The sequence below is a fragment of the Ambystoma mexicanum genome, chromosome 5q (genome assembly GCF_040938575.1).
Source record: "Ambystoma mexicanum isolate Mex_15411 chromosome 5q, UKY_AmexF1_1, whole genome shotgun sequence".
NCBI lineage: Eukaryota > Metazoa > Chordata > Amphibia > Caudata > Ambystomatidae > Ambystoma > Ambystoma mexicanum.
In genome coordinates, this window is record NC_090933.1 from 39225068 (window position 1) to 40378500 (window position 1153433).

General features: G+C 47.1%; 1 protein-coding gene across 2 annotated transcripts; it reads right to left on the reverse strand.

Moving 5' to 3' along the window:
- Positions 1-23246: 23246 nt before the first annotated feature.
- Positions 23247-957525, reverse strand: ANKS6 (ankyrin repeat and sterile alpha motif domain containing 6). 2 transcript variants are annotated; one of them, XM_069620475.1, is made up of 17 exons: positions 957073-957525; positions 837730-838235; positions 773643-773687; positions 713332-713536; positions 682826-682932; positions 608624-608772; positions 579577-579648; positions 574469-574676; positions 474238-474287; positions 446532-446735; positions 403755-403920; positions 403445-403614; positions 348815-349004; positions 337626-337693; positions 174405-174521; positions 66583-66679; positions 23247-23788 (listed from the first exon to the last, which is right to left on the reverse strand). In XM_069620475.1, the coding sequence occupies exons 1-17, from the start codon at positions 957405-957407 to the stop codon at positions 23739-23741; spliced, it is 2739 nt and encodes a 912-aa protein (XP_069476576.1). In that variant the 5' UTR covers positions 957408-957525; the 3' UTR covers positions 23247-23738. The 2 variants fall into 2 exon arrangements, with proteins under 2 accessions (XP_069476576.1, XP_069476577.1); XM_069620476.1 differs by lacking the exon at positions 579577-579648 and having other exon boundaries at positions 957073-957524.
- Positions 957526-1153433: the final 195908 nt, after the last annotated feature.

Genomic DNA, 1153433 nt, shown 5'->3' on the forward strand with positions numbered 1-1153433 from the left:
AATCCGACGAGGGAGAAGCTGAGCCGACCTACCACGACGACACCACCGGTGGAGCCCTGCAGAACCGACTCACCACTTCCCGACGAAAGAGAAGATCTCCCGGCTGGAGAGGCTTCTTCCCCTGACTGGTGGGCACAACCAGTTTACCTTTCTTCCTTCGAACCCCAGCCCGGTTTGTGGTCGAACTGCCCGTGCCAAGCACCCTGGCAGCCGGATAGCCACTCACCACTGAACCGCGAATCACCGGACCGCTCCTTGTAACTGAGAACCTCCGTGGCTGGTTTCTTCCCTGGCAGTGCAATGGACTCCTGTCTTCCTCCACGACGAGATCCTCTCTTCCCCCGGACGAAGCACCAACTTGCACCCGCTGCCAGGAACAACTGACCCCGCTGGAGCGTTCTCACCACTTTAAGGTACCGTGTCCGCCAGGCCTCCCTTTCTAAAGATTGCTACAGGGTAATAATAACCCCTTATCCTTCTGGACTGGGCTGGCCGCCTTGGCCCTCTAACTGGTCCCTTTCCTTGGTCCAACTCCTTTTTGAACCGTTCCAAGACTTTTGTGCACTGCAACTGTGTGACCTTGGACACATTTCGTTTTGATCCTCTTAAAAGCGGATCCAGCCTATTGACTCTGAATTCACAGTGCTACTTTACTTTTCTCTCTTGTGTGTTCGTGAAAAAGTGTTGGGATCTGTTTCAATTTATTCTCTGCTTTTCTCTCTCTTTTTTAAAACGAATTATTAGAGTGCCATCTACGTTAAGCGCTCACCGCTGTCTGAAAATAAGTGGGGCTTTACTTAAGACTTGTCTAATATTCTTTTAAGGGAGTGTATATCTTTTAGTGACCATGTTTTTGAATTGCTTACTATTAGTGCCTGTGTGTTTTTCTAGATGCGGTTTTAAATAAATAATTATATCTCTTTTACACCAAGCCCTGGTCAGTGTTTACTTGTTCTACTGTGTTCTCTTGACCTATTGTGAATACTCTGTATACTGCCCAACTCTTCTTGAGGGAAGTCTGACTGCTCAACCACAGCTACCAAGTGAATCTGTGTGGTACAGACTGCTATCAAGTGGGTTTACTGACAAACATCTGTAGTCCTAAATCTTTTGCAGTGGTCCGAGAGGGAACTGCACAGGTTTTTGCCTAACACTTACCTATTGCCAAAGGTCTTGAGCCCCCTGTGGGGTCCTGACCCTGTTGTGGGTGCTGTCTTGTCGACAGTCGTGGCTCCTGTTGGGCCCTGAAAAGCAATTGGATTGCTGTTAGGGCATAAGGATTCTTTGGCTGTATAGTATGGTTGCTTAATGCTCAGGTGAGGCGTTTGACAGCATAACCTGGCCACAATTTTGGGGTGTGAAAATGGCCAGGCTGGGGTGGGATAACCCAGGTTCTGGAGGTGCTGGCCCCCTTGGAGGAGGCGGCCGTGGCGTGGAGGAGATGAGGCTCATGTTGTTCATGCACGGCATTATTTGCCAGGTGGAGGCCAGTGTGAGGTGATGGTTCCCTCCTGCCCAGAGGTTGTTGGACAACGTGTCCTGGTCCCTTGTTTTGGGGGGGGCCCAGGACGTGTAGGATGCTGGTCCCCATGGTGGAGTCAAGCGTGCAGTGCCTGGGGGTGATGTGGTGCAACTGTGTTGTGGGCGGCAAGGCTAGCCAGGTAACAGTCGTGTAGCTACGTGTGGCTATCCGGCCGTATTGTGGATTCATACATAGGTGAGCAGGCAGGGGATGCCTGTTTGGAGTGGAATGGTCTTGCCCTGCTTCCCTGATGAGGGTCCTTTGCGTAAATGAGAATGTGCGGTGGCTGGGATGGCCGACCTGCGTTCGTATTTAGGGAGTGATAAGTAAATGATGGTCAGCCTATCCGTCTGTGGCAGAGTGGTGAATGAGTCCTTATAGGACAGTGAAGGATAGCGCGGGGGTGGGGAGGTCCAGGGCTTACTTTGTCTGCGTCTCTATTCTGAGGTCCGTCCGGCTCCTGATTATTGCCATAATGACGGCCCTTTTAAGTCGTTCACACAAGAATTGCCGAGTCACGCAGTGTGAGATGTGCGCATCCGTAGGGGAACAGTGTACCTGTGTATGCGAGTGCGAATGACAGGGAAAGGTGACAAAGGATGGCACATGCGCATTGCGCTGCATGTTCCCTTTGGTGGAATGTGTAGAGGCGCATGCACTAGGGGATTAGTGTCCCTCTTCGCCTGAATTGCCTGGGATTGGCGGGAGGGGCGATGTGGCTCTGGGAAGGGGGTCCGCGAGCTGGGAGTGGGTGAACCCGGAGGGGGTTGCCTGTGGGTTGAAGGTCCTGTGGAATGAGACATTGCACACAGTTGAAAAGGATTTGTGTGAAGGTGGTGTGAATGTCGATGTCAGACCCCTGTGAGCCTATGCTTGAGTGATACTCTGGTTGAGGCATGTAGTCTGGCATGGATCTGGTGTGAGCATAGTTATGCTTAGGATAGTGCCTGGTTGTGTATTGGGTTGCCTGTTGATTGTAAGTCCTGTGGACATGAGACAATGCACATAGAGGAGAATAGATTGGGTGAATGGTGGTGTAAAGGGGGGTTGTCAGGCCCCTGTGGGCCTATGCTAGAGTGAACCTCTGGCTTGGGGATGTAGTCTGGCATGGATCTGGTGTGAGCAATGTTGTGCTTAGGGTAGTGCATGGTTGCGTATGGGATGCCGGGTGGCAGTGAAACATGTCTGTCTGGGCTGAGTGGAGGTTTGTCTGTCCTTGTTGGTCCTAAGGACAGTCTCCAGAAATAGATGGAGCCATAACTGTCAGTGGCAGTAAGGGGATGGTCAAGGTCATCGAGGAAAGAGGAGGTTCCCTCTCCATGTAGGTCTTGATTGGATGTAGGCCATTACGGCCATGGTTGACCTGGAGTTTGCCGTGGGTATAGGTTTGGTCCAGAGGAATTAGAGCTACTTGGTTGGACAAACGAGGGGATGGGTTACAGAAAGACATTGAAATCATGATCCTTGTTTAGGCCATTCTTAACACATCTAAAATGGCAGATCAATCGTGCTTCCTCTTGTCTGAGTCTTTTGATTCTGTCTCCTCCTCTGGTTCCCAGCCGTACGGTTCTTAGTGCAATGAATCTTATCTGGCTCTTGTCATCCATCTGGTGATTTCTCTGCCAATGGTTGGCCAGTGGTAGTTTTGGATCCTGCGAATGAATGCTGTTCATGTGTTCCCTTATCCGGGTGCGTACTTCCCGGATGGTGCTTCCTATATAGATCTTATTACACACACAGATGAATGCATAAATTACAAATTTGCTTCTACAATTAAGGTGCTCCATGATTTTGAACGTTGGGCAGCCTGTGAATTTAGCACATTTTGTTTGGGTGGCATATTTGCACATTGAGCAGGTTCCACATTTGGTAAAGCCAAATGGCATTTGTCTGCTTAGCCAGTCCTGTGCGGAGATGTTTCTCTCAGAAAGGAAGGATGGGCTGAGTAGGTTTCTTAGTGTCAGTGCTCTGCTGAATGACATACTGGGGTGTGTTTCCAATTGAGGTTTGATATGCTCATCCATGAGGAGCAAGTCCCAATGTTTGGTTAGGATTTTGTGGATGGCATGACTATCTTTGTTGTATCTGGTTACAAATCGGATCGTGGGGTTTGTATCTTTCTTCTTGGGTTTAGGCGAGAGCAAAGTTTCTCTTTCAATGTTTATAGCTTGATTCCTGGCTAGTGTGAGGTTTTTCGGTGGAGTAGCCTCAACATTTGAATCTTTGGTCCAGTAAGTCGCATTCATCTGTGAAGAGTTTCTCAGTGTTGCAGTTCCTTCTGGCACAAATGTATTCCCCTTTAGGGATATTCTGAATAACACTTTTTCTGCGACAGCTTGTCGCATGCAGTGTTGAGGTAACCTCCGTTGGTTTGCGAAAGGTCTTGGTTATTATTTTGTTGACCTCAATAGTGATCCTTAGATCCAGAAAGTCAATTTGGTCTGTGCTGATGTGACTGGTTAGCTCAATACCATAGTTGTTTATATCCAGATATTCCACGTATTGGTCCAATTCTTCTTTGGTTCCTTTCCATATGAGGATGATGTTGTCTATAAAACGTGCCCAGTTGACAATATGGGTGGTGAACTTGTTTTCTCGCATTGCATGTTCTTGTTCATACGAGGGCATGAAGCAATTGGCTAGAGCTGGAGCATAGCTTGCTCCCATCGCGATCCCCTTGGTTTGTTTATAATATTCTCCATTAAAAATGAATATATTATTGGTTAGTGAGAATTTGAGAAAAGATTTGGTCATTTCCACTTGGTCAAGATGTGATGCTGACTCATGCTTGAGTAGGTATCCTAGGCTTGTTATGGCTAGTTCATGTTTGATTGATGTATACAGGGCCTTGACATCCAGTGTGGCCAATATGAAGTTTGGTTGCCATTTGATTTTTGATAGTATTTCCAAGGTGTGCATGGTGTCCCCGAGTTACGTTGGTATCTTGGTGACTAGCGGTTGTATCACATTATTGATGTATCTGGCTAGTGTCTCAGTTATCCCTCCTATTCCACTCATGATAGGTCTGCCCTCTGGAATAGTGTCAACGTTTTTATGAATTTTGGGCAGGAAATAGAGGGTTGGCATGACCGGGTGATCTGTTCTCAGGTACTCGTATTCCTCATCAGTTATGAGTCCTTCTGTTTGATAGTTTTTGAGGAGTTCTTGATGTTCCTTGAGGATTCTTGCCTGTGGATTTTTGTCCAATTTCCCATAGTTGCCTGGTGTTTCGAGATGGTTTTGAGGTAGTCCATTTTTTCCATGATTACAATGTTGCCACCTTTGTCAGCTTCTTTAATAATGATACTTGTCTCTTCTCGTAGGTTCTTGAGTATGGCTTGTTCTTCATTGGATAAGTTATCTTTATTGCTTGTGGTTCGGTTCCGTGTGTCTTCCAATCTATTTAGATCATTGATGACTGCTTGTTGAAAAGTATCTATATAGTTCTCTGCAAAGAGTTGCGGAGTAAATTTGGATTTATTTTTGAGTTCCGGGATTCTCATGGCCACATTCTGGATCCCGAGTTCTTGCATGCATTCTTGTTTACTTTTGGTGTTGTCTTCTAGTGCACTGAGGAGATGCATGTCGTCTAGGTCCCGAATGGTGAGTAGGCTAGGTTCTGGTACTATTTCTCGTGCTTTGTACACTGTTGTTTTGGTAGCAAAGAATTTGGTTAGTTTGAGGCGTTGTGTAAATTTGAACAGGTCAATTTGGATGTCCACGAAGTTGTTGTTGCTAGATGGTGAAAAGGAGAGTCCCTTGTTGAGTACTTTTATTTCCACATTGGTTAGTTCTTTGTGTGACAAATTCATGATTATATTTTGTTGTTCTTCTGTCCCATCTTTTTCTCAGATTGTGACCTTGTTTGTCTTTGTTACATTTCCTCTTCCAATTCTCTTGCATCTTTTGTCTGTTCTTCATCCTCTCTCTCTTCTTGTTGGGTTCCTATATTTGTTAATGGTACTGCGAAAGATACTGTTTTTTTGGGTTGTGATTTGAGACGGCTTGCTTTCTTGTGCCGTTTGATTTGTCCTAAAAAAGACAGTTTTGCTGGTTGTTTGTCTGTTGCATGTTCCTGTGGTTCCGATGTTTCTTCTGGTTCACTGTCTACTTCAGAGCTGGCCGCTGAGCTGTTGGGTGTGCTTCCTGTAGATTTAGGTCTGTCATGGTCATATTTGGCTTGATAGGTGAATACCCTGTCTTCCCTGTAATCTTCATCATCTCTGAAGAATTTATGTAGTACCTCATTTTGACTTCATCTTGATGTGTTTTCAGTATTTGGTACATTGTTTTGTAAGTTTTCTCTATGGTTGATTTCGGTGCATCATAGTCTTCAATTTCCTTCTTTAATTCCTCTAGGAGAATGACAGTTCTTGCATGTTTTCTTTTAGCGTGTTCAATCAGTAGCAGTATCATCGTTGTTGAACCTTGGACGAGGTTCTGTTCCCATTTGTCCGCTAGGTCGGAGTCAAGTGGATCATCGAAATCTGGGAAGATGAGTATTCTGAGGCCTCTGTGTTTTCTTTTGCTCCGCATATTCTTGCATTGTCGTCTTTTCCCAAAATGTGTTTATTTCTTTTCTTGATAGTTTTTCTAATCTCATGAACTTCTGTTTAAAGTCTTCTTGTGGGTTGGAGTCTCTAAAGGCATTGGCCCTTATTACAAGTCCGGCGCTGGACCATGGTGCTATTAGCACCATGGTCCATGCCGGACTCCGGCATGGTGGATGGCGGAATTACCGCCCCATTCCAAGGTGAGTGGGGCAGTAATTCCCCATTCACCATTTGCCCTTCCCCATTCCCATTTTTGCCCCATAGGGCATAATGGGAATGGGGAAAGGCGCTAAGTACGGTGCCGCAAATTGCGGCACTGTACTTAGCACCAAGGTCACTTTGCGTCATGGGTTTTAACGCCTGCAAAAAGCAGGCGTTAAAACCCGGGACCTCTTAATCAGGCATTAAGGGTTAACGCCGCCGTTAAACCCTTAACGCCTGACTTGTAATGAGGGCTATTGTCTGTAGATCCTTGTGGGGCAAAGAGTGCCCTGATATCCTCGTTTCTTGACATCATGTATTCTGCCATGTCTTCTAATTCGTGTTTCTTTTAATGGGGTAATCCCAAGAGCTGGAGTATTGGCCGTTTCCCTAATGTTGTTTGAATGAATCTGGGTTGGCTCTAGGTCTGGAAACAGCCTATGCTAGGCTCCTCTGTTGTCCGAGACTGATGAGTTGTTCTGGCATTGCACGATCACAGGGGCTCTTGGGGTTTAGCCAGTACGCCAATTTGTTGAGTAGATGAGGAAGTTTTGTCCCCTGGCTATCTTGCTTCAGTGGTTGAAATAATCATTATAACACTGTAGTTAATGCGATACAAGAGTCGCTTTATTAGTGATAGTGTTAGATTGTTTTCCATATAACATTGGTAAGCGATATTCAAAATCATGGAGCACCTTAATTGTAGAAGCAAATTTGTAATTTATGCATTAATCTGTGTGTGTAATAAGATCTATATAGGAAGCACCATCCGGGAAGTACGCACCCGGATAAGGGAACACATGAACAGCATTCATTCGCAGGATCCAAAACTACCACTGGCCAACCATTGGCAGAGGAATCACCAGATGGATGGCAAGAGCCAGATAAGATGCATTGCACTAAGAACCGTACAGCTGGAAACCAGAGGAGGAGACAGAATCAAAAGACTCAGACAAGAGGAAGCACGATTGATCTGCCATTTTAGATGTGTTAAGAATGGCCTAAACAAGGATCATGATTTCAATGTCTTTCTGTAACCCATCCCCTCGTTTGTCCAACCAAGTAGCTCTAATTCCTCTGGACCAAACCTATACCCACGGCAAACTCCAGGTCAACCATGGCCATAATGGCCTACATCCAATTTTAAGACCTACATGGACAGGGAACCTCTTCTTTCCTCGATGACCTCGACCATCCCCTTACTGCCACTGACAGTTATGGCTCCATTTATTTCTGGAGACTGTCCTTAGGACTAACAAGGGCAGAAACCTCCACTCAGCCCAGACAGACATGTTTCACTGCCACCCGGCATCCCATACGCAACCATGCACTACCCTAGGCACAACATTGCTCACACCATATCCATGCCAGACTACATCCCTAAGCCAGAGGTTCACTCTAGCATAGGCCTACAGGGGCCCGACAACCCCCCTTTACACCACCATTCACCCAATCTATTCTCCTCTATGTGCATTGTCTCATGTCCACAGGACTTACAATCAACAGGCAACCCAATACCAACCAGGCACTATCCTAAGCATAACTATGCTCACACCAGATCCATGCCAGACTACATCCCTCAACCAGAGTATCACTCCAGCATAGGCTCACAGGGGCCTGACATCGACATTCACACCACCTTCACACAAATCCTTTTCAACTGTGTGCAATGTCTCATTCCACAGGACCTTCAACCCACAGGCAACCCCCTCAGGGCTCACCCACTCCCAGCTCGCGGACCCCCTTCCCAGAGCCACATCGCCCCTCCCTCCAATCCCAGGCAATTCAGGCCAAGAGGGACACTAATCCCCTTGCACACGCGCCTCTACACATTCCTCCAAAGGGAACATGCAGCGCACTGCGCATGTGCCATCCTTCGCCACCTTCCCCTGTCATGCGCACTTGCATACACAGGTACACTGTTCCCCCTACGGATGCGCACATCTCACACTACGTGACTCGGCAATTCTTGCGTGAACGACTTAAAAGGGCCGTCATTAAGGCAATAATCAGGAGCCGGATGTACCTCAGATTAGAGACGCAGACAAGGTAAGCCCTGGAACTCCCCACCCCCGCGCTATCCTTCACTGTCCTATAAGGACTCATTCACCACTCCGCCACGGACGGATAGGCTGACCATCATTTACTTATCACTCCCTATAAGGGAACGCAGGTCGGCCATCCCAGCCACCGTGCATTCTCATTTCCGCAAAGGACCCTCATCAGGGAAGCAGGGCAACACCATTCCACTCCAAACAGGCATCCCCTGCCTGCTCACCTATGTATGAATCCACAATACGGCCGGATAGCCACACGTAGCTACACGACTGTTACCTGGCTAGCCTTGCCGCGCACAACGCAGTCGGACCACATCACCCCCAGGCACCGCACGCTTGACTCCACCATGGGGACCAGCATCCTACACGTCCTGGGCCCCCCCAAAAACAAGGGACCAGGACATGTTGTCCAACGCCCTCTGGGCAGGAGGGAACCATCACCTCACACTGGCCTCCACCTGGCAAATAATGCCATGCATGAACAACATGAGCCTCATCTCCTCGACGCCACGGCCGCCTCCTCCAAGGGGGCAGCACCTCCAGAACCTGGGTTATCCCACCCCAGCCTGGCCATTTTCACACCCCAAAATTGTGGCCAGGTTATGCTGTCAAACGCCTCACCTGAGCATTAAGAAACCATACTATACAGCCAAAGAATCCTTATACCCGAACAGCAATCCAATTGCTTTTCAGGGCCCAACAGGAGCCACGACTGTCAACAAGACAGCACCCACAACAGGACCAGGACCCCACAGGGGGCTCAAGACCTTTGACAATAGGTAAGAGGCTCTAACCCTCGCCATGCCAAGTTATGACTACCACCCCTTATCAGTTCCTTGCTAACCATACTCTGTTCTCTCTCCTCTTTCCTCCTACATTGAATGAATAATTCATTACATCAAATGTATGTGCTATGTAATTTTGAATAACGTGCTACCAATTATTTCACTTCACTTAAACACCACTATTCATGCACATTTATAACTTATGTCACAAATGTCACGAACCACATGATTTTTGAATGTTCATCAGCCTTGATAAAGACCCACGGGTCGAAACACGTGTCGGCTGACAAACAAGGCGCACAATTGCCTTTAAGTGTATATGACGCTTACCAATGTTATATGGAAAACAATCTAACACTATCACTAATAATGCGAATCTTGTATCGCATTAACTACAGTGTTATAACGATTATTTCAACCACTGAAGCAAGATAGCCAGGGGACAAAACTTCCTTATCTTATCTGTAAATGCCTTAACAAAGCACCACGATATCTTATAGAAAGATTTGCTAGAAAATCATCTACTAGACCCACGATACTAGTGAATTCCAACTGCCGCGCTTTAAACTATACACTATTGGGGGCACCAGCTTCACAGTCAAAGCAACTCAACTGTGGAACTCACTACCCGCCACACTCAGAATGGACCAAACCTTCACCAAATTCAGGAAAAATCTGATCACTTGGCTTTTAGAGAATGAGGATAAATAAACCTATAGAACCGGACCATACATGTGAATAATTGTATTATTGCTATATATAGAATGTCTGTATTTATTTACCACTGCCTACTGTATGTACATATAATACATATTTGCTAGATTAGATGTTTTTGTGATACTTTTGTAAACTGATGCAACCTATGTACCAAGCTGTATGTGTCAGGAGTATCGGGATTGATCAAGGCTTCCCTCCCTTCCTCCTCACCTGAATAGTCTGTAGAGTTGTCCTGCAGCTCCGACCTCCTTCCTGGATGTCTTCGGGTAAGTTCTTTGCTGGTCTTCTTAGCTTCCTTCTTTTGCCATAAGTAGGGGCGAGCTCCCTGGGATGCCACACTGTCGGGTAATTGGAGACCCGAACTGCGGGGACTCCCGGGAGCCGGCTCCTGAGCAGGGAAAAAGCCCAAAAGGCAGAAAAAACCCTGCAGTAGGAGTTCTGGCAGGATGGTCAGTGGAGGCGATGAGGGCTGAATAAGATCCTCCCAAGCAGAGAAGTACCTACAAATCCAGTGGTAGGTACAGGGGTAGCCTTCCAGTAGAATGAAGGTTCGCTGGAGAACGCAGAAGTAGGAGCACAACACAGAGGAAGTCAGCAGGGGCTCACATGTAAGTAAGAGGCGTGGAATAGCTCCAAGGCAAAAGAACTAAGGCGAGGAAGAGAGAGGAGGAAGAAGGGACGAAGCCGGCCAGGCTGAGGAGCCAAGCAAGGGTGGAACGGGAGAGAAGCCGAGCGAAAAGACCGGTACAAAAAGTATCGGAAGGCCAGCAACAGAGTAGGGAAACCAGGAAAGGAAAGAACACAGGGAAACAACGGAGGAACACACGGAGGGGGAAAACTCAGCGTTACCTTCGACCCGGGAGAGCAGTGAAGGTGCAACGCGAGGAACGCCGCGCTGAGCCGGCACTAAAGAACGCCGGCGGCCATCTTGGAAAATACTAGAACAGTGCTTCCAGACGGCCGTCAGACGTAGTGGGACTTGTCAATGGTGTCTCCACAGGTAAAGAAGCGCTGCCCGACAGAAGTCATGACAGTATGCCCCCCTTCTACATGGGGGGCCCCCTGGTTTGCCGGGATTCAATCTGTGAAACTTCCTAATGAGTCGATGGGCATGAATGTGACTTACTGGTTCCCATGTACGTTCTTCGATGGGTTAACCCTTCCAATGAACCAAATATTGTAGAATTCCATGATGGTAACGGGAATCTACCAGATGTGATACCTCATATTCAGCTGGTTCAGACGGAACATCATCAGACTGCCTTTTAGATCTTCTCTTAGAAGGATCCGGAAGGTAAGGTTCAAAAGAGAGGAATGGAACACAGGATGTACATGTTTAAGAGAGGGAGGTAACTGGAGGCGAAATGCAACAGGGTTCACCTTCTTATCGATCCGAAAGGGTCCGATATATCTTGGTGCGAATTTCCCTATGTGTGTCCAGCGGGGTAAGAATCTTGTGGCTAACCACACCTTATCACCTTCAGTCCAAGAGGGCGCTGCCTCCCTCTTTTTCTCGGCCCATGTCTTATAGGCATGTCGGCTAGCGTTCAAGGTCTCATTGGCTAACACATGGGTGTCTGAGTTCCTTCAGGAGATGTTCAAGAGCGGGCAATTTCGACGGATGAATCTCTGCCAACGGTAAGTGTTTCGGATGGTAACCAAATGTGCAAAAAAAAGGAGACATATTGATAGCCGAATGTCTGGTGTTATTATAAGTGAACTCAGCCATAGGGAGGAAGGCATTCCAGTCATCTTGCTTTCTGCTACAAAAACATCGGAGATATTGCTCTAGCGTGTGATTGAGCCTTTCCGTCTGCCCGTTGCTTTGTGGGTGAAACCCAGACGAAAGGGCTCGTTGAATCCCTAAATGTTTGCAAAGAGAACCCCAAAACTGGGAAGTGAATTGAGGGCCTCGATCGGACACCACGGTTTCAGGATGGCCATGAAGCTGCACTATTTCTTTCAAGAAGATCTTGGCCATCTCGGGAGCCGTAGGTAATCCCCTCAAAGGCGTGAAGTGAGCCAATTTGCTTAGAGAATCCACAGTCACCATGATGACCGTGTCCCCTTCAGAGTTAGGCAGTTCCACAATAAAGTCTGTAGAGACGTGGGTCCACGGTTGTTTGGGAGCAGGTTCCTGCTGCAGTAGGCCTAAGGGTTTGGAAGGATGGTACTTATTGGCTGCACAGAGGGCACAGGTAGCTACATAAGAATGTACATCTTGGTTCCAACCTGGCCACCAGAACAATCTGGACAAAAGATCTTTAGTGGCTCGTATGCCCTTATGTCCGGACATAGGTGAATCATGGCACCATGAAAGGGCCAGTCTTTGGTGTCTCTTGTCGGGTAGGTAAAAGGCTCGACCCTTAAAGAAGATCTTCCCTCTCGCTTCCGATTCAGCTGCTAACTCTGTCCTCATCGGTACTGTGTTGTTTAATCCGAACTTCGCGTAGAAAAGTATTGGCCACAGTCCGGATCTCTTTGCCCGCTAACAATAATTCGTGGCAAAAGTCCCCTTCATCGTCCGAACCATGACTGCGTGACAGGGCATCGGCTAAGATGTTCTGTTTGCCGGGTAGATATGTAACCTCAAAATCAAACTGAGAGAGAAAATATGCCCAACGGGCGTGTCTAGCATTGCGACATTCCATCTGTTGGAGAATGCGAAGATTACTGTGCTCGGTGAGTACAGTAAACCTATGGATAGCTCCCTGAAGGAGATGACGCCATTCTTCACAGGCATGTTTGATAGCCAACAGTTCCCTTTCGATGACGGAATAATTCCTTTCACTAGGGGACAAGGTTTTTGAATAGTACGCCACAGGATGTTCAAGTCCATCTTTGCCTTTTTGCAAGAGGGCCGCACCTATAGCTCCTCCTGAGGCATCCGTCTCTACTATGAATGGTAAGGTCTGATCATGCTGTACCAGAATGGGAGCCAAGGTAAATGCCTTTTTTAAAGCGTGGAAAGCAGAATCCGCTTCTTGTGTCCAAGTGAAGGTAACACCTTTCTTCAGTAGCGACGTGATAGGAAGGACCATTTGGAGAACCCCGGAATAAATTGGCGATAGAAATTTGCTAGTCCGAGGAAGCGTTGTACTTCTTTGACGTTTCTAGGGGCAGACCAGTGGGTGACTGCTTGTATTTTACAGGGATCCATCCAAATACCTTCTTGGGAAAGGATAAAACCTAAATAGGACACCAAGGGTGCCTTGAAAACGCACTTTTCAGGCTTTACCAAAAGCTTGTTTTCCCGCAGGCGTTCCAGCACCAGTCGAACATGTCTTCTATGTTCAGGAAGGGATGAAGAGTAAATTAAGATGTCGTCCAAATACACCACCACTGTAGAGAATAGGAGGTCGGCAAACAGTTTATCCATAAAGCGTTGGAAAATAGCGGGTGCATTTACCAAGCCAAAGGGCATAACTCGGTATTCGAAATGCGCTAGCGGGGTCCTAAATGCCGTCTTCCATTTGTCCCCCTGTCTTATACAGAGCAGGTCGTACGCACCCCTGAGATCCAATTTCGTGAAGATAGATGCACCCTGTACGGCTTCTAGTATCTCTTTGATTAGAGGCATAGGATAATGGTCTTTAATAGTAAGACGATTTAAGCCTCGATAATCGATACAAGGACGGAGTTCAGATGATCCCTTCTTCGGTATGAAGAATAGCGATGCTCCAGCAGGTGATTTGGATTCTTGGATGAGTCCATTTTGTAGATTACAATCTAGGTAATCCTTGAGAGCCTTACGCTCGGGTAACGATAGAGGAAACATCCTTTCAAAAGGGATAGATGCATTAGGTTGGATCTCGATGGCGCAGTCTTCTCTTCTGTGAGGAGGAAGGGTATGCGGCTGCTTGTCCATGAAGACTTCCAAATAATCTTGATAGTGTTCAGGTACCATATGGAGTGATGCTGTCAACAGGGAATCTCTCATGTTTAGGGAGTCAAGGGGGTGATCATTATTCAGACATTCATTGAGACAAAGGGACGACTGAAACTGTATGGTATTGTTTGACCAATCGATCATCGGATTGTGTCTGCGCAGCCAAGGGATCCCGAGTACCACCCGAAAATGTGCTGCCTTAATGATGTCACACACCATTTCTTCCTGGTGCTGAAACAATTGGACTTGAAGAGGCAGAGTCTCTTGGGTAATGGGTCCTGAGGACAAAGGTTGGCCATCCACCCCTTCCACAGGAATGGGCAGATTCTTTGGAACAATGGGCACATCGTTGTCTTGGGCCCAGGATACATCGATGAAATTCCCTGCTGCCCCACAGTCCAACATTGCTAAAGCCTCCCAGACAGTAGAGGAATCCCGGCACAGCTTAACCTGAAATACCATCAAACGATTGTCTTCTCTGGGTAGATGAGTCAAAGTGTTGGTACAGGGATTCTAACCAACTCCCCCGGACCTACCCCTGATTAGGTTCGGGGAGATTCGTTTCCCTGGCGGCACGGAGGAACCTCTGGGCAGTTACGGAGTAGATGTTTGCTAGAACCACAGTACATGCAGAGGCCCAGCTCTCTTCTTTTCTTTTCTTCGGCAGTTAAAGGTCCTCTTGTGGTACCTATTTGCATAGGTTCCTCCCCAGCAGATGAAGCCGAATGTTCCCTAGAAGGGTTCGGGGAGATAGGTAAGGGAGAGGGACGAGGACACCTTCTTTCTTGTCTTCTTTCTACCAGCCTAAATTCGATCTGAAGTGCAAGAGACACCAGTTCCTGAAACGTCTGAGGACGTGCAATGCGTGCCAGCTCATCCTTTATATCTTCATGCAAGCCGCGACGAAACAGTCTGTTGAGCAGAATCTGGCCATCCGGTGTTTGTAGCAAGCTGCATGAAGGAGGAAACATAAGTTTGTACATCATGGGGGCTCTGTCTAATGTCAAGGATTGCTTCATATGAGGCATACTGTACCTCGGGTCGGTCAAAGCGAGTCTTTAGGAGTTGTACAAACTGATCATAATCAGTAGTAGCTGGATCAGAGTGCAGGACTAGAGGTGAAGCCCATGCCAAGGCGTTCCCCGTTAAATTAGAATCTAGGAAGCCCACCTTGCCCTTGGTGGTCTCATAAGTGCGAGGGCGGAAAGTGAAATATAACCGGCAAGCATCCAAAAATTCTTTCAATGTCCTCGGATTTCCGTCATATTTCCCGCAAGGTAAGGGTAGCGGAGGAAGGTCTCCACGGGCATCATCGCGAGCTGCTACCTGTTGTCGCAGAGACTGATTTTCGGATCGAAGTGATTGCACTTCTACAGTAAGCCCCTGAATGGCTGCCACCAATTCTTGATACTGTTCGAGAGAAGCCATTGGGGTCCTTTGGCGTTGCACTCTGTCAGGAGTATCAGGATTGATCAAGGCTTCCCTCCCTTCCTCCTCAACTGAATAGTCTGTAGAGTTGTCCTGCAGCTCCGACCTCCTTCCTGGATGTCTTCGGGTAAGTTCTTTCCGGTCTTCTTAGCTTCCTTCTTTTGGCATAAGTAGGGGCGGGCTCTCTGGGATGCCATACTGTCGGGTAATTGGAGACCCGAACTGCGGGGACTCCCGGGAGCCGGCTCCTGAGCAGGGAAAAAGCCCAAAAGGCAGAAAAAACCCTGCAGTAGGAGTTCTGGCAGGATGGTCAGTGGAGGCGATGAGGGCTGAATAAGATCCTCCCAAGCAGAGAAGTACCTACGAATTCAATGGTAGGTACAGGGGTAGCCTTCCAGTAGAATGAAGGTTCGCCTGAGAACGCAGAAGTAGGAGCACAACACAGAGGAAGTCAGCAGGGGCTCACATGTAAGTAAGAGGCGTGGAATAGCTCCAAGGCAAAAGAAATAAGGCGCCTAAGAGGAGGAGAGAGGAGGAAGAAGGGACGAAGTCGGCCAGGCTGAGGAGCCAAGCAAGGGTGGAACGGGAGAGAAGCCGAGTGAAAAGACCGGTACAAGAAGTATCGGAAGGCCAGCAACAGAGCAGGGAAACCAGGAAAGGAAAGAACACAGGGAAACAACGGAGGAACACACGGACGGGGAAAACTCAGCGTTACCTTCGAGCCGGGAGAGCAGTGAAGGTGCAACGCGAGGAACGCTGCGCTGAGCCGGCACTAAAGAACGCCAGCGGCGGGGGCGTGGCTACGAGAGCCATGTAGGAGGACGCGATCTGGAGGAGCTCCCGAGATCCTGTAATGATCCGGGCGAAAAAGTGCGTAATGATGGGCCGACGACCGTTGAAAATACACATGTCGGTGTGTGAATGATTGGGCCACGCATGGTGAACTCCTGGATGGTGCAGGAAGAACGACGGCAGAGATCTGTGCGGAAAAGATAAGGGGCGCCAGAGACGAAAGACACAAAATGGCCGACCAATGCCCAGAACAAAGGAAGGAGCAGGCCGCACGGTGACCGAACGGAAGGGGCATACTGATTGCACACTTGTCATTTGTGCGAAATACAGGTCCTCTGGGTCATGTCGAATAGAACGGTGAGGCCGAAGGCGAAACAGCCCACCTTAGACGACTTCGCTAAAACGTCCCCGGGGCAAGACAATACCAAGAGCAGGGACAAGCCGCCCGCAAGCGGCATGACGATTTCGGGCGCTAACCAAGAAGTCCTAGCTGCGATTGCGGACCTAAGGGCGGCCTGGGAATCTAAACTCGAACTAGCCGTCACTGAACTGAAAACGGCACTGGACCTCAAGGTCGGATAGGTACAGGAGGACGTTAATCTACTCCGACAGGATGTCAGGGCCTTGGTGGAGCGCATGGAGTCCCTTGAGAAGGAAGTTAGCCCGAATACTGCGGATTGCGCCTCCCATAAGGCCGAATTGCATGCCCTGATACAAAGAGTGGGCAACTTGGAGAGCAGAGCGGAGGAGGCGGAAGGACGAGCCCGACGAAACAACATCCGCATCGTGGGCCTGCCGGAGGGATTGGAGGGCCAAGATCCCACGGAATTCATTGAATCCATGCTACTGCAAGAGATACCCGGAGGAGCCCTATCCCAAGGATTAGCAGTGGAAAGGGCACATAGAGCTCTAACAAGGAGGCCGCCGCCGGTGGTAGCCAAAATTCTTAATTACCGCGATCGGGAGAGGATATTGGAACACTTTCGTAAGGGAGGAACGATTACACGAGGAGCGGCAAACATTACGGCTTACCCGGACTATACCCTGTCTGTGCAGCGTAGCCGCATGAACTTTGGGACGGTAAAGCAGAGATTGAGAGAGGAGGGCCACAAATATATGTTACTGTATCCGGCAAAATTGAAAGTCATTCATAAACACAAAACTTTGTTTTTTGAGACCCCGGAGGATGCCATGGGTTGGCTCGATGCGCAAGGATGTCCCCAAGAGTCAGAAGTTCGGTCGGAGAAAGAGCACGGAAGAGATAAGTAATGCACGAAGAAGGTGCCACAATATGGCGCGGCACGTGGGACTTGAATATAGTGATTTGCGGAGGCTTCAGTAGAGAAGGTCAGACTATTGCACTAAATGTTACAAGCACTGTAGTTATTATTGAATTAACGGGAGCCTTACAGAGCGGTTCTCTTTACCCCACAACAACTTTAGTTACGTGGCCATTAGGGCGACTTCACCCTACTGAGCTCTGTGCATTGTTTGGTGCTTGCAGGGCTAGATGTGGGGGTGCTTCAGTTCCGAGAACGGAGCTGGGCAGCAGTTGGGGTGTGTGATGTTGGGGAAGGGACGGGTGGGGGGAGGGGAGGGAAGTTGGGAATTTGCCATGTACATAGTTATGGGGAGTTTGAGCTGGTACGAGAAGCTACAAGCAAAAATGGAGAGCTGTATCTGTATCACGTGGGCAAAGGGAAGTCGCTATATGGAAGGCAAGAAGACACTCATGAGCCATGGGGGACCTTAAGATCGTAACATGGAATGTCAGGGGACTGAACAGTTACTTAAAGAGAAACAAAGTCATGATGTACTTAAAAAAACAGAAGATTGATATTGCGTTGTTGCAGGAAACACATTTGACCCAGCAAAAATTGGAACTGGTGGGGAAGAAGTGGAGAGGTACTGTAGTAGGCTCTTCGTATTCTGCCTACGCTAGGGGAGTGCTGGTCTGGGTGGCACCGCACATTCCGCTCCAACTTACACAAGAGGTGGTGGACACGGAGGGGAAATTGGTCATATTAAAGGCTTTGGTAGAGAATAGAGAGGTGTGCATTATAAATACGTATGCCCCCAACCAAAACACTGCGACGTATTTTAGAACCCTGTGTACTCATCTGGGCGCGTGTTTGGGAGGAGCGGTTATCTGGGGAGGGGATTTCAACTGCGTGCTCAACCCAAAGGCAGACATATCTCATGGGAAGATTGATAGGCCCACCCCAGCGGCCAGGGTATTGCAGACATTACTAGATGACTTTGGGCTGGCGGATGTCTGGAGACTGAAACACCCTAATGAAACACAGTACTCGCACTACTCCGCTCCGCAGCACCTGCACACGAGGCTGGATTACTTTTTTGCCACGCCAGATGTGGTGATAGAGACCACCCAAATAGACTATAGAGCGAGGGTCCTGTCGGACCACTCGCCTCTGGTGCTGAGCTGGCAGTACTGCCGCCCCAGGGCGCGGATACCGACATGGCGCCTCCGGGCGGAGGCGCTCCGAGACCCAGTCTTCAGGGAAGATATCAGGGATGCAATCGCACAGTACTTTGAGGTAAACACAGGCAGCGTAGATTCAGCGTGCACGCTCTGGGAAGCCTTTAAGGTGGTATTGCGGGGTGCTGCGATTGCTAAGTCAAAAGGCCTACAGGGTAGGGTCCTAACGGAACTAGAGGAAGCGGAAGAGAAACTGGAGCGCGAAAGCAACAGGGCGGGAGGGGATGCGGGCTTGTACTCGAGTTGCAGCAGAGGTGCGCAGAGCTTTGGGAAAGGCTCTGCAACCTTAACTACAAGAAGTATGTCGAGAGGCAACATGCAGGTGGGGATAAAACTGGCCGCTTGTTGTCGTGGTTATATAATAGTGAAACCCCCAGGCCCCCGATTAGGACAATAACTAGAGAAGACGGGGAGGTGGTTGACACCCAGGAGGGAGTCAACGAGGCATTCTTGGACTATTATAGATCATTATATGAGGACAGAGGAGAGGACAATCGGGAGGAGATTAGAGAAACTCTAAAAGACATGGAGTTACCTAAGATTAGTGATGAAGAAAGGGAGGAGCTGGACGCACCGATTACCTTAGAGGAATTAGAGGAGGCGGTGAAGCAGCTGCCCACCCTGCAAGACCCCGGGCGCGGACGGATTCCCTGGCGAGTTTTACAAAACATATAAAGTGGAAGTACTCCCCCCTATGCTAGAGATGCTCAATGAGTCTTTTCAGATGGGTCGGCTACCGGAATCGCTCAGAGAAGCATTAATTGTGCCGCTCCCTAAGCCCAACAAGCCAGGGCATAGCTGCGGCTCCTATAGGCCGTTGTCAATTTTGAACCAGGATAGCAAGATCTTGACGGCGGTCCTGGCCAATAGGCTGCGGAGGGTTATTAGCAAACTGATACACCCGGACCAGACAGGGTATGTCCCCAACAGAAATATAACCCACAACCACAGGCGACTCCACGGGGTGATTGAAGAGGGAAACAGGAGCGAGGGGGAAATGGCGGTGGTGTCCCTAGATGCAGTCAAAGCTTTTGACTCAGTGAGGTGGCCATGGTTGCTGGCGGCCCTGGAAGAATACGGGATGGGGCCGGGTTATGTTAGGTGGGCAAAATTACTATACAGTGAACCACTGGCCAGAGTACGCACAGGATCGGTGATATCTGAGAGGTGGCAACTCAGTAGAGGCACCAGACAAGGGTGCCCCTGGTCCCTGATGTTATACATTCTAGCCCTGGAGCCCCTGGCAGTGTACCTCAGACAACAATATGATGTGGTCGGTATTGAGGTAGGGGGAGAGAAACACCTAATATCCTTGTATGCTGACGATTTACTACTATATTTGAAATATCCCGAAGAAAATCTTCAGTATATTCTAGAGGTTATGGAAAAGTATGCAGAACTGTCCGGCATAGCGGTAAACCCCCAAAAATCGAGCATGTTCCCATTGGGGAGCTACATAGGAGCCCCTCAGGAATGGTTGCCAGTGTTGTCCGTACCTTGGGCGGCTGATTCCTTCCGCTACCTCGGAATAGATGTGTATCATAGGGTGGAGGGGGAACACTTGCAGAACACCGAGGTGGCTGTGAAAAAAATCCGAACAAGTATGAAGTTTTGGGAGAAGCTGCCGCTGGCGATGATGGGACGGGGGGGGGGCGATGCTCAAAATGGTGGTCCTGCCCAGGCTGTTACATTTCTTCAGTAATATACCATACTTGTACCCAAAAAGTTTTTTGTCAAACTGGACAGCATGTGCAGGGACTTCCTATGGCATGGCACTCGCAATAGAGTGGTGCTATGGAAGCTACAGAACTTCCATGATAGAGGGGGCATTAAGCTGCCGAATTTTGAGGCCTATTATGTAGCTAGTCAGTTGCAATATGTAACCAAATGGCTCTCTGATGAAGTAACTCCTGAATCTAGGCTGTTTGGGCAGGACTGCACCCCGTTTTACCTAAATGAGATTATCTGGGTGCCTAGACTCGAAATGAAAGAACGCCCGGGTATGCTGTTGCTTGGGTGGAAGATGTGGCACAGAGTATGCCAACTGATGGAGAACCCGTGTCCGTGTTCCCCACAGGTGCCGCTAGTCGCCTTAGCTGGGGGAGACAACCAACTCAGAATGATAATTAGGACCTATTGGGAATTGGTTGGGCTGGTCACGTTGGGAGATGTCTGGCAAGAAGGGATTATCAAAGATTTTGAAGAACTGGGAGAAGAGACAGGTTTGCATAGAGGCCAATATGTCACGTATCTTAAGCTAGTGCAGACTATTCGTAAAACCTGGCCAGAGACTGTACTGGCGGAGGAGCCAGACGTCCTAATGGAAACAATATATGACATATCAGAAGGAGGGCACGAGATCTCTAGACTGTACGAGATGATGATGACCCGGGTGAGGAAGGATTTGACTCATTTGAGGCTGGACTGGGAAGCGGAGGTGGGGGCACAGATGACCGATGGAATGTGGGAACATGCTATAGGATACCACAAGAAGGTGTCCAGAAACGCCAGATTGCAGCAGATACAGTTATACATAATGCATAGAGCCTATATGACCCAAAAGATAATATCTAAGTTTGTAAACGCAGAAAGACAAGCATGCCCAAAATGCGATGAAGATGATGCTGATATGACACACATGTTCTGGTCTTGCCCAGTGATTGAAGCCTTTTGGGGGGAAGTGGCACGGAAACTAGCGGATAAAGGGGTCATGCTCAATATAGATACGGCCTGGGCCTGCCTGTTGGGAGGGTTTCCCAGACCACGGAATACTAAACATCTTGGGAAACTGAGGGACCCGGCATGTGTGCTTGCTAAAAGAAGGATTGCCATGGGCTGGAAGCAGAGCCACAAGTTGAGGTATGGTGGCGGGACTTGCAAAAATGGGCGGAGGCTGAAACGGTGGTGTGGCGGAAGGCATGTAGCAAGTGCGGGGAAGAAGAAGTGGGTAACCTGATGGCTTGGAGAATGTTAATAACAGGACTGTTTGGCACAGTAGTGGATTCTGCAGCTTCGGAAGGAAGCGATACCCAGCCACACGCAGCGGATACAGAACGAGAAACGCAAACAAGCTCTTGAGGGAGGGGGGATTTGGGGAGCAGTAACGTGCGTTAATTGATGTTCACGAGTCTGTTGTAAATAATGCTGCAAGTTTGGTTTGTATTGTTTATTTGTTTTCAAAATAAAATTTAAAAAAAAAGAAAAAAAAAAGAACGCCGGCGGCCATCTTGGAAAACACTAGAACGGTGCTTCCAGACGGCCGTCGGACGTGGTGGGACCTGTCAATGGCGTCTCCACAAGGTAAAGAAGCGCCGCCCGACAGAAGTCATGACAGTATGACTTCTTTCTGACTGCGCCCTGATACCTTCCGGTCTGGCGCGCTTAATAAATAAACAAACAAAACCACCACCAGAGCGCCACATACGGTACTTGTATGCACATCCATACAAAGATTTCATGTTTTTGTAGGAACAATGTAACAACATATTTTCTTTTTCACTAGGAGATTTCTCCATTATTCTCTACTGTCAATGTGCTGTAAAATCAACAGCCATAGTATGATGTAAAGGCAAACAATATCCGTTCTCCGAACGGGTTCTAGAGACAGACATGACAACACTCATCAATTGTTGAAAATCAATTATCCTTTAGGTCACTGTTTCGATTTGCTGATCGCTTGATGTGCCTTCTTGCACTTTGAAGTTAACTGCACTGAAAATGGGCGTGTGTGGCTGGCTGATCTATCCCAGAGCAGACGTTGGGGGGAGATGAGAGCATTTGTGCTGAGGCATACTGGGACCTACTGTGCTCTCTCCCCACCTGTTGCCTCAATGTGGGGTGGTGCAGTTTATTGTGGTGCAAATGTCCCAAAAACCGTGCATTCTAGGGTCGAAGACCAGTCCTTCTACGACCACATTGATGTTTCGTCAATTTCAGGTAACCGTCTCATGTGTGAAGTTGCTGGAAACTGAGGAAAGGGATGGGGTATCCAAATGTTATGTAGCCAGTACTGTCCAGAGTGTCCTAAGAGGTAAGTATGCAAAAAGTGGTGCAGATTGCTGAAACATTCTACCTTAACATTAAGACCAGCCATGTGGATAAAAAACAGACTGCACCCACGTGCATGGAGATGTTTGCAAACATGTGCGAACTTGAATGTTTGCTAGAATAACAGCAGGTAAACGTATAATACATGAAGATAGAATGGAGAATAGAGCACATAAAACAGTGAACCGTGAAGGCCCTTTTAGGATTTTTAAGGAGGCTGTATCAAAGTTTTAGAACGGTGGGCTCTAGAGAGATTACATTCTGTTTTGATAGGACAAGATTCAGCAGTCAAATGCAAAACTTTACTAACAATGTACAGATGTATATATGACACAAACCACGGTGGTGGCAGGTGCACTCTTTTCTATGTGTTTACCTTTGTAAAGAGTATTAGGTTTTAGAACATTTGAGCATGCTAATGAATTGTTTACATTTTGAGAAAATACTCGACAGAACGGAGCCACTTTCTTTGTTCACAGTTGTATTTTCTTTAACACTGAGAATCTAGGTTTGTAGGACTTTTTTGTTTAAAATCTTTTTTTATTACTTTTTTTAGAATGTTGATAATTGTTCATGATTTTCATCAACACAAATACAAGAGGCACTTAAAAGGGTTAATTATCTGATTCACACAATCTGACCGTGGTGATTGTTCCTTCGTGTACATTCAAATTTAAAACCTGGACACACCAGTGGAAAAACGCAGCAGCATACAAATCCATAGTAATTATGCATCAAAATAAAAATACATATAATCTGTGCATCAGTGTAATATTTAATTTAACGTTTACGGTTTGCATTTCCTGATAGCGATATATATTATGATGTTGTATACCTCAAAGTGTTCATAGATTGCAATTGCATGTACATTCATGCTTCTGTGTTTCGCTGCCCTCGACTGCAGCGCTGTCAAGCCTTCCTCCCCACTTCCATGTGCCTGGATCTGGACACGCCCTGTTCCGTGGCAGCACGTTCCGGTTCGCAGCAGCACTCTCCCCTGCGGTGCAGTACAGTATGGTCTGCTCCGTCCTTGCATCTGCTGCGCCTCGCCACAGTGCTGATATCTTCAGACTGGGGTCTCGCGCCGCTCGGGCCTAGTTCCTTCAGCGCCCTCCTGCAAATGGCTGCACTGGGACACTGGCGTTTAGTTTAACACTGCTTGATGGCTGGTGGGTCACTTCACACCTGGGTTCAAACACCCATCCCGCAACATTACAATGCCATCCAGATGCTGCCACCAGGCAATGCTACCTTTTATTAGAAGCGAGAACCTTTGGCTTCACCCAACCAGCAGGGGCTGCAAAGACAAACACAAATACCATTTAGCGTATCAGACAGAGAATATACACTTCAGGTTTAAATACAGGCCTCTCTACCACTCCCACCACAATAGTAACTCTGATTCCGTATACAATAGGTAATTTAAGCAATGTGCATTCGACACCAAACATATTACACATTCCCAAGTCCCATATGCATGACGGGGAAGATATACATGCCACTAATAAGTGACAGGCCAAGATCCTGTAAAAATTCTTTAATATGCGAGTCCTTTTGTCGCAATTCTTTCTTATCACAACTCGTAGTGCATTGGCCAAATTGATTTGGGTGGAAAGCACGCTAGAGTCAGTAGGCAGGTCTTTACCCAGCATTATGACAGCGGGCGACTTACTGTCCCAGGCCAGGCAAACCATAATCAGGAGTATCAATTCACCAAAATCATATCACTAGTGCTTTGTCCTTGATGGCATCACAGGAAATTAAGTCATGACAGTTGACATCACAGTGACACAACAAAAATTTCAAAAACAGATCAAAGGTACGATTCATAAAATACCATGCAGCACTAAAGCACACAGCATGATTTTGCAGTATTAAACCATACATGAACGACGTTGCTGCATCATTCTGTAGCAATGGATGCAGTCATGGTACACAAAAGCGCACATTCCAGAACCATCAGGCCAGGTGCACTGCTTTTTTATGCCAGTGCAGTGTCACATGGCCAGTTACTGCCATCTTACTGCTGTTAAAGCCGAACATGTAGGGTACAGTCATGACATGCTAAATACTGCCTCACATGACAGGCGCGGCTATAATAAGACAAGCACACCCTCATAATATATACCCAAATACTGCCATTTTATGCCGGGGTAATCCTCACACATGTATCATGTGCAAGATATTGTTTCACAAGTCATAGTGCTTTTATCAAATGTCAATTCAATTGCAGTCTCAAGCATCGAGGTTATGCCACAAGACCAGTTTCACACTTTCTAATGCACTCAGTAGACAACACCGCCTACAACCCCATTGTTACTTTTACACCAAAATACCAACAGATTTTTACATTGCGTTTTTTCATTAGCAGAACCAGTGACTTGCATATTATGAAACGAATTTTCAAGGCACCAAGCCACATACTAAATAAGCTTGAACATAGAAAACAGATCTTTTTCAAAACCTATTGTGTAAAACAAGCATGAGTCATTGTAATATTAATGCATGCGGAGACGGGCTTATGGCGGGGCGGGCGGCCGCCTGGGGAGCCCTGCCATTAGCCCCTCCGCCCCCCACAACGCCAGCTTGGTGGAGTCTTTCAAGGTCTCCCCCGAGCTGGCATGGTGGGAGAAGGGACGGCAGGCGCTCTATTGTAATGAAATGCGCTCTGCTCTCAGCACACGGTAGCAGCTGGCACCACTAGCTATGCATAACTAATGTTTATGAGCAATAACTCTTTGTTCAAACTCTGTCAAATTTGTATCTAGATCCAGATCAAACTCATTACCATTGAAAGGGCAGTGGCTACCCCGGATGCCTTGAGGTTGGGGGTATCAAGGGGTCAAAAGTGGTAAAGGATTAGATGAATGAAGGGGACTGCACATGCTACTTGTGGGCATGTCTTGCTAAGGGAAGGGGGTTCCATGTTCTGTTCTCTCCACTTAAACCAACGAACAGGATGTCAGACCTCCCTATTAAATTTGAGTACTTTTTAATTAACATTTCGACTAAATTGTGTCACAGTACTTTGTGTGATCTATTACCTCACAATGTCTACATTTCATTGGGTGTATTTAAAGGAAAAGAGGGCCCAGGGTCTTTAGAGATGTGTGTAATCTTGGTTGTGAATTGCTCCAAGATCTATTTGTCCTGGGTGACAGCCTCTGTCCTATGCAAGCAGATTGGTCTCAGGAATATACACTGTGGTTATGAGAAACTTGTGTCAGCATCAAAGCTTCAGAGTTAGATCGGAAAGGGACTTAAACATGGCTATTGAGGTGGATATACATCTGTCAACAAACCAAAGGAATAACTAAACTATGATTCAGCTGTATCTACTTTAAATTTGTTCACTGGATAATCTACACTCTGAATTTTGGTTAGGATTGTCCTGGTGGTCTCAAATAGATGTGGCGAGTTGGTGACCAGTTGAATTTTTCCATGAAGCTTGGGTAGATACTCTAATTTTGATAGGTGTTCGTAGCCACAGGTGCAGTGGCTCAAGAGCAAACCGATATCACAGTTGCTCCACCCATCGGGGGTTCAAACAAGACATCTAGAAAGGCTATTGTACATTTTTCGATCTGCTGATAATTCTGGCCCATCACTGTAAGGCCAGGTCCTGGAAGACAGGCCCTGTGCCATTGGACAGAATCACATTTCTGAAGTTGGGAAATAGGGTAAGAGAGTCACTGGGAGGCTACCCATTCTGTAATATTGACCCAAGAAGGAGTTATATGGACCTCCAGTGCCTCTCCCTGTGTCCCCATCTCTGCAGCCTGGCCTTGAGGGCATTGACACACATCAAGATTCTCTGTCTAAACACCTTTCAAACATCCCTAGCGAGGTTGCAATTTCCACTTGCAAGTGTGCAGTAACAGTAGAGAAGAGATAGATGCACATGTGTGCCGCCCACAAGTGAAGTGTTATCACAATCTCACCTTGGATTCGCGGAAAAAGAAGGAACCAACACCGGCTGGCAGGGTCCACCACTGTCATACAGACCTCATGACAGGGCGGCCTGATTCCAAGATGGAGACTGATCATTAATGATTAAGACAGCAGCAGCTGCATCATGTGGGTTGGTGGCAGGGGTTAGGAGGTAGCCCCAACCCGTAGAGGGTCATTAATCTGCACAGGTGGTTCCATTGAAACACTCATTACCTCAATCCACATTAGAACTAGAGTATTAAAGGGGACAGGGCCCATGCCAAAGTATGAGAGTCTGGAGCCGAAGAGCCAGTTTGGAAGCAAGTTAAAAGAGAACCAGAAGAGACAGTAAGGAGGCAAAGGAAGTCAATGGAGGGGGGGAAATACCAGGAGAGTGGAGGACGGTAGAAATATCATGGAGGGGGAAGGAATACTGGTCAGAGAGGGTGTAGTTTTAGTGGAAACAGAAGAAGTAGAAGTAAAGATGACACCTGAGGAGTTTCCCCGAGGGCTGCAGAGAAGAAAAAGAACACTGGACGGGAGTTAAAGGCACAGGAGAGTGGAGACAGAAGGAGAGAGAGGTCCCAGGCGGTGATCAAGCATTGGCCGGGCCGAGAGGAGTATTGAGAGGCAGTTGGCAAAACCAGAGGGACCTGAGCTGGAGAGCAGCCAAGGTACAAGCGCTAGAAACGTGTCCACTCTTGTTGAGCTGGGCCAAAGCAGAGGCAGAAAAAGAGCGAGAGAGTGATAGATAGCTAGATGGGTACTAAGAGGAAATAGACAGACACGCCAATAGAGGTTTACCAGGAGCTATGGTCCAGACTCTGGTCGGGCTCGCAAAGCCACCAAGAAAACTACTTGTCTACCAGCAGTCTAAACCAGAAGGGTTCATTGAAAATCCGAGTGAGAACAGGAAATGTCACAAGTGGAAACATTATTGAGAATGGATGTGAGAAAGCTCAGAGGACGTGCAACCTGAGAAGAGAGAGGTTTTAAACTTTGAGAGCCATGGGATCTCAGGGGATCGAAGCCCAAGGGACAGAACCAGTCTTGTAACAAGCAGGGAAACAGTACTGTGCTCACTTGACACCAGCCAAGCCTTGCCACCATGGGACTCAAGTCAGTAGTGTGTGTACCATCGCAAGTATTGCCCTTAAAGGGGCGACTATGATAAATGGCCTGAAAACAAAATCAGGAAAATGGAGAGAAAAATAGACTTCTTTGCAAGCCAAACAACCACTGACCAGGAAGGCCAATTTATGGCTGCAGCTGTTATGAGAAATAGCGGATACCTCTTGACGTTGAGAAATGTGAGTTTTCCTATATGAATAGTTTGGGTACACATTACGTTGCAGAAGACATGGTGTAACATATTTCCACCCCCTCGTTTACCCACATAATATAGGAGCCTTCCTCTTATGGTGTAATAGTAGTACCAAGGAGTAGTGGTCATCCTAAACCCTGCTTTTTCTGTCTTTTTAGTTGTCATACCACACGATGCCTGCCTCATAACTAAGTTATTTTAGTGCCTATAAGAAACAAAAGGTGTTAGGCATGTTATTATTATTCTGCTCCGAGGGTATTGATGCCACTTAAAAATATTAACCAGGTGTCACTTCACCACTCCGTGGGAGGCAATTATATTTTCTTACGAGTAGGATCCATACTTGGCTTGGGCAGAAATCATAGGTGGCACTGTTATCCGGTTATAAAGGACAACACTTAACTGAAATAGTATATATACTTTTTAAAAACTTTACCCAAAAGTGTTTGAACTATTGTAATTTGAATGTAAATGTTTGAGCTGTGTAATGATAGTGGAGTTTATGTACCGAGACGGATATTTACAATATATGAAGAACACTACATGAGGGAGATTTGTGTGTGAAAGTGTTTGTGTTTATCCTGGTGTGATCACCTTCACCTACCTGTCAATTCTTTGGCCAGATTCTGTGTTCCCTGGTGTGTTGTATAGGTCTAATATAAAAGCCAATTTCTAGGAGAAAAACTCTATGTTGCAACTGCGAGTAGATTAAAAGAGAACCACATATGTCTGGTTAGCACAACACTCACTTCCCACATAGGAGAAGCCTTTCATATAATAGGAAATCTACTCTTAACTTTTACACCCCGCTAAAGCTGCTAATAATTGGATATTCAAAGTACTTTGGTACCCTTTATTGTATTCCACATATGCAATTTGACAGAGCTACTTTACAAAAGCAGAAAGGAGGAAAAATCGCTTTCTGGAAAGAGAGATTCCAAAAATTTAACACAAAATCAATTATTGCATGGTACAAAAATAGAGACTTTTAAATAAGAATTCCAATAACAATGTCAAATAATAATCAGAAAATGAGAGATTCCAGATATTAACCATAGACCATTAGTGCATCATTGGGCTGTCCGATCCCCAAATCAATGTTTGCCATGAAGAGGGGTAAAAACCTGAGACCAGTTGGTCAATTCATTACAAGAACAAGAAAAAAACAGGTCCGACCATTACAGAACTCTTAGGTATTCCAGCAGTTAATGAACACCTCCTTTGTGTATATTGTAATATAAGCAGATACTTAAAAAATAAAAAAGGACAATATATTCTTCTTTCATGGAACATCCTGGCAGAGCAGACATTTCAGTTATTGTCAGAGCAAAAATCTAGTTGATATGGTTATTTGTCCCTGCCAATATATGAATAACTAAGAAACAGTAGTGACTCAAGACGATGGAACATCGATCCAAAAATCAGATCCAAAAGGTGATGGCACCGCTTGTTAAAAATACTAACTTTAACAAAATGAAGATGCCATTGAATGCAATATTTTAGACACGATATCGGTGGATGGATGGGGTGGGCCAATGCACATGTGTCTTAAAAATATGGAACAATACTGTATCCTAAGAGTTAAGACACAAGAAGGTCTCAATGAAAGACTGACATGAGCTTCCCAGGTATACAATAAAATCATGCTTATAAATCATTAATTCAGGACACAAATAGATAAGCCACATTTTAATAAGCCACTGAATATCAATACTGGATGACATATGTGCCTGTTAACATGGTTGGAGCACAATTTAGTAGCATCTTTTCACATAGATCTACCTATGTGGACCTAGTCGGACACAGATGCAATATAAAATACTCTCAAGATCGATGTGAACTGTGAGAAACCCAAATGTATTCTCCCTCCTACTCCCCCTGGATCCTCTTCTCAGGTGGCCAGGGAAAGGCCATGGCTTTTGGATCCAGACCCTGGAGTAGAGAAGCGAGGGAGGATCACCTGGGTGGAGGGACCTTGGAGATTGGAAGTGGGATGCCCTCAGGCGAGACATGGTATCCCATTTCCCTACTGATGACCAACCTCCCCCTCCCCTGGTTTTTATGGGCTATTGTAGAACATCTACCCACATTTCCCCACATTGTACCTTCGATAGTACTGAGACGAGGGAGAGGCGACTAAGAGTAATGAACACTAAGACCGCTTTTCACCACTTTAGCACTGGGACAAGGAAAATGCCTGCAGAGTACTTGCGGGGTTAGGCATGTCCCTTTAATGAGAGACAGGCAGACCCAATTGGGAATGCACACCTGAAACCTGCCAAGTAGTTGCAGATGTATAATGGGAGACCATTGGAAGAGAAAAGAGAACAGGGAGGCTTGTCTAAGAGAATCTAAGGGACCCTTTTCCGTAAGGAGGTAGCCTTGGTCGGACCTGAGAAAGAGCCAGGCCGCCGGCCGATATCCCCTAGGACCTGTGAAGCCCGAGACGAATAGGCCCCTGATGCTAAAACAGGTGGGCAAGCCTATGTGGCGGAGATCTAGCAGCTAGGGCTGCGTGTCAGCAAGAGAAAAAGAGGATGCCGTCCTCGAACTCGCAGAAGCAACAAAGTTGTCGTCACAGAATACAAGAACCTATACAGTGTGCAAGCGTGGCTCGCTGAGGCCAGAGCGCCGGCCAGAGAAGCCGAAAGGGAGCTGCATGAGTAGGACGCAGTTAGTGTCAGGGAGAGCACTCAAAAGCCTGGTGCTGTATGAATGAAAGCTTCAACCCAAGCGGAACTATGCACATTGAATACCCAACTGGTATGAGGAGTGTAGTACAGAAAGGAGAGAACGATCAGAGGGAGTGCACTTTTTTGCCCAAGTACTTTCCGCCTTCTTCAAAAGCAGAACAGAGAGCTAGAAGGCCAGGAATCAACCATGTTTGAGGGGCCTTGCCGAGGGAGAAAAGGACATTGAGGGGTGAAGCAAGTTAAAAGTAGATGGAAGAGAGCTATGAAGAGTAGTAGAGGCAGTGTCACTGGGAAGCGTAGAGAAAGCTGGAAGAGAGGGCAGGACATAAGAAAGAGGAAAGTAAGGAGACGTGGGAAAAAGAGCAAAGATTGCGATGAAAGAAGATAGTTGGAGAAGAGGGAAGAATAGAAGTATTGGGGAGAGAAAAAGAAAAGGATAGCAAAGAATTATCAGAGGAGTAAATTGGCTTGAAGAGGCTGAGTTGAGTGGGAGGGAGGAAAAGATTAGGTCAAGTGATGACCCAGAGATGTGGGAAGGGGGAGTAGAGAGTTTGAACAGAGAATATGATTTAAGAAGGGGAATAAAGAGAGATGTAAGATGAATCGAGGAGAGATGAAGATTGAAGTCTCCAAAGGGAACAAAAGGAGAGCTGGAGGGTAGGAGAAATGAAAGTAAAGAGGCTCGATCTTCATTGGAGGAGTTCGGTGAACCAGGAGGGCGATAAATAGTAAGAAAATTGATCATATAATGTTTGGAAAATCAAGAGAGTTGATGTTCTAAGGAACGAAAGATAGGAGAATTGGATGGAGGAGTGGAGGCAGACAATGAAGAGTGGAAGAGAATGCCTGTGCCACCACCACGACCAGTGAATCAATACATTTCGTAGAGGGGGAAGTAAGAGTAGCAGGAGTAAAAGTATTGTGTGGGGTAAGCCAGGTTTCGGTCATGCAAAGGAATTGTAAATTAAGATGGAAAAATAAGTCACAAATAGAATGGGACTTATTACAGATGGAACAGGCATTCCAAAGTACAACTGTAAGAATAGGAGTAGTAGAAGAAGGTAGGCAGGGGTAGATCAGGTCTGAGAGGGGCCGAAGGTGAGGTCGAACAGGGGGAAAAGGCAAAGGGAAGGAGATAGCTGGGATTTGAAAAGACATGGATAGAAAAAGTAGGTATAGAGACAGGGGCAGAAGACGAGTGAGGTGTTGAGTGAACTTGAACATGATTATGATTTGAGGAAACGGGGGTAGATAAAATACACAGAGCAATGAGTGAAAAGGTGCATACAGTTTGAACAGGAACAAACCTGGTGTAAATTAGCCCTTGAATTGCTAGTAGACAGATACTTTACATCTGACGACTGTATGTGGTAACAAGGAGATGCCATTAAGTCTGGTCAGCACCATATTAATCTCCCATATTGGGGCTGGCAGTTGAACAGGAGGAAACTTGAAAAGCAATCTCTTTATTAAGTTATTAACTACTGGGTTCCAGAACAAGTTCTCCTGATTACGTTTTCTTCTTGCAACTTGGTATTGCCGCCAAATGACCCCCATTCTTTGGAATGACCATCGCAGATGGCCACCTTCATCTGTTCGAGGGGGTCCTCTGAGGTCTTGGCATTCCAGTAAAGGTGTCCAGCAGCGATTCATCTAGCTAGATCAAAAAGCTGATGCCAAAATGGACCTCTGCATCCACAACGTCTGGACCTTCCTCAACTGAACCAACAGCACAAGATAAGGAAGCCTAACAAATTCAGGAACTTCTTCAGTGGTCCCGGAGTGAATTGCGATACAGCGTGTGAGTAAACATACCTGCTCCAACTCTCCCCTACCTCCAATTAGTTTAATGGGCGATACCCATGCAAGATCTGGACTAATACGATGAAGAGCTTAGTCTGTTCTTGGTCAAACTAGAATTCTCCTTTTCAGGCCGGGGTCAGCCACCTGTGCCAGGAGAAAGGCTAAGTGTGACTCCTGTCATCCTAGTTTCCCCTGAGGCACAAACAGGGAAGTGACAATGGCTGATTCGGAAGATGGTATTGCAGAGCAGGGTTGTATGAGTGCTTGTTTTGATCCTCCAAGAAGAAAAAAAAGGAAGAAGCAGGCAGGCAAGGAGAAAAACAATCCCCCTAACTGCAACTTAAACAGAAATAGATCCTCAAGGTAATTTTTGTGTTCCCTTCCCACAATTGATGAGATGATTGACTTAAACGAGATGTCTATGCCTCACCCTAAGCCAATAGCTCAAGAGTCCACATCATCTCCTGCAAACAACAACAACAAAAGAAAGTTACTAACAGGAACCAGGAAAAAATTAAGAAATGTTTTCGACCTGATAAACCATCTAAAGTATTACATGTGGAGTCAATAACAGAGGTCTCTGAGGAGCACATTCAGTTGTAGAACTTGGAGTCCTGCTCGCCTGTGTCCACAAGTTTATTAGCAACCCCACAATCCTTAGAGGATGAGGGTCACCTTGTGGAACAAGAGCAATTAAACCCACCCTGCAAAGTCATTTGATCTGGAAACCAAGAAAATAATCTATGGCACAGCCAAGGGCGGATCTAAAGATTTATTTTCAGGGGAAATAATCTGTTTTGAAAACATTTGTCAAATTAATGACCGGCTAATTCTAAACAGGTCTACTATTATATACATATTTGGTTCCATTCCTCCCTTGCAGCTTGTGTACTCAAAAGATATTGACTGGGTTGACATATTAGAGGAATTTACTGAGAAATCAGCGTTACCCTTCTCACCTATAGTGGCAGGTCTTGTCGGTGAACAACTGAATAATTTCAGGATGATGGAAATAGACTTGTATAATCTATCCACACTTGTCCCGCAGGACAAATTTGCGAAGTCTCCATTTGACGAATCTACACATTTTAAAATATCGTACCCATCCTTTACAATCAAATGCGATGTCCAGTCTAGAGGTCCGATAGGGGTCATAGGAAATGGTACTGACAGACGGTTGACCGAGGATAAAGTTGAAGCTTGGTCTTGGCTGGCTGGGACTTTATACACAGACAGTAGGCCGAAGACCTTTGTGCAACGACTTTAGCCACAAGTATATAAAGCTACTCTCATGGACCTGCTGCAGTTATAGAAATATGTTACAGCGTGGTCTAATTTCGATTGCTTTGATTTTTCGTGACGCTGATTTTAATCTATTGCAAGAGACCATGCTAACAACCACAATATACAAATATAGCTATAATGTACTAACTAAGCCTGCTAAAAGAGACTTGAAAGGGCACCCTTGTGGTGGTCTTCTGATAGACATAGATAATATTGGAGTTGCTTAAATGTATATTTGAATCCTCTAAAAACTACTAGTGATCTTATTTTAAATGATGTAGGTGTAATTTTTGTGGCATGGGTGGGTAATGGACAGCCGAATAATACTATTGTAGGAGATTTTAATTCCGATTGTGCCGCCCCGTACTATAGGGAACCTTGTAAATTTATAGAAGCTTTGAGAAAAAAATTAAATCGAAAGGAGTGAATTTTGGCTAAACCTCATGAAATCTTGGGTTATAGAACTCCTTTTGCCATTAAAGGGCACATCTAATCTATCCCCCTGGTTTTTCAATGTCTACATGGCCTCTTTGGCCCACATGATCTCTGCCTTCACCTCCAACTTTCAGTGTTATTCGGATGACACTCAGCTCTCCATCAGGCTACCCTCTGCCTCTTTCTCCTCCTTGCTCCTCCCAGACTGTCGTGTCCGCAATTCAGTCCTGGTGTGCAGCTAATGATCTCTGCCTTAATGCCAGTAAGACAGAGATCGTACTCATTGGGACCCCTGCTCCCGTTTTCCCACTTCCACTCTGGCTGACCTCCCTTGGTCCTGCATCCTCACCCACTAGTGAGGCAAAAAATCTGGGGGTCATTTTCGACTCTACTCTCGCCTTCTCTTCTCACATTTCTGACATGTCCAGAAAGTCCTACTACCAGCTGAACCTCCTCATAGGTATTCTACCTTTTCTCACCTTCCCCCAGAGGTTCACTGACTCCAGAGCCCTGGTTCTCTCCACACTGGACTACTGTAACAGTCTCTTTCTCAATCTTCCTACCTCTACTCTCTGCCCTCTTTAACTTACCCAGAACAGAACCGCAAGATTTATCCTTGGCCTCAAGCCCGGGGACCGCATCTCTCTGGCGCTGAAATCCCTCCACTGGCTCCCTGTGGCTGCAAGGATTAAGTTCAAGTCCCTCTGCATAGTTCACAAGGCTTTCCGGGGCCGGGGCCCCTACTATATACAACACTCTCTTCCTAAATACTCTCCCTCCAGAGCCCAGCACTCATCCTCCTCCAACTCTCTGCGGGTGAGCCGTTTTTCAAAACAGAGATTTGGGGATAGATCCTTATCGTCGGCAGGTGTCTCCCTCTGGAACAGCCTACCTGCCTCTCTCCGTCTTGAGCCAGCCCTTCTTAAGTTCTGGAAACTCTGCAAGACTTTTGCGCCTTCTCTTCCTCTTTCTCTCTCCCTCTCCCTCGCTAATCTCCTACTTTCTCCTGCCTTCCTCCCTCGTACTCTCCCCAATCTGCTCAGTCAGCTGACTAGTCACCTGGTGCACCTCCAGAGCCTCACAGGTCCCAGGCTCCACTGTTAGTCCTGCACTTGCCTCTGGGCCTCCGCACTCTACCTTGAATTACTGCACTCGCAATACGTTCCATGAGAGTAGCACCCACTCTGCACTTAACCCTGGCCCCTGCTGGACTGGGCGCCCCTATCCCTTTTCCCCCTCCCTCGCACTTCTGTCTGCACACTTGCACGACCTTGAATGTACTAGGCTTAGCATGTTTGTCCTGTCCTCCTCTACCTTCACTCCCTAGCTGGTTATGCCAGCACTCATAGGCGCACTGTTGACCAACCTTTTCGTCTTGTATGTTCCTCTCCCACTACCCCACCCTTTTTTCCCCCACTCTTTGTCACACACTTATACTAGTAGAAATGCCCCTGCCTAGTATACTCGTTATTACTGTTAGATCATTTGTAATCTTCAAGGCCTAAGAATGACGATATCCCCTTATTCCCTTTCCCGCTTTGAAGCACTTTACTTGTGTCTAAGCACTTTACAAATAAACAATTACAGTTACCTCAAGATGCTATTGTTACGTGGCAGCATGGAAAATTCTCTTTGTGGACTGATCACTTATCTCTCTAGGGACATTTACAATATAAGTTCATCACTATCAACTTATTCCAACTCCCTTAGTGACCATGTGGCAATTACTTTTAAAATCAACTTTACTGGCACTGGTTTTGAATGGACGCCCTCCTTAGCTGCCACCACGTCATTTAGGAATGAGCTTCGTGTTCTCTGGAACCCAGTCATTTTAGAGAAATGTAATGCATCATTGTTAATGATGTTGGAGAATAATTTATCAGCTGGTCCCAGAGGTCTATTTAATGTAGTTTATTATAATGGGATTATTTATGCTTGGCTCTTGAGATATCTAAGAAGACGTTTGCGACTATTAAAAGGGTAAATCTCACATTTAATCAAAGGATATCTCAAGCTAAAAGAGAGAAAACAGCTGGGTGGAGAAAGATTGTAAGAGAAATCATCTATGAATCAAAACAACTTTGTTCAAGCTAACATGTTTACAACAGATAAACATTTCTGTAAGAGCATGAGAAACTCACTGGATTTGGTGAACAGTAATAACATTTTATATACACTTATGGTAAAAGAACAGCTTGTTTTTGGGAAATCACTAATAACGTCCATTCTGTCCAGTTTATATATCTCTTATCAATACAATAATGGAGGACATGTGGGTTTCTCATTTTAAGTCCATATATGCTGCTATTGAAATTCCATCTCAAATATTTCCTGAAACAAATTAGCTAAATAGGAAGGTCGTTTTTCTATGGCTGATATTGTAGAAACAATACTCCAGCTTAAGGCTTCGAAGGCTTGTGGGCTGGACCATCTATCCCCTTCCACTCTTAAATCTAACCCTGCACTCTGGCCCAAGATTTTTTACATCCTATTTGAGGATATAATTGATAGAGATATCTTATCTTCTACGTGGAACCTTTCTTATATTATTCATATTTACAAGAATGGAGATGGAGGCTGTCCAGGCAAGTATCGTCCTTTTGCAATCCTGGATGCTTCTAATAAGGTTTTTGTGGCCCTTTTTCTTAAAGAGCTTGACTTCTGGGTGCGCTGGATGAATGAGTATGTGGAAAATACACATCCTCTAGGTGGATTTTAGCCAGAAGATCGCCCTTCTGGAGCCAAGGGAGGCCCTGTTGGGGTGTGGCCATTCTGAAGCTTATGCACTTTACCTATAGGATCAGAACACGCAAGTCTAGGAGCGGGCGAAACTGTCTGAAATGTTACTTTACTAGAAAAGATAAGGTGTGAATAGAATCGCTTCCCCTCCTTGATTGTAAAGAACAGCCTTTATAGTAGCATTTTGTAGCAATTTGTCCACCTCTAGCTTGAGCTGGGCCATGTGGTATGTATTGCATGTAGGTAGGGCTGGCGGCTGTGTGAGGAACTCGATGGGTCCTTCGTTTATTACTTCTAGCACCTACTTGGTTGGCGTGATCTTTTGTCACTGATGCAGGTGGTGTCTGACCCACCCTCCCACCGGGGTGCGATGTGGCAGAGGATGGTGCTTCCAGTCTAGTTTTTTTGGACGACTGGGCCCTCGTCTGTGCCGTCCCACGCCTGCCTCTCTGCGTCGTGTATCCAATGGACAGCTGGTATCTGTCGGGAGATCGCTTTGTTGACCTGGCCCATTGCGTGGAATAAGGCTCATTGTTGGAACAAAACATCGCTGATCCATCAAGAAAGGTACATCTTTCTTTGTCCGTGTCTCTCAGTGAACTGAAGGCCCTGTCTGTACAAGTGTCCGATTTAACACACTTCAGATGATTTTTAACCCTTTTTCCAAAGGGTGTGTTGGCCTTCGGATGGCATATCTAGGATCTGCACCTGCACTTCAGGGCTGAATTTGGTTGCCATCATGCATGCTTGGCCCCTGAGGACCGCTACATGAGCCATCTGCCTGACCCGGACTCTGCGGCCTCCACCGCTGAGTTAATAATGTGGTGAAATGCTGCTTCTCTGTCTCTAAAGATGGCCCTGGCCTTGTCTGAAGTTCAGCCGGAAGGCCGTCCATTAACTTGGATCTCTTGTGCCACAATTTCCTGACATATCTCGCTGTCATGGTGAGGAAACTTCCCTAATAGAGAATGATGCAGAAGTCAAAACGTTCGTGCCTATAGCTTGGAGTTTCCTGCCTTCTTTGCCAGGCGGGGCATTAGTGATTAAGTTGGATTCACAAGTTTCTTCTTGGTGCCCACAGCGATGACTGACACAAGCTGTGTGGGGCCTTGTATTTATTTCTAATCCACCCTCCCACCGGCGTAGTGGAGGGAGTGGAAAGTGGATTAGCCAGGATCTTCTCCCCTGCTTCCCATATGGTGTCTAGAAAGGGTATTTTGTTTTCTTTAATTAGCTGTTTCAACAAGGGTTGAGAAGGGTCTGAAGTATCTGCCGAGGGCAAGTGCCATGGAGGGATGTGGTCTTTGGACAAAGACTGTGGCCTGTCTTCTCCTATGTCAGAGAATTCCTCTTGTAAAATTATTTCTGGAAGTTTAATCATTACTAGACAGGGGACAGGTGAACATTAGCCACTGAGACATGTGGCAATGGCAGCGTGTGTTCATCACTGCACTCCGCTCATCACTGTGCTCCATGGGCAGGAGAGGTAGAGGATTTACTACTGTTTTTCCTGTGAATGGCAGAGTAGTCATGGACGAACTGACATTAGACAGTGATTTTCCCTCCGTCGTATTTCTCCTCCATTGTTTAGTCGTGGACAAGGGTTTCTTCATGGATGAGTAAGTAGTAATGGTCTCAGGGGTCTTTAGAAATGGCCGTGGACGAGAGTTTTTTCATATACAGCGGGTTAGCCGTGGAGGGTACTCTTCCCGTTGATGGTCATGGATGAGGGCTCCTAGAGGTAGTCGTGGATGAGGGATTTACCGTAGGTGGCAAGTTAGCCATGGATGCAGACTCCTCCCGTCGACGAAGAAGACTTTGTAGATGAAGACTATTCGTCTAACCGTAGACGATGCATCTGTCAATGGCAATTTAGCTGCAGTGATCATGCCGTGGACGCTGATATGTCCATTGTAGAGGTCCTCGTGGACGATTTGTCAGAGGATGCCTTGTATCGTGGTCGATGAGGGGGTCTTACCAGCTATTTTTTTTATGTTTTCCAAAGAGTGGATTTTTGGATGTTGTCCCCCTTTCTACTGATGAAGCTCTTTTCTCTGAAGCATGCTTCTCAGGGTCCTCCTTCCCACTGATGAAGTGCTTCTCTTTGAAGCGGTCTTCTCTTCCTGAGGGAAAAGACAGGAGCTGTTTTCTTCATCCTCAGACAAATGGCTCTTACTCTTCAGATGAAGGAGTCTCCTGTGCCTGGCCAGTAGGGCCTTCTGTGTGAAGGTTTGACAAAAGTGGCATCTTAGAAGGCCATGAGGCTAATGTGAGAAACCCAAAGGTGTTGGTCCAGGCGATGCCACAAAAATAGCTAGGCCCGACACACTGCAAAGCCATTGCGATGGGCACTCAGCTTCCAAAAAGCTTGAATACGCTTTGAAAATGGGTCTCACCAAGTCTTATGTATGAATTCAATGCTTACTTCCTGTATCCATGTACAAACTGATCTGTTCTCTTTTATTAAAAAAGAAAAAACCTTATACAGCCACTTTAACACCCTCCACACATCTTGTTCATTTTTTTTTTTATATAGCGCTAAACTCACAGAAAGGTCTCAGAGCACTAACAAACAAAGACGAAAAACATGATACATTAGAGAACACAAAAAAAAACCTTAAATCAAAAACATTCCGAGATATCAGATCATGCTTCTAACAAATAAAAAAGAGAATGGAAAAAACTAAAAATCGATTAAAGCAAACAAAGGATAGATTCACAGCTAAACTTCCACAAAGTAATGTGGGTGCTAGACGAGGTCAAGTACTAATCTTAAATTGGATGGCCCATTGGGAAGATCTTTAAGAATGCTCAAAAAAGGTGGGTGTTTACAACCACCACACCCCACCCCACAAGGACACAGTCTTTATTGTTCCGGGAGCACCCGTTGTCAATTTTAACTGAACGTAGGATCTAAAGGTCAGAGGTTCCAATGACCCCCGGCCCAGTGTTTGATCTAAGCCAGGCCAGCACTTTATTTCTAAGGGCCTCTTTAGGGACATGCCCCGTCACATTCTCAACATCTGTGATTACAAAGTTTCTTCTGGCGATGATGAAACCACTCAAAGACTTGTCCAATATCGCAGACATATGATCCTTACTAACTCGCAAGCTGTTAGAAGAACAGAGTTCTCGTTTGAAGATAATTGGGCAAACAGAATATGAAGATGCTTGAATAGGCTCATGGCTACTACAGGCAGTGTTGATGTCAAAGCTAAGGGATCAGACATCACCTTCAGCATGTTGACAGTTTAATCTTCCAGAAGATTCATCTCACTTTAAACTGACAAAACTTGTCCACAGTTCCTGAAACATTAATGTCCCTACTGACAAATGCATAGTACCCCGGTTCCAATGGATTTCAAAGATAGCCGATTGGTTTGACAGATTTGATCAGCCTTGTCCAGCCGGACCGGTAATGCACATTTTTCTAAAGAGTCAGCCCATGGACAGAAATCCGTGTTAGTACATTGATAAAGATCACGTATGATGCTTTCCTTCACACAATGCCATTGCTCATGGATGATTTGCTCAATTTGCTTGTAAACCAATCTCATATGTCCCAGGGGAGGTTGTAAAGAGTCTTCAGGGGCAGCTTTCTCCATTCTGTTCATTGGAGATTGTTAGGACATAGGGATAGATGCACCCATTGTTTCTAAAACCCTACTTGGCATAGATGAAACCATGCTCTGAACAGATTCATCATCATCATCGGAGAAGCCATCTCTCCGGTCTTGGAGAGGCTGTCTCCTCTGAGCGCTCCGTGTCAGGATTTCAGACAGCCGACTGCCCTTTGTCTGTGGAGGCATTCGAGAAGCTGGTAGAATACTATGCTCCACGGGGGCCAGAGCCCAGTATTGGGTATTTCTAGGATAGACCCCCTTTCTTGCATCTAGACATAGCAAAATACATCATTATCCACTCATAAGTGCTCTACGCCAATGCAGGTCGTGCGCGCTGGATGTCCAGGGAACAGTGCCTCAGTGATCAAGTACATTTTTCGTTTCAATGAACAGATGTTGGTGTCCGTAACTTGGCACTGGTTGCTAGGCAACAACTGGTGCCTCTGGCGACGCACCCTTTTTGCCCAAATCTCAGCAGAGAGGCCACCCGCGGAACCCCTATGATGTGCCAAGGATCATACACCACCCTCGGCGGATGGACGCTTACACGCCAAACCGTCGGTGTCAAAGCACAGACACACCCGAGGAGCTGCTCGCTGACGGGCCTCAGGGGCTACCACTCATCGCCAATGAAGTGTAGACGCATCCAAGAGGCGGCAAAGTACAATTTATTGATAGTCATATCGCTGCAGCCCCCAGCTATCCAGCACTCTTTTGATCCACCACCAATGGCTCCTTTCATGGAACCCTATCCACATCACCAATGACACAACCCTGCTCCACATTCCACCAATTCAACATTCCTAACCAGATGACGACCCCCAAAATACTACTCCTATTTTAGGCGCTATAAGGTTCATTGTTAATTTTGACTGGCCCATCTTGTGGATTAATCTGGTTAATAGTGGGGTCGGAGGAAAAGTATAAGCAAATATATACCTGACGAAGTGATCCACAGTGCATTCCCATTGCATTCCTTCTGTGGGAATCTGTAGGAGTAATTTAGGCATTTTGCATTTTCTTTTGTGGCAAATAGATCCATGTCTGGATGCCCCAACGTGTACAAATGTGGTTTAGAATGTGCACATGTAACTCCCACTCGTGGTCTGAGGGCCGATATGTGCTACTGCTTAGTGTGTCTGCTAGGCAGTTGTGTTCCCCTGGAACATGTTGGGATTGGAGCTGTATTCCCTGCGAAGGCTCCAGTCCCAGATCTTCTGTGCTAGTGTGGACAGACTGAGGGCGTGAGTGCCACCCTGTTTGTTGATGTAAAACATGGCTGTTGTACTGTCTAATGACTAGCACATTCTTCCCAATTAATTGGTGTTGGAAATCTTGTAGCACCTTGGAAATTGCTAGCAACTCTAGTGTGTTGATATGATTCATAAAAGGTTTGCGTGACCAGATGCCCTCTGCTGTTTGTTGGAGACAATGTGCTCCTTAACCTGAAAGTGATAAGTCTGTTGTGATTGTGAGGTGTGCTGGTGGATTGACAAAATGGTTTCCTTGTAACATGTTTTCTTTTGTCCAGTGTTTGTGAAACCACCACTAGATCATTCCGATTGCCCTCTTCCTGCTAACCACTCTGGCATTGGACGCATATGTAGAATTGCATATAGCACGATGAAGGTGGATGTAACCATCATGCTGAGAAGGTGCATAGCCTTTCTGACTGTTATCTGTCGACTGGCTGTATAACAAATTATTTGTTGAATAGGATTTTGGAGTCTCTCATTGGAGGGAAGGGAGTAGTTTCTTACCTGTAACTCCATTTCTGCAGCGTTGGTATCTTTCATGGATTCACGTGCTGTGAATATTTCCCAGTCGTCAGGCTGGGTAAACCTCGGTAACTTTAACTTTGCGTTTTCCTATGGAAAACTTCGACACTTTAGTGTCCTATCAACGTGCTTTTTGGGTGCTTTAGGTCCCACCAATAGGTCGCCTGGTAAAATAGACCGCCCCACGGCTTCCCTTCAGGGTTCGAACCCAGGTTTACCAGACCGGGCGGCCGGCGGACTCCTGTGAATCCATGAAAGATACCAACGCTGGAGAAATGGAGTTACAAGTAAGAAACTACTCCCTTCTTCAGCATTGGATCTTTCATGGATTTACATGCTGTGAATAGATTACATAGCAGTACAACCAATTAGTGGCAGTGTGTGACAGACAAACCAACAACCAGTACTTAATCACATACGTGAGACAACAACCCCAGCAAGTGACAAAGCACATAGAAAACAAACCCCCTGAAGCTGCGGGGCCTAATTTATTGGAAGAGGCGTTGGAGGACCGCTTGCCCCACCTGCACATCTTACACATCTTCCACATGCTGCTGCCCCAGACAGTAATGCCTGGTGAAGATATGCCGCACCACCCAGGAGGGCGCCTGGTAAATGTCCACGAGCGTATCCCAGACCACAGCGCCCCCGACGAGGCAGTGGACCTCGTAGAATGAGCCTTCGGAGCACTCCGCAAATGCTTTGCAGCTTTAGCGTGGCAAAACGAAATTGAAGAGGCACCCCATTGGGAAAGACCCTGCTTGGAGATGGCCTGCCCCTTGCTGGATGGCCCATATGCCACAAACAGTTGCTTTGATTTCCTGAAGTCTTGAGTGTGATTCAGATAAAACTTTAAGGCCCTCTTAAAGTCCAGACAACGCAGGACCCTATCTGCTGGCGTGGATGCATTATCAAATAACGAGGGTAAAGCAATAGAGGCAAGTTTATGAAATGCCGTCGGCACTTTCGGGGTAAAGTGCGGGTTAGTGGCCAGGAGAACCTTGTCCTTCAGAAACCTTAGGTAAAGCGGGTCAATGACCAGTGCTTATGAGGAACTTCAAGGAAGCCGTCGACATGGGTTCAAAAGGAGGCTTCATCAAAGCCGAAAGGACCACATTAAGGATCCACACAATGTCTTCACAGGAGGAAATGTCCGAAACAACCCTTTCAGAAAATGCTTCACTAACCGGTCCCTGAACAGAGGAGCAGCATGGCGCTTTCTCGTGAATCCAGAAATCGCCGCCAGATGCACCTTAATGGATGGCAATGATAGGCTCCCTTCCGCCAAGTGCAACAGGTATCGGAGAACCTGCGCCAGAGAAATTTTCAAAGGATCAACCCCTGGATGACCTTTACACCATTCACAGAATCTCGTCCATTTATGCCCATACGAGACATCGGTGGAAGGCGCCCTCGCTGCCTCTAAAATCCGTCGGCATTCTTGGGAGATTCCTAAATGACTGAACTCGGAGTGGTCAGGAGCCACGCCGTCAGGCTGAGAGACGCCCGATCGTGATGCCACACCCTGCCCTCGTCTTAAGACAGGAGATCAGGAACCGCTCCCAACCAAATCGGCTCTTCCACTGCCATATGCAGGAGGTCTGAGACCCACGTCTGCCTGGGCCAAAACGGAGCCACTAGAATCACTCGGCACTGGTACCTCAGAATCCACTGGATGGTCTGCCAAATGAGCGGGAATGGGGGAAAAGCATACACGAAGAGACCCGTCCATGGGAACGAAAACGCATCCCCCCAAGGACTCTTGATGAGCCCCTCTGCTGGCAAACTCCAGACACTGCTCGTTTTCCCTTGTTGCAAACAGATCCAACGGAGGATGCCCCCATTGCCCGAAGATACTCGAGACTTGCTGCTCCTTCAACCTCCACTCATGCAGCTGGCTGGCGTCCCTGCTGAGCGTGTCTGCTTGAACATTCAGCACTCCGGGCAAATGGAAAGAGACCATGCTGATTCCTTGAGCTAGAGCCCAATGCCAAACGTCCTGCGCCTCCTTTGACAGGACTCGGGAATGTGTGCCCCCCTGTTTCCTTAAATAAAACATTGCGGTGGTATTGTCCGTCAACACCCTCACCACTTATCCACGGAAGAAATGACCCAGTGCACCGCCTTCAACTCGAGCACATTGATGTGGAACATAGCCTCCACCCGCGAGCTGTCTAGGTGTGCCCCCCATCCTACCTGGGAGGCGTCTGCCACAATCGTAAACTGGAACTCCGGCTCCAGCAAGGGTAGTCCCCATACCAGATTGGTCGTGTACGCCCACCAGTGAAGGACGCCCAACAGGCTTTTGTCGACCACCAACTTGTCTGACCACAATCCTCAACTCTGCGACCATCTTTCCGCGAGGAACTCTTGCACCGGCCTCATGAAGAAGCGGTAAGTGTGCAGAAGAGGGATACATGACGCCATGGCCCCCAACAACGACATGTAACCTCGGACCAATACAGCTGTGCTCTCTTTCCACTCGCTTGCCTTGGCACGCAACTTTCACACACGCTCGTCGGAAGGCTTCACCAAATTTTGCTGGGTAAGAAACTGCGCCCCCAGAAACACCAACTCCCTGGACAGCGTCAAGAATGACTTGTCGAAGTTAACGGTGAATCCCAGCCGTTGCAAAAGCTGCATGGTCGCCACGAGAGACTCTCGTGCCCTTCCCTGCGACGACCCCCTCACCAACCAATCGTCCAGGTAGGGGTACACATGATGACCTTCCTGCCGGATGAAGGCCGCCACCGGCGCCAGACACTTCGTGAACGTCCTGGGGGACGACTTCTGGCCAAACGGGAGGACCTGAAACTGAAACTGATAAGTGTTCATCTCCTACCACAAACCGCAGGAACAAGCGGTGGCGCCGCCTGCATAGGGTTTGTGAAAATAGGCATCCTGCCGATGCAACGATTCCAGGAACTCGCCCGGCTACACCGACCGGATGACATCTTGAAGGGTGAGCAGCTTGAACTTCAGGCATTGCAGAGTCTTGTTCAATGCCCGAAGATCGAGAATAGGCCTCCACTTGCTGTTGGGCTTCTTCACCACGAAGTACCGGCAGTAAACCCCCAGGCATGCTCAGCAACCAGAACTGGTTCTATCACCCTTTTCTTCAGCATGAGTACCACCTCCTGCCGCACGAATGGAAGATGCGGCTGCAGTACATACACCGGCGAAGAGGGACCGGAGGACTAATGAACTCCAACGAGTGGCCAAGACGCACCGTGTCCAGCACCCAGCGATCTGATGTTATTTTTCTCTACTCGTCGACGTGGATGGCGACCCTGCCCCCCAGCAGATTGTCCACATGACAGTCATTGTTGAGGTTTAGCTTGCCTCCCCTTAGACACAGAGGACTGCAAACTCTTCTTTCGCTGAGCCTGGAAGTCCCAGCCTTTCTGCGCCGACTGGACAGACCGCCTATACCCCTGAGAGGAGTAGCCAGAGCGCCTGTAACCACGATCTCTGGTGGAAGCAAACCGGGCATTCCCCTAGGCTCCACAAAAAGCCTGAAAGGAGTGAAAAGAGCACCCACTCTGCAAGGAACCCAGGGATTTAGCAGTTTCCGTATCCTCCTTCATACCTTTTAGGGCTTCATCGATTTTTTCAACGAACAAGTGTTCGCCCTCACAAGGCATGTTGATGACTTTATGCTGTACCTCTGGCCGAAAGTCAGTGCACTTCAACCAGGCCTGGCGCCGAAGCACAACCCCATTGTTAATCTGTTTAAAACCTGACTGCCAGGTCCACAGCAATATTTATGCTGTGGTTGGAGGCCTCCTCCCCCTCACGCACCAACAGCATTGCTTCCTTTCGTTGTTGCTCCGGCAGGTGTTCAAGAAGTGGAGCCAGCCGATGCCACATTTCACGATCATATCTGGCCATGATCGCCAAGCAATTCGCAAGCCTTTACCATCGTAGCCCCGACCGTCAAGACCACCTTTCCAAAAGCATCCTGTTTCCTGGCCTCACTGTCCAGAGGCATAACACATTTATGCTGGCTCCTGGCCTTCCGGCTGGCAGCCGCGGACACCACAGACTCTGGTGTGGGCTGTGACACCAAACATCTAGGGGTAGACTCCAGAGCCTTGAACTTCCTTTCAAGACAACCCTTCACAGCCGGTTCTGAAAACGGGTGGTGCATTGTACGCAGGCCCTCCTGCCACATGTGGTCGAGTATCGGCACAGAGAATACCGCCTTCCTCCGTTTGCCCATATGGTCGAAGAGGAAACAGTCCTTGCGTTCCTCTTCAGGTGCCAGTCCAAACGATATACATGCTTTCGACATAGCATGGAACGCCCCAATATCATCCTGAGGCGAGAGTTGTGCCAGGCTACGGGGCTCAGTGTCGTGGATGGCGCAGGTGACCCCTTAATCGAAGACGGGACCGTAGACTGCAGTACTACCGTTGACAACGGAACAACCGTCGATGAGCTCTTTGACGGGACAACGTTCCTTGGCCTCGATTTCCCCGGAGACCCAGATTTTTAGGAAGAACCGGACCGGTGCTTCAAGGTCCCCTGGCTGGACGAAGACCTGTGATGGTCCCTGGACGACGAGTGCTTCGACGAAGACTCCTTCGGCTTCGTCAGGCCTTTGTCCAACACCGTAGATTTTTCGGGGATACTACCAGACCCCCTTGACTGGTCCGACCGACCCTGCTTGGACAACAAAGACCTACTCTTCGACTGATGAAGACTTACTGCCTTTCCCCACATCCGACGCAGGCACTGCGGCCCGATGCTTCTTCGCCAGAGGTTCTGCCGACGGCGCTCGGTGATGTTCCGCGGACTTCTCCGTTCTACCCGAAGACTGGCTGCCCCAGGCCGAACCCACCTCAAAAGCTGGGTACGTGCCCTCATTAAGCCAACATATGAGCTGTCGATTATGGTCCTTCAGGGTCTTCTGCGAAAGCCCCTGACACATTTTGCCGAGTGATGGGGTTAGAGACAGTAAAGACAGTCCATATGGCCATCTCCTTCGTACACCTTCAAACCGCAGGTAGCGCAAGGCTGAAAAAGAGACCTCTTCTGGCCTACGGACGACATCCTAGCCCATGATACCAAACGCACGTGCGAAAACACGAAGAAACACAAGGTAATCCCAACAGTTTGGAGACGGTTGAAATCTGAAGGGAAGCCGCAGGGATATTTATACCAGGCGTCCTATTGGTGAGGCCTAAAACACCCAAAAAGGACATCGATAGGACACTAAAGTGTCCAAGTTTTCCATAGGAAAACGCTAAGTTAAAATTACCGAGGTTTCCCAGCCGGACGACGGGGAAATATTCACAGCATGTGAATTCATGTCAGATCCAATGCTGGAGAATCACTGATGTGTCTCTTGTCCGAATGACCGACCCTAAGAATTGTTTTTGCTGACTGGGAATTGGGCTTGAATTCTTTCTGTTGATGGAAGATTTATAGTTATTTTTGTGTTTAGCTGACATATTTCTTGATTTTCTCCCGTTATTAACCAGCCGTCCAGATAAGGGTACACTGGAATACTTTCCCTGCGTATGTGTGCTGCCACTGCAGCTAGTACCTTTGTGAATACACGGGAGGCTGATGCAGTACCAAAAGGGAGCACCTTGAATTGATAATGCGCTTGACACTTAATCGTAGGTATTTTCGATGTGCAGGCAGCATTGAAATATGAAAGTGTGCTTCTTTCATACTCAATGTTGCCATAACGTCTCCTTTGTTGAGCAGTGGGATGACTTCTTTAAGCATCGTCCTCCTGAATTTTTGTGGCTTTACGTATGTGTTTGCTGGCCTTAGGTCTAGCAATAGGGGTTTTGCCCCGTCAAGGAAGTACACAGAATGAATACCCTTGTTTACCTCCGATGGTGAAATGGGTTCTATGGCTCCCTTTTGTAGCAGCATCTGTATTTCATCCTGTAGAATCTGCAGCTGTTCTACTGGTATCAATCTGTGCCTTGGCGGGTGATTGCGCGGTTGTTCTTGAAATTCGACGAAATACCGGTATGTCTTTTACTGTGGACAGCACCCACTTGTGTGTGTTGATCCCCTCCCATTAGTGGGCGAATTATGTTATGCGCCCCCCCCACCCCTGCTGGGGTGAAATGGGAGGGGCCCAGGAACATGGAGTCATTGTTTTGTGGAAGTGGCCGAACCTCTTGGGGTTTCACCTCTCTCTGTACTTAGGCACCTTCTAAAATGCCTTGGCAATGAGGATTGAGAGGCAGACGATTGACCTTGGTTCCCAAACCATGAGGAGAAACCTGCACCAGAGGCGCAAGTTGCTGGATCTGTAGACCAGAGTAGCCTTGGCCACGAAAATGTTGCTGGCCTAACTGTGCTCCCCTTTGCTGAAAAGGACGGTTAGAAATCTGATTCAGTGTCTTTAGCGCTTCATTGGTCGTTTTTTTTGCGGTCTCTAGGGCCTGTTCAACTGCTTTGCCAAATAGAACTTCATTTTCTTTTGGCATATTTAAAAGGGTGGCTTGAGTCTCAGTTCGAAAGCCTACGTTTAAGCCATGCATGTCTTTTTAATATTGTGCCCTCTGCAATGATTCTCACAGCAGTATCTGCTGCGTCTAGGGTGTTTTAAAGTACTGTATTAGCAGTTTGTTTCCACTAGGATAAGACCTTGGGCCTCATTACGACCGTGGCAGTAGGGGGTTAATGGGGCCGGTGGAGCTGCCGGCCCTGCTAACCCCCTACAGCCCAATTACGAGGTCTGCTTGCAGGACCCGTTTACGACGCCTGGTAAAACAAGGCGTCCATAGCGGGTTCTGCGAGCAGACCAGGATGCTAACAACGGGCCTGTTAGCATCATCCCCATTCCCATTGAGCCCTATGGGGGCTGAAATGGGAATGGGGATGTACCGGGTCCGTGTTACCTGAATGGTGAAATACCGGGCCCTCCAAGGTAGTAATGGCCCGGTATTTCCCCATTCAGGGAACCCGGACCCGGTACCCAGAATGGGGGTAGCCATGCCACAAAAAGCGGCATGGTTACCTCCAGGGTCGTAATGAGGCCCCTTAACTATTTCAGACTTTAGGGGCTCTTGGACTTTAGCAGTAGGTTCCTCTACATTGTCCCACTGAGCTCTATTAAATCTAGCCATTGAGGCTGTGTTGTTGGCAATGCGCATCTGATATGCTGCAGAGGTTGCCACCTTTTTGCCTAGGCCAATTCGTTTTTTACTCTCCTTATCAAGAGGGGCCTCAGATGTAGATAAAGGGGTGCCTGCCCTTTTTCGTTTTGTGGTGATGACTAGAGAGTCTGGTTTTAAGTGACCCCTGATAAGGAGTGGGTCGGTAGGCGCTGGTCAAAATCTTTTTTCTACTCGAGGGTTAACTGACTTGGTTGTCACTGGAAATGTCAAGGAGGGGTCTAGCAGTCTTTTTATTGACTTAAGCAGTAGATAATCTCATTTTTCTCATTGAGGAAGTCATCCACAAAATCTGTGTCCTCCTCAGACTCATGTGTGTCTATTTTAAAATAATAAGCCGCTTATTTTAAGCAGGTCATTATGTAGCAAGATCCTGTCAATAGACAAAGAGGAGATGGGGTCCTCAACAACTGGTGAGGGTACAGGGAAGTCATGTAGGTCTGTACCTGTGCTATCCTTCTCAAATTCTTCATCCTCGTCTGTGTGAAGCTCTAATGCAAGGAACTGCAGGTTCAGTTCTTGCCTTCTTATACGGTACCTCCTCTTCTAATTAAGCAATTTTATTCATGGTTACCTCAAACCTTTGTTTTGTTCAGTCCCCTGAAGAGCAATGGGGTTCTTGTGGTGATAATGTAACCTCGTCTCTTGTTATGCCCTGTTCTTGTGGTTGTTTTGTCTTCTTTAGACTATCAGACAAAGGAGAAATGGCTCGGACGGGTGTGCGTTTTTCTCTCCAACATGCATTGTTTTGGTTTAGATACAATACCCTTCGGTGCTTGGCGGTCATTGTGGACGTCGGCTTAGGGCCATGCGTCGAGGGAGAAATGCTATGAACAGGTTCCCTTCAACCGACCCGGGAGGCTCTTCTCCACTGACGATTTCTGGCCCTTCAATGGGAGCATCGAAGACGTTCCAATAGGTGAAATATATTTAGACCCTGTAACGTGTTTTTATTTGCTTAGCGTTCCTGTACAGGGCACCGACATGTTGCTGTGAACCGCTTTAGTGTGTTTAGCCTTGTCACCTGGTGAAGCCTCCATAGCAGAGCGTGACGCTTGCCGTTCAGAGCTGGGGACCGTAATGCAGCATTCTCCCTGACTATATATGTAAGTATGTTTTCCCTCCATTGGCTCTACTGTGAAGGAGGAGACCGGTAGCTGTAGTCGAGTGCGGATCAAGAAGCCGCTAGACATCCTGTGCAACGGTGGTTCTGCGGTTGTCATGCTCTGACTATGCATAATGTTGCACGACTTGTTTTCGAACTTCGAAAAGGGACGTCAACATGACGTGTCTGCAATACTACTGCAAGTGTGACGTGCATTGTGCCCATGTTCTTTCATGTGTCAAGGTCCACAGATGGTTTTGTTTCTGACATTAGGGAGCATGGAGTGTAAGAGTTCAGGAAGGCAAGGAAAGGTGTAAGTTGTCTATGTACCTTCGATTCCCAACGAGGGGAGGAAGAGTGGACGAATGTGAATCTAAGCAGATACAAAGCATCAGAAAGACTATTACGGGTATGTAATATTGGTCTTCTGAGGCTTGTGGATCTGCTTAGAATCTCACGCTTTGCATAGATTAGCAAGCAGTACATGCAGAAGGAGGTGGGTTGCTACAAGGTTCAGAGGCAAAAAGATGTCTTAACACCGCCTGTCCCACCTGAGAATCCCTCCTTGTATGTGTATCTACACAGTAATGTTGAGTGAAAGTGTGTACTGAACTCCATGTGGCTGCTTTAGAAATACCCTCTTGGGGCACATTTGCAATACAAGCTAAAGTGGCACCTGTACCTTGAGTTGAGTGTGCTCTGGGTGTGAATGCCAATGTCTTGTTGGACAACGATTAACAATGTTGAATGCAATAGACAACTCACCTTGAAATTGCTGCTTTAGAGACAGGGTCCCCTTCTCTGCCAGCAGCTAGTGAAATAATTGATTAGTCTTTATAAATGGTTTGGTTTTGTCTAAGTAGTACATTACTCCTTTCCTGATATCTAGTGTATGGAGGGCTCTTTCTCCAGAGTGTTGTGGGTTTTGAAAGAACGCTGGAAGTTCTATTGATTGACTGACATGACATTTAGAAATAAATATAGGTGAGCATTGTCAGTGTTTTCTTAAGAACACCTTGTGCCTCATTACGAGAATGGAGGTAGCCATGGAGCTATCAGCTCCATTGCCGGGTTCCTGCAATGGGGATTTACCGGGTTACTCCGACATAGGAGGACCCGGTAATTCCTCCTTGCAGGAACCCATCCCCATTCCCACTTGAGCCCCTATAGGGCCCCTATAGGGCTCAATGGGAATGGGGAGGGAGGTAATAACGGGCAGATTACATCTGGCCCGTTATTGCCTCCCTCTTCCCCTCACGGGACCTGGAAAGCACGCCTGGTTTTACCAGACATGCGATCTGGGTCCCGTGAGGGGAAGCTCGTAATTGGTGCTCCCGGAATGAAGGGGGCAGGTCCCATACCAGCCCCCTTCATTACGGGAGCGCCAGCCTTATAATGAGGCCCCTTGTCTTTAGGTATGGTTACAAACAGGTCTGCAACTGATGGTGCCTGAAATTCACTGACTCTTTATTGAGGTGATAGCTACAAGATAAGTCGTCTTGTAAGTAAGGTCTTGAAGGCTAGCTTTATGCATGTGTTCAAATGGAGGCCACATAATCTTTATTAGGACATTCAAATCCCACCCTGGAGGTGGTGTGGAAATGGGGGGGATACATTCTTTTAACCCCTTCCATGAATGCTTTCACCACAGGAACTTTCAACCAAAAAACTTTACTTTGTGAGGTAGTGTACGCTGAAAGCGCTGCCAGATCGACGTTAAGTGAATTGAACACTAGATCTGAGTCTAATAAGTACAGCAGGTAGTGGAATATATTAGAAGTTGAGCAGTCAATGGAGTTGACATTCTTTCTACACCAAAGCACATATCGCTTCCATTTATTGAATAACAGTGTCTTCTGTTTGGATTGCATGCCTCTTAAGATGTGCAGGCACCGTTCTGGTAAATTAAGGTGTCCAAACACTGACTTCAAGAGACAAGCTGCTAATCTGTGGATGGAGGGTTGTCCCTTGATGTGGAGACAACATATTGTAATGGCTTGCCAATTTGACTAGTGGGCAAAGTGACATCTTGAGTAGGTGTGGGAACAAGGCTCGTCACGCCCACAATGGAGCTAGTATGATAATCTTGAGATGTTCCTGTTGCATTTTGTGAATTATCTTGTTGGGTAGTGGTATTGGGGTGGATAAGCATATGCAAATGTCCCTGACCAATTGATCCACAGTGAGTTCCCCCCCGACTCTGTCTGGGGAAATCTGGATGCATAGGCGTGGAATTTTGAGTTGTCTTCCGTTGTCTATGTTTGGATGCCCCCATTGCCTGAAGATGTTGTTATAATGTCTGTGTTTAATTCCTATTTGTGTTCCGATGGGTGTTCCATGGTTTTGCTTAGCATGTCTGCCAGATAGTTGTGTGATCCCCTGGACCATGTTGTGACAGGAGGAATATGTTTCTTTGGCGAGACCAATTCCATATTTTCTGTGCCAGTTTGGACAGATTTAGAGAATGTGCCTCACCTTGTTGGCTGATGTAAAACATCACTGTTGTGCTTTCTGTGAGGACTAGAATGTCTTCCCATGTAGTTGGTGTTGAAATGCTGGCAATGCTTTCCACACAGCCAGTACCTCTAGGATTTTGATATGCTGTTTTGACAGAGATTGTGTCCTCATGCAATGCATGCGCTGTCTGGTGGAGATGGTGGGATCCCCATCCTGAAAGGTATGTGTCTGTTAGAGAGGCTTCTACTGCGAAGTTGAGAAAGGGCTTTCCTTTTAACAGGTTCTCCCTTGTCCACCATCGTAGTGCTTCCACTACAGCCTATGAAATGACCACTAGATCGTCCCAGTGACCGTCTGCTTGAGACAAACGTTACAAGCCACTCTTGTACTGGACGCATGCGCATCCTTGTGTGTGGCACTGGAAAGATGCAGGAAGTCCTCATTCCAAGAAGGCGCATGAATATTCGAACAGTTATCCGATGACTGGCTACGTACCAAAGAATGCGACTCAGCAGGTTTTGTCCCCTCTTGTTAGAGGGGAGGACTAGAGCATCCTCTGTTCGAATCACTGTGCTTAAGAATTGTTTAACTGGGCACAAGATTTGACTTTCTCTCATTGATTGAAAACCCCAACTGAAACTGAAGGTTGATTGTGTTTAGCTGACACATCTGTGGTGTTTCTCCTCTTATGAGCCAGTCGTCCAGATAAGTGTACTCTGGAATGGATTGCCTGCGAAAGTGGGCTGCCACTACTGCCAGAACATTTTTGAATACCTCAGGGGCTGATGCAATGCCGAAGGGTAGCACTTTGAGCTGGTAGTGAGTGGACCCTATCTTGAACCTGAGGCACTTTCTGTGTGCTGTCACCATTGAAATATGAAAGTATGCATATTTCATGTCCATTGTTGCCAAGTAGTCAACTTTCTTTAGTAAAGGAATGACTTCCTGCTGGGTTGTCATCTTGAACCTTTGAGACAAACTCAGAGAACATTGTTTCATCTTTGTTTGGAATAAGGAAGCATACCGAATAATAACCATTGTTTACCTCCAGTGGAGGGAGGAGTTCTATAGCCCCTTTTTCGAGCAGCGCTTGCACCTCTGCCTCGAGTATCTCCTGATGTTCTTTGGAAATTCGTGTTGACCTACACGGATGATTGCGTGGTAACTGGAACTCGGTGCAGTAGCCCTTTCATTCTGTTGACAACACCCACTTGTCGGTGGTGATTCCCTCCTATGTGTGGAGAAACAGGGGAAATATGGGAGGACCTTGAATGTGCGCATCATTGTTTCGTTGGGGCGGCCGTGCACTAAGTGGCTTGGCCTCTGCCCGACCTCGTCCCCTACGAAAGCCTCTTCGAAAGCTGGACTGAAAAGTAGCTGGTTGTCCTTGTCCTGTGTACCAAGATGAAGATACACTTGGTGTGAAAGGGGACTGATGTTCTGTGGAACCCTTTCCCACAAAAGGTGCAACGAGAATGGAGAGATCCTTATTGCATGAAAGGCTTGTTAGAGATTAGACCCAAGGAAAAAATAGTTTTGTCCTATCTTTTCGCCGTCTCTAAAGCATCATCCACTGCTTTCTCAAAAAGCACCTAATTTTCTATAGGCGTGTTAATCAGTGTAGGCTGAGTTTCCAGGTTGAAACCAGAATTCCTTACCTACTAATTACGTTTTATGAGAGTTCCCTCAGCTACTAAAACTTGCAGTGTCTGCTGCATCGACTGAACCAAATGATGGAATTCGCTACCTGATTGCCCTCTTGCACAGTTCTCAAAAGTTGCAAGTACAAAGGTTCTGGGACGCCGCCAACTTGCTCCTCCACCAGGTCCCATTGGGCCCTATTGTAATTGGCCATGCGGGTGGCATTATTAGCAATTCTAGTTTGATAAGCTGCAGAAGTTGCAACCTTCCTGCCCACACTGTATATCTTTTTACTTTCTTTAGCGGGTGGAGCCTCTGAAGGTTTGAGATGACACCCTAATGTATAATCGGTATGCTGGTGCTGGTTTAAACCATTTCTCTATACAAAGATTTATGGTTTTAGCTAAAGAGGGCGCAACTAAAGATGGAGTGATGCATTTATTTACAGATTGGAATATAGGTATATACTGACTCATTGTATTTTTTGTGGCCAAATATATCCACCTGGCTGTAAGAGCAAAAATAATGAAAGGTGGGGGAATTTGATTCTAACCCACTTGGCACAATTAATATGCATATAGAGAATATTGATTACCATGGTTAAGTAATTGTGTATCACATCTATCTTGTGTTGCTGCGGTCATCACACTTAACACAATCAATATACTCGGGTGTACCTAGAAAGGTTGCCCAAGGACACCATCAACCATGGATGTTGAATTCCCACCATTACTGATCTGTGTGGTACAGTTCGGTCAATCACCAAAAAGCAGAATGAGAGTCCCCAAAAACCTTAATTAGGTTGTGATGTTATACAGTATTCATACTTAACATAAGTTTATGGCAAACCAGCCAAATGCTTACCTATAGTCCTACAGTTAACAGCCCTGCACATGGCCCAATTTTATTTCTCGACCTGGCGTTCACCCAGTCTTCTACCCACCTATGTTTAAGTCACCTGCACATAGAGACATAATGGGATATCCCATAAATTATGTATTCTAGTGCACCCAAACTTCAAAAAATCAAAGTGAATGAAGGGAAATATCTCCAATATTGCTTACTTATTTCACCTGCTTGACATAATATCAATCATATCAATTGTCCTGGCATGTGTTTCGGCGACAGCGTCTAAAAAGTCATTGTCGAGAATTAATGTGCAGCACCAGACTTAGAGAAATGCGTCGAGGACTTACCTATGGACACAGAGGCCTTCTTAATTGTCGATGCAGCTGTAGTCACAGTAGCCCCGAGTTCCGCAGATGCACTTAGCATTTTCGCCAAACTGTGACTTGGGGGGGGGGGGGGCGGGAGGAGAGAAAGAGAGAGAGATTTCATGTCACTAGGGGTTGTCTCCACAGCCAACCGTAAGGCCTGCCCTTTGGAGATGGGGACGAGCATGCAGGAGGCATCTAGTTCCTGCACTGTGTCTTAGGTGTCACTCAAGGCGCTGACGCCGTAATCTTCTGAATCGGACTCCGACGCTCCGCCTGCACGGCACACCCCACCGTTCTGACCTACGATCTTTAAGAGCCTTAGGTCTAAATAGTTTGCAATACTTGCACCATGTTTCTTGGTGATCGCGTGCAAGACAATGATTACACGTTGTGTGTGTCCTTCCACGGAAACTTGCGGTGCACGATGGGCAGAATTTAAACAGTGTTTTTTCCATTATGCGAAGAGAAAATGTCAAGACAGGGAACAAAATAGTGTGATGAATCAGAGGTGATCATCCCAAAAACCCTGGCCTGCGCTCCTCATGTGGCCAGGGAAAGGCAGTCGCTACCTGATCCTGACCCATGGGGTAGTATTTTGTGGGAGGATCACATGGGAGGAGGTTCAGGTCAGGAAGAAAGGGAGAATCCTCTTAATTTCCCTAATGATCTTACAATTGTAATGTCTTACTGTGAAGTAAAAGTATCTGATCTTAAAATTACTAAGAAAATTATGGATTTCAAGTCCCATAATGCTCTTAGTACTGAGAAGAAGAGCACAGCGTTACTAAACCGAAGTGAGCGCTCTAGTTGTTCTAATGACCCACACCTTTAAAACATTGAAAGGCCCTTCAGGTGCAGGTCAGTAGAAAGCAGTGGGAGCAGCAGACGTAGAAGGAGAAAGCAGAAGTAGAAGCCGCTGCTTTATGCAGTACAGAAAGCGGGGCAGAGTTTGAGGTTTCTGTGAAATGCAGAGGACGCACAGCGGGAAGCGGTGTGAAGCCCAGCTGTCCTGACGGAGAGAGAAGCTCTCCTAGAAGCTTTCACCAGAACCCCTGGCGCTTGAAGAAGCAGAAGCAATGAGTCCCGAAGAGAAGCCAGAAAAGACCAGTGAGTTTACATGCAATGGGTGACCATGGGGCGCTCAGAGATAGACTTCTGCATCAGAATGTATGTTTTGAATACCAAACTTTTGAATGGAAGCAAGTTGGACGCGACTCTTGTATAAAGGGGAGAGGTTCAATGAAAGAACCTTTTAATCAGTATTGCCAATGCCAAGAGGGGGCAATAATTAAGCACAGAGAAGATATTATCCCAAAAGGGAGAGGTTCCGTAAGAGAAAACTATAACCTGCACTGCCAAAGCCAAAAGGGGACAATACTTAAAAGGGGATACAACTTACCTAAAGAGGGATATCTAACAAGAGGATACTGCAATCAGCATTGCCAAAGTAAGCTGGGAGTTATAATAAGACCATTTGAATGTAATAATCCTAGAGCAAGATACCCTGTCAGAGAAAGTTGTAAACTACATTGCCTACATAGGTTGTGTAAGAAGAGAAAAGAAACTGCAGGAGAAAGGTCCTCCTTGTAGAAAGGATCAAGGGGGAGACCAGTATAACCTGCATTGCCTATGGCAAAGAGACCCATAAGAGAAGCAGCGTCCTTTTGTGCAATATACATGTTGAAGAAGTTGTGAATCAAGTATTGTGGGAGTCAAGAGACTGAATTAAGAAGCAGTTGTTGATACAACTTTCCCCATTCAAGATTTCAGTGTGGAAAACCTCATCAGAGTACAAGTAGTAGTGAGAATAGTTTTTTTTTTTAATCCTGGCAGGCAAGTATACCAGGAAAGGGACAAATAGCAGTTAGTCCTGGCAGGCGAGTGGACCAGGAAGAATAGGTGTTGAAGTACGGCAATCTGATAGAAGGTTGTGGTAGAAAAGGAAGAAATAATTCCACTACTGTGTTTTGATAAACTGCTATATAATCATCCTGACAAGAGTTTTGATGAACTTTTATATAACTATCCTGACAAAGTATTGTTTATGAAGAAGAAATGTAATGTGATACAAAAGTGGTGAAACTTTTTTTTTTTTACCAACTTTATTTATTTCGGTTACAGCGATAACTATGCATTACATGGATCATTGTGGCTCCCTTTATAGTTAGTATGCAAGCAGTTTGCCCTTTAACCCCTGCCATTGGTCCCATCTCCGCCATCCTTTTAGTCTGTGATGTTCTTATGTGTAGGGGACCCGCCAGGGTTTTGGGGTCCCAAGAAGTTTGCTACCAGGCAGGATTGGAATGTTAGCACCGGGAATCGGGAGTGGTAGTCCAATACTGGCGCCCAGCAGTCAGTGAAACGATGGAGCGCCGTTTCCTTCGCCGCCGTGACCTTCTCCGCCACCAGGATCTCCCAAACCTTTATCCACCAGAACGCTAGAAGAGGACCCGTCTGAGCTTTCCATTTCCATGCCACTGTAATTTTAGCTGCTAGCATCAGGTGTGTGAGCAGTCTGGCAGATCGGCCCACTTTGGGGTAGCAGTCTGAGCTCGCCACCCCGAGCAGGATCACCTCCGGGTCCATCGGCAGTTTGCGTTGGGTGATGACGATCTGCAAGTCCTCCCTCTAGAAGGCCTGCACCACCGGGCATTCCCACCACATGTGGAAAAAGGAGCCCCGCTCGCCGCAGCGTCTCCAGCAGCCCGGGTCAATGTCAGGGTTGCAATGGTGCAGGCGAACAGGAGAATAATACCAGCGGTGACGGAGATTCAGGGCGCATTCCTTGTTTGTGATGTCGAGTTGATCCTGGACCATATCTCCACCCATGTCCGATCTTCAATGGCGTGTCCCAGGTCCGCTTCCCATCCGGACATATATGGCGGTCTGACTCTTAGCATGTCCTCCTGGAGGAGGTGGTACAGTTTGGTGATCTGACCTCTGCCTGTGCTTTCCTCTGTTGCTAGTTCGAGAGGGTGGAGGTCTCGGGTGGCTCCTTGACGGACCACTGGCTGCGAGATCCAGTGGCGGAGCTGGATGTATGTGAACCCAACTCCTTCTGTCAGCTGAAAGCGGGCTTTGCATTCCTCAAAGCTGAGTGGGTTGATGGCCTCTTAGAGTTGGGAGATGGTTCGGAGGCCTCCTTTGGTCCATCGGCTGAAGCGAGCTGCCTCCATGCCTGGCCTGAAATCTGGGTTCCCTATGACCGGGGAGAGCGGGCTCGGGTTCTTGGGCCCCTTCCTCCTGCGACGGGCCCATGCCCATGCCTCAAGTGTCGCTTTGGTGGCTGATAGCATTTGCGGGCCATGGCTTTCGGACAGGCCCCGGGATGTATAGCAGGGAGTGTAGTTTCGGCTGACATCTGAATTGCTCTATGCGGGACCATTTGGGGGGGGGGGGGGGGGTCTCTGGGTTCGCCCAGGCCGCTGCATTCGCTAGTTGAGCGGCCAGGAAGTAGTTCATCAGATCAGGGAGTCCGAGGCTGCCCCATTTTGCGGCACCAGTCATGACCCTCATAGGGATCCTGGCCCTGCGTCCCCTCAACACGAATTTCGCTAGTTTCCTCTGTAGCTGTTCCAGGGCCTGTTTTGGGGGGGGGGGGGATAAGACCGGGAGAGCCGAGCACAGGTACAGCAGTCTGGGGAGAAGGTTCATTTTCCAACCTGTGACCCGTCCCAGCAGCAAGAACTCCTGGCTGTCCCATCGTTGGAGGTCTTCCTCCAATTCCTTGAGGAGCGGTGGAAAGTTGGCATTGTAAAGCTGTTCCCAGTCTGCTGTGAGGCGTACGCCCAGGTATGCCGTTGAAGACGAGCTCCATGTTAGTGGACAGAGTGCCTGGAGGCTGTCCATAAGGGAAGCGCTCAGGTTGACGCTCAGTGCCTCCGATTTGGAGTAGTTCACCTGGAATCCGACCACTCTTTCAAACGCCTTTAGCTCCGTCAGGTTAGCGGGCAAGGAGAATTGACAATTGGTGATGGAGATCAGCACATCGTAGGCGTATAGGGAGATCTTGAATTGTTCACCGTTTATCTCTAGCCCAGTGATGATCCTGTTGTCTCGTGTCCTTTGGGCGAAGGGCTCCATGATCATAGCAAAGATCAACGGGGAGAGCGGGCAGCCTTGTCTTGTCCCGCACGAAAGCCGGATTAGGGGTGAGGTCTTCTGATTTAGGCAGAGTGATGTTTTTGGAGCCTTGTAGTTTGCTAGCACCATTTTCTGGAATATCGGGCCCAACCGGAACGCCTCCATGGTAAGGCACATGAAGTTCCAGTCCACCCTGTTGAATGCCTTGGTGGCGTCCAAGGTCAAGACCGCTAGGCCCCGACGCTCTTGGGTCGCAATTTCGATGAGATTGATCGCTTGGCGGATGTTGTCCGAGGTGCTTCTCCCTCTGATGAACCCTGCCCCTCTGATGAACCCTGCCCCTCTGATGAACCCTGCCTGGTCCTGGTCTATGATAGTTGGAAGGATTTGTGCCAATCTGTTCGCCAGTACCTTTGAGAATATGTTAGCGTCCACATTGAGCAGAGATATCGGCCTATATGAAGAGCATTCCTTTGGGTCCTTGCGGGGTTTCAAAAGCAGGATTGGTGGACTCTTGCATAGAGGGCACAATAGTGCCCGAGTCCCGAAATGAGTTAAATAGCTGTCATTGGGTGTAGCAGCATGGGGCGAAATAGTTTATAAAACCTTGGTGGGAAACCGTCTGTGCCTGGGGCCCTGGGTTTCAGGTTTTTGAGTACTTCCTCCACCTCTTCGGCTGTAATTGGGACCTCCAGAGCAGCTCTCTTCGCCTCCGAGATGTGTGTGAGCCATGCATCTGCTATATATTGTTCCTGGAGGGTCTGTGGGCGGGGGGCAGCGGTCAGGGTGTTGGTTAGATGGGCTGCTGCTACCTGTAGTTTCGCCCCTTCTAAGTATAGGGTTCTGCCTTTCGGGTCCCTTAGTGCAGTGATGTGGTTCCGTCAGCGGGTTTTGGCTAGTTTGTTCACCAGGTATTTATTGGCTTTGTTTCAGTTCACGTAATAGCTCTGCTTGGTCCGAAGCAGGGTCTGGGCTGTGTCGTCAGCATAGTGGGCTTCGACCTTCGTACGGGCTTGTCTGACCATCTTGGCGGCTTTGGGCGACCACTTCTTTTTTAGGGCAGTGTCTGCCTCCCTCATGTCCTTCTCTAGTTGGTTTCTGTTTATGGTTCTCCTCCTCGTATATGCCTCAGCCTGAGCTATCACCTCCCCTCTGATTACTGCCTTCATAGCTTTCCATCTCGTTGCTGTAGAGGTGAGGTTGGGGGGGTTTTCCTTAAAGTAGTTGCTGATTGCCCTAGTTATGGCATTGCGTACCGCCATGTCATGCAGCATTGGTTAGTATAGGGACCATCTGCGTCGCACTGGGGGGTCTGGGTGAAAGACCCTTGCAGTAAGGAGGATTCAGCGTGATCCGACAGTACCCTTGTGCCGATGTCCACATCGTCCGTGAACTGCAGGCTAGCTAGAATAAGGTCACTTCTGGATGAGGAGCGGTGGACGTGGGAGAAGAACGAATAGTCCACAGTGTCTGGGTGGAGGACCCTCCAGGTGTCCACCACGTCCAGTGTCTTGAACAAGTGACAGAGGTCCAAAGCCAGCCTGAAGTCCCTGTTGGATGGGGGGCCCGACCTGTCCAGTGAGGGGTTCGGCACCCCATTGAAGTCCCCGTCCAGGACCACCTGACCTTCGAGGAAGGGGAGAAGAGTGGCTTCCAAGGTAGAATAGAAGGCCGCCTGGCCATCGTTTGGTGCGTAGACCGCGATCAGTGTGTGGAGCTGCCCGTAGAGATCTCCCTTAACCGCCACAAATCTGCCATCTGAGCTGCGCAGGGTCTCCTTCTCTTTAAAGGGGATACCTTTCGCTAACAGAATCGCTGTGCCACCTTTTTTGCGAGGGCCAGCGGCCAGGTATTGTGTTGGGTATGCTCGGCATCGCAATCTAGTGAAGTCCTCTGCTGAGAGGTGGGTCTCCTGAAGGAACCCTACCGAGGTCTGAAGGTCCCGCAGGCGTTGGAGGATTGCCTTACGCTTCGTAGGAGAGTTCAGGCCCCCTACATTTAACGAAATGTAGCAGAGTTTGGTATGCGCTGGAGGGGAGGTTGGTGGGGCAACACTAGGGTTCAAGTGGGTGGTGGGTAATCCTCTGCTCAGGGAGGTCCCTTGATGGACCGTTGTCGGCGTGATTCAGCTGCAACAGAGTTTTAACTTTATAACCGAGAGGGCGGGGGGAGAATCCAGCCCAACCAAGGGAAGCAAAAGAACTAGGATTAACCAAACTGGCCCTTAAGTGCCTCAAGTCGGAGTGACCGTCCATCCACTCGGCAGGGGCATTGCGTGGGACGCCCGGGTGCCAAGAGTGCAGGTTCCGGCATGGAGAACAGAAGATTAGTTACTGATCGTGTGCGGTTTGAGTTTTCCCTCCTTTTGGAACTTTCTTCCAGCGGCTATGTTGGGGCTTAGGTGTTGAGCTGTGTGGTTTATCCGTCGGGGAGGTAGATGTATCTTCCTCGGGCGTTGAGGGTTCGCAACCCATAATGCTGCCTGCCTCCTCTAGGGCATGGATTACCCTCGTTTGGCCTTCAAAAGAGAACTGCAGCGAGGCCGTATAGAGCCACCGATACCAGATTTTCCATTCCTGCGGAAAGGTGGTTAGAGGTCGAAGGGCTCTACGTCGCTGAACTGTGGAAGCGGCTAGGTCCTGGAACAGTTGTATGGCGGCTCCCTGATACGTCAGGTCGCAATGCGAGCGGATCGCTGTCATGATCTCCTGTTTCGTTGAGAAAAAATGGACTCTGGTGATTACTTCAGGGCTAGCCGCCGATGGGGAATTCCTGCGGCCTCGCAGTCTGAGTGCAATCAAGTAGGAGTAGTGACTTGTCGCAGTCTGGGAGGAGAGCATGGAAGAGGTCTCCGATGTAGGCAGGAAGGGCCTGGTCCGGGATCGAGACAGGCACCCCTTTGATACGAATGTTGTTCCTGCGGGTTCTGTTTTCCAGGTCCTCCTGCTTGCACTGCATGGTTTCGGTGTTATCCCCTATCCTCTGAATTTTCTGACGCAGCTCCGCAATCTGCGCTGAGTGCTCTAGGACTTGGTCTTCCGTGTCCCCGACCCTATGCTCTACCTCCTCCACGCGGTTGTCCATGCCATCTATTTTGGTTGTGACCTCTGCCAAGCAGTTGCGAAATTCCGTTTTGATATCGGCTAGGAGGCCCTGGATATCGTCCTTTGTGGCCCACTGACCTTGGGCTCTTGTGGGCGAGGAGGGCTGGGTCGGGGTGGGGTCCGGCTGTTTGGGTTTCTCCTTCAGGTGGAATAGATTGGCTATGTCCGCTGACTTCGGGCCCTTCTGCTTAGTCATCTTGGTGTCCGGGTCATCGATTACGCAAGTGCGTAATATCCTCAGGTTGGTGTTGGGGGTAGGGCAATTCCGAGTGAGACACCTTCCCTCCCGGTCCCAGCCGGGTGCGCGTACCTCCAACGGTGTGTGTCAAGTGACTCTCCGTCAGGTTGACAGGTGCTCTCTAGGATGCAGCTCCCCCTCGCAATTCCGGGCCCGGTTGGTCCAGGCTGGGGTACCTGGTCTGTGGTGCGGTGGGGTTGTCCAGGCGGGACTTCCAGTGTTTATGTTGGCGAGGGACCACCCACATCAGGTGCGCGGTCGGGGGCTCTCCGCTAGGCAGCCGGGTGTGGCGTGAATGGGCTGGCACTATGTCTCCCCGGCCCGCAGGTGGCGTGCGAGGAGAAGAGGCCCTGAGGGGCTACTGTCTTGGGCGGAAGGGGGCACAGGAGGAGGTGGTGTCTCGGCTTCCCCCAGGTCAATATCAGGGTCCGTAGGCTGGTTGCAGGGCTAGGGTAGCTCCGAACTGTTGGAGGTTTGGCTCCGGCAGGTGCTGGGCCTGTGCTGGGGAGGTCCACAAGGTAGTCTTAAGGCCTCGCACAATAGGCAGTTTCCTGGCTGTTCTCGCCAGGATGTGTCCCACGGCTTATTGTGGGCAGGAGCACCTCATTGCGGCAGCCACCGGTGTAGAGGAGCTAGGCAGAGTCCATGCCACAGCCCAGGGTGGTGCACGCCTGGCCTGTAGGTCTGCGTGTGTGCCCTGCTCCGGGAGCACTGCTTTGTTGTGATTGGTGTCTGGTCCCAGGCAGATGGAGAGCCGGCCATGTCGCTGCAGCTTGGGTATGGAGAAGGCCCCCCCAACGTGGCAGGGCATGGAATCCGCTCCAATGGCAGGTCAGCTCGATCGCAGGGGGGGTCCAGATCGGGATCCACCCCCACCGGTAGCAGTCCTCCGGTATCCCACGTTGCACCAGCAGCAGAGTCCCAGCGGGCCGGAGCCGGGCAGCGCGGGGAGCTAGGCCCATGGCAGAACTTTCACCGGACTTCCCCTAGTGAAGCACAATCTTGTCCGCGGTGGAGAAACCCAGCTCCTCCGCCCACCGGCCCCACTGCAAAAACTGCACTGCAGGAGATCCGCAGTGACCCCGAGGTCAGGAGCGGCTTCGATGGGCTGCGGCAGCGCCGGGGCTCGGAGTCAGAGGGGCGCCCGCTGCCTCGGTGCTCAGGTTGCCGAGATCCCTCCTCACGGCGCCACGTAGTCCCCCATCTGGCTTTGTTCCGCGGGGGAGGGAGAGGCGGCAGGGGGCCTCCGGTGCAAGCCCGCCGCGGCTGGCGCAAGAGTCAGGGTGACCCCAGTAGACCGCTGCAGGGCTGTTGACGGTGAGCAGCTGCCGCAGTGGTCGGTTGTCCTACAGGGCGCTCTGCGCCAGGGCCGCCAAATGATTCAGGGCTGGGCGGCAGTGCCCACCCCCGCTCCAAGTGTGGGGGTGAATAGAGTGTGGTGGTTGTTTCCACGGCGGACCGGATGCGAAAGATGCAGTCTGCAGGTGGCCGGTGAGGCTGGGCAGAGGCTGCACTGACCAACCTCGCTCCCCCGGCTCGTTGATGCTATGTGGCCGCCATCTTGGGCATCGGAGCTCAGCACCGAGACGAACCTCGTCAGTGAAGCGGTCTTCAACTTCCCTGCTCCGATTTTCTTCCAAACTTGGCCCGCTGCTTCAGGAAACGTTCTGCTGTCTTCTTCTATGTCTCCATGTCGGGGATTATGCTTATAGAGCGGGCATATAGTCGCAAGGACCGGGCGTCCCAGAGAGCTTTCAGTGAGCTGTCCGCATTGCCGGAGCCCCAAGCCACGCCCCCAGGAATTCCAAGTGGTGTAACTTTTAACGCAAAGGACATTCACACAGAATTTTGGATTGACATATAAAGAGAGCATCATTTTATTTGGGCAAACAGAGAACTCTATTGTTTCAAGAGTGAAGAATCCTTTTTGAAGCTGGAAATCACTTTGCCAAGTAAAAGACACATTGGAACGGTTTGTTCTACCCCAAGTAGAATTTGGATAGTGAAAGGTACTTTCCTAAACCTGATTATTTGTTTGAAACATCCTGACTTGATGAAGTAGAATGTGGGGAAATAAGGGCGAGCAGTGCACCCCAGCCTCCACAATACCCTAGCACCTCAACTCCAAGACTTTCGTCACTGTTTCCAGTGATCTGGGATTTCACAAACTCCCCGTTTCCAGGGCTCAGGCAGATTACACTCTGGGTTCGAATTCCATCTACCAACAAGGAGGGGGATGTGGGGAAGAAGGGAAGGCCAGTCCCCAAGATCTGCCCTGGTGTAAGGGTGAGCAATTGCGATCCTTTAGCCTTGGGTATAAGTTAAACATTGGTGACCTTTTTGGGTATTGATATGCAGTGCTGAACAAGGGTAACAATCGTCTGGCATACCATTGACCCACATTTTGCCATACAAAGTAGGCCAACATTTCAACAATAAAAGGCAGACAATGTTAATGTGAAAAAAAGGAACCTAATGGGGACATTGATGGGGAAAGTGAGTTGCATTAGAGACCCTTACAAATATTAGACCACAAGAAAGTAAACACATGTAGTGTGTGTTGCAGCCAAAGAAAGTAAACACATGGACAGTGAAAACGAATTCGAAAATAACAAAACCATATGACTCAATAAAAAAGTTGATAATAACAGGCCTGTAAACAGATCTACTGTGCATTTCTTTAAACCCTGACTATTGTTTAAAGGGGTTTCAAGATTCTCTAGCCTCATGGGCTGATGTTAGTCTACAACTTTGCAACTACAGAAGACCTCATGCAAGGTAACACAAAACAGTTCGCTTTAGCGTTCAGAATTCCAATTTGCACCATCCCTGCAACGTGCTGCTTCTTTAAAATAAAATGAAGCTCCTTTTACAAGATCTCCACTGTTGATGGGCTATATTGACCTCAGCCCAAAGGAGAGTCATAGCATCACTTGCTGTTAACCATGTATTCTTTTCTTTTAGAATTCATTATTTTCCATTGAGTTCATCAATTCTGCCCACACGTGTTCTATTTCTCTGAAGGGGTTGCTTGGGCAAGTATACTAACTGACCTTACTTTCCTTTCCATTCCATTCAAATGATACCAGCTTTCTTGTGAGGGGTTATCCCCTAGCTTGAAACGAGTAAATGACCATTCCACTGCATCATTCTCACATCTAAAAATGGTTTAACCTCCAGTTCGGATTAAAAAGACTGGTTTTATGTTCACCTGCTTATCTCTTCTGCCATCAGTTCAAAGTTCACCCACAAAATGCACTGATGATGTACTGTTTCAATACACTGAGAAAATAAATGTGGGAATGCATGCCCTGCCATAAGGTAGCAGTCAGTGGCAATTCCTCTCTTGCTAAATCGTGGCAATTCATGCTACCAGACAGCTTGAATTCCAACTCACTGTTAGGGCAGTACACTTTAAGGAGGCATCTTCTACAGGCTTACACAGAGATTTTTAAAAATGTCTTGACATACACAGCACACAATACTCACCCTGTGAATTTGCAGGTGGCATTGTGTTGCTAGCACTGCTCTCAAAGGAAGAGTGAAAGTTGTGTATGGTTTCTTGAAGAATCTGCCGCTCGCGACCCTGAAATAAAAAGCAACAAAAAGAATAGCCAATCTCGATTAATTTGTTCAGCGTATATGAAAAAAAGGATACATTTTTTGAAGTCAATAAAAATCTTGTCAATTGCCTTGGTAAGCATGGGTGAACTTATTCAGACACATTCTCAAATCACCCACATTTCAGATGATTAGCTGAACCATTTGCATTGAAGTTCTTTCGGGATTCGGACGAGTTCAGCTTTACATTTTATGTAAGTTTGAGTTCAAAACCATTCTTGTACGCAGAGGCACATCAGACTGCTGAGCAGAGGTACCACATTGCATCAAGATTCAGTAGGAGGAGAGGTGGTGAACTGAAAATGTAATTGAGGGAATAGAAAAAATAAGTTGGATTAATTTGCCAGAGCAGTAGCCAATTAAGACAGAATTTAGCTGAAGAAGAGGTAGAAAATCAAAATTGACTTCTATTGTGGGATAGGTAAAAAAAAAAAAGATAGGTCCACTAACGGCAGAGATAATTACAGTGATGAGCTTGCATGACATACACACACATGGTTTTTCTGACTGAGGTGAAAATCCCAGAATTATTTGGACGTAGGCAGTCTATTGTTTGCAGTGATTAATTGAGTTCGGCAACTTTTTGGGCAAAGACAAAATATAAGCAAACAGCAAAAAGGAAATCAGATAATTGGAAGTAAGAAATAGATTCAGTGGCTGCAACTTGAAATGCTACTACTTGTGACGTACTCCACCTACTTAGCACATTAGGCGAGGTGTTGAGTGCATTTTTCTTTTTGCGCAATGTTTTTTATGTTAGTTACTACGTGACGGGACAAGATACAAGCAGTAGCTAAAAGAAAATCCTAGAGATAACCGGGGTCCAGACCAAGATGACCACGTAAAATACGAGCTCTGAGCTCCCCCACTCTGATGCAGAGTTAAGCTGCTGTGCCCGACCAGAAATCCATTGTTTTGCTGCATCGGCTACCCCGGGTATATGCTTGGGGGTGAAATTGCCTCCTGTGAAAGTCTGTCGTTTCCACCACGGAGAGGTCCGGGGGAGAGGTGCGTGCGGCTGAGTAGGCCATAAGCCAAGGCCTGTAGTGGGGGACCCGGCAGGGCTTCCCGATCTTTAGAAGTCAGTGCAACTGAGGTTGTGTGTGAGGGGAGCCTGCGGATCAGCCATTCGACATTGCGGGAGGCGAAGGGGAAGTTGTGGCCCCCTTTGGAGGTGCGCGGCTTGAAGCAGCGGGAGGCCTGGCTGGGCCCCCTTGTGGCTTGCGGAGAGTGGATGCAGTGTTCCGGCAACAACGGCTGGTTCCCGGTCTGCTGCTGGGGCCCGGGGCGGCAGATTAAGGAGTGGTGTTGGCCCTATATGAGGTGACATGGAGGAGACGGCGTGGGTCCCGGTTGGGCCAGGCGATCGTTGCAGGAGAGCAGAGGAGTACAGGGGGCTTCCGCAGTGCTCTGGTCCGTCGTTGCAGACTGTAGAGGGCAGTAGAGGGGAGGTGTCGGGCCTCCCTCAGTGGTGTCTTGCAGGAGGTTGGGGGGTGGGTGGTGAAGCTAGAGAGAGCAGCAGAGGTCTTGATCCGTCGTTGCTGACTGTGGCCATGGATAGTGGGGTGGCGTCGGACCCATTCCAGAGGAGAACAGTAGGTGGCTGCAGGAGACCCAGCATTTGATAGAGTGCATTGGGACTTCCTCTATGCAGTACTTTGGAAATATGGGTTTGGGCAGGTCATTCTCAATGGGATTAGGGCAATGTTTGATGAGCCAGGTGTGAGGGTGGTGGTGAACGAGAAGATTTCTCGAGGGCTAGCCACGAGGAGAAGGACGAGGCAGGGGTGCACTCTCTCACCTCTTTTGTTTGTGTTGACTTTAGAAATGTTAGTGGAGCGACTGCGGGGGGCCCTCGGGTCATGGGAATAAAGGTAGGCAAGAGGGAATTTAAACTAGGGTTATGTGCCGTTGATGTTATGCTGCTCCTGGTTCACCCGTAGGTTTGGTACCGGCAGCGATAGAGGTGATCGAGGAATATGGGGCCTTCTCGAGCTTCAAGGTTAAGCAGAAATCTGGGCTGTTTCCCTTTGAGGTGGATGCTGTGGGAGATGCGATACCCCTTCGGGATCTGGGGATGCTGTTAAGAGTTGAAGGCAATTAGGTACTTGGGGGGGTCACGATTACCAGGGATATTAAGGATTTTAGGGGGCTAATTTCACACCGTTGCTTGGGAAGTTTTATGGGGAAATGTCCGGGATGAGTGTGCAAATGATCTCCTGGATGGGGAGGCTTAATGCCCTTGAGATGAATCTCCTCCAGAGATGACTATCTGTTTTAGATGCTCCCCATACAAATTCCAGACTCCTTTTTTTTTGTGGACGTGAAGAGGAAGTTGTTGCACTTCCTATGGCAGGGGAGAAAACAGTGCATAGCTAGAAGGGTTCTGCATTTACCAAAGGAGAGAAATGGTGTGGGACTTCCCGATCTGGGCCTATTTTATAAGGCAGTGCAGCCGAGGGTCCTGGTGCAACACCTACGGGAGGAGGCGGATAAACAATGGGTTTACCTTGAAAATGTACATTTACGACTTCTAACAGTGGGGGAGTGGCTGTGGGTCCCCCGGGAGCGACATTCAGAGGTGTGTGAGAGATCACCCTATATTGGATGTTCTTTGGAGCACCTGGTGGCGGGGCTCGGGAATGTGGGAGGAACCAAGTGGCCGTCTCCGCTCAGTCATTTATGGGCCCCAGTGATATGCAACAATATCCCGTGCCCGAGTTGATTAATTGAAGGAGGATGTTTGTATTTCTGAAATGTTCATCAATGTGCCTTGAAGCAACTGTTTTTATCAAAATTTTATAAAATGTGGAATAAAAAAAATAAATCATAGAATTGCTTGGAGGCAGGATGTGCTTTCAATGGCTGTAACCGAGTGTGCCACCATTTTGTCACCAGAGAACATACCCGTAGCAGTAGCAAGCATTTAATCATATAGTTGTTGGAGCCAGGATCTATATTTAATGGCTATAACTGAGTGTATTTGTATTAATGGGAAAAGTTCTTTTAATTTACCGAAAATTAAAAAGACAGGACGAGCAGGGAAAGACTGAAATCGGCTGTGAGGTAAGTGTTTGCGTGTGTGTGTGTGTGTGTGTTGTGGGGTAATATTTGTATTGTGGAGGGGCTGGGGAGAAGGTGCGTGTGCTTCTGCATGTGTGTGTGTTTTTCTATGGGGGGTTCGTAGGGATGGTTATGGTGGGGATGTAGTGCCAGATTAAAGGGGTGTTCTGGGGTCAAACCCCAATTTCAAGGGTGAGGGTGGGTCGGTAGGGATATATTTTGAATATTAAAGGCTGCACCAAATCGCCCCCAAACAAATTGGTCTTTTTTGTGTGCGCCCTTTCATATTTGAGAATATTGCATAGAACCAAGTGTGCCCAATTTGTGATGAGACAAAATACTAGCAAAAAAAGAAATCATAGAATTGTCTGCAAGCAGGATATACATGCAGTGTTTATAACTGGGAGCAACACAATTGCCATTAACTAGGGCTAGGTTCTGAAACCTTTGGCTCTCCAGATGTTTTGGATTACAACTTGCATTAGACCCAACCAATCTAGCCAATGTTGAGGGATCATGGAAGTCGTAGTGCAAAACATCTGGAGAGCTGCAAGTTGCAGATCCCTGATCTAGTGACTTCATTACCCGTACTAGGGAGGAGAGAAACCCAGTGGCCACCTCGTGTGACATACAAATGTGTGATATCTTGTCAGTGGGAGGAGAAATAATCATCTTGACTGCACACGTTTCGAGCACGAACTCCAGACATTTGGAGCAACGCGTCCCTTGGAGACATGTAGCAAGAGGGCATTTTAGATCAGCTACTGTGTGCACAGCAGAGCTGCCAGAATTGTGTATAGTAAATTGAAGTTATCAATGCTGCATTCAGCAGCACCTCTGCACTAGAGTTAGTAGTACATGTTCAGGTACTGTAGCTAGAAGAGGCAAAAGGCCGGAAACAGCCCTGCAACCCCCAAAACCCCTTTGTGTAATGGAGATGTCGGGATTTGTGTACTGCGCAAAGGCGCAGTATTGGTAATGTTGCCATAATCGTAGTGACATTTTGAAACAATACCCTGGAATATTACTTGGAACATTTGTTGGACCTGCTAAGTGACCAATGCAATACTGTCACTGATTATTTCAACAGTCAACGCAGAGCATTAGATGTAGCATTGTTTATTCAAAGAAAGTGGCTGCTGCTGTACGATGTATGCTGCATGCTATGTCCTTTTGAGGAGGTCACAAAGTTTGTTAGTCTGCAAAGTGCACCTCTCTTTGAGGCAACTCCCGCTGGAGTACCTGTTGGAAGTCAACCAGAACAACATGACCAGGGGCCATGATTTGTCTAGCAAGGTGGCTACAGCAGTGGCTGTCGAGGGATATGCGCTCATCCTTGCATGTACGTCAATGCATAGTCTCAAGGAAGGATAACATCAAACACCTCCAGGTGTATCATTTCTCAACCTATGTTTCAAGATCAAAGTGGCTGCTTTTCAGCCACATGTGGCGGATGAGAATTCGTAGAACCGAGACGAATTAGACAGATAAAACGTACAAAGACACGCTAATGTGGTGGGTGGAAAGGAAACAATAACAGAGGTAAGAAGAAAATGAAACCACTCTGATCAACACACCACTGCAAATGGAAAGAGCATGTCTGCCTTCATTATAATATAGTAGATTCTTTGTTGCCTACACCACCTTAGACAACTTCTGTGAACTTGATTGATGATAGTGACAGGATGGATTTAAAGAGCATAGAATCAATAACACATTATAAAAACACAACACAAAGCTCTTAAGTACGCAGACCAAAGCATAAACATTGCTCTGAAAACGAACAGTATGTCTAGGCAAGTCAGACCGTATTAAACACATTTAGTATATGACGCATCTATTCATGGGGAGTAAAACTATAAGTTACTTTCTGATTACTTTCAGTAATACAAGGGTAGAAGAACCTAACAGTTGTGCAGTGACGCTCAGTTAAGGAATCACTTACCAAACCAACCCGCAAGTATACTTTCCTGAATAGTGGAACACTCATTCAAGGGACAGTAGAAACCTATAACCATATTCAGGATAACATACCACAGACCTTTTGGTGTAATATACAATTACAGTTGCTTTTCGGATCAGTGGAAAACAGAGTGAGGTAAGCAAGAATTCTTTACACTAATTTAGGATTGCACCAGGCAGACCAAGGTCAGCTACACCTACAGAACACTTTTTACAAATGGCACACAGCTATTCTGCACAGGTAACATCTTATAATGTAATATACTGTTGCTTTTCAAGTCAGTGGAACATAGACTAAGGTAAGCAATAACCCAACTTATTTTGGGATGGGCCAAGTTAGACCAGGTAAGTAAAACCCATATACATTTTAAAGGCGCTATCAGCAACTTACAGGTAGGTATAAACCCAAGACTGTTTTAGCATCTGTATAAAATAGACCAGCGAAAGCAAAACCCAATGACTCTGCCCACGTTTACGACATTTTCAAAAAGGTGTCCAGCGCGCGCGCACCTTGCGAAGCACCATTGAAGCACCACTTTGCCCGCTCGTTATCTTCTATTAAAGTTGGACTTTGGACTTTAACTATTTGCCCTGTCAATCTTGTGGTAATTGTGTATAATTACTGTTTGACCGTTTATTGGGCACTTTAAGGAACGTTAAAAGGTTATAGCGTAACCTAATATCCTCTAATATACATATTTTGTTTGTTTTAGATCATCACATTGTGTGACTCCGCCCACTTTTACCGACGTTTTCAAAAAGGCGTCCAAGCGAAGCACCATTGAAGCACCGCTTTTCCGCTTCGCCGTTGCGACAAGCGTGGCGCGGTGGGGTGCTGCGCTGCGAGCTGGTGCACGGCGGGTCCCGGATTAGTCTGTTCGAGAAACCAGTTGGTTAAGTTTCAGCAAGGTGGGTGAGGAGCAGAGAGCAGAGAGTTCTATTTTATCCCTGTGTTAATTTGTTGATCTGTTGAACTAACGGAGTGCGCCAATATGAAACGTACGTTGTACACATTACGCACAGGTATGCCACCTCCTTCTTTAGTGCAGAAAACTGAAATTGCACCTAGTATAAAACAGTCAAAGAGCCGGAATCGGTTCTTTGCCGACGATTCTTGCTGGACGCCTAAAACACAACATTCAACTGCAAAATCAGTTCAACCGACTTTGAATAACAACTCGGTTGCTGGTATTCATAGATTTTTTTCCCACCACATCTGCAAAAGCCCGATTGGAAGTGAACCTGGCTGACTCTGGTAAGCAGGAGTTTGTTGTTGGAAGTGTTATAAAAACAACAATGAGTCTCTCGATTCATTCCTCTGTATGTAATGTATCCTTGTCTGATAGCACGGTTTTGAGGGGTGAAACGATGATAAATGACATAAGGGATAGCGTTGGGGATGGACTTGAAGTGTCCGGTGATGTGGCGGTCATTGACTTGGGTTCAATGCAGACAGATTATAGCACACAAACTATTCCTGAAAAATTGTCTTTTTCACCTGAGATGTTTTCAGGTATAAGCCCATTGAGATCTTATGTGGCCTCTTCTTTTCTTGCTCCAACTCATAGGCAGACATGTGGTACTGAGAATCCTTTTCCCAATGATGGAATGAGTACTGTAGATGGATTGGCCTTGGAGGCTTTGAATACAACAATGGTTATAATTGTAAAAATATATGAGAGCCTAAATGAAAAAATTAATACTCAGAGCTCTCAGATTGCTACCATAATTACTTGGCAATCGCAATTTAAGAGTGCATACGAACATCTTGAGCGAACTGGAAAAATAAATGCTAATATTGATTTTAATGATCAAGCTACATCTCCGATGTCAATTTGTGCTAACATAAATCCCTCTGATATTGTTGGCTCCACTACTGATGTTCAATCTGCTGTTCCACATATAATGGGTGTAATAACAAGAGGTTGGTGTGGAACAGAAAAATAATACTGTTACAGTACAAAATACAACTGAAAAAATGCCTAAAAAAGCCTATGCATTTTTTTTAAAGAAAACAAAGGGGGTCTCATCTGAAACCCAATCAACCAAGGGAACAGATGTAAAATTACAAATAGATGTCGGGCTCTACAAAGCACTTTATTAAAACTCTCAAAGTGCCGTCAAAAAATGTGCATTTGGCTTCTGCTGCCGTTGGGAAAAAATATGCATTCATGGACCAGAAGCGCAAATGCAAACAGAGTTTGCAAGTTATTAACGAGAGTAATAGTGAGTCTCGATCCCTTTCCCCTTTGGGCGAACTTGTAGAAGCGATTCAAAATCATGCTGCACAAACAACTCCATTACCTGCTGTCACTGTTCCCCTGAAAGTAATCTCAGATAAATCTACAGTGGAGGTTACAGTAATTGAGAAAATGAGACGTCAGGCAATTAGAAAAGAGGTGGATTCCTATATGTCACGATTTGTTAATCTACCTCTTGTGGGTGCTCTGCATGTCAATTCCAGTGGACAGTGTGCTTCAGCTGGAATATTGACAAAAGGGTCCTCTATGACTCCAGATAAAAATCAACAGACTGCTAAGGGAGAAAGTGTAAAGGCTCCATTTCTTTCTGAAGAATGCACCAAGGCTGGTGAAATTAAATCCAATCAAATAGCATTTGAAGCCACAGAGTTACTGAAGAGGTGTAATTTGGTAAGTGAGCCTTCGGGTACATTTGGAACTCTGGGCTTACAAGATGACCAATTTGGAGGTCATGGAGCGGAAATCGCTCGCTTGTTACAATTATTATTTCCCAAAGAACAATTACAAAAGAAAAAACTGTTAACTTCGACAGTAGACATTAGGAAACCAAGGCAGGTTTCTTTTATAAAATCAAAACTACCATCAACCGACAAACATGTTATTAACCTAATACTTGGCTGTCGAGAGGCTCCTTTTCCTCAATATGTGTTAAATAGACGGAGCATATTAGAACTTTTCTCTGACATTTATAAACTGGAGGATGTAGGATCATCTGACATTGAACAAGTTGAATTTGTTAATGAAAGCAATTTGGGCTTGGTATGTTTGCGATTGCGCTCTCAGTTAGTTCGTAGCATCATTTGGTCTGCAAAGGAAGAGTTATTTGATTTGGGCTTTCTGTTGTTGTTAGGTCAGGCGCAAACAAACGAAGTACCACGATTTAGTTCTGCTTGTGCAGGAGTTCTACCAAGTGTATCAACTGAGTTTGATGCGTCAAACGGCGGGAAGCAAACTGTTGCAAAATGTGTATGCTCTTGTGAAACAAATAGTTAACTATCATTGCAGGGAATTAATCGAACAGTGAGTGGCATCTTGGAATACTTCTGGGCATCTACAACTGTTTAACAATAAAGTTTCTGAATTAGAACAGTTTGATATAATCCTGATTCTAGAGTCCTGGTTAACTAACTCGCCTGTGTGGAATGGTTACTCAATACATTTTACACCTGGTTTTAAGGGTGCGAAGGGTTGACCTATGTCTGGTCTACTCACTTTTATCAAAATCAGTCCTGGTCTAAATATTGTTTTCTCATATGCCCCCAATGCATTTATTCAGCTTACCATTTGACTCTGTACGCAATAGTTAACGCTTATTGGGATCCTAATGGGATTGAAGATTCCAATTTTCTGTATGAGATCTCCAAAATGTTGGATTATGTTGTTCTAAATCCTGAAATTGTGCATGTCATCCTGGCTGGGGATCTCAACATTCATTGTTTTGAACTTGGCACTAAAGGTATCATGGTTAACCCAAAGGAAAGGAAGAGAACAGTTCAATGGGCCCACTTGATATCCTCTCGGGCCTTGTGTATGCTTAATGGCTCCTGTACAGGAGAACTCTGCCTAATATCACATGGAAACGCGGTAATCACAGTGCAATTATTGACTATATGTATGTAGATTACAAGTTACTGACCAGAATTCAATTTTTTGGTATAAAAGATGTGTCGGTTAGTGATCACCAAATGCTCACTACACAGTGGAATGAGACAGAGCCTCCACTAACTCTTTGTCAAAAGCAATTTTCAGGTGTTGTGACAACTAATGCACAATTGAATCGCCTCAGGTGGACAGACACAAATCTTTTAAAGTTTGCTAAAGACAAACTCAGCTTTTGTCCACTCATGACATAGTGGTACTTGTTCTGATATATCTTATTATGACTGAATGCAGAAATATATTATACAAAAAAAAAACAAATAGGCAAATTAATAGCAAAGCTCATGTGTTTGACAGTCAAATTAAAAAGAAAAAGTCAGAACATCGTGCCCAAAAACGTATGGCTCTTAACCTGATTGGTGACCAAAGAACTAAAGCTATAATTAGTGCTAATACAACATACAAAAACTGGTTGCGTTCATATCGTGGGAGGTTAAATCAAAGATGGTGAACATATGCTGAATTTAATGCAAAATAAAAATACCACACAAATGTGGCTAGCATTAAATCAGATAACTACCTCCCAATTGATGACACAAGTACATAGTGTCCCTGATGCAATCTGGATCGCACATTTTACCAAAATATATGCTCATACTGTAACTAGTGTATGCCAACAAACTGTAGAAGTAAATACTCCTTTTCATCTTGATATAGTGAAGGATGACATATTGCATTTTATTAATACAATAAGCCATTCAAAATCCCCAGGTCCGGATGGCTTATCAAATAAGATATTTATGCAGAATCCGGAAATGTGGACTGAAATTTAATTTCAAATCTTTGAAAATATCAATTATACTCAAAGTATTCCGTCTACTTGGAGACATGCAATTATTGTCCCATTGTTTAAAAAAGGAGACTCACGAAAGCCCGAATGTTATAGACCAATTGCGTTGTTAGATGCCCCTAGCAAAGTTTATTGTCGCATCATTTTGCAAGAACTGAAAGAGTGGACGAGTCGTGACCTAAAACGCAACCCATTTCAATCTGGGTTTGTAAGTGGATTAGACACGGCTCGAAATATGCTTACACTTAATCTACTCAAAGCCAAATATCTTGATCAGAATCTAAAACTATATTTGGCATTTGTAGATTTTTGAATTGCATTCGACTGTAAATCGTCAATTACCTTTTGCAAAATTGAAACATTTTGGCTGCCCTGCATCTCTTCACACTGATCAAACTCTTACACTCTGATACTTCTATACAAGTGAGGTTGACACTTGATGGGCTATTATCTGCTAGAATTATAACAGAGCGTGGTTTGAAACAAGGGTGCATTCTAGCATCCACATTGTTTAACCTATTTTTGTCAGATATAGGTCATAAGTTTGAAGATACCATCTCTGATGCCCCAAAATTTGGTAATCAAAAAATGATGTGGATACTTTATGCTGATGATCTAGTTTTATTATCATTTACACCGTCAGGCCTACAAAATCTTCTAGACAAGTTGGATGAGTATGTTATACAGAACAACTTGATTATTAATCATGACAAAACTCAAATTGTCTGTTGTGATAAGGCTCGAACAACCAAACTAGTGAATAATCAACGGATCATGCAGCACAAGGTTTTATCGGTTGTTTCTGAATATAAATAGCTAGGTTTGCCTTTCACTGACACAAATAGTGATACTGTTCAAACTGCGACATTGGAAGCTAAATTGCGAACATTAATTTCACAAGCTAAGATACTGTTGTACAAATATGGTAAATTTACAACTTCTCATATTATGACTTTTTACCAACAAAAGGTTGTTCCGATAATTTCGTATGGACAAGAAACAATGATGCCTAAAGCTAGAAAATGTTGGAATTGTTTGGAAGCCAAATACTGGAAAACTGTTAGGTCTCACAAAATGTACACCTATGCCCCTTGTGCGATTTGAAGTGGGTGCCATCTCTCTTTATTCACAAGTACAATGGAAACTGATTAGTCTCTATAGAAGAACAAGTTACTCTCTTACCTGGTAACGTTCTTTCGATGGGATGGTCCGACGACGTATTCCATATCTTTGACAGGTAATCACCACAGCTGTGCTGCTTCAGAAAATTTTCAGCGTCTGCGTCCTGCGTCGATGAAGTTGATGCGCAGTCCCCGAGGACGACCTCCGACGGCCGACGTCACCCAATGTGATAAGTAGGACGCACGATGCCCGTAGCCTCATTTGTAGTTTTTTCCCCCAGAACGTGTGCCACCAGTCTTCTGCCAGTCAGACACACAAGGCCTTGCAGAAACGCAAGCTGCAATTGCATAAGAAATTCTGCAGCAGGGAAGGATAGGGGGGGAGCGATATGGAATAAGTCGACGGACCATCCCTTCAAAAGAACGTTACCAGGTAAGAGAGTAACTTGTTCTTCGAGGGGATTGGGCCCTCCGACGTATATTACATATCTTTGACAGACTCCCAAAGCAGTACCAAAGCAAGGAGGTGGGAAAAGAATTAGAACACAAATTTAGCATGCCCAATCAAATTGCAGAATAAAGGACTGCCTTGCCAAAGGCCAGATCCTGTCCTCGGATGGAATCGAGGGAGTAGTAACATACACATGTATGTACAGAAGCCCAGGTGGCTGCATCACAGATGTTACGAATAGGAACACCCCTCTGTAGGGCAGTAGATGCAGCCATACCCCTGGTAGAATGGGCCAGCAAGCCAGCCAGTGAGTTCTTACCCGCCAAGCGGTAACACTCGGAGATAGCCAAAATAATCCAACGACACAAAGTCTGTTTCGACACAGCTTGTCCTAAATGCTTTCAAGCGTAACCAATGAAGAGTTGATTGTCCACTCTGACCCGGGACATGCGTGAAATATAAAAGCTCAACGCTCTCCTAGGATCAAGCCTATGGAGCCTCTCCTCTTCCTTACCAGGATGCGGAGGAGGATAGAATGCCGGAAGAACAACCTTCTGGCCGAAATTAAATTCCGAAACCACCTTCGGAAGAAAGGAAGGACGAACTCGAAGGACAACCCTGTCCTTATGAAACACAGTGAAGGGTGGCTTAACTGAAAGTGCCTGTAACTCACTCACTCTGCGAGCGGAAGTAACCGCAACCAAAAACACAGTTTTGAGAGTTAACAGTCTCAAAGGGCAAGAATGCAAAGGCTCAAACGGAGCACCCATAAGAAACTTAAGAACAAGGTGCAAATCCCAACCGGGCACCAGAAAAGGTGACAGAGGGAACACATTAGTGAGCCCTTTCAAAAACTGAGAAATTAAAGGAATCTTAAAATAGGAACATTCTTCAGACGAGTGCTTAAATATGGACAGTGCCGCCAGGTAACATTTAATGGTACCCACTTGCAAGCCCCTGTGGGCCAAAGAATGCAAAAAAGACAGAACCATGGGAATGTCACATTCAAAAGGATCCACATTCTTAACTCTGTACCAGTCGCAGAATTTACGCCAACGGCAACGGTACAGAGACTTTGTTGCCGGCCGTCTGGCTGAGAGCAACACCTCCAACACTTCTTCAGGGAGGTCCCAATCCTTATACCTCAACCTTTCAGAAGCCAAGTGTGAAGGTTGAAGAATCTGACCTCTGGATGGAGAACCTGACCCCCCCTCCCGTGAGAGCAGATCGTCTCGGTAGGGAAGACGACGTGGAGGGCAGATGGACAAGTCGAGAAGGTCCGGGTACCACGTCCTCCGGGGCCACGCCCGAGCAATGAGGATCATCCGGGAACCGAACCTCCGTAACCTCTGCAGTACTTGCGGGATAACGGGGACTGGAGGAAACGCATACAGCAGTGGGAATGACCACTCCACCACAAACGTGTCTCCTAAGGCTCCTTTTGGTGGAAATTCCCGCGAGCAGAACCTTTCGCACTTCCGGTTGACACTGGAGGCGAGGAGATCCATTTAAGGGGTCCCCCAAAGGGCGAAGATCTCCAGGAGAATCTCCTGAGCCAGCTCCCACTCGTGAGAGATCGTGCTCGGCCTGCTCAGAGCGTCCACCGTCTCGTTGTCGTCTCCGGGCAGATGAACAGCCGAGATCGAAACTTAATGCTGGATGGCCCAGAACTCGAGCTGCATCGCCTCCCTGCACAGAGGAAGTGACCCTGCCCCCCCCATTTCCCCCTTTTTGTTGAGGTAGTGCATGGCCACTGTGTTGTCCATCAGGATCAGGACACTCTTTCCTCGCACAGTCGGCAGAAAAGCCTTCAGGGCTAGCCTGACGGCCCTCAGCTCCAACAGATTGATATGGAGTCTGGACTCCGACGGAGACCAACGACCGTTGACTGTCAACTCGTTGGCATGAGCTCCCCATCCCGTGAGGGATGCGTCTGTCACGATCGTCACCTCCAGCCAGGGAAGCCAAAACGGAGCCCCCTTCATCAGATTGCCTTCGACGGCCCACCACAGAAGGTCCTGGGCGACCGAAGGCGGCACCTGAACAGGGTCCGACATCCTGCCGGAAGATTGCGACCACTGCATCTTGAGTGCCCACTGCAAAGATCTCATCCGCAGATGAGCCTCTGGCACCAGAAGAATGCAGGATGCATTGAGGCCGAGCAACCTCAAGAACTCGAACGCCGGGAGCGTCTGCGCAAGTTGAAACTTGTGCACCATCTGCTGAATGTGAAGAGCCCTCACCTGGGGAGGAAAACACAGCCCCAGGGATGTGTCGAGCACTGCTCCAATGTACTGGAGCCGCTGTGTTGGCGTCAAATGGGACTTCTTTAAATTGAGGGAGAAGCCCAGCTTGTGAAGGGAGTGGTAGGTGACGGACAGATGATCCAGGACTTGCTCGGGAGAGCTCCACCTGATCAACCAATCGTCCAGGTAGGGGTAGATGTGAATCCCCCCCCTTTCCTGAGATGCGCTGCCACCACCACCATGAGCTTGGTGAAAACCCTCGGGGCGGAGGTCAATCCGAACAGCAGGACCCGAAACTGAAAGTGCGCGTCGTCAACCGCGAACCTCAGGTACTTCTTGTGCTTGGGATGGATCGGCACATGGAAGTAAGCGTCCTTGAGGTCGAGACACACCAACCAGTCCTGAAGTTGAAGGGCCTGGAGGACTTGAGAGAGAGTAACCATCTTGAACTTGTCCTTCCGGAGGAGTTTGTTCAAACCGCGCAAGTCCATGATGGGTCTCAATCCCCCGTCTTTCTTTGAAATAAAAAAATAAGGGGAATACCATCCCTTGTTCCTCTCCGCTACAGGCACCAGTTCTATGGCGCCTTTCTCCAGCCGGTCTTGAATTTCCTGCGCAAGGAGCGGATCCAGACTCTTCAAAGAGAGGTTCCCAGGTGGATTGTCATGAGGCCTCTGCCGAAAAGGAAGACAGTAGCCATGGGTTATGATCTCCAGAACCCACACATCTGAAGTAATGGCACGCCACTCTACAAGATGCTGCGCCAGCCTTCCCCCAACCGGCGAACCATGGGACATGGCCTCATGACTGAGTGGTAGCGGCTGCGGCGTTGCCCGAGGGCAAATAGGTAACTGCTCGAGAAGCCTTGGCACCTCGAGTACCCTGTTTTCCACCTCTGGCACTCTTACGGTGGCCTCTTTGACTGACAGCTCCTCTCGCTTTATTGAAGGACGAGTAATAGCGAAAGGAACCTCCCGTCCATTGTTGTCCCCTAGGACGAAAAGGTGGAGCTTGCCGAACTGCAGCGCCCAACGACTTCGCTGCAGCTTTGGAGGTCTGCAACCTCTCAAGGCTCTCGTCAGCCTTGCTGCCAAAAAGATGTTCACCGTCAAAGAGCATGTTGAGGAGCCGGGACTGCACATCAGGAGCGAACCCCGACTTCTGCAACCATGCAAACCTGCGTATTACGGTGCTCGCCGCCATGGACCGGCTGACACAATCTGCCATGTCCAAACCCGACTGAACGGCCTCACACATGGCATCCTTGCCATCCTGAACCATAGCAAGGAAACCATCCCGTTCTTCCCCTTTGGGAATATGTTCAGCCGCTAGTGCAACACAGTTCCACAGAGTGTGTGTGAAACGAGACAAGGCACATACGGAGTTGGCCGCCTGAAGCGCTATACCCCCTGAAGAAAACACTTTCTTCGCCCAGTCATCAAAACGTTTGTGGTCCCTATCCGGAGGGATGGTAGGATACAATGCCTGCTGTGTCGGGGCCATAGCCGCCTGCACCACCAAACTCTCCGGAGTGGGGTGCCTGGACAAGTAGCAGGGGTCGCTACTGGCTGGACGGTATTTTCACGACAAAGACTTGCCCACTGCCGGGAGACTCTCCGGAGCAGTCCAAGCCGCCGCCACCCTTCTCTGCAGAGCCATATGAAACAGCAGTACCGGGTCAGTGAGGGGACCAAGATCGAGGATGTCGGTAAGATCATCCTGAACAAACTCCCCTGGGGGAGCCGACCATCCCAAGTACTCGGTGACCCGAGAGATAAGGCGCCAGTATGAAGAATCGGCATGAGTGCCAGCTCAGGCCTACAAAACTCCACCTCCGGAGAGGTGTCCAGTCCACTGGCATCATGCAGTGACTGCCTTAGGTCATCAAATTTGCTATGGCCCGAGAGAAGCTCATCTGGCACCGTATCCGGAACCAAGCCCTCATCAGAGCCCTCATCACCCTCTGAAATGTACTCCAGGTGGTGAGAGGAAGACACCTGGGGACCAAAGCTATGCCTGACCATAGGCAGAGCCTTTCTGGGGGCTACCCCCGTGCCACGGGGCCCCTCCGACACCACCGCCTCGAAAGGCGTCGAGGGCACCGAACGAGTCGGCGCCGGGAGAATCGGCGTCGAGCAAATCAGCGTCGACGTCAGCCCCAGCGCCGCCAGCATCGGCGGCATCGACACAGGCCTCGAAGCCAGATCTCCGAGCATGTCCTTCGACGACCTAGACGCCGACGATCTCCTCGGAGGCAGAGCCTCGAGAGCGGTCGTCGACGACCTCGGCGCCACAGGCGTCGACGTCTTCCTCGAAGACTGCACAGGATCACGCGGTCTCGAGTGCGTCGAGGACCGGGACCTGGAATGGGCATGGCGAGAACAGTTACCCTTGTCCGAGCGGGACCTCTCCCGCGAACCGTGCCGGCCAACCGAGCGCGAAGGCGTGCGAGTGGTGTCTCTCGACCGATCACGACCGACCCCACTCGGAGGCGGGGACGGACCGGTGCCCTACGATTCGAGAATCGCTAACATCTTCCCGAAGGAAGCCCATTCCCCCGGTGTCGCTTGTATGGTGGAATAAGCGACCCGCCGACGGGCGGAGTCCTCGGAAGAGGACGGGGAAGGCGACCGATGCCGCCGCTTCCGGGAATGCCTCGAAGAGGCAGAGGAGTGGCGAGACCGACTCCTGGAAGGAGACCCACTGGACCTCCGAGGAGGACGCTGAGATTCGCCTCTCGAATCATCCGTCGAAAGCCCCGCAGACCTCGACTTCCAGGGCTTAGACACCCTACCTACCGACAACTTCTTCTTGCGCTCCCGCAAGGCCTTGGCCGTGAGCGACTGGCAGTCGACACAGTCGTTCGTGTCGTGGGCCTCCCCGAGGCACTAGATGCAGGCGACGTGCGAGTCCGTTACCGACATCTTGGACCCACAGTCCCCGCATTTCTTGAAGCCCAGACGCGGGGTTGAAGACGAGGTAGACATCGTCACAAACAGGCTTTTCACAAAAACTGAACAGGTTCAAAGAACCGAGAAGAATACAACAGAAACTCCAAAGAGTCGAGGCGTACCGAGATTCACGAAGCGAACACGTTCGCGGAAAAAACAGAACTGAGGCTACGGGCGTCGTGCATCCTACTTATCACATCGGGTGACGTCGGCCGTCGGAGGAGGTCCTCGGGGACGGCGCATCGACGTCATCGACGCAGGAAATTTTCCGAAGCAGCAAGCTGTGGTGATTAACTGTCAAAGATATGTAATACGTCGGAGGACCCAATCCCCTCGAAAGTGTCTTGTAGGAGCAAACACTCCAAATATTTTGTGAATAGTGGCGAATTACGTACTAACATCTTCATCTAGATTTCCTAAAGTTTGGACTAGCTTTGTTATAGAATCCTTGTGTAATGCAGACATTTCATTAGCGCTCCTTTTGTCAAATCCAACTAAGGCTAAAATGTATTTATATCGAAATGATTGGATTAATACTCGAGCACAATGTCAACTCTGTGTCGACTGCGAAGCAATGATGTTTTCTCATAAGAAATTTTGCATGATGCAATCATATTTAGTTAAATGTCCTTCAAGATATGTGAGATCTCAGATGTTGCGCATCCGATTAAATCTGTGTCTAACAAGACAGGTTTTAGCGAGAAGAAACATGATCCCTGTCGAGCGAAATGCATGTCGTCATTGTAATGGGCAAAATGAAACCCTTGAACATCTTGTAATCCGTTGTCCAGCTTTGAAATCCCTTAGGAATCTGTATTTTGGCAGACATTGTCAATTTCTAAGGTATCATTCTGGCGAAGAAATATGGAAATTGTTACTATGTTCTACAAAAACATCAATACAGATAGCATTGGTCCAGTTTGTTAATATTGCTATACAATCTGAGCTCCATTAGAGCAAATAGAGCAAAAAGAGATGTGTAATAATTGTTCTGGATTTCATGTGTTATTCTGTAGGAATTTTATGTATCCCTTGTAAGTGTATATTGGAAACTGTTAGAACTTTTTTCTTTTATTTTTTTTTTTTTTAGATCTTTAGATTACAATTGTATGAATGAAATGTAAAGTCATGAATCTGAATGTAAGACATTAAGTATTTGAAAGGTTGAATAATTCCGCCAACCAAATAAAAAATAAAAACCCAATGGTACACTTTATGAATGACTCAATGTTATTCAAAGTAGGTAAAACTAAAGGCAGACTTGGTGTAGACAGGCTATACAACAGGTCAGGGGGAGCAAGACCCAGTTGGTGAACTTACACACTAGTATTCTGGAAAAAATAGTTAAGTGAAGCCAACAGCATTATTTTTGGGAAGAGGCACAACCAATTCACAGGGGAGTAAAATAACCTCACATATACCCTTTCTGAATGGTGCAACACACATTCAAGGTAAGTAAGAACTTTTGTAACTGCTCACTCTCGGAGTTACAGTTACCAACTAACTCTTTCACAAGTAAGTACACTTTTAAACACTTGTAATATTTTACAAGGCAGAATCCTTTTCTTATCCAGTCCTTCCCTATTCTATTGCAGTAGTTCTCTCAGAGGCAGAAGAGGGACCTTAGTGGTCTAGGTGCCAGCTGTAGGCAGGGTGAGATAGGGTTCAGTTGCAGAAAAAGTCACAGTTCCTGTGGAAGACTGTTCAAACAAGTAAGAAGTTCACTTTAGAGTTAGTTAGGGACTTCTGAGAAGACACCCTTGGAGGATTCCAGCAGTGGGCCTGGGTGAACTGTATGAGAGGACTCCCAATCACAGAAAACACCCCAAATGCTTCACAGAAATCACACAGACCTAAGGTAAGTAAATACCCCAGCCAACGCCGTACCACAGAACAGAAGAAGAGTTGCAGCAGGAAGACTTCAGGATCTGCAAACAAAAACCCAGTCAATTGATTCCTCTGTCATTAAGACGGAAGACAGATTTTCGTCACTTACAAGGTCAAGCATTCTGATGAGTGGACTATTCAGACTCAATTCACGTCTCTGGAGATCCTGCAGAATGCCACCAAAGTTTCAGCTTGATTTCAAATTCGGAAGACTGTGCACCGCACACTGGCTCGAGGTCCCAGGGTATTGCACCCCGCAAGGGCATAGCACAACGTTGGATGGTTTAAAATGCAGGTCTTCTTGAGTCCAGTAGATTTCACTAGGCTCTGGGTCATCGTTTTCAGAGTCCTCAGGTCGCTTGGAAGGGAGGGTAACAGCAGGCTCTGGTTACAGAGCAGGGTCTTCAGTTGCTGGAAATTGTCTCAACTGCGTTTTCTTCATCTTCCTCTTTGGATTCAGGTCCAGTGGTCGACTACCTCTTCAGCTTCCAAGATCGGACTTTTATGCAGGAAGCCATCCAATCAAACAGACGTGCAACATTCAAACGTGGAGGGTTGTCAGTCCTTTCAGGACAGCCTACCACATCCCAGTTTGAACTGGATTCTCGAAGGCAGGCCGGAAGACAAAGGGCTTCAGAGTTTTGGACTACTCCCTCGCTTAGTGCCTTCACAGACACACTGGAGCCTGGGCAGGCTTGACCAAGGTCTTCCGCAAAAGTTAAAAATCACACAAACGAATTTCCCATCCTGTGGGGCAGGGGAAAGACCAAGAAGGGACGAGAAGCACGGAAATGGCAAAAAAGAAGACATTTGCCATTTTGGTAAAATGGGCACCCATGGGTGCCTTTACTTCAGCTGTAAAAAGGTTCACAGCCACCAGCCATGTAAGGTAAGCTTGTCCCTGTAACAGAAATTATACAGTGCTAGTGAGAAAGGGGATACATTGCATATCCTCAGCACTCCACATAAGGTGGGGTGTGCTAGTTTCACCTAACAACATGCAGAAGGGATAGAAATATCCTTACTACCGCTGGGAACTGTAGTTCTCACAAAGTTAGCCAGAGAAAGTAAAAAAGGGCAACCCTGTGACAATAAAAAGGTATATACCAAAGGTTGTCAAAGAAGATACAATTAAAAGGACACTATGAAAAGTCTGAAAAATTACACCCATAAAAATAGTAAAAGGATCTGAGTGTGCAAAAAGGTTTCCACTCTCTAAGGTATAAGGAAAAATAATCTACCAGTCCAGCAAAAAGTTGTGGGGTTCTCACAAGTGAGGTACATTTAGCTCTAAAGTTAAAACCGTACTTAACGGTTAAAATACTTTGTATCCTTATAACTTTTTCTGTAGTGGCTTTTTGGTTACATTTCCAATATCCCCAGCATGAGCTAAGTTGTGACAGCAGATATTTTTCTACTGGGTTTTACACTTTTTACTGGTAAACGTTCGTATTTACAGCAAAGGGTTATTAAAGGTTCTTGAGATCATCGTTGGAGTCAAGTTCTCTATGGAGACGAGCAGTCTGCTGACTGCCCGAGGACAACTCCTGCAACTGACTAGCACCAACTCCAGTGCAGTGAAGTCCTGGTGAAGCCCTGCTCCTCTGTCTGATCTCAAGAAGACCCTCATTATTTCTTCGAATCCTGGAGCAGTGAGTACAACCAGTATCGACCCCTGCCCATGGTTCTGTGCTTGCTGAGCCTTTGGAAGTGTCCCTGGACAAACCGGTGGACAGACCAGGGTGCCCTGGGGCTACCTCAATGCAGTCGTTGCAGTTTCCGAGTGTAAAGGTAAAATGCAAACAGCCTCCAAGCTCATCTCCCAGAACCTCAGAGCAAATAGTGAATGTATATATGTACTTTGATAATGGTTTAGTAATAATACCTATCCTGATGTTTTCACATGTTTAGAACGCATTCTAAAGGCTTATAACTAATTGTACCTTTGAGATCCTTCTCATTGGGACCCTGGCTTCCTCTTTCCCTCGGGCCACCCTCCATGGGTCCCCTGCCCCCACTTTCAGCTGCAGCTCCTCAGAGGCATTCTCCCATTCCTCACCTTCCCCCAGAAACTCAATGTCTCCAGAGCTCTGGTCCTCTCTAGGCTGGACTACTGCAACAGCCTCTTCCTTAAACTGCCTTTATCCTCCCTTCGCCCCCTTCAACTAATCTAGAATAGGACTGCAAGACTTATCCTTGGCCTCAAACCCAGGGACAGCATATCTCTAGCCCTGAAATCTCCCCACTAGCTCCCAGTTGCGAGGATCAAGTACAAGACCCTCTGCATCATCCACAAGACTTTCCGGGGCCTCAGGACCCAGACACACCAAACTCTCTCTCCCTAAATACCTCCCAGCTAGAGCCCTTAGGTCTTCTAGCTCCAACTCTCTGCATATCAGACACTTTTCCAAGCATAGAGTGGGGGTAGATCTCTATCTTACGCAGGAGCCTCCCTCTCGAATGGCCTCGCTGCCGCCCTCAGGCTTGAGCCGGATCTCCTTAAGTTCCAGAAGCTCTTCAAGACCCTCCTTTTCTCCCCCATCTCTGTTAATACCCACCTCTGCCGCAGTTGACTGGCTGCCTGGTTCCTTCTAAGTCCTACAGGGCACCAGGCCCTCCTCGTCCAGTCCACCCCCGTCCTCGTACTTAGCATGTGTACCTTACCCTCTACATTCCCTGGCACTTGGTCACCTGCCCCCCCCTTAGCACTTCACCCCCTTCTGCATTCCCGTATCCCTTGCACCTCTTGTTACTACACTTGCACTTTTTTTACTGCACGATCCGAATGAGGGTCTCATTGTAACCCTAGACCACTCTCACACCCTCCTGAGTCTAAGCCTTACCGCTCTGCTGGCCTACGTTGAGTGTCTAGTTTTCGGTCTCTTTCCTGTCCACCATAATAGGCTGACCGCTCAGAATCCAGCCCCAGGGTTGACTTTGAAAATCCATCTTTACAGTCATCAAGTAAACAGCCATTATCACAGTGTAATTTACAAAGTGGGTTGTACACAAGATAGGCAGAACTTAGAATGTAGGTTACATGTCAATATGCATCAATAAATCATCAATACATCTGGCATCTCCTGCAAAAAACTATGCGAACGACCCACCAATCTTCAGATTTGAGAGAAACCCATCACCAAATGCTGCAGACATTAAAAACTGCCGTGCACAGGTGGACGCATGGGTGACACCAAACAGACTAAAACTCAAACCTAGCAAAACAGAACTGATGCTCTATTATACTACATGTACTAACACCAGTGCAATCCCTTGGCCTGACGAGATTGTCCTTTTCCCAAATCCATCAAGCACAGTTAGGAATCTTGGAACGACAATGGACAACACCCTCACCTTTGATCGACAGCCATCCTCAAAAGCTGTATCTCCCAGCTGTGCATGCTACACCACATATTACCTTACTCAACATTCACCCACAGGGCCATGGCCATCATTTCTCTAATACTATCCAAACTAGACTATGTAAACAGCCTCCCACTCTGACTCCCAGATTACCCACTGAGGGAGCATCAAAGAGTTCAAAATGCAGCAGCAAGACTGCTGTGAAGTAAGCAATTTGAACTTAACACGCAAGCATTATGTACTCTCCAATCGCTACCCATCAAAAAATAGTTAATTTCAAAACCTTGTGCATCGCCCATCGTTCATACCATGGAGGGGGCCCTTCCTCCTTCAGAAGTAAGTTTCAACACTACACTCCTCCGAGCACACTTAGGTCCAGCAATGTTGCACTAGTACTTCAACAAGACACAGCACAAAGGATCCTCTTTCAGATCTGGCCACAAAACTGTGGAACACCCTACAAAATCTCCCTGTCTGAAAGCGAACAACCTGGCTTTCAGGAAACAGCTCAAGACTTGGCTTTTCAACCAACTACTTTGAAAGAAATTAACAATAACAGCAACGGACTAAAAACTGTGCACCAGGAATGTCTGTAATTTACTACAAGGAATTTTCAAAACTTGCGGCACTACCATTTGTGGGAAACCAATTTGATTCATGGCACCTGTGCTGCATGACACTGGTCTGAACCTTAATCTCAGTGAAATCTATAACCAAGAGCCAGGAAGTGACAACAGCCCCCTCTATGCTCCACTCTTTTCTCAACTAACTCCTCACTATTAAATCTTACATCTTTACATCTCCCATACTATTTAAGACGACCTCCAGGTCTAGTGTACTTAAATTCAGACCATGTCCATCATCTGTCAATAACGTTGCTTTCAATGTGTGCACTCCTCAATCCAGGGGCTGCCCATGTGGCTAATCTGAATGGTCGATACCAACCACAAACAGACACTTTCATATCGGATAGCAATTGGTTTGGTGTTTCCAAATGAGCACTGAGCACAAACAACAAAGGGCCCAGCGCTTATTTGGAAACACCGAACCAATTGCTATTTTGTACATGAAGTTTGGGGTACAACTTCCAGGTGTTACCAGGAGCGACAGGCTTTCTTCTTAACTGACCAACAGCACAGTGAACCTCTCCGTATTACCCTAAAAATTGTGATAGAGACTTAACATCAAAGGTTTCTACACCTGCCTTCCCGCTATCCAACTAACACACGCTGGCCACTTTGCATTACATTTTCCCCAAAGCAGTGTTATAAGAGCCAGGTCTGCAGTTATTTCCTAAATTGACGCATACCAGTAGCAGTCTGCATTGTCACTAAGATGGAGTTGCAGAGGACCAACGCCAGCGTGGGGCTAGCAACATTTGGTCTGAGGGGGCAAGTACAATTTTCTGGCCCATCGTGCAGTGGCCCAAGTCCACAATGCAGACACCCCAACTTCCAGAACTATACACAATACCCACTTCTCCCCGGCACATACTCTAGTACATATAATAGACATTATTTACATTACCTTCCTTTTATGCAACATATCTTGCCATTCTTCTTGTGGTTTTGTAGAAACATGGGCCCCAGGAAACTTCCCCCACATACCAAAAAGAGTAAATTACTGCATCAGGAAAGTATAATTTGGTGAAACGGGAAGCTGGTATTTGAGCCCAGGTTTCCTTGTGTCAAAGATTGCAATTTGACAGAAGGGCATATTCCTCCCATGCCATGTTTAGGTTTAAACGAATGTTAAAAAGGTGGAGAAGCTATAGAATTCATTGGTAGAGTTGAGCCAGGGGGGGGTCTGGCTTCACTTGAAGAGCCACACACAGCAGAATACTGACACCTGGCTTCATGCCTCGCCACCACAAAAGCCTTACTTTGCACCAGGTCTACTCACCTCTCCCCACATCTCGCCCAACAACATTAGAAACTCAGTTGGCATACAGCCTCCCCGCAGGTACGCATTATATAAATGGTTAATATTTATTTATGGAGTAACACTTTAGATTATAAACCCATATGAGTCAGGCTTTCCCTAACAGTTAAGGAAAACAATTCAAGTGATGAAAAGTGATTTGTCCAGGATCACATAATGTGTCACTTGCAGGGATTTAAGGCGCAGCTATCTGGATCGATAGTTTCAAATTTATTTAGACAGTAAATGAGAATTCATTTTCTCCTATTTCATCTTCAATATTAGAAAAAACAAAATGCTTTCAGCTAAAGATGTGATGCAAGGGTTGTACTGGTACACTGTTCAATAAACCTGGCTTTCAAAGCACCAAGTCAGATGATAAAGCAACCTGGCAAAATCTAGACGCCTCAATTCAAACATGGTCATGAAGCAAATATGCATCACTTAATCACAATAAAGAAAGGCATTAAGAGCAAGTGCAGTGGCATATAGTTTGGGCACATAACTCAGCACTCAGATCCCAGTCACTCGATCTGCTAACAGTGACAAGGTCAGTAATCTGACTTTGCCAAGAGGGGATGGGGACTCCTCTCAGCCTGGGCTGGCAAGCATAAGAGGGTGGAAGCAAGAGCCATTCCGAACCCGGAGGCGAAGGGTGGCAGTTGAGAGGGCTCCGGTTCCTGTTCCCTCCTTAACTGCCCGCATGAGTAATACCAGTACCACTGAAACTCACCCCATAGCTCCTGAAATCATTGCTGGCCAGATTCTTTCTTTGTCTTCTGGATCACCATCAGACACAGCTAAGATCTAGGCAACGCACCCACGAGACAGCAGACCACCATAGCCTTTCAGCCAACAACTTCAGCCATTCCAGGATTACTGCCAGCGTGAAGCAAGAGAACTGCAAGACCATATGAAAGAAAGCCCCAACTAGACGGTTTCTTACATTTAGCAATACGGAATTGATTGGGAATGCGCACCCTTCAGATAGTAAGATGGATCAAAGTAGCAGATCTGGCAATGATCGGAACACAACAAAGACCAATGACTTATAACTTAATTTCCTGGATCCTCACTTGGGGAAACAGGCTGTAGAGCAGTGGGGATCCACCCCCGGAAATGGATAACGCAGGGTGCCAAAACAAATATGGGGAAATGCTAAGCATCAATGAGAGGTTTGTAAACATCAATATTAGCTCTATGCTTGTTGGACAGGCATGTAAAGTGGAATTCCTGAAGTCACGTCTGGACCTACATGGTCCTTGGATCGAAGAAGCAGAAGATAAGACTGTGATAAATCAACTTCCAGGAACCAGTGGTCCAGGGATGATATCTGTTTCTAAACCATCATTCAGCCCCACACCTCTAGTACACCATTAGGGATCCAAACATATTGGAAACACAATCAAATTATAAACCTCCTTGTTCAATTTTGGTAACTGGATGGAACAGCAGGCTCATCTCCGAAAGGTTGTGGATCGTTGGTTAGTTACAACAGAGCAAAAATACAATTACCCAATAATCAAAGGGACTGTCCAGTCAGGGTTGTAAACAAATATCTACTTTATTATTATCACAACAGACAGTTCTAGCACACCACGAAATACAATCCACCCTGTATTGGAATGCAGAGGACAGTTTCAAAGAAGGAAAAGGGATGCACTCTGGATACTGACAGGAGGGTAGTCGGTATAGTAAATATTCGCAATAGTTCAAGAATACTTGGTTTCAACACAAAGGGAGCAATGGGTCATAAAATGTCACTAGAGTCCTTCGTAGAAGGACCAAGGGGACAGAACCACAATGTTCCTTGTGCTGTAGGAGTTCTTGGTGCTACAGAGTTCAAGACGGGAGACAGCTGTGGGTATCAGGCGGCAGGAAGTTCGGTGAGCGAAGCTGGATGGACGCTGCAGGCTGGCCTACATAATGGCTCGTAGTCAGGAATCATCGTCTCAGTGCTGGTCGTCGGTTCTGAAGAACTGGTCGAGGCGCCGGTAGATGCTTGTCGCACTCTTCCTAGAATCTTCACCGGGCCTGTATCGTCCTTTAAGGCAGATGGCCCAAAGCTGAGGAGATTGTTGCAGGCAGCTGCCTTGTCCTTGGTTTGGTTCAGAGACTCTCTGGCACTTCCCACCTAGGAAGCTTGCTTGCTGCATAGCCTAGGGGGGCATGCTGTGGTCTGGCTGTACCGGTTCTGGAGCTGCTGGAGGGTCCTCTAGATTCGGTATCTCCCTCTGTTCCCTGGGAGATGTTTAGGAGAGGGATCTTGCTTCTCTTTTGGAGGTCCTGGCCTTCCTTTACTGGCAGTAGATAGGCAGACTGTACCTTCAGCCAGGGTCCAATGATGAGTTATTTGTTATGTTTCTGGTGAAACCTTCAGATGATCTGGCAAAAGCCAAATGGCCAACAGGGATTGGTGAAGGCTAAGCCTACCATAATGAAGCAATCCTGGGTCCCCACCAACAATCGCCTGTATGCGTTAGGTCATAACCAGAGTGATTTGCAACAGAAAAGGTAAAGGGGTGAAAACATGTAACACTAAGTCCCACCCATCTTCCTGTCTGTTGTGGATCAAAATGCCCCTCTGGTTAATGGAGCTCTCTGTGTTCCTGATTAAAGCGGCAGGTCTCACTTGAAGCTGCAGCGAGACCAGCTTTTCTGGGTAAGTGAATCAACATACTTGTACCTTCTGAATGGGGTCTCCCTGAGTGGAGGACTTGCGTAAACACGCAGTCCCAGACATGACTTTTCACTGCCTATCGATAGTGAGGGCGGGAGTTGGCCTCAGGTTGACACAGTGCATATGAAAGTGTTTTCTCGTCTCCTTTGTAAGCCTCTGCAGCCAGGCCCCTTGTGGTGCCGGTTTGAATTAAACTCTGATTAGTATGTGAATGCTGCCACCAGATACAGGGCTCAACAGGACAGATCCATGGAGCCATTGTTAGTTAATTAGGCTGGCCATGGCAGGGGGAAGGTTTGGTCCATCCCCTTCTGAGATGACATGGTGTACTCCTTGCTGTCATATCCCAACTAAATGAAAAGGGGCTGACACATGTCTATGTGAATGTTGTGCAGTGAGCACAGGAAAATGTGTGTGGTTTAGCCTCACGCATTTTCCTGAGATTGATCTACCATCATTCAATTTCATTTAAAACATTTTTTTTTTTTTTAAACAGGCAAGCACACACCCACCGTTCGGATGGTCGAATTCCTCACAAAGACTCAGCGGTTGAGGTTCTCCCTATGTCCTCTAAAGGAACAATTGTGCGGATAGCTCAAACCCTGAGGGCTATTGAAGTCAACAATGAGGATCTGGAATGTAGATCAAGGAGTAATAACATTCATATATACGGGGTGTCTCCGATTCCTCAAGTAACACTGATAATGAGAGCTTTAATAAATTTGAATATTAGTATTCACCACCACATTGCTGTCCCCTATATTGGTTGTGCGCAGAACCAAGTAGGGTGAAGACTGCAATACCACCAAGCTATGCCATGCAGAATTCATCTAACCCCTTCAGGACATGGTTGACCGACCTTTTGTAAAGTGGAAGATGCATTCTTTAAGCCAAAGGGCATTACCATGAACTTGTAAAGTCCCTCAGGTGCTGACTGCTATCTTCTCCATGGCACTTTCTGTCTGGGATATTTGCCAATACTCTACAGTGAGATCAAAGATACTGTCAGGGGGGCCAGAGGCAAACAGGTGGCAAGCACTTGTAATATGGGTCAGGCGTGCCAGGGAGGGAGAAACCAACAAGAAAAACTATGGAAGGGGGTTCAGAGACTGACAGTTCCATATTATAGGTGGCTTCTGTGTCCTATTTGCAGATGTAAAGCCTGGCGAGGGAGACAGACACAGAAAAGCGCGAACAAAGCCAGGAAACTACACTTCCAAGAAGGCCTGCGTGCCCACTGGCCTCCCAGGACTGCTGAGAAAACACTCAGCATAACGCGCATGCGCGCGCCCGGCACAAGGCTTCCCGCTTGTGCTACAGACCGCCGGAGATAGAGCTGACGTGCAACATGGGAGTTCCTGCAGGCCGCCTTACGCGGGGCCGTTCCCCCGCCTGTGCCAACTACTGCAGGCCCCACGCAGCACGAAAGATAAGTACTCTTTGATTGGGCACACAATCACAGATTGGTGATGCAAGTGTATGACAATAAGAAAGGAATATGTGGAACCGTGCTCATTGTTAAGGGTATTTGAAACGAGTAACACAAACTGCGCCAACAAACCTTGAGTTGGGGTCACAACGTGATCGGAGCCAACTCTGGAATTTACAGTTTCATGGCAACACAAACTGAAGCCGCGTAACTTGCAATCGAGTCAGAGATTTCTCATCCAAACTCTCGATCAGCGAACGTTCTAAATCAGTGTTTGAATCTATGAACAGCAGCGTACTAGTCGTGCATGAATCCTCTTCCACATCGCAAACTCACATTGTTCTTTGGCTTGTTCTATAGCGAAGTCACTGCACCAACATGAACGTTGGACTCAGTACAAAGGGGCAAGCTGCACAGCTTCACTAAACAACCGAAGCTAAGTGCAAAACCTTGATGTAATGTTTATTGTGATTGTTAGTGAATGCCAATCAGGTGTTGCAAGTAATGGCACATGCATACTGAGCAATGTCTATGTGCATACATTAAGTAATGTTTAGAGGCAAGTAGGCAGGATCAGACTTCTGGCATTCAACCTGCTTATGGTTAACATGAAGTAATGTTACAGATGCAATCAGGTTTCTGGCATACAACCTGCTTTTATATAAGAGAATGAATGAATGCATGTGAGAGTCAGCAGAGACCATAAATCCCAGGAGGGACAGCAAAGAGTACCTTACCCACATCCCCCCTACCCATCCACAACCTCTACCTAACCCTCTACCTGTTTACCCTACAACCCCCTACCTATCCAATCCAGCAGACCCTAACCTTCTTTCCCCAGCGGGTCGTGGTGGTCTGCAGTTCTGTTAATTCCAAGTGCCAAGACCCTACGGGGAGGCAGGTGTTCGTGCTACCTCCGTGCAAGACTAAAGGGACCCGACAGGTAATGAGATACTTTACTGCAACAAGATTGTCCACCAACTCATTAGTCTGTGGAAGGGGTGAGCCTCTGTCTTGGTGACTGTATTTAGAGCTCTATAGTTCATGCAAAACACCCCATCTTTAGATTATGCTTTTGGTACCAATACCACTCGACTAGACCAAGGACTGTTAGAGGGTTCCATCATCCATAGAGCTAACATCTTGTTGAACTCAGACTTGACGTGTGATCTGATTTTATCTGACATCCTGTGACTCCTACTTTTGGTAGGCCCACTATCTCAAGTGTTAATGTCATGCTGACACCAAGGTGTCAGGCCTTGAGTTGGGAACAACAGTGGGGTGGGGGGGGGGGGGAATTGTCTCAGCAAAATGTTCACCTCACCCTGTTTCAGTATCAGTTGAGGGTTCAATTTGACACCCTCAATGGAGCTGTCTGAAGGACTGCCCTGGAACAGATCAGGGAGAGGTTCAGATTACTCTTCTTCCCTATCTAAAGCCAGGATCAGGTCTCCCATTTCAATCATAGGAACGAAATCCTTCAGTCTATTCATGTGAAACACTTTGGGAATTTGATTAGGTCTTCAAAGGTCCACTAAATAGGTAACCTTACCCAGTCTGTCAACTATCCAGTAAGGAGCAGACCATATGTCCTGTAAAGCTCTAGGCCTTATAGGGTTCCTGATCATGATTTCTCAGCCTGGGGAAACAAGAACAAGTGGAGTTTTCTGCTCATACCAATGTTTCAACAATGCTTGTCCAGCCTGCAGCTTGTCAATGACTTATACCATCAGAAGGGCCATCCTCTTCCTTAAACCAAGCACATACTTTACCCCATTGGTGGCGATAGGACAGTGGAAGACTCCCATCCTTCCTTGATTATATCTAGGGGTGCCCTGACAGGGTGGCCGAACAGAAGTTCAAAGGGGTTAAAGCCAACCCCCCTCTTGAGGTACCTCTATGTATGCAAAGAGTAAGCATGGCATCAGAAGTTCTTGCTTCCTTCTTTGGGGCTCCTTAAAGGAATAGTTCGTTCAGAAATATTATTGGCCAAAAAGATGGCCAATAATAAAACACATATCTAAAATATATATATTTTTTAAGTCCCTAGGTAAAGTTTCGAGCAAATGAAGCTCAAACTTTAAAATTGCAAGCACTAGGGGGCATCCATTTTGTGAAATGGATGCCGCCTGTGCTTGCCTTTGCGGCACTAATGAAGCAAAAGCCAGCCAGCTGTAGTAAACAAAAGCTACCACTGGGTGGCTTTTGCTTAATTGGTGCCGGTCTCAGAGGATAGGGACCAGAGACTACAGGCAGGAAAGCTGCATTTGTGCTATTTCTTTTTAAAAAGAAGCACTAGCTGCATTTTACTTTCTACGTTTTCCGGGCTGGAGGAGCCCGGAAAACTTAGAAATAAAACTGCAGCTTTTAAAACGTATCAATGTTTGCGGTAGCTACCGCAAACAAATACAACGTTGTGTTTCAAAAACACTGCAGTTTTTCCTCAGGCTCCTCCGAGGGGAGCCCGAGAGCTCCAAAGTGAAAGCCGCTGCAGGCAGAAACACAACGCGGGTATTTAGAAATGCCACAGTGTTTCTGCCTACAGCAGCTTTCACTTTGGGACTCTCGGGCTCCCCGGGTGGAGCACGAGTAGGCAGAAACACAATGTGGGTGTTTAGAAATGCCGCAGTGCTTCTCATTGCGGCAGCCTCCCGCGTGGAGTCTCCTGGACTCCCCCAACGCTGGGGGAGTGCAGGAGACTCCCAGCGAAAGCTGCCGCAGTGAAAAATACAACGTTTTTGGATTTGTAAATGCTGCAGTATTTACAAATCCAAAAACGTTATTTTGAATGCGGAAGCTTTCGCTGGGAGTCTACTGGACTCCCTCAGGGTAGGGGGAGCCCAGGAGACTCCACACAAAAGCTGCCGCTGTCAGAATAACAACGTTGTTGTATTTGTGATTGCCGTGGTTTTCCAACCACGGCAATCACAAATACAACATTATATTTTTAATTGATGCGCCTGGGCTTTTTGCCTTCATTTTACGTTTTCTGTGCTTCCCTCGGCTTGGGGAGCACAGAAAACGTAAAATGAAAGTTAAGGCAGCCTCCCCCGCTCTGCTCAGGCTGGAGTAAGCAAATGCTCCCAGTAGGGGGCTTTTGCTGCATGTTTAGTGCAGCAAGGGCAGAGCTGAGGAGGCTGCCTGCAATCACAAAATGGAGGCCCCCTAGTGTTTGCAATTTTAAAGTTTGAGCTTCATTTGCTCGAAACTTTCCATAGGGATTTAAAAAAAATATGTATTTTAGATATTTGTTTTATTATTGGCCAATAATATTTCTGAATGAACTATTCCGTTAAGGGCTCCAATCATGCTATTGAGTGCTCTGTCGAATCGCTCTTCTAGACAATTTGTGGATGGTAGGCGGATGAACATTCATAGGACATCACACACTCCTCCCACATGGCCTGCAAATACTTAAGACATGAAGTTGCTGCCTCATCAGACACAATTTATTTAGGTAAGCCAACCCTACTAAACACACCTAGTGATACTTTTGCAAATGACTTGGCAGTCACAGTTGTTAGTGGGATGATCAACTACTAAGATAAACTTGCTGCCTGGGTATGTAGGAGGATCAAGGAGACCAACCACATCAATCCCTACCCTCTCAAATGGTGTACCCACTACTGGCAGTTGTGTACCAGTGGAGGCAGAATCTTTGTTCCACTTTTGCAAGACAACTGACAAGTTGTGCAACTCTCACAGTGGCTTTCTATTTGGACCCATCTTGGGCCAGTAGAAATACATGGATAACTTCTCCTTAGTCCGCTTGGCGCCTAAATGACCTGCAAGGGGGACTTCATGTACCAACTGTAAGAGGAAGGGTCTCACATGTTGAGGGACCATCAACCTACTATGGTCTACTCCTGTGGAATCTATGCGTTCACTATAGAGTAACCCACCTTCCCAATAGATTCAGTGCTTCCCAGGGGATTCACCCCCCAATTTCGGAGCAGGCCTGTTGACCCTTACTAAACTCATTAATTACATTTTTTATACCACGCTCAATACCAGAGACTATTCTCCTAGTAAGAATGGGGGATCCCATAGACTCGATGGAGGGAAAGATGCAAAAAGAAAATCTTCCCTAATAAGTATTCTTTTGGATCTAATCTGGGATGCAAAACCAGCCAGGATAGGTTGATCTAAGCTTGGAGTGCTACAAGAAATAGTGGTCTTGCAACGCTAGATTTTGGAAATTATTATCTCGTAGTACAGGGGCATTTTCTGTCATTTTGGTTCTCTACAATTCTGGACCAACCACATGCTCCGATAGAGAGGGCGATAGCAGCCTTGGCATTGCTGAGAAATTGGTTGTGCTTGGGGACATGGTGTGTGGCCTCAATGTGGTTAACTGTACCCATCAAGCCTGGGCTAGGATTGGCTACCCAGTCAGATGAATGAGAGGTTTACTACACAATTCACATTGACTCGTGTGCCTGGGTTAGTGGTATCCTCAGAGTCTATTCACGAGTGCCATGTCTACATTAAATATATGCAACTTTGGAAATCTGTTTTCCGATTGACTTTAGAAGTACAAGCCAAAAGGGTGCACATCACAATTGGAAATCTTCCTTTATTTTAGACTGCAGAATGCTTTCAGAGATTTGTTTTCATCTTTCCCAGCACACCCCAGAACTTTCAGTTACTACATGACACTATTATAATGCAAGGGGAGAGGAACATGGTCTCTACCATGTGTAAGAAGGTCATCAGAGGGACGGTTATACATGATAATGGCATTCATACGAAATATGCTCCAACATAAATAACAGATGGACAGTGGGATTTAATGCCAGATTTAAATGAATGCATTTTAAATTGTTACATCAGATGTATTGTACACCAGTAAAACTGCACAAATTCTTCCCAGAGGTATCACATGAATGTGAACAGCACAATGCCATGCTTATCACTTGACATGGGAGTGGCCGGTAATTCTAAGTTTTTATTTTGGGTTGACATTTTCAATAACACAAGGAAGTTTTGTGACCAAAGTATACAAATCACATCATTATTTGGACAATTGGGTTAAAATGAGCAGATCTACTTCTATGCTCACAGACTGGCTGCTTAGTTAATCATTTTGCATGCAACTTAGTGGCGAAGACCTGATGGAAAGGTCCTCTTCCGACTGTTAAACATGGCTCTATGATATAGCATATTGTCTTGATATGGAAGAACTATACATTGCAACACTGGCCTCAGCTGTGAAATCTAGGGACATATGGGCACCATACAGGAACTATCTGGTGACTGCAGTCAGAGATGGAGAACCAATAGATACTGAATCAACAGGGCTCTCACCTAGCCCAAGGAGACAGACAGTGCAGAGTGGCTGTGCATCACCACTATCTGAATACTGCATTATGTTGATGAAGTTTGTGGAGGGGTGATGGACTAAGTCAGCGAGCCTATCATTTTCAGTCCGCATCAATGCATGTTGATAATCTTGATGTGCTTGATTCTACATTTACTATCTCAGTTTCTGTGAATGTATGCTGTGCTCTATTTAATAAAAATAAATATTTTTAGAAAGTACTTAACTGTTGCTCAAGCCCATTAAAACAGAATACATTTTCATCACTTGCAGTCACCAACCAACCACAAGTCCAAGAACGATCTTCCAGATGCAGCTAGATGGCTTCAAGCTCATGTCCTCCACCATGGTAAAATACTGAAGTTTCATCATCACTTCCCTCCCGGGCCCTCCACCAGCACTTGCCACTCCTCTGCCCCTCCCTCCACTGCACTTGAAGGCCCGAATGCCGCAAGGCCTAGTAGGACAATGACTGTATTTTACTGTTTTTATATTGTTATTTTCCCCTGTTCACTTCCCATTTATCATCCTGGTGGTGCTTTGAAACACTATTCATTTGTAGAAGCGCCTATCAAATGCTCAATAAATAAGTACATTGATAATGACATGTCCTCTAAGGCCCACATGGCATAAAGACAAAACTATGCTGCATGATGTTCTAGACCGTAACAAGCTACTGTTATATGGGTCGAGAGTGCATTTGGCACTGTGGAAACATTAGGCGTATATTAGTCTGATACCGTTTCCTTTCTCTGTAGATAAACTGCAAATTTTAGAGCACCGCAGAAGTAGTGTAATATCTAACTAGTACCGACGACGAGAAGTCACAAAAAGATACACAGAAAAGCGGGTTCTAAGCTCGTCATAACGTGGATTCACTTTTCAGAACCATGCAAGTCTTTGTTTATTCGCCCCTAATCGGGAATTAGGTAGCATTGGTTTTATATTTGATGACGTTACGTAATGATTTCATCACACAGTAGTGAGACAAATTCAGGGTACAGTTTGGTGTGTCTACCTATTGTGTGGGAAGGAAGAGTAATAAGAATTTATAAATCACAGACCGTAAAAGAGGCTAACATATGTACTATGGAAATAAAAATGTTTGCATCACACTTTTACAATCAAATGCTCCGATTGCCTTTATCATTTTTTTCTGACTAGTCGACTGAATAATTGTGTTATGTTAACAGATGGTAGTCTACAGAGAAGGCACATCTACCCTTCCGGTGAATGGCCAAATGGACATCATTCTTCCGGTGAGCCGCTATTTGGAGATTGACACTCCTTTCAGACATGGTTTTTGTAAAATAATAGTACAGCGTGATGAACGGCTGTATTTTAGTGTTGTCCCTCCTAGTGGTCAAGAAGATCTTTTGTCCATGAATTGCTCAGGATAAGAAGAGCAGATTCAAGTTTTACTACCCGAGTTCCCCTGATGAAGTTCTCGCAAAAATTACAGTTGTAAAGACAGAACGAAACATGTTGGGTTTGGTTACACTGTAGTGCAAACAGTGTTGTGTGTTTAAGCATTGTTGCAACTTAGAACCTAGTTGGCATAGCCAGCAGGATTTACCCAATAAGTTAAAGAAAAGAATTTAGGGAGTAATCTTTAATATTAGGTGTTCGCTTTTGTATACCCGACAGCAGTATTAAAGAGTTTTTTCTTTGATTGAAATTAGGTTGTATAGGAAGATCAATGATTTGTGTGATCTTTTTTAATTGATGTAAATGGAAGTTTGAATTGCACTTTATAAGGCATTTCTTGCACTGTAATGAATTGATGTTTTCTGTTCTTCCAAAAGTTTTTACGTGATTTTAAACAATCTGTTTTTGATTAAATAAAATTGTGACATTTTAAAAGTGTGTTTTTGATATATCTACATAGTCCTATATTCAGTAGTGGACTAAGACACGAAATCTTGTCGACCCACGGAAACCACAACATGTAGGCCAATGGGATTCCTTTAGTTTAGAAGCATACGCATGTTGTCCGATGGGGATGAATCTCATGGCCGTTAAACAAACCCCAATGTCTTTCCTTTTGTTGAAATAAAATATAACCCCACTGCAGTTTTCAGACTTTAAAGTGACAATCCCACCTAGATGACTCGAGCAGTAGACTGGCAGGCATCTCCAATACAACTCTGGCATCCCCAAAGAGTGTCCATCCTGTAGCAGCATGGTAATCGCAGGTCTTAGAAGACACAATCACATTAGGTTGACCGCGACAGATCTGCATTTGCTTCCCTTCCAAGTCTGCATCACATTCAACAGCTGAATTATTTGAAAAGCAAAGCCTTACAGATCAGAACCCTACCTGTCAGAAAAACTAATCACTCTGGGAGAATGCAGCACAAGAAATATCAAAGAAGCAGAAAACAAAAAGAGGTTCCTGAAGAATTGGCTCAAACTAAGTTCACAAAGCAAAGGTTAGATAGATCTCGCAGAACACGATATAAAACTGTAAATAAGGAAATATATAGAGCATCTAGGAAGTACAAAACAATGATCTTAAACCTGTTAAAGGCCTTTCAGATTCTGTAATGCAAGCGGTGCACTGCAAAAAGATTCGTTTTTTCATTCTCTCACCAAATTAAAATGCCCACTTGTTTTGTAATACTAGAGACTAAATCCAATCTCAAATTGATCAAATTTATCTGGACATGGATAGCAAAATAAGAAACAAGTTGATCTGAGCATCTGAATAAAATGAAAGAAAAGAAAGCTTTGAGGACAATGCAGTGAGTCTTGAACTTGATCTTTGCAGCCACAGAGAGCCAGTGGAGGGATTTCCGCACCGGAGAGATGCGGTCCCTGGGCTTGAGGCCAACGATAAGTCTTGCAGTTCTGTTCTGGATGAGTTGAAGAGGGCGCAAAGCAGAGGCAGAGAGGTTGAGAAAGAGGTTGTTGCAGTAGTCCAGCCTTGAGAGAACAGGGCTCTGGAGACAGGGAGCCGCTGGTGGAAGGTGAGAAAAGGAAGAGTACCTCTGAGGACGTGCAGCTGGTAGTTGGAATTTTTAAAGATGTCCGAAATGTGAGTGGAGAAGGAGAGAGTAGAGTCGAAGATGACCCAAGGTTTTTTGCCTTGCAGGGCCAAGGGAGGTCGGCCAGAGTGAGAGTGGGAAAGCAGGAGTCCCAATGTGAACAATCTCAGTCTTACTGGCGTTGAGGCAGAGGTTGTTTGCAGCACGCCATGACTGAATTGCGGACAGTCAGATATGAGCGAGGTAGAGGAGGTGGCCGAGGGTAGCCTGAAGGAGAGCTGCGTGTCATCTGCATAACACTGGACATTCGTCTGCATAACACTGGACATTCGAGATGAAAGTGGCAATCACACGTGTCAAGGCAGCCATGTAGACATTGAAGAACCAGGGGGTTAGGTTAGAACCCTGGGGAACGGCGCAGGTTGAAAGAGTGATAGTAGAAATAAAAGACCCACTTTCCACCTGGGATGGGCGGTCGGAAAGGAAGGCGGTTAACCACGCCAGAGCCTGACCTGTGATTCCCAGCGTGTCATTGAGACGTGCAATCAGGATGCTGTGGTTTACTGTGTCAAAGGCAGAGGCTAGGTCAAGAAGAATGAGGAGTGTTAGTGTCAAGATTGAGAGCAGGTCTTCACAGGTGTTGAGAAGAGCAGTTTTCGTGCCTCTGGATGCTCTAAAGCCAGACTGATGGTGGTGGAGGCAACCAGCAGATTCAGTGTGGAGGGTGAGCTGAGAGATAGTCAGCCTCTCCAGGAGTTTGCCCAGGAAAGGGGTGATAGAGATGGGGGGATAGTTTGCCAGAATGGAGAGGTCGGCTCAGGGTTTCTTAAGCAGAGGGTGCGCAAGGGAGTGCTTAAGAGACATTGGGAAAATTCCATTGGCAAAAGACAGATTGCAGAGATCAGCCAAGGCTGGAGCGAGAGTGTCAATGTTGTCCTTAATGGTTTTGGAAGGGCAGGGGTCCACCTGTTTGGATGAGGTCTTCATAGACCGGAATTGTCTGGCGACCTCATCAGGTGTGATGGGAGTGAGAGAAGAGAGGATAGGAGAACTGGTGGAGGGGCCAAGGGAGGCTCAAGAGGTGTTGGTGTATGATGTGGTGTGGAAGTGAGAGGAAAGGAGGTCTTGGGTTTTTGCAGCAAAGTGTGCAGTCAGGGCCGAGAAAGGCCCTGGCTGGGTGTGACAGAAGAGGAGGCTGCTGCAGGATTGGCCAGTTCCTTACAGACTTTGAAAAGTTTGGCTATGTTTGATGCAGCTGAAATGCAGGCTTGAATAAAGACTCTTTTCTTGGTGTGGGTGCAGAGTCCATATTGCCTTTGAAGGAGGCGGGAGGCTAGTTTGTTAGAGGGTCTGCCTGACACATTCCATTTCCACTCACCCAGATCAGAGTCGTACCAAGAGTTGCACTTTTTTGAAGGCCACAGTCGGACCCTCATGACAGGGGCAAGAGTATCAAGGGTGTTGGAAATAGAGAGATTGAAGTTATCGAGGGCTGTGTTAGGGTGGGAGTCAGCCGCAGGTGTCAGAGGTGGAGAGTAAGTGGTGGCAAAGGCACCCGCTGTCACTCTCTTCATGGGTCTGGTGACTTTGAATCCAAGTGGACGTGCCGGGTGTGCCGATGCAAGAGGAGAAGAGAGCTTCAAGTGTGAAGAGAGAAGAGAGTGGTCCATCCAAGAGAGAAAGGTAGTGATAGGGATAGAGAGAGGGATGTCGGTAGAGATGAGAGCATCCAAAGTGTGGCACGCTGTGTGCATGAAGCCAGAAGGTAAGAGAGGGAGAGGGAATTGCATAGGTTGCGGAACGGTCCTGAGGAGTCAGGAGAGTCCAGATGTTGAGGCCACCCAAAAGTAGGAGTTGAGAGGAGGAGAGTAGAGCGGAGTCCAGGTCCGCCCATTCTGAGAGGAAGAGATTGGACTGTCCTGGTGGCCGATAGAAGGTGGCCATAAGGAGAGAAGATTTAGGAGAGAGTGAGAGCCTGCAGACCAGGCATTCGAAGGAGGAGTAGGCCTGAGTGGGGATGATGAACACAGGTTTCCATTCTGGGAAGATCAACGCCACTCACCGTCCTGACCCTTTGTGCCTGGGCACATAGAGGATCTTGTGTCCTTCAGGGAGGAGCGTGCCAAAGCTTGTGACAGAGCTGTCCTTTAACTATGTCTCCATGATGGCGAGCATCAAGATCCATGCGTTCAAGGAAGTTGCAGATGTCAGAGCGAGAGTCAAGAGTGGCAATATGGAGCAGCTTGCCATAGTTGAAGGTCTTCCGCAGGGGGGCGCAGGGGACGGTGGACCCTCGCAACCCGCCGAAGGTGGCAAGAGAGTCAGGGATAGTGGAGGATGGCGGAGGAGCCAAGGTCGACAAGGAGCCGGGACAGTGCCTGTGCAGAGGAGGAGGAAGGCACAGCGGGCAAGGGAGCCTGTGCAGAGGAGGAGGAAGGCACAGCAGGCAAGGGAGCCTGTGCAGAGGAGGAGGAAGGCACAGAAGGCAAAGGGAGCCATTGCAGAGGAGGAGGAAGGCACATCAGGCAAGGGAGCCTGTGCAGAGGAGGAGGAAAGCACAGCAGGCAAGGGAGCCTGTTCAGGGGGAGAGGTAAGGTTTGAGAGGCAAGATAGGAGCCTGTCAAAGAGAAGAAGGTTGGGTTGAGGATCCTGAACCATGATGGTTTCATTCAGATAGACATTAATGATGACCATGGAAATACCGAAGAGGTCAAGGAGCACCTCCCAGGAGGTGCCACCATTAATGGAAGAAGAGGCGATAGGAGAGAGAAAGGCGACCATGTACCGGGTCCATCGGTTGGGTGAGGTAATGACAAAGAGGATGTCTGTGAGAGTCTCTCTGGCTGAAACCGTGACATAGGCGTCTGCAATAGGAAGGCCTGGGTTTGAGCCCAGCATGTCCTTCTTAAGTTTCTTACCGACATGTTTAGTGAAAGGAGAGGGATAGGAAATAGAGCAGCAGTTAGAGAAAATAGTAGAGGTAGTGACATAGCTAGCTGCAATGGTGAGGAGGACACTTAACAGGCTGATGTACTGAGGCACATGGGGGGTGGAAGAAAACACAGGGGGTGGGGGCAGAGGGTCTGAGGGGGGCACTGAGGACTAGGTAGGATGTGCAGGACGTTAATGCAGGATGTACTCAACATCAAACGCCGTTTGTGAAAAAGGTAGTAAGTAAAAGTTGTGAAACCAGCAAGAAGTGATTTTAAGAATTGTAATAGCAAGTATGCTGGCAAGTTTGATTTTAGCAAGGGCAGAAAAAAACAATGCTGCAAGTGCACACAGGAGAAGGAGGGATATGGAGCCGGATGCCCGTGAATACTACGGAGAGGATCCCTGGGTCGTGAACATTGTCGACCAGCGGTAAGAGGGAAGGGTAGGCCTTCCTCCCACCGGAGACTCATGGATCCGGATGGATGTGTCACAATTATTTGCCCTCTAAGGCTGGGGCTGAGGAGGGGGACTGGAAAAAGCCTTTCCAAGCTGCCTTGTGCTGCTTGCGCCTGTGTTGGCTCGGGGATCTGTTCGGTTGTTTGGACCGCTGCTCTTGGAACCCCCTGAAACCTTCTAAGAATCGACCCATGTCTGAGCGCTGTTGCGCTTGGCTATATTTGCCTTAGGGGTGGACTTGGTGAGGATCGATAAAGACTTCGCAATCTGTGAGCAATTTTTTTCTTTTCAATTCCTCGTTCATTGTTGAATGGAACAGATCGCCCCCTCAAACAGAAGGTCCAGTATACATTCTTGGACATCCGGGATGAACTTAGTCGCCCTTAGCCAAGCCGTCCTTCTCATGTCGGGAGTAATACAGAAGGCACGACCTGAGGTATCGATGTGAGCCACGTTGGACTCCATTATGTCCTGTGCCACTCTTTTGGCTTCAGCCAGCCCAGCCTTGAAGCAAGCCTGGCTTTGCACAGGGATATCAGGTAGGAAGTCAGCGATCTCCCCCCATAGCCTCTGGTTGACCGCCGCCAGCATGGCATCTGCATTGGACTGCCGCATATGGAGAGTCGCATTGGAATAGATTTTCTTTCCAACCACCTCCAGGATCTTCTCCTTGTTACCCAAGAGAGCTGAGGCTGACGGAGCCAAGGACTATTGAGGCTTAGAGTACAGTGACGCTGCCGCTATCACCGATGAGTGCGGCTGGGGGTGCGCCAACAGTAAGAGGGGGCCCCCTTCTGTTTGCCTGAACTTAGCGTTGAGAAACTGATTGGTAAACTGGGTAGAATATGGCTTCGAGCCACCCATTTTTGGCCAGCGCCACTACGTCCTTCTGCAGTGGGATTCTGGTTCTAGCCGTGGAGCGTAGCGTGAGAATACCCCTGCCTTTGGTTGTTCCACCAGTGGCTGTGGGATCCCCAAATACTCAGCCAGGCCCGCCAGCCGTTCGTGTAAGGCTTTGGCTGAAAATGGAGTGTTGGGGTCCTCCTCCTCATCTGCGTCCACGATTGTGTCTTGCTGGTCCGGTGCAGCCGGAGGAGTGCTGGTCGCAGGAAGCTGTGGCATACTGATTATCAGCACCGGAGGCTACTGTAGCAGCATGGACGGGGCTGCTGTGACTGGAACAGGCATGGGAACCCGTGCCGTAGGGACTGGCATGGGCGCCTGGGGCTGCGCTGGATCCATAGGAGCTGGACCTAAAGGTGGCGTGGTCGCGGGTGCTAGCCGCTGTACTGGAGGGAGCATGTCCCTGATCACATCCCCAACGATGGTACCCATCTATGGGGACCTCATCAGAGGTCCCGTTTTCACAGGCCAGATGATTGCTCGATAGAATAGGCATAGGTGCGGGGCCCTGAGGTTGCTGAGACATAGGTGCGCCCTGTCTCGCTGTATGGGGCGAGATACATCTGCCCTACGAAGTAGATGGGTTTGCTGTGGGCCAAGTGACAGGTGTTGACCAGTCCCACCTGGAAACTTGCTCCCCCTACCTGGTCGCCAGAGGGTGATCGTGTTGGGCAAGCTGGCATTTTGTCTGGCCGCATGCCACATGCCTGCGTCGTGGTACTTGCTGCGCTGGGCCCGGCTTCCTCCAGTACGTGGAGCGGTGGAGGTTGAGGCATACCCTGCACCTCAGGACGGGGCCTGATAGACGGAGTGCCCTCAACTGTAGAGCCGGTAGTGCTGCGTACAGGTGTCGCCTCAGACCGGTGTTGGGGCATAGCCCCTCAGTTTGAGACCCGGTAATAGAATGTTGCGGTGCCTCAGCAGCATCAGCGGCAGGATCTTGTGACTCCTCAGCCTGGTGGGCGGTAGCTGGAGCAGCCTTGGTCCCTGTGCTGGTTGTAGGACCAGTCAGGTCCCTCCTGCTAGTGCGCTTCCTGGGAAAGGAGTCGCCAGTGCGGAGGAGAACAGTGCAACTACCTTGGGCCTGGTCTTCTGCTTCACAAACGCTTTTAGATCCTCTGGAGGTGACCTTCCAAAGCGGTCCCTCCAACTGGCTAGTCTGTTCTTGGGGGTGCGCAGTGTCAGAGCGTCGCACACGGAACAGCAGCCCCAGCCGTGGTCTGGGCCAAGGCAGAGGAGGCAGAGGGTGTGGGGGTCAGACATTGGGAAGGGACCCTTACAGGCTGGATACCTGCTGATGCCCCACCGTCATCGACATGCGCAGGGGAGGAGCATGGCGCCAGAGGACAAAGCAGTACCCGACAATTGAAAAAGAAATACAAAGAAGACAAACGTACTTCTGCGGGGAAGAGCGCATGGAATTACTAGGCCGTAGGCCTAACAGAGGAGCGATGGGGAAATCGGTCCGTCCCTGTCGCTGCGGAAAAGAGGACTGGGGAGTGGCGCCAGTGGGCGGAGTCAGGGGAGCATATGCTCCCAGGGCCGCGTTCCCACGCGCATCTAAATTTAAAGGGGAAGATGATTTGTCTGGTGAAAAAGGTTCCGTCGCCCGTCCCTAGCGAGGGATGCCCATACAGTATGGAGGAAAGGGGACGGGACATAAGAGTATAATCCTTCTCTTTATAAGTCCTTAGCCTTCCAGGTAACTGGCTCCAAGACAAAATAATACAAAATCTAACCGTGTAAACTCCTTCCCTATTCTAAAGATATAACAAAGGGTTCTTTAGCGCAGTCCCAAAATCAGGTATTTACAGTCGGGCTTTTCCTTATGACATGTTTGCTTTCCCAGATAGTGGCATGTCTGATCTTTCCCTTTCGTGGCATTACTAGACCTTCTGTTGCATCAGGTTTAGGGCTCACTACTCACTCCTGGTTACTTTGTTCCGTTCTTCGCAGACCTTGGATGGAGCAGGCTTCTCCACGGGCCTGAGTGCTATGGCGCTATTGCAGGTCTTCACCTACATCTTGAGCTCTTGGTGTTAGAGTCTCTTTCCAGGCCTTCAGTTTCATATTTCTCTTCCAGGACCTCCTGAACTTCACACGTCTCTCTTCACACTGTAGGTTTTATAGGACTCTTTCCAGAGCTTCCGTACACAATGCAGCAGAGAGGTATTTCTCCCCTTACCAGGGTACTTGTAAAGCAGCCAGTAGGTTTCACACCCTCCTGCCATGTTCCAGTCCTTCCTCTTTAGCAAAAGTTGTTTCTCTTCCCAGGTCGGGTTCTCCAAAGGGATTCACATGGGGAACATCTGACTGGTTGGCCTCTCTGGCATCATCTGCCTTTGTATCAGGGTGGTCCAGACACACACTTTGGGTTCTCCTAACTCTGATCATCTGTGAGTTCATAGTCCCTTTGTATCAAGGAAGCTTTCTTGATCCCATGCTTGTCCTTTGGAATTCTCTAACTGGGCCTCTTGCATCCTCTATATAGTACTTGAAGGTCTCCCTCTCTGTATCCATACACGTTGTTCACGTGTTAATTGCAACTATGGGATTTGATTGGTTTTCAAACCATCTATGGGTTTCTAATTAACTCTGTTTTGTGATTGCTTACCTGCGAGTCTCTCCTGACTGTCCACCACTGGGTCAGGTGAAGAGGTAAATGCTGGTGTGGCGTTCAGCGGCATTTTGAAATTGCTTGGGCCTGGAGTATGCAGAGGCACTCTCTCTCTTGGTAACGTACTGAGCAGTTGGACAAGTTTTGAAGATGTTGCAAGTCAATGTTACACTTCTAGTCTCCCCCATGTTTCTAACGTGACACTCAGCAGACTCACATGTTAACATTCTACACACAGTATATGTAAAGGCTTCTCTTTTGCACAATTGCTCCAGGGATAACTCCTACTGAGAAAAAGTTTTAACACATGATTGTTTGTACCGTTCTCATGTCTAAGCTTTCCAGACTGGAGTTAGATATGCTTGATGTAGTCTGCCCAGTACTGCCTAATGTAGCTTGCCCCGTCCTACTAGGTGTAGTCTGCCCTGTTGCTGTGGAAAAACATGTCTTCCGGAGTGTAGCTTGTCTGTGGGATCCCACCTCGTCCACCCTCAGGAAGGCACATCAATTAGCAACTCGAACAACTCTGTTTCAAGCGGCTCGCTGCCCTCACATGTTATAAAAGGAAGTTCTGGGAACTACATTTCGTCAATGATGTGAACCAGATGTGGGGATCATGAGGGATGACATTATCACATCTACATTTTGACATATACAAAACTTCATTGATGCAGATTACCTATAACCCTGGATTTCCAATTTGTGAACTGCGTGGACGATAAACCCCTGCTGGGGAGGATGGTAACATACACAGACCCTAAAAACAAAGTTAGGGCTCCATCTTCAGCACACCCATCCGGAGCAAGAGGGAAGGGCTAAAATCCACTTTTAAGCCATTTCCCCGTACATAAAAGCCGGGGAGGGGAAGGAAGTTGATCGGGTAGGGACAGTTGACCAACCGTCAGAAAGAGAGGATTATATAAGTTTGGGACAGGAAGTGTGGGTGAATCGGGCACAGTCAGAGGAGGTGGACGGCGACCAACTGACCAGCATGAGGAAGGATTGTGGCGAAGCAAAATGTTTTGGAGCAGATGAGGCATTAGCTTAGGAGTGTTGGGGATTCTGTAGTGTGTTTGTGAGATATGTGGATAGAACAGGCAGTGTATGGTATGAATGTGAGAAGACTGGTACATAGTGAAAAGAGGGTGGTTAAAGAGTGGAGTGGCAGGAGTGACAGTTGGGGGAGGAGGTGCGGTAGTAGGTGGAGGAGGATTAATGGCAAGAGGAGTGGTAGTAGTGGGAGAAGTAGTAGTAGTGGAGGAGTGGCAGTAGGAGGGTTGGCAGTAGGGAGGAAGAGGAGTTGTAGTGGAAGGAGGAACAGTAGAAGAGAAGTAGTAATGGGAGAGGAGTAGTAGTAGTTGGTGCTAGGAGGGGTAAGAAGTGGAGTGGTAGGAGGGAGTAACAGTTAACACCACAGGGTGGAGTGCAGTAGAAAGGAGGAGTGAAACATCGGAGGGACAGGAAGTTGGTGGCGAGGAGCAAAAGGAGAAGCAGGTAGAGTACAAGGGAATGGTGACTGTGAACATGAGTGGAATCAGGTGAATCTTAGAGTAGAATTGGCTGAAAGCACACTACCTAAATTCCCAAGAGAACACTAAACATTTGGTGAGAGTAAGGAAAGTTAGCATGTCCCCGAGGGATAGAGAGCCTGGCTTTAGGGAAAAATATCACTAGGTGAGGATAGATATTAGACAATAGGGCTCACCAATCTCTAGCACTAACCTGCAGCTATGGATACCTGGCTAGGGAGGTCGTTTGTGGGCAGGCGAGAGGAACAGGGACTGCCATAGGCCCACAAATATTTTAATTATTTTTGAGACTCTGTTTTCTGTGCCATCAGTGACTCACTGATATATCAAATTATTTGCAGTAATGAAATCAAAACCTTTGACCACTAGATTGATGAATTTGCACATAAGAGATTTTAAAATAGCAGTAATTATATCTATTTTTGGGAAGCTTGGACAGAAGAACTTCTCCTTGCTCTGACGCTGCACCAATCTCGCATTCTCCAGACACTTGTTGGCATTGTGGCTTAGGTGTCTTACTTTTTGATACAACAGTAATTGGTAGTTAGGCGTTTGCCTGGGACACTGGCATATCAGGCTGGCAGCGTACTAAGAACTAGTCTAATAACTGGAAGAAATTAGACTTTTTTATACATGCTTTATGGAGATTGAGACTTAATATGGGATAATTGTTAGGAACATTTTCTTTTTGCTGCATTCCCTCCTTTAACATCAATTGAACCCCCAGCTCTTTTCTATGGTTCGATTCCTGTCCTGACCTTTGAAGGTAAGTAAAGCCTTTTTGCTTTACTTTTCTTGCGCAACCCATCGGTTTATGGGGCACTGGTCAAACCCTAAAGCTACCAGTGCAAGGGGATCCAGTCTTGCTTGATGGAATTCCTTATTGTTTTTAAGCTTCGCACATTAATAGTGAAAGATAGCTGGGTTACTTTGGATTCCTTTTCCTTTTAATATACATGTTTTTTACTTTCACAATAGGTGGAACACTTGCTGTGGCAACAGACATTTTCTTCTGTTTTTTTTTGTTTTTCACACGTGCATGTTTGCATTTGACCACAATGCTTTTTTTTTTTTTTTAGTACCATATACTCAAAATGGCAGTGCCACAGGTTTTGCACACTGTTCTTTGGTCATCTTGTACTTCCTGCCGTCAGAAAATACCACTTAAGGAAAGCCCTTTTCCAGGAAAAGTGACTGTGTGCATCTGGCTGGATGCCAGAGCGGGTCGGGCTTGTCCAAATCACACTCGGGCCAGGGGGACGTCTGTTGCTGGCCAGACGTGGGGCAAGAGGCTTTCCAAGACTGGGTCGCCCATGCTAGTTTGAATGGTGTAGACCCTTCCCACTGAGGTCAATGTGTGACCCTGGCTCAAATCTAGGATAAAATGAAGACTCCTGACATTATTCAGTTTGTTGCTGGAGCCTACTATGAAGAATTGTGGATGGCTGTTGAGTTCCAGCATTGCCTACAGCCAAGACCCAGTAAAGCCATCTCTATCTGGACCAATATAAAGAACCTTGGCTCTTCGAACCTTCGGCTAGTGGGAACAACTAGTCCAGATTCTTGGATGCCGATCCGGTCATATGGAGCCTTCGGAAGTGTTCCTGATCCATTGCGGCAGCTGACCAGCTCTGTCCAGGGCATATGCTGTGCATCAATTGCTGTTACGAGTTTCGTCTGGGAATTCTGCTGGTTTCCAGCTTTTGGCCCAAGAACAATCCTCCTGCAGGTGCTGCTTCCAACTCAAAGAGGGTTCTTTCAGGAGTAGTTTCTTTGTGCTCGCTATGTGATTGTCTTGCTGCCACTGGAGTGCAGTGATCGTCACTGCTACCCACTTCCATCGTGCCCTCGGGGGTCTCCTGTTGTTGTGGGGCTCAGCCTCTCAGGGTGCCATGTAGTCCAGCTCTACATCATCAGCAACTGTCTCACCGGAGTTCAGGATCGCTGCTTAGTGTGTTATGTTAGAAGACATAGTAGGAGAAAGGGGTGGCATTTCAAACTCAAGGTTTTATTCAGATAATAACAAAAGGACCTATCTTTCCGTATATCTAGAAGATTTGCCCTATCTAACTGAATTCTCACTTGGGTGCTCTTCGTCAGGCTGGTTGTCCAACTAAAGAATCAGTCCTCTGTCTAAAACTATCCTACTCTGACCCTACCACTAACCAAAGGTCTTCAGCAAACAAATGAAGCGAGGAGAAGGACTCCCTTCTCCTGGTCCCACTGGTTCAGTCTTAAGGGCTGATTTCTAAAGGTCTCTTGCAACAGTTCTGAAAAACCTTTGTAATTCCTCCCAGGCACTACTTTGGGCAGGGTTAAATGTCCAACAATTATTCTTTCTCAGCATTATATATATATATATATTCCTGTACTTTCCTACTCTTATTATCTATTGCAATAAGGGAGATCCCTTCCGTAATGTGCTTGGCTTTTGCCACGGTTTCCACAAACTCTCTGGTGAAGATTACTCCTGTAGCAATCCTGGATATCTCTGTTGTAGTTATTGTGATAAGTGAGATTACTCCTGAGGTATTCTTCACTCTTTCGCAAACCCCTACTGGGGCTCCCATTACTGCCGTTACCTTCATTCTGGTGGGGGCACGTTACCGGTTGTTCGCATGGTGTTCGTCTTGCTCCCAGCTGTGGAACGCTCTTCGAGTCGCTCTCTCTCCCCTTCCCTGCACTGAGTCAGCAGGTTTCTTGGCTTGTCTGTATTGGCGTAGTTGAAGGACCTGTGGGATATATTGACCCATTCAACAGCATTTCCCCACATCACCAATCTGCAGTTGCGCAGAAACCACAAATTGGTTGCGCTGGCTCCTGTGAGCGCCATGGCTCAAAACTGCGTTTTGCAACCACAACAAAAGTGGCTGTACCGTCCTACCAAACACACATCGTGCAGGATCGAACAAAGGGGGCACACTGAAGGAGATTGCCAGTGTGTTCCAACATAAATAAAAGGAAGAAAGTGGAAAAAGCAGCGTTGCTTGCTGCAAAAGCCAAAATCCCCATTGAAAAGAAACCCTTTAAATTCCCTCTGTTCCCTAAAACCACTGTGATTAATAAGCCCTACCAAGCCCTGTGTGTCTCACTGTGCATCAGAAAAACTAGGCATGATTCTGAATTGACAAGCCCAGTCAAACCAACTCTAAAGAAAATCAACCAGGAACTTTACTTTGACTTACATGGGAAACGCGGTAATTTTTTTTGCAAAAGTATCTAAAACTCAACTGTTCAGAGAGAGACTAACTAGCAGAGCCATGTCCGTTTCAATGCATCTGTGCTGCAGACCAACTCCAGCATTCAAGAGGATAACTATAGCTGCAAGACAGTGTGTCAAGCTGCTGGAGATGAAAAGTTGAATTTAAGAAGGAAGGCCAGCTGCAGCACGTGTAAAAAGAAAATGTCCTTTTTCAAATTAAAGAAAAACAAATGCCTGTGTTTTGGAACAGTACACTCGTGAATTAAAGCCTGCCAGTCTTTTGCAATATGAAGGGGTTTGTTGCTGGGGAGACTATATAACATGGGTTATTTTATGCAACTGGCTTGCTTTAATTGGGGATCTAAGATCAGAAATTAAAGGTTAAAACTGGAGTTGCAAGTTGAAAAACAGGTTTTCTGCTTGGAGGGGTGGCACCAAAAGGAGGGCTCTCTCAGCAGATACTGACAACCCCCTGATAATTACGGGGTTGAACAGACTTTTGTCTCTGCAATGACCCTGACAATGAAGCATCCAGGGAACAAAGTCTGAAGTGTGAAGGGGCAATATAACTTCAATCAAGGGAGAAACCCCCACCATGCTCTGAAGGAAATGACAGTTGGCAGCAGTTGAAAGACAGAAAAAAATGACCCAGGAACAAAGAGAATGCGATTTGTTCCCAAAGACTATTTAAGGAATAAACTTTAAAGACTTCTATCTTTGCAGCAAGACTTTGAAAAATTGTAAAAATGTTGCAGTTTAAAAGTGATTTTTCGTGCTTTCTTCTGAGGCATGGTAGAACTCGCTGACACCCTTGGGACAGAAAGGGCAAAGTATTGAGGATAAATCGAAAAGTATCAATGTTGCAAACATACATTTTTGTACAAACATCCATTGGGATAATTTGCATCTGTGCATAAAGTTATGGAATTTTAGGGCGAATCTTTCATGCTCAAAATTACCAAAATGTTTCAGAAGGGCGAAACAAGGTCCCACAAACTGGAGGATTGGACTGATATGTGCTGCACATAATATGTAACCTGTGTTACAAGCAAAGCAGCCAAAGACAGTTGCGCACCAAACATGGAGGAGCCCAGACTCCAGGGCCCAACAGGAGCCACTGTATCCACAGGACAAAACCTAACCAAACCAGAACCCCACAGGGGGCGCTGGACCACAACCCATAGCCTTGAGAAGGACCTACAGGTCGAAACACATGTCGGCTGACCATATGGGGACATAATAACCCCGACTGTACCTATAAAGGGCGTTTACAAACCCAACAAAACCAAATAAACAAACCTTTGTACAACCAAGCACAAAACGTAGAACCTGCGTGGAAAATATATTTTCTTGAACTTAACAAATGCAAGGTATCCAGGTTCCCTCTTTTTCTCAGTATGTAATTTGCTAAGAGATTGCAATTGTAGAAATATAGGTTTTTGGCAAAATTGATTTTTTAGGTAAAGTAATTGTGGGAGTTTTTGGACATTGTAAAAATCACCTCATAAATCTGACATCATTTCCTTGGAAATCCAACCAGTTGAGAGCAAGGCAGAGACTAGCACCACTGCCCAATCCAAGTAGTTTAGGGGCGTGCTCAGTCAGCCCTGCCCAGCCTATACTTCGATGATGTAATTATGCACTATAAATAAGGATACCTGACAAGACTCTAGACACACACACACTCTTCCTGATTTCCTGCGCTGTGTTCCTGTTCCCGTCATCTTCCAGACTCCAACTACAAGGCCAACGCATTGCTGATCCTGCTCCAGGGTCCACTGCAAAACCCAAGCAGTGCTGGTCCCATTCCCAGCACAGCCGCAAATGTAAAAAAAAAAAACACCATTAGCCTGATTCATGGAGTTATTTGCGTGAAAAACGCAGATTTGAGCGCCTTTCTGCGTAAAAATCCATATACTTCAAACAGGGATTTTCGGGCAGAAAGGCACGCAAATCTGTGTTTTTGTAACGTTCACCTTGTATCCACAGGGACGCCTCTGGACTGGTCTGGGACACCTCTGGCCTCTCTGCACCTTCCCCGGACTTTGTTCTGCCAGGAATCGGTTCTAGAAGATAATAATACGCCCATAAGAGTCTATATTGAACACTGGACACTAGAAGACGCCACCACCGACCAGAGCCGATACAGAGATGGCCAATTACAGGACCAGACGGTCCACATTGGAAGTAGCCGGGAGGCCAGAGGAAAGTGTGTTGCAGTACCCTGAGGCATTTGGTAACCCTACACACATTGTGGTATTCACCTGAAGAGTGGAAGGTTGAATAGATATAGCCTAGTCCAGTAGGCTACAGTGCATCCTGAGACTACAAGGGGCTGGGGCCGCCCTGTAAAGAGTAGAGAAACAGAGGCCAGCCCACAAACACAGAGGCTCTGAGAGAGGGAGGACAGACTCAGTGAGAGGGCGAGCAGAGACTGCATTTTACGGGGGGAGTTGACAAACTCCGGAGAGACGGAGACAGCAGTGCCCACGGCATTTGGGGCCCCCAACAGAGCACGCCAGACCTCTTTGAAACAAGCGAGAACAGGGGTTGCTACACATCTGCGAAGCACCATGATGACCAAGGCTAGTAAGGCCAAACACAAGCAGACCACACTGGAAACGTTCACGAAAGAACAACCCAACTGTTCGGAAAGACAAGGAGACCACAGACAAGGGACAGGCATCGCCACCCGAAAACATGGCAGAAACGGGGTAGCAGCAGATTCTTGGGGCCATCACGGCACTCCAAGCAATGCTCCAGGCCAAGATTGACTAAGTAGCCATTGACGTGGCACTGTCACGGCAAGATGTCCCAGCTATATCAGAATGCACCAGGAAGCTGGAGGAGCAGGTCAAAGAGAACACAGAAGTGAGGGCACAAACGACAAAGGACATTGACGTCCTCCAGCAGAACATCACATTACTTGAAGATCGGGCTGAGGAAGCGGAAGATCAGGCTCGCAGAAACAACATTAGCATTGTAGGGCTGCCTTAGGGAGCAAAAAGGTCTGACCCCACCACGTACATTGAGAACATGTTTATCCAGGAAATAGGAGTGGAAGAACTCATGCAGGGGTTCACGATAGAGAGAGCACATCGTTCACTAATGAGAAGACCACCGCCAGGCGACCCCTACAACCCTGATCCAACCGAGGCCTGTGATAGCGAAGGTACTAAATTATAAGGACTGTGAAAAGAACCTGGCCTTCTCCAGGGCAGGAGGGGAGATACAGAGGGCGTCAACGAAGATTTCAATGTACCTAGACTACACGTTTCAGGTCCAGAAGAGAAGAGCTAGTACATCACGACCAAGGCCAGGCTCAGGAAGGCGGGCCTCAAACATATGTTGCTTTACCCTGCAAGTTAAAGGTGATTATACAATGGCTAAGTTCTTTTCTTTGAGACGCCACGGAAGCACAATACTGAATGGCAGTGCACAAATACCAGACATGCCAGACCAGAGCCAACGGCTCTAGGCAAGGAGAGCAGAATGCTGTACAGCCTGTAATATTGTAAAAGGTTTATTTCCACTTATCAAATTCCAGTTATACTTCTGGAATCCACATCATTCACCGGTGTATCATCTTCCAAATGCTTGCTTGCACACCTCCCGCTAATGGCATGTGCTCAAGATATATCATCAGCTATCTAGAGCTTCAAAGTCCTCTTTTTAGGGGCTGAGTGGGTGAGGACAAGTCAACACAAAATATACAATAGCCCACAAACCAGCTTCCTTTGCCCTCTGTTTTGGTGAGATTTTTAGATGCCTATAGTCATATTCATGTTCACCCCTTGCCCATCAAAAAGGGCGAATAACCATGTATTATCAAAAAATATACATATTTTAATATTTATCAAAAACCAATCACAATGCATTTATGTAAAAACAACAGCATAATCAAACTCATTCTAACACTGATATCTACACATATACATACAACTCATATTGCGAGAATGCATACAATACAGGCTCTCCTGCGCCTGGGTGGAGAGCTGATCTAAGTATCTCTACCACTACTTTTTCTAATGATGCCCCCTTAAATTATGAGGACAAGAACATGTGCCTACACTTACAAAATGTGTTTCTAGGACCAAAAACCAATTGTGAGAAAGTGCATATCAATCAATCTCAATTGCATTTTCTGTTGGTGCTGTGTTCAGGGCACTTAATCTTTTTCATATGTTCCCATTTCTTCGTATGCCATCACACGATACTAGCCATACTTTTCATTTTCTACAAAAACAAACAAATAATCTTAAAAAACATGATTACTGCAACTTTCAGCATGACAAGTCTATCATGCCATCCTTTTCGTCTTCACCTTAATCCATTTCTAAAAAGAAGGATACATTTTATTCTAGGTTTCATCATTACCCATAACAGAGTTTTTCCTAAGAAATTCTGTTATTCCAAACACTTCCAAATAAAACACTATTACTGTGCACTTTGTGTTTTTAGATGCGTGATTTCACAATTATGAATAGATGAGAGAACGAACGGGACCTTAGTTTGAAGGTTCCAAAGAGTCACCCCAATATGGTGGACGCCGAGGCACATATATTCATTTGGAAACACTCTGGCGCCCGTACCATATGTCATCGGGTTTCACGCTTTTTAAGCATCACGTGATGAGCTTTGGGTCACACTGCTTTTTCCTCCGAGTGAGGCGACGCAGTGTGAGAGAAAGCAAGAGATCCGAAGAGAAAAAAAACGGATTTTTTCAGGTAAGACTTGATCATCGAGCGAGCGGGAGTGTGTGTCAGTCTCCACAGACTCAGACTCGGGGCATGGCAGTGTCGTATCGCTAGAGAAAGCATGTTCTCTTACACTATACACACAGACAACATAATTATTTTTCTGCCTCTAGAGTCAAGCTGGCAGCAGGGTGGTAGTTACCGACAAAGGCTTCTTTAAAACAAAAACACGGCATATTTGCAGGACCTGTGACGGTTGAGGAGTAATGATAAAGGTATTTTTTACCTACCATGTGATAAAAGCAAAATAGTAATAATTTGTGAAATCACGCATCTAAAAACACAAAGTGCACAGTAATAGTGTTTTATTTGGAAGTGTTTTGAATAACAGAATTTCTTAGGAAAAACTCTGTTATGGGTAATGATGAAACCTAGAATAAAATGTATCCTTCTGTTTAGAAATGGATTAAGATGAAGACGAAAAGGATGCCATGATAGACTTGTTATGCTGAAAGTTGCAGTAATCATGTTTTTTAAGATTTGTTTGTTTGTTTTTGGAGAAAATGAAAAGTATGGCTAGTATCGTGAGATGGCATACGAAGAAATGGGAACATATGAAAAAGATTAAGTGCCCTGAAGACAGCACCAACAGAAAATGCAATTGAGATTGATTGATATGCACTTTCTCACAATTAGTTTTGGTCCTAGAAACACATTTTGTAAGTGTAGGCACATGTTCTTGCCCTCATAATTTAAGGGGGCATCATTAGAAAAAGTAGTGGTAGAGATACTGATCAGCTCTCCACCCAGGCGCACGAGAGCCTGTATTGTATGCATTCTCACAATATGAGTTGTATGTATATGTGTAGATATCAGTGTTAGAATGAGTTTTTGATTATGCTGTTTTTACATAAATGCATTGTGATAGGTTTTTGATAAATATTAAAATATGTATATTTTTTGATAATACATGGTTATTCGCCCTTTTTGATGGTCAAGGGGTGAACATGAATATGACTATAGGCATCTAAAAATCTCACCAAAACAGAGGGCAAAGGAAGCTGATTTGTGGACTATTGTATATATTATATATTATGTGCTCCAGATATCCATTTTAAAATATAGAGGCTTTTTGCCTGTGCCAAAAGGTAAGGAATAACTGCTTCAATATCTTTAGCAATATGTTCAGTAAGGAGTGTGCAATCCAGAATCTATTTGGAACACTTTTTATCTGGAATATTACTGCAAAAGAGGATCATTAACACTTTGTCGGCTGCTTTTGTGGATGGTGAAGTCTTTGTGGATGTGTCTGTGTGGACATGGTCTTTGTAGACGTCGCAGCCCATCACAGTGACTTTTCCTCTGTCCCCTCATCTCTCCAACAAAGGTGGTGATTTTGGTCTCACAATCTGCATGGACACACCATTGGCGCCCCCTTTCCCCTATCAGATTTGACTCTCACCTCCTTCAGGCATATCTCGGCCTAACTCATTGCACCGACCCTTCTTACTATCCTCATCTACCACCAAAAGGGCACCTGCCACCTCTTCCTCACTGAACTTGACTTCTTACTCAAAACAATCCCAGAAGTCTGTGCTGTCATAATGAGTGACCACAACCTCTCCAATATGATTAAGATCCAACAGCTCCAACTTGACTCCAATCTGACAACTTACTAGACAACCTACATATCCTCTCAAACCATACCATACCTATGGTAAGTCTCAATGTCATTTCTATCTTCCACTTTGCTCTCTTCTGCTCCAGCAATTGACTGCTGTGTCTCTGACTACTCATTCATTTCACCATCCCTATTCATTCACCACTTTCCCATCACCTTCCTCTCATTTATCAACAAATGTACATTTAAACCCAACTCCATGGTACCTGACGAAGTCAACATCTTATTGCAAGCTCTCCCTTCCTCTAGTCAACCTGCCTTTATCGAATTCAATGCTAAACTGTCTACCCCCTGCCCGCTCCTTCATCCCTGCCCACATCTTCAACCATGGATCTCTCAGTCATCCAGCTGCTGTGTATAACAATGCGTTACTGCTTACTCCACCTATGCAAAGACCAATCCCACTAGTCCTCTCAAAGCCTGCAATGTCTCTCAATTTATGCTCACCGCAGATCTTGACACAGCCAAATCCTCCAATTACATTAATCTAGTTCCCTCTCTCTGCACCCTCACAAACTATCTGTCACCCTCCAGGTCATGCTTCCCCCGCCAACATCACAGCTTCTCCATTTACTCCTCTCTCTCGCTGCCAAAGACTGCCACCTACTTCTCCACTATACTCACCAAAATATGGGAGACCTTGTTCCATCTATCCCCTTCACCCACTACATCATTCTCCACCCCCCCATCTCCCCTACACTATCCGCTCTTTCTCACTTCTCCCCCACTGAACTTCTACCTATCATTCATCTGCCAACCCATTCTGTGCATCAACTGACCCCTTTGCTCACCACGCCTCTTCACCTTATTCAACCTCTCTCTTTCAATGAAAATGTTTTCCAACCTGTTAACAGCCTACCAAAGTCATACCTCTCCTCAGGGTGCTGACCCCAACAACCCCTCATTCTAGAGACCTGCCTCTCGCTTGTTCCCTACCACTCTAAAATCCTTTAGAGGGTTGTCTTCAACTACATCGTCAATTATCTCGCAGTACACTCACTTACCAATGCCTTCAAATCTGGATTCGGGCCTAAACACTCAACCAACACTGTCATGCATGTCACCAATTCTCTTACCACTGTCAACAATTCTCACCTCTCCTCTATTCTCAACCTTCTAGACCGTTTTGCACCCTTTGACACAGTGGATCATCCCTTTCTTCTTCAAACTCTCTACCCCCTTCTTTTTAAGGACACCATACACGCCAACTCACAAGCCCATTGGCCTCCAACACCTCCTCCTAGACACCTTTATGAGGGTGTTGCTCAGGGTTTCGCCCCAGGACTATTCCATTTCACCCTATAAACCTCCTCTGCCATCAAACTGCTTTCTTCCTTTGGATTTAACCATCATCTCTTTGCTGACGATACTCAGATATTCTTCTCCTTCCTCAACTTTACCGATACAATCTTTGAACACAAAAACAACTGCCTAACCGACATTCACCATTGGTTGGCTCTTTGCTGCCTCATGCTAACTCTTCAGGGATGCAAATCATCTTTCTCCCCTGCTACAACGCCAACTACACTCTGCCCTCTCCCATCTCCCATCTCCCCCCCAAACCTCCTCACCACGTCATCCCTTGGTTGAAACCTTGGGGTTCTCTTTGACAGTTATCTGACACTCTACCAGTTCATCATGCCATGAGTGCCCTGGCCAAACTCAACCCACTAGACATTAAAATGAGTCTACCACAACTTATGCACCATACAACTAAAACCTGTATCTCAGTTCTTGTGCTCAGCAAACTGGATTACTGTGTAAACTGAGGATTACTGTGTGAGCCTTCTTCTTAGACTATCCCCCCAATAAAATCCTCACCTTTGCAGCACTCTCCCATTTCAACCTGCCCAGATATCCCAGTCCCCCCCGCCCTCGACCTATCACCACCACTCTGGATGGTCATTAATGCAAAATTGCTCTCTTTAAATTCCTCTTACTAGTCTATAAATTCATCCATAGTCTTTCTCCCCACACCACTACCTTGCTGAATGTATCTCATTGTACTCCCCCCCCCCCACAGCTGCAAACTCTCAACTCCTCTTCACATACCCAGAATTGTACTGCCCCCATTTGCTTCCTCCCATCTTTGCTCTGTTTCTCTACTTGCCTAACGCCACTAGAATGCCTCTGCATGGCTATCAAAACCATATTTTCAGTGGAACGCTTCAGAACGGGGCTAACTCCACCTGTTAGCAATCGAAGGAGCCCCCCCACCCTACCTTCTATCCAAACTAACCAACCAATTCACCATTCCAGCATTTAGCCTTTAGGACTACTCTATGCATTTTGTAAATATGCAGAAACTGGCCTCAGGTTCTTAATGTTTAAAAATACTGTCATGCCCTCAGGTCCCTGGGGTTAGATTTTCTTACCACATTGCCACCCATTATAAGGCATTCAATCCAACAATGCATTTACCATCGCACCGTTCTCGGTTATTGACTATTTTGCAAGTCATATCTGTTTGAAAATAAACCATCTATACAAATAGAAGACCCCCTCCTCATAGAATGATTGATGGAAGAGGTTTTCTTCATAATCACCAACATAGTCTGGGAGAGTATTTTAGTGGACAAGCACCCAGATGGCAAAGAAGATTTTATTGGTAAATGGTGCGTAGATCGTTTGACTGTTGATGCAGTGATGGTAAAGAGGTGGTGATCGATACTGCCATCAACGTCTATGACGCTGGAGTTCTTGAAACTGGATTGCAATTCAGGGCTATTCTTTTTATCCCATTTTTGTTATTCAGTGTGCTTCAGATGCAACTTGCAGGAGCTATTCAATTAAATCATACTAAAATGAGTGCCATATACACCTCATTATGGGTCTTTTACTCCAAAACGAATGAGTTGGTGGTCGATTAGGCAATATTCAGGTCTGAAATACCAGTCATCTAGCGCATAAAAAATATAGTCACCCGGTCTCGTGATTCTATGAACGATACCACCTCTGGAGGACAATAGCTACAGATAACTATTTTCTTCACCAGTATTGGACTGTTTATACATTTACATAGGGATACAAAAGATTCTAAAATAATAGAGAATATAATGGCTGGTGCGAGAGGCATAAGAGAGATGTATCAATGTTGGGGAGGAAGGATAGCTCAGGGGCTTGGAAGCTAGACAACGCAGCGCAGGTTTGTATTAAGCGCATTATAAATGAACAATTGAAATAAATTAAAATAACGTAAAAGCTGGTGTAGCATTGCTTAACCAAATGGGGAGACTGCACTTGCGTCAGTATTCTGACAGTGGCTGGTAAAGGTATGGAATATCCTCTTGCTTTGTAGAGGCTCTGGCTGGATGTTTCGAAAGATTTTCCTTTCATTGATTTCCTCCTATAGACCTCTGTGGGAAACCCTTACTTTTTACTTTAATTTGCTTGCTGACCTGACATTTTGGAGCTAAGTAAAGCCTTATGCTTTAATTGCCTTGTGCACATTTTTATGGGGGAACTGATCATTCCCTAAGATTATCCGTACTGGGAGACGGTCTCCTTTAGTGGATTTCTCGTATTTCTAAAGCTGCAAACATCACTTTAAAGTTAACCGCAGTTGGATACTTTGAATCCTTGTAAGTTTTCCTTTTGTAACTTTGTGATTAAAAATACAATGGGCCTCATTACACGGTATGCGGTAACCATGGCGCTATTAGCGCCATGGTTGCCGCCGGTATTTTACAGTGTCCGCCTTGGTGGATGGCGGAATTACCGCCCTACTCCAAGGTGAGCGGGGGAGGTAATTCCCCATTTACAAAGGCACTTCCCCATTCCCATTTTTGCCCCTATAGGGCTCAATGGGAATGGGGAAGGCGTAATTAGCACCAAGGTCCCTTTGCGGGCCCGTTCCTTAACGGCTGCTAAAACCAGCCGTTGAGGTCGGGTCCGGCATAGGGAGCTCGTAGTAAGGCGGTAAGGGTTTACCGGTACTGGTGCCCTTACCGGTACCGGTAAACCCTTACCGCATACCGTGTAATGAGGCCCAATGTGTCCAGATGGGCTGGTCGGAGCAGATATTTTTCCTGCCATGATTTTGACTTTTTAGTCTCAGGAACTGTAGTACAGGTACCACGACCGAGCAAAACGAAATCCTGCATCCGAAAACAACCTCTGCACTACACTCGACCACACTAAGCAAAGACGTGTGTGTGGCCCCAACAGATTCCTGAACCTCGCAAGTGGTCTCTGGAAAAATGGGTGTATGGGAGGGAAAGAAAATGACGGTTTTGTTCCCCCCTACCCTCCCATAGGGATGGGCATAAAATACTGACCCTATCTCTCCCTTGCCTGTATCCGATGGGTGGTGGTCTAGTCAAGGAAACCCCCATAAACCTTTCTTAGTGTGGTCGGACAGAGGGAGGTACTAACCTGAAGTTTTCTAAACTTTTGGAATATTTAATCGTAACCACTGGCATTGCTCAATCACATAGTAAACCTACCTGTAAAGTAAATTATCAACATTGGAAGAATTGGACTTGCGTAGTGTCTATTCCAAGTCCCCCAGATCTCCCATAGTATTGGAAACGCCATCTGCCCCCAATGAGATGAATTGTATTGCAATGGTAATGAAACATCAATTATGTCAATAGCCTGTAGCATCGCAGACGCAGTAAATAAGTTTGTAAAGTTGGAAATTGTGGACTTTCTGGAAACGTTTGACATTATCTTGCTAGAAGAAACTTGGGATACCGCTGGGCTGGTCTTGGATTGATATGTAACTTTTCAAATACTTGCACAAAAACCCTCCGCAGTTTGCTATTTTGGACGTATGGCCATACTTACTAAATCAGAACTAGAATGTGAGCTGGTGGAGGTTCAAGCTTTCTGATTATGCTCAAAACTATATTAGATGATCTATTACTAAGCAACAGATTACCTCGTAACTTGGTTATTATGGGTAGTGATTTCAACTTAAGGATAGGTAATGGTCCTCCTCTTAATCTTTTTGACAACATTGAAGATATCCATTGGGGTATTGTGAATCCATCTATGCCGTATATGTGCAAATGTCCTCAAATGTTCAAATCAGTTGTATGAACTGGGCCTTAGGTCCATTAATGGCTGCATAACTAGTGACACACCAGGGAAGAACAAGTTACTCTCTTACCTGGTAATGTTCTTTCGATGGGATGGTCAGACGACGTATTCCATATCTATGACAGGTAATGTCCACAGCTGTGCTGCTTTGGAAAATTTTCGGCGTCTGCGTCCTGCGTCGATGACGTCGATGCGCCGTCCCCGAGGACCTCATGCGACGGCCGACGTCACCCGATGTGATAAGTAGGACGCACAACGCACGTAGCCTCAGTTGTAGTTTTTTCCCCCAGAACGTGTGACACCAGTTTTCTGCCAGTCAGACACACAAGGCCTTGCGGAACGCAAGCTGCAATCACATAAGAAATTCTGCAGCGGGGAAGGTAGGGAGGGAGCGATATAGAATACGTCGGAGGACCCAATCCCCTCGAAGAACAAGTTACTCTCTTACCTGGTAACGTTCTTTCGATGGGATGGTCCGACGGCGTATTCCATATCTATGACAGACTCCCAAAGCAGTACCAAGCAAGGAGGTGGGAAAAGAATTTAGAACACAAATTTAGCATGCCCAATCAAATTGCGGAATAAAGGACAGCCTTGCCAAAGGCCAGATCCTGCCCTCGGATGGAATCGAGGGAGTAGTGACGTACAAAAGTATGTACCGAAGCCCAGGTGGCTGCATCACAGATGTGACGAATAGGAACACCCCTCTGCAGGGCAGTAGACGCAGCCACACCCCTGGTACAAACGGCCCGCAAGCCAGCCGGAGGGTCCTTACCCGCCAAGTGGTAACACTCGGAGATAGCTAAAATAATCCAACGAGACAAAGTCTGTTTCGTCACAGCTTGTCCCAAACGCTTTCCAGCGTAACCAATGAAAAGTTGATCGTCCATTCTGACCCGGGACATGTGCGAAATATAAAAGCTCAACGCTCTCCTAGGATCAAGCTATGGAGCCTCTCCTCTTCCTTACCAGGATGTGGAGGAGGATAGAACGCCGGAAAAACCACCTTCTGGCTGAAATGAAATTCCGAAACCACCTTCGGAAGAAAGGAAGGACGAACTCGAAGGACAACCCTGTCCTTATGAAACACAGTGAAGGGTGGCTTAACTGAAAGTGCCTGTAACTCAATCACTCTGCAAGCGGAAGTAACCGCAACCAAAAACACAGTTTTGAGAGTTAACAGTCTCAAAGGGCAAGAATGCAAAGGCTCAAACGGAGCACCCATAAGAAACTTAAGAACAAGGTTCAAATCCCAACTGGGCACCAGAAAAGGTGACGGAGTGAACACATTAGTGACAGCCCTTTCAAAAACTGAGAAATTAAAGGAATCTTAAAATAGGAACATTCTTCAGACGAGCGCTTAAATATGGACAGCGCCGCCAGGTAACCTTTAATGGTACCCACTTGCAAGCCCCTCTGGGCCAAGGAAAGCAAAAAAGACAGAACCATGGGAATGTCTGTTAGGAAATTCAGCCTAAAGAGAGAATTCTCCCTAACATAGTGAGTCCCCCAGCAGCTTTGCTGGATTTCTGGAGTTTGTTTTTTTCTCCTGCCAAGAGTGAGACTCTTTTTCTCCCACTCTTGGACATGATTTATGGTGTTCCTTTGACTGTTGATGTGTTTTATGGGCTATGGGGTCCTTTACTCCATAGGGTCTCATGTGTTTTCACTATGTGATGTGTGTTACACAGCACCCTCCGTGCAGTGACACAGGGGTGTCATAGTGACACCCCACCATAGACTCCATACCCTGGGACTGACTACTGTCTCCCAGGGCATGTAAAGTCACCATTGGCTTTACTTGTCCCAAATTATTAACAGAAACCAGTACAAACCATCATATTGTGGACGTACTGGTCGGGGCAATTCGATTGCCCCGGGGTCTGTTAGTCGAGGGGGCACGTCTCCGTCCCTCCTGATCGAGTTTTGGCTGGTGGCAGTGGAAACTACTTTTGATATTCGACCGCGAATATATCCCTATGGGATTTTCCCATTGTTCGAGGCTACCAACTTTAATTATTTAATTCTCATAGCCTCGAACATACCGCCGGTTTATTTATTTATTAATTCGCCGGTTGGTATTTTTTGCCAGGACTCGATTCTAAAATGGCGTTTGTGTTCTCTTCTGTGACTCCAACCCAAGTCGAGCCCTTTGTTCCACTTTTTGGCAGGCTTCTCCACAGAAGCCTCCAAAGTGGTGCCACTCTGTCCAGGTACCACAGGGGGTGTGGGAGGGGGTTTAGGCACTCTGGACTGAGTTACCTTAGTAACTCAAGTCGCACTCTTGTGTGATTGGCCCAAGTGGTGAGCCGGCCGGCTCACCACTTAGCATGTTTGATTGACAGCTAGGCTGAGTGAATGGGGGTGTGCTGCATAAAAGCAGGGCTTTGGGGACTGGAACTTCAGAAGTCGCCACAGGACCTGAGAGTCCGACGAGGGAGAAGCTGATCCGACCTACCACGACGACACCACCGGTGGAGCCCTGCGGAACCGACTCACCACTTCCCGACGACAGAGGAGATCTCCCGGCTGGAGAGGCTTCTTCCCCTGACTGGTGGGCACAACCAGTTTACCTTCTCTTCGCACCCCAGACCGGCTTGTGGTCGAATTGCCCATGCCAAGCACCCCGCCAACCGGATAGCCACTTACCACAGGACCGCAAACCAAAGGACCGCTCCTTTTACCTGAGAAACTCCACTGCTGGTTTCTTCCCTGGCAGTGCAACAGACTCCTGTCTTCCTCCCCGACGAGATCCTCTCTTCCCCCGGACGAAACACTGACTTGCATCCGCTGCCAGGAACAACTGCCCCTGCTGGAGTATTCTCAACACTTTAATGGTACCGTGTCCACCAGGGCTCCCTTTCTAAAGATTGCTACAAGGTAATAATAACCCTTTAACCTTCTGGACTGGGATGGCCGCCTTGACCTCCTAACTGGTCCCTTTCTGTGGTCCAACTCCTTTTTGAACCTTTTCAAGACTCTTGTGCACTGCAACCGTGTGACCTTGGGACCCTTTTCGATTTATTCTCTGCTTTTCTCTCCCTGTTAAGACGAATTATTAGAGTGCCATCTGCGTTAAGCGCTCACCGCTGTCTGAAAATAAGTGGGGCTTTACTTAAGACTTGTCTAATATTCTTTTAAGGGAGTGTATATCTTTTAGTGACCATGTTTCTGAATTGCTTACTATTAGTGCCTGTGTGTTTTTCTAGATGTGGTTTTAAATAAATAATTCTCTCTTGTACACCAAGCTCTGGTCAGTGTTTACTTGTTCTACTGTGTTCTCTTGACCTATTGTGAATACTCTGTTATACTGCCTAACTCTTCTTGAGGGAAGTCTGACTGCTCAGCCACAGCTACCAAGTGAATCTGTGTGGTACAGACTGCTACCAAGTGGGTTTACTGCCAAACACCTGTAGTCCTAAATCTTTTGCAGTGGTCCCAGAGGGAACTGCACAGGTTTCTGCCTAACAATGTCACACTCAAAAGGATTCTTAACTCTGCACCTGTCGCAGAACTTACGCCAACGGCAACGGTACAACTTTTGTTGCCGGCCGCCTGGCCGAGAGCAACACCTCCAACACGTCTTCAGGGAGTTCCCAATCCTTATATCTCAACCTTTCAGAAGCCAAGCGTGAAGGTTGAGGAATCCAACCTCTGGATGGAGAACCTGACCCCCCCCTCCCGTGAGAGCAGATCATCTCGGTAGGGAAGACGACACGGAGGGCAGATGGACAAGTCGAGAAGGTCCGGGTAACACATCCTCCGAGCCCACACCGGAGCAATGAGGATCATCCGGGAACTGAACCTCCGTAACCTGCGCAGTACTTGCGGGATGACTGTGACTGGAGGAAACGCGTACAGCAGTGGGAACGACCACTCCACCACGAACGCGTCTCCTAAGGCTCCTTTTGGAGGAAATTCCCGCGAGCAAAACCTTTCACACTTCCAGTTGACACTGGAGGCGAAGAGATCCACTTGAGGGGTCCCCCAAAGGGCAATGATCTCCAGGAGAATCTCTTGCGTCAGCTCCCACTCGTGAGAGATCGTGCTCTGCCTGCTCAGAGCGTCCGCCGTCTCGTTGTCGTCCCCGGCCAGATGAACAGCCGAGATCGAAACTTCCTGCTGGGTGGCACAGAACTCGAGCTGCATCGCCTCCCTGCACAGAGGAAGTGACCCTGCCCTCCCCTTTTTGTTGAGGTAGTGCATGGCCACTGTGTTGTCCGTTAGGATCAGGACACTCTTTCCTCGCACAGTCGGCAGAAAAGCCTTCAGGGCTAGCCTGACAGCCCTCAGCTCCAACAGATTGATATGGAGTCTGGACTCCGACGGAGACCAACGACCGCTGACTGTTAACTCGTTGGCATGAGCTCCCCATCCTGTGAGGGATGCGTCCGTCACGATCGTCACCTCCGGCCAGGGAAGCCAAAACAGGGCCCCCTTCATCAGATTGCCTTTGACGGCCCACCACAGAAGGTCCTGGGTGACCGAGGGCGGCACCTGAACAGGGTCCGACATCCTGCCGGAAGATTGCGACCACTGCATCTTGAGTGCCCACTGCAAAGATCTCATCCGCAGACGAGCCTCTGGCACCAGAAGAATGCAGGATGCCATGAGGCCGAGCAACCTCAAGAACTCGAACGCCGGGAGCGTCTGGGCAAGTTGAAACTTGTGCACCATCTGCTGAATGTGAAGAGCCCTCACCTGGGGAGGAAAACACAGCCCCAGGTATGTGTCGAGCACTGCTCCGATGTACTGGAGCCGCTGTGTTGGCGTCAAATGGGACTTCTTTAAATTGAGGGAGAAGCCCAGCCTTTGAAGGGAGTGGCAGGTGACGGACAGATGATCCAGGACTTGCTCGGGAGAGCTCCCCCTGATCAACCAATCGTCCAGGTAGGGGTAGACGTGAATCCCCCCTTTCCTGAGATACGCTGCCACCACCACCATGAGCTTGGTGAAAACCCTCGGGCGGAGGTCAATCCGAACGGCAGGACCGAAACTGAAAGTGCGAGTCGCCAACCGCGAACCACAGGTACTTCTTGTGCTTGGGATGGATCGGCACATGGAAGTAAGCGTCCTTGAGGTCGCGAGACACCAACCAGTCCTGAAGTTGAAGGGCCTGGAGGACTTGAGAGAGAGTAACCATCTTGAACTTGTCCTTCCGGAGGAGTTTGTTCAAACCGCGCAAGTCCATGATGGGTCTCAATCCCCGTCTTTCTTCGAAATCAAAAAATAAGGGGAATACCATGCCTTGTTCCTCTCCGCTACAGGCACCAGTTCTATGGTGCCTTTCTCCAGCAGGGCTTGAATTTCCTGCGCAAGGAATGTGAGCTGGTGGAGGTTCAAGCTTTCTGCTTATGCTCAAAACTATATTAGATGAGTTGGCTGCTTGAAGCGCCATACCCCCTGAAGAAAACACTTTCTTCGCCCAGCCATCAAAACGTTTGTTGTCCCTATCCGGAGGGATGGTAGGATACGACGCCTGCTTTGCCGGGGCCGTAGCCGCCTGCACCACCAAACTCTCCGGAGTGGGGTGCCTGGACAAGTAGCAGAGGTCGCTACTGGCTGGATGGTATTTTCGTGACAAAGACTTGCCCACTGCCGGGAGACACTCCGGAGCAGTCCAAGCCGCCGCCACCCTTCTCTGCAGAGCCATATGAAACGGTCAGTGGGGGGACCAAGATCAAGGATGTCCGTGAGATCATCCTGAACAAACTCCCCTGGGGGAGCCGACCATCCCAAGTACTCGGTGATCCGAGACATAAGGCGCCGGTACGAAGAATCGGCATGAGTGTCAGGCTCCGGCCTACAAAACTTAACCTCCGTAGAGGTGTCCAGTCCACTGGCATCATGCTGTGACTGCCTCAGGTCATCAAATTGGCTATGGCCCGAGAGAAGCTAATCAGGCACCATAACCGGAACCAAGCCCTCATCAGAGCCCTCATCACCCTCTGTACTCCAGGTGGTGAGAGGAAGACACCTGGGGACCAAAGCTATGCCTGACTTTAGCCAGAGCCTTTCTAGGGGCTACCCCCGTGCCACGGGGCCCCTCCGACACCACCGCCTCGAAAGGCGTCGAGGGCGCCGAACGAGTCGGCGCCGGCGTCAAGAGAATCGGCATCGAGCGAATCGGCATCAGCCGCAGCGCCGCCAGCACCGGCGGCGTCGACACAGGCCTCGAAGCCAGGGCTCCGAGCGTGTCCTTTGACGACCTAGGCACCGACCGCGTCGACGACCCCCTCGAAAGCCGAGCCTCGAGAGAGGTCGTCGATGACCTCGGCGTCACAGGCGTCGACGTCTTCCTTGAAGACGGCACAGGATCACGCAGTCTCGAGCGCGTCGAGGAGCGGGACCTGGAACGGGCATGGCGAGAACGGTTACCCTTGTCTGAGCGGGACCTCTCCCGCGAACCGTGCCGATCACCCGAGCCCGAAGGCATGCGAGTGGTGTCTCTCGACCGATCACGACCGACCCCACTCGGAGGCGCGGACGGACCGTTGCCCTGCGATTCAAGAATTGCCAACATCTTCTTCCTGAAGGAAGCCCATTCCTCCGGTGTCGCTTGCATGGTGGGATAAGCGACCCGCCGACGGGCAGAGGAGTGGCGAGACCGACTCCTGGAAGGAGACCCACTGGACCTCCGACGATGACGCGTAGTCACCTCTCGAATCATCCGTCGAAAGCCCTGCAGACCTCGACTTCCTGGGCTTAGACACCCTACCTACTGACAACTTCTTCTTGCTCTCCCGCAAAGCCTTGGCCGTGAGCGACTGACAGTCGACACAGTCGTCCGTGTCGTGGGCTTCCCCGAGGCACCAGAGGCAGGCGTCATGCGAGTCTGTTACCGACATCTTAGAGCCACAGTCCCCGCATTTCTTGAAGCCCGGACGCGGGGTTGGAGACGAGGTAGACATCATCACGAACAGGTTTTCACAAAAAACGAACAGGTTCAAAAGAACCGAGAAGAATACAGCAAACTGCAAAGAGTCTAGGCGTACCGAGATTCACCAAGCGAACACGTTCCCGGAAAAAACGGAACTGAGGCTACGGGCGTCGTGCGTCCTACTTATCACATCGGGTGATGTCAGCCATCGGAGGAGGTCCTCGGGACGGCGCATCGACGTCATTGACGCAGGCGCCGACAATTTTCCGAAGCAGCACAGCTGTGGACATTACCTGTCATAGATATGGAATACGTCGGAGGACCCAATCGCCTCGAAACATACTTCTAAGGATCAACAAGGAAATTCCACTATAGATTATATTTGTTGCTCGCTTTCTTATTGGTCCCTGTATAAGGACTGCTTTGTAGTAGAAAATATCCTAAGTGATCATCACCTGATTGTTCTTAAAATCATTGGGCAAAAACAGCAGGGTCCTATAAACATTTTTCCACTGTGAAGGCTGGATTAGCGCTGATGATGGAGCCGCAGTAGGAGGAGCCGCGCTCAACGGGGATGGCAGCAATGAGACAGGTAATGCCTTGTACGAACCGTGTTTATTTCTTCTTTAACATCTTCTCTTCCTTCTCTGGATGCTCTTTCATCCTTCTCTGCTAACTTCTATCAACTTCTATCCTCAATACTCTTGATTCTCTTTATCCATTCTCCCCTTCATGTAAGCCACCTCAGCATTGGCTCACTTCAGCTCTTTGTTCTTTGCGTCGTTCTCTGCAGCGTGCTGAAAGCCACTTGAGGAAATCTCGTTCCCCTTTGACTTTTGTGGAAAGTCAGAAGCAGACAGACTAAACAGTCATCAGTTTTATTTGAAATAAGAAAAATGCCTCACTTTCCCAATGCTATGGGTTTCCGTACCTAACATAACTAACTAGGGTGCTCGCCGTCAGTTGTGATGTCCAAAGTAAAGTCTCACCTCTGTCCAAAACCTAGCTATACTGACCATACCACTAGTACAGAACAACTGATGTCCAGGTGAATGACTCCCTTCTCATGGGACAGCTTTCTCAGCCCGTTATTTTAGTATACAATATTCAGATAGTTGGCTATCGATTGTATTAATTCATTCAATTCACTTCTGGCTTCCCCTTTTCCTGATCTCGTTAAGACCCTTTTTACCGACATTGTTCTTCCTTCAGTTTCTCTCACTTTGCCTTTCTCAGTTAGTGTTGGATGTCTCTCTTTCTCTAATGCCTAACGTAGCTCTTCAGGTTTATAAACAATCTTATTATTGTTAAAGTGATCAATTATTTTATCACTTTGCTTTTCACTGGAGGACTATGATAAACCCAGTAATGATTCTCACTCTTATGATTTCCTAGTCTCTCACTGGGACGAGTAATCATTCTGGAAATCGTTATATTTGTGCTGATGACTTCTACGCATGTGACTATGCCACTCGTTAATTTTGCCTTTCTCACTTAGACAAGGATGAATACACCAGTTGTTATATTCGTCTCTTTTCTTTGTACAAATATGACTGTGCCATGCATTACATTTGCCTTTCTTACTGGGTCTCCCGCTCTACCTGTTAACTTCCATATAATGTGGCTGCATCACTGGGTCAGCACCTTTCTCCTTTTGTGGACTCGTTCTGGTCAGGACAGCTCTTGCACTCGGTTATCTTCCTTTTTTCCACACATTCCAGTGTGCTTCTTTGCATGTGGTATCGGCTCCGGTTCGGGTTTCCTCTCTCTCCTCAACTCGGCCTCCACTTCCTCTTCGGAACGTCCCTCGTGGAACTGGATTCAATTTCACAAGCTCTCTCTAGTTGGCTCGTAGAACAGGGCTTCTCGGGCACCTGTACTCTGCCGCTCTTCTCTAACTTGTGAAGCAGCGTTTCCCAGAGTACCCCAGCATCTCTCTACCAGCTGGTTTGAAACGTCTGTGTTTCTCTCTCTGGAGTCTGTTTCTTCCGGGCTTATGATTCGTCACACCTTCTGAATCTTTCCTCTTTCCACTCTGATTTTGACACTGCTCTTCTTGCCAAACTACACTGCCATACTAATCTTCTCGACACTCTCTCCTCCTATCCCCGTTGCTTATCCCAGGTTCTGAATTGTATTCTTTCTTCTTCTACCCCCTGATCCTTCCCTCTCCTCATCCCCCCCCGACCATGCCCCTTTTCTTGTAAAGTCACTCTTCTTCATTCATCTATCATCTCGTCGTCGTCTTCCCCTCCCTTCCCTTCCCTGTTCCTAACTCCATCCTCTTGTCTTCCTTTTACCCCCTCACTGCCACTAACATATCTGGCTTTCTTTCCAAAGCCCAGCATACAGCCGCTCCCTCTGACCCGCTTAGCTCTCGTGTTCCCAAAGTCTATCCCGGTCTTTCTTCTTATCTGGCTCTACTTTTTAATCTTTCCCTTTCCTTTTCTCACCAAACTTTGAGCATATTGTTTATTCTAATGTTTCTGCTCATGTTACCACTGCCTCCCTCATTCCTTTCCATTAGGGGTTTCGCCCTCTCCACTCCACCAAAACTGCACTTCTATTTGCTCACCACTCCAAGCGATCATCCCTCTTGGTTCTACTTGATCGGCCTGTTGCTTTCGACACTCTTGATCACACCCTGCATCTTCTAGCTTTCTTCTCTTCGTCTCTGTGCTTCTGTTCTAAATTAGTTCCACTCGTACCTTTCTAATTAATATAATATTGATATTTTATTTAATTTCTATCGCGCTCATACACAAGTGTTTCAGAGCGCGAAAAATCGCACCTACTCATTATCCTGGGCTGGCCTAAACTCCCCAATCCTTTCTCTTCTGTACAGCGTACCTCCGGGTTCAGTCCTGGGTCTCCTGATCTTCTCTCTTTACACCATTCCCTACCTCTCATTTCCTTCTTTGGTCTTTCCCATCATCTTTATGCTGACGATAAGCAGCTCTTTCTACCTCTCATTTCCTTCTTTGGTCTTTCCCATCATCTTTATGCTGACGATAAGCAGCTCTTTCTACCTCTCATTTCCTTCTTTGGTCTTTCCCCATCATCTTTTTGCTGACGATACGCAGCTCTTTCATTCTCCTCATTTTCTCAGTCTATTCACTCTATTCTTACTTGTTGCCTTATTGCTATTCAGTCTTGGATGTCGGCCCACTTCATCCATCTCAATCCCTCCAAGACAGAAGTTCTCTTCATTCCTGCCATCACTTTGCCACCTCTGTTATCTCCCCCTTCTTCTCTTCCCCTTTCTCTCTCTGCCCAGAATCTTGGTGTTGCTCTTAACTATTCCCTCTTTCTACTGTCATTGTCTGCTCTTTCCCACTGTTTCCTTTACTGCCACCAACATTCTTTTCTCTTCTCCCACTTGTTCTACTGCTCCTCTCTTCTTCTAGGCCTTCCTGCTACTCATCTCTCTCCTCTCCTTTCCGTTTATAACTCAGCTATATGGCTCCTCTTTTCTCTATCGCTTCATGACTATTGTCCCTGCTCTTGCATACATTGGCTGCCCTTTGTGTCACATTTGTTATTCAACTTTCTTTGCTTCGTCTTTAAATGTCTCCACAACGTTGTCCCTCCCCATCTTTCTTCTCTTTCTTTCTATGTCACATCCCGTTCCCATGCGCTCTCTCTTGCTCCCTCTCTCTATCTCCTTTTGCTCTGCTTTACAGCACCCCCCCCTCCACCCTCCAAACCCATTGCTTGCCTGTTAATTTGGAGTTTTCATTTTGTTTTTCATGAATTTTACCATTCATTTTATTTGTGTAAAGCGCTTTAGTGTATAGCTCTATATAAATAGAAATCTGATCAACAATCAAACCAAAGCTGACACCAGGATCTTTTCAACTCAGAGACAAAGTATTAGTTATTTTGCCATCTAGTGAAAACAAAATGTTAGTATGGTGGTGGGGGGTCATATTCAATAACCAGAGTCCTGGGACCAGTGAACCACATGGTACACGTGAGTTCACAAGGTGGAAAATATTCATGAAGTCTGTCAGAAGCTTTTACAGGATATTGAGAGGATTTCTCACAATATGCCATTAAGGCATGGGGAATGGAGGGGTTATCCCTAAAAAGGAAAGTGGGATACCATGTCTTATCTGATGATGCCTATCCAGCCCTCTGAGGGTTGCTTCCCCTCATGTGATCCCGCACGCAAAGCCATCTCCAGGGTAAGGATCAGTTAGCGACTGCCGTCCCTGGACACATGAGGAGTGGCAACCTTGGGGATAGGAGTGATGACATCATCAGATTCATCACAATAATTAGACGGCATTATTGTCCTCAGTGACAATTGGGTAGAACATATGACCCATTTACAGTAGGCTGTGGAAAACCTGGTAACCGCTGGGCTAAAGATAAACCCCAAAAAAACAGTGTTAGCAACTACACAAAGTACTTGGAATATACAGTAGGACGAGGCTAATACGGTGTCGAGTTGAAAAGCGGAAGTGATTTACAGGACACCCCTACCCTCCACGAAAAGGGCTATATGTGCCTTTTTAGGCTTCGTGGCTTACAATTGCAGGTTTATATCTCACTTCTCCTCGACAGAAGCCCCTCTAACGGATGCCCTCAAATCTCGTCATAATGGAGACCTATAACAAGATTTGAGGGCTCAGCAGGCTTTTGTATAGTTAAAGGAGACCACATCCAGACAACCAAAATTGAGATGTCGTGATTTCGCCAAACATTTTTTCATCAGACCAATGCTTCGGGTTGCAGCCTACATGCATTACTGTCACGAGAAGCCCCAGGGAATCTTCAACCCGTCTGCTTCAAAAGTAGGAAGCTTCTACCTCACGAATTAACTTACTCCACAGTGGAGAAGGAATGCAAATGGGTGGGGAGTCCTTACGATATTTGTTGGGTAGGTTATTCAGCATTTATATGGATTATGCCCCTTGACAGTGGTTGGCCGTTCATAAGTATTTGAAAAATAGGGTGCTTCGCAGGTTTCTTCCGATGTAGTCTTTTACGTTTTTGAGTTTGTACCAACTGGCGGCCTTCCAGGTTGTGGCCGACTACCTGTCCAGGGCATGTGATCGGCTAACCGGACGATTATGTGTAGGGGGGTGTGTGAAGGAGGGATTAGCACCAATGCTGGAGCCACGCTCAACAGTGTTGGCAGTGGTTGAGGGGTTAACCGGGTTGGCGGCGGCAGAGCACAAACTCAGCAATGTCACAGGTAACAAGCCAGCACCAAAGCCGACTGATTCCAACATGGCACTGATGCCTCGGCGAGGAAGCCGACACTGAAGCTACAGACCACAAACCAGACAAGAACGTCTACACCAAGGGAGCCAACAAACCCCTCAGTAGAGTCTTTGGAACAATCCCCACAGTAGAGTCGTGGGACATCATAACACAACGAGTCAGAGTGACAATATACCATGACTTACTGGACAGGAGCTGACCAGAGTAGGACCAAGGTAAACAACACAGCCACTAGGGAGGGTGTCAAGGCGGCCATACTAACAACTGAATTGGAGAATAAGGGGGGCAGAGTCTGTTATACAATAGGACGAGAAGGAGTACAGTGATGGACACGCAGGGATTGGTCTAGCCAAACTGCTGCCTCTATAGAAACAGATCAAATGGATACCTTGTGTGACAAAGACTTCCTTTGTAACAGTGGGTGTGTGTGTGTGTGGGGGGGGGGGGCGATACCGAAGACAGCTCCTTTTACAAGTGGGCCTATCCAATGGAGTAAGGAGAAGGGAGAGAAGAATAAAAGGAAATATACCCACCCTTATTATCTTTCTAGTGCGAGGCTGAAGCTGACTGCTGCTGAAGAAACAGAGTGAGCAATGTAACCAGCCTATACTACAATAATACTAATTTAAACCATTTGTTCAATCTCAACTGGAGTCCGGTCTTCTCTTATCCCACATCTAAGGTTAATTAAGGAAAATACTAGTCCAAAAAACTTAAAATGGGCATCACAAACTCCAGGTCCAGCACATGATAGAGAATAAATATTTCATACAGATCAATTCAATTGTAGCACCCGAATCACAAGACCATTTGGTGCCAACATACTTTGATGCTTTGTCATCAAATATGTCTAAGGCATTTGATGGCACCTATTCCTCTTCTAAGGGACCACTAGTAAGGGGATGGATTAACACTGATTGTACTACTGCTAAAGGTAGGTTATTAGCTTTGTTTAAAAAATAACACTACAAGATGTGACACTGCAATGGCTAGAGCTTTATATAAGAAAGCCCTGAATGGTAGGAAAACCAAACTAGATAGATTCTATTGGGAAGAACTTGTCGAGGCTGCAGTGGAAAAGAATACAAAACATTTCTGGGAGCTGGTTACAGGAGGACCAAAGTACTAGTATCCCTGATCATCTCTGGGTCAAATACTTTTCGCTGCTATACTGTCCAACGGCAGAGGTAATTAATCAGGATACTAATGACTGCTATGCAGGTGGTGAGTCAGAATGGTATGGACTTAACCAATGATTCTCCTTAGCATTTAACATCAAAGAAATCGGCAATGCCATCTATAAACCAAGACCGAACCGATGCCTTGGTCCAGATCGTACACCGGCAGACCTATTTTGTGACCAGATAGATTTGTGAGCTCCTCTTTTGACTATGGGATTTAATGCCTTTATTAGAACAAGCAAACCCCCCAAATTCAGACAATCAGCCCTGATTCATCCCATATACAAGAAAGACTTCAGAGACACTCCAGCTGCATATAGGCCTATTTCATTGCTTGACTCAGTTTTTTAAAAATATTTGGTAGAGCCTTGTTAGTGAGACTGGAGCAATATGTTCATTTCAACGGTATTTTATCCAATATTCAGCTACGGTTTCTCTCAGGTTTGGGCACATGTGAACAGACATTACATGTATATTTGATAGAATCTTACTCTCTATAAATAAAAGGGGAACTGATATACATGGCCTTTATGGACCGGAGCACTGCCTTCGACAAGGTTAACAGACCAAAACTCTGGGGCATGCTCAGGTCCCTAAACTGCCAACCTGAACTATTAAAGGAACTTGCCACTCTACATCAGGATAATCAAGCTTGTGTTAAAAGCAGCAGCAGGGACCATTGCACAACATATTTCCCAGTGAGAGCAAGGGTGCATATTGCCCCCCTGTTGTTCGCACTGTACATTAATGGACTTCATAAAACTCTACTTGAGACCAGTGCAGATGTCCCCAAAATGGGAATGTTCTCCTCCTTACACTCGCATATGCAGACAACATGATTTTGATTGCTCATACTCTGATAGCACTACAAACATTAATTACCACTTCTACTACTTTCATGAATAATTCAGATCTGAAAGTTAACGCCGATAAATTGGCAGTGATGGGTTGCCACATAGGCAATTGATCTGTTTTTGACTGATGAGAACATTATCCCACAAGATAGGAAATGTCATCATCTTGGTATACGTTTTTCATCTGACTTGTCTGGGGGGAAAGCCTTTGCTAAAAAATGAATTTGAATGAAACAACCACTGGAAGTGTGGGTGGAGGGGTGTATGCTTTATGAATAATTGTAGAGCCCAACCGCTGAATATGATCTTAAAGATTTATAATTGTAAAGTTAATGTAATAGCCATATACTGGGGCCTCATTGTGGGGATTCTTGGATCTGGCTCCCTAGCAAATAGAGAATGACCATCAAAAGACTACTGGGTCTGCCATAGGGCTGTTAAGGTATACCGGTATTCATACCACGAAGGTCTTGTTATGTTAAAAACAACCTTCAATTACTTTAGACCGGTTTATCTTCTGTTATCTCCTTTTCCTGTCAAAGGACAGTGATTTCTTGTAAAGCAACAATGCCAAGACAGCAGTGCTAGTGTATTGTAGGAATGTGAACAAAATGTGTTCACTAGAAAAGAAAACATTGCTGGGCCTTTTCAGTGACCGGGAAATACATCTGCCTATATTTTCTGCTGGTAATTGTAACTTTCGAAAATGTAGAAGCAAGCTCACAGACACATTTTCTACTTTGTATTTTAAGTGTTCTTCCAGGATTACCTATTTATAAGTAATATTTTCAAAAGTGTTGGTAATGCCATTCACCAACAGAAAGTTTAAGAAATATTTGAAACAAAGGAATCCAAGTACCACTAATTCACCATTCCTCTCTGTACATTTGTTATCTATTTTTTAAAAAAGTTAAAAGTTTGCTAAATGATGTTTTTTACTCACAATGTCTCAACATTGCTGGGTAATATTAGCAATCGGGCATCTATTCTTCTCTTTATTTTATGCAGCAACAAATGCCGTTTGGTCACCTCCCAGTGCTATTAGTATTGTTTCAAGATTGAGGCTAGTCAAGTATTCAGAAGCAGACCGCGAACCTGAGCAAAAGGTTACTGGCATGTGGTTAGCAACGTGCTAATAATAAACTGGAAATTGGTTATACCAAATTAGCAATAATTATAAACATTTATAAAACCTTAAAACATGTGTCATTTTTTACATTTTAATTAGGATGTTGCCTGACACAGGTTGGCCATGGAACATGAAAGTGGCTAAATAAACATGCAATGTAAAGTGGAACCATGCACCTTTAATTTACAAAACTTCCAAAAAAATACTCATTTATTAGTTGATACAGACATCAACCAATTTACAGTACAAATATGACAAAACGTGTTACATTTTACATACAGTTGATATGATAAGTTTCAGGAATGCTGGTTGCATTTTTCTTGACTGTGATCTTGGATGCACAATATATTCTCAGCTTTTATATTCATGAGAAGGAAGGAAAGGCAATCAGCACTGGCAAGTTGAAGGAGTCTCTGAGGTGCAGACCTGTGCTACTTTCCTTTAGGAAAATGTTATCCGATGTCACTAGACCGAGATCCAAAATGCCCTCAAGAGAATATCAAAGAGAAAATCTTGTTCAAGGAAAACCACTGGTCTGTCTCCTTACCATACCGTCTGACGAATCGCAGGAATTCATCCCTTTTCCTATGAGGGAACTGCCCCTTGTAAGGCTAGGGAGGTGAGCCGGCTCCGCAACACCCTCCCTAGGGGTCAAGGCAAGTGGGTCCCTCATCGGGAGAGACTCCCCTTTAGGGACAATGACTCCCGTTCCTGTGAGGAATTCCCTAAAATACATCCTTCCCCAGAACACCTGTTTGAATATACCTTTTGAAGATTGGTATGAAGAAAAGATCAATATGTGTTACTGTCATCAGGAAACTGTAAATGTTTCTTTAATTGAAAAAGCCTATTTACGAAGAAGAGGATATGGAGGGAAGGAGAGAATCCGACTAACAGAGAAAGAGGGAGAGGGAGAGTGAGAGAGAGAGTGGAACGAGGAACAGAGTTAGACACGCTGCGTCTTGACATCAGGAGAGCGAAGGAAAGTCGGACGTGCAGTGTCATGAAGCGTTTAGAGAAAGATGGCAAGTGGTGGTGTGACCAAAACAAGCTTGTGGTAGTCTGGGGTCCTCTAAACCACACTGACACCACTCCACACTGTAGAACGTGGAACCTAACGATATTGACAACAACAAAAAGAGAACGGACCCGAGTGAACAAAAAGCCACGCTCACATTATCCCTACAAAGAGCAGGGAAAACGGGAGACTCAGGAGCGAGACGGAAAATCGTTATGGGACCTATCCTACTTGTACCAGTGAAATCCAGGAGACTGTAACATTGAATACCGAAGGAGTGAGCGAGAATCATTGTGGGACCAATCCTATTCATCCCAGTGAAGTACCTCAGTCTTTTGGAACCAATCATACTCGTCCCAGTGGAGATAAGACGATCAGAATACTGAAAACTAAATAAGTAAAAGAGAATCATTATTGGAATACACTTTGTAATATTAGTCAAAGTCAGCTAAGAACCTCTGACAGTAGAGAGAACCACGAGGAAGAGAATCAAAGAATAAAGAACATTTATCAAAAAGAGTAGAAGCTAAACCAAGGTAAAGTATTTAACGAGTTGAATGAACTGAGTCACCAAAGACTATCTGAAAATCAAGAAGTATTGAATAAAGTTAAGCGGAAAGCAAACACCCCAGCAGAAGGGAGTCATTCGCCTGTACTTTAGTAGTTAGTAGTTTGGACGGTGAACAGATTCTGTTAAGATATCCACTGACTATGGACGAATACCGTAGTTCATTTCGTTAGGTAGGGACGCCTTATAGTATAGGGAGAGAGGCATGTTTTCCTTTGGTTAACAAAGAAGATCGTGAAATGTCTTATCTGAGTCCGTGACAATCTTCTGACACACAACATGTGCCTCAGACAAAGTCACTCTTGAATTTGTCTTGAATTGGTTAATACAAACATCTTCTATTTATAACGCTCAAAGCCGTAGTACAATGACAGGGAAAAGAAGCTACTCCAATAATGTTTTAGTCGGGTGACAGATAAATCAGTGATGGAAAAGAGAACTTCTTATTTACCGGTGCTACTGTTTACATTGATAGAAAAATTGACTGGTCCCCGAGCAGGAATCCAATGCAACATAATCCAATTTACCATATAATTGTATTTTTAAAATTCGGACCACAAAATATAGAAACATGTTTGTGTCTAGTAGGCCGTATCCAATATAGAAAAAGCAAAACAGTAAACAGAGTGAATGAGCTGCTTTTACAAACATGCTGTTACCTTAGGGGGAATTTTAAATACTTGCTCAAGACCATGATAACCGCAGTATACAGTCATCTTGACAGCAGGTTATCATACTGCTGCAAAATCAATATTGTGACATGCCTAGTCTGTCACAGTCAACCCCGAATTATGTGGCCCATTTAGAACAGGTCTATGGTGGAACTGCTGATTCTATGGCACTAGGACCCATTCCATTGCACGGCCAGACCTAGTAAGAGTGAGGGATCTAAGTGTTCTACTGTGTTTCTCTAATTTGATTACTTACCTGTGTGCACTGGTTTTAAGACAACTCCTCTTGACTCACTTAACCCCATACATGTATTGCAAGTCTTGCTTATGTTTATGCTCACTGTTGATTAACTGTCTTGAAGGTAAAGTGTAGGGGTTCTACTGAGAACCCCGAATTTTTGGATGTATATATGTGTTTGCTAGTAGCTGTGTTAGAATAGTTACCTGAAAGTTTAATTGCATAATGTGTATTTCAAAGGCCTAGTAATTAATTGCATATGTGTGTACCTCTCAGTCTAACTGGAATGATTGGGTTGCTGTGTGTGTGTGTCTTATCGTAGCCCTAGGCCACTCTCACACCCATCCCGAGTCGACGCCTTGTCGCTCTGCTACCTACCTTGATTGGGTTTGGCTACACTTCAGTGTCTTTTCCCTGTTCACCATATTAAGTTGGCCTTACCAAATCCACTCTCACCGTTGATTTTGGAAATCCAACTCAACACTGGGTATAGCTGCAATAGTGGCTGTGCCGTTTGTATAGTCTGCTGTCAAATGCACTTGGAGGAATGTGTTGGCTGCATATTGGCAATATTTGATACATGTAAGACTGCATCTAAAGACGCACTAGCAACACAATGATTGTCCAGAGTGGACTGTCCAAAGGCCAAAAAGAGGTGGTCAACTTTCCGGAATGTGGCAGTCTTGTTCATTTGGTACCTCTCCTAGCATTCAGTGTGTGTAGCACTTGTTCTACTGGCATGGAAGGTTGAAAGCAGGTTAATAACGTAATGGATTGGTTCAGATGAAACCCAATACTATTTTGGGTAGGAAATGCAGGTACGTCAACACTACTTTGGGAAATACAGTGTAGTGTGCCTTTGCTGAAAAAGTCTCTTGTATATATCAGATACATTACTCACCAAATTGTATTTTTGGTGCTTGTATCTGCATAGATTCACATGCTCTGCATAGTCCGACATCTAGTGGAAGTCGCAGAGTACTACAAGATTTGTTTTTGAAACTCGAAAACTGACGCTGACAGGGCGTGTTTAGTAATACTATCTCTAGTGCGACGTGTACTGTACCCATGGTCCTTCACGCGTCCAAGTCCCTCAGATTGTTTGTTTCTGACATGAGATTGCATGAAGTGTAGGCGTGAATACAGATGTGATAAAGCAGAAATGGTAATAACCCAGAAAACATCTATGCGCCTTCTACTCTAGTAGGGGAGGAAGGGTGGGCGCATGTGAATCTAAGGAGATACAAGCACCAGAAATACGATTACGGTTAGTAATGTATCCCTTATGGAGCTTGTGGATCAGCTTAGATCACATCCTATGCAAAGATTAGCAAGCAGTATCTGGAGAAGGAGGTGGGAAGTTAGAAGGTACGGCGGCAAAGAGATCTTTTAGGATAGCTTGTCCCACCTGTGAATCTGCTTTAGAGTGTGTGTCAATGCAAAAATGCTGTGTGAACGTATGGACAGAGGTCCATGTAGCAGCTTTGCAGATGGTGTCCAGTGGGACGTTTGCATTGAAAGCCAAAGTAGCTCCTGTACCTCTGGTAGAGTGTGTTCTAAGTGTGAAAGGTAGAACCTTCCTGGATAGGGAATAACAGAGTTGTATTAATTTGAGTATCCACCTGGAGATGGCGCTTTTTGATATGTGATCGCCTTCTCAACCAGGTGCTATGGAAACAGAGTTGGTCAGTTTTTCGTAAGGGTTTTGTTTACATAGTACAAGACCACCCTGTGTACATCAAATGTATGCAGGCTTCTTTCTGCTGATTTTGAAGGATTTTGAAAGAAGATGGGAAGTTCCATGGATTGGTTTACATGGAACTTTGAAATGAACTTGGGTGAGAACCTAGAATGTGTTCGGAGGACAACCTTGTTCTTGTGTATAATGAAAAAGGGGTCTTGTACAGATAAAGCCTGTAGCTCACTGGCTCGTTTTATGGAGGTGACAGCTACCAGCAGTTTTATAGGTAAGATGCTGTAGGCTGGATTTGTGCATAGGCTCAAAGGGTGGCCCCATGAACTTGGAGAGCACAACATTGAGGTTCCAACCCAGGCAAGGGTTGGAAATTGGCGGGTATAGCCTCTTTACCCCTTCCATGAATGCCTTAATGGCAGGAACTTTCCACCAGGACACCTGTGAAGTGGTGTAGACCGATAGGGCCACCTGATGCACCTTTAGGGAATTAAATACAAGGCCGGAGTCTAGTAAGTAAAGCATGTAGTGTAGAATGTTAGCTGGAGAACACTCTAAAGGGCTCAGTGATTGTGATGTGCCCCATATCAGAATGACTTTCCACTTACTAAAGTAGCAGTGTCTGGTGTTGGGTTTTGGTGCCTCTTTGAGGATATCCATACACCTTTGTGGAAGGTTCAAGTGGCCAAACTATGACTTCAGGAGCCAAGCTGCCAAGTTCATTGATTGTGGGTGTGGGTGGAGGGATGCCCCTTTGTGTATTGTCAACATGTTGTATGGGCACGGGAGCTTCATTGGGTTGCACATAGCCAGCTTGAGCAGCTGTGGAAACCAAGGCTGTCTCGCCTACATAGGAGCCACCAGGATCAGAGTTACTTGTTCCTGGTGCATCTTGTGCACTATATTGCGCAGAAGTGGTGTTGGGGGGGGGGGGGGGGAAGCGTAAGCATATTTACCTGACCAGTTCATCCACAGGTCATTCCCCTTGGACCCTGTTTGGGGAAACCTGGACGCAAAGTCTGGGCATTGTGCGTTTAGGTTTGTAGCGAACAAGTCTATTGGGAGGTGACCCCATAGTGAGAATATTTTGTCTAGGATATCTGTCGATTTGCCACTTGTGTTCTACGGGTAGAGGGTGCCTGCTTAGAGTGTCTGACAGAGAATTTAGTTCCCCTGGAACATGTTCAGATGTTAGAAACATGTTCCGCTTGAGTGTCCACTTTCATATTTTTTGGGATAGCTTGGACAGACTTTGAGGCTGTGTGCCCCCTTGCTTGTTCAGATAGAACATGCCTGTGGTGCTGTCTGTGAGGACCTGCACCGTTTGACCTTTGAGATGTTGCTGAAAGGCCTGAAGAGCATTGAGGACTGCCAAGAGTTCATGGAAGTTGATATGTTTTTGGGCAGTAGCGTGTGTCCACCCTCTGTGGGCTGTGTGGTGGAGGGTGGGTACCCCATCCGGCGAGTGAGAAGTCTGTAGTTAGGTTTGCTCGTGCTGGTGGAGCACGATAAGGTTTTCCTTTTAACATGTTGTCCTTGGACCACCAGCGAAGAGCCTGAACAAGGGTTAGCAAAACAACCACTAGATCGTCCCACTGTCTGCTTGCCTGAGACCACTGTTTTGCTAACCATTCCTGCATTGGACGCATGCGCAGGCGCGCATGTGGAACCAAATGAATGCATGAAGTCATCATCCCGAGCAAGCACATTGCTTTGCATACCGTTATCTGGCGACCGACCTTGTAGTGAGGTACCTGCAACAGCATGTTCTGATTCCTCTCATTTGAGGCGAAAGCCAGCTCCTCTATTGTATTTCGGATAGCCCCTAGAAATTGTATTATTTGGCTGGGGACTAGACTTGATTTCTTCTCGTTTGTGGAGAAACCCAGATTGAAGGGAAGGTTTGTGTTTTGCAGGGGAGTTGCTAGGTCTGGAAAAGACCCGGGGCTAAGCTGATGTCGGAACTGTTGGGACTGGGGGCTAGTTAGTCTTTTGGCTGTAGCTCCTGAGATTCTATCCGGGGCTACAACCAAAAAATCAGGGGCTATAGCCCCCTTAGCCCCCCCCCTAGCAACGCCCCTGGTGTTTTGCATGTTTAATTTGCAAATTTTAGGAGTTTCCCCAGGGATTAGCCAGTCGTCCAGATAAGGGTATACTGGGATGGACTTTCTGCGCAGGTGTGCCGCCACTACTGCAAGCACCTTTGTGAATACTCTTGGTGCTGAAGCGATGCCGAATAGGAGTACTTTGAACAGGTAGTGTACTCCCGCCATCCTGAAACGCAGGTATTTTCTGTGCGCAGGGTGCATTAAATATGAAAGTATGCATCTTTCATGTCCAATGTCGCCATGCAGTCTCCCCGTTTCAGGAGTGGAATCGCCTCCTGGAGCGTGGTCATGCGAAACGTTTGTGGTTTGACATATTTGTTTGCAGGGCGCAGATCTAGTACTGGGCGCATGGTAAGGTCTTCCTTTGGCACAAGGAAGTACGTTGAATAAATACCCTTGTTTACCTCCTTTGCCAGGACGATCTCCCTGGAATCCTTGTCGAGCAGTGCCTTTATTTCCTCCAGCAGTATTGTTTGTTCTTCTGCTGTCATTCTTCTTCTGTCTCGGCAGGCGGTAGGGTGGTCTTTGTAACAGATCAATGCAATAGCCACCTGCCACGGTGGACAACACTCACTTGTCCGATGTTATCACCTCCCATGAGTGGGTGAATTCAGTGATGCGGCCTCCTATTGGAGTTGCATGGGAGGGTATCTGAAACAGTCTGCCATTGTTTGGGAGGGGCTGTGCCTCTCCCCAGTGAGGTTCTGCCTCTACCTCTGCCTCTTTTATTCCCTTTTTGAAAGTTGGACGAGGAACCTTGGCCTTGTGACTGGCCCGAGGACAAGCACTGTCCTCCCGGAGAGTAGCCCGAGGAGCGTTGCACACCCTGGCCCCGAAATCTCCGAAAGTTTGGGGAACCCCGTTGAGAATAAGGTCTGGTAATTAATGGCCCAAGGGATTTAAGAGTGTCGTACTCGTCCTTGGCACTCTAGAGGTTCTGGGACGGTTTGTATTTGTTCTTCCAGCTCATCCCATTTGTGGCAACCATAACTAGGTAACAGTGTAGTATTGTTAGAAATCCTTGTTTGGTACGCTGCAGAGGAGACAAATTTTCTCCCAAAATAATATATCTTCTTGCTCTCCTTGTCTGTCGGGGCTTCTGCCGATGCCAGGGGAGTGCCTGCCCTTTTTCTAGTGGTAGTGACCACTAGGAAATCTGGTCTAAGCTGGCTCCTAATATACAAGGGGTCAGTGGGGGCGGGTCTGAATATCGTCTCTATCCTTGGGTTGACCGCCCTCGTAAGATTAGGCGTTAGTAGGGAAGGTTGGATACGTCTCTGGACTGACTGCAGGAGAGGTATAAACTGGGTAGCAGACTTCTTGTCCCCCAGGATATCTTCCACAAAGTCCTTGTGAACCTGTGTCTCCCGAGTGTCGATATTGAAATGTTGTACCGCTTTTAGTAGCAGTTTGTTGTACTGGAGTTGGTTGTCAACCGGCGAATCTCGCTCCCTCTTCCCCCTTCGGCTGACACCCACCCTGACACAGCCCTCTCCACTCTTTACTCTGCTATATCTGATACTCTTGATATCCTTGCCCCTGTCATGAGAATCCGCCTGAAGCCCAAAGCCAAATGTAACTCCTGGTTTGACTCGGATCTCGTCACCCTCAAACGCAAGTGCAGGGTGGCAGAGAGGTAATGGCGTGCTTCATGTTCATCCTCTGACAAACTGGCCTGTCGCCTGCTCCAAAGGCATTACCGGCTCTCCATTCTCACCAAAAAGAGAGCCCTTATCCAAGCCCGCATCACTGCGGCATCCTACAATTCGGCTGAACTCTAAAATCTGCAAGGAGCTGGCCAACCCTGCTGCAGTCTCTACCTCTCCTGTCCCCTCCCAGGCCCTCTGTACGGCACTGGCCTCTCACTTCATTTAAAAAACTCAGGACATCCTGTCCTCACTCTCCTCCCATCACCTCCCCCCATCTATTCCCTGCCCGTCCTCTGGCCCTTCTGCAACCACCCCTCCTCTCTCCTCCTCTGCCTTTCCCCTTTTTTCTGTTGATGAGGTTTCGAGACAAGTCCGATCTATGAAAGTCTTGTCAACACAGGTCCACCCCTGCTCCTCCAAAACTATTAAGGACCACATGGACTCCTTGGCTCCTGCCCTTGCTGACTTCTGCAATCACTCCTTCGCCTCTGGAGTCTTCCCATCCCCTCTCAAGCACTCCCTTGTGCACCCCCTTCTTAAGAAACCCTCCTCCGACCCGTCCTGCCCAGCTAACTATCGCCCTATCTCTATCACTCCTTTCCTGGGCAAGCTCCTGGAGAAACTTGCCATCTCCCAGCTTAATCTCCATGCTGAATCTGTTGGTAGCCTTCATGACCACCAGTCTGGCTTCAGAGCTGCCAGAAGCATGGAAACTGCTCTCCTGAACATCCGTGAGGACCTGCTCTCGAACCTTGACTCTAACATTCCTTGTGTTCTCATTTTGCTTGATCTCTCTTCTGCCTTTGATACTGTCAACCATACCATCCTGCTCAACCGTCTCCGTGATAACCTGGGTATCACTGGCCAGGCTCTGGCTTGGCTGACCTCTTTCCTCTCAAATCGACCCTCCCAGTTCCAACTGGGGTATTTCCTGTCTGACATCTTTTTCTCTACCTGTGGTGTCCCCCAGGGTTCCAACCTCTCTCCCTGGCTGTTCAACCAGTACCTGGCACTTCTCGCCCACCGCATCGCTGCTATCTGCCCCTACTTTCAGTGCTATGCTGATGATACCCAGCTCATTTTCAGGCTACCCTCTGCCTCCTCTTCTCCTTCCCTCATCTCTGACCGTCTTTCTGCTATCCAGGAATGGTGTGCCGCCAACGACCTCTGCCTTAATGTCAGTAAGACCGAGATTCTACTCATCGGCACACCCACTCCCTCCTTCCCTGCAGCTCTCAGGCCGGCCTCTTGGCCCTCTTCCTGCTCCTACCTGCAAGGCTAAAAACCTTGGGGTCATCTTCGACTCCACTCTCTCCTTCTAGCCTCACATTTCTGACGTTTCTAAGAAGTCACACTACCTGCTGCACCTCCTCAGAGGTATCCTTCCTTTCCTCTCATTCCCCCAGAAACTCACTGTCTCCAGAGCCCTGGTTCTCTCGAAGCTGGACTACGGTAACAGCCTCTACCTAAATCTGCCTGCCTCTACTCTCCGCCCTCTGCAACTCATCCAGAACAGGACTGCGAAACTTGTCCTTGGCCTCAAACCCCGGGACCGTATCTCTCCAGGACTGAAATCGCTACACTGGCTCCCTGTGGCTGCGAGGATTAAGTTCAAAACCCTCTGCATTGTCCACAAGGCCTTCTGGAGCCTGGGGCCAAAATACCTTCAACTCCCTTCCTAAATATCTTCCTTCTCGTGCACTTCGCTCATCTGCCTCCAACTCCCTCAGGGTCAGCCGCTTCTCTAAGCAACGAGTTGGTGGGAGATCTCTCTCTGCTGCAGGGGCCTCCCTCTGGAACAGCCTTCCTGCCTCCCTAAAACTTGGAGAACCATCTCCGGTTCCGGAAGCGCCTCAAAACCCTCCTCTTTGCTTCTGCTTTCTCTCCCCTGCTAAATCACTGAAATTGTACTAAATCAGCAACTGGGCCACTCACCTATCTCGGTCCTTGGCCCAGCCACTCTCCCCTGCACTGCCTTCCCGGCAACCCCTGCACTGCGGGACTGTCTCTGTATCCCTACAGCCCCTCTTCCCAGCACTTGTCTGCACTTATCTTGCACTTGCCACCAGCTGGCCCTTATTATTTATCTTGTTCGTTACTAACCGTGTACTGTACTTTCCACTCTCCCTTTCCCCCTTGCACTTTTCCAGTCCCCTTAACCTTGCACTTGCGCGATCTGAATGACACCTGGCCTAGTAGGATCGTTGTCTGTCTCCCTTTGTCCCCCCCTCCCTGCCTCGTCACGCCTTGAAACACTTGTGTATAGGCGCGTTACAAATGCCATGTCATACCGACTGTACCATGTAAATGTCATCATCGTCGTAAAACCGGTCTTGGCCATAGAGGTCCCCCTGAGACACTGGGTCTGCTTGGTTCTCATAATATGAGTCCTGTGAGGGGTCTTGGTATTGATAGGTGGCTTAGGATGCCGAGGCCGGAGTGCCTAGAGCAGAGGTGCTTGGCTGTGGCTCAAGCCGAGACTTCTTGGCAATGGGTGGCTCTGCTGATGGCCCTGGCTGTGAGGCATCTCCTAGAGCTGTCAGTTGGTCGGGCTGTCTTTCCATAAAGTCCACGAAACAGGACATTCTGCCTAAAATTGTATTAAATTGTTATGGAGTAAAATGGCATGAGGGTGGGAAGCCTGAAATGCCAGGGCATGGGAGGAAGTGACATCCTTAACAGGCGTGGGCTGGGAGGGAGTCTGACTGGGTGTTCTCTAGGGTTAGGGACGTCAAAACTCTATTTTTGCTGCGACCTAGCCTGAAGTAGTGAAGCACTGACGTGTTTCTTAATTATTGCTTGTATTTTCAGCGTTTTCTTAGGGGACACCAAAATACATTTCACTGCCTGTTTTTGGCACGCGAAAGGGGGGCCTTTTTATAGGCGGTGGCCGAACCGACCTCCACTTTCTGTTTTTGGGAACTGCTATAAGGCAAAAGCATGCGTAATGGCCTAGAGGACAGTGAGGAACCAGAGGCTTTATCCACGGTCACTGCATGGGCCAGTGTTCCGTCCGCCGATCCTATAGGTTTTTTGGCCAGAAAAGCTGACAGGATTTACAATGCTTTTTGGCGTGATCCCTGAGGAGACAGTGACTGCACACTCGGTGCGTGTCCTTGCACAGAAATTTACGGTGGCAGGAGGGGCCAGATTTAAATGGGGTTTTGTCCATTATATTATAAAAGGGCAGATGGCCGAAAATAGAAGAAAGGGGATGATAGAATAAACATTCTCTAAAAGAGGACAGTACAAAAGAACCTCCCTCCTCTCTCCCTACAGTAAAGGGCCAAAGCCCGAAGAGGACCCTAAAGGCTGTGTCTGGTCGTCGACCGAACAGTCCTCAATGATGTTGGTGTTCATCAGGAGCCGTCGAGTAATTGAGCAGTCGTACGGCAAGGCGAACAACAAAGGAAAGGAAGAAAGCCTACAAGTACACCTTTTTAGAGAACTCTGCATTTGCGACAGACTTCGACGGCGGAAAAAAACAATCTGAGGGACCTCGATGCGTGAAGGACCATGAGTACAGTACACGTCACACTAAGGATATTATTACTAAACACACCCTGTCGACATCCGTTTGAGTTCCAAAAACAAATCTTGTAATACTCTGCGACTTCCACTAGATGTAGGACTATGCAGAGCATCTGATCTAAGCAGATCCACAAGCTCCAGAAACCTATATATAAAATCTGCTCTGTGCATTGTCTCAAAGGGGTCAGCTTCCATGGTAGCACAGGTTTGGAGATTAGAGGCAATAGCTGAATTAAGCGTTTCACAAACTTTCACTGGCCAGTGAACAGAGGGAAGTTTGTGTGTATTGATTTAAAGTAGTAGGGAATAGCCACTAAATGGACAATGACAGATTCCTGTTGCAGACCAGACCTTGCCAATTTAAGACATGCAGTAAAATTTGGTTAGGTTCTGCCCACAACGGTTACAGCCCCATAGCTCAGCACAGTTGAATATGCCTTTCCACTTCTGGTATGTATTCCCATAAGAGGAGGAATTTGGGAGCATCAGAACATTCTTCAGAAATTCTTTAATGTCCAAATATTGAGTAATTAGAAATTATACTGTCGGGTGTTGGTGATGAGGAATCATGCCCTTCTTTATGGTCTGAAGGTACAGATGTTCCTATATGCAGGTAATGCTACAGTAAGAAAGTTCCACAAGGTCTGTGTACCAAATCCACCTGGGTTATCAAATCATCTTACATGGGGTGTAACAATGTCTGGTCCGCACCTTGGAAATTAGGGAAATCAGCATAGTAGAAACATTTCCACAACCAGGGAAATCAAAAGACGTTTCCCCCTTGGACACTAGGTGGGGATACCTGCTGCATAAATGTTAGGATTTTGATATTTCTTCGGTCACAAAGAGGTCCAGCCTCAGACAGCCCCACATCTGGAATATAACCTGCAGTGGTCATCTAGCCCCCATTCTTGGCAAATATGTTGGTCTTGGTCTGGTACATCAGCCAAGATGTTGACCACTTCAAGCAAATGTTCCGCCAGGACATTCATGTTATTTTTGATACTCAGACCTACCACTTTTGATCCTAAGCTCTTAACTGCCCATGTCATACACACTACTTTGCTTTCTGATGAGAAACATGCAAGCTGTGTTGTTGGTCAGAATTTTGACGGTGGTGCCTTTCACCATGGGCAAGGACAACTTTACTGCAAGCTGGTATCACCCCAAGTACAAGAACACTGCACCAGGAACGAGCATGCAGCTCCGCCTTCTACACACAAAGGTACTTGATCCTCCCAGGGCTAGTGAGCTCTGCCGAGATCATCCCTTGAATGCCCCTCCTGCAAACGCAGCATTTTTGATACGAAGCACCGCCTGAATCATATTGGTACACCGTGAGTAAAATCAAGCATTGTGTGCGACCCTAACATGGCCACCGCATCACCTAGCTTTCTTGGTTGCTAGGGAATCCCATCAGCTGTTCCCGAACAAGCGCCGTAAGCGCTGATTGGCCTGCCCTGCCCATAACTACCCGCCGGCAAGACCAGAAGGTGAGAGCAGGCCCGCCCACTCAAGGCCCAATCACGTAAGGCTGGAGCCTGTCTCTGCCTGTCTCGCCACGTCCAAGCCGCGAGTTGCGAACCCCTGTCCGTTTCTGTCCAGCAGCTAGCCTAACCTCGGCACATGCATACTCCCGTTTGGGCCTGAACACGTCTTATTGTGCCTACTATGTCCTACCTACAGGAGATCGCCACCTTTAGCTCACCACATGCCCTTCAGAGAGCCTGAGCAACGTTCCCTCATGGACCTACGTCTCGTGTGCACCCCTGGCGGAAGACACAGCCACCGTTCTATGGACTCATCATACATTATACTATAACGTGAGTTACACCCCCAGCGCATCCACTAAGCTTATATATTGCTACTGCGAATGATTCATCATTGTGATATTATGTATTTGGCCATATCTAACTAATCCCACTAGTAAATGTCCGACCACCTCACCATGCACCGCATATACTATGGCGATGATTGCAGCTGACAGATACAATCTGTGCATGTTAACTTGCCACCTATCTACTAAGATTGTTTATGCACTGCACTGTATTACCCATCTGCATTTTTTGCATTACGCTTGACACAACCTATGTTTAGTCTAGCCTTCTATGTCTATTTCTAGCTGTCACACCATTTATTGTTTGCCAATTGACCTCTGCCGAACGCAGCGGCCTAGCACTACTCCAACTCCTTCAGTATCCAAGCCATAGGAACGTTGTTATCATGCTACACTTTGTACTGAAATAAGTGCATTTTAGGCACAATACAGTTCCCGCAGACCTTGGCCCTAACGAATTTAGCTTACCATCACACCCCTTACGCTCCGACCCGGTGCACCTTGCAATCAGCTACTGCCGAGAAAGAGTGTGACGTGGGCCCTCCCGCCTAAAGTACCCACACCTACAATGCACACACCTTTGAGCCTCCTGCCCCTCTCCTCTATCAGAACAAGTATCACATACTTCTTGCTTTTACTACTAGCAGTTTACCAACACTACACCACTCATCATAACCACACCATGGCCCTACCTCTCAACCACTTAAACTTTGGACAACGGATTGCCACATGCAATGCCCGGCACAAAACACCCTACCTTGCACCACCCTTGAGAGAAATGGTAGACTCCGCTCAAGACTAGCTAAACTCCATGACCACTAGCTAGAACCCTTGCAACTACTAACAAAAAAATCCAACCCTAGACCGGTCATACCCCTCTCTATAATGAAACACCAGCCCACACCTACTACCACCAACCTCGCGTCCCCCAAGACCCAAACTACAACAGGCCCTAAGTCACCTAATACAGCCAAACCTTGCCTTAAGGGGGGTCTAATAAATTCTAGATATTTAGTTTCTCATGCTACAGAGATAGCAGACAACATTCACTCAGAACACCTAGACTTCCTAGCAGTCACTGAATCTTGGCTACATGCCGCGGCAGGACCCACCCTCTCACTGGCTATACCCAACGGATATACCATACTGAGATCAGACAGAGCTGATACTCGGGGTGGAGGTATTGCACTCATAGCGAGAGACAATCTACCATGCAGGCTAGTGCCATCCCCGGACATCAACTCTTGTGAGATCCTGACAGCCAAACTAAACATAAACAGTACCCAGACTCTCACTATCTACCTGATCTATAGACCTCGAGGCCCTATTGGGACATTTGAAGATGATTTATCGAATATCATCTCGAATAATCTAAAAAATTCCTCTCAAGTCTTATTACTCGGGGATTTGACCGTGGATTACAATGACCCCAAAGATACACATGCATCTAACGTGGCTAACATCCTTGCGGAACAAGGTTTTACCTAAAGAGTGCTCTTCCCTTCACATAGCAAAGGCAGAATACTGGATTGGGTAATAGACTACAACTGCAACGCTTTGATATCCTCCATATCTCCCTAGACCTGGACGGATCATTACCTCATAACCTTTACCCTAACTACTGCCAAACCCACTGTGGCACCTGTACCTCCAGCTCCTGCCATTCCTACCTGGAATAAAAAGAATATTACTCGTGACAAACTATTCCCTCTTATCCGCTATCCCTGAAAACCTGGGTCCCGAAGCTTTGGTTAAGGAATTTAACCACATCATGACCACCGCTTTAGACTCTATCGCACCACTCAAACTAAGACAAAGCACATCCAAAGCCCATCTCAATTCCTGGAACACACCATACCTAAAATCATTACGTAACAAAAAAAGGCAATGTGAGACATCCTGGCGAGCACAACCGTCTGAGGAAAACAAATCCAATCAGTGCCATCACAGCCTTATACAAAAAAGAAATCTTCCTAGCTAAACGCGAAACCTACAATGCCAGAATATCTCAAGCCAATTCTAGCATGAAGGAACTCTTTGTCATCCTCTTTGTCATCCTCAAAGAGTTAGAAGCCCCCATCCCAGTGCCAGACAACTTTATCAAGGACAAACTCTGGTGCTCCAACATACAGCAAGCTCTAACTAACAAAGTCACAACCTTACAAGCAAAAATTGCCAGGAAAAAAAGCCACACTATCCGGCAATAAGCCTACTAGCACTAACCTAGAGCAACCAAGTAACACTGCCAAGCACTCCAGATTTAAGTTCTCTAAAGTCACCATAAAAGAAACAGAAAATACTATACCATCACTTAAACCCTCCAATTGTCAAGGTGATGTATGCCCTGCTCAACTTATAAAGGACGCAGCCAGAGACCTGGCCCCCTTTATCACGAAACTCATCAACTCGTCATTTTCCACTAATATCATCCCATCCAACCTCAAGGAATCATGGGTGCTACCTTTATTGAAGAAGCAGACTCTAGACCCGCTCATACCTACTAACTACCGCCCAATTACTACAGTGCCTTTTCTTTTGAAGATCTTAGACAAAATGGCATATTCCCAAATACAAAAACACTTGGAAACGAACTCCCTACTAGGAACTAGGCAATCAGGCTTTCGACCCCAACATGGGACCGAAACAGCTCCAATAGACCTCAAGTCACAGACAGACGAACCTATGGATAAAGGGAAATCAGCCCTCCTGTTACTCCTGGATTTATCAGCCGCCTTTGACCTGGTCGACCACAGGGTCCTATGCAGCTACCTGGACTCGGCAGCACACTTCTCAACAGAAGCCATAGCGTGGATACAATTGTTCTTAAATAATAGGACGTTGAGTTTTCTCAACCACGGCAGCAGCTAACCCCATTCTCATCACATCTGGAGTGCCCCAGGGATCTTGTGTCTCACCTACCCTCTTCAATATCTTTACCAAGCCCCTTTTCGATGATTTGGACTAACTATGCAGATGACACTCAGATTCTCCTACCACTTAATGGTGATTACGATAAGGATTTGGCCTTGGTAAACAGGATATATCTCATCATTCAGGCATTGATGGCCACCCATGGTCTATGCCTGAATGATGACAAAACAGATCATCATCCTGGGCACACCTTCGACCCTTAAAAAACTTAGCCCCGAATACTCGGCCTTCAACATAGACCACAATATTATTACTGTCGCCAAGGAGGTCAAAACTCTGGGCTTCTATTTGGATTCTACTCTCTCCTTCGCCAAACAGGTCAATGCCTTGGCATACACATGCAAGCTGATTAGAGCAGGCAAAGCTTTCCTGTCACATTCGAGCTGCATTACCCTGGCCAGAGCTCTCATTTTATCCAGGCTTGACTACTGCAATGCATTGTATATAGGGGCCAACAAACAAACTATCAAAACTCTTACAAAATAATGCTCTGAGAGCAGCCCTAGGAATCGCTAAGAGAGAACATATCTCTAAGACAAGAAGAGCCAACAACTGGCTCTCCACACATGATAAAATAAAACTAAAAGCTGCCTCCTTTACCCATAAATGCCTGAATAATGCAGCACTCTGCTACCTGTCTGATAGATTCACTCTGAAGCCTGCAACAAGAATAACTAGACTCTCCAATACGAATTACCTTTGGGTCCCCAGATATAAGCTATCCAAATTCTGAGGCAGCAGCTTCCAGGTTAAGGTAGCCCTTTTGTGGAACTCACTACCACCCCCTTTAAGAACAGATCAAACCTACCAAAAAGTTTCGTCAGAGCATTTCTAGTTGGCTCAAAGACGCCGACATCTAGGCCTGACTCCAGGCCTAACTTTCATGAAACCTACCGACTCTTCTGTATATAGTCAACCACTAGTCACTGCATTGAGTGTGCCCTGCACCTATTTTACCCTGCATGAAACTAGGACGGCTCCTGGCCTATGATGCAAAATTATGTTTGTATATATCCTCTGATTTCAATGTGCCTGCATGTATATATCCTCTGATCTCAATGTGCCTGCATGTAACCAACTGGCATCTGTACCTACCTGTACTTTATATGTTGTAACCCAGCTGCGAGTATCGTAATGCCATGCGCCCGAATACCCACGGGTCTGGAGCGCAATACAAGTAATAAACAAACAAACAAGAACACTGATGTGGAAATACTGTTCTTGAGGTTTCCAATGGCCTTCACCAAATGATAGTACAAATGGACACCCCACCCTGGCGGAGATCTGTTGGGTGGATGGCTGTGGATGCTGGAAGGGGAAACCTCTGTTTAAAGTGGTGATAAATTATCACTAACAGACCCCCTTGTTGGACCATCAAATGCATCCATGATCATCCACAAACTTCAATAGTGGTGTCAGCGACAAACAGAAATGTAATCTCAGTACTATACACCATCAATTATGTCATGCTTAAGAATGCAATCTTGAAGGATCGCTTCCATGATGGTTGGAGCACAAATGCAGAGATGAAAAGGTACCTGGCATGAGGAGTTGCATGCTAGGTGTACAATTCCATACAATAAGTGCTGTTCACACTATAGAATCGCAAGATTGACAAGAGTGTAATAAAACTGAGTGTTCAACCTGGGATGAAAGTGCAGGCCGTGTTGCATAAAAAAATGTTTTACATATGGAACAGTAGTTGAAATTTACCACTTCACTAACAATGCCCGACTGATGATTATACAAGTGACATTTTAATTGGCCTCTAAGAGGAAAGATTCCTTTTGACATTAAACAAATCATGTGATGGCGCACCAGGAGTGATGGCAGTCCTAGAATCATAAGAGCCATTTTGTAAACTGAACATGACTGAGTAACCAAAGACACATATGTGAAATACCCGAAATAAGTTACAAGGACAGGGAAAATGAAAGTTAATCATTCACTAACTGCAGGTCTTAGAAAATGCAAAGAAAATTTAAGAAAGGGCATTACGGAAGACATTAAAACACTTTAAACAGACCTAAACGGAATTAAACATGAAATAATGGAGGAATTAGAGAAACTGAGTCAAACAATTAAAGTTAAGGAACAAACAATTGAAGAGCCATTGGTAACAATATCACCTACAGTCTCTTGTAGATGTTAAGCCACAAAACGTACACCTTAATGGCATCAATGCATAGGACTGTAGCTTAAGAATCAGAATTCAAATGAACAGCAAATCACTTATTTAGTAGAATTGTATGCACATTTCAGAATTCAAATGTCAAAACGGAGAGTTTGACGCGTCCGAACCTTGCAATCTAGCCTTATGAGGGTTATTCTAGTGAAAGTACACTGTGACAAACACGGGGAGTTCATCCCTTCTCCTCAAGGGAAAGCCACCCTCTTTGGCTCTAGTGAGGCAGCCCGCTATGCAATGCCTTCCCTAGCGGACAGGATAAGTGGGATCCCACTGAGGGTGACCCCCCACTTGGGAATAAGAATGCCCTTATGACAACATACACCCTCCCCATTCGTCACACTTAGACATGTTTATGTGGTATAAGGGAACAGATCAGGACCATCAGCTATAGGGTCCCTTTAAGGTGAGAGGCTTGGTTTCTGACCTGTTTTTGGCCTCACCTTTTGCCGAATGCCAAGACCAACCGGATTGTTCCTTCCATCCCAGGGAAGAATCTAAAACCAGCTAGCTACCCGCTGAGGAGAGGGAACCACAGAGGCAAGAAATGCGTGTAAACTATGAGGGTCAACAACAAAGGACCGCAGATGTGAGAGATGCCTAACGCCCATGAGGAACCACAGAGGCAAAAGATGCCCTAGCCCACGAGGGGTGAAACAAAAAAACCAGAAGGGTTGAAGAAATCTATAGCTCACAAAGGGTGAACCAAGAATCCCCAGGAGCTAGAAATGCTCATACCTGGCGAGGGACAAGCAGAGAAAAAGTCAGGGCTAAACAAGCCCATAGTCCGAGAAGGGGGAGCAGAGAATGCTACAGCCCAGGACAGGCTAAAGCGAGAGAGAGAGAGTACCAGGCTGGAGGAGCCCGCCACCTACCCTAGGCCGAAGAACTAGAGAGCCTAGGAAGGCTGAGATCAGTATTCTTGGGAGTGGATTTACCAAGCAACCCCTGACAAGTTGCACTATCCCTGGAGGCGGGATAAGACTCAGACAGAGCACAGAACCTGAGAGATGTTTTTGTGACATTGTTAGTTTGAATAAAAGGTTTACTTTGAACCTTAAGAGACCTTCTGTTGTTCTTCAAGAAATCACACCCACAAACATTCAGGGACTTAATGCATCACTAAATGGTGGTCAGATTAGAAAACCAGCCTCCACTAAATTCTATGTGACATCCTGACGTGTGAGAGAGTGTGAGAGAGAGTGTGTGTGTGAGAGAGAGAGTGTGAGAGAGAGAGAGTGTGAGTGTGTGTGTGAGAGAGAGAGAGTGTGAGTGTGTGTGTGAGAGAGAGAGTGTGAGTGTGAGAGAGTGTGAGTGTGTGTGTGTGAGAGAGAGAGAGTGAGTGTGAGAGAGTGTGAGTGTGTGTGTGTGAGAGAGAGAGTGTGAGTGTGAGTGTGAGAGAGTGTGTGTGTGAGAGAGAGAGAGAGAGAGAGAGAGAGTGTGTGTGAGAGAGAGAGAGTGAGTGTGAGAGAGAGAGTGAGTGTGAGTGTGAGAGAGAGTGTGAGTGTGAGTGTGAGAGAGAGTGTGAGAGAGAGTGTGAGTGTGAGTGTGTGTGTGTGTGTGTGTGTGTGTTTTCTCAAGGGGCCGGGAACCACTACTCACTATGTAATGTTGAGCCATAAGAGGATTCCCTGGGTCCCCACTACAACAACAGCAAGGTGCAGAGTCTGGTCAAATGCAGGCCATTGATCGAATCTGTTCTTTAAGCAAGAAGCCAAATAAAGACTACCATGCTACTACCTAATAATACATGGCTGTGCAAATTCTAAATCATTATATGTTACATCAAATTTTGCGAAGGTAAAGCTCACCTGTGAGTCCTCAGTCTAGGTGGAATGTTAATCAAGAATAAGGCAAACAATGATCAGAAAGCGGGCTTTTGCGTGAACAACACTAGCAACACAAACTCTGCTCTCAAACTTCCATATGTGTTATCACCGCACACGTCTGCCAATGGGTGAACGAAGATGGACCAGCCTCTCAGAGGTTCAGTTCGCCCCACGTTGAGTCCTACCTTGTTTACAGCAGATTTCACTCAGAATTACACACTGAGCCAGTCATGCTCCCAGTAACTCTTACACAGATGCAAACAATTAGCTATAGGGCAGTCTCTGGAGTGGAGACACCGGTCTACAGCACACAGGAGGCCTCAGGGTTAAAGTGGGTATTTGGACTACTGGAAAATCACAAAGGAGAGCAGAAGAGTGGCCAGAGGTGCAGGAAAGGTTGGAGGTGGGAAAGAACTAGAAAGAGGAGGAGAGGTTGCAAGTATGGGAAGTTGGGACGCCAGAAAGGCTGGAGGAGGTCAAGGTGCAAAAGGAGAGAGAACAACATGACGAGAGATGAAAGGCAGTAACGTGTTAGGAGTTCGAAGAGAGGAGGACTGAAGGGGAGATGAGAAGTGATATATGGACAGAGGACAAACAGAATTGGAAGGAGGAAGCAGATCAGTGGAAGACCAACGAGGGGAGGAGGAAAAGTGATATATTGAGTGGAGGAGAGAGGTTAAGTTGGAGACAAGTAGGTGTCGGAGAAAAGCGAGAGGTACGATGTCAGAGTCGAGGAAGTGGAAAAAGGATCAACAACCCTTGTGGTGGAATTGAAGAGGAAGTGAACGAGAGACTACAAACGAGGACTGTGGAAGCTCCCTTGGAGACTCAGGGAGTGGGTCAGGCAGGGCAGGACCCAATTTAAGCTCACAGTTGTGCAGGTCAGGTGAGAGAAGGAACGTTGAGGAGTTCACTGAGGATACCCCAAGGACCAGACATGAGGTTGGAGGTCAGGCCCACAGACGTGTGAGTGGCAGTCCAAAGTAAAAGAGGTCTGCGCCTTCACAGGATCGGGTTCCAGGGACAGCAAGAGATCAGAAGTACACTGGGAAATCTCAGTATCCAGCCATTGGGTACTTAGGTTACAGGACCTTTGAAGTGTTGACTTTAAGAGGTCAGCATAGATTAAAAATCCTGTTCAGGAGGGGACGTTAGAGACGGAAGAGGTTCCTGGGGAGATGCATGGCCACTATCTGCTAAAGTTGTATTGTACTCTTGACTTTTGTGTTCATTTATCAATTTCCCATGTTCAAACCCATATCGTTGTCTGGTCTTGTCCAGAGAAGGATAAATATAATCAAGAAGATGATCCTGATTTAAGTACTACATTGAATTTATCAACCAATTCTGAGGAGGTAAACAACGTCTATGCAAGAGCTGAAGAATTGCCTGCTATTGTGTGGATTGAAACCTGTATTCGCCCTCAGCCTCTTTGTAGAATGATTCAGGGTCAGTGACCTTTGCATATCCTAGCCCCTGTGCTCGTTTGGAGCTGGGGATGAGTGGGTCCTTTTCAAACTTTGGATGAAAAACAGAAGGCTGCGGTCCTAAAGTCCAATCAGCAAGGTTTGGTTAAGGTCGAGCCTGCTTTCACTAAAGCTGGCAATATAATCAATGATGTTCACACTCAAAAAAAATCAATCCAGTGGGATAACATTATCCTTAGAGTGGCTATTATTTTCAGATGATGGCTTAATTTTGAACTGCAGAAATATCCTAAAGTTATTGCATTATATTCCTGATTTACGATATATTGAATCTGAGGACATCCAAGTGGTGGAATTGGTGTCAGAGGCACGATTGGATTGTGTAATCCTTCATTTAAAATCAGGCCTAGTGAAAACAGCCCTTTTGAATTAGGGGAGCATATTTACAATAATTTGCTGCCACTAGTCCCCATCAAAGTTCAGTCTAAAAACGATGTATCAATGGAAAAGGCCCGACAGGAGGACAAAAGAGATGTAAGAAAGTGTCCAACATTTAAACCCATTGAAAGAAATCTTGGAAGTAACTAGTCAACATCTTTTGAGAGAAAGTGGCCCCTTAAGAGGGACGTTCAATTGTACAAAGCGGCAAGAAAGGAAAGTTATTGAGATACGGAATACATATAAATCACTGACCGGAAAACAAGATTGGTCATGGATTGTCGATGTGTAAGGAGCTCCCAACAACAACACAAGGTCGAAGAACAACAAAGAGATGTGTTGATTAGCTCCTGGAACACACAAGTTGTCGTGCACCTGTTTAATGATGTGGATCTAGGATTGGAGACTTAGGATATCTTGTGTCAACAGGAGACTTGGCTTCGATCTACTCCAATATGTGATGTCTTTTCTGTCCATCTGAATCCAGCTAAAAATGGAGCTCTTGGAAGACCATATTCAGGACTAATGACTGGTGAAAATAGGGCGGCAGTCTGTGTGGTAGAAACTAAGAACCCAAATACTTTTGTGCAAATCTTGGCCCTGGAAAGGGCTGAGAAGGCTACAGTGGAAGTAAAACATTTGTACTACTTAACCTGTATTGGAATTCGGCAATGTTTGAGGAAAAATCTGTTGTTGACTGTGTAATTAGCATATGTTAATCGATCTTAAAATAAAATGTTTGGATGAGCAGGGGAAACCAGCCATCAAGAGATCGCTCCATAAAACGGTGGGGCTTTAGCTGCGAGAAATGAATGAGCAGGGGTTTTATATGTAAAACGTTCTGACCAGGGGAGATCCCGCAGGAAAAGCGACCTGGTCGTGGGGGGACCAGACCGCCTATCTGGACTATTATTTTGTATCAGGTAACTTGGTTGACTCGATCAAATCACTTCTGGTGATCCCAATAGGAAACAGTGACACGGTAGGAATAGACTGAGAATTGGGTCTTGTGACGTGCACTGTATTATAGCAAAGTACAGCGTTAACCTGGTTGATGTGAATCTGGGTTTAGATTATACCTTGGGTATTGCTTGAGTTTGAGAAAAGAGGAAGGAAACGAGTGAGACCGGATTTCAAGCCTATTAATTCCTATAATAAAGATCTAGTGGAGAAAAGAAAAATCTTTCATGCAGATATAAGAAAATTAAGACAACTTCCATGGGGAAGAGAGATATTAATAAAGGAAAGGAAACAGAAACCAGAATTGGTTGATCTCATCGAAAGCCCAAAGACTGCAGCAAGATGGTGGGCAAATATTAAAGATCATCTATAAAAAAAACACACGCAATCTATGGTACTTCATCAACAATAATGGCACCCTGCAAACAGCTTTTCTATCTAATCCTATACCTGAGGACAAGACAAGTGGATCAACCATTTCACAACTCTTTTTGCCCCAATCAACCCTATAAAGAAGCAAGAACATGGTGACCCCTTGAGGAAATGGTCCTTCACATTTGAGAAGGAGGAGATCAAAAGCTTAAGTATGAAGCTAAGTGCCTCTCGGGCACCTGACCGGATGGGCTTATCAATGCTTAAGGAAGCCCTGGGTTTATGGGCTGACTTCACCTTTTTGTTATTTGAACAGGTGATGCGGGCTGGAGAGGTACCGATTTCATGGAAAACTGCACTGGTAGTACGCATATTCAAGAAGGGCGATAGGGAAGATCCCAAAAAATAGCGCCCTGTTGAATATTTTGGGTAAGATCTTTGCTTCAGTAATCTTGCAACATTTGAACAGCTGGGCAATTGGAGCAGGCCGACTTGACCCCCGTTAGTCAGGTTTTGTAAGAGGTGTGGGAGCCAACGTAAACCTTTTTCTGAAGAATTGTTAAAAATTAGAGCTATCAAAGGCGATACAAAAATCTACCTAGCATTTGTTGACCTAGAACAAGTATTTGATAGCGTCAGCAAAGAAAGGAATTGGGAGAAACTGGAAGTTTGGAAGTGCCCTCAGGAGCTCCTGGGTGCAATGAAGGTACTGTATTCATCTACTTCGATGCAGGTTAGATTATCCACAAAGGGACTTTTCTCAAAAAAGATCAGTACATATAGGGGTTTGAAACGGCCCTGCTCTATTTCATCCATACTTGTCTGATCTGTGTTAGCCCGGGGTTGGTAAATGCCTTTCCTCCCAAAATAAACAGAAGGGCTGTTCCCTGGATGCTCTATGCAGATTTGGTCATTATTGACCAAACACTCGTAAGTTTGCAGCGTAGGCTAGACCAAATCCAGGTTTATGTAAAGGAAAATGATCTGCAAATTAATGTAAAAAAAGTCTAAAATCATGACCTTGAGTTCATTAAAATGTAAACCAAAATGTTTATTCAAATGGTATCTGGGTCATGAGAGGTTGGAATGTGTAGACTCGATTGTCTATTTGGGAGTCTGATTGGACCAAAGAATAAATGAGAATCCTTGGACTTCTGCTCAAAGATCTAAAGTCAAAAGCTTAGCTGCTCAACGTTTAGCATTACATAGAAGATATTGTAAGTTTACCATCTCACCGATTCTGACCTTTTACAAACAAAAGGTCATTCCAATTTTAACCTATGGAGCGGAAGCAGCTTTAAATCTTCCCAGGCAAATTTGGGATGTGCTAGAGGGTGCCTTCTGGAGAAGAATACTTGACCTTCCAAACAGACTCTTTTGCTTCTATCAGATACAAATTGGGTTTACAATCGTTATATGCAATCATCCTTTGGAAATCATTGCCCATGTTTCAGAAGTGCGTCACGACAGGCTTTCTTTCCTTATTTGACATTCTAAGAAACCAGGACAATGAGAATTATTTATTTATTTTTTTAATTTCTTTTTATTATTTTCAACAAAAAAAAAGGCAACACATGTATAGATTGTGATCACAATAAGATGACTTAACAGCGAAAACACACCACATGACATTACAGGTAATGGTAAGTCTATCGGAGGAGGATAAATATGTGTATCGTGTGATGGTGTGGGACTTGTCCAGGCTCTCCTCGGGATTTTATACTTGTTCTTCCCATTTCCCCCATATCTTGAGGAACTTCCGGGGGCATCCCCTTGCCGTGTAGATGCGTCTTTCTAGGGAGGCACACCTGTCCAATTGGTCCACCTGTCAATACCTATCCTATTCGCAGAACCCCAGGTGCTTGCCGTTAGCCTTTTCCCCAGCCCAGTGCCACACTTAGAAATGCCCTTCCGTATTTAGTGAGGTCCATTTCCATTCCTATTCCCAGTAGTATGAGTTTGGGGTCGTGTGGGATTGGGACTCCCAGCACTCTGGAGAGGTACGACAGGCACGCTGTCCAAAATTCCTGCAAAACCCCACATTCCTAAATCATGTGGTAAAAGCTGCCCTCGGCCCTCTTGCAGCGGAGGTAGGTAGCATCGTCGTCTCCCCCCATCTGGATGTTTGTGTTCTGGCGTAGTACGATCTGTGCAGGATCCCGAGTTGCATCAGTCTGATTTTTGCGTCTATTCCAATTTCGTGTGGGGACATCAGCGCCTCCACCCATTCTTCTGTTTCCAATGCCCCCAGATCTTGCTCCCATTTCTCTCGGAGGCGTGTGAGTTCACCAGAGCCAAAAGAGCTGATCACCTGGTAGAGGGTGGATGTGACCCTGGAGGGTATTCGGTGCGGAAGAGTGTTTGTTTCTAGGGGGGAGCATGCGGGTATGTCGGCGAGGCTCTGGAATTGAGTGTTGATGGCGTGTGTGAGTTGGAGATATCTGAAGTGGTCCATAGGCCTTAGTCCATATGCTGCCTTCAGCGTTTCGAAGTCTCTTAGTTGGCCCTCGTGGATTATGTCTGCAAGTGTGGATATCCCCTTCCTCTCCCAGGTTTCAAAGTAGCCCATTCGCAGGATTTCGGGGAGATGTGCATTGTGCCATAGGGGCTGGATAAGGGTTGGTTTGTCTTCCCAGCCAATATATTTGTGTATCTCCTTCCAGATTTGGCGAATGTGCAATGTCCTCCTGGGGGCTCCTTAGGTTTCCTTTGTTGTCGTATAATATTTGTAGAGGAGGAGGGAGGCCGGTGTCTATTGTTTCAATCCGGATGTGCGGGAACATTGGGTCCCCGTGTAGCCAGTCATTTGCCACCCCTGCTTGTGCGGCCCAATAGTAAATGCGAATATCAGGCAGTTCTATACCTCCTTCCCACACCGACCTATGGAGTGTTTTGAGGGCGATGCAGGCTTGTTTCCCGTTCCATAGCAGCGTGTGTAGGGATCTGTCAATGTCTGTGAATGAGGCGGCTGGGATTGGGAGTGGGGCGTTTTGGAGGACGTATAGAAATCTCTGGAGTGCCAGTATTTTGAATAGTGCAGCCTTGCCTAACAGAGAGGAAGGGATTGCCAGTGAGAAACATCGTTTTCAAACCTATCCAGTATTGGGCGTAGGTTCAGTTTGAGGAAATCGTCTGGTGCAATGGTTATCTGTATACCCAGATAGGTGAAACCTAGTATCGAGACTGAGTATATGCAAGGGTCTGGGATCGCATCATCTCCTCCTTGAACTGGAAAGTGTACAGATTTCTGTGTGTTGACTCGCAGGCCCATGAAGTGTTGGTACTCCTCCAGGGTCTTAGTTACCACAGAGCAGGAGGTTATTGGTTTGCTCAGGTAGATCAAGAGATCATCCACATATAATGAGACATGCTCCTCGCCCCCTGTGGGCCAGGCGAATCCCGTCCATCATGCGTTTGTGTGTAGTCTGATTGCTAGGGGCTCAACTGCAAGAAGGAATAGTAAAGGCGAGAAGGGGCAGCTCTGTCTGGTCCCGCGGCCCAGCGGGAATGTTCTAGATGCCTTCCCGTTGACCCGCACAGATGCTACGGGGAGGGTGTATAGGAGTTTTATCCACGACATTAAGTTTTGCCAGAATTTCATGCGTTGCATTATATCCCATAGGGCCTCCCATCCCACCGAGTCGAAGGCCTTTTTGAAGTCGACTGCAAGCGGTTCTGGAATCTCTGCCGCTCTGTCTAAGGCCACCCGGACCCTACGGAGATTCATTCTTGTGGATTTGTCAGGCATAAAACCGCATTGGTCTGGGTGGACCAAAGAATCGATCACCCGAGCATCCTGTTGGCCAGGACACTTGCTAGTATTTTGGCTTCTCCGTTGATTAGTGATATCGGCCTGTACGAGGCGGAGTGTTCTGGGGATTTCCCTGCTTTGTGGATGACTACAATATTTGTTTTCCTGAGGTCCGGGGGAGATAGCACAGCTCTCTGCTGCGGAGGAACATGTTATGCATGTGCTTCGTTGTTGCTGCACTTAGTGGCTTCCAGATTTCTACCGGGAAGCCGTTGGGGCCTGGGGTTTTCCCCGACTGTAGCTGCGATAGTGCTTCCCCGATTTCTTCTACTGTAATCTCAGTGTCTAGTAGTTCTATTTGTGGTGTGGAAAGTTGGGGGATCTCGATCTGATGAAAGAAGCGTGGCGCACTTGGTATGGGTCCTCCGCTGGTGGAGAGTATAGTTGTTCGTAATAATCGGCGAAGGCCGCCGCGATCTCGGAGTCACCTGTTAGGATTTCCCCTTCTTGTGTTTGTGTGGCTCGTGCTTGGCCCCTGCTCTATTCTTGTCGTTCTAGCCAGGCCAGGGTCTTGCTGGCCTTCTCACCTCTTTCATATATCTGGCTTCTGGTTTGCCATTGGGCCGTTCTGGCGTTGTCTAGGGCCCGGTCCTTTAGGATTGTCTGCGCTGTCGTTAGGGCGTCTTGTGCCTCTTGGGTTCCTTCTTCCAACAGTTGCTCCTCTCGCCGGGTTACTTGGGTTTCTGCTTCTAAGATGGTCTCGTTTTGCCGCTTCCTGTGTGCAGATACCAGAGAGATTGATTCCCCTCGGAGGACAGCTTTGTATGCTTCCCATTGCACGGCTGGGCAGGCGACCCCCCCTCTAGATTTAGGTCGAAGTATTCTGACATTTTCTCTATAAGTCCTTTCATTATTTCTGGTATTCCCAGGTAATAGGCGCTTAGACGCCAGGTGGGGTCCGGTTTATGTCGTTTCCCTTTGAGTTTCCCCCAGTAGAGGGGAGTGGTCCGAGATCCCTCTCGCCAGGAATTCCGCGGATGTTAATCGATGGGTCATGTTCCTTGGGGTGAAGATATAGTTCAGCCTGGAGAGGGTTCTATGCGCGTTGGAGTAGAACGAGTAGCCCTTCTCTGAAGTGTGGATTGTCCTCCACGTATCTGATAGTCCCATTGCGTCTGCAAAGGTGGACAGCTTGGTCGGGGTGTCTGCGGTTCTGTTGCCTCTGTGCATTCTATACTGTCCAAGGTCCATGACCTCATTAAAATCTCCTCTGATTGCCCACGCGTCCCCCTGTTCCTTCAGCATGATGGATTGAAGCTCGGTGAGGAGTTCCGCCATAAGCGTGGGTGGTGCGTACACTGCAATGAGGCCCCATGTCTCTCCACACATCTCTCCTAGCACTACCACAAACCTGCCCCGAGGGTCTGATATCACTTTATTGGTTTTGAGTGGGACCAGCTTGTGTAGGAGGATCATGACTCCTCTGGAGCCTCTAGAGAACCATGCCATGTATATGTGTGGGTAGTTAGATTTCCTGAAGAAGCTGGTGGTGGTACCTATAAGGTGGGTTTCGGTGATGAATGCCACGTCCAGGGAATGCCTGTTGAGGTTTTGGAGAACCAATTTCAGTTTCATACTTGTCCCCAGACCGTTCACGTTCCAAGTTAATAGGGAGATCTATCTCGTTTTGATTACGTCTACGTGTGTCCTCCTGTGTAATGGTGCTGGAGGATGTCGTACGACTTCCATGTCTCTGCTATTTGCGGTGTGTTGTTCTGCTCGGGGTACGGGTGCCCCTTCGTGGTTTCTCTCGCTGCCTTCTCATTGTGGTGTGCTTCGCGTACAAACCTTAAAACTTTGAACAGTAAACTTAAGGTCGGCTCAGATTGAGTATGAGTGGACATGCTTGGGTCCCTGGGAGTGGTGTGCCCAGTTCCCATATTTCTGTGGCGAGGATATTTCCAGTGTAGCATGTCGCAGCTCGATGGTATGTTCGTGAGTCAGTTTCTTTAGTAACTGGAACTCCTAAACTCCCCCCATCCTGCACTCCCCCCCCAACTTGAAGTACCTGTCGCCCAAACCAATTGAACCATAAACTAAATACTGTGGGTGGTCAGAAGGACCAAGTGTCTCAACTCATGCAGTCCGTAGTCACTCTGCACTCGGGTTAGGAGGGTTGGGGGGGGGGGGGGAATAGCTTCTCCAGGCTCCTCTCCGCCCGGTTTCAAAGTTTTCTTGGATTCCTGTGGGCTGTGTTTTGTTTGGTTGGGTTCTCAGGTGTGCCTGCCTACCGTCAATATCGCATGCATCTCGTCCGTCCCCCTTGGTGGTGTCAATTGCTTGGGGGGGTAATGGGTGTCTGTCACTTCCTCGGGGCGTGTCCTTTCTTGGGCTGATGGGGTGTGGGTCTGAGAGAACCTGTGTTTCGAGCCACTCCCAGGTTTCCCGGGGGTTGTAGAACACCTGGACCACCCCTTTGTGATAGACTTTGAAGGTTGACTGGAAGAAGAGCGCGTACTTGATGTTCAGGGAGGTTAGCTTTTTCTTGACGGAGTCATACGATTGCCTGGACTTCCCGCGTATAGTCGGGGAAGAAGCCAATCCGGTTGCCGTTTGAGGTAATAGGGCCCGTTGCCCTCGCCATCTGAAGGAGTGTGTCCCGGTCTCTATAGTTCATAAATTTGGCGATCACTGTGCGTGGGGGGTCCCCCGGAAGCGGTCTGCCTGTCGGGACCCTGTGTGGTCTTTCAATAGAAAAGAATTTTGAGAGTTTTTTAGGGGCCATCAGATCTGCTAACCATTCCTCCAGGAAGAGTTCCATGGAGGGTTCCTCTTCTTTTTAGGGCAAGCCGAGAATGCAGAGGTTGTTGTGGCGGGATCTTCCCTCGCTGTCCTCGGCTCGGTGTTCCAGGATGGTGAGTTTCTTTTCCACTTGTTCCAGTTGGTCTCCCAGCTTTTTTGCCTTGTCCTCCGATTCAGATATTCTCTGTTCTGCTTCTCCTATCGTGGGGGTTAGATTCCTCAGGTCCTGTCTCAGAAATGACACCTCAGAAGCCAGGCCATCAATTTTTGCCTCCACCGAGGTCCGGGAGTTGTTTATTGCTGCCATAATGTCTGTGAGTGACAACGCCATGTCCGTATCACCGTTTCCGCACCCCTCCACCTGCTTGTTTGCCGGTCCGGGGAGCCTTGCTGGTGTGTGAGTAGTATATTTATCCATCTTGTTCTGTGTTAGCCCTCTGAGGGGTAAGTCTTTCCCCATGATTGGTACCGTTGTTTGCCTCCTCTCCTGATCTTCCCCTAGTGTTGTGTGTCTTTATTTCTCCGCTCTTCTCTGTCCCCTTCCCTCGCTTGCGTCTGGGTGGTTTCTCACATTGTTACGGGGTTGGGATTGGTGTATTGGTGTCTGCATCGATGGTCCGTTAGGAGTGTTGTAGGGTTGTTCTTGTCCTGGAGTCCTGGTTGGGGGGGGGGGTGGTTGAGTAGCAAATTCCTTTAATTGGCCTCGGGTCTGCATGGTATGTGCCGGAGGATCTGTGCCTATCTGTCCAGTGTGTCTCCCCCGTGGTCCCTGGGATGGCCACTGTCGCAATGCGCTGTGGCGACCTTTATTATTGTCCGTGGGTATGCCCGGTCCCTGGGTTTTTCCCCCGCCCAGCCTTCCCCTGACTGTCGAACGGTGGGGGCTGCCCTTCATCCAGTCACACTTTTAGGGTTCCGGCAGTCTTATGGCGGCTAGTCTTTGAATGTTCTTGCGGGCTTATGGCACCCCTGCAGTGGTGCACGCTAGGTGGGCCCCCTGTCGCTCCGTGGGGGTCCCCGACCGCCTGCTGGAGGTAGTCTTTGGATGTCAGTGGGACTGGGTACCTTGCCGCTGTTCACGGGGGCAGGCGGAGCGGGGGTGGTTCCAGGGTGCGGGGGGGAGGAAAGGGGGAGCCCCCTGCAGTTGTTGCCGGCGGGGCGGTGGTGGCGGGAGAAAGAAAGAGGTCTCTCGATACCCGGGGCCCTCTTTGCTGCCTCCGGGCCCAGGTGTTTCTGTGGGGCCCCCCTCGACCCGAGTGCGCCACCGCTCGCTCACGGCGGGCGCCAGGGAGGGGGGGACCCTGCTAGTGGCGGTGGTGTGTTGTTGGACGCAGGGGCAGGGGAGGAGGGGAGGAGATGGAGGCCGCTCAGTCTGCCGGGCCCCGGGTCCTGGCTTCGTGTGGGTCTTCAAGGCGGGCAACCCCTCAACCCGAGCGCCTGCGCACACGGTGGGCGGCGGGGAGGGGGGAGCACCGCTCGCAGTGCTGGAGTGCAGGTGGTCGCTGGAACCAGGGGGAGGCCGGGAAGGAGTCGGGGGCCCCTCAGCCTACCTGGCCTCGCGCCCAGCAGTTGTGCGGGTTGGTGGAATGGGCACCTCTCGACCCGAGCGACCCCGCCGCTCGCGCACAGCGTACACGGCGGGTGTCGGGGAGGGGGCCCTTCTTTTGCTGGCCGTGTGCCGGTTTGTTGTGGTCTCCTGCTAGGAGCAACAGTTCCCTCGGTCCTCAGGTCCTTGGCTACTGGGGCCCGGCGGCCAATTTCTTCACGCACGTTTTTTGGCCGGCATCAGAAGATTTTGTCAGGGGTGAAGGGTGGCTCAAAATACTCCGATTTTCGTGGGGGTGGACGCGGGTGCGTTCCCCTACCCAATTTTCTTTTTTTTGGTTATGTACCCTACAGGGTTCTGCAAGGATGTTGCAGGATTCAGACGGCCCAGGCGGAACGATGGAGGGTTAGACCTGCATCAGGCGCCCCCTGGTGGTCTCCCCGACAATGAGAAATTTGAGTGGCCGCTAAAAAATTGGAAGCCTGAATGTGCGGGTTGGTTAAAAAGCCTGGGAATCTCTATGGATGTTTTAATATTAAATCCTGGAGCAGCAAAAAACAAACTGTGGGACCAGGACTGAATAGATACCCAAGATAAAAGAAATAGATATAGATTGTCATTAAATCTTACTAACGAAAGGAGGGTTCAACACACTCCCGAAGAATCTATCCAAGTTTCCTTGCCCTCATTATCGTGATCAAATCTTGCGACTGCGCTTGAACCTATTACCAACTATGGAACTAATGAGTGTGCGAAAGCAGATTGCTCAAATGGAGGGGGACTGTAGATTCTGTCTAGCGACTGGAATTACTGAATCAATAAAACATCTAGTTGTGGACTGTACTGGCTTGGCGTTGCCAAGAAACACTATTTAGGTGAAATTGTTAACAATGTTGAAACTCGACAGCTGATGAATGGTGGAATATTTTTTAATGGGGGAAAAACCTGCCATGATTTTTGCAGTTATGACATTTTTGGAAAAGGTTTTTAACTTTGCAATAGTGATATTAATGCAATTTTATTTGATTTTGTCTGAGATTTAAAAACTAGATTATGTAATGTGACATGTACATGGAATTGATTAAATGTAATGTGTTTTCTTGAAAATATGAAAAGTTTGTAACAAACCAACCATAAATAAAAAATAAAAACTTACAGTTAAGTACAAGAGACATTTTGCACAACAGGTATTCATAAGTCATTATGCCCATTGTATTACGATTTATGAAGTGGCTCCTCACCACTTGCAGATTGCTGATATTGTATCATTGTGTGCATGTACTAATCATATTTGGGTTTCTTCTTTCCCTACAGACTGAAAGAGAGCTTGCAGCATACCTAATGTTTTTTTGCCCAATCTGTTGGCCTTGCAGTGCTTGCTTTTTTATAGGCTGGCTGACTGGTGGAAGGGCTCTCTATTTCCTTAGGCACTATTTGTTTGAGTTGTACCTGGCTTGATGCCCCACGCTTCCGGAAGCACTCCCCACATTGGAATCGTCCCCATTGATGTGATGCTCCACCATCTATATAATCCCACCAGGTTTACTTCTTTTATGGTCTTCTCCCCAATTCCATTCTCTCTCCAATCACAGCTCTAGTATAGCACTCTGTTACAAGGTTAGTGAATTACAAGAAAAATATTAGGAGTCGTCTGACCCTTGTGTGAAAGCAAAGGTACTTTATAACTACTATTCTCATTACTTGCCTTCCCAGCATTCAGTTCCGAAATTGCAGCCAGTATCTGCTGCCTAGATCCGTCAGTCTTAATACCCAACTCTTTCAAGTCCCCATCTGTTAGTGTGAGGAAAGCTTCCATATCAACCTAGAGGAATTAAAGACACAAAATAGTCAAAATACAGTGAATATTCACTAAGCAAGGTTTATATTCCAAATTCTTTGAAAAACTATGAATACATAATTTTATTTCTTAAAATGTGGTCACATTAACACATTAAGAATTAATCTCCCCAAATGTTTGGAGTTATGTACTAGTAGTAGTAGTAGTAGCAGCAGTAGTCATTTATATAGCGCCTTTTTGCATTATTATGGTCTCACGCGCTTGTTGGGGGAACGCCCTGGGGAACCACCGTCCATAGTATGGGAACATTCTCAGAAAAGACTTGGGGCTCATTAAGAGCATGCCGGTCGGGTAACAATGGTGCCGGTAAGCCTACCGACACCGTTGCTACCAGACCGACATACTCCGAGGCTGCGGGCGGCTGCCATCCCGCCAGCCATGCCTGACCTGGAGGGCTGGACGGCACCCGCCCGCAGACTTTCCGGGAAGCACCGGCACCGTTATTAACGGTGCCGGTGCTTCCCTCATCGCCATTCCCATTGAGTCCTATGGGACTCAAATGGGAATGGGGATTTACATTTTTCCGGCGCCTGACTTCCAGGAACACTGGGGTCATAATCCTTCGGTGTTTCCTTGGAGCCAGGCGCCAGAAAAAAACAACTCCGGCATCAGCCTGCCGGTTCTACCGGCACGGCTACCGCCGGAGTTGTAATGAGGCCCTTCGAATGCTTATTTGCATTTAGCCTATATAAGGTATTGGGTTGGCTGGCCAGGGAGCCAGTAAGCAACCCAAGCGATCAGGCATGTGGGCAGGTACTGAGGGAGGTCAGGAGAGTGCACAAGTGCAAGTGACGCTTTGTGTGTCCAGCTGGATTGCATTTTGTCGTAGGTTGTCGCTGTATTCTCATGACAGAGGTGTTGAGGCTTAATCTGCTGTAGGTAGGCAATAACACTATGTGCCCAGCTAGACAATTTTCCGCAGGTCGTCATTGCATTCCGATGCGTGCGTGTTAGGCCATGCCTGCGGCAGTTGTCCGCCGAAGTGGTGTGTTTTTAAGTACCTTGTGGCTCGGCTCAAGCTTTGTTATTGACGCCACTGTTTAATCAGGTTGTCTGTGTGAGAGAGTTCTCTAGGCACACTAGCCGGTTTGCCATAATAGGTCTTCTAAGCACCTTGAACAAGCTATCATAATGGATCTTCTAAGAGTGATAGACCAGTTGCCCTACTGTCTCTTAGGTGCGATATAGAGGTTACCCGCTAATCTTTCATTACAATTCGCTGGCAATCCTCATGCATATAAGCATGGTAGACGGGTTAAAATCATGGGTCTTCTAGGTGTAATGACAGAAGTGCGTGCGCAGGACAGGTTATTCTAATATCGGGTTCAAGTTAAGGGAAGGAGGTCTTAAGGCTTGGAATGCATGTGAGCTTGGGCCGAGATAAGCAGTTAGGCAGGCTGGCTGTGCTACAATAAGCCTCCTAAGAGGTCAAGCATGTGGAAGGGTGCCGATGAGGCCAGGAGTGTGTGCGATAGCAGTGGGTTCATTTATAAATCTATTTTATTCATGTACATATTGGTAGTTTATAGTCTGTAGTAGTATATAGTCTAGTCACAGTGGCTAACCCTCGCATTTCTAATGGGAATACATTGGATAACCCTCATCTTTCTAACTACAACACATTGGCTAACCCTCACATTTCAAGTGCAACACTTTGGCTAACCCTCACATTTCTAACTGCAACACACTGGCTAACCCTCGCATTTCTAAGTGCAACACATCGGCCACCCTCAAAGTTACTTCTAAGTGTAATACATTGGCCACCCCGCATGGGTCAAGCTTCATGTCTCCTCCAACACATTGTGTGCCGCCCCACCCCTCCCCAAAATACATCTACGTGCAACACTTTTTCTGCCACGCTAAGTACATCGGTCAGGCTATCATAGGAGGGCAGCAGGTAATCTACACAATGTTCTGATTTGAGCTTAGTAATGAAGAAGTGGCAGGGTTTTAATTGAGCACAGTAATGGCTGTGCTCACTGCCCGGGCAACCTTACTTTAGATGTTGCTGTAGGGCGCCTTGTCAGGCGTCCATGGTCGAACAGGGGCAAAAAAGGGATGGGAGCTGCCCTTTGCCTTGGGCCCTAAGACTCCATCTTAAATTGCCACTTCAGGTAATGTGGTCATATCAGGCAACCAGTGCCGCTGCTCTGGGTGGGTAGGGAGGTTAGTCGGGGAAGAAGCTGGATTGGCCATAGGCCAAGAAGGCCAAACATTTTTAAATTAAATAAAATCGGCAAGTGCAGCGCAAGGGAGATCCTACCTGGTCCTAGGCGGACGGCGAATAGCTACAAAGCTTAAGAATGTCTGCAATGGTGATCGAAAACATTACATATTTTCTAAAGCTAAGCTCTGTTCTATAAAGAGACGGGGAACATGCATAGCAATTGGCACCAAGTACTTACGGTCAAAAATATAGACATCGATAAACATAAAACCATAAAATGAATGAATGTAAAACCTCAATATTTCACATTTCTCTTATTTTCTTTAACCTCTTTATTACACTTTCAATACAGAAGTTGTAACACCATTCGATCATTTCAAGTCACATACAGAAACAAGTCATTCAAATGAAACAAAACTCCATTAAAAAAACAACTTAAGGGCATGCTCACATTTTTCTTTTATTTTAATGCAATTTCTTCAATACCTTTCCAAATTGGCCAACTACAGCTACTGTGTCATATTCTTCAACCAAACTCTATATACACATGATTCCTCCAACAAACTCTACAATGTGTGCTGCTTGGATTACACATTAGAAGCAATAAAGATTTAAACTACTTAAAAATATACTGACTTCTACATGAAAACTGGTTTTGTACGACATTATAGAGAATGCATACATAAGAATCCAAAATGCAGTAGCATTCTTGAGACTGTGTATTATATACAGCTTTTGTTAATTTTTTATGTACCGTCATCTTTATGATGTTTTTGTACATTAAGCTATCACATTAGAAGTCAGGATTAAAAGAAAGCAATAGATTGAATCAAACATTTTGTTTCACACAAACAATACAATACCATCCTTGATACCACATGCCACATCTTAAACCGTGTCCATAATTACTGACAAGTGATTTCCCCTTAAGATTTCACACCATTTTTGTTCAATCCAGGCAGTTGTTCAAAGTCTTTTTCAGTCCAAATATGTCACTAACATCAAGTTCAAATAACAGATGTTTTATAGTTTCAATCTGATCTCCCCTAGCACGCATGCCAGTCCTATACTTTCTTGGTATCTAGCACCTAATACTTCTAATGTAGGAAACTAGAAATTTAAATTTAAGAGCTATATACTCGCGCCTCACAAAGGGGCTTGGAAATTCTGCTGCATATTTTGGCAGCATATTAACTAGGAGTACTCTAGTCACGACAGTGAATAATTTTAATTACTCATCCATCCCGTCCCCTTTCCTCCATCCTTGTGGGTGATTTCACCGAACAAGACCATAGGGTGGAGCTCTGACAACCTGTCTCATATCTAGGATGGAGCAAAAGGGTTCTTTAGAACTGCGTGGTCGAACTCTGCATCTCGCCTGGAGCTGGTATACAGTGAATAATGCTTGCAGAACGCAGATGGAGTAGCCGAAGTAGCCGCCCTGCTGATGACATCCCGGGAAGCATGTCTCTGAAACTCGAGATATGGCTGTATATGCCTCCAAAATGGCGTGGGCCATCCACCGGGCGATAGAAGCTTTGGAAGCTTGGGAGCTAGGTGACGTGCCCTTAAACGTGATGAACAATGCCCCAGATTTCCTGAAGGATTTAGTCCAAGAGAGGTAGAACTTGAGGACTCTCTTGAGGTCCGAGGAATGCAAAGCCCTTTCGGCATCCGACGGCGGGTTCAGAAAGAACACAGGCAGGCAGATCAGATTCAGATGGAATGACCACCTTGCGCAGAACGTTTGGATGAGTGCGCAAGATGACCTTGTCGTTATGAAATGCGATGAAGGGCTTGCATGATGACAAAGCCTGCAGCTCGCTGACCCTGCGTGCTGAAGTTAGCGCCACCAGCAATACTGTCTTCAGTGTCACCAGCCTGATGTCCACCGAGACCATCAGCTCAAAGGGCTTGTGCTTCAAGGCCGCTAGAACCACATTAATGTCCCAGACAGGATGAGGTCTATGTACCGGCGGGAAAAGCCTGGACAACCCCTTGAAGTGGACCTTAACCACCTGGTTGGCCAAATAATAAAACATGCGGTGGGGCATTCTTGTAGGCCCCAATGGCTGCCAGATAGCTGCAGTAGGTGTCCACCTGAATGCCAGAACAAGCCAGATATGCGGAAAAGGCCAACAGGGGGGCAGGTAAGGGGGTCAAGCCCCTTTCGTGACCCCAGTGGCAAAGTCTTGGCCACTTACTCTTGTACACAGCCTGCAAAGTCCGTCTGGCCTCCTGAATGATGTGCCAGCTGTCCTCAGAGAACTGGGCATGGTGGAGTCTCAATTGGTCAGGAACCAGGCCGCTAGGGCCAGTCTGGCTGGTTCCGGGTGCTCCACTGCCCCACTCTTCTGCGTTAGGAAGCCCCTGCTGGGGATCGGAAGATAGACAGGCCGCTGGCAGCACAACTGAAACCGGACCGAAAACCACGCCTTTGAGGGTCCGCTTAGCAACGGTGGAGGAAACGCATAGCACCAGAGGCCGTGCCAGCAGAACTGGAAGGCGTGCCGCAGAGACCCCTGACCGCATCCCACCCAAGATGCAAACTGGGGGCACTTGGAATTCAGGGGAGATGCAAACAAGTCCCGCTCGTAGGTGTTGAACTCCAAGGGACTAAGCTGGTTCGCTTACGCATTGCTGTTCCCCGGGAGGCAGACTGCCGAAATCCAAATCCTTTCCGTAAGGGCCCATTCCCAGATCGCCACCGCCTCCATGCACAGGATGGGGGGGGGGGGGAACAGGTGCCACCCTGCTTGTTCAGGTAAAACATTGTGGTGGAGTTGTCGGTCCTGACCAGAACCGCAGTGTCCCTGAGGAGAGGCAGAAAAGCCTTGAGTGCCAGGCCCACAACTCGAGCAGACTGATATGCAGAAGGGACTCTGCCCTGGACCATGTGCCGTGAGCCCTCTAGAGTAGCCCTCCCACGACGAAAGGGAGGAAGCCGGCATCCCACCAGAGTGGGCTCGGGTCGGGACAAGAGGGCTCCCACTGCCACATTGCAGTCCAACAGCCACTAGTGAAGATTTGGAAGGAGGAGCGGGGGAATCTGAATCCTGTCCAACTGAGACCCCGTCTCCTGGTCCCAAATGGCCGCCAGATGGAGCTGGAGGTGCCTCACCTTGAGGCGGGCATGCTGGACCGTCAGCACACAAGACGCCATCAGTCCCAGAAGGTGTTGGAACCACCATGCCGAGGTGGTCGAGGTGTCCAGAAAATGCCCCACTGCCTTGCCTCCGCTGCACCGCCATGTCCCATCGCACTGCAAACACCACCAGATCCTGGTCGGGAGTCAGCTGCAACCTCTGCCGGTTGAGGGAGAGCCCCAGCTGGCGAAGGACCCTTGCCAGTCATTAGTAGGAGTGCACCGCTCACTTGGGCGAGCTGGCCCTGACCTCCCACTCGTCTAGAAAAGGGTATAAGTTATGGCCCTCCAGATGGAGACCAGCCACCTCATTCATCAACTTCATGAACACACGAAGGGCCGAGTTGAGGCTGAAAGGCAGCACCTTGTACGGGAAGTGGTATGACCTAAAGGTGAAGATACGCATCCTTGTGGTCTAGGAACATATCCAGAGCCTCTGTGCACAGGGACTCTGCTATGTGCGAGGGAGTAATCATCTTGAAGCGTTCAAGCATTTAAGAGATTGAGAAATGACAGGTCCAGGACTACCCTCAGGCCGTTATCTAGTCTTTCCATCGAAAAGGTTTCCCACAAAAGTTTGTTGGAAAGACCATAAACCCCTCAGGCCAGCCAGGTTGTTCTAGGGTACCGCTAAAAATCCTGGAGTAGAAGCTGGAGCCCCTACTTGACAGAGAAACCGGTTACACCACCTGCATCTTCAGAAGAGACAGGATCTCCCGTAAAAAGGGCCGGGGGCCCTATCTGACGTAGAGGAGGAGAGGATGGTAGAGGAAAATGATGTGGAAGACTGAATCCCCTGGAGACTATAGAAACCAGGGACTCTCGAAATAACACTTACAGCTGTCCTCGAAGAGAGCCAGCCGGCCCCCTGCTGGGGAGCTGTGTTCCCCACGGACCATGACATCACTGCTTTTTGGTATCTTAGGCAGAGGAGGAGGGAGGGAACGAACGAGAAAACCTCTGCGCAGTCCTCTGCTGCTTCCTCCTGTTGTTGCTGGGCAACTAGTCGGGCCTCTGCGTCCCGCAGTCTCGAAACCCCTTGAAGCTGGTGAAAGCACAGGGTTTGAAGTCGGCCCTGCCCAGAGACTGGGGCAAGGAATTCTGCCCTGGCTTAGTCAGGATGGCCAAGGGCTTGGCGGTTTCCATTGAAGTGGCCTTCTTTGTCAGTTCGCCTCTGCTGGCTGTGCCGATGTGGGAGACCGAAAACTCCATGTGGTGCTGGGCAAAAGCTCGGGCATCCGCCAGGCCGGCCTTGAAGGCGTTTGCCTCTCTAGAGGGAGGTTATGCAGAAACTCCCCGAGCTCCTGCCACATCTTCTGGTTAGCCGCGGCTAAAAGGACGTTGGCATGGGCCTGCCGCAAATACAGTCCCGAAATGGGATAGCATTGTTTGCCCAAAGACTCAAGGACCTTGTCCTCCTTGGACAGACAACTAGAGGAGTCTCCCGAAGAGGAATACGACAAAGACAATGGTTAAGAATAGAGAGAGACCAGCTACCACCAACGGAAAATGAGGCTCAGGATGGGAGGCCAGGCAGACCGGCTCCCCATCCGTCAGCATGAACCTGCTGTCCAATTCCTTGATCATCTGGGTGTTGGCCCTGGGATTCTGCCAGACCTTTCTTGCCACCTGCAGGACATCTCTCTCGAGTTGAATCCCAGAACGGCTCGTGGTGCGTTTGCCCAAAACCTCTGGACAGATCAACGTTAGAAACTTAATGAAGAAGCAGTTGTTGGTTCATCTTTCCTCATTAAGGATTTAAGTGTGAAAAGTGTGGAACAAATCTCACCACAAAGTACAAATAGTAGCGGTCAGAGCTTTTATCCTGGCAGGTGAGTAAATCAGGAATAATGCAGTTAATTGTTTCAATAGATCACAAACTTCCTTTCCGTAAGATTCACAATCTTTCTTTCACTCCCTCCAAGATTCAAGAGTGTTCACAACTTGCTTTGATTTCGTTCGGTATTCAAAATGCCTTATATCTGCTTTAACTTGCTGGTATTTCGGTCAGTATTCAAAATGCCTTATATCTGCTTTCATTCAAATAGCAATGCATGTTTCCATTTAAATCACTGTCCATTACTTGCTTTCTATGTCCGCCTGCCAGCCTGGTGTTCCGCCCCCCTCTGGTTGCAATCACCAGTCAAACTTACGGCTTCTTGCGAGGCCCTCCGACGCCATGATTTTCTGTCTTCCTGTGCGGTACTTCTGGTCTTCTTCAAGCAGCCTTCTGTGGCTCACGCTCACCCAGCAGTGCCTTCCTCTGCGACCAAGGACGCACAAAACCACTTCCCTCGGTCTTGCCATCCTCCTCCTGTACATTTGCTTCCCGCTGCATAAACTCTGACATTTCCATGGGTCTCGAGCGCTCCTCCTGCCACACCACTACACTGGAGCGGTCAGCCTGCACCCAGCAGTTTGTCAGGGTTCTACCCCAGCTGATTCCATTTCCATCTGGATTCCACCTTTTAAAGTTCTCGGCGCCATAATTATTACAAAAGGACTAGTACATGGCTGGGGTCGATAGGTGACTGCTTTAACAAAATGAAGATGGGTTATTCTAGATGTCCTCTTCTTCGTCCCAGTACCCAAATGAGGTTGATGTGTCAGGTGTCTGTTTTAATAGAATGAGGATGGGTTATTCTAGTTGTCCACTTCTTTGTCCCAGTACCCAAATGAAGTTATGTGTCAGAATTAATAAAATGAGGATGTGTTTTAGTTGTCCTTTTCTTCGTCCCAGTAGCATACTTGTTTGTTTTGGGGAATTTATTAGGGGAAGCACCGGGAAAGGGCTGACAAAAGCCTATGAGGGCTTGAGGGATGGAGGGTTTGTTGTGAAAGGGATATGGAGAATACTATGTCTCACCTAAGGATGTCCTCTCCCCACTCCTCAAATCTCCTCCACCAAGGTGATCCTCCCTCGCACATCCACCCCCAGAGCCATGATCCAAAAGCGATGGCCTTTCCCCGGCCACCTGAGTGGAGGCCACAGGGGGAAAAGAAGTGAGGACACCCTCAGGCTCCTCACAGTACCAATGATTATAGTCCTACTCTAGACATTTTGTTTTAGGGGCTTCCTTCATTCAGGGAAACGACATGGCAGATCTAAAATTGCCATTTAGCCACTTGGCCTATTTGTGAACCAACAATGGTAGCCCCCATAGTGGTTTGGTCTGGTTTAGACTAGTTGCTGGGCAGGCTACTACACTTCCTTTGAGAGTGGGCCTCGTTTACAATTTGAGGTTTACTTGATTGGCTGGCCGCCAACACCTTTGCTTTAAATCCCCTAATGTTATTGGGGGGGCCTGGGAGAAGCCAGCCCCTGTGAGTGAAGACTGATATTGGGGGAAATACTGTTCCTGAGCTCTATGCTGCTGGATATTTGGATGATGGGCAGGTCTGCTTAATGTGATGAATACTGCAGAGTCATCACAGAATTCCAGCCTAAAGTCTCCTCCCATGTGACCAGGGAAAGGCAGGCACTACCCGATCCTAACACCGGGTGTGATATTAGGCGGGAGGATCACATAGCAGGAGAAGGCTTTCTAGGGAATGAGGTGACTGTCAGGAAAGACGCAGTATTCATCCTCTTCGGAGGATAAGATTTCCCTAATGCCTATGTAATGGAATGTCGTTCCAGTAGGGCCTCCTCCCCCAGACATACCCAAAATATCCCTTTTGCTATTCCTTTTTGTGAAGCTGAAAAAGATTTATAGAAGGGACAAGGATTTAATATAACTACTTCTAGTAGTTATAATTCTACAGCGTATTATTCAAACAAAGTGGATTAAATAAAGTGAAATTTACTACGAACATAATGCTCTTAATACTGAGACGAGGAAGAGGAGTACAGAGTTATAAAAGGATCATGAGCGGTCTAGTGGTTGTAATGACCCACACCTGAGCGGAACCTTTAAACATTTAGAGGCCTTTCAGGTTTCTTTGTTTGTTTGTTTATTCATTTGATAATGTGCACCAAGACCTTGGGCAGCTGGGCGCAACAGTACAAGAAGTCTCAAAGCTTAGTTACAGTGCCGGTCACAGGCTAGTGCATACATGTGAATACAATGTATAATACAGTATATGAAACAGTACAGACATTTGCCATTCGAGGAGCATGGAAGGTATAACTGATCAGATACATGACAAGGGTCAGGCTTAACATTGCGTATATTTAGGGAACACCTACGGCAACGGCCATGGACAAACAGGTCCGGTGTATAAGTTGCAGTAGTGATGTTAAGTGCAGTGGTTGTCGGGGGTAGAGAGCTAGTCGGAGGGAGAGGTCATTCGTGCAAAGCCATTTGAGAGCATTGATTCTAAATCTGGAGTAGGGCAGGGGACGTCTGAGGTCAATTGGGAGTGTATTCCATGATTGCGCAGCTTTGACTGGGAAGCTAGTTCCTCCAGCCGTGGTCAGTTTAAATCTAGGGATTTCGAGCAAGAATGTATTGGCAGATCTCAAGGGTCGGGTTGTAGATTTCCTGGAGATTTTTTCGGATAAGTAAGGAGGTGCTAGATTTGTTAGGCATTTCGAAGTAATAGAGATAGTTTTAAGGAGGGTTCTATCCTTTATTTTTAGCCAACAGGCCTCTTTCCGGAATTTAGAGATGTGCTCTCTCTATGGGATGTTCAACGCTGCTCTTAGGGCGTTTTGCAATTTTTGGAGTTTGTCAGTGACATACTTGTTGGCTCCTGAGTACAGGGCGTTGCAATAGTCTAGTCTCGACATAAGAGCATTAGCCAGGGTGACACAGCTGGTACTGGAGAGGAATGATCTGGCAGCTCGGATTAATTTACAAGTATAAGCTGTTGTAGAGGATAGAGAACGGACATGCTTCTTCAGGGTGAGAGAAGAGTCCAGATAGAATCCTAAAGTTTTTACCTCTGGCATAACCTTAATGATATTGTTGTCAATGTTGAAGGAAGCATAGTTTGGGGTTATTTTAGAGTCAGATCCAAGGAGCAAAATCTCAGTTTTATCGTCATTCAGGCAGGGGCCATGGGTCGCCATCCATGCCTGAATGAGGAGGTATATCTTATTCACCAAGGCCAGGTCCGCTTCATAGTTGCCCGAAAGGGGTATGAGGATCTGGGTGTCATCTGCATAATTAGTGTAGGTGACGCCCAGTCTGTCCAACTTGTCAAGTAGTGGCTTGGTGAAAATGTTGTACATGGTGTGTGAGACACAGGATCCCTGTGGGACTCTGCATGTTATTTGGATGGATCAGCGCAGGTGGAAGTAGAGAAAACTCTCATAGTCCGGTTGGCTAGAAAGGATTGGATCCAGGCTATAGCTTCCCATGTGAAGTTAGCCGCGAGCCTGAGGTGGCTGCATAAAATTGCATGGTCCACCAAGTCAAAGGCTGCTGACAAGTCCAGTAGCAAAGCTGTTTTACCGCTATCCTTTAACTCCTCAATTTTTGTCTTAAGGTCTAGCAAGGCTGTTTCGGTGCCATGGAGGGGGCGGAATCCCGATTGCCGAGAACCTAGCAGATGATTAGCTTCCAGGTAGTCTTGAATTTGTAAGTAGGTTACTCTGTTAATTTTGAGTAGGAATGGCACGGTAGTGATGGGTCTGTAGTTAGTTGGGATGGATGGATCGAGGGTTTGTTTTTTGAGTAAGGGGCGGACCCAAGATTCTTTCAGGTTAGTAGGTACTGTGTTTGATTTAAAGGAGAAGTTTATGAGCTTTGAGATAAACGGGGCTAAGTCTCTGGCTGCATCCTTTATTATTTGCGCTGGGCAGCTGTCACCCATGCAGTTGGAGGGTTGACCTTTTCGGTATCAATGATTGAGATGGTTTTGAAACTGAAAGGCAGGATAGTATTGTGCTCAGTGGGCAGTGGTGTTTGTTGATCAGAGAAGGGCAGAGAGTCTTTTTTGTGGTTATTTTGAGTTGGACGGTGGAGATTTTATTTGATAGGGCATTTTGTATGTTGGTACACCATATCTTGTCCTTAGGGACAGTGTCTACTGGATGTAGGGGGGAATTCCATTTCCCAGAGGATGGAAAAAAATTCCTTAGTGTCTGATTTGGCTTTTGCGATTCTGTCGTCAAATAGATTTTTTTGGTGTTGATAATTTTTTTCTTATAGCGTTTGGACAGTTGGGCTAATTTGACTTTGTTGTTGTCGGTAGGCGAGTTGCGCCAGATAGCTTGAAGCTTTCTTTTCTGCTTTCTTAGATCCTTGAGTTGGGGTGTGAACTAGACATTCAAGTGTGCTTCCCGTTTGCCTTTGCGCAGTTTAGTTGGTGCGATGGTGTCTAGTGCCGTGGTCATAGCTTTGTTGAAGGTGTCCACTAATGTGTCTGGGTCCGTGTTGTTCTCCAGGCCATTAATAGCGGGGAGGAGGTAGTAATATCTTTTTTACTTCTAGTAGGGAGGGGGGTATCATACTGATGGTTTTAGGGCTGAGGAGATCGAGTGTGGCGGTGAAGTTGATTAAGTAGTGGTCCGTCCAAGGTTGTGGGACGATGTCGGTGATGGCAATGCTACAGTTAAATTCGGATACCCAGTTGAGGGTTCTACCTTTGACGTGGGTAGAGGAGAAGACTTTTTGGGTGAGCCCGTGGTCATTAAGTAGGGCTGTTATTGAGTGGTTATGCTTGTTGTCAGGGTCATTGTGGCAGATGTTGAAAGCGCCCATCAGCAAGGTTTGGGAATGCTTTTGCATATTATTCACTATGAGGCTAGTGAGGTCGTCTTCGAAAGTTCCTAGTGGTCCTGGGAGCCTGTAAATCAAATGGATGGTCAGTATGCGGTTATTGGATAACAGAAATTTAGCTGTGAGTATTTCACAGGATGAGCAAGTAGGTGAGGTGGCAAGCTTAATAGGCAAGATAGTTTTGGAGATAATGGCTAGGCCACCACCTTTGGCATTAGGTCTATCTACTCTGAGGATATGGTAGCTGTCAGGTACAGGTAACATCAGGGTGGGTCCTTCCGCCTCGTGGAGCGAGGTCTCTGTTATGGCAAGTAGATCCAGGCTAACCTTGCTTAGAATGTCAGCAAATTCGGTGGCATGGTCTACCATGAAGCTAGCGTTGATGAGTGAACCGGTTAATGTCAGAGTACTCTTAGGATTAGGATTGTGTGAAGGTTTGATTAAAGTGTCTATTTTTACTCGGGTGCTTCTTTGTGTAAGATTGGGCAGGCACAGGGTTTGGGATGTCTGTTTTAGTTGCCTTTGCACGCTTAGCCAGGTAGTCATAGGTAGAGAGGAGTCCAGTGGTATTGTTTATGTTATTTCTTTTAGGTTCGTAGATGCATGGTAGTCTTTGCCCTAAGTCTCATGTTTCTGTCTATGGGTGGGCTTGTGTTCGAGGTAGCAGAGGTCATGATAGTGAAGAGACCAATCGTAAGTAGGAAGGTCTGGGTATTTATATTTTTACTCATGGTAGGCAGGATAGTAGTAAGCAGTGAATACTGCGCCAACGCTATCAGTTAGTTACAGTTGGCGTTGGGTGTCCCTAAGGGGCAATGCCTAGGTTCAAGGTCGCTATGCAGTCTGAGAAAAGCGATGTACAGATGGTTGGTGCAGTTTCGGCAATGGGTTCAACTAGATTCAAGAGTCACAGTAAAGGCAAAAAATGCAATGTGCAAACATGTGGGTGGGTTCAGCAGTAGGGGTTCACCTGAATTCAAAGGTCACAATATAGGCTAAGGATGCAGTGTGCAAATAGGTAGGAGCAATTTTAGCAATAGGGTTCACCTAAGTTCAAAAATCACAGTATAGGCTAAAAATGCAATGTGCAAACAGGTAGGAGCAATTTTAGCAACAGGGTTTCACCTAAGTTCAAAAATCACAGTATAGGGTAAAGATGCAATGTGCAAACAGGTAGGAGCAATTTTAGCAACAGGGGTTCACCTAAGTTCAAAAATCACAGTATAGGCTAAAAATGCAATGTGCAAACAGGTAGGTGTAATTCCAATCACCGTTTAAACTGGGTGCAATAAGTATAAATCAAATGTAGGGTGGGTCACTTTATAGTATACCTAGGTTCAGTTTCCTTAGTATAGGCTACGGTAGTGATTGACACGGCGCAGCAGGCAATTAACAGGCTATATCAACAATAGGCATTCTATCAGGCTAGAGTGCAGGGCATTATAACAGACAATTAAGGCAGGCGGGCAACGAGATTCTGGCATTGACTCTAAATGGCAGGATAACGCATACAGTTTTTTTTTTCTCATTATAGGATCACTGAGTAGGAAGCAATGGAGACAGAAGATTATAGTACAAGGTTACTTCTGAGCAGTTTGGTATAATGTAGACATGGGTACCTGCAGATGTTGGCACCAGAACATAATGTTACCGGAAATAGTGGGAAGTGGATATGTCAGGCTGTAGCTGTTGAAATAGGCGTCACGTTTTAGTCTTTATGTTGGCCAGAGATTACTGTGAAAAGCATGGGGTGAGTATGCATCAAAGGCATTGAAGAGTGTATGTGTGGCGTTTACCAGGTCATCTGAGAGTGATTTCACAGCTCCTTGGGCAATACACATGGACCAGTAGGCAGAGGTGAAGATCGAGGAGCAGGGGTCCGCCCTGGGCCTCTGGTCACTCTCTGGACAGGCTCAGGACAGGAACAAGCCTTTGTGCTTGTGCATTTGTGCTGTCTACGGCGTGCGCCTGACGGCGCGTGATTGGTGCAAAAATAAGCAGTCTGGGCCAATCCGAACTCAGGATGGTGACAGATGGGGGTATTGGGCAGGGACACACACTTAGCTGAATAAGGTGGTGCAGACTATTCGAGAGCAGGAGAAGCAGCAGGACGACGACGCAGAAACCGGTGCTGCTTTGCAGAGCACAGGATGCCATACTGAAACATTGGCAGAGTTTCGGAATCCTTTGTAAATGCAGAGGACGCGCAGCGTGAAGCGGTGAAGAGCCCAGCTGTCTAGAGGGAGAGAGAAGCTCTCTGTGTCCTACATATCGCAAAAATATAAGCCTTTCACCGGTGCGCGTGTGGAGCAGAGTAAGCTCCATTGAAAGACTGCGTGAGCAGCATGAAGCTGACCAGAGCTGTCAAACGAAAAGATAGTCCTGACGAGCCCAGAAACAGCGAGTCAGAAGGAGACGCCAGCACATACCAGTGTGTTTGCCTGATCCGGGGACCCGGGACGCTCCAAAGTAGACCACTGTGTGAGAAGAACAAGTTACTTTCTTACCTGGTAACGTTCTTTCAATGGGATGGTCCGACGACGTATTCCATATCTATGACAGGTAATCACCACAGCTGTGCTGCTTCGGAAACTTTTTGGCGTCTGCGTCCTGCGTTGATGACGTTGATACGCTGTCCTCGAGGACCTCGGTTGAGCCGACGTCACCGGATGTTATAAGTAGGACGCACAATGCCTGTAACCTCAGTTGTCGTTTTTTCCCAGAATGTGTGGCACCAATCTTCTGCCAGTATGACCACAGAAAGCCTTGCGGAAACGTAAGCTGCAATTGCCTAAGAAATGCTGTAGCGGGGCAGGTAGGGAGGGAGCGATATGGAATACGTTGTCGGACCATCCCATCGAAAGAACGTTACCAGGTAAGAAAGTAACTTGTTCTTCAAAGGGATTGGGTCCTCCAACGTATTCCATATCTATGACAGACTCCCAAAGCAGTACCAACGTAAGGAGGAGGGAAAAGAATTTAGAATATAGACATTTAGAATGCCCAATTAAATTGCAGAGTAAAGGACCGCCTTGCCAAAGGCCAGATCCTGCCCATGGATAGAATCTAGGGAGTAGTGTCTTACAAAGGTATGGACCGAAGCCCATGTGGCTGCTTCACAGATGTTACGAATAGGAGCACCCCTCTGCAGGGCAGTAGAGGCAGCCATACCCCTAGTAGAATGGGCCCGTAAGCCTACCGGACGGTCCTTACCCACCAAGCGGTAACATTCAGAAATTGCCAAGATAATCCATCTAGACAAAGTCTGCTTAGTAACAGCTTGTCCCAAACGCCTTCCAGCGTAACCCATAAAGAGCTGATCGTCCACTCTGACCCGGGACATGCGTGAAATGTAGAAACTTAAAGCTCTCCTAGGATCCAACCTATGGAGCCTATCCTCTTCCTTACCAGGATGCGGAGTAGGATAAAATGCCGGAAGAATGACCTTCTGGCTTAAATGAAATTCTGACACCACTTTCGGAAGAAAGGAAGGACGAACCCTAAGGACAACACTGTCCTTATGAAACACTGTGAAGGGTGGCTTAAAAGAAAGTGCCTGCAACTCACTCACTCTGCGAGCGGAAGTAACCGCAACTAAAAATACAGTTTTAAGGGTCAACAGTCTCAAAGGACAAGAATGTAAAGGCTCAAATGGAGCATCCATTAGGAATTTTAGAACAAGGTTCAAATCCCAACCAGGCACCTGGAAAGGTGACGGTGTAAACACATTAGTGAGCCCTTTCAGAAACTGAGAAATGAAACTAATTTTGAAATAAGAACACTCCTCAGACGAGTGCTTAAATATGGACAGCGCCGCCAGGTAACCTTTAATGGGACCCACTTGCAGGCCCTTGTGAGCTAAGCAAAGCAAAAAAGACAAAACCACAGGAATGTCACATGAAAAAGGATCCACATTCTTAACCGTGCACCAGTCGCAGAACTTTCTCCAACGGCAACGGTACAGGGACTTTGTTGCAGGCCGTCTGGCTGAAAGCAACACCTCCATCACGTCTTCAGGGAGGTCCCAATCCTTATACCTCAACCTTTCAGAACCCAAGCGTAAAGGTTGAGGGATCTGACCTCTGGATGGAGAACCAGACCCCCCTCCCGTGAGAGCAGATCGTCTCGGTAGGGAAGACGGCGTGGAGGGCAGATGGACAAGTCGAGAAGGTCCGGGTACCACATTCTCGGGGCCCATGCCGGAGCAATGAGGATCATCCGGGAATCGAACCTCCGCAGCACTTGCGGGATGACGGGGACTGGAGGAAACGCGTACAGCAGTGGGAAGGACCACTCTACCACAAACGCGTCCCCTAAGGCTCCTCTTGAAGGAAATTCCCGCAAGCAGAACCTTTCACACTTGTTGACACTGGAGGCGAAGAGATCCACTTGTGGGGTCCCCCAAAGGGCGAAGATCTCCAGGAAAATCTCCTGAGCCAGCTCCCACTCGTGAGAGATCGCGCTCTGCCTGCTCAGAGCGTCCACCGTCTCGTTTTCGTCTGCGGCCACATGAACTGCCGAGATCTAAATTTCCTGCTGGATGGCCCAGAACCAGAGCTGCATCACCTCCCTGCACAGAGGAAGTGACCCTGCGCCCCCGTTTTTGTTGAGGTAGTGCATGGCCACTGTGTTGTCCGTTAGAATCAGGACATTCATTCCTCGCACAGTTGGCAGAAAAGCCATCAGGGCAAGCCTAACGGCCTTCAGCTCCAACAGATTTGTATGGAGTCTGGACTCTGACGGAGACCAACGACCGCGGACTGTCAACTCGTTGGCATGAGCTCCCCATCCCGTGAGGGATGCGTCCGTCACAATCGTCACCTCCAGCCAGGGTCGTCAAAATGGAGCCCCCTTCATCAGATTGCCTTCGACGGCCCACCACAAAAAGGTCCTGGGAGACCGAGGGCGGCACCTGAATGGGGTCCGACATCCTGCCGGAGGACTGTGCCCACTGCATCTTGAGAGCCCTTTGCAGAGATCGAATCCGCAACCTGGCCTCTGGCACCAGAAGAATACCGGATGCCATGAGGCCGGGCAACCTCAAGAACTCAAACGCCGGGAGCGTCTGGGCAAGTTGAAACTTGTGCACCATCTGCTGAATGTGAAGAGCCCTCACCTGGGGAGGAAAACACAGCCCCGGGGATGTGTCGAGCACTGCTCCGATGTATTGGAGCCACTGAGTTGGCGTAAAGTGGGACTTCAAGTTGAGGGAGAAGCCCAGCTTGTGAAGGGAGTGGCAGGTGACTGACAGATGATCCAGGACTTGCTCGGGAGAGTGCCTCCTGATCAACCAATCGTCCAGGAAGGGGTAGACGTGAATCCCCCCCTTTCCTGAGATACGCTGCCACCACCACCATGAGCTTGGTGAAAACCCTTGGGGCGGAGGTCAATCCGAACGGCAGGACACAGTAACCATCTTGAACTTGTCCTTCCTAAGGCGTTTGTTCAAACCATGCAAGTCCATGATGGGTCTCAATCCCCTGTCTTTCTTTAAAAATCAAAAAATAAGGGGAATACCACCCCTGGTTCCTCTCCGCTACAGGCACCAGTTCTATGGCGCCTTTCTCCAGCAGGGATTTGATTTCCTGCGCAAGGAGCGGATCCAGACTCTTCAAAGAGAGATTCCCTGGTGGATTGTCGTGAGGCCTCTGCCGGCAAGGAAGACCGTAGCCGTGGGCTATGATCTCCAGAACCCACACATCTGAAGTAATGGCACGCCATTCTACAAGATGCTGCGCCACCCTTCCCCCAACCGGCGAACCATGGGACATGGCCTCATGACTGAGCTGAAGCGGCATTGCCTGAGGGTAAAGAGGCAACTGCCCGAGCGCCCTTGCCACCTCGAGTACCTTGTTTTCCACCACTGGTACTCCTACGGTGGCCCCTTTGACTTGCAGCTCCTCTCGATCTACCAAAGGAAGAGTAGTATCGAAAGGAACCTCCCCTCCATTGCTATCCCCTAGGACAAAAAGGTGGAGGTTGGCGAACTGCAGTGCTCAACGACTTCGCTGCAGCTTTGGAGGTCTGCAACCTCTCAAGGCTCTCGTCAGCCTTGCTGCCAAAAAGATGTTTACCATCAAAAGGCATGTTGAGAAGCCGGGCTTGTACATCAGGAGCAAACCCCGACTTCCGCAACCACGCAAATCTGCGCATTACGGTGCTTGCCACCATGGACCGGCTGACACAATCGGCCATGTCCAGACCCGACTGAACGGATTCACACATGGCATCCTTGCCATCCTGAATGAGAGCAAGAAAGCCATCCCGTTCCTCCCCTTCGGGAGGATGTTCAGCCGCCAAAGAGACACAATTCCACAGAGTATGAGTGAAACGTGCTAAGGCACACACAGAGTTGGCTGCCTGTAAAGCCATACCCCCTGAAGAAAACACTTTCTTCGTCCAGCCATCAAAACGCTTGTCGTCCCTATCAGGAGGGATGGTAGGGCACGACGCCTGTTTTGCCGGGGCCGCAGCCGCCTGCACCACCTAACTCTCCGCAGTGGGGTGCATAGTCAAGTAGCTAGGGTCGCTACTGGCTGGACCGTATTTTTTCAGCAAAGACTTGCTCACTGCCGGGAGACTCTCCGGAGCAGTCCAAGCCGGTGCCACCCTTCTTTGCAAGGCATATGGAATGGCAGTACCGGGTCAGTTGGTGGACCTTGATCAAGGATATCCGTCAGGTCATCCTACAGAAAATCCACTGGTGGTGCAGACCACCCCAAGTATTCCGTCAACCTCGACATAAGGCGCCGGTACGAGGACTCAGCGTGCGTGCCAGGCTCAGGCCTACCGAACTCAACCTCCGGAGAGGTGTCCAGACCACTGGTGTTGTGCAAGGACTGACGCAGGCCTTCTAGCTGACTATGACCAGACAACAGTTTGTCAGGAATCTCTTCAGGAACCATACCTTTATCAGACCCTTCATCCACCTCAGCGATGTAATCCAGAGGCTGGAATCAATCCCTGCATGAGGGCACAGAAAAAGGCTCAAATACAGGCCTTACTGACTTCTGCAGGGCCTTTCCCGGAGTTCCTACCGGTCTCCGGGGCACCTCCGATAAAGCCTCCTCGAAAGGCGTTGAGAGAATCGGCGTCGAGCGTGGCGCCGAAGGCATCGACACAGGCTTCGAGGGCGGAGCCCCGAGCGTGTCCTTCGACAGCCTGGGCGCGGATGGCGTCGACGGCTTCCTCGGAGGTGGAGCCTCAAGAGAGTACTTCGACGGCCTTGGCGCCAAAGGCTTCGATGTCTTCTTCGAAGACCTCACAGGCTCCAACGGTCTCGAGGCCATCGAGAACCGGGACCTGGAGCGGGTATGGCTAGAGCAATCCACCTTGTCCGACCGGGACCTCGAAGGTGCCCGGTGATCGCGATGACCGTTCGAGACCGAAGACGTGTGAACGGTGTCTCTAGCACGTTACCTGCCGGCGTCTTTTGACGGCGCAGACGGAACTGAGCCCTGTGACTGAAAAATCGCCATTATGTCCTTACGAAACGAATCCCATTCCGCAGGAATGGTATGCTTGTTGGCACAAGCAACCCGCCGACGGGCGGAGTCCTTGGACGAGGAAGGCGACCGGTGATGTCGCTTCTGTGAGTGCCTCGAAGAGGCAGAGGAATGGCCAGACCCACTCCGGGACCGAGACCCCCTGGACTTACGCCGACGATGCGGAGAGTCACCCCTCGAATCGTCAGTCGAAAGCCCAGTGGATTTTGACTTCCAGAGCTTGGACACCTTACCGAAAGAAAGCTTCACTTACGCTCCAGGAAGGCCTTCGAAGTCAATGACTGGCACTCGTCACAATCGTCCGTGACATGGTCCTCACCGAGGCAGGCATTGTGCGGGTCCGTCAGCGACATCTTGGAACCGCAGTCCCGACACTTCTTGAAACCTGGCCGCGGGGTAGAAGAGGGGATGTGTCGAGCACTGCTCTGATGTACTGGAGCCGCTGGGTAGGTGTCAAATGAGACTTCTTTAAGTTGAGGGAGAAGCCTGGCTTGTGACAAGATGCTGCGCCAGCCTTCCCCCAACCGGCGAACCATGGGACATGGCCGCATGACTGAGTCGAAGCGGCTGCGGCAGTGCCTGAGGGCAAAAAGGCAACTGCTTCGGCACCTCGAGTACCTTGCTTTCCACCCGTGGTACTCTTAATTTGGCCCCTTTGACTGGCAGCTCCCCTCGATCTACCAAAGAAAAAGTATCGAAAGGAACCTCCCCTCTATTGCTGTCCCCTAAGACAAAAAGGCGGAGGTTGACGTACAGCAGCGCTCAACGACTTTGCTGCAGCTTTGGAGGTCTGCAACCTCAAGGCTCTCATCAGCCTTGCTGCCAAAAAGATGGTCACCATCAAAGGGCATGTTGAGAAGCCGGGACTGTACATCAGGAACAAATCCTGACTTCCGCAACCACGCATACCTGCGCATCACGGTGCTCACCGCCATGGACCGGCTGACACAGTCTGCCACGTCCAGACCTGACTGAACGGATTCACACATGGCATCCTTGCCATCCTGAACGAGGGCAAGAAAACCCTCCTGTTCGTCCCCTTCGGGAATATGTTCAGCCGCCAAAGATACACAATTCCACAGAGTGCGAGTGAATCTTGCCAGGGCACAAACGGAGTTGGCTGCCTTTAAAGCCATACCCCCAGATGAAAATACTTTAATCGCCCAACCGTCAAAGCGCTTGTCATCCCTATCCGGAGGGATGGTAGGGTACGCAGCCTGCTTTGCTGGGGCCGTAGCCGCCTGCACCACCAAACTCTCCGGAGTGGGGTGCATAGACAAGTAGCAGGGGTCGCCACTGGCTGAGCGGTATTTTTTCGGAAGCGTCTTATTCACTGCCGGTAGACTCTCCGGAGCAGTCCAAGCCACCGCCACCCTTCTTTATAAGGCCATATGAAATGGCAGCACCGGGTCAGTGGGTGGACCTTGGTCCAATATATCTGTCAGGTCATCCTGCAGAAAATCCATAGGTGGAGCAGACCACCCCAAACACTCAGTCACCCTCGACATGAGACGCCTGTATGAGGATTCAGCATGAGTACCAGGCTCAGGCTGGCCAAACTCCACCTCTGGAGAGGTGTCCAGACCACTGGCATCACGCAAGGATTGACGCAGGTCTTCCATCTGGCTATGATCAGACAACAGGTCATCAGGAACGTCAGGAGGTACAAACCCCTCCACATCTGACTCTTCTTCCACCTCTGAAATGTAATCCAAAGGCTGGGATAAATCCCTGGATGAAGGTACAGAAAAAGGCTCAAACACAGGCCTCACTGATTTACTCAGGGCCTTCCTCGGAGGTTCCACGGTCCACCGGGGCACCTCCGGTACAGCCTCTTCAAAAGGCGTCAAGGGTGTCGACGGAATCTGCGTCGAGCGAGGCGCCGACGGCTTCGAGGCCAGAGCCCTGAGCGTGTCCTTCGGTGGCCTCGGCGCCGATGGCGTCAACGACTTCCTCAGAACCGGAGCCTCAAGAGAGTCCCTCGACGGACATGGCGCTGATGGCGTTGATGCCTTCTTAGAAGGCCTCACAGACTCCAACGGTCTCGAGGGCGTCGAGGACCGGGACCTGGCATGGCTATGGCGATCCGATCGGGACCTTGACGATACCTGATGATCGCGCCGACCGCCCGAGCCCGAAGGCGTGCGAACGGTGGCCCTAGCGCGTTCCTTGCCAGCTTCTCTTGAAGGCGCGGATGGAACGGTGCCCTGCGATTTGGAAATCGCCATCATCTCCTTGCGAAATGCGTCCCATTCCGCCGGTGTTGAATGCTTGCTGGGAAAAGCTTCCCGTCGTCTGGAGGAGTCCTCGGACGAGGAAGTCGACCGGTGACGTCGCTTCCGAGAGTGCCTAAAAGAGGCAGAGGAATGGCGGGACCCACTCCGAGAACGAAACCCCCCCTGGACTTACGCCGACGCGGAGAGTCACCCCTCGAATCGTCGGTCGAAAACCCAGCGGATTTCGACTTACGGGGCTTGGAAACCCTACCTACAGACAACTTCTGCTCCCATAAGGCCTTCGACGTCAAGGACTGGCATTCATCGCAGTCATCAGTGGCGTGGCTCTCGCCGAGGCACCAAAGGCAGACGTCGTGCGGGTCCGTCAGGGACATCTTGGAACCACAGTCTCAACACTTCTTGAAGCCCGACCTCGGGGTAGAACAAGAAGACATATTTTCACAATATACCAAGTTACAAGAAACGATTGAACAGGAAAAGAACTGAGGCGCGCCGAGATTCCGAAGCGCACACGTTTGCGGAAAAAACGGAACTGAGGCTACGGGCGTCCTACATATAACATCCGGTGATGTCGGCGCTCGACAGAGGCCCTCGAGGGACAGCGTATCGACGTCATTGACGCAGTAGCCGAAAAATGTTCCGAAGCAGCACAGCTGTGGTGATTACTATCATAGATGTGGAATACGTCGGAGGGCACAATCCCCTCGAAAGTTCGAATCAGAGAATATTGCAACCCACATTGCCCAAGCCAAAAGGAGGCCATAAATTAAGCAAAGTGAATGCTATTTTCCAAATGAGAAATGTTGCAGAAGAATATTGTAACCCCCATTACCAAAGCCAACAAAGCAGATACAAGTTTATAAAGAAGGTTGGGGAATTATAATCTGCACTGTCAAAGCCAAACACTATCAAGGCGATTTGAAAGTGGCAATCCCAACATACGACAAAACGTGGGACAAAGCGCTAAACCATATTGCTAACAGCCAATAGGTTTTGTAAAATGGAACCAGAAATTGCAGGAGAAAGGCCCACTTTTTAGAAAGGATCAAGGAGGAATAAAGTATAACCTGCATGGTCGGTGGCAAACAAACCAATGTGAGAAACATTGTCATTGTGGAAACTTATAATTGTGGAAGAAGCCTTAAACCTGTGGTATTGCAAGTCAAAAGACTTAATGAAGAAGCAGTTGTTGGTTCATCTTTCCTCATTAAGGATTTATGTGTGAAAAGTGTGGAACAAATCTCAACATAAAGTACAAATAGTAGCGGTCAGAGCTTTTATACTGGCAGGCGAGTAAACCAGGAAAGGGACATAAAGTGGTTAGTCCACGCAGGCCAGTGGACCAAGATGATGATGATTTGAAGTACTATGAATATGGTAGAAGGTTGTTGTGGCAAAGAAGTGGCAATTGCTCTATTGTGTATTTATGAACTGTTGCATAACCATCCTGAGTAAAATGTATTTTTGTGAATGAAAGATCCTAACTAATGTGTTACTTATGAAGAAGAAAAGTGATCCGACTATCAGAGAAAGAATAATTATCTTGACTAAAACGTGTTGTGTGAAGTAGTCTTTTTGGTTTATCAAAAGAAGGTTGTGGAAACGTTAACAATTGTCTTGAAAAGTGAGAATCCTTTTGGTAAGTAAAATAGATACTTTGCCAAGTGAAGGACTTATGGAATGTAAAGAACTTTGTGTTATATCTGGAGTGAAACTTGGCTATTGAAACATTGAACTTTGGTTGGAAATATCCTGAATTGATCCAGGGGAAGGGGATTCAACCCTTGTCACAAGGATTTATCTTTATGACTCTTATGTTTGAATGTACATGTTATTTTCTGAAGATCAAATTAACCAAATTATTCCTGTACGATTTAGTTGTATGTAGAAGTGTGAGGGACAGATCATTTTGCACATTATGTTTTTTTTCCTTTAGTCGTAGTCAGTAGGGAAATCCTTGACAGGTTAGGGAAAGATAGGCGTTTCTCTCACCTTTATTATTTAATAAAATGTCTATTTGTAAGAAAATGCAACCCTCTTGTCCACCTCACATTTCTGACCCCTCACATTAGCCGCTGAAGGATTCTGGCACTGAAAGCCATTGCAGATGATTCTGAGACCCCGATCTGGCCATACAGGTGAGACTGGTGTCTCTTGCCGGACTCTGGTTTTGAAGAGCAGGGTGACCTTCCCTGGTCTTCAGAATCCTGCTGTTTGCCCTACTCATCTGGCTGGGAAAGGCCTTACACCAGGGTTTGTTTTCTGGGTTGTTTTAGCACTGCTTACCACATTTTATGGCCAGGGTCTGTCACGTTGGTTTTGCAAGTTGTCGCTGCCTGAAGAGTGTTGGAACCCCAACACTCCATCGAATCTGCTTGTCTGGAAAGGGCTTGGTAGCCACAACCACGGTCATGCTGCAGGGAACGGTTTTGCTGGTGTGCCATCCATGTTTAAATGTTTAATTGCTAGGATCTGCCATGTGCAGGTTCCTCCATCCTACTAAAGCTATCTCCGTCACAGATTCCACTTTTGGATGGTGTGTCCCCCCTCCTGTGAAGGATGGTTTCTCTTCTTTTGAGCAGTCGTCGTCTTCACTGACTCAGGGTTCAAGTCTCTGGGTGAGCGGATGCTTCATTTTGCCTTGAAAAAAGAAGCCTTTCCTGAACTGGTTTTTCTGCTTCATTGAAACAGTGTTTCAGAAACCAACACTATGTACTTATCTCTAGGCCCGTGGTGTGTGGGTTATACAGGACACTCACCCTGAGGGGTCCCCGTGGTTGTCAGGTTCTGCAGGTAAACTTTAAATGCATTTCCCTACTGGTTAACATTGTGGCTGAATCCTGCTTGGTTTCTCTGCCAATGGGGATGGTAAGTCGCAAACCCTGCAGTGGATCTCTTCTTCTGGGTCTCCACTGCTATCCACTGGGGTTGGTTGTATTCTTCTGGGTGCCTGGGTGCCACAGGCAGGCTTACAGACTTTGTTTATTTTCTATAGGGCACTTCCTTCAACTTTGAACTCCTACAAGTGATATTGGAATGTACTTTCCTGGACAGTGACATTTTTCTAGGGGGCTGAGACAGGCATGGTATCAAGAGAGACACAGACCCAAAGATGTTAGTTTCATAACCTTTATTTACTAAAGTTCTTGGGTTGGTATAATGCCTAACTGGTCCTAACACTAAAGGGATGGTTCCCTTAACTGATGGTTCTAAGGGCCGTCGAACACTTAAAGTCCAAAATAAAAATCTGTCTGTGTCTAAACCTATGCTTGACCTCACTCTTTCACAAAATGTGTTAGGTAGTCTCTTAAAAGAAAAAGATAGAGGTTCAACAGAAAATAGGAAACCAAGGTTAGTTTCAAGTGGTCCCCTCACCCGGTGCAGGTTGGTCAGTTTCACAAAAAAATGAGTTCAATCAAACAGGGCTCCTTATAAAACCTTCTCCACAAAGCCCTTGCAATGCTCTCAAATAGCTTCAATGGCTTTGGGTTCCTTGAGGTTTCCTTCCCCAAGTTTCAACGTGCTCAGGTTCCAAACACCACAAAAGACATTTAAACAGTTCCTTTTGAAGCTTCTCAGGGCTCCCTTCCACAAGCTTCAAACCTTTCAAGGCTACAAAACAATACATCTCCAACATGATTGGGCCTCTCATTGTTCCCTTCCTCAAGCTTAGGCTCCTTTTCGTTTTCAAGTACAAGTTCAACCTTTGGGGATGCACCTTTCCTTTTAAGCACAGTTCTTTCATAGACACTTCACTTGTGGGACACAATCGGAGACTTTCAAAACAGCCTGGTTCTTCACTCCTCCTAGGCATGACCACTCCGATCTGTAACTCCACACTTTATTCCTTGGTCTTCCTTCTTAAGCCTTTCACCTTGAGGTGCTTCCTGCACCCCTTATTGTTCTCCTTTTTGTCTTTTTCTTTCTTTCTTGTGCACACTTGCACCTTCCTTGCTTTCTTGTACACACTTGTACCCTCTTTTTGCTTTCTTGTGCACACTTGCACTGCCTCTCGCTTGCTTTCTCCTTTTCCGTGCCCATGACACTTTCCTTTTCCTTCCTGTGCTTCTTGCATGCTTCTCTTGTCCCTTCAGTGCTCACTTGCACCCTCCTTTTCGTGCAAGTTAATTCCACCCTTTTTCCACATCTTTTTGTCCTCCCGGTACTCATTTGCACCTTTCCTTTTCTTTGTGCTCTCTCAGCACTTCTTTAAACACTTTCCGCTTTTCACTTTAATTTTCGTGCACTCTTTTACAATCGCTTTCAGCTTCAAAACCTTTTTACTTTCTGTCGCTTGCTTTTCACTCCAAGCTGCTTTATATTCTGTGCCTGTCTCCCGCTTCGCTACAGTCACACACACGCTCCTGGGTTTCTTTCTCACTGCTTTCCCGAAACTCAACTGGCAGCGTCAGGGTGACCGGCGGTCCCTTCAGGATATACAGGGTTGAGGTCAGGGTCTTACCACCTGCCCCTCAGATACCCTTGGGGGCGGCACAGGTTGCAAGGGAACAAGCACTTTCATGGACGCAGGCAGCCTCACTCCGGCTCCCTCGTTATGCTGCAGCCCCTCACAGACACCGGGCCAGCATATCGGCACACCTTTCTCCTCCAGCTCTCTGCTCCCGTCAGTCTCTGCTCCTTAGCTCCCCGGGTCCAGACAGCATCCCCAGCTCGCTCACTCTCTTGAAAAAGACCACACCTTTTACAGTTGTGGAAACAGTCAAGTGGAGTCAGGTGTGAGTGATAATTAGTAAATGCCTGACTCTGCCCGACTATCAGTGGGACAGTTTAAGTTCTTTCTGTAGCCTGTTTCCCTTACTTTCCCCATGTTGTTTCTATGGGTAATCTTTACTGCTCCCAGTTACCTCCTTCTCCTCGTCTCAATATATGTTGGAAATGGGAAGAGGGAGATGGAATGCGTTTGGAAATACCCTATAGAAGCTGAGGGCTGTAAGGTGAAATGGGATTGGAGATTTGATAGAGTTCCTTTTATTTATTTAGGGAGTGGACATTGAACATGGGAAAATGTTTTAAACATCTTTACTTAAGGGAATGGTTGCCCCCTTGCTTATGTCTGCGGATTGATCATACAAACAGGGGTCTTGATTGTATCCCCTGCAACCTGGACATGTAGAGGATGAATGGGTCTCCAAACAAGAACTTTGCCCTCGTTTCATAAGGATCTCCTTTCTTTCTACCTCTTCGGTTATGACTGATGGAAGTGGAATCAAAGGCCAACATATCCCATGAAAGCCTCCAGGACTTTCTCTTCCTCCTCTATTTTCCCATCAGAATACTGCGTTTCGCCTGGGGTATTCCCCCTAAGACCACCCCAGGGCTCCCATACCCAGGGGATTCTCCCTTGCTCGTCCGCCCCGAAGGTTGGGATCCAAAAGTGATGGCCCTCCCTATGCCACCTGAACAGAGGATTCTCAGGGTCTGTATGGGTGAATACCACAAGGTTTCTCACAGAGGTCTGCCCTAGCGTCCCTGGAGTTCTTCACCAAGCCCTCCATTTTGTTTCACTCATGCATAGGATATACATTGTTTCACTATGGTGCTACTGCTACCCTCTTTGGTGTGTAATGTGCCCTTCTGGGCTTAGAGATTGTCTAACAAACATATCCTGGACTTTGGTTGCCCTTTTGGCTCTGCTGGATATTTGTTCCAATGTTCACTACATTTAAAGGCTACAACTGTGTTATGTGCGTGTGCATCATGTATAATACTTCATTAAGAATGTAGTAGGAAACCTGCGCTAATTTCTGTGTGGTAACCTTGTATCCTGACTGGTAATGGCTACTATGTTTACTATTGTCTAGGATCTTTTCTTAACTTACCTTTGGAAAGCCTTTATGTGTCTACAATCAGGTACAGGGCTAACATTCCGGAGGAAAGTATGGGTTATGACTTAACTGTCCATATACTGTTGTTTTTACTGACATTATGCTCTGTAGAAGTGTTCTCTGTAACCAGAATGCTTATTTTTCCCATCATGAATATTGTATGTGTGACCTTGAAAATAAAGTAAATTTAAAAGTATACCAGTGCTGTGTATTCTTTTGTGGTGTCCGTTAGGACTAATTGTACCACCCATCTAGCATTCCTCCTTCTCGAGTTACGCCTGATTACTCTGCTACATTTGCTTTAATTTTTCTTTTTTTATGTTATCTTTTTAAAATTTGTATTATTTATTTATACCGCGCGGTAGCCCGTGGTCTAGGGTCACACAATTACACACAGAGAACAACCATTAAAGACAGGACAAGCAAGGTAGCTGATTCAAAGAAAAAGGCGCGAGTAGGAGCTACTTGAACAGGAAGGTTTTCAGGAATTTCCTGAAAAGACCCAGATTTTCTTCAAGTCAAAGGGCAGGAGACAAAGAGTTCCAGTATCTTGCCCCTCCAACTGGGAATGATCTACCTCCGTCCCTTGAGTGCTTGAAACTTGGACAGCCAAGCAGAGACTGGCTTGTAGAGTGCAGGGTTCTGCGTGGGGCGTACAAAGACACCCCGGCTATTATATACTTCGGGGCTGTTCCAAGATATATCTGTGAGCAATGGTGAGGCTCTTAAAGATGATACGCTAATGCACTGGAAGTCAGTGCAGGGCCCTTCTGTGTTCTGTGATGATGCATCTTCTTGAGATCTTTTTTGTGATGCGAACCACGCCTTTCTGTATTGTTTGACATTTTCTCAAGTTGCTAGAAGATGCTCCGATCAACAGGCGAGCAACAGTGGCGCAGTTCTTTTCAGAGATAAAAGGGCGCACAGTCCTAAGTAAGCTAGTTACAAGTGCGGCACAGCTGGCTGACGTGGGCATCAGCACTAAGGGAAGATTCAATCTATACACCAAGGGTTTTTACCTGTTTCTGAACCTTGATGGAATTTTTCCCTAGATCAAAAGCTTTATAGCAGCTCAGTTTGGAGAGAGCCTGCTGAGAGCCCACCAGCAGAAGCTCTGGTCTTGTTCCCATTCAGACAGAACCAATTGTGATCATCCAAGATTCTATGTGGTTATACACTCTAGACAGGTTGTCCTGATCTTGATTGTAGTCCCCTGTTAACTTAAAGACCACCTGGGTGTTGTTGGCATAGTTGGTAAACATCAGCAGGCCTGAACTTCCCTCATCGATAATTTGCAGCAAAAATATCTGCAAATCAAGAAGGCCAGAAAACTGATTGTCTGTCATGTAGGATTTGACGGGATTTAATGAAAGTATGCAATTGTGAGGTAACAAACATATCAAGGATTTTCAGTAGAAAATTACAGTTACTAATTGGCCTGAGATTGTTGGGTTCTTTAGGGTCAAGGTGGAACAAGTTATACCTGTAACTGTTGTTCTCCAGCATGGGTCTGGCATGGATTCACATGCTCATGAATATTCCCCGTCGTCAGGCTGGGAAACCTCGGTAAAGAAAAAATCAGTATCAGTTTCGTTTCTGAAATGTCTTTTCTTAGTAGTAACCAATCATTGGTCTCTGGGTCATACTGCCCCCAGCCAATGACTGCCCTCTCCCTAAGCCCCGCCCCTGGCAGCCATCTTCAGATTTGGTAGCACGTAAAGTGGCAGTATGACCAAGTGAAGAGCCGCAGAGGGGAAGGAGGGAGGGTTCGCATGTGAATCCATGCCAGACCCATGCTGGAGAACAAAAGTTACAGGTAAGTAACTTGTTCCTTCTCCAGCATGGGGTCTGGCATGGATTCACATGCTCATGAATATAAGAATACATAGCAGTACACACATGCACAACCACAGGAGGTGGCAAGACTCAACATTAAGCATTACATAAAACTCAACATTAAGCATCTCTTACCTCCTCACCAGGCTCACCTTAAGCGAACAGGTTGCGCAGCACTGCCTGGCCGACTCTGGACTCCTCCCCGGAAACCCGGTCGACGCAGTAGAATCTCGTGAAGGTGTGCGTCGACCTCCACGTAGCAGCCCTGCAGATGTCCAGAAGGGGCACACCAGACAAGAACGCTGTGGTAGCAGCGATCGCTCTGGTCGAATGGGCTCTCGGACGGCCAGGCAACGGTCAGTTTGCCAACCGATGACAGTGCATGATGCAGCCGGAGAGCCATCTGGAAATGGAAGCCTTCGAGAGAGCCTTCCCTTGGTTCACAGGTCCAAAGTTCACAAATAGCTGTGATGTCTTCTGAAAACTCTTTGTGCAGTCCACGTAGAACTTCAGCGATCTAGCCACATCCAGCGAGTACAAAGTCCTCTTGGCCGGCGACCAAGGCGACGGGAAAAAGACTGGCAGCACCAAGGGCTCGTCGAGATGGAAGTCGACGACACCTTGGGCATGAAGGAGGGGTGCGTCCTCAGCACCACCCTCGTCTCGTGGAAAGTCAAGTATTGAGGATTGCAGGAAAGGGCCTGAATCTCTCCCACGCGTCGTGCAGAGGTGATGGCTACAAGGAACGCTGTCTTCCACGACAGAAACTTCAACAGAGCCAAATGCAAGGGCTCGAATGGCGGGCCCATGAGCCTTGTCAGCACCACGTTGAGTTCCCACGCTGGGGCCGGAGCCTTCACTGGCGGGAACGATCGGAACAGTCCTTTCATAAACTCCTTCACCAGGCGATGACACCACAGGGACGACCATCCTGCAGTTCTGGTGTATCGGGAAATCGCTGCCAGATGTATCTTGATGGAAGCGTGAGCTAGTCCAGCTTTGGCCAGCGACAGTAAGTACGGTAGCACTTGAGGGGCTGTAATCTGTAGAATCTTCTGTGCACGGCACCAGACAGAGCACCTCTTCCACTTGTGTCTGTAGCACTTGAGAGTTGAGGACGCCCTGGCTTTTGCAAGAACACCTCTGCAGTCAGCCGGGATATCGTACCCTCCAAACTCTAGTGCTGCACGAGCCAGGCCTGCAAGTTCAGCGACTCCTGGTCGTGATGAAGAATGGCGCCTCCTTCTCTGGAGAGAAGATCTGCGTCCGTCGACAGATTGAATGGTGGGGGCGCTGACAAGTCCAGAAGGTCCGGGAACCATATCTGTCTCGGCCACCTCGGTGCAACGAGGATCATCCTGCACCGGGACATCTTGAGTTGGTTGATGAGCCTGAGCAGCAACGGCGGGAACGCATACAGGAATAGGCGGTCCCAGGGGAACGAGAAAGCATCGCCCATGCCCCTCGGCTGGGGGAACCTGCTGGCGAACCTTTGGCACTTGGAGTTCGTCGCTGTCACAAACAGGTCGATTTGGGTTTTGCCCCATCGCTGGAAGAGTTGATCCACTTGATCCTGGCGTAATGCCCACTCGTGGCAAGAGCGCAGCTCCCTGCTGAGCGAGTCGGCGATGGTGTTTTTTTATCCCTGCTAGATGAAAAGGCACCAGAAACATACCCTGGACAACGGCCCAGTGCCACAGATCCTGGGCTTCCTTGGATAGGGCTGGGGATCTGGTTCCTCCCTGCTTCCGGATGTAGAACATCGTGGTGGTGTTGTCGGTGAAGATCCTCACCACCTTGCCCTTGAAGGACGGGAGGAATGACTTGAGGGCCCAGAATACTGTTCGGAGCTCCAGTATGTTGATGTGGAGCAGCCTCTCCTCCGGGAGCCACAGGCCTCTCGCGTGAAGATCTCTGGTGTGCGCTCCCCAACCCTCCAGGGAGGCATCCGTCGTCACCGTCACCTGGTATGCTGGGGTCTGAAAGTCCGTGCCCGCGGCGAGATGGGCGCGGGTGCCCCACCATCGAATTGCCTGGCGGAATACCTCATTGAGCGAGATCCTGTCCTCGAAGCTGTCTGTCGCTTGTGTCCAACGGGCGTCGAGGAACTCCTGCAAAGGACGCATCCGGAGCCTGCACAGGCGCAGCAGGTAGATGCAAGAGGACATCATCCCGAGAAGGGACTTGATGGACCTCACTCTGGCCACGTTCGTGGCCAGCAGACGCTGCACCTTGCCCAGGACGGCCTGCGTGCTTTCCTCCGACGGCGAGGCCAACTGCGCTACTGTATCGAGCTTGGCTCCCAGAAACAGTGCGACCTGCGATGGAACCAGGTGGGATTTGGGGAAGTTGATGGAGAATCCCAGGTCCGTGAGCAGCCGGACGGTCTTTGCTGTGTGTTCGACGGCGAGTTCCCTTGTCCCTGCTCGGATGAGCCAGTCGTCCAGGTAGGGGTAGACGTGGATCCCGTGCAGGCGCAGCCGCGCCGCCACTGGTGCCAGGCACTTGGTGAACACCCTGGCCGCCGACTTCAATCCGAATGGGAGAGCCTTGAACTGGTAGTGCCGCCCTTGAACTACAAACCTGAGAAACTTTCGGTGTCCTTTTAAGATGGGGATGTCAAGGTACGCATCCTCCAGATCCAACGACGCTAGGAAGTCGCCTTCCTCCAGCTGTCCCAGCACATGCTGGAGAGTGACCATCCGCAACTTCTGTGCCTTGATGTATTTGTTTAACCGACGCAAGTCCAGGATGGGACGCCAACCTCCTGTCTTCTTCCTGACGAAGTATTTTGAGTATATTCCGGAGCCCCGAAGCCTCTTTGGGACGAGCTCAATGGCTCCTTTCTTGAGCATCGCCCTCACCTCTAACAGCAGTTGAGGGGCGTGGTTTTCCTTCCTGGCCACTGGAGGAATTCGAGGGCACTTCTTTAGGAATTCCAGAGAGTGCCCATGGGCCAGGGCATCCAGCACCCAATGGTCGGTGGAGATGGACTCCCACACGCTGACGAACTTTGCCAGCCGGCCTCCCACCGGGGTGCTTCGGTGGGGGGCCACGGCTGGTTCAGTCTTGTTTGGAGGCAGCCTTGCCTCCTTGGCCTCCCTGGCGACGACGGCGAGATCCACCCGACTTGCCTCGTCCCCTGTAGGCTTCTTGCGACGAGGAACGGGCCGATTGACGGTAGGTCGCGGAGTCGCCGCCGAATCCTTTGGAGGCACCTTGCTTGCCTCCGGAGTTCCGAAAGCGCGGCCACCTTTGCTGCGGAACTCCCAAGGCCCGAGCCGTCTGTGTCGGTCTTGATGGCCTGCAGCGACTCATCCACTGTCTTTACGAACAGATTGCTCCCGTCGAAGGGCATGTCCGAAACCTTGGCTTGCACCTCCTGGTGGAAATACATCGCCTTGAGCCACCCCCGCTGGCGAAGGCAAACGCTGTTGCCCAACTGGCAGAAACCGGTGTCAGCAATGTCCGTGGCCACAGTTATGGCATGATCCAACGCCACCTCACCCTCCTCTAGGATCGCCAGGGCCTCTGCCCTCTTGTCGTCCGGGAGGAAGTCCAACAGGGGGGCGATCTTGTACCACAATTTCCTGTCGTAGGGGGCCTTAATCGTCGTCGCCACCGACGAGATGACTCGTCGTCCCATGGCGTCCAGCTTCTTTCCCTCACCGTCCGGTGGGGAAGTTGAAGATGAGGCTGATGCCCCTCCCCCCCTGCTTTCTTCTTGGCCACTGCAGAGATGACCGACTACGTGGTCGGCTGTGCCTTAAGGCACAACGGGGCGGAATCGGGGACCTGGTACTTCTTCTCGTACCAGTCCCTCTTGGCAGGTGTCGTGGACGGGTTCTTGAGAAGGGCAAGTCCCTCGTCCCAGATGTCATCCAACAACGGCACTGCGAGGATCGTCTTCCTCTTGACCTCACGCCGTTGGTAGAGGAAGCCTTCCTTCTTCTCTTCGGGGCAGAGCTGAAAAAGTTCAGATGCCTTGGCAATCATGCGTGGAAGGAGCCAATCTCGTCGGGCGGGGACGCCCGAGGGATAGGAGACGGACGGTCAGTCCCGTCGTCGTCATCCGTCCCCGTCGTGGCCGTGTCTGTTCCCGTGTCGTCCCTCGGGATCGGGGAAGGCGGCAAAGGCTGAGAAGGCTGTGAGGGCTGAAGGGGCACTGGATGAATTCTCCTCCTCTTGTTTGGAGGGCTTCCCGAAAGACCCAGATCAGCCGGGTTGTCTGTCGGGGGTAGGGGCAGTCTCGTCCTTATCTCCGTGCACAAGGCTTGGATTGCCGCTGAGTTGTCCTGCGGCTCGGGCTGCGACGGGCGTGATGGACATGACGGTTGATCCTCATCCACGGGAACTTCGTCGTCGTTGCCACCCTCGCTCTCATTGTCCCCCTCGTCGGGATTCCTCCCGTGGCACCGGGCCTCTTCCAAATTCTCGGTCAATTCCTCCTCGGAGGTTGTGTCCGTAATGGTCACGGCCCCCCCCTCTTTTTCCACCGGGGTCTTCACGGGGGTCTTCTCGGTGGGCTTAAAAGAGGATTCCCTCCGTGGAGGCCGGGAAACTCTAGACCCCGAGGTCGCCTCCACTGGGATAGCCTCCACAGGCTTCGCCAGGGCCGCAGCGACTCCCTCGATAGAGGCCTTAGCCGGGTGGATCAAGGCCTTCGCCGCCTTGGGCGCGCTTGAGGCCTGCACCTTAGGGGGAGGGTCACCGCCTCGCTCCCCCTCGGCCGGTTCCTCTGAGATCGACCGGGGCCTCTCCAGAAGCTTAGCCGGCTTCTCGGATTTCCTCTTGCCCGAGCCAGAGCGTTGGCTCGTGGTTGGAGTCGGTGAAGGCACGCCCTGCATGGCAGCCGAGGAGCCCGACCGTTCGGCGCTCCCGGTGCCCGCGGACTCGCAGTGCTTTGCCTTTTGTCGGGCCCCCGTCGCCAGAGCGCCCTCACAGGATTTAAGACCGCTCGGACTACTTCTTCTCACCTGCTGGGCTCTTGCCTTCCAGCCAGTTGGAAAGGCGGGTCTGGCGATCCCTCATCGTCCGATCCGTAATGTTAAAGCAAAACGCACAGTCCTTCTCCGTGTACGTTTTGTCCTCGTGGAGGCAGTAAAGGCATTTCGAATGCTCGTCCTCCTTGAATACATTTTGTAGGTTGTATCCAGGGCAGATCCTGAACAGTTTGCCGGGAGTCGAGCGTCCCTTATCCTGGGCCACGTTCTTCTCGTCCACGAGGTAGGCCTCAGAAACTTCTGGAATCCTCCAAGAAGCGTAACTCGATGAAAACTTCACCCTTGAGGGGCGTAGGTAAATCTGAAACGGGTCACCGTTGATCGGAAGTAGAAACGGTGGAGCTTGAGGCTCAACTAACCAAAAAGATGAGATAAATCTCTTTGAAAAAGCACAAAACGCAGTAAAAGCTCGAGAGCTATAGCACGAGGACTCCCAACACTTGAGCGTGCGGTAAAAATCTGAAGATGGCTGCCAGGGGTGGGGCTTAGGGAGAGGGCAGTCATTGGCTGGGGGGGGGGGAGTATGACCCAGAGACCAGTGATTGGTTACTACTAAGAAAGACAGATCAGAAACAAAACTGATACTGATTTTTTCTTTACCGAGGATTCCCAGCCTGACGACGGGGAATATTCATGACCATGTGAATACATGCCAGACCCCATGCTGGAGAATGGTTTTTTTCAAAAGTGGGGTATCCGTCACGGTTTTCATGGAAGCCAGAACCTGATTATTCCTAAAAGACGAGTTTACAAACCTAGTTAAGAAGGGGGCAAAAGGGTCTTTATGTGCCACAATGATCTTGGGTGGAAGGAGACTTTTGGCACAGGGGCTAGGGTGCATGGATGAAAGCATTTTTATAATTTGTGATAGAAATAGGGGCTAGCCTGAACATCGCATGTTCACTGGCCTCCCAAAGGGGTACTTCCACCGAATCATATTTGTTTATCTAAGATTGCATGTTTTATATTTTAAATCTGTCAGTATTCCCTTTAGCTTCAAAAGCCTCCTGAACTCTCAGGCAATTGTGATTGGTAGGTTGAAATGAGACTTGGGCCGCTTTAGGTTTTTTCATTGCCTTAAGAATCTCAGAGTTAGACGCATGGTTGGCTGAGTGATCAATCTGGGAGTTAATTCTTTTTTAGTATCTTCAATTAGGAGTCTATAGATTTAATCAGACTTCTTCCATGCAGTCTTGTTTTCCACCGTGGGGTACTTCAGCCATTGGGGCTCCAGGTTTTGTTTTTGCTTTTTTAATATTGTGAGTTGTGGAGTAAACCTCTTTTGATGACACAGGTTTTCTCTTTCCAACTTTGATTTACATAAGGGAACCCCTTTTGTTGGGTATAATGGGTTACAACAACTATCTTTTACAATGGTGTGCCCAACAGTGTTTTACTGTATTTCTTACAATTGCATTTTTAGTTAGTTTCAATTAATGAAAAAATGCAGTTCAGGAAACTAAATAATATAACCAATTTCATAATGTATTGGTACATTTTTTACCTTTTTCAATTTTAGGTTTTCCTTTGTATTCATACTATTGTAACGCTCACCTGATTCCCGTAGAGGCGCCGGTCTTGACTGGGCGTATACCGTATCTTCAAAGGTGATGTGTAACACACGGCTGGCTCTTTGGGCTGGACCTCTGTGCACTGTATGTCTGACTCGAAGGGTAAGATGTCTGCAGATAGAAAATATGGGATTAAGGAACTGGGTTATTGAATGTCTCTCTCTTCTTCCCTTTCTCTTCTCCTGTAGAACCCCAAAGGTTAACGCTCTCACCTTAGGTAAGTGAACGCCGTGCTCTCCATCTGCCTCTGGGCAGGGTGCTGTAACCAGTTTCTTCACTGGATAAGGGGAGCAGGCCTCTTGACTTCAGAGGACTGCTGTCCGTCGTTTACTGCACGAACGGTAAGTTTCGAGTAATTCTAATGTCTTTAAAGTCTTTAGTAATGATGTTTCTTGTTTTGCAGGGTTCCGGCGATGGCGGATGACGGGCTGAAGTGAGTTGAAGATGGAGCCCGTGTGATGAATAGAAGCGCCTGGAAGCACGTAAGTAAGCGCTTGTTGCCTGCTTCACGATGCGCTCTAACTGTCTTTTTATTTTGCAGGTACAAGTTCGGAGCGGCTGCAGGGTGCCGGAATACCCACTGGGTTGGATGTGGAAAGGAGTAATGGCACGTGAGTATTAAAGTTCCCCAATGTTTTTAAACGCACCTTGTTTTGTCTTTCAGATGCGGGATGCAGCGCCGAAGGCCTCCGGAGCGTGCGAAGACTTGGTAAGCTTTTGTCTTTCAGATGCCGGAATGTAGTGTGAAGACCTCCGGAGCGCAAGAAGAGTAGGTAAGCCTTTGTCTTTCAGATGCCGGAATGCAGCGCGAGGCGTTGGTGACAGCCGATGGACCAGGTAAGTGAAGAGCTGTCACTGAAGACCGTAATGCTAACCTGTTCTTTCTTGTCTTTATAGGTGTTGCTGAAGACTGGATTCAGGATGGTAAGCCTTTTTCCTTAGGCCCAGGATCAGATGCAGAAGACACGATGAGCGTTCTGCTGCAGAGGATGCAGAATAACGCAAAGCAAGATTCATCCATCGGGTGTGGTTTAAATAGCCTCCTGTAGTGCTTAGGTGTCTCCTTCCACAGCCACGCCTAGGTAAGAAAAGAGTTCCTGCTTTCCAGAAGAGTTCCAGTGTTCTGAACCTAGGGAGTGGCTCCTGCCCCACCCAACAGGAAAAGTAGTTCCAAACAGAAGAGGATCAGAGGCTCAACTGGCAGGCAAGTAAGCAGCATGGTCTGCTGCAGGTAAGTCCACCCAAGCATTATGAGCCCGGCGCTTCCAGCGCTGGGACTGGGCATATTTATGAGCCTGGTGCCACTGGCGCCAGGACTGGGTCCAAAAGGTCCCAATTGGGACTGGTTGGCACTCGGAACCTGGGTTATGGATCTGCTTCCAAGGGAGTTGGGAAAACCCTGACCTTTTGGAAGCAGAGATCATGACAACTATTCCTTCTCACCCTTCATTTGCCTTCTGTCAAGTTATCTCAGCTATTGTCTTGCACACGTCATTGGCTGACAAATTATTTCCAAGAAATATTCAACATCACAAAGAACATTTGGGAAAAGGACCAACAATTCAATACAAAATATCCTAGAAAACATCAATATAAACAAAACCGAGAATGTATCCCTGCCTCAGAAAGGCTAGGGGAGACACAAAGGAAACTATTGAGCAACACACAGAAAAGAGCAAGGTTCACGCCACAAGAAGCATTGTTAGTCCCTACGGTGAGGGGCAGGGCTAATGAAGACCCGAAAATGACCTGCATAACAATTTAACACCCAGAGCTAAGGGCACTGGTGAAACAATGCTGGCCTGTGGTGAAGCTAGCTTTACCAGACGAGCCACTCCCCAAAATGGCCTTAAAAAGATCTAAAAATTTGAACGAGTATTTGACGCAGGTTCAACTTCCAAGAGTACACTGTGGAACCCGAGACAGATAACAGGACACTACCCGTGCGGCAATTACACAGTCTGCAGATTTACAAGGAAAATAACATCTTTCACTGTGCAAGGCCGGCAACGGGAACTAATGCAGTTTACTAATTGTTAAGACACCCAATACCATCTAATGCATACAGTGTCGATGCAGTAAAAAATATGTTGGGCAGACCAGCAGACCAAGCATAACAGAATTGATGAACACCATTCATGCATTCGATGCAGAACACATACAGCACGCTTGGTGAAACATTACATTTCACACCATCAATCGGCATTTGATATACTGTAGTGGATTTTGGATACGGTAAAGAACTCATCCAACACCAAAAGGGCCCTCCTACAAAAGGAAGCGTGGTAGATCCACAAATTAGGGTCCCATATCACTGGTCCGAATGAGGAACTAATACCCATTCACAGAGAGCCAGCCCTCACACCAGGGGGTTGCATTTCTAAATACTGTTTTTATCCTATTGAGCAAGGGAGGGGGCAGAACTATGATAGCCAGAGAGGGGTCTGTACAGTCTTTGGAAGTTTCTGATCATAAGGGCAAAGTCCACATATTTTAAGACCAGGGGTTGGACCCCTAAAAGCAGGCTAGCTTTAGTCCTTTCACCTGGGGACTTTTGCCTATAAAAGAAGGGTTCTCCCACCACTTCTTTGAATCATCTGGACTCATCTTGAACCATACTGAAGATTTTGTTGGACTCTGTTGAGAGAGCAGTCCTTTGTAAAGTCCTCCAGTTAAGGAGTGAAGGCAGAGGTTCCAAAGGCAGAATCAAGATCTGCTCCCTAACCATCCCCAGGAACCACTCAAGGTGAACACTGCAGCTGGACCAGAAATCTGCCTCTCTACCAGCCACCCTGTGCCTAGGACTTCACTGTGCTGCAAGTCCCCTGATGTGTGCCAGCCTTCCCCCGTGTTTAGGAGCTCGAGAACAGACTGCCATTGGCCCTGGATTGGGACTCAGAACCTGGAAGCCAGAACAGTAAAGATCCCTGCTGTCGACGATGACCCGCTCCGAATCGTGATTCGAGCATGCCTTGCCGCGGAGAGATCCAGCACGACAACGCTGCCCTTTTGCATCCCTTGTTCTTTGAACCGGCGTCTGCTGTTAGACCTCATTTGCTGCCGCACCGCACTTGCCTCAGCTCGAACTGCAAATTACTGCTGCTTTGTCTTGCTCGAGTCGCTGTCCAAAATGCCAGCATCTTTATTGTCACTCCTGTGAGTTGACCTACCCGACCCTGGTGTACACTCGAACCGCAACCTCGGAGCTGTTGCATCAAACAACTCATCTGATCCTGGTAAGCAGCCGATCCCCACAGCTTGAGTAGCTGCTTCAAGACCACAGCTCCCCTTCCGTTCGGCCAAGCCTCGACAACCGCTTGCCGCTGGACCACTGTGACTGCTGCATCTGTGATCCGAACCAACACTGCGACTGATGCTGAAAAATCTTGTTCGACACTGTCGAACCCCCAAGACATTTTCAGAAGGTATTTGGCTGATATCTGCCACGCCACCCTGGTCTATCTTTCAGCAGTAGAGACGGGCTAGCACATTCTATCCCCTCTTGCAACTTGAAGAAATATCCTTTTGAACATTGTGGTATTTTGAATGCCTTTTCTCTCCTCGTCTCATCAGCCAGAGTGATGCATCTATTCCATCTGTGCAGATTCTGCATTTCTTCTACAACAGTGGATTTTTACAGTGTTTTCTAGATTTTCTAGATAGTTAGTATTGTAAATGGTGTGTCTAATTAAAGTACATTTTTTATAGAAACTTTACTGAACATTCCTTTATTTTGGACTGCAATGCTGCTGTTCGGGATGCTAATGAAACACATTCACACCTCACATGAGAGTATAGCCCTCGCTCGGCCCAGGTTACCAGAAAGGCAAAGGAGGTATATCTCTGGACCGTGCCCGTTTTACTTTTATGATTATGTTGGCTCTTGGTGTGTAGAAGTGTGAGCGCTGAGTTGGCGTATTAGCCTCTACTCATCCTTAAACTCCTGCAGGGCAGAAGTTAATTCGTCACACACAGGGGCGGGGATCACATATAAAATGCAGAACGTGTTCAGTGTTCAAGGGGAGCGTGGAGTAGTAGTGGAATGCACAGTCGTTTCATTCATCTCACCCCTGCTCAAGACCCTTATTTTTCCCAAGCAAGCATGGGCACCGCATTCAGATTTAAATCAGGGTAGGGCTATGCAGTCATCAAATGTAATATTGCTTGATAAAGGTTAACAACTCAATTCTGTAATTCAGTCATAACAGGATTACAAGATCCTGTACTAATAGCCATGGTGCATTCAGTAGTTATTTTCCTAAATTCAACTGAGCTTTTTTAAAGTAAAATAAAATCAGCTTCATAAGGTTTTAGTGCTGATTTAAGAACCTGTAAGGTTGTATTCCATTTTTCAATATAGTTTCTAAAAATGTTCCAAGTAATTTTATGATGGCAAAAAAAAATGTGTTCTATTTCTGAGATCGGTAACTTCTTAAATAGGCTATAATTCCAATAAACGTGGCTGTGGATTATTTGTTTTGTAAAAAAGTACTCACCAAATGATTCCAAAGTAGTTAAAGAAGAAGACTGTAGGAAGACAGGTCGCAAAGACAGAAAGCAGAGAGATAAAGAGAAGACACAATAGAATATTTGTTTTTAAGAAATAGGAAAATAAATGAATGAATCTGAAATTCATCGTGTGTGAAAACAAACTTACAACATCAAAAGGTTTCTATTGTAAGGACATTTTTGATTATTTTGTGCATACGCTCTGTAACCCCCATACAGCTTCAATAGTTTTGTGTAGTTGTTGGTTGGTATATATGTGTCAAGAATGAGAAATATGAGGTACAAAATTAACAAAAATGTTGGTACACACGCACCCTATAATTAAACCTTTGTGAGGTTTGGGGGGCCTTTATAATGATCAGATGCCTGAAACTATCTATTCTGTCACTGCATTTCTACCTATCTATCCTGAAATGTGATACCCCCTGCCCACCGTGCAGAGAGCTCGAGGATGCAGACAGATCTGGTTACACTCTGCAGAACATGTGTGATACCTTTGTGTGTCTTTCATAGATGTTTGGAATGCATTGTTTGCTGCATGAATTAGTGGTATGTGGTGCTGACATAAAGAAGAAAGGTCAGACGCAAGCCAGTTAAAAAATATTGCCACATTCCCATTGAGCTTCATAATCTCTTTAAAATAACTGATGCATTTCTATATCAAACCGTATTAGAAATTAGATATAAAAACGAGCCTGATGTTTGGGCACCAATTTTAAGGAAAGTATTTTCAGAAGCTATTAGACATAATAGGGTCCCCGACTCCTGGCCTAGTGTCGTAATAGTGCTGATTTACGAAATGGGAGGCAAAGATAAGCACAGCAACAGGCCAATTTCGCTACTTGACGGCATTGCAGTTACAGGATTGGGCAATCTCAAATAATCCCATCTCCCGGCTCGTTTCCAGCAAGGGAACAGCACCATAGATCAATGTTGTTGTTTGTCACTGATCTTACCAAAATACACAGTACTGAACAAAATGAGAGAGAACGCAGTCTTTGTGGATCACCAGACCACGTTCGGATGTATGCCAGTAGAGCATCATTGGCGAGTATTAACTAATAGGGGGGGGGGGTGCCTGATGACCTGCTATCTGCAATAGGTCAGTTTTATACAGACAACACAAATGTAGTGAGGTGGGCACTTGCAGGAGAAACCACTGATCAGTTTAGGGTTGACAGGGACGTGCAGCAAGGCTGTGTCTTTGCCCTGCTCCTGTTATGCATTTATATCAATGAGGTTTATCCTGAAATTGGTGGCCAAATGTTCAGAGGAAAGGTTTAATCCCCCAAGGATAGGCATCGATACCTTCCCAGTGTCGTTTTTTGCTGACGAGACAGTGCTGTTAACATCATAAATGGGAACCAAGCTTAGCCTGGAATGTTTTGTCAGCAAACGTCACCAACATGAACATGAGAAGTGGTGAAAAGTGGCAGTTTGCAGTAGTTCATAGACGGTGGCACGAGGATCGAACAAAGGGAACCACCATACAAGAAAGTCTGCTTTATGCTGCTCACGCCGAGTTTACTGACATGCCAGCATGCTCGAAGCGATACCAACTGTGCAGTAGGGAACGCGCAATTGTCAAATGCCAAGCAACTATTAGTAAACCAAACAAAAAGATTGCAAAAAAAACTCGAGCGAAGGTGGGAGCAGTGGGGCTGATTGAGTCTAGTGGCAAAGCGCGAGATAATCTTATTACATCGCAGAGCAAAATCACTAAATACCTTAAACCTTTTCTTAATCACGCTACGCCGATTGCCTGTGCACCATCTTCAATGGAGGATACACGGTCACAGGATATTGCAAGTTCATCTGGGCTGCCTCCGATTGATAATTCACTGCTGAATTTGGTTCTTGGTCTCCAAGGGGAGGCTTCTGTTCTCTCAGAGATTGTGTTGAATAATGAGTTTGATTTAGAGCTAGCACCATCAGCAGACGAGGTATTGTGCCCCGCCGATAAACTTTCATCTACACCGAACTTGGAGAGCATAGCGGCAGACGCTTATGGCTCTAGGTCACCAGACCTTCGTGAAACCTCTCCATCATTGGACTTCTCCGAGGAGGAGAAGCGAGGGGAATCAGAAAACATTATCATATTGAAAGCCTTATATACAATCTGTGCAAAATTGGCTAGAGAACGACAGACAATAAAGAAAGGTTTGGTCATACTCAGAGATTTAGTGCTAGCCTGTGCTGCTGACAGGGAAGGCCGTTGTGCCTTGGGTGAACTTAAGGTGGTTCTGACGCCTTCATCGTCTGTAATAAGTGTCGCAGACACATTGGCTTTAAAAGAGGCGGACTCAATTGAAGAAGTTGTGCCAGAAATGTCTGAAACTCAACATTGAAAATGGCACCGAAAAACAAAAGGAAGCAAATATTTAAAAAGCATCAGGAAATTGGTCGGATGAAAAAAAAATGTGTTAACAGAATGGAAAGAAAGAAAAAAGCAGCTAGAGTAACACAGGCACTAGTGCTATCAACTCCCGGAGATCTGGGATGTGTGGAGATGGACAACAGCTTTGAATTGGTCTGTACACAGCAGCAAAGAGTTTCCTGGAGGGATATGAGAATATGACACCCAAAATAGGCATAGGACAAGTGGATACCCGGTACCCGAAAGGACCATTAGACCTGATTACTAGTCTACTGACCAAGATTTATAAATTTGCGATTGCTTTCCTGGAACACCAGGGGTTGCAACTCATTTTTGAAGGTTGGGGAAGGCCTAAAACAGCTGCTGAACACAAATATTTGCCTTACAAGAAACGTGCTGGTATAAAATCTATCCATTGCTGGATTCCACGTAATAGATAGACTCATCAGGTGAAATCTAAAGGGGAGACCCTGTGCAGGACTGATCATAGGAGCCAGAAATAATTTGATTTTCAAAGAAGTCCCTGGAATATCAAAGCCCCATGTACTGGCGGAGATAGTTCAAATTAAGCTGAAGGGGGTTTGATTTACAGTTGCTGGTAATAAACATTTATAATCCCTAAGACAATTGAAATTATCGAAATGAGTACTACTATTATAAAAGATTGACCGCAGCCTACTAGAGACAGCTTATATATTGTAATGGGGGATTTGAATTATCGAAGACCTTCCCTTCCAGAGAATACCTACATAAATAGGTTTATGGTTCAGGCCATAACTCCGGACGATAACAAAAACTTTTATTATCTTGATCACTGGAATGGATTTATAGAGTTTCAAAGTTTGTATCAACTCTGCAAATCAAAGAGTACACATTTTAATATTCCTTACACCTGGAGCAATGGCTGAGTTGTCTCATGGTTAGATTATTTTTTAGTGCCCTGGGCAATTGTCACAGAGTTTAAGCTGATACCAACAGAGTGTAGTTACTATGTTATCACTAAACTAACTCTAGAATATGAACAAAATGCGAATTGTAGGGTACGTGGGAAAATTAAGTTGAACTGGGCAGATAATAAAATCAATTAGTCAACCAAGAACAAAGTTGTTTAATGCCAGATTAGTAAACCAGCTTTTAGTGGGTAGTAGTGTAACCCATGAGAATAACGGCTCCATAAATACTGCAATGCAAGAAACGCTTGATTATATGCAGGCACTTGAGAAAAAGGCAAGATATGTGGGGAAAGAAAATAAGTGTGTTTCTTATGACCCTATGATAGCGAGAAAGAAAAAATCATATAAGAAAGAAGTGTGCAGAATAAAGAGACTGAAGCTGGATGTGGCAGAGAAACTTAAAACATTGAGAAGTATGCACATGAAATATAACAATATGATTAGAGAGTATAAAACCACTGCAGCTACTTCTCAATGGTTTATCCTTCGCAGAATTCTGTGAAAAAAACTCACAAGTTTGTATGATACGTGGGTGAGTAGGACAGAAAACGGGAAGGAAATTAATCCCATATCGTCCGACACTTGGATTAACTATATAACATCATTATACAACTCTGCCACAGAGTGGGAGGGACCTTACGTAGCTGGCTATGATAATATAGAGAGCAGCATCTTTGATCATTCCATTGAGAACATTACACGATTAATAATTAACCTTAAGACATGTAAATCTGCCGGACCAGACGGGATACTAAATATAGTCATAAAAGAGGACCCAGATTTGTGGTTTAAAATATTACACCTTTTATATAAATTAATATTCTTAACGGGAGCCATACCTCAAAGTTGGAAGGACTCAATTATGATTCCTATATACAAAAAAGATCTGACGAACTACCGTCTATTAGCAATGGTTGATGCTTGCGCTTAGCTGTTTGCACAAATCCTTATGGAGAGAATTCATTCTTGGATGAAGCAACAGCAAATCTTGAAGAACCAACAGGCCGGCTTCAGAAGAGGCTTTGGTACCCCATTGAATTCATGGGCTTTGAAATATCTAGTACGAAGGGCCAAAATGAGTCAGAGCAACCCGCTGTTTGTCTGCTTTGTTGATTACAAAGCAGCATTTGATACGGTCATTAGAACTCGTTTGTGGTGGAAATTGGCAAGCTGGGGCCTTGATCTGGGAATTATTCACTTTCTAAAAAAATGATACTCTGATACAACAGTGAAAGTACATATAAATCAGGAGGGGGAAGTGACAGCATAGCCACAAACCATGGACTGAAACAGGGCTGTGACCTTGCGCCTCTCCTTTATAACCTGTATGTTCCAGATTTAGGTGAGACAATCACATTTAATTGGAAGATTGACAACCAAGCTATTGAGATAGTGGATAGTTATACGTATCTGGGCATCCCTTTGTTCCTCACAGATAATGGGGTGAGTTTGGAGCAGGTGGTGGCAAATAAGACCCTAAACAAATGCAATGCTACAAGAAACATAAAATACAAAAGGAGGATTTTCCATTGAAGGATTACCAAAAATCTACTCTAGTATTGTACCAGGGATATTATATGGGCTTGATATTTGCACTTATCAGGAAACTATGTGATTTAAAGCCTTGGAGGCTAAGATGTGGAGAAGTGTGCTGGGTCTACCCAAATGCACCACAGTTGAAGCAATATGTAGCGAACCTGGCCTTACCGCACTAAGCACTTTAAAAAAGATAAATAGCACAGTCTTTTATTTAAAAATGTAAATGGAAGAGAATAATGGGAAATCCTTGTATAGCCATTTTAATGAGATTTTTAAAGTTAGCTCGCGTAATTGTCCTATTGCTATATGGTAGAAAGAAGTTTTAAGCTTTTTAGAAAATATTGGTTATCAGACAAATATGATTAATAATATAACATTAGCAACAAAAGGAATTAAAGAGAAAGCCTATACGTGGCATAGAGATAATCATTTTGCATGGCTATCCTCGAAGAGTTTATAAAAGAGATGCGTCTTTCAGGCTTTCCCTATAAGAGATTCTTTTAGCTACTTCAATTGTATTCTTGACAGTAAAGATAATCGCTTTATTTTATTACTTCGTCTTGAGCTGGTACATACACTTTTGAGATTGTGGGCCTGGAAAAAAATGTCTTCATCCAGAACGTCGATGGAGACTGTGCAAATATGACATAGAAACCCTCAGGCATCTGTTAACCCAATGTACTGCTAATAAACATCTACTTGACAGGGGTTAGTTTCCATTGGAGACATAAAACACAGAGCAGGCGTGGGCCTTCCTTTACTCAGGCAGCAGCCCAGTCTTGAATCAAGCAATGTATTATAAATAGATGGAAGTTGAACAATTATTGATACAAATATGAGACGATATATATGAATTAGGTGAAGTTTTATGAATTTTTGAATTTGAATAGTTTTTTTGTAAGTGATGACATCTATGAATTGAATGGTTTCTATGTTATTGATGAAATTAATTTTAACATGTTTTTCTTCCTCTGATTTATAGCGTTAAAGGTTTTCTCTAATTAAATACATTTGAATAAAATGGCACCAACTATATCCTACTCTGAATAAAACTAAGACCAAGACATTGGTATTTAGGCATATGAGATCGAAGCCCTGTGAATGCTTTCTGAAAGTAGATGGTATTAGTTTTGAGAATGTACAATGTTACAACTATCTTGAAGTAAGATAAGCTGACACTGGGTCATGGTCTGCCCAAATAGAAAAAGCACAGATCATTATGGGAAAAGACAGAAGTGGTCTCAGGACATTTGAGCCATGTAGAGAGGACTGTATCCCTGCTATCAACATATGTAACGTACGGAGTGCTTCAGCCACGCTAAATATATCGGGGCTATCGGGACTTAGTATTTGCCCGAAATTGGCACACGTGGAGAACACGTTTCTGAAAACGCTCCTCATGCTCCCAACGAGTTTACCAACTGGCCCGTTGTTGATGGGGTGTGGACTGGAGCCAATTGTGTGTCAGACAGCTTTGAGGCCAGTATCTTATTGGATACGACTTTGGGGGACTCCAGAGCAGGAAAAGTATCGGGAGGCGCTTACCTACATACTTGGCATCGTAGGAGGGTGCTCACTCCCATCGGTCAAGCATGTAAGGCAACAATTAAGCGTCCTGGATCTGAGTCACCTTTGGTTGTACCTGCAGAGTTTAACCAACCACACTAAAAAGGAGGTGAAGTTGGCTGCTCGACGGATCATGTATGAAGGCCTTCCCTTGTAAGCTCTTGCCTACTCTTAAACGTAGGGTTGGGCTATTTGTTTTTGCTGACCAGGGAGCTGAGGAATACCTTGATCTTATATCTGCCATTTGCGCAAACCCTATTTATGGAGCGCAGGTGTGGTACCTTCAAGGTTGCAAAATTCACCGGTGGTTGGAAGACCTACAATTCTGAAATGTGTCCGCTATGTGATTCTGGTGTGGGGAAGATTCTACATTTCTAGTTATTTTGTAACTCATTCAAAGATTTGAGGAGACTGTATCTTCTACCATTGTTCATGAAGGCCTGTGTCAATTGTGTAACAGAAGCTTTAAAATTGTGACACTTGACTGAAAACATCAATGATGCATTATGTGTGGCAAAGTTCATCTACAGAGTATGGTCTGGTAGGAACTACCCGATTCGGCGATCAAACAAAGGTTGTTTCGTTTTATTCCTGCTTTTATCCTTATTCTTACTTACCGTTTAATGTCCATTGTATTAGCTTTTGGCCATTTTTAGCAGCAAATCGATGTACATGATGAATTTACTTTTTAGGAGTTTTTTAACTGTTATATTTTCACATTTTGGGTGTATAACATTGAACTGAATTATGTATATTGTCAGTATGTATGCCAAGGACAACTATCGAATACAGCATTATGAAACTGAAACAAGGTATCTCGTCCTCAGCACTACATTTGCATTGCCGACAACGAGATAGCTTGTCCTATTTTGCACTTCAGTTTGTGTGATCGCTGTAGCGCAGTGATCGCACAAACTATAAATCCAACCCCCGGGCTATGTGAGGAGGAAGTTCCTCCTCACAGCCCAGGGGTTGGATTTCATTCAGTTTCACATCAGAGTGCGTAATGCGTGCTGAAGTGACACTGAATGTAATTTCACTTGCCGCAGCCATTTTGGCTGTGGCGAGTGAAGGAGAACGCAGGTTTCTCAAGAGCACCAGGGATGCTTTATTTCAAGGGTGTGGGGCGGCTTAGTTTATAAGTGGCCCTCTCCCTCACAGCTTCCCCAAATGCATGCCCTTCCTGGGGGCAGAGGGGCACTGGGCCAATATTTTGTGATTTTATTTGGTGGGCGGGGCACTAGAACACCAGGGATGTGTCATATGAAAAGGGGGGCTCTCCCCCTCCTGCCCCAAATGGATGGGGCATGTTATTTTGTACTCCCTGGGGACAGATTGGCAGAGTAATCTGCCAATCGGCCCCTAGGAAGGGGCAGATGTGTTTTTACTGGGAAGTGGGGGTTAGTAGACCACCAGGGATGGCTAGTATGAAAGGGGAGAGTGGCCCTCTCCCCTCCTGCCCCAAATAGATGGGGCATGAAATATAGCGCTCCCTGGGGGCAGATTGGCAGTGCAATCTGCCACCCTGACCCTAGGAACTGGCAAACATGTTTCTACTGGGCGGTGGGGATCACTAAACCTGCATGGATGTGTTGTATGAAATGGGGAGGGGGAGTGGCTCTCTCTCCTTGCCCAAATGGATAGGGCATGTCATTTAGCCCTAACTGTCAATATGCCCCTAGGAAGGGGCACATTGTTTGTGTTACCACTGTAAAGTAGTTGGATTGGTGGTGGGGGAGTTGCCACTAGAGCACCAGAGATGTGATATTTGAAGTGGGGAGAACGGTCCTCTCACCCTCAAGCCCAAATGTGTTTTTGTTGTTTTTATTGTGCCATTATATCGTGATTTTACTGTTGGTGGGGGTGGATAAAAACAAAGTGCATTGCTGGGCGCAGATCGCTAGACCCGTGCCCAACAATGGCACTAGACATTGGTGTGGTGCTTATTTCCTCGGCACAGCATTTTGACAGAGGAAATTAGCACCATAGTAAGTATGCATTGCGTGCTCTGAAGGAATGAACATTGTGAGTACCCCCCTTTAACCAGTAGCGCAAGCACATGGAACTGTATGTCTCATGCTTGTGCAAAGCAAACGTTCATTCCTTCAGGGCATGTGATGCACACGTGCTATGGCGTTCATTTTCTTTGGCCCAATAGTCACCCTGACAGTAAAATGCAAGCAAAGCATGATACATTGATACATATATATATATATATACATACATACAGCTTTAGAAAGTTTAATTGTTTGAACTTGGGCTGGTGAGTGAAGATAGGAGCATGATAGTTTGGATTTGTTTTTGCTGGGCTGACCACAGATAATCAATGTTTTTTGTTTCGTTTATAGGTCTAGTACTGTTGAAGCTTCTCATTTGTTATTTAAGTAGAGAATCTGCTCTTTTCTACATTGTACAATATACAGGGGGGATTGTCAGTGGGGTGGGTGAGACTAGGGCTGGATTGTTGGTGGTGTACATGGAACAGAGCTCTGGCAAGACACTTTGACGGAGCACAGCTCCATCTTATACTGGCCCAATTCCTCCTCTGTGCATGGGGAAGTATTTCGGTGGGCTGGGACACAATTGCAGGGTCAGGCCACAAAATGCCCCACATGCCAGCAGAACATTGTTATTCCCCTTGGAGGGCAGTTTGGAGGTTTGGGACACCATTTTGCCAACCCCGGGAAGCAGCAATGGCCACTAGGCCATCTGGAAAAGTATGTTCCGGGTGGTGGAGATTTCCATATGCCCATTGTCCCCATCCGCATTTCCCATCAGTTTGCAGTTTACCCTTCCCTGCTGCCAGATGAATGTTATGTCCCATTTATCTGGCCCAAGGAAGGGAAAGGTTTGAAGATAGCAGCCTCAAAGTTTGGATGTGTTTTTGCTGAAGATTATTTTTTTCTTTCATTTACAATTGTGGCAGGCTGAAGCTTTCACTGGCTTATGTAAGTAGTACAAAATGTCCTTTCGTTATTGTACATTATAATTGTGGGGCGGATGTCAGTGCAGCAGGCGGGACTGTGGCTGGAGTTTCAGTGGTGTGGGCAGGAACAGGTGGTGTGCAGGTAATTGTAGAATGATGTTTGTGCCCTGAATAGAGGATGCTGGCTTCTTAGCATAAAAACAAATTACATTTTGGGAACATAATAAGGATCACCACTTTGTCAAACATGTTTGTGCTAGTAAGGCAGACGTTCTTTTCTTCTGAGCATGCAATGCACATTTGGTATGGAGCTCTTTCCCTTTATTAGAATGGCCGCCATTTGGGTCCACCCTCTCCAAGTCAAGCAGTTTTTCCAGGAAGCCTTGCCACGGTCCCCATCCCTCCCCAGAGGGAAAGCTGTAACGCACACCAGCCAGAACTCCAGGACGGTTGGGAGTCCTGGCCCCCGACCTTGGGTGCCTGTCTCCCATGTGGGTTGACCGTACCCAAACCCAGATGTTGTCCTAAGGAGCCCCGACAGGGTCCCCATCCCTTTCCGGAGGGAAATGCTGTCACGCAGCCCAGCCAGAGCTTCAGGAAGGTCGAGGCTGCTGCCACTAGCCTTGGGCACCTGTCTCCCATGTGGGTCGACCTTCCCCAAGTCTAGCAGCAGTCCCAGGTATCCCCGGTAGGGTCTCCATCCCTCTCCAGAGGGAAATGTTGTAATGCAGTCAGGCCGACAGTCCCCAATCCCACGGTGGTCCAGGGGAGCCCTGGCTGCTTCCCTGTCCCTTTACAGCTTTTCCCTCCAGGAAGGGATGGGGACACTGCCTGCGCTCCCGGAACAGCAGTTGAGATTTGGGACAGTCCGCCCAAACGGGAGACAGGTAACCAAGGCCCAAATATGTGGGTTGTCCACAAAGCCAAATCCAGTCTTCCCCAGGGCATTTGGTGTACCAGTGGTTTAGCCTTCTCCTTTTGCGCCCAGCTAAGTGCACCCACACATGTGAGGTATGTAAGGAACTCATGGTGGCAACAGTAAAGACAGACACAAGTGATTTCAGTTCAAGGGTGATAATCAAACTGTATGAATGGGTGTGAAAAACGCCTAGTATAAACCTAAAGCTAAGTGTAACGCTCACCTGACTCCCACGGAGGCGCTGGCCTGGTTCGCGCTGCTGTGACCTCTTCTAAGGTGATGCGCAGGGTTCGGAAGACGGACTAGACCGGGCCCCCAAATCTGGCTTATCTGGCTCGCAGAAGTATCCTTCTGTAGGCGAAAATAGGGGATAAACTGTCTGCGGGGTAATGCAATCGGCCTCCCACTTTCCCCTCTCACCCTCCTTGAAACCCTTCTGTGATTCCCCGTAGCGTCTCACCTTAGGGTCTGGAAGGACGAGCTCTCCATCCTGCTTCTGATGCAGGGGTGCGTTGGTATCTAGTTACTTCACTGGATTTTCGGATTGGTGAGAACCAAACTTGCTTGGCTTCCAGGTAAGTTTTTTTGATAAGAGGTTCCCCTTGTGTCCATGCATTAATGTACTAATGCTAGTGTCTTTTTCCCCATAGGGGCCGGGGTACGGAATGCCGGGGAACAGGCACCGACCCGAGATGAGAGGTGAAATCCGTGTAGAAATCAGGTAAGTCTTTAATGAGCGTTTTTTGGTAATGTCTTTTCATTCGCTCATTAACGCTGATGTCTCTTTTTTCCCCTTAGGGGCCGGGGTCCGGAAATGCCAGGATGCGGCGCGGACCCGAAATGAAGAGGGAATGAATCAACAGGTAAGTCTTAACATGGAGATTTAGCTTTCCTTATTCCCTTCTCTCTCTCACCTTTTGTTCTTGCCTTTTTCTCCCTAGGCGCTGGGGCGTGACTGCGAATCCGGATGATCGCTGAACGTGGAGGCGCCCTGTAAAGTTGAGTGGAATGCGGTGCTGCAGCGATCGACGCGATGAGCTTTTAAATAAAAGTCTTCCTTTTCAGGATTGTCGGCGAGATGTCTCCCGGATGCGGATTTAGCAGGCAAGGACTTTTCCTTCTTCTGTTCTCCTTCTCTTCCTTTGCAGGTGATCCAGGATGCTGGCAGGCGTGGCAGAAGTCAGGATGCAGGAGCAGACACGGTGAGCGTCCAGCTGCTAGATGCAGAACAACGTGAAGCACGTGTGGCTGTTCGGGTGGGGTTTAAATAGCCTTGGAAGAAGTTCCAGGTATGTATCCTTCCTCCAATCAGGTATGTATCCTCCCCCGACCACGCCCAGATGGTAAATTAGTCCCACAGGTAAAGTAGTTCCTTTCAGGCCTCAAGGAGGCCGGGATCCTGCAGCATGGTCTGCATCAGGTAAGTGCACCCAAGCACTCCCATAATGAGCATGGCCCCTATGGCGCCAGGACTGATGTCTTATGAGCCTGGCGCCATAGGCGCCAGGACACTGTCCAAAGGGCCCCTATATGGGGTTGCTGGGTCTTTCCTTGGGGACTGGATGTCCGCTTTCAGGGACGCAGGGCTTGAACCGGCTCCCCGGGAGCGGGCATCATGACACTAAGATGGGAGCAAACTACGACCATCAAATAATAATCAGGCAGTCCTAGTGGCGTCTTGTCAAATAAAAAGGGACTATACTAAAAAAAAAAAAAAAAATTGCCAATCGTTACCACTAAGTTACAAAAAGAGTGTGGGATAATGTTCACCAGAAAAGAAAGAAGTGTTCCCAAAATGATAAGTCAGGATGATATGCCTGCGGTCTCCCTTCTCCACGTTTTAAGCATGGGCAAGGCGGGACTTCTGAGCACAGCATCCTGCTGGGCCTCTCCAGCACAAGGGTCACTATTCCATTCAACGATAAAGACCTTCAAGGGCCAAGTCTCTTGTCTACAAAGTCTTGTGCCTTAGAAGGCCTGCTGGACCAAAACAACAAACAAAAGTTCCTTCAGTGATCTTGCACCTTGGGTGACTGCTCTTTGCCCCTTGGATCTTCCTCCGCCGGGCTTGAATCCTTCTTGCAACTTGGGCCTCCCTCCGTCAGGTTCACTACGGGCTTTCACTCTTAACACAATCTTCTTGAATGTATTGGATCTCACCCCTCTATTCGCAGACATCCCTCAACCGGGTTCACATTTGCCAATTTCACAGTTCACTTTGTTTTATCACATTCAGGATTAACTTTCTTAGCTTTTCCCTTAGCTTCCCTCCGTTGGGTTCACTTATTTTTATTTATTTCTACCGCGCCTGAGCCTGCAGGCATCAGGGCGCCACATGTACACGAAGAATCACATTATACGAACAAGTCACGGGTCAACATGAATCTACGGATTTTCAGGCGGGTTTTGGCTTAGATTAAGGGGGTTATCTAAACAAGTGGGTCTTGAGTTTCTTCCGGAAGGTAATGTATGAGGGCTCTAGTCTTATTTGTGGTGGAGGTTATTCCATAAGGTCGCAGCTGTGGTGCCAAAGGCTTTGCAGAGTCAGTTGGTTTTCCTGAAACTGGTGGTTACGAGGTTGCCCTGGGCTTCAGACCTGAGTGCCCATCTCGGTACATATGTAACCAGTTTCTTCTTGAGGTATGCTGGGGCTTTCCCATGGACGCACCTATGGGCTAGCGTCAGGGTTTTGAACTGTATTCTATCTCCGATAGTAAGCCACTGTAGATTTCTCCTATCTTCACTGATGTGTTCTGTTTTCCCTTTTTCCTTTGATGATTCTCACAGCCATCGTTAACACAGTTCATAAGTTTCTAAAAACAGTTCATGTTTTACTTCATATTTTTGGAAAGCGTGGTTTCGATTTCCATAGCTTTCTCTTGGCTCTTGGCATCCCTGCGTCTGGTTCACACCCGCCTTTGGCTCGCTTTCAGTATTTTCTCAGGAAGCAAGGGGGTTTCCCTTCCCCTAGCTTTTCTCTCGTCGATGGGTCAGAGACTTTCGATTGTACAAAGGATTTTTATGTGACCTTTGCAGGCCCACTCTGACCCTCACGCCACCCTCTCCTGGGGCCTTCTGGGATTTCTAGTTTCACCACAAAACAAAGGGGTCAACCAGAGTCCTTCGAATGAGCACTCCTGCAGCGCCCGACTACTCTGCAGCTGGCCCTTCTCTCGGTTTTCTCAAAAGTTCAAAACACAAGTTCTTTGTTCACATATAATGTTGCCACTTGCAACCTAGGGCTCAACACAATTCGGTTTGCTATCAGCTTTCTCTGACTCACCGACTGTCTTGAACCTGCTTGTCTGTTTCGCATCTAGAGTCAAGGACGGTACCACAGCAGCAAGTGTACCTCCCCACCTGTGTTATCCGTGTGGGAGGCCCCTGTGCACCGTGGACACCTGTCACAACACACGCCAGCTGTACTCCCCGGTCTTGTTATTGATTTATCAGAGGCTTTGCGGTTCTGAGTTTCAGGTCTCACTGCTATTCTCCTCCTCTTGAACTGCAGGTCTGGAATAGCTGTTCCCTCATGCGTTCGGCCTTGCTCATTGTGTGCTCTTGTGCTATGCCTTTTATCCCTGTGGGGAAGGTAAAGGGTCGTCAGGTGTGTGTGGTTCTGGTCGATTGCCTTACTCTGCCTGACCCTTGTGTTGGGACATGTCAGGTGAACGGCTCTGGTGTAAGTCCGTTGTCTTTCTCTGTGTAAGAAAGTGTGTGTCGGAAACGAGGGGAGGTAGTGTTTCTCTTTGTCCTACAGGGTAGGATGGGAAGACATGCATTACTTACCATAATAGCATTTCTGATGATTGTATCTGCTTAGATTCACAGGCTGTGCATATAGACCGACATCTAGTGATAACCACAGAGCATCTTTCTTTCGAGGATCGAAAGGGGATGTCGACATGGGTGTGCCTGTAACACTATCCCCAACGTGACGTGTAGTGTACCCAAAATCCCTCAGGCGTCGAGGTCCCTCCAATTGTGTTTTTTCTGCCGTGAGGTAGTCTTATAACAAACATGAGTGAGTACAGAGAGGATTAAGATGTCTATGTTCCTTCTTCTCCAAGAGGGGAGGAAGGGTGAGCGCATGTGAATCTAAGCAGATACAATCATCAGAAAGGCTATTACGGTAAGTAATGCAGGTCTTCTGATGCTTGTTAATCTGCTTAGAATCACATGCTGTGCATAGTCTAGCGAGCAGTACCCAGAGATGGTGGTAGGATGTGTGAAGGAACAGTAGCAAAGAGATGTCTTAACACTGCTCGTCCCACCTGAGAGTCAGACCTAGAGTTTGTATCTAGGCAGTAGTGTTGTGTAATGGTGTGTACAAAACTCCAGGTTGCTGCTTTACAAATGGTCTCAAGAGGAACATTTGCAATGAATGCTATGGAAGCCCCAGTGCCCAGAGTAGGATGCGCTCTAGGCTTTGAAGGGCAGATCTCTCTTGGCAAGAGTGTAGCACAGTGTGATGCAATTTACAATACATTTGGAAATGGCTGTTTTAGAGACAGGGTCCCCTTAGCTACCAGCTGCCACTGAAACGAAAAATTGGTTTGTTTTCCTTAGTGGTTCGTTTTCTCCGGATAATATATAACCACTCTCCTCACATCAAGTGTGTGGAGGCTTCTTTCTGCCATGTTAGTGGGGTTCTGGAAAAAGGTGGGTATTTCTATTGATCAGTTCACATGGAACTTTGAAATATAAGTAGGCGCAAACGTGGGCGAGTGCGCAGGAACACCTTATCCATGTGAATCATGACAAATGGGCCTTGAACTGAAAGCTCTCCTTATTGATGTAACTGCCACCGGAAGGCGGTCTTCTAAGTGAATGCTTTAAGGCTAGCCTTTATGTACAGGTTCAAAGGGAGGTCCCATTAGTCAGTACAACATTCAGGTCCCATCCGGGAGCTAGGTTGCAGATAGGGGGAGGAAGTTTCTTAACCCCCTCCATAAAAGCCTTGATCACTGACATTTTCCACCACAAAACTTTCTTTTGGGACGTGGTGTAAGCTGAAAGTGCAGCTAAGCGGACCTTTAAGGAATTGAAAATCAGGCCTCAGTCCAGTAGGTGAGTCAGGTACAGGACAATATGTGTAGGTTTGCAGTCAATAGGATTGATGCTCTTGGAATTGCACCAGATGACGAAGCGTTTCCATTTGTTGGAGTAGCAATGTCTGGTGTTAGGTTGTCATGCTTCTCTAAGTATGTCCATGCATCTTTGAGGAAGTTGGAGGTGTCCGAACTCTATGACCTCAGGAGCTAGGCTCCCAAGTTGAGAGTTTGCAGGCATGATTGAAGTGTTTGTCCCCCGTCTTGTGACAGCATATTGTATGGGCAAGGCAGCTTCTTTGCGGGTGCGACTGACATTGCCATCAGCCGAGAGAACCAGGGTTTGCGGGCCCACTTCGGGGCCACCAGAATCATTGTGAATGGTTCCTGGTGCATCTTGTGCACCATCTTGTTGAGTAGGGGAGTCGGGTGGAAAAGCATAGACACATTTCCCTGATCATCTTATGCAGAGACCGTTCCCCTTGGAGCGGTTCTGCAGGTACCTAGAGGTGTAATCTGGGCATTGCGCATTCTCCATAGTTGCGAATAAGTTGATCTCTGGGAAGTCCCAGTCTGCAAACACGTCTGAAACAATGTCTTTGTGTAACTGCCATTCGTACTCTACGGGTAGTGGTAAGTCTCTGCTGAGCATGTCCGCCAGAAGATTGAGTTCTCCTGTAACGTGTTGTGACAGGAGCATCTTGTGTTTGAGAGCCCACTACCATATGTTCTGAGACAGTTTGGATAGCCCTGGAGAGTGAGTGCATCCTTGCTTGTTCATGTAATACATGGCCGTGGTACTGTCCGTGAGGACTAGAACTGTCTTCCCCTGGAGGTCTGTTTGGAATGCCTAGAGGGCCTTGAATACAGCTAGCAGCTCCAACAGGTTTATGTGGTTGTTTGCTACCGCTGTGGACCACACGCCGTGCGCCATCCGGTGAAGTGAGCCCCCCCACCTTATCAGAGATGCGTCTGTGGTGAGAGTGGCTTCTACTGCGGGGGTGGTGAAGGTCTTCCCCTGCAAGAGGTTTTCCCTTGACCACCACTGCAGAGACTGAACGAGGGCTGCCTCATCCCATTGTCCGCTGGCCAGACACCATTGGCTCGAGAGCCACTCTTGCATGGGGTGCATGCGCAGACACGCGTGTGGGACTAGATAAATGCAGGAGGCCATCATCCCTAACAGTCGCATGGCCTTGCGTACGGTCACCTCACAATTGGCTACATAGTGAGGGATCTAGAACAGCATGTTTTGAAGCCTTTCGTTGGAGGGAAAGACGAGCCTGTCTTTGGTCCAAATGAAAGCCCCCAGAAATTGCTGAACTTGGCTGGGGTCTAGGCTGGACTTTCTCATCGTTTGAGAATCCCAGACTGAGGAGATCATCTACCGTCTTCTGGGTATTTGATAGACATGTTCCGTACAAATCCCGTGTTATTAGCCAGTCGCCAAGGTAAGGATAGACTGGAATGGACTGCCTGCGCAGGTGAGCCGCTACTACCGCCAGTACCTTCGTAAACACCCTTGGGGCTGAGGCAATGCCAAAGGGGAGAACCTTGAACTGATAGTGCTTGTTCTCGATCATGAACCTTAGGTACTTTCTGTGGGCTGGCACTATTGAAATATGAAAGTATGCATCTTTCATATCCAGTGTTGCCATGTAATCCCCATGCGTTAAGAGGGATTACTTCCTGCAATGTTGTCATTCTGAACTTTTGTGGCTTGACAAATTTGTTCGCTGGGAGCAAGTCTAACACAGGGCGCATGGTGAGATCCTTTTTGGGTACAAGGCAGTACACTGAATAAATAACCTGTTTACCTGATATATGGGGACGCATTCTATGGTGCCCTTTTCTTGAAGGGTCTACACCACTTCCAGCAGAATCTGCAGGTGTGCTGGCGAAAGGCGTCTGTCTTGGTGGATGGTCCCGAGCACTCACTGGTTTGAGGTGACACCCTCCCATGAGTGAAGAAAAGATGTTAAACATCCCCTGACCGGGGAGGCATGGGAGGGGACCCAGACTGGCGAGTCACTTGGGAGCGGAGGCCGGGGAGCCTCTTGTGGTGGAATTTCTGCCCCTGACTTTGCCTCATCATTGTTCCCTCTGCTGACATTGATTGGTGCCAGCTGCACCTTGTGCAGAGGACCACGGTGTGCCTCCTGTGCCATACTGGTTGTGTGGAGATCTTGAAAAAGACTGGCCCCGAAAGGAACAGCGAGAGATTCCTCCCCATTGCAGGTAAGGCCTAGCAGTGATCTGATTTAGAGACTTAAGAGTCTCGTGCTCTTTCTACACAGTCTCCAAGGGATCATCCACAGCCTTGCCAAACAAATTTGTGTCCTCCACTGGTTTGTTTATTAAGGAGGCCTGTCTCTCCGGCCTAAACCCTGAGTTGTTAAGCCAGACGTGCTTTTTTAGAAGGGTGCCTCGGGCCAAAGTTCGCCCAGCTGTCTCTCTGCTGCATCCAATGTATTATTCAGAATGTTGTGGGTCACCTGTTTCCCATCCGAGACAATCGCCAGCATGCATTATCGTACCGGTTGAGGGTCCTCTTGGAGGTCTTCCTGAAGCAGGTTCCACTGCACATCAGAATAACTAGCAAGAAGTGTTGAATTAGCAATTCTTGTCGAATATGCTGCCGAAGTGGTGATGCGTTTGCAAAGGGCGCACAACTCCTTGCAGTCTTTATGAGCCTCAGAGGTAGATCGTGGTACCCCAGCCCCTTTCCTGGTGTTAGTGACATCCAGGGAGTCTGGAGTGGCATGTTCTCGAATGTATAACGGTCAGAAGGAGAGTGGCGAAACAATTTTTCCACTTGAGGGTTCATAGCCCTTGTAAGGGAAGGGGACAGCAAGGAGGGTGCAAGGCGTTTGATAGAATTTCACAAGGGGATAGCCTGGCTTGTAGGAGGTTTCTCCTTCAGGATGTCCTCCACAAAGTCAGTCTCTTAGACAGCTTCCTGCGTGGCAATTTGGAAATGTTCTGCAGCCCTTTTCATGATTGCACTAAAATCCATCTGATCATCAATAGGTGATCCTTGCCTCTGTGGAGATGAGGAAGGAGGGTGCAGACAAACGGTGTCTGGGTCCGGAGTATGAGTGGGGGAAAGCCAAGGTGCTTCCTCTACAGGCTATTCTCTACCCCAATCTGGGCAAGGATCATATATGTCCTAGCCAAAGGGATAGTCATCCTGGCCATAGGGATCCTCATAGGCCTCTTCAGGTTCTACGAGTTCAAAAACATCTTCCTGTGGGATAAGACTTGAAAGCTTCTGCACTTTTGGTAAGGTAGGGCAGGTATCCTCCTCCCTAGATCTCTTTGGGGTATGACCCTTTCTGAGAAGTCCACAAACAGAGTTTATCCATATAGCTCTCAAACCTCACTCTGGTCCACAGAGATGAACGGAGGGATCAGGAAGGGGGAAAACTCTTCAGGAGGACATGAGTCCTTAGAAGCAAGGGATTTGTTAGACAGAGTTTTAGAGAGGGGCTGGGACCCATCTGAATACTCCTCTCGATGAGAGGATGTGCTCCTTGGTTTCTTCGGCGCTGAAACAACATTGTGAGACTCTCACGTAGCTCTGGTGGGTGAGGGAGATTTTGCCGTGCCTACACACGTCGTCAAGGATTTCGACACCGCCGAAACCCTTGCAGCTGATGCGCTCTTTAACGGCGCATCAGCGCCCGGGTGTCTTTTTGAAGAGACGCCCTTATGGCTGGAATGCACTGACGTATGCCGCGACTGCAGTTGCGGGGAGGACGGACAATCGTGATGATCGGTAGGCACCGCCGAAACTTTCAACGGGCCTGTTGGCGTACGCTGCTTCCTCGACGTATCAGTTGAGGGAGCCTGTCGGGTTGAATGCTTAGCCTTCGGTGGTGTGGTTCTGCCCCTGTCACCAGGGTGTGATCTCCCCATAGCAGTGCCGTCGGCATGCCTGTTGGGGCTGGGGATGGGCAACTGGTAACAGGACGGTTGCGCAGAAATGTCTATGGCCTCCATATCGGAGACATGGCTGTCGCTAGAATCGCATTGCACGCCCACTGTTTCGTTCATGTATCCTTTAGTGTCTTAGGACGGAAAAGTTAGTAGACCTTGCAGGATTGCTCGTTGTGATCACGATGGAGACACTTGTTGCACTTGCGATGTGAGTCTTTCCACGGATATTTGCCGTTACAGGACAGGCAAAATTTAAATGGAGTCCTCTCCATAGTAGAGGTAAAGGTCGGCAGCCAGACCAGAAAGAGAGGGGAACAGGAAATGCATTCTCAGAGAATCAAACCCCTGGGCCCCACTCTCCCTACTGTATAGGCCTTGTGTAGACGTCTTCTGCAAAGGGATCCACGAAGCAGCTGTCGAGATAGTAGTTGAAGATTAGACCACTGGTCGTGGAACAAAGGAATTATGAAATAGCAACATAACACTTTGGAGCTCAGCATAAGGCGACCAACTAGTTTGGTGGAAAAAAACAATCTGAGGGACCTCGATGCGCGAGGGATTTTGGTACACTACACGTCACGTTAGGGGTAGTGTTACAGGCATGCCCATGTCGACGTCCCCTTTCGATCCTCGAAAGAAAGACGCAATACTAGATTTCAGACTATATGCACAGCATGTGATTCTAAGCAGATTGACAAGTATCAGTAAAAGGTGTTACAGGGAATGGGGTACTGCGTCTCGCCCGTCGGTGTCCCACTTCCACAACCCGAAGACCCCCACCCTTCCAGGTGATTCTTCCCCACTGGTCCACCCCCAGGAACTGGATCCAATTTATTTTTAAATGTTTTTATTAGCATTTGTAAAACATTAACGATTTGCTGCTCAGTTTACTATCACTGTCACAAATTGTATAGATAAACAGATTAACAATAACAGCCAATCCTACGGTAACAACAAACGGTCTTTATTTCTAGGTTGCTCATCTAGGTGCACATGGCTGTTTCTAGGGCAGTTCAGGTATTTCGAGGGCTGTTGGGGGTTTGAGAGCAAGAGGGTGTCGTCCTATTCTACCTCATCTCTCTTTAGCCATCCCAGAAGTGGGCTCAGGTCATTCATGTGGGTTTATCATCTGATGGGTGAAACATGTCCCAAATTAGTATCTTCCAGGCTTCATATGCAGGGCTTGCATCGCCTCCTGCCTTAGAGACTCCATCGCCCCACACACTGGTTTCTGCCCCTGTCCAATGTTCTAACTCGCTGTTCCATCTGGCGTACTGTGGGCCCCCTGCCGTCTTCCACGCCATTGCAATGGCCCTTTTGGCTAGCACACATACCATGTACATAAATATAACCACATGTCTATATTTGCTTGTTCGTAGCTAGGCCCTGAGCAGGCATTCTTTCGGTGTCCATTCGTACCGCATCACCCCAGCTCGTCTGCAAGCTTGTTCTATCTTAGCCCAGAAGCGCCTTATCTTGAGACACCCCCAGAACATATGCAACATTCTCGCTCCCTCCAACTTACACCAAAGACATTTTGGGTTTGCATTTCTGTTAAACTTAGCTATTCTGCCCAGCGTCATATAGGTCCTGTACAGGACGTTTAGGTGAATTAACCTAAATCGGGCATTCCTTGACACTTCCCTGGGATACATTAGGATCCTCTCCCATTCCTTCTCCGTTAAACTGATTCCCAGGTCAGCCTCCCACCTCTGCTTTAATACTTCGCTTTTAGCGTTGGGCCCGTCTGCAAGTTGGCTATAGAGTGTGGACACCGGTTTCCAGCCATCCCCCAGGTTGTGAAGAAGTAATAGTAATGGTTCTGCCTGTGGATCTTCTGGCCATGCTTTCCATTTACTATAGCTAATGTATCTCTCCCATTGCCTCACCCTTGCCAGGTCTGCTTTGATTACACAGACATCAGAAGCAATCGGGGTGTCGGGTGAGTAAGAGTGTTCGCATCCCACCAATGTTAGTGCCCTGCTCCATACCCTCCTACCAAGCTTCACAATCATTGGGGCCTCTCTCAAGCACCTCAGCGGGACCCACAACACTTCTTTCAGGTGTGCCGGCGCTACCAATTGTTTTAACATCCCTGTTTCTGAGGTCGCTTCATCCGCAAGCAACCTAGTCACAAAGCTGAGTTGCGCTGCCAAGAGGTATTGTCAAAGGTTTCCCCCCGGCTCACCTGAGTTCTCTTCTTGTGGCGTTCTGCGGAGGACTCCTTCTCCCGGCCGGTCCGGGACTTGTATAAGTGCGCGCGAGTCGAGTCTGACTCCAGCACAAACGTTCAAAGTTCCAGGAAGTCGTGTGTTCCAGGACGTCCAGGAAGAGGATCGAAGAAAGGTAAGAGATACTGGAAACTGGGGAAAAGGGAAGAAAGAATAAGGGAGTTGGCCAGGAACTTGGAAGGGTAATGCCGAGCAGCACACACACGTCGAGACACTACCTAGAGATAGCGTTGAGACGCGCACAGGCGCGGGTGCGTGGCCCATTTATAGAACGTGCCGTGTCCGACGTACAGGCTAGTACGGAACACGGCACTGGGCACGGCCATGTTGGAAGTATCAAGGAGCACACTCTCCGTCTGGACCAGGAAGACCAGAAGGGGCTATGTCCATGGTTCATGACAGCATGCCTCCTCCGAAACCCCGTCCCCACCAGGCTTGCCAGGGTGTATGTGATGGAATCTTCTCAGCAATCGAGGGGTGTTTAGGTTGGATAGTGGTTCCCATGTTCTCTCGCTAGGAGGATAGCCTTTCCACTCGACCAGGTATTGAAGCCGACCCCGTTTGTACCTGGAGTCACATATTCTGGATACTTCATATTCCAGCTGATTGTCGACAATCACAGGACTGGGTCTGCCGGTTTTCCAGGTGGAGTGGATGTAGGGTTTGAGTAGAGAAGTGTGAAAAACTGGATGTATTCTAGTCCAGGAGTCTGGTAGCTTGAGCCGATAAGAAACAGGATTGATGATTTCTTTTATGGAAAATGGACCATAACATCGGGGGGCTAACTTGTTAGGGCGTAGATGTCATGGTAATAGTTTCGAGGACAACCAGACCTGGTCACCAATAGAATAGGAGGGTGCTGGTCTTCTTTTGGAATCAGCATATCGCTTAGTGCGAATCTGGGCCTTTCCCAATTGTTCCTTGGCTTCCTTGTGGATGTTGAGGAGAGTTTCAATCCAGGAATCAAGTGAAGGTACTGGAGTTGGATGTGGTAGAACTGAAGGTAACACGGAGGGATGAAAACCTTGACTGCAATAGAAGGGACTAACGTTGATCGCTGAGTGATCTGAATTGTTATAGGCAAATTCGGCCAAGGGTATAAGGAGGGACCAATCATCCTGTACCTTGGTTGCGAAACAACGAAGATATTGCTCCAGGGTTTGATTAACACGTTCTGTGGCCCCGTTGGTCTGTGGGTGATATCCAGATGAAAGAGCACGTTGAATCCCTAGAACACGACAGAGATGTTTCCAGAATTGTGAAATATATTGCGGTCCTCGGTCCGATATGATCTTGAAAGGGAGTCCATGAAGACGGAAAATGTGTTCTAGGAAAATTCCTGCAAGCTCTGAAGAGGAAGGAAGTTTATAGAGAGGCGTGAAATGTGCCATATGAGTAAACAAGTCTATGGTTACCATGATGGTCGTGTAACCCCGGGAAGGTGGCAATTCCACGATGAAGTCTGTAGCTATACATTCCCATGGTCTTGTTGGCAGTGTAGGTTGCAATAGAAGGCCCGCCGGTCTCTGATTGTCGTGCTTATTCTGACTGCAGACAGTACAGGTTTTGATGTACTCTTGTACCTTGCATTTCATTTCCGGCCACCAAAACTGTCTTTGTATAAAACGGAGCGTGTTGGTTACACCACGATGTCCAGAATGAAAAGTATCATGGCAGAGAGTTATTATTTTATGTTGAAGTTTCGGTGTGGGAATGACCAAGGCATTGTCCTTGAATAAGTATCCTTCCTTGATTCTTAAGTTTCAGGGATTCTTCCTAGAGACGTCCTTCCGGAGGTCAGAGCACTGGGTTTTGGCTCGAATCTCTTCCAAGAGGTTGATCGCTTGAGCTATAAAGATTGTGTTGGGAAACATTGTAGGATAGGTCCTATCTTCAGTGGTTAAATAGTCAGGACGTCGGGACAAGGCGTCCGCAATCACGTTTTGTGATCCAGGAACATGAGTGATTTGGATTTGGTACTGGGCGAAGAAGTAGGCCCAACGCGCCTGACAACTGTTCCTGCACTCCATAGATTGGAGAATTTGTAGATTTCGATGGTCCGTACGGACCTGGACTGGATATCTAGCACCCAGGAGTAAATGTCGCCATTCTGTGAAGGCTTGGCGGATTGCCAACAGCTCCTTTTCCAGGACGGAGTAATGGGTTTCGCTGGTTGTTAGGGTTCTAGAGAGGTAAGCCACTGGGTGGTCCATCTTGTCCTCAAGCACCTGTTTCAAGACTGCTCCTATGGCATGGTTGGAGGCATCCGTTTCCACTATGAAAGGGCGATCTAAGTCAGGCTGAGCCAGGACGGGGGCTTGCGTGAATCTTGTCTTCAAGCGTTCAAAAGCCTTCTCTTGCGAGGAAGACCAGATGAAGGGAACATCCTTCTTCAGCAGAGCAACGATCGGTTGGACGAGCTCAGAAAAGTTAGGAATGAACTTTCGATAAAAGTTAGCAAGTCCCAAGAAAGACTGAACCTGTTTCACCGATGTAGGAGCAGGCCAGGCCAGTATGGCCTTTACCTTTGAAGGGTCCATTCCAACTCCTTCTGGGCTGAGGATGAATCCAAGGTAATGAACTGAAGTCACGTGAAAAAGACATTTCTCAGGTTTGACCAAGAGCTTGTTTTCACAGAGCCGTTGTAGTACCGCCATGACATGTTCTTCATGTTTCAAGGGATCCTTGGAATAAATCAAAATGTCGTCTAGATAGACAATGACAAAGAGAAAAAGCATGTCAGAAAACACCCTATCCATGAAACGTTGAAAAACTGCAGGGGCATTAGCTAATCCAAAGGGCATGACTAGATATTCAAAGTGACCAAAGGGCGTTCTAAAGGCGGTCTTCCATTCGTCCCCTTCCCAGATACGGATTAAGTGATAGGCACCCCGGAGGTCCAACTTCGTGAATATTACAACGCCTCTGACAGCTTCCAGGATATCTGAAATCAGAGAGTACCGATCTTTGAGGGTGCATTGATTTAGACCACGGTAGTCGAGGCAGGGTCTGAGTTCCTTGGAATCCTTCTTAGGAACGAAGAACAATGAGGCACCTGCTGGAGATTTTGAGGGTCGTATGGTACCATTTTCCAAATTGATGTCCAGGTATTCTCGGAGGGCCTTTTTCTCAGGTTCTGAAAGGATAAACATTCTGCCAAAGGCAATTACTGCTGAGGGATCTTTCTCAATGGCACAATCTTCAGGGCTGTGAGGGGGTGAAGCCTGGACTATGGCAGTTGAAAAGACATCAGTATATCCTTGGCAGACCTCTGGGACTTGTACAATGTTGGAAACCATGAGTGAGGTTTTTTGCTCTCCTGAATGTTCAATAGCTGGTGTTAAGGAGAGATCCAGGGATAAACAGTGGGACATACAAAACTCAGAGCCCAGAAACAATGACCCTGCTGTCCAATTAATGTACGGATGTCTTTGAAGCCAGGGCATACCCAGAACCATTGGGTAATGGGCTGATTTGATGATGTCGAATGTAATCTGCTCTTGGTGGTGGTTTATGGAGAGACGGACCTCTTTTGTCTGTAGGGTTATGGGTCCTGAAGAGAGAGGTCTCCCATCAATTGCTTCTACTGGCTGTTTAATGTTCCGTGACTCATATGGTATTTTATGTCTGATAACCCAGTCTTGATCAATGAAAATTCCCATAGCTCCACAGTCCACCAGGGCCAGTATGGGATAGGTCTTGTGCTTGGAGGGCGATAGAAAGGCCTGTAGCACCACCAGGTTATTCTGTCCAGGAGAGTTCAAGGATGTGATTGATGTGGAGCAGACATCTTTCTCCCGAAACCTCGCTCCATCTAGGGCCGGGAGCTGGCGTTTCCCGAACGCCGTGGAGGGGCTAAAGGACATTCTCTAACGAGATCCTTGTCTGAGGCACAATACATACACAGGCTGGTGTGAATTCTTCTCATCCTTTCTTGTGGAGTAATTGGCCCACGAAAGGCGCCTATTTGCATTGGTTCGGAGTCGTTATCAGGGGTTGAGACAGGATCGGATTTCACAGTCGACTCCGGAGGGGTTCATTGAAAGGCAGTCTTAGCCTTTTTCCTTTCAGCCCTTCTTTCCTGGATACGAAAGTCTATTTGTAAGGCTAGATCTACCAAAGCCTGAAACGAACTGGGGCGAGCCACTCTGGCTAACTCATCCTTGATATCGTCATTTAGACCCTTGCGAAATAAGGTGAAACTCGCTTCAGGGCCCCAATCAACCTCCTTTACCAGCTGTTTGAATCTGGTAGCGAACGTTAGCATATCCTGGGATCCTTGCCGAAAATCAAGTAGGCGCTCCTGGGCGCTGAACACTTGTTCGGGGTGGTCAAACAGACTTGAGCGCCTGGATAAATGCATCATAATCGTCCAGGAGAACGTCTCCAGAGTTCACTAGGGGAGTGGCCCAAGATAACGCATTCCCTGTAAAATGGGAGATTATGAAGCCCACCTTGGCCCTGGAAGTTGAAAAATAATAGGGCTTGAATGTAAAATGCACCAAGCAGGAATCCAGAAATCCACGTAAGGATTTTGGCGAGCCATCGTATTTGTCTACCACTCCACCCAGCATCACGCTTTCCTTATTGGCAGAGTCACGTGACAGCACTAATTGTTTCAAGGCTGCGTTCTCTGCCTTTAAGTTCTGTACCTCGGTTGTTAGCTCCTGCATGCCGCGCATGAGGTCCTGGACCGCTTTCTCCATAGCGGTATCAGTGTTGATCGTTTGGCGTCTAAATCTGTCAAAGGTTTCCCCCCGGCTCACCTGAGTTCTCTTCTTGTGGCGTTCCGGGGAGGACTCCTTCTCCCGGCCGGACCGGGACTTGTATAAGTGCGCGCGAGTCGAGTCTGACTCCAGCACGAGCGTTCAAAGTTCCAGGAAGTCGCCTGTTCCAGGACGTCCAGGAAGAGGATCGAAGAAAGGTAAGAGATACTGGAAACAGGGGAAAAGGGAAGAAAGAATAAGGGAGTTGGCCAGGAACTTGGAAGGGTAACTCAGAGCAGCACACACACACGTCGAGACACTACCTAGAGATAGCGTTGAGACGCGCAGGCGTGGCCCATTTAAAGAACGTGCCGTGTCCGACGTACAGGCTAGTACGGAACACGGCACTGGGCACGGCCATGTTGGAAGTATCAAGGATCACACTCTCCATCTGGACCAGGACCAGGAAGACCAGAAGGGGCTATGTCCATGGTTCATGACAGGTATTTCTCCAGGTCAGGTAGATGGACCCCACCTGCCTTATTCAGTAGCATAAGTGTACTCAGAGATAACCAATGTCTGACCGGTCCCCATAGCAGTTCTCTCAGTATCCTTTCCAGCAAACGAAAGAAAGAGACCGGTATGTAGTAGTGCACATTTTGGAAGAAGTAAAAGGAACCTAGGTAGGGCTATCATTTTGATGATGGCCACCCTGCCCATTGTTGACAGCTGCAATTTGGACCAGAACTTAATAGACTTCCTTAGCCCCTGCACCGCCAGCACGGTGTTGCCCCCATGCATCTGTTCCGGTGTATGCCAGATATTCACTCCCAAGTATCTAAACGTGTGCAGTTTCCACCGGAGCCCAACCTTCGGGAGTTCCTCCTTTTTTTTTGCCAGTCCCACTTGTGGGAATATACACGATTTCTCTGTGCTGAAGGAGATCCCTGATATTCGCGTAAAATTCTGCAGTATTTCTAGGATCATTGGCACATTGAGGTGCGGGTCCCTCAGATATAGCAGTACATTGTCCGCGTACAATGACACAACATGGTACACCCCCTCCCACTTTAATGCCAGCATCAAAGAATTGTTTCCGGATGTATATGGCTATTGGCTCTAAACCCAAGACGTAAAGCATTGGCGTCAGTGTGCAGCCCTGTCTGGTGCCCCTCTGGATATCCAACAGTGCCGATATTGTCCTTCCAGTTTTTACCTTGGCTACCACTGCTTCATATAGTATTTTAATCCACCCAATGAAGTAGTCACCCAATCCGAGTTGGTTCAAAGCGGCGACTAGCCACTCCTAATATATGGAGTTGAACGCTTTTATGGCGTCCAAGGAGATTACTGCATATTGCTCCTGTGAGTCGGCAGTCTGCGCAATAATGTGTTGCAGCCGTCGTAGATTAATTGCCATATTCCGGCCTGGTATAAACCTGTTTTGATCTCCATATATTATAGATCCAATGACCCTCGACAACCGTTTAGCTAGTAGTCGTCAGTATTTTAATGTCATAGTTTAACATTGCAAGCAGCCTGTATGAGCCACACTCGTCTGTAGGTTTCCCAGGTTTGGGTATCGGGATCACCATTGTCTCTCTCATGCTCCTCGGCAGCACCCCAGTTTCATATGCCTCTTTAAACACCTTGTGTAGGACCGGAGCTAACTTCGGGCTGTATGCCTTATAAAACTCAGGGGGCAACCCATCACTCCCAGAGGTCTTGCTTGTGGCCAATGACTTAATCGCTTTGCTTATGTCTTCGACCGTTAATTCCCCATTCAGTGATTCCCGTTGGGTACTATCTAGTGAAGGCAGGCCTAGTTCTTCCAACGTGTCCAGGATAGGACCCTAGGGTCTCAGCATGTCATGGCAGTATAAGTGGGAATAAAAGTCTTTGAACGCATCATTGATTGCAGACTGCGATGTGCACAGTACTCCCGTTTCATCTCGAATCTCTGTGATTATATGTCTCAGATTTTCCCTCTTGTACAGCCATGACAGCAGCCTACTGGGTTTAGCCCCATCCGCGTGTGCCCTGGTGTTTTTTGTGACATAGTCGAACTTCACCAATCTTGTCCAGGCTCTGACATTTATCCCTGACTGCAGCTAGTTCCGCTTCTGCTTCTCTGGTTTTCTGGGTACCTGCCTCCAGCTGTCTGATCCTCCCCTCTTCAGCCTCTAGTTCACTCAGTGATTTTCTGATTCCCCCAGCGCTGGCAATCACTTCCCGTCTGACCGCAACTTTTAGTGCCTCCCAGACTATGTCCCAGCTCTTCACACTCCCCACATTGTTATTCTTATATTCTGTTATTTTGCTCCTAAGCCCCTCTCTAAAGGCTCCATCAGTCAAGGCGTCTGCCAGCATGTGCCACTGTGGTATAGGTGGTCTAGGACCTCTCGTCCTCCATTCCATTAAAAGTGGTGAGTGATCGGATATTGATCTACCCAAATAGTTTACTGATTCTAGCTGAGGTAGCTGCATTTTGTTTATTAGTATGTAATCTATTCTGGTGTATAGGCCATGGGGCGACGAGAAATAAGAAAACTCTTTACTGTCTGGGTGCAACTCCCTCCACACCTCCACTAGGCCCAGCTTCCCTAACACCTCATTCAGCGATGACTGGTTCAGCCTCGTCCTTTGCACCGGCATGCTAGACCCATCCAGGGCGAGGTCTCGAACACAGTTAAAATCCCCTCCCCAGATGAAGTAGCAGTCTCGATAAGAGGCCAGTTTTGCAGACAGCTTAGTTAGGTACGCCGAGGTCCCACAGTTGGGGAGATAGGAGTTAACTATGCAGACATCTATCTGTTCAATGCTCCCTCTGAGTATCAGGTATCTCCCCTCTGTATCTGCCTCCTTTGTTAACAGGCGGAACAGCATTGTGTCATTTATCCACATATATACTCCTCTTGCATATTTGGAATATGGTGCTCCATAGCCCCGTCCTCCCCAGTGTCCCATCACTTTGCCATTGCCATCAGCATTAAGGTGGGTTTCCTGTAGTAGTGCAATAGACTCTTTCTCCTCAAAAAAGATTTTATTCTGTTTCTACGTATATAAGTACCTATCCCTCTGACATTTCAAGTCAGTATTTTTATGTCAGCCGCCATCGCCCTTCAATGTGACCCAGGTACCCTTCCCCTGTTTTTCATGCATCCATCAGCCCCCCCACCCTCTTCCGCTCACATCACGCCTCGTGCCTCCCTGAGTCATGTGCCCCTCTACCTATCTTATCAGCTACTGCAAAGTCCTCATAACAATTCAAATAACAATAACAAACAAAACTTGACCAACTGCACCCCAGCAGTTGCATTGAACGGGCAACGTTCGGGTGACCCCGCTCCGTCTTGGCCCCTCTGGGTCTTCATGTGCGGGTTTTGTCCAATCAGCAACAGGCTGATCCCAGTCCTTTCGCGGGAGTGTCCCTGTGGTTCAGGCTAGGTAGTCCTGCCTCCTCTCCCGTCCATTGTAAGTTCTGAATCTTGGCTGCTGCAGTTTTATGTGTCTATGGGGACAGATCTCCAGATGTAGGTTATCTAGGCACCACAGCTCTCAATTTGGCCCCTCTCATCTGTGTCCCAGTTTAAGTCACGCTTTCACCTTCCTCTGCCATGTTTTTATTTTTCAGCCACATGGTGGCCGCAGCCGGGGTCTCCAAAAAGATTGCTCTCCATTTGTGTAGCACCTTTAGTCTGGTTGGATACATCAGCATGTATTTAAGGTTCATTTGTCTCAGCCTGGCCTTGACCGGGACAAAGGAGTTCCTTGCTCGTTGCACCGCTGGGGTGTAGTCCTGGTAGATCGCAATCATGTCATTATCTCTTCTTATTTCGCCCCCCCTCGCGCGAGTAGCGTAAAATGATCTCCCAGTCTTGAAAGTTCAAGCTCTTCGCTATTATTGGCCTGGGGTGTGTCCCCGGTGGCGGTCTTTTCTGCTGAGTCCGGTGGGCCCTCTCCACCACAAAGCCCTGTGAGAGTCGGCCAGCGCCAATCTCCTGCTCCAGTAAGGTTGCCACAAAGGTCATGGGATTGGAGCCCTCCATCCCCTTAGGCACTCCAAGGAGGCGCACGTTGTTGCGTCTAGACCGCCCTTCGGCATCCTCATCTCTCTCTTCCAAGACTTTGTTTCTCCTTTCCAGATCGTGCACTCTAGCTTGAATATCTTTCAGTTCTTCCATGGTTTCTTTATGTCCAGCTTCCGTGGCCGCCACTTGTTCCGTGAGATTATGCATGGCCTGACGCATTATTTGCATGTCTGCCTTAACTTCCTCTATTTTGGGGTCAATGAAGGAGCACAGACCAGCTATGGCCTCTAGCACTTGTTTGTCTTTGTTACTTTCCTCCCGGGTAGCTTGAGTGAGAGCCTCGTTAGCAGACTGCGGTTGTTCACGCGGCTTAGCAGCCGCAAAGGATTCCATGATTGTGGAGTTGCCTTTCTTTTTGGATGGGGACATAGACGTCAGTGACTGGTAAAAAGTTTGTGCTCCCTCCAGGCTTGTGGCTTGCACGCTACTGTTTCAGTTACTGTGTAGTTAGCCTGCCGGGTAGATATGGTCTTGTGCCTAGTGGCCACCTCCTTCTCAATTATCCGGGTTTCTCTGTGCGCCTCTGTGTAATCCCAATTAGGGCAAAGTACCTTGGTGACCATAGGTGTACCTGTATAACTTCCCTAGTCTAATGAGGGTTTATCCGTGTTAGTGGGGCCTCCCCTATGCCTCTGATTCCTTGGGCGCCGCAGTACACGCAATGACCTCATCAGTGGGCCCCTTCATTGGAAGCCTGGGTCTGCACGCACCCACTAGCACTAGCTTCCAGCTGACTTCCCTGTGCAGCGTTGTGTTTCCTTGGTTTCAATCCCACCCGACAGTGCACTTTGAAGGTAGTAAGGGTCTTTTGTGCTACTAGAGTCCACCTGCAGCAGTGGTGCAGCACTTTGTTCTAATCCTCCCCCCTCCCCCACAAGTGCGATTAAACGTGCCTGAGGTTCGTGGGCAATGTCAGTAGCGAGCACCTCAGTGTTCGTGCAATTCTGCCTCCAGTCAGCCCGCAACATGCAGCAGGTGTGCCAGAGGCACAATCACCTCAGTAGCATTAGCACCTGGTGATCCCTGGTTACAACCTGCCACTGTCTTCTGTACAACCGCCTTACTTCCCACGCTGTTATCGTGTCTTTGGGTGAGTTAGTGCCCTAATCACTGATAAATTCGGTATTCACAGCATAATTTCCTCCTTCTCGCAGTCGCCGTTTGCAGCCTCCTGTTGCACAACCATGTTGTCACGCTCTTCAGCGAGGGCCGATTATAATGTCCACCTTTTCCCTCGATGCAGGGTCTCATTGGCCACCTTCCCAGCTCTATATGTCTTTGTGTGCGATGTGGTTCCTCTGTAGCGTATCCTGCACCTCCAGTCTCGTGAGACCAGTAGAGATTTCTTGCCCAGTCGATGGGGCCCGACCTGCTCCCCTCTCTTCGGCTGTCGTGGGGCCCAAGTGCCTCCAGGCATTCCAATGCACGGCATGATCCAGGACGCTCCGAGCTTCCTACGCCCCGCAGTCGGCACCTTGCGGGGCAGTCGCGTTTCCCTCCTCACAGCTGGCTGCTCGGCACCACTGCTGGCCCGATCAGATGCAGCCCCGGCGTCGCCTTGTTGCAGACCCAATCCCTTCTCGACGCCACTGGGGGCCCTCACTTAATCCGCAGCAGAGTCTCCAGTGGGCGTTTCGCTGCGGTCTCCTGCCTTCCGCACTGCAGCTGTTACCCTCCATTTCTGTCGGCCCCCGCACCATGCACGCTCTGCGTTGCCGCTCCTCCGCAGCCCTTTTCTCCACCACTAATAGCCCACTTTCCCAGGGCTGAGTTACTGTGCACCATCTACCCGTGTCAGCCAGGTCGTGGTCCAGTACGGGCAAGTTGCGGCTTCCCTCCAGTGGTCACGGCGCTGTGCAGCGCAGAGCACAGTCCTCCCCCTCCTCAGCATTCATCTGCCGCAGCATTCCGCCATCTTGTCGCCAGAGGGGTGCTCGTTCTAAAGCGTCTTTTTTAGTCACCCAAGCACTGATTTCTTTCAGGTTTCTAGCTATTGTCTGCAGAATCGCTTATACTATCTGTAGGTGTCGATAGTTTTGCTCATTTCTTCAACAGCATTTGCAAACGGGATCAAATGGAGGATCTGTACGGGAGCTTGCTCAAACACCACTTCACGCCATGAGCTCAGGCCACACACCCTCAGACACTGGATCCAATAGCGATGGCTGTGTCCGGGCCAACTAGATGACAGCTCTCCGGGGATTAGCAAGTGAGACACCTTCAGGTTTCTCACAGGTATCTATTTCATTGGGACACCTGTGAGAACGTGGGATGGTAGGACATGTGTTTTCTCTTGTTTTTGATAACTTTTTCATACATTTCCTACTGCACTTTGTTACACAAACCTTTCATTTCCCGAATGCGACTTACATTTAGTGGCTGCTTTAGGCACTGTATGTTTTTGTAACCTGTGCATGTCACCTATCCTTCAAAAGGGCTGTGTTTGCTCTTTCAAAAAATGTATGCTTGCCATTCTTCACCACATTAGTTTTCCTTATTTTCAAATGCTAAATCCGCCTGTTTACGCCATCAGCATAAAAATCATATGTAGCATGGCTTCATTTTTGGCTCGGGGTATTGCTTGTTTTGTGAAACATTACGAAAAATGTGTGATTTCCCAACTAGTCGGGGGAATGTAGCAGTGCATTGCTTTTCTGAATATTCAAAGAAGCCATTATCAAACATGTCCAAACATGTCCAGCAAATACTTTTTTTCAGTCACTTTTCCAATTATTTCACAAACTACGCAAATGTTAGGTACATAGTTGTTTCCTGGCACTGCGCAAATAACCCCTTTCAGAAATGTATGCCTTTCTGTGTTCCCATTGAGCTCTTTTACCCTCCTCTTCCATTCCATCCAAGCATGTCCTATTAAAAGAAAAGTGATAAAATTCCCTACCTCTCACAAAACTGATGGTAACCTTATGAAAAATATGTCTTTTTGTTTCCACTCAACCTGTTCCTGAAAGCATGGAAAATGGTGAATTCAGAACTGTGAACCGTTTCTAGCTCTTACAAGAAACATAAAAAAACAGTCTTCTTTGTATATCACTGTATTGGAATTTTCTGTAAAAAAATTAATGTGCTCACCTTTTTGTTATTTTCTCACAGCACCCTACAGCAAACTAGGAAGAAAGGGGTGCAGATTTGGCTGGGATATCACTTGCAACAAAAGAATTACAAGGGATTGATTTCAGACATACCGAAATGTCCAAAAAAAGGCTCAGCACCTGGAGAGAAAACCCTCAACAGTTAAGGGGTTAAACTCCTCTCAAACCTTTGTATTCCTTTACCTATACCCACACACACTCAAACTTTGTCAAAATGTGTCCGCAAGAATGATGGATAATTTCTTCCACATAGTAACGACCTCCACTTCCGGCATTCATTGTTCTGTGTGCAGTGCAAAGGATCCAAACATGTCTTCACTAGAGCTAATCTTGATACAGAATTAGTGACAAATATTTAGTATCTCAATTTCCATAATGGACGATTCCAAAACATTTCTACACAGACTTGGTTATTGCAGACATCCTCCCACTATTTCCTTACAATTGGATAGGTAGCTAGCAGATTGTATAGATTTGTGTCAGCTTACTTAAATCTGAGGCATTGAAATGTCTGTCCAACATGACGTTTATATACTCACAACAGACGCAATACAAACAAAAAGACATAAATACCGTCTAAAAGCACGGCCGACGATTATGTGGTCTTTGCATTCGCACATTACACATCCAGTGTGCTTGGACCCTCAGGAGAAAACTCTAATAATAAGAGGCTGCTGGGGCTTATAAAGGTACTATTACATATACAGGCCGATTCATGGAATAAATGTGCGCCGAAAATCCCGGCGCAGAGGGGCCAATACGTGCGCTGCGCCGAAAATCAGCGCAAAGCGCAGGGAAACCAGCGCACGTCGATTCATGGAAGTCCGTGCGCAAGAAAAGCAGAGGACGTGCGCCGAAAAAGCGCGCGGCGCAGGCCGGCGCACAGGTCAACCAACGTCGTGCGCCACGGCCACTGCGCCATCACTCCGAGCGCAGCGCACAGCTCTAAAGTAGGCGGAACACAGGGCGGGACACTCGGAATGGGGAATAAAATGGGGCACAACACTCGGAATGGGGAAGAATGTGGGCGGCACGGGGAAAGTTCAGGAGGCAAGTGCGCGGAACGCCCACACGCTCGCATACAACACGTATTCATGGAATAGAATAGGGCAAAAAAGCGCACGCTCAAAGCAGCGCACAGGCACAAACAGGCACAAACACGACCGCCACAAGAAAGCAGGCGGTAGCGTGTCTGCGCCTGCAAGAAATGTGCGCTAAAAGGCGCGCCAACAAATAGCACCTATATACAGACATAACCAATGTACAATACTGTTGCCCTCCTGGACAAATGACGTACAAAGGGGTACCCACAAACACAGACACGCGCAGAGAGAAAAAATAAACGTGTGCGTGCATACCGGGGTGCGCGGTAAGTCCCACACGCGATATGGCAGGGAACGTGGAATCGAGGGGTGCGCGGGAAGTTGCACACGCGAAAAGGCCGGGTACGTGGATTTCAGGGGCGCGCGGTAAGTCCCACACGCGATATGGCAGGGAACGTGGAATCGAGGGGTGCGCGGGAAGTTGCACACGCGAAATGGCCGGGTACGTGGATTTCAGGGGCGCGCGGTAAGTCCCACACGCGATATGGCAGGGAACGTGGAATCGAGGGGTGCGCGGGAAGTTGCACACGCGAAATGGCCGGGTACGTGGATTTCAGGGGCGCGCGGGAAGTCCCACACGCGATATGGCAGGGAACGTGGAATCGAGGGGTGCGCGGGAAGTTGCACACGCGAAATGGCCGGGTACGTGGATTTCAGGGGCGCGCGGGAAGTCCCACACGCGATATGGCAGGGAACGTGGAATCGAGGGGTGCGCGGGAATTTGCACACGCGAAATGGCCGGGTACGTGGATTTCAGGGGCGCGCGGGAAGTCCCACACGCGATATGGCAGGGAACGTGGAATCGAGGGGTGCGCGGGAAGTTGCACACGCGATATGGCAGGGAACGTGGAATCGAGGGGTGCGCGGGAAGTTGCACACGCGAAATGGCCGGGTACGTGGATTTCAGGGGCGCGCGGGAAGTCCCACACGCGATATGGCAGGGAACGTGGATTCGAGGGGTGCGCGGGAAGTTGCACACGCGAAATGGCCGGGTACGTGGATTTCAGGGGCGCGCGGGAAGTCCCACACGCGATATGGCAGGGAACGTGGAATCGAGGGGTGCGCGGGAAGTTGCACAGGCGATATGGCAGGGAACGTGGAATCGAGGGGTGCGCGGGAAGTTGCACACGCGAAATGGCCGGGTACGTGGATTTCAGGGGCGCGCGGGAAGTCCCACACGCGATATGGCAGGGAACGTGGAATCGAGGGGTGCGCGGGAAGTTGCACACGCGAAATGGCCGGGTACGTGGATTTCAGGGGCGCGCGGGAAGTCCCACACGCGATATGGCAGGTAACGTGGAATCGAGGGGTGCGCGGGAAGTTGCACACGCGATATGGCAGGGAACGTGGATTCGAGGGGTGCGCGGGAAGTTGCACACGCGAAATGGCCGGGTACGTGGATTTCAGGGGCGCGCGGGAAGTTGCACACGCGATATGGCCGGGTACGTGGATTTCAGGGGCGCGCGGGAAGTCCCACACGCGATATGGCAGGGAACGTGGAATCGAGGGGTGCGCGTGAAGTTGCACACGCGAAATGGCCGGGTACGTGGATTCCAGGGGCGCGCGGGAAGTCCCACACGCGATATGGCAGGGAACGTGGAATCGAGGGGTGCGCGGGAAGTTGCACACGCGATTTGGCTGTGTGCTCCCAGGCATTACCTGTACACCCTCCACGGCCCCTGCAGGCAGCACACACCACAGGGAACTACCCTGCACACCTGCTCATGTCTCCCACCACCCCCACCCCCAGCACTGTGGGCAACCTGCCAGCAGGCCCCCACCCATGGGCAACCCATGTCTCCCACCACCCCCACCCCCAGCACTGTGGGCAACCTGCCAGCAGGCCCCCACCCATGGGCAACCCATGTCTCCCACCACCCCCACCCCCAGCACAGTGGGCAACCTGCCAGCAGGCCCCCACCCATGGGCAACCCATGTCTCCCACCACCCCCACCCCCAGCACTGTGGCCAACCTGCCAGCAGGCCCCCACCCATGGGCAACCCATGTCTCCCACCACCCCCACCCCCAGCACTGTGGCCAACCTGCCAGCAGGCCCCCACCCATGGGCAACCCATGTCTCCCACCACCCCCACCCCCAGCACTGTGGGCAACCTGCCAGCAGGACCCCACCCATGGGCAAGCCATGTCTCCCACCACCCCCAACCCCCCATCCACCTGGGGCACCCTCCACCAGGCCCCCACCCATGTCCCCCTGGCCCCTGGTCCTGACGATACACAATAATGGCAGTAATGACCAGCATACCCAGCACAAACACCCAGGCAAGGATTGCATGCACCCACATAGTGAATGCAATCACATGACACAACCCCAAAGGCAACTAAGCAAAAGAACACATGTCCGCCACACACACATACACAATGGGTGCAAGTCAATGTCAAAACCCATATCATGGCATGTAAGAAATCAAAGAAAAAATGACACAAGTGTAAGATAATATAAAAATGTATTAAAAAATAAAAATAAAGTAAACTCTGACAACTATCTGGGAAAGCAAATAAAAGGTCCATGTCCGGGAACAAAAATGAGAAACCAAAAAACAAAGGATAGAAAAAAGAATCGATTTTGTCCAAAGTAAACACAAGTAGAATGAAATGAAACATAAACCATTACGTCATGGTGTGACCAATATGAAAGTAAAAATAAATTATCTCACAAAAAAATAACTATATTTACAGGATTGTTCAAGGGTCCATGAGCCCAACAGCACTAATTAAACCTAATACTAACTATCTAAAAAAATATGTACAAAGAAGTGGCCATTGTCCAAGCGGTCCAAAAAAAAATTTCAAATAAAGGAAACCTAGCACTAACTAACTAAAAAACTATATACAGAGGCAGCGGGCTAGTCCTGCGGCTCACTTGGTGATGTTGGCCAGGGCATCCTCGAACTCCATGTCTATGTCCTGGAGGCGGGACTCAGTCCTGGCCCCGAGGTCTCGCAGGGACAACCCCATGTGCTCTCCAAATTCCCTGCGAGCCTCCTCGAGGCACGCAGCCCGCCTCAATGCCTGATGCATGGAGATCTCCGCCCTGGCCATGGCGAGCCGCTCCTCTTCCGCCCGCTGCCGCTCCGCATCTATCCGCTGGCCAAACTCCTCCCACACGGAACACACCGCCATGCCAGGGTTGCCCTGCCCTCCGGCCGATGCCTGCCCCTCCGATCTTGATGGCCCTGAGCCATGATGCCTCCCACGTCGAGCCCGCTGCTGCCTGCGACGCCACTGCCTCTGCCAGCACGACGGCATCCAGGCTGATGGTAACCACCGACGCCGTCGTGCACGTGCCCTGCCCGATGATGCCGGCACATCTTCCATCTGCTGGGGTCCACTTGCTGTGTCGTCCACCCCTGCTGGACCTCCGACTCCCAACTGCGGCAGGGATGGGATCCCCACCGAGCTGGCTGCATTGGTTGGGGCAGGTCCACAGGGGGCCATGGTGGCATCTGGGCCGGAAGACGGCAAGGAGAACGACTGGTGGATAGCCTGCACAGAGGAGGAGAGGGCCGTCAGATTGGCCAACACATGCAGGAACCCCCCGAACATGGCCGATCCCAATTGGGCCACGTCGGCACGGTGCACTTCGTGATGACGTGCGTGCTCCTCCCGGGAAGCACGCACGGCATCACGAATCACAGCCGTGCGCATCGCGACCCCAATCAGGACCTGCTCCACGCGGCCAGGGGTTCCCACGGCCGCAGGTGGAGGGGAGTCAGTTGACATGGACATCCCCTCTACCTGCGGACGGGCCTGGGACGGGGCATCCCTGCTGGTGCATGGTGGTGCACTCACAGGGTCAGGGACAGCGACATGCACAGGCCCCTCCACGGTGACCTGTGCTGCCTCCTGCCCCTGGCCCTGGACTGCACCACTTGCACCAGCAGGGATGCTCCCACCAGGGCCCATGTGTGCACCAGTGTCGGCCTCCTCCTCCTCTGTGCAAACCACCAACCTGGATGGCTCCTCACCGTCTCCCGCCGTAGCAGGCCCCTGTGGGGGCTCACCCACCCCTTCCGCTGCAGCCGTGGGGGCATCCCCGCCGCCTTGCTCCACAGCGCCGTCTCCGCCCTCTTCTTCACTAGCCGCTGTGTAGAGGGAGACAAAGAACACAAGCATCAGGCTACTGTACAATGGTCCCCTAGACAGGAAGCAATAGCAGATGAGCACCCCTGTCAAAGTACACTTCCATCATGTCCCTCCACAACACATGGGTCAGTGCAGGCGAAACACACACAGTAACAGGCATGGTGCATGCCATGCACATTTCCATGCATGTCCAAATGACAATTGAAACATTCAATGAAATGTAACTCACATGCATAATGGCTCATGCATATCACATGCACACACTACACCTCAGTCACATCCATCTGGCCACAATCACACCAAACACAGGCAAAACAAGGGTAAGGTGGGTGCGTCACTGAATCTGTGCATTGTCACACACATGAGTCATGCATCCATGGCATGCACAAGTCACAGACATGCAGGTCAGGCACACAGACATGGCTACCATATATGTACCTGGCATCAGCACCCATCCTCACCCCCATCCATGTCCAGGTACAGAGACTGCCATGCTCTCATGTCCCAAATCTGCATAGTGCTCCCCATGCCGCATTTCTACACATGCAACAACCATGTGGGTCACACATCACTGGTCGCACAGGCAGTACCATGATGTCCCAGCACACATACATGCATATATGGCACATGGCACACATACAGGCAAGTATCATAGAACCAGCTCACCGCAACATGCCCTGTCTCACACAGTGATGCTTGGACACTTACCGCTCAACTCCAGACGGGTCTCCCTCTCAAGGATCTGGGCGTGGAGCGCTGGGCGTACGCGTTCCAGGACCCTCTTCTGGATGGTACTCATGTGGCCCCGGCCCCCCTCCACGAGGCGCCGGGCCTTCACAAGGGTCCTGGACCTCAAGTCCTCCCAGCGCTTCTTGATCTTCAAGACGTTGCGGGTTGCCACCCCCTCCGCGTTGATGGCAACCACACAGTCGGCCCAGATCCTCTCCCGTCCTTCCTTGCTGGCGCGGGACGATCCAAAGAGGGCATCATACTGCCCCAGGACATGCTCCACCAGGACACCAACTTCGGTGGCAGTGAAGCTGGTGCCCCTCTGCCCCTCTGGCCTGGGGTTGCCACTGGTGCCAGATGTAGAAGTGCCCGACATGGCAACCCCAGAGGCAGGTGTGGGTGGGCAACTGGGTCCTGGGGCTGGGCTGTGGAGCGATGTAATCCCAGTTGGGAGTCTTCAGTTCCAGCAGGGGTGGACACAGCAACTGGACCCCTGCAGATGGCTGATGTGCAGGCACCAAATGGCAGGGCACGGTGGCAGCAGGCAGGCAGGCAGGCAGGCAGCAGCAGATAGCACGTGGGAGGCTGCTCAGGGCACTTGGGGGGCAGTAACTCGGCCTTCGGGGCAGGAGCGTGGTGTTCCGTGTGTTTTCGGGTGGCCAGCTTGATACGGAGTGATTTGGCACGTGAAATTCCTGCACGTCAGCGTGAAATCCGAGGAAAGGCCCTTAGCGCGTAAGTGCGTCAGCACGCATACGCGATTCTATTGGACCAGAGTCCCTCATCGCGTGAGCGCGTCTGACGTGATCCGCACGGGCGTTCCCCACTCAGCACGTGAAGATGGAGCACACGTGGAAATCCTGCACGTCTGAGTGTAATCGCGTGTAATTGGCCAAAAGTGCGCGTACACGCCATTGGCCTATGTACGTGTATTTCATCGCGTGTAATTGGCCAAAAGTGCGCGTACACGCCATTGGCCTATGTACGTGTATTTCATCGCGTGTAATTGGCCAAAAGTGCGCGTACACGCCATTGGCCTATGTACGTGTATTTCATCGCGTGTAATTGGCCAAAAGTGCGCGTACACGCCATTGGCCTATGTACGTGTATTTCAGGGCCGCGCGGCCCCTTACACAGGCAAGTACGTCAGCGCACCTGTATGCCTGCAGCGTGGGAATATATACACGCGATTGGAGTGGGAACTCGATTCCAGGGGTGCGAGGCTCACACGCTGCCTACTACACGCGCAAGGCATTAATTTGCGCACTTTTCAATAAACAAGCCAGATGCCAGGATGAACATACCGTTCCTAGCAGCAGTGGCAGTGGGCTACCAAAGGAGGATGAGGAGGAGAGTCAGGGCCAGAATATTCACACCCAGAACCAGCCTATTCGGGATGCCTGATGACCAGGTGTATGGGAGGTACAGGTTTCCAGCACACATCATACTGGACCTGGTCAGTGAGTGGGAGGATGACCTCACATCACCCACCCTGTGCTCCCAAGCACTCAGCCCCCTGCAGAAGGTCCTGAATGTACTGCACTTCTTGGCCACTGGATCCTTTCAGCGGACAAGTGCCATAGTGGGTGGTGTGTCACAGGCCACGCAGTCACGCTGCCTACACCAGGTCTTGAACATCATCACTGCACGGCCCTCAGTCCGCAGGCACATATATCTCCCCAGGACTCATGCAGAAAGGCGGACGTGCACCCAGGAATTCTATGGTGTGGCTCAAATCCCCAAAGTGCTTGGTGCTATTGACTGCACACATGTGGCTCTACGTCCTCCCAGGGCAACAGAGCACATCTATCGAAACCGCAAGCACTGGCATTCCATCAACGTCCAAGTTGTATGCAATGGCAAGGGAATCATCACATCAGTATATGCCAACTATCCAGGGTCCACCCACGACAGCTTCATCTACAGAATGTCTACCCTATGCCGGGACCTAGAGGCTGGCCAGCATGGAGATACATGGCTGCTTGGTGAGCATGAATGCCACTCCACATGCATGCATGTCAGATACTGGGTCATGACACAACACCACTAATGATACCCATCACCACCTCCGCAGGGGACAGTGCCTACCCTATCAGCCCCCACATGATGACCCCAATCCGGAACCCCACCACGCCACCCCAGGTAAGGTACAACACAGCCCACATTGCTACACGGGGCATAGTGGAGCGCACATTCGGAGTGCTGAAGTCACGCTTTCGCTCCCTTGACCGTTCTGGCGGGCAGCTGTTATATGCTCCCCGAATAGTGTGCAGGATCATAGTGGCAGCATGTGTCCTGCACAACGTTGCAACACGCCGGGGCCTGCCCGTGGACATGGTGGTGCCCCCACACCCACAACCACATGCACGCCCGCTGCGCATGGGAGGGGAAAGGGCACGGGGGGAGGCAGCCCGTACGCAACTGGTGGCCAACTTCTTCACCTAGGAATCACAGTGCTGGCTAGTGCACACTGCTCTGGCACATGCCATCTGACAATCAATGATGACTCTACCTGACAATGTCTGCAAATTACTTGACAATGAACTGTCAGATACACATCAGCCTGAGATTGTTAACATGGAAGTGTCAATATGTGTGCACCCCTAGCTACACATACACCAGCTATGCATCACAATGCAAAGACACAACTCCATCAATCTAAAATGCATTGCCACAGGCGATTCACTACATGACAACATTGCCATGTCACCCACTCCCTTCACAGTCCCGCCACTGAGGACACCATGTCATGGTATGTGACAGCAAACAAACTGGCCATCACAACATGACACCAGTGTCACAAATAGCAGTGCCCAAAATGGAACATAGCCGCACTTGAGCAGCTAACCGCCCTGGGCCCACTACTACACACCTGTGTAAGAGTAATTTCTATCAAATTACACACCAACCCACCCTGAAGCCCACCCAAACAAGACACATTGCATGTAATCAATGGTAGTCTCATTACCTGAATCTGCTGGTATGTCCTCACCGTCCAGGTGTACAGTGATGGCGCCATGCAAAAGTGTCAGTGCACATCTACCGACATGTAGTGTGACTCCAGAGAGTATGCCCTTGTGAAGATCTGTGTGAAATACCTGCAAAACATGAGCAACATATGTAAGTAGAGGCACATATCATACCATCATGCATAGTTAGGTGCAACAACAATGAACACTATGAATGTCTACACAGTATTGACTATGGACTGGCCAACAGCTCATGGGAGTCCAATGTCACCGTGTAATTTGCTGTCACTTGGGCACACCCTTTGCAAGCCCATGGAAAGGGAAGCAGGAGGGGTGTGGATGTCTGCTACCCAAGCATCGAAACCAAACTCAGGACAAGCCTGCATGTGCCCAGCCACAATACAGTGTATGCCCAGGTACCCACACAAGGCAACACTCTTGCAAAATAAAAATGAAAAAGAGAAAAAATGGCCATGAAAGGGCCGGCGGGGGGGGGGGGGGCCACCTATGAGGTCCGAGGACAGGATGCACGCCACAATCCACCTGTGTGGATCATGGGAAAGGAAAACACCCCATAGGCTCGTGGCCCACACGGCTACTCTGTTGTGGGAGATGAGTCGCTATGGCTCTGCCCAGACCCTGCAGCTGACTCTGGAGGTGGGGGAGCTGCCTCAGAAGATGGTGTGACAATGGGAGGCAGCCCACGCAAAGCACGAGTTTGCTCCTCCATGGCTGCAAGCAGGCGGGTCTGGTAGTTCTGGTTCTGGGTTATAATCATGCGGAGGTCCCCATGCAGTAACTCCCGGGATGACCTGACCTCCGCACGAGTTGCCTGCATCTCGGCCGAGAGCGTCCGTGTCAGACGCTCCAGCTGCTCCTCTGTCCTTCTATGGGATGAAGCCTCAAGCTCTAACAGGGTCGACCTGAGGTGACGGAGTTCTTCCCTCAGGGCTTCCCTGTGGCGCTGGGACTCCATGGAAAGTGATTCCCCCAGAGTCGCCAGTGCCGCCCGCCTGTCCATGTTGGACGCCAACATATCCTCCCTGTGTGCCTGGCAGATGGACTCTGTAGCCTGCTCCAGTCGCTCCATCAGCCTTTCTGGGGGGACAATGGAAGTGGCCACCCTATCCATGGCCTGTGCAATCATCTCGGATGATGCTGCCTGTTGGGTGGCCATACCGTAGATGGATTGCTCCCATACGGTATTGCCAGGTGGCATACGGCCACCACGTTGACGGGCACCACACCTGCCTGGGGCAAGGCGGACTGCGCCTTGCTGTGCCGGCAAGGCCTCAGGCTGCAGGACTGCATTCCCTCTCTGATCTGCAGCCCCAGGAACAGGATCAGAGATTGGGTGGTGTGGCCCTGCATCCGTAACCACCGGAGGCTGATCTGCCGACACTGACATCCCCATTGAGGCCAATGGCCTGGCTGCAGGTGGGTCGGACAGAGGAGATTCTCTCCCAAGAACACTCACCTGCGACTGCACATAGGTGTCATCCTCCGAGTCTACACCTGAATACTGCTCGGGGGAGGAACCCCCAGAGACACCCCTCGACAGCACGGCCTGCAGCACTTGTGGGTTTTCACCCACAAACACACCACGTCCCTCACTTGTGGTAGGTCGGCCCGGGTTGCCCTCCTGGGACGGCTCCACCACCACATCCCCAGCATCAACAAGTGCTTCGTCCCCTGCAAAGACATGAAAGAGAAAAATGGAAACAGGCATTAGCACCATGGCATGCAACAAGGGCTGATGAACAACATAGGCAGTAGTCCTACGACACATGTCCTACATGACTGGGAGTCCTCCTATGCATTCACCATCACTGGGTCTGTAGGGGAGGCTCAGGGCATACTATGTACTGATTGGACAGCAACGCCTGCTCACCTTGATGCCTAGCACTGCCATCACACATTGGGCGGTGATTGCCATGTCAAAGGCACATGCCATCACACACATGGCATGTGACATAGCCACCAAGTGAGGAGGGAGAGGAGGGCTACTTTTTTGGATTTCAACCACTCTGGTCCTGACATTGCATCGTCACATCAATTAGTATACATGTTGTACATGGATCTGCTAGTCCAAATTGGCAACGATGCACAGTGCCTTGTCTAGATCAACATAATGCAGTAAACATTGTGATTCCACCTCCCCAACACCTGTAACGGAATAATTTTGCATTCGTGAAGCACCGGTCAAGTAATGTTTGTAGGTGCAGCGGAGCACTGAGGGGTGGTGGGGCAGAAGGGGATGCCAGTCAACAATACTACTGGTGCTGGTGTCATTCATGTCACGCAAGTGCAGGGGTGGGTGGCACAATGAAGTGCAAGGGGGAGTGGCGGCTGGAAGTGCTGTACAAGGTAAGTAGGACTTGACGTCAAGGGCAGATGGTGTTAGGCGCAGACAAGTGCTGGGGGGGTGGCCTATAGGGGTACAGAGACAATCATGCTGTGCTGTGGGCTCGGAGGGGACAGGGGAGGTACACACTGCCTCTGGCTCGGCAAGGTCCTTTCAGATTTCTATGTGTCCTGCAGAGTTGTCACATGCCGCAGATATGTGCCCTTGGATTGGGGATCTCATCTTGGTGAGAAGGGTGAGGCGCTATTGCCTTTGGAGCATGTGGCAGGCCAGTTTGCCAGAGGATGGCCATGATGCAGGACATTCCCTCTCTGCCACCCGGCACCTGTGGTTTGGGTTCCCAAGATCCGAGTCATGCCAGGACTCTGCATTGGCATGGGGCTTCAGACAGGTGGTCATGACCGTGGCTAAGACATCCAGTGTACCTGACATGGAGTGGAGCATGGAGTGGGCCCTGTCAGGATGGGAGTGAGCCTAAGGGGGAGCTGGATGGGGGGGACATTTTGGCAGCATGAGCCTCGACTGACACACACTTCATGGGTCGGAATACAAAGAAGGTGTGTGACAGTGGTGAGGGTGGCTTTGCCTGTGGGGTGTTGAGGGTGAGCTGGGAGGAGAGGAGAATGTGATCACTCCAGGAGAGAGGAGTGCAGAGATGGACGGAGAGGGGAAAGTCAGATGAGATCAGAGCATCAAGAGTGTGCCCTGCAGAATGAGTAGGGACAGACGGGAGTCTAGAGGGTGAGAGGGAGTTGCTGAGGTCACAGAAAGGTCACGTGGGGGCGTCAACAGGCATTCAGGTGGATGCGTACCGCACCAAGGATGAGGAATTCTGTGTCTGGGGACATGAGTGAGGAGGAGAGGTGAGGACACTCAGAAAGGAAGTAGTACATTTGACCAGTTTTCCCAGACACAGTACGCACTGTTTGGAATGTCAAGGTGTGGTGGACAGTAACCTCACACAAGCCATTCCAGAGTGGAGTAGGTCTAAGTAGGTGTGACAGTGGCAGGAATACCCTCAGGGAAGCCAAGGGCACACCCCCCCTGCACAGTGGTGGCGGGCCAAGGAGAGGGTCAAGGATGCAGACAGAGCTGGCCGTCTGACATGTTTCCATGAGACCAAGGATGTCAAGGTGCATAACCTCATGTAAGTGACAGTTATCGGAGGAATGCCTGATGCAGCCGCAGTGAAAGGAGTGTAATTGTGGAGGAGGTTGACAGCCTTGTAGGACTTACGGGGAGTGCTAGAGATCAGAGGTGCCGCATGTGTAGGAGTTGGAGTGGGAGGCGGAGAAGGTTCATGGGAGGGTGCAGGGAGGCAGTGCAGGATTGATGAGGAGAGAGGAGGGGGGACAGCAGGAGAGGTAAGGAAGTTGATGAGATGTGGGTAGCATTTCTCAAGGAGATTGAGGTTGGCCTAAGGGCCTTGGACTGAGACGCTCCCATTACCATGCACATCATTAGTGGTATCTGAGGATTGGAAGGAGGCCAGGAGTACACCCCAACGGGTCCCACCTATGATGGTGGAAGAGGAGCAAGGAGAGAGGACAGGGACCATGTGAAGGGTCTATGGGACAGGCAAAGGCATGTATGAGCAGATGTCAGTGAGAGTTAGCTTAGAGTAGGCTCAGATGCACTGGTCAGCAATAGGGTGGGTCGCATTGGAGGGCAGGCTGCCCTCATTTGACTTTTGGCAAGCAGGTGTCGTGCGTAGGGCACGATGGTCTGAACTGTAGAAGTCATGGAAGATAGACCATGAAGAGCAGCATGGAGTGTGAGGGAATGGGGCTCGAAACCAGACGGTACCAAAGGACCCAGGAAGGAGGTGGATCTCAAGGCTACATCCACATTATGACTGCATGTTGGTAGGCATTTATATACAGAGGACGCATTAGCATGTGGTATCATTGCATGTCAGGCATGTGAAGATGAAACTTGAATGGCTGGGGGAAAGGAGAGGAATGGTATGTAAGACATCAGATGAATAGACAGGGGAGTATGAGCAACAATGTAGTGACAAAATTACTAATCAAGGGCAACTTCCATGGTGTTGGCCCATATGTGCACTGTTGCCAGTAGGGATAGTGCTGTGGCCAGATGGTGTTGCACTGAACATACTGGATGAGGCACATGGGTGCCACTATCAACTCTGCCACACACCCCCTTGACAGGCACCCAACATGAATGCTTCACACACACAACATGCACAGGGATGATACACACATGCATGTGCACTCACCGGATGATGCCTCGTAATCAGGGAGGTCTCCCACACCTTGGAGTTGTCCCTCGGTGACGTAGGATCCAGCTACGGACTCGTGTGGTGTGAGTTCTATTTCCTGTGCTGGGGACCCACCTCCAGTCACCAAGGTTGCGGCATGACTTGAGGCCAGCTTATCCTTTGCCCTGCGCTTAAGGTCATTCCAGCGCTTCTGGCAATCACTAGCTGTGCGCCTCACTACTCCAAGGGCACTTATTCTGTCAGCAATGGTCTGCCAGTGTGCCTGGCGTCTGGCATGTGTGGTCTTGGACCCTGCAACGATGACCATTTCCCTATCATGATCTGACACATAATGAACAAGTGCATTAAGTTCGGCGTCTGTGAAGCTTGGCTTCCTTGATGGGCCGGACTGTGCAGCCGTGTCTGGGGCATCAGCCTGTGCCGGACGTGCACTCTTCCTCTTGCGCTTGGAAGGGGGTGGGGATCCAGAGTGTCCTACGCCGCTGTGGACACTAGGGGCAGGAGCCGTGGTGGACTCTGTACTGGGTGTGTGTGATTGCCCACTCAGCATGGGAGTAGGTGCAGGCATTGGGGGTAGTGGGATGGGGTCAGGCCTGATCTGAGGTGCATGAACTAGGACCGACACAGTCTTGGCAGGGTGTATGAGAGGTGGGGTGGATTGAGCCACACCCTGGCTACGGGGGCCAGCAGATGACCTATCTGGCATAGATGCGCGTGCCCTGATGACACCAATGTGCACCGGTGCACGTACAGTGGACCTGCTGACCTGGATGTCAGCGATGGAATCACCCTCGGACAGGTCTGGTGCCACAATGGCCTGGTCCGACATGGGCTGATCAGGGTTGGTATCAGCCACATGACTCTCAACGGGGGGGGGGGGGGGGGGGGGGGCATGGGTGTCCCTGACTGTTCCTCCAGACTGGGGGGAACAGGGGCGCCCTGCAAGTCACAACCACGTCCCCTGTTGGATCCTCCACGGCCACCACGTGTGGCTCGGCCACCTTTGCCACCCTTACGGCTTGCACGCCTCCCAACCATGGCACTGATGGTATTGTGCGTATGGGAGTGGGTGTGCACAATTGTCCTGGGCAATTGGGTGTCAAAGGGGTTGGGTACCAGATGGTATTCGTACCCTAGTGCAGTGGCAAGGCTATATGACACCCCTGGGGAAAGATGACGGGTCACGCAACGCACCCCAGAAAAGTTAAGGAAAGTGCACAATACCCCTCCTAGACCACGTGTGCTGATGGAAAACCCTGCACTACGCTGTGGCATCCAGTAACACAATGAACGTATGCGTGTCACACGCGGCCTAGATTGACCTCTGAAGGGGTAGGCTACACACGGGGCAAGCACAGATGTTAGATACGTGCGTGACTCACCGTCTGCCAGGTAAAAGAGCGTGAAAAAATAGCACTTTTGGTTGGCAACACCCCCGCCAAAAGAAGAGGTGTACGCTGTCTGAGGAGACAGGACAACTGTAGAAGGGGACACTGTTTGAGGGAACAGGCCCAGGAAAACCAGTACAAGAGGAAAAAGAGAAAAGAGCTGTCAGAGGTAACAGGGAGTACGAACTGGAAACGCCGTGAAGTAAATCGCGTGTGAAACGACAAGAAGTACCGAATTCACCCACTCGCTCTCCACGAAAAGCACGTACAAGGAAATAGTGTTCAACACTACCTTTTATACAGGCCCACACGTACATCGTCACTTACGCCGTGTACGTGCTTGGCCCATTTTCACCAATCACACGCTTTGGCACTCCTGCGTGTAGGTATCTTTTCACCAATCACACGCTTTGTCACTCCTGCATGTGGATCCTTTTTCACCAATCACGCGCTTCGACACTCCAGCGTGTAGCTCACTTTTCACCAATCACACGCTTTGTCAATCCTGCATGTGGATCCTTTTTCACCAATCACGCGCTTCGACACTCCTGCGTGTCCCTCACTTTTCACCAATCACACGCTTTGACACTGCACGTGCAGGTAACTATTGACGCACATATGCTGGTGACGGGTTTTCGCGCGATGAGTGGGGGGTTTTCAGGTGCACATTCACTCCCTATCAGGCTGTCCACGCGTTCTAACACGAAAGACCACGCTCCTGGCCAGGAGGCCAAATTTAAGTCCCCAAGAACCCCGAGCACGCTCCCACCTGCCATCGGCTGCTGCCTGACTGCCTGCTGGCCACGTGCCCCACAGTGCTGGTGGGTGGGGGTGGTGGGGGCCTGGTGGAGGGTGCCCCTGGTGGATGGGGGTTGGGGGTGGTGGGAGACATGGATGGGGGCCTGATGGCAGGTGCCCCTGCACTGCTGGGGGGTGGGGGTGGTGGGAGACATGGGTGGGGGCCTGGTGGAGGGTGCCCCTGGTGGATGGGGGTGCAGGGGGACATGATCAGGTGTGCAGGGTAGTCCACTGTTTTGTGGGCTGCCTGCAGGGGCCGGGGAGGGTGTACAGGGTACACCTGTGGGGGCCCACCCAGCCTATTCGCATGTGATAATTCCCGCGGACCCCTGTGATGCACGTTCCCTGGCCTATCGCGTGTTCTACTTCACGCGTCCCCCTGTAATACACGTTCCCTGGCCCATCGCGTGTTGAACTTCCCGCTACCCCTGTAATACACGCACCCTGCCTGTTCGCGTGTGATGATTCCCGCGTACCCCTGTGATTCACGTTCCCTGGCCTATCGCGTGTTCTACTTCACGCGTCCCCCTGTAATACACGTTCCCTGGCCCATCGCGTGTTGAACTTCCCGCTACCCCTGTAATACACGCACCCTGGCTGTTCGCGTGTGATAATTCCCGCGTACCCCTGTGATGCACGTTCCCTGGCCTATCGCGTGTTCTACTTCACGCGTCCCCCTGTAATACACGTTCCCTGGCCCATCGCGTGTTGAACTTCCCGCTACCCCTGTAATACACGCACCCTGGCTGTTCGCGTGTGATGATTCCCGCGTACCCCTGTGATGCACGTTCCCTGGCCTATCGCGTGTTCTACTTCACGCGTCCCCCTGTAATACACGTTCCCTGGCCCATCGCGTGTTGAACTTCCCGCTACCCCTGTAATACACGCACCCTGCCTGTTCGCGTGTGATGATTCCCGCGTACCCCTGTGATTCACGTTCCCTGCCTAGTCGCGTGTAGTACTTCCCGCGTACTCCTGATTTGGAGATTGCCCGCTTTGCTTTCCTTGTTTGCCTGCCCTGTGAAGTGGTCCGGGGTTAGCGCAGCCCTTAGCGATGATTTAGCGCTTTTGATGGCTTTTCCGTGCGCGAGGGCGTTCTTGGGGGCGTTACTGGCGCTGCTGCAGGCTCGCTGCGATTCTCTGCGCCACGGCTGTTTTGGGAGCTTGAAATCCATGAATACGCTGTGCGCGGAAATCTGTTTTAGCGCACGTGCCTGGCGCAGACTATCGCAGGCGCACGCTGTGCGCCAGCCGCGTGCGCTACTTGTGCGCTGGATTCTATGAATTAGCCTGATAGGGTGAAACAATGTACTTTTTTTTCTTATGCAATCTTGCAATGAGTGTTTAAGGCATATTTTCTCGGGCCTGGCTATCGGGAAATTTACCGTTTTTGTTAAGGGCTGCAAGCCTACATGAAATCGGGTATCAAACATGGTCGTGCACAGAATATTATCCCAGTAGTCCATTTATTTATTGTTTAACCTTGATCCGGGTGCTTACTTTGCAGTTGTCTTTGATAGAACAGGTCTAGATGGGCAGTCAACTATTTTAGGTCACGAGTGCAAGCACAATTGTTATGTACCGATATTTAATGATGTTTTTATATGATTTTATTTTTCATATTGAAGTTGTAAATGTTTAGCTTTATTGTGGTGGGATTGTGTACTTTCAAATGTTTTGATTTTTGTCAAACAAAGCCGGCTTCCTCACAATCTCTAAAGAATACAAGCTTGCCATCCAGGAAGCCAAAGCCACTGTTTACAACGACAAAATATTTAAGGCTAATTCTGACTCCGGCAAGCCATTTACAATACTACGTGAGCTTGAAAACCCGGACCCTCACCCCTGCGCACTTTGACAGAGATGATACCTGGTGTCAGAACATACAAGATGCTCTCATTAACAAAATCAGTCTTCTCCAGTAAAAGAATCCTGGAGCAGAGCCTGGCAATTTACCCAAACCTTCTTAAGATGAATCTGCTGTGAAGGCCACTGGCACCAGCGTGCTGACAAAAGTTTAGCCTTTAACATGTTTGTTTCTGCCACCACAACTTTATCGTCCCATTCGCCACACGCCAGTCACGGTAGCATTGGGCGTAAGTCTCCTGACCTTTCGTACGGTTATTGAGTGCTTGATGCCAAGGAAGTAGGGCAATCAGCGAATGCACCGCTCTCGAGAAGGGTAGCTTACTGCTTTGTTTGCATCTACTACTGCTCCAATAAACCTTTTGGATTGGCTTAATTTACATCACATGCGTGAAGCTGCTGCCACAGCCTATCCAGCCTATCCATTCCAGTCACGGTCACTTTAAATCCTATGCATGAAGGCTGAAACGCTGTATGCAAGTAATTCAAAGTGACCGTTACTGGCATAAATAGATTGTGTACAGCAGCTTCATGCATGCGACTTACACTGCCCTTTACTGGCATGGATAGGCTGTGGCTGCAGCCTCATGAAAATGGTATAAAGTTATCCTATGTGGTGTAATGTTGGTAACATGGCATTCACATGACTATTTCAGGTGTTACCTTAGATAATCAACTGTAAATTATATGGCTTTTTACCTCATTTTTGTCCCAAATTGTGCTGCAAATGCATCATTCGAGCACAATATTTTTTTTTAAAATGAACGGGCTAATATGAGGACACATTTAGGACCCTCCACAGAAAACTAACTACCCTATGACGGTTGACCCACTAACTACCCTATGACGGTTGACCCATGAATCGTAAAGAATCTTGGAGCCACTTCAGGAGCTATCCACCCACCTGGCACCAAAAAGCTGCCTGGAACACTGTTGTTGGCCCCGAGTTGTGGAAGGTGTGGGAATCTGAGCAGGTGCTCCAATCTGAAACGGCTGACTGCGTATAGGACCAACCTCTAATAGATCCACTTATTTGAGTATGATCCCCTATGCTGGTAGGCTTTTTCCCCGATTTGGTCCAGCGTTTTGAGAATTGCTTGCTCTTTTTTGGTAATCAAGGCCTTCCTGAGGAGAAGCATCTCTTCTAGCGGGTTATCGAGCAAGCTTGCATGTCTGTCGAGTTTCAAACCTGTGCTCCGCATACCATGAGTGGTGTTTTATCACTGTGGCTCCAGCAAACGGTCAGCCTGGAGGTACTGTGGAGCCTAACACATTCATATTAACAGCATTGACAGTATGTTTACCTTCCCACATCATTTTCTAAAAGGTTGGCTTTAAGGAGTATAGCAACTCTTTGATGAGGGAATCTAGCGCACCCCTTGGTGCCCGCTATTAGTACTGTCGCATTAGCAATTCTGATGTGCTGTCTTCGGCAGTAGTAGTTAATCTGTGACCTTATTGCTGCAATGTGGACATGAGGCTAGAAATTGACTCAATATATGTGTGCAGTTGAGGTTGTGTTTTTGCAAGGGAAGACTTACTTTGGGAACTTAATTTAGGAAGACTTATCTTGCTAACTGTGCTTGTGTTGCCCATTGTTACATCGGAAAGGATCTTGTGTTTCTATTTCAACATTTGGATTCTTCTTACACTCAATGCCTAGCCCCGTTGGACCATGTTGCTTTCAATGACAGCACCGATGTTTCGCTGCGCTCTTCGGAAACACGTGCCTACAAAGTTCAGCCTGTGTTTGGACTTCCAACATGAAAGAGTCTCATGGTTACCAGGGGTCTTCCAGCATAGCCTGGCTCGACACTGGTCACTTGGGAGTAGGGGCCAACTGCAAGGATTTCCCCATGGGAACCTTTTTGGCTGCCATGGTAGACTTGGCCCTCAGCGGTCCATGGCTCAACCTTGATAACCTTCACAGAGGTTGAGGTTTCACACTGCCCACCTCGTCCTGCATTGCGTAGGCTGCCCAGCACATGACTCTGTGCTCCTTAAGTGTTTTGAGCTTCAAGAGTTTGCACGCTGGGGGCTCAGTGATCCAATCTGCTCTGCGCTCCTTTTCCCGGACGTCACTTGCGCATTTGCAGGGTCTATTTGCTCGACCTATTTCTTTCTTCTGTCCTTAAAGGGGACACCACAGGAATTAATGGGCCATCACTATGCCTGGGGTGGGGTTCTTCATGCTGGGCACACTATTGTTTTCCAAATGTGCATTTTACACTTTCATGCCAAAAAATAAAAAAAAGTAATTTCCTAACTCAGAAATGCTGCATTCACTAGTTTTAGGACTGCATCCAGTCCTTCCTCAGCAATAGAACTACAAAAGTATTCGCTCCAACCACTTCAGCCATACCTGCTACTGTCCCCCCCATGCTTTATAATATAATATATATATATATATATATATATATATATATATATATATATATATATATATATATATATATATATATAGCCTCTATTCAACGACCTAGACCATTGGGGTGTCTCCTATATCAATTACGCGGACGACACACAAATCCTGATCCACCTCACAAGCGACTACAATATAGACTCCAAACACCTAAATTACATCTTACTTAATCATACAAGCTTGGATGGCCAAACATGGACTCTGTCTTAATGACGATAAGATGGAGTTATCCTTGTAGGTACCCAAGCTAGAGTTAACAGACTAGACAAACAGTTCAATATATTCAAAATCGATGGCAATAATATCAAGGTATCGAAGGATGTAAAAACCTTAGGTATTTACATTGACTCCTCTCTCTCACTATCTAGGCAAATCAACGCAACGGCCTCTACCACGGCTTACACTTGCAAGCTTATTAACACCTGCAGGCCATTTTTGACTACAGACAATTGTATCACCTTAGCCAGGGCACTAGTCTTAATAAAACTAGACTACTGTAACTGTTAGGGAGAATTCTCTCTTTAGGCTGAATTTCCTAACCTAGTGAGTCCCCCAGCAGCTTTGCTGGATTTCTGGAGTTTGTTTTTTTCTCCTGCCAAGAGTGAGACTCTTTTTTCCCCACTCTTGGACAGGATTTATGGTGTTCCTTTGACTGTTGATGTGTTTTATGGGCTATGGGGTCCTTTACTCCATAGGGTCTTGTGTTTTTACGATTTGTGTTACACAGCACCCTCCGTGCAGTAACACAGGGGTGTCATAGTGACACCCCACCATAGACTCCATACCCTGGGACGGACTACTGTCTCCCAGGGCATGTAAAGTCACCATTGGCTTTACTAGTCCCAAATTATTAACAGAAACCAGTACAAACCATCATATTGTGGACGTACTGATCGGGGCAATTCGATTGCCCCGGGGTCTGTTAGTCGAGGGGGCACGTCTCCGTCCCCCCCTGATCGAGTTTTGGTTGGTGGCAGTGGAAACTACTTTTTATATTCGACCGCAAATATTTCCCTATGGGATTTTCCCATTGTTCGAGGCTACCAACTTTAATCATTTAATTCTCATAGCCTCGAACATACCGCTGGTTTATTTATTTAATATTAATTCGCCGGTTGGTATTTTTTGCCAGGACTCGATTCTAAAATGGCGTTTGTGTTCTCTTCTGTGACTCCAACCCAAGTCGAGCCCTTTGTTCCACTTTTTGGGGGGCTTCTCCACAGAAGCCTCCAAAAGTGGTGCCACTCTGTCTAGGTACCACAGGGGGTGTGGGAGGGGGTTTAGGCACCCTGGACTGAGTTACCTTGGTAACTCAAGTCGCACTCTTGTGTGATTGGCCCAAGTGGTGAGCCGGCCGGCTCACCACTTAGCATGTTTGATTGACAGCTAGGCTGAGAGAATGGGGGTGTGCTGCATAAAAGCAGGGCTTTGGGGACTGGAACTTCAGAAGTCGCCACAGGACCTGAGAATCCGACGAGGGAGAAGCTGAGCTGACCTACCACGACAACACCACTGGTGGAGCCCTGCGGAACCGACTCACCACTTCCCAACGACAGAAGATCTCCCGGCTGGAGAGGCTTCTTCCCCTGACTGGTGGGCACAACCAGTTTACCTTCTTCTCTTCGCACCCCAGACCGGCTTGTGGTCGAATTGCCTGTGCCAAGCACCCCGGCAACCGGATAGCCACTTACCACTGGACCGCGAATCAACGGACCGCTCCTTGTACCGGAGAAACTCTGCGGCTGGTTTCTTCCCTGGCAGTGCAACGGACTCCTGCTTCCTCCCCGACGAGATCTTCTCTTCCCCCGGATGAAGCACTGACTTGCATCCGCTGCCAGGAACAACTGCCCCCGCTGGAGTATTCTCACCACTTTAAGGTACCGTGTCCACCAGGCCTCCCTTTCTAAAGATTGCTACAAGGTAATAACCCCTTAACCTTCTGGACTGGGCTGGCCGCCTTGACCCTCTAACTGGTCTCTTTCTTTGGTCCAACTCTTTTTGAACCTTTTCAAGACTTTTGTACACTGCAACCGTGTGACCTTGGACACATTTCGTTTCGATCCTCTTAAAGCGGATCCAGCCTACTGACTCTAAAACTCACGGTGTTACTTTGCCTTCCTCTCTTGTTGTGTTCGTGAAAAAGTGTTGGGATCTGTTTCAATTTATTCTCTGCTTTTCTCTCCCTTTTTAAAACGAATTATTAGAGTGCCATCTACGTTAAGCGCTCACCGCTGTCTGAAAATAAGTGGGGGCTTTACTTAAGACTTGTCTAATATTCTTTTAAGGGAGTGCATATCTTTTAGTGACCGTGTTTTGGGATTGCTTACTATTAGTGCCTGTGTGTTTTTCTAGATGTGGTTTTAAATAAATAATTATATCTCTTTTACACCAAGCCCTGGTCAGTGTTTACTTGTTCTATTGTGTTCTCTTGACCTATTCTGAATACTCTGTATACTGCCTAACTCTTCTTGAGGGAAGTCTGACTGCTCAGCCAGAGCTACCAAGTGAATCTGTGTGGTACAGACTGCGACCAAGTGGGTTTACTGCCAAACACCTGTAGTCCTAAATCTTTTGCAGTGGTCCCAGAGGGAACTGCACAGGTTTCTGCCTAACAGTAACGCCTTGTACTTAGGCACTAATCAACACAACCTAAAAAAGCTACACATTTTTTTTTTCAGAATAACGTTCTTAGAGCAGCAACTCATTTCCCAAGATCACTCCACATCTCAGAGCTAAGACACAGTGATCACTGGCTCTCTCAATCAAAGAATCAGACTTAAAACCTCATCCCTTACCTTCAAATGCCTAAATAACCTTAGCACCTATGTACCTCTGTGACAAATTTAAACTAAACTCCTCGGTTCGACCGTTCAGATCTTCTCAAACCAACTGCCTTATCATCCCTAGGTTTAAGCTCCAAAAGGCAGGTGGCAGTAGTTTCCCGGTCCTAGCAGGCAAAAGGAACATCTTACCCCCTACCCTAAGAGCTGAACCTTCCTTCCACAAATTCAGAAACAATGTAAAAACTTGGCTAATTCGGAATGAAGACTAACATGCACCTATCCCTAGCTTGCCCCTTGAAAATGGCCTCCGCTGTGATCAATAGTCTACTCTCTGTTATGTTGAAATGCCAACCACATTCTGTACTATGCCTGTCCCATATCACATGTCAATATCATATTATATTTAATGTAAATATTGCGTCTATGCAGTTAATCATCTATGATATGTAACTGTATCTATGTTATGTAACTACAATAAATGTGCCCAGATGCCTCAGGGCTTGGTTGCGCTATATAAAACAATACAATAGTGTTTCATTTTTGTCAGACTACCACACAAATACCCTGTAATTTGTGTGCCCCTTCATTTGTGTTTTATCACAGGTTATATTTATAAAGATGCTGTATGCTTGTCAAACTGCTTAATCACAAATAAATGCTTCTTCTGTGCTAACAGCAGTTATTAGGAAAATTCAACTGTGGGCTCATAGCAGCCACATTTTGATTTTCACAACAAGGTAGAAATACCCCCACCTCCACTCTGAAAATAAGCAAGCGACCAGCCTAACCCATGCTCTGGTCAAACACATTTTATAGCTCATGCTTTTTATAAGGAATCGCAAAAAGCCATACGATTAACAACCAGTTTTTAATATACAACAGCTAAGCAACGGTTTCTCAACCTGCTGAGCTACCCTGGTAACCTACTGTAAAGTGTATCTACAGATTACTTGATGTACTAAAAATCACTGAATTAACAACAGTATTTTAGGTGTCCCAATGCCATGGATGTGATTTCAAGTGGAATTGATGTACAGTGTGGAGTTTGGAAAGAAATGGCCAGATTTTCAGACTATTATTTTGAACGTTTCCTGTGAGTGGAGTCAAAAACCCAATTCCACCCCCTCGGAAGGATGCCCCCTCCTCTAAACTCCGGCCCCACCCTGGCCCTTGTGGTATTCCCTAGGCTAGGGTGACCAGAATTTTTTTTAAAGAAACCCGGACGGGCCATCGAAATCGAAGTAGGACTAAGGTAAATACACATCTTTAGTCCTACTTCTAAGTCGCTGGCTTGTTGCGGGGGTGGGGAGGGTGTGTGCTAACATGCACACTTCTCTCATTGGAGAGCGCGCCGGGGAGGAAATGGCCCATTCGCACCAAAAGATAAAGGGACCGTAGCATAAACCACGCACAGGGTTTTTAAAATAAAAAAACTCCTGGGACCCCGGGAGATTCCCGGTCTGTCCCAGGATAATCCCCCTGTACATTTTGTTCCATTTCCACCACTGCACCCGGGGCAAAAACTTAAATACAGTGGACTCCATGTGTGTTTAGCGAATCGGGTACAGCTGTAAATACAATGTGAACGGTGTTTACTGGTATTCTATTGGCGATTAACAATGACCCTCCACCTACTCTGCCTACCATACACCCTTTCGCCGGCTGGCTCAGTCGAGCAGCATCGTCAATCTGTTTGTCTGACGCATTGATGTTTACACTGCAGCATTTTTTAGGTATGAAAAAGGCTGTGAAAATAGGGTTGGGTGTTCCGTTTCTTTTTTACCGGCAGAGGAAAATAAACAACCCAAGGAGGTTGATTTATGGGATTTTATGAGTACCTCCTGCACACGCAGAGTAGAGATAGTGAGGCGGGAACAAACCCATCAATGCCATTCTATGACAAGACTGGAGGCGAGCATTATGCTTCAATTTCTTTAATTTACTACTACTCAGCAGTTTCAACAATACCAATAAACTCAACAGAAAACACAAAAAACGTCTCAGACTTTTCTTGCTTTAGAACTACAATCCCCATAGTCTCTGTAGTCCACCTTCTCCTTGCTCAGACATGACCACTTCCTGTCCCTGAGCTCCGCCTCTTCTTTTACTGCTCTTCAAGCAGATAAGTACTATTCTAACTATCTCTCTCTATGTGTGCAATAGATGGAGGTTTGCAGATAGCATGTTACGAGAAATGAGTTTGTTTAGTAGAGAATTCACCGTGTTTGCACGTAGATGTAAAGCGGTAGAACTTTTGGAAGTTGATAGGAATATTAGCATTTCATCTCGAGCGCAGCACCAATGTGAGGCGCTGTACCGTTTTGCATGCGCGTTTAGTGACAGCCCGCTCGAGCGGGCAGGCCCCGCAGCACGCTCACCCCGTGCCTTATGCCAGGCACGACAGTGGTAGCATCACAGCGCCGCAGAGGATAACGGAGCAGAGGTGCCGACGGGCACTGGAGCACTCTGCCCCTCTCCTCCGCGGAAGAGGGAGAGCGCCGAGCTACGAAGCGCGCCGGCCCACTTCTTTGCGGAGGCGGGGCTGGCCGCGCGGGAGTTGCGGCCCCCTTCTTTGGAAAGGAGGAGATTGAGACGAAGCAGGCTTCCGCGTCGCATTGTTTACTGCGACGCGGAATGGAGCCTTTGTCTCGGAGTCGGGCCCGGCGGTGATTTCCTCCTGGGACCAAACGTATTTATCAGGCATTGCACATCGGTCCACAGTAATAAGGAGCAGCATAAGCTCCGGAAGCAAGCCCACGTCTGGGCGCCAGTGTATAAAGTTGAACAGCACTAAGAAGTGCGGGTGCCTTGCAGGCTGAAGGAGGCTAAAGCCTTGTGCAAAACTCAGTGCCCTCCTCATTTAGAGGCACGAAACGAGTAGAGGCCTATTACAGGCAGGAATAAGACATTGAGTCCGGTGCAGCCACTTATTAAAAAAAAAAGAAAAGTAAAGAGTGCAAATTTATAGTTGATTCAAGCACTGAATAGGTGAACCTGGTACATCAGGTACACAAGCTGATTCATTGAAAAGCATCAGAGGCAACTATTGAGTTAAGGGGTGTGCGAAGACACCTTGACAGGTATTACAGGCACACAGCACCCTCCCAGAATGTCGGATTTTGAGTGGAGTGAAGAGGAGCAGTCGCTTGATCTAGCGGCCAGCTTCAAGGAGGTGCTGGGAAGCTCACTCATAGATGCAGTGGCTGTAGGGGTTAAACCCCTACAAGACAGGCTAGAGTCCCTGGAAGCAATTCTACACCAGCCCATAGACGGCACCACCCGGACAGAGCGCACAACCAAAGTACCCTCAGAAGCAGGGTCTAAGGGGAGTACCAAGGCCCGGAAGAGAAAAGCCTCTTGCGACTACCAAGGCCCACTAGAAGGGGCAAAAGAAAAGGCCCCGGAGGTCGTTGACGCCTTCGCAAAGCTCTGAGAAGCATATTTGCAGCGTCAGACAGTGCCGGACCTCACGACCCCCGCTCCAGGGGAAGACGATGGAGAGGAATACCCAGGCTCGGAAGAGGGGCCAGAGTAAGGAGAGCCTCCCTCCCAGGACGAGGAAGAGTTAAGGGAGGAGGAGGAAGAAAGACCCAGCGGAGGGAAGAGAATCCGCAAAGAAAAGCACCTCGAGGAGGCAGAAGAGGATATGTTCGATCCAGACAGTATCCGAAACCCGAGGTCTTCAGACTGGCAGCCATCACCAAGGGTTGCCCAGTACATGACCAAAAGACTGACGAAAGCTCTAGACAAAGAAGTCCGACAGCGCCTTCGCGCGGAGTGTCCCAGACCAGACCTCCCGGGCAAGGTAGCCGAGACCCCGGAATTGGATCCTAAGATGCTAACTTTCGCATCAAAGTCCTGTAAGGACCCCCGCAAGGGTATCGATAGATCCTGGCGTAGCTGTCAGGAGAAGGTTCTCGATCTAGCAGGCCCACTGGCGAAAATCATGGACCTAGCGGAGAGGGCTAGAGACACGGGGGAGGAAGTGGACCCCGACGACCTGGCAGGCTGGGCGCAGAGAGCAGTATGCCTCCTTGGCAATGCGAACTGCGCCATCGCCTCAGAACGCTGGCGAGGCCTTTTGCTGAAAATAGACGCAAAGCTCAATGACCTAGCCTCTTATGAGGCTGGAGAGGCAGCACAAGGCCTCCTTTTCGGAGAAACCTTCGGCAAGGAGATGGGCCGCTTTGTCGGCACCTACACGTCGCTTGAGAAAGCACAAGCTTCGATTCGTAAGATCTTCCGAACCAAGTTTTTGCCGGAACCAGTCGCCACAGGGGTCGCTCGGCTGGTCGTAACCAGGGAGGACGAAGACCCCAGAATCCCAGAGCCCAATACTGGGAGAATAGACAACAGGACTCCTTCTTCCCGACCAGAGGGCGATTCCAGAGAGGTCGCAGAGGGAGAGGAGCAGGTCGTGGTCAAGGATTCACACAAGGTGAAAGCAGCGCATTACCCTACAATAGGGGGGGAGAACTGGTATGTTTTGGGAAAACTGGCACGCGCTTTCCAGCGATGCCTGGGTGTTACAAACGATTCTAGGTCTACATCTAGAATTCATAGAACACCCCGTGCAAGAACGCAGGCCTCACCAGCAGAGGCTAGAACGCGCAGAGCAGGCGCCGCTAGATCGCAAACTGCTACAATTGGCGAAGAAAAACTCCATAGAGGAATGCCCAGGATACCCCAGTTTCATAAGCAATATGTTCTTAGTACACAGGAAAGAGAACGTCCGACTCGTGATAAATTTGAAGGAGCTGAACAGCTGGGTAGTGTACCGACATTTCAAGATGGAACAAGTTACTTACCTGTAACGGTTGTTCTCCAGCATGGGTCTGGCATGGATTCACATGCTCATGAATATTCCCCGTCGTCAGGCTGGGAATCCTCGGTAAAGAAAAAATCAGTATCAGTTTCTTTCCGATCTGTCTTTCTTAGTAGTAATCACTTATCTCTGGGTCATACTGCCCCCAGCCAATGACTGCCCTCTCCCTAAGCCCCGCCTCTGGCAGCCATCCTCAGATTTGGTAGCATGCCAAGTGGCAGTATGACCAAGTGAAGAGCCGCAGAGGGGTAGGTGGGAGGGTTTGCATGTGAAGCCATGCCAGACCCATGCTGGAGAACAACAGTTACAGGTAAGTAGCTTGTTCCTTCTCCAGCATGGGGTCTGGCATGGATTCACATGCTCATGAATAAAAGAATACATAGCAGTATACACATGCACAACCACGGGAGGTGGCAAAGGCTCAACATTAAGCATTACATCCAAAACTCAACATTAAGCAATTCTTACCTCCTCACCAGGCTCACCTTAGGTGAACAGGTTGCGCAGCACTGCTTGGCCGACCCTGGACTCCTCCCTGAAATCCCGATCGACGCAGTAGAATCTTGTGAAGGTGTGCGTCGACCTCCACGTAGCAGCCCTGCAGATGTCCAACTGGGGCACACCAGACAGGAACGCTGTGGTAGCAGCGATTGCTCTGGTCGAATGGACTCTGACGGCCGGGGAGCGGTCGGTTTGCCAACCGGTGACCGTGCATGATGCAGCCGGAGAGCCATCTGGAAACGGAGGTCTTCGAGAGAGCCTTCCCTTGATTCACAGACCCAAAGTTCACAAACAGTTGTGACGTCTTCTGGAAACTGTTCGTGCGGTCCACGTAGAACTTCAGCGCTCTAGCTACATCCAGCGAGTGCAAAGTCCTCTCGGCCGGCGTCGAAGGCGACGGGAAGAAAACTGGTAACACCAAGGGCTCGTTGAGGTGGAAGTCCGACGGCACCTTAGGCATGAAGGAGGGGTGCGTCCTCAGCACCACCCTCGTGTCATGAAAAGTTAAGTATGGAGGCTTGCAAGATAGGGCCTGGATCTCTCCCACTCGTCGTGCGGAGGTGATGGCCACGAGGAACACTGTCTTCCATGACAGGAACTTCAAAGGCACCAAATGCATAGGCTCGAATGGGGCCCCCATGAGCCTGGTCAGCACCACATTAATCTCCCACGCCAGGGCAGGAGCCTTCACCGGCGGGAATGATCGGAACAGTCCCTTCATAAATTCCTTCACCAGACGATGAGACCACAAGGACGCCCGTCCCATAGTTCTGGTGAATCGGGAGATAGCAGCCAGATGGATCTTGATGGAGGCATGAGCCAGCCCGCCTTGGCCAGCGATAGCAAGTACAGCAGCACTTGAGGGTCCGTAATCCACAGAGGGTTAACCTTCTGTGCACGGCACCAGACAGAGAACCTCTTCCATTTATGACCGTAACACTTGAGAGTTGAGGACGCCCTGGCTTTTGCAAGAACCTCTCTGCAATCAGCCGGTATATCGTACCCTCCAAACTCTAGTGCTGCAGGAGCCAGGCCTGCAAGTTCAGCGACTGTGGGTCGTGATGGAGAATGGCGCCTCCTTCTCTGGAGAGAAGATCCACGTCCGCCAGCAGCTTGACTGGTGGGGACGTTGACAAGTCCAGAAGGTCCGGGAACCAGATCTGCCTCGGCCACGCCGGTGAGATGAGGATCATTCTGCACCTGGACTTCTTGAACCAGTTGATGAGGCGGAGCAGCAACGGCAACGGAGGGAATGCGTATAGAAACAGGCCGTCCCAGGGGAACGAGAAAGCATCGCCCATGCTCCTCGGCTGTAGGAACCTGCTGGCGAACCTCTGGCACTTGGAGTGCGTCGCTGTCGCGAACAGGTCGATCTGGGGTTTGCCCCATCGTTTGAAGAGCCGATCCACTTGATCCTGGCGCAGTTCCCACTCGTGGCACGAGCGCAGCTCCCTGCTGAGTGAGTCGGCAATGGTGTTTTTTATGCTTGCCAAGTGGAAGGGAACCAGAAACATCCCCTGGGCGACGGCCCAGTGCCACAGATCCTGGGCCTCCTTGGATAGGGCTGGGGGTCTGGTGCCCCCTCGCTTCCGTATGTAGAACATCGTGGTGGTGTTGTCGGTGAAGATCCTCACCACTTTGTCCTTGAGGGACGGAAGGAACGAACGACTTGAGAGCCCAGAACACTGCTTGGAGCTCCAGAGTGTTGATGTGGAGAGACCTCTCCTCCGGGAGCCAAAGGCCTCTTGCGTGGAGATCTCCGGTGTGGGCCCCCCAAACCTCCAGAGAGGCGTCCGTCGTCACCGTCTCCTGAAACGCTGGGGTTTGAAAGTCCGTGCCTGAAGTGAGGTTAACACTGGTGCCCCACCATAGGATCGCCCGACGGAACTCCTTGTCGAGAGGGATCCTGTCCTCGAAGCAGCCCGTCGCCTGCAACCAGCGGGTGTCGAGGAACTCCTGTAGCGGACGCATCCGAAGTCTGCAAAGGGGTACAAGATAGATGCATGAGAACATCATCCCGAGAAGCGACTTGATGGACCTCACCCTGGCCACATCCGTAGCTAACAGGCGCTGCACCTGGCCCAGGATGGTCTTGGTCCTCTCCTCTGAAGGGGAGGCCAATTGCCCCACTGTATCGAGCTTCGCTCCCAGAAACAGTGCTACTTGCGATGGAACCAGGTGGGATTTGGGGTAGTTGATGGCAAACCCCAGCTCCGTGAGGAGCCGGACGGTCCTCGCCGTGGGTTCGACGGTGAGTTCCCTTGTCCTTGCTCGGATTAGCCAGTCGTCCAGGTAGGGGGTAGACGTGGATCCCTGCAGGCGCAGCCGCGCCACCACTGGTGCCAGGCACTTGGTGAAAACCCTGGGTGCCGACTTTAATCCGAACGGTAGGGCTCTGAATTGGTAGTGGCGTCCCTGAACCACAAACCTGAGGAACTTCCTGTGCCTTCTTAGAATGGGGATGTGGAAGTAAGCATCCTCCAGGTCCAACGGCGATAGGAAGTCGCCTTCCTCCAACTGTCCCAGCACGTGCTGGAGGGTGACCATCCTGAATTTATGCGCCTTGATGTATTTGTTTAACCGACGCAGGTCCAGGATGGGGCGCCAACCGCCTGTCTTCTTTCTGACGAGGAAGTACCTTGAGTACACTCCAGAGCCCCGGAGCCTCTTGGGGACGAGCTTGATGGCACCTTTCTTGAGCATCGCCCTTACCTCCAACAGCAGTTGAGGGACGTGATTCTCCTTCCTGGCCACGGGAGGAATGCAAGGGCACTTCTTTTGGAATTCCAGCGAGTGCCCGTTGGCCAGGGTGTCCAACACCCAACGGTCGGTGGAGATGGACTCGCACACGATGACTAACTTCGTCAGCCGGCCTCCCACCGAGGTGCTTCGGTGGGGGCCCGACAACACAGCCGGGCCAGTCTTGCTTGGAGGCGGCCTTGCTGCCTTGGCGACGACGGCGGGATCCCCCTTGCTTGCTGCGACCTCTGTAGGCCTCCTGGGAAGAGGAGCGGGCCGCCTGGCGGTAAGTGGAGGAGCCACCGCTGGATCGTTTTGAGGCACCCTGTCTGCCTCCGGAGCTCCGAAAGGGCTGTCGCTGTTGAAGCACCCCTACGGCCCGCGCCGTCTCCGAGTCGGTCTTGATGGCCTATAGAGACTCGTCCACCGCCTTACCAAAAAGGTTGTTGCCGTCGAGCGGCATGTCCAACACTCTGGTCTGGACGTCCTGGTGAAAGTCTGTCGCCTTGAGCCATCCTCGTCGTCGGAGGCCAACTCTGTTGCCTAGTTGGCGAAATCCGTTATCAGCAATGTCCGTTGCCACCGTAATGGCATGATCCGACGCCACCTCGCCTTCCTGTAGAATTTCTAGGGCCTCCGCCCTCTTGTCGTCAGGTAGGAAGTCTAGCAGGGGAGCTATCTTGAACCAGAGCTCCCTGTCGTAGCGGGCCACGATCGCTAAGGCATTGGCCGCCTTAATCGTCGTCGCCGCCGACGAGATGACTCGTCGTCCCATGGAGTCCAACTTCTTGCCCTCGCTGTCCGGCGGGGAAGTGGAGTTGAAGCCGCCGCACCCACTGCCTTCTTCTTAGCCGCTGCCGAGACGACAGAGTCCGGCGTGGGCTGGGCCCTGAGGCACAAGGGGGCGGCATCGGGGACTCTGTACTTCTTCTCGTACCTGTCCCTCTTGGCGGGTGTCGTGGAAGGGTTCTTGAGGACAGCAAGCCCTTTGTCCCAGATGTCGTCGATCAAAGGCACCACGAGGACCGTCTTCCTCTTGGCCTCTTGTCGTTGGTACAGAAACCCTTCTTTTTTGTTCTTCAGGGCAGAGCTGGAAGAGCTCTGATGCCCTGGTTATCATGGCGTGGAAAGAGCCAATTTCGTTGGCTGGAGAAGCCCGGGGGCGGGGGGGGTGATGACGGGATGTCCACTGTGTCATCGCCACCGTCATCGTCCATCCCCGTCGCTGTATCCATCGCTGTATCCTCTCTAGGGGCCGGCGAGGGGGATGAGGGGTCCACAGGTCTTGCAGGCACGAAGGGCGGAGCGGGGTGGACTCTCCTCCGCTTGTTCGGAGGGCTTCCCGACGGGCCTGGTTCTGGATCCCCCGTCGGGGTCCGTGGTAATCTCGTCCTTATCTCGGTACATAAAGATTGGATTGCCAACAAAATGGCCGCCGAACTATCCTGGGGATCGGGCAATGGCTGCGGCGGACGGGATGGCCGCTCCATTGGGCCCTCTTCGTCGCCATCGTCGCTATCATCGATCACGTCAGCAGGGACCGCCCCCTGGGATCGAACCTTCTCGAACCTCTCGTTGAGGCCTATGAACCTCTCATTGAGGCCCTTCTCGGGTTCCACCAGCTCCTCCTCAGAGGCTGATTCCGAGTCTGTAATGGTCACCGCCCCCCCCTCTTTTTCCGCCGGGGACTTCACGGGGGTCTTAATGATGGGCTGGAAAGAGGATCCCCTCCGCGGTGGCAGGGATACTCTGGGCCCAGAGGCCGTCTCCACTGGCGTAGTCTCAGCCGGCTCCGCCAGGGTCACAGCGACCACTTCCATAGAGGCCTTTGCCGGCTGGATCAAAGCCCTCACCACCTTAGCTGTGTCCTGGGCCTTTGCCTTGGGGGGAGGGTCAGCGCCTCACTCCCCCTTCAAGATCGACCGGGTCCACTTCAGCAGCTTACCTGGGTTCTCGGACTTCCTCTTCCCCGAACCAGAGCGCTGGCTCGTGGTCGAGCGTGCCGGGAAGTAGCGCCCTGCCTGGCAGCCGAAGAGCCCGACCTTTCGGCGCTCCCAGTGCCCGCGGACTCGTGGTGCTTGGCCTTCTGTTGGGCCCCCGTCGCCGGGGCGCCCTCACAGGACTTAGAAGCCTGCTCAGACTTTTTCTTCGCAATCTCACCTGCTGTGCCCTTCTCCAGCCAGGCTGCGAGGTGGGAACGACGATCTTGTTTGGTCCGTTCCGAAAGGTTCTTGCAGAACGCACAGTCCTTCTCCACGTGCGTCTTGTCCTCATGAAGGCAGGAGAGTCATCGCGAATGCTCGTCCTCCTTGAAAACGTTTTGCAATCCGCATCCATGGCAACAACTGAACAGCTTGGATCCGGGCGTCAAGCTTCCCTTGTCCTGGGCCATGTCCGATGAGGTAGACCGCAGATCTTCCGGAATCCTTCAAGAAGTGTAAACTCGATGAAAACTTCACCCTTGAGGGGCGTAGAAGAATTCCGAAACGGGTCCCCGTTGTCGGAAGTAGAAACGGTGGAGCTTGAGGCTCGATTAAACCGAAAAAATTAGAAATCTCCTGAAAAAGTGCGAAAACACAGCAAAAATCTCAAGAGCTAAAGCACGAGGACTCCCAACACTTGAGCGTGCAGTAAAAATCTGAGGATGGCTGCCAGAGGCGTGGCTTAGGGAGAGGGCAGTCATTGGCTGGGGGCAGTATGACCCAGAGATCAGTGATTGGTTACTACTAAGAAAGACAGATCAGAAATGAAACTGATACTGATACTGATACTGATTTTTTCTTTACCGAGGATTCCCAGCCTGACGACGGGGAATATTCATGAGCATGTGAATCCATGCCAGAACCCATGCTGGAGAAGGAGGGCATCCACCAGCTCCGAGACTCTCTCAGAGAGAAAGATTGGCTGACGAGGCTAGATCTGAAAGATGCCTACCTGACGATTCCAGTGGCAGTAGAGTTCAGGGATTTCCTGGCTTTTCGCTGGAAAGGGCGGCTTTGGCGATTCAAGACCATGCCCTTCGGGCTTGCATCAGCTCCCTGGGCCTTCACCAAGCTGATGAAACCAGTGGCAGCGGCGATAAGGGAGAAAGGAATAAGGCTAATCATCTACCTAAACGATCTCCTGCTCCTGGCAGAAGACCAAGAGACTGTTACTCACCAAACCGGAAGGAGTACTTGATTCCGACCTGGATCGAGATGTGAGGCGAGCCGAGGAAGTCTTCAGAAAACACAGATCCCCTGATTTCAAAAGAATCAGGCTTCCTCTTAGAGAGGGGCTCTTTTTCACGACGTACCACTCTGCTATTATGTAAAACAAGACAGTAGTCTATAATGCAAAAGAGCGGAATTGCGCACACCACCAAGCTATGCTGCAAAAATACAAAAGTTGTTTTGAGTATAACGCCAACCTGGTGTGATAGGTATATACAATTATTGAACACAATAGAATCGCTGGTACCTGAGGTAGTGGAAATGAAGGCCTTGAGAGGAAGTCCCGTATCAGTTCAGTTCAGAGTTCCAAAATGAAAGATGAAAACAAAAGGATAAAATAACAAATGGGAAGGTTAGTATAGGTAGGACAACCCGAACGGCACGAGGGACGCACTAGGACCAGGTTGGTGCAAATCTGGAAAGCATTCGTACTGCACTTTAGTGGAAAATACACATCTTCACAGGATGTTACACAGTCCAAAGTAGGTGAGGTAGAAGTAAATCCTTAATTAGGTAAGGCTGGAAATAGGACTAAACTGATAGAAGACTGAATTCCGCTGGAAGCAAGGGCGCTTGCTGTAAGAAGAAAACTGAAGACTGGAATTCCGTTCTCAGCAGGAAATGGCGTGCTGAAAACCCGGCAGAAGGACAGGCTGAGCGGGGAGCTCAACAGGAGCTTGGCAGTGTAAAGGAGACTGCAAGCGGATTCAAAACCAAGGCAACCGAAATCGAAGGACAAATCCAGGAAGCAAAACAGGAGACAGAAGCCAAGGTCTGGTAACGGTAGATCGAATACAAAGCAGGATACACGGAGGGTAATCCGAATGGAACAAGCCGTAGGAAGGCTACGAAAAGGAACGCCGTAACGATCAATTAGCAGTAACGAAGCTCCCGCCGCTAACCGCTTTTAAGGAACAAGGAGGCATGGCTTCCGTGAAAGCGAGGCACATCTGGTCAGCTGACTAGCAGATCTACGTGACCCAAACAGTTTCCAAGGCAACTTGTAACGCTGCCAGAGTGAATTCCCTGATTGCGAGATACTCCGTGGGAATGATCTTTTCGGTAATGTCCTTTGTTGCTGCCGTAGCGTAACAGAGACCCTTAGATATCAGACGAAATGGGTTCAGAGCTTACTAGCGTCCTTAGGGTTCTTAGTGAACACAGAGAAATCAGATACGGAACCAGCACAGAGGCTAGATTTCCTGGGCTTCGTATTGGATACCAGGAAAGCGACGCTGGAGCTCCCAGCTCGGAAGATCCGCGATATCAAGAGAGAATTAAGAGGTTGTCTAGCAAGAGAAGTAGTTTTCCACAGAACACTGGCGAGGATAGTGGGGCTTCTAGCAGCTTCCATTCAAGCCATATTTCCAGGACCATTACACTATCGAGCTCTTCCAAGGCTAAAGATCAGGCATCTTCAGCAAGGCTTGAGGTATCATCAATCAGTTCCCTTGGACCCAGAATCCAAGACAGAGCTGGAATGGTGGTTGAAGAATATGGACGCCTGGAATGGGCGTGCCATCTTCGGAGACCGACCGGATTTAATCATAGAATCCAACGCCAGCCGGCTGGGCTGGGGGGCAAGGTGCGGAGACCTACAGACAGGAGGGAAATGGAGCGAGGAAGAGCTTCGGCTCAACATAAATTGCCTAGAGATACTAGCAGGATCGTTTGCGATCAGAGCCTTCACGAAAGGGAAGATGAGATTGTGTGTCCTATTGAAGATGGACAACATATCGGCAGTTCGATATATAAATCATCTAGGGGGTACGAAGTCCAGGATGTTAGCCGAGCTAGCGAAGGACTTCTGGCATTTTTGCCTGCAGTCAGAGACGTCAGTCACAGCAGAGTACCTTCCGGGAACACTGAATGTTGTAGCAGATTGGAACTCGTGATGCCTCACGGATTCCAGCGACTGGAGGCTGGATCCAGCAGTATTCCAGAGGATGAGCGAGAGGTGGGACCCGATCCACAAACCCCTTCGCATCTCGGTTGAACGCACAGACAGCATCTTACTACACCTGGAGGCTAGACCCGGGAGCTCTGGGGACGGACGCGTTCCTGCAGGAATGGAGCGGAGGTCCCCATTACGCTTTTCTCCCCTTTATGATGCTGAGCAGAGTGCTGGCGATGTGTCGGAGGGAGAAAGCGGAGCTGTTGGTAGTAGCACCGCTGTGGAAGTCCCAAGTGTGGTTTCCAACGCTCATGGAGCTGGCAGTAGATCAGCCGAGGATACTCCCCAGAAGGGGAGGGATTACTCACGGACCCAGCTGGGTCATATCATCCTCTGAGAGTGAGAGGGACTCTCCCACTCGTCACGTGCAGGATATCCAGAGACACTGGGCGCTGCCAGGTATTTCGCAGCAGGCTGCTCAACTCATCGCAGAATTCTGGGCTCCGTCTACGAGGAGGCGCTATGACGCGGCTCGGGCCAAGTGGTCCAGCTGGTGCAAGGGGAGAGGTGTTCATCCCATTTCTGCACCTGTAGTGATGATTCTGAATTTCTTAGCACTGTTATTACAAGATGGTAAAGCATTTTGCACTATAGGAGTATACAGGTCTGCAATATCAGCAGGACATCTGCCTATAGAGGGAGTTCCGGCAGGGGAACACCCGGCAGTGGTCAGACTCATCCGAGGAGCCAAGTTTAAAGTTCCCCCTGAACCTCGATATAAAACAGTATGGGACGTTCGAGTCGTCCTTACGCTATTGGAGAGCTGGTCCGGGAATAGATATTTATCCCTGAAACAACTGTCAGGAAAATTGGCGATGCTGCTGTGCCTAGTATCGTGCAAGCGAGTATCAGATGTTAAGTCATTGGAAGTGGATAGGTGGTCATTTGGACCGAATGGAGTAACGTTCACCATAGTGCAGAGGACTAAGATGGGTACTTCTTCAGTAAACTATCCATATTTTACGAGTACACCGAAATGGTGCGTAGCAAGCTGTGTCAAAGAGTATGAGAACAGGACAGCGGAACATAGAGCAGCGAATACCACGCAACTGCTTATAGCGCGCAGGAGGCCTTATCAGGGCGTATCCACAGCTACTATTGCCAGATGGGTGAAAGAGCTCATGCAGGCTGCAGGTATAGATGTGAGAAAGTATGGAGCGCATTCAGTAAGAGGGGCTATGGCATCTAAAGCCTTTAAATCAGGAGTATCCCTTAGAGATATTATGCTGGCAGCGGATTGGGCGAATGCTCGAACTTTTAAAGAGTTTTATTTCAAGCCGACCGAGAGTTTAGCGGTCACAGTTTTGGGAAGCTTTGAACAAGCATAATGCTCGCCTCCAGTCTAGTCGTAGAATGAAGATTACCCCTGCTAACTGCGCAGGGAGTATTAATTCTATTAAAGACTAGGAGGCGAGCATTACATTCCCACCCAAGTTATGTATTGTTGTATGATATATTTGATTGGCATATGTTAAGTGATATTATAGTGTGAGCAATACATGGACACCACCCTGATTTTTCTATTTTGCATTCTCCTAGGGGAAGAACAGAAGAATAATTGATATAGGAGACTAGCAACGGTAGTCGCCTGAAGTCAAGGAAGTTCGACATTCGGTTTGGAGTGGTTCAAGTCTTCGTCCAGTTAGCAGGACTTTGTGTGGAGTTTATGGAATGACTTTTCAGAGCGAGTAAAAGAGAGGAGAAGCTTAGGGACAGGAAGTGGTCATAGCTGAGCAAGGAGAAGGTGGACTACAGAGACTATGGGGATTGTAGTTTTAAAGCAAGAAAAGTCTGGAGACGTTTTTTTCTGTTTTCTGTTGAGTTTATTGGTTTTGTTGAAACTGCTGAGGAGAAGTAAATTAAAGAAGTTGAAGCATAATGCTCGCCTCCTACTCTTTAATAGAATTAATACTCCCTGCACAGTTAGCAGGGGTGATCTTCATTCTTTTCCATTGCGAGAAAAAACACAGTGTAATACCCCAAACCAACCACTAGATGGGGGTCTATGCTGAGCATATGAAACGAAACAGATTTAAAAGCTTCGGAAATATATTTATGCGCTCAAACTAGGAAATCCGTGGAGATCACATTTGTTTTTTAAATGTAAGATTACTATATTTTAAAAGTATAAGTCCATAAATATTGGGAATACCCAAGATAAGATTTAGCCTCTCCTTAAACATAGAAACAACATTGACACTAGACATTACATAAAGTAACACCAACATTAAAACCAACATCATATACACATTCATCCACCCTCACCTGTGTTCTTAACTTATGCCTTTGTTGATGTGTTAAATAGTATTTTCGTTTAGTTTGTACAATAATGTTGCATGTGTACTTGTTTGTACGTGGCATGTTAAGGTTAGTAATTGCTTGGTGTGAGGTGTGGTATTACAATGTTATTAATAGTTATGTTGTTGTGAGATAGTGATTTTCGCATTTGTGGGAGGGAACGTTTTGAGGTCACTGAATAGAAGGCGTAGGTTTTGTGGTCTTTCAATATTGTGATTGTGGGTATAGATTTTGAGGTTAAGGCAGTGTTTACAACCCCTCTCTTAATGACTATACAACCACTAACCCTGGAGTGGGGTAAAAGAGCCGAACCAAAAAGAAAGCTAAAGCTCTCTTAAAGGAAGGCAGAGTGGCACAGTGATCAGACTTAACCCTCACTAAGGGGGAAGCAGGATGACAAAAATGGGGAATTAGTCCACAGCACAGAAAATACAAACTGATCGACTAAAAAATATATACATTTAATATGTCACACATATATGGGGCTGATTTACTAAGCTAAATAAGTGGACTTAAGTCATTTTCTGGGTTTAAGTTTTCTTTATCCTATTTTCTTTGAGCTTAGTAAATTTAATTTGACTAAGCTTAACAAATAGTGTAAGTTAATCAGCCGCACGCATGCATATATGTATTGGGCAGATTTACTAAGCTTTTTTGTGTCAAAAAATGGCTTCAGTTCTATTTACACTATTTTTTCTTTAGCTTAATACATTTAGTCTTACTTAAGCTACTTACTTCGCTTAATAAACCAGCCCTACATAACCATCAGTTCAAATAAGTACTTGAGAAAATAATACACATTTTTATGAAGTTGGTAGGATTCAATGAGTCACTCTTTGACAATATAATATACCAAATGGAGAAAAGCATCTCCACATGGTCATTATGCTTGTGGAATACGAGAGGCCACTTGCACCTTTTCAACCAACCAGTTCCTGAATTAACCGAATTCCAAATGATCTGCCTCCAAGAGACATGGCTGATCGATCCGCCATGTTGCGAAGGATATTTGACACTCGTGAACCCGGCCATACAAAATTCTTCAGGCCGGCCTTCAGCCGGCTTGCTCACTTTGATCAAAACTGATTGGGTACTCTTGTTCAGGTTGGAATTGCCATTGCATTTCGGTGCTGGACTGCCCCTGGGCAGGACAAAGACTGATATGCAAATGGATATTTCTCATCTGTGATAGGCACAGTGAGAAAAAGCAGTGGCTGCAAACTCTCGAGTGGTTAATAACCACTGAACAGGTTATCACGCCTTGTTCTATCGAGAGAGGGGCGCCCGCTACCTTTGCAAACCAAATTTCAAGGAACCTGGGATTGGTAACCCTAGGTCTCCTGGGGGCAACCAGACGTGGTCTCCCTCTCACTGTGCTTAGAGAGGCATCAGCTTCACCTCACTGATGATCCCCAACAAGGGTGAAACACGTGTATGGGGTTGCTGGTGGTACTCTCGTTCAGGTTGGAATTGCCATTGCATTTCGGTGCTGGACTGCCCCTGGGCAGGACAAAGACTGATATGCAAATGGATATTTCCCATCTGTGAAAGGCACAGTGAGAAAAAGCAGTGGCTGCGAACTCTCAAGTGGTTAATAACCACTGAACAGGTTATCACGCCTTGTTCTACCGAGAGAGGGGCGCCCGCTACCTTTGCAAACCAAAAACGATATTTGACACTCATGAACCCGGCCATACAAAATTCTTCAGGCCGGCCTTCAGCCGGGTTGCTCACTTTGATCAAAACTGATTGGGAACGGTCCTTGATTGAAGCGGTGAATCTTAATCCATGGATTAAATATACCATTTTAAAAAGCCATGATACTAAGACTCTCGAGAGTCCACACAAGAACAAAAAATCCTGCTTAAGCCATATGGATATCATGAACACCTATTGGAATCCCATTGCCATCAATGATGAGATCTTCATAGATGCCGTTTTTCTAACAATTGACACACTAGGAGACAAATATCCAGATTTGGAGTTGATCATTTGCGGAGATATGAATATCCACCTACTAGATAATAAAGGCCAAAAAAAAGCCTTAGGCGAACTTTCGCAACGTGCACGGAGATGGGTGAATGAAACAGCTTGCTATAATCTGATACTTTGTAATGAGTCCACTAAGAATGGTCCCACATTGCTCCCGACATGGAATCGTAGAAATTCGGCAGTATCCATTGACTACATTTTTACGTCATTGCGCTTGCACCAATCAATTGCAAAAATAGAAATTATTCCATCTCAGAAAAGTGATCACAATATGGTGACAATGGAAGTAATAAATGTCTTTCAACAAAGGAAGAGGGATATTGTATTACAACTTGAAGTCAATGCAACCCTGTCGAAACTAAGAATAAGCAAGTCCCAGGGCCAGCGCATTGCCACACTTGTTCAAAAAAGTAGCCCTGGATGACGCAACAAAATTGAACTACGATTGGATCCTGGTCCCTTTTCAGAAGCCATGTTCTCTTGCAACTGTGCCACAGCACAAACATCAATACAACCAGGAATTAGCTGATAAAAAAAAATTACTTAACCATACGGACTATAAAAACGAATGATAATCCTGAAAATTTTGTAAAGATCAAGAAAGCGAAACAAACCTATAACAACTGGAAGAAATCGCACGTAATGGTGATGGCACAAAACAATGCTGAAATGATACTAGCAACATTAAAAAAATCGGAATTTAAGAGATCTATGGTTGCTGTCGAATAATAATGCTCAATATCAACAGCAGATGGTATCAAATGTTACTGAAGAAAAATGGATTGATCATTTTTCCACCCTTTATAAAGATCAACCAGCGGATGAATATCAGCAGAAATCCGTTCAAACATGGAACCTCGATTGGAAAGCTCAAGATATCATCGAATCAATTCAGCACCTGAAAGGTTCACGAGCTCCCGGTCCTGATGGCCTGTCTAATACAGCATTAAAACAAGATCCTGTTGCATGGGCAAACATGATGGTGCAGATTGTGAGTCATTAACAAATGACATCAGATCCCGTTGTCATGGAATAAGGCAACTCTGATCCCAATATTCAAACAAGGCAGACATGATGACCCAGCTAATTATAGGCCAATAGCCCTTCTGGACCCTTTAGGCAAATTATTTGCATCATTCCTCCTGAAGAACTTAAAGATTTGGGCTAAAAAACAAATCGATTAGCAATACGACAGACTGGTTGCACTGCAAACTTGAGTACTAACATTAACCTGCTGGCATTAAACCTGATAAAACATGAAGCTGTGGTAACAAAGACAGTGGTTCATGCAATCTTCGTTGATCTCACAATGGCATTTGACTCTATTAATAGACAGAAATTATGGGCTAAATTCTCAGCATGGAAGTGTCCAGCGGAAATAATAGAACCCATTAAACGTCTGTACTCAAACACATCAGTAGTAGTCAGATTGTCAAAAAATGGATTAAAATTTGCGGCAATTAAAACCTGGAATGGCTTGAAACAGGGCTGCCCATTGGCAGCCACATTATATAGCCTCTATACAGGAGACCTTGAGAAAGACAAAAGATCCCGCCCTTAACCCTCCTAAAATTAACTCGATCCCAACACCGATCTTGATTTAAGCAGACAACATTATATTAATGGACAAAACAAGTTCCGGATTGAAAATCAGTCTGCAAAGATTGGAGGATTATATGTCTCACAATGGGCTAACAGTGAATTCAAAGAAAACTAAATATATGTCTTTGACAAAACAGCAGGCCAGAAAGAAAAAGATATGCAAATTTCAGATCAACAATAAAACAGTTGAAGAAGTTTCCACCATTAAATACTTAGGAGTCCTAATTAATCAATCAAAAAAATGAATGGGCGGCTGATATAGAAGGGAAAATACACTGTCTTTAGCCCAGCAAGGCTGTCTATTGGCAAGAAAATATGGCAAATTCTCGATGAAACCAGTTATCACCTTCCATCGACAAAAGGTGATACCCATTATCACATATGGAAGCGAAGTTATGCTGAAAGCGGATAGCATAAATTGGTTCAAATTAGAAGCCATATTTTGGAGAAAATTATTGCGATTGCCAAAGAATTTCCCGATGCCACGGATAAGACACAAAATCGCTACCCAATCTCTTGCCTCCATGGTGCGTTGGAAACAATTTGATCTGCTGCGAAAAATGCTGACCGACGAAGAAACATCATCCATCCAGTTATTACAGAGTACGAAGGATTGTTTGAATAATACGCTACTGAAGCGATGGACAGAACTAAAGATAAACTTAACAAAGGAAGACATATCTCTCGATATATTATTATATCGTCCGCAGCAGGCCAAAATTAAGCTGCAAAGGAACGATTGGATGAAAACATGTGAAGAAAAATTAAAGTACAGCATGAACATTGAGGGTGGCGCTGATTTAAGATCCATCAATGAACCTCCAGTCTACCTATGGGCCTCATTATGAGGCCGGCGGTAAGGGGTTAACGGCACCCGTAAGGATGCTGGTGCCGTTAACCCCTTACCGCCGCATTCCGAGGTCCCTTAGCGGGTCCCACTAAGGCCGGCTGGTTTTACCAACCGCCCTTAGAGGGAGCCGCTAAGGGACCAGGGAGCTAATAACGGGCCCGCTATTTGCGGGCCCGTTAATAGCTCATTCCCCATTCCCACTGAGCCCTGTGGGGGCTCGAATGGGAATGGTTTTCAGAATGGGACTTACTGGGTCCTCCAAGGTTAGAATGACCCGGTAAGTCCCCATTCTGAGAGCCCGGACACGACTTTGGAGGCAGCCATGGTGCTAATAGCACCATGGCTGCCTCCAAAGTCGTAATGACCCCCTATGTCTTTTTCCAGATCCAAAAGTCCGGGACTGTTTCTTAAAGATCAGATTGAATCTAATCCCGACCCGAGAAAGACCATCTAAAATCAACCAGCTTGGAACTGTAGACAGTTATTGCCGGTTTTGTCTGGTACCAGAGGAGCCAGAAACATTATACCATCTAATCATGTCATGTACGGCACTGGCTCAGAAGTTAGCCCTATTTGGATCCCTGTTTGGAATTGAAAAGTTCCTGCTTGAACCTGCAGAAAGCGAACTGAGGAGTGGGCAGGATAAAAAAAAAACAATTTTTACCCTCACGCAATTCCTCACAAATATCTTGGACCTGGATAAAAGATAGCATAAGGATGTGAACAGGCTTTGATTCTATGGATTGGTAATATTAAGTTAGAAATGGATATATATATTTTTGGGGGAAATTGTGTAACGAGAAGAGGCACGTGATTGTATTGAATTTTTATAAAGGATGTATAATATCAGAAATGTAAAGGCAAAAAAAAATGAAGTTTATTGTATAAACTATATCATTTTAATTATAAAAAAAAAAATATATATATATATGGGATACATTACTCACCGTAATCGTATTTCTGATGCTTGTATCTGCTTAGATTCACATGCTGTGCATAGGCCGACATCTAGTGGAAGCTGCGGAGTATTACAGTTTGTTTTTCGAAAGTCGAAAATGGGCGTCGACACAGGCGTGCCAGTAATACTATCCCTAGTGTGACGTCCACTGTACCCAAGATCCCTCACGCGTGTAGGATCCTCAGATTGTATTTTTTCTGACATGAGGAAGCATGAGGAGTAGCGTGAGTACAGATAATCCAAGCAGATAGACAGAAAGGTAAGACTACAAGCAACCATGCGCCTTCTCTCGGAGGGGAGGAAGGGTGGGTCGCATGTGAATCTAAGCAGATACAAGCATCAGAAATACGATTACGGTGAGTAATGTATCCCTTCTGAGGCTTGTGGAATCTGCTTAGATCACATGCTGTGCATAGATTAGCGAGCAGTACCAGAAGAAGGAGGTGGGATGTGAGAAGGGTCATGAGCAAACAGGTGTCTTAGAACCGCTTGTCCCACTTGTGTATCTGTCTTGGAATGAGTGTCAATGCAGTAATGCTGAGTAAAAGTGTGAATAGAGCTCCAAGTAGCCGCTTTGCAAATGGTGTCGAGGGGAACATTTGCAATGAAAGCCAGAGTGGCACCAATGCCTCTAGTAGAGTGGGCCCTTGGCGTAAAAGGCAGAGTCTTTTCAGAAAGAGAGTAACACAGCTGTATACAGTTGATAATCCACTTCGAGATAGCGCCCTTAGAGACGCGATCCCCCTCTCTGCCTGTAGCTACGGAGACAAACAGTTGATCTGTTTTCCTTAGCGGTCTGGTTTTATTTACATAGTATAGGACCGCCCTACGCACATCTAGGGTGTGTAGTTTCACCTCAGCCGAGCTTTGCGGGTTCTGGAAGAAAGCCGGAAGCTCGATGGACTGGTTTACATGGAACTTGGATATGAATTTAGGTGAGAACCTAGGGTGTGTGCGTAAAACCAGTTTGTCCTTGTGGATAGTAAAGAAAGGATCCTGCACTGACAGAGCCTGAATTTCACTGACCCTTCTTATGGAGGTAATGGCTACTAAGAAGGCCGTTTTATAAGTCAGGTGTTTGAGACTACTTTTATGCATGGGTTCGAATGGGGGTCCCATGAGCTTAGCTAGCACCACGTTGAGGTCCCATCCTGGCGGTGGGTTCGAAATAGGAGGGTGAAGTCTCTTTACTCCTTCCATGAAGGCTTTAACCACTGGTACTTTCCACCACGAGACCTTGTTATGGGATGTGGTGTAAGCCGAGAGGGCTGCCAGGTGTACTTTCAGCGAGTTAAAAACCAACCCTGCATCCAGCAGGTGGAGCATGTATGTCACAACGTTGGAAGGAGTGCAATCAACCGGGTTGATTTGTTTATTCTGGCACCAGATAACGAATCTTTTCCACTTATCAAAGTAACAGTGCCTTGTATTTGGTTTCCTGGACTCTTTTAGAATGTCCATACACCTCTGTGGTAATTTGAGATGTCCAAACTCTATGACTTCAGGAGCCATGCTGCTAGGTTCATAGAGTTGGGTTCCTGATGCACTGTTTGACCCTGTTGCTGGGACAGTAGGTTGTACCAGGCTGGGAGTCTGATGGGTTCGCACACCGCCATCCTGCGTAGGTGTGGAAACCATGGTTGTCTCGCCCACATGGGAGCAACTAGGATGAGCGTCATCGATTCCTTGTTCATCTTGTACACCACCTTCCTGATGAGAGGAGTTGGTGGAAAAGCGTACGCAAACATCCCTGACCAGTTCATCCACAGGGCATTCCCTTGGGAGTCCGGCTGGGGGAACCTGGATGCAAATCCTGGGCATTGTTTGTTTTCGCTTGTGGCGAATAGGTCTATAGTGGGGAAACCCCACTGAGAGAAGAGATCTTCTACTACGTCTCTGTGAAGGACCCATTCGTGTTCTTCTGGGAGGGAGTCTCTGCTTAGAGCATCCGCTATGGAATTGAGCTCCCCTGGAACATGTTGCGATGACAGGAAGATGTTCCGTCTGAGTGCCCATATCCATATTTTCTGGGCAAGCTTGGACAGATTTGGCGAACGAGTCCCCCCTTGCTTGTTCAGATAGAACATGGCTGTCGTGCTGTCCGTCCTGATCTGCACCGACAAGTTCAGTAGATGGGGCTCGAACGCCCTTAGCGCTCGAAATACTGCCAGAAGCTCTAGCAGATTGATGTGGTTCTTGGCTACTGAGTGAGACCAGAGACCCTGAGCTGTGTGGTGGAGATGGTGAGCTCCCCACCCAGTCAGGCATGCATCTGTAGTCACCACGGCTTGTACTTCGGGATCGTAAAAGGGTTTCCCCTTTGCGAGATTCTCTCTTGTCCACCAGTGTAGGCTCTGTACGAGTGTTGGCGAAACGACCACTAGATCGTCCCAATGACCACTTGCCTGAGACCACTGTTTCGCCAACCATTCCTGCATGGGACGCATGCGCAGACGCGCGTGGGGGACCAGGTAAATGCATGACGCCATCATGCCCAGTAACCGCATAGCTTTGCGTACTGTTATCTGTTGACCTGACTGATAATGCGGAATTTGCAGAAGTATATTCCGAATTCTCTCTTCCGAAGGGAAGGTCAATCCTTTCTGAGTATCTAGGATAGCTCCTAGAAACTGTTTTGAGGTGCTTGGCACCAGACTTGACTTTTTCTCGTTGATGGAGAAGCCTAATTCGTGGAGGAGGTCGATAGTCCTCTGAATGTTTGACCTGCAAATTTCTGGGGTTTCCCCCGTTATGAGCCAGTCGTCCAGATAAGGGTACACCGGGATTGCTTCCCTGCGTAGGTGTGCAGCCACCACCGCCAGTACCTTGGTGAATACCCTTGGTGCTGAAGTTATCCCGAAGGGCAGTACCTTGAATTGGTAGTGGCGACTGTCCACCTTGAAGCGCAAGTACTTTCTGTGCGCTGGGAGCATGGAAATATGAAAATAAGCATCTTTCATATCCAAGGTTGCCATGTAATCCCCCTTTTTTAGGAGGGGGATTACCTCTTGTAGCGTGGTCATACAGAATTTTTGGGGCTTGACATACTTGTTGGCAGGCCGTAAGTCCAATACTGGGCGCATTGTCAAATCTTTCTTTGGCACAAGGAAGTAAGTTGAATAGATACCCTTGTTTACCTGGTGTCCTGGGACGAGTTCTATCGCGTCCTTTTCTAGCAGAATGGCGATCTCCTCGAGAAGGATCCTTTGATGCTCTAGGGAGTGCACTCTTTGTCGTGGAGGATGATTCCGGGGACGCTGCAGTAGTTCTATACAATATCCTGCGGATACTGTTGACAGCACCCATCTGTCTGAGGTGATCCCTTCCCAAGCCTGGGTGAAGGTGGAAATGCGTCCCCCTACTGGGGTTGCGTGGCAAGGGACCCTGAACTGAGCGTCACTGTTTTGGTGGAGGCGTGCCACCTCCCTTGTTGGGGCTGCCTCTGCCTCTTCCACGACCTCTCTTGTTACCCCTGCCGTAACTCTGGGTAGACTGCTGGTTGTTATTCCATTGTGTACCTTGTCCCTGGGCATAGTTGCCTCTTTGTGAATTTTGGCCGCGTGGGCGACGAAAATTATTGTTCCCCCTCTGGTTAGGGGGTTTGTTGGTAAGCTGGCCAAGGGATTTGAGAGTCTCATATTCATCTTTGGCATTTTTAAGTGCGTCTTCGACCGCTTTCCCAAACAATAGGTCGGGTTCCACTGGCTTGTCTATTAAAGAAGCCTGGGTTTCTGTCTTGAATCCCGACTGCCGTAACCACGCATGTCTCTTGATAACAGTACCTTCTGCTATCAATCTCCCTGCGTTGTCAGCGGCGTCGAAAGTTGCTTTTAAAATGCAACCAGACACGGCTCTCCCCTCTGCCGAGATCCGAGCCAGCTGGCCCTTTAACGGTTCTGGAGCAGAGGCAATGAGCGCCGCGACTTCTTCCCATTGATGGCAATTGTAACTAGCCAACAGGGTGGTGGAATTCGCAATCCTTGCTTGGTAGGCGGACGTTGAGGCTACCTTTCTGCCAAAGCCGTAAAGTTTTTTGCTCTCCTTGTCGGGAGGAGCTTCTGATGAAGATAAGGGCGTGCCAGCCCTCTTTCTAGTGTTGGTCACCACTAGGGAATCTGGTTTAAGATGTCCCCTTATATACAGAGGGTCAGACTGGGCTGCCCGGAAAATCTTTTCAATTCTGGGGTTGACAGCTCTGGTGAGATTAGGATTCACCAGGGAAGGATCTATTCTTCGTTGGATGGATTTGAGGATAGGGATGGTCTGAGCGACCGGTCTTCTCTCTCCTACAAACTCCTCCGCGAAGTCCCTTTCCTCCTGTACACCGTGGGTGTCGATGTGGAAGTGTTCCGCTGCTCGAGCGAGAACCTCGTTGAGGAGGGGCTGGTTATCAACTGGAGAGTCAGTAACTGGGGCTTCGCTTTGTACTGGGGAATCTACTCTGTAAATTTCCTGCTCATCTTCTCCCTCCTCCAGGTCCTCATCCTCTGCATAGTAATCTGTCCCGGTTTGTTCTTCCATAATTTCAAACTCCTGGTCCTCTTCAGGGAAAACTTGTCCCTGGTAACTGGGGAGTGGAGTAGAATATGGAGTGGAGTAAGGCTGAACCTCGAAGGGTTCAGGTATTCGACCCGGGGCTTTTTACTTAGCGGGATAGGATCGGAGGAGCCTGAGGGTGTGGCCCCTTGAGGGTTATATGAAAGAAAGTGTTCTGGGTTCTTATCATAAAAATCAGCCAAGGAAGACATCCTAGACATAACCCTGTCTATGTCTTCACTGGACCATTCCCTGGAACAGGGTATTACTTTAGCAGGTGATGATTTATGGGACTTTTCAAGGGTAGACTTGTGTTTACTTGTCTGCCTAGGGTGAGAGGATGGCTTTACAGGGGTGGAAGGCTGTGCTTTCCGCTGTTTCCCCCCCTCCCCGTGTGTGGAAAAATGTTTTCCCTGTCCCTTGGAGGCCCCAGAGACTTGTGTGCTTCGGGCGTGGGGCCTCACTGGTGTTAACCGCGGTCTCGGTATCTTGGAGCGCGGCCTGGGGGTGGAAGTCGTCTTCGTCTCCCGACGATCGAACTTCCGTTAATGTGTGTAGCGAGGCACTCTTGGCAAGAGTGGATGATTGCCTTGCGTCGTGAGGTGATCTCGATCGAGAGCGCCCAGAGGACACCGAGTCGGACCGTTCTTTTTGTGCCTCTTTCCGGGAAGTCGACGTCGTCGAGGTCCGGTTGGTCTTAGTGTGTTTAGTGTGTGTTAGGTGTGTAGCGCTTGCGTCGCCGGGGGTCTTCCCCATAGCCGCCCTGCCGGACGACCTTCCGAGGTCGGGGACCTGCGCTCGCCGGCTGTCTTTCGACGCCATAATGCCCTCGCCGTCCGAAAGTACGGCGTCGCTGCCATCGCTGAAGGCGCCCTCCGCTGCCATGGCCTCCTGCCTGGCGTGGTGGGCCCAACGCTTTGTCGAACGGTCCTTAAGTGTCTTAGGTTTAAACCTACTACACGCTCTGCAGTTCGCTTCGGGGTGATCCCTCGGCAAGCAGAGATTGCATGTGGCGTGCCTGTCGACCCAAGGGTATTTGCGATTGCAATTGGGGCAGAATTGAAAAGGGGTACCCTCCATACGCACCTTAAGGCAGCGGGCTGCTAAGTGTAGGAATATATAAAATGTAACTATATATCAAGAGTGAAGAGTATGTACCACCCCCCACTCTCCCTACTTGTAAGGGCCGAGGCCAGCGGCCTACTAGGCCCGGGCCGAGGCCAGCGGCCTTCCGAGGCCCAGATCCGTCGTGCAGCAGTCGACGGTCGATGACTTCTCCAGCCGTCGTCGAGGTTGAGGGTCGACGTTGGGGTGGGGAAGGGAATGAATAAGAATTATAATTATAATAACAGCAAAAGTATGGCTAAGGCCAGGGAACTCCGCAAGATGCTTCCGACCAGTATGGCGGAAAAAAACAATCTGAGGATCCTACACGCGTGAGGGATCTTGGGTACAGTGGACGTCACACTAGGGATAGTATTACTGGCACGCCTATGTCGACGCCCATTTTCGACTTTCGAAAAACAAACTGTAATACTCCGCAGCTTCCACTAGATGTCGGCCTATGCACAGCATGTGATCTAAGCAGATTCCACAAGCCTCAGAAATATATATATATGCCTCAAAATCTTTGTTGAATTTGTTTTGAATGTGATGCACTTGTCAGTCAAAGTATTTAAAAAAAAGAAATTAGTTCAGTGTCGTCAGCATAGCACTGAAAATTGGAGCAGAACATGGCAGTGCAGTCGGCGAGTTGCCAGGTATTGGTTGAAAAGCCAAGGCGAGAGGTTAGCCCCCTGAGGAACAAGGGAGATAGATGAAAGGAAGGACCCAAGTTTGACCTGGGAGAGTTAGAGAGGAAAGAGGTCAGCCAGGCCAGAACCTGATCGGTGATACCCAGGGTGTCACGGAGACGGTTGAGAAGGTTGGTATGGTTGACTGTGTCGAAGGCAGAAGAGAGATCGAGTAGGATGAGGGCATGTATAGAATTGAGTTTTCACAATTTAATTATGAACGTTATAATCTGCTTGTTTTTATGCAGGTGGTTGTGTATATAGCGATCTCTGTGTTTTGTTGTGTTGTCCTTGTTTGTTAGTGTGGAGTGCTAATTGATATTCTAAGAATGAATATATATTATTTATTTATTTATTTATTTGGCCTTATTTGGTTTAACACATTGAAAACCTTAAACCAATAACAACATACATACATACATTAAAAACAGAATATTCAATTTTTGCTTCTCTTAAAACAGAAAAGATATAGTGCACACACAGCACCAAATCTTCACGAGGGTTAAAGTCTTTCCTCATTCCTTATGAAATCAATGCCCCTTTTTAGATATTTCTTCAATTCTCCTAAAAATGACAATTAGCAGTATAACCAGGGCCAAATTGATGGTTATTTTCTCTCCTTTGATAAAAACCTGCCACCATGTTGTGACTTCTCTGTTTGTGGTGGATTTAGCAATTTCTCCCAGACATGTTTCTCACTCATCTCTCAGGCCTTTACATTCTAAAGTTAAATGTTTCAGTGATTCCACTGCGGTCGGGTTAGAGCAGACTTTACAGTTAATCATGCCACCTTGCTTTGCTCTCCTCTGTAGTACTTCCCCAGTGGGAAAAGTGTTCAAACGAAATCTCATTGTGACCTCAAAAACAAATTTGGAAACAGTTTCAAATATCCTGGCAGTGTATTCAGTTTCCTTGCATTGACCAGAACTCTTCATAGCTCTTGAAGGACCTTAACGCGTCTGTATCCAGTCTTTCATGTACAATGTTTGTTTTTGAAGGGTTGTTCAATAAGTCCTCCTTTGTCTTGTTTAGTTCTTTCAAGAGTGATTCACACTTCTTTTGCCATTCTTGCAGTCGTGGATCACTGTTGTCACTTAATGCCTTATTGATTGCCTCAAAACACCACAATAAGGGCTCATCATGGCATTTTCTGTAGAATGATATAATCTTCCAGTCCACAACTGCTTTTAATAACGTCAGTGTAAACTCTCTCCTTATTGATTGTATTGGCAATGAGTTTGGTAATTGCAATACCACTCGCCAGAACATACCCTCCAAGAGTGGCCAGATCTTGTGTGGTAAGCCAAATGCTGTTTCTGCTCCGTAAGCTAATATCGGAATAACTTTCATTCTGTAAAAGCTTACTAGCGGTATCAGTGAGAATCTACAGTATCTTTTTAATAAAATTTTTCCCTGAGCAGAAAGGTTTCTCACTTTTTTACACATCAGATCTTTTCTTGGTGCCTCACGTCGACTATTGTTTACACAAACTCCCAGATAGATTATGGAGTTTACTTCCGGTATTCTTTTCCCTTTAAGGAACCAACCGAAAGTCTTTTTCTTGTTGTTTTTTACTTTCGACAGGTTCAATATACGAGATTTTTCTGGGTTTATTAGTAGTCCATTTGCCTCGACATAGGTCTGTAGCGCCTCTAGCTGCCGCTGAAGTCCTATAGGCGACTGGTCTAATAAGACAAGGTCATCTGCATAAAGGAGTTTCCCTATTGGTATTCCTGCAATTTTTGGTGGGAATGCACGTATATGTTGGAAGGTTTCGTATATATCCGAGGTATATAAATAATATAGTTCTGGCGCCAATGGGCAGCCTTGCTTTAGCCCGATGGTGGTGTGTATTTGAGTTGTTGTTAACCCTGACTTAGCCAGTCTTACTCTCACAGACGTGTTGGTATACAGCTGTTTGTTGCTATACAATACTGTCAGAGGGCACTGCCATTGTGATAACTTCCGCAACAAGATTTCTCTGCTGACCATGTCGAAAGCCTTAGATAGGTCCACAAAGGCCACGTATGTTTTAGTTTTCACTGTTCTATCCTTCAGCAGGTTGATTAGGAAGATGTTAAGGGTAGTTCCTCTCCCTTTTACAAATCCTGATTGCCACGGGTCCCTTCTTCCTACCTCTGAACTCCAAGTAGATAGAGACTTCAGCAGGACAGAGGCGAAGATCTTCCCCAACACATCAAGAAGGGCTATAGGCCGATAGTTCTCTGGGTTTGTCCTTAGGCCCTTCTTGAAGATCGGGACGATCACTGCGTCCCTCCAAGAGTTAGGTACCTTCCCTACTGATGTTATTGGTTCAATTAAATGGTTCAGAAAGATCTCCCATTCTGATGGATGACTCTTTAACATCGCATTTGTGAGACCGTCCAGTCCTGGGGCCCTCGAGTTTTTATCAGCTACCTATCAGATACATTCTCCAGACAGAGCTCCTCTAGACCAACCAGATCCCCATATCTACACCAACTTGACATCCCGAAGTCCAACCTCAAAACAGCTGGAGGAAGTAGCTTCCGTGTTCTCGCAGCAAAATGCTGGAATGCTCTTCCTATGATAATCAGAGCTGATACCTCGTTTTGGTCGTTCAGAGCTAAGGTTAAAGTGTTGTTCTTAACCCAGCAATAGCGGGCTAGTTGCCCTCAGCATACTCTTTCACTCCTTAATACTGTATTATCCACATCGTCAGATCATTCTGTAACCTGGTCCTTACGGTCAACCTTGTGCTTCCTTATTGTCTTGGACCATCCTGTAATCCGGTCTCACATGCTATTTATTTTATTGTATCATCCTCTGTTGTGCAACCTTCTATAACCCTTGCTGCTCTAAAAGATGAATGCCCCCAGTTACCTCAGGGTTTGGCTGCGCTATACAAATAATCTAAACTAAGTTTCTTAATGATTTCTTCCATAGTGGAGATCGTATAATCCAATTGCATGTCCTCTTTATTTGGACATGTCTTTGATGTTACGGCTGTACTCACTTTCTGTTGTGTTTGAACATACAATTTGCACCATATTTTTGCCGATATTGGGTTCGTCATTGAAGCATATTGCGGGGCGTTTATTTCATTTATGATGCCCCAAATTTCATTGCTGTTTTTACTTTGGATTTTTCCCAACATACAAATGGAGTCCTGATTTAACATCTTTTTTATGGATACGCATCCAATTTCGATATTCCCGTTTAGCTTTCCTTATTTTCTGCGATGTCGGAATGTTTCTTGGTTTTTGTTTTTAATTAGGTTCCTTATTCTTTTCTTCAAGAGGTTTTTTTCGCTCTACAATTACTTTATCATACACATGAATTTTTGTGCTTGTTGGTTTATTGTCTTCTTCCTTCTGGATAGTTCTAAACTCTTCCAATAGTGGGAGGTAGTCAATGCTGTTTTCATCTTCTTCTCTTTGTCTTTTCTTGATCAAAGCCCTCAGGTTTAAATTAAGTTCAGGTAGATTGTCAGCTTTTATTCTTAGTCTATTTCTACCAGGATTAACTGAGACTGATAAATCGTTTCCATGGCTGATTATTTTGTTGTAACTCATGTTTTTACATGTCAACTGTAGAATGTTGTGGTCACTTGATGAAGTAGTGACTACCTCCAACTTCTCAAATTTATGTGACAGATTCAAAGAGATATTTATGTAATCCAGGATCTCTGTCGAGAAATAAGCCTCTCCAGGTTGGTCTTGCCGGGATATCCCCTTTTATTGATCGATTCAGTTCTACACAATCCCTTGAAGTTAGTGAGTTTATCCATCGCATACCTCGTTTTTGTTTGTTCGTGCTAACTGCAAATTCGCTGACTGTTGATAAGTTACCTAAATTAAGGCATGAGCAGTTTAGGTCACCCACTATTACGAACGTCGGGTCTGGTCATTGTCCCCTCTGGTCATCCATTAGTTTTGCTATATCCTCTGGGAAGTTCACGTTTGATGGTACTACCAGGTTCCAATAAACGTTAATTATCATAACTCTCTGCAAGGTGATTGAAACTTGCTCGGTCATAATCATCAGTAGCTGGATATAGGGGGTTGGATTTAGCTCATAGAGTACCTCCAATTCATATAATCCTTTATTGCTACCAGTAGACCCGATTTTGGTCTTCCCTTTTCTCCCTTTAAGGCTGGATTTATTAGCACTTGGTACCCCTCTATAGTCGGGGCATCGGACAGCCATGTTTCCTGCAAACACATAATGTGTGCCTTCATTTGTTGCAGTTCGCCTTTTCTATAAAGGTGAGTGAAATCTCTTGTGTTCCAACTCACCAACCTCCATGTCTCTTCTGTTTCTCTTTTAAATGTTATTGCTCTTGCATTTTTGCTGCTACCAATTTGGCTAGCCAATTCCATTTATCATCATCCTCTTCTGTATTTTGTTTTTTTTCCTGTGTATTCCCTGTGTTCCTTCCATTTTTATCTGTGTTGTTCCCACTCACCTGGTTTCCTTCCCACACGCCTGGTATCCTTTATTTTTCCCTTCCTATGGGTTTTGTACTCTAAGCCAGGGATTTTTTTTTTTTTTTAGAGCAAATAGTTATTTTCACTTAAGTCAAAGCCCATTGGTCTCAAGTGGGAAGCTTCTTCCAAAAGTAACTTTTTAACCAGTCTCGAGACTATGAAGTAACACGTTATTTGTTCGCTCCTCTTCTGGGAACTCCACTATGGCTATATCTTTCGATGTTATCAGTCTCAGAGCCAGGATATGGTGCAGTAATCTGATCAAGTTTGATCTATTCAAGATCAAACCATCGTTATAATGCAGCATCCTTTCCAGAATGAGGCCTTCTGGTTGTTCCGAAGTGTCCTCCCCCTCTTCATATACCTGTTTGTCATTGGAACCTTTTGATGGTCGATATCTGTTTTTCTGAATTCGACGAGTTATTCGACCAATTTCTCCTTTTTGATGTCCCTAACCTCAGTGGTGATGGGAGTTGTTTTTTTCCCACATCTTGTGTGTTCTCCTTGTTCCGATCTTCAGAATGTCTGCCTCCTTTTTCCGTATTTGGTTTTTGGATTGGACCCATTGGAATCCTTTCAGGGTCCCTTGTTTGAGCTCCTAGCTTCAGCTTTCTAGGCTGACCAGGTCCTACATTTTCTGTTAAATGTTTCCCTCTCCCTTTTTTCTTTTCATCAGTCTTAGACACTGCTACTCCGTTTTTGAGGGTAGTCCATTCTATCGGCACTGTAAGTTTAAAAAAAAATACTCTACTCTTATTAGAGTTCTCGTTGGTAGCTAATGGTCGATTCTTTGGTTTGTCGTCATTGTGCTCCCTTTGACCCAGTTGTTCAAGTTGTTTTACTTTTTTTTTTTTTTTTTTTTTTAAGTGTTTTTGATTTTCCTTGATCCCTGTCTTTGTGAAAAGGTCAAAAAAAATTTACTTTTCCAGTGTTAATGTTCGGTTCACTGTAGTTATTTTCACTTTCTTCAGCTATTGTCAATATACTTGGGGCTATAGCTTCTGAGTTTAAATCTTTTTTGTTTTTCTGTTTTTTCTGAACCATTACTGGCTTGGTTTTTCGATTGGAAATTTCTTCCTCGTTCGGTATGGGCTTTCCTGGTATAATTGATTCTAACTCCGTCGGCTCTGTACCCCTACTCGTATCCGTGTTATCGGTTTGTTGATTGCCTAAGATATGTAAGTTTTCCTCAGACGCTCCCTCCTCGTTTTCTTTGTTCTTAATTAGGGAGTCCTCTTTTGTTGACTGGATTAATGACTGTCTGTTTTCTACTTTGTTTGCCTCTCCAGAGTCTACAGTCTCTTGGGAGGCGTTGTCAATATCCCAATTCGTGTTATGTACAACCTGGCCTTCCATCTTCTTTTCCAATACTGTTGCCAATGATTCTCTCCTTTCTGCCAGACTCCTTTCTTTCCATTCCTTTATAATCGGCTCCAATATATCATGCAGTAACTCAGCGACCTTCGCGTTACTGTTATCTAGGTTGTTTTGTACTGACATAAAACCTTCCACAAAGTTTGTCTTTGAATGCAACATTGCCAATAAGGTGGTTTGATCTTGTAACTTGGCCGCTAAATCTTCATAGAGCTTCAAGAACAGCGCTAGAATTGCTGTCATTGTTGAGACCAGGAGGAATTTTTCTTCCGGGTATCCGTGTAAGTTTGGCCCTTCCATTGTTGTTTCCTTGTTGATTTCGATCAGCGTTGGTCGCTCTAAATGACTGTCTGTTTCTTGAAATGTTCCCTTAGTCAATCGTTTGCAATGCCATGTCTTTTGCGATCTTTCTTGGGTTATTTTGTGCTTCATTGATTCGATTTTTAGTTTATATTGCTTTGTCTTTGGTTGCTCTTAGGCTCTTCTCTTGAAGTTGCTCATTTTTGATGTTATCACTTGTTTGCATTGTATCCTTTCCTCATCTTCCATAGTTCTCAATGTTTCCAACAGAAAGTCATCCGGAATTTCGGGGGATACCTTATTCGCCAACCTTTGTGTTGGCTGATTCTGCAGACTGTTGGCCTGCAGTTGAATATCCATCGATGGTGTCCTGTTAAAAACAAAGCGACATGTTTTTTTTCTTTGTCCAGTTATTTGTATATGCCATTTGGGTCTGCATGATCCTGTTCTGTGGTCTTTTGTTAGGTAGCCGCATTCTTGGTACAATAGTACATTGGGAAGGGGACCCCACCATTTGCATTGTGTTGTATTTCCTCCAATTTACAGAGGTGTGACTCTCCTTGTATCACTTATCGTCTTGTGGTGATCTGTCTTCTGTCTCAAAGTGGGGAGCCCTGGCGAAATCTTTTCTAATCTGTTCTACATCCTCCTTGTCATTCGTTCTCTTAATTGGCAGTATGTCCGGGGTAGGTTCTAGTCCTTCTGGCTCAGTGGGGTTGGGGACGGCTTCCTGTTCCACAGTTTTGGTATCTTTTTGCCGGATCTCCCCCCCCCCCCCCTCTGCTTGGATATATGATTTTTTTTCTATAGTATCCTTCACAAAGTCGTCAACACATGGTTGTCAGTTACTGACTTTTGTTGCAACTCACAATCTTCTTTCTGTTCGATCTGGACCCCCATCCGTCCTAAAGGGTTCCGCGTTTGTGTGCTTGGGTTTCCCAAATGATGTTGTTCCAAGCTACACGGCTCTTTATCCTTGTTTTTTGCTGGAGGGACCTTGAAATGGTGTTTGGTCAGAGCTACTCTCTGGGACTGATTGAACGCCATGTGCAGCCTCATAATTGTCAATATAAGAAGCGGTACTAGCTCCTAAAGTTACAGTGATGCTAAATGGTTAAGTAGTAAAGCTGTCTGTGTACAGTCGGTCATGCATATTTGTGCTGCACTCGATGGGGATGCCCAGAGTTTCTGGTTTGGCTGACTATGACGGCGTGGAGCTGTCCACCAACTCCAAGTCTTCCATGTCGGCCCCCGGTCTGTCCTGTAGTATTATCTCCTGCAATGGACCTACTGGCATGAGTGTGGATCTGGCAGGGGGGCCTCAATAGCGGTTTGTTGCGTACATAACATATTTCTCTTCAAATTGACTGCTTAAATATAAAGTATGTCTGTGGGTTGATTCTACCAGCACGTTTCTTTATCCGTGTGTGAATGGTGGCTTACCTTGGTCATACGCAAACAGCAAGCTTGCTCCTTCGGCTGCATGTTACAGGGCTTGTCTACCGTCCACTGTCTCCGGACACTCCGACCACACTCTGCTATGCTTCGCTCCCAGCCCACTTTTTGAGAAGAGGCGAGCGTCGGCGTGAGCGGGGGCATGGCAGTCGGCCGGCAGAGGGAAGCGAAGATAGACTTCAGGCAGCAAGCCAGCAGCAGGTGAGGATAAACTCCTTCACCTCCGGTCCTCCCACGTCAGTCTGGCACTAGTCCAAATTTCTTTTTCACAAAGGTTGAATTCAGCAATAAACAGTGTCAGGGTACATGGCACACTACACACTCTGACCACACTCCGCTCATGTAAAAAGGTGTCCTGGTTTAAGTAGGTTATTCAAAATGAGTATGATTCCTGATTTATAGTCAGTAAGTAATTTTAGGAATAGAAATATTAAATGAGAGTTTTCTTTTGCATCTTAAAAGCTTAAATTGTCCTAGGAAAAGGAAAAATGTTTTGGCTAGGATTTGGAGGGCCAGAGCAGATGTGGCTTTTCTACAAGAAACTCATCTAATAGATGAGGACGAGATCAGCATGAAAGGTGGGAGGTATTTGTAAGTTCTCATGAACAATGATACAGTGAGAACTAGAGGTGTATGTATCCTATTCCACAAAGGAGTGAACAAAATTGTTGAGAAGGTATACGGGGATAGTGAGGGTAGGCGATTCTTGGCCGATATGTTGTTCGACGGAGGATTTTTCACCATTGGCTCAGTATACAGACCTTGTACCCCGGGAGGCAATTTTTTTTACTACCTTATCAACTTTATTTCAGAATGTAATGGGAAAGAAGGCGATTATAGTGGGCGATTTTAATTGTGTTCCAGATCATACATTGGATCGCTCGGCAACTTGCTGATACACCAATGTTAAAGCAAGCCGGAATCGTAACTGCTTTATTGATGATTTCTATCTGGCTGATATAGTGAGAATATTGAAGCCTTGAGATAGGTCTTATTCATTTTATTCCCCTGTCTTCATATATGTGGAAATGTGTTGATGTGGGCAAGGGTGGTTTTAATAGGTGGAGAATGAAGACTGAGATGTTGAAAGATAAGGGCCTGGTAGTGGTTCTGTCTACATTTATTAAAGCTTTCTTTAATGAGAATCGAGGATCTGTGGATCAGCTGGTGATTTGGGATAGCTTCAAAGCAACAATGAGGGGGGAATTAATTAGTCGCGCCTGTCATATGAGAAAAGTGTTTTGTGGAGATCGGGAACCTGGAAATTGATTTGGATGATATCCAGTTAAAATATGCACTAACAGGTAATCAGAAAAACAGGTGTGAGATGCAAAAAGCTTCAGATTCTCTGCAGGCCGTGATGAATTCTCAGATGGAGAAGGGACTTTTCTATCAGAAACTGAGATATTGAGAGAGTGGTGATACATGTGGCAGTATGTTAGCAAATAAATGTAAAGGTATTGAAGAGAGAACAGTGATAAAAGGGGTGGTAAATGATAGTGGGGCATTAGTGACAAAAAATGATGAGATCTGTGTGTGTTTCTGCACCTTTTATGAGGCTCAGTAGAGTGAATATTATTTTCCATCCGTGCAAGATTTAGATGTTTTTTTCAGTATTATTGATATTCTAAAGTTGCGCTGGAGAGTAGGTTGAGCTTGGAGGCCGAGATTACAGAATTGGAAGTTATGAAAGCTATCTCTCAACTTCAGGCTGGTAAATCGCCAGGATTAGATGGTTTGCCAGGAGAATTTTATACGACCTTCCAAGATCAGTTGTCTCTTTTTTTGTGTGACTATTTAATTTCTTTCTATGAAATGGGAACCTATGTCCGTCCATACCAGAGCTGCTCATTTCTCTTATTCCAAAGCCAAGCGGATACAGATCACACAAAGTGTGGTAATTATCACCCAATATATTTACTCAATGTAGATTTGAAACTTTTAACATACATTTTAATAAATAGGCTTGGAGTATGTATTGGTGAAATTATTCATGAGACGCAATCTGGATTTATGCAGCAGAGATTCGCGTACAATGTGAGACTTCTGGTGGACATTTTGTGGATGCGTGGAGAGGACTGCTGGAGCGGCAATGATTTCTTTGGATACAGAAAAGGCCTTTGATAGAGTATGTTGGTCTTTTTCAGAATGTACAATGAAGGAGACTTTGATTTGTAAGAAAGCGATGGGGCTTGCTTTACAAACATGTTTTTACATGGGAAAGTCCAATTGAAAACATTTTTGTAAAATCAGTCCCATGGTCTTCATACCATATGTTTCAGAAATGTATTTCAGGATACTGTTAATTTCTCATTCCCACTTATATATTGCCATTCATGAATATCCTCATATGAAACTGTGGTTTGTCAACTAAGTGTTTTTCTCTAGAGCCAACTCGCTGTTCATCTGCTCTTGGCTTTGCTTTTTATGAAGTTTAAGAATGTTATTGTTATCGAGGGCAGGGCAGTGTTTTTCTCTACAGATAGGTATGTATTACCACCATCACGTTTGTTTCCAATATAAAACATTTGTATTGCAATAACCTGATGGTACAGACAAGAGGACATGCTTTTAATGTATCTGACAATTATGCATGTCCTTTGCCTGTGACTGCATGTCATTCAGTGTGCATGTGTTCTGCATGTAAAGTATAGCCGAACCCTAACTGTAGATTGTTGCCCTAGTGGATGATAGACTATTTACCCATTCCCCCTCTCACGCTGCAATCCATGGAATACAGCCGAGTCCCACGAAAAATGCAGTAACTTACATAGTAGTCATCTCAGCGCCTGAAGACAATGCTCTACATGGTTATGTTTTGAACTAGTAATCTCTGTTAGTAATTGAATAGTCACCTAATTTGAATTACTATTTGCATGCAAAGTAATGCTCTTTTTAGTTTCCGGTTTGCACGGACTACGGTCTTCTGAAGGACCTTCCAACCAACAGCACTTCAAAGCCATAACAATGGCAGTAGGCGCTAGGCAAATATCAAATAATGTAACATAACAGATATATATATATACACATATACATATATATACATATACATATATAAGGAAAACATTATTTACTGAGTAATAATCTTTTTGGAGTTTGCATCAAACGCTGTGGATATTCTACCATATAGCAGTTGGTCGTGTGAGAAACTTGAAGGAGTCTCACTTACTAGTACCCGGGGATCTGTCATCCAGGTGGCCAGGACATGACCATCGCTATTGGACCCAGTTCCTGGGGGTGGACCAGTGGCAGAGGATCGACTGGATGGGGGGTCTTCGGGTAGTGGAAGTGCGACACACAGACGTGCGAGACTCAGTATCCCCTTTCTTATAAAACCTTTTCCCCATCCTACCCCGTAGGATATTTAGTAGCTTTACACCCTCTCCCCAACAAACACTTTCTTACACCATGACAGCCAATGGATTTACACCAGAGCCGTTTACCTGACATGTCCTAACACAAGGGTCAGGCAGAGTCAGGCAATTGAAAATAACTACACACCCGATCGGCCCTTTATTTTCCCCACAGGGATAAAAGGCAGAGCATGAGAGCACACTACGAGAAAGGCCGAACGCACAAGGAAACCACTACACCGGACCGGCAGTTCAAAGAGGAGAAAGGCTGTGAGACCTGGAGGGATGACGAAGGGGAAACTGCCACTGTTCTTTTCAACTCAGACCTGCAAAGCCTCCAAAAGGGAAATCATAAGACGGGACGTACAGCTGACGTGTGGAGCAACAGATGCCAACAGTGCAAGGGGGCCTCCCACATTGATAGCACAGGCGGGGAGGCACCCTGGCTACCGTGGTACTGTCCTTTACTCCAGAAGCAAGACAAGCCAATGGGTGAAGCACAAATGGTGAGTCGGAGAAAGCTGATAGCAAACCCAACAGTGCTGAGCCCAAGGCTGCAAGTGGCAACATTGTAGAAAAGGCAAGGAACTTGAGAACAAAGAACTGGTGTGTGTTTGAACTTTTGGGAAAGCCCAGAGAAGGGCCATCTGCAGAGTGGTCAGGTGCCGCAGGAGTGCTCATTCGAAGGACTCTCGCTGGGCCCTTTTGTTTTGCATTAAACTGCAAGTACCAGAAGGCCCTAGGAAAGGGGGCGTGAGATGTCAGGGTGCTCCTACAAGCATCACTTCAAATCCCTTGTATAATCGAAAATCTCTGACCCATGCCGAGAGAAAGCTAGGTGAAGGGAACCCAGCTTTCTGAAGAGTGTTTAAATGAAATTTTACAAGTGTGAACCTTACAGAGGGATGCAGAAAGAAAGCTAGGTGAAGGGAACCCCGCTTTCTGAGAAGATTGGGAAGGGGCGTGGCTGGAAGCCATGTGAGGTGGATGCTAGCTCCTGGAGCACCCGATATCCAAGCATTGATTTAGCTGAAAAATATGTCTAACGTTGTTTGTATGGACCACGAACAAACGTATAGATGCCTGAAGTAACAGCAAAGCCTTGTGTGCAGAAAGAAGAGCTGCAAACAAGACACATACACTTTACTGGTTGCTGGCTCCTCGAGGGGCAGAGGAGCCGACATAACAGCAACAGAAGCGCTGTTCTGGTTGTGTACCGTGCAATGTTTGCAGAGCACTGGGAAGTTTCGGTGAGGACAAAGGGCTTGCGGCCCGTGACATGGCCTAATTGCGGCAACCAAACAAAGCGAGACATTGTGCTGGGATTTACAGAACAATGCGAGGGACCAGTGCCGGGCAAGTGCTCAGCAGAGTTGCATCCCCAGATTGACTGCGGCCATCGAAGAAGAGGCGGGTGTGCGGCTGCAATTCGGAGGACCGGTGAATGCCATGTTTGGCTGGTACGGGCATCGAGGGAGGAACGCAGCGACCGAGAGCAGGAGGTAAGAAGTTGTTGGGGTGACAGGGCCTTGAATAGCAATAGCGGAGTGCCAGCTGAGACAGTGGGCTCACCCCTGCCACTTTGAGACTATATAAGGGCTCCGCCCGCATTTAAACAAGCCTGAGCCCAGTACAGTGGCAGGGCTGACACATTCATGATGCAGCTATGTGTGGGGGAGGTTGCTGGGGCTAACTAAGCGCGGGCATCAGTGGCGCTACTGCGGTGAAACAGTGGCAGCCAGGAACCAAGTTTCGACCTCCAGGCCGGGCTCTGGCTGTGGCATCAGGACTCCTAAAGAAGGGTGTCGGCAGGGGTGTATGCTTCTGGAGCGCCCCAGAACAGAGAGCCAAGGACACGCTACAGTGAGGTCCTAGAGGTGGCGGTGAAGTCGGAAGAGTGCAACAAAGTACTGGGAGAGCAGGTCCCTAGCCCCCCACCTAATCACGACGACACAGAGACAGTGGAAGCAATACTGTGCCACGCATTGGGGGCAGTGGCATGGTTGGTAGCCACCCCCCGGACAGTGGTGTATGGGACTAAGGCAGGCAAAAGCTGCAGTAGAGGTGGGGAGCATTAGTACTGAGTATAAGGGGTGACTGGAGGTGACACCGTGCCACTGCCTGGGAGTGCGCCCTGGCCCCTAACAGCCGGTGGAGCACCGACCTTGGGAGCACAGCTTTGGCAGGCAACACAGAGCACTGAGTGTGCCACTTCGCATATTCATGCCACGGTCGTTGTAAGTTAGCAGGAGCCCCTTGGACAGTACACGACCCGATACGTGGGCAACCAACCATATATAGTACAACTTCTACGGCGGAGCCTTATTGGAGGGAGACAGCGTCAAGGGACTTCCCCCGGGGCAATACACTAAGCTATAACTGAGCCACACACCCTGCGGTCATTGAGACACGTGATCTTGCAGATCCCTGCGAAAGGAAATCCCATAGAGTTCCGGAAGAGTGTGAACCGCACGGATTGCAGAAAGGAAATGTTTACTAAAGGTGGCAAAGCAAAAAGTAAGCAAACTACGCTTGAAACCTTTGCATCAGGCCAGACACCTTGGCGTGAAAAAGATGATGACAAAGCGAAGGAGTAACAGCCGACCCCAGACACCTCAGAGCCAGGTAAGCAGATCCTGGAAGCAATCGGGGTACTGCAGGCCACGTTGGAGGGCAAGATAGCCACTCTAGCAATAGATGTGGCACTGTTGCGCCAGGATGGCCGCGTAATAGCAGATTGCACGAGCAAGCTAGAAGAGCAGGTGAAGGAAAACACAGAAGTTAGGGTGCAGACAATGAAAGATGATGATGTCCTTATGCAGAAAGTTAAACTACTGGAAGACAGAGCGGAGGAAGTGGAGGGCCGAGCCCGTCGGAACAACATATGCATCATTGGCCTACCAGAAGGGATTCAGGGAGCGGTCCCTACCACTTATGTGGAAAACCTGCTGCTGCAGGAAATAGGGGCGAGCAAACTATACCAAGGATTTACAATTGAACGAGCGCACCACTCCCTTATCAGAAGGCCGCCCAGGGGCATCCCGCCTAGACCAAGGTGCTCAACTATAAAGATCGGACAAAAAAATCTGGCTTTCTCCAGAGCAGGGGGAATGATACAGAGACTCTGCAAAAATAGCAGTGTACCCTGACTATACATTTCAAGTTCAGAAGCGGAGAGCACAGTTCATCGCTACGAAAGCCAGATTACACAAAGCAGGACTTAAGTACATGCTGATATACCCAGCAAGACTAAAAGTGATCCATAATGGCAAGGCCCTCATCTTCGAATCTCCGAAGGGGACACAAGAGTGGATGGCCAGGACACAGGTGCCAGATGAACCGGAGCTCGGCCAAGAAGCAGGATACGCCGATAGAAATTGAGCTGGACGGCATCACAATATTAGAACTGCGTAGCTGAAAGTGGTGTGCAGCTCAACTTTGCCATATAAGTGGACAAGTGAATGTCATGGCTAGATATGATCAAGTTCAAACAGTGGGAGCATGACAGAGTATCGTGATCACCCGAAAGAGGGAACGCTAACGCAGACCCTATACCCCACTTAGGTAGTTATGGGGCGCTGCGTAGGGCCCGCCCATAGGGCACCAGGAAACTAGTCTTGCGACCAGGTTGAACGGAGCGGAAAAAGGGTAATCCCAGGATGCATGGCATAGTGGGACGAGTTATGTTTGAAGTGGGTTTTGTGTGTGACTGGAGGATGGGGGAGGGACAAGCCTACCAAAGTTTATGGTAGTCTGCATCAAACTCTACTGAGGCTGGCCACAGGTTGGCGGCCTCAGTAACACCTTAGGCATGTGCTATGATGGCAAACACTATTAGAATTATGACTTGGAATGTCAGTGAACTTAACAGCTATTTGAAGCGCAAAAGAGTGAGCATGTATATTCGGAAAAATAAAGTTGGGATAGCGCTATTAAAGGAAACACACTTAGATAAGCAGATACAGAAGAACCTGGAGAGGGCGTGGGGAGGAGTGATAGTGGGCTCTACGTATTCGACATATGCAAGAGGTGTCCTTATCTGGATAGCCCCCGACATACCGTTCAAAGTTTTTGACAGTGAAGACGGACAATGAGGGCACGATGGCCATGGTACACGGGCTATTAGAAAATCGCGAGGTTTGGGTTGTCAGCGCTTATGTCCCTAAGCATGACCCTACAGTGTTTTTCAGATCGCTATATGCGAGGTTGGGCCCATACAGAAGAGGCACCCTGATCTGGGGGGTAGTGGGGACTTCAACTGTACCAGGGACCCAGGTATTGACAGGTCTGACACCAAACATAGGCGGCCATCCCCCCTGCCAAGGTTTTGAACTCGCTGGTGGAACATTTTAGATTGCATTACCTGTGGAGGACTGAACATGGGGAGGAGAGGGGGTATTCCCATTACTCAGCACCACAGAGTCTATACCAGGATAGACTATAGATTTATGAGTGTGGAATGTGGATTTGAATTCTCGGAGTCACAGTACTTAGACACAATATTATCAGATCACTCACCTCTTGTGGCAAGATGGAGGGTGTCTGCCCCATGGTCGCCAATTCCCACATGGAAATTGTGGAGCGAAGTGTTACAGGATACTGCATTTGCTGAGCACGTCTGAAAATATACGGTGGAATGAGGTGAGCAAATGAGGGAGCGTGCAAAAGGTGGGTACAGTCTGGGAAGCATACAAAGTGGTTATCAGAGAGGTGATGATAGTGGAATCGGGAGGGGTACAGAAGGTCCTGATGAGGGAATTGGAGAAGACAGAGGGGAAATTGAAGAAGAGGGAAGGGGAGGCATTGACAAGCAAGGAACACCTGGATGAGATAATCGCTCTGAGACAAACAGGCCTAGCACAATGGGACAGGCGTGGGAAGTTTAGCTATGCAAAATATCTGGAGAGGAGTTATGCGCAAGGTGATAAGTAGGGTAGGACGCTGGCGTGGCTGCATTAACACAATGCCACCAGGACTCCGATTGGCTCCATCAGGAACACAGATAAGGAAGAGGGGTGCACGCAGGCGGGGATAAATGAGGTGTTCTCTGTATATTACAAGGCATTATATGCATCCCCCCCAGGGCGGCACTGAGGAAGACATACAGGATGTTCTTGCCCAGATAAATGCACCCAAACTAGATGGTCCCCAAGCGGAGTCACTAGAGACACCCATAACATCGGAAGAGGTGGTAGCTACTGTCAGATCCCTGCCGACAGGGAAAGCAACGGGTTGGATGGGCTCCCGGGCAAATTCTACAAAGCCTATGTTGAAATATTGGCGTAGTTGATGGCCAAGGTGTATAATGAGTCGTTTGAAGGTGGGATCCTGCCCGGGAGCAGGAGGGAGGCCCCGATAGTGCTGCTGCTTAAACCAGATAAGGTGAGCACGGATTGCGGATCCTATAGGCCTCTGTCCTTACTAAACCAGGATAGCAAGATCCTCACAGCTATCTTGGCTAATAGACTCCGACAGGTTATACATACGCTAATCCATCCAGATCAGGCCGGGTATGTGCCCGGGAGAAACATCTCGGAGAACCTACGACTGCTTCACCACGTGATATATAGCACTGCTGTCCGCGCCTCACTATGAGCAGTTGCCTCCCTAGATGCAACAAAGGTATTCGACTCAGTGCATTGGGACTGGTTGTATGCCACCATGACAAAAATGGGGATTGGCCCATTGTTTATGAGATGGGTGCGGCTGATATACACGAAACCAATGACTAGGGTCAAGACGGGAAGTAAATACTCGGTGGCATGGCATCTATACAGGGGCACAAGACAGGGGTGCCGACTGTCCCCGATGTTATACATCCTGGCGGCAGAGCCCATGGCAGCGTACCTGAGGCAGGAATACGGGGATGTGGGCATAGGCATTGATGGGGTGAGACACGTGATATCTATGTATGCAGAAGACGTGCTGCTGTATGTGAGGGACCCCGAGGAGAATCTGCCATACATATTGGAGGTGCTGGACAACTAGCACGTTCACAGGTATCAAAATAAACAAGAAGAAATCATGTTTGTTCCCACTGGCGGCCACCGCAATGAGGGCGATGGAGGACTTGCCGTACCTATCCCTGCCCTGGAGCAGGACCTCCTTTAGATACCTGGGTATTAACATACATCGGGATCCCTCGCATGAGCATGAAGACAACACAGTTCACACCAGGGCTGGGCTTGTAGCGTCCATGGGATTCTTGAGTAAACTCCCCCTGTCAATGATGGGGAGGGCAGCATTGTTGAAAATGGTGGCATTGCCACAACTTATGCAGTGCTTCGGGAATGTCCCCTATGACATTCCGAGACAGTTCTTCTGTGAGCTAGAGAAGTTGTGCAGGGGTTTCCTGTGGCTGGACGGGTGGAGCACAGTACCACTGAACACACTACAGAAGCCGTACGACCAGGGAGGGCTAAGGGTACCAAATTTGAAGCTATACTTTAGCGTGCCAACTACAGCATGCAGTGAAATGGATGGCCGATCCTACGATACAGGCGGCATTGCTGCAGCCCGGTCTGCGGCGCAGACACCTGCAAGACCTTTTCTGGATCACCGCTAGCGAGCAGAAAGAGTCCCTACCTGGTGAAACTGGACATCCGTATCTGGCACATGGCCTGTGAGGTCGTGGGGACGGCGGACCTGCTTTCTCCAAAGACACCAATAGTGGCGGTCCTGGAGGGCAGGGAGGGCTGCAGGGCCACGGTAGAATCAAGGTGGGAGAAGAATGGTGTGGCCACGGTGGGAGATTTGCAGAAAGAGGGAGGTGGAAAACATTTGAGGAGCTGCAAGAAGGTGCAGAGATACAAGCGGGACAGTTTTTGTTGTATAACACATTGCTGGGTGTGCTACGTAAGAGATGGCCAAATGTTGCAGAAGGGGATTTCGAGAATGAGGATATTGAGACGTTGCTCATAGTGGCAGAGGGGGGGGGGCACGCCATCTCCAGGATCTATGAGATTTTGATAGGCCACACCTCACGAATGGAACTAAAATGTAAGAATAAATGAGAACTGGAATTGGGAATGACATTTGAAGAGAAAGAATGGGGAGAAATAAAATTATATCACAAGAAGGTCCAGGAATGCCAGATTACAGCTAATACAAATGTATATAGTACAGAGAGCATACCTCACGCCTGCTGTTATCTCCACCTTTAAAGGGGCAAGTGTGTCCCAAATGCAGAGCGGAGGAGGCAGGGCTCAGGCATATGTTCTGGGGGTGCCCGGTAATGCAAGGGTTCTGGATGAAGGTAGCTGACAGAGTGGCTCTGGGAGGCATTGATTTGGATGTTCAGACACCAGAGGCCTGCATGCTGGGTTGTTATAAGAAAAGCGGGAAAGACAAATCATTGAATAGACTTAAAGACCTGATGTATATAATGACCAAGCGGAGCATAGTCATGGGGTGGAAAGATACGAGAGAACAGTGTGATTAGATGGTGGAAAGAATTGGAAAAGTGTTACACAGCAGAAACAGGCGTGTGGGAGAAGGCACTCAGAGCACAAACTGCAGAGACGGGCATAGACATACAAAGATGGATAGCGCTAACGGTGACACTGTTTGCAAACGATGGGGGGACATGGAGTGGGCGTCAAATGGAGGATGCTGATGCAAGGCAATAACTCTGCGACTGGTTAATTTGTAGGCTGGGTGGGGGGTTGTTTAGTGGTAGTAGTAGGTATTGAAGAGTTTGTGTTTCATATTATATTAGAGCCTGTTACTGTATGTGGTTGTTTATTGTTATGACTTATACAACTTAATACACATTTTTTTTTTGTTTAAAAGGATTGGCAATATTGTGGAATAAGGCAAGTGTGAACCTGACAGAAGAATGCCGAAAGAAAGCTAGGGGAAGAGCACCCACGCTTTCTGATGAGATAAAGCAAATCATGAACTGTATTAAAAATGCATTAACTGTGTTAAAGATGGCTATGTGAACCCAACAGCGGGATGCCCAGGGAAAAGCTTAGAGAGTAAAACCTGCAAGTGATAAAGCAAAGTGAATGGTGAAATTGGAAAACTTGAACCTGGTAAAAGGATGCTTGCGAATCGGGCGGAGGCATTATGTACCAGAGAACATTGTGTTGATATTCAGAGTGAAAGGCCGTATTGAACCCTGGAGAAGAAGGTGCACGTTGTAAGGAGGATAAGAGCCCGATGGAGGGAGATCCAAGGGGCGAAGAGCAATCTTCCAAAGTGCAAGTCTACAGAAGGAACTTTTGTTTGTTTGTTGTTTTGATCCAGCAGGCCTTCTAAGGCAAGAGACGTTGAAGAAGAGAGACTAGGCCCTTGAAGGTTCTGGTATCGTTGAATGGAACGTAAGCCTTGTGCTGAAGAAGCCCAGGAGTGTGCGGTGCTCACAGGTCCCGCTTGGTCCTGTGCCTAAAAACGTGAAGAAGGGAGACCCAGCCATACCATCCTGACTTATGTTGTGAACACTTCTTTCTTTTCTGGTGAACATTATCCCACACTCTTTTGTAACTTAGTGGTAAGGATTGGCTATAGTTTGTTTTAGTATAGGCCCTTTTTATTTGAGAAGACACTACTAGGACTGCCTTATTATTTGATTGTTGTAGCTTGCTCCCATTTTAGCTTTAGGCTTAGATTAGGTGTTTTTCTTATCCATGCATTCAGTTTAATAAACACCCTTTAACTGTGATCACTTGTGTCTGTCTTTACTGTTGCCACCATGAGTTCTTTACAGTCAGCAGTATTACAAGTTGTTTACTTCCAAAGTAAAAGATAAGTGATGACACAGGCTTTGCTGTCATACTAGCTCTATGTAGGTACCCATCATGCTTGTGGAGTTGATGCAGTCCAGCTCATTGTTTTCTGTGTGGTGTGACCCTTTTGTTGCATAGAGTATTGTTAGTCCTTAAAGCACTGTTTTACCATTTTGGTTCCTTTGTGCCACACAGTAAGGAGGCATGTGCGATTCTAAACAGACAAAAGCTCCAGAAAGACTATTACTAGGTAAGTAACATGTATCTTCCAAGGTTGTATACGAATTGATCGTTTTACAACTGCTCGAATGACAATTGACCTTTTCACAATTGACCGAATTGTGAAGGTCAATTGTACCATATATGTGGGGGGGAAACCCCCCACAACCCCCCACCCAACACCAAACCCCCCAAAACCCATATTATATATATATATATATATATATATATATTTATTTATTTATTTTCAGTCAATTGTGAAAAGGTCAATTGTGACCCTTTAAATTCGGTCAATTGTTCATTCGAACAATTGTAAACGACCAATTTGGGTAATACCTCTTCCAAGGCTTGTTAATCTGTTTATATTTGCACGCAAAGGCATGTATCAGTGAACCGTGAAAATCTCTGAATCCTGCTTGACCCACTTGTGAATCTGCTCTGGATTGAGTATCTAAGCAGTAGTGTTGCCGGAAGTTGTAGATAGACTACCATGTTGCGGCCTTGCAAATTGCCTCTAGTGGAACGTTAGTTAAGAACTCCAGTGTCACCCCTGTTCTCCGTTTGGAATATGCCCTTGGTGTACGGGGCACATATTTCTGTGCAATGTTGTAATATTCCTGAATGCCAACATACAGCCCATCTGGCAATGCATGTTTTACTTAGAGTGGGGCCCCCCCCTTTTGATCCGGGGCAAATCATACGAAAAATATACTTATTTTGCACAACTATTACATAACATTTCTATGATCATCAAGTGTATGTAAGCTTTTCTTTTACCTTGTTTGTGGCAATTGGAAAAAAGCTTGCAACTCTATGGACTAGTTTACATAGAACCTACAATTGAACTTAAGGGACAGACATGGTGTGTGCAGATTGCTAACTTAAAAGAAATATGTCCCAAGACATTTATGGGATCCCCGAATGCACTGTTATCAGCGAAAACTCTTTCCCTACATTTTCAATTATTATATTGATTCAGTCACTTATAATTCAAACCATCTCTTTTAATCATATAATTCATGTACATCAAATTAATTATCACACATGTATCAATGTTGATCAAGTCAACTGTTGCAGTTTTGTGATTCTTACATTTCTTCAGTAACTATCAACAGATAAAAAGCTGTTAGTGGAATTTGATGAGTTTATATTTATCCTCACATCTCTCTGAGCATTTCAGATTAATCAAAGAGATTGCTTGAATTATAAGTGACTGAATAAATATACAAATTGAACATTTAGGGAAAGAGTTTTCTCGATAAGTGCATCCAAGGATTCCCATAAACCTCATGGGACATATTTTATTCCATTTTAGCCATAAACTTCTGCGATAGCCAGTAGATCATACCCAGACGCACCAGAAATGGAGGTAATTGAAAATAAACTATTGAAAGAATGATGTGAGATAGAGTGCGAGATAGAGTGGGTCTAGCAATATAATCGGAGTACTACTTTGCCCCTTGTCAGACCATCCACCATATGGCGATTTTGCGATTTGCAAAAAAAACAATTGCAAAATTTGCCATTTCCCGCAATTGCCGCTATAAATCATTAAATGAGCGCAAAAAAAACACGTTAGCTTAGTGTGTCTTTTTTCGCGCTCATTTAATGATTTAGAGCGAACACAGCTGGCTGCTGATTGCAGCAGCTTGAGGGTTAACACCTCGCTCTACGTTGCAGGCCCAGGATTGGGGGAGGGTCACGCAGGCCTGGGAGATGCACAGCATTTGGCTGTGACCCCAGGCACCTCCAAGGCTCATTGAGTGCCCAAGCTGACAGTTGGTGAAGTTAGCCAGGTAAGCACTGGCCTGTCCACTCATCTGCCCCCAACTCAGAGCACCCAAAGAGGCCACTGGACTGTTTTCATTCCCGGCGCTCGACAGGAAAGTAAATTACAGGAAAGAAAGCATAAACTTAATGCTTCCTGACGCTCGTCTACAATTGGTATCATGCAGCCCAGCCTCAAGGCTGGTCTGCATGATACCAATTGAAGACTCTCGTAGCTGTATTAATTTCAAATTGCTTTACAATTGGTATCATGGGCTGCATGATACCAATTGTAAAGCAATTTGAAAACGAATACAGCTACGAGCGTTTCTATCATGCAGCCCAGCCTTGAGTCAAGGCTGGGCTGCATGATGCCAATTGAAGACTCTCGTAGCTGTGTTCTTTTCAAATTGCTTTACAATAATTGTAAAGCAATTTGAAACGTATACAGCTACGAGCGTTTGTATCATGCAGCCCAGCCTTGAATCAAGGCTGGGCTGTATGACACCAATTACGCACAAAATTGGGTGTTAAAATTTATGAAAGGCAAATGCCATTCGTCCTGTGCAATTTTGGTGGTTATGCAAAGTCAATTTAATGATATATGCATATTTCACCTTGATATGCTAATTTCTGATGACATCACATGCCATTGCATTTGTTAATGAGTTCCCTCCCCCACTTTAATTTGGAGGACTTGACCCCTGGTAGTGTTGTGATGTTTCATTTCTGTTTGTGGGTGTGTTTAGTCACCATGTGTGGGTGGCATAACCAAGGAATTATGACCACCCAAGAGAGTTTATTGTTTGGCTAGGTATTATGGGCTTGCAGTTACTGTCACTGCATTGCCCCTGTGTCTTGGCCTCATGGATTCCTTCCATGGAGAAGTGTAGAGTTGTTCCCCCTCTCTCCTGGGGTCATAGGACAAGCGAAAAGCAAACCTATGGGCTTCAACCAGGGTTACACTTTTGAATTCAAGCCTATCTGTTTATTTGCTTTCCACTTGTCTGCTGGAAGTAGTGGCACAGCACCATTTCCTTGGAGCTCATCAGGCTGTATCCCCCTTCCCCCACCACAATCCAAAATGTTAGGCTGTGGTGACTCGACCTGGCTGTCCTACAGAGCGCTGCCAGACAGAACACATTTTGTTCCTCACTAACAAAAGCCTTGCAATTACTTGGTTTTAGGCTAAAAAAGATGTTAAATGATATATTTTTCAACGTTAGAAAATGCCGCAAAAAACGCAGTTGGGTGCCGCAATTTTTTTCTTTTTTGTGCCACAATATTTTCCATACCATGCCGCAATTTTCTGGAGGGTCTGCCTTGTGTACTGCTATGAAGGGCTATACTACTGGACAGAGCCCGAATCTCACTGACCTTCCTTATTAATCAGATGGCAACCAAAACAGCAACATTGTACTTAAGGTGAGCGTTTGAGTATTGGCTCAAAAGGTGGTTTATAATGACCTGTGTAGAACATAGAATAAATCCACGGAGGGCATTCTTTGCTCCCATAAAGGTCATGAAATTGGTGGACAGATGTACCTTTAGAGAGTTGCAAACTATGCTTCAATGCAACAAGTACTTCAGGTAGGTAACTGTTAGGCAGAAACCTGTGCAGTTCCCTTAGGGACCACTGCAAAAGATTTAAGACTACAGGTGTTGGCAGTAAACCCACTTGGTAGCAGTCTGTACCACCCAGATTTACCTGGTAGCTGTGGCTGAGCAGTCAGACTTCCCTCAAGAAGAGTTAGGCAGTATGCAAAGTATACACAATAGGTACCCAGATACAATAATACAAGCAAACACTGACCAGAGCTTTGGTATCAAAGTATATAATTATTTATTTAAAAACACACAGTTTGAAACACTCCAGCACTCTTATTGTAAAATGTTCTAAACACAGTTACTATTGTAATATATACATCCCTTTTCCCTTATCGGATAAATCACAGTAAAACACCACTTATTTTCATACAGAGGTGAGCGCTTAACTAGATTGCACGCTGATAAGTTTGTGAGAAAAGGAGGGAAAAAGACAGAATATGGAAAGGTATACCACTCTAAGATTCAGGAACTCTGATAGCAAGGCAGAAGAGCAAAAGTCACTGGTGAGCCAAAGTCCAAAGGCTGGGCCCCCTCTTAGAGAGAGCAGAGCACAAATGCGCCCAAGATCACACAGTTACGCTAGGCTTAGAAAGTCTTGCAGAGGGTTCAAAAAGAGTTTAGAGAGGCTTAGGAAAGTTTAGCCAGGGTGTCCCAGGCTAACCCAGGTTCGAAAGCCGGGGGCTAAATCTACCCCGTACAGTCGGTAGCAAGGGAAGCCAGGCGGGACACGGTACCTTAAGTGGGAAGGATCCTCCAGCGGTGGCAGTTGTTCCCGATAGTGGGTGCAAGTTGCGTCGTCGTCCAGGGGAAGAGAAGATCTCGACTTGGAGGAAAGATGAAGGTCGTTGCACTACCAGGGAAGAAACCAGCCGCGGAGTCTTCCGGTTAAAGGTGGTACCTTTGATTCGCGGTCGTGGTAAAACGTGGTATCCCGGTTGCCGGGGTGCTTGGCACAGGCAAGGCGGCCACGAGGTACGTCGGGAAGGCGAAAATACGGTGAAACTGGTTATCCCCACCAGTCAAAGGAAGAAGACTCTCCGGCGGGAGCTGATCTCTGTCGTTGGGAAAAGTGGTGAGACCATCCAGCAGGGCTCCACCGGTGGTGGTGTCATGGCAGGTCGGCTCAGCTTCTCCCTCGTCGGATTCTTAGGTCCTGTGGCGACTTTTGAAGTTCCAGTCCCCAAAGCCCTGCTTTTATGCAGCAAACCCCCATTCACTCAGCCTAGCTGTCACTCAAACATGCTAAGTGGTGAGCCGGCCGGCTCACCACTTGGGCCAATCAGGATGGAGTGCGACTTGAGTTGCCTAGGCAACTCAGTCCAGGGTGCCTAAATTCCCCTCCACCCCTCCTAAGTACCCCAGACAGAGTGGCACCACTTTGGAGGGCTTCTGTGGAGAAGCCCGCCAAAAAGTGGAACAAAGGGCTCGACTTGGGTTGGAGTCACAGAAGAGAACACAAACGCCATTTTAGAATCAAGTTTCGGCAAACATACCAACCGGAGAATTAATATTAATTAAATAAACCGGCGGTATGTTCGAGGCTACCGTAAATAATTAAATAAAGATAGCCTAAAACAATGGGAAATCCCATAGGAAAATATTTGCGGTTGAATATAAAAAGTAGTATCCACTGCCACCAGCCAAAACTCGATCAGCGGGGACGGAGACGTGCCCCCTCGACTAACAGACCCCGGGGCAATTAATTGCCCCAGCCAGTACGTCCACAATATGATGGTTTGTACTGGTTCTGTTCAGATTTTAAGACTAGTAAAGTCAATGGTGACTTTACATGCCCTGGGGGACAGTAGTCAGTCCCAGGGTATGGAGTCTATACTGGGGGGTCACTATGACATGACACCCCTGTGTCACTGCACTGAGGGTGCTGTGTAACACACATCACAAAAACACATGAAGCCCTATGGAGTAAAAGACCCCATAGCCCATTAAACACATCTAGATTCAAAGAAACACACTCAGATCATGCCCAAGAGTGAGGGTAAAAGAGTCACTCTTGGCAGGAGAAAAAAATAAACCCCAAAAATCCAGCAAAGCTGCTGGGGGACTCACTAGGTTAGGAAATTCAGCCTAAACAGAGAATTCTCCTTAACAGTAACTAACACTGCTGTACAACGCTAAAGTAGGATAAAAGCGTGTGTTCAACCAAACGACAAACCTTTTTGCACTTGATAATTTGTCGGGTGCGTATGCCTCTGTAACGACATCTATAAAGATGTGTTGCAGCTATAAAAGGCCAAACATGTTTCAGGAGCCAGGCTGCTAAAAGTCACAGACTGTGGGTTTGGGTGATGCCCTTAAACGCCTCCCATTTGGTAGACATATTATGCACAGGTGTGGGATTTTCCCCAAAATAATTGGCTATATTTGCCTCCAGTTTCTTTTTGCAATTGAGATCCCTCAAAAGAGCTGGATAGATTAGCCACATGTTCAGCCATATGTCCACTTGGCAACTAGGTGGTCACAGAATACCAGGGTGTGGCTGGACAGTGAAAAAGCACCTGTAGCTGAATCTGATGCAAGGGCTATAATAGACCCCCAAAATAATTGATTCTGGCATACATTTTATGCACATGTGAAAAGAGTGAGATAGCTTTATCCTGTGGATGCAGCAAGCAAAAGATAACCAAGGTCAACCTCTTTAAAGAGGTGCAGTTTCACTTTGAAGGACTGTCCTGTTACTCACAGGTCACCTTCTAGGTCTACACAGAGTTGGGACAAAAAAAAAAAAAAAAAAAAAAAAAAAGAGGTCAAAGGAGCTCACCAGGATCACAGGAGCCAAGCACAAAGTGAGAAGTTTGTTCATAATATTATCAAAAACATCTTCCGTTCTTGGTTGCGTGCATCTACAGTTGCCAGAGCGGCTTTCCAATCTAACAGAGTACCAGAGATATCTACCCTCTCTACCAACTAGTTCAAAATAGATTAAGTTGCAGCACACTTAACCCCTGATAAGGCAATTTTCTGAGCAGAATCTACCTACATTGTACTACCGGAGGTAGGTTTCCTAGAGACAGGCATGCCCAAATCTGATCCCTTCATGGGGGAGTTCCATCCCTTACATTATGGGATGCCAACATGAATGGACTAAGTGTATTCGGTTGTTCTTTCCAAGCTTCACTTTGACATAGCTCAATGATGATTAATGGTGCATGAAAGAGTGAAAGGGAACTAACTGGAATATGAAACAGAAGCACCATCACCCTCCAATCACCCTTCTCCACCTTAACCGCCAACAAAAACACCATAACAAACCCCAAATCACAAGGGAACCACAAGGTACTACCTGAGGTCCAGAAAAGGGGCATGTGAGGCCCCAGGGTTGGAAATCTGGAACTCTGAATGGTGAAAGGTGCCAAAAGCCAGAGAGCACACCCTGGTGACGACCGAACCCTGATGCTGCCCTTGGCATAGAGGTTGAGACGAACATCTTTGCTGTGGATCAAGTAAAGCTCTCCCTACCATTAAAGGAGCAGCATTAGACAAAAGCCAACCATTTTAAAAAAGGGAACAGTAAAACAGTTAATGGATCTCAAATGTTATCTGACAAGATGATCCAAATTGAGAATCTGTGTACTGTAATACTGAACCACCTACTTTGCTGCACCAGTGTAGGTGAAGGCAAAGCAAAGACCATAACAGACAGTATCCTGGTTGGTCTTCCTTCCTGTCTTGAGGCTCCTGAGAAGATATGCCATTTTACAAACAAACCTAGACAAGGGTGTATGTGTAGATGTGTGGAGATAGTTCTACAGCAGGTGTACCACTTCTTCTAATTATAAGGAAGGCATAGTACCAATAGTAGACCCAGACACAATAGATGAACAAGTTACTTACCCATGGTGACGTTCTTTCGATTGGATGTACCTCCCACGTATTCCTCATCTTTGATCTTCAATATCCAGCTTCAGCTGCTTCAGAAAATACATTTCAGCAGAGGGCGCTGTGCGTTGATGCAGTTGACTCCATGTCCCTCGAGGGCCTCCATCTCAAGGATGAGTTAATCGAAGGTGTATATATAGCACGCACAGTGCTCATTGGCTTCAGTTCTGTTTTTTCGTCTCATTCTCCAGTAGAACTACCCACATAAACACGGGTTTGAACATACTAGGCTCTGAAGGAGCGAACTCTGTAATAGCATAGGAAATTACACTGCGGGTAGGTTGGGAGGGCGATGAGGAATACACGGGAGGAACGTCCACTCGAAAGAACGTGTTCTTCAAATGGATTGCATCCTCCCACATATTCCTCATCTTTGATAGCTTTCCAAAGCAGTGTTTGATTTGGTGGAGGGAGTAAGAATTTAGGCATCAATGGTTTCCATGAACAGAACGGAGGACAGCTTTTCCAAAGCTTCCATACTGATTTAGGAAGGAATCAAGGCAATAATGCTTTGGAAAGTGTGTATTGTAGATCACGTAGCTGCCTCACAAATGTTTTTAATAGGAACACCTCTTTGCAGAGCAGAAGAAGTAGCCATGTCCCTGATGGAATGGGCCCTCAAGCCTTCTTGAGGATCCTTGCCCGCCAGCCTGTAGCATTCTGAAATTTCTAGAATAATCCATCTGCTTTGTTACAGCCTGACACAGTCTGTGACCTGTATAACCTATAAATAGTTGATCATCCAGACATATTTTGGACAATCTAGAAATGTAGAAGCTTAGAGCGCTACGTGGCTCTAACCTGTGCAAACTCTCTTCCTCCTTGCCATGATGAGGTGGAGGATAGAAAGTGGGTCACAATCATTTGCCCTACATGAAAATCTGAAATGATCATAGGCAAAAATTAATTGAAGAAATGAAGGCTTAGTCCTTAGGATGACCTTGTCCTTGTACAATACTGTAAAGGGTGGTTTAGATGATAGTGCCTGCAACTCACTCACTATATGGGCTGAAGTTAGTGCTACCAACAAGATGGTCTTGAGCGTTCGTAACCTTAAGGGACATGAATAGAGTGGTTCAAATGATGCACACATAAGAAAATTTAACACCAGATTGAGGTCCCACACGGGAACCTGAAAAGGAGATGGAGAGAACACATTTTGTGAGTCCCTTCAGAAATGTTATCACCAAAGGAATCTTAAAATATGAAGTTAACTCAGACGAGCGCTTAAAGATTGATAGTGTCGCCCAACCTGAGCCCCAGATTGGCTAGTTACAGTAGAAAGGAGAACACCTCCAGTGTTTTGCATAACAAAGGGTCTACATTCTTGTCCATGCACCAGCCGCAGCAGTACAAGGACTTTGTTGCTGGCCTTCTGGCCGAAAGCAAAATCTCCATTACGTCATTCGGGAGGTCCCAATCCTTGTATCTCAGCCTTTCAGAAACCATGCGTGAAGGCTGAGTGTCTTGATTTCTGGATGGAGAACCCGACCCTCCTCTCGCGAGAGAAGGTCCTTTCTTTGTGGAAGATGCATTGGAGGGCAGATGGACATGTCCAGAAGGTCTGGGTACCACGTCCTACTGGCCAAATCTGGGGCAATTAGGATCATGTGTTTCCAAAACTTTCTCAACCTCCTGATCACTTGAGGAATGACGGGGACTGGAGGAAACGCGTACAGGAGTGGAAACTCCCAGTCCAACACGAACGCAACTCCTAATGCTCCTCATGGGGGAAATTCCCTGGAGCAGTACACTTCGCACTTCCTGTTGACACTGGTCGCGAACAGGTCCACTCAAGAGGTTCCGCAAAGAGTGAAGATCTCGTGAAGGACTTCCTGAGTTAGTTCCCACTCGTGGGAGACTCTTCTGCCTGTTCAGAGCATCTGCCGCCGTATTCTCCTCTACGGCTAGGTGAACGGCCAATAGTGAGATTCCTCCTTGAATTGCCCAGTACCAAAGATGCATTGCCTCTCTGTACAGAAGTAGTGACCCTACACCTCCTCTCGAGGTAGTAAATGGGCACTGGGTTGTCTGTCATTATCAGGACATTCTTTCCCCGAACAGATGGCAGAAAAGCCTTCAGCGCGGGTCTGATTGCTCTCAGCTCCAAAAGATTGATGTGTAGTTTGGACTCTGATCGATAACAACGACCGCTGATTGTCAGATCGTTGGCGTGGGCTCCCCACCTTGTGAGTGAGGCGTCCGTATCTACTGTTATTTCCGGCCATGGTTGCCAAAAAAGGGTTTTCCCTTCAGAATGTTGTCCTCGTAGGCCCACCAAAGGAGATCCTGTGCAACACTGCTTGCTGAAGTAGGTCTGACATGTTGCCTGAAAACTGAGACCATTGTGTCCTGAGAGCCCATTGGAGGGATCTCATTCTCAGCCAAGCCTCTGGCACCAGGAAAATGCAGGATGCCATGAGGCCGAACAACATCAAAAAAGAAAATCGAAGGCCGGGAGACGTGGGGCACTCTGAAACTTGGAAACCATTTGCAGAATGTCATGAGCCCTCACCTCGGGTGGCAAGCTCTTTCTCAAGGATGTATCCAATACAGCCCCAATGAACTGGAGCTTTTGAGATTGTGGCAAATGGGACTTCTTGTAATTGAGGGAGAAGCCCAGTCTGTGAAGAGAGTGGCAGGTGACATTGAGAAGATCCAGGACTTTTTAGGGTGAATGTGCCCTGATCAGCCAATCGTCCAGGTATGGGTAGATGTGAACCCCCCCCACTCTCTCCTAAGACTCGCTGCCACCACCGCCATCAGTTTGGTGAAAAACCTCGGGCGGAGATCAGCCTGGATGTCAGAACTCGAAACTGATAGAGAACCATCAACGGCGAACCTCAGGTACTTCCTGTGCTTGAGATGGATTGGCACATTGGCGCAGGGAGAGCAGAAAACATTTGTTGTAACAGACTGGAGGCGTTCAGGACCGGAGAAGAGGCACGCCAGTCAAGTCGCAGTGGGTGCCCTGGAGGGACCGCTGAAGGTGAATTGTGCACAGCAGGACCAGAGTAGACGCGGTTCTGTAAAGCAGCAATGGCTTCATAGGCAAGGGAAGAAAGGTTGACAGAGCTTGAAGAAACCCTTGAAGAAACCCTATATGCAATTGTGTTAGATCTAAGAGGAAAGTGAATGTTACAGAGAGACCTGATAAAAGCCTCAGGTAGTGAACCTTTTTGGGAAGAGATACCTGGCAGGAGAGTACACCAGGGGATCTGCATGAGCCAAAAGGGAGATATTCCTGGCAGAGGAGTAACCCAGGCTATCACGAGTTTCAGTTGATAGGTTTCCTGGCAGGAGAGTATGCCAGGAAACCCATTGTGAATTGGTGTGTTAAAGAGAAACATTGTCATATCAAGTTGTTGTTTAAATTGAACATTTGGACAATCTGAAGTACAAACGATTTGCCTTTTGCCATACCTCAACCAATATTGGTGAAAAGACATTTGTTTAACCATCCTGACAATGTTCCTACGCCACATTCCATGTTGTGGAAAAGACATTGGGCCTTATTGTGAGTTTGGAGGTAGCCATGCCGTTCCCAGCGGCATGGCTGCCTCCAAACTCGTGTCCGGGTCCAGGTCCCAAAAAAAGGGAATTAATGGGCCATTCCGACTTTTGCGGGCCCGGTAATTCCCTTTTCTCGGGACCCGGACCCGGTACATCCCCATTCCCATTCGAGCCCCCATAGGGCTCAATGGGATTGGAAGGATGCTAACAACGGACCGTTAATGACGGGTCCATTGTTAGCATCCTGGTCTGCTCGCGGCTGGCGGTATGTACTTCTGGACTGGCCCAGACGTGCATACCGCCACCAGCGAGCAAACTCATAATGTGGCGGCCCGGAATGAACGGTGCCGGTAACTTACCGGCACCGTTCATTCCGCGGCCGCCTGCCTCGTAATGAGGCCCATTCTGTTTTGCCATCCTGAAAAACTAGGAGAGACTTTCTCTTTGTTATATTCCAACCAGGATACTGAAAGAGACATTTGTGTTCCCATCCCAAGATAAATATAAGGTGAAAGAGACATTGTCATTGCTTTTTATAGACTATTGCTGAAACAGAACATTTCTGAACAATTTTCCTGAAACAATTCAGGGGAAGGGATCCAACTCCTGGACACAAGGTTTGTTTTGCTGAAGTTATATGTTTAGGTTTTTGAACAGTGTAGTTGAATTAAAATTGGAAGCATTTACCTTGCACCTTTTGATTGTTTATGTTAGTGTGCAGGTCAGAGATAGTTTGGACACAGGATCAGCCTGCTTAAATTTTTGTTTTATAGGAAGGGACATTCTCTTTAAGATAGGGAAGATAGGCCTTTATCCACATAGCTTTACTGTTAAAAAAATGGCTGTTGTTGAGAACATTACAACTTTGTGTCCGTCTCTCATTTCTGACCCCTCACACTATGAAGTGTGATCCCAACAAACTGGCTCGGTGACCAGAGATTCATGGGCCCAAAAACCTCTTGAGATGGCCCTGGAATAGCAAGAGTGCAAACAGCTTTCGATATTCACCAACACTCGAAAGCCCATTCTCCCTTCTGCAATGTAATGTGGCATTTGTGTAGCACCTATTCCCACTGATATGGTCTCAAAGCGCTGTAGGTGAACGCTATTGTGGCACCAAAGTCTGTGGTATGAGAGATTTGTCAGAGGAGTTTAGAATGTGTCTGTGTGTGCATTATAGCCAATACAAAGGTAGGTAGGGGTGGCCAAGACCCTGCTAAAGTCCCATGTCGAGCTGGTTTGTGGATGGGTGTTATGAGGTTATCGGGAGAGTGCGAGTCCAAGAGACTGATTATGTGTCCAGCCAGACCAAACTTTTGTCGTGGGACTTAGCTGCATACTAATAACAGAGGTGTTATGCAATGTGTCTTCAAGTGGCATATGATTGCAGGTGAGTGGCTGTGGGTGGCCATACCTAAGGCTATCTTCCATTTACATGGAGTGCGATATGTACCCAAGTTTTCTGACTGGTTTCTAGTTTTGTTGGAGTTCTGCTACTGCAAGACTATCCTCTGATGCAGCACTAGCACATTCATGGAACCAACATAAGAAATTCCACATTCCAAATCAGAGTTGCAATATAATCCTTTTTGTTGCAAACATGCAGCCCTACAGTCATATGGTAACAAAAATGTAATTAATGGCATGAATAAAAGTAACGCATTTATACCATAAAAGTATGCTGCCTATTTGGGGGCACTTTTGAGCAGCGAGCAGATGAGGACCTAAACCTCGTCTCTCTGCTGTGGCCGCTAATATCGTGTAGGAATATATCCTGATACCGGCTGCTTTTCACCGGAAATTATATTTGATACACGGTCGGAAAGGTCTTCTCCATGTAATGAACAACCCGGTGGATTGGAAAAGAGGCAAGTTCAAGTGCAAATTGGTGCGGAGCAAGGAACACCAAGAGCCGGGCGCCATTTTGCTGGGATCGCAGAACAGAGATTTAATGCACTACAATGAGTGCGCACCATCTACACTCCGGACCAGAACCCCTAAGTATTGCCGGTGACCACTTAACCTGACTAGCAGAGAGGTAAACACTGGGGGACCGCAGAGGGCGACCACCGGCTTTGTTAGAAAACCCTGCCACACAGTGGGACGACCTGCGCGGTACCTAGGGACGATGTACCCCCAGAAGACACATGGTACAGATTGGCGGAAGGGGTCGTCTGAGAGGTGACTCAGCAAAACTAAGAGGATAAGATAGCCAAACCAGAGGGAGAACCTCAGACTAGGAGCCTGCAAAATTGCTATGCAGACCGCAAAGAGGACTTAGATACTGCGCAGGGCCTGGAGCCGAGCACAGGAGGACTCAGCTCGGCAGAAACAGGCACGTGATCTCCGACTGTTTAACAGAAGGTTCCAAGAATGGATTTCTGGCGGGCGGCGGTCGAAGAGGTGACAGAGGAAATTGCACTCCGGGACCATTGTAGGCACGGAGTGGAAATGAACGGAGACAGCTACACGGCAAGACGCCCAAGAGGTAGGCCAACGTGAGGTGCAACACTGGAAGGCACTTCTTACGCGATCCCACAGGCCACAGGGTGGGCACATAATTGGACTTCCAGGGTGTGTGTGGTGGGTCGAAGGACCACAACATATGAGGAAGCAGATTGTGGAACATTCCCCAGAGAACCAAGTGGAAGGTGTGCAGCGCAATAGTGCAGCGAGTAACCCACAGCCATTGTGTGGGGACCATAGCCAAACGGGCCAACATAAAAGCCGAGGACACACGCTGAGGAATAGATTGGCACACACCGGAAGGAACAATAAAGAGATAGTGAACTAAAAGAGGCAGATGACCAGCAAGATACCAGAAAAAGCACGATAGTAAAAACACTGACCAAGAAGATAGGGGGCACGCCCACTGCAGTCTTTAAACGTCCTCTTGCACAATGGTGAAAGGCCAGCAGAAAATGGAAACGTACGTTGGCGCCAAACCCAAAACGACCAAGCAAACCCAGGACCAGCAGGTGGGGGACCCAAACACACCGACAGAGACAAGTGGTGTGACTTTGGAGAAGAGGAAGGCACTGGAAACCGGGATCCAGGAAGTAGGTGTAGATGGCGTCACTGGTGCGGGCGGACCTGGGGAAAGTGAATGACAGAGTGGCATCGGCAGAGCAGTGGATAAGTGAGTTGGTGGAAACCATGCGTAACAAAATTCAAGGCCTCGTGGGGGCAACAAAGACCCTGGAAGATAGAGCCGAGGATGGTGAGGGAAGTTCTAGAAGATGTAATATACGGCTGGTATGGGTGCCGGAACGGATGGAAGGGGACAGCACGCAACTCTTTGTGGAAAGAATAATACTGGACACACTGCAACCCTGCAGCCTCTCCAAGTTGTTTACAGTGGAGCGGGCGCATCGTGTGCCTGGTCGCCCACCACCCACGGGAGCACCACCCCGGGCCATAATCGCTAAGCTACACTACTTCAGGGACCGGGATGAGATCCTATAAGAAGCGCGGAAACTGGTGAACATACAAATAGAAAATGCACGGATCCTGATATTTCCAGACTTTACGCAAGAAGTACAGAGACAGAGACGGTCCTTTGGCTCAGTAAAACAAAAACTCCGGGAACACGGCCTGAGATACATGATGTTTTTTCCGGCAAAGTGAAAGTACTGGCAGATAACCAGTAACACTTCTTCCTTACAGCCAACGAAGCCTTGACCTGGGAGGAATCCAAGTATGGTAAGACCGAAAACCCAGGAGCACAGAGTAAAAGGGAAATCCAATTGCAATGAAGGGCAAAAGAAAGAACAGTAATACTGAAGTGACATAAGTCTAATGAAAACAAAGAAAAAAGGGAGAAGAGGGAAGAGAAGAGAAAATTTAGCAACAGACATTGAGGAACTTTTTAAGTACATGGAATATGACATCCAACCGCTGAAGGAGAGGAGGGATATTAGAGCTTACAGCCAACATTGAGGCCAAGCCCCTGACAGCGGCCCTGCAAGCCCCGCAGACACGAGCGAGACCGAAGGTTCGTACAGTCCAACCAGTATCTTTTTTCTGATGTTCAGTGACTGGGATCTGTCACAACCTAAAACAGGACTTCACTCCTGCAAGAGGAATGGGGAAGCACAGGCAATCAAAAGGGAGGAGTTTGGGGGTGGCGGTTGGAAGTGGAAATAAGAGGAGGAGACAGCGTGATTTTGTCTGTGACAAAAGACCGACAACAGATCAATGGTACGAAACATGATCAGTGTGATCAGGGTGTGACTAATGGTTTAAATATAAGGGTATCTAAGTCGGATAGTGGTGAAGCACGATTGAAAGCGAGAAGGGCAGTTATGGCAACCCCAACGGGGAGGTGGCCTCAGGGGAATGATAAACTAAAGCAGTTTAGATGTCAATAAAAATAGGAACTTGGAACATACGTGGTCTGGGCATGAGATCCAAGCTCTCCCGGGTCCTACAATTCCTATGTAGACATGGAATTCAAGTGCCACTACTACAGGAGACACACTTGATCGACACTGATCTCATGGCTCTGCAAAGGAGCTGGGGAGATATAGTGGCAGGAACATCACTCTCATACTCCACGGGGGTGCTTATCTAGGTGGACGCTAAGATACCATTGCAGTGGAAGCTACCAAGGGGGACACTGAAGGACCCACGTTTATGATACGGGGCACCTTCGAAGGGCAAAATTTATATATGGTAAACTTTTATGCCACCAACACTGATAATGAAGACTACTTCCAAAGGGTGGGTGAATTGATGGGCGGAGATAGACTGGATAGTCATACCTGGGGAGGGGATTTCAATGTTACAGACAGTAACATGGGCCTACCAACAACCCTGATCGACACGCTCCCAAAACAGAATGGAGTTGGACTTGCAGGAATTATGGAGGAGATCACAGAGGGATGACAGGAAATATTCATTCTACTCACCGGTACACGGGACACACTCTCGCTTGAACTACTTATTCACGGGGACAGAGGGCGCACAGATTTTTTCAGATTGAGTACCTGGGGAAGTTGCTCTCAGATCATGCCCCATTGGTTACGTCCTTGCAGTTGGGTCGCTGCCGCCCAGCGATACCAACTTGGAAATTTGGAATAGAGAAACTCAAAGGTAGAGCTTTCAATACAACCTTGAGGGAAGAGATTGTCTCTTTCCTGCAGAATAATGAAGACTGTGTAGATAAGGTGAGCGTCTTATGGGAAGCCCTAATGCAACAGTGAGAGGGGTGTGCATATCTAAAACGGTGGGCATTAGAAAAACTCTGTCCCGAAAACTGAAAGAGTATAATTAGAGTTTTGGAGACTGATTTGGGGATGGAAAAAATGGTGGGGCATGACCTGGCAAACGCTATTACAGTTCAAAACTCGCACCAAGAAACCCTATATAAATTTGACAGGGATTGCTATACCAAAAGAATGCATGGGGACGGCGACAAAGCGGGTTGGCTACTAGAGTGGCTGATCCGGAAAGAACATTCAAGAGGAGCAATCACACAAATCAATGATAGCAAGGGATCCAGAGTAGCCACACAACAACAGATCAATAGGGTCTTCCAAGAATATTATAGGTCATTGTAGTTGAGCGAGGGAACATACTCGGAGGAAGAGGCCTCAGATTTGCTAGAAATAGCACACATGCCCAGATTGACTGCACCCCAGAGGGAAAGATGGGAAGCACCCATGCAAGTTGAGATTGAGAGGGCATTAAAAACAATGCAGAAGGGTAAGACCCCCCGGGACAGACGGCCTCCCGGTAGAATACTACTTAAGAGTACGCCGATATATTACTTTCAATTTTAAAAAGAGTCTATGGGGAGGCCTTCACCCAGGGTATTCTTCCCGAATCGATGAGAGAAGCATAGATTACAGTTATTTTGAAACACTGAAAAGACCCTACTCACTGCGGATCGTATAGACCCATATCACTCTTAAATGTTGATTGGGGAAGATCACAGCACTGAGATTGGAGAAAAGCCTCGCCAATATCGTACATCCGGACCAATGTGGCTTTATAGGGGGGCGGAATAAATCCATGAACATCAGGAGGTTGCATTTTATAATGGCACAGGTCTGGCATTCAGAAGAAGAAATGTCCTTGATGGCATTAGATGCAACAATTGATTCAACCTTTGATTCCGTGGAGTGGGAGTGGCTGTCTAGAGTCCTGAAAGAGAGATGGGACCCCAAATACTGCAGTGGATTCAATTACTGTACGCACATCCCCAGGCAAGGGTCAACATGGGGGACTGGATATCTGTGAAATGGACGCTAGAGAGGGGTACCCGTCAAGGTTGTCCAGCATCACTGATACTGTTCGCCTTAGCATTAGAACCTCTGGCAGAATACATTAGACACTATATAAAAGAAACGGGGATTAGAGTCTGTGGTATAATGCACAATATATCACTATATGCAGATGACGCGTTAATATATGTGAGTAACCCCAGGGTGACTGTCCTGGGCATATTAGAGGTACTAGCCAACTTCAGGAAGCTATCCAGATACAGTGTGAACGAGGAAAAATCCCTGGTGTTCCCACTAGAAACAATGAAACAATGCGCACACAACCTGTGGATTCACTTCCGCAATGGGGGATTCGGTGGGAACTGGGGTCCTTCTGCTATCTGGGAATCACATTTTTTCCACAAATTAGTGGCGACTTTGAGTTTAATATGGGGAGAGCGCTACCCAGCAAAGGGGACTCCATAACATTTTGGAAACCCTTCCGCTCTCTATATAGCCCTGTGCAAAATGGTGAAATATCCCAGGTTGCTGTATTATTTTATCAACATTCCGTATACAACCAAACAAGAAAGTATTCTTTAAAATGCTAGACACCAGCATAGGGGAACTGCTCTGGGGTTTGAACAGGAGAAGGGTGGTGTTGACCACATTGCGGAAATCACACGCGGAGGGGGGGGCTCACCTTACCAGATTACGAGATATACTACTCGGCAGCCCAACTGCAGACAGTTTCCAACTGGGTGGACACACCGGAGGGAGACCTGGAACGCCTATTAAGGGATTTTCCAACACATAGGAAGTAGATCGAACTACTGTGGGACCCGATGGTAAACACGGGAAAGAGCGAGATCTACGCAGTACTAAGGGAAATCTGGAAACAGGTATTAGTGAAGTCACAGAACTTCCATTCGTACAATCCTGACCTGCCATTGAGCTTTGACCCAGTGCTAAGAGGAATATTGACTAATTTAGACTGGTCTAGATTACAGTGTAAAGGGTGCACGACACTGGGGGATCTCTCTGAAGAAGAAAAATTGCTGCCATTCCAAGAATGGGGCCAACGGTAAGACATACCCGAAGGAACTTTCTTAAGTTATGCCCGAATTGTGAAGAGTAGCTGCCCTATTGGAGGGGACCCCGGAAGAACCAGAACACAGCTACCTATTGGAGGACTGTTCTTGCGCCTTTATCTACAGATGAGAGAACAAAAGAAATTCCCAGAATTAGCCGTAAAAGCAAAATGGGACCGGGACATCAGGAAAGAACCGAAGAACAGGGGGTCAAAATATGGGAACCAACCCATAAGGAGTCCAGGGACGCCAGGTTTCGGCTCATACACTACAAATTTAACCACAGAGTGTATATGACACCATCCAGACTTCACACGATCAACCAACATCATCCACACACCGGCTCTAGATACAAAGAGGCCACAGCGGGCTTCTGGCATATGACTTGGGACTGCCCAGTGATCAGGACATTCTGCAAGGAAGTAATGAGTAGGACCAACACCTGGGCCCATAGCAAACACCCGTGTACACCCAAAACGTGTTTATGGGGGATACTACCAGGAGGAAGAAAACTAAGACTAAAAAGGAAAATAGTGGCTTTCCTACTTATACTTGCCAAACGTAGGATTGCGATTTCGTGGAAAAATCTGAGGGGCCCATCGATTCAGTTGTGGTTGAAAAATGCACATCGATGAGGGATGGCAGAGAAAGAGTTGCTCAGAGATCAGACCCTGGTAGACGCAGAAGCGGATAGTGGTATGGACTGGGGGCAAATGTTAAATGTGCTGATAAACACTCCAGACTTACGCCCGCTGTGATGGGAGACATATGGGGATGAACTTAACGAAAACCAAATGCTAGTCCCCAGTGGGAACTGGTCCAGATACAGAGGTGTTGATCTGTATTATGGTTGCCAATCTGATCACTTGCACCCGTGGCGTAAACAGGTGTAAAGACCTCTTATCCCACAACTGAGACTGGAACAATTGAAATGCATGTTGAATATTTTATGTTCACAGAATGTAATACAAAATGCTTAAGTATTCCTATAACGCTTGATATGCTGGAATATTGAATGCATTTGCAGGAATGTGCTAGTGACTGATGCTCTCACTACTTCATCAATAAACAAATTGAAATACAGTAAAAGAAAGAATGCTGCCTATTTCAATTAATTCACAGGGCAATTCAAACAAAATTATTTTGGAAAGGCAAAACTCACCTCTTGCTCCTCAAATATGGGCTGGTATTTCTCGAGTGATAATTTCTTAAGGAGGCCGGACAGTTCATCTTGATGGAAAAACAAGTATAAGAACGTTAGTTTGCTCAACATTGACCTTAAAGCGATCATGAAGAACAATTAACAAATAAACATAGGTATGCTACAGAACAAATAAATAAAGTTGATCGCTCATGAACTACAATGATTAAAGAATCCTGTATTTGGTGCATTACATTGAACACCAGGTGACAGGTAAATGATTTGAATTCACAAGAAAACGTTCCCACATAAAGACTTTTTTTTCCCACATAACAGATTCAACCCTGCGTTATGGTAAAGCCCCTCCACTGGGCATTTAGAATGGGATGGGAGTTTGATAGATATATTGACATAAGCATTATGGGGTATACAGCTATAGCTGTTCAGTGAAAAAACTTGATGCAACATTATAGCTGCTGCACACAGTCTAAAAACCATTACAATTCAACAGTTATTATAACCAAAGCAACTGTAACTTGCATCCCATTATGTAATGCTTATTGTCATGATGCAATTACAGATGGCCGCAGAATCCTAACACACACTGCACTCATCCGGCATAACCACGATGTCTGCGATTAGCGCACCAAAGCCCACTGACAAATATAAAGTGATTTTACTCACTTGTACCTATCTTCATATAGAATCTCTTCCTTTCTCTGCAGGTGCCACAACCATTTTTAACTGCTCCCTTCACTTTTTTCAACCGTTCCTGCTGTTTTTCACCCTCCACAGGATACGGACAGGGTAACTACTCTGCCAACAGTGCACATGTAGGGGACCCATCCAAGTATTGTTTTCATTTCCACAAAGCTTCAGCACTTGCACGTTTCTAGGTATGTCTGGGTGCCTGAAAATGAGGAAAAAGGATGGCCGCAGCACCGACTCCAGGGGCCACTAACACAACCAGCTGGAGGACCCAGCAGGGGACAACAGTCCCATTCCAAAAGATAATCAGGAGGAGGAACAAGTGGAAGAAATTCCAGAGACATGCTGTGGCCGCAAGTTACACTGGGTCTCCAAGAACTTCGACATCCTCCTCTTCCTCCACCTCTGCCCAGCCTAAAAACATTCTGGTTCTTGTTTAATCAACAGTCCTCTGCATTTACTCTGATCGGATCATCTGCAGGGGTGGTCGGGGGGGAGTTTAGGAGTGCCTTTCGAAGCAGCATCTAATATGTGCATGCATAGACCTGCGCCTTCCCATAAATATTTTTATAACAGCCCCAATTCTACCTCCCTCCTCCATTTTTCTTAGTGGTGGTTGTGGAAACAAATTATTAAAAAGGTTTTCTTCAGGAAACCCTTTTCTGGTGAAAAACAGAGCAATCTAATCTCTCCTTTCCACCTTACAAAGCTAAAGTGTGCTAGCTCTTATACTGCTCCCATTATTTTGCGTGGACAAGCAGAATTGTCTGTCAACAGGATGATCAAATTACATGGAATCCAAACATTATTTTTTATACCAACAATAGTGGCTCTTCAAACAGCCTCCTGGGTGTCCCTCTTCACAAACCAATGTACTGTATGCTGAAAATTACATAAAGAGAACAATCCCAGGATCAGTGAGATGTACTGCATCTTTTCAAAAAACATAATCAGGGATTGAAATACGCATCTGACTAGAGGGAGCTGAATGCAGCTCCTGGGTATTTGTCATCACTCAGTAAGCAGTCACGACCTCTGGGGAGCCAGGAGCGGTTTTATAGCATTCTACAAATGTAGCTCCCATTTGAGATTTGAACTATACCTTTGACAATTATATATGACCAGTTAGGTTTTAAAACCTTCTAGATGTGTCCTAGTGCTCATTTAGACTCCTTTGTAAACACACAGATTTCATGTCACACAGGTATGATTGTATAGCAGCAGTTGGCTTGGGGAGCCAAATGTAGCTCTTGGTGTCAAACCAACCAGGCTCTCATCGGATATAACAAAGCGCTAAATAGATCCCAGCAATGTTAAGCCATGAGCATTCATTGCATCATGGCAAATATTGGCATTTTCAACAGACAGAATATAGTAGTTGCAAAGAAATGAAGCCATATCTTTATTCACATTATGTCTGCTTTCAATTTGTCACTTGATTATCAGTTAGGTTTTAGACCAGGTTTAGGTATGGTAGACCAGGGTCTAAATGTGTCCCTTCTCATCGATAAATATTGTTTCAAAAAAGAGCCTCTACACTGGCCATTCAAGGACCTATCCACGGCCTTTGATAAAGTGGATAGGGACTTGTGGGGCTATCTATCGAAGTTCGAAATTGACCAAGATTTGCTCATATTTCCACACAGAACCTTTGTTACATATGGTTCTGCAGGAGAATGTACAACTACCTTTGTAATCAAGCAAGGAGTCCAACAGGGCTGTGTAAACTCCCCACTCCCATTTAATAGATATCTTAATGAGGTAGATTCTAATTTAAAGCTTAACACAAGCGATGTTCCCAAGTGAAATACCAACTTATCCCATGTCCCGCCTGTGCAGATGGTGAGGTGTTATTAGGAAGTTATTACGCACTTACCCTGCCTGTGCAGACATTTATCGTCTCAGAATTTCAAGGGCTCTGAGCGAATGTTTTTTTTCCCCCCCATGTTCCCACCCTCCTTGAGCGCTTTGAAACACTTGCCTGTGTATAGGCGCTTTATAAATAAACAATATCATAGCATACCACCCATTGTATTACAGATGTTATTAGACACATAGTTTAAGTTTATGAAATCTAAAATCATGGGTATTATTTTATCACAGAATGTTGGTATTCTTTTTGAAAGTGTTCTATGTGCATGGTCTACAGTATTTTATTTTGATCATCTTGACATTACATTTTCAGACTCTAAGACCTGGAAATTTCAGCTTGAGTATGTTGCAGGGAGAATGAAAAATACAACATGGGTATACTGCGTTTCTTTATATCTTTTGGTGGTCAAGCGGTAACCCCAACACAAAAGGTATATGAGTCGAAATCTAGTGGGATTGCTTTATATGGAGCAAGGGACTGGGCCATTAATAATCTGGGACAGCTTGCATTAAATTAAGAAAGTTTAAAAAAATCAATATTCGGTGTTTCTTCTTCTGCAGATGAAGAATTATTATATTGGGAAAATAATCATACCCCTATTTCTTTCAAATTTCAGCATGCTCCTGCTTGGTTATGGCTGTCTATCTAGGCAGCAATGTGACAAATCTGAATAAACACATTTTTAAGATATCTTAAGCAGAGATCAAGCACAGGATATGTTATGGTAACAATTTGTTTAAATGACTTTTCCAGATGTAGGTTTTTCGGCTGCTTATTATTTCAAACTCAGTTAATCATTAACGATTCTAAGGATTGGCATGGGACATACTCCTGAATGACCTTCAAACTTCTGCGGACAATCTGCCTCCCTAAAACATGGGGTGAGCTGTTGTAGTAGGGAGGGGATAGAGACGTATGGGACAAGTCAGCTGGATACTCAAGTGGCATGAACGGGAAGAGGTTGGGCAGGTGTGGGGAGGGGATTATTGGGACATTTGGCAGGGATGGGGCTAGACCCGGGTAGCGAAGGGGACGGAGAGGGACAGAAGGGCATTCATGTTGTTTGGTTGTTAAAAACTCAATAAAGAGATCTAAAGAAAAATCATTAGGGAATCTAAACTAATACTAAACAAGGCCCTGAAAGCTGAACAATATGTTTTGTGCCCTCAGATAATTGGGAGTGGTCAGTTAAAGAGTATTTACACCTTCAATACAGTTTAGATCCCAATGGAGAAAACGATCTAACTTCAGTATCTAACAGCTATGCCAAGAAATGTATAACCTACTACAATTTCCCCAATTGCCTTTGGCTTTAAACACTCAAGCATCGAAGAATGATAAATCTATTCTCTGTTCATGTGAGAACACATCCATAGAATCAAAAATAGATATGTTGCTATTTTGTCCTCAGATATACAATGTAAATGTTTTATATTACCTCTTATAAGATAATTGAATTTTAGACAGTTGTGTAGCATACCGTATGTGCACTTTTGATACAGGTGATGTTAATAAGAAAAACAATTCTATAGATTGACATTTTGTAAGTATTGGCTTGTCTGTGTATTTGACATTTTGCAAATTTATGGATTTGATTTGTATATATGAATTATATATTAGAAATAAACTAAATAAACTGATTGATATATATGATGCATTACTCACCGTATTCGTATTTCTGATGCTTGTATCTGATTAGATTCACATGCTGTGCACAGGCCGACATCTAGTGGAAGCTGCAGAGTATTACAGTTTGTTTTTCGAAACCGAAAAAGGGCGTCGACACAGGGCGTGCCAGTAATAGTATCCCTAGTGTGACGTCCACTGTACCCATGATCCCTCACGCGTCTACGACCCTCAGATTGTATTTCTTCTGACATGAGGTAGCATGAGGAGTAGCGTGAGTACATATAATCCAAGCAGATAGATAGAAAGGTAAGACTACAAGGATCCATGCGCCTTCTCTCAGAGGGGAGGAAGGGTGGGTCGCATGTGAATCTAAGCAGATAAAAGCATCAGAAATACGATTACGGTGAGTAATGTATCCCTTCTGAGGCTTGTGGAATCTGCTTAGATCACATGCTGTGCATAGATTAGCGGGCAGTACCTGAAGGAGGAGGTGGGATGTGAGAAGGGTCATGAGCAAATAAATGTCTTAGAACCGCTTGTCCCACTTGTGTATCTGTCTTGGAATGAATGTCAATGCAGTAGTGCTGAGTAAAAGTGTGAATAGAGCTCCAAGTAGCGGCTTTGCAAATGGTGTCAAGGGGTACATTTGCAATGAAAGCCAGAGTGGCCCCAATGTCTCTTGCAGAGTGGGCCCTAGGCGTGAAAGGCAGAGTTTTTTCAGAAAGTGAGTAACACAGCAGGATACAGTTAATAATCCACTTAGAGATGGCACCTTTAGAGACGCGATCCCCCTCACTGCCTGTAGCTACGGAGACAAACAGCTGATCTGTTTTCCTTAGCGGTCTGGTCTTGATTACATAGTAGAGGACCGCCCTACGCACATCTAGTGTGTGTAGTTTCACCTCAGCCGAGCTTTGTGGGTCTTGGAAGAAAGCCGGAAGCTCGATGGACTGGTTCACGTGGAATTTTGAAATAAACTTAGGTGAGAACCTAGGGTGTGTGCGTAAAACCAGTTTATCTTTATGGGCAGTAAAGAAGGGATCTTGCACTGACAGAGCCTGAATTTCACTGACTCTTATAGATGTAATTGCTACTAAGAAGGTGTTTGAGACTGCTTTTGTGCATGGGCTCGAATGGGGGGGCCCATGAGCTTAGATTGCACCCCGTTAAGTTCCCATCCTGGTGGCGAGTTTGAAATAGGAGGGTGAAATCTCTTTACTCCTTCCATGAAGGCTTTAACTACTGGTACTTTCCACCACAACACCTTGTTATGGGAAGTGGTTTATGCTGACAGGGCTGCCAGGTGTACCTTCAGCGAGTTAAAAACCAGTCCTGCATCCAGCAGGTGGAGCATGTATGTAACAATAGTGGAAGGAGTGCAATCAACTGGGTTGATTTGTTTATTCTGGCAACAGATAACGAATCTCTTCCATTTGTCAAAGTAGCAGTGCCTCGTGTTAGGTTTCCTAGATTCCTTTAGGATGTCCATACACCTATGTGGTAAATTGAGATGTCCGAACTCTATGACCTCAGGAGCCATGCTGCCAGGTTCATTGAGTTGGGTTGAGGATGCACTGTTTGACCTTGGTGCTGGGACAGTAGGTTGTACCAGCCCGGACGTTTGATGGGTTCGCACACCGCCAATCTGCGTAAGTCTGGGAACCACGGTTGTCTTGCCCACATGGGAGCAACTAGGACGAGCGTCATCGATTCTCTGTTCATCTTGTTGACCACCTTCCTGATTAGAGGAGCTGGTGGAAAAGCGTACGCAAACATCCCTGACCAGTTCATCCACAGAGCGTTCCCCTGGGAGTCTGGTTGGGGGAACCTGGATGCAAATCCTGGGCATTGTCTGTTTTCGCTTGTGGCAAATAGGTCTATAGTGGGGAAACCCCACAGAGAAGATATCTTCTATGACTTCTCTGTGTAGACACCATTCGTGTTCCTCTGGGAGGGGGTCTCTGCTCAGAGCATCCGCTAGGGAATTGAGATCCCCTGGAACATGTTGCAATGACAGGAAGATGTTCCGTCTGAGTGCCCATATCCAGATTTTCTGGGCAAGCTTGGACAGACTTGGCGACTGAGTCCCTCCTTGCTTGTTCAGGTAGAACATGGCTGTAATGAGGTCCGTCCGGATTTGCACTGACAGATTTAAAAGGTAGGGCTCGAACGCTTGAAGTGCTCTGAATACTGCCAGAAGCTCTAACAGGTTGATGTGATTCTTGGCCACTGAGTGCGACCAGAGACCCTGAGCTGTGTGGTGGAGATGGTGAGCTTCCCCCCCCACCCGTCAGGCATGCATCGGTTGTGACTACCGCCTGTATCTCGGGATCGTAAAAGGGTTTCCCCTTGGACAGATTCTCTCTTGTCCACCAGTGAAGGCTTTGTACAAGTGTTGGCGAAACGACCACTAGATCGTCCCACTGACCACTTGCCTGAGACCACTATTTCGCCAACCATTCCTGCATGGGACGCATGCGCAGGCGCACGTGGGGGACCAGATAAATACATGACGCCATCATGCCCAGCAAACGCATTGCTTTGCGTACCGTTATCTGGCGACCGGACTGATATTGCGGAATTTGCAGCAGTATATTCAGAATTCTTTCTTCGGAAGGAAAGGTCAACCCCTCTTGAGTGTCTAGGATAGTTCCTAGGAACTGTTTGGATGTGCTTGGCACCAGACTTGACTTTTTCTCATTCATTGAGAAGCCCAATTCGAAGAGGAGGCCGATAGTCCTTTGAATGTTTGCTCTGCAAATTACTGGGGTCTCCCCCGTGATGAGCCAGTCGTCCAGGTAAGGGTACACTGGGATTGCCTCCCTGCGTAGGTGTGCTGCCGCCACCGCCAGTACCTTAGTGAATACACTTGGAGCCGAAGCTATCCCGAAGGGCAGTACCTTGAACTGGTAGTGCCGACTGTCCACCTTGAAGCGCAAGTACTTTCTGTGCGCTGGGAACATGGAAATATGAAAATAGGCATCTTTCATGTCCAATGTTGCCATGTAATCCCCTTTTTTAGGAGGAGTAGTCATGCAAAACTTTTGGGGCTTGACATACTTGTTGGCAGGCCATAAGTCCAATACTGGGCGCATTGTCAAATCTTTTTTTGGCACAAGGAAGTAAGTTGAATAAATACCCTTGTTTACCTGGTGTCCCGGGACGAGTTCTATCGCGTCCTTTGCTAGCAGATTGACGATCTCCTCGAGGAGGATCTTCTGGTGGTCCAAGGAATGTATTTTTTGTCGTGGAGGATGGTTTCTGGGACGCTCTAACAGTTCTATGCAGTACCCTGCGGATACTGTGGACAGCACCCATCTGTCTGATGTGATCCCTTCCCAAGCTTGGGTGAAGTTGGAAATGCGTCCCCCTACTGGGGTTGCGTGAGAAGGGACCCTGAACGGAGCATCACTGTTTTGGTGGAGGCGTGCCACCTCCTCTACTGGGGCTGCGCCTCTACCTTTTCCACGTCCTCTTTTATTACCCCTGCCATAACCCTGGGTAGACTGTTGGTTATTATTGCTCCACGGTGTACCCTGCCCCTGGGAATAGTTAGATCCTCTCTGGGAATTCTGGCCGTGTGGGCGACGAAAATTGCCATTCCCTCTCTGATTAGGGGGTTTATTGGTTAGTTGGCCGAGGGATTTCAGTGTTTCATACTCGTCCTTGGCATTTTTCAGCGTGTCCTCGACCGCCTTACCAAACAGATCCGGCTCCACCGGTTTATCTAACAATGATGCTTGGGTTTCAGCTTTGAATCCATACTACCGTAACCAAGCATTTCTCTTGATAACAGTTCCTTCTGCTATCAATCTGCCGGCGTTATCCGCAGCATCAAAGGTTGCTTTTAAAATGCAACCGGACACGGCTCTTCCCTCCGCCGAAACTCATGCCAACTGGCTCTTTAAGGGTTCTGGGGCGGAGTCTATGAGTGCCGCGACTTCTTCCCACTGATGGCAGTTGTAGCTGGCCAACAGGGTGGTGGAGTTGGCAATCCTTGCCTGGTAGGCGGAAGTGGAGGCTACATCCTCTTCTTGGTCCTCATCATCCCCATAGTAGCCCTTAGCAGTTTGTTCTTCCAACATGCCCAAATCTGGATCCTCACAAAAGGATGTCTCTCCTTGATACTGAGAGTAGGGCTGTACATAGAAGGGGTCCGAAGACCATGTTAGTGTTTCAAACCGGGACTTTTTACTTGGAGGCATAGGATCCTTAGAGCCTGAGGGTGCTGACCCGTCGGGAGTATAAGAGAGAAAGTGTTCAGGGTTTTTTGCGTAAAAATCTGCCAATGATGACATCCTTGACATGACCCTGTCTATGTCTATGTCATCACTAGACCATTCTCTAGAACTGGGGATGACTCTTTCTGGAGGTTTCTCTGACTTATCCTGACTAGACTTGGTGGTCTGAGCAGGGGTATTTGTGATAGCAGAAGACTTGGACTTGTCTGTCTGTTTATGAGGAGTGGAGTGTTTTAAAGGTGTGGAAGTAGGCAGAGGTTGTTTTTCCCCCTCCCCGTGAGTGGAAGAGTGTTTTCCCTGTTTTTTCGCCCCTTCGGAGCCTTTCGACGCCTGGCATCGAGGTTCGGGGGTAGTGTCCCTATCCTTCGAGTGTGGAGGTAGGGGCTCGGGAGCCGCCATAACGCGGGCGCCGACTCCTGGAGTGCGGGGTCTGGGGATGGAAGTCAGCTTCGTCCTCTGACGATCGAACTTCCGTTACCTTGGGGAGCGAGGCACTCTTGGCAACAGTGGATGATTGCCTGGAGTCATGCGGCGATCTCGATCGAGAACGCCCAGAGGACGCTGATTTGGACGTTCTCTATGTGCCTCTTTCCGAGAACTCGACGAGTTCCGGTTAGACTTCATGCGTTTTTTAGTAGTGCTGTGGGAAGCGCTTGTGTCGCCGGGGGTCTTCCCCATAGCCGCCCTGCCGGACGACCTTCCGAGGTCGGGGACTTGCGCTCGGCTGTCTCTCGACGCCATAATGCCCTCGCCGTCCGAAAGCACAGCGTCGCTGCCATCGCTGAAGGCGCCCTCCGCTGCCATGGCCTCTTGACGCCTGGTGTGGTGGGCCCAACGCTTTATCGAACGGTCCTTAAGTGTTTTGGGTTTAAACCTACTACACGCTCTGCAGTTCGCCTCGGGGTGGTCCCTCGGCAAGCAGAGATTGCACGTGGCGTGCCTGTCGACCCAAGGGTACTTGCGGTTGTACTTGGGGCAGAATTGGAAAGGGGTACCCTCCATACGCACCTTGTGGCAGCAGGCTTGTAAGTGTAGGAATATATAAGAATGTACCTATATACCAAAAGAGTGTAGAGTATGTCCACCCCCCACTCCCCCTACTTGCAGTGCCGAGGCCAGCGGCCTTCCAAGGCCCAAATCCGTCGTGCAGTTGTCGACGGTCGAATTCTTCTCTGGGCCGGCGTCGAGTGTGGAAGTTCGGTGACTCGACGTTGGGGTGGAGAAATGGGTAAATTTAACAATATTTAGCAAAAGTATGGCTAAGGCCAGGGAACTCCGCGAAATGCTTCCGACCAGTATGGTGGAAAAAAACAATCTGAGGGTCCTAGATGCGTGAGGGATCATGGGTACAGTGGACGTCACACTAGGGATAGTATTACTGGCACGCCCTGTGTCGACGCCCTTTTGCGAATTTCGAAAAACAAACTGTAATACTCTGCAGCTTCCACTAGATTTCGGCCTGTGCACAGCATGTGATCCAAGCAGATTCCACAAGCCTCAGAAATATATATACACACACTCTTGTATGACCATTTATAACTAGCATTTTTAAAATGTCAAGTGATAACATATGCTACCGCATTTAACAATGACATTTCTTCAACTTTTGCATATATAGAGATTAATTAAACTGCACACTGTCAATTTGAATGTTTGTAAATGATACCAAGGTATATTCTTAGCATACAGAAGCACATCCTGTGACACTAAAAAGTAAAACCTAAACATCATTGAGAGTTGCAAAATACACATTATGGGGCAGATTCTCAAAGTGGCACAAGAAAAAAAAAATGCGCAGGATGCATTATTTTTTACATGCGCTACCAGGGCCGAATTAAGCTTCTAGGGGCCCGATAATTGCAAGCATCTCGGCAGCAAACATATTAGCCAGCTGAGCCATCTAACTAGTACTAGATCAAGCAGGCTACACACCACTCTCTGAAGCAGGCACTTTAACATGCAATTAGAATCTGGAATCGCTGAGCTTTCTTAGCTGCTTACGCTATGTGATTTTGAAGTTGTTCACCGTCGTCCATGTTTTGTTAGAACTTGTTACTCTTTACCAGCATCCCTTACAACACTTAACACAAGCAATAAAATAGTCTGATGAAATAGAATCTACGAAGTACATTTGAAATTACCTCCCTTGAGGCCATTGCAAACATGTGGTACTACCCTTCATAAAGAATGTATTGTTCCCCTCGGTGAAGGATGAAAGGCTGATTTATGAATATTAGGCAATGGCAGTTGTGAGAAATGTGCAAATTTAATACATTTTGTATTTGTGATAAATAAAAAAACAAAGCTGGGGACTAGTAGTGCATAAGGCGGTGCAGCTGATAGGGTAAAGTCGCACTTGACTAATGAATATGTCTCTGCAGTGCTCTTGTGTATGTAATGAAGGTGTCACCTTCACGCCATCTTTTTAGAAATCACTTCCATTCAATAGAGACATGGGTGTGAGATGTTTCAGTGGAGTGAAAGCTGCTTTTGATGTTCATAACATTTCCAAGGTACCACACCAGATGAAGTAAAAAGCAAATAAATTCTTAGATAAAAGCTTGTGCACGTTTCCAAACATTCAGGAGATTTGAAGAGGGATCACGATGACCCTTGGCAAAACACATAATGCATAATCAGAGTTGAGGTAAAGTTGGAGACGGTGCATGGGCTCAATGTATTATTCTAGGTATCAAAAGGGTTATACTAACTGGGCATATCAGCTGTTAGCACTTGGTATGTAGGCACAAACTACACACCTTCATCTGTAATGGTTCCACTGCTGGAACCACCACTGCTCTTGGATTGCTTGTGAGATGATGATGAGGAAACAGAGGATTCTGTGTGTCGGCCTTTTGAGGTGGGCGACTGTGACGGCGTAAGGGTTGGAGACGTACTCTTGGATGTTGACGAGTTTCCAGATGGTGGTCTGTTTTTCACATCCAATTTCTGTTAAAAAAGATAAAACAAAATGATAATTGCTATTATGGAGGAGAAAGAACAAGTTACTCACTGTACTGACTATTTGTAGTTCAACAGTCTGCATTTCTCAAACACAAGCACACATGTCAGATCAGTCAAAACCGTAATCAAACCCTTAAGCACAAACAGCTTTTTCCTTCACCCAGGATCCATCCCCATATGGCCTTTCCAATCCCGTTAATTAACTTTCCCTCTAAGCTGACCGCACATGTCCAATTGAAAAATGGCATGCTGAGCAAGTCCCCTAAGGGAGGGGAAATTGATGGCTTGAAGTTGAGTGCAACATCTAGTTACTCCTATATTCAAACACATCTTTCACCTATTCTAGGGAAGATTTCCAAACATAAAACACAACGTTACAGAGTTATGTGGAGCAGCCTAAGTGTCCGCTTTCTGCATAACTTCCTAATGAAGTGGCTTTCGGAAAGACAAATAAGTGGCCTTAGCTACCCCCACACAAGAAGGAAGAAACTATGTCCTCTCAAAGTTCTAGTTTGATCTACCTCCTCTTTTTAAGACCCACTTGTGCGGTGATGCTCAGTCCTCCCCACCCTGAGAGTCTGGAAGTTCTGCAACCCTTACAGATGACTTTCAGGTGGGACTGCCCTGATGCAATACCAGAACCCCATCTACATACCAAGTCTGCAAAGGGACCTAGAACAAGCACCTCTCTGTCTGACAATGGAAAACATGGCTGTGGTATTACTGATTAAGATCTGAGGTCCCTGCTAACAAACCAGTGGGTGGAAAATCTTTACTAGAGAGAGAGGGCCTTTGATTCTTCATCTAGATCTTGTCATCTGGCATCCACAGGTTCCAAATATGGAACTTCCCTGTGACATGTCCCACTTCTACAAGTAGATACGAAGTGTCTCACTTTAAAGATATTGCTGCTCCATCAAGAACTACCACTTTTATTCCTCTTTTCAGTTGACATGGTCTTGCTTATCACACAGGGTTGTGCAAGCAGTGGCAACCACACATGGCTGGGCATCCATTTCTGAATGAAATCTTTTTATTAACCAATTTTGCAAGTGACATCAAATGAACCCAATGACAGACTTCTACAATAGCTGAATAAATTATCCTATTGTACATGCCATGCAAAACATAAAAATCAACGCACCAATAAAAACTACGATAACCCTTCTCCCGTTCCACTACACACCTTACAGATATCCTGACTTTATTTAAGGTTTCAACATGAAGTATTCAAATGCAGTCGACTACTCTAGAGTACATATCAAAACAGAAATTCCTCTAGGCTCAATCAAACCATATTTTAGTAATCTCAGATTCACTACTCATTACCATCAAAAGGGCCACCTTATGCTTGCATTAAATCATCAGCAGCATAACTCAGCTTTTTGGACATCAAAAACAGCATGCTTGGGGGGGTGGGGCGCTTGTGAACCAGAACATGATTGCAGCCTTAGAGTGAAGCCCCTCAATGCGTGGTGGGCCCAGCTGAAAAGGGACTGTTGAACCGCAATAAAAAGACGAACACAGCTCCGGACGGTCGGTACATTGGACTGATTGGATTTCTTCTGCCAGAGGTGGCGGCGGTGGTGAGGATAACTGGGCGAAGCCGAAGGCTGAGGCTCTGGGAGCCACTGGGGTGCGCTCCATGTACGTGCCTCAGGCGCTGAGGAAAGAGCGGTGTGTTTACTGCGGTGTTACAGTACTGCAGGCAGCTCTCTCCTGGATACCCATTGAGGGACGGCACACCCAGAGCAGCTCCTGTGTCGCAGCTGCTGTCTTTGTTCGGGATCGGAAAGCTATGCCCACGGGAAACATAGCAGTCACTGGGAGCACTGTGTGAGGAACACCTGTGGGATCCTTCGCTGGGCTGGGAAGGGGAGATGACATTTCGGACCAAAAAGCAGCGAAAACAGGAATTGGAAGGCAACGTTGTGTCCTGTCCTGGCGAACCGCAAGTAGCCTGCCGGAGAGCCCCAAAGTGCCATGAGCGGTTGGACCGAAGAGGTGAGAGGGTGCATTACAGAGCGGAATAGCCAAGCGACTTTTCACATTCCAGTCTTCTTTCGCTTCTGGTCTGCTGCCAAGGTGGATGGTTGGATAGGTGGGGGCTTGATTCTCTCGTGAGGCTCATAATGGGAGCAGCTGCCAGATAGATACACAGAAAGACATGGCATCTAGAAAGGGGGGAAAAAAATGCGTAGTAGAGGATACTGACTTTTTTCCTCCCCCAAGTGTGCATAGTAACCTGTAGAAGCCCATACCACAGGTTCCAATTATGGCAGCGCTGGGGCGCATAGAGCAATCCATGTCGCGCCTTGAGTGAAAACTGGACCAATTGACAGAGAAAGTGGCTCAATTAGAAACACGTACTTCCACATTGGAGTCGAAGACTGCGGAGCTCGGAAGCACCCCATGGTTCAGAAACTCGGTCAAGTAAGCAGGTTGATCGATATTTCTGGAAAACACAATGCATGCATCACAACTGCACATTATTGGTCTTCCACTAGGCACAGGGGGATGATCGCATAGGTTTCTTGTCAACATGGTTCCCTGAGCAACTTGAACTTGATGTGGAAGACAACCCTATTTATGTGGACAAATGCTATAGGCTCAGAACAGCTGACTAAAAGCGAATCTATCGTCGGTAGTGGGTCCCACACTGATGGTGAGTCTGGGTAACTCCCACGACAGAGACATTATCCAGACGGAGGCAGTGGCTGAGAAAGTGGTGGAATATCAGGGCTATAGGAGCCAGCTTTTCCTGATCTCTCGCCGGCTAGAGACAGGAAAAGAAAGGCCCTTAATGCGGCAAAGAAAGTTTCGTGGAGCACGGGGTCAAAGTAGGCCTGCTCCATCCGGCCAAGCTCAGGGTCACTCTGAAGGGGAAAGAGTACCTCTTTGGGATGCAGAAGGGGCAGAGAAACTCTTGAAAACGATACCCGCTGTGAAGCCAATGGACAACAACACCGGGTGAAGGTCTTGGGCCAAGTGATTTATTTTGGTGTCACTCTTACGCTGTTTTTAATTGAGCTTGGTCTCCTCCCTATATACAATGTTGATCAGGGTTGTTTATTTCCGAGATGTTAGTGTTCTCCACTCACCTAGTGCATGCTTTTCCAGGCTTTTAAAGGTATTTGCCAGGCGTGCTCCCTCATAAGGGCTGGTACCACTGTGCTACAATTTCTTGAATATACTCTGGGCACCACTTGCTAACGGCTTTGTTCGCAAGAATTAAGACACTGGGCCTCCCCCCTCCCTTACTGAAAGTGGGCTTGCAAGGTTGTCACCTTAGAAGACTCAGTTATGCACCTTGGCTGTAGTTTTACGTTGTTGGTGCTCCCTACTTTTGGACCTTTGTAATGTGTTTTTTTACAGGATTAAAAATAAAAAAAATAGAAACATGCTTTTTCTTCAGTAATCTAAAAGGCCTAACGCTCACAACTGTGTAGAACAGGTGACATCTTTGTTATGCATATATTCACGTGGTTGAGACACAGATCCCAGATAGAGAAGCAAGTGAGTAACTCACTTCATACAGCAAATATCAGCTTTTCATCAATCAAGGCCCACATTTTAGAATACCATTCACTTAATTCAGCTGTCCAATGTTTTCCAAAGAATGCAATGAACAAGCGGATCGCTAAAAGGGACTATCAGTATAAATGTGTCGACAGCCAAGTTCCTTTCACTGGTCTCCGCAGTAGAGCGGCTGCAGGTTCTCGTGGAATCTGACATCCAGTGATTGATGCTAGCTTACAGAGAACCTCGCTCCAAAGTCTTTCTACCTTGGGGAAGTGCAACTAGATATGGATGAGTTGTGTGTGACCGCAGTCAAGTCACCACAGGCCTGTTTCACGCCGATAACATTTTTAGAGCACTGTGGGGACACAAATCCATTAATTTAACATCTTTAAGTGCTACTCTCTACACATATTCAGGTTTTGTGGGCCTTAGTTTATATGTGTCCCTATGACTTTACACTAAGCTCCTCACCCAGGCATGCCAAGCTCATGAGATGGTCCCATCACTAATTGTAGAGCATGCAACACTTAATAAAATCCTACTATTAAAGCCCTTAGAAGTGGTTGAGGAGAAAATTAGCTGTTTAAATGTCATAATGGGTCCAGTGATATGTGGTTTCTTGGTGTGATGGAACAACGAATACCTCATCTGACAATAATGTAATCTTACCTTCTCTCCCCTATACCTCCTTGCACTGCAGAAATGAATATCTTGTTCCTTAAGAACAATCACATTACATACAGCCTGATGAGGAAAAAGGATCACTCACGACTCTGGGGAATGTGTGAACACTTATTAGTAGAAAGCAGTGATAGCATGAACTCAAAAGCAACATGAGACAATGTTTCCAAGCGTCCCCTTCCCTTCGAGCCCCACCGCCCACCACTGACGTTTAGAACCCACCAGGGACCATGCTTTCCAATAATGTAAGGGCTGGTCCCAACAGTTCAAGATTGAACACTAAATGCAGACTGCTAGCAAGGAACAAAGCCTCATATCAGCCTTTGACATCAGCTGCGCTCTTTCATGTAAGCCAGTGTTATCAGTGAGGTCACCCTGTCATAGCTCAGTCAAGGTGCCCACACCCCTTAAAGATTACCATAAGCTTTGAGGTGAGCAAAAGCGTTACCAATAGGACAACTTCCGCTTTCCTGTGCCACTTTTCTTAAGAAAGCGAGAACTTAGTTCCAGCTTGCATTTGCCAAAAGGGAAATACCTGAGAAACGAGAAATGAGAAGACTAGCATTGCAACAAGCTAGGCGAGAGACTTTCATTGCAAAGACTTTGCAGTACATCCTACAATCTCTACCTCTCATAAGAAAGACTTTAGTTAAACATGGCAGGTAACAGGACACAGTTGCTATACTCCCCAGGCCTCCTCCTGCAGTGCCAGGCCTGGGGAATACAACTAAATGTAATTTAACATTTTTCCTCCACAAGCCTCAAATAAGCCATCAGTCAAGGTCTATACTATAAGCAGGAATTAAGTGAGGCCTCCAGTGAGTAGGTCCAGGAAAAACAGTTAAAGTGCATTTTTGTTGCAAACGGATAGTGTGAATTTCATCATCAGCCGTTTTCAGACCATCAGGGGCCTGTGTTTCAGAGGGAGCCAGGGGGTGTGATGGAGTGCGAAACATCCTCTAATTTCCACAGGTTGGCCAATTGGGGGCAAAGCCAATTCCCTAGGATATATAATTGAGCAGCTAGGAAAGATTTAATAATATTTGGGCTTGGCAAACCTCCCTCCCCCATGTGAGCGTGAAAGGGAGATTATACATTTAGAGACTTCAGGATTTTAATCCCTCCCAATCAATTGCAAATATATAATTCAGTAAACTAAGTAAACACTTATCAGGGACTGTGAAAGGCAGAGTCTGGAAGACATACAAAACTCTAAAAAGCATATTCCTTTTGATTGAGGTGATCACCGCACCAGCACAGAAGTGGGCAGTACCCGGCATGAGAGAAAATCAGCCTAATTCTTCGAAGATCTGGTTAATTTGCAGCATATAACAGATTCTTTATGCCTAATGACCACTACAAATATCTCATACATGGAGATGATCATAAATGGGGAGACCAGTCTAGGAGAAGCCACATGAGGAAACAATGTGAGGTCTGATGTCTATGTTTTATCAATATTAATTTTAATCCATGGGCTAGCAACTTTGGTATTTCAATCAGGGTTTCTGGGACAGAAGGGATTTGCAGAATGGCATCTACAAAGAGAGCAGCTTTGTGAACTCTCCCAGCATATTCAATCCCTCTTATTCCAGGGTTCTCTCTGACTGCTTGTGCCATCGGTTCCACTGCTAGCACAAACAGAAGATTGAATAAAATTCACCCCTACCAAGTACCTCTGTAAAAGGGAGACACACTCCGAGACCTAATTTGGAGTGTGTGGGGTCCTTTTTTCTAGTTTTAGTATAATTGTTAGTATAGCCTCTCTCATGGTTGAGATAACAAGCTCACATGCAGTTTTAATAACAGTCTCTAAATTCTTATAAAACAAGAGTTAAACAATCGAGCCCAGTGCTGTATTCAACTTAAGAATTGCTTATAGCCATTAACACCCCCTTCATCACAGGGACATATCAATATTTGTATATCTGCTAGAGAGATCTTAGGGCCATCAAGCCCATCCAAAAAGGTGATGTGTAGAATTATGTAAGACTATCCAATTTTGCCTTTTCGTCACATATTAAGAGCTACTTCCATCATCCTGCAATTGTGCAATTACTATTCACTGTCATCCTAGCTCTACGTTAGAAGGCCAACAGTTTGTTAGATTAGTTAACCAGCTCAGACAATTTCTAGTAAAGCAGTTTCTGCTTTGGCCCGCGTTTTGTGTTGCATGACTTCCATTCAATGTAACCAGTGTTCTCTGACGTGGGCCTGCCGAACAGTGGCCACTTCAAAAGGCCAACATCGAGAGTGAATTAGGGTTGAGTGCATCCACCTGCTGTGACAGGGACATGGGTATGAACCCGTCAAGGGGGCCAAAGGGCTCCTCTTAACCTGGTGTGTGCAGCCTACCAGCAATGCCAGAGCCACACCAGTAATGGAGTGTTGAAGTTGAGGGGGATCCCTGTCCCGGCTCGCTGATATGCCTGGAGCCATGTATGTGCACCAGTGCCTCTATCGCTGTGTCCTGGACAGGTGGCAAGATAGATTTTCAGAACCAGCCCTGTGGGGGGGTTCTGAGTGGCCACCCTTGTTGATCAACAAGGCAACTGACACTTTGGTCTAGCCAACCTATCAAGGTAGTGTAGTGGAGGGTGTCCAGTCAAAGGGTTGAATGCATTGTTTCGAAACAAAAGGACCGAGAAAAAACAGGTCGAATGCCTTTTTTTAAATGTATTTTTATTTTTTGGCTTCCGTATAGGGAAAAAAAGTGTTTACACCAAAAATTGGGGGTTTAGGCGGGGACCCCCTACCCCAAAAAAATAAATAAAACAGACTTTTTTTTCCGGTCCTTTTTACTCGAAACTATTGCATTCAAATCAATTGCAGTCGACCCTTTCACCTACAACCGTAGTGGAGCAGTAAGGCAAATACTTAATGAGCTATGGGGGTGGTATAATGATACAGTAAGCGATACACAGTGCACCAAATAAGATAGAATTAGAAAGAAATACAAATATATATTTATTAGGCCTTCCCAACACTCTCGACAGGTAAAGCTAAGTAACTTTCACTAAAACAATCCTATACACACACACACACAGTTGGTGTGGTCTCAACTGGAGATCACACACACTTATAAGCAGTAAAATAATCTTGGAAATAAACAGTAAAACTGTAGGTAGTAGTGTGAATGAAAAAAGATTGAAAAGCAATTTAAAAATATACCCTGCTTATTAACATAAGGCCAATATCACTACTGAAGGTCTTCACTGCTAGGTAAGCAGGTATAGTGCCCCAGAAAGTTATAGAACACGTGTTGGCAAAGCCAACAGGTAAGTAAATGTTCCACAAACCAATCGGTGAAGAGGATAACCAGGGGAGTGAAGTAAATGAGGGGTACTCCACGGATCATGACCAGCAAGGGTGAGTTAAAGAGTGGATTTTATGCCCATACAACCCCTATGGTGGGAGGAGAGATGGAAATCGTTATGCAAGCCCATACTCAGATTTTTTAAGGGACCACACCCAAGATCCTCAGAAACATTTGGGCCACTTACAACAGTCGTTGGTCCGATTAACAAGGGGTCTTGGGGCCGTGGTTGCTGTGATCTTTTTTGGCTTTGGAAATGGTCATGCTAGATGGCAGTTCTGCACTCCGTCGAAGAGGTTCTTGATGTCTTGAAGCAGGATGTCCCCACGGACAAGACAAGAGGCAAAGAACACCCAGACCAGTGGGCGTAAGGAGACTTGTGGTGATAAAGAAGCAGCTCCAGTAGGACCCCTTTCATGTTGAAGAGAAGCAGCAGCAGGCAGATGGGTCTTGGGTCACAAATGGATTATATGTGGAGTGTCCAAGTTGCAACTTGGTAAGGGGAACAGTGTACCAGAGATGCCTTGAATGAAGCTTGTCAGCCCACAGGATTGTCCCGGGACACTTTAGAAGTCTTCTGAATGCAAGATCTTCATGCAGGGGTCCGGACTAGTTGGTCCCACAAGACCATGGGTCAAAGCACAGACACGTCCTGAGATTCATGAAGAGGCAGGGCTTCTTCGGGACTGGGCTGGAGTGTGGGAGAATCAGGGTCATGAACCCGAGGAAGCAAGGACTGCTCCCGGAGGTGGGGTGAGTGAATTGGGTGCAGGGATTCCCCGTCCCTACCTCCCCTCACTCTGCTTCTCTGCTTTGCATTTGACTGCTGGTACCACTGTCCCTTTCACAAAGCCTGTCTTGTGGCCAGAGTTCTCTTTTGTCGTGATCATAACTGCACCTCCCAAAAAGTACCTGGGTGCAACCAAGATAACCCGGATTGAAACCAGTGGAATCGAATCGAGAACAAGAATGGAATGGACTGGGATTTTTCTTGTCTTGTCAAACAGAGATGAGACACCTAACATCCCCCCTACAAATCCCAGACTGACACCAGGGGAATGGTGGGGCAATTCCTCCTATGAGAGATGGCCTTTAAATCCACAAATTAGTTTTACGTTGATTTATTAAGCTGTTAAACAACTGGTTTTCCCTACTGCTATCTACCTGCCTATGGGATCCCTGCACCATAGTCCAGGCCTCTTTAGCCCCCAGAATGTGTGAGGTATCGGCCTTACCTGAGAGCCCAGACGCGGCGGGGTACGACAAAGGTTAGGCTACCTTTCCGGGTCTCCATAGGGACAAAATATACAACACCCAGTGGAGCTGTAGTTTGCGGGGGGTTCGATAGGAGGAAAAAACAGAATGCAGGAAAAAACCTCCAGGTAGAAGGTAGAAACCGTCTGCAAATGGTGATGAGCATGATGGAGCAACTTTGGAAACGCTTCCAAGGTGAGGGTTAGCTGATCCGAATTCACAGGAGAGGCAGGCAACCCCAGTAAGAATGCATAAAAGATAAATAGGAAACGGTCCGAGAAGAATGGGGCACGTGAGTAAGCCAGGGCAGGAGTACAAGAAGAAGGCAACAAAGAAGAACAAGGAATAGGGCACTGAACCTGGATAAAACTGAACTGCAAAAACAGCATCCACTCAAGGAGGCAGGAGTATTGAGAGGCAAGGATCGTCTCCACCGGCTCAGTGAAATACCAGGAATGACGTCAGTCATAGCACGTAGCTGGCGTCAACAGCATTGGCCATCTTGGGAAGAGTGATGATGCAGTGGACCATCTCTGTGGCCATCATGAAGTGGGACCCGGCAGGCACCAAGATGCCAACCACGCTGGTAAGACCCTTGAACGTAAGGAGGAAAGGCACATCAAGCCATGACAGAATGTCCACCAATATATTCTAATGAAGGGTAACCTCTGCTGTCTGGGTCTTTTTCTAATCTGGGATCGAACCCCAAATTCTGTGGCTTTCCCCGTCTAATTCCCTCAGGGATTTTCTAAATCCTCATCTCTCTTTTCAGGAGCAGACTGATTTCACCAGGGTTTCTCCACTAGTCTTCCTCCCTCACACTAACACCATCTCTCTCTCGTTCTGCCTCTATTATGCCCTCTAAATCTATCTTTGTTCTCCTCCCTTCCTACTTTACGCCTCTGTCTAGCCTCGTTTCCCCCCTCCTAATCTGTTCTCCTCTTTCTCTCAAGCTATGCTTGAGGGCTGCAAAGGGCTGGGGCTAAAGGCCTGTGTGAAGGTTGCCAGGGTAATTCTGGCCCAAAAGGGGAGGATATTGGCGGAGTGTGGGATAGATTAGGAAGCTATTGGCCCAGGTTAACAGCGGATTCCACTGCCAAGCGGGAGCAGAGAAAAGTGCCCAGACGGGAGGGATATGAAAAGACATTTCTCAGTGTGAAGAGAGGTGTTCAGGTGAGACGGAGAAGCTGAAGAAGAGAACCAAGAGACTAGAAAGGAGGGTGCAACAGTTAGAGGAGCATTTGGAGGAGAGATTTGACATATATGGATAGGGTGAAGAAATGGTATTGGGATTGAGAACGTGGTACCAATTTTGCTTTTTATATGCAAGTGTGCATGAGAAAGAGATCTAAGAGCAGCAGAGTTAAGAGGGAGTGGCGATAGGAGGGAGTGGCCCCACAATATCTAGAGGGCGAAGCTCCCACTCTAATCAGTTGCTGGTCCCACTTGCAAGATCTGGTTAACCTCACTTAAAATTGAAAAAACTTTTTTTCCTTTACCTAAAAAGAAAACCATGGGCCCCATTCCAAGTTTGGAGGTAAGGAACGGTAATTACCGGCATGGTGCACATAGCGTGTCCGAGTTGGCAATAGACCGCTAAAAGCAGCCTATTACGACTTTGCGGGCACGAGCTTTGCGCCATGCCGGTAATATACCTAGCGCCATGCCGCAAAAGGGCCCCAAAATGCCCTTACCGGCATCAAGCGCACCGTACATAGCACTACCGCCATAGAGCAAAGCGGCAATAGCGGTGACCGTACGTAGCGGTCACCACTATTAACGGTCACCGTTAAAAAGCGGAACCAGAAAAAGCGTCATCGCACAGGAACGGGAAGGAGCATGGCGGCCATCTTTAAAACCACAATCCATTGCCATCCTCACTGCACAGAACCGGGAGGCATCCAGTGAATACAGAAATCGACCATCAACTCCACCATCATGCCGAAAGAACTAAAAAAGGGAGCTGCACGACTCAGGAAGGAGCGCTTTAGCCAGGACGAGCTCCAGGTGATGGTGGACACTCTCCATGAACATGCAGACACAGTTTTTATTGGTGACATGTGGAGGGTCACGATCATAAAAAACAAAGATCTGGGAATTGGTAGCCCAAAAGGTGAGCGCCGAGGGCAACACCCCCCTGCACCACCAAGGACTGCCGAAAACAGTGGGACGACCTACGGCTGAAGGTGCGTGCCATCCTCTCGGCCAACAGAAGCCAGGTCCAGGAGACAGGAGAAGGTCCCGGTTCCCCCATCAAATTGATGCCGTGGGAGGAGACGTGTGCGGCCATGATAGGCCCAGAAGCCATAGAAGGGGTTGGCGACATGGAGTGCGGGGCAACGTCATCCGTCGATGGAGGTGAGTGTCCAAAGTCAATACGGACAATGAATTCGTTATGAAAGTCAATGCCAAGGGCTGGGCAAGGTGTCACGTCATGGTTGGCCAAACTCCCCTCCCCCCCCCACAATTGAATCATGCTGAAACAAGTGGGACCCAGGCTGATGGCAGGTGCAAGGCTGTAACCCATATGGCACATACCACACAAAGAGGACTATTCCGTGAGGCACACGGGGCTGTTGATGTGAACTCTGTGCATGTGAGCCAGCACAGTACCCAGCCAACATGAGTGACCCAGACATATGCATGCATACACCATCCAAGCATAGATCAATGTGCCGCTCACCACCCACACGGCCACAACCCACTAGAATCCCATTCTGATAACGTAGGCAGGCCCAAATGCCAACTCTCAAGACATTGCTCATGCCGTCTCTCTCTTCCACCACCACAGGCAGCGAGCATGACAGCGAGGACCAGCCAAGCAACCGGCCCAGTACCTCCAGGGGCAGAGTCAGGGACCACCGTCTACCTGCAAGCAGGAACACACCGCAAGCCACTCCGCCAGCACCGGCAAGGGCTGTGGAGGGTGAACCACCCCCACCCCTACCCCTAACCCACCCAGCACTGGCGCAGGATACATGCCCCACCGCCCACTCTGAGGAGTCCAGTGTGGCTGGGGAGAATGCAGCCACGGGCCTACTCGATGTTCTAGAGAGCCCTCCATCTATATGCGGAGCAACCGAGGTGGACAACAAAGACATCGTCCACACAATCATACCCCCAGGTGTCATACGACGACTCCAGGGAGAGTGATACCCCTGGGCTTACAGGTCAAGGAGTGCAAAATGCCAGTCCTGTATCCACTTCCCCTACTGAAACACAGGAAATGCATGCAGGCCAAATTCCGAGCGGGCCAAGCACATCTCACACATTGGCCATGGATGCAGAGCGCTCTCGCCAGCTCACAGGCCTCATTGATGAGTTCATCAGGGATAATCGGGAGTCCAGGGAGGAGTGGCGCAATGAACTACAGGCACTGGGCGAGGTAATCACAGTGAGCACGAACCGGCTATGCGAGGTCCTGGGCCGGATTGCAGATGCCCTGGAGGCAGCACCTCCCACACGACAGCCCCAGCGGGAAGACACCTTCACAAAGCTCCTCCACCCAGACCAGCCCGCTCCGTTGCTCAATGCGTACATTGCGCCGCCCCAACATGGATCCCCCTGGCTCTGGGAGCGCACCTTGACTATGCTGGCCCACACATGTGGCCTATGTTGCCCTTATGGGACTATTGTGGGGTTGTTGTGGGGGGCGGGGAGGGGGGGTGCGTTTGTGATTTGGGGGAAAGGAGGGACGGGTGTAGGTTTTGTTGTTCATGTTTGAACTTACTCATTCAATACACAGGTTGTTCATCAAAAAACTACAGCGTGGACAATAATCATTGCGCAGGGGTCATTAAATGTCTCACATTGAATGGTGTACATGTATCCCCACACCCAGTGCCCGATGTCCTGACATCCCCTCACCCTCTGCTGACTTGTGTATCAAAAATATTGTCCAATCAATGTCTGCCGTACGGCACGTCCCTCCTGTGCATCAGCACCTTGCTGCTGTCCTGCCACTTCCTCCTCCTCCCCTTCCATCATCAGGTGGTAGCAGTTCCATGTCAGGGTGCAGGGGTACGTTCCGACGGATGCACATTTTGTGCAGCATTTCACATGCCATGGGGATCTTGGACACCTTCTCATGGCTGTACATAAGTGCCCCACCCGACCGGCTGAGGCAACGAAATCGTGCATTCAACTAGCCAAAGGTCTGCTCAATCACCACACGTGTACGGGTATGGGAACGATTGTAATCCTCCCCGTGCATGATCCGTGTCTGGTGGACAGGGGTCATGAGCCACGGCTTCAAGGGATAGTTACCATCTCCTGCATGAGAGGGTTTCGAAAGTGTTTGTACACTCATGGCAGACAACTGTGCTAGTCTTACATTGCAGCAGGTAATTTCAGCCCATACACACATGTCCTTGGAAGCATTGGGCCCATTTCTGACCCCGCCATGTGTCCTGTGCAATGGGATGATGGAGGGGGTAGTATCCTCAGGAAGGGTTATGGTGTGCACTCACAACTTGTTGCACTTGCATCGTATATGCATGCAGCAGTGCTGTAGTTAAGTCATTGCTGTGTTGTATTCTGTGAGATTTGGTAGTAGGAATTGTTGGCTGTTGTCAGTCGCATGTTGGTACCACGATGTGGTATCCCTGTTAGGCTCAGTTCAACGCACTCCCAGGGCGACTGTCCTGTGTGGTGCTATGCTGGGGGCAGCAACATGGTGCATATGCAGTGCATAGTGCAGGATACCCTTATGGTGTGTGAGGGCCGCCGATGAGTGGTGCATGTATTGTTGGATGTGGCCTGGTCACCTGGTAGTCATGTGGTATTAGGTGTCGACCTTACTTCATCACTGTAGGAATCTGTAGTCATGTGCCATTTCACTGGCTCTGGGGCACAGTGTATGGTAAGGTGCTCATCGTGCACTGGCGTCAACATTTCCACCCAGCTGGAGTATGCAGGCACACACCTCTATACCCTGATGCACTGCCATGGGCCAATCAAACAACTCACCAAGCAGCCAGGCACATCGTCCAGCATGTTGCTCCATGTAGCGTGGAGTTCCGCTTGAACAAAGTCATGAGTTGATCCTGGATATCGGGCACAGCAATGTGTGATGATCGTGCTGGCGTTGCATACCATCAGCACATTGATTGAGTGGTATTGCTTGCGGTTGCAATCCACCACCTCCATGGCATGCAGCACCACCAACTCTACGTGGGTGCAGTTGAGGGCACCTATACAATTGGGCATGCCTGCCAGTGCATGGGAGGCAACTTGTGTCAAGTATCCCCTGGGGAGTCCGTGGTAGGGGTATGTAGTCCCTTGGGGGCTTGAGGAGGGCATCCAGCACTTGGTTCAGTATCCGGGAAATTAAGGTTGTGAAATGCCATGCATGTGCCCCACTGGTGCTTGTGTCAAGGAGGTGGAGCATGGACATTACCTTCTGTGGAGGGGGGACGGCGGTTCGTATTTCCGTGAGGCTCACTATGACGCCATGTATCAGGTCCACTATGGTGGTGGTGGTGTCACGGTCAAGCCAGTACAGGGTGTTGATCTGCTCTGGTGTTTGGTTGAGGGAGGTGGCTCTGATGCGGGGGATTGGGGGCTCCCGGCGTGGTAATCGTGGCTGCACTGGTGGGGCATGCTGGGCCTGTCTCACCCTCCTCCTCCTGAGTTTCCTCTGTGGTGGGGGCTGTGGTTGTTGTTGATGATGATGTTGTTGACTTGCAAGCAGGTCCTCCAGCTCCAGTTGTTCTACTACTATTGGTATCATCTTGGTGTGGGAGGGTGTGTGTTGTGTGGGTGTGCTCCTTTTTGTGTTGTGCCAGACTCCATTGCTTCCACCTGTGCTGCTTGTGCGCAACTGTGGCTCTTGGAAACACTGCTCAGGGGTATTAACACCTTCTCTGAGGTGCTGGTATTTACTCCATGCGGGTAAGGTACTTTGCGGGCTTCAGGAGGCCGTTATTTGCATGTTCGCATTGCTTGTGATCAACTCCGGTTTACGGCATGCCGCTGATTTCGGCATGGTGTGTCGTACGTGCGACACTAGACCGCTATTAACGACATTGTTAATTGCCATGCCATTAATAGCGGTCTGGCTGGTCATAATAGCCCGTCGCGGTAAGGGATGCCGGTAATCCTTTACCGGCAACGTTTTTCCTTTACCTCCAACCTTGTAATGGCCCCCCCATGTATTTTGTTGTACTGACATTGATGGCTAAATCCCTTTAATTACAAAACGTTTGGAAGAGCTGAAATTGTGTTTTTAGCTGAGAAGATGTTAAGGAAACGTGAATCGCGTCATCAGCAAATAACAAAACAGCGTATTTATCCCCAGCTAGGGATGGGGTATCTGTTAGTACAGCTAGGAGTTAATCAATTAAGCCTTTCATATCAAGCTAAAACAATATATTATCCCTGGGACGGTGGATTCTCTTTCCTCAGACCTGGAGAGATGGAGCAGGGTTGGAATATCCTGGATAGGACAAGTTCATACAGTTAAGATTAACCTCCTACCTTTCCACTTCTACATGTTTCAATCTCTTGCCATTTACATTCCAGAGAAAAGGTTAGATTAATGTAACAAAAGACATTACTCAATTTATAGCAAAACAAAATCCCCAGAGTCTCCTACAAGACACTTATGGCCTCTCGTAGAAAGGAGGTATGACACTTTTCTAAAAAAGGTAAATATTTATTGCCAGCACTAGTTAACCAGAAAGGTGATGTGTGGGTTATACATTACCACACCTCTATCGCCATTTATGGGAGAAGCTCAGAATATTCAGCTACGGAATATTCTGATTGAGACGACAGAACAGGTGGTTAGACTGCACAGACCAGTTATTTTCTGTGAGGAACAATTGATGTACAAAATCTACAAATCCCCAATTGGCTCCATCAAGGGCCACTAACAGGTCTCTTTCTGAGCTTCTCCCGTACATGGCGATAGAGGTGTGGTAATGTGTAACCCACACAGCACCTTTCTGGTTACCTAGTGTAATACACCACTTAAACCGTGTGAAGACTGTCCTGAAGAAAGTGGTACGATCCACATTACACCACTGAAACCGTAGACGGTAGTTGCTACATTTAGGAGATTAACGATTCCCTACTATCTTTTTGAGCAACTGTGAGTCCTAAACTTCCAATTGACAAACAGTAACTATATGCAGAAAGTAGGGAGTTTTTTTGTCTTCCTTTTATCACAATTGGCATTGATACAGAAAAACAATCACCAATTGGTCTTTTTAGAGAAACCCTAAGTAAGGTAAATGCAGTGAGTCTATGAGCTAATAAAATGTTGTATACCCGTAAATAGATCACGGATTATATGCCATAGGTGTTTTTTAAAAAACATTTTACACTTCCATTTATACTCATATGAATGAAAGAAAGTGGTCTAGGAGGGTCAAGGTTTAAAATTCACTTGTTGGATTAGTTGAACCTAAAAGTACTGAATTTGATAGACTTTATAAAATCCTTTTTTTTCCTTATACTGTCTACTTTTAGGTAAGCAGCACATCAGAGCTTCCTAGTATTAGTTTCTTACTAGGCAGCTTTAGATAGAAAATCGCTCTGTCCTTGTGTTTTCCTTAACAACCATTAATTCTCTATGACCAGAGAGTGACTGAGAAGTATGCTGCAGAGAAATGTATACACAGATGTGTTTTGCCTGTTTTGGCCTCAAGAACACACCAACTCTCGAAAACAGCTCAAGTGTTTTTTTTTCTCAGATTGGAGAAGGGGCTCACTAAGGGCCTTCCTTCTCTCTCATATCTAGTGCAGGCCGTTCTCTAGCACAGCATTCAATCTAGAGATTGGTAATCCCCTACTATCTAATAAGCGGTCTACCTGGCTGTGATTGCCTAAACGCAAGGACCATCTCTCTCTAGCTCCTTCTGGGAGCAATCTAGATGGTCTCTGAGCTGGGTTCCCCAATGTAGTGTAACACAAGGAGTAGTGCCGTCCCGATACTCGGGCCACACTTGGTCCTTTTCTTCAATGCCCTTGTATATCCCTCCCGATAAACATATATTCTCTCTCCCTTTGCTCTCCCTTGATCCCACTATTCTCCTCCCTCTGTCGCTCCTCTCCCCCTCAAACTCCCTATTATATCCCTCTTATGTTCCGCTCTATACTACCTACCTTCCCCCCTCGGATCTTACTCACCAATACTCTTCCCTTGTCACATTGCCACTACTCTCCATCTCCACGTTACTACTTTACCAGCCACACTATTACTCCCTCCTCACCACCCACACTTGGTCCTAGTCACCCTCCTTTCACTCAAAGAATGCTTTGTCTTGAAGTTCTATAAAACAAGAAAGAAACTGGTCAGCATTGTGCAAGAAAAAGCGGTACACATTTCCAGCAGGAAGGCACAGGTAGAAGAGGAGGAGGACAGGGGCCCTGCCAACTCCCATAACCTGCCTCTGGGGCAGGATTAGCTCTGGTGAAAACCCTGGTAGGCCACCCACCCCAGGCTGAGAGGGGTCCCCTTTCCCTCATGAAAGGGCCATGTCCCTGGCCCTGTCACAATACCAAAATATTTACAAGCATGGTCTCCCTTGTTATCTTATGCAGAATGTAACGATTACCATTGTATACACTACAAACCAAAGATTATGCAATCATTCTCGTTTTATTTATTAACTGACCCTAATTGCTTCAAGCCAGTTTGTGAAGTTGTGAGAGGGTGCAACGTGAAAATGATAATTAAGTAGTGGGTTATTTAACTGGGAAATGTAATTGTGCCAGTAAAACGGGAATATGTTGTTCCTATTTGAGGCACTTGCCCAGTAAGGGTGAGTCAAAGAAATAGTGATGTACCAAGTCTAATGTTGATTGCCACCAGGACTGGACAATTACGATTTCATTTGACCTGTTTTCATATAATGGAAGCAGATGCATTTGCACTAGTTTACAATATAACAAAATACTTTATTAGGCATTAAGTGAAACATCATACGTATAAAATATCAGAAAAAATAGTTAGGATGGGCTTCTCCACATAAGCAGCCGATCCCTCATGGTCCTCAGCACTACAACCATATTGCCATATCTACTCTACATTTTGGCTATGGTCCCTTCTTGTGAAGCCATGTAGGTATTCGTGGAAGGCCGGCCAGTTATCTCTGGGGCAGCATTTCAATGGCAACAATATAACATTAAATTCCTCCATATTATTAGCCCAAATCATGCTGGTCATCCACATCTAACAATATACCAAGTTTGGCAAACAAAATTCCCAGATTCAGCAACATATAGATTGGGGCAGCCACCTTGCCAGTTACACCAAATATGCATGAGTGGGTGCTCATCTCCAGCCTCCCCCCTGTGACGGTAGACAATGTCCAGCATATTTCCAACCCTTGGCTTATTATGTATAGCGAACGTCAGCGTTTCGTTCATTACATCTGGCACATGCAGCTTCAGTGGCTGGTTAAACAGTTTAGTTCTAGATAGGGGGTGATGCATCCTATTTAGGATTTTGAAGAACATAAATCTGAATTTTTAATTGAAGGGCACATCTTTTGTCAATGTACAAATCTTCACCCACTGTGCATCAGTGCAATCTAATCTGTTCCGTGGGAGTCTAAAAGACACAGGGGGAGGCAAATTGCCCTGCACTGACTCAAGCAGCCCTGACACCCTCCTCCAAACTACAGCCGCTTTAAGTATATACGTGAGGCACCCATGAGAGGGCGGCTCAAGCGGGAACATAGGACAGTGCGCCTTGAACGCCTCACACATGCGCCTATATTTTAGTGAAGCAGACCCACGCCCACTCTGATTTTGACTATTTCCCAGCTAGTAGGTTGTCCCTCCACAAACATATTGCCTATTGTGTAGAAGTTTGCCACCTGCCAGGGCCTACGGACCGCCCCATCAATGGTGGCACTTAGGGGCAGGTTGCTCCAGAGAGGGAATCCACCAACGTAGTGGACCATCACCCCCAAGCAGCACAGCAGCCTCCGCCAGGCCAGCAGTGTAGCGCCCAACAGATCCAGTAAACCATCCTGCTTATAGTGTTTGCTCAGCAGTAGAGTCTGCAAAATAGCTGCCCCCACTGCCTCCCTCATCACCCGGACATGCAGGGGAGGTCTGTCCCACTTCCTCAGACACCTGCAAGATGTTCCTGTGCGACCAGAAAGTATAACTCTTAATCAGGTGCCCGCAGGCCTCTAGAGGCATAAGGCTGCACTAGAGTTGACCATTTCATTCTAACTGGAACAGGTGCCCAGACAAACAGGTCTTCAAAAAATCCTTCCCGGGGACAGATTTCTTTTTAAATGTATTTTATTGCTTACCTTCATCCAAAGATTAACAAAATAAAGAACAAAGTATATACTAAATATATATACACATGTGCAAAATATTTTGATCCTTTACAATTCATTACAGTACAAAATCTTAAAATTTCATTTGAATAAAAAGAATTAGAAATTAGTACACTATAAAAATCCAATTCAAAACAGCACTTATAAAAAAAGTTAGAAAAGTTTAAAACAAAATTAATTTCAAACAATGTAGTTTGCTGCCAGTTTTCCAATTGCAAGGAACCCAAGAAACAAACCATTGCAACCAAGTCTGAGGTTACACTGACCCTTACACATCTTTCCCAAAACTAGTCAATATAGATAGAAACATGGTGTTAAAACAATTAAAATATCTAAGACAAGCCTGTTTTACCATGGCACATTAAAGTATCAAATGGTGCAAAGTTTCTGTCTGATTCTTACCAAAACTACATGCAATAATCTCTTAGAGGTATTTTCTTGTATTTTTTAATAAGATGTCTTTAGTCAAAATAGAGTTTCACCTAAATGTCAAAAATTTTCCACGGAATGCTTTACTAGAATAAATGACAAACACAGGGCGAGAACACCTAGCTTCTTGTGATCTTCAGCCAGGTGAGATAATGAGACGTAGCTGGGCATTTCCTCAAGTGTTAATTGCCAATCCCACCGGTCTAGATGCTTTTTGGTGTAATAAGGCCGGTCCATCAATTCTATCACGGCTAGACCAAATGTCGTTCAACATTTTGTCACACGTGGGAAAAAAGTTTTACAGACATACCTATTCCCAGTGCAGATTGGGTATACACAATTTCTTTCAGATCATACAACAATGTTCCTGGGGGGGCAGTCAAAATCTTACCCCAAAAAAAGGTAAACTAAGCCACAGTCCACTATACCTCAGTGAGCTCAGCCCCAATTCACAGCGTATAAATATACTCATGAAAATCTTACCCATTGTCGAGATTGGCAATTGTCTCCATCTCGCTAATTTCAACTTTAATTATTTAAGGATTTTAAGATCCTAGATAGATCAGAATTCGACCTGTGATGGACAGTCTTCTGCCCATTGTTGATTCTGAAAATGTATCACAGGCAACCACTGTTAGGCAGAAACATGTGCAGTTCCCTTAGGGACCACTGCAAACAAGTTTAAGACTACAGGTGTTAGCAGTAAACCCAATTGGTAGCAGTCTGCACCACCCAGATTTACCTGGTAGCTGTGGCTGAGCAGTCAGACTTCTCTCAAGAAGTGTTAGGCAGTATATAGAGTATACACAATAGGGCTAAAAATACAGTAGCACAAGCAAACACTGACCAGAGCTTTGGTATAAAAGTATATAATTATTTATTTAAAAACACACTTGTAAAAATACACTGGCACTAATATGTCAAGCAAGTTCAAACACAGTCACTGGAAATATATACACCTCCCCAATTAATTATTTGACAAGTCTAGGTTAAGGCACCACTTATTTAGCAAAACAGAGGTGAGCACGTAACCATAGATGGAACTCCAATAATTTGTTTAAAAAGGGAGAGAAAAGGCAGAATAGGAAAATCACACAGTACCAACACTTTTAAGAAAAAACAGCAAGTCAAGAAAGGCAGGGTCTACTGTAGAGCAAAAAGTTCATAGGCTAGGCCCGTTCTTGGAGAGAGCAAGGCGGAATGTGCCCAAGATCACACAGTGGAAATGCACTCAAAGTCTTTGCAGGAAAGTCAAAAAGTTGTTGGAACAAGATAGAAAGGTAATGTTAACAGGTCCGAGGTCACCCCAGGATACAAAGTCAAGGATTTACAGGACACCTTGGACAGTCTGTTGCAAGGCAGACCAGGCGGGACACAGTACCTGAAATGGTGAGAAAGCTCCAGCGGGGGCAGTTGTTCCTGGCAGCGGATGCAAGTCAGGACTTCGTCCAGGGGAAGAGAAGATCTTGACATGGAGGAAAGCTGGAGGTCGTTGCACTGCCAGGGAAGAAACCAGCCGCAGAGTTTCCCGGTTAAAAGGTACTACCCTTTTATTCGCGGTAGTGGTGAAGTGTGGCTATCCGGCCGCCGGGGTGCTTGGCAAGGGCAATTCGAACATGAGACGATCCAGGAAGGCGAAAAAGGCAAACTGGTTTGTCCCACCAGCTCAAAGGGAAGAAGACTCTCCTGGAAGATCTTCTCTGTCGTCGGGAAAGTGGCGAGTTTCATACAGCAGGGCTCCACCGGTGGTGTTGTCGTTGAAGATGGCTCAGCTTCTCCCCTCTTCGGATTCTTTAGGTCCTGTGGCGACTTCTGAAGTTCCAGTCCCCAAAGCCCTGCTTTTATGCAGAAAACCCCCATTCATCAGCCTAGCTGTCAATCAAACATGCTAAGTGGTGAGCCGGCCGGCTCACCACTGGGCCAATCACACAAGAGTGCGACAAGGCAACTCAGTCCAGGGTGCCTATTCCCCCCCTCCCATACATCCTGTAGACCCAGACAGAGTGCCACCACTTTTGGAGGCTTCTGTGCAGAAGCCCGCCAAAAGTGGAACAAAGGGCTCAACTTGGGTTAGGGTTTCAGAGGCGAACACAAACGCCATTTTTAAACCGAGTCCTGGCAAAAAGACCCAACCGGGGAATAAATATTAAATAAATAACCCGGCGGTATCTTTAACATTGCACCAAAAAGTGGTGCGTTTAAAATGAATGGGAAAATCCCATAGGAAATATTCTGGTGGAATATTTCGCGTGGTATCCCCTCCACCAGCCAGAAACTCGACAAGGGGGGACTGGACAGTGCCCCCTTGGAAACCAGACCCAGGGGCAATCGAATTACTCCTACCAGTACTTCCACAATGTGATGGTTTGTACTGGTTCTGTTCACAATTTAAAGACTAGTAAAGTCAGGGGCGACTTTACGTGCTCTGGGAGACAGTAGTCAGTCCCAGGGTATGGAGTCTATGTTTGGGGGTCACTATGACAACTTGTGTTACTGCACGGAGGGTGCTGTGTAACACATATACCAACAACACATGAAGCCCTATGGAGTGAGAGATCCCATAGCCCATAAAACACATTACATGGTCAAAAAACATTCTCAAATAATGCCTAAGAGTGGGAGAAAGAGAGTCTCACTCTTAGCAGGAGAAAAATGAAACCCCAAAAAATCCAGCAAAGCTGCTGGGGGACTCACTAGGTTTGGGAAATTAGCCTTTTCAGAGAATTCTCCCGAACAACCACCTCCACCATTCCAATAACGGTCACTGGTCATGCATGGTGTGCAATTAAATGGGTGAAACTTGAATCCTTGAACAGCTTTCCAACCCTCTATGAAGCTGTCCATGTCCACATAGAAAACATTTGTTCTAGTGAACGTTCAGACACAAGTGTAATTTCCTATTTTGAGGGCTTGACATTATGCTTGGAATCTCTGAACTTCTGCTAAATGTAATGTTAAAAAAAAAAGTCTGATAAGGGGGGAGTGTTTCGATTCGGAATGCATAGATGCCAAAAAATCAACTTTTCACCCATTTAAAATCAAATTCAGTAACAGATAAAAGGTCTCCTTCAAGGATTGAGAGTTGACTACTAAAATATAAAGTTAAGAAGGATTTTGTTCAAAGGAAATGGGAAGAGATGCAATTGGCCATGAGAAAAGGGGACTCAACCACTTTTTGAAAATTGGTCTGACAAGACCCTTAAAGGTGATTCCTCTATCCAGGCCTGCTTCCCCCCAGACACCTGACACAAGCACTTTGAGGATGTGTATAGAGAAGAGCAAACCTAATTTCCTCAGGGATAGCAATTAGCCACGTGGAAGGCGATCCTCTTTATTAGGAAGCTCTACATTTTACTTTCTCCTTGCAGGAGATCATAGAGGCATTAGCTACTCAAAAAGGGGCTACAGCACTAGGGCCTTACAAGATTCCGATTGACTTGTATAAAAGCGAGCCTTTGGTATGGGCCCCAGTCTTAACTCGGCTATTTAACTTGTTGATTGCATCAGCTCACATTCAAGCTTCTAGGCACGAGGCTGAGATAGTTCCTGTGTACAAATGGGGGCGAGAGAGAGCATGGGCAACCTATTGCCCTATTTCCCTATTGGTTGGGAAAAACATTTACAAAAGCCCTATTGAAAAAACGTCTACAGGAATGGATTGACTCTGGAGATCTAATCAGTCATTTGCAGGCTGGGTTTCAGACACGTAAAAGCAAAACTGACCAGGGGTTTCGGCTATTTTTAATTTAGCATAAGTATGTAGTCCTAAATAAAACTAGATTATGGGCCTCATTACAAATCGCCCGGTATGGAAACAACGGTGGCAGTAAACCCGCCGCCACCGTTGTTTCCATGCCGAGCGATCACAACTCCTGCAGGCAGAAGCCACAAACCCGCCAGGTCTGACCTGGCGGGTTTAACACCGCCCGCCTGCAGGCGGATGTGGAAACACCAGCACCATCACAAGATGGTGCCGGTGTTTCCATGATCCCCGTTCCCATTGAGTCCTATTGGACTCAATGGGAATGGGGATTAACACTATTCCGCCTCCGGAATTCCCGGGACACCAGGGTTGTAATGCCCTGGTATTTCCGGGAGTCACAGAGGTGGAATGGTAATACGAGTCCGGTGGTAACCAGGCGGTTTTACCGCCTCAGTTACCACCGGACTCGTAATGGAGGTCCTATATGTGGTTTTCGCGTTCAGCGCCATCCCACGAAGTTTACTCTGGAGGGCACCGCTCAACGCCAAGATCCCTGGCCACCTCCTAACTTTAAGCCTTCTTTACACCGAAAATGCTTTTTAAAAAAAAAATGTTTTTTTGGTTTTATACACAAACATACCACCTTACAACTATGGATCAATACAAACATTACACATTCAATTATATGACTGTTTCCTCCCCCCATGCCAACCCACGTCGCACACATCTTTCCATGCCTCTCTTCCCCAATCAGCAACTCTCCTTGCTACAGTATCATCTGTCTAAAGGTCTATTTCGAGTCCTGAGCACCCTGTTTCGAGACGGCCAGATCAGCTACTAATTGCCGCCAAGCCTCCAAACCTTCCTCCTCCAGTTCCGGATATCTACCTCTTGCTTCCTGCCACACCAGACTCTGCATTGGCCCACTTTAACAGATCCCTCCACCATACTTCCACTGCCGGTCTCGTTTGTGCTTTTCATCCCATCGCTATTCTGCGTTTTGTTAGTATGTATGATAAGTCCTTAAGTTTGCTCACATGTTTAGCTCTTTTAGGTTTTGTGAAACCTCCTAACAGGAAAGCCATAGAGCATCCCACATCCAAGGTAATATCTGCATTTGCCAGTGTTTGGGCTACATCTCCCCAAAATCTGCCAATCTCTGCGCATGCCCAGAACATATGTACCAGATCTGTATTTACCTCCCCGCACTTCGGGCATGTCTGTATGTTTGCTTGATTAAACTTGGCTATTTTGTTTGGGGTCAGCTATGCCCTGTGGGTAAGGTACAGCTGGATCTGTTGTAGTCGCGCATTCCTCAACATCTTTTTGTGGTACCCCATCGTTCTGCCCCACATCACATCCGACATCGGTTCCTCTTAATTCTGCCTCCCACTTCTGCCTCATCTGTCCCATTTCTTCCCCAACCCTTGACATCAATAGTTCATATATACGTGAGACTTCGCGTCCCCCTCCTGACACGTCATAAAATGTCTCTTATAATCTCGTCCAACTGTAGGGACGACTCGGTCTCTGGCCACCTCTGCCTGAGGTTCTTCAAGAGTCGGAAATACATGATGCGCTGCCCCCGATGCACTCCTGTGTCTCCCATCAGCTCCTCAAACTCTTTGGGCCTCCCCACTTTTAATATGTCTCCCACCGTTGCTACCCCCATGGGGTCCCAACATCTCCTCACACTCAGCCGGACGTGTTTGTCTACCCATTCCAGCACCACTACTGGTATCTGTGGGGAATACGGTGCTGCATTACCCATCACTTGACATGCCCTGTGCCACATCGTGCTCCCCAGGCGCAACAGTAGATTCTCGCGGGTCCCAGGAAGATAGCTCAGCGGCAACGTGCTCGCCTTGGAAACAAGACGACACGAAGAAACACAGGTGCCATCCCCGAGTCTGTGCTTAGAAACCTCCGGGTATTAAGCGCGTTGTAAATACGCAACTAAGACATATTCCTGTAACAGCGCCTCAATGCCCCTGGGCTGTGTGAGCACTTTAAAAATGCAAATAAATAAAATAAAAATATCACTTCATTCAAAAGGAACGGAGTGCATTCTGCACGTAGCAACCTTGATTCAGATGTCTGTCCGTCTAACAGCCATTTGGCCACAAATTGCAGCCGACTAGCCAAAAAATATACCTCAAAATTGGGCAACTTTATACCTCCTTGCTTGTATGGATTCTGGAGCTTCTGCCGTGCCACTCTACGCCTTGAATTGTGCCATATGAAGCTCCCGCATATACCATGCAATTTCCTAAAAAACCTCTTAGGTATCGCAAACGGGACATTGCGAAGTAATGCAGAAGTCTCGGCAGCACCACAATCTTCAATAAAGCTGCACGCCCCATCATGGACAATGGTAGTCTAGACCAAAATGCCATAGAGTTCTCAATCTTATTCACCCCCTTCACCGTGTTATGTATATGTTCTAACTGAGGGTTGTGGTATATATCTACCCACAGGTATCTAAATGTCACTACTTCCTACTTAAATCGGTAGCATCAGTAGCACCGGCAGCTTCTGTACAGGCTTCCCCACGTACACTCCCAGGGGGTACAGATTCTACTTCCTGGAGTTTATGGTTATACCCGACAGTGCCGCATATCGTTCCATCACGTCAAGGACATATTGTAAATTCTGCTCTGAGTACTGTAGGTATAGGAGCATATCAACTGCATACAGCGAGATCAGGTGCCTCCCTCCCTGAGGTGCTTATACCCACCTCGCCATATTCCTCCCGTAAATAAACCGCTAGTGGTTCCAGTTCTAAAATGAAGAGCATTGGCATGGGTAGCCCTGTCCCGTGCCCTTACTTAGCTGCCAATGCTGAGAAACCGTAGAGCCGTTTTGACTCTTGTATTGGCTCATTGTACAGCAGCCTCACCCATTCAATGTATATGGGCCTAATACCAATTTCTTTCAGGACCGCTAGCAGCCACGGCCATTTGACTGAATCAAATGCCTTCACTGATTCCAATGACACTACCGTCACCTCCTGTGTATCCCTCTGGGTATAATCTATTAAATGGTGTCATCTCTGCAAGTTATTAGTAATATTCCTGTGTGGGATGTATCCTGTCTGATATGGGTGTATAAGTTTACCTATGACCGGTGTAAGTCTTTGCCATGACTGCTGTAAGAATCTTCCAGTCTTGGTTCAGCAACGATAGGGGCCTGTATGAACCACATTCTGTATCCGGCTTATTTGGTTTGAGAAGTGGGATAATGTTCGACTCTCGTAGAGACCCTGACAATTTACCAGTGTCTAGAGCCTCGTTTAGCATTGCTAATAATGGGGGAAGTATTTCGGCCATATATTCTTTATAAAATTCTCTGGGGAGCCCATCCGCTCCTGGGACTTTACGGGTTGGTAGTTCTTTTATCACACGCTCTAGTTCTTCTAACGGGATAGGGACTTCTAGGCTGTCGCTTTCCTCTTTATTTGGTCTGGGAAGATTAATCTCTGTCCATGCATCTTGTATATTCACCCCCTAGTCTCCGGCAGATTCATTATAGAGGTGCCTATAATAGTCAGGGGGGTGGAGGGTGGGCCTGCCACGTAAACACCAGCAGGGCGTGATCCAACAGGATCCTAGCTTTGTACTCAGCCTGTGTAAACTCACCCAGCATTTCCTCCCCCACATACACATAATCTAACCTCGTATATAGGTTCTTCAGTGTGGTATAGTGTGAGTATACTCAGTCTTTTGGGTACATTGTTCTCCATATATCAGCTAGCTTAAATGTATGTAACAGCATGTTCAAAGCTTTGGCTGAAGGGGTCGGAAAAGCAAACTTCCAATCTGGTCCCTCTCTCGTCTGGTCCAAAGAGCAATTAAAATCACCCCCCATATCACCGCCCCATCCCTATATGGGCTAATCCTAGGATTTAAAGATCTAAAGTAAGCTGCGGTATCTTGGTTCGGGGCATACATATTAATGACCCATTTCTCTACTTTCGACCCATCCCCTAATGATTACTATCCAGCCATCTTTATCTAGATAGGTCTGGAGGATCTTGAATGGGACCGTTGGTGCTACCCAAATTAGGATGCCGAGTATGTTGAGCCCAGAGTCACCCCGCTCCATTTCCGTGCTATCGTGTCTACTTTCTTCATGGTTAAGTGGGTTTCTTGCAGAAGCGCTATATCTATTTTCTGCCGTCTCAAATATGTCATAACCCGGTTCCTTTTAAAATAGCTGTTCAAGCCTCTCACATTCCAGGTTGCTATATTAAGATCCCCCATATTCTCCAGTCTCTTCCCTTTCCATCCCTCTCCTGTCACTTCCAACCTTATTTCCCTGTGCGTCTTTGTAGGCCAAAGTCCCTTTAACTACTCCAACTCTCCTTCCTGCACCCTCCCCAACCATTCCCAACATTTGCCCAGCTCCAATACTGAATCTCAGGCATACCCCGTTACTCGCTCCTTTCTCGGCCCATTGCCGGTACTCTGAGTGCAGCAGGAGGATACTGAACTACTAGTATCCTAACTAAAATACCTAATGTGAGTTAATAGTGCGATTCCTAGCGCTGCCTATGGCTAAGATTCACCTGTGCTTTCTGCGCTTAGCAACAGTAAGAAACGCATACATTTTTCAGCTGAAGTGTCTCTGTCGAATCATTATGCATTGGCCCCCATGTCCCACGGGAGTACATTAATCACAAATTGCAGCTTCACTTATCACTTCCATCTCCCATCTGGTGTTCTTTGTCCATCGGCATGTTTTGCAAGTCCATCCATTGCTCACATCTTCTTGGGTCTCGGAGAAAACAGCACGATCTTTATGCAGGACCTTCACCGATACAGCAACATATATTTGAGATTGGCTGCGCGTAACCTCCTTTCAACAGCCCCGTAGCTCATAGTTTGTTTTTGCATCAAAAAGGTATAATATGGGTATGCTGTGATGGATGCCGATGCCCGGTTAATCGTTCCTCATTCCCGGAAGTGTTCTAGGATTCTCGCTCTGTCTTTGTAATTTAATATCTTGGCAATTATCGGTCGGGCGGGGCTCCAGGCGGTGGTCTCCTTGTTAGGACCCTGTGCGCTCCTTCAGTAAACCCCTGGGTGAGTGATCCAGCTCCTGTTTCCAGCAAAAGCATGTCTTCTACATAGTTGGTCGGGTACGAACCTTCCTCGCCTTCTGGGAGCCCAATTATCTGCACATTATTCCTTCATGCCCGACCTTCTGCTTCTGCCGCCCTGTTTTCTTTGCAAATGTTTGTATTAGCCTTCACCTCTTTCTCTGACACCCTAGTGTGTTCCGTCAGTGCTCTAACATCGTGCCTCAAGAGGTTCACATCTATACTCATTGGCCCTCATTCCGAGTAGGGCAGTAAGTATAGGCGATTACCGGCATGGCGTAAAGAGCGTTTCCGTGCTGGTACAAGACCGCAAAAATCGGCCTATTCCGACTCCGTGTGCACGCGCTTTGCGCCATGCCGGTAACGCACCTCAGCGCCATGCCGTAAAAGGGCCCCAAAAGCCCTTACCGGCAACAAGCGCACCGTACATAACACTACCGACATAGAGAACTTAGCGGTAACAGTAAATAGCGGTCACCGCTATTTACGGTCACCGTTAAAAAACGGAACCGGATAAAACGTCATCGCACAGGAACGGGAAGGAGCACGGCGGCCATCTTTAAAATCACAATCCATTGCCAGCATCTCCATACAGGACCCCTAGCCATACAGTGATCAGAGAAATAGGCTTTGGAGACCAGCATCATGCCCAAAGCATTAAAAAAGGGTGCTGCACACATAAGAAAGGAGCGCTTTACCCAGGATGAGCTCCAGGTACTGGTCGACACTCTGCACGAACATGCAGACACTGTATTCAGCAGTGATATGTGGAGGCCCACCGTTGTCAGGAAGAAAGATCTGGGCCTTGGTGGCACAGAGGGTGAGTGCTGTGGGAAACACCGCCCGCACCACCAAGGACTGCAGGAAACGTTGGGATGACCTCCGTCTCAGGGTGCGGGCCATCCTCTCGGCAAACCGAAGTCAGGCTCTGGAGACAGGAGGAGGGCCAGGTTCCCCCATCAAAATGATGCCGAGGGAGGAAACGTGTGCGGCCATGATGGGCACAGAAGCCATAGAAGGTGTTGGAGAAATGGAGTGCGGTGCAGCGTCATCCGCTGACGGAAGTGAGTGTCATGAGTCAAGACAGAACATGCATTCCTAACGTAAGTCACTGCCAAGGGCTGGGCAAGGTGTCACGTCATGGTTGGGCAACCCCCCGTCCCCTCCAATGAAATCATGCTGTAACAAGTGGGACCCAGGCCGATGTCAGGTGCAAGGCTGTAACCCATATGGCCCATACCACACAAAGAGGCCGAATCTGTGAGGCACACGGGGCAGTGATTGTAAACATTGTGAATGTGAGTCATCACAGTACTCCGCCAAAATGAGTGACCCAGACATCTGCATGCATTATTGCTCATGCCGTCTCTCTTCCCTCCCCCACAGGCAGCGAGCATGACAGCGAGGACCAGGAAAGCACCCGGGCCAGTACCTCCAGGGGCAGAGTCAGGGGCCGCCGCATACCTGCAAGCATGAAGACAACACAGGCAACACCACCTGCTCCAGCAACCCCCATGGAGGGTGCACAACCCCCACCCGCACCCCTACCCATGCCTGCAGTGCCGCTGGACACATGTCCCAAGCTGCACTGTGAGGAGTCCAGTGTGGCTGGTGAGAATGCAGCCATGTGCCTCCTCGATGTGCCAGACAGCCCCCCATCAATATCGGGAGCCAACGTGGAGGACACCATTGACATTGGCCATACCCCTGACACACCATCATACTGCCAGGTGGCACACAGCGACTCCGGGGAGAGTGAAACCCCAGGGCTCACAGGGCAAGGAGTACAACCTCTGCCTGTCCTGTATCTACTTCCCCTGCAGAATCTCTGCGAAGCCCTGCAGGCCCAATGCCAAGCCTGCCAAGCACATCGGCCATGGATGTAGTGCGCTCCCAGCATTTCACAGGCCTCATTGAGGAGTTCATCAGGGACAATCGCGAATCAAGGGTGGAGTGGCGCAATGACCTTCAGGCTCTGGGCGAGGTGATCACAGCGAACACAAACCGGCTCTGCGACGTCCTTGGCCGGATCGCAGATGCCCTGGAAGCAGCACACCCCACACCACAGCCCCAGCGGGAGGAGCCACCTTCACAAAGCTCCTCCACCCAGACCAGCCCGGTCCGTCGTTCACTGCGTACATTGCGCCGCCACTACATGGATCCTCCTGGCTCTGGGAGTGCACATTGACCATCCCGGCACACACATGTGGCCTATGTTGCCCCAATTGAACTATTGTGGGGTTGTTCTGGGGGGAGGTGGAGGGGGGTTAGGGTGTGTGTGGGAGTTGTGGGGGAGGTGAGGGGGGTGGTGGTGTAGATTTTGTTGTACACGTTAGAACTTTATCATTCAATACACCGGTTGATCATCCAAAAAAAAAAACAGAGTGGACATTGATCATTGTGCATGTGTCTTTTAATGTTCCACAGTGCATGGTGTACATGTATCCCCACACCCAGTGCCTGATGTCCTGTCATCCTTTTACCCTCAGCTGACTAGTTAGTCAGAAATATTGCCCGATCAATGATTGCCGCACGGCACGTCCCTCCTGTGCATCGGCACCGTGATGCTGTGCTGCCATTCCTTCATCCTCCCCCTCATCATCATCATCATCTGGTTGTAGCAGTTCCACGTCAGGGGGCAGTGGCACGTTCCGACGGATGCACATGTTGTGCAGCATTACACATGACATGGTGATCTTGGACACCTTCTCGTGGCTGTAGATGAGTGCCCCACCCGACCGGCTGAGGCAAAAAAATCGTGCCTTCAACAGGCCAAAGGTCTGCTCTATCACCACCCGTGTATGGGTATGGGATCTATTGTAGTCCTCCTCGTGCCTGATCTGTGGGTTGCGAACCGGGGTCATGAGCCATGGCTTCAAAGGGTAGCCAGCATCACCTGCATAAGAGTGGACTGAAGGTAAGTGTTTGTAAATTCATGGTGGAGAACTGTACTAGTCTTACATGCCAGCAGGTGATTACTGGCCAAAAACACATGTCCCAGGATGCATTCACCCCATTACTGGCCCGGCTATGTGTCCTGTGCAATGGAATGATGGGGGGGGGGTAGCTTCTTCATGATGGGTTATGGTGTGCACTCACGTCTTGTTCCATGTGCATCGTATGTGCATGCAGCAGTGTTGGACTGCATTCATTGATGTGTTGTGCGAGTTTTGGTGACGAGGGGGGGGTTGGCTGTTAGTAGCATACTCATCATTCTGCACTGATCTGTGCCATGGTGACTTGCAGCAATCCTATGGGTGTGCAGGACCAGTCACACGCTGTGGGATCCCTGTTGGACTCACTTCTATGCACTCCCAGGGATGACTGTCCTGTGTGGAGAGATGCAGGAGTCTGCGACATGGTGCTATTGCACTGCATGGTGCAGGATGCCCTTACGGTGTGTAAGGGCCGCCGATGAGTGGTGCATGTGTTGTGGTATTTGGGCAGGTTTCCTGTTAGTCATGTTGTGTTAGGTGTCGGCTCTAAATCATCACTGTGTGGTTAGGTAGTGATGTGCCGTTTCACTTGCCTTGGGGCACAGTGTTCTGTGAGGTGCACATCGTGCACTGGCGTGAACAATCCCACACAGGTGAAGTAGGCATTCCCCCCCCCCTTTCCCACCCAGGTGAAGTAGGCAGCCAACATACTCACAGCCCCATGCACTGCCATGGCCCATTCAGGTTACTCACCAACAGCCAGGCACGTCGTCCGGCATGTAGCGTGGTAGTGTGGAGTTCCGCAGGACCAAGGAGTCATGAGTATCGGGCATTGCAATGTGTGATGGCTTTACTGGCATTACACACCATCTGGACGTTGATGGAGTGGTATTGCTTGCGGTTGAGATACGGCACCTCCATGGAATGCGGGACCACCAATTCAAAGTGGTTGCAGTCGAGGGCACCTATGCAATTTGGCATGCCTGCCAGTGCATGGAAGGCAACTTTTGTATCATATATCTCCTGGGGAGTCCGGGGTAGGGATATGTAGTCCCTTGTGTGGTTGAGGAGGGCATCCAGCACTTGGTTGAGTATCCGGGAAAATATGGGCTGTGAAATGCCATGCATGTGTCCGACTGTATGCTGGTAGGTGCCTGTGGCAAGGAAGTGGAGCACAGACACTACCTTCAGTAGAGGGGGGATGGCAGTGCTGATTTCTATGAGACTCACTATATCGTCATGTATCAGGTCCACTATGGTGGTAATGGTGTCCCAGTCAAGCCGGTACAGGGTGTGGATCTGCTCTGGTGTGGCTCTGATGCGGGAGACTGGGGGCTGGCAGCGTGGTAATGGTGGCTACACCGGTAGGGCATGCTGGGCTTGTCTCACCCTCCTTCTCCTCCTGTGAATCCTCTGTGGTGGGGGCTGTGGTTGTTGTTGTAGTTGCTGCCTTGCAAGAAGGGCCTCCAGCTCCAGGAATGCTGCTACAATTGGTATCATATTGGTGTGGGAGGGGGTGTGGTGTGTGGGTGTGCTCTTTTTGTGCTGTGCCAGACTCCATTGCCTCCACCTGTGCTGATTGAGTGCACCTGTGCCTCTTGGAAACACTGCTCATGGTTCTTAACACCTTCTCGGCGATGTCGTTATTTACTCCATGCCGGTAAGGTACTTTGCGGCCTTGTGGAGGCCGTTTTTTGCATGTCCGCATTACTTGGGATCAGCTCCGGTTTACGCCATGCCACTAATTTCGGCATGGAGTGTCGGGCGCACGCCACTAGACCGCTATTTACGACCTCGTACTTTACAGCGCCGTAAATAACGGTCTGGTAGGGCAGAATAGTCCGTAACGGGAAACGATGACGTTTATCCTTTTCCGGCATCGTTTTCCCCTTACCTCCTAACTCGGAATGACCCCCATTGTGTTGATTTTGAATTCCATCATCGACTTCAGCTCTGCTATTGCCTCTAGTATTTGCTGGTCCATTCGACCCGGTGTTTCACTTTCATGTGCGTCCTGCATTGATGTTTTCATGCCGTTTGTCAGCTGATTAGGTTTGGCGAATGCATCCATCGACGACTGCTTCCCTTTGTTCTTATTTGCTTTAGATGCCATTGTAAAACCTCCTCGTTCTACAACACTCCTTTCTGCTCCAGTTCACATGGTGCAGCCACTTGGCTATCACCGTGCTGTGTTGGGGGGAGTATTTCTGCTGTAGATATAGCGGCTCTTTCTGCATTAACTTTTTTCCGGGTCTTGCCCTTTGCCCTCTCTCCGCACTGTTCCTTCAGCGTCTCCCTCCACTATTCCATGTAGTGGGGAGATTTAGTGTTGCTTTGTGCTTTGCATATTTCCAAACTAATCTCTTGTCCATGTGCTTACCGGCAGGTATTTCTAGGTCTGATGGTGGGTTCACGATATTTCTTATCCTCCCCAGTTCATCAGCCTTTGCACCATCTTTGAGCACCCATCCGTACTGCCTTTGTGATCACTGTGCGATCTGGGCTGTCTAGACCGTTCATTCTATCCTCAATTTGCTTGCACCCAACCTGTACTAACCTACTAGAGGGAGGGTCTGTGTTAAGCCCACTGTGCCAGGTTCCCCCAGTCTTATCTTGAATATCCACTCCTCCTCGCTGGTATCTTTGTGTAACCTGCCCTCCTGTGAATTGTCCACCCCTGGTGTTATTGCACGCATGCTTTAGTGGGTGTAGTATGTCTCTTCATCAGCTAGGGGCTGTATGGGTATTGTTTTCACCTGTATACCTGCAGGAATGCATACTTCTGTGTCTGTTTAGTGGTAATCACAACGCTGGTGGGCCTACTTTCAGCCTTTGGATTGTTATAGTCCTATGGTGCTCTTTCAGTGGCTAATCTGCCGCAGCTCCAGTAGCCCATGTCAGCGTCAGTCGGTCGTCTCCCTTTAGGCAAATTTCACTGCTTGTCCTCTGCTGAGTCATCTCTGGTCGGTGTGCTCCATGCTTCGGATCACTGTCGCACCATATGCTCTCCTCTGCACGTGGGTTGGGCCGATGTATTGGTCCTTTGTCCACTGTTACATGCCCCAATTCGGCTTCTGGGTTTTGCTGCACACATCCATGCAGTGCCCGTGCCTCCCTTTGAGTATACAGTGTTTTCGCCACAAGCCTGGAATCCCGCCACTGGGGCCAGCCTGCTTGTGTCATGGATCTGCTTCTCTTCCGTAATATACAAGAGTACTGTCTCTTTGTTTGGATGTCAATTACACCTTCACTGTAGTGCTAGGCCGGCACTCTGCAGTTCTGCGCTAGCCACTATGTTGCCTCGTGCAATGTCTGTTACAAAGTAATCACTGTTGTTGGAGGGATTCCGCTTCTGAGCCGCCTGGCTGTGCTGCTCATCAGCTGCTTTGAGGAGATGTTCCCGATCACGTCTATTACTATACTAATCTATGGCGATGTAAGAGTTATCGGAATCTGGGGGACTGTATTCTGAATTCTGCAATCTCATTTTCAGACAGGTGACTCCGCAGAGCTGTGTGCACGTTCATTATGCTGTCACTTCTTGCAATGTCATTTCTATCATGCTCGTCTCTTCGGTTCGCCAGTATGGCGCTGAGGGCTTTCTCGCGCTCCACAAACTTACTCACAGCCGCCGTCTTTTTTTCTTTTCGCTTTCCAATCCCTCTTTCAATGAGCGGACTCCACTCTTGTTGATTTTTAGCCAGCTCTTCTGACTGCGGTGCGGCTGTACTACGGCTCATCCCTTTGTTCTCTAGGCGCCATCTTGTTTTTCTCTGCGACCTGAACTCTTCAAACTTCACCAACTTGCAGTTTATTTCTCTTGCGGCAAATTGCAACAGACTTTCGACCACTGCATACTCCTTATGTTCAAAACTCTGTGGATACCGATTGACACTTCACAGCAGGCTCAAAATGCCTTTTTTCTTCAGAACCATCAGCGGATCTGCAGGAGCACATAGGAATCACGTCCTATTCCGTGGCCATGTAGCCACACCCCCTGAACACGCCTTCTTTACACCGAATATGAGGCAGTGGTCCATTGGAGACTTTCAGGGGAGGTAACCAAGCCCTTTACGTTGGTTAGGGGAGTCAAACAGTGTGCATAATAGCCCCCCTATTGTTCAGCATATATATCAACTGAATAATGGAGGGGGGGGGGTAAATGGAGTCTTGTTTGGACCCGCTGAGGTTAGCGCAAGATAGAATACCAGCACTATTTATTTGCTGTTGACGCTGTCCTTCTAGCAACAACTCTTGATGGGTATGAAGGCAACCCTGAACATCTTATCTAATAAATACAACGAATTGGGGCTTGAAAGTAACATCAATAAAACAGTCAATTGTTTTCAGGCTCAAATTCACAGAGTTATGAATTCAGGGTTGATACTGAGGGCCTCAATCTGAAGCAGGTGCCTTGGTAGGATTACCTCGGCATACGCTTCATGGAAAACTGACTCTGGTCTGCCCATCTTGCAAAAGCTAATGTCACCCTTGAGAACAATGTGGTGCAGCGAGGAAATATTTCTTCAAACATGGGGTGGGGGTTGCAGTTACACCAGCACTAGAAGTCTATAAACTTCAAGCAAAATCTGGATCATTACATGGTGCTGACGTATTGGGATTCATTAACACCAGGCCCTATCAATTACGGAAAATACATATATTTTTAATCTGCTTTTGATCTCACGAAGTACCCCAAATGCCCCACTCCTCATGGAGTGTGCCCCACTCCTCATGGAGTGTGATCTCAGACCAATTGGCGATGAGGTTGGTCTGAGACCAGTAATGTATTGGGTCAAGCAATGGAGCTCCCAGGGCCTCAATAAATATGGAGAGGCATTGTTACACATTATGTCCATAGAGGGAGGAAGGTCCATTCCCCAGCTTAATTATATCAAGAAATGGCTCACTGATCTGGACCTGGTTTGCCTTTGGGATAACCCTGATCACATTGACTGGGGAACCAAAGCAAAGGTGAATTAAGTAGCGATTTGCGTCTCAAGAAGGAAAATGGAGAACTTGTGCATAGTGCGATCAAGGGGGTTGCAATATCTAACTGCCAAGATAGATTTTGGCTTTGAATTATACTTGGATTATATCACCACCATACACACGAGCACTCAAAAGTGGGATTCTGTATGGAGACTTTAAAAGTGGCCAAGTTTACTTCTTCATGGAAGGGATCTATGGGTAGGGTATGCCGGATGTGTTCGACGACAGAGGAGTCCATTTTACACTTCATGCTTATATGGGAATGCTGGAAGGATCTTAAGAGTTAAATATCTCAAGCCCCTTTTTACAGCAAACTGCATTCAGACTAACACTCAGGCAATGTTATTTTGTAGATCTTCAACCAGCTTAGATGTGGTCCTTTTCGCACCTTGAAACACTTGTGTATAGGCGAGCTATAAATACCATATCATATCTTTATGTTGCAAAATGTATCTACCAAGCCTGGTTAAAAAGAAGTCTGTTAACTCGCCTTGCAAAAACGTAGACCAACAACCTTACAATGAAGGATTTAAATTGTCCTCCTCCTAGGAATTTTAACAAATTTGTACTGTGATTTGATTTGTATTGAACTTGCATATTTATAGATTTTAATGCGACTGTATTTGTCATTATTTAGGTGTGGGTAATTAAAGGATTTCAGACATAATGATAATCCTAACCTGTGATTTACCTTATGTTGATCTCAACATTTCCTATGTATTGTTTATGTGCTTTCATGGTTCTACACTGTATAAAGTGAATGTAAACTGATAACAATCAAGGATCCTTCCAGCTTTTCTTCTTAATTCCATGTATTTGAAAAAAAGACAAAAAAGGAGCAAATAATAAATAAAAATAGGCGGGCCGACTCAGAAAAAAATGTTTCCTCCACAGCCGCATTTCAAAATCCAACATGGATTTCTACAGAGGCACAAAAGAGGAAGACTCTGTAGATGTACTTTTGAAAAAAGATTGCATAGTCTGAAGGATTCTCAGGAAGGGCTAAAGCCAGGCCCCTAAACAGTATTCATGGCGCAAGTGGTAGATCCTCATTATAAGAGAATAAGGTGTCTGCTAGATCAGTCCTTTAAAAAAGCCTGAGGCCATGTTATGCACCAGATCCGCTGGAAGGACAGGCAGAGTATCAATAATGACTGGCTCCTGAGCCAGAGCAGGGGCAACAGCACCTCTTATCCTTGAGTATTTTAGCTCAAAGGTTGAGAGACTTGTCAGAGGACAGATCATCAAAGAGTCAGAGCAAATCTAACCAAGAGGAGCCAAGGCCACCAACCTCTTCTTCAGAGAGCAGTGACTAGACAAAGGAGATCAAGTAGAGCCCAGAAAAACGTTCCAACCACTAGTAGTCGTTCCAGTTCTCTGAGAGGAACCCAAACACAGTAGTACAAGAGGAAGACAAGCTGAGAGATCCCAGATTCAGTTCCACAACGAAGGAAAGACCCTCATGAGATTTCCAAAGATGCACTTCTTGCATTGAACCCAAACGAAGTTAGGAGGCAACTTGACGGTTGGACAGGGGTCTTCCTGCAGGCTTGTCTCCTGGTGGAGGCAGTACAGCAGATTTCCAGAGTGCTAACTGAGCCTAGTGGACACCCGCAAAGAGTTCCAGCCATTTGGCCAGTCGTATTGTCCTTGCAACGATGAACAGCTGGATCTGTGCCTTACAGAGAAAATTAAAAGATGCATGCTCCAACGACCAAAAACAGGTGATGGGCCTTAAGTAAGACAGGTGACTCGTTGGTCCCACCAGTCTTAGGGAGGAAGGTACTTTGCAAGGTCTTCTCTGTTGATATGAAGGTTGAGAATTGCAACACTGGTATTGGCTCAGCCAATGCTGGATTCTGCAGCAGTCCTCAGGTGTCCATTGGTCGTCGTCTTCTTCAGATCTCTTTAGTTCCAGTGGCTGACTTCATTCCTGGGTCCAGAACGTCCCCTTATAACCAGAAAATGACAGCAAGCTTTGAGTTTTTAGTTACGAGATCTGTAGTGCTTCAATGAGTCCACACAATTGTAGTATCCTCACCACTGCCACCAGTGTTAGGAGGGTTTTTAAAAAAGTGACTAGCTGAGGTAGTACTTGAAAAGGTCAACCCAGGGTTAGCAGGATTATTCGCAAACCCCAGTAAGTAGCAATGACCAAGCAGCAAGGCTGGGCTAAGGAGAACGGGGCACTGTTGTGCAGTACAGTTACCATTTAAGACTTGAGAAGGAAAAGACAAACGCAGGTAAGTTCTAAACAGAACAATAATTTATTAATAAAGCCACAGACACACTAAAACAATGCCTAACTCATACCATCTAGAAGCAAACCCAACACATAGTGACCAGTTTTTCAGAACTGAAGCTACCAACATCACAGCAAAAAGAGCTCATGCGCTATCCCACCCCAATCCTCCTTCCTTTTCGGATCCCCATAGCGCTTGGAGACCATAAAAATGGCAGTGGTGAGCTGCATAAAGCTCAATAACACAACACTTTGCAGCATTCAAACTTGGATACGGCTTACCAGAAACATCCAAGCCTGTGGATTGGGGCAAATAGTCCCCTCCTTACTTCCTGTTCACACACAAAGGAGAGCCTTCACAAAGAACCCAGCCAGGGAGCATGAAGAATGAGAGCCATCTCCCATCTGAAAAAATTGGATAGGCCATCTTGAAAAAGGGCTTCGCACACAAAGGGAGCCATTTCGAGTATATGGTCTGCTTTGGTGCATTATCAGGGCTGTGAGAGTCGCCCGGGACAATGCATCAAAATAATCAGGTCAAAAAGTTAAAACTGCCACCAGCCTGTTCTGAGGATGCTTGGAAAGTAACAAACACGCTACATAGAACAGAGAAGGGGACACAAAGTGTCCCTAGAGCACACTAGGGAAGATAGTGCTACAAGCAGTAAATCACAAAAGTCGCCACTCCTACACTGGCAGGTCTAGGGACTCGCCAGTAAACCCAAAACAGCATTGCAAAAGGTACCATAGGGATGCCTGGCAGCCCACCACATAATGTGGTGGGCTGCCTTAGTTATAGCATGGAGGTTAAAGGGGTGAAGTCTCCCGTAACTGGACACTTGTAAGAAGGACTCCGTGGTCTCAGAACGAAAGTAAATGCAGGGGGTGAGATAAAAAAAACCTCACCTTCAACGTCAATAACAAATCCCAATGAGTCCGGCAGTAGTGCTGTGAGGCAGGAAATAAGATTTGCAAATCGAAAGTCTCCCTAACAACATGGCTTTGACAAAGAATGAACAGCCAACTAAAAGGTTGTCCCCTCTACTTTACATACTATCAGGAGAACATCGGCGAACTCGGAAGGTACCAAGCCTTCCCAACTGTGAAGTGCACCTATGTGTCAATTAACTTCAGATAGAGCTTCATAATATGCAGTTTATGTTGCACAGAAAACTAAAGGTGCAGAGGGGGAAATCGGGAAATGCTGGATATTTAAAAATCATGGGCTGAGGGCACTGAACCTTTTTTTTATCATAGGTTGAGAAAGAGACCGCTCCATTTATGGCAAGAAGGAAGCCAGTAAGTGGGGTGTCTGAGGGGTGGGGTGAGGGGACGGTTAGGAGGGGTTGGAAATGGGGGCGGGAGGGGTTCTACGAAAGATAATCTACTCCTTAATCCAGGAATCATAATCCCCAAATCTCCTGGACCTACAGATCAGGCTAGAAGAAATGCTAGTACCAGCCTAGAAGCAGTAACAACTGAGGAGTAGAGAAGTTGCTTCTTGGACACTCGTTTGTTTTTGTGATGCCTTCTGTACGGCCTATAGGAAGTCCAAACACTTGTCGTGCAGCTTTCTGCCCAGTACCCATAGACGCATACGCCAACTGCACAAGCCTGATAGACAAACCCCTTACCTACGTCTAATGGCTGGCAAATAAGGAGAATTTCCAACCACTGCTTCAGAGTGACCTAAGCCCGATTCCTGGGCAGATCAGACAGGACTGCACTGGATGTCGGTTGTCCCAGTGCATCACAGACTTTGTTGGCAACGAATCAGGGGCACATACACCAAGTACTTGCCTTGAAACCAATGATATTCATATTTTATTTGTACCACGCTAGTACACAAGTGTTTCAGAGCATGATGATATGTTGCATGCAACCTTTGGTGGAGAGGGAAGTTAATGTCAAAGTTTTTAAAGCATTTTTTTAAAACAGCATGCAAAGTCTCACACACACAAAACAGTTCACATTTTCTTTGGAGTTAAACACAAAGGTACCGAAAAGAGTTGAAACCCAAAAAATGATGACAAGAAAAGCAGTTGTACTGACCCAGTACTAAGCAGGAAAAACAAACAGGCGTTCACAATGCAAGTGAGGCTATATAGAGAAGTAGGTTCCACAGCCAAGGGAGCCACAGGCAACTCGTAGCCAAGTTATTGGTACACTTTATTATTCAATACAACTAGAGATTGTGTTTCACTGAGCCTACCGAGTGTGGCTCTGGAATAGGTACAGAAATGAACAACACCCTAGATACATGGTACTGAGTTCTATCTACTCTGCCACCTAAACAAATCTGCCTTCCAGATGGCAAACAGTCCCTAGTAGTCTCTGGAGTGCCCAGCACTTCCAGACATCTTGTTGAGTCTGTGTCTTGGAATGGACTCGTCAGGATGTTCGGTTCATCCACATGAGGCAAAACACTAGTGAACCCATATAATGCTACCGGGAGCGGAGTAAAGAGTACAATGGCAACACTATATCCCTTATGGGTGTATTGAAACATAATTTTTCAATACATCATTACACAAAAACAAAAAAAGGACATTAAACAGAAAACATATCAATGTTTCTAAAAAATGAAATTTCTTATTCAGTATTTTTCCACAGCAACTATCCATCTAAATGCAACCGGCATGTTAGACTGGACGGCAAATCTATTTAAATTTCCCAGTCTTCATCAATGTCTCCACTGACTTTATTAAGCGTTCGGGAGATTTTTCTACAACCCTCTGGTTAGGGCTGTGAAATCATCTAACCTAATGGTCAAACAGTATGTCACCGAAAAGGCAGGTGTGCAATACAACTATTTATAAATCCCGAATAAATTTGGGAAAGTCTCCAGAATTCCAGGGTTTGGCGGAGGACTATAGTCCAGAGGGGGACCCTAGAAAAATAGCACAGTTCAAGTAAACACATTGCAAGGTGTCACTTGGAGTTTAAACTTAAAGAAAATGCACTATAGGATACAAAAGGACAAAGTGTGTAGGTGATCCTGCAGTTATTGTGAAAAGCCAGGTAAGCCCTAGTTCTTTTCCACAGATACCCAGAAGAAAGCAATCAACCCCATGGGACCCTCCCAGGAGGAAACCCAGAAGAAGAGATCCAGTAGGGGGTTTGAGACCCAGCAGCCCAAGGAGCAGAAGAGTAGAGGAGAATTCAGCCCCCCAATGAGGAAATGGATCTGCAGGTCCCCTTCTACCGCAACAACCACCATGCACCACAGGGACCCAGGAGGGTGGCTATCTTGAATAACCCACCAAACCAGGGCCCAGCGGGTGTCCTTAAAATGTTCCTACCTGAAAACACGGTTCCAAGAAAGCAATCGAACCCGGAAAGTAAATGCTTCTTTTTCAAGGGCAAAATGAAGGATCTGGTCACGGAGGAACTTGCACCCTAAGCCAAAGGTTAACCCAATGGGCAAAAAAAGAACAATCATCATTCACAGTGGGGCCCTTCATTCAGAAGTTGTAATCCATGACAAAAATGGCTTCATGCCCTTGGTAGACCCTGGTGGCTCAGCATGCAAACTTGGATCGCACACCAGTATAAAGGCCCCTGCAGCTGGACAATGGTGGTGGCAAACAGACTGTCCAGTCTAGCCGATGTGGTGCATTGTTGTGGTCCCAACAACCTAAGTGGCAGCAGCTTCCAAAACCGAGGTGGTAGACTCAGTGACAAAATTGCAGTAAAATGCAATAAAACAGTCCGGAAACGGTCCCAAGATCTAAGTCTGAACCAAGATGCTGAGGCGGACCAGCACCAGGACGATGAGGACCTGGGAAGGATGCCCAGCACTCAATGTAAACCAGAGTACAGGCAAGTCACAGCTGTCTCACCAGTATGGCCAGACAGGGTTTCCAAAACCGGCTACAATGGTTTTTGGGGCCAAAATCCTCTAGCAGGTAAGCAGACCTGCTCATCTTCCGAATCACAAGGCAGCACTGAGCTCAGGAACAGTGTTTCCCATGTGTATCCCTTGACTCGGAGGTGCTAGTTTCTGCCAACGGGAAATCCCATTGGGGCCAATCAGGTTGGCCACAAAAACTGCCAAACATCTAGGCCCAACACCACATGGTGTAGTGGCCCACACTGGGCCAGGAACGGGTCTAAACCAGTCCAAACCACTCTGGAGGCTGACATCTTGAGCTTGCAGAGAACACAGGTGAGCAGAACAGCAATTTAATTTTAATGCCTGCCTCATTGTTTCCCTAACAAATGAAGCCCCTAAAACTAAATGGATAACAGAAGGACTTAAAAAATCATTAGTACCCTAATGGCTGCCATAAAGGTACATGGGGTGTTGGGCCCCTTTGTAGGCAACATAATAACAGACCTTCAGTACGGAAAAAAGGGATGCATTGGCAGAGGGACTTCAGCAAGAGCCCATATGACCACCAGAATAAATGAGAAGACCCAAAAATAAAGGGGCGAGTGGCGGGGGAGTAAAAAGAGTAGTGGTGCCATACAATCAAACTGCAGAACCCAAACAAATTGAATTCTGCCCCAACGTTATGGAATTTTGGCTCAAGGATGATTAAATACCAGTCCTACATGCAGAGGGCTGATCACTCCCTCTCTAGCGCCATGATGCCTCTGGGTTTAATAACATCATCTGAGTATGAACATCCACTTTGGAAAGTGAAAAGGTCATAGAAAGATTGCAAATACTATTTATTCACTTTTTTTGCTTGTTTGGACAAACAAAGTCCATCATATTGTAAATACACATTAATGTCATGGCAACAAACTCTAAAATCTGCCAAGCATACTGGCATGTCCTTTCAATTATTAACAGTATCCTCATGTTGATCATGGTTGAGTTTCTATATTTTAAGAAATATGAAATTAGATATTTAATTTTGTAGACAGTGGAGTCATATTAAAATAATAATGTTAATGTTAGTCTGCAACAATCAAAAGGATTCATGATTTGTTTATGAGGATTACAGAATAATGTAAGTATGTATCGAACAATGAAATGCTTTACAAACAGCTGCAGGGGCTATTGTTTTGCCAATGGCTTGGTCCACCTGCACTGTTGGAATACCTGGCACCTCCACCACCATCCGACATGCTTCCTGCTGTTGAACACCTGTAATAATAAGCTTTTCCCCACTATAAATTGGTGTTGTCCAGCTCAGCTGGTTATTCTTGCAGATCTTCAGCAGCAGAGTGGCATCTCCAACACTGGGCCTCATTACAAGTTTGTCGGTACTGTAGATCCCGAACCGGCAAACTACGAGTTGTGCTTGCAGGTGTCTTTCTGCCAGCCGGGTCGGACCTGGCGGGTAGAGCGGTTACTGCGAGCACAGCATGTCGGATGCACCGGCACCATTCTGAATGGTGCCGGTGCATCCGACCTCCCCATTCCCATTTGAGCCCTATGGGTCTCAAATGGGAATGGGGAGTAAAAGTTTCTGGCCCCTGGCAATGGGGAAATACAGGGTCTGCCAGGGTTGTAATGGCCCTGCATTTCCCCATTGTCAGGGGCCAGACATTTTTTTAAGTTTGGCGGCAGCCTGATGGTTTTACCGACAAGGCTAGCGCCAAATTTGTAATGAGGCCCACTGTATACATGTATATATTTGTTATTTATATAGCGCCTTACGCCAAGGCGCTGTACACAACCAATTTTACTATACAAAAATGAGCAAGTGGTTACAATAAAATAATATAGTTTACAGTGAAGCTTACAATACAATTAAGGCAGAAGTAAGAAGGTCTTTAAGGCAGAACGGAAAGTGGGGTAAGATTGAATAGCCCAGAGGGAGAGGAAGTGCATTCCAGTAAAGAGGAGCCAAAAGATAAAAAGAACAGATACGAGAAAAAGCACAAGGGGGACGAGGAACAGTTAAAAGAAAGTGGGTTTAGGCACGAAGAGTGCGAGAGAGGACATAGAAGGGAACGGTTGAGGCAAGATGAATAGGAGCAAGTTCATAAAGAGATGTAAATACAATACAGAGAAAGTTGAATTTAAGCCGAGAGTGAAAATGTAGCCAACAGAGAGGCCAAGGAAGGGGAAATGGGAGTCACAAATAGGTATGGAATACAAGAGACGGATAGAGGAATTGAAAAAAGATTTAAGGGGAGCTAGACAGGAGGCAGGAAGTCTAAAAAGAAAAACAGAACAGTAAAATAAATGAGAGAAAATGAGGAAGAAATTAGATGCTTCGTAGCACTGAAGGTAAGCAGAGGTATTACTTTCCGGATGTTAAAAAGATGAAAGCAGAAAGAACAAGCTGTAATTGAGATATGAGCAGAGGAAAGATTAGTATCAAGATGAAGACCAAGGTTGTGGGCAGTCAGTGAAAAGGGCAGATGGGAAGTGGAAAAAAGAACAAATGGAGGGGAAACGGGAGATGGGATAGTATTGGCCGGAAAAAGAGAACTTTAGTTTTAGATGGTTTAAGAACGAGAAAATGGTCCGACATCCAAGTTCTGATTGGTGAAAGACACGCTGAAATATCGGAATGAATATAAGACGTGAAAGAAGAGAAGGATAGAAAAAGTTGGGTGTCATCCGCATAAAAGTGATGAGACAACCCAAAAGAAGAGATCATTTTAGCTACCAAGGACAGACCCTTGTGGGACACCGTGTAGAAGAGGAAAGGAATCCGAATGAACACCAACCCAGGATACCGAGTAGGTATGATTAGCAAGATAGGACTGAAACCATGAAATATGAATCAGCATCACAAACTGGAGGCTTACAGACACTAGACAAGAGGTAAGAATCACCCAGGCAGGTACCGGTCTGGACAGAGTAGACCCGCAATCCCCTTTCCTCTTTAGTGACACGGCAACCAAATGAGAGAAACTGGATTAATTTCATGGATAGCCAGTTTAAGAAAACATTTGGCAGATTCAGACTGGTGCAGCTTCATACAGGGTTTTGATGTATTGTGTTTCCAAGAAACATGGGAACTGGGACTGATCCCATTTCAGGGGCGAGAGGTATCCCAAATCAGGGCAAGTAAATGGAAAAAAGGTCGACTCTCAGGTGGTTTGACAACGTGGATCAATACTGGTCTTGATTGGCAAACGTCGTTTATAGACACTAATTCCCCAGATGTTCAGAACTTGGTGTGTGTGCGCCCAGTGGTGGTCAACCTATCTACATGTCTAATGTATACAACATAGTGATAAACGTTTGATAAATGCAGTAGAAGTGGCAAGGACATACTTAGAAACCAGGGAAGTTACAAAGGGCCCAGGCCCACGGACCATATTGGTCAGGGACCTGAACCTGCAAATAGAACCACTACCACACATGGAGGGGGTATGGGACAACCATGATGAGGTGTGAGACATTCCCCCACTCAAATCCTCCATGCTAAGGAGGGTGCACCCGCTAGCCCTTGGCTGTGCCGCTTCGCTCCTTGGCATGGAACAAAAATCATTCAATGGGCGGTTTGGGTATGATCAGCCAACCAAACCCACTTACCAGGGGTATAATGGTGCTTCACTTATGGACTACATCCTCTAATCCATGAGCATGTGGCCTTATGCAAAGGCCTTTGATGTCTTAGACAAACCAGAAAGTGATCAGAGGCCACTGCCTCTAAAACTATAGTATATGGCGACGCTAGAGAGGGCGCCTCAGTGCAATTCTAGCAACACAATTCAAACTCAAGGGCAAGCAAAGCAAAGGATCAAGTGGTCCGATCTTGATTTGCCATCCCTGAAATCTGGCATTTATGCATCAATCCTGCCCGATTTGGAGTGTCTACTGTCTATGGAATCTCTTGACGCTCAAGCACTTCCTATATATGATAGGCTAATCCTGGGCATACAACCCTACGTCACAAAGAGTTGTAAAAGTGTAAATAAATGCACCAATTAAAGAACTTGCTGGTATGAAGAGGATTATAACATAGCAAAGCTCGATATTTTAGTCTGCTTAAAGACTTGTCCGGGCATGGACAGGGCCGGCATCTAAAAGCATACTAGAGACAGTTAAGTAAAAAAAAGGAGAATGAAGTGAGGCAGGAAAAGGAGAGGGCCCAGTAAGTGTCCAATTCTGGAAGCATTAGATTGTCTTGGGAAATGGTCAGTGGGAATAAAGAAGGCGGTGGTGATGACCTGGTTGATAACATCACCCCGAGCATGTGGAGGGAACACTTCAACCCCTTATGGAACTGTAATCCCAGCGGAGCAAGAGGGCATAACATGGGAGGCCGCTTGGGGGAATCGAAACAGAGGGGGAAAACATAGGCCCGATACGGTTAGAGTTACAGGAAGTAATTAATACAATTCAATCACAAAGGTGGGGCAAAGCGCCATGACCGGATCTCATTCCCATTGACCTAGTTAAAGATGAACCAGGTCAGCGCAACGCAGATGGACACTCTATGATCCAGTGCTTAACGAGATGCCGCTCAGGGACACAATCGCAACTACAATTAGGAATTTCTTCAAAGAAAACCCTACTGCGGACACCTCTCCCGCTAACACCTGGGATGCCATGAAGGCGGTCGTACGCAAAGAATTGATAGCTCAAGGCACAGCCTTTCACAAACTTAGGCGACAAACCTGTCTGGCCCTTGAAGAAGACCTCCAAGAAGCGGAGAAGATCCATAAAGAAAAAGGATGGTCCCCAAGAACACAACGTGCCGTTCGCACGGCGCAAAAGAAGATTGAAGCCCATTACGCCGAACACACGGCACATCAACTGGCAAAAACCAAACAATTTTATCATGCAAAAAACAACAAAGCAAACAAGCTTCTGGTTGCCAAGCTGGCTAAAGCAAAACAGATCAACACGATCATTGGACTGCAGGATCCACAAGGCAGAACACAGTATGCCGAGCAGGACAAACAACGTTTAGCAGCAGATTACCCAACACAAGTAATGACCGCCCCGCCACGGGACCCCGAAGAACAGAAGGAATACCTAAAATCAGCGGCACTTCCCCAGCTACCAAGCGAGGCCGAGACTTTTTGGAAGCTCCAATTTCCAGTTAAGAGGTAGATGAGGCCATCAAATCTCTCAAATCCCGCACCCCGGGTCCTGATGGTTACTCAACCAGGTTCTATAAGGTCTTCAGGCCCCAACTGCTCACCCCACTGGTGCAACTATTCAACTCCTTTAGAGACACGGGCGTCATAACCCCCTCCGCGCAGGAGTCAATCACAGTGCTCCTACCTAAACCAGGAGGAGACCCAAGAAACCCAGTATCATACAGACCTATTACTCTACTCAATATTGATGCTACTCCAAAAACCTAGCAACACGCCCGTCTCATATCCTAACGGGCATAATCCAACCTGAGCAGAGCGGCTTTTTGAAGAATCGATCCACAGCTGACAACATCCGCAGGATCCTGGACCTGGTGGACCTGGCTTCCCGAGACTCACAGGGTATGGTGCTCATGGCTCTAGACGCGACCAAAATGTTTGACAGGGTGGATTGGACCTTCATGGAACTCACCCGGAAGGCGTTTGGATTTGGGCCGGAATTCCGCACTATGGTCTTGGCTAATTATAAATCGCAAAAAAACCTTGCTTAGAATTAATGGCAACCTCACCACCCCCATTACACTGACTTGCGGAACCAGACAGGGATGCCCGCTGTCTCCGCTCCTATTTGCCCTGATCATGGAACCATTTGCCCAACGGATTAGACGGAACAGCCTGATCAAGGGCTTCCGAGCTGGTCCCTAAACACCATAAACTAGCGCTCTACACGGACGATGTCCTCTTAACGATCACGGACCCCCGCAGCTCCCTGACACAGGCTCTAGCAGAAATACATAGTTATGGTAGAGTCACTGGATTCACTATTAACTTCAACAAGTCAACAGCACTGGGGATAGGGATTTCCCAGAGGGAGCGAGAGGACTTGATTCCTATGTGTCCAATCCAATGGAAAACAAAGACGATCACCTACCTGGGGGTCCAGGTCCCAGCCAACCCAACTGACACCTATCACGTAAACTTCCCCCGCTCTTTAAAGAGCTTGAAAAGGACCTGAAACGCTGGGCGACACAGGAAATCTCTCTAATGGGCCGGATCACAACATGTAAAATGATCTTGCTCGTGAGATTCCAGTATGCATGCTCCGCCCTCCCTGTCACGATTCCGACCCCGGCGCTCCAAAAACTGCAGAGGAAGATGTTCCAATTCATTTGGAAGGGCAAGAAGGCTAGAATCCCCAAAACCACGATGCAAGCAAACGCAAAACGGAGGCCTGGGGGTCCCGGACCTGCAGAACTCCAGATGGGAGCTCAACTGTCCTGCATTCAAGCGTGGCAAACACTCACCAATCGCCCCAGGTGAATAGAGCTGGAACAATCACGCTTGGCTCTACCCCTACGCTTTCTCCCTCATATTCCCCCAGCAACAAGGCAGCAATGGCATGGACTACTGTTGGCTACCAGACACACCGTGGCCATCTGGGACAGAACTCTGAGGCAAAAAAAGATTCCACGAGGACTTAACCCCTCATCCCTGGTGTTCCTAAACCCCGCCTTTTCACCTGGAACAGCTCCCCGGGATTTCAAAAACTGGATAGCGGGGGGCTGGAGACCTTGGGACAACTCTTCGAGGGGGGACAACCGCATTCCTTTGAACAATGCAAGGCACTCTTTCAACTGCAGGAACAAGACAGGTCCACATACCTCTGCGCCACTGGTGCTCCCACCCGCAAACACGCCAGGCAGTAAACTCGCCCCCCCACAGCCATAGAACTAACCCTCAAGGACCTACCAACCCGGGGCAGAATTTCTGTGCTATACAAACACCTCCAGAGAAACTTTCTTGTCTTCAGGACTCGATCTATGGCATAATGGGAAGCAGACTTGGGCCACCCGGTGGAAGACCAGGCCTGGGTGGACATCTGGACCCACGCTCACTCGTCTGCTTTACAAACAGAGAATGCGCCTACAAGATCTTACTGCGATGGTACTATCCCCCTCTTCGTCTCCACGGGGGTAAGATTAAATGACCTGGGAAGCTGGACATTTCAACTTGACAAATCCAGCTCAACTTTAGCAAAATATGGTGGGGCAATTTGGAGATTCTTTCTTGCTCACGGCCAGGGGCTATTACCCCTGCCCTTACCATGTATATTGCTCAAGCTAAATCTGCAGCGCTGTATGGTGCGGAGACATGGGGACATGCAGCCTGCAGTAAATTAGGTCTGGAGGAAAGGGACTTTCTCACAGGCCTGCTTGGGATGCCGCCCCCGTGCCCGGGTGCCCCCATTTATCTAGAGCTGGGCCTCAGGCCAATCAATGGTGATGTAGCCCTCAAGCCGGTTCTTTATGGGTTGAGAGTGTGGGTAACTCCAGATCTCAATGTGCACCGTGAGGCAGTCATACATATGCTGGGATCCAAGAGTGGCAGATCATTGCCATGGTTTGCCATGTCAAAAAATATCCAACAAAATGTAATTCATATGAGCATTTGCACAACCACCTGGGAATCACGGAAGGTCTCGCAGAAAAGCTAAAGAGCGACTCACAGGAGGTTGCTGAAGTGGATAAAATCAATGCATTCAGCAGGTTGGCGATGGGGAACTTCTAGCAAATTGTCTCTGGTGTTTGAAAAATATCTAGACGTGGTTAATCCTTCTCATGCATGTAATTTGTACATGAAATTCAGGTTGGGCCCACTGAACTTAGCATATCGAACAAGCAAATGAGACGCAATTAGAAACAACCTATGCCCGGTGTGGGCTTCGGGTAGGGAATCCTTAGGCCATTTCTTGTTTTTCTGCCAGGGATATTATGTGGCCAGGAACAAGTACCTAAAGACAATCTGCAATGCACAAGGCATACGCCGGACAAGCAATGTGCTAATGCTATTCCGACAATGCCAGGACATAAATATTGAATATTTCGTGGCAACCTACATTATCCATGCTTGGGCTATAATAGCAAGAGTATTGAAAGCTGGGGGTAACACAAACTAAAGCTCTAGAACAAATTCTGTCTTGTATAATGCCCAATATGACAGGAATGTAATTACCCATTACCGATGCTGTGAATTGATTTATTGCACATTATTGCTTTTTTGCACAACCCCATGGGCTAGAAGAAAACCATTTACCTTGTTATGAGCTGTCAGCAAACTTGCACATGCACTTTCCTTGTATTTTTACTGATGCTGTGAATTGACAAATTGCACTTTATTTTTTTATTATCTTGATTTAATCGCTTTAGCAATTTTTACAAGGTTGAAGAAAAAAGATGATCAAGAAAAGAAAACAATGTAGTCTTTGTAGTCTGGGTGGGCCTGAAGTGTTGTACAGGATAAGAAAAAGTTGAGTTAACTTGCTTCTCCTGGTATCCTTGTCTTTATTGAGCCGTTAGTGAATTTGCACATGCATTTTCCTTGCTCATTTGCACATTCTTCTGAGTACTAAGGCACCATCGATAGAGCCTAGAGCTGTCACCAAATCTGGCTCACTCCATTTGAGCTGTTGTGAATCGATAGAATGTGCCCCCTTACATTGTTATTTGGGAATTGTAGAGGACAACAATGGTAGTGGCGATTCACCCTTATCCTGGTATCCTCAACTGTGCCAAGCCTCTCTTCGCCTGGACTGGATTTTATGAACAGTGCTGTGATTTTGTGATGACTTGGGAAAACTGAATTTACAAATGTGTTGGTATATGTTAATCTATGTTTTATTAATGAATGTGTTTTATAGTAATTACTGCAAACGTTGAGATTTTGTGTGTTTTGGCAAATGACTAATTGTCGAATATAAGCCATATGATGATAATTGTCTCTTACACCTGCCCCGTTTTCAACAGAGAGTTCTCTAAGTCAGTGTCCCTTCTTTCCCCTTTCCTTTTTGGCACAGTGTTATACTTTGTACCAGTTCTGGGTGTCCGATACCCTTGTTATAGGTAAATCCGGTTCCAGGTCATCTCTGGGTTTAGTTTCAAAAAGATTTCAACTACGTCCTTTCCATTCTTGCCAGTAGTCACCCTTCCCTGTGGTCTCTGGTTTTTCCTTCCCCCACATTGGGGTTTCTCTTTTTCTGGCCCATCTCAAGGCTGAGTGTCTTTTGTCCCGTCTTGGGGTCACTTTGCTGTCACCCAGTCCTGGAGTCTTTTGGTTTTCAACCCGCCGTAGGGTCAATTGGCTCCCATCACATCTTGGAGTCTTCTGGTATTTTGTCGTGGAGTTGTTTCGCTCTCACTCAGTCATGGGGTATTCTGCGACCGTTCCGTCCACCTCCCGACTATCGCAAGCAATAATGTAAATTTTTGCTTCAGGTGGCGCACCTCCAGACAGGTGTGTCAGGGAGGTGCCTGGATTTCGCCCAACGTTTTCCTTTTGCATTGTTGGAGCCGATTCCCTCAAGGCTGTAGTAGTAGGTTCTCGGCGGTGGCTCTGCGACTTCTTTTGGGTTTGTAACTCCAGCGCCTTTGGGTGGAATGCCTGCGCCAGGTTTGATTGTCTGCTGAAGCTCGTCAGCCTGGTGTTCCACAGGATCCTTCGCTGTTCCAAGCACCTTGTCTGCTGTGGTCTCTTAGCAGCAAGCTGCGCCTCCCATTTATCTCTGCGGGTGTCTCTCCAGAATTCCAACAACGCGGGCGGGCGCTACCTCTCTGCTGTGTACAAAGGGAGGGCTGATGGCTTGTTCTTTGAGTCGATTGGAGTACAATGCCAGAAGTGGGTCCGAAACCACACCACCCTCAGATGCAGGTCTTGAAAACTCATTACATTTCTCAATCCCCATGTAACCTACGAACTTCTGGTATTCTTGAGACGAGAGGATAACGTATATCCCGATCTAAGTGGTCTCTAGGTTGTGGGGTCACCCCCTGTGGGATCTCACTCACCCAGTCCTCTAGGGTCTGTTAGGCTTAGCGGGCTCACCGCCCCAGTTCCAAAGATGGTGGCTCCCCCTTGGGGAGAGGTACGAATTCCATCGATTTGTCAAAAAGTATTGTAGCAACCCAAACAATGGATTTGTAATGTTTCCTATTCTAATACTGCAAAGGAAACAAAGAAGCCTTTGCACAGTGCTCACAAATAGAATGCATCTTTCACATTGTCTTGGAAATGAAATGTAATCAAAGGCGACTGCAGTACAGGAGGGAATTGTATCATGGTAATCAAAAAGCTGCGGTTTCATCACAATGAAAACACAACACAACAAATAAATGTATGGTTTTCCATTCTGCATAATCAGAAGGTTTCTGTAGGAGTTTATCACCCGGTGGGGTCTCTGAGACACAGGGAACAGCAGACAGCCTCAGTGGAAGGGGACTAGCAACTACATAGAGCCTAAACCAGCATATAATCCAAAATGAAAGATGGGCCTTATACTGCCTTGGAACAGCCATGAGAGATCACCTGACCCAATCACATGGACCAATGGAGGGCTGCTCAACTCACACCAAACAGACTTACACCCCCACCCTCTTCCTCCCACCAGTGCATACCCAAGGGGAAGAGTGATAACCCTTTATAAATGAGCCAGCCCAGCCAGGGCTCGTCAGTCAAGGGAAGTAAAGTACTTGGCTACAGAGTTACAGGTTTGGGGACAGTAGACCAGTGGAGAGCAGCAGGCCCCTGGGGGTCTTGAGCAAGGAGGGTCCACATGGCGAGAGAAGCGCCAGAGCGAAGTGCTACAGGAAGAAAGACCTGGTGACAAGTAAGATTGGAGAAGCATGGAAAAATATTACAAACCACTACAGAGATTCCCACAAGGAGAAGTATACTTGCTTGGAGAGGGAAACAAGGGGTACCATGTGGTAAGTAAGAGAGAGTAAAGCAGATGAGATTAAAGAGGGATTGGCTGGGAAGCAAGACAGAAAGCTACAGGCTTTGAAGGGAGGGGTACCAGCTGGTAAGCAAGAGGAATGTACAATGAAGAGTAAGACTACAGCAGATAAAGACAGGGCTCGCAAAATCTCCTCAACCATTAGCATAGGTGCAGAGATTTCATGAAGGGAGAGAAAGATTTGAATGTTCTTCGCCCTTAATGGCGAGTACAGGGATCTCGGAAGCCTTTATTATTCACTGCAAATCATTCCTTGCAGTAAATAGCAACTGAACATTTCATTGTGCGTGGCTGGCCTCTAGCTGGCAGCATTGCGCCAAATGTAACATTTATTAATGGTGAAATGCATCATTTAACAACAAAAAGTGCAGTTTGTTTTGTTTCATGAAAAGGTGTAGGCCTTTTAGGGGGTTGAGGGTGGGGGGGGGGGACAAGAGTAGATACATTAGCTAACTAGACCTGTAGGGCTAGTAAAAATAAGAATTTACAAGGCCTGAGAAAGGTTGTTTGAAAGGTGGCAGAGGGATATAGTGCAAGGTCGTATGGAGGACCATGGTGGGACTAGGAAGAGTAAAGGGGAGAAAGGCAGACCTGGGAATCAGCGTAGAAGAAAGAAGTGGGCATAGGAACACCTAACCATGGTGCTGTTCCCATGTTCTAAGTGTAATCCAGAATAGGCGTCCCCAACAACATGAAACCAGGGGAAAACCAAAGCAAAGCACACCACCAAAAGGGGGAAGAGGGTTCACGTGAATGAAACCATAGAATAGATCAATGGAATGAACTGCTCACTGTAAATGTTCTAAAGCAAACCCTGCCATATTAACCATGGTGTTGCAAAATTCTGTGTATTTGCCATCCAAAAGTATCCTTTGGACCTCCAAAAGCATTCTCAGAAACATATTCAGTACCCCCCGCCCCCCCGCAAAGTATAATAAAAACACTGTGCTCTCTCAAAATCAAGGGATGATTGCAGAGTCAATGTCAGTATCCTTTCAATTAAATATGCCTATTTAGGTGATCTGCTGAGCAACCACTTGGACTATGGTCCCGTTTTCCTTTTGCTGCTAGAACTCATTTCCGTGCATTCTAAAGAGAACAAGTTGGGTGTATCAAAGAAGTTTTGCAGTAGAGCTAAAACTACATACAATAAAACAGTAAGCAGATTGTTCTGCATGCTACCAGAATACAACCTTTGCAATAGGTCCATTGGGAATGACTGGGGTGCCTTGTATCTCAGGAAGTATTGGTCCAGGAGATCCATTTGCTGGACTGTGTGGCTGGCCAATTTTCTGTTCTGATATGCCAGCAGCTTTCTTCCGTTGGGCTGCAATTTGAGATAAAACATTATCTGCGCTGCCACCTGTGAGTCAGAAAACAAAGCACCATTATTTAGATGCATATATGAGCACAGAAATAATATTTTTTCATCAAAAACGCAAAGCATAAAAACATTTTTTTTAAATCACAATTTGGAAAATAAATGGAATGATAGTTCTCTACCTGAACGGTTATGTGGTTCCCCAATATGCCGGTTCATGCAAGCGACATTATTTGATCCACCTGAAGAGTGAGGCGAGTGGTTAAAGTTTCCTGAATTCGATATGTTGGTGGGGCTCCTTGTCAAGCTTGGAAATTTAACTGATATAGCTCCACGGCTGGCAGAAGTCTGTTGGGAAAGAAGATTTTTTGTGAAAACGACGCGACTATGCACACACGTAGATAATCAAATTCATCACATGTAAGCTCTATTATTTAAATCAGGCACTCCTCAGTAATCTAAGCACCAGCAATCATTGAGATTTGGTCAAAATCGTCCATAATTACACTTTTTCAGTTTTGCCTTTCTGCAACAAACTCTTCATGTCCCCAAAAAGGAAGCACGCTGAAATCGCAATAACACAGTAATCCTGATTTGTAGGATAATTTGAGAGAACTGCAGGGGAGCAAAAAAAAAAAAAGCAGCTAAAAGGCTAGATCTAGGTGTACATAAAGACTGCACACAAAATATACAGTGACTCATATTGCCATGATCCAATCCTCCGAATACAATATGTGCTCCTGTACCGATGAAAATATTTTCTCCCAGCTTCCAGCCCCTACACGCTGGTCACAAGATCATTATCTCGGGACCAGTGTGTTCAAATTCAAGATAAATAAATTGCAGCTAAATCAGCACGATCATACTCTTCTCCCTTTCATGTAACGATCCATTACTTTGATCAATTGATTTCTGCATTTTGAAAAATATTTCATATCACATAATCGACCATCTTGAAATCTACTGACATGACCTAGCACAGCAGTGCAGTTAATAGCACTGCGCAGAGCTGTGAAGCACATGTGTGTGCCAAGCAAAAGGCATGATCAAACACAGGAGATCTCAAACGAATCACTCAGTGTCCATATTCAGCCTTTAGCAAAGTATCTTGAAAATATTTTAATATAGAAACAAATTCCATAAAATAGAAAGAACTTCTGTTCATTTTTAAATATTCACTAATTTTAAGGAGGATTCTGATAGTCACACTATTATGGTGAACAGAAAGGACACTAATCCCTAGCCCAACCCTATGGACGTAGTAGAGTAGCAGAACAGTAGGTTGTAGACACAGAGGGAGTGTGTGAGTGGGCTACAGCTACCATGAGATACACAAAGAATAATACAATAATTCCAGTTAGACAGAAGAGTACACAAATATACAATCATTCATCAGGTCTTTAAGATACATACTAAGCAATGAAAACCACAGGTAAGCATTATCCCACAACTAATATCAAATAAATACATACTTTCACCATTGGGGGTTCTGCTAAAGGAACACCAACACTTTACTTTTAGAAACAGTTATGCAATTGTTAGAGTTAGAAGCAACACTTCAAATAACCGAGTAGTAAAGTGTGAAACAGAGAAAAAAAGTCAATTTCACTACCAATAAACACAGGTATGTAATTTAGATAGAACACCCACAGATGAACCTAAGGCAAGGCCCCTAGCACTTAATCTGTCCAGAACCTAATGGAAAGCAGTCTAGTGCCTAAATATCACCAGTTCCACAAGACACTCTGTTCAGGTGATTTACTATTGGAGTGTGACAATAGCTACCTCAAAGTCCTAGGCTAAAGAAAAGTGTTCCAAAGGTAAGTAAAGTATAGAAAGATTTCTCTTCCAGTCCCACCGCCTTAGGGACGTTGGGGGTCGTTAACCAGACAACCCCCTATCTTAGTTAGGCAAGGGAGAGATGGGATGAGGACTTAACGCACAGGAAACACTTTGGCGGGAAGGAGGGCATGAAGAGGTATGATAACGTACCACCTTTACTCGGATGTCTCCAGGGACGACTACAGGGGTTCCTAGATCTGTTGGGACCCCTTACCTCTGCTGTTTCTGTTCAAGGGACTTCCAGGGGTCGAGGGTGCAGAGGTCACTGTCTACATCGAGATTGTGTCCGGTTTAGTATGCGGTTCAGGCTCTGGTGAAACGGTTCTGAAGACTGCCTTGTCTGCCTTATTAGTGTGTCCCCTGCCCGCCCTCTCTCTCTCTCTCTCTCCGACTCTGGCCATCATCCACATGCCCCCTGACCAGCTTTCCCACTTCCTCTTTAAATGGTCTGATCTCACCTTCTCTCCTGTCCTCCTCCTCCAAGCTTCTCTTCCTCACCTGCCCTCCCCTTTGCACTTCTCGTTACTTCACTTGCACAATCCAAATGTTGCATGGCCTATTAGGATTGCTACTTTCTCCTACATTTTCCCCCTTCCCACTTTACCCCCCCACCTTGTTGCGCCTGGAAAAACGTGTGTATAGGTGCATTAAAAATTACCAATAAATTAATAAAAAACAACTGGATACCCTTGTATCGTGGTGATTGCATCCTATTGTGCAAGGCAACCTCAGAATATCTCCATGACACGAAGAAACAGGATTTGGTGGGAGCTATCACCATCAGGCGACAACAGACGATCTTCATAGGATAAACTAAGGAGCAGGCGCTACACAGCTTCGCTTCAGTGTAGACGGCCAACACCGCAGGATCAGACAGCTTTTTGCAAAAGCTTAAAATCCATGAAGTTCCAAGGATGCACTCGAAACTGCGATGGCTGCAGCGAGGTAGCCCCCAGGGAAGAGCTGGTCAAGCTACCGGGTGGCCCAGGGACACTTCTGAGGGCTCAGCAGGCACAGATGCTCAAGCAGGGGTTGAAGCATGAATGGGGGCCTTCTTGAGATCAGGACAGAGGAGCATGACTTCTACAGGACTTGGCTAGAGGCAACACTGGTCAGCTGCAAAGGTCATCCAGGGGTTTGCAGTGGGTTACCCTTCTTTGCCGTGGCCTTTGGTCCATGATTTGTCGAATGGCTGCAAGACTCCTCCTTTTATACAATTTACGGACAAGAGTCGCAACCAAGTCCAACAATGGTAAAGATCTGCACTGTTTAAAATATCTAGGGCTGTCCAATCACTGGACCTACATTCTGCCAAGGAACAGACACAGTGCCTCAGACGTGGACTGGGTCCAGACAGACCCATTCCCCACATCTGGCCACACACACACACAGACTGTCAGTTTGTACGGTCAAGCAGAAACCAATGGAAAAGGCCATCTTATAAGGCAATTCCAGACCACAGAGGGTAGGAAGAAAGCCAAAATACAAAATCGCCAAAGGACAGGTGAAAATATTGCAGAATAAAAAGTTATATATAACAGTAGAAAAATATCTTCTACCACCCGCCCATCCTGAACACATCGTATTTGTAACACCAAAGTTACAAAAGAAAGTTATAAAGATACAAATTATCCTAACCGCACCGGAAATTGCATCTCAATCCCCCATGCTCAACTCCACTAAGACTGAAGTTCTCTACTTCACATCCAAACAGGCTATCTCTTTCTCTCTCCCTCTGCTATTCTTCTCTCCTCACTACCTCCCCAACTCTGCTTCAGCTCGCAACCTTGTTGTAGTTTTCAATCCATCTCACAACTTCTCGCTCTTCACCTCCAGATCTGCCACTGTGCTCAGACTTAATCTCCTCAACATCAGAAAAATAAGACCTCCTCCCTTCAACATTGCTAGGGGCCTAATAACCTCCTTAGTACTCTCTCGATCCAACTACGGTACCAGTCTACATTATGGTCTTCCCAATTATGCTTTTTCACACCTCGACAAAGTCCTCAACTTTGCTGTCTGTACACTCTTCAACCTTCACCTCCAACTCACCACCCCTTTGTCAGTTAGGCTGATTATCTATGAGACAGAGGGCAGAGTATAAACTCATTCTCATCATCTTCAAAACTATACATAGACTTTCCCCACCCTATCGGCCCATCTCACTCCCCCTTCACTCTCTACGATTATCTTAAGCTCACCTCCTTGCCACCTCTAGTGCCGCTTGCGCTCCCTCTTGTTTCCACTCTCTTCATTCTCCTCGCTCCCTTACCCTGGAATGCTCTTCCTCTCTCTCTTTGCACTACTCCACTCTATATCTATTTAAATACAACCTCCAAGCTCTCCTCCTGTCTGAAGAACCACTTGTATAGCATTCCACGCCATCACATCCCCCTGTTCGCCTATCCCCCCATGCCCACATCTCTATACAGCAACCTTAGGGTGCTTATCACTCTTCCCTTCATCCTACAACTTAACCCTTCCTCCACTATCCCATTCCACTAGTTTCCACCTTTTCTGCATCATTTAGTCTTAAATCAACATCCTCTCACCCATTGTTTAATACACTGTTCCTATGCTCTGTAAATCAATGTTAACAGATTTTGAAGGCATTTCTGCACCAAAAATGCATTGTTTTCTTGTAATTTTTATCTAATGAATAAATGTGGCCAGTTCTAAAATTACAAGTAATCCACTAAGGAAGACAGTCTCTCAGTACCGATAGTCACAGGAAATGATCAGTATCCCCTTAAAGGCATAGTCTAGTAAAAAATGTTATTGTCCCTACGGGTCGGCCATGTTTTTTTAAGCCTAAGTGGCTCGATTTTAGAAAACTTTCCTATGGACCTTACCCGAGTTTTCGTCCATTAAACGCACGCGAAAACAAGCACCAGGGAGCCGCCATTTTCTGATAATCCTATCTTTTCCCCCATCGCCCTGGCTGACCTGCTTTTGCGGCACTAAATCAATTCCCCCACCCCTGAGCCTGTCGTCAGCAGACTCGTACCGCCCATTTCCCAACGCCAAAGCACGTCTCGTGTCAATATTCGCTGCGCTTCAGCTAATGACGTGTCGCCATGGAAATGGCAGGACGCCTCTTTGCTCAATAAGTATAAACAGACCGTTTCACAAGACACAGCAGCAGATTTTCGATTCCATTCCTCTCTCTGTGTTACTTTGAGTATTCTGTGACTCATTTCAGTGCTCTGGTCAGCTACCTTCGCCGCTTGTAGCCCGTGTGAACACCTGTACCATCTCAGTAAATTATTTTACTCTGTTTACCACACAATGGCTACAATAATGCCCTACATGTACGAGCCCGAGTATACCGAGGAGGAACTACTGGAAAGGGAAGCACGCGAAAACGATGGGGATTCGGACGGCAGTTGGCAGGACGAATCAACAGATGAAGAGCTTGGGCCTAGTCGAATGGACGGCGTCTCCACCTGGTGCACATGCAATCGGTGCGAGCTAATGCCAACTGAGGACAAGAACTGCTGCTGCCGAGAAAACTCGGGATGCCTGGCCTACATTTCGGAAGGCGAGCCACGACCGCAATGCATCACCGAGCTACCAGACTTCAGGGCAGCCTGCCTCACACGGGCCGTGTTGAGAATAATGATGGTGCTTATGCACGAACTTCGCGCAACTGTTCGTCCTCGTAATCCGAGTAACGAGTAAGTATACTCTGCTTGTCATGCCACTCCTATTTCATGATCTTCTACTGTATCCAAAATTACATCTACATATCATTGTAACGCATGTAAATCGTTCAATAGTGTGCATTGTCTAGATAGCATTTGTCCGTGCAGAATGCCATTAGTTACAAGAATTGTCATTGACAACAAACGTTTATTAAACTTATCTTGGTCATTTAAAAACAGTTTGTTTCATTCCTTTTCACAGGTGGTACAGGCTGGTGGCCTATCGTTCCTTTACATGGTGGCTCCACGGGAGGCTTGGACACCGCGTTCGAAGAGTGATACCCGCCTGTGCCGTTCGTGCCATTAGAGAAACGTTCCCGAGTGACAGCGATCAGTACAGGGGATTTTCTCTCGCTGTGCTGCAACTTGACTTGTATAATCTTTAAAGTCTTGTATTTTTGTGTCATGAAAATAAGATACAAAATAAAACACCACATATATTTTAACAACGTTTGTTTCGATTTTTTAAATTAATCAAGTGTGTCTCCATTCAAGGATGGACGTCAGACATCTGTGCTCCGAATGGGTGAAGGTCTGGTCGCTGTGAAGCAGGGTGGTCACTATCTATCTAAGCTAACATAACATTCTTGATAATGCATGCACTAAATAACACTTGTTCAAAGTCTTTCAGTAGGTTATGTCTCTATAAAAGTCACACATATATCTATACTAACAATTACCATTGGATTATACAGGCCTTAGGGTCTTGACCACTATAATACACCGGTTGAAGTGTGGGTCTGTGCTCACAAGAATCTCCAGTATGTGGCATTTGTTATTGATAAGCAACGATCTACTATCATTGATATAATGGCGATATACTATATATTGATATGAAGGCGGTTCGCGCCGGTGGATGCGCGCTGGCATGGGGGCTGTCAGGGGCGCGAAAGGCCAAGGTGCCAAACTACATGTGCACTTCAAAAGGTGTCCCACGCCAAGAGGCCATTGTTCACATGGTCTCCTCAGACCCCGTGTCTCCAGCCAGGCCTCCCCCCGAGGCAGGCCGCCCCCCTGCAATCCACATAAGTGTGTCTCTATTCAGCAGTCTTCCTGTGTCTTATCTGCACGCCCCAGGCCCATCCATCCCACCCCCCTGTATCAAAGGTGGTTCGCGCCGGTGGATGCGCACTGGCATGGGGGGCTGTCAGGGGCGCGAAAGGCCAAGGTGCCAAACTACATGTACACTTCAAAAGGTGTCCCACGCCAAGGGGCCATTGTTCATATGGTCTCCTCAGACCCAGTGTCTCCAGCCAGGCCTCCCCTTGAAGCAGGCCGCCCCCCTGCAATCCACATAAGTGTGTCTCCATTCAGCAGTCTTCCTGTGCCTTATCTGCACGCCCCAGGCCCATCCATCCCACCCCCCTGTATCAAAGGCGGTTCGCACCCGGGGATGAGCGCTGGTATGGGGGGCTGTCACGGGCGCAAACGGCCAAGGTGCCAAACTACATGTACACTTCAAAAGGTGTCCCACGCCAAGGGGCCATCGGTCACATGGCCTCCTCAGACCCCGTGTCTCCAGCCAGGCCTCCCCTTGAAGCAGGCCACCCCCCTAATATCACGACATACATACGTCATTCATTCACAAACACACCACAGTTTCTAATACTTTAAAAACCACTCGATATGTCTCATGAGAACATCTTCGTGCTTTGCAAGTCAACTCCTGAACGTGCTACCTAGGAACCACTGAGATCTATGCTAATCTGCTCGTCGTCGTGCTATCCGTGAACTTCTGTGACCGCTTCGAGCATACCCATCAGTGCGCTACCTGTGGCCATCCACCTTTTCTCCCGCAACATACTGCTCTGCTTGCTGAATGCAACTGTTTGTTGGTCAAGGTAAGGCCATGTATCCTGGTCATATTTCGCAGATTTTTAAATTTCTATCTATTTGCGAGTAGAGTACCCAATAGTGCTATGTTCATTGGTCTCATTGCTATTGACTTGAATTTCCATTGCTATGCTAACAACAGATCTATTTATTTTCATCTGTGTCAATTGTCATCAAATTGCATCCTTCGGGGGTCCAGTCTATGATGTAAGCATGTTTCCTTCTCGTGCAATACAGAACATCCAAGGGATGAGTCACATGTTCAGTTTTTAGTCAAATCATTTATACATTTCTGCAACTTATGCAAAAACTAAGCCGCACATAATAAACTGGTATAGTTCCTGCAACCAAAACAAACCTTGCATTGATCATTGTATGATTCATTTACTTTTGTATCAAATCTTTATTCTTGAAGATTGTATTATAATGTCGATATTTACTTTTCAGATTTATCAACAATGCCTGCCTGTTCGATTAGCGGTTGCCCTTCGAAGATCCATGCGAAATCTGAAGGCACTACAATGCATGTTTTCCCGAAAACTGTTGATCGAATAAGAGAATGGGTCAGACATTGCGGATATCCACTGGATGAGCTGGAAAGTAGAGTCCAACAAGTCTTGCAGGACAAGAGGGGTGATTGATACCGCATCTGCAGCCGGCACTTTTCCTTGGACATGTACACAACATCTTGGGTAACAAAGAAGAATAAACGGCGAACTGCACGGAAATTGCTCGAAAACGCTATTCCCACTCTATTTGTCCACATTCCGCCACCGGTGAGTCAAGTGTCCGGATTTAGCTTTAGGCCTTGCGGTAGTGTGTAGGTATCCGAACGGATTAATTGATATTGTAGGTGTTCTATCCCTTGTAATAATTTCGATATTGATATGATTGTATAGTTTTTTGAATAATGACATTTACCAATATATTCTTTTTCGATTTCATAACCCACAAACGCAATGTATATATATGGGAACAGGGAACTGTGCTGTATTGAGCATTTTACAAGTATTCTGTCGCCTTACATGGCTATTTTTAATATTGGCATTTCATTATCAATCATTAATTTACCTTTACAACTTCTTGACTATCCCTTGAATCTGAAGCAAGAACATTCTACATCCTTGACGTGGTCGCAGTTATCAAATACTTCTAGCGCATATCAGGTAATCTTACTAGGCTAATCCGCTACAGACCTGTTTTATGCATGTCAAGTAATATTTTTATTTTATCCTGTAATCATTTTACCGAATGTTTGGTTAGTGCTTTCCAATTGATATGCACCTTAGTTATCGTCCGCTGGTGTTTGTTTTCGGTTATAATTAGTGTTATCCATACTAATGCAAGTACTGTCTTTCAGGGAGATGCTGAAGCGTCCGCCACATCTACAACATTTCTAGATGTTCTTCAACAGCAGGAGGTATGGATACCGACAGCTCCATCGAGCGTCATCATCAGAGCTGGAATTCTTGCCGTTTGATTGTTCTACACAATATTTCATTCGTGGTTAGCCGTTGATATGCACTTGTGCTGTCGACCCCAGGTGTGTGTTATGTTTTCACTATAGTAATCCTCACTAATGCAAGTACTATGTTTCAGGCAGTTGATGGAGCGTCAACCCCTGCACTTGATGCAGAGCCTGACATTCAAGTAATTCCAGGGGAAGTGGAAGCGGGACCATGCGTATACGAATCGGCGCAACAGCTTTCGGAAGTGCGCACTACATTTGCAACATCCATAGATATTCTTCAGCAGCACGAGGTATGGATAATGACAGCTCCATCATGCGTGATCATATAACGTGATTACATTTGCTATACTTTCTTCCCTATTAACGCAAGTGCTGTGTTTCAGGGAGACGACGAAGCTTCCACTACAATCACAACATCCAATTTAGATGATGTAGATCTAAATAAATCGGAGAAATAAGTCGATGAAATATGATCATATTTAGATTTTCCTTGTTTCTTTTGGACAATGCATCATTTGCGGTTATCTCTTTATATGTACCTGTGCGTTCGACCACAAGTGTGTGTTATGTTTCCAATATTGAAAACCATACTAATCCAAGTACTGTGTTTCAGGGAGACGACGGAGCTTCCACCACAATCACAACATCTCATTTAGATGATGCAGATGTAAAGGAATCATTGAAATAAGTCGATGAAATGTGATCATATTTGGATTTTCCTTGATTCTTTTGGACAATGCATCATTTGTGGTTATCTCTTTATATGTACCTGTGCCGTCGACCCCAAGTGTGTGTTGTGTTTCCAATATTGAAAAGCATACTAATGCAAGTACTGTGTTTCAGGGAGATGCGGATGCCTCCTCTCCAATACAACCATTCATGGCAGTCCATGCAGAGCCAGAGGTATGGATACTGACAGTTCCATCGAAATAGATCATCACTGGTCGAATACTTGTCGTTTGATTGTTGCACACAATGTTTAAATCGTGTTTGGCTATTGAGATGTACCTGTGTGGTCGTCCTCACGTGTGTTTTATGCTAACAATATTTTGATACATAGTAATGAAAGTACTATGTTTCAGGGAGACGATGGAGCCTCATTCCGTGCTGTCTATGCGGATACAGAAAATATAGTCGTTGCAGCGCAAGAGGAAGGGAGGACATGTGGAAACGAATCGGAGCTACAGCGTGCAGATGTTGAAGGTCGAGTCAAAAAAGTTGCAAAGAAAAAAAACCAAAAAAAAGGTTAGTTACAAACAGTTCATAACTTTAAAAAAAATGTTTGTGCTGGGGACTGTTTTATGTTATTTTCCAGTCAATTCTACTACACTCCATCTTGTGTTTAAACTGAACATCCCTTTTCCAATCTCTCCTCCAGTTACCCGTGGGTGTCAGAACTATACACACACAGACAGTGAAACGAATGAGAGATGTGGCTTGCCAGACCGTGTACACTATGGAGGAACTATTAATTGAGGCGAGGCGTGTTCAGGCTCGAGATGCTCATGTCCAATGGCCAGAACATGAATTAACTGTGTTTGGAGACTACAGCAAAGTTGCATTGGACCATAGCTACAATGCGAGCGCACCACCACAAGAAGATGTTATTGAATGTATTGAAGATAGCTCTGAAGTAGTTGCAGATCAATTTACACAATCTACACCCGCCAAAAATTTGCCACCAGAAAATCTGTCGACATTGTTGTGTTCTCCCAACAATGTTGAAGTAATAGATGTCGAAATGACAGAATGAACCAGCTGCAGCATCCATAGACGCATCAGAACTTGATATCAGCGATATTACTTTCCAATGTGTTGAAATCTCCACAACGTCACAGGCCGAAACAACATTGACGCAGGATGACAGTCTAATGAAAGAGAGCAAATACATTGTATTCGACAGTTGTTTGATGGAAATTATAAGTATGCTGAAATGTGTGCATTCCATTAGAGGGAAAGTATGTGGGAAGCCATTGATTAATGTGACTCGTCAAATAAAAGGCAGTAACGTCAAAATAAATGCAGCCTGTAGATTAAATCATAGGTTCTCATGGTCTGCACAACCGATGCTGGGGAAACTGCCAGCAGGCAATCTACTGTGTGCAGCTGCATCACTTTTTAGTGGCTCCAGTTTTAGAAAGTTAGAGGCTTTCTTTCAGTTTGTGGGACTCCATTTCATTTCTAAAGCGCTGTACTACATATACCAACGTGATTATCTGTTTCCGGCCATTAGTGATGCTTGGAAAATTGAACAATTGTCTCTAGCAAGTACATTCGAAGGCAAACGATTCAGGCTAGCCGGCGATGGACAGTGCGACAGCCCTGGTGTTTCTGCCAAGTACTGCACCTACCACTTTCAGGACATGGATAGTAAGAAAATTGTGAGTTCGGTGGTAGTGCAGGTAACACAATGTACATCGTCAGTGGCCATGGAGAAACTAGGATTTATAAAATCAGTGGAATATCTACAATCAAGGGGAATGCACATCGACCTCATAGCCACGGATAGACACGTTTCAATTTCCAAGACAATGAGAGAGCAGTTCCCACATATTAAACATCAATTTGACGTATGGCATCTTGCTAAATCAATCAATAAGAAAATCTTGGCTGCAGGGAAAAAAAAAAGGTTTTGAAAGTATTTTGCAGTGGTCACATTCTATCACCAACCATCTTTGGTGGAGCTTAAAAACTTGTGAGGGGTCAGTGGAAATACTACTTGAAAAATGGCGGTCACTGATGCACCACTGTACCAACGTTCACCGCTGGACAGCAAATGAACATTTCCACCAATGTGAACATGGCCCTTTGTCCCCAGAGGAGGCACGGAAGAAGAAGTGGTTGATTCCATCTTCACCGACACACAAAGCCATTGAGAAGATTGTTTTCGACAAAACTATCAAGAGATTTGAGAGGACTGACAGAATTCTGTCACACAGGAGATTTGGAGGTGTTCCACAATATGTGCCTAAAGTACAGGCCAAAGCGCTTGCATTTTAGCTTTCGGGGCATGAAACATCGCACTCTACTAGCGGTCTTGGCCCATAACAGCAATGTCGGACGTGAACAATCTAGGACTAGGGGTAAAGTAAGGATGCCTCGCTACACTAAGGTGTTTTCAAAACGAAGTAAGCAATGGCTGATCAAACCAGTCTATGATGAAATGCAGTTCGACTTTGTGAAAGGCCTTATTGTTGCTGTGTTGGAGAAGCACAGATATGGAATTATGGACGTTTCTGTGCAGAGCAGTGATCCATTGCCACCGAACATTGCGACTGTGCCATGCGCACCCGAAGCACAGCTGATTGTGAAGTACAAATCCCGGTTTAAATAATTGCAATACGATTGTCTTTTTGTAAATAAATGTTATTGTACAGTGTACCTGTAAACCTAACCCCTACATTCACCATCATGGGTGGCGAACAAGCTGGGTGTCATCTTTGAATTCTCTCTATTCACCTCACATATGTGCATGTATATATTTTTCTCATGTCTCATCTCATGTAAATGCTGCACACTGTTAACGGAGGGGAGGCTTGCGTATTGCAAATAATAAAACAAACAAACAATAAATCTCACTTTTAACTCAACTCCTGTGGTACTTTATACTTTCCCTGACCTTCCGCAAAAAATTAAATGTGTCAATTTGGGCTGCAAAGGTCGCAGACAACGGTGAAAAAATTGGGGCACTTAGAACGCGCCAGCCAAGCGGGCCGTGGCATTTGGGAGAGAAGCCAGTTCGCATTTGCACATTGAGGCGCACTACATAGACGGATTCTAAACTTCAAGTTCTCACAGATGCCTATACTACGTGATGTTGCAAATAAAGAATGCGAAGGACAGCCCCCAGATGAGGCCCACAAGTCGCACTGGAAGTATAAGGGTCTATTGTTTTTTGACCTTGAGACAGGGACCATGCCGAAAGAACTACATTTGAAGGGAGTGTGCAATAATGTAAGAGACGAGAAGGCAGAAAATTCAGAAACTAGACCGAGTTTCATTTTAGTTCAGTATACGAAAAATCATTGTTAAGAGCACGGTCCGTTTTACAGACTGCATTACGAAGAGACACAATGGAAATTTCTAATATAATGTAAGTAAATCTTTACACGCTTTTATACCGGAATGAAGATTTAATGAATGGATGCATGAATAAATGAATGAAGAGCTAGGAAAAGCAAGTAAAACGTGTTCGTAGTGAGCACATGGGCATGCAGGTCCACTGGTCTGACCGATCTCGGTCCTTGGCCCAGCCACTTTTCCCTGCACTGCCTACCTGCACTATGGGACTGTCTGTATCCTTCAGCCCCTTCTCCCGGCATTTACCTTGCACTTGCCACAAGCTGGCCCTATTTAATTTGTATTCAACTAACCATGTACAGCCCTTCCCCATGCGCGATCAGAAAGACACCTGGCCTAGTAGGATCGTTGTCTGTCTGCCCTTGTTCCCCACCTGCCTCGTCACGCCTAGAAACACTTGAGTATAGGTGCGTTACAAATGCCATATCATATATCATATCATTCCTCACGCATGTAGACTAACTGTCGTTTATCATTGTGTGTTGGCCTCGATTTATCTTGTTACTTTTCGCATTGATTTTTAGAGACGAACATACTCCATTGAACTATCCTTGCAAGCAAATAGTTTCTGATCGGCCGTAATAAATGAAATGAGTAATATTAATGAAGTTCGGCTAGCGAGACTAATAATTTTTTTTTTTTCATAACAGGTATTTGATCCCATTCTGCCACTGCCATCTGTTTGAGACACCGGCGGATGGATTCTTCAGCAGACACCTGCAGCTTTGTGTCAACAACTGGAGCACGATCACCATATTATGGGACGATCGCCAAGGGCCCACATGCCCTTACGCTGTACTAGTGGATAGAAGCAACATATCAACCTTTACGCTGGCCTAGTGCCTACTTGATGGAACAGCCTTGTGGTTCACCGTGCTTCCAAAGTGATTCTTTTTACGAAAATGAACACCCTGTGTACCATAAAGGAACAGCGCGTGACTCAAGATGAAACGGAACAGTTATTGCGGATACAGATAAAAGAAAATAAATGGGTTTCAGAGTTCATATGGCAATTGCTGAATATTCTCTAAACATTTAATGTCAAATAAATGTACTTTACCAAATGTACCGTGTTGCTGTTTCATTTTAAAGTACAGTTTCATATTCCGAATTGTGGCGCGCTGTGTTGTGAGTTGATCTGTGTTGGTTTCCGGGTTCTGTGTGGAGTCGCGCAGAAGACGACTGGGCGCGTTTGCCTACGCAGCACAGTAACGTCACGGAGAGAGGCGGGGAATATGAATGTTTTGATAATGTCAGGCTCAGGGGCGGGGGAATTGATTTAGTGCCGCAAAAGCAGGTCAGCCAGGGCGATGGGGGAAAAGATAGGATTATCAGAAAATGGCGGCTCCCTGGTGCTTGTTTTCGCGTGCGTTTAATGGACGAAAACTTGGGTAAGGTCCATAGGAAAGTTTTCTAAAATCGAGCCACTTAGGCTTAAAAAAAACATGGCTGACCCGTAGGGACAATAACATTTTTTACTAGACCATGCCTTTAAGCGTGAGCAAAAAGGAAGCAAATTAAGTCGGAGGGCTTTATTTACCTCCAAAATGTCGGGTCAGAAAGCAAATAGAAAGTGTCCTAGAAGTCAATGGGAAGAAAGCTCCAAAAACAAAATCTTTCCTAACATCTGGTCCCCTAATATCCTCTTATTGCACCGTCTTTCCTGCTTGTTCGGTTCAAATGCCACTGGATTCTTTTTTGCTTCATCTGTAGCACATCTGCCGCCTTGCAATGAAATTCTGAATTATATCTAACACTGCAATTTCATGTTTATCACATAATCAGCAAGCATCTTGAAATCTACTGGGAGGACCAAGCTCATCACATGATAGGAAATTGAAGGCTCTTCCCTTTCCCTCTTATCGATACACTTCATCTGTACCTGTACAGCACTCTACTGCTTTCAAGCAATGTGTGTGGTCTAAAATTATTTATATTTCCTATACAGATACAAGATACAGTGACAAAGTCCTCAGCCTGGTGCTACAACCCACCAGGGTAGTGACTGGGAAAGGGGGGGGGGGTGGGTGGGAGGGGGCAATTAGGCTTAAACTCGAGATAGTGGATATTTGGCCCGGGGTTGGAGTGGGGAGTATCCCCCGATACCTGTGCCCTGTTCCCAGCACATGGCAGGAAACAGTCAACTTCCCTCACCTCGGGCCAATATCAGTGATCCAGCCCTACCTCACATTACTGGTCAGTCAGGGAAAACATTGCTTACTACTCAACTCTGAATTTTACAACACTCTGCCAGCTAAAGGAAAGGCTTCCCAGCCAACAGAATGAATTTAAGCCCCTCACCCCCAACATCCTGTGGCAGATCCAAATACCCTTTTCTAAAAATCAGTGTCCCCTTTGAAAAACTCTTTCTGCAGGTCTGGTGAAGAGAACCTGTACATTGCTACTGGGAACGATTAACCCGGCACAGCAGACGAGTTGCGTTTTCCTGAGTTGTTGGAATCGTTGATTGTGCTCTGGCCCTCCAACTGCCGCAAGTCAAACCCATAACTTTCTGGATGTGGAAGAACTAACAGAGGGAAGCATTAGCATTTTTCTGTTTGCAGGATATTGACATTTCCCACATAGAAAACTTTGGGTACATTTTCTACACTCATACATTATCACAAATCCTTTATAGAGGTTCAAATACTAACCTCCCAGAATCGCTGTCTGTAAGCCACATCTTGATTATACCACAGTACAGGGAGCTTCCCTTAGGGTCAACGGTAAGGTTTAAATCCCAGTTCAGAGTGTGGCCACATGCGCGCCCGATACAACCCAGAGTCCCCAAGCAGCTCTAGTTTAAGGAGAGCAACCAATCTAGAGCCACCCATCATTAGTACTCACAGTTGCAGAGCATTACTGAAAAGCCCACCCAAGGGAATGAGAGAACTCTGTATAAAGCCTAGTAATGTTCTTGAGACATCTCTATTGGTGCTGTTGACAGCAATCCAGTTCCCAGGCATGCTGTGTAAAACTGTGCCCAAAATATCTTCCTTGCTCTAGGTAACAAAACAATTGGGACTTAAAGTAGTTTCAGGAAATCCATCTCAAGTAACTGAAATACATAGCAAGCGCCTATGCACTCCTTAGCTTTACTGAGAAAACCAACAAATGTCTTTTTAAAGTGTTCATGTAATTGAGGATGTAGAAAAATGCCTCTTGTACTCCTTAACCTAACAGGGAAAAGAAAAACACACCCAAAGCCTGCTTACCTCATTTGCTAATATAATTGTCTTTGACTGGCGGAAAATTAAAGGATGTAAAAAGAAACGTAACCCTATCCAAAACTTTCTCTTTACAGGTGGAAACTGTGAGAAACTTGAGGGTTTTCTCAAATCTACTCCCTGGGGATCTCCTCCTCAGATGGCCAGGGAAGGGCCATTGCTTTTGGATCCCAATCCTGGGATTTGAAAGTGAGGGAGGATCACTTGGGTGGGGGATCCTTGAGGAGGGGACACCCGAATGCGAGACATGGCATTCAACCCTTCCTGATTCTGATATACTCTCCTGCCTCAATCTTCATGGGCTAATGTCAACCCTATTTGATATGGAATGGGAGGCAATCAAAGTTGTGATATGTGGGAGATGTCTATTTGCTAAGTGTGGGGTGTGATCTGCATTAAAGAGGGCACTTAAAAACGCTGAAAAGGCCATAATGGAGATTGAATGCCTCAGAGGGAGGCCCTGTAGGGAAAGAGAATGTGCTTGGCACCTTGAGGGCAAAATGTGTGGAAGGCCCAGGATCGAGGGACACCTGGATAGGGAGGGAAGGGCCCGCACTGGAAGAAAGAGATGGGGACATCCCTTAGCAAGCTCCTTTTACAATTCTGAAAATAAAAGCCCTTGATGCGTCCTTGAGAGTTGGTGTGTTCTTGATGCCTTCTGTTACCTCAGTCACTCGATAAGTCTGGACCTTTAAATATAGGGCTTGCTGGGACAACTAGCTTGTGGTTATAATTTCAACACAGTACTGTATCCATACTTGGGATCGGGTAGAGAGAAGTTCGAAATGTGTAACCGATAGCGAATGTGCATACAAAATATGCTTCTACTGGCTTGTGACTCAGAGGTTGCATAGGCCGACATCTACTGGAAGCTGTGAAGTATTGCATTTTTTTTTTCGAAACTAGAAAAGGGAAGTCGACAGGGCGGGCCAGTAATACTATCCCTAGTGTGACGTCCACTGTACCCATGATGCCTCACGCGTCGAGGTCCCTCAGATTGTTGTTTTCCGCCATTCTAGACAGACGCGTGAAGCAGAGTTCCTCTTTCGGCTTATAGCCATTTACTTATTTCAATTACCGATAGATCATTCTTTCTATCCTTTTATCACCGACCATCGAAACATCACGCCGGTGAGGACAAAGAAACAACCCATCGAAAGTCTATCGTGACGGACCGTTCGGCCTTGGAAGGCTGCCACGGGCTTTGGCCCACACAGTAGGGAGAGAGGGGGGAGGTTCATTTTAGGATGTATATGCCCCTTTTCTTACATTACTTTCGCCCAGCTGCCATATTTTATAGTTGTGGCAAGACTCTTTAAATTCTTCCCCAAGTGCAATAGAACATTTCCGTGGGTCGATAAGCATTTAGTCTGTAACTTGTGTCTCCCAAGAGACCACATCGAGGGTTTTTGTCGAGCGTGTAGGCTCGTCAAGCTCAAGACTTTAAAGGACCGATTGACAAAACACTGTGCCCACTACGCCAGGCAACTCGAGGCCATGGAGGTAGAAGGTGCTTTCAGTGATGGCAGCAATGCTGCCATCTCGGGCGGCAAGGGCGACGGGGTAGCTTCGGCTACCCAAGCGCAGGACCCCGACCCCGGAGGACAGGCCGGCGGCCCTGTTGTGGGGACAACACCCACCGGCTGAAGCGATACAATTCCAACCAGCACTAAATACACAACTCAAGGTCGAGACTTGACACACGTGTCGAACGGACTGCAGCGCACGATGCCAAGGGAAAGGTCGGCTGAGTCCCCATCTTCTGGGCACTCTCGTTCAAAATCTCTGCATGACAGGACCCAACCGTCGAAGGACTGCATGGGCGTTGTGTGCAAAAACCCCACCGAGCGCCGATCGTCCGCAGACGAGGCCTCGGCCCTACCCACTCCCAGCTCAGGTGTTAGGCCTAAACAGTCTGAAAAACACTCTTCTGGGGGCCAGGGGAGGGAGGAGTCCAAAAAGAAGTCCTCAAAGACTACCCATAGGGACAAGTCCCCTCATAGAGATAAGACCCTCATAAGTAAAAATCTCAGGAGGATAGGGCCACCCCCGATAGGGATAAACCTCAAGAGGCTAGGTCCAGAGAACCTGGGTTACCCCCTACAGATGACGACTTAGGGCTACCTTCCCAACCATTGGTTATCTCTAGTTCGGCACAATGGTCAGCAGAAGACAGACAGGGTCATGAGGAGAATGTCCTTCATGGCCAACTTCTATGAAAAAGACCCTGCCTATTTTGGGAGTTTCCACTCCACTCCCCCCACTACAGCACACTCTGGGTCACAAACCACTGCTGCTCAGCCCCCTGCTAAAAAGTCTTGTCTTGAGTTTCCAGTGCAAGGCAGAGTCAGGGACCTCTATGACCCAGACTGAGGCCATGAAAACCTCTCCATTCTAGAGGCTGCATACCCTCACTATGAGGATGATACAGCAGACCCTTACTACGAGGATGAAGATGCTGAGGTTGACCCCGAGGCCAATATGTATCCTATGGACTCACCTATTGATCAGGACCCCCCTACCACTGATTCTCCTATTGACAACCAACCCCTTCTGAACGAGGTGCTAGCCAGGGCAGCAGAGCACTTTTAAATAGAGACCCAGGAGGTATAAGAGGTTAAGGATTTTGTAGAACAAATCCTTGGGTACAAGACGACAGTTATTCCTCTCCTCAAGTCAATACAGCCGTCATTGGAGACCCCTACCTCACACAGGCTGTAAACCCCTTTATAGTGAAGCTTTTTAAACCCGCACCTCAGACCAACTGTACATTAGATGTCAGCTGAAGCCCGACTCGTTCGTCCTAACTACAACTAGGAAGAGAGCGGGCACCCCCCCTTGCTTCCTCTGAGGCCCCGCCTGACAAAGAAAGCAAGAAGCTTTACACAATGGGCAGAAAGGTCGCCTCATCCGCGGCTTACCAAACCAGAATCGCAAACAATGCAAACCTTTTGGCCAGTTACAACTGCCACAAATGGGGGGGGGGGGGAGAGTCTTGGCCTTACTGTCGTCTGCCCCGGAACAGACGTGTCAGCTAGCACAAGTGGCCGCAAAAGGCAGAGCAGTGTCAAGCTGCTTGCTTAAGAGCAACCTTGATGCCGCAGACAACGCCGGAAGGATTATTGCACAGGGTACTGTTATTAAACATCACGCGTGGCTGCTGCAATCAGGTTTTTAAACCAGAAAAGCAGGCCACCCTGATTAACATGCCTATCAAACCCAATGTGCTCTTTGGCAAGGCCGTCGAGGACGCCCTTAAGACAGCCAAAGAGGAGTATGGCACACTTAAATCTTTGGGACAACTCACCAACAAGGCATCCGGCCAGAGGGGTAATGGCAATTTTCACCGTTTTCGCGGCCAAGTTCACAACAGGGGTCCAATTACAATCAAAGCCAAAGGGCTCCCTGGGGAAATAATCAGGGTCCGTCCTCCCAGAACTATCCTAGAGGACCGCATAGATCCCAAGCTTGTGGCAGAGACAACTCCTCTCGAGGGGGTACCCCTCCACAAAAACAGTGACTATCCGATTCAGGTGCCTTCCAATGCCTCTCCAGTAGGAGAGCACATTTCCAGCATCACCCACCCATGGGAGGAAATCATCAGACAAATGGGTGCTGTCCACAGTAGCAGGCGGATACTTTAGAGAGCTCCTCCAACTACCCCAAAACCACCCCCCACAACAGAAGATCCATTCAAAGGAACACCAGCGTATTCTCCTCGAGGAAGTCGTCACACTTCTACTAAAGGACGCTATCGAAATCGTCCCAGGTAAACAAGGGTATTTATTCAACTTACTTCTGTGTGCCAAAGAAAGATCTAACCATGCGCCCAGTATTAGATTTGCGCCCTGCAAACAAATATGTGAAGCCGCAAAAGTTCTGCATGACTACGCTACAAGAGGTACTCCCTCTACTAAAAAAGGGGATTACATGGCAACAATGGATATAAAAGATGCCTATTTTCATATTTCAATGTTCCCAGCGCACAGAAGATTCTTGCGTTTCAAGATGGTGAACCAGCACTACTGATTCAAAGTGCTACCCTTCGGCATAGCATCTGCTCCAAGGGTATTCACAAAGGTACTGGTGGTGGTGGCAGCACACCTGCGCAGGGAGGCAATCCCAGTATACCCTTACCTGGACGACTGGCTCATCACAGGGGAGTCCCCCCTAGTTTACAAGCAAAACATTCAAAAGACTATTAACCTTCTCTTTCAATTGGGCTTCTCAATCAACGAGAAAAAGTCATGCTTAGTGCCAAGAACAACCAAACAGTTCCTAGGAGCTGTCTTAAACACAAGAGGGGTTGGTCTTTCCGTCAGAGGAAAGAGTCCAAAATATGTTACTGCAAATACCACATTATCAGGCCGGCGCCTGAGCATGCAACCCATGCACGAGTGGTTGGCAAAACAATGGTCTCAGGCAAGCGGTCAGGGGGATGATCTAGTGGTGTTTCGCCAAAACTGGTACAAAATCTTCGCTGGTGGACGAGAGAAAATCTACTCAGAGGGAATCTCTTCTACAATCCAGAGATACAGGCGTTTATCACAACAGACGCCTCTTTTGCTGGGTTGGGGGCCCACTACCTTCACCACACAGCTCAGGGTCTGTGGTCTTGTGCGGCAGCTCCGAACCACATCAATCTGCTAGAACTTCTGGCAGTATTCAAGGCCCTCCTGGCGTTCGAATCCCACTTAATAAACCAATCTGTGCAGGTCCTGACAGACAGCACAAAAGCAATGTTTTACATAAACAAACAGGGGGGGGCACACGTTCTCCACATCTGTCCAAACTTGCACAGTAAATTTGGAAATGGGCATTCAAACGGAAAATATTCCTATCGTCACAGCACGTTCCAGGGGAACTCAACTCTTTCGCAGACTCATTGAGCAGAGATTCCCTACCAGAGGAACACGAATGGCAACTACACGCAGAGGTTGTAGAACACCTCTTCTCTCTATGGGGTTTCCCCACAATAGACTGGTTTACTACAAGAGAAAACAAGTAATGCCCAGACCTCGTGTCCAGGTACCCCCAGCCAGGCTCCAAGGGGAACGCCCTATGGATGAACTGGTCAGGCAAGATCCACAAGGAACAGATGATGCTCATCCTAGTTGCTCCTATGTGGGCAAGACAACTCTGGTATCCACATATGCGCAAACTGGCGATGTGCGATCCCATCAAACTCCTGTGCCCGTACAACCTACTCTCCCAGCACGGGGGCCTAACAGTGCACCCTCTACATCACTCAATGAACTTGGCAGCATGGCTCCTAAAGTCATAGAGTTTGGACATCTTAACCTGCCTCAAAGATGTATGGACATCTTGAAAGAATCAAGAAAGCCTAACACTAGACACTGTTATTTTGACATGTGGAGGAGATTCGTAATTTGGTGGCAGTCCAATCAAATTACATTTTTACATACATGCTCCATTTGCTAGGTGTGGGTTAGTATTCAACTCCTTAAAGTTCCACCTGGCAGCTCTGGCAGCTTACACCACTTCCCACAGTAAGATCTTGTGGTGGAAGGAACCTGTCATCAAAGCATTCATGGAGGGAGTAAAAATACTCCACCCTCCAATCTCAAACCCACCGCCAGGATGGGATCTTAATGTTGTACTCACTAAGCTCAAGCTCATGGGCCCCACTTTCGTGCCGATGCACAAGTCTAGTCTCAATCACCTGACTTACAAGACTGCCTTCTTAGTGGCTATCACTTCCATAAGAAGAGTTAGTGAAACACAAGCATTGTCAGTGCAGGTGCGTTCTTTGTTGTACACAAAGACAAGCTGGTTTTACATACTCACCCTAGGTTCTCCCCTAAATTAATCTCCAAATTTCATGTAAACCAGTCAATTGAGCTACCGGCTTTCTTCCACGAACCCAACAGCTCAGCTGAGGTAAAACGCCACACACTGGATGTGAGGAGGGCGGTCCTCTACTATGTAGACAAGACCAGACCGCTTAGAAAGACACATCAACTGTTAGCGCCAGGCAGAGAAGGTGACCGCATTTCAAAGAATGCCATCTCTAGGTGGATAGTCAGATGTATACAACTGTGCTATTCCCCATCAAATAAGACCCTGCCTTTTAGGCACAGGGCTCGCTCCACATAAAGCACATGAGCCACCTTGGCTTTCTTTGCAAATGTCCCTTCAGACAGCATTTGCAAAGCAGCTACATGGAGCTCAATACATACCTTCACTCAGCACTATTGCATTGGCACTCACTGCAAGACATATCAAGTGGGATCAGCGGTTCTAAGACATTTGTTCGCTCATGAACCTTCTCACATCCCACCTCCTTCTTCTAACACTGCTCGCTAATCTATGCACAGCATGTGAATCTGAGCAGATTCCACAAGCCTCAGAAGGGATACATTACTCACTGTAATCGTATTTCTGACGCTTGTATCGGATTAGATTCACATGCGCCTACCTTTCCTCCCCTCGGAGAGAAGGCACATAGATGCTAGGAGCTTGTCTATTACGTATCTGCTTGGATACAACTGTACTCCCGCTACACATCATGTCAGAAAAACAAACATCTGAGGGAACTCGACGCGTGAGGGATCATGGGTACGATATATATATATATATATTTGCACAAGAAAAGGGACAGCATTGTAGTGCTAGGATGATGGTCACTACTGTGGATGGTCACCAATATATGGATTCCATTCATACAGCTTGAAAAGAATAGTGCTATAGGCCACAACTACTTCTAACAGGCTCATTGGTGAAATGTTCATGCCCCAAAACTGTTGCTCTGATTCTCTGGGATACTTATTTTAGGTTAAGGGCCTCGCTTCATTCGGGCCTGTAACTTGTGGCCCAGACCATTACCGGCCGTAGAAGCCAGCAGAACACAGGATTATTGCTAAATTATGTATGTTATATAGTATAGTAAAGTGATGACATCCCAATTCAGTTCCCTTTCAGTGGAACCTTACTTTGAAAATGTAGAAAACATTTAGAAATAAAGCTTTATAAAATATAAAAAACTTTGAACATACTGTTACACAGTACAGCTCAGTTCAGAGACTCACAGAATGGCTGCACTGCTTGGCCAGAAAGCACACTGCAACACTCAGTACCGTGGTACTTACTGAAATACATAGAAGATCGCACTCTGCCTCCTTTAGGTCAATGCCCTACCAGAACAAAATTGTTTGTATAGCAGTTGCTACAGCAACTTTGCCATGTAATTGTGCTGCAAATAGAAGGTTACCCAACTAAAATGTTACTCAGATCAGGAGGTTAAGCCCTTACAAATTTCAAGTACTATCGGCTAACCACTGGAGTCCCTTTAACGTTCGCAGACAGGGGAAGGGGTGGAGTTAGAATACACATGGTAGGCTGAGAGGGGTTCTACCATCTTGGTTTCTGCTAGGGCTCTCTACAACTTCCTGTCCTCCCCATTTCCCACAGGTCAAGGCACTTAGGGCATGATGTAAGAAGACAAAGGTCACTTGTTACAAGAGTCTGGATCAGACCCCTTACAGCAGGCATGCTTTGGACCAAGCCACTATGACATTTTTCCTGTATAAGGAGGGAAGCTCCTCCTTTTTTATTCTGGGGACTACCACAACAAGGAGGATTCACTGCACCTCTGGAGAGAATACAGCCTATTCCAAAGTCCTCTGTCAGAGAGGAATGTCAGAAGGCATTCAAGGCAGAGGCAAGCTCTGCTCCTTAACCATTCCCAGGGTACATGATCCCCAGGGTCCACTGAATATCAACCCTGAGTGCCATTTCTCATTACAATTCATTCTGCATTCTATGTTCCTTTTACAGTGGTAGGTTTTTACCGTTTGAAATTAGTTTGTTTGCAATGATTATTTTATTAAAACCACTATTTTTCTAGGACTTTGTTTTCGGATCCATTGTAATAAAGCTGTTTGTGTTGCTACTATTACCAGCTCACACACCTAATGAAGATCTAGCTTGCCCTCGGACAACGTTATCAAAAGGGGAAAGAGGTATACCTCTTGGGGTGTGCCGCTTTCGCTATTAATATTGGGCTCACTGTTGGTTTAGTAGTGGTCATTTCTTCAATGTCAGGGTATTTTTAAGTAACCTCCAAATTAAATTCCCTATCTGTAGTCCAATAGTCTACATTTTCCTGTGCAGGCCCTCTGAAGATTAAGACTGTTTTCTGCCTATTTAATGTCAGTGTACTTGCAAATTATTATTTTGTAACTCTGATTCTCTTCATCAGACTATTTAAGTCTGGTTCTTGTTTATAGAGTCATCTGCAAAAAGAACACCACTAATGTTGGTGCCTGTAATCTTTAGTGAGACCTTGTTCACTGCTGGGGTAAACTGCTATGTCAGAGACATACAGCAGGAATGTTATGTTAACATTTATAGAGCGCACGTTCGCCCAGAGGCATCATGGCGCTAAAACTGGCGAGAAGAAACTGAAAAAAAGACTAGAACAGGAGGGTTTTAAGAGAGCGACAAATGATCAGATATAGCCCGCAGGGAGAATGGAAGAAAATTCTAGGCTTTGGCAGCAGCCACTGAAAAAGCTTGACCGCCCATCCGAGACAATCTGAACTGGGGGACTTCAACCAGCAGAGCCGATTGGGAACGAAGGACACGAGATGGAACATATGGAAGAAATATGACTGGAAGATATTCTGCCTCCACCTTGTAGAAGGCACGATGAACAATGCACAATGATTTTAAAAGAATGTGCTTCTCAACCGGCAGCCAGTACAGCTGCCGAAGTAAAGGAGACATATGCCCTCCAAATGGGGGGCGAAGATAGATCTAGCTGCCGCAATTTGGAGAAGTTGGAGAAGATCCATGAGATCGCGAGGTTGACCAAGATAAAGCGAGTTGCAATAATCAATTGTGCCGAGTACAAGAGCTGCCACAATCGGGGCCTGGAAATGAACAGAGATAGGGAAGGACCTTCCGTAGAATTTTCAATTTAAAGTGGCCAGCCCTACAGACAGAGGCCACCTGATCATTCATAGAGAGCGATGAAGACATTTTTACACCCAGATTCTTTACAGAAGGGTAAGGTATGGGAAAGAACCAGAGATATTGGCCAGAAGTCAGTCGTCCAAAAAAACAAGAGGAGTAGGGTTACCGACTACCAGAACCTCTGTTTTGTCGCCGTTTAGTTTTAGCTAGTTCGCCACCATCCAAGAACCTACGGCCACTCCGAAGCCGTTCCGCAGTGTCCAAACAGTTACCTTATCTGTATGTCATCGGCGTAGGAGTAGTATCTGAAGCCATCGGACGTGATAAGGCGGAGAAGTGACCTGATATAAATATTAAATAGAATCGGGGAAAGTGCAGATCCCTGTGGAACATCGCACGACAAGAAAACCGAGTTTGAGCGATAAGGGGGAAGAGAAACAGATTGGGAGTGATCGGACAGGAAGGCCGAGAACGATGCCAGGACTTGGCCAAACAGGCCGGTCGCCGATAGAAGAGAGATCAGGGTGGGGTGCTCAACCAGGTAGAACACAGCAAAAAGATCGAATAATAACACTGCTCCGACCACACCCTGAGCCACCAGGCGGGCAAGCTCGTCCAGCACAGAAGTGAGGACAGATTCTGTACTCCTAGCAGGCCGAAAGCACGACTGGAAAGAGTCGAAGAACCAAGAAGACTCCAGAAAAGAAGAAAGCAAGCGGTATACAAGGACCCCAACACCTTCATGAGAAAGGGAAGAAGTTAGATGAGATGAAAATTTGAAAGCACTGTGGAATCTAAAGACGGTTTCTTGAGTAAAGGAATCGCAAGTACATGTTTTATAACCATCCCAAAAAGAAGCATTCACTGCCGTTGTGATAGAGGAAATAATGTCATTGGAGAGATCTTTAAGAAGACCAAAAGGAATAAAGTTGGTGGGGTGAGGCAGACTTACCCCGATGAATGGCCGCGAGAACATCATGATCAGAGAAAGCAGGGAAAGAAGACCAAGTGGAGTTGGATGCCGACAATGAATGAGGAAGGCAAGACAGAAGCCCGACCAGAGACATTACTGATATTGTGTCAAATAGCCTCAATCTTGCTATGAAAGAAACCGGACAGCGACTCACGTAGCTTCTGGGAAGGGACCGCCTGAACTAGCTTACGCAGGGGTGGAGAGAGAGTGGACCAGCTCAAACAGCACCTTGAGTTCATTTACAGCAGTCTCCACTTTAAGACTGAAAAAGGATTTCTTTGCAAAAATAATATCCTAGTGATAGGCCAACATAGTAATAATAATTTGGCATTTATATAGCGCTACGAACCCTCAGGTATATCTGAGCGCTGCTTATTATTACCCACGGTGTGTAGGTTGAAAGAAAATGTTATCCTCCAGAAAATACTTGGAACGCCAATGTCGGTCAGAGAACCAGGGATCGGATGGATGATTCTTTGGTCTACAAAGCCTGAGAGGGGCTAGCCGGTCAGCAGCCGCAGCAAAAGAGGCATCCAATGTTGTTGGAGAACAGGGGGCAGCCTGAGCCCACTGAGAATGAAGAGAGGACACTAATTCAGGGTTCGAAACCTTACCCCAACTATGCTTGTGACAAGCCGGTTTGGCCACCGGTAAGGAAGGATTGAGATGACGGATAGAAAAAGGTACCATAGCGTGATCCCACCATAGTACTGAGCTGGGGGAAGACATAGTAATGGAATGTCTAGGGGAACAGACAAAATCCAAAACATTTCCCAATTGATGGGTGGGATCAGAGACAAGCTGGGGAAGTCCAAGATCAGACATCAAAGCGAAGAAGTTTGTTACCTGACGGATATTTGATGAATTTGCAGGAAGATTAAAATCACCAACAATTAAAAGATTTGAATATTTGAGTTGGAGTTCAAGTGCAAATGTGGGACAATCCACACAAAAAGTGCCATCAGCCCCACAGGGTCGATAGACCACAAGAACAGAACATTTTTAAGGGAGTGGCTTGGAACAATACAGTTGATTTTATAGTTTGCCTTGTGCATTATGGCCACTCCACCCCCAGGATGAGCAGAGAGACGGTCAACATGAGCCAGCTCATATTTAGGGGGCAGTGCCTGAATAATAGCAAGAACAGATCAGGTTGAGAATTAGCAACCAGTTCATGGCACTCCATAGAGTGAGCTACAAGTGAGTGGGTGTTAAGGAGACAACATTGCAAGCCAGCAGCTGCAGGTAGCACTTTAATCGCATTAGAGAATGTATGGAAGCCCACAGGCCATTGAGTTTTAAGGGGGGGCTAAAGATATCCGAGACCTGTGGTCAAAAAAGGCCCTTAGTCAAAGACACACAGACTGCAGGCCATGCACGGCCTGCGCACGGGCGAGCACAGACTGGCTTGACTTGGGCATGCTGAGCCCTTGCCCGCTGCGCTCGTCCGCTAAACTTCCGTGAGTAGTCCTTTGTACCAATACACAGTGAGTAAACCTAGCTCCCCCCCAATAGGGGAGGACATGAAAGCCAGACCCCAGCACGTGTCTGAAAATACAATTATCAGGAAGCAAGGCACCTTCCTGCCGCTCCAAGCAGCGTTTACAAGGAAAAGAACACTGTTTGCAATAAAGGTGCCCAGTTACTCACCCACAAGAACTACGTGTTTAAAAGGAAATAAATAAAATGGGGTTATCAGTAGCTTTAAAAAGCAGGTCCTACCTTCCAGTTTAATAATAGGGTAACAAGAATAAACCTTGCCCGACCACAGACGGATTCGGCTAGTATTTTTTTCACCACAAATCTGACTTTTCCTGTTTCCTCATACATGTTTTTAATGATTTGGGAACACCCATCCGCGCCACTTTGGACGATAACCTGGCTCCGTTACTGGCTCAAAAGCTTGCATCAGATCAAAGAGCCTCTCTTACACTTTACACATTTACTGGTCAATCTTAAAAAGGACAAATGTTTTTTACAACATAGCTCAAAGTAGTGGGATGTCATTATTTCCCTCTACCCACTCTTCCAGTTAGATTAGTTGCACTACCCAGAGCCGCGCTGCCCTGTCTGCACTTACTCAGAGCATTGCTGCCCTGTTTTCCCCTCCCCTCTTCCTTGCTCTTCCCCACCTCCCTTTCACCTTGCATTTCTCATTCTCGAACTTGCATAATCTAAATGACCCAGCGGTATTAGCCAAATTGTTTGTTTACAATTGATTGAATGGTACATTTAACTGAATTCGGGCAGTACCATTCTATCGATTATAAAACTTACCGAACATGTGGCGCAGGGATTGCGTGTTTGTCCCCCGCTCCACATGTTCAGTATTTTTGGCCTGGAGGGATGAGGGGGGGTGGGGGGGTTGCAGGGGTGTCCCCCTATACCTCAACATAGGAGGCGGGGGGATCGGAAAAAAAAGAAAAACCTGTGTTAGAGGGACGGATCTGACGCTGCAGGGGTTCTAATGCGAGCAGATTTATTGCAGACAGTTCACTGCAAACAATTATCAGATGAACAAACAACCCCAATCCTGACATGGCCTAGTAAGATCGTTTGTCATGTTTTCCCTTGGTCTTCCCTCCCTTGTCTTGTCACGCCTAGAAACACTTGTGTACAGGCATCTTATAAATGCCTTATCATATTATATCAGATCAAGATCCATTTAATGCACACCTTCCCTTTCAAGTCAAGAAGTGTTATTAATCTGTAGGTTGGGTATCAAGGATAAAGAGCAGTTCTTTGAAATTCTCTTTAATGTTCTCTCAAATGTTCCCAGCAAACCTGCCCCCCCATCCCAATGATTTTCCCCAAATCGCCATGCAAATCTTCACGGTGTGTGGGTATTTATTTGCACATATAAGTTGCTATGTGACAGATTCAGAGGTGGAAAATCTTGCAATAGGTGCAAAGTGGGGTTGATTGGGGAGGATATGCACTGACTGCAGGTACTTGATTAGCTTAGGTAGCTGTGGGAAGGTCCTTTGCAAATTATGAATGTTGTTGTTCGCTCCAAACCTGTTACACGTTTCCTCCTCCCAATCTTCGTTACTTGAAAATCCCTTGCATGCTCTCTGCAAATCTCATACGTGCCCTGCAAGTATCCAGAAGTACCCTGCAAATTCCTTTATTAAGTGGCTATTTACATAGCTCATCCTTCTATATCAAGCAGTGAATTTGTTTTTACACTACTGGGCCCAAGAATGCATCGAAGCTTAATGTCTACTCTCACATATGCTGGAATTTTCAATTATACAATTAGGCATATCCTAATTTACAATAGAACATTCAACAGGAGGGAGCATATGCGAGACAGCTGAAAGTAGACATTTGGGTTGTAGGCATTCCTGGGGGCCAGTACCGTACATTTTCTTTCACTGCTCGATATCTAGGAACATTGTCTCAGGACAGTTAAGAATAAATTGCAGACCCTGGTTTCAAAGCTTCCGTTAGAGCAGTACTATGAATTGTGGGGTTGTAGTCTTTTAAAGTACACATAATTGTTTAGTCTTAAGCAGGCATGCAGTGGTTTTATCTTAAGTATACGAAGTAGGAGGAGGAACGATAGCTCAGGGGCAATGCGTTTGTCTTGGAAGCAAGACAACACAGCGCAACACAGGCTTGAATCCTGATCCCAAGCATAGAAACCACTCACTGGTATTAAATGCGTTATAAAAGAACAATTATAATAATTATAAGTAACACAAATTACTGATAAAGGCTATTTGGCAGAAATTACCTTGACCTTCCAGTACCAAACTAGTGTATACCCTCCTGGCCACAGACACAGATACCAACACACCAGCATACTTATCCAGAAGTCATTCTATTTCACTCAGAAGCTATAAGCCCATTGACAAAGTATCCCATAATAAACCCGTTTGAGGAAACATGGTAAACTACAGTTACAAGTAAACGCTGAAGGCCTCCCAGTCCTACCCATAAAAAAACATCCACCCAGGTCATCCAAATGGGTCACAGATATGAGGTTGCAGGAATCAAAAATGAGCGGTAATCAGAAGCTCAGGTAAAGCAGCACAACTGAACAGTAGGCACCATTTGAGGTGTGCTTAACTATCACGATATACAGTCACAAAGTCAGGGGAACCTCCATCCACAGTCAACCACATAACAGGATGTAAGTCAGGCCGAAAGCCATTGTGCCGGGGTCAACTAAGCAGACGCAGGCATGGATTGTAGAGTATTGGCGGATACCATATTTGTAGGTAATATCATTCCCCGGTCGAGGGGAGATTAGACCACTACAATGGGATGCCCTCAAAGATTACGCAAATGGCAAACCCATGTGGAAAATGCAGAGTGCAGAGCTCATGTATCATAACTAGGTTTTGGGAGAGGAGGGGGTACACTGGGCCTTTAATTCTAGCATCAGATTCTTGGTGCACCAAGTAGTTTGCAGGAGCAGTGGGATAGGCAGCGTGGTGTGCTGTGTTGTGTCTGCAAATCATCTGATGTGGTAGCTGAAGCACACCCACAATGGTATAGCTTCTGTTGGTTTGCAATCATCAAGAAGTGGTCAGAGGATATAGAAGTGAGGAAATCACTGGGAAACAGTAAAATCACAAAGCATGGTGCCTTCTCCAGCTCTGCCACACTTACCTAGTTGTCAATGGCATTTCTCCTAATATACACAAAATAAAGGCAAACCTTGGGCCTTATGCTCCTTTTATTATATATATTCATAAATATATCAAATATCTTGTAGAAATTAACACTTACACTTTACAAGCAACTTAACACTTAACCAATATACAAACAGCATCACAGAGCATACAATTCACACAAAAAATTGTAAATCTTTTCAAAACACAATTATGTAAAAAAACAAGAGGAAGGGAACACATCGCTGACCCTGTATATTCTCCCAACATTGCTTCTGCCCAGTTGTTTCTACATTGCTAGCTCATCGTCTGCTTTCATCTCATTGCGTCATTTTTAACACACTTATCATATTTGGTGCCAATGCAAAAATCAATCAGTACGATCACATAGTAGCTAGTAAATAGGACACAATGGTATTGGTATTGTTTATTTGTAAAGCGCCTATACACAAAGCAAGTGTTTCAAAGCGCTCAAGGAGGGCGGGAACAAGGGGAAAAAAGACAACAGTCATTCAGAGCCCTTGAATTCCTGAATGATACAAGTTTACACTAAGCAGAGTAAGTGCATGGCACAAGTGCATAAATACAATTAACAGTGTAGATCACAGCAAATAGGTCCGACAACGATTCTGCAGTTTTTCGCAAGTGCATTGAGGCGCGACCATGCAAGGAGGGGAGACAAGGGAAAAACAGGTAGACAATCTTCAAGGCATGGTACATTCAGATCGTGGAAGTACGCAGACAGGTGCAGGGGGTGGGGGGGGGGGGGGCAAGTGCAGGAGGGAGATGGGGCCAGTGGGACCAAGTGAGCCCAGTCAGTCAGAGCAGGGGTAAATGCTGAGAGATGCCATTCTCATGGCTCAATTGACCAATTGCAGTAACAATGAGGCAAGTGTGAGTGGAATGGCGAGGGTGCCAGGGACCTGTAGGACTCTGAGGTACACCAGGCGACCAGTCAGCAGGGTCTGAGGAAAAGGAAAGATAGAGGGATAGAGCAGGGAGAGAGGTTAGCAGGGTAGAAGGAAAGAGAAGGAAGAGGAGAAGAGGAATGTCTTAAGTAGTTTTCATAATTTAAGGAGATCTGGCTCCAGACAGAGGGCGGCAGGGAGGCTATTCCAGAGGGAGGCCCATGCAGAGGATAAAGATCTCCCTCCAAATCTCTGCTTGGAGAACCGGCTCACTTGCAGAAGGTTGGAGGTAGATGAGCGGAGGGCTCAGGAAGGATAGTGTCCATACAGAGAAGCAGTGGCCCCCCAAAGAAGAAACGTATACAAACAAGATAATATCCAATGTCTGAGGTGCGTGAGTGCCCCCCTCAGTTGTAGCCTAGAGACGTTGAGAAAGCAAAACAAGTGACAATCCATAACCATAAATATCATGAAACCTCCTGCATTTCCCTGTGTTGTGCCTCCATTTTAAAAAATTGGATTTAAGTGTGCTTGTATCCCATCTGTGCCTCCTTTTTTAAAATCGTATTTAGGTGTGCTTGTATTCCACCTGTGAACCTCCTGCATTTCTGTGTTGTGCCTCCTTTTTGACGTCTCCTAATAGGCCTCTTGGTGAGTTTAGCTAGAACTGTACTGTGCAGCCACTCCTCTTTCTTTCCTGTCCAAACATCTGCCGACCTATAGCTCTCTCCATGTCTCCTATATTCTCTCATTGCTACACTATCACCTATCCCCCTCTCTCACAAAGTGTGGTAGAAAAAGCACAAAAAAAAAAAAGACATCTTGAGTGCAAACCCTGGACTTCCCATCGCAGACACCTATGTCAGTGCTTCCTCTAGAGACGTTTTCACTGATATCCTCTTCTCTGTCCCCTCTTCAGATCTATGGACCCCCCCATCTCATCTCTACTCTCTCTGCCTCCACATGTTCTACCATTAACTGTGGCACCAAGTGGGAAGTCCTCTTGCCCGCCTTCTCATCCTCTTGCTGCTCCGTTAATGTCCATCACACTGGAACTATCCTGCTTCAGGGTCCACAACCCAACCTCCTCCTCCTCTATGACGGATCCCGCCCTCTGTCATTAACTTCCTCCCTTCTCCTGCATCTCCGGCTTCTACTCTCTCTCTCTCTCTCCCCCTCCTCTGACTGTTGCATCACGCCCCTGTACACCACCTCAGAAAATCTTCAAAGGCACAGACCTCCTCCACCTGGCAACCCTTCACGCCCGCTCAGTCAAAAAACACGCCGCTGACATATGTCACCATCTTGAAGACATTGACCTCGACATGCTCGCTCTTACCGAGACATGGTTCAATGCCAGCTCTGTCACTGCTTTTGACTCCCTCCTCCCTGAAGGCTTCAAGATAATCTCCAAGCCTCGACTTCACTGAAATGGCGGGGGGTTGCCTTAATCTTCCCTCAGTGGGTTCCTGCTTCCGTATTACCTAACCAGCTCTACTCTTCCTTTGAAACCCTGGCATGCATGTTGGTCATCCCTCCCATCTCCACCCTGACCATAACCACCATTTACCGGCCTCCAGGCGCCACCAACCTGTTCCTCTCTGAATGGGCTGACTTCTGCTCTTCCTTACTTTCATCCACATCCAACCTCCTGCTACTGGGTGACTTCACCATCCAATTGGACTCCCCAGGTGCTGTATCCATGCTCTTAACTGACCTCTGCAACTCGCTTTCCCTCTCCATTCTCCCTTCTGGGCCAACCCACTCCGCTGGACACACTCTGGATGCCTTCATGCACCCTGGCCCCTCCCCCCCCCCCCCACTAGTCACCCCTCTCTCCTGGTCGGACCATTCTCTCCTCCCACTTGAGTCCCCTTGGCCCCCTGACCGCACCCCTTAAAGTTCCACCAACCTCGATTGCTAACATTTGCATGATGAAACGAGTGTCTGTGGCTGCTGTCGCTTCCATCTTCACCCCCCCACTCTCCACCTCAGACTCCACTTCTGACTCTGCCCTCAGCATCCCCCAACTTTCCATCACCAATACTCTTGACATTATTTCCCCAGTCATGAGAATCCACCTGAAAACTGACTAAGCATAACACCTGGTACACCACCAGACCTGTGGCTCTGAAACGCAAGTGAAGGGCAGCAGAATGGAAGTGGCAAACCTCAGGCTCATCCTCCGACAAACTGGCCTGCCACCTGATCCAAAGGCAATACAGACTCTCCATCCGTGCCAAGTAAAGAGCCCACATTCAAGCACGGGTTTCCGGTATATCCAATAACATGGCTGAACTTTTCAAGATCTGCAGGGAACTAGCCAACCCCTCCACAGTGTCCTCCCCTTCTCCCCCTCAGGCCCTCTGTAATACACTGGCCTCACATTTTGCCTCCAAAACCCAGGACATCCTTACCACCCTTGCTACTCTCCCTCATAACCCATCCCACACCCCCTCACCTCCATGCCCCCCTTCCTCCTCAGTCCTCCTTCTGCCCCGTCCTACTTTAATAAGTTACCAGAGCTGTCCGCTCCATGAAGGCCTCTTCTAAGCAGGTATCCCCCTGCTCATCAAAGATAACATTGGCTCTCTTGCTCCTGCTCTCGCTGATTTCTGCAATCACTCTTTCATCACAGGATCTTCCCCCTCTTGCCTTAAGCACTTCCTTGTGTGCCCACTCCTGAAAAAACCTTAATCGGATCCTACCTGCCCTGCCAACTACCGCCATATTTCCACCCCCCTTTCCTCGGCAAACTGCTGGAGAACTTGGTTTAGACCTAACTCAACTCGCACACTGAACTTGTTGGTGGTCTCCACGACCATCAGTCTGGATTCCGAGCATCCAAAGGCACGGAAACTGCTCTTCTGAACAGCTGTGAGGAACTGCTTGCATCTCTGGACTCCAACTTCCCAGATGTCCTTATCCTTCTAGATCTCTCCTCTGCCTTTGACACAGTCAACCATTCCATCCTCAAACAAAGGCTCCACGATACACTTGGTATCTCAGAACGGGCACTGGACTGGCCGACATCCTTCCTTACTGACTGTGCACATCCTGGGCACTTTCTCCTCTCCTACTTCCCTCTCCAGCAGTGGTGTCCCCCAGGGTTCTATCCTCTCCCCCCAACATCTACCTCGCTCTGCTTGCACGCCTCATCTATTTCTCTTCCAACTTCCAGTGTTACGCAGACAACACACAGCTCTTTTTCAAACTCCCCGTCGACCCTTTTGCACCCTCCATCATCCCTGACTGCCTATCTGCCATCCAGTCCTGGTCCACCGCCGATGATCACTGCCTCAACGCCTGTAAAACAGAGAGCCTTCCCATCGGGACCCTTGCTCCCTTCTATCTCCCTCCCCCTTCCCTCTCTCCCCCTTCCTCCCTCTCTCCCCCTTCCTCCCCCTCTCCCTCCCCCTCCCCCTCCCCCCCCTCTCTCCCTCCCCCCTCTCTATTCCCCCTCTCTCTCTCCCCCTCTCTCTCTCTCCCCCTCTCTCTCTCCCTCTCTCTCTCCCCCTCTCTCTCCCCCTCTCTCTCCCCCTCTCTCTCTCCCCCTCTCTCTCTCCCCCTCTCTCTCTCCCCCTCTCTCTCACACTCAGGACATTGCCAAGAAGTCCCACCTTCAGCTATTCTTTCTCAAAGGAATTCTCCCTTTCGCCCAGAGGCTCAATGTGACCCAAGCCCTGGTTCTCTCTAGTCTTGACTATTGCAATGGCCTCCTCCTGAATCTACCATCTTTCACTTTGCAACCCCTCTAGCTAATCCAGAATAGGGAAGCAAGACTTATCCTTGGCCTTAAGCCCAGTGACCGCATCTCTCCTGCACTAAAAGTCTTCACAGGCTCCCGGTTGCTGCACGCATTAAATTTGAATCCCTCTGCATCATCCACAAGGCAGTCTGGGCCCGGGGACCACACTATCTTCAACTTTATCTTACTAAATACTCCCCCTCTACACCACTACGCTCCTCTGTCTCGAACTCTGTGGGTAAAGCGTTTTGCTAAATAGAGGGCAGGTGGTTGTTCACTTTCCTCAGAGGGCTCCCTCCTATGAAACAGCCTCTCCCTCCTGCTGCCCCTTGAACAGAATCTTCCTATATTCCGTAAACTCCTCAAGACTCTCCTCTTTACATCCTCCTTCCCTTCTTCTCTCCCCTGCTAATCCCACAGTTGCTGCAATTGGTGTCCTGGGCTCTTATGCATCCTCTGGGTCTGACCTCCCACACCCAATTGGCCCAGCTTCTGTCTCAGCACTTGCATCCTCTGGCCTGGTGGCTCGCATTTACACCCCTCGCGGCTCCAGGCTGTATAGCACTCAACATTACTAGCATTTCATCTATGGCTCACCCATGAGCTCAGAGTCCACAGCACTGACCCCCTGCCTTCTTCCTTGCTGCACTTGCACATCCCGAATACACACAAGGCATTCATCCTGTTTTCCTCTCCCCCCCCCACTGCTCTTATATATTGTGTTTTAAAGGGTATTTTAATCTATTTCCCATTCCTGCTCCCTCCCTTGCCCTGTGGGCGTTTTGAAACAGTATTTTCTCATTGTATAAGCCCCTAACAAGCAAACAATAAAATAACTAAAATAAATTGCGTTCATGAAAAAGAAAGAAGTGTTCACAAAATTATATGTTGGGATATTCAGGCCGGTGTCCTCCCTTCCCTGTGTTTTCAGCACAGCACAAGGTGGTTCATTCGAGCAAAGCACACACTCTGTCTTCTTCGGCACAAGGATACAGTTCCATTAACAGCATTCGGGCATTGTGTACCCATGTCTCTTTACTCCAAAGTCTCTTAATTCAGAGGGGCTGATGCACCAAAAGAAAAAACACAATGTTCCTTTCCTCTTATACATACTCATTCTTGTGATTCACCCTGGATCCCCCTCAGCCGGGCTCAGATCCCCCTTTTCACAATGTTCTGAAAACATTCTTTATCGAGTGTCTCACGTTTCACCCCGGATCCCCCTCAGCCGGGCTCAGATCCTTCCTCTTACACAATTAGTCTCCCTCAGCCGGGCTCAGACCAATTTCAGTTTGCATTAAACAATCAAAGACTTTCGAATGTGCACAGGGTTTAGCTTGGCCCATTGCAGGACCACTTCGATCTCCAATTTCCCTTTTCACAGTTACCAACCCATTGAATACCTAACGGAGACCTTTGAATGAGCACCCACGTGGCGTCGGACCACGGTCTACGGTATCTTTCTTGGCTTCCAAAAGTTCAGTCACTCCTCTGGTTTTCAATTATATTTGTGTCGCTCGTTACATACTTTTCACACCCAGTTCTCCTTAGATTTCTTCATAAAATGTTCCCGCTTGCCACGTTGGTGCTAACACCAGCTGGTCTGGTATCGGTCTCTCTGACTCACCGGCTGTGCTGTCTTTACTGGTGCTGCTTTGTTGTAGGAGCCAAGGACTGTACCACAAAGGCAACTGTTCTTCCCCGCCTTGGTTATCGATGCGGGAGAGCCCCGGGTACCTCTGACACACAGTGAAGGTTTATTCAGCTTTAGTCCCCAGTCATCGGTTTCTTATTTTCCAAGTATACGAAAGTAACGGTCTGAAAAGGTCAAGGGCACTTGCCTCCTTGCAAATGTCTCTGGTCTTGTGCTGCTTCCTCGTGTGCTTTGCTCAGAGTGTGCTTTCGTGCTCCGCCTTTTATCCGTGTAGGGAACTGTGATGGAAGTCAGGTTTGTGTGCAATGATCAGTAATTGCCTGACCATTGTATTGGGACATGTCAGGTATACGGCTCTGGTGTTAGTCAGTTTTCGCTCACAGTGAGCTGTCCGTGAGAAAGTGTCGGGAAAGGGGGGTGGAGGGGTTGAGTTCCCAAGTATCCTACATGGTAGGATGGGGAAAAGGTGTTACAGGGAAGGAGATACGCATCTCACCATCCAGTGTCCCACTCCCACTCCCCGAAGACCCCTCATACAGGTGATCCTCCCGCACTGGTACACCCCCAGGAACTGGATCCAAAAGTGATGAGCATGTACTGACCACCTGGATGAGATTCCCAGGGGCTAGCGGATAAGACACCTTCAGGTTTTTCACAGTGCCAGGGGGAGGAATAAAGACTAAGTATGGGGATATTATCGCTCTGTTCTCAGGTGAAATTAATTATCCTCTACTACCATTGATATCAAATACTATAGATTGTTCAGTAGCAATGGTGGAATCAGAGGCTCTTTTACTAAGCTTCTCAAATTTAAGGTTTGCCCAATTTGTATCAATTGATTCCGACCCTACTCCTGACACCATAGATCAGGGGTCAGAAATGCCAGACGAACAAGCAAATACAGTTCTGTTACGCTTCGGCAGCACTACTCTCGCCAATCTCCCTCAGCATTTACACCGGCTCACACAGTCCGGGGAAAGACATTGGTGTGGCAGCGTTAGCAGTTATTCGGTCAGCTGACACGTTCGATTACGCACAATGCGTACACCGATGCTCCGCCCCTTGCCTTCTTAACTCGGTTTCTCTCGGGGCTGCTAATTGTAGTCTACACGTACCCTTACGTGTTTAGCCCCCGTGCTAATTTCCTTCTTCAACCTTGTGAATTTGCTTCTACTTTCCAACGTGTTTTCCCTGGTTTTCGACATTGCCTTCCACTCGGTCTGCTTACGGATTGCCCTGTTGTCTTTGGTTCTACACGCTGTTACGACTCGGAACGTTTCCTGGATTGTTGGCGGCTTCCTGTTTGAAGTCGTTTTCCTACGCTCTGTAGCCTTTTTGGTTCCTTCCTCAAGGGCTGCATCGGAGCGGTCAACCCTGGCAATTTAGGGTTAACTTCCTTCAGTAAGTGTTCCTTCATTTCAAACTGTGCTCATTGCTTCCTGTGATTGTTTGTTCTTGGATAAACACTGCCTACCCTCGCTGTGAAGAAAACTACACGTTACCTTGGACAGTGTGCTGGATTTGTACTCTTATCTTACAAGTGCAGTTCAGGACGCTTTCCAGTTACATGCACCAACCCGTACCTAGCGCGTCCCTCGTGCCGTTCGGGTGTATCCTCCCTCACTAACTTCCCTGTTTATTATTTTCTCCTGTCGTTGTGTCCTTTCCAGCAGGATTTCATTTTTGCTCCTTATCCATCTCCTTCCAGGTTGTGTATTCTCTAGGGTTCAAGGGGAGTCCTTAAGTCAGTTAAGCTAGTTCCTTATTGTCTTTTGCATTGTCCTTCTAGGCTCTGTACATACTCTGCTACTCCAACCAACTTGTTATTCAGGTATTCATGAATTGTTGATTGTCCTTCAATTGCTATTCTTATCTGTACCGCGTATAACCTTTCTGTGGTTTCTTTTCAGCTGTATGTCTAGCAGTGCGTGTTTACCCCGCTCTTTTATTTGATTGATACCTCTGTCTGTCTTAGCAACACAACAGAGGGATACATCATAGAAAAGAGCCCCTTCTTGAGAAAGCCTGATTCACTGAAATCAGGGTAGCTGAGGTTAAGACTGGTTGCTCTGAGAATTCCACCACTTCTGTCTTCGAGGTCCGGTTCCAATCTTCCGATCCTTGGTGTGGTGAGTAACAAGTTCTCACAAGAAGCCATTTTATGACATAATAAAAGGTAAGATAAATGCCTATCTTGCCTTAGCCCAACAAGGATTACCCTACCGAACAAACTAAGGCTTAAGGAAAATTACCTAATATCCAAATGCATCTGTCCCTCACACTAATATACATACACCATAACAAATAAGAAAAGTCTGGCAATGTGAGCTTTGCACAATAACTCAAATTCAGAAACACAATAAACAAAAGTCATTGTGATCCAGGTAGATTCCCTCTCCCCTGGATCAATACAGGATGTTTCAAACCCAAAGTTCTGTTTCATTAGCCAAGTAAAATGCAAAGTTCCAAAATGTCCTTTGCCTTGGATAAGTGTACAAATTCAGTTTCAATAAGAGTTTGTTATCTTGAAAACAATCACAGCTTCCACAATCTTTGCTTGGTAAACCTAAAAGGTTTCTCCTTTCCGATGTTAAACCAAGTGTCAATTAAAATATTCTGCACTTTGAAAGCAAATCACTTATTATCATTTCACATTTCTTCTTCATGTGCAACGTCGCTTTGTCAGGATGGTTTCCATAACAATTCATCAAAAACACATTGGTGAAATTATCACTTCTTTTCCACCAGAACACTTTATAGTGCTTTAAATCATCTTCCCGGTCCACTCGCTTGCCAGGACTAACCTGTAATTGTCCCTTTTCTGGTGTACTCTCCTGCCAGGATAAAACTCCTACCACTACTATTTGTACTTTGTGGTGAGGTTTGTTCCAGTCTTTACAGATTTAAATACTCAATGGGGAAAGACAATCAACAACTGCTTCTTGATTCAATCGTTTAGCTTTCAACACATTTGATTCACACATTTTAACTGATTTTTGATTCAATCTCTTGACTTTAAACACACGTGGATCACAACTTATTTTATAGTTATACAGTACAAAAGGCCAGTACTTTTCATATGCATCAATTTGCCTTGGGCAATGCAGGATATACTTCTCTCCCCATTGATCCTTTATACAAGGAGGGCCTTTGTCCTGCAGTTTCAAGTGATATGCCTTCGGCTCAATTATTATGTTCTTTTGGCTTTGCTAATACTGTATATTGTCTTATTTTTTTATTCACTATCTCCCTCTTGGAAGATTACATTTACTTAGTTATTGCCCCCTCTTGGCTTTGGCAATACTGGTTATAATATTCTTCTGCTCGCTTCTATTTAATAGTTCGGTATTCAAAATTAATATTTGTACTCAGCAGTCTATTTTGGAGCACCCCAGGATTACCTCTCATAGACCAACTCACTGGTTTGTCTTTGCGGCTCCTGCGGACTCACCACTCTGCTTCCTTGCACATCGGGCCCTCGCCGACATCTGGCTCACCTATCTCTGCTCACGCTGGCTGTCACTAAAGCACCCGCTGCTCCACACACTTCGGTTCATCAAAGCGAGATGCAGGACCTGGAGAGCCTCTTTCCCTTCTGGGGTAGCCGGCCTCCACACCGCGCCCTCAGCATCTTTATGGGATTCTGACCTTCGTCGCTTGCTCTGCACAGCGTCCCTCTGCTAGCAAGGTGTCGGTACCAGCCTCTACTTTCTTCCTCTGCTCATGCTGTTCACACAGCTCCTGCTCCCACTGCTTCCACTGTGTTGCATACCTGAGTTACTGGACTAAATCCAGAACCAGAGCAAGAGACCTTCTGGGAGCCAAAGAGGATTAGGCCAATATTCACCCTATTTGAGGCCACAGGGGGAAATATAACACTGGCAGGACTTTATCCAAATAGATGGAGGCGGCAAATAGTAAGCGCCTCTAGATGGTGCTTAGTAACGGGGGTCAGGAGCTACAAAGTGTGACAAGAACATGAATGTCAGAGGATTACAAAACTGGATCAACCCCTCCCTTATTCTCCCTTTGAGTAAACCGATTACCTTGGATAAGAATGACCCTAGCCTGAACCTCCAATCATCAATCAAAGGTCTTGTAGCGTAACAGGAAATCATGGCTTCAATATAGTTATGCAATCTTGAAAAAAATACACAAGGACACAGAGCTAATTACCTAAACAGGAGCGGCGGTCGTCGGTGTTCCAAGTTTGCAAGACAATTTGTTTGAGAGCTCTGATCTTAAATAGCTGTGTCAAAGTCACCTGGACTGTAGCTATAGCGGCCAGATAGCAGCAAGTCCATCGAGGTTGCCACAAACGTCACGGCAGCAGAGGTGCCGATGACCAGGTTAGTTGTGGGATCAAAGCGCACTGCTTCGCCTCAACCTGCACCTGAAAAGTCTTTATATGTTTAAAGGTCCCGCTCAGGTGTTGGTGTTTACAACAGCTAGACCGCTCACTATGCTCTACTAACTCTGCATCCCTCTTCCTCGTCTCAGTGCTAAGAGCATTGTGGGACTTGAAGTCCATAATGCTCTTAGTGGTTTCAATCTCAAAATCTTCAACTCCGCTATAAGCCATCAAAACATTATGATCATTAGGGACATTATTTAGAGTGTTCTCCCCTTCTTCCTGGCCTGAACCTCCTCCCATGTAATCCTCCCAACTAATACCACCCCAAGGGTCAGGATCAGGTAGCGGCTGACTTTCCCTGTCCACATAAGGGGTCCAGGTCAGGGTTTCTGGGATGATCACCTCTGATTCATCACATCAGTCAAAGGGGTATTGTTCTCTAGGCCATACAATTTGGTCTTTTTCATGTGCATTTAATTATAACTCAACACTTCAATAATGTTCATTTTAAAGCCTACCATATCTGAAACGCAATCCAATATCTGAAACGCAATCCAATATCTTACAGCGAGACGATAATCATGGTTAATGGTGAATGTTTCGGATAGCAGAAGCAGGGTTTATCCAATTTTGGGATACAGCCTCAAGCTAAATAAAAAGGCGGCCAAGCAATTTCAAAGAGAAAAAAAAGATTTCTTAAAAATTAGCCACTGACCTTATACATCATATAGATCTAGGCACTAGACCTACAAAGGTGGCCATGTTCCTCTGGATCTATATCACCTGATGAGGCGAGGAGATATGGACTAGGAGGCGGGCTCGTCTGCTTCCATTCTTGACTGCTTCTGTGTAGCAGATGGGTCTGCTTTTCCTGGTTTACAGAATCCTCATTGTGCTCTGGACTGGCAGGACATAATTGCTCAGACCTGCAGGAATCCACTCTACATCACAGACTAAATCCTGCCATTTTGTTTATTCTCTGCCACCAAAGATTTCATATACTTACACTCATCTTCTCACATCTCAACTACCACTTCACACTTTAATTGCTTTTTTTTTATAGGTATTCCAACTTCTATTTCGCTCTTCATTCAATCCATATTTAATTCTGCGATTTGTCTTCTAAACTTCACTGATTGTGCACAACAACACCTCATTGGCTCTTCACTGGCTCAGTTCTGCCTTCTTTACATGGTCTTAAAATATATCCATGGTCTGTGCAGTACTCATCACTGTCCACAGATTAGTGGTAATGTCTTTGTCGATCACTTGCAATCTGACCCATCAGTCTCACTTAGCCACGTAAACTGCATATTACATTCCAAACTGTCAGTCATGCTTCAGGCCTAACTATGTGATAATGTACGGCGGAGTGATACTAAATACTTCACACCGTTTAGTGTCAATGGCTCCTTCTGATTATTTGGTGCATTGACAAACCATAAATAAATGGTAGTGCTATTTTCCTGGGGGTATTCCTACCTCAGCAAATGTTAAGGGCGCTTGCGGCTTGCAGCATTTACGAATGCAAAAATAATCAAAGAAATAAATGACACTAAATAACATTGCAGACTGGTAAAGAATACATTACCGAAGGGCTACTTACAATGTCAGAATTTCCACTGCTATTAAACGTATGCTTCCCAGGTCTCTGTGGCATTGACTGTCTGCTTGACTCAATTTGCTCTCCTTTGCTCAATCGAGATTGTTCTGAATTCCACAGTTCCAAATTAGAAGGAGGCAGAAAAGGAGGAATTACTGCTTTCAGTCTGTCATTGGGAAGCTTTGTAAGTGGAGCACCATTCCTCAGCTTGCAGAGAGAAAAAGAATAACTTATTAAGCATTCAGAAATGTAATTATTTAAAACATTGTTTTTCAATAAAACCATACATATCCAAAATCCATTTGATCAATACTAACTGTGATGAATCTGACTGAGTCATCACAGATTCCCCGGCGCTAACCTCCTCCCCGGTGGCCAGGGGATGGCAGCCCGTACCTCATCCTGGGGGCGGCTACTTGGAGAGGATCACATGGGAGGAAACAGCATCCGGGGACATGTCATGACTTCATTGGATGAGACATGGCATCCCCATTTGCCCATGAAGAAAATCCCTTGATCCACAAAACCCTAATGGCATGTTGTCATACTTCTACAACCCCCATTAGGGAAAATAGAGAAACCTTTTCCCAAAATCCTATAGTCCAAACTTCCATCCCTGGTCTAAAAATGTAAAAACTCCAAACTACCCTTTCCAATTCTAACTATCCACCTTATAGAACCCGCTCATTCAGAACTGTTGAAAGTCATTTTACAAGTAACCTGCATCAATTGATATCAATGGACTCCTTTTCCCACATTCACCAACGTACTAGGATGAGTAAGAAGAAAAGAACAATGCAGAGCAGAGGGAGCCTCAAGCTCAAAGAGGCGCTCTATTTGTTTTCAGAAATGCACCTGTGCGCAGGAAATGTAAAGCTCTAAAGCAAACTCTTAATGGCTGCTGCTTTTTGGAGAAGCCATTATACCTATTTGCTGGGCATGTGGAGCTTGGATGCACAAACCGGTGTGGCAGAGCCGAGCAGCTTGCCAGAGAGGAAGCAGAGAAATGCAGTGAGGACAGGGCACGCCGCAGGCCCGCAAGGAGCCAGGGGAAGACTCCTGGGGGTACAACAACCAAAGAAGGCAGCATTTCACCTACCGGGGACTGGATGGAAGCAGGCGTGCATAAGCAAAGCCGAGAGAGAGACCACGCGAGAGCAGTCCAGAGTGCGAAGCAGGATTGCCGCTAAGCGTGAACAGGACCGAGAATGCCAAGCAAAGCCTGTGAGTCAGCCAAGGCATAGTGGGGAGCACTGGGGCATATCAGGGACATCGTCAAGCCCAGAATTTAACAAGTCAAGCCAGAAAAACAGAGAAAATAAGGAGACTGATTAAAAGCCAAGAGGGTATATTGGAAATAAGGGCCCAGCCATTTATGAATGTAGTGTACGTAAATATGGGGAGAACCCGGGGGGCGTGGCTTAGCTGCCGATGTAGTGAGACATGCTGCCGAGGAGCTCCGGAGCGATCCTGAGAAAATCCGATAAAAACTAGCATAAATTGGTTCCAGAGGACCGCCAAAGTATCCTCACAGAGACAGGAACACCTGCTGCTCACCCGGCGAAGCCCCTGGAGGAAACCGGGCGGTGGAAAAGGAGATAGACCGTCAGAGGGGAATCGCCCTGCGAAATCAAAATGGCGGACGCGCGTGCTGTGGGAGGACCCCAGCCGCGTAATACAGAATGAACCGGTGAATCCACGAGAGAGGGACACATCACGCGCATAACAAAGAAACCAGTGCGAGGTAGACCCGAGCCTGAGTCAACCCCGCGACGTGGAAAGTGGGACGTGGAAGCGGGACGGCCCCTGACACGGTGAGGCGACATACGCAGCAGGCACAGGAAGGCCCGAACCTGAAGCGACACGCGCAACGAGGGCCTAACGAATACACCCGCCGGAAGAGTGCAATAATCCCGTAAAACACCGGGAGCAGGGCGGCAGAAGAAGCAGGGGCTACGGCACGTGGAGCGCAGCCAAGACTGGTACCGGCGACGCAGGCAGAGGGCGGCTCCCCCGCGATGCCGAACAAGAAAGCGGAGGGGAAAACCAAGCAAGTAAGCATGGAGACTTTTACGACTGCGTCCGGACACAAACTGTCGCCGTCGGCGGACAAAGCAGCAGCCGCGGATGACATGTCGCGCCCAGTGGAAGCCGCCAACGAAGGCACGATACTGGAAGCAATCGCCTCCATGAAAGAATCGCTCGATAACAAAATGGACACAGCAATCGGGGCCCTGAAAGCATCTCTCGAAAATAAACTGGATACGGTAATTGTAGATGTGGGCCTTCTCCGCCAGGACGCGAAGAACCTAACAGAAAGAGTGACGGCGACGGAACACCAGGTGCAGCAAAATACAGCGGGGGTTGTGGTAACGCAGACACAGATGTCGGAGGTACTACAGAGAATAAAGGTTCTAGAAAGGAGAGCAGAAGATGCAGAGGGGAGAGCGCGGAGGAACAACATCCGCATAATTGGAATTCCGGAAGGTGAGGAGGGCAAAGACCCCACTGAATACGTCGAGAACATGCTCCTCCAGGAGGTCGGAGTAGGTGCATTATCCCAGGGCTTTGTGGTAGAAAGGGCACACAGAGCACTGAGTGGAAGACCCCAACCGGGTGCCCCCCCGAGAGTGATGATTGCTAGGATCATGAACTACAAAGACAGGGAGAAAATACTAGCGTTCTCAAGGAAGGGGGGGGGGCAATCATCAGGAATTCTTCCAAGATCACAATGTATCCGTACTATACAGCCATGGTACAGAGGCAACAAGCACAGTTCGGCCCAACAAAAGAACGCCTCAGGACCGCGGGGTGAGATACATGCTCCTGTTCCCCGCTAAACTCAAGATAGACCAAGGCAAAACATGTTTTTTTGACTCCACTGAAGAGGCCCACAGTTGGATGGACACACAAGGCTTCCCCCAGCTGAGGCAGAAAAACGCTAATAATCCTGGAAATAGACCCCGATGAGAAGTAACAAAGGCAACCTGGAACAAGAAAATAAGCGTTACGCAAGTTAAAAGAAGCTAGCAGTAAGCATGGAGGCGCAATCGGCCCCACTTTAGCTGCATTGGCTGAGAGAGGCGGCGCCCCCGAGAAGAAAGGATGTCAGTTTTAAGGCATCACGCTGCGGCGAGTCTGCGCCCATTACAGGAGCATGGCGAGAGAAGCGGCGGAGCCCGAGCAGGGGGAGGGTGGCTGGGCGTTAGTTTTTCAGTTTTTGTTGAAGTTATGGACGTTGAACGGAGTGAATGGGCAGTACAAGGCACAAACTACGGAAGGACTGTTGCAAAGAACACTGAAATAATACAGACAATAAGCGACCGGAGCAACATGGGACAGGACCCATGTGACAGCAGCAGCCGCTGCATCAAGAGGCATAGATCCGGGACCAGGACACTGAGGGAGATGAGCACGAGAGGAATAAAGCGCACGGTGGAAGGACATGGCAGTGGGACAATGAAGCCAAGCAAACAAAGGAGATCATGGAACCGGATGAACTAACGATAGCTACCTGGAATGTGAGAGGACTCAATGCGTATGTCAAGAGACTTGGGGTTTATGCCTGGCTAAACCGGATGAAAATCAAGATAGCGATGTTACAGGAGACACACCTCACAAGAGACAGGCAGGCCAAGGTGGACAAGAAATGGGGAGGACAGATTTACAGCGCCACATATTCAAGTTACGCACGAGGTGTACTAATATGGATTGCCCGGGGGTCCCATTCCAGCTACTCAAACAGGAGACCGACACAGAGGGATGGCTGGTACTGGTGCATGGCATGCTAGAAAACAAGGAGGTATGCCTGGTTAACACCTACGCACCGAATACTGATGCAACAGACTTCTTCAGAAAGCTAGCGCCCAAGTTAGCGCAATATAGGGAGGCGACGTTCATCTGGGCCGGCAACTTCAACTGCACCTTGAATCCCCTCCTCGACAGATCTGATAATAAATACAAGAAGCCGGTGCCTCCAGCCAAAGAACTGTGTAGGATCCTGGACCAGCTACAGCTAGAAGACGTATGGAGACAGGTACATGGGGAGGGGTTATACACACTACAGCGCACCACATGGAACATTTACACGTATAGACTACATATTCGTGGGCAGGGAATCACTACAAGATATCACGGGAATCACCATTAAAGCACGCACACTCTCTGATCATGCCCCAGTAGTGGCGACATGGGCACACACCAATAGGAAAGCCCCTATCCCAACGTGGCGACTTCGAGCAGAGGCCCTGAGGGAGGGTGAGTTTGAGGAACACCTCCGCAAGGTGATCGATGATTATTTTGAGCAAAACGAGGGCAGCGTTGAGAGTGGCGCTGTATTATGGGACGCATTCAAGGTGGTTATAAGGGGAGCGGCAATAGGCAAAACAGGAGGATTGACGGGGGCGGCCATGAGGGAATTGAATGAACTCGAGAGGGTGATCGAATTGAGAGAACAACGAGCGGGATTAGAGGGGGAGGAACCTGGAGAGCTGCGGACTAAATGTATGTTGCTCTGGGAAAAACTAGGGAGGCTAAACTATGGGAGGTACCTACAGCGGTTACATGCGGAAGGGGATAAATCTAGCAGGCTTACCAGACAAGAGAATAAAAAAGATCCCATAACGGTGTTAGAAGATCACACCGGGGGCAGAGATCAGCGACCAAGGGCACATTAACGCAATGTTTGCGCGTTTTTATGAGCAACTGTACGCCCCGAATCCGGAAATAGACCCGGAGGACATAACAGATGCATTAGTAGAAATAGGGCTGCCGAGGCTGGAGGAGGAACAGGCCCAACTGCTAGATGCACCCCTCACGGTGGAAGAAATGGAGATGGTGATCGCAGAGCTTCCCACTGGCAAAACCCCGGGCCCGGATGGGCTTCCGGGGGAATTCTACAAGACGTGCAAGAGCGCCATTGCCCCGAAATTGCTTGAGACATTCCAAGACGCATACGAGACCATGCGTCTCCCGGCAAGCCTGTCGGAATCGATAATTTTCCCGATTCTCAAACCAGGGTAGCCCCCCAGGAAATGCGCCTCCTATAGGCCAATATCCCTTATTAATCAGGATGCCAAAATATTAACGGCAGTCCTAGCCAATCGCTTAAAACAGGTAATATCCACGCTGATCCACCCGGACCAAACGGGCTACGTTCCGGGAAGGAACACGTCCTGGAACCTCCGCAGACTTCACCATGCGATAAATTAAGACAAATCGACTGCAAGACGAGAGTGTAATAGTGTCTTTGGACGCTGTCAAAGCTTTCGATTCTGTGCGTTGGGAATGGCTGATGGGTGTACTCGCCCACTTTGGTATCGGGGAAGGGTACCTCCAGGTGGATCAGGTTACTATACAGGGAACCCAGAGCAAGGGTGAAAACGGGGCGATTAATTTCCGAGGAGTGGAAGATACATAGGGGAACTAAGCAGGGGTGCCCGCTATCGCCAATGTTATATATCCTGGCTCTAGAGCCATTTGCGGTATTCCTTAGAGCGGAATATAGAGACACCGGACTGGACATAGATGGGGTGGCTCCACCAAATCTCGCTATACGCGGACGATATGCTCCTATTCGTACGCGAGCCAACCACTAACCTACCCTGCCTCCTAGAGGCGATCGGGGCGTACACAAGGCTTTCGGGCATAGCGATTAATAAAGAGAAGTCCCTCCTCTTCCCCTTGGCAGGACTGAGATACGTTCCCCCTCCCCCCCATTGTTTGCCGGACCTCGGTCTGACGTGGGCACCCCGCACCTTTAAATATTTGGATATAGGGATACATCATAATACCGCTGATACCCATGCATCCAACACGCTCGTCGCTCTAGATTAAACGCAGCGGTCAATGACTTTCTGGGGGACACTACCACTGGGAATGCTGGGACGAGCAGCCCTCCTGAAAATGGTGGTGCTGCCCAGCCTACTATACTTCCTCACGAACATCCCATACAACATACCCAGGGCCTTTTTCACCAAACTAAATACAATAACGTGTTCATTCCTATTGGTGGGGGAGGGAGAAATAGGATTGCAATAAGGACCCTGTAGAAGGACTACGAAGAAGGGGGTATCAGACTACCGGACTTTGAGAAGTACTATTTAGCGGGGCAGCTGCAATTTGCAGTAAAATGGCTGGGGGACGACGGAACAATAGACACTCGCATTTTCCAACCTGCATTGAAACAGTATTACCTAAGGGAAATACTATGGCTCGATAGACCCCGGCTCAGAACCCTGCCGAACATGCTTAACATCACAGTGGACTTATGGAAAAGAGTGTGGAAACTCCAAGGGGTAAAGGATCTGCAGTCAACGCAAATCCCCCTAGCGGGTCTCCTGGGAGGGAACACAAATACATTAGCAACATACCGAGCACACTGGGAAGCTAAAGGGGTAGCACAAATTGGAGACCTGAGAAGGGAGGGAAGGTGGGCGGACTTCCACGAAATGGTAGATTAATACGAAATACATATGGGTCAATTCATCCTATATACCGGCATGCTGAGAAACATCACGGAAGATGGCCAGATTGGGAAGACCAGGACGAGGAAACGGCATTAGATGTATAGTATAACATTGCAGAGGGAACGCACACAACCTCTAGGTTGTACGAACAGCTACTGAAGGCCAAGGACCCACAGGAACAACACGAGGCAGCGTTGGGAGGAGGAGTTGGGGAGGCCCCTCAGCGATCAAGAATGGACCAGGGCCTTACGATACCCAAAAAAGGTATCCAGAAATGCAAGGTTCAGGCAGGCACAGCTATACTTAACACATAGAACGTATCTCACACCCAAGAAGATTAATAAAATCCATACAGGAGCTCAGAGCAGGTGCCCCCGCTGCTCGTCGGAAGAAGCGGACATGGTACACATGTTCTGGTCCTGCCCAGTGATACAGGAGTTCTGGGACGGGATCAGATAGCGGGAAGTGGACTTCAAATCCAGGCGGAACATCCCGAAAAGTACCTACTGGGCCTCTTCTCGAGAGGGGGTAAGCATGATTCACATCTGGCAAAGATGAAATATTTGATAAGTATACTGGCCAAGAGACGGATAGCAATGACATGGAAGTCAAAGGAGGGCCCGCGTGTGGAGGCATGGTGGTTAGACTTTCAGAAGTGGGCGCAGGCAGAGACAGTGGTGTGGACAAGAGCAGTGACAAGAGGGGAAGGTGAAACTGCGCACAAGTTGTCTGCATGGAACACACTAATACAAGACCTCTTTGGCCACCCGGAGGAAGGAAACTCTGAAGATCCCTCGGAAATAGATGATCCGTAGGTGAAATAGTAAGGCCAGCATGAAGCCCAAGAATAGAACATTGTGCGTACCAGACCTGGTGCCCGACTCCACGGGAGGTGCAGACCGAACTGATAAGGTCGCTGGGGAAACTATGAAACTATAATGGACAGACAAGATCCGCAAGAAGTGCCAATAAGCCATGTTAAAGTTGTTTGCATGTTATGTGTTTGTTGTTTAAAAAAACCCATTAAAGAAATTAAAAAAAAAAAAAATATGGGGAGAACCCAAATCGAATGATTAAACAAGGAGATATACTATACCAAATGCGGTACGTGCAACTGTGGAAGTAAAAGAGGATCCAAGCGTGAATGGAAGCCCACAGCTCCATTGCAAGGGCGTACCGTAGCGAGGAGAGGGGCAATCCCTGCCTGGTCCCTCTCGTGAGTGCAAAGGTCCAGCGTCAGTAGGCATGCATCCAGGCCTCCCATTTGTGCCCCATGAATCAGGTTGATAGTCTTCCCATTGTTGACCGATCCTTGCCTTCCCCTGATAAATCCCGCCTGGTCCCCATGTACTAGTAGCGGCATACTCCTCTCCAGTCTTGTTCCTATGACTTTTTGCCAATATCTTCACATCACCATTGAGGCGGGAAATGGGCCTAAAGGAGGAGCATCTGATGAGGTCTTTCCCTTCCTTTGGGATCACGATAATTCCTGCCGCCTTCATTGTGCGTGGGGGGGGGGGGGGGTTGGTTCACCCTCCAAGCATGCATTGAATACCTTTACTAAACATGGGGCTAGCAGGGATCTGAATAGTTTATACAATTGTATCTTTAATCCATGTTCCCCTGGGGCAGACCTCGATTTCATTCCCACGATGGCCTGCATGACTTCTGCTATGGTTATGGGGTTCTCTAGGTTTTCCGCCATCTCTTTGGGGAGCCCTGTGATTGGTAGTCTTTTCAAGAAATCTTCTAGTCGGGTCTCCTCCCCCAACCATTCTGACAAATAGAGGGATCTGTAATATTCTACAAATCGTGTAGGTATCCATCATCCTCCGTCCTAATAACGACAATGGTCCTCCTCTTTTTCTCTTCCCTCAATCTCCATGCCAGGATCCTATGAGCTTGACCCCCCCCCCCCCCCCCCTCGTGATATTTCTGTTTCAGGAACATATTTTTTTTTCCCGTATCCTGCGTCAGTATAGCTTGCAGCTGGGACTTATATCGTCAAAGGGTGAAATATATTGCCTCTGGGTACCTGCCAGTTGTATCTCCTATATTTTCCTACAGAGCTGAAACCTCCTTCTCCTGCCTTTCTCTTTTTTTCTCTCCCAGCCTATTCTCATCAGGCTCCCTCATATGGTTGCCTTGAAACCATCCCAGACAGATTGAACCTCCACCTCCCCGGTATCATTGACAAGGAAGTATTCCTTGATTCCCCTAAGCAATTCCTGTTACACCACTTTACCCTTTAGCAGGAAGTTGTTGCATCTCCAATTCCCTCAATGATTTTTTCAGCCCCCACCCCACCAACCCCGTGTCAACCAAAATTGCTACCGTATCACGATCCAACAACAGAATCGGTGTTACTTGGGAATGTAAGACCTGATCTCTTAGGGTCATGTCCAACAAGATCAAATCTGTACGCGAGAAGGAATTGTGGACCGCTGAGTAGAAAGTGTTTGGCATGTCCCCTTCCGGCACCAGGCAGAGGTAGTCACACAACCCTAGTACCTCATTAACCACTTTAAAACAATCTGAATCACTTGGGTTGGTGCTGCTCATTCGTCCCCCCCCCCCAATCCTCTTATGGTCCCTCAGCGGGGCCAACACCATGTTACAGTCCCCCACCCACTACCAATTGACCTTCAGCAAATTTAATTAATTTATCTCAGACTTTCTCCCAGAACTCGCATTGATTGCTGCACATTCGGGGACATATTGATAAATAGGGAACTTCACTCCATGCAATTGACCCATTGCGAACACACACCTCTCGTTGGGGTCTGTCAAAACTGCATCTATCAAAGCTCAGCTGGGTTGAGACCAAGACAGCAACTACCTGCCTCTTTTTTATGTCAGAAGCCATAATCACCTCCCCCACCTGCCGGGAGCGCAGTCTGGGTTCCCCTCCCATCTTCCAATGTGTTTCCTGTAGACACATCCAATCGAGCTTGGACCGCTTGAACTCACGTAACACCAAAGATTTTTTGGAGGGTGAGTTAAGGCCTGGGAAACTTCGAGAACCAATCTGCATATCACCCAGGCCAGACATCACCTTTTTTCCAGCTGAACACTATATTCCCCTCTCTCCTGAGACAAGTCCACGTTCGGGACCCTTTTAACCAGAACTCAACACCACACCATTAATTTAGAACGTTAACCTCTTGAACATAAACCCCTCTTCCCTCTCACCCCCCTCCCTCCCTCCCGCCCAGAACCATCTGTCATGATCCGACCCCGTTCCAAAAAGTCTTTCTTGTAACAGACAGTAGCGGTCTAGTCTTCCAACATGGCCGCCGCCGTTTACTATTTACGTCCACCTGATTCACAGTTTGGCGCATTGCAACCCTCTAACAGGTTATCAATGCTGTTGTGCTGAACAGTGTTCTGTTCTGCTTTGCCCTTTTTTTCTCCTTTTTTATCCGATTTCTACCTTGCTTCCTGTCCTCTCCGCGGTACGCGCCGAGACCTCCTTGCTTTCTGCACCTTTCCGCATCTCGCGCAGAGACCTCCTTGCTTTCTGCCCTTTCCGCATCTCGCGCAGAGACCTCCTTGCTTCCTGTACGTGCCACGCGGGGACTCTGTGGAGTCCTATTTGTAGTGTTGTGGTCAACCGGCTACCCTCCTAGTGAACATACTTCACGTAGTGTGTTCTGCCTATTCGGACTGTCTTCAGAACCCAGCTGTTACTTGCCTCAATAAGAGTTCTTTCTGGTGCATGCTGGATCTCGTAGTGCATCCACCGAAGTCACTTCATTACTTAACCACGCAAGTGTTTTGGATTTTACCAAGCCCTGTCATCAGCCTGAACCAACTCAAGTGTCATCCCCAGGGTTTTTTTAGCATTCGCTTTTCCCTGGTCTGGGGCGGGCTCCCCGCAATGTGGCCTTCGGGGGAGCCCGACACTATCTCTTCAAGCAGAAAGGAAAAAAAGGAAAGAAAGACACAAGCAAAGCCTGGAGAGAGAGAAGAAAGGACATTTCATCCGAAGAATCGGAGGAAGACCTTACTGAAGTTTCAGGTGAGGAGTGGGCTAGTGAGAGGGGTATTGAGCTTGTCACCAAACCTGTTGAATCTGAGAGTTTGCAACGCCCAGAGACTATTGCAAGTTTAGAACAATACCAATAACTGGTAAACGCCATACAAGGACTCACAGTAGAGGTGCAGGGCTTGAGAGCTGACAACACTGCCCTCAGGCAGCAGGTTCATCAGAGGGAGGGAGGGACACAGAGGGTATCTGCCACCCTTATCTCTACCAAGTGGCAAGTTTGATGGCAATCCACAGAAGTTAAAGGAATTTCTGGACGCATGTGTCATTTACTTCACCTTTCGTCCCAAAGCATATGAATCCGACCGAGCCAAGATCGGACTCCTCATCTCTAATTTAGTAGGCAATGCTTTGGCATGGACAACCCTGCTAGTAACCAACTCGGATCCATCCCTTAATGACTACGGCATCTTTGTGCAACAATTCCGAGGCAGTTTAGAGAGACCAGAAGTATTATATTCAACTTATTAAAGCCTCCTCTATATCAGACAAGGAACATCCGAGTGCAGAACTACATCTCATGTTTCCAGAGGGTAGTCACAGAATCAGGCTGGCCTGATACTGCACAACAGACGCTGTTTTGTAGGGGATTGATTACAAGAGGAAATAAAAGACGAACTGGCTACAGTAGCCAGACCAACGTCTTGTCAGGAACTTGTGACTGTCGTTACAGGTAGAGTTCAGATTGAGTGAAAGAAAGGCAACGAGAAGGAAACCCAGGTTCCATATGCCGTCTCTTCCTAGCCTGCCTTCACTAACCGAAAAGCCAAGAGCAGATGAACCTATGCAGATCGGGACACCAAGAGGTCCTCTTACGGCCACAGAATGAAAGAGGCGTAAAGACCTCAGACTTTGTATGTACTGTGGTTCAGACACTCATATTACGGAATTTCCCAGAAGTGCCCCATAGGAGGCAGGGAAACGACAAACCCTGACCCAGATCAGGGACACTGAAGTGGTATCCACAACCAGTCCCTGTGATGCTGCACAACCCAACACTCCAGACACGTCATGCCATCTTATGGTTTTGAAGATAGGTCTAGAATGGGAAGGCGGATTACCAGTAGAATGTCTAGACATGCTGGACTTTGGAGCAGTGGGTAATTTCGTGGACGACCAGTGGGCCCAGTTACATCAGATCCCAAGACGTCCCAAGGCTAAACTCATTCCTGTAGAAGGGGTTGATGGCACACCCTTGACCTCAGGACCCATTGTTCAAGAGACCCAAGAACTAAGAGTTGAGATGACTTTGCATTCGATTTAATACAAGCTGCTCATTTCCCAGTCATACTGGGCATCTTGTGGTTTAGGAGGCACAACCCTAGCATAGATTGGGAACTCAACACAGTTCAGTTCAATTCAAAATATTGTCTTCAGCACTGCAACAACTCGAAAGAAGGACCAAGGATTGGTATCACAGTACCTTTACCCATTCTATGTATTGGTTCCATACCAGATCCATATCGGGACTATTCAGATGTGTTTGCCGACATAAAACCAAGACAACTTCCCCCTCATCGCAGTGAAAACTGCAAGATTGAGCTGTTACCTGGGTCCACCGTTCTTTCGGTAGGATGTTTCCTTTATCTCTACCAGAGAAGGAAGCCATAAAAGAATACCTGGCAACCAAACTCCAAAACAGCTTAATCAGGGAGTCAACATCCTCGGCTTCACTTTTCTTTATCTCCAAGAAAGGAACAACATAACTGAGACCCTGTATAGATTTCCAGGGATTAAACAGCCAGAGCATCCGGGATAGGTATCCCATGACACTGATGAAAGATATTATTGAAGCGGTACATGGTGCCAAGGTGTTCACAAAGCTCCACCTCAGAGGTGCCTATCACATTCTGAGGATCCGAGAGGGTGATGAATGGAAGACGGCCTTTAGAACACTTTTAGGCCACTACGAATATAGAGTCATGCCCTTCGGATTAGTAAACGCACTGGCCCAGTTCCAAAGGTTCATGGATTAGATCTTTGCTGACTTACTCTTTTCATCAGTAGTCATCTATTCCAATGACATCCTGGTCTTCTCACATACGCTTAAAGAACACCAGCAGCATGTTAAGGCAGTGCTTCACAGACTCTGCCAAAACCAATTACTGGCTAAACCAGAGAAATGTGTGTTCGAAGTCGACATGAGTATGGACTATTAGCCCCGTAAATTGGAACTGTAGATGACAAAGTCCGACTGGCTGATTAATCGTACAGTAGGGATTGGAAATCTGAGCAGGACCCGTAAGATTAAACCCATAGACATTACTTACGTGTCAGACTGCCACAGGCATGACAAGCACGAGTATCACTCGTGCGCTGGCTTATGCCGCTGGGCTCCGCTTTTTCGGCGAATGCTCGAGCCTAATAACATTGCGAGTCGGGGGGGGGGGGTCGAAGGCAGGAGACGACCCGACGGCAAGAAATAGAAAAAGGATGAAGCACCCGGAGAGATGTACGATCACGTGATGAGGTGATCACGTGATGAGGTGATCACGTGAAGACAAGAACGAATAAAAAGCTGAGCTTCACATGGATGAAAAAAAGGCGAACAGTGACGTTAATGGAGGATCAGGAAGACTGAGGACAAGGTGTACGACTCAGATGGAAACTTGACGGCGAGCAACCTGAACTGCAGGAGGGAAGAAAGACTAAGTGATATCCCAGGTAAGATTGGAGGCGAAGTGAGCAAAAGTAGGCTGTCCTAGAATTCGGAGAGAATAAACAGACAAACAGCTAAATGAAAGAGGGCTGACCCAGTTCTCTTTTCCTCGTTGTTTTTCCCTCTCTCTAGACACAACGTGGGAGGCCACCCACTACCATACCCTTAGAGAGCTCCATACTGCCTGCCCAAGCGACACTGGGAGTTCAATTGAGAGAGGCCAATCAAGCCACCTCACCAATAAAGCCTGGGACAACTACTAGCTATTAAAAATCTGACCCTTGAGGGTAAGAATTAAAATTGCTAATGTGCATTTTTGAAAAAAAGAAAAATGCATAGCTAATTATATGCCAGGTTAAAAATGGTGTTGGAGGCGTTTCGGAAAATTGATACTGTGTTGTATCCCCCAGGTTGAGAAACTTCAACGAGAGGAAGTACTAAGAGAGTCTCAGCATAATAAAGGGACCCAGCAGAAGAATCCAAACGGGCTATCTAATCGACATCCTGATACCTGGGTTAACAAGTCCATATAGGTTAGCACATGACAATCGCGCTGAAACCATTGTCCTAGGAGTTAGGTGTAAAAAATACTCCTGGTGTACACCTTATGTTTGTATTTAGGGGTGTGCCCATTTGGACCAATAGATGCGGTGAGGATTCGTTGCCCACTGCTTTCACTTGGAGGGGTGGCCATAATCGATACCGGCCAAAGTAGAATAAAAAAAGACGAGGCGATCGTCGCAAAGGTAAAAACATAGGGTGATTTTTTTCAGAAATACTAATAAAGGAAGAGATCATGCAGTTTCATAAAATCATGATAAAAAATATTCCATCGAGAAATGTATAGATGATAAACTAATTACGTATAAACCTGAACATGTAAACCCTGTACCAAGTTATGAGAGAGATGATGTCTGAACAGATGAAAATAAGGAGTTATTGAAGTTAATCATTCTCTTCTGCTGTTACATTTAGTACAGCTTGTTGTATGTAATAATAATTACAACAGGGATGTTTTTTTAGCATTAAATCCGAATATCCTATACTTGCTTCCCACAGATATTCGTTTGGTGGTTTGACCTGAAGAAAAGGATTAAAGGGAGGTCATTTGAAGTTACATTCCCAAAAAAATCTGAAAGAAGACAGACACAAATGTACAATTCTAATGAATGTGTTACATAACCCCTGAAAAATTTCCTAGCTACAAGTTTGACAGTGAATAGGAATTAAATATGTCGGGTATGGTATGAATGTTGTATGAGAGAAGGAATGAGTGATGTGAACACAGTTTTTTTTTTTAAATGTATGGACTGGGGAATGTTTTCCTATGTGAGAGGACAGCGATCAACAGATCCTAATTGAGAAATTACCATCATGAATTGTTAAATAATTGGAGTGCTACAAAACATTGAATTTGTACAGTAGAATTGATGATATTGTTGTGAAAGAACAAGTTACTTTCTTACCTGGTAACGTTCTTTCGATGGGATGGTCCGACGACGTATTCCATATCTATGACAGGTAATCACCACAGCTGTGCTGCTTCGGAAACTTTTCCGGCGTCTGCGTCCTGCGTCGATGACTTCGATACGCCGACGTCTAGGACCTCCTCCGACGTCCGACGTCATCCGATGTGATAAGTAGGACGCACGACGCCCGTAGCCTCAGTTGTAGTTTTTTCCCCCAGAACGTGTGACATAAGTCAATTGCCAGTCAGACACAAAGCCTTGCGGAACGTGAGCTGCAATCGCAAAAGAAATTCTGCAGCGGGGAAGGCAGGGCGGGAGCGATATGGAATACGTCGTCGGACCATCCCATCGAAAGAACGTTACCAGGTAAGAAAGTAACTTGTTCTTCGAGGGGATTGGGTCCTCCGACGTATTCCATATCTATGACAGACTCCCAAAGCAGTACCAGAGCAAGGAGGAGGGAAAGAATTTATAAACAATTTTAGAATAGCCAATCAAATAGCAGAGCAAAGGACCGCCTTGCCAAAGGCCAGATCCTGCCCTCTGATGGAATCGAGGGAATAATGCCGTACAAATGTATGTACTGAAGCCCAGGTGGCTGCATCACAGATGTTGCGAATCGGAACATCCCTCTGCAGGGCAGTAGACGCAGCCATGCCCCTGGTAGAATGGGCCCGCAAGCCAGCCGGTGGGTCCTTACCCGCCAAGCGGTAACACTCCGAGATGGCCAAAACAATCCAGCGGGACAAAGTCTGTTTCGTCACAGCTTGCCCCAAACGCTTACCAGCGTAACCAATAAAGAGCTGATCGTCCACTCTGACCCGGGACACGCGTGAAACATAAAAGCTTAAAGCTCTCCTAGGATCAAGCCTATGGAGCCTCTCCTCTTCCTTACCAGGATGCGGAGGAGGATAGAATGCCGGAAGAACAACCTTCTGGGCTAAATGAAATTCCGTCACTACCTTCGGAAGAAAAGAAGGACGAACTCGAAGGACAACCCTGTCCTTGTGAAATACAGTGAAGGGTGGCTTAACTGAAAGTGCCTGTAACTCACTCACTCTGCGAGCGGAAGTAACCGCAACTAAAAACACAGTTTTCAGAGTTAACAGCCTCAAAGGGCAAGAATGCAAAGGCTCAAACGGATCACCCATAAGAAACCTAAGAACAAGGTTTAAATCCCAACCGGGCACCAGGAAAGGTGACGGAGGGAACACATTAGTGAGCCCTTTCAGAAACTGTGAAATTAAAGGGATCTTAAAGTAAGAACACTCATCAGACGAGCGCTTAAAGATGGACAGCGCTGCCAGGTAACCTTTAATGGTACCCACTTGCAAGCCCCTGTGGGCCAAAGAAAGCAAAAAGGACAGAACCATGGGGATGTCACATGCAAAAGGATCCACATTCCGAACTCTGCACCAGTCGCAGAACTTACGCCAACGGCAACGGTACAGAGACTTAGTTGCTGGCCTTCGGGCCGAAAGCAACACCTCCATCACGTCTTCAGGGAGGTCCCAATCCCTATACCTCACCCTTTCAGAAGCCAAGCGTGAAGGTTGAGGGATCTGACCTCTGGATGGAGAACCAGACCCCCCTCCCGTGAGAGCAGATCGTCTGGGTAGGGAAGACGACGTGGAGGGCAGATGGACAAGTCGAGAAGGTCCGGGTACCACGTCCTCCGAGCCCACGCCGGAGCAATGAGGATCATCCGGGAACCGAACTTCCGCAACCTCCGCAGCACTTGCGGGATGACGGGGACAGGAGGAAACGCGTACAGCAGCGGGAACGACCAATCCACCACGAACGCGTCACCTAAGGCCCCTCTTGGAGGAAATTCCCGCGAGCAGAACCTCCCGCACTTCCGGTTGACACTGGAGGCGAAGAGATCCACTTGAGGGGTCCCCCAAAGGGCGAAGATCTCCAGGAGAATCTCCTGAGCCAACTCCCACTCGTGAGAGATCGCGCTCTGCCTGCTCAGAGCGTCCGCCGTCATGTTTTCGACTCCGGCCAGATGAACTGCCGAGACCGAAACTTCCTGCTGGATGGCCCAGAACTCGAGCTGCATCGCCTCCCTGCACAGAGGAAGTGACCCCGCCCCCCCCTTTTTTGTTGAGGTAGTGCATGGCCACCGTGTTGTCCGTCCACTCTTTCCTCGCACAGTCGGCAGAAAAGCCTTCAGGGCTAGCCTGACGGCCCTCAGCTCCAACAGATTGATATGGAGTCTGGACTCCGACGGAGACCAACGACCGCTGACTGTCAGCTCGTTGGCATGAGCTCCCCATCCCGTGAGGGATGCATCCGACACGATCGTCACCTCCGGCCAGGGAAGCCAAAATGGAGCCCCCTTCATCAAGTTGCCTTCGACGGCCCACCACAGAAGGTCCCGGGCGACCGAGGGCGGCACCTGAATCGGGTCCGACATCCTGCCGGAGGACTGCGACCATTGCATCTTGAGTGCCCACTGCAAAGATCTCATGCGCAGGCGAGCCTCTGGCACCAGAAGAATGCAGGATGCCATGAGGCCGAGCAACCTCAAGAACTCGAACGCTGGGAGCGTCTGGGCATGCTGAAACTTGTGCACCATCTGCTGAATGTGAAGAGCCCTCACCTGGGGAGGAAAACACTGCCCCAGGGAAGTGTCGAGCACTGCTCCGATGTACTGGAGCCTCTGCGTTGGCGTCAAATGGGACTTCTTTAAATTGAGGGAGAAGCCCAGCCTGTGGAGGGAGTGGCAGGTGACGGACAGATGATCCAGGACTTGCTCGGGAGAGCTCCCCCTGATCAACCAATCATCCAGGTAGGGGTAGACGTGAATCCCCCCTTGCCTGAGATGCGCTGCCACCACCACCATGAGCTTGGTGAAAACCCTCGGGGCGGAGGTCAATCCGAACGGCAGGACCCGAAACTGAAAGTGCGAGTCGCCAACCGCGAACCTCAGGTACTTCTTGTGCTTGGGATGGATCGGCACATGGAAGTAAGCATCCTTGAGGTCGAGTGACACCAACCAGTCCTGAAGCTGAAGGGCCTGGAGGACTTGAGAGAGAGTAACCATCTTGAACTTGTCCTTCCTGAGGAGTTTGTTCAAACCGCGCAAGTCCATGATGGGTCTCAATCCCCCGTCTTTCTTGGAAATCAAAAAATAAGGGGAATACCATCCCTTGTTCCTCTCCGCTACAGGCACCAGTTCTATAGCGCCTTTCTCCAGCAGGGCTTGAATTTCCTGCGCAAGGAGCGGATCCGGACACTTCAAAGAGAGGTTCCCCGGTGGATTGTCGCGAGGCCTGTGCCGAAAGGGAAGACAGTAGCCGTGGGCTATGATCTCCAGAACCCACACATCTGAAGTAATGGCTTGCCACTCTACAAGATGCTGCGCCAGCCTTCCCCCAACCGGCGAACCATGGGACATGGCCTCATGACTGAGTAGGAGCGGCTGCTGCGTTACCCGAGGGCAAAGAGGTAACTGCCCGAGCGGCCTTGGCACCACGGGTACCCTGTCGTCCACCTCTGGTACCCCTGCGTTGGCCTCTTTGACTGCCAGCTCCTCTCGCTCTACTGAAGGATGAGTAATAGCGAAAGGAACCACCCCTCCACTGCTGTCCCCTAGGACGAAAATGCGGAGGTTGGCGAACTGCAGCGCCCAACGACTTCGCTGCAGCTTTTGAGGTCTGCAACCTCTCAAGGCTCTCGTCAGCCTTGCTGCCAAAAAGGTGTTCACCATCAAAGGGCATGTTGAGGAGCCGGGACTGCACATCAGGAGCAAACCCCGACTTCCGCAACCACGCAAACCTGCGTATCACGGTGCTCGCCGCCATGGACCTACTGACGCAATCAGCCAAGTCCAGACCCGACTGAACGGACTCACACATGGCATCCTTACCATCCTGGACCATAGCAAGGAAACCCTCCCGTTCAACCCCTTCGGGAATATGTTCAGCCGCTAACGCAACACAGTTTCACAGAGTGTGCGTGAAACGTGACAAGGCACAAATGGAGTTGGCCGCCTGAAGCGCCATACCACCAGAAGAAAACACTTTCTTCGCCCAGCCATCAAAACGTTTGTCGTCCCTATCAGGAGGGATGGTAGGGTACGACGCCTGCTTTGCCGGGGCCGTGGCCGCCTGCACCACCAAACTATCCGGAGTGGGGTGCCTGGTCAAGTAGCAGGGGTCGCTACTGGCTGGACGGTATTTACGCGACAAGGATCTGCCCACCGCCGGGAGACTCTCCGGAGCAGTCCAAGCCGCCGCCACCCTTCTCTGTAAAGCCATATGGAACGGCAGTACCGGGTCAGTTGGGGGACCAACATCAAGGATGTCCGTCAGATCATCCTGCACAAACTCCCCTGGGGGAGCAGACCATCCCAAATACTCAGACACCCTAGCCATAAGGCGCCGGTACGAGGAATCGGCATGGGAGCCAGGCTCAGGCCTACAAAAGTCCACCTCCGGGGAGGTGTCCAGTCCACTGGCATCATGCAGTGACTGCCTCAAATCGTCAAACTGACTATGGCCCGAGACAATTTCATCAGGCACCAGACTAGGAACCAGGCCATCCGAATCCTCATCCGCCTCCGAAATAAATTCCAGGTGGCGAAAAGGCACCCGAGAGTGCTTGCTCTTAACCAGAGCCTTCCTAGGGGGTACACCCGTGACACGGGGCACCTCCGACACGAAAGGCGTCGATGGCGTCGAGCGAATCGGCGCCGACGCCGAGAAAACCGGCAACGGCGCCGAGAGGATCGGCGTCGACGTTGAGGAAATCGGCGTCGACGTCAGATGCAGCGCCTCCAGTATCGGCGGTGTCGACACAGCCCTCGAGGCCGGAGCCCCGAGCGTGTCCCTCGACGACCTGAACGTCGACGGCCTCGACGACGTCCTCGAAGCCGGAGCCTCGAGAAAGCCTGTCGACGCCCTCGACGCCTCAGACGTCGACGTCTTCCTCGAAGACTTCACAGGAGCACACGGTCTCGAACGCGTCGAGGACCGGGACCTGGAACGGGTACGGCGAGAACGAGCCTCCTTGTCCGAACGGGACCGCTCCCGTGACTCGTGCCGACCACTCTTGCGAGCGGCGTCTCTCGACCTCACACGGCCGACCCCACTCGGGGGCGCGGACGGCTGAGTACCCTGCGACTCAAGAATCGCCAACATTTTCTTCCCGAAGGAAGCCCATTCCTCCGGCGTCGCACGGCTGGTGGGGTAACCGACGTGCCGGGCAGAATCCTCGGAAGAGGACCTGGAAGGCGACCGGTGACGGCGCTTCCGAGAATGCCTCGAAGAGGCTGAGGAGTGGCGAGACCCACTCCTAGAAGAAGACCGACGAGACTTCCGACGATGACGCGGAGAGACACCCCTCGAATCATCCGTCGAAAGCCCCGCCGACTTCGACTTCCGGGGCTTGGACACCCGACCTACCGACAACTTCTTCTTACGTTCGCGTAAGGCTTTGGACGTGAGCGACAGGCAGTCAACACAGTCATCCGTGTCGTGGGCCTCCCCGAGGCACCAGAGGCAGGCGTCGTGCGAGTCAGTCACCGACATCTTGGACCCACACTCCCCGCACTTCTTAAAGCCCGGACGCGGGGTTGAAGACGAAGTGGAAGACATCGTCCGAAATTCACAAACGAACAGGTTCGAAGAACCAGAAAGAACAGAACTCCAAAGAGACGAGGCTTAGAACCGAGAAACACGAAGCAACACGTTCGCGGAAAAAACGGAACTGAGGCTACAGGCGTCGTGCGTCCTACTTATCACATCGGATGACGTCGGACGTCGGAGGAGGTCCTAGACGTCGGCGTATCGACGTCATCGACGCAGGACGCAGACGCCGGAAAAGTTTCCGAAGCAGCACAGCTGTGGTGATTACCTGTCATAGATATGGAATACGTCGGAGGACCCAATCCCCTCGAATGTGTGTTTCTTAGATATTATGTATAAAGATTCTAGATTATTGTAGATGTGAAATATTTGTACACATATTTGATACATAAAATAAATAAATAACATTTTTTTTTATACAAATCCAAGACATATGTTATAATTTAATGAGGGTGAATTGCATACACAAAAGATAAGAAAACCCAAATGGTACTGGGGAAGCAAGTGACCCTGTGAACTTTGTGTATTGTTATTGTTTTTCGGTAGAGGGCTGATCATACGAGGTGGACATAAATATTACCTCTAGTCTCCCAGGAGTTGGTTCTGAAGTCGACCCAGTGCCATATTTGGGATTTATACTTTCTGCTGGCCAACTACGCACAGTGGCCTGCACCCAGTTCTGTCAAAGATATACAGATTTCTAGGCCTCTCAAATTTCAACAGGAAATTCATACCAAGATTCTCAGACATTGTCCTTCCAATAACCGGCCGACTCAAAAAAGGGGTAAAGTTTGTTTGGGACCAAGTGGCTGATGAGGCATTCAATCCTCTTTAAAAGTTCCATACTCAGACAACCTGACCAAACACTCCCATTCATTGTGGAAACAGATGCTTCGGGAGAAGCAATCAGAGCCGCCTTGCTCCAAGAAGAAAGATGATGGACTAAAGCACCCAATCGCCTACTTTTCTCGGACTCTAAACACCAGAGAGGGAAACCATTCGGTGCTGGAGAGAGAACTCCTGGACATTCGACAGGCTTGTGAGGAATGGAGACATTTGCTCCAAGGAGCCTCTTATCCCTTCCAGGTGCATACAGACCACAGAGACCTTCGAGTCATGCAACAGATGGAGTTCAGGAATTCCCGACATGCCAGATCCCGCCAGCAAATTCCAAAACCTGGGCCTCCCACTGCAGCCCTTGAAATGCCCCCCCCCCCGTGGGGGGGGGTGCAATCACTGGGTCCATGGCTCACTGGTGACTCCCTCCGCTGCTCCCTCCCCGTCCAGGCTTCTTGTGCGATCAGTGGGAAGGGGCGTGGAGGGCCTCCCGACTGCCGAGGGAGACGGGGGAGTGGGCCTACAGGCCCCACTGCTCCGTTGCTCCTCTCTCCTCACTAACCAGCACTGCCTCCACGGAGGGGACGAGGTGCCGCCCAGGGCTGCGCTGCACTACAGCGCGATGACTATAGATCTTCAGGCCAAGGGGGAGGTTGGGCTGGCGCCTGGGACATGTGGGTGTCCGTGTCCCTCATCAACACAGCATGCTCCTGGCCTCTCAGCCCTGGAGGGCTATCGGATCCTTTTCTGTGAGGGAGCGAGGGCTGGCTCCTCCACTCCATGGCCAGAGCTCAGCCTCGGCTACCCCTGCTCATGCAGTTTTCGCGTGGGGCCTTGAGGTGGCTTGCATCTGCTGGGAGCCCCGCCTCCTCTACACAGTGACGTATCTCTGCTGTTATAAGGGATGCAGCCTCCGGTGTTTCTCCAACATACTGCTCCGAGGCTCTGCTAAGGTTGGGGGGGGGGGGTTGGTATGTCTCTCCGGGGGCTTTTAGGGGGGCTCAACTGCCTTTTTCAGCCCCGGAGGTCGGGACCGACGTAGATGCTTCAGTTCATCTTTGCGACCCCTGGTGGCCTCCCCATTTACATATTTAAGAGCTGACAAGGACATATTTACACATCTCTGGTTGCATCTATTTCTATAACTCTCTCAGTACAGCCATCCCTAAAGCTTCCAAAATCTTTAATCATTTGTGTACCATCTGATGTGTATCTAGACACTCTACAAAAATGCTCATGTTTTTCCTAAAGAGCCTTCAGAGGCATAACGCACATTCACTTAGGTGGCACAAGCAAAATGGCCAGGTGCAGGACTCTAAAAATACATTGGTTGTCACTTTGATTCTGTTCAGGGAGGAAGAAGCAACCAACAAGTGCAAAGGCTGGAGTGTGGCGCAGCCAAAGGTAAATTAAATAGCTGCCACCCACCTATTTCTAAACACATATTCAGGGTGAGAAAACTCACTGAGAAAAAAAATAGGGTGCACCTAGTGCACAACTGCCGTGCTATATCGGTTACCAACAGTACATGAGAAATGATTTGTAGCTGCAGGGGGATCTTTGAAGCGGTGTCTCTGAAAGCAAAATAAAAGCCTACAATCGAAAGCAGCCAACACACAATTAAGGGGATTAATCAAGTTAGCAAAAAAAAAGTCAAACATGGAATTCTGGACTAAAACTGCCTATCCAATAGAACACCGCACTCTTGCTGGGTTATTGTCCCAATACAGAGAGGAGATATATGCCTCTTTTTTTTTTTAATCGGTGTACAATGCCATTCGCAGATCAGCTTCCCCATTGGCGTGGTCTCTTGCGACTGATCCTAGCCTAACAGTTCCACCTCCTCCCCATCTAGGTGAAAGATGCATTTCTTTACCCAGAGGTGTTGTGTGTTATCCATTAACCAGGATCAGCCACAGCAGCACAAAAATTCTGTTCTCGGAGTAGCAATCAAGCAGCTTGTGCCTCCTTCCCTGCTGCCGCTGAGCAGTTTCTACTGGACTTCAGAGTCCACCCTCCATGTTGGGAGCTCACAGACATGGTGTGTGCTGCTCTCTAGTACCCGCACCTTTGTCCAATAACTCAACCGGATCCAAGGTAATCAAAAAACCCCTCTTGTCCAACTATAAAAGCTGCATTTTGAGACGGATTTGTTAATGGTTTTCTCACTGTGAAAGAGAAACTGCTTCCTAAGCAAAAGAGGCTCCTCCTATTTACATCTCCCATAAAGGATATCTGATTTTACCCTTTATCGGGAAGATGGGAATTTTGGGTCAACAAAAGTAGCAAGTGGCTGCCACTGCCTCACGGAGTTTCCCTGATAAACAATTGCCCTTGTCCCATAACCTACACTTTTCGGGTTAACGCTTGGACTCAAGGGTCTTTAAAAACACTAACTAAATTTTTGAAAAATAGTAAGCCACTTTATTTTGAAGAACGTAAGCAGTGCTTCCGACCTTTATTAAAGCAAACTATTCTGGTACTCTAGTATCTGAGATTAATTATCCAGTAATTGAAAACCGAGGTAGTAAGAACACCACAAAGTTTGAGGATGTGATTCTTTAAACGACCCAATCCAGAAGAATCTCAGCGCTATACAAGATCTTGGACGCAACCTGTGGCACTCCACACAAATACACAATGAACTCAGAAGGAGACCATAGTACCACTTTAGGTGACATAATGGGATACTATATAGGCAAGCAACACCAAAATACCATACATCTGTACACAAGTAAGAGTATTTGAACAAAATAGGTTGAGGTATTTAACTCCAATCTAACCTCATATCTACCCTATGGCTCCAACTCTCTGCAGGGGATGACTCATGGGAGCAGCAAACTGGTCCGCCTTTGGTGTGACGGCAGTTTTCTGAGAATGTTGTTACTAACACTAAATTGCGTATCAAAAGTGATCTTCCTATGGACCCTATAGTTGTAATCTTGGGTGATTTTTATTATCAGGGTTTCAATCTAGACTGGTGACCTTTTTCTTCTAGCGACCATCCCCCCCTGTCTTTTTCTGAGAGGTTGTCTGGGATTTGTGTGCCCTGGTTGTACACAAGATGTAAAATAATTTACATAAATACATTTGTACACTGGCAAAAACCAAGGCAACTTTCACTGGTGTAATTAAAAAAATATTTGTCAGGCACTCATCACGTCCAATGTCTAGGAATGTATTGCTTTCTTGACGACTGGGATTCTTGTTTCGCCTGAATGGCACACCGAATTGGTCTATTACCATTTGTTCGCAGCTGAAAATACTGAACATGAGTAGCAGGGGTGTCACCCGCTCCCCATGTTCGGTATTATGGATTTCAGGGGTTGCAGGGGTGTCCACTGCTTCCTTGACATTGGAAGCAGGGGGCACAAAATAAAAAGGGACCCTGCGGCTTTAGATCCGACCCGTGTTAGAGGAGCGGAACTGATGCCACAGGGGTATAGGAGAAGCGGTGGTAGCCAGAGAAAAGGTAAGTAGGGGGCGGGGGGCTTGGCGGTTTGGTCTATGGCCAAATTTGGTTTGTTTTAACGAAGTACAAACCGAATTGTGGCAAAATCGACTACGGTCAATTCTGCCGCGATTGTTTGTACTTCGCTAAAACAACCCAAATCCGGGATTCTTAACTCTTGGATATAGATGCTCGTTATTCCATGGAGGATGCGGGGTGGGAGGGGGCAAGATATGACAGAACAACTTGGGCCTCACAGAGCCTCCCCAAACACGAGGCTCAGCTATCTACGGGGGTCTGCAGCCATCTTTTTTGAAGCAGGTAGGCCTTGGTGGAGCGCGATGCTCGCAGGGTGCTTTTCCTGATTTCAATTTCAGAGCTCACTGCCATTTTTCTTACTGATCTTCCCCCATCTTGCGATCAGTGTGAGTGTGCTTCGGGGGGGGGGGGGGCTTTGATTTTACTATGATTGGCCATACTTTGTGCACTTTTACCATCTTCCAACATGGTCGCCCGATGACTGTCCTCCTCAGCCCTACCTGATGTAGCCTCATGATGCAGTGTGATTGGCCAGTAAGATGGAGTAACAGGCCAATTATGAAGCCAGCAGGCGAATGCCACCGCCCTCACCAAGGCCCCACTCCAAAGGCTCCTGTCCGGGCCTAGCTGGACCGGATGCCCCCCCCCCCCCTTTTTCCTTCCCCAACGCAGCACATCTTGATGAAGTCACCTGGTCTTGAGGGCTGACTGTGACCCCTCACGCCTGGCCCACAAGAACTTCAGGCACCCCTGAAGATTTACTTGTGAGTAGAAAGCTCACCCAATTCTGATTTCCTGTGACTTTACATCTGCAGCCACCTTTCATTTTTGGTGTGCCTAGTGTGCCTCTCCCTGCCTCCGCTCTCACCCTCCTCCTCTCCTACTGTGTTTCTCTTGCACTTATTTTGCTGTTCGTCTTACCCTACCCCACCCTCCCCTCTTCCCTTCCCTTCTTCATGTATAGCTTTAGCATTCTTGAAACAACCGTCAGGCACGTACAATAATGATGTCATATTGTTACAGTTTGTATTACTCCTTGTCCTATGTTGTATCGCTAAACGTATAGCACTTGCCCATTCTATATGTTCCAATGCCTATTAAGAATGTACATTTTGTGTTTAACTACTCACCCTCCCTGCGTTGGAGCGCTTAGAAAACACTTGTTAAGGGTATAGGCGCTATATAAATGACCAATAAATAAATGAAGTCTTTTTTGCCACCAATTTTCCTTACCAATTTGGAACACTGCCAAGAATTCACAACCATTTAATGTGTTTACAATGAATTATCTCCTGATAGGTCTCCTCTATACTCTTGAGTGTGTGCCATTTTTACTTTTGCTTTTTGCTAATGTGCAATTGCCAATTGCAGTGTTTATATTGCTAATTGATTAAAAAACTTAACATGTTGCATAATAAAAGAACCCTGGTCCTTAATTCTTTCCCTCACCCAAACCTTCTACTTGAGTCACTTACCACCGACATCCCCATTTTTATGCTGGGGGACTTTAGCGTTCCCAAGCACTCCACAGCCAACCACCTTGATTTTACAATCCTCCTACCCAATCACTCCCTCCACAACCAACCTACCCACTCAGATGGGAGCTCTTGATCTGGTCTTTCTCTCTACTTTGCTCTCATTCTCCGTCCTCTCTATTGACCCCTCTCCCTCTGATTATTCTATTATTCACTTTAACATCTCAGTCTCTCAGCCCTCTATTGCTCCTCTCCACAATGACCCAAAGGAAATTTAAGTAGGGCCCTCCTACACTTATCTTGGTGATGTGAAGATCGCTCTCCTATTCAGGCCTACCACATTCATTGTGCTTTTTATGACTTCCACTAAGCACTTATGATTCCCCTTGACCATTACTATCCCGTATGCACAGACAATCCTTACTGCCCCCGTACTCAGTCATGGATCACCTCCGAGATCCTAACCCTCATAAGTCACCATCTATGATGCTGGGTGAAATAATGGACCCCCACCTTACTCCTCACCTACAAATAATACCTTGCTGCCCTTACCTCTGCAATAGAGTCTGCCAAATCCAACTTCACCAATTTAATCGCATACCCTCACAGTCACCCACGCAAACTTTCATCTACTCTGCAAGCTTTGCTCTCACCGCGCAAACCAATATCCATTGCCTCCCTCCATCTCTATAATGACCTTGCTCACTACTTTTCCTCTAAAATCTCTTTAATTTGTGACACGCTCACTGCCCTTACACTGCCCACCACCTCCAACCCTTAACCCTTCTACTCTCAACTACTTCTTCGCTACATCTCCTATGGAATTTGCACCCATCCTTTGCGGTGCCAAATAATTTTAAAGTCCCGTCAACCTGCTAGTCAAATGGTCAAAGACCTTGTCTCAATCACCTGTCCTTACTTCTCTGAGCTCTTCAGCATCTTCATAGTTTCTGAACTCTTCCCCGTCTGTCAGATCTGCATCTTTCCTACCCCTTTCAACTATGCTCTCTGAGACCCCAAACTTCCCACAGAACTATCACCCAGTATCCCTCCTCCCCATTATTCAAATATTCTTGAGCACGTGGTTTGTACACAGATCAGTTAAACCCTTAAGTATATTTTCCTTGGAGAACCACTCAATCTGGATTCTGTAACAAGAACTTGCCACGACACAGAACTCCCGTATTATTCCAACTTTCTCTCCAATGCTCATCACTCCAAAATCTTCTATACTCACACTTTTAGACCCCTCGGCCCTCTTTAGCACTGCTGACCACTCAAGCGCACTCCATAGGATTTTAGGATTCACAAATCTGTACTTGCCTGGATTGCCTCCTATCTGGAAGAATTCTCTTTTATACCTTGAACATCTGCTCTTCACCCTCTATGCCTATGCCCTTGGAAGACTGCACTCATTTGTTGGCTTTAACTATCACCTCTTTGCCGACAGTCAAATCATTTTCTCCTTTAACCTAGCCATCTCGAAAACTTATTATAAACAGTCTAAGTGTAATCCTTCACCAGATGACTGTCAATTGCCTCATGCCAGCGATTTACTTGTGACCTATCCACACAACACTTTATAAGAATTTGATAGTAGTTGACACAGATAGATTAGCATACCACTTTCAAAAATTACATTTGAAACCTAAAAATAAAATCTGACTTACCATGGTTGTTAGTAATTCATCATCCTTCTCCAATCTTGTGTTGCCAATGCCTGATGAACATAAAAATGTATATCCAAATATTAGAGGTTCAATTTGGTTTAGGATCTCCTTTAATGTATTAACATTCCATGCTCTTAACACTGTCATTATAAAGAGATTGATAGACAGGACAGCAGGGTAAAAAACAGATGCCTGGCCCATCGAGTCTGTTCTATGCTTTGCCTAAGGTGATACTTGGTGATTTTCCTTAGATTCTAGTTTTAGTCCAGTAGTGTTTTTATTAATTTTGACATTGCACACGTATATAATAACAATATGCCAAAAATAAAATGTCCTCATAATAAAAGGGTGATATATTATTTTGAAAAATTGCATGTGCTCTGTGAATCCCATCAAACTCCCAATCTCTGCTATTCAATATTCTTGTACCCTATCCAAATAGCCCTCTCAAAAACCACTAGCCACTGCTCTTCAGATATCCAATCATCTTAATTTTGTCTAACCAATGCATCATTTTCATTTACTCCAGTGCTCCCTTGCCGCTTCCTCTTTGAACCACTCGGGAATAAATATTAGAGTCCCGGCTAGTCACAGTCTTCCAGGAGAGACTGAGGAGAGCAGTGCTGGCGTCTTGGTGTTTGGTGTGCAGCGTTGGAAATATCCGCTGTGTACACCTTGAACAATTTGAAGAGGGTTGGTCTGAAAAACCTTTTCCCAGCGCAGAGTCCCAGTGGGTTCCAGTCTTCCAGTCTTCCAGTCTCCTGGGACCTGGGAACAGAATAAATCTGGTGAGGCGCTGACAATACTCAGACTTGCAGTAAAGGAACACGCTGAGGAGTGTAATAATGGCGACGAGACACGACAGGAGCGTGGGACGCCCAAACACAAGCTTGAAGTCAAGTGCGATGGATTATGGTTCTCAAGAGTGTGTCTTCAATAAGCCAGGAAACAGCGACTTACCCGATACAAACATGCATGAAGAAACACACGACAAACAGGCCACTAGACATCCAAGTTCGCTGGTAAAAACTCCAGCTGACAGAACCGTCACTCGATCTGGAAGTAGCCACGAAGGTGAACGAGAGGCCGCCGATGACGCTGACGCAGAAGCACTAAAAGACACAGAAGCAGCCAAAGGCGTGGCCATATCGGTGAGAGTGAAAACTGAGTACCCCGGGGAACAAGCTGTATTGGGGATCGGAGACCAAAACAATGTGACTGAAGTAGGGAAGGTGGTATTATCCCCCATTAATGGAAATAACGAGAAGCAAGTAAAAAAAATGCCATAGTAATGGAAAGTGCCAAAGTTTTGCCTTGGACAGACAAGGTCTGTATATAAACAACGCAGTTCTTGAAAGTAAAATCGGGAACTCAGACCCCTTTCAGAACGGAGTTAAACGACGCGGGAGGAAGTATGTCGGAGACAACATATAAAGAGCGAACATCATTCACAGTCGTTTTATACAATTTAACAGATGCAGAGCATTTGGAGGCAGACCCAGTGTCCTGTACACCGACCAAAGAGAGCCCTTTAAAAACGGGTCAAAAGGCAGACGAGGAACAGGGGACTCCTGATTGTGCCACAGACACAAAAAAAAAACGGAAGAATTTAAACCCACAGAAGCATTCGAGAACCGACCCAGCAAGGAAAGTTCAAACCAATATAACTGGTAGGGTTTTACCAAACGGGAAAGGTGGCAGCGAACTAAAGGAACAGAGCAGTGCCCCAAAATCTAACAACACTGAGTCAGTAGGTACACGAAAAGGAGATACTGACGTGTAAAAAAGTGAATGAGAGAAATGTAGAATGACGGGCCCGTTTGTTCCACGCCTGTAGCCGTCACGGGGAATCCATCCAAGGGAAATGCAAAAACACATGCACAAGGTCGAATTGAATGTCAGTTCCATGAAGAGCTGAAGGAATTAGAACGAAGAAACAAATTCATCCAACAAATGGAAAGGAAAAGTTGCCAGAATGAAACATTAAGTGTAAATATGGAACGTCATACAAAGCAGACCCCAAAATGAATTAAGCTCAATAACAAATAGTGTCAACTTAAGCTAATAAGAGGTGAACTGACAGTCTGAGAACAAAGAGCGGGCTCAGGAAAACCAAACAGAAAAACAAAGACCTGAACAAAGAGGTGAACAACAGGCCAGTCCAAATCAAAGAAAACGTGAAAACGACATCACAGCGGACGTCAGAAGTGCCAGTAAACCGCTTTCGATGGCAGCAGGGGTTCAGATCCACAATAATGTAATGGCTGCCACAACGATCTCAGTGGCACCTTTTACCAAATGATATGAAAGCATTAACGGAGTGTGAAAGACAACTCGACTCTACTCGCCAGGATTCACTCAAAGCTAATCTATGTAGAATCATTTACACAACAGTTGCAAGGAAGACTGAACCAGGAAGTGGAAAACTCGAAAACTTGGCAAAGAAGATTAGGGGAATTAGCAGGAAGTAGACATAACGATAACTTGTTGACGATGGAGACTCTCTTGGACTCACTGAAATGGATTCGAAAACAAACTGAAAGAAATGAAGAAGAAAGATTACTATGGAATAAAATCAGAAGAGAAGAGATGGTAGACGACTCCTTAAAAGTTGTACTGAGAAAATTGGGTAAAGATGCCACAACGACATACAAGCTACAAGTGAAGGAAACTCAAGCTAGCCCCACTGAACAAAATTCCTTAATTATTCCAGCACAAGGCGAAGAACTACGGGATTCAGAAGCCAGTGTACAGCCTGATGGTGTCCATGTAATATTTCAAAAAACAGAAGGAGGTGCGGTATTACAAGGAACAAGGAAAATAAAGCAGGGAGGAATGATAATACCTCATGAAACGCCTCGCTCGGTAGTCGTTGGAACCAAAGTTCAAAAAGAAAAGGCAAAGAACATGAAAGGGTATCCAAAATCAAAAGCCACAGGCTCACAAGCTTTCCTGAGAAACATTTAAGTACCTCCAAGGGTAAAAAAAAAAAAAAAAAACACAAGACTAATCAGTGGTGAAGTCCAAGGTGCAGATTGATGAACAAAAAAACCTGATTGACCTATTGGAACACAGACTCTACAGTAGAATGCATTTCGCATGTCTAGCTCGAGGATGACGATGGCGACCTAATTGATGATGCTTCCTTTTACATAGAAGAGATCACAAAAGTACACAAGGGCCCTGAAATACCGGTGCAAAGTAATGGTACACTGGAGAAAGGGCAACAAGTGGAAATAAATGGGAACATGCCAATCGGAAGGGTAGAATTAAAGGATTCGAGAGGAGTGACCTTTGAGCAGTAGACCTTGCCCTCCGCATTTCTTACATTAGCTGATAAAAGGGTGAAAAGTGGTGCCCACAAAAGTATCTGTGACAAAAAAGGAATCCACTGCTAAGACCCGAAGAGAGAACAAAACAAGTTCTAAGGAACCCAAAATAAAAACCATAATAACTGAACCCAAGCACACAAAAATAAGTAAAGGAGGAAAAGAAATGAACCTGGGAGACCACCAAAAAAACTAGTGCTTGAAAGCATCTTTAAAGAAAAAAAAAAAGAGATTGACCTAAACAGAGTGAATATAAATAATGAGGCTATTGCACTCGGGTGAGGGGTTGGGGAGAGGAGACTCTGAAGACAGCAAGATAGTTGATTATGTCAGTGAAGATTGGGTCTATCAGGTTGTCCTGCATCTAAGATCAGAAAGAATTGCAGAAAATATTGAACTGAAAAAGAAAGACCTGATGAAGAAAGGATACAACATCAGAAATTATGAGGTAACAGAGTGATTGGGTCAAGCACGCAACAAAAAATAGCAGAAAAGAAAAGCGGAATGAGGAAGGGAAGGAAACTTGATTGAGGCGAAAATAACGTTCTCAATAACAATTGACAATCCAAGATCATCAGTAAATGAACAGGAACGTGACTGAAGGAGATAAAAAAGGAGCAAATGGAGGAAAATTGGGATTGGATAGCAAGAGCGCTTGTAGGGGAGGACAAGAAATAGGTGACCAAATACAAAGACGCAGGAACTAATACTTTATTAACATGGAACACAAGAGGATTCAAGCACTTGTTCAATAACCCCTTGGTCGCGATAAAGGAGGCAGATATCATCTGCCTCCAGGAAACCTGGCTCCAGACGTGTCCAGCATGTGAGGGTTTTGATCTTAGAATAAACCCTGCAATTAAAAGGGACAATGGAAAACCTTATGCTGGGTTATTAACAATGGTCAAAAACAATAATAACCTGTCAATAATTAGCAATGGGAACCCGAATCAGTACATACAGTGCTCAATACTCAAAAGAAGATACCTTAATAAATGAGAACCTCAATATTCTAGTTAACATATATTGGAACCCAATAAAAATCAAAACAAAATGGCTAATTGAATGCATAGGGGCAACTCATTGACGATGTGCAAAACCGTGAGCTGAAACCCCCAATACTGGTCTGTGGTGACCCTAACATCAAATTACTAACAGAGTGGATGGCCAAAAACTCGACAGATGGGACACCAACACTCAATGACGTCCAATATGAACGAATGGTCAAACTTAATGGAATCTCAAAACTTCTTTCTATTCAATGGTCAGACCAAAGGAGACAACCCAGGGAAGCATACCTGGACAAATGGAATCCTGAAATCAACACTGGACTATATATATATATATATATGTGTGTCAGGAAACCACCTACACAGAATTAAGCGATTGGACGTCTTGGAAAGTCAAAACAACTATCACAAACCTCTTAGCGACATGGACCGCAACGTTAGGAAAGATTCAAAGAACTGAAGCTTGCGAATTGAAAATCAACCAAGGCTGTAATTGCCTAAAAATAAGGCAGTGTGACGTGGGACAACTTAAAAAGAACTATACAAAGCAGGATGAGGATCAAAGTGAAAACAATGATTACAAACCCCTGCTGGCTGCTTACCGATTTGCAAGAACCGGCATGAAATGTCCTCTTTGCCCAAAATATGCCTACATCCAAACGGTAGTGGAAAAAAGTAAACAGCTGAGAAGATACATAAAAGTGTGGAGAAAAGAAAAGTCAAACACTGTCGGAAACAGAAATTGATAAAGGTGTAATGACTAAAACAACACCATAAGAATTGGCTAAAGTTCTTTAAAAAACAAAGAGACCAAGAGTAAGGAGAAGCAATGCTAAAGGCAATGAAAGATAAGACCACAAAAGAATCCTGGGATCTAATAAATGGCATAACTCTACACCAACAGAGTCGATTGAGTAACGCAATACCCGAGGCAAAGTGGATTGAACACTTCACTCAGCTCTTCGAAACTAATGAAAGGGCGGAAAAAAAACAAAGATTTGAGGCGAGAAACAAACTGGAATCTTTACCGACTTTTGGTGTCACAAGTTCAGGGAATCGTCCCCATCTACTAAATCATAAACATCAAAGTGATCAGATCACCCAACAGGCGAAAAGATCGCATAGGAAAGCGTTAAGAGCTGCACATAAATTGCCTTTTGATGAATAAGTGAGAACATGCCGGAGATTAAAATGCCAATATAGAAATTAGTCCCGGGCAAGAAGGGCAATATGATGGTGAAGTTTTTCTGCACTCCGCAAATAATAAAAACTCTGCACAATTAGGGTCCCTACTCAAGAATGTGTCTAGTCCACCTCAGGCCAGTCTCCAACTATGTGGTGTTTCTGACGCACAGTGGTTAGCACATTTTTTACATCTATACGCAGATGCAAAGTATGCTAACCATCCCTACGCAAAATCGCCCAAAGTACATTGGGACATGGATTGTTCCCCTGAAACACTCGAAGAGTTTATAAGGAAATCATCTTCTCGAGCCACGGGGCCTGACAGACTAAATAATTATATGTGTAAACAAGATCCAACCAGATGGGCAAACATACTGAATAATGTTTTCCAACAAATTATTCTGACAAAAAGCATACCAACATCCTGGACATGATCAATTTTAGTTCTGATATTTAAAAAAGAAGATAGGGCATCTCCGGCTAGCTACCGTCCGATAGATTTGCTCGATGCACCAGGAAAGCTGTTTGCGCGTCTGGTCCTGAGAGATTTCACAAAATGGACACAAGAATATAATCGACGAGATCCGTGTCAAACGTGATTTGTGGCTGGCTTGGGAACTACAGTCAACCTATTGACACCTAATACTCTCTAAAGGCCCAGGCACAATCAACAAGACAACCTTTGTATTTTGGTTTTGTTGACTTACATTCGGCTTTTGATTCTGTCTCTACCATTAAATTAATGGAGAAGTTGAAGTTGGCCAAGTGTCCTGATACATTGTGCAACATCATACATGCCTTACACTCGATGACTACCATCAAAGTACGTTTGTCCATACTGGGTCTGTTATCTTCAACAATATCGAGTTTTAGGGGGCTGAAGCAGGGATGTATCCTTGCTTCAGCCCTCTAACTTCTTCATCCACTATGTGTTTATGGCCTTCTCTCAAGTTGAGGCCGATGCACCAAGGATGAATGGTTTAACCATCAAAGCCCTATGGTACGCTAACAACCTGCTTTTGGTTTCAAAAACTCTGGACAGGTTTACAAAAACTACTGTCGGCATTAAGTGCATATTTGGATAAAAATGAATTGATTATTAACTTGAATAAGACACAGATTGTTATCCATGCACCGAGGTTTTCAAAAAGATAATTATTTGAATGGCAAGTTAACAAGAAGAGAGTAGAAGTGGTGCCTACATATCTTTATCTAGGCATTCCTTTTGATGGTAATCCCTCAGTGAGATCGCACTCCAGGGCGCAAGAGCATAAGACCGCCACTGCAATTTCTCAGACAAGGTTAATCTTCAACAGATTTGGTACATTTACTATTAGACCCGCCATCATTTTTTGGCAACAAAAAGTTCTGCCGACTTTACTATATGGCCTAGAAACAACAACTATAGTAAAACCTATTGATCTACATAAATTAGAGGCCAAATTTTGGAGAGGTGTGTTATATCTGCCTCTGTGTACCTGGGCCGTGGTTACAGTTTGAATTGGGCTCGACGTCCTTGAATGCTGAATATCACTGGAGACTTTGTGCCTTATTCCGTAAGTGTCTGACCTATATTAGAACTGATAACCTACTAACAATACTATTAGTCTACATGTTGTCCTCGGAACATACCTTTGCTAAGAAGTGGATTTCGTATGTATATAGAATTTTGGCCAAAGCAGATATTAGTCTGGAGACTCTTCTTGGTAATCCAAAAAGAACTAAAATCAAATTATTTAGGTGTGATTGGATTGAGACTAAAAGTGAATGCCTTGAGTACAAAGACTTTCAGGTCCTGATTTAACATAAAAAACTTAATGAACTTGCACCATACCTGAATGAAGCACCAACCCCTCATTCAAGAGCGGCTATTTTACGCTTGCATTTTAATTTATTTTTAACGCGCAACATACTGTCCAGAAGAAAGTTAATGAATCCAAATGAGAATTTTTGCAGATTTTGTGAAAAATGTGAGCATAAAGAGACTTTGGAACACATTCTAACTCCTTGTCCTGCGCTTAATAACTTAAGAATCAAACATTTTTGGAAACATATGCCATACTTTGGTGCAATACATCCGGAAGTTCGATGGTCAATATTATTGTTTACTAAATCCACAAGCATTCACATTGCAATGTATAACTTCTTATCTGCCCTGCATTTAGAAATTGGGCATCTTCATGAGTGGATTGAGAAAAAAAATCAAATGTAGCATAGGAAAATCTTTTAAAGTTGTGGTATGTTTTAATAATGCAATTTTGTGGGGGTGAGACCTTGAGGTTATGGTACCATGCAATTGAAGAATTAATAAGTTGACTTAGTTTGTGATTATAATTTTTTTTTTTTTGTTTGTTATGGGTATAACTTTTATTTGAATCATTTATAAGAAAAGATTATGTTGACGTTTATGTGATAATTTTCTCTGGTACTTGGAAGTCTTTTGTCTCCCTCATTTCCATTTTGTCATATTTTTTATTCCTTTTTATCTTATGTACTGTGTTTTATGTATCGTTTATATTTTGTAAAGCAATGTGTAATTTTGTAATTGAAATTGTTGTTTATATTGAAAAAGTTGAATTATTTCAACTATATTCAATAAAAGATTTTTTTTAAAAACTGGAATCACAAACTGACTAAAAATTAATCCAGCACAAAATTGGAAAGTTAAAATCATCAGCTGCAGCAGGACCAGACGGTATATCGGCCATAATGTTAAAAGAAAATCCAGCAGTATGTACTGATTTCCTTATATCTTGCTGATATTCCAGAGAAAACAAGGGATGACAAACTAACTCCACCAATATTAAATAACGTGAAGATATCAACAATAGTTTATGCCGACGATTTGGCAGTCCTTGACCAAACAGAGATAGGACTACAAAGACGACTGAAAAGAATACAAACCTATATGGAGAAAAATGACCTGAAAATAAACAGCAGTAAAACAGAAATACTGGCATTTAGGAGCAAACGGTATAACACACAAAGAAAATGTACGTGGGAACTAGGAGATCAGCTGGAAACAAGAATCAAAAACTTGCCAATCCAGTTCAATACAAACGAAAAGGAGGAAATCTGGCAAAGTGAACTAGAGAACAAAGTCATGGCATTAGCCGCACAAGGTGCGATCGTGCATGCATGGTACGGAAAATTTACTATGGTACCACTAACACAGTTTTACATTCAAAACGCAGTGCCCTGTCTCACTTATGGAGGTTAAGGTATTATTAATCTAGACTGGAGAATTTGGCCCAGAATTGAGAGTAAGTTCTGGAAAATATTCCTGAAACTGCTGGAGAGTTTACCAATAGTGGCGATAAGAACGGAACTGCAACTGCAATCACTGAATTCGGTGATAATGTGGAAATCATTAAACTTACTAAGAAAGATAATGGAAGAAAAGCCAGCACCACACTACGCCTTCTTAAAGGAAAGTGGAAGTGGGAAAGGAGCTTGCCTGGTAAATGAATGGAAAACAAAATGCATCGAATATCTAAAGTGGCTAAAATCATCAGTTGATTGTTTAATAGCAAACCCGGATAAAGTGAAGGAGAATTTAATACACTTAGATTGGATAACACAAGATGAAAAACAATCATATAAAAGCCTAACGGAAGGTGCAAGTGATCAAAGGAAATGGAATGAAATTCCAAAGTACCTTCAGCAATTCCCAAGTAAATTTCACAGAGACACATTACTCTGAATTAGATTAAACATCTATCAAACAAATGGATACCTGTGGAGAACAGGACAAAGGGGGTCAAATGAAGGGAAATTTCAGATGTGCTGCAAAGACAAGCAAATTGAGTCAGTTAAACATCGATTGCTGTCCTGTGAAGCCTTGACAGAACCGAGAACTCTGCTTCTGGGAAAATACGTCAGTAACAGTATAACTGAAACAGCACAAAACTGGAAAACGTGTTTATCGGGTGCCGTGTGCTGGTATTCGTTTTTTAGATGAAGTAATGGAAAAAGATGGTAGTTGATGGGGTGTAAAGGAACTGGTGACAATAAGACGAGTTCAACATTGTAAGGGGGGAGGGAAATTGTGAGATTAATTTAATGTTTTATGTAGGAAATTAAGTCTACATGTGTTAAAAGTTTGCATGAACTAAAATGGCACAATATAAAATAAAATATTAAGAGGTTTACCACACCCATTTTCCATGGACATGCGATGTCCCTTTTCCATATATTTTGTTACCCAACTAGTGGGGACCATGCTGCAAAATATCTACATGGCTTGTCTTCTCGAATGTCATAACTGAGGAGTTTGATCACCTTAATATTCTAATATTCTATATAGTCTTGCAGTCAAACGTTTATTCCTGGTTTCTCCTACCCAACTAAAAGCACACAATAGCTTGCCTGGCAGGAGCATATTCTTAGCTAGGAAATTCCAAGCCATTATCAACCCAGGGTCTGAACATAAGCAGTAGGCAGGATAAACCAGTATCCTGGATCTTATGTCTCATAATCTCCTTACTCATGTCTTCCCAGAAAGGTGTCCCTTGTCACAGAATCATCAAACATGCAAGTAAGGAATGCAATTCCCTGCTACCCCAGCCAAACTATGTTTGATCTACCTGTATGACATCTGTGTAATCTCTCCATAGTGGAGTACCATATGTGTAGTAATTCATAATTGTATTAAGCAATTATTGCTTTGCACACACATGGAGGAGTTATGCTGCCTTTCAGTCATCTATGGAGTATAGCCATTCCAAGTTGTGACAAAGTCACATTGAGATGGCCTCATTTAGGACTTCGAGGGGCTCCGAGGACCAGGGATGCCCACTTGGAATCCCCAGAACCCTGCCTCTGAACATAGGCTATACTGCGTTAAGGTCATTCCACAGTTTTCCCAAAAGCGACACCCTTTCATTAGCGTTCTTACACCCCCAGGTGGATTTGCCATACACATTGTGTCCTTTCTGTACCTCCTTGTTCCACCTGAGAGAAAGATCACATCCCTGAACCCTGGAGCTTAATGTCACCCGCCATGACGATTATAGAAAGGGTTTTGCATAATGAGTTGTCCCTACACGAACACCATCCTGCATGGCATCCCCAGTACAGACTATTGATTTACTAAGCATGCATGAGCCTTTACTATTACAATTAGTGAGATAATGTAGCTGCACATGGGGAGTACTGTCTTGCTAGTCAGAGACAAGACTCTTCCCTAAGCGAAAACATGTTGACTGGGCAGCATCCAATGGATCCCCTGAGCAGCTGCATGGAGCCAGAGATACATTGTGAAGTTATCACTCTGTGCAACACTCACACAACTTCCAACTGAGTAGAAAACGATTGATAACCCTCTAGAACTTGGATTAACTACCCAGCATGAAATTATTACCAGAGACACTTGAGGAACAAAAATAGAAAGCCAGAGAACAGCTGGGGAGGAAACAAAGGAATAACCCATCAAAATAGTTCTAAAAGGCAACGCTAAAAAAGAACATCGGTCCCTCCAGATGTTTCACAGGAAGTGCTGCAGAACCGGAAGCAGCAGTAAGTGAGAGGTAGACCCTCTGACGAATCTGGAAAATTCGGCCCTAGTCCCCAGAGGGCAGCCATCCTTTGAGGCTAGGAGAGGGAGTCTGCTAAGCAAGACCCTCAATAGGGCTCTGGGCAAGTGGAACCTCGCCAGGAGTGACTCCTCCCTTGGGGACAAGGACTCCAATTCCAAAAAGGAACTCCCATTCCAAACCACCGTCTCTGCCTATATATCGATGTTGGAAAGACGTTCACATCTCCTGTTTCCACTTTTATCAACAAAGAGAGAGCAGACTGTGAATGGAGGATAGACTGTTACGGAGAGAGACCACTATGCAGGTGCAAGCCTCTGTAGCAATGACGTGCAGAAGAGGCTGAGCCACAACGAGCTGTGGAGCCAGCAGTGGCGTGAACAAAGCAATATTCGCTAGCTGGAGGCTGGACGGCAGGTGCTTGGACCGAGCAAAAGGCTCCAGTCAGGAGAAGGGACACGACGGGAAGACAACCGTCTTCTCTGGTGACAAGATCAGAGAAGAGCATTAGCGGGCCTGCTGCCCAGCAATTGACATCGAGACCAGAGAGAAGAAAGGTGCCCGGGTACGTAGTTCCACCTGGCAAGCACCTGTGAGGCTGATAGAAGTACAGACTGAGAAACAGACACTATCGACTTGTGGATGTCAGTGAGGCCGATAACTGTTGATTTCCAGCAATACCAAAACTGATGCAGGTACAAGAAACAAGAGAATGGAACAGGCAGGTGGCCCCACTAAAGCAGAGTGAAAGATACGAACCCTGTATGTCACGGCTGGAAATAGCCACCAAAATCACAAGAACCAAAGAGAAGCTAATGGGTACTGTGAGAAACCTGATGGTTCTCTCCCAAACAGACCTCGGAAACCCCTTATTCAGGTGGCTAGGGAAGGGCTAACATTCTCAGACCCAAACCTGAGCATCACACGAGCAAGAGAAGATCACCTGGATAGGGGAGCCCGGGGTTGTGCTCAGGGAAATACCACAGATGAGACGTGGTATGGCACAAGCCAGGGAGAAGGTGAGGAGGGCGAACTCTCCAAGACCTTTATAGGTTAAGATACCTCTGCCTCGCTTCCTCCATTTAAAATGCTCCTGCCCAGATCCAACAAACCCTCTGTACATAAACAATCCCCTAAGGTCGTAAACCCGGTTGCACCCAAATACTATATATCCCAGAATCCCGGTTTCCCTGGTCTCCTCTCAAAAATTCCCCATCCTTCGACTCCAAGTCCCTCTGATAATTAATTCCCGAACACCCAGTCTACCCTGACATAACACTACCATTCCCATAATCCCCTTTGTTCACTTCACAATCCCAGTTTTCCCCGCTTTCTTTACAAAACCTACTCTTCCGAGATCACCACAAGCCCTAATACAAGGGTTATCATTCCATGAAACACCTCTTTCCCTTTTGACACTGTAGGATACCTGGAAACTCTGCCACCATCTTTTTCCAACCCAAACACTTGTTTACATTATGACAAACAACAGACAAATAGGAAACCTGTTGACCTGACATGTCCCAACACAAGAGTCAGGCAGAGTCAGGCAATTGACCTAAATTAAACACACCGAATGGCCCTTTTCTTTCCCCACAGAGATAAAAGGTGGAGAAAGAGAGCGCAGTATGAGCAAGGCAGACCGCACGACAAACCAGCTATCCAGAGCTGGCAGTTCAAGTGGAGGAGAAAGGCAGCAAACATTGAGAGGCTGACAAGGAGAGACACAAACTTGCCCTTTTTGACAAAATCCTGCGAAACCTCAGAAGAAGGAATCGTAAGACCGAGGACAATAGCCCAAGTATGTTGCAGAAGATGTCAACGGTACAAGCAGCATATCGACGCTGACAGGCCGGAGCGAGGGAGACTCCTGCTACTGTGTTACCAGCCTTGACTCCAGCTAAGAGGAAAGCCAAGCGGTTCAACACAGCCGGGTGAGTCGAAGGGAGAATCGTAAACAATCTGGCTGTGGTGAATGAAAGTCGCAAAGTGGCAAAGTGAGAGAAGTTCAAGGAACTGTAAAATTGTAAAGGGGAGACCAGCTGCAGAAAGGGACTGGCAGCAGTTTGGTGTTGCTCCACGAAACTCTGGTCGATCCCCATCTGAGTAAAACTACAGACACCATAAGGCCATAGGAGAGACGCCAAGATAGGTCAAAGTGGTCATACAGGAGGTCAAGCAAAATCCCCGTACAGGTGAAAGCTTTTGACCTAAGAACTATAAAGAAAGCAAGGGAAGTGAATCCCGCCACATGACAAAGCAAAGGAAGTGAAACCCATAAACTTTGAAAGTAAATATGAATGTGAAGTTGGCAAGAGTGAACCCGGAAGCACTCACTGCAAGCGAGATAGACCTCCCCAATATACCAGAGTGCACCCCAATTGAAAGAAACAGTGATGGAGCGGATTGCACACAAAATAACCTCTACAATGTATAATGAGATCAGTTCGTTTGCCACAAAGGAGCTCACAGAACTTAAAGAGGAATGGGAAAGGGATGTGGGCCCAATACTAACAGAGGACTGGACTGTGGCCCTCCTGTACCCTTGAGAGTCAGCAATTACGGCCAGAATCAGGCTGATTCAGCTAAAAATTCTACAAAGGGTTTACTACCCCAGAGAGGCCTTGCACCAATGGGGAAGAGCGACGGACCCCAACTGTCTACGATATCATCTGAGAGGAACCTTCTTCCATGTCCTGTGGGAATGTCCGCAGATACAAAGATTCTGCCAAAAATGCTGCAATAGACTGTCAACAGTGATTGGCTGCGAGATACAGAGGGACCCCAAACTTCTAATACTGGGAATGGACTCGGATATAGAGTTATTGAGATATGAAAAACATATGTTCGCAACAGCCACAGGCTTTGCAAAAAGAAATATAGCTCAATTGTGGGGCTCAGCTACATCACCACAGTATGAGAAATGGGTAACGGATGTAGACATGTGTGTGCCAATGGAAACAAGAGTATATACCACAAGGGGGTGCCCGGAGAAAGCAGCCAAGATATGGCAGAAATGGGAAGACCTCTGAAGGGGGGCAGAGAGGACCCATAGAGACACTGAATGCCGCATGGAGAACTGATATAAGCGATCGAAATGATCCTAAGGACCATTAGATGTAATAACTCTACAATATATGCAAAGAAGAGTCAGATGCCAAGAAGCAGCGTATACCTGTCCGTTTAAATGTAGTAATTAAGTGTTATTTGTTTCTTTTGTTTTGCCTACTTGTTTTGTTTGTATCTATAAAACAATACAAATATTTCATGAAAAAAAGAGTGAACCCGGAAGAGGGATGCTGAAGAGAAGGGGGCAAAGTCTAAAGCCCCAAGAAACAGTGTTTTGACAAGGATGAACCCAGCCGAGGGATGTCCACTGGACTGTTTAAAAAGACATTAAGATTTGTGAACAAAGGAAAAGCCATAGTGAACCCGGTGGAGGGAGGCTGAAAGCAAAGAGGGGTATGCACCGGGAGTGGGGGACCTAGGGGTGAATCCATCACCCGAGAAATACGCAGAACAGAACTCTGTTTGTTATTCTTGGTAAAACCTATCAGACCCTCGGGACCAGGAAACCACAACCACGAAAGGCCTCGATAGCGATAAGAACTGTTTTAATATCCAAGCCTGGAAGAGGGCGATACAGGGGGTGAAAAGTATTCACCCAATCCCACGAGGAACAAGAGTCAGCACCCGGAAAAGGGGGAGCCAGGGGTTAAGAATCCTCACCCTAAGTAAAACCAGGAAACAAACTTTTATTTTGTTGAAGAACTTTTGTTTTGCTGTCTGAATATGTCAGGCCCTCGAAGGCAAGAGACTTTAAGGAGAAAATAAACTTGGCCATCGACAACCCTGATAGCTGCAAGTGGAACAGTCGTCTTGTGCTGGGGAAGCTCCAGACTGTACTGTGCACCAAGATCCCACCTTACCCCGTGCTTAAAACATGGTTATGGGAGAACGAAGCTACCGCATCCTGACATATATGTGAACACTTATTTCCTTTCTTGAGAACTATGCCACACCCTTTTTGTATTAGTTGTAAGGTTGGGCAATAGGTTTCTTAGCACAGGCTCTTTAATTTGACACAACGCCAGTACTAGGAATGCCTTATTTCCATTTGATGGTCGATGCTTGCTCCCATTTTAGATTTAGGTTTAGATTAGGCATTTTTCCACCCTGCATACAGTTTAACAAACATCCTTGAACTGTGATGTTATGTTATGTTTATTATTTATAACGCGCGCGAGCCCCAGAGGTATCAGGGTGCAACAGTTACAAGACAATGCAAAGCTTAGTTACAGGGGGTCAAAAGTATAAACAATTACAGAGCAGGATAAGCTGCCATTTACAGATATTACAGGCATTATGTACAATGTTATAGTTATCCCCCGCGGGGTAGCATTTGTTAAGTCATGAAGTGAGGTACAATTCTGACAATGGCAGAATTTAAAGATATTTACAACTATTTACAAATATTACACGGAACACTCGGTGTGGGTTGCAAACATATGATGGGCATAGTTAGTTACAATTCAGTTGATATCCTGTGAGTTAATGTTAATTGGCTTTCAGCCACAGGATGGTGTTGGTTCTAAAGTTAAGATAGGACTGGTCTATTCTCAGTGTAGGAGGCAGGGAGTTCCATAGTTTAGCCGCTTTAACAGGGAAACTATTACCTCCAATCGTGGATAGTTTAAATTTAGGGATATACAAGCGGTCCCCGTTTGCTGATCTTGTGGGTCTTGAGGATGTCTGTTTGTGGAATCTCTCAGACAGGTAAATAGGGGCGGCGGTGTTAAGAAATTTATGGGTAAGCGACAACGTTTTTAGGAGGATTTTGTCGTTGGTTCGGAGCTAGTTATTCTGTCGTCTACTCTTAGATATGGTTTCTTTTGGAAATGCCCAATGCCGCTCTGAGGGCATTGTTTTGTAGGGTTTGGATTCTTCTAATAGTGGATTTGTTGGAACCTATGTATATGCAGTAGATGATGCTAGCGTGTTGACCTGTTTGTAGAATGAGAGGGTGGAATCGAGATAAAAAACCTTACCTCCTGTGCTACCTTAATGCGGTTGCCGTCGATTATGAATGAGGAGTAGTCAGGTCCCAGTTTTTTTTAAAGTTAGTACGGATACTCAGGATGATGAGTTCTGTTTTATCATCATTCAGGCATAGACCATGCGTGGCCATCCATGCCTGGATGATGATGTACACTCTGTTCACCAAGGCCAAATCCTTGTCATAATCCCCTGAAAGTGGGAGGAGGATCTGGGTATCATCTGCATAGTTAGTGTAGGTGATACCAAGATGGTCCAGATCATCGAAAAGGGGCTTGGTAAATAATTTGTACAATGTGGGCGAGACGCATGATCCCTGCAAGTGATTGGTATGGGGTCTGCAGCTGCAGAGGGCGAGAAGACCTTCATAGTTCTGCCACTTAGGAAAGATCAAATCCAAGTTATAACGTCCTTAGAAAAGTGTGCTGCTGTGTCGAGATGGTTACATAATATTGTGTGATCCACCAGATGGAACGCATCACTTGTGTCTGTCTTTACTGTTGCCACCTTGAGTTCCTTATAGTACACAGCCCCGCGAATACAGAGTGGAAGCGATAAAAACACTATACGCCAAGGCTGGAGTAGCAGACAAGGCTATTAAAGATAGACGTACATAGGTCCTACAGGAAAATAGAGAGAAAGGAAGATGAATGCTCTGCAGCAAGGCTAGCAAAGTGCATAAAGCCAAGGGAACCTATAATACCCAAGCAGGCAGACACCATTATTTAAATATGGTGACAAAGAAACCCCCAACCAAAGAGCCACAGGACTTTGGGGAGTCCCGGTACCACAAAGGTGGGAGATGGAGAAGTGTCCTTTTGAGTAATCCTGGAGAGGTTTGGAAATGAAAAGAAAAAAAAAATCAACAATTATATTCATCAAGGGGATGGTGAAACCCATACAGAAGATAATTATAATTTGTATCAAGAGACTATACGAAGATGGCGACAACTATACCATTATAGGAACTTTTGAGTCTGAAAGCAAGTCAATTACAGAAGCCCATACGAAGGGTGGTGTGCAAGCCCCCCCTTTTTCCTTTTAGTTAGGCGTTTTCTAAGGTGGTAGGGCCAGTTAGCGGTTTGGGATACGCACAGAAGACTTTTTACTTTGGGCTTGACGTGCACCCTTAGCTGTTTGGGGCCAGGAGGACCCAGGGTCCAAACCCCTGCTCAGACAGCAGGTAAGTATGCAGCAACATGTGTTTACTCCCTCTGTACCCACAGGCCATCCCCACCATCATCAGGCAATGGCAACATGAACTTCTCCGGTGCTGGGGTGAGGACAGGTGCTCCGTGGCCCACCCTCTTCCAAGTCCCCTGTGAGGTCCTATTGCCCCCTTCCAAACCACCTGACCCCTGCATCTTTCTTACCCCTCATTATGTCCTCCCACCACCCCTGCTTGCCAGCTCTCTTCGTCCCTTCTCCCTTATCCTTTCTGCCACCCCCCCACTCCCCTACACCTCTTTCACTACAGGAATTGCTCGATTCACTATTGTCTCACCAACACCAACCTGTTGCCAATGCTTGGATTTGACTTTATGGACACTGACTTGGTGTTTCACCTTTTCAACTCTCATGCTGGAGCTCCCCGGGATCTTGCACTCAGGGTGACTCTGAATCATGCTGTGCCTTTCTTGATTACATGCTTGCATTCTCTGTTCTCTGCAACATTATGTGTTTTACTGACCTCTGCAACTGTATTCATTCTCCCATCTGCTTCTCTGCTCTTTTTCACTGTTTATTCTCTGTTCTCTTCTCTCCCTTCTCCCTCCCTTTCTTTTCTATGTACTTATTCTATTAGAATTGTCCCTTGACCTAGTATGATACCAACGTTTGCCTCCTCTCCCCTTCCATACTTGTTTTCACCACCCCCCCTTCCAGCACTATCTGAAATGTCACCAGGCCTAGTACGATAGTCGCTTGTTTTGTTCCTCTCCCTCCTTCTCATCCCTTCTCCCCTCTTGTAAAATTCCAGCTCTACCAGAAATGTCATCAGGCTTAGTACGGTAGTCACCTGTCTGTTTCCCATGCACGCCAGACCGAGTACGATAGTTAATTTCACATTCTTGTTGTTCATGGCCAGTAAGAATGTCATGGTATTTTTCCCTTATTTCCTCCGTTGCCGTGAAGTGCTTTGAAACACATTGTGTACAGGCGCTTTATAAATAAACCATCATATCATATATCATATCATAGCGATGGAGCTAGTTAGGCATTTTGTTTTTATTAAAATAAACGCCTTTAACTATGACCCAATGTAGCTTCAAGTACTTTGGGACGATTCACAGGAGCTCCTCACTTCTCCCCACCGGGTTAGCCCTTCCCTGTGAGGCTAGGGAGGGGAGCCCACTATGCAACATTTCCCCTAGGGGTGGCGGCAAGCGGGACCTCACAGGGAGAGACTCGCCTTCTGGAGAGAACTACTCCCGTTCCATCACGTAACCCCCTAAATCCTGCAATGAAAAGTCCCCCCATATCACCAGAACTTCTTGTTAACCATCCTACACCGTTACTTTATTGTAACATCATTGAAAACCAACAACAGAAAGTCAAATATACTGAGAAGTGTATGAAAAACATGAAGAGCACTCAGTGGTTGAAAGCCAACCATCAGAGACAAAGAAGATCAAACAAATAAGAACAAACGCTCAAAGGACAGACAAAGGACTACAGAGCTAAGCTGGGAGGACCCAACACTTCCTCATTAAAAAGAAGGGCAGGACCAACATGCAATCTTGGTGAAGCCTGGGAAGTTCGAACCTGGGAAGAGAGAAAAGCCAGGAGACTCCGGGAGGTCCTCGGTCGAGAGGACACAAGCAACCAAGAAGAGAGGAACGGAGCAGGCAGAAGGCCTACCTGTGTCCCTGTGAAGCAGCAGGTGGTGGTGGTGTGTCCCAAACAAGGTGGACCAGCCAGTCCTTTAACTATGCTGAGACAGCAGGAGAACAGGCTCCACACAGAGCCATGCAGAAAAGAACATAGAAACGTGGACCGCTTTTGTTGTAGCAAAGCCTGACCCCACAAGAAGAACCAGTGATGCCAACCCAACTAAGAAGAGGTAACAGAACGGCCGGACACCTGGGAGGGGAGAAGGGCTGGAGAAACATATGAAAGCAAGTAACGAGTACACCGGGACTCATCATACTTGTCCCAATGGCTGCAAATTCCTCAGAATAATTGAAAAGTTCAAAAGGCACTCCTCACACTCGTCCTAGTGGTTGGGAATACCTTAAAGCAAGGGAAGAACACAGAGGGACTGGACTGCTCATGCTCGTCCCAGTATTTGTGAATATAATCAAGAAAGCGAAAAATACAAAGGCAGTCCTTATACTCGCCCCAGTGTTTGTGAGTATAGTAAAGAAAGAATATAAAGGGACTCCTTGTACTCATTCCAGTGGTTGGGAATACTCTAAAGAAAGTGGGGAATGTAGAGCTAATCAGTGCACTCACCTTATCAAATGTGAAGGTCACAAAAAGTGTAAAGGACACTTGGAAGCACGACTAGCCAATCCAAGTAAAAGCTGATATTTCAGCTAAGTGTAGGAAATAATAAAGGGACACTGCAAGATTCCAAAAGGAACAGTGGCCAAGACCCAATCTTGGTAAACCAAAGAACAGTATTTAAAGAACAAAAGGGGAGGTTGGCCCCCAGGGGGCGCACGGATGAACATCTTCACTGTGTAAGCTCCGCACCCGCGGGTCCGTGAAGCGAATTGAACCCCCCCTGCCTGACCCCACCCCCCCCGGAAATAAGAACGAGCGGAAAGCTGTGTGAAGCATGCCCCCACCCATAGGAGAAATACCGATCAAAATCGGAGGAGGGAAAGGCACGCAACCACCAGCCGAAGTTTTGGGCCAAACCAGGACACACGTGTGCAGAGGAAACCCCGGCGAGATTACGCACTCCCCAGCAGGCCAAGTAAGAAGGACGAGCGATCCTCGGCCCGAGGACCCAGAGAGCACCTGACCGGACCCACACAGCACACAGGAGATCACCAAAGCAGCCCCGCCCCCCCGACAGAGAGGAATGAACACCCCCGCAGTAGGACCCAGTGCCTGCGCGGATCAGAGAGCACCTCCCGGTAACACGCACGTAGCACCAGTCCCCGGCCTCTCGCAGGCGGCGGACCCCGCGGGACAATAAAACAGAAAGCAGCGGGCCCCGCAAGCGAGTCCCCACCGCTGCGCCGGCAGCCCAGAGGACCCCAGCACAGCGTTCCCCGCGGGCGGCCTGTCGGTTGCCGCAGCGGGCGCGGCTCCCATGCGGGCAGCTGACGGAGGAGCACAGGCCGCGAGGGGGCCTGGAAAACACACACAGTGTCATTGAAACACCACAGACGCAACAGGGAAGACCCCGCCAGGCAAGAGGACCATATGGTACCCAGGCAAGTGCACCCCACCACACCCGGCATCCAAAAAACACGAGGGAACCGAGCCAGCCAGGGGAATCAGCACGGAACACACAAAGCTGCCCCCCAGACTCCAAAGAAAAGCATTCACAAAGAGAGTAGACCCCCCCCAAACACCAATCCACCAACCCATTGGTAGTAAGGTCTGAAAAAGAGTGAAAGAGGCTCAGACCCCTGCACATCCAAGTAAAAAACCACAGAAAAGGAAAATTAAACACAACAGCCCAGCAGCCCTACACACTGCGCTGCTTCAACGTGGTTAATGCGCAATAAACACAGGATACAGCCCAAATGAAGTATGGCCACCCAAGAGTAACCCATTGACGAGAAGTAAAGCAGGCCACAAGCCCCTACGTGAAGTGAAAGGGAAACAACTACCTGAGACATACAACACCAACAAAGCAACCCCCCCACCCCCAACTATCCGCTTCCCAGACAGAGTGCAAAGCCATCCTAAGGAGCCCATATAACTCCCAACAAAACACTCTCCGCAGGGTGCCACTAACCACACTAACCATCAAGTGAAGAGAGAACCCACCTCAAAGCCAACAGAGGTAACCATCACATTGAGGGTTGGGCCCCCGAAATAGGGGCGTGTGCCTCCTCAGTCGAAGCAACACAAAGAGTACAAACAACAGCCACCCAAGAAGCGAAGTACTAGCAAAATATTCCCCTTGCCTTATACACCTCAGATAAAGTGAAAGACGCTCAAGGAGACCCATGTAATACCCTCCAATTACTCGCCAGCAAAGTGCTGAGGGCCACCATATCTGACCCAAATCAAACCAAAACCGAAGGCACAATCGACCGCACTGAGAGTTGGGCCCCCGGAACAGGGGCGTGTGCCTCCTCAGCGGTAACTACCCAATATGAACGCTAAAGAGAAACTCACCAGATACGCCTACGCTTCACCCCCACAGACCCTAGGCACCGAGGATATATTGAAAATGGATAAATCCGAAACAGGCGCTGCCGCCACAAAGGGTGACATTGCCGCACTACTAAGTGAGATCAAGAACATGGGAGCTAACCTGGGTGGCAAAATAGATGAGATAACTTTAGAATTGACAACATTGAGCAAAGGCTTGAAGGGGTAGAGAACAATCAAACCTCCATAGATACCCTCAAATGGACCTGAGAATAAGAAAACGAGAAAAGAGAGGAAGAATTCAGACTAAAAATGGACAATTTAGAAAACCGTGAAAGAAAGAACAACCTGCGCTTCTTCGGGATCCCGGAACAAGAGGGTGAAACGGAGGGAGACCTCAAGAAAAACAATCCATGACATTATCAAAATCCTGACGGACGATGGAGATATTGATGAATCTAAGACAGAAAGGGTACACAGGGCCGGAGCGGCGCTCGGTAGTCCAAGGTCAGTCCTCGCCAGATTTCATAGGTACCAAGACAGAACCAGGATCCTAGAGAAAGCCAGGTCTGGAGGTACACAGATTACCATCTTCGAAGACCTATCCTCACTCACTCTAGCCCTGAGATGCTTATGTAGCCCACTCACGAAATGGCTTAAAGACCAAGGTACTCGATAAAGATGGGGATACCCCCTTCTCCCTCACATTTGAACATGGAAGTAGAAGAATACACCTGAAAACCGAAGAGGAGATCCGAGAATGCATTACAGAACTCATGGGACCAACCCCAAAGGATGCAGATCGAGAAGAACTGGAGCAAGGGAGAACGCGATGGGAACTCCAGGGACCAAGGAGAAAGAGTGAAGGGATCCAGGAAATACAGACGTGGCAAAAACACTCCAGACAATGACAAATGAAAGATTGCCTCGATGGTCAGAATCTAACAGAGGAGACATTGAGAGACCTGACTTGAGAGGCCAACGACGATGGTGCGGACCAAAGCGCCAAAACCCACTGACACGAGGCCAGAAGCATCTGAAAGGACACCTTCCGGAAGGAGGAGCGAAATGACAAGCTGGAGTCCGGCTAAGAAGAGCCTGTGCCAAGTCATATCCTTTTACAAAAGTTAACGTTGTGTTTAATATAAAAAGGGGGGGATCGGAAGGGGGCTCACACTGTTAAAGCGATTGGTGGTAAAACTTGGACCATGCAGTAACGGTGGTCTGACACTGAATTGACAGTTCTTACCCAATCCAAACCAGACGCCACCAACCAAGGATGAAAAACAAGGACAAGAGGGGGAAAAGGAGGGACAGGGGGGTGGGTAGGGGAAGAGGGGAGAGGTACAAAAAGTAGCAAGAAAAGGGACAGGGAGGGAGGGCTAAAAAGTTAAAATTTAAGACAAACATACCGAACAACAGAGTCGCAGATCGTTGGCAACTAGAGATAAAAGAGAGGGCTTCAAGAACAGACAAGGGACAAACACCAATGGCTAATATAGACGTCACAATCGACAGGCCAGCCTCCATCAGAATTGGAACACAGAACGTCAAAGGAATTAACTGTCCCACCAAGAGATCGCTAATCATCAGAGAATTCAAAAGATCCAAGTTAGATATACTTTTCTTACAAGAAATGAGATACATAAGAGGAGAAGAACGAAAGGTTCTGTATGCCAAATTGGGAACTGAATACTGGGGCGCCGGCCCACTCAGAAAAGCTGGTGTAGGCATACTAGTAAGTAAAGGATTCAAAATGGAAGTACTAAAAACATGGACAGATGTAAGTGGTAGAGCACTTATGCTAGTGTGCAAGATACGAGACTCCACTATTACACTCGCCACTATATACGCACCCAATACTGGTCAGTCCAAGTTCCTCCAACAAACAATCTCCGAAGTCATGATCGAAGCAGAAGGTGAAGTGATTTTAGGGGGCGACTTCAACATTTGGGCGGACCCGTCACTTGACAAACTGGTAACCCCCATGCTGACAACCCAAACGAGGCTGGTGGCACAGAAGTGGTAGAGATGATGAACACATACAAACTCAGATGCATGGCGCCACATGAACCCCTAGCGGCCAGGGTTCACTTTCTATTCTGCACCACACGCCACATACACCAGGATTGATTATGTGTACCTCTCAACAGGACTAATGCATGTGATGTCAATGTCAGAGATAACCCCCATAACTTGGTCGGACCACGACATGGTCACAGTTACTCTCACACAGATAGCGCTACTCCACAGGAGCACGAAATGGCGCAACAATGAAACACTCTGGAAGGATCCTGTGTTCCGCGACCAACTGGAGAAAGACATCAGTGAATACTTTGAATGGAATAACACAGGTGAAGTCTCAAAACAAACGGTATGGGAAGCAGGCAAGGCTACATGGAGAGGCATACCAATGAGACAAGGAGCCGTGAAGAAAAGAGAACGAACCCTGATAGAAAACAAGCTCAGAAATGAAAGAACACAATTGGACTGATAAGCACAATCCACAGACATCGAGAGAGGAAAAAGAATAGCTGAGGCGAACGAGAACAGAGGAATTGCGCCAGCTGGAGATAAGTCAAGTCGTTCGCAAACTTCAATTTCTGAAGCTCAAACATTACGAGAAAGGAGATAAGGCAGACGCGCTACTGGCTGCCAGACTAAGAGCTCAGCGAGCAGAAAGATGGGTATCAGCCATAGAAAATGAAACAGACTTGTATGCAAAACTTCCCGGCAACATTCCTGAGGCCTTCGCCAACTTTTATGAGAAACTATAAACATCCCAAGCCACACCAGATGAGGAAGTCATCAACGAATATATGAACAAGATAACTATGCCTAGAATAACCCAAGAAATAGATGAGGCACTCGAATCCTCCATCACAGACAAAGAAATGGAAGACGCCATCAAAAGACTCCCGACTGGGAAAGCCCCCGGAAACGATGGCTACACTGCAGGATTCTACAAAACCTTTCTTGGTCCCCCTCCTCCCATTCATGGTCGAACTCTTCAACCACATTCTCCAAACCGGCACCGCACCCAAATCCTTCTCCAAGGCACTCATCACAGTCTTTCCGAAAGAAGGCAAAGACCCCAGGCAGTGCGTGCCTTATTACCCTATTTCCTTCCTTAATATTGACACCAAGATATACACACGCGTCCTCACAGCAAGACTCGAAACGCACATGCCCTCCATAATCCACACGGATCAAGTCGGATTCATCCTAGGTAGACAAGGGGCTGACTCCACTCCACCCGCAAGACTCTCCATCTGATACACAAGGCCAAGAAAATGCCCAACACACCTGCAATGCTCTCAATCGACGCGGAAAAAGTCAAATGGCCCTTCCTGGAAGCAACACTAAAGAAAATAGGACTTGGCCCGATTCTCCGGAGAGGAATAAAAGCAGTATACACCTCGCCCGAGCATCTGTAACAGTGAACTCACAGTACTCCCGATGGTTCCCACTGACAAGAGGTATGAGGCAAGGATGCCCGCTCTCGGCAATACTGTTCGCACTGTCCCTGGAACCCCTAGCACAGATTCTTAGAGCAGACGAAAGAGTGGAGAGTTTATGTGTACAGAGAAGGGAATACAAACTGGCCCTGTACGCAGATGATATCCTACTTCACGTCCAGAACCCCTTGACATGAATACCACATGCCATACAGCTCATTGAGGAATACGGCTCGCTATCGGGCTTCAAAAGCAACAGAACCAAGTCCATCTTCTTTCCGCTACAAGAGCCCACCCCACATCAGTTATCAGAATTCACCCAATTAGACCTCACTATTGGAGGGCCAACGCTCCGCTACTTGGGCATCAATCTCATGAGAAACATTGCCAATCTATATGAAGTCAACTTCCCGCATCTCTTATCCGCACTCCAGGCCGACCTAGCGCGATGGCAACCCCTCACGATCTCATGGATGGGCCGCCTCAAAGCCATCAAGATGGTTAGTCTCCCACGCTTCCTGTACCCATTCCAAGTCCTCCCAATAAAGATCCCGGAAGACTTTTTCAAACAAATGTAAAACGCAATAATCAGATTCCTGTGGGTGGGGAAAAAGTCTAGAATACCATACAAAACTCTCATAGTACCCAAAGAACTAGGCAGAGTCGGCCTCCCAGACAAAGAGCGATACTACCAGGTGGTCCAGCTAGGAGTCCTCGTCCCCCACGTAAGAGACGGAAATGACTTACAATGGGTACAACTGGACAATGACAACCTGACCCCAGCGACACTCTCAGAATGGCTGTGGGTCCCACGACTAAAGCTCACGCGGAAATTGCGTGAACAACCCATCCTGGGGACGATATGGGAAATATGGAAAAAGGGCAAAGCGATGACAGGCATAACAACCTGGACACCCCTCCCTCCCCCCCCCCCCCGAGCCACCTGTGGGCTCCAGGAATCAGGGAGGAAATCCCTGAGCCCGCCAGTTACCAAACCTGGTTTGACGCTGGGCTTGAAAGAGTTGGACAACTATGGAGGGACGACAAATTCATAGCAATTTCCGAACTACAGGAGGCCCTCCAACTGCACCCAATACCGGTATTCCTCTACCTGTGTCTAAAAGGTGTCCTATCCAAAAAGGAATGGCACTCCAAAATACGCAGAGAACTAACCACATTTGAGAAAATTCTTGACAAGACCACCACGAACAAAGGTCTTATATCATGCATGTACAGGGCCCTGATCAACAAAAACCAAGACTCCCCCTCAAACCTCAGAAACAAGTGGGAAAAAGACTTTAAAAGAAAATTTGAGCAACACGCCTGGATATGATATGTGAAACACCATCCAAAATATCAATCGCCGCACAATACAAGCTCCACGCAATAAAGCTACTTCATAGATGGCAATATGACCCGCACAGACTTTCCAAAATGTATCAGACCAACAGCCCAAAATGCTAGAGAGGATGTGGAATGGATGCCGACTATTGGCACATGTGGTGGGAGTGCCCCAAAGTATGCATATATTGGAATGAGGTGCTGGGATAGGTCAAACAGATAGAGTCGAGATGACTGCAACACCCCTTCTGACCCTATTCGGACTAGAAGAAGATAAAGACGAGCTGGTCAGGACAAAAGGACTAGCATCACCGCTATTACTGGCAGCGAGAGCAGGTCTAGTCATCAAATGGAAATCCCCACACCTCCCAACGAAAAGGGAATGGATAAATATTGCAATAAATATATATACGATGGATAAAATTACAGCAATACTCCAAGGAAAAGCTGCATGCAATAAAGAATTATGGTGCGACTTTGCTGCCCTCCATGTCCCAAACCCAAGATAACAGTGAACCAAAGACCCTGAGATTAAACCTAGCCACATAATGGAGGAAAGCCTGTACACCACACATCCTCCGCAGATACTGGAAACAGCCGCAAACCACAGAAAGACACGAGCAAAGAAAGATCATAGCCCCAACCAAAATGAACTATGTACCTCAGCCAACGATCTGCACAGATATAACCGACTGTTTAGGGGGAAGGGGGGAAGGAAAGGGAAACAGTAACGAATTTGGGTAGGGAAAAGTTAATACTGACAGTTGTATAGCTTTGTTGAAACATTTTTATTGAAACGAGGTGATATCAAAATGACAACAAAGGTTTACTTGTTTTCCGTTACTTGTATGTATTAAAATCAATAAAATCCAAATTGAAAAAAAAACAAAAGGGGACAACCAGGAGGTCGAAAAGTGCCCTAGAGGAACTGGTTCAGCGAATATCTAAGAACTATTTGAGGATAATATACTGAGGCTCGAGAAGCATGTCCAGGAGAAGGAAGTAATTCTCCTGGAGTTTTCTTTGATGTTTTATTGAATAGTGGTAGGGTCAGTACAGGGCAGTTTTTGGTAAGAGGACGGCTATTGATTAAGTCTACATTCCTGGCGACGAGCACCTTAGTTAGTTTATGTTAAATATGGCAACAGGGATAGGCAGGCCTGTACTAGATTATTTTTTTAAAATCAAACATTGTGAGAATGCCACCATTATGTCTGCCTCCTGCTTCTGACCTGCCACACCTTCATGTTCACCAAAACCCACAAAGTTGGGCAGGATCTAGGGGAGACCAGCCTGAGAGAACAGAGAAATGTAACAGCTCATTGATGGCTATATCTCAAGGCAACAGCATAGACCCCATCTAGAAAAAGAGAGAAAGCTTAAAGCCTACAGAGGACTATATTGTGTAAACCATGGTAGAGGTAGGATCTAGAGAAGGAAGCACACCTTATGACTATGTGAGGGCTGCATCCCAGAGACTGTTGGGCACCAGAGCACACAAGAGAACTGAAGTGCTTGCTAAAGGACCCCACTACTGACCAAAAGAAACTGGCCCAGGAGGAGCACTTGTAGGTGGTAGGTACAATGACACAGTCTGATAAAAACCTTAAGCAAATATTTGCTTAAGGTTTTTATCAGACTATCAGGTAATAAAAAAATCACGGCAAAAATGCTGTGGTTTGACCCGGTAAAAGTTTACCTCATTATACCATTTAAGGGAGTGGGGGTTGCAGGGGTGTCCCCCGCTCCCCTTAAATGGTATAATGGGTCCGGGGTTGCGGGTGTGTCCCCCGCATCCTTTACATGATCGTGGTGCAAAAACCACAGCATTTTTGCCGCAATATCTTGTATTCACGGCCATTTTTGCTGCGATTTTAAGACATGGAACCATATTTGCTGGCAGAGACTTAAATATATAGATGTTGAGCCAGGGGTGGCCAGAGCACACCTGCTAGAGGACGACAATATATGAGCCTACCACATACCTTAACGGAAGGGGCTAGAATTACCTCCCAGTAGGAGAGGAGGGCTGGCTGCAACACCTCTAATATTGTACACTAGATTAAGGAACCAGGGGAAATGATTACAATAATTAAGACCTGGAGACACTTTCAGCTATACCCAAGTATAACCTTTACTGTTTACAGTGTGATTCCACTAGAACTTATAGTAGAGGTTATGCAACACGAATGATGACACTGTTAATAAAGATGTAGTTAAAGCTATGAATGTTAGCTATGAAGCTCACGAGTTGTAACTGGAGTACCTGTCCACTGATGCCACACTCCAGACCACATCAAACCAGAAAAGGCTGTCGCACAGCAATCCCTGAAGTGGCAGTTTAGATAGTTCAGCATCTCGTATGCAACGGGTGGGAAATGGAAAAGGAGCTTAATCTGTGAGATGAGTTTGTTATTGGCATAATAGTGCAATTGTTCAAGCAGGCTGCATGCAGGCTTTTCACACCTCCAAGGCAGAACTGAACATAATAGGACTCACAGGCGATGTTTGAACAGTAACTAGAAACCCTTTCCCTGAATTTCCAATTTCCACCATGGCCCTGATTGGAGGGCAAAACCGTGGAGCCCTATACCTGGTCCGGAGGCGTGTCTTAATTAGACCGGCTCAACCATTAAAGGCCACTGCCAGAAGTGGCAAGATTGCCTCAAATGAAAGGCCCTTTCCCAAAGATCACTTTTTTGGCTAAATCCTTTCCAACCACTTGTTTTTTTGGAGGATGTGGACTGACTACAAAGCAATAATGATACAAATAATACTGCAGATCGTGATGTCCCTACTCATAAAGAGAAAGCGCCAGTTCTTCCTTGGGACCAATTAAATGTAAACAGAACTTTGACCATTGGTTCTTGGAACAAACGGCATGAGACGACGGATGATCGAGGAGACTTGTGTTGTATGTTAATACTTTTAGCATTCTAATGTTTCAGGAAACCTGAACAGACATATCTTTTGATAATGAAGAGTTTTTCAAGTGTTTATGTTAATGCAATAGGCTCTTGATGAAACATAATGAAGAGTGGTCAGGCAATATGGGTTTCAGTGGGTTTAAATATCTCTGTAGAGCCGTTACACTCTTCTGATAGAATATTAGTAGTTACCCGCAAGTTTCCATCAACCGCACTGTTGGTCAGCCAATCATGCTGCCTGAATTGCCTCTTTATTCCTTCCCCAGTCTTTAACCGTAAGAAGTCTTTTGCTCCTATGCCTATGGATACATATCGTTTTCAATATCCGTGACCAAGTGCATTCACTTAATAGCTGTGGCACGCTATAACCCTTGAACAAAATTCAACTGCATGGCATTCAGCGACCCCCTTATTCACCCTTCTAGAAGAGGACAGGGCACTGTTTATTGTGCCTTGATTAATGCTTGATTGGTGGTGAGCAACACCACAGCCATCACTGACTTTACAACTGAACATGGATAAGAAATTCTATTTATTACAGAAACCTGGCTGACGGAGCATTGCTGCAGTATTTTTCACATATAAGTTCCTGCTGGGTATCTAATTAAACAGGTTAACAGAGGTAATCGAGGTGGAAGGGTACCAGTAATTTTCAAATCTAACATCTTGGCGTCTGATTTTGTAGCTCTTACCTAGGACGACACGTCCCAACTGTACTCTATGTCCCAGATATCCTCAAACTCGGACCAGATTAGGATTGTCCTCATGCACAGGCTCATTGGCTCTGCTAGCAATTTTCTTAGATGTCTGGTGGAAATTCTGACCTCAATCTCATTGCTTTCTAACAAACATATGTTAGGTGATTTTAATATTTGGCATGCTTGTCTGTTAGAAGGTGGTTCTGCAAAGGTATCTGTTCCTCTACTGTTATACATTGAATTAACATGGATCTTCTTGTTCTCACATTAGTGACCACTGTCTGTTCTTTCTACGAATATAGATACTTTCTCAGTCAACACTTCTCCAATATCCTGTAGGGACCATTACGCTAGGCATTTTTCATTAAAGTTCTCCCCTCCTGTTACTCTCAAAGGGCATCCCTTTACAGGGACATACCATTCAAAAAGATCTCTAGTATGAATTAAAGCTGATGACATTGCTCCGGTATTGTCTCAGAGTACTTCTGATCCTTCTGTGGATAGGTTTCAGGATCAATGCCCATCCTTTTTCCAAATGGCTCTTGATCAGGCTGCCCCACTGGTTCCAGTTAAACAGAAAAACAGGTTCTCACCCTCGTTTTTCTCAATTAATAAGGTATCTTAGGCAGTCCTACCGAAAGATAGAAATCATCTGCTGTAAGTCCAGAGTCCCCTTATCTGGCGGAAGTAAAGCCCTCTTCTTGTATATAACTGAAAATAAAGTCAAATATACCTTTCATCTTGAGCAAATCTATGTGGCCACTAACAAGCCTGCTAAACTCTTTGCCATTATTAATTTCACAAACCAGCAATGCTCATCCCAAAAAGACAAGACCTTCAGCTGACTTCGCTACGGAGTTCAATGTCTTTTTTTTCTTCAAAATATCCATAAGATCTATAATAACTCAATGGGCATCATTACACGGTAGGAAGTAACCATGCTGCTATTAGCAGCATGGCTACTCCCTTACCGCATACCATGTCCGGTTAGGCGGTATGGGGACTTACCGGGTCATTCCGACCCTGGATGACCCGCTAAGTCCCCATTCCAAATACCATTCCCCATTCCCATTTGACCCCCCTAGGGCTCAATGGGAATGGGGAAGGAGCCAATAACGGTACCGCAATTTGCGGTACCGTTATTAGCCCTGAGGTCCCTCAGTGGGTCCCGTCCTTAACGCCTGGTCAGATCAGGCGTTAAGGACGGGACCTGCTGAGGGACCTCGTTGTAGGGCACTAAGGGATTACCGGCACCGGTCACCTTACCGGTGCCGGTAATCCCTTAGCGCCTACCGTGTAATGAGGCCCAATGAGTGGGGAAGCAACACTCATTCAAAAGGGCAACTGTTGATGATGTTCTCCTATTAGAGTAGCTTAAACCCACTTGCTCCACTTCATAAATGTTTCCTGTACTTGCAGCACAAATACACTCCTGTCTTAGTTGAGTGCATTCCCAAGTTAATCTATCACTTATACAGGGAACGGGTCCGCAAGGCCTTAAATTGGCCCACATCTCCACTCTTCCAAAACAAAAAACACCTTCCTAGCACCCTGAAGAAAAGGGGGATTATTGTCTCACTGCAGTTCTCACTGGGATAGATAACATTCTTGAAAAGGTTGTGACTCAATAACTAGGTGACTGCTGAATAGCACCAAGATTTGGCGCTTCTGCAGTCAGAATTTCATCCAGGACATGGCACTGAGACCACCCATGTATCAGTATGGGGCGATCTACTTGACTACTCAGAAACAAGGCTGCGTATCTCTTTTGGTGATGCTCGACTTATCGGCCGCCTTTGACATGATGGATCATCATATCCATCTGTCCCGTCTTTCAACTTCAATGGGAACCCAACACTGAGCTTGTTTCAGAGCTTTATCTATAGGCTATTAAAATTGTCACTTTTCTTTCTGCACCTGCCTTGGTTCCTTGTGATGATTCCCCCCCCCCCCCCCCCCAAGGTTGGTCTCTGTCACCTCTTCTTTTTAACATTGATGTTTCCTCTTTTATGACCATTATTCACAAATACTATCTTCCTTTTCACTCATATGAAGATGATCTACAATTGTTCTTTAGGATTTCTAGCCCTCAGGAGAGATTTTCCTTCCTACAGGCATGTCTTTCCGAGATCAGACTTGGACTCGGCACTGAGCATTTCCAACTTAACCCATCCAAAATAGAGATTATGCTATCAGGGTCACTGTATCTCCTAAAAGATCCTTTGAGGTGTCCTCTACCTCCCACTCTATCAGGCCTTCACACTAGATATACCAACAAGGTTAAGGATTTAGATGTTGTTTTGGGACATAGAGTTGTAAGACAACAATATCAGAGGTCATCAGACCTTCCTTTTTCTGTCTTTGTATGCTAAAGCACTCTCCCTTTTCGTCTGCCCACCTCTCCTTCCTTGGTGTTTGGGACCTTGGTAAATTCCTGACTAGATTATGCCAACACACTCTGAGCAGGACTTCGCAGCAACCTATTGAACCTCCTTCAAAACAATCAAAATGCGACAGCTAGGCTGGTCTGTAAACTAGAAAAGACATCCTCTGTTTTATGTGCTACACTTTCACTGTACTGACTGTATTTCTCAGTACGTTCTTAAGATCTTATGCCTTTCAAGTGCATTCATGGCTCAGCCCTCAACTATTTATGTTCCAGAAATAAGCCTTATATGATCTCACGCACTCTCAGATCTACTAATGAAAACCTGTTCTTCATTCCTGAGTGCACTGCTAATCCAGAGCTGAAGGATGTTTTTCTGTTCTTGACCCTCGCCTCTTGAAGAATCTCCGGTTACAACTTTGATCTTCGAATACTTTGATTGCCTTCTGTAAAATACTGAAGACCTATATCTTACCATAATTCAACTTGGCCTATCCCAGGGCTGCAGACAATGATGCTTGTTGCTTATTATTTTTCCTTTCTATCTGTGCCCAAATGCAGACAATGTCTGCCTGTACTTAAGTGTGCTGCACTATACAAGAAAAACAAATTAAAGAGATAGGAATAATAACTTAATCCTGATATAACAAACTGAGTATCAGGTGATGGGTATCTCATCAGAGATGTTCTATCTTTTGTAAATGATCAATAAAATATTGCTGATCTTCCTCACAATGGGCTTGTGATAGGGGGTGATTTTAATGTGAAAATGGGCAACACCGAAGATCATGATTTGTTTGATCATTTAGAAGATAAAACATGTGGTACAGCCCCAGTCTCATTATAGGACTCAAAACAGGTCAATAATTGATTCTTACTTTCCTTATTGAGTCTGGTTTTAGCTCATTAAATGATTAAACAATCCCAGCCACACCTGACAAGATTATCAATTAATAAATCCAAATTCAAAACAATGGCTTTCAGCCTTAGGAAAACTCCCTCTAGAATAAAATATATACAGATATATATTGAATAAATAAGTTAGCCCAAAAATGTAGCTCTCTGCCTTGTTGCTGGTGCTCAAAGGCTAGGTGGGCTAGACCTAATCATAGGTTTAGCTCAGTTTCCCAAACACACAGAGGCAATGCGTACTTATGTCAAGCAAAGAAACAACATAAATGTCTGGGCACTCGTAGATAATGCTTGGTACTAAATTTTGTAATATGTAAGGCACATCACAAAATTAAAATATTGACACTGGACAATCATGGTGAACCAAAGAACAAGAATTCACTCACCCATCCGGGTTAAAAAAGCCACAAATTCTGCTCTATACTCGAACTTTTTCAGGCTATAGTACATTACAGTCATTGACTCATTTGCCGTTTTATAAAGCCAAACAGAGCGCCACATTTAGCCCCACCCATGGCAATGAGGTGATATTACCAGAGTACAATTGGCCATCAGTGCGGCCATTTTGAAAAGGGTTGTTTCCTTATATAAGTATAGTCAATCTATACCAATCTTCTAGACAAACCTGCCCCAATGTGATTTCTGCATATTATGTGGTGGACTATTTGTACAGTTTTAATTTGCAATTCAGGCAAATAGTCAACCCAAATGCGTTACCATTATGTATATGTGGCTGTGTCTGCTTGATCTAATATCACTTGCAATAACGGCAGATACCTGCTGGGCGAGTGAAAAGCGGGTTCTCAGCAGTCTCATCCATAAAATTACAAGCGTATTCGCTTTAACTGTTGTAGTATGCACGAATCATTCACATCACAGCTGTGGATTAAGCCTATACGATGTCCTACTTCATTGTTGTTATCGCACAAGCGTTTAGTACTACGTGCAAAGCATCATGGTACAGCAAGTCAGATTTTTTAAATGGCATTAAAGTTTGTAGCATGGCAAGTGCATTTTCTAAAAACGATGACAATATGTATGTGCATGGGATGATCAGATTGCTAGTGTTCGACCATATTACATAGAAAATATAATACGGTAACATGTAAAACTATTCTCTTCCACTGAAATATGTGCAAATATGCATGTGCAAAATGTAGCTTGTGTAAATTGTCTATGATTTTAAAGTAGATGGTGAAACTAGAACACTATATTTTAAATAATACACAAAACATAAGTCAATGTGTCAACAATAATTAAAATGCTAGTTCTTATGTAAAGTGCTAAATGCTGCGTATACAGGTGCTAGTGCTCTTGTCATATTATATTTTTCCTGCACCGCCGTACTCATGAGGCCCATAGTGTTTTTGTAGCAGGGGCTCTTAAAGAACCTTTCTTAAAATGGCAATCCCCATGAGGTTTCATGCTACGTAGGGGCAATGTGCACAGAATCACCAGGGCGTGATCGGATAATGGTCTAGAAGCAGCATGTCACATTTTGTAGGTATCTGGAGTACAACTTGTTGTCGCTATGATATAATATATTGCTGATAATGCATCATGCAGCGCCAAGGGAAGGGTTTATTCCTTTTTTGTGTGGAATGTAAGCATCTCCACACATCTAGCAATTTACACTGCCTGGCCTGCCCTATACACACTGCCAGCGATTTAGAGAGATTTCTTTTTACAGTTCAAGATCTATCCATCTCCACTATCAGTGCAAGATTAAAATCTCCAACCCATATCACATCATATCCTCGAGTATTTAAGCATCATCATTAGACATAATAAAAACCTGGGTAGTCTAAATTTCTGCATATTTATTTATTAACAGAATAATATAAGTACCTAGGTACTCACCCACCACCTGCAAAATGTTCCCCTTATCATTCCCCTCTACAGAATGTAGTGTTTATGTGTACATGGATACACATTGTGTTAGCGCTTTTGTACAATTCCAAATCACCACCTTAAAGGTCTCAGAGGACCTAGGCTTGTCCGAGGGATGGCGTATTGTGTCCCTGACAGAATTACCAGGCTGGCTCTGTGAAAAGAACAGATATAAAGGAGAGAGAGGGTTGAGCGGCAGGAGTGAGGCATCGGCTGGAGAATATTTGGGGGGGTGGGGGGGGCATGTTGGTCCTTTAAAGTACAGGCCCTATGTAAATGTGATGTGTTTTAAGTGTCACCAATAAGCATTCCAAAGTAAAAATATCGTATTGAGGATCCATGTGGGTCCAGCTATGTGCTCAAGTAGACCATGTAGGTAAAAAAAGTTCAGCCAGTATGTGTAAAACTAGTATGCTAAGGAGGAAAGGGTAGAGACACCATTGTTTCTATAATGTCTGCTTGATAGATTGCAGCACATTTAGATAATGCTTGAAGATTAGCCATGCAGCACATTTAGATACAATTGTGAAGTTCAATCATGGGCCACATTTAGATTGTGAAATTAACCATGCGTATCACTAGATAGAATTGTGTAGATTAGCCACATAAAAGAAGGTAGAGAGTTGCCAATGTACTAACCACCCCGCTCCTGCTTCCTCCAATACACCACCCACATAATATACACGCCCACTGGGCTCGCCAACCTATGCACAAACACACCCAACAATATTAACACATGCTTACAACAAACAACCCAGGACACTGGACCTTACCCACACGGATACAACAAGCCAGTGCACATAACCTTAAATACCAGCCATTCTACTCACAGAGACACTCCAACATAACAAATAGTCACAGTAAAACAACCTAGGCATTGGGCCTTAGCCGTCTGGAGACAAGCCAATGCATGCAACCAACCATCTGCAAGCCAAAACACACAGATGCCAGTTTCTCCTAGTTCTGGAACAATCCTATGACTCTACCCTCACTAACCAACCCAGTCCTTTTTTTGCCCAGCCACGGAAGCACCTGGAGACTGCCTTTGGGTGGTAGCAGTGCGCGGTATAAATCAACATAACATGTCTGCAGGGATAGCCGGGCACCCTGGATCTAAAAGAGCCAAATTAGATCATGAAAACCTTGATAAACTAGGTTCTAGTCACACTACCTTAATGTGTTCCCATCAGGAGTATGTAGACAAGACATTGATATATAGACAGAAAATTAAGTAACTCACAAATTCCATCAAGTCAATAGAAGGATTATTTGATGTTTACTCTAGCAAGGGGTTTGCTGTGGCATTGCTGTGAGGAATTTCGAAAAATAGAATTATACACCCGCACAGTATCAGCGACTGCTTGCTTGAAGGTCTAGTGTACCCTATATGGTATCAAATTCCCAATTATTTATACAATACTCAAGTCTAAATTGAAAGCGCTTACACCAGTTATCTAATCTATACCCCATATTTGAGGATCATTTGAAACATGGCCATCCCAAAAATGTGGACCAAGACAAACTTGTTGGATGATTGAAGATCGAGGACTGATTGCATCATCAAGCCTTTGTACATGGAGACACTACACAAACTAGCCACATAGGAGGAGAAATATCTGTGGGAGCCCCCACTGCCGATCGTGAGGGGGATGCTGGCCTTCTTGCAGTTGTGTTTCTTGCATCATAAACACATTTATGTGATGTCTAATAGCATAGTTTAATAAACGTCATTGTTTCACACTATGCCCCAGGCCCTTGACATTGCATGTCTAAACATGTAATTATGTATCACTTCAATTGCATGTTAACCTTTTGAACAGCTGCACTGTTCCAGCAGCATCATAGTTATTTACAACATTAAATACCATTGCACATCATTTCTCTATAAAAATAAACACATCCCCAATTAACGCTGGAAACCCCAATTTGTCAGCATCAGTGCCTCCCTCTGCCCACCTTGCCAACCCATAAATTCAAACTAATGGAGGCACACTTGGTGGGGGCTACTTCAGGCTCACAAGCAAACTGCCTCTCGGCAATACACAAATGTTTGCCTAGTCCCAACTCTGCCTTAATGAAATACAAAAATATTCGAAATTTCAGTGCTTGGGATACAACATTAATACATTTGGTAATGGAAAAGGTGTCTGTTACTTTGTTATGGGGCCTGGGGGACAGCTCAGGGGCAACAGGTTTTTCTTTGAAGCAAGACAATGCAGAGCAACCAAGGTTTGAATGTTCCCGCACCCGCGCTTAGAGACTGGCCTCTGATATTAAGTGCATAATAAAAGATACATTTTACTTGAAAGGCCCATGGCAATACTTGTTTGTTGATTAGTTCAGGAACTAGTGGTTCCTCATTGCTGTTAATGTTGGCTGCCATTGTGGCATTATGAGCCCGGTCTCACAATCTAAAGCCTGCACCCGATCAGTAAAGAAACTTGATTTGCCATCCAGTATTAAGCATACATTCGAAGTAAATATTATTGCATAGAGAATGCCAGGCTCAGTTCTGCTTTCACTAAATCCGGATTTCTCAACATTGGGGAATTAGGATAGCATAGCTCTCCTTTTTCTCTTGCTGCTTTCAGTAAGACCTCATCTCTAATCTTAGCAATAATTGGGCGATAAGCACAGGCCAGGAGCCCTGTACACACTTTCTATTTAGAGATACTGCGACACCCTAGAGTTGCCCAGAACTGTCAATATGAATATTTCCATGTAGAGATACATTTTATCTATGGTATGTTACAAATCTAAGGAGATTGACCTTTCCCATGGGGACAGGGTAGTGCGTCCACAGTACTATAGTGCCCCAGGGTGCGCTGAGGGAAGATCACATGTGGAAGGAATCCCTCTATTGGATTTGGAACAACCATTATCAGAGAATGTGTCATGGCCCCGCTTCGATACACTCAACCCCTTATCCAACCCTAAATCGTCCTGCCCACTCTCTAAATAGAGCTAACATGTTTTGTTTCAAGTAAGTAAGTGGGGCTTATTTTTGAAGTTGTTCGGGCAGGCAACTCATTACAATCCCTGTTAATTGCCCGGGAAAGTCATTATTTCATTTGCTGGGTTCCACCAATTGTCGCAGGTAACTGGATTTGGATGGATGTTAAGCCCTAACTATCCACAAGTAACTGTAGGAATAAAGATGACTCCAGGACTCAGCGCCAGTAAGAAACTAATCGATTGTTTTATTGCACAAAGGATTGGAAAATTAGCCCTCTAGTTAAAGATTACACGTGTTTTGGCTCGCCTGAGCCTTTGTCAAATCAGGGCTGTCATTATTGGGCAGGAATTACAACACAGTATTCACATTCATACCATTGGTAAAAATTCACACACAGAATGTTTATCACACACATGGGTTTCAAATTTCAAAACCATATTAACATAATTTCCCATGGTACGTTCATATTCCAAAAGACAGAAAAATAAGGGTTGGTGAAGGGGAGGATTAAGAGGGGTTAGAGAAACAAATCATTGTAATCATACATCAAAAATAAAATAATATAACCAAAATACAATAAAAGAGAGAAAATGTGACAATAAGAAGAGAAAACGGAGAAAAACAAAACAGGCCATTAGTTTGGTTGTTATCGGGTGTATTATTCAACACCATAAATAGTATTACATATCCAGCAAGCGTTAAATATTCAGCTTACCCGATAGTAGAATGTTACAGTCCATATGACTGTTGTCCGGTAGATAGTAAAAGGGACAGATCCCAAGACCAATAGTCTGTAATAAAACATTTTTAAATCACCGTAGGTTAGTGTAAATACACACTCACCCCTTGAATGTACCCTTGATGGCATATTGTGGCGATTCCCTTCAACCATCCATAAGACTTACTGGTAAGCCCTTCCAATACTCTATACAAAAGACATCAAGCACTCCCTACAGCTCCTATACATCTAACAATACTGGGACGAGGCGGTTGAATGGAGTAATACAGATCACCAGGGACGAGAAGCACCAGAGACGCTCTAGTGTTTGTGGGCCTGTTATAGGTGCCGAGACATTTAAAAGCTTTACCAGTCACTGAGTGAGAGAACGCTGCCTGGGGAAGTCAAGCCCTCTCAGTGTTGACCAAGGGACTGCAAGGACATCAAGCGGACTGTGGAGCCGGCAGCTTTGGGACGAAGGCAAGAGACAGAGGTCTGGAGAGGTCAGTTTTCTATACAGAAAACGTGAGGGGGAAGGAAGAAGAAACGTCCTAGCAGCAACGCCAACCTGGACGCCGCCTCATCACCACCCAAACACAGTGCAAGATCTCAGCGAAAAATGAGAGCCACAAAGGCGGTGAAAGCTGTACGGTGAAGCCAGGACACCAGGGTGCTGCCCTCTGTATTCCACGAACCGAAGGATGCCACAATACACTGGTGAGTCCAAGAGCGAGAGAGAATGGTGGGACAACAGGGCGCTTCGTCAACGCTGCCAGAAAAAGAAACGTTTATGAAGTGAATGAGAAGGAATATGAAACCCAATATTACCCAAAAAGGGTTTACCTAATAAATGCAAGAGAAAAGCAAGTTTGCATTTGTATAAAGTCAATCAGATGAATATGATAGAAAAGCAAGTTCTCAACGGTACAAATTAAATCAGGTGACGAGCCCTTGCAGGAGAATAAACCAGGCAAAAGCAACTCCACAATAGTACATAGCAAATCAGATGACAAGCCCTGGCAGGAGGGGCACCCAGGCAAAGGCAAGTTTGCAGTTATATGAAGCAAATCAGATGAAAAGAACTGGCAGGAAAGTACTCCAGGGCAAAGTCAAGTTTGCAATTGTGCAAAACAAATCTCATGAAGAAGTTCTGGCAGAAGAATACACCAGGCGAAATTCAAAGGTAAAAAAAAAAAAAAAAGAAAAATCGAACAGAGAACCTGGCAGAGGAGTACACCACGTGCCCTAGTAAGTTGGGACTTAAATCCAAGTTATTTTTTTTGTATATAAGTATTTTGTTGAACAAAGAGCCTCAAGGAAGGTTCATGCAATTAAGAATTTGAACTGTCTTGAAAAGAAAGCTGGGGAAAGGAGGTGTCCCCTGGAACTGTGACCTTTATCCATTACGAACGTTTGTGTTGGATTTATATACTTAATTTGAACGTTTGGGCACTTACCAGGCCAAAGACATTACCCTTTACATATTACAATTTTATAGAATGTGAGGGGAGGGATAGGATTTCGGACACATCACATTGTTTTGTACACTGACACTGGACAGTCATTTAGTTTTGGTCGAGGTAGGGAAATACCTCCTAGAGCCAGGACAGTGAGGCCTCAGCAAGGGTGCACTGAGGGTGCTGTGTAACACATACACAAAAACAGATGATACCCTATGGAGTAAAAAGAAAACCCCATAGCCCATGAGCACACAAAGAGTCAAAGACATACCGAAAATCATGCCTAAGAGTGGGAGAAGCGTGAACACAAAGCGCATTCCCAGGTGAATTGCCCAGTGACACTTTACCAGAAGGGATAAAGGGGCTCAGGAATGAGCATAAGATAAGAAGTCTAGGGGAAAGGAGCACAGCACTAGCATTGGAGTCTTGTATTTTGGAACAGTATTTTGGATTACTTTTTACTACCAGAGCGACTGGGAACATTTCTGTTGGTTGAAAACACAAAAAAACTCTTTCTACTTTGAAAAGAGATCATCCTTGCACAGTTGCTTTAGATTAGTGTTAGCGACAGAGGTAGGTTTTGAGACAGGGCAGTGACAGACTTTTTAGTTTTGGACTGCCTGACAGCGTCACTAATTTCCTTTGAGGTAGGGAACCCCCTCTTAGCTGTAGGGATAGAGGCATTTTCCCAATCCTTTCATAATTAATACACCCAGAAATGTGCCACCTCTGTGTCTGAGTCTTACTTCTGCACCCGTACAGGTAGTTCTTTCAGGCAGGTCCAGTATCTTCAGATTATTGTGGCATCACCTCCCTTTCAGGTCTTGCTAATTTTATTTTTTTCAAGTCTGTTTTTTGTGGAGTTAGCTCTTTCTGGATCTTAGTGCTATCCGGCAGGGGTCTGCAACCTTTGGCTCCCAGATGTGTTTGGACTACCATTCCCATGATCTCCTGACATTGACTATGCTGTACAGGCCGGATGGGAATGGTAGTCCAAACACATCTGGGAGCCAAAGGTTGCAGACCCCACTGTTCTTTACACACATGCTCACACAATGTTTCCACAAGTGCAGAAGCCGGTTTACCTTTTCGTTCATTGTCTACAATATTTTGTAGTGCCTCCAGCAGGTGTACACATTGTGTGCTATCTGCCATTGTCACTTTGTGGATTGTGTCAAGGCATCCTGTCCAGTCTGGGATTCTTACACATGCGTGCACCTTGAATGCTGTTGTGTGTGCCCATCCTTCTTGGATTGATTCTTGAGCTTCACTGTATGTTTGTTAATGTGAAGGATGGCACACGGATGAGCAAGAGCACTTTTTGTGACAGGTTCCACTAGAGTAATGAGCTGTACCTGTGGTGTCCTCGCACGTGAACCCCTACCGTAATGTATGTTTGCCAATGATTTAGGTTGTTCTCAAGACTTCACCACCTCCTTCCCTTTCTCTCTCCTCTGCTAATCCCACAGTTGCTGAGATTGGTGACCAGGGCCCTGGCCTCCCACACCCAATCACTGTCAGCCTCCGCCCGCTCCTAGCACTTGTCTTGGCACCCACTGGCCTATGCCAATGTAGGCCTGTACTTACCTATTTATTGGCAGCTGCCTTATCCCTAGAACTTCCTCAACTAGACACTAACATCTGCTGCCCACACATGAGCACGGACACTCCTAGCACTTACCCCCCCCACTCCCTTTTCCTCCTCTCCTCTCCCTGCACTTACACGTTCTGAATGCTCACAATGCTTAATAGGGCTGTCTTTATCCTTCAGTGGTTTTTTCAATCCCCTGTTCCTTCCCTGTGGGCACTTTGAAACAATTTACTTGCTGTACAAGCACCTTATAAATACACAATAAAATAAATAAAAATAAAGGCGCTGACCTGCGAATGCTGCAGGCTAGTTTAGGTTGGCTAATAGCACATTTACATAATCTCTGACTGCTGTAACCAAGTTTGCCATTATTCCATGCCATATTTCATACATGCTTACAAGGGCTTCTGTTACAAATACATATACACCTGTAACCACTATTTTACTTTACCTCTGTTGTGCACAGCCTCTTGTGGACAGACTCATATGCTCTCCTGCCACCAGTCCATTTTGTTTTCTAATACCTGCAAATGCTGAGAATTAACACTTGCCACTGACCGTAAACTCTATAATCAACACCTTTTTCCCCTTCCAGTGGTGGTAGTGTCAGCCTTCAAGGCCTCCATGGCGGGTCACTGGCCCGCCCTGCTGCGAGAATCTCTGCTGACAGTAACTGGAAACTGTGCAGATTACTTTCCCTGATGGTACCGCTCCTTATCCGCAGCTTGCACTACCTCTTACTCCTTGGTAATGTGGGAGTGAGGGGGGGCGAGTGCCAGAACTGTAGCTTTCCTGTCGGATCTGCTCACTGTGTGCGTACAGAAGCTACGCCACTAGCTGTTTGCTTTGTTCCACAGAGGCCACACCTCTACACTGTGCTAACTTGCTCTCTCTGCCAACTGCACAGCAGCTACCTAAGTTTCCTAAGAATAATTATTGCAAACTATCAGGTCCTTAAGACTAGAATAAACAGAGCTCAGAGGTACCAGATAGGATTGCCCACTTTCACCTCCACTCTTTGCCCTTGCCATGGAGTCTTTGGGTCAATGGAGGCAGAATAGAGAGGGTATTATGGCCTGAGAGTTCAGGGTCCAGTGATAAACTGCCAATGTGGGTGAATATTCTTTTTTACATGGGGACTATGGAGACCCCCCTTGATCAGGTTCCTGGAAGGGTTTTGGTTGATCTCGGGGTTCACTATTAATCTTACAAAATCAAAAGGGCTTAGAATTAGGGAGACTCCGGAAAGAGTAATAACTTAGGGATTATTTTGGCAATATCACACAGGATGCTTCATAAGCACAATATGACATGCATTACTTACCGTAAAAGCATTCTGATGGTTGTATCGGCTTAGATTCACATGCTGTGCATAGTCCGACATCCAGTGGTCACTGCGGAGTATTGCATCTTGTTTTTCGAAAGTCGAAAAGGGGACATCGATCATAGGCGTGTCTGTAATACTATCCCTATAGTGACGTGTAGTGTACCCAAAATCCCTCACGCGTCGAGGTCCCTCTGTTTGTATTTTTCTGCCATGAGGGAGCCTTATTACGTGAGTGAGTACAGAAAAGGGAGAAAGTAATAAGACGTCTATGTTCCTTCCATCCGAGCGGGTAGGAAGGGTGGGCGCATGTGAATCTAAGCAGATACAACCATCAGAAATGTTTTTACGGTAAGTAATGCATGTCTTCTGATGTTTTTTAATCTGCTTAGAATCACATGCTGTGCATAGACTAGCGAGCAGTACCCAGAGTTGGAGGTGGGTTGTGAGAAGGAACAGTAGAGAAAAGATGTCTTAGTACTGCTTGTTCCAGCTGGGAATCAGATTTAGAATGGGAATTTAGACAATAGTGTTTTGTAAAGGTGTGTATAGATCTCCAGGTTGCCGTCCTTGCAAATGGACTCCAGGGGAACATTTGCAATGAATGCTATGGATGCCCCAGTGCCTCGAGTGGAATGTGCTCTTGGCTTGAAGGGCAGTTCTCTATTAGCAAGAGTGTAACAGAGTGATGCATTGGACAATCCAACTAGATATAGTGGATTTGGAAACTGCATCTCCTTCTCTTCCTGCCGCCACCGAGACAAAGAACTGATTAGTCTTTCTCAGTGGTCTAGTCCTTGCCATATAAAACATGACCACTCTGCGCACATCAAGTGTGTGCAGGCTTTTTTCTCCCAAGTTAGATGGGTTTTGAAAGAACGTTGGTAGTTCCATAGACTGGTTGACATGGAATTTCGAAATGAACTTCGGTGCAAACCTAGGGTGTGTGCGTAGAACCACTTTATCTTTGTGAACTGTTACAAAGGGATCTAGTATAGAGAGCGCTTGTAGTTCACTCACTCTCCTAATGGAGGTGATAGCTATTAGGAAAGCAGTTAAGAGTGTGACTCTTAAGGGTTGCTTTATGCATGGGTTCAAAGGGGGAGCCCATTAGCATGGTTAGTACCACATTCAGGTCCCATCCGGGAGCTAGGTTAGATACAGGAGGGTGAATTCTTTTCACTCCTTCCATGAAGGCTTTAATAACTGGAACTTTCCACCATGACACCTTATGTTGGGACGTAGTGTATGCGGAAAGTGCAGCTAGGTGAACTTTAATAGAATTAAAGACTAATCCTGAGTCCAACAAGTGAGTCAGGTAAAGAACAATGTGTGTGGGAGAGCACTCAACGGGGTTGATTCTCTTTGACTTAAACCAGATGACGAACCGTTTCCACTTGCTAGAGTAGCAGTAACAAGTGTTCGGTTTCCTTGCCTCTCTGAGAATGTCCATGCATCTCTGTGGGAGCTGCAAATGTCCAAATTCTATGACTCCAGAAGCCAGGCTGCCAGGTTCAGGGTCTGGGCATGGGTGCAGCGTTCGGCCCCTGTCCTGTGACAGCATGTTGTACGGGCAGGGTAGTTTCACCGGAGGAGACAGTGACATCTCCATTAGACGAGCGAACCAGGGTTGTCGGGCCCACATGGGGGCCACCAGTGTCATGGTAACTGGTTCCTGGTGCACTATCTTGTTGAGAAGGGGAGTCGGAGTGGGGGGAGGTGTAGACACATTTCCCTGACCATGTTATCCAGATACCGTTCCCCTTGGAGGGGTTCTGGGGGTACCTGGAGACGTAATCTTGGCATTGGGTGTTCTCCAGATTTGCGAAGAGGTCGATCTCTGGGAAGCCCCATTCTGCAAAAACGTTGGAGACGATGTCTTCATGTAGTCGCCATTCGTACTCTGCGGGCAGAGGAAAGTCTGTGCTGAGTTCGTCTGCCAGAAGATCGAGTTCCCCTGGTACATGTTGAGATAACAGGAACATGTGTTTGAGAGCCCACTTCCAGATATTCTGGGACAGCTTGGACAGTCCTGGAGAGTGAGTGCCCCCTTGCTTGTTCAGGTAGTACATGGGTGTGGTAGTGTCTGTGAGGACCAGCACTGTTTTCCCTTGTAGGTGTGTCTGGAAAGCCTTCAGTGCTTTGAAGACCGCCAGCAGTTCCAGCAAGTTTATGTGTTTGGATGCCACACTCTGAGTCCAAACTCTGTGTGCAGTCTGATGGGATAGGTGAGCCCCCCATCCTGTGAGGGATGAGTCTGTTAGAGTGGCTTCCACTGTAGGGGTGGCAAATGGTTTCCCCAACATGAGGTTTTCCTTCGACCACCATCGCAGCGAGAGAAACAAGGCCTGCAAGACCGCCACTAGATCGTCCCATTGTCTGCTGGCCTGACACCACTGACTGTTGAGCCACTCTTGCATTGGGCGCATGCACAGGCGTGCGTGATTTACCAAATAAATACATGACGCCATCATTCCTAGCAGTCGTATGGCTTTGCGTACCGTCACTTCTCGACCGGCTACATAGTGAGGGATCTGAAACAGCATATTTTGGACCCTCTCGTTGGAGGGGAAGACGAGGCCGTCCTTTGTTCGAATTAGAGCCCCTAGGAATTGCTTGACTTGGCTGGGGTCTAGACTGGACTTCTTTTCGTTGATGGAGAAGCCCAGGTGGAACAAAAGGTCTACAGTCTTTTGGGTATTTGAGGAGCATGTTTCGAAAGAATCCCCTGTAATGAGCCAGTCGTCGAGGTAAGGGTAGACTGGAATGGACAACCCGCGCAGGTGTCTCGCTGCCACTGCCAGTACCTTCGTGAATACCCTTGGCGCTGAAGCTATGCCGAAGGGTAGCACCTTGAACTGATAGTGTTTGCCTTCTATCGTGAACCTGAGATATTTTCTGTGCGCTGGCAACATTGAAATATGAAAGTATGCATCTTTCATGTCCAGTGTTGCCATGTAATCCCCCTGTGAGAGCAGGGGGATTACCTCCTGTAAAGTCACCATACGAAATTTCTGAGGTTTTACAAATTTGTTCGCTGGGCGCAGATCTAGTACAGGGCGCATGGTTAAATCCTTTTTGGGTACAAGGAAGTACACTGAATAAATACCCTCCTTTACCTGTGATAGAGGCACGACCTCTATTGCTCCTTTTCCCAGTAGCAGTTCGACTTCCTGAAGAAGAATGCAGAGGTGTTCCGGTGAAAGGTGTCTTCCCCTTGGGGGTCTGAATGTTGGGTACCGACTGAATTCGATGCAGTAACCGTGGGCTATTGTTGACAGTACCCAGTGGTGTGTGGTAATTCCCTCCCATGCTTGTAGTAATGATGTTAACCGGCCCCCGACCGGAGATGCATGGGAGGGGACCCGAACTTTCAGGTCATTTGGTGTTGGTAGCCAGGGAGCCTCTGGGAGTGGGGCCCGACCTCTTTCCTTTCCCCGACGTTGCCCTCTCTGTGTATATTGTTAACTGGTTACCTGAGCGGAGGACCAGTTCCTTGTTGAGGGGTATTGTTGTTGGTTTTGTCGTTGGCCACGAAAAAAGCATTTGTTGCCGTAACCTCGCTTATTAGGAGGCCTTGTGATTTGGTCCAGAGTCTTCAGGATTTCGAATTCCTTCTTAGCTTTCTCCAGTGCGTCGTCAACCGCCTTGCCTAAAAGGTTTGAGTCTTCAAGGGGTTAGTTGATGAGGGACGCCTGGGTTTCTGGCTTAAAACCCGAGTTCCTGAGCCAAACATGACGCTTAAGAAGTACCGCCTGGACTAGTGACCGGCCAGCCGTTTCCACAGTATCTAGCGTGTTCTTAATAATGCTTTGGTTTACCCGAGTACCTTCTGCCACAATGGCTAACAAACGTGTTCATAAGGGCTCAGGAGCTTCTTGCAGGCCTTCGCGTAACATTCCCCATTGGGCATCAGCGTAGCTTGCCAACAAAGTATTGTTGTTGGCAATCCGTGTGGAGAAAGCCGCTAAGGATGTAATCCTCTTTCTCAAGGCGTAAAGCTTCTTCCCCTCCTTGTCTGGGGGTGCTTCGCTAGTAGATAGTGGAACCCCCGCCCTTTTACTCGTGGTAGTTACTACCAAGGAATTAGGTATGGCGTGACCCCTAATATATAGGGGGTCTGACAGCGAGGGGCTAAAAAGCTTCTCAATTCTTGGGTTGACACCTCTAACCAATGCAGTTGTGGATAAAGATGGGACTAGGTGCCTCTTGTCAGGCCATACCCCTTCTTGCCTCAGTCTAGTAGGTGGTTTTTCTTTAATTATTTTTTCCACAAAGTCTACTTCTGGAGTAATTTCCCCAAAGTCAATTTCAAAACGTGCTGCCGCCTTGCGTAGCAGTGCATTGAAAGTGGGTTGGTCATCCACAGGGGACGTGTCTCTGACCGGTGTGGTCTGAGGAGAGGACAGATCTAAAATGTCAGGGTCTGTTACGCCCCTGGAGACTGCCAGGGCTGTGATCCACCTATGTCTGGGTCTTCTTCAAAGCCCTCTACAGGGTCTTGGAGATCCTCAGCATTTAAGAACTCTTCATCTTCATGAAAATGTGGGTACTCTTCATTGAGGTCATATGTATTAATTTCCTCTTGAACTGGGTCAAAGAGTCTTGGATATTTGGCCCTAATGCATCTCTCTTGTCCCATAGCGCGGAGGATATACCCCCTTTGCCCTCTGAGAAACCTTCTCGTGGGCCGGGCAATGGGGATCTATCTTTAGGTCGTCCCTTCGACAGGGGGGCGGGGGGATCCGGCGTACCTTCTGTAGATTTCGGCGTCTCTCTGGCCTTGTGAACGGGTGTCAGCGCCTCTTTCGCCATCCGTCTGTGAGCGTCAGTGGAGACTATCCTAGCCAAGCTTTCGAGGACTAGTTTGTCGAGGGCTGGTCATGAACGGTTTTCGGCGGAACCTTTTCGCCGACAGTCGCTCTCTTACGAGGCATTTCGTCTGGCGTTTTGGTGGTAGTGCCCTTAGTTGTGGACGGCCCAGTCGCTAGTCGCGCATGCGGCTGCGGGGAGGGCTGGCGACCCTTACGGTCAGCGGAGGTTGCCGGTAGATTCGGCGTCTCCATTGGCGCTGGGGCCTTCTTCGACTTGGTCGAGGAAGGGCTGTGGGTTGTGTGTTGTGTGTTTAGTTGTACATCCCCATAAGAAGGTCGTGAGCCGAACTTTTCGGGGGCGGGAACAGATGCGGAGGAGCGGGAGCGCTCCTTAGAGAGGTCGACAACCTCCGAAGCGGAGGTAGCGTTATCACTGTCCCCCTCGTCACATTCGGCGGCGGCGGGTGAGGAATCGGCCTTCGACATAGCATAGGTTGCCCACCTTTTGACCCTGCGGTCCTTCAAAGTTTTTGGACGAAGGAGTTTACAGGCCGCACAGGTTGTGGTCGAGGGGTAAGCAGCGGTCACATCGCTTATGCTTATCCTTCCACGTGAATTTGCGTTACGAGGGCAAAATCTAAAAGGCGTCCTCTCCATAGCTGAGGATGTGATAATAAGTGATAACGACCCTGAAGGAAAGGGGGAGGGGGAAGAGAAAGGCATTCTAGAAGAAAAAAGAAATGTCCCCAACAACCCCCACTCTCCCTACTGTGTAGGCCGGGCCACGTGTTCGGCAGCACCGATAGGATCCACTGCCGTCGAAGATCTTGACTCGGCGGGGAAGTTGCTTAGCCGTCGAAGAGGGCTGGAGGCGTATGGGTTATCGATAACTGACAAAAAACGACCAAGGGTCGGATAAATGTTAATGGCAAGGTCTCTTACGAGCTCCGCATAAGGCGACCAGTATACTGGGCGGAAAAAAACAATCCGAGGGACCTCGACGCATGAGGGATTTTGGGTACACCACACGTCACTATAGGGATAGTATTACAGACATGCCTATGGTCGACGTCCCCTTTTCGACTTTCAAAAAACAAGATGCAATATTCCGCAGTGACCACTGGATGTCGGACTATGCACAGCATGTGATTCTAAGCAGATTAACAAACATCAGAAAGTACACTTATTGAAAGCCATTAAGAATTATTAAGCTATCTGTAGAATGCCGGCGGGTAAGGGAACGGGGGAGGACAGATATACAATAGGAATTTATACGAAATGCAATTTTCAGGACTGGTTGCACCGTTCTTAACCAAGCTATTCAACCACATTCTGGAAGGACGGATGGCCCGCCTTTGTATTATACAGCATTGATGCCAGTCATACACAAGGGATGGGGGTGGGGGGGGTGGCGAGACCCCAGAGACTGCACATCTTTTAGACTGATATCCCTTTTGACAGTGGATACCAAAGCTTTACCGAGGACGCGGGCATCCAGGTTCGAGATTTTCAGCCCAAAGTTGGTGAACTCTGACCAGATCGGTTTCCTCCCAGGGAGGCAGTCACATCTAGAAAGATGAACAAGTTACTTACTAACGGTAACGTTCTTTCGATTGGATGTTCCTCCCACGTATTCCTCATTTTACCATAATCATATCCCAGCTTCAGCTGCTTCGGAAAAATGTTTCAACAGGGGGTGCTGTGTTCGAGACCGCTGAGTCGATGTCCCTCGAGGGCTGCCGTCGGGCATCGACATCATCCGCTGTATAAAGGGCTCGGAGCAGCGCCCGTTACCTCAGTTCTGTTTTTACGGTGTTCGTGGTCGCATCAGTTGATCAGGCTTTAAGTCTTTAGGCTCTTAAGGAAGTTAGAATGCAACTGGCCTAAACTGTACGGAGAGGTAGGAGGATGGGAGGGTCGATGAGGAATACGTGGGAGGAACATCCAATCGAAAGAAAGTTACCGTTGGTTAACTTGTTCTTCGAATGGATTGTGTCCTCCTACGTATTCCTCATCTTATGATAGACTCCCATAGCAGTGGTAATTTTGGAGGTGAGAGTACTAGAAATTTTAATTATGGACAGAATGAAGGACAGCTTTTGCAAATAGTCCTCCTTGGTATGAAGTACAGTCCAAGCAGTAGTGCTTTACAAAGGTGTGCATTGATGACCAGGTGACCGCAGCACAAATATCCTGCACAGGGACACCCCTCTGAAGGGGCGTGGAAGTTGCCATGCCTCTAGCTGAATGAGCCCCTAAACCATCCGGAGGCTCTTTTCCTGCCAATTTATAGCACTGTGAGATGGCCAACATTATCCATCTGGAAAGAGTGTTTAGTTACTGCAAGGCCCAATTTGTGCCCAGTATATCCAACAAATAGTTGGTCACAATGTCAGAGATTTGTCAATCTGGAAATAGAAACTGAGAGCCCTTTTTGGGTCCAGTCTATATAACCTTTCCTCTTCCTTACTAGTGTGAGGTGGAGGATAAAAGGAAGGTAGAACAATCTTTTGTGACAGATGAAAATCAGACACTATTTTAGGCAAGAAAGATGGTTTGACTTTTAAAATTACCTTGTCCCTATGGAAAATGGTGTGAGGAGGCTTACAAGATAGTGCCTGCAACTCACTTACCCTGCGGGCTGATGTTATAGCCACTAACAGAATCGTCTTAAGAGTGAGCAGTCTTAATGGGCAAGAGTGTAAGGGCTCGAAAGGAGCACACATGAGACATTTTAAGACTAGATTTAAGTCCCAGGTGGGCACCTGAAAAGGTGTTGGAGGGTATACATTTGTAAACCCTTTCAAGAAATGAATGACTAAAGGCATTTTAAAATAGGACACCTCTTCCAAGGAGCGCTTAAAGATCGATAGCGCTGCCAAGTAACCTTTTATCGTACCAACTTGGAGCCCCAAATTGGCTAAGTGCAAGAGAAAAGAAAGTACTGTTGGAGTATTACAAAGAAATGGATCCACATTCTTGTTCCTGCGCCAGTCACTGAATTTATTCCAACGACACCGTTACAGGGATTTTGTTGCTGGCCTTCTGGCCGAAAGCAAAATCTCCATTACGTCATCCGGGAGGTCCCAATCCTTATATTTTAGCCTCTCAGAAACGATGCGTGAAGGCCGAGTGTCTTGACCTCTGGATGGAGAACTCGACCTTCCTCTTGCGAGCGAAGATCCTCTCTTTGTGGAAGACATGCTGGAAGGCAGATGGACATGTCCAGAAGGTCCGGGTACCACATACTCCTGGCCCAATTGGGGAAATTGGGATCATGGTTTTCCTGAACTTTCTCAACCTCCTGATTACATGAGGACTCACAGGGTTTGGAGGAAACGCATAAAGGAGTGGAAATACCCAGTCCACTATGAACGCGTCCCCTGCAGCTCCTCTCTGGGAGATTCCCTTGAGCAATGTAGTTCGCATTTCTGGTTTGTCTCGGTCGCAAACAGATCTACTTGGGAGGTTACCCAAAGGGCGAAGATCTCTTGAAGGACTTCCTGAGCTAGCTCCCATTTGTGGGAGACTGTGCTCTGCCTGCTCAGAGCGTCTGCCGCCGTGTTTAGCTCTCGGGCCAGGTGAACTGCCGATAGAGAGATTCCTTCTTGCATTGTCCAGAACCGGAGCTGCATTGCCTCTCTGCACGGTGGAAGTGATCCTACGCCTCCTCTTTTGAGGTAGTACATGGCCACTGTGTTGTCCTTCATTATCAGGACATTCTTTCCTTGTGTAGAGGGCAGAAAAGCCTTCAGAGCTAATCTGATTGCTCTCAGCTCCAAAAGGTTGATGTGTAGTTTGGACTCCGATGGAGACCAACGACCGCTGATTGTCAGATCGTTGGTGTGGGCTCCCCACCCAGTGAGTGAGGCGTTCGTCACTGCCGTTATCTCCGGCCATAGTTGGCAAAACTGCTCCCCCTTGAGGATATTCTCCTTGCAAGCCCACCATAGAAGATCTTGAGCCACTTTGGTTGGGACTTGTAGAAGATCCGACATCTCCCCCGAAAACTGGGACCATTGAGTCCTGAGGGTCCACTGAAGAGATCTCCTTAGGAAGTCGAATGCCGGTAGATGTAGGGCATTTTGAAATTTCGTTACCTTCTACAGAATGTGTGAGCTCTCTCCTCGGGAGTCGAGGCTTTCCCTGAGGAAGTATCCAGCATCGCTCCGATGAATTGGAGTTTTTGGCTTGGAATCATTTGCAACTTCTTGTAATTGAGGGAGAAGGCCAGGCTGTGTAAGAAATGGCAGGTCAAGGCCAGATGTTCCTGGGCTCGTTCGGATGAATTCGCCCTTATTAGCCAATCGTCCAGGTAAGGGTAGACGTGAATCCCCCTTCTTCTGATACTCACTGCCACCACAGCCATCAGTTTGGTGAAAACCCTCAGGGCGGAGGTTAGCCCAAATAGTAGAACTCAAAACTGATAATGAGAACCACCAATTGCGAACCTCAGGTACTTCCTGTGCTTGAGATGAATTGGCACATGAAAGTAAGCATCCTGAAGGTCCAAGGAAACCAGCCAGTCCTGAAGTTGGAGAGCCTGAAGGATCTGAGAAAGGGTTACCATCGAGAACTTGTCCTTCCTGAGGAATTTGTTCAAGCTTCTCAAGTCCAAGATGGGTCTCAATCTTCCGTCCTTTTTGGGGATGAGAAAATAGGGGGAGTACCAACCCTTGTTCCTCTCCGCCACAGGTACATGTTCTATTGCACCTTTCTCTAGCAGGGTTAAAATCTCCTGCACAAGGAGCGGGTCTGGAATCTTTACAGTGTTGGCTCCCAGTGGATGATCTTGAGGTCTTTGATGAAAAGGAAGACAGTAACCATGGGTCACTATCTCTAGTGCCCACGCATCTGATGTAATGTCCCGCCATTCGTCCAGATAATGAGTGATTCTGCCTCCCACTGGGGTTTTGTGGGTTACGACCTCAAAATGGCTTTGCAGCGGCTGCAGCAGTGGGTGAGGAGGCAGTAGCCGCTGCTGTGGCTGATCTAGCACCTCTCCCTTTTCCACCACAAAAAGGTTTTCTCTGTTGGCCTCTGTGACTGGCATGCCCTCTTCCTTTTCCAAAAGAGGAATAAAAGCGAAAAGGGTGACTCTTCCAGGAAGATGAGCCTGCGTAAGAGTGTTGTTGAGGTTGCCTTATAGCAGTGCTCAGTGACTTTGCTGTCGCATTCAAGGTCTGCAGCTTCTCCAGGCTCTCGTCTGCCTTGCTGCCAAACAACCTCAAGCCATCAAAAGGTATATTAAGTAGTCTAGACTGCACATCAGGTGCAAATCCAGATTTTCTTAGCCATGCAAATCTGCGCAAGACCGTGCTAGAAGCCATGGACCTGCTTATACTATCCGCAGTGTCCAATCCTGACTGAAGGCATTCCTCCATAGCCTCTTTACCATCCTTCACTATAGCCAGGAAACCATCCCGTTCCTCACCTTCCGGGATGCTTTCAGCCGCTGAAGACATGCAGTCCCACAGGGTTTAAGTAAATCTCACTAATGTGCAAGTGACATTAGTTGATTTCAGGGCCATGCTGCCCGAAGTAAAGGCTTTCCGTGCCCAAGCATCAACTTTTTTATCGTCCTCATCTGGTGGTATTAATGGATAAGCTAATTGCCTAGTGGAAGTTGCAGCTTGAACTACAAGGCTTTCGGGAGAGGGATGCTTGGATACACACTCTGGGTCTGATAAGGCTGGTCTATATTTTGGTACCAGTTTTTTATTTACTGCTGGAATTGAGTCAGGATTATTCCAATTTACCATTACCCTTTTTTGTAAAGCTTTATGGAATGGTAAAACAGGATCTTTTAAAGGGACCCTCACTCAGGATATCAGTCATGTCATCCTGGTCAAAATCCAGAGAAGCTGCTTTCCATCCCATAAAATAGATGAACCTTCCCATAAGATTCCTATAACTGGAATCAGCATGATCTGTAGGGCCTGGCCTCTCAAAATCCACTTCAGGAGAAGTGTCCAAGCCACTGGCATTTTGTAGGCAATCCTACAAGTCTGTTATTTTTGATTGTGGGTCCACCAGTTCTTCAGGGACCTCTTGCCCCAAATCTAACTCCAGCTGGAGTTACGTCCTCTTCAGAGGAATGTTCCTCATATATAGAAGACATGGATGTAAAGAATTCTTGTCTAGATTGACGGCGAAAAGCCTTTTCAGGCAAAGAAGGTGGAACTTGTCTAGGCATAGAAAATGGCGTCGACTTGGGCCTTGGTATTAGAGGAGGCCTCAATAAAGGCGTTAAAGGCGTCGATAGGTTATACGCTGGCTTTGACGGTGTCAAAGGAGGCTTTGATGCTGTCGAAAAAGGCTTCAATGCTGTCGAAGATACAGGTGTCGACGCCATCTTTGTAATTGGTTTCGACGCTATGGTCGTCGACAATGTCGAGTCAAGTTTTGCCTTAGACTTCGACGTCGATGCTGATTCCTTTTGCCCCGATTTGTGCACCGGAGGCTTAGACTTAGAGTGAGGCGTTGAGGAACTTTCCCGTGAAGACACTCGACTCTTTCAACCCTTGCGTGTTTGGATCTTGATTTTCCTCTGTCACTTTTAGAGTGAGTAAAGGCATGATCACCACGCGGCAACTTCGAGGGGGTCTGGGCCGCTTTCTAAAATATTTTTAACATCGAAGCCCTAAAGGCCTCCGATTTTCTTGGGGAATCGTGTTTTGAAGGGTAAGTTACTCTCCTCTCTGAAGAGGACGAGGAGGAAGAAGACCTATGATGTCACTTTCTTGACTTTTTCGTCAAAGACGAGGAAGACTTCCTCGAGCGACTTTCAGATCTTTACCTCCTTGACTCGTGACGAGATTTTCTAACGGATTCATCCGAACCCTTTCGTCTTTTCGAAGACTTATACTTGTCCTCCCCCACCGCCAGCTTACCTCTCTGTTCCCTAAGAGCCTTATTTGACATGGCCTGGCAGGACCCGCACTCCTCAACCCGATGGTCTGGGCTGAGGCACCAGAGGCAATTCCAATGGGGGTCAGTAATAGACATCTTCCTGCCACACAGACATTTGAAGATGAAGACATCGAAGATATTTTAGATGCGCCGTTCGTGACATGAAGCAGTTGCGTCGGAAAAACGGAACTGAGGTAACGGGCGCTGCTTGAGCACTTTATACAGCGGAGGTCGTCGACGCCCGACGGCAGCCCTCGAGGGACATCGACTCCGCGGTCTCGAAGACAGCGCCCCCTAGTGAAAAATGTTTCCAAAGCAGCTGAAGCTGGGATACGATGATCATAAAATGAGGAATACGTGGGAGGACACAATCCATTCGAAGAAGTATTTGACAAAAGGTATGCGCGCAGGAGACAGGCAATTGAAATTGGGGATGTATGCATATGACATTATGGAGCGCCTGCTGCGGACACCTGTGTTCTTGCACGACGACAGTGGAGACCATGCGCAAATGGTCAGGCTTTCAGATGATTCCCAAAACACTTTCAACTTAGTCACATTCCCATGGCTATGAACAAGCAGTAATTGTGGCCAGCAGACTAAATGTGCATCCCCTCATCACCTTGTACGGGCGATCCGCAGAGGCGCATATCGCATACATTTTATATCTTGGCAACAAAATCTAAGTCAGCACAAATTGTAAGGGTGTGCCCTAAAAGGTGCTATATTCTGGTCACTAGAAGCCTTCCCTATATTACAGTTAAGGGTATATAAACAGGAATATGACTACACAACAACGTAATACCAACTATGCATCAGTGATATTAAACAAAGTTGGGCTCAATCTAGTTATTTAATTTAGTTTATAAACAAAGTCATTAATAAAGCTGTTAACAGGAGCATTACCTACAGTAACAGGAGATTTACACGTATAAACAACGCTTTTGGAAGTGACTGTCTCCCTCGATAAGTTAACACACAGTGTCAGACTCGCAGAGAGTCACTGGAGTACGCGTCACTGCCTGGCTTTTCCTTCGTACTGAAAAATGAAGCCCGAGGCTGTGCAGTAGTGCACTCACTGCGCAGGCAGGGCACGTGCAGTTGTTTGTTCTCCAGCCTTGGCTGAGCACGTTCATTATGCGCAGGCGCTGAGCAGCAGCAGAAGTTGCAGAGACAGTCAGTCCACTTTAACTTTTGTAAGCAAGCTTACATGACAACTGCAGCTTGCATAAAAGCTATTATATCCCCACCACTTAAAATTGGACCTATGCCCATGATAGTGCCCCACCTCTGGGTCCACGAGTCTAAGCAATTGGTCATCTTGTTTGAGAAAAGTCACTGTTGGGCAGTGCTGCTACCAGCATGGAAGTAACAGAAGATAAGGAGCCACTCCACTTTGGGTATGCTGTGGGAGATTTGGAAGCCACAAAAAAATATGAGAAATGTTACAACATGGCCCTCCCAACTGTGAGAAACCAAAGTCTGTCTCACCCGCTAGTCCTCGGTACTTGTCATCCAGGTGGCCAGGACACGGCCATCGCTTTTGGATCCAATTCCTGGGGGTGGGCCCTTGCTTGTTGATCACCTAGGTGAGGGGGTGAGGCAACCAATAGTGAGACGCAGTATTCCCCCCTTTTTTGTTCATCTAACCAATCCTATTTTTTAGGATTCTCTGAGGTCCCAACTCCCCCACCCTCTTTTTACACAAACACTGAGCCGAGGAAGAGGGTGACTGAAAGTAACAAGATTAACTCTCATACATCATACTGGACAGGTCCCGTTAATCGAGTAAAGCAAAGTCAGGCACTTGACTTCAAGTGCATACACTTGATACCAATTAGCTCTCCTCACATGGGTAAAAGGCTAAACTTAGAGACACACTCTGAGCAAGGCGTAACATGAGTACAAGCAGCACATCCAGAGAGAAGGAAAACCTACTGGAGCAGAGTGACGGACCAAGAGACGAGAGAAGAGGGTCGAACACCCCAAGAGTTCCCTACTGGAGGTTGTTGCCTCAGACAGGCCTCGAAAGACACGACACGTGGAGAAAGCCAGATCCCACAACAGAAGGCTGCATTGTGTTTCAATGTTGCCAGCGACCCTCCCGGGTGAACGGCAGAGTTGGGGAGTCGAGGCCAAGCTTATATTACTAACCTTGACTCATGAATTGTAAATCGTAAAACCAAGAAAGAAGCGCACAAAGACGGTGAGTTGGCAAGCGACCTGAGAGACTGGGTTGTGTTAAAGATTGAAGTTGCAACATTATATCGCAGTGAAGCTGCACGTGTGTGGATGAGATTCGAAGAAAGGCAGACCTGTGAATAAACTTTGAAGTAAGGACATCCGTGAAATCAGCAATACTGAGTAACAGAGTGGTCTGGCGAAAGAAAGTAGCCCACTCGAAAGTCTCTGTGAAAGGTGCATTGTTTGTAATGGTAAAGCAAATTAACTGCAAAAGCGAAGTGCGCTAAATTAACTCCTAAAGAAGGGGAAAGTGAAAGTGGAACCTTGAACTGTTAGTCGAAGTGGTCCTGCAGAGGTCTGTAAAGAAAGTCACGCACATTCGAAAAGTCTTCAACATCCGAAAGTGGCCTGAGCCCGATTGAGGGAGACCCGAAGTATAATAAGCTTGGGGAAGAGAGCCCCCCTTGCAAATCTTGTTGAACTGTCTTCTCTGTTTTGAAGAGATATGAGCTTGATAGAGGGGCTGCCTACGGGAACTTTTTGTTGAAAGATTATTTGGAAGTCTCGAAAGAGACTAACGTGGAAGGCCAGACGGGCCTCGATCCACGTTTCTGAACTCCTTATTGTGTTGAAACCCCGAGCCAGAGTGTGTCATCCTACCTACAGAGACCGCCTTACACTGTGGGGAGGAGAGCTGGTCCGCTACATTTATTCTTTTGAACACTGATTTTTCCTTTACATACATTTCTCCTTTATACACTTTTTGTACAGGGCAGGCATTATGTTTTGTTAGCATAGGCCATTTTATTTTTATTTTGTTTATCGTTTGATAGTCAAGACAACTCCCATCTTAGTGATTGTTAAACCTTTTAGGTGATGGTCGTTGTTCTACAAAAGAAGGCTTTGTGGATCAATACAACGTTCCATCACACCAAGGACAGCCAACCCTGCCTATGCAAGTATCAGCAGTCTAGTCGTTCTACGTCCGCAACGGACGTCGGTTGCAAGTCATGTGATCCTATTAAAACACCAGCGAGGCTCTCTTCGTCGCATCGCTACTGTTAGCAGAGACGCTCCGTAAATGCGTATCTAGGGATATTACGATTCCTCTGAACTTGCTTTACTTCCTCCTCTATGCTAATATCTTTACTGTTATTTCCGCTATCTCAGAGCACCTTTGCAGCGCCAGCCGTTCTCGACCAGATTGAGTCTGCCCGTACTTCCGGGTCCTTCTGATCCAGTCGATCCTATGCTCCCCAGTCACCGATCGAGTGAACGCTCGATCCCAATCCTTTCTAATAGTGAGTTATCCCTTTCCTTACTCTGCATTGACTTTTCCCCAATACCTTTACTCACTCACATCTTGTAGGAACCTCTGGGATTTCTGGGATATCGATTCCAGGCGGATTCCATTTCCAGAGTCTCTTCATCCCATTTAACACCTTTTTTCCTGTATCGGATTTCCCGTAAAATCTTCCTCCTTTATTTCCACCTCATTTATTTTATCTCTCTCCTTTCTCATACTCACCTATCGTTCTCCTTACTCCGTAGAATCCAGGCTTCCGTACCGCAGAGAATCCACGTCAGAAGAACTCCATCCACCTGAGCGGCGTTCCTCCATATCGTTCAGGGTTTTCTTCCCCAGAGGGTTTCCCTGGGGTTCGTGCTCCTTCCCCTGCGGGTTTTTGCGGTGGGGGAGCAGGGTCCTCAGGGAGTCTCTTGTTTCCTGCCATTGCTGTTTCTGGACCGTCAAACCGACCAGGTTAGTGCCCTTTGTTGAAATACTCAAATTGAGCCTGACTTTGCTCAGAATATAAAAGTAACAGTTAGCGATGCCTGTGCGCCTCGTCGGTGACGTTGATATGGAGCAGCAAATGTAGCAGCTCATGGCAGGCATGCAATCCATGTCCTTAGAGATGCAGAATCTCAAACAAGATAATGCTCAATTAAGGCAACCGGTTTCCAGAGCGTTCTCTGAATCCCCTCCTCTAGCCCTACCCATGGGCAAATATGACGGAGACCCACACAAGTTAAAGGAATTTTTGGACAGCTGCACAGTCCAGTTCACCTTCAAATCCCGATTTTTTCCTACCGATAAGGATAAGGTAGGCTTTTTGGTCTCATCTGACGGGTCCAGCCCTTGCTTGGGCTACCCCGTTAGTCACTTCAGGCAATGCCATTTTGGAGTCTTACCAGGCATTTACCAATAGTCTTAGATCTATGTTTAGCCGGCAAGAAATCTCAGTCACCACACAGGAAAGACTCCTGGACCTTAGACAAGGCAATAAGGACCTAATGACATACATTACTCTATTCAAACAATTGTCTTCGGAAACGGGATGGCCTGATGACGGTTTACTGACTCTCTTCCGACGGGGACTCGCATAGGATCTGAAGGATAAGGTGTCAAAAGTTCCACGACCATGAAATTTGGCCGAAATGATAACCCTTACAATGCAAATAGACTATCGCCTCCAGGAGCATTCTCAAGAAAAGAGGGAAAGGGCTTTGTTTGAACCCCGGTCCAATTCCACCTTCCAACAAACCGGTCCTCACGGAAGAACCTATGCAGATCGGGTCCGTAAGGGGACCTCTCCCTGCTACTGAAAGAGAAAGATGAAAGTCTCTAGGACTCTGTATGTACTGTGGATCGGATTCTCATATATTATGGGATTTTCCGATTGTTCCTCCCCGCAGAAACAAACCTCTGCAATCGAGAAACGCCAAATCCCTACCGTAAGGGGAACCACGGTAGGAGTTCAACTTCAGGGTTCCCCTGTTAGGATCGAATCATCACTAGATCCATTAACTAACCAGCAGTCAATGGTAGTCCTTTCTCCAACTATCATCCTACCAGACAAGACATTACCGGGGATTCCTGCTTTACTGGATTGTGGAGCTGCAGGGAATTTCGTGGATGATCAATGGGCAGCAAAAAATGGTTTGGCTAGGATTTCCAAGTCTTTTACCACCCCGATTCTAGGGGTGGATGGGAACCTCTTGAGTTCAGGTCCCATTCGAGAACAGACCACTCCGTTGACCTGTCTGATTGCCTCCCACAAGGAAGTATTGGTCTTTGATTTAATCCGAGCCACCCATTTTCCGGTCATCTTAGGCCTGCCATGGTTGCGCCTTCATAATCCTTATATGAACTGGAAGGCTGGAACTTTATTTTGGGGCTCAGAATATTGTGTATCCCATTGTCTGTCTCAACACTCCGTAGGCCTACATCTTCCTTCTGAGGTTTCAGACATTCCCGCAGTTCCTTACATAGGTCAGTTAGCTCCGTAGGCCTACATCTTCCTTCTGAGGTTTCAGACATTCCCGCAGTTCCTTACACAGGTCAGTTAGAATTGATTCCCTCCAGTCACCAACGATATCTTGGAGTCTTTGCTACACCACAATTCCCTTCTCTTCCTCCACATCGAGACGATTGTCATATCAACCTTCTTCCAGATCAACCTATACCGGTTTGAAGCATGTATGTTCTTTCTCAAAGAGAGAAGAATGCCCTTTAAGAATATCTACAGGCCAATCTTCAGAACGGCTTAATAACAGAGTCCAAAATCGCCTGCTGGTGCATCGCTGTTCTTTATTCCGAAGAAAGACACAGAAGAACTTAGACCTTGCATAGATTACAGAGGTTTTAACAAAATCACTATACCAGACAAGTACCCTATGCCTTTGATAAAGGTCATCCTTGAAGCTGTTCGTGGCGCTACTCTTTACACGAAATTGGACCTTCAAGGGGCGTATCAACTTATTCGAATTGCATCAAACGATGAATGGAAGACTGCCTTCCGTACTCCCTTCGGGCACTTCCAGTAGCAAGTAATGCCCTTTGGTCTAGTTAACGCTCCTGCTGTGTTCCAGCGGTTTATGGACCATCTATTTTCGTACATTCTCCTTCATTTTGTTATCATCTATTTAGATGACAGCCTGATCTTTTCTACTAATACAGAGGATCACATCCAGCATGTCAACATCGTCCTAAACCGCTTACAAGCCAACCAACTATACTGCAAAGCGGAGAAATGTGAATTTCATAAGACTCAAATCACTTACCTCAGATTCCTACTTTCCGCTAAGGGAATTTCCATGGATCCTAAAAAGGTTTCTGATGTCTTAGATTGGCCTTCCCCGTCAATCATTAAAGAGGTCCAAAGGTTTCGGGGTTTGCAAACTTTTATCGTAAATTCATTCTTGGTTACTCAAACTATTCTATCCATCACTCGATTACTCAAGAAAGGAACAGCGTTCTCCTGGGATCCATTAGCCCAACAAGCCTTTGAAACCCTAAAGAAATTGTTTAGCTCAGCCTCTATTTTGCTCCATCCGGGTCAGTCGCGACAATTTATTGTCGAGGCAGATGCCTCCCATCAGGCTCTAGGAGCCGTTCTTCTACGAAAAACAGACCAGGGGGACGAAAGACCCGTTGCCTATTTGTCAAAGACTTTCACCCCTTCAGAAGAACATTACTCAGTGCTACAAAAGGAACTCTTGGCTATAAAGAGGGCTTTTGAAGAATGGAGGCATCTATTGTTAGGGTCACCCTTTGCCGAAATTGTTCGTACCGATCACCAAAACCTCAAAGTCTTACAACAAGCCCATACCACTAACAGCAGACAGGCGCGATGGGCTCATTTCTTTTTAACATATCGGATTGAGTTCACTTTTTTGCCGGGGAATCAAAACCTGAGAGCTGATGCTCTGTCCCGGATAAAAGACTTGTCGCAACCCGTTTCTGCTCTGAGGGAATGTTTCCCAAAGCGAGGTTTATTGCCGTCATCTCCGATTTTCTGCAACTCCTGAAGCAAGAAACCGTCAAGCATCAGTCATTGTGTGAGAAGCTAGCTCTAACTCATCACCTCGTTAAAAAGCAGGAACTGTACTTCCATGCTGACCAGGCCTTAATTCCTTCTCATTCTCTCCAAATGGAAGTAATCAGGATGTGTCATGATTCCAAGGCTGCTGGACATCGGGGCATTCAGACCACCCTTCATCTGATTAAACTGCATTTTTGGTGGCCCACAATACTATCTGATGTACGGGACTATGTCAGCGCATGCACCACATGTCTTCAGTCCAAATCCTCATGAGCCCCTCCATTCGGTCTTCTTGCTCGCATACCTATACCGGAAAGACCTTGGCAGATAATATCCACAGACTTCTTTGTGGATCTTCCACCCTTGTCACATTTTACCACTATTATGGTCACCATAGACTATTTCACAAAACTAGCACAGTTCACCCCTCTAGCCAAAATTCCAGGAGCAGCTCAGATGGCCAAAATATTAATTGCAGAGGTGTTTTCTCGTCATGGTCTACCCGAGGCCATTGTGTCAGACAGAGGGCCCCAATACACTTCACAATTTTGGAAAAGTCTGTAACATATTGGTTATTAAGAGGGCTCTTAGTTTTGGATACCATCCCCAAACCAATGGGCAAACAGAACGCCTTAATCAGACGCTGGAAGGATACCTATGCTGTTTTGTGTCTGCAGCTCAGGATGATTGGGTAGAGCTATTACCACTGGTGGAATTTGCTTACAATAATGCCAAACACTCCGCTCTCAAAGCTAGTCCCTTTTACTGCTCATATGGGTTTCATCCTTCCTTTGTTCCCAATGCTTCTCCATCCTCATCCAAATTACCCAGAGATGACTGTCTCATGGCTGATAGTCAGCTCAGCGACTGGCCCAGGTGGCCCTTCAAGCAGCACAAGACCGTGCCAAATTTTATGCTGACAAACATCGCCGTGAGATGCCCGCTTTTAATGTGGGGAACAGTGTGTGGTTGGCCTCTCGTTTTCTCCCTAAAGATTTGGTTCCCTCCAAAATTGTCCCCAAGGTTTTTTGGGCCTTTCAAGATACTGTCCCGAGTGGGAACTACAGCAGTTCGGTTAGCATTACCACCTTCTTGGTCTCGGATTCACCCAGTATTTCATCTGTCACAGTTGAAGCTTGCTGTTAAAGACCGTTTCCAACGGTCCACAAGACACAAACCTTCCCTGATAATCACCAATACAGGGACTGAATATGAGGCGGCCAAGATCTGCGACTCTCGATACCATAGGGGTTGCCTCCAATTCCTCAGACTGGAAAGGTTACTCTCCAGCGGAAAGAACTTGGGAACCTGCCTCTGGTGTCCACTCTCCTCTCCTGGTGCGACGATTCTTTCGTCTACACCCGGGAAAACCCGGGTCTCCACCCAGGAGGAGGGGGCATACTTTTACACCTTTTAGGCGATGGTCGTTGTTCTACAAAAGAAGGCTTTATGGATCAATACAACATTCCATCACACTGAGGACGGTCAACCCTGCCTATGCAAGTATCAGCAGTCTAGTCGTTCTACGTCTGCAACGGACGTCGGTTGCAAGTCATGTGATCCCGCCAAGAAACGAGCTGCCCTCTCAGCCTGGAGAAATAAACCTAACGATGCTACCAAATCCTCCTTTAAGACTATTTCCAAGGACTACAAAACAGCTATTATTTTCGCTAAAGCTAACTCCTTCAACAATAGGATTGCCAACGCCAAATCTACTACCAAAGAAATCTTCACCATCTTCAGGGAACTTGAAACTCCATCCACCTCACCATCCACCATCCAGAAAGATGAAAAATGGTGTAATGACATCCAAACCGCCATGTTTAATAAACTAAATACCCTGCAAACTAAAATTCAGGCACACCAAAAAGCTATGACCCTCCTTATAGCCAACCAGAACACTAACACCAGCAAAGAGACCAAAGCCCACTCCTGCCCGCCCTTCGGCTTCAAAGACATCACTGAATCTGAGGTCATCACGCTCTTAAAGACCATCAAACCATCTAATTGTAAAGGCGATGTATGCCCTGCACAGCTAGTCAAAGACTGCGGTCCCACCCTGGCCCCCTTCCTCACAGCCTTCATAAATGCATCCTTTCAATCTGGCCATGTTCCAACTGACCTTAAGGAAGCCTGGGTCCGTCCGCTCCTCAAAAAGCCCTCACTTGACCCATCAGTACCAGGGAACTACAGACCCATCACTACTGTCCCCTTTCTATTGAAAATTTTGGACAAAGCGGCCTACCATCAAGTCCAAAAATTCATCGAAGAGCACCGCCTTCTCGGCCTTCGACAGTCTGGTTTCAGACCTCGTCATGGGACGGAAACAGCCCTACTTGACCTAAAAAATCAAATGGATGACATTCGTGACGCAGGCAAACCAGCACTCCTGCTCCTCCTTGATCTATCAGCAGCATTCGACCTCGTTGATCACAACACACTCTGCCACCATCTCTCTATAGCAGCCAACTTCTCCCCAAAAGCATGCGCATGGATCTCCTCATTCCTACAGGAAAGGGCCATGAAAGTCTTCTCGGACTCAGCATGTGCATCTCCTAGTCACATCAAATGTGGGGTGCCCCAGGGTTCCTGCATAGCACCCACCCTCTACAACCTGTTCACACGTCCTCTCTTCAATCTCCTTGATTCTATGGGCATCTCATACACGAATTATGCGGATGACACCCAAGTACTCATCCCGCTTACAGGTGACTATGAGCTGGACAAAAACACCCTCAACTCCATCTACGCCACCATCCAAGCCTGGATGGCTGACAATTGGCTTTGTCTCAATAGCGAGAAGACCGAGCTTTTACTTATTGGGTCACCAACCATTCTAGGCAACCTTGACAAACAATACACCTCTTTTACCATCGACAACATACCGATTGCGGTATCCCAATCAGTCAAGACTCTTGGAGTCTACCTCGACTCTAATCTCACCATGGATAAGCATGTCAATGCCATAGCCTCCTCTTCAGCATACTACTCCAAACTCATCTACGCAGCAAGACCCTTCCTATCCTCACAAAATGGCCTCACTATTGCTAGGGCCATCATAGGATCTAGGTTGGACTACTGCAACGCACTCCTTGGTGGGAGCTCTGGAAAAAACATCGCCAAACTCCAGCTTGCCCAGAACAACGCCCTCAGGGCCGCTACAGGTTTTTCCAGGAAAGACCACATTTCTGACCTTAGGAGGCAGGTCCACTGGCTGCCCATTAGGCAGAGGATCATCTTTAAAATCCTCTCCCTCACCCATAAATGCCTCCATGACCTTGCTCCCCCCTACCTTGCCCAGAGAATTTCACGACCCTCCTCGGCCAGGCCCACCAGATCTGCCTACACCAACCTGATTTCTACTCCCAAAACCTGTAGAGTACGTGCGGGCGGTTCGAGCTTCTCAGCCCTAGCAGCCTCACATTGGAACGCCCTACCTTCGCTCCTCAGGGGGATTGACTCTCACCTAGCCTTCCGAAAAGCCTTAAAAACCAGGCTGTTTGTCTAAACCTTCCTGCCTTTATATCTACAGGCTCACGAACATCATTTGTAACTATGTTCCGCTCCTCTCTCTGTAACTAAGTACCTTTGTTTCCTATGTTTACACAATCTTGCTGCTTACGCCTTCATGTAATAGCGCCTCGATGTCTATGGGCTGCAGTGCGCTCTATAAATGTAAATAAATAAATAAATAAATAAATAAATAAATAAATTAAAACACCAGCGAGGCTCTCTTCGTCGCGTCGCTACTGTTAGCAGAGACGCTCCGTAAGTTCGTATCTAGGGATATTCTGATTCCTCTGAACTTGCTTTCCTACCTCCTCTATGCTAATATCTTTATTGTTATTTCCCGCTATCTCAGATCACCTTTGCAGCGCCAGCCCTTCTCGACCAGATTGAGTCTGCCTGTACTTCCGGGTCCTTCTGATCCAGTCGATCCTCTGCTCCCCAGTCACCGATCGAGTGAACGCTCGATCCCAATCCTTTAATACATTGAGTTATCCCTTTCCTTACTTTGCATTTACTTTTCCCCAATACCTTTACTCACTCACTCCCATCTTGTAGGAACCTCCGGGATTTCTGGGATATCGATTCCAGGCGGATTCCATTTCCAGGGTGTCTCTTCATCCCATTTAACGCGCTTTTTCCTGTATCGGATTTCCCGTAAGATCTTCCTCCTTTATTTCCACCTCATTTATTTTCTCTCTCTCCTTTCTCATACTCGCCTATCGTTCTCCTTACTCCATAGAATCCAGGCTTCCGTACCACAGAGAATCCACGTCAGAAGAACTCCATCCACCCGAGGGGCGTTCCTCCATATCGTTCAGGGTTTTCTTCCCCAGAGGCTTTCCCTGGGGTTCGTGCTCCTTCCCCCGCGGGTTTTTCCGTTGCGGTGGAGGAGCAGGATCCTCAGGGAGTCTCTTGCTTCCTGCCATTGCTGCTTCTGGACCGTCAAACCGACCAGGTTAGTGCCCTTTGTTGGAATATTCGAATTGAGCCTGACTTTGCTCAGAATATAAAATTAACAGTTATAGGGCAAAGTAGGAGTTTTCCAACCCCAGAGACTTCAATAAATGTTTTACAAATTGTACCTATAATGTGTCAGTCTCATACTTGTGATAGCATGCCTCCCCTACATCACAGACTCATTCATAGGCTCCACTGATGAGGGAGCACTTTCTGGAGCTCCTAAGGGTTCAAGAGAGGTTAGACGCAGGATTGGAAACATTTATGCAGCTGTGGCGGGAGGGCCAGTTTATCACAATTCACCAAGTTGAGGAATGCCTGAACATTGGAATGCTGCCTACTTTTTTTATACTTGCAGCCTAAGGGGGTGCTAACTGCTGAGAAGTGGAAGGCGGGAACCCAGCGAGGGCTTACTGTAATGGAAAGGATACTGCTCACAAAGGCTGGTTTTAGAGGGCTGATATTGCGCATCTATTCTGATTTAATCCAGTGTGATGAATCTGAACAATTCGTCCCTTCTCCCCAGAGAGGAGTCACCCACTTTTTGGCAAGGTAGGTGAACCCACTATGCAAGACCCTCCCCCTAGGGGCTGGGCAAGTGGGACCTCACTGGGAGTGACTCCCCACTTGGGGACAAGGACTCCCATTCCAGAATGGAACTTCCAGTCCAAAGCACTTTGTCTGCATATATGAAGATGGAATATACTTGTACATTCTTCTTTACTTCTCTTGGCTGAGGGCAATGCTGAACACAGCCTGAATGCCCTGATCAAAAAAGAATGACACTGTTTCAGCTATCCCTGTGTCGTGTATTAGAGGGAGGATTGTAAAACAGAGGGGAACTCCTACAGAGCAGAATAGCTGCTACAGAGCAGCGACCCTCCACAGTATTGACCTCCTGGAGGGGCGTAGCCATGTTGGGCCGCAGAGCCACTGGAAGCAACAAGGAAGAAGACGCTAACTGAACGCCTTTTGGTTGCCGTTGTTTCCAATTGAAAAGTCCAGGTCAGAACAGGAGCAGAGACGGAGAGATCGCCATTCCATCTGGTGACACAACCCCGAAGGTGCTGTGGTGGCCTGGAAGGCCGGTAATGGATGCTGAGACCAGACCGTATGAGGGTGCTCGGATCTCCAAGCTCTGCAGACGTCAGACCATGTTTGCAGGGACGCTTAGTCACAGGGAAACCAGACAAGGCTTCGGGAGCCTGAGAAACCCAACGAAAAAGATACTGCTATAAAAAGGTACAAATATCCTAAAATAACGATTGCAAAGCATATCAACGTTACGAGAGCCTGAGAAACCTGAGTGGAAAACCCCAAGAAAGGGGGCTTGAGAGAAATACAAGCATAGCAATTAATGACTGGGAAAACTATCCAGATTACAAGATTAAGCAACCCGAGTTTGCAAACTCCATACGAAAGGTGGAGGGAGAGTTAGACCAATACGGTTAATAAACGCTGAAAAAGCTATTAAGGTTACTAGAGCCTGAGAAACCAGAGAGTAAAAAACCCCTATGAAAGGGAGACAGAGAGAAGCAACAACACTTTGAATAACGGCTGGGAAGCTATCTAGGTTATGGGAGCCTGAGAAACCCAAGTGAACAAATACACTAGAAAGGGGGAAGAAAAGGGATATAAATAAAGACTTTCGGAGTAAGACTGAGAAAACCAGAGAGAAATTTGGAACTTTGAACAACCAGGGTGGACCACCGCCCTATAAATATACTAGCAGTACCACCCGGCGTTGCCCGGGTATGCACGGGGGTCTGCTATAGCCTTGTGTATGTTTTGTGTGATAATATGTTCCTATTCTTGTAAAATCAGCAATCTCCCAAAATTGCTAACACTGATAGCACAGGGCCAGACCCCACCCTGTGCAGGGCGAATGGGTGGGGTTGGTCAGATTTCACTATCACCAGTACACACCAGCCTGGTATGCCAACCTCGGGCAAAAACTGAAAGCCCACCAACTTTTGTGGGGCTGGAGCCAAACCCGAACATACAAACACACTTTCACAATATATATATATATATTGATATGTGGGAAAAGACAACATTTGTATTTTCGTAGCAACCCTCGAGGAATGGGATCATTTGCTTCAAGAAACAGATTTCATAGATAACAAGGGGAGACTGAAATCCTTAGCCTAGTATCAAGGCTGGGAAGAATATGCGGCTGTAAAAATTGACATTTGAATACTGATAACAAGGCAAGTGGAAACTGGGCCATACACAAGCCTTGCTGAGGTTAGTATATAAAGCCTCCCATGTTCCCTTTTAGTTAGATGTTTTCTAAAGTGTTTGGGCCAGTTAGTTGGACAGGATTCGGATTAAAAAGGACTTTATCGTGGACTTTAACATACATCCTTTGTTTTTGTTTTGCTAGTTAGGGAACGTCCCTCATATAAATAAAGCAAGTTAGGTGTTTTGATCTTTTTATTTTGAATAAAACCCTTGAACCATAAGACACAATCCTCCACATACTCCTTCTGGTTTGTCACACCTGGCTAAAGGGGAAAGCTCAGATGGATCACAGAGTCAATGGGGAAAAGATCAGGGCATAGAGTTGGCGGGGGAATTGTGGAAGATGCTATGCAAAAGGGTGCATAAGACTGCAACTGCCTGCCAATTTGAGTTGCATGGAATAAAATTGCTGCATAGGTGCCAGTTCGATCATGTCAAGCTCTCTAAAATGTTCTTACAAAGTCCCCTTTGTCAGAGGAAATGTGGTATTGGGGCCTCGTACTGGAATGTGTGCTGGTCCTGCTGAAAGACCCGGAGCTATTGGTAGGAAGCGCTGGGGTAGATCAGGAGGCTAGAGAACACATTTAGAGAAATTGACCCAATGTCAGTTTTATTTGGTTTGGAAAATCGGCATGACAATTGGGGTCCCTCTCCCACATATGATCCACTTTTTTATTATTGGCTGCTAATGTGTGCTTGATGATGAAATGGAAAAATGAAGTTTTGCCGACTGAGGGTGAGAGTAGGTACTTCAAGCAGGGGAATTATTCAACATGGATGATATAACCACAGAACAGGTCATCAAGCCATGCTCTTTCTGTAGAGTGGCGCCTGCTACCTTTTTTGAAAAAATATGCAAGGAACTTGGGGTTGGTCACCCCGAGTTACCTGGGGGAACCCAGACGTGGACTCCCTGCTCACTGTGCTCAGAGAGGCACAGCTGCACCTCACTGATGAGGCCCAACAAGGCTGAAAAACGTGTATGTGGTTGCTGTTGGTACTCTTGTTCAGAAGGGAATTGCCATTACATTTCGATGCTGGACTGCTCATGTGGGCGGGACAAAGACTGATATGCAAGTGCATATTTCCCCATCTGTGAAAGGTAGTGAGCAAAAAGCGATGGCTGCGAAATCTCAAAGTGGGTAAAAAACCACAGAACAGGTTATCATGCCATGTTCTTTCTGGAGAGGGGCGCCTGCTACCTTTTTTGAAAAAATTGATGATGGAACAGCTTTGGTGTATTGATCGGAGCACTGAAAGGTAATAGAGTGGGCGCTGTTTCTGCAACAATATCATTCTACGGACATGTTGGGTACTATGGGTGGTCTGATAAATATTATGGTGAAGGATGCAGAATATGTCAGTAGGCCCGAATTGGAAGGAGGAGTGCCACTGAATGTATGTGATGGAGGAATTTGCCACATAGTCGAGGTTGAGCTAATGTAGGACTTGTGTTTTTTATCATCTGGCGCTGCGCATGGCATATTCTGCATCTGGGCTGGGGCAGAAGGGGACGGGAAATGGTTTACATTTGTACTTTGGCTGTGATGTTTTCTTTTTGTACTTTTTTTTTCAGGAAATGTTAAAAAGTTTATCAAACAGATATTGGAAAAACATTGAGCGAGAAGGGAAAGTTAAAGGTTTGCTTGTATATCACAATGCACACCCTTAAGATGAACACATTGCCAAAACTGCTGAATACCTTTCAAGCTATTCCAGTTATAACCCCTGGTAGCAAGCTGATAAAGCTTCAGAGAGCTTTTGCTGAGTTTATAGGAGCTGATAAGACTCCCAGGATCTCCCAGAAGTTAATTATTACGTCTTGTAGGGCAGAAAGGATGAACGTTCTGGATACAGACAGAAATTATAAAGCATGCCAGATCACTCCTACATTGCAAATAAAAAGTGGTTTGAAATAGAGCAAGCATCCCATTAGAGCAGTTACCATCCTTGCCCCTATAGATAGCTAGTTACTGTGCTCAACGGAACCGTGTTTCAGGCAGTGGGGTTGTTTTCACAGGCGTTTGGGGATTTATCAACACTAAAGACCTTTGTCCCGTGTGGATTATGTTATGTTGATTTATACCGTGTAGCGCTACCACCCAAGGGCGGTCTCCAGGAGCTCACGCGGCTCTGCAAGAGAGGAGGGCTGGGTGTGTTAGTGGGGATAGGATAGGTTTGGAACCAGGAGGCACTGGCGACTGAGCGTTTACAGGAGGCCCTTTGTGTCGTGAACGTATGCGTAGGACTCAGTGCCTCGGGATTGTGTTTGTATTTGTGTTGGTGTTTTGTGTAGTGTTAGGGTGGGGTTGTGGTCGTGCGCACTGGTTAGTTGTAGCCATCAGGATCCAGAGTCGCGGGTTAGGTGTAGGACTATCTATTGTGTGGTTGTGCGTATTTGTGTATTGTTGATAGATTTATAGACTATGTGCCGGGGAGTTCCCTCTAGTGGTGTTTCCATACTGTCAGAGTTGGGAGGGTGCAAACATTAGATTAATCCTTGGTGTTTTTATGTGTAGTGTGACTAGCACCTAGTCATGTGTAGTGTCGTTGGTTAGAGATTTACCAGCAATGTTGTAATGAGCCTCAAAGTACCCTAACTGCACTTCACTATAGGGAGTTGTGTGCAGCTTTAAGAATACAAGAAATCCACTAAGTAAGACATAGGGGGTCATTACAAGTTTGCTGGTCCATTAATAAATGCAGGTAATAATGTATACCGGCACCATTAACAGTCTGACAAATCATTAGTGACACAGAACCCATTCGGCAGAATAACCAGCACCGTTAACACCTCATGGAATTACTGGCCCCGGTAACAAAGGCAATGGAAATACCGGCAATGCCAGAAACGTGAGTCGGTAATACCTGCACAAGTATTACCGGTATATTATGAGCATGGACTTGGCAGAATGTGAGACAACAAAACAATTGGACCTATGGAACCGGGAATAGCCTCTCAACACATTTATTTATTTCATAAATACCAATAAATGTTCAATTTCTAAAAACTTTTATTTGCATATCAAATTCATATAAAATACTAGAACATTTCCACAGACAAGTATCTACAAGTTCCACTCATACTCAATCACTCCTACCATTCGTTCAATTGGTGCTTTTTTGTATCAAAATGTTTTGACAAGTAAATATAAATGGCCTCACATATGGACGGCCTCCGACCCTAACTCCACATTACACCAAAGTCCTCCATTCGATTATCTGATGGTTCCGTCTGTGTGTTTCTAATTACACCGACATACGTCTACACGTGTTTCGGTTGTCTTTTTTCGGGACATCAACATTCATCGACCCTTTGTTCATACAACCTTCTTCAGGACAAAATTAGGGGCGTTTCCTTATTCCCATAAGCATCGAGTAGGGCGAGTATCACCACCTAAACTACAATATATAATATTAAAAACACGCTAAAATCAGTTGAACTCAGTTTCATACATTCTCTGTTAAACATAGGCTATTCCCACTGATTTGAACCACAATTAATGTGAAGGTATGATTCTCAATAGTAATCATCATGACAATGTCTAAGGGTGACACACTTGTTTAGTCCCCCATTTCCATTGTTAATTGGATTAATCCTATCTACATCTCGGTATAGTAACCACCCTTATCTAGCCCAAACGAAGATGCAAACAAACATGTTGGAACACTACTTGTGGAGCACTGTACTTACTCAACTAGATTGTGTCTCCCTTTTCTGTATCACTACAGGATATTCAAAATCCTTCCTCAAGAGGGAAGGATTAGCAGCTCAGTCAGGAGGGACCTATTAATTCTCATTGGCCCCTGGAAAGAAGGAAGAGAGCACTTTCAAAGAGGGTTTGTCAGAGTCTCTTTTGTACATATATGTAAGCCGAATCGATACTTACAACGGCTATGATCTCATAGTGCACCAATTCTTAACACGTCTTAATTCGCCAATGTGCACGTCGAACACCAATTCTTAACGAGTAGCCAAATCTCTTGGTCATTATATCATTTGACACGGTCTGTGGGCCAAAAACTGATGAAAATAGCTAAGTGCGTTTGTGTTCCTTTACATCGAACTGATCATAATTAGAGCTTTTCCCTACATCTCATGGTGACCATTCTAGTATACACCCCTACATGTACCCGAGCATTAAACATGATCTAATAAATCTAGTAGAAGCTATATTCTACTCCGTACTTTCCCACCATTTGGTTCTCTCTGGTGTTTGCAGGCGGCCATCCCCACTCACTTGCTTACCTTGCTTCTTCTTTTCTGGTCTCAACTACATGCCGTCTCGCTTTTCGACTTCATCCGGCATTGTTTACATAAGCGCAGCGCAGATTTATTTGTACTTCCGTGTTGGTCGCGATAGAAAGAGGACTGCTGTTAGTGTTCCAGTCATCACCGTAACGAATGGACTACACTTTCATTTTAGTCGCGATAAAGAACGGACTGACTTCACTAATTCATTCGTGAACATTGAGCATTTAACCCTTCTTCCTGCTTCTTGCATTAGTTGTGCATTAACATATCTCAATGTTCTGGATATAGATCATATTTCTGCATATAGAGTGAAAAGAGATTCCAGCACATTCCACATCTATTTAATGTGTTATCAAACCTCCCCATTCCACTGAAACATTCAGGCCATTTTTCACTGTATCTAAACGATATATCCATCGTAGTTCCAATTTGTGGAGCATAGTTGACATGTCCCCGCCTCTTTACGCTAATCTGATAGTCTGTAACACGAACCATCTCAGGTCGGTGTCTTTATGTTGTTTCAGACTAAAGTGGTCCACCAAGGGTTTTTCGGCCACTTTGTTCCAAATACAGCTACGGTGTTACCCTATTCGCTATCTCACATCTCTGGTTGTTTTTCCCCACATACAACAAACTGCAGGGGCATCTGATAATATAAATAGCGTTCTTAGTGCGACAGTTTGTGTGTGTTTTCATTTTCCATTTTATCGCCCCATGATTGAACTCGAGCCTGGTCTCGGTCAGTGGACAGGACACGCAGTTGCCGCATTTATGATGGCCTGTAATTGGGGGTAGACCCCATTGGTTCAATATAGTTTGTTCCGAATTCGAATCTCTACGTGTGCACTAGACGTTGTCTAAGATTTTGGTTCTTTTTAAAGGCAAACATGGGTTTCTTCGAGAGACTTCCTGCTTGTTTAATAAGATCCCAATTTCGGTTTACAATCTTTTTGATTTCATTGCTTACCGGATTAAAAGTAGTAACACACACTAATCTGTCTGGTTTCTTTTTTTCTTTCGGGCCCAAGCATTCTTCTCCGTTTCTGTTCAGAGCCCTTTTTAGATTGTTCTTTACCAACTTGCGTGGATAGCCTCTTTCTAATAGCCTTCCTTTTAGATCCTCTGCATGTTTTTTGTATTCATCCTTATCGGTACAGTTTGTCCGTATGCTTAAAAACTAACCATAAGGTAAATTCTGGCATAGCCCCACTGGGTGAAAGCTAGAGTAGTGGAGTAGTGTGTTTTTATCAGTTGTTTTCCGAAATAGGGTAGTGACAAACTGCTGATGTGACTTCTTAATGAGTAGATCTAGAAAACGTACTTGATTTTTATGCCATTCCATCGTGAATTTGATATGGTTGTCACATGTGTTTAGCCACTGATGGAATTGGTTCAATGTTTCCTCTGTGCCCCTCCATATCATAAACACATCATCAATGTATCTGTACCAAGCCCGAAGGCCTTGGCACAGATCACCTTGTTGTTTCAGATGGCTATGTTCACCCAAAATATATCTCTCTTCGTATTCCGCCATGAACAAATTTGCCACATCTGGCACAAAGGTAGCCCCCATGCCGACTCCCTTTCTTTGCTTAAAAAGGGTTTGCTTAAATAGAAAGAAGTTCTCGGTCATCGCAATCTTTGCACATTCTTGTATAAACTCAGTGGGTGGAGTATGTGGTTCTGGTCTTGTATTCAGAATTCTGCCCAACACCTCCAGACATTCTGTCTGGGGGATGGAGGTGTAGAGTGACTCTACGTCCATTGTGATTAGGATATCATCATCATCTAGTACTAGGTTCTGAGTTATTCTTATCATATTCCCCCTCCCCCCCCCCCCCCCCCCCCCCGAGTCTTTCACGTAAGATGGCATTTTGCCCACAAAAGGTTTGAGAAAAAAATTCTACATTAACAGAGAGTGGTTCCAATAATAAATCTATTGCTGCCACTATAGGCCTTCCTGGTGGGTCTGACATCCTTTTGTGAATTTTGGGCAGAATATAAAAAGCCACCTTTTTAGGGTGACTTTTTCTGAGGAAACAACCCTCTTCACTGCTTATCCATGATTCCCTTTCTGCATGGTTGGTCAGGCTTTTGATTTCCTCTTCTAGTCTAGATGTGGGATCTAGAGCTAGCTTTACGTAGGCATTTTCGTCGCTCAACTGACGTGTGCATTCTTTTTCATAATTCTCTGTAGATAGGATGACTATCCCTCCCCCCCTTGTCGGCGGGTTTGATCGTGATGTCTTTTCGATCACACAAAAGTTTCAGGGCCTCTCTTTCGTTTGAGACAGACATGGTATCAAGAGATGACACAGACAACAAACGTAACAGTTTAAAAAACCTTTATTGTAACGCCTAACTTGCCCTGTTACTATGGTGGGAATTGTCCTACCTAAAGAAACTAAGGAACGTCAATGTCTTAAAAGTTCAGAACAAAAGTCAGTCTGTGTCAAAACCTATGCTTCTCCTCACATTTAATACTTCATTGTAGTGTAGGGTTATTCAAACTCAAAATAGTGCTCAAAGTAAGAATCTGGAGCAGTCTCTAGTTCCCTTTCCCAAGTTCAGGATACATTTCCAAAGGACAATATTCTCAAGATGCAGGGGCACCCCTTCCCCAAGCTTCAAGCATTAAGTCAGAACACTATGTTCCAATAAAGCTTAGGGCTCTTCCCCAAGCTGTAAATTGTGATACACAATCAACGAAGTTTTAAAGGACTCCTGGATCTTCCCAGCCTTCATACCATAGTTTGCAATGCTGTAGATCAAAGGAGCTCAGTGGTTCCCTTCCCCAAGCTTCAAACCGTAGTTTATATTACAATAGTTAAGGAGCTCAGCGGTTCCCGCCTCCAGCCTCCGTCTGAATGAGCTGGGTCTTCCCTGGTCTAGGCACAGTTAAACGGCCTGCACAACCCCACTCATTACAGATCACACAACCAGTGGTCCCTGCCCCACTCTCTGCCACCTTGGTATTTCCTTCGAGCTCACAGGTTTGCAACCAGCCATACAAGTCTGTTTTGGTGGTCTGAAATACACCATTGGCCTTCTAACAAAGCCTTTATTCTGTTGCTTTAATGTGGGATCGCGGGTTAACATAGTTCTAACCATTCAGTATTTTTTTTCTACTTTGTTGGCTCCCCCTCAGCTGCACATACATTTTGTAAGCGTTTGAATTCCAGCAACTTAGTTTCTCTTGCTTTCTCAACTTCAAGTCTTTTCCATTAACTTCAAATCAGAGGCTTTCCGGCAATGGGTTATCTGCAACGAGCGCCCGATAGAATGTAATGCTTTAAACCTTGCATTCCTTTCAGTCAATTTCACTCAGACTTTCGATAATGTGTCGGCTGCACGTGACCACTCCCATACAAAGTCATGCCTTCGCTAGCATACGCGCACCGGGTTTCAGCACATCTCCTTGAAATGCAACGGCTGCTGCGTTCCTTTCTTTAGTTTCTCTCATCAACTGCTTTGTTGAACTTGAGGTCAGGGTCTGCTCTGGGGAACTCTCACTTCTCGGCCACACCAAAGGGACTGTTAAGCTCCACAGCTCCATTCTCTCTCGTCCTCCAGCTTCTTGGAGACATGCCTCCCTCCCCACACGGGTAACACATTACTGTGCAGTGTCCTCCAGCGTCTCAGCTCCCCGTTCTCCCCTGGTCTTCCTAGGGGCTGTGTTTGCCATCCTGCTACTGCACTCACACATGCTTCACCTCTCTTCTTCAGATTTGGGCCTCTCCTTTTATACACCTGTGCCTCTTCAAGTGGTTTCAGGTGTGCACAATTCTCCCGGTTTGCCTGTCCACAATTAGGCCAATTATTGGAACGTGCCTCACCTTCAGATCAGTAACTCTCATGCCCCCTCTTCCTCGTCCCAGTACTATAATGGCACTATTCATATGCAACCTGCATTAGTGTTGGGATGATGATCTTCGTCCCAGTACTGTCCTTTCTTTAGGGGGAGAGGTAGGATAAAAACGACAATATCCTACAAAAGCTGATAAATTATGCCATTGTCACAAAAGGGGGATACCGTCTCTTGCCCTCTGGTACTTTCCCCAATCCCCATGACCCTCCGCCCAGGTGATCCTTCCTTGCTAGTCCATCCCCAGGGTCGGGATCCAAAAGCGATGGCCCTTCCCTGGCCACCTGAACAGAAGATCCATGGAGAGCAGATGTGAGAGTACCTTCTGGTTTCTCACAGGTAATAAAGGAAGAAATATGCCGATATTACCAGCAAATAAATGCCGGAGACACCACCTCAGAGCTGCCTGTAAATGTACCCAGATGGGTGAAATGAGGCCACATATGCACCCAATCCACCCAGGTGCACCAAATACACACAGGAACAATACTTAAGGGCCTCACCCACCACAAGAACACTTCCCAATACAACCATGCTGCCACTCACTGTTGCTGCCAAGGACCTGGAGGTGCTGCATGCTGATGTGCAGCTGCTGCTGGAGCAGCAGCAGTGGCGACAGGAAGCCAGGGACAGATGGAGGATGATGGGGATTCAAGTCGTGAGGTGGTGGCATGCTGCGATTCCCCGCACAAGGGCCACACCCTGGGCCCTCAGACAGCCAGACACACACCTTGACCTCCCGAGCCTTATCCAGGATAACATTGGGCAGAGGATCGGCATCAGGAGAGCCATACCAGCGCTGTTGAAGCTGGTGTCGGTCCTGCACTTCCTGGTCACGTTCCAGCACTCTGTTAGCCAGCTGCATGGCATATCGCAGCCTGCTTTCTCCAGGGTGCTGGTGCAGGTACTGGAGGGCATCCTGCACCATGTGGGCCAGCACATCACCCTCCCAACCTTTGAGGCATAGGTAAACAACACCAAGGCCCACATTTATGTAATTGCGGGCATGCCCAAAGTGTACATTTACATAGTTAAAAGTGGTTTGAGAGCTTGTTCGGAACTGTGGGTCTTGCACTAGTGTGTGCGTGGTTTTCCTCTTTGCGTTCCCTGCCGCCTGTCAGGTGGATCTCAGAGGGACAAAGATCCAAAGGTCCCAGTGTTTGCAAGGTTGTTCTGTGTGATTGAGATCCAATAATCTGTAAATAGGCGCTGGACAGTGGTTACTTGGTATCTAATGAGTATCAATTTCCACACACGTTAGGCGTTTGCAACACTTGTTGATTTATTTTTCCATCAAAGGTTCAAACATGGGATGTCACTCTTGTGACAAGCATATTCTTTGCTTAATCTTAACATGTGTTACAGAGTATGTGATATACTTCTATTCCATTGGTGCCGACAAGTGTTTCAACCTATGAGGTCTTCCTCAAGGCTGTATATTTGTGACATGAGTGAAAAGGTGCAAAGTGGGTGGTGATGGAGGAACATTCATTGTTATTAAATGATAGCCAATAGTTGGTTGTCAGCATTTGACGGCGAGACCATAGTTGACATAAAGAGTGTTCATAGGCCCATGACATTTGTCTGGTGTGACATATTCACATATTAGCAGTACATTTGTGTGTATGGAAATTAGCCAAATCGGTTACAGTACAGTTGTATTTAAACAGTTGTCAGTCAATTTTAGTGATATTTATGCAATTGTTATTGTACCATGGGGTCAATCATAGAATGCAGCAGAGAAAAAAATATATATTTGGGGAGGTAAAAAAGACAGAAAGTTTTCTTAAGTTCCATTGTCTGTTTTTAATGAAAGATTACGTAAGCTCATGATATTGGTTGCGTGAAGCTTACCAAGTGTAGGGTTAGCATGTTCCCGGATGGTTGGAATTGTATCTCATATAGTAAGCAATGGGTGAGGGTGGTACCTAAATGGAGAGATATTTTTGTCATAAGGAATACTCCTATTTATGTGCCATGGCCACTGGGCAAGGGCCCATGTCTTCATCACCTACAGGGTTCAAATGGACCCAGTCCTAGCGCCTCTGGCACCAGGCTCAGAAAAGTGTGCTTTGCACATTTTGTGCCTAAGGCACGTGCATCAGGGCCGGGCATGGCCATAGAGGATCATTGGGGAGCATGTGCAAGAACCTCTGGGAGTGGCAAGGTGGAGCCACAAGGCGGGGCCAAAGGGAGGGGCTGGGGTCAGCCTATTTAAGGCCAACCCACCCACATACTGGCGCTTTGCGTTAGTTTGCTTTCTGTAGCATAACGCTTACCGCCGTCCTTACCTGTTTTCCCTGCTCTTCTCCTCGTCGTGCATCTTACCCGATTCCAGCTACTCCAACGCTGCACGCGCATATCACCTATCTCCTGCACTCCATAGTCTGCTGCGCATCGCATTTTACCGGACTCCAATCGCCATCGGAGTTAGAGCGCTTCTTCACCTGATCCGGACATCCAGCTATGTGGGAGCTTATCTTCCATTCTTCATCTTCGCAGAACCTCCATCCTGCAGCCGCGGACCAACCTCCGAACAGCCAGCCTCCGCTCGACGCCACCAGAATTCTCCAGCAAGAGAAAAGAGCACAGCAGGTTAGGAGTCATATAAATAACTAACTCTCGGTTGCGCCATACCTAAGCCTAGCGTTCTACATTAAAAGCCAACTTACCATCTAGTTCAAAGGCTTCATCATCCTCTGGGGAATCACTGGACACGCTCCTAACACTGCAACTTCAGGAAGCCATCTTCACACCTATACAGAAGAGAAAAGACATTGCAAGAATTACAAACTATAACCACAGCAAAAGACATTGCCACCAATTACGAACTACAATCACAGCAAAAGACATTATAATTAACAAACAATCATTGCTAAAAGACTCACCTTCTAAAGTTGTTGGTCGCAGCCGGCCTGCATCGCCACTTCCACGGGCCAGTGAAGCAACTAGGTCCACTCCAAGCGCCCCTGCTACAAGAAACAGGACGGAGAGCTCAGCATTACAAATAAACAGGTGAGCTTGCATGGGTAACCCCTTGCGCACTTCTTTCTGGCACAAAAGGGTCGAGGGGAATCACGACACCACCACACCATTCTCATTGCCTTTCATCTTCTCTCGGGGGCAATATCAGCATCCAGAGCAGTTGATTCCGCAGCAGCGGGGGGAGAGTCTCGATCCAGGGGAGCCAAGTCGAGGGAGGGCTCCAACCGTGCCCCAACGTCCTCGCAGAGACCAGGTGAGCGTAACAGTATGTCCGATTGCTAATACTTTCACAGTTAGCTTGGGTTTCTAGATCCCTCCATTGAGTGTGATTCAGATGAATTTGTAATATGGGGGCAGAGCCTGATATGCTATCAATCTTCATTAATTTGCTGTGTTCATTAGTGAACCAATGAGCTTGTGTGGCCCACTAGTGCAGTGATTATCACGTATCCAACGATCAATAATTATACTGTGAGGACGGTCCTCCATGGCGTTGTGGGGTTCCGTAGTGCGTCGATTCATTATTCCTGTGCCAAGGCATTAATGTCGGCATTAATGTCGGCTGCTCCCGTGTCGCTTGTTATTCATGCCTATATGAAGCAGAATTGGGCCAGTTTGTCGTGACCCACTGGTTGTGTGCTGCCTTGGTGAATATGGCATGGGTGCCGTGTTGGGCGTTTAGGGAATTCCACATGTGGTTTGGTACGGAATCAATTACAAGTGGGTGCTTTCCAATTGGATGCTGCGTGTCAGCGCTGTGATTCTTAGGAGTTTCATGCTTGCATGCATGGTGTCCATTAATTTTGCACTCCTGTCTCAGTGATGCTTAAAAATTCCACATGTTGCGTATTTCTCTAACGTTCCATGATTGTGGCTATGCCTAATGCTGGTCCCCGTCTTGGTGACCCGTTACAAATGCGTACAGCCGTGAACGTGAGGTGTACTGTTTAAAAACAGGCGGGGGGAGTGCCACTGGTCACTAAAATTACGTAAAGTACAATTGGGTAGCAGTATGTATCATACGATGATAAATAAGTTGAGAGAAAGAAGCGGTTACATTACACCGATTATGGGGCTCAGGGAACTCTGGTCTCTTACCTCTAGTCCTCGGGTGAGGGTCCTTGTAGTCTCTCGGTCTCGCGGTGATCTGCTTCAATGAGCGACACCGCGAGACTGCAAGCGTGCTATAGTTAAAATGTGAGGTGTCCAGCCATTGGTTCCGACCAAAAGCCATACTGATTGGTCCATGGTCAGATGTTTAGGATGAGCCAATGGCGTAGCTCGAATGCTCACCCCTCTGCACTTGGTATTCTTGGTAGCCCATTAGTGCAGTTTGGTTATGAATTAGTACCAGCCTCCTGTGAGAATTGTGGGGATGAACTGCCATAGGTTTTAAGAAATTTCGATGTGCTCCCAATAAGGCTCTCATGGTGCAATGTTGACCGCATGATGGTGTGTTCACCATAAGATTGTGAAGACATTATAAAAAAAGAAATGTGTGTCATAATACGAGTGTTGTGTATTACATTACACCCAACATGACGAATTCTAATGGGTTTAAGAATATTCAGTATACTAAGTGTCTGGCACCACTTGGTGGTAGGTCACAATTGTTAGGCAGAAACCTGTGCAGTTCCCTTAGGGACCACTGCAAAAGATTTAGGACTACAGGTGGTTGGCAGTATACCCAATTGGTAGCAGTCTGTACCACCCAGATTTACCTGGTAGCTGTGGCTGAGCAGTCAGACTTCTCTCAAGATGAGTTAGGCAGTATGCAGAGTATACACAATAGGTACAGAGACACAGTAGTACAAGCAAACACTGACCAGAGCTTTGGTGTAAAAGTATATAATTATTTATTTAAAGACACACTTGTAAATTACACTAGCACAAAAAGAGGTAAGTAAATTCAACACACAGTCACTATTACTAGATGTACATCCCTTATTCCTTATTAGACAAGTCTTAGTTAACACCACTTATTTCCAGACAGAGGTGAGCGCTTAACTAAAGATGGCACTCCAATAAGTTAAGAAAAAGGGAGGGAAAAGGCAGAAATTAGGAAAAAGCACACAACACAATACTTTAGAAGAACCCAGCAAGGCAGGAAAGTCAAGTCTACTTGTGAGCAAAAAGTTCAGAGGCCAGGCTCCCTCTTAGAGAGAACAGAGCACCAATGCGCCCAAGATCACACAGTTTAAAAGTCGAAAAGTCTTGCAGGGAGTTCAGAAAAGAACTAAGTCAGCTCAGAAAATTTCAGTTAGCCAGCCTAGGGCCAACCCAAGTGGTAAGTGGAGGCTTTAAGAGTCACCCCACACAGACCGTTGCGAGGGAGGCCAGGCGGACACAGTACCTTCAAAGTGGAGAGGATCCTCCACTTTGCGTCAGACGCAACATACGCCTGTCCCCAGATCTGGACATTTCTCCGCCAGTGGATTAGGACAATGATGAAGATGATGCAGCACCAACCAGGCCAAGGCACGTGTGCATGGAGGCCAGGGATGGGCGTATGGCTTCTCAAGAATTCATTGAAAATGTCTTCTAAGTAACCCGTTCAATATGCACTCCCCTTGCACCTTATTGCATATGATGCACACACACAATACTTTCACCAAATGAAAAAAAAATTCCACTCATTGTTTTAAGCGTAAACTGGTATGTAGTGGTAAATAAATTCAAACTACAAAATGCTGTGCCCCCCTCCGCCTCCCCACACTCCCTGCCCACCCCAAACCCCTCTCCCCATCCCCCCACCCCACACGCCCAGTCCCCAAACACCCAAAAGACCCAGTGTCAAACACAGAAGTGCACTTTTTAGGGTCTTGGTCATGGGCCCTTGGCTGGCCCAGGTGTGGCCGTTAACCGCTGGGAGCGGCACCTCGGGCTGCCCTGCTGCGAGCTGACTGGGGTGGTCACAGCTGAGGGTGGGCCTGACCCCTGAGCCCCCAAGCGCCCCAGCAGGATGTGGCAGAGGGACTCAGCCATTGCAGGCACACCCCCCCATTTCTTTCCCGGACTCTTTGCGCAAGGATGACGAGGGCAGTGGTGGTGCATCCTAGGGCCTGTGCACACCTGCAGCTTCTGGCTTGCACACACTCTAAGGAGAGACTCGTTCAGGCCATCTCAGACATTGCCAAATGCCATTCTCCCATTCCACGGATCCGCACATCTATGTTTGTTTGTTTTTATTATTTATATTGCACACCAGACCCGAGGGTATTAGGGCGCGAAGGCATAAAGAGGGTTGTTAAACTTATGTTACATTGGTACGCAGGATAAAGTACAGCTATGGTTGCAGTGCTCTGTGCATGATCAACGGGCAGAACGAAATTTATACAGAGGTAAGTATGCATTGCTGTAGGACAAATATATACAATAAATGCAATGAGGTACTGTAAAACACATATATACAATAAATGCTGTGGGTGCTAAGGAGGTTGCATGTGATGTAAGGTCCGATATCGTGTTTCTTAAACCAGTGGATAAGATTGGATCTGATCCATGTCCTGGATGTTGGGCATGGGTTGTGGAGGGGGTTATGCAGGGTCGCTGGGCTGAACAATGGTGTTGGGTAGGGAATGTGCTTGTTGTCATCCTCATCCTCATCTTCTTCCTCCTCCTCCTCCTCCTCCTGGTCAGGATACGGCGGTGGCAGGTGTTGCATCAGTGTTGTGTAGTGCACGCAAGGGATGGTGGGGCCACTGGAGATGTGGCAGTGGTGGTTGCGGCTGTCACAACAGGTGGAAGTGGTTGGCTGGGTGGTGTGGCCTTCCCACCTGTACGTGCCCGGCCAGATGATGCACCAGCCGTGCCGCTGTTGGAGGATGTTGCCTGTTGGGGCGAGATGAGCATGCAGTTAGTTTTAGTCTTTAGTGAGTCACGTCTGCGGGCTTGCATTACACTGATGCTACATTGTGTTTGTCCAGCTCCTTTCATGCGGTTTGGTTGGTTTGCTCTGATGCATGCTTCAACGTGGGTGGTGGGAGTGCACATTGACTGTTGGTGCGCCATGGTGCCTTGTTGTTGTGTGTGCGTTAAGCCTATGCTTCTTGTCCTGTCTGCTGTGACCGACATGTGTCAGACAACCGGTTCCATTACACATGTATATTTTCTCTACATGGGGATTCATTTATTTGGACACATGATTGGCATTTACATGGGGTTTGTTGTACCTCTCACCATCGCTTTGTGTCACGGCTCTGGCCTCTGCTGCCTCGACTCCCTCCATGTGCAGTATGCAGCTGCAGGTCTCCTCCCAGGGCATCAGGGTTGGGGGTGCGACCGTCCCCCCCCCTCCTGTGGCTTCAGATTCCCTCAGATGGGTAGACATGATGTTCCTCAGCCGCAGGTCGCCCCACCGCGTGGGCAGGCACGGGGCATGCGTGGGATGTGCCCCAATGCAGTGACCTAATCCGCCACCGCCTGCGATATGCACTGTTTCCAGCCTTAAATGGTACCTCTGCAGTTGCCACATCATTATATGTCAAGGCACTGAGTTCTGGCTCTGTGAAGCGCGGTTTGAGGAGCCGGACAGCTGGCAGCCAGCATTTGGCACTTCCTGGCATGTCTGCAGTGTTGTATGGAGTGGATGGCAGCAGTAACTGATTATTAATGGGTTCTGTTTTTCAAAATGGCCACTGACGAGATTCCTGTTCCGGTGATGATGCTATTTCCAATGCCAGTAATTGGCTTCGGAATTAACAGCAACATTGATTCAGGCGGTACAGGTGCTGCTATCAGTGTTTCCTGCAGATTTTTGCCTGCATTTTGAAGTATTTGCTGGTAATTACGGCATGCCGGTAGTACCGTTTCTGGCAAGTGGGGCTGGGAGGAGCACACACTGACTGACCTGGAACATGCCGGTAATTCCGGCGGTCGGTTTGTCGAAAACTCTTACCAGCACGACAAAATTACCAGCATTATTCTGGGTAACTAATAATGAGGGCCAAAGTCTCGAAGTACTGTCTATCGGACTGAACAAATTCCCCCATAAGAATTACCAAAAAGAAAAGGAGCTTTACGGAAGGCTTTACTTACCTCCAAAAAGTCAGGTCATCAAGCAAACTATAGCAAAAACATGGGGTGTACCACAGAAGTCTATGGGAGGAAAGTGGCAAAAAGGGAAGAAATAAAAACATGAGGAAAAAGCAAGTGATAAGCCCTAAAAAGACACCCTAGAATGGACTACCCATCTGGACATTCAGGAGGCAGCTAATTAAAGGCTTTCTACTTTGAAGCAATATTTGGACATTAAGGCAGATGTTAAGATCAGTTTATAGACCCCTTCGGAAAAATTCAAGTATATGGCAGACTGGGAGAATGACTTGGGGCAAGAATTCTCGGATGATTCATGGCAAAGACTCTGAGGAGGGTGTGTAAGGCCTCACACTGCATGATTATTAAAGAAGGATAATGTACAGTTTATTTACAAGGGTATCGCAATCCTGAACTACTTTTTCCGAGTAGAACCACATTATGCTGGAGGGGATGTGGGGAAGTGGAAGACCATTTTCATATGTGGTGATGGGACTGCAAAGCCCAGCCATCCTGTAAGCAGATATTACTGGCCTCCTCCTTCCTGGAGATCCCTTGTGGTTCATGGGGGGAACAGAGGTGCGCAAGGCTGTCATCTCATGTCAGGTTTGATTATTTATAACGCGCTTAATACCCAGAGGTTTCTAAGCGCGGAACCGGGGATCGAACCTGTGTTGCTCCGTGCCGTCTTGCTTCCAAGACGAGCACGTTGCCCCTGAACTATCCTTTCTGAAAGGTAGTCGGACATTCTCATAAACACACCTCAGTGGTGATCTAGGGATGGTCCTCTGTTCTCACTGTGGTCCACAAAGGTCTAGGAGAAAGCAGTCATGGAGAAGATTGCCTTCTCTTTAGAGGGATAAAGTTCCCCAGTACCAAAAGTGAGGGCCCATTTATTGCTTTTGTCCAAAAAGTATCGGGGGTTCACATCTCACTTGCTGTGCAACTATAAACTGAACTAATTGGGCGAAAGTGAACTGTCGACAGCATGAATGGTGGATCACGAGCATTGGGGAGTCAGACTTCACCGAATTATATGGGGTTAATGAATCCGTTTTGGACTTTATAGACACTGACGAATCTGAGGAGTTCATCCCCACTTGGGATTAGGGAGGTTAGCCTGCTTCACTTAACACCCACTAGGGTACATGGCAAGTGGGATCCCAATGGGTGTGACCCCCCCAACCACTAAGGGACATGAAATTCCACAAAAGGGATATTAAGTTGTTCTACCTTCCCCGCAATTGGCTATGTGGAAGCTGAGATATATAATAATCTAGAACTTTCTTTAATAACCACTGGATTGGTTTCTGACTACAGTTATCCACAATCCTTGCCTGGCACAGCAGAACAGCGGATAGCCTAGCCCTCTGGAGTGCATCAGGAAAAAGAGCCAATCCAAAGTGGAAAAAGTAAGATGCCTGCAGAGACACAGCGCGCTGGGAGCCTCCTTGTGGGAGGTGTGGCAAGGCAGAGCGAGTGTACGCCCACTGGGACATCCCCCACAAGCAGTCGTCACCACAGAGCGGTTGCAGCAACTGCTTAGTATTATAATGTAGGCTTATGAGCATTTTCTCCTAACCAGGCTTGTGGAATGATGAGGGTGTCATTGTGTGGAATGTTGAGGTTCAGGAGTTCTATTATTGACGGTTGGGCTGTTCAGTGAGCTAAGGAGTTAATGGGGTGTGGGGCTGTCCCAGTGTTTTCTCCCTTCTACGTGTCTTCCGTGTTTCTCCTACAATCCCTTACTATGTGATGAAGGAGCTGGACATGGACAATAAAGACATCATAACTTACCTTGCGTGGCGTGTAACCTCGTTACTACACTGAGCAAGGAGCCGAAAGAGCCTGGCACAGAGAAACAGAGGAGAGTGGGCACCTACAGAGAGCTGGGAGGCTGGTGTTCAGGGAAGCCACCACCAAAGTACCCCCACCACTACACGTTAGACGGACTCACTGACCATTCAGGGAGCACAGCCCAAAAGATAATGGTATGCAGTGGCTCTGAGGAGCAGAGAGGAGGGTGGCAAGGCCAAAGTAAGCAGATTATTGAGAAACCTCAAGGTACGGTGAGAACCAAGAGACCCTGAGGCAGGGTGAAAACCAAGAGACCCCAATTCTGAGAGAATACAGAGAAACCACAAGGCGGGGAGAAGACTGAGATATCACAAGGCTCTATCCCCTCTCAGTGGTTCTTCAACATCTACCTTACCCCTCTAGACCATTTGATCGCCACCTTCTCCCCTCACTTTGTGTTATGCGGATAGCACCCAGCTCTCCTTCCAACTTCCCTCTGCTGACTCCTCTTCTTCCTCTCTCATTCCTGAATGTCTGCCTGCTATTCAGGCATGGTGTGCTGCTAACGATATCTGCTTTAACACCAGTAAGACGGAGTTACTTCTCATTGGGAACCCAGCTCCCTCCTTCCCTCCTTCTCTCTGGCCGCCCTCCATGGCACCCTCCGCTCACCCTCTTATGAGGCAAAGAACTTGGTGTCCTCTTCGACTCCTCGCTCTCCTTCTCTCCTCATGTTAGGCAGAAACCTGTGCAGTTCCCTCTGGGACACTGCAAAAGATTTAGGACTACAGGTGTTTGGCAGTAAACCCACTTGGTAGCAGTTTGTACCACACAGATTCACTTGGTAGCTGTGGCTCGGCAGTCAGACTTCCCTCAAGAAGAGTTAGGCAGTATACAGAGCATTCACAATAGGTCAAGAGAACACAATAGAACAAGTAAACACTGACCAGGGCTTGGTGTAAAAGAGATATCATTATTTATTTAAAACCACATCTAGAAAAACACACAGGCACTAATAGTAAGCAATCCAAAAACACAGTCACCAGAAGATACACTCTCTTAAAAGAATATTAGACAAGTCTTAAGTAAAGCCCCCACTTATTTTCAGACAGCGGTGAGCGCTTAACGTAGATGGCACTATAATAATTAGTTTTCAAAAGGGAGAGAAAAGCAGAGAATAAATTGAAACAGATCCCAACACTTTCACGAACACAACAAGAGAGGAAGGCAAAGTAACACCGTGAGTTTTAGAGTCAGTAGGCCGGATACGCTTTAAGAGGATCGAAACGAAATGTGTCCAAGGTCACACGGTTGCAGTGCACAAAAGTCTTGAAAAGGTTCAAAAAGTGTTGGACCAAAGAAAGACCAGTTAGAGGGTCAAGGCGGCCAGCCCAGTCCAGAAGGTTAAGGGGTTATTATTACCATGTAGCAATCTTTAGAAAGGGAGGCCTGGCGGACACGGTACCTTAAAGTGGTGAGAATACTCCAGCGGGGGCAGTTGTTCATGGCAGCGGATGCAGGTCAGTGCTTCGTCCGGGGGAAGAGAAGATCTCGTCGGGGAGGAAGACAGGAGTCCATTGCACTGCCAGGAAAGAAACCAGCCGCAGAGTTTCTCAGGTACAAGGAGCGGTCCGTTGATTCGCGGTCCAGTGGCAAGTGGCTATCCGGTTGCCGGGGTGCTTGGCACGGGCAATTCGACCACAAGCCGGTCTGGGGTGCGAAGAGAAGAAGGTAAACTGGTTGTGCCCACCAGTCAGGGGAAGAAGCCTCTCCAGTCGGGATATCTTCTCTGTCGTTGGGAAGTGGTGAGTCGGTTCCGCAGGGCTCCACCGGTGGCGTCGTCATGGTAGGTCGGCTCAGCTTCTCCCTCGTCGGATTCTCAGGTCCTGTGGCGACTTCTGAAGTTCCAGTCCCCAAAGCCCACCTTTTATGCAGCATACCCCCCATTCACTCAGCCTAGCTGTCAATCAAACATGCTAAGTGATGAGCCGGCCGGCTCACCACTTGGGCCAATCACACAAGAGTGCGACTTGAGTTATCAAGGTAACTCAGTCCAGCGTGCCTAAACCCCTTCCCACACTCCCTGTGGTACCCAGACAGAGTGGCACCACTTTTGGAGGCTTCTGTGGCGAAGCCCGCCAAAAAGTGGAACAAAGGGCTCGACTTGGGTTGGAGTCACAGAAGAGAACACAAACGCCTTTTTAGAATCTAGTCCTGGCAAAAAATACCAAGCGGTGAATTAATATTAAATAAACCGGCGGTATGTTCGAGGCTCTGAGAATTAAATAAAGTTGGTAGCCTCGAACAATGGGAAAATCCCATAGGGAAATATTCGCGGTCGAAAATAAAAAGTAGTTTCCACTGCCACCAGCCAAAACTCGATCAGGGGGGACGGAGACGTGCCACCTCGACTAACAGTCCCCGGGGCAATCGAATTGCCCCGACCAGTAAGTCCACAATATGATGGTTTGTACTGGTTTCTGTTAATAATTTGGGACTAGTAAAGCCAATGGTGACTTTACATGCCCTGGGAGACAGTAGTCAGTCCCAGGGTATGGAGTCTATGGGGGGGTGTCACTATGACACCCCTGCGTTACTGCACGGAGGGTGCTGTGTAACACATAGTAAAAACACATGAGACCCTATGGAGTAAAGGACCCCATAGCCCAGAAAACACATTAACAGTCAAAGGAACACCATAAATCATGTCCAAGAGTGGGAGAAAAAGAGTCTCACTCTTGGCAGGAGAAAAAAACAAACTCCAGAAATCCAGCAAAGCTGCTGAGGGACTCATTAGGTTAGGAAATTCAGCCTAAAGAGAGAATTCTCCCTAACACCTCACATCACAGACCTTTCCAAGAAGGCCCACTTCCAGCTGCACCTCCTCAGAGGCATTCTCCCTTTCCTCACCTTCCCCCAGAAACTCATGACTCCAGAGCTCTGGTCCTCTCTAGGCTGGACTACGTCAAAAGCCTTTGCCTCAATCTGCCTAAATCCTCCTTTCGCCCCCTTCAACTAATCCAGATTAGGACTTCAAGATTTATCCTTGGCCTCAAGCCCAGGGACTGCATCTCTGTAACACTAAAATCCCTCCACTGGTTCCCGGTTGCTGCAAGGATCAAGTTCAAGACCATCTGCATCATCCTCAAGGCTTTCTAGGGCCTGGGACCCTGTTACATCCAACTCGCTCTCCCTAAATACCTCCCCTGCTAGAGCCCTTCGGTCTTCGAGCTCCAACTCTCTGCAGATCAGACGCTTTTCAAAGCGGAGAGTGGGGAGTAGATCTCTCTCTTCCGCAGGTGCCACCCTCTGTAATGGCCTCCCTGCCCCGCTCAGACTTGAGCTGGATCTCCTTAAGATCTGGAAGCTTCTCAAGACCCTCCCTTTCTCCTCCTCATTACCTCTCCCCCTCCTCTCCTAATGTCCCCCTCTGCCTCATTTTGACTGGCTGCCTTGTTCCTTCCTATTCATACAGGGGACCAGGCCCTTCTCAACCAGTCTACTGCTGCACGTGGTCTCCCCTGACCCCCCACCACCCCTCAACCTGAACTTGCCCTACTGGGCTCCCTCCCCCTGCACTAGCCTGGCTGGGCCCGCACCCTTTTTGAGTGCATTCAGCCCAGTCCCTCGCGCTTAGCATGTGGACCTTCTTTCCTCTGCACTATATGCATTCCCTGGCACTTGTCCACCTGGCCTCCCCTTAACACTCGCCTACCCATGGGCCCCGCCCCTAGCAACTGTGCACTCCCCACTCTGACTTACACTTCCTTTCACTCCTTAGCATTAGCGCATTCCGCTCTGACAGGCACCTCCTACTTTTGTCTTGTTGCACCTTTAAACACAATTTGTTGTAAATGCGCATTATAAATACAAGGCGGGGAGAATTTGGAGAAGCCGCAAGGCGGGGAGAATTCCAAGACGCCGCAAGGCAGGGAGAATTCCGAGACGCCGCAAGGCAGGGAGAATTCCGAGACGCCGCAAGGCAGGGAGAATTCCGAGACGCCGCAAGGCAGGGAGAATTCCGAAAACCGACAAGGCGGGGTGAGAACCCCAAGAGACCACAAGGCGGGGTGAGAACCCCAAGAGACCACAAGGCGGGGTGAGAACCCCAAGAGACCACAAGCGGGATGAGAACCAAGAGACCCACAAGGTAGGGTGAGAACCAAGAGACCCACAAGACAGGGTGAGAACCAAGAAGCCCACATGTGGGGACAATTCCAAGAGGCCTCAAAGAGGGGACAATACTGAGAAACCCCAAGGCGGGGAGAGCCCAATGATAGCACAAGGCAGGGGAGACAAGAATCCCCAAGATGGAGAGAATACCAAGAGACCCCAAGGAGGAGAGCGCAAGGGAAAACTCCAGAGTGGGTGAGTCATGTAAAACAGAGATGGGGGACAAGGAGACAAGCACCAAAGTAGGGAAATTAGCAATAAGTCTCTAAGTGGGAAAAGAGGACAAGACAACCTCAACATTGGGAACAAGAGATGGACAAACCACGGTGTGGTGGGGGGAGAAAGATAAATCCCTGTCTGGGAAAAGAACCAAGCCAAGAGGTACTGAAAGAACCCCAGACTAGAAGGGGAAAAAGATATTTGATAAAACCCGAATTGGGTAGGAAAGAGTATGAAAATACGCTCAGTGTATGTTTGGGACTGTGCATCAAGGTGAGGAGCCTATAGTAAAGAGAAACCAGGGTGGGGGATCAGGAACCAGCCATTGTCCCTTTATTCGGTTAATGGCCCAAAGTAAGTCTTTATTGTTGTTTATGGAAAAAGATTTTCCGAATAAACGTATTGATTGTTGTATTTGTGTTTAGCATTTGTAGTGGTTGGGACAGTACTCGGTTTAGAAAAGGATTCTGGACCGAGGACTTAATTTATCTAAGACATCCTGATGAGCACCTTTTTATGCTTTTCTTTGTAGAATAGGGCACAGAATTTTAGGCTTAGCGTTTGCTTAGGCCCTGTTTTCGTTGGAGTAAAGAACCATTCAGATAACATTTTGCCATGTCTGTCTCCTGATTCTGACCTACCACATCAATCAGGCGATTTACCTAATGCTTTCAGCCATTGCTGTCTCATGTTTTCGTTGATGACCCTTAAATAAAGCTGGAAAAAACTGGAGAGACAAGCACAGTAATCCAATTGTCAAAATGTGTGATCAAACCCAAATGCAGGAGTCCTATGTTTTTTCTCTGAATAGTTTGTCAAACCTCTCTCAAAGAACGAGAGCTCCATGCAGGACCACTTAAGTTTCCTATTTCTTGTCCACAACAGCTCTGCTACATGTCAGTAATTTCCTCACGTCCGCTCCCTACAAACTGTCATTTCTTTCTGTACTTTTTGTCTGCAGCTTTTGACAAGGCTGATCATTGCATACTTTGATAATCCCATTCCCCCCCTCTTCTATTGGTATATGTGATTGTGCTCTAATTTTTATCCTGTCTCACATTTCTATTTTGAATTTTGGGCAGGCGCTTCCTCCCCTGCCCCATTATGCTAAGGTTTCCACAGTGCTCAATCATAGGTCCCCTTCTATTTTCTCTCTATGTAATTCCAATCTGCTCCATTATCCTAGTCTCTGGTTTGAGCCGTCTACTTCTATGCCAATGATTCCAAATCTTCTGTTACTTTTCTGATCACCTTCATGTCATAATCTACGACTGTGTTTTTGCAGTAACAATCTGAATGCTTTACCACTCATCACATCTCATCTAAAACTGAAATTCCCCAGCCTTCACCACTGCTCATCCTTCTTACTCAGTATCCCTACCCATTGGGCCTCATTACAGGTCTGCCGGTGATACCGGCGGGTTGCCGCCAGACCCAAAAAAAAAATGACCGGCTCCTGGCTTGCCGGTAACACTGGGGTATTCCAACCCCGGCGGCTGGGAAGTCGGGCGCTGATAATTCTGTTACTCCCCTTTCCTATAGACTCTATGGGAATGAGGACGAGGAAGCACCGGCAATGTTAATAACGGTGCCGGTGCTTCAGTTAAGGCTTGCCTCCCATGGCCGCTGTGTCCAGCAGGGTCTGCCATGTCAGGCACAGCGGCTCCGGCAGGCAATCCCATAGTGTGGCAGTCTGAAAACAACGGTGCCGGTATGTTTACCGGCACCGTTGTTTCCCGACTGACACACTCGTAATGAAGCCCATTGTCTGCCAGCCTTACAGATGATATCCAATTCCTCCATTTGTCCACATCTCAGACAACCCTGGCTCAATATGAGCCTTTACATTCCAGGGTAACTTCTCTGCACATGCTGTGTATTGGCCTTCTGGCAAAAGGAGATTGGGCCTCATTACGAGATTGGAGGCAGCTGTACTGAGCATGGCTGCCTCCAAACTCGGGTCCTGGTTCCCTGAATGGGGAAATTCCGGGCCATTCCGACCTTGGAGGGCCCGGTATTTCCCCTTTCAGGGAACCCGGACCCAGACCTTCCCCATTCCCATTCGAGCCCCCATAGGGCTCAATGGGAATGGGGAGGGAGCCAACAATGGGCCCGTTGTTAGCTCCCTGGTCCCCTCGCAGGACCCGCTCTGGACGTCTGGTAAAACCCAACATCTAGAGCGGGTCCCACAAGGGAACCTCATAATAGGGCGGAATGGGTTTAACGGCGCCGCACCTTTACCAGCGCCGTTAAACCCATTCCGCCCGCCTCCTAATGAGGCCCATTGTGTGTAAGGGGTAGTGTTAGCTTTTCTTGTGGTGCTCTAAGACTTACAAGTGCCATGAGCTGGACAGATTTAGTTTACTTCAAGATAAGGGTCCACTGGAATATTCAGCCCGCTGTCTACCAACCCTGAGTGGGCGGTTAAAAGAAAGGGACAGTAGGGAGAAAGTTCCAGCCGCAGAGGGATGCTACCTGAGGAAGCATTCTAATTGGGGCACAACTCAAACCTCGGGTGCGGTATGGGGCTATAATTCTCCAGCACAAGAGACATGAAGCCTTCACAGAAGAGGTGGCTCTGGCCTTCCCAAATGTCTACTGGGTGACACAAATCTGAGGATGTCGTCCCTTCTGCCCTAGGGGAAAGACCTTTCCCATGGGTCCATGGTGGTGCTTCCACAGTCCAATAGTCCCCCTGTGGGTGGTGCAAAGAGGGAGGCTGACATGGGTAAGGCCTCCCCTATGGGACAGGGGACGACCATCACGAGAGAACGCATTATTACTCTGCCTTAATGTATGCAACCTCTTCTCCAATTCTAAATCCTCATTCCCCCTGCCTGGATAGAAGCAATATATTTTGTTGTCAAATCAGACTTCCTAACCTACAGGGCACACTAAAGAACAAGAAAGCACAAGGTATCGTGCATATAGCTTTAAGACTGGTATTGTGACGAAGATTATGACCCGGAGTCCAAGGATCACTCGCCAGAAGCAGAGCTAGCGGTCTAGCTACCTAATGCCAGTGATTGGCCCGAAAGCAGTAAATCAATCCCATGCATACGTTTGAAAGTGGCTCAAGCTCGAACTCAAGCGCAGCACGAGAGAAAGAGTCCTCCAAAAAGGAACAGCAGGAGCTGTGCATGGGAGCAGCTGACGCAAGCAGCAAGGGAAGCCCAGGCCGGAGGAAAGAGAATCCAAGCATGGTACATCACGAGAGGACTACTCGGGTTGCTGCCGGGTGAATTCTCTCCGCCTCTCAGGACCCAGAAAAGCGCAGACGAGGCAAAACACACAGCTGGGAAAAGGCATCAGACTGCAGAGCCACTGCAGGCTCTCCCATATGCTCAAATGCTAACAGAGCCTCCCGAAGGGACACCGCGGCCCAGGAACTGCCGTCACCTTTGAGAAGGAAGCAAATAGGAACGCAGGTTGCACAGGGGATGTTAGTGGTCTGGGGGAGAAAAGGGGTGAGCTCAGGAATTGGAAAGAGGGTCTGGGACCCTGAAGCAAAAGAGATAGTTGTATATTTGGCAGGAGAGTGAACCAAGCAGATACAACGCAACAGTGCGAGTCTGGGACCCACACCCAAGAGTAAGAGGGTCTGGGACCCTGATGAAAGAGGGTCTGGGACCCTGAAGCAAACGAGAGAGATAGTTGTATACTTGGCGAGTGAACCAAGCGGATACAACGCAACAGTGCGAGTCTGGGAACCGCACCCATATTAGAAACCAAAGTTTAAAGTAACGAGGGTCTGTGACCCAGTAAGAAAAAAAAAAAAGAGACACTTGCTTGGCAGGAGAGTGAACCAAACTGTTTAAAGTATTGCGAGTGTGGGACCCGGTGCAGGTCGCAGCCTTGCAATACTTTAAACATGAGAGGTTGAGAATAAGAGGATCAAGAACCTTAGGACCGATAAGGAATCCTACACTTGATAGCGGAACCCACCAAGCTGGTAGTTTATAGAACTGTTAAGTCCAGAAACGGTTCCTTGTGACTTAAAGATAAGAAGACATCTATGATAAAGGAGCACAACCCCAGCATGCTAATCATGTATTTTGGAACATTATTTTGCATCACTTTATTACCAGCGAAACTGGAAACTTTTCTGTTGGTTTAAAAAACAAAACACATTTTGAAGTAGGTTTTGGGACAAGACAGTGACAGACTTTTTAGTTTAGAACATTCTGACAATTTCATTAGTTTCCCTTAAGGTAGGGAACCCCCTCTACACTTTGTCCAACCCTCTTAATAAAAGTCTATATCCAAAATCATGCCACCATTGTGTCTGAGCCTTAATACTGCACTGTTACACAGGACACTGGATGAAGATGCCTTCACCTGCATGGGTGACCCCCACGAGCTAGGTGGAGGGCTGGGTGCCACTGGCCATTGCTGGCTATGGGCCACTGCTGCCTGTCAGTGGCAGAGCTGTGGAATGTTGCTACTCAGTACAGCCCTCTGACTGCCCAGCTGTGCTTGCCTGCCTTTATAAGCAGGACAACAGGCAGCAGACATCAAAGGAGCCCGCGTGGTTCATTGTTGCCTGTTGTCCTGCATTGGAGAGGTCACACTAATCAGCCAGAGTGGTGGTCTTAAGAGTAGCAGAATGCCATTGAGTCTTGGATAAGAGGAGAAATGACTGCCTGAGCACCATTGCAAGTGTCACAACAGCGCGAAGCAGGAAAATGGTGGAACTGCCTAGGGCTCATGTAGCGGGAACAGTGGAGGTGACAAGGTTGCTCTGTACACTAACCTTACATTCAAATCTCCTGGCAGGAATTCAGTGGAAGAAGCAGTACGGGCATCTAGTGTTGTAGTGTGTGTGTTTCCTGGCAAACTGGAGCTGCCCATTGACCAGGTTTATTGTTTAGTGCAAGGACTGTTCTGGGAATTTCCCCTCATTCATTCCAGTCCAAGGTGCTCACTTCAACCCCAGGCAAGAGATGCAGGGTTGAATTGGGACCGCAATTCATCACTACAAAGGGACACGCTCTAGGGCATAATTCATAATGTGCCACTGGGTCACTATCACCCACCTAATGGCCTTACTAAATGCACACTGTGGGTAAGAATTGGTTCCTACCTTTGTTCCACTAAGGGACATATCAGTAAAATGGGAAGCATGGCGAATATTTACATGTTGATGATTCAAGAGTGATTCAAGATGGGAATAATGACCTCCCTTATTTGTGGGCTAAACACCTTCCACATGTTGAATATTTATTTTATAGTATAGCACTAGCAGGTTTACTTCTCAAAGGGGATGCAGGGTGTTAATTTACCAGTATTATTTGGTAGGTGCCAACATACGGTTATACTTTCTGGAGAAGCTTCACCCAGGTGTAACCTCCTTTACCTCATCCAATCATCCCAGGACCATTATTTAACTCCTTTTTAAAGACTGCAGGTTGTAGCCATCTCCTGTACTTATTATAGCTTGCAAGTTGCCTTAAACCCAGGAATTTCTATCCTTGCTAGTATAGGGTGCGGATAGGCAGCATAGTGTTCACCACATTCAGCATAGAAGCAGTGGCCAATTGCCTGCTGGGAACAAAACAATCTGGATGTTTCTCCTTCGCACTCTTTTCCTTCCTCCTCCATAGTCTCTTGAATCTTTTTGGCTCCCCTCCACTCTTCTCTGATCGTGTATTTAAATATTTTCACTACCTTGCTTCTCCCTACCTGGACTCTCGTATCACCCTTCATTCTGTCCCATCATTCTTTTATTATCTGTGGGCCTTACCCCTCATCCCCCCATCATGCAAGGTGGTGCCCGATTTTTCTAATATTTTGCGGTTGAGGTGAACTGCTGTTCCAGTTTTGGAGATGAAAGTAGAGATGGTGTGAGAAGGCTCATAGATGACAATGAGGTTTCTCGATGAAGAGTATGGAAGAGTGTCAGGTAGGAACTGGACAGGCAGCGGAAGAGATGCGAGAGAACCTTTGGCAGGGAAGAAGAGCCCTTGTGTTTTGGTAGAGTTTATTATCAGAAAGTGTGAATCCATACAATATTAATGGCAGAGAGGATTGGAAATTTTGATAGAGCGATCAGAGGAGAATTCAGGAAAAGAGAAGAAGATTTGAGCGTTGGCGGCAAGTTGGTACGAGAACCCACAAGAGGAGATTAGTGCACTAAGAGCAGAGGTATAGAGCGTAAAGTGGAGTGGACTCAAGACAGAGACTTGTGGAACAACAACAATTAGAGGAATGAGTTGAGAGTTGTTGCTGCTGCAGAAGACAGAATTGGCTAGGTGCAAGGTACGTTATAATCCAGGCAAGGGCTCGATTGCTAATCCCAAGAAGACAGATAAAGGAGAATTTGGATAGAGGATATGTTGCAGTGCTTAGCAGAGGCGATGAAGTTGGACACATTCATAAAAGCAGTTTCCGTACACAAAGAGGGAAACAGAAACTTTCTTGTAGGGGGTCTCGAAGGTTATGGATGTCTAAGAAAGTGGTAAGATGGTTGAACACAGCCCTTTCGAGCACTTTAGAGTAATGTGGAAGGAGAGACACAGGGTGAAAGTTGGCTAGAAAGTTCGGGCCAGTCGCTTGCTTTTTTAAGAGTGGGATGACGTGGCTGTTTTGAAAACGGAGGGAAAGCAAGCGGAAGCGTAGAACAGATTGAATAGTTCCGCGAGTTGAGAGGCCACTAAACTGACAGTAGGCTTCACTGGCTGAGGAGCAAGAAGATCTGAGGGGGCACATGAAGGGTTAGCCTTCATCAGTACAGTTAGCACTTCATCAGTATTAGTGTGACCAAAGTGGGAGATAGAGGCAGAGGACGATGGTCGAGTAGGTGGGGTGTAACATGTAGGAGAAGGGAGTGTGAGGAAGGTCAGGAGAGTCTCTAATTTTGGAAATATTTGCAGCAAAGTATTTAGCTAGGTCATTAGCTGTGAGAGTGGAGTTGATAATCAGACTTAGGAGTAATGAGTGAGTTTAGGGTGCCCTGTAGCCGGCGAGGATGGTTGGAGTTAGTCAATGAGGGTTAGCTAGAATTCCCTTTTTGCTCTATCAAGAGTGGACTTGAGAGAGTTCAGGGCAGAGTAACAGAGTTGTAGGTCCTCATGCGAGTGGGTACACTATTTGTGCAGCAGCTGACGCATGTCTCTGCGGAGAGAGCGTATGAATGGTGTGACCCATGGCTGAGGATACTAAGACTTAGGGGGTGAAAGTAAGCAGTAGGAAGTTAGAGAAGGAGTCGTCATAGTAGGGACTGGAAGCTGGAGAAGGCAGTGTTGGTGGAAGAGGCATCAGGTGTGAAAGAGGATAGTGAGAAATGTAGGTCAGAGAGAAAGGACTGAATGGTAGAAGGTTTAAAATTCCCTTTAGTAATAGGCACAGCAAGTGGTGAGGAAAGAGCAGTGGAAAGGAGATGGTGGTGGAAACAATTGAGTGATCAGATATGGATGGTGTGACAGTGGTATTAGTGCTGAGGGAGAAGTGGAGATGAAAAAGAGATACAAAGTTACCCTCCCACCCCTGTGTGGGTAGGTAGGTTATGGACAGAGCGCAGAGCACGGCCACTAAGAAAAGACTGAACTTCCTTCTCCAACAATAGGATGGGGAGGGAAGGTTAAAGTCACCTACGAGAATGAGATGACAGTGAAAAGAGAATCAAGTAGTTGTGCAAGAACATTAAAAGAATGGTTTAGTGGGACCAGGAGGGCAATAGATGGAGATGTGAACCTGGTGAGCCTCCTCCACGCTCGTTCAATTGCATTTTCATTTCAATTGGGGGAGGGTGTCGAATAGCAGCCTAAGTAAAAACCACTGCTCTTCAGTCATGCAGGTTTCTTTGCATTGTAGTTGAGGGCATACATTTAACAAGATGCAAAAAAAGCCTATGTTACCATTAAAGTGAATACGGTTTATCCAGAGTATAAATACTATGTATGCAGTAGCCACTTATTTACCGTTTCAAAGTTCAGTCCCCTCATATGACAAATGTTCTTATTCTTTGTTTTTATGCTACTCTGTCTACTGATTTTTAATAATGTCTTGATTCTTTGTTTCCGATGTAAAACAATACCATGATATTTTGTACAGCTGTTCATATTAGGTTTAATTGTAGACCATTTGTACTCTGGTTTCTGTTTATGAATTCATAATAAAATCTGATAAATGATATGCAGTTTCAGACAGGGCTGCTTCATTTTATAAAATGTGACAAAAGCAAAACACAACAAGCTTCTCGTGTTGCTTCTATTCTGGTTAAGAAATAAAATTATAGGTGATCATTGGGCCAGTTGTACACATCGCTATTGTACATAATTATTTTCTGGCAATTAAAAAAAAATCAGTTCAAATTTATTAGATCAGATTTCTTCATTAACAATAAAAAACTTACAATACAAACAGCTCATATATAAACACCAAATAAAACAAATTTCCCCAGATGCTAAAAACAACCCACCCTCGACAAAACCAGTTCATAGCACATCCTCCATCCCAGACTAATTCTGGGTAGACCCCATAAAAACCACCTAAAGCATGCATTATTCTAGCACGGCGCAACAAGGCATACTTAACAATCACACAGATTATGGATGAAATCAGCATCATTGCAATCCATAATATACCACAGTGCCTCAATGCAGTGCCGAATTTTGTTCATAATAAAATAGGGTTTTAACAGTTTCTTACGTAAATCCGTAAAACACAAATGTTTTACAGACTTACGTTAAAGCCTTATTTTACTATGAACAAAACGCCAATTAAAACACCTTTACATGAACTTAGCATTGTTGTAGTCGCTGAGTGAGGGGAGAACCTGCGACCTCGAGAACTGGAGATAACCAACCCCTCCATCGATCACAGAGTCAAAGTTCTGTCCTTACTACCAATGCAGTTTTTCTTGTTTGCCTCGTTAGGTTTTTAAACGTATTTGTGTATGCAATTACCAAGTAGAAGCACACAATATCTTTGCCACCTCAAGACTGACACTCTGATGAACACTAAATGGGCGCATAGCTTACAAGTAAAACATTCAGCTCCCAAATGGACTAGCCAGAGATTCACTACTTTGAGCCCCGACACAACAAACTCAGCTTTTTCCATCTTCGAAAGTTGATCAATTCAGTACCACTAAATTAAGCAACAATACCATTTTTTATACAGTTTATAACCATAAAGAATCTTCAGTTAAGCACCATTTTAAAAAAATCCTGCTATATCCTCTGCCATTTTTTTAACTCAGGAATTGGTGATGCTGAACCTCTCTCAGGCATGAATATACTAACTTGTCACAAACCTATTTGAAAATGGCACCTGCAGTCACCCATATTTTCTCAGAAAGCATTACATGTGCAATTACTGCATGTTCAATGTATCTGCATGAGCTTCTTATACTGCTTGTACACAAACCCATCAGGTAGATAAAAAAGAATGCATATTTACCACTATCTTTGCTTTTATCTATCCAAGCTGACGGAACCTCAGAATTTCTATTGCTTGATATATCAGTGTGTGATGCAGCCCTCATCGTTGAATCTAAAGACACGTGTTCATCTATGTAAGGCACCAATCTGTTGGAGGAAAGTCCATGCCGCAAGGTTTGAGTCAACTTGAGTTTGCGAAATCGGTTAGACATTCTGTTCCACCATGACTAGAAGAAACAGCAAAAAGAGTTTCAATTTCATGTCAGTATATGCTTGCAACAAATCTAAATTATCAAAATATGCACATAAACGTAAAATGGTGGAAGGAGAACAAGATGCTAGGAATAAAATGAATGCACAGTAAAATGGCAGACTGCACTGAGTGAAAATAACATGAACTGTGTGGCTGTAAGGATGAACAAGTGTGTGTGTATGTAAGGTAATTTGTTTGCAATGCAACAGTGCATGCTGTGTAAGGGTAGTGGAGGTGGGATCAAGGCAATGACAGAGGACATCTGCTCACTAACAAAGAGCAGTGAAGAGTAAGGGGAACATTTAATGAGTGGAGAGAAAAGCGTTGGGACCTATTTGGTACTGAACACAATCAAGGGTAGAGGTGTGACCAGAGTCTGAGAAGCCTACAGCGCCAACACTGGTTTGCCCTTTTATCAGTGACAAGGGCCAGAGTCGTCAATGCACAAAAAGTGGTTCTGCAAAAGCTGTTGTCAGACAGCCGAACCCCTCCTGGCAAAGTGTTTTCTTCACATTATAATAATGCAATTTAACCTTTCTCAAAACTCACAAGTGAACACGAATGAAAAAACAGTACCTTGGTTGGTTTAAAAGTTTAAGATTATATTTTAGGGAAAAGTGGAACTGTATTCTTTAGTCCGCTTTATCACAAATATATGGCTCAGAGTTGGACAATGCCACACTGCCAAAGTAACACCAACAAACAAGCGATTACAACAAATATAGTATACGATCAAAAGATTAAGGAACAAAAATCAAAGACATATTGATATGGGTGCCAGCCAACATGCAGCGTTCAAGATATCTGTGTGATGCTCTAGCAAGAAGCTTTCGTCTGGGAATCATAGGTCTACATATGACTCAGGAGTTAAGAGAGTCATGGGAGTGAAGCATTTTGCCCCACAAAACACTTCTGGAAAACAGAGTTCAAGGGGAGGGCTTGAAAGTGGAAGTGTGTTCCATATGTGTTGTAGGGAGAATGCACTTTGGATGCCATGTCCAAAAAATAAAAATTAAAAGTAGGAAAGGGCAAAGTGGTACCCCCATCTCTGGAGTAAGGAATGTGCCAGTATACAACTGGTCAATATTTTGGAAAGACCAATGGAGCACTAAATGCCAGTAAACAAAGGTGGACGGAGTCATGGGAACACAATATTGCCAAACTCGCAGAGGGGTCAGAAAGCACCACCAGCAGTAGGAAATGGAGAATGGAGTCCTGCAGAAGTCCTATGCACAACGTAAAGAACCAAGCATACAAGGGGACCATAGTGTGATGACATTCACCCAATGACGTCACACTTTGAATGATGTTCCTTGACAAGAGGACCAAAGTATTTTTTTCCTTTTTAAAATGCTACACTAGTAGGTTTCATGGTGCAAAGAGCACATCAAAAAGGTCCCCATAATACAGTACAGTATAGTCCACTCATACAAAACTAGATATAGGCATTAATTCCTCAGCCTGGCCCTCCTATTCAACTAGATACTGCTTCACTCCTTCCTAGAAGAATAAAAAAGAGCTGAAATACCCCAAGTCCTATCAAATCTTTCCTCTGGTTCCCTTCATAGGGGGATAACAGATTTTCTATGCCGATGCTAAACTTTTTTTCAGATCTACCTTCTAGAGGTGACGACCCCACAGCCTGTTTCCACTTAGCCACTATAGTACTAGAAACCGAGAAATATATCCACCTGCATTCCTATGTGGACATTGCGCCTCAGCTCTATTCTCTGCATGGTGAGATGACCCACAACATTAATTTCTCTACCAAACAACTTACAATACTCTCTGCTAAGAGATGAACAGAGACTTTAGTTCTTGAATATGATAAAACAAATATCCCATGAGCCTTTGCGAGATGTACATCTCCAACAAAAAAATTAAGCTTTCTTAACAAGTGTTCTAGTGTGTAGTATAATCGGTACACACAAGTGCTGTATGGTGTGCAGGTTTGCTGCAAGAGGAATTGAACAATCCATTTTACACAAGCGACTACCCTTCATCCATCCTGATCCCACTTGCCTGCACCTTCGCCCTGCTTGAGCAAATTCCGCAATCTCTAAAGGCTGAAATATTCAGTCAGTCCTTGAAAATCTCTCATTTTGTGTGTACCTTCACAAAAGCTGAAAGCTGTGGGTCAAAACAAGAATCTTTATGAAGCATTAGTAAGAAACTATGCAAATGTATATCTCTAAAAACATAAAATGTATATCAGGCCTTGCCTACTGTCTCTGTTCTTAAAATAACGTTAGCATACTACTAGTATACATATCCCAACACTAACTATCACGGTTCCATGTGATAATGTCACCTGGAAAAAGTCACCTGGTAGACAACTTTTTTCTCTGACTCCTAAAGTACTTTCCCCAAATATTCTAGGAAGAGTATAATTATATATATCAAAAAATTAGTCATGGGCGCCCCTCTATGAGAACGAACACAGCAAAAATGGCCTGTTCTATGGGATAGTACCCGCTCTAGGGTCTGAAGCCACATTTTAGCTCACTGTACCTTTCACAGATGGGAAATAGCCATTTGCATATCAGTCTTTGTCCAGCCCACATGGGCAGTCCAGCACCGAAATGCTATGTGGGTACCTTCCCAAAGAACAGGCCATTTTTGCTATGTTCGTTCTCATAGGAGGAGCGCCCATGACTAATTCTTGATTTTTTGAAAGGCCTTAGGTCTAGTCACCCTAAATTTCCCAGGGTCATCCAGACGTGGACTCCCTGCTCACTGTGCTCAGAGAGGCACAGCTCCACCTCACTGATGATGCCCAACAAGGCGGAAACACGTGTATGGGGTTGCTGTTGGTACTCATGTTCAGAAGGGAATTGACCTAGCATTTCGGTGCTGGACTGCCCATGTCGGCGGGACAAAGACATATGCTAATGGATGTTTCCCATCTGTGAAAGGTACAGTGAGCTAAAATGTGGCTGCAGACTCTAGAGCAGGTACTATCCCGTAGAACAGGCCATTTTTGCTGTGTTCGTTCTCATAGAGGGGCGCCCATGACTAATTTTTGATATAATTATATATAATCAAACTCCAAACCTAGAATATTTGGGGAAAGTGTTTGATTTTATTGAGAGTGCATTTTGGGGGAAATATCACCTCTGGCGGCCATTTCCCAGGTGACATTATCACTGCATACCACTATCACTTAGGGTTTCCAGACAGAGCGGCCCAGTTAATATTGGAGGCAGAGTTGAACTGTTCCAAATGGGAATCTCTGCCGTCTAAGCCAGGACCTTCATTGTTTTCTAGTTTTATACCACATATCAGAGAAATCTCTACACAACCTACTTTGTAAATCCTAAGTAAATCCAGATGTATGATTTCTATACAAAGAATCTCATTGGGGTTAAGTTTGAACCATCAGGTGCTAAAGGGCTACCTTGTAAGGACTCATTTGGATCTATCAATCTCTGGAGATATCCAACTGATGACTACCAGAAAAGAAATGTCAAGGTCAAAAAGTGCTCGAGCACCCACGTTATACATTTTAGAGAGTTCACTTCGACTCATTCAGCTTGCTTGCTCATATGAAATCTTCAATTAGGTTGTTTTGCTTATTAAAATGCTTTTTTAAATATGAAGTGGGAGTGCCAAGAACAAGCACCGTGGCAAAACTGTACTTTTCATAAAATGTACAAGTTCAACAAAAGTTAATTCAAGGGTCCACCATCTCCATTTTTCCAGTTTTATTTTATCTAGCAAACAGCAATTATTCAGATTGAAAATCCTTTTATTCTAAGCCAATAAGAGCTCTTGCAGTTCTACTTGGAAAGATGTCCGAGTAGCCTTTACCATTATGACTTGTTTTTAGGGTACTGATTTTATACACAACAACTTGCGAAAAGTTCAACATCGCCTTCATTGCCTTAGATAGATTAGGGCTACCCAGAGCCAAGAAGAAGGCCGCAATCTCTGCAGATAACCGAACAGCCGCCACTGGTGTGGTAGAGAGCAGGAGGCAGGGTATCTGCTAATCATGTAAATTTTTATAGTCAGAGGCGTAACCAATGCAGCAAAAAGTAGCAGCGAGAATGGGACGCCCTGCCATGCAACCGTCTCTACAGCCACTGCCAGCCTTTATGCCCCAATTATTTGTTCTGCACTTGTGTCCCGATACAGACATGCACTGGCCTAAATGAGAGGGAAAGCTGATCTTGTCTAATATTACCAACCAAAACTCCCAACTCACACGTCAAATGCCTTCTAAAAAACTAAAAGCATGATCGCCAAAGATCTAATCTTGTTCTCAGGGAATTCTATAAAGAAATGGGTGTTTGAAGCCTAATGTCAGCCTGGATTAAACCGGCCTGATCTTCTCTGATAACCATTTTGGCAACTTTAGGAACCAGGTCTACTAGAATGCTCATATACACTAAATGAAATGTTTAAATGTGTAATCGGACGATAGGAGCCACAAAACCAGGCATCTCTGCCGACTTTTGAGGAGGACTACGACCCAGGTGTAATGTTTCATTCGGGAGGGCCTAAGTGCAGGAGGTGGTGTCTCATCAGTAAGGATTTTATTGCCATGCGGATACAATGGGCAGTGGATAGGGCCGAGGAAATGTGCACAAGATCACACAATACGTCTCAAACAACATGCACTCAAGAATCAAGAAACATGCACGCTAACCCTAGGATGTGCAAGGGGAACACAATACATATATGTGAAAAGGGATGAGAGGTAAACACTTAGAAGCTCCTTATAGTTACAAGATAGTCTGCAAGGTGCTCACCCACAATTCCTGTTGCGGGTACTGTCAGTTCCAAGTTCAAATACAGACCAAGAAATTACTGGGTCTGTGAGCGAACATGCTTAATGGTATTGTATAAGGTAACTTAAAGACAATACTTACGAGGATGAGAAACACCATCTGCAAAGTCAGCGAAGCCCACAAACCCTGATGATCAAACAGGGACTGAAAAGGCTATAACAGTAAAGGGAGGAAAACTTAATACATTAGACCCCTTACAAGGGACAAGTAGGACTAGTGCTTACAGAATAGTGAGGAAAACATAGGCATTCACACAGGAGCTGGACATAACAGAACACTGCACCTAACACTCAATAGGGAACAAAGAAAGGTGCAAGGGAAAACCAGGAACAGACTCCAAGAGACGGTCAAGGAAAGTGCAAAACCATCCAGGGAAGGGGGGGGAAAAGGGTACACAATCGGAATTCGTTCAATGTAGGGTGGCTAAAGGATCAAGGTTATCATGTAGAACAGGTCAAGGTCAAAGAAATAAAGAACACAAACAGGGATGCACAGGAAAAGAAAATCACTGAAAAGGGCTGACTGCAAAACAGAGGAAGACAAAGAAAATCCAGGAAGCAGAAAATACTAATAAGCACACTAGATAATGAATCCAGGAACAACACAAAATAAGGATCTAGGAGCTAGATACTAAGCATAAAAACCATGAACAAGGGAATGGTCACAAACAGGAACACTGCAACAATGACCAGCACTGGACTATAGCTAACTGAGGCTTTTAAAGCCTGCAAGTGATCCCATGCCTCTGGTGTGATGCTTGATAGCACCTGCCAGCCGCAGGTGCTCCTAATCTTCCACTCAACCGCGCCCTGCAACCAAGGGTGGAGAGGGAGCAGTGAGCAAGGCATCCTTTCTTTTTTGACAGATCACATGCAGACAGTGCCCGTTTCCTTTTCGAGCAGCTCAAACTTCAATTTTGTGTGGCGGTCCCCAGGGATCGTCATTATCCCCTTTGCTTTTTAATTTATACTTGCGTCCACTGTATGAGGACAGAGGAGGGGACAATCAGGAGGAAATTAGAGAAACACTAAAAGACATGGAATTACCTAAGATTAGTGATGAAGAAAGGGAGGAACTAGACGCACCGATTACCCTGGAGGAATTAGAGGAGGTGGTGAAACAGCTGCCCACCTGCAAGACCCCGGGTACGGACGGATTCCCGGCTGAGTTTTAGAAAACATAAAGCAGAAGTACTCCCCCCCTATGCTTAGAGATGCTCAATGAGTCTTTTGAGAAGGGTCGGCTACCGGACACGCTCAGAGAAGCACTAATCGTGCCGCTCCCCAAGCCCAACAAGCCAGGGCATTGCTGCGGCTCCTATAGGCCGTTGTCAATGTTGAACCAGGACAGCGAGATCTTGACGGCGGTCCTGGCTAATAGGCTGAGAAGGGTCATCAGTAACCTGATACACCCGGATCAGACAGGTTATGTCCCCAACAGAAATATAACCCACAACCACAGGCGACTCCACCGGGTGATTGAAGAGGGAAACAGGAGCGATGAGGAAATGGCGGTGGTGTCCCTAGATGCAGTCAAAGCTTTTGATTCAGTGAGGTGGCCATGGTTGTTGGCGGCCCTGGAAGAATACGGGATGGGGCCGTGTTATGTTAGGTGGGCGAAATTGTTGTATAGTGAACCACTGGCCAGGGTACGCACAGGATCGGTGATATCTGAAAGGTGGCAACTTAGTAGAGGCACCAGACAAGGGTGCCCCTGGTCCCCGATGTTATACATTCTGGCCCTAGAGCCCCTGGCAGTGTACCTCAGACAACAATATGACATGGTCGGTATTGAAGCAGGGGGAGAGAAACACCTAATATCCTTATATGCTGACGATTTGCTACTGTATTTGAAATATCCAGAAGAAAATCTTCAGTATATTCTAGAGGTCATGGAAAAGTATGCAGAATTGTCCGGCTTTGCGGTTAACCCCCAAAAATCGAGCATGTTCCCATTGGGGAGCTACATAGGAGCTCCTCTGGAACGGTTGCCAGTGTTGTCCGTACCTTGGGCGGCTGATTCCTTCCGCTACCTCGGAATAGATGTATATCATACTGTGGAGGAGGAACACTTGCATAACACCGAGGTGGCTGTGAAAAAAATCCGCACAAATATGAAGTTTTGGGAGAAGATGCCGCTGGCGATGATGGGACGGGGGGCGATGCGCAAAATGGTGGTCCTGCCTAGGCTGTTACATTTCTTCAGTAATATACCATACTTGATGCCCAAAAAGTTTGTTGTCACACTGAACAGCATGTGTAGGGACTTCTTGTGGCACGGCACTCGCAATAGAGTGGCGCTATGGAAGCTACAGAACTTCCATGATAGAGGGGGCATCAAGCTGCCGAACTTTGAGGCCTATTATGTAGCCAGTCAGTTGCAATATGTAACCAGATGGCTCTCTGATGAAGAAACTCCTGAATCTAGGCTGTTTGGGCAGGACTGCACCCCGTTTTACCTAAATGAGATTATCTGGGTGACTAGACTTGAAATGAAAGAACGCCCGGGTATGCTGTTGCTTGGGTGGAAGATGTGGCACAGAGTATGCCAACTGATGGAGAACCCATGCCCGTGTTCCCCACAGGTGCCACTAGTTGCCTTAGCTAGGGGAGACAACCAGCTCAGGATGATAATCAGTACCTATTGGGAATCGGTTGGGCTGGTCACATTGGGAGACATATGGCAAGAAGGGGCTATTAAAGAGTTCGAAGAACTGGGAGAAGAGACAGGCTTGCATAGAGGCCAATATGTCACGTATCGTAGGCTAGTGCAGACTATTTGCAAAACTTGGCCAGAGATTGTACTGGCGGAAGAACCAGACGTTCTAATGGGAACAATATATGATATATCAGAAGGAGGGCACGAGATCTCTAGACTGTATGAGATGGTGATGACCCGGGGGGGGGGGGAGGATTTGACTCACCTGAGGCTGGACTGGGAAGCGGAGGTGGGGGCACAGATGACCGATGGAATGTGGGAACGTGCTATAGGATACCACAAGAAAGTGTCCAGAAATGCTAGATTGCAGCAGATACAGTTATACATAACGCATAGAGCCTATATGACTCCAAAGAGAATATCTAAGTTTGCAAACGCAGGAAGACAAGCATGTCCAAAATGCGATGAGGAAGACGCAGATATGACACACATGTTCTGGTCTTGCCCAGTGATTTAAGCTTTTTGGGGAGAAGTGGCACGGAAACTAGCGGATAAAGGGGTCCCGCTCAACATAGATACAGCCTGGGCCTGCCTGTTGGGAGGGTTTCCCAGACCACGAAACACTAAACACCTTGGGAAACTGAGGGACCTGGCATATGCGCTTGCTAAAAGAAGGATAGCTATGGGCTGGAAGCAATGCCACAAGCCACGGGTAGAGGTATGGTGGCGGGACTTGCAAAAATGGGCGGAGGCTGAAACGGTGGTGTGGCAGGAGGCATGTAGCAAGTGCGGGGAAGAAGATGTGGGTAACCTGATGGCTTGGAGAATGTTAATAACAGGACTGCTTGGCACAGTAGTGGATCCTGCAGCTTCGGAAGGAAGCGATACCCAGCCACACGCAGCGGATACAGAATCAGAAATGCAAATAAGCTCTTGGGGGGGGGGGGGGGGATTTGGGGAGCAGTAATGAGTGTTAATTGATGTTCACGAGTTTATTGTAAATAACGCTGCAAGTTTGGTTTGTATTGTTTATTTGTTTTCAAAATAAAAATCTTAAAAAAATATATATATATACTTGCGTCCACTGGCTGATCTTATTTCTTCTTTCACCATATGCTTTTATACATATGCCGATGATCTGCAACTTACATTTTTATTGAAGTCACCAATTTTACATGTCACAACAAAGCATTGCTGGGTATTCAAACTCAACACCCTCTTCCCATCCTCCACCCTCCCCAGCAATAATATGCGATTCCATGCAGTGACCTCCAATTGTCTTGGCTTCAACAATAAATACAGTGATCATAATCAGCCACCGAAGCAGATGTAGGCTTGAGTTCATTTGCCCTCCGAGTGGCATTCCACCTGATCAACCATGACTGCCCATGTGCCGAGGGCTTACTGCTCTCGACTTCGGTCTCCCCTTACATGTCTCCAGTTTTACTCAGCTTTCCCCCTCAAACCTTTCACCCCTTACCAACCACATGTCAGCAGATCGGGCTGCTAGACAACAGTGAGCCCTCTAGTGCACATCCCATCCGCAGTTGCGTATCACTGGATCCCATCTGATCATTTACCAATGCCATCAACTCGACCATCAAATATATGTATCTCTCAGTTTCAGTAACCAATCATCCTTATCAGGCAGTGCCAAGCTCTTCCACTGCTGTGCCAATACCACCCTTAACATCGCTTCCCACATTCTCGGGCATCTATGGATGTCAGAATCCCTCAGGGTGTCGTACCCCCTTTCATTGCCCTGATCGCATTGACAAACTCTTCCTCGGTTATTGGAGCGTCCAACTCTGAGGTGATTTCCCTTGATAACCCCGGTATGGATAACTGTGCCAGAAAATCAACTATGTGCGACTCATCCCCATCAAATTCGGACTTTTATAAAAGCTCATACTATTGTTTGAAGGCCGCCCCAATGCTAGCAGAGCCGTATTGTGTTGACCCACTAACGGTTTTTATGGCCTTAACCATCTTTCTTTTCTGGGTTTCCCTTAATTTCCACGCCTTGTTGCCCTTATGGTAATATTTTTGTTTAAGAAATAACAGTTTCTTCTCAGTATTGTCTAAATAGCAACGCCTTTAACCTGGCTTTATAGCTCCCTTATGTTGTTGTTTGGTCTAGGGAGATCGAACCTCCGAGGGCCCGTCCAGGCTGAAGCTCTGCGATTTTCATCCTAAGGAACTCTTCCTACTCCTCCCCTCCCTCTTCCTTTGGTCACCTATCTGCATTAAAACCCCTCAGATTGTGGCCTTGAATGCATCCCATAGGGTATGCAGTCCCACCTCTGTTGTCGTTCAAATCAAAATGTTCTCATATCAGCTAGCAGCGAGCGGGCAATCTCCTTATCTTTCAAAAGGGAATCATTACATTTCCACCTCCCTTTACGCGGTAACCCCCAACCCTCTCCCACTATTATACGCATTAGGTCATGATCTGACCACGGCACCGGGTTCACACGGGAGTCCCCCACATGGCCAAACAGGCAGCTCTCTACTAGAACGCAGTCAATCCTCAAAAAAGATTCATGGACTGGCGAGTAAAATGTAAAGGGCGAGCATCGCCCGAAACCGGGAGAGTCAGAGTCCACAGAGCCCATATCCTGGTTAATCTAGTAAAAGTTCTGCTAGGGCAATACACTACCAAAAGTGTCAGCGGGTTCCTCTGAATACAACCTCTGATAAACAAATAACGGCCCTCTGGATCCCTAAGTGTTGCGTCCACCTTAAACCCCAGAATGTAAGACATTATGATCGCCACCCTTTTTTTTTTTGATGTGAACAAAGCCTGGTAGACTTACCCAATTCCTCTCCTGCAAAGACTTGGTTCTTTACCCCTCACCCAATGCGTTTCCTGAAGGAAGAGCAGGTCAAGCTTTGCACGGGGGAAAACTCTCGGGCCAAGAGCAAACTTTTCGTTGGAGCGTTAACACCTCTAGCGTTCAGGGAGCCTTCCACCAGGGCTGGCATTGAACTAGCCATTGGGATTTAGGAGACATATTTCCATGTATGCAGTAAAACTCCCGGCCCTGTCCCAAGATCTGTCAACTTCTGGCAGAAGGCCAAAGCATGAACCTTGCCAAATGAACGAAACCACTAAAAGAACGAACACAAATGCCCCCAACCAATATAACTGACCCCTCCATCCCACTCCCTATGACCCTCCCCCCAGCCCCAATATCCAATCAGTCCCAACCCTGTCCCACCTCCCCCCCCAACGTCCAGCAAGGAACTCCTCCCACAGTTGGTTCCCAACTGAGCCACAAGTAGCAAATGACACACCAGGCATCTTATTCGCCATACTGCACTCCCTGAAACCTCTTCCTACACCCCCTCACCATCCTTTTCCAAAAACCCCTGGGCCTCTACCAAGTCCCATGCAGCCAAAGGCACTAATCTCCCTTCTGTGGGACAGGTTCATGTTCCACCCGCCGAGGGTGTGTTTAGTCTCTTAAATTTCCTGGAGCCTGGGACACGTCTCCGGTTCTTCCGTTCCCCCCCTCTTCAGATCCTCCTTCACGTTTACATCAGAGTCAGGGCCTTGTTCATTGTTGTCTAGTAGCTGATTGTTTGCTCTTTGAATTTCCTCTTCCGTCACCAGTTTAAAGCTATGACCTCCATATTCGAAGGCCAGGGAGAATGGAAAACCCCAGCGGTATCTCGTCCCCTCTCTCTCTAAGCCAGTGCGTCAAGAGCGGGCACATATGGCGTCTTGCCAGCGTGAACATGGAGAGATCTTGGTAAATCGTGATCAGGGCCCCATTATAGGAGACGGAATCTACTTTCCACGCCTTCTCAAGAATTCTCTTTTCTGCAGAATAATGGAACCGGACCAAAATCAAACTCGGCCTCCTACCACCACCTCTGGCTTTGTGCGCTCTATCAATCGTAGGTTCTGCTCGAACTATATCCCTGTCCATCTCCCATTCGGTCTCGAGAAACCCACAGAACCCGATGCTCCTTCTTTCTCCATTTTCAATATCATTCAACTTGATGGCTGTGTCCTCTTCACGTCTCTCTATCTCAGAAAGCATTTTAACAAACTGTGATTCCAAGATGTCTACTCATGACTGATTGGATTCCAGCCCCTCTAATCTGCCACACTGTCCACCCGCCGATCCAACTTGTCCAGCCGATGTCCAATATCCGTTCTGATGCTCCCGATTTCCTCCAGCGATGCTGCTATATCTTCGTGGACATTGTGTTTGGGTTAGATTCCGCCATTATGGATGGGGGCACTCTATGCACCTCTGTGAAGGGAACTGTTGGGCTGGGGGGGACACTTTGTTCCTCAGTTTGCTTTCCCCCCCCACCTCACATTCCCAAGGGTTAACCCTTTACCTTCTGCAGGTGGGGATCTCCAGGCCCTGTGAATTGTCCCTGTGACACCTTCTGCCTCTTCCAAGGGGCAGAGATTCCTGACCCTTTGTTGTGTGTATGCGATAAATTAGCAAAAAGGACAATTGCGCTGAGGAGCGCCCATTTTGGAAACTTACTTCCATTACCGCAATGAAAGCCTACGTTCTCGTGGGCCCAGTAAGTAGACGTGAATTTCTGCAGCAGAGGCAAGGTCACATAATGATGCTAATTGGACCAACAGTGGAGAATAGTTGTCGTATTGCCCACTGAAGGACAAGCCAGAGGGGAGTCGGAGCATTCTGCAAGTGCAGTGATAAGGGGACAGGGAAAGAAGGCAAGGGACGAGAAGCCGGGTGTTACCACTTCTAGCTGGACATTTCCACCCTTGGCCCCTCATGCTTATTGTCTGCTCTTCGGCCGAGGGCAGTGTGGTAACCATTGAGGGGTGGGGATACCCCATAAAGAGAAGAGGTATTCCTTTAGGAAAAGCAGATAGATTTAGACCCCCGGGTGATGAAGTCTCGCTGAGAGGGAGGACGCTCCACTCCAGACACCGTTAGTACGAGTGATCTCTGTCTACCTGCTCTGGGACTAAGCAGTGTTCTACGGGCCAAGATGAAGGTGACTTCTGCAACCATTCTAACAGTGATGCTTTCTTTTCATGATCATATGTAATGTGTGTATGTATAAAGATTGAATAAAGGGCCTATATCGAGCCAATTTATAGTCATATAACCAGTGATTCACGTGTGATTTGTTTCACTATCGGAGTCCAATAACATCAGGTTCTGGGAAGGGGGGAGGGACGTAATTGCGAGGCCCCTACACGTGCCCAAAATAGCCAAAAGCAAGACTCCCCTCTGTCCTGCCCACTGGGAAGTGTGAGAAACCGGAGGGTGTTCTTCCAGTAAAATCTTGAGAATCGCTTATTCAGGTGGCTAGGACACGGGCATCGCTGTTGGCTCCAGTTCCTGGAGGTGCATTAGTGGGTGAGGATCAACTGGATGGGGGAACCCGGGGCTCTACTCGGAGGGTGCAGGGGCGGGGGCAGGGGATACCCCAGGTGAGATGCAGTATTGCGCCAGAGAAGAAGAGAAGGGCGAGAGGTCTGAGGCTTTCATGGGCTGTGTTGCATCTGCCTCCCTTCCTCCCATTCGATCTCTCTGGCCCAGATCCAACAAACCCTCCATATATAATCAATCCTCCAAGGTCCCAAACCAGGTTAAATCCAAAAAGCTTAACTCCCGGAATCTATGTTTCATCGGTCTCCATTCGAATACTCCATTATCCTTCTTTCCGTTCCTCTGAGTATCATTTGCCATATTCCCAACCTGATCAGACAAAGCACTAAAATTCCCCAAATCCCCTTTGTTGATGTCACAACCCCAGCTATTCCTGCTTATCACGCAAACCCTACCAATCCCGTCCCTCCGATAGTCATCTTCCAAAATCCCAATTTACTAGTCCAGAACACTACTGGTCCCACCATCCCCCATGTTCTGTTCTTCATCCCGGTCATTCTCGTCAATTGCACAAACCTTCCTTATCCCGTCGCGTAGGATATTTTGAGACTCCAACCCCTCCCTTTTCCGACACAAACACTTTTCACACCTAAAACAATGGACTGAAGTAAAACCTGTTTACCTGACATATCCCAACCCGAGGGTCAGGCAATTGACTCAAATCACACAAACCTGTCTGCCCTTCCTTTTCCCCACAGGGATAAAAGGTGGACCAGGAGAGTGCAGTACAAGCAAGGCGAGCATGGCAGACAACACAATGAGACTGCTACCACGAGGCAGTTCAAGAGAAGGAGAAAGGCGGCAGGAATCGAGAGGGTGGCGGGGAGAGAAGTGACCTTGCCCTTTTTGGCCCAGACCTCAAGAGCCTTCCTGGAAGAGAGCATAAGAATGCAAACAATAGCACAAGTGTCCTGCAGCAGATGTCAACGGTACATGGGTGAAACCTATGCCGATGAGCAGGAGCGAGGGAAGCGCCTGTGCCCGTTGTACCGGCCAGGACTCCAGAAAGGCAATAGCCAAGCGGTTCGACACAGCCGGTGAGTGGAGGGGGAAACCGATGAGAGCTGGGCTGCGTTGAGTGAGAATCGCATAGTGGCAAGTTTCGAACCAAAGCTGATGAACTTTGAATGAACAGTAAAAAGTATGAAGGGGAGACGAGCGGCAGAGGGAAACCGGCTTCACTTGGGTGCTAACGCCAGAGACTCTGGTTGAGCCCCATATGAGAGAAAACTACAGATACCAGAAGGCCATAGCAGGGCCAGCAGAATAGGTGAAAGCGGTCATACAGACGGTCAAGCAAAATCTGCATACAATCGAAAGACTGATCTACATGCAGTGTGAAAGAAAGGGAAGCGAATCCCACAGTGAAAGTGAACATTGAGAAACCAAAGAAATTGAATCCCGTTATAGTCAAAAGGGGTCCGAGCCCGACCGAGGGAGGGAGATCCAGGGGTGAAGCTGTCACCCAAAGTTGTTTGATAAAGGAACTTTGATACATTTTTGTTGTAATATGATTGTGAAGGGTCAGCGCCCAGAAGAGGGGGACCCAGGAGTGAACCCATCACGCAGCAAATATTGGGAACGAACGTTCATTTGTTAAAGGAACTTTTGTTTTTGTTATTTGAGCTCATCAGGCCCCGAAGGCAAGAGTCTTTCTAAGGAAACTAGACTTGGCCATTGACGATCCTGAGAACTGCCATTGGAACTGTTGTATCGTGCTAGAAAGCCAGAAACTGTACTGTGCCCCAAGCTCCCATTTTACCCCATGGTCAAAACGTGGGGAAGGGAGACCCGAGCTACTGAATCCTGACATATTATTTGACAACACTTCTTTCTTTTGTTGAGTACTATCCCACACCCATTTTTGTATTAGTTGTGAGGTTTGGCAATAGGTTTCTTAGTATAGGCCCTTTATATTTTGACACAAAGGCACTAGGACTGCCTTACTTTTTATTTGATGGTCAACGCTTGCTTCCCTCTTAGATATAGGTTTAGATTAGGCATTTTTCCAACCTGCATACAGCAGTCATTGTTCAATAAACAACCTTGAACTGTGATCACGTGCGTCTGTCTTACTTGTTGTCACCATGAGTTTCTCACAGTGGTATGGACTGAAACTACTGGAGGGGAGGTACGGACCCCATATAACTACACCAAAGCGTGGGCTACAAGCGAACAATGCTGGCTCCCCTCTACTTCCCCAGTTGGGCCCCACAGACCAGCGTCAATCAGTAGGCCCGCTGTTAAGGGAACCCTGGGGGGTTTAAATCATCGATCTCCACCAGGAAGACAGGGGGCTGGATGGTGGGTGTCTTGTCACGGCGGGGCAAGAGGAGTGGTGCTTGCCCTGTGCTACTCCACTCCAGAATAGCCGTTTGTGCTGGGTTCTTTCCCGTCAGGCCAGGTCCCTGGGTTCCTCCTGTGGAGGGGAGGTTGGGGGGGGGGGGTGCACCGTACCATGGCCCAGGATTCACAACCCACTTTCAGCTGTTGGTATGGAGTAGGGGCAAGATAGCTCCGTACATTTTAGGCCCAGCCATCCCGATTAGTCTATCCACATTGGTTCCCGCCTGCTTCTCTGCTTGGTGCAGGGCAGCATCAGGTGACCGCGCTGTTCGCTGCAATGGAGGCTATTTCCCACCTCCGGGTGAGCCGGCTGCTATATGCAGTTGTACCTGCTTTGGGCGGGTGCGTGAGCCAATGCCTGCCTCGTTTGAGCCCACGTTCTGGGGCCCTGCGGTCCTACCCCCTCCCTGGACCAGCTGTCCTTGCTTGCATTCGGTGCGGGGGGGGGGTGCTGGGGGTCACCCCGGTATCTCCCAGGCCAGCTCAGCCCAATCCTTCCTCCCGCTCACAAGCCCGCCAAAACTGGGTAGTCCAATGGAACTGCACCAGGGATCTACACTGTTGGCTGCGACGGAGGCCCGTCACAGCGACGCAACTCTGGCCTCCGTTCACCAATCCACACTAAACTTCAGCCAAGGGAGCGGGGGGGGGGGTCACCCACTGTTCTGGCTTGGCTGAATCTACATCATTGGGGTTATATTGGGGGCTCAGGACCAACAAAGACACAGTTCATCTGGAGCGATGCAGAGGAGCTACTTCATCCCTCCGCCCCCGGTGGCAAACCGTCGATATTCACAATTTTTAGGATGAATTCCCCTGCATCAGACCCTTCCTCCTAATCTGTCAGACTGGCAGCTGTATGTTAAACAATTGGCTAAAACTCAATGGTGAGAAAACTGAGATTTTGGTGGTTGGTCCTCCCAGTGCCCACTCTTTTTGACTCCCTGGTACCCTGCCCGGCTCCTAGTCTATTTGTTAAGAGTTTAGGGGTTAAGGTTCTCACCTCTAGTTCAATAGAAGCACAGATTGCATCAGTTTGTAATTCAGGGTTTTTCAAATGTAAACTTGTAAGGAAGGGACTCCCTTTTATTTAGTGCAGTTTCACTCTACTGTAGTCACTGCCTCTATTATGGGTTCTTTGGACTATTGCAATGGCATTTATCTTGGTCAACCAGTTTTTTGGTCCAACGTCTCAAGATTCTGAAAAACTGCAGCACGTCTGGCTCTCTATGCAGCCTTCTGCTTACTCTCTGCTGGCAAAGCTTCACTGGCTTCTGGTGAAAAGCTAAATAAAATGCAAAATACTTTGTATTGCACATTGCGCTTTTCATTTTTCTGAGCCTACCTTTCTTCAGTCAAAGTTGACGCCTGTTATGCTCCTTTGCGAACTTTGTGCTCAACTTCTTCAAATTTGTTGAATATTCAGAGATTCTGTAAAGCACAGGCTGGAGGGTGTTCTTTTTCAGTGTTAGCCCCCTGCACTGTGGAATTCTATTTCTGCTTACTTGCGAGAAATCTCAGACCATTTGAGTTTTCGTATAACTCTTAAGACGTTTCTATTTGGAGGTTGGATGTTTCGGAGGTACTCTTACTTCTGCCTTTTGGCTTTGGTTTGCGCTTAATAAATATAATTATATACATACACACATACCCGGACTTTGGTCCCCCAAGGGCGCTCACCTACACCGCTTTGAGACCATACCAATAGGAAAAGACGCTATACAATTGACAATTACAAAACGTGTGTTGCCAACTCTTATACATACAAATCAATCTGGATTCAATGTGGGTAGGCACAGGGGCGTAGTCAGGATTGTCTAGCAAATGGGGCCTGAAGCTGATGTAGTTGGGCCCACTGCACTGACAAAAATATCTGTAAATGCCCACACAGCGCTGCTGAGTGGGCATTTACAGATTTTGGGTGGGCCTTGCCCCTCAGGACCTACCCTGCCTACGCCTCTGGGTAGGCAGGCTGCAGATAAAATCGGAAAGGTTAACTAAAATGACAGTTCCATGTCATTTCATCAGGGGATGTTTTTTCACAGGTTTTTTTTTAACCGCAATTTTTTTAACGAAAAAACCCATCACTTTTTTTTAATAATTTTGGGGGGTCCCCCGAACCCTATTATTTCCTTTAATGTTTTATGTATCCCTAAACACCCACACCCTATAAATATAATTTTCTAACCCCCCTAAAAAATTTGATGGGTTTTTCCACAAAAGAAAATTCACAGTAAAAAAAAAACAGCGAAAAAACATCCGGCGATGAAAGGACGTTGTACCGAGTGATCATTTCTATAGGCATCTTTACAATGCTATGGGCTGGGTCCAATTTTTCTAAACCACATTTTGGCCAACTATTCAGTGAGAATTGCTCAATGATTTCCTTTTTGTGAGCTTAATTCAGGTGACCAAGGAAGGGTTGTCTCCTCTTCCCCCTATTTTTTGCTAGGGCTGTGGAAAGAATAGCTGCTAAAAGAGCCAATGAGGATATTCAGTATGGGGTTGGTTATGCTTCTAACTCTGCAGGTATCCCTGGTAACTTTTTTGAGGGAAATATTAATTTCAAGCAGAATCAGGATTTAAGACAATCTTTGAAAAAATCAGAGCTTTTGAATATTACAATCACAGAGGAAAAGGTTGCTAGACATAAAGAGGTCTTCCCCAATGTTGTGCAGCAAAGTTTTCCTTTATCTAGGGGTGAACCTCACTGGCGAGTATCTGTATGGGGTGGGCAAAGTAGGATTGTTTGGGACAATTAATCAATAACTATAGAAATGGTCAACCAGGAAAGATAACCGCGCTGAAAAGGTCTGTACTGCCCAAGTTTCTTTATCTTTTTCAAATGCTTTTAGTTAAGGTTCTGAAAGAGGCATTAGAGGATATGCAAAAAGGGTTTCTTGAGTATGTTTGGAATTGAAAGTGAACATTGGTCTACACACCACATTAATACTCAAAGGGACACGAGTGGCCCAGGGCGACCAAATATTTTTAAATATCTAGTTGTTGGTGAAATAGTGGGGCAGCGAGTTGCGCCAGACCCTATGGTCGCCCTACTGGGGTATACTAAACAAATACCTAAGGGAACGAGGAAATTGATAGGTCTCCTCTTGATTCTAGCCAAGCAAAGAGTGGCTCTGGGTTGGGGAAGTATGTTTTGCCCTAGGGTCGCTCAGTGGGCGGAGGATATTCTGTACTGTAATGATATTGAATCCAGATGGGGTGCGTTGCAAGGAAACCGCTGGGAGGGGGGTTGGAATAGGCGCATGTGGGATAAATACACCCTGTACCTCCTTAGGCAGCCAAGTGTTGGGGGGGGGTGGACCCCTCCTCGCCATAGCATGGTGTACAGGGCCCCTTGGTGCTGGGGAGGTACCTGTTGATGACTTTCCATTTCCCAAGGAAGCTGATAAGGTTTGGAGTGCCGGGCCGTGGTGAAGACGGGGTCATTGGGTCTGATCTGGGTTCTAATCTCCGGCCCAGGCCGCTAGAGAGGACTCCTGTGGGTTGATTTGATGGACTTGTTGCCTGCATCGTGGAAGGGTTTTGTTTGTCGGCAACTGTATTCTTACTGTAGCTTTGTCTTAATGTTGCTGGGTCATGTATAAGGTTGCACCTGCTTGCTAATACTGGGGGGGGAGGGGAGAGTGTGGAGGGGGGTTTGTTGTTATGATATTAAAATGCCAATAAAGAAATAAAAAATAAAAAAATATCATCATGTTGTGTAGCTTTTGTCAATGGTGTATTGGCTGGACATACACTCGGATAAGCAATGGTGTGCTTCTTTGTAGAGTCAATATACTATAAGGGGGGAAACCCAATTTTTACTACCTAGGTAGTAGCTCTACCTTTTATTGTGAGAGCAATTGTATAGAACGTTAGAGGTAGTTGGCTCATACCAACAGCTTACAGTCAACATTCATTAAATTTGCGGTGTAAGAATTACATATTTAATAATTTTTTAATAATCAATTTCATAGAAAAACACACAAGCTTAAAAAAGCGGTGGGCCTATCCCATGCATAAAACAATCGCATGCTGTCTAAAAACAGACGATTGTCGTGACACTTAGACTTAGAAGCAATCTAATAACCTATGTCTCGTTGACGGGTATTTGATTCAATGACCAATGCAGGGAACAATTGCTAACTTGCACTGTTCATGCGACCTATATTTGGATCACTATTTCGTCATTCTAGTATTTACTCTAGATGGAGAAAACTCGACATGTTTCAGTTCTCTGAACATTTAGCGGAACTTTCTTCAGGATTGGAGTCACTGTATCTGAAAGTATTACAGTAAAAAAACAACAACATTAGAGCGTGCTATTAATGCATATCTCTTGAGTTGATGGTTCTTGTTGAAAGTGTTTAATATCGAAATTGAGTGTTCTTTCTGCAGCTGTTGATATAGAACAGAAAGATATGAAAAAAGATGTAAGCTATAAATGTTTATTAGTTCTTTTTGGTAAAATAAATGTATCTGACATGGCCAGGTTAAGTTATTACATAGTCTTGTCAGGGCGAGTGGTTCTTAAAGAGGTAGATTCCTGTGTGAAGCAGGATATTGTCCTCTGGATCCATAGTTGGCTTCAAATTAAGTCTACTGGGACCTACAATTTTAATTTGCATTGATTAATTGACGTACTGTCAGAGCAGGCTGGCTATCTCCTACGTAACGCATAGGGTGAAATTAGGGGTAACGTACCTCTTTTAGAGAGGCTCTCTATCGTTGTAGAGTTAATTCGATGGAGATGATACTCTAGGTATTTTGGGTATTTACAATCCTTGTGTGTAGTTTAACTTCTCAACAAGGAGGGAGGCGCTCAGTTGTGCCTAGAAAGAATGTGAACTGTAATTACTATTTTTGGTTCAATCTCGTTATGGTTTTTATGAACATACAGCGGCTATCGTCGAAGTCGGGCTCACCTTTTAGATGACAGTTAGTAGCCTAGGCAACGAGAAATCATTTGTGGCTTTTCTTAATTCAGTCCTCTTGGTAGGGAAGGTGGGCTTGATAGCAGTATTGAGTTCTAGGGGGAACATTCAAACAACAAAATAGGGACTGTTATTTTTATTTGTGTAAGGTAGACAACCATGTTAATCAACTTATCTTGACAGAATAAGCCGCGTTTTAATTATCGATTGTTCTGAACTACGGGGAAGAGTTACCTGGCTCCATGTGTCTCTTAACTTTTTTCTGTTCGCTACGGTCGTACGGGCTGTTGAACGCTGTTTGGGTTAAGGTTGTGGTTGCCATCTTGAGTGGGAAGCGCTATATAGGACGTGTAGTCCTTTTTTTTTTATTATTGCCTAATCTGTTATGCTAATGATAGCCGGGCTCGGTTGGAACTGTATACCTTAAAAGAATGAGTAAAGAGAAAGCCAACATTCGTGTAGCTCTCTTATGATCTCTATTTTTAGTCAATTGACTCGTATTCTAAAATATAACAGATTTATTTTAGCGTGCGGCCGTGATAGAGGGAGCACATTAATTAAAGTCATCAGTAAATTAGTGAATTGATAAACTGAGTCTCCAGTGGCCAATACCTATTGATTCTACATAATCCTAGTTGGGCTATGTAACAGATACGTAGGTATTGAGACACCAAGGGAGTGGAGTGAACTAGTGGGCTCGAAGTCGAACTGTCTCCATGGGCACTTGTTAATAGGTTTTGTATGTAAGGTGTGTGACCTCTAGATGGATATAGTTTACTGATAGTGGTCCTATTAAGCGTAACTCTCCCGTTAGATTTTATACCATTCAATGGCTTCATTGAGCCCTCTTTTGTCGCTTTTGGTCTGGAAAATGAGTCTGATCTTTTTCTAGGAGTATTTTTTCCTTTTTGTGAGATCATTTCCTTTGACTGTTAAAAGGACAGTCCATTTGACATCTTCAATTGAGTGGTTATGTTCTAAGTAGTGTTTCACCATCGGTGGCATTAGGGTTTTGTTTCTTATGTAACTCCTGTGGTCTATAATTCGGGTTTTTATTTTTCGAATAGTGTTGCCTATGTAATTAAGGCCACCAGGACATGTTATCAAATATATGACGTATTCTGAATTGCAGTTGGTCAGTTGCATCTGTTTCCAGGGTGTGGTAAGGCCTATCTCGATTTCTTTAGATTTTTTGCTGAATTTACATACTGAGCATTGTCCATAAGGATAGTGACCAGTCACTGGGCTCAGCCCCCATGTTTTAGTTAGATTTTCTAACTTTGGTTGTTTGCCTCTAAATTTGCTACTGCTTACCCTGTTTCCGATAGTTGTTGATTTTCTATAAGCAAAAAGCAGACATGGAAGTTTGTTGGTAGATTGATCAAAAATCTTCCATTGCTTTCTCACTACGTTAGTGATGGATAAACTCAAGTTTGTGAATGTATTTACACTCACTATTCTTTCTTCTGTTTTTTTTTAATCTGGTCTTCAAGTAGGGATTCTCGATTGTTGTTATAAGCTCTTTTAGTTGCCTTTCTTATAAGTGTTTTTGGGTATTCTCGATCTCTGTTTTTTAGAGAGGGTGTCTGCTTTTTCGTAGGCTTCCTTGGTGCTGCTATTTCTTTTTAGACGCAAGAATTGGCCGTAGGGTAGATTATTTTTCAGGTGTTTAACATGATGACTGATAATGCATGAGGGAGTTTTTATCGGTTGTTTTATGATAGGGTCTTACTAGTAGTGTTCCTCGTTGGTGGAAGATGGTTAAGTCTAGGAAGTTAATTTCCTCTCTTTTAATCGTCATTGTGAATTGTAAATGGAGATTACGTTGGTTAAGCCATGTTACAAAACTGTTAGCCTCTTCTTTAGTATCTTAGATGACTATAATGTCGTCTATGTACCTCGCCCATGACTGTAGGTGATTTTCAAATGGATTGTTGGCGTAAATGTGTTTTTTCTCCAACAATTCGACATATAAATTTGCCACGCAAGGGGCCATGATGGCTCCCATGCCGTCCCTTCTATTTGCTGGTAGTATTGACCTTGAAATTCGAAGACGTTTTTTGTTAATGCTACTTCTAACCGTGTCAATAGACTTTCCTCAAGCGTTTCGATGGTTTCTTGTTGAGGAATATTGGTATACAAAGAGACGATGTCTAAAGTGATTAAGTACTGGGTGTTGATATAGTATGGATGGTTTTCATAACATTTAATAACCTCTTCTGTATCTTTTAGGTATGATTCCATTTTGGTGACATCATTTTTCAAATAATGATCTGCAAATTTGGAGAGTGGGTCTAAGATGGAATTAAAACCAGCTATAATAGGTTGTCCTGGCGGTTTTGTTAAGGTCTTATGTATCTTTGGTAGACAATAGAAGGTAGGGGTAGAGGGATCAGAATTAATAAGAAATTTGCTTTCTTGACTGCTTATCCATCCTCTGTCTTTAGCTTTTTCTGCTTTTAGCTCAATCATTTTTAGAAGTTATGATTTCTCAGACCAAGAACCACACAGGTCTAACAAATCCTTCACATTTTTGTCCACCAAGCCACTCCTACTCTCTGGAATCTTTGATATTTGAAAAACAATTTCTTAGAGAGCTAGAGAAACTTGAAAAGAAAAATATTCCTGTCTTTCAGAATCTTAGTCATCAAGAAATGAACACACTTAACAGCCTCTCTAAAAACGGTGACATCATAATAAAAAGAGCCGATAAAGGAGGAGGCATAGTGGTCTTAGACAAAGAAGACTACATAAATGAATGTCTAAATCAGCTCAACAATACAAAATATTATAAAAAACTACTAGAAAATCCAACCAAAGAACTTCTAAAAATGATTGAGCTAAAAGCAGAAAAAGCTAATGACAGAGGATGGATAAGCCATCAAGAAAGCGAATTCCTTATTAATTCTGATCCCTCTACCCCTACCTTCTATTTTCTACCAAAAATACATAAGACTTTAACAAAATCCCCAGGACGACCTATTGCAGCTGGTATTAATTTCATCATAGAACCACTCTCCAAATTTGCAGATTATTTGAAAAATTGTCACCAAAATGGAATCATACCTAAAAGATACAAAAGAGGTTATTAAACGTCATGAAAACCATCCATACAATATCAACACCCAGTACTTATTCACTTTAGACATCGTCTCTTTGTATACCAATATTCCTCAACAAGAAACCATCAAAACGCTTGAGGAAATTCTATTGACATGGTTAGACAAGGACCCAGTCCCTACATCCTTCATCCTCTGGTGCATAGAAGTACCATTAACAAAAAACCTTCGAATTTCAAGGTCAATACTACCAGTAAATAGAAGGGACGGCCATGGGAGCCACCATGAACCCCTAGCGTGGCAAATTTATATGTCAAATTTTTCGAGAAAAAACACATTTACGCCAACAATCCATTTGAAAATCACCTACAGTCATGGCCGAGGTACATAGACGACATTATAGTCATCTGGGGAGAGGGCGATAGAGAGCCGTCCAAGATGGCGGCCTCCCTGTGAGCTCCGTGAAGCTCCCCCGAGATCCTGAAAAATCGCAGCTATCGTGATGGTGATATTAAGCCCCGACGCCAGCAATAGTTAGATGAAGCGTTTACGAACCAAAATTTGCGATTAATCTGCTTGTTGCCCGACGCTTCGCCTCTGAAAACCAGGTGGAAAGGACCCCCCCCCCCCCTCTTGCATGCCTGAAGATGCAGCCTCTGCCTGGGCGCGGAGGGCCGGGGGCGCGGGAAGGCAGTCAGCTGGGAGGAGCCTGCCTCCCGTTTGCAACATCCAGGCGGCGCCCACTTCAAGATCAGCTCAGAGACCACTGGATGGGCCCCGCGGTCACCGCTGCATCCGGGTGAGGCCTGAGAAGAGCAAGCAACCCAACACCGGCACCAGGAAGAACGTAGAGGCAACCGGCCGTGACCCGCAGGAGCCCAGGTACGAGCGCCCTGCGCACCCCTAAGACGCATACACACGCACGGCAGGCAGACTGAACATCCCGATCTCCCCCGTGCAACAAGCAAGCAAGCGGCACAAGTCTCGAGGCTGCATCGGCCCGGAGGCCCGTTCCCTGAAAACAGGAGAGCTGCGGAGGGGGCCTCGAGGCGCGACACCATTGCACATGTCGGAGTGGACAGCGAGGAATACTCGGCAGCATGCGATACCCCCGGACTCAAGCAACGAAATATAGCGGAGAGCCCTGGTGGCCCTGAGGTTCTGAATATCCATCTGAGGCACTATATATGGACCTGAGCCCTGAAAATCACTGCCACACCGCCTCTGGGGACACAGCCGGCCCTATCCACAACAGGAATGGGGAAAACAGATAGGTCACAGAGAAAGCTGACCTTTGAAAGCTGCTCCTCCAAAACAGGGCCCCCAACAGTAGATCGCAATCCCCCACCCAGGACCCACCGCAAGACGGAGAAGTGACGCAGGACTTCGACATCAGGGAAATACTACTTGATCTTAAAGCCGGTATAGGTGGCCTGGGAAGCAAACGGGATACACTCTCCTCCAAAGTAGACCAGCTCCAACACCGGTTGGACAGGCACGCAGACCGGTTGGATACAGTCGAGCAGAGGGTCTCTGACCTTGACGATGGGGCGTCAGCCCTGACGACCAGAGTGTCCTCACTCGAGCCGCAAATGACATTGGTAATGGTCAAAAATGAGAACTTGGAAGGTCGCTCCCGGCACAATAACATAAGGATAGTCGGAGTCAGAGAGCACCATCCGACTTCCAAGATGGAGGACCACGTGGAGAAGATCTGCACTGACTTGTTTGGCCCTGAGATCCTGTCCAAGCTTTTCGTAGTCGAAAGAGCCCACAGAATTCCTAAAAGACTCATCCCGGGGGCGAACCCGCGTCCCATCATAGCTAAGCTACTAAACTATAAGGATCGAGATGCAAACCTCAGGGCCGCAAGGGACAAAGGGGACCTACTATACGAGGGAGATAAGTTACAGTTCTTCACAGACTTTTCGCAAGCAGTCCAGACACAAAGACGGTCGCTCACAGCTGTGAAACGCAGGCTGCAAGAAAACCAAATTCAATATTCGATGCTATTCCCAGCGAAACTTTGTATCCAATTCGAGGGAAAAACTCGCCTGAAGAAACAAGTGACTACCTGGATCGCGCAGGTGGCAGACCGGCCCAAAATAATGGTCTCCCACAAAGGGGACACCGACCAAGAAGAGACCCGCCATAAAGTCATTGCCGGGTGCAAAAACAAATGAAAGGCTTCCATTTTCCCTCGACGCAATACATTCATCATCGCGAAATAAAAGCGTAACAGTGGGAGGGAGCAAACCAGCTACCAGCCCCCCTTGCACAGCAATGTTGACAGTTTGGTTTATTAGAGACTGTTTGTCGTGGGCCTGTTGGGGGTTGCACACTCAAGGGAGGGATACGAGTTCAGTACGGTCGCCTTACACCCCGCACTCCCATTCCATAACAATCACGCAGCACGAAGCTGTCCGTTCAGAAACCAAGTCCTCCAGTCACTCATACGGATCAAACCATCAGTCGCAACATCCGGACCTGTCAAACATGAACTCACCAGATCTCTCTGATGACAGTGCCAACACTTAAAGTCGCCACCTGGAACATCCGTGGGGGCAACCAGCCAGCGAAAGCAAGGAGAATCTTCCAGTACCTCCGCAGACACAAAATCAACATTGCCATACTGCAGGAAACTCATCTCCTGCCACAGTCGGAACTGCACTGGGCCAAATCCTGGGGCTGTCACAGGTATTTCTCATCATACTCTTCCTATGCCAGGGGAGTTGCAATCTTAATAGATAGGAGAACAAACTTTAGTGTAATTGACTCACAGAAAGACTCTGGAGAGCTCTGCTGGTGAGGGGGATAATCACAGGAAAGGAAGTAATAATTGTGAACTCCTGTGCACCGAATACGGATAGCCCAACCAACTTTAACTGTGTGATGTCCCAACTAGGAAAGACCAATGCAGCAACCATTATATGGGGAGCGGACCTTAACACACCAATTGATCCCAGACTTGATAAATCCCACAAAACAGCGGGGAATCCGTCCAAAGCCAGCGCTCATGTTCGGGAGATCTGCCAGACATTTGGCCTATCCAACACCTAGAGGCACCACAACCAAGATGCGAAGGACTATACATTCTACTCTGCCGTCCATAACACCAGTTCCCGGATTGATTACATCTTGGCGTCCACCCACAGCCCATTCGTCTGGGTAAGGAGTCAAATTTTGCCACGCACCTTGTCCGACCACTCAATGGTCACTCTCGACGTCTCCCTAGCGAACACAGCAGTTCCCGGCCTTAACTGGAGATTCAAACCTGGCACACTTGCCGACGCAGTTTTCGCAGATGAACTGCGCAAAGAAATAATGGCCTTCATTGAGACAAATGTTGGCTCTGTTGACTCACCCGGTACCATCTGGGAAGCTCTAAAGTGCTTCGTTCGTGGCATATGCTTAGCTAAAGAAAATGGCATTCTAAAACTGATCTGCAAAGATTTATCAAACAGTGAACAACGGCTGAAGACACTAGAGCCCCAGGTCCTCACTGCTCCAAACTCGCACACCCAAGCCAAACTAAAGGAAGAACTTCTGGAGTTCAAGGAAATGGCCGACAATATGGGGGAAGGACAGAAACCAGGCGCTCTGTTAGCCCGTCTACTGTCGATGGACAGAACCCCGACTCGAGTTGAATGCGTTAAAGACGATCAAGGGCAGCGAGTGTACACTGAGGAGGAAATTGCTCTCACATTTTGGAACTTTTATCAGAAACTGTACAGTTCCACAGGTATCTCAGATCCGAAATCTATACAAGAGTATCTCGACACCCAGTTGTACTGGGTGGGGGCAGACCTGCGAGAACCACTGAACGCACCGCTGACAGAGGAGGAAATCCTGGAAGCAATAAAATCCCTTCCTAACTCGAAAGCGCCAGGCCCAGACGGGCTCATTGGAGAGTTCTACAAAGCCCACGCATCCATCCTCGCCACACTCCTACTTCACATTTACGAAGAAGCAATTGAACGTGGAAGCCTTCCCCCCACACTGCGCGAAGCCAACGTTATGGTGCTGCACAAAGCCAGCAACCCCGCAGATGACAGCGCATCTTACAGGCCGATCTCCTTAATCAACCTGGACAATAAAATCCTAGCCAAAATACTCGCATCACGGCTCCTCCCTCTCATGCCGGCTCTGGTGAATGGAGACCAAGCTGGATTCATCCCAGGATGCAGCACGACATACGGCATTAGGAGACTGTTCGGGGTCATTGAGGCCATAGATCCAACGCTACAAGCAATTGCGGTACTGCTCCATGCCGAGAAGGCGTTTGACTCTGTAGAATGGCCATTCATGATGGCAACGCTCAGGCAAATGGGCTTCGGCAATTTCTTTATCAAGTTAGTATCTCTGTTATCTAATGGCCCACGGTCATATGTCACTCTAGGAAACACTAGATCCACGAGCATATCATTAGAGCGGGGAACACGACAAGGTTGCCCACTTTCAGCCCTGATATTCGCCCTTATCATGGAACCCCTGGCATCGAGATTACGAGAAAACCACCTGCACCGAGGTCTTAAACTAGGCCCCCACAGGTTGATTGTCTCTTTACGCTGATGACGTCGTGTTGTTCATCAGTGACCCCCAAGAGAATCTTAACCCTGTGATGCGCGAAGTGATAAGATTCGCCAAATGTCAGGTCTTAAAACTAATCATTCCAAATCGGTAGTATTTCCCTGGTCTCCCAATACAAATGAATTTATTGACGATCATGGTTTTAAATGGGAGCACTCAAAGGTGCGCTATTTGGGTATTTACATGTCACGTAACCATCATGAGATCTACAAAGACAATTATGTTGCCACGTTAAACTCTCTGCAGGAACGTATACACAGGTGGAAATCGTTACCACTAACGCTATAGGGTAGAACATCCTTGACTAAAATGGTTGTTCTTCCTAAGCTTCTGTATCTATTCATAAACATCCCACTACTCCTCCCCAAATCCTTTCTCCAGAAAGTCAAGTCGGCAGTCCTGGAGCTAATATGGGCGGGTAAACCGGCTCGTGCCACGTATAACACACTAGTTCTACCGACGTCGAAGGGAGGTCTGGCGCTCCCAGATATAGAAAAATACTATTGGGCGGCCCAGGCTCACTTCCTGAGCTTCTGGTATATGACTCACTTTGTTCGCCCACACGTGCAGGAGGAACGAGCCCTGGCCTCACCCGACTTGCTAAGTTCTGTCATCATAAGTCAGATCCCAGTTCTGTACAGCACGCTCAACAGTCTTGTCTACATATGCAAATCTGGAAAAAGATGGCGGCCAAATATGGTGTGGACGTAAGATTCTCCCCTCTATTGCCTATCAGATTTATTCCCGGCATCCCCCTCACGAATGAAAAAGTATTCCTAATATGGGCTGACAAGGTTAATGTCCACTCCTTCGGAGACCTGTTCCCAGAGGGCACCTTTCTAACCCCACAAATGGCCAAAGATAGGGGCGGAAACACTTCCCTGGATGTATTCCTTTACTTTAGACTACGCCACACCTTACACAAAATATTTCCCTCATTTCCCAAACAACCCCCCACGTGGGAGTTACTGCACAACACGATTCAGGCGCAGGGGGAGGGGAGGTTAGTCTCGTTGCTATATAAATCTCTGGTGGTCGATATTGGGAAACCCAACCCTAAAACACAGGTAAAATGGGAAACTGCCATTCAGGAGACGATACCCACGGAGGATTGGTCCTATATCCTATGTCAAACTTAAAAGGTCGCACTAAACACCCGCAATAAACTAATACACTTCAATTTTGTACACCAAACTTACTATACCCCAGTTAAGAAACACAAGCTTCATCCAAAAACGTAGCTCCAATGCGATAGATGTGCTGCGACCCGTGCGGACTTCCTCCACCTAGCGTGGGACTGCCCTGGAATAAGGCGTTTCTGGAACTTGGTTCTACAAACAACTGCCGACATCATAGGCAAACAGGTGACCCCACTACCACTTGGGCCCCTACTAGGTCTCACTAAATATTTTCAACCCGCATCACGTAAATTAGCATCCCTTCTTCTGGTGCTGGCCCGAAGGAGGATCGCCATGTCATGGAGCCGAGGCCCACTACCCAAAATTGAAGACTGGAAAAAAGACATAACATACTGCCAGGATGTGGAAAGCGAATTTATAAGAACCCTACCATTGCATGCACACCCTTCCGACATCTGGGGACCATATATTGCATATCTGCTAAATAGTAATGAATCTTCTGACTCCGATTCATCTGGTACCTGGAAGGAGATTATGGAACTAAGATCCTCAACACTCGCCTGAATTTTTAAACTATCAGACTCTGATGAAGGACTGCTTTGGGCTTTTTTCATCTTGCGGGGGTGGGAGGGGAGGCGGCCTCTGAGGGGAACTCGGGATTGGGTAACGTTGTGTTTCTCTTCCTTCTATCTTCCCTTCATTTCCTCTCATGCCCCCCTCTTTTCCCTTCTTCCCTTTTCCCCTTTACAATGGTTTCGACAGAGCACCATGTTGGTGCGTTTGTAGTCAAAATTCAAAAATAAAGTTTAAAAAAAAAATAGTCATCTGGAAAGGTACTAAAGAAGAGGATAACAGTTTTGTAACATGGCTTAACCAACGTAATCGCCATTTACAATTCACGATGACGATTAAAAGAGGGTCAATTAACTTCCTAGACTTAACCATCTTCCACCAAGTAGGAACACTACTATTAAGACCCTATCATAAAACAATCAATAAGAACTCCCTCCTGCACTATCAGAGTCATTATGTTAAACACCTGAAAAACAATCTACCCTACGGCCAATTCTTGCGGCTAAAAAGAAATAGTGGCACCAAGGAAGCCTACGAAAAAGAAGCAGACACCCTCTCTAAGAAACAGAGATCGAGAATATCCCAAAAAACCTATAAGAAAGGCAGCTAAAAGAGCTTCTAACAACAATCGAGAATCCCTACTTGAAGACAAGATTAAAAAAAAAACAGAAGAAAGAATAGTGAGTGTAAATACATGCACAAACTTGAGTTTATCCATTACTAACGGTGAGAAAGCAATGGAAGATTTTTGATCAATCTACCAACAAACTTCCATGTCTGCTTTTTGCTTATAGAAAATCAACAACTATCGGAAACAGGGTAAGCAGTAGCAAATTTAGAGGCAAACAACCAGAGTTAGAAAATCTAACTAAAACATGGGGTATGAGCACAGTGACTGGTCACTATCCTTGTGGACAATGCTCAGTATGTAAATTCACCAGAAAATCTAAAGAAATCGAGATAGGCCTTACCACACCCTGGAAACAGATGCAACTGGCCAACTGCAATTCAGAATACGTCATATATATGATAACATGTCCTTGTGGCCTTAATTACATAGGCAAAATTATTCAAAAAATAAAAACCCGAATTATAGAACACAGGAGTTGCATGAGAAACAAAACCCTAATGGCACAGATGGTGAAACACTACTTAGAACATAACCACTCGAGTGAAGATGTCAAATGGACTGTCCTTTTAACAATCAAAGGAAATGATCTCACTAAAAAGAAAAAAAATACTCCTAGAAAAAGATCAAAGACTCATTTTTCAGACCAAAAGCGACAAAAGAAGACTCAATGAAGCCATCGAATGGCATGAAATCTAACGGGAGAGTTACGCTTAATAGGACCACTATCAGTAAACTATATCCATCTAGACGTCACACACCTTACGTACAAAACCTATTAACAAGTGCCCATGGAGACAGTTCGACTTCGATCCCACTAGTTCAATCCGCTCACTTGGTGTCTCAATACCTACATATCTATTACATAGCCCAACTAGGATTGTGTAGAATCAATAAGTATTGGCCACTGGAGACTCAGTTTATCAATTCACTAATTTACTGATGACTAATTAATGTGCTCCCTCTATCACCGCCGCAAGCTAAAAGAAATCTGTTGTATTTTAGAATACGAGTCAATTGACTAAAAATAGAGATCATGAGAGAGCTACACGAATGTTAGCTTTTTCTTTACTCATTCTTTCAAGGTATACAGTTCCAACCGAGCCCAGCTGTCATAAGCATAATAGATAAGACAATAATAACAAAAAAAGGACTACGTGTCCTATATAGCGCGCCCCACTCAAGATGGCGACCGCAACCTTAACCCAAACGGCGTTCAATGGCCCGTACGACCGGAGCGAACAGAAAAAAGTTAACGGAGACACATGGAGCCAGGTAACTCTTCCCCGTAATTCAGAACTCCCGATAATTATAACACGGCTTACTCTGTCAAGATAAGTTGATTAACATGGTTGTCTACCTTAGACAAACAAAAATAACAGTCCCTATTTCGTTGTTTGAATGTTCCCCCTAGAACTCAATACTGCTACCAAGCCCTCCTGCCCTACCAAGAGGACTGAATTAAGAAAAGCCACAAATGATTTCTCGTCGCCTAGGCTACTAACTGTCATCTAAAAGGTGAGGCCGACTACGACGATAGCCTCTGTATTTTTATAAAAACCATAACGAGATTGAACCAAAAATAGTAATTACTGTTGACATTCTTTCTAGGCACAACTGAGCGCCTCCCTCCTTGTTGAGAAGTTAAACTACACACAAGGATTATAAATACCCGAAATACCTAGAGTATCATCTCCATCGAATTAACTCTACAACGACAGAGAGCCTCTCTAAAAGAGGTAAGTTACCCCTAATTTTGCCCTATGCGTTACGTAGGAGATAGCCAGCCTGCTCTGACAGTATGTCAATTAATCAATGCAAATTAAAATTGCAGGTCCCTGTAGACTTACTTTGAAGCCAACTACGGACCCAGAAGACAATATCCTGCTTCACACAGGAATCTACCTCTTTAAGAACCACTTGCCCCGACAAGACTAGGTAATAACTTAACCTAGTCATGTCAGATAACTTTATTTTACCAAAAAGAACTAATAAGCATTTATAGCTTACATCTTTTTTCATATCTTTGTTCTATATTAACAGCTGCAGAAAGAACACTTAAGTTTGATATGAAACACTTTCAACAAGAACCATCAACTCAAGAGATATGCATCAATAGCACACTCTAATGTTATTGTTGGTGTTTTTTACTGTAATACTTTCAGATACAGTGACACCACTCCTGAAGAAAGTTCCCCTACATGTTCAGAGAACTGAAAGATGTCGAGTTTTCTCCATCTAGAGTAAATACTAGATTGACGAAATAGTGATCCAAATATAGGTCGCATGAACAGTGCAAGTTAGAAATTGTTCCCTGCATTGGCCATTGAATCAAATACCCGTCAACGAGACAGAGGTTATTAGATTGCTTCTAAGTCTAAGTGTCACGACAATCGTCTGTTTTTAGACAGCATGCGATTGTTTTATGCAAAGTGAATGGGATTGGCCCACCACTTTTTTAAGCTTGTGTGTTTTCCTATGAAATTGATTATTAAAAAATGAATATGTAATTCTTACAGCGCAAATTTAATGAATGTTGACTGTAAGATGTTGATATGAGCTAACTACCTCTAACGTTCTATATAGTGCTTTGGAGAGTTCCATTGGTAGTTAACTCCAGAAGCACTTTTTTTAGGCTTCGGAGGTCTCAACGACCGCTCTCCCTTTACCAGAGCGCAGTACCGTTTGGGCTGTGGGATGAACTGGTACATGGGCTTGGATTAACAACCTTCCCCTTGCCAGGGACTTGTATTCTTTATACTGCAAATATTACCCCTGTGTGTCACTACAAGAAATTCAAACATTGGTCCATGTGGGGGGTTAGGGGTGGAGTGAATTTATAGCTCATCTGTTCAAGGGAGAGTCACACAATCATTCCTATAGTGTAAAAGTGTAAACGTACATCTGGAGTACAGAAGCAAGGTAGGATGTCCAATTTAAACTGGGGCACTGGGTACTGAATGAGATGGTTAAGTAAGCTGTGATAAGCACACTTTGAGAGGCTATTTTATTATGTGCAAGTAAATAAGACCCAGATATACTCTTTTTTTATAAGGCATTGATGGTGGTTTGGAGAAGGGTGGCAATGTCCTGAAGGTCAGTGCCGAACATGGAACAAAATGATAAGCTCATAACTCTGGTATTAAGTTCTGCCAGGATTGGACATTTTAATTTGAGCTACTGGGATGCCAATGTGAGGGATTACTGGCTGTCATTGGATGAAAGGAAAGCCAGAAGTGGGTGTAGGGGAGTAATTAAATCATCTCCACTGCAATTTTATTTTTTCTGAAAACTTTAAATTCTTGGTTTCTTCGTCTATGCCTATTTACAACATTAATCTTAGCAATTAAATAAGTATGAATATGACAGCTTTCATTATTTATTGTTACTGCTTTGTGAGGGTTTACTATTCTTCATATTCGACTATTTATTATTATATGTGGTTATTAAGGTTGTCCTCTTGGTTTGGGGATTTAGTGGGTAAGCGTAAAATGTGTGCCTATAACAATTGCCGTATTGTGTAGTTGTTTAGTGGACATTCATCATACTATTCCTTATGCCTGCGTCATTATTCTTGGAATACTTATTGACATCTGTATTACATAGGCTATTGCATGTTTTCATAAAAATGAACTGCATGGAAATGAATACTATTCAAGAGTGATTAACTCATTAATAAAAATGACTAAACATTACAAATAGTAAGGATTGTTCACCAAGCTGCATTATGACATTCATTCTGTATTTTAACACATAGGCTTTATTTCCAAAAATAGGCTACAACAAAGATTTCTTATCATACCTTTAATCCTCCCTTATCATCTTGAGGCAGCAGATTGTTTAAAGATGGCTTACTTCTTGAGCGGGACAAATTTGTCTTATTCTTTTGCTTGTTCTTCTCTTTGTCTACCTGCATACAGACTGATGCCAACAATCTCACAAGTTCTGTATCTAGTGGGAAAATAAATGTGCACATTTTAGGACTATGAAAGATCCATCTTTCTCAGTTAGGAATAACCTTTCACACAGACATCCTTTCCATAGACTCATTCTTTGTAAGCTCACGGTTGCCAAGAAATAGTAAATAAAAAATGCAGTCCTTATTGGAGACAAAGTACTTTTGAAATAGTGTTTTTCCCCCCCATTACTTCAGTTGTTTCTCTGCCTTGTTACATACACATAGTTTAAAATATTTACTCTTCGCCATTAAGAAACATACAATATTTTGTCAGTTAAGCAGGACTATGGCAAGTGAATCTCCCATTACTACAAGGACTGCGTGGTAATCACCTTTACAATTTTAATTTGTAATTGTATTCCAGAGGCCCATCTCACATGGGGAGACACTAACGCTTAATCTCCTCCCCGTTTTTGCTTAAACATACTTTAATGTGTCCTAAACAGAGAGTTAAATACTTTTGAAATCATCATGCCTATCTTGATAATCTTGATGCCAATACGTCATGGCAACTACTCTTAAACACAACAAATACTAGCCTTAGAATGGCCATGATGAACTTTCTAATTCTACTCACACATTGTGGTTGCACTGTTAACTTTAAAATATCCATCAACAAACAATGTTATATCAACACGCATCCACAATAATTGTTAGTGAAATGAGTTATCGAATCTGAATGCATTTACTTTATCCAGGATAAGACTTTATTGAAAGCTCAGAGCTTTTGTGGACCTTCCAATTTGATATGAATCTGATTATATTTGAATCGGTTTTAAATTAATTTTAAAATCGAACTTTGTAATGTTGATCATGCTATGTTTATAAGTATTGTAATCATGTTATTGATGACATTGTGCTCAAATCAAATCAACCGAAGGATTGTTTAAAAAAAAAATATTGAAAAGTTGATTTTCCTTTTCAACTATCCAAAAAAAAAGGTTACAGCATTCCATATCACAAAATATCACCCAGAACACAAAGTAGAGGGCCCTGTGAGCCAATTAGCTCCCATGCGGCAATGCCAATAACTACCATTTAAACCCCTGAATCAAACAATGGCGGCAGCTCAGCCAAGCAAGAGCCAAAGAATGTAGACACCAACAACAAGTTGTTGCCCACAACCTCAAGGGTGCTGTTGGCAGAGACTCATCCAGCACCAATCGTCTCAGTTCCCACTCCATGCCTGTGCTCATCTCTCCCTTCTCGTTTTCCTGGGCCGTGGCTGGCTAATCTATGTGCCTTCCATTTCTACGCTCTCCCATGCTGTTCAGTTTTCCCACCTGTTTCACTCTTCAGAGTTTCTGTGACTACTGTCAGTTTGTGCAGACGATGCCTCATTGGAGAAACTCTGTGGCCCCTGCACAAGCAATGTTCCTCCCTACAATTTTCTTTTTCAGGAAACCTAAACGAGACAGATTTCACATGCTGTTTCTGTGGTGTTGGATGCTATGTTTTCAATTCTTTCCTCCTCTTTCTTGGATGCTAGTTTCCTTGCTACGTATGCTCACATTGTTCGGGATGGAAATAAGTATCTACATTTGACCTGGTTCCACAGGTGCAAATAGTTTTTATGTCCTGGCTGGGGAGGACGGGGAATAATGAGGGTTAATTACCCCATACTTTGCAGGCTTCATGAAATCCACTCGACTAGCACAGTCTAGTACCATTTGTGTCGGTTCTGAAATGTTTGCATTCATAAACTGCACCGTTTGTGGTTGCTGTCAAGATGGATTTTTAGAATCTGCCTTGGTGCACAGATTTTAGGAGGCCAACCTAGTTATAGTGAACAGAGGTTAGCCAGAATCAAATCAGTCAAGGCTATTTGCAGGAGTATGAGAGTGGGATCTGGGGTCCATAACTAGTCGACAAAGGGAAGCACACAATAATTCAATTTAGACAAGAATGTATAAAAATACATTATTTACTCTAGGTCTTAAACACACACAAAAATGAAAAAGTGTATATATATATATATATATATTCAGTAAAAAAAAACTTTGTTAAAGGGACGTTATGGTTCAAGTAAAACCGAACACCCCCTGAAATTCGCCAGTTATGCTAAAGTAAGCAACCATAACTCACACCACCACTGTGCACTGCTAAGACTAACAACCAGGACATCAAAGATGACATCACAAATGTCATTGATGACATCACATGTGCATTTATTTTCATAAAAAGTCTGTACAAGAGAATCTTATAGTAATGTTGATCAAAAACTGAAGGGTTATTGGAAAAAAATTTCATGAGGTACATAGTGCATTAAGTAATGCATTGATACGAATACCATTCTATTATCAGGTTCTTTTCAGTATTCTAAGCTAGTCATGTAAAAACAGGCATTGTGTGCAGCATGCATGATGGAGGTGCAATATTCATAATGTTGCCATGTTGAATACTGAAATGATAACTGCTTTCTTATTAGAGTTGTGTGTACTGTGAAACATGTAATAAGTAGCTAATAAAACCTACTTACTACATAATTGCATTATTTCAGACAAAACACAAAGAGATAACACATACAAATATGAGTATATACAGGGAAAGTGAAGTAAGCAAAAAAGCAGAAGAACTAACAGAAAGAGTTTATAATCTAACTGTTTATCTTTAAGCAGAGAAATAATTGCTCTGTTTCAAACCTGCTACTTACTTGATGTATGTGTATAACATGAAGTGACTGGACCCTTAGAAAAGTAGTGCGAGTACAATTTATAGAAATATGAGCATATATAGGGAAAGTACAGTAATAAAAAAAAACTATCAGAAAGTGCTGATAACCCTACTGATTATGTTCATGCAAAGAAAGGATTGCTGTCTTTCAAGCCTGTGTTTTTCGTCTTTGTCATTTGTGATGTCATCTTTGATGTCCTGGGTGTTAGTCTTAGCAGTGCACAGTGGTGGCGTGAGTTATGGTTGCTTAGCTTACCATAACTGGCGAATTTCAGCGGTTTTTTGGTTTTACTTGGAACCATAACATCCCTTTAACAAAGTTGTTTTTACTGAATTTCCTAGGTTTTAGTAGCACAACTTAAGCATAACGTCTCGTTAACAAAGTTTTTTTACTGGATTTCATAGGTTTTTAGTAGTGCAACGTAATAACCATAAAGTCTACGAACATCTGACTTCATTGCACACCTTCCGGAGACTGCCACATGACCATATGCTGGCGCACCGCATGATGACGTGTCTGAGAACCCGTACACACTTCACAATAAGATCTGTGCTTCGTGGACAGTGTGGAACTACATTTTCTACTGATGTAGGAACTTGCAACTTCAACATTTCCCTTGCACAGCTCCAACACCTACTCGTACTCAGCCATTAGCAATCTAGTACACAGTACACACTTTTAGCAAAACTGCTATTTATCTTAAAACGACATCAGCTAAGGCCATCAATCCTCCACAAGGGACAGCACCACTGCTGTAATGAAGGAGCATGAGAAACACTGGCACCTACCTTAGAAATGGCACACGCGCAACATTTTCCCCCACCCACCTACCCCTCCATATTACTGTTTGGTGCCTCTTCCCTCAATTCCCTCCGCAACTTTCGTTCTTAGCTCTCCTGCCAAAAAAAAGCCATCCAAAAACAAAATAAATGTTCCTCCTTCCACCTTTCACAGTTAAAAAATAGAACTAAACAAAAACCGCATAGACTCCATCTACTTTATATTTCTCAGTAAAGTACATAGACGCAATAAGATTTTCCAACATTTCCATTTGCATTTTGTATTATGCCAATGGGAATATTGTGGCGTTCATCCTCCGTTCCAGGGATTGGAACGGTGGATAAAGGGCCAGCAGGCCAAGTTATCAGCCCAATCGAACCGAGAGTGCATAACGAGGTCTCTGGATCATTACCCCCCTTCCAGCCCCTAAAATGGGGGATGAATGCCATTAGCAATCTAGATTTCCAAAGCGGTAACCCGTGCTACTAAAAAAGAGGATTTTTCGTCCTATACCGGGACGCCAAAGTCCCGGTTTAGGAAGGAAAATAATTTTCCAAGATGGCCACCATAGAAAGGGAAGGTGGGGGTTCCATACAGGGCCCCTCTTCGCTTTCCATGGCAGCCTGCAAAAGGCAGAAACGAAACCCTATGACCATATTACCACAAGCACAGTTTTCTTCCCTTTCAAATCTATCCTAATTCCGAAGAACTTTACCACAAAGCCAGTACCAGGTGGACATGGCCACTTCAATCCTATGTTTTGTCCCTTCTGGTCATGGCCAGTAGCCACATTGTCCGGATTATGACCTTATACCATGACCCCGACATTCTGTCCACTGCCCATGGCTACAGCCTACCCCTCAGTCACTGAAGCTGTACCACTATTTTTTAACTACATTATGACATTAAGAAAACACTGCCACATTTCCAACACCATACTTTCCGATCGTTGCCAATCACCCTTACGCAAATTTACTGTAAATCCACCCACCTTTTATTTTCAAAACTGTCAAAAGAATACACAAATAATTTGTCATATAAGGTGTGCACAAAATCCCTACAAATTTTGTAAACTCATTCGAAATCACGTCAGAAATATTCCAACCATCAGTATTACCCCTCACCTTCCCACACATTATTTCATAAGTTTCACAAGTGCAACGTTCAGAAAATATTATTGTCCCGAGGGTTCGACCATGTATTTTTGTACATACGTTGATCTATCGCAAACATTTCCAATGCATCCTACCTCCTTTTTCCTCTTTTAAAAACATATGAAATCTGACAGCAGGGCACGTCCATCTTGTGCTATTCTTATCCATGGCTGCATCTGCCTAAGGTAAACTGCCCTGACGTCATTAAATCATATGCTCCGCACCTGACTCTCACATAACCAACCCTAGTGATATTCAACACCTTTCTCAGTGATGCTCCTCTTCAGCGTAGCCAAATGCGCCCATAATCACCTACGTGCCATGACACACATCGACTTGCAACATAGCACATCACAATTTGAAATAATAAACCGTTTTTTAAAAGAAAACAGTAACACTTTGCAATTTGTAAAGTACTTTTATTTCACAATAAACTCTCGGAGAACATCCAACTATTCCCATATTGAATCAAATTGCAAATTTGTTTCTTCGCTCGTGACCGAAAATGTTAATCGTGAGGCACACGTTCTTTTCCCATACACAAAGTGCTCGTTTTCGATAAAGGAACCGCCTGGGTCGCACAGTGAATTCCAGGGCGTCTGCATGAACTTGGGCTTAGACCACCATGAAAGATGTTATGCTACTCCTAATCGCTAGTGCAGCGTACGGACACATGGGCTCTGCGCGATCGTCCCACAAAACAGTCACGGTGATCCAGCCGTTGATGACTACGTGCACCCGGCGAATAAAGAATCCATCACTTGGCATCTGGAATCCATGGCAATCGCAGTAAGGCAGCATGTAGCTATTTGGAAAACATAACAGAAAATACGTATCAATACCCAACCTTTATTACAATACATCTATTGATTTCTTGATTCGGCATACAGTTTAAACTAATGATTAGCACACACAGCAAACAATCTTAAAAAAGACAAAGAACGTGGAAACTGATGCACAAATCGATGTGGTCATGCATGACATTTTAAAGAAATATTAGCTTTGAACCTGGGTGAATCTAGTGATAGTCTACAAACACCGAGATTCTGCACTCCCCATAACCACAAAGAAATGACAAACACACAAAGATAGTTCAGTTACATTGCCAAAATTAATGTTCAGATAATAATAAATTAAAGCTTGTTCCGGTGTACAGTGTCAAAAGCAAACTAACATGATCTTGACTGTCTCCATTCTCTTTGTGTAACTCAGACTGCGATGCTCAATGCGCTCGCACCAAAGAATCTTCATGAACTGATTTTACATGTGCCTTACAAACGTTTGGAATGCATATCCTTATCAAATGTTCCTTATTCCAAACCTCCTCTCCCTGCATTCTTACTGAATATACCCTTTCCCTCAAGGTCAAAAAACAATTGACCCTTGTAGTTTGAGTCCCATGCGTGGGCCTTTTAGCTCGCAACCAAAAAAAACAAAGCTGGTGACCTTCACTCAGAATCCAAATACATTCTCACTTTCTAACAATATGGCTCAGCGCATTCATGAGAACTGGGACTCGTAAACACGTGCAAAGCCGCTGTTTCCATCAAACAGTGCAGGTGGCTGCCTCAGATGTCAAACTCTAAGGGGCGCCAGTGTTACTCCAATATTATTTTAAATACATTGTAACACAACATTAGTTCTTCGCCTGTACTTTACGCACATTATATTGAGGAACACCTCCAAATGTACTGTATGAACCACCTTTTTACTTCTTGCTGCCACATCCCATCCCAGCCTCATCAACCCTCACCTTCCGAGACAGTATTTGAGAAGTTTAACAAGTGCAATGTTTTGTTTTTTATATGTTTTAGCGGCGATGTCCGCAGACACTAAAACACGGATGAAAGATGGCGGGCGCATCGGAACAATCTGACGCACTTCACGCTCTTCACCATCAAATGAGCGAACGTGTCACATGTCCGTGGACATGACGCGCCCTATCAGCCAATCGTTATCTTGTCCGCGGAGCAAAGAGGGAAGTGTGACCGCGGAGCGGACAGATATCACTCATTTTTTGAGACCTACTTTTTGATCATTTAAAAAAAAAAGTACTGGACGGATTTTCACTAAATTTGCAAAAGCATGCTTTCGGGACCAAACCTCTGCTCCTGCTGCAAATTTGGTGAAAATCCGTCCAGCGGTTTGATCTTTAGCCGTGCACAAAGTTTTTCCCCCATTCACTCTATGGGTAAAAAAGAAATTTTGGGAAAACCCCCTATAACTTTGTCCCCCCTGGACCAAACCTCACCAAACTTTGCAAAAAAATTCAGAGTGGGCCATATACTTTTTTTTGCAAACTTTAGTGAGGATTCGTCCAGGGGGAGCGAAGTTATAAGCCTCCCAAAAAGTGCTCTTCCTATGGGATTAGCAACTTAACCATAACTACACGGCCACTATCGTGGCTGTGTAATTAATAAATATACATATACATATATATACATATATATATATATATACACACATATATATATACACACACACACATACATACACATACATATTTTTTACATTTATTTGCATTAAATAATTATAACTTTTGCAAAAATAATTTTAAAACTTTTCGATTATCCTCTAAAACGTGTCTCTTGAGACAGAATACTAATAGATAAAAAGAGATGACGCACCAATAATGAGCCCAGGGTTCACCCTTCCGTCCCCTCTACGGAAAGATCCCATTCGTGAATGCTACTGCAGCCCATATCAATGGGATCTTTTCCACACTTAGGAGAAGGGCCCACCAGCCTTCCGGGTCCAGTGATGGTACGTCTTTCAACAATAGTCCTAAATGGTTAGTTTTCTACAAGGTCAACCCTGGGAGCAAGTGTTTCAAGGTTTTGAGTCGTCCCTTTCCAAGCAAAAACAGCATTGACTGACTTTCGGGCTGTTTACTGGGAATCTTGATACGATTATGTAATTCCTCTGTAACAAGTTCATATATATACATTCACCATAGGTTCATAAAATACAGTGAAAGACTGAAATCAGCACAGGAGCTAAAAGTGATAGAATAAAGATGGAACCATGTCAGAAGTGATTTTCCTTAACTTCAGCTGTCCTACCAAGAATGGGGCCTTGTGCCCAAACGTCACAGGAGCCACAATGCTTCTCACCAGAATGTATCTGTAGCAGGTAAGGTACTTGTGTTGCTGATTGTTCAAAATAAGAGATGCAATCAATTTACTATGTTAGTAAAATTTGTTCTCTCTCTGATGGTACTACCTTGGTTCGACGACCAAAAGGCAGTCGACTGGATTGTGAGGTGTGGCGGATCAGAATGATGAGACTGGGGTCCACCATGTTTTAACTGTACGTTATTCAAAAGAAAGAGAAAAGGCCTAATTTACCCTAATCTAAGGGTTGCCTTAACTAAAACTAGGGTGCTCCTCATTAGGGTGGAAGTCCAAAATCAAATGTCTGTCATCAGTTCCAAATCTAACCTGTCCTGACCCTACCACTAATACTAACCCACTAAAGACCAGGAGAAGGACTCCCTTCTCCTAGGGTGAAAAGATGTCTTTCCAACTTAAGTGTTCAGTTTCAAGAGGTAGGCTTCTTAATAGCGTCTGTCTATTCTCTTCACCCGCTTCCTTCAGTTCTTTCCTAGAACTTGTCCATATCTTATTTTGTAATCCTCTTGACTTCTTTAAAGTTTCCTTCTCTGGGTATTGACCCCTATCTTCTTCTGTGTCTTGTACTGGTCAATTAATAGTCTCTCTTTCTCCTTAGGCATTATTGCTTCTTCCTCTATGAGAATAAGCCTTAGGTCTCTGGATCTCTGTACTTTTGCCTTGGCATCTGGGTGATGTACCCAAGGTTTAACTCCACCTCTCTTGCCTTTTTCACTACTAATGGGATGAGTAAGAAGAGTCCTGTAGCTATCTTCACTCTTTAAGACTTTCAGTATTACTGGAACAGATTTACTCTTCTTATAGCATTTGTTACTAATGGGCCAAGTATGAGGGTTCCAGTAGTCGCTTCACTATTCTTATAACTTCCGTTACAAGCACCTTGATGGTTTCGGTAAGGAGAAGTTTCTACCCTCTCTCCGTTCTTTGGTTGCTGCTTCCTATCAGCAAATCCTTCCAGGGATTCTTGTTCCGGACTGGGCCTCTCAGTAGGCTCACTGCCCATGGATGTTCCTCCGACAACCTCTTCTCTGCTATTCTAGTCACTCGGGAGGGGTCTTTGCAGAACCTGTTTGAAACTCCCGGGTCTCTCTCCGTGTTCGCCTAACTCCTCCCAGTTTTATGAGGTCGGACCAAGGGTTTCCCAAGTTCCAGGAGTAGTCATTTTGTTGTGTTTGAGTCTGGCTCAGCCTTACTCCATTGGGCTTCCTCGTCTCGGTGTCAGGCAACTGTTCATTCTTTCGTACTCCTTGACGTTTACTTGTCGCAGTAGTGTCTTCAGGACAAGTACTGCAGTAATACATTCAGGTGTTCTAGCTATTTCTTTGTCTCTTGGGGGAGATAAAAAATGGAGTTCCTTCTTGGAACAGGAGTCCATATCCCCAAGATGGCAGTCTCTCCATGCGAGATCCTGCTTTCCGCCACCCCTAGGAGGAATATTGAGTAGCGCGCTCTCCCCCATTCTCACAAGAAGAGGCTCCCATCTGGGGAGAAGTGACGGAATCCCACAATTCGTCACAGAGGATAACAAATACTTGTTTTCAATGTTATCCTAAGGAGGACAGGGGAGACAAATGCTTTGTGTTCCATTACCCCCCTGACTCACATTTTCCCAGATGACTTGATGGGTCATCTGTGGGTAGGGAGCATGGCGGGGGCAGAGGGGGAGGGCGGTCGCTAGAGGTTAGATTTCCTGATGTTGCTTCCAGTGAGTGGTGACCAGAAGCTGCAGATGCAGAGATTCTCCCGGTCGGGTCCAGAAGCAGAGTGGAACCCTTGGCGATGGAGAAATGCACACAGAAAACAGCAGGCGTCGAACCAGTTGCGGTTGTAGAAGTCCTTCCAGAGCAGGACCTCTGGATGCTGGGAGGCTAAAAGTCGCAGTGAAGGCGACTTATACCATAAACTGGCCGCCACCAAAGCTTCGGGGGCAAGGGCAGAACGGCAATAGTTCTGCAAGGTAGCCCACTAGAGGACACTTCTCAAGGCTCAGGATCGCTGGCTCGTCGAGACTGGTTGGTCCCACTAGTCCAAAGGTTGAAGTAACGCACAGGGCCTTTGTAGATCGGCTAGTAGAACAGGGCTTTAGCAGGCAGGACGGGGAAGGAATACCAGGCCTCTTCAAGGGTTGTCTGTAGATCTTCAGTCAGCTCTTTGTCTACAGGGGATTCTTGGATCCAATGCCGGTTTGAAGAAATGGATGCAGGAGTCCTCTTATTATCCAAAATCCAGCCTGGAAACAAGTCCAAGCCCACCAACAATTTGCACCATTCAAACAGCCAGTAGTTATCCAATCAGGGACAACTACTGAATTCACCCATTCCCCAAACCCAGACTCTCCATCACCACAGACGTTGAGTGGGACCAGACAGTCCCACCCCCTTCCTGCCACACACACACACACACACACACACACACACACACACACACACACACACACACACACACACACACACACACACACACACACCAATAGCCTGCGAAAGCAGCAATTATTAACAATCACCTTGAGTAATGGATTCAGTACTCACAATAGTTGTCTTCAGTGTGGATGAAGACCAAATTGAAGCCGCAATTGTAGATGTGTCATGAGAATACCTCCCACAAGGCGTTCAGAGGCCGGTAAAAATGGGCTCTGTGCACCTCAGGGGCAGTATCTTCGGGAAACCCTTGTGGGGAAGAAAACCTGATGAATGGAAGATCCGCATTGCTGTAGTAGTCCAGGAAGGCGTGGTGTAGCAGGCAGGATAGAACAGCGAAGCGGTGGTTTCAGGAATCAGGAGAGCCAATCCGGAGACTGTAGGTTACTGGAGCAGCACAAGGAAATTTCCAAGGAAGGTAAGTGCATGGAAAACTGGGCTGAATACCAGCTGATGCAGGATTCAGAAATAGCACGAATGACATCTCAATGCAGGTAAGTGGGGGAGACAGGGCGGAAAGGAATGGAACCGTTGCCGAAGTCCCGGGACGGGAGAAGCCGCGGAACGCAGCCTGAGAGCGTAGTGGATTGGGAGGAGCAGAGCTCCGGAGAGGAGAGTACCGTAGAGAAAACGGTAGAAAAGGAAAGAAGGAAGACGGAAAGGAGCGGAGGAGAACCGCAAGTAGGAAGGCTGGAAAAAAGGATCAGAAAAAGGTTGACCGAACAATGCGTTCAATAACAAGGCAAGGAAAAAGATGAAACGAGGATAAGAACAACAGCAATGCTTGGAAAAACAAAGGAAGTGCTGAAGCAAGGCTTGGCATGGGAGCAATCACAGTAGCGACACACTTACCCGTTCTCTGAAGGGAATGATATAGTATCGGGTAAGTGCGGCGTGATTTTGGAAGAGTCTAGACCTACACTGGAATTTCTACATAGGGAACCAAGAAGAAGCCATCTTGTTTACCACTTAAGGTATTGTAGATGGTGTTTTCTTCATTGAAACCACAAGGATTTTGGGGGAGATCTAACAGCAACATTCCCTTGTAAGTACATGGCCTTATATGGGATTTCCTGACCTGGCAGGGCAGGAAGAAGGCCAAACTACAATATGGCCAAAGAACAAGCGAAAATCATGTGGCGTGGCTATTTTAGAGCATTAGCCATATGCAGTAAATGCAAATGTGCATACTAGAAATAACAAAAACGGTAAACATATAACTGCTGCCACCAGATTGTCTTTAGGCACATATACAAGTAACCAAAAATCCCAAGTGTAAAAAAATAGTGTGAGGAGTCAGGAATGAGAGTCGGACACAAGGGGTTCAGAGTTTTGTTCAAAGACTTTTATTAAAATAAAAACCGGGAGGGAAAATGCCTCTCTATCCTTGCACTGGAGGCGTTTCCATACCTAAAAGCAAAACTAAGGGCCTGTCAATGTCAGAAAGTCCAAAGTATCACCATCCTGTACCGAAACTACTATTCTGGCCCTTAAACGCTAACAAAATAAACGCTAAGGTGAAAAGAGTAATTGCTTTGGCATTAAGTGGTTTATAAATGTTCAAAAGAAGAATGCATAACACAAAGGTTCCAGAAGTTCTTTGTTCCAGGGAGCGATTCCCTTCCCCTGGATTTGTCATCCCTCTGTTGTATGTTTAAAGAAATCAGTTCTTGGAATTTCTCTTAATCCACAATGCAACTGTTGCACAAAAACAACTTGGTTCTTCATCCTTATCTCGTTAGGGTTTCTGGTGTACTCTCCTGCCAGGGTTTCACTTCTTATTTCCTTGCTTTCACAAAGCTTTTGGCTGTTCCAGCTATATGGACTCCTTTTACTGATGTACTTCTGGTACACTGCTCAATTTAACTTTAGCAGGACTGTCCCCATGTAAACACTCTTGCACTGGCCTGGTATACTATCCTGCCAGATGTCATAGCCACTGGACAGGAACCCCAGTTCACATCCCCTAAAGGGTCCAGAAGGACCCAGTCCTGGCACCTTCGGTGCCAGGTTCATAAGAAAGTGTGCTCTGCACACTTTTTCCATTGGGCACGTGTCATTCCATCTCATCAGTGAACCACGTGTATCTGGGCCGGGCGTGGCAATAGGAATCAATGAAGATGCACGTGCAGCATCATTTAGGAGTGGCAGGGTGGAACCATCTAGCAGAGCAAGGGAGCATGGTCAGGACCAGGCTATTTAACCCTGCCCCGCCCGTAGGCCTAGGCTTCGTGTTATTCTGCCTAAGCAGCGTAACGCTCACCGCCGCCTGAGAAGCATCTTACCCATTTTTCAGTGCAACCATTTCGGGGAAGCCTCTTACCTGTCTCCCAGCAAACCATCTCAGAGAAGCATCTTACTTGTCGTCCAGCGAAACCATATCAGAGAAGCTTCTTACATGTCATCCTGTGAAACCATCACGGAGAAGTATCTTACCTGCATAGCCAGCCAAACCATCGCGGAGGCGCAACTTACCCGTTTTCTCCATCAGACCAGCTGAATCATCGCTTAAGCGTCTCTTACCGGCTCGCAGTGACTCCATCCGCGATCGACCAGAGCGCACTTACCTGGCTCGTGGAATACAACCACCGACTGCACGCTTACCTGAGCTTCAGCTAGGACACCAACTACACGGCCAGCTTCGTCGCGGTTGCAGGCATCCTTCACCCGCCGCCAGGTCCGCGCACCGCAACTCTTCTCCAATCGCCGCCAGACTATACCTGCAGGAGGAAAGAACAAATAAGGTTAGAAACCTAATTGAGACATTTGCTAGGTCACGCGGCATCATATCTAGCGCGTACCTTTGGATTCCAAGTAGTCATCTTCTTGGGAACACTTCGAAGTCCTCCACCGGTGCAACGGCTCCGCTGGGCTGCCATCACCAATAAGCGAGAAAGACATTATTAAGAGTACGAACTTAAATCATGTGACAAGACATTAATACTTATATGAACAATAATCATCACAAAGACTCCTACCTTCAAAGTGGTTCGGTCACAGCCGGCCTGGGCCACCACATATATGGACCAGTAAAACAACTGGGTCATCTTGATGAGAAGCAGGACGGAGAGCTCGCCCTAACTATATATCAGGGGCAGTACCAGCATCCAGAACAGTATACTTGGCAGCAGCTTGGGGTGAGAACCGATCCCGGGGAGCCGAATCCAGGGAGGGCTCCAACCGTGCCCCAACGTCCCCGCAGCAACCAGATAAACGTACCACCAGGACTGTCTTTTCTTGTGTGCTCTGCACACACCTTCAATTGTAAACAATTTTGTTCATGTATGCTCTACGAACATTTTCAACTGTAAATACTCTTGAGTCTGCTTTATCTAACACAGTACCTGCCTGATACACTATCCTGCCAGGGCTTCTCTTCAATAGTTGTTGCATACACTTGCAAAAACTTAGTCTCTTCTTGTTCGCTTTCCATTTTTATAAAGCGTTAAGTTTTTTCTTCTCTTTTGTTCACATGTTTTGCATTGATTTGCTTTCAGGACGTCTGCTGGTAGGCCCTGGTGTCCCCGTCTCCCTCTAGGGAACTCGCCAGCTCTTGCTGGCATTCTCTTGCCACGAGTAACCGGATGTGATCGGCTGGCTTTTCCCTCTGCTTTTCCACCCTCCATCCTCGGCCGGCACGCTCACTGCAGCTCCTGCTGGGCTCTTCGGCTTTCCACTCAGCTTCAAGTAGGACAGTGTCACCGCTCGGCACCTGCAAATGCCCACAAACCCTGTGCTGGCTCCTGGCATTCTCACAGCGTGTCTGGTCTTGCGGTCGGCTTCTCACTTCCGGCTGGATTCAAGGAGCACTAGGAATACAATGGAGGATCTGGTTGCCGCTGTGGAATGGTTGATGTATGCATGGTGACCCTGAACGTCCATGGTCTGAATTTGCTGGTGAAGCGCTGTTCGATACTGTGACGTTTAGTTGAGCTCAAAGCCACAGTGATTTTTCTCCAGGAAACACACTTACTCCCGATGTACGAAGCGCGTATGATGCATAAGGCTTTCCCCCAAGCAACAATTTGCATCTAGTGGGACAAAGACTAAAGGGGTAGGGATACTGCTGATCAGCACCTCTGTCTTTGAATTTCAGAAGCAATTCATATATAGGAACCCTGAATGGAGATTGCTAGTGCGCAAAGGAACCCTGGGAGGCCAAAATTCACATTTGTAACAGTCTATGCACAAAATGAGTGGCAGAACCAATTCTTGGCCATGTTACTTCACAAAATAGGGAGCTGGCGCGAGGGACAAGTGGTGGTGGGCGGCGATTTCAATTGTGCTATGGACCCCATGCTGGATAACACATTAGCCCCCATGAACAACAGATTCCGACAGGCCCTGGGGAAATTCTTTAGAGATCTGGATTTAAAAGAAGCCTGGCGATTTTTTCATAACTCTGAAAGAGAATACGCACTTCTCTGCATCGCACAGGGGATTCTCAAGAACAGATATGGTCCTGGTCTCGGCAACAGTAATCTCCCAAGTTACGGCAATAGAGACAGGGGTGAGATACCTCTCAAATCACGCTCTGGTGATCCTTCAGAATGAAATAACTAGACCCCGTGGCAGGTTCTGTAAACAATGGAGGCTGAACAAAGTGGTTCTTGGCGACAGAGCTCTGCTCGCCCATATGGAAAAGGTAATCAATGATATCTTCTGTGAAAATGACACTGGGGAGGGGGGTAGACTGGCGGGTGGTGTGGGATGCAGGCAAGGTGGTATTCTGAGAGGAGTTATGTCCCAAACTACTGCCTACCTTAGGGAGAGAGACCTCAGACATACAGAATTGGATGGGGAGGTGAAGGAAGCAGAGTCGCAACACAAGGCGAGGCAATCGCTCAAAACACTATGAGCCCCACAGAAAATAAGAGCGCAATTAGTGGCATGTGTGGCAGACCACTTGGCTCAGACATCGCTGCACACAAAACATACTTATTACTTTAAAGGGGGTTAAGGCCAATCTCTTCATAGCAGCAAAACTAAGGAAACAGGGCTCACAACTACATCACACAGTTAAGGGACGATACCAGTGATGTGCACTGACTGAGGACAAGTTAGCAGTAATGCAATAATTCCACGTGGGCCTGGTGAAAGGGGAGGACGTTCACCCTACTCTACAAACTACTTGTATTGAAGGGGTGAAGTCACCCAGATTTCTGATGATAGGTAGTGCCTGAAGGGGCCCCTTACAGCGGATGAAGTAGGCATTGCTATAAGCTCCTTCCCAACCAATAAGGTGCCAGTCCCAGATGGTTTTGTGAATGTTATTACAAAACCTTCAGAGGCCATTTAATACCGCCACTGACAGACCTCTTTAATAGGATCAGGGAAAGCGGGCGATTACATGACATGGGAATAGCCACCACGTCACTGATCCTAAAGACAGGGAAGGACCCGGCAGATCGCGCTAGTTATCACCCCATCTCAATGGGGATGCTAAGATCGAAGCCAAGGTCCTGGCTGGAAGACTGGCGAAGGTTTTTCTGACAATCCATGGGAACCAGTCCGGGTTCATTCTTGGGGGACATGCACAGGACAATGTCATAGATTTGGGGACCAGACTGGGGCAGAGATTTTCCATAACAGCCCTAGATGCGAGACAGGCTTTCGATAGCCTAGATTGGGAGTTTCTCAGACAAACACTGGCTGCAGTCTGGAAATCACGCGAATGGTTCTGGCCAACTTCCAAATTCATTCCACACAATTTCTGGTTAATGGGCAACTTATGACACGGGTAGAGAAAAGACCGGGAACACGCCAGGGATGCCAGTTTTCTCCTTTAATATTTGCCACGGCTATGGAACCGTTGGCAGCCCTAATTAGACAGGATATTGTGGAAGTTGAATAGAAGGATTGGATGCACAAGATTGCCTTATACGTAGACAACCTGCTGATATTTATGAGGGATATGAAACAGACAATGCAGAGAGAGTGATGATGAGATTGCGGGACTTTGCGGAAGTGTCAGGGTTAACTATTAATTACACTAAATCTAAGGCCCTTAATATAACTGATGACACTAGGACATAATAGAGTTAGGTAAAAGATACCTGTTGATCTGGGAAAACACAGGACTAGAATATCTGGGCATAACTTTAACAAGGGAATACAAGGGGCTACTTGGGGCAAACATACCCCACCCATGGAAGCAGCCGACGGAAGATATTAACAGATGGGATGCGCAACAGCTCTCATGGTTCAACCGAAAAGCGTCAAGAAAGGTGGCATTATTGCCAAGCTTGCTGTGCACACTGAGCTCTCTTCCTATTGGAATTGCAGCCCAGATGTTAAAAGGGCGGCAGGCAGAAATCCTCTCTTTCATTTGGCATAAGAAAAGACCAACGGTCCCAAGGGGGAGGGGGCACGTGTGCCCAAAGTGAAACGATACGTGCAGGCAGCCCAGCTGGCGCCAATGTTGTACTGGGCCGGAGCGGAGTTGGAGAAGGGTTGGGGTAAAATTGACCAAGCGACCACACCTATCCCATTGGGCTCACTACATGTTGTTAGAAACAAGGTTCAGGGAGCGGGAGGCCTGTTATTGTAGGCGACCAAAAACACCCTGCGGTAATGGGATCTAGCCCTACAGTGGAGGATAACAACCCTGTGTCTTGGACCTTATTGTCCAATGGGTCACAACAAGGACTTCTCCCCAGGTTGGAGCAATGGGTTCTGGGAGAGTTGAGGGCAGGGGGGGTTGTGCTCCCCTAAGATTGTTAGACTTCTACCAAAATGGAGAACTATTACTTTTTGCGGACTGTAAGGATACATTTCATGTGTGGAAAGGAGAGCGGTTTAAACCTATCCAGAGAAGACATTGGATCTCTCAGAGGGTGGTGAAAGATGCGGGCACAAGGGCACCAATGGGAATATAGCTGACTATGCAAGAGGGATTGGGAGAAATGTGTTCCTTGCGGCTTTACCGCTTATAGGATCGCGCGCAACCGGACGATACATGGACCGTTGGGAAAGCGACTTGTGTATTAACATCTCGGAGGAAGAATGGAGACTGATTTGGAACAGGGTTTATAAGGCTTCTAAATGCACAACTATTAAGTAATCGTCTTGTAAAATCTGCTACAGGTGTTATCTGACCCCGCAGTGTATACATAGGATGAATTCACAATTCTCACCTCTATGCTGCAGGAAATGTGGGGGCACGGGCGACCTCGGTAATCAGAGTTCTTTTTGAAAGAAATACTGTGGCATATAAAAGATATCATGGGGGGCGTTACCCGATTCCACAGTGATGATCTTGTTTGGTGCGATTGCAGACATATTAAATGCTGCAAGTGGGTACATGGCGACACTCATTACACACCTATTGACAGCTGCCCAAATGACATTAACCCAAAGCTGGAAAACAGAGGACCCGCTGTTGACATGATGGTGGGTCAAGGTTTGAGGCATTCTGGCCATGGAGGTGTGTGCACTACCTACCAGACGTTTTGTAAAGTCTGGTTTCCCTTTGAAGAATTTGTCAAAGGTAGGGAACAGCAGTTCCACAGACAAGGTCTGCTTAAAAGTTTTACCATTCTGTAATTTGTACGGGAAGAGTGCTGTAAGGTGCAGGGATTTAAACTGAATTGAAGTGCTCCATAGATCTGATGTTAAGCCATACTTGTTTTATTTTATTTGATGATGGTTACGGGGATAGGGGGTAATTGATTGCATATATACGAAAGTAATTGTCACTGAGGAACGCAAGTTGACAAAAGGCTCTCTAGTGCTTATTCCAAATGTATGCCTTTATCTTTGCTTTCTGGTAGCTAATGTTAAATCTACAGCGTCGAAAGGCACAGGTGATGATGTATTATAAAGGAATTTTTTAAAAAACGTCTTCGGGAGAATGACTCCCTTCTCCTGATATTCCGATAGTGTTCAAAGAAATGTTCTCTTGCAGAAAAGGTGCCAGGGGGAATGACTCCCTTCCACCGTTTTGCGGTACCACACAATCTATGCACACTCGACAATCTGGATCAGCAGAATTACTTCCTTCACCTGGTATTGATCTCTACAGTTCACAGTAAGGCCAGGGGGAAGGACTCCCATCCCCTGAGGTCTCTTTTTTTTTTAAAACAATTTTTATTACAAGATCAAACAAACAAAACCAATACAAACCAAATTTGCAGTGCAAATATCAATAATACTGTTTTCACATTGTTCATTACACAATTTTAGTCACTGCTCCCCTTATCCTACCCCCTCTTATGAGCCTATTTATTCTATTCACTTTATATCCGCACCGCGTGGTGGGGTCTCATGTTTAGTGGATTCTAACAAATCTTGTATCATTCCAAACAGTTCCGCTACCAACGATTTCCATGCCATCAGGGTTCCGACCTCTTCCTCACCCCCTATGTTACTTGCCTCCTGCCATACCATGGTCTCCGCCTCCGCCCACTTCTGCAAATCCTTCCACCACACCTCCACTCGTGGCCTATGACAATTTTTCCATCCCATGGCAATCCTCCTTTTTGCGAGCACATATGCTAAATCCTTCAATTTATTGACATGCTTAAGTTTCTGCGATCTGGGGAACCCCCCCCAGTAAGCAGGCCCAGGCTGAATCTATGACTATAGTGGCCCCCTTTTCCGCCAGTTTGCCAGCTACTTCGCTCCAGAAGTGCTCAATCACCGGGCAGGACCAGAACATATGTACCATATCAGCCCGTTCCTCGTCTCATTTGGGACATGCTTGTCTGCCAGCATTTTCAAACATCGATATCCTCAGGGGTGTCATGTATGCCCTGTGCGTAATATATAATTTTATCTGTTTTAGTCTAGCGTTTCGTGACACCTTTTTATGGTACCCCACGCAAGTTCCCACATCCCGTCCTCTATCGGGGCTCCCACCTCCGCCTCCCAGTCTAGTCTCATTTGCGTTAGTTCTTTCCCAACCTTGGACATCATCATTTCGTACAATCTAGAGATCTCATGCCCTCCTTCCGTTATATCATATATCATGTCTACGGTAACATCTGGCTCTTCTTCCAGTACCGTCTCAGGTCAAGTTGTCTTAATTTTCTGCACCATTCTGCGATATGTAATATATTGACCCACATGTAACCCCACTTCCTCTCCTAGCTCTTCAAAATGTATGATAGTCCCCTCCCGCCAAACATCTCCCATAGTTAACAACCCCACCGATTCCCAGTGGTTCCCAATTGTCATTTGTAGCTGCTTATCTCCCCCAGCCAACGCGCTTTCATTTCTGTCTTGGGCAGCCAAATCATCTCTTAAATAAAATGGGGCACAGTCTGCTCTAAACAACCTGGATTCAGGGGTCGCTTCGTCTGAGAGCCATTTAGCAATATATTGCAGTTGGCTCGCTACGTAATAGACCTCATAGTTAGGCAATTTTATTCCCCCTTTTTCATAAAAGTTCTGCAACTTCCATAGTGCCACTCTATTCCTGGTACCCTGCCACAGGAAATCCCTGCACATTATGTTCAGTCTGGTGAAGAACTTCTTGGGTATTAGGTACGGGATGTTCCCGAAATAATGCAGGAGCCTGGGTAACACCACCATCTTGAGCATTGCACCTCGCCCCATCATTGCTAGAGGCAACTTCACCCAAAATTTCACACTCTTCAATTTTGACTATGGCTACCTCGGTATTGAGCCTATGTTCTTCTTCCACCGTGTGGTACACATCTATCCCAAGGTACCGAAAAGTACCAACTGCCCAAGGAGCTTGCAGCACCGGCAACCGTCAGACAGGGATCCCCTTATAGCTACTTAGCAGGAAAATAACACATTTCTGAGGGTTCACCGCTATGCCAGACAGCACCGCATACCTTTCCATAACCTCCAGGATGTACTGGAGATTCTCCTCCGGGTAGCTCAGGTACAGCAGCAAATCATCCGCATACAAGGAGATCAAGTGTCGCTCCCCTCCCACCTCAATGCCTATGATATCGTACTGTTGTCTGAGGTATATCGCCAGAGGCTCTAAAGCTAATATGTACAGCATAGGGGACCATGAGCACCCCTGTCTGGTACCTCTGTCTAGTTGCCATCTCTCAGAAATCACTGCTCCTGTTTTGACTCTGGCCAACGGTTCACTATATAGCATCTTTGCCCCTCTTATGTATCCAGGCCCCATATCATAGCCAGCCAAGGCTGCCAGCAGCCATGGCCACTTGACAGAATCAAAGGCCTTCACAGTGTCTAGGGACACTATTGCCATTTCACCCTCATTCTTACTCCCCCATTCAACAACCCGATGGAGTCGTCTGTGATTATGAGTTATGTTCCTATTCGGGACAAAGCCTGTCTGGTCGGGGTGTATTAGTTTGCCAAGGACTCTACACAGTCTGCTTGCCAAGACAGCCGTCAATATCTTGCTGTCCTGGTTCAGCATTGACAATGGCCTATAGGAGCCACAGCTATGCCTGGGTTTATTAGGTTTGGGAAGCTGTATTTTGATAACTTCTCTTAGTGACTCTGGCAGCCGTCCCACATCAAACGCTTCATTTAGCATATCCAACATCGGAAGGGGGGGGGGGGGGGGGGGGAGTACTTCTGCTTTATACACTTTGTAAAACTCACTTGGAAACCTGTCCGCCCCCGGCGTCTTACTAGTAGGTAGCTGTCTCACCACTTCTTCTAACTCCTCCAAGGTAATCGGTGCATCTAGCTCCTCTCGTTCTTCAGCACTTAGTTAAGGCAAACCTATGTCTTCTAGTGTATCTGTTATTTCTTCAGGACTTCTTCTCTCCTCATCCCCGTATAGCTCCCTGTAGTAATTTGCAAACTCCTGATTTACCATTTACTCCCTCCTGGGTGTCAGCTACACTGCCATCTTCTCTTGTTATCGTCCTAATGGTGGGTCTGGGGATCTCACTCTTGTATAACCATGCCAAAAGCCTTCCTGTTTTATCTCCTCCCGCATTCGGTGTATATATTTTTTATAGTTCAGATTACACAGCCTATCCCATTGCTCTGCACATGTCTGTTGCAGTTTAAGTATCAACTCCATGTCTCCTTCAGTATCATCTCTCCCCTTCTGCGCCTCTTCCAATTCCCTTTCTGCTTCCTGTAGATCGGCCAGGATTCCTCCCTGCAGGCTTTTAGATTTTGCTATGGCTACGTCACGCATCACCACCTTAAAGGCTTCCTATAGCGTCCACGCTACCCGTATTCACCTCAAAGTAGTTTATGATCTCCTCCCTTATATCTTCCCTAAAAAGGGGGTCTTTAAGCGCCTCTGCCCAGAGACGCTAAGTCGGGATCCTCGCTCTTGGGGGGCAGTATTGCCAGCCAATAACTAGGGGCGAATGGTCTGACAGGACCCTCGCCTTATATTCTGCCTACACCGTCTCCATCATTATGCAACTGTCGCGGGGCAGAATAGTGTGACTACTGCCTTTCTTGGGGTTGTTTCATTCTCCACACATCTGCCAGACCAAAGTCATCTAGTAATGTCTGCAGCGCTTTTGCCGCTGGGGCAGGTCTATCAAATTTTCGATCTGATCTCCCCACCCTAGGGTTTAGTACACAGTTAAAAACCCCACCCCAGATCACTGCACTCCCCATACACATGCTAAGATTAGTACTCGGGGTTCTGAAGTATGTTGCCGTATTCTGATTGGGGGCGTAGGTGTTCACAATGCATATCTCCCTGTTCTCCACCAGTCCCCTCAGCATAACCATTCTCCCATCTGCTTCTGCAGTTTCCTGCAACAAGTGAAATAGGACATGCGGCGCCACCCAGATGAGCAATCCTCAAAGCATAGGCAGAATATGTCGAGCCCGCCACGACCCCTTTCCATTTCTTCACCACCGTTCCCAGCTTTTCCCGTGTCAGGTGAGTCTCCTGCAGCAGTGCAATATCTATCTTGTCTGCGCAGGTACAACATACCCTTGTTCCTTTTTAGATAACTATTGAGGCCCCTGACATTCCATGTAATTATTTTAAGGTCCCCCATGGATTGTTAGAGTTCTCATCTCCCCCCCACCCCATCAGTGCAGACCAGTTCCCCTTCACATTTCTGTCTATATAGGCTCTTGCCCCAGTTCAAACTTCCCCTAACTACGAACACCCAAAGCACCCCTTCCTCTCTCCCTCCCGCAACCCTTCCATTCCCCAACTTCACCCCCCCCCCCACCCAACAGTTGCCCAGCTCCATCCCTGGATCTCAGGCATCTCCGCATCTAGCACTTTCTGGCGATAGCCTCTACTCGAAGCTCAGCAGGGTGAGGTAGCCCTAATGGCTATCCTACTTCTATCTGGGGGGTAGGGTGCCTGTGTTCTGCCGCTCCTGTTTGCCACAATTCAACCACATGCTATTATCCAATTTGCCTATGTAATCAAAGCTCTATATTCCAGTCCAATGCCACTCAATAGAATCAAGGATATCCAAACCTAGCTTCCGCGCCACCCATCCCTTCTCATCTTTTAAAGTTCCTATCGAGCCTCTGCTGGGATACCTCACAGCATGACATACTAGTCCACATGAATTGCCACAGTCACTTATCTTGTTCTCCTTGGGCCCGTGCAGCATCCTGTTCCAGGCAGCCCTGTAGGTCCAGCCATGCGGCAGCCTCCTCTGGGGTGTCAAAGAAAAACATTTGACTCTTATGTAGCACTTTCAATCTCGCAGGGTACAGGAGCATATATTTGATGCCGGCCGCGCGCAGCCATCTCTTCACCGCTACATAGCTATATCTGCCTCTGGACCAGCATGGTATAATCCGGGTAAGCTGTTACGGTAGCCGAGGCTTTGTCTATCGTTCCTCCTTTCCTGAAATACTCCAAGATCTTTTCACGGTCTTTATAATTCAGAATCTTGGCAATTATTGCGCAGGGAGGTGCTCCGGGCTTCGGTTTTCTCGTGAGGGCTCTATGTGCATGCTCCACTGTGAATCCTTGTGAGAGTTTGTCAGCTCCTATTTCCTGCAGGATCATGTTCTCCACATAGTCTGTGGGGTCTTGGCCTTCTTCTCCTTCCGGCAGACCGACCACTTGAATGTTGTTCCTTCTCGCTCTCCCTTCCGCCTCCTGAGCACGGTTCTCCAGGTTGGCCACTTGCTGTTTTAGTATGTGGACTTCCTTTGCATTGTCAGTGCTGGTGGTCGTGTTAGTTTTAACAGCACTTTCCAGGCTGCTTGTTCTGTCTGCAAGCGCCCTGACATCTTGTTGTAGCAAGTTGACATCTATCCCCACCCCGTCGATCTTAGCCTCCAAGGAGGTCCGTAAGTCCGCCATTGCTATCCCCCAGGAGTTCTTTAGTTCTGTTATGGCTGCCAAGATCTGGTGGTTTTAGGTTCCAATTGGGCTTCCCATGGGCCCACTTGCGCCCACCAGCACCGATGCAGCTGGAGACTGCTGCGTCTTGGCAAACGCCTCCATCGTGGATTGCTTGCTCTTGCTTTTGATCACTCTCCCAGTCATCCTGTGACCCAGGGCAAGTGTCCCTTATTGCTTTGTACGTGGCACAGCAAGCCTGCCACTCTATTCCACCATGTTATTTGCGGGTTACTCCTGGTTTCGACTATTATTTCGGGGTACCTTCCTGGAGTCCTGTGCACTGAGCGATCTCCTCGAGTGGGTTATGTCTCGAGTGGGTTATGTCCTCCCACGTGTCAGGTAGCTTGTCTGCCTCTCTGCGCAATTTCGCTCTTTGCGCCCTCCAGCTTCCGCTCTTGGAGCGCAGCCCTTATGTTTTGCGGGCTATTTACCTTTCCCCGGTGCCTCTGGGCTTGTGTTGCCAGTCACGCCGTCGTGCCCAAGACAGTTCAGGAAGTCCTTCTCCTTTCCTCTGTCTCCCTCAATACCGCTCAGCACCCACAGCAGCGCAATCCACCCACATCAGACGCTCCACTGTGCACCTCACATGTCCAGAGGCTGCTCCAGTTAATGTTTGACCCCAGGCTCTGGATCTTCCCTGTAATGACACAAGGGATAGCTTCCCTCCGCCGTCAGAAGCGCTTCGTTTTTGATGCCTCCCTCCTAGCTTGTCTGCCGTGAGTGAGAGGGGAAAGTTCTGTAGGCAACACCGGTCTCGCTCTTTGATCTGTCTGGGTATCGTTAATATAAAGGCAGCTGGCCTCTATGCCCCGCTTTCACGGGCGCTGGTGCTGTTGCTGTGCACCAGCAGCGCTTCGTCTCAGGCGAGGATGGTAGCCCCTCCCCCCATCATCCGCACCGGAGAGACAAAGGAAATGTCTTCCAGGGGACCGCGCGGCTCCCTTGCTATGCGTGGCTTGGTGCCCAGATCTTACTTGGGCTCAGCGAGTCCTGGTTCTGTAATCCGCGCACACGGATGTCTTTATTCACTTGCCCAGGCACCCGGCCCTCATTAGCTGGGCATCCACCTCCTCTGCTAGCGCCCGGCAGCTGTCCGCTGTTCAGGCACCAAGCCGCACCTCCGCTCTTGCCCCACAGCACCGGCGCATGCACTGCATCCGTGCTTGCGTGCCGCAGGGGGCCTCTCTCCTGAGGTCCCACGCTGTTGGGGGGTGGGGCCACGCAGACCACGGTTACCGGCCCCAGTCTTCTCCTCACACGGCTATCGCGGCCACAGCTCGGGTACACCCGCCCTGTCAGTCTTCAAGGCAGCGCGACCTCACGCCAAGTCGCTGCTCTCCATTCGAACGGCGAGGATTCAATTAAATATCAGGCTACAGTGTCTCCTCATGCATCACGCATTCTGCCGCTCCAGCATCTGCGGCCGTTCGCTCATTGTTGGCCGCCATCTTAGATACACTGTATCAGGGTCGCCAAAAGTTCCAGCGTCAGTTTCCTTGTTACTCACGCGATCTGCTAAATATTCGTAGCAGTGGCAGGGCATCTATTCATACGCCCGTGTTTCCATTATTGAAGCAGGATGATCATTTCCAGCATGTGAAAATGCGGACCAATGTCGGATCACCGGAGCAGCTCCCATCAGGCACGTCTTCCTACATGGCCAGTTAGCCACACCCCCTGAGGTCTCTTTACTATATTCCAAGGGCTTTTGTTTCTTCTCCAGGAGAATGACTACCCTCAGCTTGGGTTTGAATAGCTCTTTTTCAGGTCTTTCCACTTGATGTACATTTTCCACTCTCCCTGTTGATCAAGGGACTTATCTTTGCTACTCTGACAAGGAAGTCCTCCTCAGACACCCAATGTACTTATTTTGGGGTCCCTCACCCTTTTCTGGTGGTCAGTGGGTTTATTACTGCTCCTGTGATGAGGAATTTCTCCTCGGATACTTGGTTCACTATTGTTAGTGTCCCGACTCGTTTCTGCTCGTCAGTGCGCTTATTGTTGCCACTGCAACGAGGAAGCTTCTCTCGAATGCTTGGTTCGCAATTGTTAGGGTCCCCGACCTGTCTCGGGTGGTCAGTGGTCTTATTCCGCACAGTCATTTGTTTGTTACTCCTGGGGCGAGGGAGATCCTCCTTGATGCACTCTATAGAATTCTGTTTCCACAATGGCCTTAGAGCTGCCACTGGGGTCAGTAACATTATGTTGTGTCCCCCCTCTCCACTGCCCCTGTAGCCCTACCGGGTCTCCTGTGCCTGTCTTTACCTTCTTGTGTGATGCAGCAAGTCACTGGCCCTTCCTGGGATGGGGTTCATTGTTGGCAGCTTCCTCTGCTCTTCTCGTCACGGTACAATTCTGCAGTCCTCTGCTCCTCACGGATTTGGCGTCGCTCTTGGACCCAATGGTCCACCTTGTTACGATCACAGAACGCTTTTTCGGTTCGGCCTCGCAGTTGGGTCTGTTCCCGTCGACCCACAATGGACTCTCGCAGCCTGCAGCTGGCATTCTCTACACAGCCTTTCAGCCGGACCTCACTCTCAAAACTCCCGAACCCCAGCAGGCTCCTGGCTTCCCCGCGATCATACACACTTTACTCTAGCTTCCCTTTCCTTTTTAGCCCCAGGACTTTGCCCCGTAGCAGCGTCCACACCTGTAGTCAATTCCTCCTCAGCATTCCTCATGCCTCCGGTGAGCCACCTCGTGAAGGTACTTAAGAGTTGGTTATTCTTCTTGTGTACTTCCTTGTCTCAGTAGGTTGTGTTGTGGCCAGGGCTTTAAGTGGGCAGGGGCCTGCCGGGGCTGGGCCCCGGCAGGCTCTGAAATTTCGTTTTGAGGCAGGGCCCTGCCGGGGCCCAGTAATCTCCCCTGGCAGCCCCGGCCACTACACGAAAAGGCATTTTTTTCTACAGCCTGAAGCGCTCGCTCGTTTGCGAGAGCTTCAGGCTACAGAAAAAAATGCCTTTCAGCCATAATGGTGGCGCCGCACCTGCGAGGCATCCCTTTAATCAAGAGATTCCCGTCGGCCGGCGCCACCATTATGGAAAAAACGTGAGGCCGCTGAAAGCAGAGGCCTTGCTTTCTAAATACTGGAGCTGCCGCGCATTCGCGGGAGTTTCAGTATTTAGGAAAAAGGCCTCTGCTTCCAGTGGCCTCACGTTTTCAGCCTTAATGGTGGTGCTGCCCCTCCCCAGCTGGCGAGGGGCAGCACCACCATTAAGGCTGAATAGGCAGGCGCTGTCCCCTGCCAGGCAAGCCTACACAAAATAAATGCAGAGATCAGCACCCTCTCCCCAAAGGGGAGAGGGTGCTAATCTATACGAAAGGCTGCCTGGCAGGGGTGGCAGTAGCCCATTGAGCCGGGCTCGTTAAGGGGGCGTGGCCTAACGGGCCATCAAGACCCCCGCTGTTAGGCCACGCCCCCTCGATGAGCCCCGGCTCGATTTGTAGTGCCACTTAAGGCACTGGTTGTGGCTATATCCCATGTACTACATAAATACTTGGATCTACTCTCAATGAAAGGCTCAGAGTGGAGGGGGACTAGGGAATGCTGGGGAGTGACATTGCTCAAGGGGGTGTACCCTAGTTGAACGTCCTTGTCCCCAGAGGGGAACTCTCTCCTCCTGAGGTCCTCCCACATTAAACCACCCCTAGGGGGACTATTGGGTAGTAGCTGCACCTACCTAGCCTCATGGGAAAGAGCTCCCCCATGTGGAGAAGCAACGGCACCTTGCGAATCATCACAGCACCCAATCACAAATTGCTTGTATTGGTTATAGTAGAAGTTTGTAGTGTTAAGCTTTCTTGCATCATGCAAGATGTGCATGCACCGGGATGGCAAGTCTGAAGTCACCAAACTATATCCTCAGGAGCCAAACTGAAAGGTTTGCAGTTTGCAGACTTGGATGCACTATATGCTGTTGCCTTTGTGTTAGCAGGATGTGTACTGATGTGGTCATGATCAGAGGGCAAATTTAAATGCTTACCACAGATCCCTCATGCACACACTGATGTACTTGAAATGGAAACATTTTTTATTTGATTAAATTAATTATAATTTTTACAAAAATGTACAAATTTCTTTTTCAACATCAATTCTGGCATTTCACTTTCCCTTTTGATGGCTTTGTTTCTCCTTTTAGAGAGATGTATCCAGTCTTTTGTGCACTTCAACTAGAATCGTAGATCGAATGAAGTCGCTGCTAATGTCCATGCCGTTCATTCCCCTTTCATCAGGTCCTCCCACGGGGTTCTTCATTGTAAGTCTGGAATTGTTTCATCAATGGCTCCAACCATTTTTCCATTTCCTTCCTTAAGGCCAAACAATGGAGCAGCAGGTGCTTGATGGATTCACTTTCTTTCTCTGTCCCACAGAATCTGCACAAATGTCCTTCTGATTTTCTCCATATAGCGTTGTTCTCATTAGTTGGAAGCAGGTTGAGTCATTTTTAAGAAGGTATCTCTGTACAATCTGTCGGGGAACTTTGATAGGTATCCTCGCACTTCATTTATTTTTTTGGCATTTGCTGGTAAGCTTACAGGCGGAGGCCTGGTCCAAAGTTGTGATCCAACCATAGTCTATAGGTTTTTTTCTTTACTCTATTTGGATTTGACCTTAAATCCAATTCTAAGCAGCACAGATGTTCTAATTTGGATCTGATTTTGGTTTGCCACCCAGTCAGAAATTTACTTTTTCCCCCGTCTCAAGCTCCTGATTTATAATTTGGAAAATGTTTGGACTGGATGGCGATGTAATTTTAGAAAGTAGAGCCATACTGTTCCACTCCAGAATTGCGTTTAATGACAGAAGGCTTAATTCTCTCTGTATTATTGTTATAGCTGTGGAATTCAGTAGATTGAATGCCTCATGCCAAAAAACACCTTCTAGCTTAGTCCGTAGTTTGCTTGGGATGTTGGGCATGGCTTCGCTCCACATGCAAGTGCTGGCACTACTTTTGCTTTATAAAAGTGGACCAGTGGAATCAAGGAAAAGCAGCCATACTTTCTGTCCACTAGTTTAGCTTCAGTAGCTAAAGAGTTTGTCTTCTCTAGCAGGACTTCTTGCATTGGCATTTCAATTGACCTGTTATGAAATAGGACCCCCAAATATTAAAACTTAGTCACTTCCTCAATCCCGATCTGGCCGAGGGTCAATTTCTCTGACTTTCTTCGGGTGAGTGGTTTTTCTACTGGATATAATCAAAAATGTTGCCAAAATAACTGCAACTACGCAGTTACTGAGACTTTCCCCCTACACAGTATTCCGACTCCCATTACTGCAGGGGTTGCAGAGGTATCCCCATGGTCGCAGTAATAGGAGTCGGGGTTGCGGGGGTGTCCCCTGCTTACGGTGACAGTAAGCGGATAGGAAAGAAAAAGAGAAAAAAGGACCCAGCGGCGTCAGCACCACCCCACGCAAGGGGGAGGAACCGACGCTGCAGGGGTACAAGGCAGTCGGCAGCACACAGTGCACCGCAGTTAAGATAAGTGAGGGGGTGCAGGTTGGAGGATAGCGGGCAGAGGCATGCAGGCAAAAGTGATCTATCTGATCACTATGATCTGCCCTAACTGGAGGTGACTTTTTCATTGGCGGAATTACAGGCAACGCAGTGATCACACAGAGCCCTTAGAATCAGGGTTAATTGCTGAGGTAGTTTTTGTACCACTTAAGTGGACAAAGCAAGGCGCAGTCCCATGGGTGTGGTGGACAACAGAACTGCATCATCCGCGAAGAACAAGATTGGGATACAGGATACAATCCCTTTTTTGGTAGGTCGGTACTCGCCACTAGCAGCCTCTAAATGATGGAATTAATGTACAGACAGAATAATACCGGGGCAAGAACACATCCCTGGGGAACCCCTCTGTGCACACGGAAAGGAAAGTCTTACTTCACCTGCGCTCCCACAAAGGACACTTGCTGTGTTATTGTTATACAAAAGGTGAATTGAATTTGCAATGTAATCTCTCCTTATAACCTGGGTGAATTCGCCTTCCCCAGATTTAAGCAGAATTCTGCTTCACAGTTCAAGAAAAGAAAAGAAGGAAATCCTGGTTTGCAACAAAGTTCCAACACAGTTCTGCAACTTCAACTTGTCAACAGCAAGTTCCAACACTCCAGTGATTCAACACAGAAAATCAAAGGCTCTTCCTCTTCCTTGAAAAAGTTAAAAATGTATTCTCCTTAGATAAAGAACAGTGTCTCAGTTCATCAATAGCAATAATAATGTTCTTGGTCAGACTGATATGCCACAACTGATGAGTTTTAAACAAATACAACTTCTTTATAACAGTTTTACACAGTTCTTCCTTCAGCACCACAAACATAAATTGTCTCTGTCAGGACCACTTTGCAGTACGTCAACTTCCATCTGGATTACTTCCATGCCATGCCTACTACCTCAGTTCACACCTGGTTTATTCTCATGCCAGGCCTACTTATCCAATGTTTTGCCATCTGGATATACTCTCCTGCCCAAACAGTGTTTCACAACAACAAGTGCTTTTGTGGTTAAGATCAACTAACACAAGGTTCATAACAGCTTCACCGTATTCAACAGTTTGCAGCTTCAAAATATTTAGCAATTCTTCAGGGAAAACAAGATTCGTATTGCTACTCTTCAATCCTCTTCTGTAAATAATGCTCCCCTCCTTCTGAATATCCTTTTCCAGAAGGGCATCCCGTTTGCCACTCTTGTTTCCCCACTGCACAAGTAACCAAATACTGACAAGGATAAGGTCTTATTCTGGCTCTCCTTTGGTTTTGGCAATGTGAGTTTATACCAGCTTTTACCATATGTTGGACAAAGTATGAGCAGCAAGTTTCATAATTTGTGAACCTTCCATTAGCCCACTTCTGCCATCCATTGGCAATATCTGCTAGACTGTATCTGCCTTGATTTTAGCCGCCCTTTGCTTGGGCAATGCGCGTAGGTATTAATTCTTAATAATATCACCCCATCGGGTTGCTGGGTTTTCCACAGACTCACACGTTTAAAGTTACAGTCCTTTGGTTTTCTTACATAAGGCTTTCGCTGCTTTTCAATAGTTTGGTATTCAAAATTATTTTGAGAACCAATTTCACTCATACGTGAGTGCTGCTTACTTACTGAACGTCTGCCTTGAACAAGCGAGCGGGTGCGGAGCCCTCCGGGGTCAGTACTAGCTTATGAACTTACCGGGTAAGGCATGCACTTCCGATCCCCTCGCTGCTCGCAGTACTTTGGCTTCTGTGGTTACTCACGACTCAGAAATCTGCTTCTCTTAGTCTGCCTCTGCCTGTGCCACCTGCCATTCAGCCACTGGAGACAGTCTTGAGGCCTTTGGGTGCACACCAACTAACGGAAACAGCCTCCTGGGAAGGAAAGCTTCCCTTGCTTTCGTTTCCCACTGCACAGCCTCTGCACTTTAGGTTTATGGAAACACAGACCCTCTCAGGACCGGCAGCTGATATCTGCCAAACAGTGGTCCCGGCGCCTTCTCTGTCCTCCAGTTTCTGCCTGGATTGCCTACATGATCCACGCTGCTTCTGCTTCTTGCTCTCTCTGCTCCTCTCTATGGCCTGCAACTGATGGAGCCTTTTAAGCCTCTCCGTCTCCCTCAGGTGTGGCTCATCTGAATTAACAATCTGACCACTCCTGCAACATTGCATATGTTTGGCCCTCTTCTTCGTACCAGTACTTATGGAATTAGGACTTGGAGTCCCTAATAGCACAGTAAGGTTTTCGAGTTTAATTTTTACTTTTAAACCCAAGTCTGCTCTCTATAATATTCTTTAAAGGAATATCATGAGGATTAGTCACCAGATTTGATTGAAAAGGGTAAGGCAGATCTTTTAAGCCGTTATTATTTACAGATTTCCTTTCGCTGTACCCTTGGGTGTTAGGGAGGTCTTTAGCTTTACTAGTCTCCAGGATTTTGGAAGGGTTTATATTTCTCCCCAGGCCTAGGAGTTTGTGATTGTTTTTACCTCAATTCATACGTCAGCTTGAGAAAAAAGATGGTTATTACAACAAGCCATTACATACCTTGGATTTGAGGAGACATCCTCCCTAGACGAACACAAATACTGCGTCTCATCCCACAGAGTCCTCTCATTCCCCTGGGCCTGTGCCTTTTCTCCTCCCAGGTGATCCTCCCGCAGAACACCACCCCCACGGTCAGGATCAGAAATAGCTTACCTATAATAGGGACTCTGAGGCGCTATCTGGCATTTTCTACATAGTGCTACAATTTTCCAAATTACAACGATGTTCATTGAGAGTAGGCCTAGTTCATATCTTATGATTTCCATAGGAACGGTGGTAGGTAGCACCAACCCTTTCTTCCAGAACAAACCTTCCCGCTTGGTCCAATATTTAATCCCCTTGTACTTTATAGTTTCGGCACCATAAGCGACAATCAGCATCACGTTTTGTTTGTAATAGATTATTACAGGTTTATATGAGAATTTCCCAAATGTGTGTGTATTATTCCAGCTTGTGATATTGCTGTTTGTATTTTTGTTCTTAATTCAAGATGATATGGGAGATCTGCTAAATTTTTATTTGTATTTAGCCCCAGGTAGCACTATTTGTTTACAGTCTCTACAGTGGTTTGGTAAAGCTTCCAACTGAAACTGCACTTTTTTACTTATGCTACCCAGGCATATTAGAATTCAGGTTTTGCCTAGGTTTTTGTTAAGATCATTCTTAAGAGCGTAATTTTGTAGGGCATACAGCAGATTTTGAAGGCCTCTCGCGGTTTTTGACAACAGAACCAAGTCATCAGCATATAGAAGCCAAGATAGAACAGATGAGCCCAGTTTCAGGGAATCCACAAATACAGTTTTAAGAAATTTGCCAATGTCGGCTATAAAAAAGGTTAATAGGCTTGCAGCTAGAATGCTGCCCTGCTTAAGACCCTTAGTGGTTAAGATCGATCGAGAAAGTGGGCCTTCTTGCGTTAGACAGACTTGAATAGAAGTGTTAGAGTAAAACTGTGTGATAAGAGCTCTGATATAAGTAGGGCATTTGGCTTTGTCAAGTTTGTCAAACAGAAGTTCTTGAGTTGGATTCAAAAGTAGTTTTAAAATCAAGAAAGGCCATGTATATTGTTTGTCTCCTATACTGACTTTTAGGTTTAACTAACAAAAGTGCTACTAGATCAATAGATGTGCCAAGACCAGGAACAAAGCCTGCCTGAAAGTGGTCCATAAGATGATTTCCAGTGACCCAATTTGTAAAATCCTTCAGCAGTAACTGAGCAAATATTTTCACCGGGACATCAAGCAGCGCTATTGGTCGGTAGTTCTGGGGAAGTTCTCAGTCACCCTTTTTAAAACTTGGGATGCTTATGGATTTTTGCCACATAGGAGGAATTTGTCTATTTTGTATAATATTGGAGAATAGTTGAAATAAAAGATCAGCCCTTGCATCTGGATGAGTCTTCAGCCTTATATTTGTCAATCCATCAGGGCCAGGTGCTCTCGAGACACTTCGTTTTACTATTTGGAGAAGGATATCTTCTTTATCCAAAGTTAGCGTGTCTTTTGTTTCCCACGATCCATTTAATGTAACACCATTTTTAGTGGTGGAGCAATATAGCTCCTCATAGTAATGAATCCAACTTGCTTCCTGTACAGCATTGATTTGGTAGGGAAGTAGGTTAACGTGAATAGCACTGTTTAGAGTAGCCCAAATTTGGCTGGTGTTCTTGTTCCTTACAGTCTTTAACATGTGCTCGCTATCTTTTTGTATCATAAGGGCGAGATGAGATTTACTCCAATTACGATAATTAGTTTTATAATAACTCCATGTCAAAATTGTGTTTGTGTTTAAAGCAGGGTTTTAAATAAGCAAGGGGTGCGATTTAAATAAGCTCATGATCGCAACATATATGCTATCTGATTTAGCTAGCTTGGGGTTGATGTTTAAATTATTGTTCAGAATCTGACTGTTGAAGGTGGCTAGAGACACATTGGTGCATCTGAATCTATTCCTCCCACCCGAAAGAGGTATTTTAGTTGGATAGTAATTGAACTCAGATTGTGGTAAATGCCATTCATTTCCAAGTAAAGAATAAAAGATTATGGTCACTTAGATTGTTCAATCATTTCCAAACTATCGCTTGCATTGTAAGTGTTATGTTGGACAAAAACAATCTAGAGTGGAAGCTGCAATTCCTCCTTTCTACATGGGCTTAGGAGGGATATCACCTTTTAGGGTACCATTAAGCATAATGAACTGTCTCTCTTTCGATTAGAGCAATAAGTTTCTATCAGTCTCGCTTAAACTGTTTGCAATTTAACTTGGTAAAGTTATGTTCAAATCTCCTGCAATTGCTACATGTGAAATGTTTGAATCTCCACTACTCAGATCTAGCATCTCAGATACACCTCCTAAAAATGAGTGATCAGTAATACAAACATGATTCCAATATAGGCTAAGGAGTTCAATGTCGCCACAGGGGTTTTTCAATGTAAGCAATTAAAGCACCACCCAACTTCGTATTCCTACCTATTCCTTCCAGCTCTTAACTCTTAGATCAAGGGTGTCTCTCGCCCAGGCGTCTGACGCTAAGGACAGATGAAGAAAAGCGCAATTCCTGTTTGTACCTGTTCGGACCAGGAGGACCCAGGGCCCGACCACCTGCTCAGACAGCAAGTAAGCATGCACCAACATGTGTTTACTCCGTCTGTCCCCACAGGCCGTCCCCACAGGCCTTCCCTACCCCCAATGCTCCCCCTGTGATGTTCCCTTGTGCCCCCCCCACCCTTCTCGCACACAGGTGTTGCCTGTTTGGCTTGATTCTTCTATCCTGCTCCCCCTCCAGCCTACTTCTGCAGGAGTCTGTACAGATACATTCTGGTTTCAACATCACCGTCTTGTGGCGCCAATGCTGGATTTTATTTTTATGGCCTTCATTTATTCACGGTGCGTCACCCTTTCTCAACTCTCATGCTGGACTTCCTTTGCATGTACTCATGGTGGCCCTAAGTCATGCTGTTCCCATCTTCATTTTGTATCCTAGTTTGCAACATTATGTGTTACTACTGACCTCTGCCATTGTATTAGCTCTCCCCTCTTGCTTCTCCATTCTTTTTGACTGCTTAATCTGCTCTCCTCTCTCCCTTTTCCTATCTTCTCCCCTTACTTTCTTCTATGCACTTACTCTATCAAATTGTCCCTGGTCCTAGTATGATAGCAACCTCGTCTGTCTCCTCCCCTTACTTGTTCCCCCCTCCCCCATCAACCCCCTCAAGCACTGTATGAAATGTTGTCAGGCCTAGTAAGATAGTAGCTTGTTTTGTTCCTTCTCTCCCCCTCACCTTGTGTTTTTCTCTGGCTCTACCAGAAATGTCGTCAGGCCTAGTACGGTAGTCGCCTGTCTGTTTCCATTTCCTTCCCACTCTCCCCCTCCCTTCCTTATCTATATCTTAGCTCTTGCACTATCTGAAATGTCATCAGGCCAAGTACGATAGTTAATTTCACATCCTTACTGTTCATGGCCTGTAAGAATGTAATTGTATTTTCCCTTGTTCCCTCTCTTGCCTTGAAACACAATGTGTATAGGCGCTATATAAATAAAGCATCATATCAATTGGGTGAATGCATTTGGAGATGCCCATGCATCTAAGGTGAACTGTAGTTTGGATTTCACTGCTACCAAAAGGCCTGCAGCCGGTCGACCCATGGTGCCTTTGGATGCAGGCAAGAGACAGAATGCGACCTTCCCACACTGGCGGTTCCAAGAGCCAAATTGCTTGGAACATAATTTTGTTAAATAAAAGATGTTTAAAACCTCTAGTGTTCCAAGAGGTTAAACTGTACATATGATAATTTTCTGTTTTGAATTGTTATCTCTGGAGAACTACATTTTGCTTCACAGCATCTTTGACTATGATGGATCAGCTAATTTGATTTGTTGCAATTCGTCACAAGGCCCCTGGAACTGGTAACTATCAGTAAAGGATTGTGATCACGTTCTGTCTTCATATTATGGGACTCCTTTTGTTGATTTCTATATTGGTAATTCAATTCTGGTTCTCCTTTGTCATTAATTTGAATCTGTGTGTAATCCTGCATTAGAATAAAGCCTAGCTGGAATATTTCAGTTCTTACTTGCAATAACATGTTCCTGATTACGTCAGATTGAATCCATAGTTTTACTAAACTGGTGTCATTTCCTTCTCCGAATTCAATTTTAGCTATATCGCTAGATTGTATATCTTCAACACTTTTCACATCACTGAAGAGATTAAGGATACTGGATCTTTCTAGAACGTATTGGGGGTATGGGTTGGGTCTACATTGTAGAATCAACGTATGATAATTTGTTATTGCAGTAAGCTGGATTACATTTTATTGCAAAATGTTCACTCCTCTCAGTTCATCCGTAACATGGCTTTAGTTTGACTTTGCATATACCCGAGTCAGGGGCAGCAGGTCGAGTGTTATTAGTTGGCCAAGTCACTCCCAGACTTGTCATGACTGGTTGGAAGGCGGTTAGTGCACTACAAACTCTTTAATTTGTTCCTTCTCTGCTCAAGTGTCGCAAAGTTAGGTCGATTATGCCATAATTTGAGTGTGTCCATCTCACACTCATTAAATCGATATTTGATCTTATCCTGCGTTTTAATAGGGTTGTGAGCCAGTGCAGAATCTAAACTCTCAGAAGATAACTGCTCTATTCGATTAGCTGCTTCAATGAGATCGTCTAACGGTTCGAAGCTATCTGGTTCAGATTCTGCTTGCATAGGTTCTATTATCGGTTTAGATTTTTTAACACCACTTTTACTTCTTAAAACTTTGTTTGTTTTTTTCGCCACTCTTGCATTTGATTGAAATTTCATTTTGTCGGGAGTTGTTAAAATTTGTATACATTTCCTTGAGCCTAATTGTGACCCTTTAGGGTGAGATCTTAAATTCTTTAACTTTTTTTCACTTGGACAATCTTTTTTTCTGTTTTTGAGCTTCAAAGATGCCAAAAGTGGGTTTAACACTTTTCAGTGCAGAGTCCGTTACTTCACACAGCGAGATCTGGGTGTCTGCAGTTGGTACTTGGCTTGATGTTTGAGCAGATGGATTTCAACCACCAAGAGACCAGATGTTAATCTCTTAGACAGAGGATTAGATGACGGTAAGGGTTGGTGGGGTAGACGCATCATTGACCATATGGAAGTGTTAGTCGGTACATTGTCAATTATTTGTAGTTCAGAGGTGTTAAAAATAAGTTCTTTTTAATCCCACTGAAGATTATACAATTTAACAATTCTGTTTGCAAAGTCAAATTATCTAGTGTTTTGTACAATTTGGCTAGCAACATCAGGGCAGTATTCATAGCTGTCAAGGTGAATTCTACGAGAGGGGATGCTTCTTTCTTGTATTTCCCCAGCCTCCTGGGGGTTGGATTATCATAAGAGGTTGAGAAGCATGTTGAGGAATCCAGGGAGTTCCTACATAGTATGGACGATTGGGATAAATCGAAGGAGGCGAGTGGGTGAGCTAAAGTTTGGGATGTCAAAATATGAGTGTCAAGAACTAAAACTACTTCTGTAGCAGGCTGCCCTATAACAGCATTATCTGGGGTAGATTATTCTTCTCCTACTCCAATTGTTTGAGTATGAATTTCAAATGAAGTAGGGACGCTCTCGTTCATTTCATAGAGCATAGGTTTATTAATGAACTGCTCTGCAGCATGGATTAGAGCTACAACAGTGTTTGGCTTGGGCGTGATTGATTATATGTTTACGTTTAGGTTTATTGAATTTATATAGCGCTTTAAGCCAAAGCGCTTTACAATATAACAGGTACAAAAGTGAGAGAAGCATATTTACAAACATGAACAGGTCGTTAGAACTATAAGTAGAACTATTTACAAGGAGGGGGTAGAGGAGGGGGTAGGTGAAGGGAGTTACAGTGTAGAATTTGAGGTAGGGGGAGGGTAAGTGGTGGGGGGGAGTGATCTGTGTCCTCATTGCCCTTAAGTAGTATTTGTTACCAATTTAAGGACGGAGGGGAAGGAGAGAGGATGGGGGAAAAGGGGAGGGAAAGGCGGGGGCAAGGGTGGGAGGGGAGGGGTAGGGAAGGAAGTCAGGGGGGAGTGAAGAAGATGGGCTTTCAGGGAGTGGCGGAAGGATGAGTAGGTAGGGGTGGAGCGGATGGAGAGCGGGTGGGAGTTCGTGTAGGGGGGCCAAGAGTTGGAAGGAGCGGAAGTGGGAGGAGGCACATGGGGCTGGGGGTACAGTGAGGAGGTAGAGGTTTGCTGAGTGGAGAGCGCGGGAGGGGGAGTAAAATGAGGAGGGAGGAAAGGTAGGGGGGCGCCAGGTCATGGAGAGATTTGAAGACAAGCAGAGGAATTGAAATTTCAGTTGTGAGAGGAAGGGAAGCCAGTCAAGTTGAGAGAGAGAGGAAGAGATAGAGCCTCAAGGGCTGAGGAGACAGAGTACGGATTGAGGAGTGCTAGATGGATTTTAGGGGAGTTAGGTGGGAGACAGGGAGTCCAAAGAGGAGAGAGAGGCAGTAGAAGAGGCGGGATAAAATAAGGAAGGCGATTAGGAGTTTGGAAGCATGGAATGTGAGAGAGGAGCGGATGCGTTTCCAGGTATGTTTATAGATTTTTTTATTAATTGATCAGGGGCACATATAATTACTGGTGACAAAGTACTACTTTTACCTTGCTTTCTTACAAGGGACGTCAAGGCAGAGATCTCGGCAAAATCTATAAGCAATGATTTACCTTCTATAGTGCTTAAAGTTTGTGATTTCAGTTGAGGAACATTTCCATCCTCAATCTTCTTTTCCATCGTCTTGATGTTACAAAAGTTTCTAATGTCAGTAGACCCCGATTTTGCTAGTCTACGCTTTTCATAGCTACAACGTTGAACATCGTTGAGTGCAATTCTCTGCAAGGGGTTTGTTGTAGAGATTTCTTGATCAAGACCACTTTGGTTTGATGGCATTGCTGTTTTCAAAGTGTACGAGTAGCTCACGTTAGTATTATCAAAATCTCGAGTTTCACACAGTTTAAGTGAAGCTACACAGATGATAAATTCAATCCCGTTACAAACGGTTGGCTCAAAGGCCTTGGCCCGCAGTCGCCACCTCCTATAAAATGGTAGGTCTTGCTAAATTTTGTGCCACTCACCTTAGGCAGTTAAGTTCCATTTTAGCAGATCGCTGGCTCAAAAGCGTTAAACCAGAGTCACCATCCCCCTGCCTCGAGATGATGTCTGCTCAGCAGCAAAATAATGTCAGCAAATGAAATCCCGCTATAGACAGTCAGCTCTAGGTTTCAGCCCAGAGACACTGATGGCTTTGTTGATAAAAATTCTAGACAGGATGGTTGGATCGGGCAGTTTATCAGTAGAGATCTCATATATTATGCGGTGGCTCAAAGGCCTTTGCCCGCAGTCACCAACCGCTTAACTATCAGATCAAGAACAGCACTTTAGTTTACAGGGCATTCAAGGGTGCAATTAGGAGAATAAAGCAGAGAAGAATAATTAATTTCTTTCCTATTCTTAAGAAAAGGTCAGATCGGAGGACTGGTTTGGCAGTCTCGAAAGCTCATGCTATGGAAGATCTTATTGCACTTAACTGTTCTGCCCACAGTCGCCAGCCGGCCGCTTGGAAACTGAAGATAAGCACACTGCCAAACAGATTGCTTTTAGCAATGGACAATTCAAAGGCGGAAGTTCATACCTGGAGCACACTTATTTAGTCAATGGAACGTCACAGGCTGTAGTGCGTTTTAATTGTAACCAATCCAGTGGCTGATTCAGGTAACAAGCTGATTGAAAAATCTTGAGCTGCAACCTTTGGTTTTTAGTTCACTTGTGCAGGGCAAATCGAAGTCCTTCTGAAGAAACCGCTCAGATTGGGTTAGGCGGCTTAAGGACCAATACCAGCAGAGGTCGACTTAATGAATGAACATCATGGATTAGAGGGATAATAGAAGTTAATCCAAGTGATGGGCAAAGGTAGTCTATGAATCCCTGCTTTGATATATTAAAGGCACATGAATAAAATACGAAAAAAGAAAAGGAGAGAAGTTTCAGCAATCACCTTCAAGCGATGGAGCGGGCCACTTCTGCTTCGGCGCACCAAACACTTAGCTCCTCTCTTTGCACAGGCGCTTCGCACTGTTCAGTGTATTTATGGGTGGTGCTCCTCTTTTAAGTGACAGCGGCAACAGCAATAAAAGCATCTCCCACTTGGTATCCAGGAAAAGATTGCAGCAGATTGCGTTGATCACAGACAGCCAGAGACTCCTCTTCCACACAGATTCGGTACCACACTTCACTTTTGGGTTTTGTGTAAGTTAAACGTAACTGTTCCTCATAGCCTTCTGGTTCCATTTGACCAGTGGTCAAGATCTGAGTGGGATCTACAAACTGGAGACCTTCCACAAGACCGGAAGGTGCCTAGTCTCGATGAGACAAAGCATCCGTTTTGGTGTTAAAATTCCCAGGTGTGTACGAAACCTTGAAGTTGAATCGAGAAAAGAAGTGGATCCATCTATTCTTCCTCTGATTAATGAATCGAGCAGTACTAAGGAACTCAAGGTTTTTATGATCCGTAATGACAAGAACAGGGTGTTTTGCTCTCTCTAAATGGTGCCTCCAGGTGATGAACTTCTTTTATGGCTAGTAATTTTTTGTCAAATAAGTTATAGTTCTGTTCTGCAGCAGTGAGTTTCCGGGAATGGAATGCAATGGGATGCTTAAGCTTGGATTGGGAGTCACTCTGTGACAAGATTCCCCACTGCATAATCCGATGTGTCAGCATTTACAACATAAGAGGACAGGATCTGTTTTTTTTTTATAGAACCAGCGCCATAGTGAATTTAAGCTCAGACATTCAAATGCGTCTTGAGGAGAACCATCTCCGGTTCCGGAAGCACCTCAAAACCTTCCTCTTTGCCTCCGCTTTCTCTCCCTCTCTCCCCTGCTAAAATCACTGAACCGGCACTGAATCTGCAACTGGGCCACTCACCGATCTCGGTCCTTGGCCCAGCCACTCTTCCCTGCACTGCCTACCTGCACTACGGGACTGTCTCTGTATCCTACAGCCCCTTTCTCCCGGCACTTACCTTGCACTTGCCACCAGCTGGCCCTATTATATATCTTGTATTCTACTAAACATGTACTGTGCTTTCCTTGCACTTGCCACCAGCTGGCCCTATTATTTATCTTGTACTCTACTAACCATGTACTGCATTTTCCCCTCTCCCCTTCCCCTTTTCCCAGTCCCCTCTACCCTTGCACGATCTGAATGACACCTGGCCTAGTAGGATCGTTGTCTGTCTCCCCTTGTTCCCCTCCCCCCTGCCTCGTCGCGCCTTGAAACACTTGTGTGTAGGCGCGTTACAAATGCCATATCATATCATTCTTGGGTTTGTTGATTCCATACATAGGCCTTTCCTTTTTGCAAAAGAGAGTCAAAGTTAGGAGTACTTCTGAGAATTGTGGGATAAATGCGATAAAGGTTCGCAAAATAGATTAGACAGTGGTGATCACGTCAATTCTCCTAGGATCCATTTCGACTTTGCCTGGGGAAAGATGTAGCCCACGTAGGCTACCTTCTCCTGATAGAGCACACATTTTGATGCTTTGAATTATAGGCTGTGTTTCCTTAGCGTTTCTCTGAAGTGTGTGATGTGGTCTTGCCTTGAGGATGAATAGATCAGTATATCGTCCAAATAAATCACAACGTATACATCAGGGATGTCGCAGAATATGTTGTTTAGAAAGAACTGGAAGGCAGCCGGGGCATTACACAACCCAAAGGGTATAACAAGATATTCATAATATCCCTAGTGAGCGCGAAATGCAGTTTCCCATTCGTTCCCGGCTGCTACTCTACTAAATTGTGAGCTCCCTTAGGTCCAGTTTGGTATAGACCTTGCTATGACGGGCTTGGTCGAGCAGGACTTGGATTAGGGCATCAGTCTCCGGAGAAGGGAAGTTTTCTGTGCTTCCAATCGGTCATGGGGTTGTGAACGTTGAGCCAAGGCATACCCAAGATTAAGTGAAAATGAGGAGCTGATATGGCTTCGAACTGGATTGCTTCAAGGTGCCTCTCCGTAAAGGGCAGTGTGGTGCGTGATGTGTGCAGACACTGATGGGAGCGGTCCACCAAGACTGTGTGTTCCTTCTGAAGCAATGATATTTTTTGGTTCTGGGCAAAGGAAGCATCAATGAAATTGCCTGTAACTCTGCTGTCTATCATGGCTAGACTGTTCACCCATTCCTGAGCTAGGGTAACCAGAATGATGAAATGCTGTTGGTGTTATAAGGCGTTGACTAGTGAAGGTAGCATAGGGGAGATGGTAAGTTTCTCCCTGGAAACCGCCAAGTGTGTTAGATTCCCAATTTACAGACCGGTCGTTTCATACAGCGCCATACTCGACTATCCTGGGGTTCCACAATACAAAACACAAATTCTCATTTCTTCTCCTTTACCTTTCTTCCGGCGTGACGGGTCCCTTTGTACTTCCTAGTTGCAACAGATCTGATTCCATTGGGGAGGAAGAATTGGACGCTCAGTCTACTGGATAAAGCGAATTTCCGATCTATGGGTGTCAATCACCTTTTCGTTGATTGCATTGATTAATGTATTACTTAGTGGATTTTGAGAGGCAATTATTGAAATTCTCTTTATGGGGACAACATTTGTGGTATAACAATTGGTTACCTCCCTTACCAATTCATCCAGGGGAGGGTAGTCAAGTGCACGCATAGGTTTAAACAATTTCAGGCCTTTGTTTTTCGCTTGTATTTGCTTTGAGTATTTTTTCTTGACAGCTTGAGGAGCGATTGTTACATGCTTCCTAGGCAAAGTAATTGCCTTGAAGAATTGTTTTGAAGTGGAGCCAGATGAGCTCTTGGCCAGCTTCTGATTTTTACTCAGTTTCTCCAGCGGCGTGTTCCTACTTTTAGTGGGAATACTTGCAGTGAATATTGTGAATGCTCTTTTGCCAACCACAGGATCAACCGATTGCGTCATACCAATCCAACCAATCCGAATTAGAGTATCAGCCATGATGCCCTCATAATTGACCATGTGAATGAATAGCAATGGCATTTTGGGGCCAGTTATTCTCCCAGGAGGATCGCAATCTGTTGTTGCCGTTTCATACAGATGTTCTAACTGTGTTTGGGAAGCAACAGACGCTAACATCACTTGATTTGTTTTGGAGGCTCAATGCACTCATTTAAGAACTTAGGCTTAAACCCACAGTATTTTGCCAAAGATGCATTTTATCTAAAAAGTTTGCCTGGTTGCAGAGTTTAATGTCTAAAGATTTAAATAATTTACCAGCGATTGTATTGCGAGTCATTAGTTGCAAAGTAACCTCTAGGAATTTATCGGTGGGCATTATTTGAGTGGATATGTTTACATTGTGTGTTACTGCTTCAGGTCTCCGTGGAGTTGGATGAATAAAGGAGACAACTGAGTGAGTTACTATAACTGACATCAGGAAACATCACAGGTGAGTCAGAGAGATTTTCGGGTAATGGTAGGGCCTAAATTAAAGGGACTAAATTTAGGGTCTAAATCAATCACAGGCTCGTCATTTGCAGATGACTTCATTAGGCTCGGCTGTTTTTGCTGTTGGTGGAACCATATTCAAAATCATGCTGTCTGACAGTTACCCTTGCTAGTTTCTACTGGTGCATCCATAATAGTTATCTGAGGGCACAGCTGTTTGAACGATGTTTGGCTTCAAAGATTTCAAGTGCTCCGCTCGAATGGACTCCTGAGCCCCACACATTTTCTCGTTCATCATGATATTGCCCGCGGTCAAATCCACAATTTTGGGCGTGTGCATTGGATGCACATCACTGCAAAACGCTCGAATCTCAGAGTTCTTAGTTCCACTTGGGGGCGCTTTAAATGATTTACGAGTCTTGCGCCCCAAGGGCGTTGAACATGAGTAGCTTAATGCTTTCATTCGCACTGCAGGCAACTGCACAGCTCTCTCGCTTACCGGCAATAAAGGCGGGTCCGGGCAAGGCATGCCGGTTTTTAGCGTACGGCATAGCTCTCAACTCACACGCTTTTGGCGGGTGTCACCCGCCTTGTAAAGGGCTGACTCACCCGCCAAGCCTCCTGCACGCCCATTCATTTCAATGGGCGTCTCACCCGCCAAAAACAAAATCGGGTGATTTCACCCGCCTTTGCAACAGAAATGGTTGAGAGCTATGGCGTACGGACAAGAATTTAGATTCAGCCACTGAAGCTTTGCACGTCCGTTGAAGCACCCCGTTGCCTCGACTCTGCGATGTGTGCGGCGAAGAGGCAAGAGGGACTTCCCGGTATTTCCACACAGAGAGCTGTTTTTAAAGCTTCGCCTTCAAAGTGGGCATGGCTTGTAGATGGAAAACAAAGTAAAGCCAAGTTTACGCTTCCTGTAGGCTCATATATTTTCACAGTTGATACAATTAGTGCAGGGTGGTTCCACAGCAGTAAAGCAGATTGTCAGGCAAAGAGGTACTTCCCAGTACTTCCGCTGGTGCGCGTATAGAATATGAAACCAATAGTTGCACTTTACTGTACTGTATGTACGTTTACATTCACGGAGCAGAATTTACCATAGTGACTTGGTTGGGGAGGAGTTCTGTGCCCTGGCTTGCTAGTTGGAAATAGTCTCTCTGTGTATCTAGACAACAAAGGAGGATTTCAAGTAATGTCCCCAGTGATCAAATAGCACAGGTTCAGAATTGTGAACAGCCAATGCTGTCTTTCATTAAAATAATCACAATGAGGGGCCTGAGGGGGGCTGGGCGCTGCTGAGCAGCAAGAAAGATGACAGCCTGAGTCGGAGCTCCGGTCCCAATAAAATCCTCTCTTAATATAGATCATCTTGCGCACCACAGATCCGTTTGTCATTGGTGGCCGAGTACAGCTGACATATCGGAGAGTCTGCGGTCTGTGATTCACTCGGATCCCTTCTGTGACGGCTGAGCTGGGAGCCGTTGAAGACAGAGGCAGCAGCGAGAGGGGACTGCAGCTTACCGGCACTTCCAGGCGTGCAAGTTAGCCATGCGGTGCAGCCCTTGTGCGGAGGAGGCTTTGCCAGCAACATCCATCGCTGCGAACGGTGAGCTGGGCACAGGGCTGGGGCCTATCCAGCTGATAGTGAGCAATCAAATCTGAATGCCCGTGACTGCCTGATTTGTACAGCTGGGCTGCTGACTTCACGGAAGCAGTTGATACTCCAACATTACACTCATCAGGGACTAACGAGTTCACACAGAACGGGGTCTGGTGCTGCACGGGAGTTTATCACTAGGCACAATGCAATGCCTCATTAACATCTGTGTGGGTTGGTTAGGGCCGCTCTGATGTCTCCGACTCATAGCACGTTCCCAGCCCCCGACAGCTTTTACAGATATGCCGTGTTATTCCAGGGGGTACGACATAAGTGCTGCTGATTCATTGCTGTGCTGTCACCCCATGGCTTGACCGACTACTTAGTGGAGAGGACTGGCCTGCATGTTGATACTTGGAGGGCCAAACTGGGAAGTGAACTGCATTGAAAATACACTTAAAAAAATATTTTTATTTTTGCAACCCAATACCTCGATGCCACATAGATGTAGACCCACTGGACTGTACTGAAGCTGGTACCATAGCCAACGCTGCAAGCTCGCTCTGAATATTCCCTGAGGGTAAATGCATGTCGAAAGCATCCTCCTGAGGCCTGTAACTCCATATTCGGCCAATACCCGGAGCAGGATTTAACATACTATCGTACAGATAGCGGTGTAGCAATTGACTGTTTTGCTGTGCACGCAGATGCTTTACCCTATCGTGTTTGGCCCTCTCGACTAAGGCTGTTACACAACCCCCAGCATTCTCATCTGCGATCGCAGCTAGGAATGTGAGTGAACTGACTGAGAATTGGAGGGTTGCTCAAGTAACAGACTTCACTCAATTGCATCCACCTAGCCTAAGTGGTCCTGTAATTCAGACACTTGAACCGATTGGAGTACCAGACCATAGATTACTGTTAGGGAGAATTCTCTGTTTAGGCTGAATTTCCTAACCTAGTGAGTCCCCCAGCAGCTTTGCTGGATTTTTGGGGTTTATTTTATTCTCCTGCCAAGAGTGAGACTCTTTTACCCTCACTCTTGGGCATGATTTGAGTGTGTTTCTTTGACTCCAGATGCGTTTAATGGGCTATGGGGTCTTTTACTCCATAGGGCTTCATGTGTTTGTGTGAAGTGTGTTACACAGCACCCTCAGTGCAGTAACACAGGGGTATCATAGTGACTCCCCAGTATAGACTCCATACCCTGGGACTGACTACTGTCTCCCAGGGTCTGTAAAGTCACCATTGACTTTACTAGTCTTAAATTCTGAAAAGAACCAGTACAAACCATCATATTGTGGATGTACTGGCTGGGGCAATTCGATTGCCCCGGGGTCTGTTAGTCGAGGGGGCACGTCTTCGTCCCCCCTGATCGAGTTTTGGCTGGTGGCAGTGGATACTACTTTTTATATTCAACCGCAAATATTTCTCTATGGGATTTTCCCATTGTTCGAGGCTACTATCTTTATTTATTTAATTACGATAGCCTCGAACATACTGCCGGTTTATTTAATTAATATTAATTTTCCGGTTGGTATTTTTTGCCAAAACTCGGTTCTAAAATGGCGTTTGTGTTCTCTTCTGTGACTCCAACCCAAGTCGAGCCCTTTGTTCCACTTTTTGGCGGGCTTCTCCACAGAAGCCCTCCAAAGTGGTGCTACTCTGTCTGGGGTACTTAGGAGGGATGGAGGGGGATTTAGGCACCCTGGACTGAGTTGCCTAGGCAACTCAAGTCGCACTCCGTCCTGATTGGCCCAAGTGGTGAGCCAGCTGGCTCACCACTTAGCATGTTTGAGTGACAGCTAGGCTGAGTGAATGGGGGTTTTCTGCATAAAAGCAGGGCTTTGGGGACTGGAACTTCAGAAGTCGCCACAGGACCTAAGAATCCGACGAGGTCGAAGCTGAGCCGACCTGCCACGACGACACCACCGGTGGAGCCCTGCTGGACCGTCTCACCACTTTTCCCAACGACAGAGGAGATCTCCCGCCAGAGTCTTCTAACTTTTACTGGTGGGGATAACCAGTTTCACCATCTTTTCGCCTTCCCGACGTATCTCGTGGCCGCCTTGCCTGTGCCAAGCACCCCGGCAACCGGGATACCACGTTTTACCATGACCGCGAATTAAAGGGTAGTACCTTTAACCGGAAAACTCCACGGCTGGTTTCTTCCCTGGCAGTGCAACAACCTTCATCTTTCCCCCAAGTCAAGATCTTCTCTTCCCCTGGACGACAACGACGAGACTTGCACCCGCTGCCAGGAACCACTGCCACCGCTGGAGGATCCTTCCCACTTAAGGTACCATGTCCCGCCCGGGTTCCCTTGCCACCGACTGTACGGGGTAGATTTAGCCCCCGGCTTTCGAACCTGGGTTAGCCTGGGACACCCTGGCTAAACTTTTCTGAGCCTCTCTAAACTCTTTTTCAAACTCTCTGCAAGACTTTCAAAGCCTAGTGTAACTGTGTGATCTTGGGCGCATTTGTGCTCTGCTCTCTCTAAGAGTGGGCCCAGACTATGGACCTGGGCTCACAAGTGACTTTTTGCTCTTCTGCCTTGCTAATAGTGTTCCTAAAGCTTAGAGTGGTGCATCTTCCCATATGCTGTCTTTTTCCCTCCCTTCTTCATAAACTTATTGGAGTGCCATCTATAGTTAAGCGCTCACCTCTGTCTGGAAATAAGTGGTGTTAACTAAAACTTATCTGATAAGGAATAAGGGTTGTATATATTATAATAGTAACTGTGTTTAGAGTGTTTTACAATAAGAGTGCTGGAGTGTTTCAAACAGTGTGTTTTTAAATAAATAATTATATCCTTTGATACCAAAGCTCTGGTCAGTGTTTGCTTGTATTATTGTATCTGAGTGCCTATTGTGTATACTTTGCATACGGCCTAACTCTTCTTGAGGGATGTCTGACTGCTCAGCCACAGCTACCAGGTAAATCTGGGTGGTACAGACTGCTATAAAGTGGGTTTACTGCTAACACCTGTAGTCCTAAATCTTTTGCAGTGTTCCCAAAGGGAACTGCACAGGTTTCTGCCTAACAGTTACCATCAACACCTGCAATAAGATTAAATTCATGACGAAAGGAACTGGGGGGGAAAAAAGGGGCCAATGAATTCATTTACTAACACTCCGGCAAAGGCTTCTGGACCTGAAACCCTATCGCTAATGGCGACCATAGCACAACCTCTGCAGATTCCCACGAGGACCATCTGATGAAACAATGCAAAATGGCTTCATGTCAGTAAACATGAAGCTAGATTATATTGTATCCACCATTGGCTCATTAAAATCTAAACTGGAGAAAGAGTGGCTGCATTAATGAGGCATAGACCAGAATTGGGGAGACAGAAGATAAGGTAAACAGATAGGACTGTGACATAACAAACCTGACAATCTCCCGCTCCCATTGCTCCCTGCTTGCTGACAATTATGAGATTTATCTTGAAACAATGGCAACTAAGCTACGACTATGGGCTAACCCTCCAATGTCATTATATGGGAGACTCTCCTTGCTTATAATGGTGGAAGTCCCTAAACTACTAGATTACTTCAGTAATATTCCTGTATGGGCTGGTCGAATGTTTAATAGACTTCGCTCGCTGGCAACCAAATATGTATGGGGAGTAGGTGCACCACGACTGAGATGGGAAGGACTGGACGAGCCATTTGAACAAGGAGGCCTAGCGGCGCCCGACTTTGAGCTCTATTACATTGTTCCACAAGCCCAGTAGGCTGGCCAATAGTACTTCACTGATGCCAACCCGTAACACTAGGCCCTGCAGGCACATAGCGCTGTGCCAAAACATTTGAAGTCCATTATTTTTGCTGACCAACACGAAGATGTGTGCTCGTTTGACCCAGTGCGCATGACAGTAAACACCTGGTCGAGATTGTTTAAGAGGCTAGGTGTGACGTCTCCGTATTGCGCATCTGCTCCCCAGTGGAATTGCCCAGGACTACTCCCAACATATGACAAAGACATTAAGAATACGTGTGAGAAGTGACAACCTTATGTGATTTGTTCCCTGACGGGATGTTTGGTACACTTGAGGGATTTGTGGCCAAGCTGGGTGATATCCCAATCAGATCACTTCAATACTTTAGGATGAGGGCAGCGGCTCATCACCGGTGGCCTTCATTTCCTCAGGAATCAGTTACTTGTGATCCTGTAGAAATGGCAGTTTGTAGTGTAGACCCTAGAAATCTTGGATCTAGACTGTACAAGGTGTGTCAGGCTAATCAGTTATCAGTCAATAGGGCTAAGGAGACATGGGAGAAAGACATACACAATGCAATACATGAAGAACAATGGTTGTGCTGGTGTCGCTTGATGAAAGAGGTTTCCCTAAATGTAAAGTTCCGATTAATACAGTTTAAAATACTGACTCAATTGCACTACACCCCTGCACGCATTTAAAGATTTGCGCCCACTGTTAGTAATGAGTGCATGAAATATGGTAAGGAAAATGCAGGCTCCTTCCATATGTATTAGGCTGCTCGTTTGTTTCCCAGTTTTGGCGGGGGGTTGGGGTGGGTCGCAGAAACATTATTTGCCATTACCAAAATACCTTCAGTACTTCCCCCCACTTAAATACCTGCTGGGGAACATCAGAAAGGTCAATTTAAAGGTTCGTAGGCTCTTCAATCTCAAGAAGCTAACCTCTGCTAGCCAAAGGGAGGAGGGCTACACTGCGATGGTTATATCCAGATGCAGACCGAAGGACATTTGGGGACGAGATTACCTTTCACAAGCAAATGAAGGAGAGAGAATGGCTGGACTAACCCTCTAGCACTTATAAGTGTGGGACAACTCACTGTAACCAATACTAGGTCATTCGATATTGTGACAATAAGTAGTAATTAACTGTTTGTATTTCACTATGTCGCTATCTCTCCATATTCCGATCAACACAAGACTGGTGCACCACCATCCAGAACGCTTTAGCATCTAAGATAGTTACGCTCCAATGAAAAATGTCATCTAAAAGAAGGTTATTGGCCAATAAAAATTCACTGCCACCACTCAGAGATAGAATCTTTGACAGCTCAAGTACACAATTCAAATTCACACCAGTAAGTCAAGACCAAGTGCTAGACACTCTCTTGAAACTTAAACCATCTAACTGCAAAGGAGACTGCTTCCCTGCACATTTTGTTAAGTTGTGCGCCCCCACTCTCTCACCCATCATCACTAAATTCGTTAAAGCCTCCTTCAGTACAAACACGGTCCCAGGCTGCATCACCTTCATCACCTAAGCCCGCCATCTACGTGACCCTGTGCAGCTGTCACCGTCACCGCCTCTGTTGCACCCCTGACGGCTACCTTCTGTACCCCGGACGCTCTCTGCTTCCAGGCCGCAGTTCAAGCGCAGCCCTCCCACCTCTCCATACTGTGAAGCACCGGTCGGCCCCGCCATCTGCCTGACCCGGATGCACCACTGAACCACATCACCATCTCCTCCTAAGCTCACCTTCTGTGAAAGCCCTAGCCTGATTGCCACCTCTCCTCACTGCCTGCCTGGACTTTGCACACTCCTGAAGGCAAGAGGAGCCACCAGAGTCTGCCTGCCTTCACTGCCTGCCTGGACTCTGCACATTCCTGAAGGTAAAACGTGCCACAGCTCTCCGAAGCCCACCAACTGCAGGCGTCTCTGCCCGACGACCGCCTCACCTCACCGCCTGCCAGGCTGTGCATGATGCTGAGCCGGCACACTAACACCACCCTGTTCCCCTAGCCTGCACTCCATCACTGCCCCGAAGGGCCGCCGCTCCAGTGACTTCAACAGTTACCGGAGCTCACCATCTTCAAGAGCCCTGGTGCCCCCCGCTTCCTGCCCGCCCTGGGGCTCCTTGCCTCCTGCCTGCTGGAGCCCATTTCTCACGACCTACAGCATGCCACGACTCCGCTGGACTGCTGCACAAGAAACTTTCCTTCCTCCTCCTCCCGAGGACACCGAACCTACTTCTTCAGCTGTGCTCTCCTGCCCAGCACTACACCTCTCTGCCCTGGACGCTCTGCTGATCTACTGATCTCTACAACTTCCCCTGCTACTCTCCTCTCTGCCCTGGACACTCTGCTGCTCCACTGATCTCTCTCAACTGCCCTTGATCGCCTCCTGCTACAACCCCTATCCTTGGCCCTGCATTTCTCACCCCTCCTACACCTAGCAGCTGGTCTCCAGAAGGGGGAGTTATCAAGTAACCAACAATGCCCTACGTGGTTTCAGTGATCACTGGAGGACATGGGGGGGAAGGGGGAAGAAGGGAGAGGAAGGGGGGCAGGGTTAGAAGGGAGAGGGAAGGGAAGGAGGGGTCAGGGAGGAGTGAAGCAAAAGGGCTTTCAGGTCATAGGGAGGAAGGGGCAAGGGGGGCAGGGTTAGAGCAGAGAGGGAAAGCGGGGTCAGGGGGGGAGTGAAGCAAAAGGGCTTTCAGGGAGGAGCGGAAGGATGAGTAGGTGGGGGTGGAGCAGAGAGTGGTAGGGAGTTCCAGTGTAAGGGGGCCAAGAGTTGGAAGGAGCATAAGCGTGAGGAGGCACATGGGGCTGGATGTACAGTTAGAAGGTAGAGGTCAGCAGACCGGAGAGGGCGTGAGGGAGAGTAAAATGAGAGGAGGGAGGAAAGGTAGGGGGGGCCAGGTCATGGAGAGATTTGTAGACGAGACAGAAGAATTGGAATTTCAGTTGAGAGGATGGGAAGCCCATACACCATGAAAAACATGTGCTTGGGAACTACTTTGTGTTGTCAGCCACCATGGAGGCATCCACATAGCTTGGTTCCTAGGAACCAAGCTATGCAGTCCAGTGTTTTGGGTGTGGTAGCTTAGGGACTACTTTTCCTGGACTATTTTGTTGGGGCCATTTAAACCACACCCGAGCAAGACAACACGCTTCGCGTTACTTTGCAGTTTGCAACGTGACACTCCCAGTGTCCAGCTAAACCCACGAACCTCAGAAGCAGAACCTGCAAGGAGACAAAAGGAACATCCTTAGCAGCTTCATTTTATCTGCAGGCTTCATCTTTAGCTACTCGCAGCTCCTGAGAACAGCTTCCTTGAATCTGCACGCCTCCCGGACTGAACAACCTGAAAGAGGAAGATAGAGGCAACATTAAAGAAAGCAGAAGAGACATTGCAAATTACGAACTGCTCTAAAGGCTTACCTGGCTGGTCGCTTCTCGGCTGGCACCACTCTGGAAATTCCACACGCGCTGAGGAACACCGCGACCTACAAGAAAAGAAGGAAAAAACAGGTTAGCAAATGCAAGATATTGCAGCGCTGCGCATAGCACTTACTTACCGCATCATAGCGCTCTTAATGCACCATCATTTACCAGCCAGGCTCAACCAAGCCAGTTCGCTGCGCTGAAGCTCCGCATACCTAAGGGAGAAAAAGAGACATTATTAAACAAAAAAAGGCATGAAGGATAGCAACAATACTAAAGAACAGCAATAAGACCTACCTGAACGATATCAAACGGGCCGGCGTCAGTGAAGTAACTGGACCGCACACGCCCACGAAAGACAACGCGCCCCTGCAAAGAAGGCAGGACGAAGAGCACGCCTAACTCTACCACAAGGTGAGGAGAGGGCCCCAGAGGGGCTGAAATCATATGGGGGTGGAGGGAGGATACTTACCCCGGTTGGGCAGTCTTGAACACAGTCATCCTGTATTTTCAGGCAGGACCTTCCCCGCACGTCTGGGCACCACTGAGAAGTATACCAGCAAGTAACCCAGCTGGGTGGCATCCCTGCGGATACCAGGTGAGTGTAACAGTTAGCCCATTCCCACCTTACCCTTCATCCTTTGAGACGCAACATACTTTCCCACACTTTTCCACTCACCACTGCCACTGCTGACACATAAGCATTCTAAAGAAATTGTACTTATCCTTATTTTGCAACTATGCTCTGCTATATGTAATTAGTATTTGTTATCAAAAATATGTTAATGGAACTGTTATCGAATATGTGTGAAATGTAATGCTTTCTTATACTGCAACTATTCAACCAATATGTCTAATCTACAACGTGATACCTCAGGGTTTGGGCGTATAATAAATGCAATCAATAAAAGAAAAATAAATACAAGGTTTGCCAATAACGTAACATGTCTGCTAATGTGTTAAAGTTGTTTTTTAAAATCACAATGATGTTGCATTATTGGGGCATCTTTTTTGAAATGTGCGAGATAGTTTGGTCTGCGTTTTTTCCATTTGTACCTTTCTTTTTTTTTATAACTCTGTTTATTAAGTTTTATACAAACAAACCAACGTAAACATACATAAAACTGTAAAAATCAAGGCAGCAGGGTCAAGTGACGTGTCCAGCGTAACAACAGTCTTAAGCATGTTCTTGGCAGCCCCAAACGTACACAGCCATCCAGGAAGGAGGGGGGACGGTACGGGGGGGGCTAGGGGGCTTTCAATCATCTGTCAATTTTCCCCATATCTTCTGGAACTTTTGAGGGCAGCCTCTTGCTTTATTAATACGGTGTTCCATGGACGTACATCTGCTCACCTCGTTGGACCAACGATTTAGGCACAGTACCTCTGCCGAGCCCCAAGTTGCAGCTATTAGCCGTTTCCCCACACCAAGTACTACAACCGGAAACAGTTTTTCGTACTTGGTGAATCCACTTTCCCCCCCTATATCCTCAACAATATCAACTTCGGGTCCATTGGTATTGAGGACCCCAATGTCCTAGAAACTCTATTGGTGCATTTTGACTAGAAAGTTTGGAGTACGTCACATTCCCATATAGTGTGGAAAAAGGTACCCCTCTCGCGCTTGCACCGAAGGCAAGTATCATCCACCATTCCTCCCCATTTATCTAGCATTGTTCGGGCATAATAGGACCGATGCAGCATTCTGAGTTGTATCAGCCTCAATTTCGCATCAATGCCGATCTCTCGGGAGAACATCAATGCATCCACCCATTCCTCTGGTTCCAGCCTACCCAGGTCCCCTTCCCATTTTGCTTTCAACCTAGTGAGTTCTGTAGTGCCAAAAGAGTTAAGGGCCTGGTACAATGTGGAGATAACCTTGGAGGGAATGCGGTTTGTGAGAACGTTACTTTCCAGAGGGGACCAGGGGAGCACATCAGCCAGTTTTGCAAACTGGGCTTTCATGACATGAGTTAGCTGTGTGCGTCTGAAACTCAATAGGCTGTAAAGCAAATTTTTCTTTCAGGGTGTCAAATTCTAGTAGGCGCCCTTCGTGGACGTGTGCTAATGTACATATACCCTGTCTTTCCCAGGTACCAAAGCATCCCATTTTCTGTATTTCGGGGAAATGTGCATTGTGCCATAGGGGTTGGGCTAGTGTTGGTTTCCGCTCCCAGCCGATGTGTATGTGCTTCCCTCCAAGTGCGGCGAACATGAAGTAGCAATCTTGTCATTCTCACTCCCCTTTTCCCATCCGTGTACAGAGCCTGGAGGGGTGAGATAGGATTCATAGTGGACACTTCTATACGGATATGTAGCAACGCTGCGTCGCCATGTAGCCAGTCATTCACCACTCCTGTTTGCTCTGCAAGGTAGTATGTGCGGATACATGGTAATCCTATGCCGCCCTCCCACATTGAGCGTTGTAAGAGCAATTCTAGGTTGCTTCCCTCCCTAGAGCAATGTCCGGAGGAGACTGTCAATTATTGCGAAAGTTCTGAGGGGGATAGGGAGTGGAGAATTTTGTACCACGTAAAGGAGTCTGTGGAGTGTCATAATTTTGAACAAGGCGGCCCGACCGATAAGTGAGAGCGGTAGGGTCTGCCAGTGAGAAACATCCCCAGTGAATCTATCCAGCACTGGTTGCAGATTAACCTGGTGAAAGTTATCCTGGGCCGGGCTTATACGAATGCCCAGGTACAGGAAGCCCCGGATGGAGACCGGTATGGACAGGGTTCAGGAATTGCGGCATCTCCCCCTTGAACCGGAAAGTACACGGTCTTCTGGACGTCCACCTTAAGGCCCCCAAAGTTCTGATATTCTCTGAGGATCTGGGACACGATCGGGCAAGAGATCACTGGGTTGCTGAGATAGATCACAAGATCATCCGCATAGAGCGACAGTCGGTCTTTGCCCCCTCTCTGCCAGACGAATCCTGACCATCTATCGGTTCCAAGTTTGATCGCAATTGGATCAATGACAAGAAGAAATAGCAAGGGGGAAAAGGGGCAGCCCTGCCTAGTTATGCGACCCAAAGGAAACGTCCTTGATGACCTGCCGTTCACTCTCACCGTCACTTAAGGGGATTCATAAAGGAGCTTGGTCCAGGAGATGAAACCTTGCCCAAAATTCATGCGAGTCATGATACACCATAGGGCTTCCCACCCGACAGAATCAAATGCTTTTTCGAAATGAACTGCCAATAAAGCCAGCGGGTCAAATATATCCAGAGCCCGTTCTATAGCCAATTGAAGTCTACATATGTTTATGCAGGTGGATTTATTGGGCATGAATCCACATTGGTGTGGGTGGATAAGTGATTCAATCACCCCAAGCAGTCTATTGGCTAGGATTCGTGCCAGGACTTTTGCCTCCCCATTTATCAGCGATATAGGTCTATAGGATGCGCAATATTCCAGGGGTTTCCCTGATTTAGGGATCACCATTATGCACGTTCTTCTAAGATCTAGGGGGAGTGTGCCTATTTCTTTGCTCCACAGAAACATACGTCCGGTTAGTGCGCCGCCGAGGCGTTTGCATGTTTCTACTGGAAAGCCGTTGGGCACTGAGGTCTTTCCAGTTTGGAACTGTGCTAAAGCGTCTTGCACCTCGTTCTCTGTGATTTCAGAGTCAAGTTGTTCTGCCTGCTCTGTCGAGAGTCGTGGGATGTCGATCGAATCGAGAAAGTTCGAGTGATCGGACGCAGGGTCCACAGCCAGCGAAGAGTAGAGGTGTTCATAGTAGTTGGCAAAAGCCTCAGCGATATCAGAGTCTTCCGTCAATAGTTCCCTGTATGACGCGAACCTGTCCCTTACTGTGTTCCCGTTTCTCCAGCCAGGCCAGAGTCTTGCCCGTCTTATCCCCTTTCTCATAGATCTGGCATTGGGTCGACCAGTGGGCAGCCCGAGCCATGTCGAGGGCGATATTTCGTAGGGCCTCTTGCTCAGTTTTCAAGGCCTCTTGCGAGGATGTGGTCTCAAGCTCTAGGAGTTGTTCCTCCCTTTCGGACACCCGTCTTTCTGCCTCGACTAGCTCCTGATGGTGGCGCTTGTGGTGGGCCGACACCAGGGAGATAGCTTCCCCTCGAAGGACTGTTTTATATGCCTCCCAAATTGTGATCGGGCAGTCCACGGACCACTCGTTTAGTTCAAAGTATTCGTTGGTCTTACCCTCGAGTCCTTCAGCAATCTCAGGCACTCCCAGGTAATACGTATTTAGACGCCAGATTGTGTCTGGCCTGCGATGTATATCTTTTAGGGTAATGAGCAGGGGAGAGTGGTCCGATATTCCTCTCGCTAGGAGCTTGGCAGATAAAAGTCTGTGGGATATGTTGAGCGTGATGAAGGCATAGTCAATTCTTGAAAATGACTTATATGCAGTGGAATAAAACGAAAACCCAGTATCGTTGGTGTGCAGCATCCTCCAGGTATCTAACAGCCCTGCTGCTTCCGCAAAGGTGTACAGTGTAGTTGGGGGACCAAGGACCTCTATGTGATCTGTCCTTAGCTACCTCCATACCCTCGATAAAGTCCCCTCCCAGGACCCATGCATCTGTTCGTTCTTCCAGTAACATCGATTGTACCTCTCCCAGGAATTCTTTTGTAAATGTAGGGGGGGGGGCGTATGCTGCAATGAGACCCCACTGCTCCCCCCGGATATCCCCCAGCACCATCACAAACCGGCCACGAGCGTCAGATCGTACTTTTGTGTCCTGAAAGGGTACTCGCTTATGAATAAGTATCAATGTGCCCCTTGACTCCTCGAGAACCCCCGCCCTGTACTCCTCCCCAACTAGAAGCACCTGTCGCCCAAACGTATAAAACTGAAAACTCATGCGAACCAATTCGGGGAACTCTCCTGGGGTTAGTCAGCCGTCCCTCGTCTCCACCTGGGGCCGCCCATCATTAGATTCCATCTTGCCGACCAGAGTATTTCGTGACCGGTGGGGTTTGGGAGGGGAAGAGAGCAGAGAGGGCCTCTCCTCGAATGCAGGTGTGGACTATTGATTGTTCCGTGTCCTAGTATCACTCCTCAGGTATCCCTTATTTTCCCAGGTGAGTTGTTCTCCATATTTCCTTTGCGTGGGAGTTAGCTCTCGCTGCGGATTGTCTCGGTCCCTCTCCTTCCGCAGTGTGTGGTCTCTAGAGCGTGGGGAGGATAGAACCTGTGTCTGTAACCATTCCCAGGCCTCCCGAGGGTTGTCGAATACATAGACTGCATTGTTGCATTACAGTTTGAGGGTTGCCGGGAAGAATAGTGCGTACTTGATTCTCAGAGAATCAAGTTTCCTTTTGACAGTGTCGTAGGACTGGTGTAATCGTAAAAAAAACAGCAGAGGAAGAAGGCAAAAAACAACAAGGAGAATTAGATACACTTGAAAAAAAGATGAAGGATGAATCAATAATCCCAGATTTAAAATCGGTTTTACAAAAAATGAATGAGGAAATGTCAAAATTTAAAACTTTCACTCTAGACAAAAAAATCTGGAAGTTGAAAAAAGACATCTCAAATTATAAAGAAGAAACCACGTATCCATATTTGGTACCCGGCTTTTTTCAATCATACAACAACAATCAAACAAGCTGGAAAGGACAGACCAATCCTAAACCCCAGAAGAACAAAAAGTTTGTCACTTTTTCAAATTCCTTGAATAGTAGTGACTGACACTACTACCCCGAATAACCCCCCTCAAAGGGGACAGTTTATTCAACGGCCAGGGAATCGGGGCAGGAACAGACAGTGGGGCAAGCACCCAATGCGGACCCGACAAGGGATCCCTCTGCAGCAGTGGTAAAAGCAGCCAACCCCATTTTCAACCTTAGCATGCATGTGCTATCAAAAATTGAGGAAACTGTCCTAACAAAAGGTTTATCCTTTATTCCAGTATGTAGAGCTGATGTCTTCCAGACAGAAATTGAAATGCGGAACTTTTTCCGCCTAATCAGGCTTAAATATTTCTTCGATGACAAAGACAATCCAAAAACTGTGGACGACAACTTCTCAGGGAAAAAAATCCCTCTTCTTTTACACCAATGCAATCGATGGTATCCCAGAAATGTTGGCATTTGAAAATAAAATTCTGAGAGATATGAAATATCTATGTACCAATAAAAACAGGTACAAAGAATCTCTCAAAAGCAGAACGCCTAGCCCTAAAAAACTTGGAGAACAATCACCTTTTTATTATAAAACCAGCTGACAAGGGAGGGGGCATTGTTCTATGGGATTCACTATTGTATAAAACTGAAGTTGAAAAACAACTGTTAGATACAAATGTATACAAACAAATCCACTCTGACCCAACTCCTAAAATCATGGAAGAAATAATAAGCCTTATGACACATGCACATGAAGAGGGATGGATCAACGATGAGGGAAAACTCTTTTTGATCAATACACAACCAGTGACACCGGCATTCTATTGCCTCCCCAAAATTCATAAAACCTCCACCATACACCCAGGACGCCCCATTGTGTCAGCAATAGGCTCATTACTTGAGCCCCTATCAATATATGCAGATGTTTTTTTGAGACCTTTTGTTCAGAAAATGAAGTCATTTGTACAAGATTCCACATCTATGATTAAAATCCTAGATGCATTGACTATTGAGACTGAAGATATCCTTGTCACACTTGATGTAGTTTCCTTGTACACGAACATTCCCCAGATGAAATGCACTAATGTAATGCTGGAATTGTTGGAAACTAGAGATCAAAAAAATCCTCCCTCAGCATTCATTGCATTCACCTGGCGCTCACTAAAAACGTTTTCATTTATAATAACACCTATTTCCAGCAACTTTACGCCACAAGTATGGGGCGACATTTGCTCCGGACTTAGCTAACCTATACATGGATTCCTTTGAAAATCACCATGTATATGTGCATAAGAATCCATATTTGGCAAACATCCAAGCCTGGTATCGTTACATAGACGACATCTTTATGATCTGGTGAGGTACTTGTGAAGATCTACAAGCTTTCAATATGTGGCTGAATAATCAGGAGCCAACCATCAACTTCACCTGTGAGGCAAACTGAAAAAATTGCTTTTTTAGATCTCCTTATTCATCGTATGCCAAACAAATCTATTGGCACTAGTCTTTTCAAGAAACCCACGCAAAAAAACACTTTTGCAATTTAATAGCTGCCACCCGCAAGCACTAAGAGAAAATGTGCCCTTTGGACAGTTCTTGCGTATCAGGCGCAATTGCACTGACATACAAGATTACAAATTACACAGTGACTCTCTAAAACAGGATTTGAAAGATAGAGGTTATCCATCAGACATTATAAGAAGAGCCTATAAAAAGGCTAAAAATATACAGAGAGGAGAATGCCTTCAGAAACAAACAAAAACTGCTCTCGACAAAATCACATGTGTCTCGTCTTTCACTCCCATCAGTAATGACTTGAGGAAGTCTATTCTAAAAAACTGGAAGACGATCAACACCGAATCTTTCAATATACTTCCTCCTCGCTTCGCCTTCAAAAGATTACCAAACCTAGGTGACAAACTGTTTCACACATACCCGCAAAAACGGGATGCGTTTAACACACAATACACGTTATGGGATCTCCCACCAGTCACAGGTCACTTCAGATGTGGTAAATGTGCAAATTTACAAAAGATCTAAAATCAATTGACCTCAAGGGCAAAATATGGTAGCTAAAATCTTTTACTAATTGTGCTACCAAATGGGTGATTTATTGTATAATTTGCCCATGTGGCCTCTGGTATATTGGAAAAACCAAAAGAGCCATCCGAACCAGGATAGGAGAACACCGATCCTGTATTAAAAATGGACCTGCAGATAAACCCTTGGTGGAACATTACAAAAAAATGAAACACAGCCATGATGACCTTTTTTGGTGTGTGCTACAAACTTTGGGTCCACATCCCCGTGGCGGTGATAGAGACTTGAAGCTTCGTAGACTAGAACAAAAATGGATTTATAATATGGATTCAGTAAGTAAGGGTCTCAATCTGTACATCGAATGGAACCTGTTCTTGCGTAAATAAAGTCCCAACTTCTTAGACCTATCATCTGCATAGAGACTATGCACTCATCATATTGGTAGATAATTCAATTTAATTCTGGTCAGCATCAGACCATAGGCAATCATTAAGATCGTTGCCTATCTTTAGAATGCAAAAAACACTCCTACATATGGCCATTCTGGTATATGTATTCTCCTTCTGTACATCTTTATCAGGTCATTTAGTGTAGAGTGATATGTTTTTCTCAGGTCATTCTTAATACCAATTGTTACCAAAATGTTGTATTGACACGCCAGCGACTCGCTTAATGTCAAGATAGGGTGGCCGCCCCCTTTTAAATTTAGGATAGTTTTAGCGGCGATCCCAGCCCCCTGAACAACTGGAATGTAACCATGCGGTATGCGTACACGCGACCAGCATCTGAATACTAAATCATGCGACGTCAGTGCCGAAGTAACCTTACTCACTCGCGATGAACAATTGAAACGTAATCACGTAGTATGTGCACACGTGATAAGTACCTGAATACTAAATCATGTGACGCTAACACCGACGAACGCTGAATCACTCGCGACATAGTCGCCCGAAAAATAAACAGCTTTCTCCTGTGACTACTGCTTTTTGACTACTCAAGTAAGTCGTGAAACTGGTACTCGCGCTACACGTGCTTAGACAGCCGCCCATCTTTGGTCTCTTCCCCGCAAGCAAGATGTCCCAATAGGATTTTTTGAATTTGTTTTTCCCTAGGGTTACTGAGAAACCTCTTAACACCTCGGCAGTGTACGCGGTTCTATCTCCCGCGATAGACTGTCTCTCCACCTTTGGTTCTGAATTATCAAGGACTCAAGCCCTGGGAATGCTGCTACATCCCGTTTGAAATACAGCATTGACCTGCCTGTCTTTATTATAGGTAGGCCTCTTAACTAATGAATAAACAGAATCATAAGATTAAAAGCAAATTGAGGCCAAACATTGTAAAAGGGCTATATCTGCTTTTTAATTCTAGTCAAATGCACAGAAGACCTAGGTGTTGGGTACTGGCCGGTACATATGACCTTTATAAGCAAAATAAATGGGATTGCTGACAATAGGTAGCACGGAAAGGTACAGTCTCATTCTGTAAATACCTACACAGATCTGACATACATAGGAGTTTTGAAGTCACTCAATTCCTTTTTCTCTTTTTCCCTCTTCCCCAACCCCCCCCCCCCGCCTCCCCTTCCAGATTTGGGCACAATTTGTCAAAATGCAATGATCTGTTTAAAAATGAAATGAAATTTGGTGATAAATGATGATTCCCAGATGAATTGAACTTAGTTTTCTTAAGGTTGTTTATAAATAAATTAGCAAGTTGATGCGTAAAAAGATTTTATTCTTTGGCTGTTTTAAAATATAGATCGTCACCTGTCACCTATACATGTTAGGACAATTTTTGTGAAAAAACTTTTTGGGGAAATGGTCGGTGAAATTATTTTTTATGTTTTTTTCTCAGAATTGCTGGTCAGAAATGAATATAGCTCATCTACACGACATCTAAAAAACGTCCTTATCTGGATTACAAGTGTCCTGATGAAAGCCTTAACGGATAATACACACATCTACTCTCTACCTTGAACTGTGGGGCATCAGTAGTTACTGTATAAAGGCTGGAAACAGATTTTGCTACTGTCGACACTTTTCCAAAATCGCTTGACACCTTTCTAAAGCCGCTTGGGGTTAAGAAATGTGAGAACATTCACCTACTAGTTACTAACATCACATTGTAGATATAGGATAAGTTTTCTTTTTTGATGGCATAAAATACCAGATCGTCTACTTGTTTGTATTGTTTTATATATATGCATTATTTGTATGGACATTACTTTTCATGTCCTTGTTATCATGTGCTAAAAAATAAAAAAACAATATATTTTATATTTTTTCGACCCCATTGTCTATATACATGTTTGATAAGACAATGTTCCACCTCCTTTCTGTTATAGGAACGAAGCTAATTTTACAGCCAATTACGACATTAGCAGGTAGTTTGTTGTGGGCCCTGGTTGTTTATACAGTGTCGTAGGACTGCCAGGATTGTGTAGTCATGAAAAAACCCAATGCGATTGCCATTGTATGTGATCGACCGGGTGCTCATGCCATGTGAAGAAGGGTGTCCCGATCCCTATAGTTCATAGGTTTGGCATTCATAGTGCGCAGGGGGGGAGGGGGCTCCAGGCACTGGTCTAACAGCTGGGATCCTGTGGAATCCTGTGGGATCTGTGTGCCCTTTCAACTGAGAAGAAATTGGAGAGCTTTTTAGGGGCCATGAGGTCCGATAGCCAGCTTTCCAGGAACAATTCCATGCACAGTCCTTTTTACGGAAGCCCCAGAATACAGAGGTTATTGCGGCGAGATCTCACTTTGCTATCTTCAGTTCTCGCTTCGAGTAGTGAGTTTCTTCTCAATGTTCTCCAGGCGCTCTTCTAGTTTCTTGACTGTGTCCTCGGTATCTGAGATCCGCTGTTCGGTTTCCCCCACTCGGGATGTCAGGCCATCCAATTTGACCTCCACTGATGTCCTGGACTCTCCGATGGCCGCCATGATATCCGTGAGCGACAGAGCCTGGCTTGTCTCATGAGTCGCAGCACCCGTTCTAGCCATATCTGCGGAGGTGGGGGCCTTCGCCGGGGTATTCATGGTGTATTTGTCTATTTTATTCTGGGTCGATAAATTGAGGGATTATTTTTCCTCATCCGGATCAGTCCAGTAGGCCAGTCCGGGGTCCAACACCTTTTTTCTCCCTAGGGCGATATCTGTCGCTTTGTACTTTGGTGGTGGGGAGGATAGGTATCACCCCAGTAGACACGTGGAGGGATGAGAAGAGGCCACACCAGGGTCAGAAGTGGGTTTGGTATAATCCATTCTTGTGAACAGGCGGAGAGAATTCAGGGTGTGGGGTCCACCATCAAACGCTTTATTCCAGGTGTTGGTGGGTGGTTCAATACATACATGCGCCAGTCTCGCAATAGCAGGTACTGCAAGGCCTGCCCTGACTCCCTCAGACTGGGCTCTTTAGTTCTAAGCACGTGGAGGTAGTTCCGGGGTCTCTGTTTTCCCTGCGGCGCGTTGACTCAAATCTGTGTGTTGCCAGTGTCAGTACTTTGCGGTGTCTTCCGTCAGGGCGCTGTCTATCCCCAGGCCCTCCGTTTCCCAAACCCCTCCTGTCACGCTTTGTTAACTCAAGTGCGGTTCCAAGTCACATGGGTCCCGTTCCCCCGGCCTCGGCTACGTTAGTGTTGGGGCTGGGGGTGGAGGGTGCGGGGGGTTGGCAGGTCTGTAGTCTGTGCTCTTATGCATGCGTTTTGGTGCCCCTGCAGGCAGCCACCATGCTCTGAGATTCACTTACTTGTGGGATTCGCTCAGGGCACAGTCCTGGTGCTCTCGTGGCGGTCTTCCCAAGCACAGTGCATTGTGCGTGGGTCACGTGCCAGTGTTCGCAAGTTTTTCACCCTCACAGCTCTTTTCCCTGTGCAACCAGTTCAGAAGCCAAGATTGTCCCCCATAAGTGCGCCTGCAGGGCTGCCACGGTCTGGCTACGTTCCACGGTGCAGCACTCGAGGTGTCCGATTGCAAGTCCCGCAGCGGGTAGCGCTCAGGCCCACTGCGCTAGGGAGCGATATGTTGGGCAGGATCACCGGCGTCCTAGCCACATACCCACCGGAGCTTGTAGCACAGCACCTTGGAGTACAAATTCTGCCGCCTCAAAGGCCCCACCATGTCCAGCTATTGGGCCACCTCAGGCAGTGGCCATCCAGTGCTGTGTAGTGGCGGTCACTTTCTTCACTGACTGTACCTTTCAGTGTCGCAGACGTCAGGTAGGGTGTTTGTAGGGGTCCCGCTGCTTAGCCGTTAGGTTACTCTCGTGTGCCTCCAGACCTTGTTCAGATGTGCGGCCCTGGTTGTGCCTCTCGGCGGGCCTCACACACGTTCAGCTTGCAGCAGTGAGGGGGGCCACCCAGTGTATTCCGCTTGTAAGTTGGTGGCTGTCAGGCCTGGGCCAGGGTATACAGCTCTGTTGTCTGCGCCGGGCGTACCGCTCGCTTGGGCTCCTCCTCCCATTGGTCTTCGTAGGCGTTACGCAGCCCAGAGCGCCATAGCCTTGTGGTCAGAGCCAGAGACAAAACATATCCGATTTTGCCGAACTCGCACCGGTTTCGGCCCAAACTTTGGAATTTTCCCAAAAAATAGTATATATTGCAGGATTTATGGGCAGCCCTGGCGGAGCAGCAGAGTCCTACGTCTGCATCTGTCGGCTGCTCAACAGCGCCCCCTTTTGTACCTTTCTTAAAGTCATTTTAACTTTTGGGTTTTGGTGGCTGTTTTAGTGGAAATGTTAACTTCCTGCAGAGTATTTAGTATCACCCCCGCTTGCACTATGCACTTTTTCGCATAGGACCCAGTTAATGTCAGGTGTAAACTGCTGAGGGAGGGGAGATGAGTGCAGCTTCAGCACTTTGACATTTTAAAAAGTGGTCCCCAAACGTTGCACAGCTCCAATTGTCTACTTGAATAGAGCGTAAATGCAGGGTTGGTCGTGATGGGCCAATGAATTGAGGGGCGAGTGACTCTATGCCTGGCTTGTAGCTTGCAAAATGACATGTTTACCTCGGCCCTAGGCCATCCAAGGTGTGAGGTTTTCTGCAAACTGTAGTTCTGCAATAAATAAATGTTTAAAATATACAGGTCCAATTCTAAAAGAACGCTGGCAGAGGTGGTATTCGGTAGAGGACTGTCATGTACATGGCCAAACCAGTACCTTGCAATTGGAGTCTGCAGATACACATGTGCTTTAATACAATGCTGTACGTAGTCATGCACTCGGCTCAGGAAAACACTTGAGCATGGGCAGTGTGGTTTTCATCTAGCACCATACAGTGCAAAGGTTCCCTTATTTTCTTTTTAAGTACATCACAAATGGGGGGAAAATGTATCAGGCAGACGCCCCTCAATTAGAAAGTGTGTCTCACATCAGGGCAAAGGGGGCATTGTGTGTCAGGCGGTATTACAACAGATACTGTAATTGTCTATTTTTGTAAATTGGGCGTTCCCATTGCCAAAGGGGTCTATTTAGAAAGTGTATATTTTAACTTACTAAAAAGACCCACTTTGGCAATGGGAACGCCCAATTCCCAAAAATAGATTACAAAAGGATAACAAAGGGATAGCGTTTTTGAAATGCATATTTTAACTTCAAAAGCGTTATCCCTTTGTAATCCATACTTTCTGCACCTTGTTGTTTATGTACAATAAAAGAAAGTTGTAGCTCTCATATCAGACCACAGTAATATTAGCACTCCTACTCTTCTGATACCACTTACAAAAACACATCTGTGGAGCAATGTGGATGGAATCATAGACCAGACTCTTACCGGTCACTTGTTTGCCATTCTTGTTGGGAGTATTTTTATACTGGTGTTGTAAATTGGGCGTTCCCATTGCCAAAGGGGGTCTATTTAGAAAGTGTATAATTTAACTTACTAAAAAGACCCACTTTGGCAATGGGAACGCCCAATTCCCAAAAATAGATTACAAAAGGATAACAAAGGGATAGCGTTTTTGAAATGCATATTTTAACTTCAAAAGCGTTATCCCTTTGTAATCCATACTTTCTGCACCTTGTTGTTTATGTACAATAAAAGAAAGTTGTAGCTCTCATATCAGACCACAGTAATATTAGCACTCCTACTCTTCTGATACCACTTACAAAAACACATCTGTGGAGCAATGTGGATGGAATCATAGACCAGACTCTTACCGGTCACTTGTTTGCCATTCTTGTTGGGAGTATTTTTATACTGGTGTTGCTGGGAGAAAGTTTTAGGAAATAAAAGCGTCTTGGAGCGCCATCTGTACCCATCCCTTAAAGCACCCAGAAGCCATAAGCGGGGGGAGTGTGGAGGATGAAAGCTGTGTGATGATAGACTGCAGGGCTTTTAACAAGAGCTTACATGAGTTCATTGTGTCTATAAGATAACCCAGAGCATAATACAATATGCGTGGAGGCTAGACCAGCGGCCACTTTAGAAGAACAACAAAAAGTCAAAGGTAAATGTCTCTACTTCAAATTCAGCAAAAAGTGTGTAAATCTAACAAGCAAAAGAAAACCTTGCATCCAGAGGATGATTGCCTTCCCCTTTACTGTTTCAGTGTCAGGTTTCGTCCTGGTCCCGTGCCAATTAGTTCCCTTTCTCATGGAAATAAACTTCAGAACGTGAAAATGCTTTCGCCATACCCTATTCCATAGATACAATGGCTATGGGTTACCATGGCGACTGGCGTCCAGTCCATTACGTTCTCCTCACAGTATGTTACACTGAGGGCGTGATTTCCATGGCAGCCTACATAACACTTCCGGGTTGCTGAGTTCCTCACTTCTGATTTTGTAATCAGCTGCGACTTCGCCCTGTTGTGTAACTTGCATTCTGTATTTCCATTCCTCGCCCCTGTTCCTCTCCCCGCTACTTTGTGATTCATTGTGACCCAGACTGCACTACTACAACGCAATTGCCTGACGATTTGGAACTGTTTGTCTACTCGTGCACCGAACCTGGTCTGCTATACAACGCGCCTGCCTACTGATTCGGATTGCCTGATCTCCCTTGCATTGAACCCGGTCTGCTCTACCACAACGCACTTGCCTGCCGATTAGGATTATCCGACCTGAATAACTTTTCTTCCCGTGTGATTCATCCAGCACGTTCTGCTACACGCCCACTCATCAACAAACTGGTCCCGGAAGGTGGGTTCTCCGCTCATTACGATAAGGAATACTTACCAACCACTTGGATTACTGCCTCATATCATACATTGACCAGTGAACTTACCAACAACACCCTAGTGTACACAGAAGAAAAGTGCTCAACTAGAGGCTGCCATCCTCTGCGCTGAAGCCGTTAGGCGTCCTCGTGCCGGTGGGATAGGATTGGGACTAGAGACTGCCTCATTCCGATTAGGCGTCCTCATGCCGTCGTGTTTAGTTACTAGTACACTGGGTGTCTACTTGGTACAAAAACATCATCAGGACAAGTGGTAAGTTTCCCAGTTTCCTTTGCATTCTAATGTCCTTAAATCTTCTCCTAGCTTCATGTCCTTTATTCTGTTTTCATAGATTGCATCTTTTGACCCAGTCTTGCTTTCACCCTTCTTGACCAGAGCACTCTGGGAGCCTTGTTCAACTCTGGTCAGTGTTTAGTTGGCTATTTCCTCATACTTGGCATAGTATTGTTTGACTCCCAGTCTAAGCTGTTCATCTTGTTTCTTTGCAGACCCTGGTCGTTCGTGGGGTGTTCCTTATCTTTCGAATAATTGATCCCTCTGTATTTACTTTGTGTGTTCAGAGGGTTCCATTTGTAGAAAGAATTCTATGGCTACGCTACGTGTCCAAGTTTGGTTCCATCGTTACAGATTGAGAGATCTGACATTCAGGTAGAATATTAAAAATGTTCTGATCAAACAGTGGTTCTTTAAGAGTGTATAAATGTCTCTTTCCTATAACACTTTGCTAAAGATAATGAAACTTATCCTTTCAAGCAATGTTGTTTTTAAGGATGGTAAAAGTCTCTCTTCTATACAGCAATGTATTAAAGAAGGTCTCCTGTTGTACTCCCTTGCCAGTAATTCCTTCTGGGCTCGGTTGGTCACCTGGTGTGGTCTCCTGCCAGGTATCTTTCCCCCAAAGGCTTACAACCTGATGCACTTCTTTCACCAGGTCTTCAAACTTTTCTTTATTTTTCAGTTCTCTTCCTCTTTAAGTATAACACAGGCGTGCTCCTTCACGGTTTATCCTTTATTGGCTCCAGGTATTATTTGTTCCAACCTCAACCATATAGGCATCTCATCTCATTTCTTTATTCTTGATTTTGGCATAACTACACCATAAAAGGAATACACACTGCAAAAATACAATACAATAATAGGAAGAGTATTAACATCAAGATAAAACATCAAAAGCAAAGGATACCAAATCCACAATTATACAAATTGCATCACCCCAAGACATAAAATTACACAAAAAAAAAACTTTTCCTAAAGGCAAAGTAAAACAAATAGCTAAAATCGCCATTATATCTTCCCGGGTGGCACAACATTTCAAGCATTAGAGCAATTCAAGCACCATGTAGTAGGATCTTACATTTAAGCGTAGCCAAATTGGATTGAGCCAATGGGAGTTCTCCCTTGTGTAGGCAGGGTAAAAGCAAAATAAATGCATTTCATCCTCAGTCGTAGCTAAACAGCACGGGCACAGAGATGACTTACTCTCGCCTCAGTTACGTTTGTAATATGCTATTGGCAGAACACCAAGTCGGAATTTAGCATATATAATTGTATCATTTGGGTATAGGTGCCAGCTATCTCGTGCGGTCCATCATACCCCATACCCAATGCTGCAAGTCATGACATGATTTTTATACTAAGAGCCAAATTTGGTGGGGCTTGCCCAAAGATCTGCAAGCCCAATATTGGGAATCATCTCTTTCACGCGCTTGAACCACAGCAGCTGCTTGCTTCCCTCCAAACATAAGACCCCCCCCTCCAACCCTTCCCTGTATAATAAAAGGGCATCGAAGTTCCACATCCTCAGCCAGTACAATACTGGTTGGAGCATGATGGTATGTTTGATCTGGGTTAGTCCCACTTCCGAAACCACTGGAATAGAAGGCGCACTTAAGGGTAGGCACAGTGGGCCTCATTACGGCCATGGCGCTCCCGAAATGAAGGGTGCCGGTACGGGACCAGCACCCTTCATTACGGGATGCCCTATTACGAGGTTCCCTTGCAGGACCCGGTAAGGGCGCCTCATAAAACCAGGAGTCCTTAGCGGTTCCCGCGAGGGGACCAGGGAACTAATAACGGGCCCGTTATTAACGGGCCCGTTATTAGCTCCCTTTCCATTCCCATAGAGCCCTATGGGTGCTCGAATGGGAATTGGGATGGGGATGGGTTTTTCCAATGAGGATTTACCGGGTCCTCCATGGTTGGAATAGCCCGGTAAGTCCTCATTGGATGAACCTGGTACTGGGCCCCGGTATGGAGGCAGCCATGCCCTTTTTAAGGACATGGCTGCCTCCATACTCATAATGAGGCCCCGTATCTTTTTGAGAAATGTATTCTCTACAACTTGAACAGAAGCACAATCGGACATGCCCCATAGTTAATCTCCATAGGTGACTGCAGGCACCATGCAGGCACCGCCTCACCCGCCCCAAATGAGAAATCATGCTAATAATGCAACCACATTGCCGTGTGCCGGGAAAAGAGCTCTTCGCAATCTGATGCAACCATTTCAGCTTGTCAGAGAAAGTCCATCCCAAATAGTTAAAAGAATCAACCATCCCCAAGGGATGGTCTTTCACATAGAATCTGGTTGTTAGATAGAGAGGCGCCCACGCGGGACACACTTCATTGTCTTCCTCTTTGGACAGATTGATGCGAAGACCTTTAGCACAGTCTAATCTCCCAAAAACCTCAAGCTGATGTTGAAGCACCACTGGTGTTTTGGCCAAAGGTAGGGTATCATCGGCAAAAAGGAGTAAACTCCAATTGCAAACCCAGGCCAAGAGCATCCTTTGCCACAGCATGAAGGTCAAGGGCAATGTTGTTTATATATAACAGAAATTCCACGCGAGCTAGAACACATCCCTGCCTAACTTGAATGCAAATAGTAACTGGCTTTGTCATTTCACCATTTCCTCCCTGCCCCCAGCTAATGCAGGCACAGTTGCCAGTATACAAAGAGCTGATGGCATGGCCCAGCCTCAGGGGGATATGTAACTTCTCTAGGGTAGCCTGTAAGAAGACTCTTGGGACAGCGTTAAAGGCCATTTGCAAATCAAACGCCAAATACACAGCTTGCAAGTTTAGGCATCTCATTTATGGAAACTTGTTAAAGTTTTTTAGCTTGTGGCATTGCTTGTTCCAATCTTCCCCAGATTGACAACTTATATATGAAGATTTGTACAGATCTTGCCTTTCAACTGCTACGTTTGTGTTCACTTGCTTATGACAGTATTTACTCCAGCTTTCCCCACATTGAATTCTCATATTTTGAGAATTGTGTAAATTCTGTCTTTCTATATCATTTGATTGTTATTCAAAATAAATTCCCAATTGTTTGTATGCCTGTCAGTAAGCCCCGGGGCTCCCAATGCTTCTGGGCAGCCTCACTGGTGTTTGCTGGCTTTTCCGAAGTGTGGTGAAGTCTGTGCTTCGAGAAAGCGTTTACTGCTCTGCAAACCCTCCTGCGGTTCTCCGGCCAGCTTCTCCGTCATCCGCCGGTGGAACTGCTGCTCTTCACTGTAACCGCGTTGCCAACAGCCTTCTCCACTGGTGCCCACTCCTCAGTGGTTCACCTGCAGCACACGCTTTGGTTCTCGAACCTTGCTGTTAGGAAGCGCCTGCCTCCTTCCACACAGTCCGCTTTTGTGTGTCTGCCTCCGGTTCTGCTTCCCACTTCGCCCGCTCTGCATCTCTTTTCTCCTCCTCCTTTACATTCAACTTGAAATGGCACACCATTTCTAAATGTCCGGCACAGCTGACTTCAGTTACAACAAATGGTCTGCACATTTAGGTCGGTGTTTTTTCTGCTCCATATTAACTCCTTTCTGCTCTTTCTCATCCCAGTACTGGAGGTTTTATGGGAGTTGCAGTTGATAGGAGTTTTAGACTTTTTAATACTGCATTGCTTTGAATACTTATTTGAATCAAAACGGTCAGAAATAGATGTTAAATAAGCATTATGTGTAATGGTATTTTGCTCAGACTTACAAAATTCCATCAGTATTTGTATTTATATGTATTGGTTATAGTTTCAGGGGGGAGGGAGGGAATACTGTATTTCTTCCAATGTAGTCATCACTTCCTCCCGATAGTCCCCTCAGGATCAGGTAGCAGCTGCGTTCCCCTGGCCATGTGAGAGGAGATTACCACCGGGGAATCAGTGATGACTCTGCAGAATTCATCACACTCCCCTTTACACCCCATCAATTAAAGGAATATTATGCAGATGGGAAGTTGCTCACAGGGGCCATTAAGGTCTAAAATCGTGTAACTTTTTAAAATTTAAGGTGTCATTTGTAATTCTGCTCAATAAACATATACATTATTAATAGCATAACAAACAGTCATGGCTAATTTGATTTCCAGGCGAATTACAACGTGCAATCGTTAATGTGGATATTTTCATGGCAATGTTTAAAACTGACAGGCTGGCACATTGAACTGAACTTTAAATTGGTAAATTGACATTTGCTGGAGACACACTTGCACCTAGATGTAATTGATTATTTGTCTGGCAATTCTGGTCGTGTTTTAAACTAGCACAGTAATAATTATTTGCAATAAATAATAAATCTCATGGCACAACATTCAAAACTGGAGTAATTTCTATAGGTATGATTTACAATTGCCGTTTGCCCCAGTGTGATAGTGGCAGACTATGCCAGATCACTGAAATAGTGTCTTACACAAAGTCGCCTACTGTGCATTCAGCATTTCTGAATTACTCCCGTGTACTACTGGTGGACCTGCCATCTGCATTATTGACTATTTAATGTGTTATCCTATAGAACTGCTTGTATGTCCTATAGATTTGTATCCAATTTCACCCGAAATTGAGCTCTAAATTGCAGTGTGCTGGCATTTCGAAAAAACTTTGTGAAGGGAGAACCCACCAAAGCCTCTCCCTGAATGGGTTCTGGTTTGTGTGTGATAATACAGGGGAAACATCTACGTGCCACCACTTTAAAAATTAAGCTGCCACCATTGGGCATTAACAGGATATTGCTGTAACCCTTCTGCAGTACCCACAACCCTACAGAGGGCTGAAGGGGGTCCAAGAGTGGTACAATATGGTAGCATAAAGCCCCCAAAATCAACTGTTCACAGTGAGAAATCTGCAATACATTTCTGCTAAACCAATTTAGTTCTAAGCTGGGAAAATAAAAACACACTAATGAGGTTACACCACGAGGGATGGCCAACTCACTGCATCAGCCATAGTCTTCCTGATAGTACAGTGGCTGTTTGGAGACAGAGGAAAAAATAGGAGATTGAGGTGGGACAAGAGGAAAGAGGCTGGAGCGAGTTGGCCAGAGGGCAGGTGAGGAGTAAAGCGGTTGTGAGAAGAGAGGAGTCGGAAAGGAGGAACATCAAATGGATTTAGATGGCTGGAAGGAGAGCAAAAGGAAAGGAGGGTGTGCAGAGGAGAATGGAGGCACCTCAAAGAGAGGAGAGGAGTAGTACATTCATTAAAAGGTTGGAAGAGAAATCCAGAGAGGGGTGGTGGAGAACATTAAGGAGGAGGTTGGGAGTAACACCTGAACGAAGGATGAAAGGAGTTTGTAGAAAAGAAAGGTGGCAATAACAATCAGCAGAAATGGAGGAACAGCAGAGAGGAGGCTTGAAGGAGTTGACAAGGAGCAGGCATGCTAGAAGCCCAACAGGAGAGAATTAAGCAGGGGTGGAGGCACAAGTATGTGACAGAGTGTTGATGAAATATAGGAAGGGGAGGAGTAGCAGTACAGTGGAGATGACAGGAGAGATCCCTTTAGGTACAAGACCATTATGAGTCGAGGAGGTACATGAGAATATGGTCTGAAGAGTTAGAGCCAAGACCTAGAGATGGGTAGGTAGCGCAAATACTTTAGTCAAATTTCTGAACAGACTATGGTTACCCCCCTGTCAGTGGCTATTCGGGAAGACATCTATTACTGCTGCTTGGACCCAAGCTCTCTTTGCCTGGCCTAGTGTGTGTACATGCAGACATAGGGCCAAAGGTTTGGCCAAGTGGTTTCTCTAGGAATCGAGGACAAGGAGCAGAGGAACAGAATCTACAGAACAAAACCCAGGAAGAGGCGGAGGGACACTCAAACTCTTAAAACTGTGACCAACCCCTGAAAATATCCTGGGAAGGGATCCCTGAATTGACGGTTACAAAACCCAGAGACTATTGCTTGAATCCAAGGTGACAATATCTTTTTATAGAGTTCAATTTTTCTTTGATAGTCCCTAATAAACCTTTAACCTAACTTCTATGTCTGTCTTATATGGCTCCTGTTCTGCTCAATGAAATTTCTCCTATGAACAACCGCCCCACCCAACATAACAAACAGGTGTATTTAAAGAGTGCCTGTTCACCCCAGAGGGGCATCTTTGGGCAATTGTCAGATAACAGATGTAGATTGTTACCAAACGTAATGGTACCAGACCACTTTTAGCAATTGCAACAATTGCACACATGGTCCTGTCCCTATCTGATGGCATAAACCTAGATCCCTACTCTTTATGCTCAATGCTTGATGACAATGATTGGGCTCCCCCATTGACTTTTTGCAATCAATGCGCTCAGTTAGAGTCTCATGCATGCAGCCCCCCCCCCCCCATCTTATATATGGATACTGTTCAGTCTTCCCTTTCCATACACTTGTGTCTTACTCTCCTGAATGTCGCTAGTCTCCTGATTTCATTCCCCACCTCACTCGGTTTTAACTTACTTTCACAACTTACTCTTCACCCTCTCCCTCCATTCTCTAAGCTCATGTTCTCGAATCTCTCTCAGATCTTTTTCACTTCCTTCATCTATTTACTCTTGGCATAAGTATTCCACTGAAAGCTGGTGACCATTTGACTATACACATCTCACAAGTAATCAAGAGATGTACAGAGACCTGCTAATTTATATACACTTACAAATAATTGCCTCATTAACTTTACCTTAATTTGTGCTCAAACTACTACTAGCTAGATCACCTATAGCCAAGCAAAAACGAGCATTCTCTCCTACGTTCCAGTATTACATAAGCTCCACCCAGAGTGCTTTCCTACTTCTTCTAACCCCCTTCTATTCATCACCCTTCATCTCTTTTTCGATACCAATGACCACTAAACTGTTTGCTTGGATTAATACTTTGTTTTGCTTTCCTTTCTTCACAGTGCTTTCTTTGCTAATACATATTTATCAAATCTGTCTTGCACTTTACCTTATGTGTAGCTGGCTAGTTATTAGTCTCCTTGGGCTTTTGCAAGATATATAAAATTTAGGTTATCAAAATAATCAAATGACACATGCAGTAGATGCTGCTCTCGGATGCTGATCATTCATTAAGAAAACAGTGGCAGAAAGGAACATTGTGGCAAATCAGATTGGATTTTTGAGTTGAAGCCAGTGTCATACAGAATCTCATTAGAGCCCCCTTTCAACTGATGCAGATTCAACTACTAGAAGACAGCACTGATCAAAGCATGCACATTCTGAAATGATTGATGCTGCAAAATCACTATTACGAGAATTCCATGTGTACATTTCCAGTCAAGATATATTTGTGAGCGTTGATAAAATTCATGAAGAAACATACCTGGATCATTAAGCAGCATTACTAGATCAAAGGCAGTGTAGCCATTTTTTGCACGCAAGTTGACATCAGCTCCTTGATTTAACAAATACAGAACAACTTCTTTGTTTCTTGAAGGAGAAAACAAAAAGTAAATACACAAATCAATTGGCTGTTTGTCTTCCGTTATACAATTTGGTTTCCCTAGTTTTACTAGCGTCATCAGGAATGAAAATGGATAGAATTTACCACAAAGTGAATAAAATAAATGTTAAATAAATATCACATATGCAGAGTCGTAATTCATGGGCATTGTTGGGTATAAATGGTATGGGGGCGATAGTGCAACTTCTACCATTTGCAAAACATCAGCATGAATTCAGTTAATTTTAATCAATCCGTTCTAGATATGTAGTTACTTTTTATGTATCAAAAACAAATATTTGTGTGTCAGTTACATTAAACTTTTCACACTTATAAAATTAATTTCGAAGTGACATTACACTCCTAGGAATTACAACTTGAAATAGATCATCTTTAAATAATAAAAGTCGATGCCAGAAGTTTACTAAAGTCGTTTCATCAAAATTTGTCACAAATGTCCCAAACCGGTGCATTCGAGTGTCTAATAGTTCATTACACTGTACAAATAATTGTTGAAGCGATTCAACTCCCATCTTCCAGAAGCGACAGTCTTTCCTGCTTGGGAATTTTCCTTTTAGCTCGCAGTATGTCTTTTGTGGGGAAAAAAGTTACGTTTTTGCTTTAATATAGCGACCCTGCACTGTTGAGAGTGTTGCTTCACCATATATGGCAGAACTGAATTATAAGATTTGATGATATATTTAAAATTATAAAAAATCTTAAGTCAGTTCATCTTCTGACGATTCAATAGATGTTAAAACTGATAGGCAAGTATCTTTCTAACAGGTTAGTGCTGTAAGGAACTCATGGTGGCAACAGTAAAGACAAACACAAGTGATCAGAGTTCAAGGGTGTTTATAAAACTGTAAAGTTTGGTTGGAAAAACGGCTAATCTAAACCTAAATCTAAGATGGGAGCAAGCTTCGACCAGCAAATAATAAGGCAGTCCTAGTGGCATTGTGTCAAATAAAAGGGCCTATACTAAGAAAAACCTATTGCCAATATTTACGCTCAATACAAAAAAGTGTGGGATAATGTTCTCAAGAAAAAAGGAAGTGTTCTCAAATAATAAGTCAGGATACAGTACTTGAGGTCTCCCTTCCCCACGTTTGAAGCACGGGACAAGGTGCGAGCACAGCACACTCAACCTTTCCCAGCACAAGAGAACAGAGAACAGTTCTGGTTTTCAGCAATTGGGGCACTCAGTGATTAAGTCTCTTTTTCTATCAAAAACTCTTTTGCCGCCGTGGGCATGATGTATTCAAATAATAAACAAGAGTTCCTTTTCACAGATACAATGGGTGATGTCTTTCACCTCTGGATCCCCCTCTTCTGGGTGCAGATCCCTAAAGTTATTTAATGATAGCAGAACCTCTGATTGTTATTCCTCCTGCGTTCGGGGGTTTGTCAGCTTCATAGCATTTGTATTTTGGCATTTATATAGCGCTCTATATATATCATTGTTATGACCTCAAAGCACTTGTGGGTTGAACGCTCTCGGGGACCGTAGTCCAGGTCAGTCGAGAGAGTAATGTATCATAGGGGGCTTGCATGCGCTCATTATGTGCACAGCTGACGCGATTGCCTGATGGTAGCTGCATCCTAGTATTAGGTGTGGTGGTATTGAGATCAGTTGAATGTGTGCAGTCTGGAGGTTGATCTCCGAGACTGGACTGACTGTGTTAGGCCTGTGTGGGACGTTTATGTGTGCAGCTAAGCCGATTTTTCGTGGGGGTTTAACTTAGCTTTAGCAGGATGTTTAGGTGATGGAGTGTTGTTCGTATGTGAGCATCTAGGCAGAAATTGATCGAGGGGTGTAGCTGCGATCTATTGTGTGTTGGTGTAGAGTAGAGAGTGAGCATAGCGATAGGAGAGGTGAGTGTCTGAAGTGGGGGTTTTATTCTTACGAGCCCACTGTTCCAGATTTCATTTACGTGTTTTGCGATTTTTGCGTTCAGACTGACATTATTGTTTTAATAGTTGCTTTCAGTGGTGTCATTGCTCAGTATCTCCTTGAACATTTGTCTGCAGGTTGCAAGGAAAGATGTGTCTTAGGAGTTTGAGGTGCCGGTGACAGGATTTTGATACATTATTGATCTGACTGGAGAGGGTTAGGCTTGAGTTCATAGTGCAGCCAAGGTTTTGACTAATTGGAAGGGGGGGAGGGCAAAGTAGGGGTGGCATGTGAGCGTTTGCGGGAGAGGGGCAGTAGTGCCGCACACCATTATTTCAGAATCGGGGTTCAAACGGAGGTTGTTACTTGTCATCCATCGGTCAATATCACTGAGACATGCTTTAAAAGCGGGACGTGGGTTGGTGTTTGTTTTGGGAATTCTTAGGATAATTTGAGGAGGGGTTGAAGAGGTGTTCTTTGTTGATGTGATATTTCCATACCGGGGGAGGTCAGAGGCAGCACCTAGAATTTGATACACCTGGATAGTGGGAAGTCCTAGATGAAATAGATGACAACAGTAAAAGCAGTGACATAATAAATTAAGCTTCCAAACCAAACAAAAGTTCCACAAAAGCTCTTTTCTGTATTTGGAGGATAGTTCTTCACCCCCGGGTTCCCCGTCTTCTGGTTTCAGACCCCTCTCAAATATCACTTCTCTTTATCGGGTTCCCTCTGGCATATCATGCATTCAAAAGGCTTTTCCTTTTGCATTTTGATTTGTTGCACTCACAGGTCGGTGGGTGTTGGCTTTTCATCCTTGGATCCCCTTCTTCCGGGCTCAGATCTGACTCGACTGTTCGCCTTCCTCGATAGGGTTCACTATGGCTTTCAATGCAATTTATCTAGGGACTTTCATAAAATGTCTTTGTACAGTTCACTATGGACATCCCTCTGCCGTGTTCACGCCTGTCAGCTCACTGTATTTCAGGACTTAGACTTCACCCCCTTTTTCGCAGCATCCCTTGTTCGGGCTCATGTTGTCTCCTTTGTCAGCATCCCTTGTTAACGCTCGTCAATCTGTCAATTGTACCTTTTCACATTCAACTTTTACATATCGGTTAATTCAGTTTCACAGTACTCAATCAGCTGCACTATACCCCTGCCAAAATTTCTAAGTTCTCCCTGTGGTGTCAGAATGTTTGTGTGAAATGTGGGGCTACACTGGCTAATACCTTTCATAGGTTTGGGCAATGTCCTCACATTGCACAATATTGACAGGCAATTGCTGAGACGTTAGAAGATATTGTGGATGTTCTCCCAACTATGTCACCCCTAAAATAACTGTTACGAGATATTGGTAAAGTATTGACAGTCACCAGAACATTTTTCAATTTGGCTTGTACGGTTGCTAAAAAATATATCCTTAGTCACTGGAAATCTAAACTGGCTCCAACACATGGAGTGGCTGCGGGACTTGGTGTATATCAATGAGCTGGAATAGACCTTTATTGCTACAATAACTAAGACCTGTAGCCCCAAGAATATCTGGGCCCCGCTACGCCTGTATTTATCTCGAATGGGGAATTTGGACACCACCCAGCAACAGTTGGCATAGAGGATGGCTGTAGTCCTCCCTCGATATAGGTGTGCACTTTGGATATTTTTGGTTATCTGCCTGACGACTTAGGCTTGTCACCCCTCTTTGTTAAGTCACGCATTGCATATACCATACTGGGTCATTGTCATCTGTTCAAGTTTTGTTAAATACAGTTTAAAAATAAAAATAATAAATGCCCCATTTGCCATATACATTGTTGTAAACACTAGCTGCATACCAAATTAAGTTAAAAGCCATAGCAAATTCGCCCAGACTAGATTTTCCCCTCAACTAATTGCTGCATATTGACATCTTCAGTTTGGAATCATCAATGTATTACTGTCATAATTTGAGTTTTAATTATTTTACCACCACCTGAAAGACAATGGGCCTCATTACGAGCTTGGCAGTGGGGTAAAAATGTGGCAGAAATTCTTTTACTACAAAAATGTTTTAATAACAGAGTTACGGACACTTTAAATGCAACATCAAATTCAGGGTTTGTCCTTGAAATGGAAGATTTACCTCCATCATACTGCTAAAAACAAATCCTCCACTTTCAGGCAAAAAAAAAAAATCAGTGAATATACAACATGGAATTACCACATGCAGTAAAACCACCAAAAATCCCCATGTAGTCTTGTGGACTCCGAAAATGGGGATTTACACCATCCTACCACCACTCATAATCCTCTGGTAACACAAAGGTACAGAGTGGGGGTAACGGTAAGCGAGTTTGGTGTTAAATCAGCAGATTTACCACCAAACTCATTTTGAAGGCCCACAGTTCTGTCGAGTTCATAAGCAAATGTTTCTCATTGCCAAAAAAGGTTGGAGACCCCTGGCCTAGCTTATGAAATAAAAACCTAAGTTATGTTATATGGTATTTGTATAGCGCCTACTGCCATTGGTATGACCTCGAAGCGCTTAGAGGTGGAAGATTGTGGTCAGAGGATTGAGAAGCGGTGAAGGAGATGTAAAATGTGTGTGTGCGCATTCATTGCAGTTACGAATGAAGCTAGTGTGGGAGTGGCTGGGTCCCTAAAAGCCAACTGTGATTGACAGTAGGGGGAAGCGTGCTATCGAAAGATTCAGAGGGGTCAGAAGAGACAATCTATGTGACAAGCTGGAACGAATTTTGCATGGGACTCAGCTCTATTCTATTGGAGGAGCCACTGAGGCCGAGGGTGATGTATGCTTTAGAGTGGGTGTTGTCAGGTAGTGTGCATCGCAGTTGCTTGTGGCTGTGTGGGCTGAGCCCCCCGGAAGGACACTGCAGTAACGATTAATGATAGATCCCTCCTAAAGCTTCTGGAAGATGATCAATGGCCAACTGAACACACATCACAGGTTGGAGCATTGGGAAGATAGATGGGAGTAGGGCTCTCAGGTAAGTTGAACAAAAAGGAGCCGACTGGCTCTTCCAAGCAATCTCAACACAGTATACAGTGTAATAGACAATGTTTTAATCAATGCAGGGCTGAGATCAGACTGCACCATTTATTTATTGCAGCATTTGCTCTCATTTTTAAGTATATTTATTCATGCAACTTTAAGACTACTGCATGAATAAATAGCTATTAGTTTGGTCAGGCAAGCTTGAATGTTGCGTTAGTTTGGTATCTGGGTAAATTTATAGCTGCATGCGTCATCTAGCATTTCTTAGAAATATAATAAAGAAAACTCCCCAAAGCATTAGTGATTTTCTGTGCTCACTTTCCAAGCAACGCTGAACCACACTGATCAGGGCTTGCCAGTGTATTTTTACACAGCACATGTTATAAAACCTGGATGATCATGAAAACTGGGACATGTGCATGTTGCAGTTAACATGCAACTATCAAGTTCTTTGTGGGTCGTTTGATGTTACAATGTTGGTCCAACACATTAAAATTAGTGTTGGGACTTAAAACTTATTCAACATGTTTTGCGGTCATTGAAGACTATTGGTAATTTGATGATGGTAGAGGCATTAAATATAAGGGACGCAGATGGTCACTTGCACTCCGAAGGGCCATGTAGGTCCCAGCAAAATTGTACCACTCTGCTAAATTTGGGAACCTCCCCAAACCCCATTCTCCTCTCACTCCATCCTACGACAGGGTGGTACTGGCTTGCAGGATTCCAAGACTTGGTTGGGAGGTTTTCTGCATTGGACAAAGGCCACAGCCCCTTCTAGCTAGTAAGCATGTTAGCAAGAGTGTGTGTGTGTGGGTTAGTGTGTGAGTTCGAGTGTTAGAATGTGAGAGTGTAAACAAGCCTACCAACAGATGCACTTACCTCCCCTTGTTGCTCACACCTTCCACATCAACACAAGTAGAGCGAGCAGTGAAAAATTCCAGAACTGTTCAGGTGTGTTTGAGGAAATGGTGCAGTGCTGTGCTGAGATTCGGTTATTTTGTCCTTGGAGAGAAGAACAAAGTGTTTGCATAATTTTTCCACTCCTGCTGGCTGGCGCACGAAACCTTTAACAAGGTGGGAACACTAACAGATCAAATAGCCACATACTACGTGGAGCGTAGCAGAAGTGTTCTGGTGTGTTCAGGAGTGGTGCGGAGGGGCCCATCCAAGTAAGTCATTTTGGCAAACCATGCATTTAAATGCTTGCTCTTAATAATTACGGATCTGGTTAGCGCTAACTTACTAGGCCACAGGATTTTGTGTAAACGCCACTACGAACAGTTTATGGTATGCCAACTGAAAGCTGCTAAAGCAGCTGACTCTCTGGCCTTGAAGTTAGCTGAGGGGAACGTTGGTGCCGACACACAGTCCTTGTAGTGCCTTTTTGTTCTGGGCGATAATTATTTCTGTGCCGTTCCGGAGAAAGCATGTGTGTTTGGAACTCTGCTCATGTCGATCTCGGCGGTAAGGCGGCCATTGCGGAAATTTGAATCTTACCCTACATATACATAAGTAATTGAAAGTTGTGGCAGTGTAGAGATTCTTGCAGGTACAAAACAAGGAAATCCTACGGGGCTTTAGAAAAACGATACTCAGCCCTGTTTTTGGTCTAAAGCTGCGAACATCCAGGAGACTTCAGGGATTTGCCCTTTGATCATGTGGGCAGGTTGGCTTTGAATGTTTTGGGCAACTTTGACGATCCGGATTAGACTTTTACGGAAATCAAGCCGTTTCTCAGTTGTGCGTATGGTGTGGCAGCGAACTCTCAGGAGACTGTGGGGCTCTACCCTTTGATCCTGGTACAGAAGTGGTTTTATAACGGCCACAAGTCTTTGAGAACCAGGCCAGGCCTGGAATAGTTTTTAACACTCAGGTGCTTCTCAATAATACTCATTGAAATCTGTGTTTGGAAAAAGAGATGCTGAAGAAAACAGTTTTTCTAAATACCTGAAAATAAACCTATATCCCAGTTTGCCATAAATGTGTTATAACCTAAGAAGTGGTACTGGTGGTCCTAGTGCTATTTGGAAGGGAGACCTAAGGGCACCCGAGACTGATAATATGCAGGTTTCTGATGATCAAAATTATGGTACGTCTACATACTATCCTCAAATTCACTATGCTCATAATGAGGGGCCAGTTGATTTGAATATTGATTTCTCTGCACACTTAGTAACATCTAGTCCTCGCCCCCAGACGGTCTTAGTGTCGAATATACTGCCTAACAATTTGGACTATACACTTTCAACCTCATCAATCAAAAAAACTACCTTGAAGGGGAAAATCTCTAAAAGAACTTTAATTGATAGTGCCATATGCGAGGGTCTGGGTGGGGGGCACAAGTATAATGGCATAGCGAATGAAGAAGAAGTCATGTTTCTAATGGATCAGTCCGAGGTGCAGACAAATGAATGGGTGGTGCCGGAGGATGCAATCTCCATACCTGAATCTCAGGTTCTCATTCCTCCAAGTGGGTAAGTGAAAGACACAAAGTCATCAACAACGAAAGAAGACCCAAAGCTCCACGGAAAAATCTAATTCTCCTTCAGAGTCTGCACTTTCTACACTAAGTTGTGTATTAAACTCTTTGGTCAACGTGTTTGAACTCTTAAAATCAGAGGTTCAATCCAACTCAGGGACGTTACTTGAATTAACAAAGGAGGTGGGTGCCTGTGAGTCTGCAATGATAGGCCTAAATGGTCTTATCAATGCTTCCGTCTAAAAAAATATTTGCTCTTGAGTGAAGAGGCAAAGCAGAATATAACAATGGGTAAGGAAATCAAGGCCCATTTGGTCAAATTCGATTTGGACTTTGTATTTTTAACATTAGATGTCATGAGGAATGATTTTGCGGAATTGAGAGAAGACAATCGGGAGGCACCTACGGAACCTTTTTCATTAGATGACACTCCTCTTCCACAATCAATACTGAAAGAATTTATAAGATTAGCGCAATTGGGTGACAATGTGTTGCACAACTCTCTGCGAAAGGTTAAACCCACGACCGAATCGAGGAAATCTCAAGATGAGTTCCACGGTAAAGACAGTAAGAACCTCACAGAAGAAGATCCTCAGGTGATAAAGAAGAGGGTGGGGGGAACCCTTGATAAATCAACTCCAGATTTACCAGCTCAAAAGGAGGTTTCATGTCATTTCATCAGGGGGCCCAAAAAGCTTCAAAGGGAAGACCATCTGGCAGTATGATGTTTGTTAATGGTAAGGCACTCTCGCATATCCCGGTCTGAACAACTGCCAACCAGTAGGGAAGGGATTCTTGCAATAATGGTATAATTTCTCTGTGATGAAAATTAATTCTGAAAAACCTCACGGATCATAGTTAGTTTATGCTGGAGCACCGCCCATTCCAACCTGTCTGACTTCCTGGATGATCTTTCGGATATCTTATCACATGTCTCGATAAAATACCCTGCAGATAACATCTTGCTGGCGGGTGATTTAAACTCTGTTTGAGGAACAGTGCTTGTGCTAGTGAGATGGCTCCTTCTGTCAGATATGGTTGTCAGTGGTCTAATTTATTGGGGGATTGGACTCTTCGAATAGCTAATGGGTCGATTGAGGGGGACATCCCAGCTACCAAAACATGGAGAACTGGTGGGAAGTCATCCACTATAGACTATTTTATAATGTCAGATCAGCTCTTTGCTAATTTTCGAGAGTGTAAAGCAGTGGACAGAGGGTCTAGTGATCATATCCCCCTTTCCTTATTCTTTGACTTCCAGAAAACGTCACAAGTTAAGGGACTCATACAACACCTCACTATTAGTAAATCAGAGTGGAAACTGTCCTCAGGTTTAGGCAGCCGGGGGATCAGTTAAACAGATAGATAAATGAATAGTATTAAGAGCAATTTCAGCCACTCACTGGGGGCAGTAATAGAGTCCAACTCTAGACATTTTTGGAATTTAATCAATGGTTGTTCTTCCTTCACGTACTCCAGCTCTCAGCCTAACTGTATTAGTGAGCTTGTTTGGACCAAATATTTTCTAAATTGGAAGAATCTAATCCAATTAATTATCAGCTGGAAAATGGCCAGAAGTGGTTATTAACCAAGGATAAAAAACTGATCGAGGACCTCATCTGTAGCTCTAGTAAATCAGGACCAAATGGTTTGACAAATGGTCTTTTATTCTACTTGCCCTCTTCAACAACTTCCTGAGCGCTCGTAAAATTCCCCCTTCTTGGAACAATGGATTCATTATTCCAATCTTCAAAAAGGGTGAGAGATATCCAATCCAGCCAACTACAGACCTATAGCATTGGTGGATGTAGACAGTAACATTTCCACCAGATTTGTTTTTAAAGACTTGGAAGATTGGGCGGACCATAGCCAAAATAATATTGAAACATCAAACAGGCTTCCGCAAGGGTCTTCCTACTTCATTAAATGGTATAATACTGAAAATCTTGCCTACCAACAATTAAAAACAAATGGATCTGCACGTGCGGTGGATGGTTCTCTCTTGTGCATTTGACACCATCAATAGGGGTAAGCTATGGTGGAAATTGAAGAAGTGGGGCATACCACAGGGTCTGCTAGCCATAATTATCCCATTTGCACGAAGCAACCTCTATCCAGGTCCGTTTGACTTGGAGGGAGACCCGTCTTCAAAAATAGCGACAAAGAGTGTAAAACAGGGGTGTATAGTGGCCCCGTGTCGGTTTAATATGTTCATGGAAGACCTGTGGAACTACCTCATGGGCTTAGCATTTGCACCACCATGGATGGGGATCAAAATATATGTGCTTTAGGTTATGCGGATGATGTAATATTGCTTGACTGTACAGCGATTGGCCTGAAAAGACTGAGGCTTGCTTTTGCGAACTATGCTAAAGAAAATGCTCTTCTGATAAATCCCTCTAAACCGTTGTGATGGCCTTAAAATCAAGTAAGGGAGGTGCTGTGAAAAAATGTGGGTGGTCTCTAGATAACATCAAATTGCATATAGCATAAGAAACAAAATACCTAGGTTATCAAATCAAATTCCACAATTGTAGTGATTGAGTATCATCTTATTAGCAAAAACAGACAGTTGACAAGTCAGATGAAATCAATCCTACACAAATACTGCAAATTCACTTTGGCTCCTGTGTTGAAATTTTATCAAGGCAAATTAGTCCCAGTCTTAATGTATGGGATTGAACTGGAAACATTGACGACTAAAATTAACTGGACACGACTGGAGAGTGGATTGGGGGAAAAAAGTTATAAACCTGCCACCCTCCTTGCCGATGTCGCCATTACTGTATGAGCTGGTCATTCAATCGCTAGCCTCTCAAGCTCAATGGAAAAGAATGGCCCTATCTAGGCTCATCATAGTTCCAATGAAACATTCTTTACTTTAAGACATTAAGCATCTATTGGAATTAAATACCAACCGCTTTTTGAACGAATTAAAACAAGATGTCATGCGACAGCTCACACTTTGCAATTCAACAAAAAGCAAATTAATTGAAAAGCCAGTAAAAGTGAAGAAAAAGATTGCAGAGAATGATTGGATTGTAACAAGATCTCGGGTTTGTGGATAAGAAGAACAAGTTACTCTCTTAACTGGTAACGTTCTTTCGATGGGATGGTCCGACGACGTATTCCATATCTATGACAGTAATCACCACAGCTGTGCTGCTTCAGAAAATCTTTTGGTGTCTACGTCCTGCGTCGATGACATCGATACGCCGTCTTCGAGGACCTCCTCCGACGGCCGACGTCACCGGATGTTGTAAGTAGGACGCACGACGCCCGTAGCCTCAGTTGTAGTTTTTTCCCCCAGAACGTGTGGCACCAAACTACTGCCATATGACCACAGAAAGCCTTGCGGAAACGTAAGCTGCAATCGCATAAGAAATTCTGTAGCGGGGAAGGCAGGGAGAGAGCGATATGGAATACATCGGACCATCCCATCGAAAGAACGTTACCAGGTAAGAGAGTAACTTGTTCTTCGAGGGGATTGGGTCCTCTGACGTTTCCATATCTATGACAGACTCCCAAAGCAGTACCAACGTAAGGAGGTGGGAAAATAATTTAGAACATAGAAATTTAGAATGCTCAATCAGATTGCAGAGTAAAGGACCGCCTTGCCAAAGGCCAGATCCTGCCCACGGATAGAATCGAGGGAGTAGTGACGTACAAAAGTATGGACCGAAGCCCAGGTGGCTGCATCACAGATGTTACGAATAGGAACACCCCTCTGCAAGGCAGTAGAGGCAGCTATACCCCTGGTAGAATGGGCCGCAAGCCTACCGGAGGGTCCTTATCCGCCAAGCGGTAACATTCAGAAATTGCCAAGATAATCCATCGAGACAAAGTCTGTTTAGTAACAGCTTGTCCCAAACGCCTTCCAGCGTAACCAATAAAGAGTTTATCATCCACTCTGACCTGGGACATGCGTGAAATATAAAAGCTTAAAGCTCTCCTTGGATCCAGCTTATGGAGCCTCTTCTCTTCCTTACCAGGATGCGGAGGAGGATAAAATACCGGAAGAATAACCTTCTGGCCTAAATGAAATTCCGACACCACCTTCGGAAGAAAGGAAGGACGAACTCTAAGGACGACCCTGTCCTTATGAAACACAGTGAAGGGTGGCTTAACTGAAAGTGTCTGTAACTCACACACACACACTGCGAGCGGAAGTGACCGCAACTAAAAATACAGTTTTAAGAGTTAACAGTCTCAAAGGGCAAGAATGTAAAGGCTCAAACGGAGCACCCATTAGAAACTTGAGAACAAGGTTCAAATCCCAATCGGGCACCTGGAAAGGTGACTAGGGAACACATTAGTGAGCCCTTTTAGAAACTGAGAAATTAAAAGGAATTTTAAAATAAGAACACTCCTCAGACGAGCGCTTAAATATAGACAGCGCCGCCAGGTAACCTTTAATGGTACCCACTTGCAAGCCCCTGTGGGCTAAAGAAAGCAAAAACAAAAAAGACAGAACCACAGGAATGTCACATGAAAAAGGATCCACATTCTTAACCCTGCACCAGTCGCAGAACTTTCTCCAACGGCAAGGGTACAGGGACTTTGTCGCCGGCCGTCTGGCCGAAAGCAACTCCTCCATCACGTCTTCAGGGAGGTCCCAATCCCTATACCTCAACCTTTCAGAAGCCAAGTGAGAAGGTTGACGGATATGACCTCTGGATGGAGAACCTGACCCCCCCCTCTTGTGAGAGCAGATCGTCTCGGTAGGGAAGGCGACGTGGAGGGCAGATGGACAAGTCGAGAAAGGTCCGGGTACCACGTCCTCCTGGCCCATGCCGGAGCAATGAGGATCATCCGGGAACCGAACCTCCGTAACCTCCGCAGCACTTGCGGGATGACGGGGCCAGGAGGAAACGCATACAGCAGTGGGAATGACCACTCCACCACGAACGCGTCTCCTAAGGCTCCTCTTGGAGGAAATTCCCGCGAGCAGAACCTTTTGCACATCCGGTTGACACTGGAGGCAAAGAGATCCCCTTGAGGGGTCCCCCAAAGGGCGAAGATCTCCAGGAGAATCTCCTACGCCAACTCCCAATCGTGAGAGATTGCACTCTGCCTGCTCAGAGCGTCTGCTGTCTCGTTGTCGTCTCCGGCCAGATGAACTGCCGAGATCGAAATTTCCTGCTGGATTGCCCAGAACCAGAGCTGCATCGCCTCACTGCACAGAGGAAGTAACCCTGCCCCTCCCTTTTTGTTGAGGTAGTGCATGGCCACTGTGTTGTCCATCAGAATCAGGACATTCTTTCCTCGCACAGTCGGCATAAAAGCCTTCAGGACAAGCCTGACGGCCCTCCGCTCCAACAGATTGATATGGAGTCTGGACTCTGACGAAGACCAACGACCGCTGACTGTCAGGTCGTTGACATGAGCTCCCCATCCTGTGAGGGACGCGTCCGTCACGATCGTCACCTCCGGCCAGGGTAGCCAAAATGGAGCCCCCTTCATCAGATTGCCTTCGACGGCCCACCACAGAAGGTCCCGGGCTACCGAGGGCGGCACCTGAACAGGGTCCGACATCCTGCCGGAGGACTGTGACCACTGGAGTTTGAGAGCCCATTGCAAAGATCTCATCCGCAACCTGGCCTCTGGCACCAGAAGAATGCTGGATGCCATGAGGCCGAGCAACCTCAAGAACTCGAACGCCGGGAGACTCTGGGCATGTTGAAACTTGTGCACCATCTGCTGAATGTGATGAGCCCTCACCTGGGCAGGAAAACACTGCCTCTAGTGTCGAGCACTGCTCCGATGTACTGGAGCCACTGTGTTGGCATCAAGTGGGACTTCTTTAAGTTGAGGGAGAAGCCCAGCTTGTGGAGGGAGTGGCAGGTGACGGTCAGATCATCCAGGACTTGCTTGGGAGAGCGTGCCCTGATCAACCAATCGTCCAGGTAGGGGTAGACGTGAATCCTCCCTTTCCTGAGATGCGCTGCCACCACTACCATGAGCTTGGTGAAGACCGTCGGGGCGGAGGTCAAACCGAACGGCAGGACCCGAAACTGAAAGTGTGAGTCACCAACCGCGAACCTCAGGTACTTCTTGTGCTTTGGGTGGATCGGCACATGAAAATAAGCGTCCGAGGTCGAGAGACACAAACCAGTCCTGAAGTTGAAGGGCCTGGAGGACTTGAGAAAGAGTAACTATCTTGAACTTGTCCTTCCTGAGGTGTCTGTTCAAACCGTGCAAGTCCATGATGGGTCTCAATCCCCAGTCTTTCTTTGAAATCAAAAAATAAGGGGAATACCATCCCTTGGTCCTCTCCGCTACAGGCACCAGTTCTATGGCGCCTTTCTCCAGCAGGGCTTGAGTTTCCTGCGCAAGGAGCGGATCCGGACTTCAAAGAGAGATTCCCTGGTGGATTGTCGTGAGGCCTCTGCCGAAAAGGAAGACAGTAACCGTGGGCTATGATCTCCAGAACCCATACATCTGAAGTAATGGCACACCATTCTACAAGATGCTGCGCCAGCCTTCCCCCAACCGGCGGACCATGGGACATGGCCTCATTACTGAAGCGGCTGCGGCATTGCCTGAGGGCAAAGAGGCAACTGCCTGAGCGGTCTTGGCACCTCGAGTACTTTGTTTTCCATCTCTGGCACTCCTACGGTGGCCCCTTTGACTAGCAGCTCCATTCGCTTTACAAAAGGATGAGTAATAACGAAAGGACCCTCCCCTCCATTGCTGTCCCCTAGGACGAAAAGGAGGAGGTTGTCGAACTGCAGCGCTCAACGACTTTGCTGCAGCTTTTGAGGTCTGCAACCTCTCAAGGCTCTCGTCAGCCTTGCTGCCAAAAAGATGTACACCATCAAAGGGCATGTTGAGGAGCCCGGCTTGCACATAAGGAGCAAACCCCGACTTCCGCAACTATGCAAACCTGCGTATTATGGTGCTCGCCGCCATGGACCGGCTGACACAATCTGCCATGTCCAGACCCGACTGAACGGATTCACACATGGCATCCTTGCCATCCTGTATCATAGCAAGAAAACCATCCCGTTCGTCCCCTTCGGGAATATGTTCAGCCGCTAAGGAAACACAGTTCCACAGAGTGTGCGTGAAACGTGACAAGGCACATACAGAGTTGGCTGCCTGAAGAGCCATACCCCTTGAAGAAAACACTTTCTTCGCCCAACCATCAAAACGCTTGTCGTCCCTATCAGGAGGGATGGTAGGATACGACGCCTGCTTTGCTGGGGCCATAGCCGCCTGCACCACCAAACTCTCTGGAGTGGGGTGCATGGTCAAGTAGCAGGGGTCGCTACTGGCTGGGCGGTATTTTCGCAGCAAAGACTTGTCCACTGCCGGGAGACTCTCCGGAGCAGTCCAAGCCGCCGCTGCCCTCCTTTGCAGAGCCATATGGAACGGCAGTACCGGGTCAGTTGGTGGACCTTGGTCAAGGATATCCGTCAGGTCATCCTGCAGAAAATCCCCTGATGGAGCAGACCACCCCAAGTACTCGGTGACCCTCGACATAAGGCGCCGGTACGAGGATTCGGCATAGGTGCCAGGCTCAGGCCTACAGAACTCCACATCCGGAGAGGTGTCCAGACCACTGGCGTCGTGCAGCGACTGATGCAGGACCTCAATCTGGCTATGTCCAGAGATAATCTCGTCTGGTACCATATCAGGAACCATCCCATCTTCAGAACCCTCATCCACCTCAGAAATATAATCCAGATGGTGGGAAGTCGGCACAGAATGGGGGACAAAGACCTGTTTGGCCATGTCCAGAGCCATTCTAGGGGGTTCCACGTGCCACGGGGTACCTCCGACAAAACAGCCTCAAAAAGCGTGGAGTGAATCGGCGTCAACGTCGAGCGTGGTGCCGACAGCATCGACGGCTTCGACAAAGGCCTCGAGGGTGGAGTCCCGAGCGTGTCCTTCGACAGCCTGGGTGCCGATGGCGTCGACGACTTCCTCGGAGGCGGAGCCTCGAGAGTGTCCCTCGACGACCTCGGCGCCACAGACGTCTTCTTCGAAGACTTCACAGGTGCACACGGGCTCGAGCGCGTCGAGGACCAGGACCTGGAACGGGCAGGACTAGAACGATTTCCCCTTGTCCGAGCAGGCCCTTTCCTGCGAATCGTGCTAACCTCCCGAGCCCGAAGGCGTACGAGCAGTGTCTCTAGTACGGTCACGCCCGACCCCACTCGGAGGCGCAGACGGACCGGTGCCCTGCGATTCAAGAATCGCCAACATTTTCTTACCGAAGGAGGTCCATTCCTCCAGAGTCGCATGCTTGGTGGGATAAGCAACCCGCCAATGGGCAGAGTCCTCAGATGAGGAAGGCGACCGATGACGGCGAGGAGTGGTGGGACCCACTCTGGGACCAAGACCCCCTAGACTTACTATGACGATGCGGAGAGTCGCCCCTCGAATTGTCCGTCGAAAGCCCAGCTTGGACACCTTACCGACCGACAGCTTCTTCTTACGCTCCCGCAAGGCCTTGGACGTAAGCGACTGGCAGTCGACAAACATCCGTGTCGTGGGCCTCCCCGAGGCACCAGAGGCAGGTGTTGTGCGAGTCCGTCACCGACATCTTGGACCCGCAGTCCCCACACTTCTTGAAGCCCGGACGCGGGTTGGAAGAAGAGGAAGACATCCCGATAACTTCACAAACTAACAGGTTCGAAGAACCAAAAGAACAAAAACTCCAAAGAGTCGAGGCGCGCCGGGATCTCCGAAGCGAACACGTTTGTGGAAAAAACGGAACTGCGGCTACGGGTGTCGTGCGTCCTACTTATAACATCCGGTGACATCGGCCGTCCGAGGAGATCCTCGAAGACGGCATATCGACATAGGACGCAGAAAGATTTTCCGAAGCAGCACAGCTGTGGTGATTACTGTCATATATATGGAATACATCAGAGGACCCAATCCCCTCGAAATGTTTTGATATGTTACCTCAGACCACTAGGTCAATTACCTAGGTATTTGCTAAAATGTCTAAATAAATACTGGAGATCCAACTTCTTGAGGTTCTGAATGAACCTGGTGCTAACTAGAGAGACCCTTCGGATAAGAAATAAAGCTGTGGAGAGTGATGGTGTATGCGACCGATGTGACTTAGGGCTAAAACAAAATGTGAAACATTTGTTGATGCTATGTTCAGGTATTTTCAGTCTGAGAATTAAGTTCTTTAGGCAATTTGTTCACGATTCCCTTCGGTTGACAAAGGAGGAATTTTGGCAAAGACTATAGAAAGGGAATGAGTTTTTTTTATTTTTATCGCTGGAAGTTCTGAGATTCTTAAGAGATTGTATCTTCGAACAAGGCTTCAATATTTATTGGTTTACTTTATCTGGAAATGAAGTCTGAGCTTTCCAAAAGAAATTGACACTTCAATTAGATTGGAATGCCAAGTGATTAAATTAATTTAGTGGGGGTATATATTGAGAAATATTCTAAAAGTTCCTTTGTCTTTTTCTTTGTTTTTTTAATGTCACTTTTTAGTCAAAGATTTTATAAGTGAATGAAATTGATTTTACTGATGTATTTAATGATTGGTTTGCTGTTTGATTGTTTTATTGACTTTTTTCTTTTTGTGTACTGTAAACTAATGTTTTTCTTTTGTCTTGTTTGTAGAAAAAGTCCCATTTTGACTGTCACAATAAAAAAAAATAATAAACAAATTCCAGAACAGAGTGCAGAAGAAAGAATGAATGTTTGCACAGTGCGTCCTCTGTACTCGTCTCCCTCCACCCACTCCCATCCAGCAAATGTGGTAAGAAATGCCAATTGGGGGAGAGAGAGGGGCATGTGAAAACTAAGTGCAGGGGCGCTGGTTGGCTGCATGGAGCCACCACCCAGACACTTATATGAGTGCTGGCTCCATGCAGCAGACTTATATCTGTTCTATGCAAATGACAGTTCAACTGGCAATTTCCATACTGTACCATTTGAGTACAAGGGAACCTTGCGATGGCTTTCCCCATGCTGTACATGCACCAATTTTGAAAAGAAAATAGTCTGCAATCACCCTTAAATATTAACTGTACTAACAGAATCACAACAGAGAAACATAAAAATCCAAAACATAAAAATCCAGACAGTGACCCCCTCAAAAAAAGAGAAATCAACCAAGACCAATTGACCTATTTTTCACACAGTTTTCCACATCTTGGATCTAGTATGAGAGGCTGAGGCCTTCAAAACAGTCATAATATATTCAGTATCCCTTCAGGGGAATACATGTATAACGCACTGTGTGCTCCCACGACACAGTAACAGCCTATTCCTCACTTACCGTGACCCTTATTCGCTTAACTTAGAGGATAGACCCAACCCAGACCACTTGAAACTACGAAGCTATCTCATAAATCACCCAATTTATCAAAAATAGCCCCATTTCCTCATTAAACATTGATAAATCATTGCACGTCATATACGTTAATTATTCTATAAAATACGCATCCCACACCTTTAACAACCAATCTAACTTAAAAGGGACCACCTGCTGTCTCCTTTTTTGAGCTACTGCTGGCCTTTCTATCTGCAAAAGTGCCTCCCACATCCCAGGGAACCGATATTCATCCTCGGTCCTTGGTTGGATTACCCATCAAAACAGTCAGAAGATCGAACCGCAGAGGGATCCCCCCCCATCAGGTCCTTTATCCAACTCAACAACTCTGCTCAAAAGACCTGTATGGTTGGGCATGTCCACCATATACGAGCACGAGTCCCACCCGACTGCACACCCTGTAACATATAGGGGGATCCCAGATACATCTTAGATATAATCTGTGGATCTCTCTGCCCTGCCTGAAGCAACTTAAAATGATGCTTCATAGAGTGGGTAGAAAGGTTGCCATGAAAGGTAATTCTATATATTTTATCACAAACAGAATCAGGGATAACTTGATGTACAACAAAGTCCAATAACTCTTGAAGGACTGTTGGTCCGTTATTCACCATTAACAAGAATTATATACAGTTTAGAAACAATACACTTCTGTGTTGTACTCGCATCGAGAACCTTCACGAAAGGTGTGCGCTCTCTTGCAAGATTTGTCCTCCACTTGGGATCCGGAAGATGTCCCTCAAGACAGATAGTCACACATCGTTATATCGCCTTTTCCCAACATCTCTTGAACCTCAGTATACTCTTTAAATTCCCTGTCTGTAAAAAGGTGACACCATCTCAAGCCCGCACGTGACCAGGACTGGGTAGATCTCAACCCCAACCCACCCACATCAAGGGGGGGGGGTCCCCATAAAGAGCTTAAAGGTGATGGCGAAGTAGAGAACTCCCTGTTACTAGATATATCTTTCCACAGTGCCCACAATACCCTCAAAGGAGGGTCTCATCGGAACCTCAGGGGAGACAGATTTAACAGGAGACCATACAAAATCCCTAACTTTTTTCGGGTGAAACTCCCGAATCCCCATGTGTGCAAGCTATCACGCATATGTTGCAGTAATAATACAAGTTGGGCAGCCTCATGATAGATCAAGAAATCAGTAAAAGCGGATCCCCCATGATCCTTCTGAAAAGTATAGGTACTTCACTTAATCCTTGGATTTTTACCGGACCAGACTAATCTATAGACCCAAAAGTTAATTTTTCTAAAAAAAGAAAAACGATCAGACAGGTGTGCCGGAAACAAAGAGGAGCCTCAGTAAAATGTGAATTTTGACTGCCATCATACACCAAGATATCGTCAGCAAATAAGGAGAGTTTATACTCCACACCACCACATTTAATACCCCGAATGTTAAGGTTCACCCTAATAGCCACCCCCAAGTGCTCTATCACTAGAGCGTAAAACATAGGAGACAGGAGAGTACAGTTGGAAAGGCTCCGAGACCAGTCCACTCACGAACACCCTAGCAGTGAGTTCATCATATAGCAAGGGTATCATACTTCTGAAATTATCCCGAAACCCTATCTCCCAAAACGAGCGGCCATAAATTCTCACTGAACTCTGTTAAATGCTTTCTCCAAGTCGAGAGAAAGTATCAATACACTGATGCGTTTGTTGAGCCAAATATATTAAGTTCAAAGTCTTCCTAAAGTTGTCAGAACCATGTTGCCCTCGAGTGAATCATACCTGATCACCATGAATAAGGGTTGGGAGAACAAGGGTTGGCAAGGCTTCCCCTAACAAAACAGCATTAACCAGTCTCGTCAGCACCAGGGCTAGAAGAGAGCAAAAGGTTTTATAAAACTGGACAGTAAAACCATCCTCCCCCTCCCCACTCTGACATGACGGTGTCAGCAAGAAGTGGCTCAACACCCTGACCCCTAGGCTACAATTGTTTGATTTCTAACTCTTAAATCCAGTTCTTTACGCTTCCACTCGTTTCTGATACAACCCAATGCCTATGAACAGTCCAGATATGGTGGCCTTAAACCCAGCCCAAAGGGTAGACAAGGAAACCATCCCATCATCATTAATTGAAAAACATTACTTACTTTTCAATACCAACTCTGCTCCCACAGCTGCATCCTTCAAGAGAAAATTGTGACGAATCCACCTCCCTCCGGTATTCCCACCACCACGCATCCCTATCTTCACATGAACCAAATTGTAGTCCGACCATGGAACAGCACACAAATGTGCATCCCTTACCTTGGATCTCAGCGCTCTATCAGGACCAGATTGATTCTAGAATAGGTATCCAGAACTGCAGAGTACTACATAAATGGTCGGGGGGCACTTCAACCGCCTTTTAGGCATCCACCAACCCAAATATTGACGTTTCTAAACGTTTTCTGAATCCCTCACCTAATCCCTACAGATAAGTGTAACCTTCGTCTTGGATCCCACTCTGCCAAGGTCTAACACAATATAAAAATCACCACCCAATCAACACTGTGCATTCAACAAACAACTGTAGACGAAGGACCGCCCCTTTCCCAAAATTGTAACTGGCTAGAATTAGGGCAATAAACTGATCCTATCGTTACCTTAACTCCTTTCACGGTCTCCTTCAAAAAGAGAAAATCTGCCTTTATGATCGAAGCGTCTTATCCATCACAAAGTTCAATCGACTTCCCATTAAAATTACGACTCCTTTCTTCTTTTTATCGGCAGAGGCGAAGTACACCTTTTCTATGCCACCGTCCCTCGACGAAGGTTCCCGATACCTAACCTCAGATGAGTTTCATAGATGCATAGCACATCCAGCCAAAGCCTCGTAAAAATATCTCCTAAGCAACTGGCTCGTAGAAGGCAAGTTCAAACCTCTAACACAGAGTTAAATGTAGATCATGTATCGCTCTCATCATAAAGCTATAACAAGTTCCTTAAAACCCCACACAACACAGCATCTCTCAATATGAATGGCTAATTTCTCACTCAATATAGATGGCTAATTTCTCAAGTGCAGAACCATTTCCGGATAAAAACTTAAAACAATACAAACCTCCCATGTATCCATATACCTACCCACCCCACTTCTACCCCAAACCCTTTACCTATAGGTGTTCGACTCTGCACAGCCCCATCCCTTAACCAGAGTCAAACCACACAGCGCTTCCCCCAGACCCCATACAACTCAACAATACTTAGATCAGATAGGATGCCTCCCAGAAACAAAAACTTGCATTAAAACAACTTCGAATAGGCCAAATCCAGCCCTTATTGAAACTAAAAGCCACCCTCCTGCCAAATGGGGTCCCACAAAAACCCATCATAGAGAACCACCTTGAAATATTCAGCAGACCATGTGCCTTATTCATATATTCCCCACAGGAGTCGAAGCATACGCATAAAGTAATTTTCCTGGCGATTGAGTATTTAAGCTCTTGAACTTCCTAACCCACACTTTTATCTTTCCTTAGTTCGTCAATATTTGCTGCCGCTCGAAAGTCCCAACGCCCTGCAGCGTCTTCGCTACCTATATAACCGCTATAACATCTCTATAACTTTCTGTAGGTCATCTTCCGTTATCAAGGAGTTCTTTATGCCTTCAAATAAAAATTTGATGGAGAACAGGAACCCCCACCTGTAGTTCATGCCCATTTCCTCGCAGCCATGTGAGAGTTGAGCAGTACTTGCGCCTCGCAAGTGTGTATGCAGAAAGATCCCGATATATCAATATCTTGGAGGCACCAAAATCTACGGGGCCCTTGTGATCTTGCCTTCATGTGGATCTCAGACTTTTCTGAGTAATAAGGGCATCTCACAAGTAGAGAGCGAGGGCCTCTCCCCACTGTCAACCGGCCCTATGAGCCCTACTATGATCAAAGCAGCTGTCTTTTCATCTCCCAACAGGATGTTCACGATCCCTCGAACAGAATTTACAACAGCATTGAGGGATTCACCATCTTTCTCAAAAATTTACCAAAAAATTTAAGATTTATATGCCTCTGTCTGTTTTCAAAGTCATCCATCTTTAACTGCATATCCTCTCCCCACCTTTCCAATTCAGATATCAAAACATCCATCGGAGTCTCAAGAACATCTACAGAAGTTTGATTTGCCTCAAGTCCATGAAGTCACTCCTCCATCTCCATCTTCTTGTCAATGCCATCCAACCTCAGACCTATGTCTAGGCAAATACCCCACAGTTCTTCCAGCACTAAAGGTTTGTTACTATTTGTTGCACCCCGATCTCCCATTCTGCAAAGTTGGTACAGACCTGCAGAGCTATTTCCGCATCAACTTCCTAAGTGGTTGAAGGGCACTCTTCCAACTCATTCATGCTTGCATGGGGAAATGATTCTTTAGCATAGAAAGCACTACATAAGGCTCCCCACTCTCACTCCGCAGAGTATCCTTAAGCACCCCACAGGCTTCACCACCATAGATCCATCATCACTCCACAAACTAGTTATAGGGATGTAGACACCCGATAAGGCTCTCAAGCTTATGAGCCCACTGCCACCAGCATCATCCGATAATGCATACAGTCCACTGCTACTGCTAAGGGCGGGCAACTAGCCCATCTTCTTGGTAAAGGCATCCCCATTCCTAAAACGCAGACCACGATCAAGGGAACACTGAAAGGGCTCTGGCACACATCATATATGGTAAATATGAGCGAAGATAGCCCGTAGTGCTACACCAGGTCGGCACGCACCCCTCATTGTTGATCCGGAGTCCTTAGCACAGGCGGCCGACTCCCTCCGTCACTTCCAAGATGGCGGCCCGTTCGCTGACATCACCTCACAGCGTTCCCCACCTCGCTTGTACTCTCCGTGCTCTGCCCGCTGTGAGAAACCCGACAGTATTCTCCCAAGTAGACCTTGAGAATCCCTTATTCAGGTGGCCTGGGACAGGTTGGCACTCTCAGAACCTAACCCTTGGAGTGGACGAGTGAGGGAGGATCATCTGGGCAGGGGAGCCCCGGGTTATGTTTGGGAGAATATCCAAGGTGAGACACGGTATTATACCAGGAACGAAGGACGAAGTCCCTGGGGCCTTTATAGGTTGTTACATGTCTCTTCCACCAACAGAATTTCCCTTACCCAAATCCAATGACCCCCTCCATATCCAGCAAATTCCCTAGGAGCCCAAACCCTGTTACACTTAAAAACCCCAACTCTGAGGTGTGCCCAAGATGGCGGGCTGAGTGGATGTCGAACCGTGGAGCTAAATATCTCATCAGGCATGCCAACGAATGGAGCAGAACGCAGCAGGAATCGAGGTGAATCAGTCGTGAGCAGGGGTGAAGCATAACGACCTAGTGGGCAGCATGAAAACAACTGAAACAGCTGCAACGGAGCCGCGGCTCCCACTTGCCGAAAATGGCAGGCAGACCCAGCCGATTTGGGAGAGTGGAGGCGAAGCAAGCTGAGGTGACATGGCTCCGAGACCCGACCGGGGAGGCTCGTCAGCTACATACAGGAGGAATCCAGAGAGGTGCCTGCGAGGGTGCGAAGTCTCCAGTGAGAAGGAAGATACGGACAGCGCAGGTCACCCGTGTCGAGCACCGTCAAGCCCAGCAGTACGGCAGGAGCAGACAGCAGGAGAGGAGGGAGCCACCAGGCGTGAAGACGCAGAGGGCCAGACCAGTGAAGGTGCCAATCTGGAAGAGAGATCCGTTAAGAGAGAAGGTGCTCAACCCGGACGGGACACCCAAACGCCGTTCGAGGAAGCAGCGCAGCAGAGGAGTGAAGGAGTGAAGGCAAAGCACCCGGGGAGACATCGAACAGCCAATCCAGGGTGAGGCAGACCAGAGGAATAGTAGACAGCGAGATGCAGGCTGAAGGCATATACAGCGAAACGTTCTGAGAGTGAGCAGAGCAGAGAAGCTCACAGAAAGCATCTGAGGAGGAGCTTGGGCAGAAAAGGGTGAATACAGGTAGAAGGGACTGAGAATTCACGACACAATGGGCCACAGGCATACGGAGCAAGGAGGGGGGAGGGGGCTAAATTGAAAGTGCTCCACCGAGTGAAGTGAGGGAACAAGAGACCTCAGGAAACAAAGGGCCAAAATACAACCCCCAAGGCCCAGAGTATGCACAGAGGAGCACACCAGGCCCCATTCAAGTGACTGACAGCCCGAGCAATCTTAGACTCTGTGGGGCTGGAGTGTAAGAGGAGGAGTGAATAGACTCTGTGGCAGTTACCAACAGGGCCCAGCTCACAGAGGCCTTTGAGTGAACGGGATCACAGTGGGCGAGAATTGCAGGGGAGAGAGGGGGAAGCCCCTACAGGACACAGGAGACGATAGAAATGGAAATTACACCCCAGACTGAGGCATAGAGTCTGGCAGAAAGAGAACCCCAAAGAAGATACAAGGAGACCCTGACAGCAGAGGAGGGACAACTGAGCACAGCGGGGAGCAACCCCTACAAATGGGCAAGGAACCAGACTGGAGAGAGTATAAGGGGAAGCGCAAGGAAGCTGAGGGAAGGTTAAAAAAAGGAATCAAACAATAGTGGAGCAGCAGAGAGGGAGAATACAGGAATGGAATAAAGTAAAGCGGATGGGTCCGAAGAAGAAGAATATAAACCAAAAAGAGCGGGTAAAGGAAGGGCACCACAAGTGCCACATTCAAACAAAGCTCCACTTCCGAAACCTGACGGACAGTATGAACGGGAGAATGGCACGAACCAAAGAAGACCTGCTGGCAGCGCTGGCTCAATTTAAAGGGGAGCTCACAGAGACAGTTAAGGCGGAAGGAGCAAGTATAATGGAAGAACTGTCACAGGCCATTACAAGCAATAGGAAAGATAGACTCTCTTGGGGACAAGGTGATGGAAATGGAAGAACACTGGACAGAACTGGGCGCGGGAGGTCAGGAATGGGCTTAACAGGCGCGGAGGAGAGGATAAAGGCCCTATAGGAGAAATGTGAGGACTTAGAAAACAGGTCCAGAAGGGACAATATTCAAATCAAAGGCCTGGGGGAGGGAGTCGAAGGCCCAGACTTGGAAGCCTGCATTCGATAACTGTTTGAAAGCCTCATGGAAGTAGAGCAAGCTTGAAATATAGGGATTGAAAGAGCACATAGAGCGGCCACTTGCCGAATGGACCCACGGGCGAGACCTCAAGCCATTCTGGTGAAAATACACAACTACAAGGACAAAGCGGAGCTAGTTGGGGCAGAAATAAAGAAGGGGAGGATTTGCAATCGGGACCCGCAAAGTTCAACGGTTCAATGACCTTTCCCAAACCACACTGGCGAGGAGGCGACTATTCAAGTCCCTCACAGAGGAGCTGTCCAAGAGAAAAAATAGATGTAGGTGGCTATACCTGATGAAGCTGCAATTCTGCATGGGAAACAAGGGGGAAACTGTATCCCAGGTAGAGGATGGTCTAAGAGCCCTAGGGATGCTCCAAGGTGAGATAAGAGGAGACCATACAAATAGCCACCCAGGGGAGAAACTTGGAGAACCAAGACCCGGGCCCCAAGGATGGGTCACGAAAAAAACCAAGAAGACGTTAAAAGGAGTACTGTATCTGCTACAAAATAAACAGACTAGAATATAGCCCGATGAGTAATACTGAGGGGGGAAAGGAGGGGTGAAACCATCCACTGCTCACCGGCAGGGACCACGTTGAGAACCTTGACAATGGATCCAGGGACAGTTAGAATTAGGGGGTAACACGTTCGGGGAGTTGCAGAAAGCTACAGGGAGAAGGTTTAATGAACGACAGGGAGAGAGGGGTGCCTAGGCAACAATGGAAACTTAGTAAAACAGAGGGATATATAAGCTAATTTCATGGAATGTAAGGGGACTGAACAGCCCTAATAAGAAGGTTACGATCCTGAGGGAAATAGATGAGAAAATATGCCTACTGGAAACACACTTGGCCAGGGGAGACGAGGTGCGCCTTAGGAGTAGGAACTCTCCACTGCAATATCACGCAATGGCAGCGACGAAAAGGGAAGGGGTGGCGATGCTGCTGCACAGAACTGTACGTATGGAAGAGGTCCAGGTAAAACAGGATGTAGAGGGGAGATATGTGCTCATCAAAGGGATACTAAGAGGTACACCCTGGCTTCGGTATACGCCCCAAACCAGGAGCAGGAAGGATTTCTTGTCCATTTTCTTGAGGAATTAATTAAGTTTGGAGAGGGTGAAATAATTACCTTGGGGGACTTAAATTTAGCAGCAGATCTGGTGTGGGATAGGTTGAGCGGTATGAGGGGTCACGCAACAGGAACAATGTCCAAATATCTGCTGAAAAGTTTCCAAGAGGAGGGAGTGAATGACGTGTGGAGGACATACCATCCACAAGAAAGGGATTACTCCTTCTACTCACACGCCCACAAGACTTACTCCCGAATAGACTACATCATGGCAACTAGAAGGGTACTACAAACAACAAACAGAACATCAATTGGCAATTTGACAATCTCAGACCACACAATGATCTCACTAGAATGGGAGGGAGTAACCACGAGTCGAGCGACGGGGAGGATGGAGACTGGAAGAATGCATCCTAAGAGACGCCAAGGGGAGGCAGCAAATGGAAAACGAGATCCAATTCATGGAGAAGAAGGGAGAGGAAAGTGAGGACTTGGGAGAAAGTTGGGACAGATTCAAGCTACACATCAAGAACCACTTCATAAGGGCCGCAAAGGGGAAGCGAGAGGAAAGGAAGGAAGTAGAGAGGAAACTAGAGGGAGAAATAGGGGAGCTGGAGAGGGTGCATAAGGAACAAGGAACGAATAAAGTGGCCAGATGATTAGCCCATGTGAAAGGTCAGCTCAGACAGATAACCAGGGGAAATACCTGGAAGGCTCGGAAGGTTCGCGCCTCACACAGGAGCAAATAGACCGGTTTGAGGAACCCATAGCCTATGATGATGTGCTAAAAGCGATAGCTCGACTTAAGGGAAACAAGAGCCCTGGGGAGGATGGACGAATGACAGGGTTTTATACCACGTTCAAAGACTCATTAGCCAAAGCCCTAGTCGAGGTATTGAACTGGTTCTGAGAGACAGGGGAAATATCTAAATCAATGAATATGGCATCACTCTCATCCCGAAGCAAGTGAAGGACCTGTACCAGTGCGCCTCGTACCGCCCTATAGCATTGATTAATGTTGAGGCTAAATTTTATATGCAGATACTAGCAGCAAGGCTAGAGGGAATACTTCCGGGACTCGTGAATCAGGACCAATCAGGGTTCATTAAAGGGAGGAGCACATTTGACAACAAAGAAGAATATTGCATATCACTGATAAGGTGGGGAGGAGCAATACACATGTCTAATGATGCTAGACGCCGAGAAGGCGTTCGATCGGGTCAACTGAGCCTTGAAGGAGCAAACATTGCAACGGGTGTACTGGGACCGACGTTTAGGAAAATGATTCAGGCTAATTACCGAGACCCACGGGCCAAGGTAAGGGTAACTGGGGGACTGACTGATCCCTTTCCCATAAAGGGAAGAACAAAGCATGGCTGCCCGCCCTCCCCTCTCCTATATGCCTTGGAGATGGAACCTTTTGCACATCGGATTAGGGAGAACAGGGAGTTCCATGGGGTAGGCTGGGCAGGGACACAGCATAAAATAGGTCTATTTGCCGATGATGCGATCCTGATGATCACTGAACCGGAAAGATCGCTTCCAGCAATCATGGAGGAAATACAGACCTTCTCCAGGGTATCGGGTTTCAAGGTAAACTTCGAGAAGTCCAAGATATTGAACATATCTTAAGGCGAAAGGCAGGGACGACAACTGGAAAAGAGCAACCCGTTTAGGTGGGCGCAGGGACCAGTCAGATACCAGAGGCCTGAAGGAGGTGGAGCGTGGCATTTGAGTAGATCTTTTTACCAAACGCCTCCAAAAGCTTTTCCTCCTTGCCCAGGGGTGCCAAAGTGGATGTACTTAAGGAGGACTGCGGTTTGGAGTATAGCGATGCCGCTGCTATAACAGGAATGTGCACCAACAATAAGAGGGAAATCCCTACCATCTGCCTGTATTTAGCGTCCAGGTGCTTATTGGTGGGCTGGATGGAGTGTGGGTTGACCCAGCCCTTTTTGGCAAGGGATTCCACATCTTTCTGGAGAGGGATGCCAGTTCTCGTGGCCGGACGAAGAGTAAGTACCCCCGCCTCAGATTGCTCCGCCTGGGGCTGAGGTTTGCCTAGATACTTAGCCAGACCCGCCAGCCTCTCATGGAATGCTTTAGCTGACGATGGTGTGTCTGGACCTTACTCCTCGTCCGTGTCCACAGTTGTCTCCTGCAGATCTGGGGGTGCAGGAGGAGTACTGGGTGCGGGCAGCTGTGGCGTGCTGACTGGCAGTGCCGGGGGCTGCTCAAAGGGCTGAGCTGAGCCGGGGGCTGAGCTGCCGTGACTGCCGTGGGCATGGGAGCCAAGGGCTGAGCTGAACCCAAGGCCTGGACCCCCGGCAGGAGCTTGGGTCTGTACCGAAGGGAGCATGTCCCTGATTACATCCCTGAGAATGGTACCCATCTGTGGTGATCTCATGAAGGTGAGGAACCTCCCAAAGAAACTATGCTTGCAAACAGGAGGGGCACCTAACAGCGTAGGAACTCATGAGGGCATAGGGACCGGACCCTAAGGCTGCAGTGTCCTAGGTGGACCTTGTCTCGCCACACTGGGGGATGCAGACCTTCAATGCAGGGGGGAGGGATAGGACATGGACCAGGTAACAGGTTTTGTCCAATCCAATCTGGATGCGCACGCCCCTGCCTGATCTCTGTGCGGGAGGGCATGGGGTGAGCCGCCATTTTATCTGCCCCGGCGGCCATTTTGTCTTGCTCTGTGCCACCTTCCCTGCACCTCAGGTCAAGACCTGGGAGACAGAGTGCCCTCGGCCATGGTGCCGGTAGAGCTTCGTACAGGCACCTGCTCGGATATGGATCCAGAACTAGGGCAAAGCCCCTCGGGACTGAGCTCGGTAATAGACCCTTGCGGCCCCTCAGCGGTAGGACCGGTAGGCTCTTGCGACCCCTAGGTCTGCAGGCCGGTGGCTGGAGTAGCCTCTGTCTTCTTGCTGGATTTAGCACCTGGTTGGGCCCTCCCGCTTGGGGCTTCCCAGCAAAGGAGTCACCCTTACAGGGTGCAGAGGAGAACAGAGCACCTACCTTGGGCCTGGTCTTCCTCTTGATATGATATGGCACCGATACACCACAAGTGTCTAAAGGCGCAGCGAGGCAAGGGAGGGGGTACAGATGGAAGACAGAGACAATGATCTTACTAGGCCAGGTGACATTAAGATCGCGCAAGTGCAGTGGAAGGGGAAAAGTGCGATGGGGGAAGGAGGCAGTGCAGTACATGGGATCGACAGTAAAAAATAAATAGAATAAAAGAAATAAGTAAAAGTGGGGCCATATGGTGGCAAGTGCCAAGGGTAAGTGCAGACATCAGGTGTCAAGTGCTGGTAGGGGGCTAGTAGGGATACAGAAAAACAGTCCCCAAGTGCTGGGGTAGCCAGGGAGGCAGTGCAGGTGTGCTACTGGCGGGGGAGGTGACCTGGGCCGAGATCAGAGGGTAGCCAGGTGACCAGTGCAGTTTCAGTCAGGAGTTCAGCAGGGGAGAGGAGGAGAGAAAACAGAAGCAAAGGGGAAGGTTTTCAGGTGCTTCCGGAACCGGAGATGGTTCTCCTCGAGTTTCAGGGAGGCGGGAAGGCTGTTCCAGAGGGAGCCCCCAGCTGAAGAAAGATCTATACCCAACTCATTGCTTGGAGAAGCGACTTATAAGCTTCATTTGCATATAAGTCTTTGTCCCACCCACATGGGCAGTGCAGCACTGAAATGCTATGGCAATTCCTTTCTGAACAAGAGTATTGGTACCAAATACCCCATACACGTGTTTCAGCCTTGTTGGACCTCATCAGTGAGGTGAAGCTGGACTGCCCATGTGGGTGGGACAAAGACTGATATGCAAATGGATATTTCCCATCTGTGAAAGGTACAGGGAGCAAAAAGCATGTGCTGCAAACTCCCATCTCAGAACAGGTTATCATGCCATGTTCTTTCTGGAGAGGCCTGCTACCATTTTTGAAATAGATATTTGGATGAGTTTTAGAATGTTTTGTTTTGTATAATATCTGTAATGGTGGGTCAACATCAGGAGGACAATGTTTTAACTCTTGTACTATTTTGGTTTTCTGATGTGTATTGGGATTCATGTTTAGTGCATCAAATCATTGATTATGTATTGTTGTTTTACTGTGTGTTGTTGTATTGTGTGTTATTCACCTAAATACATCTTTATGATGACAAAAATATTGAAGAAGATTGCCTTAAACAATTTCCATTCTGTTTCTAATTATTTACAAATACTACCTTAATCTTTGTCCTACACCTGAACACCTATGACATGGTGTGTCACCAAGTATTCCCTTTTTAATTTCTGGCTAGCTTTGTCCCACTTCATCTACTTTTAACTTGCAATTGTCTTTTCGCATTACACACTATCAAAATTGTGTAGACATGAAGTCTGTTTTAGAGTCATTTTATGAATGGTCTCCTATGTGCCTAGGATGTAATTTTAAAGTTGAATCTGTAAACTGCGTACGTTTATTAATGCACATTTGTTCTACAAAGGATCTAATATTAAAGATAATACATAAGCATGCATTCATAAAAACAGTGAAAAACAGTCATTTGCAGGACCATTTCTAAGCTTACCCATGGTATGTTGCCTGCATGAGAGCTGTCCAGGCATGGACATTATCTTGCTTGTTGATGTCTGCATTTCTGTCGATAAGAAACTGCACCAGGTCCATTTTTCCAGTCACGGCAGCAATCATCAAAGGGGAGGCCCCCTCCCCATTAACGATATTGACTTGATTTGGATCGTCATCGACAATCTCTTTCACTAGTTGAAAGTTACCTGTAAAGGTAGAACATTTACATGAAGACAAAATACATATCAAATGTACAGTATGGCCAGATATCTTCAATCCCAACTCACTGTAGCAATAGTCTACAACAGTGAAGATATGTTGAAATACAATCCATTTACATCCTGGTTAAATTGAACATATAAAAGCAAATGCATAATAAATGACAGTGAAAAGCAATACATTCCTCAAAGAAAACAAAAGCCACCTAATTTTACCATCTTTGTGCGAAGAACAATGTCTCAAGTATTGAAGATGTTTCTCAAAACAGATACGTGTTATAGTGTCAGGGAGGGGGGGGGGGGGGGGGGAGAGAGAGAGAGAGAGAGAGAGAGAGAGAGAGAGAGAGAGAGAGAGAGAGAGAGAGAGAGAGAGAGAGAGAGAGAGAGAGAGAGAGAGAGAGAGAGAGAGAGAGAGAGAGAGAGAGAGAGAGAGAGAGAGAGAGAACGAGAGAGAGAGAACGAGAACGAGAACGAGAACGAGCGCCACTTCTCCACACCCTTTTTCCAGCCGTTGTCTGACCAAGCAAACTGCATATCTATAAATGCTTACAGACAGCACTTTCCGACGAATTTGTAATGAAACGCGTAAAACTTTCTTGCTAGTCCGGTGAATTATTCAGGCCATCTGTTACATAAACCATATGCGATTTGAAGGGAGGAGATAAAAGAAATGCACATGCAGTATTCGACCACAACAGTACTGTACTTCATAAAGGATTCAAAAAACACCTTTTGTGCGAATTGGTCTATGACACCAGTAATTAAGGATGGATACAGAAGACAACCGTGATTAAACAGAGTACAATCCACTCTCACCACTGCCAAGTATAAACCCCAGGCCGTCCTCTGTCCCTCCACACACCAATCAGAAAACTAAAGTGGACCAATAGGGTGAATAGGCATTATGGCTGCCTGATGCATCGATTCTCCCGACCATGGTGCCCTAACCCACCCCCTGGTGCCACAAACAATGTTTGGGTACGGTAACCTGATTAAGGCGGAGGAGGAGAGTGGGCCGATTGTCGGTGCAGGTCACTAGTCCAAGGAGGTGCTGGGTGGATGCCACTATGGCTTTGGAGGATGCCCGAAATCTAGATCTGGAGGCTTCTTCACCATCAGAACGAGGAACAGGTGCATGCAGTGTCCAGGCTTCAGAACGCCCCATGGACTATCCAAGTGAGGCACACAGGAAGCAGAGGCAAGTGATCACAGGAATTGAGAGAGGTTAGAGGCAAACTCATGTGACCCGTGAGACATAACATGGAAGGACAAGACTCGAGTGGCGAGTCCATGGTAAGAAACACAGCGGGGTCCCACATGCTAGCAGTAAGCACAGAGCTCTATAGACCCTGACAGAGGGAATGCCCATCAGACGTACAGAGAGGTCTCCGTTTGAGTATGTAACCAGGAGGAGAGGCCGGGTACTGAAAAATGAAAGTGCAGGCTCTGCTTAAATCGGATTCTAGAAAAGGCCTTGTTGCAGTTTGAGATATTGTAACTAATCAGTTGCGGGAATATGTGACAGTCAGGGTCATGATCGGGCCTATTTACCCGAAATACGGGGTGAGAATTTTGGAGGTCCCTTGTCTCTACCCCCTAAGAGTGTAGATTGTTTGTCTGCTGGTACCGCTGTCCATTCCACAATGCCCACCAGCCTCTTTTCTGGCCAGAGTTCTCTTGTCCTTTTGATGACAGCAACTCCTAGAATGCACCTGCACACAACCAAGAAAACCCCGATTGCAACCAAGGGAATTAAATGAAGAAACAAGCAACGGACTAGGATATTTCCTGCCCTACAGAGATGAGGCACCAAACACCTGAGCACCAAACACCTGACCAACCAACCCTCAAAGGAGACCAGGGCGAATGGAATGGTGGGACAACAGGAAACAAACAGAGTGAGAAGGGACAACAGGAGAGGAGTGAGGGAAAAATATTCCTCAAACCAAATTGGAAGCAATACGCCCCAGCACATGAAAAAGGTCACAATAAGAACGAGCAGCCCAAGCAGATTGCTACTACCCTACAAATGGAGACTATAAAGGGGGTGGTGTCACAGGTTTCTCCTTTTCTCACCTGTTTTCGCTGCTTGCTGGAATCCTTGGGAGGAGTTTTCTTCTTTACGGTTCGGGTTTTGTACAACCCCGCTCGGCCGTCTTTGTTAGGACACGTACCTGGAAGGCTGCGGGTCGCCACTTCCCTTGGCAGCTCTATTCCAGGTATCAGATAATCGGGAGGGGGATTGCCCGACGTCCGAGCCTGCTGTCTGGTTCCGTCTACTGGTGCATGCGTGTGCCGCGGACCAAGGCGACAGATGGCTTGTGTTCCAAGCCTCGTTCTCGCCCCGGCAGGACCGCGGCGCATGCGTGGAACCCACCGCGCTCCAAGCCTCGGCTTTATGCCGCGGCTGTAAATAGCGGTCGGGTTCGGGAACGAATCGCGTCTTAACGCGGTTCGTTCCTGACCCACAGTTGTTTCGCTGCCCCTTTTTCGGCTCCAGTTGGATCCTGTTCTCGCTCTATTTTTGCCTCCTAGTTGCTGGGTCTGGGTTCCCCGTTTTCCCCCTGCCTGGTTCTAGTCTCTAGTGGGGAGCTTCCTTGCCTGGTCTCCCTGCTTCCCTGCCTGGTCTTCCTGCTTACCTGCCCGTTTCCCCTTTTCCCTGTTTCCCTGGATCCTCCTCCTCCTGGGGTTCCCCGAGGGTCCTTGGATTCTCCTTCTTGGAATCCCTGTCTAGCTGTCTTGCTGGGGTACCAGTCTGCTTGCTTGCCTCTTTGAGCCTCAGCTTCACTTGGACTCGCCTTGGCCTGGACTCTTCCGTTTCCTTGGCAATCCTGCATTCTTCAGCCAGCATTTTGACTGTCCCTTGGAATCCTTTTGAACTGTGAGTGTCAATTCCTTCACTGCAATACTCTGAGCACTCCTCATGGGGTCCACAACCAGAGCTTCACATCTCTTTGGACTTCTAGACCATCTTGAGCCAGTCCTGCCTGTGTTTGCTTCTTCCGGACATCAATCTACTACAGGGAGAAGGTCTGTGGCATCGGGGGGTGGTCCTCGTCCATTCCTGTGCCCTCAGGACTAGATTGAGGCTACTTCCTTGTGCCATCATCTCTACTGGTTTCCCTGAACTGCAGTCTGGCTTCCCCAACATGGACATCGTCTGGAATCAGAGGTACGTCCAAGTTACGAGACGCACAACTTAGTCTTTGGCTTCCAGCGTTCATTCAACGTCTATGTCCGGGATCAATAGGAAACTTCCAGTAAGTCCAGGATACGAAGAAGTGTACTCGGAGGCGGGTACACGAAGTCCGGGAAGAAAGCAGGATAAGAAGGAAGGAGAATAGTAGGAGAAAGCGGAGGGTCCGAGAACCAGGAAACAACAGAGTTCCGCGAAGGCGAACTACGGAGCACACGTCCAGCCACAGCAATCAGTAGCGTTGAGATGCGCGGGGCGTGGCTACTTTATAGGACGTGCTGCATCGGACGTAAAGGCTAGGAGGCAGCGTTTGGTGCTTAACGGCCATGTTGGAAGTACCACGGAGTGTAAGCCCCGATGTGTCAAGGACCAAGAGGTCCAGAAGGGGTGTGTCCGACTGTTCATGACAGGTGGGGCTAAAAAGCCATTTTGAGGTCTTCCAGGGATGGCTTGAACAGAGATTGGCCAAGGGGAGCATGTGACCAGAGGGGCCAGTGGCAGCCATGAATTGGGTTAGAAGAGGAGAGGCTGGGCTATAAAAGCCCAGCCAGCACTGTATCACCCAGTCAGTGCGCATCCCAAAATGTCGAATTTTTAAAGCCCCTTTTGGGGGATGGGTCAAGTTCATAATAAATGTGGGGGAGTATGGTGGGAGTACTGCAGGGGTCTCTCCTTGCACATATATGCAGTGAAATGGAGCACAACATTTGACATTTTGGGATACAAAGTAAATAAATATGCAGTGATCACATAGTTCTGCCAGCACAGAGGTGATAATGGTGTTCAGCTGAAGCATTGTTGGATCAAGAGACAAGGTGGCGTGGCAGTGTTCCGAGTGAGTGAAGGGAAGGTATTGTATGTAGAAGTGAGTGTTCCCAGTAGAGTGCAGTGTGGTCGGGGGGTGTAAAAGGTGAGTGAAAGAAAGGTAGCAGAGAAAGGGGGATACGTGTAGGGGGTTTAGAGAGGGTGTGAGAGTGAGATTAAGCGATGGAGGGTGTGTGATTGGGAAGTGGGGGAGGCAGTGAAAGGCGATAGTAGGATTAGTAGTGGGGAGGGTGGACAGAGAAAGAAGAAGGTAGTGGGGAGAGACCAGTGGGGTGAGTGTGTAAAATCATGAAACAAAGAAGCAGACAGGGGTTTAGTGAGGGCGAGAAGAGAGGGGTCTAGGTAGGGAAATGAGTGAGGGGAGACGAGAGGTGAATGTAGAGGTGTTAGAAAGGTTTGGACATGCCAACAATTTGAGTCAACTTTTTCTATGGTCAACCAGATGCTGGATTTAAAATGTATAAATCAGATATCAGATTGCTGGTTGATTCAATGGGGCGTTAGAAAGAACAGCCCTTTATCCCTACTGATCTCTGTGTTGGCCATGGAGTCTCTGGAAGCAGTTTTCTAGGAGTGTAGCAGGATTCACAATAGCAGCTATATTCAGATAATGTTACAGCATATATATGAAATATCCGAGTGATATTTATTTAGCTTGGCAGCACAGGAACAGGTGAGCAACATACAAGGCAGTACAATGCAGCAACAGTATAGATAATACGGGTACACAGAGTTAGCTTACAACTTGATTATGCATTTGGGATGTATGTACAGAGTGGGTGCGGGACTGGGGGGGCAGTAGTTCAGGAGGGGGGACAGGGAGGAGGAGGGCAAGGGGCTGGAGATGCAGACTCTGACGAAGTATCCATGGCACACATAGGATCGGAATTTGAGCCAAATGTCTCTGGGTCTCGAATGAGTTGGCTGTAGTAGGGTCCAGGATTCTTCGGTGTCTGAGGCCCAAGTGATCGTTCTAAGCCACTGCGCATGAGTGGGTGATGTAGGTCGAAGCCAGCAGAGTAGGATGGACCATACTGCGATTAGCATGCAGAGGCCGGCCAGTTTTTTGGAATATCGGCAGAGTTCAGGAAAGTCATGGAAGAGACACCTCATTGGGGATGGAGTGACAGGGAAGTCAAGGATGTTTGACATGGTAGAGCACACCGAACTCCAGAACTGGGCAAGGCGGGGACAGGACCAGATCATGTGAATATAGTCCGCAGTATCATGGCCACATCTGGGACATCTTGGGGAGTGGTCTTTAAGTATGTGATGAAGTCTGTTCGGGGTGTAGTGATATATGTCGAGTACCTTAAACTGAATTAATTTGAAACGAGAGTTGAAGGATACGCAGTGTATGCGTGCGCACATATGGGCCCAGCGTTCGTCGGTCATTTCCAACCCGAGGTAATTTTCCCATGCGTGTTTCAATTTGGTAAACACAGGGGTGGATCTAGTTTGAATAATGGTATAGAGTCTGGATACTTTACCCCTCGCGGGCGTGGGGGAGGTTAACTCCGTAATGGCGGGATCATCTGGTGGTATAGCTGGAAAAGTGGTGCATTTGCGTTTAAGGGTTTTCCAAAGAGACGAGTACTGGAGACATATAGACAGTCTCCGTTTCAGGAACAGTGGGAGGTCTGGCCGTTCAATGATGTTGCCTTGTTCAAAGATGTCTGGGATCAACTCATACCCTGCCTCGGCCCATCGGCGCACTATGAACGGTGGTACATGTGGGACCTCCGGGAGGAAGTTCCAAAGTGGGAGGTTACCAGGAAGGGGTGGGTGGTACCTAGTAATTTCCATGTTTTGGTTAGGGCCATGGACGTGCAAGCCACCGGGTCAAGTGAATCAGGGGTTATCGGCATGGGTTTAATAACTAGGGAACGAATGTCCCGGTAGCTAACCGTCAGTTTTTTGAGCCTGACATGTGGAGGGGGGTGCAATGTATTAAACCAATGTGACATGAATTGGATTTGCACCACCAGCCAGTATTTGAGGAAGTCAGGAGCACCAAAACCGCCTCCTGCCATTGGAGTGGACAAGGTACTAAGTTTGAGACGAACTGCACCTGAGTGCCACAAAAAAGTGTGGAGCGTGCGGGTCAATGTTCGGGAGAACTCTTCACCTGGCCATAGAGGGATATTGGTGAATCTATACAGGAGTTGGGGCAACACTATCATCTTCAGTATCCCTATCCTGCCTACAAGAGAAATCGGTAGTCTACTCCCGTCCAGTGCCTTTGTTGCAAGGTCCGTGAGGTATTTTTGGTAGTTTTCATCAAAGACCAAGTCAGGGTGGCAAGCTATTTCTATTCCCAAGTAGGTGAATTTTGACTGAGCCTATGCAAATCCCAGGGAATCAGGAGGGGGACGAGTGCAGTCTGAACGGGAAGAGGGTGGATTTAGAGCAATTCACTTTAAGTCCGGAAATGTGTCCGAAGTGGATCACGTCTTCCAGTACCGGAGCCAAATTGGAAGAGGGTGAGCGGATGAAGAGAAGTGCATCGTCGGCATACAAGGACACTATATCAGACTGGCCTACAGTTCATTGGCCCCTATGTGCATAGGATTATCGTAGCATGTCCGCAAATGGTTCCATTGCTATTGCCAAGATCAGGGGAGAGTATGGGCAGCCCTGTCTAGTCCCTCTAGCAATACAGAACATGGGGGAGGGGGGGGCGGACATCGGTCCTCAGTGCGGACCCTGGCTACTGGATCGGTGTATAGCAATCTAACCCAGGAGAGATAGGTGGGCCGAATTTGCACTTTGTGTCATGGAATTACCTCTGGCGAGTTCTCAGAGTCGAACGCTTTTTGCATATCAAGTTTGGTGGCTACTGCATGAGTATTTGGTGCATCCTGCTAATTATATTGAAGAGGCGCCTCAGATTCAAGGAGGTGGAGCGACCTGGAATAAAGTCAGCTTGGTCGGGTGATTAATGTGGGGCATGTAGGGGGCTAGGCGTAGTGCTAATAGTTTGGCGTAAATTTTGACGTCGCAGTTAATGAGTGAAAGTGGACGATACGATCCACATTGTGTGGGGGGCTTGCCAGGTTTGAGTAAAACAGTTATTGTGGCTTCACGGAGAGAAGGGGGGAATTTGCCTGCCTCCATTGATTCCTCCCAGAGGGCTATTAGACGGGGCAGTAGGAGTGATTTGTAGCGTTTATGGAATTCAATTGGGATGCCATCTGAGCCTGGGGATTTCCCTGGGGAGAGTGAGTCTATGGCGTCTGAGAAATCTTCAGGGGTAAATGGAGAGTCAAGAGAGCCGATGGTTTCAGGGGAGAGTATCGAGAGGGGGAGGGCATCAAGGTAGGAGTCAATCTCCGGTATCGGGGCACTGTCTGCATTGGCATATAGGGTTTCATAGTAGGAGAGGAATTCGGAGTTGATATCATGTGATGAGGTGGCTAGGGAGCCGTCGGGCCTTTCCACCCCGGGAATGTGTGGGGCGCGAAGCTCACGTTGGAGAAGCCTAGCCAGGAAGTGGCCTGAACGTTCGCCTTCTCCATATTTCCACGCAAGGCCAGGATTGTCCAAGAATTTCAGCTCCCGATCCGCCAGTGACCGAAACATGTCGAGTTCCGCACCTATGGATGCCAGGGTTGCCGAGGTTTGGTGCAAGGAGCATTGGGCTTCCAGAGCTGATAGTGTGGACTCACTTTTTGCGATATCCTTGCGAATTGTTTTAAGGATGCCATTTTCCTTCGAGAGTGCTATGCCCCTGATATAAGCTTTAAAAAGATTGCCATAGGGTGGCCGACGAGGATACCGAATCAGTGTTTATTTCAAAGAACTCTTCGATGGCCGTCTCCAACTAGGAGCTAAATACAGGATCGAGGAGGGAGTGAGGTTTCATTCTCCAGAGTCTAGTCCAATCGCTGTCTGGGCCCCAGCAAAGGGTGATAGTCACTGGTGAATGGTCAGAAAGGGTTTTGGGAAGGATCATTAGGTGAGCCACGTTCTTTATCAGTATGTCAGACACTAGCCATCTAGCGATTCGGGAGTAGGAGTCATGTACGGAGGAATAGAAGGAATAGGAGAGGGAGTCGGAGTAAAGAAGCCTCCATGCATCGACCAGTGCAAGCCGGGGGAGAGACGACAGTGTAGCGTAGGCTGCTTTGGTGAGTTGGCGGGGTCTGGAGCCGGATCTGTCGAGGTCCACGACAAAAATTGTATTAAAGTCACCCCCCCAGAGAATCGGTATTAGAGGGAAGCTGTCAAGGAGGTACGTGAGGTGTAAATCAAATTCCGGATCTTCGATGTTGGGGCCGTAGACATTTAGGAGGACCACCTCCCTGTTCTGGAGGGTGCCATGGAGTAGCACATATCTGCCCTGGGGGTCGATCTGTGAGGATATGGAATCAAACTTGAGGCTTTTGTGAATTAGGGTCATGACCCCACGGCTTTGGGTAGAGTAATTAGTAGCGTATCTTTGGGGGCCCCACATTTTGGTGAATTTTTCCACAGTGTTCAGTACAAGCATGTGTCTCCTGCAGAAAAAGGATTTTGACCCTGTGACGTTCTACTTGAAGTTGGAGTTGTCTCATTTTCTTATAATTACCCAAACCCTGCACATTCCAACTCATAAAAGTTAAGTTATCTTCGGTTAACAGTGTACAAATATTCGTTGAGGATCAGTGACTGTCAGTGTGGTGATCCCAGTGGTTGAAGGATCAGTCTAGCAGCTTTGTAGTACCGTCGGTGCAACACTGCCTCGCACTCAACCTCCTCTGCGAACGACAAGCCTTTTACAACATAACACCCAACAAACCCCAACTCCACTCACAAACCTCCCCCAAACAGAGGAATGATAACCCCATATCCCATTAACCAAATCCAAACCAAAGGCATCAACGCCGGGGGGCCTGTGAACCGGCCTGGTGGCGATGCTCCGAACCAGGGGGCAATTTAAGGATGAACATGGTGCCAGCAATAACAGCATGCGTAACTTGGAAAGGATTTTTGCGAATGGGCATGGCACGGTCGCACAATGGTGAACCAATGTGTTCATAATTGAGAGGAATAGACTCAGAGGTTACTGATAAACAACGATGACTCGTTTTGGTAACCCCTCAACAGAGGGGCGTAGCAGTTGTGAATAAGTGGCGTAGAGAGATGCTTAGCCAGGAAAGTGTTCATCTATGAATCTGGAGGCCTCCTCTAGTATTGTGAAGAAGAACATCTGGTTGGAGTTTAGCGGAGTATAGCATGGAGTATTTAACTCCATGGTCTCTCAGTCTCCTCTTTACCGCCAGGAAGGTCTTGCGTTCCCGTTGCAGCCACTGAGAAATCGGGGTACAAGTGAATTCTGGCGCCTCCCATTAACAGTTCGCCCTTAGCTCTTGCAGCCATGAGCAGGGAGTCACAATTTCGGAAATTCAGGACCCTGGCTATGATGGGATGTGGGTGTGCGCCCGATTTAGGTTTAGCTGTCAGGGAGCGATGGGCCCTTTCTATAGAAAACTGCGGGGAAAGTTTTGGAGAGTCGAGAAGTGACAACAGTGTGCGTTCAACATAGTCCTCCATTGGCTCATTAACGTCTTCTTCGGGAACACCGATAATGCAGAGGTTGTTTCGCCTCGAGCGGGATTCCAAGTCTTCATTCTTCTTTTCAACCTCGAGGACTCGGCTAAAGAGGAAGGAGACCTCCGCACGGAGGGAGCCTAGGTCGTCCTCAGTGGCACTCACTCTCGTCTCGATCTCAGCCGCTCAGCCATCAGTTCTCTCCATATGGGCTTTAATAGAGGATATGGTGCCATTCAGATCATCCAGTTTACTATGGAGCGTGGTGAAGCCCTCCCAGATGTATTCCATCATTTTCTGAGAGTCTATAGGATCAGAGGTTGTCGAGTTGGAGGGCTCCTGCTCAGGTGGATCCCCCAGCTGTTTTGACAGGGTTTTCGTAAACATGCTGATCGGGCATTGCTTCTTTCCTGCTCCCTTAGTCATGCTGCCGAGTGGGGGGTAAGCACCGAGGTGCTGGACGATAGCAGTGGTGCGGGTGCAGGTTGGGAGAGAAGGGTCGCAGGAGGTGAGACAAAGGGTCATTTGAGAGGTTCGAGGCGGCCAGGAATCCTCGGGGTGACAGTAGAATGCAGGTTTGCAGTAGGCTGAGGGGTTACTGGGTCACAATGGGCCATTAAGGTCCGACTTCAGGGGGAGTCACCCCAGTCAGCGGCCATGTGCACTCGCCACGTGCACAGTAGGGGGATCCCCCAGTGCAGGACAGGTTAATGGAGCAGAGCAAGTGATGCCAGCTGTAGGAGTATGGTCTGCAGGAAGGATGAAGGCACCCAGCGTTCTCGGGGCCTCATAAAGTTGAGTGAGACAAGGAGGCCAGCTTTTATATCGGAGGATAGTAGAACCAGGTGTCCGAAGCCAGGAGGTGTAGCCCGCTGAGGTGAGGAAGGGTACCCCGGGGCAGGCAACAAAGTGGCGACAAAAGTTAGAGGCCGGGAGAGACCAGGGTCGTATTTGGAGCGAAAGTCCCAGGTTTCAGCTGGCTTGGTGAGGGGTTTCAGCCCAGCGCGCCATCATTGAATGGTGTTCATTCGTAAGCTCCGGAGCCCACGTGGGCATGTGGCGTAAGGAGCGAGAGGCGAAGTGCCAGAAGGCGCTCGTTGTCCAAATTTTAAAGCAATGATGTTGCAACTTGGTGCTTGATTATTGATGTTAGTGACCATATATGTTAGAAATCGGAGGCAAGCAGGGTTCTGTGAAGGTGCGTTTGTACTTCTGTTTTGGGGGGGGTGTTTTATTTGTGTTTTCTGTATTGTATTTGATTATAAAGTAACAAAAATACTTGCATTTAAAAATATATATATGTCTTTGTAATGTTGTTGGACTGGCCTGAAGGCTTGGTACAACTGGGGGGAGATTTTATTTAGGTGACATATCTGGAGAAAAGATCGCCAGATTCTGTGAGAGAGAAATTTAAGGAAAATCTCAATCATATTTTTGGGTTGTTCGGAAAGATTGAAATCCTGGCCTAACGGTTTCAAGACTTTATTCACGCCCCTCATTGCAGATTTAGGGATTGTGTTTTTTTAAATGGGTAGAGAACACCTGATGGCCTCGATCTGTAGTGAAAATGATTTGGTCCGACTTGGACTTGGTTTTCATGCATCTAGACATTTGGGAAATCTTTTTTGGGAAATCTTTTTTGGCAGAAGGAGGGACGATGTAAATATGTTGATGAAGTACTTGATATTTCAGGAGACTGACAGAAGTAATAGAATAATTTTTCATAATTAGCACTGGGGAAATGTTTCTTGCTGCCATGCGGGATGTGGCTAAGGCCGCCTTCAAAAAGGTATCTCAACTGCAAAGGGGGCAAGGCGGAAGAGTGGTCTAAAGGAAAGATCAGGAAAGAGATCCAGCACCTGCAGGATAGACTTCAGCGAGGGGGCAGGAATGTGGAAAGGCTTCGCCTATAAATACAAAAACAGCAACAGCTCAAGGCCCTACTGATGGGAGCTTTTCGGAAAAACCTTTACAGATATGAAGATGTGTTACTTTATTTATTAAATATTTTCTATTGATGTTTTCACATGAAATATATGACTGTAGTCATTAAAAATTGAAACACTCATTTGAATCTCATTGGCGATTTTTTTGCCGTAAAGTATGGCCAGATTTAAGTCTCACTTTCAATAGTGCGACTCATTTTTTTCCTTATGTATAATTGATCATGTAGACTAAGATCTGAATCTGCAGCACCTAAATCTACTGTTGGATTTGTTTTTCTAAATCATTTACTCAATTTGGGTGAATACAACCCACAGAGGACTTAATATAAGAATGCACCTCTACACCACTGTATTGTAATACCAGTACCATCCCCATCTTTCCAGTAAATCAACAAGTGAATGGTGGCAAAACAAGCAGTGATGAAGCATCAAGAGGATTTGAAATGAGAATAAGTCAAGCATCCCTATGAAGCTGAAACCGTGGCAAGGTGCCTATGAAGCAGACACCAGTGAGGTGTGTCAGTTGTGTGACCTGTAATGGGTGGACCGCATGGTCCGACTAGTTGCGCCTAGACAGGAGTACACCCACCTAAGGAAAAGCCACCCATATGCTTGTGATTGAATAAAGGAAAAACTTGTGTGAACTGTAATTAAGGAACTGAACTTTTATAATATTGGTGAAATGTAACCACGCCAGAAGAGCTTGGAAGAATCCCAAGGAATTGTGCTGTTTTGGAAAGATGAGAGACTTGAAAGCTTGGGGAAGGGAAGCCCTCTTTTTTAACCAAGAGCGGGATGAAGCTCTGAACTTTTAGTTGAACACTTCATTTTGTGGCTGACGTCCCTACACATTGTATACAATTAGTTGTGAGGTCAAATATAGGTTTAGGACACAGACCGACATTTGCTTTGGATTTCCTGAGACAGACTATCATTAGTTTTATTTAGGTAGGAAAATCCCACCTTAGAATACAAGTTAGGCCTTTTTTGAGTTAATAAAAGTTTATAGTCCAAACATTATTCCACAGTCTGTGTCTACTTCTCATGATGCCTTCACAGTCCCCTTCATCTCCTTGCATAACTTCCTCTGCCATTTCCCACTGTGCGGAGGTATAGCCGTGGGCTAGATGGTGGACTGTTAATTGAATCTCTGATTTTCACAATTCCTTACCCACCTACTTTATATCTGATCGCCTGGTTTGGGTTTTCAGGCAGGAAGACCCAGAATAGGACTACCATGGACAATCTGCTTGCCACCTGTGGAGGTTATTAGAAGGTCTCCCTTCCACAGGATGGCCTCTCCCTCCCTCTCGTAAGTAGGTAGGTGTTGCAATGGGGCCTATACAGCCGTCCTCCCATCTGTTCTTCACAAGGCGGCCTGTCAAAATCCCTTGGAGATTAAGGGGCTAGGGAGGAGTGGCCTGCAACAAAGACAACCATCTTTATATAGGGCTTGCGCCGAGTGCTTCAAGTTTTAGCCCCCTGAGGCAACAACAGGGCATAGCAGAGACGCTGTCTCCTTGGATTGCTGATCTACATGTGATCCCTGCAGTGCAGATACAGACATAGAGCTCAGTCCTCAATCCGTGGCTGCCATTCCAGCTTGGGTGATGTTTGATGAGGGAGCAGTGGTAGAGCTGCAAGATGTGTTGGAGCAGCAGGGGTAACTGAAGTAGTGGCAGGAGGCTAAAGGGGAACCAGATGCTCAAGGGCCTTGGCTACTGGAGCCTCATGGTGAAGTTAAGGAAAGCCAGAGGATTACTGGCTCTCGCCACAGTAACTGTTTATGTTCCCATTCTGGGTTCCTTGGAATTGCTGCATGAAGACAAGATATGTACAGCCTCAAGGCCGCAATGTATTGTAGCCAGACCTCATAACCTTTAGAATGTCCAGCATGTGTGGACTGGGTCTTTTATCAAAGCTCTTGCTTTGGCCAGTCTAATCTGAAGATATGGCAGACCCAAGGAGGAAGGCTGGACGAAGTGAGTTTTTTAACAGGCAATCCCACTCCTTAGAGAAGGGAGCGAGAGGCAGTAGAGGTTGCATCAATGGAATAGGGCAGGACTACTAGAGAGCGAACCTTGCTCAGGTCAATCAACTCTACATGCAAACAAACATGAAAGCTGAGAAAGCGTGCTGTGATTAACAGCTGAATTGAAACCTCATGGTTTTGTAAAAAGGATGATCAAGGATGAGAAGTCAATCAGCAAAATGGAAACAGAAAAGTGGTGGCCCTGGATCAGAGAAGTGCAGTAGTGGTACAGCAGTGTGTGCAGATATGGAAGACTTGCAGCAGAAGACAGTGGAATGTATTTTCTAGCTGGACGCCAAGGTGGAGGCCTTGGAAAATGTGAGGCGGGAAACCGATAGCTCAGTGGGTTGAGCGCTCGCTGCTGCGATCTGAGCGTGATCTGCAGTTCGCAGGTTCGAATCCCGGCAAAGCCAACTCAGCATTTCATCCTTCCGAGGTCGATAAATGAGTACCAATTTTGGTTGGGTGATATTGTATGCAATTATGTGCTATGTAAAGCGCTTTGGATTAAGGCGCTATATAAATAACACATCATCATTATACCGAAGGAGCTGCAAGCAGATACTTGTGAGAATGGAAGAGGTTCTAGCAGCACTAATGGTGGTGGAGGACATGAGGACTCAAACCGATTTTCTGTGCCAACAGATTACTCATGAGAGGCTAAAATATATAACGGTTAGGGGGTAGTACTGCAGCAGTAGTGCTCTGTTGCATTGGGGGACAAGCTTTATCATTGGCCATCAAGCAAAGGGGAGTTGTGATGGGAAACCATTGCATTCTATTACATACACCCCTACCCCCCACCCCCAACATTAGCAAGATGACTTCATCCAGAGAGGGAGCACTGCTGGCAGTTAAAAGGGATTTGAATACAAGGAGTTATGCCTAGTTTCAGTTGGGTTTTCCCCAACAGCCTTAGAGTTGTACATCAGGGCAAACAGTCTGGTTGCCCAGAAAAAAGGGGGTATAGCATTCGAGGGGTCAGTGTCTGTGCTAAGGGGATTCTTGGTTTCACATGAGTGACTGTAGTTGATCTATCTTGAGGTGGGGCTTCCTAAATATCCTGTTGGATGATTTTGAGGGCACATCTCAGATAGGGAATTGGATTGGGTCACAAGGTTCAAGTTTTGTGTGCTGATCTTTGCTCCTTTGGACCAAATCCGGGGCCTCATGATGAGTCTGGCGGTAGCTATGCCGGTAAAACCGGCATGCTGCCGCCGGACTCATGATGATTTACTGCCACCTGACTTCCCGGAAACACCAGAGCATTACAGCGCTGGCGGTCCAGTAAGTCAGGCGGCAGTAATTGTTAGGACTCAATAGCAATGGGGACCATGGAAGCACCAGCACCGTTAATAACGGTGCTGGTGCTTCCATTAACGTCTGCGGGTGGGTGCTGTTCCGCCCGCCAAGGCCGATGGAAAGGCAACCCACCCACAGACTTTTACTTTGCCGGTCCGAAAACAACAGTGTAATGAGGGCCTTGGTCTTTGGGCAGAGTTGCAGGCCTGCAATGTTACCTTGTCAACGTGGGGTCAGCACCCCTCTTTCTATGAGGGAGATGGTGTGTTGTAAAGCCCAGAGTAAGCCACTCAGGCAGGCTGCCTGGGAGGGAGCCCCAATTTCAGTCTTTCACCTTGTGCCAGCATGTTCTGTTGCAGTACCCACATCGCATAAATCATGCCGGTTGTCAGAGATACTGACCAGTAATTGTTCTTTTCAGGGAACCCAGAGCAAGGTCAGAAAACAGAAGGAAAAGCAAGAGAACCTGCACCAGTATCCCCTGCTTTACATAGCGAGGAGAGGATGAAAGGAGCCATGGGAGGGAGGGAGAAGGCAAGGGATGGAAGGCGAGACACACCCCCATGCCAACTGCAGACAGTGACAGCACAAAGATACAGCATCGCACTCTCAGAGGGATCCGCTGCAGCACAGCACAGCCCCAGCACAGAGACCAGCACAGCAAGAATGTCAACAAGTGCATAAGGGCTTGTGTCTGTAATAACAACCCCACTAACCAGAAGATAAGGAGGAAAAGACTCATCGTTCCGCAAGCATACCGAGATGCCCACTGGAGGGGCCGAGAATGGAATTAGAACATTTAACTCTTTGCGTTCCCATACTTGGAGTGACGAGCCCGTACAGAGAAAGTGGGCAGGACCTGACCCTATTTTCCCTGTACATAAACTCCCCGGGTAGAGTAGGAAGGCACAAATGTGTTGGCTCAGAAAAGAGGCCCATCCCTGCAGGGAGGAAATATTTAAGGAAGCTTTGGTCAGAGGAGGTGGAAGACCAGCAGCAGAATAAAGGATGGAAGGAAGGAGCAACGGATTGTGGAGAAGACATGTAGCAAAGATGAGGTATTGGTTTGGAGTGGAGGTGGTACTGCAGAGTGAGTTTGAGAGTTTGTGTGGTGACAGTAGTGAAACAAGAGTAGGAAGTGCTTGCGAAATGTAAGGTACTGGGTAAATGAGGGTGTTTGAGTAGTTGGAAGGAGGAGTCATATTCAGTAAAATGAGAAAGGTATTGGGAAGAGGAGAGAGTAGGAGGGAGGAGAGCAGAAGTGAAAAGGAGAGTTGTAGGGGAAGGAGGAGAGTAGTGCGGGAGGTGGAGAGTAGTAGAGTGAGAAGATGTGTAGTGGGAAGGGGAGAGTAGGAGAAGAGAGGTGAGTAGGGGAGTTGGAGCAGTGTTAACATCAAAAGATGGCGGTGAAGGGTTTCAGCACTGTGTTCAGCTTTACAGTAAAGTCCTAGTCTTGTTTAGCCCACTTCAGTGGTGACGGGTGCAGTATTAACAAAACACAGACCAGCTGGACGTTTTTTTATATTCCTGTACACCCAATTTCTATAATTTTTTTTAATCCCCCAAAAAATTCGATGCTTTTTTCTAAAAGAAAATCTGCGGTAAAAAAAAAAAACCACGAAAAAACATCCCCCGATGAAAGGACGTCGTACTGTGGACGTGTATCATCACCAGATTAGTGGAGCTATCATGTTGCAGCACATTTTGTATGACAATAGATGGGTTGCAGTTACTAATATTCATACTTGGAAATTGAATATTATGGCCCCAATAAGGACATCCAAAGTTGTATGCTTTCCAAGAAAGAGTGCCCTATAATGTAAAGGCACACCCAGTGGTGGGTACGTTTCCATTTTTATTGTTTTTCAACCACAGAAATGGAATGCAGTTAACAAACACCCCTCCTCACTTTAACCACTAATAAAATGCACTATTTACTATCTATTAATTAATGTTCTATAAGACTAACTGATTTGAATAACCTGGATACGGTCCTGTATTATCTGTCAAGAAGGTAGTGCATCTTGGGGGGCATGGCCAACTGCTGAACGATGTGCAGGTTAATCCATGGAGCTCCCATGCAGCTGCAGAAATCCTGTGTAAAATCCCCATGGACGGCACATAAACTGCTGGGGAAGAAAGCTGAAGTGCTGGGGCAGAGGATAATCTACTCCAGAAAAGATACGGAGCGAGGTGTCGTCCCTGGCGCTCGCCGTAAATCCTGGCTGCTCGGCGGGAAGAGGCGCCCAAGATGGCCCCTATGGCGCAGGCGCAGTAAGGAGGAAATAGGAGGATCGTGGGGGGCCCGCTGACGGAGGAGACATACTGCGCCCCCAGGCGAAGCGGGGGCAGTGGCGGGCGTGGAGGTGCCTCTGACCAGTGTTGCCATGTCCGCTTATAACAAGCGACTTTGGGCTTTTTTTTTAACCAAGTCGCGTGTTTTTTTTATAGGTCGCTTGTCGCGGGTTTAGTCCGCTTATCGTGTGTTTCAGTTGCTTATTGTTGTGCTTATTTCTTCATAAGCACAACAATAAGAACACTTCAGTTCTCCCTGCACCTAAGGTCAGCCCCTCCCATTACAATGCCAGCACCAAACTGCTAATGATGGGCCATTAGTCACTGAATGGTTTCGTGCTGTTATTGTAATGGTAGGGGAGGTGCGCTGGTGCATGGGGAGTGGGCCTGCATTCTAGGCAGCTTTACCGCTCTGCAGGTGTGCAACTGCCATCAGTTAACACTCTCTGACTGACTGACTCATTCATACCAGCACCAGTTTGCCCGCGTAAAAAGCGCTTGAAAAACACCCCAGTGCCACTAAGAGCAGAGAGCACTGACAGCAGCCACTCGTCTGCCGTCTCCAGTGAGCCAGAGCCAGCTTCTTCTATGTTTTGCTCCTGCCCGGCATCACTGTCAGTCCCCAGAGGATCCAGCCTGCAGCCTGACCGGGAGTCGCGACCCACCCCCCCCTCATTCAGTATCTTCAGTAAGGTGAGTCATGTGTGTTCCGCTTTTTACGACTTTATCTCCCAGTTCTCTTGCTCTCTCCCCCTCCCCCTTTTCTTCACACACCCTTTGCAACGTTATGTTATCCCCTCTTTCCAAAGCTTTTTACGTGGGCATACTGGTTTCTAAACAGCACAGCAGCACCATGATTTCATTCGATCTGAAGTGCGATCGTACAAAGTGTGTTTGTGTACGTTAGTGTAATGGTTGTGTCACGCTGTTGGCAGTGAATCCAGCATATTCTCAGCGTTGCGCACGCTGCCTGCATTGTTCAGTGATGTTTTCGTACTGAATTGTGTTCTTGAAACAGTAATTCATCTTCCACTCTGACTTTCGGTGAAGAGTTTATTTGCAAACGGGCGGTAGGGAGATTTCAATGTTTTAGGTGGGGAGGGATGTCGAGGGCCGGCTCTCAGTTGGGTGCGTGGCTTGGGTGATGAGTTGATGGGCATGGCCATCCTCAAACATGGGAATGGCAGAGTCGCCCTGCCCGAACTTGGTGCAGTGATCCGGCATAGCTAGGATCTCTGCCACACGTGTTTAATACACTGAGCTATTGCCTGAGCCATAGCAGCACTTGCATGTATGGATATGAATGCAGACTTTGGTGTTTCACGTGGCAATAGATATATTAGAGTGAATGTACGACCCCTGAAGCATTATAATTAACTGATCCGAATTAAATGTACTTTCCAACAGCAGCCCGGCAGCAGGTACATAGCCCCACCAGCACACCATAAAATGTCCTGGCGTGTTGTATTTATGGTTTAAACTTTAGACTTCCACTTTTCTGCACCCCGTACATTTCAAACTTCCAACCTTGTGCTTGTGGGCTTTCAGTTTCGCAATTAGCAGGTGGGAGACAACGCATGCCATGACCCTAGGCCTCCGGGAAGCTTGGCCTCCGCAAGCAGAGATGCCTTGCCCGCCCATTGCTGTGTGTGTTTCCCCTCTCTTGGTCTCTTGGTGGGCCACCTATGCAAATGGCAATTCATTCCTTGTGTGACGGACTGTTTTAATAGTGTCAAGGAAGCAAGGGGGGGGGGCTGATAAAATGTGAAGCAAATTCTGTATTTTAAAGAATATTCTGTAAGATTGATCAAAGCTACTATCCACATGCTGAAGGAACTGATCAAATGACCCACACATGTTCTTCTATTAGAATGGCTGGACTGTCTCGCTGGGGCAAATACGGAAAGAGATACCGCAAAGACTGGGAGAGGAGCTCAGATTTAAAGGACTGGATCCGGCCCGTCCAGGGTGACCAAACAAAAGCAGCGTGCCGATTCTGCAAGACAGAAGTCCGTGCACACCATGCTGACCTGATGCAGCACAAAAATACAGAGAAGCACAGGAAAAATTGCTTGCCTTTTTCTACAGCCCGACTCACGGACATGGGCATTTCTGCTACCCCCAAACTAGGTGACACGACCCTGCTGAAGACCGAGCTTCAAATGGCCTGTTTTGTTTCATGTCACACCGCAATCCGCTCAGTAGATCATTTGGGGGAGCTGGTTGCAAGCGCATGCAAAAAGGAAATCAAACTGCACCGTACAAAGTGTACAGCCTTAATAAACAGAGTCATTTCACCATGCATGTTTAAAGAACTCATAAAGGACATTGGTAACACTTCATACTCTCTGGTGATTGATGAGAGCACTGACATAACGACATTGAAGCAGCTGTGTGTTGTGGTACGGTACTTCAGTCAGTCTCTCAACAAGATCATTTCAACTTTTCTGGGGCTGGTCACCCTGGAAGGGGAAACCGCAGAAGCCATTGCCAACTCGCTTCTGCAGTTTCTTGGAAACGTTGGCCTGAAGTTCAGCAACTGCCTGGGGATTGGAACAGATGGTTGCAGTGTCATGGTTGGGAGGCACAACTCAGTCTACACAAGACTTCGGCAACAGAACGAGCACCTCATCCTCATAAAGTGTGTGTGCCATTCTATTCAGCTGTGCGCAAGCAAAGCAGTTGAACTGCTACCACGCAACTTGGAGTCTCTTGTGGGTAGTACCTACAACTGGTTTTCACGCAGTGCACAGCGGCAAAGGGAGTATGCAAAGATCTATGCTCTCATTAACAATGGGGAGGAGCCGTTGAAGCTTGTGCAGCTGTCAGCCACCCGCTGGCTTTCTATCTATGACTGCTGTGTGCGTGTTTTACAGCAGTGGGATGCACTAAAACTTCATTTCCAGTTGTGCAAGGACAAAGAACGGTGCTATGATGCAGAACTGCTGTATCAAATGTACTGTGACCCGGTGAACAAATTATATGTCACCTTTCTGACCCCAATACTGCAAGAGTTTGTACGGTTAAACAAACTCTTCCAACTGGATTGTGGCAATGCATTTAAAATGTTGGACTCTCTGCAAAGCTTCTACAGGGGAATAATTGTGAGAATTATTATCCCCAAATGTATCCCTCCATCTGATGCAGGCCTGATTGAAATTGATTTGGGAGACAACCGTAATCACTTGCCGACACCTGCAATTTCATTTGGAACAATGTTCAACATTGCACTTGCAGACAATGTCATTTCTAAGGAGCAGGAGCTGACTGTGAAAGGAAGATGCAGAGACTTTCTTTTTGAGGCTGCCAGACAGGTGCAGCAAAGACTCCCCGAAAATGTTGCTGTGTGGAAATCCATGGCAGCATTCTCACCATCTTTGATACTGTCGCAGGTAAAACCCACCCTGTCAGATATATCCATGCTGAAGCTGTTCAGAGGAGATGTGGGGTTGTTGGACAGCCAGTATCGTGCGGTTTCTTTCCAGGACTGGAAAGTAAAAGATGACAGGCAGGCAACTGAGTTCTGGGTGGAAGTTTTCGATTTTACAGATGCCAGTGGGGAGCGGTGCTTCAAAGAACTGGCCTTGTTTGCCCTGTCATTACTTGCAATGCCGCTAAGTAATGCAGACGTTGAGAGAGTGTTCTCACAGATGAACATTGTCAAGTCTAAAACACGGAACCGAATGAGGCAGCAAACACTGAGCAGCATTTTGAACATTCGTTTTGGGCTGCGAAGACTAGCAATTTGCTGTTCGAACTTTGAGCCAAGCACAGAAATGCTGAAACGTTTTAATCAGCATATCTACACAATCGGGGAAGAAAACAACGTGGAGGAGGAAGCAGATGATGGTCTCTTTCACTTCCCCTGACATAGTTATTGGACTGTGCCAAAAACATGAAGCTTTAATAAAGCCTTTTTTGTTGTTGTAACACACTATGTCTATGTCCTTTCTGTAGGTTTATAATTTAGTGTGGTGAATCTGACTTTTGTGACTTATCCGGAGCGTTTTAGGTGTGTGCTTGTTTTTTCAGCTTATCCATATTGGAGTCAGCTTGTTTTGGGCTTGTTTTGAAGGGGCATTCAGCTTATTTTCTCATTCTGACCTGGCAACACTGCCTCTGACGTGGGAGGAGAACTGGGCTCTGCTTTGCAGGGTGCGGCGCGGAGTGGCTCGCGTGAAAGTCAGCGAGAGGAGACGCAGCTGGGAGCCAGGCTTCGTTGCACGGGAGCGGTGGGGAGCGGCTCGTGTTGATGACTGCGGGAAGAGGAGCTGCCGGGAGCGGACGGGTGTGGTGTGCCGGCGGGCTGAGCCCGAGGTCGGATCCGCCGGAGCGGACCGATAGAGCTGTGCCGCGAGGGGGACAGTTAGGACTGAGGTGCCGGGAGCCCGGACCGCAGCCCTACAGGCGCGGCTGCTGGAGTAATGATCGGTGGGGCTGCATCCTCGGAAGAAGGAGTAAAGCGGGAGCCCCGTACTGCAGGGCTCCCGCAGGGGTGTCGGTCCACCCCGGGGCCGGCTAGAAGGTACGCATGGTGCTTGGCCCCAACGCTGACCTGTGAGAGGTGGGGGCCTTGGGGGCGGCGGTGGCTGGACCTAACAAGAGACCACTGGGGCTTTGAGAGACATTCTTCCTTCACCAGTGGGAGGGCAGAGCAGAGCGGTGGCCCCCTGTGGAACGTTTGGATTGTGCCTCTGGAGGCTGTGGAAGAGCCAAGGGGAGAAGCCAATAAGGTGGAAGATAGGGGGTGTGATTTCTGACTCCCCCTGTTGGAGGACTCTCGGGGTCTGCCTGCTTCCTCCCGGGTTGCCTGAACGGTGGATGATGCGGCGGTGACCGGGGGTAGTGGAAACGACGTCTCGGGGGCGGTGTTGTACTGGCCACCCACCGGCTGCACAGAGGAGGGGAGAAATGCTCCCAGAAGGGGCAGACCCTTGGGGGCTGAAGTGATGGAGTAATCAGCAGGATACGTCCAGTTCCTGCCGGAGATCACCAGACACAGTGGGCGGAGGGGGGGGGGGGGGTGGGGGTGGGGTGCTCCTCTGGAACTGGTAAATGTGCTGAATAGGAAAGACGTTGGGGACACAAATCCTTGGCTGAGGAATAGGGCTGGTGCTGGGATCTCGGTGCACAGAGACGTCTTCTGCGAAGAAGGGGGGCCCTGCTGGAAGATACAGGCGAGATAGGAGATTTTGGGCACAGGGGTGCCAGCTGAGGACAGAATCGCAGAACTCACGCCTGGGTGCGTGATAACAAGAGCTGGTCTAATATGGGCAAGAATCAGCAGCGGATGGAAAAATATACAGAGGCAAAGGACAGAGCCCAGAGGCAGGAGGGTACAGACCGACAGGAGAGACCCCCAGTAGAGGAAAGAAGTTCTGTGACCCTAGATGCGCTAATAGAGTCGATACAAGTCTCCAGAGATACCCTCCAGGAGAGCATCAAAGAGGTAGGAGTGGATGTCTCTCTGGTGAGGGCGGACCTCCGCAAAGTGTGTGAGAGGGTCACAGAGGTGGAGCAAAGGGTCAGTACGGTGGAGGATGATGTCCCGAAGCTGAAGAATCCAGTGGCGGGCCTGGTGGGGGCAACCCGAACACTGGAAGCTAGAGCTGAGGATGCCGAGGGACGCTCCAGGCGCTGTAAGATCTGTCTGGTTGGCGTCCCGGAGAGAGAGAGAGGAGGGGCCTAGTGCGGAGATCTTCATGGAAAATCTGTTTCTAAAATTTCTGGGGATTAAGGGCCTATCCAAACTCTTCACTGTGGAGAGGGCACATAGGGTCCCCGGGGAGGCCTCTGCCGCTGGTTGCCCTGCTGAGAGTGCTGGGGGCTAAAATCATGAACTTCCGGGATCGGGATGCCATTCTACAGGATGCTCGCAGGGAGGGCCATTACGTGATCGGTAGCGCAAAGTTGAGGATCTTCCCGGACTTCACACTTTAGGTCCAGCGTCAGAGGAGATCCTACGATGCGGTGAGAAGCCGTCTAAGGGAACTCAATTTAAAATACATGATGTTTTTCCCAGCAAAGTTGAAAGTGTTGTCAAGGGGGGAGGGGGGGAGAATCGTGGTTTTTCACGTGTCCGAGAGAGGTATGGGACTGGCTGGACACGAGGCAACATAAAGCGGATCCTTTTCTGGAGGGTCCTAAGGTGAGGGCGGGTCGAGAGGCGGAAGAGTGTGGGTAATGCCAAGCGGGAAATCAGTGAAGGAGAACCCAGCACAAATTGGTTTTCTGGGAGTGAGGGGGTACAGGACAAGAAGGGGGGGATATTGCTGGGGCGGCATGGGGCAGATGGTGAAGCCCCTAATTTAAGCGACGCTATTGACTACCAACCCCAAGGGATGTGAGGAAGGGGGGCTGAGTAGTTCAGTGGGTCTACGGTCATGGAGGAGGAAGGAGGAAGGGAGTGGAGTTCAGGGGGGTGGGGTTACGCACGGTATAGGGGGGATTGCGGGGAGGGGGGAAAAGGGGAGGGGTGGGGGAACGGGCAGGTGGGGAGGCGGGAGGGAGAAGAGAGGGGGGAGGGCTTAGGATGATAGCACCAAGTTGGGGTCCGGTGCAGGAGGGAGGGTTGGATAAGACAAGTGGGAGTGAGATCTGGCACAGCAGTAAAAAGAGATGTGGGGAAGGTGGGGATGAAGATGGATATAGATGATGGGGAGGCTGAACAGGAGAAGGGCTAACGTGAGAGAAAGTTCCAATATATCGGATGGGTAAGCTAGGCAGTTTAGAAATTGGGACATGGAATGTCCGGGGGCTGGGGAATTACCAGAAGAGGAGGAGGGTGGGGGAGTTTTTGAAAAGGCAAGGGATACAAGTGGCCCTGCTACAGGAGACACATGCAAATGCAGAGGTGTTGGGGAGGTTGGAGAAGCTGTGGGGAGGACAGGTAAGCAGCACGATGTACTCAACCCAAGCTAGGGGTGTTCTCATCTGGGTGGCAAGGGAGGTGCCATAGAAGGTGGAGCAGGTGATGAAGGATGGGGAGGGTAGAACGGTCCTTGCGCACTGTTTGTGGGAGAATAGGCCAATATATTTGGTTAACTTGTACGCGCAAAATGTGGATGATAAAGAGTATTTCCCCTCAGTGTTGCGCATGATGGGGGCTTATAGAGGGGAAATGATAATATGGGGGGGGGGGGATTTTAATTGTCACTTACGGGTGGGGAACTAGAGGGGTGCCTAAGAAATACATGGTGGGGTCACTACGGCAGGTAATGCGCGAATTAGATTTGGTGGAAGTGTGGAGGGATAAACATGGGGAGAAAAGGGCTACTCCTATCATTCGAGTGTGCATGGTTTGTATTCGCGCTTAGATTATATGGTAACGGGAAGGGAGTACTGTCACTATTTTGGAGAGACGATGTACCTAGGGTGCATTTTATCAGACCACTCCCCCTTGGTGACGACGTTGTGTGGGCCCAGTGAGAATCCCCTGCGGCGGTTGTGGCGGATGCAGAGGGAGGCGTTGCGAGACGGGGCCTTTGTGGCAGAGCTTAGAGAGGGGATCAGGTAGTACTTTGAGTTGAACGATGGCACAGTGGAAACTATGGGAGTGCTATGGGAGGTCTTTAAGGCGACTATGAGAGGGAAGTGCTTGGCCATGGCAGTAGGGATGCGTAAACATCTTCTAGAGACGTTACAACAGACGGAGGCTCAGGTTGTGGAACTGGATAAGGAGGCGGCGGGGGGCGCGGAGGTGGGAGAGACCCTGGCGCAGGCGCTGGAGCTCTATCAGAGGACCCTGTCGGAACTGTCACACTTTGATAACAACAGGTGGGATGTCAGACACCACGGGGAAGGGAACAAGGCGGGCAAACTTCTGGCTTGGTTAGTTAGCAGGGAAAGTCCGAGTCGAGTCATAACCCAGCTTCAGTCCATTACGGGGAAGGTACTCGGGACCCAGACGGAGATTAATGAGGCCTTTGTAACATACTATAAGGAGCTATACACGATTGAGGGGGGATATGTAGCTGTGGAGGTGGAGCATCTCATGGAGGTGCTGCGGTTGCCGAGGCTGGGGGAGGACCGTCAGGAGGAACTAGAGGCCCCTATAGGGGAGGGGGACATCCGTTGGGCGATCCGCACTATGAGGTGGGGTACAGCGCCGGGTAGTGACGGACTCCTGGTGGAGTTTTACGTGGAGTTTGCTGACCTCTTGGTTCTGCAGCTTCAGAAGGTTTATGAGGAGGCATGCCACGGGGGTGCCTCCCCAATCAATGAGGGAGGCTGTGATTACGGTGATCCTAAAAGAGGGGAAAGATCCGAGGGACTGTACAGCATATCGGCCCATCTCTTTATTAAATGTAGAGGGGAAAATCCTGGGGAAGATCCTAGCTGCTAGACTGGCGACGGTTGCACCGAGTTTGATACACTCTGACCAATGTAGGTTTATAGGGGGCAGGAGTACGTCGGGCAATATCTCCCGGTTGCATCACGTGATAGATCAGGTGAAGTCACAAAGGCAGGACATGGCGATAGCGTCATTTGACGCCATGAAGGCGTTCGATTCCCTAGAATGCAAGTGGTTGTTTCGGGTGCTGCGGGAATTTGGGTTTGGGGAAAACATCTGTAGGTGGTTGGCCTTGTTGAACACTAAACCGCTAGCGATGGTGAGGACTAACAATTGGGTGTCTGGGATGTGGGAGTTTGGAAGGGGGACAAGGCAGGGGTTCGCGGCTTCCCCAATTGTGTTTGCGTTGGCCTTGGAACCACTGGCGGCGTTCCTGCGGCAGGAAATGGTGGAGGCTGGAATCGAGGTGGGAGGGCAGAGACGTAGTGTCCCTCTACGCGGATGATTTGTCATCATATGTAGTGGACCCCATGACATATCTCCCAGACCTTTTGGAAATACTACAGAACTTCAGATACATGTCAGGGTTCCGTATAAATCCGGAGCAGTCGGTTTTGTTTCCGCTGGGGGGGGGGGGGTTACAGGAATGCCTGTTGGAGGAATTGCCTGAGCTGGGGTTAAAGTGGGAGAAGGAGTCATTTTGGTACTTGGGAGTGCGGGCGTTTCATGAGGTAGTGGACACGTTTGTGCATAATACAGGGAGGGCATTATCCAAAATAGGCGACTCCATCCAGTTCTGGAAGGTTTTACCCCTTTCACTGATGGGCAGAGTGGCGTTATGTAAAATGGTGATCCTCCCGCGGTTGCTCTACTTTTTCACGAATATACCCTATGTGGCAAAGAAAGTGTTTTTTAAAATGCTGGATGTTAAGATTAGGGACTGCTGTGAGATGCGGGGATGAGAATGGTGTCCTTACAAATTATGCGAAGAACTAGAGAGGAAGGGGGACTGGGCCTCCCGAATTATGAAAAGTACTTTGTGGTGGCACAACTACAGTCGGTGCTGGTGTGGGATCAACCGGAGGCAGAGCTCCTTAAGGCATTGGTAGGGCTCTTGCAGCCCAATCGTAGGCCGATAGAGCTCCTGTGGCACCCGCTGGGCGATACAGGAAAATCGGTGGTCTTTGAGGCTGTAAGGGAGACATGGAGGAAATATGTGGGGGGTGAGGGGCCGCTATGAGAGCAGTCTCCCATGGGGGGCCGACCAGAAGCTCTGTCAGGCGGTTGGGAGGGTCGGGATACGGATATTAAGGGAGAAGCGATGTCAAAAGGTGGGGGACCTTTTTGAGGGTGGGAAGCTCCTTACCTGCAAGGAGTGGTGCAATAAGTTTGACCTGCCACAGGGAGTTTTTCTGGCATATGGTGCGGTGGTTCGTACGATCGCAGAGTTATGGGAAGGAATTCCTGAAGAGCCGGAGCCATGTCCGATTCTTTGAGTATTAGTAGATCAGATGGGGGGTAGGGCGCGCATCTCGCAGATATATAGGGCTCTTGGGGAGGGGACGGCAGAGGGGGAGGTGAAGGTTAAGGAGAAGTGGGAAGTGTATATGGGGCGCTCTATATCAGGTAAAGAATGGGAGCAGGTCTGGGACTTGGTCCGGAAGTCATCGAGGAATGCCCGCTTTCAGCTGGTCCAATACAATATTCTGCATAGGGTCAATGTCACCCCACGGGCACTCAGGGCGATGAATGGGGATCGGTCGGGCTAATGTCCTAGATGTGGTTCGGAGCGGGCAGGGTCCTGGCACATGGTGTGGGAATGTGAGGTAATAGTAGAATACTGGGACGAGGTGCTTAAAGGAGCGAATGAGGTACTGGGAACCAACCTGGAAAGGTGTCCGGAGACCTGTCTGTGGGGGAAGCAAAACAAGGTACGGAACAGAATGGGCCGGTTTTTACTTCTATTGGCTAAGCGCCGAATGGCGATAGCATGGAAATTGCCCCAGGGCCCGGCAATCAATTTATGGCGGAAGGATGTGCGGAGGTGGGGGTAAGCGGAATTAACGGTGCTGCAGAATGTGGAGGTGGGGAAAGACACGGAGGAGGTGACGGTCCATTGGTCCCAACTGCTAAATGATCTGGCAAAGGACAATGACTTGCGTCCACCGTGAAGAAGCGTGCGCAGGAGGGGGAACATGAAAAGGTTACGTGGGAGGGGGGAGCCCGGAGGTGTGAGCGGAAGGTGGATTGGCCCAATTCTCTCCGAACAACGGACACTAAAGGAGTGCTGTGACCAATGGAGAAAGAAGGAATCAGATGGGACACTGGGATGTGGGGGAGGGGAGGTGGAGGGGGGTGGGGATAGGAGTGGGAATTGGTTGGATTGCTTGGTTCAATTACGCTAATGTGCGTGGAGGGACTGACATTTGGGGGGGTCAGGGAGAAGTTGTGGGATTGTAATAATAAAATACCTATAAAGAGTGTTTAAAAAAATAAAAAAATAAGTTAGTGCATCTTCATTTTAATCTTTGAAAATCTTGAAATGATTAAAGAAATCTGAATGGTCCCAGATAAGTAGGCAGGCAGGCATCACTATATTTCTAAAGATCACACACAGATGTTAAATTAAAACTTGTTGAGAAGTATAAACTGCTTTGATTATGATTATTCTGGTATTAAGCCTTTTTACAGATTGTGAGTTACTAATACTACTAAGATTGCATGTTTGGCAGAATTATGAACAAAGGTCCTACAAATGCAAATTTCTGACTTACTTAGATCAGAAACGTCTCACTTACTGCAAGGAATAGAGCAATAAGGTTTAACATGTTGCTATTATTATACCATACACCTAATACAATTTGTCACTATGGTCTTACCTTGACACAACTGTGTTAGCATTATTGTTATCTTGTGCTTTGGTCATGTGCAGAAACACAAACTGTGGGCCCTTATGTTGCAAATACAATAAATGTTATCATGCGTGGTTCCACATAATCGTGAATGATTCCTATTTCTTGGTGATTTACAGTTGTTTGAATTGGGAAAATCTTAAGACTTATCAACACAATTACCTTTTCTGTACAGAAATCAATCTTATTGAAGTGGAAATGTGCTGGCACACTACCCAAAACCAAATGGAAATATATTGTTATCTAGATTATGTTTGATACTGTGACATGCATTAAAAACAGCTACTTACTGCATACTGTCAATGCACTTAAAGATTTGTGTGAACAGTTTGTTTCATTGTACAATTATTCAGTTCTTACAATTAGCTTCATGTAAATGTTTCAATTCTTCAAAGTTTATCAACGAGTATAAAGATTGATTTTAGAAGTCATAAAAGAAACATTTTAACAATACACGGTCTTGCAAATGAGATTGATTTCGATATTGTTATACTTTTTGATTGTATCAGCACTATCTACAGGCTCTGGTCTACTTTAATGGAGTGTACTGGGATGAAACAATGTGCCACATTAAAAAAGTGGGTGTTTTTAAGTGCATCATCCTTACTGGTTAGCCAAATTCATCATTGGTTTTGTATGTTTACAATTATTCTAATCAAGATTTAAAAAAGTCAAGTGGCTAATGAGCTTCTGCAAGGCTGTCAATCATTAGAAGGAATTCAGAGGTTAACACGAAAATCATGGGGAGCATCATAGTGTTTTAGGCTAAACCTCTAATAAAGTACCATATGTCAATTACAAATCAAGAAAAATAGCCAACGAAAATAAATATAACATGATTAACAGTGGCACCTAAGGACAAAAAAGAAAATCATGTCCATGTATGGACAGACAAAGTGAAGAGAAACCATGCTATCCTCCAGAGGATGATGACATTTTCCCTTAATAGGATTTCAATGTGCTGAAGGGGGATGAAATGGTTTATTGTATTACTCATAATCATGACACAATGGCACCACCACACAGGACGTCTCATCCAGAAGATACTGTGTGATTGCACCATCAGATTCCCAAAGCATTGCTGCTTTTTGCTCTCCTGATGGCAATAGAGGAGATGCGGTGCTTTATTTTTCAAAGAAGAGTGCCAACCCCATGGTTGTCCGAACAATTCCAACTTTACAACATATCTGTGCACAGTGTAGAGTGTATGTGTAAAGATACTATATCTCAACACACTTTAATAAATGCATTCCTAAACATTTTCTGTTGAATGGGGATCTCTGAAAGGTAATCCTTCAATGCTTAAAGTAATCCCCCGCTAAACGTTGTTTCCTACTGAGAAAAGATAAACCACATTAATTGCTGTTTTCACTTTAAAACCATCCTTTTTCCTTTGTTACTTTTTATAGGGGAATCTCTCCACGCCCAACTTTCTGACCTCTCATTACACGCCAGTCTCTCTTATTGACTGCAGTCAGTTGCCCCATTAACTAATACTATTTCTTTTTGTTAAGAAGAAAAATTAATTTTAGGAGATGGAGAGGAATCACAGACGTTAACTCAAAGAGGTCCTCTCCTCACCTTCCCCTTTTTCATTTTACCCCACTTCCCTTTTGTTAAAGAAAATAAGTTAGAATTAACTTTTGGTGCTTCCTGTAGCACCATTTCTAAATGGTTTACAGTTGTTGAGATGAATTCAAAGATGTAAGCAGACTTTCCTTGGTCTCGCTTATGAATAGTAGACTTTGGCACTAAAAGTAACTACACAATTTGACCTTCTTTCCAAACAATCTTCAGAAGTCACACTTCACAGGTGTAGGCTGCTGGAGCCATGAAACTAGAGCTGCACCTCCTAAAATGAATTAAAGGCTTCCATCTACCAGTGAAGCCAGCACAGGTCTGCTATGTAAGAGTATTTACATAGGGAAAACTGGGCACATGATGTATCCTGATCAGGATGTACTTAAAGTAGGACATATCGGAGAAAACCCTCAGCAATCAGGAAAAAAAAGAAATTCAGGGACCGCACGCATGTCTCCCGCAAGTATTGAGTAAGGACGTGGACAACATCCAAACCTCCATCACCACAGTGAGTAGAATGAAACAGATCAGGCACCAATGAGATCGCTGAATGTGTACGTGGAAAATCCAGAAAATGAAGTATGTTTGTTTAAAATTAGGCTACAGCTTCCCAGTGAACATTTTCGTACAGTTGGATGGATTTTCTCAATTTCCTTGTCCTGCATCCTTTTCTTCCTGTTTCTGGGGAACGAGTTTGTTATCTTAAGGGAACACAGTCTACCACAGTCTTGGATATTTGATGTTCTGTGCTTTAGCAGTGTTCTTGATTCCTGGTTGTTGTGGAACTCATCAGGTTAATGCATTGGTCCACCAGAACTTCTACGTTACCTTGCACCACCACCCCGATTCCATGGGTTTTCCCCGACTAAGTTGGGTGTCAGACTCTTATAGAAATTGTTGGCTCCTAGGCAGGCTCCTTTGCACTTGCCACTAGCTATTGGCCAGTGATAATTGGCACTTGGCGAGAAATAGATGGTGTTCCATGTTTATGTGCAGAATTGAGGTGGCCAGTGACTTTACGGCTGGCTAGTAGGTTGCACCTTGAAAAGTCTACCCATTCCCGCATTGTCTGCAGCACATTATTGTGGGCTTGTAGTTTGGACTTATGTCTATTTTATTCTGTCAAATTTGATACTTATCACTTTTGTTAATGGAGAAATCAGATCTAATAAAGTTCGATTCAAATGTTTCCCCTGCCATAGGGCACTTCCCTGCCCCCATTTTCTAAAATGTAACAGCCTGAATTTTCTTCAATTGTAAAATGCACAGTCCTGGGCTCAGCAGAATGTTGGCTTACGAAGATGCCATGGCTTCTCTGCGTCAAATTCTCTGGAGGTCCATTCTAGCCATGGTATCTTTGTGGTCACATCAGTCTGCACCCCATGCTTCAGTACGGGGAGAGGGAAGGAAGCTTCACACTTTCATTTTTGTTCTGCTTGCTGGAGGGTCCGGTCCCTCCTTTCAGACACTTGAACCTTAATCCTTTCTGCTTATTTCCTCACCATCTCCAAAGTCTCCCTTTGGCTCTCTTCATTTCCTTTTGGCTCTCGTCAGATGTTGTTCATCGCCACCTCCTATTCCTGGACGTTTCCTGACTGGGCTTTATTCTCGTTCACATCCCCCTTCATCCCTATTCACTCCTTAAAAGGTTCAATCTCTCCCCTTTTACTCTTGTACAAGTTGATTTTCTTCGGTGCCTACTGTGACATTGCTAGTGCACTGGCTTTGTCAGTTGGGGGATGGGGACCCCATTTAACCTGGCGTGGGAGACATAACGGAGAAATCCAAAGCGAGGCCTCCCGCAGCAGAGGAAGGCAGCGGTTGATAGTGCTCTAATTCCTGTTCACCCATGTGTGCTAGCCTGTTTATGTGCAGTACTTCTTTGTCTCACTCAATGCCTCTTAAACAGGATGCTTGCCAGATTCTTTCAAATTTTCTAAAATCAATGTACATGATGTGAAGAAAGGCATGGTGCCCTTCAGTGCTACATGCTGTCAGCATCACATCAGAGAGCTGGACCCGACAGTGCAACCCTGTAGCCTCCCTTTCTGCCCATGTTCCGCCACCTGAGATCGAGAACCAACAACAAGGAAGGGACCTGTCATTACAACGCCCTTTGCAGCTGCGAGAGAAGCCGCCCTATGTTCCCTAGGCCACCAATGACTACACCGAGGGGCACAGATCTCCCTTACAGACCGTACGTACCCTATGGGAGCCCAGACAAATGCCCCTGACACGAACTTGGACATTCTTCTCCCTAGGCTTTCATCACTATTCGACACAGGGTCAGTGTGGAGAAGGGAGGCATGGCTTAACCTGCTGTATAACATCTGTCAGAAACACTCCAGTTTCCCCACTAACCTCTGGATAGAGTGGGGCCAGTTCGGAAGTCCCTGAGAGACTGTAAATGGAGACGGTGTCTTGCCATAAGGTCTTAAGCTGTGAGTGAGAACTTAAACAGTATGGTAGACTTAAAAGTATAAACTGACCTGTAGAGTAGGTACGCCTGGGTTCAGGAACATTTATAGTACATGAGAGCCTTGCACCATCTCGGAGCATTAGGGCATTCTTGGAGCCATCTGCGACACTTCCTCTTACAACTTCCCATTTCCAGCTCTCTGGGGAAGTCTGCCATTTCATAATCGGATTGCCCGCATGACTACTTCCTCAATGCTCAGTCCACCACTTCTCTGCAGCACACCCAGCTCTGTCACCAAACTCTGCAGCAGTCCATCTTGTCTTATTCTCCAACATGACCCTTGGTTTAAATATGAGACTGCACCCGCTGAATATATGAGTGTTACTATTACGTTAGGGTTCAGTGATTGTTGTATATTTTGTGACTGATTTTTGCAGGCTGCAAATCACCCTTGGGTGGACACACTCCCCACGAGGTCCAGAGGGGGTCAGCAGGACAGTTTGGGCCTGTGCTCTGGGATAGGACATGGACAGAGGGCATTAGTTAGAGCTAGACCCACCAGCAAGACATACATTAAGGAAGCAAACTTGACCCATTATCTATATCTGTGGTCTTTCAGGTCTAGGATCTTGCCTGTGACTTTATCACGTCTCAAGACTTCATACTGCACAAATGGTCTTTTTCCATTCAGTCCACATTGATGGGCTGTTGCACTTTACCGAGTCAATAAGGATGTGGAGAAACTGCAACAGTCAGAGAGCAGCCAGGACACTAAGAAGACTTGCAAGTGTGAAAGCAGAGCATTTCCAACGGTGTGTGTTCCCAAACACATATTTACTGAAAATTGTCACAAACTTATTCATACAATGCAATAAGATTGATTTTCTCATAGACCAACCCCATAAGGAGGAGCATGTCTAAATCACCTTCACTTACAGACTCGGTCCAACAGAAAAACCTTACAAATCCAAGTATTTTCCTGCAATTTGCAATAGGTCTAAACTGAGACTGCTGCCATAGATAGCACAGAAATCACTCAGTCGAAGAGATCGATCTCTCTCTCACTCACTCTATTCTTCCCCTTACCTCTATTCTTCCACTGACTTCTACCAACCCCCTCCTTACAACTATTCAAACAACCTACTTTTACCCAGTACCTTTCATTTCAAAAGAACTTCCTACACTTGTTTTACTACTCAATCACCACACAATCACACAAACTCACCCTGCAGTACCACTTCCACTCAAAACCAACATCTAATCTTTTCTACAAGTCACCTCCACAATCTGTCGCTCCGTCCTCCTGTAAGGCAGGCATGGTGTCAGCAGTAAGACAGACATAAGTGACAACAATTCAAGGGTGTTTATTGAACTTCAAAAAGACTTTGAAAAAAGGCTATCTAATCCTAAATCTACAGATGGGAGCAAGCCAAGATCATCAAATAATAATAACAGTCCTAGGAGTGTCTTGACAAAATTAAAGGGCCTATACTAAAAAAAACGATTGCCAATCCTTACCGCTAAATACAAATAGTGTGGGAAATATTGTTATAAAAAAAGAAATAAGTGTTCAAAAATAGTATGTCAGGTTTCCAGGCAGTTGGGCTCACTTCCCCATGTTTTTAGCACGGGATAAAGCAGTTCACTCGACCATAGCACAGTCTCTGGCTTCTTTGGCATGAGGTTACAATTCATTCATCAGCATCAGGGCTTCTAGAGCATAAGTCTCCTTGCTTCTCAAAGTCTCTTGACTCAAAAGGGCCTGATGCAACCGAATTTATAGAACAAATCATTTTCCTCTTTCAGATTTGCACACATATTCACATCAGGTGATTCAATATCCACCACAGATACCCCTCAACCGGGCTCAGATCCTTTTAGCATACAGTTCCGCACAGGCTTCACTCTACAGGGCTCGAGCCTGTCTTTCAACTTTCACTTTTTATACAATGTTTGTAGATTCTTCCTTTTCAGGTGACACGCGGTTCATCCCGGATCCCCCTCGGTCTGGCTCAGATCTCTTCTACACCATAAGTCTCCCTCAACTGGGCTCGTACCAATGTATACAACACGTATCAAATAACTTTGAATGTGCACAGGGTTTGGCTTGACCCGTTGCAGGACCACTTAGATTTCACAATTCACTTTCTTCAAAGTTTGCACCCTTGGGTATGGATACCTAACAGACCTTCAAATGAGCACCCACGTGATGCCGGACCACTGCCTATGGTATCGTATTTTTGCTTCAAAGTTAATTCACTCATCTGCTGTCATAATAATATTCTTCATACAATGTTTCCGCTTGCAACCTTGACTTCCACACAGGCCGTTCTGGTATCAGTTTCCCCAGAACACTGGTTGTGCAGCTTTGTTGTAGGAGCCAAGGACAGTACCACAGCGGCCACCGCTTCTACTCGCCTTGACTATTGACGCAGGAGAGCCCCGTTTACCTCCCACACACAATGCAGGATTCTTTAGCTTCAATTCCAGGTTTTACACTTTTTACTTTTGGAGGCTTTTGAAAGATGCGGTTTGTCTGTGAAAAGGTCAAGGGTATTTCCCTCCTTGCAATCCTCTTCGGTCTTGCCGTCTTCCACCTTGTGTTAAACTGCCATCTCGGAACTGCTGCTTCCTTGTGTGCTTTTGTGCTCTGCCTTTTATCCATGTGGGGGAAGTGTGAAGTCAGGCATGTGTAATGATCAGTAATTGCTCAACCTTGACTGACCATTGTATTGGGACAGGCTGGTATACGGCTCTGATGTTAGTTAATTTTTGCTCACATTGAGTGTTAGGGAGAATTCTCTGTTTGGGCTGAATTTCCCTACCTAGTGAGTCCCCCAGCAGCTTTGCTGGATTTCTGGGGTTTCTTTTTTTCTCCTGCCAAGAGTGAGACTCTTTTACCCTCACTCTTGGACCTGTTGAAGTGTGTTTTCTTGGTTAAACCTTGTGTTGAATGGGCTATGGGGTCTTTTACTCCATAGGGCCTCATGTATTTTTGTGATGTGGGTTACACAGCACCCTCTGTGCCGTGACCCAGGGGTGTCCTAGGGACTCCCCAACATAGACTCCATACCCTGGGACTGACTACTGTCTCCCAGGGCATGTAAAGTCACCAAAGACTTTGCTAGTCTTGAATCCTGAACAGAACCAGTACAAACCATCATATTGTGGACGTACTGGCTGGGGCAATTCGATTGCCCCAGGGTCTGTTAGTCGAGGGGGCACGTCTCCGTCCCCCCTGATCGAGTTTTGGCTGGTGGCAGTGGAAACTACTTTTTATATTCGACCGCGAATATTTCCCTATGGGATTTCCCATTGTTTTAGGCTAACACATTTAATTATTTATTTACGGTAGCCTTAAACATACCGCCGGTTTATATATTTATTATTATAACTCCGGTTGGGACTTTTTGCCAAAACTTGATTTTAAAATGGCGTTGGCGTTCGCCTCTGTAACTCTGACCCAAAGTGGAGCCCTTTGTTCCACTTTTGGCGGGCTTCTCCACAGAAGCCCTCCAAAGTGGTGCCACTCTGTCTGGGGTACTTAGGAGGGGTGGAGGGGGATTTAGGCACCCTGGACTGAGTTACCTTGGTAACTCAAGTCGCACTCCGTCCTGATTGGCCCAAGTGGTGAGCCGGCCGGCTCACCACTTAGCATGTTTGAGTGACAGCTAGGCTGGGTGAATGGGGGTTTGCTGCATAAAAGCAGGGCTTTGGGGACTGGAACTTCAGAAGTCGCCACAGGACCAAGAATCCGACGAGGGAAGAGCTGAGCCGACCTGCTTCGACGACACCACCCGGTGGAGCCCTGCTGAACCGTCTCACCACCTTTCCCGACGACCGAGGAGAACTCTTAACGGAGTGGCTCCTTCCCTTGACTGGTGGGGACAACCAGTTTTCACCTTCTTTCCGCTTCTCGAGGTATCTCGTGGCCGCCTTGCCCGTGCCAAGCACCCCGGCAACCGGAATACCACACTTTTACCCCTAACCGCGAAAGTCGGTACAACCCTTTAACCGGAGGACTCCGCGGCTGGTTTCTTCCCGGGCAGTGCAACGACCTTCTTCTTCTGCTCTTCAGCGAGAACTTCTTCTCCCCTGACCGACGTCGAGCCTTGCTGCCACTGCCTGGAACAACTGCCACCGCTGGAGGATCCTTTCCGCTTAAGGTACCGTGTTCCGCCTGGCTTCCCTTGCCACCGACTGTACGGGGTAGATTTAGCCCCCGGCTTTCGAACCTGGGAGTGCCTGGGACACCCTGGCTAAACTTTCTAAGCCACTCTAAACTCTTTCTAACTCTTTGCAAGACTTTGAATCCCTACTAACAGTGTGATCTTGGGCACATTTTCGCTCCGGCTACTCTAAGAGTGGGCCCTGCCTAGTGACTTTTGCTCACCTGTGACTTTGTACTTCTTTGAGCCTATTGCAAGTGTTCTGGACCTTAGAGTGGTGTGGTTAACCTATTTCTGTTTCTTTTATCCCTTTCTTGAACCTACTAGAGTGTCATCTAACGTTAAGCACTCACCTCTGTTCGAATTATGTGGTGTTAACCTAGAGTTGTCTAGATAGGAGTAAGGGTTGAAACTGCTTTCATTATAACTGTGTTTGAAGTGTTTTTACTATATTTTTGCTAGAGTGATTTCAACTTATGTGTGTTTAATAAATAAATAACTATATACTTTTGAAACCAAGCTCTGGTCAGTGTTTGCTTGTGCTATTGTGTTTGAGTACCTATGGTGTATACTTTACATACTGCCTAACTCTTCTTGAGGGAAGTCTGACTGCTCAGCCACAGCTACCAAGTAAATCTGGGTGGTGCAGACTGCTACCAAGTGGGTTTACTGCTATACCTGTAGTCTTAAATCTTTTGCAGTGTTCCCCAAGGGAACTGCACAGGTTTCTGCCTAACAATTGAGTTGTCCGTAAGAAGTGTTTGTGGCAAAAAAGGGGGGGGGTTTAGACCCTATGTATCCTACCGGGTAGGATGGGGTAAAGGTGTTACAGGGAAGGGTATACCGCATCTAGCCGTCCGCTGTCTCACTGCCACTCCCAGAAGACCCCCTATCCAGGTGATCCTCCCACACTGGTCCACCCCAGGAACTGGATGCAAAAGCAAGGGCCGTGTTCTGGCCACCTGGATGACAGATCCCTGAGGACTAGCGGGTGAGACACCTATAGATTTCTCACAGTTAGGAATAGAATTCAAAGAAAACCTTGCTCATTTGTTGTTGATTGGAGACTGACACCTTGATCATTCATGATAAAGAATATAGTATTTTTTTAATTTCTTCTTTTAAGATATGCAGCCAATAATGTACATGATGTATTGGATCCACCATAGAATTAAGCTTTAGATCACAACAAAGAATAGCAGGCCTTGTTAGTATTATATTTATTGAATTCGATGTGTTTTGCCAGAAGGGATTTAAATGAGTTTTCAGTAGGATTGTTAAAATAAGCTGTTTCTAATTGCACATTGATTGAGATCAGATCTAGTTTTGGAATGGTGAGGTTTACCAGGTTTGAATTTGTGCTGGCCAGATAAATTATGTATTCTTGCCGGTTCTAGCAAGCCGTACTTAATATCCAACTTTGTGTTGCTGTCCCCCTAAGGTTATTCCCTGTATCCCCCTCCATGTCCTGTATCGCTTGGAGGAGAGGCTCCAAGTAGATTGCGTAAAGCAGCGGGGAGAGCGGGCACCCTTGCCTTGTCCCCCTTCTTAAATGGATGGGGCGCGACGTGGTCCCATTGATCCCCAGATGCATTGACGGAGTTTGATAATTTGCTTGGACCATTTTAAAAAAGTCTCCTCCATAAACTAGAAAAGAAAGTACCATTCCACCCGGTCAAATGCCTTTTCTGCATCTAGTGATAGTAGTACCACCGGAGTGCATGTTTTCTGCGTCTTTTCCACTAGATGTGCCACCCTCCTGATGCTGTCTGCCGTTTGCCTTCCCCTTTATGAATCCCGGAGCAGGGCGGGTAGGAGTCCCTCCAGTCTATTTGCCAGTATTTTAGTATACATTTTTTGTCCATGTTTATAAGCACAATGGGCCTGTATGAGGTGAATTCCATTGGGTCTTTATTGGATTTGGGGATTAGGGTCACTTTAGCCTCATCCATGGATACGGTAATGTGGCCTGTGGTTTTGAATGTGTTATATAGCTGGGTCAGGTGCGGGACGATCAATGTCGCAAAAGTCTTATAAAAGGCTGCTGTATAACCATCCGGCCCCTGTGCCTTATTCGCAGGTAGGTTCCCGATCACCCTCCTCACCTCGTCCTCGGTTATTATCCGGTTCACTGTGTCTTGGGCGTCCCTACCTATCCTAGGTAGAGTTATGGTCTCAAGAAAGTCAATGTTGTCGGTTCTGGGGGTTTTGGGATGTATATAATACCTCATAGAACCTAGCTAGGCATTCTTGTATATCCCCAGTGCGGGTAAAGCGTCCACCCTTCCCGTCTTTAAGTGCCGTAGTCACATTTCTTGCCCACCTCAGGAGCCTTGCTAACAGGGCATCCTCCTTATTAGCTTTAAGGTGGAATCGTTGCTTAACAAAAAATAGCTCCCCCTCTGCTTTCTTCGTTCTTAGGATCCCAAGTTGCCCCACTGCCCGCCTGTACATCATAAGAGCTGACCTATTGGGGGTTTCGGCTGCTGTTTTCCTTGCGGCCTCGACCTCCGCCCCCAGTTGTGCCTCCAGTGCTTTCATTTGCTTCTCCCTTTGGGTTTTTGCTGCTATAAGTTCCCACCTCAGTGTGGCTTTGAACACGTCCCACCTAATACTCTCCCCCATATCAGTGCTTTTGTTGGTCTCGAAGAAGGCCTTTATCTTCCCTTCCAGTTCCTCCCTTATCACTGGGTCCCTTATCAAGCTTCCCAGTTCATGTCATTTTTAAAATAATTAAAAGAGATCTGAAATCTAGAACAGAGTAAAAAGACTCAATGGAATAAAGTTCTTTCAGTATTTTGTCCATGCCTTGGTTAATGAAAGTAAGTCTCCAGTGGGATTTGCAGAGTTTGAAGAAGCCATACATAATGTCCTTTTTTATTTTACAGAAGCACTGAATTAAGTCCACGGTTCAACAAAACTGAGAAGGTTTAATGTAGAAACCTAAATAAATAGGTGCAGTACCAACGTTAAACACTAATGTCAGGCAAGTGAGGCCTGAAGAGAACTAGGAAGCCATGTTCATTCGTAAAACATGATGTGGCTTAATTACCTCAGAGGAGGCTGAGCGTTGCGTTGATCAGAGTCGAAAGGAGGAAGCAGAAGTGCCCAGCAACCATGTGGGTCGCTGCGTGCAGTAAATAAATGCGTGTCCGCCGTCTTATATGCACTCGACGCATCATTTAAAGTTCACTTGCCGCAAACTAAACGTCGATGGAATCAGTGTTCACCAAAGCATCAGGGCTCCTCACAGAGAACGTTGGTCTCCAGTAACTTATGCCTCAAAAGTGCACAGGACGCATTAAACGAAAACCTAATTGTGGAAGCACTGGAATGTTCAGTTGCATGTCGGAAGCAGCTCAAGCTATAAAAAAGGTGAGTGATTCAGCCCTTATAGTTCGGAAAAGGCCATTAAATAAAAGCTATGTCTGAGAGCTCAGCAATCATGCAGCCATCCGGTTTGGTCGCCGTCTATGCCCCCATACTCTTACTTCGTACCACTCTTCTTTCATAAAGACATGGAAGCAGAGAGAGTTGGCCATAGCCAGTTTAATGAACTGTCATGCCCATACAGACTGAACCTTGAGTATATATAGTTTAAGTTGCATAGCGCTGTTAGTTGCTGGTGGAGAGCTTCCTTCAGATGCTGATTACATATGTTATTAATGCTTACTGTGAGAAACCTAAAAGGTAGCCTCACACCTACTCTTGGATCCTCTGCTCAGGTGGCCACGGAAAGGCCATCGCTTTTGGATCCTGACCCTGGGGGTGAAGAAGCGAGGGAGGATCACCTGGGTGGAGGGTCCATGGGGAGAGGTTATTGACAGGCGAGACCTGGTATCCCCCATTCCCTAGTGGGAGACAAACTCCCCCTACCCCTGCCTTTATGGGCTATTGTAAACCCTTTCCCCTCATTCAGACCATTATAATACTGGCACGAGTAAGAGGCAACTAAGAGCAGTGCATACTAACTTGGCATTTCACCACTCTAGTACCGAGACAAGGAAGAGGCCTGCTAACTGGTGTAAGTCAGGCATGTCCAAAAGGCTTCACTAATGGAAGTCAGGCAATTGAGGCTGGGGACTCACACCTGCAACCTGTCAAGTGGTTGCAGGTCTATGAAAAGAGAGGTCAGCTGAGAGACAAGGAGGAGAAAAGCCAGGCTCAGCGTTGTGGGCCAGACTGAGGAAGGAGCTGGATAGAAGAAGGCTGCCACGGAGGAGAGTCGCGGTGCCGGCAAATATCCCGAAGAAGCTGTGACGCTGAGGCCGGGACAGGACGCAAGATGGTCACAGAGGTAGAGCCTCTTTTGTGGAGTGTCAGCGGCAGGAGCTGTGGGCACAGAAGGGATTTCTAAGCTGCGAGTTACCGGCAGCGTCCAGGGGAAGTGGGCAGAGCTGCCGGAAACCCACAGAGAGAAGGCGAAGTGCGAGCGGGGCTCGCCATCCAAAGAAACTGTACCAGCGGAGCAGGATCCAAAGAAACAGCCGCCCGGGGGAAGCACCAGGGGCCCGTGAGTGAAAAGGGAAGAGCGCTGGAACCGGGGTGCTCCTGGCGGGCTGTTTTAATGTCAAAGTGAATAACGAATGAAAGAAAGAGTATGTGCCGATACTGTAGAACCAAAGTAACGGGTTGGGAGGAATATTATGAACAAGATGAACTTTGAACAACAGAATGAGAAATCCAAATCAGGAAATACCGCATTAAAGAGAAACTTGTGAAGCAGTTATGAACAAATGCTAAGGTTTTGTGAAACACGTATACAGTATATTAAAGGCCAAGAACGAATCGTATGAAACGAAGTACAAAGCAAGTGTGGAACATTACCGAAAAGTATGAAAGCAAATGTGGTAAAGGAATGAGTGCGCCACAATGTGAACTACATGAGAAACCACAGTGGAGGCTGACAAAGAAGGAAATGCATTATGGCAAAGCCAAGAGGCTGAAAAGGAAGAACCAAGTGAGTGCAAATCAGCACACGGGACCATATACAGAAGTACCTGGATGGGCTAAAAGGCTTAGGGTTCCTGGTTGCGCAACCTGTATTGGGTGGACCATGTGATCCGACAACTGCGCCTAGACCGGCAATAGCCTTCTTGTGAAAACCCATAGAACTGGGTTGATAGCCAAAGCAAATGGATGCTGGAGATTGCGGAAGTGAAGCAAAAAGATAGCAATCTGGAGCTGGTTGTTGAGTATTGAGAAATGAAGACTAAGTTGACAAGCTGGTGTCTTGAGGAAGGGGATCCCCAAGACTATATGAAATGTACTGGGCCTCATTATAGGTTTGCCGGTCTGGTAACAATGGTACCTGTGAGCTTGCCAGTACTGTTGTTACCGGACCGGCAAACTACGAGTTCTGCTTGCGGGTGCCTTCCCGCCCACAAGGGCTGTCCTGCCGGCCAGGCCGACACCCGCAAGCAGCGCATGTAGGATGCACCAGCACCACTCTAAATGGTGCCAGTGCATCAGACTTCCCCATTCCCATTTGAGCCAATGGGGAGGATTTTTCCGGCGCTCGCAATTGGGCAATTAACGGGTACGGCGGGGCCGTAATGACCCAGTAACTGCCCATTCGTGGGTGCTGGAAAAATAAATAAATAAATTGCAAGTTTGGCAGCCGCCTGATAGTTTTACCGGCAAGGCTTCCGCCAAACTTGTAATGAGGCCCACTGTCTTCTTGGGGAAGGGAACCCCAAAATATTTGTTGGAACTGTGTCGCCTACTTGGGGAAGAAACCCCCGAGATATCTTTTAGAACTCTGTTATGTACTTGGGGAAGAGAATCCTGAGACTTTTGTGGAACTTTTTTGAACTTGGGGAAGGGGAGATGGAAGTAAAACAGGAGCTGGAAGAAGCTCAGAACTTTATTTGAAACACTAATTCGTTATTATTAACATCCCTACACATTGTTTAGTTGTAGTTGGAAGGGCTAGTTGTAGTTGTAAGGGCAAGCATAGGTTTTGGACACAGGCAGACTTTTAAGTTGAACATACTGACTCAGACTTTCCTCAGTTTGTTTAGGTCGGGAAATCGCACCTTAGCATTGGGCAAGTTGGCCTTCGACCATCCTGACATATAAGTTAATAAAACACTTCTGTTTGAATTTTGGAATCTGTTGTCTGTCTTGCTTCATGATGCCTTCACATTACCTACTCATATCTGCCTGTACTCCATTTAGTGGTAAATCAAATGTGCTCTCTGGTGATGGTCTTTCTGAGCTGTAACATAGACCTATGCCCTTATTCATAGAGCGTTTTCCAATGAGGTTTTGCCATTATAAAACATTTCTGTGAATTAGGCCCCAATATTCAACCCTCTGTACATGTGTTGTAGGTAGGCTAGTTTAGTTGTATTGTTTTCATTTTTGCTGTTCTTGTTTAAGCTTACTTGACATAATGAGCTGTAAAATTAATGGAATATTGAAACACTGTATGCCCTTGCCTCAGCCTTTTCAGACAAAGTCTTACAAATGGGACACTCATCAAGGTTGTGATCCATGTTCGGGCAGAGGTGGCGATCTAACAATGGGTCTTAAAGGAACAAAGGTTCCCTGCAATCTTAAAACATACTTTTTGCCCTCAAATGTTCTGTGCCTGTTCTATCCTCGGTTGCAGTCATGAAATGTGTAAAGGATGGTTTCAGACATAACCGACAGCTTCCTAGCAAGGCAGACAAAGAGCAAAGTGTGCAAGGGATAGTTTTATGCAATTTCTTTAATTGAGTGTCACTGCATGACTGACAGGGTCCACTACCCTTGAATTACTGATGGTTGTAGTTTTGGCTCACTTGGACTGCTTGTTGTAATCACAATAAGGTTATACTTTGGGTTATAACCCATAAGTATTACTTTGGTCTTTTTATAATTGTGTTATATGATGTTGAGAGTGCTTTCCTTTCCCAAGATTTATCTTGGTCTACTTGTATTTAAATAAACCCTTTATTTTTACAATACATCGTTTTTTAGTGTTTCTTTGGACCATATGTCTGCTACAATTTCTTTGTACCCAGCTACAGTCCTCTCTCCCTCTTAAGATAATTCTGGCTGCTCTGTCCATGCTACCAAAACATTCTCAGGTGGTACAGCCTTGTACTAAGTGTGAAGCTTATGTTCTGCCTCAAATATTGTTTTTATAAAGTCTTGTAGGACTTTAGAAAAACTGTCCTAACAATGAAGTGATTGGGCCTCATTACGACCCCAGCGCTAAACCATGGTGCTATTAGCACCATGGTCCATGCCGGGGTCCGCCATGGTGAATGGCGGAATTACCGCCCCATTCCAAGGTTGGCGGGGCGGTAATTCCCCATTCACCATGGGCCCTTTCCCATTCCCATTTTTGGCCCATAGGGCTCAATGGGAATGGGTAAGGCGTCAAGTACGGTGCCGCAAATTGCGGCACTGTACTTAGCACCAAGGTCCCGCAAAGGGAACACGTAATCAGGCGTTAAGGGTTTAACGGCGCCGACACCTTTTACGGCGCCGTTAAACCCTTAACGCCAGGGTCGTAATGAGGCCCCTTGTCTTTTTCTTGCTGCACATACTGACTGGCCACAGTGGGAAAGTCATGTCTACCAAGTTCCTGCTAGACAACACACACATTGTCTCTGCAAGTCATGATCGAACTCTCAAACTATGGGACCTGCGTAACAAAGTTTGTAAGTAATACTCCTTACCCCCCACCCCCGGTTCCCATTTACTGGGGTTCTTAAATAGAGCTATCATAGATTTCTTTTTTGCTGCACAATCAGGATGCAGTGGGGGTAAAGTGATGTGGACATCCATTTCCATTAGTCTGAACACGGAGGGTGGAGAGGGTACCACCTCTAAATAGCCCTGTAAACGACCCACAACTCTGCACTGAAAATAGGAGTGGGAATTGTAGCACACCACAATGTACAACATTGGAAGGTATATGTGCCGCAGGCAGCCAAAACTGAGGGGTACGATAAGGTATCGCCAATAACCAAACCCACTAAAAAAACGAATCCTTCTGCATACACCTCTCAAACTCAGAACTAAACACAACCATACCTCTGTACCACAACAAGCTTCACACACTTCACTACACCGCAACTAAACAAACCACACATAGTCCCGCACAACATCACACGAGGGCTACCGACTGAAAATTCACGCCTACACTCAGCGAACAGTGTAAACCGAACTGAAGTTGCCAACAGCACATCACAGCTCTCTTGCTCTCATCTCCCGCTAAGCCCTACTAACTTAACCTCCACCCCCACCTTACCCTCTTGCTTTAAAGATCCGCCAGAGCGCTAAGTGACCACGCAGGTGGTGATCGTGCACGGTATAAAAAAACCTTTAACATAGCATCTGCAACTCTTAAACTAATATGTTGGAATGAAACTACTAGAAGAGCAAACAGAGAACAACCATGCACATGATCTGTGCGAAGAAACTCGATGCCTCTGGAAAAAGAGCATAGAGCCTTTCCCTCTTATTGGTCAGGGATGACCTGAAATGAAGTTGATAGGTTAGTAATCTCAATTATTTTATTAATGCTACTGTATGAGCACTAGTTTTGGCAATAATACCCAACCAGGCCACACAGAAATATTCCAAGAAAGTGATGTGCTGGAGAACCAAATTAAACAGGAGAATCTGCTGGTGGATCTACAGGGAAAATGGAAGTGCACATTCCCAGAATGGGAGGTGAAGTGGGAAATTGAATCCTTTAGCTATCTGGGAGTACAGATATTTCATGATATGGAGGCGACACAGGAAGGCAGAAAGTAGCGCTAGAGACACTCCGGTGACATCATGAGGGAGGTCTATTCCTCCCGGACTTTGAATTATACCCAACGGCCCACACACAGATTGTGCTTTGGTGGGATGATTCCCCAGAGGGGGGTTTTGGATGGTTGCAGGGTACTCTCCTGCGGTATAGGCAGGGAATTGAGCTGCTGTGGGGCCTGATGGGATCTATTCAGAGAGAAAACATATAAAGGGTTCCACGGGAAGTGTGGAGTAAGCTATCGTGCAAGTTTCACATCAAGGAAATGTATAGCCCAGACATACCTTTAGGGTTTGACGCGACTCTGTGGAACATATTGAGAAGCATGTATCTGTTGAAGTTGCGAGGCCAGGGATGCTCGAAGATTCTGGATTTATTTTCAGAGGGAAAATGGCCTACCTTCGAACAATGGTGGAATCAGTATAATATATAAAATGGCTCCTTCCTCAAATATGCACGGGCGATGAAGAGTTTGGCTTCACTTTGGGACTTGTGAGAAACCCGATGGTGTCTCCCTAGTTGGCCCCCAGGGATCTGTCATCCAGGTGGCCAGGACAGGGCCATCGCTATTGGATCCTGTTCCTGGGGGTGGAGCAGTGAGGGAGGATCACCTGGATGGGGGGTCCTTGGGGTGTGGGACACTGACGGGCGAGACGCGGTAACCCCCTCCTTTTAACACCTTTTATCCAACCTACTACGTACGATATTTCAAAACACTGTCCCCCCCCTTCCGACACGAATACTTTCACACAAAACGAAGACAACGGACTAACACCAAAGTGGTTTACCTGACATGTGCCAATACAAGGGTCAGGCCAAGTCAGGCAATTGACCAGAATCACACACATCCGATGGCACTTTCTCTTCCCCAAAGGGATAAAAGGTGGAGCACCAGAGCACAAGACGAGCAAGGCAGACCGCACAACATGAAGGCTAACTCAGCACGGCAGACCAAGAGGAGGCGAAAGACAGCAAATACCGAGAGGGTGACAAGGAGAGAAGTAACCTTGCCATTTCCGATCAAGGCCCGTGAAACCTCAGCAGATGGAAACAGAAGGCTGCGAACAATAGGCAGAATGTCTTGCAGATGTCAGCGGTACACTAGACCCTCCTCCACTGATAACCAAGTGGGGAGAGACGCTGGTCTCAGAGGTACCAACCTTGACTCAAAGGATAAAGAAAGCAAAGCGGTTCATCACAGCCAGTGAGTCGAGTGGAGTATCGATAAAGAAACGGAATTGTGTTGAGCGAAAACTTGCAAGTGGCTAATTGAAATTTGAACAAACAAAGAACTGTTAGTATTTGAAAGGGGGGGGGAAACCAGCAGCAAAGGAGTCTGGTACCATGTCGGTACCCACTTAGGAAACTCTGGCGATTACCCAGTTGTTGAAACTATGATAACCAGAAGGCCTTGGAAGAAGGCAAATAGAGGGGCAAAGTGTTCATGCAGGGGTCGTGCAAAATCTTCTGTAACGTCGAAAGTCTTTGACTGACAGATGATTGTGACCCGAAAGGGAAATTAATTCCCGCTTGGTGAAATGAAAGCATGAACTGTATATCGTAAAGGTTGGCAGAGAATGAAACCGGCAGAGGGATGCTAACGAAAAGGGGCAAAGCCAGAAGTCCCTTCGAACAGTGTGCTGAGGAGTGAACCCTCTCAAGGGATTTCCACAGTGAACTGTTATATAAAAAGGTGGCCAGAGTGAACCCGGAAGAGGGAAGCCGACAATCAGGAACGAAGCCTGAAGTGCTATTTATAAAGACATTAAGATTTGTGAAGCAAAAAGTATTGCAAGACAAGAGGAACCAAACCCGGCCTAGGGAGATCCAGGGTTGAAGCTATCACCCAACATGAACTGGGTAACAGAACTTTGTTTGTTTGTTGGATACATCAGGTCTCGAACACAAGAGACCTTTTAATGCAAAGAGAGTTTACCCTCGAAGAACCTGATAGCTGGAACGGAACCGTCGTCTCGTGCTGAGAAAGCTTGAGCGTGTGCTGTGTTCCAAAGTCCCACCTTGTCCTGTGTTAAAAACGTGGGGAAGGGAGACCTCAAGGCAATCAGATCCCAATTATTTGAACACTGTTTCCTTTATTTTGATACCCTATCCCACACTCTTTCTGTAATTAGTTGTAAGGAATTAGCAATTGGTTTTTCTTAGTATAGGCCCTTTTATTTTGACAACGCCACTAGGACTACCTTATTTTTTCATTTAATGGTTGACACTTGCTCCCATTTTAGATTTAGGATTAGCTTAGGTGTTTTTCCACCCTGCATTCATCGTTCAATAAACATCCTTGAACTGCGATCCCTTGTGTCTGTCATTACTGTTGCCACCATGAGTTTCTTATCGAAGATACTCCAGAAGAACCAGATACTGACCCAGTATTGCAGCTGGTGCTAGTGCTGAATGAAGGTAAAGGGTTGATTTCACAACAGTACAGGGGGCTTCAGGAGAGGGTACTGAGGCAGGGCTTGGGAATCAAAGCCAAATGAGAGAAAGATGTGGGGTTCTAGATCTCAGAAAAGAAATGGGGTCTCATATGGAAGGGAGCAAAATGAAGGTTGGATAAACGGGAGCTAAAACCAGCTCCTGGGTAACCAACATTAACAAGTTACGAGGAGCTACCTCTGGGGAACAAAGTGCTAGTAAATAGTGTACAGCAAATCTAACTTCCACATAAAATGCAAACCTTTCCTTTGTTCCATTATTTAGGACCCATTATGCTTTAAATGTTGCATAGATCTGTCCTAATTTTGATGTATATATTGTCCCAAACTTGCAGAGTTAAATTCACATCAGTGTGTTTACTCTGCATCATTTCGCCCAGTGAGCCAAATGTAGCTCCTGGTAGTTGTTGGTATTCAGCTACACTACAAACAGGAGCTAAATAGCTCTCAGCTCCCCTCAAATTCGAAAGTTGTATAGGAACAGGTACAGAAAAAGATCAATTAATTGAATCCATGTGAATGCGCTGCCTGTAATTCCGCCGATGAAAATGTAGATGACCATTACAGCATGGCATAGTGATCATATAGCTCACTGTGGCCCGCATACCCCTACCCTGCTCCCACCCCAGCCACTTACCTTAACCGCACGGGACACACGTAAGTGTACTGCTGACTTCCCTCGATCCTGCAGTGTCAATTCCCACCCTCTGATGTGAGGCGGTGCTGGCACCACAGGGTTCCTTTTTTCCCCCCTTTACCTAAATCCTTCTTGTCCCCCGCTCTCAGTTTGTCCTCGGTGTGGGCAAAGTTCGGCTGGGTTCTGGCACATGGTGTGGGTATGGAGTATTTTCTTACCTGTAACTCCATTTCTCCAGAGTTGGCATCTTTCATGGATTCACATGCTGTGAATGTTTCCCCGTCAGGCTTTGAAACCTCAGTAACTTTAACTTGGCGTTATCCTATGGAAAACGTTGACACTTTAGTATCCTATCAACGTCCTTTTTGAGTGCTTTAGGCCCCACCAAGAGGACGTCTGGTATAAATAGCCCCGCCCCGCGGCTTCCCTTCAAAGTAGAGGGAACCCAAACCTAGCTTTGCCTGAAGGGGCAGCTGGCGGGCGCATGTGAATCCATGAAAGATACCAACGCTGGAGAAATGGAGTTACAGGTAAGAAACTACTCCCTTCTCCAGCATTGGATCTTTCATGGATTCACATGCTGTGAATAAATTACATAGCAGTACAACCAATGAGTGGCGGTGTGTCACAGGCAAACCAACAAACATCATTTAATCACATACATGAGACAACAAACCCAGCAAGTGATATAGCAAATAGAAAGAACCCTGAAGCTGCGGGGCCTACCTTACTGAAACAGGTGTTGGAGGACCGCACGCCCCACCTGCACATCTTCCACATGTTGCTGCCCCAGACAGTAATGCATGGTGAAGGTATGCTGCACCGCCCAGGAGGCTGCCTGGCAAATGTCCACCAGCTATATCCCAGACCACAACGCCGCTGACACCGTGTACCACGTAGAATGAGCCTTCGGAGCACCCCTCAAAGGCTTGCCAGCTTGTGTGACAAAACAAAATTGTAGAGGAAACCCAGCGGGAAAGTCCTTGCTTGGAGATGGACTGCCCCTTGTTGGACGGCCCAAACGCCACAAACAGCTGCTTTGACTTCCTGAAGTCCTGTGTGCGATTCAGATAAAACTTTAGGGCCCTCTCAACGTCCAGAGAATGCAAATGAGAAGGGCCTTTTCCGCTGGCATGGATGCATTAGCAAAGAACGAGGGTAATGCAATAGAGGCAAGTTTGTGAAATGCTGACAGCACTTTCGGGATAAAGTGCGGGTTAGTGGCTAGGAGAACCTTGTACTTCACAAACCTTAGGTAAGGTGGATCAATGACCAGTGCTTGCAATTCTGACACCCCCCTGGCCAAGGTAATCGCCACTAGAAAAGTCACTTTCCACAAGAGGAACTCCAAGGGTGCCGTCGACATGAGTTCAAAAGGAGGTTTCATCAAAGTTGAAAGGACTACATTAAGGCTCAAAACAGGTGCAAGCTTCAATGAAGGAAACGTCAGAAACAACCACTTCAGAAAATGTTTCACCAAGCGATCACGAAACAGAGGAGCAGTATGGCGTTTTCTTGTGAACCTAGAAAAATCGCCAGGCCCCCTTCCGCCAGGTGTAACAAGTACCGGAGAACCTGAGCCGGGGAAACGTCCAAAGTCTCAACCTCAGGATGATCCTTACACCATTCCCAAAACTCGTCCATTTAGGACCATTCGAGACATTTGTGGAAGGCGCCCTTGCTTATGGCTGGCATCCGCCGACACCACAGACTTGGGCATGGGCTGCGACACCAGGCGTAGACTCAGCAGCCTTGAATTTCTTTTCAAGGCGACCTTTCCCCGCTGGTTCTGAAAACGGGTGGTGCATTGTGTGCTGTCCTCCTGCCACACGAGGTCGAGAATCGGCACTGAGAAGACCGCCTTCGTCCGCTTCCCCATATGGTCAAAGAGAAAGCAGTCCTTAGGTTCCTCTTCAGGCGCTAGCCCAAACTCCAGACACACTTTCGACATTACGTGGAATGCCCCAATATCATCCAGAGCCGATGGTTGTGCCGGACTACGGGGCTGCTCCACCTCAGGGTCCGTGCCCCCGCACGTCATCCCTCGTCGGTAACGACTCAGTAGATAGGGTGTCCAATTCAGGTAGCTCGCCTTCTTCAGGATGAGATCATGGATGATCCAACCCCACCGGCAACAGCAATGGCAACCGTGGAGGAGGAGACTTCCTCACCAGGCAACCCCTCGACCACCGGCACCGCCGGACTTGGAGGAGGCAGCAACCTCGCATCTAGTTGCCCCAATAAAGACTGAAGCATAGATAGCACTTGAAACGAAGGCAGAGATTGCTGGTTAACCAAAGGGTAAAGGGGCATGCCAGCTCCCACCCCACTCAACGTCAAAGGCCTCACACTCTGCAGACCCAGAGCTGACGGGTCAAACACCGGCTCCTGTTCCTCCTCCATTCCCGAAGAAACAGAAAAAGTAGCTAGATCTTGCTGCTAAATGTTTTCAGGAAGGATGGACTCAAAGACGGTGGAGTGCCATGCCCCACCCGTCGTCAACCACCTTTGCGATTCCATCTGTGATGACGACAACAGCAGTGGACCACTGTCCATCAGAGTCGTAGACGGCACAGACAACACCACCGTCGATGACAGGACTGTAGATTGCAGCACTACCGTCGACGAGCTCGTCATCGGAAACACTTACCGTGGTTTCGATTTCCTGGGTTCCAGAGACCCGGTTCTTCCAAAAGATCTGGAACGGTGCTTAGAAGACTCACCGCTGGACGAAGACTTGTGATGGTTTCTGGACAATGAGTGCTTTGACGAAGACTCCTTCGGCTTCGCCAGGACTTTCTCCGACACCGTAGACTTCTCGTGCCTACCACCATACCCCTTGGACTTGTCCGGCCGACCATGCTTGGACAACGAAGAACTACTCTCCCCCTTCGAATGATGCGGCCTAGACGAAGACTTGCTGCCTTTCCCCACCTCCGACGCAGGCAACGCTGCCTGATGCTTCTTAGGAGGAGGTTCCGGCGATGCTCTGTGGACTTCTCCGCTCTCCCTGAAGACTGGCTCCCCCGGGCCGAACCCACCTCAGAAGCCAGGTACGTGCCCTCGTTAAGCCAACACATGAGCCATCGCTTACGGTCTTTCAAGGTCTTCTGCGAAAACCCTTGTCATATCTTGCAGGCATCCGCCGAGTGATGGGGTAGAGACAGTAAGACAGTCCATAGGACCATCCCCTTCGTACACTTAATGCCACAGGTAGCGCAAGGCCAACAGAGAGACTTCTTCTGGGCTACCGTTCACATCCTAGCCCATAAACCAAACGCACGTGCAAAAACACTAAGAAACACAAGGTGATCCCAACAGTTTGGAGACGGTTGAAATCTGAAGAGAAGCTGCGCGGCTATTTATACCAGACGTCCTATTTGTGGGGCCTAAAGCACCCAAAAAGGACGTGGATAGGACACTAAAGTGTCAAAGTTTTCCATAGGAAAACCCCAGGTTAAAGTTACTGAGGTCTCCCAGTCTGACGGGGGAAATAGTCACAGCATGCAAATTCATGAAAGATCCAATCCTGGAGAAGTTCAGTGACAAAGACTTACTTGGAGAAGTGGGCGATAAGTGGTCTGTCGTGGTGCTGGACAGTAGTCTGGTTTGCACTTCCATTTTCCAGAGGCGGAGACTCAGTGCCACTGAGTGGAGGAATCTCTACAAGACATCAGTTGCAGCGCAGAGCGTGCACAGAGAAGTGGGCGATAAGTGGTTTGTCGTGGTCCGTCGGGTGCCGGAGCACGGGGTATGGCCTACTGGCAAGAAGCCGACCAGAAAACACAACTGTGCCAACAGTCAGCCACCTCCGAATCCTGCACCTGACCAACGAACTCTACACACGGTAAGTGGAACCCCTGACACAAGGGCACAAAACTATTGGGCAGCTGGTTAGCCCTAACTGACTCAATTGATTCAATTGATTTCCCCTCACCTCCGCCGATTAGTTGTTATGGTGGAGAAGTTGCCACGGCAAACTACAAGCAGCTTTGGTCATGAAGAAGACGAGGGGCGGCGTCTCAGGAGTTCTCGCCTGGGGCTCGATGGCGAAAAACCTCATGGGCATTTTCCACCCGACATTGGGGAGGGAGTCCCTTCCATCAAACAATCAATACAACACTAACCCTGAAAGTCAGCCCCGTCTTTTGTGTGCTACAAATAACTTTGAAGATCCAGCTGGCACAAAAGGCTCTACAACGATTAAAATGCATAAACACTCCTTGCCAGCATCCAACAGGGACCAGGGGGTGCGATTGTTGCTTGCTGCGCAAGGTCCTCAGACGCGGGTGGCCATCCCGGTGATCCGCGGCGCCGAGTCCGCCTCGTCTGTGTCCCCAGGAGAAGGGGCGGGACGGCGCATTGAACTGCGAGGAGTTCTGGCTGTGGGAAGCCCCAGGCAACCAGCGGGCAAGCCGTGCAGGATGAGCTGTTGCCGACCCTGCGGTCCCCAGAGGGCGAGCGGGCGAACAATGCGCCGGCCCCGGAGAAAGTCATGAGCGTGAACAGAGACCAAATGGTCACGTGACGCCTGGCTCCAGGATGCAGCAAGCTGGGCGGAACTGCCCAGCTTGATAGACAAGCAGTCTGCTTAACAGTAATTGCATAGATACATGCAGGCATAAATGAACTGGAAGAGCCAGATGCTTTTCCTACGGGTGGAGCTCAGCTGGATGACTTAAGTTCATTTCCTGTTACTACCGTAGGCCCAACATCAGCACCAAATGCAAAAAAGCGATCCAGGCAAGACAGCGAAAAGAGGGAGCAAAACAAGAAAAAAAAAACAAATGTAAACAAAAAGGAATTTCCACGCACGAAAGAAAGACAATGCCCGTAAAACAACATATGCAAAAAACAAACGTGGTCTGAATGACAATACAAGACCAATAGGCCAAAACAAGCCCACAAAAATGCGCATTTTAACTGACTTCTTTTAAGCACAAATTTTCTCAAAGAAAAAGGACTTCAGAGAGCTTTCCGACGCTGAATTGTTAGCATCGGTAAAGGAGAATTTCCCCTGTGCAAAACAACGAAGGCTCGATGTTTCAGACATAAGCCAAGTATCCATGGGATCTGCCAGTCTGCAGACATCGGTTCAGAAATCATGCCGCGAGGCAGTCTCTCACACAAGTCCGTCTGAACATACATTTATCGGTACAGGTTCTGTCACTGCACATATTGCCAGTCCGGAGACGCAGCCACATCATCCCCCATCAAATACAACGAGTAATGCTGAAGAAGCTGTTACTGTCGAGAGAACGAAGAGCACTAACAAGGAAACCCCAGAGAAAGCAAAGGACCATACTTCTAGGTCCACGTCAAAAGATGGAGCAGAATCAGAGGAACAACACTTGCCTATCATAAATGAAGTGTCAGATATACTACACTCCAGAAGGTCTCCTGTGTGATCAGGCAGGCAGAACAACACTGGAACACACTCTCTGAAAGAAATCCGCAGTGAAGCGGTTCCCTCAACAGACTTATTAGATGGGGTTGTCTCACCAGAAAGATCTCAGCCGCGATTCGAGGCAAATAGGGCAAGATCCCAAGTTTATGATGTGGACACATATCCCAAACTATCGCACCAGAGGAGAAACTCGCTAGAGGTTTCCGCTAACATGGCCATGCATAAAACTCATATTGCTAGCAACCAAAAGCTATCATCGGGAAGAAGATCCAGCGACCAGCTATAGACACCAGGAAAAATAGCTACCACTCAACCCGCATCAGCACCAGAGACACCCACCAAAAGACCATACATGTTAAGAATCATGTCCGCGATCACAATCGCCCTCAATCTGTTCTGGAAACTTTATGAGGCACTGAGCGATACAGTGAAGGATCAGTTAACCATGCAAGCTATGATCCTCTCGAAAGTGACTTATCTAGAGGGATATATCTCTGCAAGAGAAGAAAACAGTCAGATATCTGACAAACTTGCGAAGGACCTAACAGCAAAAATCACAGCACTGACATCAAACCAAGTCGAACTTTATAAAGCGGCGAACACCGCTCATGTGCTTAAAGACTCAAGCTCACAGACGCCAGCTACAATTGACCTAACAGACCCCAATGCGACACACAAAAAGGAGCAGAAGAGATCAGTAAGTGGCAAGCAAAGCATGAAAAATGACGCTGTAAATTCTCCCATAAATACTCCGACAGTCTTATTGGTAGTAGACAAAAATCCAGCGTGTCTTACAAAGCAACCAGAGGAATCAGAGCTGGCATACTCAATATTTGAAAAAGCAAAACCAAGGACTGACGCGACTTCTGGCAAAACCAATGCACTGAAGCACGATGCGGTTGTTCTGGCAACAAAGATGGCAAACAAAGAGATCATATCACCAATCACGGAAACACTGAAGAAAAAAGGAAAAAATAAAATGGCACCATACATACATCAAACAGTTCGGACTCTGATCACACAACAACCAGGGGTCGGGTTAGATAAAGTATCAAGGCCGGACACCCCAAAATCAGCAGCAGACTTCCTTAAAAACGATACACTAATAAACATAAGCATCTACTCAGACAATGATACATTGGCGGCAACCACAGCATTAGCCACGCGTCTCACAGATAATGACCAGACGCAAGACACGGACACAGAAGCCCAAAAATACCCCGAAGCCAGAAAAAAGGCACAGAGCGAAAAACATTTCGAAACTCTCGAAGAAAGACGCATACGATTAATCAAGGCATCGAAACGAAATTTGAGTAAGACCGATCTGGCTCGCTTAGATGTTCCAAAACAAGATCCCGATTCAAAAAAGTATAAAGTTCATGAAAAAGAGAAAGTCACAGGAAGAAGAATCAAAACAGACAACCCCAAACAGCCTCAACGGCCACCTACACGGCATACTCTCAAAGAAGAACGGTCAAGAGAAGCCCTAAATGTTCACTATAGATCGAGAACAGAGCTCAACAACATCAGAACCCCAAAAAAACCAGAAACAAGATGGATGTTCAAAATGGAACAGAGAGTAAGCAACAAGAGAGAACAAATTCTGAACAGATTAGTGTTGGCGATTTTACACCAAATTCCGAGACATAGGACAGTGACTTCCAAAGATTTGATAATCGTCGAACCTTGGCATGAGCACCACAGAGCTGCAACACATCTTTGCATCGGATCATCCGCAGTTCACAAACTGATCTCTAACAGCAGTCCCGAAATTCACAACTTGGGTTACAATCTATTTGAATCATTGCTAGAAGATGGCAACGAAGACAGAACCAGGAAAATAAGCCAAAATGACGAAAAAACACAGACATAGCAAACAGGACAATAGTAATACTACAACGGATAAGAGTGATGCAATACCAAGAAACGAAGCAGCCCAAGAAAAACACAACATCGCTGACTGTGACGAGACTCCTAGGGTGATCAATAAACGAAAATATATAAGAGAATCACCCTCAAGGCCTGCGAGTAAGCACACAAGCGACAAAACTAATCGAGTGCATCCAAATCACAGCCCAAAAAGATCAAAAATCTCAACAAGAACAATCATTCAAGCAGTACAGAGCTATCAAAAGCAAGAAGCTGCAATCCACAAACCTGACAATAAACTGGGCATATGGGCATGGCTTCCAAAAGCCCTCAATGCATCGGAGTAAGTAGCAATTCGCGAACAAAGAGCTCAAGCAGACTCCGAATCTAGAAGAAGATACTCCTCTATGAAAAGTGAAATTGTGCTCATGGAATACAAGAGGCCACTCACACCTAACCGTACCGGGAGAGGTTAATCTTGGAGAATACGACATCTTATGCCTACAGGAGACATGGCTAGTACAACCACCAACTCTAGAGGGATATCAAATCACCTTAGCACCAGCAGTAAAAGGTCATCTCGGTCGTCATTCATCAGGCCTCTTGATTGTGTGCCGCAATGGATGTGGTCTATCAATGGAAAGAACACTAATCGCGAATCTGTCAATATTGACAGTCACTGCTACCTGGGAGCAAAGGAACAATGGAGGCGATGCAACAAATACAGTAGTAATCGTCAACACATACTGGAATCCGGCCGCCATTAATGTGGAAAAATGTATATCACTATGCGATCAGGTGATTGATGAGGCCATGTCAACAATAACAGCGACCCTTCTACTGATCTGCGGCGACTTGAATGCAATTTGCAAAACAGACCAAGGAAAACGAGCAAAATGCAAGATCTCACCGGCTGAACAGCGAGGGAAAGTGTGGCTTGATCTGATCCACTCGCGAGAGTTACATAATCTTGATGACGCCTTCACAACAGCAAATAGAGCACCCACTTGGGAACGTGCAGATTCGGCCGTCACAATTGATTATATCTTTGTTTCCCAGCCACTGCTGACCATAACAACCTCTTTTGAAGTTCGGCGAACAATTGCCAGTGACCACAACTTATTGGAAACATGCTGGCAGATTTAGGGAAATAAGACATCAGGGCAAACACAGAAATCGAGCCCAACGTGCAAGGCTCGCAAATTAAACCGAGTGCGAATGCAATCAAGGAACTGACGACGAAATACAAGGCAAACGGTCAGCAGGGGCAAGTCAACACGGTTGATTACCAACGCTTATTAGCGGCATACAAGCAACATTCGATAAGACAAATGCTCACATATTCCAAAAAAACATGTCTACAACTAAGAGCTTGTTGAAAAGAGACGCGAGTGCAGAAGAGTCAAGAGGATGGCAAGAAAGTTGACAATGCCAGAAGCCTGTATTAATATCAAAGAAACAACAAGAGCATACAAGGCTTGGGTAAGATTCCAAAGAGACAGACTATACCAGCAGGGCGCAGAGGATTTTGCCAAAGCATTAAGCTCTCACAATGCAATAGACATCTGGACTCTACTGAGAGCCATCGACGTACCACTAGAAGACACATTGCCCAATAACATCGGCCAGCGGTCCTGGGAAAAACACTTTGAGGCAGTAGTCAAATCCGTCAGACCAGAGGGCACAGAAGATATCCAACAAACCAGTGCGACCTGGATGAACCTCGAAAACAGAGGTAATTAAAAAACTCAAAAACTCCAGTGCTCCGGGACCAGACGGTATCACCAACCTTGAATTAAAAACACACCCCGACGAATGGGCTGGCCTGCTAAGTTCAATCTTTCGTCGATGTGCAGACACAAGGTCATTGCCTCCATCATGGACCACTGTGACAGCAATCCCGATTTACAAAAAGGGGGAAAGAAATTATTTGCATAACTTTCGACCCATAGCCTTGCTGGATGCCATGGGAAAGGTGTATGGGTCCTTGCTCCTAAAAAAGTTCCAATCTTGGGCAGCAACCACAAACTGTAATGACCACCTACAAGCGGGAGTAAAAACAAAATGCAGGGACTTCAGGAAACATTCTGGCACCAAGTATTCTGAAAAGCAAAGCTTTACAACACAGACAACGTCTCTTTGTAGTCTTTATAGACTTTATTCAGGCATTTGATCGAATCGAAAGATATCGCGTGTGGCAGAAGTTGCTAGCCTGGAAGTGCCCTAAAGAAATCCTCGCACCAATCCACGCCTTACACTCCAACACCACCATGAGGGTCCATCTCACCCGGCAAGGCGATCTATCGGCAGAAATTCCAACCACACGTGGAGTCAAACAGGGATGTCCACTGGCCTCAGCGCTATTCTTGTTTTACATAGGAACTTTGAAAAGAGTGAGGCGTCCACATGTGCTTTCCCTCCAAAAATCAGAGACACACTAATCTCACGACTCTTATATGCCGATGATCTGATATTATTCGATCAAACACCTATCTGCTTACAGCGGCAACTGAATGGCTTACTCCGGTACACAGGCGAAAACTTTCTTGAGATTAATAAAGAAAAAACAAAAGTCATGATATTGCAAAAATCTAGCAAGAAAAAAGATGATAAATGGTTTCTGGGAGAATCTCAAATCAAGACAGTTTAAACATTCAAATATTTGGGAGTCCTCCTGGACAGCTCCAAACATGAAAATACGATGCAAACTGCTTTGCATGGAAAGATCAAAATATTTGCGGCACAGGCAAAAGCAATCGACAGAAAATTCGGGAGGTTCTCCTTAATCCCGACAATACATTTTTACAAAATGAAGGTGGTGCCTGCTGTGACGTACGGTGCTGAAGCTATGCCGACCATTCCGAGGAACTGTGGACCAAATTAGAAGCCGCCTTTTGGAGATCTATCATCAAGTTGCCGAACTCCACATCTAGAGCTGTAATCAGGCGCAAACTGAGTTTACAGTCACTAGAATGCACTGTAAGTTGTAACTCCATAATGATGTATCGAAAGTGTAGAATGGCCGACAGCAACCCAATATACAAAATGATTAACAGAGAAATGCACGCGGGAAGATGTGAACTATTTACAAAGTGGCAAAAGGACAATGAACTCCTACTAGACATCATCGTGCTAGAAGGAGAGCTCATTCAAAATCCGTGTGAAGTCCTGTGCAAAATTAAAGATCTAGACTGGGCAAACATGATTGAAACAGCGGCAAAAAATAAATGGACGTCACACTTACCTCACAAAACAAAAAAAGTTAAATGAACTGCAAAATCACATTAAGAAATTCCCCAACAAGACAGCAAGAAATTTGATACTGGAGTAATACTAAATTTGTTAGAGACCAACGAAATACTATACATTAGAGGCCGCTCACAAACATCAACCTGCCGTTTCTGCCATGATACATCTCTGCAAGAAACTATTCGGCGAGCGATTAGACAACGATATCTCTCAAGCCTAGTCGGAGCTGACACTGTTACAGGAAGAGACCTGGTGGAACAGACTAATAGATGGCGACAGAACTAGTTGGCAAATCGCGACAGCAAAGATCCTGGAACACACTGCGAACAATTTGCTCAAAGAGAATCCATCGACCTGCTGAGAACAATTCTGCAATAAACAAGTCACAACATCACATACACGTAGAACCAATGACAGTCAACTTGATGCTTGGCTGCAATATTGTAAAAATCTCATGTTGATTAAACAATAAAAAAAAAATTAAAAAATACAAAAATAAAGACTTACTGGCACGAGGCAATGACTAGAGTCAATCCGTTAGTGAATGGATTTTATGAATGTACGCCAAGTTTATTTGTGGGGATTGATACCAGGGAGGAAAAGGGATAAAGGATGCTGCAGCTTGATGGATCTTGGGCAAGAGAAGGATTGCAAATTCATGGAAGTGCCCAAAGGGCTCGGCGATGAAATATTCAATGTGGGATATTCAGTGATGGGGCCTGGCTGAGATGGAAATCTTGCACACAAAGAAAGAGTCGGAGGAAGAGGAAAGAGAAGGGATGGATTGGGGTCAGATTCTAAATGAGTTGACGTTGTCACCAGATTTGAGACCACATAGAAGGGAGGGAACTTGGAATGGGGGATGGATGGAGGAAGGAAGGAAGGAAGCAGGTGGGGACGAGTGAGGAGCTAAGAGGCTGCGATGGGGGATGTAGTTGACTGAATTGAAGGGGGGGGGCTCACAGCAGGGTATGATATCAAGAATGTGTCAACTATCTGTGGTTTTGGGGAATTCGTTTGGATAGATCTTATATATATCCACGTGCTAAAAATGCTGTGACCAATCTGTTTGTTGTGATTATAAAGCACTATGAAAATAAAAATAGATTAAAAAGAACCACAATGCAAGGAAAATAAACTCAAAAGTAACCTCCTAAATAAAAAGGCATGTAATGGCTTATCAGGACTTTATGTCGCAGTATCTGGAAAGAGTGAGTCTTACCCATTTTCAAAGCATGGAAAACATCAGGCCGCCTTTTCTCTTCATCTGAGAAAATAAAGGAGACCTAGTTTAGAAACCTGACAAAATAAAAAGAACACTTTTCAGTTGCTGACACTTGTTAAAGCATCTCGACATGCTGTTAATACGGAAAATTCCTTCTAAGCTGCATCCCAATATCCAGCACATATGACATTCCTATACCAATTTTGGGATTGCCTTGCTCGCATCTCTGCACAGAGAATACTGCAGACAGAACAGATGGCAAAAGGGGCACAGTTCATAAGATGATGTCTAGATCAGCCGATTTCTGCCTTCTATGGGTACACTCTGGTATCCAGTAACTAAACATATATAACTCTCTATGTTTGTTGCTTCACTATCTAAACCTTTACTGAAAATCATAGGTGCAGAAACTGTGTAGCAAAGTCCAAAAAAATAATCTTTTTTGTTTTGTAGTCAAGAAGAGTAGTACACAGTTGATTATGTCAATAAGATTATCAGCAGTTGTTGCTTAACACAAACTAGTCATAGAAAACATGTCCTTCGAACCTCAAACAATTCACTGCAATACAGTAAACAGATCACTTTGGCATTTGTCAATAATGGTGGAAAAACAAATGAAAATGAAACTGTCAATTTCCTTCTTCGTTTACCAATGCATATTTTCAAAGAACCCTTGCAAACAACTTCGCTTCCAACCAAACTATAGGTTTTGTTGGGAGGGTTGGAATCCCTTCCTCTTAACTTCAATATGACTTAGTCTGTTACCCCCCCCTCCCTGCTGAACCTTATTCTCCATCCACTGTTTCCTCAAATGTATCAATCTTCCGATCTTCCTTAAATGTGTTTTTTGCAGAAGCCCTCTTCTACGTGGGTATAAAAAACAATTTCAGCCTCTACATTTCATCCAACCAAACCACACTAGGGGTTTGGTTCCAATGCCATACTGCCGCTATGCCCATCTTCACCACTGTAGGAAAACCCCCCCCAGGCGCTCACTCCAGAATAAATACAACCCACTTGGGAAAAAGGCTCAGTGCACCTCTTGCAAGGAAAGTTTTATTTCCATACAAAAGGAAAAAGCGGCAACAAAGACCTCTGCTGCAGCGGAATGTTCTGCCAAAATGAGTACAAGCAATACTTTATGAAAGCATGGATCGTAATCAGTGATTAACATGCGCTATTGGTAGGTGGGACCCTACACACAGGTCTCCTGCTCCATAGGGGATGCCAGGCCATTGGTCCCAACTCCGCCCGTCCGTCTTCTTCCACGAGGGCGATGTTAGAGACGTCACCAATCAGCAATAAATAACAGTTGTATTACTAAGAAAGAACACATTTATTTCTATGTAACAGTGCACCTGGTATGAACATACGGGCCCAGAGGGAAAGCCGAGGCCACGCTAACTCACACACTTCAATCACTCCCAGACGGGCCAGCTTTTCTCCTAGGTCTCCCACCCTCGTTCTGAGCTAGAATTGTATTCCTCGCTGCAAGTCGGAGCACAAATCACGTGACCTAGCAGTGCAGGCAAAAATGTCCTGCTTTCTGATCTATCGGGGAGTCCTACAGGTTTCTGGTCAGTGATCCGGGGTTATCTAGTATGCTGGAATTCAGGGAATTGTGGTGCTATAATTTAGGATTGGGACTGGTAGGGGTTTTAAGGCCTGTGTCCTCTTTCTCATGGGATTGTACTGTTCACAGACACTCAGCCCTCCTCCTGTGAAAGGTTGGTAACAGTTTAGGACAATGGAGAGTTTTATGGGGAGGTGCAACTCTGGCCTTTCTTATCAGTGGGTGGGAAACAACCTATTCCTTGCTCATGTTCGCGGCTTAAGCATGGGGTGCTGTCCGTCGCACTACATTTACGCTTTATGCAGCAATATGTCTGCTAATATTGAAGATGGCTACTATTTCCCCCCCCCCCCCATGTACACTATACCTTCAAAACATGCAATAATGTGATTGTGTGGATGCCTAAGGGTACACCCTCCCCCCCCTGGTATATTATAATACCGATAACGGCCTTTGCATTATTCTAAAGCGCTTGGGGTGCGGGAAGATCGTGTTCCCTGTCCCTTGGAACACTCTCCCTCAGGACATAAAAACTATCCAAGTATTCGATACATTCAGAAGATGTGTTATTACCTGGCTACTCAATAATAACCAACCTGTCGCCTTACCAGCCACTGCACCTAGCATGCCCATATTTTTTCACTCCTCTATGTATGTCCGAATCTAATTGCCGTGCTTACTATGGACATTTCACTAACCTGTATGATCTACATTATGTGACCTTGTAATCCTGATAACTGAATCATGCATTAAGTGACTCTACATTATGTGACATTTGTAATCCCAATGACTAACATGTGACTGTATGTCACATTTGTAATCCTAATGACTGTAACATGCATTAAGTGACTCATGTACCTTTCTAAAGTCTTGTAATGTGTAACTTCTGCTTACTTACCAGCGCCCAGATACCTACGGGTCAAGTGCGCTTCACAAATAAAATAAACAAGACAAATAAGCCTGTGTTCATAAATAGTTGATTTACACTGTGGAGTGCCTATGCTCCCAGATATCCAGTGATCTTAACTTCAGGTCAGTGTACAAGGCACAGCGTATCATGCTAGAAAGTTACCTGAGCACTTTAACTCTAAATACTTTGATTCAATGGACAAACAACACCATGTGAAAAGTAGTGACATTTTTTCCAAAAATCTCATTGATTTTCTCAAGAATACCAGAAAATCCTCAACTACCTCCTCCCCACCTCCCTTCCAACCAATCATATTTTCCCCCACACAGATTTTCATGGACATGACACATGTCAACATAATAATTGTACTCGTTTAATAGGTGGGTAACTAGTTAAATATAAATAAAAATGTGCACCCCGATTGTCAATGGACATGAGGTCACCAAGATCTTCCTTCATGTACTGTAAGGCAGGCATGGCATCAAGCAGTGAAGACCGAAACAAGTGATCGCAGTTCAAGGGTGTTTATTGAACTTCAAACTGAGCGGGAAGCCCAGGAGCACAGAAAGAGGGAGAAAGTGGGAAATTAAAATTAAGACATGTGTGGCTCAACAGAGGAGGAGCCTCCTCCTCCCACATTTGCCTACTCGATCTGAAGTAGTACTGGGAGATCAGGCAGCGCAACCCCCTGTGACAACAATCCACGTTGGAGGAAGCTCTCTGCTCTTTAATCCCCTGGTGCGTGCATCCTGCTAACCGGAGAGCTAGCAGTGAGAGTTGGCTAAACCATCATATATTCATAAGATTCATGCTGCGCAGGGAGCGCAGGGGTTGGATTTCTGGATGCCCCTTAAGTTGTCAGGTGTTCACTGCTCCCGAGTGCTCCTGAGTGCAACCTCTGGGACACAGGGGGGAAGCTAAAACACAACAGCCCTCATCAGATTTGTGCTTCTGTCATTTGCCCTAGCTGGTGACATTTTGGGGGCAAACAGCAAAAGGTCGTCCTGCTGCAAGCCTACCAGCCTATTATACATTTTCTTTTATCGCAATTCATTGCAACCTATTGCAATCTCAAGACAACAGCACTGTTTCGGGAAAGCTGCCAATTAGGACCCTTTTGCATATATTTGCCCAAAACCTGTGGTCACGTGCCATAGCGCATTTGAAACATAAAATATCTTCATTCAACCCGCTCCGTGTTTTGGATAGAGAGTGGTTGTAAAGTTTGCACAGACCCTATTGCACATTGCACTTTACCCAATGGACATATTCCTGGGTGTTTAACCATAGAGGTGTTCGTCTCTATTAAAGACTGAGACAATTAGCATCTTTTCACCCCTAGCATCCCAGCAACTATGTAATGGCAGTAGCGAGGAAGGGGAGATGGACTAAGGCAGCCCCTTCCGCCGTCGGGCATGCCTCGCTCTGCCACAGGTCCTGCCAACCAAAATATAGCAAATTGGAGAAGCCGGGGTGAGTGGGAAACTGTGTATTATATATATCGCTGTTAAGACGGATTTCTGAACTTTGTCCTGGTGGCGCAGAAGTTCAGAAGGCCAACCTAATTACTTGGAACAGGGTAACCTCTGGACGAGCCAGACCAATCAAGGTAGCGATCGCGGTGGTCAAGACTAGGTCTCAAGAGGGGTGAGGGCGACTGAAAGCCCGCAATGAGCACACAAAGCAAGAACACTTACAAACTACTCCAAACAGTTGTTATATTAAAAATATATACACATTTATTTCAAGGCCTTTAAAACAATGACCGTAGCGAGAAAATCACAATGTAACGATAGTAAAGCAACACATACCATATCAACACAATATATATACAAATACAACAAGTCTCAAGCGTTATATGCACGAAATGTGTAGTCCACCTAAAAAGGGAGGGAAAACAGGCAGTGCGCAATAATGCTTAGACCCAGTTCGCCTTCAGAGGCACCTAACTAGATGGAAGTCCGAGCCCTGCGAAGAGTGGAGCCTTGTGCTCAAAAGTACCTGCACGCGCTGGTGCCAACGGGCAAAAGGAGAAGCTCTTCGAGGGAAATCAGGCAGTTCAGTTTAGTGCACAAAAGAAGAACAACAAGTTCTGCGACTCAAGCGCAGCCTCCACAGTGGGCAGAAGCAGAGCGCGAGTACGGAAAAGGGTGCTGTTTGACACAGCGGGGAAAAAAAATGGGCTCCTGCAGGAGGGCGACTAGATCCTAGCTATGCTACTCATCGGTCCCCAATGCAAGCAGACCCAGGCTTCTCCGCGTCAGTTTCAGCAGCTGGCAGGTTCAGAAGAGCAGGGAACGCCTCGTCGTCGTGTTGAGTAAAAAGACGTCCCAATCGAAGAAACCCGCACAGTTTGTTACCACAGCAGGGCAACGGAGCGGCCGTGTGTATCTGAGCCAAATGTGCACTACTCACTTCAGACCTGGGAACGCCAAGTGTACGAAGCATGTGAGAGTGACAAGGACTCGAAATACTACACAACCTGGCGGCGGTTACAGAGCAAGACTACCGTGTAAGCTGGTCAGTCAGCTGGATGGCCCAGAGACGCTTCCGAAGGCTTACTGGCAGGGGATGGTGAAGATGCCGAGAATAGCTGTTCCCGCTATTCCAAAGGTCGAAGTACCAGTACAGGCCTTCTGGTTCAAAGGTGAAAAGGGTTTCACAAGGCGACAGCAGTGCAGAGGAGAAGTCCTTCAGCGGGTCACCAGGGATTCCTCAGTCCAGCCTCTTGGTTGCAGGATACTTGGCTCCTGTATTCCTTCGTTCGTGAGAACTCAGGAGATTGACATGGTAGTGGTGTTTCCAGCCCCTTCTTATCCACGGTTCCCTTCGCGCCAAAACGGAGGGGACCCAATGGGAGATCCGCTCATCAACACTCACACCATTCGTGGACCAATCACAGACCACGGTGGTCCCAGGCATTCACACCACCCTAGACTCTCTGGCACCCAGGATGTGTATTGGGACCAGACATCCCAGCCCACATCCTGGAGGCACACACAAGACATGTAGAAGCCCGCGAAAGCATCCGTGTTTCGCGGGAAAGTACATGCCCAAATAAGGAAGGCCCCGGGTCGGCTCGACCTGGGGAAGGTGAAGGGAGCAAGACGGTCAGCGGACAGGACAAAGGAGCCTCGTGGTCTGGCCATTTTGGGAGCCAGGCCACCATTTTGGGTTAAGCGCGAGAAACGCGCTTTGAACGCCAAAAGGAGCTCAAAACACAAGAAACGATCGCTGCCACCATTCCCGTCCCTGAATCACTTGCACCGATCAGATACAATCCTAAACGAGTATCTAGGGCCTGTAGAAGGCTAGAGACCCAAGAGAGCTGTAACTTAGCTTACAGTGCCCTCTTGTGTCATGTTGCACGAAAGCCGCAACATGATAAAAGAAACTACGGGAAACAGCGTTCCCCGGTACTGACTGTCTTAAGGGCATGTCAGTTTCCCCGTAAGAAAGGTGAAAAACAACAGCAAAAAGTTTAGGGGTTGCCACATGGAAGGAAAATTACCTACAATTACGAAATCTTTCCTAACAATCGCATATTTTATTTTTATCTTTGTCCATATCACATTTTAATTGTTTATAAAGTGGTATTAAGTGTTGTTTATATCAGGATGGGAAAAAGTAAGGCTGATAATGCAATACCAGGGGGAGGGGGACAGAGGAAGATCTCAAAGCTGTTTAAACCAATTAATGAAGTCAACCAGCTGATAACAGAAATTAAAGGTTTCCTGTATGACTTAGATGTTCCAGTCAAAGCCACCGACCCATCCGAAAGTTCCAGTGGGAGCCAAAGTGCTGGTGGTTGCTAAGATACCCCTGAGCTCTGCCCCCAAGTCCGTATCCAATGGACCAGATTAGGCGATTTCCGCATGTGAAAATTCCTCCAGGGCACAGTGGATGGTATGCAAGTTGCCACATTTAACTAAAGAGGACCATCTGGTACCCTTTCAAGTCCCCCCCCCAAAACCACTACAAGAGGGTGGAAAGTCATTCGTGCTGCAGGTCAATAAACCAACGGCAGGGGCAAATATTATCGAGACCCATGCCCAACCAGATCAAGGCATGGGAATTACTCTGATAGTTCAATCTAACCAATCTGACACCTTGGGTCTTCCTGGGAGGGGTGTTGTAAAGGAGCCCTAACCAATCTGTGAAGGGGAAGTTGATAAGGGGGCACCGGGGAGGTTAGCTACATGTGAAAATAAACATATCAAAAGTGGCTCCCATGGTAGAAAGGTGGTACTGAACAAACCCAATGATGATCAGTTGCTGGTGTCTCAGGAAATGGACACAGCCAGAGACCATCGGGCGGGAGGACTTGGAGGTAACAAAATCTCAAGTAAGTGATCTAGCCAGTACGGTTAGGAAAAGCATCTGCCACCAAGAGGAGGAAATTGCAGCAATTTTCGAGGGGCACATGTGCCCCCTCTTGGATTATCTATAGGTCCACAAGGGATTAATGGAAATGGTCAATAAAAAAGTAGAGGCTGTGCAGATGGAAATCAAAATTGGGCCCTTAAACCAACAGCCAATCCCACAAATTCCTCAGAGGAGCATAACCAGGTGGGATATGGCAACAGCGCCAAGTAGGAGGTGCAAGGGGGAGCAATGGCGGCCATACCTATCCTACAGCAGGTCATGTGACAAGGTTCTCTGAAAGTGGTGGGGCAGGTAGAATTCCTGCTGAGGGGTACAGACCGACTTGGCACTCACAAGTGCATGACCCAAAGAATAAGCACCAAGGTCCCTACCACTCCGGTCACTGGACGGGCCCTATTGATATGCGCCAAGGGGGGACAGAGATCCTATTAGGATTGAATCTACAACCCCTGGGGGGGAATTCGAGGGGGTTAATCCAAGTTTGTAGGGGAAGCAAAGAGCCTGTTAATCCAGGTCCACCAATGATTTATCTAACGAATGTGACAGGTTTATCAACAGTGTGAGAAACCTAAGATGTCTCCCTGACTAGTCCCCGGGGATCTGTCATCCAGGTGCCAAGGACCCGGCCATCGCAATTAGATCCAGTTCGTGGGGCGGACCAGTGAGGGAGGATTAGCTGGATGGGAGTGGGAAACCGATGGGTGAGACGCGGTATCCCCCTTCTTAGAACACCTTTTCCCCATCCTACCACATAGGATACTCAAACACTCTACACCCTCCGCCCCCTTTTCCGGCACAAACAATTTCACACATCACGAAAGACAACAGACTAAAACCAGAGCTGTTACCTGACATGTCCCAACACAAGGGTCAGGCAGAGTAAGGTAATTGACTAGAACTGCACACACCTGATGGCCCTTTCCCTTCCCCACATGGATAAAAGGTGACGCACGAGAACACAATACGAGCAAGGCAGGCCGCAAAATGAGAGAGCTAACTCAGCACGGCAGTTCAAGAGGAGGAGAAAGACGGTGCAAACCGAGAGGGTGACAAGGAGAGAAGCGACCTTGCCCTTTCCGAGCCAGGCCCGTGAAACCCCCACAGGCATCGAAGACTGCGAACAATAGCCAGCGTGTGTTGCAGCAGATGTCAATGGTACACAGGGCCCTTCTACGCTGATAACCAAGCCGGGAAGAGACGCTTGCCACCATGGTATCGGCCTTCACTCCAGAGAAAAGAAAAGCCAAGCAGGTCATCCAAGCCAGCGAGTTGAGGGGAGAGCCGATAAGAAACCGAACTGTGTTGAACAAAAGTAGCAAATGGCTAATTGAAGAAAGTACAAAGAAGTTAATACGAGAGGGGAAAACCAGTTAGAGACGATTCAGGCACCAGGTGGGTGCTCACTCGAGAACCTCTGGTCGATTACCCAATTGTTGAAACTACCGTTACCAGAAGACCCTGGGAGAGGCGTGAGAAAGGGGTCAAAGTGGTCATACAGGGGTCTAGTAAAATCCTCTATGCAGTCGAAAGTCTTTGACCAGCAGATGATTGTGAAGCTAAGGGAAGTGAATCCTGCATCGTTGGAGCTGTTCAAGGAATAGTGTGATTGGCAAAGTTGGCAAGAGTGAACCCAACAGAGGGATGCCGATGAAAAGGGTGCAAAGCCTAACGTCCCAAGAAAGTGTTGACAAGAGTAAACCCGCAGAAGGATGTCCACAGTGAACTGTTTAAAAAGACATTAAGATTTGTGAATGTCACAGATGAGATTGTGTTGAAAGCCGTAGTGAACTCGACAGAGGGAGGCCAACATTCGAGAGGGGTCTGAGCCCTAAGAGGGGTATCCAGAAGTGAAAAGGCATCACCCAACGTGCAAGCAGAAAGGAACTTTTGCTTATTATTTTGGAAAAATATCAGGTCCTCAGAGGCAAGAGACATTTTGTAGAAAAGAGACTAACTACCGAAAGTCCCGATACTCGAGAGCAGAACTACAGTCTCATGCTGGGAAAGCTCGAGCGTGCGCTGTGTCCCGCCTTGTCCCGTGCTCAAAACGTGGGGAAGGGATCCCTGACTACACTGCTTTCTTTCCTGTGAATACTATCCCACACTTTTTTTTGTATTTAGCTTAAAATTTGCCAATAGGTTTTTCTTCGTATAGGCCCTTTAATTTGATAAGACGTCCCTAGGACTGTCTTATTATTTGATGGTCGTAGCTTTCTCCCATCTTAGATTTAGGTTTAGATGAGGCGTTTTTCCAACCTGCATATACAGTTTAATAAAACCCTTGAACTGTGGTCGCTGTTGAGCAGTGAGCTGATGAAGGTCTAAACCATCATTGCTCCGCTCTACCCACGCTATATGCATAAAAATATGCCATCTAAGGGATTATTCCACAATATTCATCAGCTGAATCACTGATCGGAAGGCTGGGATCCTGCTATCGAAGTGGGCCAGCGAGAGGGGGGACTTGCCCGTAGAGAACGCTGGCGCCCATGGTGGGGGTGGGATGTGCGCCTTGCGTTCCTTTTTAACTGCCTGGAGCCCCATGTTACAAGGCAAAATGGTCCACTAGACGCTGCACTGGGAGGCCGACATAGGAATCGGACAAAGGGTTACCCCAACTGGACTAGACATTGGTGTAAGGCTGATTAGCGCAACAGGAGTGTGGAACTGTGACAAGGCCCCGGCTGGTGCCGCCAGCCATAGATAACACTGGAGGTAACCTGCGTGTCTCCCTGCGTGATCATTCTACGTGGGACCTGTGATCTGTTGGAGCACTCCACAGGCTCGCAGGCCCTTTGATGGGGGTTGGTGCTTTTGACCCCTTCTTCGCTCGACTTAACTCCCGTCTACACAATAAAATCCTGGGACTGTGTGTGCGCGCGCAGAGATTTGCCACCCTCAGTTGCTGTTCACGCCATTCCACCCGGGGCCTGTGTGTGCGGTGCACCATGTTGGTTGCGGCCTGCTACGCACGATACCCATTGGAGCCTGGGTCACTATCCTGAACTGAGCGCATGTGCTGTTAGAACTGGGCTGTAAAACTACCTTTGTACGACGACTGATGTGGACGTGTGGCCCCCCTTGTACCATCGGTGGGAACCTCTCCTCTACCGTATGACAGAGCAGTTGCAGCCGCATCTCCCACACCCTTTGCTGTTGGTGAGACTACAGTCCAGCGAACAGTCATGTTACCCAATCTGCCCCCTCCATTAAAGACACATTATTGGTCGCCTGGGCTAGTTGTTGAGGCTTGCTGGTGGCGCACTGTGCCCAGATTTGTTCTGCTCCCTGCATTCCAATACTATAGACCCTGTGGGCTGCATAGCTGGGAACTGCATATATAATTCAAGCGAGACTCAAGAATACTGGCCTATCCTGTCTTAGCCCTGAATCCCTGCAGGTCATTATGCCCCCAGTGTTGGGTTATGTCACAAACATGGGCTTGTCAGTATGTGTAGGCGACCCTTACCTGCGGACTGAGGTATTGGGGTTGTGGCACATTCTATGAGGACGCATCATTCCGTGTCTCTCTGTCGCGCCATTAAGAAGAGATTTGGCCATTAAGCGCATTTGTGGGGGAGCATCTTGCTGTGGGTCGCCTGTGGTCTGGAGGTATCAATTCAGCCTTCAACAACAGACTGGGCATTAATCTGTGAAACCTTCTGCAACACAGCTGTGACAGTATACATACCTATAGCACCCATCGGATGAGTGTTGACAATCGATCCGTAGTATATTCTTGCAACACCATGCAGAAGGGAGCAGGCAGCGGTAAAAAAAACAGTTACTATAGAAAAGTACACAACAGCCAACGCCAGGGTTACCCCATAGGCTGCATCTACCTCAGACATGGGGCGTTCGCAAAGTGTATCATCTCCAACTCCAGATCTGACGCACATGATGGAGGCCATGGCAAAGGGGTGTGCTGCCGTCCACAAGAAACTGGATGACATTACGGCCAACATTGCATCCATGATGACTCAACTAGAATGAGAATCTGGACAGATAACGGAATCCAAGACACAAATTGGGGCAACAGAGGATACTGTGCAGAGCCTCCAGGGCACAGTGTCGTCCTTGGTGAAGGACATGAAAATGGTTAAAGTCTTAATGTGACGATTTAGAGTGCCGTCCCGAAAGGACCACCATTAGGATAGTGGGAGTGCCGGAGGATGCCCAAACACTGAGTATGGAGCAGGCAGTTGAACATTTACTTAAGGAACTCCTGGGATCACTGTCCTTATCCCCATTTCGCAGTTGAATGAGCACATCAGGCTTTGATACCACGACTAAAACCCAGAGATTTCCTGCGCCCCATTACAGCTACAATTCTCAGCTATCGTGACAGGGACCTTCTCCTTTGCCTCACCAGGGAGAAAAAAGGAGCTGCATCAAGGATCCCAAGTAATTAGACTCTTCCCGGATTTCTCCAAATCAGACACCAGTTTATCAGTGTTAAAAATATGCTCCGCAGCCATAACATTCATTATGCCATGTTATTCCCGGCCAGACTGAAATTCCAGATCATGGAAAACTCCATTTCTTTACGGTTCCCGACAAAGCAATCAAATTCATAGAGGCGCAGATCCCGATGCCGGACGGCCCAGACCAGAAAGTTGGGGTAGGCCGACCAGAAGGGGGGTGAGATGGTGAGGAGATTACACTGCTTGGTTGGGTGTGGGGGAGCCAGTGAGTGAGCGGGGTATGGTCAGACTGATGTTTGAGCGAACAACGGGAATTGGAAAATATTTGGCGCCAGAGTACATGGTTGGTGATGAACACATGGGTAATACAGACATAATATGCGACAAACCAGTGAGGACAATATACAAGATGGAGATTAAATTGACGTCTTGGAACGTCAGAAGGTTGGGAAATTTCATTTAAGCGCGTAGAATTACTGCATACGCGCAGAGAAATGGTACTAAGATACTCCTTTTGCAGGAGACACATGCCACAAGAGGGGCAGCAACGGGTATAGCGCCAATGTGGGGTCCAAATAGATTTTTCACTACCTATTCATCCAACACAAGGGGGGTTCTGACATTGGTCCATAAATCGGTTAAGTTCACTCTGAAAAAGAACTATATTGACCCCGAGGGCAGATATGTTATATTGCACTGTATAATCACTGGTGTCGAGTACCTGTTGGTAAATACATACTGCCCCAATGTTTACACCCCTGAATTCTTTGACAATGTAGTATCCATTTTGATGGGATTTATTGGGATTCCGATCATATGGGGGGCTGATAGGAACTTTATTCTGGATGTGGGGTGGGATAGAACAGGGACGGCCCTCAGATCTTTATCGCGGTCGGCCCATAGATTGCACATATGACATCGCTGGGGCTAAATGATGTCTGGAGAACCCTCCATGCGCAAGAGAGGCAATGCTCCTATTATTCCTTTGTACACGATAGCTCGTCATGGATCGACATGTTCCTAGTGTCGAGCTCCTCGGTGGGCAGGATCAAGAACAGAGCTACAGACCCGTACATTGTCCAACCATTCATCAGTCACGCTGTCACTAGTGTTGGGGTTGTCTCCTGTACCTCGCAACGCCTGTCGGTTTAAAGCCGAGGCGCTATCGGATATTGTGTTTAAGGCAGAGAATCGATCATATATTGAAACATTTTTCATTTGCAATGACCAACGTGATACCACTGCGGGGTGAGGTGGGAAGCCTTTAAGGTATATATTCAGGGTATGTCCATATCCAGAGAAGCAGGAATACGGAAAGTGATTAGGAAAGACAGTCAACAATCAGAAACCAAACTTAAGCACCTAGAGCAGGAATGCACAGCAAGGTCGAACCCTGATAAATTAGCACAGATACGGGCCGAGTTGGAAATCTTCGAGTCACATCTTCAAGGAGATATGGAGAGGGAGAGAACCCGGGAAGGACACTGGCTAGGTTAACCAGATCGCAGGGTGGGCATACCCAGGTAGAGTGCATTATAGACGAGCATGGTGTCCAACAGTGGACTGGCCATGAGATCCTTAATGTTTTCTCAAGATTCAATAGCACCGTATATGCGGCGGGCGAATCACATAATGCACACACAATACAATCCCTCCTTGATGAGATTACTATGTCTTCCGTTAGTCCGCAAACTAGAGAAGAGCTCGAAAATCCAATCACCCTAGAGGAGATAGTGAAGATGATACCCGAACTGCTGAAAGGTAAAGCACTGGGTCTGGATGGTGTCTCTCCGGAGTTCTAACAAGAATATGCAGCACTGCTCGCCCGTGCCTTTCTGAGGTTTGGAGTGAGTCACTTCGTGACTCTATCCTCCCCCCACACTACGTGATGCTACCATAACTATTCTCCTGAAGCACAGTAAGCAGAGTAACGAGTGTGGATCTTACAGGGCACTCTCTCTAATGAACATAGAAACGAAAATCTTTGCTAAAATATTGGCGAACAGGTTCCTACCAATTCATGCCCTACTTGATACATTTTATTTTATTTGACACTTCTATAGCGCACAAAACCCTGAGGTATCTAGGAGCTTTTAAATTAAGAATATGGTTACAGTGAGTGCTGCAGGTTAGAGAAAAGGAAGCGCAAGAGGTGAATTACATCGTGGAACGTGTAAAAGTTAAAAGTTAATGCATCATACGCAAAGTCCAAGAAAAAGTACATGGTGATTACATCCATTCGGCCTGACACATGTTGCCAGGCGGCAGCAACAAGCAGATGTAAAGTCAAAGTCAGCGGGCAAATACATGGTGCCTACCCCATATTGCAGCGAGGTGGCAGCACACAGATGCAAAGTCGAATTGAAGGACAAATACATGGTGCCTACCCCATGTTGCAGAGAGGCAGCAGCATACAGATGTAAAGTCGAATCGAAGGGCAAATGCATGGTGCCTAGCCCATATTGCAGCGAGGTAGCAACACACAGATGCAAAGTCAAATCAAGGCCAAATACATGGTGCCTACCCCATGTTGCAGAGAGGCAGCAGCATACAGATGCAAAAATTACTTAAGGGCCACTATCAGACTAGGAGGAGTGGGCTGCGGGGAGGGAGGGAGGAGATCAAGGGCAAGATCTAAGGGAACCAGTGCAGTGTGTGTTGTACCACAGCTTATAATGCCACCAAAGCCACAAAGAACTTGCTAGATCCATATGCACAGCTATCCTCCTCTATTTAACCAAAAAGAAACTTCAATTAGTTCCCAGTTTTAATTTATTACACCAGAAGCCGGGTATAAAAAACAAAGCGTAATAAGCTACATGACGATCAAGGAGGTTGTGTCCCCGGCAGATCAACATTGTTGAATATTAGAAGGCTTTTCAATGTAATGTCCAGAATTGATCCAGATGCGGAGGCAGTAACAGTAACATTGGATGCTTAGGCGGCCTTTGACATGGTCTTGCTTCAAAATATGTGGGTGGTCGTGGAAAAGATAGGTTTTGGGCCAGAAATTATTAGATACATCAAATTAGTGTACAAAAGCCCTGCTGCTAGTGTACTAGTCAATTCTAAGAGATTTTCTACTTTCAAATTAAACAGAGGCACCAGGCAGGGCTGTCCTTTCTCCCCTATCCTCTTTGCGCTGGTCATAGAGCCGATGGCTGACAGAATCAGCGCTCGGCACGCTTGGAGAGGGATCCGGCTGAAAGACCAGCAAGAGATAATATCATTAAACGCAGATGATGTGCTGCTGCACTTTAGGGACCCGTGCATGAACCTCGACCAGACATTGAGAGATGTCCTCCGGATAGGTGCCTTCTCTGGCTTTACAATCAACTATAGTAAATCGGCTATGTTCCCACTCACAGTGAATACCAACCAACCGGCGTGCGAGTTCCAACTCTGCTGGTCACCGGAGGGAATTGGATACATGGGGGTCCAGATATCCAGGACCAAGCCAACGCAGCTGACAGAGAACTATGGGGCTGTGGAGAAATATTTAGAGGCTAAACTAACCAGATGGCGTCCTCTTCCCATTACGGGCAGACTATTTCTAGGAAGGATGATCTTGGCGCCAAAACTTCACTATATTTTTTCAAACATCCCCATTTGGCCTGGGAAGCTATACTTTGCTAAGCTAAATAGTCCATGTGTACAATTCATATGGCACGCTGGAGCTGTGTGAAAGAAATGGGTAGATATGACCCTACCCTACGAGAGAGGGGGGGGTTCACAGCCCCCAACCTCGAGCTGCATTGGATATCAGCGCAGGCCCAGTATGCCTTGTTCTGGTATGCCGACGGCCATCGACCGCCCCACATTAAACTAGAACAGCTGGCAGCGGGAGACTCAGACCTCAAAACTCTCATTCTGAACCAAGCCTATAAAGACGACTCCCCATTAGACCCTACAGCAACCATGCTACTGGGCTGGCGCTGGGTGCTGGGTGCTACCAATGGTGAACAAGGCACTCCCCTACTATAAATGGCTCCCTATCTGGCAATTCCCAGGGTTAGACCCTACATACGAAACAGCGCTTGCACACCATTGGTATGGGTTGGGATAAAGGGCACTGCCAGATCTTTTCCCAGACAGGAAGTTCATCAGACCCCAGAAATGGCGTGCTGGGCACTCTGGATCAGGATTGGAAACCTTACAATACTACAGAATGCGTGCAGCAGTTCGATCTTTATGGCAATCCTTTCCTGTTGAGAACCCCCACCCGCCCCAGACGCCCCGTGATTGCAGTAAATTTCCAATACAAGTGGGGCCCACGGGTTGATGATCTCCCTGTATAAGATGTTGCTGAGCAAAACCTCAGACCCAGCACCCAGGGTACGCGCTGCATGGACGAGCAAGCTTGACTTAGACCTTTCCCACGCCCAGTGGAAATCTATTTGCTCCCACACACACGTAAAGTCTCTCTAAATATTAGATTTACAGTACAAACTGCTGAATAGATTATATTATACACCCCCAAAGACTTAACCGGTTTGCCCGACAACTACTCCATACTTGCCCTAGATGCCAGGCTGAGGAGGCCGACCACTTACACAGGTTTTGGGCCTGCACCCAGCTCCAGAACTTTTGGAATGAGGTTCTACATGTGCTTACATAAATCGTGGAGGCCCCCATTGAATTTGTCCATTGGGAGTTCTGTTTGGGATATGGAATGTGAATAATTTTTCTTTAGTTTTTCTAAACATAAGCTGCGTTGTAGCCAAAAAATGTATACTCCAACACTAGAAGCAGCCCTCCCCTCCTACCTTCAAAATGTGACAATCTGCACTTACCTGGACCCAAACCTGTGAGGAGGAATAAGTGAACTCACTCGCTCGCTCTACAATCTCGACTCAAGAACATATGGGCTCAGTTTCATACATGCCTAGAAAGAAACGGACACCAAAAGCACACCCTTTGTCAGATATTAGTGTGGTGTAGGTAATAGTCGGGTGGGTTAATGTTTTTGAGAATAAGTTAAAGGTGCAGGGAAGACAGAAAATACAAACAAGTTCCCAATTCGGGAACTCACGTCCCCTGCACACTATCTTTTGTATGGAAAACCAGACCAAACAATTATAATATTCAAAATAGTTAGTTATTCAGATAGGTATTTGCATTACATATATGAGAAAGCAAGTGATTATAAAAAAAATACTCATTCAATCAGATTTAGGTCACAAGAAACAATCTTCATTTTATTCATGATGTAGTCAAAAGGGGCCCAATGCGTTTCGAGTGATTCACACTCTTCCTCAGGGGCAATTGTGTTTCTGGGAAAAAAAAAAATGTATACAATATTTACATTAGGTTTAAGCAATGAAAATTATGACAATTATTTCAAGTCAAAACATGAAGTTTAACTAGACTCCTTTATGAAACAACCCTAATTTCATATTTTAAGTAGCAGACCTCTGGTTTTACATTTTAGGTTTCCAATTGTGTTAGAATGCATACTTTACTCTGATCCCAATGCATTAGGAAACATCTCTTAAGATATTCATAAGTCCCTACGACATATTGTGTCAAGTGTAGCTGAAAAATGGAGTTAAGAAGAAGAGCCTGGAAAAGCTCACAAGATGTCTTAAGTCTAAATGTGAAAATGTACACACAAAGTAAAGAATCAAGTATTCTAACCTTGTGTTCCTTTCTTTAAATAGAAATTGAAGTTACAGGATACTTCTGGACTGTGAAATTTTCACTTTGTTGCAACTATTATGAGACTAGCTCATAGCGGGAAAATTGACTTATCTCTCTCAATTCTGGAACACGTTACCTGTGCGTTGAGTCAAAAAAAGAGGGTGTGGTAAATATGCAGATAGTTAAAAACCTGAAAGAAGTCACTAGCTGGTAAAATACACTTACAGTGGTGTAAGATTAGTCTCCCTTTGAAGGCGGCCAATGGCACCCAAATGTGCCAAAATTCGGTGTTAAACCAGTTGTTTGTCTCTAATGGTAAGCAGGATCTAAATGGTGAAAGAGTGGGATAAAATCTAACATTAGCTGATTCAGCTCTTAAAAAGAGTAATACAGCCCCACCAGTGGAAAAAGGGCCAATCCTCATCTTGAATACTTCATTGGGGAAGCTTTCTTACCTGTAGCGACCCTGCACTGCCAACTGGAATCAGGAAAAGCAAAGGAATGTCCGACTCCATTTTCAGAGCTGCGTCACAATTTATGCGATGTAGAATGACGAAGTCATCACGCGCATGCGCGTGTGACGTGTATATGCAGATGTCCGTGATTGAATCGCGGTACAGAAATATTATTTAAAAAATTAATTAAGCTGCAATTATACAAGGGTAACCCTTAGAAAGGTTAGACTGGAATAGTAGGGTATTAGTATAGGATTAACCTGTATCGTGTGCGGCCGGGCCAACGTTTACAGAATGATGTCATCACGCGCAAGCATGAGTGACATCATATGTAAACAAAGCCCACCACGACCAAAGACTAGATGTTAATAACAGTCAGCCATTAATACATAGCTGTGTAACTTAAACTGACAATCAGAAGTGTCTCATTTATAGACTCGAGGCGGTGTTATAACCTTAATCGGTAATTTCCATCACCTCCAGTGTTGGCATACAAAAGAGGGAGACATTTTCGTGACACTCTGTTTAAAGCAGAAAAACCCAAAAAATCTACCCAGAGACCTCTTACCAAACAAAAACAAGGGAATTTCCCTTGTTTAAATTGCCAGCAGTGTTCTAACATGATAAAAGGTGACCATATCAGGCATCCAAAAAATAGGAAAAATATTTCGCTGAAAAGCTATGCAACTTGTGAATCTAAAAACGTTATCTACACTATCAGATGCCCTTGTGGAAAGTATTATGTGGGCAAGATAAGCAGACGTGCGAAAGAAAGGTGGACTGAACATAAGTCTCAAATCGGAACAAAAAATGTGAAACTGCCAGCATTTTGCCATTTTAGAGACAATAACCACAATATCTCTCAAATGCGGTTTGCCATACTAGAAGCGATACATCCCTTATAAAGGGGAGGAGACTTACCCAAATTACTCGCACAGAGAGATTTTTTGGATACATAGACGACGCCATGTCCCCACTTGGCCTCAATGAAGACTATTTGGGACCATTCATCTAAAATACACACTCACTCTAAATACACATACTCTCTATTCTTTATTTCAGCAACATAACAGAGTTTGAGGACTTCACTAAAGTCCCCTGCAACTTTATACTACAAGCAAGAATGTGAACCTAGTGAGGGGCAGTGTAATTTCCAAATAGGCTATGTTCTTTGAACCCTATAGGGTCAAAACTATGTGGGTGTGATGCTAATCTATAGGTTAAGCATCAATTCACCCTCTACATAATGAGCAGTAGAGCATTTTGGGCCACTGTGGCCATAACAGTGATATGAGATTGTGAACTCTGGCATGGGCAGTTTTATATTTACAATGTTTTCTTACCATTCTTTCATTTAGCAATTTTTTGTATATTGTCTTTACATGGATTGTTGGCGAAATGTGGATAATCTCTTTTGCCTCCGAGATCCATTTTAGGTATACTTACTTTCACTCTTATACTCACTTAAAATCTTGGTGTTAAGATTTTCCAACCAATATGACTGTGTATGGAATTATAGTTGACTAAGTGTTACACCAATCAGTTTTACATAAACCAAGTTTTGGTTAATTACTCCATCTCACGAAGATCAGGAGAACTTAATCTTACTGGATGACTTCGTCTCCAGGCAGTACTAACACCGCCTCGAGTCTATAAATGAGGCATTTCGGATCCTTGCAGGAGGCATTCGGGTATTTTGACCCTTTTTTTATATTTCACTACATTTCACCCTCCATTAAATTAATTTCCAGACCATTACTTTGTCATGGACTCCTCTCCTCACCAGTATTTAGCCATGTAAACATTAAGAGTTAATGTAACCCTTGAGGCCGACCAATTACCTTAAATAACGTAAATAATGAAGATTCATAATATTCCTTCTTGGTAGTAACAGTTACACACCCATGTATTAATGGCTGACTTTTATCATCTTGTCTGTTCGCATGAATAACTTTGTTTACATATGACGTCACCCACGCGTGCGCGTGACTACTTCTATTTGTAAACGCTGGCCCAGACGCACAGGTTACATGTTAATTCTATATTAACACCTTATGTTTGTAGTCCCACTGTTTTTAAGGATTATCTTAGAACAACTAATTTGTTTTACAGTTCAGGCCATTACCGTAACATGGTACCCACTCACTGACACATTTCCTGGTTCTTTACCATAGATTAAACATGGAGAGTCAATGTAACCGACGTAGCTGTTCTAGTCCCTTAAAAATGATGAGGTATAACACTTCTGATTGTCAGTTTAAGTTAGACAGCTATGTATTAATGACTGACTGTTATTAACATCCAGTCTTTGGTCGTGGTGGGCTTTGTTTACGTATGACGTCACTCAGGCTTGCGCGTGATGACATCATTCTGTAAACGTTGGCCCGGCCGCACACGATACAGGTTAATCCTATACTAATACCATACTATTCCAGTCTAACCTTTCTAAGGGTTACCCTTGTATAATTGCAGCTTAATTCCTTTTGAAATAATATTTCTGTACCGCAATTCAAATCACGGACATCTGCATATACACGTCACACGCGCATGCGCGTGATGACGTCATTCTACATCGCATAAATTGTGACGCAGCTCTGCAAATAGAGTCGGACATTCCTTTGGTTTTCCTGATTCCAGTTGGCAGTGCAGCGCGCTACAGGTAAGAAAGCTTCCCCCATAAAGTATTCAAGATGAGGATTGGCCCTTTTGCCACTGGTGGGGCTGTATTACTCTTTTTAAGAGCTGAATCAGCTAATCTTAGATTTTATCCCTCTCTCTTTCACCATTGAGATCCTGCTTACCATTAGAGACAAACAACTGGTTTACCACCGAATTTGGCACATTGGGGTGCCATTGGCCGCCTTCAAAGAGAGCCTAATCTTACACCACTGTAAGTGTATTTTACCACCTAGTGACTTCTTTCAGGTTTTTAACTATCTGGGTATTTACCACACCCTCTTTTTTTGACTCAATACACAGGTAACGTGTTCCAGAATTGAGAGAGATAAGTCAATTTTCCAGCTATGAGCTAGTCTCATAATAGTTGCAACAAAGTGAACATTTCACTGTCCGGAAACATCCTGTAACTTCAATTTCTATTTAAAGAAAGGAACACAAGGTTAGAATACTTGATTCTTCACTTTGAGTGTGTAAATTTTAACATTTAGACTTAAGACATCTTGTCAGCTTTTCCAGGCTCTTCTTAACACCATTTTTCAGCTACACCTGACAATATGTCGTAGGGACTTATGAATATCTTAAGAGATGTTTCCTAATGCATTGGGATCCGAGTAAAGTATGTATTGTAACTCAATTGGAAACCTAAAATTTAAAACCAGAGGTCTGCTACTTAAAAAGATGGAATTAGGGTTGTTTCATAAAGGAGTCTAATTAAACTTCATGTTTTGACTTGAAATAATTGTCATAATTTTCATTGCTTAAACCTAATGTAAATATTGTATACATTTTTTTCCCAGAAACACAATTGCCCCTGATGAAGAGTGAATCACTCGAGAAACGCGTTGGGCCCCTCTTGACTACATCATCATGAATAAAATGAAGATTGTTTCTTGTGACCTAAATCTGATTGAATGAGCATTTTTTTTTTTATAATCACTTGCTTTCTCATATATGTAATGCAAATACCTATCTGAATTACTGCCAAGAATGGCATTCTGTCAATAGTGGCACAGGGTACCCAGGTAAGGTTTGGGTGGCTGTGCTGAGGTAAGGAAGCAGATAAGCACACACAGCAGGAAGTCAACAAGAAAGAAGTGTAGGAAACAGTAGCTGTGAGCCAAAAGGGGCAAAAGATACAAAAGGTACAAACAAACTGGATTCCTTCCCTCTTAGGGTGTATGCTGAAATGGGAAAGAGTGTTCCACGAACCTTAGGAAACTCCAGCCTTCTGCACAGATTGCTATAACAGAGGCCCACGCTGTATGCTCATGGCTGGGAAAAACAACAGCAGTGGGTGTCTAACACTGAAAACGCGACAAAGGAAGGGGGGGAGGTTGCCTGCCGGAAACCAACAGGCAAGCTCTGTACAAAGGGATTACATAAGACACATGAGAAGACAAGAACAGAAATATCCAGCGAAAAGGAAGTCAATGAGCAGTCTAGCAGAGAGAAATGAAGGAAAGGCAGTTAGACTGAAATAGATAACCTAAGGTGGAGTACAGAGGACTCAAGGAAGAGAACAAGGAGCAGCAGTCAGGAAAACAGAAGGCTGCAAAGTAGGAAGCAGGTCTGCAGTCAAGAGCGGCACTAGGTGCAGGCAAACTGTATTGGACTACGGAGGACTGTAGTAGGCTGCAAGGCAGGGAGTCCAGAAGAACAGGACAGAGAGATTAGTAGTAGGCGACAGACAGAGAGCCCAAAAGAATAGGGCCGCTAGGTAGGGAGCCCAGAGGAGCAGGGCTGTAGGCAGCGGAGGGAGACAGGCTGCAAGGAAGGAGCCCAGAGGACACGGGCTGGAGGCAGCAGAGGGAGCAGGCTGCAAGGAAGGAGCCCAGAGGACAAGGGCTGTGGGCAGCGAAGAGGTGCAGGCTGCAAGGTAGGGAGCCCAGGGAACAAGGGCTTGGAGACAGCAGAGGGTTGCAAGCTGCACGGTAGGGAGCCCCGAGGACTAGGGCTGTAGGCAGCCGGAGTGAGGCAGGCTGCAGGGCAGGGAGCCCAGAGGACAAGGACGGTAGGCAGCCGGAGTGAGGCAGGCTGCAGGGCAGGGAGCCCAGAGGACAAGGACGGTAGGCAGCCGGAGTGAGGCAGGCTGCAGGGCACGGAGCCCAGAGGACAAGGTTTGTAGGCAGCCGGAGTGAGGCAGGCTGCAAGGCGGGCTGCAGAGGACTAGGACTGTAGGCAGCCGGAGTGAGCAGGCTGCAGGGCAGGGAGCCCAGAGGACAAGGATTGTAGGCAGCCGGAGTGAGGCAGGCTGCAAGGCGGGCTGCAGAGGACTAGGACTGTAGGCAGCCAGAGTGAGCAGGCGGCAGGGCAGGGAGCCCAGAGGACAAGGATTGTAGGCAGGCGGAGTGAGGCAGGCTGCAAGGCGGGCTGCAGAGGACTAGGACTGTAGGCAGCCGGAGTGAGGCAGGCTGCAGGGCAAGGAGCCCAGAGGAGCAGGGCAGCAAGGAGTGAGCCCAGAGGAGCAGGGCCGCTGACTGTAGAGGGCTGCAGAGGACTGTAATAGGCTGCAAGGCAGGAAGCCCAGAGGACAAGGGCTGTAGGTAGAAGGCAGCAGAGCTTGATCGGCTGCAAGGCAGGGAGCCCGGAAAGGGCACTGGAACAAAACAGGATAATGCAGCAACAGGAACAGCATACAAAGTAAAGGGTCAAGGCAAACAGGAGCGGGGAGAACTCAAGATGCAAGACACTGTGCTCCTGCAGGCAGCTGCTTATATACAGCCCTGCCCTGTTCTGAGGCAGGCTAATTGACCGCACCTGGAGCCGCACACCTGAAGACAATCTGCCTCCTCCCTCTCTGGTCCTGAGCAGGTGAAAGCAGCACTGGCCGCTGGGGCTTCTGGGGATTGTGGTCCCAATAACGATGAATGAGAATAGCCAGGAATTGAGGACTGTAGCCAGGTGCATTATGGTAGATGTAGTTAATTGAATAAAATAAGAAAGAACCAAAGTGGAGCAAATGGAAATAAAAGACCAAGGCGTGAAAAGGAGTTGTTCAAGGAGTATTAGGAGGATAAATGAGTACCAAGTAGTCCATGATGGTTGCCAATGCGTGTGCCAGCGGCGTGGGCATGACAATTATTAACTACTTTGAATATTATGAATGTTTGGTCTGGTTTTCCAGACAAAAGATAGTGTGCAGGGGACATGAGTTCACGAATTGGGAACCTGTTTTGTATTTTCTTTCATACATACCTATTCAATCAATCTGATGATTGAACTTTAGCAATTGCACTGTATCATTATTGTCAACTCAACTCTTTAAATGCGAAAACAACATATAATATCCCTGACTAACATTGAACTAATAATGCATCTGCTTTGTTTAGGCTCTGTGAATCTATATTTTACCCCTGTGCTCTGCATGTTGTGCCAATAAATAAAAGTTACATTTTTTTAAAAAAAAACTGGAACTGCGATCACTTGTGTCTGTCTATTCTTTATACTTTGCCTTCCTTACAACAGGTACATTCGAGGATGTTGGGGGGTTTAAAGAATACATGTGTACATTGGTTTAGGGCGTCAAGGGGATGTCTATCAGTCATTCGGGAAGACTGTTAATTGTGTGCGAGGTTCATTCCCGAACTCTAGGTTTGACATATCAAGATCGATTCGAACTCGTGGGCCCTGGTAGAGGGAATTCTGAGCACTGACCTACAGGCAATACCCCCAGGGGCGTAGAGATCCAGGTACGTTCCCAGCTATTTTTTTTTCTCAACCTCAGATTGGGCAACCCCCAAATACCTACAGCAGCCTCCAATGTTATTATATCTACACTAGGGGAGGTTAGTTATAGTTGGGAAGGGGGGCGGGGTGGGGTGGGGTGGGGTGGGGTGGGTCTAGCAGTGGGTGTACCCAGACAAGGGGAGGCCCCAATGGGGACGACAGACTGGAAGAAGTCGATTGACCATTAACCAACAACAGGGAAGTAAATAAAAGTAAACCAGTGAGAATTAGATCATGGCATGTCGCCGGACTGGTAAGACATATGTCTTCTCCCAGCTGAATCACCTTTATAAGGGAAATCCAGTTGGTGCTCTTGCAGGAAACCTGGGCTACCAGCCCAGTGAACACGCAAGGCTACCGACCTTCCATATCCCCGCTACAAAAGGCCTGAGAGAACGCCCTAGTGGGGGACTGCTCACCGGGGTGAATGTGGAATTGAAAAACAGTTCACTGTACTTGCAACTCAGCGGACCTACAATTCCTGGTTGCAAGAACTCAGTTAGGGCAGGAATTTTTAATGTGTTTAATAGATCCAATTTTATGGCCATCCTCCAGGAACTGTATGAATTGGCAATGCCAAAAAGGTAGTCAGGGGGCTGGATTCAAAATAGTAGCAGGGGACTTCAACATGCATCTAGAGCCGCTAATAGATTTGGAAGGCATATGGGATGATCAGAACGAGGCGTGGGATATTCTAATGGTAATAACTCCCTATCCGAAGAACACCCACATACTTCCCATAGGTACCATTAGGGTATTATTGGAGTTCGATATTAGAACCTGTAATGTACGCTTCACCAATGACTACCCTGCAAATAAAACATATGTGGTGACAAAGGGCTCCACAACAATTGATTATACATTTGTCTCAGTTGAGGTCTGGTCCAGGATAAGCAACTTCGAGGTTATAGGAAAACAAATTGAGAGTGATCATAAGCCCTTAGCACTGACCCTCGAAAGCGAGTGCCTTGCTCTACTATCATTAGACAAGGTTGTGCAAAAGCAAGCAAGCCTAGTCACTGGCCACATCCAGAGGGCTGTTAAAAGTGAGAAATTGGACCAAGGGGATTTTAGCCAGTGCGTTTATGACAACATTATCACAAAACTTGAAAGGATTAGCCGAAAAATAAAATGCAATGCCCTATCCTGGGTTGAACGGTACGATGACCAGGACTGTGATCTAGCAAAGCAAGGATTGGTAAAGGCCCTGGCAAATGACAATACTGTAGATAAAGCCCCCCTTCAAACAAAAAGGTCGGAATACAAATCAATGCTTAAGTTAAAAAAAATGACCTTTTTTGTAAGAAAAAATTAGAGTCCTTGGCCTGTGCACTCGACTCAAGGGACTATGTAACATTCTGGAAACTTGTGTCGGGTGCCGAGGTGAGAGGGAACGGAGAGATCCAAAACCGTATAACAGCAGAGGATTGGCTGAACCATTTCTCTAAGCTATATAGATGGGAGAGGGAGAATGAACCAACAAGGGACACCAAAGTGAATAGAGGGTGACAAGAAACTTACAAAATACTGATAGATTTATACAGGGAAGAACATGTTATATGGGCCCTGAATCCTCTGGAAGCTTTTTAAGGCATCCGTCACAATTGATTCTGTTCCAGATTCATGGCGGACGGCAGAAATAGTGCCTATCTACAAAAAGGGGGGGGGGGGGGGGGGGAGTAGAGCCCTGCCAATTATCGCCCAATCTCTTTGCTAGACAAAATGTATTCTGGGAAGCCCTACAGAAAAGAGGACTGTCAGAGGGATTGTTAAGGACCATTAAATCCCTGTATAAGGAGAACAAGGCAGTCAAAGTGGGGCTGGGAGGTGAGGTCACAGACAAATTTGATGTTGTCAAAGGAATAAGGCAAGGTTGCCCTCTGGCATCCTTCCAATTCTGCATTTATATAGAGGAAGTAGTTAAATATCTATTGGCTGAAGGTAGGGTCCCACCAAAGATAGGAAATGCAAGATATTCTGGTTTGTTTTTTGCAGATGATGCGGTAATCCTGTCGACTTCCCCTCAGGGTTTAAAACAGTAATTCTAGCATTTCTAAACAAATGTGATGGGTTAAAACGGTCTCTGAATACTTAGACAACAAAAGCAATGGTTCTCAGGCCCACATTCGGTAAAACAACTAATCTGGGGTCGATGCACGGGGGCAGCTACTAGAAAACGTAAGCCATTATGACTACCTGGGCATATGGTTCAGCGATAGTGGCAATTGGACAAGCCAAATCGCGAGAGCCACTGTGAAAAGTACAGTGGCGGCACCCATGCTTTCTTTCACATGGCACAGGTGCAGTCTCTCCTACCCTGGACCTATATAAGAAGCAGGTTATGACAGCTGCACTTTATAGGGCAGAATTATGGGGATTTGCAGACTTAAAATAACTCAAAAATAGTTTCTAAAGAGATTACTCTGCCTCTCCTCATCGATGCCCAACATGTTGTTGCAACTTGAATTGGATCTATGCCCAATTGATGAAATTGCCGCTGCAAAACCAATTCTCTACTGGCTGCGGCTCAGGGGGACGCCAGAACTTGACTCATTTAGGGCAGATATGACCTGCTTGATGAATCAGGAGGGAGCCATGAAATTGCCATGGCTGTCACATGTCAGAAAAAGTATTTTTGACCTAAATGAGCAGGAAGCATGGACCCAACCACAGTCGATAAACTAAAGTGCAAATGTATAAAGACAAAGATAAGGAACAAGTTACTTACCTGTAACTGTTGTTCTCCAGCATGGGTCTGGCATGGATTCACATGCTCATGAATATTCCCCGTCGTCAGGCTGGGAATCCTCGGTAAAGAAAAAACCAGTATCAGTTTCGTTTCTGATCTGTCTTTCGTAGTAATAACCAATCACTGGTCTCTGCGTCATACTGACCACAGCCAATGACTGCCCTCTACCTAAGCACCGCCTCTGGCAGCCATCTTCAGATTTGGAAGCACGTGAAGTGGCAGTATGACCAAGTGAAGAGCCGCAGAGGGGTAGGCGGGAGGGTTCGCATGTGAATCCATGCCAGACCCATGCTGGAGAACAACAGTTACAGGTAAGTAACTTGTTCCTTCTCCAGCATGGGGTCTGGCATGGATTCACATGCTCATGAATAAAGAATACATAGCAGTACACACATGCACAACCACGGGAGGTGGCAAAGGCTCAACATTAAGCATCACATCAACTCAACATTAAGCATCTTACCTCCTCACCAGGCTCACCTCAGGCGAACAGGTTGCGCAGCACTGCTTGGCCGACCCTGGACTCCTCCCTGGAATCCCGGTCGACGCAGTAGAATTTCGTGAAGGTGTGCGTCGACCTCCACGTAGCAGCCCTGCATATGTCCAGCAGGGGCACACCAGATAGGAACGCCGTGGTAGCTGCGATCGCTCTGGTGGAATGGGCTCTCGGACGGCCAGGCAGCGGTCGGTTTGCCAACCGGTGACAGCACATGATACAGCCGGAGAGCCATCTGGAGATGGAAGCCTTCGAGAGAGCCTTCCCCTGATTGACAGGTCCAAAGTTCACAAAGAGTTGTGACGTCTTCCGAAAACCCTTCGTGCGGTCCACGTAGAACTTCAGCGCTCTAGCTACATCCAGCGAGTGCAAAGTCCTCTCAGCCGGCGACGAAGGCGACGGGAAGAACACAGGTAACACCAAGGGTTCGTTGAGATGGAAGTCCGACGGTACCTTGGGCATGAAGGAGGGGTGCGTCCTGAGCACTACCCTCGTGTCGTGGAAAGTCAAGTACGGGGCCTTGCAGGAAAGGGCCTGGATCTCTCCCACTCGTCGTGCGGAGGTGATGGCCACAAGAAAAGCTGTTTTCCACGATAGAAACTTCAACGGGGCCGAGTGCAGAGGCTCGAACGGAGGTCCCATGAGCTTGGTCAGCACCACGTTGAGCTCCCACGCCGGGGCCGGAGCCTTCACCGGCGGGAACGATCTGAACAGTCCCTTCATGAACTCTTTCACCAGACGATGAGACCACAAGGACGTCCGGCCCGTGGTTCTGGTGTATCGGGAGATCGCAGCAAGATGAATCTTGATGGACGCATGTGCCAGACCAGCTTTGGCCAGCGTCAGCAGGTACGGCAGTACTTGGGGAGCCGTAATCCGTAGAGGGTTAATCTTCTGTGCGTGGCACCAGACAGAGAACCTCTTCCATTTGTGTCCGTAGCATTTAAGAGTCGAGGACGCCCTGGCCTTTGCAAGAACCTCTCTGCAATCGGCCGGTATGTCGTATCCTCCAAACTCTAGTGCTGCAGGAGCCAGGCCTGCAAGTTCAGCGACTTCGGGTCGTGGTGGAGGATGGCGCCTCCTTCCCTGGAGAGTAGATCCGCGTCCGCCGGCAGCTTGATCGGCGGGGACGCTGACAAGTCCAGAAGGTCCGGGAACCATATCTGCCTCGGCCACGCAGGTGCGACGAGGATCATCCTGCACCGTGACCTCTTGAGCTGGTTGACGAGCCGGATTAGCAGAGGCAAGGGAGGGAACGCGTAGAGGAACAGGCCCTCCCAGGGGAACGAGAAAGCATCGCCCATGCTCCTCGTCTGGGGAAACCTGCTGGCGAACCTCCGGCACTTGGTGTTCGTCGCCGTCGCGAACAGGTCGATCTGGGGTGTGCCCCACCGTCGGAAGAGGCGATCCACCAGATCCTGCCGTAGTTCCCACTCGTGGCACGAGCGCAGCTCCCTGCTGAGTGAGTCGGCGATGGTGTTTTTTTTCCCTGCCAGATGAAACGGCACCAGAAAAATCCCTTGGGCGACGGCCCAATGCCACAGGTCCTGCGCCTCCTTGGACAGCGCTGGGGACCTGGTTCCGCCCTGTTTCCTGATGTAAAACATGGTGGTGGTGTTGTCGGTGAAGATCCTCACCACCTTGCCCTTGAGGGACGGAAGGAAGGACCTGAGGGCCCAAAACACTGCACGGAGCTCCAGGACGTTGATATGTAGGGACTTCTCCGTCGGGAGCCAGAGTCCCCTGCGTGCAGATTTTCGGTGTGCGCTCCCCACCCTTCCAGGGAGGCATCCGTGGTCACAGTCTCCTGGTGGGCTGGGGTCTGGAAGTCCATGCCCGCCGTCAGATGCGCGCGGGTGCCCCACCACCGTATCGCTCGTCGGAAACTCTCGTCGAGCTTGATCCTTTCCTCGAAGCTGCCCGTCGTCTGGATCCAGCGCGCATCCAGGAATTCTTGCAACGGGCGCATCCGGAGCCTGCACATGGGAATGAGGTAGATGCAGGAAGACATCATCCCGAGGAGGGACTTGATGGACCTCACTTTGGCCGCGTCGGCCACCAACATCCGTTGCACCTTGCCCAAGATGGTCCTGGTCCTCTCCTCCGACGGGGAGGCCAGAAGGGACACTGTGTCGAGCCTCGCTCCCAGAAACAGTGCGACTTGCGCGGGCACCAGGTGGGATTTGGCGTAGTTCACGGAGAATCCCAGGTCCGTGAGGAGTTGGACGGTCCTTGCCGTGTGGACCACGGCGAGCTCCCTCGTCTTGGCGCGGATGAGCCAGTCGTCCAGGTAGGGGTAGACGTGGATCCCCTCGCGGCGCAGCTGCGCCGCCACCGGTGCAAGGCACTTGGTGAATACCCTGGGTGCCGACCGTAGTCCGAAGGGAAGGGCTTTGAACTGGTAATGACGCCCTTGGACCACGAATCTGAGGAATTTGCGGTGCCCCTTTAGGATGGGAATGTGGAAGTAGGCATCCTCCAAATCCAATGACGATAGGAAGTCTCCTTCCTCCAGCTGACCCAGAACGTGCTGGAGGGTGACCATCCGGAACTTCTGCGCCTTGATGAACTTGTTCAGACGTCGCAGGTCCAGGATGGGGCGCCATCCTCCCGTCTTCTTCTTCACGAGGAAGTATCTCGAGTAGACTCCGGAGCCCCGAAGCCTCTTTGGGACGAGTTCGATGGCGCCCTTTCTGAGCATCGCCTTTACCTCCAGGAGAAGTTGAGGGACGTGAAGTTCTTTCCTGGCCACGGGGGGAACGCGCGGGCACCTTCTTTGAAACTCGAGCGCGTGGCCCCGGGCCAGGGCGTCCAGCACCCAACGGTCGGTGGAGATGGACTCCCACACGCTGACGAAGCCCGCCAGCCGGCCTCCCACCGGGGTGCTTCGGTGGGGGCCCGACCCCAAGGCCGGTTCAATCCTGCTTGGACGCGGCCTTGCCGCCTTGACCTCCTTGGCGACGACGGCGGGGTCCGCTAGACTTGCCTCGTCCTCTGTAGGCCTCTTGCGACGACGAGCGGGCCGCTTGACGGTAGGAAGCGAAACCGCCGCCGGAACCTTTGGAGGCGCCCTTGCCTCCGCCGCTCCGAAAGGGCGTCCGTCGTTGCAGGACTCCAAGGGCCCGGGCCGTCTCAGTATCCGCCTTGATGGCCTGAAGGGAATCGTCCACTGTCTTCCCAAACAGGTTGTTCCCGTCGAAGGGCATGTCCAGGACTCTGGTCTGGACGTCCTGCCGGAAGTCCATAGCTTTGAGCCATCCACGACGTCGAAGGCAAACACCGTTGCCCAGCTGGCGGAATCCAGTGTCGGCGATGTCCGTCGCCACGGTGATGGCGTGGTCCGAGGCCACCTCACCTTCCTGCAGGATCTCAAGGGCCTCCGCCCTCTTGTCGTCCGGCAGAAAATCCAGCAGGGGAGCCATCTTGTACCAGAGCTCCCTGTCGTAGCGGGCCACGATAGCCAAGGCGTTGGCCGCTTTAATCGTCGTCGCTGCCGACGAGATGACTCTACGCCCCATAGTATCCAATTTCTTTCCCTCGCCGTCCGGCGGGGAAGTCGATGTGGAGGCCGCACCCCCCCCCGCTTTCTTCCTGGCTGCCGCGGAGACGACGGAGTCCGGGGTAGGCTGCGCCCGGAGGCATAGGGGGGCCGTGTCCGGGACCCGGTACTTTTTCTCGTACCGGTCTCTTCTAGCTGGCGTCGTGGAAGGGTTCTTGAGGAGGGAAAGGCCCTCATCCCAAATGTCGTCCAACAGAGGCACTGCGAGGACCGTCTTCCTCTTGGCCTCGCGCCGCTGATAAAGGAAGCCTTCCTTTTTCTTCTCCTCAGGGCAGAGTTGGAAAAGCTCGGAAGCCCTGGAGATCATGGAGTGGAAAGATCCGATCTCGTCGGGCGGAGAGGCCCTGGTGGGAGGCGACGACGGAAAATCCTCGTCGTATGCCTCGTCGTCCGTACCCGTCGCTGCCGTGTCAGTCCCCGTATCATCCCCTCGGGTGGACGGGGAGGAGGGCTGGAAGGGGCGCGACGGTTGAAAAGGAGGTGGTGGATGGATCCTTCTTTTCTTGGTAGGGGGAACACCAGAAGGTCCCGGTTCTGGATCCCCCGACGGGAGAGGTTCCTCCGTCGGTAACGGTAGTCTCGTCCTTATCTCGGAGCATAAGGACTGTATGGCCAACAAAATGGCCGCCGAGTTGTCTTGCGGCGCTGGCAGAGGGGAATCCGACGGGCGAGCAGGGGCCCCGTCGGTATCCTCGACGATGTCGTCGTCGTCACCTGCGTCGGGGTCCATTCCGACGGGCTGGCCTTCTTCCACGCCTAGGCCGTGGCTTAAGACCTCGATCAGTTCCTCTTCTGAGGTTGAGGCCGACTCTACGACGACGCCCTGCCCCCCCTTCTTCTTCCCCACGGAGGGTTTCACGGGGGTCCTATCGATGGGCACAAAGGAAGACTCCCTCCGAGGAGGCAGGGAGATTCTGGGCCCTGAGGTCGCCACCACTGGTGCAGCCACCACAGGCTGAGCCAGGGCCGCCGCGACCGTTTCGATAGAGGGCTTGGTCGGATGGATCAAGGCCTTCACCACCTTAGGTGCGCTCACCGCCTTATCCTTGAGGGAGGGGGCACTGCCACGCTCCTCCTCTGCCTTAGAGCTCGACCGGGGCCTCTCCAGGAGCTTCGCCGGGTGCTCGGCCTTCCTCTTACCCGACCCAGAGCGTTGGCTCGTGGTTGATGGTGCCGGGGAGGGTGCGCCCTGCCTGGCGCCCGCAGAGCCCGACCGTTCGGCGGTCCCGGTGCCAGCGGACTCGCGGTGCTTGGCCTTATGTTGGGCCCCCGTCGCCGGGGCGCCCTCAAAGGTCTTAGAAGACCGCTCGGATTTCTTCTTCTTCTCGCCAGACGGGCTCTTACCCTCCTGCCAGTTGGCGAGACGTTGATGGCGGTCCTTCATGGTCCGTTCCGACATGTTGCCGCAAAACGCACAGTCCTTCTCCACGTGCGTCTTGTCCTCATGAAGGCAGTAAAGGCAGAAAGAGTGTTCGTCCTCCTTGAAGACGTTCTGCAGCTGGCATCCAGGGCAGACCCTGAACAGCTTTCCGGGCGTCGAGCTTCCCTTCTCCTGGGCCATCTCCGAGACAGGGCCTGAGAAGCTTCTGGAGTCCTCCGAAGTGTAGCTCGACGAAATCTTCACCCTTGAGGGGCACAGATGAATCCGACACGGGTCCCCGTTGATCGGATGTAGGATCGGTGGAGCTTGAGGCTCTTTTGACCGAAAGAATCGAAGTTTTTTGTAAAAAGCGCGAAAAAATAGCACTAACGCTCGAGAGCAATAGCACGAGGATCCCAACACATGAACGTGTGGTAAAAATCTGAAGATGGCTGCCAGAGGCGGTGCTTAGGTAGAGGGCAGTCATTGGCTGTGGTCAGTATGACGCAGAGACCAGTGATTGGTTATTACTACGAAAGACAGATCAGAAACGAAACTGATACTGGTTTTTTCTTTACCGAGGATTCCCAGCCTGACGACGGGGAATATTCATGAGCATGTGAATCCATGCCAGACCCCATGCTGGAGAAGTGAAGAAATATACAAAGGGCGTATGGCCACAGCATGTAGGGACCTAAAGTCGGCACCAGAGTATATATTTTTCATAACATTTTATTGAATTTTTCTAAATAATATATTCAATGCAACAATGCAATAATTATCAGATAGATTATAAATAGGTGACTCTGAAAGTGTTTGTAGGTTGGGAGCAGGAATGATGCTGGGCTCCTTGCTGTTGCAGCTGGGACATCTTGGTCACAGATGATTGTCCGACTTGATTCTGGCGTGTTTGGGGGCCGTTCGGAGTTCAGTAAAGTGGGCTACATTGAAGCCACCTGGTGAGAGGGTGTCTCCTGGTGAGGGTTGGGAATTTGGCTGCATAATCCAGAAATGGGTCCCATATATTCAAATTCTATTTAGGGAGTCTGAACGTATAGCCGTGATTTCTTCAGCTACTGCCATGTCCCAACATTTGGCCCACCATTGGGCAATCGAGGGGCCACTTTCGTCTTTCCATAGTCGGGCCATTGTGATTTCACGGCTAGTAGTAGGTGATTGCATGGACGAGGAATTGGACCCGAGATCGGGAATGTGCCGTCTCCGGTTTCGCCTAGCAGGACAATTCCTGGGTCCCAGGGGATAGAAAGACCAGATATATCTTTGATGTGTTTCAGGACCTCCTTCCAGTATACCTCAGCCTTTGGGCAGGCCCACACTAGGTGGAATAGAGATCCGGGGGCCGGGCAGCCACGCCAGCATGTGTCAGGATTGGCCTTGTGGATTTGAGTCAGGGTGATATAGTATCTATATATTTATAACCCCCTTCCCGGTTCGTGATGCATTGTGAGCTTTTGTGCAATCTAGCCCATATTTTCCCCCATTCTTCTACTTCTATTTCATGCCCAATATCCTTTTCCCATTCTGTCATTTCTTTCTTTCTTTGCCGGGTCTGACCTGTCCAGGAGCCGGTATATAGTGGACATTCTGCCTCTGCTGGTTGGTGTTGATACTGTGAGTTCTAGTGCTGTTGGGTCTCTAGAACATTTATCTCAGGTTCTCCTATGTGACATCCAGTGCCTCATTTGGGTGTACCGGAATCTTACCCGCTCACCCACTCAGAATTTATTTTGCACCAGCAAATGTGATGGGTGAACCTTCTTCTAGAAGGTCGCTAGTTCGCGCCAGGCCCCTGCTATCCAGGCTTGGAAATCCCGAGAAGGGTTTCCTGGTGAGAATTCGGGGTTGTTCCAGATGGGAGACATGGGAACAAGGGCGCTTCGTACTCCCCATTTCCGCGCTGCGACTTTCCAGCAATGGGTCATAACAGTCGCGGCTGATAGGGGCCCGCTGTTTGCCTGTGGTTTTATAGATGGTATGTGTGGAAGAATGTGTAGTAGGACCGGGCACCAGGACTCTTCGATTTGTTGGCATTTCGGGGGGTCTACTTCTTGCACCCAGGAGAATGCGTGTGATAATTGAGCGGCAAGTGAGTATCTGGCTAAGTCGGGGACTCCCAGCCCTCCTGTGATTTCCCCTTCAGCATAATTTGTTTGTTGATCCGGGTTTCCCCCCCCCCAGACAAATTCCAGTATTTTCTTTTGTAGAGCCTGTATGGCGGGGCAGGGATCTGTAGTGGTAGTGCTGCACATTGGTATAGCCACCTGGGGATCAGGTTCATTTTAATGGCGGAGATTCGCCCGAACCAGGAGATTTCCTGCTGCTTCGCCCTTTTGAGGTCATTCTGCAGGCCACTGATTAATTGCGGGATATTTTTTGAGTACATGCGCATTGGGTTTTTAGGGATCTGGACCCCGAGGTATTCAATTGCATCGTTGGCCCAGGGGATTGGTGAGAGTGGGGTGTGAAAAACCCTTTCTTGGTGAGAGAGGTTGATGGGTAATGCTGAGGATTTGGATAGGTTGACCCTGAATCCCGATAGGGCCCCAAACTCCTCGATCTCTTTCCATAGCGCGCCCAGGGAAGTTGGAAGGTTTGTCGCAGTGCATAGGACATCGGCATACAGCGCGATTTTATACTCCTGGTCACCCACCTGTATTCCCCTTATGCCCTTATTTTGTCTGATTCTGGCGGTGAAGGGTTCCATAGAAAGAGCAAAAAACTAGGGGCGATAGTGGGCAGCCTGGTCTGGTGCCCCTTGATATGTGTATGTGACCTGACCTGGCGCCGTTGATTCGGAGTTGAGTGGTGGGAATTTGGTAGTTGGCCATGACCCATATGGTGAAGTTGGGGCTGAAGCCAAAGCGATGAAGGACCGCATGGATATAGCACCAGTCCACATGGTCGAAGGCTTTGTGGGCATCTAGTGAAATTACCGCCATTCCCATCTTTGATTTGTGGGTGCACTCAATTAGGTTTATCGTTCGCCGGTCGTTGTTGTGCGTCCCTCTTCCAGGGATGAACCCCGTCTGATCTTGGTCGATTAAGCTTGGAAGGACTGGGCCTATTCTTCTGGCCAGGTTTGTGTAGTAGGACTGATTGATTCGGCCATGGAATTCGTGACTACTCTTGTGGATAGGAAGGAGTTGAATAAAGCGGATAGTTGGGGTGCCAGCACTCTGGCAAATTTTTTGTAGAAGTTTGCGGAAAGGCCATCCGGGCCCGGGGCAGAAGATATGAGGGTTTTGATGGCTTCGATGACTTATTTGTCGTCGATAGGGGCTTCCAAGGATTCTAGTTGAGGCGAGTTGTGGGGTGGTAGCGCCCTCAGATATTCTGGTAGGTCCTCTAGGTTTATGGGTCACTGGCCATTATGGATTTGTGGTATCCCATCAGTTCATTGATTTTGTCCGTCTCGGAGAAAAGCAGCTTGCCATTTTCGCCTTGTAGCTTGAGAATGTTGTTTCGACTTCGGATCGCTCTTAGCTTCTGCACTAGTATCCCATTTGCTTTGTTCCCTTTGTTGTAATAGAACTGTTTTGTATAAGCTAGGGATTTGGCTGTCCGGTCGGCGCAATGCATTTCCAGGGCGATCTTCGCCTTCAAGGCTTGTTCGGCTTTTCTAGAGTAGCAAGCTTTTAGCTGTGATTCATGTAGGAATCCTTCTTTTTCAAGCTTGGTTATGGCTATGTTTGAAACTCTTCGTTGTTCCGCTCCTGCCCCTATCAGTACGCCTCTGACCACCGCCTTCATTGCGTCACAGATTATGTTGATGGGGGATGTTTGCGTGGTGTTTTCCTTGAAGTAGTTGGTTATTGAGTCCTCAACTTCAGCCCTTATGCTGGTGTCCAATAGGAGGGAGTCATTTAGCTTCAAATACCTCTGGATGAGTTTTTTTGGCCTGAAATGGCTAGGTTCACGGAGACTGGAGCGTGGTCGTAGATCATGCATGTGTGGATTTCTGCATTGTTGACACATGGGTAAAGGATGCCAGAGATTAGAATGAAGTAAAATCCCTTATGGACATTGGAGTAATGCGTGTAGTCTCGTGAGATATCTTTGTGTAGTCTCCAGACATCTACGGTCTCCGTTTCCCTGAATAGATTGGCTAGAGCCAGGGCCTGCATGTAGTCTGCACTTGTGGGGGGGGGGGGGGGAGGGAGCATTTTATCTAGCTGCGGGTTCGGCATGGTGGTAAAATCTCCGCCGATGATCAAGTGGCCTTCACGGAATGCTAAAATGGTCGGGAGGATTTCCGCGATGAAGCTACCTTGGGAGGTGTTGGGGCTGTAAATTGTGACGATCGTGATGGGGAGTTCCTCGAAGAAGCCTTTGAGTAGGTGGTACCGGCCCTCTGGATCTCTCCTTATTGTGATATTGGACAGAGGAATTTTGTCGCTGAGTAGAATTGCTACTCCCCTTTTCTTCGATCCAGATGAGGCGAAGAAAGATTGCTTGAATCGCTTGAATTTTATGCGGTGTTCGTCTTCCAATAATAGATGTGTTTCTTGTAGTAGGACAATGTCTCCGGATAGGTGACCAAGGCGGTGTTCAACTGATCTGCGTTTTCTTGGTGAGTTTATCCCTTGGGTACTCCAGGAGAGGATTCTTATTTCGTTCGCATTAGCCATTCCCTGCGATGTAGTGTTGATTATACGTCATGGATCTTTCCCCCAACCTAGACTGAGTCTTGGAGCAGATTTAGCGGTTGTATTGAAATAGTCACCTGATTCCGGTTGTTGTTGCATGTTGCATTGCAGTGCTCTAGGGCACAGCTAGGGATGTATGATGTCCGTAGCATTGGAATTGTCCGTTTAAGTCCCGTTTCCCCCTCCCGATCCTCCCTCTCATCCCAACTTTGAACTGGTAGGAGAAACGTCATCCTACTGCCACTGGGTAACTAGTGGCACCAATGCGCTCGGTGTGGGCCAACTGGGCAGCCGAGATGAACCGTGGAGAAGCCTCACCGGTGACCGTGCTTCTGTGCGGATAAATGTAAGCTACTTGTCTTAGCTCAAGAGGGGCCTTGGCTGGCCTTGGGTGGGCCTTATATGAGGAGTCTACGAACTCCTGGAATAGCGGGGCGTTGCTGTAAGCTCATCCCATGTCGCTGACTTTCTTCGGTGGGCCCCTGAGTCTGCGCCGTCTGTTGGATTTGGAGCACGCTCCCCCTGGAGAGCCGTCCCGAAGAGGGCGAGTTGTTTCTTCGGGTTCAGAGTCGGCCTCTGTGCTATTTAGGCCCATGAGTTTCTCTGCCTCTTTCATGTACTGTATTTGTCTCCGATTCCTCCCATTTAAATTTTACTGAGGTGGGGAATCCCCAGTGATATGGAATTTTCTCATCTTGTAGCCAGACTGTCAGGGGACGCATTGTTTTCCGTTTCTGGAGAGTTGAGTTTGCTAGGTCTTGGTAAAGTGGGATCGTGGAACCTCGGAAGGTGATCTGTCGCATTTGCCTTGCTTCCCGCATAATGTCCGCTTTTAGTTGAAATAAATGTATCCTGGCCAGCACATCTGGGAGGAACGAGGATGTTTTCCTTGGGATTGTTCTGTGTACACAGTCTAATTCTAGGGGGGAGTTGTCTGGAAGGGTGATAATGAATCTGAATAGATCCGCTATGTAGGCTTTCAATTCTGTCTCTGGGATAGAGGCTGGAATTCCTCGGACCCTGATGTTATTTCTCTGTGAGCGGTTTCCCAAATCCTCCTGTTTTGCTTCGAGGGTGTTGCATCTCGACTATTCTGTCCTTGTTGTGCTCAATTTCAAATCTTTGGTCACAGACCTCGGATTCTATTTCGGTGGTCCGATGCTCCACATCTCCCACTCTTTTGTCCAATGAGTTTATTTTCTTGGTAACTTCTTCAGCGCTTTTTTGGATTTCCCTGGTTAGGGCTGATAGTAGGTCTTGCAAATCGGCTTTGGTTGCCGCTTGTGGTGAAATGGGGCCTGATCCTGCTGATACGGGGGTGCTATTCTTGCTGGTGTCCTCCGGTGGATCGGCTTTCTTGGCCTTTTCAGCAGCTGATGTAGCCGGGAGGGCGGCAATGTCAGGTTGTTTTGCTGCCTTCCCACTTTTAGACATTTTGTGGGTGGCAGGTTTTGCGTGGGATCACCACTGTGTGAGTGTACCAACTAGGACTTTGTGAGTCTGGGTGAAGCTTTGGCGATAGACCTCAGTGTCCCAATGCGACTACTGCCTGCAATGAGGATTAGAAACTGGACCGTGAAGGAAAACAGGCGGTGCCGGGGAGCTCGGGGGTCGGGGAATGTTGGTATACAGATTAGGTCCAGAGGGGCCTGCTGTTAAGTGACCCAGGAGGCCGGGCCGATGTGTCTGTGGGAGCCCGCTCCAGGTGCCCACCCGGATCAGGGCAGGCTGCCCTCCACCCCGTTAGGAAATTCAGCCTAAAGAGAGAATTCTCCCTAACTTAGTGAGTCCCCCAGCAGCTTTGCTGGATTTCTGGAGTTTGTTTCTCCCACTCTTGGACAAGATTTATGGTGTTCCTTTGACTGCTTATGTGTTTTATGGGCTATGGGGTCCTTTACTCCATAGGGTCTCATGTGTTTTTTACTATGTGTGTTACACAGCACCCACCGTGCATTAACACAGGGGTGTCATAGTGACCCCCCCACCATAGACTCCATACCCTGGGACTGACTACTGTCTTCCAGGGCATGTAAAGTCACCATTGGCTTTACTAATCCCAAATTATTAACAGAAACCAGTACAAACCATCATATTGTGGATGTACTGGTCGGGGCAATTCGATTGCCCCGGGGCCTGTTAGTCGAGGGGGCACGTCTCCGTCCCCCCTGATCGGGTTTTGGCTGGTGGCAGTGGAAACTACTTTTTATATTCGACCGCAAATATTTTCCTATGGGATTTTCCCATTGTTCGAGGCTACCAACTTTAAATTATTTAATTCTCATAGCCTCGAACATACCGCCGGTTTATTTAATTAATATGAATTCTCCGGTTGGTATTTTTTGCCAAGACTCGATTCTAAAATGGCGTTTGTGTTCTCTTCTGTGACTCCAACCCAAGTCGAGCCCTTTGTTCCACTTTTTGGCGGGCTTCTTCACAGAAGCCTCCAAACGTGGTGCCACTCTGTCTGGGTACCACAGGGGGTGTGGGAGGGGGTTTAGGCACCCTGGACTGAGTTACCTTGGTAACTCAAGTCGCTCTCTGTGATTGGCCCAAGTGGTGAGCCGGCCGGCTAGGCTGAGTGAATGGGGGTATGCTGCATAAAAGCAGGGCTTTGGGGACTGGAACTTCAGAAGTCGCCACAGGACCCGAGAATCCGACGAGGGAGAAGCTGAGCCGACCTACCACGACGACACCACTGGTGGAGCCCTGCAGAACCGGCTCAACACTTCCCGACGACAGAGAAGATCTCCCGGCTGGAGAGGCTTCTTCCCCTGACTGGTGGGCACAACCAGTTTACCTTCTTTTCTTCGCACCCCAGACCGGTTTGTGGTCGAACTGCCCGTGCCAAGCACCCCGGCGGCCGGATAGCCACTCACCACTGAACTGCGAATCAACAGACCGCTCCTTGTACCCGAGAAACTCCGCGGCTGGTTTCTTCCCTGGCAGTGCAACGTACTCTTGTCTTCCTCCACGACGAGATCCTCTCTTCCCCCGGACGAAGCACCGACTTGCATCCGCTGCCAGGAACAACTGCCGTCGCTGGAGTGTTCTCACCACTTTAAGGTACCGTGTCCACCAGGCCTCTCTTTCTAAAGATTGCTACAAGGTAATATTAACCCCTTAACCTTCTGGACTGGGCTGGCCGCCTTGACCCTCTGGGTCCCTTTCTTTGGTCCAACTCCTTTTTGAACCATTACAAGACTTTTGTGCACTGCAACCGTGTGACCTTGGACACATTTCGTTTCGATCCTCTTAAAGCGGATCCAGCCTACTGACTCTGAATTCACGGTTTTACTTTGCCTTCCTCTCTTGCTATGTTCTTGTAAAAGTGTTGGGATCTGTTCAATTTGTTCTCTGCTTTTCTCTCCCTTTTAAAAACTATTAGAATGCCATCTATGTTAAGCGCTCACTGCTGTCTGAAAATAAGTGGGGCTTTACTTAAGACTTGTCTAATATTCTTTTAAAGGGAGTGTATATCTTTTAGTGACCGTGTTTTTGAATTGCTTACTATTAGTGCCTGTGTGTTTTTCTAGATGTGGTTTTAAATAAATAATTATATCTCTTTTACACCAAGCCCTGGTCAGTGTTTACTTGTTCTACTGTGTTCTTCTGACCTATTGTGAATACTCTGTATACTGCCTAACTCTTCTTGAGGGAAGTCCGACTGCTCAGCCACAGCTACCAAGTGAATCTGTGTGGTACAGACTGCTACCAAGTGGGTTTCCTGCCAAACACCTGTAGTCCTAAAGCTTTTGCAGTGGTCCCAGAGGGAACTGCACAGGCTTCTGCCTAACACCACCCGACTCCTCACCTCAGATTGCTGGTGCGTTGCTGTGTAGTCCTGTGGCTCCGGGGGCTTCCCGCGCCCCTGAGGGGGGGGGGTCCCCGGAGTGCATCTTTTTCCTCCTGAAAGCCGCGGGACACCCCTTGGGGCACCTCCGTGAGTGCGGGGGCCAGTCTAGTGCTGGGATCCCCTTCAGTTGAGGGGGGGGTGGGGGGGGGTCCACTTCCCAGGGGCCGCCTGGATCGATGGTAGGGACCTCAATCCCTGTAGGCCTGTGGGTCGTGGGGCCAGGAGGCGCCAAAGAGAGGGGTGCAGAGGGCCGGGGGGGGGGAGAGGGGAGATCGTGGCCAGGGGGCTGCCCCGGGAATTGGAGAGTGGGTCCGTGCCCACAGCAGGGTCCGTGATGGGGATAGCGGCAGAGGTGGCAGGAGGAAAGATCTTCCGCTGGTGCTGATGAAGCGTGGGCAGCCAACCCTGCTGCGGCGTAGAGGTAGTCGGGTCCCGGCAGGAAGAAGCAAGATGGCCGTCGGGCCTGAAGGATTTCCAGGATCAGGGGAAATGATAGATGTCACTGAATGCGGGTGCAGCAGGTCGCACCAGGGGCAGGCTGGGCCGGCGTGTGATGATCGCTCTTACAGGCTGTCCGGTGCCCAAAGCGGGGGAGGTGGAGCCCCTGGACCGGAGCCACAGCAAAGATGGTGCTTCCGCTGCCTTGTGGAGGAGAAGTGCGAGCGCTCCTGGTGGACCAAGATTGAGCTGGAGCACACAGGCTCGGGTGGAGCAGGAGGGAGGCTGGCGGGCACCTACGATGAGATGCGTGGGGGTGGACCGCCGCACCGTTCGTGCTGCAATGCCGCCTGTCCCCCGATCCGGGGAGAGTGGCGTTGGGCGAGCGTTAGCGAGTCGGACCATCCCGGTAGGCAGGGGATGGCGGAGAGCTGGGGGACCTCCTGCATCCACGGCGTAGTGCTGCTTCAGCCGGCGCTGGTGACGGAATCTGGCTGGTGGGTCCGATGATTATGCGGGACAGTGGCGGTCAGCCGGCAGGCTGTAAAGGCTCATTCCATTCGGCTGTAGTTCAGCCACGATGATATGCCTACTCCGCCCCCTCCTGGGAGGCCTCCAGGGCGCGAAGCTGCGGCGGCCATTTTTCCGCAGAGTGGGTCCCGGAGCTGGAGATGGGTCGCATCGGGCCGTCAGAAGATGAAACCGGGACCCACTCGGTCGGGAGATGCAGAGGGGTCTCCCCCGCCACTGGGTACGATTACAGGCTCAAACGGGAGCAGAAAACGGCTAATATACGGAAAGGCGCATTGGGCCAGGCGGGAGCTCCCAGGCAGGCATACCAGTCGAGTCGGCTACAGTCCACGCCCCCTGCCAGAGTATATATTAAGTTAAGGCACATTTTGTTTTTCGAAAAATACATGGACTAGATCATAGCACTGTATTCCCGAGCACTTTTTATTAATTTTAGACTGGGTTCTTTGAAGGTAGCTAAATTCCCTGCCTCATGGACGCCAGGAAACACAAGTGAATGACCCCTGTGTAATGCAACCGAGGAAACAGTCACACACTTTATGGGGGTTTTTTTGTTGTCCTTCTACCCATGAATTAAGAAAATTATATTTAAAGTCTCTGATGATACGAGTGGATGTCTGTACAGCTATCGAAGCTCTAGCTCTATGTAAATCGACTGATGACCCAGGAAGGGTCTGTAAAGTATCTAAATGTATACACAGGGCTTGGTTGATGAGAACAAGCAGGGAGTTATCATCCTGAATATAAATGGTGAAAATGTATTATATACAGGAAGCTGTGAGCATTTAACATGCTCTTTATTCTCGGTCACTCTGATCCCAAGAGAGTAAACCGAAAAGTTGGACCCCATGAATGAAAATGTCGGGGTCCAATGAAATAAAATATGACGACATGGGTAGTATTAGGCTTAATAACATCAGCTAATGCTTTAGGCTACAGAGGACTCCAACTTGTTTGGGCTGCAAGTTTTAAAACCTTACGATCTGCTATCACATTCTCTTCTCCCAAAGAAAACAACCTAGAGTCACAAGATTTTATTGATTGTTTTTAATGTTAGGATGAATCGAATGTCACTTCTCCCAGATGACTAGCTAGACAATATGAAGGACATCGAGGGGCCTAGTGTGAAAAAGAAAAATGTCAGATATCATAGGAACAAATAATGAACTGACAATTGTGAACGTTAGCCTCAGTCGCTTCTAGATAGAAATGCAAATGGTGGGATGTCCCACACTTGGGTGGAGCTGTGAACATTAGCCTGAATCGCATCTGGATAGAAATGCAAATGTAAACGTTAAAATGCCCCACACGTGTATCACTGTGTACCCTGGTTTCCTATTCCCCCATGCTTTTGCTGTATATCTGTATACCCATCCTGTCGCTGTAAGCCCATCCCCCTGCCTCTATGTGCCTGTGTGTCGCTGTGTTCCCTGCCATCCTGTTGACGTGCCTGGTCTTGGGCGCTTTAAAGATAATCATCAGATCGCATTACTAAACTTACTCTCTACTATACACCATCATTCAACTAGAACACAGCTATGCCCCTGATAAATTCGACCTAGCTGTTTACATACGAATACGACCCCATGAACACCTCATCACCCTAATAAAACGCAGCTAGCCGAGCACATTCCAGCCTAGTTGCTCACATATGTGTCCTTCAGGCCTAACGCAGCCAGAGCCCAGTCTGGGTGTCCACCCACCAGACTGCACACATCCAACTGATTTCTTCAGCACCACACCCAACGCTAGGATGCAGCTACCATCGGGCAATTACATCAGCTGCACACATATCTGGTGCACCCACGCACCCTATGACACCATCTCACTCTACTGACCAGAACTACAGTTCCCGAGGGCATTCAACCTACCAGCGCTTTGAGGTCATACCAATGATATACAGAGCGTTATATAAATGGCAAGTAACATAACTTGTTTGGGAGGCTCTGAGATTTAAAGTTTACGGCAAGTCACCGCAATCTCTCCAACTCAAAACATACTGCTACTAGATTTTATACATTTTATAATTCTTTGATTGTTTTTAGAATTTGAATGTAATAAATGTATCTTCTTGATGTATGAACTTGTACCAAATGACTGGCATGTGACAATGAAATATGAGGACGTTCTTTTATGGTTCAACAACCAAATAAAATATTTTAAAAGTGAAAAAAGTGAAAGTGAACGCCCATCTTGTCAAATTAAAAGGGCTCATACTAATAAATCTATTGCCAATCCTTACCTCTAAAATACATAATGTGTGGGACAACAAGGTAGTCAAAAGAAAAAAAAAAAGTGTTCAAGAAATGTTATGTCAGATTGTTGAGCAGTTGGCTTCACTTCCCCACGTTTTCAGCACGGGACAAGGCAGCACGTTTGAGCTTCACACACACTCTGGCTTCTTGGCCACGAGGAAACAGTTCAAAGAATAGGAATCAGGGCCTTCTGCCAAAGTCTCGCTCCCATCGACAGTCTCTTATTGCAGAGGGCCTGAACGTACCAAACACCAAAGTTGCTTTCTTATCAGGATTTTCAAATTCACAGGTTCGCAATTGGTCTCCCTCGTTCGGGCTCGTACTACAGATCCCCCCCCACTCATTCGGGCTCCGATCCCTTTAGAACAATGTTCACGATTGGTCTCCCTTGTTCCTACTCAGACCCCCTTGTATCAAAAACCGATGACTTTCGATTGTGCAATGGGTTTTGCTTAAACCTTTGCAGGAGCACTTCGATTCACACCAATTCTTATTCTTTATCTTTTACTTTAGTTTCTGCCACTTCTTGGCTGAATATATTACAGCGACCTTTGTTTGAACACACTTGCGGTGCCGGACCACTCTGTCACGTATATCGTATCTTCTTTGCTACAGTTCAAACATCCATCAGCCGTTAGGCAGTCCTCGCGTCTTTCATCACACGCGTTCAGTAATCTTTATCCTTGCTCATTGTATAGAATGTCGCCGCTTGCAACCTTGACTTCAACACAGACTGATCTTGCATCGGTTTCCCCAACTCACCGGCTGTGTTGATCTTTCTTCGATCTTGGAGCTAAGAACGGTACCAGAGTGGCTGCTGCTTCTCTCCTACTTGATAAGCCATAAAGGAGGGCACCAAGTATCTCCAACACACAATACAGGATTCTTCAGTCTGATTTTATGGCCTTATGCTCTGAAATCCGAAGAAGTCTAGAAAGTAACCGCTTTCTGTCAGAAGGGTCAAGGGCATCTCCCTCCGTGTGCACCCTTCGTGGTTTGCCAGCTTTGTTTCCTCGTTGCTGCCGTCTCTAAACTGCTGTTCCTTCATGTGCTTTGCCTTGTTCTGAGTGTGCTCTCGTGTTGCGCTTTTGTCTGTTTGGGGAAGTTTAATGGAAGTCAGGTGAATGATTACCATTAATTGCCTGAACATAGTAGTGGGAAATGTCAGATACACAACTCGGGTGCAGGTCTGTTTTCTCCCAGAGCAGGTTGTCTGTGTGAATATATCCTACTGGGTAGGGTGGGGTAAAGGTGTTGCAGGGAAGAGAGGGATACCGCGCCTTGCCATCAGGTGGCCCACTCCGCGAAGTCCCCTCACCCAGGTGATCCTCCTGCACTGGTCCACAGAGAGACCCCAGGGGACTAACGGGTGAGACACCTTCTGGTGTCTCACAGTACTCCATGAAAGGAGTCCATCTTTTCACAAACACCCATTCACTTTGTCATACTACAGCAGTGATCTTCTACACTATAACAAATTGCCATACTTTGGAATAACTCAAACAGTGAAAAGGGGTCTATCGCGCTCAGTTGCGCAACATATTTCACATTTTTATAGACAGTACCAATCGGGTGATCAAATATCAACAATCTGGGGATAAGCGGATAACTCCTCTCATTTGCCACCCTAAACATCATACAGAATGGGTCCATCCAGAATATATAGTTCAACAATCTCCCTTATTTTTACCTAGTCTCATGGAAGAAGCATCTCAATTTGAAAGGGCATGAATGAGGATCCTCTTTTTAACACATCACTTCCAACAACGAACGGTTTTTACAGAGTGAAAATGGTAAAAAGTATCTGGAGCATGATACAATCTATACAACATCTTCAATTTGGTTCTAAATATGTGGTACAAATGGGGGATCTTAATCTTCTAAGGACATCATCCCAAATGTCTTCTTCTATCCGTCTCTCAATGTCCCCCCCCCCCCACTGGTGCAGCTATTTATTGTAATAATTTGTATTTTTATTTATTTAAATGCTTTATATTGTGCAAACCAGACAGAATGCATCAGAAGGCTGTACATCTCTATATTAAAATACAATAAACAAATACACACAGTAAAATCCCAACAACTTTAAGTCAGAGAAAATCCAGACTACAGAGATCTCAAGATCCCTCAGAAATCTTCAATTTGAAGATGGAGGTTGCAAATATATTGCTTTACAAACAATAATAGCTTAAAGTAATTCTGGCATCAAGGGCCAGCCAATTAAGTGATTTTAAAACTGGAGTAATATGGCAATTGTTCTACTGGCGAGTGCTCTCTGATGCCGAATCCCTAAATGCATGGCAAGCCAAATTCCTAATCTGCCAACATTCATATTGCTCTCCTTTTGCCATTTTATAATTTTTCTTACACTATTCAAAAGATGTAATCAAACCACTGAGGAGTAGGTCCCCAATTGCCATACATCCGCATTTGCTCCATACTTTAAAGTCCTTGTATAGCATTCCAGGTGAGAAAATACATTAACTCCAATAGGTGTTAAAGAATACAACGAGGAAAGCATCCATGGCTTCAATAAGATAACCAAAGCCTCGTTGACATGGTTACAAAATGTACATACAGGTTAGGGTAGTGTACACTCTTCGGGGTCCATGTCTTCCATCGATAGCATGTTTTATAAATCACATTTTTTTTTTTGCAGTCAGATAGTACTTAAATATCTTTCTTATTTTTCCATTTATAGAGCACACTAAGCCCTGAGGCATCAAGATGCTGTTACATGACCAGTACTCACAAAGACAGAATAAGCAGTTTAGCAATCAATATTTAAGCGAACAACAATGTTTTTGGGGATTTACAGAAGATATAGTAGAGTGCTTGGCTATCAAGGTAGGCGTGAGTGCGTTCCAATGTTTGGCTGCAATGGTACGGAAGCTAGAACCTCGGCTTTGGCCTGTTTAAATTTGAGCTGGATGAGACTGGGCATAAGCTGCCCTAGTAGGTCTGGATGAAGATTATTTTGAGATTTTCTGTGAGAAGTAAGGTGGGACATGCTTGGAAAGGCTTCTATGTGTGATTTAAAGTGTTTTAAAAAGAATCTGCTCATAAATGGCGAGCCAGTGGGCTTTTCTGCTTGCAGCTGTGTTATGTTCAGGTTTGAGGTTGTCCAGAACTACTCTAAGTGCGTTATTCTGAATAACCTGCATCTTCCGAATGTTGTGATCAGTGGCACCTGCAAAGAGGGCATTGCAATAGTAGAGCCTCAATCCGATGGTAGCGGGGCGATTTATTTGTTAAACCACTTTCATCCAACCCCATATATATCCAAAATCAGTCACTGACATTTCGTACATTCCAGCCCTCATGGTTTCGAATAAGAATAAGAACCGTTTGAAAATTCAGCAGCCCTCTTCACATGGGCTTCAAAAATTGTATGATATTTAGATTAATATTACAACAGAACGTTTGAATTTATATAAAGCCAATTACACAATGCTAATTATCTCCCCACCCCTTATTGAACGTGATTGCTCGAGATCTGGCTAATCTCTCCTGACGAAAAAGACTTCTTCAAATTAATATATTGGCTCATCTTTTCTTAACCTTTTTGATAAGGAGCTTTAACCATCAATGTTACAATGTATGATTGTATTTTAAATCCACATACTCCACCAAAAGCTGTCAATTATTTGAGTTTCACTTATAGAACTTAAAATAATATCACCTGCAAATGAACCCATTTTATGTCTGATGTCTCATTTAATCTCATGATTTTTTAAATTATTTTTTCCACTACATGTTCCATTGAGAGAGTGAATAAAAGACGATAAAGGACATGTTACCACATTTATTTATTCATTTGGTTCATAAATATGTGAGAAGTAGGGTGTTTATATATTTGCCATAATGCTTATTAAGTTTGGCCCAAAGAAGTATAACCTCTAGAAAGCCTCAGTCAACCAAGTTAAATTGTTTTCCAGCTCCAATAACAGCAACATGGATAAATCTGGGGTTCTATCAGCTTGGTCTATTAAAGGCAGGGTGGTTCTAATGTTGTCAAACGTATTACAACTTACGATAAATCCATGGTCGGGGTCCACTAAATAAGAGCTATATTCTACTACCTGGGATTCCCAGAACTGGTAGTAAAAATTCAAGATACCACCAAAACATACTTTGAACTGAACACAGGGACTGTAGCCGACCCAGGAACCCTGTGGGAGGCATATAAAACAGTAGTAAGGGGCGACATCATCCCTTGGACAACTGCACACAAGTAAAAGCATCTTGCCACAGTGCATGAGGCCGAACAGCAGGTCCAAAGAACAGAAGCGGCTCACCTGGCACAGGCCATGCCCGAAACACACCGGGCACTAACACTAGTGCAGAAACGCCTCCAAAACATAGCCCTGGACAACGCCAGGCGCAGAGAGCCCTACGTGCTAGGGTGTATGAGACTGGATAAAGCCGGCAAAATGCTGGCATGGTTAGAATGCAGGGATGAAGGCCACAACCATGTTAGACAACTCAGCAATGGTGACTCTGACCCACTAACGGTGGACAGAGACATAGTGGAGGGCTTCGCCACATACTACACCAACCTATACAGGACACCCTCCTCCCCCATAGACATATCGATGTTGGATAAAATCTCCCTTCCCACTCTTACCACAGAATAGCAGTCCCTCCTTGATAAGGAGATCACCGAAGAAGAAGTAAGTGCAGCCATGTCGGAACTCCAACCTGGGAAATCCCCAGGCCCAAAAGGCTTCCCAACGGAACTATGGCAGAAGATAGGGACAAATGAGATCGCCCCACATCTACTGCGTATGTACCAGAACGCACAAGACCAGGGCTCCCCATCACCGGACCTCAGAGAAGCCACTATAATAGTGCTACCCAAGGCGGACAACCCCCCCTGCGGAGCTTTAAAACTGCGAACTGCGGGTCGTACAGACCCATCTCCTTTATAAATGGTGAAACAAAAATCCTCGCGAAGGTCTTAGCCGACCGACTACAATCGGTCATCGCATCCCTGATCCACCCGGACCAATGCGGCTTTATGCCACAGAGGTCAACCCGAATGAATTTATAGAGATTACACACTGCTTTAGAAAGAGCCGACAGACTCCAGGGCCCGTTGGCACTGCTGGCCATCGACTTCGAGAAGGCCTTCGACTTGGTGCACTGGGAGGCCATATGGGAAACAATGCACCGCATGGGATTCGGCCACCAATTCATGACATGGGTAAAACTCCTCTACAAGTGCCCAAGGGTGAGAACTAGAGTCAACGGCTGGCGGTCAGAACCCTTCACCCTAGGGAGGGGCACGAGGCAAGGATGTCCCCCATCAGCCATGATTTTCACACTAGCAATAGAACCCCTCGCAACACTGCTGAGGGAATCAGAACTGTGGGAGGGCTTTCGATGGTCGGACACGTGGGAAGATAGGGTATCACTGTATGCAGATGACCTTTTAATCTACCTGAAGGATCCAGTAAAGTCCCGCAATCTCACACTTGTTAGAGGGGAAGGGAGCATTCAGTGGACTAGTGGACTTCGTGTCAACTGGTCCAAATCTATACTATTCCCAATAGGGAGGGCAAAAGACAACTCCGGTAAACTGCCCATACCAAGTTAAAACAACATGATTCAAGTACCTAGGCATACAAATCACAAATAGTCTCACCGACTACATATCTGAGAACTTACAACCCATTTCAACAAGATTCGTAGAGGACACGCGTCAATGGGTATCGCTACCACTATCTCCAATGGGCAGAGCGACCCTCTTCAAATGGAATGCCTTGCCACCCTTCCTGTACATCCTACAGAATGCCCCACTATATATTCCAACACTTGCTCCAGAAACTTGGCCGCACCCTTCGGAAACTGTTGTGGTGCGGTGGTCACCCGCGAATAGCACTTGCCACACTCCAAAGTTCCATATGGGGGGGAGGATTCGGACTGCCCAGACTACAAACATACTATTGGGCCAGCCAGTTGGCAGTCGTGAACGACATGCTACACGGAGGCGCAACATTGCCACATGTCAGGGCAATAAACGCTGGCATGGGAATGCCACCCCTCGAACTCCTATACCACAGCATGAACAGAACAGCTCCGCCATCCATGTTAACGCACCCGTCACAAATCTGGGTAGAGGCACAAATACATGGATTGGGACATGAAATTGACACCTGAGCAACCGCTGTGGAACAACAGACATCTACCAGAAATTAATAAGCTTCCTAGATGGCCCAGCTGGGTAACACATCGGATCACGAGGATCAAAGACATCATACAGGAGGGCAAGATGGTCACATTCGAAACTTTACAATCCGGCTTCTCTCCCACCAACAGAACAATACCACTACACTCAAATAAAACATGCACTACAAGGCCATCTCCCACACATGAACAATATGCCGGAGTACACCCCAATGGAACGCAGCATAATCCCAGAACAGATCTAACACAAACACTGATTTCGTGAAGCGTTTGGACTTTGGCCACAGTGGGGAACCAGCCCCTGAACTCACAGTTGCAACGTTTGAACAAACTCACATGTTCTGGGAATGTACCACACTGTATCAGTAACAGAGACTGCTTCAGTTATTTACCGCTTATTTTCTTGAGGAGAATCAACTACTTTAGAATTGGCCCATATATCTGCCCTCCAGGAGGGCTTTGGGTTTTCCAACGCAGTTTGAATAACATACGTCTTACCTTGAAAAGGACCCGTTGTTCTGGGTCGAAACACGTGTCGGCAGTGTTGTTTTTGCATTATTTCATAAAATCTGTTTCGACAGCGTATTTTGACTGAAGAATCTACTTGCTTTGGACTCTTTGTTTCACCCCATCTGTTGTCCAGTTATACACTCAATTTGAATAGGACATTTACCATTTGCTCAGGGCTGCGCAATCATTTAGAGGTGACAATTTCAAGTGTTCAGATCTAACACAAAGTCACCTCAACCATATACAATGCGATCACCTCCTTCGCCACAAAGGAACTAGTTAGCCTCAAGGCCAAATGGGAACGAGATGTAGGAGCACTACAACCAGAAGACTGGATAAGTGCACTGATGTGCCCCAGGGAGGCCACAATTTCATCCAGAATTCGGCTCATACAGCTAAAGATTCTACATCGAACCTACTACCCGAGACTGGCCCTCTTCCGATGGGACAAAATCTCAGACCCACGGTGCTAGCGCTGCAAACGTGAAGAAGGCACCTTCTTTCGCATTCAATGGGAATGTGACCACATACAACAATATTGGCAGGCATGCTGCGACGAGCTATCAAGGGTCATGGGCAAAACAAAATCGAGAGAACCAAAGCAGCTATTGTTGGGGGTGGAAGACGAGAGTGATCTGACAAGATACGAAATGTTATTCCCATCAACTGCCACGGCAATACTCAGAAGGAACGTTGCACAGCTATGGGGCTCGGAAGTCACCCCGAGTTTCGACCAATGAGTTACGGATTTGTGGACATATGCGTTGCAATGGAACACAGGTTGTACACCGCAAGAGGTTGCCCTGACAAAGCAAATAAAATATGGCAAAAATGGGAAGACTCGCACTGAATAGGAATCTGCCTGGCCAGGTAGATACAGATATGAGTAAAATGCGAAACAGGAAAACGCCAACAGAACATTGCCCAACACTGCCAGTGACTCTGTGCTCTAGTATGCTCCGCTGATGCCCAAGGTGCAAGGGGAGGTGGGGGGGGTTCACAGAGAGACCATCAATAAATACATGTTTTATAATGTATGTGGAAAATCAATAAATATTGTTTGATAAAAAAAAAAAAGATAAGAGCTATACTCTGACAAATTCCCTGCCTGACTGGGGTGGTCAATGTGGTGGGTTTCCAGCCTGTGCTAGTAGGGCAGTCACATGATAGTCACCCACCACCACACATTCTCAAAATACAGGTCCCCATGATGAGCAGTCGGAGGTCCACTATATAATCCATACACCGATCAGGAACGCCCATGGTAGGAGGGGATAGATCTAATCCTTAAAGACTCGCTCTCATCAGCGGAACACTGGGAGAGCCATTCCACCGTCCTCTCTAGACTTCATCGTCTAGTACTTGAGCAGAAGCCTCACCCCTTAAGAAAATGTTTTTTGACCAGTTTAGAGTTTTGAGAAATCAATTTTATCCCCAGACACCAGAAACCTTCTCACTCTGTGGTTCACCTAAATGTAAACTCATGGAAGATCTGCAGTGTAAAGATGACCCCATGTGGAACGTGCAAACACAGAAACACCCAAACCCCAGTCTCTGATCATTGCTACGAGTACTCATTTATAAATTCCTTACAATGAAGGAGCGAAAATGCCTTAGTCCACCTTTACAAATGTACTCGATGTCTTAAAGACTCACAATCCACATGGCATGGGAACGGTGAGAACCCAGGCTTTTGCAGACAAGGACAGCAGCACTGTGCTTGACCATGACCCCGCTGGCCGTCAGAGCATCCAAATGAACTCCGAGTGAATTCAATAATGGGAAATATGTAATTCCATGTTAACCTCTTCTCTACGGTTCGTTTAGTATTTGTGAATCTAGTTTCCAGACCCCATTTGTGAGAGCCTGTGTTGCCCAAAAGAGTCCCATCATTTTGTCTATAAGTAGTGGGTAGTTCATCAGTTCCTAACACCTTTACGAAATTCATATTGATATAAAGATATAATCAATTTCTTGAGTGCGAGGGTGGTGCTACCGGCAAGCGACCAATGTGGCCACCTAACAGACGCATCACACCTGATAAGTGCATGGAAAGGCATTGCAGGGGCACTATGGGGGACACCGTCTGGTAGACAAGAGGGCGAGGGGGTTGCAGCAGTGCTTTTAAACACAACTGTTGAGCTGCTTCGGAGTAGATGCACAGGTAGGGAGACCACTCCTGCGCAACAGCAAGATCCAGTATGTGAGCGTCCAGCCGCGTAGTGTTGTGGAGACCAGGCATGTGCATTATCATGGGCGCAAAACCAGTCTCATCTCGTAGCCGAGTTTGGTGAAGGACTGAACGTGGCTGCACAGTGAGCATGGGCACGGATGAGCAGGCTTGGTAATTGAAACGCTTGTTGGGCAGGCGCGGTAGCCTTCCTATGCGCCATTTGGTCTACAAAAGGTGTGCCCGATTGCAGTGCGCAACACGGCACATGCCCCTACCCCAAAGGCCCAGCCAGGATAACGTGCGCAATCCTGTTTTGCCTGCTACACTACACAATATGGAGACACAGGTGCAAAAATGACACTCGAGATGCAGCATCAGAATATGGACTAATACCAACAATGTAGAGCCCTCACAACATAAGATAGCTCAACTGTGTGGAGGAATGTCGAAGGCAGAGGAACGTATCCATGATACTGAGGATGTAGTACATAACACTAAGAAAGATTTGGTAGTTGGAACTGGGAAAATCAGAGTAAGAAATTAGATCACAGCATTAACAGGATACTGGGTGTGCCAGAAACAGCCATTCAAAGATCGGTTGAAATTTATTGAGCAATTATCTACCTGAAATATTAGGTCGCCCAGTGCTGTCTGACCATTTTCTAAGAGTAAGTCCACTGAATGCCTGGGTAATGGCCGGCACCTGGCCTATCCCTCGTACGGACATTGCCAAGATTTTTAACTCTAGGGCGAGAAGGGTGCATTAATGTTAAACAAAACCTGTATCTCCATCTTTCTGGAATTCAATCCACTTGTGCAGACGGCCAAGAAATTCTTCACTGAGGTCAATGGAAGACTCTGTGATAATAGTCAAGTAAAAAAATGCACTTTCCCTCAAGACTGAAAATGAACCAAGAGAAGGCAATGTTTTTAACTGTTAGGATACATTTTCAAAATAAACCCCTGGGGGGTGGGTGGGGAAGGATTTTTGGAGGCCACCATATTTATGGTATAGGTGAGCCAAGACCCCAACCAAGGTAGGCGAGTGAGCAGTCTCAGGAAAAGTGTGCAAGTGGTCTAGGGCTACAATGAGTCCACACAGAGCAACACTTCATTCAAGTTAGACAGTTGTATATAACAAAATACAGTTATTAGGCCAACAAATACACAACATAAATATCACAGGTTATATGGTCAATCCAAACCATACATACATTCACCTTAGAAATAGAAATGCATATGAATTAGTTACCCGTGCAATACAGGCGAGTAGTCCGATATAAGAAGAAAAATAGGTAGCACAAATACAAAAACAGTTTCCCTCACTAATAAGTCCAACCCCAAGTTCATATGGGGCCTTGTCCCCAAACGTCACAAGTTCCAGAATATAACCTCTTAAGGTTAGTCAAAGTCAAAACAATGCAGTGGACTGGTGATGGTGCTTAGTAATGTTTTACAAAGTTAGAGGAGTATTTTACCAAAATTAGATAAGCCCCCCCGACACTACCATTCATTAGGAGTGACCTAGTAAAGGATCCTTAGCCCAGAATCGATGACCTGACGCCAGGCCAGAGGGAGTTTGGGACAAGGACTTTTACGCCCATGGTTACATTATGGAGGATGGGGCGGGGGGATAGAAAAAGGTAATTTAATTTCCCCCCTGGCTTCGATTTTTCCAGATGACACTGCAAGTCTTCCGGAATCCATTGGGCACACAATCTTCTGCACTTGATTCGGGTGAGAAAGGTCCAGGGGTCGCAGTGCAGAGGCCACTCTTCGGGTCTGGAGAAGGTCATCTTAAACAGCAAACGGTTCCAGACAGTTTCCAGAAGAAGCCCCCAAATTAAGAAAAAAATGCAGACTTCTATGGCACTGGCCCTTCAGCACAATTCACGGGCTTGAAGGATTTTTCCAACAGAGGCAGCAACAGATGATCGTACAACAGCGAACACAGAAGGGCCCCGGCACTGCTTCCCTTCGAGTGGGATGGCTGAAATTGCCAGGACACACGACTTGTAGCATAAACTGGATATCTGACAAGTTCCAAGGCTCAACTCGGAGCAGCGACTACTGCAGCGAGGCAGACCAGGCAAGAGCTTGTCAGTCCATTGGGTGGTCCAGAGAAACTTACAAAGGTTCTCAAGGCACAGAACCTTGAGCAGGGGTGCAGGGGTTGAAACTAGTTTTTCACACCGGTAGAAAGGTCAAAGCACCAACAAGGGCCTTCTGAGATCAGAGGAGCAGGGCTTCACTAGAGTAGACAGGTCTTCGGGTCTTCAGTTGGCTGCTCTTCTTGTCAAAGTCCTGGTTGCAATGATGAACTGCCCTGCAGGAGCCCTCTTTTTATCAAAGATTCCAGCTATGAGCAAGCCCACCAATGGTAAGGATCTGCAACAAACAGCCCTGGATTGTCCAATTTGGACAGCCACTGGTCATCACATCCATCCAGCAACAGGCTTTCGAGAGCAAGAGGATGTGGACTGGGGCCAGACAGTCCCAGCCCCCTTCCCTGGTTTACACACACAAAGCCCACTTACCGGCAAAAGCAGCAGCTCCCTCCCTGGAAAGGTGTTAACATATATGACATTTCCTGACATGAGAAGGCCAAAGAACGATATGGCCAAAGAACAATCAAAATTCTTGTGGTGCTGGCATTTTAGGCATTTTAGGGTGCTAGTCACCTTAAGTTAGCATTTGCGGCGAATGCAAAAGGACCACGAAAAAACACAAAAACTGTACAAATCACTCAGTTGCCACCAGATTGTCATAGGCACATTGTCAAAGTAAACAAAAAGCCATTAGGTAAAAAGTTATAAGGATTGTGACAATTCACAGGATCTTGTCATTTCTCCCCAGTGAGGGGAACATTTCCCTGTGAGGCTAGGGAGGTGAGGCCGCTACCCAATAGTCCCCCTAGGGGTGGCAGAAAGCTTGACCTCACAAGGAGAGACTCCTCTCCTACCTATAGGGACTCACGTTCTTGGATCCACAAAGTAATATAACCAAGACGAAGAAGAGCCAAAGAAACGTGCAGAGTAATAACAGGTTGCCTTACCATGGTACTGAGAAGAGTTAGCCCCAAGGAAGCATACAGATTAGTAAGACAGTATTATTCAACAACAGTAAAGAAGAACTTCGACTTTACACTGGGGATGATCTAGCCACAGGAAATAAAGAGCGAGAAAGGAGACCTAGCTTCTCATTATTGCCTTTGGTCCTCACATGAAAAAACTGTATTCTCACTTCTCCATTGGTGGCATCCAGATCCCAGTTAGTAAATCTGTAAAAACCTTGGGTGTTATTTTTGACCATGAGTTGTCCATGAAACAACACTTCTGACACATTCGCTCTTCATGTGGTGAAACTACTCATGAAAAACAGATCCTTATTGGCTATGGTACTAGTCAAATCTCGGTTAAACTACTGCAATAGCCTGCTCACTGGTACATTGCAAGCATGTTTGCACATCACTCAGAATGGCGCAGTTAGGGTCATTTATGGTCTCTGCAAATGTGATCATATCTCTTTCAAAAGAAAACTTAATTAGCTAACTGTTAAGCAACGAATTAAGCACAAAATCGTATCTCTTACTTATAAATGTCAGAACCAGGCCGCTCCTCAGTATTTAATTGACAGACTATCCAAGACATTCTGCCCGGACACTGTTCTACAATGAGAATCGTGCATTGCTTCAAGCACGATACCAGCTAGAAAAATGTGGTGGTTGAGGTTTTGAAACACATGCAACTAGGGAATGGAATGCTCTTCCACCCAATGTAAGATCCTCATCTTCCCTAGCGAACTTTCAGAGTACAACAAAAACCTGCTCTTTTCAGCAGATCAATTCTCTCCCTCCTGTTCACCATCTCCGACTCTTTCTTTGTTCATGCGTTCTGAGGCCCAAGGGCATGCAGCGCTTAAGAATTAAAATAAATAAAAATGTTGTGTATCAAAGCCGAGAGACTTCACTTCCAGCAGTAGTGGAAGAAATACAAGCATTTTCCAGAGTTTAGGGATTCAAAGTTAACATGTAAAAATCAGAAATGTTGCATTTAACGCTCCCCCAACCTGAAAGAAGACATGACGCTAGGACCACCTGGTTGGTGTGGGGAGTGTAACATTACTTGCATATTTGTCTCACTAATGACTTAATTATTATCTTTCCACAACTCTGAACAAATCCGGCAAGACTTGCAAAATGGAGGGCTATAGCAAAATCATGGATGGGTAAGATAGATATTCTTAAAATTAACATTTTGCATAAACGGCTCTTCTTATACCAGACTCTCACTATACAGGTCCTTTATTTTGCAGGAAAAGGGAGCATATATTAATAGGATGATTTTGCTAAAATCCAGGCAAAGGGGTGGTTGCGTGTGCTCCGATTTAAAAGAACACTACGATGCTACTCAGCTTAGGGTAGTTGAAAATAGATGTACCCCTACTCGAAAAAAACTATGGTTGCTCATGGAGCAGGTGGCAGGAGTCTATATTTGGAAACCCCCTTGAGTAAGCAGTAAACACCTAGAAGCCTATATATTAACTCCGTTACTTAAACAGCCCTGTGAGTGGAGGACTATCTGCAAAGGGGCTACTATCAACCTTCCTTTCTCTTTTCACTCCTATTGTGGGAAATTTACAAATTGCACATCTGACTTACAGCCCAATAGTTTCAAACCTGGTAGAGGGCAGGTTGCTGAAAGACGGCAGACTTTTTTTGTAACAGAGGCAATAAGGGTTTCAACGAACATAGGGCAGATTTCTCATGTTTCCGAGCAAGAAAGGCTCAAAGGTTTGCACTTGTGGAACTGGGTTCCACATAAGCAAAATAAATAGGAAGGCTCTAGGCCGATGACTTAACTTTGAAAAGGCCCTACCAGACATGGAGGCAGCACAGGGATTCATAGCTCTAAAAAGTCCTCTTATCCTGAGAAATATGCGCTGTCGTGCCAAAGGGACTTATGGTTTGAAATTCAATCTAAAGACTGGAAAAACATTTGCAAGAAAATCTGGAAATCCAAATGTACTATGTTGCTATTGTGTTGCACAAGCAGTACCCTTGTAGATCAAAAGTCAGTTGAAATGGATGTGGGGGGAAAAGGGCTTTTATCATATCATGTAGGTGTGTCCAGCACTGCAGGGATTCTGGCTGGAGATCTGACACGTGGTAGCTGACATTTTGGGATATCCCATTCCAGATACACCCTGCTTTTTCTTGTTGAGTCCCATCTTTTGACTTTAGGCTGAATTTGAAGATGCTGAGTGGTGCATCCTGAGTTTGTGGGGCAAGGTAGAGCCTCTGAGGAAAGCAGTATGCCTGCATAGGGTGTGCATAGGGTGTGGGTAATGTGCCTTTTTACATAATATGGAATCAATTCTTGCAATATGCTGCTACACACTGTGTTGGGCTTCCGTGTCGACCTGTAGAGAATAATCATAGTAGGAGAATCCCTTTGCCGTACAGCATGATGCAAAGAACAATGTACCAAAGTAGTTGTAATGGGATAGAGAAGTTGGTTTGGGAAATTAATTAATTCTTAAATTTGTATTTTGTTTATTTATAACGCGCACCATCAGGCCCGGGGGCATCAGGGCTTGAAACTTGAAATTATTTACAACAGTAGTTAAAGTGATGAGATATAAAGGCAGAAATGTAAAACGAGCAGGGATCATTGGGATCAGAGCATAACAGAGAGAATAAACGAAGGTCATAGTATTAACTTAAGTTCGGCTAGTGGAATATGCCATAAATTAGTGCGTCTGGTCGGGTGGAGGTGTGGAGAGAGCCGGTTGCAGAGGTGGGGGGGCCTTGTTCGCCAGGCATTTGTGAGTGAGGGCAAGTGCTTTCAGTGAGATTCTCTGCTTGACCTATATATGTAGACCTATATGTTTCACTGTATTATTTTCACATGTGTTTGGCTCTGTAAAAGTAAGTAACCTCACAAGACTGGAATTTGAGTATTTATAAAGTTTAAGGACTCAAATCTCAATAAATTACATATGCAGTGCCTATTGGTTGAGACAGACCTTGAAACATGATTAAGTCAAAACCACTAATGAAACCCTGAAAGAATTGTTAATGAGTTTTTAGTTGCAAGTATTTATCATTGAAAGGTAGACGTTTTTATGGATCGAGGTGTTAAGATGAAAACATTTCAGATTGTAAATTGACACTGCAGTAATGAACAGGACTTTTTATACAAGAAACAAAAGATGTATATTGTACATATATTAGAAATGGAGTAGTCGAAAGCAAGTACTACAGAGAGATTCTGCCATTGGTTTTGCACTGTGAAGCTACCCAGAAGACTATATTCAGCATGCAATTTTACAAACACTTTAATACCAATTTCTTCTGTAAAGCTACTGACAAATCCAGGGAAGCCACCCCTTCTGAGACTAGGGCAGTGAGCTTGCTACGCAAAACCCTCCCTGGGTTTGGTGAAGCGCATCTCACTGGAAGTGATTCCCCCTTAGGGCACAAGGACTTCCAGTTGAAGAAAGTTATAACATCTCTGTTAGACCTTATTTTCTGCATACATGAGAGCAGAGGATAGTATTAATGTCAAGGGGCACTCCCGCATGCTAGGTTTGGCTACTGACCCATCCTTAAAGAAGCCGTCGCCCCAGACCAAATGGTATGGTGTCCCTTAATTTAGAGATCAAAACATAAGGAACAAAGCCCTTAACTGGAGGGGGAGAGAAGTGGACGTGATTCTGCACAACCCGAAGGCAAACGCGCAGAGCAGACTCCACTACAGTGCAGAGCCGTCGCAGCCTGGAGGAAGTACAGCTTCAGTTACATGGTGGGTGGAGAGACCACACAACACTGCAGAGCCCAGGTGTGTCGAGGAACTGCAACTCCAAGGTCTCTGCCGGCGAAAGACCAAACCACAACCAACATGGGGTACTGTTGTGCCACAGAGAAGGCAGCCACACAACAGGCAGCCACAACAGGATGCAAAAAACCAGTGCCCAACACAATGCGGTTCTGCTGCAGACAGAGCACCTACCTCCCCTGGAGAAGGAGGAGGTTCAACAGCAGAAACTCACTATACAAAGAGCAGGGGGAAGGAGGGCAGATGAGCTCCGGAGCACTCCACGAGAGACTATGTAACAAAGCCATTGAAGTAGCTCATGTGGGCCTAACGATGAAGAGAAAAACCCCAACAAATGGGGTCAAGAATCCCAACAGAAAATGGGATTGCTAGAAACTAAGAGATAAAATAATCCCTAAAAGGGGTTAAGCTAGAAACCTTTGCCCTAGAAGAAGAAAGAATGAAGACGAGAAAAACTCCTGGAAAGGGTGTATGTGAAAAACGTAGTATTCCTGAAAAAGACACATGCTAGAGTTGCAAAAGCCTTTACGGGCCAGATGCCAACAGCCATAAACGGTGGCTGGAGAACCAGAAGGGGTTACCCGAATTTGAATGAACAGGTCCATGTGGGACCACCAAAAGTTATCCCATCCAAGGAAGGAATAGGACCATAGGGGTGAGCCAAAGCCAGTCTATGGACAATGAAAGTACATTTCAAACCAAGTTCTACCCGCAGGGAATAAACTTGTAAAGTTTACCCAGACCTATGAAACAAAGGCCAATGCCCAGACAAAGAAAGCAAGGGTCGCACATAGAAAAGGGGACTGCTAAAAACCAGAAAATATATGAATCACTGAGAAGGATTGTACCCAAAGATTATATCCTAGAAGAGGATATCCGAAGAGTGAGGAAGAAGAGAGGACCCGAGAGGGATATATATGAAAGATGTAGCCTTCTGAAACAGATAGCCACCCGAGAGGCAAAAGTCTGGAACTACTAGATAACAAAAACCACAGACAGTGACTTGAGAACCATAGTCAGGCATTTGAATCGGAGTCTACAAGTGTACCTTTGATCATCAAATGTTAGCCCACCTGGGGAAGAAAAGCAAGCTGAAGGGGAGAGTCAAAGTTAACATTTGAACAACCAAAGCACCCTCTCAAACAAGGTCTAAACATAGGGAAGAGACATGTAAAGTTTCCCGGAATTGTGAAGAGGGCCAGAGGACGACAAGAGGAACATTTTGTGTGGGGACAGGAGCTCGGCTGATGTAGGCAGCTCCAATACCTCTGCAATGCCAGACAGTGTCCTCTTTGCTCATGCCTCGCCACAGCCCCTTCTGCTCCCACTTCACACAGGAGGCTTCTCTCTGCACAGAGGAGGCATTCCTTGGTTTGGGGATGTCGTCCAGCGTCCCGACCTTGGATCCCACCACGGCTGCCTCCAGACTCCCAGTGTTTTCTGTTGATCTCTGCCCAAGTTATGCAGGTCTCTCCCTTTCACCACTTCGCCTTTTATACACCTGTGTCCTTCAATAGGCTGCAGGTGTATTCCATTATTCAATTCTGCCTCACTAGGATTAATGACATGCCTGACCTTCATACTTTGCAGGCATCTTCTTCATCCCAGTACCTAAGTGGTGAGAGTAAATGGTGTTCATTACTCTCAGTTGCTTCTTCCTCGTCCTAGTACTAGAGTGGTGAGAGTGTGTGGTGTTCTTTATCCTCAGCTGTCTCCTCCTCGTCTTAGTACTGTCAGGTTTCCCAAGAGGTCCCAAGAGGGGAAAGAAGGGGAGTTGACCTACAATAACCCATAAAGGTCAGGGGAGGATTAGGTTGGTTGTCATTACGATGAGGGGGATACCATGTGCGCTTAAAGGCACCACTCTCAATCCTTTTACTTGTGGGTTGATATCTTTGGTCATTCTCAGGGTCAATGGGATATGGGGAACTATATCCCATAACCACTTGTGGGATAGGGGTTCCTTCCTGAAAGGAAAAGGTGGAATATTGCGTCTCATCTAGGTGTATCCCATCCAGGTGATCCTCCCTCACATTTCCACCCCCAGGGTCAGGAACCAAAAGTGATGGCCATTCCCTGGCCACCTGAGTAGAGGATATTGGTGAACAAGAAGAAGTGGAGACACCCTCAGGTTCCTCGCAGGAGGTACAATCAAATGTGGGTCCAATTGTTCGGACTCATCCCAAACTAGGATTTAAAATTCTCTCTGATAAAATTGAAGATACAAAGAAGGTAACATCAGAGCTTGCCAAATTTTTTACTAACAATGTCAGCTGCATCGGTGGAGCCATGTATCCTTCTACTAGGGCTCTATCAAACACTAAGGGCCTGTAACCCACCAAGAAAGCAGCAAGTCAAATAATGGAATGCCGGAATTGTTGTAACCCAGATGAACACAATTTTTCTAGCCGTACTACTAACAGCTGTACTCATAATGAAAACTCTGATTACGTTTAATCAATTGCTTAATCTCTTCAATGATTATGGGTCTGCAAATATACCTAATAAATCTGCCAAAGAACATCCTGGTCAGTCACACAAAATCACGGGTACCAACAAACTCTGATACCTCAACCCTAAAGACAGACCTGGGGCAGATATCCCAAGCAGCAAAGGAAGGTACCAGTCTGATAATCAGGGATACCGTAGATGTATTTTGGGAAACTCATTTGCAATACCCCATGACCCCCAGCTCAAGAACGGTGCTAAGGAAAGTAGGGAGTGTTTGGTCAGTAAAGTTACACACTGGCTTTGACATAAGAGGGGATGTCTGTCAGTTATGAGAGATGCTAGCATTGAGTTTCAGAAATTAAAAGATAGTAGTTGAAAGAATAAAGGTCACCTTGAGAATAAACAACTGGTGGAGAGGCTACTATCTAACAATCTAAGATCCTTCCCCCCCAAAACGTCTCCAAGTGGCCCTAAGATTCACTCACGAAGAATGCAGACCCGCAGGTAGTAAGAGATTTGGGAATCTCATGGCACTTAGAACGGAATACCGCTCAGTTTCCCAAAATGGAGAACCTATAGTGGGTACTGCAGATGCCAATACCAGTGAAATCAAATAACACCCCAGTTCCCATACCAATATGCATGGCCTCCTAAAGCACCACTCGTCCCCAGGTGCAAGTCCCCACAATCTCACTATTACATAATGGAACTTAGCTGGTGTCAAGAACAAAGTGTTCTAGATTGGAATGCCTTCATTGAACAACATCAGGTGATTTGCATGCAGGAAACTTAGTTGGTTGATAATGTAATCAAGGTCGGGTATTTCAGTCACTCTATGCCCGCCGCCCACAGTGCTAGAGGACAACCCAATGGCGGGCTGCAGGTATGGGTATATATCAAATTGAATACCAGCATCAAAGTGGTGAAGGCTGCATCAAGATATCTGATGTGTTTAAAATGATCATTCCTTTTTTTTCGGATTTTGCTATTTAACATCTATTTGTAAACTGGTAAATTCGGCTGTTAGTTCTGTACACGGGGAACTTAAAAATCGGATAAATCATTATACCCCAAAAGACAGCAAGTGGATCTATATTCTGAAAATAGTGTTAGGTCAATTTAATAAGCAGATAGAGCACATCTCCATCATTAATAATTGAATCATTGGTGAAGGAGAATGCTGGGGCATCCCAGAATCAGACTGCCCAGTGCCCAAACGCTATTATCATCATGCTGTTGAAATAGCCTCATTTGTCCACAGTATGGGCATGCGTGGATGTAATGGTCACATTTTTGGGGACCGCCCTGCTAGATCAACATTTAGAAGAGGAACCCAGACAAGACATATTGATTATGTATTATTCCTGGAATCAGCAAATTGTCAAGTGGCAAATCTATAGAGGTGATTCCATAGTCGAAAAGCAATCATGAGCTGATTTGCTAGTCATTAGATGGGGAGTTATTTTTTGAGACAGCAGCAATAGAATCTTCTCCCACTGATCTTCCTTCATCCAACAGGAGGATCAGATGGGCAGACTTTGAGTAATGTTTCAATGGTCCCTGGATTTATAGAATACTTATACCCATTGTTGAAACTTGCCTGGCTCATGAGAGATCTGACCAATCAGCTTTATAATCATCTTACTGCACCCTGGTTGCTGGTCTCTCACCAATAGTCATGAGGCCACCCAATGTAACCAAGATGCAAACTTATTCTTATAACTCCAGGTACTGTCTCTGGATAGTCAATAATGACCAGTTTGTGTGGAAACTGAGTCAATTGATCCTAAAGCAGCCAATGGCTGGTTGGTAAGACTCAGGGTGGGGGCATGGTTGGGTTGCTAAAATGTGTGTCACTTACAGCTGAAAAACAAAAAGATTTCTTGGTTGGCTGAGGACTCCGACCAATAGCTTCTACTAGGGTATTTCCAGAGAAGATAGACTGGTGGTGGTACCCTGTATATTTAGTTTAAATGGTATGTGATAAAACACTTGGCAGCTGAAATACTGCAAATTGTACCCAATAGCCTTATTAAGAGCCATGGAAAAATAAAGTAAAGTTTCCCTTATTTAAAGTCCCCCTTTTATTTATTTCTTACAGCTCAAGGGTACAGTTTTTGACCTACACATTTCAACAGAGACCATGAGTCCCACAAATTCCCTACACAGAAGGGAGGTACAAAGTTCCCATGCATTAGTACGATGAGAGGCGTATAGATACCTGTCTTTGGTCTAACTGTGGTTATTGCATCTAGGTAGTCTTTCATATCCTTGTGTTTGAAGCTCAAAGCAACCTCGAATGCAGTTTTCTCCAGGATGTTAATATGATCAGGATCTGCGCCCCTGTCAACCAACTGTTGCGCCACGCTCAGCTTCCCACTAAGAGCTGCCAGCATCAGAGGAGTCCAGCCTGTAGTCTTCACTGTAAAACTGGAATCTGCTCCCCACTCCAACAACAGGCGCACCACTGCCTCATGCCCATGTTGGGTAGCGGTCATTAGCGCTGTTATATCAGGAAGTTCTTCCCTACCGGTGAGGTTGTTCCCCATGTTTACGTCAAAGTGATCGTAGTTGTCCACAAATGCACCACTTTCAAGCAGGAGTTTAACCACGTTGGCATGTCCACCTCGTGCAGCGACTGTAAGAACACTAGCTCCAAGTCTATTCTGTGCGTTGACATCCGCACCATTTTCCAAAAGGATAAGAGATACATCCAGGTGCCCAAACCTAACAGAAAAAACAAAAACAAAATGGAATGACCATCAGCTTTACCTACAAGCAGATTTTCATGACAAGGAACATTATGCATATTCTAAATTAATATAACAGCACTTGAAAGAAAGTTGGATTCTATGGAGGCCCGGATGGATTCCACAATTCAGGAGTTTCAGATGGTGACAAAATGGAGGTATACCCTTCAAAGCAAATTTAAGGATACTGGGGAGTGTGGCGAGTCAAAAGGAGGACACAGACTCATTGCAAACATGGTATATATTATTTATTAAAGAAAAAGGATAAAGCCAAACTTTCCCTACCCTTATAGGAGGTGCCTTCCTATGTTATTAACCAAGGTGCTCGTCAGTCAGTCGTGAATGTTCAACTAAGGAATAAGTCTGCTGTCCAAAACTACCCTTTTTTATGAGCCTACCACTATGAAAACTAGCTCATATGTGGCGTATGACTCCCTTCTCCCAAGGGTACTTCTAGTACAAGTCTTTCAATGTACGATTTGCAAATAGTATCATGTATTTTCTAATATCAAACTCTTCAATTCCTCAACTGGGTTATTTGGCTTTCCTTTCTCTTGGTAAATGCCTCTTGGAATTCTCTTATTAGTTCTCCTTTCTGGACTGTGATTCTCAGCGTACCCTTTTACTGAGCTTTGTTGGAGCTTACTTAATAAAGGATTCAATTGCCTATTTTCTGTAGGCTCTTTCATTTCTTGTTTTCTCTCCGAGTTTATTTTGGTTTTGAAAAAGATGTCAAGTGATCTTCCCTTTCTCCCAGGGTAGTTTTATACATCCTTCTCTTCTCGAATATTTAGTCATTCAACAGTTCTTTCTATAATGTTTACACACTTCTACTTCCTTTGTTTCAAATTTAACTCAGAGACGAGTTGCTGGGTGATCTAATGATTTACTGTCCTTCTGTGGCTGACCACACCAGATGTGGTCTCCTAATGCTGGAGTATAAGCAATGTTGTTCGGACGTCAGACATTCTGTCCACCAATTATTCCCGTTCCTGGTCCGGCCACCACCTTTGGTTGGACCCTTGCCCTTCTGCTTTCTCGTGTTCCGGGTTCGCCCTTGCTCCAGCACACCTCTTTGTAAAGATGTGAGAGTTTGAAATTCACAGGCTTCGGACTCTCTCTCTACATGAGGCTGTGCGCAGCTTTGGGAGTTCCCCAGCTGACTTATGTGGTTCTTGGTCTCGAGTCACATAGCCCAGTGCCTTCCCCCAAGCTGATACGTATGAGTTTCTCTGGCTCCATCTGGCTCTCGTCCGACTTTCACAGGATTCACGTTTATCTACCTCTCTGTGCATTGGATATACAGTTTTAAAGTCACATTCCCTTTTCTCTTGAGGAAACACTCATTAAGAGTCTCTTCGTCCAAGTGTTGATAGTGGACAGTTTGAGATTATGGCTTTGTCACAGTTTTGGTATTTCACAGAATTTGTTATTCCAGCATCGTCGTCACAGTCTTGGTGCTTCAAGGAGTCTGGTGTTGTGAAGCATCTCATGTAGGCCATAGTATGTACCACTTGTGGGAGTATCTCACAGGAATGAGAGTCTTTGTCCCTTAAGGAGTCTCCTCTCCCGGTGAGGTCCAACTTGCCTCTACCCCTAGGGGGTATAGCTGATCAGACTTACCTACATAGCCTCACAGGAAGGGGCTCGACAAATTCCATTTATTCGTCACAGGAGGCTCTGACTAATCACAGGAATTTTCAGTAATGTGTGATGGAGTCTTGTGTTGCTCTCCAATCCCCACGCAGAGAGATGGAGGAACTATGATAGAGCCTCCAATTCACGTATATTGGGCCATCATACACCAGGAAAAGAAGACTCATTGAAGGATATGGTGCAAGGTTTTCTATATCAGAATTTGCTGTTCTGTGAGGTTGAGGGGTGCAACAGTAAACAGGGTTACCCGTCTGCCTACACAGGAAAAGGATGGTGGTAAATCTTCTGTAGGTACTGCAATTGCCCATTGTATCACGGCGGGTGGAGGGTGCAGGGTGCGTGGGGGTGAGGGGGGTTAGAGATACTGTGCTGCAGGCTCTGGCTAGCAAAATGGAGACACTGTTTAGGGGTTGGAAAATAATGGTTTTCCCTGATTTGGCTAGGGAAACTAAAATCTGCAGATAAGAGCTGAAGGGGCCCAAAACGAAACGCTCAAACAAGAGGTGAATGCCAATATTTTGCATCTGGCAAGACTGGAGTGGTGCATGAGAGGAAAGCTCATGTGGTTAGTATAGAGTAAAAATGTCAAGTTGAAAGCTGCTAGACAGTCATAAAAAGATTTCTTCCTTGCCAAGAGACAATTACCACTAGCCGATGGCTAGTGCAAATTTTGAGCCCTGGCATTAGCAGATCTGGGGTGGCTACGGAATTGCTAGAAGAGCTAATGTGCCAGGATGTTGGGTTGAAAATTCTGACCCTAGCATTTGAAGTTTTTAGAGGCAGGTCCATTTGTGGTTTTCTGTGTGCTGTTTTAGGCCTGCTATGAATGGTTGAGTAGGATGGAACCATTACAAAAACCCAGGGGACTCTTTTTAGGTAAGCTTATAGTACGAACCGTGTTGATGTTCTCTAACCAATATTCACTACTCTTCAGATGGGATTCGGACTAGAGTGTCTAGGTTGGGTTATACATCTAGAGATGTGACTATACTCTGGAAATTGTACCAAGTGTTTTTTTCATAGGCAATTGTCTTGGACACAATACAAGATAGTGCTGTGCTTCCGAGTACAAATATCTTTACCTGTGTATGTGATGGTTGCAGAATGACAGTTGAGAAAAAAAACACACCTACTAATCTGAAGAAAATAAAAGGATCATTAACTTTATGTTGGGGCTGCAAGACGGGAAGCCAGCAGTTGTGGAATCTATATATTAAGCAGAACCAAACATTTACTTTATGTAATCCGATGTCCCTTACCTGCTTATAAAGTATTAACATATTCATTCATGAACAAATAGTCACCTATTACAGACGTTATGGGACAACTGGAGACAAATAAAAATGGTCTGGTGGCCGGTTGCATGATTGTTGCCCGAAAGTGACGTAAATGTTAACAAAGGGAAGCATAACATCACACAATCCAATTTAACTGCTTCGGATTTAGCGCACACCAACTAAGAAATTTGGAATAAAGTGACTCAGCTAAAATCAATCAAGCGAAAACACAGGTCCTCATCACAAGTTGGGCAGTATCCTGAATGGGTTACTGCCCAGCTGTATTTGCGTTACCGCCGACCGTCAGGCATTATTACCGCTGGGTCACAGGTTGAGCAGTAAACAGAATTTGCTATTCCCCATTAGCTCTGAGCTGGGGGTAAACATGCCATACTCATATTTGGGCTGACCCGTAAATGCAGCGGTAATAGCGTTACTGCCGCATTTAAGGGCTACCACCCAACTCATGATGAGGCCCACAGTGTAAATAGTGTCTTTCCTGGTTGGGAGACATTAGTCAATACATCAGAACTGGCTCCCCAATGCAACCTAGTTTTCATACTGCAGTGATCTCAACCTAGTCCAAATCCTCTCATCAAAGCTTTTTAAAATGGTCAGTAAAAATGTGGGATGTTGACAGTGGAAACAATGAGTCACATTTTCAGTGACCCTCCAAACCATTAACCTTTTTCTTACTTCAACAGAATGAGGTGTGAATAACGAACATCCGATCTTTAGAGGCCTGGTTGAAATAATACATGTATTCCATGCATCTACTGATGGTACTCCACCATCTTGAAAGCGATCAACGTAAAATGTAATGCAATGATTTATGGGTTAATCTGAGTTTGAGCTTTTGTTTTTATATCCGTTTTAGTGCTGCCAAACTTAAGGTTGAGTTCTTAATGCTAAGGGCCCTTGGTGACTGCACCACTGGATTAAAAAAACAAAACTTGATTGAGAATTGCCATGGGTGAAAAATGCACTGTTAAAGATAAAAGATGTGTAATGTTCCCAAAGTGTTCATCTTGATTTAGGCCCTTTACTGATGTACATTAGGGCAGGGACTACAAATTATGGTGATGTGTCAAACAGACTGTTTAGGTCACTTACATTTGGTTTAGTGAATTGTGGAGGACATGGGATTGTCAACTTCTTTGGGGGTGTAGGGACGACCTACATATTGAGGACCAAAAAATGCGCTTCATTTGAATTCAAGAGCAGCAAGTTGGTATTTTTGAAGTGACAGTGACATAGGTATTTTGCAAAGAGCAGAGTGTTGTTCCCTCCCTAAGCAGCTTAATCAGACCACAGTTCATTTTAAATTCTTCTGCTGTTGGGCTTTGAGCGGTGTGAAGTTGCCATCATAGAAGGAGACACAGACAACAGATTCAATACAACAGAAATACCTTTATTAACCCCTTAAGTGCCAAGGACGAGGTATCTCGTACTTGGCATTACCTCCAGGTTGCCAAGGACGAGACAACTTGTCCTTTTTGGCACTTTGTTTTGAGCGATCCCTGCAAAGCAGGGATCGCACAAAACAGTAACCCAACCCCCGGGCTACGTGAGGGAGAGGTCCCCCCCTCACTGCCCGGGGGCTGGATTACCTTCAGTTTCACGTCGGCATGCGTAATGCACGCTGATACGAAACTGAAAGTAATTTCACTGCGGCAGCCATTTTCGGCTGCCGCGGTGAAGAGAGAAGGTGAGTGTGATGCTGCCCCTTTAAGGGCTGCACGCATGCGGCAGAGTGACGTTGCACTCCGCCACGTGCAGTACAAATAAAGGCTGCGTGCCCGGCTGCGCAGATCGATCGGGGAGCCCGAACCGAGCAGATGTGTCGGAGTGCAGTCTGTGGCGGGAGGAGGCTCACGGACATCCGTGAGGATGCGGAACACCCATTACAGTGAGTGCCCTTCTCCCTCTGCCAACTGTATTTCAAGCCGGAGATCAAGGCTGGTGTCGTTGGAAAGGGAAGATTCTCTCCTTTCCAACGACACCTTGTGTGACAGCATTGCTAGCCACGGCTCTGCGCCCAATCAGTGGCTAGACCACCAGGGATCCCTTTTAGAAGTAGGGGGAGGGGGGGCTGCTTACTAGGTAAGCGGCCCCCTCCCCCCAGAGGCCGCAAAGCATGGGGCCACAGGTATGGAGACCAATGGGGCAGATGAGTGATCATCTGCCCCCAGAGAAGGGGACAAATGACGAAAGAAAAAAAAGGGGAACCAAAAGGGGGTGTTTTTTTATATGAAAGGGTGGTGGCCTTCTCCCTCACACCCCAAGTGGAAAGGGGGGGCACCCCTTGTAGCCCTCCCTGAGGGCACATTTGTGTCCCCAGGCAGGAGTAAATAAAGTGGCCCCCTATCCAATTGGAGGGGTAGTGGGAGAGCCACCAGAAAAGTGTGGACAGGCCCTCCAAAGGCTGGGGCTTGCAGTTTAGTGCCCCCCTGGGGCAGATGGGTGCCCATCTGCCCCCATCTTTTCCTAGGGAATGGACCTTGAAGGGAAAAAAGTAATGGAACAACATGTATGGTGTTGAGGGAGTGCCCCCCCCCCCCGACTAGACCACCAGTGAATTGTTTTTATAGAAAGGTGGTGTCAATCCCCCCCCACCCAAAATGTACTGAGGGGCATGGTATGCACCACTTCCTGGGGGCAGGTATCGGCTCCTAGGAAGGGGCATCTGACCCCAGGGAGGGCTGTATGAGATGCCCCCCTTTCATTTGGTGTGGGGGCAGGGCCACCCCCCTGTACATTGGAAAATTCCCAGGAGGTTTAGGGTGCCCCTCAGCCCCCCTAAAGTATAGTGTACCATTTTCTATTTTTTTTCTTTGTTTACCAAACTTGCCTTGACACAGATGGTATGCCAATCTGCCCCCAGTGTGCCCAAACCTTACTGCCCCACCCACTGGGGGGCCTGTCCCACATTTCCGAAAAGAGGACACCCGTGGGAATCTGCAGAGGTCTGCCTTGCGCAAATTGCCCCAGTTTTTATTAGCCACAATCCCCAACAAAGTGTGATATTTGGTGGGGAAAAAACACAATGTTCACTTAGTCGGGGGTTCTGGGTAATAAATTCTGGGCCGCTTCGCGCAAGTCAGACCTCTGTGCATTCCCACGGGTGTCCTCTTTTCAGAAATGCATGGGGTTCCCAGTTTTCCTTGGTGGCTTGGACACCCTAGGCCCAAATCTGTATGGTGTGCACATGAGGCAAAATCCTGCAATCCTGCTGTGCGAAAAGAGTTGGGGTTACCAGCGTTTTCGGCTTCGTCCCTTTGCGCCCCGGTAGGTGCTCCCACACATCTGAGGTACCGTTTTCATCGAGACACGTGTGGGAACGCAGGAAGGTAGGCCATGTGTTTTTGGCGGCATGTTTCGGTGGGTGAGCTGAGTGAAATGTGTGAAAAATTGTTTTTTTTCACCACATTTCAGACTTTGCCAGTGTTTCTGGGTAATAAATTTGCGCAGTCAGACCTCTGCAGATTCCCACGGGGGTCCTCTCTTCGGAAATGCATGGTGTTCCCCGTTTTCCTTGGTGGCTTGGACACCCTAGGCCCATATATCTGTATGGTGTGCCCTTCTGAAAATAAGCATGAAATTCAGCTGTCGGAAAAGACTTGGCGTTAGCCGTGTTTTAGGCTTTCCGCTTGGCACCCAGGTAGGTGCACCCACACATGTGTGGTACCGTTTTCATCGGGACAAGTGTGGGAACGCGGGCATGACATTTGTTGTGTTTTTGTGGTTTTCATAACGTGTCGACCCATTTGCTGGTGCCCTTTGTCACACAACCCTTTAATTTCCCAAATGTGCCCTACATTTAGTCGCTGCTTTAGGTACCATATACCTTTGTAACCTGCACAAGTCACCTACCCATGAAAAGGTCTGCCTGAGCTTGTTCAAAAAATGTATGCTTGCCGTTCCTCACCACATTGGTTTTCCTGATTTACACATGCTAAGTACGTCTGTTCAGGCCGTAAGCATACAACTCCTGTGTACCATGGCTCAGTGTTTGGCTTGTGGTATCATTTGTTTTGTGAAACACTAAGAAAAATGTGTGATTTCCTAACTGCAAGAGTCGCGGGAATGTAGCGGAGCATTGTTTTTCTCAAAATTCATAGAAGCCATTGCCGTACCAAGCCAACCATGTCCACCGGATACCTTTTTCTTTCCGGTCATTTTCCCACTTTTTCCCCAAACTATGAAATTGTTCCCTACCTAGTTGTCTGACCTGCGCAATTCACCCCTTCCTAAACTTGGAATTTTGTCTACTTTTCAGTAATGTATGCCTTTCTGTCCTCCAATTCAGCTTTCCTACCTTTTTTTTCGATTCCGTCCATGCATGTCCAATTGGAAAAAAATGGCCAAAATCGCCTACCTCTCATAAAACGGTTGATAACCACATCAAAATAATTTCCTTTTCGTTTCCATCAACCTGTTCTTGAAAGCCAAGAGATTGGAGAATTCGGCATAGCAGACCATTTGTTCATAGCTCTTACAAGGAAAAAAAACACAGGCTTCTTTGTACATCATTTTATTTGCATTTTTTGAAAAAACCCAACAATTTCCACCTTTTTGCTTATTTTCTGTCACCACCCTACAGCAACCTAGGATTCCTGGGTGGGGTTACAACCGCCTACATGTGGGAAAAAAGGGGCAGAATTTGGCAAATATAATTCATGTGACATTAAAGTTACAAGGCATTGAATGGCGACATATCAAAATCACCAAAAAAGGCCTTGGCACTGGGGGGGAAACCCATGGCACTTAAAGGGTTAACTTAAATGTCAGGATGGGGTAAGGCCCAACATGCCCTATGCCAAGGTGGGATTTCCCTAACTAAAGAAACTAAGGATAGTCCTTGTCGGTAAGTTCAACAAAAGTCTTTCTGTGTCCAAAACCTATGCTTGCCCTCAAAACTAAACTAAACGGTGTTCCAAAAGTAAAGCTCTGAGCTATTTACACCTCAGGCTTATTCCTCAGCTCCTCCTCCCCAATTACCAACAAGTTCACAACAGTGTTCAAGTTACCAACTCTTGGATTTAAGGTAATACATTTAATGACAGGGTTCCCTTCCCCAAGTTCAATGCAACAGTTGTCACAAATAAGTATCTTGAGGCTCTGTCTTTAATCAATGGAGACACTTCATATGTAGCCTCCGTGGAAGCCCGGCTAACAAGCATGCTGAAAGCAAGTCCTGGTACGCAGCAAGCGATAAAAAAGCCAGGTGGTGGTGTGTGAACAAGGGGAGACGCGCTGGAGAAGGCAGCGAGGTATTCTACACAACAGGGGCAGAGAAATCCACCGAAAACGGATCCCGCAGACCCAATTCATAGACCGCGCAACACAGCCTACCGTGTCGCCAGCGAAGGAGACTACTGCGACCCGCCGCCTTTCCCCCAGCAAGGAGACCCCACACGTGGCAAGCAAAGAGCCTATGGGGGTGATCCGGAAGACACCCGCCTCCGGACATAGGGAGGGATGCTGGATGCGGTGAGGGACCTCGCAGAGGAGATTCCAAGAGCCTGCGACGTGCGGGAGACATATGGAGCTGAAGGTGAGGTTCCCCCCCCTCACCCTTCCCAGCGTCTGGAAGGCCTATCCAGCCGGGGAAAGAAACATCCGGCTTGTCCCGTCCCTGGTCATCGTAGGTGGAGGCAGACCGGCCCGGAGCAGGAGCCAGGAGAGAAGAGCATCATGGCTCAGCCCAGATGGAAGGGGTCAGCTCGGGCCCGCAGAGTGAGGATGCAGCAGAGACAGAGGCCGGAGGGGGGTGGGGGGGGGAATACACACCTCCCTCAAGCGACCACAACTAAACAGATGCTCTCTTCAGGCCAGCCATAAGCCACAAGAATACACGGGGAAGGGAGCACTACTTCTGCAAGGAGGAGCAGGAGGCCTGGAGGAGCTGATCCTGAAGGGGGGGCAGGCAGATACAGCCTAAGATAGGCCTGCGAGGTAGCGAGTGAGCACACCCCAGTGAAGAGGAGGGCCTGCAAAGGACCCTTGCTGCCCACCAGCTTCAACTCTGTCAGGCAGACCCCGGGGGCCCACCCCATCATCGCTAGCAGAGCTACATCGCCCCTTGTCGTCTACCCCGTTGGGGAGCTTACATCTCCCCCACCCATGGCGAAACAGAAAGCCGAGAAAACTGCAGACATTGCGGCCCTTCTCCAGCCCCAGGATAAAAATAAGAAGATGGACACCGCCAGAGACCAGAAGTTCCCACAGGATTCCTCCGCAGGGTAATTGGTCACCAAAGAAGATTTGCAATCCTTCATCTTGGAGATCAAAGCGGAATTCAGGAGCTGCATGACCAGGATCTCAACTAAGGTGGACCGGCTAGACCAACAGGTCTTAAAAGTGGAACACAGGCTTGGCGAGGTGGGGGAGCAGGCGATGGATCAAGCGGCGGTGGTGTCAGAGCTCCAAAGAAGGATCCAGCTGCTGGAGGGGAAAAGCGATGTGTTGGCGCAGAGACAGAAGGACATGGATAATAAGGCCTGTAGGAACAGCCTTCGAATCAGGGGAGTGCACGCCTCAATCACGGATGAAGCCCTCCTGGCCTACGTTGGCAAACTCTTTCAGACTCTCCTTCCTCACCTGGACAAGTCAATGCTGCTCATTGACCACACCCAGAGAATACGCACCCGGGGGAGCCAGTTAGCAGACAGGCCCCCAGTCATCACCCGGTCCATTTCTACACAACAAGACAAGAACCTAACTGCCAGCCGGACACAAGGAGACTTAACATTCCACGGTTCACCACTACAAATCTTCCAGGTCCTCGCGGTGGCGACCATACAAAAACGGAGAGAACTCAGGCCCCCGATAGCGTTTTTTGCAAGACCAAAAGGTGAGCTATCGCTGGCTCTTCCCCGCAACCTTAAAATTTACCTGGTCAGATGCCTCTCGCAGCATTAGCTCTCTGGACAAAGCTGAAGACATGCTAACAATGTCGTCCCGGAACCAGAATCAGGCCCCTCATCAAGAACCATCTCGCCAACCAGAAAAGAGACATCCAGACCAAAGCGAAATACTTGGGTGAAAGTGGCCAAAAGACATAGGTCAGGAATCCTTCTGCAGCAAACCTGAAGACGCCCCCATCTCCCCCTTTATCCACAATCGTGTTGTTCCCCGCCTGGTGATCTGCCCACCCCGGACTCATCCTCACCATACCCCCCCGGAAACCAGTAAGCTTATATAAAAGATGCAGTCGCTTCACACAGGCCCACGCCTTGGCCTAACAGTGCTAAAGCACCTAAAGGCATACCTGGTAAATACCCCATCTTCAATTCAACATTATGGTTAAAGCAGTATGTTGGAGGTTAACTGCCGCAATTTCGTTAATGCTTCAGAGTTGGAAGCAACAGCTGCTTGCGCAGTGGGACTACAACAGCAAAAGATAGGGATGGCTGCCGAACCTGAACAGGCTGTCCCGCCCAACCCCAACGGAACAGGACTCTTCCCATGGAACCACAACCCCACTAGAAACTGAACTTTATCTCGCTCAATGTAAAGGGCCTAAAGGAACTGTCCCACAAAGTGCAAATCTAAGCTTCAGCACTTGCAGGACTTAAGGGGCTCTGTGATCTTCCTGCAGGAGACCCACTTGCCACCACAGGACTCCCAAACTTCTCCCCTTTGTCGAGGGCCAAGGGATCATTGGGGGAGACTTTAATGGGGTCCCAGACCCCCTGATGGACAAATCTCACCCACCAGCCCCGAGGGACTTCAAATTAGGCATGGGGCTCCTTTGCCTTTTCGGAACACTGGGGGTAGTAGACTCTTGGCGGGTGCTACATCAAGGCGAGTGGGGCTTCTCTTTTCCCAAATGTACATCAGACCTCTTCACGAATAGACTTACTATTGACATCCCCACAACTGCTCGCCTTCGTCGATGAGATGTCTTTAGAAGCAAGACTCTTGTCAGACCATGCCCCAGGCATGCGGACCTTCCGGGTCTATAACCCACATCCCCCTCCCAGACGTCGCTGGAGCTTATATGAGCCCATTCTGAACAACATGGCACTGAGGTACGACTTCGAATAATCAATCCGAACTTACTTCCAGGAGAACCTGGCAGAACACACCTCATTAGCGATGAAAGCAGTGATCGGGGGGAACTGATAGCTCACGGGGCGGCCCACCAAATATGTAGACTACAGGCATGCATGAGGCTAGAAAACAAGATAAGAATAGCCGAAGGGAAACAAGAGCCCATTGTGCCCTGCAGATAGCTCGAAACAGGCTATAAGCCCACTATGCGGAGGAAACGGCCCATACTTTAGCCAGATCCAAGCTGAGGTATTACGTCAAAAGCAATAAAGCCAATAAGTTCTTGGTGAAAAAACTAGCCAAGATAAAGCGACGAAACACCATAATAGGCCATCGAGATCCAAACGGGAAAACCCACTACACGCAAGAAGAAAAGCAACCGCTGGCCGCGGCCCACCTCACTGTCACCATGATAGCAGCCCCTGCAATAGAATGGAACAAGTGCAGCATATCAAAGATGCCACCCTCTCTTGCCTCAATAAGACAGACATTGAAGCCCTGGACGCCCCAATTAAATACAAAGAAGTAGACCCTGTCATTAAAGCTCAAAAAAATAGGGCCCCGTGCCCCGATGGGTTCACTATGAGATTTTATAAACATTTTCGCCTCCAACTCCTGACCCCCTTGACGGCACGGTTTAACTCCTTCGGTTTATCTGGCTCCGTTACCCCAAAAATGCAAGAGTCCACAACCATTCTCCTAATGAATCATCTGGCAGCAATCCTCCCCAAAATAATTAACCCGGACCAAACCGGCTTCATACTAGGCAGATCAACAGAGGATAATATCCGTCGAGCACTAATCTTGGACATAGTATCCTCTGACCACCATAAATTGGAACCATTAGCCCTGGACTCCTCCAAGGCCTTTGACAAAGTAGACTGGTGCTTCATGCAACTTACCCTTGAACCCTTTCAATTTGGGCCGCTTTTCTGTAAAATGTTACTGGCCAATTATCCCTCACAAAAACATTGCTATGGGTTAACCAAAGGATAACGGCACCATGCCACTAACGTGTGGGACCAGACAGGGTTGCCCGCTCTCCCCCCGGTTTGCTTTAATAATGGAACCTCTGGCCCAGCGGATTCACAAGGACTCCGAAATCCAGTGGTTACAAATAGGCTCCACGCAGCATAACATTTCACTCTATTCTGATGACGCCTTGTTATCCATTACAAATATCCAGCCCTCTGATGCACTCCCTCCAAGAACTACACAGGTTCGGAAGAGTTGCAGGGTTCATAATCAATTACAGGAAATCCTCAGCCTTGGGGGGTGGGTTTGACCTCAGAGGAGATGCGAATCCTCCAACCGCTCTGCCCCATCTAATGAACGGGAAAGCCCTAAGTGATCTGGGAGTACAGGTCCCGGCCCGTCCGGGAGAGACATAACTCAACAAATTCCCCTGCCCCCTCTTTAAAGAACTAGAAAACTATCTCGAACACTGGGCCTTCCAAGGAATATCACTCTTGGGGCAAATCACACAGTGCAAAATGAACCTGCTCCCACGATTTCTTTATTACTGCTCCACTCTGCCCGTCTCAATCCCACCTAGGCCTACAACGGAAAATGCTCCGATTTATATGGAGGGGAGGGGGGGCAGGATCCCTAAAAAAGTAATGATGGGAAGTGCTCGCTTGGGAGGCTTAGGGGTCCAGGCCTTGTGCAATTATCAGGTGGCCGCGCAACTGGCATGTTTCCAGGCCTGGTCCCCCGCAGCAGAGCGGCCCAGATGGGTTGAGATTGAACAGTCAAGACTGCCACTTCCCCTTTTCTCTCTGCCCTACATCCCTGGGTGGGTATTCTCTCCTCTACAAAATGTACACTTGCGAATATGCGATAGGACGTTGAAATGTAAAGGTATACCAACTGAATCCTTAGCACAACTGTTAGAAAATGGCCAACCACGTACGTTTGAAAGCTGGCCGAAACTGACATTCTTATACGCCCAGCTCGGTCACTGGTGTACTCACCCAATGGTTGACCAGGGGCCACGCGTGCGCTAAGCCCTATTGAACTCACTGTGCAGAGGATCCAGCGGGGGGGTAGGACATAAACCTATATAAACTGCTGCAGGGCATGTTGACCCTTAGGCCCACATACATGGCACAATGGGAAATGGACCTGGGACACCCAATTGAGGACCACACCTGGGTGGACATCTGGAGAAGAAGCTACTCCTCCTCACTGTGTGTCACAAATAGAGAATGCGCCCTTAAGCTGCTCATCCGCTGGTACTACCCCACCCGATGCGGCTCCATCGCATCCAGAAGGCCCTAGACCCACAATGCTGGCATAACTGCGGGCAGCAGGGCAACTACCTGCACATGTGGTGGGACTGCCATGTTGTCCAATCCTTCTGGGACCAGCGCCTCTCCACCATCGAGGCCATCACCCGGATCTAGAGTCCGAAAACTCTAGAGGTTGTCCTTCTGGGCTCCCCAGGAACAAATCCAAGGAAGGGGGAGACAGCCAAACTTATCACTCAGCGCTCTTGGCAGGAAGGGCCCTTCATTAACTCTTTGGTGGATCAAAATATGACACATCCTTGTGGTGGAAAAGGTTACCGCCAGTAGGCGGGCCTCTTGCACAGGTTCACGAATATGTGGTGCCCGATACTAAAATACGACCAGGATTTCCCAGCACAAACACACAAGCCCCACTTGTCCAGACTGATCCTGCAGGACAATACAGAACGGTCATAGACCCAGCAGTAAGATTAAAGGAGGGCAAGTGGGTTGGAAAGGAAGGCGAACATACAAAGGGTGGGGAGGGGAAGAGGACTCTCCGCTGCTGTTCCATCCAAACACGCACATATTTTATTGGATTGTTTCCGATGTATGCAACTGTATTAAAATAAAAGCTTTAAAATAAAAAAGATAAGTTCCAACAATTCTTCACAGCGCAGGATTCCCTTCCCTGAGCTTTAAATGCACCAATAGTGCGTAGGGGTTCTATGGTCTTGGCGCACTTGTCAGACCACTCGGTCTACCCATCGCTGGTCATGCAACCAGGAACCCTTAGTTCTCCTGCTCAGACATAGGCTTCTCAGTGTCTTTCCTCTATGTTTCAAGTTCCTTAGTTTCACTTCCTTATTCTGTACACATTCAAAGTTTTGTTGTATTTTAGGGTCTTATTCACACTTCACTTCTGGTGACCCTTTCCCCCTCACCTCCCACTTCACGCGTATCTTCCTCCAAGTATATAGGTTAATGTGCTATAAGCACAGTTTTTGAGGTTTTATCAGTTGGATATTCAACAAATTGTTTTTTAAAATGTAGCTTCAAAACAGTTTCTCAGACTTGACTTCAGCTCTGCAGTCAAGAGTCAAGAAATCAACTTAGTTTACCATTTTATTTCAGTGCGTGATTCAATATTAACAGATTTGCCACTTTCATTCAGTTCCTTATTCAATATTGACAGGTTTGCTGCTTTCATTCAGTTCGTTATTCAATATAAGCAGATTTGCTATGCCTCGTGCTACTTGTCTTTCTTTCATACAAATGAAGTTATATGAAACTGAAGCATTTGTTCACTACTTTTGCAGCAGCCGCCCACAGCGCCCTGGTCTCTGGGTAACTTCCCCAGCACTCACTCGACGTAGGCATCTTTCTCCGGTGGTGTTACGCTCACCTGGCTCCCACAGGGGCGTCGGTCGGACCAAGACAGCTGCGGTCTCCACCCAAGTGATGCGTAGTGCAGCGATGACTGACTGGATCTGCCCTCCTAATCTTGTCTGCTTAACCCGTAGAAATATTCTCCTGCAAGTGGAGAGATGGATTTAGCCACTTGTGGATTCAAGTGATGGCACCCCCACAGTCCTCCCCAACTAATCACCTCCGAAATGCCCTCACAGCAATCTCGCCTTGTATTCTTGAAAGATGAGCTCTCCATCCTGCGTTGATTTGCAGGGGTGCGTTGATTCCAGTTACTTCACTGGTTTGAAGGCTCGGGAGAGTTCGAGAGTATTGTCTGAGGTTCCTGGTGAGGACCAGTAAGTATTAAGTTCATAGAGTTCAATATGTCCGATGTTCACTCTTGTTCCCCCCCTTCCTTTCTTGTCTTGCAGCTGGCTCGTGAAAAGATGTTGTGGCAGCTGGTGGCGCTCAGGTAAGAGTCTGTATTACACGGCGCTGTCCGGTAAATGTTGCACGAGGAAAACGTGTTGTTTTGTCTCTCTTTACAGATGCGGCACGTGAAAATTTGGAGAGTCACAAAAGGAGGCCTCTGGTGGTAAATCAGGTAAGTCTATGGTGGTAAGAATTATATTTGTTGGTTCCCTCGGCTCACCTTGTGGTTTTCTTTTGTCTCCTAGGTGCCGAAGTTTGGCGAAGAAATGATGGAGGCAGCGCTGACCCAAAGGATGCTGTGAAGACTGGTGAGTATGGCGCGGCGCTGCAGCTGGAGGTGCGGCGCGTGCAGAAATGATGTTCTTTACAGGTCCAGAGACTCGATGGATCCAGAATCAGGTGTGGAATAGAAATAAGTTTGTTTTCTAACCTTGTCCCTTTCTTTCCTCTTTGTTTTAGGAGCTGCGGATTCGAGGCGGGCGTGGCAGAAGACTGGATGCAGGCCGCAGGCACTGTGATTGTTACGCTGCTGGATGCAGAATAACGCGAAGCGTGTGTTGCTGGCCGCGCGTGGTTTAAATAGCCTCAAAAGTAGTCCTAGGTAAGAAGTCCCTAGAACCACACCAGAGTAAAAAAATAGCCCATGTAGAAAAATGGTCCCTTTCAGGCTTCATGTTGGATTGGTCTGCCTGAGGTAAGTAATGACTAGGGAGCCTGGCGCCTTAGGCGCCAGGACTGATTCCTACTATGAGCCTGGCGCCTAAGGCGCCAGGACTGAACCATGATAGCCCCTAGCCGGGGCTGCTGAGGTTTTACTAAATGTCTAGATGCCTGCTCCTGGGGCTGATGGGCTTGGTCCGGATGCCTGGGGGAAGGCATGACAGCACTCCCCCCCACCCAACCCCCCCCCCCCCCCCCCAAGGCCCCTCCTAAAGTTGTTCTTCCCCTGGGCCCTGGTTTGTCTGGGAAGTTCCGATGGAATCTTTTCACCAACCGAGGTGCATGGACGTGGTCACTAGGTTCCCATGACCTTTCTTGTGGTCCGTAGCCCTTCCAATCGATTAAATAAAGTTTTGATTTCACCATCTTGGAATCCAGGATATTTTTTACCTCAAATTCAGGTTCTCCATCTATCAAGATGGGGTCGGGTGGTTTGGTTAAGCTTGTTCCTGGTTGAACTGGTTTTAAAAGTGAAACATGAAAGACAGGATGAATGCGCATATTAGATGGTAATTCGAATTTGACAGCTACTGGGTTGATAATGGCCTTGATATTGTAAGGTCCCAAAGATCTAGGGTTAAAAGTCAGAGTTCCCTTCAGAGGTATGTGTTTTGTAGCCAGCCAAACTTGATCCCCAATCTGGTATTGTGGGTGTTGATCAGCATTTTTCTTATATTTCTCTTTTGCTTGTTTCAAATGTTCTGTTGCCTCTTTAAAGGCTTATGTAATAGTAGAATGCAAATGAATAACTGGAGGGATTTCTAAATGCTGAGGTGAATCTAGTTCTGAGGTTCGAGGGTGATGTCCATATATGGTATAAAAGGGGCTTTGTCCGGTTCCTGAATGTACAGAGTTATTGTATGCATACTCGGAAATCCATAAAATATCTTTCCAATTACTTTCGGTCTGGTGTAGCATGCAACGTAGGTACTGTTCAAGGGTCTGGTTTGTCCTCTCCGTCTGACCATCGGTCTGGGGATGGTGACTGGTTGATAACCTCACGTCAATTTGTGCCAGTTGACAACAATTCTTCCAAAAATGTGAAATGAATTGACTACCTCGGACAGAGACCAATACGGAAGGAAATCCATGTATTCGAACAATGTTTGAGGAACTCCTTGGCCAGAATTGAAGCAGAAGGTAATTCCTCTAGAGGAATAAAGTGGGCCATCTTGGAAAAAAGACCCACAATAACTAGAATGGTGTTAAATCCATTACGTGGAGGTAGATCTGTAATAAAGTCTAACGATAAGGCGTGCCAGGGTGTAGGTGGAATATCCAAAGGTTGTAAGAGGACAGCTGGTTTTTTCTTCTGACTTTTGTTTTGGGCGCAAATGCCACAAGACATTACAAATGACTTTACCTCTTTCGCCAGGTGGGCCACCAGCATTGTCTCTTAATTTTAGCTTCAGTTTTTGCGATACCTGGGTGTCCTTCCATCAGGGTGTCATGATAATTGGAGATGACTAGTTCTTGTAGTTCCTCGTGTGGTAGAAATAGTCGCCCTTGATAATAATGTAGGTCATTGATGACTGAGTAATCTGGGCCTTTCTTCACCTAGTCCTGCAGGGCTGTTGGATCGAAGAGTTGTTGGATCTTTACTTGAATATCCTCTAGTGTCTGTAGAGTGGTTATGCCAAGAATTCTTTGTTCTGAAATTATAGGAACCGGTTCCGGGTTTGCATATGCTTCTCCCATCCCTATTCGGGACAAGCCATCTGCCTTGCCATTTTTACAACCTGGTCGATAAGTGATCACGAAATCGAACTCGGCAAAGAACAATGCCCATCTAAGTTGATGCGACGATTGGGCCTTGGCTGTTTTTAAATACTGCAAGTTCCGGTGATCGGTGATTACCGTAATGCTATGCCTGGCACCGAGAAGATAATACCACCAAGCCTTGAAGGCGGATTTGATGGCTAATAATTCTTTATTGGTAACCGCATAGTTTAACTCGGGTGCCGAGAACTTTCTGGACCAAAATGCTACTGGGTGAAGTCGACCGGTTTCAGGATCCTTCTGGGAGAGGACAGCTCCCATGGCTAAACTGGATGCATCAGTTTCAACTATGTATGGAAGTTCAGGGCGTGGATGTTTTAAGACAGGTGCAGACGTGAATTTCGCTTTCAGCTCTTGGAAGGCCTTTTCAGCTTCTTCGGTCCACAAGAAGAGTTTGTTTTTTCGCAAAAGTGCTGTGATAGGCTGTACAACATGTGAGAAATCCGGAATGAATCTGCGATAGAAATTAGCAAATCCGAGCATGCTTTGTACCCCTTTAACTGAACTGGGTGATGGGCACTTGAAGATTGCGTCCACCTTTCGAGAGTCCATTCAGACTCCTTTTGGAGTCAGGATAAATCAAGGAATTCAACTTCCGTAGCATGAAAAACGCATTTTTCCAATTTTGCATATAACTTGTGCTGGAGTAGTTTCTCAAGGACTACACAAACGTGCTTCACATGGTCTGATTCTGAAGAGGAGTACACTAGAATATCGTCTATGTATACAACAACACAGACGTCAATGAGTTCACGAAGGACATCGTTCATAAAATACTGGAAGGCTGCTGGTGCATTGCACAACCCGAAGGGCATCACCTGGTATTCGAATAACCCGTACTTAGTGCGAAAAGCAGTCTTCCATTCGTCGCCTTTCTTTACATGTACCAGATGATATGCCCCTCGGAGATCTAATTTAGTGTAGATGCAAGCGTCCTTTACTTGGTCTAGTAATTCAGGGATCAGAGGCAATGGGTATCGGTTCTTAAACATGATCTGATTTAATGTGCGGTAGTCTATGCACGTTCTGAGGTCCCCTTTCTTTTTAGGCACGAAAAACAAAGCTGAAGATGCAGGGGACTTGGATGGAGGAATGAAGCCATTAGCAAAGTATTGGTCCAAGTATTGTCGTAGGTGAAGGTTTTCGGGTTCCGTAAGGGCGTAGATCCTACTACATGGAGGTTGTGTACCGGGTATGAGATCGATTTGACAATCGTATGATCTGTGAGGTGGTAGGGTGTTTGCCTGTTCCTTTTGGAAAACATCCTGGAATTCTTGATATTCCTGAGGTAACTGCACGACTGGAGTAGCGACTGTGCCCAGGCCTTGGTTCAAGGGTTTTTTTGGGTAACAAGTATGTGCACAATCCGGGAAGGTTATTCTCTTCTCTCGCCAATCAATACAAGGATTATGTGTTTCCAACCAAGGTATCCCCAGTATTATTTGGAACTGCGTGGCTTTGATTAAATCAAAAACAATAGTCTCTCGATGCCCATCCTGACCCAATAGTGTCATCTCTGCGGTGGAATGAGTTACAGGCCCAGGGGCAATTTCAGTTCCATCGACTGTGGTGATGATATCCGAAGTGGTCTTTTTGCAGAGAGATAGATTCATCCTAGAAGCCAACTCGTGGTCCACATAGTTTCCTATGGCCCCATTATTAATGTATGCCCTCACTGCGTGCATACGTGATGGCTGCCTTGGATCTATAAGGACCATTGGTATGATGAAGTGCGAGGTCTGATTATCCTTCTTCAAGTTCGGCAACCGGACCTCTACGCTTGTCGGGCGTGGTGGTCGTTTCCCGAATCAGGCTCCGTTTGATCTTTATCAGCAACTCCGACTACTTTTTTAGATGTTTTTATAGGGCAATCCCGTAGAAAATGTCCTGAGGCCCCACAGTACAGACACAATTGCATCTGCCATCTTCTTTCTCTTTCCTTTTGAGTAAAGGGTCCCTTGACCCCCCCCCCGATCTGCATCGGTTCTGATATATATGTTCCTTTGAGGGTAACATTGGGTTTAACCAATACCCGATTCTTGAACTTAGCTCGATCAGCCTTTCTATTCTGAAGTCGGTGGTCTAACTGGACCACTAAATCTATATATTCTGCACAATCCTGAGGTGGGTTCACAACTTGGGCCAAAACGTCTTTGAGTTCACCCCGAAGTCCACGATGAAATAATGTAATTCGTTTTACCTCTGGCCATCCAGTTTCCACCACTAACCTATTGAAAGTGGCGATATAGGTTAGTAGATCCTGGTTACCTTGTCGTAATGATAAAAGTTTGTTATCCAGGGCCTGTCCCTGTGAATGTCTGGCAAATAGTCTTTCCATGCTCAATTGAAAACCTTGAAAATCCCGAAGAAGAGGGTCATCCTGGTTAACTAATGGAATTGACCAATCCGCTGCGCTGCCACTAAGATGTGATAGTACAAAGGCTACTTTGGTTTGGCCGTTCGGAAAAGCTCCAGGTCTGCATAAAAAGTGCAAGCGGCATTGGTTCATAAACACGGCAAACCTTTTTGCGTCCCCAGCAAAACGTTCGGGTGGAGCTAAAGGAATGCTCCCTGGTAGAACCACTTGCACAGGATTGCTCGATGAAACAGGAGTTGGATTCCCGCCGAGTCCAGCTAATGGTGTTTGCCCAGCTTGGTTTTGCAGCAATTGTCTAGCAAGATCATCAGTGCTCTCCTTTGACACAATCAGTTGTCTCCTAAGGGCATTAGTTTGTTGGCGCGCAGAGTGCACTTCTGCCCTATGTTCCCCTAACAATAGGGCTAGTTGGTCGGTTTCTGAGGTTTCCATAACGCCCGGGTGGGTATTTGTAGATAGGCTTCGCGTTCTGTTACGCTCACCTGGCTCCCACAGGGGCGTCTGTCGGACCCGGACAGCTGCGGTCTCCACCCACGTGATGCGTAGTGCAGCGATGACTGACTGGATCTGCCCTCCTAATCTTGTCTGCTTAACCCGTAGAAATATTCTCCTGCAAGTGGAGAGATGGATTTAGCCACTTGTGGATTCAAGTGATGGCACCCCCACAGTCCTCCCAACTAATCACCTCCGAAATGCCCTCATAGCAATCTCACCTTGTATTCTTGAAAGATGAGCTCTCCATCCTGTGTGGATTTGCAGGGGCGCGTTGATTCCAGTTACTTCACTGGTTTGAAGGCTCGGGAGAGTTCCGGAGAGAATTGACTCTGAGGTTCCTGGTGAGGACCAGTAAGTATTAAGTTCATAGAGTTCAATATGTCCGATGTTCACTTTGGTTCCCCCCTTCCTTTCTTGCAGCTGGCTCGTGAAAAGATGTTGTGGCAGCTGGTAGCGCTCAGGTAAGAGTCTGTATTACCCGGCGCTGTCCAGTAAATGTTGCACGAGGAAAACGTGTTGTTTTGTCTCTCTTTACAGATGCGGCACGTGAAAATATGGAGAGTCACAAAAGGATGCCTCCGGTGGTAAATCAGGTAAGTCTATGGTGGTAAGAATTATATTTGTTGGTTCCCTCGGCTCACCTTGTGGTTTTCTTTTGTCGCCTAGGTGCCGAAGTTCGGCGAAGAAATGATGGAGGCAGTGCTGACCCAAAGGATGCTGTGAAGACTGGTGAGTATGGCGCGGCGCTGCAGCTGGAGGTGCGGCGCATGCAGAAATTATGTTCTTTACAGGTCCAGAGACTCGATGGATCCAGAATCAGGTGTGGAATAGAAATAAGTTTGTTTTCTAACCTTGTCCCTTTCTTTCCTCTTTGTTTTAGGAGCTCCGGATTCGAGGCGGGCGTGGCAGAAGACTGGATGCAGGCTGCAGGCACGGTGAGTGTTACGCTGCTGGATGCAGAATAACGCGAAGCGTGTGTTCCTGGTCCGGTGTGGTTTAAATAGCCTCAAAAGTAGTCCCAGGTAAGAAGTCCCTAGAACCACACCCGAGTAAAAAAATAGTCCCTGTAGAAAAATAGTCCATTTCAGGCTTCATGTTGGATTGAAGTCATTTGCAGCATGGTCTGCCTGAGGTAAGTAATGACTAAGAGCCTGGCGCCTTAGGCGCCAGGACTGATTCCTACTATGAGCCTGGCGCCTAAGGCACCAGGACTGAATCCAGATAGCCCCTAGCCGGGGCTGCTGAGGTTTTACTAAATGTCTAGATGCCTGCGCCCGGGGCTGATGGGCTTGGTCCGGATGCCTTGGGGTAGGCATCATGACAGCCGGCTGTTCCTGCTTTTCTCCTTCGCTCTGACTGCTGCCTCTGGTTCCGCTAACCCTGCTCGCGCGTGGAATCGAGCTCAGCCAGCAGCGGCGGCAGCTTCAATACACAGCATCCTCTTCGCTTTGGCCTCGCTGCAGCACTGTTTGCTCCCAGTTCATACAGGAGGCTTACCTTGGCTTGGGGATTTCGGCCAGTCTCCACCTCAGCTGCCTCCAGACTCCCAAGGATTCCTGCTGCGATATCGCAATCTCTCCATCCTCTCTCCTCTCAGTACGTAAGTGGTGAAAGTGAGTGGTGGTCTTTACTCACAGCTGTCACTTCCTCGTCTCAGTACTGTCCGGTGTCCCAAGAGGGGACATAAGCGGAGCTGACCTACAATAATCCATAAAGGTCAGGGTGGGTTAGGTTGGTTGTCATTACGGTAAGGGGAAATACCATGCCTCAGGCTTGGGCACCCCACTCATGCTCTTTAAGGATTTTGTACCCAAGTGACTCTCACTCCAGATTTGGCAGGCTCGCCTTTCTCTTGGGTATCTGAGGCAGTCCTAAGAGGGCCACGTGTGAGAACGCCGTCAGATTTCTCACTGCGGCTCTATAGCGAGTTAAGCAGTAAAATGTGCAGCTAGCCACATACATTTTGGGAGATTTAAGAGGACAACAGGGGGGTGGATGTTAGTCTCCTGCTGGGACAGTGAAATCAGGAACCTTTCAAAAGCACAAAAGCTTGAAAGTGGCAAAGACATCTTGATTAAAAGAGTTGGCATTTCTACGGATCCAAGGAACTTTTATAGATGACCTAACAATGACTGAATCAGACGATGCGGAGACCACTGTAACATTAAAACCTATTTTCTCACCAAGGCACCCTCATACAGATCTAACAATGCAACATCACCTTTGGTGGAAAGCAACACAGATCAAGTTCATCACCCCTTCCTTTAGTCATGCACCCCACTCTTAAGCCTCACCAAGGAGCACAGCCATGCAGGCTACCATTCAGCAGTCGACACCCAAATCACCTTCAAACTCACAGCCAAATAAATACACCTAACTCATAAGTTCCCTTGCACAACAAGACTCATGGTGGGCCAGAAACCACTGGAAACTCAACCCAGATTAAATGAAAAAAAACGTATTTGACCCACCAACACCGCATATAGCTCTACGACCTCATGGCGTACAGGGGTGGGCCCCTGCCTGGAGATGGAAAAAGTGGTCGCAATCTTAGGAAATGTGACAGACAGCGTACAAACTCTAGAACCATACAAACATGACTGTGGTTAAGTGTTTTCACACAGACACTGAAATCAGGAGTATAAGGCCTTTCCTCACATTCTCATATAGAGGATTCTTATTCGCATCAACGGTTCCATCAAGAATCGATTATGTCAACAGCATATTCCTTCCCAATCCTGATCATCTTTTAAAGAAACTAAACAAATCCAGAACACAGCCACAACACTGCTATTGAGACTTGGCCGGAGAGATCACATCACACCAGCTCTAAGAATGCACTGCTGGTTACTGGTCAAGAAACGAATGAACTACAAATCACATTTTGCATCACCCACCACACCCTTCAGAGTTATAGAGCCAAATTAAGTGGAGTGAAAAATAATCCCATCACATCAGAAGAGGACTTTAGTATACAAAAGCAATGTACTCATAATAACCCTTCCAAGACTCAGGATGCACAACAAAGAGCAACAAAAGAAATCAAAATATCTGTATTAGTGAGTTTAGGTTTGATTTGTTTACATTTCACTTCACTTCCTTCTCCCTCCCCCCCTGGCTCCTTTCATACACACACACAGACACACACGCCCCTTTCGGACACCCAAACGAGCCTTAAAAGGCACTTTCCAAGCACTGTGCATACCATCAATTGAAGCCGCTTCCAACATCCATGTTTCTTTTTTAAAAAAAAGATCACATCGATTTAAAATGAAATGAAGGCAGAGTCAAACGTGCTGCTTAATTTTCATGATTAGGCCTCAATATTTACACTCACAACAAGCCATTGGCAAGCTTTAACCAATTCTTGATGATTAAGAAATGAGAGGGTGATGTGTGAAGATGGAGAAATTAGGGAGTGAGTGACTTTATGACTGACTAGTTGCTAGCAACTTGACATTTTTATCCCTGCACCTGGTGAAAAAAGATAAAATGGGTATTTAGAGGAGCAATGAACTACAGGGAATAGGATCAAAGTAATATGTCTGAGTTGCAACATAGCCAGCAACCAAGCACAATCATCTGGCGCTTGTTATTCCATTTGTTTCTTGAGAAACCGGGTCTCACTCATTACACTACCTTTTGAAATGAATGGCTTGTCAGGTCTACCCCTCTTGCTGACCAAACACGGCATTGAAATAAATAAGGGAATAATAGACCAACCCCCTTCTAGTAGATTCTATATCTAACCCATGTTTCTGACTGAACCTATACAGTCAAACTATATTAACCATATACTTAACAAAAGTGATCGCAGGATCAAGATCAGGATCAGGATTTTAACACCTGCAGATCTACAAGATTAAACCTCTCCTCACTCAGTGATCACCTAGACTGACACAACAGTCTCCTCTAGATTACAGCTCACTCCTAGATCAGGTAAATTAATCTACAAGGACCCAAATCAACATATGTCATACCTTTGCAAAGACACTTGCAGAGAGCAAATGTTGCAAACAGGGCCAAAGTACCCAACACGTAGACAGCGAATTACATGTAGTTGATACATTAAACGACCTACCAGTGAAAGTCTGGAGGCAAGCCATTTTCTATTTCACTATTCTTTAGTAACCTATGAGAACCATTATTAAAAGCCATGGGTGTAGGATCTAGTAACCTAGAAATTATCTCCTCCCATTTTGTCCAATGCGTAAGAAAGGGGGACTGGAGCTAAATCACAAACCAGAGCAGGACTACAAGCTGGCTGGATCATATTGGTTGGTTGATAATTTTCCTGTTCTTTTGATTTTCTTACACCCCTCCTTTCTCCATGTCTGCAGGCAATTGCCGCCAGTTTTTCTTCTGTAAAATCAAGTTTGTTGAGAAACATTTCACTTTACTTAAGCAAAAATAATAGCCTAAGCTTAGGTCCAAAGACGTAGACACCAGACTGGAAATGTCACCTAATTGGTGTATCACATCAGCCACAGTGCTCTAGCAAGAGGAACTACTCCGTAGTGCAGGCTCGACACGGGCCGAATTATTGCCACTGCTACCAAAAAGTACAAATTCCCAGATGCATTTTCTCAAACGAGAGAAGTGCCAGATTCCAAAGATGACTCCAAGAGAGTCCCACTGTTACTGCCAACGGAGTATCCCTTCTGGGAACGTTAAAGATCAAACTCACATTGCATCAGCCTATCGCCATTTGCAAAGCCCTAGGCAGTGTCTAAAAAAGCAGCAGCTTCGAAGGCTCACGAGCAAACAGCCCTCGAGTCACCAGCAATGGGATATAGGCAAACTATTATCCGGCATATGCCATGATTCAGTGAGTCCTGTCAGGAATTATGATGTGCAATGGGGTCAGAGCTGCCATGACTGACGTTCATCAAACAGTTAAAGGCTACATAGAAAACAATGAATGGCAAACATTGGTTGTGGGGCAAGTTCATCTTCAGAGACCCTTTCAGGTGGCTCTACTACCTTTTTAATTTGTGATGCCTAACTACTACAACTTCATGGCAGATTTAACATGTTAGTGCAACCACAAGAGGGTCTGTAGCACCACCGATATGCTTCAGCCTCTGACAATCCACCTGTGAACCAATTACCACAGTGAATGAGATAGCCACCACCCACATCCTCTGTTATCTTTCCCCACTCAAAATGTCAGCTAACCAACCAATGGCATCCTTAGATTTAGTAGAGTACAAGGAAAAATGGTGCATGTTTCCATTCAACCCCTCCTTAGTCCCACCCTTCATCTTTTGTCTCACTAGCCTTTTCATTCAAAGCCCATCTTTTTTTTTTGACTCGCTCATGGTTTTATCCAAACCACTCTTTAGCACACAATTGTTACTTTTCCCCTACTGATCCTTTCCCTGCTCACATCCACAGGGCACCTTCTCCACTTCATCTTGTTCCACTGCTCATCTTTTCGTCACAAGCACCAATATCACTCACCTCATTTTAACCGTGCTACAGGGTTTTTCTCTTTCTTCCTTCCCTATGAGGTGGATCGGGCTGGTCCCTCTCCTCAAAACGTTTCATTGCTCCTGCATTCCTGAGATCAAAAGATCAAACCACCAGCAAAAGGAGAACGTTATCTGTACTCTTATTTTCTCTCTCATCTCCCAGCACTGGATCTTGCCTTTCAGGTAACTACAAACTTTCAAGAAGTACGATCCCTCTGCATTTAGCACTTTATAAAAATGTTCTTTTATTCACTTATCTTTTTTCCAACACAGAAAGATGAAGGCATAAAATAGGCATAAACAGTCCATCGTTACAAATAATAACTTTTTAACCAATCCCGCTCCCTCCCCACCCCGGATGCAGATAGTTCCCAAAAAATAAACATCATTCAATAAACAAATATAATATGGTTTCCAAAAATCCATCCTAGAGGGCATTAACATACAAACAATGCCATACAAACAAAAGGGGAGCATCTCACAGACTCAACCCAAGCTTAGATTCATCTCCAAACTGATTAGTCCGAACCCTGAACACAGTAGGATCCTAACTCTGGCCATATTTCCGTAAAAAGGAGGACCACTCCGCCTCCAGTGAGGAACGCCCACCATGTAGATACGTGATATTTTCCATTAAATATATCTTGTTGGCTTTAGAGACCCATTTCCTTTTGGTTATCAAATACTCTCTTCCAATTAAATTACAAAGCAGGCCCCTTGCTGCCAACAACAGAAAATGGGCTATATGCGGAAGGGACCTCCAACCTTCCTCTTCCAAACCAAATAGGATTCAAATAGGGTCTAACCCTCTATCCATGCTCCCATTCTACCCCCCCCTTATCCACCCCAGACCTCTTTCCAATACGCTGTCACCTTGTCACAAGACCACCTCATGTGCCAATATGTAGCTCGTTCTCCACATTTACACCAACAATACAGACAGACTACCAAAGTTTTATGAGCCCTTCTACACATTTAACTCCATAGGGTCCCATCCACTTCCCTACCCAGATCTCTTTGCCACTTGCCTTTTAAGCCTTCCGAGTCCTTTCCCCTTTCCAATATCAATGCAGCATATAAACTTGATTTGAATCCGTTAGTGCCTGTGCATCTAAAATGTTCGCTGGCAGCGTACGGTCCCTTTGAATCTCTGACTACCACTTTTCTGCCATAACAACCCCCTTCGACTAAGTATGACAACACCGAAAGATTCCCAATATGCAAGGAAGCTTCCAATTCTTGAATGGAAATGTATCTCCCTTTAACCACAATTGACCGACCCTCTCCAGTCCAGTCTCAAACCATTCCTTGCATCCAAATAGATCTGGTTGGCCATCGCGAACCAGCGTGCCCATAAATGGGCCAATGGTAAGGGCCGCATAGTGACCCCCTTCATTGCAGGGACCTTACTCCAAATTTCCCATATCACACCCAAGATGCAGTGTACCATAATCCTCCTAGGGACCCTTCTCCCGAGGACCCATAGCTAACACCCTACTGTTGGAGGTCTCAAATAATAATTCTCCAAGTACATCCAATGCTTCTCCCAATTCATCTGCAGGTGGAAGACCAAGATCTGCAACTGCATTGCTCTGTAACAATTGAAAACCAGCAGTCCAATTCCCCCCACTCCCAAATCCGTATCATAAGCGATTCTTGGTTTACTACCCTGCCAAATAAAACAAATCATGTGCCCCCTCACTTACTTCAACAGATCCGGGCAATGTGAGAAACCTGAAGGTATGCTTGCAGTTACTCCCCAGGGGTCTTCTGTTAAGGTGGCCAGGGAAGGGCCATCACTTTTGGATCCCAATCCTGGGGGGTGGACTAGTGAGAGAGGATCACCTGGGCGGAGGGTGTTGGGAATTGGGAAGAGGGTGCCAGAGGGCAAGACACAGTATTCCCCTTTCCTGACAGTGACTTACCTTACCCTCCCTCAGCCATTGTAGCCTATTGCTGTCCATCTCCTACTTTTCCCCCTGAAGTTCGAACAAGTACTTAGAAGAAGAAGTTAATTCCAAGTGTAATGCAGATTATCTATAGGAGACACCACTACAGTACTGGGACGAAGAAGAGGGAGGCTGAAGGCTATAGAGCTGAAGGTCAGGCATGTCCTGTTAATTGGCTTGATTGTAGTCAGGCAATGGAGTCTGAGACTTCACACCTTCAGCCTGTTAGAGGCTCAAAGATGTATAAAAGTTGGAGTTCATAAACAGCAAAAAGAGCCCCAGTGGGCTGAGAGAGGAGCAGGAAGGCCAACAAAGCCTGTGAGAAACCAGAGGAGAACGGAACGAAAAGACAATGGAGGAAGACACCGTTTAGCAGAGAGACAATGCAGGGCGAGGGAGCCAGAGAGCACAAGAAAAGGTAGCCGTGGAAGGAGGCGGTCCCTGTGATGTGGCCAAGAGGTGCTTGTTACCCTGACTGGAAGCAGCAGTCTATGGGTGTCTGTGGGGAAGGCAGGGTGATCCTGACCGTGCGAACCAAGAAACAGAAAAAATAAATATATAAATATATAGTACACGACCAGTGAGTGGCAATGAATGAAAGAAACCCAGTGTGCGCATGAAAGTTAGTGAAGCTAAATTGTATCAAAGTGGTCGCATGCAGGCAGCACGTTCTCAAAACCCTCAGATGAAATAGACAAATGCAATGCCATAAAGGGCTAAGGAGTAATGAATGTTTGAGTGGTCTCGTCTAAGGAAGTATATGTGTTTAAAAGACTGAGCAGTTAAAGGACAATCCTAAAGAAACGCGATTTAATGAAAATATATGAGAGTTTTCTGCAAGTGAGCAGCCGAGGGGAGCAGCGAAGTGGGAGAAAAATGCCAAATTGAAAGTAAGCTGCAATTGAACCTAACAAAGTGTAAATAATTCAGCAACCATAAGTTATGGGGATAAAGTGCTTGGGCAAGGGAAACTGGTTGCATGACCTGTAGTAGGTGGAACGTGCAGTCTGTTAACTGCACCTAGACCAGGGAGTTCCAACAAATGGAAAAGGAACTAATGAAAAGGAACTGGAAAAGCAATCTAGAAACCAAAAAGAGATGACTATTGGTTTTGAATCATTGCAACAAGCCTCGGAAAGAGAAACATAAGCTCCTTTTGAACACTGAGATTATTTGTGAACCAAGACTACAAGCTTTGGGAAGGACGTCCTGAGCTACTCAGGATCATTATCTTTGTAATGTTAACCAGCACCTGCGGCTTGGGGAAGAGCTCTCAGCACTTGTTGAACATTGTGTTGTTAACTAGTGCTTGAAGCCTAGGAAAAGAAATCCTGGGTTTCTTGGGAGCACTATGTTTGGAACATTGTTTTGTGAATCGGTGTTTTAAGATTGGGGAAGGGAACCGCAAGCTCCTTTTGAACATTTGGGCAGGCTAAGTTCCTGAGAACATTGTTTTTGGAACTGTATCCTGAACTTGGGGAAGGGAGATCGAGATTGCTACAGACTTTATGTTAGACACTATTTGGAGTTAGAATATCCTTGCACTACATTTATGTATTAGACGTGAGGGCAGGCCTAGGTCTGGACACAGACAGGCTTTTGATATTTGACTTCCAGACATAGACTTTGCTTTGTTTCTTTAGGTAGGGAAATCCCCACCATAGTTATAGGACAAGCTAGGCGTTACACCCATCCTGACATTTTAATAAAGGGTTTTGAAATTGTTACATCTGTTGTCTGTCATCTCTTGATACCATGCCTGTCTCACAACACCTTAAATGGCAACATCTGGAACAAATAGTGGAACATAAGGAAAAGATCAATTTTAAGAGCATTAAGCGGGCCCATCGACCAGAGGGGAGGCTTGCTCCAAGAAACCATTTCCCAATAGTTTAGTGAACAATGATGGATAGTTCACATTACATAAGTCCTCAAGGGACCAAGACACAACCACTCCCAAATATCAAATACTTTCTAATTGAATTTCCAAGGGGAAAGGTCAGAGGACGACCATGTCCCCTCGCAGTGTCCCTATCAAAAAGGAAACTGTATTGATTTCTTCTGGTTGATTTTAAAGCCAGAAAGTGCCCGTATTCCCCAATCACCTTAAAACTAGCAGGTACTGGGGTATGGGTTCCTTAAAGGAGGATACCGGCTGTGACGAATCTGAGTATATCGTCCCTTCTTCCCTACGGAGAGACCTTTTCCATGGGGCAAGGGAAGTGCGTCTACAGTACAATAATCCCCCTGGGGTGGTGCACGAGATAGGATTGCATTGGGAGGGAAGCCTCCTATGGAATTGGGGACGATTGTTCTCATAGAACGCAATATTCTTCTGCCTTAATACATACAGTCCCCTCTCAGATAGCAAATCCTTCCCCCTCCTTTGTAGGCAGAACCAATATACTCTGTTGCAAGGTTACTGACTCTAAGGTACTTGAAAACCTTCACCTATTAGAGAATTCCGACTGTTCTTCCTCAGAGGAGAAAACCAGCAATGGAACGGGAAAGATCACTCTGAGGAAGCAAAGTGGGAGGTCTGGTCTTTTTTCACAATGTCAAGTGCCTGAATGAACACAGCTGGCCGGCGTGGGCATTTAAAAGGAGCTCAGCTGTGAAGCCAGGAGAGAATCCTCAGAGGAGGAACAGCAGGATACGTGCACAAAGTGGGCAGAGAGAAGCCAAATGGGAATGCCACAGAGCAAGGGGAAGGAAAACCTGACGAAGGTACAAACATGACGAACCAACAAGGTTGTTGCTGATACTTACCTCCAGGCGACCCCAGCACCTGTGAGCCGCTAGCAACCTAGGACGTGCAGCCGGAGAAAGTCACCTGCGGAACCGCTGCAGATCCCGGCATTCACCAGGAAGCTGCCAGATCCTCAAAGAGCAAAACAAGATCTGGGAAAATACTGGTGCCGGTCAAAAGAGAGAGAAGAGGTATGCAGGTTTACCAGAACGTGTTGGAGGTCCGGGAAAGCTCGTGAGTGAATACAAGAGTTGGAAAAAGAGGGTCTGATACCCAAAATAGACTGAAAATGAGTTGCATACTTGACAGGAGAGGGAAACAAGGGGTAACAAACCTGTGCAAGTCTGGGACCTGCACCCAAAAAGCAGACAATAAGCAGAGGGTCTGGGACCCTGAAGTTGCATGCTTGGCAGGTTTAAGGAAGGCATGGTATCAACAGTAAGACAGACAAGTGACAGTCCAATGGTGTTTACTGAACTTTGAAAAGGGTTTGAAAATGCCTAAAGATGGGAGCAAGCTACTACCATCAAATAATAATAATGGAATCCTAGTGGTGTCTTGACAAAATAAAAGGGCCTATAATAATAAACCTATTACCACTCCTTACCTTGAAATACAAAATAGTGTGGGAAACAATATTATGCAAAAGAAAAGTATTCAAGAAATTATATGTCGGGATATCCGAGTCGTTGGCTACCCCTTCCCCACGTTTTCAGCACAGGACAAGGCAGTACACTCAAGCTTAGCACAGTCTATGGCTTCTCTAGCATAAGGATGCGTTTCAAAACATCAGCATCAGACACTTCTGTGTCCAAGTCTTTTTGCCATTCAAAGAATCTTCTTTCAGAGGGCCTGATGCAACACAATTTTCTTAGGTGATTACTGTTCACCTCGGATCCCCCCCTCTGTCAGACTTAGATCCACTCTGTTTCCCTCTGCCGGGCGCAGACCAACGTATCTACTTTGCCACAAACTTTAACAGCGACTTTCGACTGTGTGCAGGATTTTGCTTGACCCATCGCAGGACCACTTCGATTCACAATCCTTTGCCACTTTTTCAATTTTGTTAACTATCAGCTGGATACCTTCCAGAGACCTTCGATCGAGCACACACGCGGTGCCGGACTACTCTGTCAACTCTGTCAAAGTTGTATTATATCTTGGCTTCAAAGTTCAATCACTGATGTGCTGTTCAACTTCACATGCGTTTCAAACAATGTTTGTTTCAGCGCTCGCCATACAATGTTGCTGATTGCAACCAGACCAGTCCTGCAACCAGACTGGTCCTGTATCAGTCTACCCAACTCACCGGCTGTGTTGATTTCAATGACGCTACTTTGTTGTTGGATCCAAGGACAGTACCATGGCAGCTGGCGATTCTTCCCGCCTTGATTATCGACACAGGAGAGCCACAGGTACCTCCCACAATATAGGTTTTCTATTCTGGACGTTTCACGAAAGTAACAGTTCCTTGCCGAAAAGGTCAAGGGAACCGCCCTTGTTGCAATCCCCTTCGGTTTCGCCATGTTTCTCCTCTTGTTAAACTGCCCTCTTGGAACTGCTGTTTCCTCGTGTGCTTTGCCTCGCTCAGAGAGTGTGCTCTCGTGCTCCGCCTTTTATCCATGTGGGGAAGTGTAATGGAAGTCAGGCGTGATAGTCAGTAATTGCCTGGCCTTGCCTGACCATTGTATTGGGACATGTCAGGTATAAGTTTGTTTGTTTATTTATTGTGCGCACCGGACCCGAGGGTATCAGGGCGCAGGAGATAAGAATATATATCAGCTTGGTTACAGAGGTTACGGAACATAATTACAGACAGTATCCTCAAGGTTACAAGGGTTGAGGATCAAAGCAGGCATGGTGGAAATACACTGGTTGACATCACATCACGGATAGCAGGCATACTAGGTGGCTATCGTGACTATTGTCTGGCATACATTAGAAGATGCAAAGATACATGTGGTCAGGCAACTATTTGTACCAGAGGAGGAAGTGCAGGAGGAGATATTACTCGTCTTTCTCTATGAGCCATTTGATTAGGTTCTGCCTGAATTTGGTAAAAGTTTGGTCTGATCTTAGTGTGTGTGGTAGAGTGTTCCACAGTTGTGCACCCCTGACTGGGAAGCTGGATCCTCCAATGGTGGATAGTTTGAAACGTGGCACTTGAAGGCAATTTGAGTGTGCTGTTCTTGAAGGTCTAATTGTGGGTTTTCTGATGAATCGTTCTGCTAGGTAGCAAGGGGCTTTCTTGTTTAAGCATTTGTGGATGAGGGAGGCAGTTTAAGATTGACTTTCTTGGGTGGATAGCCATTTATGTTTCCTTCTTATTTCAGATATGTGTGCTCTTCTTGGAATACTTAGAGCTGCTCTAAGCGCATTATTTTGGAGTACCTGTATTTTATTGATAATGTGTTTGTTCGCCCCCATGTATAAGGCATTACAATAATCAAGTTTTGATAGGATGAGGGCTCTAGATAGGATCAGGCAACTGTCAGCTGATAGGAATTGTTTCCCAGCTCGTATTAATGAATTTGCATGTGTATGCTGTGGACAAAGCCAGAGAATTTACCTGCTAGGTGAATGATAGGGTTGCCTAGGGTTTTTACTTCTCTGGCGACATTGATGATATTCCCATCAATAATGAGACACATAATCATGACTGAGTGTGGTAATGTGAGATGTGGTGCCTAGGATGATGAGCTCTGTTTTGTCATCATTCAGGCTCAAGCCGTGATTGGCCATCCATGCCTGAACAATGCTATAAACTCTGTTCACCAAAGCCAGATCTTCCCCGTAATCCCCAATGAGTGGTATGAGGTTCTGGGTATCATCTGCATAATTAGTGTAGTTGATACCCAGATGGTCGAGATCATCAAAGAGTGGCTTGGTGAAGATGTTTTAGAGCGTTGGAGAGACATGATCCCTGGGGCACTCCGCAAGTAATGGGTATAGAGTCTGCTGATGCCAAAGGGGAGAAGACCCTCATGGTCCTGTCATTCAGGAACGACTGTATCCATGCTACAGCTTCTTTCGAGAAGTGGGCTGCTGAGTCCAGATGACTGCATAAGACTACGTGGTCCACCAAGTCAAATGCAGCCAAGAGGTCGAGTAAGAGGAGAAGTGCCAGTTTATCCTTATCTCTAAGAGTGTCTATTTGGGCCTTCAAATCGATAAGTGCAGTTTCTGTGCCATGTTGTGGCGGAAACCAGATTGGCGTGAGCCCAGAAGCAGGTTGAGCTCTAGGAAGTTTTGAATTTGGGTGTATGCTACCTTGTCTAAGATTTTTAATAGGAAAGGCATAGTGGTAATGGGCCTGTAGTTGGTGGGTATATTAGGGTCTAATGTTTGTTTTTTCAGAAGTGGGAGTACCCAAGATTCTTTTAGATTGCAGTGGTGCCAGTGGTGAATGAGGCGTTGATGAGTTTGGTGATGAAGGGAGCTAGATCTCTGGCAGCGTCCTTGATCAGTTGAGGTGGGCATTGGTCACCTTTGCAGTTGGATGGTTTGAGAGCAAGAATAGTTTTTTCAAACTCAATAATTGAGACGTTGGAGAAGTTTAATTGAGTGTAGTCTTTAGACTTGGGCAGAGGTATTTTATTGGGGGGGTGTCTGAGCAGTTAGTAAGGCTTCCTTTTGAGATATTTTGTTTTGGAGGTTGGTGAATTTGTTGACTAAAGCATGCTGGATGTCCGATCACCATGTTTTATCTTTGATAGAGTCATCCTGTGCTATGGTGGGAGTTTCTAATTCTTTTAGAATGGTGAAGAGCTCCTTCATGCTAGAGTTGGCTTGTGTGATTCTGATGTTATAAGTTTCTTGTTTGGCCAAGAGGATATGCTTTTTGTATTGAGTAGAGATATTGATTAGATTAGGTTTATTTTCTGTTATGGAATGTAGTTACCATGCTTTTTCACATCTTTTCTCTAGTCTTAGGTTTTTTAGGTGAGGCGTAAACCAGGAGTTGAGATGGTTTTTACGTTAGCTATTCCTGAGTTTTAGAGGGGCGATGCAATCGAGAGCAGTAGTCATAGCGTTATTGTATTCACCTACTAGCAGGCTAGGGTCTGAATAGTCTGGTAGAGAATTGAGAATGGGTAAGATAAGGGGTAGGAGGTTGTCTGTTGTGATGTTCTTATTTCTAGTTAATGTGGGGGGGGTGGTTGGTGGTGTTTGTAGGGTAGGTCTTTTGGTATCTAGAGTAAAGGATATAAGATGGTGGTCCGTCCAGATTTGTGGGGAGATAGAGGAGATGGAGACGTTACAATTGTGGTTAGCTACCCAGTCGAGAGTTCTCTGTTTAATGTGCGTAGGTCCGTACACTTTTTGTGTGTAACCAAGTTCAGTCAGGATATTAGCTACAGGGGTGGCCTGCTGGTCACTGATATCATCAAATCCTAGGTTAAAGTCTCCTAGCAATAGAGTTTGTGAGGTATTTTTAGATTCTCTGAGATGATGGTGGAAATGTCTTCATTAAAAGGTGTTGATAGGGCCTGGTGGTCTATATAGGAGATGAATGTTTGATAGATAGTGATTCACAGGATTTGGGAGTGGAGGTTATTCTCATGGAGAGGTCAGTTTTGGCGATGATCCCTATACCTCCGCCGCGTGAATCTGGTCTGTCCGCTCTAAGTATGGTATAGTTGTTGGGTACTGCTAGGGTCAGTGCAGGGCCTGCTGCTTCATGTAGCCAGGATTCAGTGATGGCAATGAAGTCGTAGTCATCTGCTAAAATGACCTCTGCTATTTCTGTTGCGTGGGCAACTAGGGACCTAGCATTTATTAGGGCACCTTTAAGGTCTGGTCCTGGCTGAGGTAGGTGGAGTGAGTTGAGGGGGGCATGTGCGTTGGTGATGGTCTTGTTTCTATAAGAGTGATTCTTGGAGTTAGGTAGTGGGGTGGTTTTAGGTGATGTATTTTAGAGCAAATATGGTCTGGATTGATACCACATCTGATGAGGGGCTCGAATATTTTAGGCAATCATGCATGGAGTCTAAGGTTTCTCTGTGCTGTGTTACAAGGGTTTTTTGGAATAGGTATCTCCAGTTTAGAAGGCATAGGGATATTGACACCAGCAGTGATTTCTGTATTAGAGGACCAAGTCATAATAAGTAATACTAATGTGTTCATTAATGTACCGAAGTGGGCTCATGTTGACAAGGTGAGGTACATAATGTATTAGGTAAATTCGGCATTTTGGCAATAGGGTAGAGCAGACAATAGGGTATTGACAATATAATGGTATGAGAATAATGGGACAGTGGTATTGAGCATTAGGTAGCATGGACAGTGGGTTAGAATGCACTTTAATCACAATAGGCTAATTGAACTAGGGGCATAGTAGAGCAAAGGGTGCAGTAGTTAGCAGTATCAATACAGTCACCTATAACACTTTAAACACGATAGGCTAAAATATGCCTGGGGAACAGTGGGCTAGAATGCACTTTAATAACAATAGGCTAATTGGACTACAGGCATAGTAAAAACAATGGGTGCAGTAGTTAGGAATATCAATATGGTCGCCAGTATCAGACGGTGTGCAGGAGGCTGTTAGCATCAAGGCAGGGGACAGGATAGGTTTTAGCCATCGATAATAGGTACAGTGAGCTTGAGTTGGCTTATGTTAATAAAGCTAACTTATGAAAGTCGACGGCGGTCAGAGGGTTGGCGCAGGCAATGATGGGCGCAGCAGTATGCAGGATGTGAACAATGTTCATCCGTATGGGTATGGGGATGGCAAGTCTGTGTTTGGTGGCAGTTAGAGGGTCCGTTTGTAGCATACAGAAGTTAATCAGATAGTGCGGAGCTCAGTTGAGCTGGGGGAAACAGCAAAGGCAGCTCAAGGATTAGGATGAATGGGACCAATTTGTGGTACTTGCATGGATACCTTTTTGGCGTGGATCCGTGGCAACCAGCGGAGAACAGGTGGCAAACAGGAGGGATGCCTTTTTCCTGGGCCTTCTTCCGCCGGACCGGCTCTGGTGTTAGTCCGTTTTCTCATAGCGGGCTGTCTGTGAGAAAATGTTTGTGTTGTAAAAGGGGGGAGAGTGAGATCCTAAATATCCTCCTTGATAGGATGGGGTAAAGGTGTAACAGGGAAGGGGATACCGCGTCTCGTCATGCAGTGTCCCACTCCCCAAAGACCCCTCACCCTGGTGATCCTCCCACACTGGTCCACCCCCAGGAACTGGATCCAAAAGTGATGGCTGTGTCCTGGCCACCTGGATGACAGATCCCCGGGGACTAGTGAGTGAGACACCTTCTGGTTTCTCACACAGGGCAATGAACCAAGGGGCAATGAACTGATGGGGAGTCTGAGACCCGCACACTTGCCAGAAACCAAAGTCCAATGCCAGAAGGATCTAGAACGAGTGGAAGAGACATTTCATAAGAAACACCTTTGCGAGTCAGGGACTTGCTCACATCTAGAAGATTGGAAACCAGGGGAACAAAGACTCTGGAATAGATCAAGCGAAACACATACTTGGTGGAGGAGTATGCCATGTTAGGGGGATTAAAGGACTAGGAATAGAAGAGACAATTTGTTGTGTTATCCAGTGTCTTGGAAGAATAATAAACCTAGGGGAAAGGAGCATTAAACTAGCTTTGGAACTTGCCATTTTTTTAACATTTTGCAAAGCTTTATTACCAGCAAACATGGAGTTTTTTCTGTTTACTGAGCACACCAAGAACACCGTTTACTTGAAGAAAAGACATTCCTTGCGCAGTTATAGCAGTATATTAGTGTTAGGGGAAGAAGTGGATTTTCTTCGGACACGACAGGGACTGACTTTAGTTTTGGACTTCCTGTCATTTTCACTAGTTTATTTAGAGGCAGGGAAAACCCTCTTAGTTTTTGGGACAGAGGGATTTTTCCAACCTTTTTTTCCTTTAATACAAGTCTAGAACAAAATCATCCCACCCTTGTGTCCGAGTCTGACTTCTGCACCGTTACACTGCATACATCTATACATTTAATTCCTTATCCTCCACCCATATACGCTCCATCTAGGAGGAGTTCCTTATTTTCTTCACAAGAGTTTCCCAGGATAGAGCAAACAAAAATGGCCACAATGGGCACGCTTGTCTAGTCCCCCTCTGCAAAACAAATTGCCTCAAGACTTTCCCATGGACCATCACTCGTGCCTTCGGTTCCATAAAAACTGCCCGATCCCATTGAGAACCTTTTCCTCCCAAATACACATTTTCCCAAGACCACATAACATACCACCCCACCCTGTCAAAAGATTTTTCAGCATTGAGCGCAAGCAGCGTTGGATCCCCCCCCTTACCCCATGCCAAGTCCATAAGATTAAAGTTTACCTCAACGTGTCTGCACCCTGCCTACCGAACAAACCCTACCTGACCAGGGTGGACCAAAAGGGGCATAAAATCACTAGTGAAAATCTTAGCGTCAACATTAAGAAGTGAAATCGGCCTATAGGACATACAGGACTGGAGGTCTTTCCCATCCTTGGGAAAAACATATCGGAGCCTGACAACGTTTCGGGGAGCCGTACCACTTCCAAAAATAGAATTAAACAACTTCACCAGATGGGGTACCAATACAGCAGCAAAGGTTTTATAGAAGCCAATAGTAAATCCATCGTCCCGGGGCCCCTAACCAGCAGGCATTCTCGCCATGGCCAACAGCACCTCCTCCAAAGTGAAAGGGCCATGAACCCTAGAAGCCTCCTCCCTGCTTAATGCTGGGAGTGTGATATCACATAGCTATTGTTCCATCTAATCATACTCAACCATTTTCTCTTGCGTAAAACGCCTCGTAGAAAGTGGCAAAAAACGTTTGTCTATCTCAACCGGGGGAAGCTGAACCCTCCATTTAATATCAATGATCCCCTCCACTCTCCCGTCTGTCCTCCGTGTCCATAGCCTGAACGCTAGCATTGAATCGGCCTTGTCCCCTTCTCATAAAATTTCAGTTTGAAGTACTGTATTTTCCGGGATACATTCCCCCTTCTCCAACAAGCTAAGCTCCTGTCGCTTATACTTAACTTCCAGCATAAGACCCACCTCTCTAGCCCCCCGCCCCCCGAATCCTGCACCCTTGCTTCAAGTGAACCAATCCCCTGATGCACTTCACTCCCCATAGTGTCCTCTCTCTTTTCTGGTTTGCCCCCTTACCTTATTAAAAGGCCCCTCCAGGTTGCTTTCACCGCCTCCCATAACATACAAATATCCACTTGCCCATCATCATTAATCTGAAAGTATTCCTTTATTGCACCACGCAGCTCCGCTAGGAAAACTGCGTCTTTCCAAAGGGAATCATTAAATCTCCAAAGCGAGTTGCGTGTATTCAACCTGTTCAATGTCAAATCCATACTGACCAAATCATGGTCCGCCCATCCAATGGGGACCAACTCACAAGCATCCGCCCCATCATCTTCCTACACAAGTAGTCAATCCGAGTGAATGTACTGAGGGTGGCCAAACCACCCCCCCCCCTTTCTGACATGAACACTTTCGCACAGTACGAAAGAACGGCCTAACACCAGAGATGTTTACGCAACATGTCCCAACACAAGGGTCAGGCAAAGTCCGGCAATTGACCAGAATCACACACCTGGCAGCCCTTCCCCTTCCCAACAGGGATAAAAGGTGGGGCACGAGAGCACAATACAAACAAGGTAAACTGCGCAATGAGACAACTATCCAAGTACGGCGGTTCAAGAGGAGGAGAAAGGCGGCGAGAACCGAAGGACTGACAAGGAGAAAAGCAAAATTGCCTTTTCCAACCTCGGCCCGCGAAGCCTCCATGAAAGGAATCGTAAGACTGCGAACAATAGCCAACTTGTGTTGCAGCAAATGTCAACAGTACACAAAGTCTTACTACACTGATAATCAGGACAGGGAGAGACGCTTGCTACTGTGGTACCGTCATTCACTCCAGAAGAAAAAACCATGTGGTTAATCACAGGCGGGGAGCCGAGGGGAGAACCGATAAGGAACCAAACTGTATTGAACGGAAGTTGCAAATGGCAAAGCAAAAGGGAAATTAAAGAACTGTTAACTCTTCAAGAGGAAACCTGCTGCAGAGCGGTCCGGCACCACATAGGTGCTCACTCAGGAGACTCTGGTTAATTCTCCCTATTGTTGAAACTACCGAAACCAGAAGGCTGTTGGTGAACCGCAAGGGAAAGGTCAAAGGGGTCATGCACGGGTCAAGCAAAATCCGCTGTACAGTTAAAAGTCTTTGACCGACAAACCATTGGAAAACTAAGGGAAGCGAATCCTGCACAGTGAGAAAGTAAAAGGAACTGTTAGATTGGCAAGAGTGAACCCAAGAGAGGGATGTCCACAGAGGATCGTCTAAGAGGACATTAAGACTTGTGAAATACAACAAGAGTATTTTGGGAAAAGCTGTAGTGAACCCGACGGAGTGATGCTAACATTCAAGAAGGCTCTAAACCCAGAAGAGAGGGGGGGTCCAGGGATGAAACGTCCGACCCAAAAAGGTACCTACGAAAAGAAACTTTTTGTTTGCGATTTTGGGCACATCAGGTCCTCAGAAGCAAGAGATCTTTTTAGAAAAGAGACTTAACCACCGGATGTTCTGATATCTGAGAACGGAACTGTAGTCTTATGCTGGGAAAGCTCAAGCGTGTGCTATGCTCCAGAGTCCCGCCTTGTCCCATGCTCAAAACGTGGGGAAGCGAGGTCTTAGGCTACCACATTTTGACTTAGCATTTGTGAACACTTCTTTCTTTCTTGTGAACCCTATTCAACACTCTTTTTGTATTTAGTTGTAAGGGTTGGCAATAGTTTTTTTTTAGTATAGGCCCTTTTATTTGACAAGATGCCACTAGGACTGCCTTATTATTTGATGGCAGTAGCTTGCTCCCATCTTAGATTTAGGTTTAAATTTGGCGTTTTTCCAACTTACCTATACAGTTCAATAAACATCCTTGAACTGTGATCACTTGTAACTGTCTATTCTTGATACCATGCCTTGCTTACACTAGCCACCAGAGCCTACTTATTAGGCGAGTTCAGACCTTTGACATTTAACGTGCCCACAGTTAGGTGGCCTGTCCGCCCTCCCCTCCTTTTCCCCCCATCTCCGCCATGGCATTAGCAACAAGTCTCCCCTTAAAAATCCCCTGTTAGGCAGAAACCTGTGCAGTTCCCTTAGGGACCACTGCAAAAGATTTAAGACTACAGGTGTTTGGCAGTAAACCCACTTGGTAGCAGTCTGTACCACACAGATTCACTTGGTAGCTGTGGCTGAGCAGTCAGACTTCCCTCAAGAAGAGTTAGGCAGTATATAGAGCATACACAATAGGTACAGAGACACAGTAGCACAAGCAAACACTGACCAGAGCTTTGGTGTAAAAGTATATAATTATTTATTTAAAGACACACTTGTAATTTACACCAACACAAAAAGAAGTAAATTCAGCACACAGTCACTATCATATATATACAACCCTAATTACTTATTAGACAAGTCTTAGTGAGAAACGCCACTTATTTTCAGACAGAGGTGAGCGCTTAACATAAGATGACACTCTAATAAGTTATAAAAAAGGGAGGGGAAAAAGGCAGAGTTATGGAAGCACACAAGTTTCAATACTTTTACAAGAACCACAGTAAGGCAGGATAGGCGGAGTTCTACTGGAGAGCAAGGAAGTCAATTGCAAGGCCCACTCTTGGAGAGAGCAAGCAGAAGGGGTCCAGGTTCACACAGTGGGGTTATGTCCAAAGAGTCTTGTAGATAGTTTGCACAAAAAGGATGAAATTAAAGTCAGGAAAAGTTAGCTAGGTTGTCCCAGGCTAGCCCAGGTTAGAAAGTTGAGGCTTTACTGTCACCCCGAACGATCTGTCGCAAGGGAAAACAGGCGGGACACAGTACCTTAAGTGTGAAGGAAGCTCCAGCGGGGGCAGTTGTTCCTGGCAGCAGGTGCAAGTCGGTGTTTCGTCCAGAGGAAGAGGAGGTCTCACCGTGAAGGAAAGATGAAGGTCGTTGCACTGGCAGGGACGAAACCAGCCGCGGAGTTCTTCGGTTGAAAGGTACTACCCTTCTCTTCGCGGTAGTGGTAAACCGTGGTATTCCGGTTGCCGGGGTGCTTGGCACGGGCAAAGTGGCAACGAGATGCTCCAGGAAGGTGAAAAGAAGGCAAAACTGGTTACCCCCACCAGTCAAAGGAAGAAGACTCTCCGGACTGGAGGTCTCCTCTGTCGTCGGGAAAAGTGGTGAGACGGTTCAGCAGGGCTCCACCGGTGGTGTCGTTGTTGCAGGTCGGCTCAGCTTCTCCCTTCTCGGTTTCTTAGGTCCTGTGGCGACTTCTGAAGTTCCAGTCCCCAAAGCCCTGCTTTTATGCAGCACACCCCCATTCACTTAGCCTAGCTGTCAATCAAACATGCTAAGTGGGCCAATCACACAAGAGTGCGACTTGAGTTACCAAGGTAACTCAGTCCAGGGTGCCTAAACCCCCTCCCACACCCCCTGTGGTACCCAGACAGAGTGGCACCACTTTTGGAGGCTTCTGTGGAGAAGCCCGCCAAAAAGTGGAACAAAGGGCTCGACTTGGGTTGGAGTCACAGAAGAGAACACAAACGCCATTTTAGAATCAAGTTCTGGCACAAAATACCAACCAGTGAATTAATATTAAATAAATAAACCGGCGGTATGGTCGAGGCTATAAGAATTAAATAATTAAAGTTGGTAGCCTCGAACAATGGGAAAATCCCATAGATATATATTCGCGGTTGAATATAAAAAGTAGTATCCACTGCCACCAGCCAAAACTCGATCAGGGGGGACGGAGGCGTGCCTCCTCGAACAACAGACCCCAGGGCAATCGAACTGCCCCGACCAGTACGTCCACAATATGATGGTTTGTACTGGTTTCTGTTCATAATTTGGGACTAGTAAAGCCAATGGTGACTTACATGCCCTGGGAGACAGTAGTCAGTCCCAGGGTATGGAGTCTATGTTGGGGGGTCGCTACGACACCCCTGGGTTACGGCACGGAGGGTGCTGTGTAACCCACATCAAAAACACATGAGACCCTATGGAATAAAAGACCCCATAGCCCATAAAACACATGGAAAGATAAAGGAACACCTCAAATCATGTGTAAGAGTAGGAGTAAAAGAGTCTCACTCTTTGCAGGAGAAAAAAAAATAAACCCCAAAAATCCAGCAAAGCTGCTGGGAGACTCACTAGGTTTGGGAAATTAGCCTTTACAGAGAATTCTCCGTAACACCCCCTAAAGTGACATCCCCCAGCCGCTATATCAACTACCCTCGACCTTTCACAACCGATCCGTCCCCAGCCTCTTCCCCCTCCCCAACCATCCCTAAGCGAGAGAACAAACCCATGCCTCCCTCTGAGATACCCATCCTCGATTGGGCCACCAGGAATAACCCACTCCAGTCCCTGCCCTTTCACCCATAGCAGAACCCCTCCCATCACCCCACACTCCATGAAAACTCCACCCCCCAACCAAATGTAAAAATATAACAAAGTCACTGTGCCACCTAGCGGCGTTGCGAGGGGGCGGCTAAGGGGGCTATAGCCCCTGATCTTTTGGTTGTAGCCCCGGATAGAATCTCAGGAGCTACAGCCAAAAGACTAGCTAGCCCCCAGTCCCAACAGTTCCGACATCAGCGTAGCCCCGGGTCTTTTCCAGACCTAGCAACTCCCCTGGTGCCTCCCTTCGTCACTTGACTGGAGAAGGTGTATTCAGTCTCAAGTACTTTCTACCACCAGGTACTCTTTCGTGGGAGAAGACCCCTCAGGTGGTCACGATCTGTCATTTTATCACCACTCGTTGACAGATTCACTCCATCCAACGCTTCCTCAGAGAGATGTTTAAGGACCTGCAAAGCCTCAGTCCCATTCATGATCCTGTAGTCCACATCATTAATCTCAAATATCAGCGCAGGGGGGGGGGGGGGGGAGGGGGAAGGTCCATCGATAATGAATCCTCATTTCCTCTAGCCACAACGTCCTGTGACCAGCAGTCTCTATGGCGGTCCAGCGTGAAGTTGGATAGGTCCCGATAGATGCGCACGCATCCCCGTTATACTGGATATTCTACAAGCGTTTCACTCTTTCAAGAACTTCAGCCTTCTCTCCATATCAATGGAATCAGACCACCAAAAATCTAGGCACTTTCCCCGCGTTCCCACCACCTCTATGCGTTCTGTCAATCTCCACCTCTTTACCACTGCCTTCTGAAAAAAAAAAAAATGGAAAAAAAAAAAGTAGAACGCTAATTTACAAACACCTTGACCCTTTTCTCAACATCACCGTCATCTCTCCTTTCTGTTCTTTAAGGCTTGAAAACCCGTAGGGCATGGCCTGAGCTCATACAGTGTGGCTGCGACTGCTGTGAGCCCCCACTGGGATCCTATCCTGATCCTTCCAGCAGCTGATTTTATGGTATAATTCAGCAATATGAGGACATCCTGGTGAAGGAAAAACTAGAGCCCATCTTCTGAGCCCTATTCCGACAAAAAATGAAGATAGCAAAGGGGAGAATCGAGCGCTGAAAATCAGAGCCCCTGCGATCCAACATGGAAACCGGTGAGTCACTTAACAAGCAGCTGGTGAGGTAATGGCCAGGACTGGCTTTATTGCACACGCGGAACTGCACTCAACTTCACATCCCACGGAGCACACATCTGACGATCCACTGCAGCAGAACCCATTGAAGCTAGGTGTTTATGCATGCACGCTACGGGATCCACACCAAGTAAATCGGAGCGGACCTGCACTCACTAGCTGCCCAGCATTCCGAAGATGGATCCGGGTGAGCTAAACAGAGTTACTGCCGGGTGGCTGGAGCCAGGACTGATGTGACACGGCCGGACGCCTACAGGAGACACGCTCCCGCTGACAAGGCCCGCTGCATGAAGGCAACGCCCAAACCACAGGTATTGCTGTTAATTCACCGGCTGGGGCTTGTAAACACTGCACCCCTGCCGCATATAAATGAGCCTAGAAGTGTCACCAAATGGATGGCCCTGATCTTGGAGCCAACCCATAAAGACAAGGCCCCTGGCAGCAGGGCCTTGTGCGAGAGGACATTAATCGGTTCGGCATCCGGAGTTCACACAGCCTTTTCACTACTGGTGGCAAGATGGGACTACATGCCGACATCATCTCATTGAGCAGCTTTGGCTCACAAGAGCCCATCAGAACAGCAGATCCTCACTTTTGCTGTTAGGAATTACTCCATGCGTAGCCAAAATCACTGTTAACAGTAAAAAGTCCTATAAGGCATCGACTTACAGTGGTGCAGCTTCCGGAACAGGGTAGAGTTATTGCATAGATCAACGGCACAGTCCCCACACCACCGATACTCCCTGGTTATGTCGCTGACCAATCACAAGGGAAAGACCACTATAATGCACTTGTTTGTGGGCCAGAGCAAACATACTGCTGCCCCCAAGATGTCAGTCTCTGAACAACTGTTGCCTCAAGCTTCCATTCCGGACACGCAAAAAAATAAAAAGGTCGGGCCGCAATTAAAGCGCTATGTACCTCATTAGAAAATAAGATAGATGAGGTAAAGATCGACGTACAGCTTCTTCGACGGAATGTCAGACAACTATCTGAGAGGGTCTCTGTGATGGAAGGAACGCTAAAAGACACAATGGCTGACACCAAAGATCTGGAGGGGAGAGTTAAGGAGCTGGAGAGGAGCAATGCCACACTGGAAATGCGTACCAAAGATGCAGAGGGCAGATCACGCAGGAACAATGTCTGCATGCTTGTCTTACTGGAGGGTTTGGAGGGGCCGGACCCGACCGACCTATCGAAAACGTACTGTTACAAGAGATTGGGCCGGGCAAACTATAGCAGGGTTTTGCAGTCGAAATGGCTCATCGCTCCCGTGAGCAAGAGCCCACCTCTGGAGAGGAGTAGAGATCAGGTGCTACCCTGCTTTTCAATGTAGAACATGGTGGTGGTGCTGTCCATAAACACCAGAACCACTTTCCTTTGAAGGTGGAGCAGGAGTGACTTCAGTGCCCAGAGCAAGACGCTCAATTCGAGGAAGTTAATGTGTAGCGGTTTGTCTTCTTGGGACCAGAAACTTCTGGCGTGGTAATTGCTGGAGTGGGCTCCCCAAACTTCCCGGGGAAGCATCAGTAGTTACTGTGACTTGGTAAACTGGTAGCTGGAAAGGGGCAATTTGAGTGAGAGTGAAGTGAAACAACCACTTTCGAAGAGCCTTGTGGAAGGCATGTGAGAGGGACACCTTGTCCTCCCAGGATCCAGAGATTTGTTTCCACTGGGGTTTCTAGGTATTCTTGAACGGGCCTCATGTGCAGCCGGGGTGCAGAATTAAGAAAAATACAGGAAGGAGGATTTCAGTATGCAGACTGGGGTTACTGGTTTCTTAGAAAGAAGGCACGTCTTTGCCAGAATGGCCTTCACCCTGTCAGGAAATGAGAACCGAGCACTGGAAGGGACTGTGTTCAGCTGGGCTCTATAACAGGTCAGAAATCAGAGGCGGAAACCAAGATTGTCATGTCGACATCTTTATTAAGATAAAAGGGTTGGATAAAGGCCTCTCTGTCCCCATCCTAAAGAGAGTTTCCATACCTAGGAAACAAACTAAAGTACAGTCTGTCTCGTTGTCAAATTTCGACTTTACTGCAGCCTGTGTGGGCTGCAGCGGACTGAAACTCAGTGGGGAGCAGGAGCTGGGCAGCAGGACAGCAGAGCTGGGCAGCAGGACTGCAGCGCTGTGTGACACAGGTTGAGGCTGCCTATTCTGTGCAGGGACACGGACACCCCCCCTTTGCCGTCTGAGCCACGAAGGCCCCGTGGAGAGAGCTGCCCCCTCCCCGGCACACACACACAAACACACACACACACACACACAGGATGGGGCAGACCCGAGCGGCCCCCTTTTCTGCAGAGAAGGAGGGGCTCACGGAATATGGTGGTGCTCTGGGGAGGAGGAGTCTGGGCCTGGCCCAGCAAAGATGGCGGTTTGGATCAGAGGCCCCCTACGGGCACCCAGCAGTCCCCTGGGCCTCCCACACAGTGGGGCAAAAGCAGCAAGCTACATCCCTGCAGGGGGAGGCTGGGAGAGCCAACGCTGGAGTGGGGACTGTTGACAGACACCCGCCCCCCTCCTTTGAGGGTGAGGGGGTCAGAGGATCACGTGCCAGCAGAGGGAGCATACCGAGAACCTCGGCTTGGATAAAACCAGGCAGGTGCCCACCACAATAGGTCGGAGTGCCAACCCCCCAGGTTGTTTGGCTGCCACAACTCCCTCTGCCACTCCCTGCACAGGAGTGGGAATGGAACGTATGAAGCTAGTGGGGCGCACTTGCTGCTGAGGTAGGGGTCAGAGCTATATAGCAACCCTAGTGCAGGGGTGAGGTGTGGGCCCCTGGACTTACACTGGGGTGTGTGCCCACCTCACTCAGGCCCGACCCAAGAAGACACCCTACAGGGCACTGGGGACCCCGTCCATGTGAACATGTTGGGTTGCAGGGAAGTGACAGAGTTCTTTGGAATCTGGAGCACCCAAAGGAATCAGGAGAGGGAGGCATATCGGAACCCACGAGAGGAAGAGCAGGGTGCAGTCCCCCGCCCAGGATTGGCACATGTGTGGCCCCAGCGACCACGGAACCCCATCACCTGATAAGGGCTCCGGTATTGGGGAGGAATGTGAGCACAGGAACAACGCCCTCTTACCAGGAGAGTGGGGCAATGTTGACACAGAGGATCAAACAGTCCCTCCCCGGGACCCGACAGAAAGGACAAGGAGTGGGTCGGCGGCACATGGACATGAGGAAGAAACTGGCCCCCTTTGTATACACCCCCACGCACCCTAGATAGGAGAAGGCTAGACAGGGGCCAGGTATCAGAGATGGGGGTAGACGCCGGAGACACCAAAAAGGATGTAGCGGCCCTCCTCGAAGAGATGAGAAGTATGAGGGGGAACATTCGGGGGGGGAGTGGACAAGATAACCAACAGAATTGACAAGATGGAAGAGAGAGTGGTGGAGGTGGAACACAATCAATCTTCCCTGGACATGCTGGAAACCCAGATTGGCGTGCGGCTCATGAAGGTTGAAAGAAGAAGAGAGTAAGAACTCCTCCTGAAGGTGGATGTCCTGGAGAATTGCAACAACCTCCGCTTCGTTGGAATTCCGGAGAAAGAGGGGGAGACCGAGAAGGACTTGCGAGTGCCCTCTTCACCGACACCAAACTCATTTTTTGAAAACTATGCCATCGACAAGGTCAAGGTCGAACGGATACACAGTGCTGGGTGGAGGGGCGCGGGGGGTTTGGGGCAGCTAACGGCCCCAGATCAGTGCTGGTTCGCTTCCACAATTAGTGATTGGCTCCAAATCCTAGAACTGGGCAGAAGGAAGGGACCCGTAATGTATGGCACAGCGAATGTGTCGGTTTTCCAGGACCTATCGTCCCTCACCCTCGCTAAGAGAAGGCTATGCCCCCCCCCCTTACTAGGTGTATAAATGAGAAGCAACTCCGATACAGTTTGGGGTTCCCATTCTTCATATAATTTGAGGTGGATGGCTGCAAATACAGCCCGACATCGGAGTCAGAGATTAAGAGGGCAATCAGCAAACTGATGGAGGGAGGAGAGCCCCCCCCCCCCCACACCTCAAGGGAAAGGAAGCCGGACGAAAGTTGGTGGGAAACAACAGAAGCAAGGAGGAGGCGAATAAAGGGCTCACGAAAGATCAGGAAACTAAACACTCCCCCGGCAGTGGGGGATGGAGGCAAGGGGTGAATGTGAGCCACCAAGGGGGGGGGGGGGGGACAGACCCTCCAAGGATGAATGCACCTCTGGGCCTGGACCAGGAGACCCGGGTAACTAACCTTTTTTCCGCCCCTGCCTGTGGGTGGGGGCATGGGGTGTTTTGGTTCTCTTGCTTGGGCGAAGGGGGATTCATTTTTGTGGAAAGGCCGGACGGAGGTGGAGGTGTGGGCAGTGAGGGGAATATGAAGGAGATCTGGGGGGGAGACGAGGAGTACTGGGGGACAACAGGGAGGCTCAAGATCATGGTATGTAGAAAGCAGGGGCCCTCCCAAGGAGGAGGATCCCACAGGTGGTTTGGTTTTCGCCCGATGATGCCGACGGGGCGGAACCGAGCGCCAGAGGGGAGGGAGGAACCCAATTGGTACTGGGTGAGACAATAACAGAGCTAGCTATAGGCAAGGTTCAGGCCGATGCAAGGAACTCTAAAAAGTGGCAGGCAGGCCGCCCCCGATAGGGATAATATGAGTATGTTGGGGGTAATAGACCGGGGAGCGATTGCCTACGGGTTGGCACTCTGAAAGTGAAGAGTTTAAACTCACTCACCAAAAGATCACTGCTGGTAAGGGAATTCCGGAGGTCAGAGCTGGATGTTATGTTTATCCAAGAAACGTAGTACACCAAGGGGGAGGAACGAAGAATCTCTTGTGGGCAGGTAGGTCGAGAATTCTGGGGGGGGGGTGTTGGGGAGGGTCAGGCCCTCTGCGAAAGGCAGGGGTGGGCATTCTGGTACAAAAGGGTCTGAGGATGGAGGTTACCAGGGTCTGGTCTGACGTGAATGGGAGAGCCTCATTGGTCTCGGGCGAGATTAGGGGGACGAAGTTTACATTTGCCACTGTGTATGCACCCAACCAGGGACAGTTACGATTTCTTAAGGATACGATGGCTAAAATCCTAGTAGAACGTTCGGGGCATTTGATCACAGGGGGGGGCGGGCCTCAACACATGTGCAGACCCGGCTATGGATAGGGAGAGCCCGGGGGGAAAGGTCACAGGAGACACAGGGCCCCAAACACCGTGAGTTTCATGACTCAATGAGGGAGTGGGGGCTGCGGGATGTATGGTGCCATTTCCACCTGGGAATAAGGGGTGGTTATAGACTTATTTATGGAGAAAAAAAAAGACTCACAACCCCCATCACATAAGAGGGGTTTCCCTGTCTCAAACTAATACTAAAGGATCGGTAAGAATATCTGTCAAAATGAAGTCCACCGTCCTGTGTAACAACTGTAAGGAAGGCATGCTATCAATAGTAATACAGACACAAGTGACCACAGTTCAAGGGTGTTTATTGAACTTCAAAAAAGGGTTGAAAAATACCCATCTAATGCTAAATCTAAAGATGGGAGCGAGCTACAACCATCAAATAATAATGTAGTCCTAGTGGAATCTCGTCATAATAAAAGGGCCTATACTAAAAAAAAAAATATTACCAATCCTCATCTCTAAATACATAGTGTGGATTAGTGTTCATAAAAAAGAAAGAAGATTTCACAGAATGATATTTGTATTATTTTTTTCAGGCCGTTGGCCTCCCTTGCCCACATTTTCAGCATGGGACAAAGCGGTACACTCGAGCATAGCACACTCTCGGGCTTCTTCGGCACAAGGACACAGTTTCATTACCAGCATCAGAGCCCTTCTGTGCCCAAGTCTCTTAAGGTATCAAAGTCTCTTGATTCAGAGGGCCTGATGTACCAAAATAAACTAAAAGTTCCTTTCCACTCACAAGTACTCAAGTCAGGTGATTCACTATTCACCCTAGATCCCCCTCAGCCGGGCTCAGATCCTTCATCTTACACAATTGGTCTCCCTCAGGTTCAGACCAATTGCAGTTCGTATTAGCTATCGAAACTTTCGAACATGCACAGGATTTAGCTTGACCCGTTGCAGAGCCACTTCAATTTCACAATTTACATTTGTCACCTCTCAGTTGGATACCCAACAGAGACCTTCGAATGGGCAGACATGTGGCGCCAGACCACTCTGTGTATTGTGTCTATCTTGGCTTCAAAAAGTTCAGTAAATCCTTGGCTGTTCAATCATGTTCATGTCGCTCATCACATATGCTTCACACACTGTTCTCTTCCGATTTCTTCATACAATGTTGCCGCTTGCAACCTTGTTTCTAACACAGACCGGTCTGCTATCAGTCTCCCCGACTGACTGGCTCTGCTGACTTTACTAGCGCTGCTTTTTCGTAGGAGCCAAGGACAGTACCACAGCAGCAATCGCTCCTCCCTGCCTTGGCTAAAGACGCGGGAGAGCCCTGGGTACCTATGACACACAATGCAAGTCTCTTCAGCTTTAATTTCAGGTCTTATGTTTCTTATTTTTTTTTTATTTTTTTTTTATTTTTTATTTGTGTATATTCAACAAAAAGAACCGAAGCAGTAAATTGCGCGATAACTAGCCAGGGTGGGACCCTGTGGCTGTTGTCATTTTCATCGTGTTCCAATATTTTCACGGTTGCCAGGAGCCAGGTTATTCTGTCTCCGCTGATCAGTCTATTCCACCAGGTGTCGTCGTCCCACCCTCGATCCTCCACAATTAGATGATTCAAGTAAGCCACTCTCAGGTTCTGGTTTTTCGGGCATGATAGAAGCAAATGTCTGATGGATTCGGTTTTATTTTCACATAAGCGACAAGCGCTCGTATCGGATAAACCTCTGATCTTGCGAATTTCGTTTGTGGCCACCAAGTTCATCCTTATCCTTAGAAGGGCATTCCGAGCCCCCCTATTGGAGAATTTTTGAAGGTACTTCATTGGCTCGTTGAGCTTACGGGATGTTGGAGGCAAGTGCTGGAGAAGTTTGTTGTTTGAGGCAGACTCCTGGGTTTGAATCCAGTCAAGCTCTTTCAATTTTTTGAACACTCTACTTGGATGTGAGGTAAGGTCGGCTTCCGCGCAGACGACTGAGTTGAGTAAAGCCAAGTTTGCTTCCTTCCATACTGCCAGCATTTGCACCTTGCCAGAGTTTAACTCCTTATTTAGGAGACCGAAAATATCATCACTCCCATCCATGATGCATTTTCGGTACAGTCTCAAGGAACTAATGTCAACTGTTGTCTTTAGAGACACTAGGCTCAGTTCTCTCCGGATAGCAGCTATGGACGTTGATTTTGGAAGGGACAGGACCCCTTTCCAAAACACACTTTCCAGTTTCTGCCAGATTTTACTTGGAATCGGAGGCATGGCTTCGGCTCTGTAAGTGATGGAGGGGATGACTTTCTTTCTGTAGAATTCCATCACAGGGATACAAGAAAATTTACCGAATTTTGTGTCAATCGCCTTTCCTTGAGATGTCAACTTCTTTATTCTAAGTTGAAGGTTTGCCTGCGTTGAACTTTGTTTGGTGCTGTCTATCAGGACTCCAAGGTATTTGTATACTGTGACTTTCTAGATCACGTAGTCTTCCAGATACCATTTGAAGTTGTCTGCGTTTTTTTTCTGGCCGGACTCCAGGGACAAGATTTTGTTTTTTTCTTTGTTTATTTTTAAGTTGTTCTCAGACAAGTAACGCAGGAGGTTTGATAATTGCCTCTGGAGGCCAATCTGTGTCTGGTCGAGTAGGATGAGGTCGTCAGCATACAATAGATGGCTTATTTTTGCTGTGGACAGGGAAGGCGGAAAAGTCCTTGACGGATCTTCTGAGATGCCATAATCACCAATATAGGACAGAAACAGTGCTGGAGCTAGGGGGCAGCCTTGTTTCACCCCTCGACCCGTCTGGATTTCAGATGACAAGTTGCCCATTTGTGACAATCGGACCCTGAGGGTGGTTTCTGAGTGGAGAGCCTTGATTGGTTGCAGAATCTCCTGAGGGCACCCCCAGCCTTCGAGTTTGTACCAGAGGCGCTGCCTGTCGACCAAGTCAAAAGCTTGGGAGAGATCGACAAAGGCCACAAAGATCCTTGGTTTGCCCTCCAAGACCTTGCTTTTCAGTACACTGATGGTAAGTATGTTAGCCGCTGTTCCCACATTTCTTTTAAAGCCCGTTTGAAACTTGTCATTACAAGGGGCCGACTTTGACCAGGCATCAAATCTTTTTAAAAAAGAAGGCTCCCGTAGACTTTCCCAATGCAATCCAAAAGGGCTATAGGGCGGTAATTTAGTGGATCGGTGATGTCACCTTTCTTGTAAATTGGGACGATAACCGCTCTCGTCCATGATGGAGGGAGCGATTTCTGGGCAGCACACTGCGCAAAGATAGCCCGGATAAGTGGTGCCCATTCGTCTGCGTTTTTTTTCAAGTCTAAGTTCGAAATTCCATCCGGGCCCGTCGCTCTGGAGTTCTTCAGGTTTTTAATTTGATCTCCGATTTCCGCCAAGTCGTCCAATTTCACCCAATTTTCGTTTTTCGATTTCGAAACAGGCAGGCCTGTGGAGAGTGGAGCTTGAAAAAGGGACGAGAAGTGACTGATCCATTTTGCTTGCGCCGTGGCGTTGATGGTCGTGTTGTTTAGAGAAGGTGTTAAAGTTTTTAGCAGAGACCAGAAATCTTTTGCTTTATTTCTGCAGAGTGTTTTTAGCATGGATTCAGCGTCCTGCTGGTACAAGTTGTGGCGGTGGTTTTTTACCCAGTTTGTGTAGGCCTTTATTTCTGACTTTAGTTGGTCTTGATTTTGTGGGAGGGACCCAAGTCGCTGTTTCAGTCTGCGCAGTTCATGCCTCTTTGCAACCAGTGTTGCATCAAAGGAATGTCTCGGAACAGTAAGTGATGGGGCCGACGTTTTTGATTTGGCCCTATATTGTAGAAGAAGAGGTACGTAGTCCAAAGAATCTTTTCCGCCAGAACGTAGCCCCAAAGCATATTTTGCAGACAAATCTGAGACTGATTTCGTTGTCAGGTTCAAGCGATTGGCTCGTGAATTTGAGTCAACCCCTACCACATACGGTGCCGGTGGATTAAAATGGGATTGCAGAGACATGGTGAGCTGGTTATGGTCGCTCGCTTTAGTTTTGCGAACCTCAAAGTCTTTTACCTTCGAAAGAAGGTAGCGCGAGGCAAAAATGTAGTCAATAGTGGCGTGGTGAACACCTTGCTCCCAAGTGGGTGAACGGTCAGCGTTGGGGAAAACTGAGTCCAAATTTTCTATTTTTCTTGATGCCATCAGTGTTGACCACAAGCTCCCTCTTTTTGCAGAGGGATTCCAAGAAGATTTGCCCAACTTTGTGCGGTGGACCGAGCAGTGGGCGTTTAGGTCACCACAAATGATGATCGAAGGGACCCGATTGGAAGCTTGGATTTCATCTACTAGATTTTCCATTGTCGCTAAGTATGACTGTTGGTTTATGGCTGCTGGGTTCCAGTAGGTGTTGATAATTGCGGTTTGGGAGGGCCCGCAATTTGGTTGATCCGTCCAGTCAAATAGTACTGCCAGGATTGAAAGGTTGGAAAGGAGGGTGGCCTTGATCTTCAGACCCCTCCCCTGCCGGTAGGCGATGAGAAGACCCGATGTCGGGCGGCCCATTAATCCTTTATTTGCTGGTGCCAAAATGACGTCATAGCCGTCCATAGCAGGCAATTTCTCGAGCCATGTCTCTTGTAGGCAAATGATATCAAAAGCAGCCAGGTTTGCGTCGCTCGGCATTGTTAGGTGCAAATGACCACGGGTGTTTCAAGAGCAGAGACGGAGGGGGGGGGGGGGTGGAGTTGGGTCGGCAGCCGAAATGACCAAAAGCCCTTTTGGCCGACCTGCGCATTGCTATATTTTCTTGTGTGAGAGAGCCTTTGGGAGCCAGGCCCACAAACTCTGAGGTTTGTCTTTTGGCTGATTGATGCTGTCCGAGCGGTCTTTGTTAGCTGAACAATGTGTGGCGTTACTCGGAACAGTGGAAGTATCGGTATAGATGTCACCTTTATGACTTTCGATTTAGCCGAGTAAGGCCCCTTGCAGTCAAAGGTTTTCTTTATACCCAGCGCTTCAGATTTTCGGTTTGAAGACGCGTTGATGGAAGCTGGGGGCTTCTGAATGTGGCTTTCAGAAACTTGCTTGGGATCGGAGTGACTTTTCCTTTCACTCCTGTTATCGTTGTCACAACCTTTGACGTTTCGTCTCAAATTATTTTTATGGAATTATAGAACTTAATTTTAAAATAAGGTGTTTTACTTTCAATTGCCTAAACTGCTTAATTTGCTTAAACTGTAAACGCTGACTGGGTGTTGCACCTTTCGAACCCAGTACAGCTGTTTCCTGTGATTCGAAATCGTTATTTTCGTTTTTGAACGTCTTTATCCGGATAAACTACAACACCCTGTGTTTTTGTAGTTCTTTCCGCTTCTTATCCCGCCCCCAGGCGCGCACGCGCCGGCGCGCACGAGACAAGCCGGTCTGTGGCGGTCCGTGGCGAAGAGTGCGGGTGCGGTGATCCCCCTAACATCCGTAACTAAAATATAGGATATGGGGATTAAGGAGGCCCTCGCTGCAATTGAAGAAGCGCAAAGTAGGTCATTATGCCGTTCTACAGCACTCGACCGCAAATTGGGTTTAAACCTAACTCGAGTAAGTACACACGCGGAAATACTGCCAAGTTCTACAAAGGCTAATGTCAGCCCACTACCCATGGAGAAACAACACATAGTAAACGTCTCTCCAGTGGTACACACAGTAATACCCCTATGTAAGGAAGATAGTCATGCTGCACCACTCCCTCTTCCTGACATACAAATTTCCCAAATGATGGATTAGTAACATAAATTCTCCTGGGCTAGATATCACTAAGGGGATTGATGGGCAAAACATGCCTAATATGCCATTGCATGCACATCTCTCAGTTCAGAATACAGCCACATTAAATCTAGCGCTCCTCAACACCAGATCGCTAGTTAAACACTCAATAGATGTCCGAGATTATATTAAGGACAATAACATCGATATCATGTGCCTGACTGAAACTTGGCTGTCGGAGGCGCACGGACCTACGATAGAACAGGTTACCCCATCAGGTTACACCTTTTTCGGTAAACACCGCAAAGATGGACATGGGGGGGGGAGCGGCTGTTATATGTAAAGAGGATTTGAAAATGTATGAATCCAAAATTGATTGCGAAGGATGCGACATCTTACATACTAAATTTATCCCCAATCCTAACTTCAGTATAAACATAATAACTGTGTATAGACCACCCAGATTTAATCACAATTTTAATGAACAGCTTATTAATGCTTTAAATACCATTCTATCCACAAACTCAGCTACCATATTAGTGGGGGATTTAAATTTGTGGAAAGGGAATGTTAAAGATAAAAAAGCTAAGGAACTGGAAAAAATGCTTAAAAAAATAACATTCAGGTGCATAACAACGACCCGACACATGTTAAAGGCAACATCCTGGATTGGATGGCGAGTTACAATATTGTCTTATCAAACATCACCACCACACCTTGTATATGGTCTGATCATCTTTTTGTCTCTAGTCTAATACATCTTCCTCCCCTACAAAAGCATGAACATGAGCTGCCGCGCAAAATAATGCACAGGAATTACAAGGCACTTACTACAGAAATTCTAACAGAATGCCTGTCCTCACTCATGTCCGCCACAACTGATTCCGATCATCCGGACCACCTTGTCGAAAAATATAATTCCAAAATGGCCATTTTATTGGATTCAGTAGCCCCTATGAAATTAAAAAGTATAAGAAAATCTAACCACAAACAAAAATGGTTCTTACCACAGTTAACTATACTGAAGGCCACTAAGCGACGAGCAGAGCGCGCTTGGCGCAAAGACCAAAATTTGGCAAACAGAGTTATCTGGAAAACCCATGCCAAAACATACAAAGACGCCATTGCGGAAGCAAAGCGGACTTATTACAATGATCAAATAGCTTCAGCTGATAATGACACCAAGGAACTTTTTCGCCTTTTTAGGTCCTGGGAAAAACCGGAAGTTTTAAATCACTCAATTATCCCCACTAAAGAGGACTGTGTTAGAACACAGAAAGCCTTCTCTGATAAACTTCCATGCGCCCAAGATAAAATTCGGAGGCAATTACCTCAACAAACCCTTGAGATAAACCCTGCTTTAACTCAAGAGGTCAATTTTAACCATATGATCAATCACACTGAACCACAAGAAGGGGCAAAAATCAATGGATACTGGTTTTAAATTCCCTGAAATCACATTGGCAGAGATTGAAAACGTCATGAGAGTTATGAATCCTACCAGTTGTCCAGGAGACTCGATTCCATCGAAAATCATATTAGATCATCAAAACATCTTTGCACCATTTTTGTGCAGATTTGTAAACGCCTCTTTCAGGCATTGTACAGTTCCACAAGCCATTAAATCAGTGGCTGTTACCCCCCCTTCTAAAAAAAGCTGGCTTGGATCCTAAAGATGCTGCTAACTATCGTCCAATTACCAACACTCTTTTCTTTCTGAAACTGGTAGATAAGGTTGCTACCTCTCAACTTCAATCATATATTGAAAACACGGGAAGGTTGCACGAGAGGCAATCGGGTTTCCGCCGCTTCCATGGCACAGAGAGCGCCTTGGTCGATCTCCAGACGCAGATGCTATCACTAATTGAGAAAGGCAGATTAGGCCTGTTAATATTACTTATCTCAGTGCTGCTTTTGATCTTTTAGATCATAAGATTCTACTACATAGACTGTGGGATACCGGCGGCTTGGCCATTGAAACTGTTAACTGGGTGAGATCTTTTTTAGAGAGTAGAAGTTCCAGGGTGCATTGGGGCGAGGCCTTCTCGGAAGTAGAGACTATCCTTTGTGGCGTCCCACAAGGAGCTTGTCTGTCGCCCTTGCTCTTTAACATTTATATTGCCCCTCTATGCAGAGAATTGGAGAAGTTGGGCTATTTTTTCACCAACTATGCAGATGACTTCCAGTTGTCAATGGAACTTTCAGGTGACCATCAAGCAGACCAACTCAAATTAAATAAGTTATACAGTGTAATAAAAGACTGGATGACCACAAACTGGCTATGCCTAAATGCAGGAAAGACGGAACTAATGATCTACGGGCCCAATAAACCGAGAGAGGGACGAGCTAAGGCTTTTACTGGCTTTCAGGTTGATGATAGCTTTATTGAAGTTGTTGGCAAGGTAAAAACATTAGGTGTTTATATGGAGGCTTCCTTGGATGCAGGCGTACACGTGGATGCTATAGTAAAAAATACCCAATATCATCTACGAGTATTGAGGCAGGTCGCCCCTCTTATCTCTGAAAACAACTGAGCCAAACTGGTCAGAGCCGTTATCTTGCCACGACTTGACTATTGCAATGCTCTGTTGGGGGGGGCTAGTAGAGAAGACGTACAGCAATTGCAGAAAATCCAAAATGCCTCTGTACGTATAATATACGGTATGAAGAGGCATGAACCCACCTCTAACGCGAGAAGGGAGCTACATTGGCTCCCAGTATCAGCCAGGATTTCCTTTAAATTATTGACGTTAGGTCATAAATGCATCTATGGAACAGTCCCTAATTATTTGAAGGACAAAATCATGATATATCAACCGGCAAGAAATCTGCGTTCTACAACAACTCTAAGTCTGCAGGTGCCAAGGACTAAGAAAGCCTGTGGAAATGGACGTTCTTTCCCGGTGCTCGTGGCTAAGGCCTGGAATAATCTACCGTTAGGGCTCCGTACAGAGAGCAATCACCTGGCTTTCCGGAAACTCTTGAAGACAGAACTTTTCATCTAACCTACATCTTTGGTTGTCCTCACTGACCTCTCTGCTTGTGATGGAGCGCTTGGATGCCTCAGGGCTTGTAGCGCTATAGAAATTTAATAACATAACATACCCTCGGTCTCCTGACTGGTGAGAGTGAGATTTCTGATTTTGGTTTTCCAAAATGAAACCAAGGAATGCCAAGTCCTCTTCAGCTCGAACGATTTCCTTTTTTGCACTCGTTGAGGCAAGGTAAATATAGGCTTTTGCTAGGAAGTTTGAGTGGTAAGGGTCAACTAACTGTAGGTCAGACGATTTAATTCCACGTAGAGCTGGTACGAGGCTGAACAATGCAAGTAATCCTCTTCTATTTAGGATTATGTCGTCTTTGTTTTCGGGATGCTGGACCAGCTTAATAGGAGACGCTCTTACGTGTAAGTTGGCTTTTCGGTTTGTGAGGAAAAGTGGGAATTTGGGTGTTTCCCTCTGTCATTTGTTTTTCCACTCGAATGGTTGGAGCTTTGTGACGTGGAATGCCAGTCGCAAACCGAAGCGCCAACCTTTTCTCGCGCTTGTTGTATGCCGGGGATCCGCCTTGTGCGCTCTTGGACCCCGGGGGACACAAATGACAACTCGAAAGTTAGGGGAACTAGGGAGCTTGTGTCTGGACCCCTGATGTATTTTCTTCCTGCGATCTTCCAGGGTGCTGAACTTTGGGGATGATTAGTCTTCTGATGAATCTTCAATAGTGTTCAAGTCAACCAAAGCGCCCTGAACCACTGGCGAAGCAGCAGCGCGAAGCCCCCATGCTTTCTTTCCTTCCTTCAGTTGTTGCTGGGCTGGAGGGTCATCAAGATGCTGAGAGAGGTTCATCATGTCCGCCTCTGCCAGAAATTCCTCCGTTGAACGGGGAGAGGCTTTGTTCAGGTTTTGTGTAACCGGTGGTAGAACCGAAATTTGAGCCGTACATTGAGTTGCCTCTGTTCTCAGGATTGGAGTAAAGATCCGCGAGGTAGCTTGTTTATCTTTTTTGTTTATTTTTTTGGACCACACCTCTTTGTGGGTGGAGGTCTGGTCTCGTTGTAGAGAACATCGAATATGCACATTTATCTGTTCCCCCCCGGAGAATGTTGGATAGGAGGCAGTGACGGTGGATCATCTGTGATGTCAATTACTTCTTCCAGTGTTAACCTATTTACAACCGCAGTAGTAGGCCTTTGAATAGCCGAGGTGGAGGCTATGGTAGGAGGTTGTACCAGCCTATTTTGACCACCCGCCCCGACTTCCATCTGATTTTCTGAGTGAACTTCCGCGAAAGCCTTGTTTCCTTTAACTACGTCCGATTTTAGGCTTGACAATTGCCATCGAGGGCGGTGATGTAGCCTTCTAAAAAGGTTAATTTTGAATACATCTTTGCTTGAATCGAGGTATGGTCTTTTAAGGACTCATTTATCCCCTCGTAGAGTTTAATAAACGGATTTAGCGCTATGGTGACCGCTGACATAATTGGTAGAATGTCCCTCTTGTTTTGCGAAGGAGTGTCTGTTTGGTACACTGGTTGATGCGTGGGGCCTTTCGGGTTTGGAGTTGTTGTTTGACTCATTTAAAAGTCTTCTTACTACAGGAGAGGATGCTAGCTCAAAGGATCCATGTCTGATTCTGTCCGAGTGAGTCGGTTTATTTTGAAGGTCGGCCAACAGGATGTCCTGATACAGACGGGATTGCTGCCTTATATCGGCAGATGCTTGGCATGGCGCTTGCGGTGTAGTTTCAAGCATCCGAGCCTTTGCAGGTGCCACCACCCTTTGGTCTAAGGCTGTTGAAGGGTGAATGGAATGGGGCTGCCTTGGGCTTGAGCGTCCCGGCGGATCTTTGTTGGTCTGCTTGTTTGAATGAGTAGAACCATGTACCGTGCCGAGTGTATTTGTTTGGTTGACCAGGACTGGTTTTCCCGTGAGGACCAAAGGAGACTTTTCACTATAATTTGTCGGTGTAGTTTGGGCGACTGCACCCTTGGTCACTTGGTTCAGCTGATAAGAATTCGCCAGGCAGGTCAAGAAACGGTTCCTTCGGGGATTGGGCCCGCGGCAGCCGAGTTGGAGAGATTTGAGCCGTTTGCGGCGTCTTTCATCTTTGGCAGCTGATCTGGCGCCAGGGACCTTTTCCTTGTTTTTTCTGGGGGTTGAAACATTTTAACTGCTTCCAAGAATTCCTCATCAGTGAGGTCCACTTGTCTGCTCCGCGAATCCAGAGCGAAGGCATGGAAAAAGTCTGCAACTAGACTTGCCACTGAGGGCTTTATGGACTCAGGATTCCATGGTTTTTTTACGGAGTGGCCGCTAGGTTTAGTTTTGTTCGACGCTAGACTTGTAAAGATTTTTTTTTGTGTTTTTTGCTTCAGCAGGCCTTTTCTTCTGAGAAGACGAGGTTTTCTAGAATCAGATGCCTCCACCTCCTTCCAGCGACGTTTTTTTGGATTTAAAGTTTCTGTGCTGGAGGAAGGGCTCATATCCGCAAGCGGAAGTAAAATGGGATCGAGTTGTTTGACAATTTGAGTTTCCTCGCCCCTCTGGTCCGCTGGAAGGCAGGGGCAGGTTTCCTCCAGGAGAATAGGGGCTGGCGAGTCCGAGCCCAAGTGGACTTGTGCCTCAATTTGTATCAGAGAGTTGGCGACAGTAATTATGTTTCTTATTCTCGAAGGCTTGTGAAAGTAGCGTCTTTCCTCCAAAACGGTCAAGGGTGCTTCCCTCCTTGCAACCCTCTCTGGTCTTGCCATCTTTCTCCTCGTATTAAACTGCCATCTTGGAACTGCTGCTTCCTCGTGTGTTTTGCCTTGCTCCGAGTGTGCTTTCATGCTCTGCCTTTTATCGTGTGGGAAAGTGTGGTGGAAGTCAGGTGATTATAATGATCAGTAATTGCCTGACTCTCCCTGACCTTTGTGTTGGGACAGGTCAGGTATACGGCTCGAGTGTTAGTCCGTTTTCTCTCACAGTCTGTGAGAAACTGTCGGGAACGGGATGTGGGGGGTTGAGTTCCTAAGTATCCTACCTGGTAGGATGGGGAAAAGGTGTTACAGGGAAGGGGATATCGCGTCTCACTATCCGGTGTCCCACTCCCCGAGGACACCGTATCCAGATGATCCTCCCGCACTTGTCCACTAACAGGAACTGGAAGCAAAGCGATGGCCGTGTCCTGGCCACCTGGATGACGGATCCCCAAGAACTAGCGGTCGAGACACCTTCTGATTTCTCACACAACTTACTTCTATCCCTCACACTACAACCAAAGACAAATATAATCCAACAGAAAGTTTCTTCCCTAGAAGAAGGACTACTTTCTCCTGGTATTCTGGTAGTGTTCAAAAGAATGCTTGGTTGCCAGGGGAGAAGGATTCCCTTCCCCTGGCTTGCATATTTCATACAATCTCTGCACAACTCCACATTCCAGACTAGGAAAAAGTACTCCCTTCTCCTGGTCTGTGCAGTTCACAACAAGGCCAGGGGGAATTACTCTTCACCTGACGTCTTTTGAATATGACCCAAGGGTTTGTGTCATCACCAGGAGAATGATTCCCTTCTCCTAGAATTTGAAAACGTCCTTTTCTTGTCTTTCAACTGGCTGTATGTTTTGCCGCGCTCTCGGTACCAGCAAATTCCCAAACCATTCTCTGCTGGTCAATGGACTTATCTTTGCCACTCCGCCTAGAACGTTCTCAGAGTTCTCAGATCCACTGTATTAGGGACCCAGACCCTTCTCTGGTGGTGCGCAGGCTTACAGTTGCCACTACAACAAGGAAGTTCTCCTTGGATGCTCAGTTAATTTTTGTTGGGGTCCCAGACCTTTCTATGGTGGTCAGTGGGCTTATTGCTGCCACTGCGACGAGGATGTTCTCCTCGGATGCTTGATTCACTCTTCCAGTGCCCAGTACCTACTTAGTTACAACTGGGATGAGGGAGATCCTCCCTAATACACCTCTACACAGTTCTGTTCCCCAATAGCCCTATACCTTCCACTGGGGTGAGGTACATTGCATTGTGTCCTTCTCTCCGCCTCTCCCGTATCTGTAACTGGTTCCCTTACCTCCCTTTACCTTCTCATGGAATGCAGCATGTCACCGGTCCTTCGTGGGAGGGGGTACCTGATCTAGTGCCTCCTCTGCTTTGTGGTCCTCCATTCCTTACGTCCGAGCTTCGCTGTGGGGCCCGAAAGGCAATTTTATTGTGATCATGCCACTGCTTCTTCCCTTCGGCCTCCTAGTTCCCCACAGACCCACAATGGACTCTTACAGCCTGTCGCCAGCGTCTCCTGAACAGCCTTTCTTCCAGTCCTCACTCAGAGTTTGCAACTCCCGGCTTCCCCACGATTGGACTCTCTTTAGTCCCTCTTCTCTTTCATTTGTATATCCGGGACTCCACCCCGGCGCAGCGTCAACACCTGCAGATAATATCTCTTTGGCATTCCTCAAGCGAGCCACCATGTGATAGTACTTAAGAGTTGGTTACCGTTCAAGTTGCTGTGTTCTTCCTCTTCTCAGTATGTTCTGTTTTGGCAATATCCCATGTGCTACAAACAAATACATGGGCTTACTCTCGATGAAAGGGTTCTTATGGAAATGGGTGCTAGAGAATGTTGAGGAGTGATGTGGCTCAACAGGCTGTACCCTAGGTGATCTTCCTGTCCCCAGAAGGGGGTCACTCTTCACAAGGTCCTCCCGCATTAAATCACCCTAGGGAGAGTATTGGATAGCGGCCATACCTCATGTAAAAGGGTTCCCCCTTGGGGAGAAGTGACAAACCTAGTGAATCGTCACGGGTGTCAGTGTCGGTCTTAATAACTTGTAAGGTATCATCTACTTTCTTTCCGAAGTGATTGTTTCTGCCGAAAGGCATGTCCGCTACCTTGGCATAAATTTCTGGCGGAGGATTGTCACCTTCAACAAACCTTGCCGCTGTAGGACTGCACCCTCCCCCCCCAAAATCTGCCGAAATCTGGTGTGAGCAATGTACGAGAGGCAGATCATGTATGCTTCATGTGAAATATCAAACCCTGTAAAGTAGTAGTAGGAGCTTTAGCCAGTTTACAAAATGTAGTTATGCAGCTCAATTGAATCTTCTGGATGATGGTATATTTGGAAATCAACATCATGCCCATTTCAATTGAGGTGAAGGATGGAAGTCTCAGGAGTCTTTTTAAGATGGTGCGCTCTAATTTACCTACCTCCTCCAAGTTTGCCAATGCCCAGGTGATGGTCCCCTACATAATGGAGTTGATCTTGGCCTAATATAATTGAAGGAGCGTGGCAAGAGGGAATCCCCTCCCTTGTTGCCAAAGGCGCCAATGTGTCCCAATGTTAGAGATGTATTTGCTCACACCTGGTCTAAGTGGGCATTTCCTCAGAGTCTACAGTCTAGGTGAATCCCCAGATATTTGTAGACAAAGACCTCTTCAATGCGCACCGCTTCTAAATTCCCACATACCTTTTGTGGTTGTTTCTTAGATGGATTGAAGACCATGATCTTTGTTTTGTTCATGTTAATTACCAAAGAATTAAGGTCAGCGTACCTCTTCAGGTTGTTCAGGGAGGTTTGAAGATCGCCAGGAGTGAGATCGAGAATTATGAGGTCATCCGTGTAGCCCAACCATTGTACGATGGTGGAGCAAAGTTGGGGGGTAGGGGGGGGGGGGGTGGTTGATACATCATTGAGAGCACAACTCAAATCAGAAAGATTGGAGGTTAAAAGGCAAAATGCACCCTTGTTTTAAACCTCTGCACGTCAAGGTCCAGCAAGATGTGTGGATGTGTGCTCTAACCTAACATTAACTCTTGTTCATTCATGAAGAAGAATGATCATTTTAAGAAGGCCCAGTGGAATACCCAAAGTTTTCACCTTGTTCCATAGGCGTGCCTGGTCTACAGTATCAAATGCTGCATTTAAACCCACATAAGATGCATATACTGGGATCTTTCTAATCGCCTAAGCCTGTTGGATTGTAGTTACGAGGGTCAAGGAGTTAATGGTCAGGGAATAGCCCTTTCTAAATCCGGCTTGGTTGAAGGGTATGATGTTGCAGGAGTCAGCCCAAGTTTCCAACCCCCTCAATAACACTCGAACAAATAGCTTCGCTGGGGCTATCCCGCCATGAGGAAGGAATGTCTTTAGTCACCTCAATACACCGAAACAGCCATAGAAGGGCGTGCGAACAGATGACAGGGTAGAGCCGAATAAGCGAGCTACAAATCCCATCCGGGCTGGGGGCCGTAGAAGATTTGCTAGCAGTAATCAGCCTACAGATATCATCAACACTGATATGGCATTCATAACACGCCTATACACAAGACTTCCTCTGGATATGTTTCGGTGACCATCTGTACATCTTGAGCTCCTTCTATTGTTCAGTTTCAGTTTTCTCTGTTTTGGGGAACATTGAATTGTTGCCAATTCACAGCCTGTTTCTGGGGCATTCTTCCTATACCCTTATCCCTCCCACCCCGTCCCGACCAGGCGCATGGCCCCCACTTAAGTGAACCTATTAGGGCAGCCCGTCCAGAGAAGGGCCCCGAGGCAAAGGGCAGCTCCTACAGTAGCAGCTCCAGACTGTTTACCTGGGTTCGCACGTGGGAGCTTGCAGCGCAGCCGTCGACCAGCAGCGACTAACAAGGTAAGAAAGGTGCAGGCAGGGGGAACAGCCATTACTGCTCCCTACTTAACTGTCCCTCCTCTCTTATTACTCCTATCACCTAAGTTTGCAGTCTGCTGCACGTCGCAGTTGTATGTTATTCATATCTGGCATTAGGCGTTTTGTCATAGTTAGCCACCTGGGGCTTTTACCCTTTATTTATAACATCTTTTCTCTCAATAAATTGGATCAGATCAGAATATCGGTGGTCAAATGATTAAGACTCCTCTTTTAATCGAGTGGGATCTTACAGTAGAAATAAGATAGATCCACCCGAGTTTAATTTCACAGCGGTGGGAAGAGAAACCATCAAGGAATTACTCTCTCACCTCAAGCCTACCAATTTCACATACGACCCAATCCCAGCGTATCTGCTTAAACATGCACACGTACTGAGTGAACCCATTCAGACGTCTGTAAATGCCTCAATAGGCCAAGGTTTTATGTCAGAGGAGCTAAAACTCTCATATCTAACACCTTTGCTTAAAAAAAACTACTTTGGATCCTAAAGTCCTTGCCAACTACCACCCTATTGCAGGGCTTCCATGGGCAACAAACATTCTTGAGAAAGTTGTAACCACACAACTTCAAGATCATATGGAAGCTAACAATATTTTAGATCCCCACCAGTCTGGCTTCAGGCCAGATCATGGTACAGAGACCGAATGAAAAAACAAGAAGGGGCGAGGCGCGCATTCCAGTTTCTAGCCAATATATTACCGGAAAAAATATTACTGGGTTAAATCCCAAAGTGTCCAGTACATTCACAGGGTTAAATCCCAATTGCTGCCAAAATGTTCACAGGGTTGAATCCCTTCTTGCACTGCTCTTCTCCTAGCGCTTTCTTGTCACCAACACTCTTCAGGGGGGCTGTGTTCCTCACCAACCAAAGGATTAGGGTAGGCAGGTGACCACGTCTGGATTGCTCAGGGTTTTGATTGAACAACTCGGTTAGGGCCTCCAACCGAGCCTCCTCTCTTTGAGGGTATAGATCTTTAAAATGATATGACCCTCTACTGAGTTAAACAGTACAAAGAGTCTGATCACTCAAAAGAGCGGGGAGGACACACCGCCACAAATACAGCTGAAAATAAAGAAGAAGTGATGAGATTCATGTGACAGGTATACAGATAGTATTGCTGAAGAGGTTATTGATTATACCTGGTATTCTCTATCTTGCTACTGGGGCACAGACCTTCCTACAAAAAAGATAGAGTATCGATATCAGGACTGTTCAGAAAAAACTCTACAATATTTAGTAAAGAAAAATAATCCTTACCACTTGGTGCATTGAGACTTGTCCAAAGAAGAACAAAGGCAGTATAAAACAGCAAACAGGAAGGTTAGTAAGGGTTCTAACCCTATCGGCACGAGGAGCGCACTAGGTCCGGGGTGGTGCACAACCTGCGCAGCGTCCACTTGTGCACTTTTGGAAAATTAGTGAATGTATGTCCCAATATCTGGTTGTTGAGGCAGGATAGCAATATCCCAGGAAGACCCCAGGTAGTAGGTTCCAGAAGGGCTGGTATGCAAGGTATCAGAGTAACAGAGGAATCACTAACAGTGAAAGTCAAGACTAATTGCAGAACCTCACAGAAACACAATGAACCCCTGCACTCACCGTGTAGGAACACTGTTCAGACATGTCCTGTCTGAGGCTGTGGTAGCAGGGTCCAATGCACAGACGTGCGCTGCTGTTACAACAGAGAAGTGCCTGAAAGCAGCTGGGTAGTCTGAGGCAGTCCTTGCAGAATGTCAGGCAAAAGCAATCCGAGAAAACAGGCAATGAGTTCTGGTAACGGGCTGGCAGCAACAAGACAAAACGTAATGCAGAGCAATCCGGAAAGTCAGGCAGAAAAGTCCTGGTACACAAACTCGGCAACGGGGATGAGAGCAGAAGCAAAGGCGGTCGGTAAGGCAGGCAGAGGTCAGAACCAAGGAATCCCAAAGTATAACAAAGGCGGAACTTCAAAATTGGTGCCAACTTTAAACAGAAGCAGCAAACCGAGTGGCAAAGTTTCTTTTATGAAAACGAAAGCAGCCTGACCAGCGCGCGTCAGAGCACCTTGATTGGAGGAGCTGGTCACATGACACCACTGGAGCGGCATGGGAAATGTAGTAGTTTTAAGATCGCTGCAATCTCTATCGTGCAATGAACGGAGAGATAAAGCGCTGCACACCATGAGGAAGGCAAACGGGTCTGTGCATGCTTCTTGCTGAGGAAACCCTTCCTCTAGCACGATACGAACGGCAAAGTGCGACAGGCTGAGTTGCCTTTCTGTTCAGGTGAATCTAATATAATTGCTGTTGTAGTCTCTAGGAATTGTGGTAGCTGTAGTGAAACCGTTTTAACAATTCCTTAACTAGACCGCTTTACTAAAGGTCTGGGATGATCTACTCGAAAATGCAGACAGGGGGGGACATCAGCATGCTAGTCATGCTTGACTTGTCGGCAGCTTTCGATACTGTGGACTTTAATATACTTAGCTCTAGGTTAACTTCTGTGGCACATGTATTGTAAAAAGTAATAAAGTGGTTCAATTAATTTCTCACCAACCAATTCCAACAAGTAAAAACAGGCCTGTACCATTCTGAAATGCAGACAGTACCCCGTGGAGTACCGCAGGGGTCATCGTTGCCATCCGTACTGTTTAATATATATATCTGCCCACTGTAAAAAATATTTGCAGAGTTTGATCTTAAGTATCATTCCTATGCGGATGATAACCAGATCTATGTTAGCTTAAAACAACCGTTGTAGGCAACCAAGCGCATCTTGAAGTGTGCGAAAGAATTCAATTGCGGAGCTTGAAAACAAAAAAAAAAAACTTCAGGTGAATCCAACCAAGAAAGAAATCATTATATTTGGCTCAAAAAAATAAACTGGCAAATCTTTTTCCAATAATTCCTTGTCCAACACTCTTTGGAATTGCCTCCAAATTCACTGATTCTGTGAAGAATCTAGGATGCATCTGGCAATCCAATTTGGACTGCAATCTGCAGGTGAACCAGATTATTAAATCTGTATATTTTCAATTGAAGACTCTCAAACCCATTCTCTGTTTTATATCGGAGCACGACTGACCAGCGGTGGCAGGCACCATGGTCAACGCCAGGCTGAGTACTGTAATGTGCTTTTGGTAGGCAGTCCAAAATATCAGCTACAGCGCCTTGCAGTGGCCCAGAACTCAGCAATATTCTTGATTTTTTCCCCTACCTTGGAAGTCGCCAGTCTCCAAATTTCGTAGAAGCCTTCATTGGCTGCCGGTTCAACAGCGGATTCAGTTCAAGTTACTGTGTCTTGTCTTTAGATGCATTCGTGGCCTGGCGCCCCCATAACTAACATCAAAAATTAAGATGTATAATCCCACCCGTTGCTTGCGACCTGGGGACCAAGGTTTTCTGCTAATGCCACCTTATAAAACCATTTGTTGGAGTGACAAGACGTTTCTCGGTATCTGGCCCCCGGGCATGGAACACGCTTCCACCCCACCTGCGACAGATTGAATCCCTGATTGCTTTTAGGAAGCAACTGAAAACGTACCGGTAGTTTCAATCTGAATAGCCACTGCACCATATTTCCCACTCTCAATTGATAAGATCTGCGCCTAGATGCAGCTCGATGCTTGGTTCCTTACGGATTTGCGCAATACAAAGTCCATTCCATTCAAAATCAAATGTGTGTTTTTTTATCTGCTGCTGTGTTGAAAATCAGGCTTTTCCTTCATTTAGGATCCACCCCCCTTACCCAGAAAACTCACTACTTGGTGTCTTGCTTTTCTGCTGTATGCTGAAACCTAGGCTTTCTCCCTTTATCCTGGACACTTGATTCTAGATTGTTGTTTTGTTGTGTGTTGTAGTTTGGGGTCGTGCACTGCAGTTTCTCCCCTCTCTCCCTGCCACCTCCTCCTTTCTGCGCTCTCCCTCCATGTTGCTTTCAATCTCCCCCATCTTCTCTAACTGCTATTCTATCACCTATCCTATCTCTCTTTCGAAGTCTGGAAGGAAATCGTTCAAGGATCTCTGGTCTCCAATCCAGGACTGCCCATCGCCGACGCCCATGTCAACGCTTCTTCCAGGCAGACTGTCATGGACATCGTTTTTTGTCGTTCCCTCGTCTGACCTTTCGGTTCCCCATATGGTCTCAGTGCTCTGCACTTTCTCTTCCTCGCCCATTAATGGTGGCACCCGTTGGGAAGTACTCTTGGCATACTTCCTGTCCTCTAGGGTCATCATTAATGTCTACCTAAGTGGCACGGCCATGGTCCAGGGCTCTCAACCCTACGACCTCCTTCTTGATAGGCATCTTCCATCTCTCATCAACTTCCTCACTTCTCCTGCCAGTCCTCCTTCTGCCACCCTTCCGGCCCCTCTGCCACTACCAACGGGTGTACCACATTCCTGTTCCCCTCCTCAGAAGACCTTCAAAAGTGGCAACCAGCTCCACTTAGCTAACCTCAAATCTCGCTCTGCCGTCAAACACTCCTCTGACATCCACCAGCTCCTTGAAGATCTCGACCTAGACATACTTGCTCTCACCGAGGCGTGGTTCATGGCCAGCTCTGTCACGAGTTCTAACACTCTCCTCCCAGAGGATTAAAAGATCCTCTCCTTACCAAGGCCTAACCGGTCCGGGGGCAGAGTAGCCCTGATTTTCCATTAATGGGTGCCTGCTTCCATCATACCCACTCAGTCCTACTCCTCCTTTGAATGCCTCCTCTGCAGGCTTGATGTCTCACCTAACCTCTTGCTGACTCTGGCCACCATCTACAAGCCCCCCCCTCCCTGGCCCAGTGTCCCTCTTCCTCTCCGAGTGGTCTAACCTCACCTCTTCGCTCCGGTCCTCCTCCAAGCTTCTCCTTGGAAACTTCCAATATTCACCTGGACTCCCCGGATGCTGCCTCTGGACTCTTCCGCAACCTCTGACTCTTTCCATCTCCATTCTTCCCCCAAGTCTGATGCACTCAGCCAGCCACAACTTGGGATGCCCTCATCTCTGCCGACAGCCCCATCTCCAACCCTCTCACTACTCCTCTCTCATGGTCTGATCATGCTCTTCTGTCCCCTCAACTGGACCTCCTGAGTCCCCCAGGTAAGCCCCCGGCCGCGTTGCCAGTCTCCTTCTCCATCTTTTCGACCTATGAAGCGAGTGTCAGTTGCTGCTTTTGTGGCCTCTGTCATTTCCCCTCCACCTCCTACCTTCGACTCTCACTCGGACACAGCCCTTACTAAACTTCAACTCTCCATCTCCAACACTCTCGACAGCCTTGCCCCGGTCATGATGATCTGCATGAAGCCTGCCTCCAAGCGCAACACCTGGTATGACTCCAACCTGACCTCTCTGAACCGCAAGTGCAGTGCTGCTGAGCAGAAGCCTCTGACAAACTGGCCTGCTGCCTGCTCCAAAGGCAATACGGACTTTCCATCTGCTCGAAGAAGAGGGCCTATATCCAGGCTCTCATCTCTGGGGCCACTAACATGGCTGGACTTTCAAAATCTGCAAGAATTCGCCAATCCTACTGCAGTCTGCCTTTCTCCTCTCCCTTCCCTGGCCCACTGCACTAGCCTCCCACTTCATTGTTAAAACTCAGGACATCCTGTCCACTCTCCGCTACACCACTAGCCCATTTGATCTCCATCTTCTCTTCTATCTTCCAGTGTTATGCGGATGACAGCTCTCCTTCAAGCTTCCCTCCTCTGCCTCCTCCTCTTCCTCTCTCATTCCTGACTGCCGACTGCCTGACTACTATTCAGGCATGGTGCACTGCTAACAATCTCTTCCTTAATGCCAGTAAGATCGAGATCCTTCACATTGGAACCCCTGCTACCTCCTTCCCCCCTACACTCTGTCTGCCCTCCATGGGTCCCCTCCCCACACACTCATGCAAGGCAAAAAACCTTGGTGTCATCTCCTCACATCAAAACCTTGAAAAGAAGGCCCGCTTTCAGCTGCACTCAGAGGCATTCTCCCTTTCGTCACATTCCCACAGAATCTCCATGTCTCCAGAGCTCTGGTCCTCTCCAGGCTGAATTACTGCAACAGCCTCTTCCTCAATCTGCCTAACTCCGCCTGCGCCCCCTTCAACTAATCCAGAATAGGACTGCAAGATTCATCCTTGGCCTCAAGCCCAGGGACTGCATCTTTCCAGCCCTAAAATCTCTCCACTGGCTCTCGGTTGCTGCAAGGATCAAATTCAAGACTGTACCACAAGCCTTTCTGGGGTCTGGGACCCCACTATGTCTAACCCTCTCCATAAATACCTCCAGGGTACAGCCCTTAGGTCTTCCAACTCCCTACAGATCAGAAGCTTTTCCAAGCGGAGAGTGGTGGTAGCGCTCTCTCCTCCACAGGTGCCTCGCCTCCCCCTGGAATGACATCCTTGCCCTCTCAGACTTGAGCCGGATCTCCTTAAGTTCCGGAAGCTTCTCAAGACCCTCCTTTTCTCTTCCTCCTTCCCTTTCCCCCTTCCCTTGCTAATGCCCCCCCTCTGTCTCTTGACTGGCTGCCTGGTGCCTTCAGATGATTCTTACAGGGCATCAGGGCCTCCTCGTCCAGTTTACCCCTGCACTTGGTCTCCTCTGACCCCACCTCACTCTTCCCCAACCGGCACTTGCCCTTCCAGGCCCCCTGCCCCGCACTAGCCTGACTGGGCCTGCAGCCCTCGAGTCCTTCCAGCCCTGTACCTTCCACTTAGTACATGGACAAGGATCTCCCCTGCACTCTCTGCATTCCCCTGGCTCTGTCCACCTGTCTTTTCTGGCCCTCGTTAACCCACTGACTCTTCCACCCTGACCAGCACTTCCCCCCGCACTTGCATGATCCGAACGTCACAAGGCCTAGTAGGACCGTTTTTTATTTTGTCATCCCACCTCCCCCCCCCTTGTCGTGTTGCGCTTTATAATGCGCCTATTCACAAGGTGTTTGAAACGCCCAATAAATAAAAGGAATATGTCAGCTGTCCAAAACCACCCTACTTGACCCTACCACTATGAAAACTAACTTAGTTCAGAAGGACTCCCTTCCCCTGAGGGTACGTGTAGTACCGGTATGTAGACTTCTTCTGAATAAACAATTGTCAAATAGTCTCTCATGACTTCTTTAATCAGTCTCTGTAGTTCGTTGAATGGTCTATTGAATTTCCCCTCCTGTCAGGAATCCAGACAATGCATGGTTTCTGGCATCGGTGGCAGCGGCAACATCCTCATGGTGTCTTCAGCCCTTCAAGATGACGGCATGTCAGGTCTTTGTAATCGAAGCTCGAGAGGCGTTTCAGCTGTTTTCCAAGATGCCCCCCCCCCTTCCCGGAATTCCTGACGCCACAGAGCCTTCACGCAGCTTCCCCCCCCCCCGGAATTCCTGATGCCACAGAGCCTTCGCACAGCTCAGTGAGTTGGCAAGTGCCAGGTGTTGCTTCGAATCAATCCTTCCTTCCTTCCTTCCTTCCGGCCCTGGCATAACTCAGACATTACATTTTTTCCATTGCCTGGACACCAGTTACTTCCAGGGCCACCCGGATTCCAGTACAAAGTAAGCTGCCTACTGTACTTCAGGTCTCCAACTATATAAACAATCAGTTTTTTTTCATTTGGGCTTAGCCCATAGGGTGCACCGTTTTGTTCTGTTGTATAGGACAAGTTGGACACCTGTTGGGCTTGGTCTCTTGGCATCGCTCCAGACAGGATCTCAAAGACTTTACCAGCTCTCAGATCAGTCCCATGCTATTGAGTTATTACATATCCTGTTTAAAAAGTCCCTTTTGGGGATCCTTTATAAGATTTATATCCCTGGTTGCAGATCTTAGCGTATCCCTGAAAGGTACTATCATTCTGGTAGACCTTCCCTCTTGGGCAATTATAGTTCAGTTTATCGTGGTTTATTGGACTTTGTATATGGTTTCCTCATCTAGTTCCCCTAGACACTGGTTAATAACATTCTCTCTATTGGATATTATTCTCTTCTTGTATAGAATATCAAATTACTTTCCCATCTTCCGAGGGTAGTATTATCCATGGTTCTCGTCTTCTAAGGTCCAGTTTTTCAATCACTCTTTCTCTTGTATCATAACATTTCATTTACTTTAAGATTAACATTGTCTTATGGCTTCTACTGAGACTAGTTGCTTGTGTGGAAGGAGGGTTTAGTGGAGCGCTTGTGAGGGAGGCATTTGGGGATGTTGTTTGTCACCGTATATTTCTTTTTGAGTCTGTTCCTTTTGGGAGGGGCTGTGAAGGGATTCTGTATAGTTAGAAGACCATCCTCCCAAATTTCATCCAAGACTGCAATTGAGATGACAGTCTTTCTTGGATGTTGTCATGCGACGCATTGGACACTGGCGCCTGTGGCCCCGTATGTCTCCACACTTCCCGATTCCCGCCGCTCCTAGGTCTACATGCACCCAGCAGTCTAGTTCTTTTTCCAACCGGATGCAAGTAGTCCTATTTTAGGCACACCCCCCGCGTACCGTCCTTGCGTTGCAACCTTTCGGTCAGCTGTTTTCCTTTGCTACCGCTGTTGCGCTACGCTTGATCGCTCCGTTTCCTCTCGGAGTCTATTTTTCTTTACTCCTTTCTTGTCCGCTTTACCTTTCCATTCTCTCCTCCGTTTTCCCTCTCTCTCTTTGTCAGCATTCCCGTACGCAGCACTGCGCATACGGGCCTTTCTTTACGAGTGGTGCTTCTGCTTTCCTTTTCCCCTGGCTCAGTTCTACTTCTACTCCTTATTCCCGCCAACCCTTTGGCATACCAGTCGGAGTACCTTCCGCTCCCAGTACCTCTACCCTTGGTGGTACGTTTGTGACCATTCAGATTTCATTGCCGATTACTCACCATAGTCAGCAGTCAGAGCCCATCTTCTGTACGGAGTCCTGCTGTGCACCGGTCAGGTAATTTTGCCACATCTGGCTTTGCCCCCCTTATTTGTCCCTCCCGGGAAAGGGGTCACAGGGAAGTGCTCTCAAATAGCCTTCACTGTGGCTTCCTCCCGTGCGAGACACAAGCTACCAATAAAAAAAAAAGGGACTACAGACCCCCTCAGATCTCTGAGCCCAGTGGAAGAAGACGCGGACTGCGCAGGTGAGGAGGTGGAGGGGGGAAGCTGGGACATTCCACACCAACAGGATAAGGAACCTGACAGATGTTCCCTCCATTGGTCAAGGAAACCTTTTCTTTGCTCCGTGGGGAGCAAATCGGAAATCTTGCTTGCTTTAGACATAAGGGTATTGAAAGGGCCGATTGTATCAGGGGGTCCCCGAGTGGAAGATGGTTGGGATTACCATCCTCTGGGATGAGTGATCAAGCTCATCTGTCGAAGTAGGTGGGGTGCGGGGGGTATCATTCAATTCACTGAACATCTGGAAGAGGGACTGCAACTGGGGCACTGTCATGGCGCCCAGCGGGGCAAGCAAATGTGCAGGCAAGTCGTGTGGGACCGCAAAGGGTGGCATTAGAGGCACCCTGGACTGAAGTGTCAACAACAAAGTTTGTAAGGTGGACAATATTTCCATTGAGAGATCAAGTGGAGCCCTAGCAGACAGAGGTTGAACAGGGACCGACACACGAGGCATGTGAGGAGGCTACATAATTGGAAGTGGTTATAAAAGGAGAGGTCTTCCTCATCTTCCATGGAAAAAACAACAACCGGGCACTCGAAATCTGTGTCAATGACATGCTCCAGAATTTCTTCAGGAGGCACCCGAGAGAGACATGGAATAGCTGGTGGAACATATAGATCCAGGGTAAACTAGGACTGCTTGCATAGACCAGAAGAGTGGTTCCATGGAAGAGTGTGCAATTGCAGCATAGTAGTTGACTTGACTGTCATTGACGAGACGGTCGCTGACGGCGTGGTAGTCGGAGCCTTGGGTCTATGGGTCAATGACAAAGAGGTTGTTGACAGTTTTGTCGCTGGAGAGTTCATCGATGAGGTGCAGCCTGAGCGTGGATGCAATGGTCCTTCCTCACCCTTTTGCCATGAGAGACATCCTCATGAAAGAGGGAGCACGCTCTTGGGGTCTGTGGTGAAGGGAGGCCGACTGCGAATGGAAACCGTGTCTGAAGCCAAGGTACCTCATTGAGCCAATTCACTAACCGTCAGTGAAGGTCCTTAAGTGTCTTGCTGGAGAATGGAGCAGGCGTTCACATTGTGTCCTGGATACAGGCAGTACATGCACTGCACATGCAAAAGGAGAAAATTGCAGCAGACAGATGCAAAACCACGCTAAAATAGAGATTCCTGAACAGCCTTCATCTGAGGGATAAGAAAAGAAAACAGATCTGCACTGGTTGCGTCCTCCAACGTGCAGCAAGTGGGCCAGGTACGCAAAGCAGCAAATACATTGGGAGGAACCCAGAGCACAGTAACAATCAAGGGCGGAGAAAAGAAACAGTGGCCTCCATCCACTAGAGACCTCTACATAGTGCGGCGGAGAAAGTAGGGCGTGAACCAGAACCCCCCCCCTGTATACCACAACACCAACGTGAGGGGAGAGCACTCTCCGCGGAACCAACAAGCAGCATCAGAGCCGAGGATCTGCAGCAGAGTTTGGCTGCCAGACCGCAACATAGCTACACTACCAAGATCGAACTGAGACGGTAGTTTACAACCTATTATCCTTGCACTGTAAAGATCCTGTGGAGGGTCTTAACCCTTGCTGGAAATCAGCCACCTTCGGAGGGAGAACTGGCCTGCCCATATCGGAGCATCTACATACTATTTAAACAGAGCAGACCGGGTGGTTCCCGATCTCCAGAGCAAGTGGACCCTGAACAGAAAAATAAAAGGGGAACTCAGTGGCGGCAGTGCTGCGGGGAAACAGTCGAAGCTCACTCCGGCCGTGTTAATATGCAGCAGTACATTAGGAGAGGTGTGTACAGTGAAAGCCCCACGCCAATACTTTAAGAACTGCATCAATACTGCATGATAAAATTACACCCCCCCACCCCCGCACCCTTAGGCGCGCTGCGGTAATCTCAGCAGTAAGAAATAGGCCGGAGGGGGGGGAAGAACCACTCTGAACGTAGAAGCAGTTGGGAGTAGGACCCAGGGTGCACTCTCGCGCCTCCCTGCGCCGAATCCCGGAGGAAAAGGGGGACCGAAAAGACAGCCAGGAGGGGTCTGCCCTGAACAAAGTCCATTACTAGTCAACACATGAGTGGGCATGGAAGTGCCCGGATCCAGGGAGACGCTGTCACTCAAATTAAGCCTCCAAGGGACTCTGTACCCAGAGCGGTAGCAAAAAGGACAGGGGGAGGCACTCGCACAGAGGAGCAACAAGTCTGACCTGGCCACAAACACGGCGGATACCACCGGATTCCACCAATTAGCCAAAACATCTCTCCAAGAAACCGGGAGTGGGACCTGGGTAGCTACAAGGGCCCCGGCAAACACGGTGTACCCTCCATCCAGAAACAGAAGCATAACATAGAACTCAATCCCCTGCAAGCCCATAACACAGGGTGGAGGTAAAGAGAACCAGGGAAGTGCCCCGGAGTATTGGTGATCTACCCACGGAAAGCCACAACCTGTGGGAAAAGAAGGCCCACGTTCAAGGCAGCGTTACCAAGGAATACCGAGTCCTACACACTCTAGCACACACTCCCGGAAAGAAGCTGGTTGAGACAAAGGATATAACAAGCAACTTCTGGCCAACCGCTTAGCCCCGATCATGCCCCACATTATCCACCCTGACCAGGAGGGATTTGTCCCGGGTAGATCCACATCCCTAAATTTAAGAAGGCTCTTCAACGTGATTAGTAGAGTCAACCCCCACCATATAGGCGGTAGTGGCCACACTGGACATGCAGAAGGCATTTGACTCGGTGTCTTGGAAATACCTCTGGCGAGTCCTGGAGAAATCCGGGTTTGGCCCCAACTTTCGAGCCTGGGTTAAGCTACGTTACACAGCCCCCTCAGCTAGAGTTCGCACAGAAGATAGATGCTCCACCCCCTTCCAGATATCCAGAGGGACGCGGCAGGGATGCCCTTTTGCTCCACTAATCTTCGCCATCGCTATCGAGCCCTTTGCCGACATGATTCGCCAGTCACACTCTCACAGGGGATTACGCTCAACGGGGCAGTCCGATATGGTTTCCCTGAATGCGGACGACGCTCTTCTATATATCCGCTCTCCTGATACCAACCTGGCCCCTAGGCTTGAGGACGTCGTCCGATTCGGTGACATCTCTGGGTTGAAGGATAACTGCTCCAAATCTGTGTTATTCCCACTTACGGACTCCACACGACCCCCATTGGACTTGGGAGGATTCACCTGGTCCCACTCTAGCATCACTTACCTGGGGGTGGTGGTCTCCCGACACACGCCACAGCTGCGCGAGGACAATTACCAGAGTTATCTGAAGAATCTGGCAATGAAAACTTCTAGCTGGACCAAGCTCCCCATTTCGCTTGCAGGCAGGATTGGAATACTTAAAATGGTGGTATTACCTCAACTTCTTTATCGCTTTACTAATCTGCCCATTTGGCCAAGGGACGCATTTTTCAAATCGCTACGCCAAATCTGCAACACCTTCCTCTGGCATTCAGGCGCAGTCCGCCTCAAACTCTCCACACTGGCTGCCCCTAAGGAAGTAGGTGGGTTTAACGCCCCAGATTTCACCAGGAATTGTGTGGTAGCTCAATCCCAATTTGCATCTCATCGGTTCAATACCACTGACCCCCCCCCCACATGTTCGATTGGAAAAACACAGTGTCTGACCGGGTGATTGGCTCCCTTATCCTTAAATCCTTACATTCCGACCCCGACTCTGCAAACCCCGTAGCCAGTACGTCCTTAGCGTCAACCAAGCTGTGGGCTATGGTTGATGCACGTCACCCATTCCATGGGGACCTGCCGTTATGGAATTTCTTACCGGATTTCCATCCGTTTCACAATCCATCGTCACCCGCTGGTCAGATGCTGGCTTCCTGACACTCAGCGACACATACACGCAGGGCAACCTTACTGAGTGGACTGAACTCCCCCCTTCCCTCAAGCGCCGACCCACAGCGTGGTTACAATATTCTTCCCTCCAAAGGAACCTCAAATCGAGATACCCGGACTTCCCCACACTACCTCCTGATGAACCCATAGTTGCGGAACTCTGTTCCTATTCCTCCTTCAGGGGCAAGGTGTCGAGGCTTTATTCCCAATTGCAGGTTAGGGCGGCCCCACCCTTTACTAAATTGAGACGCAGCTGGGAGGAGGACCTAGAGGTTGAGATCACCGACGAGAGATGGTCCCGAATGTGCGCTCGCACTCACGATGTATCTTACAACTCGAGATTTAAACTGCTACAATTCAAAGTACTGCAGAGGTACCATCACACTCCTCGGAGACTACATTGTATGTTTAGCAAATCCCCTCCCCACTGTCCCAGGTGCGGCTCGGATCAGGCAACCTACATACATATGCTTTTACACTGCCCGCACCGGACCCAATTCTGGTCTGACATCTGTACCACGTTATCCGATATATTGGAACACACCATTACCCCCACCCCACTGCATAGTCTCTTCCATGACTTCCCCCAGTTGGGACGGGACTCTAAGAAACTTGCGGGGCTCTGTATGTTGCTGGCAGTCCGCTGCATATTGCTCTGTTGGCTTCGGCCCAAGGCACCCACATACGCACAGTGGCTTAGAACAATTACATGGGCACACGACACGGTAGAAGCCTGGTGTGCAATGCAGCACCCACACACAAGGCCAAGAGACATCTGGCGAAGGGTTCGCGATTACATGTCTACCATGGCTTCTACTTCAAACTCTGTTCATTCTTCTCCAGGTTGTTCCCCATAATGTGACCACTATGTGATCTCGATCTCCTTTGTGTCGAATGCCAATCCTCTATGTGCTATTTGAATTCCTGGTCTCTTCCATGAGATGTTCAAAGTATACTGGTAATAATGTATGTGTAATGTTATTGCTGCTGGAGTCATGTGGCTCCCTGTGTTCTTTCCGTTCCGTGAGTTGTCAAGACGAATAAAAAAAGGTTAAAAAAAAAAAAAAAAAAAAAAAAAAAGGATAGAACAAGCTCTATGGAGGTGTAAGTAAGGGGGTACCTAGGAAAGTAAGATTAGCCACCAGGCCACCACTAACACAATACACCGCAAGCCACCAACTCCTTGATGGAAACACGGTTGTGAGCCCCTCCCCCCCCCCCCCCAACTGGTTCCACTCAAGGAGACCCTGATGCCAGGGGCCAAACTGAGAAGCGCCCCATCGAGAGTCAAAAGTTCATCTGAGCGGCAAGAGGGTCATCTGGAGAGGTGCTGGAGGCAGAGACAGCAGTTAGAAACCCCAACCCCAGCACCACCACAGGAATCGACGGCCTCAGACCCCAGCAAATCTCTGACCACGATGTCTACAGATAAAGAAGAACTTTTGAACTGTATAAAGGGCATAGAAGCCAGGCTAATTAACTCATTCCAAGATCAAATGAAGTTGGAATTGAAATCTACCCTACAGGAGGTTAGAAAAGAGATAAATGAACTGGGGGAAAAGAGAAGATGATGTTGGGAATGGTCTATCATGCATGGCGGAGGTAACACAACAATGTTGTGTCTTACTGGACCAGGTGGCCAGGTGGCCAGAGCAACGAACAACCTGGAACTCCAGGCCGAGGACCTTGAAAATCGATCAAGTAGGTCCAACATCAGGGTCAAAGGCCTGGCTGAATCAGTGATTGATAGAGACCTGAAATACCCCATGCAGCAATGTTTTAGCAGTTTGATGAATGACACTCAACTGGAAAAGATTGGATTTAATAGGGAGAAATGAACCAGGAGCGATACCCAGAGATGTGTTTATCGCCCTGTCATCCTATAGCCTGAAGGAGGACGTTCTGAGAGTTGCAAGATCACACATTGACCTAACGATTAACGGATGCTGCACACAACTCTATCAAGATTTGGTGCTCTCGACATTCCACAAAAGGAGACTAATGCAACTGGTCACGAAAGCCCTGCAAGCAAAACACATCATATAAACGGGCCTATCCATTCAGGCTAACTTTCTCCTGGGGAGGAAAACAAAGGAGAATTAGCACTTGTGAAGAGGGACTATCTCTGCTAAAAATGGAAGAAGCCCAGAACCAGATCGCAACAGGACACCTCCAAAAGCTCGGACAACCCATGGGAATGGTCGCCGGGAGAAAGGAGAACCAGAAGAGAAACTAAACTGACTGGCCCTTACAAAAGTCAAGACTGATCCGAGCAGAGGAGGAATTCAAAATGTAATCATAAAAGCAGACGACTAAAAGGGCCAGATAGGGAGAGGAAGACTGCGAGATGCAACGTATGAGAGCTCGTACGGTGGTAAGAGAGCGTCACAATTTGGAATCCAAATAAGGGCACGAGAATAACCTGGTGTACAGAAAACATTGGATAGCATGTGCCCCAACGCCCGGGTATGACATCAGGGGGGATTCTTAGGAACCCCAGCCACAAGGGAATTAAGGGGAAGGGCAAGCTGGGGGGAGTGGGAGGAGAGAGGGGACTGGGCGGGGGAATAGGAACAAAAGTAGAAATATGAATTGGTCCAGAGATCAAGGGGAGAGGGGGAGAAGTGAACTGGCAGAAGTAGGAGGCCGAAGTAAGAAGCAGAGCAAACCGGGAGGGCATCAGACCTTGACCACATCAAAATGGCTGAGGCGAAAAAAGCATCCCTTAATGTGCAAGGGCTGAATTCACCTATTAAACTCTGTTCAATCTGGGTAGGTTGAAGTGATGAAAGCAGAATTGGGATCTTGCAGGAAACTCATCTTCTCCCAAAAGATGAAAAGGGGATGGCTTTCCCCCCACCCCATCAGTTCTTTGCCTCCAGTGGCAAAAAGACAAAAGGAGTAGCTATACTGATCGGTCGTGACCTAGAGTTCAAGAAACTACACCCGATTAGAGACACAGAAGGGAGGTACCTGGGGATCAAGGGCACAATCAGGTGTCAAATCTACATGATATTGGCACTATATGTTCCCAACGAGAAACAGGACACATATCGATATAGTGCGGAAGTTGGGGGGTTGGTGTGAGGGACAGCTAATCATAGGCAGGGATTTAAACTGTGTGACAGACTTGACAAAACACTCCCACCCACAGCAGCTCACCAGAAAAACAGACAAGCACTGGGGAAACTCTTCAGAGACCTGGTGGGCGATTGAAACGTGGCGTTTCTTCCAGGAAGAAAACAGGGAATACACGCATCTCACAGCAGTACATAAGGGCTACTACAGGATAAACATGGTCCTGGTTTCTGCATCCTTGATCCCCCATGTGACGAAAGTGGAAAAGGGGGTGAAATATCTCTCAGACCACGCACCGGTGTTGGTCTGTATTGAAGTAGGTGGAGTGGGAAGCAGACAACAACCACACTATAGATTAAACAAGATGATACGAAGGGATATCGCACTCAGGACACATATGGAGGGTACAATAAGTAACTATTTTAAAGAAAACGTTAATGGTGAGATGGACTGCAGGGTAGTCCGGGACGCAGGGAAAGCGGTAGTGCGCGGAGAATTTATCTCACAAGCAGCTGCATACAATAGAGAGCCCTTATAACGCAAAAGCTGGAAAGGGCATTAAAACAGGTTGAAAGACAACATAAGACCTGACAAACACACAAGATACTACGAGAATTAAGGAAGATCAGAGCCCAGCTAGAAACCCATACTGCAGACCAAGTGGCACAGACACTACTGAGCACCAATCATATTACATACACGGAGGGAAGGCAAACAAATTCCTTGCAGCAAAACTGAAGAAACAAAGAGCACGCAATTACACAGCACAATTTAAAAATAGGCATGGGGAGTAATGCACTGCCGAGAAAGAGAAACTAGAATGGTACAGTTCTAAGAGGAACTGTTGCATTGTGAAAACCTTGAACCCGTAGGCCAGAGGTCCTACATGTTGGCAACACCCCTACCCCAAATCACAGAACATGATAGGAACCCCAAATCACAGAACATGACAGGAACACATTTGGGGGTCCGATTACGGCCCAAGAGGTTAGTGATGCAATCTCAGCATTACCGGCAAACAAAACACTGGGCCCAGATGGTTTGGGAAACGGCTACTATAAAACATTCTGCACACAGCTGCCGGCTCCACTCACACATCTCCTCAATGTCATCAGGGAGTGGGGGTGAAGGGGGGGGGGTTCTTTCACAGCCGATATGGGGAAATCTGCGATGATATTAACTCTAAAATCAGGTAAAGACCCCCTCAGAATGTGCGAGTTATAGCCCCATCGCGCTCTTAAACACCGACACAAAAATGTATGCCAAGATACTGGCAACCAGGCTGATGAAAGTACTCCCAGAAATCATATACAAAGACCAGTCTGGATTTATTATGGGAAGACACAGACAAGACAATGTGAGACGTGCCATTGATATGGGAACAAGAACGAAACAACGATTCGCAGCAGCCGCTATATGGGCCTTTGACAGCCTCGATTGGGAAATATCTAAAGCTAGTACTGGAGGGGTTTGGGTGCGGACTGTAATTTATCAAGATGGTATTAGCAAACTTCCAAATCCCTTCCACGAGCTTCATAGTAAAGTGACAAGACTCGGAACAGATATAAGGAGAGGCACACGGCAGAACTGGCCCCTCCTCGGATCTTCACAATGGTGATGGAGCCCTTTGCGGTACAGATCAGAATGGACCCGGAGATTAGAGGGGTGTCACGTTCGATCACACTCACTCACCCACTGCCGCTCCCCAGCCTCGCTCACATACCCAGCGGCAGCGACTCAGCCGGAGACAGGGTTTCCCAGCTGGTGGACCGGGATCCCTACGGCCTTTTCCATATTGGCAGTTGCCGTAGCGACTCCTCCCCGCTAAGCGGTACTCCATGGGCCCTTGGAAACCCTTGCGTCACGTGATCAGGAGACGACAGCAGCATTACGTGTGACATTCCCAATCACTGCCTTCGTCGCAGGACATGTGATACGCTGCCCACAGTCACGTGATATCCTTACATTCAAATGGATCGAGCAGACGCAACGCTTCACAGCTGCTTCCTCGGAGGATTGTTTGGCGTCTGGTTTTCGCTTGCTACTCTGGTGTTATCACGACTACGGAACGTTTTCCTGGACTGTCTCTGGATCATCCTTGGCTTTGGCACAAACTCTGATTATCTGGAATTCGACCTCTGGCTTGCATCTGGACATTGGATCATTTTTCCCTGGCTCTGGTTTGGATTGTTGGCTTTCGACCTCGGACTGTTTCCTTTGGACTGCTCACAAATCGCTATTGTGCCCTCTACTTGGCTCAGGTGTGTTTAAGTGCCATCAGATCTCCGCCAGCCTGCTGCCGCTGTCGGTTGCCTTCCTGCTTCCATCTTCAGGGTCCCTTCCTGTTCACATTAGGTAAGCCTCTGGGGTCAACCCTTGTCACAAGAAAGTACTGCCCACTGTCACTGTATAATATAACCCTTCCTTGCCTTGCAGCGGTCAGGGGATCCTTCTGGCGTTCCCGGTTCCAGGCTGACGACACTCTACACCTGTGGCATCAAAGATTGCACGGGCAGTGGTTTTACTTTTACCCGTGCAGTACTTGGGGACAGAGGTATTTTTATCTACACGACCATCAAGACAGAACAAGGGGTGACATGTGGGGAGGCAACACATAAAATATATGCGGACGGCGTAATGCTCTATATGAAAGACACCAAAAACCCACTGCCTAGGGCCATGTCAAAATTACAAGAGTTTGCCAGCATGTCAGGGTTCTCCATAAACTACTCCAAATCTAAAGCAATAAACATAACAGAAGAGAGTGAGGAGATCACAGTCCTGGCGAAAACATACTCCTTAATTTGGGAAAAAGAAACCTTGGATATCTGGGGATAAATTTAACAAGGGATACAGGGAACCTATTTAGAGCAAATATTAAACCCCTCTGGAAACAACTACAGGAGGACATGGATAGATGGGAAGCCCAAGAATTAATCGGTATCAGGTAATAATGTCCCCATACATAATGTCCCCATAAATAAGGTTGCCGGGAAAAGCCATTGGCGACATTAGGAACAAGTTACTTACCTGTAACTGTTGTTCTCCAGCATGGGTCTGGCATGGATTCACATGCTCATGAATATTCCCCGTCGTCAGGCCTGGAATCCTCGGTATAGAAAAAAAAAATCAGTATCAGTTTCGTTTCTGATCTGTCTGTCTTTCTTAGTAGTAACCAATCACTGGTCTCTGGGTCATACTGCCCCCAGCCAATGACTGCCCTCTCCCTAAGCCCCGCCTCTGGCAGCCATCCTCAGATTTGGTAGCACGTAAAGTGACAGTATGACCAAGTGAAGAGCCGCAGAGGGGTAGGCGGGAGGGTTCGCATGTGAATCCATGCCAGACCCATGCTGGAGAACAACAGTTACAGGTAAGTAACTTGTTCCTTCTCCAGCATGGGGTCTTGCATGGATTCACATGCTCATGAATAAGAGAATACGTAGCAGTACACACATGCACAACCACGGAAGGTGGCAACAGGCTCAACATTAAGCAATACAACAAACATTAAGCATCTCTTACCTCCTCACCAGGCTCACCTTAGGCGAACAGGTCGCGCAGCACTGCTTGGCCGACCCTGGACTCCTCCCTGGAGTCCCGATCGATGGAGTCCCGATCGATGGAGTAGAATCTTGTGAAGGTGTGCGTCGACCTCCATGTCGCAGCCCTGCAGATGTCCAGCAGGGGCACACCAGACAGGAACGCCGTGGTAGCAGCGATCGCTCTGGTCGAATGAGCTCTCGGACGGCCGGGCAGCGGTTGGTTTGCCAACAGGTGACAGTGCATGATGCAGCAGGAGAGCCATCTGGAAATGGAAGTCTTCAAGAGAGCCTTCCCTTGATTCAAAGTACCAAAGTTCACACACAGCTGTGACGTCTTCCGAAAACTCTTTGTGCGGTCCACGTAGAACTTCAGCGCTCTAGCTACATCCAGCGAGTGCAAAGTCCTCTCGGCCGGCGATGAAGGCGACGGGAATAAAACTGGCAACACCAAAGGCTCGTTGAGGTGGAAGTCTGACGGCACCTTGGGCATAAAGGAGGGGTGTGTCCTCAGCACCACCCTCATGTCATGAAAAGTCAAGTATGGAGGCTTGCAAGATAGGGCCTGGATCTCTCCCCTTCGTCGTGCGGAGACGATGGCCACGAGGAAAGCGGTCTACCATGACAGGAACTTCAAAGGTGCCGAATGCATAGGCTCGAATGGGGCCCCCCTGTGAGCCTGGTCAGCACCACATTAAGCTCCCACGCCGGGGCATGAGCCTTCACCGTCGGGAATGTTCGGAATAGTCCCTTCATGAATTCTTTCACCAGGCGATGAGACCACAAGGATGCCCGTCCCGTAGTCCTGGTATATCGGGAGATTGCAGCCAGATGTATTTTGATGGGGGCGTGAGCCAGTCCAGCTTTGGCCAGCAACAGTAGGTACGGCAGTACTTGAGGGGCCGTAATCCACAGAGGGTTAATCTTCTGTGCACGGCACCAGACAGAGAACCTCTTCCATTTATGTCCGTAGCACTTGAGAGTTGAGGACGCCCTGGCCTTTGCAGGAACCTCTCTGCAGTCGGCCGGGATGTCGTACCCTTCAAACTCTAGTGCTACAGGAGCCAGGCCTGCAAGTTCAGCGACTCCGGGTTGTGGTGAAGAATAGCGCCTCCTTCTCTGGAGAGGTGGTCTGCGTCCGTCGGCAGTTTTACTGGTGTGGACGTTGCCAAGTCCAGAAGGTCCGGGAACCAGATCTGTCTCAGCCACGCCGGTGCGACGAGGATCATCCTGCACCGGGACCTCTTGAGCTGGTTGATGAGCTGGAGCAGCAACGGCAGCGGAGGGAACGCATAGAGAAATAGGCCGTCCCAGGGGAACGAGAAAGCATCGCCCATGCCTCGGCTGGGGGGAACCTGCTGGCGAACCTCCAGCACTTGGAATTCATCACCGTCGCAAAGAGATCGATTTGGGGTTCGCCCCATCGTCGGAAGAGTCGATCCACTTGATCCTGGCGTAGTTCCCACTCGTGGCACGAGCGCAGCTCCCTGCTGAGTGAGTCGGTGATCATGTTTTTTATTCCTGCCAGATGAAGAGGCACCAGAAACATCCCTTGGGCGATGGCCCAATGCCACAGATCCTGGGCTTCCTTGGATAGGGCCGGGGACCTGGTTCCGCCCTGCTTCCGGATGTAGAACATCGTGGTAGTGTTGTCGGTGAAGATCCTCACCACCTTGCCCTTGAGGGACGGAAGAAAGGACCTGAGGGCCCAGAACACTGCGCGGAGCTCCAAGATGTTGATATGGAGCGACTTCTCCTCCGGGAGCCAAAGGCCTCTCGCGTGAAGATCTCCGGAGTGCGCTCCCCAATCTTCCAGGGAGGCGTCCGTGGTCACCGTCACCTGGTGAGCTGGGGTCTGAAAGTCCGTGCCCGCCGACAGATGGGAGCGGGTACCCCACCACCGGATCGCCTGACGGAACGTCTCGTTGAGAGGGATCCTGTCCTCGAAGCTGCCCGTCGACTGGACCCAGCGGGCGTCGAGGAACTCTTGTAAGGGGCGCATCTGAAGCCTGCAAAAGGCGCACCAGATAAATGCAGGAGGACATCATCCCGAGGAGGGACTTGATAGATCTTACCCTGGCCATGTCCGTGGCCAGCAGACGCTGCACCTTGCCCAGAATGGTCCTGGTCCTTTCCTCCACGCCACTGTGTCGCGCTTGGCTCCCAGAAACAGGGCGACTTGCGACGGAACCAGGTGGGATTTTGGAAAGTTGATGGAGAATCCCAGGTCCGTGAGCAGCTGGACGGTCTTCGCAGTGTGCTCCACAGCGAGCTCCCTTGTCCTTGCCCAGATGAGCCAGTCGTCCAGGTAGGGTTAGACGTGGATCCCCTGTAGGCGCAGCTGTGCCGTCACCGGTGCAAGGCACTTGGTGAACACCCTGGGTGCCGACTCCAATCCGAACGGGAGGGCCTTGAACTGGTAGTGCCGCCCTTGGACCACGAACCTGAGGAACTTTCGGTGTCTTTTTAGAATGGGGATGTGGAAGTACGCATCCTCCAAGTCCAACGACGACAGGAAATCGCCCTTCTCCAGCTGTCCTAGCGCGTGCTGGAGGGTGACCACACAGACCTTCTGTGCCTTGATGTACTTGTTCAGTCGTCGCAGGTCCAGGATGGGGCGCCATCCTCCTGTCTTCTTTTTTACGAGGAAGTACCTTGAGTAAACTCCGGAGCCCCGAAGCCTCTTTGGGACGAGCTCGATGGCACCCTTCTTGAGCATCTCCCTTACTTCCAACAGTAGTTGAGGGACGTGATTTTCCTTCCTGGCCACGGGTGGAACGCAAGGGCACTTCTTCTGAAACTCGAGGGCGTGCCCTTGGGCCAGGACGTCCAGCACCCAACGGTCGGTGGAGATGGACTCCCACATGCTGACGAACCTCGCCACCCGGCCTCCCACCGGGGTGCTTCGGCGGGGGCCCGACCCCACGGTCGGTTCAATCTTGTTTGGAGGCCGCCTTGCCTCCTTGACCTCCCCGTCGACGACGGGCATCACCTGACTTGCCGCATCCCCTGTAGGCTTCCTGGGACGAAGATCTTGCCGCTTGGCGGTACGTGGAGGAGCCACTGCCAGATCCCTTGGAGGCACCTTGTCTGCCTCCGGAGCTCCGAAAGGACGGCCGTCGTCGTTGGAGCACTCCCAGTGCCCGGGCAGTCTCTGTGTTCGTCTTGATGGCCTGAAGGGACTCATCAACTGCCTTCCCAAACAGGTTGTTCCCGTCGAAGGGCATGTCCAAAACCTTGGTTTGTACGTCCTGGCGGAAATCCATGGCCTTGAGCCATCCTCGTCATCTCAAGCAAACGCTGTTGCCCAACTGACGGAAGCCGCTGTCGGCGATGTCCGTTGCCACCGTGATGGCGTGGTCCGAAGCAACCTCACCCGCCTGTAGGATTTCAAGGGCCTCAGCCCTTTTGGCGTCTGGAAGGAAGTCCAACAGAGGGGCGATTTTGAACCACAACTCCCTGTTGTAGCGGGCTACGATAGCCAGGGCGTTGGCCGCCTTGATAGTCGTTGCTGCGGATGAGATGATCCGTTGTCCCATCGTGTCCAGCTTCCTGCCCTCGCCGTCCGGCGGGGAAGTTGATGTCGAGGCCGATGCCCCCGCCCCCAGCTTTCTTCTTTGCCGCCGCCGAGACGACCGAATATGGGGTAGGTTGCACCCGAAGGCACAAGGGGGCAGCGTCGGGGACCCAGTACTTCTTCTCGTAGCGGTCCCTCTTTGCCGGCGCCGTGGCAGGGTTCTTGAGGAAGGAGAGCCCCTCATCCCAGATGTCATCAAGAAGCGGTACAGCGAGGACCGTCATCCTCTTAGCCTCGCGCCGTTGGTAGAGGAACCCTTTCTTCTTCTTCTCTTCTCTTCTGGGCAGAGCTGGAAGAGCTTGGATGCCCTGGAAATCATGGCATGAAAGGATCCAATCTCGTTGGGCGGGGACGCCCAAGTAGGGGGTGACGGGGGACACGTCCCGTCATCGCCTCCGTCGTCATCTGTACCTGTCGTAGCCGTGTCCGTGCCTGTATCATCCCCGTGGGTAGTAGATTGTTGCGGTAATTGACAAAGTCCAAACACTGTTGAACATGTTCTGTAAATGTTCTGTAAATGTGAAACACAGTAATGACTATATGCTGTAAACTGCATATGCCGCGTTGAATAAATAAAACTGGATAAAAAAAAAAATTTTAAAAAAAGGCAGATGGAACATGCCTTCAATACGCGCTTTTTAACCTTTTGATCAGCCATGGTGGCAGAAGAGGCAGATGAGCCTGGAGCCTAAAAAGACAATAATCAGGCTAAATTAGATTAGGGTGTAAAATTTGCACTCACCACTAGCCATTGGCTAGTGATATTTGACTCTTGGCAAGTAAGAAATGGTGTGCTGTGTGTATGTTTATAAATGAAGTGGGGAGTAATTTTTTATTTTTAAAATGGATGGCTAGTAACTTACTACTTGGATTTTTGCCCCCTGGATTAGATGTCAAAATATTATGAAATCTCAGAATAATCCAAGTTGCCGTTGAAAAAAGTCAGCTAAACACAGAGAACAAGTAGAAGACTCTGAACACTTGAATGCGTTGTGATAATCTGAAGTGTGTCTCTAGAGAAGGAGCTGAGGTAGATGCTGCCCATTATCTCCAGGGCAAGAGGACCCAAAAACGACTTTGGGAGAACACGGAAGTGTTTGCAGTTTTGAAATAAAAATAAAAAAACTGCTCTCGTTGATCAAAAATTCCTTCCTGGCGACAGGGAATATTCATATAGCATGTGTATCTGTGAAAGATCCAATGCTGGAGAACAGCAAGTTGCATGCCTGTTTCCCCCAAAAAAATTAAAAGCAGGCGCCACCTATTGTATCATCATCAATCAACTTGAAAATACAGACATTCCCAATTGTCCCATCAAGCTGTGCAGCCTTTTCTTGCCATTCAGTTACCCACAGCCCTGCATTTAAAACGGAAAAGCAAACAAAAGACACATGAAGCATTGCTGACACCGGAGCATGACAGTCACATTTAGCTGGGATATTGAAGATTAGCAAGTGCCACTCTGATGGAATAGTGAATGATAGCAAGCATCACACCTAGACATAATTGCAATGACAGCAATGCCAATTAACCGATCCACTAACAATTTCACCCCTCTCCATACACCTCACAAACAATAACCAAACACAATCACAAGCCTACAACACAACAATCCTCACAAACTTCACTACACTGTAGCAACAAAACAAACGCACACAGACTCGCACAACAGCACACGGCGACTACCGACCATAAAACATCCCAAACCAACAGACCCACCAGGCTGAGGCTGCCAACCGCACATCACTGCTCTCTTGCACTTTTCCAGCTTATTCCCACTATCTCACCCCCCCCTTCTCAGAGCCGCCAGAGGGCCAGGGGACCACTACGGTGGTGGTAGTGCGCGGTACAAATATCCTTTAACATTAGCATTACATTAGACCTCTTGGTTCAAATCTCTCGGTGCTGTGGTGTAAGTCGTGGTGTAAGTCGTGCATGTAGTGACTTATTGCAAATAAAATCATACTGCTGCACACAAGGATTTTAATTGTGCTCTGGATGTGCTAATATTACAGACAACTTAAGTTATCCGAGATCACATTTGAGAAGACTATTCAGTGCAGTTTGTATAGTTATGCACTTCTGCTGGAATAAGCATCCAGTACAGATACATGAACGTAAAGAAACAACCAAGATAGGGGCATGGTGTTAGAGAATATATTTCTCTGCTTCACAACTAGGATGCATAGTAAATAAATAGTAGGGTGAAAGGAGCTAGAGGGTGACCGGTCTTTGCCTTTTAGCCAATAAATACTTAATGTGAACATTTGTATGCACAAAATTATGGAGAAAGCAAAAAGGTTGTAGAATTCAAACAGAATTCAGTTCCCTGTCTGTAGAGCTATCAGGCTGCCAATGCCAAGTGGGAGATACTCCAGCAGCCCCGGCACCCAGTACCACATTATCCTTAATTAGGCGCAAGTCTTTGTACCTCACACTATTGTGAGGAGCCAGGAATGAGACACGGACAAAGAGGACTCATAGTTTGTCAAACTTGTATTAAATGAAAAAGAAGTTGGAAAATGCCTCACTATCCCTACTCTAGGAGGCATTTCCCTACTTCAACCAAACCTAAGGGGTCTGTCCTTTGTCAAGATCTGTAAAATAAAGTCAAGACCTGTGTCCATATTCCTATTCTGGCCCACACACTCTAAAACCAATTCTAAGGTGCAATGAGTATGGTCTTTGATTCTCCAAGTGCTCAAATTCCCCCCCCCAAAAAAATAAATAAATAAAAGAAAAACAGTACAAGTCCAACAAAAAGGTTCTGAACAGACAAGGTTCACAGTTCCAGAGAATGGCTCCCTTCCCCAAATTCCTTTTATCAGTATGGAGAGGTTAAAAAAGATAATGTTATCACGTTCACTATAACCCAAGATGGTCATTCCCTTCTCTTGGTATGTCAACAGCTCTGGGAAATTATAATCTCAAGGGGATGATTCTTCATTGAGATTCTCTTTATACTCTTCACTGTATTCCACACACTTGACTTTGCCTGGTGCACTCTCCTGCGAGGACTTTTATGCAGTATGCAGTCTTTTAAATATTGGTTTTGCAGTTTCTTTCACACTATTGGCTTTGCCCGGTATACTCACCTGCCAGGACTCCCATGCATCCACTTTGTCTTTTGACCATACAACAATTTTAGCCCATTGTTGGTCCCTTGACTCTTGTTCACCAATGTTTGTTTCAAAATTCACTTTTGTATTGTTTCCATTTAAATAAGGGTTCTGTGACCCGCAGGCTTAGCAAACATATTACTCATTTGACAATATTCTTTCTGCTTTCCTCATATTCCTTCCCCAAAGCGGCATGCACCTTCTAGCAAACTGTTAACCCATTTGACTGCTCCAGGCTTACCGGATGCAGTCAGTGTTGTTTGCGTCTCCCATTGCTGTTCTGCTTGCTCGTCATGCGTCCTGTTAGCCTTTGAGCTTTTCTGTGTGCTGCTTCACTTGACGCGGATCCCCGCTGCCTTTTTTTGTCAGGCAGCAGGCTTTCAATTACCTAAGCTCAATCTATGGCATTTGCCAGACAGATATATGGGCTAACCCTTAACATTTTTCATCATTATCCACCATCTGAAAGGGGATGATCAGAAATGTGCACTTGCTGTTCTTTAGCTTACACTACTTTAAAGATGTTGGTGCAGTAAATAAAGCTTTACTGGCTATTCAGCAAAACATGAACTGTCTTTTAGATTGTTGTTGGAAATATCTGAATATGAGACACTTCAAGAAGCAAGGACTGCGGAGGAAGATGTGGCAAGAGAGAATAGTAATCTTCATTATTCCTAGTTCTGCTGATCCTTGCCCCAGCACTTACACCATCCTCTCACCCTGGGGCTCCAATTACTCCAACCCCTTGAAGATTAAGTACAAGGATTCTGGTTAAGTAATTATATTCCATGCCCAGGAGGGGATGAATTTAAAAATAATTACTCGTTTATTGTATTTGTATTAAATAATACAATCAGGATAATTCTGTTTCTGAAAGGGAAGTCTAGTAGTCAGACACCCCTTTCATAAAGCTATTTGCCAAAAGCATAGCACACACTTGCTATTGCTGCACTAGTCTCCTGACAACTGTAGCACCGGTTCTTCAGTGGCACACAGTAGGATCATAGGTCACTTGCATTACTGTCAGATGCTGTGATCCAAAGTCGCTGCAGTCAGAGATGACATTTTAACTTCTGCCCCTCTGGTTCAAAATATAATCATTGTTGCCTAATCAGCCTGGTAGCAAGTTACAATGATAAGCCAGATCTGGTTATGGCATTGTGATAAGAGCACAACATTATTAAAGCAAAACCAATCTGATATCAAACAAGTGTCAGCTATGTAAGTACAGACCAGCCATGTGAGCAACATATATTCATGGCAGCCGGGATGTCTGTTGTCCTAGTGAGACAACAGCCAGGATGTGGCCTTCCTTTGATTCCCTGAAAGAAGGGTAATACCTCACCTTAACCACTCAACCTTCATCAGGAGAACTCCCGAGAACTCTGCTCAAGGCTCACACCAAAGTGCTGCACACCAAAGGGCTTTGAAGTTGTAGGCATGGGAAGGGAGTGGGGTTAGAGTAGCCAAAGAGGGAATTGTGGATCAGAGAAAGGAATCCACCATTTTAGTTTTCTGTGGCGCTCTTTCTTTTTTGCCCCTTGCAATTACCAACACTCTGGGGTAACGGTCTCTTGTTACAGAGACAATGATTGGACCTCTTATAGCAAGCTTGCATTAATCCAATCCCAAATTACAATGTGCCTTTATAAGGAAGGGGTTCTCAATTCTCCCTTCATTCATTCTTTCATGCCACCAAAAAGAATACATTTCTGGATGTCTGTTGGATGTGCAGTTCTTTCCAAACTCCTCTTTCATACAGGCAAATACAGGTGCTATCTGTGAGTGTTGGGTGACAGAGGTGGAGTAGCGCTCGCCGGGAGAGTGCAATGCCGGCGGGGCCCTACAGTCTCCAGAAGGAGGTGGGGCAGGGGTTGCACATACAGATAGGCGTTGTGCCTTCCCAGTTACTTGCAATTTGCATCAGAAGTCACGCAATCCAGAGAGAAAAATAGAGCAAAAAAAAAAAGAAGAGAAGCTGGTGCTGCGTGTCAGCTTTCTGAAACTACACTTGTAGTAAGTCCCTGGCAGCAGCAGTGAAAGAGGCAGGTGAGAATTCACGGGTGGCAGCAGTGACCATAGTTTAGCCCCAGGCAGCAGCAGTGAGCATATTCTAGCCTCAGGCATTAGCTGTAAACATAGTCTGAGGCCCGGGCCACAGTGGTAACCTGTATCCGACTGCAGCATTTCCATATTGCTAAAAGATACTTTGTCGCGACTGGAAGGGCACTGTGAAAAAATTAGAGGTTGTTTCACAAACTAGTCCCTGGAGATCCCATACTCAGGTGGCCAGGGAAAGGCCATCGCTTTTGGATCCCGAACCTGGGAGTTGTAAGGAACTCATGGCGGCAACAGGAAAGACAGACACAAGTGATCACAGTTCAAGGGTGTTTATTAAACTGTATAGGTAGGTTGGAAAAATGCCTCATCTAAACCCAAATCTAAGATGGGAGCAAGCTACGGCCATCAAATAATAATAACAATAAGGCAGTGCTAGTGGCGTCTTGGCAAATAAAAGGGCCTATACTAAATTTTAGAAAACTATTGCCAATCCTTACAACTAAATACAGAAATAGTGTGGGATGGTGTTCACACAAAACGAAATAAGTATTCATAAAGGATAAAGTCAGGATGTTATAGTCGGGGGTTTCCCTTCCCCACTTTTTGAGCATGGGACAAGGCGGGACTCCTGAGCACAGCACACTCTCTGGCTTTCCCAGTACGAGACTACAGTTTTGTTCTCGGATATCAGTATCTTCGGTGGTCAAGTCTCTTTCTGCAAAAGCCTCTTGCCTCGGAAGACCTGATGTGTTAAAAATAACAAAACAAAAGTTCCTTTTCCTTATGTACATTGGGTGATTGCTTTCATGCCTGGATCCCCCCTCTTCCGGGCTCAGACCCTTCTGCAATGTGCGCCTACCTCCGTCGTGTTCACTATGGCTTTTATTCCAAAGATTTCACCTTTTAAACAATCCACTGTGGACATCCCTCTATTGGGTTCACTCTTGTCAAGACAATGTTCATTGGGGCATCATACTTCACCCCGCTTTGCAGGAATCCCTCAGCCGGGTTCACGTTTGTCACTTTTTCTACAGTTTTTTCTACTTTACCACGATACAGGAGATACTTCCCTTAGCTTTCCAATGACTTGTCGGTCAAAGACTTGACTGCACAGGGTGTTTTTCTAGACCCCTGTATGACCACTTTAACCTTTTCCTTGCGGCTCTTCTAAGGTCTTCTGGTATCTGTAGTTTCAACAATAGGGGTATCAGCCAGAGTCTTTCGAGTGAGCACCCACATGGCGCCGGACCCATATACAGCTGGTTTTCCCCTGCGGTATTAACAGTTCTTTACTTTCCCTTATTTTCGCTCAACACAGTTCGGTTCTTATCGGTTCTCCCCCGACTCACTGGCTGTGATGAACCGCTTGGCTTTTCTTGTCTCTGGAGTCAAGGACGGTACGACGGTAGCAAGCTTCTCTCCCCGTCATGATTATCAGTGTAGGAGGGCTCCGTGTACCTTTGACATCTGCTGCAACATACGTTGGCTATTGTTTGTGGTCTTACGATTCCTTTCACGGAGGCTTTGCGGGCCTAGGTCGCAAAGGGCAAGGTCACATATCTCCTTGTCAGCCCTTCGATCCTCGCTGCCTTTCTCCTCTTGAAGTACTGTCCTGGGATAGCCGTCTCGTCGTGCAGTCTGCCTTGCTAGTAGTGTGCTCTTGTGCTCCACCTTTTATCCCTGTGGGGAAAGGGAAGGGCTGTCAGGTGTGTGTGGTGATTATTAATTGCCCGACTCTGCCTGAGCCTTGTCTCCGGACATGTCAGGTAAACGACTCTAATGTTAGTCCGTTGGTTTTCCTGGTGTGAGAAAGTGTTTGTCTCTGAAAGGTGGGGGCAGAGTTTCTAAGTATCCTACTGGGTAGGAATGGAAAAGGGTGTCATGAAGAACTATATTCTTAGTTCTAGGGGTTAGGTGAATTCGGAAAGGTTTGTGAAATGAATGGAGGGGACAGTGGCGTTTGGTCAAAGTAGACTGGGAATTCGGGAAATAATCAGGGACGTGGAGCAAAATGACGGAGTATTCTGATACACGACGGGAAAACAGGGATTCTGGGAGATGTAGTTTCCTAGTGTAGCAGGGTTTGAGTTCCTATTGGATTTACGGATTTGGGTAAGGGAGTGTCAGGAAACGGTCAGTTACCGGTCCGTTCCCCTAAAGACCCACAAGATCATGCCTCGCTTCCGGATTAAACTTCCTACGCATGGTCTCCGACCAGCTTTGAACCCTCCTCGTACTACACAAAGAACCTTTGCCCCTATGAACAGTCGCCGTGTATTACAGAAACGGCATTGGTCGTTGCCTTGGAGACGCGCTCCTTCAGCGTTCTTGCAGTCACGTGTATTCACACGCTAAGCCTTGTTCACAGTATTACGTGATTCTGCTCCTTACTTATGCCCCGCCTTTTCGTTGTTCCCTGCCTCTGAATTTGTGTTCTACAGCCCATGCCTTCTTGTCTTGTACAACTCTAGGAACTTTTGACCTGGCTACGTCCCACGGACCTCTCTTGTCTTGTCCTTACCTGCTACTGGAAAATCTGTTGCCGACTCGGACTGCATACGACCTGCTCCCTCTAATGAGCTGTCCTTGTACTGCCCGCAAGGTAAACCGACTCGGAAACAGCCCACGGAACTCCATTGTCTTGCCCTTGCCTGCTGCTGGTAAAACACGTTGCCGACTCGGACCGCATACGACCCTCTTCCGTTGCTGAACTGTATTTCCGCTGCCTGCAAGTTAACCGACTCGGAACATCCAACCATTCTACTCATTGAGCATTTATTCTTGTCTCAATCTTGCATCTCATCCACACAAACTTACCTGTTGTCTACTACTCCGCTGATCCCCGGACTTCTGGCGTCCGCGTTCCGGCGGGTGTCAGGTGGATCGTTGCCTCACTGGACTGGAACTTATCCTGGGAACATTTCTAGGCGTCCGCGTTCCGGCGGGTGTCAGGTGGATCAATGCTTCACGGGAACTCAAACTTTCCTACTGTTAACTCAGGACCTTCTACTGGTAACGTTCTATCTCAATTTCAATTCATCCTGCAATTCCTTCCCTGGTCCTATGGTAAGCATTGTGTTCATCACTCTCATTTTGACACGATGCAGTTTTCTTGGTTTGCTCAATCCCTCTCTTATTATTCATTGTTATAGGATCGTCCACACTCAACTCAGGAACCTTGACCTTGTATTGGAATATTATCTTAACAAGGTATTCATTTGTAAATCTAGCTATTAGCTATCTATATGCTCACGCTGGTACTAATCTCGACCTTCCTTTACAGGTCAGCGGTATCCTGTGACGTCCATCCATCTTTGGGTCAATTAACCCCTCAGGCGATTGTTATTACATCCCTGAGAGGTGCATTGGCAGAAAGAACTCGTCGGCTACACAACAGGTTCAACTGCTGGACAGAACTCTCACCAGGGATTCTACAGAGATCTGACAGGGAGATTCTTTGGGTGGAAAGGAGGTAGAGTTGGAACCGCCTATAAAAGGGCTCAGGGACTTAGTCTTCTTGCCCGATGGAATACCGCATTTCACCCGGGTCCTCCCCACACTCCTCCACCACCCCCCAGCACAACCCCAGGCTCCCCTGCCCAGGAGATCCTCCCTCGCTCGCTCACTCACTCACTCACTCATCCACCACAGGGTTGGGATCGGAGAGCGCCAGCCCTTCCCTAGCCACCTGGAAAGGGTTTCTTGAAGTCTACTTGGGAGAATACCCTCTGGCAGGGGGTGAGGGTGGGGGAGAAGGATCCAACAGCAAGACATGGTATCCCCTTTTTCCACAACCCATCCAACCCATAGCCCTGCTTATTTTATGGGAAACTACAGCTCCCATATTCCTACCCACTTTACATTGACAACACTACTAAGTAGAGGAAGATGATGAATGATGCCATAAAGATTACCTCTACTGACTTGCAATGGTTCCGTCCCTGTAATGAGGACAGGCAGAGTCAGGCACGTAACCCTAATTATACACACCAGCCACTTAACACTTCCGTCAGGATAAAAGAAGACACACGCAGACATGCGCTGAGCGAGGATGGGTACGAGAAGGAACAGCTCTTTCAGGGCTGATGCAAACCAGGTGATGGAAGTTAGAAGGCCAAGGGGCTGATCGACCGTTGCAGAGATCGAGAGAGAGCTAGATGATAATTCCACACTTCTGGGAAGCCGCAAGCACTCAAAAACTGAAACCGAGTGAGCAGAAGAAAGAACCCTTCAAGGTACTTGGAAGCAGCCCACGACCCTCCCGGGTGAAATGCAGAATTGGGGGAGGAGCAGAAGAGGTGTTGGTAATGGCCCGACTACTGCATGAAGAGCATTGGTGAAGAAGACCAAGAACATGGCTGGCGAGTTATCGAAGGCAACAAAAGCCCCGTTTGTGTTAAAAGCAAAAGTAACTAACTCAAGTTGAAGGTTGCGCCTGTGCTGATAAGACATGTAATGGAAAGGACAGTTACTGAATTGTAAAAGAAATGGATACAAAGTAACAGAGTGGTCCTGCAAGGCAAATTCATACATTTGAAAGTCTCTGTGAAATGAATTGTGTGAACATGAACTAAAGGCAAGAAAGTAACTGCAATCCTGAAAGAAAGTTGAATGAGTGAAAAGCAAAGTATATATGAACTTTGAGAAATGCCAAGAGGGCAAAGTAAAGAGAATAAGAAACTACAAATACCAAGCAGTATTGGAGTTGCATATGAATTTTTGAAAGAGGCCAATAAGGCAAACTAAAGAGAACAAAAAACTACACAAGTGCCAAGATGCATTGGTGTTGCAAGACAGTATGTGAACGCTGAATATGCCAAGAGGGCAAAGTATATGAACTTTTAAAGAGAAGGCAAACTAAAGGGAAAAGAAAATAAGGAACTGGCATTGGTGTTGTAAGATGAGGAATATTGTGGATTGTAGAATTGTGAAAAGAGAGGTTGAAGTGGTCATCCAGAGACCTTTGTAAAATCCTTCCAGTTTCAAAAGTCTACGACAGTGAAAAGACACACAAGACATAACGTGGGGAAGGGAACCCCACAAAGGGAAAGACAGGCTCGAGCCCGGCAGAGGGAAGCCGGTGTTGAATTGTGGGAAAATAAAAGTCAAAAGTTGAACTGTGCATTTATGACAAGGCAGACGAACCTAAGTAAGTGACTGAATTACCAGAAGCTTGAAGCCCAAGCATGAACTGTTGAGCTGTACCAGTAAGCCAAAGTGTGTAAGTCTGATAGAACTATGCCATCCACCTATCCTTCTAGACCCCGTGGAATTGTTATTTAAGCCATTGTGGCATTTCTTTTGAGACACCATTTTCCTTTTGTATTCCCTTAACACATTTGTTATTTAGAGGAGTGCAAGGTTAGGTTTCTTTAATATAGGCCTTTTTATTTTGACTAGGCTGACTTGGACTTTTTTGCTATTTGTTTAGTGGTCGAGACTACTCCCATTCTAGAGTTGGTGCTAGTTAGGAATTCTACCAACCCAACCAAAATACCAAATAAAGGTTTTTGAAACTTGTATGCATTGTCTCTGGGTGTACTATTGATACCATGTCTTCCTTACATGCACGCTGACATCCACGTCTGAGCTCAGAGGCCACAGATAAGTGGTCATAACCTCATACTCTACGTTCAAATGATGGTGTATGAATATTTTACCTGACAAACATGTGTGGTTTTGCAATACCTATCTACGTTCAAATGATGGTGTATGAATATTTTACCTGACAAGCATGTGTGGTTGTGCAATACCTATCTTTTGGTTTTGATTTACAGTAATAGTCCCATATTTGTAGTTTGCACTATTATTGAGAGGGACACAACAAGTGACTACGACATGTTCCTCTTTTGAAGTAAAAGTAGAACTCTGACAGACATTTCTGGACTATACACTATTAAGGCATGAGTAGTGGCAACACGTCCTATATACCTTGGGCATGAAACAATTGTGAATGTGAAAGAAACAATTGTGAAAGAAGGTGCTGGGGGCTGGGCATACAATGACAGATTGCTAACACAAACAATCAAGTATTGAATTGGGGTTTCTGGAAATGGATGGTTATGTAGTTAAATGTAACATAGAAATACATTAGAGAAGGAGGATACATATGGTTGGTGAGGCATTATATTGATTTAGAATGTATGGGTATATACAGAGCCATAGCAGACAGGACAATGTGGTACAGGGATGTGTCAATGATGCTGAGGTGAACCATTTTGGGAGTTTGTAAGGAGATGGTGTCATGCGTGAAGTTTGATGAACAGGTATTAGGAGAATAGTCGAAGCAGGTGAATTTATTCTAATTCCCCCTTCCTATTCACAACCTCTTCCTAACCCCCTTTCTGGTGATCCAAAACACCCCATACGCATCCCCATCCACACCTCTCCCTATCCCTCTGCCCCCCCCCCCTCCATTGGTTGCATTGCGGTGGCCTGTGAATCAGATTAGGCATCTCTTGTCAACCAAGGTGGGATGGTTGTGTACATGCGGCTTCCATGGTTGGGTTGATGGTGCGGCTAGCACATTTGACACTATCCAAGGCAGAAGAAAGCTCTGCTCCTTAAGCCTCCCTAGGGCAGATTGGGGGTGAACTGTTGTGGAACAAGGCCTGCCAATCGCTCTGGAACCAGGCTGCTCAAAGGAGGTGCAGGGACCTGTGCGGATGCGAGCCAAACACTGAGCTGAGAAAGCAGCGCAAGAGCAATTAGCCTTGTTGCAGAGCCCATGGAGTGGGACTCTCAGCATAACGAGAAGTCTAAAGCAGCCTGAAATGCTGTTTTGCCACTTTGAGCCGCCTGCAATCTGCTTCCGCCATGCTCAACACCTTCAAACCAGAACCCCTGGTGCTGCTTTTGGCACCTTTTTGCATCTTTGAACCAGCTTGCAACCTTCAAACTGGTACGAAGTCGCAGCGTCGACTAAAACGACGCCTCACTGATGCAGAAGCATTCGACGCTGCATCTTCAAGTACTGCATCAAACCAACAGGAATCCGCTGCCCCGACTTGAACCGCTGTAAGCCACAGTGTCACGCGCCAACACAACCCAGCAGTAACTTTGTCTCAAACCGACTACCGCGGACCCAAACCTGCTGGACCCTTCGAACTGTATCACTTTAAACGGGTACGACATTCATTCATCCCTCCCCAGTTTTGTTTTGCAGCATTTTGCCAAAAATATGGGGTGTGGGAATATAAGGGGTAGGAGCCCCAATTTATAAAAAAAAGAAGAAAAAATTAAATACTGATTTTTTTTGTGGCAAAAAGTGCAGCGAAAAAAAACAAAAACGAGTGTAGAACGTACATAGAACCTTTGAAGGCTTCATCAAGCAGTCTTCAAGCAAACTCGCTGCCTGGATCAACGCAACTCACTGTTATCTCAAACCCTGTTGAACCACCAAAGATCAAGAACTAGGTATTACTGAGGGCCAGTCCCCCTGTGTGCATTTTTTGGGACAATAGAGACTTGCAAGTCCCCTTTTTTGCACTTTTTCTTGCAAAGACATATCCTTTAAAGTGACATTGCTGCTTGCATGATCACCTCAGCTCACTAACATAGCAGGGGCCCACATAACTGATGATGCAAGGGGGCACTAAAAGAGGACAAGGTGCTTTCCCCCCAAATAATCATCGCCAATGATGTTGGACATAAAACAAACAAGAAGTCAATTTCTGCTCAGCACTAGACTCAAAATCAAAAGAAAAGCATGTTCAAATTGGTATATATGATTAATTTTGCTGCCATTTTACTGATAGGCTATAAGTATTGTGACAAATGAAAACCAAGTCCACTGTGCATTGTGTGCTCAAAATAGTTGCATGCTGACATTATCAAAAACTTGCTAAATATACATTTCAGTGTCCATTTTTAATGTTCCCAAAATGCAAACAGCCAGGAACTATTGTGCCATTTATCCCTACACTCTTTCCCATAGGAGATGTATAAACAGAACGATGGGGATTTACTCACTTTTTGAGTTTTTTTATGCACTAAGTGAGAGAATATTTGATTTATAAACAGCGATTTAATTACAAACTGAGACAGAGAAAAGTATTTACATGTGTGTGCTGGATGCAAAAATAGGCCACCAGAGATCCTGCTGAGTAACCCAAAATACATGTTTGCAGCAGCTGATGAGTAGCAGTAGTATTAAGGCATTTGTGGAGTGTGGACCTAGCTTCCGGAAGCAATGGAGTGATTTACAAGTTATGGGGGGGGATGGGGAGCACACAGTGGGGGGAAGCATATCACAAGGGATCAATATAAGGGAGTGGGGGGAACCAACAACGGGGAAGGTGGTGGGCAATTTGGTACCAAGGGGTCTACAAGTAACCACAGAACAAAAAAGGTGGTTCGGCAGATCTCCCAGTCTCAGATTAGGGAGATAGTGGAGGGTGTATGTACATAGGAGATACAGCAAAGCCATTCCTTGAAGAGAAGGTTCTTGAGCTTGGTCCTTAAATGTAAAAGCGATGAGGCTAGTCTGCTGTTGACAGGGAGGAGGTTCCAGAGCCCTGGATCGTAGACAGAGAAGGCCTGTCTTCTAGTTCTTTCCTTCCTGCACCAGCAAAGTTGAAGTCTGAACATGCCCTTGCTTCAGGTTTATTGTGCTAGTAATGTCTGCATATGTGGTGGTGGGAGGGTGCTCAATGTGTCCATGTATTTGGCGGCAGGGTACTGTGTCATGAAGTTATTGCGAAATGCTGGTTTATAGTGTTTGTGCATCATCCAATTTGCTATATTGAGAATTCTGAAATAGAAGCTGCAGGTTCATCAATGTGATTTTCAGTGACCATACAAGCCTAGGTTGAATGTGCAGCTTCATAAAAGTTATTTGCAGTGATCATAATGGCATAGATTGTGACCAAAATGACAAAGTGCTTTAAATTAGGAATGCTGGCATTTATGGGCACGGCTTAAATGATTTACAATGGAAATACTTGGATATATGCTCCAGCGTATCACCGCTAACCTGCAATCTACTACATTTGTCCATGCCATACCGTAGAGCATCAGTTGTAAATGGTATGACTTTTTAACACACTTTTCCTGAAGAAATATGATGTAAAATGCATCATTGCAACTCTTTTTAAAGATTCTCGGGAGAAACACTGATCACCCCTACATTGCTTATGGCATTCTTGCTATACTTGTTGACTTGTGGTCATTTGTGGAAGAGGTTAATACCCCTGCACAAAGATATTCATCTGCTGCCACTTAATCGCTTACAATGGTAGTGGCCCCTCAGGAGCCGTCCTACCACCGGTCACAAAAAGCTGCTTCTGCCATGTGCAAAAAATAATTCTGGCCACGCACAATGATAGCTGGAACATTTGGGGGCCAGAGGCCAGGCTCCTGCCCCATTCTTTGAGTAGCTGTGGGTCATCAGCATGGCTCGCAGGGGGCCTCATTTTGTGTTATGCCACTGCTCAAGTGCCTATAGTGTTATTCCCTACAAGTTCTGCATTTTCTGTGTTCTTTGCACAGGGGTGGGTATTTGCTGTCTTTTTTTGTAGTCATTTGCATTCTACAGAAAACCTTGATTGGACATTCTTTTATTCTGGAGTCATTGTACTTTTGCTGATTAGGTTGCTATCACTTCAGCCCCCCCACTCCTAAAAGTACAGCCTGTCGTTGGCCCACATTACCATAAAATGCAAAGGAGGCATACCCGTCGGGCTATGTCTGTTATAATGTTATGAATGGGATCATAACTGGTTTAGTGTTAGTGTAGGGCTGAGTAGGCACCTTAGCCCTTACTCATCCACTGATGCACAGGCAAAACGCCTTAAAAAAATAAGCACTGGGACAAGTAGGAATAGGAGTAAAGAAGATTAATTGAAAAGGGTCTAGGCATTTTGCAGGTTTATAGTGCCAGCGTGTTTCCCCATTATAAATTGCTCACAAGTTTGGTTCGTCTTTGCACCTTTAATACATTTTAGGATTACTTGACATATCGATTAATGTTTTATTGACCTCAGAAGAATGAAAAAACATGTTGCATCTAGCAACATTCAAGCCTACGATTTAGAGATTACAATCATATTGCAGCAAGGCCACAACCCTCTGAGCTATGTTGCGATCATTGCTTGCATGTCGAAGGTATATGCAGTTGAAAATATCTGAAAACACTCCACGAATCGATTGCTAAATGATACATAGGACTCGGAGTACATAATTGTTTTTCCACCAAACGGGTGAAGTTCTCAAGTAGTAAAATGTGATGCTTTTAACATCTACAGAATGTTTTCCCTCCTTTGCATTTAACATTGTTCTGTGAAGATCGTTTGAAATTCACTTTTGATCCATGCACTTTGCACACATTTTGCAGACACATGCTCAGTTTTAACTTGTTTTGCACTTTCATAGTAAATACTTGTTTTAACTGTTATAGTTCTATAATGAATTCTTATATATTGCCAGGTGATTTATAATGTGGTATGCTGCATTACAAAACGAGGTAATAGCCGGAAGGTATTGAATTAATCTTAGCCTCTGGCATTGCTTTGGGCAATCCTTCAGACCACCATCCTTTCAACTGCCAAGTAATTATAGAAAGGGAATATGCAAATCAGGCTCTGTGCCATCCCAAAAGGAGCAAGCCCACCAGAGGGTTTTAGACATTCCTTCTACACCAGACCACAAGCAATCCCAAACATGTTTTGGCCTCTTTCTGTAATGAGTTGGCAGGGTGAAGAATGATGGTCTGCTCAAAGCAATGCCTGAGGTTAAGATTAATTCAAAACCCTTCAGCCATCACGTATTTTGTTGCACTGCCTTACAAGCCAAATATATTCGAATACACGGTTTATCTTTTCACGGTTTAGCTTTTGAAAGAAAAGTATGCATAGAGCATTGCACGTTAATGTACAACAAAAGATGGGATGAGAGGAGAGGTCTTCCACCTATTTTGCAAGATGTAGCTACAGGAAGCATGGACTAATATCCTGGATTCCCCATAAAACCAAACGAAGTAATGTCAGGCAAATCATTTGCATCACTTCCTCATTTGCCTCACAAAAACACATTGAGATCCTTTTCGGTGTGCAATGTGCAAATTGACTTCGCATGGATAGCTCAACAGGAGGCTAGTTATGCTGTAATACTAGTGACTATCACATACAGTGCATGTCACTGGCTGAGTTGTCCCTTCTGTCAGATAGCGAGTCATGGTTTTCCCACACACCAAGTCAAATAAATGATACATTTCATAGGTTGGTTTGGTGAGAGTGGGAGAGGGGACTTGGCAAGTACCATGAGGAATTCTGGGTAGGCAGCACCATAGGATGCTATTATGTATGGGATACATCTGGCAAACATAATTCATTACAATGACAGACACAACAGATAGTAAAATATAGCTATTGTTCATCTCTAAAGTACAAAATAAAGTGCCGTTTCCCGACTTGTCACGCTCTCCTCTTCACGGAATACACTACTTGTTGGGGACAACTCCCCCAATATTACTGACTAAGCTATGCCCCCCGATTTCATACATACCTTTTAATTCTCACTCATTTGTGCTACATTTACAGCAGTTCATCTGAACTTGCTACCTGAAGTGGAGCGTGTTTTTTGCACCAGTGAACTACATTACCCAGATAAATCTTGCAGCAAATGCAGCGTGGCTTCTGCTCTTTGAACTTCAGAGGAGGACTTACAAGCCTGCTATAGAGCTGAAGCTGCGCTTTAGCGGCATGGCAAAGCAGCGCGCAAAGTGCGTTGCCGTCATCTGGCGAGCATCATGGCTTCTCAACAGGTTTCCGCTTGCTCCTCCAGAACCATCAAGGACAACATTGGCTCTCTTGCCCATGCACTCGCTGATTTCTGCAACACCACTTGCCACTGGATCCTTCCCATCCACTTTATTCATGGTTTTTCAATCCCATGTTGCCTCCCTGTTGCCCCGTCGGCACTTTGAAACAGAATTGTCTTACTGTATACAAGCACCTAATAAATGGACAATAAATAAATCTGGAGTCGGGAGAAACCTTGTCCAATGCGGAGGTGACAGAAGAAGGAACCAAAAGTGGCTTTGATCCAGCCGCTTGGTAAGACCGAAGACATATCAGAGAATACAAACATCCTGTGTCGGCCACTTCTAAAACAAAAATACTCACCTCTGCCACTAAAATCACAAATTATTTTCCAATGAGAGAACAACCCCTTCAGTTGATTATGTAAGGAAGGCATGGTATCAAGCAGTAAAACAGTCACAAGAGATCACAAATCAATGGCGTTTATTGAACTTCAATTTGGTTTGAAAAACGCCCATCTAATCCTAAATCCAAATATAGGAGCAAGCTACGACCATCTAATAATAATAATAACGCAGTCCTAGTCGAGTCTATCAAAATAGAAGGGCCTATACTAACAAACCTATTGCCAATCCTTACTTCTAAATACAAATAGTGTGGGAAACAATGTTATGCAAAAGAAAAGTGTTCAAGAAATGACATGTCAGGATATTCAAGCCATTGACTTCCCTTCCCCACGTTTTCAGCATGGGACAAGACGGCACGCTCGAGCTAAGAACACTCTCTAGCACGAGGATGCAGTTCAAAACCTTAACATCAGGGCCTTTTGGGCCAAAGTCGCTTTACCTTTCAAAGTCTCTTATTTCAGACAGCCTGATGCAACATGACAAAACATTAAAGTTCCTTTTCTTCTTCGGATTGCACATATACATCTTCTCGGGTGATTTACTGTTCACCCCAGGTCCCCCTCTGCTGGGCTTGGACCAAATGTATCTACTTTTCCAAACTTTCTCTACTTCATCAAAATTGAAGACTTGACTGTGCACTAGATTTTGCATGACCCGTCATAGGACCACTTTGATTCACAATTACTCGTTCTCTTCTTAATATAACCATTTTCTCACTTTCACTTTTGCCACTCCTCAGCTGGATAACTTACAGAGACCTTCGATTGAGCACCGGACCATTCTGTCAAAGGTATTATATGCTTTTAAAGTTCAGTCACTCATCAGCAGTTCAACTTTACTTGCGTCTCTTATCACATGCTTTTTAACAATGTTTGTTCCAGCGATGGCCATACAATGTTGCTGTTTGCAACATTGGATTCAACACAGACCGGTCTCCCCAACTCACTGGCTGCGTTGATTTTCACTGACGCTGCTTTGTTCTTCGAGCCAAGAACAGTACCACGGCGGCTGGCGATTCTCCCCACCTTGATTATTGATGCGGGAGGCCCCACAATGCAGGATTCTTCAGCCTGGTTTCTAGGTCTTACGCTTTCTATTCTTGACATTTCTGCAAGAGAACGGTTCCTTGTCGAAAAGGTCAAGGGAACTTCCTGCCTTCCGATCCCCTTCTGTTTTGCTGACTTTCTTCTCTCGTTCAGCTGCCGTCTCGAAACTGCTGTTTCCTTGTGTGCTTCACTCAGAGTGTGCTCTCATGCTCTGCCTTTTATCCTAGTGGGGAAGCTTAATGGAAGTCGGGTGTGTCTCATGGTCATTAATTGCCTGACATCGCCTGACCATTGTATTGGGACACGACAGGTATACTGCTAGGGTGTTTACCTGTTTTCTCTCATTGTGGGCTGTCCGTGTGAAAGGGCTTGTGTTGTAAAAAAAAAAAGGGTGTGGCGGTGTTAGAGTTCCTAAATATCCTACCTGGTTGGATGGGATAAAGGTGTTACAGGGAAGGGTATACCGTGTCTCACCATCCGGTGTCCCACTGCCACTTCCCAAAGACCCCTCACCCAAGTGATTCTCCCGCACTGGTACACCCCCAGGAACTGGATCCAAAAGTGATAGTCATGTCGTGGCCACCTGAATGACAGATACTCAGGGACTAGTGGGTGAGACACCTGATTCCTCACAATGACTTCCCATTTGTTCCCTAGTATCAACACAAACTTGGCTTGTCAGGGATGTGAAATGACTCAGGACATTGTTCAAATCAATCTGCTTCAGATAGTACTGATCGCCCTAAATTGCCTAGCCCAGTATCTGAGTGTACTGACCAGAACACCAACAAGGTAAAAAATAACTAGCACTAATCTTTGAGCCGAAGGAGCGGCACTTCCTGCTTCACAGCCCCTATTACGAACACAAGAGGTGGCTGTCAAGAATATCGACATTCACCATCAAGAAAGGAACTTACTAAATAAAAGGTTATTGGCACACCTCAATTATTCCAAACTAACTCTACACACAATGAAAATGGTCTATTGGAGTTGATTGGCTCTGTTCAATCGCCAACACCTCAATCATAGTCTCACTTGACCAAGAAATTACCACACACCTCCAAGCTCTGGAACAGCTTTTCACCATACTGGTCAATAAATGTGAAACATTGGAATGGATAGCGGTCAATCATACCATGCTTTTAAATACCATTATTGAGGGGCAGTCTGCACCCAGATATCTATCCAACATGGCCTGCAACTTGAATACCTCCCTCACTGAAATGGCAGATACTCAAATGCGGTGTGATAACGTGCTTCAGGAGAGAGATGAGACCAACAATAAAAATAGTCTGACTGCTAACTTTATCGATGAGATCGGAAGCCCAAGGGCTAACCTCACTGCTAACATCTAAAAATGGGAAACAAAACAAACAAAAAAAAAATAACTAAACTCAGATGCTTAACAAAAAGAAGAAGAATCGAAAAGATACTTTGACTAGTTCCTTGGATACTAGAAACGCAAGCTGTAATAATAAGGAAGGAGATGACCTTTCAAAATCAGCAGCACTGCAACTCAACAGACATTATCTTAAACAAAAGCAAAAAAAGACTAATAAGAAAAAAGGACACAAGACCAGAAAATCGATAGTTGTCATCAGTAAACAGGAGTCACCACAGTGGAGGACAATGTTGCTACTTTATCCACCACGGACATTTGCAATTGCTTGCACAAACAGAGAAGACAGGAAATAGTGGCACACATGGCTGGTGATGGGAGGTCAAATACAGTGCTTAAGGCATCAGGAATAAACATGATAGACTGTGAGGAGTCAATTTCAATGGAAGGTGCAGGCCAGGTAATTGATAATGAAGAAAACAAGCAAACGAGTAATACTCATATAGCAATGAAGTATATCTTAAGGGACTTGGAGCATGGTAAACCGTGGTATGCCAAGCACACAAACTCAATGAACTTTCTTTCCACGGTGGTTGGAACGAGACCATCCTACCCCAATACGAAGCATTCTAATGCTACGCTAGATAATGCCAGCTATGGCTTAAAAATAAGTAGCCTCTTTTGTTGGTCAACACATCAGTGTCTGAATCATTCAGTTATCTTTTAACTATTGAATAGTGTTTTCCCATTCCGCAGTGTAGTAAGCGCAGACATTGCAATAGTGGACCAAATTGAAGATGCATACCTTTTCACTTCCATACACTTTTAGCGTCTGTCTTCCCTTGAATTTGGGAATTCGATTGTGCTGTGTAAAAAAAGACTACTATTGCTCCACCAATGAAGTTCGCCCTGATATATCTAACTGGTATCGTATCAAAATAACGAAGAAAAAAAAAACGAATGCACGTTGGTTTACTGCGCATTCGGCAGTAAACGAAAATGCCTAAATCCCATTATACCGTACAAGGTGAGCGGGGGCTGCAGGGGTGTTCCCCGCATACATTCAACGTAAAGCGGGAGAAAAATGAAGAAAATCCCAAAAGCTGGTTTCGAAATGCAACAAGTCGTCTACGCAATTTTGTAACTCGAGCTTTTGGGATTCATTATTTTAACGTAGATCCATCTATCTAGCAGGTGTATCCAGGCTTTGCATGGTAATTCCTATTTCAGTCGTAGTTGGAAGTTCATTCAATGAACAAATATAAATGATTATGTTGCATGGTGGTTTGTGTTACCCGAATAACAACGCAATCGATTCCAGATACTTGGAGCGATGAGATTACGCAGCAACATTATTGGTGTCCCGATCTACAGCCTAAGCGGCAGCGACCTCAACCTAAGTGCTGTATGTGTAGGGCTGAAGCGTGTAAGCTTGAAGTGGCGTACCCGTACATTTACAGCTGAAGCATGTAAACTTTGTACTGTTAAGATAGCATACATTCATCAACTGCCATCGGAAATGAAGCTCCTGTAATTATCATGCGAGATTTGCCACGATGTGATGGACAATTTCATTGCAGGCACTAATGAAGAGACATGCACCATTTCCTGCCACACTATTAATACAAAAGCACTGTTTTGTGTCATCCGTATGACTTCCGAAGTGAGTGCTGCTAAGGTCAGCTAGAATGTTGCTAAGTGTGGAAAGTTTAGGAACAACGAACTGCTGACATTTACATAGTGTGAAGAGCCATATGGCAGGGATAAGCTTTGAAGACCACTTAAACAAACTGTATATGTTATACTTTTTACATTGTCTACACCATGGAACCTACACACATGTCACATTTCAGGTTTGTAGCATGTTGGGAAGTATGCTGAACATTTCGAACGGACAAACGCACATACCCACAAATTTCCGAGAGAGAGAGAGATCCTCGTAACCCTGCAGACTATTAAACTATGACGTGTCAGTTCCATCCAGGTATTTAACAATGAAGGAAGGGTCCAGTCAGATAAGTTAATCATAAGTCTTGATACCAATTGAAAAAGGAAAATCCTCTCTTCACAAGATTATGTTCCTTCAGATCCTACATCTCCATCTATTTGGAGTTGGCTACATCTGGCGCTACAACCTAACTACGGAAAGCATCCTTAGTAAGCCATTTACAGCCGTCTCATGGAATACACATGGTTTTTTGCATTACACTGAAGTGTGTGGTCTTTAGAGGGGTGGGGGTGGGAAATTGGTCATTTCAGTGTAGTCGCTCTCTAGGAAACTTGGCTTACTGATACACTGAAAATTGATGGCAGGACAACCGTCCAGTCTTTGGCAAAGAAAAGTACCAAAGGAAGGCCTTATTAGCGTGGAGAATCATATCACTATCACTGAAAACCTCCTACTGTGTCTTGGCTGGATCTCTTATATGGGCGGAACACAACAGACTTTGATAATGATAAATGTTTATGACACGTCTAATAACTATGTAAATCATTTGATTAAAATCAGAATGGTAGAATCAATACTGAATTTGGTATAACGTCCTTTCATCTCGGGATGTTTTTTCACAAGGTTTTTTACCGTGAATGTTTTAACGGAAAAAAGAAAACTCAAATTGTCTATGGGGTTTGAATAATATATATTTGGGGTGTGGATGTTCGGGATCATATAAAACGTAGATGGGGTGTTGGGGGGGGTGGCCAAAAATAAAACTTTTTTTGTTGAAAAATCTGCAGTAAAAAAAAAAAAAAAAAAAAACACAACACGAAAAAACATCCCGCAATGAAATGACAAAGAACCCTGGATTTATACCAGTATACTCCAATCTTATTGTGTGGCGACTTTAATGTTAATATATCAGCATATCATCTATATGCTTGTCAAACTGTCATCACACAGCCACCTACAGGTTACACTTTAGATTTTGTTAAAGTCTTACTGCGGGCTGAGCTACTTCATATCAATTGACTATGCTGAATGGCCAATGTCCAGGTGATAATCCTGGAAACTTTACCATAGTGACTGGGAGACAGGCGTCTAGTATTGCCACTAACATGCCTCTGGTTTTAGACATGTTCATTAAGACCAGAGAGGACAATCATAATTTTCCTCTGCACACTGTTTTTCGCTGGAACAAGTCTGAAGCCTTTTTTGATTGCACAAGCCGTATCAGAATTAGCGGGGACCGTAATCGGATAAATTGAACTACAGGAAATTTGGAAAGGGCTAAGAGAGGCCATTAGGAGATCTAGTATTTTCTGGTTATTCAATCAAAGCAGCCCGCGCTATGTACACTCTCAAGAAGAGGCAAAAAGATTTATCAACAGATTTGAGGCAACACTAATACAGGACATGCAGATAACCTGCTTATTATACACCCAATGGTTTACGAGCCCAACTCAGATCACTGAGTAATTACTTCTAACCGAATGACCTTAAAATAAACATTGATAAATCTAAGATCATGGCTTTTCATCACAGGAACCTAAAAGGTTCAACTGAAGTGTCAGTAAGAATGTGCTCGAGATGGTAACTGATATTGATATTTTATTTGTATTGTGCTCGTACACAAGTGTTTCAGAGCGCACCGAGGCATGGGAGGGGAACAAGGGAGAACTAAAACAACAATCTTACTAGGCCCAGTGACATTGAGAACACACAAGTGCAGGTGAGAGGGAAAGGGTAAAGTACATGGGGAGTGGGAGAAGTGGAAAGTGCTGAGCAAAGGAATAAATTAAACTGAATACAAATATCTAGGGGCGATTATGGGTAATGGGCTAAGCTACCGGGTACAGCTCCAACATATAAAAGCTTAAAGTACTGCAGCAAAGTCAATGATCAAATTCCCCACTTTAGGATCCTCCCCATTGTTAGTTATGGTGCAGAGACCTGGGCCATCAGGTATTTAATAAACATTTGTGTATAGGCGCGTTATAAATGCCATATCATAACTTGGTGACATTGAGAGAAAAAGTTTGAAATCTCTCCTTAAGCTTCATCCTAATACCCCAATAGAATATGTTTATTCTGGATTCCAAGTTGGCCGCCGAAGAAAAGGACGTGTAAGCACCCGCTCCGCCTTTCTATTAGCAGCAACTCAACCCTAGACTGATCCTGTGTGTGTGATTTTATGAAGCCAGCAAGGCAGGAAGAGATCCCCATTTGCCCAGGAATCATCGACAAATTAATGGCAGGATTGAGGCTCTGACAATGGGTGTGGCGCACAATCGTTGGGCTAAATGGGTGCGCGGTCTCTCTCTGGTGCGCACAAGCCAGAGTAGCGGTCTCCTCCGCCCTAGCACTGCATGTTGTGCTCACAGTAAACAGCAGTACCACGATCAGGTCCATGGAGGCTGCCGCCGATGACGCAAGAAAGAACGGGAGAGGTGCGGACAGGATTCCTAGACTCAGCGAAGACAGCAGGTCTCGCACACCCGGAGAGGGAGATTGGAACGCGGGGGAGGAAGGGGTGTCCCAAGAAAGCTCCTGACAAAGAGCATCAGGCAGCACCTGAAACAGGGGACAATAGGGTGTGCAGGAACCTTGCTGGGTGCTGTTGGATTAAAGGTGATCTTCGGCCCTACACATAAGGTCTTTGATTATTGATCTTGCGCATTAATCTTCCATTAAAAGTCCAATTAGAAAATGGACGCTGCAAACATGTCTTTTGGGTAGTGGATTTAAAGGTCTTCGCACTGGCACGCACATGCTGGGAGGCTGGAAGAAGCAAGCCTCAGGCGTGCACATGCAGCCTCTCTCTAAACAGCTTAACCCATTGGAGAAATGTTTGACGAGAATCAGATATATCAGCCTCAGATTACACCCGGACAACAGCTCCCATTGGCCTCCCCACCTAAGGGCTCAGAGATGGCAGCCTCCAAGGAAGGTTTCACTGAAAGCTCCAAGATTTTCAAGAAAAGTTCTCAGCCTCATTTCAAACACAATTTTCCTCTTTTACCTCAGAGATTCGGCTCTCACTTGCTGACTTCAGCAAAGAAATGACCGCTTTAGGGGGACGAGTTGATACAAATGAGAGGGCAATTCAGGAAGTGTTGGAGGAAAGTAGGCAATCGGATATTGATCTTGAAGAACTGTCTAGGATCACACACAACCTGGAAATCCAATATGAGGACTTGTCGATCCAGACGTTCTAATATCCGAGTTAGGAACCTCCCGGAAACAGTGTCAGATCCGGAATTGAAAGAGTTGGTCACGCAAATCTTTGCAGACCTTATCAATGGCAAAGAATCAATGGCGATTTCTGTAGATAGGGTTCACAGGACTGGGCCTAAGAGGTTGGAACAGGGTTGACCATCCTCGAGATGTGTTGGTGCGTTATACCTGCAGAAGGAGAAAATATTGAGAGTGGCACGAACTGCAGCTCTGATAACTTACAGCGGAGAAGAAGTCTCACTATACCAGGAACTTTCACTGATAACTCTCATAAAAACACAGGGACATGCAGGTGGTAGAGAAGACTCTTCAAGCACACAAAATCAAGTGCAGATGGACCTTCCCGTTTGGTTTGCTCTTTTCCCTGGACGGAAAAAGAGAGCCCAGAATAACTTCCACAGAAGCCGGCATAGAATTGTTTCAAATCGAGGAGGACATTATGATGGGCTAGTCGGCAGGGACTGTGGCGGAACGTGGCATTAAACAGGTCAAAGCTGCAGAATGGTCCTCATCAGATTGCCAAAGGAGGAGATACAAATATGAACAAAGGGAGGACTGGAGAGCTTGTCTAAGAGGACCAAGTTTCAAGCCGACAAAAGGAGTCTTGTAAGATCACACAGGAGAAGGTCAAAGAAGCATTAAAGGAATATTGAAGCTGACAGAGGGTGAGGATGACACCTTGGAATTCGTCTGTTCAGGTAGCAGATGGGGGGTGTTGGGATACCCCACACTTAGCCCTGGGCTGGTGGGTGACTTGCAGTCGGTGGTTTGCACTCTGGGAAACACTAGGTTCTGCATCTCACACCAGGGACTTTTGGGGGAGGGATAGGGAAAAAAGGGGAGTGTGATAAGGGGGGGGGAATAAGGGGACTCAGGGGCAGCTAGCCCGTTGTGCATGTGAACCATTGAAGTGTTTTAGCAGAATGCAATAATCCTCATTATGTACGTAAAGAACTATGTTTAATTCAAGTGTCTTTCATTGAATGTAAGGGGGCTTAATACCCCACAAAAACGCAGCAAGTTAGAATCCCTCATGGAGCGCCACAACTGGACTTGCTAGCGCTTCAAGGAACTCATATTCGGAGAATGGACAAAGATAAATTCTGTCTGCGTCATCCGCTGATTCTGCAGGCAAACACGGACAGCAAGGTTAGTGGAGTCCTAAAAGCAATAAGGGCAGGGACAGGTGTAAAGGTAGTCAGCATGAAGATTTATAAAGAAGGCAGATGTATATTTGCAATCCTGGAGATAAGCTCTATTAGGCTAACCATGTCCTCTGTATATGCCCCCAATACAGGCCAGGAAGGTTTTTTGAAAAACACCTTAAGCCAGTTGGAATTATTTGTGGAGGGAGAAATATTGTTGCTAGGAGACCTCAATATTGGATGGGGCTCCCCCTTTCAATGCCCTACAACAGAAATTTGCTAAATTGTCGCTAGTGGGTTTTTGGCTAACCCTCAAGGGAACAGATAAGGGCTACACATACTAACTACTCACATGTGCACTGCTCATTTTCACATATAGATTATGCTTGCTCCTCCATCCCATTTCTGGGCAATATCACGCAAATTATGACTTGCGCCATTACATTATCGGTTCATGCTCCAATTACGCTGGATATAAAATTGGCAAGGGAGAAACAAAGGCTATGGACATGGAGATTCCCACTGTGGTTAGGGGAAAGATTGATCAGCAGATTAGGGAATATTTCGATTTTAGTCTAAAAAGCAACATTAAGGGGTTCCTCATAACATAAGAGGCCAACAGATACAAGCAAAATATAGTGCTTTAAAAAGAATAAGAGGAGGAACTTAGTCAAATATTGAAAAAGCTGGAAACAAACAGGTCCAGAGATACAGAAAGCCTTTAGGGCTGTGGCAGGTAGGCTTAATTTTCTCCAAACGAAGAAAGCGGACAAGGCCCATCTTCTCCTTTAAAAAAAATATTATATGAAAGCCAACAAAAGGGTTTGCCTCCTAGCGTCCCAACTACTTCAGAGAGCAGCCTCTATGATCATACAACAGATCAAGCTCCCCTCAGGCAAAGTTATATCAGACACCTCTGGTATCCTCGCACAATTCCATTAATTTTACTCAGTTTTGTATAAATCTGATGCCCCAGATTTACACTCCAAACCGGAATATCTAGACACAATCACTCTCTCTCAGCTCACTTCAGCGGTAGGCAGGCGCTCAAAGCGGATATTAACCAGGAAGAGGTGCTTCAGGTCATTCGTGAGCTCCCATTGAATAAGTTGCCGGGCCCCGACGGATACGAGGGTTTTATAACAGATATGGTAACTTACTGGCTCTCATTTTAACTCGATTGTACAATTCCTTTGCGTCTAATTTTGGATCTTATCGCCCCATTGCTTTAATAAATATAGATGCCAAAGTATACACTAATAGTGCTGGCCAACAGGCTAGTGTACTTATTAGCATCATTAATCCATCCAGACCAAACCGGATCTATAAAGCTTCAGCAAACGCATGACAATATTCGCAGAGCATGTCGCACATATTAGAGAAAATAGAGAAGAAACAGACTTCAGCTGTTGTCTCTATAGACGTGGGGAAAAGCATTTGACCGCGTTGAATAGTCATTTCTCTTTTCTGCCCTGGCAAGGATGGGGTTTGGCCCAAAGCTCACAGACATGATTAAGGCTAACTATAAACACGATTGTTAATACGGCCAGTTACCCATTTCTGTACAATGTGGAAGTAAATAGGGATGCCCTTTATCACCCCTACTGTACGCACTTCATTTAGAACCACTACTTGCAAAGGTTAGACAGACGGAGAGTATCAAGGGAATTGATTATGGGGGTGTAGCAAACAAAATGATGTCCTACACAGATATGTTGCTAATGGCAGCAGATCCTCTAAATACATTACCGGCGTTCACCCAGGAATTTGTGTAATTTGGTAAAGTGGCAGGTGGCAGGCCTAAAAGTAATGAGGCCAAGTCTGTAATCTTAAAACTTGTCTCTCTCGCCTGCTGAAAGAGAAGACTCTTGGGTTATACATACACATACACACACACACAAACACACACGCACACAACTAGGATGGGGCGAGAGGGAATCAAATTGCTTGGGGTGGCTATCACTTATACAATTAAAAAGGTTTATATGCAGCTAATTATCCTCCATTGCTAAGTGAAATAGAATCACAAATATTAAAATAGGGTCCTCTATCTCATGGCTGGGTAGAATACATACTGTGAAAATGGTCACACTTTCCAAAGTGCTTTATAGGTTTCAGACTCTGCCAATATGGGTTCCCTTGTCATTCTCCCAGAAGATGCATAGGGCGATACGTGCATTTATATGGCATAATACAACTCTGAGGGTTGCTCTAAGGTAGTTAATGGTGCCAACAGAGAAGGGAGGTCTGGACCTTCCTAATTTCCTGAAATATTACCAGGCAGCTCAAATAAGGATCATCAAAGATTGGTCAGCAGGGGCGACAGGGAACAGATGGAGCAAGCAGTGGGGGACCTCATCTCGGGGAAGCCCTGTGGTTGCCGAAACAAGATCGACCTGCTAACATACATGCGAGAAATTATGAGCCCGGTCGAGGAAATCTGGGATATAGTATTTAAAAAGTACAAATTCACAACATCCCCATTCACGCTGTTATTCTTTAAGCCTCAATTTGTTCTGGGCCTCGAATCCAAGGCATTCAGGGATTGGAAACAAGCTGGCTGTGAACATTTGAGAGATATATGTTTCAGGGAAATCACCCTAAATCGTTTATACAATGTAAACAGTAACTAGGCCTGCGGAAGAATAGCAGATTTCAGTATATTCTTGCCCCACCAGTAAAAAGGCGACACTAAGAGACTGACATCTAACAAATGAAACAGGGCCCTTATCCCGAATCTGCATAAATTGTTGGGCGATGCAAAATCAAATGAGTAAATAAGCTATAAACAGCGCTGGAGTTGTACATTCGGGGTGGAAGTGCAGGAAGAAGAATGGGAGTCCTTATGGAAAGTAATACTTAAGCTTAACAGGTCGTCCCAAATAAGGGAATTTTGGTATAAGCTGATGGTGCTATGGCACTACACACCAACCCGCTTGAAGAAAATGAAACCCTCGATAGCCGACAAATGTTGGAAGGATTGCGGCCGGATGGGAGATTGGGAACATGTATGGTGGAGTTGTCTGGGGCTGGTACAATATTGGGAAGAAGTGAAAAAATTCATGGTTGAGATGTTTTCTTTGTAAGAACCAAGGTCATTGCGATGTCTATTGGTGATGATTGAGCAGAACTTAGATCGAGGCTGAAGCCAATCATGAAAGCTTATGTTATATTACAATAAGCGGCATTGCTGGTGATAGCCCAAAAGTGGAAGGCGAAAGATCTGTCTCTTGTCACATACTGGTTCTCCAAAGTTTGAAACTTTTGGGTATTAGAATGGTTGACATTCAATTCAGGGAGATCATTCTACATTCACCAAGGACTGGCATATCGTGTTGAACTTCTTACACAAAGATTATAATGTTACTTATGGTCCACAGAAACTTCGTACACTGGGAATTGCTTGAATTTGGGGGGAAAAGAAAGTGTAAAGAGAAAATGAAGAAATGTTTCTATCTGTATAATGGCATATCCTGCACTGTTGCGAGGTTATATTTGCACAATGGGTAAGGGGTGTTGGGGTGGCTGTCGGTCAGAGAAGAAAGATGCAACGGGGGGATAACTGTATGAAAATGTGAAATGCAAATTAAAAAAATAGAAATGAATATGGTTATTCGATATTTAGCTTGCCAGGACTAAGCTCAATTATGTTGATGAGGACCTTGAACTACCATTGGAAATGCTCCAAAGGTGCCCCTGTGACACTGATGGGTAAGATTGTTAGGTGATTCCCTTCTCGTATATATCTTTCCTTAAAGAGTACTCCTTGTACAAGTTACATGATAAAAATAAAATTTGTTTGGATGTAGTCGGAGGGGTCTCCAATGTTAACCGTTGCAAACAGTATACACTTCTGACATGTTCTACGATCCTGGTCATTGAAAAAGAACAAAATGTGTTTGATTTAGCTACTAAGTCTTACAACACTATTTAAATCCAGGCTTGGCAAACTGGATGCCCCTAGCTACCTTGCCCATTTTCCCTGCAATTATACACTCTGGCGATAACTGAAAACTATAATTCAATTCTGTTCACACATGAGTTTTTGGGGGCTCATTTTAGAATATCGAGAAATTAGCAGACATGGAGATCATGCCGTGTTATCCCCCTCCAAAATATTAAACACCTATTGTTTTAATGCAACAGCCTTGAGAAACGACAAAGGAAAATTATTTTCTCTATTGGTAATCCCAATTATTACACTTGCTCGACAAGTGCACTATGGGACCTATATTTAACTGGTAGGAATAACAATCTGACTTTTCCATATAATGCATTTCAGGATTGCGATTGAAAATATTCTAGAGGATTTTGCTAATGGAAATGTGTACCTCGATGTGGGAGGATTGGAAATGTAATTAATTTTGATAGACGCTTTGGGTTTCACATTATGGTATCATTTTCATTTTTAAAGCTTTATTCGGTCAAACCTTTGGCAAATGTTATATAGCGGTACTGATTGTAAATATGTATAATTTTGATATAAAAAAAAAACTATTGACTATATTATAAATACATAAAATAAGAAATACGATATTTACATTTGGAAAAATGCACAATAACGGCCACTTTTTCGGCAGTTCTACTTGTAACATCAATCGAAATGCAGCCCAAACGCAAAGTAATCTTATAGATCTCTATCTGTTCCAAATCAAGTGTCATTCATACTGCCACGCATTTTCTTTGCGTTCTAAAACTTGTGTTTTGTTCATTATAAAATCAAGAACTACAAGCGTCATAGCACAAAAACAGACGCAACGCCCATATGTCTGGCACTGAATAACTTCAGGTCAGTGTTATCCGAGGTTAAAAGCAAATCAGTAACCCGGTATCAACTATGGTAGAGAACGAGCTACTTCTCACGAGATGGGTACATACCCGACTTGGGGTCCACCTAGCCTTAATGCCAACCCCACTCCACCCCATGAAGTACCTGGTCGCCTGCATTAGAGGGCTCCAGCCACAATGGTTCCTGCTTTCCACTGCAGCTCCCTTTCGTAGGAGGAAACGCACCAGGGGCTCCCAACCCCCGGCAGCTGCCAGCTGCAGAGCAGTGTTGCCATCCTCGTCCGTGCAGTCCACAGAAGGGGGTGGCGGGAAGGAGCCCGGTGATCCCTCTGCCAGAGCCTCCCGGGGCCGGCCGCCGCATAGTGAGGACCCGCCGCTACTGCCCGCCTCGGGCTCTAGCAGCCGCCGTGCGCCCTCGTAGTCCCCATCTTCACAGGCACGTAGCAGCTGCTGACAGCGGGCAGGGAGGCTGAGTTCCATGGCGGCCTAGGCGAAGCAGACGATCACGCCCAGCCCGCAGCAGCTGCGGACTCCCTCAAAACCCGTTAGGTTAGCACTTGCCAAGGCTGTTCCTAGCCCGGTCGACAACCATGGCGCATGCGCTCACGGCGCCCTTTAGTGCTGCGGGACAGGACTGCAGCTGGAGCAGTGGGATACCTGAATCACGTACACAAATCCCCAAACTTCCAGTAGAAGAGGGAGCCCCAAAAGTATGAGGTTGTTTGTAGTGGTGTAAGGATGACTGGGCACGGATTATGATTGAAGGGCTTTATTAAAAGTTGTCATCAAGTGCAAAAGTAACAACACTGAGGATGATGGTATGAGTACCACGGCAGTTGGATCACTGCTGCAAAAAGAGTATGTAAGTAAGGGCATAGCTTCCAACCTTTGGTGTCACCAAGGTTAGTGAAAACACACGATTTACTTTTTGGCGGGTGAGAGCCCATAGAAGTGAATGGGCATATGAGGGGCCTTGCCAGTGATTCAGCTGCTTGCAAGGTGGGTGACACCCGCCAAAAGTGGGTGAGTTGAGAGCTATGTAAGGGTTAATAGTGTCTTGCCTGCAGGTGTATTGGAAGGCTATGGTCCCTTGTTAAGGAGGAGCGCCCGGGAACCCTACTTCTCTCCCGGTCGGCTCAAGGTCTCTTTTCAGTTCTTGGTATGCCTCACGCGTACTCGCGTCTCACGAGATCCAAGCACCGCCGGCTGCTCCCCACATACCTCCTTTTATGGAGCAGCTTAGTCCTCCTCCATCTCAAAGTCTCTATACCTGATCGGTTTTTGCATCTCTCTGGGGACGCTTCCCACTGGGTGACACTCTGGGAGGTGTGGTCTTGAGATCTCTTGCTCCCTCTCGTATCTGCAGCAACTTGGTTCTCTCCTCTTGTTGGTCATTTTCTCCTTTTGCAACACTTTCCTCGCTGCTTCCCTCTTGACTCTCCTCCAACCTGTTCTCTGTATCTCTTGTCTCTGGTTCTTCACATGGTACTTGATGTCCTGCCGTTGTCGCCTCTTCTGATGATTCTCTTCCCTCGATGGGACATTATTTGAACACTGCAACTCGCTCAAAATTCCACCTTTTTCCATCTCTCATGTATATGTGGTTGGTTCCCTTTTTTTCGACTTCCACTGGCTGACTAAACTTAGATCCTGTAACTTGATCCTTGTGGGGTAATTTTATTTTCACCATGTTTCCTTCGTTTACCTCGGTTCTCCTAACTGCTGTGTGAATGTCACTTTGTTCTTTTGTTTGCTCTTTTCTTTTCTTTTCTGGATCCCCAAACCACTTTCTCCATGTCTACGGTGTCATCTGGCCATATTCTGGATAACCATGGAGGTACTAAGGTGGAAGCAGCACTCCTCCCCCTCAGCATTTGAAAGGGCGACACACAGGTGATTGTGTTGGGAGTTAGACAGTGAGAGGCTATGGCCTCCTTTATTGTCTGATAGGGATCCCTGCCGCGCTAGCTAGTTGGAGTGCTTCTTTAATTAACCTATTAGTCCTTTCTACAATCCTGTTGGCTTGTGGGTGATACAAACTTGCTCCGATCTGCCTGATGTTGTTTCTTTGTAGAAACTCTTCAATTTCTCTTGAAACAAGATCAGCGGCATTGTCCGTGATCATTTCTCTGAAAAACAGCGTTTAACACCTCTATCACAATGGCTGTGGTGATGTTGGGTACAAACTCTGCCTCTACCCATTTTGACAGGTAATCGACAATGACCACCCCATAACTATGATCGGGCGACATGGTGTCCAGTGGACCTATAAAGTCAAGGCTCTACTTGTCTCATACTACTGACTACTCTAGATCACTGCAAGTACAGCACTCTGCTTAACAACCTTTACAACAGTATAGAGGACTGGATGGATACAAACTGGATGTGCTTGAACAGCAATAAGACTGAACTCGTGGTCTTTGGATCTACACAAGCACAAGCCAAACTTTCTCCAGCTTATCAATCCTTTAAAATCAAAGAATCTCGCATTGAAGGATTGAGCAAAGTCAAAACCTTAGGCATGACTTTAGAAGCCTCTTTAAATGCTGAGGTCCAAGCAATGTATGTGAGCAAAAACTGTGCCTATTACATTAGACTTCTCAAGGCAATTAGACCACTGCTTAGTGAGAAAAATTGCACCACTATAGCTAGACAGACCATTCTATCTTGCCTAGACTACGGAAATGCACTCCTAGCAGGAGCCGGTAAACAAAGCTTGCATAAATTTCAACTGATTCAAAACAACACGATCAGAACAATTAAACAAAAAGCTAGATCGGAAACATATCAGTGATGCCAGACGTGAAATACACTGGCTAACAATGGAAGAACGCATACAATTCAAATCACTGACCTTGACTCACAAGTGCCTGTTCGGTAAAGCATCTGCTTACTTGAAAGATAAAATCATCCCTTACAAACCCACTCGGACGCTAAATTCAGAAACCCTTGGGCTAATAACAGGTCCGACATACAAAAAAGAATACGGCATGGGAAGGGCCTTCCCAAACCGTGCTGCAGCAAATTGGAAAAAACTTCTTATCAGCCTTAGGCTTGAGACAAACCACCTTGCCTTTTCGAAAGAGGTCAAAAACTTTCCTCTTTAAATAAAATCACTTGACTAACTCCCTAGGTTAACATTATGCTGCTGTCCACTCTGTCCCAGCATATGTGTTGTGTCCCGTGACCTCTGTTTTGTCTTTCCCTACCTGTCCTTGTCTTATTGTATGCGCCCTGGCGCCCGTGGGCTTCGGTGCATTATAAATAAACAAATATAATAATAATAAAATAATACTGACGGGAGATCAGTGGGGATCATTGGTGCTTGCCGCACTTTAAGCCTTTTGTCATTATTCATACCAGATGGCCTGCATGATTAGGGCCGCAGTCCTTGTGTTGTGGCTCTTTCATTAGGCCACCCATTTCGAGCCCAAATGACCACTTTTTGCAAAAACCATCCTTGTCTATTTCCTCTTTCCAGTGAGACTCATTCATTTCCAGGAACTTTTGGCTGCTTTGATCACTGATGGATGCTACCACACATTCGTCCTGGAGGAACGTGGTGGCAGGAGTTCTCCCTTCTAATAACCTAGACATGCAATCTGCTTGAGCGTTCCTCCACCCTGCTATGTGCAGTATCTCATTGGTATATTCTTGCAGCTTGGCTGCTATCCTCGCCAGTCTCGGCGTCTAAGTCTTTGTGCCCCATGGCTTAGCATGTGGACTAGGGGATTATGACCAATGGCCAACCGGAACTTGGTGCCGCAAACATATGTGCAGAAGTACTCCACAGCCCAGGTATATGCAAGCATTACTTTTTCGACTGTGGAGTAGTTCTTTTCTGCATCGGAAAGGGCTTTTGATGCAAATGAAACTATATGTTCTGCACTTCCTTTCTTCTGAGTAAGAGTGGCACCCAGTCCGTATGCACTTGCATCTGTGGTGATGTATGTTTCCCACATGGGGTTGAATGGCTTCAGACATGAGGCGTTGATTATCCTTGTTTTGACTACTTTGAAAGCAGTCATTTGTTCTCGACCCCATTTGTACTCTGCTCTTTTCCTCAGCAATTCTCTTAACAGGGCTGTTGTCTCTGTGAACCTGGGTACAAACTTTGTGTAGTAATCCACAAGTCCCAGGAAGAAATGCAAATCTTCTTTCGACCCCAGGCTGGGAGCCTCGACTATGGCTTACACCATCCTTCGAAATCCTGTACCCCATTGCAGCCTTACCCTCGCATCTTGAAGCTTCTCTAACACTTTCTGTAGTACTTTGTTGAGTGTTTTTGTATCTGTGCAGATGAGGATATCGTCCTGAAAGTATGACACATTTCCTATATTGCGCAACAACAAGTCCATCATTCTTTGGAACACTGAAGCAGCTGACAACAGACCAAATTGCATGCAAGTTCTTTGCAAAAACCATCCTTGTCTATCTCCTCTTTCCAGTGAGACTCATTCATTTCCAGGAACTTTTGGCTGCTTTGATCACTGATGGATGCTACCACACATTCGTCCTGGAAGAACGTGGTGGCAGGAGTTCTCCCTTCTAATAACCTAGACATGCAATCTGCTTTAGCGTTCCTCCACCCTGCTATTTGTAGTATCTCATTGGTATATTCTTGCAGCTTGGCTGCTATCCTCGCCAGTCACGGTGTCTAAGTCTTTGTGCCCCCTGGGCTTAGCATGTGGACTATGGGTTTATGACCAATGGCCAACCTGAACTTGGTGCCGCAAACATATGTGCAGAAGTACTCCACAGCCCAGGTATATGCAAGCATTTCTTTTTCGACTGTGGAGTAGTTCTTTTCTGCATCGGAAAGGGCTTTTGATGCAAATGAAACTATATGTTCTGCACTTCCTTTCTTCTGAGGTAAGAGTGGCACCCAGTCCGTATGCACTTGCATCTGTGGTGATGTATGTTTCCCACATGGGGTTGAATAGCTTCAGACATGAGGCGTTGATTATCCTTGTTTTGACTACTTTGAAAGCAGTCATTTGTTCTCGACCCTATTTGTACTCTGCTCTTTTCCTCAGCAATTCTCTTAACAGGGCTGTTGTCTCTGTGAACCTGGGTACAAACTTTGTGTAGTAATCCACAAGTCCCAGGAAGAAACGCAAATCTTCTTTCGACCCCAGGCTGGGAGCCTCGACTATGGCTTACACCATCCTTCGAAATCCTGTACCCCATTGCAACCTTACCCCTGCATCTTGAAGGTTCTCTAACACTTTCTGTAGTACTTTGTTGAGTGTTTTTGTATCTGTGTAGATGAGGATATTGTCCTGAAAGTATGGCACATTTCCTATATTGCGCAACAACAAGTCCATCATTCTTTGGAACACTGAAGCAGCTGACGACAGACCAAATGGCATGCAAGTGTACTGGTATGTGCCGAAAGGTGTAATAAAATCGGTGAGATGTCAGGTATCTTTGTGAAGGCTTATCTGGTGATAAGCATCACGCATATCTAGTTTGGAGAAATACTTGTCTTCCTTCATCATAAGTATTGGTTCATTAATGCTGGGAAAGGGTAGCTATCCATTATCACTTCCATGTTTAAGCTGCGCAGATCGATGCACACCCTTATGTCCTTTGTATGTTGCTTTTTGATAAGTACCACAGGCTCAACCACTTAGACTACTCCACGGTCTTCAGTGTGCCTTCCTGACCATCTTGTCTAATTGGTCCTGTAGCGCGTTTCTTGCCGTGGCCGACACTGGCCTCACTTTGTGCTTAACTGGTATCGCATTTGGCTTGAGCCAGATCTTGTGAACGTAGTTTTTGATCTCTCCGGGTTCTTGCGAAAACAGGGCGGAAAATGTGTCTTTCAACCCTCACACTCCTCCTGTATTATTGTGCTGGGGTCCAGTCATATGTTCAGCTTGTGTTGATCATCTCACCCGAACACTGCTGGACCTTCTTCAAGAGAACTAAACCTTGGTCGTGGTATGTATGCCTTTGAATTCTATATTGGCATTGATGTATCCCAGAAGATCCACTGACGCTCCCCCAAAGATGGTTGGTTTGTGTCTAGTTCTTCTGACTTCCAAAGTGTGGTGTCCCACCATACATTTGTATGTCTGGATGGGCAGGATTGTCAAGTCAGAGCTGGAAATGGCCATTACACGGGTCTCATTGCCATCCACTTGCCATACACAATGGGGTTTTTCCCTTCTTGCTCGTGAACAATTCACCATGGTGACCGTCGGCCTGTCATCGTCCTCATCTCCTCTTGATCATATTTCTCCTTCAATCAGCGTAACTTTCTTTGATTTCCATCTGCATGCTTTTGCGATGTGGCCGAACCACCTGCAGTTTGAACACTCTTTGCTCCTCACAGGACAGTCTTTGTCATTGGCCATGTGTCTTGTGCTGGTGCACCTGTAATATGGTCTCTCTCCTTTTCATCCCTTTGTCGTCAACGCCATCCTTCATAGGCCTATCATGCTGCCCTCTCCACTGCACAGGTGAGACCTCGGAGATGACGCAGATCCTGCTATTTCTCTCGGACTGCATGAGGTTTCCTCTTCAGCACAAGCAATTTGAACAGGTTTGTCCAAGTTCAACTCCTTTTCTAGTATGAATGTGTCTTGTACTTTTCTGCAGTTGGTGTGCACAACCAGCATGTCACAGATGACACTCTCTACATTGTGGCCAAACCCACACTGTGGCGCCACCTCCCTCATGTGGGTGATGTAATCGTCCACTGTTTCTCCGTTGTCCTGTTTTCTGGTGTAAAATATCAGTCTGTGTAGCACACCATTCTTTTTGTTTGAGAACCTTCTCACGATGCGACGAACAGCATCCTTGAACACGTCGTCACCATCATTCTCTACAGGCTACGGTTTGAGGCCTTCAAATATCCTCTGCCTGTCTACGCCCATTGCGTTGAGTAACATGGCCTTCTTTCTTCCTGCTGCATAGTCCATGCCCCCTATGGCTTCCAGATACATGGTAAACAATGATTCCCACTGCTGCCATGGTATTGCGGGCCTACATGGGCACTGTAGAAATGCTGGAGTTGGCTTGGCTCCCTGCATGATACCTCTGGCGAGTTCCTTCCCGCGTTCTTGTCACCAATTATGTATTGGTGTAGGTGTGACTGGACACGGATTATGAATGAAAGGCTTTATTAAAAGTTGTCATTGAGTCCAAAAGTAACACTGAGGATGATGGTATGGGTACCCGGACATTACACAGAAGTTGGCTCACTGCTACAACCAGAGTATGTATGTCCCTTGTTAAGGAGGAGCGCTGGGGAGCCCTGCTTCTCTCCCAGTCGGGTCAGGGTCACTTTTTAGATCTTGGCGTGCGCACCATGCCTCACGCGCCTACAGACTCGCGTTTTGCAAGATCTGGCAGTGACAGGATCTCAGAGCTGCTCCCGACATTGTGTCAACTCTTTTCAACTGGTTCTTTGTAACTCCCTCCAATCTAAGAGAGCAAATAACATTTGGTTGCGTGCAATATAATAACTGAAAACCACATGTTTGAAAAAAGTTGAGATTGGGTCTACAAATCAAAAGCGCGTCTTATCCCATATACAATAATGACTCTAACAAACTTTTTGGTCACATAATGCGTGTTTCTTTCAAATGTTCACATTGTTATGGTACCTGGCAATGAAAGACTACACTGGGTAGTTTAGTATGGAACTTTTATTTACATGAAGTATGCACATGCAAGGGCAGTTAGCTTCACTGCCTTGTATATTCAAGCAGTGGGATACAGCTTGGTATTGCCACAAGTCTATATTACTGCTCACCTCTCTGCCAGCTCCCCTTGCTAATTCCATGAATAATTAACACCATTAAGCAATCGCCCATCCACCCCTCCCCATGCCCGCCCTTAAATTATTCCCCCCACAAATCCATAATATGTTAACTCTTGCCCTATTCTCTCCCCAAGCTGCTGTCCTTTCTTCACTACCTCCTCCCCTTTTCTGTATCCCATGGCTAGCCTGTCCAGCCAAACGGCACACACCACTCACCTTGACGACATACCAACCCCTAAGATTCATCCAACCATCCCTTTAACTGCCAGTGTCCCCTGCACCTAATAAACCACCACCCTTTTCCTTCTTCAACAACCAACCCTCACAAGTCTATACATTGTAATACCATTTCTAACCGTGAAACCAAGCTGACCTGTCTCAACAGCAACAGCCCTTACCAATACATGAACAACCCTTACCTAATGCCCAGGCCTGTCACACGAAAACCACCCTGAACACCTTTTTAACCTTACATTTTGTCTTTCATCTCCCACTCCTTTCCCTTTCTCACAATACCCGAGAGCTTATATTGGTCCTTTATATAACAAAAAGAGATTGTGGGCAACCCGTTAGGCTGCCCAACTGATACTCCCCTTGGGCTAAAATACATAAACCACGCACAGTCTCATTTCCAGTGAAAAAGGTTGCTTTAATGTGACAAACCAAAACTTATAAATATCACTAACCTGGCCCATCGGCCTTACAGACTAACCCAATAATTAACATAGCAACTAATTAACACCACTAGACAATCCCCTCCCTCCATTCCTCGATTCAATTCTTCCCATCCCCCTCATGAACCCCCAATATATTCTTAACTCCTCCCCTTTTCTGTACCCCTAGGTTAGCCTGTCCACTCGAACAGCACAAACCACCCTCCTTATCGACATTCCAACTCCTAAGCTTCACCCAACCATTCCTTTAACTTGCTGTGACCCCGAGCACCTAATAAACCCCCACCTTGATACTTCTTCCAAAAACGCCCCACTCAAGCCTATGCATCGTTTTACCCTTCCTATCCATGAAACCAGACTGACCTGTCACATCAGTAACAGCCCATACCAATACATTAACGACTCCCCCCAAATGTCCAAGCCTGGCACACGAAAACCACTCTGAACCCCTCTTTAACCTTACATGTACTCTTCCAACACTCACCTCTTCCCCTTCCTCACATAAAAGTCAAAGCTATTATTGGCACTTTCTTTAAAAAAAAGAGGGGATGGGCAACACATAGGCTGCCCTGCACCAACTGTTCCTAACCCTTTGGCTGCCCAGTTTATATGCTCCAGGTGGAACTCTCCCCCAGTCCCCATCCTGCACTGTCTGGCCCAAGTGCAGTGCCCGAATCTCCCCAGAGGGCAATGCGTTCTACCCACCCACGGGACGCCCCTTGGGATAAAAAGCAAAAACCACGCCCAGACTAATTTCCAGTGAAAAGGTTTGCTTTAATGTGACAAGCCAAAGCTTACAAATATCGCTAACCTGGCCCCTTAGTCTTAGAGACTAACCAAATAATTAACATAGTAATTAATTAACACCATTAAGAAATCCCCCATCTATCCCTCCCCATTCCCTCACTTCAATTCTCTCCTCCCACCCATAAGCCTCCCAGTATGTTCTTAACTCTTGCCCTATCCTCTCCACCAGCCACTGCTTGTTCTTCTTTCCTACCTCGCTACCTCTTCCCCTTTTCTGTACTCTGGGCTAGCCTGTCCGTCCGAACAGCTCTGACCACCCTCCTTAATGACATACCAACCCCTAAGCTTCAGTCAACCATTCTTTTAACTGGCATAGCCCTCCCCCCAGGCAACCAGAAAAACCCTCCCCAGAGGAATTAATGCTGCTCCACACCCCCTACGCCTTTCAAGGCTGCTACTACCTTCTCCACTTCCATCGTCAGGTCCAAAATGTAATATTTGTTCCCCAACGTAGACAAATGTACTGCTTTGTACTTTATATCTGAGCGTTGCACCACCTGCACTCCCCAAACCTTACAGAACTTCCCGATCTGCTTGTTTATCTTCTTCCCCGTCCTTTCCTCTGCTCCCTCTTTCAAAGCCCCCCTCCATGCCCTTCTCGGTAAGCGCTCCGTCCACATACTTTTGATCAATGCCTCTTTAAGCAAGTCATTCTCGCTAGTGTGTTTTTGTTGCCACTGGCACATCATTCCCCTGTTTCACCCTACTAACACATTGGAAGGAGCTGATCCCACTTCAGTCCCCCCAAACTGGGCCACCTAACAAGCACATCTTTACAGCAGCACCCCATCTGAGATCCGAACACTCTACTCCCCACTTGCTTGCCCTCCCATTTCACAATTGAATGACCACAGATCCACACCTCATAAACTCCCCCTGCATCATTCATGTATCTGAAAAGAGAAAGAAACAATAAATACCTGCACAGTAGCCTGTCTTTGTCCACAAACCTCCTGTTCCAACACCTATTCCCTCAGATTTCTGATATACCACTTATATCTGTCTCACTTCCAACGCTTCCAATTTCATCATCTCGTGTTGCCCCATCCGATGCTGCCCCGAACCTGAAGGTGGGCAAGGAGGACCTGAAACAAGTCCAGTCTTCCCTCAATTCTACCAATGTTTTGCACAACACCCCCAAAACTGGGAATCAATGTCACTGTTTCCCGCTCCTGATGCTTAAAAACCGGCCCTGACAATGCCCTGCAAACTTCCCTCCACTCCTGACCTCGATTCATGGCAGTCCTAACTGGGCATAACCGTGCTGCCCCTAAAGCCAGTCATACCCACTCCCCTTTTGCTTGCTGGTCCCTGTTGGACCTCTTCACCAGACGTACAACCCGTTGTCAGATATCCTCCCACAACAGTCCCTCCTTGCTGTTCAACGATACTAGGTCTGATACTCTGTAAGCCCTGAAGAACATCCATGTAAAACAAGATCTAAACATCACCTCCTCCCATGACGACCAACACACTCTCCCTCGCACCTCTGAGATCCTTCCACCATCACTGCCTTCCTTGCCGACCCCCGCAGGCTCATTTCTCTATCCCAGTTTTCCAACATCCTTCTACCCCCCAGTACCCTCCCCTGCCTCAGCTCAAAACCTCAGAAATTCTTCCGTAAAGTGCAATCCCTGCTAATTTACCAGCTATTGTTGGCCTGGATAAATCCTTGTCCATCAGTCTCAGCATATATGTAATGACATCATCCCATCTCTGTTTCCCCCCCATCCTGACAGCCTGCCAAACGTTTTGCTCCTCCTTCCACAAATTCCATCCTCAGCTTCTGGTAAGCAGCTTGTGAATTTTCCGCCAGGGACTTCTCCCGCAACTCCAGTGCCTTCATTTGCTAGATACCACAGGACATCTGGAGGCGGACACCTTCTGTGTCCACCTCTGGTGCCAACCCACAGAACTTCTGCCACTGAAAATGAGACATGGCATCAGCGATACCATCATTTTTCCCAGGCAGGTGCTTTGCTCTGAACACAATATTGTTCTCCAAACATTTCAGAACAAAACCCCACAAAACCCACCAGGTTGAGCTTAATATTGCCTCGTATTATTCACTGCAATCAGACTGGCTTTATGCAGAGTCGATTTAGTTATGATACTATGAGGGAAGTGATAGACGTCATACATCTGAATAACATTTTTGCTGGAACCACTGATTGCAATGAGTGTTGATGCTGAGAAAGCATTTGATCAAGCCAATTGGACATATTTACAATTCATATTGGAAATGTTCAGATTTAGCACTGTTTCTATGCAGTTCTTCCATGCCTTATATAGTAGGGCAAAGGCACAAATTTGATGTGAATGGGTCTAAACCAGCTGTTTTTGACATTCAACGAGGAACCTGTCAGGGGTGGCCTTTGTCTTCTCTCCCTTAGAAAATATGTATAGAGCCTTTGGTGGCGGCAATTAGGGCAAATGAAAACATTCAGGGATTATGTGTGGCAAATATATGTCTGAAGTTTTGCTGCAGACGGCTGACCTACTTCTATTGCTTTTGAACCCAGAAGATTCCTTCAACAATGTAATGGACATTTTTCTTCGGTTTGGTAAAATATCAAACTACAAAGAGAATAAATCTAAGACAGAAATCCTGTATCCTGTGAAGGCCGAGACGTAGCCAGGGTCTGAAAAACACTTCTACTGGCCTAAAGACGTTTTCTGTTGTGTTATTTTGCAAAGTCAAGAAAACCACCTAAGGAGGAGACAAGCTCCTAACTTCTGAAGTACAACAAGAAGGAATCCAGCGGAAAGGAGCTAATCCGTGTTCATGGGAATATCGCATTGTGGAAAATGTACATGTGTTTAGTTTATTGACAACCTGAGATATTGGGAACTTTATGTTGGCAAAGAACTTTCATCATCACTTTAGCTGAGAACAAAGAATCGTTGCACATTAGATCTAAATTAATAATTAATAATGTTAGGGTCGGAATAAGGGTTTTTGGACACAACAGTAACTGACTAGTTGACATACTGAGGTTTTCCTTAGATTTCTTTGAAGCAGGGAAACCCCTCTTAGCTTTAGGGACAGAGAGGTAGTTTTTCCAACCCTTTTACTGGCTAATAAACGTTTATGACCAAAACAATGTCACATTTGTGTCTGAGCCTTACTTCTACACCCTTACATAAGTTAGAAGGAGGAGGCAGACCAGTTTTTGTCATTTTACCCTTCTTTACTTATATAATAAGAAATAAATACCTTACTATCCCTAACCTAAGGGGTTTCCCACCTAACCAAACTAACTAAGGTGCTTGTCTGTAGTGAAGTCCAAAAGTACCTTTTCTGTCCACCATCCAACTCTAAGCTATTCTATCACTATGAAAAATCAACACAAAATCCAGGAGAACTGACTACCATCCTCTGGAAAGGCTTCTTTAGCTTCTGAACAACAAAAGTCTAGGAGAATGACTCCTTTCTCCTAGAAGTTCTTCCATGGTTTTAATATGTAATTCCCAGATATTGTTGAGCATTATCTTTAAGTAACTGATTCACGGTCTTCTATGTGGCCTTTCTTACTCTTTAGCCACTTATTGGGACGAGTAGGTGGAGTCCCAGGGTACTCGTTACTCTTCCTAATTTAGCTTAAATACTGGGACGAGTATGCTGTATCCCACAGTATTTGATGCCCTTCTTAACTTATCTTCAACTACTGGGACGAGTAGGCTGAGTCCTAGAGTATTTGTTACTCTTCTTAACTTCTGTTTGTCTACTGGGACGAGTAGGCTGAGTCCCATAATATTCTTTACTCTTCTTGACTTGTGACCAAGTACTGTGACAAGTAGGATGACCACATTCTCTATTAATGTGATCCCTTCCAGGTCTCCCGCCATCCCTATTACCATCTTTCACAGGGTCTGGTTTTGCCTGGCCTGGTCTCAGTACCGGGACTTCCCATAACTTCCAGGCAACTTGCTTTCTCATTCACGTCTTGCTTCTCCTGTGACTCTGCAGTCTCCATGCATCAAAAGGCTCGGCACAGTTGTCGGACCCTTCGGTGCACCCCTCCAGCATCATGCATCTGCTCTCTCCTGCTTCTTCTTGGGGTTTCCTTCCTCTCTGCTCGACAACCTCTGTCTCCTTCCTGGTCTCTGACTGGCAGCACCTTCTTCCTTCCTCCCGACGGAGGTTTGGTCGTTCCCACAGTCCAGCCATGACTTGGCTGGTTTGTCGCTCCCAGGCTCCTTTCCTCTCTGATTCTAAGAGGAGTCCATCTCCTGTTTTTATCACAGGTTGCTGGGTCCTCCCCAGCGGAGGGTTGTAGTCCCTCCTCTCTGCCTGATGGATGTTCTGCATCCTCAGTTCACTCTTCGTCATCACAGTATTGGGAGTAATTGTCATGAAATCTCACTACCGCCCCCTTTGGACCTCCTGGTCCATTCAACAACGTACCAGAATGCTCCCAAGCCCTCCCAACATGGCAGGCGCCGCTCTCAGATCAGCGGTATAGTTTCTAGATCGCCTAGATAAGCGCCCCACCCCTGCGGTTCGGCGCGTGTCACTCCGCTTACAATTCCTTGCTCAAGTGTTGTTCCTCGCGCTCGCTCCTAGGAATTCCCTCGCTCCCTTGTGCCTTCCTGGTTCTCCACGGTCGTGTCTCTCCACCTGCCATGGTGCTCTCACCCAGCACTGATCCTTGCGGTTGCCCTCGGACCGTCTTACCTCTTACCCAGAATTTCCGGAGCATTCCCGGACCTCGACTGTGGCTGCAACTCACTGCCTTCGCGGCACACCATCCAGGACTGCTCCTTGCGGTTGCCCTCGGACCGCCTTACCTCTTACCCAGGATTTCCGGAGCATTCCCGGACTTCGACTGCAGCCACGACTTACCGCCTTTCGCGGTACTCCATCCAGGACTGCTCCTTGCGGTTGCCCTCGGACCGCCTTATCTCTTACCCAGGATTTCCAGAGCTTTCACGGACCTTGACTGCGGCTGTGACTCACCGCCTTCCGCAGCACTCCCTCCAGGACTTCTGCGGTGCCTTCGGACCGCCTTACTGGCCCTGACCATCCATCTGTTGAACACCGAACTCCAGGTCAGCTGCTACCGACAGAGTGGTGTCAGAAGGAGCCTGTCCTTACCTCCACGAGACCCGCACCTTCAAGAAACACGGGCAGTCAGATCCAACAAAAAAGAAGCTTACAAAGCCTCAACAGGTGAGCCCTCAAACAAGTCATGACAGTTTGACACGCCCACCATCTGACAAGGCAGCAGAGATGGATCCTTCTATGCAGGATCTCTTACGGGGAATGCAAGAACTCTTCGTATTTGTCTACAACTCCACCCGTTGAAGCAACTGGTCCTGTCCTGAGATTCGGGCTATCAGGACAGCGCTTCTACGGGTGGAGTTGTAGACAAATACGAAGGTTCCCCTAAAATGCTCCGCCCGTTCCTGGATTCCTGTCTGGTACACTTCACGTTTAAGCCATATTACTTCTCCACCCCCAGAGCTAAGGTGGGGTTTGTTGTAGCCCATCTTTCCGGCAATGCCCTGGCCTGGGCTACACCAGTGGTCTCAGCAGGAGATCCCTTGTTGGACAACTATGATGGGTTCATTAAGGCCTTTAAGGAGATGTTTGATTGCCCAGACCAGGTGTATACTGCACAAGAAAGACTACTGGAGTTTCGCCGAGGATCACAGGATATGTTATCCTATGTAACCAGATTTAAATAACTTGCCAAGGAAGCTGACTGGTCTAATTAGGCATGCTTTACCCTGTTTCGTCGTGGCCTTAATGCTGAAGAAAAGGATGAGCTAGCCAGAATTTCCCGTCCAAGTTCTTTTCAGGCCCTTATGGATTTATCCCTGCAAAACGACTTCAAAATCCAAGAAAGAAGAGTAGAAAGGAGAAGAACGCAAATCTCTCCTCCCAAGATGTCTCAGTTCGCTCCTACCACAAAGGAAAACCCCCTTGCAGAACCTGACCCCATGCAGCTGGGTGCGATGAGAGGCCATATTTCAAACCAGGAGCAAAGCCGTAGATTTGGCAGTGGGTTGTGCATGTACTGTGCTTCAGATAAACATCTGGTTAGGAACTGTCCCATAGCACCACCAATGCGTTCGGGAAACGCCAGCTCCCGATCCTGAATGGAGCCCAGCTTCGGGAGACCAAGTACCGCTCCATCCCTCCGATCCTGGATCCTTCATCAAGATGCAACCTGGTAGTCCTTGAGGTCACTCTACTCATTCGATCGGAGCACCACAAACGGTTCTGGCCTTGGTTGACTGTGGCGCTATGGGTATATTTATGGATGACGAGTGGGCATTCAGGCACAATATACCCAGAGAACAAAAGTATATCATCCAGACTGTTGGAGGAATTGATGTCTCCCACCTGTCTTTCGGGGTCAATCACCCAACAAACCAGGAAAATCATGCTTTCAATCCACAACCATCAAGAAAGCTTACAGTTCAACATAATCAGAGCTGCACACTATCTGGTGGTCCTGGGCATGCCCTGGTTGAGGAAGCATAATCCATACATTAACTGGGCTGCCAGCTCTGAATACTGCCTATCGCACTGTTTGATGTCTGTCACCAATTCAGACGTTTCCAAGGTAGACAAGAGGACTAATTCCTCTCTTGCATTTCCAATATAAATCATGTACCTGATGTCTATCAGCAGTGATCCGACGTCTTCTCCTCCGCCATTGTCCAAACCCTGCCTCCACATAGGCCAGAAAATTGCGCCATCGATACCGAGGAAAATGCTATAATTCCCTTTGGCAGTATGTTTATTCTATCAGAGCCCGAAAAGAAGGCCCTACGAGAATATTTGGATACCAACCTTGCTAATGGCACCATCCGTCCTTCCAAGTCCCCTGCAGGGGCATCCTTATTTTTTGTGCCCAAGAAAGACACAAAGGAGCTACGACCCTGTCTGGATTACAGGGCTCTAAACCTATGTACCTGGAAGGACAGATATCCCTTACCACTGATATGAGACATTTTGGAAGGTGCTGTGATTTTCACCAAGTTAGACTTGAGAGGAGCCTACCATCTGGTCCGAATAAAGGAGGGCAATGAATGGAAGACCGCCTTTCGAACACCATGTGGACACTTTGAGTATCTGGTCATGCCATTTGGACTTGCCAACGCCCCGGCTCTGTTCCAGCGATTTATGGATCACATTTTTTCAGACATGTTGTTCCTCTCTGTTATAGTGTATTTGGATGACATTCTGATGTACTCCAGGAACCCAACACAGCATCAAGGTCATGTCACTGCTGTGTTACAATGACTCAGAGAGCATCACTTATTAGCCAAACCCGAGAAATGCGCATTCCATGTTTCAACAGTACGTTACTTAGGATTTGCTTTGAACGGCCAAGGGGTGGCTATGGACCCTGCCAAGATCGGAGCTATCACATCCTGGCCAGTCCCCTGCTCTATAAAACAAGTCCAATCCTTCCTGGGCCTTGCAAATTTTTATAGGAAGTCCATTTCTTCCTTTTCAGCCATAGTTCAACCAATCATGAGTTTACTCAAGAAGAACACGCCCTTTCTATGGACCTCTTCTCAAGAAGCCGCCTTTACAAAACTTAAGGAAATGTTCACTCAAGAACCTATTTTGATGCAGCCTGACGTTACAAGTTCCTTTCTGGTGGAGAGAGAGGGCTCTGAATATGCTATAAGCGCGGTTTTGAAACAACAAGCCCAAGATGGACTTGAACATTTTGTGGCTTACCTATCCAGGACCTTGCTATCAGCGATGTCTGACTGTGAGGACGTACCAACTGGGATATCCGTAATATCTTCCACCCCACTCGAGCCCTGAGAGTCTTCGAGCTCCCTTTCCTCCTCACCTGATGATGATGGGAAATCCAACTTTCTTCCGCGGGATCGACATGCAGAAATTCCCTTTTTCTTGTGTAGATAGGGCCGGCCTCGGAAGGAAGCCTCCGTGACTCTGTGAAAGAATCAACGGTGACCTTCCCCCGCGACAGACAAGCGAGACAAGGGGAAAAGCCTTGCAGCACAAAAACACCTTCAGAGTGCAGGATTCCGATGTGTAGGAACAAATGCGGAGGCAATTCAAATCGAGTAGGTAGAAGACTGGCAAGACTCGGGCAGGTAAGCAAAACAGAGCCAAGACTAGAAGCAGGGAAATACGGGAACCGGAGCGGGCAAGGAGAGAAAGAACCTGAGAGTGAAACAAATGGGTGTACGAGAACAAGAGGAAACGGAGCCACTATTGAGAAACGGTGGCCAAGGGGAAGAGAGACTAGGAAAGAGAGAGGCAAGCGGGAAGACAAGAGGACAGGGGCGGATCACCGCCAAGTGAGCTGAACAGGAGCGCAAGCAACAAAGGAGAAAATCCGAAAGTTGCAACGCGCAGAGCCGCCGAGCGTAAGCTGGTAAATACACTCGGCGGCGGCCATGATGGAAATGACTAGACCGCTAGCGACGTTTGGGAGCATAACGTGGCGGCACAGTCTGATGGCCGCTATGTTTCCACCTCTTCCACAAACGCCAGGAGCCCGCGGTTGTGACGGTATGCCCCCTTCTAAGGTGGTCTCCCCTCCTGCTTACTGGGATGTAATCTGTGAAACTTACGCAACAAACGGGAAGCATGTACATGGGTCCGGGGTTCCCAAGTATCCTCTGATGAAGGATAACCCTTCCAATGTATCAGATACCGAAGGCGACCTCTGTGGTACCGTGAATCCCGAATGTGGGAGACTTCATATTCATCCGAGGTAGGAGCCGGCAACGTGTGTAATCTGGGGGTATTCTGCTTTCTGTCACCAGGTATAAAAGTACGCAATTGAGAGGAATGAAAGGTCGGATGAATACGACTTAGATTTTTTGGCAATCTGAGGCGATAAGCAACTGGATTGATCTTGGACAGGACTTCGAAGGGACCAATGAATCGGGGAGATAGCTTGGAGGGGCGTACCCAGCGGGCAAAAAACTTGGTAGACAGCATGACCTTAGAACCTCTGTTCCAAGCAGGTACAGGTCTCCTATGTTTATCGGCTTGTAGTTTGTTCCGAATGTTGGCGCTTAGAAAACTTTGGTTGGCAATCTCATGGGCTTCCTTTAATTCCGCCAGGGAGGTTTCTATAGAAGGTATGAGAGTCTCAGTCCAGAAGATGGGTAATATGGATTGAGGATGGTAACCATAAGTACAAAAGAAAGGGCTAATACCCAGTGCGCTGTGTACAGAATTGTTATAGGTGAACTCAGCAGTGGGTAGAAGGGAAACCCAGTTATCTTGAAGTTGATTGATGAAACACTGTAAATATTGCTCGAGGGTCCCATTTAACCTTTCTGTCTGTCCATTGGTTTGCGGGTGGAACCCGGAAGACAGGGCTCTCTTGACGCCCAGTAGTTTGCACAAAGCAGTCCAGAATTTTGAGATGTATTGGCTCCCACGGTCCGACACAATCTTTTTGGGGAGACCATGCAACCTGAAAATATCTTTCAAGAAGACTTCAGCCATGACAGAGGCCGAGGGTATCCTGGGTAGGGGGGAAAAATGAGCCAGTTTCGAGAAAGAATCCACCGTCACCATGATACAGGTACAGCCCTGGGAAACCGGTAGGTCCACAATGAAGTCTGTGGATATGTGTTTCCAAGGACCAGGAGGAATAGAGTCTTGTTGAAGCAGGCCTAAGGGTCTTCGTGTAGAATGTTTATTTTGCATATAGGTAAGACAGGTCTGGATGTAAGCCTGAGTATCGGCTCTCATGTTAGGCCAGTAAAAGGACCTCTGGAGCAGTTCTAAAGTTCCTCGTAAGCCTTGGTGGCCAGCAACCTTCGAGTCGTGACACCACTGGAGAGCCTGTAATCTGAGGTCTTATGACGGAAGGATAAATCTCCCTTTTGTGAAGTACAGACCATCTCTCTGATCCACCGGAACTCTCCCTACGAGTAAGGGAGATCTTTCTGGGGAAAAAGATTTTTGTCTCACCTCTTCCAAGAAAGATGACACCACAGATATGATCCGGGTATGGGGGAACATGAGATCTTTCCTACATCTCGGAGAGGTTTCGCCCTTTCGAGATAAAGCATCACCAACCTGATTTTGGGTACCGGGCATGTATGTGATGAGAAAATGGAACTGGGCAAAGAAATGTGCCCATCGAGCTTGCCTGGTGTTATAGCATTCTTGTTGACGCAGAATCTGTAGGTTTTTGTGATCAGTATGTATCAGGAACGGGTGTAGGCTTCCTTGGAGCAGATGTCTCCATTCCAGACAAGCCAATTTCATAGCTAAGAGTTCTCGTTCTATGACTGAATAGTTCTGCTGTCTCGGGTTAAGAGTCTTGGAAAAATAGGCAATGGGATGTTCACGGTCTTGGTGGGATTGCAGGAGAATGGCGCCTACCGCACCAGCGGGGGCGTCAGTCTCTAGAACAAAAGGTAGCTGTTGGTCTGGCTGTCTGAGAATGGGAGCAGAACAGAACCTGCTTTTTAGACCGGTGAAGCTCTCCTCCGCTTCCTCGGACCAGCGAAAGGGTAAGGAGGACTTCTTCAATAAGGAGGTGATAGGTAAAGTAAGTCTGGAGAATTCGGGTATAAAGTTCCGTAGAAGTTCGCCAGGCCAAGGAACCTCTGAACCTCCTTACCAGATGAAGGGGAAGGCCAGGCTAGTATGGCTTCAACCTTTTTGTGGTCCATGGTGATTCCCTTGCTGGATAAGATAAACCCCAGATAGGATACAGAGGATTGGGCGAAAGCACACTTTTCTGGCTTGACTAACAAATGATGTTGCTGCAGCCTGTGTAGTACTTCCTTAACATGCAGAGTATGTTCTTCGGTTTGACGAGAGTACACCAGAATATCGTCTAAGTAGACAATGGTGTTTTGGCCCAACAAATCAGAAAATATGCAGTCCATGAATCTTTGAAAAATCGAGGGAGCATTCACCAGTCCGAACGGCATAACCTGATATTCGAACAACCCGTAGGGCATGCGGAAAGCCGTCTTCCATTCGTCGCGGGTCCTGATTCGAAGTAATGATAGGCATTGCGTAGGTCGAGTTTGGAAAAAATCACGGAGCCCTGAACAGCCTCCAGGATCTCAGAGATTATAGGCATGGGATACTGGTCCTTGATGGTAAGTTGGTTAAGACCTCTGTAATCGATACAGGACCTTAATTCCTTGGAGTCCCTCTTTGGAATGAAGAATAGAGATGCTCCTGTTGGTGATCTGGAAGGTCGGATCAATCCGTTGGCCAGGTTGTCGTCCAAGTAGTGTCTAAGAACTTCCTTTTCAGACAGGGAAAGAGGATACATCCTGCAAAACGGAACCAAGGCCTGAGGGACCAGGTCTATCCTACAGTCCTCCGGACGATGAGGAGGAAGTTCCATGGGTGGTTGTTCTTGGAAAACCGTGGCGTATTCCTGAAGGCAGCCTGGAATGCCATGGATCGTGCTCCTCTCAGGGGCACACGCCCTCTTGACACTTTCGCACAAGGGACCAGGAAGGCACTTCTCCTGGCAGTAAGTAGAACGAAATCTCAGAAGATTCATAGGCCAATCGATGGTTGGGTTGTGTCGTCGGAGCCAGCCAATACCCAAAATAACCGGAAAATGAGCTGCACGGATGATGTTGAAGCTCAGTACCTCCGAATGTTGTTGAATGGAAACCCGTACCTCCTCTGTGGCATGGGTGATAAGTCCGGAGCACAGAGGGGTACCGTCTACACCCTCTACCTTCTGGTCTTCCTTCTTGGCAACCCTACGAAGGCCCACCTTGTCGGCCCATAAGGTGTCCAGGAAGTTCCCAGCAGCTCCACAATCCAGCAGGGCCTGTGTTTCCATTTCTTTTCCTCTGAACTGAAGTTGGACGGATACCACCATCAACCGTTGATCTTCCGAGGGTTTGGCTGAGGTAACAGAAAGAGTGACGTAGGAACTAGGGAAAGACCCTCGGTAGTCCGTCCTGCCAACTACCGAGGGCGTTCGTTTCCCGGACGTCTGGGGGGTACATCGGGACAGTCTATCAATAGGTGTGAGGCCGATCCGCAGCACAGACAAAGGTTGCTCTCCCGTCGCCTCTTTTTTTCTTCTGCTGTCAAGGGGGCTCTGGTTGTTCCTATTTTCATGGGCTCTTCCCGGGGTGATGGACGAGAGACAGGTGAGGAGGTCGGGGGATGAGGCTCTAGGAAAGAACCAGAACTGCGGGTCTTTCGTCTTTCATTCTTCCGTTCGGTCAACCGGAAATCGATCCTTACAACCGCCTTGATGAGATCCGAGAAAGAGTCGGGGCGTGGGATTCTGGCAAGCTCATCCTTCAGCTCTTCACGCAAACCCCTCCTAAAAATGGTGTATTGGGCCTCTTGTTACACATTGCGGCAAGTGGTCTTTATGGGCACGGACCCGCTTGTGCGGCGTCCTGATTCCTAACATTTCTAAGATGGAAACTGGTGAATTTTCCCGACCTGCTGGCAGCGGTCTAGTGGTTGCACGCTCCCTTGACGTGCGGACGACCGATCACGTGATCCTTTATCTGGAAACGAAGCGACCAGTGCTTCGCGTCGCTTCTGCTTTTGACGCTCCGTGAGTTCGCTTCTGAAAACTTTCTCTTCATGCTCTCATTTCTCTCTGTTTGATTGCGGCTCCTACTTACCCTGTGTTACTTTCTCTAATCAGATCCGCCTCTCAGCCTTTGCTGGTTTCCTTCTCCACCGGCTTCGCGAATCCATCTTATTTGTCTCCCATTCCAGACAGATCCCCTTCTGAGTAAGTTCCCTTTCTCTAGGATTCCCCTGAATATTCTACCAGGTCCTCATCTTCTGTTATCCTTCCAGACTCTTCTGACTCGCGCTAAGCTGTCCTATTCAGCCAGGGTCCAGATCCGAACTGTTTCCCAGTCCTTTTTGGGTGAGAGTGTTCCCATTGATATCTCTTTCCTTTCCCTTCTATGAACCCTCCTCTAACCTGTTCCCAATTTCTTCACTTCTCATTCCTGCAGACAAGGTGTCTTGTGTGATTCCCGGGGGTTCCTGTCAGAGATATCCTACCTTCCATCATAATCTACACGAGCTGGGATTTCGTCCAGGGTTTTCTTCCCATCGAGGGTTTCCCTGGGAGTCCTGCCCGCTCTCCTGGGTTACATTACCCTGGGCTGAGTGGCCAGGGCTGTCACTGGGAAATCTTCACAGCTGCTTTAACCCTTCCAGTTGGAGTCATCGATTGCCAAGGTGAGCTATGTGTGAGCTATAACTTGATTTAATTCTACAACAGCTTACTCATATTTACGCAGTTCCCTAACAGTAATAACAGTAATAACAGTAACAGTAAGCGAGGACAGAAAGAATATTGGCAATCGTAATTCCAAATGGAACAGCAAATGCAGCAGCTAATGACGGCCATGCAGGCCATTTCATTAGAGGTACAGTCCTTGAAACAGGACAATGCTCAACTACGACATCACGTAGCTAGAGCTTTTTCAGACTCTCCCCCGTCGTCCTTACATTCCATTACGTACGACGGTGATCCCTACAGACTAAATGAATTCCTTGACAGTTGTACCGTCCAATTCACATTCAAACCTCGCTTCGTCCCTACCGATAAAGATAAGGTAGGCTATATTATTTCCCACCTTTCTGGGCCTGCGTTAGCTTGGGCGACTCCTTTAGTAACCTCCAACAATGTTATTCTCGATTCTTACACCGCCTTCACTAACAGCCTAAAAACCATGTTTGGAAGAAAGGAGATTTCGGTCGCCACACAAGAGAGACTTCTCGATTTAAAACAAGGAAACAAAGAATTACTTTGGTATATCACTCAGTTTAAACAACTATCCTCTGAACTAGGCTGGCCAGATGAAGGTCTCCTCACTCTTTTTCGGAGAGGTCCCTAAAGTCCCTCGTCCCGCTAATCTAGCTGATATGATCACTTTAAACATGCAGATTGATTACCGAATGCATGAAAGGACATGCGAAAAGAAGAAGGGGAAAGGAACACGACCACAGTGGGATCATTCCCCAACCCCTCAGAAATCTCTGTCTCCTACTGAAGAACCCATGCAAGTTGGGACCATTAGAGGACCGATTTCAACTACTGAAAGGGATAGGAGAAGATCTTTGAAACTATGTATGTACTGTGGGTCCTCTACTCATGTTTTGAAAGACTGTCACTTAGTTCCTCCTCGTCGCTTTCCAATTCCCAAGTCGGGAAACTTCAAAGCCTTAACGTTGGGGGAAGACCGGTAAGTGCCCAGCCCCATTCTTCCCCGTATCAGACCAGTATGTCACTTGACAACTCTCTCAGCAACCAGGCCATGGTGGTAGTTTCTCTTTCGATCCTGCTACCAGAAAATGTCATCCCAGGTATTCCGGCCTTAATAGACTGTGGAGCGGCTGGTAACTTTGTGGATGTGGAGTGGGCAAAATTACACGGTATCTCTCAGGTACCAAAGACTTTGGTTACTCCTATTCAGGGAGTAGACGGTACACCTCTGAGTTCGGGCCCCATTAAAGAGCAAACCATTCCGCTCACTTGTAAAATATCTAGCCATAAAGAAACCCTGGTTTTTGATGTAATCAGAACTGCCCATTATCCAATTATCCTAGGACTCCCTTGGCTGAGATTACATAACCCATTCATAAACTGGGCTGCTGGAACCCTTTTTCTAGGGTCAGAATATTGTGTCCGTCATTGTCTTTCTCAAGAATCAGTGGGGATCCGTATACCTTCAGATGAGACACTCAAACCGACTGTATCTTCCATCAGTCAACTTGAGATTCCTGACTGTCATGAGCCTTACCGATCAGTGTTTGAAAACCCTGAATTTCCTAATCTCCCTCCTCATCGAAGAGATAACTGTCACATAGACCTGCTTCCCGATCAGCCCATTCCCTTTGGCCGCATGTACATTCTTTCGCAAAGAGAAAAATCGGCATTAAAAGAATACCTGCAAACCCATTTACGGAATGGTCTCATTTCTGAGTCGGTGTTTCCTGCGGGAGCATCATTATTCTTTATTCCCAAAAAGGACTCTGATGAGCTCCGTCCCTATATTGATTATCGGGGTCTCAACAAGATAACCACTACTGACAAATATCCCATGCCTCTCATCACGGACATTGTTGAAGCAGTTCGAGGGGCGTCTTGGTATACCAAGTTGGACCTTCGTGGTGCATACCATCTTATTCGTATTGCACCCGGAGACGAATGGAAGACTGCATTTCGGACTCCTTTTGGACATTATGAATATCATGTTATGCCATTTGGCTTAGTTAATGCTCCTGTGATATTTCAGAGATTCATGGACCATCTATTTGCCGACATATTGTTCCGGTTCGTCATCATCTATCTCGATGATATTCTTGTTTACTCCAACAACCAAGAGGAACATATTCATCATGTTAACACCGTACTAGAACGCCTGCAATCCAACCATCTCTACTGCAAAGCATCCAAATGTGAATTCCATCAGAGACAAGTTACCTACCTAGGATTTGTCCTATCCTCCCGGGGCATTTCCATGGACCCCAAGAAGATATCCGCACAGTGGATTGGCCTATTCCAACAGGAATAAAGGACATACAGAGGTTTTTGGGGTTCGCAAATTTTTATCGCAAATTTATTCCTTCCTTCTCAGAAATCATACTCCCCTTGACTCGACTTCTTAAGAAAGGGGTATCGTTTGTTTGGAATGAATCAGCTCAGAAAGCATTCGATATTTTGAAGGAAATGTTTACTTTCTCAACAATTTTGATCAACCCTGACCAATCCAAACAATTCATTGTCGAGACAGACGCTTCTCAGAATGCATTAGGAGCTGTGTTGTTACAGTCATCAGAACAAGGTGAAGAAAGACCAGTGGCATACTTATCCAAGGCCTTTAATTCTGCTGAGATAAATTATTCAGTACTTGAGAAGGAACTGATGGCTATCAAACGCGCCTTCGAGGAATGGAGACATTTGCTTTTGGGCTCACCCTTTCCTGTCTTGGTGCGTACTGATCACCAAAATCTCAAGGTTCTCCAAAATGCTTATACCACTAACAGCAGACAAGCACGTTGGGCTTACTTCTTCTTACCTTTTCGGATAGAATTTATATACTGGCCTGGCAGACAGAATTTAAGAGCAGATGCTTTATCCCGTAAGGATTCTCCAACTTCCTTGTTTTGCCCAGAAAAGATGTTCCCCAATGCTCGGTTTATTGCTGTACTCACTGATTTCCTGCAAGTGGTACGAACAGCCACCGCTCGTAATAAGACTTTTTGTGAAGACCTGGCATCTACTTATCTTCTCTCCAAGGAAACAGAATACTACTTTCATGGTACTCAAGTTTTGATTCCCGTTCCTTCTTTACAACTGGAGGTGTTAAAAATCTGCCATGACTAACAAGCTGCAGGACATCGGGGAGTACTTCCTACATTGGAACTCATTCAACAACATTTCTGGTGGCCTTCCATGAGATCTGATGTCCGAGACTACGTTGCCGCCTGTAAGATCTGTGCTATTGCTAAGTCATCTCGCTCCCCACCATTAGGGTTATTAGCAAGAATGCCCATACCAGACCGTCCTTGGCAAATCATTTCCACTGATTTCATATCTGACCTACCACCATCAGCGAATATGACTACTATCATGGTAACTATCGATTACTTCACCAAGTTAGCACACTTTACCCCTCTGCGAAGATTACCAAATGCTCCTTCCATGGCCAACATTTTTCTCTATGAGGCATTTTCTCCCCATGGTCTACCGGACACAATTGTGTCAGACAGAGGTCCCCAGTACACCTCTCTCTTTTGGCAACAGGCCTGTCGCATTTTAGGTATTAAACGTGCCCTCTCTTCTGGATATCAGCCCTCAGACGAACGGCCAAACTGAGCGATTGAACCAAACCCTCGAGGGATATTTACGGTGCTTTATTTCAGCGGCTCAAGACAATTGGATGGAACTGCTCCCACTAGCAGAATTTGCGTACAACAATTCTTTACATTCTGCTCTCCAGTCCACTCCCTTCTTTTGTACCTATGGTTATCACCCTTCCTTTGCTCCGAGTGTGTCTCCCTCCGATTCCGGCTGTCCGGGTGTGGATTGTCTGATTGCGGATATCCATGAGGGACAGAGACTGGCTAAGCAGTCCTTGCAGAAAGCTCAGGATCAAGCAAAGAAGTATGCTGATCGTCATCGTCGAGACTTTAAGGAACTGACCATCGGGGATTCAGTCTGGTTGGCTTCTAGATTTCTTCCTCGTCATTTGGTCCCATATAAGCTATCTCCCAGATACTTTGGTCCCTTTCTAGTTCTCTCCAAGATTGGGGCGGCCGCTGTCCGACTTGCCTTACCTGCTTCCTGGTCTCGGATTCACCCGGTTTTCCACCTGTCTCAGATTAAGCCAGTGGTGCGGGATTGTTTTTCTCGCAATAGTGATTCTCTACCTCCTCCGATTCTCACTGACAGTGGTCCTGAATTTGAGGTAGCTGCTATTTGTGACTCACGATTCCATCGTGGTCGATTACAGTTTCTGATTGACTGGAAGGGTTATTCTCCTGCTGAAAGAACTTGGGAGCCAGCTTCTGGGGTTCATGCACCCCGTCTTGTGAGGCGTTTTTTCCTGCTTCATCCAGGTAAACCAGGGGCGCCCTCTCGGAGGAGAGGGCATACTGTTACACATCGCGGCAAGTGGTCTTTATGGGCACGGACCCGCTTGTGCGGCGTCCTGATTCCTAACATTTCTAAGATGGAAACTGGTGAATTTTCCCGACCTGCTGGCAGCGGTCTAGTGGTTGCACGCTCCCTTGACGTGCGGACGACCGATCACGTGATCCTTTATCCGGAAACGAAGCGACCAGTGCTTCGCGTCGCTTCTGCTTTTGACGCTCCGTGAGTTCGCTTCTGAATACTTTCTCTTCATGCTCTCATTTCTCTCTGTTTGATTGCGGCTCCTACTTACCCTGTGTTACTTTCTCTCGTCAGATCCTCCTCTCAGCCTTTGCTGGTTTCCTTCTCCACCGGCTTCGCAAATCCATCTTATTTGTCTCCCATTCCAGACAGATCCCCTTCTGAGTAAGTTCCCTTTCTCTAGGATTCCCCTGAATATTCTACCAGGTCCTCATCTTCTGTTATCCTTCCAGACTCTTCCAACTCGCGCTAAGCTGTCCTATTCAGCCAGGGTCCAGATCCGAACTGTTCCCCAGTCCTTTTTGGGTGAGAGTGTTCCCATTGATATCTCTTTCCTTTCCCTTCTATGAACCCTCCTCTAACCTGTTACCAATTTCTTCACTTCTCATTCCTGCAGACAAGGTGTCTTGTGTGATTCCCGGGGGTTCCTGTCAGAGATGTCCTACCTTCCATCATAAAACCTGATCTACACGAGCTGGGATTTCGTCCAGGGTTTTCTTCCCATCGAGGGTTTCCCTGGGAGTCCTGCCCGCTCTCCTGGGTTACATTACCCTGGGCTGAGTGGCCAGGGCTGTCACTGGGAAATCTTCACAGCTGCTTTAACCCTTCCAGTTGGAGTCATCGATTGCCAAGGTGAGCTATGTGTGAGCTATAACTTGATTTAATTCTACAACAGCTTACTCATATTTACGCAGTTCCCTAACAGTAATAACAGTAATAACAGTAACACCTCTTCTTGCCAGCCGGCTTCTGCAGCCAATCTCTTGAAGGAGGATATGTAAGAGAGCAGGTCAGAACTACCCTAACGTACGTCCAAGAGGTCTTCATTAGCTAGATGAGCACTTTCAGTACGAAGGAATGTCTGCTTAAATGCAACAAAGTTCTGTAGCACTGGGTCAGACTGGGACACCAAAGGAGTAGCCCATGCTAGAGCATTTCCGGTCATTTGTGTGATCATGAACCCCACTTTAGCGTGATCAGTGGAGAAGGCATTCTGTCTGAAAGCGAAGTGGATATTGCAAGCCTCCAGGAATTCTTTTACTCTTTTCTCTGATCCGTCGAACTTGCCTGACACCAAAGGTAGAGGGGGTAGATCAGTGGCCTGCTGTTCTCTGGCGGTAACTCTCTGTTGGAGAGTTTTAAGGGCTTGTACTTCCAAGTTTAAGTTTTGTACTGCCGCTACCAGTTCTTGAAGCTGCTGGGGAGTAGCCATGTCTGTATTCACGCGTTGCAAGCTATCAGGGATGTCTGACTGTGAGGATGTACCAACTGGGATATCCGTAATATCTTCCACCCCACACGAGCCCTGAGAGTCTTCGAGCTCCCCTTCCTCCTCACCTGATGATGATGAGAAATCCAACTTTCTTCCGCGGGATCGCCGTGTAGAAATTCCCTTTTTCTTGTGTAGATAGGGCCGGCCTCGGAAGGAAGCCACCGTGACTCTGTGAAAGAATCAACGGTGACCTTCCCCCGCGACAGACAAGCGAGACAAGGGGAAAAGACTTGCGGCACAAAAACCCCTTCAGGGTGCAGGAATCCAATGTGTAGGAACAAATGCGGAGGCAATCCAAACCGAGTAGGTAGAAGACTGGCAAGACTCGGGCAGGTAAGCAAAACAGAGCAAAGACTAAAAGCAGGGAAATACGGGAACCGGAGCGGGCAAGGAGAGAAAGAACCTGAGAGTGAAACAAATGGGTGTACGAGAACAAGAGGAAGGGGAGAGAAGGGAAACGGAGCGACTATTGAGAAACGGTGGCCATGGGGAAGAGAGACTAGGAGAGAGAGAGGCAGGCGGGAAGACAAGAGGACAAGGGCGGATCACCGCCAAGTGAGCTGAACAGGAGCGCAAGCAACAAAGGAGAAAATCCGAAAGTTGCAACGCGCAGAGCCGCCGACTGTAAGCTGATAAATACACTCGGCGGCGGCCATGATGGAAGTGACTAGACTGCTAGCGACGTTTGAGAGCATAACGTGGCGGCACAGTCTGACGGCCGCCATGTTTCCACCTCTTCCACAAACGCCAGAAGCCCGCGGTTGTGACACTTGCTCCCATGTGAAACACACTATTCAGTTCTAGAAAAAGAACTGCTTACCATTCGCCAAGCCTTTAAACACTGGCGCCATCTCCTCCTGGGTGCTGCTCATCCCGTACAAGTGCGAACAGATCACAGGAATCTACAAGTCCTTCAATCCATGGAGTGCAGGAACAGCCGACAAGCATGGTGGACCTTCTTCTTTGCTCAGTACCAATTCCAGACATCTCATATTCCAGGAACCTCAAATGTCATTGCAGATTCCTTATCCAGACGTCCTGACTAACCTACTTAGGAAAGACCCAACCTACCTAAAATGTTCCCTGTCACTGTGTTCATTGCTCAAGCGTCTGATATCTTAGAATCCATTAAGAACAAGACTACAACCTCGTCATACCTACCCAGTCATTACAGGAACGGATATTACACTTATGCCATGACACCTATTACTCTGGACATCGTGGGGTCAGTGGTACCCTTCTTTCCATTCAGAGAAACTTCTGGTGGCCCAAGATGCTGAACGATGTTCAAATGTACGTCCGGGCATGTGCTGTCTGCAACCAGAATAAGACAGATAGCAAAAAACCTGCAGGGCTGCTCCTCCAACCTGCTCCTCCTTCCCGACTCTGGGAAGCCATTGCAACGGATTTCATTGTTGGTCTACCCCCTTCCCGGGGACATACAGTCATAATGGTAACCATCAATCTCTTTTCTCACATGGCTCACTTTACACCGTTATCAAAACTGCCTTCTGCCCCTAAATAGCCAGACTCTTTGTAAAACACATTTTCCGACTACATGGGCTGCCCTCTAAAATCATCTCTGATCATGGACCTCAGTACATCTCCAAGTTTTGGAAACACCTCTGTAAGGTGTTGGGAATCCAACAAGCCCTTTCATCTGGATACCATCCCCAGACCAATGGTATTACAGAAAGGGTAAACTAGACACTTGAACAATATCTATGCTGTTTTTCCACCAAGGTTCAGGATGACTGGTCTGTTCTTATACCAGTCGGGGAATTCGCTTATAACAATTCTGAACATTCCTCGATAAAGACCAGTCCCTTCTTTTGCAACCTGGGTTTTCACCCCTCAGTACTTCCTTCAGTGCTACCTTCTCCAAGTCATGTTCCTTCTGTTGATTCATGGACCGCTCAGCTGGTATCAGTTCATCAAGAAGCTCTGAACCATTTATTTCAGGCTAAGGAAAACATTAAAAGATTTGCAGATACCAAAAGACGTCCTGCTCCAGTCTATGATGTTGGGTATAAGGTCTGGTTGTCCTCCCGATATTTGCCCAGCCTACTACAGCCCCTTCATGGTATCCAAGAAAATCAATCCAGTGGCCTATCAACTTCGTTTGCCTCCAACTTTGAACAGAATTCATCCTGTCTTCCATACCTCGCTGTTAAAACCGTATCACCACTTTACCACGAACGCCTCCCGTCCTCCTCCTCTACTCGTCCAGGGTCAAATTGAGTATGAAGTCTCTAGTATTTGCGATTCCAGGTACAGAAGAGGACGATTACAATACTTGGTGGAATGGAAAGGTTATCCACCAAGTGATCGTACCTGGGAACCCGTCTCCAACCTCAATGCCCCCAGACTGGTACATCGATTCCATCGGTTACATCCTGGCAAACCAGGGGGTACGAGGCTTCGGAGGGGGTATACTGTGATGAAATCTCACTACCACCCCCTTTGGACCTCCTGGTCCATTCAACAACGTACCAAAATGCTCCCAAGCCCTCCCAACATGGTGGGCGCCGCTCTCAGAGCAGCGGTATAGTTTCTAGGTCGCCTAGATAAGCACCCCGCCCCTGCGGTTTGGCGCGTGTCACTCTGCTCACAATTCCTTGCTCAAGTGTTGTTCCTTGCGCTTGCTCCTAGGATTTCCCTCACTCCCTTGTGCCTTCCTGGTTCTCCGCGGCCATGTCTCTCCACCTGCCACGGTTCTCTCACCCAGGACTGATCCTTGTGGTTGCCCTCGGACCGCCTTACCGCTTCCCCAGGATTTCCGGAGCATTCCCGGACCTCGACTGCGGCTGCAACTCAGTGCCTTCGCGGTACACCATCCAGGACTGCTCCTTGCAGTTGCCCTCGGACCGCCTTCCCTCTCACTCAAGATTTCCAGAGCATTCCAGGACTTCGACTGCGGTCGCGACTTACCGCCTTTTGCAGTACTCCATCCAGGACTGCTCCTTGCGGTTGCCCTCGGACCGCTTTATCTCTTACCCAGGATTTCCAGAGCTTTCACGGACCTCGACTGCGGCTGTGACTCACCGCCTTCCACAGCCCTCCCTCCAGGACTTCCGCGGTGCCTTTTGACCGCCTTACTGGCCCTGACCATTCATCTGTTGAACACCAAACTCCAGGTCAGCTGCTACCGAAAGAGTGGCGTCAGAAGGAGCCCATCCTTACCTCCACGAGACCCGCACCTTCAAGAAACTTGGGCAGTCAGATCCAACAAAAAAGAAGCTACAAAGCCTAAACAGGTGAGTCCTCAAACAAGTCTTGACAGCAATCATTATTATTCTTTCAGCACTTCTCTTCTTCATAGTGCTTGTGAAGGGTTGGTTTTCAAGAGGAAACTTGAATTCTGTATGACAATAACACACAGTGGCCTGACTTGGTGGTCTTGTCGCAGTGTTAAAGAAAGGCGCGTTAGGGAGTTCCTCTATGGAGCTGGAGTCCCTGTTACTCAGGAGGGAGCCTCTCCCTGTGAGGTCCCACTTACGGCCCCCCCTAGGGAGATTATTGCGTAGCAGGCACACCTCTCTAGCCTCACAAGAAAAGGCCCCTCCCTGAAGAGAAGTGACTGAATCCCACGATTCGTCACTGCCTTCTCACAATTAATGGTACTCTGCGGTTAGAGAAGACTCCTCCAACAGTGCACCATGTGATTGCAGAGTGAAAATATGCAAACTGAATTTCGGAGTCCAAGTACTTGCTGTCTTTAGAATCGTGTATATGGAAGAATCCAGCTAGTAAACTTGACAATAAAATATTGCAGTGGTGATCTTGGCAGCATGCAGGCATTTGGAAGCTTAAACATATCCTTGAAGGCAGTACATTGGTGTACTTTGGTTTTCTGTGTTTTAAATACAAATTGCATGCTGTGAAAATATCAAGGTTCAACGTGCTACAGGGGATAATCACATCCATCCTCTCTCCTGTGACTGGAAAAATCCATGACCCCCCTGGTTTATATACCATGGCAAAGAGCTGTTCTCTCTTGAACGGTCAACTTGGGAAACTGAAATGAAAATGGTAATTTCCGATTCTGATTGGTCAATAATATGCAGAAGCATGAAAAGATTTAAACTGGATCTAGATTTATACTACACTCGGCAGAGAATCATCCATTGCCTGTACTGGTCACTGTGGAGGATTAAAGTGTGTAAACCTCTACAGTCGGATTCTTGTTGGTCTTGTAAAAAAGAGGTTAGTTTATATACTTCCATGTTATTGTTTTGTGAAAAGATATGTCAGGATTGGGATGAAGTCCTTTCCCAGATGAAGTTAGTGCTTCAGTCTACCTTACCACATTGTGATGAATCCTACAGACCCCTCACTAAATTCCAACCTAAAGTCTCCTCCCAGGTGGCCAGAGAAAGGCAGACACTGCCTGATTCTGACCTTGGGGGTGGTGTACTGCGGGAGGATCACCTGGGAAGAGACAAGCCCCAGGGTGGTAAGGAGATCACCTGGGATGAGACACAGTATTTATCCTTGAAAGGGAAGAACCTTTTTAAGGTACAACGACATGTAATGGCTTATTGTCGTTATGATGTGTCTGAATCCCATATAAGTCTGTTGATGTGGGTAAAGCTGGGGTGACATCTTTAAATACTACAAGGAAGGAAAGACCATTGAAAGTCCCAAGGTTAAAAATCCCCCTTACTCCCAAAGGTACAGTGAAAGGGAATTCATAAATAATTACTTAAACAAACTGCCGACCTTGTTTCAAGTAAATTCTAATGATCCCTCTTTAAATGCATTTAAGGAAAGTAGATATGCATTTAAAAATAAGAAATCAGCAATAAAACCCAAGTTTGTTGCCAAGGACTACAGGTCCCATATTCCCATAAAAACTGGAACGAGGAAGAGGGCTGAAGAGGAATGTTGCAGTAGTGGTCAGCCTGTTAAGCTTATTGACCCACACCTGAGGGAAGCAGAGAGACTTAAAAGGCCCCCTCAGTACAGGCCATTAGATGGAGCTGTAGCCAGAAAGGTCACAGCAGTAGCAGCAGCAGAAGAGGAGCACAGTGTTGGCAATCCAAGAAGAAGTGGGTGCTTAGAAGGGAAACCGCAACTTTGAACAAGCAGATTTCAGCTGCCTGTCCTCAGAGGGTCCTGTTCCCCCTAAATCTGAAGTGCAGAGGTTGCGCTCCGGAAGGCGCAAAGGAAGACAGCTTTTCCCTATGTGAACCTAATTGCAGAGATTGCACAGCAGGAAGCGTGCCAGAGACCGTGGCTGAAAGGTGTGCAGCCAAGCGTCTCAGGAGCAAGAGGAGCTCTTAAACTACGTGGCAGGACCGAAGATACCTTTGTCGAGGAGAGGTGTATTTCCAAAAGAAGCTAGAAGCAGCCCAAGCCCTGCAACACGCGAAGAGAGCAAGACAGAAGCCGGTGAGTGTTACCGAGCATTCTGGCCCCATACACACAATGGCAGGCAACTGTATCCATGTAGAATCACTCGCGTATGAGTGAAAGCTTTGTGAAACTACCCGTTGATTATCAGAAAATACAATGGGCCTCATTACACGGATGGCGGAGAACCATGGCGCTATTAGCGCCATGGTTCATGCCGGTAAAATACCGGCACCGCCTTGGCGGAAAGGGGAATTACCGCCCCATTCCAACGTTGGCGGGGCGGTAATTCCCCCTTCCACCATTGCCCTTCCCCATTCCCATTTTTGCCCCAGAGGGCTCAATGGGAATGAGGAAGGCGCTAATTACGGTACCGCAAATTGCGGTACCGTATTTAGCTCCCTGGGTCCCTTTGCGGGTTGGTTTTTAACGCCTGCAAAAAGCAGGCGTTAAATCCCCCAACCCGCAAAGGGACCTCGTAGTAAGGCGGTAAGGATTTACCGGTACCGGTACTTTACCGGTACCGGTAAATCCTTACCGCCATCCGTGTAATGAGGCCCAATGTCAGAAAAGTAGCACTTGTGCATAAGCGAACATTATTCCTTTCACTCGCGTAAGAGAGAAACGCAGTGAAATACGTTCATTGAATATTAAACTTGCTGAAAACAGATGAAAGACTGGTCGCGTGTGGATAAAGCCGATTCTGAAGTGAAGGTTAACTTCAGAATCAATTATAGAACAGCTAATAACAGTGTACCAATAAAGTTAAGTGACTGAACATTAACCTTATGAGTTATAGACATCAAGCATTGCCGAAGCCAAGAGTGAAACAAGTGTTACTCCAGCCAAGAGTAAATCAAGCCTTTTCCAAAGCCCAAGAGCAGTGTGAGCATTGCCATAGACCAAAAGGGATACAAACATTGCCCAAGCCAAGAGTGTGCAAGCATTTCCTGAAGCCAAAGGAGACTGACAGCAAGGTCCATAAGTAAATTACTCCGGTTGGCAGGATGCAAAGGGGCAAAGGACAGTTTGGGATAAGGGATGCTTGTTGCTTGTGATTGTTCTCTAGAAGTTTATATAACTCACATTGCCAAAGCCAACAAGAAAAGGGAGAAATACATCGTAGGGGCGTTTTGGTTGTTGTTGCAGACAGATACGAGTGGCAAAGAGGCTGCCCTTCTAGGAAGTGAATGTTCAGAAGAAGATTGCCTTTCTTACTTGAAGGTGTTGAAGTGCACTAAAGTGAATTTTGTCTTTTCTGAAAAACTGTTCAAAGTCAGAAAGGTACAAACTACTGAAGCTGTAGTGATATTTATGGTTGTCATTGTATTTGAAACTTCAGAAGCACAGGTGAATGTGGAACACTTTGGGGCAGGCGAGTAGACCCACGTGGTGAAATCTTGCAGAAGTTACCCTGAGATGAGAGATGTACAGGTGACTGTAGAACTGCTGTGAAGTCATCCTGACAAAGATATAAACTGTGATTCGTAATACTATAAAGAAAGGCTTAATCATACAAGAACCATTGTTTCTTCAAACTCTACAAGAAATTGTGTTTCTTTGAATAATACAAGAAGTTGTGTTTCTTTAAACATACAAGAAGCTGTGTTCCTTTAACCTTATCAGAAGATGTATCTATTTGAACCTAACGAAGACCTGTGTTTCTTCTTTGACATTTGTAATGTTATGGCAAAGCATCTCAGCCTGAAATAACATTGTTGCAATTTGATGTAGTGGAAAGTCGTTATTCAAGGAAGAAGACCTTTTCTGTTGTTTGAACTTTGGTTAACAAAACTTTCTTCTGACACATTGAAGGAGCCAAGAACTGAATTGAGACTTTATTGCAAACCCGGATTTCCTTGTTTCTTTTTGTTGAACATTGGAACTAAATCTAACTTGTAACCTGGGGAAGGGGAGTTCACCCAGGCTACCAAGAAAGACTGTGAATATATTCAAAATACCATTGTGGATATTTGTTGTGAATTTCCATATGTTTTCTTGTGTACTTTGTGTTGAAGTGTGAGGGCCAGATATCCCTTGTTAGAGTGTTTCCTTTAGTTTTTGATAGGCAGGTAAATCCTTGTCATGGTAGGGATAGTGAGGCATTTGTCAACCTTTATAATTTAATAAAATGGCACAATTTGAGAAATCATCCATAAGTTGTCTACCTCACATTCCTGACCCCTTACAGCATGCTCTGTTGTTCTGCATACTGTGGGCTTTTCCCAAGTGATTTAAGATTTTCCAACAGAACTATCATCTGGTTATATAAAGCTTTGTTGTTGGCTAAGAAGCAGATTCTTAAGAACTGGGAAAAGTAAGGAACTCATGGTGGCAACAGTAAAGACAGACACAAGTGATCACAGTTCAAGGGTGTTTATTAAACTGTATAAATGGGTGAGAAAAATACCTAATCAAAACCTAAATCTAATATGGGAACTAGCTATGACCATCAAATAATAATAAGGGAATCCTAGTGGCGTCTTGTAAAAAAAAAGGGCCTATACTAAAAAAACACTTCTGGGCTTCTCCGGCACAAGCTTCCAGTTCGTTTCAACAATATCAGGGCCTCCTGTGGCCAATTCTCTTTTATACAAAGTCTCTTGCCTCAGAGGACCTGAAGTGCTATAAACAACAAAACAAAAGTTCCTTTCCGTTTTTCTTCACGTCAGGTGATTTCCCTTTACCTGTGGATCCCCCCAACCGGGCTCTGATCCTTTTGCAACATTGGCCTCATTCAGTCTGGTTTACTACTGTCTTTCGTTCCATGTATTATCACCTGTAGTATTCAAGAGTCTCAATATCCTTTCAAAGAACTGTTCACTGCGGCCATCCCTCAGCCAGGTTCATACTTGTCGAGACAATGTTTATGGGGTGTTATGATTTGCTCTCATTCGTGGGCATCCCTCAGCCGGGCTCACATTTGCCAGTTTACTCAGTTCATCAGAAAGTGAGTACCCTTCCCCTAGCTTTCTTTTGGCTACGTGTCAAAGGCTTTCGATTGTACAAGGGGTTTTGCTCGACCCTTGTATGACCACTTTGACCTCTTGCATCGGGCTCTCCTAGGACCTCCTGGTATCTGTGTTTCAACAAAAGGGGAAAACAGCCAGATTCTTTCGGATGAGTGCCCATGTGGCGCCAGACCACTCTGCAGCTCGATATTCCCTGTTCTTTCTTAAAAGTTCCGTAACATACAAGTTCTTTGTTCACACGTTCTTTCAACTCATATCATGTTGCCGTTTGCAACCTTTGCTCAACACAGTCCGGTTTACTATCGGTCCTCCCTCCGACTCACCCTCTGTGCTGAACTCTTTGTCGTTTCTTGTCTCTGGAGTCAAGGACGATACTACAGTAGCAAGCACGTCTCCCCGACTTGGCGATCCGAGTCGGAGGGCCCTGTGCACCGTTGTCATCTGTTACACCCCATGTCAGCTGTAGTTCCCGGTCTTATGATTCCTTTCACAGAGGCTTGCCAGGTATGGGTCAAAAAGGGCAAGGGTCTCACCGCCTTTCCCCCACGTTTGAACTGCCGTCCTGGAATAGATGCCTCCTCGTGCATTTTGTCTTGCTGAAAGTGCGCTCTTGTGCCCCGTCTTTTATCTCTGTGTGGAAGGGAAAGGGCCGTCAGGTGTGTGTGTTTTTTTGTTTTAAATGTAGTTTTATTTCAAAACATCAAAAAAAACATAAGTACATACATTAATTGCTTAGAGTACTAAGCACCACTCTGTGTCTGCCCCCCTGCCATGGGAAACCTCGGCACACTTTTTCTAATTTTGTAAAGAATGTTTGGGTTCTATTGTAGGGGATGTTCCCGAAGCAATGGGGGAGTCGGGGCAGAGCAACTGTCTTGAGCTACACCGCCCTTCCAATTATTGACAATGGCAGTTTTGCCCAAAATGTAATCGACATCCCCAGTCTCTCTACCGCTTTTTCAGTGTTGTGTGTGTGCTCTTGTTCTAGGGTGTGGTATATATCCAGCCCCAAATATCTCTAGTTGTCTTTTTTCCACTGTAATGGTAGTACTGGGAGCTCCTCTTTGTGCCTAGAAGCGTCCTTAGCTAGTGGGAATACACAGGATTTGCTCTTATTGACCGCAATTCCGGACAGTGCACTAAAGTTGTCTAATACCACCAATATGTGCTGCAGATTTTCTGCTGGGTGCCTTATATATAGCAGTGTGTCATCAGCATACATAGATATTACGTGCCTCACTCCATCTATCCTAATCACAGCATCCGGATATTCGTTGTGCAGTAATGCTGCTATTGGTTCTGTTTCCATAGTGTACAGCATCAGGGATAGAGGGCATCCTCGTCTGATACCTTTGCTTAAATCCCATTTCTCAGAGCAAATGCCCCCCGTTTTGACTTGGCCATGGGTTTTGTGTATATCAACTTTATCCACTGCATATACTTTGACCCGAAGCGTAGTTTAACCGTAGTCGCGTAAAGCCAGTCCCACTGGACTAAGTCAAACGCTTTTGTTGCGTCTAGCGAAGACACGTCTCAGAATTCACCCCACTCTTTTGTACTATTAATTGCGTGGTATAGCCTATGCAAGTTCCAAGAGATGTATCGCCCTGGCACATAATCTGTTTGATCAGAGTGTATTAGTTCTGTTATTACTCTTCTGAGCCTGTTTGCTACTAATGCTGTTAAAATCTTGTTATCTTGGTTCATCAGAGATAAGGGCCTGTAGGAGCTGCACTCTATTGCTTTTGTTTTAGGCTTGGGGAGGGAAATTATTACTTCCTCTCTCATGTCTTTCTGCAGCGTTCCTAATTCGAACGCTTCCGTATATAATTTGAGTAAGATTGGTGTGAGTGTGTCTGCGTACGCCTTACAGAATTCTCCTAGTAGCCCATCTGTGCCCGCTGCTTGGCCTGAGGGTAGTGCTCTAATTATAGAGAGGATCTCCTCCGCCGTGATGGGTTCTTCAAGCATGTGCACTTTCTCTATTTCTATTTGCTGTAAGACTATTAGTTCTAATGCTTTCTTTAGTTCCTCGTTTCACACTCTCTTGGTTGCCTCATACAGCCACTGTAATGTGTTGTTTACTCCCATTTGTGTGTTGTGTACAGTGCCTTCTTTGCTCTGAACGGAGTGTATTGGCGTTTTCTTCTTCTCGTTCTTGCATAACCACGCAAGGAGTCTACTAGTTCTGTCCTCTTCCGTATGTGTTTTTTTCCACCTGTTCCGCGTAACAAAATTTGCGTAATCTCTCCCATTGTACCAAGCATTCCTGCCAAAATCGGACTACCGCTTCTAAATTCCCCACTCCCACGCTATACTTCTTCTCTGCCTGGGCTAATTCTTGTTCCTTTCTGTTTAGTTCTGTCATGCTACTTTTACGTACTCCCCCTGCTTGGGCCATCATCTCTCCCCTGCTCACTACTTTGAATGTCTCCCATACCATACCTTTCGACTGCACGCTACCTACGTTATCTTTAAAGAAATTCTCCATGTGATTCTGCACATGTTCTTTAAATGCAGCGTCTAAGAGGGTCTCGCTTCGTAGACTCCATGTTGGTATATCCGGTCTGGGGGCCCTTATTACCCACTTTAGTACTACTAGGGCATGATCTGACAACACTCTGGCCCTGTATTCAGCTTCTACAAAATCACTCATATGTTCCTCGCTCGTGAATAGTCTAATCTTGTGTGGACCTTGTGTGGGGCAGAGTAGTGTGAGTAATCTCTACCTGTTGGATGGAGCGTCCTCCAAATGTCTACCAGGCCGAAGGATCGCTGTAGGGTGTTTAAAGTTTTCGCAGGTGGAGCCGGCTTTCTGAACTTGTCGTCAGACCTGTCTATTTTAGGGTCTAGTGTGCAATTGAAGTTGCCTCCCCACAACAGTACACTATTTATATACGGATTTAATCTTGCATATAAGGAGCAAAAAAAGGTTGTAGCTGCATGGTTAGGTGAGTAGGTATTCAATATTCATACTTCTCTATTTTCTAGTGTGCCCTGTGTCAGGAATCTGTGGAAAGGCCGAGGACGGCGCTTGGTGCTTGGCAGGAGGAGATAAACTACATTTCCCATTAGGCTTTAGGAAGAGTGTAGTTCTCCTCTATCGCGCGCGGCACCAGCTGCTCATTAGCAGCAACTGTTAAAACCCGCCGCCGCCCGTGCCTCGGTGCAGGTAATTACTGATTATCAGCATGGGCGGCAGCAGGTTTGGAGCAGGCATGTGGGAGCATATCCGACGCCGAAGGACTTATTGAGCTTCCCTTCTCCCCGGGCCTCGACGGTACGCTGAAGAACACAAGAAACTCTGTCGCGGGCTGCGGCGGTGAAGCGGTTCTTACTACCCGGTGTTGGGCATCGCTCTTCAGGGTCCGGATGTCCTCGTGAGGCATCCGGGCCATCAGTTAAGTGTTTTTGGACCTCGGTGCTTACATACTGGGGTTATAATACGTTGATGTTCATGTATTGATTCATTATCCATTATGCAGTGAGTGTGTGAGGTAACACGCTCTAGGGTACACGTTCCGCTTGATACACGCCATGTGAGACATGTTATAAGAACTCAGGACTGATAAAAGAGTGCCCTAGGGGCAGATTATCCTATGTGTATGTATGTATGTAATTGGAATAAGTCTTTGGAGTCCACTTATCACAAGGGCCTGTTATGTGTGATGTTTGGTCCCAAGACTCTGTTTCTGGTTTTCCTTGTGCCCAACGGCCCATGTGTCTTGTATCTTCATGAAAGGGACAACCCTTGTTTGTGCCATTTGCGTCTAAACCATCTTATATATTTTCATACATTTCTGTCCCCAGTAACATGTTACGTTCAAGGTCTGTGTTCTAGGTTATGTTTGTGATATGCACAGTGAAGACTTGTAAAGCCACCATGGTTATAATTTAGCAGGTTTACTTCAGGAATAAGAGATTAGGCTAGGTGATTTAGAATTACGGTTTCAGGTACAGGAGGATTTGCTGTTGTATGTATTGGTTTGTTATGTTCCCTTCCTTTCCTTTGTCACTCCATCCCCTTTCCCTAACTCCATCTTCCCCCCATTGGCTGCCACGTGGCTCCCTGTGATATACGTTCAGGCGCCCGTGCCAACCACGGTGGGAGGGGTCAATCTATTTGGCTTCTGTGGTTCGGAGGAGGGGATCGAGATCCCTACTCCCTATAAGTTTGACAGAATTACCTGCCCCCGATTTCGGGGTAATTGAACCACCCAGGCCAAATGGATACGAATCCTCCCTCTTTAGCGGATGTGCTCAAGGCACTACAGGACATACAAGTAGAATTGGTACAGACTAGACAGGATTCGAGTATATTGAAAGCTCAGGTACAGGGTTTGGTCGCACAAGGCACCCCGCTTGATGGGGCTGGAACCTCTACGGGAGGGCAAACTGGTAGAGCCACGTCTACTGTGATTGTGCAGCCCTCTAGTAGTGTGCCCTTAGCCACACCTGAAAGATTTACAGGAGACCCTAAGAAATATATGACCTTTTTAACGCAGTGCCGACTTCATTTTTTGTGTAAACCTAAGGCGTTTGAGACAGTACAAGCTAGAACGGCATTTGTTATTTCCTATTTAACGGGAGATGCGGCAGCATGGGCAATGCCTTTGGTGCAAAAGGATGATCCTTTATTATATGATTGGGATGGGTTTCTAGGGGAATTTGGAAGGTTATTTGACCGCCGGGAGGTTTCTTTGGCTCAAGACAAAGAATTGTTAGCTTTAAGACAAGGAACCCGCGACTTGGTTTCATATGTTACACAATTTAACAGGTTGGTTATTGAGACAGATTGGCCTGAAAAGAAACAGACGGTGTTGTTTTATCAAGGGCTCAAAGAGGAATTGAAGGATGCTATCGCTCAAGTAGAACCCCAGCCCATGACATGTACCGCCATGATTGATTTAGCTCTAAGATTGGATCATCGTATTGGAGAGCGCAGGGGTGAGAAGAAGAGACCAGAAGTGTTGCCTTTTGCTAGATTGGATCGGGGAAAGGGAAACAGGAATACAGAAGGAGAACCCATGCAAATTGGTGGAATAAGGGGGCCTTTATCTGTTGCTGAGAAGGAGCAAAGAAGGGCTAATAATTTGTGCCTCTATTGTGGACAACCAGGACATTTTATTAGAAATTGCCCGAATACCCCCAAGAAAGGAGCAGGGGTGGATAGAAACAAGGTTGAGTCGGGAAAAGGATTGGGCCGGCCTTAGGGGGAACTCAGGCGACAGGCCCAGACACAATTAGGTTCCCCAATTGGAGTGCAAATACGACAGGGACAAGAAATTCACATTTGTACATACTGGTGACTTTACTATTTGCCTGTACTAAGCAGCTAGTGTCTGCAATGGTGGATTCAGGCGCCACTGGTAATTTTATTGACATTGGTTTGGCGAAAAAATTGGGTTTACCATTGAAGGAAAAATCTCAGGTTGAGGGAGTACAATCAGTGGATGGCTCACCACTGGTGTCAGGACCCATTTGTCAACAAACTGAGCCACTTATAATGAGGTGTGAGTCTGGACATACAGAGGAAATGGTCTTTGATTTAATTGCGGCACCTCAATTTGGGCTCATTTTGGGCATGCCGTGGTTGCTTAAGCACAATCCCAGGATTGATTGGATTAAGCGGGAGGTGGTTTTTGCAGGAGTGGAATGCGAGAGTCACCTTGAGGAAGAGGTGAGACCCGCATTGTATTTGGCAGATCAAGTGGCAGAACCACAAAGGGTGGGAGCAATGGCAGTGAGTATCCCAATTCAGTACCAAGATTTAGCTAAGGTATTCGACAAAGGGGTAGCAGACAAGTTACCACCCCATAGATCGTATGATTGTGTAATTGATTTGGAACCAGGGGCTAAGTTACCTTGCAGTAGAATCTATGCGTTGACTGAAAAAGAAAACCAACATTTACGTGAATATCTGGATGACATGTTAAAGAAGGGATTTATTAGACATTCCACCTCACCTGTGTCGTCACCCTTATTTTTTGTTCCAAAGAAAGAAGGAACACTTAGGACATGCATTGACTATAGAGCATTGAATAAGGTGACAGTGAAAAATAGGTACCCCTTGCCTTTGATTTCAGTGTTATTAGATCAAGTGAAGACAGCAGTGGTTTACACCAAATTGGATTTAAGAGGGGCTTACCATTTGATCCGTGTGAAAGCAGGGGATGAGTGGAAGACAGCTTTCAGGACGAGGTTTGGTTTGTTTGAATACCTTGTGATGCCTTTTGGTTTATGTAATGCTCCTGCAGCATTCCAATACTTTATGCAGGAAGTGTTGAGTGAGTTTCTAGATCAGTTTGTTATAGTTTATATTGATGACATTTTGATTTATTCATCTTCTGAAGAGCAGCATCGAGATCATATACGAGCAGTGTTAAAAAGATTACAAGACCATCAGTTGTACGTAAAACTGGAAAAATGTGCTTTTCATACCACTCAAGTGGAATTCCTTGGTTTTATTTTGACTCCCTCTGGTATTGTGATGGACAAAAGGAAAGTACAAGCAGTTACAGAATGGCCAGCGCCTCAATGCATCAAAGATATTCAATCCTTTTTGGGTTTTGCAAATTTTTATAGGCGCTTTATTTCAAACTTTTCACAAATCGTTACACCTATTACCAAATTATTAAGGAAGGCCACTAAGTTTGATTGGAATTATGAGGCAGAAGTAGCTTTTCAAGTTAAAGAAAGCATTTACATCAGCTCCGGTATTGAGACACCCTAATCCAGAAAAACCTTTCCAAGTGGAGACGGATACTTCCAATGTGGCTGTGGGAGCTATATTGTCTCAAAAGGATGAAGAAGGAGTATGGCACCCTGTAGCTTTCTACTCTCGCAAGCTTACTAGCTGTGAACAAAATTATTCAATCACCGATAAAGAGTTATTGGCAATCAGAGCAGCTTTTTTGGAGTGGCGACATTATTTGCTGGGGGCCAAATATCAGGTTACAGTGGTCACTGATCATAGGAGCTTGCAATATTTCAAGACAGCGCATACATTAAGTCCAAGGCAGTTAAGATGGTCACAGTACTTTAATGAGTTCAATTTTGTAGTCACGTTTAGACCAGGAATAAAAAATGGAAAAGCTGACGCTCTATCTCGGCAGCAACATATGGAAAGCATGATAACCGAAGTTAAAACTATCATTCCTGCGGAAAAGGTAGTAGGAGCAATAATGACTCAGTTACTAAGACAGGTTAAACAGGAAATGAAAGGAAAGGTCAAATTGAAATGGGGATAGAATCCCGCGGAAAAATTCCACAAGGGACTTCCCTATTATGCAGGGAAATTGTTTTTACCGACGCTCGCTTTACAAAGGAAGGCGATGCATTGGTGTCATAATTCACCTTTAGCAGGACATTCAGGAAGCAAAAAGACACAAGGGTTGCTGGAGAAATATTTCTGGTGGCCAGAGTTAAGACAAGATTCTATTAAATATATTCAAGAATGCGAAACCTGTGTACGCAGTAAGTCAGATCACCAAAAGAAATCAGGGTTACTTCAGCCACTACCCACTCCGGAGAAGGTTTGGACACATATATCCATGGATTTCATCACTGATTTGCCTCCGGATAATCAGTATGACACAATCTGGGTGGTGGTGGATTATCTCTCTAAACAAGCCCATTTCGTACCTTGTAAAGGTATTCCTGGAGCAGGCAGATTGGCAGAATTGTTTTTACAACATGTGGTCAGATTACATGGTCTGCCTCAAAGTATTGTATCGGATAGAGGTCCACAATTTACTTCCAAATTTTGGCGTGCTTTTTGTAAAATGTTAGGCATGGAGTGTGCTTTGTCCACCAGTTATCACCCACAGACAGACGGACAAACTGAGAGAGTCAATCAGACGCTTGAACAATATTTACGATGTTATTTAAGTGATGGTCGTGAATCGTGGGTACAATCTTTATGGTTGGCTGAGTTCACTTATAATAACACTGAACATGCCTCGTGGGGAATGTCTCCAAATGTATGTTTGTATGGTCAGACACAGAATATGTTACCAGAACATCTACCTGACATGGAGAATATCCCTATGCTTCAGGATAGAAAAGAGTTACTATTACAACTCAGACAGAAAGCACGAGCCAATTTAGATCAGGCTAAGAAACAGTATAAGAAATATGCCGACAGAAAAAGGCGGGAGGCTCCTCAGTATAAAGTGGGGGATAAGGTTTGGCTTTCGACACACAATCTGCCTTTAAAGGGTCCCCGGAAATTTGCCCCCAGGTTTATTGGCCCCTACGAAATTGTGAAATGTATTTCTACAGTGGCATGTAAACTAAAGTTGCCTCACATGTTAAAGATACATCCAGTGTTCCATGTGTCTCTGCTTAAACCCGCAGCTCCGGGAACGCGAGTACAGAGACCACCAGCAATTATTAAGGATGGGCAGACAGAATATGAAGTCAAGAAGATACTGGACTCAAGATGGAGACAGAAGCAGTTATGGTATCTCATACAGTGGGTAGGATATGGACCTGAGGATTGTTCATGGGAACCGGCCAGTGCGGTGCATGCACCTAGATTGGTTCGACAGTTTCATTTGCAGCAAGCAAAGAAAACAAATCTTGGGAGAGGCCTTGAGAGAGGAGGTACTGTCAGGAATCTGTGGAAAGGCCGAGGACGGCGCTTGGTGCTTGGCAGGAGGAGATAAACTACATTTCCCATTAGGCTTTAGGAAGAGTGTAGTTCTCCTCTATCGCGCGCGGCACCAGCTGCTCATTAGCAGCAACTGTTAAAACCCGCCGCCGCCCGTGCCTCGGTGCAGGTAATTACTGATTATCAGCATGGGCGGCAGCAGGTTTGGAGCAGGCATGTGGGAGCATATCCGACGCCGAAGGACTTATTGAGCTTCCCTTCTCCCCGGGCCTCGACGGTACGCTGAAGAACACAAGAAAACTCTGTCGCGGGCTGCGGCGGTGAAGCGGTTCTTACTACCCGGTGTTGGGCATCGCTCTTCAGGGTCCGGATGTCCTCGTGAGGCATCCGGGCCATCAGTTAAGTGTTTTTGGACCTCGGTGCTTACATACTGGGGTTATAATACGTTGATGTTCATGTATTGATTCATTATCCATTATGCAGTGAGTGTGTGAGGTAACACGCTCTAGGATACACGTTCCGCTTCATACACGCCATGTGAGACATGTTATAAGAACTCAGGACTGATAAAAGAGTGCCCTAGGGGCAGATTATCCTATGTGTATGTAATTGGAATAAGTCTTTGGAATCCACTTATCACAAGGGCCTGTTATGTGTGATGTTTGGTCCCAAGACTCTGTTTGTGGTTTTCCTTGTGCCCAACGGCCCATGTGTCTTGTATCTTCATGAAAGGGACAACCCTTGTTTGTAAATGAAAAAATAAAGTGGGCACCACACTTGTAGTAAATCTGTATATTAATATTAGACACTCAAAAAGAATTGAGTCAAAAATAGGACCAAAGCTCAAATAGATGCTTACAGGAGCTGGCTGCAATAAGTCTGGAGACACCCTGACTCGTAAATGCAAGAACCAAAAAAGGCTAGATAACATATCTAGTCAAACAGCCGCTCTCCGTACATACCCTGTACGGGTGATATAGTTTAAACTTAGATTGAAATGTAAGTACTTTTCTTCTTATGCATAAGTTCAAAGAAGAGACACTTGATTGAAAGTAGTGGTGAGAGTAATATGTTTATCAAAAACATATATTTCGAACACTGAAGAAAAGGAAAAAGTCACTAATTCTGTCTTAGTGAGGATACAGCTGCCACTTCTCATATTTTAAATAGACTTTGTGTACCAATGCATTTCGGAGCAAATAGCTCCTTCATCAGGGTGAGTCTAATCTAATAACATAGAATAAGAATGTATATCGCATAACATATGAAATAACGTAAAAAATAGCGCAATATGCAATCATAAATCACAATAGAAAAGGTAATAAATTAGAAATCACATACCAGAAAGTAGATGAGGGTTCAGGTCAAAGTAAAACATGTAATAAAATAAAGTAGACAAAACCGAGAGTTAATAAGTGCAAGTAGCGAGGGAATTAGACCATGTGAATGGAGAGAAAAACAATGTAAATGGACTCACGAGAAGTGTTTGGCCTCGTAGAAACAAAAACTACAGTCACAGGCAGAAATGTGAACTGTTGTCGGTAACAGCAGCGTACAGAATGCAGCCAATTCGAAAAAGCTGTAAAAAGCAAAAGTGTGTTTTAGGTGGAGTCAATGAAGCGCCGTGGCGCTGTGATTAGAAAGAGGCGTCTTCAATGGTTACCTAGAAGACATACAGGGTCAATGCCGGCCAGAACGCCGTTCTGCATCGCTGTAAGCAAGCGTTGCTAATGGTAACGCTGCTATAAATACCCACGTGATCGCATCGCGTCAGGAGAGTAGCGCGATGCGGCACGTACTATTAGGAGACTGTGTATGAGATTTGTGGGCATATTTGGAGCTAAAAATACAATTATCAACCCTCGGGTGAGATAGAAAGGAAAAATGAATAAAAGAAAAACGAATATACAAAAATGATAAACATGGAAAAAATACTGTAGAAAAGTAAACAAAAGGGAAGGTAATAGAAACATGTAACTACACAGGCACCAAATCTGGTAGCCCATGTGAAAGTGAAGGATAGTGAACTAGCATCACAGCCGTAGTAGGTGGCACTAGAGGTGTCACCTTGGGTCCCAGACGGGTGTCCGGGAAAGGCTGCAAAGATGCATGGGCACAATGCGTGCAATCCATGTGTCAATTAAGGAAATTAGCAAGTTTTGACAAAACAACTCTGAAGATTTGGAGCACTCCGTAAGTGTTATCAGTGCCTAAGGATACTGGCCTAGACCTCACAATATGTTGAGGACCGCATTAAATGTCTATTAACAGTCAAACCATTACGTATGACGTGCAAAACCATCAATAACTAGTTCAAGGAACATTATGTAATGTCACATGAAATCAACATAGATACATCACATTCAAAGATAACAATGATAATTGATTTCTTCATTTAGGCCATTGGGATACAGGCTCCCCAATCTGTCAATCCAATATGTCTCTCTTTGGTTAAGCCGAAGGCTCAGATCTTCATGTGGATTGACTTTGCTTAGCACTTCAAGAATCAAAAATCTGATTTGAATCAGGTTGTGGCGTTTCTCGTTCCAATGGCGAGCCACTGCCGAGTTGGGATTAACATTACGTATACAAGAGCGGTGTTCGTTCCAACGTACTTTAGCTGCTCTCATGGATTGACCAACATAATATTTCCCACAGGGACACTTTATTCCATAAATGATATTCTCACTATCACAAGTGCCAAATGTCCTCAGCAGAATCTTGTTGCCTGTGCTGGGATGGTATATGGTATTACCTTTGATGACCAGGTTGCAATTAGTACAATGTAGACAAGGATATGTCCCTGTGCGTTGAGTACTGGGTTCTTTTAAGGGAGGTCGTGTGCGTACTAATTCATCGCGTAAATTCTTGCTTCTTTGATAGGCGAATACTGGTAATTGTTCAAACAGTTTCTGTACTCTAACATCATTCTTAAGGATATTCCAATGTTTCTTAATGGAATTCTTTATCTTGTTGCTCTGAATGGAGAATCTTGAAACATATACTGGTGTTTGTAGCTCCCTTTTGGGTTTAGTGGTACCGGTAAGAAGTGTATCACGCTCAACAGTTTGTACTCTTTGGGACGCTGAGTTCAGTTCTTCCTCTGTGTAGCCACGAGCTAGGAATTTGTCTTTCATAGCTTGCTGTTGAGTTAAGCATTCTGCAGGATCGCTCACTATTTTTTTCACTCACTATTTTTAGCACGCTCTAGGATACACGTTCCGCTTCATACACGCCATGTGAGACATGTTATAAGAACTCAGGACTGATAAAAGAGTGCCCTAGGGGCAGATTATCCTATGTGTATGTAATTGGAATAAGTCTTTGGAGTCCACTTATCACAAGGGCCTGTTATGTGTGATGTTTGGTCCCAAGACTCTGTTTGTGGTTTTCCTTGTGCCCAACGGCCCATGTGTCTTGTATCTTCATGAAAGGGACAACCCTTGTTTGTGCCATTTGCGTCTAAACCATCTTATATATTTTCATACATTTCTGTCCCCAGTAACATGTTACGTTCAAGGTCTGTGTTCTAGGTTATGTTTGTGATATGCAAAGTGAAGACTTGTAAAGCCACCATGGTTATAATTTAGCAGGTTTACTTCAGGAATAAGAGATTAGGCTAGGTGATTTAGAATTACGGTTTCAGGTACAGGAGGATTTGCTGTTGTATGTATTGGTTTGTTATGTTCCCTTCCTTTCCTTTGTCACTCCATCCCCTTTCCCTAACTCCATCTTCCCCCCATTGGCTGCCACGTGGCTCCCTGTGATATACGTTCAGGCGCCCGTGCCAACCACGGTGGGAGGGGTCAATCTATTTGGCTTCTGTGGTTCGGAGGAGGGGATCGAGATCCCTACTCCCTATAAGTTTGACACCCTGAATCAGTATCATCCTACCTTCATCATCCTATTTAGTGTGTATTCCCCTGAGTGGGACTGTGGGGGCTATCCATATGAGTACTCCTCTAGCGTAGGTTGAGTATGTGGATCCCACTACCAACCCTCCCCATTTCTGCACTATTCTGTCCATTCTGCTTTTGTTGAGGTTTGTTTCTTGCAGCATTGCTATTTCTATTTTGTTCCTCTGCAAGTACCGTATAGTTCTGAGTCTTTTTACATAGCTGTTTAGGCCTCTAATGCTCCAAGACATTACTTTAATGTTGCCCTCCATTGCCTTTATGTATGGTTGATTTTGATTGTAGCCACCTCTTTGTAACTTTGTGCTGTGAGGCCAAATCTTTATACATGATTATTAGTAGAGATACCTTTTCTGGCTTGCCCTTCGTTCCCTTTGTTAACTCCATCCCCTCCCCCCAACTTAACTGTCCTATCCCCAACCTAACATGTCCAGCTATGCCGCGCATGCTCAGACAAACCCACTTCCACTCCCTCCCTCCTAATCTACAACTAGGTGCTTGGTGCCCAACGGGTGGGTACTAGTATCATACCCTAACAAAAGTGTATGGGGAGGTTAGTGTGTCTCAATGTCCTGTGGCACACTTCCCTAGAAGTCTGTGTCCTTATGTCTTTTTCTCCTGCCTTGTAGCAATTTTCCATAACAGCAGCACTTATGTTCTGTTAACGGCTCTTCCTCCGTTCTGCCTCAGAGCGTCTGCTTTTGGTCCTATCTTTCCTGCGGTTGCCTGCTTTTTGTACTCTGTTTTCATCATTCCCGCTGGCAACTTAACTCAGAGTTTGTTCTCGTACCTATTCTTGTCAGTCTATGTTTGATGTTGGCGCTTTCGCGCTGTCTAACCAGTCTTGCGCTTCCTCGGAGTGTCAAAGAACAGTGACCTTCCATTGTGCATGAACTTCAATCTAGCTGAATATATCAGCATATGTTTTAGCTCTGCCTTTCTCAGTCTTTCCTTTATTGCTATAAATTGTGCTCTAAGTTTCTGCACTTGAAATGTGTAGTCTGAGCATATCGCCAATTTTGCTGAGGATCGTTGTATCATACCCCCTGTCCTCGAGAATGACAAAATCTGCTCCCTGTCTTTATAATTTATTATTTTAGCTATGATCGGTCTGGGAGGCGCATCTGGTGGTGGCTTCCTAATTAAAGAGCGGTGCGCCGTTCCACTGTGAATCCTTGCGTGAGGTTCCCTAGTCCCAGTTCTTGCAGTAACAGGTTTTCCACATAATTAGTGGGGTCTGATCCTTCCATTCCCTCCGGCAGTCTGAGGATTCTGATGTTGTTCCTCCTAGCCCGCCCTTCTGCACCCTCCACTCTGTCTTCAAGTAGTTTCACTTTCTGCTTCAGTATATCAACTTCTCCTGTTGTTTGCCCTCGTTTCTTTGGCGTTTTCTGTGTTTTGCCTTTTCAGTTGCCCCATGCGTTCTGCTAATTCACGGACATCTTGTCTCAACAGGCCAACATCCACTATTACCGTGACTATTTTAGCTTCTAGGGCTGACTTCAGTGCTGCTATGGTGGCCAGTATCTGCTGGTCCCCCTTGTCCAGTGTGTCCCCCTGTTTCCTGGTGTCTCTGGTCCTGTACCTCCTTTGGGGCTACCTTGGCCTTTGTTGAATGCTTCCATGATGTTTTGCTTCCCTTTTGCTTTGGCTCCTTTGGACGCCATCAGCTACAGTACTGCTTCTGCTTTGCTGCTTGCTTTTCGCGTACCTCCTTCTGGCCCCTTTTTGCATGTGCTTAGGGCAGAGGAGGACTTTTCCCTTTGCGCTTCTCGTACCAATGCCCCCTTGGGTCGGGGTATGTAGGGCTTACTACCCCTTGGTTCCACTCCTGCTGAGAATCCGTGTGACTTTGGCTGGCTGCTGTCTGCCTATTTACTTTTATCTCTTTCGCACTGCTGTGTACGTTGTTCTAGGCTTTGCTGTTAGTCTTCATGTCTCCCCGTCTTGTTGCTCCCTTGTGCTTCTTGTTCTTATGCCTTCTTTTGTCAAGGTGTGCGGGGCTTGTTATTCCTTGGGTCTCCCACAGTAGTGAGTCTGTGTGTGTCTGATTGGCTGTTGTCTACCTGATTGCCTTTGTGCTAAACACTCTGCTGGGTGCGTTAATCCCTCCAGCTGCTATTTGCTGCTGTGTCCCTCTTATTTCAGCTGCCCGACACTGCGTGTCTTCTAGCCGAATGTTCTCTTGGCTTCACTGCGGTCTGTTATATTGTTGTGCCCGTTGCTCGGAACGCTGCAGAGGGCTCCTTATGCGCCCAATGTGTTCTGGGTGTTCCTGGTGTCCCAGTGCCCGGCCGCCTGCGTACTGCTCCCTTCTCCTCTCCCTTACCGGTATCTGGTGTTTACTGCGAGCCGCCACACTCCTCTTCCATTTTGCTTCTGCAGCACTCCTCTCACTCGGTCCACTGGGTGCTTGAGGCTGCGTTTGTCCGCTCACTTCTCCTGCCTCTTCCAGTCCCCTTCTGTCATACGGGCTGGCTGATCCGTCCCACTCTCCTCTGCTGCCACTCCTCCTTGCCCGCTGTTGCTTCCGTGCCTGCCCTTGTCACACCCCTGGAGTATCTCACAACTCCTTCCAGACCATGGAAGCCAAATGCAGTTAACCCCTCCCAACTTGGTTGGCACAGGCTCCTGATTTAGCATAACAGGTTACCTCGGGGCAGCCAATGGGGGGAAGAGGGTTAGGAAGAAGTTGTGGATAGGGAAGGGGGTGTTTAGGGTAACCTGAATGAATGAGGGTAAGGATCTTGCGTAGTGGGTGGTTATTGGGGAAGTAAGAGACGGTACATACAACACATATTGAAACACACTTGAATTCTCCTGTTGCACCTGACCTTCTAATACCAGTGTTCACTCCCTTGATCAGCTTGAGAACCCTCCTTGTTCATTAGGGCTATGCTCACAAGAAGAAGCAAACATACAGTGATTCATGAAATTACTAGCAAGCAATTAAGCAAACAACATAGCACCAGGAAGACCTGGACAAGCTTCTACATAAGCAGTACATGAGCACACGTATAAGAGACAAGAGGGTCCTCTCTTAGAACTAAAGTGCTTGCTAAACACAGAAAAACATGGCAGAGCATAGCAGTAAGCAAGAAAGTACTGTTACAGCACACAGTGAACATTGCAGTGTCCTTAGCCCCTGTCCTAAACACATCAGCTACTTAGAGCGTTCCATTTGACTTGCTGAGCAAACAAGAAAAGGAACGTTTCGTATGCCAGATGAAACGTCCTGTTTAAACCCAAGAGTTTGCCAGAGTCTTTATTCCGTCCACGTGTCCTCTCCACCCACATACCATGACACCCAGCATGGAGCACTTAACTGAGCCCTGGGTCGGGGCCGACTGCCACCTCTCCAGGCTTTGAAGATCAAGCCTTGAGCGGGACGAGCCCGGGGTCTGAGCAGTGACCTCGTGCACAACGAAGGAATTTTCCAAGTGCCTCCTCCTCCCGTCCCCGTTCGTGCACGCTCACCGTCCTCCTGCCGACATCCGTAGTCCTGCCTAAACTCCTCCGGCTCGTGCCAGATGCCAAAATCACCAACAAGCAGCAAGGGCCAATGAGGGGCTTTATAGGCAAGCTTGCTTGCGCGCATGCACGCATACCTATAATTCCAATTGCATCATGGGAATTGTAGTCTCCCGGTCCCTGTGGACCGAATAGGGAGCCTCTATGCACCCACTCCTCTTTTCCTCACAGCCTTCAGCCACGCAGCACAGTTATATTATTCCGGCTGCCATCTTGGATGCCTAAGCAGCCCCGTGGAGTTTTTGCTTTGCTCTTTCCCGCAGTTCACAATCTTCTGGGGCTCTACTGTTGCGCTCCAGTGTGTTTATTTAGTTTGATGCTTGGTTGCAGATCGCCTCCACTCTTTATTTTCTGTTTTATGCTGTATCTATGCAGTATCCGGCAGGAGCTTCAACGAGGCACGGCCTTACTGCATGGCAGTTGGCCACAACGCAGGTGTGTGTGGTTGTTGTCAATTGCCTGACTCTGCCTGACCCTTGTGTTTGGACATGTCAGGTAAACGGCTCTGGTGTTAGTCCGTTGTCTTTCACGATGTGCGAAAGTGTTCGTGCTGGAAAAGAGGGGAGTAGAGCTTCTAAATATCCTACGGGATAGGATGAGGAAAAGGTGTTACAAGGAAGGGGGTACCGCATCTCGCCTGTCTGTGTCCCACTTGCACTCCCCGAAGACCCCCATCCAGGTGATCCTCCCCCACTGGTCCATCCACAGGAACTGGATCCAATAGCAATGGCTTTGTCGTGGCCACCTGGATGACAGATCTCCGGGGACTAGCGGATAAAACACCTTCAGGTTTCTCACATACCCATCCTCCATTCGATGCAGTCGCCGCTGTTGCACAGGTGCACCGGGAAAGGAAGTCTACATTCCCCTGATCTTTTCCTTTTTGGTGTTCCATGGTGAAGCAGTAGGGTTGCAGGTCTAGAAACCATTGCATGACCCGAGGGTTGGAATCTTTCCATTGTCTAATCCAAACTAGGGGCGACTGGTCTGTAACGAGTGTGAACTTTCTTCCTAATAGGTAGTATCTAAGATGGATAATGGCCCATGTGATGGCCAGGGCCTCGAGGTTCAACACAGAGAGCCTCAACACGAGTTGGGCTGTAACGCCGGCACTATTACCGCTGGCGCTATTAGCCCTACCGCCAAACCCCCTGGTGCTATTAGCGCCGGATCATGGGTTTGGCGGAACGGTTAGTGCTCATTCCCCATTGGGCCCATTCGGGAATTCCTCATTCCCATTGGGCCCAATGTGGAAAATTTGCGCTATTACTGCCGGCAGAATAGTGCCGAAAATCGTCAAATTTGCTGCAGATTTCCCCACAGCTCGGAGCTGGGGGGAAATCCGCCAAGGCCATGATCTGGCGGACCCTTAAATGCAGCAGTAATATCGCTACCGCCGCATTTAAGGGTTACCACCAGACTTGTGGCCCAGAGTAATTTATTTCACGTGTGAAAAGCTTGCAACTTGTAAATAAGATGGGGTGTTCTTATCCATCGCAAACTTGACACAGGACTGCTCCTAACCCTGTAAGGGAGGCATCCGTCTGTAATATAAACTCTGTAGAGAAGTCTACTACCTTCAGGATTGGGTTCTGGCACAAAGTCTGTTTTAAGGTGTTATAACTTATATCATCCTCATCATTCCAATGAAGTTTCTGGGGTTCACATTCTTGAGTTTATCTGTCAGCCTAGCTGTTTTATCTAAAAGGCTCTAAGATCTCTTTTGGTCTAGGGTGTTGGTGTATATAGGACGGTTTTCACCTTCTCATGCTGAGGCTGTACATTCCCATTCCCTACAAAAAAGCGGAGCTATTTTACAGCTGACTGGGCCAGTCTGCATTTAGCTGAATTAGCAGTTAGGCCGGCCTCTCTGAGGACTTTCATGATGGTATGAAGATGGAAGAGATGGTCCTCCTAGGTCTTACTATAAATAACGATGTTGTCAATATTAGCTCCACATAAATTGGAATAGGTTTGAGGATTTTATCCATTAGACGTTGGAAAGTGGCTGGTGCACCGTCTATGCCAAAAGGGAGGACTTTCAATTGAAACAACCCAGAGGCATTGAAACACCGTCTTCTCCTTATCTGGCCCATATCCTGGACCTTGCCAGTACCCTTTGGTTAAATCTAGGGTGGATAGAAAGGTGGCTGCTCCAAGTTTATCAATTAGGTCATTGATGCATGGCATGGGATAAGCATCAAAGTCAGAAATGGTATTAACTTGACGGAAATCTATGCAGAATCTTCAGGAACGGTCAGGTTTAGTGACCAACAAGAAAGGAGAGGGCCAGGGACTTGAAGGAGGCTCAATAATATTGGCTTTCAACATATTGTTAACTTCCTCAATCACTATCTGTTTACGGGCTTCTGGGAGTCTATATGGCTTTAAATTAACCAATTTACCCTTAGGTTTTCTAATATAGTGGTATGTGCCTTTTACTCTTCCTGGTTTTTCTGAGAATACATCAGGAAATTAGGTGACTACATCTTTTAGATCTTGTTGTTGTTGGATAAATAGCTCTGGAGGAATTAATTCAAAGTTGTCTATCTCTTCTGGAACCAGCCAGGCTAATACCTTGGCATGGGTGGCTGACGTGTTCTCTTTCCACTCTTTCAAGAGATTTACGTTATATGAATGGACCTTCTGTTTCCTGTCTGGTTGGGCTACTTTATAAGTACAGGTTCACATTCATTCTAATATCTCATAGGGTCCATGCCACTTAGAGACACGTTTGTTTTCTGAGGTTATTGTCAATTCCTTGACTCTGCCTGACCCTTGTTTTGGAACATGTCAGGTAAACGGCTCTGGTGTTAGTCAATTGTCTTTCACAACGTGCAAAAGTGTTCTTGTTTGAGAAAGGGGGTAGAGCTTCTAAATATCCTATGGGATAGGATGGGGAAAAGGTGTTATAAGGAAGAGGTACCGCGTCTTGCCCTTCGGTGTCCTACTTCCACTCCCCGAAGACTCCCTATTCAGATTTTCCTCCCCCACTGGTCCACCCCCAGGATTTGGATCCAATAGCGATGGCCGTGTCGTGGCCACCTGGATGACAAATCTCCGGGGAACAGCGAGTGAGACATCTTCAGGTTTCTCACAAAGAGTAGTGGGAAACCTGAGCTTGAAGACTGGATACAATGCATGTTACTGCTGTCAGTTGAGAAAAAGTGTCATATGTGAAAAGAGAACTGAATGAAAAGTACCAGTTGATATGGGACGCCCTCAATGATTTGTATGCCTAATTTAACATGTGTTGGTTACTTTACAATCTGTATTTGATTCAAGAATTATTGATTTGGGTCTACCCTATTTCCCTTCCTGCACTTATCCTCAGCTTCAGTTTGCATTGTGTTTGTCTTGTTCCCCCTGTTGGTTGACTAACCCGTGCAATTCATCTGCTTTATCGTTTAAATCTGTTGTAGAGGGAAAAGGGAACCCTTTCTTGATATAGGTTTGGGGAATTTAGGATATATTTATTGTGTTACTTGTTGATTTCTTTCTGTTGTATTGATTATTTCTCCTCTCACTATTTCTTTTGTTATGTTCTATTATGACAAGGCTGTATTATATGCCACATATTGTTTGAAAACTATAAACAAATAATAAAAAACCTCAAACGCCTTGATACCCTCTCGTCCCTTGCCGACCACCTGTTTATTACCTCCACCACCCCTTTGTTGTCCACCTTGAAATTGACCTTCCTGTCTGCTAACTTGCGTCTCCATAAGGTCAATGTTACCACACGCAGAAAGAACTCCAGAAATACAATGCTACGTCCCTCGCTCCTTCAATGACCTGGCCATTTCTCCTCACACCAACACCTCTTCCAGTATTCACCGAAACCACCTGCTCCAGATGCATCAGAAAATATTTGAACCTCACAACTCTCCCGGTGTCCTTGCAGCCACATCGACAACTTGTTGAACCCCTGAAAAACGTCAACCACACCTTGAAGTCCTCCTGTGCTGCTCCCGATAATCGCACCCAGTAATGTGGAAACCTGGCCCCTTACCTTGACTTCCCAATATTCCTGCAAAAGATGCACCCCAGGGCAACAACCTTGCATTCAAAATGCAAATGCTGCAACAACTTCTGTAGCTCTCTCAGTTCCATTTTCTATACCATTTTGGCCACTTCGAGCATGCCCAGCAAATTGTGCATCTTGCCCGCTGGCACTTTGACGATATTGCTTCCGAAAACAGTTCAGTTCCTAGTGTGAGATAGCTATGGTGACACAAGTAGACACAGACACAAGAGATGCAAGTTTTAAGTACTTTTATTTAAGCTTTGAATGGGGTTAGAGACTTCTGATCTTGCCTTATCTCTATAATGGGATTAGTCTCGACCATCAAAACAAATAACGTAGTCCAATGTGTAAGAAACCTGAAGGTGTCTCCCTAACTAGTCCCTTGGGATCTGTCATCCAGGTGGCCAGGACACGGCCATCGCTATTGGATCCAGTTCCTGGGGGTGGACCAGTGAGGGAGGATCACCTGGATGGCGGGATCATCGGGGAGTGGGAGAGGGACAGTGATGGGTGAGATGCAATATCCCCCTTCTTTCAACACCTTTTCCCCAGCCTACCATGTAGAACATTCAAATCCACTGCCCCTCTTTTTCCGACACAAACACTTTCGCATGACATACCAGAGAATGGACTAACACCAGAGCCGTTTACCTGACATGTCCCAATACAAGGTTCAGGCAAAGTCAGGCAACTTATCAGAAGCATACACACCTGACGGCCCTTTCCCTTCCCCACAGGGATAAAAGGTAAGGCAAGAGACCAGAGTACGAGCAAGGCAGGCTGCACGACAAGTCAGCAATCCAGATTCGGCAGTTGAAGAGGAGAAGAAAGGCGTTGAATATCGAGAGGCTGACAAGGAGCGAATCATAAGACCAAGGACAATAGCCCAAGTGTGTTACAGCAGATGTCAACATTACACGGAGCGTGCCGATGCTGATAAGCGGGACCGAGGGAAACTCATGCTACCGTGGTGCTGGCCTTGACTCCAGTTACATTGAAAGCCGAGCGGTTCATCACAGCCAGTGAATCGAGAGAGAGCCGATAAGAGCCGGGCTGTGGTGAATGAATATTGCAAAGTGGCAACTTGAACCAAGTTCAAAGAACTGTAAAAGTGTTGAAGGGGAGATCAGCTGCAGAGGGAACTGGCACCACGTGGGTGCTAATTCGAGAGACTCTGGGCGAGCTCCATCTGAGAGAAACTGCAGATACCAGAAGGCCGTAGGAGAGCTGTCAAGTTAGGTCAAAGTGGTCATGCAAAATCCCTGTACAGTCAAAAGCCTTTGACCTAAGAACTGAAAAGAAAGCAAGGGAAGTGAATCCCGTGAACATTAAATGTGAAAATTAAGTTGGCAAGAGTGAACACGGAAGACAGATGCTGACGAGAAGGGGGCAACGTCTAAAGTCCCAAGAAACAGTGTGTTGACAAAGGTGAACCCGGCTGAGGAATGTCCACTGGAACTGTTTAAAAAGACATTAAGATTTGTGAAGGAAAAGAAGAGCCCTAGTGAACCCAGTGGAGGGAGGCTGAAAGTAAAGAGAGGCCTGCACCCGGAAGAGGAGGACCAAGGGGTGAAGAATCCTTACCCTGAGTAAAACCAGGAAATTAACTTTAATTTTCTTGAAGGAACTTTTGTTTTTGTTATTTGAATATGTCAGGCCCTCGAAGGCAAGAGACTTTTAAGAGAAACAAGACTTGGCCATCGATGGCCCTGATAGCTGCATGTGGAACTGTCGTCTCACACTGGGGAAGCTTGAGAGTGTACTGTGCTCCAGGATTCTGCCTTGCCCCGTGCTCAAAACGTGGGTAGGGAGACCCAAGCTACTGCATCCTGACATATTATTTGTGAACACTTCTTTCTTTTCTTGAAAACCATCCCACACCCTTTTTGTATTAGTTGTAAGATTTGCCAATTGGGTTCTTAGTATAGGCCCTTTTGTATTTGACACAATGCCTCTAGGACTGCCTTATTTTCATTTGATGGTCGACGCTGGCTCCCGTCTTACATTTAGGTTTAGATTAGGCGTTTTTCCAACCTGCATATAATTCAATAAGAACCCTTGAACTGTGATCACTTGTTTCTGTCTTTACTGCTGCCACCATGAGTTCCTCATATATGGTGTCAGGAATGGGATGTATTGCAATTGAAACAGATTGGGGATCCCTACAATTTCAAAAACTTAGTCAGAGAGCCTCTAACCCTTCCATCGCCACCAAGAAATCAATAGTGGTTGATATATGTAGCAGTAGGGAAGCTATTATACCTCCTAGGAAAAGAGGAATAATTTCTACAGACTTGGTTTTGATACCCCTGTGAGAAGCTCATGGTGACAACAAGTAAGACAGACACAAGTGATCACAGTTCAAGGGTGTTTATTGAAAAAATAAATTTAGTATGCAGGTTGAAAAAACATCTAATCTATAACTAAATCTAAGATGGGAGCAAGCTTCAACCATCAAATGAAAAATAAGGCAGCCCTAGTGGCGTCATCTCAAAATAAGAAGGGCTGGGGGGGCGCTCAAGAGCCCGAGGAAGATGGCAGAGGGTTAAAGGAGCTCCATAAACAGCCGACATGTGCAACCGACTTTCACCCCATTAAAGTACAGCTAGAGCCAAAGCAGAGGAGATTCTACAGATCAGAGAAGGTCCGGCAGCGACAGGCGAAATCTGGAGAAAAATCACGCAACAGATCTATAAATAAATGGCACTGAAGTAATGGGCGCATCCCGCCATGAATGACGACGATGTAAGAAAGGGCACAAAGAGACTCATACGGACACCGAACGGCCAGCCCGGCATCCAAACAGCAGATGCAGAATGGAACACCACTGCTGAATATTGCACGCTGCAGGGATCGAAGTAAAAAGAGCCAAATGCCGGGAACAGAGAAGTGACAAGCCCTGTACAACGATAGAACCTCCGGAGCGGGAGGGCGACCTAAGAGCACAGCCATGACCGCATGAAAACGGGGGCCGCTCGCCACTGCAAAGCTGCCCCGAGGTGAACTGCGGAAGCCGGCAAGGACCTCAATGGTGACCGCAGAGCGAACGCTGCAGCCCAGCTGACACAGCCGCGGATGAGCCCCGGAATAAGAGGCATTGCCCTGGGGAGCGGACACAGAGCAGGGGTGGGGACTCCTGCCTGGCAAGTAAGCCCGGCGCATAGCGAAGGGCTCCCATCAGCACCACAAGCACGTGGCCACCGGTCTGGGATGGCACTCACTGCAGGACACAAGCAGGCACCACCAACCTAGTAGTATCGCTAAGTGCGTAGAACGCCCAGATCTCGCATGCAGCAGCTGGGCCAAACGTGCCTGTGCTCGCCCCCGGGGGATCGCATCGCCTAGCCGTAACACAGTGATCCACAGGCTAAAGATATTGGTTCGGACACCCGGAGGGCAACATCTACTGCTGGCAAGGCACAAAGAGGGCCCCGGCACACCAAAAAGTACAGGGAAAACCGCCAGAGGAGGCCCCAGCAGAACATTTGTGTGGGCGTAATAAAATTGTCCAAGGGCACCGCAGTGGCAACAGACCAAGTGTAAGACAAAGGGCAGACCACCAATAGGGAAGACCCCTGCAACCACCTAGCGACTCCATTATACAGCTCTGGGTAACAAACTGAGACATCAAAAACCTCCTCCATAGGAAGGACCGGGAGCAATAAACCCTCACTCCATCACAAACGCAGCTGCAACCAACATATCTGCTCTTCTGAAACCAAATGCTGCACGCCCTGGGGAGGAAGCTTCAGCCGCACAAGGGACCTTCCATAACCACCCCACGGAGCACAAACACAAAAGGGGGCATGCAACAAGAGTCTCACGCCTCAGTGTCATGGTCATGAAGTTGCGGGCACAGGCATGCAGGGGTCACATGCACAGGAGACCTGGGTGACACTGTCCTGGTGCCTTTGGCGCTAGGCTCATGAACAAAAGTAAACAAGAATAGCCATTTAACACCAAAAAGCTTTTAGTTGTGGACATAGCACTTCAGATTCATTAACCTTGAACATTCCATCCATTAAGCAGGATGCATTAACTTTGAACATTCCATCCATTAAGCAGCCCCAAGTGTATTCTTGGGTGTGGCTGCTAATGGATTGCCTTCGAACGTGCTCACTCTCTAGGAGTGGCAGCGTGTGGCTTGTAAACCGGCCCTAATGGGTGTGCCCACGATCTCAGCTATATAAGCTTCCCCGATCCTCAAGACAGACGCTTTGCGTTATTCTGCACTTGCAAGCAGCGTAACGCTCACCGTCGCCTGAGGTCAGACTTACCTTTGAAGATCCTGCTTCCTGGACATCCTGCTTCCTGCCAGCATACTTACCAACTGGGGGAAGCTGTTCTTACCTGTACATCTCTTCAGCAAACCAAGTATTCATCTTTACACTTTCCGGAACGCCGAAGTCTTAATCTTGGCACCGCAGCACGACACGCTCCATCGTCGACAGCAGCGCCTGCAAGGAAAAACAGAAGACAAGGTTAGACATTGACAAAACTGTCCGTTTAAGGCTGCGCTTCGCCATACTTTGCGCTTTTCTTTAAACCATCACTTATCTGCTGTCAAACATTGCGGTAGCATCCATCTTCCATTCGGCCGCGTCTCACAGCTGCATTGAAGCCGCATTTCCATCTAAGGGAAGAAAACAGAAGAGAGACATTGCGGGCATAAATAGGAGCAACATATAAAGACATTAAACAGAATGAATAGCATCACAAGAGCTGAAGACACACTTACCAATCATAAGGAGAAGCATAGTCGCAGCTGGACTGGACTAATCCTTATCAGGGATCAGTGAAGGAACTAGATCCCATTTGACGCGCCCCTGCCAGAAGTAGCAGGACAGAGAGAGCTTATCTTCCATAATTCACAGGTGAGCTTTATGGGCTGGCCTATGCTCACAGAAATCGTACTTTGGGGTGAAGGGTTCGAGAGGTACAACAATCACAGATTGGCGCACTCACACACTCTTATCTCCAAGCAGGAGCAGTATCATCATGTACCACCGCTCACAGCTTTTCTACTGAGAGGCCTGAAGGGGGTGATTCAAGTTCAGGGAGGGCTGCAACCGTGCCCCAATGCCTCCGCAGAGACCAGGTGAGCGTAACACAAGACACCCCCAGACAACACGCAAACAGGAGGCCTACCCAGATGCTCAGCAACAAACAAGCCAGAAATGGAGGTCCAATCACAACTTCAGGCCATATTGGCCCGAGATGAAACTAATCAGCCAACAAACGCAAGAAACAAATACGGCTGTTCACAACATAAAATGGGACCTGTAGGAAGCGCAAAGCCACCTGACGACCCAAGCAGAGAGAACCACGGATAATGAACAGCGCATCAGAGCCCTGGAGGATAATCAGACAACCACGGAAAACGACCTGGACGGAGTCATAAGGGAGGTCCAAAGACTGGGCGAGAAGATCAAAGATCAGGAAAACAGCTCCTGGAGGAATAACCTCAGAATCGTCGGCGTCCCGGAAAAAGCTGAAGAAATGGACATGGACAAATTAATTTGCGATTTCCTACAGAACTCCCTGCACCTAGCCAACGCCAAGGGCCTCACTATAGAACGGGCAGATAGAGCTCCAATCTCTAAACCAGCACCAAACGAACCTCCAAGGGTAATCATGATGCATCTATTCAACTTTCAACACAAAGTGGCCATTCTAAAGGCGTACAGATCGGCAACCCCAGTGCGCACCGACGGGTCGCAGATATGAATATTTAATGACTACTAGATGAAAGTGTCAAGAAGGCGCAAAGGCCTCAACCCCATATTTGAAGCACTCAAAAATACAGAATACAGGCACTACCTAATGTTTCTAGCAGTTTGGTGCATACAAATAGAATTTGGCACTCGTTCAAGGTCCCGGAATCTCCCAGGCGGTTCCTACAACACCAGAACATCGTGACGACAGACTTCGACAGAACGGCAACAGAGCCAACAAGATCAGATCACCCCCCCTTCCCAGACAAGAATGCCCACGGACAAAAGGGAAGTGGCAAAAGCAGGCAGAGGCCCCAGGTGGTGGGACTTGGGCCAAAAGAAATGCACTGGGAGAACATGAAACAGGACCGTCTTTGGGACACCGTCAGCGAAGGAAAGCCAGCAGCAGCCCACTGATAAAATGGGAGCTGGTAATAGGACGCTCCGATCTGCACAGAATGAAACGCCAGGAAAAGACGAAATAAGAAGAATCTTACCTCCATGAGACCAAGGGCTGGGAGACAAGAAAATCGCTAAATGGAGTGACACCTGTCACATAAGCCACCCACCACCCTATCGGGGCAACCAAGACAAGATATATGGGAAGAGGCGGCAAATCGGGAGTTTGCACACTCTGACCCCATATATGGGCTCTTCAGCCTGGTATTGGGCGAGGACCAACTGGTTGGCCCTCCCAATGTTACTGATGTTTGTTCTTTACAGGCACACGGTTGGGCCCCAGTTATGTTATGTTGAAGAAGTTCATCCACAGGTTGAACATTTTGGAGAAGAGACAAGAGACATGCTCAATACTAATATAAATACCCACGGGCAAAGATAATGAGGACCTTCAGGGACCCAACATTAAGGTATTCTACTCAACCACACAATGTCTAGGCTCACATTAGTGACCCTAAACATCCAAGGACTAGGCCACCACAGCAAACGCAAGCGCTTGCTTAATTATATGAGAGATATCCAGGGAGATGTAATATTCCTTCATGAGACCCATCTCAATAAACCTGAAGCTGAAAAGTTGGCACGAGGATGTGTGGGCACCGCAGTACACTCACCAAGCCACGGGAAGCAGGGAGTGTCTCTACTGATACACAAACGGGTCCCCTTCCAAGTTCAGCATACATACAACGACAAGGATGGATTTTATTTTTATGGACTTCATTTATTCACAGTACGTTACCCTTTCTCAACTCTCATGCTGGACTTCCTTTGCATCTTCTACTCATGGTGACCCTGAATCATGCTGTACCCATCTTCATCTTGTATCTTTGCTTGCAACATTATGTGTTACTTTGACTTCTGTAGTTGTATTCGCTCTCCCCTCTTGCTTCTCCACTCTTTTTGACTGCTTACTCTCTGTTCTCTCCACCCCTCTCCCTTTTTCTATCTCCTCCCCTCCTCCCCTCCTCCCCTTACTTTCTTCTACGCACTTATTATATCAGAATTGTCCCTGGATCTAGTATGATAACAACCTCGTCTCTCGCTCCCCCAACCCCTTACTCTTCCCTCCCTCCTCCCTTCAGCACTATCTCAAACATTGTCAGCCCTAGTACGATAGTCGCTTGTTTTGTTCCTCCCCTCCTTTTCTGCACCCCTCTCCCTCACCTTGTGTTTTTCTCCGACTCTACCAGAAATGTCGTCAGGCCTAGTACGGTAGTCGCCTGTCTGTTTTCATTTCCTTCCCACTCTCCCCCTCCCTTCCTTATCCATGTCTTAGCTCTTGCACTGTCTGAAATGTTGTCAGGCCGAGTACGATAGTTAATTTCACATGCTTACTGTTCATGGCCTGTAAGAATGTAATTGTATTTTCCCTTGTTCCCTCCCTTGCCTTGAAGCGCTTTGAAACACATTGTGTGTAGGCGCTATATGAATAAACTATCATATCATATCATATCAAGGAGGGGCGAGTCATACTGGTGCAGGGGCAGATACAACAACACGCAATCCACCCTACTAAATCTATAAACCCCCACAACAGACACGCCAACCTTTTTCACCCACACATTCTCCAAATGCACCAAATACATGCAGAACCTCGCAGTGGTAGGTGGAGATCTGAACATAACTCTTGACCTAGCCCTAGACCGTCAGTGGACAAGGGTTGACAACCCGCCCAAAACCAGGAAAATGCCCTAATGTCCGCTCTGCAACTGAAAGTCATATGGCAGCATTTCCATGCCAAGCGGCAGTACTATACATACTATTCCCACCGCCATAATAGCTACTCAAGGCAGGACTACTGGATGATCCCGGCTAACAAATACACATGATATCTGACTGCAAAATACTGCCGATCACAATTTCAGACCATGCCCCGGTAACAATACCCATCTCACTCCATGACACGGCCCGCAAACCCCTGGCATGGCACCTAAACCTCTGCGTCCTACAACACCCGGACATTGTTGAACACCTATGGGACGACATTGAGGTATTCTGGGACAACAACGATACACCAGGATTCACCCCATACAGGTGCTGGGACACGTTTAAGGCATATTTTAGAGGACAATGTATATATCGCGTTGGTCATACAAACAGAAACAGTGGGAGGAAAGAGAGGCTTGGCTAACAGCGGAGCTCAAGACGCTAGAGGCGCCACAAAGCTTCCAGGGACAAGCAGCTTCTACACCAACTCCGGAAGTTGAGGGCGGAAATCAGACAACTCACCACAGACAGTGCACAAAAATCATACACGAATTGGTCGCACGCAAATATATTACATGGGACAGACCACTACACTTGATGGCACTAGCACTAAAAAAATGGCAAGCTGCACAAATGATCACAGCCATCAAGGACAAGACAAACAACCTAATAGTAGGGGACGAACCAATTAACGCGAGATTTCCAGAATTCTATCGGGAACTGTACACAGCAACCGACTCATACACACCCCAGGCCATAGAAACCTTCCTGGATACAATACCCATCCCTAGAGTATCAGCAGAGCAGGCTAACTAACTTGACGTTCATATCACAGAAGCAGAAATAACTTGTGCGATTCTATCCCTCTCCCATAGAAAAGCCGCCGGTCCCAATGGGATCCCAATAGATCTATATAAGTGTATAGTTGAGGACATAGCCCCGAAACTAGAAGCAGTCTTCAAAGAAGCCCACGCCCAGAAGCAACTACCCAAATCAATGCTGGCTGCCAACATCATAGTGTTCCATAAGTGTGGGGGGGATCTGGAAGCATGTGGCTCATATAGGCTGATCTCTTTAATACATTCCAAGATATTGCACAAAGAATAGAAAGTACCCTCCCACAACTAATACATAAGGACCAAACAGACTTCATTAAGGGCAGGCACTCCAGTGATAACATCTGCAGGCTACTGCACATTATCGCGGGGGTTAAGGATCCCCAAGACGCCATCTTAGCCGTAGACGTGGAAAAGGCGTTTGACAAGGTGCAATGGGAATTCATGTTTCGCGTTTTACCCTGATATGGCATCGCCCCACGTCTCATACACCCGATCAAGCTCTTATACACAGTCCCGACCGCCTCGGTGGTCACCAATGGGGTATTCTCTGCCAAATTCCATCTCCAGTCGGACATGCGTCAGGGCTGCACACTATCACCCCTGCTGTACGCCCTATTCATAAAACCCCTTGCTATTAGGATGCACACAGACCCAAACTGGGTGGGCATACACCAGGGATCTGGGGAACACTGAGTATCGCTGTATTCAGACGGCCTACTAATATACATCAGCAAAATCACAGCAGCACTTCCATATATCAAATCACTTTTGCAAGATATCGGTCCGATGGTGGGGTATAAGGTATAAAATAAACTGGAATAGGTCTGAGGTAATGCCCCTACGACAAGACTTGTTATGTGACCTGGGTGGGATCACTACATTTACCCTCCAACCCCAATCCATAAAATACCTGGGGATCTGCATAAGCGCCTCAGATCGGTATTAGCGTACTGGCAAACGTACACAATTCATAAGAACCAGACAACCGAATGGGCTAATATATGTATAATGGATATGATAGAGGATGGGTCATATAAAGGCTTTCGAAAAGTGCAATGCCTCCTAGCTACTAGGGGAGGGGGATTGGCTACGCTATCACACCATCCGAGCTACAATACAAAGACACACAAAAGCTGAATCTCACCAGCAGCCCCCCACACAGTACGAGAGATAAATGAAACAAAATCTAGGTATCTTTACACGGCTCTACACATTCTACACCATGTCAATCCCAGATAACAAAAATAGAATGCAAGCAATAGCCATGCTATGGGCGGAAGACCTAGGGTTCATAATTAGCAGCCCTGACATGATAGCCTATTTTTAGGCCATCCCAGAAGTCTCCCTCTGCCTTAAAAACAGAGAGGTAACATAACAAAATCCTCCACAGGCTTTATTATACCCCAATTAAACTCTATAAAATGGGTCTTCAAACATCGGCAATGTGCTGGAGGGGCTGCAAGGGCATGGGGACTATGGGTCATGTGCTCTGGTCATGCCCTGCATTAACTCCCTACTGGCTTAGAAACCATCGATAACTCACAAGCATAGAGGGGGCAGACATAGCCTTCCCCCCCAGCAAAATGCTCCTGGGCGCAGATGGGCGGAATGGCATGCAGGTGCAATAACATGTAAACTCATAAGCCTCATACTATTTACTGCACGCAAACTTCTTGTGTCGCACTGGAAAACATCAACACCACCGTCTCAAAATGAATGGGTCACCAATCAATGCATAACGCAGAAAGGGGGGACCGATATGGGGAGCTTTTAGACCCATACATCTAGCAGGCGAAGGACATCCCTAAAACGATAACCCACCAATGGGCTCGCATTCCAAGGGTCCCGACAGGCACATCAACCAACACACTGGCATGACAATCATGCGGCGAGCACGTCTCGGGAAAGGGGGTTGGGGGAGTTTTAGGGGAATTGGGGGGAGGGGCAGGAATCTGTGTTACAGGGACTTACCTGACTTGAACTGTATTGCGTTACAGAAACCGCATAAATATGTTGTTTTCTATCTTTTTGTATCCTGTGTACAACACTGCAGATAATCTGGAACAATCACAAAAACCATTAAAAAGAGCTTGAAAAAAAAATAAAAAAAATAAGAAGGGCCTGTACTAAAATACCTATTGCCAACCTCACAACTAATACAAAAAAGGGGTGTGAGATAGTTCTCAAGAAAAGAAAGAAGTGTTCTCAAATAATATGTCAGTATGCGCTAGCCTGGTTCTCCCCTGCCCATGTTTTGGACACAGGGTAAGATGGGAGCTTGGAGCACAGTACAGTCTTTGGCCTTCCAGCACGAGACGACAGTTCCAATGGCAGTTCTCAGGATCGTTGATGTCCAAATCTCGTTTCCTTAGAAAGTCTCTTGCCTTCGGGGACAGATGTGCTCAAATAACAAAACAAAAGTTCCTTTAACAAATGAAAGTTCGTTCCAATGTTCGCTGGGCAATGGGTTCACCCCTGGGTCAATCTCATAACACAGTTTCACGCAGGGTGACAATTTCACCCCTGGGTCCTCCTCTTCTGGGCGTTGGCCCTTCTCGTATCGTATTCCAACATATACCACAGTTTCTTTATCAAACAGCTTTGTGTGATAGCTTCACTCCTGGTTCTTCCCCGGTCAGGCTCAAACCCCTCTTCTCTTTATATTCTTGGGTGATGTCTTCACCCCTAGATCTCCCTCGGTCGGGCTCAGACCCCTCTTGCCTTTTTATCTTCTTGGGTGATGGCTTCACCTCAGCATCTCCCTCGGTCAGGCTCGGAACCCTCTTGCCTTTTGCAGGATGTCACCTCCCTCCATTTTTCAATGTCTTTTGTTTGGGTGACGGCTTCACCCCTAGATCTCTCTCGGTCGGGCTCGGACTCCTCTTTACTTCACAATCCTAATTGTCCAATATCGCTGGGATTCACTTGCCTTTCTTTCACAGTGTTTGTAGATCAAAGTCTTTCGATTGTACAGGGATTTTTCTCGACCCTTTGTATGACCACTTCAACCTATTCTGCCGGCCCTCCTACGGCTTTCTGGTACTTGTATTTTCTCTCATATGGGGCTTGACCAGAGTCTCTAGAGTTAGCACCCATGTGGTGCTGCTTTCCCTCTGCAGCTGGTCTCCCCCTTCACTTTTTACAGTTCATTCAAAGTTCATCATCTTTGGTTCAAAACATGTCACTTTACAATTCTTACTCAACTAGCCCGGTTCTTATCGGTTGTCCCCTCGACTCACCGACTGTGATGAACCACTTGGCTGTTGCCTCTCTGGAGTCAAGGCCGGTACCAAGGGTGCAGGAGCTTCCCTCGCTCCTGCTTATCGGCATAAATTTGCACTGTGTACCGTTGATATCTGCTGCAGGACACTTGTGCAATTGTTTGTGGTCTTAGGCTCTCTTCCACGAAGGCTCTGCGGGCCGGGACGAAAAAGGTGTCATGAATCAGCATACTGGTCGCAACAAAGATATTGCTAATGACAGTGCAAAAACTAAGGATACTCGTCCATGTACTTTAATTCGGCATCACAGCTTCATGAACAAATCCAGACACCTCTTTCCAGGCATCTCTCATCGCATCTATGTCACAGGGAAAACCCGAATGCTGGAGCGTTGCCGGTTGCCGCGGAGACGGGAGTCCGCTTCATGCCTCATGTCACGTGGCACACGTGGATAACGTCATGTGACTGTACTTTAAAACCCTCATTACTCATGGCCACGGAGCTTCTGATTATTCTTCTTAGCCTTGTTACTTTGTTGACCTCGGATTGATATTGTTACTGACCTTGTTTTTTGTCCTCAGATCTCCAATTACCTGACCCCTGCTACTACTGCCTTGACGTTCCAGATACATTTTGCCTCCCGGATTCCTTCTTTCTGCCGATGTCAAGATCTGATTCTACCTCCCCTTTCTCCTCACCTGACTCCCCTGAGGTAGATCCTTGAAGGTCAGTCTCGGTCTTCTGGGGTTTCTTCTTCGTCCTTGAACCCTTCCCTTTAGGTGCTCGAACCTTCTTTTCGTGTAGGTAAGGTCTGGCCCCTCCGGAGGCCACCTTGGCAGAGGTTGAGACCTGCCCTAGGGGAACACCAGGGGGCCAGCCTCTGATCTAGGGAAGAAGCTTGAAGGCAGAAAAAGCCCTAGTCCATAGATGGGTTCTGATGATGAGTTAAAGAGATGGCATAGATCTTCAGGTACAATGTCCAGGATACCAGTAATGTGAAACACAATCCAAAGCAAAACTGAAGAGGGATAACTAATAATAATAGGTACAGAGGAAAAGGAGAGAGCAGGGATGAACAACCAAGGTAAGAAAGAAGGAATAACAAGGAAAGATGTGGAAATTAAGGAATGAAGAAAATAAAGGAAGCAGAGAGCAGAATACAAGGAGGAGGTAAGTTAACGGAAAATACTCACAATAGGAGAAGCAAAAGAAAAGCAGTACCACAATAAGCTCTGCGAAAGGCTAGCAGAACACGGCGCAGAGAAGCGACACCGTTGCCGTCAGCAAGAAGGCCGACTAAACGGTGAGGTGGGATGCAGAGCGGACAGGGAGGAAGCAAGGAGTACGGAAGGTTCCGTGTAAGAGGAGCTGGCGCCCACTGCACAGGACGGTTGGCGAACACAGGTAGCTAGAACGAAAGGGTGAAAACCAGCAGCCGGGAAATAAGGAAGGCGGAATAATAGAAATACGGAAACAAGGAGGATAGATTAATAAAGAGGAATTCAAACGTAGTACAGGCTACTACTGGAGGGCTATAGAAGAAGCAACAACACGGGATGGAAGAACGTGTACACAGGACTCGGAGCGTTGAACGAAACAATAACAGATACAATGCACTGAGTAGTAGGCGGGGCCTGAATTTAAAGGCAAATTAAAGTTCATCGAAGTCGGAACGTCCAGCGACTCCAGTATTTCCAGTCCTAGTTCCTGACAGCCGATTTCAACTCCCGCCTGCCCGTTTGGTTTCTGACTCCGACTTCAACACTGTGCTTGCCTTGACGTTTTGATTGGATTATTGTCAGCCTGTTACCATACCCATTTTTTGTTCCTTGGACTGAAATTGTTACTGACCTTGTTTTTTGTCCTCAGATCTCCAATTGCCTGACCCCTGCTACTACGGCCTGACATATTTTGCCTCCCGGATTCCTGCTGCCTGCCGATTGCAACTCCCGCCTGCCTGTTTGGTTTCTGACTCGGACTTCAACACTGTGCTTTCCTTGACGTTTTGATTGGATTATTGTCAGCCTGTTACCGTACCCATTTTTTGTTCCTTGGACTTCCTTTGCTTAACAAACAACGCACACTTGAACTAGAGACTGCCTATTGTGCGTTACGCTTCTGCAAGAACTAGGCGTCCGTGTGCCATCTGGTCCGGTGGCCACTGGAGACCTGCGCCACCTTAGAATTAGGCGTCATTGTTTCGGCGGTGTAGGATATTTTTTTACCATCGGAACATTTGGATTGCTGAAAAAACTTTCCAACTTCTTTGGAACACCTGGCCCAAGTTCCGCAGTCACAGAAATCCATCCAGGGGTGACAGTAAGACTTATTCAGGGAAATTTAGATTATCATTGTTTTTCTTGTATTATTACATTCTGAATTTAGTTTATATGTTTATTTGTAGTACTGAAACCCACCTACCATTCCGGAAGTCCCCAGTCTATGATTTAGAATTCCTCAACCTTTCTTCAGTCACGTTATCATCGCTCTGTCCTCGGGTCAGTTTAATCGCTGTTGAATACACTGTATTATTTGTATCCTCTAAGCCTCTTACACATGTCCTGTTCTTTTACAGTCACGTCATTCGCCTGGTCCTACATCCTGCTGCAATCTCCATCTGATGTTCCATTCTTCCAACTAATAGACTCCTTGGGTGTATTTTATATTACTCAAAGGGATACATTATATAGAAGAATTTGTTGGCTGCTCTATGTGTTCAAGCCTCGAGAGTCGACGGATTCTGACAAATGGCAAGGTCACTTCTCTCCTTGCTACCCTCTCGATTCCGGCCGCTTGTCTCCTTCTCTTGAACTGCCACGTGGTAACCGTCTCATTGTGCTGTCTGCCTTGCTTGCCTTGCTCGTCCTGCGCTCTCTTGCTCCGCCTTTTAGCTCTGTGGGGAAAAGGAAGGGCCGTCAGGTGTGTGTGATTTGAATTAATTGCCTGACTTTGCCTGACCCTTGTGTCGGGACATGACAGGTTAATAGGTGCATTACACGTCTGTTATCTATCACAATGTGAGAAAGTGTTCAGGGTGGAAAAGGAGGGTGGTAGAATTCCTGTGTGTCCTACGGGGTAGGATAGGGAAGGTTTATGTAATGGACGATAATGACCGGGATAAAGAACAGAACATAGGGGATGGTGGGAACGGTAGTGTTCTGAGTTGTACGTTGGGATTTTGGAAGATGACAATCAAAGGGACGGTATTGGTAGGGTTTGAGGCGTACGTGGGAATAGCTGAGGTCGTGACATGAACAAAGAGGATTGTGGGAATCATAGTGTTTTGTCTGATCAGGTAGGGAATATGGAAAATGATACTTAGAGGAACAGAAAGAAGAAGGATAGGGAGTATTCGAATGGAGACTGGTGAAATAAAGATTCCGGGAGTTATGCTTTTTGGATGTAACCGGACTTGGGACCTTAGAGGATTGATTACGTACGGAGGGTTTGTTGGATCTGGGCTGGAGAGATCTAACAGGACGAAGGGAGGCAGATGCAATACAGCCCATGAAAGCCTCAGATATCTCACGCTTCTCTCCTTCACTGGCACAATACTGCGTCTCACCTGCGGCATTCCCCTGAGTATAACCCCGGGTATCCCTATCCAGGTGATCCTCCCTCATTCGTTCACCCCCATGGTTAGGATCTGAGAGTGCCAGCCCTCCCCAGGCCACCTGAACAAGGGTTTCCCGAGGTCTCCTTTGGAGAACATCCTCAGTTTTCTCACAACCCCCCATCCAGGTGATCCTCCCTCACTAGTCCACACCCAGGAACTGGATCCAATAGCGATGGCCGTGTCCTGGCCACCTGGATGACAGATCCCCGGGGACTAGCAAGTGAGACACCTTAAGGTTTCTCACATACCCTTCCCCATGCAAGGTGGATATGCCTGTTCTTTGTCCAGGTTCCACTTTGTTCAGACCTGGGAAAGAACAGGGATGAGAGATGTCCAAGAACTCTTGCATATTCCACTGATTGTTGTGGCCGGTGTCGGTAGAGATATAATGATCTTACTAATTTCTCCACAGTAGTCTATGAATTGGTTCTTAATGGTTGTTTCAGGTCTCCTAGGCTCAGAATGTTCCCAGTCCCATATTGGAGAGTATTGGGAGTAGTCATCTGCTTGCCAACAGCTCTGGGGTTGAAAGTCTCCAAATGGAGGTGGAGTTTCCTGTAGGAGAGTAAAAAAGGTAGGGAAATCCCACCCCAGAGTAACTTCTTCAGGAAGCCCAGGAATTCTGGCGGACGATATTTCACAGGATTCGCCCCGTACATGTAACCCTAACTAGGGCTGCATTGTCCAAGTACTTTGTTGTAACTAAATTGGCCCGTATAGCAGTTTGCTTACTATCAGAATCAATTAAGGCCCTTACTTGCCACCCATTTACCCAGGCCTTTTCGTATGTAAAGTCAGTAGAGGCTTGACATAAATAGATACTAAAGGTCTCTAGCTCTTCTTCGGGTTCGTCCCATTCTTCACCCTTTAACAGCCTATTTCCATAGGTTAGTCCCTTCGATTCTTTGGACAGTTCCTAGCTACATGTCCTGTTTCTCTACAAGAAAAACAGGAGGAGGTGGTCTACATCCTTTATTTCCTCCCTTCTGCTTTCATCTTTGGTTTTGAGATCCGTTCTTTTAATTTCTCTTTTGTCTCGTGTCATCCCTTCTTTCATTTTATACAACCACCTTGTTTATCTACTCCTTGCGGTGGAGGTCGGTGGATAGCTTTCTGATCCTTCTGTTCCTCCCACCCAAGAGATGAATGGAATTGTTTTGCTGCTTCGGAGTGGTTTTGTGCAGTCTCAATGGACATTGCTAAGGTAGGTCGATTTAACTGTAGAACAGTTTTCTGCAAAAAAGGGGTAAGGAATTAGTGACTTTCTCTAGGGTTAAGATCTGTCAGTTCTTCCAGGGATTTGTTATTAATCCACAGGGCCAATGTGTTTTTGACACGTTCACCCATTTCTAAGGGGGTTTCTCCTGAGTTTAATCTAATGGCCCTCAACTTCTGCCCATAAAAATTGCACTCTTTTTAACAGTCCCTCCTTAATGGATAGAAATGTGGCACCCTTTGCAAGATTAAGTAGTTGATAGGAAGTGTGTAGTTCTACTTTCAACAAAGGGCCCAAGTAGGATCTTTTGAGGTTCTCTTCCCATCCTAGTTGTTCAGCTAGGCGTTCAAAGTTCAAGAAAGAAATCCCTAAATCTTCACCTTCAAGATACGGTTGAAGTACCCCCTTTGGTAATAAGGGTCTGGCTTGTAATTCAATCAGTTTACTCAAATTCTCTTGAAGTCTAGCTTCAGCCTGCATCTAATGGGCCACTAACTGGGTGTTGATATTGGCCAGGTCGGAAGGACGGAAGGAGGAAAAGGTAGGTATGGAGCGGATAGAGAGAGGAAGGGAGTTCCAGTGCAGGAGGGCTAGGAGCTGAAAAGAGCAAAAACGGGAGGAGGCACATGGGGAAGGGGGGACGGTGAGAAGGAAAAGATCAACAGAATGAAGTGAACGGGAAGGGGTGTAGAAAGAGAGGAGAGATGAGAGATGAAGGGGAGCAAGATCATGGAGAGATTTAAAGAAAAGACAGAGGAAATTAAATTTAAGTTGGGAGTGAAAGGGAAGCCAACCCAGGTAGGAAAGCAAAGAGGAAATGGAGTTGTGGGGGGCAAGGAGACAGAGGGTACGGACATCTGAGTGACAGAGGGATTTGAGGGGGGCAAGATGAGATGCAGGCAGTCCAAAGAGTAAAGAGGAGCAATAGAAGAGGCGAGGGAAAATAAGGGAGGAGATTAAAGGTTTTGTCATGATGCCTACCCCCAGGCATCCGGACCAAGCCCATCAGCCCTGGGAGCAGGCATCTAGACATTTAGTAAAACCTCAGCAGCCCCGGCTAGGAGCTATCTGGCTTCAGTCCTGGCACATTAGGCGCCAGGCTCATAGTAGGAATCAGTCCTGGGGCCTAAGGTGCCAGGCTCATAGTCTTTACTTACCTCAGGCAGACCATGCTGCAAATGACTCCAATCCAACATGAAGCCTGAAAGGGACTATTTTTCTACAGGGACTATTTTTTACTCGGGTGTGGTTCTAGGGACTTCTTACCTAGGACTACTTTTGAGGCTATTTAAACCACGCCCGGCCAGCAAAACACGCTTCGCGTTATTCTGCATCCAGCAGCGTAACACTCACCGTGCCTGCAGCCTGCATCCATTCTTCTGCCACGCCTGCCTCGAATCCGGAGCTCCTAAAACAAAGAGGAAAGAAAGGGACAAGGTTAGAAAACAAACTCATTTCTATTCCACACCTGATTCTGGATCCATCTTGTCTCCCGACCTGTAAAGAACATAATTTCTGCACGCGCCGCACCTCCAGCTGCAGCGCCGTGCCATACTCACCAATCTTCACAGCATCCTTCGGGTCGGCGCTGCCTCCATCATTTCTTCGCCGAACTTCGGCACCTAGGAGACAAAAGAAAACCACAAGGTGAGCCGAGGGAACCAACAAATATAATTCTTACCACCATGGACTTACCTGATTTACCACTGGAGGCATCCTTTTGTTACTCTCCATATTTTCACGTGCCGCATCTGTAAAGAGAGACAAAACAACACGTTTTCCTCGTGCAACATTTACCAGACAGCGCCGGGTAATACTGACTCTTACCTGAGCGCCACCAGCTGCCACAAGAGCATCTTCTCACGAGCCAGCTGCAAGACAAGAAAGGAAGGGGGGAACAAGAGTGAACATCGGACATATTGAACTCTATGAACTTAATACTTACTGGTCCTCACCAGGAACCTCAGAGTCAATACTCTCCGGAACTCTCCTGAGCCTTCAAACCAGTGAAGTAACTGGAATCGACGCGCCCCTGCAAATCCACGCAGGATGGAGAGCTCATCTTTCAAGAATATAAGGTGAGATTGCTGTGAGGGCATTTCGGAGGTGATTAGTTGGGGAGGACTGTGGGGGTGCCATCACTTGAATCCACAAAATCCATCTCTCCACTTGCAGGAGAATATTTCTACGGGTTAAGCAGACAAGATTAGGAGGGCAGATCCAGTCAGTCATCGCTGCACTACGCATCACGTGGGTGGTGACTGCAGCTGTCTGGATCCGACCGACGCCCCTGTGGGAGCCAGGTGAGAGTAACAGAACGCAAAGCCTATCTACAAATCCCCACCCGGGCGTTATGGAAACCTCAGAAACCGACCAACTAGCCCTATTGTTAGGGGAACTTAGGGCAGAAGTGTTCTCCGCGCACCAAGAGACTAATGCCCTCAGGAGAGAACTGATTGTGTCAAAGGAGCGCACTGATGATCTTGCTAGACAATTACTGCAAAACCAAGCTAGGCAAACACCATTACCTGGACTCGGGGGGAATCCAACTCCTGTTTCATCGAGCAATCCTGTGCAAGTGGTTCTACCAGGGAGCATTCCTTTAGCTCCACCCGAACGTTTTGCTGGGGACCCAAAAAAGTTTGCTGTTTTTATGAACCAATGCCGCTTGCACTTTTTATGCAGACCTGGAGCTTTTCCGAACGACCAAACCAAAGTAGCCTTTGTACTATCATATCTTAGTGGCAGCGCAGCAGATTGGTCAATTCTATTAGTTAACCAGGATGACCCTCTTCTTCGGGATTTTCAAGGTTTTCAATTGAGCATGGAAAGACTATTTGCCAGACATTCACAGGGACAGGCCCTGGATAACAAACTTTTATCATTACGACAAGGTAACCAGGATCTACTAACCTATATCGCCACTTTCAATAGGTTAGTGGCGTAAACCGGATGGCCAGAGGTAAAACGAATTACATTATTTCATCGTGGACTTCGGGGTGAACTCAAAGACGTTTTGGCCCAAGTTGTGAACCCACCTCAGGATTGTGCAGAATATATAGACTTAGTGGTCCAGTTAGACCACCGACTTCAGAATAGAAAGGCTGATTGAGCTAAATTCGAGAATTGGGTATTAGTTAAACCCAATGTTACCCTCAAAGGAACAAATGTATCAGAACCGATGCAGATCGGGGGGGTCAAGGGACCCTTAACTCAAAAGGAAAGAGAAAGAAGACGGCAGATGCAATTGTGTCTGTACTGTGGGGCCTCTGGACATTTTCTACCGGATTGCCCTATAAAAACATCTAAAAAAGTAGTCGGAGTTGCTGATAAAAATCAAACAGAGCCTGATTCGGGAAACGACCACGCTCGACAAGCGTAGAGGTCCGCTTGCCGAGCTTGAAGAAGGATACTCAGACCTCGCACTTCATCATACCAATGGGCCTTATAGATCCAAGGCAGCCATCACGTATGCACGCAGTGAGGGCATACATTGATAGCGGAGCCATAGGAAACTATGTGGACCACGAGTTGGCTTCTAGGATGAATCTATCTCTCCGCGAAAAGACCACTTCGGATGTCATCACCACAGTCGATGGAACTGAAATTGCCCCTGGGCCTGTAACTCATTCCACCGCAGAGATGACACTATTGGGTCAGGATGGGCATCGAGAGACTATTGTGTTTGATTTAATCAAAGCCCCGCAGTTCCAACTAATACTGGGGATACCTTGGTTGGAAACACATAATCCTTGTATTGATTGGCGAGAGAAGAGAATAACCTTCCCGGATTGTGCACATACTTGTTACCCAAAAAAAACCTTGAACCAAGGCCTGGCCACAGTCGCTACTCCAGTCGTGCAGTTACCTCAGGAATATCAAGAATTCCAGGATGTTTTCCAAAAGGAACAGGCAAAGACCCTACCACCTCACAGATCATACGATTGTCAAATCGATCTCATACCCGGTGCACAACCTCCATGTGGTAGGATCTACGCCCTTACGGAACCCGAAAACCTTCATCTACGACAATACTTGAACCAATACCTTGATAATGGCCTCATTCGTCCATCCAAGTCCCCTGCATCTTCAGCTTTGTTCTTCGTGCCTAAAAAGGAAGGGGACCTCAGAACGTGCATAGACTACCGCGCATTAAATCAGATCATGTTTAAGAACCGATACCCATTGCCTCTGATCCCTGAATTACTAGACCAAGTAAAGGACGCTTGCATCTACACTAAATTAGATCTCTGAGGGGCATATCATCTGGTACGTGTAAAGAAAGGCGACGAATGGAAGACTGCTTTTCGCACTAAGTACAGGTTATTCGAAATACCAGGTGATGCCCTTCGGGTTGTGCAATGCACCAGCAGCCTTCCAGTGTTTTATGAACGATGTCCTTCGTGAACTCATTGACGTCTGTGTTGTTGTATACATAGACGATATTCTAGTGTACTCCTCTTCAGAATCAGACCATGTGAAGCATGTTCGTGCAGTCCTTGAGAAACTACGCAAGCACAAGTTATATGCAAAATTGGAAAAATGCTTTTTTTATGCTACGGAAGTTGAATTCCTTGGATTTATCCTGACTCCAAAAGGAGTCCGAATGGACTCTCGAAAGGTGGACGCAATCCTCAGGTGGCCATCACCCAGTTCAGTTAAAGGGGTACAAAGCATGCTCGGATTTGCTAATTTCTATCGCAGATTCATTCCAGATATCTCACATGTTGTACACCCTATCACAGCACTTTTGCGAAAAAACAAACGCTTCTTGTGGACCGAAGAAGCTGAAAAGGCCTTCCAAGAGCTGAAAGCGAAATTCACGTCTGCACCTGTCTCAAAGCATCCACGCCCCGAACTTCCATACATAGTTGAAACTGATGCATCCAGTTTAGCCATGGGAGCTGTCCTGTCCCAGAAGGATCCTGAAACCGGTCAACTTCACCCAGTAGCATTTTGGTCCAGAAAGTTCTCGGCACCCGTGTTAAACTATGCGGTTACCGTTAAAGAATTATTAGCCATCAAATCCTCCTTCAAGGCTTGGTGGCATTGTCTTCTCAGTGCCAGGCATACCATTACGGTAATCACCGATCACCGGAACTTGCAATATTTAAAAACAGCCAAGGCCCAATCGTCGCGTCAACTTCGATGGGCATTGTTCTTTGCCGAGTTCGATTTCGTGATCACTTATCGACCATGTTGTAAAAATGGCAAGGCAGATGCCTTATCCCGAATAGGGATAGGAGAAGCATATGCGAACCCCGAACCGGTGCCTATAATTTCAGAACAAAGAATTCTTGGCATAACCACTCTACAGACACTAGAGGATATTCAAGTAAAGATCCAACAACTCTTCGATCTAACAGCCCTGCAGGACTGGGTGAAGAAAGGCCCGGACTACTCAGTCATCAATGACCTACCTTATTATCAAGGGCGACTATTTCTACCACACAAGGAACTACAAGAACTAGTCATCTCCAATCATCATGACACCCTGATGGAAGGACACCCAGGTATTGCAAAAACTGAAGCTAAAATTAAGAGACAATTCTGGTGGCCCACCTGGCGAAAAGACGTAAAGTCATTTGTAATGTCTTGTGGCATTTGCGCCCAAAACAAAAATCAGAAGAGAAAACGAGCTGGCCTCTTACAACCTTTGGATATTTCACCTACACCATGGCACACCTTATCGTTAGACTTTATTACAGATCTACCTGCATGTAATGGATTTAACACCATTCTAGTTATTGTGGATTTTTTTCCAAGATGGCCCACTTTATTCCTCTAAAGGGATTACCTTCTGCTTCAATTCTGGCCAAGGAGTTCCTCGAAAACATTGTTCGAATACACGGATTTCCTTCCGTATTGGTCTCTGACCGAGGTAGTCAATTCATTTCACATTTTTGGAAGAAATGTTGTCAACTGGCGCAAATCGAAGTGAGGTTATCAACCAGTCACCATCCCAAGACCGATGGTCAGATGGAGAGGACCAACCAGACCCCTGAACAGTACCTACGTTGCATGCTACACCAGACCGAAAGTAATTGGAAAGATATTTTATGGATTTCCGAGTATGCATACAATAACTCTGTGCATTCAGGAACCGGACAAAGCCCCTTTTATACCATATAGGGACATCACCCTCGAACCTCAGAACTAGATTCGCCTCAGCATTTAGAAATGCCTGCAGTTAGTCATTTGCATTCTACTTTTTCACAAGCCTTTAAAGAGGCAACAGAACATTTGAAACAAGCAAAAGAGAAATATAAGAAAAATGCTGATCAACATAGAACTGAAACTCCACAATACCAGATTGGGGATCAAGTTTGGCTGGCTACAAAACACATACCTCTGAAGGGAACTCAGACTTTTAACCCTAGATATTTGGGACCTTACACTATTAGGGCAATTATCAACCCGATAGCCGTCAAATTGGAATTACCCTCTAATATGCACATTCATCCTGTCTTTCATGTTTCACTTTTAAAACCAGTTAAACCAGGAACAAAATTAACCAAACCACCTGACCCCATCTCGATAGATGGAGAACCTGAATTCGAGGTAAAAAATATCCTGGACTCCAAGATGGTTAAATCAAAACTTTTTTATTTAATCGATTGAAAGGGCTACGGACCACAAGAAAGGTCATGGGAACCTAGTGACCACGTCCATGCAGCTCGGTTGGTGAAAAGATTCCATCGGAACTTCCCAGACAAACCAGGGCCCAGGGGAAGAACAACTTTAGGAGGGGCCTTGGGGGGGAGTGCTGTCATGATGCCTACCCCCAGGCACCCGGACCAAGCACATCAGCCCCGGGAGGAGGCATCTAGACATCTAGTAAAACCTCAGCAGCCCCGGCTAGGGGCTATCTGGGTTCAGTCCTGGCGCTTTAGGCGCCAGGCTCATAGTAGGAATCAGTCCTGGCGCCTAAGGCGCCAGGCTCATAGTCATTACTTACCTCAGGCAGACCATGCTTCAAATGACTCCAATCCAACATGAAGCCTGAAAGGGACTATTTTTCTACAGGGACTATTTTTTACTCGGGTGTGGTTCTAGGGACTTCTTACCTGGGACTACTTTTGAGGCTATTTAAACCACGCCCGACCAGCAACACACGCTTCGCGTTATTCTGCATCCAGCAGCGTAACACTCACCGTGCCTGCAGCCTGCATCCAGTCTTCTGCCACGCCAGCCTCAAATCCGGAGCTCCTAAAACAAAGAGGAAAGAAAGGGACAAGGTTAGAAAACAAACTTATTTCTATTCCACACCTGATTCTGGATCCATCTTGTCTCCGGACCTGTAAAGAACATAATTTCTGCACGTGCCGCACCTTCAGCTGCAGCGCTGCGCCATTCCCACCAGTCTTCACAGCATCCTTAGGGTCGGCGCTGCCTCCATCATTTCTTCGCCGAACTTCGGCACCTAGGAGACAAAAGAAAACCACAAGGTGAGCCGAGGGAACCAACAAATATAATTCTTACCACCATAGACTTACCTGATTTACCACCGGAGGCATCCTTTTGTGACTCTCCATATTTTCACATGCCGCATCTGTAAAGAGAGACAAAACAACACGTTTTCCTCGTGCAACAATTACCGGACAGCACCGGGTAATACAGACTCTTACCTGAGCGCCACCAGCTGCCACAAGAGCATCTTTTCACGAGCCAGCTGCAAGACAAGATAGGAAGGGGGGAACAAGAGTGAACATCGGACATATTGAACTCTATGAACTTAATACTTACTGGTCCTCACCAGGAACCTCAGAGTCAATACTCTCCGGAAATCTCCCGAGCCTTCAAACCAGTGAAGTAACTGGAATCGACGCGCCCCTGCAAATCCACGCAGGATGGAGAGCTCATCTTTCAAGAATATAAGGTGAGATTGCTGTGAGGGCATTTCGGAGGTGATTAGTTGGGGAGGACTGTGGGGGTGCCATCACTTGAATCAACCAGTGGCTAAATCCATCTCTCCACTTGCAGGAGAATATTTCTACGGGTTAAGCAGACAAGATTAGGAGGGCAGATCCAGTCAGTCATCGCTGCACTACGCATCACGTGGGTGGAGACCGCAGCTTCCGGGTCCGACCGACGGCCCTGTGGGAGCCAGGCGAGCGTAACAGGTTTAGTGTCATGGAAGGTGAGAGAGGAGCAGACTTTGCGAATGTTGAAAAGGTGGTAGCAACAGGCGCGAGAGGTAAGAGAAATATGGTGGGAAAAGGAGAGGGAGGAATCAAAGTGAATGCCTAGATTGCAAGCGTGGCCAGAAATGGGAAGAGGGGGGGGGGTGAATAAAAGGTGGAGGAGAGGGTGGCAGAAGAGTGTTGGAGGGAAAGAATAAGACTTCAGTCTTATCAGTATTGAGGGAAAGAAAGCGGGATGACATCCAGTTTTTAATGGCTCTAAAACAGAAAGAGAGTTTAAGGTGGAGATCAGGAGAGAAGGAAGAGAAGGAAAGGAAGAGTTGGGCGTCATCAGTATAGAAATGGTGAGAAATACCAAAGGAAGAGATAATGGGGGCAAGGAGAGAGGTATAGAGAGAAAATTGGAAAGGGCCAAGAACTGAACCTTGAGGTACGCTGTAATCCAAGGGGAGGGTGGGTGAGGTACGACCACCTCAGGAGACAGCAAACGTGTGAGAGGAGAGGTCAGAGGAGAGCCAGTTGAGAACAGAGCCTTTGAAACCAAAGGAAGAAAGTGTGTTGAGAAGTAGTGGGTGATCGATGGTGTCTAAGGCAGCAGAGAGGTCGAGGAGGATGAGGACATAGGATTGTTTAGAGTATCGAGCGGAGAGGAAGGAGTTGAGAATATAAGTAAGGGCAGTTTCAGGGGAGTGTTAAGGTCGGAAACCAGAGTGAGATGAGGGAAGGAGGGAAAGGTTAGTGATAAAGGCTGAGAGCTCGGAGTAAACTATTCGTTCAAGTAGTTTAGAGAGGAATGGGAGTAGAGAGATAGGACGGAAGTTAGAGGGAAGAAGGGGATCAGCAGAAGGTTTCTTTAGTACAGGTATAATAGTGGCATGCTTGAATGCGGAGGGGAAGGTAGCTGAGGAGAGGCAGATGTTGAAGAAGGAGGTTAGGTAAGGAATAAGAAGAGGGTAGATCTTGGGAATAAGGAGGGTGGGGAGAGGTTCAGTAGGGGCCGACATAGGGTGGGCTTTGGACAGGAGGAGGGATACATCAGAGGGGGAGACAGGCGAGAAGTCAGACATCCAAGCTAGAGGGAGATGGGAAGGAGGGGAAAGGCGGAGTAGGAGGAGCAGTTAATCTTTTGATGAAGAGAAAGAATATTGGAGGAGAAGAAGTTTGCAAATTTAGAAGGGGAGAGGGTGGATGAGGCTGAAGGGTCAGGAGTGGGCAGGGAGAGAAGACAACAGAGGGTTTGAAAGATACGGCAAGAGTGAGAGGCTTGGAAGTGGAGAAGGTTAGAATAGTAGGAACGTTTAGCAGAGCTGAGGCAGGAGAATGGTAGGAGAAATAGGAGGTTTGGTTGGATAGCGAGGGAAATTTGAGCCAGAGTCGCTCAAGGCGACGAAGGAGACGACGCATGGAGAAGCTGAGAGGAGAGCCATGGTTGAGAGGGTTTGCGAGTAGGACGGTAGGAAGAGAGGGGTAAAGTAGGTCAAGAGTGGAGGAGATAGAAGAGGAAAGAATGGATAGAGCATCATTGGCAGAGAGAGAAGAGAAATCAGGGAGGGAGGGGAGAGAGGAGGAGCAGGAGTCGAAAAAAAGAGAGATGACTAAAGTCACAAAGGCCACGTCGAAAGAAGAAAGTAGGGGAGGGTACAGGAGTAGATGAATGGGGAAGGGGTTTAAGGGAGAAGGAGAGTAAAGCATGGTCAGAGAGATAGATGGGTAGTGTAGAGACGGTGGAGGAGTGGTAGGTTGAGTTAAAGATAAGGCCTAGAGTGGATCCAGAAGAGTGAGTAGGGAAAGAAGGGAGAGGAGAAAGGAGATAGGAGTCAAGAATTGAGAGAAAAGGGGATGATTGAGGGGGAATAGGGAGATGAAGATTAAAGTCGCCAAGTACCGTGAGAGGAGAGGGGGAGGGAGAGATAAGAGAGAGGAGGTGGTCTAGGTCATTGTAGAAGGAAGAAAGGGGGCCAGTAGATAATTAGAAAGGAGATAGGATGAGGCGAAGTAAAGGATTTGAATAGGTATTCGAAGGAAGGGAAGGTAGGAAGAGGCAGTGAGGAGGTAGAAGAAAGGTATTTAGGATGGAAGAGGAGGCCAATGCCACTGCCGCGACCAGAGGAGCGAGAGATATGAGAGAAGGAGGAAGAGGATGTGGTGAGGGAAGCAGGGACAGTAGAGTTGTGAAGGGGGATCCAGGTTTCGGTTAGGCATAGGAAATGGAGGTTAAGACGAAAGAACATGTCCAAGACAGCAACAGTCTTATTGCAGAGGGATCTGACGTTCCAGAGGGCGAAGTTGATGAGGCTGGAGGGTTGAACAATAGGGGGTTAGATTAGATTAGGACGAAGAGGGAAGGTAGGTGTGGGGTGGGAAGAGTGGGGGATGGGGTGGAGGAAGGGAATGGACATGAGGAAAAGGGGGATGGAGAGTAGGAAAGGGAGGGAGCTAGGGGGATGGGGGAGCGAGAGGGGGAAGAGTAATGAGGACGAGGAGAGGGGAGTTTCGCAGTACGCATAACCAAGGGGAGAGTGGTGTGATGAAGAATAACAAGGGGTCACAGATCAGAAACTTCCAGGTGGTAGCAAGCGGACCGTGGGGGATGAGGAATCCAGTAGAATGTAGCAGATAGTCCGTGGGGGCCGAAGTGGGTGGTGAAAGCAGGAGGACCACCGTGCAGAGAGAATGAGGAGGTCTGAGGAATGTGAAATTGAGCGTAAATATGATGAGGCCAGGAGACAGTAGGGGGCCAGCAGACTGGAAGGGCTTTGGGAAGACTTCTGTACTACTGATCTAAGGGGGTCAGTAGTGGTGGGTGGTATTTGGTGAGTAAGTGGCCTGGAGGAGGCTGTGGTAAGCAGGTGGGGAGAGTACAAGATGAAGCAGGTGGGCCGAAATACACAAGCCCCGAAGCAGCAGGGGGTGTTAGCTAACTGCCAAACGTCAGGTGGGAGTGATGAGGAGCTAACACTGATGCTTCAGTGAGGCAGATGACAAGGAGGCAGGTACTGGCAGGGGAGGACTTAGTGGAGTCTTAATCACAGCACAGTCATTCCAATGTCAGCATAGGCGTTTTCAATGAAGCGCAGTATCCAGTCTCAGCGTGGAGGCTATAGCAGGAGCAGGAAGAGCACAGAAGAGGGTAACCTCAGGCGGAGGGCAGCTCCCTCAGCCCGTCTGAGAAGCCGCAGAGATGCAGCGGGCTGGTGCTGAGTGTAGGAGCAGGCTGAGGTGGCTGTCTGCATATGTGAGAACTAGTTGGGAAGAGTCAAAGGCTGCTGGTGGAAGTCTAGTGCACTGTACCGTGAAGGGTGGGGGAAGAAGTCTTCAATGTTGGCAGGAGGATCTGATGGAATCGAGTTTCCCCAGAGGGTAGGGGGAACCAGCATAGTGGCTTAGCTGTGCAGGATTGGGCAGTCGGTTAAAAGCAGGGAGGCCGTAGTGTCACGCCTGGCCTGGGACAGCAGATAGAGGCCCCATACATGCGTATGATGAAGGAACTGGCACTATTTGGTCCGTGCTAGGGTCGGAGGTGCAGGCAGAGGCTCTGCGCACAAGCCATGCCCGTCAGAGCTATCTTATTTTACGCACAAGCCGCCCAGGTTAGATGTGGGCCGATCCGAGGCCGAAGTAGAGCTGCAGGCGGAGGCATTGTGATGGGAAGTGACTCTCGAAGGGAAAACAGGACAATGTCTGTGTCAGGAATAAGGGCTGGCAAAGACGTGGAGTGCTAAAATATGCCTATTAAGACATAAGGAGCTTGGAAGGACCGGAAAAATCCATTTCCCAGCATCCTCAGTGCCTTTTTGTAGTTTTGCACGTGCGCGCGCTGCAAGCTGTCTTGAATTAAGAACAGCTTATTAGCAGGCAACGGCAGCGGGCAGGTGTGGCTTATTTTGGTTTAGCAAAGCAGTCGGAGGCAGGCGTGCCGTGTGCAGAGGAGCGATGCAGGCTATGAACGTTTGAATTCTACACGGCAGCGGTTCACGGAAGGAGCAGGAGGGGCTCGAGGCTGGCAGACAGAGTCACGGCATTACTCTCTTCGTCTGGGAAGTCCCGTGGGGCTCCCAGACCAAAGATAAGTACTTGTGGGAGTGCCATGATTATATATGCATGGAAGGGTGTCGCGAGTGATTTTACAGCCGGTTATTATTCGTCTGGGAAGTCTTGAGGGGCTCCCAGACTCAAGATAAGTAACGGAGCACGCTCCTTGAATGCAGTGAGGGGGGCACAGTGTGTCGGGGCTAAAACCTACGTTACCTGCTGAATTATGGTTTAAACTTTATATGTAGTAACTCTTGGCAACCATTGTATTTGTTGTTCCGTGTTAAGAAATACATGCAAAACTACACAGACAAAGGATTCAGGACTCTAGATGACATGTGGTCATGAAGTTAATCTTCACTAGTGCAGTGAACTAGTGGGGGCATCATTTATGTTTGTATGTTGCTTATGCTGCCCGAAGGGCCATGTGTACTGTCTGATCATGATGGGAATTTTCCCTTCTGTGTGTTTTCATCATATTGCTTGCTTTATGTGTTTCTGGTGAACCAGCAGTGTGTAGTACACATATTAAGGTGTGCTACTTATGAATTAGGCAGTATCAGCAGTTCAGGGGGTATTTCTGTTGTTTACATGTTAGACAGGTTAGGGTTCTTCCCCGGTGCTTCCTCCCGTCCCATCCAATTTAGGAGTTCCTTACCCTTTCTCCGGTGTTCCTAAATTCCCCCATCTTATCCACAACCTCTCCCTAACCCCTCTTCTACTCATTGGTTGACACGTGGCAACCTGTTTTCTATATCAGGTGCCTGTGGCAACCACGGTGGGAGGGTCAAGTTCATTCGGCTTCCGTGGTTCGGGGAAGAGTGTCGATCTCTCTTCCTTTCTAGTTAAGTGTGATTGTGACATAATAAACCACCACCATATTGGGATACTCACAACCACCCAAGCCAAATGGACACGACACCTCCACCTTTAGCCGATGTGCTAAAGGCTTTACAAGATATTCAGTTGGAATTAGCGCATGCTCGTCAGGAAGCTACTACGTTGAAGGCGCAGGTACAAGGATTGGTCGCACAAAGTACGCCTTTAAATGGGGCCAATACATCTAACACTATAGGCACCTCCACTAGTAGAAATCCTACGGTCATTGTTCAACCTCCAAGTAGTGTACCCTTGGCAGCACCAGAACGTTTTTCAGGATATCCTAGAAAATACATGACTTTCCTCACACAATGTAGGCTCAATTTTTTGTGCAAGCCTGCAGCATTTAAAAACTATTCAAGCTAGAACCGCCTTTGTAATATCATATTTGACAGGCAATGCAGCAGCATGGGCAATGCCTCTGGTGCAGAAAGATGACCCTTTGTTATATAATTGGGATAATTTCTTAGTAGAATTTGGTAGACTGTTTGATAGATGTGAAGTGTCACTGGCACAAGACAAAGAGCTGTTAGGGTTAAGGCTAGGGTCACGAGATCTGGTAACATATGTGATACAGTTCAATAGATTAGTGATTGAAACGGAATGGCCAGTGGCAAAACAGATGGTATTGTTTTATCAAGGGTTACGGGAGGAACTGAAAGATGCAATTGCGCAAGTAGAACCGCAACCAGGTCCCTTTATGGCCATGATACATTTAGCCCTTAGTTAGATCATCGAATGAATGAGAGAAAGGGAGATAAGAAGAAACCGGAAGCAGTCCCGTTTGTGAGATTAGATAGGAGTAGGGGAGTAAGGATTGGCGAGATAGAACCAATGCAGATTGGTAGTGTAAGAGGACCTTTATCAGAGGCAGAAAAAGAACAGCGGAAGCTTAATAAATTGTGTTTATACTGTGGACAGGCAGGCCATTTTATACGTACCTGCCCTAATACTCCGCAGAGAAATGTAGGAGGGGAACGGAGCAAGAAGAAGGTGGGAAAAGAGTTGGGCCGGCCTTAGGGGGAACTCAGGTGACAGGCCCGAAGGAAGGGAGGTTCCCCAAATTGGTGGCAAATACAGTTGGGAGTAAGACCTCTCATTTGTATATATTGGTGACATTATGTTGGGCGATGTCCAAGCAGGCAGTACTGGCTATGGTGGATTCAGGGGCCACAGGTAATTTTGTGGATATTACATTGGCCAATCAATTAGGGCTACCTTTACAAGACAAACAAAGAGTGGAAGGGGTGCAGTCTGTGGACGGTTCTCCTTTAGTGTCAGGTCCTGTAAGACAACAAACGCAAACTTTGCAGATGACATTTGCATCAGGTCACAGAGAAGACATTACTTTTGATTTGATAGCTGCACCACGGTTTGGTTTGATTTTGGGAATGCCTTGGTTAGTGCAACACAATCCAAGGATTGATTGGGAAAGCAGACAGTAGAGTTTGAAGAGAAGAGGTGTCAAGAGCACAAGATATTGGAAGTGGGACCCACGGCTTGGTTGATTAACCAGGAAAGAAGGGATCAGATGGTGGGAGCAGTGGAATCAGGAATTCCCTTGCAGTACAGAGAGTTTGCAAAAGTATTTGACAAAGGTGGGGTAGAGCAACTACTGCCCCATCGACCATACGATTGTGGCATTGAATTGGAGGCCGGGGCGAAGTTGCCTTGCAGTAGAATCTATGCCCTTACAGAAACAGAAAATAAACACTTAACAGAGTATCTGGGTGAAATGTTAGAGAAGGGGTTCAGTAGATGCTCCACGTCTACGGTCTCCTCCCCCTTGTTTTTTGTCCCAAAGAAAGAGGGGACATTACGAACGTGTATTGATTACCACACCTTAAACAAGGTAACAATTAAGAATAGGTTTCCATTGCCTTTAATTTCAGTTTTTCTGGATCAGGTGCGGGCTGCGAAAATCTATACTAAATTGGATCTAAGAGGGGCATACCATTTGATAAGAGTACAGGAGGGGGACCTGGACTTGGGTAACGGAAGAACCTAAGGGGTTAGAATGACTTTCTTGTGATGACAAGTGTGAACCCGACGGAGGGACGTCTGCCATCAAATAATAATGGCATCAAATAATAATAATACAGTCCTAGTAGGGTTTAGTCGAATAAAAGGGTCTATACAAAAAAAAAGCGTGTTGACAATCCTTACTGCTACGCTACAAAAGAGTGTGGGATAATGTTCACAAGAAAATAAAGAAGTGTTCACAAAATGATAAGTCAGGATATTATGACAGGGGCCTCCCTTCACCATGTTGTTAGCACGGGACAAGGCGGGACTCTCGATCACAGCACACTTTTCTCAGTATCAAGGCCTTCTGTCTCCAAGTCTCTTCTCTTGCAAAGTCTCTTGCTGCAGAGGGCCTGATATGCCAAAACATCAAAATAAAAGTTCCTTCTTTTAACATTCACGTTGGTTGACTACCCTTCACCCTTAGATCCCCCTCAGCCGGGCTCCGATCCTTTCTCTCAATCGTCAGCCTCCCTCAGTCGGGTTCAAACCAACCACTTGCCGCAGACGTCCCACCGTCGGGTTCACACTTGTCATTACAAGAAAGTCATTCTAACCCCTTAGGTTCTTCCGTTACCCAAGTCCAGGTCTCAGCCCCCAGTCAGGATTTCACTTAGGCCCCAGTCAGGCTTTCTCTTAGAAGCCAGTAAGGCTTCACATATTTATATTATCACTATAAATTTGCAGGCATCCCTCAGTCGGGTTCACATTTATCCCAGTAACACAGTTAGCTTTATGCTTAGCTTTTCTCTTCTTCTATAATAGTCGTAAATCTTAATGTCTTTTTAAACAATCACACAAGGTTCACATTAGGACCCCCTCCTCCGGGCTCAGACCTTCATAACACTTTGACAACTTTAGACAGACACTTCCAAAGGGCGATCACGTCTCGCTGGCTCACTCTGTTGGCCTACGGCAAGCGCAGGCTTCATATCATCACAGTTTGCATGGCGTTCCCCTCAGTCGGGCGCAAATCCCAGTTCCACAATAACAAAACACAATGTTCAACACAGTCTCTTTGTTTAGGAGAGGGGTACCAGCCAGAGACCTTCGAAGTCAAGCATTGCCGTTTCGGTACTATGTGCCGCTCGGAAGCCTGACTATTGGCTGTGTAGGATCTTGTTTGTTTCAACAAAAGTCTTTTTGTTGGTTTGTGGCAATTTTATCTAATTCTTTTAGTAAAAAGTTACAGTTGGTAATAGGTCTTAGGTTGCCCGGGTCACTTAGATCTAATTCAGGTTTTTTTGCTAGAGTAGTGATAGTGAACTTTTTGATGTCTGTCGGAACCCTGCCTTCCCGAAAGGAGGCGTTCACCATTTTGGTGAGTAAGGGAGAAAAGATATTAGCATTCTCCACTATCAATTTTGGTGGAATTATATTTTCCGCACATGTGGTGGGTTTCATTGAGTTAAGAGTTTTTTTGCATTTCTTCGGTCGTGATCTCATGGAATTTGAAAGTTCCTTGCTGTACTGTGGACTCGACTCCTTTTTCTGGCTCGGCCTGGCTTGGTGTGATTATTTTAGCCTCTTTTAGTGCGGTCCTGGCTTTTCTGATTTTGTCTGCGAAGGCTGTTTGTACCTTGTTGCAGTCTTTACTGGTCGGTGTAAAAGTAGGGGTCAGTGTTTTAGGTTTTTTTTATTGCTTTGAGGATTTGGAATAGTTTGCTAGAAGAGCTTTCTGCAGCTTTTATTTGTTCATTGAAATAATTCCTCTTGGTGTCACAAATGCATTTTCTATAACTCTTTCCACTTTCTTTCCAGCTGGCTTTATTCTCTTGTGATGGATTTTTTTGCCATTTCTCTTCTCTTCTCCTTTTTTTCTCTTTTGAGTTCGGCCTGAGTGGTATTAAACCATTTCTGGTGATTTTTATTAGGTCTTATTAGTCTATTTCTCAAGGGGGCTTTTGGGTCCACTAGTTGCTTTGCCTGTGCATTTATCAGGGGTAGACATGGACAAGGACAAGTAAAACAGACAAAACCAGTAAAACATGGAAAGACTGAAGGAGCTGTAGCTTATGTGACTGCCTCCAAACCTGCCAAAGCCGTGTCAAGGGGCATACAACCTTATAGGAGATTACTTTGCCCTCTCTGTAGGGTGAAAGCACATCAAAACTACGTTGCCTAGCATGCTTTGGGCATTCAAGGACCAATGAGGAGCCGGACCAGGTGGGGCACGTCAGCGCACATGTGCAAGCCCCGAGGCACAGGGTTTGTGCTCAAGATTCCCACCAAGACGGATGTGTGCAGAGCGGCTGTTGCAAAATCATTTGCGAGGGGCCCAGCCCCACCGGAGCAGCAGCCCGATGCTTCGTCAGCCTCAGTTAAGTGCTGCAGTGTTCTGGGCTCAATGGGATCCAGGGGAAAGCGCAGGGAGCCATCTTTTGCCCATTCCGAGCCCCTGCACCTGCTAACAAAGCTGAGTGATCATGTCCACGCATGGTTGCCATAGATCCTTGCATACTTGTTGGCATATTTACCCAGAGCTTGTGTACTGTTGCTATTACGAATCATGCTCGTGTAGCTTTCTGATTACAGAGTGTTTCCCGTCCTGCGGGACCGGAGAGCCAGCAGCCACGCGAGACAGAAAACACGTGTTGCTTACTATTCTTAGAGAGGCACAGATCCACCCTACTGCTGAGGTCCAACCAGACCGAAACACGTGTCTGGGGTTTCTGTTGGTACTTTTGTTCAGAGGAGAATTGCCTAGCATTTCGGTGCTGGACTGCCCAAGGGCAGGGCAAAGACTGATATGTTTAGGATATTTCTTCTCTGTGAAAGATAGTGAGCTAAAGACTCTGGGTAAGTCTCTCGTAACCAGGACTAATGTCTGGCAGAGGGACTCCCAGGACACCCCTTGTTAATTTGCAAAAAAGTCTTTTGACAGTTCCAGAAAGAAGATTAAACACAGGTAAGACTTGTGGGATGAAGAAGTTGCAATTCATGTTTGTTCCGGTTTTGGTAAGAGCAGGTAAGACTTGGAGGGTTAGACAAATGCAGTCCGTGGCTTTTCCGGGTCGAGTATGAACAAGTAAGACTTTGAGATTTAGACTAATGCAGTCCGTGGCCGTTCCGGGTCGAGTATGAACAGGTAAGACTTTGAGGTTTAGAAGAATGCAGTATGGGGCCGTTCCGGGTCTGGTATGAGCAGGTAAAACTTGAGGATTCAGACGAATGCAGTCCATGGCCATTCCGGGTCGGGTAAGAACAGGTAAGACTTGAGGATTCAGACGAATGCAGTCCGTGGCTGTTCCGGGTCGGGTACAAGCAGGTAAGAGTTTGAGGATCCAGACAAATGCAGTCCGTGGCCGTTCCAGATCGGGTACAAGCAGGTGAGACTTGAGGATTCAGACGAAAGCAGTCGTGGCCGTCCCGGGTCGGGTACAAGCAGGTAAGACTTGGTAGCAATGACAAGGAGGAGATAATGCAGGTAACAAGAAAGGGACGGGAATACAAGAAGCCAAGAAAACAAGATACAAGGTATGGAGATTTAGGAATTTAGACACATTCAGAAGCGCCGCTGTACGCGGAGGTGCGGCTTCAATACAGGTCACCTGACCTTACGAACGGGACGAAGCCGTAGACCTGAGTGTCTATGAAAATACCATGGCTGCCAGTGTTTCCACGGTAACCCATAGCGTTCTGCAAAAGGACGTGCCAGAAACAAAGGAGAACGGGTCTGAGTCATAGCAGACCCTCTCAATTTGGACCCAAAAACGTTAGATCCCCTGGGTTTACTAGACAGTTGGTTATTAAGTGAACTCCTCCTCTGATTCTCCGATGGGGCATACAATGGAACCATGACAGTCTCCTCCCCCAAAGATGCCTCCCCGGAACGTGCAGCCAAGAACTCAGACAAGAGACGTGGAGCATGTACATTAGACTCAGGTTCCCAGGTACGCTCCTCCGGACCATAACCTTCCCAATCGATAAGGAAATGAAGGACTCCCCGCACCAATTTAGTATCCAGAATGGCTTTAACCACGTACTCCTCTACTCCTTCCACTATCACTGGAGCTGGATGAGAAGGGAGACGGGTACCTGCCGATGGATCTTCCATTGGGAAGGTAGATCTAAACGGACCACCAAAGGATGGATCACTTCCTTAATAGGGAAAGGTCCCACAAAACGAGGCGCCAAACATTTACAACCAGGCAAAGTGAGGTTCTTGGAGGATAACCAGACCAACATTCCAGTTTGATAATCAGGAGCTGGCCTCCGGTGTTTGTCGGCGTAAAGTTTGGCTTGCTCTTGAGCAGTTTTTAAAGGATTAAAGACCGTTTCCCTAAGGGAGATGAAATCACGAATGCAAGCCTGGGCTGCCGGATTTTCAGTGGTAGGTATTAGATCCTCAGGAAATGACTTAGGATGGAGACCATATAGAGCAAAGAACGGAGAAGTACCGGTAGATGAATGTACTGAGTTGTTGTATGCAAATTCTGCCGCCCCCAGCACTTTTAACCATGATTCCTGATGCTGGGTAATCAAACAACGTAAGAATTGTTCCATAGTGGCATTAGCTCTTTCGGTTTGTCCATCCATTTCGGGATGATAAGCCGTAGAGTAGCAAGCATCGATGCCCAATACAGTAACCAGGTGGCGCCAGAAACAGGAGGTAAACTGTGAGCCACGATCGGTAATGATGATCTCAGGGAGTCCAAAACGATGGACCACATTCTGCAAGAACATATCCGCTAGAACTGGTGCTGTAGGTATACCCTGGCATGGTACAAACAAGGCCATCTTGGAAAAGTAGTCAACGACCACTCATATGGTTTCATAACCTTGAACATGAGATAGTTCCACCACAAAATCCATAGAGATCATCAGCCAGGGTTTTTTAGGTACAGGGATAGGCTGAATTAAACCCATAGGTTTAGACACCGTACCTTTACACTGAGCACAAACTGCACATTTCTTGATGCACTCCCAAACATCATTAACCATAGAAGGCCAGAACGCCCAACGTTTTGACAATTCGAGCATTTTGTGTCTCCCTGGATGTGTGGCCATCAAGGCATCATGACACCAATGCAGGGCCAAGATACATGTTTCGGAGGTAGGGAGAACAACTATTCTTGTACATAAGGCATGGAATTAACAATATGTATTTCAGGATCGTGGAGTTCAGGAGGGTTCGTCTCCATCCAAGATGTAATCATACCCTTCAGGGATGAGTCTATGGTACAAGAACAAATGACAGAAGATGGTTGTAACACAGTGCTTTCCCGGTGAGGCGTCAGACCGCCTTCATTCAGTCTTGATAATGCATCAGCCTTAGAATGCATCTTGCCGGGACGATACGTGATCTGGAAATTATACATGGAAAATAATTAATTCCACCTTGCGTGGCGAGCGGTGGTACACTGTACAGATTTAAGAGCAAAAAGATTACGATGATCAGTGAAGACTTGCACGGGAGTAATAGTACCCAATAGATGGTGTCTCCATACCAAGAACGCATCGCGTATAGCCAAAGTTCACGTTCTGTGATTGTATAGTTCATGTCGTACTTAGTGAGCCTTCTGGAATGGTATGCCACAGGATGTAGAAGACCAGTGTCTTCACATCTTTGGGACAGCACCGCTCCCACAGCCACATCTGAGGCATCGGCCTCAACAATAAACAGGAGCTTTTGATCTAGATGTTGTAGGACCGGGGTAGAAGTGAACGTGGTCTTTAGTGTTTCAAAGGCTGTTTGGGCTTGATCAGACCATACAAAGTGTTTCTTAGCACTGGTTAACGCAGTCAAGGGTGCTGCGATGGCCGAAAAAGAGTGTATGAACCACCTGTAAAAATTTGCAAACCCTAGAAAAGACTGAAGGGACTTTATATTTTTTGGGACAGGTCAGTCCAAGATGGCTTTAACTTTATTCTTGCTCATCTTCACACCCTCACTGGTAATATCGTAGCCTAAGAATTCCACCTAGTCAACATGAAATACACACTTTTCCAATTTAGCATACAGGTTGTTTTCACGCAATCTCTGTACACAGTGGATACATGTTTGATGTGTTCCTTATAAGTAGAAGAATAAATGAGTATGTCATCAAGATAAACAACCATGAACCGATCCAGTAAATCCTTGAAGACATCGTTGATGAAATACTGGAAGGTGGCTGGGGCATTGCAAAGGCCGAATGGCATAACCAAGTACTCAAACAACCCATACTTGGTTTTGAAAGCTGTCTTCCATTTGTTGCCTTCTCTTATTCTCACCAGATTATATGCCCCCCTTAGATCAAGCTTGGTGAAAAACTTGGAAGAACCTAGTTGATCCAACAGAACAGATATTAAGGGAATTGGATACTGATTCCGTACAGTCACAGCATTCAACTCTCTATAATCAATGCAGGGGCGTAAGTCTCCCTCTTTCTTAGGTACAAAGAAAAGCAGTGATGCTGTTGGAGACCTGGAGGGGCGGATGAACCCTGCCCGAAGTGCTTGATCTAAATACTCTTTTAGTATCACATCCTCCTTTTGTGTAAGCGAATAGATTCTTCCAGAGGGAATACGGGCATCAGCCATTAATTCTATTGGACAATCATAAGGGCGATGAGGAGGTAGTTTTTCTGCCGCTTTCTGTTAGGCAGAATCCTGTGCAGTGCCCTTAGGGACGACTACACCTGATTAAGACTACAGGTGGGAATACAAGTTTTACCTTTGGTACAAGACTGTACTACTAAGTTATAGTGGTAGCAGTAGCAGAGCAGCCAGGCTTATCTCAAGAGTATCTGAGCAGTAGCAGAGATTACACAAAGGGACCACAATTACTTTGACTCAAGCAAACAATGACTGAAGGTTTCAAGTAAAAAAATATAAGTACATTTATTTTTAAACCATCAGTTATAAACACAACACCTCTATTAAACTTTAAACAAAACCACACGTTAAATATACTACAACTAACCAATTCACTTTGTACAGTAAGTCTCAAGGTAAGTACCCTGTGTTTGAATGAACCAGTGTTATGAACAAAACACGATACCGCGGATATGGTTGCGATCACTTTTTGAGAGTTCGGTATACTAAATAAACGCGTATCCGTGACATGAAGTGCTACCGGGGCAAAAACACACTTAGCACCTGAGATACCCAGAGGGAGTTGGGGGCAAAAATCACAGGCAATATTTAGGTTAGGCAGACAGTATCGAGAAACACTCAGAAACAGGAGTTCAAAAGTCAAAGGGTCGGAGCCAGGTTTAGGTGACACCGGAGGCCTGTGCCGAAGATCACACAGTTAGACAGTTCACAATTCTGTGTAGCCAAAAAGTACTTGAATATTGTCAATGTTCAGAAGCAAAAGTTATAAGAAGGAGGGAAGACAGGGACGAGCCTTGAATTTGAAGAAAAGGGGTTCACCCAGTTTCCTCGAGTAGAACACAGTGCCTTATTTCCACGATGCAGCTGGTGTCCTGGCAGTTGTTCCTGTTGGTTTCCCGCAGACCCACGATTTCCTGGAGCTTCGTTGTGTAGGAGGACATCTGAAGGGGGTCTGTACCACACAGGGATGAAGCCGACAGCAGCGACAACGCAAAGGTGTGCTCCTTAAAAACAGGAGAGGCTCAGCAGGTGGCTATCCGGACCACTACAGCAGTGTGCAGTGATTTCGACCACGGTGGAGATCTCTTGCTGTAGAAGATGAGCTGGTTATCCCCACCAGGCTCAAAGGAAGAAAACTCCAGACTGGATCTTCTCTTAGTCGTCGAAGGTAAGATAGCTCAGGACTGCAGCAGGGCTTCACTGGGGTGGAGTAGTTGCAGCAGCCGTCATTCTCTCCACTTCTCTTTGGTTCCTTGTAGTTCCAGAGGCGACTCTGACTTCTAGCCCAAGAGACCTGCCTTATATGTGCAAAAAACCCCATTCACACAGCCTGGCTGTCAATCACGCAGCAGGGGGGGATTGTCCAGCCGGGACAACCACCTCAGCCAATCATGGCAAAGTGCGACTTGAGTTTCCTAGGATACCCTGTGCAGGGGGTGACTACACCCCTCCCTCACATTCAGCCCACCTAGACACCCAGGCGCCAAGAGGAGGGCTTCCCTGCAGAAGCCCGCCAAAAGACGGTGAACAAAGAAGGCAAACCTAGTTTGCCGCGCAAAGTAAAACACAAGAAGGACTTTAACAAAAAGAAATGGTGAATAAACCCAACCGGAGCCAAAAGAAAGACGATTTGGTCAAGCGGGTTTATGTTCGAGGCTAATATAATAGCCAAGGACAGTACCACGTTTATCTAATATAATCGCGTAGAAAAGTTAGGGTAGATACCACTGCCACCAGCCAAGCCTAAATGTTAAAAGAGCAAAACAATGCTCAGGCAGGTACAGACAGAAAAGGGGTACATATTAGCCCTTTCCGGTACTCCATGTAAGATGGGGTGTACTGGGTCTGTGGAAAAAATTACTATGTAAAGTAAATGGCAACTTTACCTTTCTCTGGGGGACAGTAGTCAGCCCCAGCGAAATGGAGTCAGAGGGAAGTCTAAAAGGCAACCCTGGGTTACTACACTAAAGGTGCTGTGTAACCCATACAAAAACAGGGGCACCTGGAGTGGTGTGCTCCAGTGCCCAAGATCACACAATGAGTTACAACAAATAGGCCAAAACACATGTAAGAGTGGAAAAAGGATGTACACTCTTACCAGGTGGAAAAAATGAACTCTAGAAATCCAGCAAAGCTGCTGGGGGACTCACTAGGTGAGGGAAATTAGCCTTAGAAGGAGAATTCTCCCTAACACTCACCCCCGCCCCCAGACTAAGGGACAGGAGGATTTAATCCACTCCTGGATGGATCTCATACCTCTAGTCGGTTACAAACATCCTAGAGAGACCATCAGCATTTTGGTGGTGACTTCCTGCTCTGTGCTCAATGGAAAAATCAAATCCTTGCAGGCAAATTGACCATTTGAGTAATTTTGGGTTTTCCCCTTTCATTTGCATCAGCCATTTCAAGGGCTGGTGGTCAGTCTGAATGATGAAGGTAGATCCATACAAGTATGGTCTAAACCTCTTCAGTGACCACACAATAGCTCAGCATTCTCTTTCTATTGTTGCCCACCTTGTCACAGGATCCTTTAACTTCCTGCTGATGAAACAAACGGGGTGTTCCCTACCTTTCTCATCCAGTTGACTAAGGACTGCACCTATACCTACCTTAGAAACATCAGTTTGTACAATGAAGGGTTGGTGATAATCAGGAGCTCTTAGGACTGGAGCTTGACAAAGGGCTTTCTTTAGACCTTCAAAGGCTTGATTGTACTTCTCATTCCACCTGACCTTTTTAGGAAATTTGGAAGAGGAGATGACATTCAAGGGAGAAGCTATGGTCCCATAGTTCTCTATGAAGTTCCTATACTACCCAGTAAGACCTAGGAAGGCTCTTACTTGGGTCTGAGTAGTAGGGGTGGCCCAGTTTTGTACAGCTTGTACTTTGCTAGGCAAGGGCCTTATTTCACCCCCTCCTACCTCATGCCCAAGGTAGACCACTGAACTCTGACCAATTTGACATTTGCTTGCCTTTATGGTCAGATGGGCCTGTTCCAGAGCCTGCAATACATAACCTAGGTGTTCAACATGTTCTTTCCATGTAGGGCTGAACACTGCAATGTCATCCAAGTATGCCATGCAGAAGTACTCCATCCCATTCAGAACTTGATTGACCATCCTCTGAAATGTAGCAGGTGCATTCTTTAATCCAAAAGGCATCGCCTTGAATTGGTAGAGGCCAGCTGGAGTGAAGAATGCAGTTTTCTCCTTGGCATGGTCTGTCAGGGCTATTTGCCAGTAGCCTGACGTTAGGTCAAATGTGCTGAGGTACTTGTCTTCACCAAGTTTTTCCACCAGCTCATCTGTCCTAGGCAAAGGATGTGCATCAGTAGTGGTGACTGCATTTAGAGTTCTATAGTCCACGCAGAATCTCAATTCTTTGGATCCTGCCTTTGGTACAAACACAACTGGGCTAGACCATGGGCTAGTAGAGGGCTCTATAATCCCGAGTTCAAGCATTTTGTTGACCTCATTCCTTATGTGTGATCTCATATTGTCTGACATTCTGTACCCCCTGCTTTTGACAGGCAAACAGTCACCAGTGTGTATGTCATGCTGGCCCCAAGGGGTCAAACCTGGTGAAAGTGAGAACAGGGACGTAAACTGATTTAACAGTAACTTGCACTCATCCTGCTGGTCAGATGTGAGACTGGAAGAGAGATTAACTACTCTCAAAGTGCTCGGAACTGATCTCAGGAGTTGAGTCAGTGCTATGCTCTGAGCCACTACAGGAATCAATATCCCCTTCCTCTTTCTCCTTCTCACCTGAGGTAACGGCGTTGTCTGGTCTTTGTCCTTCTTTCTTCTTCTTGCTCCTAGACCTTCTAGGGGGGGTCTCCCTCGGTCGGAAGCCACTCTGCTGCCTTTCTGTGATGGCAAGCAGCAGGGGCCCCCTTCCGACGAAGTCCAACATGAGGAAAAAAGGCCAGCCGGCAAAAAAAAACCTCTTGAAGATGGCAGGTAAGGAATTCGCTGTGGATTGGCGGTGAAGGACTATGACTCCCAGAATGCAGCAGCAGCAGAAGTAAGTATGAACCAGGAGAGAAGGCTGATCGTGGAAACTTGCAAATGTCCAGAGGAATGGCTAAACCAAATGGGGAGACCCAAGGTGGAAGCCAAAAGAGGAAAAGGCTCCGGACAGAGAGCAGCCGAAGTCACTGCAAGCAGGTAACAAGGGCCGTGTGAACGGTAGAAAACCGGGAGAAAAGAGGAACCAGAGAAAAGGACGGGAAGCGGCGCCAGGGGGGGCCAGAGGGAGAAAACAAGGGAAGCCACAGAAAGGACGGAAGGCAAGGAAAAACGAAAGGTAAGAGGAAAGCAACACAGCGTCAGACTCACGAGGAAAGCAGTGAGTTGCAACGCAGTGTCAGCCCGGAAAGGCGGGGCTTAAGAGCAGAAGTAAACAAAGAAAGACTAGACCCATACCCGCACCCGGTAGAAAGGGAAAGTGTTAACGGGAATACACTCGTCTGTGTGGCCAAATGCGCCAGGAGAGGCGGCGCATGACAACTACTTCCACTTGCTCATGTAAAGGTAAGCCTCCGAGGGGTCAGGCAGAGGTTCACTCTCCTCCTCCTCCTGAGCTGAAGCTAGAAACAGAGCTCTTATGTCAGGTCTAGAGACATAAGCCTTCAAACGGTTGGTGTGAAAGACTCTGGGAGCCTCCATAGGGTTGCCTAAGTCCACCAGATAGTTCACCTCTCCAAGTTTACCCACAACCTTGAAGGGTCCTATCCATTTGTCCTGCAAGGCCCTCTGCCTTGTGGGGACCATAACAAGAACAAGCTGGTCTTGAGTAAACTCAACCATGTTAGCCTTCTGGTCATGCCAATGCTTGACCAGAGCTTGACCAGCCCTCAAGTTATCACTTGCCTCTGCCATCATGTGTGACATTCTCCTCCGGACACCTATCACATAGTCGGTCACTCTGACTGGCTTGGGGGAAGGAGCACTCTTAATCAGGGCCAATGGACCTCTGACTGGATGGCCATAGAGAAGTTCGAAGGGACTAAATCCTACTCCCTCCTGAGGGACTTCTCTATAAGTAAATCGAAGGCATGGCAGTAGAAGGTCCCACTTTCTTCTAAGGGGTTCTTCTAAAGCACCTATCATGCTCTTCATAGTTCTGTTAAACCTTTCTACCATTCCATTGGTTTGGAGGTGGTAGGCAGTTGAGAACTTGTAGGTAACTCAACAGGTTTTCCACATGTTTGCATGTAGTGGGGCATAAAATGTGATCCCCTGTCAGATATCACCTCCTGAGGAAAACCTACTCTGGTAAAAATACCAAGTAGGGCCTTAGCCGGAGCCGTAACAGTCCTCATAGGTATGGCTTCAGGAAATCTAGTGGCATGGTCCACTACAACCAGGATAAACCTGTTGCCTGAAGATGTGGGAGTGTCAAGAGGACCAACAATGTCAATCCCCACCCTCTCAAAAGGAATTCCCACCACTGGGAGAGGCACTAAGGGTGCCACATTCTTAGACCCACTCTTGCCAGAGGTTTGGTAAGTGTGGCAGCTTCTGCAGAATTTGTCTACTTCTATACCCATCGTATGCCAGTAGAAGTGCAGAGATAGCCTTTCTTTGGTCTTCTTAAAACTTAAGTGACCAGCCAAAGGTACCTCATGGGCTAACTGCAGAAACTGGAGTTGGTTCACTAGAGGTACTACAAGTCTTTTGTAGTCTCCAGGGGTTGACTCAGTTGGTTCACTGTAGAAGAGGCCATCTTCCCAGTGCAACCTATACTTCCCACCCAGGCTCAGTCCCATTGAGCTGAGAAGTGGCCTGTTGGTGAAGACCTTCCAAGGTAGGACACTCTTTTTGTCCCTTGCTGAAATCTTCCCTGTTGGGTCCACCTTCTGCCAGTAAAGACTGCAGCTCAGGATGGTCAACAGGGTTAAGATCTCCTACCAAGGTAAGATCCTCTTCTAGATCTGATTCCTCAGTATCTAGCTTGACCATACAGGGTTGAACCTCACACTCAGCCTCAGCTGGTGTGGGAGTCACTTGTGTGACTTTGGGCAGTCTCGGAGATGTCCTTCTGGGCACAGGAGTGCTTGCTGGTTTCTTGCTGGCAGACTTAGGTTTCCCTTTTGTCTTTTCTTGCCCTGCAATGGCAGTAAGTAAGTCCTGTGGACTTGGGGTGATAGCTTCCTCTATCATGTCCCCAGGAGAGCCTCTTAAGGTTCTCTCCCTTTCAGACCTTGTGAGCTCCTGCTTTCTTCTGCTGGGGGGTCTGGGGGTACTAGATACAACTCCAAGAGTTTTAAGGTCATTACCCAGCAGGACCCTCCCAGGTACGTTATTTTGCACACTTACAGGTATCCTGACAGTCATGCCATTACACTGGATGAGAGCTGGTAACTGGGAACCATTTGCACAGGGCCTACAGCTAACTTGGTTAGGTGTTTGGGTGCCTTAGCAACATCCTCCACCTTGAAAAAACATTCATCAACCACAGTTATGCTGGCTCCAGTGTCTCTGATGGCAGGGGTCTCCTGACCATTCACAAGAACACTATCTTTGTAATACTCTTTAGTATTATCTGGGATTGAGTTGTAGACATCTAAGTTCTGTTGTTCCCAAAGACCCAAGGACACTAAAGAAACACTAGCTGAGACTCTCATGGGCTCATCAGCTAGTAGCTAAACGTTTCCACTTGTCATAGGTACTTCCTCCACCTAGGAGAAGGCTAAGGAGACAGTGTTGATCCCTGAAGGTTTACCCTTACACTTGGGATCCCCTTTCACATGGCCAGGCAATCCACAAACAAAGCATTTCCCAAATGCTCTCTGGAATGGGGGCTTGCTCTGACCTCCATCTAGTGTGAAACCAGGTGGTACACTAGCCTGATTCGGTTTACCTTGTGACTTACCCTGGTTATGTTTGTGGCCCTCTTTTGGATGAGAATTATTGGAATTCTCCTTGTTGTCTTTCTTGGACTGCTTTTTCTCTTCCTTCTTCTGAGTTGCCCCAGAATCCTTGTGAGTAGCCCTGTTGGCAACCCACAAGTCAGCAGCCTTAGCTAACTTCTTAGGATCTATCTCCTTTGAATCAGCCAAGTGCTGTCTAAACTCAGGAGAGGAGGCATCACAAATAGACTCCAACATTACAAGATTCCTCAAACCTTCATAAGTGGTCACTCTGTAACCCTTAACCCAACCATCTAAGTTTTTCAAACAGTCACACACCCGGGTAGCCCAAGGGGTACCATCATGCTTTTTGAGGGTTCTAAACCTCTTAAGATGGGAAGGGGTCTTCACAAACCTAGCTATTAATGCTAATTTCACACATTCATAATCCTGTTTATCCTCCTCCCCCAACTCCATTACAGCATCACTTGCAACAGGGGGAAGCCTAGAGAAAAGCCAAAGAATCAGCTGATTCCCTGAGATACCGTGAATCCCATGATTGTACTCAAACAGTGCTAACCAATCCAAAACATCACTTATTTATTTATTTATTGTAATGTGATACAGTTTTAAAGAAATTAAAACTTTACACATTTAACACAAATTTACAGGAAGGCACAAGAAATTTAGAATACTTGCTTAATAATTAATACATCAGTACATAAAATGTCAATCAATTCATTGGACTTTCTCGTATAAATACATATACTCAATATGTATATTGACAGAAGAAAACCTTAGTAATGCACTTAATAAGCAAATTTCCCTGAAGGGGGTGTTGAAATTAATCAGATCTTAGGTCAGGTCATTAAGATCAGAGCGAAGAATGATACCTCTTACTGATCACAACTACTCATTTGTTTTTCGGCAAATAACCAGATGTTAAATAGTGCGATATGGAGCCTAGAGTTTAAAGCAGTGGTCTTCAAACTTTTTTGGCTCGGGCCCCCCTTGAGCCAAGTTTGGGCAGGCCGGGCCCCCCTAAAAGTGCCGGATGGACAGTATGTAGAAATCGCTATGAACTTTTGCGTGCCGTCACTGCACCCTACTCCCATTACAGACCCTGGGCTCTCCCCCACCCTACTCCCAACATTTTCCCAGTGATGCCGCCCTTCCTGCTCCCACCACAGTCCCATAACACAAACATAAACACACACATACACATTTAAATAAAAAATAAATCGCCATAAACTTACCTTTTGCAGGGGCTTGTGAATGGTTGCTAAAATGCCCCGCTCCAGGTTGCTCTGCCCGTATGTGCGAGGAGGCGCAGGAGCACCCCCTCGCACATACATACATGCAGTGCCCCAGCCAGCATTTCCAATGAGCTAAGCAAGGCTGGCGAAGCAAAAGACCCCCAACGTTGTATGGCTCAGTGGTCATGTGCGGCTGGGGAAATGAACTGTCAAAGGCAAACAGTGTTTCCCTTTGACAGTTCAGCCGGCCCAGGAGCACTCCCTCAGCTGGATAAAGCAGCTGAGGGAGTGCTCAGTGTTTCACTGCGCTGGCTCCTCGGCTCCTCCATAATGGGTGAGGTGGCCAGTGGGTGGATGCCTCCTCACCCATTATGGATGAGTCGGCAGGCTTGGACTGGCCTATAGGGTAATAGGGCGATGACTGTACCAAAAATGCAAAATGCTAGTGTAGGACAATCAAAATGGGCCACTTTTTTGGCCAATGTGGGCCAGTTTGAGGAGTTGCTTCACTATGCAGCAAGTAGTTTTGACCATTGTTGCTGAATAAATATTCTTTAAATATCATAATTTGTTTACATTTGAATAAAAAACAACCCCTTGGGTACTATTCAAACAGTCTATGACTAAAGGACTGAATATCAATTTGCAACTGCTGGCCATGTTTTCATTGGTGCCTAAGACCGTTTTATAGTCCATGTGAGCTGCCCCCCTCCCATTTCCTCCAATCTAAAAAATAAATAAATAAATAAATTATTTTTTAATTTTTTTTTTTTACACATTTCATGCTGGGCTCTGGCGCCCGCCCCCCCCCGAGGAGGCGGCCGCGCCCCCCACAGGGGGGCGCGCCCCACAGTTTGAAGACCTCTGGTTTAGAGTGTTAATACAATAATTCCAGAACTCATGAGATCCCAGATGATCCATTTTGTGTACATAAGTTCTAAAATACTTGGAATAATGGTGACTCATCGATGGGCACTGTGTTAACACATGCCTTGCTGTTTCAGAGTTGGATGAAATACCACAAACTCTGCAATTTTTTATAGATTGTCGAGACACATGAACCCAAAGTCTATTTACTAATGTGGGTAGATAATTGATGTGCAGGAGCAAGATGAAACGTCTCAACGCCGGGGAAGGGCAGAGATTGAGATATAATTGACTCTTCTTGAAAGTATAGAGGACATAAGTCACAAAACTATAACTTTTCAAGGTAGCCAAATGCACATAATTCTCCTGCCAGTCCCAAAGTGCGATGGACTTCTGCAGACAGTAAAACATCTTTTGGTTATCTTGGCCCCAACACGGGGACCAGCTGCTTGCCTCACTCAGCGCCAACATATCTTGCTCCAATTTAGACTGTTTACAGCCTCCCAAAAGATTTTTTACACATTTCAATAAGGGGTTAGTTGGATTGTTCTTAATCTTAATGTAAAGCTCAGCTCTCTTACGCAATACAACAGATTTAAGGGAAAGTAGCCCTAGTTCTAAACGTAATATTGCCACCAAGATGCATTGGGGGAGACCAAGTATACGTCTCCAGAATTTCCCCTCCAAGAGCTGAAGCCAGTCTAGATTCATGTTAGTCAATGATTCTAGCCCATAGGTGACCATAGGTATGAAACACTGCACATAAAGTTGTCTTGCACCCCAGATTGAATAGCCACTCTGATCCTGGGTAAACCTACATAATAAAGCTGTAAATTGAGCTGCTTTTATCTTTCTTGCCTGGATACAGAGTGTATAGTTAACTCTATTATCAAACTCCACTCCTAGATATTTATAGGAGTTTGTGTAATTAATTTCAAGCCTGCCAACATACATAGTGGGGCGTGCAACTTTACCTGCAGTATATAGAAGTACTTTGGTTTTATTCTGATTGATGGTCAATTCATTCACCTCTGCGTATTGCCACAGCCTAACCGCTGATCTCTGAAGTTCACTGAATGTGTGATCAAAAATCACAACATCGTCGGCGTAGGCCAAGATAGTACACTGGGTCTTACCCACTTTTGGGGGACAATTCCGTATGCCCCGAAGGTATTCAGGTATGTCTGAGACAAAGAGGTTGTAAAGCAGAGGAGCAGTAACGCAGCCCTGCTTAACACCCCTTAACTGTGTAACTGGGCGTGTTAAATTACATGTACTATCTAAGCGTAGCTGTACCAAGGTGTTTGTGTGAAGTAACTCTAAATAGTAAATGAGAGCTGGAGGACAAGACCAACTTTTAAGTTTGTGCCAGAGTAGAGCTCTATTGACTGTGTCGAAAGCTGCCCTAAAGTCGACATAAAGAGCATATAAAGGTGGACTATTGGGCTGTAATGCCTTGTTCCTAAATGAATCCATGAGTAACAAATTGTGTGTCGTTGAGTAACCAGGTCTAAAGCCGCTCTGAAAATGGTCTAAGATCCCTGTTTCTTCCACCCATGCTTGTAGCTTTTTTAGTAGGAACGAAGCAAATAATTTTCCAGTGCTATCTAGCATTGAGAGGAGTCGATAATTAAAAGGGTCCAGTCTGTTACCCTTTTTAAAAACTGGTATCAGATTGGCCCTTTGCCATGTGGTCGGCACTCTTCCGTCAGCTATTACTTTCTCGAACAGTAACTTCATTAAGTGTGCCCAAAATAGGGGATTACTCTTTAAGACTGCGTTGGAAAGACCATTGGGTCCCGGGGCACGAGAAACTTTTAGGTTTTTGATGTTACTTAATAGATCATTAATAGTGACTGTAAAGGGGGACGGTATTAGGGAGATATAACCAGATGACTCTTCGAACCCAGCGCCACTTCCATTACGCATTTCAAGAAAGGAAACCCATTCCTGGGCACCTATTGGGTTCAGCATTGGGATTCTCCCTTGACTCTTTGCTCCCCCTAGGATTGCCCAAATATTACGGGAATTTCTGGAGCAAAGCACACTTACTGTTTTACACCAGTTGCACAATTTCAGATTTTTTTTATAGTGTTTTAACCACGTATGGTATTTATTTTTTAATTTTCGAGTATTGAGGGCAATTAGATTTAAAGAATGGTTAGTGGTTCTGAGTTTCCTTATATCTCCCCTAAGTTTACGTTTTGCATTGCGAATTATCTTATCAAATGGGGGATTCGAGGACATTTCCTTCAGTGCCAATGGGCGTCTGCATATCGCATGTACCCCCGAGAAACTGGTTATCCAGTTTTCAATTTCATCGGGCGACATGGCACCTAGTTTTGTTGCATAGTCTAAGTTCCACTGGTCAGTAACCCTAGAGGCCTTAATAATATTATTGTCAGACCAGATAATTCGGTTTGCTGGATAGTTTACAATTAATTCACCGCTATGGATATTCTGAGGAATGGAAAGAATAGTATCTATGGTCAAAATAAGGTGATTATGATCACTCCAAGGGCTCTGGGTTACTGACATATCGAGGACCTTAGTTGCCACTTCGGTACTGGTGTAAATATAGTCGATTGTACTCTGGTACAATCCCTGATGCCAGGTACTCTTTCCTGGTCTATCACTCTGGGTTCGACCATTCATTATCTCCAAGTCCCAACATTTGAAGAATAGACGCCAGCATTCACCCTCAGTATCCTCTAATGCAGTCTCCATTCTGCTGTCTTGGTGTAGGCCATTAGTTTGAACAGATCCCCGGGCCCCAATAATATGACAATTCAAGTCGCCGGCAAAAATAATGTGGTTAGACCTGGTGTTCATTCTCCATTTGCCAATTAAATCGTGGAGTGCTTCTTGTATTAGTTCTCGATGCTTAGCACCCGGGGGGTTGTAGACATTGATTATGAGCACTTTTATTGCTGTGACATCCATCCCTAGTACTGCTTCAATTGCACAGATATAGTCCTCATAGGTTGTGGATAGCCTGATACTAGGGATGGTATTGTTCACTCCAACCAATAATCCACCAAATGGGCGACCCCTGGGTCCTTTTTTAGCTGGACAGTAGTGTATAACATAACCGTCCATGAGAAGTGGTGACATGAGCCAAGTCTCCTGGAGTAGGAAAAAATCTTGAGTACCAATAAGCGGAAGAGAACCCTGAGAGGTAAGAAGATGAGTGAAGCCTCGTGTATTCCAAGACAAAAGATAACAAGTTCATTGCTTTTGGAGGACCATAGGGAGTGAGTCAGCCAGCCATTTCAAGGTGTTTTGAATATCACTTAGTTGTACCTTCTTGTTAGTAGGGAGGTTAGGCATTATGGCCTGACTGATCTTCCTGGTACTATCTACGTTTGGTATTAATGGGTCCTCTTCTTCTTTGTTTACATCAACCCCCAATCCCACCTGTGCTAGACTAGATTTATGAGCACGAATTAGCTCGATCGTTTCATGTACAGTGTAGCGCAGTTACATTGGGGTTGGGTACTTTCAAAGGTTGCACAAAGGAGAAATCTTCAGACCGTATAACCCGCAGTTGTGGGATTAGTTGAAGTTTGGCCAGCACTTGAGATCTGTTCAGCCATTTATTTGCATTCCTTTGATTCAAATTTTTGATGTAGCATATTTTCAATAGAGTATTGTTAGGTTTATCGTTTTGTTTCACGGCTGATGAAGATTTCTGTGGATATTTATCTTTCCTGCGTGGAGTAGAATATACATTGGATTCTTCCTCTGAATAGATTGGTGATCCTGGCTCCTGATCATTGCTACTGACATACGAGATCTCATTAGGTTTATCAGGCAGTAACCAGCTAGTTAGTTTGCCTGCTTGTGCACTCAGGCGCTTCTTTGATCTGCGAGCTCTTTTCCGTGCTTTCCTAGATTTTATTGGCACGGGTGCTGTTGCTGGGAGTGGGGAGGCTATAATCACAGGAACCTTTTGGTTCTTTAACCTTCTGGTCAGTCTCTGTTGCTTCTTGGCTATAGGAGCCACCGCCCCTTCCATTAAAGCAGATGCCCTTTCTTCATTAATAGAAGGAGCCTCAGTTGTAGAGATTTCTTTGAGACTCGCAAGTTCCAGATGGGGGTGTCTTGCAGGAATCGAGGGTGGGGTAGACCCAGATGGAGGACTGTATTAACATGAATTCTGCCACAAAGTTTGAGTAGAATTTTTAGGGCAAATTTCATGGTGCCCATCGAAGTTTGGAGTTCAGCAATTGATGTTGCTTGGGAATGGGAGTTATCGTTTCCCCTGATCTCATCGGCCCCGGCAGATCCTTCCAGGTCGATATACAGATTACGTGAGGCCGAAAGGTGGTCCCTATCCGAGGTAGATGATGGGATATCGGGGAGAGGTGATTGTAGGTCTTCAACCCTGCTAGGGATAGTGCCACCAGTTGGTATCAGGTCTTGAGGCTCAGCGAATGATGCTGCCAATGCCTCTGTCGCACGCAAAACCTGCGCTTCAACTGTCTGGCCACCATTGGTGGCAGGATTTCCACCTCCTGGGAGAGGGGTCATAGATTTTTGTATGGACAGACAGAGATTCAACAGCGAGTTGTTATCAATATCCTCATAGTTTGTGATTAGATTCATGGGAATCACCTAAAAGGTCAGAGCCCAATTTTTTTTTTAGTTTAGGGATGACTTTTTGGAATAATGCAGGTATAGTGCCTTTATCGGGCTTCTCCCCCTCATGCACAATCTTATTGTCTTTAACAGTAGGTGTATGATCGTCCTTGGCACCGTTACCCCTCCTCAAGTTGTAGCGGGTTTTGGAAGTTTTAGGTTTAACCATTTTGAGCAATTTGAACGATTAAAAGGTAACCAGGATCAAAGAGGTTGTTAACACCTCTGCAGTCTCCTGATCACACGTATGTTTACTTAGCAATATTTCATGGAATAGTAAAGTTCAGCTTCACAGCCCTTACCTCCACTGAAGTTCGTAGTGTTTCGGTTCGATTGTATAGGGCCCAGTGTAGCTAAATTATATGGCACCCCATCACCAAACAGCCATAAAACAGTCAGCGCCCTGGACATGGTCGGGCTTAATGCCGCAAGGGTGGCTGGGGGCTGGCTAAAAGCCCAGTTGGAATCACGTGACGAGTCACGTGACGGCGATAGACTCCGCCTCCTCCAGGAAGCGGTCTGGGCACAGCAAGAGCTTCCCTTAGCTCGCAGTGCTGTGGCAGGAGCTGAGAGCAGGTAAAAGTTCCTTTTGTTAAAACGAGGCTTCCAGGAGCAAGTGAACACCCCGCTCGGCGGCTGGGGGCTGGCTAAAAGCCCAGTTGGAATCACGTGACGAGTCACGTGACAGCGATAGACTCCGCCTCCTCCAGGAAGCGGTCTGGGCACAGAAAGAGCTTCCCTTAGCTCGCAGTGCTGTGGCAGGAGCTGAGAGCAGGCAAAAGTTCCTTTTGTTAAAACGAGGCTTCCAGGAGCAAGTGAACACAAACATCAAGTTTAGTCTCATACATACCAATAATTTCCTTTGGCATACGGGGTATCTTAGGGCTGGAAGACCTAGAAGACTCTGGGAGAGAAGCATTTTCTAGAGACAGTTTCTTCATTTCTAGTTCATGATTCAGATCCATTTCTCTGAGCCTTAACTCTTGATGTTTCATGGCAGTTTGTGCATCAATACGTTTCAATTCTAATTCAAGTCTATTTTTCTCAAATGCAATAAATTCAGGAGTAAGTGTAGGACCTGTGGGGGTCCCTGTGGACAGTGGTTGTGCATTCTGAGCAGGCAAAGGAGTTGTAGGGTTTCCTAGCAAGGACTCATCTACTTCTTCTAAATTAACACTCTCAGAATCAGAAACATCACAATCCACATTGGCTGGAGTGGTAGGCCCTTCTGACCCACTCTCCAGACTTTTTCCCATTAACTTTGCAACCAGTTCAGATTCCTTTCCTTTACCAGAGAGTTTCTTATCTTTACACATGGTTCTAAGACCCTCAGCAGTATAGAGTAAAAGACTCTCTTCAGTGTATTTTTCCATACTTGACATTATTTCTCAGTTAAATAGATTTAGTGGTGTTAGACTTGTGGTTAGTTGAACCCAAGCAACAGCAGCACTCTAAGTGTAATCATTCTGCTTCCAAATCCTCACCGCTGTACACCAGCGTTAGGCAGAATCCTGTGCAGTGCCAAGAGGGACCACAACACCTGATTAAGACTACAGGTGGCAATATAAGTTTTACCTTTGGTACAAGCCTGTACTACTAAGTTATAGTGGTAGCAGTAGCAGAGCAGCCAGGCTTATCTCAAGAGTATATGAGCAGTAGCAGAGATTACACAAAGGGACTACAATTACTTTGACTCGAGCAAACACTGACTCAAGGTTTCAGATAAAAAAATATAAGTACATGTTACGCTCACCTGGCTCCCACAGGGGCGTCGATCTGAACTGGACAGCTGCGGTCTCCACCAATGTGAGGCATAGTGCCGAGATGACGGACTAGACTGGCCCACCTAGCTTTGTTTGCTTGGCCCGTAGGAATATTCTTCTGCAAATGGTGAAAGGGAATTAACCACCCGTGGAGTTGAGCGTTAACCCCCCCCACTCCCGCTGTTATTCCCACAGATCACCTTTGATGTCCCCTCTTATAGTCTCACCTGATGGTTTGGAAAGATGAGCTCTACATCCTGCATTGAGCGCAGAGGCGCGTAGATCACCAGTTGCTTCACTGGCCCGAAGGAATTGGTGAGTTCCAGAACAATATTGGCTCCGAGATTCCCGGCAGGACGCCGTAAGTATGTACTTCGTAAGAGTTCAAATGTCTGATTTTCACTCTTGTCTTTGCAGGTTGCAGCTTGACCATAGCGAAGAGTTCCTCGTGGCAACCAGTAATATTCAGGTAAGGATTTGTATTATCCAACACAGTTCGATAAAATAATGTCAATATGTAACCTGTTGCTTTCTCCCTTATTCAGGCGAGAAAGTATGAAGTCTCGGGGAATAATGCCTCCGGCGGTAAAATCAGGTAAGTCTATTGTGGTGAGGAGGTTTCCCCTTGTTTGTCCCTTTGTTTCACCTTGCTGTCCTTTTGTTTCCCCTCAGGGGCCGCGGTTCGGCGAGGATGCAGTGGAAGCTCCGCCGACCCGTGAAGAGGAATAGGACCCCCGGTGGTAAAATCAGGTAAGTCTATGGGGGTAACTAATATTGCCTCTGTGTATTTCCTTGGCTCATCTTGCTGTTCTCGTCTTCCCCTTAGGTGCCGGAGTGCGGCGGGAACATGCAGAAGGATGCGGTGGAATGTGAAGATGCTGCGAAGGCTGGTGAGTTCAGCGCGGCGCTGCAGCAGGCAAGGCGTCGCGCATAAAATAACTTCTTTCTTCCAGCTCGAAGGCGCGATGGATCGGGAATTCAGGTAAGGATCAAAGGTATTGCTCTTGTTCTAACCTTTTCTCCTTCTTTCTCCCTTTTTCTAGGAGCTCCAGACTCGAGGCGGGCGTGGCAGAAGACTGGATGCAGACTTGCAGGCACGGTGAGCGTTACGCTGCTGGATGCAGAAAAACGCGAAGCGTGTGCTGCTCTTCGGGCGAGGTTTAAATAGCCTCCAAAGTAGTCCCAGGTAAGTATTCCTCCCCAGCCACACCCGAGTAAAAAAATAGTCCCTAAGTAAAGTAGTCCCTTCCAAGCCTCTTTTGGCTTGGAACTCTTGCAGCATGGTCTGGATCAGGTACGTTTTAATCTATGAGCCTGGCGCCTATGGCGCGAGGACTACTCTCCATATGAGCCTGGCGCCATAGACGCCAGCACTGCACCCAAATAGCCCCTAGCAGGGGTTGTTGGGCTTGGTTGGAATAACTTGATGACCGCTTCTGGGGTTGCTGGACTTGGTCTGGGTCCCCGGGGGTAGACATCATGACAGTACATTTATTTTTAAACCATCAGTTATAAACACAACACCTCTATTAAACTTTAAACAAAACCACACGTTAAATATACTACAACTAACCAATTCACTTTGTACAGTAAGTCTCAAGGTAAGTACCTTGTGTTTGAATGAACCGGTGTTATGAACAAAACACGATACCGCGGCACCGTTGCGATCACTTTTTGACAGTTCGGTCTACTAAATAAGCCCGTATCTGTGACATGAAATGCTACCGGGGCAAAAACACACTTAGCACCAGAGATACCCAGAGGGAGTTGGGGGCAAAAATCACAGGCAATATTTAGGTTAGGCAGACAGTATCGAGAAACACTCAGAAACAGGAGTTCAAAAGTCAAAGGGTCGGAGCCAGGTTTAGGTGACACCGGAGGCCTATGCCGAAGACCACACCGTTAGACAGTTCACAATTCTGTGTAGCCAAAAAGTACTTGAATATTGTCAATGTTCGGAAGCAAAAGTTATAAGAAGGAGGGAAGACAAGGACGAGCCTTGAGGATGAAGAAAAGGGGTTCACCCAGTTTCCTCGAGTAGAACACAGTACCTTATTTCCACGATGCAGTTGGTGTCCTGGCAGTTGTTCCTGTTGGTTTCCCGCAGACCCACGATTTCCTGGAGCTTCGTTGTGAAGGAGAACGTCTGAAGGGGGTCTGCACCACACAGGGATGAAGCCGACAGCAGCGACAACGCAAAGGTGTGCTCCTTAAAAACAGGAGAGGCTCAGCAGGTGGCTATCCGGACCACTACAGCAGTGTGCAGCGATTTCGACCACGGCGGAGATCTCTGGCTGAAGAAGATGAGCTGGTTATCCCCACCAGGCTTAAGGGAAGAAAACTTCGGACTGGATCTTCTCTTAGTTGTCGAAGGGACGATAGCACAGGACTGCAGCAGCGCTTCACCGGGACGGAGTAGTGTAGCAGCCGTCATTCTCTCCACTTCTCTTCGGTTCCTTGTAGTTCCAGAGGCAACTCTGACTTCTAGGCCAAGAGACCTGCCTTTTATGCGCAAAAACCCCCATTCACACAGCCTGGCTATCAATCACGCAGCAGGGGGTTGTCCAGGCGGGACAACCACCTCAGCCAATCATGGCAAAGTGTGACATGGGTTTCCTAGGTGTTACGCTCACCTGGTATCCACAGGGACGCCACCCAGCTAGGTTACTCGCTGGTATGCTTCTCAGCTTTGCCCTGATGTGGTCTGCGGGGAAGGATCAGCCTGAAAATTCAGGAGGACTGTGTTCAAGACTGACTGACTGGGGTAAGTATCCTCCCTCCACCCCCGTATGCTTTCAGTTCCTCTGGCGCCCTCTCCTCACCTTGTGGTTGAATTAGACGTGCTCTCCGTTCTGCCTTCTTTGCAGGGGCGCGTTGTCTTTCATGGGCGAGTGCGGTCCAGTTACTTCACTGATGCCGGCCCGTTTGATATTGTTCAGGTAGGACTTATTGCTGTTCTTTAGTTTTGTTGCTATCCTGCATGCCTTTCTTTGTTTAAAATGTTGCTTTTTTCTCCCTTAGGTATGCAGAGCTTCAACGCGGCAAACTTGCTTGGTTGAGCCCCGCTGGTAAATGATGGTGCATTAAGAGCGCTATGATGCGGTAAGTAAGCGCTATGCGCAGCGCTGCGAAGTCTTGCCTTTGCTAACCTGTGTTTTCCTTCCTTGTAGGTCGCAGTGTTTTTCAGCTCGAGTGGAATGTCCGGAGTGATGCCAGCCGAGAGGCGACCAGCCAGGTAAGCATTTTGAGCAGTTCGTAATTTGTAAATGTCTCTACAGCTTTCTTTAATGTTGCCTCCATCTTCCTCTTTCAGGTCGTTCTGTCCGGGAGGCGTGCAGATTCGAGGAAGCTGTTCTCAGTAGCTGCAAGTTTTTAAAGATGAATACTGCAGGTAAGATGCTGCTGCTAATGATGTTCCTTTTGTCTCCTTGCAGGTTCTGCTTCTCCGAGGTTCGAGGGAATAGCTGGACACGGTGAGCGTCACGTTGCAAGCTGCAAAGTAACACGAAGCATGTTCTGTATTCAGGGTGTGATTTATATAGCTGTGATAATGAAGCTTCAGGAGACAGGCGGATGCTAAAACAATATTTATTCTAATGAGTAAAGGGTCCTTAACAAAACAAAGAGTATCGTCCTCTGGTTTCCTTCACCAGTGTTTGGCCCTTCCAATGTAGATTGAAGCAGTTCCCAACTTGGTCCTATCTCGTGGTGTCCGGATAGGCCCACCACTCCGATCTTCGTTCCTCGTCCTCTTCTCTTTCCTGGAAAATGAGAGAACCTCGTCAGTTTCATTTGGCACGCTTTTAAAGGGTTCCCTAGGTTCAAGTCCCCACCAATCAGCATCAGCTTTGTCTGGCTTACACCTTATTGGCTGCTGAGGGGTTGTCCCGCCTCCCTTAAAGGCTGCCGTGCTAGCGTACACCATTTCCTGGTTCCCGAGACCTGGAAAACGCCGGAGGCGATCACGTGATCGCAACCGCGATCGCGTTGGGTATGGGCGTGCTCTGGGTGCCTTCCAGCCGCAACCCGCTCCGGGGCCGCCGCGGGGCACGCCACGCTGAAGGGCCGGTCGCCCCCGCTCCCCGCCGCCATGGAGTGCCTGCGCCCCCGTCCCCTCTCCTTCGGGGTCGGGCCTCCCGCCAGGTGAGTGCAGCTGTGATGCGCCGCATTTCCGAGCAGCGGCTCGCGTTCCCTTGCTCTCGGCGCTTACGACAGCCGAGAGCGGAGGAGCCGGCCCGTGGTTCCCAGGGCCCCCGATCACCGGTGCAGCTGGTGCAGCCAACATATCCTGCTGGCGCCGAGGCGTATCCCCACACATCCCCACCCCAGTCCCAGGCCGTTCGGGCCGGGTAGCACACCGAGACAGGTAGTCGGCCACCAGCTGAAACCTGGCCGGTTTGTGCAACGTGAGGAAGTCAAAAGGCTGGAGGGAGAGGAACCAGCGGAGCACCCTCTGGTTTGTATCTTGGTGTTGCGCAAGCCACTGCAAGGGGGCGTGGTCCGTGTACAAGGTGAACCGGCGACCCAATAGGTAGTACTTAAGGGAGTCGATGGCCCATCGGATGGCCAAACATTCTTTCTCAATGGTTGAATAGGCAGCCGCATGAGGCAGCAACTTCCGGCTGATAAAGCATACAGGACGTAGGGCATCCCCCCGGTCTTGTGAGAGTACAGCCCCTAAGCCCTGGTTCGAGGCGTCTGTTTGTAGGTAGAAATGTTTTTGAAAGTCCGGGCAACAAAGTACAGGATTCGATGAAATCCTATGTTTCAGGAGTTTTATGGCGTTTAGGGCGCTCGGGTTGTTGGTTAGGTTTGGAACACCTTTGAGCCTTAAAGCATCGGTCAAGGGGGCAGCCACCGAGGAGAAGTCAGGAATGAACCTCCGGTAATATCCAACGAGCCCCAAGAACGCTCGGATCTGTTTCCGGTTGGTGGGAGTCGGAATATTGTGTATAGCCTGAGTCTTGGATAGTTGTGGTTTCAGGACACCCCCACCCACTATGTGCCCCAAGTATCTGGTTTCATGGGTTCCGATCGTGCTTTTCTTCGGGTTTATATGCAAACCAGCCCTATGCAGATCGGCAACCACTAGTTCCAGATGTTCAGATGGGCTTCCCAGGACTTGCTATACACCACAATGTCATCTAGATAAGCGGCTGCATATCCGTCATGTGGTCGTAAGATGATATCCATTAACCTCTGGAACGTGGCGGGGGCGCCGTGTAGTCCAAAGGGCAGAACCTTGTATTGATAGAGTCCCCTTGGTGTGGAAAAGGCGGTTTTCTCCTTGTCCTGGGAACGCAAGGGGATCTGCCAATAACCCTTGGTTAGATCTAGGGTGCTTAGAAAGAGGGCCGCTCCGAGGCCTTCCAAGAGCTCGTCCATTCGCGGCATAGGATACGCTTCGTATTGGGAAATTTTGTTTAGTTGTCTGTAGTCCATACAGAAGCGGACGGACCCGTCCGGCTTGGGAACCAGAACTATGGGGGATGACCATACGCTGTTGGATGGCTCAATGATATCCATCCGCAGCATTTCGTCTACTTCTGAACTGATGACTCTTCGCCTGGCTTCGGGGATTCGATATGGCCTAAGCCTTATGGTTTTTCCGGGTTCTGTGTTGATCCCGTGTTCCAATATTCTGGTCCGACCGGGCAACGTAGAAAAGGCATTGGCATAGGGGAATAATTTGTCCATGACGTCTAATTTCATGTTCGGGGAGAGAACAGCGCCCCAATTGATGGCTTCGAGGGTGTCAGGAACGGTGTTCACGGTTTCCTCTGATTCTGGTTCCTCGGGTTCTGTGAAGGCACTCAGACTCGGCTCGCTCCACTCCTTCAGAAGGTTGATGTGATAAACCTTGTCGGTTGTGGTCCTATCAGGTTGATGCACCCGATAAGTCACTGGGCTGAGCACGTCCGTGATTTTGTATGGCCCTCTCCATCTGGCCAATAGCTTGTTTGCAGACGTAGGCAGGAGTACCAGTACTTGGTCTCCGGGTTTGAAGGTCCTCATTCGGCTCCCTTTATTATAGTTCTTCTCTTGGGTCGTTTGAGCCTGGCTGAGGTTTGCTTCGGCCAAGGTACGCAGAGCTGTCAGATGGGTTTTTAGCTCCTCAGTGTATTCAGTGAGTGATACCTCTTCGCTGGCTTCCCATTCTTCCTTAACCAGATCCAATATCGTCCGGGGTTGTCTTCCAAATAGCAGTTCAAAGGGGGAGAAACCAGTGGAAGATTGGGGAGTATCCCTTAATACCATCAACACCAGAGGCAACACCCGATCCCAATTCTTCCCGTCCGGCCCTGTCACCCTTTTCAACATTTTCTTGATGGTCTGGTTATACCGTTCAACCAGTCCATCGGTCTGGGGATGGTATACTGAGGTTCTCATCTGTTTGATCTGGAGATTCTCACATACTTGCCGTAGGAGGGCGGACATGAAATTCGTACCCTGGTCTGTGATTATTTCCGGAGGCAACCCCACTCGTGCGAAAAACGGAATAAGCTGATCACACAAAACTCTGGCGGATGTCCCCTTTAGTGGAAACGCTTCCGGGTATCGGGTGGCATAGTCGACGATCACTAACAGATAGCGATACCCCCGGCTAGCAGGTTCCAAGGGACCCACAATATCCATGCCGATTCTCTGGAAGGGAACTGTTATGAGAGGCCTTTTCTGTAGTGGCGCCTTTGCTGGGACACCGCTGGTCAATTGGCATGTGGGGCAGTTTTTACAGAACTGCGCCACTTCCCCGTATATACCTGGCCAGTAAAACCGCTTCAATAGGTTCTGCTGGGTCTTGAGGGAAGCCATATGGCCGCCACAGGGGTGGTTGTGAGCCAGTTGTATGACTATGGCACGATGTTTTTTTGGTAGTACCAATTGCTCCTTGGCAATTTCATCCTCGCCCTTATATCTTCGATATAGTAGACCCCGGCGTAATAGGAACCCTGGTCCCTTACTTAGATCGGGTTCCCCATCTTGTGTTGCCCTTTCTCTTGCTATCCGTAGGGTTGGGTCAGTTAGGGTCTCCCCCCTAAGGGTGTCTTCATTCTCCTCCAAATTCCAATCAATGGGTCTGGTCATGTAACTAGCCTGACACCATTCCATCCGGGTTCGTCTTTTCCGTCCTGGCACAGGGGCCAGGGAAGCAGAGTCTGACGCTGGGGCGCCGGTATCGCGTGTGATTCTCTTTCCCTCCAGGGCATTCATGGCCTGTTCAAAGCCAGGCAGGTCGGTCCCTATAACTACCGGGGCAGGCAGACATGGCAGGACGGCAGCCCTCAAGGGAGTGGTTGTGTCGTTTAGTTCTACCACCACATTCTTCATTGGATACCGCTTTACATCCCCATGGATACATCTAATGGGTACTGTTATATTAGATAAATAGGGAGCGTTACTCACGGTTGGTGATATGGCGGTCTGCCGGCTGCCGCTGTCAAGTAGAGCGCGCGATGGTCTGCCGTCCACCCGGATGTCCACAACATAGGGACCCGGGATGCTCTCCTCCGACCCAGGGCTCAGGTATCCGATGTCCATCGGTTCGGCTGGTCTTCTTCTAGGGCAGAAACTGGCTATGTGGCCCCATTCATTGCACTCGTAGCATTGCGGTTGCTTGTATCCTGGTGCTGCCAATGGGTGTTTTTCCTCACCTCCTGTTCTTTTGTCTTCCGGTTTTCTGGAGCTGTCGTCGGCGTGTCTCCACCTCGTGGGTAGGGTCCTACCACTCCGGAATGCAAGGGGGTCGGATATCGGGATTGCTATCCGGGCTGTTACTCCAGTTGGCTGCATCTTGTGGTGACCCGCCTTCTGGTATGCTGAGGCGATATCTACCGCCTCAGTCAAGGAGGGCCGGTGATGCTGTCTAACCCACCTCTGCATCTGTCCTGGTAGGGCTTCGATGAATTGCTCCAGGATGATCTTGTCGAGGACGGGTTGATTCGCTGGGGTGGGAGGCAGCAGCCATTTTTCGACCAAGTCTTTTATACGATAGTATAGCTGGCGCGGGCTTTCCCCCACCCTGAGTCTGGTCTCTCTCAGCTGTATCCGGTAAGCCTCTTCATCTAGGCCTAGACGATCCAGGACTGCGGCCTTAATTTCTCCGTAGGGAGTGCTGCCATTGGGGTTAACCGCCTGATAGGCACCCTGCATTACCCCGGATAGGAGGGGAGCGACATACTGTCCCCAACGGTCCGGAGGCCATTGCGCGTTCCTGGCGATCCTCTCAAAACTGGTAAAAAAGAAGGCAGGATCTTCCCCCTCCTTATATTTCTGGAGTAGAGCTGATGGCACCAGTGGTTGGTTTCTGGCGTTGGCCACCACATCAGTGAGACGGGCTATGGTCTCGTGTTGTTTGTCCTGGGCCGTGGTTTGTATGGTGCCCTGCAGCTGGATGGCCTGCTGGAAGGTTTGTCTATCGGCAGCCGCCTGTTGGGTTTGCAGCTGTATTAATTGTTGCAGCTGCTGCTGCCCCTCCGATAGCGTTTTGATCAGTGCCTCCATGACGTTGTCGGTATCCCACCTTCGTCGCCAGTGTGATAATGAAGCTTCAGGAGACAGGCGGATGCTAAAACAATATTTATTCTAATGAGTAAAGGGTCCTTAACAAAACAAAGAGTATCGTCCTCTGGTTTCCTTCACCAGTGTTTGGCCCTTCCAATGTAGATTGAAGCAGTTCCCAACTTGGTCCTATCTCGTGGTGTCCGGATAGGCCCACCACTCCGATCTTCATTCCTCGTCCTCTTCTCTTTCCTGGAAAATGAGAGAACCTCGTCAGTTTCATTTGGCACGCTTTTAAAGGGTTCACTAGGTTCAAGTCCCCACCAATCAGCATCAGCTTTGTCTGGCTTACACCTTATTGGCTGCTGAGGGGTTGTCCCGCCTCCCTTAAAGGCTGCCGTGCTAGCGTACACCATTTCCTGGTTCCCGAGACCTGGAAAACGCCGGAGGCGATCACGTGATCGCAACCGCGATCGCGTTGGGTATGGGCGTGCTCTGGGTGCCTTCCAGCCGCAACCCGCTCCGGGGCCGCCGCGGGGCACGCCACTCTGAAGGGCCGGTCGCCCCCGCTCCCCGCCGCCATGGAGTGCCTGCGCCCCCGTCCCCTCTCCTTCGGGGTCGGGCCTCCCGCCAGGTGAGTGCAGCTGTGATGCGCCGCATTTCCGAGCAGCGGCTCGCGTTCCCTTGCTCTCGGCGCTTACGACAGCCGAGAGCGGAGGAGCCGGCCCGTGGTTCCCAGGGCCCCCGATCACCGGTGCAGCTGGTGCAGCCAACATATCCTGCTGGCACCGAGGCGTATCCCCACAATAGCCCAGGTAAAGTAGTACCAGGGAAAGTGTTTCCAGGCCTGCCACGCCCAAAACACTAGACCTCATAGCTTAGTTCTTAGGAACCAAGCTATGTGGATGCCTCCATGTTGGCTGACAATACAATAAAGTAGTTCCCAAGCACATTGTTGTTCATGGTGTATGAGCCTGGTGCCATAGGCGCCAGGACTGGCCCCATGAGGGCTTTTGAAGAGGATGCCAGGCTCTAGAGGCCTGAGTCCTGACTCCACCTGGCCAATGGGTTTGCCAGAGGAGGTTTTGAGCGAGGGTCGTGACAGCACTCCCCCCTAAGGCCCCTCCCATGGTGTTCCTTCTGTCTGGCCCAGGTTTGGTTGGGAAGTTCCGATGGAATTTCCTGATTAGACGTGGTGCATGGATATTCTCATTGGGCTCCCAGGATCTATCTTGTGGTCCAAATCCTTTCCAATCAACGAGATAATATAGCTTGGTCCTAGAGTATTTAGAGTCCAAGATATCTTTGACTTCAAATTCTGGTTCTCCGTCAACAAGTATGGGCTTAAGTGGTGTCCCAATACGTGTGCCGGGTTGCATTGGTTTCAGGAGGGACACATGGAATACCGGGTGGATGTGTAGATTAGGTGGTAAATCCAGTTTCACGGCTGCTGGGTTGATAATTGCCTTAATGGTATACGGTCCTAAGAATCTGGGATGAAAGTTCCGGGTTCCCTTGATGGGAACGAATTTAGCGGTTAACCAAACTTTGTGTCCTACTTGATAATCAGGGGCCTTTTTCCTATGTTAGTCGGTGAATCTCTTTTGTTTTTCTTTGGCATGAATAAGGTGTTCCTTTGCCCTTTTGAAAGCCTGAGTAATGGTTGTGTGTAGAGTCTTTACCGCTGGCATTTCCAAGCTGGCTGGAAGGTCTAGTTCAGGGGTACGTGGATGTCTGCCATGAAGGGTATAGAAGGGCGTTTGTCCCATGCTTGAATGCAAAGAATTGCTATATAAATATTCGGATATCCATAGTAGGTCTTTCCAATTCCTTTGTTCGTGGTGCAGCATGCACCGTAAATATTGCTCTAGTGTCTGATTGGTTCTCTCGGTTTGGCCGTCCGTTTGGGGATGGTGACTGGTAGATAGCCGAACGTCGATCTGCGCCATTGCACAGCATTTTTTCCAGAAGTTTGAAACAAACTGGCTGCCTCGATCAGAGACCAGAACCGAAGGGAAGCCATGTAGCTTAACCACGCCCTCCAGGAACACTTTTGCTAAAGTGGCTGTGTCTGGGAGGCCTTTGAGAGGAATAAAATGGGCCATCTTTGAGAATAAGTCCACAACTACAAGGATGGTGTTGAACCCTTGGCTTGGAGGTAGATCAGTGATGAAGTAAAGGGAAAGAGTGTGCCATGGAACTGGAGGAATGGCCAATGGTTGTAGGAGACCAGATGGTTTTTGTTTCTGTGATTTATTTTGTGCGCAGACACCGCAGGACTGAATATACTGAATGATGTCCTTACGCCATGTAGGCCACCAAAAGTTCTCTTTCACCTTAGCTAGGGTTTTGGCGATCCCAGGATGCCCTTCAATCAGTGAATCGTGATAGTTTGAAATAATATGCTGTTGTAATTCCTTCTTGGGTAAATATAGGCGATCCCTAAAAAAGGGTAGGTGGTCCTTGATGGTATATTGTTCTCCTTGAGTTTGCCATGTGAGGTAGGCATCAGGATTCATTGTCCGTGGATTTATTTTTGTAGTTCTGCTTGTGTTAAGGCTGTCGTGATACCCAAGAGTATGTCTTCAGGTTTTCAGGCAGATTCATGAAATAAATGTGCGCTGAAAATTTCTGCGCAAGCGTGCGAAAGCGTGCGAATCATAGCACAAGTGCGAAAATCGCAGCGAAAACCGCGCACAGCGATTCATGGAAGTCCGTGCGCGTGTAAATCCATGGATGTGCGCTAAAATCCTGCGTGGCGCACGCGGACGCACACATCATCACACAGCATGCGCTCCGTGCATAGCGAAAGTGCACTTAGCGCACCGGACACAACAAAAGTAGGCGTAACACGGGGCGTAACACGCGGAATGGGGAACAACGCGTGAAAATGTGGGCGTTACGGGGGAAGTACAGGAGGCAAATGCACGGAAAACGCCCACACGCGCGCCTACAACACGTATTCATGGAATCGAACGGGGCTAACGCGTGCGCCAAAAAAGACACGCTAATCCGGAAAAACGTACGCCAGCAGGAAGCAGGCGTACGTGGACCCATGCAGCATAAAAGTGTGCGCAAAAAACAAACAACCTTGGAGGCTACGATGAATATACCATTCCTTGCAGCAGTGGTCGTGGGATACCGCAGGAGGAGGAGGAGGATAGTCAGGGCCAGAATTTTTACACCCAGAACCAGCCTTTTTGGGGTGCCTGATGACCAGGTGTATGGGAGGTACAGGTTTCCACCTCACATAATACTCGACCTGGTGAGTGAGTGGGAGGATGACCTCACATCACCCACCCTGTGCTCCCAAGCACTGAGCCCCTTGGAAAAGGTGCTCAATGTACTGCACTTCTTGGCTACTGGTTCATTTCAGCGGACAAGTGCCATAGTGGGGGGGGGTTTCACAGGCCACGCAGTCACACTGCCTACACCAGGTCTTGGCCATCATGACTGCACGCTACTCAGTCCACAGGCACATATACCTGCCCAGAACACCTGCAGAAAGGCAGGCTGTTGTCCAGTATTTGTACAGGGTGGCACACTTCCCCAAAGTGCCAGGTGCCTTTGATTGCACCCAGGTGGCTCTACGTCCTCCCAGGGCATCAGAGCACATCTATAGAAACCGCAAGCACTGGCATTCCATCAACGTGCAGGTAGTATGTGATGCCAAGGGAATCATCACCTCAGTATATTCCAACTATCCAGGGTCCACCCATGACAGTTTCATATACAGAATGTCAACCCTAAACCGGGACCTAGAAGCTGGGCGGCATGGCGATACATGGCTGCTTGGTGAGTATAAATGCCACTGCACATGCATGCATGTCAGATACTGAGTAATGTCACAACCCCACTAATGATACCCATCATCACCTCCCCAGGGGACAGTGCCTACCCTCTGAGCACCCACATGATGACGCCAATTCGGAACCCCACCACACCACCCGAGCTAAGATGCAACAAAGCCCATATTGCAACCTGTGGCATAGTAGAGCGCACATTCGGAGTGCTCAAGTCACGCTTTCGCTCCCTTGACCGTTCTGGTGGGCAGCTGCTACATGCAGGATCATAGTGGCAGCATGTGTCCTGCACAACGTTGCAACACGCTGGGGCCTGCCGGTGGACATGGTGGTGCCCCCACACCCCCAAACACATGCACGGCCGCTGCGCATGGGAGGGGAAAGGGCACGTGGTGAGGAAGCCCGTACGCAGCTGGTGGCTAATTACTTCACCTAAAATCACACCCCTGTGGAGTGCACACAGCCCTGACACATACCAGCTGACAATCAATGATGATGACATAAGAGACAGTCAACTGTCACAACCATACCAGCCTGAGATTGGTCACCTGGAAGTGTTACATTGTGTGCATCCCTACCTACCCAAAGACAACCAATGCTGTGTCATTAAAAGACATACATTCATGCTGCATGAATAACTACCCCCTAGCAAAATACAACATGAAAATAGCGCCATGTCACCCAACTCCTCCCCATCTCCGCCACCCAACACACCATGGCATGTCATGCAATGTGAAAGCAAACAAAGCAATGCACAAGACCTGACACAAGTGTCACAAAGTGCACTGTCCCAAATGGAAACAGTCCTCAGACAATATGCTCCCAATAATCAATAACAAACAGCACACATGACCAAATACTTACCACCAACACAATACATCAACACAGGATGAAACATTGCAAAAACATGACAGTACAAAGTCAAAGTAGTGGTAGTCTTACAACCTGAATAAGCCAGCACATCGACCCCTTCCAACTGCAGAGTGTTGCTGCCACGCAAATGTGTCAGTGTACTGCATACGACATGAACTCCATCTGCAAAGGAGACGGCCTTGTGAAAACATGAAGAAGTTACCTGCAAATTTTGAGGAAGACATGGATGCACAAGCACATATCAATACACCATGCAGTGTTCAATACAACAACAATACCCACTAGGGATGTCCACACAGTATTGACTACAGACTGCCCACACAGCTCATGGGAGCCCAATGTCACTGTGTAAGTCACTGTCACTTGGTCACACCCTTTGCAAGCCCATGGAAACGGGAAGCAGGAGGGGTGTGTGTGTCACGAACCCAAGCATCTAACCCAAACTCAGGACAAGCCTGCATGTGCCCAGCCGGAATACACAGTGTATGCCCACGGGAGCCACACAAGGCAACACACTGTAAAAAAAAAGAAAAATCAAAAATAGCCATGTTGGGGCTGGGGGGGGCACCCAGGAGGTTCGAGGACAGGGTGCACACCAACACCCACCTGCGTGGATGTTGGGAAAAAAAAATACCTCCAGGGGCTCATGGCCTGCACGGCTATGCCATTGTGGGAGAACTGCTGTCGGTCTCATCACCCTCTGCTGCTGCATCAGGAGGTGGTGGTGCAATGGGAGGCAGCCCACGCAAAGCCTTGGTATGGTCCTCCATGGCAGCAAGCATGCGGGTCTGGAAGGTCTGATTCTGGAGGATGATAGTGTGAAGATCCCCATGCAGCACCTCACGGGTTGCCTGCATTTCTGCACGCATGGCCTCGCGTGATGCCCGGATCTCCTCACGGGTTACCTGCAGCTCAGCTGAGAGCCAATGGGTGAGCTGCTCCAGCTGCTGTTCTGCCCTAAAATTTCGGGAAGCCTCAAGTTCAAGCAGAGTCTCCCTGATGTTATGGAGTTCTACCCTCAGGGCTTCCCTGTGGCCCTGTGACTCTATTGATATGGCTTCACGCAGAGTCTCCAGTGACGCCCGTCGGTCCCTGTTGGACGCCAACATGTCTTCCCTGTGTGATTGGCAAATGCTGTCTGTTGCCTGCTGTTGTTGCTCCATCTGCCTTTCAGGGGGGATAATGGAAGTGGCCACCCTCTCCATTGCCTGAGCCATAATTTCAACTGATGCTGCCTGTTTGGTTGCCATACCGTACATGGAGTTTTCCCATACAGTATTGCCTGGTGGCGCATGGCCCCGCGTCAGCGGGCACCACACCTGTTTGGGGCAAGGCGATCTGCACCTTGCTGTGCTGGCACTGCCTGAGGCTGCAGTACTGCATTCCCCCTCTGATCTGCTGGCCCAGGAACAGGATCAGATGTTGTGGAGTAGGACCCGGCATCCGTAATCGCCAAAGGCGGACCTCCCAATACTGACATCCCCATAGAGGGTTCTACCCCTGGTGTAGGTGGGTTGAACAGAACAGAATCCCTGCCAGAAGCACTCACCTGAGACAGCACATAAGTCTCATCATCCGATTCAGCACCTGAATAGAGGTCTGGGGAGGTGCACCCAGAGGCACCCCTGGACAGTATGGTCTGCAGTAACAAAGGGTATTCACCCACCACCACACCACGTCCTCCACTTGTGCTCGGTCATGGCTGAGATCCCTCCTGGGTCTGCACCATCTCCTCAACCTCACCAGCATCAAGTGCGTCATCACCTGCAAAAACATGAAATACAACAAACAGGCATGAGCACCATAGCACACACATAGGCCTGACAAGACAGAGATCCTGTACATGATTTACACATGTCCCACAAGACTATAACCCTGGCATGCATGCACTGTCAATGAGTTGGAAGGGGAGGGAAAAAGCAGACACTGAGGACACCAAGATTGAAAAGCAACACACTTGCTGCATGGTGGGTAGAACTGGCATCACACATTAACAGGACTGCGAGACTTGTCCTTGGCCTCAAGCCCAGGGACTGTATCTCTCCAGGACTGAAATCACTACACTGGCTCCCAGTGGCTGCGAGGATTGAGTTCAAAACCCTCTGCATTGTCCACAAGGCCTTCTGGGGCCTTGGGCCAAAGTACCTTCAACTCTCTCTTACGAAATATCTTCCTTCTCGAGCTCTTTGCTCATCCACCTCCAACTACCTCAGGGTCAGCCGCTTCTCCAAGCAACGAGCTGGGGGTAGATCTCTCTCCGCAGCAGGGGCCTCCCTCTGGAACAGCCTTCCTGCCTCCCTGAAACTTGAGGAGAACCATCTCCGGTTCCGGAAGCACCTCAAAACCTTCCTCTTTGCCTCCGCTTTCTCTCCCTCTCTCCCCTGCTAAATTCACTGAACCTGCACTGAATCTCCTACTGGGCCACTTACCGATCTCGGTCCTTGGCCCAACCACTCTTCCCTGCACTGCCTACCTGCACTACGGGACTGTCTCTGTATCCTTCAGCCCCTTCTCCCGGCACTTACCTTGCACTTGCCACCAGCTGGCCCTATTATTTATCTTGTATTCTACTAACCATGTACTGCACCTTTCCCCCCTCTCCCCTTCCCCTTGCACTTTTCCCAGTCCCCTTACCCTTGCACTTGTGCGATCTGAATGACACCTGGCCTAGTAGGATCGTTGTCTGTCTCCCCTTGTCCCCCCCGCCTCGTCGCGCCTTGAAACACTTGTGCATAGGCGCGTTACAAATGCCATATCATATCATATCATAACCTGTGAGTGGCATGTCCAATACACATACATGACACATGCCAGCACACAGATGGCATGTAGCATAGCCATGGTACATTAGACAACTACAGCGATATGTCAGTGAATGAGTACTGTCACCCATCCATGGGAGATGGACATGATGAGATGAAAAATGCTAAATAGTGTGGCAAAAGATGCATGTGCCACACACTGAAACACATCCAGTGTACAATAATACATTGGGCCTCATTACGACCCTGGCGCTAATGTGTTAACGGCGCCGTAAAATGCTGTGGCGCCGTTAACCCATTAGCGCCTGATTACGAGGTCCCTTTGTGGGATCCGACCTTAACGGCTAGTCTACACCAGCCGTTAAAGTAGGGACCCGCAAAGGGACCTTGGTGTCAAGTACGGTACCGCAATTTACGGTACCGTACTTAGCACCTTCCCCATTCCCATAGAGCCCTATGGGGCGAAAATGGAAATGGGGAAGGGCCATGGTTCAATGGGGAATTACCGCCCCGCCAACCTTGGAATGGGGTGGTAATTCCCCATTGAACCATGGCGGACCCGTTACAACACCGGCACCAACCATGGTGCTAATAGTGCCATGATTTAGCGCCGGTGTTGTAATGAGGGCCAGTGATTGTAGGCAGATGTACACATCAATGGTTGGACACTTTAACATGACAGCAAACAACTATCATGTTCCACATTCAAACAGGCCCCAAAAATTAATGTGAGCAGGCCAATACTCAATTAGCCTGAATGGTCTAATCATTCACATAACAAGGCAACAAATGTGGGCCAATCTGGGGTGTAATCAATGACAGAAGCATGTCACATATGTGGCATTAGGGCTGAAAAATGCGTAGCAAAAATGGGAGAATTGAAACAATCAGCCAGAATGAACACTGAAAAAATCTGAACAATGTTGTTGCAAGATGACAGGTCAAGGGCAACTGCAGTAATGTGGCGCTAATTGGCTACTGTGGGCGAGTACACACCCTCACCTGGCACTCAATCAGAACCCATCACCCAAACAAAATACACATGGATCACACACACATGTATGGGCACTCACCGGACAATGCGTCGTAATCAGGTAGGTCTCCCACGCCTTGGATCTGTTCCTCTGTGACGAAGGTTCCAGCAACAGACTCATGTTCAGTGAGTTGGTTGTCCTCTGGTGAGACCCACCGCCAGTCATCAGAGTAGAGGCATGATTTGAGGCCAGCTTGTTCTTTGCTATGCGTTTCAGGTCATTCCACCGCTTGTAGCAATCATCAGCTGTGCGCCTCACAAATCCAAGGGCACTAATGTGGTCCACGATGGTCTGCCAGTGTGCCCTACGTTGACCAGGTGTCGTCTTGCACCCTGCAGTCACCACCATTTTGCGGCTATGTTCCGACACATAGGCCACAAGTGCATCAAGTTCGGCGTCATTAAAGCTAGGCTTCCTCGACGTGCCGGAGTGTGTAGCCGTGTCTGGGGTCTCAGCCTGTAGTGCCAGAGCACCCTTCTTCTTCTTTTTCAAAGGTGGTGCGGATCCTGAGTGGCTAACGCCGCTCTGGTCAGTAGGGGCAGAAGCGCCAGTGGATTGTGTACTAGGAGTGTGCGAAGGCACAATGACCATAGGTCTTGGTGCAGGCATTGGCTGCAGGGTGATGTTGGCAGGGGCAATGTCGGTCTGATGGACCTGGACCGACACTGTCCTGGCTGGGAGACTCAGAGCTGGGGTGGATAGAGCTGCAGCTGCCCCTGCAGCCTCCCCACCCTGCCTACTTGGGGCAGCAGATGACATTGCTGCCCCAGATCCACGTGGCCTGGTGACAACAACTTGCACCGCCACACGTGGCTTAGACTTGCTGACCTGGAAGTCAGCCTGGGAGTCTTCCTGTGTAGGTTCAGGTGCCACAATGGGCCGGTCCAACAAGGGCTGAGCTGGGATGGTGTTAGCTACGTTTCCCACAACCATGGGGGGGTGGGGCATGGGTGTCCCTGATTGGTCCTCCACACATGGGGGTCTAGGGGCACCCTGCAAATCCTGGCCACATCTCCTACCGTGCCCACCACGCCCACCTTTTGAAGGTCGGCCACCTTTGCCTCCCTTACCGCTTGGTCGCCTCCCAACCATGGCACTGACGTTGTTGTGCGTATGGGAGTAGCAGTAAACTATTGTCCTGGGCAATTGGGGGTGGAAGGGGTAGGGTACTAGATGGAATTCGTACCCTACTGCTCTAGCAAGGCTTTCTGTGACCCCTGGGGGAAGACGACGGGCCACGCAACGCCCTGGCTCCGCGAAAACAAAAATGAACGTGCACGCAACCCCTCGTAGACCACGTGCGTGGAAAAATGAACCCACACTACGCTGTGGCACCCAGAAACACAAAAATAAGCGTACGCATAATACACGCAGCCTACAATGACCTCTGAAGGGTTACGCGACACACGGGGCAAGCACAGTTGGTAAATACGTGCGCGATTCACCGTATGCCTGGAAAAAGAACGTGACAAAGATGCGCATGTGTGCGTTGGCAACACACCCGCCAAAAGAAGAATTGTACGCTGTCTGAGGAAACAGGACAAAAGAAGAAGTGAACGCTGTTTGAGGAAACAGGGCCCACCAAAAAATTGAACGCTGTCAGAGGTAACAGGGATTACGAACTTGAAACGCTGTGAATTAATCGCGTGTGAAACGACAAGAAGTACAAAATGCACCCACTCGCTCTCCACGAAAAGCATGTACAAGTAAATGGCGTCCTTCACGTACCTTTTAAACCGGCCCACATGTACAAAGTCACTTACCCGTGTATGCCCTAAGGCCCTTTCCTCCAATTACACGAGCTGACACTCAGACGTGCAGTTTTTGCACGTGTACGATGAACATGCACCCGTGTTGAGGGAAACGCCCTTGCGCGTCACGTCACAGACGCGCTTACGCGCTAAAGGGCCTTTGGTCCAATGAATTCACATACGTGCGGTGTATTCACGTGCTGATTCACTATGCCCATGTCATGAGGGAAACGGCCGCGCGCGTAGCGTCACAGACGCGCTTACGCGCGAAGGGTGTGCGCAGACGTGCAATATTTTCACGTGCCAAATCACTCCGTATCAAGCTGGCCACGCAACAACACACGGAAGACCACGCTCCTGCCCAGAAGGCCGAATTACTGCCCCCCAGAGCCCCGAGCACGCACCCATCTGCCATCTGATTCTGCCTGCCTGCCTGCTGCCCACGTGCCCTGCTATTTGGTGCCTGCACGTCAGCCAGGGTTCCAGTTGCTGTGTCCACCCCTGCTGGAACAGAAGACTCCCGACTGGGATACCATCGCTCCACAGCCCAGCCCCAGGACCCAGTTGCCCACCCACGCCTGCCTCGGGGGTCGCCATGTCGGGGCAAACGCCATCTGAGACCACTGGCGACCCCTAGCCAGAGAGGCAGAGGGCCACCAGCTTCAGTGTGAAGGAAGTTGGTGTCCTGATGGAGCATGTCTTGGGGCATTTTGATGCCCTCTTCGGAACATCACATGCCAACAAGGAAGGACGGGAGAGGATCTGGGACGACGTAGTGGTTGCCATCAACGCGGAGTGGGTGGCAACCCGTGACATCAAGCACGTCAAGAAGCGCTGGGAGGACTTCAGGTCCAGGACCCTCTACAAGGCCCGGCGCCTCGCGGAGGGGGACCGGGTCAGCATGAGTGACATCCCGTTGAGGGTCCTGGAACACGTATGCCCAGCGCTCCACGCCAAGATCCTTCGGCGGAAGACCTGTCTGGAGTAGAGCGGTAAGTGGCCAAGCATTGGTGTGTGGGACAGGGCATGTTGCAGTGCGCTGGTAGTCTGATACTTGCCTGTATGTTTGACATAGGCCATGTATAGATGTGTGTGTGCAGGGACATCATGGTCATGCATGTGCGACCAGTAATGTGTGAACCACATGGCTGGTGCATGTGTTACAATGCAAAATGGGGAGCTGTATGCCAAATGCACACATGAAAGCATGCCAGTCTCTGTTCTTGGACATGGAGGGGGTGTGAGGGATGGGTGCTGCTGTCATGTACATGTATGGTGCACTTGTGTGTGTGTCTGAGAAGTGTGTGTGTGACTTTGAAACGCCATGGATGCATGACACATGTCCGTGATGATGTGTACATTCACTCATGCGGTGCGGTCACCGTTGTATGCACTGTGTCTATCCACTGTGTCTGTGGTGTACAAGCCATGATGCATGACCCTCCGGTGATGTGTGTGCATGGGATCAGTGTGAGCCATTATGCATGTGAGTTTGAAGGCAACATTTTGGTTAATAGAGGCCCTTGTACAAGGATGCTGATGTTGATTGCAGGTGCCGTGCCTGTTTCTGCATGTGTGTTGCGTGCATTCACCCATGTGTTGTGGAGGGACAGGATGGAAGTGACGTTTGACGCTGCCACTCATGTGTTATTGCTTCCTGTCTAGGGGAATATTGTACTGTACCCTGATGCTTGTGTTCTATGTTTCCCTCTACGCAGTGTCAAGTGAAGAAGAGGGCGGAGACAGTGCTGTGGAGCCAAGCGGCGGGGATGCCTCCACCAGGCGGCGACGCAAGGCCCAGCCACCATCCCAGGACTTGCCATCATCCGGAAGCGAGGGGGCTGGTGCAGCGTCTGCCACTACGGCTGTGGTGGGAGGGCCGGGTGAGTCCCCACAGGGGCTTGCAATGGCGGAAGACGGTGCGTAGACATCCAGGTTGGTGGTCTCCACAGAGGAGGAGGAGCCCGCTACTGAGCCACACATGGGGCCTGGTGGGGGTAGTACCACTGGTGCAAGTGGTGCAGTCCAGGGCCAGGGTCAGGAGGCAGCACAGATCACCGCGGAGGGGCCTGTGCATGTCGCTGTCCTTGACCCTGTGACTGCACCACCATGCACCAGCAGGGATGCCCCGTCCCAAGCCCGTCCGCAGGTAGGGGAGAGTGCCATGTCATCTGCCTCTCCACTACCTGCGGACGAGGGGTCCCATGAACGTATGGGTTCTGTCCTGATTGGTGTCGCGTTGCGCATACGCGACATTCGTGATGATGTGCGTTCTTCCTGGGCGGAGAACGCACGCCATCATGAACAGCAGCGTTGTGACGTGGCCCTGTTGGGAGGGGCCCTGGTCGGTGGGTTCCTACATGTGACGCGCACTCTGGCGGACCTCTCCTCCTCTCTGGAGACTATGCGCCAGTCGTTCTCCCTGCCGTCTTCCGGCCCCGATTCCACCAGGGCTCCCTGTGGACCTGGCCTGACCAACACAGCCAGCTTGGTGGAGATCCCATCCCTGCCACAGTCGGGAGTCGGCGGTCCAGCAGGGGCGGACACCACAACTGGAGACCAGCTGATGGAGGATGTGCAGGCATCATCGGACAGGGCACATGGACAGCAGCAGCAGCAGGAGCAGGCTCTAGGTGGGTGCAATGATGGCTCGGGCCATCGACATCAGGGGGACAGGCATCGGCCAGAGGGCAGGAGGACCCTGGAATGGGTGTGTCTTCCGTGTAGCTGCGGTTGGGCCAGCGTATATGTGCGGAGCGGCGGCGGGCGGAAGAGGCGCGGCTCACCATGGTTAGGGCGGAGTTCTCCATGCGTCGAGCGTTGAGGCAGGCAGAGTGCCTCGAGGCGACTCGCAGGTAGTTGGAACAGGCCATGAGTGCCTCCCTGCGAGATCTCGGGGCCAGGACAGAGGCCCGCCTCCAGCAAATAGACATGGAGTTCGATGATGCCCTGGCCGAAAACATCAAGGAGTTAGCCGCAGGACTTGCCCGCTGCCATTGTAAATAGTTTATAGTGTTAGGTTTCCTTTTATTTTTTTTATTTTGGGGATTTTGGACTATGCCCCACACTTTTGTATATAGTTTTTTTGTTAGGTAGGTTATTAGATAGGTTTCATTTATTTCGTTGGGCTCATGGACCCTTGAAAATTGGATTGTACATAGTTGGACGTTGGATTTATTTGGACATTTTAATTTCATTTCACCATGGATCAATGGATTTACCTTTTTGCGTTTCATTTGGATTTGGTTTGGTGGACAGAGAGTTTTGGCCATTTTTCTTTTGGATTACTTGGGATTTTTTGAGGATTTTTTTATTTTTTATTTCAACATGCATTTCATTTCATGTTTGCCATTATTTTATGCTTTAATTACTTTAAATTGATTTTCATGTTAATACATTTTGATGTTTTACTTCAATGTGTGGGATTCGCTCATTGGGTTCATGCATGTCGACATGTGGGTTTACTCAATCAATGGCAACCAGTGTGTGTGTGTGACGGACATGTGTTGATGTACATAGTTGACTTTTGGTTTGTGTCATGAGATGGGCATGTCACTGCTGGGTGGGTGGGGGACATGAGTGGGACATGAGTGGGGGCCTGCTGGCAGGTGCCCCTCACTGCTTGGGGGTGGGGGTGCTGAGGGACATGAGTGGGGGCCTGCTGGCAGGTGCCCCTCACTGCTGGGGGGTGAGGGTGCTGGGGGACATGAGTGGGATATGAGTGGGGGCCTGCTGGCAAGTGCCCCTCACTGCTGGGGTGTGGGGGTGCTCGGGGACATGAGTGGGACATGAGTGGGGGCCTGCTGGCAGGTGCCTCTCACTGCTGGGGGGTTGGGGTGCTGGGGGACATGTGTTGGTGATCACTAGTGCAAGGTGACATGTGGCCTGGCTAGGGGCATGCCCATGGTGGATGGACTGCCTGCGGGACATGACCAGGGGTGCTGGATAGTCCCCTGTGGTGTTGGTTGCCTGCAGGGCCATGGAGGGGGTAGAGGGCACACCTGTGAGAACCCACACTGCCAATTGACATGTGGGACTCCCCGCGCATCCCCCTGGATACACGTACCCCGCTCTTACAGCAAAAGCATGTCTGGAACTTCCCCCGTACCGCGTTATACACGTACCCCCCTCGCACAGGCCCAATCGCGTGTGAAACTTCCCGCGCACCCCAGTAATCCACGTACCCCGCTCGCACAGGCCCAATCGCATGTGATACTTCCCGCGCACCCCAGTAATCCACGTAGCCCGCACGCACAGAGCCTGGCGCGTGTGAAACTTCCTGCGCACCCCCCAAATCCACATACCCTCCACGCACAGGGCCAATCGCATGTGAAACTTCCCGCGCACCCCAGTAATCCACGTACCCCGCTCGCACAGGCCCAATCGCATGTAAAACTTCCCGCGCACCCCATTAATCCACGTAGCCCGCACGCACAGGGCCTGCCACGTGTGAAACTTCACGCGCACTGCCCAAATCCATGTACCACACACGCACAGGTCCAATCGCGTGTGAAATTTCACGCGCATCCCAGTAATCCACGTACCCCGCTCGCACAGGCCCAATTGCGTGTGCAACTTCCCACGCACCCCAGTAATACACGTACTCTGCTCGCCCTGGGCCAATCGCGTGTTAAACTTCACGCGCACCCCAGTAATCCATGTACCCCACTCACACAGGCCCAACCGCGTGTGAGACTACCCGCGCAGCGGGGTACACGTGTTCGGAGGGGTCCGCAGGGAGTTTTACAGGCGTTTTCGTGTTTGTGGGCTTGTGCGCCATGTACGGGATTTGTGCGCTGTACATGGCGCACGGGGAGGGGTTGGGGGCGTAACTGGCGTTGCTGCAGGGTCGCTGCACCACTCTGCGCCACGGCTGGTTTTGGATGTTAAAATCCATGAATACGCTGTGCGCGGAAATGGATTTTAGCGTACGCGGCTGGCGCAGAAAGTCGCACGCGCGCACTGTGCGCTAGCCGCGTGCGCCACTTGTGCACTGAATTCTATGAATAACCCCTATAATAGGTACTGGGTCTGGAGTTGTATATACTATTTCATCTATGCCCATGCGAGAAAAGGCATCCGCCTTTGCGTTTCTGACTCCTGGTCGAAATGTGATTACATAATCATATTCGGCAAAGTAAAGGGCCCACCGTAATTGGCGCGAGGACTGGGCCTTGGCTGTTTTGAGATATTGCAGGTTTCGGAGGTCTGTGATGACTGTAATGGTGTGTCTGGCCCCAGAAGGTAGTGCCTCCAGGCTTTAAAGGCGGATTTGATAGCCAGGAGTTCCTTGTCTGTGATGGCATAATTAATCTCTGGAGGTGAGAACTTTTTTGACCAGAAGGACACAGGATGTAGCGGGCCGGTTTCTGGGTCTCTCTATGAAAGGACAGCCCCCATTGCGAGACTGGACGCATCAGTTTCAACGACATGAGGGAGGTCTGGACGAGGAAGTCACAGGATTGGAGTGGAGGCAAACCTTTGTTTAAGTTCCTGAAAGGCTTCTTCTGCTTCTTCGGTCCAAGCAAACTTTTTATTGTATTTTCGTAATAGTACTGTGATTGGGTGCACAACCTGAGAGAAGTCTGGGATGAACCGGCATAGAAGTTCGCAAAGCCCAGCATGCTTTGTACCCCTTTCAGAGACGTCGGTGAAGGCCATTTCAGAATGGCATCTACCTTGTGCACGTCCATTCTGATGCCTCCTGGAGTAAGGATAAAACCAAGAAATTCTACTTCGGTAACATGAAAAAAGCATTTTTCAAGCTTTGCAAACAAGCGATGTTGACGGAGCTTGGTGAGGACTGAACGAACGTGCCTGACATGATCTTGTCCGAGGCTGAGTATACTAAGATGACGTCTATGTACACTAAGGCGCACACATAAATTAACTTCCTTAAGACGTCATTCATGAAATATTGGAATGCCACAGGAGCGTTGCATAACCCGAAGGGGCTGACTTGATATTCGAACAAGCCGTACTTAGTACAGAAGGTGGTTTTCCATTCATCTCCTTTTCTGACTCGGACCAGGTGGTACGCTCCTCGAAGGTCCAATTTGGTATAAATCTGGGCATCTTTAACTTGGTCTAGCATCTCAGGGATAAGTGGCAAGGGGTAGCGGTTCTTCACGGTGATCTGGTTCAATGCGCGGTAGTCAATACAGGTTCTCAAGTCTCCTTCCTTTTTCGGTACGAAGAACAAAGCACTGGCTGCGGGGGACTTCGAAGGGCGGATAAATCCGTATGCAAGGTACTGGTCTAAATAGGATTTCAAATGAAGGATTTCTGGTTCTGTGAGAGTGTTGGTTCCGCCGCAAGGGATTTGTGCACCAGGAACAAGGTCGATCTGACAGTCATAGGGCCTGTGCGGCGGCAATGTATTGGCTTGGTGCTTTCAGAAAACATCCTGGAAATCATGGTATTCACTTGGCAAGGTATTAGTTGCTCCCAGGGTTGATACTGTCGCTCCGGGAGTCATGGGGATACAGACGTCGGGTTTCTCCTCTTGGTAATAGCAGGCAGGGGAGCAGTCACCGGGGAAGGTTAATTTTCGTGCTCGCCAGTCTATCAAAGGGTTGTGAGCAACCAACCATGGCATCCCTAGTATTAGCCTGAACTGAGGTGCCTTGATGAGATTGAATGAAATAGATTCCCGATGTCCGTCCTGACACAGCAAGGTTACCCTGGCTGTGCACTGGGTTACTGGTCCGGAAGCAATTTCTGTCCCATCCACGGTGGTTACCTTGTCCATAGTTGGCTTAGAACACAAAGGAAGCCCCATCTCTGCTGCCAGTTCTTGATCAATATAATTTCCAACTGCTCCGCGATCGATGTATGCTTCAACGACATGCATTCTTGATGACTGTTGGTGGTTAATTAAGATCACTGGTATTGCAAAGTGCGAGGTCAGCAACTCTTTCTTCTCACTCGACAAACTCACCTCTACGTTTGTCGAGCTTGTTAGTTTCCCGATTCCTTAGCTTCCTTAGCTTCATCCTTTTTTTTTTCAAACATTTTATTCATTTCATCCAAACAATACAAACCAAACAGGCAGTGCATATTTCAGCATATCCATTGTAAATTGCTTACTTCTAGCCTCTGCTTCCCCCATCCCACCCCCCATTTCGAGCCTATTATTTTACACATTCAGTTTCTGCATCTTGTGTTAGGATCTCTTCTTCCTTGGATTCTGCTGAGTCTCGTATTGACCCAAACAGCTCTGCTATTAATGATTTCCAAGCCATCAGGGACTCTGTCTCCTCTTCGCCCCCAGCATTGCTCGTTTCTTGCCATACCATGGTTTCCGCCTCCGCCCATTTCTGCAAATCCTTCCACCACACCTCCACTCGCAGTCTATGGCATGTCTTCCACCCCATGGTGATTCTCCTCTTTGCGAGCATATATGCCAGATCCCTCAATTTAGCTTGAGCTTCTGTGATCTTGGAAAGCCCCCCAACAGACAGGCCCACACTGTGTCCACTACAATCTTGACCCCCTTCTCCGCTAGTTTTTGCTCCACCTCACTCTAAAAGCGTTCAATAATCGGGCGTGCACAAAACATATGCACCATTCCCGCGTTCTCCTCATCACACTTGGGGCATGCTTGCTGTCCTGCATTCTCAAAATTCAATATCCTCTGGGGTGTCATATATGCCCTATGCATAATATACAGTTGTATCTGTTTCAATCTCGCATTCCTGGATACCTTTTTATGATACCCCTGAGCCCGTTCCCACATTCCGTTCTCCATTGGTGCTCCTACTTCTGTTTCCTAATCTAGTCTCAACTGTGTGACCTCTTTCCCTACATTAGACATCAACATCTCATATATTCTAGATATCTCATGGCCCCCTTCCGCAATGTTGTATATCATATCTATGGCGGCATCTGGTTCTACATCCAGCACGACTTCAGGCCATGTTCTCTTAATTCTCTGCACAATTCTATGATATTTAATGTACTGGCCCGCATGCAACCCAGTTTCCTCCCGCATCCCGTCAAAGGTAGCAATAGAACCCTCCTGCCAGACGTCTCCAATTGTTGCTAACCCAACGAGTTCCCAGTGGTTTCTGATTATCATCCTTAGTTGTTCATCTGCACCAGTTAATACCAACAGTGGTACCTGCGGTGAGCATGGAGACGGGTTCTCCATCATCTGGCATGCCCTGCGCCACATCTTCCACCCCAGTATCATCATCTTGGGGCACCCTTTCATTTCTGCCTTGGGTACCCACATCATTTCTTTCAGATAAAACGGCACGCAATCTTGTCCAAACAGCCTGGATTCAGAGGTCTCATCATCAGAGAGCCATTTGGCAACATACTGTAGTTGACTCGCTACATAATAAACCTCAAAGTTAGGCAATTGTATCCCCCCCTTTCTCATAGAAATTCTGTAGCTTCCATAGCGCCACTCTGTTTCGCGTGGCATGCCACAAGAAATCCCTGCACACACTGTTCAGTTTGGTGAAGAACTTCTTAGGTATCAGATATGGTATGTTCCCAAAGTAGTGCAGGAGCCTAGGCAGGACCACAATCTTGAGCATTGCTCCGTGCCCCATCATTGCTAAGGGTAACCTCTCCCAAAACCTCATGCAATTTTCAATTGTTTTAACACCCACCTCTGTGTTGCACCTATGCTCCTCTTCCACTGTGTGGTATATGTCTATTCCTAAGTACCGAAAGGTACTGACTGCCCATGGTACTTGCAATACGGGTAACTGCTCCAATGGAATCCCTCTATACCCACCTAATGGGAACATGCTAGACTTCTGGGGGTTCACCGCTATACCAGACAACCCCGCATATCTCTCCATTACTTCTAAAATATACTGGAGATTTTCTTCCGGGTGCTGCAAGTACAGTATCATATCATCTGCGTATAGGGAGATCAGATGTTGTTCCCCTCCCAGCTCAATGCCTATGGTATCATACTGTTGTCTCAAGTATATTGCTAGAGGTTCCAGGGCCAGTATGTAGAGCATTGGAGACCACAGACATCCCTGTATGGTGCCCCTGCAAAGCTGCCATCTTTCCGATATCACTGATCCCGTCCTAACTCTAGCCAGCGGTTCACTGTATAGTATTTTTGCCCAGCGTACATATCCAGGCCCCAACCCATAGCACTTCAGGGCCGCCAGGAGCCGTGGCCACTTGACCGAATCAAAGGCCTTTATTGCGTCTAAGGACACTATTGCAATTTCACCTGCCTTTTCACTTCCCCACTCAATAATTCGTTGGAGTCTTCTATGGTTATTAGAGATGTTCCTATTTGGGACATAAACCGTCTGATCAGGGTGTATTAGTCTACCAATAACCCTCTTCAATCTATTTGCCAAGACAGCCGTCAATATCTTGCTGTCCTGATTTAGCATCGACAAAGGTCTGTAGGAGCTGCAGCTATGCCCGGGCTTGTTAGGTTTGGGAAGCGGTATTATAATCGCTTCTCTCGCTGACTCTGGTAAACTTCCCGTCTCAAATGCTTCATTTAACATTTCTAACAGTGGGGGAGAACCTCTTCAATATATACTTTATAAAATTCACTTGGGAGCCCATCCGCCCCCGGGGTCTTGCTAGTAGGCAACTGTCTCACCACCTCCCCTAGTTCTTCCAGGGTAATCGGTGCATCTAGCTCCTCTCTCTCTTCCGCACTTATCTTGGGCAGTCCTATGTCCTCCAATGTTTCTATTATCGTGGCGCGACTACCCTTACCGTCGTCTCCATATAACAACTCATAATAGTCTGCAAACTCTTGATTGACTCCCTCTTGTGTGTCCGCTACACTATACACTACCGTCTTCTCTTGTTATAGTTCTGATTGTAACTCTGGGGGTTTCGCTTTATATAGCCACGCCAAGAGCCTTCCTGGTTTATCCCTTCCCGCATGCTGTCTCTCTACATATTTTTTATAATTGAGACTGCATAATCTATCCCAGTACTCCGCGCATTTTTGCTGTAGCTTGAGTATCAGATCCGCTTCCTCTTTAGTGCCATCTCCGCCCCTTGAAGCCTCTTCTAGTTTCTCCTCTGTCTCTCGTAGATCAGCTAAAATCCCACCCTGCAGACCTTCAGATTTCGCTATGGCTACCCCTCTCATCACCACCTTGAAGGCCTCCCACAGTGTTCCTGCCAAGTCCACACTACCAGTATTCATCTCAAAAAAGTTCACAATCTCCTCCCTTATGTCCTCCCAAAAAAAAGGGGTCTCTCAGTGCCTCTGCTCGTAGGCGCCATGTCGGAATCCGTGCTCTCGGGGGGGCAATATTGCCATCCGAGGATCAGGGGCGAGTGGTCCAAAAGGATCCTTGCTTTATACTCTATTTGTGTAATCTCTGTTATTACTTCAGGTGTAGTAAAGACATAGTCCAGCCTCGTGTGAAACTGCTGCGGGGTGGAATAATGAGAATATTGCCTCTCCTGGGGGTGTCTTATTCTCCATGCATCTTCTAAACCAAAGTCACTCAGCAATGTCTGCAGTGCTTTAGCAGCTGGGGCGGGCCTATCCATCTTCCCGTCCGATCTGTCTACCCTTGGATTAAGTACACAGTCGAAGTCCCCTCCCCAAACCACTGCGCTCCCCACACACATGCTCAATTTGGTACATAATGTTCTGATGTACGCAGCTGTGTTCTGGTTTGGGGCATACGTGTTTACTATGCTTATCTCCCTATTTTCCACCAATCCCCTCAATATCACCATCCTCCCATCTGTCTCAACTATTGCTTGCAACTTTTGAAATGGGACATGTGGCGCCACCCAAATAAGCACTCCTCTAGCATAGGCAGAATTTGACGAGCCCACCACCACACCCTTCCATTTCCCGGCAATCTTATCCATTTTTTCCCTTGTCAGGTGGGTCTCTTGTAGCAGTGCAATGTCTATCCTCTGCCTACGCAGGTATAGCATAACCTTGTTTCTCTTCAGATAACTATTGAGCCCCCTTACGTTCCAGGTAACTATTCTAAGGTCCCCCATGGCTTATTAAAGTTCCATTCCGCCTCCCACAAGTACAGTCCAAATCTAAGTTCCATTCCTTTCTGTATAGGCTTGTTCCCCAGTTTAAACTCCCTCTAACCAAAAACACTCCAAACTCCCCGTTCTCCCCCCCCCACCTCCCTTCCCATCCCCAACAACACACCCCTCAACTGTTGCCCAGCTCCATCCCCGGATCTCAGGCACCCCCACATCTAGCTCTTTCTGGCTATCGCCTGTACTCGAAGGTCCGCAGGGTGAGGATGTCCTAATGGCTATCCTACTGCTACTACTACTATTGCACGGGGGGTAGGGTGCTTTCGTCCTGCAGCTCCTATTTGCTTCAGTTCAGCCACACTTTCCTACTCAATTTAATTCAAACTGCTGTATTCCAGTCCATTAAATGGAACACTGTCCAAGGTGTCATTGTCATACACTAGCTTTACACGGTCACACCCCTTTATCTTAATCTCTATCATAGTGACTGTTGGGATACCCGCCCTGCATCATATCAATATACATGCAACATCCCAGTCACTTATCGTGTTCCTCTTGAGCCTGCTCCGTATCTCGTTCTGGGCAACCCTGCAGGTCCAGCCATGTCGCTGCTTCTTCCGGAGTGTCAAAAAAGAACATCCTGCTTTTGTGCAACACTTTCAGTTTCGTGGGGTACAGAGCATATATTTGATTCCAGCCATGCGTAACCTCCTTTTGATTGCCACATAGCTGTACCGTTGCCTCTGGACCAACATTGTATAGTCAGGATACGCCGTGATGGTGCTTGAAGTTCTTTCAATCGTTCCCCCTTTACGAAAGTACTCTAAAATCTTCTTGCAATCTTTATAGTTCAGTATCTTTGCGATTATTGCACAGGGAGGGGCTCCAGGCTTCGGCTTCCTTGTGAGGGCTCTGTGTGCGCGTTCCCCTGCGAATCCTTGCGAGAGTTTGTCGGCCCCTATTTCTTGCAGGATCAGGTTCTCAACATAGTCTGTAGGGTCTTGACCTTCTTTCCCCCTCCAGCAGTCAGACCACGCGGATATTGTTCCTTCTTGCTCTCCCTTTCGCTTCCTCCACACGATTCTCCAGGTTAGCTACTTGTTGCTTCAGTACGTGAACCTCCTTTGCATTGTTGGTGCTAGTGTCCATGTTGGTTTTCACCGCACACTCCAGGCTGCTCGTTCTCTCTACCAATGTCCTAACATCTTGTTGCAGCAGGGTGACTTCTATTCCCACTGAGTCTATTTTAGCCTCCAGGGAAGTGCGCAGATCGGCATCGCTATCCCCCATGAGTCCCTCAGCTCCGTAATCGCCGCTAGTATCTGGTGATTTTCAGTCGCTATGGCGCTCTCCCCAGGTGCTGTCGCGCCTTTGGGCGTTGTCGTCACAGGAGATTGCTGCGTTTTGGCGAATGCCTCCTTTGTGGATTGTTTGTTTTTGTTCTTACTTACGGCCCCTTGCCCTGTCATCTTGCTGCCTTAGTTGTGTATCCGTGGTTGCTTGGTCTTTGGTGTATCAATCGTACTTCACTGTCTTGATGGAGCACCAGTGTATCCCTCCAAGCCTGGGGCAATTGTCTTCGAGGAGACCCTGTGTAGGTTGTGCTCGATGGGCTATTTCACCGAGTGGGTTGTGTCCTCCCACGTAGCAAGTTGCCTTGCTGTGTCTTGGGGACTACTCTTTTTCCCATCATGAACACCCATCTTTTGGGCTCCTTGCACTATTCACACCATTGCTTATATCTGCGGCAGTCTCTCTATTGTCCTCATTAGCTTGGATCTACCTTGTGCGCCATGCCCTACTATAATGGCTCTCACTTTCTGGCACATTCACTCCTCGGGGTCCTCTACTAGGCTTCAGCACCACAAAGGCCTCACACCTCTCAATACTGCGCTCCCCTTTATCTCTAGGAGAGACAAACCTCCTCTATCAATGCCAGCTCAGTGGTTTATTAATTCGTCCTCCTGTGGCCGTTGCTACACAGTATCCTTTCCGCCGTATTCAGCTGCTGGCATCATCAGTGTGCAGCCTCCATTGGGCCCCAGCTGCCTAAGCTTGTCGTTTGCTGATGTCGTGGGGCGCACCTTCCAACGTCTTTGCCTATGTTTTCAGGAACTTTTAGGTAGTTTTAAGCGTGTTGCCAAGGATCAACGACGGATCAGCAGGAGCTGCTGCACCTGAGCACGTCCTATTTCATGGCTAGTTAACCACGCCCCCTTGGAACTGATACTTTACTTTCTTGGTTTGTATAACACTTGTGGCGTGTGTCCAGACTGCTTACTTGTCTCTCTGAGCAACTCTCACACGTTCCCCGCTTCCAATGCGCTCTGTGTCTCAGCTTATTCCTTTGCGAGCGGTTTCGGATCGTCTATGGCTCCGTGCGTGTCATCCGGTTCCACTTGTAATGTCCCAATGCGTCTCTGCTCCGGATGAATAAATGCTTCCTATAGGGCTTACATCCATGGGTGTGATGCGAGGTTTCGATCAGCCCTCTGTCCCTGCACGTACCGTATTCCCTCTGTGCTCCCGCTGCCTCATTATCCTGGCGGTGCCCGTATGTATCCTGAAGTCTTGGGCAATAACCTCCTCAGCGACGCAGCTTTTTATCACTGCGCTCAGGTTCCCACCGCGCTTTTTGCAAGCACGGAGCGCTCCTCGATGCGAAACGTCCTGTCTCGCAGGAATTTTTTGTTTGGCCCCCACTGCAGTTCGTTTGTCGCACAGTCCTGGCCCAGCTGCTGTGCACGCTGAGGGCTTTCCGTACGTCACCAGTCCTCTGCATCACCTGGCTCCACTGCTCCGGATCTGCTTCTGAGGCTGCCACTCAGGGTGTCTCTGCCTTGAACCTCTCAGCACAGTCCTTCCCTTCACCATGACCGTGGACCTGATGTCGTGGGTCCGCCTTTTGAGTCATTTCTTGGTCTCTGTCTGTCCGCCATTTTGGGGGTTCACCATATTCAATCCACCTCAAGACTTCCTCTGTTGATCCCTCAGCAACCACGTCGGCAATCTGTGCCCAATTGTTCCTTGCTATGCCACAGCATTTCACAGGCTTATGTACGTTATTTTCATCAATCCAGGATTGCTTCGTGCTAGTCTATTTCCAGGATCAGTGAAGGATCATCAGGAGCTCGTCCGGATGCACGTCCTCTTACATGGCTCCTCAGCCACGCCCCCCTAGCTTCATCCTTCTCTGTGGCCCCGACTGCTCTTCTTGGGGATTTTACTGGACAGTCCTTCAGGAAATGTCCTGGTTTCCCACAATACAAACAAAGCTGTTGTTGTCTTCTTTTGTCCCGCTCTTGTTTTGTTAATGGAGGCCGTATCATCCCTCCAATCTGCATGGGTTCTACAGCATTTTCAGGTACACGGGGTGTGTTTTCCCTTGGTCGAACATACACGGTCCGAGGGTCCATCTTAAACCAATCTGCCTTTCGGTCCTGCAACAGGTGGTCTAGCTGCATGACCAGATTTATGAATTCTGCACAGTCTCTGGGCGGATCAACCACCTGGGCTAAGATGTCCTTTAATTCGCCTCGTAAGCCTCGATGGAATAACGTGGTTCTTTTGTTTTCTGGCCACCTAGCTTCGGCAACTCTGTTGAAGGTAGCAATGTACGTTAACAAATCCTCATTCCCCTGTCGGAGGGACAAGAGTTCCTTGTCTACTGCTTGTTCCTGGGTATGTCGAGCAAAATGTTTTTCCATTTCTCTCTGGAACCCCCCAAAGTCATGTAATAGAGGATCGTCATGGGTTACCAACAGCACCGACCAATCTGCTGCACTACCACTCAGGTATGATAAGACAAAAGCTACCCGAGCTTGGTCGTTTGGAAATGCTCCAGGCCTACAAAGAAAATGAAGGCGGCACTGATTGATGAATGCCGCATACTTCCGTGGGTCGCCTGAGAACCTTTATGGTGGTGCCAGGGGCACTGTTCCAGGTAACGTGATCTGTATCGGAGTGGGTGGTTTTGCATCATTGGATTGATTCCAAGTAGAAGCGTCTGTCCTGCCTGTGATTGCAAGTATTGCCTGCTAATCTCTTCAATGCATTCTTTGGCACTATTAGGTCTCTCCGGAGGGCATTAGTCTCTTGTTGGCCAGAATGAACCTCAGCACAAAGCTCTCCTAGTAATTGGGCCAATTGGTCCATTTCTGATGTTTCCATGGCGCCCAGGTGGATTTGTTATGGTTGGCTTCGTGTTCTGTTACGCTCACCTGGTATCCACAGGGACGCCACCCAGCTGGGTTACTCACTGGTATGCTTCTCAGCTTTGCCCTGATGTGGTCTGCGGGGAAGGTTCTGACTGAAAATACAGGAGGACTGTGTTCAAGAGGACCGACTGGGGTAAGTATCCTCCCTCCACCCCCGTATGCTTTCAGTCCCTCTGGTGCCTTCTCCTCACCTTGTGGTAGAATTAGGCGTGCTCTCCGTCCTGCCTTCTTTGCAGGGGCGCGTTGTCTTTCATGGGTGAGTGCGGTCCAGTTACTTCACTGACGCCGGCCCGTTTGATATTGTTCAGGTAGGTCTTATTGCTGTTCTTTAATTTTGTTGCTATCCTGCATGCCTTTCTTTGTTTAAAATGTCTCTTTTTTCTCCCTTAGGTATGCGGAGCTTCAGCACGGCGAACTGGCTTGGTTGAGCCCCGCTGGTAAATGATGGCGCATTAAGAGCGCTATGATGCGGTAAGTAAGAGCTATGCGCAGCGCTGCAAAGTCTTGCCTTTGCTAACCTGTGTTTTCCTTCCTTGTAGGTCGCGGTGTTCTTCAGCGCGAGGCTGAGTATACTAAGATGTCATCTATGTACACTAAGGCGCACACATCAATTAACTCCCTTAAGACGTCATTCATGAAATATTGGAATGCCGCAGAAGCGTTGCATAACATGAAGGGCATGACTTCATATTCAAACAAGCCGTACTTAGTACGGAAGGCGGTTTTCCATTCATCTCCTTTTCTGACTCGGACCAGGTGGTACGCTCCACGAAGGTCAAATTTGGTATAAATCTGGGCATCTTTAACTTGGTCTAGCATCTCAGGGATAGGTGGCAAGGTGTAGCGGTTCTTCACGGGATCTGGTTCAATGCACGGTAGTCAATACAGGTTCTCAAGTCTCCTTCCTTTTTCGGTACGAAGAACAAAGGACTGGCTGCGGGGGACTTCGAAGGACGGATAAATCTGTTTGCAAGGTACTGGTCTAAACAGGATTTCAAATGAAGGTTTTCTGGTTCTGTGAGAGCGTAGATCCTGCCGCAAGGGATTTGTGCATCAGGAACAAGGTCGATCTGACAGTCATAGGGCCTGTGCGGCGGCAATGTATTGGCTTGGTCCTTTTGGAAAACCTCCTGGAAATCATGGCATTCACTTGGCAAGGTATTAGTTGCTCCCAGGGTTGATACTGTCGCTCCGGGAGTCATGGGGATACAGACATCGGGTTTCTCCTCTTGTTAATAGCAGGCAGGGGAGCAGTCACCGGGGAAGGTTACTTTTCGTGCTCGCCAGTCTATCAAAGGGTTGTGAGCAACCAACCATGGCATCCCTAGTATTAGCCTGAACTTAGGTGCCTTGATGAGATCGAATGAAATAGACTCCCGATGTCCGTCTTGACACAGCAAGGTTACCCTGGCTGTGCACTGGGTTACTGGTCCTGAAGCGATTTCTGTCCCATCCACGGTGATTTCCTTCTCCATAGTTGGCTTAGAACACAAAGGAAGCCCCATCTCTGCTGCCAGTTCTTGATCAATATCATTTCCAACTGCTCCGCTATCGATGTATGCTTCAACGGCATGCATTCTTGATGACTGTTGGTGGTTAATTAAGATCACTGGTATTGCAAAGTGCGAGGTCAGCAACTCTTTCTTCTCACTTGACAAACTGACCTCTACGTTTGTCGAGCTTGTTAGTTTCCCGATTCTTTAGGTTCGTCCTTTTTTAAAAAAATTTTTTTAAACATTTTATTCATTTCAACCAAACAATACAAACCAAACAGGCAGTGCATATTTCAGAATATCCATTGTACATTGCTTACTCCTAGCCTCTGCTTCCCCCATCCCACCCCCCATTTTACACATTCAGTTTCTGCATCTTGTGTTAGGATCTCTTCTTCCTTGGATTCTGCTGAGTCTCGTATTGACCCAAACAGCTCTGCTATTAATGATTTCCAAGCCATCAGGGACTCTGTCTCCTCTTCCCCCCAGCAATGCTCGGTTCTTGCCATACCATGGTTTCTGCCTCCACCCATTTCTGCAAATCCTTCCACCACACCTCCACTCGCGGTCTATGGCATGTCTTCCACCCAATGGCGATTCTCCTATTTGAGAGCATGTATGCCAGATCCCTCAATTCACTAACATGCTTGAGCTTCTGTGATCTTGGAAAGCCCCCCAACAGACAGGCCCACACTGTGTCCACTACAATCTTGACCCCCTTCTCCGCTCGTTTTTGCTCCACCTCACTCCAAAAGCGTTCAATAATCGGGCATGCCCAAAACATATGCACCATTCCCACGTTCTCCTCATCACACTTGGGGCATGCTTGCCGTCCTGCATTCTCAAACTGTGATATCCTCTGGGGTGTCATATGCGTAATATACAGTTGTATCTGTTTCAATCTCGCATTCCTGGATACCTTTTTATGATCCCCCTGAGCCCGTTCCCACATTCCGTCCTCCATTGGGGCTCCTACTTCCGTTTCCTAATCGAGTCTCAACTGTGTGACCTCTTTCCCTACATTAGACATCAACATCTCATATAGTCTAGATATCTCATGACCCCTTCCGCAATGTCGTATATCATATCTATGGTGGCATCTGGTTCTACATCCAGCACAACTTCAGGCCATGTTCTCTTAATTCTCTGCACAATTCTATGATATGTAATATACTGGCCCGCATGCAACCCAGTTTCCTCCCGCATCCCGTCAAAGGTAGCAATAGAACCCTCCCGCCAGACGTCTCCCATTGTTGCTAACCCAACCAGTTCTCAGTGGATTGTGATTATCATCCTTGGTCGTTCATCTGCACCAGTTAATACTAACAGTGGTACCTGTGGTGAGCATGGAGACTGGTTCTCCATCATCTGGCATGCCCTGCGCCCCATCTTCCACCCCAGTATCATCATCTTGGGGCACCCTTTCATTTCTGCCTTGGGTACCCACATCATTTGTTTTAGATAAAAGGGTGTGCAAGGAGGCCACCAGGGGGCACGCAGGCAATGGCTGCCTGATTGTGCTGCTCCCGCCGTAGCAGGGCTGTAGCAGGGGATTGAGCCCCCCCGAACCTCCCCAGGCAGACAAAGCAGGACGGAGGGGCGCAAGGAACCTCCCGGGCACCCAACGAGAGAAGGAGCGACGCTTGGGGCCTCCGGGACCAGCGAGAACGAGACCCGCAGTGTCAGGCGGGGACGAGGCCGCTCCAGGCCTCGGCGACCGCGGCGCCGAAGATGCGTTGAAGAGCCCCAGGGAAGCCGCGCGCACACGGAGGGGGCTCCCTCCTCTCCCGCCTTTCTCGACCCGATCGAGCACTTGGTCCCGCGGTCGGGGACCGGGGCGGTTTGCGGGGGCCGGATCAATCCGCACCACGGACCCGCGCCCCTTCCCCCTTAGCCCCCACCCACCCCCGTCGATGGAAAGAAGCCAGCGCTGGGAGGACCCGTGCTGGTGACCCCGCTGGAGAGGTGCGGGAACCCCAGAGCACCGGGGGGGGGGCGCCCCCAGCGATACAGCTGGCCCCACGCCACGACGTGAAGAGCCCAGACGAGAGTCCACTAGGCGGCCGCACGCCGTGAAGAAGGAAGGCCCGGAGCGGGAAGATCCACCCGGGTCAGGCAAGTGTGGTGATCCCCCCGGGTTGAGCTTGGGGCCCCGCCGCCCCCACGCGGAGAATCTTGGTAGCTACGCACGGTCCCCGGGAGCGAGGCCCCCGCCAGACCTTGGTGGGGCGTGTGCCCGCCCGGGGACGACATTGTTTCCCTCCACACTTGGTCACAGAGGAGTGGTGAATTGAGGGGGGGAGCCCAATTATCCTGTGGCCCATTAAGACCAGCGGCAGCCTAAGCAGACTGCGGCCCCTTCGGCCCAGGTGTGTGGCCCCCGCCTGGAGACGGTGGGGCATGTGCCCGCCCGGTGAAAACCCCCTGCAGCAGCGCACGACGGTAAGGGAGGGGCGCGCCTCGCCCGGGGGCCCCCTCCCCACCCACCATCACGCCCCCGATCTGAGAGCCCCAGGAGGTGTACCACTGGCTAACCCAGGGGGGGAAGCCCGATGGACTGGCGGCATACCCTACAGGAATTCCGCTTTCAGGAGATGGCGTCCAGCAAGAGAAGCCCAAGCCCCCCCAAGGGACTTGCACAGCCGGAGACCCCAGGCCCCCCCACGTCCGCCATGGAAAGAGGCTTCGCCTCCATATTACAGGAGATCAGGGACATGCGATCTGATATTGCCCATTTTTTCGCAGACATTCGAAAAAATAGATCAAAGAGTGGACAAGGTCGAAGACAGACTGTTGCAGGTTGAGGCCAACCAGACATCATCGACGTCCCTAGAGATGGATCTAGGACTGAGGTTAGCGGCCCTGGAGAAAAGGGAGGAGGAAAGGTCCAGGCAGATGGACGACTTCTAAAATAGGGAAAGGGGGAACAATCTCAGAATTTTTGGGGTACCGGAACAGGACGGGGAAACGGAGAGAGACATTACCCGCGCGGTGAGAGACATCATCACCCTCCTCTTTGCTGAAGAAATGACCACTGAACCCACGTTCGATAGAGTGCACAGGGCCGGGGGGGAGCGGGAGGTCCCAGTTCCATCCTGGTCCGTTTCCACTACTACTCCGAAAAAACAAAGGTGTTGGAGGAAGCAAGGAAGGCTCGGGAGATCACCTACAACAACGCCCAGATTTCAATCTACCAAGATCTCTCTGCCTACACCCTGGCCAAACGCAGGATGTGTCGCCCACTAACACTCCTGCTGAAAGAAAAGGGGGTCCGCTACCGCTGGGGCTACCCCTTCTCTTTGACCTTTGAGTACATGGGCCAGCGGTCAACCCTGACCACGGAAGATGACATACGAGTAGCCATCCAGGACTACGTTGTGGACTCGGATCCCAGGAGGGCCCCGTCGGGGCCGGGGAGGGAGACCCTGGGCCCATCGAAAGACAGGAGATGAAAAACTGGCGCAAGGAAATATAGGAAAATGAATACCCCATCGCCAGTCAAGAAGGGGGAGCGGAACGATCCCGAGGATTGAGACCTGGGGAAACCCACTGAGTCAAGTGGGATACACAGAAAAGCCAGCGGATTCACAATTAATAGCGTCCCTACGAACAGCAAGTATGGGGGAGTCATGAGGGGGACGGTACGGCCAGGAGGGAGGGGGAGCTCACAGAAACACGCTTTCCACAGAATGCCCGGCTGCAGCGGGTAAGCTGGTGGTTCGGCCAGTAGCCAGGGATGCCAGAACTATTTGGCCGGACGCCGGGGAAGGGGGAGGCGCGACACGAAGTTGGGGTAGTTCAGTTATGGTTCAGGGAAGGGGGGCAGTTGGGGTTTTGTTCTTTGCCCACCCAGAGGGAAGGGGAGGGGGGAGTCGGGGGACAAAAAGTCGAACCAAGGGAGCATGCCAGGAAGAGCATGTCGAGAACGTTGACTGAGAGAGAGGAAGTCTTAGATTATGGCTGATAGTCTGCCCCCCCTGGGTGTGGGCTCCCTAAATGTACGGGGCTTAAACACCCCCACGAAGAGATCCCTGGTCTGCAGGGAATTTAGAAGGGCCAACCTCGACTTTCTCTTTGTGCAAGAGACTCATTGGCCGCGGGGTAACGAGCCCAAAATGCGGGGAGGAGGAATAGGGGAGGTCTTCAGCGCTTCCCATAAAGGCAAAAAGAGAGGGGTTGCCATCTTAGTATCGAGAAATACAGGCTTTGAGAACGAGGCCACGCTGAAAGACCCAGAGGGCCGCTACCTGATGTTACGGGGGTCCCTGCAGGGGGCCCCGCTCACCCTAGCTGTAATCTATGCCCCAAATGAAGGCCAAACCTTATTTTGGGAATAGGTAGGGGACAAACTCAAGCACTTTGTTCATGGTTCGGTGATGGTGGGGGGGGACTTCAACATGGTCCTGGACCCAACCCGGGACAGAAAGCGCACAGGCCCGCAGCCCTCCAGGGCATCAGATGAGACCATGGCGCGTAACTTCCAAGGGGTTAATCTAGACTTTGGACTGATGGATCCGATCCCGATCCCCAGAACGAACACCTCCCCCTTTACCTATTACTCCGCCACCCACGCGTCGTTCTCCAGGATAGATTATATCTTGGTGGACGAGATCCTGCACCCATTTACCTCAGGCCATAGGGTTGACCCCATTCCCTGGTCCGACCACGACCTGGTCCGAATCACGATAGTAAGGGGAGGATTAAGCGAACGTAGGGGGAGGTGGAAGTGCAACGACTCCCTGTTAAAGGATGAGGTACTAGCCCAGGAAGTTCTTGAGGCCATCACGGATTTCTTTAACCTTAGCGATAATGGGGAGGTAGGCGTGCATAACCTATGGGATGCCTTTAAGGCCACCCTACGAGGAGTCCTGATCAAAATGGGAGCCCAGAAAAAGAGGGTGAGGGAGGCCCATGAAAGACTACTGAGGGAGAAAATAGCCCAACTCCAACCGGGGGTGCTCCCCACGGTCCCCTTGGACTGAGGCCAGGTTCCCGCCCTGGAGGACTGTAGACTCCAGCTGAGGGACCTCCTCCTCCACCAGACAGAGAGAAGCCTTCAATTGGTCAAACAAAAGTATTACGAAAAAGGGGACAGGGCGGACAGGATTTTAACATGGAAGCTGAGGGAGGTACAGAGAAACAGATTAGTGAAAGCAGTATGGAGCGAGGGGGGGGGAGATAAGTTACGACGCAACCCACATTGGGGAGGCCTTCCGCCAATACTATGAGAAATTATACTCGTCCGAATTCAACGGGAGGGAGGCGGAGATTGAGGGGTTTTTGACCTCAATACAGATCCCGGCCCTATCAAGGGAGACGGTGGAGGGGTTGGAGGGCCCGATGACAGAGGAGGAGGTGGAGCTTGTGATCAGAGGGATGAAAGGGGGTACTTCCCCCAGCGAGGACGGCTACACGGTCTATTTCTATAAGAGGTTCTGCTCAACCCTATCCCCCTACTTGGTTAGGGTATTCAGTGCAGTGTTGGAAGGGGGACCCCTCCCGGACTCCATGATGGAGGCGATAATAGTGGTGCTCCCCAAGGACAGTAGGGACCCCTCGGAGTGCTCCTCCTACCGCCCAATCTCTTTGCTGAATACCGATGTAAAGATCCTGGCTAAGGTGATCGGGGGGCGAATAGAGGGGATCCTTCCAAAGCTGGTCCACGGAGACCAGGTGGGGTTCATTAGTGGGAGACAGTGCTCTGACAATATCTGAAAAACCATAGACTTGTACCACTACGCCCAGGTGTCGGACCTAGACGCGTGCGTCTTGTCGCTCGACTCAGAAAAGGCATTCGACAGGGTGGAGTGGAGATTCATGGAACTCCCCCTCCAGAAAATGGGCTTCGGGTCACACATCATGGGTTGGGTGGCGACGCTATATAGGGCTCCAAAGGCCAGGGTTCAGGTGAATGGCAGGCTGTCGGAGCCTTTCCCCCTCTCGCGGGGAACGCGGCAGCGTTGCCCGTCCCCCCCCTCATCTATGTCCTCACCATGGAACCCCTGGCCATAGCGGTCTGAGCACACCCAGACATCAAGGGGATCCAGAGAGGCGAAGTAGAATTTAAACTCTCCCTGTTCGCCGATGACATCCTGGCCTACCTGGTGGACCCGGGATCCTCGCCGCCCCCCCCCTCATGTCCCTGATGGCTGCATATGGTCGCCTCTCGGGGCTCAAGATTAATGCCTCTAAATCAGTCCTGCTCCCCATGAGAACGAGGGATTTGGCCCTGGACCCCCTGACCAGCCTGGGAGGGATAAAAGTGGGGAAGGCTTCCATCCGATACCTGGGCGTCCTCCTCACCTGGGACCTCTCCAGCCTCGCCCCAGCTAACTATGACCCCGTAATGGCAAGGGTCACTGCGGATCTGAGGAGATGGGGGTCAATGATCTTGTCCTGGTATGGCCGTATGACGGCGGTGAAGATGAACATACTTCCGCGCTTACTATATCTGTTCACGGCCCTCCCAACCTGTGTTCCCGGCCAAACCTTTAGGGTCCTTCAGAATGCGGTGCACGAGTTTATATGGCAGGGTAGGACCCCGAGGACAGCAAGAGCAATCCTGACCCTTCCGAGGGAGGAGGGAGGGTTCGGGCTGCCGGACTTCCAACTCTACTTTCACGCTGCCCAGTTGCGCGTACTTCTCGAACACATGAAGGAGGGGATGGGTACATACTGGACGTACTTGGAGGACATGGACGCCCACCCACTCAAGGTCAGGGACCTCCTGTGGGCCCCAAGCAAGTTCATTCCGAATAGACTAAAATCACAACCAACGCTGGGAGTCCTCTGGGCGATCTGGCGGGAAAGCCCCCAGACGGCGCATCTAACCTCATGGCCGTCACCGATGTCATTGCTCTGGGGTCACCCCCTCAGACTGGGAAGCAGGGGGTTCCGCAACGCTCAATCTTGGTCCGACTCGGGGATGGAATGGGCGTGGCAAATGTTCAGGGAGGGGGAATTCCGCCCCTATGAGGAAATGAGAGAAGCCCTGGGGCGGGGGACCATCTCCATTTTCGAATATCTCCGCCTGAAGGGGATTTTGTGCGACCAATCCTGGGGACAGAATTTGAAAGGACAGTTGACCCCCTTCGAAAAACTCGTGGACACAGCAACCTCCAGGAAGGGGGCGGTATCAGGGATGTATAGAATATTGAACACTGTCAATCTGGGGGAGAGGAGGAGGTTCCGTACCTTCTGGAACGATTTGGCGGGGGAAGAGATCTCTGAGGACGCCTGGGCAAGGATATTTAAGATAGCTTTCCATGGGAACTTATTCACGGCGGACATGGAACACAATTTCAAGATCTTGCAAGGGTGGCACAGGGATCCTGCGAAGTTGGCGAAAATGTTCACGGGAGTGTCCCTCGCATGTCCAAGGGGGTGTGATCAGGTCGGCACAAGAGGTCACATGTGGTGGCACTGCCCGAAAGTCCAGAGATAATGGGCAGAGGTACGGGGCTGGATCGCTGAAATCACTGAGGAACTGCTCCCCCAGAACCCCCTAACAATGCTGCTGGGCCTCCCCCCAGAGGACACAGACATATCCAGATACCCAAGGATGTGGGAAACCATGTTGAGGGCGGGGAGTGTGGCCCTGGCACAAAAATGGAAGAGCCCGGAGACCCCATCGAAGGAGGTCTGGTTGAAAAAGGTCAAGACCATGTTTCTGATGGACAAACTCACGGCAATGATGAATAACAAGTTGGGCACATTCCAAGCGAACTGGTTCGGGGTACAGTCGACCTGGGGATGGGACATTCATTGACCCACGAGGAGGAAAGAAGAAGGGATCGGGCGCCCACGGCCCGGGGTATGGTGGACGATGTACAGCCACAAACGTAGTCAACGTTCAACTTTTTTCTCGGGCTCCGGACAAATAAAACTCCCGCAGCATCTCCCCAAATAAGGAGACCCATCTGGGTCAAAGTTTCAGGGGGGGGAGGGTCTGTTTGGGGAGGGAGTGCGGAGGGGGGAGGGTTGTTGGGCCAGCTATTTGTATCTTTTTGAATTTGCCTTGAGGCCTTTTGTTATATTATTAAAAATGCTAATAAAACAAAGTTTTAAAAAAAAAATAGCGTGCAATCTTGCCCAAACAGCCTGGACTCAGAGGTCTCATCATCAGAGAGCCATTTGGCAACATACTGTAGTTGACTCGCTACATAATAAACCTCAAAGTTAGGCAATTTTATCCCCCCTTTCTCATAGAAATTCTGTAGCTTCCATAGCGCCACTCTGTTTCGCGTGCCATGCCACAAGAAATCCCTGCACACACTGTTCAGTTTGGTGAAGAACTTCTTAGGTATCAGATATGGTATGTTCCCAAATTAGTGCAGGAGCCTAGGCAGGACCACAATCTTGAGCATTGCTCTGCGCCCCATCATTGTTAAGGGTAACCTCTCCCAAAACCTCATGCAATTTTCAATTTTTTTAACGCCTATCTCTGTGTTGCACCTATGCTCCTCTTCCACTGTGTGGTATATGTCTATTCCTAAGTACCGAAATGTACTGACTGCCCATGGTACTTGCAATACGGGTTACTGCTCCAATGGAATCCCTCTATACCCACCTAATGGGAACATGCTAGACTTCTGGGGGTTCACCGCTATACCAGACAACCCCGCATATCTCTCCATTACTTCTAAAATATACTGGAGATTTTCTTCCAGGTGCTGCAGGTACAGTAGCATATCATCTGCGTATAGGGAGATCAGATGTCGTTCCCCTCCCACCTCAATGCCTATGGTATCATACTGTTGTCTCAGGTATATTGCTAGAGGCTCCAGGGCCAGTATGTAGAGCATTGAAGACCACAGACATCCCTGTCTGGTGCCCCTGCAAAGCTGCCATCTTTCTGATATCACTGATCCCGTCCTAACTCTAGCCAGCGGTTCACTGTATAGTATTTTCGCCCACCGTACATATCCATGCCCCAACCCATAGCACTTCAGTGCCGCCAGCAGCCATGGCCACTTGACCGAATCAAAGGCCTTTATTGCGTCTAAGGACACTATTGCCATTTCAGCTGCCTTTTCACTTCCCCACTCAATAATTTGTTGGAGTCTTCTATGGTTATTAGAGATGTTCCTATTTGGGACATAAACCGTCTGATCAGGGTGTATTAGTCTACCAATAACCCTCTTCAATCTATTTGCCAAGACAGCCGTCAATATCTTGCTGTCCTGATTTAGCATCGATAAAGGTCTGTAGGAGCTGCAGCTATGCCCGGGCTTGTTAGGTTTGGGAAGCTGTATTATAATCGCTTCTCTCGCTGACTCTGGTAAACTTCCCGTCTCAAACGCTTCATTTAACATTTCTAACAGTGGGGGGAGAACCTCTTCAATATATACTTTATAAAATTCACTTGGAAGCCCACCTGCCCCCGGGGTCTTGCAAGTAGGCAACTGTCTCACCACCTCCCCTAGTTCTTCCAGGGTAATTGGTGCATCTAGCTCCTCTCTCTCTTCTGCACTTATCTTGGGCAGTCCTATGTCCTCCAATGTTTCTATTATCTTGGCGCGACTACCCTTACCATCGTCTCCATATAACAACTCATAATAGTCTGCAAACTCTTGATTGACTCCCTCTTGTGTGTCCACTACACTACCGTCTTCTCTCATTATAGTTCTGATTGTAACTCTGGTTGTTTCGCTCTTATATAGCCACGCCAAGAGCATTCCTGGTTTATCCCCTCCCGCATGCTGTCTCTCTACATATTTTTTATAATTGAGACTGCATAATCTATCCCAGTACGCCACACATTTTCGCAGTAATTTGAGTATCAGTTCCGCTTCCTCTTTAGTGCCGTCTCCGCCCCTTGAAGCCTCTTCTAGTTTCTCCTCCGTCTCTCGTAGATCAGCTAAAATCCCACCCTGCAGACCTTTAGATTTCGCTATGGCTACCCCTCTCATCACCACCTTGAAGGCCTCCCACAGTGTACCTTCCCTGGATCCTTCCCTGGCCACGCCCGAGTGGCAAAATAGTCCCAATGAAAAAATAGTCCCTTTCAGGTCTCAGGGAGGCCTGAATCTTGCAGCATGGTCTGCATCAGGTAAGTGCACAAAACACCTTCCTTTTTGAGCCTGGCGCCTATGGCGCCAGGACTGATGTCCAACATGAGCCTGGCGCCAACGGCGCCAGGACAGAGTCCAAAGAGCCCCTATAAAGGGCCGCTGGGCTTTTACCCGGGGGCATGATGCCTGCTCCACAGGGTGCTGGGCCTGGCCTGGTGCTCCGGGGGTAGGCATCATGACACTACTATTGCATGGGGGGGTAGGGTGCTTTCGTCCTGCAGCTCCTATTTGCTTCAGTTCAGCCACACTTTACTACTCAATTTAATTCAAACTGCTGTATTCCAGTCCATTAAATGGAACACTGTCCAAGGTGTCATCGTCATACACCAGCTTTAAACGGTCACACCCCTTTATCTTAATCTCTATCATAGTCACTGTTGGGATACCTGCCCTGCATCATATCAATATACATGCAACATCCCAGTCACTTATCGTGTTCCTCTTGAGCCTGCTCCGCATCTCGTTCCGGGCAACCCTGCAGGTCCAGCCATGTCGCTGCTTCTTCCGGAGTGTCAAAAAAGAACATCCTGCTTTTGTGCAACACTTTCAGTTTCGCGGGGTACAAGAACATATATTTGATTCCAGCCATGCGTAACCTCCTTTTGATTGCCACATAGCTGTACCGTTGCCTCTGGACCAACGTTGTATAGTCAGGATACGCCGTGATGGTGATTGAAGTTCTTTCAATCATTCCCCCTTTACGAAAGTACTCTAAAATCTTCTTGCGATCTTTATAGTTCAGTATCTTTGCGATTATTGCACAGGGAGGGGCTCCAGGCTTCGGCTTCCTTGTGAGGGCTCTGTGTGAGCGTTCCACTGCGAATCCTTGCGAGAATATGTCGGCCCCTATTTCTTGGAGGATCAGGTTCTCAACATAGTCTGTAGGGTCTTGGCCTTCTCTCCCCCTCCGGCAGTCCGACCACGTGGATATTGTTCCTTCTTGCTCTCCCTTCCGCTTCCTCCGCACGATTCTCCAGGTTAGCTACTTGTTGCTTCAGTACGTGAACCTCGTTTGCATTGTTGGTGCTAGTGTCCGTGTTGGTTTTCACCGCACTCTCCAGGCTGCTCGTTCTCTCTACCAAATGTCCTAACATCTTGTTGCAGCAGGGTGACTTCTATGCCCACTGCGTCTATTTTAGCCTCCAGGGAAGTGCGCAGATCGGCCATCGCTATCTCCCATGAGTCCCTCAGCTCCGTAATCGCCGCTAGTATCTGGTGATTTTCAGTCGCTAAGGCGCTCTCCCCAGGTGCTGTTGCGCCTTTGGGCGTTGTCGCCGCAGGAGATTGCTGCGTTTTGGCGAATGCCTCCATCGTGGATTGTTTGTTTTTGTTCTTACTTACAGCCCCTCACCCTGTCATCTTGCCGCCTTAGTTGTGTGTCCGTGGTTGCTTGGTCTTTGGTGTATCAATCCTACTTCAGTGTCTTGATGCAGCACCAGTGTATCCCTCCAAGCCTGGGGCAATTGTCTTCGAGGCGCCCCTGTGTAGGTTGTGCTCGATGGGCTATTTCACCGAGTCGGGTGTGTCCTCCCACGTATCGAGTTGCCTTGCTGTGTCTTGGGGACTACTCTTTCTCCCATCATGAACACCCATCCTTTGGGCTCCTTGCACTATTCACAGCATTGCTTATATCCGCGGCAGTCTCTCTTATGTCCTCATTAGCTTGGATCCACCTTGTGCGCCGTGCCCTACTATAATGGCTCTCACTTTCTGGCACATTCACTTCTCAGGGTCCTCTACTAGGCTTCAGCACCACAAAGGCCTCACACCTCTCAATACTGTGCTCCCCTTTATCTCTAGGAGAGACACACCTCCTCTATCAATGCCAGCTCAGTGGTTTATTAATTCGTCCTCCTGTGGCCGTTGCTACACAGTATCCTTTCCGCCGTATTCAGCTGCTGGCATCATCAGTGTGCAGCCTCCATTGGGCCCCAGCTGCCTAAGCTTGTCGTTTGCTGATGTCGTGGGGCGCACCTTCCAATGCCTTTGCCTATGTTTTCAGGAACTTTTAGGTAGTTTTAAGCATGTTGCCAAGGATCAACGACGGATCAGCAGGAGCTGCTGCACCGGAGCACGTCCTATTTCATGGCTAGTTAACCACGCCCCCTTGGAACTGATACTTTACTTTCTTGGTTTGTATAACACTTGTGGCGTGTGTCCAGACTGCTTACTTGTCTCTCTGAGCAACTCTTACATGTTCCCCGCTTCCAATGCACTCTGTGGCTCAGCTTATTCCTTTGCGAGCGGTTTCGGATCGTCTATGGCTCTGTGCGTGTCATCCGGTTCCACTTGTAATGTCCCAATGCGTCTCTGCTCCGGATGATTAAATGCTTTGTATAGGGCTTACATCCATGGGTGTGATGCGAGGTTTCGATCAGCCCTCTGTCCCTGCACGTACCGTATTCCCTCTGTGCTCCCGCTGCCTCATTATCCTGGCGGTGCCCGTATGTATCCTGAAGTCTTGGGCAATAACCTCCTCAGCGACGCAGCTTATTGCAAGCACGGAACGCTCCTCGATTCGAAACGCCCTGTCTCACAGGAATTTTTTGTTTGGCCCCCACTGCGGTTCGTTTGTCGCACAGTCCTGGCACAGCTGCTGTGCACGCGGAGGGCTTTCCGTACGTCACCAGTCCTCTGCATCACCCTGCTCCATGTCATGATGCCCGCTCCCGGGGAGCCGGTTCAAGCCCTGCGTCCCCGAAAGCGGACATCCAGTCCCCAAGGAAGGACCCAGCAACCCCATATAGGGGCCCTTTGGACAGTGTCCTGGCGCCTATGGCGCCAGGCTCATAAAAGACATCAGTCCTGGCGCCATAGGCGCCAGGCTCATTATGGAAGTGCTTGGGTGCACTTACCTGATGCAGACCATGCTGCAGGATCCCGGCCCCCTTGAGGCCTGAAAGGAACTACTTTACCTGTGGGACTAATTTACCATCCGGGGGTGGTCGGGGAAGGATACATACCTGATTAGAGGAAGCATACATGCCTGGAACTTCTTCCAAGGCTATTTAAACCCCACCCGAACAGCCACACGTGCTTCGCGTTGTTCTGCATCTAGCAGCTGGACGCTCACCGTGTCTGCTCCTGCATCCTGACTTCTGCCACGCCTGCCAGCATCCTGGATCACCTGCAAAGGAAGAGAACAGAAGAAGGAAAAGTCCTTACCTGCTAAATCCGCATCCCGGAGACATCTCGCCGACAATCCTGAAAATGAAGACTTTATTTAAAAGCTCATTGCATCGATCGCTGCAGCGCCGCATTCCACTCACCTTTATGTTCAGCAGTGATCATCCGGATTCGCAGTCACGCCCCAGCGCCTAGGGAGAAAAAGACCAGAACAAAAGGTGAGAGAGAGAAGGGAATAAGGAAAGCTAAATCTCCATGTTAAGACTTACCTGTTGATTCATTCCCTCTTCATTTCTGGTCCGTGCCGTATCCTGGCATTTCCGGACCCCGGCCCCTATGGGGAAAAAGAGACATCAGCGTTAATGAGCAAATGAAAAGACATTACCAAAAAAACGCTCATTAAGGACTTACCGGATTTCTACAAGGATTTCACCTCTCATCTCGGGTCGGTGCCTGTTCCCCGGCATTCCGTACCCCGGCCCCTATGGGGAAAAAGACACTAGCATTAGTACATTAATGCATGGACACAAGGGGAACCTCTTATCAAAAAAACTTACCTGGAAGCCAAGCAGGTTTGGTTCTCACCAATCCGAAAATCCAGTGAAGTAACTGGATACCAACGCGCCCCTGCATGAGAAGCAGGATGGACAGCTCATCCTTCCAGACCCTAAGGTGAGACGCTACAAGGAATCACAGAAGGGTTTCGAGGAGGGTGAGAGGGGAAAGTGGGAGGCTGATTGCATTACCCCGCAGACAGTTAATCCCCTATTTTCGCCTACAGAAGGATACTTCTGCGAGCCAGACAAGCCAGATTTGGGGGCCGGGTCCACTCCGTCTTCCGAACCCTGCGCATCACCTCAGAAGAGGTCACAGCAGCGCGAACCAGGCCAGCGCCTCCGTGGGAGTCAGGTGAGCGTTACACTCCACTGCTCCGGATCTGCTTCTGAGGCTGCCACTCAGGGTGTCTCGGCCTTGAACCTCTCAGTGCAGTCCTTCCCTTCACCATGACCGTGGACCTGATGTCGTGGGTGCGCCTTTTGAGTCATTTGAGTCATTTCTTGGTCTCTGTCCGTCCGCCATTTTGGGGGTTCACCGTATTCAATCCGCCTCAAGACTTCCTCTGTTGATCCCTCAGCAACCACGTCGGCAATCTGTGCCGAATTGTTCCTTGCTATGCCACAGCATTTCACAGGCTTATGTACGTTATTTTCATCAATCCAGGATCGCTTCGTGCTAGTCTATTTCCAGGATCAGTAAAGGATCATCAGGAGCTCGTCCGAATGCACGTCCTGTTACATGGCTCCTCAGCCACGCCCCTCTAGCTTCATCCTTCTCTGTGGCCCCGACTGCTCTTCTTGGGGATTTTACTGGACAGTCCTTCAGGAAATGTCCTGGTTTCCCACAATACAAACAAAGCTGTTGTTGTCTTATTTCGTCCCGCTCTTGTTTTGTTAATGGAGGCCGTATCATCCCTCCAATCTGCATGGGTTCTACAGCATTTTCAGGTACAAGGGGTGTGTTTTCCCTTGGTCGAACATACACGGTCCGAGAGTCCGTCTTAAACCGGTCTGCCTTTCGGTCCTGCAACCAGTGGTCTAGCTGCATGACCAGATTTATGAATTCTGCACAGTCTCTGGGTGGATCAACCACCTGGGCTAAGACATCCTTTAATTCGCCTCGTAAGCCTCGATGGAATAACGTGGTTCTTTTGTTTTCTGGCCACCTAGCTTCGGCAACTCTGTTGAAGGTAGCAATGTACGTTAACAAGTCCTGATTCCCCTGTCGGAGGGACAAGAGTTCATTGTCTACTGCTTGTTCCTGGGTATGGCGAGCAAAATGTTTTTCCATTTCTCTCTGGAACCCCCCAAAGTCATGTAATAGAGGATCGTCATGGGTTATCAACAGCACCGACCAATCTGCTGCACTACCACTCAGGTATGATAAGACAAAAGCTACCCGAGCTTGGCCGTTTGAAAATGCTCCAGGCCTACAAAGAAAAGGAAGGCGCCACTGATTGATGAATGCCGCATACTTCCGTGGGTCGCCTGAGAACCTTTGTGGTGGTACCAGCGGCACTGTTCCAGGTAATGTGATCTGTACCGGAGTGGGTGGTATGGCGGGTGTTTGCATCATTGGATTGCTTCCAGGTAGAGGCGTCTGTCCTGCCTGTGATTGCAAGTATTACCTGCTAATCTCTTCAGTGCGTTCTTTGATCACTATTAGGTCTCTCCGGAGGGCATTAGTCTCTTGTCGGGCAGAATGAACCTCAGCACAAAGCTCTCCTAGTAATTGGGCCAATTGGTCCATTTCTGATGTTTCCATGGCGCCCAGGTGGATTTGTTATGGTTGGCTTCGTGTTCTGTTAAGCTCACCTGGTATCCACAGGGACGCCACCCAGCTGGGTTACTCGCTGGTATGCTTCTCAGCTTTGCCCTGATGTGGTCTGCGGGGAAGGTTCTGCCTGAAAATACAGGAGGACTGTGTTCAAGACTGACCGACTGGGGTAAGTATCCTCCCTCCACCCCCGTATGCTTTCAGTCCCTCTGGCGCCCTCTCCTCACCTTGTGGTAGAATCAGGCATGCTCTCCGTCCTGCCTTCTTTGCAGGGCCGCGTTGTCTTTCATGGGCGAGTGCGGTCCAGTTACTACACTGACGCTGGCCCGTTTGATATTGTTCAGGTAGGTCTTAGTTTTGTTGCTATGCTGCATGCCTTTCTTTGTTTAAAATGTCTCTTTTTTCTCCCTTAGGTATGCGGAGCTTCAGCGCGGCGAACTGGCTTGGTTTTTGAAGAGGATGCCAGGCTCAAGAGGCCCGAGTCCTGACTACACCTGGCCAATGGGTTTGCCAGAGCGGGTTTTGGGGGAGGGTCGTGACACTAGGATACTCTGTGCAGCGGGTGACTACACCCCTCCCTCACATTCAGCCCACCTAGACACCCAGGCGCCAAGAGGAGGGGTTCTCTGCAGAAGCCCACCAAAAGACGATGAACAAAGAAGGCAAACCTAGTTTACCGCGCAAAGTAAAACACAGAAGGACTTTAACAAAAAGAAATGGCGAATAAACCCAACCGGAGCCAAAAGAAAGACGATTTGGTCAAGTGGGTTTATGTTCGAGGCTAATATAATAGCCAAGAGCAGTACCACGTTTATCTAATATAATCGTGGTAGAAAAGTTAGGGTAGATACCACTGCCGCCAGCCAAGTCTAAATGTTAAAAAAGCAAAAAAATACTCAGGGAGGTACAGACAGAAAAGAGGTACAGATTAGCCCTTTCCAGTACTCCATGTAAGATGGGGTGTACTGGGTCTGTGGTAAAAATGACTATGTAAAGTAAATGGCAACTTTACCTTTCTCTGGGGGACAGTAGTCATCCCCAGCGAAATGGAGTCAGAGGGAAGTCTAAAAGGCAACCCTGTGTTACTACACTAAAGGTGCTGTGTAACCCATACAAGAACAGGGGCACCTGGAGTGGTGTGCTCCAGTGCCCAAGATCACACAATGAGTTACAACACATAGGCCAAAACACATGTAAGAGTGGAAAAAGGATGTACACTCTTACCAGGTGAAAAAAATAAACTCCAGAAATCCAGCAAAGCTTCTGGGGGACTCACTAGGTGAGGGAAGTTAGCCCTAGAAGGAGAATTCTCCCTAACACTTTCTTATCAAACACGTCCATAAATGAATCATATTCATGTGGAAGAAGCATTGTAGTAACCGCCCCAATAGTTAAGGCTGAATCTAGGAGTCTTGTACTAGGGCTTCCTAGTTCAACCAAATCTGTATGACCAAACACCTGACATTGGTCTGAGGTAAACTCGAACGTACGTAACCTCCAATCAATGGAAGGGTTGTGTTTCACTAGCCATGATAACCCCAAAATCAGTTTAAGATAAGGAGCTGAAATGACATCGAACTGGATGTTCTCTGAATGACTGTCACCAATCGACAAAACAAGGTTGATGGTTCGTTCTGTCACCAGCCCAGAAATCAGCGATGTACCATCTACTGCATTCACTAATTCTGGTGTTTTCTTGGGAATTAGAGGAATGGAATGATCACGTACAAATTGTGCATCCACATAGTTTCCAGTTGCACCGGAATCAATCATAGGTTCAACAGACCAAGTAGTCTCAGGAGTACAAGACAAAGTAGCCAAAACTAAGAAAGGAGCCGAGGATCTGGGGTCCATGACAGTTTGACTCAACAAAGGGACCCCTTCTATTGTCGAGCTTTGGCGTTTCTCGCCTTCTTAGGTTTCTTAGGACAAAGTTTCAGGAAATGACCCGATGAACCACAATAGAAGCATAAATGGTTGAGCTTTGAAAGGTCCCTTTCTGAGGGAGTAAGCAGACCTCGAATTGCACCAATTTGCATTGGTTCTGCAGCTGAAACAGGAGTCACTGGCATAGGAACAGTTAGGGTGGTTCTTTGTTCTCCTTTACGTTCCGCCTGGCGGGCATCGATTTGTAAGACCAGATCAACCAGTTCTGGGAAACCAGTAGGAACCACCGGTATTGTTGCCAAAACATCCTTTAAGCCTTCCGAAAGACCCTTGTAAAACAATGCAGATTTCTTTTCATCAGGCCAATCAGTTTCGGCAACCAACTGGTTAAATTTTGCCAAATACTCCAAAAAGGATTTGTCTTTCTGTTGTAGAGAAAGCAATTCCAAATCCATTGTCTGTGACTTATATCTGGCATCAAACACACAGGTCATAGCCGTAATCAGGGCTTCACAATCATAAAGTAACAGGCTACTCTGTTCCAGCAGGGGATTGGCCCACACTGCAACAGTGCCCCCAAGATTATACAGAACAAATGATGCCTTAGTAGTAACATGCGGAAAAGATGCAGGCCTACACAAGAAATGTAAATGACACTGATTAATGAATGTTCGAAAAGTCTAACAGTCTGATTCATGGAATAATTTGCGTGAAAAACGCAGATTTGCGCGCCTTTCTGCCCGAAAATCCCCATATTTCAAACAGGGATTTTCGGCCAGAAAGGCGCACAAATCTGCGGATTTCACGCAAATAATTCCATGAATCAGGCTCTTAGGGTCTCCTAAGAACCTTTCTGGTGGGGCTAGAGGAAACTGTGTAGTCATATAGACTGGACTTGACTCGTTTCCTGACTGAGCTCTTCCCGGAGTTGAACTCACTCCTGGGCTAGTTGCTCCAGCCCCTGACTGCAGCCCAGCATGTAATTCATTAATACGATGTTGGGTTGCATCATGAGCGGCTGTCATGTCAGCCCTCAGGTCTTCCACCACTTTGGATAGAGCCGCCAAATGATCAACGGCCTCTTCCATTTTGTAGGCTTCTGAATATGTCAGGAACCAGGAGCGCAATATAATAGTGGTGGCTTGACATGTTGTGATGCAATTTAGGCTTTCTGACAATATACCTCTCAAGTGTACAAAAGGACAGTTTGAGGTGGGTACTGCCCGAAATAAGGTACACCCTGGTACCTCAACAGTTGGCTGAAAGAGAATTAATCAGGCATTAACATGAAGCTAAATGTAATGAGAACTCCAAAGCAAGATACTGAACTGATACTCACAAACAAGAAAATCAGACTGGGACCGAATGTTCCAAGTTAGATCAGTGAGTACTCTGAAAGCAAAAAAGGGACTATTACCAAGAGTACAAGAAATAACTAGGAAGGCAGAAATAATAGGCTTGTGCTTACCAAATGAGTGTCCTGGATAGTCGCTGCAGAAATGTGGGAAAAGAGTTGGTAGTCCGTGAAACACCATGTCTTTGGTTTATCTATACCCGCTGGCACGAGGACACCTAAAAAGTTAATTGATCCTGGTGCCGTTGCGCTGATGTTCCTGAAATCCTGCGCCGATGCGCCAATGTCCTTTGGTCCTTGCGTCGATGCACGGTAATCCTGAATGTCCAAAAAAGTCTTTTGACAGTTCCAGAAAGAAGATTAAACACAGGTAAGACTTGTGGGATGAAGAAGTAGCAATTTGTGGACGTTCCGGTTTTGGTAAGAGCAGGTAAGACTTGGAGGGTTAGACCAATGCAGTCCGTGGCCGTTCCGGGTCGAGTATGATCAGGTAAGACTTTGAGGTTTAGACTAATGCAGTCCGTGGCAGTTACGGGTCCAGTATGAACAGGTAAGACTTTGAAGTTCAGACGAATGTAGTCCGGGGCCGTTCCAGGTCTGGTATGAGCAGGTAAGACTTGAGGATTCCGACAAATGCAGTCCGTGGCCGTTCTGGGTCGGGTACAAGCAGGTAAGAGTTTCAGGATTCAGACGAATGCAGTCCGTGGTCGTTCCGGGTCGGGTACAAGCAGGTAAGACTTGAGGATTCAGATGAAAGCAGTCCGTGGCCTTTCTGGGTCGGGTACAAGCAGGTAAGACTTGGTAGCAATGACAAGAAGGAGGTAATGCAGGTAACAAGACAGGGCCAGGAATACAAGAAGCCAAGAAAACAAGATACGAGGTAAGGAGCTTTAGGAATTTAGAAAAATTCAGAAGCCCTGCCGTGTGCGGAGACACAGCTTAAATACAGGTCACCTGACCTTACGCACGGGACGGTGCCATAGACCTGAGCATCTACGCAAATACCATGGCCGCCAGTGTTTCCATGGTAATCCATAGCGTTCTGCAAAAGGACGTGCCAGAAACAAGAGAGAACAGGTCTGAGTCATTGCAGACTCTCTCAATTTGGATCCCCTGGGTTTACTAGACAGCTGGTTATTACGTGAACTCCTCCTCTGATTCTCCGATGGGGCATACAATGGAACCCTGACAGACCCTATGAATGGTTTGTTAAATCCATTTGTCTCTAGGTTATTAGTGATTACCCAGTGCAGTTGGTTATCATTTTTCATAGTTGGGTCAGAGTTCTTGACCTGGACGTCAATATTGTTTTGGGTTTTTTCTAAGTGGGTGTCATGCGTCGCCCCTGGAAGTTGTAGCATGCATGGAAGCTATGTGGCAGTCCTGTCATGTCATCTGGCCATAAGCTGCAGTGTGCGGTCTAGTTGTTCATCCCAATATGGCGGCTTCCCTTTAATACACCGCAGTTGGCGGCGGTCAGGTGTGTTGCATCTTTGCTTCGCTTGTGCAGGTCACGCTAGTGTTTTTACTTCCTTCCTTTGAGCTAACGCTCTGCGATCAGCCACTCTCTGTGGCGTTTCCTCCCTGTTACGGGTGTTCCTCGCCCATTGCTCCCTCGTTCCTTTGGTTTCGCCACCTGGCATTTCTCTCTTTCTTCCCTGCTTTCTCAGGGCATCCCTTCCGGTGCTCGCACCAGCAAAATATTCTCTTTTGTTTTTCCAGCCTCGCCTTTCTCTCCCGGCTCACGCTCCTTTGCGGTTCTTTCTGTGTTTCCTTTTCCTTTCTTATTCTTCTCAGCTCTTTCCTTGCACGGCTTTTATCTTCCCTCCTGAGCTGCTTGGCTTTGTTGTTATTTTCAGCTCGGCCGCTGAGACCTACGGCACCCTGTTGATCCTATCCTCAACCCCAGGGCTGCTACTTATCCTTTCAATAGAGCCTGGTGCATTCTCCTGCATTCCCAAAAGGATTTGTCACAATTCTATTCGTCCACGATCTGCTACAACCAAGACAGCTCTCATCAAGAACTATCACAAACGTTGTCATCTCATTCAGGAGTCTACTAACCTCGGACAAAGACTTAGCATTATATTACCGTGCAGAGGCGGATTAGGGTTTTTTCAGCCAGGAGGCTTTTTCCCTAACTTTGGGGCTAGCCCCCGGAGAGCCCCGTGGTCGGGTGTTCAGTCATCCAGGCAACGTGGCCTCCGACAGAGCTCGCCCTTACTTGCACGAAAGGAAAATTAAGAAGAAGGTCATAGAGAAGAAAGAAACAAGAAGAAGAAAGAAGACGGATCCACAGGAAAGTCAAACAGAAGACACAGGTGAGGAGGAAGGGCAGGAGAAATCGTTGGAGTTTGACAGTGGGTTGCTTCTTTGTCTTTTATATTTCCATACCATCTGTTGACATCCCCCAGGACCAAATTGGCGTCATTTCTACATTTTAGGGAATTTAGTTGTTGGGTGATATCCCAACTCACTGGTTGTGTTGTTCTCTGTCACTTCTTTTTTCTTTTAACCAAGGATGATACCTGTCATATCCCGGGTTTCCAGCTGGCGGCATCTAGGGATGCCTAGCAATGCCTGGAGGCTACCCTGGCGTTTGTCCCAGCGCCATTCAGCACACAGAGTTCCCATCAACCTCCCTCCCAATGCCTGGAGGCTACCCTGGCGTTTGTCCCAGCGCCATTCAGCACACAGAGTTCCCATCAACCTCCCTCCCATAGTCACATGACACGCACGCAATGCGTTTCCGCGTCTTTCCGTGACTTCTGTATTTAATATCCATTGTTGCATACATCGGGTGCTCCTTAACTGTATTGGTTGCAAGCACTTATTTTCAGGTACCTATACTCTATTGTTCCGACCCGGCTTACGAATCAGGACCCTGAATTTGCCTTGTGCCTTTCTGGCCTCCCGACGCCTGTCTCCCTCTGCTGTTCCCCCTTGGATTACGAACTCGGCTACGTTACCTGGATTCCTTTCTTTAATCCATTTCTGTTGTGACGCCTTGGATTCTTGAACTTTGTGATTCATAGGGAATAGCGTTAGAGTAACGCTACGTTCGCTGGTTTCAGTATACTTATTTTTTTTTCCTTTGCAAACTTTCCTTAACACCCCTTGTCTCACCAGCCCACTGGAGATTCCTGAACCTATAGGTGATCAAGTAGGGTGTTTGCTCACCGGATCATTTTGGGTTTGATTTTGGGACGCTTTGCTGCTTCTACCTTTTGGATTGCTTTTGAACATTTTGGGACACTCTGCAGCTTCCACATTTTGGATTGCTTTTGAACACTTTGGGACGCTCTGCAGCTTTCACATTTTGGATTGCTTTTGAACACTTTGGGAAGCTCTGTTTCTTCCATGTTTGGAGTACTTTTGAACACTTTGGGATTCTCACCCCTCAACGAATCCTGTTATCCCCTGTTTATTGATACAAGTAGGTTACTGGTATTCTTCTTCACTGAGCAGGTAAGAGTGCGTAGTCGTGGGTGGTAATTGCTGTACTCCGGCATTATTGGCTGCATTTTCTGAACTATTGCATTATTCTTTATTCCTCTAGCTCTGTTGTTGCTGCTCCTGCCTTTTCACTCAAGCCCCCGGCCCGACAGGTGTATTACGTTTCTGCAGGCTGTGCTCTTGGGGGGAAAGTCTTTAATACATCACGTTCAAGACTTCGCAAGTGTGAAGGAACACCCAAAGTGGGTGTTTTATCTGCAACACCTTAGATTGTGATATTATCTCAGGTTGTGAAAGATTAAGGATCCTACTATTTCCTGTCGGTTATGGAGTCTGGGGCTGATCCAATGGCTGCACTTATGCAGGCCTTTGCGTCCTTACGTACCGACATGGCATCTGCCCATGCAACTTTACATCAACGCATGGATGTATTACAGAGTTTTTTGCAGCCATTACCTCACGACGAGGAGTTTGGTGACGCTGCTGCTGCAGCACCTCCTCCTGTAAACCCAGTACAACCCTCAGCTCCAGACCGGATGTTCTTCCAGGGCCTTTTCTTTTGGCCCCACCGGAACGCTTTTCGGCTGATCCCAAAGCTTACCGGACTTTCGTGAATCAGTGTCGCCTGCATTTCCTTTGTCGCCCTTTGGCGTTTCCAGACGCTACCACCAAGGCGGCATTTGTTCTTTCTCACCTGGGTGGCACTGCAGCAGCATGGGCCAATCCATTGCTAGACGCAAACGACCCAGCTCTGTATGACTTTGCTGCCTTAATTCAAGCCATGAACAGTGTTTTTGATATGCAATTAAAAGCACAGACCTCAGATCTAGAGTTCCTGGCTATTAACCAGGGCAAGTCAGATCTTTTGACTTATCACACCCACTTTCATCAATTAGCGGCTGAGACTACGTGGCCAGAACAGAAAAAAGCAGCCGTATTCTATAAAGGATTGTCAGACGACCTGAAAGATGCCCTGTCCGTGGTACCCGCTATTCCATCCGGTTTTCCTGAATTATTGGATCTGATCTTACAGGTCGATGCTCGACTTCGACAAAGACGTGGTGAACATCGGTTTCCCGATATTCGTACCCCGTCCAGATCGGATGGCGCTACTCCTGCTGTACACGAAGACGCCGAGCCCATGCAAATAGGGGCAACAAGGGGCCCTTTAACAAAGGCCGAACGAGAAAGGCGTATGGTGAATAACCTATGTTTTCATTGTGGCCAGTCAGGTCATTTCATTTGTGTGTGTCCCAAAAGGCCTGTTAAGGTAGCAGGAAACGCCAGGACTTGTCCGTAAACCGGGCCTTTAGGATGAGTCAACGGATCAAGGGCCATGTGTTTCAGTGGAAATTACATGGATATACAGTTGGCCAAACAGCATGGGCAATCTGTGTTTCCTAAACCAAGACCCGAGGAAGTGCATGCGGTAGATGGTTCCCGTCTGTTGTCCGGACAGGTAACGGAAAAAACAGGTACGCTTCAAATGTCCACACTGCAAGGCCATACTGAACAAATTACTTTTGACCTTATTTCTGCACCTCATTTTGGCATCATTCTTGGTGTATCTTGGCTACAAACTCACAATCCTTTCATTGACTGAATCGAGCAAACAGTGCGGTTTTCTTCCTCTTTTTAAAATCAAAGATGTCTTCAACCCCAAGATGAGGCGGTATTGTCTCCTTGTTTGGCAATGGTAGCCAACATCCCATTGATTAGTGCCACATCACGTAATTTAGCCCCTACACTCCCAGTGGAATACCGGGAGTTTTCTGATGTGTTCGACAAGGGACTGTCAGATAAACTGCCTCCACACCGGTGCTATGACTGCCCCATTGACTTGTTACCTGGAGCAGTAGTGCCACACTGTCATGTTTACTCTCTCACATAGAAAGAAGAAGAACATTTGAGAGATTATGTGGACAATGCCTTCCGTTTGGGACATATACATCCATCTCGTTCTCCTGCCGCCTCTCCGATTTTCTTTGTACCGAAGAAAGAAGGGGACCTACGTCCCTGTGTGGATTATCGTGCCCTAAACAAAGTCACGGTTAAAAACCAATATCCATTAGCGCTCATCACATAACTTCTTGACAAAATGACATCTTCTACCGTCTTCATCAAGTTAGACTTAAGGGGGGCATATAATTTGGTGAGGATGCGTAGTGGGGACGAGTGGAAAACCACATTCAAGACAAAGTTCGGGCTCTATGAGTATTGTGTAATGCCTTTTGGGCTCTGTAATGCCCCGGCTACTTTCCAGCATTTCGTAAATGACATCTTCAGAGATATGCTGGATTGTTATGTGGTGATTTATCTGGACGACATCTTGATATTTTCGGATTCAATCCCTCAGCACATACAACATGTTCGTTCTGTCCTACTTCGTCTACGGGAACACTCTCCATATGCAATATTAGAGAAATGTGTGTTCCATGCATCATCAGTGGAGCTCCTGGGATTTCAAATATCCATGAATGGGGTGCTCATGTGCACTTCCAAGGTCCAGGCGGTATTGGATTGGCCTGTTCCCAATTCGGTGAAAGCCCTTCAGCCCTTCTTGGGCTTTTCGAATTTCTATAGGCGTTTCATTGCCTCCTTTTCTGAAATAGTGGCCCCACTAACTCACCTAACTAGTCCCAGCGTTCCTTTCCTTTGGGATGAAAAAGCACAGTCTGCCTTTCAGACCTTGAAAGAGGCTTTTACTACTGCCCCTGTTCTACAGAATCCCAACCCTTCTCTTCCCTTTATAGTGGAAGCAGATGCCTCCACTATTGCGGTGGGGGCCATCCTTTCACAGATATGTCCCTCTACGCAGCGTCTACACCCAGTGGCTTATTACTCTCGGAAACTGACTTCAGCAGAACGTTACGCTCACCTGGTATCCATGGGGACGCCACCCAGCCCTGGTTGGATAATTTGCACTCTCGAACCCTCTCCCGGTCCCTTGGTAAGGCCTCTGGTTAAAGATGGGTCTTAATATTGTAAAAGGTGGATTCTCCGTCCTGCTCCTTGTGGCAGGGGCGTGTAGATGTGGGGGGCGAGCAGCGACTAAGTTACTTCACTGGTGCAAGCCCCCGTGTGGGAATCCAGGCCTGCGGCGACTCCGTAGGCTTGCTGCTTTACAGTCTTTCTATGTAGTTCTTATGTTCCTCTTAGTTCGAATAATAATGTCTTGCTTCTTTCCTTTTAGGTATGGAAAGGTATTTTCATGTTGTCATGCAGTTTGAAGATGAGCATGGGCCAGTAGGTGAAAGCGCGGTGTGCACGATGCTGTCCTTGAGTGATGCACGATGCGTGGCGCTGTTTTGCCTTTTATATTGGTAACCTGTGTCTTTTCTCTCCTTGCAGGTTGCGATGTTCCTCGCTGAGCGCCGTAATGTTCCAGCAATGATACTGACCAGGAGATGACTACCCAGGTAAGAATTGTGTGACTTTCTTCATTGGGGAGGAAATGTGAGTAAACGCTTACCAATGCTGTCTTTCTTTCTCCTCTTTTCAGGTTATGGTATTCCAGGATGCATGCGGTGCCGGAAGATGGAGTTCGTACCTTCAGGTGAGTGGAACTGAAGTCAGCGATGGATTGAAGACAGGATACTGTTCCAGGTAAATTTCGTAGTGTTCTTTCTCTCTCTGCAGGACCTTGGTTTCAGGTAAGCTGGCATCAAAGAACTGGACACGGTGAGCATTACGCTGCCCACAGCAGAATAACGCAAAACATGTTCTGCTGTTTGGGTGCGGTTTAAATAATCTCAGGTAAAGTAGCCCAGGTAAAATAGTCCCAGGCCTGCCACACCCAAAGATATCCAGGTAAAGTAGTCCCAGGCCTGCCACACCCAAAAGACTAGACTGCATACCTCAGTTCCTTGTAACTGAGCTATGTGTGTGCCTCCATGTTGGCTGAACCCCCCCAAGTTAAATAGTCCCAAGTAAATAGTCCCATTCTAATGTTGGTCTTCACGATGGTTATGAGCCTGGCGCCAAAGGCCAAAAGGCCAAAGGCGCCAGGACTGACTCCAAGATAGTCTTGGCTGAGATTTTAAGGCCTTTGACCTGGCCCTAACTGGAATGCTGACTTGCCAGTGAGGGCCAGGGGCAAGGGTCATGACACAGAACGCAACTATACAATCATGGAAAGAGAACTCCTGCCGATCAGAGTGGCGTTTGAAGAATGGATGCACCATCTCCTAGGCGCAAGACACCCAGTAACTGTCTATACGGACCATCGGAAACTTCAGGCTCTGTCTCACATGAAATGTACCAGCGCAAGGCAAATACATTGGCATTTGTTTTTCACCATGTTTGACTTCATGGTGACCTATCGCCCCAGTCCTCTACATGGAAAAGCGGATGCCTTATCCCGCATTGGCACTGATATGGACACCAAAAAATCAATACCACCGATACTACCCTCCGGTGCCATTGTTTGTGTGTGTTCGGTCTCCCCGTCCCTCTTAGATGGATTGAGGAGATGGGCCAGGGATCATGCCTCATTCCTTGATGAGTTGGGTGCTGAACTTATCGCTGGCCTTCCCTATGGTCGGGGAATGTTATACCTTCCTGACAACCAAACTAGACGGAAAGGCCTTGGAATGGTCCCACGATCTCTCCTTAGCAGCTCACCCTGGTCAAGCTAAAACGTACAATCTACTACACCGATGGTGCTGGTGGCCTGGCATGAAAAAGGATACTGAACAGTATGTCTCTAATGTCTCTAAGTGTGCTATATGTACACAATGTACGAGAAAAATGGGGAAACCCATAGGTCTTTTGATGAGTATCCCTCTACCACTGCATCCTTGGCATACGGTCACCCTTGATTTCGTTGTGGAACTTCCCTTAGTCAAAGGGATGTCCAAAATTCTTGTGGTGGTCGATGTCTTAACAAAGATGGCACAGTTTATACCATGCTCGGGCATGCCTAACGCTCCCTTATTGGCTAGCTTGTTTCTTGATCAAGTGGTTCATTTCTTTGGATTACCTACGGTCTTGATCTCTGATCGGGGGTCTCAGTTTACTTCGCATTTTTGCCATGCCCTCAATTCTTCTCTGGGTATTGACTCACGGTTGTCCTCGGCCTATCATCCTCAAACCGATGGTCAGACTGAACGTACCCATTGCTTGGATTTACAACATCAGTGTAACTAGTTGTCAGTACTAGGTATCGCTGAATTCGCCTACAATAACTCCAGGCACTCATCACTCAGTTGTTCTCCATTTTATGCCCTGTATGGTTTACATCCGAGAATCCTCTGCCTGTGTTGCCGTCCTTGAAGGAGGTTCCTGCTGCTAAAGCCACAAGAGACTCTCTTCTTGCCATACGTGAATTGGTGATTACTCATATACAAGGCGCGCAATGTCGTACCAAATTGCAGGTCGACAAACGGCGTTCACCTACCAATTCCTATGCCCGTGGTGACCGTGTATGGCTCTCGACTAAACACCTTGCTATTCAGGGTAAACGGAAACTATTACCCTGTTACGTTGGACCCTACCGGATTCTACACTGTCTTAACCCTGTTGCTGTTTGTTTGAACATTCCGCCTCATTGGCGGATATACTCTGTGTTTCATGTCTCATTGCTCCATTCTTTTGTACCCGTACCCGGTTACCTGTTGCTCCTGTCTCTGTGAGGGGGGAGCATGAATACGAAATCCGTGCCATCTTGGATACCTGCCTTTGCCTCGGGGTAAGATCCTACCTGATTGACTGGAAGGGGTACGGCCCAGAGGACAGAACCTGGGAGCCGGCCTCCAATCTGAATGCTCCCCGGCTATGCGTGCATTTTGGCTGGAGCGCTTGCGTGTGCACAGACGAAGCCGCCCTTTGCGGGAGCTGGAGGGTATTGTCATAACCCGGGTTCCCAGCTGGCGGCGTCTAGGGATGCCTAGCAGCTCCTGGAGGCTACCCTGGCGTCTGTCCCAGCGCTATTCAGCACACGGAGTTCGTTAAAACTACAATTCCCATCAACCTCCCTCTTCGTAGTCATGTGACATGCACGCAATGCGTTTCCGCGTCTTTCCGTGACTTCTGTATTTAATATCCATTGTTGCATACATCGGGTGCTCCTTAACTGTGTTGGTTGCGAGCACTTATTTTCAGGTACCTATACACCCGACTTATGAATCAGGACCCTGCATTTGCCTTGTCCCTTTCTGGCCTCCCAACTCCTGTCTCCCTCTGCTGTTCCCCCTTGGATTACGAACTCTGCTACGTTACCTGGATTCCTTTCCTTAATCCATTTCTGTTGTGACGCCTTGGATGCTTGAACTTTGTGATTCGTAGGGAATAGCGTGAGAGTAATGCTACGTTCCCTGGTTTTAGTATACTTATTTTTTTTCCCTTGCAAACTTTCCTTAACACCCCTTGTCTCACCAGCTCACTGGTGATTTCTGAACTTATAGGTGATCAAGTAGGTTGTTTGCTCACCGGATCATTTTGGGTTTCATTTCGGGACGCTTTGCTGCTTCTATCTTTTGGATTGCTTTTGAACATTTTGGGACGTTCTGAAGCTTTCACATTTTGGATTGCTTTTGAACACTTTGGGACGCTCTGCAGCTTTCACATTTTGGATTGCTTTTGAACACTTTGGGACGCTCTGCTGTTTCCACGTTTGGAGTACTTTTGAACACTTTGGGATTATCCCTCCTCACCGAATCCTGTTATCCCCTGTTTATTGATACAAGTAGGTTACTGGTATTCTTCACTGAGCAGGTAAGAGTGGGTAGTATTGAGTGGTAATTGCTGTACTATGGCATTATTGGCTGCATTTTCTGAACTATTGCATTATTCTTTGTTCCTCTAGCTCTGTTGTTGCTGCTCCTGCCTTGTCACTCAAGCCCCCGGCCTGACAGGTGTATTAAGTTTCTGCAGGCTGTGCTCTTGGAGGGGAAAGTATTTAATACATCGCGTTCAAGACTTCGCAAGTGTGAAGGAACACCCAAAGTGGGTGTTTTATCTGCAACACCTTAGATTGTGATATTATCTCAGGTTGTGTCATGACCCTTACCCCTGGCCCTCACTGGCAAGTCAGCCTTCCAGTTAGGGCCAGGTTAAAAGGCCTTAAAACCTCATCCAAGACTCTCTTGGAGTCAGTCCTGGCGTCTTTGGCGCCAGGCTCATAACCATCATGAAGACAAACATTAGAATGGACTATTTAATTGGGATTATTTAACTTGGGGGGGTTCAGCCAACATGGAGGCACACACATAGCTCAGTTACAAGGAACTGAACTATGCGGTCTAGTCTTTTGGGTGTGGCAGGCCTGGGACTACTTTACCTGGACTACTTTGGGTGTGGCAGGCCTGGGACTATTTTACCTAGACTACTTTACATGAGACTATTTAAACCGCACCCAAACAGCAGAACATGCTTTGCGTTATTCTGCTGTGGGCAGCGTAACGCTCACCGTGTCCAGTTCTTTGATGCCAGCTTACCTGAAACGAAGAACCTGCAGATAGAGAAAGAACACTACGAAACTTACCTGGAACAGTATCCTGTCTTCAATCCATCGCTGACTTCATTTCCACTCACTGTAACGCTCACCTGGTATCCACAGGGACGTCACTCAGCCAGTTCTGACCTCTTACGACCTCAAACCCTTCCGAGGAGGCTATTCGACTGGAGACTAAGCCTGAAACACAGGGTTGGTAGAGTTTAACTCCCTATTGTCTCTGTGTGCTTGAACCACGTCTTCCCTGGGGTCCAACCCTTCCCTTTGATCCACAGCTCACCTTGTTTTCTTGGATAGTGTGCTCTCCGTCCTGCTTTCAGCACAGGGGCGCATTGATTGATGCAGGCTCGTTGCTGCCTAGTTACTTCACTGGCAAGGGTCCGACTGGTAAGTATAATGTGTCTTTTGAACAGTTCTCTAACTTCGTTCCTTTCCTTCCTTAGATGATGGCCGGCGTCCGGGGATGGCGGCGTGCTGCTGAGATGAGTGGCGCTGAAGGTGAGTGAGAGCGCGATGCGCGATGCACCCCTTTCGTATTTGTATTGAACTGAGTTCTTTTCCTGTGTCTTTTAGATGCCGCGATTTTTTCAGCGTGGATGCCGGTTATGAAGAACAAATGCGGTGAATAAACGCGGTATGTGGCGCCTCTAGATGTTTCCACGCTAACCTGGAGTGTCTTTTCCCTGTTGTAGATGGATGAGAAGTTCCGGAGACAAAGTTCCCCCCAGAGCGGCTGCGATTCAGGTAAGCGTTTGAAGCTCGTACAGTATTTCAAAATAAGCAATGATTTGCAGAATGCTTACTAATGCCTTTTTTCTGTTCTTTTCCCTTTTCCTTAGGAAGCGGCGTGCCGGGATGGGAATGACAACGCCGAAGATGCCCGCAGAATAGAAGGAGCGATGAATGATGGGCAGAAGCGCCGCAAGGTAAGGCTGTTCCTAACGGTGTTCTTGTTCTTGCAGGAGTTGAGCGCAGAAGAAAGATGCAGGCCTTCTGGAGACCGATCCGAACACGGTGAGTGTCATGCTGCAGGTGCAGAAAACACAAAGCATGTTTCTCAGCCTGGGTGTGGCTTAAATAGTCTCTGGTTATTCCAGGTGTCTCTGGGATGAACCACACCCAAAAGACTAGATTGCACATGCAGTTCTGGGAACTGAAATATGTGGGGGCATCCATCTTGTCCCCATCAATGCACTACGAGTCCAATCCCCAATGTTATCCTATGGGAGTGAGTGAGTCTGGTGCCACAAGCGCCAAGTCTGACTCCAAGTGGGTCTTTGGAGGGATGGAGAGGCCCTTGAGGGCCATGTAGGTGATCGTGGCCTGGCTCCAGCCTGACATCTTGGAGGGCTGGGGAAATGAGGGGCAGGAATCATGACAGCACTCCCCCCCAAGGCCCCTCTCAAGGTGGCTCTTCTGTCTGGTCCTGGTTTGGTTGGATGGTTTTGATGAAATCGTCTAAGCAAGCGAGGTGCATGGATGTACTCACATGGCTCCCATGTCCTGTCTTGTGGACCATACCCCTTCCAGTCTACTAAGTAGTATAATTTGGATCTGACTGTCATGCATGCTGGACGTGGTCCTACCTCCTACGCTCGTAGAACAGCTAGACCGTTCTATTCCAAATGGCGGTTGTTCGATACGTTGCCGGGAAAACGACGTTTGCACTTTTCACGTCGCTAACTTCACGTGTATTCTGCTTCGTCACGTGAACTACGGCATTACGTATTTAAGCAGCGTGGAAACTTCACTCGCTGCTTCTGATCGAATCTTTTGGCGTTGTGTAGCTGAACCTCCGGTCTGCATCCTTGCAGGTTACTACAGCTACTTTTTGGGCCTTCTATAGCGTGTTTTCCGCCACACGTTGTCTTCAAACGCGGCTGGCCTGGGCTGCGTGAATCCTGTTCACGTGTAAATCCACACGCGCACGTTGTCTTCAAACGCGGCTGGCCTGGGCTGCGTGAATCCTGTTCGCGTGTAAATCCACACGCGCACGTCGTCTTCAAACGCGGCTGGCCTGGGCTGCGTGAATCCTGTTCGCGTGTAAATCCACACGCGCACGCTATCTTCAAGCGCTGCTGGCCTGCGTGAATCCTGTTCGCGTGTAAATCCACACACGCACGCTATCTTCAAGCGCTGCTGGCCTGGACTGCGTGAATCCTGCTCGCATGTAAATCCACATGCGCACGCTATCTTCAAGCGCTGCTGGCCTGCGTGAATCCTGTTCGCGTGTAAATCCACACGCGCACGCTATCTTCAAGCGCTGCTGGCCTGCGTGAATCCTGTTCGCGTGTAAATCCACACACGCACGCTATCTTCAAGCGCTGCTGGCCTGGACTGCGTGAATCCTGCTCGCATGTAAATCCACATGCGCACGCTATCTTCAAGCGCTGCTGGCCTGCGTGAATCCTGTTCGCGTGTAAATCCACACGCGCACGCTATCTTCAAGTACGGCTGGCCTGGACTGCGAGAATCCTGCTCGTGTGTAAAATCCACACGCATATATATTGTCTTCAAGCGCTGCTGGCCTGGACTGCGTGAATCCTAATCGCGTGTAAATCCACACGCACACGCTCTTTTCTTCGCGGCTGTACAGGACCGCGTGTACTTTGTTTATACCTTAAAAGGAGCGCTATTTCCAACTCCTGCACCTGTGATATTAACAGGGGGATTGATTCATTTCTATACTTTACTCTACGTGCGAAGGAAGCTTTTCAAGGATAATTGGAAGGAGACAGTGAACAGTACTTTGGACGCTATCCTGTGGTGCATCAACCCGGTATCTAGCGTGAGCCTCGTTCCGTTCGGGATAGGTCTCCCTTACTAATCTTCCCTTCCTTGTCGTTTGTTCTAACTTGGATCCCTCTAGAGACTCTCCTGGATTCATCTGCCCTAGACTCAAGGTCAGTGTGTGCATTGATGACATTTTCTATTCCATCATACCCAGGTTGGGGCAGTTATTCATGATACTTTATCTTGTTCTAGGCTGACTTCCTATACCTTACCCACGCCCTTTCCAGTGATCCATCACTCTGCCTGTTTTACCAGTCAGAGAGTTGTATCATTTGGAAGGTCTTAACTTGACTTCACAACTATCAAAACGCGTGAACAGGGATCCGGAAGACCCTACCACCTGTATCCTTTTGAGTACCGTATCCTTTTCAGTTAATACTTTGGTGCTCTCTGACAGAATCAGAAGCCATGGAGGGTACGGATCCTTTAGCTGTTTTGACTCAGTTGATCAGCGATTTGAGAAATGAAATGGTTACGGCACAGGACATGTTACGGCATAGTATGGACGTTATGCAAGACGCCATGCACGGTAGTCCTCAGGGAGCACAGGTTCCAATGGCCACTGCATCTGGATCTGGGACTATGACACCCCCACAGGAAACTATTAATGTGGTTATGCCCACTCAGTTTCCCTTGGCCCATCCGGAACGGTTCACTGGTGATCCCAAAACCTATAGAACCTTCGTTAATCAGTGCCCACTCCATTTTCTTTGCCGTCCTACATCTTTTCCAGACCTAACCACAAAAGCAGCATTCGTGCTTTCCCATTTAGGGGGCACAGCTGCTGCTTGGGCTAACCCTTTGTTGGAAACAAATAGCCCTTTGTTGTACGACTGTGACGATCTCTTGGCTGCTATGAGTAAAGTCTTTGACATGCGTTATGCTACTCAAGCCATGGATCTGGAGTTACTTAATCTACAACAAGGCAATCAGCCTCTTTTGCCTTACATTGCCCGGTTCAATCAACTAACAGCCAAAACTCAATGGCCTGACGGCAAGAAAACGGCTGTTTTCTACAAAGGTCTTTCAGAAGAACTGAAAGATGCCTTATCTACAGTTCCAGTGGTTCCTACGGGATTCACAGAGTTGCTCGATTTGGTTTTACAAATCGATGCCCGAAGGAATGCTCGGAAAGGAGAGAAAAAGCCCTTCATGCAAGCCTCGGGCGTTCAGAGACACCGGCAGTCCTCTCGAACGACCCCGAACCCATGCAGATTGGCGTCGTGAGAGGCCGGTTGTCCAATGCAGAACGAGAGAACCGAAGAAAGAACCATTTATGTATGTATTGCGGTTCATCCGAGCATTTATTGGCGACATGTCCTAAAAAACCCATCAAGCGTTCGGGAAATGCCAAAACTCGACAATAGCAGGAGTCCCTATGTCGAGTGTTTCATCGGACTCCAGTACCATTCCTAAACACGCACCCGTAATTGTTGAGGTGACGTTACGTTGTGGTGAACGAGAATTGGTTTCCAAGGCCATGGTTGATTCCGGAGCCACCAACAATTACATAGACATCACATATGCCAAGAACTGTTCCATACCCCTTGTAAACAAAAACAAACCTGAAACGGTTAATACCGTGGACGGATCTGTTTTGACTTCTGGTAGGTTACTCAGGAGACGGTATCTGTTCAGATGACATTATCGAATAATCATTCGGAAGAAATCATCTTCGATGTCATAGCTGCTCCGCAGTACGAGATCATACTTGGTCTTGCATGGTTAACCCTTCATAATCCCGCCGTTGACTGGGTTTCTGGATTGCTCCAGTATCCTTCGATTCATTGCAATGAACATTGCTTTACCAGTCAGGAGGTGTCAAACAAGCAACACATATTGGCCTCTATGGTGGGAGCTTCAACTATCAGCGTGGTACATCAAAGCGACACTACCATACCATGCGAATACGCTGAGTATGCTGATGTCTTTGACAAGGGCCAGGCAGAACAATTGCCTCCCCATCGACAGTACGACTGTCCTATTGAATTGATTCCTGGTGCCAAAATCCCTACAGGTCGTTTATATTCACTGACCCCAAAAGAAGACGTTGTGTTGAAAGAATACATTGACAAAGCTTTAGCGATGGGTTTCATACGGCCATCACAATCACCTGCTGCGTCTCCTCTATTCTTTGTTCCGAAGAAAGAGGGAGATCTAAGGCCTTGTATTGATTACAGGGCACTTAACGACATCACCATAAAAAACCAATATCCTTTACCACTGATAAACGTTCTATTGGATCAATTAGGTACTTCCAGTTACTTCACCAAATTGGACTTGCGAGGAGCATACAATTTAGTTCGCATTCGTGAAGGCGACGAATGGAAGACCGCTTTCAAGACACGGTATGGTCTTTACGAGTATTTGGTGATGCCTTTTGGTCTGTGCATCGCTCCCGCCACTTTTCAATTCTTCATGAATGATATATTCAGGGACATAATGGACCAGTTTGTGGTGATTTATCTGGATGACATTCTGATCTATTCATCATCTTTTTCGGAACACGTCAAACACGTTTCTACAGTCCTACAAAGACTCAGGGAGAACCTTCTTTATGTGAAAGCCGAGAAATGCGTCTTTCATTCACAGGAAGTGGAATTCCTGGGCTATGACATTACCAATCTAGGTGCTCGAATGAGCCGTTCCAAGGTGAAGGCCATATTGAATTGGCCGATTCCGCACAATGTCAAGTCATTACAGTCTTTCTTAGGCTTTGCGAATTTTTATCGCAGATTTATTCATTCCTTCTCCAAAACAGTAGCTCCTTTGACGTCCTTAACTAGTTCTAAAGTTCCTTTCTGTTGGAACCCAAATGCCCAAGCATCATTCGAAAAGTTGAAAGAAGCATTTACCACTGCACCCGTGCTTCAACATCCAGATCCAGATCGCCAGTTTATCGTTGAAGCGGATGCATCCAGTGTCGCTACTGGAGCGTTACTCTCACAAGTTTGCACAGAAACCAAGGAGGAGCACCCAGTGGCTTTCTTCCCTCGCAAACTTACCCCATATGAACGAAACTACACCGTCACTGAGCGGGAACTGCTGGCTATCAAGGATGCCTTCCGAGAATGGCGTCATCATCTTCTTGGGGCCAAACATCAGGTGTTAGTGTACTCTGACCATAGAAATCTTCAAGCATTCAAATCCATGAAATGCCTTACGGCCCGACAGGCCAGATGGCATGTCTTTTTTGCCCAATACGATTTCCAGGTCACATATCGTCCTGCCCGAGAACACGTTAAGTCGGACGCGTTGTCCCGTATGAGTGAAGAGGAGAAGGAAGAAGCACTAGTACAGAATCAGTTGTTGGCAGATCATGTAATATGTAGTTGTTCTGTTCAACCATCCTTAAAAACCGAAGTACAAGAGTGGGTGAAAAATCATCCACAAGTTATCCAGGATATGAATCTGGACGTACATAACGGTTTACCATTCACACAAGGAGTGCTCTACCTACCGACGTCTTCAACGCGGAATAAAGTCCTCAAGTGGAATCATGATTCCTTGATCGCAGCCCATCCTGGACGGAAGAAAACACTAGAACTACTCAAAAGATGGTGCTGGTGGCCGTCCATGTCAAAAGATGTCATAGATCATGTATCAACTTGTTCTGTATGCATCCAATGTAAAAACACTCCTGGTAAACCAGTGGGCTTACTCCAGTCCCTACCTGTCCCTAACAAACCATGGGACATGATATCTATGGACTTTGTGGTAGAACTCCCACCAAACCAGGAGTACGATACCATATGTGTTGTAGTGGATTATTTCACTAAATTGGCTCTTTATATTCCCTGTATTGGTTTACCAACCGCTGCTGTTCTGGCTGACCTATTCATCCAACATGTATTTCGTTTCTTTGGTCTACCGTCAGTAATCATTACGGACAGGGGCTCACAGTTTGCGTCACGCTTTTGGAGAGCACTAACCTCTGCATTACTGATTGATGATAGAATGTCCAGTGCTTATCACCCTCAAACCGATGGACAGACCGAAAGAGTCAACTGCACTATGGAACAATATCTGCGGTGTCTGTGTCTGCAGTACCAATCGGATTGGCTCACGGTCCTGCCGGCAGCTGAATTCGCCTATAACAACTCCTATCATAGTGCCATAGGCACTTCACCGTTCTATGCGCTTTATGGACAGCACCCCCGATCAATACCTTTGGATTCCAGCTTGTCTTTGGATACTCCTGCCGCAGGCCGTACCTTTCGTGATCTGAAGAAATTACAGAGGAAAGTGAAGCAGCAATTAGAGCAGGCTAAAAGATGCGACAAGTTCTATGCCGATGCTCATAGAATACCCGCACCCGTCTACAAGGCTGGTATGAAAGTATGGCTGTCCACTAAGAACTTGAGAATTCCAGGCAAAAAGAAATTATTGCCTAAATACATTGGCCCGTATGTAGTGCTCCAAGTAATTAATCCGGCTGCTGTCCGTCTGGCTTTGCCACAACGATGGCGAGTGCATCCCGTATTCCACGTGTCACTCATTAAGCCATGTCCTGAAGCTACTAGATTGCCTGTACGGCCTGTTGCTATTTCTGTGCGGGGTTCAGATGAATACGAGGTACAGGACATACTGGATATGAGACTACGTTCTGGTAGGCCGTTCTATCTGGTGGACTGGAAGGGCTATGGTCCCGAAGATAGGTCCTGGGAACCTCTTTCTAATATTCATGCTCCTGCTTTATTGAAGCGTTTTCACACAAGAAGGGGAGAGGTTGCCCCTTTGGGGGATGGCACTGTCATGCATGCTGGACGTGGTCCTACCTCCTACGCTCGTAGAACAGCTAGACCGTTCTATTCCAAATGGCGGTTGTTCGATACGTTGCCGGGAAAACTACGTTTGCACTTTTCACGTCGCTAACTTCACGTGTATTCTGCTTCGTCACGTGAACTACGGCATTACGTATTTAAGCAGTGTGGAAACTTCACTCGCTGCTTCTGATCGAATCTTTTGGCGTTGTGTAGCTGAACCTCCGGTCTGCATCCTTGCAGGTTACTACAGCTACTTTTTCGGCCTTCTATAGCGTGTTTTCCGCCACACGCTGAATCCTGGAGCTGTTTGGTTGCGTGTAAATCCACACGCGCACGTTGTCTTCAAACGCGGCTGGCCTGGGCTGCGTGAATCCTGTTCGCGTGTAAATCCACACGCGCACGTTGTCTTCAAACGTGGCTGGCCTGGGCTGCGTGAATCCTGTTTGCGTGTAAATCCACACGCGCACGCTATCTTCAAGCGCTGCTGGCCTGGGCTGCGTGAATCCTGTTCGCGTGTAAATCCACACGCGCACGTCGTCTTCAAATGCGGCTGGCCTGGGCTGCGTGAATCCTGTTCGCGTGTAAATCCACACGCGCACGCTATCTTCAAGCGCTGCTGGCCTGGGCTGCGTGAATCCTGTTCGCGTGTAAATCCACACGCGCACGCTATCTTCAAGCGCTGCTGGCCTGGACTGCGTGAATCCTGCTCGCGTGTAAATCCACACGCGCACGCTATCTTCAAGCGCTGCTGGCCTGGACTGCGTGAATCCTGCTCGCGTGTAAATCCACATGCGCACGCTATCTTCAAGTACGGCTGGCCTGGACTGCGTGAATCCTGCTCGCGTGTAAAATCCACACGCATATATATTGTCTTCAAGCGCTGCTGGCCTGGACTGCGTGAATCCTAATCGCGTGTAAATCCACACGCACACGCTCTTTTCTTCGCGGCTGTACAGGACCGCGTGTACTTTGTTTATACCTTAAAAGGAGCGCTATTTCCAACTCCTGCACCTGTGATATTAACAGGGGGATTGATTCATTTCTATACTTTACTCTACGTGGGAAGGAAGCTTTTCAAGGATAATTGGAAGGAGACAGTGAAAAGTACTTTGGACGCTATCCTGTGGTGCATCAACCCGGTATCTAGCGTGAGCCTCGTTCCGTTCAGGATAAGTCTCCCTTACTAATCTTCCCTTCCTTGTCGTTTGTTCTACCTTGGATCCCTCAAGAGACTCTGCTGGATTCATCTGCCCTAGACTCAAGGTCAGTGTGTGCATTCATGACATTTTCTATTCCATCATACCCAGGTTGGGGCAGTTATTCATGATACTTTATCTTGTTCTAGGCTGACTTCCTATATCTTACCCACGCCCTTTCCAGTGATCCATCACTCTGCCTGTTTTACCAGTCAGAGAGTTGTATCGTTTGGAAGGTCTTAACTTGACTTCACAACTATCAAAACGCGTGAACAGGGATCCGGAAGACCCTATCACCTGTATCCTTTTGAGTACCGTATCCTTTTCAGTTAATACTTTGGTGCTCTCTGACACTGACATACTTTGAATCTAGGATGTCCTTGACTTCGAATTCTGGCTCCCCGGCGACTACTACTGGCTGCAGTGGCGTTGCTACCTGGGTCCCAGGTTGAACAGGTTTAAGGAGAGACACGTGGAACACAGGATGAATCTGCATGTTTGACGGCAAAGCTAGTCTGACCGCCAAGGGATTTATCAGGGAGGTGACGGTGAATGGACCCAGGTATCTTGGACAGAAAGTTCGGGTTCCTTTAATGGACACGTGTTTAGATGCCAGCCAGACTTTGTCTCCCACTTGGTAGTTGGGGGCCTTTGCTCAGTGTTGATCAGCAAACTTCTTTTGGCGATTCTTAGCTTGAAGTAGGTGTTCAGCTGCCCTTTTAAAGGTTTGAGAAATGGTTGTGTGCAAGGTTTTGACTGTTGGCATTTCCAGGGTTGTAGGAACGTCCAACTCAGAAGTACGTGGGTGCCTGCTATACATGGTATAAAAGGGTGTCTGCCCAGTGCTGGTGTGTAGGGAATTATTATAAGCATATTCAGCTATCCATAATAGGTCGAACCAGCTTCCTTCAGCTTGGTGTAACATGCAACGCAGATACTGCTCGAGCGTCTGATTTGTCCTCTCAGTTTGACCATCCGTTTGGGGATGGTGACTGGTGGATAGCCGGATGTCGATCTGGGCCATAGAGCAGCATTTTCTCCAGAAGTTAGATACAAATTGAGTACCTCGGTCTGAGACCAAAACTGAAGGAAACCCACTGAGCCATACGATGCCTTCAAGAAATACCTTTGCCAGAGTGGAAGCATTTGGGAGCCCCTTAAGAGGAATGAAATGTGCCATTTTTGAAAATAGGACCACGACCACAAGAATAGTGTTAAACCCTTGACTGGGTGGTAAGTCAGTAATAAAATCGAGGGACAACGTGTGCCAGGGTCCTGGTGGGATTTCCAATGGTTGTAATAGCCCAGTTGGTTTCTGCTTGGATGACTTGTTTTGAGCACACACTCCACAAGATAGGATGAATTGGATAATGTCTTTACGCCACGTGGGCCACCAATAATTTTGTTTTACCTTGGCTAGAGTTTTAGTGATTCCGGGGTGGCCCCCGATCAAGGAATCATGATAACCGGACATGACTTGTTCTCGTAGTTCTTGGTTTGGTAAGAATAAACGATTCCTGAAGTAGGGCAACTGATCTTTTATCATGTAATGTTCTCCTTGTGCACTCCACGCTTGTAATTGCTCTGGACTCATCAGGTTTTAGATTTCTTCATATAATTCTTTCTGAGTTATGGTTGCTGTGATTCCGAGGAGCTTGTCACTCGGGATGATTGCTATTAGGTCAGGGGTCTGATACACTTGCTCTTCCACCCCCATACGGGAAAGGGCATCGGCCTTCCCGTTTTTCACCCCTGGTCGAAATGTAATCACATAGTCATATTCCGCAAAAAAAAGAGCCTAACGTAGTTGTCGTGAGGATTGGGCCTTTGCCGTTTTTAGGTACTGGAGTTATTACAGTGATTGTGTGTCTGGCGCCCAAGAGGTAGTGCCGCCATGCCTTAAAGGCTGACTTAATGGCCAGGAGTTCTTTGTCTGTGATAGCGTAATTGAGTTCAGGGGGTGTGAATTTACGCGACCAGAAGGCAACAGGGTGTAACTGGCCCGTTTCGGGGTCCTTTTGTGAGAGGACGGCTCCCTAGCCATGCTTGAGGAGTCTGTTTCCACCAGGTATGGGAGATCAGGGCGAGGGTGGCATAAGATTGGGGCAGATGTAAATCTTGCTTTGAGTTCCTCGAAAGCCTCCTTGGCTTCTGTTGTCCACTGGAACTTTTTGTTGCTTTTCCTTAGTAATGACATGATGGGATGCACGATTTGCGAAAATCCTGGGATGAACCGGCGGTAGAAGTTTGCAAAACCCAGCATACTTTGAACCCCCTTGAATTAATTTGAGGATGGCCAGTTCAGGATAGCATCTACCTTGTGTACATCCATTCGGATTCCATTCAGGCTGAGAATAAAGCTCAGGAATTCCACCTCGAAGACGTGGAATGACCACTTTTCAAGCTTGGCGTAGAGCTGGTGTTGACTGAGTTTTTCCAATACGGATCGGATGTGTTGAACGTGGTCCTGCTTTGATGCGGAATATACTAGGATATCGTCGATGTACACTAGAGCACAGACATCAATCAATTCCCGTAGGACATCGTTCATGAAGTATTTAAATGCAGCAGGCGCGTTGCAAAGGCCAAAGGGCATTACTTGATATTCGTACAAGCCGTATTTGGTGCGAAAAGCGGTTTTCCATTCATCCCCCAGTTTTACGTGAACAAGGTTATATGCCCCCCTCACATCTAGTTTTGTGTAGATTTGGGCATCTTTGACTTGATCAAGCAATTCAGGGATCAGTGGCCGGGGGTAGCGTTTTTTTACGGTAATCTGGTTCAGTGCGTGATAATCGATGCACGTTCTCAAGTCCCCCTCCTTTTTCGGTACGAAGAATAGAGGACTGGCTGCTGGAGACTTCGAGGAACGGATGAACCCGTTGGCCAGGTATTGGTCAAGATAGGCCTTCAGATGCTGGTTTTCTGGTTCCGTGAGTGCGTAAATTTGTCCACGGGGGATCTGTGCGCCGGGTATCAGGTCGATTTGGCAATCGTATGGTCTATGCGGTGGCAGGGTATTAACCTGTTCTTTCTGAAAGACAACTTGAAAGTCCTGGTATTCAGTTGATAGGGTGCTGATTGCCACAGTCGCAAGCGTGGAGGTTCTGGTGTCTATTGGTTGTTTCTTTTGGCGATAACATGTGTGGGCGCAAGTCTCGTGAAAGGCCAATTCTTTTGCTCGCCAATCGATTCGAGGATTGTGAGCTACCAACCATGGCATTGTAACACTCTAATCTGATAGTCCAGAATGAGATATAAAACTCCACTAACCTGGTCGGAAAGCCGGAACCGGGACAGCAGCGGCGGAATTGAAAAGCCTCCCTGAGAGTCCTGAGACCCCCACTCTGCTGGAAGGGAAGAAAGAAACTTCAACAGGAAGAGGCAGGACCCCCAGGGAAACCCTCAAGGGGGAAAAAACCCTAGGTGTGTTGTCGGAGATCCTTGCAGACAGGTGGTTTATCCAAGGCGCAGACCTCCCGATTTGATGGCTGTATCACAGGTTGGATGGATTTGGAGGAATCTAGTTGTAGCTGAGAGGTGGAGGGTTCTCGGAGTGAAAGGTAGAGATGGTTGAAAGGAAGCGCTGGAAGGGCACAGGAGCGTCCTGAAATACAGAAGCGACGCGCGAAGGCGAAAGCCTTCGGTTCTGATATAGCGTCACATGACATGTCGTAATAGTCAGCTGGTTGCGTGGAAGAATCATGTGACCTGTCCTTGACGTGCACTGATGACGTGGAACCACAGTACCGCTAGAACTGGTGGTATTGACAGAAATAGATCGCGCATCTGCACAACAAAGCGCGGAACTGCACATTTTCCACCTATGTAAGTGTACAAAGCAGCGATGACGAAAAGGTGTAACAGTATGCCCTCTCTTCCTGGGGGGCGATCCGGGCTTCCCCGGGTGTAAACGAAAGAAACGTTGAATCAAAAGGGGAGAGTGAACACCAGAAGCAGGTTCCCACGTTCTTTCAGCCGGAGAATACCCCTTCCAGTCAATAAGAAATTGTAGTTGACCCCTGCGGTAGCGGGAGTCACATATACCGGCCACCTCATATTCTGTCCCGGTATCAGTGATCACCGGAGGTGGAATGGTCTTTGTGGAGCGTTGGAAACGATCAGCTACAGTTGGTTTCACTTGAGATAGATGAAAAACAGGATGAATGCGAAACCAGGCCGCCGGGAGAGCCAGTCGAACTGCTGCCGAGCCTACTTTAGATACCAACTTGAAAGGACCAAAGAACCTAGGAGATAATTTAGAAGGGACTAAGTGTTTCGGAAGAAACCGAGAGGCCAACCAAACCTTGTCCCCTACTTGTAGTTCTGGAAATTTGCGTCGATGTTGGTCTGCATACCGCTTGGCTCGATCCTGAGCTTCTTGAAGGGCCAACCGAGCCTTCTTTTGGCCAGACTGGATGATGTCTATCAAACAGTCCACCCCTGGTAATTTAGAGGGGGAGGGAGTAATGGTAGGGACAAAAGAAGGGTGAAACCCGTATGAACAGAAGAAGGGGCTAGTCTTAAGGGCAGTGTGCTTGGCATTGTTGTAAGCAAATTCTGCGATAGACAACAGTTCAGACCAATTATCCTGAGCTGCTGAGACGTAACAGCGGAGGTATCCTTCTAGAGTTTGGTTAAGACGCTCCGTCTGCCCGTTGGTCTGGGGATGGTAACCCGAACTGAGTGCCCTCTTAATGCCTAGGAAGTGACAGACTCCTTTCCAATATTGAGAAGTGTATTGTGGCCCTCTGTCAGAGACTATGACTTCAGGTAGGCCGTGTCTAGAAAACACTTCAGAAATGAAGATCCTAGCCATTTGGGCTGCCCCTGGCAATTTGACTAAGGGAATGAATTGGGCCATCTTGGTCAAGTAGTCAATGGTGACCATTATTGTCGTGTAACCTGAGGAAGGGGGAAGATCCACTATAAAATCAGTGGAGATGATTTGCCAAGGTTTCTCGGGAATCGGCATGCGGGAAAGTAAGCCAAAGGGAGGAGCTCGTGAAGCCTTAGACTGGATACATGTTGTACAGGAATTTACATAATCTTGAACATCGACCTGAAGGTTTGGCCACCAGAAATAACGTTGTATCAAATCCAGAGTAGTCTGTATTCCCCGGTGACCTGCAGCTCGGGAGTCATGGCACATCCGAAGAACCTCAGATTGAAGAACACTAGAAGGAATTAGGACCTGTGTTGCGTGGAAATACAATCCTTGATCCTTTGTAAGATGGTGGGTATACAGAAGATTCTCACATTCAGATTGATTCTTAATGGTATCCAGCTTTAGTAGTTGAAGAAAGTCGGAAATGACTGCCACAAATCTTGCTTGAGGAAACATCTTCTCTGAGCTGAATTGCGAAACCTGTGGTTTCTTTCGAGATAAGGCATCGGCTCTGAGATTCTGGCTTCCTGGGAGAAAGGTGAATTCGATTCGGTAAGGCAGAAAGAAATACGCCCACCGTGCTTGTCTACTATTGGTGGTTTGAGCCTGCTGTAGTACTTTCAAGTTCTGATGGTCTGTACGGACCACAATGGTATGGGGAGATCCTAGTAGAAGATGTCTCCATTCTTCGAAAGCCTTCTTTATGGCCAATAACTCTTTTTCAAGAACAGAGTAGTGTAGTTCTGAGGAGGTAAACGTCTTTGACAGATAGGCCACCGGTCTCTCCTCCCCCGAATCAGTTGTTTGTAGAAGGACAGCTCCTAGAGCGTGATGAGAAGCGTCTGTCTCAAGGATGAATTGGCGGGATTGATCCGGGTTGAGTAAGACCCTGGCGGAGATGAATAAACCCTTTAAGGTCTCAAAGGCTTGTTGGGCAGAAGGATTCCAAGAGAAGACGATCCCCTTCTTGAGTAGTCGAGTAATGGGTAGAATCGTCTCAGAATAACAAGGAATGAACTTCCGATAGAAATTTGCGAATCCGAGAAATCGCTGAACCTCCTTGACGGTGGAAGGAGCTGGCCAATCTAGCACGGCAGAAACCTTTCTGGGATCCATAGAGATCCCATTTGCAGAGATGACAAATCCAAGATAGGTTATCTGAGCTTGATGGAACTCACACTTCTCTGCCTTACAATACAAATGGTTCGTCTGCAAACGACTCAGAACTAGATTAACATGTTGGATGTGGTCTTCAAGAGTGTCTGAGAATATCAAAATGTCATCGAGGTAAATGACGACACAATGAAGCAGCAAATCGGCGAAAAGGTGATCCATAAACCGTTGAAACACAGCCGGCGCATTAACCAGGCCAAAGGGCATTACTTGGTACTGGAAGTGTCCAAAAGGGGTTCGAAAGGCCGTTTTCCATTCGTCATTCGGAGCGATTCTGATGAGATGATAGGCTCCCCTGAGATCTAATTTAGTGTAGAGAGTAGCTCCACGGACGGCTTCAAGAATGTCTTTAATCAATGGCATGGGATACTTGTCAGGAATAGTGATCTTATTGAGCCCTCTATAATCTATGCACGGTCTCAATTCTTCTGTATCTTTCTTTGGAATAAAAAATAAAGAAGCTCCAGCGGGAGATTTAGATTCGGTAATGAGACCGTTCTGAATATTAGCATGGAGATACTCTCGAAGGGCACTCTTCTCCCGTTGGGACAAAACATACATTCGTCCAAACGGAACCGGTTGATCTGGAAGCAGGTCTATATGACAATCATCCCTTCGATGAGGCGGAAGTGTTGGAAACTGGGGAGTTGAGAACACCCTGAGAAAGTGTTGATGACATTTGGGAATCATACTCAAATGACCGATGGAAGGCAATTCGGTGGTAGGAGGAGACTCTGATGGAATATATAGGCCTACCGAATTGCGTGAAAGACAATGTGTGACACAGTACTCCGAGCCCAAAAAAAGTGTTCCTGCCTTCCAATTTATGTAGGGGTTGTGTAATCGCAACCAAGGCAGACCAAGAATAATGGGGAAGTGAGCCGCTCTGATTAAATCGAACACCAATGACTCTTTATGAGAGGCGATCAAACAAGTTAGCTGTTTGGTCTGTTCTCGTATAGGTCCCGAGCTTAATGGACTACCATCGACTCCTAAGATAGGTGTAGAAAAGGGTTTAGGAGTTCTGCCTATCCCGTTCTTAGCTGCCCATTTATCATCAATGAAGTTTCCAGCGGCTCCGCAGTCGAGCAGAGCTGGTATGTCCATCAAGTTACGGTCAGGCAACAAGATGGTCAATGAAAGTACAACCATGGAGGGGTTATTAGCCAATGGTTCAAAAGTGGACTCTTCTTCTATCGGGGAACCCTGAAGTTGTACTCCTACCGTGGTTCCCCTTACGGTAGGGGCTTGGCGTTTCCCGACGGCAAAGGTCTGGATCTGCGAGGAGGGACAACAGGACAATCTCGTAACAAATGGGAAGAAGACCCACAATACATACACAGGTTCAAGGCCTTCCGTCGTTCTCTCTCTATGGCTGAAATAGGACCTCTAACAGATCCTATCTGCATGGGTTCCTCAGAAGGAGTGGTCTTATGTTGTAGGGCCAAGATATCAGGGTTGAGACGAGGACCTTTCCCTTTCTTCCTTTCGATAGAACGCTCTTGAAGGCGGTAGTCTATTTGCATAGTCAAAGATATCATCTCCGCCAGATTCGCGGGCCGTGGGATCTTGGACACCTCATCCTTCAAATCCTCCGCAAGTCCTCGTCGAAAGAGAGTGAGTAGTCCGTCATCAGGCCAACCGGTTTCTGAAGATAACTGTTTAAATCGAGTAATATAGGACATAAGGTCCTTCTGACCTTGCCTGAGATCAAGAAGCCTTTCCTGCGTGGCTACCGAAATCTCTTGTCGACCAAACATGGACCTGAGACTGTTGGAGAACGCTGGATAGGAATCCAATACAGCGTTTCCGGAAGTGACTAACGGAGTAGCCCAAGCAAGGGCAGGACCCGTTAGGTGTGAAATGAGAAATCCTACCTTGTCCTTATCCGTGGGAAAGAATCGAGATTTGAACGTAAACTGAATGATGCAACTATCAAGAAATTCTTTCAACTTATGTGGGTCACCATCATACTTGCCCAAGGAGAGAGTAACGGGAGGGGTTTCAGAAAAGGCCCGAGTCAACTGTTGTTTTAATTGTGCATTGTCCTGTTTAAGACTCTGCATTTCAATAGACATAGACTGCATAGCAGCCATTAGCTGCTGCACTTGTTGTTCCATCCCTGCACCGCCGCTCCGACCAAGCTAGAGAGTTTCTTTATAGGGCGTCGCTTACTGTAACACTCTAATCTGATAGTCCAGAATGAGATATAAAACTCCACTAACCTGGTCGGAAAGCCGGAACCGGGACAGCAGCGGCGGAATTGAAAAGCCTCCCTGAGAGTCCTGAGACCCCCACTCTGCTGGAAGGGAAGAAAGAAACTTCAACAGGAAGAGGCAGGACCCCCAGGGAAACCCTCAAGGGGGAAAAAACCCTAGGTGTGTTGTCGGAGATCCTTGCAGACAGGTGGTTTATCCAAGGCGCAGACCTCCCGATTTGATGGCTGTATCACAGGTTGGATGGATTTGGAGGAATCTAGTTGTAGCTGAGAGGTGGAGGGTTCTCGGAGTGAAAGGTAGAGATGGTTGAAAGGAAGCGCTGGAAGGGCACAGGAGCGTCCTGAAATACAGAAGCGACGCGCGAAGGCGAAAGCCTTCGGTTCTGATATAGCGTCACATGACATGTCGTAATAGTCAGCTGGTTGCGTGGAAGAATCATGTGACCTGTCCTTGACGTGCACTGATGACGTGGAACCACAGTACCGCTAGAACTGGTGGTATTGACAGAAATAGATCGCGCATCTGCACAACAAAGCGCGGAACTGCACATTTTCCACCTATGTAAGTGTACAAAGCAGCGATGACGAAAAGGTGTAACAGGCATTCCCAAAAGCAACCAGAACTGTGGTGCCTTAATGAGGTTGAAAACTATAGATTCTTGGTGTCCATCCTGGCACAGAAGGGTTAAAGCTGTAGTGCATTGGGTACTGGACCAGAAGCTATTTCCGTGCCGTCGACAGTGGTAACAGTGTCGGTGGTTGATTTAGGGCGTAACGGAAGCCCCATCTTTGTCGCAAGATCCTGGTCGATGTAATTCCCAACGGCTCCACTGTCTATGTATGTTCTTACTGCGTGCATCCGAGATGGTTGTTGGTGATTGATCAAGACCACAGATAGTGCAAAATGGGAGGTCTGTAGTTCACTTTCTTCACTCGATAAGTGGACCCCTAGAGTTGCCAGGCTGGGGAGTTTACCTTGATGGTATCTTCCTTGTCCGTGGCCCCTACCGTCCTCCTCGGTGGCTTCACAGGAAACTCTTTAAGGAAATGACGTGACCTTCCATAGTACAGACATAACTGCTGCTGGCTCCTTTTATCCCTTTCCGCTTTAGTCAAGGGGGATCTGACCCCCCGATTTGCATTAGTTCTCCTGAACCTTCCGTTGTTCGGGCAGTATTGTCCTTTGAATGCACATACATAGGGCGAGGGTTCGGTCTGGTTCGATCTGCTCTTCGGTCCTGCAACCTATGATCCAGTTGAACAACAAGGTCAATGAGTTCTGAGCAGTCTTTCGGGGGGTTCACTACTTGTGCGAGAACATCCTTGAGCTCCCCCCGCGACCCCTGATGAAATAACATGGTTTTCCTCTCCACTGGCCATTCTGCTTCAACTACGAGTCTATTGAAAGTGGCTATGTATGTTAATAGGTCTTGATTCCCTTGGCGTAGGGACAGAAGTTTGTTGTCTAATGCCTGCCCATGAGTACGACAGGCGAACAGCTTTTCCACCTCCTGCTGAAAGCCCCTGAAGTCATGCAGCAAAGGATCGTCTTGGGCCACAAAGGGTACAGAACAGTCCTCAGTGCTACCACTCAGTAGGATAGCACAAAAGCGACACGTGATTGGTCATTCGGAAAGGCCCCTGGCCTACAAAGGAAGTGCAGGCGGCACTGGTTCATGAACGTTGCAAACCTCTTGGGATCCCCCGTAAATCGTTTGGGCGGGACCAAGGGAACTGCCCCAGGAATGGTTATCTGAGAGGGATTGGCTGATGGCGCTGACATCGAGGGCACGCTTCCCGGGAATGGTGCATGCCCTGCTTGTGACAGGAGAAGATGCCGGCTTAAATCATCAGTGCGTTCTTTGGCTACTATCAGCTCTCTCCTCAGGGTATTGGTCTCTTGCCTGGCCGCATGTACTTTGGAACGTAGCTGCCCCAACATGTGCGCTAACTGGTCGGTTTCTGACGTTTCCATGACGCCCAGGTGGATTTTGATGTGAGGCTTTGTGTTCTGTAACGCTCACCTGGTATCCACTGGGATGTCAATCAGCCTGTTCTGACCTCTTACGACCTCAAACCCTTCCCTGGAGACTATTCTACTGGAGACTAGGCCTGAAACACAGGATTGGTAGAGTTTAACTCCATATTGTCTCTGTGTGCTTGAACCCTTTCTTCCCCAGGGTCCAACACTTCCCTTTGATCCACAGCTCACCTTGTTTTCTTGGATAGTGTGCTCTCCGTCCTGCTTTCTGTACAGGGGCGCGTTGATTGATGCGGGCTTGTTGCTCCCTAGTTACTTCATTGGCAAGAGTCTGACAGGCAAGTATAATGAGTCTTTTGAACAGTTCTCTAACTTCGTTCCTTTCCTTCCTTAGATGATGGCCGGCGTCCGGGGATGGCGACGTGCTGCTGAGATGAGTAGCGCTGGTAGCGCTGAAGGGGAGTGAGAGCGCGATGCGCGATGCACCCCTTTCGTATTTGTATTGAACTGAATTCTTTTCCTGTGTCTTTTAGGTGCCGCGATGTTTACAGCGTGGATGCCGGTTATGAAGAACAAATGCGGTGAGTAAGCGCGGTATGCAGCGCCTCTAGATGTTTCCACGCTAACCTGGAGTGTCTTTTCCCTCTTGCAGATGGATGAGAAGTTCCAGAGACAGAGTTCCCCCCAGAGCGGCTGGGATTCAGGTAAGCGTTTGAAGATCGTACAGTATGTAAAAATAAGCGAAGATTTGCAGAATGCTTACTAATGCCTTTTTTCTGTTCTTTTCCCTTTTCCTTAGGAAGCGGCATGCCGGGATGGGAATGACACCGCCGAAGATGCCCGCAGAACAGAAAGAGCGATGAATGATGGGCAGAAGCACCGCAAGGTAAGGCTGTTCCTAACAGTGTTCTTGTTCTTGCAGGAGCTGAACGCAGAAGAAAGATGCAGGCCTACTTGAGACCGATCCAAACACGGTGAGTGTCACGCTGCAGGTGCAGAAAACACAAAGCATGTTTCTCAGCTTGGGCGTGGCTTAAATAGTCTGTGGGTGTCCCAGGTGTCTCTGGGCTGAACCTCACCCAAAAGACTAGACTGCACATGCAGTTCTGGGAACCGAAATATGTGGGGGCATCCATCTTGTCCCCATCAATGCACTATAAGTCCAATCCCCAACGTTATTCTATGGGAGTGAGTGAGTCTGGTGCCACAAGCGCCAAGTCTGACTCCAAGTGGATCTTTGGAGGGATGGAGAGGCCCTTGAGGGCCATGTAGGGGATTGTGGCCTGGCTCCAGCCTGACATCTTGGAGGGCTGGGGACATGAGGGGCAGGAATCATGATACTCACCTGAAGGTGCAAACTCCATCATCCGGCACTGCATGCATCCTGGAATACCATAACCTGGAAAGTGGAGAAAGAAAGACAACATTAGTAATCGTTTACTCACGTTTCCTCCCAAATGAAGAAAGCCACACAATTTTTACCTGGTTAGTCATCTCCTGGTCAGTATCATTGCTGGAACATTACGGCGCTCAGCGAGGAACATCGCAACCTGCGAGGAGAGAAAAGACACAGGTTAGCAATATAAAAGGCGAAAAGCACCGCGCATCGCGCATTAATCAACGGGCAGCATCGCGCACACAGCGCTTTCGCCTACTGGCCCATGTTCATCTTCAAACTACCAAAATACCTTTCCATACCTAAAAGGAAAGAAGCAAGACATTATTATTCGAACTAAGAGGAAAATAAGAACTGCATATAAAGACTGTAAAGCAGCAAACCTACGGAGTCACAGCAGGCCTGGATTCCCACAGGGGGGCTTGCACAAGTGAAGTAACTTGGCCGCTACTTGCCCCCCCA

Excerpts from the sequence above, each read along its gene's own strand:
- ANKS6 (XM_069620475.1), bottom strand. The coding sequence starts at position 957,407 with ATGGAACTCAGCCTCCCTGCCCGCTGTCAGCAGCTGCTACGTGCCTGT. Across the intron at positions 66,680-174,404 it reads CGGAACTGAATGCTGGGAAG|GGTCGCGAGCGGCAGATTCT; the intron begins GCAAGTAATGAG and ends TTTTTATTTCAG. Across the intron at positions 23,789-66,582 it reads GCCACCTGCAAATTCACAGG|CCCCTGCTGGTTGGGTGAAG; the intron begins GTGAGTATTGTG and ends TTGTCTTTGCAG.